Genomic DNA, 936,070 nt, shown 5'->3' with positions numbered 1-936,070 from the left:
AAGCGAAACCGATGCAATAGAACTACGGAAAGAAAACGATCTTCCCAACCAAATGGACACAGTGTTCAGCATGCTGTGCGGTCGAAAAGTGGTTGTGAGGTGTTAACGTCCGAGTCGCCCTAACTGTGTGCCTTATCATTGCCAAAAAAGGGCTACTTTGCTCCATCGTGCGCTTATGAGCAAGCCATTAAAATCTTTTTTCGTATCGTATTTGATACAGCCATGAAGAAAATTAACAAGCATTTTTGACTGCATTCTTCTCACAGAAATCGCTCATAAATGATCTTCATGACGTTTTTATTTTTGACTTGTTGTGTTGCTTTCTTGGCCAAAAGTTTTCGTGAAATTATGCTACAGAAAAAGTAAAACAAAAGAACCGAACTTACAGCTTCTGACCATGATGAGCAAACGTTCCAGCTATCGAAGTGTGTTAGGTTTTCTTGCTTCTTTCCACATAAACTTCTGAGCGTCCAGAAAAAAAGGCATTCAATAAGCCTAGGGACTTATTTTCAGTTGCAAAACCTGACGAAAAGTCAAGCATAATGAAATCGTTTAGATACTCCTAGAAAAAAAACAAGAATCTCGCATGAATGTTCTTACTTTGTGAAAGTAATCCATGGCGCGCCGTAAACTTTCAAGCATTATTCCTCCATTCCAAAAACTTACAACTGGATGATAATCGGAAGGGGGATGCCAAAGTAAAATCAATTTTTTGCCTATTGGCGTTGAAATTTTCTCAATTTATCCAATCGAGCCCACGAGGCACATGATGACGCCCGCTGACGCTGTAAAGAGCGTCAATAAGGAAGTTTTTATTTGTACTTAAGTGAAAGTCGCGCTTGATCGCTTAAGTTGACCCGCTGGAGGAAGTTATTCCAGTGCGGGGTGTTGGAAGAAGCTTGGGAACAAACAGCGCACAAAAACGAAGCATGATTAAAAAAGTGTTTCTTTGCCTTTGGCGAATTTGGTGAATGTCTGATCTTTTCCTAAATTAAAAATCTATTTTCCCAGTTCATTGTGCTAATATTCAGTGGGGTCGATTCGATAGCTGCTATCAACCTTGAAGTATCTATGAATTTGGTTGAATACTTGCTCATCGGCAAGGTTTGTTTTGTTGTTTTTTTTAATTTAATATATTTAAACTTTTGAATCTATGATCGCAAATTTACGTGCCTGCTCGGTTATATATAAGTAACACAGAGCCTGCAAGTAGTTGATTCATCATATTTATGAAAATTATTGATTAATTAGGTACGTCTAAACGTTGCTGCTAACGCTTTACAACATGCTTCATGCTTTTGTTATTTATGATAATAATTAAGGTACAAATAATACTCTCTCGATAGCTTTTACAATTTTTACAAGTTTTACACAAAACAGAAAGACAACGGTAGATGTAACATGTATGTCACAGTACAGGATTAGACGCATGAAAAAACGGCCTCCTTCCTATGCAACACAACATCACCAACCGACTAGTTGCAGCTGGAGTTCGGCTCCTTGAGAAAGGACTCGACGCAACTGTAATCATCACCAGAGCCAAAGCAGAACTACAGACACTACACAACCAACAGTTACTTTGGAGGTTCACCGATCATCCTATCCACCCACCGGGGAATTCATCCCTGGTACCTCCGTACGCCTTCCATAGACTGGGAACTCAAACGCTCTCTCCGCGGAACCGGTAAAAGTAGTCACATCGCCCATAGTATCTTTACCCACTAAAAACAGAAAAAAATACAAACATTTCCATCATATCTTTACAGACGGCTCCGTTCATCTGGACTAGGCCGGCTTTGGGATTCACTCCACCAATGATAACTGTGCCATCACACTTCCTGTTCTGACTGCCTTGGAACATGGCATCTCCAAAGACCCCTACATTTAACTCATCCCTTCCTCACCCGAAATCGTTTTCTGTTGGATTCCGGGTCACTCCGGAATTCACGGTAACGAAAAAGCCAATCAATTTGCCAAAAATGGTAGACTCCGTCCTGATGAACCACACAAAACCCTTTCTCGCCCTGATGCCATCCGCTTCACCAACACCCTTATCTCCCAACACTGGAACTCCATATGGCACAACCTAGACCTAAGCAACAAACTCCGTCCCATCTAGCACAACACCGCTTCATGGGAAGATACCGAATCCTGCTACATCCAACGACTCCTGCCTTCGTATAGGCCTTCGTATCACCCGACAAACTTCATCAGAACCGCCTTATGCCATAATCGCAATAGTGTTCCATAATATTTAAGCCACACCTGCAATTGTTTTGTATTAGAATAAACCACTCTTCCACTCCACTCGTGAAATCTTCCAGCGAAACAGCGTTAAAAGCACGACACATACGCAAAAACGGGTCAAAACAGCCGAATGACTTTCGACTAGCATCTATCGGACACGAAATGACCTGGCTGGGACGTTTGATTGAAGAAAGGACTCTAGCTGTTGAGACTTTTTTGCCGTGGAGTTGTCCCGCGATGAAGGACAGGCTGGCTTGGGAGATACGCTTTCCTAAGGAAGGCAGACCAAGCAACATACATCTACTTTACGAAATGAAGAAATAATTTTGTAAACATGGATGAAAAGTGGTAAGTAAAATAAAATGTTTCATTTTAAATACCTTCCCTTACATTATTTTACTCGATCACTTAAAAAGACCAAACTTTAGCTCAATTCGTTAAACTCCCCGATTTAATGCTTTAAAACGAATCAAAGAACTACCAAAGCCAGTAGGACGTTCCCAGACGACCGGGCCAAAGTATCCTCTGTTCGCATAAATAGGGCTTAACGATGTGCATCGATGCGCAAGCAGTGTCTCCGGTCGGTACGGCAAATAAAGCGCACGCAAACTATCGAAACGAAATGGTCTGGCGCGCGTAAGATAAGAATGGTACCTTCATCTCCGAGCAACATCCTTCCAAACACGAGACAAATAGACCATTACTCATACTATTATGGCAATTTTTCTTTTCACTAGTTTTAATGATTCCGGAATCATGGATGCCCGGCAATCGATGATGTCGAGACGAGCTTGCAGCAGACCCAAAATATCGCACCATAAAACAGGGTCAATAATGTTATTTTTATTTGCCAGCTCTGAAGCAATCGGATGATACATTTTTATCGCTTTTTAATGGGTAATTTACGGTGCACGATTTATGGGTATCGATGATGAGCACGCGAATGATTAAGTGGATGGTGATGGTGTCGGTGTGATAAACGGGTTGGTCAGGTTTTTTGGGGGGGTTTAAAAAGAAAATACTTTTCAGGGTTTGGATGAAAATGCTACCAAGGGGACCTAGTTTCTTTCATTTTTGAAAAACCCATCACACATTATGTAGCTCCAAGACAACGGTCTCGTATAAACGTTTCCAAGTGAGCAAACACATGTTAGATCAAATGTAACTGATAGATATGACTTTTTTTTGTTATCTGTCCCTATCAACGACTTCGATTGCACCAAATGGTACTTCTGAACTCTGTTCTGTTCAAGGATCAATACTTTTTACAGAGGGCTACTCACTCGTTTTCCATCCCCAGCACACTCTACTTCACGGTTGTGATTGTATGACAGTGACGGTGCAATTGACGAGCGCAAGATGATTGATTTTCAATAAAGCACTCGTCGAAGCACTTTATGCCATGGTGGTGCATTTTTCTGCAAATGTGAAATATGATTTTTCTATTCCACCATCGAGTGCACTCTCGCTACCTTGAGCGAGGTGACGGTAGCTTCGGCAGACATCACGATGAGCATGATGAGCGCATTCTTCCACGCCAAAGCGAAGCACGGAGCACATTTCAATAACAGTCAAACGTCAAAAGGCAGGCTGATGATACGCGGACATAAAATAGTGCCACCACCATCGGCCGGGGCCATCGTAGGGACCATCTCACGTAGAGCTGTGACGGCAGTGGTGATAGTGTCATCAGCCGTTGATGCTGATATGATGGTGACATTCGAGAGTTCCGATGTCATGTCAGGACGTTGTATGCACTGCCATCACCCAAGTGACCTCCGCTTCTGGGTAAGATTTATGCTGTAGGTGAAGTTCCGGAGCACAGTGACAACTACATCCGGAATGATATTTTTTTGTTCAAAAATGAACCGCCATAAGCGAGTGAACTAGCAGCAGGGCGTCCACATTCTTGAGGTACGCTAGTTATTTTTTGTGGTCTCTTTTAACAGACATACATCTTTTGATTGAAGTCGAAAAGAACAGAGTATGACAATTTGTTCCGCAGCTGCGTGTGTAAAAAATTGGACCTATAGATTGACAATGGTGCGGCCGGAAAACATTACTGATAAGAAGTAGTTCTCGATGAGGATGTTAAACGGTGCAGAGGAGTATGTTTTCTACCATATAGACATTGCAATATCTTCGTTCACGTTCGCTTCGCTAGACATTTTAACTTCTGACGATTTATGTCTGCTGATAACCAAACGATGCTTCTTTTTTGGACTTAAAGGAACAAACGAGCAGGAACAATATCTACATAGTTTGAGATGATAAATAATAGAAAAAAGTAGAACAAATAAAAAAACAATCATTGGGAAATGCCATACTGGAATGTTTGAATTTATATTGCTTTCTTGTTAAGATGGTTGTAAAGCTGCATTGAGTTTTCACCATAACTTCTTCAATTTATGTTTAACGTAATGGTAAATGTGAGGACTGTGACCGTTGTGAGGACTGACTAACCAACTACGTGATCTAGAAAGCCTTTTCGATGGCCGGCATGACCTTAGAGTTAGTTGAACCAAGAAGAAGAAGAAGAAAAATGGTAAATATTATAAATACAAAAAATTAAATTAATAAAATGCTAAACGTAACATTACCTGGTCAGACATAGTTGCTATCTTTGTAGACATACAGTTTGATTGTCATACATGAAAATGGCCGTTTAACGGCTTCATTTTTTCGAAAGTTAAGATGGTCACATCGGGCATCGAATGTCTTGATGGATTTGTTTGTTTGATAATCAATATTCACAAGGGAGAACGGGAAATTTGAAGTTCGATTCAGTCAGTAAAAGATCGGCTCCGGAGTCGCCTCAATGACCAGAACGCGACGCGGAAGACACAGCACAATTGACAAATTACATAGCACTATTAAAAGTTTTTTTTTTCGTATAAAAATTGGCCTAAGTTGTGCCTTATTTGACGGATTTACAAAGATTTTGTCAATAGCGAAACCTTTTCGTAAATAGATCTTGAAAGCGATATAAAAATTATTCACGTTAGGTAAATTGTATGTTGTGATTTCTTGAAGCTGCTCAAAAAATTCTTGTTGCGAGAGTTAGCGATACTATCACTTCGGATCGTAAAGAATTTAAGAGAGTCGAAAGCTTCCTTGATCGTCCGGATCGTCCGGATGAGGATCTTTAGCGCTTTAGAGGTTTAGCGCTGATACCGTTGAACAGATGCAGAATCAGGTACGGACGCTCGATCGACCCGATGACGATGCTATGTTGATTTGGAACTGATGCTGTTGCACAGTTTTTCAACATAACTGTTGAAAAACGAGACGCGGCTTCTTTTGCTCTTTTCCGTATAGCTGAGCTTTTCCTTTATTGCTAAGTTCTTAGAGATAAAAAAAAAAATTAGTCCGCTGTTCGCGCGCGCTTATATTCGTTTTTCCGATCTTTATCCGCTCGTGATTGGTTTTCGGATGGTTCGATCGTTCCCTAACTGATCCTGGGGCAGGCTCGTCCTGCCCTTTACTGATCCTTCCTATCTCTCCTTTTCTTTTTGGCATCTCCTAACTGACAGGGCGTTGGGAACCTTATAAAGTTTCCAACAATAACTTTATCTATGAAACGGCTCAAACAAATTTCGCTAGGCGCCTTTTGCGCCTTGCCGTAAGAGGGTGTTAAAATGCCTTTTTTTTTTTCCTTTGGCTTAAGGCACGAAGATTAAAATCGGCGTGAGTGCGTAAGATAAAAGTGCGATGAGATAGCTCAGGGGAAAAGTGCGATGAATAACTGGGAAAAGGACAGGACATTTTTTAACGCTACATGCATGATTCAAACGATTTAATAGACGTTGTAAAATTGCTGGTTACACAAAACCCTGTTTTGTGTTCGCGACCGAAAAAAAGAACAAGCTGCAGGACGCAGCTTTTGTTGTAGGACGCAACAATTCTTTTGATGGAATTACAAAGCGTAAGTGACATTAATTAAATAATGCAAAAGTAAACTGTAAATAACGCTAACAAACTTAGCAATCGTTGTGTTGAATTCTTATCTTGCATTTAAGCGAAGTTGTAAAATCATAAACACTCATTAAAAGTAAATTACAAGGAAATTAATGAAAATGATTGAGATAGACCACACATACCGAAATTGTATGCTTTCATATTTATTAACAGCTTGAGTAAGAAACCATTGAAAAACAGGCATTTTTATGGTTAAAAAAATCCTTTACTAAATATATACAGTAAAACATCAATCATCAAACAATAAAAAATACTTAGACAGAGTTTTAACTCTGGGCGGAAAAGAATTCGTTTGACTAGATCATTTGTCAGACACTCAGGACTGGAAAACATTCATCCTAACTTAGCATTTTCTCATTTTAAGAGCATCAATAGTGCTCCTAATCAAGAAAAGGTTTCAAGATTTCGGCCGTATTGCTGATGTTTCCAACATTCTAGTACGGGGAATAACCTTCAGATTTGTAGGATCACCAGTCTTCTTCTTATTCTTCTTCTTGGCTGAACGACCTCTAAGGTCACTAAGGCTATCGAATGGCTTACTAGACTGCCGATATCAGTTAGTTGCGTAGTCAGTCCTCACCACCGGGGAATGGTCCATATGTAAAATGAATCACGGGATCCTGCCGTGTGAAGATCGACAAATTAAATCAAAACTAAGTCATGACTCCACAAATGTTGTTGCTTATTGATGTCTGAATGTAATTTTCTATAGGTTGCTTCAGCAAAGCATAAAAACAAACTTATTTTCTGTTTTTATACGCTCTGAAGCTATCAGGAGCTGGAGCACAGCACTTAGCCTGGTGGTTCTTCAACGAATAAAAAACAATCAGCGTATAAAAGTGTGTGCCCATCGTTTTACTGGAATGTGTTAAAATGTACATTTTAATGACTTTGGTTTGATTTAGCCTCAGTAAGAACATCAAACATTACGCTCATTACGACGAAGGAGTAGTAAATATCATAACTCTTACAATCAACAATCGCTTCCTTCGAGCGCTCGATTGGATTGTTGAATCCTTTGGTGCTTTTCATTTCCTTCTCCAACAACGCAACACCCACTCAATGGTACCGAAAGTAAGAAAACCGCCAGTAAACAGTTTATCAGTTGTAATTTATTTCAAACAGCTCATCGATTCAACCCATCGCCATCCGACTGATGTCGATCGTGATCAAGATCACTGCCCGTGGTTTGCTGTTGCAGCGAAAGCAACAAAGTGATAAAAGCTTCCCACCCACCGAGCGAAGGAAACCGTTTTCCACGATAGATTGCATAAACTATTTTGCCGTCCCGTAAGTCTTGCCGCCACAAAACGGCGATCCGACCACCGGTTAGGGTTCGGAAAGGCGCAACGAAAGGCGAATGGAAATTAATTGAAAATGAAAACAACTTCACGCTCGAGGCAACAGGATATCGTGCTGTGTTGTGTGCGGTTTTGCTGCCGGTGTAGTTTGCGCTTACGGAAAAGTGTTTGCTGGTACTGGAGGGGTGGGGGGGGGTAGGATTGGCGCCTGCTACACCCACCCACCCACCGAAAGGATAGTGCAGGAATTGTTGGTTTCCCTTGCATTGTCTGTATTTATCGTCGCGCCATGAGAATGGAGGGTTCATTTTAACGATGGATAGGAAAATTCAAGGACCGGAAAAACTCTTCGATCCCATTTGCTCGACCACCGTTCGTTTCCCGATGGCTCCGGCGGTCCGTTTCCCAGCCGTAAAGTCATGTATCTAATTTCAATTTGAACTTCTGGTGTTTACGGTTTTATTGCCCGGTGATTAGATAAGATAAAAAGCGCGAACCGTTCATTGAGTTCGTTGTAGCCCAGCCGAGCGATGGGGCGTTTCGTGTTCGATGTGTGCCAAGTGATGAAGCTTCTCGGCGCGGTATTCCGTTTAGTTTTTTTGAGCTAAATGGTAATGATTGTTAAGCATGAAGCCTCACATACACAGCAACGTGTTGGGGTGGCAACTGGGTGGGCCAAAGTTGCTGTGTTGCTATATGTTGTTTTGTTTTCTATCTCCCCTTTTTATTGCCGATACCTTTGATAGAACGTGCTTGAAGGGCTGAGTGGGTTTTATTAAATTTACTGTCGGTGGAACATAAAATTGCTAATTATAAATCTTAATTAGATTTCACCACGAAGCTAACAGTTCGTGGCTGACTAAGGCGAGCAAATGGAACAGTATATGCGCCTGGAAGTCATTTTGATTCAAGCAATGATTTTTGAAACTGCGATGTTCTTAAAGCACCTCCACTGAACAAGTCCTGTTGCGCATGATTTTGAAAAGCGTCTAGGGTCACTTGCCGAAAATGTTGGTTGTTTTGTTTGCACCCGGAAGCAGCACTTTAAACCTTTCCCCAAGAGAAGAAAAAATACTTAAGGGGAGCTTACCGACAATCAGGCAAACATTGCACGATAACAGCACACCAATGTCCGGATCGTGCTCAAAGCAGCCGACCAACTCAGCCAGTAATTGAAACTGAATAATTAACCAGAAAATTATTGCTTTCGGTCGTTTTAGTCCTACCGCCAATATTGTTGTCGGCGCTTTGCTCCGGTTGGACGTCCGACAAAATGGTTCCTCTTTTCGTCAGCCATCATCCTTTTGTGGGTGGGTTGAGCCGCCCAAAGGAAAGCATCGCAAGTCCTGAGAGCATGTGGGAAAAATGATCGTTGTTGGCCGAAAAAATGGAAATCGTTTGGTGCTGGCGCTGGATGAATAAAAGAAGTACTCGGTTGCGTTACTTCTGACGGCACACTAATGGTTCCATAATACGAAACGAAATGGCAGCCTAACTCACCCTGTGTATGGGTAGAACCGGGGGACTCACCGAAACGGCCTTTTCCGAAAGGATATTGATGAATAATTGATAAACCGGAAACGATACAAAAATGAGAATCGCAAGAGGTGGATGACGGCAGCGGTGAAGGCAATGGGGGAAGCAATTTTCATCGCCATGTGGAAACGGCACGAGAGCAGAAGGCTAATCAGCGTCAGGATCGTTGGTGGTTTTGGAATTTGCAATTTGAAGTATACCACGGACCAATGCTACAGCGTCCAGTGGTTGTGGTTGTGGAGTGTGCCGGAAGGAAAACAAGAAGAAGAAAAAAACGAACAAAGCAAAATACTCACTGCAACCGTGTAGCCCGCCATCGTTCCCGGAAACTGTTGTTGCCACACGGATGAGCCACGAGTGAGCCTGGCACCGCAAAATGGCGCCTGGTTGGTGCGGTTTTTGGTGAAATAATCATAATTGACGAATTAGCCTTTGATTGCATCCTAATTTCGTGGTGGCAACATTAATCAAATATTAACGTTTCATAAATCAAACTAAACGAGCGCAAAACTATTTGAAACTATTTTGCGCATTATGTTGCGGCCGAAGGGGAAACCAGATGGGGCTGGTGTTTTGAGTGAAGTAGGCAGGAGGCTAATCATGCTAATCAAAAGTGTGGGAGAGGTAACTGCAATCGTAATTTAATAGGACGGATCTCATGTAGTATTTCCAGTGCAGCAAGGACACATGTTAGGCACATAATACGACGAACGTTGCAAACCATTGCCATGATTACTGCATTGCGTTTGATACTTGAAGCAATGCAAACATACCACCTACGTTGAATCGATATTGAAATGTATGATATTTGTAGAAAACTGCATCAAACGTGTGCTTTAATTTCATCCTTTTATTGCTGTTAGTTTGAAAATTCTTTGGCGGCAATTAAACACACTAAAACACAGACATACGATTGCTAGGTTTATTTGTGTTTCGTTTGATTAAATTAGTAGCGATGGTTTATAAATATAATTCGATCAATTGAATTTTTTATCAAAATATCACAAACGTAAAGATTTGAACAACTCGTAGAACCGGACCGTAATTTTTACTTAAAAAAAACTATATCAATTTCCTGTGGTACGTTTCTATTTGATGTTTATGAATTCTATTGGTTTAAATTAATATTCTAGCAGATCTTGAAATCCGAATAGTTTTTTTTTAATAATTCCATATTGTTTTCCATAATTTTATACCCGTTTAATGAGATCGCTTTCAAGAATATATTTTATTTCGTCATGAAGGCTACGCTGATTACAGCTGAAGAATCATTTCGGTCTGAAACACTCCAAGGCTTTTTTGTGCTTTTTTTGTCTCCTCCTCCTTGCAGTATTGTCGTCTCAGTATTTTGATTGTTTTGTATTAAATAATACTCCTCGAGTAAGGTTAACAAATAAATTGTTTCGATTTCGTCTCAATTTAAAATTCAGAAAGTAAGTAAATGTCTGATACAATCGGTTTTCGGCAAAATTTTTGTTTAAATTATTAGTTCTGAAATTTCAGAAATAAAATTAAAATAGTATGTAAAAAATTCAGAAAAGAATGCTGATTCCTCCTCTAGAGGTGCCCTTCCTTTCCCTCCATGCTTCATCTCATCATCTGACTTCTAATGCTGAACTGAAGCTCAAAGTCTCCCAGTTAAAAGTGTTTTGTAACGGGTTAATATAATATGTTTATAAGTGTAAATATATTCTGATTACACTCATAATTTTGACTAATTCATTATTTTTTTATTTATTTGTGTTATATAAATTCTACCAAAAAGAACTCCATGGATTTCCCACGAATATACAGCTGAAATGAAAATAATAAAAAATAATTGGTAATTCTAATTAAGCTTTCTAAGCATTCTAACTAATAAAAAAAACCCTCATCCTTAATGCTACTAATCACGACCCAGCTAATTTTCGATCTAATCAGCTACCTGAGCAATATTTAATTATGTTTTTCAGCACGAAAAACATGACCGTATCTACTCAGCAATAATTAACGAACATGCCGGAAAACGACGACGAACCGACGCTGTCGCGACAAAATTAAACTAAAAATCCGTTACAGTGCAATTAAGATGTGCAATCCTACCTCTTCATTGCCTCCGTTCTTGGTAGGTGGAAGGTGTTCCATGGACGTGGTAGAAATTTCTTAAGCTTTAACATTTTTTTCCTTTCCAACAGCAGCTTCTTTGTTACGTAAAATCTTCCAAAGAAAGCTGATCGGGTAAAAGAAAAATGTGCTTTCCTCGTACGGGTATGAGGAAAAATGCGATGAGCAAAATACAAATTGATTGGTTTGCTGGTACGTAACTGCACACACTGCTGCCGCTATTGCTGCATGGCGCTTGGTGCAATGTAATTAAGATCGTTATTTCTTAGATTAATTGGATGAATTTCCCGTGCGCTCGTAAGCAATTTCTGTCGCCGGGCGCTGTGCCAACCCAACCCAAAACAAGAAGCAAGAGGCTGTACGTGACCCCGGCTTCATGCGCGTCGGGTACGTGTTGGTGGGACCGAAAGTGCACAGCGCCTTACGCTCAAGAAAAAGGCATTTAACGACAAACCCGTGTATTTGAGCGCCATATAAGGCTGGGTCATAATTCACGGAGCTGCGCTTCATGTTTGCGGTGTACGATGGGTGGCACCCGGAACGGGATGGGAATCGTTTCCACCAGCACCTGGGAGTTTGCTTCTGTGATTGCAGGACCCTTTGAGCCAGCCGGCCGGTGTGGCATGGAGCTGCAAAGCCAAAGGGCCAGTATCACATAAAGCACACGGTCACCTTCGTGGATGCTTGAGCGGACGTAAGCGGCAGGACCGGTAGGAACGATCCGCGCCTAATGCTGTTGTGTGCAACTTAATTTACGACTTACGAGTTTTATTTGTTTTCCTCACCTGTGTAGTTCATTCCGTGGTGAACGGACGAGGAGCAGACAAATTCTTTTTGCTTTACCCAAGGAATGCGTTTTATACCGTGGCTACACACGGCAACTGTTTGCTGTTTCCGTTTTCCAGAACCGCGAAATAACCCTCGGGTAAGTCTCCTCGGTGTGTGGGCTGTGCTCCTTGCGGGACTACGGCGTTTTCTCGAGGAAGAAAGTGTCACCTTCGCGCCGGTACGACGCCCACCGAGAAGTCACTGGGTAGAAAATCATGAAACACAGCCTGCCACATGGATGTGGGTAGCTGATTTAATAGGGAAGGAAGGCAAGAAAAAAGGGTTCTAGGAAAAGTTTTCCTTCGCTATACATGCACCAGCACTAGCAGCAGCACCACCAGTAGCAACCAGCAGTACGGTGAAGGAAAATGAAGTTTTCCCTTATCGTACCGGAAGGGTAAGAAAGCAGGCAGACGAAACACTCACCTTCCATGCTCTCACTTTCCCGTTTTGTACCGGAGCACATGGGTGTCACGATGGCAGTGAGCGAAACCCGTAAGCTATATTGTTTACCACCTGCATTGTGCGCTGCACCGAGCGAGACTGTTGCACATGAAGCGGAAAGTCGAAACTTAATTATCGCTTGTCACACGTGTGCTCACCGTCAACATGAGTCGATGGGCATGGGATGTGGCTTGAGCTTCACAATACACATACACACGTAGACACACCTTATCATGCACACGTCCCATCCATGCCGGTACGAAACCAGCCGAGAAAGTTTAGACACCATGCGCCTCCATCGACGTGGCGGGAAGTCTCTTACGTGCTAAATTTATTTTTGCAAAATTGAACTGCAAGATAAATGACGTAAAAAAGGTGCCAGCGCTTCCGTCTGTGGTACACCAACCACAGCCAGATACACACATGGCTTTATATGTATGTGTGTGTGTGTGTGTGTGGGTTGTTTTTGTGGTAAACAAGTGGTTAGGGCAGGAGCATTTATCCTTAGAACAAACCCAGCGAATGAAGGAAATAGGTATTTTTTGGGGAAAGGAAAATGAGAAAACGGGTTCCGTTCGGGTATCGATAATTGTTGTTTGCTTCCCGTTTTTGGGGTGCGACATGATAACACGATACGTGCTTAATGATTGTTAGATTGCTGTTTTGAGCTTGTTTATGAGAAAAGTTGGGCTTTCCCTTACGTTTACCGTGTGTCTTCGTGGCACCGATAGCGTTTAGGTCGATGTGTATAGCGACTAATGTGGATTCGATGGTTAACGGAATAGCGTTGATTGGTGGAAGGTTTCTAAGTTCTTTGGAGTCAAGGGAAAGTTGTACACTAATTTATGGTAGAGTAATCAGTCTGAGGTTTGATAAATTTCCATGCTTTGTTCTTGTAATTAGGACATAATCTCTCATACTCAAACGTGTAGTAACTGGTTTTAAATTTACACGACAGACATTTTGTAGCTACAATTTCAGCATTTAATGTTCTATTTTGTTCGACGTCTTATCTGAAAATAACACAAAATATTGAAAATACAAAAACTAGATTCAAAACAACAATTCAGTCTACATCTAGGAAAAGTTAAACCTTTTAAAGCAGACTTCTTCAGGTATGTAAGATTAATTTCGTGACCAATACATCAACCTGACCCTCTTATCTTATCTAGACAGTTGACCTTATCGAGTTTAATTTAAAACTATGCTCCTGCTACTATTATGGTGTTAAAATAAAGAGAGGAGAGATTGGGCGGCATGTATCTGAAAGTAGATAAATAAATTTTTGAAGTTCGAATGAAGTGGTTGAAACGTCCTTGACTAAACAAAAACTGAGTCATTTAAACTATTAAGTGTGCTTCTTTATAAATCGAAAGGTGAAGTACGACGGTGTAAGGGAGTGAAAAGAAAGGCAAAAAAAGTTGTGTGAAAGTAACTTTGGTACGCTATTGACACCGACAAGCCATAGCAAATAAAGAGAGATTGAGCATGTTTTACTCGATTTTTTTTAAACAAAATAACAAGTGCCCAATACGTTAACTTAAACCTGCTACATGTCCGGTTGCTGACGATCACAAATACCGTTAAACTCATGGCACATGCGTTATAGAGGATCAGAGGAATCATACCGGGTCGGCAATCGTGTGTGTCGAGAATCGATTTTACTCGGAGTGATAGCAGCAGGACGTTTATTTTAATGTTAGTAGCTCCGGTGAGTTGATCAGATTCTCCTGGATCTGATCAGTCCTACAACAAACAACCTCTGGCCTCGAGTCATTTATTAATATCAATCTTCATATCCCCACCATTACCACAACTGCATTGCTGGTGAATCGGTACGTTACAGAGCGGGGTTGCCTGAAATTCGGGGCTCAGCACATAGATTGTGCTGGGAATCCCCCGAATATAGGCTTCATTGCCACAAAGTATCCGTGTCTTCGGACGGTAATCCAGAAGTTCGCATACCATTCTGTATCTACAGTCTCAACCAAAAATTTACGGCAAATGATGATCGACAGTCTTCCGGACTCCTAAGTGGCTATGGAGTCACCTTCCACGGATTGGCGATGGATTTGAAAAAAAAAAAAACGTCACCAGCTACAGACTTTTATTCCAAACCACAACCTCAACTTCCCTTCCCTCCTCTTACCTTTTTGAAGTCACATTAGCGTAAGTAAGTGAATTCCTATCCTACGTTTGTTTGCAAACTTCTTCATCCACATTGTTGAAAACAACAATGCTGTGATTGATGAAAATATCTTCAAATGTTTTTTTTGAACGTGGTGGGGAACATGTAGGGACGATGTTCCCCACTTTTCTTTGTAAACTAGTTTTTAAGTTGAGTTCAATCAAGCCGAATGGCTAAACAAATTTTTTTTATTTACCGTCAAGTCTAACGCTAAAGTTAGACTTCCTTAATTCGAAGTTTAATCGTAACTCCTCTGTTCCTGACCTAATCTGTCCCTACTTATAGTTTTTGGTGGGCCGGTTGGTCACGATGTAGTTCCACGTGCGCCGGTGTCCAGTTGTTGCATCGTTAGGTGCGCGATGCAGTTCCCACGGTGGCGTGTTTGCGCGTGGCCGGTGTCATCTTCTGTCTGCTTGCTGACGTGGCTGCTCGTGGCCGGTGTCATCTTTCGGATTCTTGCTAGTGTGGTTATGTTGCGTTCTAACTGTTGTTTTAAATAAACAATGTTTTATAAAAAAAAAAATGATTCAAAGGAAGGATCCAATAAAAAAAATTGCAATAATAATCGATAGAACGTTTTTATTGCAAAATGCAATAAAAACGTTCTATCGATTTTATGAACTGAAAAAAAGAAGCTAAGATGGATCAGGGTGACTATTAGTCTCAACTATGAGTAACTCTAGTTCTTCGTTGGTGCTTGTATCTCTGACTCTGATTGAAATGTTGAGCAGCCGTTTTTGTTCTTGGCTTGACAACCCTTCTAAGGACATACTGGACACCTTCAAATGGCTTACTAAACATGCCGATATCACGTAGTTCGATAGTTACTCTTTACTACAAGGTACGGTCCGGATGGGATGGGATGTGAACCCCACTCCTACGGTTTGACCATCCGTTTCTGGCTCTTTAATTTGTTAAAAAACGTTCCAAATCCTATGGTTCGTGCACTTCGACTCGAAAGCTGAAAATGTTCAATTAAATATATTTAATAATTGTGTCGATTTGTGACAGTTATTTAATGCAAAAGTTTATATATACAAAACAAAGAATAAAATCATGCCCATGGTTCAACATTTGCAATGCTCGGATCTTGCTGTTTTAAGAAAACATAAAATGTAATGATAGGAATTTATAAACAAACACGAAAAATATTGCAAAATCTATAATGTTAAACCACAAATAACCAACAGACTGAAACTTATTGTTATATAAAGATGTTTGTTTTAGAATGTATTGTAAAAATGATTGCTATTATCATACTAAATTGCTAGCAAATAATTTTGAGGAGCAAATGTGCGCATTTATTCCATATTGTACATTTTCTCCCATACTCTTATACTGTATTTAGTACATCCCGTTGTAAATCATTACATTTAGGCTCAATATAATTCCATCTCACTGCAACAAAACATCAACATACGCCTAATCAGATTAAACTTGTGTGCAATCGGATTTATTTTTACAATTTCATCGCTAACGGTCCGTGCCGAACACTTCCAATCTTTGCCCCTTGTGTCGCGAGGGCGACACGGTTTCCAGCCAGCAGAGTCTAATTTTCGTAATCGTTTTTCCGGCCTTGGCGGCACACAAAAATTGTTGCATCCTTTATTTACAGGCGATGCAGCGAATAAATGCAACGGCCAAAGTTGCACTCATGCTCATGCAGGGACGCAAAACATTCGGTAGTAAGTCGAAAAGTAATCAAATTTGTGCATTTAACTGATTATCAAGCTACCCGGCAATAAATTCCAATTTCCAATCCCATCCATGTAGAGCTGCCACAGGGTAGGATGTGCAAATGCGGGAAACCAGAAAGGGAAGTTTGACGTTCATCGCCATACACTGTTCTGTAACGGAAACGGTTCGAATTGTTTGCATTTTCTGCGTCGACAAAACAAACCCCAAATAAGCACATTGGGTACACACACCACACACACGTACACACTCTCGTAGATGAATGCGATGTTTGTCGAAGCGAGGATTTACTATGTGGAACCGATGGACGTGCAATACAGCAATAGCAGGAAGGCTTTTAGTGTAATTTCTGCTACTGCTGTTTGGTGCGGTGGTATGAAAGCACAACTAAAGACCGAGAAGAGAACGGGCGAAAAGAAAAAAAAACAAGATGGTTTCCCGTAGTAGTTGCAGCTTGTTCACAAAAGCCGAGACTCCCGTTTGCAAACAACGAACCGAATATGATATATGATTTCGATAGCTATTGTATTATGGCACAACCCAGGACGTAGGTGGCCCTCTAATGAAGCCTTTTCGGGGTGTTCCGGGTTTCGAAACGAAATTGATCCTTGTTGTGACGTTGGTCTTTGCGTACCAAAACGCCGTTGCTGACCAGATGGCCCGGCAAACGGGCCCGGGTAGAGATTAATGTTGGATAAAATAAATGTTGCATTTGTACAGTCGTTTATAACGCTCCGAGTTTCGTTTGTTCGTGAAATTTGTCAAAAAAAGGGTCACAGAAGAAAGAAAGAATGGCAAATCGAACAACAAGGCTTGCAAGGATAAAGCCACGCTTCCCAACAAGTTTTTTCGGTTTGCTTTCACATTTCGCACGCAGCCATGCTTTGCTCCTACGAGCGCACAGTTCCTTTTATACCCGTTTTGGTGACAGGAATGACCAACGTTAAAAGGTCCTCACTATGCTCCACCCCACCGAAGGTTGGGAAGACGATTTTTCTTGTCAGATTTCTTTGGGGGTGAACAAATGAGCAAATAAAAGCCAAAACTAGCTCCAAAAATGAGACACGATTTTCGAGCATTGTTTAACATGGTAGTTGGAGCGCGTTTATATCGGGATACGTTGGATGAAAGAGATATAAACAGACATACACACACACACGTACCAATGCACACAAAATACGAAATACGCGAGCCACAAAATAGAGCCAGGACTGCAGCGGCCATAGTTTCTAGATTTAATTATAGATAAATGAAATATATTTGTTGATTGTTGGCATCCAGCAAAACGGTGCATGGCCATCGCATACGTTGTCGAGGCAGAGGGAGTAAGAGTGGAATCCTCACGAGGGTTGATTCTATGTTGGATTATGTTGCAGGCTTTCTGCAGACTCTCCACCGATCAACAAACACCCCATTCCCAGCGATCGAGTTGACAGTCGCAATGGGGAGCAAATTGTTTTTATCGATATCCAGCGCTTATCGCGCGCCCGGGAGTTTTGTGCTGAATGAATTTCTGCTGTTGTTGATGTTTGTGTTGTTTTGCTTTTGCCCTATTCCATCCTGTCCCGAGTGACCCGAGGTTTGATGTTTGCTTTACTTGCAGTCATGTTTGTTTCCCCTCTTTTTCTTTCGTTATTTTGTTCAACTCCGATCGCTATCCCGCTTTCACTGGTAAAATAGTGTTCTCCTGGAAGGTTTTTTTTTGTGAATGTGTGTATTTATTTCGTCTGCTGAAATGAAAAATGAAGATTTTGCACATTGATACCGCTACCAAATCGAAATGTAACGAAATTGGAATGTTGTATCAAAATGTCAGAAGAACAAATCAAATATTTAAAAACTGTGAAATGGAAATCGCGTGCAAACGCTCGCAGGGAAATGGTGGTGTTTGGCCCATTCGTTTTGTGCCGAAATGACTTAACTAAATTGTCATACAGATGACCGATAGCACATTCCGTGGTGATGTAAATGCTGGATAAAAAATGCGCTTCCCTACTACACTGCAACGTTTGTATTTTTTCTTTTTATTTTATAACAAATTTTCACTTCACATCCCGATGATGGTGTGGAAATAGTTTGCTGAGCGTGAAATAGAGTTTTGAAGAATTACGTGTAATTCAATTCGGTTTACTTTGCAATCGATCTCGATTGAATTTTTTTTTCGTTTGATTTTTTCCTCTGCGCTTTTCTGTGTGCTGCAAATGATTAATTTTGAAGTTGATAGCACTGGATGATGATTGGAGAGAAAGCACGATTTTCAGCATTGAATGTGTTTCCTTGTGGCAAATGATTTTGAAATAATGGGTTTGAATAATTGTTTTTGGCTGGTACGATTTGCTATATCCGAAAGATTTAATGTCCTCAAAACCAAAATAATGTAATCATAAAATCTATTTCCAATGATCCACACAACCTCTCCCCTACATCCTTTTCCTTCTGCTTGCTTATTATTATCATAAGTTCCATAAGTAAAAGTTCCTCACATTGGTTTGCCAAATGTGTGATTTATTTTCAATGTTTTCCCACGCAGTAAAATACTTTTTACATAAAATATTAATAAAACTATAACGATTTTTACTATTATGACTGCAAGCTTTTCTAAACAGCTCCAAGAATGATCAATTTTAAAATGCAGAAAGTAACAAAGATTAGAAAAAATATCGTTTTAATGCCAACAAAAGCTCCAGGTGCAAGGATACGGATTCAACTTTAATGAAACACTTTCACGATGTTCGATGTTTCACTTCCTGCCACTGAAATTGGAGCTTTAGTGTTCATCAAATCTCATCTCAGCCATCCCATATATAAGACTGCATCAGTCGTTCCACTCACCTTTAGCCTAGTCGCGTCATTTGCGAAATCTGAACCCATTAGCACCGGTCGGCCGGATATATGTACGCGCGTTTTCCTCCCATTCGGGCTTTGATCCTTGAGTCCAGTGAGCCGGAGGCAAAGTTTTCCAACCCGCTTTTGTTGCGCTGTTATACTTCTGCATCAACGATCCTGCTACCTTTGCCCCGGAGCAGTTAGTTTCCGCCAACGTGCAAGGGTCCGAGAACCCTTTTAACCGGTTGCAATAACCTACCGCATGGCACAAACTCGGATTGGGGCAATTGTGCTATGGCAGGCAGTGGAAACAATCACAGGAGTTTAATTAAAACTGAAGCTCCTCTTTCGCACTGCACGAGCGTCTGAGAAGGGGTGAGAGAAAGAGGAACGAAGAGCGCACATCATGCGTCTACGGTGCGTAGAATCGGTCAGCGAGATGATGACGATGACTCAAAAGTTCAGGTCAATTAGAGCTCGTACTTGTACGGTGCTTCAGGTAAAACACGGACCGAATGCACAGAATGCATCGGTCGGATGAGGAGAATATGAAGTCAAGGATACTTTTTCATGCACATCTACTAAGTGCACGTGCGAAGCCTTGGTCTGGATGCAAAGAACGTTTTCGTACGTACGTACGTACCGGTGAGACTGTCCGGGCAAACTCGATTCGATGTCGAATGATTTGCCGGCAGATGAAGCAAGTGCTAATTTAAATTTGATTGAAGAGTGATGGCAATCATATTTCAAGCACAATTAGAAACCATATTATCTGGCCGGTACGATTTCAGGGTACCGTCTGGCCGGTACACACGAGCCGGCTTCATGATGTTACTGCCGCATTCCGGTGCATGCGTGATGTGCGATTGCATCAGATGGACGGGTTTCGATGACAGATGAGGTACGAATTGCTGACGAAAGAAGTGACACAATTTGCTAACGAAGAGTGAGATGTATGCTGCATTAAGCAATGGTGTTTACAATCAGATACATCTCTTGAAGAAGGACTTGGCATTTTTGTTCTGTAAAATACTTCCTCATACACTAATTTTACTTATGGAACTTTTTATACACTTAATAAACTTGTTGAACTTTCGTTCTCGTTGCGCGTAACGCTCCTTTATCCTAACTCGTTTGTTATTTTGTTTGCTATGGATCCTGTTGTGCGTGTCCTGCTTTGCGGAGCACTCGTATTGAGTTCTGAAATTTTTAATAATTCGGGACTAAAGTTGATTCATTTAGTTGGTTAGTATTTATTATTCATTTCCAGTTCAATCATTTTGTTCGAAAAGGTTATTATGTCAGTTGAAACCGCTAAACGTTCGTTCAATGTATTTTACGATTTTGGATCACTGCTCAGATCCATTTTTGAACAATTTTGCCCATATTTTCAGGACCAACCACGAAAATCTTATTTTTCGTTTGTTGATTGTAAGGTAACAACGTTTTGGTCATAATTTCTACATCATGTTGTATGAAAAGATTTAGATCAAATAAGCCAGAACTACACTGATGAAGCATCCTCTAAGAAGGGCACTGGCTTCGGTGTTTTTAGCGAGTCCACCGAAGCTTTTTTCAAATTGAGGCAGCCATGTAGTGTCTAAACCGCAGAGCTAGCCGCAATATTTTACGCACTATCGATGATAGCAGTGAGACTTTCGGACCAGTACATCATCTACACTGATAGCCTTAGTGCTATTGAACCTCTGAGATCTCCGAAGGCTGTTTAGAGTCAGGGTTTCCTTACCATTAAAATCATTGAACTGCTTGACTGAATGTTCGATAAGGCGTGTTTTGGGTTTCTTCGCATTGTGGAAATCCCGGCAATTATAAGGCTCACTCACTGGCCAAAACAGGCGTCCAAGAAGGCGCTTTTTACGACCTATCTCGGCCCAGGGGTTCCTTCGTTTCCCACAGCAACTTTTCCTGTCTCGCTGGCAGAGCATGTGGGAGGCGGATGAACTCGGGCGTTTTCTCTTCTCGATCTCTCCGCAAGTGTCCCTGCGGCCTTGGTTCGATGGGCTCTCTGTAGACCGGGCGTTCATACGGATGATGTCTCGACTGATGTCGAATCATTTTGCGTTGAATGCTCATCTGCAGCGTATAACTCTGGCTCAGACAAAAGTGTGTGGCTGCGGTGACGGATTCCACGATGTGGATCACCTTCTGTGGTCCTGCGTGTAATTTGAAACCGCAAGACCCTCCTTGTTGAGCGCAGTCGAGAATATCGGCAGACGACTGGGTGCTGAAATTAGAGAAGTGTTGACTACCAGTGACCTCCTCTACATGAGGATCATTCACCGATTCGCCAGAAACAACGGTCTTGTCCTATGATTCCGAATACCCATCATCCTACCAATCCAACAATTTTTTATTCGTTGATTTATAGAGGCTTTGAGTCTTAGAGACTACATTCGCCTCTCTACTGTATAAAAAAGGTTGGTTTAATCTAATACAAAACTATGGCTTCAATATTATAGAAAACTAAGGCCTATAAAACTATGGAAACTATTATGGCATATGGTATCGGATAAGTTTAAACTATTGCCTAAATTTCTTTGTATAAATAACTGATGCGTAAAAATCTAACGAGGCGGTTCTGCTGGCGTTTGTTGGGTGATAGGATTGTCGTGTAATCGGTGTCTAGTTGACAGGTGGCTCGGTGTGTCGTGTATCCATGGCAATTGGTGAGAATGTGGCGGACGGTGATGTCAACACCACAGAAACTGCAGAGTGGAGGACTCGATTTTTCTAGGAGGTAGGAGTGTGTAAGGCGGGGATGACCGGTATTACGAAGCCGGGAATGGACTCATTGGATGTGGCTTGATTCGATATCTTCCCATGAAGAGATGTTGTGTTTGATAGGACGGAGTTTGTTGCTTAGGTCTAGGTTGTGCCATGTGGAGTTCCAGTGTTGGGAGATGATGGTGTTGGTAAAGCGGATCAATGCGGAGTCGACCATTGTAGGCAAGTTGGTCGGCTTTCTCGTTTCCGTTGATCCCGGAATTACCCGGAATCCAACAGAAAACGATTGTTGGGGATGCAGGTATGGAGCCTAGGAGCTGGATGTGGGGTCTTTGGAGGTGCCGTGTTCCAAGGCAGCCAGAACACTGGCACTGTCGCTAAAGATGAGGTTCGGTCGGTCAGTCTGTAGTCCTTCGTCGACGGCTAGTTGAATCGCTATAACTTTGGCGGAGTAGATGGAAGTGTGATTGGGGAGCTTGATGGCGCAGTTATCGTTGGTGGAGTGAATCCCTCAGTATTAAAATGGGTAAAGATACTATAGGCGATGTGGCTGATTTTTCCGGTTCCTCAGAGAGAGCTTTTAAGTTCCCAGTCTATGGCAGACGAATTCCCCGGCGTGTGGATTGGATGATCGGTGGTAGTTGTTGATTGGTGAGTGTCTGTAGTTCTGCGTTTGCTCTGGTGATGAGTGCAGTTACGTCGAGTCCTTTTTCAAGGATCCGAGCTGCAGCTTCCACTAGTCGGTTGGTGATGACATGTTCCATAGGAAGGAGGCCGCTTTCACAGAGGAGGGAGTTGATTGTACTAGTGACAAATGCACCAGTGGCATAGCGGATGGCTGTGTGGTTAATAGGTGCTTCTCCCTTCTCGAAGGTTGCTTGTTCGCGTGAAACAATCTCGATGCCGTAGAGTAGTTTGGGTAGGAGCCAGGCGTTAATGATGCGGTTTTGTATTATACGGGAAGCCCGAGCTTTGCGGTTCCGAGCATCCGGAACAGGTTCAGATGGTTGTTTGCTTCCTTCTTAACTCTGTTAGAGTGAGGAATAAAGGAAAGATGAGTGTCGACGGTTGCGCCGAGTATGTCGGCAGTCCGTGCATTGGGTATTTCTGTGTTATTGTATTTGATCGGTCGTCAATTTGTACAGTGTGTTTAGAAATGTGGAAGATTTTGGATTTAGAGAAAAACAGCCATGCTAATGAGGAAAAAGGTGGGAGAGAGAATGGCACCTTGTGGGACGCCAATCCGACAATCCTATTCTGTTACATGTTGTGTTGTCTTTGTTTTATGTGTTTTTGTAGTGCCATGGGTGATAAGTTGACGGCTCAATAGTACTCACAAGAGTCGCTCTTGCTGCTGCGGGATGGAACCTGTCGATCATTCTTAGGTTGGACGCTAATCAGAGCGAGCTTAGAATGTCACTGCTGGACTGCACTGGAGAACACTGTATGCAGGTGAATTCATTTTTGTGCTGTTCGAATAACTCCGCTTGTTTTGTTACAGACCAGACCCAAAAATCAAAAGGTCAACAAAATAATAGCCACAACACACCACAATAGCCGAACTGAAAGTACTCAACCTTCATCAATAGAACAGCCGCACCAAAACTACCGGATCACCAAATACATCTGCCGACAACACCAGGAAATCACACCTCCCAATCAACACCCATCTACCATCGAACATGCCCGGGATAAGGCAAAAACAGGGAAGAAATGCTTTAATAATTATTTTTTTATGTTCATTGTCATCACATGCGGCGTTGACAACATGGCGGAAGATGTCATACTTAAAATAAATAAAAAAATAAAATAAATGTTTTATAAAAAAATCGTGTTCGCTTGTTCTAATTTAAGTGAAGAAGTATTGAAGTCATGTGTATGTGGTCCTTGGCTATTCAATTTATCCTGCTAGATTAGTTTTACTTCTGAATATGTTACTTATTGTTATGGAATGAAAAACAACAAAGTAAAAGTTCAAATCTTTCTTCGAGTGTGTATACTCCATTGAGATTCTAAGCCACAGCTTCTAATTAACTAAAAAGGAACACACTGCTTGTTAGATTACATCGCAGTACATGTCATCTGAACGTCAATCAGATGGAAACCATAATCTGATTAAAGTCGTCGCAATCGGTAAAGGATGACAGATTGATTTTTAATCTAATGGTCGATGGTCGTAAATGCTTCCCTCGTGCGACAAGCAAGGTAAAGCATTTTCTTTTTCCACATCCAAAGGCTAAGGCTTTTCACCCACAGAAGTGGGACAAATGTGGAAAGGAAAAGCTTCTATTCTTCCAGCTATGGCACATGCATTAAGCAGAGATGATCGATAAAAGAAGGAAACGCAATGTTGTTTCGAGCGAACAAACATGATTACGTTCGTCGCAATACCCACAAGTGCAATGTCGTGTTCATGCGAGAGCTGGCCGGTTAGGGTCGGGAAGGTGCAACAGACGGCATCGCAATTTCTTCAGCAGTAACTCGCAACTCACGTCCGGGCATGCTTTTTCCTCCGACCTTGATAGAATGGAAATTGGATGGTACCTGATAAGGGTGAAAGGCTGGAGAAAGATGGTTTTGTGTTCGCTGCAAATAAAATCAACATTGGCACAACCAAAACACACTACAACACAATCCACATGACCTCGGACAAATCCTCCAATGGGATGAAAGGCCCGGCCCAAGAAGATGTTGGCTCTTATCGTTTGAAGCGTACACGGATTGCATTGCTGCCGTTACCTTTTCATGCTGCACTGCTTGAGCACATTTGTGTGTGTGTATGTGAGTGTATGTGTGTTTTGGTTTGTCTCTAGATCAACTTCCTTGGTTCTTTCTTCACTTCCAGCTGAAAGAGGTTGGGTAATCTTTCCATCGGTGCTGCTATTATTTGAATAGAAAACCGCACATAGCCCTGCATAGCTGGTCTGGTGGTAAGGCAACACTTTTCTTTCCCACAGTCTCATTCCATACAGGCAAAGGCAAATGGGAAAACGAAAAGAAATCCTTTTGCAAAATGGATTTCATGCTCAATTTCTTCGTCCCCTTTTCTTTACGCCAGACCAAGTGCCGGAGATGTACTAGGAGATGTGGATGCGATGCGAGGAAGAAGATGGTTTCGTATCTTGATACAGGTTAGTTCTGGTGCGCTTTCCACGTAGCCAGGGATGAAGTTGTTGTTTGCAGTGTGTATTTTTTGTTGTTTTTGTTTGCATCTAAATTTTATTCTTGAGGACTTGTACCACGTGCTTGACGTGAACACGTGTAATTTGGTAAAACAATGCTAAACAAAAAACAAACCGGGAAGGAAACAAATACGATTGTTATCAAGATGTACGAGCAGAAGTTTTGCTAGGCAGAAAGGATATCGCCTATCTACTCTGTCCCATTTGGGCTGTGCAATAAAAGAAATGTAATACAGCTGCATCCGAAATGCAATTGCATCACAGGGGCAATTTCTTTTCTTGGGCAAAGCTCAGCAGTCTTTCGTTTTGTTGTCTTCTTATGGGAATCCATGAACAAAAGATGGCTTTTTTGGGGTTTACAGTTGCAATTTTTCCAACCTCCCAAAACTCTTTTGTGTCAAAGGATTTTTGTCTCGTTTCTAGAAATAGGAATTGTAAAATTAGATAACCCACAAGTGTATTTAAATTTTATTCTCGATTTTTTCCCATCGAGCTGGTGCAATGTTTAAATGCAAGGGAATTTGTACAACACGTGGTTAAGAGTATAACAATAGGTTAAGAGTATAAAACAATATAAAAATAATATTCAAGCTTCCTCAACCCTACGCCAAATGGCGTACGAATTTTCTAAAACAAACACATTTTCTGTTCAATAGATTTTCGGCAGTTTCCTTCTGGTTTGGCTCGGTGCGATCTGTTCCCAAGATAAATAGGATGTGTCTCGGAAGAAAATCGGATCGGAGCCTTGCATCGCTGTCTCGGTAATGCTAAAGTTCGCACGTCGAATCGTCAGAAGGTCAGGGGATATTCCACTCTGCTTCACAGTTAGATGGTAGAGCAGGAGGAGAAGTAGGTTTTGTAGAGAATTGAAAAATAAATAGATGCAATAGAAGGGCAGAGCCACCAAGCGTGGGTCGTGGTGTACAGCATCTATCGAGCATCCATCTACATACAAAGAGGTACGCCGTGCCGATGAACACTTTATTGGACACAATGTGTATTCCTTGCTGCACGGTTTTGCGGTTCTCGAGGGACAATATATTCATGGTAAAATAAACATAACTTAACCATTTCGATCGGTGCCCTAGAGGAATGTCATCTAACACACACTCACAAAGAGCTATCGGGAAATGCAGATACTTTTAAACATGTGGACGTTAGTCTTACTTCAAGTTTAGATTGAGACGCGCTCCATTTCTTGGCGGTTTGGTAAAATGATGGGAATATTTCACCCTCACATGAAAGGGCGACCGGAACCAGTACTCATGACGATAAATCGCTCACAGTTCCCGTAATGTGTTCGCCAAGGGTAAAAATGGGTTAAGAAATATCGCGTTTACAGCTTTTTTTGCAACTCGGTGAAGATACTGTTCGATAAAGAGATATTTATGGTTTGGTGCAAAACCGTTTCAAAAAGAATGACAAAATAGAAAGTAAGATCAGCTGTAGCGCTTAAAAGCCATTTAAAAAAAGGTGAGAACTTAATTTGATACGATATATTTAATGTTGATTGCTCTTCAGATGTGGCGAGGATGATGGTTCTCTAAAGATCCTTTTCGTTTTGCTAATCCGAACCCAAACTGCTGAAATAATCGGAGTATTCTCTGGATTATGTGTGCGGTTCGTTTAATCGTCAGGCGCCGCTGAATGTTTTGAAACTAACTTGAAGTATATTAAAAAAAATATTATTATCATTATAAATATCATTCAGCTGAAAGTTTATGTTAAATAATGTGTAAGGAACATCATCGTTGAACAATACTTGAAAAATGCAAAACAACATTTAAGTCAAGTTTTTTTTTTTTAAAGGAGATGATTTGCAGCACAAAAGAGCAAAAGAGTTATGCTCTTTTGCGCACTATCACTAAAGATAGATAATTATCATCTCAGTCACGAAAATACCTCGTAACCAACTTTCTGAACCAGGTTCAGTATATCGCGAGAAACCCTCCACAGTGATGATGCGGTTAGATTTTAATCACCTATCGCTGACACAGTTTCATATTTTCTTTGATTAAGCGCTGGGCAAAAGCTGTTGCCATTCCGTTAAAGATTATACTGTGCTGTTTAGAGTTTGTAAAATCTAACATGCATCAAATACAATCATGAAATAAATTGAATTATCTAAAATTTGTGCAAGGACTTTATGGACTTAAAGTGTTCAGATAGTCCTGTGCATTAAAGACACGATCGATTCGAGGGTTTATTGAAACTCAATGGTTTGAAGCATTGCATTTTTCTGCTTGTATGCCGTTTGTTAAAATTGTGCTTTTTGCACCAAAAACAGGAGAAATAAGGAAAATATTAAGGTATTATTCTTATTTCTTTTCTTACTTTGGATAATGGTTTTCAAACCGGTGAATTCATACTGTCTACACAAAATGTCATGCATAAAGAAAATTTAGAAAGTCTTGCTTTCATTAAAGAATATGTCCGTCACACATGCTTATGCTTCGCCTATGTAGCAAGCCAACATCTAAAACAGCTGAATTGCATTGAATTTGCAACACACAAAGATAATAAGTGAGACACTTGCTCTCAAAATTACCCATACGCAGCATTCCGTTCTTTCTCTCTGCCATTCCTGTTCGACTAGTCGTTCTAGGTTGCGATCCAAGCTGGACGTGCTGTTCGCTCAACCTGTATTCAAAGATCTTGAAGTGTGAAGTTCGTTCGATCATTTGATTGAACTGAACAAACTGTACAGTCATCGTACTTTGGATCTAACTCTATTGTTGTTGTTACAGCACGTTTTACTTCTTTGTCAGTTGTGGACTTCCTATGAGGACTATGAACGTATGCTCAATTACGTCGTTCGACACTATCTGTATCGATGTTGTTACCAATGATCTCTTCGCACGTATATGATCCCGCACAGACCAACGAGTGATATTTTGCTGATCGGTACTTAGTTTTGAGGTTTAATGATAGCGTTTGTGCTCCGTGTTATGACATAATGGCATAAGGGGTACAAGAGCCTAACGCGCATTTTGGGTTAATCAAGTGGGGTCAAATCTGTCACTTGGTACGGGATATCTTATGATAGAACAGAAATAAAACATTTATTACAGTTAATGTTTCATCGCATTGACGATTTCAAATGTTTTATTGTGAAATATTGAACAATTGACCGTACTGCAAAGAGCAGTTATTTTGTAGATAAAAATCAAAAATATCCAAAAACAAACTTAAAGTTAAATAAACAATTGAAACTAAGCGAATGTGTTACAAAGTTTATGAAAATTTTAGCTTAATTCTGTTGTTAAAGTCAGTCCTCACTACGGGCGGCCGGTCCAGTTGGGATTTGAACTCCGCTCAGGGCGTTTGAAGACTAGTGCCGATGTCGTCCATACCACCGGGTCGGGCCAAAACCAGTGACAACTGTCGAATGGCCAGGACGAGTACACATTTATTACCACAATAATTACCTTATTTCTACGATTTTTTCGTATTTTACCCAAATTCACAAAACACATAGCACATAGTACATAGCGAATAATTTTTTTGTAACATCTGCTGCTTTCACAATTGCAAAATCAATATTGAAATTTGGTAAGTAATTGTAGAATATGTGCTTCTTTTCTATTTGGAATTTCATTCCAATCCATTTGGTGAATATACCACTTTTGTGTGAAATGAGCAATTTATTAGCGAATTGATCACAGTAAAAAACGTAAAAGAGTGCCAACCAGAACTCTGCACACATGTTTTGCATTCGTCTTGTCAGTTTATGTTCTTGAAAAATCATCCATTACCAAACAGTTCCCATATGCATGTGTCAAAAGCAATATTTTTCCAGGTCAACAGAACTGGTCCATTAAAATAATCACCAACGGTATAGCTCTGGTGAAGACGGCCCTTACCAACCGATGACAATTCGAACGATCCGTTACGAATGATGGGCACAGGCTTAAGGGCTTACGGTAAGCGAAAGATAAACACCAAATTGCTAATCCTGCTGACCCACCCGTGGCGGTTGTTGCGTCGGCAGGAAACGACGGTCCAATGCGATCGATCAGGCAGCCTGTGCGATCTTTTCGAGTGTCGATAGCCAAGAAACTTCATTCCATACCATTTGTTTATTGAGCAATCATTGAGCCCTTTGGAACTTGCTCCATAACACCAACCTCAAACGATGCTCCTCGTCCCCTTCCGTTCGAACGTGAAGCCTGTGAAAATGGTCAGCTGGCTGCAGAAACCGAAGAGCTCAAGTGCAAGTGCCACGCTGTGTCGTACGCACGATACGATATCTTCGGCTGCATGAGCCCACAGATGGATTTATGGTGCGAGAACGGTAACGGTTTTCCGAAGGATTTATGGTTTTATCGGGTGACAAAAGAGTAAGGCAAAGGCCGGGCAGTGGTGTCGGGGTGTAAACTGTTTTTCTTTTCTGTGGGTACGACACTGGGAATGCGCATTCGGATGACGCTTTCACACCCTGGTACGAGTTAGCCATTCTCGTTTTTCGGTGATGGATTTACGAGTTAATGCCGGTGCGGTGCGATAACTGGTTCGATTCTCGCTGAGGGTATCTTTTGCTGGGCAAAAGTGGCACTGCAATTGTTTTTTTTTCTTCCTGTTACTCTTTCTGCACGCCGGATTAGAATTGCAAGTGGAAGAATGATTGTGCTTTGTGTGTAGGGCAGCCGAATTTCACACGTTCGAGCTTTCATGTCGTCAAAGCGAGTGACAAGATCGATGGACGATAGTGACATAAATACTGATCAAGTCGACATAATGGGGTCGTTGGTGACATTTATGTTGCTTAATTTGAATATTTTTAAAACTTCTGCAGCATTCTGTTGATGCAAACAAATGCAGAGAGACCTGCAGGAATGGGTACTTTCATTTCATTTTTCATCAATAGCGTATAGCGTATGCTGATCACATCTGATTTGCTTGATAAGAATGCAGCAAAGAGTCTGCTTTGACGCATAATGAGAAACGAATGTTCGCCGCCAGAATGGCGTCAAGCAAGGACAGAAAGAAAAAACTAGTCGAACATGAAATTCTTTTGTGTGGCCAATACACGCAGTGAGACCTCTTACTGTCTCGTTGTTATTTTGCTGTGCCCTCGAAAAGAAAAACCGATAGGAACCGCCCACTTTGGCAGCTGGCCATAAGCTTTAGGCTGGGCCGCATTGGCCACAAAAGCCCTTTTCTCACCATTGTAATCCGCGCACAATACACGATTTGGCATTGGATGCTACACTTTTGGCAACGGACTCCGTTGCCAATTCCGTTCCGCATATCTTTAAAGGTTCAGTTCCGCAGGACTTGCGGTTAACCGCGTGCGATGTTGCGCATCGCTTCAAGATTCCTTCGGGTGCAATTGAGAGTGGTTCCTGTTGGTGCGAAACGGTTCACGTAGCCAGTTCGTGGCTCCCGTTTTAGGGGGGAAAACTTTCTCTCACTTGTTTCTCTAGCAGCGTAGGGCGGAAGGAGACGAATGAGGTGTGAAGAGACCGCGCCATCCGAACCGAAACGGTTGCGTCGATGCCATAGATTACAGGCCGAGGCTCGATAAATAATAGAGCAGAAGCCGGTTGGACATATTTTATTGTCTTTTGAAGATTTTTTGAGGTTAACCTCTTGTGAGCTTCGCAACACTTGCTGGTGGCATTGTCCTGACGGAGTGTGTTTTGGGTAAAGTATAGGTACAGTGTGAGACAGACATTATGAAGATAGCAAAGCAGAACAGTGTAATAAATAAGGAATTGTGTTAACTGTTGTTTACGAAACGGTGTATTGATTATTTTAAATTATGTGAAGTTTGGGATCTCTATGAAGCATCTCGTTTTGTTGTTTAGTTATTTTTATGATATAAAAGAATTTAATAGAATATAGAATTATGATTCATATTTATTGGAGCTTCAAAATAATTATAGATTAAAATATAAAAATGGATCAAAGATGAATACAATATTCAGGAAATGCCTTATCAAGATGATTATAAAATTTACTCAACACAAGCGGTGTTGACAATACGGCACTGGACCGTCATTATTAATTATAAATAAATAAATAAATAAATGAATACAATATTCAACATTATATTTGATAGTTAATTTCATTTCATACATTGAATGTTCACTGGTTGAATAGCCATTTTCTGAAAGTAAAGCAATCAGATCAAAATACCAAATCATTATCATATTTTCAATTAATTATTGTGCAATTAGGAGACATTCTTTTGAATGTAAAAGTTAGATTAGATGTTTAGCTTAGTAATGAAATTATCCTTTGCTCAGCCCTCAGTCGCTCAGTTATTCCACTTATCGTGTGATATTTCAGAACACCCCATTATTAAAAAAAATATTAAAACATAACAAACTACAAACTATCTTATAGTAAATAAAATCTCCAAAAGTTTCAAAGCAATAGGAATTCTTCAGAAGTTACGTAGCGATAATACTTTGCGCTCCACTGTTGCTAATCACTCCATCAAAAGTCCGCCCTACTTCCGTCACGCGTGGAAGAATACGGCCTACACCGACAGACACACGGTGCTACGAATCATATGACCAAACGCTAGGCCAATAGATCAAGCACCCGCTGCAACAAAGCCCATTCCGATGCAGCGCACAATGCCACTGCACTAGCAAATACAAACGACGACTGTTTGCGGTCAGCGCCGGTTCGGTGGTTTTGCAATCCAGTTGAAAGTTTCTTCTTAATGTGTGCGGTTTTGGCCTGGACGAGATCATAGATGCGAGCCCAACGGTGGATTGAGGATGCTTGGATTCTTAGGATTACCCCATACCCACACCAACGCGAACCTAGAATGGCAAAAGTCAGGGATTTAGGTTTTGCCGTTGGTTCGTCTTGTTGCATCTTACAATACCGCTCCGAGTGACTTGCCACCGCTCACGTGGTAGTGGAAGTTGTTGGGGCAAAAGTTTGCCCTCCGTCCAGCATGGCAGACGCCGATGCTGCCGGTGGATGGTTGAGCAATTTAATTTGAATCTTTTGGATTACACAAACCAATAAACTCCGCTCGGTTGTTGGTGGCCGACTTCTTGTGCAGAGTCCGGAGTGCCAGAAGTTCGTTATTTCATCCCGGTTTGAGCTCCTTCGGTTCATCCTTTCGGAAAACCGGATCAACACTTTCATCGTCGCCATTGCTGGACGTATGCCCTCGACCGACGAAGGCAAACAAGTTGCTGCTGCGGTTTCAGCATTATTACGGTTTTCGATTCAAATCAACCTTCCCGGCTCCTCCCGGCGGCTCCGGCTCCGTTAGTGGTTTACCTCGGCTCCGGTATTGCGTTCCTGAATTGGACAAATTCACCCCCGATGGCAGCAAATTACATCACAAATAGGACCCGCAGGAGAATGAAAGCGGTTTTTGCGTTCTTTATCCTTTTCTCACTTAAATATATATGTGTATGTATGTGTGTATCCCTTTCGTCTTTGGGGACTGCTAGCAATCAGGGACAAATAAATATCATTGTTATTTATGCTTTTTAATCAACATTCACAGGCACACATACACACGATTGCTAGAGTTGGTTACTCGGAATCCATGGTAGAAGTTTGTCGTCGCGATGTTGAAAGCGATGTAGTTCTATGTGAAATAGGTTGTTGTCATTGGTTGCAAAGCATAGAACCTATATGTGGGTCACACGATGTTGATGAAGCGGATAAATTGATTTTATCGACTAGTGATTAGGGAAGGAGTACGATGCAGTTTTAAGAGAAATTTGGAAGTAAAATCAGGCGAAGAAATTATGAAGCTGTGTAGTTATTATGTATGTCGTATAAAGCTATAATAAAAGAATATTTTTCAACGCATGGGAATCTGCATACTACAGCAACCGACATAGAATTATACCGATTTCTTCATTCGGTAATGGTGGTAGCCATATATGTACTTATACACAATCTTGATTTATTTACTTTGAACGCTGAGGGTGGGTCTTTTGCTAAATATTTTATCTAATTTTAAAGACAATACATGCATTAATGTTAAGTATAAGAACACATTTAACGATCAAAGATCAATAGTAGACAAAATAGTCTTTTTTAAGTTGAGCTAAACTTATTTGTCTGTTTAAAAGTCTGGTTTTGATTATTATCCCCATTCAAGTAAATTTTGCACATATTAGATTTTGACATGACAATACGGCACTGGACCGTCATTATTAATTATAAATAAATAGATTTTTGACATTACTGACATTTCGAACGATATTACGGAGCCATTAGGGCCTGTATTACACACGGTTGTTGTTTACATTGAAACAAATCCTACAAAATCACTCGCACAAAACATTACAGTTTGTTGTTTGTTAAATTTCTCGAAATTTGCTGACAAGTGAAAAAAGTCCGTTTCTGACACCACTTCGACAACTCTCACTTAAAAGGAACAACCCGAATGAGCTTCGAGCCCCGGTTTTTTCGTGTGAAAACTGTCGCTGCTGATGCTTTTTCCACCGGACCTGTATTACCGGAAACAATACATACACATATCATGTATATCATTGTCCGCAAAAACAAACAAAACCATAACCCAACAATAAATGAGCCAATTCTACGAAACTATCTTGCGAAATGATCTGCTCGATCACATCTCGCATTGTTCGATAGTTTGTGATAGGGTACGCGTTCCGAACAGTGTTCCTCCACGCCACGATTATCACGTACTTCTATTCGGCGTACAATCCATTTTTATTGATTTTGTTCGTCAAACTAATCAAAGTCCCGGCAGCCCCTGGCGGACGTACGCGACCGAAACCCCTTCGATTTTACGTGGGTGGAGAAAGATGTGTATCATTTCTATTCGTTTTGGGTAATTTTCCAACCGGCAAAGGAAAGTAACCCAACGGATGTGGAATGGAATCGAAATCTTTTGTCAGAGCAGAACAGCTTCTTCGCCAATTTTATGCGCGTGGACCGAAATGAGCCACGAGCGTCTATATTACGGTTGGCGAACGAATGAAGAGATGAAACCATCAGCATGGCGCCACACGGCCATACCAATGGTAAAAGATCGCTTACAAAACCCGTTCTTCCCAAAAAAAAAAAAAAAAAAGAAAAGAAACGAAAAACTAGAAGCGAAGAACCCACCCATTCTGCCAATTGTGATACAAAGCGACAGGACAGTGCTGGAAAAAGCACACAAAGTTCATTACATTTTATTGCTTCTTATATCGAACTTTGTCTTCGAGACCGGATTGTCTTTACGATTGTCAAACTGGTCAAAACGGTTGCAAAACGAGCCTTGCCGTGTTGGCAGCCAGTCCTTGCCAGTAATTGTGCTCGTGTGCGATGAATGTTAAATAAAGTGGAAAGAGCGTCCGCCCCGGGGCGTTGTTTTTTTTTTTCTTTCACTTTCTTGCTTATTTAAGGAGCCTCCGGCCGTTCCAATGGAAAATGTCCCGTGGTCCAGTTGGTCCTCCGGTGATCCGTTGCGAGCTGATGATTTGGCTTGATTTACATTTAAATTAGTTTCTCCCAGAGTGAGAGGAGGGGAAGGTTTTTCTACTTTATTTGTAATATAAAATCGGACGTATTTCGAAGGAAAGAGAGATGAAAAGATGAGTATTGGACATGTCTTGGTGAACTACTGTAATGAAATCGTCACCATCCTTAGAGAACCGCGACTTACAGGGAGAGAAATAATTCAAGATTGAAGACGCAGGGCAACTGTTCAAAGCGCGCCCGGTTTTATGCGAATTCATCTGTCACCACAAAACCACAAGTAATTTTGCTTCGTTGCAGCATACAGCATGAATGTGCATGGTAATGATATGGTTACCGGTTAGCCCGAGGGGCCCAAGATTGCCTGCTTGCATGCCATTTCCTTTTATTGTTTTGCTGCTTTCCAATGGCTAAGGAAATTTGTTTTATTCCCAGCATTTTTTGCTCTTTGTTTCTCATTCAATCGAAGCCGTATTCAAAAAGTCACACATACTAAGACCCACATAAACACACACCGATACACACACACACACACACACGCTGCACATGAGTGACTAATTCTCTGCACCGTTCCCATCTGGAGTGCACATTACGAGCACACTTCAATTGCGCATCTGGCAATTAGTCGAAGAAAATGGAAAACAAACCATAATTAATGAGCTCTGCATACGACGACGCAATCGGGCATGTGATGACGATGATGATGTGTGGAAATGGAGCTTTTGATTGGATTTGCATTCAACACTCGCAATATCAAGGCGAAAGCAATCGAAACCATGCCCCAAGAAACGTGGCCGGTCGTTGCATGTGCTTGTATCGCTCAACAAATTAAACAAGAGCAAGACATTGGAATGGAATAATTGAAGTGTTCATCGCTGCCGGGGGTTTCTAAAGGCTTTTCCATCGTAACAATAAAATGCTCCGAGTTCAATCTGCACCATGGCGAAGGTGGGAATATTGCTGACTCGTTTGGTGCTTTGGTTGGATTGTATTTTTCCTCCCTAAAACAATTGTTAAGTTTCACGAGCGATTGGCTTTTGCTGATTTTGCGCTTTCCGGAAAGAGATGTTGAACAGCTTTGATGGAGAAATCGGCCCACTTATATCAGATGGAATGAAAACTTTCCCTTTGGCTCCTGGCGCCGAATTGATGGTACCTCTTCTTGCAGAAGAATATTTTACTCGCATGCTATACTCTCTTAACGAATATTAAAAAGGGACAAGTGTTTTGTTCAGCGCTTCAACAAAACTTCTGTATGGTATATTAAGCGTATTTTAAACTTTTGTATGGTATATTTTGTTAATTTCTGGTTGATATGATTTAACTAATCTAATGGTAAGATTGAAAAAAAAGATTAACATAAATAATGACATTTTTTACAATGACGGTACGACCTTATTACTGAATCTTGTAACATTAAGTAAAGTAAAAATATTTGTAATTATTGTAAAATTAAGAATTTTTTTTTTCATTTCTCCAATCAGTTTCCAGCAAATTCGGTGTAGGATTGCAGTCCTCCATCCACGGCTGCATCCGATCATCGACAGGTTAGACTCCACTTGATCCAGTCAACGAGCTCGCTGTGCTTCTCTACGTCTAGTGCCGAACGGGTCCCTGACGAGCACCCTTTTGGTGGGGCATGAGTCCGGTATCCTCATCACGTGCCCCAGCCAAAGATAGTCTTTAGCACTCGAAAATAGCGAGTACATTGACGTCCTGCGTCAGCATACTCCAAGACTAGTACCCGTAGAGGACTACCGGACGTATGAAGGTGCGGTAAAATGTGCTTTTCGAGTGTTGTAGGAGTCTTCTGGATCGATTGCACGATTCCCCTGAACAAAGCGCCTTCTGATTTCGCTGACTACGTTGTTGTCCGACGTTACGATCGTACCAAGGTAGCATAACTCCTCTACCACCTCGAGATCGTCACCGTCAACTGATACGCTGTCAGTTGACGGCTCGCTTCGCTATCTTGTTAGCGGTTACATCAACGTCATCCCTCCATTTTAACTTGGGCGTACCACACCTCCCCTATCGTTGTGAACGACTTAGAAAGACTTTACTTACTGGGTCGTCCAGTGCCATTCTCATGATATGATCGGTTCACCGGAGTCTGACAAGTCTAAATCGCTAAATGTTGGTGAGTTCAATACACAGCTTGTGTAGCTTGTAACTGTATCGGTGCATTCATTTTCCTGCATTTTCCATTGCATTTGAAGTTCAGATTCAGTTCAGACTGTGATTTCTTGATAATCATAATAGTAATACTGTACACAAGTGTCCTTAACGACGATCGTTGAAAGTTCTTTATTAGGGTGTGGGCAAAGAAGTTCAGATTAAACAATTTAATCGTCTACACGGCGATAACAAGCTTATTGCGGTGACAACAACAATATGATGAAATAAACTTTGAGCAGCACAGGTACCTCGAGGATAAACATAAGGTCCAAGCTCCTTGTATGGGTGTGTGCACTGATACTGCCATTATTGTTATTTAAGTGCTTTGTTGGGTTTGAGGTAATCCTCCAACTTTGACCTTGATCTGATACTACTGCAGTCGACGAATCCGTCAGCCACCTAATCAAGCCGTACTGCTCTAACCTATCCTTACTTTTCTTTATCGATCTTGACAACCCCCTTAGTGATGGCTGACTTTCCAACTACGTAGTATCAGGAAATCTAGTAAGCCGTTTGATGGTCAGCGTGACCTTAAAGTCGTTAAGCTAAGAAGAGGAAATGAAGATCACGATCGTAAAATATTTATACAAGTACCAAGTAAGTACCAAGTATTATAAAACAAAACACAACGTTCTCAAAGCCGGAATATTTCGGAAGTATTATTTTCTGTATTCCATTGTATTATTATTTTCTGGAAGTATTATTATTCTGAGGTGGTCCGGTAGTGAAGCGACAGCTACCACTTTTTGTGGTAGCTAACATTATCTCACTCACTTGACATAGAGTATTCTTATTCATCTTCAGGCCTAATCAGGGTTGAGCACATCTAGATGACATGGTCAATTCTCCAAACATCGGTCTAGGGCTACAGTACTCCATCTACAGCTGCATCCGATCTCCGACATGTTTGACTTCGCGTTTTCGAGCCAACACGAGATCACTGTGCTCCTGTACGCCTCGTGCTGAACGGGTCGCTGACGACTATGTTCGCGGTTAAGCGCGAGTCCGGCATCCTCATTACGTGTCCTAGTCATCGTATCGTTCGGGCTTTGTCTACCGTTTAGCTCGTAGTTCATTCTCCTTCGCCACACGCCCTGCTCGCACACACTGCCAAAGATAGTCGTTAGTACCCATCGTTCGAAAATAGCGAGTGCTTTGGCGTCCTGCGTCGTCATAGTCCAGGACTCGTACCCGGGCATATCATTAGTTGGAGTTGGAGTTGGAGAATCATCAAACTATACATATATCTCGCTTGTCAATGCTTTATTTGTCTTATTTGATACCAATTAGTTGATCAGTCAGCCCTCACTAAGAATGGTGGGTCGGATGGGATTTGATGAGAGGTTCTGCCGGACGAAGATTGACGCTACCATCGGATACCTATAGAAGGAGTTTACCTCCAACTTAGTGCTGCACTATCAAGCAACACGACTCCATGGAGCCGGCCGCTACCGCTCTGTGGTTTATAGGCCACCTTCAAGTTAGACTTAAACTGTTTGCACCGAGCGCGGCAGATAACGGATCGGTACAGTACTTCTTCTTTGTTTTGTCTTTACGGTTTGCTAGGATAACACAGGTCATCTAATAGTTCACTAGAGACATCACGTAGTTGGATCAATAGTTGGCAATGCGAGAGATCGGTTGGGTTTAGATTTGATTCTCGGCACTTGCTTCGTGTCAATATGAATTCGAATTTGAACTAGAGGTAACTTCTGTTCGAAAACCGAAATAAACGATATTCAAGTCGTAAGTTGCTTCGCGCTGCCAAGATATTGTTTCTAGTGTTTTAATAATTCCTAAAGTATGGTATATTAAATGCACAAAACAAGGAACATAAATTCTATAAAACGAACCCCAGATTACATCAAATCAAATTCACCCTCCGAGAATAAAAAATGTAAAAAAACGTCATTGCGCGTGCCATAAAATTATGCAGATACTCTATACAGCTTGCTTCGATCGTTCGCAAGATACGAACGCTATAAATCCTTGCATTTTATTGCATCTTCTTATTTGCCATTCGATGAACGTACACTGTTTGTGCTGAATTTGTTGCGCCAGTAAACATCCCGCTCTGTCCCCAAAGATAACAATTTTGTTGTCCACTTTGATGGTGCATTTTGCAGAAAAAAAGGATAACATACTAGTGATGAAAGAATAATTACAACGAATTTTTCCAGCCTCCCAAGCGTTCTCGAAAGGATATTTTCTTTTTCCCCATTTCTTATCGTCTTTTCGAGCGTGAGAAAAACAAAGCGGGAAAGAGAGCAATAGTGTGATGTACATCAATTCTCATCCTTTTCATGTTGTTGCTTGAGAAAAAGAATCTCCATGGACAGCATCCTTTCACGAGGAGAAAAATACCAACAAGTAAGTTGCTCTGCTGCTACTGCTCCTAGAATCTTGCTCACATCGTAGATTGCTCTCCTCAGCGAAGACAGTGTGTGCGAGAGGGTGCGAATGATGAGATAGTTGAACCATGGCATGCGGTGACTTTTCTCACTAGAATAGGAAAAACAGGAGCACCATTGCCCATTGAAGGAAGGAGCAGGACAAACACAGACTTTTCGTCTTTTCATTTTGTCTCTCTTTCTTTTTCTCTTCGTCCCTCTAGGGTACATGGCCAGGGTACATTTTACGGTGGGATAAAAATCTTCCAAAAACGTTGAACGAGGATATTTTCTTAGGGTTTGATTCTTGGCTAACACTCGGCTGTAGTGGGATGGGCAAATTATGTACATTTGTGTGAATATGGGTCTGCTGGTTCCCTTTTATCTTCAGCATGGTGGAGGTGTGCATGAGGATTTCTATTGAAAATTGTTTTCCTTTCACTTGAAATGCGAAACACAGGGCTTGATTTGTTGATTATTTTCATTGTGTGTTATGCATACGTTCGGTTCTTCGCAGCGGATCCGCCTACCCAGCAGACAAACCAAAGAGCCATGACACTCGTTAGAAAATCATCAATTATCTTAATCGTTTCGACAAAAGCAAACACATCGCAATTGTCTCGCAACAAAAGAGAAGGTCTTCTTTTCTAGAAATCAAGCAAGTGTAACATGCTTGAAATTATTGCTACACTCCTCTTTTCGCCACCATCGCAGCATCGTACTCGACCCAGTCCTAGCTAGGGGGAAAGAGCCAGCAAAGGATGTAGCAGTGGGTTGATGAATGCTGTTCATCCCTTTAATTTTGGGGCCGAGCAGCCTTTCGGAGCATTGGCGTAATCAAGTATGCACTCGAGTCAATGTGATGGAAAACACCCGCAAGGGGTCTTTTCTCGTCCACGGACGATGGGTTGGCTGGTTGACGTGCGTCATAATGTCGAGACAGATGAGTGGAAGATGTAGAGAAGTAATTGCTCTGATCAACAGAGTGCAGCATAATGGAGAGGACAACCCCTGTCGAGGGGACGTACGGTTGAAGCGACCAGTTAGCACCAGGTTGTGGTTTAGGACTAGTTCAGAGGGGAATGAAATTTGAGGAAATGTTTACGAGTAAAACAAAAAGAAACAGAAGATAACTAAGAAGAACAAGTCAGGTTTCAACGTATGAGTGTATAATTGAATGGAAGATGATATGCAGTCAAGGGTTTTTTGAGTATATACCATGCATTTATTTGCTAGTGGTGAATGAAGAAATAAAAATTGTTTGTTTAGTTTTAAAATATTGAACAACACACGGCAGGGACGTGGTGTAAAACCTGTTCGGGCCGTTCATTCAAATTCAATACTAACTATTCAAATACGTGGCATTGTTAAGTTCAACAAGCTGAAAAATGTGCATATGTACGTACATGATTTTAATTATATTATTATTGATTAATACATCTACATGCAGAAGGCATGTGAAAAATGTCTTAAAACAGTTTTGAAAATTTAAAATTTTATTACTTCCAAAAGACAAATCGTTCATTTCTAGCACTCAAATAGAAAAATGTTAGATGGCTTCATGTTTGAAATTAGCACAACGGATTACTTCTTGGCATTTTCCTTTAAAAGTCAACTTCCCACATTCAAACTCCTCTTAGATTTCGATCACACACAGCCAGACAGCTCCGAACGATGTTTGGAGTTTGCTAAAAATAATGCTTCCCATTTTGAAGCTTGATTCGATTCCATCCGACGTCGGTCAATGTTTGATCCTATCAGGCTCTTTCCCATTCCCAGAGAGCTCAACAGCTTGGCAAAAGCTAAGGGAAATGTACGCATCTTTGAATGGAGAGAATGATAACAAGGTAGGCGAATAGGTGGCACGTTGTGGTACGGGCACCAAACTTCGTTGTCGTTTTTCCGTCCGATTCAAAACCGATTTTCTCCAATCTTCTTTTATTTTCAAATTTTGCTTCTGAGTGTCTTCCACCGTCCGAGAATCCTTCATCGATGGAAAAAGCAAATCATTCAAATCGGATCAACACTTTTTTTTTGGTTTTTGCGTGTGCTTTTGGAGGTAAGTAGAACTGAGCTGTGGCATGGACTGAGTGGCTGGAAGCGTGTCACGGACTATGATTGTCCATCTGCATTTTCGGGCAGACGACAATGATACCAGTTTGTGTGTGTGTGTGTGTGTGTGTGAATGTTTGTAAAGCAGATAGAGTTGGTCATTCAATGCTACCCCTTCATCAACAGGATGCAACGGTTGGCACAGGCGAGTGGTTCACTGTCCTTCGATGGATACGGTGAAAGCAGCAGAAGCAGAAGCAGAAGCAGATAAAAACCGACACGCAAAAGGACACGCTCCCAAATGGGGAGAAAAGCATTCAAAAAACGACCGTGCGACCACGGTGCATCGAACCCGTCGCAGTTGATTCGTTTTCCATTAAGGGAAAGGCAACTGATCCTGTCGGCTTTTGGCTCGGTCGGAAGGGACCGGTGGAACCCCTGACCGGGCATACCGTGCTGGGCAAGTGCTTTCAATGTTCGCTATTCAATCCATGCGCTTCACCAATGCAACTGGACGAATCCTGGCTGTGAACGTGACTTTACACAGCTCCAATCAATCCGGACCGGGTTACCGACTGGGTTTGGGATTGCCGGTGGACTCGGCACAAGGACACAACGGTTCCCCGCGGACGATTGTTGAGCTACAAATGAAAAACTGTCTCAACGGACGTGGGAAGGCGCATGGATAGCGTAGCGTGTTTATGTGACAATTTTCCCGTTCTGCCTGCTCGGTGAGCTCTTACCCGGCTGAAGAGCAATTTGCAGCCTGCGTGAGGAATATTGATATCTCTCAAGGGAAGGCGATGGATACGTGCGAGCCGAGTCTAAAACAGATTAATTCGGACGCAAGAGCGCATTAGGACCCATCGGTATGAATATTTCAAGCAATGTGTGTAAGTGTGTGTGAGTGCGCATGGGTATATATCCTGCTTATGATACGGGTTCGACGCGCGTTCGAGGCTTTTGGGAGTCCAGGATAATCATTTATAAATGCAGCGTGTCACCGACAGGGACTTTGGGGATGTTGCCAAAAGGGCAAATTCATGATTCAAGCGATCCCCAAGCTGGTCGTCGGGAGGAGGCAAAGGCAGAAGAAATCATGGAGCCCACAAATGATTGATGAAAGTGTCATATGAGTTGATAAGCAGACCGTTTTGAATCTGGTTAGAGACTGAGGCAATGGTTGATTGCTGCTTGCATGGTCTATAACCTGGAAAGTTAATATGTTTCGAGAACTCTCTGTGAGCCTAGATTCGGAGGGAAATTGTGCTCATAATCCTTTGGGGCAATATGAATTAATGGAATTGTGACGAGGGCAGAGGAGCTTGTATGTCTATGTTATCACGATAGATATTAAAAACTTATACATAATCTTATTACTTCATTCAAGTACTTTCCCCAGAGAGTATAATTGTCCTAATAATTTCTATTGTCTTTTATTTGAATTGAAATCGACTACACACAGCTTCCTAAATAACAGTGTGGATTCAAATTGTAATGCAGAAAATCTTAAGCTAATTCTTGTGAAAGACATTTTATTTTCTGTTTTTTTATCCCTTGCGAATAGTTGAGTAGGCCACAATAGGTTTAATTTCTTCACATGAATAAATGGTAAAATAATAATCCAGGATCGAATAAAAAAAAAGTCGACAAATCAGTCAATGGTTGATCACAGCTTCAAAAGGGGTTTTAAATAATAAATAAACAGATTACAATATTTGTTTCTTTTGAGAAGTTGTAATAAATGAGTGCCTTCAGGATATTATTTAAATGTCTGGCGGTTCACCAGTACAGAGATTTATTTTGATACGCAGTACGTAGTAATGAATAAGCCATTAATAAAGTTGCTAAAATTGTAAAAATATATATGATTTGTTTGGACAATACGGCATTGTACCGTCATAATTGATTATAAATATAAATTTGATTAGTTTGGGTTTTTAAATCAATTTAGTAAAACATTAAGTCTATTTTAGCTAGAATTTTTGCACAGTTGGATTAGATTAGTTTTCACAGAAAATAAATAAAACAATACAAAACAACTAAAAGGATTCCAATCGATTGTTATAAATAAATATCCGTCCAGAGAATAAAACCGTATGGCATAACTTTCACGGAATAAGCAATACTCGCCCCTGTATTCTGCAAAACTCATCCAATAAATGTATGCCTGAAAAGTCATGTACCGGATAACGAACGAAATTAAACATCCCATCTCAAGTCCAGTATAAGCTTATCGAGTATAAATTCCCTTTCCCTAAAGATCAACACAATGTACACTTATGAGTAAATGTACACTATTTACCAATACTTTCGATCATCTTAAGCCTATCTCTTAGCACACCATCCAACCCCGCTCACTTGTTATCTTTGATCTGGACCATTTTCTACCCTATTTTATTTTCTTTCTATCCCTGTATTTTCCTAGCTAAGAAGCAAAGCCCCCTCCTGTGAAGAAAAGCACCATATGGGATGCATCGATAATCCGGTGACGGTTGATTATTTATCGTACCCACACACCCCGAAACACACCAAATCAATAAACTTCTCAATGTACACACATTTGTAACCTCACTCTGCCCAGTGATTGACCGCGTCCACTTCATTACATTACACCGACAATCGATCTGACTTCTCTTGTCGGACCAAAATCTACCACCGTTGTCCTTAATTTTTCGTTCCACCCTTGCAGAGTAAACGGCAAACGTGGATAAGTGTGTGTGTGTGTATGCTATTTCGGTTTAATTTTCCTCCATTTCCGGGGTTGGTTTTTGCTTTCCGGAGTGTCATTTCATCCTAGACAGAATCCTTGCTAGCTATTTGCACATGACTTTACTGGCTTCTCGTTGTTCTCGATTTCGATCTTTTTGTTTTCTTTTGCAAGGGAGTTTTGGTAAGTTATTCACCCTAACTGAAGAATTTTTATTTCTCCTTTTTGGTTCGTTTTTGTCCCAATGGGCATGAACAACTCGTCTGAATGCAGCGTGGGTCTCCCCCACCAACCAATGTCCTGCTGACGATAGGGCTTTAATCAAATATAGACGAGCTGGGTTCGGTGCCATCGCGATGGTTACCGGCTGCAAATGAAAGGGGGAGAAAATCCCTTATGCCTCCGGTCACGGAATGTCCCAGGAGACTCTGACAGGTTGTGATTTGTTTGAATTTGATATTCTACCTCAGTCGTGCTCGCGTACTCCGCCTTGCCGTGTCTGTTCCGGAAAGATAACATTTTGCGTAATGTGAGCACGCGACAATTTCCCTCGAGAAAATGGTCCCCGTTTTCCGATGGGTTGCTACCAGCATGTCAAGCCGTTTGATAGATTAGAAGAAGATGGTGTTGTGTCTGTGTCGCGTTTTTTCCACCTCCGTAGACGCCTTTTTACTTCAAACGCGTCTGTGAATTTGGTAATTGGAATCGTGAAAAGCAACGACGTACTGGTAATGATAATAATGTTTCCATTCTGCTTGATGGAGCGTTCTGTGGAATAATTATTTGTCTCAGGGGAATGCGCAGAAAGAAAGGCAATTTTCAACGATCGATAATTTGACCATACCCAGGTGGAGAGTTTGAAGCCAATTACTTTCTTGTGAAGGGCGATACCTCTCTCAGAAAGAATGAATAAAATATATTATTTAAAGAAAACGCCAACCAGATGTCAAGTTAAGTAATCATTTTATGCATAAAATCAATTTTGACAAGCTACGGCTGAATTAAGTCCAAAGAAAATTCAAACTTATGGTCCTTGTCCTTGTGCAAGACTCCAAAATTTGCCGCATAATATTTGAGGCAGCCTACGACAGAATCCTGACATCCCAAACGATCGGTGATGATAACAAAACCATCACCAGCGAAAGAAAATACGCACATGAAAACCGCAAACTGTTGTCGCACGTCAACTGTTGTGCCACGTGCACCGAAGTGGTGGAATTTATCGATGGTTTTTTTAGAACTGTTGTTTTTTTTTCTAAATGTTTCAAAAACAAATAAAACAAAAGTATCAACCACCAACAAAAACAAAACCACCTTCGTGGCCATCTGTTGTTTCTCGGCGCAGTAGCACAGGCAGCCGTATCCTTGTTGGCTGTTTCGTTTTCTAATGTTCGTGCAGCATAAATTATTCATCACTAATGGAGCGAAATAGCGGTGCAGAAATAAAATAAAACAAAACCAGACCGCACCAGCCAGCTGAAGCAACAGCACAACATTCTTCAGACACGGTGTGGGTGCCATCCAAAAAGACAGCATTGCACCGTGCCTGTTCGCAGTGAAACACAGAGGGCAGAGTGCGGTACAATTGTAATCGTAAAGCAACATAAAATGTTTAGCAGAACTCCTGTTTCTTGCTAAGGGGGAGGTGTTGTTAGCAAAGCCGGGAGAGAAAGAGAGACAATGAAGGAAACAGAATGTTGCACACCATTGCGGCAAAGATGGATAAAACAGACAGGTTATGATCGTGCATTCCGCCAGAGATAACGTCAGATCTTTTCACCAGTCAGCCAGCCGCCGTTGTAATGCGTTTTATTGTCACTGTTCAATGGTGGAAAATGAGTTTTTAGTGCGACATGTTTCCGGCTTGATGGTGTAAAGTAATGGTGCGTTACACATACAGGAAATTGTGCCGTCAACGTCATTAAAATCACTTAGATAAAAGAAGCACTGAGACGGAATGGTTTTTTTCTTTTCTAATACGTGCGTTGAGCGTTATCGCAAATCAGGAGAGACTACAATAAGTAAAATATATTTAAAAATATACAAAGATTCTTATGATACATGAACGATCCGTCGTACGATATAAAAAAGAATAAAAAATACGAGTTTTTTACTCATGGCGGAGGGCTTAAAATTAAAAGTCGTCAGGCAAAGAAAAAAGTTAAAATATTGCGCCTAACCACAATACTCAAACAATATAAAAAAAAAACTTGTTTAAAATGGTAGCTTTTCTTCTTGACTAAACAACCTGTTTTGGTCTCGATGGCCATCTCAGAACGGTTTACGAGACTTTCTAATACTACTTAGTAGGCTAGTCGGGCCTTTCTTTCCATCGATTTCTTTCCATTCCATCGACTTCGCCAATGACATCGACATCATCGGACGGAAAACTGCGGCGGTGTGCGAGGCGTACCCGACCCGACTGAAACGCAAGCCCAATAGAATTGGATTGCGCATCACTGCGACGAAGACAAAATACCTGCTTGCCGGAGGCTCTGATTGTGACAAAGCCCGACTCGGAAGCAGAGTATCAGTTGACGGCGACGATCTCGAGGTGAAAGAGGAGTTCTGCTACCTTGGTACGATCGTAACTTCGGAAAACAGCGTAAGCAGAGAAATCCGGAGGCGCATTGTTCAGGGGAATCGTACCGTCTACACCTACTCCTGCGATCCAGAAGATTCCAACAACACACGAAATGCACGCTTTACCGCACCTTGATACGTCCGGTAGTCCTCTACGGTTAAGAGTCTTTTGGAATATGTTGACAGACGACGCCAATGCACTCGCCATTTTCGAACGGTGGGTGCTAAGGACTATCTTTGGCGGTGTGTGCGAGCAGGGCGTGTGGCGAAGGAAAATGAACCACGAGCTAGCTGAGCTGTTTGGCGAAGGATACGATGGCTAGGGTACGTGATGAGTGTGGCAGACTCATGCTCACCAATAATGTGCTCGTCAGCGATCCGTTCGGCACGAGGCGTAGAGGAGCACAGCGAGTTCGTTGGCTGGATAAATTGGAGTCTAACCTGTCGAAGATCGAATGCAGCCGTGGATGGAGGACTGCAGCCCTAGACCGAGATTCTTGGAAACTGATTGGAGACCAGCCCATGTCAACGCGACGTGCTCAATCCTGAGCAGAGCAAGAAGAAGAAAGGTAGTCAGGCCTCTCTCCAGATGGCATTTGAACCCTTGTATTGGCGTGTGATGGCCCGGAGTCTGTCGCTTCACCACTCAGACGCCCTATGATCATGTCATATGATATGACGGTCGCCCTATGATCATCATATGATATCATATGAAACAAGTAGTTCTTCTTCATAATCTCCTCAACGTGACATCATTGACTTTATTACCGTAAGTTAGTAATAGACGGTCCGTGTTAGAATTTGATACTTGTTCTTGCTTCAAATTAAGTCTGACTTAAGCTGTTATTGTCTCCGTGCGCCCCAAATTAAGGTGGTTCATGTTTCAAAGTTAAAGACAAAGATCCAAGCTCCAAGTAAGGATCTATTTTCGTTTAATGATCTGTTACCTCAAACATTTGCTGCTTTTAGGGTAAATTTTTGTTCATTTTCAAAAAGTAAAAAAATATATGATAGTTATGCTCATATCGCAGCTTTTGCTTTGATTTTGGTTTTTTAAATTTTTTAGATATACTTCTCCGCTCAAAAGACTTATACAGACTCTTCTGCTCTTATTAAAAACTGTTCTAAACAAATCACGTACAATAAATCGATGATATTAGGCCTCATTGTGAAACCCAAACGTCTTCTCAAACGTCACACAATTTAGTATATCAATAACATACCACTATAATTATAAGCACCACGTTATCCTCCTTTCGAAAATATGAACCAACCGCCAACAGCATGTTGTTTTATTACAGTTTTAAGCATTGAATTCTCCCAACCGTATCAAAGAACAATTAATCAACTTCCATGTTATAATTTATGCAGCACAGTGAATTGCTTGCATTTAAAGTTCAAAGCAAAATTATCTGCTCCTGAACGATAATCACAGCTCTGAAAAAGTTCAAAAGAAAACTATCCAGTCGTGCGCCAAGGTCGGTCTTTGCAAATTTGAAACGAAATGTTAGCATTTCTTTTTTAGTTTGTCTTGCTATCACATAAAATACTCATTGAATATTCATTGCTACTGTGGAATGGGACAGTTACTTCTTGCCCGAAAACTGTCGTCTCTTCTCACCAGCCGGGAGATCATAATTCTCTCTATTACGCTTCAGCAGTTTACAGACGTAGCAAAGCTAAGGAACGTGGGTCAACGTAAATACCCTGCACAACCCGTTCGTCAGCTAGAGTAGAAATAAAATTTAAAAAAGGCTGCATCCAACAACAAGCGTCCAGCAGAGTGGGCGCAAGCACACAAAAGGACTTTCGTTTGAAGTTTCGAAATCATCCATTAAGCGCTGAATTATTCATGGATAAAATCACTCAACTTATTTAAATTTGACTCAATTAAAAATGGCTCCCGGGGAAGCGAACGTCTTAAGAAGTTTAGAAGTTCCCGGTCGCTTGTCACTTTGGCGTCTTTTGGAAGGAGTGGGATCAGTACAAACACGTTGGAGGGACATTTGCACGAGCGCTCATCTTCGATTGGAACAGGAAGGGTTCGGCAAGGGAAAGTCCTTCCAGAGTCATTCAAATCGAACAGATTCCGTTGAAATGAAATAGCTTCCCGAAATGGTAAATAGTTCGCAACGCATAACACTTTCCTAGCGATTGTTCATGGAATATGACTTTTCAAACACCTTTTTTCCTGTGGAATGGGAAACATTTCTCACACCGTCCTCATTGTACTGATAACAAAAATGGGGCGGGACAAACCCTCTAATTGGATCATTTATGCTTCTTCGCTTTGCAGCATAAATTATGCGAAAAGGGAAGCAAAAAGCGAACACATCCATGCGTCGTTCTTCCACAAGACGAGGAGTTGAGATGAAGCGCAAGTAACCCAACGTTACTCAAGAAGGGTTGGTAAATGGCTTAATTCGATTCTCATTTTCACAAGCACATCCAGGCACACATAAACATGCTCGGTTGCACGCATCATAATCTTGGCATCCAAACCGGGGTTCTCTAATCGAATAAATATGCCTAGTTGCTTGTGTCGCAAAGACACCGAGAGGACGCTTACTTCATCTTGGTAAGAAACATTTCTTCCCTTCTTATCGTTAGCGTCAATGAAGATGAGTTTTCGCGAAAACACGTCTAATTTGATTCGAATTCAATTACATCATGGTGTGCCACTGCGTTAGGATCGTTTACAGATGACCTTTTACCCCTTTACGTGTGTCCTCTCGAGAGCTTTTCGCTTTTACGGTAAAACAAAAAACAAAACAGTAACATGAAAAAGAAGAAAATAATACCGATTTTCTGAGCTTTTCCAGGATTGAAACAGATGCAGTTTTTGTATGCAAATAAGCAGTGTGTCCAGACGACACATTTCTTATTTTCGATTTGATCCGCACAACCGTTTGGACTGCATGAGTTTTAGTTCAGGTTCGGTTCCATTTGCTCTTTTTGGCAAATGAAGCAAATTGGATGCCATACAACTTCTTTTTTCATGCTGTATGCTACCGCATGAAACATTGTCAGTAGCATGTTGCTTTTTCTTTATTTCATTTCAAACCAAACTACACTTTTGCCCCATTTATAGTCGTCCGTTATCGACGTGCCGTTCATTTTCCTTCGCCGAAGGAAAATGCGTACGATTTTCGGTGTTTCGCCGGATGGTTTATTGGCTTTTTTCTTTTTGCCACAACCAAACTTGGTGCTTTCCAATTGGCCAGTCAATATTTCACTATAAATTATGACAATTTTATTACGTCCATTATGAATTATTAGTAGCGCTTTGTTCGTGTGCGTTTATTTTTGGTGTTGCTTATTTTTTCAGAATATGCTCATCTTGCTAAAAAAATGATCAGAATAGTAAAGGGAAAACTCACAGGAGAATACTATTGGGAAAAAGAATATAGATTGAAAGCAGAAAGATGATAATAATATGTGAAAAAATTGTTTGAAGCCTCAAAAATTTAAAGTTGTTTTTTGAGAACAGCTCGATGTCAAATTTTCTTGATAAACTTTAATGTTATTTTTATAATTGTACTGTAACAACATAATGACACGCAATTATATAGAAACAAATCTTGAAGCTAAAACAATGTTTGACGAGGAAGTTGAACCTTATTATAATACATCATATACATGTATATAAATTGCAGAAAATTTAGGTTTCTTTAAACTAATTATCAAAACCCATTATCTCATTGGCACCAGCCCGTAATCCCTGTAGTCATATTCCTACTGGGAACCACTATTAATCGTTTAGTTTTGAATATTATTTTACCAACCAAACATGCCACAACACAAAACAACAGAATCCAGAGCTTGAATGAGCTTAACTTTCGTGAACATTCACAAAGCCACTAAGTATTTGGTTGTGCAACGACCGGAAAGAATAATCCAAGGACCACTTTGGTTCCATCTTTTGACCCTCATTTTAGCTCCACCTGTAACTATCTTCACAGCTCCACCATGTGCATCGCTATTGTCCGGACCGCAGGATGTCCGGCTCGTAAGGTTAGGCGGATTCATCGCCCAGTATCATGGCATCCGCGGACCATTATGAGGATATGGTCCGGTATACTCATTAAAACTTTTACAACATGCCCTTGCTCGTTCAACCCTGGTATTTACTATTTAGGTTAGGAGATACACAAGAAAAAAAAAGATTAATTTTTTCATGGGGTAAATATTTTGGACGAATACTAAAAGCAGCGACTAAATAAATTCAAGGGCACGGTAAACCAACGAAACCGCCGGGATCAGAAATGCACTCTACAATATCATGCACAAACACAGACATACGCACAGAGAAATGGATGTTCTTACTTGTTTTGTGTCGTGCAGAACCACTCCGGAAGGACAATGCTCTTAGCGGTGACCATTAGCATGATTCCGGGTTTCCTGTCCCGCTGTGTAAACAGTGATCGCGTGAACACTCGCCCGTACCTGTGTACGGGCGAGAACTGGACAACGGACAAAGTCACTTCGTTAACTGACCCTCTCCCGTTAGCCCTTTGCGCCAGGAGCATTTTTAAATGGATTGAGTTTTAGTCTCATTTCCGGCGGTTCCGTTCTCTGCGTCGGGTAGTTCACCCACGAGCGGACGGAGGACTCCGATTTCGGTCCACAGTTCCATCCATTCTCCACGGCCGGTTGAATCTTGTTTTTAACCTCCATCGTTAAGGATCCTCTCCGTGATCCACTTGGCGCTGGGGTTGTGCCTACGCCTTTTTTATTCACCTACCTCCTCGCTTTCTCTCTGTGTGTTTTTTTTGCCTCCCATTCCCTTTTATGACAATGGCCTTTATTCTTCATTTGCATATTAATACAATTTTCATGTCACCACCATAAAAACCTCTCGAACGCACGTGCATACACACAGACAAGCCGTGCAAGGACGCGACTGCTGTAAGGGATGCGGGTGCAGCTGGAGTGTTCATAAATTTTTAAATAAAACATGTTCGCCCCCGTGGGAAGTGCTGTCGGGTTGGTGCGGTGTGGAAGATTTTGAAGGACTCTGTGAGGATCAAAAGGGAGGAGAAATTATGAACTTACACACCAGCCCACTCACTCGTTTTGTGCACAACCACAGGAGCTGGCTCTGGCCGGTGAGGTAATGTGACTATCACTCATAAGCCTTTTTGTGTGGCAGTACGTAATATGTGTTGCGTATTTATTTTCGTTTTGGATACGTTTTACGAAATTATTAGGCAAATCGGTAAGTTGAAAAGCAAAAATTTATCAACAATAGTTAGTTGAATAGTTGAAATCAAGAAGAAACTATTTTCCAAAGGGTTTAGTGTACCTCTCTCAACCATTGTTCTTAGAAGCAACGGCTAGCAAACAAAAACCATATATTATCTAAACTATATATTTTCTTTGATGATGATATCTCACCTCTTCTCTATTCATCTATTCTTATCTTATCTTATCAATTCTAAAGGTTGAGATGAACATGTTATCCAAAGATAATGTTAAAAAAATAATTTTTATGATGGAGGCTATGGGTTTAGCCTAGCGTCATTGTTTAGTCGCAAACGACCCAGTAGTACAATCATGCAAGGGACTCTACGACTGCACGACTAGTTCGAGTACAAATTAGCAGTGGCTCTGCCCTGTTAGGCTGGAGTCACTGCTCGATTTTATGATTCTTGGTTATACAATCTTGTATGAGATTTGACAGATTATGGTCGTGCAATTAACTGTCATTTAATTCATCTGTCAACTCCCAAACAAATTTTCTGCATGCATCCGTTTACACGCGTTAGTCTCAACTCTATGAATACTCATACTTATATTTATTAAGGCAATGATAAAATAAATATGAGTTTTTTTTTTTCAAATAAAACAAAAATTCTTGATCATAATCAAACAGTAGGCTGTCGCAGAATACACAAAGCAAAAATAGGAACATACATAAATACCAAAATACGACGTATAATGAAAGACACAAAATATATTACATTTAAGTTAGGAGCTGCAGGCGACAGCTCCATCTGTCTTCAAACGGCAGGATTGGGGTCCAATCTCATCCGGACCGTTCCCCCGTAGTGAGGACTGACTATCCAACTACGTGGTATCGAAGACTCTAGTTAGTCATTCGATGGCCGGCGTGATCTAGTAGAGGGTTGTTAGGCCAACAAGAAGATTTAAGTTATATTACATTATGACTTATGTATCTAGCGCTAATTTTTTAAACTCAAATAGCGACGCAGCATTCACAACAGACCTGGGCTTGTTATTATACAATTAGGTCTTTTGAAAAAAATGAATTTTTTGTTAGGGTAGTACAATAGTACAGGGTTCTTGAGTCATGAGCTCTCCGGGTGAAATGGTCGTGAATATCACGTCCTCTCATAACTCTCATACTAAGATAGGCTAGCAAAATTGCCCTGAGGAGCTTGTATATGAAAATCATAGTCTGGTACACCACACTCTGCCATACTAACATCCACTGTAGTGCAATGTAATGTTCCGCATGGCTATCGAAAAGGTGTACCAACACATGCCTAGAACATACCTCATTGCCTTGTTTTGGAGATTTGAAGTCTGTTCAAACGTGTGCCAGATGCCAGATAGAGAATTAACTAGCAATAGTCAAAGTGCGGAGCCACTGATGCTTTATACAGTTGTTTTTTCCCATAAATTTTGACACCATGTCTTGCTCTACAAATAACGCCGCATTTTTCGATTATATTGTGAATATGCTGAGCAAACTTGAGTTCATCGTCCATAAATCCTAAGTTCTCAATTTGTCTAACCGTATCGATTTGTTTATCATCAATTTTTATAACTTCTGAATTGTTATGTGAATTTACTTAAATTCTCTCCAAAAGTTAAAACTCTTCAATGTACCCAATATTTTATGCTCGTTGACATGTACACTGTAATTTAAGCTATTGTTATTTTGCCACACGATGTACGATACTTTAGAGTAATCGTTTGTGATTTTTCCAAATCTAATATCTCTCCCGCATGACAAATTGTTGAAGTTAGAGAAACTACGTGGGGTTTAAGATATCTGAGTTTCTGTAAGGCACTTTTTTCGTTCATCGTAATCGTAATCGTAAGACAGTAGTTTAACCGTCTACTTCTTATTCTTCTTCTTGGCTAATCGATGGCCGTCGAAATGGATTACTAGACTTGCCGATACCACGTAGTAAGCTGATAAGCCCTCACTACGGGGTGACCGGATGGAAATTGAACTTCGGTCCTGCCGTTTTAAGAACAACGGAGCTGTCGCCTGTACCACCGGGCCGCCCGCAAACGACTACATGAACCCTTTTAGATGAAATATGCTTTTTTAGATGCAATGAGGTCCGGTGCTGTAGGCGACAGTGGCGCCGATCTTCAAACGGCAGGACCGGGGTTCAAATCCCATCCGTCCCCCCGTAGTGAGGACTGACTTACTTCACTACGTGGCATCGACAGTCTAGTAAGCCATTTCAATGACCTTAGAGGTCGTTAAACCAAGAAGAAGATGCAGTGATAATTGAAACAATTTTTATAAGATTTATTTCGTATGTTTTTCTGTTGCATTCTCAGCCGAACTGAGAGTGTGATTATTTGTAGAACAGAATACGGAGTAAGAAGTGGATATTTTCTTTGCTCATCGTATAGCTTCAGTTTCATAAAACTCAAAATATACTATGCACTGAATTTCATTATTAATTTCCCAACTTGCTACCCTCCAGAACCTCTAGCTCTGAGTGATAATTTATCATTAAAAATAAAAGAAAGCTTTGAGAATGAGAGAATGAAAAAAAAAACACAGAAAAACGACACAGGAAAATAGAGATGATAATTATCGTCACAAATTTACATCTACGGGCTACGGTTTTTGTTTTTTGTTGTCGTTTTGAATTCCCTACAAGAGTTCTCCTCCACCCCGGGACACGTTCGGGAGATATGTTTTCGTTAATTTTACCGCTATCTTAAACCATTTAAGGATGCCGACCGTGGAAGCGAAGAAACCGTGCATAAATTATACACTTGCCGCCTTTCTCGTCGACGCGAAGGGACAGCTAAACAGACCACTCAGCTAGGCGACAAACAACAACGAATCCAAAATGAAGGAATAGGACTCCTAGCTAGAAAAAAGCGCCGTCTATCCTTCCGCGTAAGAAATAGGGCAGAGAATGGGCTAATTATACGGACATGCTGTGTGCCGGACCGTGGCGGGTGCGTTAGGCATAAATTACATTTTTCTCGAGGGCCCGCGGTTCGTTCGCGTTTTTCTTGCTTTATTTTTCTTTCCTTCGCTGTTTTTTTTCTCACAGCATGTTATTTGCTGCATCTTTCCGGACACCGGCCAACCGGTGTCACGGTCCAATTGTGGGAGACATCTTGTGCCCTTTCCTGCGGAGTGTGCTTGATAATGGGGTTTTCCTCACCGGTCCCCAGCTGGTTGGTTGGGTACCGTTGGTGTGGAAAACCAAACTGACTGTGACAGGTGGGTGGGGGCCGGAGGCGTGTAGGAGTAAAGGAAGCCTGAAAACGGAACCCCGTTTACCGGGAAATCCTCCCTGCAGAAGGGGAAAAAGGCGCAAAGATTTCACTCCGGTTTCCGGTAGGCACGCACATCCTGCGTTAACTGAACGCAGGTCGCAAAAGGACAAGGCGGCCATATTTACCACGTCATTCTCTTGGCTGCGTGAAACCCGGAAGGCGTCCTTCCTACGGGGCGGAAAACCCTCCGGGGTGGGAGATGACATTTTTCATTCACCTCCCTTCCCCCCAATTCCACTGCCCTTCCGTCAGGTTTCTTAACCGACCCGGAATGATGTCATTTCTCACCGCAGAGCTGGTGGCGCAACAAACCGTGCCTCGCATTCGCTGTAAGGTGGCGCTGGTTCTGTTGCACTCAACCCGCCCGAAGCATGAAACCGGCCATGTTTCGAGGTCGTTTTCTTCGTTCGCTTCCGTTGTCATTGGCGCCTTCGTAACTGGCACAAAACGGGTACGGTTTGGGCCGGGAACGATATCGTCGCCACGGCTCATTTGTTCTAATTACTTATGCACCCGGAGAAGGTTGTTTAATTAAACGACTAAATTATTTATCGCCCACGGAAAGTCTACCAGCGACCCTTTCCCATTTTCGAATGGCACACGATTTATCCGTAGCGATTCGAGCGATCGAGTTTGTTTTCATTTTCAAAAGCAAATAAACAGTGAAAGCTCTTTAAAATGGGTGTGGCCGGTATGCGGGTTGCGGGAGTTCCCCGGCCGTCCTTATGTCGATGATGGTTCGGAACAAACAAATGTCACAAGGAACGCAAACAAATGTTAAGAGGTACCGCGATGATTATGGAAGGTGCAAAACCGTCTGCTAACCGTAAATGAAATCAACTTCGATGGTGTTGAACGCATGCTTGAGTTACGGTCACGATTGCCAGATTGATCAGTGCTGGATAGTATTAGGCATTGAAGTCATCCAAAAAAATAATATTTTAGGCATCTAAAACACTGCAACACTACGTTGGTTTTTGAAATTCTGTGGCTCTAATCTGCTTACGTTATTTTAAGATTAATGCAAAATTATTGGAACCATTCCTGACAACTAATGGAAACCATTCCTGACTGTATGGTTACATTTACTAAGCACTATCAAACTGCTACAGGCAAAGTTTATCGCTAAGAAATGACATCTTACAACCTTTGTTCCTTATAGAAACACGCAGCTCAGACAACTTTCATATCGTTCCTTTATTCGTCAAACGAGTTAAAACGCCCGAACCGAAGCCAACGCGATTACGCAGGTTCATTAAAAACGAGTATAAGCTGCATCTGGTTGTTACACCAACGATGAATTTGAATCTGATAAACATCTCACTAGAGTATACATTATCTCGCATACTACAAGCGTTACGTAGCATTACACGGTGAGCAGAAATTCACCACTTTAACAAATAACCTGCATTAGCGAAGAAGGTAAGAAATATACATTCAGCTATTTTGACTAAGTGCATGCCTTAACATGAACATTCAGACACACTTAGAAGCAATTTTTGGTCACAAAAAACGATCAAAAACTATTGTAAGAATTGGGTATGCATAAAGCAGTCTAGTAAGCCATCTAGAGAGCAGCCTAGACAGAAGGTCCATCAAGCTTAACCCTTCGTTCAATTCTTTCTAGAGGTTTGAGTGTCCCCCTACCCAAGGTAAGGCCTCAAACCTCAAACATGCCTGTAAAGGGTATTCCTTCTGAACGTCCAAAGTCACCTGGCCAACTTACTCCGCCGATGAGCATCGAGAGTCCCCCTACCAAAGGTAAGGCCTCGATGTCTCCAACTTTCCTGTAAGGAAGATTCTCATCTAGATTCTTCAGATTGCCTGGACAGTAAGATAAAAGAAATATATTGGTTCACATATCTAGCAATCACGTTGTTCCGTTCTCGACGCGATTATAAGTCCGAGTTTTTCTTCCCCACAACACTGTGTTGGAATTCGTAATGCCATGATAGAAGCCGTCGTTGGAAGATTGCTCCTGTTATTGGTGCTCCCATCGTTGTCAGTGTCGCCGTACTTATTCACGCACTGATTAACTGAGCTACTTGGTAACCGGTAATACCAGAATGGTGGAAATGAGTTTCTCGCGTTCTTCATACGTTCACGCATTTGTGGGCCGTCGAGCGGCGTTGCAATCGTTTCATAGATCGTTGCTGATTATCCACTGCAACTGTCTCAGCTGTATCTCAACCTATCAGATACATTCGGACCTGGATAAAGCGTGGGCACTAAAATAGAGCATGCTCCGCTGACTTTGGAACACCAGGACATCTGATGTAGTCCGAGGACAAAGCAAATCTCATCCTTTCTGCAATCTGTAACATCTAAAAATTCACGTATTCTTACGGTCTTGCGTCAACCGCATAGTAATTTGCGGTTCTTCCTGTCTGATCTGTTTTGCAAACTAATCTCTACCTCTGCTTGAACGTCACCTCTGATTGAGAACATTATAAGCATCGCGTATCCTCCTTAAAGAAACGTCACATGAGAAAAGTAATAATAAAGTAGGTTTTCATACGATTATGCTGTAATGAGCCTTGCCGCAGCCTAAAATTTTTGAAATTTGGGAACTTCTGTGTATGTAATGAGTTTTATTTCAATAAATACTTTGTTGATTAAAATTAGTTTGGCCAGCTTCTGGCTTTAGCTTTACTCCCTGTACATCCACGTAGATTATACTGTTTAAAACAAAAGAATTTTATAAGAACAAATTTTTGAACATTGGAAGTTAAATGACAAAAATCAACATTGAAATTGGGGAAGGCAACCCGGTAAGCTTTTTTGTTGATTACTCGAACAAAACCATCAATAATGCCTCGATCCAGAATAGAACCGAACCGAAGTATTCTTCAAGACACGTCCTATCATGGACCGTTTCAAAGACGACGTCACATTGTTGGCCCCAAAATCTTCCATTAATATTAATCTACTTTTTGCACTTCAAACCAAACTCTGCCGGTCCAAAAAACCAAAGAGTCAAGAGTCACCCGACCTGGGGCAGAAATTATTCATCCCGATTGGAACGTCACCATCAACCCCGCCGGCTTAGTAACTTCATCATCTTACATTCGGTCCTGGCACAGTCGGTAGCCGAACGTCGACGACATAATGCGGTTCCTTGTACGACCTGATACACCGACCACGGCTTGTGGACCCTGGCCGGTGGCATATCAATTAACTATTCATCGAGTGTACGCACAGCACCACGACAGTTCGACCCTTGGTAATCGAGATGATCTTACATTGTGAAGGAGCAAGATGGAGCTGTAAAAGGAGGAGGATGAACGAAGTAGACAGGTGTGTTGTGGTGAAAAGCGGAATGGAGTCGGTGTGTCATCTTTATCGAATTCCATCCCATCCTGCCCAACCCACCATCATCGTTTCGGTAGATAATCTATACGAGAGACGTTGATGTGAAAAGAAAACGGTGAAATATTTATAAAGATAGCAAGTGTTAATTAAACAACTTTGGGAGAACACGAAACGCTGCTGTTAAACTGTGGAAAGCTTCCGAGAGTTTGTGGATGTGCGTCGGTCCGTGTATGGCTGTGTACCAAGATCAAGGGTACACGAGCGTTTCCATATTAATTTGTTTTGGCTTAATCTAGCTTCTTCTGCAGCACCAGGTGCCCACCGACAGCAACACCACCCAGAGCAACCAGAGCCGGTTGTCGAGACACTGCGTTTGGTTATTTTCCGGTTCTTCTTCAGTTTGCCCTTCGCCAAACACCCAATTTTCCACTGGATTACAAAGTTTCCCTGAGTGTGCTGCCGGGTCTTAGCGTGCGCTAGAGCTTGCCTAAAAAAAGTCGCACCCAAGCCGGAAGCTGTTCGTACGCTCGTTTTCGTCTCGTTCGCTGGCAGGATGTGAGATGTTATACATTTTAATGGTGCTGCAGCACATCCACCACCGTGCTCCTCGTGGTTGGGTGGTGCATGTGCTCAATCATCTTGCGTGTTTGCTGGGTAGCGTTGGGATGCATACACCCCTTTGAATCGTTAACGAGCATCAGAGGGATGGAGCGCTACGCACACACAAACACACAAACACCCAGACACGTGTGTGGCCCGAAAATGGAGAGCCCAGGTTCATGGGCTTCACCCTCCGAGGAAACCTCCGACGATGGAAAAGTTTTGCGTGTTTCGTTTAAGTTTGTGTCAAAGATACTTCCGGCTGGTTGATCTGGTGTAAAACTAGTTAAAATTTCATAAATCTTCAAAAAGATTGTGGTAATGAGTTTTGAAACCGATGCCGATAGTGTAAAATTGTTGCTCGACGCTCAGGACGGCAGGCAAGCTCGGTATAGGTGCGAGATGGTTGCGGTGTGAGGGATGCTTTTTCCTAGGTAGGTGACCTCGAAGCACTTAAATTTTCACCAAACGACTACTAAAACGAAGCCAGACTAGAGGTGAGCGTGCTTGCGTGTGTGGATTTTGGGAAAGTTAAACTCAAGCGGAACAACAAGTTAGCCGATTGTTCAAGCGAAATATTTGCGGCAAAGGTTAGGATTGTGACCTAAAATGGTGTGTTAGTGTCTGTTCAGGATGGTGTTGTCATCAAGCTGTGGTCCATTGTTTGATGGGCTGGTTGATAATGTAAAACAGGTGACAAAATAAACAGGTAGACAAATAATGAATGAGTTGAGCTTTGGAACGAATGATAAATATGTTTACGTTAGATGTCAAATATTAAATTTGAAAGTTTTGATAAATATTTGAATGCTTTGAACATATTATTGTACAATAAGAAAGCCTAATTTGTATTCTAGTCAAAAAAAGCATTTTGTGCAGCACTGCGGCTTTCCGAAAAATTAACATTTTTTACAAAAGAAAATTACAGTTTTAGTTCCAAAAATAGCAAATAAAATGTTAATTTAAAACATGACACTATACACACGAATTGTATTGAATTACATGAAAGATATTCTTCAATCAAAACAGCATTAACAAACCTAATAATCACTACTAGCGACCTTGGTGCCAATCTTCACACGGTAGTACTGAAGCTCTAATCCCATCCAGACCATTCCCCCGTAGCGTGGACGAACTATCCCATTACGTCGTACCAATAAGGTCATGCATGTATGTCGTCAGACAGATCAGACAATGCAAATATAGATAAATTACTTAAAATAAGACAAACATTAGAGGCCAAGCAGCTGTAAGGTTTTCGTACCAAAACGAATAAGATATTTTAGGGAAATCTTCTCCTTCTTGGCCTTACGATCTTCTGAGGTCACGTCGGCCATGCAATGGCTTACAGGACGAGCCAATTCCATGTAGGTGGATAATCAGTCCTCTCTACGAGGTACACGCTCCGGATGGAATTTGCAGTCCGGGTCTTCCATGTAGAGATTGGCACTGTTGTCGCATGAATAACAGGGAATTATATTATAATTCGGCCGCCCGCCTTCGTAGGGAATTATAACAGGTTTAAAAATTCAAACACAAAGTTATTCAGCTTATTTCTTACAAACTCAATAATATCATGCATATTGCTTAATATTTAGCAAACTAAAAGAAAACCTTAAAATAAACTATCTTGCTAAGTGTAATTATTTTAATTTTAAAATCCTTTTATACCTTGCTATCCCTACACGCCTAACACCCATGGTGAGGTTACTCGTGCTGCCATGTTTCTTATTACCCTGGCACAGCGTAATGTAATCTAAGCGCGGATTTTTATACCATTTTTCCGTTAATTATCAAGAATAGCTGCCAAGGATGGAGGACAGCTAACGTTTCACCGGAGAAAGCACCTTTACGTCCTTTTCCTCGGCAAAGGGTACTAATTTACCAGCGTGTGTAATAAAAATGCACGCTTGTAGTATGAAGCAGAACGGAAAGGAAGCCCCAGTGAACCCTGAAATTCTACTCGCTCAACACACCCATCATCCCAGTGTTATTTCTGCATCAGTTTGAAACTCGGCCCAGGAATGTCCCAGTCGTAGCATGAAGCCGAGAACAAACAAAACGCGCTGAAAAAAAGGACTTTCGCATACTTGCTGGAATTTGTGAGCGCTTATGTGTGCTTGTGTGAGTCTGGGTTTGTAATAAAAATAATAGAAATTCAAAAATTTACACACACTCACATCCTTGGCACACGGTCCCATGCAGGTAAAGGAAAACTGGTACGAGGAAAAACTTACACTTTTAATTTGCTCCGGGTTTGAAATTACAACCAATCTGAGCAGGAGAAGAAAGCCTTTTTCCACTGATGGATAAACCAATCGCCAGTCAGTGGTGGATTCGGGGTAGGGTTTGGTGTTCTTTTTCCTCCATTTTGCACCTTCCAAACCTGCAAAAAAAAAACATGACGGTACCGAAAACGCAGTACTAATGATGACAGTGAAAATGAGCTCCGTTTGTAGTATTTTGCTGACCTCGCTGTACGAAAAATGATCCAAACGTAGTATGTATGCAGACATTCTTTTTTCTTCTTACCTTTCTCTCTTTGAATTACCAACCTTACCATGCTAGCAGCATAAAATTCAGAAAAGGATCATGTAACCCGTTAATCTTACCCGGATCCGGCATTTTTGATTGGGACGTGGAGGGAGTGACATTTGGAATATTTCAGTCCCAGATTGTTATTTTTTTTTTTTTTTTTTGCAGTTTGGCAAACAAAATCGTGGGTGTTTGTTTAAAGTGCATATTAATTTTGAAGCTGTGTTTTAAAATCCAACAAGCAAATGAAAAAATCACATAATAAAGCAAAAAAGCTTCTCACTAAAAACACATAAAAATAATATTCAAAAATCCAGTTCCAGTGCCAGTACAACTTCTAAAACGATAACTACACCGAAAGGTTTCTGCCATACTAAACGTATTACCATTTCCGTGCCAGGCACGTGAACTCATATGAAAATCTCATTTCCTGTTTGGCCACCGTCCATTCGTTGTAGGTGGAGGTTTTTTTTTTGCGTAGCTTTTTCCATTTTTCGCAGCTTCCATTTGAATCTTGGTATAAAAGTGGCGCTTTCGCCGACCGAGCGACTTGCATCGAAATTTCATGCTGAATTTATAAAGCAATTAAATGGAATGTGTGGTGATTAAAGGAATCGCTCTTTCAGAAGGAGGATGCTTTTCTTCACCGAAACGATCGAGGCGTTTGTTCGAGAGGGGTTTCCCCCGTATGTGGCGGTACGTTTTATTTCATGCGCTCCTAATTCCTTTTCACCGTGATACCACTAATGCCGCTGGTGCCGACAAAATGCATTTCTCGCTGATGCTCTAAAGTCGACGAACTATAAGTAAACGGATTGGAGTTAGTTCGAGTTTTCCTCAACCACGACACAGTTGGTAGTTTTTTTTTACACGGTGTTGCAGGATGGAATGGGAAGACCTTTTAATTAAATTAAACCGATGAGCAAACGATAGGTGCAATTTCAGGCCTTGTTAGCTGTCTGTTAACCGTTGGGCGAATGGGAAAAATAGCAGGAAAATTACAGATAGGGTAGCAACTGTGAATTGAGAAATGTGAAGGTTCTAAACTGGCTTTAAAAAAAATTCTTCTTCTTCATCATCTTATTCGAGTGTGGATTGTATTCTCCTATGGCCGGTGAGGCTTCGCTCTCCCGTTCATATTCAGAGGCTTACCTCACTCTATTTTGCCTTTCGGTTATTGGTCAGTTGTTTGCCTTTTTTTAAATTATATCTTATTCCTTTTTACATAGCTTACTATTTCCTTAACACACTTTCCATCTTCATCCTTCAAATGCTTTTCTAATGCTTCGAAAGATAGTCCTAGGGGTGGGCTATATTTGAAACATTCGAAGATCATGTGTCTGGCTGTTTTTGGTACCTTGCAACGTTCGCAATTTGCCTCGCTAACGATTTTCATCTTTTCTAATCAGTGCTTTCCCAGGTCGTGCCCTGATATGATGCGATTCATTTTCCGTATTTCTGTGGCAGATAGGTCTATATTTCGGTGCCATGGTATTTTTCAAATTTCTTGGCTTTCTCTGAGCACATGTCGCGATACCATTGTTTTGTATTTTCTATCATTTTGGTTTTGGCCATGTTTACCGCGTCCTCCATTCTCAATTTGTTCTTTATGCTAATTTGTGAATCTATTCCCTCTTTAGCTAGTGTGCCAGCTTTTTCGTTGCCCATGGTACCTAAATGTCCCGGTAACTATCTAATTTCTGCTTTCGATTGTTTGGATCTTTTTGAGATGTTTTGTATTGATTCCTCTATATGTGTTTGTTTTTGGGTTTTTTGGATTATTTCGCATTCTTGCCTTGGCTATCTGTGTATATGATTGGCTTATTGATTCTATTTTCGTGTGCTATTTCTAACCCCTTTTTAATTGCGATTATTTCTATGGAAGTAATGGATGTGCTTTTTCCAACTTTAAATTTGTATGCGGAGTTTTTACCGTGAATCATAGTGAATATTTCAAGGTGCCATTCTTCTGTGGTTTAACTATCGTCAGTGAAAATTAGTGTTTTTGTTGTGATTGCTTCCTGAATTTCTTTCTTGTATTCTAGTTTTTTAAAGAAAAAACTGCAGTTATGGGAGGTGTGATAGTTGGAATTGTTCATCGGTTGCTCAATAGTTTAACGGACAGGTTTTCAAGTGAAATCATGTCTCCACCCAAAAAACATCTCCCATGTTTTGTTGTATTAAACATTTCTAAATAAAAATGTGTCAGGTCTGTACTGAGTAAAATAGTTGTATTACAAATATTCGTGGCAACAGTTTTACCATTTAAACCTGTTTATAAAAGCACTCAAAAGGTTTAGTTGGTCGTCTCAAGCGCCCCAAACGTCTCAAGCAAGTTCATGTATAAGGACCAGAGCATTTTGTTCAGTTTCGTTTTTTACAATTTGTGTTCCTCAATAACTCTTCTGAGCAGTGCTGCTATAAAAAAAATTGCCCCCTATCATGTGCTGCACGTTATGATTCTTTATACTTTACGTAGCATTTATACTTCTTTCCAAAGTGTTTTCTGCAATGGAATGATTCAGCACCTCAAACGATTTTAACGAGATACCAGGGAGGATTATTTGCACTTTATGCAATACAGCTTCTTTCTATATTGTCATGTCATTGTGATTGTCGTAGCAATGTGCAACCAATTGCTAGGCTTGGTTATAAACATGACGTGGGAGTTCCATGATCTCCTCTGAACTAAGCCGCTATATTGCTCCCTGGTTCGATCGTTGATGGAGTACGCAAGCACAGTGTGCTTCCTTGAACTCCTTAAAGCAGAAACAGGTCGGCCGTGTAGAGCGGAACAGTGCTACATCGCGGTGGGAAACAGGTGTTTAAACCTTAAATGACACAAACTTAAGTGTGGACAGATCACGATCACGGCGTACAAGACTGTAGATTAAGATGTCATCCGTTTCAACACACGTGCGGGCCACTTCGCAAATAACATCAATCGAGATGTACGGTGCAATGTGAGAAAGAAGGCTCCAAGTACGTGGAGCACTTTGTGGAACAATCGCAATTGCAGGGTAACCCTGTATTAGTCATAAGTCCTTTGCGCAAAGTATAATAAATCATTCATATAATAAATCATTTGCGCAAAGTAGAAATGCTCTTTGAGGAGTATTTTTTTTATTTTTCAGATAAAAATCATGATTTATTCGGAAGAATTATAGTATTTTCAAGAAAAATTTAAGAATTGTCGAATAAAAATTAAAACCATCTTATATAGCTTGTACATGCCTACAAGCAGTTGTTATAGCCAACAGTTGGTTTTTAAGCATGGACAAAATAAATCATACACTTAAAAAAAACATTTTTTCTTGCCGTGATCATTAACTAACAGTTTAGGCAGCACTGTAAAACTCATCCTTTCTTAAAAAGATAACATATATTTAGAAAGTCATGCGTAATTCTAATAACTCCACTTCTACATTGTTATCGCCAGATATTAGGGAACAACTTTCCTAAAGATAGTATTGTTGTAACTATTGCATTGAAGGAAATATTGAGCTTGTAGAAAGAACAGTTCAAGCGTATGAATTATTTTTGTCCATTACTGTAGTTTCTAAATCAGTGACAACAGTGTAGGTCGAAACTCGCGTCTCATTACACCAATCTTGGTGATTGCATTGGACGGGCCGTTCAATGCAGCGATGAGCGCTGTGTATTATGTGTGGGATACAGTTCATCGAGTGAGATGCGCGTCGGTTGAACTAATGTGCTTGCTGCACTCAGCGCATGCCCAGAATAAACATTGAGTCTTTTAAAAGCCCCGAAACAGTACACCCGAGAGTCTTATGCACTTAGCATTGAAGAAACACTCGTAAGGGTGACTGCAGGGAATCACTTGGCAATAGTAGCAGAGAAGTTCCTGCACACAATATCCTATTTTCAAATTTTGTTAACTCTGTACTTAACCAAGTGGTATAAGACCAAAATCAAATAAGTCAAAGGGCATACATTAAAGTTAAACAGCATTGTATAAGTCATTGCATAAGAGAATCAAGTAGAGCGGAGTTAATTTTCCTCGCTAACAATTATAGGAATAAGAGCAAGTATTGGCCTTAAAAAAAATAGAGGTGCTTTAGGATCATCACCTAATACTTGACATCACACAACGTGTGAAGTTCACTCCATTATCCAACTCATTTTGAGAAAACTTTCTTTGAAAAGCCTAAGTTCTTCATTTTTACGCATTAAAGGTTTTATATTTGTGTTTTAATTTTACATTTATAACCAAAGGCATTTAAAAAATTTCAGTTAAATAGGTTTGAATCCAACGCCCTATCCACGCAGAAACCTTTGCAGCATCCACACAGTTGCCCTCTAGCGGGAAATGAACGTACTAGCAAAGAAAACCCAACACCTTTACCTCCCTTTTATTTCTCAGTTAATTTTCTCTTCGCAACTAACGACACCAACCACCCACCAAAAACCGGTCGGGTGTGGTAGAGCAACTCGTGGAAAATCTTGTCACCAGCGTGAGAAAAATCTCCCAACTCCTGATATCGAATGTACGCGGACGGCACAAGTCCTTCGGAGTAGGAAAACAAACACTCTTCACCCGTTTACCGTTTTGCTGTACCGATCGAATTGGTCTATCGTCTACTCGCGAAGAGAAGCGACTATCCTTCACCGTACTGAGTGCGTTTTTCCCAATGTTGTCATTTAAATGTGTACGATTTTACTGTTGAAGAGGAACGACATGAACCAAAAATGAGAGTTCAAATTACAGCAGATGAGAAGAGCGCCCCGAGCAAAAGAGAGAGAGAGTGGGAGAGCAATGTTACTCAGGATGACAAAACAATGACCACGATAAGAGGTCTGTTGCAATAATCAACATTTACCACCTGGCCCTTCGGCATTCCGCCCTGTCTTGCATGCTCCACAGCACCGTGGAAAACCCGGCAAAAATTCACCACTCGATACATTTTCACCACTGAAAACACAAACACACCGACGCACGCATACACGCTCGGTTGTCGGTGTGGTGAAAAGGAGCGATGAAAACTCGAATGGAAATCCCTTCGGGGATCTCGTCGCGTTCACGTGTCACACACAAACAGTGGCGCATGCGCACTTTCGGTGAGTGATTTTTCGAACATCGAAAAATGGACACTCACTCTCTCCCATACGCTTTTCTATGCTCATGTGAAATATTCTTTTCCATCGTAAACGGTAGATTGTGGAGAAAAGTATCGCCTAAAATTATCGGGATTAGGAAAATGAGTACCGAGTGGTGAGTGCCGCCCGTGTACTCATTCTGTCCCGGTGTTGAATGTTTCATTTAAAGCAAACGTTCGGCCGCTCGTTCGGATTTAGTTTCCACCGAATCCTTACACCGAAAGGATGAAGGTTTTTATGCGCGTCGCGTTAACAATAGCGTAGAGCTGTATCGGCATACAAAAAAAAGGGAAAAAGGAAAAAAGCCACTTTTTTTCATTGTTTCGGGTGAGATGAGAAAAAATTCCACAGCACCAAAAGTGTTTATTAGTTCGCGGTGGTCAGATGTGTTCATGATAAAAGAAACGAAACGTTTCCAAGCGTAAACGCATTGAAAGAACTGGGGGCCTGTTTTCGAAAGTTTTGCTACGACATTCAATGGTGACTGTTTGGTGTAGGGAACGGAAGATAAACATGTCAGCGCTCTGGTACTTTTGGATTTAAATTTACTAGAGCGCCACTAAACTCAACAAGGTGAATATTAGTCCAAACATCGGTTTCAAATCAGCGAGTGAAAAAGTGTTCAAACTCATGCAGAAATCCTTATCCAAAATGTTAAGTTCATTCGGTTCAGAAAACAATTCCTCCAAAAAGATCAAACCCTGGATGCATTTTCTTCCATCCCTCGCGTTGAATCTCATTTGCTCATCTACACCACCCCCGAACCGGACATCGGTTTGCAGTACTCCGGCTCAATCCGGAAGGAAGTTGCAGATCGCCGAAAAAACACTCGCCAGCACCGTTTCCAGCGTCGTAGCACAGCTGTTGGGAAAACACATTTTCTTCGCATTTTCTTGCAAATATCGTTCCTCTCTTTTGGGGCACCCTGCCACCGTTGATCGACATTAAACTTTCTACCACGGCACCCGCGTTGAGTCAGCTGGTCAGGAAATGAAAAGCGGAATGTGTTCCCTTATGATACTTCCCTTTTTTTCAGTCTTCCCGTGCTCCAGCGGGAAAAAGTTGTGCTGGTCACATGGAAAATCGTACAGAAAAGGAAAAAAAAAAAACAAAACGTAAATGTCACCAAAGAGCGCCGTACTTACTTTGGTCCATCGAAGAAGCAACATGCGAAATGAATCCTGCCCATTTATGGTGGGGCAGCGCGACAGCGAAATGCGAACGAACATCTTGCTTTTCCATTAAAGTGATTGCAGTTTTTACCCAGAATGGATGGCGTACTGCGGCAACCAAAGTGTGGTGACCGTGGTGGGGTGTTGGAATGAGAGTTTTGCTCCACGTTTTCGTACGGGCTTTTTCCCGTTGCCTTCCTTTTCGAGCTCCCAACCACATGCGCCCCAGTGTTCGGGAGGTTGCATGAAGGCAACGGCAAGATGACACTTTTCGTACCGTCCCGTGCCGTACCGTAGTGGCAATAAGGGCTCGGTGTTGCCTTTCGCTTTTCTTGAAATTGTAAGATTTATGTGCTGCTTCAACAATTTTCTTCGGCCCGGCGAAAGCGTTTCTGTCATGCCCAGACCAGCACCCCGAAATTATCGGCAAGGAGGATGGAAGATTGAAAATTGTGCCACTGATACCGGTGGTTGGAAGACGGTAGCGGAAGGCACGTGCGGAGGAGTGCTTTAGGCAGCTGTTTTATCGAAATTGAAAATTAATTAATTTCCCAAGTTGCATCGTTACTCTTGGTTCCGGACGTGGAGGAAGCTTTCGTTTTAAGTGTGCTTTGGAAAATGGTTGGGAAAGGTTAGGGAGCATGACCCAATCTCAACATTGCGCAAGCTAGCTTGTGAAAATGTTGCTTAACAGGATATCCTTTGGTTCTTGTTTCGTACTTTTGTGTCCGTGTTCGTGTTGAGCTGTCTACGAAGCCTTAGACGAAGTAAGAAAAAAACCTCCTCCCCGAAAGCATCATTTGTAGTTGAAACAATCGAAATGCACAAATTCTTTGCGCTTTACAGTGCCAGTCGGCAGAAGGTAGCTGAAGCGAAGGAATTTCTGTTTTATTCCTTGCTTTAAATTCCTTCCGGCGCTCTGTAGGTCTTCGCTTGTGAAGCCTTACGAACCAGTGCGGTAGGAATGTTTGTAAAAATTCCCTTCCGTTCTCTGTTCTACAAAGAAGACAAAAAAAACGTTCCATCTATAGGACCAGTCTGTACCGTTGTACACGCTGCTAGCTAGCCAAGTGCGGTGTGTTTAATTGCCGTGAAACGATTGGTTTCAGCTGACCGTTGTGTGTCTTAAGATGTCTTTCACCGTTCATCGGTTCCTTTTAGCTAACGACCTTATCCACCGGCATCGGGATCCTCTTCGTCCCTGAATCTTCACTTCATTCGGGCACGTTTACGCTGTCACGAAGGAAGAGCTTTTCCATCATAATGCTCACGGTGCGCCACGGAAAGCACCGTACGGGAAAAGCTCTTGCTTCAACAACCAACGCGTTTACCATCACGGTGCGGGTGGCTATAAGATTCTTGCTTTAAGGGCTCTCCTGGACGCAGAATGGCTAGTGTGTATGTGTGCGTGTCTGTTTTGGTGTGCTTGATACGTAAAGTGAAGGCTTGCGAAAGTGGCTGAACGTCTGCAAACAGTAGCACCGACGAGGCGGACGGGACAGGGATGGCTGTGGGAAGCAGGTGGAAAGTGTTGTGTAAAGTGTTTATCAGCGAGAAAATGAACGTTCGGGATGGTGGAAAGGAGTGGAAAAATGGACTACGGCTGGGAGGAAAAAACACGGTGCCGGGATATTTTCCTCCTAATTGGTTATGCTTGTCCGTTCGTTTTTTGGACTGTGTTGTAGAGAGTGCTGGTGGAAACTATGTAGTCAGCATTAACTTGACGAGGAAAGAGGTGTCTTATGAAGTGCGGATGGTTGGTTCTAGTAGTTTATTTTTTGAAAAAAGTCAAAGTGAATTTCGTGATGCGATGATTTTTCTTCATTAATTCGTAATGAACAGTAATGGGGTTTTGGACGATAGAAGTATCAAATATATTGCAGTTAAAATTATTGTAGTCCGAGTTCAAGCTGTTATGCATTATTTTGCTAGCATTTTAGAGTTCAACTTTATTCACAACATACAAAGATAGTTGAAATTAAAAACAGAAGATCCCCTCAAGAAACGACATTAAAAATAACTTCAAAATTGCAATTTCAACTTTTAGGCACGCTTTACTCAATTTCGAAAGAGAAAAACGCTACAACAAAAACCGAAATCACTTTAAATACCCACCGTACCTGCGCCATACACCAAGCTTATTCAATCTGAATATGTTGAAATAAAAATAAACTTAAAAACTGCTTTCGTACACAGCCCAACTCCGGTCGTTGTTTCGCAATAAAGCAAGCTCAGCCTTAGGTGTGGCTGTGTGCGTGTTTGTGTGCCCCACATCGGTTGTGTGGGGCTGTATCTTCCGCGATCCATCCCTTTACCACGATTGTTAGACAGGTTGGTTCGGTAAAGTTTTGCCAACCACCCTCACCGGCACCACCCCGGCAGCCAGGCGCACCACATTTTATATTGGTTTCGAGCAAATAATGGCAAAGGCTTGCGCTTCTACGCTCATCGCCGAAACAAAGACAACCCATTTCCCTGTTAGAGTACAGCATGTAGATATGGCATTGGTAGGTGTAGAAGGTGGGTTATAGAGGTTGTGACTAGGTATTCATCTCCACCGTTCTTCCCCACACGCCTTTTTTGCCCGCATGAAAGGAAGGGAATCGGTGTTTATATGTGTGTTTTATGGTTTGTTTCAACCCGGCGACAGAATCGACCTGCTTACTTGATCTGCCAATTTTTGTGCTGTGTCGGGCGACTCCACCCCGGCACGAAGCAAGCTCCACGAAGCAAACGCAAATCAGTTGCAATTTTCAAACTTTCCCAATTGAGAGATAAATTTATAAGGCTGAGCCTGCGACCCGAGCGCACATAAAAGTGAACTTTTCCTCTACTTTATTCTATTTCGCTTTTTATTTACTTTTGTTGCGCTGGAAGAGCAAAACAAGATGAACAAAAAACGACGTACAATGACAGTTGAATTGTTTCACTGGTGACGGTTTTAGGGAAATTTGAATCGGTTTACCCTCCACTGTTTGCGGGCAGGATCGGTGGAAGGAAGAAACCAAAAAACAATGACAATTCGCGAATAGGCATAATACGAACGCTGGTGAAACAGTGTGATTGGATGGGAAAATTATGTTCGCACTACACTGCTGTGCAAGTGGACGAGATTTTCCTTTGATCGTTTGTCGCGCTTCACGTGTTATTTTTCTTCTTCTGGTTCAGGGCTTCTCGTTCTTCAAGCACCAATGCGTAATGATTCTTGCTAGCAAATCTTGGTTCGCAACAAAACAAACAAAAAACTCGACAGTGAAATTGCTCAAGCTATTCGTTCGTTTAGTTTTGCTGATACGACTGCTCGGGAGGCACTACTGTTCCGGTGTGCGTGTGTGCTCGTGTTTTTTTTGGTGGGTTATTTGAAATTTAAGATCATTTTAACGAACGAAGAAAACTTTCCCATCTGAGTGTATTTCTTTCCCGGCGAGCGCGACAACACAAATCCACTCAATGGTGAAAGATGGCAAATACCGGGAATGGAAAAAGTCTGTCTGCAAAAAGGAATCCGTGCTGGTGTTTTAGTGTTCCACGGATTTAGGATGTGAATGATACTCTGTTCTTATTTTCTTATGCTGCAACGTGTTAGCCGTGTGGCACACTACAATGCCTCGGAGCATCTATTACTATTTACATTCTGCTTAGGATGCTCCACGTCGGGACGATTCGTTGAAACCGTCTCATCAGGGGTTTTGTGCGGAAGATGCTAGGTTTTTATGACGGTATAAATTTCCCCCGTCCCACGGCCACTACCGCAGTTTTCCTCACGACTTTTTTTTTGCTTCCTGGGTGCTGGATGGGCTCGTACATCGTACGAAACGGTTGGATTAGGTTCGCGACAGTGTCCCATTAGGGCCGCACCGAGCTTTGATTTCTACTGCCGCTACCATTATAATGTGAAGGCTTTTTTTTGTGGATGTGTGTCGATGGAGCAAGTGAACGTATTTATAAGTAGAGTAGAGTTTAGAAAAGATGCTGTAAAAAAACTGCATTACATGTATAGTTCGGTAGTTTAATAAAAGGGTAATTTAGATTAAATGATAGCTAGGAGACAAAATCATTGTTATGGTGAAGCAAGAAGCTAAACAAATTTAAAAGATTTGCACCATTTTTTAGTTTAATTTGCATATTTTGCTTCATACGACTGGTGCTAGCACTGTACGCCTGACGGTATGCAATATGGTGTAATTTATTTTAAAAATATTCGTTGAACACTCACTTAAACTGTTTATAAAAGTATTCTTGGCCAACTGATTCTATTCTGATTCTAGCCCATCTCTAATCGCTTGCTGATCGATAAAGTCATGCAAACGAAATTTTTCTGAAAAAAATCGATTTGCCACAATATGTAACAAAATTATTCACACACAGCCACAGAAGGAATAAACTCCCCATGAAACATATTCACATCTTCTGCCAAAATAGCTTCATCAACCGTCAAGCTTCAAGCACCAAACCCCGACCATTTTGATAAACTTCGAGCCACACATACTCCTTCAGCCGAAAACTATCGACACTATCCGCTCAGCCAACAGTTGGTGCACACGATTGAGCGAATCCAATCTATTTGGAAGCATCCGGTTTTGACATAAAGCGAAAAGGAAAACAAAAACTAGCCTCACCAAATAGAACGACGACCGATAGTGTATTGTCCTATCGTGGGACATTGTTGGAAGAAGAGGTGGAAGGAAAGAGAAAAAAGGAAATCGTCTTTACGGAGAAGCGAAAAGAAGAAAGTTGCCACACTCACTTTCGGTCCAGTGGGAATCGTATCGCGTACCGGTCTGTGAAAAAGCCACCCACACAAGCCTCGCACTTTTCCTCGTCAAAAAGGAAAAAAAGAAGCTAAAACACGGAACCGGAAAAGCGCAATATCCTTCATTTATTGTGGCACGAGATTTTCCTTTTTGTTTCCTTCTTCAAGGCTTTAGTTTAGCTTTTCCTTTTTTTTTGTTTGGTTTTGTTTGGATGCTGCTACAAAAGGATCAGTTTTGTTTCGTGCTGTATGTGTGTGTGTGTATCTGTATTGTGTTTTCCAACCATTTTGTTCTTCTTTTCCATCATTGCGAAGCGAAGACAGTTCAAATGAAACTCATTGAAGATGGACACGTTTCACACATTTGACGTGAAACACGTGGCGCATCCATTGCGGGTGTGCCACGAAATGAGACGACGAACTTTTCCGTTGCCTACTTTTTATCCAACCTTTTCCATGTTCGTGAGCAATGCAAAAGAAAAAGAAAATAAAGCGAAGGCCCTAAATGACCGTCTGACTTGTATTGTGCCCTGCAACAAAAACCGTACACAGGCGAGCACAAAAAAAGAAACCACGCAACACAATGGTGGAATTACTATTTCCGGTTTTGTTTGTCTCATGGGACAGTAATTGTACGCATTCGTCCTACGTTCGATGGGTCTCATTTGATGATATTAAATCGTTTCTTCACTAGCGAGTACCGACATTGACGACACACGCACCACTAGGTCGCACAGAAAACATTGGACGTCGATTGCTGTCGTTGCGTTCCGTACGATTTCTGAATGCTTTTTCACTCTACAATTGTGTTCGTTTTTCATCTCAATTTCATAATACTCTTACCTAGTCTAATCTTCCATTTTTTCTTCCCTATTTCCTCACACATGCCTTTCTCACACAGACTCTTGTCGTTTTGCGCAACACCGGACACAATCGGTCGATGCAAAGACTCGTTGGAAGTCTTTTCCTACGGCTCAACACCGTTTTGCTATGACATCGAAAGGAGAAAAGGCAAAGCTTTAAGAGTTGTAGCAAGTTGACGGTAAACAACAGGAGGAAAAACTTTTCCTCTGGTGAGGGAAGCTAAAACAAACAAGAAAGAAGCAAAGCTAGAGTGAATTGACGAAAGCTTCAGGAAGATGAGCAAGGGTCGTCAGTGGTTTTGCCAAAGAAAAACAACAATCCGCACGAAATCTACACCAGTCGTTTTTTTTCTTTTCCTCTTTTACTTTGCCGGTTGGTTTTTGTTTTATGTGGAGTTATTCTTTGCGCCATTTGCTCGTCACAAGAAAAAGTCATTTCTTTTCGCTCTCCGTTTAACGTATCGAACGGTTTGAAGTTTACCCGCGGAAGAACTTGCTTTAATGTGATGCGAGTTCGCAGGATGGCAAAAAAGAAAGCGCAACCATTTTGATGAACTGATTTCATTGGCGGAAGAAAGTACGCGTTTTTGTTAGGAAACTTTATCACCACCACCACCATCATCACGAATGGAAGCATCGAAATAGCACCGAAACTCGATACCCTTCGAAATTCGCCCGAAATGCAGTAGGTTAGTTCTTGGCTTGGCAAGTAATCCAGCAGCTTTGTCTCCCGTCGAGAGGGCAAACGGAAGACGAGCCAGAACTTTATTGGTGTCTTGTGTTTCGCGGGTTACGGCCCCAACCTCAACGAAAAATCCTTCCAACAGCGGGAAGTCCAAAACTTACGTACTGTGGACGGAAAGTCGGACTCGTGTGCGTACCTGTGAGTGGGATCAGAATATGACAACTTCCAGAGCTCCACGTGTAAGGTTGAGCTTGGTAGATCTTGCGAGACAAGTGCCGTGAGCCACCCGAGAAACTGCACCAGACGAACCGGCTAAACGTTGTTGCCAACTTGAATTTACATAAATAGTTGGTTGAAGAACAAAAACTGTCCTAACCACGAGCAGGAAACAGAAAAATATGATCATGGAATAATGCGAAAGTATATCAGAACCAAGTGTTGGAAAGAAAAGTTTACGAATTGAAAGTGATTGTGTTGCGAAGGTGCAGGTGTTTTTGTGTTGGCGAAGTGAGCGAAACGGTGGACAGTGAGCGATGTGCTAAACCGGATGCATTTGTTTTAACGAACATAAACTCCACAAAGAAGAACTAGATTGTGTGATTGCTTAGCGGACGTAAAGCAAGAAAGGTGTTCTCTGTATTCACGTTATCTACTTACCAAGTTTGCATCATAAAATGTGCCATTTTTATTATATTCTGCTGATTCGGTTTCCCTCTCCATCTCTTCCCAATTTGATTAGGTTGATTCTGCGAAACAAGTGTACAGTGCATAAAGAAAAAAGGAGTTCCAATACTCAAGCACGCGCCCGCAACGCGTTCAAAAAGTGCTACTTTAGTGTGAATAAAAGAATACGAATACGAATCCTGTTCGGAGTGAAAGTTGGTTTGCAAAAGCGGTGAAAAAAAGCGAAGCAAGGGAAAGCGAGGTTCGCAAAAAAAAAAGAAAAATAAAAAGTGAAAAGTTAAAAGAAGTCAAAAGTCAAGTGGAGTTGTTAAAAGTTAAAAAATATTCTTGCCTCTTGCCGGTTACTGCTGGCGTTTTGCTGTTCTTTACCGCCGTTGCCGACCCTGGTGCTTTTCCCCTAATCTTGGAAGCGTGTCGGTTCGTGGGCCCAGTATTATCTGTTTGCTCCCTTCCCCCCGCGTAGGTGTGCCTGTAAAAGTGTGCACTGTGTGTGTGTGTGTGTGTATGTGTATCGGTTTGGTAACGGTGGGCTAGGGGATGTGAACCGACCGTGAACCGTAATATGATTTTTCCCGCAACCGTCATCCAGCGCGGCACAGCAAGTTTAGCAACGTTTTAGCAAAACGATGGTACAACGCAACAAGTCAAGGTAGGTTAAATTCGCAATGGTATGTGAAAAATAATGGCACGCTACAAATCGAAACTTTTGCTTTTCAAGAGCTACGTGATTGGGGCGCAAATGCTTTAAGAAAAATCAATTTTAAACGCACATTTTATACGATTTCATGTGCAGTTGGTGCCTGTACGGGGAGAAAATTAATTTGCTAATGTTTCAGAGGTGAATGAAAAGAGACCTCGATGATGGGAACCTACGGTGACTAATGGAATAATCGGTTTGGTCCAGCAAGTTGCATCGAGATGATGTAACATATTCATCTTTAAAGTCTTACATCAGGCTCAATTATTCTCGAAATTCATACCCATGTTTGAACGTGTTGCATAGAAATTGATTGTGAATTGTGGCCAATGCAGTACATCAGCTGCTCGATTCAAGTTCATTATCGTGCTATTGGAGCGATTTCAGTAATACGCATGTATTCCAATTATAAGCTACATCACTTGATAGTAAGCCAGTGAAGTTACTTAATGGTTCATGATTGATAAGGCTAATGTATGGCCTTTAATAGATTGCATGGATTTGTGAAGCTGCCCAAGATCGTAACAAAGATAGCGATTCGAAGAATTAGGGCCAGCCAAACATATTTAGGTACTCCTGTAGGGTATAAGACAATTCAATTTCAAGCGAAGTCATTTGCGGTTTACGAAATGTTTCGGATTCCTTTAAAATCTGTAAATTTAAATGTTATCCACTTAACAGAAATTATTATTGGCTATTACAGGCAGTAGCTAACAAAGTTGTTGCTAGCGATAGTAACAATCAAAACACTTAATGAGATTTTATGTTTTTTTTTTCTCGTAATGACGGCAAGGTCGTATTCCTTAAGAAACATTTTGTGCAGATTTTTTTTTTCGTTTATTTTTAGAGCTTTTGAGTCCTGCATTTCGACCTATATCCCTCCTTAATGCAGATTATAAGCTCCTGTCTAGAATTGTCAAACATCGTCTCGACTTAATTGTTGGGAAGTGGGAGATAATCTCCGCGGTGCAAATATGCTGCAATAAACCACGCAACATTTTTCAAGCTGTTCTCTCTGTTAATGGTGGTTGATTTGCAAAGGAAACGCAAGTGTGGTAAGCTTATCTCATTCGATCTTTCGCATGCATCTTTGGGGTTCAATCCTAAGTTAGTGGGACTTCTGCGGAGGGTTGGTAGGCAGTCCACTTTTTTCCGTTTATTTATAGAGGCTTTGACTCTTAGAAACTACATTCGCCTCTCTACTGTATATAAAAAAAGGATGGTTTAATCTAATTCAAAACTATGGCATATGTGGCTTAACTATTATGGAAAACTATTAAGCTATTAAACTATGGAAACTATTCTGACATATGGTACATATGGTATGGTTCTTTGTATAGGTGAGCAGTCAACGTCCCGCATCCTTATCAACGGAACCCTCTCCTCTGCCTTGCCCATAAGACGCTCTGTACGTCAAGATGATCCGCTTTCCATGCTCCTATTTATCCTTTACCTACAACCCCTCATCACGAGATTAGAATGTATATGTTGCGGTCAAGACGACTTGGTTAATGCATATGCTGACGATATCTCCGTGTTGACTACCTCTCCTGAGGTACCTGAGGACTGTGGAAAGGTTGCGAATTCTCGGCATCCTCTTCACCAACAACTTTCGTGAAGGGATGGGACACAACTGGGACATCGTGATCAACCAATTCTAGCGATTGGTCTGGCTTCACCGTATGAGAGACTTGAACCATATGCAGAAGATAGCCCAATTAAATGGGTTTCTTCTGCCTAAGCTATGGCACGTGGCATCTGTATGTGGCACCAGAGCCATTGACATAGCAAAGGTCTCACTGACGATTGGGTCATTCCTTTGGCAAGGATCTGGAGGCATTCGTGTAGAGGCTTCCCGACACAAAGGTCGAGCAGGTATCTCCAACCGTAAACTGGCGACTAGTGTGGGGCAATATCGGTTCGCAACGGCTGCCCTCCAAACAGAGATCAGTCTTGTACTTGCTGGCACACAGTAAAATAACTTACGGAGAGCTATTTTCCAGGATGAATCGTGGATCCTCAGGTTGCGCTGAGTGCTCCCAGGTGGATACAATTGAACACAAATTTGCTTTTTGTTCCAGAGTGTCCACAGCCTGGAGTATTTTGATGTAAGCTATCCAAAACGTCGAGCCCTCCCTTACTCCCTCATTCCAATCCCACCGCTTACCTGTTCTAACAAATGTTAGTAAAAGTAAGCGGATCCCAATCCTACGTTTGTTTGCTAACTACATCTTCCACATTGTTGGAAACAACAATGCTGTGATTGATGTAGAAGTCCTTAAATGTTCATTGTAACCTTTGTAGTTGTTTTTCATGTCCAGTTTTTGTTTTCTTTAAATTGTAAACTAGAATTTAGAGTTTTTTATGTTTTTTCTAATAAATGTTTTATAAAAAAAGTGCCTGAGACTAAATTTGCCTCTCTATGTGCACATTTAATGAAAAGTATCTTTTTTTTCTCCATTCCTTTTCCACTAATCAAACCATTTTATGTTTAAATTACTAAATCAATGAAAGTCAAACATGACTTAAACTCAATCTTTTTCAGCCATTTTTCACTGAGTAGATTTGATCGGTGTGGAAAACACAGTTGATGGGAAAACTTATTGAAACACTTAGCAAGTGGTCAGAGCTCTATATAGAAGAATTTAGGATTAATGTGAATTTTTTAACTTCAAAATACGAATAAATATCTCAAATAATTGTGATAATAGGCCAGAACGTTGAAATTGTAATGAGTATAAATTAAACAGGCATAACCAATTATACTTAGAGCAATCATTACTCGAGTAAATACACGTACAGAATAGTACTTTGTAATTTGATTTGTTCATCTACTTTTTGTAAATTCTCTTTGGTTAGTTCGTAGCACAAATCAATTGATATTCGCGTCCGAACATCCGAGTGTTCTGTCTGCTCCCCTCCTATGTTTTCTGTTACGAATCTTTTATTATTTCACCAGTCACTTCATATTGATTGTAAACTAAAAATTAAAATTTGTTCTGAGTTATGTTGTTATGAATCCCAATCCTTTTACTGCGATTGAAGTAATTGTTTTAAATTAATTTGAAAAATATAAATCACAAAGACATTTTTATACATTTTGTGACTCTGATTTGTCGGTGCTATAAAATATATAAACATAAACTATATATTGATTGCATGGAAGAAGCATTAGAAAGAGCCATAATCTCATTATCAACTGTCTTGTATTGATTTAATATATTTCAATCTTGTTTTCAATAACAGTTTGTAGCTTCTTTGCATTAAATATTGTGCAATCAAACCCAATCACCACAACAAAAAAAAAAAAAACATTAAATTGAATTAAAATTTAATTAAATTTTGACTTTCCGCGATTTTAAAAAAAATTAATTGAACAAATGCCTGGAACTGAATCCGGATTGGTACTTTATGTATAAATGATTAAATTACTCACATCACAACTAAATTACTGGTGTAGATACATCTGTAAATACATGATATACCATCGCATTAAACGAAAAAAGCCTTTCAGAGAATCCGGAGATAGGATGTTTGTTAGACGGATTTGACAATTATACTACGAATTATATAATTTTAATCGAAACAAACTGCTTCATTCGATGTAAACAATCATGCCAGTTTTATTGGAAAAAAGATTATGTAGCTATAATTGTCAAGATGTATAGCATGGAATCGAGGATACCTATAGAACGTGTTGTGCAATTTCTTCAGAATCAAAACCTAATCAAACTTATAAAAAATATAATACAGTCTAACTTTTTCCTAACAATCTGCTGCCACACATACATACACCAACAAATAAATACGGCAAAATCTCATCAAAACTAAGCACCTTTTAATCCACTTCCCTTTCATAATTGCTAAACTACTAGCACATTCTAGCTGCCGTGCATAGATTACCGGGGCCAAGAGGAACGACCTCTTACACCGAAACTATATCCAGCAAGAACTTGGTTTCGTTTTCATTAAAAAGCATTAGCGTTAATCTTTAATTAAAACTTTTGTCTCACCGTTTCGTGCTCGCCACCCTAGTGGTTGCACCTGTTTGCTGCATACAGTTTTTTATTCACCCAAACCCACATCAACGAGACTCCGAACCTTGTTTGTTAGCATTAAAGAAAGCGAACACTTTTTGCCGCGTGTTGGTTGGCTTGAGCTTTTATAAGGCTACAGCTGCTTTTAGGAATATTCCCCCATACCCAACCTCACCATCACATGGATCGATACGGTTGCAATAATTATAAAACTAATTTCCTTCCCTCGAGCACCCGGTTGCGCTTCCCCGAATCGATCCGGAAATTTAACCAGATTTGTTTCACTTTCAAAAATAGAAGAAAAAAAAGCACACTCTTACTAACACATATAAGCGTACAGGTACTTTCCCTTGTTTTCTTTTGTGCTGAAGTAGCTCGAGCTTTGGTAAAAGACAAGCTTTCTCACCGTAAACGGATGCAGCGACTGAGCACTGGCAAGCAGCACAATTTCCGTAACAATTCTGCACGATCGATCGGGGCTAACGCCGCTCAAGAGCGAATGCACCATGGTCAGGGCCACCTCAAAGCGTGTATGAAAACTTATTTTAGAAGATGCACACCAAACCCAACGCGCAAAAGTGGGTTTGCAGCGCGTGGATGGGTGGGTTGACCAGCGGGACGGTAATTTATATTCATAGGCAAGCATTAAAACACCATTAAGATAATAAATTACCTTTGATTAAATCTGCATAAAGCTGGCATGTAAAAATTGTTGTAAAACCAACCACCTCCAACCGAAGGCATGTTCGCCTGATACGCGTTGCATACATTATGGCACACTGGCGAGAGAATGTCCAACAGAGCAGATGATGAAATGATTTCGTTTTTTTTTTCGATTTGTTCCACCTTCTGGACAAGAGCTCAGTGAATGGGGAGGAAGAGCATAGTGTGGAAAACGTTCTCGAACGGACATGTCTTAAGTAGTTGGTTTTAGGTTTTTGGTGCTCATTTTACCTCTTCTACGTGCCCATTACACCTTCGGTCAGTATACAACCGAAACCCACACAGGGAGCCTTTTCCGAAAGGGGTGGCGGGTTGGATGAAATGAAGGAAAATGAAGCCCGGAAACGAGCGAAAGTGATTATGAGCGGCACGTAAATCCTGCCAGGATGCGGAGGCACCCGAAACGTGAGGCAAAATTATTAAAACAGTAAAGACGATGATGAGAACTACCGAGTTGTGCCGTACACTGCCACATCCATTAGCCAGCGGAACAATGGAGCAACCTTGCAGCATCGTCGTGTTGTTGTGTCCCGTGGTACCATGGTACGGAATGTTGGCTGTTCCGTTGCCGCAGACGAAAGTTCACCATCGTAAAAACGTTACTAACGACGGCTGAAGGGATAAAATGCGCTCCGTTGAGATTCCACATTTCCACACAAAAACGCATCACGGTGAAACAGGCTGGCACACGAAGGAAATTCCCAAAGGGATTTGTTTGTTGTACGTGTATGTGTGTAAGGGTGGGTGGGTGGATTTATGCGGCCAGGGACGAATGGGCTGGTTGGTTGGCTGCTCGTCAATGTCATTGCCTTTTGCGAGCAGGAAATGCTATGATGCAAAGTTTTACGACGACGCAACCTGCTTATATGCATTCAGTAGTGTGCGGTGTTTTTACCTCGGGTTACCTCGGGAGACTGGCCTCATAATGAAGTACGAGCTGGCAACACCTGGCCGTTCGCTGCCGGTAGTTTATTGTTGTTAGAGTTTTGAGTGATTTTTTACCCTCTCTATCTTTTGGCGTTGGTTTGTGTGGCTTAAAACTGTGATGGGATGCTGCAAAGCTGCCAGAAAAGTGCGCGCCAGAAAGACGGCGTAAGGGAGTGAGAAATTAATTAAAGCTCGGGTGAAAATTATATCATAACAGCTCGTATAAATTGCTTCAAATCTAATTTACATACAAACGACCGATGGGAAAAGTGGGGAAGATGGAAAAAAGGAGTGAACAGAACCGGTGGAGTTTGGCTTGGTCGTTGATCATTAGATGATGCTAGTAATGAACTAATGAGTATTGCCCGCGGTGTATAATGGGGTTCAGAGCAGGTAGGTTCCCTTAATTGCATCCTTTTATTCGTTTAGGAGGACTCAAATCAGAACCTTTAAATATGAACATGATTTAAGTTGCTACTAGTTACTTAAGACTTAGAAATTGGTGTGAAAGAGGTTATCTCTAGCAATGGAAGAATCATCAAACTGTCCAAATTTTATATGATTTAGCTCTAGGAAGTAGCATAAAAATTTAGTTTTTTTAAACTAAAAACCAACAAAAATAGATGCTGTGCTAGATTCAATACACGCCCTTTATCTCATCAAAATCCTCCATTTTCGTTTCTCTTCACATGCTCCTCTCTTTCTACAACCATTTCCATTAAAAACTAGAAGCTAAATGGTCATTATTTCCGCTGGCAATTTTGCGGTTGACAACGTGACCCAGCCCTTGAATGAGCGTTCTGTACTTCGACATCGGACGGTACACTCCTCTGCGCTCATCGGTTCACTTCAACACCCACCAATATGCTTGAGGGGTAGTGGACGATTTTTTTTTTACAGCCAAAAAGGCACCAAACAAGCCTCGCTCGTTTGACACCGGAAATAACTAAAAAACCACCCGTAGGCCCACGGTACGGTAACTCGTGTGTGCCGCAGGAAATTTGAGGTTAGTTTGTGCCACCGAAAACATACCCGCATTGCAACCGAAGGGTAGCATGGTGCGGTAACACACTCACACAATTCTAAAGCCTACAGCACACCACTGCACCGGTTGTGGATGATTTCCCATTTGCACGTTGCAATCGCGTTGCTGAAGCAATAGAAGCAAGCGAATGCCCGGTTAGTTGTTTGATTGTACACATGCATCTGGCATTTATTCTATCGCTGACCAGCGACAGGAAGGATTGCTGCTAGACGGTGGTCCGCCAAATAGCATATGGTTGGATGATTTCGGTTTGGTTCCGCGGTTGCAATCGATGCTCTGTGGAAGGGTCGCAGTCGATAATGAATGTTTTAATTTTCCTTCATACGCTTGAATTTGTTTTTTGAATTGAAGAGGAGATGTATTGTTTCATTTAAATCCGTGTCGTTGTGCTGTATATTGTGGTGGTGAAGAAGAAATTACTCGGACGGTCGTCATGTGGCGGAGAAGAAGAACTCGGACTTATAATCGCGACGAGAACGGAACAACGTGATTGCTAGTTGTGCGGACCAATATTTTACATTAATTCGCCTGTCCAGGCAATCTGTAGATTCTAGATGAGAATATTCCTTACTGGAACGTTGGAGACATCGTGGTCTTACCTTTGGAGGGGGACTCTCGATGCTCATCGTCGGAGCAAGTCGGCCAGGCGACTTTGGATATTCAGAAGGAATATCCCTTACAGGGCATGTTGGAGGTTTGAGGCCTTACCATGGGTAGGGGGACACTCAAACCTCTAGAAAGAATTGAACGCAAGCTTGTTGTACCTTTTCTCTAGACTTCTCTCTCTCTCTCTCTCTCTCTCTCTCTCTCTCTCTCTTCTGGTCCGAAGGCTTCATAGACCGCTTTATATCCAATTCTTACAAAAGTTTTTGCTCGTTTTTTGTTAACCAAAAATTGTTCCTTATTGGTTTTTCTTTTAGTTATTGAATTTTCTACAAAAATGTGAAAATGTCAAAATGTGAGATAATGTTTACTCTAGTAATGTTTAGCAGATGTGCTACAATATTAATGTTGTGGCTATAAGACGACATCATTTCAAACACAAGAGCTGACGGAATCTTCAATGTTTGGTGGTAATTTTACCAGCAATGACTGAATTTATCTTCAAGAGATAGATATTCATTTTATATTTTAACTTTTTAACTCCTAACTCAACTTGTACTACTGCCTAGGCAATTTAATACAAAAAAAATTACAAAAAGAGTTGAACTCATTCCATGCTTCACAAAATACCAGAAACAATTTAAAGCTATTTATAAAACAAACAAAACACAAAAAACTCTACACCATGGAATCAACTATTATTGAATCCATCTAGACATGTTAGGCATACTGTATTGAATGTTGCAGCCCGACAGGTATTGTGACGGTTCAGTGTGTTTATTTTTTGTCGTTTCATGCAGCTGCCAGATTCTCGAAACGAAAAACTTCATGAATAATTCTACCAACCGATCAACGATCGATCAACCCTTTTGGAATATTATTTTCATTTCAAAACAGGTTTGTGGAAAGCAATATTGATTGATTCCAGGTTTTTTGTAAAAGGGAAAATGCGTGTAAGAAGTTGATTGAATTGGCAATATGGCGATAGGCCGTCGTATTGAAATATGAGTAAATATATAAATAAGTAAATTGAATTACAGTTGAACTTTTAAGCGGTCAATATCTTAAAAAATGTAGCGATTGTTTAAGAATAACAATACGAAAAAAAAAGATTCTAAAAATAAAGTTTAATGACCTTCAAAATCCAACCATACACTCACCCAACGACTAAAGCCTTGCCAATTGCTTAGTCCAAAAAAAAAAAAAACAGTAAACAAAACCCCTTAAACTCAACCTGACAACGTGTGGTTTCAAAACAACGCCTCCAACAAGAAACAAGTTGCCACAAGATGTCACATAAAAATCACTCTCTGTCTCAAAAAAACAAAAACTCCCAACCACGATGATGCACGTAGCTTCCTGGTGGTAAACACTGCCAACAGAAACTTCCACGAGTGTGGTTCCTCCAGACCGGCCCAAAGAATTGATGGTCCAAACGAAGACCCAGAAGGAAGGGGCTACTGAAAGAATGTGAAAGTCGAATGGGTGGTTTAAAGAGAGGAGAAGGGGGGGGGGGGGGAGATAAACTTTCTCACCCACATTTTCTTCCTTTCCGAAGATGACAATCGAACATTTGCATATGTTACGAATCGGCAGCAACTCTCCCCGAAAAACACCGCACGTTCAAAGTAGCCAGTGAAAATGGGTTGGAAAAGTCATGCATAGACACACACACACACATTCACTCAAAAGGCTCACAAAACTCGGCCGATCACCAGTGCACCAGACAATGGCACGCGAGTCGGCCATTTTGAACCCCGACACCGGCTCATATTGTGCCAGCATGCAGGCATTTGGGGACTGTTCACTCCCTGGCGGGCGTTTCGACTGACCGAGCGAGCTTCTGGTTCTGGCCAAACTTTTCGTTCGTGGCACCGGGCGGAAAATCTCTACGTTCTTCTTCTTCTTCTTCTACTTCTGCTTCCAGACAAAAGTTACCGTCCGGTCGACCTACTCGATTTCTGTACACAGGCTCGGGTTAGTTGTGTGGAGCATTCCGATATGCGCCTGCTGCCAATGCAAAGTTCATTCCGTGACATCCTGCAGATGCTGCCGGGGAATGCTTTTTGCCTGCAAACACTACTCCCGTCCTTCCAGCTCCCTTCCATAGACGGGTTTGGAGGTGAAGGGGAAAAAAAAATGAAACGAACGTAAGAATCGACTAGCAGCAACACTGAGAAAGGAAATGAGAAAGTTGCAGAAAGTTTTCCGTTTTATTTATTTTCCAATGTTGATCTCCCCCTTTTCCTTTCCTCTCCGCTCTTCCCTTATTTTTCCCTCAGGGAAAAATACCTCCAAACCACCCGTTACCATCTCACGGGAAACGGAGTTCAGCGAAGCGGGAAATGATCGGTCCGAGGCATTTCTGCCGTGCGCAGGAAGAAAACTGTCTTCTGCTCGAAAATTTCATTATCTGAATCAGCCTGAAGCAGTATTTGTGCGGTTGCATCTTTAGCGTCCCGGGAACGGGAACGCGGCACTTTCTTCTGCAGAAAAGTGCCCTAGTGAAAAACTACTGCTTCCACTAGTGGACCATTAGAGAGCGACGAGCAGGCAGCATCTTTTCCAGAACATAACCACCTCGTTTGGTAGCACTAGTGGTAGTAGTAGGAAGCCATCTTAATTTTAATGAGCATTTGGTTCAAGTTTCGAGCGGCCATTAATGCAACCCAGCATATCAGGGCGCGAAGAAAATGGACTCGCAGGCTTCCCGGGCTATGTCGTCCATTGTGGGAAAAGGGTATGGAAAATTGTGAAAAATAACCCGCCTCACGCAACCAAACCCATCATCGCGTTGACAATTTCGTGGCTGAAATGCTGCTTGTACCAATGGAAATGGGTTTTTTTTTTGTGTGTGAGTGTATGTGAAGCAATAGCAAAGGACAGCAAATCAGGAGCAAATGGGAGTGAAAATTAAAGTTTTGCCCTGCCTTTTGTGATTGCCCCCTTTTTTCGGTGGGTGGGACACAACGGTACCGACCTTCGTCCCGTTTTGATTAAAGTTAGTGAAAAAGTTTAAATTGTTTCCATTATTTGTTAGAATGCGCGGTCAACCTCACACTCACCGGTGAGGAAAAAGGGTTTTTGAAGAACCGAAATTTTCCTTCTCGGTAGGATTTTTCTTTGTGAGGCTGGGTATACCGGTTAGTTGTTCTTGGAACAACTCAAAACGAATTGGATAGTTTAGTTGGAAAGGTTCAAATAAAACAGTGTGAAACTGTTTGAATAAAAACAGTTTTAATGTTTATAGCCTTGGCTTCCTTTAAAGAAACATCAATCAACAAACAAATGTTATAAATAATTTATGTTTTATTCAGTTTCAGTTACGTGGGTATACATTGATGGCGAAACCATGCCTTTCATTTTTTTCTGCCACACCAATACGACAAAATTCTATGTGACGATATTGTGAAAAATTTATCAATTATTTTTGCAATGTTCTTCAGAAACGCAGAAAACAGTTTGTATTTCAATGGGACCAATGTCAAAGATTTAAAAAAAAAAATAGAATTGGACATGAACCACTAGTGATACAACCGTAGAATGTGTGGGAAAGAACAGAAAAAAATGCTAAAAATGCAATTTGAGGCAATCTAATGCCAGAACATATAAAAAGTTTATTCAATTTAGAAATCGGAACTTAATCCACACAGAATAAAGGTTTCATAAGCACCAACAATTTCGTTTAACAGTATTAGCAATTTTTTGCCTTATTGACGTTAACATGCGGTCTCATGTTGAGCATGGACTTTGTTGATGCGTTACCAGCAGATTCTTTTTTTCCTTACTATACACTGCTACTAATGCTACTTACTTATTACTTATCCTAGTCCATTGAACTACCCCTATTTTATACTATCTAAACTAACGCTATTGTGCCTATGGATAAGGCTATGGGTTAGGGCTATGGATAAGCGCGAAAGAAGAATTCCTACAACGATCCCTAAATTTTGATGAGAGAGTTTCCAATATCTGTTTTAGAGGCGGTTTGTGTCAGTAATCATGCGCAAGATTTTGTTCAGCATGACCTGAAGAAGTCTTCGCACATGAGTCCCAAACTGGTGCCGCATACGTTACTACTGGCAAGATAATTACCTTGAAGATTGATATTTTATTTGGCATTGATAGCTTTGACCTACGGCAGATCAATAGGTAGAGACATTTCAAAAGGAAATGCCCTTTTTCAAGGATCGTTTCAATATGCCCTCTCGACAGCATTTTGTAGTCTATCGTAAGTCCCAGGTATCTAATGGACGTTGCCCACGGCACAGTTTTACCATGTATTTTTACTCCCGAACTCATAGGTGGAGTAAGGCATCTTTTTAAACGATGGAGAAAATTCATCGTTTGTGTTTTTGAAGAATTTATCCCAATTTTCCGGTCAGCGGCATACCTTAGAAGAACATCAAGACACCGCTGCAATCTGCTTCTCAGCTCGACCAGAATCCTACCTTCAGCCGTAATGGCAGTGTCGTGTGCGAACAGGAACAGCTGGCCATCCCAGGGTAGAGGCGGGACATCCGTCTTGTACAGATTGTACAACAGCGGAGCCAGTAGACTTCCCTGTGGGACGCCCGCTGGAGCACTGGTTGAGTGGGAGAGAGCATAGAGCAAAGCAACCCTGAAAGTTCTCTGGGTAAGGTAGCACCTGATTATTTTGAGAATATAAGTTGGGAAATTGTATTCCGCCATCTTATATAGGAGTCCATCGTGCCAAAATAATACCAGAACATCAGGAAACTAGAGCTTTGAGTGGTATGGTTGTCAAAATAGCATACATTCTAGGTTTTCAGATTATTAACACTAGAACCGCCGATTGGACTTTTTTGTCCCATCACACTCGAAAAAGGTGAGTTATTCCGCTTACGGTCGTGACAACCCATTGAAATTTTCTGATTTTTATTTTTTTAACGATCTTTTGAAGGCGCCCATACAAAATTGTGTATCCCATATGGTACTTTAAAAATACTAAAAAAATAAGCACCATTTTTGTACACTCTACCGCAATTTTATAGGTAACATTGGTTCGTCTGAGTGCCCCTAACGCCCGTTCTCCACCCAAAGCATTTTCTGCTGGGTATTCGTATTTGGATCATCAGCACAATACTTGCAGGTCCAAACAAGTAGCCTGCAGCCTTTCGACTTGCCGGCTTCCTTGGTCACTGTGTATGCTCTCCCAACACTTGCGCAACCAGTTTGCATGGTGCATTTAAAACATAGAAAATCAAAGTCTGAAACTGTACCTTTGTACAGCTCGATCAAGTACGGAGTTGATGCAGTTGACCAAATTTGTAGAAAGTACTCCGTGAAAAGTGCTAGATGAAAGAGACTTTGTTATTCAAATTTCCATAGTCTGGATTTGGTGGAATTCAATGGTTGGGTCGTGTACAATGAACTAACAAAACAAAATATATCTAGCCGCGATCTGCTTTTCAAGCTATGGGAAGAACTTGCCAAAGAGTACGCTGAAAATAAGAGCGCCAACGCTAACTTGCCCGTGTCAGCTGCTGGAGGTTCTCATCGGCGCAGCCAGTGTTCAAATGTCATAAGGGCAAATGTGCTAACGAATACTTCACATGCAATAGACCAGTATGGAAAAAATGTACTTAAAGAGTTGCGTACGTATGCGTTACATGTGAGCCAGGTTCTGATGCAGCAATGTAATATTTTGTCCTGATGCCAAGAAACCTAAATATGTGCCACAGATGCTTGAAACAATTTATCTAGGTGTTCTTTTTGCTTTCGTAAAAAAACTTTGTCCTCTTCGTTTGACCAATTAGAGCTGTGTTGACATCGAATTTTTGTAATTTTTCAAAAGGGAGTCACGGACGCACGCGTAGACCCAATCAACTTAGAACAAAAGATTTATTTTATTATCATAAAAACCCTATTTATCACTTGATTGTTTAAATAATGTATAGCTCTTAGCCTTGATTTACTGTCGTTTAATGCTTTAAGGAATAATAATAAGCGTTTATTACTAAAATTCCTTAATTTTATATAAGTGTAAAGTAAAACTGGCCTTGATATCCTTGGTTGGGCAGTTGATATGATCAAACGATTATCTTAATTTGATTTTATTATTATGGATTGAGTTGATAACAAACCTTTATTATACCTAATTATGATGTTTATGAACTATTTTATCACAAGAAACCTTTAAGAAATAATAAACATTCAAAAATATTTATACATAACGTATGGGACAAAATTGTCTCATATGGCGGTTCTGGTAAGGTTGAAAAGTCCGGCGGTTCTAGTGTAAAGCCAAGGAGATAAAAAATGATGAATACCATTTTCCTGGATACCAGAGACAGTCGTTGTTAAAAAAAACTGCATAAGAAGGAATAGTACCTTTTTTTGTACCTTTAATACAGCATGTTACATTTGGTTACATAATCTTCCTTTTTTAACTTAAAAATCGTGTATCCTCTAATGATTTGTGTCACTAGATGCGATATGTGTGTAGAGTAGTATATAGACATCAAGCAACTACATGTTACTTTCTCAAAAGCATTAGGAAAGTGCACCCCCATTCAATTTTAAATATAGTAGCAATGTTTCATAATTTGATTTACAAATTTATGATATAATTAACTCAAAGGATTCTGTTTTTAAGATTCTAGTGAACATTTAAAACTAGGAGAATATTAAACATAATAATAAAAGTCAACAAATAAATAGAAGAAATAATAGAAAAGATCTGATCGAGGACATTTTAAGTTGGTGACATCTTAATTCTTCTGCTTAGAATTATCTTTATGATGAGCGAACAAAAATTTAACATTGTTGTACACTCATCTATTCAAATTTTAAATGAACTAAGTGCAATAAAGATTTGTTAAGCTGCTCCTCATCTTCGTAAAAATTCATGAAACATCAACATTAAATCACCCAAGAAAGTAAATCCACACATTGCAATGCCTGTCACGTTTCTGATGTGCAGTTATTCGTGTGCAAATGTCTTATCAAATCACAGGCATGGAATGCATTCTCAAACCTCAAAATACTACCATCACCTTGCTACATGTTAAACGATACTATCAGCTTCAGCTTCCGAAAACGTTTGGAATACAAGTGCGCGCACACACACACATACATACTTGTGCTTTCCAACACCCAGCTTCGACTCACTATGTGAGATCAAATTTTAAGGTTTATTAAATCCCTTACTCCCCTCAGATGGGACCGTGCTGTGCGCTTAGAAAACGCATTCACAGCGCCGATGGAAAAGGTGAGTCTGACGCAAAGTCGCGAGATTCACGGATGCATCGTACGCCGGGTACCGGTTGATGAAGCAGTTTCCAACCTCCTTCAAGCAGCCTTCTTGGGGGAATGATGGAGGGTAGTTTTGGCGAGGTGAGCTTGAATTTGAATTTTTGATTATAATTTGTACGTGGAAATGTTTAATTTTGGCATAAATCACGTTAACGCTAACTTTGAGTTTTGACTGGGGCCACGGAAAACCCCCGTTTCAACATTTCTTCCACTCGCTGACTCGTTCTTGTTCCGGGGTGATTGGGAAAAGTTGAAGGGGTTTGGGGATTGGCTGAAACGCACAATTTGCAATCTTGCACACGTGCCCTATAGCTCGGGGAGTCGGCAGGAGCTACGCGATCTGGCACACGTACATCCAGATGAGTGAAATGCATTTATGTGCAACCATGAAAAGCCACAAACGGTACAGGAAGGAGGGATTGAGGAAGATTTTTGTGTGACTGTACGAGTGAGTGTGCGTGTGCTCAGGTGAGATGACATATATGCAATGAAAAGCCAAACCAATATCTGTGCTCCGCACAGGCCGTGGTGCTGTGATGTGTGTAATTTCCCTGCACCCAAAGCAACCGGAGCCTCGACAAACGATTCGATGAGCGCGATGATGACGATGATGATGATGATGATGGTGCCACTCCCGAGCAAATGCATTCGGTGGAAAAGCGAAATTCGAAAGGATTTTCCTGACGTCAGGCCATTTTCTACCTTTTTTTTTTGTTTCTCCACTGCTGTGTGTTACCAGGAGTGGCACCTATTGTTTGATGGGGTTTTGTGAATGAGCGTTGTGCGATGAAATCATACGTCGGTCTCATGAATATGTTCCCCCGTTGTTCCGTGCGGAAGAACTGTCGGGACGGAATGTTAAGGTGTGAATTTTCATCACATGGAAACTACTCCTCGCTCACCCTGCCATAACCTCTTCTGAGCGTCACTCCAATAACTTTCGGACGGGTTTTCCCTTCGGTGCTGCTGCCCACCGAGAGTGGGATTATGCAATTTTTATCCCAATTTTAAAGCTCGTTCGTGAAAGCTTTGCTTGATAAAAGGAAAGAAAGGTAGCAGTAGCAGCTAAAAAAGCGTTTTGCTCTTACCAACCGAAAAAAAAAGACTCGTTTTGGCCGTTTGGTTTGTGGGCTGATGAAAGGCAAATATAGCGCTTGGAGCTTTAGGAAAGTTATCGGCACTACTGCAGAGCCTTGCGCATACCAGAAATGAGAACAAATGTGAATATTTTATGCACACATACACACGCTCACAGGATCCTCGCTGCTGCTAACATTGTTACAGATTCACCAGAATTAATTGTGCCCGGGAGTTCGTGATCAGAGGCAAAGGATTTAGAGCTGGCTTGAGATATTACAAATTTTTGTTCACCACTTGTTTGATTACAGTTAACAAAAAAACACTGCTCTGACGGTTGAAATTTATTTTTCAATGATTGGCTGTATCCTTGTAATCGAAACTGTAATTGAAGCTTTTTTCACTAATGAAACATTACACACACAAAAATGGAGCTACGAGAAAATTCATGATTTGTATACTGTTCTCAATTTTTCAATCTATGGCTGAAAGATCCCAGATAACACGTGCCCGAGAAGTGACATAAATTGGTTCTTCGTACCAGCATAAATGTGCCCTGCTCTTCCGCCCTCCCATCCCGTCACTTGCCGTCGCATATTGGAAAACGATTCAAATAAAGTTCTTTTTCCCTGAGATTTTCCAACTATCCTATCCACCTCACCCAAATCGCACATAAAGACGCCATCAATTTATTCAGATTTAATGACCAAAGCCCGGGACAGTGTTGAGAATTATCGGTTTTTACTGTTTTGCGCTGCCTTCCATCCGACATTTCGAAGTGGATGTACTGTTTGGCTTTTTTTTGTTTCCTTTCCGTTTCCCCACTAGCTACACCCCCCTTCGGACGGTTGGTCTGATCCGGGACGGACTGGACACCGTGGGCTGTGCAAAATTGTGCATAAATTGAATTTCGATACGAATTTAATTACGATAATCTGTGCTAGTGGGCCGAAAGAAGTATAGTGATCTCACACACATAGAGTGAGGTGTGCGGAAGGGCGGGAAAGGGAGTGAGAGAAAGGAGGGTAGTAACACAAAAACTTCGTGGCATGGTCCACCACTGACATTCCTTTGGTTCTGCGCACAACTGGCTACCGGAATGCGGGGGGTGCAATTCTTTTCGTTTGCTGATCGATTTCCAATCGTATCGACGATTCCGTGTTATAACGTTTCTGCCATACGGTAGCGAGTAAATGGCACCGAGTTCCCAGTTCCGTCCCGACAAAACAAGGGAGGAGAAACGTAGCGAAAGGTCAGACACATGGAAATTCCGATGTTGTGCGTGAGTGCGTGCGTGTGTTGTGTGACCTGTTGCAAAATAATTCGGAAACTTCGGCCAAACCTCGTTTCAATTGAGCTGTGGAAAACGAACTCCCCATCCCATCCATGAAAGAACTGGTATTGGTAGGAGTGGGGTAGTGTTGTATAATCTAAAATCGATATTTGCATTTGGTACACTTCGAATATGCACGACAAAAGGAAGGTTAGAAACAGGGGACCAGGAAGAGGACACAAAACATCATTTTGGCATCGTCGAGGACCAAGCTGGGTGGGATTAAATGGATGCATTTGCCGTGGCGGTACCGGTTCAATCGAATCAGGGAATAATACGCGGTTTGGTGTCGTGCGATGTAGGGGTTTTTTGGTAATCGAAACTCATTTTCTCTTTTTTCGGTCTTTTCTTTTTCTCGTTGCAGCATGGATTACGTTAGTTTAGGCTGTTGCACGTTGGCCTTCGTGCTGTACATTAACACACTGAGTGCGGGATTCGTCTACGATGACAGGTAAGTGAAATGAGTTTGACAGATGGTAGATCGATTTCGACGATGCTTTACATTAACTTGCTGCTTGAAAAGGGAAAATAAAGTACCGAAGCTCAACCTAGTTTTTCTTGGAAATGGCCTTTCATTAAAATCTTCTTCAACTACCTCAATGAATACCTTTGATATCGGCAAGGACGCTCTCCCTCTCTAAAGGCTTGATCTCCATCCCCCAACTCGAGATGCTTCCCTTTGAAAGCTTGTCAGTAAATTTAAACTGAGCTCCTCCCACCAAGGCTCCTTGTTTTTCTAGTTCCTTTTTAACACTCATCAGAGCACCAAAGACGACATTTTCATTAGTATAATCCACAGACTTGCCTCCTCTGGAATGGCTGGAAAGTCTGAATTCGAGGAAACCCAGAGATACGACTTTTTGTGCAGCTTATCAGCCAACCAGTGCCGAACACTGATAGATTGAATTTTAATTCGTCTAGTTAATTTGCTTCATCACCTCTACTTGCATAGGCATTTTCTTATCGATGGCGAACTGTCTGCTATTGGATGCTTCAGCGGCTTGCTGTCGACAAAAGGACAAAAGAGCAAAATTGATTTCTTGGTTTATTGCTCCTTTCTGCGATGTCTGAAAATAAACCTGTTCAGTTCTTTGTGTTGATTGGAGTCTGAAATGAATACAGACTCGAAAATAGAATGACTGCAAATTATCATTTCCAATCATCATCACGACCAATACTTTGCTTTATGCCTAGTACAAGCTTAATAGACGTGAACGATTTTTCTTGTTTAGTATTGAAATCGTTCAAAAATCTACTACAGTGAGCAGAAAAGAATGAGCTCATTCCCTTTAAGTAGTGCTGCCGGCAACAAATCTTCGCCACAGACAACATCCTTTCGAACAAGGCAACGGTAGAACCAGGCATTCCCCAGTTCGGTTTCGGGGATGGCGTGTCTGTAAGTAGATAAGTACATTAAGAAGATTTATATTCAAATAAACCATGTTCACTCACACGCTTCCACACCCGTGTCGTGTCTGATCACTCACGGACACACACACACGAACACAGACATGATAGATTATTCAGTGTATTATCGTACACACGCACGATGCTGAAACCAACGAGGCTCAAGGGTGGCCTATGTGCGGAGGGAAAAAGAGATTCCCAACAAAGGAAACAAAAAAAAAAACCATCCGACTTACACACTATCACACTCGTAAGGGACATTTTCGTCTGTAACAGAGTGGAAGGTCGCATGGAAATGGTTATTATTTCATCGCTTCTGGATTATTCTTGCGGTTCCCAGTGTGGCTGTGGTTGCCCAACTCCGGCAGCTGAGAATTTCATTTCGCTTTGCGTCTGAATTCAATTTATCTTGCCAAAAAAAGGTACGTTAGAACAACCTTTTCAGTCCACCAAAAAGGTATCCCACTGGTGGGAAGCCTTCGCTTCAGACAGTGTCATCGATTTGCCGACCTTCACCCACTGGGAAGGAAGTCAAAACAATCGTCTTATCCCACCATCTGACAGCAAGTGTTTCCGTTTGCGTGCTTAGCCTTTGCCACACGTACTCCAGTGTCACTATCCAAAGCCGTCAGGTGTGTTAATGTTATGCTTCCTGTTCCAGCTGGAGTCGGGCAAAATAAAACGTCATCATGGCGTTTTTGAATGGTGAAGAAATGCTTTCTACCACCAAACAAATATATCGCTAAAAACTTCCGGATTCCGATTTGTTCCGCTCAAACACATTCGAAACATTTACCACGCACCCTTCCATTCGGAGCTATGGGTATTGTTTTTGTTTAAAATCTTTCCCAACGAATACCTTGCCGTTTATTGGAGTAGCACCAGGCTTGAAGGAGTTTGCACTCGACAAAACTGAAACAACATTGCTTCCGTCTGAACGCTGCCTGAAGCATATAGTTGGCACACTGGATACTGGGTTGAAGTTGATTAACGAAGGGACAAATCTGTTTCCCGTGTGCAACAGAGCAAGCTTACCGCCACGGGCAACTTGAGTAAACACGTTCGCAGGGGAGTGTATTTTGAATATCCACTAACGTATCCGTGTTGTTGCGTTAAGGATGAAGAACGAGACATTGTAATTGCTGGTAAGCAATATCAGGAGGATAGTCAAGGAAAAATGATGACACATGGTGGGAAGGCTGTAAGTGGTCGATTTTCATCCGACAACGTTCAGACAGGTATGACCCTAAGGGGTAATTATGTGCACGCTATCTTTCGTCACTTTCGCACCTGGCGCGTTCTGCACGGCACTTGTGGGTGGTTGTTTCCTGTGGGAAGGTTTATTCATTGATCAACGAACATACCCATGCACGCAAACATCGAAATGAAGTTGAACTACCATTCGGAGTGAATTGGTGTGTCTAGGAATACAGCTTTATGATAAAGTTCGTCTTTTTGAAGAAGAATGCAATTTTTTTATGAAGATCTTACGAAAGCCGATGAAAATAGCTGGTTGAAATGTTGTTATTGGGACATAACAAGCAAAAATCGAACAATTTCCTTACTTAATCATAAAATGCTTTAAGATAGAAGTAAGTAGTAAATCTCAACAATATCGTGGGGTGACCAGGTGGTTTCGACTCTCATTCGGATCGTCTTCCCGTAGAGAGAACCGATTATCTTACTACGTGGTATCGCAAGTCAAGTAAGCTTATCGATGGCCGGCCTGACCTAGAGGGTCTTTAAGCCAGGAAGAAGAAAAAGAAGGAAATAAAAGTGGCAATCTTTCAACCTCTTAAAACTCAAAACACACACACACACACACACACAAAATTCTTCTTCTGTAGAACAAAGCATTCATTTTAAAGCTTCAAATGACACACTTATCGAACCTTATCCACTCTCTCACATACATACAGGCTCATCCTTCAAAGGCTGCCAATAACTGTCCAATAATGCAACACGCACTCGGTGCTGCTTTCACAAACTTCACCGTTGTCAAGCCGGAAATGTAATGGACACCATCTCCCTGTTGAGCTTTACAGCATCGCACATGCACACGCACGAAGCACCTACCTTTGTCAGCATTTTGCGATCAGACACTGCACAGTGACCTGTCCCGATAAGGTAGCAGCACACCCTGCAATGCGGTTTTTTGTGTGTTACGAGCTCAAACGAATCTGGAAAGTTTCATAGTGCAAGAAAGGAATTCTCATTTTCGTCGATGCTGATATGTGGACAACTTTTTCCTTCCTCGCAATGTTTAGGGCGGAAGTGGGGTGAGCGAGCCGGAGATGCCGGCGAGGGCCGACTCATGTAACGAGTTGTTTTCGACGGCTAATTAATGATGCCATTGAACCATATATGAAACCATCCCAGCAGGAGCTCCGGTAACCGATGTACTTCATGACGGCGCTGATGATGGTGATGATGATGAGAAGCCTCGGATCGTGTGTATGGCCAGGTTTCCCCGGTTTCGATACATAATGGTTTCGATACATACGCACAATAATGGGCCAGCGCAGTGAAACAGTGTGCCAGCCGAGGAAAGCAACATCTGATTAATCGTTACGGCTGCCCGTAACGCCATTTTCAAGGTGCCTCTTGTTACGGGATATCGAATAAATGGGCAGAAGATAGAGTTTAGTATTACTCGCCTGTTTTTGGAGAGCCGGATGGAAAGTTAAAATTGTTACGAGTTATGCTGCTGTTGAACAAATTTTTAATCGCCGTGGTGCATTGTTCATTTGAAAGTTGAGTTGAGTGAAAAGTTTCAACAAGGTGACGAAGGACGAATATGTTAAAGGGTTTAGTTCACAGCAGGTTGTACCACTTTACATTGATATTAGGGAAAATAATCCTTTTGCAATCGAAAAAGTTTTGTGCCTAAAGTACGTATTTGAGTGAATTTTCACTTTAGAAATTTTTTCTAATCGATGAAGCTATCAAACGAATATTTTTAACAATTTCAAATAGGTTATCCCCATGCATTCCACACGCGACGTCAAGAGCAAACAACGAGTTTGGTTTTATATTGTCGCTTTAGCTTTCTTAATCTTCTTGGTTGAACGACCTTCTATAAGTCACGCCGGCTATCGAATGGCTTACTAGACTTGTTGATACAACGATGTTTGATAGTCTTTCCTCGCAACGGGAGAACGATCTGGATGGGATATAAACTCCGGTCCTGCAACGTGAAGACCGGCGCCGTTACCACCGGGTCTTCCCTATCAGGCGCACCACCACCAGGCTGGCTTCAGCATTAAAGAGCTTGAATCAATATTCATGTATTACAACAGCTGTTGAAATCGTTATCCCATTTGAAATAATTCCTTATAAGCACTGAAGCTAAGGATTGGAAATTTTTCAAAGGTGACGAACAAGTTGCTCGTCGATAAGTGTAATAATAAAATAAAGAATTTAATTCCGTTAGTACATTTTGACAATATTGCTTACTAGACCTAATTCGTTTTGATCGAATACACCAATGTCCTTGAATTCTTCACTTTGTGTCCAAACTGACATAAAAAACCCTGTTTTAATTCGTTGCTAATGAAACTCGATAAACTTTAAATTGTCTAACCACATCGTGCTTTTTCAATCAGAATAACTATTTTTTTTTAATTATTAAGTATGAACCTTGCCGTATTGTCAACAAAAAAAAAAAAAAATCAAGCATTAAAATCCACCAGTCAAGCAATTTTTCATCAAAATACCGTACAACTAGCATATTCCACAAGCAACCAGGCGTCTCCATTTCCGAAGTGGGCGCCCAGTTATTTTCCACATTGCCTAATAGAGCTGCCAAAACCCGTACCTGGTTTGTGAACATTAGCTACATTCACAAAACATAAGTTGCTTACCCTTACTGCTCACCTACTGTACCGAAAGCACATCCACATGTCACCATGAAACCTACGTTTGAACCGTTGCAATCGACAAAAACTACGCTCCCGGAATACTTATACCACTTGGACAACACGAACTCGTTGCTTTGTGTCTGCGCTTTCAACATTGATAAACTATTCAATTGAACATGAAAGAAATGTATCAGCGAGCACAAATCACACTGTCTGGATCAGGCAAAAGGGTGAAGAAAAACGGCCTATTGAATCAAAGCTGGCACGGCAGACTAAGCCTAAGGCCGGGTCGTAAAGTAGTGAGAGGTTTTTTTTGGTGGGTGGGTGTGTGTGTGTTCCATTTTTTTTGTTTTTCGCCCTGTGGATGTTCGCGGACCGTTTTCGATCGCTTATCGCTTTTCGGACGCACCGACTCCACCACAAATTGGGAAAAATGGACGATGAACATGACAAGTCGCGTACAGCCGTTGGCTCGCTGGTCGGTAAAACACAGGTGAAATAAAGCCCTAATGAAATGGAGACTACAATTGAACATGAATGCGATCGTTGTTGTATCTGCACCAGACAGAAGCAGCAAGCAACACGAATCGGATAATGATGATAAAACATTTCATCGAACGATGTACCACGGGGTTGGTTGATGATGGTATGATGGTCCCAGTCCCACAATCTGACTTTGGGGTATCGGGAATCGGCAATAACGGGCCCTCTCATAAATCATCTACCAAGCACGATTATTAAGCAACTGACGATAAACACATTTACCTGTGATTGACGGTGAGCTTACCGCTTTTACGAGACAACGCCAATAGGAGGATCTACTCAACAACAACAAAAAAAAACAACCTCACAGACCAGTTCGGATTTGGAAAACTGGTGAAGAAGAAGTAGAAGCAAAACGGAACAAAAAAGAAAGTAAATGGGTTCGATTGGAACAGGTTTTTCCCCCTTTTTTTCCTCTCTGCTTGGTAGTGAGCAAAATAATACATAATGGGAAAACAATTTGTCGAATAAATATTGTATATGGCAGTTGGGCTCGAGCTCAAGCCACCGTATGTAGGGTCGGACGGTGCTTATCATCATTCGGTTCGCAGCGTTGGGCGTAAAGCGTTTTGAGAACGTTTTGAGCAGTGATTTATTTTCGTGTATGATAATTTAATCATGTTGCTGTCATGTTGCTGGCAGGTGGTAAACGGGGTAAGTTGGCTGCCCCGTATTACCCAATTCTAACGATAGGGGTATATTAACGTTGATTCCACCTTCCAATTTCAAGTCGTTTAAAAACATTCATAAAAAACAGTTATTTTGTGTCTTTGTTCAAGATGGAAACTACAAATTAAAAGCGATTATTTATAGAAATATATCAAAGGGTCAGTCTTGAGATATTCCCTAAATAAGATTGACTGTTGTATTAAAAGGCACAAACAATAATGTTCTATTAGTAATATAATGTTTAATAAGCTCAAATTTGATTATTTTTTAGCTGTTTAAGCAGAAAAATTTGAAAAAATTAAGCACGGCAAAAGATTATGTAAACAGGAAGCTGTAGGGAGCAGTATCACGATATTTCAACCATTTTTGCTCAGGTTCGGACTCGATCATTTTACCATCCAATTCGTTAGCGACACTTTATCCTTGCTTTTATAACTTTTTTCCCTACTAGCAATGATTGAAAACCTCAAAGCAATGAAGATTTTGATTAATTAATTACTAATTTAATAATTGCGCAACATTCAAACCCTTAGTATGTTGAAGAGCTGTGCATAAATGACATAATTCAAACGAAAAACGGTACAACGACCTCATTTAATCAATACCCGAACATCCTTTCAACGTGTTGCTCCGACTTTGCAACGATGAGTTTTCACTTTTTCACCTCAATTGTCTAAGCAGACCGAAAAATATGCTTCTCATTGTGGTAAAAGATGCTATTGCGCCAAGAAAAGTGAAGCAACTGCTTCTTCCTTCCTCCTGTCACACATTATCCCACGGAAGTTTACTTCACTTCCTCGGAAGAAATCGCATTGTGGCGTGTACTATCGATTTTTGTCTCAACTTTTGCAAAAGACATCCCCAACAAACGCTCCGTGTTGAGAAAATCCTTTTCTGTTCACCGTACGGGAACACATCCGCACACGCGGTCGAGTTGTACACATACACACATGTAACACACACCCCAGCCCTGGGTAACGAGTATTGAGTTTCGGGAAACGATCCCATTGCTGGCTCCCAAGACGACAAGAAAATGGCAAAATGTCTGGCACCACCTCCTCGCACCTTTCCCCCTTTCTTTCTCTCGTGCAGTCGTCCAGCTGGAAGAAAACTGAAGCGAATCGGGTGACTTCCCGTTGCTCGCGGTACTGCTTCTTTGGCGTATTATTTTCCTATAAAAGCAAATCTAATGACAATGATTGATGAAAATTATGATCTAATGCTACCGGCAACGGCTTACCGAAAAGCGGGCTGAATGGTAATGGCGGAAACCTGAGGGAAAGAGGCGAAAAAGGACAAGGATAGGAGGAGGGTGTATGCGCCCGGAGGTTTGCCGAATGAAATATGTTTTGTGGTATTTTTGGTGTGGTATTTCCATGGTTTTCGTTTCCTACCGTTGCACAAGCGGATTCCGCAACGTTTTCGAAGACTTGATGGCGGAAGAGTTGTGGGAAATGTGGGAGAAACAACAATCCGCCTGCCACACGAAACCCGAAACGCTTGTCCAAATTAATAACGAACCCGATAGGGGTAACCGGAGTATCTCGATATCAACGGGCGATTTATTTTCCCAAGATCGGAAGACAACAAGGGTACGAGGCCCTTGCTGACGTGCGGCCATGTCCTGGTAGTTCGTATTTTGGCAATTTTACCATCCCCACTCCCACTGGTCCAATGACAAGGGGCCACGTTTTATGTGAAGATATCCAGTTGTAACGACTCTGGTCGATCGTATCTCTCATAACGATACAAAACTACCGCCTCAATGTACAGCACCGACCGACGCGTAACGAAAGGGAGTAGGTCATTTGTCAGGAAATGGTCGTCTCCGGTCTCCAAAAACCTCGGATTCTTTTGACGGTTGAAGGCAACAATCTGATGGAACAAAGGAATACAAAAAAAAAACTACACCGACACACACACACACAAAGCGAATGGAATCACGCAGACCAATGGCTTCGATGGAAAGTGATCGTAAAAGTGATTTTATTGACCGATACGCCAAGTTGGCTATTAATTCCCTTGTAGCGCGTAGTTCTCACCGTGTGCGAGATAAGTTTTTCCGCGCTTCGTCATTCCCGCATTCGGAATGCGGAAATAGCCTTCCAGTCGGTACGCCCAGCGCTGGTACCGATGACCCACTTACTCACACTCATCGTGACCTCTACCGTCTATTTTGGGCACATATTTCAAAGGACTTTCAACGTTTCAGCGCCATCAAATGATCAACAGCGTATTTTTTTCCCTCTTTTTTGGTATGTTCTTCCATCGATAGCAACAGTTGCTATTTCCGGCCGATTAGATGATTGAAGCTTGGTGATGCGAAACGGTTTGTAAGGCATGAAGGTGGTTCATATGAGAGGTTTCATAACTGGTTAAAGTTTTTGTGGGAACGACAAATCTTTGGCCACGTTTAAATGATTCAAGCACTAGCCTAATAACTAAATTTGAATTTTCCATATATTCGAATTTCATCACAACTTTTGCTAAAGTTTTTATTGCGAACCAACATCAATTCTGTACTGAACACTGCTAAAAAAATGTTACAGGTATGTATAAGCATCGTTGAATTTCATTAGAAAAAGATCAAAAATACCGCAGTAACTCGGCCTTATTAGAAAAAGAACAAAGTAAAACATTGTAGAATTAAATTTACTTTATTATTACAACATTTGAAAAAGCTACCACGTGTATGCAGTTTGCAAGATGTGAGAAACTCAGAAGCTGTCCCTTGATGCATTTTATATGATTTAGAAGGAAGAAGACGATGTAAAAACCAAACTAGCTAACAAATCAATTTAAGCTTTGCTTCTCTACTTTTTTAGTCATACCTCCTTAGGAATCGTATAGAGAGATGTATGTAGCGATGTCTATAGAAAACAATGGTCCTTTGGAAAGAAACGAAACCTCATTTAAACAGTAACGAAAACGAACATTTGCAGGCCAATCTAAAAACATGACATATAAATTCTTCTGCTGGACATCTTTTTCGACTTTACATACTTTGCATATTTTTTACGAACGGGAAAGCATTCATTGCCACACTTTAATTATTTACTTTAAAAATTTCAATCCTAATTATACCACTTTGATCGAAAATGCTCATTAACTTCTACTTTAAAACACGAGTTTCCTCCTACAAATAATGATTGAGCATCGCATTGAGCAAACACTTTAATCCGCTTGCCGAATTTACTCGATTTCGCTGAAAACTGAGTCTACCCAAACAACGAAAGCCCAGACATCATTATTCGGAGAAAATATTTATCTCCGTTCGTAGGCTATTTTGGGGAAATGCTTTCACGCCGACAAATTCGTCTGATCTCTTTGTCGACGGTGACCTTCAGGATTTTTGCTTCATTCGTCGTTTTTCTTTGGACCATTCGAGGAGGATGCTTTTCGGAGTGGCAGATTTACGTGCTGTAATAAAGCACCCATTAGCAGCTAGTGCCGTGTTTTGAGGCTTCAGTCCCGAAATGTTGATTCCTGCCTGGTGGATACACTAAGCGTAAATACTGGCCGCTAGCAGTTTGCGAAGAGTGACAAAGGAGCTAAGAAAGTAAAGGTGGTAAGGTCTTATCTTAATCGATTTAATGTGGTCAATTTATTTGTCCCGGTTTGTGGTTCGTTGCTGGAGCATTGTTCCCCACGCAGCGACCATTCCGTTCAATTGCGATGCGGGCTCCGATCGGATTGCGGCTATTGGTGCGGCAACCATCGCTAAGGAGCGTTAATTCCTGTGTAATCTCGTCGAGATTAAGCACAAACACTTAATTCCGATAGAAACGCTAAGCTCGTTCGTTGTTTGTGTTGTTTCAGGCTTCACGATTTACACTCCACGATTCCGTCGGTACGATTGGCAGGTTTGTGGCACCGATGAACCAGCTCAAGGCGTTGAGGCGATTGCGTTCCGTTTCATTTCATTTTTCCACTCGAGTTCCTAGTGGGAGTTGGTCGGAGTGTAGGAGTTCTTTTCGGTAGACAAATATTTGTTTCGCAAACCGCTAATCAAAACGAACACCATCGGCGTGGAACAGTCGTATAGAAAAAGAGGAAACGAAAAAGGAACTGAATCAAACCGTCAGAACTGTTGTGGAAAAAGGCCACTAAATTCGCTATTATGGTCGACTGTGAAGAAGGAAAAATGGGGGGAATTTAATCCTAATTAAATCAAATCGATGAAAATGATCTAGACTAAACAAAGAGAGCGAGACGGTAAACAGATTTGGACCGCGTTTTGATGCGTTTTTCTTAAGGGAGAAGGCTCGAATTTTTTATTTCTCTTTTTAAAGTTCTTTCACATGGATGATATTTGATTTTGAGCTCTTCATAAAGACTTCGTAATCTTTTTCTAACCAAATGTGCAAAGAACACAAATTTTCTTCTATGCCAATCCCGCCTGCAGCTCAACAAGAGACTTCAACAGCACTAGACAGTCCAATCAAAACCATTGTGGGCCTTGCTGACGTTACTCGCGCGTTGATTTTATTTCCTCTTTTGCTTGAATAGAAGATTGATTTCGTAATCGAAAGAAAATCTAATTTTGATAATTCAATTCAAATCAATTCTGATATTCCCTCTCGGTTTCGGATGAGGAGATTTGTTTTTGATCATCGGCCTCAATTAGATTAAATGTCCTTTCGACGTTACCCAGAGTTAGGGATTGTGACTTGTGATATTTAATTCGTTTATTAATGCACTACACAATGTTAACTTCTCATTAACTTCCATTATTAACCATCAGCAACTAAACAACGTGCCGTTGTCATCCAAAAAGCCAAGAGTGATTTTCCAAAGAAAATGTCGACTAGAAATCAAAAACGGTTCCGCTCGCAATGTGCTTAATCGAGCGGACTAATCGCTCCACCGATAAACCTATCATCAAATCAACATGACAAAGAGCAATTTCGATGTCATTCCGATAGTGTTCCGGTCAGTCATGTGAAATGGCTGTGTCAATTGGTGTCTTATCCACCACGCGTATCTCGCATTGGGCGTAGTGTGGCCCAAGAAACCGCCTTATCATACGGCTTAGTCGTTCGGTCAGCAATGGTTCAACAAAAGCGAACAAAGCGATAATAACAGCGTGTGGGAGAGAAAAAAAAAGGGAACAGGAAACCACAACTCATCCATGGAAGCGTAGAGTATGGATCGTCTTTGATTTTTCCATTTCTACCCGAAATCCCCAAAACCCCAAACCTTCAGCGAAGAACGATGGTTCACGTTTCCTGTTTTTACGCAATGTCACGTTATTGTTTTCCACGGACAAAACAACAACAAAAAACACAACAAAACGCGTCGAAATTTACCAGTGGCGTGTAAATGAAAGCGGATGGTAAAAGGACCACCAAAAACTCCACACAATGATACTACAACTTTGCCCGTTCACGTTCGGGTGCAAAAGTTATGGCAATCGAGGGGGGTAGAAAAAAAAGGTGTACCAAGCGCGAATCCTTAGGTTGAGGTGGTTTTTTTTTCCTATTCCCTTTCTTGCTTCAAGTCAAGCGGAACCTTCTTCTGCTTAAGCATTCTTGCTGGGCAGCTGGCAGCAACAACAAAACCGCAAACGCCTTAACGTGTAGCCATGCGTTTGTTGCGTGCCATGCCTGGCGTACGTAGCCATCACCAACGGCTCGAAAGCCGACGACCATTCGTGACGAAGCCATTTTGCCTTTTATGTTGGGCTTTAGGAATTGTTAAACGAGCGGGAAAAAATTGCCACCGCAGAAAGAAAAGCTTGGGTGTATTTAGCGAAAGAAAAAAAAAACGGTAGCCTTGTGGAAAACAATAGTATGTGAAGAGGAGTAGGTTAAAACCCTGAGAAGAGGAAAATTTTCGTTTCGGGGTAAGTTGCGTGTTTTGATCACGTTCTTGCACGTTGATCGATTGGAACGGCAGATTCGATTGAAATACTATTGGAAAGTAAAATGCACTTAGCTTCTTTTGAACAATATGAATAAAATGAAAACAAATGAAAACTCTTTATTTCCAAATTATGTCCTTTTTCCATGTCTAGAACAACAAGCAAAAAAGGTTTCATCGACATTTTACAAAGAGTTTTGCCGTAAACTGAGTGACTAATGAAAGCTCATTAAAGTAAAATCATGCTTTTGCTATGTTTTATTGAATTCCAAAGTCCGTTAAAAACATAGTAGTTTAACATCCTCAATTCCTTTGTTATTCCCGCTATCAATTGTTTTGAAGCGATGTTTTGAATCTATAATTTCTTCTTTTGATTTCTTCTTTACTTCCTTTTTTGTGTGAATTCGTTTTCAATGTTTTCTTTCGTTCAAAACTTTTACTCGCATGATTTGTTCTGTCGATTTTTTATAGTTTTTTCATGTGCAAAAATGTTCTGATAAATTTCAAATGTTTCCTCATTGTTATTTTTTATCACTGACAGTATAACGAATGTATTAAAATCTTAATTTTATTTTATTTTAATTTTTTGAATAAGTATGACGGCTCTACGCCGTATTGTCGTTTATTTTATTTTATTAATGTGAAAATTATTGAAACTTCTTCTTTGTCTTGGCTTAATGACCTCTACGGTCATGCCAGCCATCAAATGGCTTACTAGACTTGCCGATACAAACCTCTCACTTTACTATCTTTGCTTTTAAATATATTATATTATTAAGGCTTTCCGCCGTATGGTCAACACCGCTTGTGGTGATAATATACAATATACAAAATATTTACAAAGCATTTTCTCCCTGATATTTGCCTTATACCGGGCATTCTCGGTTTTTCTTTCTATCTACTATGCTTTAGTTTTGAAACAGTAGCAAGCTCAACCTATTTTCTCATTATTTTCAAAAAATAACATGATTTTCAAATATTTGGTGGTAAAATGAAATGCTATAGAAATTATTTCGGCTCCATTGTTCACTTCTTTCTTCATATGGTCATAAATGAATACTTAGCTCTTTTGGGAAAAAATCATTTTACATTTCTTCTTCATCTTGTCACAGTAAAGCAGTGCAGCTGAAAATTCTTTCTTATAACAGAACCATTTGCATATTTTCATCATAAGTCATGTCGTCAGCTGATTACAATCGTGTGCTTTCACTCTTCCCTAGAACTTTGCTTCTTTAATAAATCATCCGTTGACAGTTATCAGGCGCAGAAAGCTCTCAATGTGACACGGTGCACAATTGAAATGTAATCAACGGACTTCACTTCATATTTAAATGAAACTTTGTAACGGATTGGTGCGAACGAATCAATATCAATATAAGACAGCAAACCTCCGGACATACCACCACCACCACCATCACTGCCAGTAAAAGAACTCGCAAAGAATCAAACGCAAATTAATCAAAAGTATCCTGTAAGGAAGGAAAAGTACGACCATAAAAAAAAGAAAACTGCAAATGAAAACGTAATGAAAGACAGCGAAATCTCACACTCATTTCATTGCCGAGAATCGAGCAAAGGCGAGCGCAATAAATTGTCATTGGACAACGGTGAATCAGTTGCTTGCCGATCGTGGTGTGCCCATCGATGGGGCTTTGCTAATGAAAATGAGTTTTCACCTTTTCCTTCCTCCCTCCGACATGGTTATTGTTAGTGTTTCTTTCACAATTTTATCACCACCCGACAGCCGCGTTTGATGAGTATTTGCAGTACACAACAACACACCGGCACACGACATAAAGGTGAGGAAAAAAGTAAAATACATGCTAAAACCATTCACCCATTGTTCCCCCATTTGGAGTGAGTTTGGTCGTCGTGTCTTCCCATGACTTCATGGTATGCCTTCACCAGGAAAGGTTACGAGGAGAGAAACAGAGAGAGAAAAAAAGGAAGATTTTTTGTTCGGCGTGCATCGCCGTACCCCGCGAAGAAAGAGTAACAGAGTATCGCTAACACAAACGGGAACGAAACGGACGCCATTGACATTCAAGCTCGTGGCTTTTCATGTCCGTTGGGGCGCATAAAGCGTTGCAATGCCAGAGAAGAACATTCCACCACGCCATCCGGTTCGGTACGGGCGGAGGAGGCTTCTTTTATGGCGCCAGGGAAAGCGTGTAAAGCATGGCAAAGCGTGAAAGGAAAGACGACAAAAGGGCATAAAATCATTAAGCCACCATGATTTCTTTGTCAAAGATGGTGAACGGAGAAGGAGCAGCAGCAAGTTAGAGAGGAAGAAGAAAATAGTAAGCATACCATGACCGTTACCAGCGGATAGTAAACGTTAAATACGGGGAAGAAAAAACTGGTGCAAAGTTTGAGTTGAGTCGTTTGGAAACTTTATTTGCTAACGAGTGGCAAGAAGTGTTAGAATTTTTTTGGCGCTGTGGTTTAGGGGAGCAGTTTTTATTTCATAGTTTTAATTTGTTTTACTTTAATTTTAACCTTCACTGAAATGGGAAAGCTTGTTGCGTTACGTTATTTCTGTGCACGACACGTTCAGTGAAATTTGGCAGGTTGCACAATGGAAACACGAGGCGGTGATAAGACGAAACATGTTCTAAAACAGCATTAATTCTTTGCTTTACAAGAAGAAATCTCTTCATGAAATATGTTTTGTGCCACACTTAATGTCTAAAACGAAATAAACCAAAGAAAAAGCTCGCTACATGTTGCAAGCTTTCCTTATTCCATTTTAATCATGATTGCTCGTGTAGCAAAAAAGCACAAAACCATGTCGTCGCCTGTTGTTCGCTACACATTACTGGCAGTGGAAAACAAAATTAAACATCCCATCCCTTGCCATATGGTTGAAGATTCGTTTTGTTCCTATTTAACTCACCATACACTACAAGCTGAACTCTTGCTTTAGTAAAACAAAGCACCGGTACCATGTTTACAAGTGCTGCTCAAGCATTTACCTGTACGCTGGTGGTTGTTTCCTAATGCTTGAATCCTTGGAATGCTTCAGTTTCACCAGCGCACCCTCTACAACCTAATGGGATTGCCAATTTTGGGTAACATAACAGAATTTAATTATTTTTTGCGTCTGCTATGCTCTAGCGTTTACAATTCCAACATTCGAACCTTTCGATATGGAGCGCATCGTGACTACAGAATTGGCTCTTGCTATTTGTTACTTAAGCCCAAATTTCTCCAATCTTTACTTCCTCCTGTAACACGAATTTTCCTACACGAGTCCCAAGCCCAACGCCCAACCCGTGAAGCGCTGACACGAACGAATTGTTTTGCATTCTTCAAGGTACCGTGGTTCACCAAGCTTTCCGAGTGAACCACCACCAACTATTCACCTTCTGCCCCGAAGGGTGCGAAAATTTGTGTTGCCAATGTCTGGTGGTTATGACACCCGGGGAAAACTCCCGTTGAAAAGATCGACCAGAAGAGCAGGAGAAAAACAGAAAAAGGGACGGATACACGAAACCCAAATTCGGCAGGCGTCAATGATGATCCGGGCTTCCCTTATTCCGGTCGATACCTGCCGCAACAACCACTTCCCCCCACGGGTACACTCAGAAGTGGTTGGAAAATCAGATAATTTCCTAGAAGTAATCACCTTCTCCGTGTTTCTCTCAGCACCCCTTAAACTCTTCGGACGACACGAGAAACATCGAATAGACAGTATTCCTTGCTGTCTGCCAAGGTACATAACCTCATTTCTGCATCTCGCATTTAAAGTACCGCTCATATCCCATCCTACACTCTTGCCCAAAAAACAAATCCCTTCCCCTTTTTCCCGACCGAACCGGCATATGGCGTACTGGTTCCGGTTACGGAAATGCCATCCTTTCGGTGGCGGTACGATATTGCCTGCTGTAGCGGGAGGTTTGTGTTTGGAAAATCATCACGGCACGGTACACTGCAGGCAATCTTCCAAAAAACACGTTTCCTCGGGGCCCGGGCGCTTGTTGTCTTGGTGTTGCTTGTTGTGCAGTTGGGTCCTCCCCTCGGATGGGAAAGCACCGTTTATGCAGTGTAAGCCGAAAATGCTTCATAAAGTTGAGAGATAACAATCATTTGATTATGATTACGTTTCGTGTCTGGCAGGGCTGTGTGATGAAGCGGACGGTGTGCACCTTGGGGATGGCGAAAAAGGGGTCGCACCAAACCATTTCATGAAGAAATGCGCACCGACTTCCTACACGCCACGCCACGGATGCACTCTGATAAGACGTTTCCGAGCACTGAGGAAAACTTCGAACGCAAGGTGAAAATATGACGCGCACCTTCCGTTCGGAAAGCAAACGCGGCAGACAGGGAAAAAGTAGATGACGAAAAACCAACGAAAAACGATCCATTCTCTACTGAAAAAAAAAAGGAAAACCACAGAAGAAAGGTTCTTTGGAAAAATTTTCGCTTCGTAAACACGCTCGGCTCAGGTTACGATTATTGTCGATGCAAGCAACCGCTGTCACCATCACCGGTTCTGGCTTTCCTGCCTTTCCGGTTGAAATTGTTTGTTGTTGTACTACCTCCCGGTACTACCCCACCGTCTTGGGCCTTCACACTATAAAATCGGTGTAGAACTTTTACCTCATTTTCCTACCGCCTGCATCCTTTGCTTGCCGTGAGAGATTTTTGTCCTTTGGAATTGTTTGAAAAATATCGATATACCTCACAAGACAAGGAACAAATGGTGCATTGTCTTTTTTCTTGGTCTCTCTCTCTCTTTCGCTCTCACTCTTTTCAATTCCTTTTGTGGAATTTGCGGGTGTGACATAGTTTCCTTCCCTTAACTTCTTTTCCTCCGCCAGTGTACAAGAACCCCTTTTTTTTGTTATGCTTTTCTCGTGCTGGAAAAAGCAAAACAAGCCAACGGTTTGTAATCAATACCGAAAGGGGCGAGGTATAAGGTTTTGGTTTCTTTTTGGGTAGAAAGCAAACGCCATCATTTGTTCAGGTGGAGGCGCCATGTTTGATCAACGGTAAGGAATAGGGTTGAAAATGTGCTCATCTTTCATGTTGTGGAATTAACTTCCACACAATCTTGTGGGCAGCAGTGCGGTTGAATGTGGTGTGTAATGAAACCCTTTTGTAAATAGACTTTTTTTTTTCTTTGCTACCAAAACATGAATTATGCTGTAGAAGCTGGTGCATGTGATAATACTGCTGAGATGGGGACTGGTTTTTCTGTTCTTATTAGGTTTCTATTTGCTCTAGAAGAGTTATCCGTGCATTAGTGGTTGAGTAAATAAACCAAACTATATCCTCAAAAATGTCCACCGTCAGAATGATGGCAACATAAAAGTACACAAGACTGAATCCTTACAATTTATCATACAAATGAAAATGAAAATCAATACCAACATCAATAGCTCTGTGGAAGGGAACAAGAAGTTTATAACAATCCAAATTACTCGGACCAGTGAAATGAGACAACACACGGGTTTAGGTTAAGTGTTAAGCGACGACCAGTTACGTCGTTACGGCATCAGTCTGCTGACTGATCCAGATCAACTCCGCGAGCTTAATCCACTCAGCTGGTGGTTTACTTTTTTATTTATACCCAGTTTTGTAGTTGGTGTTACATTAATTGTAGTTGCTTTCATTATCTTACTTTCTATTCCCAAGCTTGCGTGTGTTAAGGGTTCTTGGTTTTCCGCATTACATATTGTTTTGTTTATGTCAGATTATAGCAGTGTTGGATGTTTTTTTTATTAAAGTTGATTATGTAAGCGTCATCTTTCTAGCAAGTTTCTTTGCGTTGGTTTAAAACGTTTATCAGCAATTTAATCAGTTCCGTACTTGTTTCTTTCACTCAATCACTCATCGCCATGTCACGTCGTCGTGACATGGCCCGGTCAACGATAGATTTCCAAGAAGCTCGATCCCTGGCTGCAGCTTCCCATCCGTGTAGGCACCCGATCTCCGACAGATCACCCTTTACCTGATCCAGCCAACGAACTCGCTGTGCTATCCGACGCACCCTGCTGAAATGGGGGCGCTGACGAATACCTTCTTGGCGGCGCATGAGTCCGGCATCCTCATAACATGCCCCAGCCATCGTATCCTGCCAGTCTTTGCCGAAGTCAGGATGTTCGGTTCTCCGTACAGCTCAGCAAGCTCGTGGTACATCCTTCTCCTCCACACAGGATGCGATGCTCAAACACGTCCAGAGCGTTTGCATCCACCGCTCGGATGGTTCAAGACTCGTGGCCATATAGGACCACCGGGCGAATCAGTGTGCGATATATCTCACATTTATTGCGGTTTCGAAGTCTTCTGGATCTCAGCAAACGGAAAAGGCCGTAGTATGCACGATTCCCCTGAACAATGCGTCTACGGATTTCGCTGCTGACATCGTTGTCCGAAGTTACTACAGTTCCAATATACCAGAACTCCTCTACTACCTCGAGGTTGTCGCCGTCGACTAACACTAACAGGAGAGTCCGTCTCCTTGTCTCAGACCCCTGTGAGATTCGAACGATTCCGACAGCATGTTCGATACTCTCACTTTGCACTGCATCCCGTTCATGGTGGCCTATAACGGCCGGATCAGCTTTCCATGAAAGAGGTGCCGCTGCATTATTTTCCATAGCTCATATCGATCTATGGTATCGTAGGCCGCCTTTAAGTCAATGAGCAGGTGGTTCTTAGGGATCTGGCGCTCTCGGCACTTCTGAAGGATCTGTCGAAGAGTGAAGATTTGGTCGGTCGTGGATTTGCCTCCAACAAATCCCGCTTGGTAGCTGCCGACGAAATCTGAAGCTAGGGGGCAAGTATGCAGAACAAGAACTGTGACAGGGTCTTATAGGCGGCATTAAGGACTGAAATGGCACGATAGTTCGAGCATTCCAGTCTTTCGCCCTTTTTGTAGAATGGGAGAATGACGCCCATTTTCCAATCCTCATGTAATTTTTCCTGTTCCCAGATTATTGTGATCAGCTTGTGCATTTCGACGGTAAGCATCTCCTTCTCCATCTCGAAGAACTCGACGGCCAGTCCATCTCTACCAGCAACCTTGTTGCTTTTAAGCTGCTTGATGGCGCTGGTAATCTCATCCAGAGATGACGGAGGCACTTCGTCCTCTGCACTGTTGCCGTCACTGATGTTGTTGCTGCTGTGTTGCTGCTGCTGTTGGCTTGTTCTGCTACTTGCACTAACCTTTCCTGTCTCTACTCTGTTCAGGTGTCCTTCGAAGTAGCACTTCCACCTTTCGATCACCTTCCGCTCGTCTGTCAGGAAATTTCCGTCTGCGTCCCGGCACATCGCGGTTTTAGAAGCAAATCCACTCTGTGCCTCTTTCAACCTCCTGTAAAACGAGCGGGCGTCCCCCGAATGAGACAGCTGCTCCAGCAGCTTTTTATCTGACTCTTCCAAGCGGCGCTTCTTTTCCTGGAAAATTTGTTCCAGTACCTGTTTCTAGAGGTTATAATTCTACGTGTGGGTTCTTTCTAACGTACTGTTTAGCGTATGCTACAGCTCAACATCATCACAAAATGTAGTCTACCCGTAACCGAGTATGCTTTGCATATCGGCAAACTACTGAATATATGGCCACGCTTGTGCCATCAAGATCCACTATACGTTCCTTAAGAGTCGTCCAAACAAACTAAAATATAAAATAGTTCGATTGTTTTCCTTCATTGATCGTTCGACTAGATTTTATTACTAGACAGGTGTATCGAATCGAAGTATTGCCACAATCCTTAAGTTTGGCACTGTATCTTACAAGTGATTTGAACATAGCTTGTGTAAGGATGGTCGAATTTAATCGTCGAATAGTTGTTGATCATTTGCTTCATTTGGTTTGAAATACACTCTCTTCGATTGCTTAAAATGTCTTCAGGTTGTTTATGCAGTTTCAGATAACACTTAGAATAACGATGAAAGCCAATCAAGACTTGTGTTAACTTGTCTGTAAACGGACTGCTTCTCTTTCGATTGTTTTTGAGTGAAATTTCTTTTTATGCTAACCTTCTCTTATACACACAATTAATCTTTCAGCTTTTTCTTAATTTATCTGAAGTTGGATTTGTTTTGGAAATTCTGGAAAAAACTCACTTTTCCAAACTTTGTTTTTATGTTTTTAGGATGTTACAGAAATATGTTAAGGATGTTACTCATAAGAATAATAATCATTTTAATTCTACTAAAACTCTCATTGCTCAGATATTGCACAACTGCATAGAATCACAAAGCTATGACGATAAAACAGATAAGTTTTCTTTATATCTTACTGTGTAGCTTGGCTTGATAAAATGTTATCCAACTGAATAATCTAACCGCTGCTTCTCTCTTGTTTTCTTCCAGGTAAAGCAAATCTTTTTAACACTTAAGTGAGTAAACCATGTCACCAATGTCAAAACCATTATTTCTGAGCGATACGATGAAAGATACACCGAGAAAAAAAAAACCAAATATTTCGATTCGATACATCAATTTTCCAGATTATCTTTAAACCACACTGAACTGCTGGACACCAACGCTGCTAGAAGCAGACGAATGGATTGAAATAGAAAAGTGAAGCAAAGGGTAGTACAAGAGCAAACAAAAAATAAAACAAAGGCGCATATAATCCGGTCACCTGTTTATTGCCAAACGCAAAGGATTATTATCGTCCCGTTTCGGGTTGGTGGAGCAAAATTTGCCATCAAAGCTCAATCCTGGCGGAGGGGAAACACTCCTTTTTTTTTCGAGGTCGGGATAAATCGACTCACAAAATAAGGCAGCACGAAGAACACAAGAAAAAGAACGAAACGATGATCATTTTTATGACATCGAGCGGTAATGGCATCGCGAAAAATCACGCCAGTCGTAATTTGCCGAGCATGGAACGCGGACAGGGACAGGGACCAAAATAAAATAAAAGCGTGTCTCCATTCGCCTGTAAAGTGGTGGTTGTGTGTGACGCTTTTTTTCTCCTTTTGTCCTTTCCATTCTTCTCACCACGGTGACAATTCGATTTCCGGTCGAGCGATTCCCGGGAGCGTGTATGTGGCCCCAAACAGGGGACAATCGGGGTGGTTGTGGGCCCCAACGACATTCACATGCATATATGAATAGTCGGTGCGTCACAGCCGGCGCGCTTATCATTATTATTCCAACGTGCATTCGCGTAGATTGACAGCTTAAATAAACGATCCACGTACGATGATCGCCCTGCCAGCGCCATCCACCAATGCATGATGGCTGTATTTGTGCGAGTGTACGTATGCGTGCGGTTGGAATTTATGTTGCGCGGCTGCCATGCTGCCACCCGGTCGATCCTATGTGTGTGTGTGTGTGTGTGTGTGTGTGTGTGCGCAGCGATGAGGTTGATGGGCGTAAAAATGACAAAAACTGTCACAATCTCGCATCACGACTCTCGTGCGACGATGCGACACGATGCGACACGGATTCGACCACCCCCAGCAGAACCCGACCAACCCCCTCGTGAATGGAAAATGTGCCAATACCAGTGTGCGATCGCGTGCGTGTGTGTGTGTGTTGCGTGTTGTTTTTATGACCATTTCCCGGCCGTTTTGTGGGCCTGTGGGCTCATTCCGATTGAGCGAGTAAAGGAAAGGGTGGGTTGGCTTGGTGGGTGATAAAAATTCAGCATGAAGTTACCCCTGTGGGATGGGAACCTCAGTGAGTGATGCCACTTTTTTGTTCCCTCGTTCACGCCGAAGAGTCCTGTGTATCTATGCGGATCGTTCGGGAAAATGCTGGGAAAGTCGCGTTATTCGGTGACACGATGCAACCTCACTGAATCCTAACACGAACGCGCGGATGTCAGTCAATTGGAACATTTTCGGTGCAGCACTCCGGTTGGCGGGAAATCAGTGGAGCGGGAGAGGGGCGGCTTCGATCATTGCCAACGGGGCGCATGAGATGCATAAAATTTCAATCACTTTTTGTAAATGATTTTCTCCTTTTTTTCGACTCGAAAATCATTCCATCGTACGGGGTCGCCAGGGCGCCAGGGAGGACATTTTTGTTCGTAATCAAAACGTTCGTTATCGTGATATTGAATTATTTTATGACCGCTTGAAGCTGATCACTGAAACTCGTCCAGGTCAAACTCGCGGAGGGGAGATATATCGGGCGTTGAAAAACTGGTGCGAATTTTACTCGAAGGGATGGAAGATTAGGCAGTGAAAATTAAAGAGGCTTTTTTAATGTTGTTAAATTTTCGAACGTTTATGTCAAACAATTATTTTGGGCATAGTCATTGAACAGGAATTTAGGTATGATATCTTTGATTATTAGAATGCAGATTGCTCGTTTTTTGAAGCATTTATCAATAAATTTATTTTTGCTAAATTTAATTGGTAAAATGGTTTTTACAAAATTGGAAATAAAATAAACCCAAGGCTTCTGCAAAGCTTCAAATATGTTGATTCTTTGTTGCAGTCTTTTTTTCCTTCATTGCTTAACGACTTACTAGGTCACGCCGGCCATCTACTAACTTAGCTTACCTACTGATATGCCACATAGTTGGAACTCTTTAAGAGGGAACGGTCCGGATGGGATTTGAACCCCGATCTTATGTTGATATCCCCAACGCAAAAACGCAAAAACCATCATCCATGGCATGAAAGTTTGTTCTCAGATCTGACTGTCCAATTGCCGTTTAGTATTGCAATAAAGCAACAGAATTTCAATGTTTAAAGGACTTAAGACATTCATTCATTCGCTTAAAAAACATACGTGATTTATAGTCTTACTTGTAATATTCAAAAGCTTAGAAATCGAACGTATGAACGTAGAAAAAAAGCGTTATGCCATATTACATCCATAATTTTTCACAAAAAGCCCTTTGTAAAAAATATTGAAATTCTGGAAGCAAGCAAAAAATAACAAAACTACAGCTATAAGATTGTGACAATCCTGAATTACCACAAGCCAAAATAAATAACATAAAGTTATTTTCTTCTAAGTTTTACGGCTTACCATTTTATAGAAAATTATAAAATAAATGAAATTCATTTAAAGGCAGTCTTTTTTTTGTGGGTATTACAAATAAACAACTGAAACATCAACCAAGCAAAATAAAAGTGTCCACCATTACCTTAAAACCGCTTTCGCTGGCATCATGAGTCTTCTGGTCTTAGATCTGGTCCTGGACAGTCCATCCGACGACTGTTTGCACGATCACAATTAGCTGCTTCTCTGGCGCTTGTACAGCATTAAGAGCAATGTTTTCTCACTCCTCAACACATGCTTCACTCATCAAACTAAAGCCTCCTTCCCTTCCCTAAAGCACACCAGTCACCTGTTCGTTTGATTCGTTCATTAGACCGATTTTTTCCGAAAGCACGCCCACAGGAAAAGCTAGTAAAAGCTAGTTCATTACCAAACGATTAGCCGTGAATAGGGAAAAAGCAACATTTAACTGCAGGCAACATAAGCAGAGAACCGGAGTGGACGGAGTGAATGAAATGAAATAAAATGAAATACAACACCATAAGCTGATTGTTATGGGTGCCACCACCATCACTGCCAACGGGCGGTCGTCGTCGACGTCGTTGTCGTTCGGGGCAATAAAACATTTTTGTAATTAACCAGCAACCACCCACCGGAGCCGGATGGAGCATCAGTGCTGCACAGGGTAGTGACATGTGCCCCCAAAGGAACATTTGCCTTTGCCGAAGGCCGGTAAGAATGATGAGCCCGTGTTCGCGCTGGCGAAGGTGATAGTTTCTGATAAGGCAAATATTTGCCAACCACCTGAGCCAAACGCGAAACGTCTGGAACTGTAGCGATGGTCATCACAGGCCGTACGTACGTTCAACTGTTGTGACCCTGTGCATGATGGGCTGTTTCATGGCAGAGGTGTCAGACTAACTGGCAGGAAGAATGAATAATTTCTTCATTAGCTAATGCGTCTGTTCCATCCGGTTAGCGTGTCGGTACTATTATTTGAACCGAAAACAGATGAGCTCTCCGGGACGCTGAACACATTTGGCAGATGGACAACGGCAGCGACAGCGACAGTGTCCTGTGGGGAAATGGGGGAAGGCCCTTTACTGATGAGTTAAACGATTGGCATTCATTCCGGGCTCATGTCCAACGATCGTTTAACATTTTATTTCGGCACAGGACTAGCATTTCTGCTTGTAGCGAGTTTTGTTTTTTCCTTTGTTGGGTAAAAAACACGCCATCCAACATGTCTCCAATGCGAAACATTTGGTGCTGGACAGGTGGCGGCTTCACAGTGTTGACCCTACTGAGAGTCGTAATTGTGATTGTAATGTAAAATTATTATTCATTACTTTCGGTCACGAAGCAGTCAAACCCTTCAGTGGTAAAAGGCTTCAAATGGTGCTGCTAGTGAGTACTTTCCAACTTTATTATGGTAAAACGAAGAAAAAGGCAAATGCCAGAAAGGAAAATTAGGCAAAAACATTTCCTCAAACGCTTAATTAGTAATAACACTTTTCGACAGCCCTTGTTTATGTAGCGAACAATAATGAAAGTTAATGTTATTTGAACACAAACACTGCCTAGAAGAACGGCTAGTTTATGAGGTGCAAACAGTGTACGATTCGGAAGACTTTTCACATGATGACATCAGCGAACCGTGTCCACAGTTACTCCACTACGTTCACATTGCTATCTCTACATTATTCAAGCCTTGGGAGTACTTTGCTCTGTTGTTTCCTGTGACATAAGCTGCTTAGTCTAGGGTAACCTATTCTATCCCATAACTCTTAAAAGCACCGGGAACCCGAATAAAACACAAAATCGCAACGTAACATCGTCCCAGTGCTAGCGTCCATCAGTGCCATCCGATTGACCCGATCGCCCGATCGATGGTTGATGACTTCAGCTCGTTAATCTGACAGTGGATTACATTTTGGACGTTGATTTCCCCCGAGACACTTCGGAACTCGCGAGTCCGCGTTGCCCATCCTATGGTGACCAGAACTCTCGTCCAAAATCGGTCGATTGAACCTTCCATTCGGCGCGGTTCTAAAAGTGTACACAAAACAGAACACGGTTTGTTGTTCTGGTCGACATTGTGCTCGGGGAATTGTGACTGTTTGGTGATACTTTTTATTGCCTATTTTAAGCAAACATCGCGCAAAACGATGAAGGTCTGTTTGGCGTTGTGTTGTGAAACAAACCATGAAATTGTTCCCGCCCGAGTGTTAAAAAGCGCCAAGGGTTGACACACTGAAGCATACGTGTTGTGACAGTGGGTTTGTTCCATCAGATGAAATGAAAATGGTCGTAAAAGTTTGAACTATAGTCAACCCACCCTTTGCTGTCCGATCGTTATCTTAACGGAATGATTGAACATTTTACTGTAACGGAGGTGCAACGACTGGATGACATGTTCCAGTATAATGACTCTTTCGTGAAGAAGGTGCAGTGTCAGTGTGGTTTGGTCAACTTAACGAGATAGTAATTTGACAGATGTTGGTAAACAACGCTCTTTGTTCGAAAAAGAAGCAATCAGTATTCCCAAAAACTGTAGGATTTTTTTGAGCAACCTGAAAGTTATTTTGAAAAATAGCTGTACTTCGGGGGTACGGAAGAGGCGGCCGGGTGATAGGTGACATTGTCTTTGGTCTTCGCACTGCTGGACCGGGGTCCAAATCCTATCCATGCCGTTCCCCCGTAGTGAGGGATGACTATCCAACTACTATCATCCAGCTATTTAATAGCAGGCGTGACACCTAAAAAGTCGCTTAACCTAGAAGAAAATGAACAATTTCATATACGTAATACGAAGTGCAGCAAAAGATCTGTAACCCGAAATTTACTTACACTGTTGTTCACAGCTTGAAATACTAAATGCAGAAAGGAAGTTTTGTAAATCTGTTTTCAAAAATCTGAAGCACACGGCGTTCATAATTTCCTACAAGTTTCCAGTAAAATAGTCAAATGTAGTCGAATTCAATTACTATGACATCTTCGAAACAATTTTTTAAAAAGAAATATTGACATTTTCTGCTGCAATGTGCATTCAGCTGAATACAGCTTTGAACGTACGTCAATCATTAAAGGATTTAAATTCCTTTAAAGGAACTCCGTATTCGCTTAACGGTGTCATTGTTCAGGTAGCTACCAATAATAATAGACTTGTTTAGATTTGCAGTGCAAGTCTCGTCGTTTCAACAGCCGTATTCTGCTTCTTGAATTGGTCTTGGTATTGGTACTAAACTTGATAGATAGTTGGATAGTCAGCCCTCACTACGGGGAAACGATCCGGATGGGATTTGAACCTTGATACCACCGTGTGAAGATCGATACCGTTACCGCTTATACCACGGGACAACCCTGAGCATGGACGCCATTTCAACAGTAAAACGTTTGATAACTTAAAGGGAATTAACTATTTATGTTTTGTAGGCATTTTAAATTGATTCGCTTAATTCTAATTAACTATTTCACGGAGAGTACTAAGTGCTTAAACCTCGTCGATGTTTTTACCACTAAAGCAACAATATCAATTAAACCGCATAAAAGTAGCCGTTAATGATGGAAATTAATTTTAAAACGTTTTTTTTTATTGTTGCTGTGTGTGTTCTTGTTCTACATTACAACATCGTAATTAGATAAATAGTAATATTTCAGCTGATTCATTACTACCAACAAAAACGCAACAATGTTAAAACAGGACCAAACGCACACAACACACACTAACCCGGTCGTCTATTGAACATTCAGTGCCTGGGGTAGCTAATAATCAAACCGCAATTTTCACATTTTTCGAAAAACACGTCTCCACCATTAAAACAAATTAAATATTTTGTTGCGTGCCACGCTGAAAGTCACCTCCAACAGTAACGAACGATGACGTCGACAACGACGACAACTGTCGGCGTACAGACTGTTCCGGAGCGTTCTATAATTGATTGATAATATCGCGCGATTTGCGTGTTTAATTAATAACGACGGGTGGCAATGGGCGCCACGCCATGTATACCTTCTTTTTTATTGTTTTCACCCTCCATTTGATGCTGCCAGTTTTTTTTGTTGTTGTTGTTGTTTGGGTCCCTCACTCTTCCGGGTGTGCCGTAGGCACCTGGTCGAGTTCATCGGTTGGACGATTCAATTAAAAGGAAACTAAATGGAATTTTATGATCACTAATTTCAACCCCTTCCTCAATAGGATCGGGAAGGGTAGTTTCGATGATGGACGTAAACGGGAAGGGTGAGCGGGAGGTGAACCCGAGTATTCTGACATCACATTCGTATAATTTCATCAAACGTAATGGACCAGAAATGGAAGCCTACTACAACCGACCAGGATTCCTGGAGCGAGAATGCCTTCGGGGCAATTCGGATTGGGATGGGGACAACTAAATTGCACGGAACTCACTTTTATGTTACTCTCTGCTCACTCGCACCACACCCCTTCGTACACATCCACCTCGGGGTGGCCTACCACGGGACTCCCACCACGTTTAGTGCTAGAAATGAGTCAAAGTAATTTGATTAAATTTATGTCCGGCCATGTTTTTCCTGATTGTGGTACCCTCCCTTCGTCCCTGAGAACCTTGCAATGCAAAGAAGAGAAGTTGGTGTTCGTTCCCTCTAGAGGAAATAGAAATGTTTCTAAAATCTACAACTTGTACCGGACCGATGTGACAAAGCAAACCTCCTCACAGAAGCTAAGAGAGCTATGGAATAGAGAGTTTTAAAAAAAACCTCACGCGCACCAAGGATAATTAAAACGCTTACGAAGTGGTGGCTCATAAAACGTTAAGAATTTTTGCAAACTGCACACTATAAAACTTCGGCGCAGGTTTACTGAGTCAAAGTGTTAAAGTATTGGTAGTAAAGCGTACACTCTTCTTCACCCTATCGGAAACGAACTTTTGCGCAAGAAAACTTAACGCATTGGAAAACATTGAAGCAAGAAAGGCAATGGAAAACAAAAAAAAAGTAGCAACAAAAAAGAACGGCTTACGATTAAAGTTTTCCACTGAGGATAATGCTCGCTGTGCACTTTGGTTCGAAAAATAAGGGGGAAAAAACACCCGGCTGCTGAATTAACGTAAATGTATTCGGGCGGATTTAATCCACACTTTATTTTCTTTACCGAAAGGTGAAAATCTCTTTAAAAAGGCTTTAACAGGGGCGGCTACTTCATGCACAACAAATTGAGCAAATGGAAATAATCGAAATTGAAAACTTTTGCCTCATCAAATCAGGTTTTGGGAGCAGCTTTTGAGTGGGGCGGTTTTTAAAGCCCTTGAGCTATCTGTTACTGGCAACTGAAATTATTTAGAAGAAGCCTACACTTTCTTAAGCTTGTGCATATTTTACATGCATTCCGGTTAGGCTTCTGATTTGCATTTTTCCGAACCGGGACCTGAACAGAAATACCGAAATTAAACAAAAGTTTTCATTCAAAGAAAAAAAAACTTCCTTGTTATTTGAATATTTTAATCTGCGTGTGATGAAAGACATTCGGAACGGACAACATCCACGAGGGACGAGAGCGAGTTGTTTGACGGGTGACCTAATTTTTTCCACCAATCCAAACAAACTCGTCTAGTCGAACCGTCGGTGTTGTATGTGTGTCCCTCCCAACGCATCCCAGTTTTCTCCGCTTAATCCGTACTCGGAAAGCTTCCCAACTAATGAGTCCAGTAAGCCGATATTCAAATTTGTTCCTGGTTCCATTCCGTACGTCGGGCCAGAACTTTTGCACGCTTTTAATGGGTGAATCGAAAATGTGTTGTTTGCTAATCCTATGGTGAGGTGAATAGTTGAGATGATTTTTTTATTTGAAAACGAGACGCTACACCAATGAAGCTGGGAAAGCTGAATGTAAAACTCCAACATAAACTTTCAGTATATTGTGGCCACTGTATTAACAGGGATATTCCACAAAATTCGTGTATTGTTTCATTCGCTTAATAGTTATAAAAACTAGCATACAAAACTAGGAACAAATAAAATGCAGATTTTTTGCTTTTTTTGCCGAGTTCTTTATCAACTTTACTAAGACTAAATGCGTATACAAACTTATAAAATGTAAAGTAATGTAATAAAATGTAAATTATTGCCTACACGAGCAAGCTAAACAGTTTTATTTCATAATTTTATAGGATAGGAAAGTCGTTCATACTTCTAATACCTGCCTAGGGAAATAAAACTAGAGCAATATGGTTGCTACCATTTTGTGGAAATAGAAATAAAAACATGTTTAAAAATATAAATAGGAGTTTGCATTTTTTAGCATATCAAAGCTTTCATCCTTTGGTATGCTTTTCCACTTTGCATAACGTTTTTACCATAAATGAGATTTGTTGTTTTATAATTTCGGTTTTATTCTTAAATTTAAGTAAATTTAAACTGCTTAAAGTTTAGCACATAATTCTTTTTTCAATGAGATTCAGTTTATTGTTTATCAGCGACTATTTCAGTCATGTTTTTTGTACCTTTAAACATTTATAGTTATGTTTAAGAAGCTAAGAGATGTACATTTCGCGTGGGCGTGATTTTCATAAACTTAACCTAAAATCACACATGGCTCAACGGACTTAATCTATACACGTAATTCATTTCATTAAGTGATATTACATATTATATCATAAATGTAATGAGACATATCGGTTGACTTAGTATTCTACTAATAAAAATGTTTCAAAAAAGATGTAGATCACTGTAAGCCCAGTCCTGAATGAAGCATTTGTAATCATTCTTACATACTTAAAGCTTATTCAACATACATACATGAGCGCACATAATTTGTAGACGATTACACCATATTCATCATATTTAAATTTTGTGGACGCTGACACTACGGTTAAAACAAAGTTTGTATCGGGAGGCAAGTGAGAAGCCAAGCGTGGATCACTTTTATCTACCATTTAGCCTACTTTTGGGCGTTATCAATTATCATATTTCCACATTAAAAGGTATCTCACGCCTGGTGCAATACGGTGATAATGGTATCCCTTCTTTTATTTAACACACTCTATTTCCCGCGCACAAACAGCTCATTGTTGTTGATTGTTTCACGTAAAAAATCAATCAATATTTAGATAAGGCAAAACTTTGAAAGCCCGTCAGAACATCAGAATACAATGGAACGTACGCTCTACATAAAACATGACGATAGGTTGAGCTATGACAATTCCACCTCGTTGCCTTCCAATTACTGTACCGATAGTTCAACCTACCCTATAATCCATTAACGAAAAGGGAACACCGTGCATACAGTCATTAATCTCTCTATTGGCTCGTTTGAGACTGACCACAAAAAATGGACCTAATATCGCGTGTTTTTATGTGCAGCCGAACAACGCTCAGGACAAAAGAATAAATGGAAAACATTAAAACATAACTATTAGCTCTTTTGTGTACTGACCCTGCGTGTGCCCTCGCGAGGTTCGGTTTTATTGCGCTACCAAAATATCAATAAACTGTCACCATTCATTCAGTTTGTTCGTGCATACAATATGTCTGTCACCCGCCAGATGGACATTATTGACACCTGATATGTTTGTCTGTCCATTCTGCACATATTTTTGTGTTCCTTATTTTACGCGAAATGAAAACAGTGTCGTCCGATACCCGGTATTTACACAGTTGTGACCTCGGTGACACGAGAAAACACTTTAGGAAATAAAGTGACAGTCAATGGTGAATGATAAACAGGTCCTTTGAAATGGTTGGTTGTCCTGTGCCCGCCTCAACACATACCCGAGTGAAGGAAAACCATTGAATTAAACAATTCACCAAAATAACACCAACCGCACGGTATGACACGTTTGACCTCATTTTTGCTATGAAAGCTTTGACGGGTCGTGTGATGAGGCAGATATTGCAACCGTAAGAGGTCAACCCCGATATTGATCAACAATGGGTTCGAGTTGAAATCTGCATTGGCAAACAGATGGTTCCGACACCGTCACCTACAGCCGGCAGCTGCAGCATTAACTGTAACCGACCGACCGGTGGGACTTTTGGTGATGAATTGATGCGGCAGCGTCAGTGACAACGGTCCCACAACCCGTAGGGTTAATGATGATTGTTCGTTGGTACATGCATATCCTGCCTTCGGAAACATTCCCACCGATGGCTCATTTTTCAGGCTGAAATTAATTACAAAATCAATAATTTTATCATTAAGCAGCGCGTTTGCTAGGGAACATAATTTGCTATCCAGCCGATAAGGGCTGTGACCTGGATATACACAAAATACGCACACTCGTACCACATACACCCGCGTTATATGAATAAAAGGACGCATGAAGCTGTTTGTGTGTTGTCACTTTGTTAGCGAAGGACACCAATCGTTTGCCAATGTAACAGTTGCCAATGGTGGTACTTTATCCCTCCCGGGGCACAAGCGAGACACGTGCGATTGCAGATGGTATAAATCATCGAATGGAAAATAACGATCGATCAAGCAGAACCGGAAAAAACCACCACCACCATCACCAATACTCCCTCTTTGACACCTATTTTTCCATAGCAAAGAGCGGCTGATAAAAAAAATAAAACAGCGGACAGGATACTTATTTCCATCAGCCACGCATATTGTATCGTTCGCTACATTTCCAAACCGTTCCGGTTATGGTTACGGTTGTTAAATTTTATTTGACTCATTGAGTAATATTTTGCAGCTTTCGAAACACAAAAAGGTGGTCAGCATCAACCGCAGCGTTCGCACGTTTGTTTGTGTACGTTTGCTGATGAGGGGTAATAAAGAGTAGTTAAATATTTCTGCTTAATGATAATATTAATTTTTGTCCAAGTGCATTTGCAACCGCCGCCGGCGGAGCGCAGTACCGCGGGCGATGATGATTGATTATGTTTGCCTATGGGGGTAATTGTGACGCCTTTTGCACATATTTCCATGGTTTCTGTTTGATGTATTTCAGCTAATCGAATGATGCACAATTCACTGTAAAACCACTTTTTAAGTTGTTAAAGATGCAAAAGTATCCAAAACTGGTTAACGCATTTTTAATGTTTTGAATATCCCTTTAAATGTTTCAAGTGAAGAGATATTAAAAGTAACACTTTAAACATAAATAACCCGAACAATGCTATAGAACCAAGCTTTTAATTAGTCTAGATTGTGTGATAATTTTGGTTGCCGTGTTTTCGAGGAGCCAATCGATTTTCCCAAGGCAGGACTGAGGTTCAAATCTCATCGGGAACGATGAAAGGAGTGAAAACTGACAATCCAATTACTTCAACATCAAGTCTTCTAACCAATCGATGGCCTGCGTGACCTAGTTCGTCGCTAAGCCAAAAATAAGAAGTGGAAGGGATGACTCTGTACAGCTTTAAGAAAATTTGATTAGTCTCAATGCAACAAATCCTGTGGAATGGATTGAACTACGTGTGAATGGGAGGGTGTCTCACCTTTTATAGAGCCTCTATTACGGTATCTGCTAACAGGAATACTCAACTACGAAGATTTTGTTAATAAGCTACTACTTCGTAGCTCCTAACACGGAGCTCCTCTTTGACTTACTCCATATACGACGCCACTGTAGGACGCAACTAGGTGAAGCTAGACCTAATTGCCTGAACCCTTGAGTTGGAGACTACACTTCCATAAGGCCATCAAACCTTGGCCTCGTGGTTGTGATATATACAGGGACAATTCGCGGACAGTCAAATTTCAGGTGCTCGCATCCCGTAGCAGCTGATAGCCTGTTTGCACTGTTGATCTTTGCGATCAAGCTATACGTCCCGGCGAAGACTTTTCGAGCTAGGAGATTATTTGATTTCAAGGAACGCCGGACTCGTTGTTTGTGACCGTCCAATTTGACGCGCACTGGATTTTTCAATAGTATCCGTTACGTGAGTCCATGTACTCGTGAGCGTCCTTGTCTGGTGTTGCTCTTTGTGCTCTTAAATCAAGCTCGGTTTAAAATCGGAGCCTTGTGGTCCGTCGATTATTTTTAATACGTCAGAATCCTTAAAAATATATTTTTTATAATTGGTCTAAATCGGACTAAATCGATTATTTCTGGACTGATTTATTAAAATTATTAATTTGTATTTATCCATCCCTAAAACACACTACTTTGATTCTCATTTTAAAGCCAATTTCATAACAGGTTTGAACATTCATTTGTACCTCCGTTGGTATTAACTAAGCTACGACTGGGTTTTTATTGTGGCATTAGCATTACACCGTACGGATACATCACTTACCAAACCTTTTTCATCCGAACTTCATTAGATTCATTTAAGCTTCTTCGTGTTTATTTATGGTCGAAGATGCTGTTTTTTGCCCGTTCATTCTTCTCCATCAACACCGGGCTTCGCCAAAGCTCGTCTCTTTGCTAATGGTATACGTTTTCTGCCCCGAAGAAATGCTCCACCAACTTCACCTTACGGAAAGATCCCTTTTCGCATCCAATAATACGTTCATGCTCTTGTTCCTTACATTATGCAAAATCTTCACCTCAACGGTTTAGCAACCCGCCGTCATCATCCTGCAGCTTTCCTTTTTCCACTGCTGTGTGTATTTGAATTGAAGCTGCTTTTTTCGCGTTAACATAATGGCCGTGCTGGTGTGTCTGCAGCGGCGTTTGCTTCCATTCTATTAGCGGCAACGACCGAGAATGGATGTAGCCTTTACTGTGCTACTGTACTGCAAAAGACCACCGCACAAAAACCTCGAACCACGAATGCAGTAATGAAAGCGAAAGAATCCTTTCACACCGCCTGGGCGACTGCGGACGGAAAATGGCAAAACTCAAAGACGAACGAAATTGGAGAAGAATGAATGGATGGGAAAATAAAAAAAAAGGAAGAAATACCTACACACACACACACACACACACACACACACAGTTCGGGGAAATATTCGATGCTGGCAACTGGTTCGCAAAGTACCAACCGGTCAGCTGCCGCCGGTGCCAGCACCGTACGGAGCTTGTTGCTGTGAAGCAACTGTGTGATGGCTGGCGTGGATTAAATAACAGTAGAATAATAATTTATTACGTGCTAAAAATTTCTAAACCATACAACCATCGCTGCAAGGGATGAACGATGACGATCCGGGACGATCGCTCCGAACGCTCTGTGGATGGTTTCTGATTATTTGGCTCCGGACCCAGCATCCCGTTTTTGCCGCAGGACATGCGTCTCGTTTCACGAGACCTCCTGCATACCGTACCGCGCGCGCAAGGATGCATTCTCGTGGGGAAGAATGGAGTGCTTTTTGTAACGACGAACAATTCTGCAACAACGAGCCAGCAGCTTTCCATTAATACCAAAAATGGTGACGGTAAGGGAGCAGAGAGATGCGCTTGCAAGTCGAAGATGGACTGAATGCTGGCGACGATTTGTTCGAACGATACCCATCATAATCCTCCCGATAGCCAGCCGGAAACCTTCACCACAACGACGACGAACTGTCACAACTTGTCACAGTAGCGTTTCTGGATGTTTGCGTATGATGGTGAGGTACCCGAGTGACGCACATGGGAGGTTGTGGTTTCCCCAGTAGCCCAGGGGGAAAAACGCAAAGACACGGGGTGTACCTTTGGTGTACGAAGAGTTGACAACAGTATGATTTTATCTGTTTCCTGGAAACTCAACGCGAAGCAGTGAGGATGCTTGGGGACAGTGACAGGGCGGTGTTGACTGATATTAAATTCTTGACAGCTTCCTCGGAAATTTGCAGACTTTTTCCTCACAACATCGTTATCGTTATGTATTCTTTTTATTTTACATCATAAAGTCATAAGTCCAGGGTTTTTTTCCTCTTTAGAACTAGATGAAGATTTTAATGAACATGAAACAAATGTGATATTCACTATAGCGACACTCTTTTACAAACTAATGGTTGGAAAATATAAGAATTTTACACATAAACTCGACCCGTAATACAAATATTTAAAGGTTTATGATTTCATTTTATGTTGATTGTAAATCAGAATTAATCAATTAAATGCGACATATTACGGAGAAATTCAAAACAATGCCAGCTGAAACAGACTAGCAACACAAACATGTAGAGTATGGAAAATATTTCTTTAATTTATCATTTAATTAATTGAAGATTTATTGAGAAATCTTTGCTTAAAGATTTTACTGAGGATTTCCAGTTTCAGGAGGCTTCGAAGTAACCCTTAAGAGATATTTTGAAAACACATCAAAACCTGAATAGAACACATCTCATAGGGCCGACTCTTTAATTTTCTTTATGTTCGCAGCAATGTTTTATCTTCCTGATCTAAAACGCTATCACATTTATCAGAATCAATCGAACGATATCCTATCAACTATTTGTACACAATAGAACACTAATTTGGAGCCATGAAATTTGAATTTACCGATTATTTATAACTTCCTGGAGGACTTGATAGGTCACTGAAAAGGAATGCGAAAAATATGTTTATAGAAGCTTTAAAAGACATTTGAGCTTTCAAGTATTTAAAAGGGACTCCAAATATTTTCTTTATTTGTTGATATCTGAGGAGTCAAGTCCACTATCGTTTTCTCGGATGTGGTGCATCAATCCTGTTCGAAGAAGTGTGGCTAAATTTTCTATTTCAACGTTCTCCTTGCTTACTATCACCATGAACAAGCAAAATTCCAGAGAATAGATGTAGCAACAGAAAAATGTTCGTAGAAAACATATCGAAAAATAGTCGAATCACAATTGAAATGGTTTGAAAATAGTTCTAATTTTCGGATATATTTTCCCAGCACCCTTTTATGCCCTCTTAAAAACAGTAAGTTAACTTGAAATAAATATTTTAAGCATGCTCTTTTTGCTACAAAATTCAAGATAATTAAAAAAAACTAACCAAATTAAATAAAACATTTTCTTCTGTTATTGCTGTGTTTCAATCGATAAAATCGGAAACAACACACAAAATACAGTGTTAATCAGTTGAACGAGTAAGCAATGGGAAAAAAACAACTCTTTTCAAATAGAAAGTCTGCCATGGTCATAATATTAAATTGATCAGCAACGTGTGCCTGTGCGCTCCTACGTCGAATGAAACCACATTTCTAACTACTGGACAACCGTGGCCATGGCGTCCACGTAACAGCATAAAAAAACTATATCCATTCAGAGCATCATCGTCGTTGGCACGTCAAGATAGCATTGCATGCCGTCCCATTAGGCAACGCATTTTGCCTAATGTTTGAAACACAGCAGGACGGCACATCACAACGCTGGTCCGAAGAGATGGACCAACTACACCAACATTTCGCAGTGGGATGTGTTGTTTGTAAAGAACGGCCAGCAGCGTAATAGCGCAACAAAAAAACCCCAAAAAAAGTGAACGGACTCAACAACAGTGTAACACAACCATCAGAAATAATCTCATTACGCTCATCAATTTCGCCAACAAATTTAGCTTTCTGCTCCGGCGGAAGATGCGCGTTACACGGACACCCCGGATCTCGAATTGCACGTCCAGCGCTTTCGAGGGACAGTTGAGTGGTGTAGGTTAAAGCGTGTTGATGGTTCAATTGAAATGAGGCGAAAATTTTCTACAATTTACGCACCGGGGAACGCTACGCTCAAGGTTTCTTCCCTCACTAGGCAACAGTAATTGAGCCCCTCGCATAGATACAGCTACAAAGGAACACAAAAACAGAGCTGTTTTTAGTGGGCGACTATGATGCCACTCTACCCCAAAATCATCATCATCATCATCTTCATTATCATCTTTACTCATCAACGCTGGGACGACAAGCAGGGGATAAAATACACAGTAACAGCGTCGAGAGCAGCGATCCGAAAGTGTAGAAGCAGGTTGAAGAAAATTGACGCCTAATATAGCGCGTATATCGTCTGTGATCTGGAGGCCATTTTGGGTGTGTTTTCTCTTTTTATTGAACACAGCAGAGCGTCCTGTCTTTGCACCTTTTGGGCAGCCGTAGTCGCCAGAACCATCAACATCCATAACGAACCACAAAAACAGGAGGAGTGTCCATTCGGCTCAACCAACTCGTCATAGGTTTGCATCATTATTACGAGGCAGAGCACCCTGACGTCCCCTGGTGTTGAAAGTGGCCCTATTTGGAGCTGATGAAAATTGCCTCCATTTTATGGAATCTTATACCCCTGTGAAAGGCTCATTCGATGGTAATGATTTTTTCTTTCTTTCGGTTCAAAGGCACCTTGCCTCCTTTTTGGTGGATCAATTTAATGAGCAAACTGCCGGCACAGCGTACGATGGAGATGGAGAGGTTTGGTAAATTTTTCGTTAAGATGTTTCATCAGGCAGTTGCTTCTAATTATTTGGCACGAGTTATGCAAGCAATAAAATTTCCCGAATGGGTATTATCTTGTAGCACTCGGGGGGCTTACTGTTTTCTTTTCTTTCGCTGTCCAACTTCTCCAAGATCGTATCCTAGGCGATAAAGAAAGCCCTTGGACACTACTGCACTATAAACGAGGATTAAGGCACTCGCGCCATTCACCCATTTCGGCGGCGTCTGTGCCCCGCACTAAGCTATCGTAAATTGAGGCCCCACGAAGCATCTTGCAAGGAATCGTGTTTCATCTGCCCGGCCCATTAAACCGTACACGTCTTTCTTCACCGACCACAAGTGGACGAAATGGTGCAAATTGGACACAATTTTGGAGCCGATTTACGCCTCGCTGTGGCCCATCGTATATGGACCAAATTTAGCCAGGGGGTTAACGGAAAGGATTTTCCTCCGAATTAGTTGAGATTAGAGGCTTGTGGTTTCTCGGATTGATGAGTAAAATTTATGGACCTCCGAACCTTAGACGGCGTCTTCGCGCCAGAGAACCCTGAATTAGAGCTAAAAGTCCCAGCACATATGAGTTGTGTGCATTCTGCCATTCGCCTGTCGCCAAGCTTAAGCGCTTCGCCAGAGAAGCCATTTCGCTGCCATAATTGACGGACGTCGATGGCGATGGATCAAGCAACTTGTGCTGCTCATGTTTTTACGTTCTGCTACACAAATCCTGTTACAAGGCTTCTGACGCAACCGGAGACGTTGAAACCGGACCGAAAAGGGCAAGAAAGGTGCTAGCTGGCAAAAAAAAAAAACCTTTGCTTCTTCATCGATACCATAACATCCCTTGTGGACGATGAATGGACGACGTTAAGAAATCGTAAAAAAGGATTTATCGTCTACGTTAGGTCTACAGGGTTGGAAGTAGCGTAGAACAAAGCTAATTATTAACAAATGGTGGAAAATATAACAACATTATTAATCGCCAACATTAACCGAGAAGATGGAGAATTAATGGGGAAAATATTTTATGATCGTTGTTGCTTTTCTCTTGACCACGAGGCTATTCGTTTCTACGAATTAATGTTGTTTAAGAATTGGGATTCGTTTTATGTGTGAAAGGATTATGTGATGTTTTGAGCCAGGTATACGTGGCAGTACAAAACCTGCGAGACACAAAAGACTTACTGAATCAAATATTGAAAAACTTTTTAATAAAAAAAAACGTACTTTCCGCTACTCATCCGTCCATTGATGATAACTAAAATTATTCTTTTTATAGGTTTCTTTCAACAGGAGTGATTTTTAGCTCTTCTATAAAAAGATCAAAACATTCACTAGGTTCTGGGGTTCCACATGGAAGAAATATTACTACACTGTCTATTATTGAGTTCGGTTATGGCATAAAGCATAACCGTTCTCAAGTCATTCGCTTTTGATAACAGAGCAAAGCGCACAGTAAAAACGCCTGGACCAACGGTTCAACGAATGCTCAACAGATGATTTGTTTCATTCAGTTCGCAAACATCAAGCAGCCAGTTATAGCACCCAAGCAAGAGGTCTCCGGGACTGGGAGGGCTACAATTTCGTTCACCGAATAATTTCCTTCAGCCAGCGAAAACCGTTGGAGTGGATCTTGTTATCTTTTGTTGTTAGTCTGGTTTCTGGTTCGTTCTAAACAAAAAATGAAAAACTCAAGCGCTCGGGTTGTTGATATCTGAAAGAGCGTACTATATCCCGTCCGCTTTGCCAACCAAAACGGCAAATATCTGAGAGCAAAAACATCCTACACCATTCGAATAGGACGGCAGAACAAGAAAGACCTGTACGTGTGGCAAACAGTGGCCACACGGTAAACAGTGTTGCGCTGGTGTGGTGTGGTTCGTTCCTTTTTTTTTTTTTTTGTTTCTTATCATACCTCAACCGGGACTGTTTTCTTCGAAAGCTACTCGATCCCGTCTGGGCGGAGAGTCATCTTCAACTAGCTTTAGCTACCTGTTTATTCCGAAAATGGAAAGAAAAGGTTGACCGGTACAAAGAATTGAACCAAGCAAAGGATATCGCTCCTACCGATAAAGTTCAAAACAAGCAGCCCGCATTCGTGCCAAGAAATACGACCCTCGTTTTTGTGCTTGCAGGACCTCGATGCAATGGCGGAGTGTTTTGTTCCGTGCGCTACCGTCTAGGCCAAGTTGCTTTGCCGCTTTACTTTACTCGATTGCAGAAAATGGTAAAAGAGCTTTCATGGAATGGCGAAAAGTTGGTGCTTTGTTTTTCGTTTCATTTTGTTCGGTTTTTCATATCGATTTGTTCTTTTATCAGTTTTAGCTTAATGATGAATAGTTGAACTATTTGTGGAGATCATATTAGGGCCAGTGTTTAATTTTTAAATACTGAAAACTAATTTTAAAAGACGTAGTTTAAAACTGTAAAATTAATAAACCTTTTTGCTTCTCTTTCATTTCAGGTAAATAACAACTTCGATGTCACTTCACAACAACAAACAACCCACTAGCTTTCATTTACGATTTCTTTTCAAAAATACTGCACAAATTATGTCCAAGCTTTGCAAATTGCTTAAACCACTGAGCATACTGTTCAGCTCCAGGAAGTATTTTTCCTCGCCATTAGTGCCGGGGCACGGGCTTCGCTTGCACACACAAACAAAAAGCATCTAACGTGACCCCTGAAAACGTTCCGAACTGCCAGAGTTGCTGAGCACGTTTCACTGCTAATCCTTTGACATTCGACCATTTTAACGTACATTAGGCTCGAAAACGGTGAAAATAAAACCTTGTGACAAAAGGAGATATAAAAAAAAGCCAGAACAGTCTGCTCGCCAGCTTACAACTTTCTCGCTTGACTTTCGCCTAAACTAAACGGTGGTTTGGCAAAATGTTACAATTCAAAAATAGAGGGTAGGAAAACATTTTGCGCGTACATAAGCTTTTTTGTCTCCTCTTACGCTGTGTAACACCAGCTCTGGCGTTCACTGAAGCCATACACGAAGACACAGTGGGTGGATACGAAAAAAAAAAACGGACAGGAAATCGGCCAGAGTCCACTAGGACACGGAGGTGTGTATGAAGCAACAATTTGATATTCGTCGTTCATTCGCCCGGTTTGCCGGTTAAGCACCTTTCGGTGACGCTTCGTTTGCAGTGGGTAAAAGGGGAAGGGGAGGGAATGGGGTGTAAGTTTCTGGTACAGGAAAGCAAACAAGACACCGACGGGACCTGTACTCGAAAGAGTAACCCTACCATCTAAACAGTGGTGTGTGCGCCTGGTGTCTCATCGGAATTCCGGACATTGTCACTAATATCCGTGCACATCCGTGCTGAAATACACACACATCATGCTCTCATGTCGTTCGGCATACTGAAAATCGTGCCATGTTTGAAGAGCAACCTTCGACGAAGCAACCGGTACCTGATTTTCAACAGTGTAGCCTTTCGTTCCCAACATTTGACGTTCGCCGGTTTTTGTGCCCAACAATACAACTCGGCTCCGTGAAACATTCGTACCCGTTGGAGACATGGTAGCAGTAAGCAGACAAACGGGTGGAAATAAAAAGCGTATGCACGTATGCTTTGTCCTACACATAAAACATTGGACTGAGGGTTCCAGGCGCCCCTTAACCCTACTTACAGCCCGCTTGAGCAAACACACCAACCATCGGCCAGTCATTCGAAATGGGTGAGCGAAAAAATACTTCTCCATCTTGGCCATCCAAGTCCCATCTCTTCCCAGTTCCACTCTGCCCTTTCAACCATGTGTACCAGGGTGTGGGTGTATGTGTGTGTGGTTTTTGTTTCAACCTTCCATAGAACAAACGCTTTTTATCAGCCAATGCCGGGAAGCCGAGTTTTGCTGCTAGTAACTTCGTAATATTTTTATTCAAAACACACCACACACACACACATACGGTCGGTATGCACACAATATGCATACATTTGCCGCGCCATGCATTGCCTTGGTGCAACTGGCAGCCCTCGGGAGATTTTAGCCGATTCCTTTCGCCTGCACATGAACACCGGTGTTGTGCCTGAGCTTTCGGGTGGAAAGGCGGCGGGATGAACATTTTTGCCACTTCATCGAATCCGGTTTCCTTCTTTTGTTGGAAAGCCAGAGAAGCCTCTGTTGCGTTGTTGCATACGGAATACAGGTGGCGCAAAGCTCTTGCCTTTAATTCGCACCGCAAAATCTCATCCCTTAAGCACATTGCAGGCTTTTAGCACATAAGTCTGTCATGTGTAAGCTTTTGTAAGAAGTGCATGTTGCTTTTGCAGGTTAGATATATCTAAAAATAGGCTAGGTAATAAAATCAATTAACAAAGATGCATTGAATTTTACTTCGGAAGAAGCACAAGCACAAGCATTTTCTGTTTAATTTAGAATAAAAATGCAGCTAGAATACGTTTCCATCCATGTTTTCCGGTACAAAAAGGGAAAAAAAACTTATGCAAAATCCAAATGGTTTTTCGGAAAACGAACGCTTTTCCATTCGCTCGACACATGCAAAATAGATGCCACAATGGACGGTGCAATTTATTCCGGTGCTACGGAGAACGTGAAACATTGCATAAACACCGCATATTCCGCTTACCATCGAGTCGTCTATCTGTACGTCTATCCACCGAAGCAGCAGTTTTAGCTGTGTGGGAAGGTAGCTATGAGTGTGTTTTTTTTTTTAATAACGTCCATTTTTATACCTCATCTTTCATCTGACCGCATGGACAAAACCCTCTGGGAGGTGAAATTTTACGAGTGAAATAAATATGAAACCATGACTAGCGTAGGTGGCGCACGAGACAGCCAACAACACAAGCATAAAAGTAACAGCAATGGAGTAGACAAAAAAAAAACACACACACACACACACACACCGAGAGAGCCCGAACATGGCAGCGACGATGTTGCGGTGTATGCTTGACTTTCGATTCACGGCACGTCAAATGAGAAGTGAAAGGTTAGTAGTGTGCTCTTTGCCTCGGTACTACATCTAACGTGGCAGTAGCTGCACGAGGATGATAGGCAGGATGGATTAAAATCCCATCCCTTCCAAACTGGACATGCACCGAACCCAGAACAAGAGGAAAGGCATTAGAAAAACTGAGTTAAGACTGCACTGTAACGGCTATGAACAATATGATCCTGTGGTTAACCTGATGCATTGGCGCTAGTAGCGCTTTGTGCCAGGAAGCCGTGGTGTAAGTGATGGCGTCAGGAAGAATGAAGATGCCAATTCTTTCCTTCGTAGCAGACTCAACCCTGATCAGCTTCATCACACACACACACACACACACACACACACACACACACACACACACACACACACACACACACACACACACACACACACACACACACACACACACACACACACACACACACACACACACACACACACACACACACACACACACACACACACACACACACACACACACACACACACACACACACACACACACACACACACACACACACACACACACACACACACACACACACACACACACACACACACACACACACACACACACACACACACACACACACACACACACACACACACACACACACACACACACACACACACACACACACACACACACACACACACACACACACACACACATACACACACACACTCGACGCTGCTAAAGACAACATTTACATTTACACATCGAAGTAATTTTTTGTCCATTTTACACAAGCTAAAAGCATAATGAATAATATCGATTTAAAAGGGTTACTTTTAATAAAACCATTCACCAGTGATGCATAGTGGTCAGACGGCGCACTTTTCTCATAATCAAGCTTTTATCCTGATAGACTTCTACTCACATTTTGCGCTTGGATTAGGCTGACGCAGATAAATTATTTACTGTTCAATGCAAACACAAGCTCACACGTAGTAAATAAAATGAATTAAAAAAATAAGTAAGAACGGGCGAAAAAAGAATCCAATTAATGAAAACTAAATGAAATTCTTTGCTTTGCAACGAATTTCTATCCGACACGGGTCTGGTTCTGACATCTTTGCGTTCCACCATATTTCCGATGAATTTCTTTCGAATTGTTCTTTCAATTCCCACTCAGCCCAGATGTGTCACGGCCATCCGGTCGAAAAAGAAAGGTCTTCGAATGTCTTTTTTAATTTTTCTCCCACTTGCGTCACCACCCACATTCTTCGAGCAGAACCATTTCAATGCCATTGCTTGCGATTCTAGTATTTTAATGGTGTCCTCTTCGCAAGCCATTTTCCCGGGTAGCAGTAGCCCGGGCGCGGAAATTAATTTGCGAATAATTAGAAATTCAATTACTTCAACGAAGATGGGTTCGAAGCAGGAGCGGCAGGTTTAAGAAGGGTGGAAGGATAGAAGGAAAAAAGCATACGGTAGAGGAAAGAACAAAACTTCCGGCGGAAGTGCAATCGAGCGCAAAAACACGTGATCGGAAATCGGATCGGATCGAAACGGAAAGATGGACTTGATTTGCTTCTCTGCCTCCCGGTAGTAGCAATGTGACGGATGCGTTTAATTTCTGTCGCCAGTTTATCGAGTGGTTAAATTATTTCGAAGGAACCTCTTATTGCTTGACCAAATGCTTGAGTGCTTGGAATTTATTGAAGAGCTCCCGGCGGTGGATGAATCTATGTGTAGGAGGTATTTGAAAATGAAATAAAATATCGAAGAAAACAGTAAAGAAATTTAAAGTAAATTTTCTAATGTTCCAAGAAAACATTCTTTGGAAAAGAAAACAGAGTTTCTCGGACGTCCTTTATTTCCTTTGCACCTCGTTTTATGACATTTTCTTTAATCCACGGCTTCTTCTGTCTTTCACTTCCCAAAATCTTCCACGGCTTTATGCAGCAATGCTGAATGGAAGTGCAAAAGAAAACTTTTTAATTTCTTATCTGCTTTGCAACCGAATCGGTAGAACACTACTTAATTAAAAAGTTTCGTAACTTTTGTTTGACGGCTGGTGGCATTATTTTTAGCGTTGACGTTTTTGAAATTTCTTTTCAGCTTTTTGTGTTTCTTTAGAATGGATTATTTAAAAGTTTAACTCATTTTTTTCTATGCTTGAGAAGAAACAATATTCCATGTGCTTCTTTTTTCCTCCAAAATATCATCATTCAACCATCTGTTCTAGTCCTTTGGCAGGATTGAATACTGAGTTTAATTGATGTTAAAGCTGCTGTGAACTTTGTCTCTGATTCCGTCACTTCTTATGACCCATAAAAGCTAAGAAATCGCATAGCTCTTCCTTAACCACAAATCCCCATCCGATCAACACGACAGTTGGAGAGGAAGTCTTCATCGATCACGTGTTCTTACCATATTCTTCGACGTGACAAACCCTTTTTCTCAGTAGAATTTCCATTTACCTTATTGTTGACCCAAACCCGACCAAGCAATGTCGATGATGCTGTAATACTGCAGATCTGTGCCTCAAAAACTCGTCCATAAATCATACTATTGGTGCAACCGTTCTGCCATCTTACAAGATATTGGGTCGTTTTATCGTTTTAATTCCTACGATACATCTTGTCGGTACGATTATGCATCACATTTGGTTTACCCTTCTTCCAGTGCTTAGACTAGAGACATACCTTTCCTTTAGACCTGTGTTCTGCTGCCCGTGCTTCAATCTGCTCTCTGAGCTCTGAAATACGATGCATCTTTAGTCCAATAACCTGGCCAGTTTATCCTTGCAAAATGCTCGGTGAAGACTCGCTGTGTTTGAGAAAACTCCTTAATGTTTAACCACAACCCACACAGCTTTAGGGTGTGTTTGGGTGTGCCCATCCCCGGGAAGCATTCCGGCATGATCAGCCTGTAAGATTCTCTTAGGATAAAGGAGCGGTTTGCATCCATTCGAGATATCATCATTATTGCAACCAAAGCATCTAAAGAACTCGTTAGACTATTTCTAGAGCGAGGACCCGGACGATGTTCTGGGTTCAAGATGTTGGCACAGCTTTCCCCTTTTCGAGCTTCTCGAGACGTGCATACGTACAGGTGTAAAAACTAACCACACAACACCGGGATCGAAAGGCTAGCAACAGGAAGCGCTCGGATAAAGTACGCCAATGAAAGCTCTGCCAGGCACTTCGGTCCTCCCATCGCCGCGATATCGTCGCTACCGTTGCCTAGACGCTAGGGTGGGCAGATTTATGAGCATCATTATCAAACGACAGCTTCAACTCTGGTTCATCTTTGCCTTTCGTCACTACACATCGCCTACCCACGGCCAGCAAGCACACTATCTCAGTGCTCCATTACCTCATTTTGGTCAATAAACCGTCCATCTTACTCTCGAGAAGAACCCTTCCATCCTTCGAGAAAGCAGTCGAGAAAGCGGGCGTCCAGGTCGAATGTCCCCCGTCGGACGTTTGCTTATTCCATAAATCTTGTTTGCTTTCCTCTTTAGTCTAGTCGTCTCATTTTCACTGCATTTGACAGCCGCCTTGCGATCGTGACTGCGGACACACACACACACACCGGGAGAAAACATGGCAGGACGTGCAGGCCAGTTCGCCGGGCCCATTTCTTTTCCGAACAACAGCAACCAGATTTCAAGGACCGAGGCTATTAGCTTCATGAAATGGAGCGGCCAGGAGTTCCAAAGTCATTGCGGGTGAGGGTGGTGTGCTGTTGCTGCTATATCTCCCCAACCAAAAAAAAAAAGCTTGCCATGGTTCCATCCCACCAGGCAGCAAACATTAGACAGCAAAAATGACCATCCCTGTTTGAGCGTTGCAAGGGACGGTACGAAGCGTTTAAGTAAGGAGGGACCGCGTAAGGGATCGGGAGCACACAAAAAAAAAAACCCATCGAAACAGACTACACCGTAATGCATCATTGACAGTTTCGAGTGGAATCTAATCACGGCCAGAACGTTTTAGATTACATTCTTCGTATTCGTGTTTAATGTGGCAAATTCATTACACTGCTTGGAACAAATTCATGTCTTTAAGATTCGTGTATCGATCCATCTGAAAACGCAGTGTAAACCATTTGACCTCAAAACATCTGCCAAAGCACGTTGTCTCATCCCTTCCGAGAATAGCATCTGTTTGCTCTCCACCAGTCCAAATGCTGTGCTAATTTTCCAACCATTTGCGAAGCATTTGTTTTGACCAAGGGAAACCCCTTCAGCTCGCGTGCGTCCGGTTTGGAAACCTTCATGCTTCCGGTCCACTTGTCTTGCCGTGCGGGTTTTTGCCTGCAACCTGTAACGAACATAACCCTCGAAAACGAAATCCTTCAAATAAGCCCAAGAGCAGTAGAAAAAACAAAACCGAAACCGACAAACATCCTGCTGGGTCCATGGTGTTCCAGCTTCGACATCCGTTTCAACTCAGATTGTGTGTGTGTGTGATTTTTTTGTCTATTTCTTTCTCTCTCTCCTTCCTCATCTGTTTGTCAATTTAAAGGTGAGTTTCATCCAGCCCGGGCTTGCACGTCCACGACACCGGAAATGAAACAGGTACCAAAAATACATCTACCACGTGCTCTCGATGGTGAAAATGTACGCCGAGCTAGACGGCACAGGAAGTTGGGTTTGGCTCCATACCTCCATTGCACAGAAGGGATGATTTTGTTTTGCACTCGTTAAATCCTGTGCCAACACCAACCATATCCTGGATCAGTGGAGCACACCGAAAAAAAAGGGACCAAGCAAACAGAAGCACGTACCAACACAACAACAAAAAATTCTTACATCTTCCAGGGTTCAAGCTTTTTCATGACCGGATTCGGATTGGGTTTTGTACCGGGTTTTGGGTTGCTTTCAAAAAATCTGCTCTCCATCTTCTGTCTAACGTTGCTTCATTTTTTTCCTCACTTCTTCCAAACAAACCGGAAGAGCATGTGATTGTGTTTATTTATTTGCAATCTTGAACGCCAGCATATATCTTGCGAATCTCGGGTTGGTAGCTTTTTTGCTTTACTTCCACTCTTGTTTATCCCGCTTTTTTTCCGGGTCTCACTTTCTTGTAGCAAAAGTCTTACCACTGCACCACTGCCAACCGGGCATCGACCGGGCAAAATTTGCCCACACAAGGTCACCACACTCGAGCTCGCGAAAGCTTGTTGCAGTGTGCATCGTGATAGGGCGCAAGGTTTCGCTGCTGCTTGTTGCCCATTTCTCATTGACGTTCGGGTAGCGTGGAGCAATGTTTCTTTGTTTCGTGTCTATTGAATTTTTATGTTCCCCTTTTCCTACCCTCACTGCCTCGCTCGGTAGACAAACGAACGACCGTGGAAAGCAAGATTTATGTTGATAATGTAATGCGCTCGTGTAAGCACAACGACGATCCGGGAACATCAAAACGCTCCATGCGGCGTGTTTCCCAATGGCTGTTTGCTGGTGGGAGGTAATTCGATGTCCTTCCGTACAAACAACCGACGACGACGCTCGCCACTCTGTCAGAATGCACAATGAGTGACGCGGATGAAAAGGATGCGCCCGCGTACTGCCGTCCCAGTGCCGGTAGTTGGTCAACCATTGCTCTTTGAAATAGTGCATTTCCGGTTGCGGTTTCTACGACGTGCGACGTCCGAATCAGGATCATTCCGCATCCCACAAACCCTGTCAAAGGATACCGGGACCGGGATCGAGATTGAAAACCACAAACTCTTCCACCCCTCGATAAGCCACCCGTCACCCCGTCGCTCCCTTTTAACACCAGAGATAACCCGTTGCGCGACCGGTACCATGCCGGCTTGGAAACTAATTAGCGATGGTCGGATTCACACCGACGGAATGCACTCGCTCGCGAACGTTTGGCAGGGTGGTTTCCGCGTCGTTCCTGCTATCTGTCCATCTTCCCACAGTAGCACCGGGGTACCACATTCATTGTGCGCCCGTGCAGATTGTGTTGAAAGGAACCTTCGAGTGGAAAACTCGAAGAAAATCCACAATCACTCAACTCACCATCGTCAAAAACCGCTTGATACGGTGGTACGCGACGACGGTTGCTGAGTGTGCCACCATCCGGCCACCAGCGTGATGATGCGGGATCCGGTTCTGTGCGTGCATGCGATCAATTTGGGGTCTGCCGAAAACTCCTCTAAACTGTGACGTCGTGCCCGTGCCCGGGTTTCCAACAATGGACGATGAGAGCGGACGAAGAATCGGAATGTTGGCTGTTTGTGTGGCGGGTGTGTAAACATATCTTTCGCCGGGCTGTGTGTACTAACCGAAACTTGGTAGCGTCAGGTTTCTCTGACCAGCAGGGATTGTTGTGCGACCCCACGAGCCCAGTACTCGGTGTGCTGTTTGCCAAGATGAGCATCTACGTCTGCAGGAAAGGTGAGCTATTTCAATCACACATTCTTGGGTAAGGAATTTTGACAGAATGAACCGTCGCCCAGCACCTCCTCTCTACGTTACCAGTGGCGCTACGGCATCAGGCACGCTTTGCTAAATGTGATTTTTTGTGAATCCGAATTCCTTTACAACAACCTAAACGATGGTGCAAAAGTAGCCCCCTACGTACAATGTTGAACATAGCGTACCAAAGATGTGTTTACTCCATCGTTCCTGTACGACTGTAGCGAAGCCAATAAAATCTGTATCGTTTCACGTTTTCCTTCTGCTGGTCGATGTGATCAACGCACTGGAAGCAGGAAGCAACAACCGTCAGGAAGCACATGAAATGCACAAAATAATAACTCGCCCATTTTGCATTAGCAGCGTAGAAACAGCGCCCGGGCAAAGTAATATGCCAGTTGCAGTACGGTGCCCTACGGCTGATTGCAAGGCTCACCATTATTACTCGCAGACTCAGGCGTTAATGTACGGTGAGCTGGATAAAATATGTTTATCAACTCACCAGGCACAGAGTCCGCGAGGTTCCCCCGTGCCCGGTGGAAGGTAATGGAAGGTGATGAATTGATCGTTGGCACAATGTGCTGGAATGCGTCTGTGTGTGTGTGTATGTCTCGAGCGAAAGGGTCTCGTGCAAGTGCGCCAACTCACTCGACCATCGACGGACTAGAAGGGGGCAACATGGGCGCGGAATGGGAGTACATCGTAATGCGAAAGTTGATGGCATTGTGGTTTATCGCTCGAAGGACGATCCCAGGCCCTGCTTTGCATCGCCCTACGTTGCGAAATTGCATATCCTTCGCACGAAGCAGGATAATATCGAATCGGCTCCATTTTACGCATGGCACGAAATCGCATGGTTGCGGGAGACAGCAGCCTCGATTACGCCTAGGGAACGCAATGGAAGCGAATGTTAATAGTCTGTATGATCGATTAGTTTTAGCATACCGCCGACATTGTGAAGTATGGATTCGGGAGACGTAGACGGGTGCCAGCGAGTCGATGGTTTTGTGCAGCATAATGTCTCAACTTTCACTTCCACTAGAGCGCGTGTGTGACGGCGCGTTTATTGCGCCGGTGCTCGGTTAGTGGGCACCCCCATTCCCGATAACGTCGATTTCATCATCATGAATATTTCGCGCCAAGCTGCTACAGCCTGGCTACTGCCAGTTTGAGTGATGGCCGAGTCCTGTGACCGAATTGGGTCGTTCGGGATGAAACGCGGTGATTGGCGTTGGATAAGTGGCTTCGTTGTCAGCGATATTAACGGGCGGATTATCATGCGAGTGCAACAATGCGGTCACACTCGGCTGCATAGATACGGGAATCGGGATATTGCATCACCGATCGAATCCGCTCGAAGGGATGCATTAATAATGTACAGCCTGGCCGCAACATGCACAGCGATGCAAAACAAAAACAAACGCAATATTGCGTACCGGGTACGATTCCACCTCTCGGTGTGACACAAGTGCCGGTATATACAGAACTCATACACGTCTCTGCAGCCCCGGTTCGGTTCCAACGCCACCGGCTAACCTCAACACACTAAAACTTACTCCCGAGCACTAACAAAGTTTACCATCTCTGCAAACAGACGCTCGTGTGTGCTTATCCGGCAGTGTATAGACATTGTGGCAATCTACAAACGAAGCATAATCAGAGACGATTGCGCTGCTGGAATAGCAAAAAAGTGTTCGAGCGTATTATCCAAAGCACGTCCTCCGTGCACTCGCGGCCCAGAACAAACCCATCCGACGGAAGTGGATCTAAGCTTCTAATGAGAAAATAATTGTATCAAATATGCGCATGGATTATACTTTATGGTTTTAATTTATAAATGTTGTCGTTTCTCTCCCAGGGTGGTAGGAGCAGAAGACGAGCGCTTTCCACCGTTTTGCGTGCGAGTTTCCTCGAAGAAAACGACCGGGTCCAGACCGGCCCATGTGTGTGAGGCGGGCAATAAACAGGAGCACAATCCTCCAAGTACCATTCGAGCGCCGGGCGGTAAACGGGGCCGATGCGGTCGGAAAAGGCATTAATATGCATGAGCGCAAAAGCCGCCTTCTTCGGATCTCGTTCCTCCGGGGGTGTGTGCCGGCGTCACCGTACGTACGGACTGTATCGAACATGGGAACGGATGGAGCGCGTGAATGTGAATAATGCAATTGCAGTCGTCTGGCGCGTCGTCTTTTGCTAATTCGATTCCGTCATTAGTGCACTATTAGTTAGATACTGGTGTGCGCACACTGTGCCGGAAGCGCCGACACTCACACACTTCTATAACGCGCTACAACTACGCGTGGCGCCGCTAGCCCTCATCATCAGCACCATCATCATCGTCACGCTTCTTTTGCTGACTTTCTCACCTGACCTCACGCAAACAATACTGACTGCCGTATTTCTCTTCCTTTGCAGACGAGCAATCCTCGGCAATCCGGACGTGCTCAGTACCGGCGGCTGGGCTCAGATGCTGCAGAACGACTTCTGGGGCACACCGCTGGTGGATTCGGGCTCGCACGGTTCCTACCGTCCGCTGTGCGTCGCTAGCTTCAAGCTCAACTACCTGGTGGACGGGTTCAAACCGTTCGGCTACCACCTGGTCAACGTGCTGCTGCACTCACTAGCGACCGGGCTGGTGGTGAAGCTGGCCCGTCACATCCTGCCGGTGAGCCGGTCGGGGGTGGCCATCACCGGACTGCTGTTTGCGGCCCATCCCATCCACACCGAAGCGGTGGCGGGTGTCGTTGGCCGGGCGGATCTGACCGGGTGCATCTTCTACCTGCTCGCACTGCTCGCCTACATACGTCACGTCCGGTGGCGGCAGTGGGGTGATGGCCGGCAGTGGTTGGCGCTCGCTGTCACCGTACTGCTTGCCGGCGCAGCCATCCTCTGCAAGGAAACGGCCGTGACAGCTTTAGTGGTTTGCGCGATTTATGACATCATAAAGGGATACGCCGGATCCAGAGATAAGGTACGCCTTTCAACTACCTCCGCCGTTTGCCAGCGTTTTTGCCAACAGTCGTTGGCGCCCGAGCCCCGGGAAGTCCGGGAATATACATTTAATTTTAAATATGCTTTATTTATACTCGAGCTGTTCATCGTACCACGCCTTCCCAACCCCGGTGCAATCCGACAGCCTATAAAATAACGACTTATACTATACTTTGGATGGGCGGGCTGGTTCGGGAGGGAAAAGGGTTTCGTTCCACTTCCCGGCTGGCATTTGCAATCTGCACCGTGCTGCATCTGTGTTCGGTGAATTGTTTTCCACTGTCGTTACTTCCACCGGTTACCAGCTTAGACTAGAGGAGCGTTGGCTGACAATGGAATGTCGCCTGGTCGGACTGTTGGATGCGCTGTTCGCCGAACAGCAAACCTTCACTACACCGAGGGAATATAGTGTGTTTATGACATTTTTATGTAAAGAAAAATAGCGCAGAACAGTAAAAATAACTGCAACCTATCGGTGCCAGTACGAAAGGGACCAGGGATAGAGAGCGTGAACGTTGGGGACGCATTGTTTGAGAATAGTTTTTCTTTCACACGCTTTTTTCAAATGAACAGCACAGTATGATAAGCACGCTGCTGTGATATCTAGCCGAAGTGCATAAAAGGATAGTTTTGTCCTTAGCTTCTCTGTTTTCCTCTATATTCAACCGACGCTTTTCACTAATGGCTTACACATGTACATAACATCTTTGATAACTCTCCTGCAGTTTGAATAAATAATCAATAAATAAGGACCTCAGTTAAAAAAAACAAATCCCACTCAGCAGTTGGCACTGAGCGTGCAAAACTGCGTCTCGGAACAGTACAAAAGATCCGCCGGACAAGCCATCTTAATCTTGATGAACTTGTTCGGACTCTTCCGGTGGCAGACGTAGTAGTTCGTTTTGTCCATCGGATCCGGCATACGTCCTTCGACCCGACATCGCGGTACACCTTTCGCCGGTTTGGCCATAGCCGCTGAGATGCGCTTTGAACCGGTGGATGGTCGTTTCTTTTTCTTGGGCAGTTCCTTTTGCTTCACTTTGGTGTTTTCGCGAACCGGTGTGTGGCCCCCCATCGATGGAAGGTAAATAACGTTTTGGCTTTGGGATGAAGGAACGCTACTGTGACGCCGCAACTTGTTCGCCTCGAGTCGTATCAATTCGACGTACTTCTGTGCCTTTCGCAGTTCCTGTTTGATCTGATTGATCTGGCTAACGCCTTGCCCCGGAGCGGGTTGCTTGCGCGTTCGTAATTGGGACCGTGGTGGAGCTGGTGGAGTCATCCGCTGCTTACACTGTTTGTACGACGACACATCGCACATGCGAGATTTCTTATTGAACGCCGTCGTCGGAGGGCAGGTGTACGATTGGAACACACCATTATGCGGATTGCAGATGTAGTAGCGGAAGCAATCGGTATTGTTCGGCTGCCGGCTACCCACCGTGCACATCACGATGGAGATTCGCTCATCGTCCGGATTGGCATCGACCAACGGAAGCATGCTGTCCTTATACTGCTCGTAATCGAATGTCATATCGCCGAGAGTAAACAGCTTCCTTGTGTACTTGGTGTTGGCACCGTTCGTATCACCCTGACCATCCTCATTCGAAACTTCATCGTCCACGTCAACGGCGTGTCGGTTAACTGGCAGCGGTAGATCCTTTTCCAGACTTCCATCTTGCCCACTGTCACTTTCGATCGATTCGATTGATTCTAGCAGCTTCACTCGATCGATAATGTCATCAGCTGCATCATAATCCCGCACTAATGGATTTATGCGCTGAGATGATGGACCATAACTGTGAAAGTATGACAGCGGATCGGCAAATCTTGAAGGTGCGGAAATAAGGCCATTAGTCGAATAAAATGATCCTGAAGGAGAATTGATCATCATTGATGATGGAGGTACTGCTTTCAAGTAAGGATTATAAACACCAGTCGTATAGCTTGAAGTCATTGGTTGATAGGCATCCTTCGGTACATACTTATTCCCATAAGCGTCGTATAATACTTGCTGTGGAAAGCCGTAAAACTGTGTATCGTTTGTACCGGTAATTCTAAAACTATTTTGCATTGTGTTTTGACCCATGCTGGGTGGGCCAGACAAACCCATATTGTACGAGCCTGGATATTGAGCTTTTAACGGTTGCTCTGTAGTCGTTGGTGGTGTTGGCACGCTCGGTGCAGGAACCGGATTCACTGAAATCGGTATAAAAATAGGCTTCACCACTGGATCTTTCACTTCTGGCGTGACAGAAGGAGAAGCAGCAGGTGCTTTTTGATTCGCAATTGCTTTTTGAGAAATATCCAAAATACTTTTTATGATGTCCTGCATTCCTGGTGAGAGATTAAGCTTAGATAAAGGCTCATCTATTACGGCTTCTTTCTTTGCAGTGAGTTGCTGCACCGGAACAGTTTCGTACGAGAACATATCTGTATGGCTTGGAATGCGTGCCATTTCGTTGAGTTGTTTCTGTTGGTTCACGATCTGCTTCAGATGGTCCAGGTAGTTCTTTTCGTCCATTTTTGGAGGAGATTGTTGCTTTGTTTTGACCTTTAGCGCATTCTGCGTATCGTAATAGGCCAGAAAAGAGTCGAGCATTGAAGGATTTAAGGTTCCTGGGGAGTTCGTTGAAGCATCAACCCGGGCAGGAGCGGGCATAGTGACTGTGTGAGGTTCTTCGTGTAAACGTTCCGGACTGCCATCACCACTCGATTCCATATCGTTCATATCGTTCTGTGGGGAATCTCTCAGCTTCAGGCTATCCTCTTTCGATGCGACAGAACCGTTAGCTTCTTGTGAGTTTTCTTCACTAGCAGAGTTGGAGTTGGTAGATAACGACGAAGGCACATTTAGATTATCGATTCCGTACACATTTTCATCGCTATGTTTGCTTTCGTTTTCGGCCGAAACGTCACATTCCCAATCGTTATCTGTTTTTGAAATGAGAATAAAAAGCAAAAATAACGATTTAAATTATGACAAAACTTCAAAACCACTTTCATTTTAAAAAGCACATCCCGGTCGTCACTTCCATGTACGTGTTGAATCAAATTTCACGTTTCATTAGCACGAACGGTCCATCAACGGACGTTTCAGGTGACCTCCATTCGGGTGTGCAGAGCAGCGCCAAGTTTCACTTATCGCACATTAGAACTAGAGCAGCTGTAGTCGTTGGTCTGACATTTGTCCCAATTTCATGCACCCATACTACTCACCTGGTACCACACATGTGCCGAGATGGTGCAGATATACGAGTCCTTTCTGGCACTGGGTCGCTACCCAAACGTGTGCATCTTTCGACAGTACAGTGCATCGGTAATACTGATCGCACCGAGTCATGTGCGGACGTGTGGCTTTTGGACAACCTTCATCTAGGGGCAATTGTTGCCCGTTTACCAGCAATAGATGTAACACAATCGAAAGCACATGAAAAGCGTTTAAATGTGCCATTTTTTTTTTGGTCAAAAAACGAATCACTTGTATAATAACGGCTAAGTCAATTTGATTTTATGCCACACAAACACTGTTTACGTATCTTCTTCACTTAAAGATCATGGTTTTGTGAGTTCTCGTTCGAACAAAGCTCGTTTGGTACCGTGTATAACCTTCCCATGCGCGTTCTGCGACTGCAATGAAATCGATCACCAGCTTGACGGCCGTAGATCTTTCGAATCCGGGAACCGTTGGTGCAAAGTGAAGAAAGCAATTATACGTCCGGTCGAATGTGTGCGATACCAGCAAGCGAGAACGAAACGGAAAAGTATGTCCGAAATGGAATTGGAAGTCACGCGTTCGGCTGAGCTGAGAATTGTTCAACAGGCATCTTGTTTGCTTATCACATTATCGCGACTAGCCCGCACCGTGGGCCTGGGTGGGACTGAACTGGTGCGAACCGTAGGTTGCCGCGCTTTCTCATGGATCACACTTTCACTGTTTTCACGTGTGTCCGGGCCATTTATCGAGTATGCAGTTCCCTATGTAGGCCGTTAATACGTATTGCCTTCTTGAGCATTATGGCAACAATGTCTTCTTGGCGCAAAAGAGAGGAAATAGTGAAGCACTCGTCGCAACACAAAACCAAGTAGCGAACAAAACCCGATAACGACAACAATGGTAGGCAAATGCAGCAGACATAAGCACTAACCACCCCCTTCGCACTATCCAATCCACCGTAGGGGATGGCTCCATAAATCCTTCCGCTGCAGGTTGTGAATAGTTGCCACCGGTGAGGGCACACAACAATAACGATGCACTCTTTCGGGGAAAATCCACAACGCGCGCGCAACACGATAGCCATTTCGTTCGTTGTGCTCTAACAAATAGAAAAAAGCGAAATATGCAAACAAAAATGCCATCATGCAAAAATGCCGCATACCAAACGTACCGTGCGGTGCAGAAGCTGCTGAGCTTTGTGCAGCAATGCATTCAAAAGACAGCGTGAGCCTTGGCAGAAAAGCGCAACGCAAAAGCGGTAAAAAGCGGCAGTATCTTCCCATTGGCACCGATTGGCAGCGAGCCCCAGCGGATGCTGCCAGGTATATTATGCTGCTGAGCGCGCCCGGGAATGTTAGTGTGAATATGCTGCATACGAGAAGCAGGAAAAGAATTTGAACAATAAAGAAAAAATCATACACACGAAAGTTGTGTACGAATGCTGTAAAGTACATTTGTAAAGGAATGTTGGGATAACGATATGCCTTTATAAGGTTGAATGCGATGAAAAAAACACAGCTCATTACACGCGATAACATTATTTGCAAACTTCCGGACCAGCAACACCCCGCAGGAAGTAGACAAATTACGCTTTAAGGGAAGAGTTACCGCGAGACACAAAAAAAAATAGTGAGATATCCTTCCCTTACATTCATCATCGAACTGTTAATCAAAATCATTCAAAAGTAGTAAGTCTATATTCTTCTCCTACAAACAAAACTTCACGTCCTTCGTTCCCCGGGTCCCAAAACCTTATCTATTTGGGGATCCGGACGGCAGCAACAGGATATCAAACGTAAAATACTCCTGGCCTGGCAGGATGCCGCACTGGATGAATCCTACAGAATTCGATGCTTGTGTGTATGGATGTGGACGGTGTATGTGTGTATTTGCTCGTCCGCTCGGAATGGAGAGAATACGGATGAAGATGATAGCGACAGCTGAATGAAACTATTCAAAAACCTTTGGAGCCATTTTCAGGACAGGAAAAACTGGTCGGGAATAGCCAGATAGAGAACTCCAATCACCGGATGCAGAAAGGTATGCAACGAAATAAAAAAAAAAAAAGCAGTAAAAACACACTTCTTCCTCGCGCCCTTTCTTGCCCACCGTTGCCCTCCCAAAACCGGATATATGATGGGGAGGAAAGCACATCCAGAGGAATAATCAACGGCACCATTGATCAAGTGCTGTTGCAACCGATGCTTTTGTTGTCCCGAGTCGGAATCTGAATGGGACCTGGGAAGGGGACATTGGACGACTTGTGGGTGAAAGAGCACGAACGAAAGAGAGCAAAAGCACAAAAAGTACGGGACCTGTCCTGCCAAAGAATGTGGATGTGGAAATCGATCGTGGGAAGGAGCCTGGAACACACCGGATCCGAGCATACTTTACAATCATCTTTCTCGGTGAACAACCGTGAATTTAACTCCATTCAAATATTTGCTTTCACTCTGCTTCCAGCTTTCCAATTCGTTTTCCTTTTTTTAAAACTACGAATGAGTCTATCTGTGTATTTGTGTTCTATGTGTGTGTGTGTGTAAAGAAGAGTAACTAGGTGGACCACCGATAGGAACTTTGCACTCACCCGGGGTTCGAATGTCGGTCTTTTGCATGTTCGATGTCGATGTTTTTCTTTGGAGTTTGTGTGTGTGTGTTATTTTTTTTTCTTGTCTTGCTTTATTGCCGTGCCAATCGGAGTGGTACGTTTGGTTCGCTTGCAATTTAATGTTTTTTTCTTCTTGTTTTTTTTTGCTACTACTACGTCTGCTGCTTCCCGAACGGATGTAGATTGGCACCCGGTTGGGGATTGTGATAAATGTTTGGAACCGACGCCTGGATGGTTGTGTGCTGAGCAACCGGGAGTCTGGAATATGACTCACCTTAGCGGAGTACGAGTCCTTTCTTGCACTCGACAAAAGCTTCCGAAATGTGTACCAAAACGATGCGCTTCTGCGTATCGGAATTTCTTTCCGATTCGGCACGACATGCCGCTAGTAAACAGAGTACTCTGCCAGCCTGCGAATGCAATGGAGTCCGTTGCACAAGGTTCCGGATTCGACTGTACGTGAGCTTGCTGCACACGGAATTGAATGTTCCTGGTAAACAGATTTATTTCATCCGTTTCGGATCAATCGGTTGACGCTCGTTCGATTTCGTTTCGTTCGTTGCGAACCATTTGGTAAATCCTTTTTCGCACCGGGTTTTAACCATTGTTCCTGGGTGCCTTTGGAGCGTCAGTTCTTGAAATGGAAGGATTTATGGTGGTGGATTTGTAGTACTTTACATGTCTTTTACTTATACGGTATACTCAAAAGGAGTGTAGAATCTGCTTCCTTAAGCTCATCGAAAAATGCCAAGTGTAGAACATAATGGAAAGATTTGTTGGGGATTTCTTGTTGAACGGATTGATGCACATCCTTCCCATAAACAGCAATTGAGGCCATCAGCTTCTTTTAATTTATACTTTAGAGTAACTTTTCTCTCTCTCTCTCGCAGCTGCTAGATAATTAATGAACGCAAAGTGCGACGGGATGTCATTTTCTTTGCGGGAAAAGTTTACACTTTGCGTTGAACTTAATGGTACTATTCTGGGAATGCCATCGAACTGCACATTCTAAAAGTGCACACGGTGCAAAACACGTTCCATAGTGTGTGGCGTGTCGGATTCCCGTTTTCGAAAGGGAAGGTTTTTTTCCCGTCGTCAACTTGCTCCATTTTAAAACTTGTGTCAATGTCATTCTATTTCACTCCACCCAAATCCAATCAAGAATCGAGCAAACATGAAACGTGCATTACAAGCGGTACGCAAATAGACAACTGTGACAACTCTTCGATCCCCAGTTACTCTGAGTATCTGCCATGCTGTGGCCAACATTTGCCTCACTTGTGTTGCTATCTAATATGCTGAACTCATTTTCAACTGAGAGTTCGCGATCAATGCCGATATTTGACATTCCGTTTCGAGGATACGTTGTGTGTGTTTTATTTTAAGGTGAGCTCTATTATTTTTGTTTTCTTCTACTGTTCGACCCTCCAATTTAGATGTGAAAGCATTCGAGATGAGAAGACTTGCCGCTAAAACACACCCGAGCGATAGAAGATTGCATGCTTAATTCGGCTCGATTTTCAACCGAAGTGGTGAGAGAAGTACGTCAATTTAAGTTCACCCATTTGGAGCTCATGAATTCCACTTTACCGGGATTTCATCGTTGATTATGGGAAAAGTTGGTCCACTTGGGAGGCTTTGAGCTGGGAAAGATGAAGGGTGAAAAACATCTCCTATTATCAACACCTCAACCATTGTGCCACCTTTTTCCCGCCGCCACTTTCGGCCTGGCATTGGCACACCAGTTGCTGCTGCTGCATCCCGATCGATTGGGTGCCCGCTGCCCGTTGTTGTGAAGCGCCCAAGCTCCCCACCAACCGCTTCCACCAGCAACTATTTTGCTGTACTCGCACACGGAGAAAAATTAATATTCCACACGCCACGCTCGAACGCAACGCGCCTCACCAGCCGTTCCGTGCAAGGATCTACCGTAACGCTGCCACGTACTAGCTAGAGCCTTCGCTCTGCTGTACAGGTTCTTGATTGCACAAGAGAGCATCACCTGTACACGGTCCGTTTTGCTTCACTGTTCACGTAATCGACACGATTGTCGAAGACGATGATCACAATAATAGCGATGATGAGGGCACCTGGGGATGAGGGGAAAACTTTTACCATCCTCTTTCACCCACTTTGAACTTGGTTGATGAGGAAATTTTTACCTCTTCAAGCGAGTACCGGGCTGAGTGGTGTCCGAGAGCAGGATGCTTGAGCTGCTTGCTGCTTTTTTTTTTTTTTTGCTGTTCCCTGTATCTAGCAAAAAAGCTTTCGGTATTCTCTTTCTTGTTTTGCACCATGCACTAGGGTGTATCGCAACCCGTGCCGCCACCGGTACGGTAGACGGTTCTTTCGCTTTCATCATCGGTTTGTCCGCTGACTAATGACTAGCAGCTGGACTAAATACTTTGCACGAGCGTGTAACTAGGACTTTCGAGATGGGAAGGGAATAAAATCGATAGCAAAAGCACTCGAACGCGAACAGGAGAGAGTATGGGGCTTGAGCTAGAGGACTTGTTGCTTGTTGGTGGAGTAGATAAGAAAGTCTTAGCGGCGTTGAGTGGCATGTTAAGCATGTAGGAGCACACCTCGCAAGAAGTGTTCACTGTTTTTCGCTTTGATTTATAGAAATATTTTTTGCAAGGTTATCTACCTTCTGGATCAGTTTCCTTCTTCGTGTTCTTTGAACAATATACTATGTCACGTTGCTCATCGACATTGCAAAGTAGACTTATTTACAGTGAGGAATTTAGTTTCCGGTAAGGAAGTAAGATCTGGATCACATTTTTTTTGTGGGCTATCGCGCGAATGATGTAGGGTATACTACTGTGTCCGAAAAGTAAGATGACATTGGACGTCAAATTTCGCGCGCCAAAAGAAGACCCTTGGTTTTAGTTTTCGTTTGTCAATATTTATGTTTTTGACAGTTGTGCCACGTTTCAAGTCATAGCAGCAACCCGGCTAGGAGTGACAATTTGTTTTCGAAGTCGCGCCAAGCTGAGATTATGTCCATATTGACCAAGTCCAAGTTTGTGGAGCAGCGCGCATGTATCAAATTTGGTTTTCGCAATGAAATAAACGCTGCAGATGTTACAAAAAGCCTTCGAGGAAGAATCTATGCCGAAGAAAAATGTGTTCAAATGGTACAATGATTTCAAGAATGGCCGTGAGAAGGTCGAAGATAAGAACCATCCGGGAAGACTTCGACTGACGACGCCCACGTCGTCCAAATCAAGGATTTGGTGGTCAACAATCGTCGGTTGACGATACGAGACCTTTCGGAAAGTGAAGGGATTTCCAAAGCCTCGGTCAACACCACCCTGAAAGATGTTTTAGGGTTGAAGCGGGTGAAGTCTCGCCTGGTGCCGTCATTTTGAGGGAGTTTTTCGCAGCAACTGGCACCCTTTGGCTGTTCAACAAACTAAAACGGCCGCTTCGGGGACACCGTGTTGACGCTATCGAGGAGATAAAAGCCGTAGCGACGGCGGACCTAACGGACATCCCAGCATCCGCACTTCGAAGGCCTTTGGCCTAATAAAAAAACCATTTAAGAAAAAAACGCAGTCACTTGATTTTTCGGGCTCATTAGTATGAATAATGTTATGTTTTTTTCTTTCTTTATACAAGTAAGAATATCGTTTGTATTCAACAAACTAAGCATTATTACTGTAGATCTATGAGATTTGTGTGAAAAAGGCAAACTAAGCTTCGGCGGTGGTATGTTTCTGCCTCAGAGTTAATACCCTGCAATCGCTTCTTGTGTCCTTAAATATATCAGCTAAGCAGAAATCAATGCAAATTCCCGGTCGCACCACTTACGGCAAAATAAGGCACGTGCAAAAGCCAAGCAAAGGCCTAATCTCTTTACTGCGGATAAACGGTTTAAATTCTCGCGTCTACTTTCACACCGGGTTGATCGGGTTACGTTGTTCGATTTGGAGAACACCTTTTTGTTGTTGTTGGCTGGCGGCGGTTAGCCGAAAATCCCATCTTGTTGCTAAAGACCCCCCCCCCCTCTTCCAAAGCAAAGGTCATACGCGCAAAGTAGCCGCGTGCTGTTTTTCATTGTAAGGAAAATTCCTGCAACTGTCGGAAGTGATGCTGTTTGCCTTTGCTACAAGGGACCAGATGAATGGCGAAATGGATGGAAAACTTTGGGCTTCTTTGCGCTGTCTTTAGGTCTATTCGGGTTTGCTTTGTGTGTTCCGAGGAAAAGCGTGAAACCTCAAACTGTCAAACAATTTCACCAAAACCAGGGTTTCCCTTTGGGTTGAGCTATTTGCAGACGATGTTTTGGAAAGTTCCGTACGGTTGGTAGGCTTCTTTGGTGGCGTCATTGCGTTGGCAGTGGGTATGAAAAGGTTAAGAATCTACATTTCTCACACCAGCAATCTAGAAGCTATTTTTACTCAACTGCAACAACTTGAGCCTTTGAACGGATTTCCACGAACCGAAGCGTACGTGGTGTAGAGCTATGTTTGAATTGTTTGAAAGCCAATTTCCTTCGAAACATTGCTAGAAGATATGGCTTTCATCAAATTGTTAAGTAAGTACCTTCGGGTATTGATCGATTTTTATTGTTTTTGGCGTTGTTAGCCAAACCAAACTTTCGATTATTTATGACTTGAGGCACTTTCAGCAATAACTTCCAGGTGTACCAATTATCGACACTGCATCATACCAGCTACGATCAACCGTGTGCTGATTGATTTAACATCTTTGATCATAACGGCTTCGTGGTTTATGGTCCTCTTGCTAGTTTTTCCTTCACCTGTAGCCTGATCCGTATCGAGCTGTCCGTGTTCTTTTCGTACGATGTAAGCAGAAAAATGCTTCTAACCGCAAAACACTTCACCCTTTCACCACCCTGCCTCAGTGCTTTCTCTATCGTTGGCAAAACGTTCGACATTGAATCAATTGAATCCGCAACAGAAATTATCTTCCTGAATCAACCATTTCATCGGCGATTAGCAATGAATGGAAGGAGGGAAGGGAGTGGAAGCGTGGAAAATGAACAGGGGAAAAAAAACGGAATCAATACACACGGAACGCTCCGTGGTGCGGAATACTGGAAATGATGAGTCCTGACGATGTGAAGAACGATGAAAGGAGTTTGATCGAAATCAACCGCAAAGCCGCAGATGAGAAGAAATTCACTTCCCGTGCTCGTTAGCAATCGATTCCGTCATGCCGATTTCCCCCGTGAGGTGAAGGTGGTCAGGTTTGTGAGTGTGTGTGCGTGTGTGTATGTGTAAGCACCTATTTACCCATTTGCTTTTCATTCTCTCCGTTACCCGCACTCCGAAAGAAATGGAAACGGAAAGGGAAAAGCGATTTCCCGGCAAACTGATTTGCGATGTCGGTGCAGCCCAGCAGCCCGTGAAAGCTCCCATCATTTTCCCGACGGTTTTGTTACTGCACCATCGTAACCCCACGCCAGAATGTTGATGATGACGGAAGGATAAAAAATCGTTACCGATGGAAATTCTGTTTGCTTAATCATCATCAGGCATTATCGGCCATTGATAATCATTGTTGTCGATCGAGGAGCGCGTTGGCGAACGGTTCGCTCCCCTCACAATGGTAGTTGCTAATCATCATAATAATGCAACTGATGCCAAAAACACAATTGCATATCCGATTTTGCATAAAGATGATTTATTGGGTGAGAAATAAAATTTACACACTGTGGATGGAAACAAGATGGATGGTTTTCTGACGACGTTTCTTACACGGAAAGTGTGTGAATCTGCCCTAGCATCCAATTTAACTTACCAGTTCTACGAATACGGTTGCAATGAAATTTATTTTCAATTAGAAGAAATGCTTGGATTAAATTAAATGCATTGAAAAAAGGGATTGAAATAGTTTTAAAGCGGCTTTTGTTCCTTTCCTGTAGTCACTCTGTTCCACTTGCACACTTTTTCCCTTGCCATTCATGATTATCCCCGGGGCAAAACCAGCGGATAATACCAGTTTTACGAGACTCAATCACTCACCAATGCCGATACACTCTCCGGGCTAGGCAAACTAGGCCGCCAGTGAATGGGATTGAATTTTCCCCCGATAGGGATAAACTTTCAGCCACTGATAAAGGAGGATAGTTTACAAGTTTTACAATTATTTTTTACCTCCAGCTAACCATCGCCGTTCGCAACGCCGGAAACACAAAACTTTGCCTACCTCTGTGCTGAACTAATCAGCAATCTCTCTTCGTCAGCTTTTCCAAACCGAGCCTTTACAACTAATTGGCAATTTGATGCAGGCTGAAAACCGAAATGAATTGAAACTTCATCCGGTTGCTGATGGTAGGATAACTAAAAGCGGATCACTATTACCTGCCAACCGGTGCTCGATGGAACACAGCTACTTTCTCTTTTGTTCATGCTTTCTGGAAGGAAATTGTGACACTGTTCATTGGTGAGTGGGAAGCAAAAGAACAAAAACCTGGCCCCATCTCCGAGCTTACCGTGTGAAAATTCATTCGTACTGCCGGGTGTCTTGGTTGATGAAGTAAGGCAAGCGGTCGATGGCACCCATCCGAATGTAAGTTATTCGAGTGGTTTTAGGAGCCAAAGTTTTTACGTCCAGTCCGATGCTTACCAAAATTAGTTCGGGATGCGAGGAAAGGATAAAGATCAACCAGTTGAATTGCTTTGTCACAGGAACCATTTAATTTATCGATACTGGGTTGGGGGTATTTCTCACAGTTTTATTGATTTTGGTATTAAGCTAATAGAATTTCATGCAGGAGCTCTACCACATTTTAAACAATTCAAATAAAGCAAAACCTCTTTAGGAGTTCAAATGTTCTACTTCTTCCTTCAAAAAGAAATAACCAACGCAATATACTTGATTTAAATGCAAAACAAGATCCATTTGATCAGACAACATCCTTAAAAGTTTACACCATCTCCTTTACAAAACACGAACCCATCACTCTATATTGTTTTTTCCTGAATTAATCGGAAGCTCGAACTAGAACATCATTTCGTCTTAAACGATTGTTCGGGAAATTGATGGAGAATAAAGCTCAGTGGTATGAAACAAACGGTTCTCGGCATTGGATAAGATCTCTTAAGAAAATAAGCGTAAAAACCACATTTTGAGCAGACGAGAAAAAGGCATGAAATTGAAGCCTTGCCGTCCCTTTCCACAGATACATAGTTGGACAACTTTTCTCATCTCATCTACTTGATCCGGTGGGTTACGGAGTAAAAGTTAGAATAGAATAGTTATTATTTAGTTTTTATTGTTCGTTTTTCCCACTCAGTCCAAACCCCGGGTGGTGTGTCTTGGCGTGGAGAGGAAGAAGTGTTTGGGATTCGATTTCATTTTCGATCCTGTTGGGTTACGGGGGCATGTGGTGAAATGGGATGAAATCAAATTATTCAAAGATTCTCTTATGCTGGTCTCGCTATGGCGGATAGCTACCTTGCAAAACGGATCAACAGCTAAACTTGGTGAAAAGCCTGGGTGTGGGTATGTGTATGTAAGAATTGGTAGGGTAGCCATGAAGCTTGATTCCTAAAACAACGTCAAAACTCCCCATTTTGTTGAAGATGGATGTAAGATTCCGACTTAATGAATCTACTCGAATGAATAGTTCGTTGGGTAGAACGGGGCATGAGGTTGAAGTTTGGAATTTTACAGCTTCCAGTAGAATTGGTTTGGTAAAACTTTTGTTCTTCGCTACACATTACTTATACCGAACTTTACCATGTCACACCGCCTTTTCTCGTCCCTTCGATGAATTATTCCGAAAAAAAAGGATTGTAATAAAAGATCTTCGAACTGGAGCTGGTGGGCGGTTGAGTCTTTTGTTGCTTAAATGATTTTGTTTTTTTTTCTCGTGTCCATTTTCTCTGAAGACGCTGAAACTATTGCCTGCTGTTGAATGGTTTCTGTGGAAAACTATTTTAGATTTCGAACAAACTAGCCAAGTCCTTCTCCCGCTCCCAAACAAAACACTCTGCTTGGTGTGCTCGATTCAGACAGTTGGGCAAATAAATTAGCTTCCATAAACTATAGCCCAGCGTGGGAAACAAACTTTACGCCCTCATCCTTATCGGTTTGTGTTCCACTTCTTTCCAGCCAGCAGGTTCTCAACTTATGATCCACACATAAACCCTATCCCTCTTAAAATCTCTCTCTCTTTCGTCTGATATTGAAACCCCATGAGTATGAGGGTGAAATTGGTGGGGAATGGAAATTAAAATCGAACGCCAGAAGGGGAACCAATAAAACCGATCGAAGTTGAAAGTGATTTTCTGATCTTCCCTTTTTTCTTTTTTCGACCGAAGGTAAAACACTCACTGCGTTCCATTGGAACCGGGTGGGGTTGGTCAGACGAAAAAGAAAGCTCACTTAAGGAGTCCATTTCTTGGACCCGGGTTCAACTTTACGCTTCCAGTCACATTCATCTTCTGTTCGAGTTTGGACAATTTTTCCCAAAAGGATGTGGGTTCACCACCCTTTCCCAATCGCTTCACCAATGAAAAAAAGTCATTCGTCGTAAATTCAACTCACGTCTCACAAGGCACCTGTTCTGTGACAATATTTGAACTCCAATCCTTCCCCTAGCTCAACCTGCCAAGAAGGGCTCCTTTTTTGCCAAGCTTTCCATCATATTCCATTAGTGAGATCTCAACACAGTCTCTATTGCCGACGAGCAATACCTCAAGCTCTGTCACCCTCGGGCGACAGGAGAGTAAAGAGCCGAGAGTCTTGGAAAAGAAAAAGATTCAGAATTCAAGTCGCTCTCCATCATCAATCGATTGCCGGCGGCTGCTCGATTCCCAGCTTGGTCCTTTTTGGACCGTTCCATCGAAAGGGCACTTGGTCGGTTCAACAAGATGACACAAACAAAAAAACAACTCCGAGTTGGCCACTCTAGCACGAGACATGAATGAAGAACGATAGGAAGGGAGAGAAAAAGGCGACGAAGAAATATGTCGCAAATAAAAATCTACTTCAGCACAAACATTGACTCTGTAATAGAATAATCCGAAAACCCGCGCTATCGATGGTTTCGATCGTTTGCCGGATGGACCGATGGAAACAGTGTGCTCGGCTATCTGGTCCACCTTGCGTAGCATCGAATTATTGGCCATATAAATGCGTTGCCAGACTGCTTCTCCACCTCATACGGCTTTCGGCATCATCTTCCGTGGGTTGAAGATGAAGAATCTTTTTATTCCTCCATTATGAACCCATCAAAAGTCAATGATCCTCGTCGTCTTCGTCGTCAGTTCGACCGTTGTCGAATGTCGTAGGAGCTAATTCTTTCTCCTTCTTTCGCCCCAAAACGACCACCACCGCATAGTCGCCACGTGGCATGGTGGTTGCATGATTTATTTACGCTTTAATTAAGGCTGAATAAATAATTCAGCATTGGATGGAAGTTGGTTTCGATTTCTTTGCCCCATCTACCCACCGGAAGATGCTACTCTAATATGTATGCGCGGTCACGAAAAGCTTAATTAGAGGGCTCTTGTACTACTCCGGGGGTTGTTTGATGCTTGGCGCAGCCACGGTAGCTCTAAAGCAAAACCCAAAAGGGCAATGTTGAACAGACGAGAAGATGGGGCCGTTGCAACTTTCTATCGTAGCTGTCGAGATTCCTTTGCCAACGCCTTTTCTCGAAGAAGGTCGTCTCTGTCTGTGTCTGTAGTGTTAGCAAGTGTTTGTTGTTTCTTTTGCAATGTTTATGCTGACAGCTCGTCTAGAGATGATCCCAAAATTTCACCTTTTCCGTTTATTTTGCTTGTAAATTTTCATGTCAAGTTGTGAGTAATAATCCATCCCGTTTTCTACCTTTTTCCAGCACCGAGTTCGGAGCCTCAGCATTATTGCCCTCTCGCTGGCCTTCATCGTACACTGCCGCCTGACGCTTCCACGGCCAGCCACACTGTTTTCTACCGCTGACAATCCTACCGCCAGAAGTGGTTCCCTGTGGACCAGATTTCTCACCTTCACCTACCTACCGGTGGTCAACTTTAAGTTGCTACTGCTGCCGGACGTGCTCAGCTTCGACTGGGGCATGGATGCGATACCGCGCATCGGTTCCGTGTTCGATCGTAAGGTTGCGCTGGCCTGTCTGTTCTATCTAGCGCTCGGTTGGGCTGTGTGGAGCAGCGGCCGGGTTCTCGCAAGACAGTCCTCCCGTCAGACAACTAACTCTTCGGCGAAGAGTGCCAATGGTGCTTCCAGCTTCAATCGGAAGCTTACCAACAAACTAAACCTGCACCGACTACGGACGGAAGAAGGTGCACTGCCCGTGGTGGAGTTGACCGAGGAACCGACCGGCGGTGCGGTCGGTTGTGCACTGTGCAAGCATGATGCCGGATTGCACCATTCCAGCTCCTGCCGGACGCTGCACAACAACAACGGCATGTCGTCCATCATCTGCGGGTGCGCCTACGCGCCGGAATACAAATATTTATCACTAGCGCCTTCGACGCTGGCCAGCTACTTTTGCCGGACGGCCGGTTCCAGCAAGAGCACGGTGCGACCCAGCAACAGCAACAATAATAATAACGATAGTGCCAGCATCAACTATAACCAGAGCTTCCAGGGAACGGTCGGCAAGAAGTTCGCCTGTCACTGGCCACTCGGTGAAACCGCGTGCTTAGGCAAAGAGAAGACATCCGAGGAGCACTCGCCGTTCCCATTCGCCACACTTCTCACTACAACGCCAGAGATAGCTTCCCCGTCCCGTACACCTTCCCTGTCCTCTTCCTCCTTTACCTCATCGTCATCATCCTCAGCTTCGAGTTCCTGTGCTTCATCCGTGCGGGGTGACAGTACGGATGGTTCCACCGATGCGGCGAGTCTCCGAGATGGGAGCTCACTGCACAACTCGCCCGCTGCCGCACTGCTAATGTCCGTGGCGTTACTTACGCTGCCCTTTCTGCCTGCCAGCAACCTCCTCTTCTATGTGGGGTTTGTCGTCGCGGAACGTATCCTCTATTTACCGAGCGTTGGCTATTGCCTGCTGATCGGGCTCGGCGTGAGTGGTCTGATTGATGGTACCGGTGTTGCCCGTGGCCACGGTTCGTCCAGCTCACCCAGCACAACCGGTGGTGCTGCCAGTGGCGCAAAGATACCGAACTACGGTCGGTGCAACGGTCGTCGGACCGGTGGGTCGTGCTGGGTGGGCACGGCCGTGCGCAAGTGTATGACCCTAGTGGCGACCCCGTCCGTAAGGGGCGAGTGTAGTGTCGGTACGCGTGATGTGAGTGTGGGTGACGATGCCAACGGCATCAACCGTATGTCGGTCAACAGTGATAATGGCAACAGTGGCCGGTATGGCAAATTCCGCAACAGCAACGGAATCGTTGCGTCTGGTGCAAGTGTTGTCAGTGGTAGCGTCTCTAGCAAGCCTTCCCGGCCGATCGCAGCTGCCGGTAGGAGTGGCCGCACGAGTGGTCGCAGCACAAAGGCGCACGGCCCACGGCGGCGACAGCTCGTCCTGGCGTGTGTCGGCTTACTGCTGATTGCGTACAGTGCAAAAACGGTACGCCGGAATCGCGACTGGGTGGACGAGGAAAGCCTGTTCCGGAGTGCGATCACCGTCAATCCCCCGAAAGGTACGTTAGCAGCAACAAATATGTTTTACTTTATAAAACCCATCAAGATTTTTGTTTAAGTCCAAAAAGGGACGCTTTTTTGAAGATTTCCGCTTGGTTTGCTCAAGTGTTATACATAAAGACGAACGGCGTGTTACGCTAAAAGATAAATTTTAACGCCCTTTTTCGCTCGTATTTTCCCGGCTGCCTGAAAAATTCTCAGGAAAAGGCTTTTGTGTGCAGTTCGAACCGTTAGCAGCGGCAGTCCGTCCATCTCGAAACGACTTGCTTGCTTACTCATTCGCTGCTTAAGCTCTTAAAGAAGTGCTTCCTCGCGTGCACCCATTGACATAAGCATTTTATGAGAGTTTAAAGTGATTCAAGCGTGTACAGGGAGCCGTATTTATGGCTGGCAATGGAGACACCATCCCTTTGCAGAACAAACATCCAGCTCTGACTGCGAGATGCTGTGCCATAATATTCTGCAGGTCATGGCAGTTTTCTACGGTCTGAAAAGACACGACTTAATGGCAGAATGTAAAAGCGCCCTACATACATACAAGTGGGCGCTGATAGATCGCCAGCGAGGATGAGTCTCCATTACACGGTCCGGGGTTTTTTTTTTATACGACGCAGATAACATTATGTTATGGATGTAAAGCAATACAGAGCGCGAACGACAAAAAAAGAACAATCCCCACGACAAACGATCGTTTGAAGGGATAAATAAGCCTAAGCGGCAAGCACGATGGCGCATCGGCATGGGGCATTCGGCGATGGGGATGATAAAGTTTAGCTGGAATTTTGTGTCTTTCACCTCTCGGTCGGGATGGGATCTAAATTCTATCTCCGTTGGCGGAGGTCGTGGAAGAACGATGGAGCAGCAAAATTAAATTGAATTGTCAAACCACGTTGCGTCTGGTGCGGTCTTAAAATGGAGCGGTCGCAGCTTTAAAATGCAATAATTTGAGTTTAGTACAACACGCATTTCAAAGGTTAAATTATACAACCTTTCGAATGGCGTGAAGCAATCAATGCACACAGAAAATTCTACAATAATACCACAATGTGAGCTAGAAAAAGTGTCAGACAAAAATCTCATTCCTTCGTCTTTGAGCAGTTGCCACAGCCGGGTACAGCACGTGCCGGAAGCCTTTATTTCAATCAAAAGGATGCGTGTGATGCCCATCTCCTGCGTAGCTTTTTCTCTAAACGCGCAAGAACATTCTGTAACAATTTCGTGCTTTTAACACGCGCCCAGGCAAAACGTACCATTTTCCACACACAGTACGTTCTGTGAATCGTGCCATGTGTTGCTGACACACGAACACATACGCACACTCGAAAATTTCGATGGTGTTGCAAACCTGGCTTCGAAATGGCAAGCTAAAAAGATGTGAAGCCGCAGAAATCATTCGCTCGGAAGAATGGAAATCCCTGCCAACGTGGGATTTTCCAACGGGGGCCCACTTTGTCTCACCGTCGAGGCAGGTCTCACCGTCAAGTTCCGACAGTCAGTCAGTTGGGTCGCCGCTAAGCCTGGAGCTATTTTTCTCGCCCATTGCAAACTGATGTACTTCAAGTGTCTTTGCAGGTGAGGCGAAAATTTATTGACTTTTTCAGTCGAGGAGGTTTGCGTGCGGGGACAGTGTGAGTAAGAAACCGGTGGCTTAACCGGGTAATGGGCCGGCATAAATCAGGATGGCTGAGCGTATGCTTTGGCTGTGTGGTTTTGAAGAGAAAAATGATGCTTGAGCTTTCATCGGTACCGTTTTATGAGACTGGATGCTCGAAAGCACTCATTGAATTGGGATATAAGTGAAAGTTCCAAATTATATTTTTTCATGAATGAAAAGTACTCCTGCTATTTACTTTACTATGTGAAATAAAAACAGTTGCATTATTACGACAATTGTCGCGACTTTAATAACAGCAATGAAATGAGCTTCACTGCCGCTCATTCCTACCTTAGTGCAATTATTTAAATTAAGCTCCATCCACTGTCGTTCTCCATCCTAAAGCTAATCGCGTAGTACATTATCTACAGCAGCACCATCACGAACAGACACACGAACCCGCACGGCCACTGGGCTTAATGTGGACGGATACTTTATGAAATAATAAATCTGAACTCGGGCATCCTAATTGATTAATCACACACCACCCAGCCAGACACCAACCAAAAGACTGTAATGCGAGTTGGAAAGGATAATCAGCATGAAAACGAAAGGTCATTCCACATTCCCATGCCGTGGTTGACCATTCCGAACGCTTAGCAGCAGTGTGTAACAAGTAGCGATTGGAGAAGGAACGAAAATAAAAAAAAAGCATCAAAATACAACGGAACGGAAAAAAATGATAAATTACCAACTGACCGCCAACAGACTGACCTATTGCTCCCTCCTCTAAAGCTTCCCTTTGTGTGCGGGTGTTTTCGAACGTTCCGTTTCCCATTCCTTGGCCCAAGAGCTGATAAATGACAGCTCGAACTTTAATGTTTTTCGTGTGCGTTTTTTTTTTTTTTTTGTTCGCTCCCGGTTCGGTTGGCGAATGACATCAAAATGGTTTCAGTTTTTGGACATACTGACTTCCAGAGACTGTGTTTCGTCCGGCTGGTAGCATGCAGGCTTGTGTCTTTTTTTCGTATTGCTTCGAGTGCTTGGATTATAGTGTACATGATTTGTCATTTTAGTTGACCAATGCGTCCAGAGCAGGTCGACTTGATCAAAAAGGCAGGGGGGACTCGCATTCGCCACGCTAATGTTTGCACCATTATGAGCCGGGTGTCAAATACACGAGACCACAAAACACTTCGACACGGGCTATAAAGGCAGCTTGCCCATTACACGATAGTAGCTGGGTGTGCCAGTGTGCTTGAAGGGACCTTTATGAAGTCAACGTCAGTCGTTAGCGTGACTGGCAATGGTGATGAGCAGTTTAGTGAGTATGGGTGTACCGTGTAGGTTGTAGCGAGTGGGATTAACGAATTCTAAATCGGATGAAGATGATCTGGGCAAAAGTGGACACGGTTAGGGACAAGAAAGTCATTTTTCACTCCTCACCGTAGATAGATTTGCTGTAAGGTCATGAAGAATGGGTGTCGTACACAGAAGAATTAATGTTTTTTTAAAGAAATAATCTATTTGTGGCGTTGAATGATATTATCAATCCTATGCAAAGTCCTTCATATTTAATAGAAAAGCTACCGAAAGCCACTACATCACAACATTCAATACAACAACCCACAAGACACTTCCGTTGCCACAAGCAACGGATGAACGGTATTGAAACGCACTATAACATGATCCATGATCCGATCCTGTGTACTGCTGTCACGCAAAGCCTGTTGTGACGTGACGGAAAACCATTTCCCGCGTGTCGCTTGTGTGTCTCAGTGCATTGTTCACTGAAAACTCGTGCCAAGAGAGCCCCCGAGAATCGGACTCACGTGAAGGCAAGGGACAAAAGGTGCCTGAACCAATACCCGGGTAAGTGGGAAAAAAAACCACAAAACCAATCTCTCCGTACCCATCGAAACCATCGGCCATGGCTTGAATCATTATTATTTCACAATCGCACATTCTGTGATTTAATGCACCACCGGTACGTACACACAACTCCGACGCTGGCAGTGTTCCTGTGCGAAACGGAGCAGTCACTTTTCAAAAGGTGTGTATGTGACCGATGATCCGGACATCATCAGACGACGTCAATATGCTTGACCACCCGTTGAGTTTGTCCGAAAGGTAACAAGGTGCAAGTCCGAGGAATGGAAGTCCCACCGAACTTGCCGGAAGATTACTAGCCTCCGTTGTTACTTTTGAAGCGTACAGCGATCGTAATACCAACGCCTGCCTGCTGATGGACTTTCTGACGGTCAGTTTTCTCTGACACACTAGCCCCGCTAGTGCCATGATTGGATGGGTTTCATGTCGTTAGCTCGGAGGTTCAGCGTCCAGCAGTAGAGCATTCGAAAGCCACTCAAACCGATCCCGGCTCGAACCCGATGGGTGAGGTACGATGCAGCAACAGAACCAGTGAGTGCTACCCCTGGCTAACCGTGAGTGAAGCCTGCGGGAGAGAAAATCAATTAACAGCAAGGGCGCAAATGCTGTAGCGCCATGGTCTTTTTGGTGGACGTCACCAAACTGACGGATTCATGTGGCATTCATGGTCCATGGAGCATCCAATCGGTGTCCCACCGATTTTGGACTTTCAGTGTAAGGTTTCGAGCTTGTTCCGAGGGTCACAACCGTCAACATCGTCATCGTTGTCATCGGTATTGGTATTGGGACGCAGGCAGTCCACGCCTGATTTCTACCAAACGAAAAGAGATCAACAACAAAAAATTTCTATCATCTGGCACCAAAATGCAATGTCCCAAGGCTCCACAAACTGGTGTGGGACCGGCGCTCCCAAGCGACACAATGCTTGAGCTGGCTGATGTATTTGACAGTTTATGTCTTCGTCAGCGGGCGCCTGTCAGACAGCCGACAGCCTGATGTGTGCGCCAGCTGCACGGTGTAGAGCCGTTGCCGTTGGTAACTGGTTAATGATGGTGCCGGCTGTTGGAAGAAGCGTACTTGCTGGGTTCAAATTTATGACTGCAGATTGATATGGCGCTTGCACACTTAGGGGAGCAGCAGAAGTACAAAAAGGTTCTCATTCATCCATGAACTCGAGCGCTCCATAACTTTCAAAAAACGTGAGGCACAGTATTAATAGAGCTTTTCGCACAAATCGCCTCAAATTGGAAAGATCTTTATCATTCAGCTGACACTAACCTCAATCGTACAAGCGTCACGATTACCTTAAGCTGCGTCGGTTAGGGCATTCCATTTTTTTTCCAACGTCACGATATTAGTCCTTTTGCCTTGTATCTTCAACCAGAGAGCACACTTCGTGACGCTTGATTTCACCGTCTTACTGCATCTAGCGCGAACCACACATTCGCTCTGCAGTGAAATGAAATCTTTATCAGAGCAGAGCCGCTCGAGCTTATTTATAACCATGCCCAGATTTCATTCCCCACCATCAGCGGCAGTAGCAGTCGGTTCACCTGCCTGCCGGCTGGATGCAGGAATGTCGCAGCCATTTTTGTACGCTCGATCCACTCGAGCTTTACAGCAGCCATGTGTAGACTGTTGGCAGTGTCGCTTCCATGAAATGAGGCAAAATAGGGGGAAAAAAGAATGTTGAAAGCTTCGCCGTATCTCAACGGCTGCCAAAGAGCAGTGGCGAGAGTGAGCGAGACCGAAAGTCACTTTGCCGACATTTCTTCCCAGGACTTGTTGCCTCCGTTCCATTCCACTCAAAAAGTGCTGCGCCACCGGAGAACGCAATCATATTTTTCCAGTCAATGTACTTTCAATATTATAATCCACTCGAAGCTACAAATGCGACGCTGGGAAGGACCGGGAACATTCAATAAAGAGCACACGAGTGTAGTTCAAGAGTAGAGTGGAAGAGTGCCCGGTGTAGTGGTCTAATACTACCGAAACTTAGCTGAAAAGTGTAAGGCACAGATGGATGCAGTGGAGCGGAACAAGGTTTTAATCCGACGAGCAAATCATTCGTCTTCGATGATGCCTCCATAGTGTTGTATGGCACAAGAGACGAGGTCATGTTCGATGCATCTTCCACGGCGTTAGAAAATGTTGCATTTGCTGCAATTCCCACGGCAACAGTCCTGGGTCGTCGTTGGTCGTGATCTTTCTGCCGGTCTCGGTGACATGTAACTTCCATGTCAAGCACCTGTCAAGTGATTGAATAGAGAGATTCTCTGATGGAATGATTTTTCCAACGAGAAATATATTTTTCTTGAGTAAGGAAAATAAAGCCAATACGTTTTGGAGTGGGAAATCGTTGTAAGGCGATTTGTTTTACTGGGTTTTAAAGTATTAAAATTAAAGCTCTTTTAAGGCGAATTTCCTTGGTGAGTAAATTGTGAATTGAATATTTTACCGGGTTGCCAAGAAGAAATTAATACTCCAAGAAGGGCCGAACAGGATGCAACTAGAATTAAAGCACAATTTTCCCACAAGCCCAGATCAATGACCTACCTCTACAAAACAAAAGAAAACGTCCTATTTTGACACCACTACTACACCAACAGGCGAGAATACATCCGCAGGGCCCGTTCGGTCTTGACTTACCTGACTTGCTTCATCCAAAAATACATCGAATCCCAATTGAGAACGCAATCGATTCGTCCTCCGCTCGGTAGGCCCTTCCCACCGATGCAAGGTTAGGAGGAATAATTTCCCATTAAAGTGCCGGGAGGCGGAAAGAAAAAAAAACACACACACACACACACACACACACACACACACACACACACACACACACACACACACTCGCATCCACTCTCCATTTCCACCGGAGCCACAAAAACCGGCCATGTGTAACTAACTGCGAACTGCCGCAGTGCCGCAGTCGTAGTTGCTACGGTTCGGTCGGTGCCTCGGAGGCACCGACCAACCCATCGATGCGACAACGATCGAACCGTACACCCGAAGGTCGAACTTTTGCGCTGAGTTGCACTTTGCAGACCGGCGGTCCCACTCTTCGGGTGTCGGTTTTCCGGTGTGGTTCGCTTCCTTCGAACCACCTCTCAAACCGCCGGATATGTCGCTTCTGAAGGTTGTGTGGTAGTTTCCATGGTTTCGCTAGCGGTAAAGGGAAAGACACACTCGCACCAACACTAACACACATGCTTGTGGTTTTTGGCACGGCCTTGGTCAGACGCCCTTTTATTAGTTTATCGACGGTGCGATGAGCTCATTTGAATTTTATCGAAATCGTTTTGGCTGGTTGTGGTCGTTTCAGGGAATCGTTTTTTTTTTTTTGGTTTCTGTAGTTTAGGAGGAAATCAAAACATTTTTCCGTAGTCGGAATAAGTATGGGTAGAGCAGAAGGGAATGTATGGAATTATGTTTTACCGTACGGCGGTGTACCGGGAAATTGAAATTCCTTAACGTGAGGTTTAATAGGACAGAGTGAAGTTTAGGCTGGGGGAAGAACTTTCCTGCGAGCAAGGATTAGCGAGCGAAAACAAGTTGAAGAGCCAAAGTTTAGGCTGGTGATTAGCGAGTAAAGGCTGGTAGACAAGAAATGCACACAGACAAGTTCCGCCCGTTGGAAAGCACAAGGCAGGAGTTAGTTTTCGTGAGGGATTATCAGTGTAAGTGGACAGATTATCATTCTATTAGCTAAGTCTGATGGTGCCAGCAAGAACACACTCATTATGCATAGGGTACGGATGAAAGAAGGGAAGTTTGTGCTCCATTTTTCGCAAAACGAAATGAATATGATGTAAGCATCCCTAGAACTACTTTCTGCTGTTGTAATATTTTGGATAGTACTATTGTTCCTTTTATTTAATTTGTATTTTAGCCCAAAGTAATATTACGTATTTGTGTTTATTCGTTATAATTTTTTCGGACTTGCCTTATTGTCCAGTTTGTTCTCGACTGGGTGTTAATAAATGGTTTTCATTTTATTCACAGCATTATACCGCACATACTCTGTAACAACAAAATATATCTGTTCATAAGAATTTATTGGTTAAACCGTTGTTAAAATACGAATACTGTTCGACCGTAATATCCGCCTTCTTTGTCAATGACTATTCAACCGCTAGAGAACTCCGCCATCCATTTTGGGCTTCCGTGGCTTAATATAGTCGAAGTCGGACTACATATTTGGGCTGCCGTTTATTAGTCTATTTTTCAATTACTTCTGTTTCAGAATTTGGCGTTTATTTTATGTTTTATGCTTATTATACACTCAAAACCGATAATATTTATTTATAATTAATTATGACGGTCCAGTGCCGTATTGCTACAAAACCGATAATAACTTTGGCGATAATTAATTTGGTAAATTTAGCTCCTCCCAAAAGTAGCTCTTTCTTAGGGCTTCTGAAGTTGTTTTCTATCTTTCTAGTTGTATTACCTCGACCGATAAATTATTTGGGATGTAGAACCCAAATTTGTTAAAATTTGTTCCCTCGCTTTTCCAATAGAATTTATCGGAAGTATTAGATCATTACAGAAACGAATCTATTTATATGATCATCGAAATTTTAAGTTTTGCATTACCAGCTAAAGCGATTCCGGAGGGCCTGCCTATCTAAATTAGGCCTGTTTTACCTCTTCCTCCCTTCCCTATTTTCACAATTTGTTAAATTTTTACTACTTATCCAAAAAGTACAGAGGATTATTTCATCTACAACTGAATCGTCCAGATAAGGATTAATGCCAAGGTTCTCTTTACCACCCACAACGACACAAATATCCACTGGATAACAGTCGAATTCAATTAAGCGTCATAAATTCGGAACGATTACATGCGAGTGATTTCCGTTGGTCGATAGATAGTCCACACTTTACTCTCAAATCGAGCTTCAAACAGGCTTAGAGCTCACCAACGGGGAAAAACATATGTTATCCCTGTCCATGGAATTCATAATCTCACACTAATGATCCTAATCCGCAATGGTACCGGCCGCAGGAATTTCAGCCCGTAGTATGGTCGCCACGCATACGCTCATGTACATCATGCACCACCAGCCTAATAACATCAGCAGTGAAGTAGTAATACACACAATCCCGGGTGCTCGACTATCAAGCAGGGAGGGATGGGGGGGGGGGGGAGGGGACAGTTCTGTGGATAGACACACCATTCCACTCACAAACACACCATTGCCATTCCATGAGAACATAATCACCTACTTTCTCGGACGATAATCCTTCCCCCGAATCGATGGCGTCATTTCGCGATCGATTATTAATAAACACCAGCCTCAACCGAGCCTTGTTTGGTCGGGATCGGTCTGTATGGTCTAGCCCACTCATTAGTGGTTGGACGAGAGCAAATTGATTAAAGGTACAAATTATCTAAATCAAAACCATTTACCGCTCGCCTTAGGACGGTTGTAGCATCGTATTGCGCTATCGGATCATTGGGCAACTCGTGTCTGTAGAATGAATTAGTGGTTCCCGTTACTTGTGGTTCTATGTAGTCTAGACTCAAGAACGTGTGGATTTGCTTCACGTTGGTACAAGACAAAGTTCCCTTTGGGGGGAAAAAAAAACTCTCGGTAGAGCTGACAAACAGAACCACGAAAAAAGCTTCTTGATCCTTTCTGGCCGAAAGCAAACCCTTAATCGACTAGTTTATTAGGTCTGTAACTGCACTCGAGCTCGGTAAGGTACTGGACTTTCCGGTTTTGGAAATTGGAAACTCGGCTACTGCTTTATGCTACCAAAAAACGAGGAAATTTTCGTAAAAACTACTACTTTGCACTAACAGACATTCGGACACTTTTTCTCCCATATCAAAGCATCCCAATTTGTACCCTTGCGCTTTGAACAGGGTACAAGGAAGACAGTCTATCCACATTGGAATGCCCTTTAAAGGTGGTGCAAGGATTTAGAACCATTACTCACACACTCTCACAAACACACACTTGCTCATACTGCCATCGTTTCATTTTCTCTCCTGTGAGTCTTACCGATGTGCACATGTCCCATATGTGTTCCCTCTTTCTTTCCCTGGGACGGAAATTGTGAAGTCGCTTTACCGAACCAAAATCCTTGCCTGGCTCTGACTCGTGCCGTAACTTTTACAGCAGAAAAACTGATCACCACAGGGGGTGTTTGTGTGCGTTTGTGATGCACATCAGAAAAAATGAAACCGAACCGTACCGACCAGTGACACGCGGCATTCCGGAAATGAAGATATTTATCCATTCCGTCTGCCCAAATAACCAATTTCACTGATTTGCTTTAAGTGCTCTAGATTTACTTTAAAGGTTTTCTTTTTTTCATTTTCTTACTATATTTGAAGTGAAGTGAGTTTGGAAAGTATCTAGGCTGTCATAAAATAGCTAAAGTTATGCTAATTCTATGTTAAATTTCGGGATAAATTACAGTATATTTAATGTCAATCATAAAAAGTACTTTCAACAGTTGGAACATTGAGAAAAGTATATAAAAGTAACAAATTGGAGATATGCTAGGAATTTATTTAAACCCTCCCAAACTCCTTTGTTAAGTGTATGTGTTGTAAAATTTTACATAAACTCAATACACCTATGTTCACCAAAAAAAAAATTTTTTCCAACAACAAAATTTCGTGTTCAACGCCGGGAAAACAATTTCTAAAAATGGTACCAGTAAACGGCGAGGTACAAAACGAAACAACATCGAACGTCCAACCCTTATTACGACCCGATCTGGTAAACTAAAAGCGGAAGCGTTTTCGTTCCAATTTTCGACTGTTCCAATTGCCCACAAATTTTGCCCTCCCAGTTTCATCCCTGCAACAGCCTTCCAACTCTTCTTTTCCTTCGAATACAGTGCCGGAATGAATCCACCAGTTCGTTAGCTAGTGGATCTCGGTTCATGCGAGCATCGGTTTCATTCCGTTCGGACGTTTCCTGCTTTTTACTCCGCTCATTCTCACCCTACCTTGCCAACGTTATGGGTGGAGAAAAAAGGTGCGAGGTGTGAAAATAATGTCTGATCAAAGTTGCTTCATTTCCCTCCGCCTCGGGGAGGGACGGAATAGCGGAAGCGTATAAAGGTTTCCCGATTAAGCCGGTACGGGTAAAGAAACGAATACATCCTGCCAACCATTACCACGATGCGAGAGAGAGAGAGCGAGGGAAGGACGCTAGGAAGGAAAGTGGAAAGGTAATCAGAGAACGGAAAATCCTTCCTTTACCATCGCGTGTTTTTCTCTCTCTCTCTTCATTTTCATTTTCGTGTTCCACATCACGGGCGTAATGGTCGCTGGCCGCATCCGACCACTTTTGCTCGATTAGGCCCACCACCACCTATCACCCAAGTCATGTGGAGATGGGGGGAGGGGGGGGAGGCATTTTCGCTGGTGCACGTTGGAAGGCTCTGCTACCCCGAGCGATGGTAAAAGTTGCTCCATCGACACCGGACTCAGTTTGGTAGGCTGGCTGGTAAGGGACTATCTCAAGCCCTGTAAACATATCGTAGAATTTATTTCGCTTTTTTTTGCTCGTTTTTCCCACACGCTAGTGTAACTGGGTGTAATTTTTCATCGATGTGGTTTTCACCGTAATTCGTTGCTTCCAGCAGTAGCACCGCTTGACCATTCATATTTGAGGTTTTGTAGCAGAGTAGCAAGGGGAACCACGTGTGAACAAAACAAAATCATCATCGACATTCTTGGAAGGATGTTCGGTACTTGGTTTTTTCCTGAAAAGAAACATGAGACTGTGTCATGTACTGTTACATGGAATTTTAGAGTTTTGTTTTTATTTTGTCAAAAGAATGTTAATGTTACATTAAAGGACGAATCGTTTTTTATTGCCAACGGAGTATATCGTAAGAAAATCATTTATAATAAATTATTTCTTCAATAAACAAGAACAGAATGTATGAAATAATTCTTATCCTTCCTAGTGGCAAAAAGGATATTCCGTGGAGCAAGCTTTCGATTCTTTTATTACTGCTTGAAGTAAACCACAATCGGAAGTGTATCTGATACACGTTTCTGACGGACCGAATTTATTTCTCTTGCTTCAGAATTCCCTTTTTTTTCCTTCAATTCAAAAAGCTTTTACAATCGGTTGTTCTATCGGGGAGTTTTATCCTATAGTTTCCATCCATACGACACATTGCCTATACGAAAATCTAGTTTTACTAACAATTTTGGTAGGGAAAATTTATCTCACCCCCTCCATTTCGGTTGCATAAGAAGAAAAACGGGATTTTCACTTGTTTCTGCATCTCAAAGTTTTCATTCTCTTTTGAAGTTCGATGGAAAATGAGATGACCTCAGGAAAAAGGAAAGTTTGGTTAGTTGTCGATGACGTTGTGCAGACAAGTGATACAGGGAAAGCTTAAAAAGAGAAACAAATCTCGTACAGATAGGCAAAATGTAAGGTCAGGCGAAGATGAGAACCGGCTTCCAAACTAAAGAGTATATTATCATTGATGTAGTGAGCTTATAATTTTTTTTTTTTGTTTTCTGTATCCTGCCAAAAGAATCTGTAAAAAACGGTCTCCAGTCCAGTCGCGAAAGGATTCAAACGCAATGCGAAAGGGCACACACAAAAAAAAGGTTGCGAAGTAAAACTCAACAGAGAAAAAAACTCTCTTGATCACCGACGACACGGCAGAAGACTCCTCCGGCAGAGCTGTGGCTCGCGCCCGGTATAGAAAGAAAAGGTAGTTAAAAATTTATGGTTATAAACTTGTCGGAATTATTATGAGCGAATGTCGTGGAATGATTTATGAGGGTAGTTATCGGGAGAGCCGTGTTTTCCTACATTGCTTTTCTGCTAAGGGGTTTCGGTTATCGTTTTTTTTTTTTTTGTGTGTTTCGAATGTTTTTCTGCCACTCTGTATGGCCCGTTTTCCGGTACTTGTGAGGTAAGATTGAGCTTTCCCTACGCTTATTGGAAGGACGAGTTGCTATCTCCTGCCCTATTGGTAAGCTTTCGTACACTGTTTTTTCTTCTTTCGTTTATAATTTAGTCTTCGTTAGTTTCCAACGCAAAAAGGGGTTGTTTGTTAGGTTGGCCGATGATATTTGGGGAAGGAAGTTTGATGCGTGTTGCTGCCGAGACGATAGTGGTTAAACTTTTATGAAGCTAATTTCAGAAAAGTGTGTTTTTTTTCTACGCTGTTCCAATTGCCCCCAATTGGTGCTCGGTGCGTGAAGGTAGGGAAAGTTTTGTGTGATGGTGGCTTACGAGCGAAATTGGATAGCGATGGACTAAACTTTTCTCGTTTCCCACGTTCTAATGGGGGATGATTAGGTCTTGATAGAACGGAAATAATTGAAGCTTTCGGGGATCATTGCGGAGGTGTGATGATCGCAACTAACACGCTCGTCAAAATTGCTTAAAACTTCAGTCATTTCTACAAGGGATTGGAAATGTTGAAAGGCACAATTGATTTCTTCAGCAGTACATTTCCAACTTGGTTTTAGTATCTTTTATTCATTTGACTTGAAATTCATTTTTTAAGAAACAAATTGGATACACTTGCTTCGTTACCCCAGGTCCCTAGTTAACAGCCAAATCTTATATGATTATGCGAATTTATCCACGCGCGTCAAATATTTCAAGCAAGCAACTTCGTTAAATATTTAAATAAAAAACGACACCCAATCTATTCGCCATGTTGCCACAAACTTGTTCAGTAAAATTTACTTGCAAAAATATTCCAATCGCTTAGGATACAAAACCTTCGATGACAGCAGCAGCTGCACTGACAAACACGCCATTGCTCCTTAAAACCGGCTACCACCAGCGTCACCGGTGTGTACGGCAAGTTCGCGAACAACGTTCCTCATTAGCATTGATAAAAATTTGCGACCCATCAGCATGGGTTGAGATGGGCGCACAACTCCTTCCCGAACGAAATTATCGTTAAATTGAGCGCAAATTCGTCACCATCCGGGTGGGCGGGATGGAACAAAAATCAAAATTCCATCCCGCGTGCTTACCCCCCCCCCCCCCCCCCCCCACCAGCATACTCTCCCGCGCGATAAACATTCGGAACGATGGGAAAAGATGCCATTCCAGTTTGGGAAACTGGATAACCTGCTCAGTGCGGCCGGGGCGAAGTAGAAATTGAATCATCGCGAAAATGCTAAATCGCAAAATTTTACGCTCGCTTCAGCTGAAAATTTCCTTCCTGCAAATGTACTACAAGCGTCGGCTGTCCCAGTGAGGGTACGCTTTGGGGCTTTATTGAAATTCCACTGCTCGCTCGGTACGTTCGTCGATTCTGGGAGCCTCAACCAATTAGAGTCGATAAATTTTGATTAAAGTCAATTCTACCAATAATGGTGTCCCCATCGTCGTCTGACGGTGGAATGGCTGATCATCAGCAATTCTAATGAAGATCGGAGTCCGCGAGATTTCAATCAAGCAATAAATGGATCGAACAACAACTTGAAAAAATTGGTATGAACTTGAAAATGTCGTTCAGCAGATTGCGAAAGAAGAGAAGTAATTACGAGGGAAAAAGTTGATTTAATATAAAACATAATGTACATACAAGATAATCGGTTTGGTCCTTATTTATTAGAAAATTCTCTTCTCTAAGTAAACTGACAGCTGGAGATATGCAAATGGAATTTCAATGAATAAAAACATTGCTTTCGAATCTAAACGAATAAAATTGCAAATAATCGGACATAGCATAGCATTTTTGGTACTCGAACCCCTCAATGTAGCACTCTGCTTGGGTAGAGACCAATTTATGGATGGTCCAGAAATTGAAAACGACAAACATATTGATAGATTGACGAAGACACAATATCAAAAAAGCAAACACGAGGCACCACTCAACTTTGCAGTGAAAATTGCAAATAGACGATCCTGTACGACCCATCGCCAAAATGATCGTGCTCTCAAACATTCCATCAACAAGTTCTTCTGAATTTTCTACGTTCTATTTGTTGCTGTGTTTTGTTTGAATAATAAGCACGAATTTAATAGGAAATGGTTCGTTGTGCTTCTTCGCATGACAAAACATTCCATGATGGACGTGCGCTTTGGTGGCAAATTTCTCGCTTTTTTTATTCCAAATATATCCGTCCATCTTCGGGTGTTCTGTGGAGAGGGTGCATAAATTTACGCTCAAGAACCTTACGCAGCATAATAAGAAACCGTGTCCCGATCCCGGGCTCGGAGTTCATAAATAAAACCAACTCCCAATCACTGACCACGCATACATAACGCGACGGATAGGAAATATTTTGCACCCAAAGCCGGCCTCCCAGTTACGGTTCGTTGGAGTTGTGAAGGAGCGACGATCTTTTAGGGGAGATGTTTCTTTTCAGTTTTATTTCTTTTGGAAAACCAAAATTCGTGATTCGCATAAAATTTACTCCAGCGAAAAGCGGTTTTCTTTTAGTAAAACAGCATCGAAACTTCCCTTGCCTGGGCTGAGGAATGGCTTGAATGTCGTTTCTTCGTCATCTCGAATACTTGCAAACTAATGTGCGCTGACCTATTTACGGACAATTAAGAATCAATTTGTGACGGAAATTACTAGCGCTGAGCGGTGCGGGTTGGTGGACGTGGTTATGCGCCAGAATGGAAGACAAATGGAAATAAATTATGCTTCCGATGCTGTCAAACGAATACTTAAGCGTGGGGTTTTGTACGTGAACGAATTTTGATGATTTTTTTGTGGGTGTGCAAGCACTTGTTCGTTGGTCGAGGTTCCGATGGTTGTAGAAGTTTGCCTGCATACTAAATTGATCTGGCGTGATTGAAGACAATTCGTGTGGTTCAAAAATGGCTCTCCGTTTGCCGATCATTTCCAAAAGTTCCAAAGCGAAGTTGAAACATTCAGAATTAACCATTACAGGTAGTGGCCTGTGTGCTAAGGCACGCTCCTCTAACCTGTCAATATTCATTCCGCCCTACCACGTGTCACTATCGATTCCTTGGGTAATAAACTGTTACACGTTTTGCTGTATTCAAATTAGGCTCCTCCAAGCTGTCATCTTCCACCGGCAAACGTCATGTTTCCTAAGACATGATGGAGCGTTCGAGCGGTTTAGAACGTTCCGAACGACGTTACATTACTTTCTTTGCGATAGTGATAGCGTCTCCTTTTTCAAGTGTTTTTCCTTCAACTTTCTAGCACCGTAGTTGAAGGCTTGAAGCGCAAGAATAACATCTTCTGTTGAGGGTTCAACACAGGTTCAACATGAGCCGTACCGGCAGAAACAACGAACGGTAGCAGAACAGTTGTCGCCCGTCCAATGGGGTGGAGCATCATCAACCGGCAGTCAGCAACAGCTCCAACCATCGCACACCATCGCAGCCATCGTTGACTGTCGGGTTGTCATTCGTTATCGTTATGTGCATACCCCAACATGCCGGTTAATATAAATTTAATTCAATTCTGCCGTAAACGTCATTATAGATTCAATTTCAGGCCTCGAGCTCGAGGATGATGATAGTTTGTCGATAGTGGAGCATTATGATCGTGCCAACCGTAGTAGAAGTAATGGACCTTTTTGCGATATCAGAACCATATCGATTTAGGCATTTAGGTACATATTTTAAGTCGCCTTCCCTGCTATAGTCTATGCCGTTGCTCTTGCAGCAGACAGGATTGATAAGCATCGGGCTTGAAAATGAGTAAAATGAAGGTAATTGTATATTGTTACTCACGGTTAGTGCGCTTATACACGCAGCCCAGCACCAGGAGAATGAAGCTATGGAATAACGTTTATTTTGGAAGCAGAATTTTCAAAGCGTAATGTTGCGTTATTCGTCCTCTACCCTTCGTTGAAAGGTTTTGTTTTCTTTGTAAACCACTCACCGGTAGCAATGAAAGCGATACACTTGTCCCTTGAGCTAGCCAGCCAAGGCTCTCAGAAAAGCCCAACCAATAAAATTTCGTTCGACGCATCGGTTCAAGCACCCAACATGCTTACCCCGGGCCAGCAGGACTATCCAAAACCAACTGGCAGTTTTCACTCGGCATAGGCAACGTGGCTCTCTGGTCAATATTTATTTTCCACGCATTCGGAAAAACCTAGCCCCCACCTATTCGCTTGTTTTGCTTTTGCCCCCAAACCCAAGCCCGGACCGAAAGAAGTTGGGTTTGATAAAGTTTTCTCAAGATTTCCAGAGCTTCCATCTGGCAAACTGTGTTCGCTCGGCTGGAAAAAGAGACATCGGGCCGGTTCCTTTTTTTTCCTGCGGGGCAAAACGGACTTGCAACTACCATGACCAAAACCAGTAGAAACGAAAGTCCATTTTCGGTTCGGTTGCTTCTCGCTAGGGAAACGAGCCTGCAGAACCATGAAGCTTTTATTTTTGCAGCATTGTTGAGTTTGTGAGTGTTAGTTTTTTTTTTGTTTCGTTTTCTTTTCTTCATATTAAACTGTGTTTTACCAAAGCCAAAGAAATTAATTTCGATGCCACCGTAGCCCAAAAGGTTCCGGCACACATCCTGGGGTATTTTGATATTTATTTTTGTTCTCCCACCTTCCGGTGCTGTGTTCTTTCCGTACTACAAGCATAGTGACCCCTTTCTGAAGCGACAAAAATTGGGCTAGTCCTCGTCGTGGTGCGCTCCGCTTTTCCGCATCGATGGCAAACCGATGAGGTGGTCTATGGGAGGTTTTTGTTTTTATACTTAAAAAATCCTTACTGCAGCAGAAAGTTGTGCCATTGCCCATTTTACATCAACGCATTCCCACCCGCAAATTAATGATTGTGGCTTTTTGCAAGCTGTGGAGCAAGAGAGAGAAAGAGAGAGAGTGTGGTTATGTGGCAAAATGTTCCACCCATTGAAACGTAAAGGAAAATGATGCGAGGCAAGGTCACCCCTGGGTTGGTTGGTCAAGGACTACGGGGAAAACTCGGATGGTGAAAAGAAATTAAAACTCCCGCTTTCTCACTCTCTCTCTCTCTCTCTCTCTCTCTCTCTCTCTCTCGAAAAGCCATTAGAAACAGTGGCTCAACTCCGCACTTGATGGCGACCGTTTGCCAAACTTTTCACTTCCATTTCCACTTTAATGTGCGCTTTGTGTGGTGGTGATGGTTGTGAGGTGAACTTTTGAAAACTTCTTCTGAAAAACCACATGGGAAGTTTTTGGGCGAAAAATGGTTTCCAGCAGTACAAATCTTCCAATCGAATGCGCTCTATATATTGTGCTGGGTGGTGCCTGGAGGCAATGGCATTAGGAGTAGATTGACGTGTGCTTCAACAAGTGGTCCTTCTGAGAAGTGAGAAGCTGACCCACCATGCTTAGGGGAATTATGTCAGCCACAGAACGTTCACGCATCATTTGTTGCAGAATGTTTGTTTAGAAACGAATTATCCACATTTTGCTGCATCAAACATCATTTGTTTATTTGATGTGGCTTACAAAAATTTTGATGGTCTGGTCTGGTATAAGTGTACTAGACTCGCATGTATGATTTTTCGCCAAATAAGTGAATATAATCAAGTCGCTTCTCGTTGAATTCAAGTGTCTTGTGGTATAATTTCATAAGAAAGTGCTTGGTGAGCTATCCAACAAGGCATCGTGGTCTTGGGCTTTGAATTTCTGAAAATTAGCGCAGTGTTGTACGCTATACGTGTAAGTAATCCTTTTCCTCTTCTATGTTGATGTAACAAAAATTTAAGAGATTATGTATCTTAAACTCTCTCGATTCATATCTCCTTCTTCTTTGGCCTGCTCAAGATTGAGCACGTCACGTCGACATGGCCAGGTCTCCAATCAGTTTCCAGGAAACTCGGTCTAGGGCTGCAGTCCTCCATCCACTACTGCATCGGATCTTCGACAGGTTAGACTCCACTTGACTCTACACTCCAACCCGTCGTTCGAAAATGGCGAGTGAATTGGTGTCTTCCGGCAGCAAAGTCCAAGACTCGTACCCCTAGAGGACTACCGAACGTATCAAGGTGCGGTAAATCGGGCATTTCGTGTGTTGTTGGAGTCTTCTGGATCTCAGCAGATGGTGAAGGCCGTAGTAGGCACAATTCCCCTGAACAATGCGCCTCCGGATTTCGCTGCTTACTCTGTTGTCTGATGTTACGATCGTACCAAGGTAGCAGAACTCCTCTGCCACCTCGAGATCGTCGCCGTCAAGTGATTCTCTGCTTCCGAGTTGGGCTCTATCACGGTCAGAGTCTACGTGAAGCAGGTATTTTGTCTTCGTCGCATTGATGCTCAATCCAATTCTATTGGCCTCGCGTTTCAGTCGAACAACTTTAGAACAATTACAAATAAAACAGGTTCCCATTACTGCCATACATACAGGCTGATTTATTGATGACAATCCAAGTTGGTAGCATGAAAATTCGAGAAACACAGAAAACATTTAAATTGTTTTTTATATGTTGAATTTCTAGATGAAATATCATTGATTCTATCTTAAACTTCCATAAATTATGATCTTAATTTAACGACTCAGATAACCGACTGCCTAACCAATTGCTGCCACACTTTCCACAATGAACCAAGGCACAGTAAGTATTAGCTCAAACTCAAAGACCATTAATCGGGTTTAATTAACTTTCAACCATTTTCCCCATCCCAATCAATTGAGGGTCTTAAAGAAAGGGAATAAAAACACATACATACACACAACTACACACATCTCAACACTCCGTTTGCTCAGGGGATCTCGATGAAGTCGTAGTAAATTTGTTGATTTAATGAAGTAGCGCGCACTGCTGCTGTTACCACCGTTCGGCACAAAAGTAAACGATCCCATAGCCTCTACACAGCACTACACATGTTTCACCGTTTCCCTTTACGGTCTCCAGAGGAAACAAACTCTGGAAAGGTCGATTGACTTTGCCAGTGAAAAAAGGGTTTTTAGTGAGAGTAAAGTTTTCCACATTATCAAATGCGAAGGACCTCTACTTACGGGGTGGAATGGGTTGAAAAACACAAAAAAAGGCCTTCATTCTTACTCCCACTCACAGGAGGTACCTCTTGAACAAATTTCACCACTAGAAAAACATTCCCACATGCTGAAAAAAAAACGGACTCGATTAATATTTCAACATTTGTTTCGTACATTTTAATTGATTTTGATCGTATCGTCGAATCGGGAGAACGAGGTGCAATTCCATTTCCCATGCCCCGAGTGCGGGCAATGGTGGGTGGTAGGGTGATACCCTTATCAAAATCCGGTTATTCCAAGCCTTGGAGGGTAAGCCTTATTTATGGACCAGTTTCAAACGGTGAACCCACCTTTAACAAACAGCCCCGGGAGAAGTTCATCTCTTTTCAATCAGCATAAATTTTCGCACCAATTTCTCCGACCACACGAGAAAACCCATCCATTCGACTGCTAGTGGTTACCAGGATATGGGAAGGATTTTTCGAAGATATGCCCTCCTCGTGCCTTTCGCCGTTTCAAATCAAGCCAATCTTTAAACGAATCCGTGAAAATAAAAGCTACATACGCCGGAGCGCCGTCCTTCCATCACACGGTGAATTCTGATGACAGGTGCGAATTTTTTTTGCTGTGCCTTTTTTGTTTTTTTCTTTTTCCCCATCTCAATGGCTCTGTTTTAACTGTACGAAGCAAAGAAATTGCTGGTGGAGTTACGTATTCGTTGGTTTTTTGCTTGCTCTTCGTTACCGGTTCTTTCGTTAACCCTGTACCCCGTCCCATCGTAACACGCCCATTCATGGATCGGGCGTTTTGCTTACAGGACGCGATTTTTCTTTCCCTTCCATGCACGACCACGGATGGCAGTGCTTTTTACTTGGTGTGAGTTTTTTTGAAAAATCGCGCGGGTTTGGTGAGTAGGCTATCGGGTGGGCACGAGTCAACCAAATCACCATGTGTGCGTTTATTTACTGTAGCACAAGCCAGAAGGTAATTTATGGCTACCCCTCGGCGTTGGTGAATCGGTTGCCTGATATTCTGCTGACTAAAAATACCTGTCTAACCTGACGGTGGAAAGTAAAGAAAAAGGTTAATGGTAAATTCAACAGCGCACCTTGAACGCAGCCTCACTTTCGGTGTTTGAGTACTGCAAAAATGGGTTTTCCTTACAGCGTCGATAAAAAGTGTCCTTAGTTAGCAGTTTTCTCGTGCAAGTGTGAGTGTGTACATTTTGTATGTGTTTGCTCCTTGCCCAACTCCTTACATACATATGCACAAGCTAACCTTTAGCACGTTAGCCGATTCCTTTACGTATCCACACACACACACAAAGTCAAGGAGAGTGCACAGGGTGTGAATTAATTAAATCTAGCTAGAGCCTCATGTTAGCTTGCACTGCTCTGGTGGCTTGTTTAGCAATTTGGCCTTGGTACTAACTTTTTCAAACCAATCTATATACACCGTGTGTGTAACTGTGTTTGCACGAATATGATGGGAAACTCATATGCGCCGTTTGCTTTCCTTTGTACCTCACGAGAGCAGTATCATTTCACGGGAACTGTAATAGGCGTTACTTGCAGCTGTGGCTACGTGTTAGCTCAGGGCGTTCAACTGCGAACAATCTTAATTTCTTCTTGTTGGAAACATTAGATTTCTTTCAGGGAGTTTTCATACCAACCTGAGAAAGTGTGGTGAAAATTTATGACCTTGGTTTGGAGTTTGGTGTTTCGGTGCGGAGATATCCTGCAAGGAACGTCTGCTTCACTGCATTTGGGTCGTGTGAACATGTGTTTAAAGGAGTACATGTGTGTGTGTGTGCGCCTTTCAACAAAATGGGAAATTGTTCCTTACGTACGAAGGTACAATAGAACCTCCAGGACCATCCAGACAAATTCGACCGAGTAAAATGCACGTGATTTAATCTTCCCACACCGAACTGCAGCACCACTGGGACACGTGTGAAACGAAAGTAGCCAAACTTCCATAAAGTCCTCTGCCCACAGATTCTGCACCAAATGTGGTTCTGTGGTGAAAAATGGCGCTTACTGAAATGTAGATTTTCGGTGCTTAATTTCATCCTCAAATCATTACCAGACGGAACTGCAGAGCAAGGGGTAGATGTGTACTCGTTTGCATTCAACGTACCACAAACGGGTGAGAAGATTGTCTAATGGAACTAATTACGTTCCCTTTTTTCCGTTTGTTTTCTCACCCAACGTTAGTTGATGGGCTGAAAAGCTAATGATTCGGCAGGAGAGTTAAGTGAACGAGAGAAATGGTGGAAGATTCTGAGAACATTTTCCACATTCTGATGAGCAGATCTCGATCCGTTTGGTGATGTATTGGGACACGTTTGAGAGAATTGGAGGTTAAGCTTGACGGATAATGATGGTGAATGACGAATAAGTCCCTGTTTATGAATATGAGTGTTTTGAACGTTTGCGAACTTTATCTTTTAAGACATAAGCACCATTAGCACAAGCAGTGATAATCACAATTTCTTTTAAAATAACAGAGAATTGCTAGTGAGCACCCCATTATTATGCATCATAAGTTTATTTAGTCCAAACAGGTTGTGATAAATGTAAGAAAGAAAACTCAACCGTAAACCGGTTGAGAACACAATTCCATCGTTTTCAATATCTTCGCCAATTTCATTTTATTGTTACGTTCCACAACAATTGTCACGCATACAAACATCTCAAACAGGTTGCGTATAGCTGACAGTAGCATACAATGTTACCCTCGTCACACTTTGACATGTTGTTAACCTTTCGTGAAAACTCTTTTCCTTCGTGCAACACGACGTAGGAAGAACAATTCACAATTATTTTTTTTACCAAAGTGTCCTTGAACGGTCCTATTAGAAGACGAAAGGGTCAATGCACAAAGCTCGGTTCCGTACTGTCACTAGCGCTAAGTGAAGGCCAAGGTTGACCTTCGTTTAGTAACAGTGTGACAGGTATTAGGGACATTGAAGTATTTGGTTTTGTTCCCAAATCCGCCCGTTCGTTTCGCTTGGTGAGCTGGAAAATTCGATTTCTTTATTGATAAAATTCTTTGTGGTTGACCGACACGACGTGTACTACAAAGATTTATGACACATGTAAAAACAGGCCCTGATTCCTTCGTTTTCTGCAATAAATACTTATTCGTATACATTATTTCAACTATATAAACAAACGTTGTACTTTAACAGACATTACATTTTTTTCGCTTAAAGTACTCTTGCTGTCCATCTTTTCTAAACAAACCATCCCAAAAAACCAAAGCATGTGGCAAAAAGGTCCCTTTTCTGGTGGTGTAAAATAAGACGAAAAAGTAATTGTCCTTCGCTGCCATTACCTGGCATGGTGATGGAAGGTAATGGTAATTTCTGTTAATGTCGCTGTGGAAAAGGGCATCTCGGGCATTTTGCATATTTTTTTTTGTGACTGATAATTTGCCTAATTGCATTGTTATCAACACCATTCGTTACCTACGTTTCGCTGCACTGCATTCGTGTTTACCGCCCCGAGTAAAAGAAGGAGCAGAAAATCATCCAAAAAATCGCCAGCAAAATGGGGTTTTAACGTTTTACGACTCTTTTTTCGCGTGTGTACAAAGGGTGTTTTTGGTGGGGTTGAGTTTGAAAAAGGAAGACTTATTTTCGTTTGTGTTTCTTTTTTCCAGTCAACTAACATTTGTTTTCTTCTTTCATACCAACCGTTAATGAGTGAAGTTTAATCAGTTTTCTTTTCGTTTGTTTTTCACTTTCATTGCAGCACTCGGAAATTTAGGAAGTGTCCTTAGTGCGCAGGGCCGCTATCAGGAAGCCAAGGAGGCCCTGAAGGCAGCACTCAGCCATCGCCCCAACATGGCGGATGTACATTATAATCTGTAAGTATTCACCAACGATTCGATTGTGATTGCAGGAAGCAAAAAAAAAAAAATCATAAATCCCACGGTAGAAAATCATTTAACCAACTGCTATCATGTGCGAACCGTTTGACAAGACGAAACTGACACTAAATGGAACCCATGATCTGACCGCATTTATCGCTGTGAATACCACTACTACATGTTCTCTTTTATCAGCCGTGTATCCCCTAAGCTGTCCCGCAGCTGCTTTTCACATTCTGACGATACATTTTCATTTAAATGTGCCACCAGCCTGTACCGCTAGAAGAAACGAATGAGAGAATAAGAAAAACCCGCCAGGAATATCCTAATGTCTCTTTACGCTAAGATATGCTACCGAAATGGCACAAAAACAGCAAACCTGAACCCCGAAAGAGCGTAATCTATCAATTGAAATGCTAAACTCAATAAGATAACCTCTCCATAATGTCACTTTATTTCCGTGCGTCCAAGGGACCGCGCGTACGGCTGGCAAAATCATGACTTTCCTCTTGGCACAGTGTTGTGTTTTCCCATTTTTTTTTTGTCTCTTAGTCAAAAGAAGGCTGATACCGGAAACCCACAGTGAACCGGGTTTGCACTACGAGCGCATGAAGAAACCCCGACCGCTCATACCCAGTCGGGAAGGGATGGTCGATCAATATAAATAAGGAAAATCGAAAGGAAACGAATGCTATCTGACATTGGCCCCGACCTACCCGTCTGTCTCTTACCACAGAGGGTGGGTTTTTTTCCCCTTCTTAAACCTTCCGCTTTTGGTACCACATAAACCGCCTCCTGAAGCATTCCTGTCTGCCAATCTGCCAACCCTGCCTGCCTGGAAGAAGATAAAAGACCCGATCAATATTCCGTACGATCAACATCCGGGAGGGCTCGAGTGACGCTGTCTCAAGCCTATAAATTTTCCTTTATTTATTAGTTTAGCATAGGAAGGAAATATCCCATCTCTGCTCCCTTTTGCCTATCTTACCTAACACCAGCACACATTCCGATCCGGGATTGGAAGGCGGATATACTCTTGAAGATTTCATCTAGCAGTCTGGATCCTTCCATTCATTTCCTGTCCTTCGCTCTCCTTCCCTCTCTGTCCCTCACTCTTTGTTTGTGGTTTGTGTGTGTGTGAGTGAGTATGTGTTTGTCTATACTGACTTGTGATTTGTGCAGAAGTTTTCGCTTGTTTATTAAGCTTCGAACCGAACCGAAGCAAAAGCCTGAATCATTCAACCGTTTCCAATCGACAACTCTTGACTAGCAGGGTAAGAAGGACTAAAACAGAAGCAGGAATATATCCCCTCTCCCATCAGCAAGCAAGCAAATACGAACTCTGAAAAGAAACACTCCACGAATCGAACGATAATCCAACACTCACCCCTACGAGAGGAACTTTCAAGTCAGGGTAGTTCCGGATAAAAGCCTTCCCCACAAAAGCGAGTGTCAGTGTGTTGACGAGGTGAGAGACGACCACAGAGCGGAAGGGAACGGGGAAGAAGATCGACAAGGGCAGAAAGGTTCAATTGATTGAAAATCCTACATCAAAGCCTTTCATAAGGTTCAGATTAGCGGCTAAAACTCATTTCATCTCCGTTTTCCCGCGATGGTCCCCCACAACAGGCGGAAACCACAAAAACAGCGACCAAAGTTGGTCGCTTGGTTTCTTACTCAAGATAAGGCATAAGTCTTCTTTGGAAATTTGGTCCGTGTGGTGTCGGCAAAAATCGGACCAGTTGAACTTGAATTATTAAATCCAAAACCTTACCGCATCAAAGCGATATTTCACTTCCCGGAGAAGTCTATTCTTCCCTTCTAATCCACAATCTCTAAGCATTTCCTCCGCACAGAAAGCAGAAACGGAGCTTTTTTCTTTCTTTCTTCTTGACGCAAAAAAATTGAATATCCTTGGGAGGTATGAAACATTAACGTTCGGTAGCGCACACACCCTCCCCGAGCGGGTCCCTCGGATATCATCACGACGAAATAGCTGTCAGCCAGTGGTGAATAGAGGACAAAACGCGTTGACAGCTTTATCGTGTCCAACAAGACGGTGTGTTGGCAGGAATGTATCTCTCCATCTTCGGTCTCGTATTTCTAGCTGCTAGACCTCCACCAAGCAGCAAGAAACAATAGATAAATAACCGTAGCCAAAAATATATACATTTGCTTGCCCGAAAGGCACCGAAGATAAATAGGCTTCTGACTGTCGTTCTAGAATTCTAGATGATGGTGGTCCTTTATACCTTCTTAATAGACCGTTTGCTTAGCAGAAGAAAAACAGGAATGAGAAGTGAAACTGTTGACTTTTCCTAGAACTTTATCAAGGGAAGATTTGGAAGTATCCTCTTCAATTTTTTAGAAGAATTATATTTTCATAACTTTCTGCTGCTACGTGAAGCTTTAGCCGTAAAAAATATAATTTTTGTACCATACAGTAAACGTATGGAATTTATTCTGCTTACAAATAAGGATGTTCTTCGTAAGGATGCCGTGGTGCATTTAAAGAGAACCAATAAATGGCGCAAAATAAAATAAATGCACTATATAGAAACTTGCCTGCCTGTCTTGTGGTCACTGACTGCAAAGAATAAGAAGATCCGGTCAAGAACGTTTCTGATCCCCAGGATGGTCAATCCCATCCAACTGGACAGGCGTTCAGCTGACTTAATTGATTTCCTTCTCCATGTTCTCTTAGAGGCCTTCCCAATGCTCTCTCCCTCGTTCGCTTCCTCCCGCTGAATCGAAAAATGAAGCGGAGCCAAATATAATAAGCAATCAAGTGGCAACCAGGACGATCATACATCTTACGTGTGTGTGTATGTGCCCATGGCGAGTATATTTCGCCCGTCATCGGCAGAGAAATTCCGCTTCTCAGTCCCTCGAAGCTTAGAGTGGTCAATGCGAATCGTATTTCTTCGAACCGGAGAACCGGGTAATGAAGTTGGACAGTTTTGACAGAATGCCAAACCGGTTCGAGCTTTAATGTGTTGCTTCCGAAACGGTGTAGATGGAACATACGATCCTTGGGACACATAAACGTGAAGGTAATTAACTGTGAATGAAGAAGGCAAAAAATCACATGTCCTCTCTTCACGTGTTCAATTGAGTAAGTACAGGAATACAGTAGTAGAGCCATTAGGTACATCACTTATAACTCTTCAAGCTGGATCTTTATATCCTTCTTAGACACCAGCATATTAAAAGTCGTGCAAAACCTGACGCAGCTTTTTTCCGTTCCTTCGCATGACGAAATCATTTCATACCGTAACGGTTCACTGTGTACTGAAGTGCTCATAAAAGATAGACTTCTAGTTTGCAAGTTGCTTCCCAATGTGCATAATAATCCACCTCCTTATGTGCCGGCAAGGTGGAAATCGGGCGAACGATGGGCCATGAAGGCAAAAGACCTTTGGCAAACTACTTTGGCTGGATGCTCTTGCTTGCGACGCTGTTTGCAATGGGTTTTCCGAACAGTCACAGTATCAGTCAGCAGCATCGAAATAGGATAGTCGTTGTCTGCAATCTTCTTTACCGTTCTTCAACGGTTTGGAGCCGATGGAAAGACACTAAGAAAAAAAAGTGTAGCTCGGTTTGGTCTATTTATGAAATTCTCTACCATCCGCTTCTTGCAGTGGTAGAGTGTGCCGCGAGCGAAATGTATGAAAATGTCCTTCCACCAAAGACTGCTGCACGGATTCTACCCCATAAGCTCTTGAGAGCTTTTTCCTTTTTTCAACGTGTCTCAACAGCAAAAAAAAGGACAGAAACAGGTATAACTTGCCCGCGTGAAAAAGGCAATGATGTTTACTTCCTTTCGCGGGACAATGGGTTTAGGGACGGAGAAATGAAGGGAACACCACGTGTCTCGGTGTCTATTGTGTGCGCCAACCGTGTATCGTGCGAGCATGACAGCAAAGCGGTGCTCATTACGAGAATTATCTTTCACCGAGCGCAGCTTTTCGGCCTGCTGAAGAGGCGCATGGTGCAACTGCGTGCTGCTGGGAGACTAATAATGAATGAAGTTCGTGGGGGAAATTGAGACAGAAGGGAGTGTGCTGGAACCCCGCAAACGAGACAAATCTGCGAAAAAATACTACAATACGAAAAAAGGAATCCGTTCTGCTGTGAATGAGCAGGGGGGCTGTGAATCTTTTGTCCAAACAGCAACAACGCCCCGAGGGGATGGACGGCATAATAAAGCTTCGTCTGAGTGCTTTTTCTTCACTCCTGTGATGCCAAGACAAGACGACATGTTGCTCCGTCGGCATGGGGCCATGGTGGCTATGCAGTAAAATCTAGGAGATGAAAAACATTTTCTCCTGAAAGGAGTGAAGTCTAGTTTTCTCGGTGTGACAACGAAAGGTTAAGGTTTAATGTTTGTTGAAGTGCTTTCAGCTTTCAGTTTTGCAACGTGTAAATAGTTTAGTGGAAATTTCACTAATTGCACTATATTTCTCGTACAAAATTAATGATATTTATTAAAACACGAAACCAACACAATATCAATGAAGCTTTCCCATAACGTAAGCTTACGCTCTGGAACGTTCTAAACCTACCATCTCAATGGCTTACAAACCAACCCACTGAGGCCAAACAAACAGACTTTCAAAATTAAAAAAAAAACATGTTCCCATACCGACAATCGTACCACCGGGCCGAGTTCATTGAGTGGCAGCAATTTAAAAGTAAGAACGACGAAAAAAAGGCAACCAAAACCCCACCCGAAAAACCCAAAGTGCAGTTCCGGCTTGCAGTGTGGCAAACCGATGCAGTGTGCGAAGGAAGAAGCGTTTTTTTGTTGCTGCGTGTGTGTGTGCTCTGTGCTTGTTTATTCAGCCGTTAGTCTACGGTGGTCAGAGCTCTTTCCAAATGTGCGCCCTTTTGCGCCCGCTGTACGTTTCGCGTAAACATCACGGCATCCGTCGGCACGGTCCGAAAGTCGAATAATACTTGCGGAAACGATTTCGCAAAATGAAAATTAAAAATTAATGCGAACAAATTAAATAAACACATTCTAAAACTATAAATTACTTTGCGCTTTCCCGTTTGCCTTTCGGGTGTGGTGTGGAATCGGTGTTGCTACGGTGGGACGTGTGGGTGCCAGGACGTGGGGTCATTTTTATGTGAAAGTCTTCCTTGTATCAATGGAATGTTGGTGTTCAGTGTACACCACATCGGTTTAATGGTCAGTGGTGTGGTCCATTTCCTTTGGCACAGTGTTTGGAATACGGCGTAGAGCAATAAATGCTTTTTGTTTGGACTTTTGCAAGAAAACAGGATATGCGAGAGTTTTCGCAGAATTTTTAAAAATTCAGATTTAGAGCAATTTTGAAAATAATCTGAATGATTGTTTTGTATTTCGAATTGTTAATGCTTTACTCAAGATTTCTCTTGTAAGCACGTTGAGCAGTTTTTAATGATCTTTGCAGCTTAACGTCTAGCACGTCCATTTAATTCTAAGAATTCATTGCACACCGGACCAATTGTTTGATGAGTTTCCAGAACGCTATAGTAATTAATTCCATGAACCAAACGAGTGCCTCGATTCAAGTAGTGGAGAAATCAATAACAACCTTTTAAATAAATAAATTTTATTCAATTCCTTTGATTTGATTGTTGCGTTTTAAAGTGCATGTAAATATTGATTATTTTGTCTCTAATGCAAGGTTTTTTTTTCAAACTATTTATATGAAACATTCATTGGTGTAAAAGTGTTAAAATATTAAAAATAAAAATATTAACGAGTAAAACGAATAATTATCTACCGTCTTTTAGTCTTCCATAAAATGCCACCAGCTGGACAAAACTTCATCCCAAAATATGGCAACAGGACAGAGGTGCTCCAGTGTCCTAGTTTTGAGGATTATTTTCATTTTGCTTCTGTTTGTCTATGTTCCTTATATGTGTATGTGGCTGTGTAGATTCATAAAATACCCCTGCCACAACGTTGTCCCCAGTACCATCGAACATCACGTTTCAATTCTGGACACTCGGCACGATAAGTGGTGTGTGGTGTGTTTTGTTGCGAAACAGTGAAAAATGGACGCAACGCAACCGACCGACAACCATTTTCCACCACGGCAACATCCCTTGCGCGTGGATTACACTGATAGTAATGGCACTTTTAAATGGCCCAACGTGTGTGGGTGCAACATATTTTTTTATGTTTCCAGCTCTCCGTCCGTCCTCCAAAGTTTTCCGTGCGTAGTTTTGCTTTCTTTACACCACAGCGTACGGAAATTGCATGGGTGATATCGCTTTTCCTACGACTACTTCTTGTGCATGTACTTTGGCGCCAAGTATCTCATGCGCACGTGTTGTGTGGAATATTTAGAGAGCGAAGCACATGAAAAAAAAAACTTGTACGTGGAGGAATATACTTTTCTAGAGTCTTAATAGCGCGTAGAGCTTTGGGGGAAAAAACATTCCTTTTTTATTTAAATTGCGACCGTCTGTTTGGCACCATCACCAGCACCGAATGGAAAGGTGAACATGTGCACGAACGGAAAACGAAGTTACACAATACAGACGACAGCTCCGTGTCTTTGTGCGGGAAAAATATTAAATATTGGTATGACATTTGTGAGTAATTTCACATCCAAGAACCTATTCTTTCGCCCACAATGTGTTTTGTCTTACAACGCCAATAAGGTTCATCATAGAAAAGTATCAACAGTTAATTGTGTTTGCACTCCGACAACCGTCTTGCCAAGCAGTGTTTGGTGCTTGCCAGAAAATTAACCCAGCAAACAAGACTTCCGGCAAAACGGTTGCTTACACTCAAACCATGCTCAATTGCGTACTCGTCGATCCAACCAGCCAGCCATCGACCGAAACGTAATCGAATCGATTCGAAAAAGATATTTCCCAACCAGCCTCTTTCGTTTTGGCCGAATTTTCATTAAATCTGTGCATCTCGGCCCTGCTGTTCCTATGCCATCATCTTATTTGGACAGGCAAATGAAGTAGGGCTTCACTGACTGGCACCCGAACTCCTTACTATAACCTCCCATAGTTCAATAAATTACATCCGGTCACTTAGCAAATGCAGTCTTTAACTGAAACTGGAAACATTCGTTCGTCAGCGTGTGCGTGCAGCACACGGCCGAGAGTGAGAGGACTGAAAATAGTCTGGATGCTGCCAGAATCAGCCTTAGGCGTGTCTCCACCTCCACCACTCCAGCACTCTTCTAGTTTGGCCGGAAATTGCAAAGGCTCGATCGATGCGAAGTACCAGTCGTCAGTATCGGACTGTTCGATTTTGTGTACCGCAAAGACCTCGTACCGATCCTATCAGCACGATTTGCAGCTGTTTGTCTAATGGTATTACTTCTGGTTTTCGGTTCCTAAAATCACTCCACTCTCCACCGTATCAAGCTTCAATTATCCTTCCGGCAAATGGGACTGTACGTATTTACTGCAAGGGAAGGGCACGCCGGGCACGGGTGCCATGTTTGTACAAATGCATCCAGTGTAGTGGTTTTGAGGCATTCGGACCAGTTACTGCAGTTTGATCGAATGGGTATACACATATGTACCTCCGTGCTAGAAACTGCAACGCCATCGGCTAATCACTGTACCAACTGGTTTTGATTGGTCAAAATAGAGGCAGTAAGCGCCCGGCTGGTGGAGTAGAGAAAAAGTTTCACTATTTATAGTGAGTGCACCATCTAACTGGAATTTTGTTTTTTTTTTTTTGCGTCAGAATTAAGAATCATCGCCTGAAGAGAAAAAAGGGGTTTCCACAAAATACGATGCAATCCTGATAGGATATTGCTCTCTATTTGTAGAAGCCTGAGTAACACACAACTTGGTGCTGGCGTAGCATATCGACCAATTACAGCCACCACCGATTTAAGGAGAAATTTGATGGAAAAATTCATGAAAACTTAGGCGAATGTTATAATTGCTTGGTAACAAATAAGCAAAACGGATAAGTACTTTTTAATTGGAGTAATCGGAACACCATTACTTTTGATGTAATGGAGAATCGAGATTAACTGAATCGCTCCATTGGCTTGGAAATGTCCAGTACTCAAACGTGTATCGAGTTAGTATCGAGTCAGAACCTTCCGGACCGTTTCCTCGTACGCACGGCTGGCTATCACTAGTACAATCAAGCTAGGTAGTAATGGCAGGCCAAGATCACCTCCTTGAGCTTGTGAAAGAGCCAAGTAAAAACAGGAGAAGACGTAGCTTTTTGGACTTGGCACAACATCTCCTATTGTTTGAAGTAAAATTGAACTTGTACATGTAAAATCACTAAAAAATTAAAAACCTTACTCAAAATTCATTATAAATGACGGGTGAATAAGAACTCTTCTATGAAAGTCCTGTCAGAATGGAAAACAAAAGCTGTCCTGTCGCACGGTTTCATCAACGCGTGGATTTTGCTTGAAAGCTGCTATCATTGCTACTCGCTGCTCGAAACATTCATTTTCATTATTAAAACTCATTAAAGTTTCCTTCTGGTGTGCGAAAATGAAGAAGCATAAACCGCACGTTTAACTCTCGGTACACTGCCACAGCGCTGCCAAAGCCAGAATGGAGATCTCACCGAATCAGACAGCCCGTCTAAAGTAGATCGGAATAGGAAAATTCATGCCTGTCCCATTGCCAGCTTCCTTGCCAATTTTGTGAGAGAAGGAAAAGAGGGACAGCAAAATACGAACCAACAAGGTTGCACCGAGCCGGAGCCTGGATTTTGGAGCCGGGGAAGTACTGTCGTGGGACGCCTGCTTCGTATGAATATGTCCATCAAACGTCATTTGTTTGGCGGAGTGAGTGAGGAGCTCTGGCGTTGTTTTTCGGAAGCTGGTGCTGCAATTTCCAACAGCCGGGCTAATCGTGCTGGACTGACGAGAAAATGATAGCAGATTTATCCACCCACCAACCACCGCTGGTGGAAAAAGCCAGACATGAAATTGCTCCCTTTGCCGAGTTTTCGGCACTCGTGCGGCATTTTCGTTTTCCTGGCTTTTCTCAGTTTGAAGGGAGGAGAGACACACGAGCAGGCAGCAAGGGCAGATGGGTGGTAAAACATCGTGACGGATTCGTTTCGTACTGAGTAAATATTCATGTGTGGCATAATAAATTACTCATCCTCCTCGAACCTCTGGCATTGTGCTCCGCCATATATTACCTCACGCCTACTCACGTAAATGGGGAAAAATGGGAAATGAGTGTTGTCGTCCTCGTCGTCGTGTGTCGTATCATTCTGTTGGCTTGTTGAGTGTCGTGTCCCTAACCGAAGCACAAAATCTCGGCAGTGCTGCATCGCTTCTGCCAGCATCATTTTTCTCTCTCTCATTTTTTTTTTTTGGTTTTGTTTGGGTCGAGAAAACGATAAAATTATGAATTTATAAGAATGTTTCTGTTCTGATTCCCATCGCGTACGTCAACCAACAGAAAACTCCCTGTCTGGGCATTCGTACAGGGCATCAGGAACAATCTTGGGCCTGAAATTGAACACCCGTAAAAATTCACAGCAGCGTGTCCTCCGACTGTAGTGGACCTACGTATTAAAAGGACACACGTATTCGGCAACATGTATGGCAGCAGACTAGTTTGACAGATAAATCTGCTTAGCCTAGAAATAAATCTGTGCTTCTGTGCGGAAGGATCACTCCCAAAAGGCATAAAAACAGGGCACAGCTGGAGCTAAACGAGAAGCGAACATCGGGGATGTTTTGGCTTTCATTCTTTATCACATTCTGGAACAGACGCTCCTAGCTTTAAGGGGTTTAAAGCAATGAGTTGGGATTTTAAAACGTATTTTTTGTTTGAAAATTACATACCATTTGGCGTGTGATTTTTAACCATAAATACACCACCTTTACTATTTTTTTGTTGTAATGCTTATCAGCAGGTTTTTACTGAAACGCTTTAGAGTAATAGTTTTGACTTCATCCTTACAATTAAGATGTAGCATACACTTCGGTTCAGAGAATTGGAGTCGAGTATTAGAGCGCAGAAGAAATCAAAAGATTTATGTAGCGAAAATACATAACTATTGTATTTTAATCCTACTTATTGCTTTAATATGAACAAGTGAAATGATGTCAAAATTATCAAATTTGCTTAAAATTTAACTCATTACCTAGAAGACAATTTCGTCTTTTTTAATTTGAATTTCACTACATGATGACCCGTAATTTCAACTAACAAGCAATTTCCTCTTGAAACTCAAATTCCACTTGTCGCATACTGGACCTCGATCAACTTTTGAAGCATCCGACACTCGGCAAGATGTCAGCTACAGCCATTATCAGTCGCTAACCCTTTCGCTCTTTGCCGATTGTACGCTGCATTCGCGCATTTCGATAGGTTTGTTTGATTAATAATGCATATTCATCGAATTTCAATCCCGTGTGTCGGTGGCGGTGTCTGATGGCACCGAATGGGCGTGAAAATGAACGATGTGCCCATGTGTCTGGTGGTTAGCGGAGGCATGAGCAGCGTAGCCTGCTGCAACTGCCAAACCGTGCCGTTGAAGACAGTGACGTCGATGGGGCCTGCTTCAGTGACACCTTCTTACGATCAAGCATTTAAGTCACACATGCAAATGACACGCCAACGAGCATCAAGAGTCTCGAAATGGGGTTGGTTCCTGGGTTGCTCCCGCTTACCCACTACCAAAATGGCACCATTTGATCGATGTGTGAGTGTAGGATATAAAGCACTCGAACCGTCGGGACTTGAGCCATTCGATGGAAATCGAACCACTCACCAAGCGAACATCGATGCAAAGTGATGATGTTCTACCGCACCGTTCCTCGAGCAGCAGTGCCCTGTTCGGTAGTGTTACGCTGATGGTGCTTAATCGGACGAAGGGGTAGACGATGACAAAAAGCTGCCTCAAGCACACAACGATGCAAAAGGACGCTTAAGGGCAATACAAAAAAAAAAAAAAACAACTCGCACACACTAAAACATGCACAACAGAATTCGCTATGGCTGACGGGCACAGCACGGCAGGATGCTTGTTTGTGTGTTTGTTTTGGTGTAATTTTAAAATTAATGACACAAAGTACTTTCCACTCGAACCAGAGCTAGGCACTTATGCTAGATACTTAAAATTTCTCTGGATAGAGGTGTCCACGGGTAAACATACTTTAGCATAATGGTTAAAGCTGCAACGGACGCGTTTTTTATCGATAAGAGCTCATTGATTCTCCCTTTCAAGTGGATTAGGCTTCGGATCGGGTTTAAGTACTCAAGCACTTTCCGAGAGTATTTTAGAATTCTACATCTATTCTTTGGTAATTGATTTTTCTCGAATGTCGGTACGCTACCAGGAACGGTGTAAGGAGCCACCTTGAAGAATTTCCATTTAATTTGAAACATGTTTCCTTTTAAAGCGTTTTAAAGCTTGTCCTACGCTAAATCGATTGCCGTCTCGCGGTCTAAAAAAATCCCTCCCTTTAGCGTTGCTTATCCATCTTGATTAAGGTGAAGGGACTGACTGGCTAGCCACTAAATTATCACTAGCTAGCCTTCCTTGGTGTGGAAATATTATCGCAGATTACATCTCGTACGCCACTCCGGTCCCGGTCGGCCTAGATCGAGTGCTATGCATCGGAACTTGGAGTCAGCTTTCAACACCGCCCAAGGTTCCGGGGAAAGCAACGCAACTACTTCCTTTCGAGTGGGCCACGTACATGCACGAGTGCATTTAAACTTTTAATTGCATCTATCTCGCTGTACAGTACCATGCACCTCTAGCTTCTGCACGTTGGCGCAAAACATCGAGCTTTATGGTTGGGAAAAAGCAGTGTTGCTGTTATGCATTCCTTCGTTTAGTATTATTCGCTTCAAGACGAGGTCATATCATTGCAAAAAAATAGAAAAATAAAACAACAACGAAAGCATTACACGATTCAGCAGCATTTGCTCAACCTGTTAATTCTTATCGCACAATCGTGTTCCTGGTTGCCTGGCCTCGCCTTGTTGCTTTTTATTTTTCCGACTCACTATTTTCCCTTTAATCATTTGGTGGTTGTAGCCGTAGAAACACAACCCCACCGCAGGGTGAAATTATTTATAATTTTCAAAACTTCCTTTCTCTTTCATTTAATATCACCTTTCGGTAGAAAATGCATTCCTATGGCAGTGCAGTAGGATGTGTATGAACGGAATGCTTCGAAAAAATGTTTGCATCTGCTTTGCTTTGTTATTTGATTTCACGTTCTATTTGATAAGTTTTATTTCATTATGATTTTTTTCAAAAATTTCCTGCTGTGTTTAGATTTATCTGGAAGTAGCAGTGGTCATTGTTGTTTCTCAAGCTTCTGTTTCTTTGCTAAGTTTTTCAGGTGAAGCTTCATTTGATTTGGTTATTTCTTTAAAACACATAAAATGAGTTATTCCGTCATGGTACGTTTTATTTACAGAGAAATGATAATGTCACTGTTTCCACAAAACATAGGCCATTATAAAATCGAACAATTTAAACTATCACCAACTGAAAAACACATACATTGCATCAAATACCTTTTTTTTGTTCCTGTTGAAAAGCTCCCAAATTAAAGGGAAAACATTACTTTTCCACCAGGACAATTTATCTTGCAGTTAACGAATAATGCAATTCTAGACTGTTTCACCAGAGTGAGTGAAAACATTCTCACCGTTGGCATTGCGTTCACCGCCGGGGGCATTAACTATTCAACAGTCTTGTTGCTTGAAAAATAGAACAGTTTACGGGCAAATTAGACGCTATCAACACGCTTCCGTCTGCTGCATCTGCACCAAACTAAAGAAACCCAATCCCGATCTGTTTGGTTAGACTGGGTGGACAGAAAAAAAACCCACCATCCACCTCCCGGACACAGTTCAAAGAAGAATGGTATGATTACGACAATTCAGATTCTTGCTTATGCTGCTGCTGATGTTGAAATTTCTGCAAGACTAGTCGTTTCTTTTTATTCCCTTCCGCTAACAATCCTGGAAGTAAAGCTGGGATATTCCGTAGCGTAAGAAAAAGCAGAGATAATTCCCAGCAGGTTTTGTGCTCGTTGTCGTCGTTTTAAATGGTAATTCAAACCGACACCACACCAGCAGAGTACGCTCGTGCTACTGCCGAATATAGTCGGCAGAGAGGACGCTTTCTTTCGCGTCGGACACGAAACACAGGAAGCACTATCACTGGTAATCTCAAATTAGGAATAAAATGTTTTAACAAATAGCTAATTTTCGCTGCGGCTGGATACCGGAGAAGGTTATGTCACGTCCATGCTCACGATTAAATTGATAAAGATGCAAACACAGGGTGAACTTTGTTTACCAGCTATAGGGTGCCAGTAAAGTAGCTTGTGCAGGTGCAGGTGAGGCCAATAAAGTATGCTTATTTACAGGGCGCTTACAAATTAGCTCTGTTTAAAAGTGTAAAATTGAAGAAACTGGAAGGAATGTATTTGTAGTGGGCCTACAAAAACTACAAACCAGACGCATTGAGTTAAATTTTCGCTTGAACTAGAACGGATAAACCAAGGACGGACACGATGGACCATGGACTTGTACTTTTTCAGGCTTCGCACGAAAACTTTGCCTTCTTCCACTTCGTGACTAACTTTACATACTCTTTTAGAATTTTGCCTTTAAAATAGCATATACCGAAACTAACCGATTTGTTTCCCATTTGTTCCCCTTTTTTTCATCCACCACAGAGGGATCTTGCTACAAAACCAGCAAGATTACAACGAGGCTGTGGAGAGCTTTCGAAAAGCGATACGCTTTCGACCATCGCTGGCACGTAAGTATTTGCTGGATAATATGTGTGCACATAATTTTCCCTGCCCAATTTCCGAACCACCCCTACGATGACTCGACTTCCGGGCTCGTGGTGGTACGGTGTTAGCATTCACCTTATCTTCATCCTCGAACACCGTTAAGGTGAGCCAGATTTACTTCACACACTTAACCGGCACCATCACTTCGGCAGGACCTTACCTTAATGGTGGATGAAATATCGGCACACAGACACATTCCCCAATCCATCCTGTGAAGGGTGGAAAAGAAGGCTCAACGGACACTCGAGCGAAGAAAGGCAAGCTTCCCCGTGCCGGCCGGAACCAATTCACCTTACGCGTCCCCTCATTCCATGTTGCGGGCAAGAAAGAGCGAAAAGGGCGTATATTCTGACACTTGCGTCATCTGTCAGTTAGTGGAAGTCTTAAAGAATTCTGTCCACCCCTATTTTATCCCCTTCTCCCTTCCTCTTCCTCTTTATTTCTGCCCTCGGTTTGCTCTCCGGTAGATCCTTAAATCCTATTGGCATTCCATTCGGGGTGCCATCCTGTGCCACGCGGTGACGCTGGGCTACGCTGAGTGGTTTCTTATTTTGAGAGAAAATCCAATTTCGTCCCAGTGCACACATACTCGTGCACACACACAGTTATACACGAATAGTGAGGTGGGCAGGTTTGTTGATAAGACTTCCACAAACCTTTCTCAAGCATCCCTCCGAAAAAGAGCGAGAAAAGAGGAAAGGAAGAAGCAATCCGAGGACGGCACCATCTGGTGAGTTTGTCCCGTCGTTTTTTTTTTTTTGTGGCCTTCCTCTCTCCCTCCATGCCGAAACCCAACCAGGATGGTTTTCGTCGTAGATGGCTCCATCAACTCCTGCCGGAAAGCACCAAAACGAAGCGAGTGTTCCGATGACGGTGTTGAAAAGAGCCCGTGGGGTAGCCCGGTTGGTCGGTTAGAAGCTGTCTTCATTCCATGTAGTGGTGCAGGTCCGCTTACATCAACCTGCCTACATTTCCCACCATATTAGAAAAAGGAAGAAAAGCTAGTTGGATTCTCCAAGCGAGAAAACCCACGTCAATTAGTGTGACTTATAGGATAAGTGTATGTGCCTTTTCGGAGGTCGAAACACATCTTCCAGGACATCACTTCGTGCCGATGCGTGCGAGACGGGTCATGCTGAAGTATCTTTCGAAAGAAGTTTCATAAAGTAAAGGAAATTTGTGACCTCTTCGATTCTCACTTGTCTTCCCCTTGCTACCGATACAGGCAGCCTTCTCATTCTCGTCCGGATTGTGTCACTAGTGGTGGACAGTTCGGACAACGATGAAAGTAAATGGAGACGTTGGTCGGTAAATCGATGCGTATCGGTGTCGGGTACGAGCACGGGATCCCTCTTTCCAATCTTACCATGCGTGAAGCAGTGCGATGATGAGGCTACGGAAAAGTGTCCCAAAAATACACGAACCAAGAAGCTGACAGTAAGCCGACGGGTGTGCCTTGTAAAATTATCTGAACCGGTATGGACTCAACGAAAAACAGAGCTTTGCCTGAGGTGTGACATACGCATACCATGCTCAAAAGGTCTATTTTTTCACGCTCCCTTCAACGGTGTCGACTGATAGCTGCTAGGCTGCTTCGTAACCGTAAAGAGACAAAAACGATCGAATCCTAATGACGCTTCAAGGTGCGTTGGAATAAAGGTGTACACTGAAGGTTGGCACAATCTGTCTTTTCGTGTCCGGTGCTGCTTGCTGTTGGTATTTCTGCGAGAATACTCACGCCTCAGTGACGGTTCACCGATTGTACTGCTGCAAAACGTCGAAACGTCGTAATCCACAACCCTCGAAAGTGTGCAAGTTCGATTTTTCGGCAACTCTACCAATAGCATCCTTCCTTCTTTTTTCGATCTTGTTTGAACCGAAACATGTTTTACACTTGTCACTCGCGGCACGTCAAAGCTTTCCATGCCGGGACACGGTTTGCATGGCTTACGAAGCGCCGAGGATCCGCAAAACAACCTGTCGAACAATTCCATCAGAGAGCGCTGCACAAAACACTGAGAACACATCTGGAGATGTACGCCTTTCTCTTTTTTCTTTCCTGACGACTCTTCCCACTAGCCATTTCCGCTGGGGTTGTAGGAATAGCAAAGAATTGAGGAAGGGACAGAGTACGGAACATTAGTAACAAATGTTTCTACTCCCGTTTTTGTACGCAGCGTGTGTGTGTGTGTTTGTGTCCGTAGGGATTTCTGATGGGATTTCGATGTCGAACGAGTGAAGTGTTACGATTACTTACAGTAGCAGTAGTTACGGGAAAAGGAACTTCAGGGCGGTCTTTTGCGTTCCATATTGATGTGGTCGGTGTTTACGTAGACCATATGGTGAATTGAGGTCATATTTTAACAGAGTGTGTGTTTAGTTTGCTCTAAAGAAAGTAATATTTTTTGGTTAAAGTGTTTCATGGTTTAAGTGTTGTTATATATTTCTGATCTTAATTCGTTAAATCTATTGTCTTCATTTACCTTGGATATTTCAGTATTTTATGTAGTTTTGATTACCACGGCACAGTGCCGTATTTTCAGAACTGCTTGTGCTGATATTTATCGTTTTCTCAAAGGTTTTGAAATAAATTATTGTTTAAGCTCTTCTGATTCTAGTTCTTTAAGTTGAAGTATAAATTAAGCAATGTATGAATCACGCAAGAGACAGTCAAAATGTTTTGCCACGGTCCTTTATAAACGATTTATTAGAAACTCACACTGGATCATCTTCGATCGACTCATATAGACTCCACTTGGCTCATAAGTGGTGCTTAAGGGCCTCATATTATGAGTAAGAGCTACCAAAAGACATAATATTATTATATGTTTCTGTTCAGGGCTTCTTACATTTTGTGTGAAATTATGTTTGAAAATGGTCGCGTCCATTAAAGGTAGTCTTTATTTTGGTCTTATAATATATTTATCCTATTGGCACGACTAATATTCGTAAATATTCAAGCAGTTTTCCACAAAAGTCTCCTCACAAAATAATCACAAATCACCATCGCTAACAACGCCCCGGATGCATTTCCGTGCGATCTTTAGCGGAACAGGAAACCACTAACCGTTTCCGACTGTTTCAATATTTCACACTCCAAATTCATTCGATGCCGGCGCATAAAATTGGCACACTCACTGTTGGCGCTAATCACGCTCTTATACACACACGAACTCTCCACGTAAACACGCACACACAAATAGCGTTCCAAAAGTGGCGCTATGTGAACCGGTGCCAAAAAAGTGTTTCACTGTCCATTCAACACCTCGCCAACAGAAGATGATTGGCTTGCCGAATATGGCTTTTCGGACAGAAGGGATTTGCTCGCTTGCTTGCTTAACCCAAGTGCAACTCCCCGTGGGGAGAGGTACCCCGATGGCACAGGAAGCAAACACATCCACACATGCATAATTAATTTAATTATACCGAAAATTATTTCACCCGAAGCGTTGCGGGCATCGTTCACCAAATGGAGGACACTATGATCCGTTCCGAGCGTATTGAATTGACCGGAAATATCCCATCGGCATCTTCGTATAATGCTTCATTTTGTCTCGGTCGTTTCGTGCTAGACACAGGGCACAAGGCAGCTTTCCGGTACAAAAAAGACAGCTTTCTCTCTCTCTCTCTCTCTCTCTCTCTCTCTCTCTCTTTTCGGTGGTAAGCTATAAAATGTTGCTTTATGATAACATGATAAGCGCACAACGACCGTTCATAGGGTGTTGGTTGGTTTCATAATAAAACCATCACTATCAAAAGGTCACAAACTACGTTCAGCATCACAGGTGAAACCACTTGCCCGTGGTGAGAAAAGAAACTATATCGTTATAATTTTACATAAACACCTGAAGGAGAGAAAAAAAGAATTAAAAATTGCAACCCTTAGTACTAGTGCTCGAGTGTGGTAAGCGATACAGTGTGGTGCACACGTTTGTTGAGGTTTTCCTCTGACCATGATTGCCCTGCGCGGTGTGAGCTGTGGAGAGGTTTTCCAGCCCACAGCACACAATCAGGTGTACGGGACGCAACAAAAATGGAATCGTGAGGGCGAGCTGTTTTTAATGAGCTTCTAACCTGCAGCGATGGTCCCGAGCAAACGGGTTGCACGGGCTGCTGGACAACACACAGCCACACAGGTTTCAGTGGTTAGCCGGGGCTAAATGTTTGCATAATCTATTCTCCACCTAGAGCGTGCATCTGCGCCCGGGGTACGAAACTATCGAACGTATGAACTTGAAAGTAGCGGTAGTACGAATAGAGGACACTTGCCAACCCCCGTCGGTTGATGATCGGATTGAATTTATCGCTTGCAGCAATCGGTAGACGCACATTAAAATCGTACCAGTAAAGCGTACCAATAAAGCGCGATCAGGAAAACGTAACGAGGATCCAGGAGCGAGGAAGGGTGAACATGAGGAAAATCCATCGAACGGCTGCACGATGCGCGAAACGTGAAAAACATGCTTTTCAATTTTCCAACCCGATGGCTTTAATTATCCCCATGGTGGACTTGCCTCCATCACCTCACACACATACATCCGCTCGAGCGAGTTGGGGCCAGTCGCCGTAATTTGCAAATTTCACCTTCCATTAATCACAATTTATTTTACCCTGCCTTTGGGTAGGGCGAGAGAGTGAGAGAAATAGTGAAACAGATAGTGCTGGAAAACTGTGCCGGTTGGTATCGTTAATTTTAAACACCTCATTGATTGGGCACCAGGCACAGTCCGCGAGCAGATGCGACTTCCACTCCCCAGTTGAATCAATCAGGCCGAAAGGGATGATCAGATCGATTAGAATTAAAACTGTGCATGATGGTGTGCGGTGTGCGGTGGGCGAAGGCATTTCCGAGAGGGTAAATGGGTCGACATTGCACGATTATTTACATGTATGTGTATTTCTATGGGAGATTTCTTCTATACATATCAGGATTTAAGTTTAAATACAACAATCGTATGTGCTTTAGGTAGTAACAGAAATTTTTCATCAATAAACTGTACTCTCAAACTGTTAGTCAATCTCATCCTTCAGGATTTACTACGCATGATGGACCTGCTTCGTTGGTATATGTAATGTTACTCGATGATTCAGCATGCAAACATCTGTTAATATGAACATCAATCACCTTCTTCATGTTTGAGGAGCAGATTTTCTAAAATGCCCAAAACTGTCAACTAAAACCACCATGAACTTAAACCTACTTAAGCATTATTTTGGGGGATTTTCTATTTGCTTGACTGATAACAAAGGTATAGATTTGGAAGTGAGCTCTATAGACGACTTTGAACATAAACAAATCGCAACCGCAACATGCTGTCACTTGGGTTGTCAGACAGTCACGATCACTGCTAGCCACTAAAGAGCTTCCGAGAACTACTGTCGGATGCAATGGCATACTCTTTCACATGGGAGCTATTTTAATGTCACGATTCTTCCGTCACGATTTGAAATTTTGCTGATCCACTGGATTGCTTCTAATCATACCTTTTTTCAATTAAATTCGTCGCAGCTGCAAGTCCCTGATACACTCTGCAATAGAATAAAGGGTCGTAATAAATCAACCAATAAAAATATGTGGGTAGTGAAAAACTCACTGCTTATCCAATCTGGATGATCATAAGATTTCTCACAGATCTCAAACATGTTAAGTTAGCTTTAAAAGCTCCAGACACTCGAGATTCTGAGTAGTAAAAAACAACATCTTACTTTAACAAGAAGTCATCTAAAATCAGTGAAGGTAAATGCTTCGTTTGAGCTGGATTTTGTTAATTTTCTGCATGAAACTCATTACAAATCATTATTTCATATTGTTTTCTAGTACTTAATTTACTGTATTTTGTTTTGTAAACATAAAACTAATTGTAAACATATCACATGGTATGAAACACTCCCAGTTCAATAGTAAGTTTATTATTCTAGATGAATAATCGACCAAACTACAGTACTTTATTTAAAGAGATAATTCTAATGAATTCGGTAGAACTTTTCAATAAGCTAGGTACTGTCAGGTATCATGAAACACTCAACAGAAAATAATAAAATAGGCTCTTTCATTCGTGCATACACTACGCAGAAGCTGGATGAATTTTCGAAAATTGAAAAACTCAGTAACAGGCAAAGCCAAACCAACACTGCGTGATGTTTTGACATTTGGCTGCAGAGTCACACAAATGAACGAGACGATTTGTGGTGCTGTCTTTACGTTTTTAAATATTTACGAGAAATACGCTATTCGTATTCCACGATTATTTATTCAATCAGACTACCGCGAAGCATCGGATGTCCCAAGTCATCCGAGAAATCTACTGAAACAAACATAAAAGCATTTTCTCACGATACTCTTCCGGGATGCTGGAAATGCAGCATGCATATGATGCTCAGTCATGCAACCCTCGAAACAACCACTGACGTTTGTTGACAGTGGAATTCAAGACTTTTCTGACAGCCCTGATTCAACTGTTTCTCTTTAAGCGTTGCCCTCCTCCGAGGGCTGATCTGTATCATGACCTTGTACAGTGGATGTAAGATGACTTCAAAAATTTGTTTACCATGGCAGTCGTTAGCTGTCGCTTAAGCAACCGAAAGAATATTCCCAAGGTAACGATAGGTAACGTACGCAAGAAGGCAGAACGAAAAAAAGGGTATGTTTTCGTCTCTTTTCGTCTACAAACTTCCATCTCCCTGGAGTAAAATTTGGTCACCAACCGTCCACTGAAACGGGTTGACCAATTGAAATGTCTCGATCCTCCCGGTACCTTCAAGCGCAACTAGAAAAGGTTCCCTTTATACAAAAGAAAAGGGTCGCCGTGGAAAAGAAAATGCTCCCCAGCAAAAACAGATTTATCTCCACAAGCAAAAGGAGAAGAAAAGAAGAGACACGACAGTATCCACAACAGAAACCCCTTAGAAAAAACTGGAAAAATGAGTACCGCACCTTTGCCTTTCCACGCTCTCTGACGCACACGCGCCACGTGTTTTTGGGGTCCGCAAAAGGTATGCGTGAAATTGATGATTTCATTAATGTAAAACGGTTGACAGTTGGACAGCGTGGTGTGAGCTAAGGATTTTTCCCTTGAAACCGAAACCACTGGCCGTCAGTGGGCGAGAAAGCGGAAATTGAATTGAAATTATACCACCCCGGGATTCACTTCCGTGGTGGGCCTGACAAAAAATGGGGTAAAACTTTCTCGAGTGGCGTCGACCACAAAGCGAAGCGGGGAGCAAAGGGCTACCAGAGGGAACAACGCATCACCAGCGGAGGGTTACTTTTGATCGCTTTTTTTGTGTTATTTTTCTATTTCACATTCATTCCCATTTTCCTTCGAGATGTGTAAAGTTGCCCGGGGAAGGTTGTTTTTTTTTTGTGCCCGGGAGAGGCGACAAAAGTCCAAAAGGTTCGTAGAGACGGAATGCCAAAATGCAAAGAAATACACCCTTTTTGCGTTTTCCGGTGGTCTCAAAGTGATTAATCGTTTACGGGGTGGGAATTTGCTGAGAGTAAATTATGTACGGAAAAGTGACTGATGTCTGAAGGCTCTGGATGGAAGATTGAGTGGCAACGCATTGACAGATGGCACTGTGGGATGTGGATGATGTGGCAGGAATCCTTTCTAGTGTGAAAGAGGACGTATTTTAATTGCGGCTTGTATTGATGAAGGTCAGCATACACTTTAAAGCACCGAATTTAGCAAATCTATATTTACTAGTTTGGGATCTCTTGGAGCTTAAAGTGGTTCCTCGGTAGCTTACAACTCTTATCAACACTCTGTACATCGTACACCCGTTCATCATTTACACATCTATTTGCTTCAGGTCACCTTAAGAACCAACGTCGATAATTTATGCGAGCGTAGGCAAACATCTTTCGCGGACTTCGGAGAAGCGCTAAACATATCAATCAAATCCGACAGATTCTTCCCCGCCAACGGGTTCGGCTTTATATCGCCCGGCGGGCAGCAACGTGCGCTTGTTGGTTCCCTTTTTGCACCAGCATCCATCATCACTCGGGCGTTCCATCAAGCTGCCACATCTCGCCAAAACCAGAGACAACTTGCAACGCAATCAATTCAAATCCCGAACCCAAAGTGATAATGTTTGCCTTCTGTCGCCGGTCGGCCAGGATGGGCACGGTCCGCTCGGTCCAACGTCGAAGGCTAAATGAGAGCCTAATCAAACAGTTCAACAGCCGCGGCCGGGCAATGTAAACGTGGTGTAGCGTTGGGCGTACACTGGCACTTTGTTGATTTGGGGTGGCTCGCACGCACGAGCGCTGATTGCATGGTAGGCCACCGTTGTCCGTCCCATCGGACGACACTTGCCATCACCATCAATGCATGAGCGGAAACACAACGCCCTTGATGGATATGCACGGCTATAAATTAGTTTATATTTTATTAAGGCCACCTTTACACCGTTACCTACCCCACCCATAATCGACCCGAAGGATGTCGGCACATTCCCGATAGTGCCAGTCCACACGCCCGAATGGACATAAAATTCGGTCCAAAAGTGCTGGTGGGTGTTTGTTTGTGCAGGCCACCGTTGAGTGCAAATTAGTTCCATTGCAATACTAATGGTACAATAGCAGGGACGGCCGCACTCGGCCTGCGATCGGCAATAAAGACTAAAACTGTTGCTGATTTATTATCACGCACTCGCGCGGAGAACGATTGTGCATTTTGGCAAATTATTGGATATAATTTGACAGTTTTAGCTAAAACCCCCCAAAACCCCCACTGTCGCTAGTTAGGTTGGAAAAAGTGGAGTTGTGAACTACAAATTGCATACTTTTAGGAGAAAGGAAGGGAATCCGAAGAGAAGTGCAAACAGTTTGTTTACTTTTGGACAATTCTGCCTGGCAGTGGACGAAGCCAAGCAAACACACGCCTGGAACTGCAAGCGCAGCGATTGGACGGGCCGGTTGGAATTCTATTAGACAGTCAAGCGTCAGGTTATTCAATTATTTATTCGTTTGCCATTTGTATAATTTAGATTTACGAGGTACACGCACACACACACACGCACCCATTTTACAACTGATTAATCCCGTTACGAATGCCGTCCATGTTTTGTGAGTGGTAAAGTGTTGATTGAAAACATAATTGATGGTATTTTAATCGATCAGCAGACATCCTTCTAGCAGGGAATGTTTGTGTGTCTAACGATTGGCGTTCCGGGTTTCTTTAGCCGAACGCATTACGAACAGCGCACGTTCTTTCCCAAGACTTAAATCAAAGTCTATTAGTGCTTTAATTGAAACCAAGCTTAAACAACCAAGTTTGATCCTTTCGGGTCGGGAAAACTACACTTTCTACCATGGCTGAAGCACGCTTCGGCAGCACTTTGCCCCGATTGCCTGAGGTGTGCGGTACCGAAATGAGGAAACTAGGTAAAATCAATTTCGATTACGTGTGCGATTGAGCTTACACGGTTGAACCTGTTCACGGTGGACACACGATCGTAGTCGAAAGTCACCACCGTCTACATGACAGCCGATGCATCGCGACGCATCAAACGCAAAACGAACGGAGACAGTCTGCTGGCTGTCTTTTCCCTGGGACAGTTCGCTTCCCTTGCACGGTGGCCACAATTCTGCGTGTGTGTGTGTGTATGTGACTGTCTGGCCCACAGCAATATCCGTCCATTTCAGATGCAACGTGCCAACGAGTTTACTAGAGCACCATCACACACCACGCTGGTGGCAAGTGTTTTATCGTTCGATCGATCTGATTCGATAGGACGCCGGTCCTACGAACGTTGTACCATCCCTCGTCACCAAATGAAGGATGTTTCTTTGCTCACGAACAAAAAAAACATCGATCGATCGCGTACAGGAAAAATCACGCAAAAGTCCCATTTATCGTCAACACTATTCTTGCCGACCTCTGGAAGGTGTTATGAGGTGGTTCCATCCTCTTCATATGCTTTGCTCACGGTAATAATATTGTTCACTCATAATTTATTCACTTGCATCAACGTCGCAAACACATACACAGATACACGGAATGCATTTTTTTTTACATACGAAGGGAGAATGCGACGGAATTGGGTTTGGGGCTCGCCAATGCCGCCACCCTTCGGAGTGAAATAAAAGCGGCAAACTTTTTTACATGATAAGCACCCATTAAGAGGATTCATCGTGTCCTAAAGCGTCTGTATGTGTGTATGTGTGTGTATGTATATTCTCTTCCGAATGTGTATGCGAGTGTGTGTATCGATTCGAGTGTTGTTTCTTCCATTTTCCCTGCCGAATGAAAAGGAAAAACTTTCTCCTGCTGCTACTTGTTATCGGAAGCCGTATAGGAAAGTTGAAAGCTGCTTAATTTACTGTGTACGCTATGAATTATTTCACCTCCCGGCACTACATTCCCCGAAAAACATTTCCCTTACATTGTAAGAGCATGTGTGCCAACTATTGTGCGCTGGGGTGTTTTCGTACTACAAAAGAGCTTACCCATGCTAAGTGAAGCGCAAAACAAAAAGTACTCGAGCATGGTGGGAAAATAATACACCCGTGTACACAGACACTAATGGGGGGCTTTTTTTCTGTGTGCTCGAGATGCGCTCCAATAAAAGCTCGAGAAGAAGAGCCTGGAACTTTAGCCGTTTATGAGGGATTTCCGCTGGAAAATGGTTCCATATTTATGCTGAAAAATATTGCGCACCAACCATCCAATGTTTGGTTTTGTGTGCTCGGGATGAGCTTTTCTACCTTTACGCTTTTCAAGATGCATTAGCCCTTACTATCACGTCCTGTGAAGCTAATTGTGCAATTGTTTTATTGCTAAGGTTTACCGGCACATGTTTGCAAGCTCGTGATTCCAATCGATTGAATCTTCCTCTCGCGGGATGTCGTCTAAATTCGATACATCCGGTAAATTGTGAGTCCCCCCCCCCCACCGTCAGCCGATGTCACCCGGAACGGGACCAATGATTGGCTAGCAATAATTCCAATTTCAGCTGATCCACAAAATTTAATTTCTCCTTCGTTTCCTCCTGATTGATCACACACTGCTGTGCAAAAGCGGGTTCTGTATGTGTGCTTCGGGGTTTTCACTAGTCAACAAACCACACACCATATGTGATATGATTTTTGAACTTCATCCTCAAACCATCGTTGAACTGCTGTGCTACACTCTGATGCTCACAAACAAAGAAAACACATGACACACACGTGGCCTCCCAGCACACGTACAAACAACGCCCGCCTAAGGAGATCCGGAGCCGGGTCACAGCAAAAGGGGAGGAAAATATAAATGATTTTTCCGCACCATTACTTCCAATTTTGTGAAATAGATGATAATTCAACTTTGCTTTTCCGACGTGGTGCTGTGCTTGAGTTTTCTCCATGCCGGACCCGACGGACAGTACGTTGCTGGCCACCATCACAACTCCTTCCGTTCGTTGTTGGTTTGTTTCGAAGCTGCTTAGGGGGGTTGACGTTTTGTTTTTTTTGCTTTTGCTTTCTGCACTGCCCCCAACACACTGGAAGTTTTCTCGTTGCAGTGTCACATTGCTGCTGCAAACGCTGATACGAAGCAAAACTCGAATGTGACAGTGTCCACTTTCCGAGTCCGTGCCGAGTTTGTGTGGGGATGCTGTTTTTTTTTTGCTCCACCGATGGGAGTTATACTTCTGAAGCATCTCATCCTGCACTCCCCCACAATGACTGTCCGGCAGTGGAAAAGGTCAGTCAAACGACGGAATGACGACACGGTTTCAGACGGTTTTCACCGGTTTGGGAATTTAATCATTCCGGTGCAAAGACTCCGCCGAGTAGCAAGTGCGCTGAACTTTGCAACCGGCCTCCGATGCCGACAAAAGACTGCCTGCAATCCGTTTGGGCTGCAAACACAGCGCTACAGGGCAAGCCGCAGGGAGCACGTCTAACCCGGGAGTGGAAATGCATTGCATAAATGGCGAGTAAACGAGTCGTCGTACGATGCATTTCTCTTTTTTTTTTTTCGTTAGGAACTGGGAACGAGAATGTCATCCAGCGAACCTACAGCCACGACAGCTAACCGAGGACTAGACTTTAATATTTATGATAGCACAACTGCTGATGTGTTCTCCACTGCAGTGTGTTTGAATGATGACTGTGAGCTGGCGGTGTGTTAGGAACTGGGTGTGGACCACCGGCTGGGGTCAGCATCTCTTTGACAGGACGTGCAGGAAGAAAGCAAATATGAACAAGTGATCAACGAGCAACATGAACAGCACGGAGCGTCGTGCCGTCTTGCTTTCCCTCTGCACACAGTACTGAGGTCTTGGAGACACGCGAGAAACACTGAAAGAAAACTGCGTCAATCCCCGTACCGAAACCATACATCTTCCCATTCCTTCCGCGCAACAATGTCTGCAAGACATCGTTAAGGAACTTCAGGCTTTGGCGTCTTTGCTTCCTTCCGACGCTTCGTGACCCATGGGACGTGATCAGATTTGCTGATAAGCTTGGGTGTGGTGTAACACGCGTTCAGAACCGTCCCTCTTCAACTGGTGGGACGAGCAGTGGAGGTAGTGAGACCATGGACACACAGGTGGTACACGCACACCACCACCACCTAAGAAGTCCTTCGCCTGGCGAAGAAACTGCTCCGTTTTGCGCAGTGAGCGAAGGAATTTGTTTTCCCCGTGGGAGAAGACGGATCGCCTCCCTCGTGCAGGTTGAAAAGAAATTGAAAGCGATGAACTTTGTCACCGTTGGAGTAAAAAAAAAAAAGAACCTTAAGTAAAAATTGCCGCACACATACTGCCGCTGATGCTGTGTTCTTCGGTTTTTGAGGTTATCCATGCGAGCTAACTGGCTGCCCGTCGTGTATCGTCCCAACGTTTGTACGTTTGCCATAGTTCGGCCGAGAATGGTGCGGGCGCTCGAACGCAGTGATGCAATTGGCTGGAAAAGCTAGTAGAACGTATCATCAGTCTACAGAGCAACGAAAACACCGACCGAAGGAAATATATCCTGTAACTTGATTCCCGTTTGTTTTTTTGTCCATTTTGCACAGATCATTTAGCAATCATTGTGCGGTTTGGTGAACATAAAGGAGGGCCGTGTGAGGTATAGCGGTTTTATCGGGGCTTGGGTCGTTTTCTTGTGCACTGTTCTACGTTTCAGAAGAATGCTCTAATCTTTTCGATGCGAAACGTTACTCTTACTTTATGATTTCGGAGGGAAACTACTACACAAATCATGTGGTACATAGTTTGTCAATTCTATTGTTGAGTTGTACAATGGATGCATAAAGGTGTGTAGATATTGTTGGAATGTTCAATGCATTACCCTACCGTTAGTGCCAGGTAACTAACTATAAGCCAAATAGTAAATTATAGCTATTTAATCTTGCCAAAGCTTTTTCTACTATTTCTCCACATACTTTACAGTTGTAAGTAATCAAGCTGAACTTCACTATTACATGACTGTTCGCTACTCCTTGTATTCTTTAGTATAAATAAAATTATTCCTCCTTCTTATCATTTAAAATTGGAAAACACTTCAAAAATGAGCTTGCATGTTTACAATTATATATGTTACATCTCATTTAAGTAAGTCCGTTTTCTTTTTGTACGAAAATCAAATGTGACCCAAAAACCAAAGTAAAAAAACCTTTCTTTAAAGGAATTTATAGCATTCAGCATGTTTTTTTTCTCTTTAAATTTAATGACCCTCTCTAACGACTTCGGATGCTCCCTATTCTAACGTATACTTTCCTTTTGACAGTAGAAAATCTTAGACCAAAAATAAAACAAAAATCTCCCAATGCTCCTCTGCTACAAGCAATCACACAAAAGCTTCGTTCACGTCAAGCAAGCTGCTCTTGAGTTCTTCCCTGCAGTCCCAATCGCTGTTCCCATCCACCAGTTTACCGTTGATCAAAAACGCGCTCTAATATTCATAAGATACTTGACACTTTGTGTGCTCTTTTATCATGAAGCCGTGTGTGTATATGGCTTGATTTCAACGATTTTACTTACTTTGCTCACCTCATTTTTCCATTTTTCTTGCTGTCTTGCTCATTTCGCTGAGCTTTGCGTTTTCTACCGGTCCGTGTGAACGTGGGAACGTAACTTGGTAGCGCGTCTGTCGCTACCGTGGAAGGAGGACATCATTTCTTCTTGATTATCCGCACGTTCTCGTCCGGTTTCTCGTGTCCGCTTTCCCGGTTGCGAGCGTCGCTAACTAAAACACCTCAGCAATGTTTTTGCCTGCCTGCCTGTCTGTCGGTCTACCTACTTGCCTTGTGTGCTAACAAGAGCAACAACATGAAAGGAAAATCCTTCTCCAGTTCCTGTACCACATTCCTCATTTAATATTTCATAGTAATTATGATTACACCACTTGCAACACTATAGCCTTTACTCGGCGGTACCATCAACGCTTGGGTTAGTTTCTAAACCGGGGAAACAGCGGACGAAAACAACCGGGGCCACACAAACGTGTGCTCCTGTACTTTCGCCAAAACTTCAAGGCAGCAATGCAAATTGTGGGGCGAGGGGCCAGTAAAACGACCCGGCCTTCTGTTATCTGTGAACATTTGCGGGAAGTTCGGTGTGTCCTGGCGCGTCTCTTTTTCGTTCGCTCGTACTTGCAAACCAGATCCTAATGGATGCGACACGGGGATGCTACTATGTCATCAGTGTCCGGATTTGAGATCCTTGAAGCCTGATCCCGTACACATCCGTACCATCGACGGCGTACCAAGGAAGATGTTGTGCTGTCAATGAGGCTGAGGCTTGAGTGTTCCTTCGTCACGGATGAAGCACGCTGCTCGTTTTTTACGATTTCACTCGTCATAAAATCACGCTAAAAGGCTTGCGGGATGGGCCTTCGTGTGCATATCCGTACAGTGTGTCGACGGTGGTTCTACGTAAACATCATCCTTATGCTCTGAGTGGGGCAAAAGATTCATAAAAAAAAAACACGTCAAGGATGGGGGCACCTGTGTAGTAGCATTCATTACCCAAATGCAGCATTAAACCAAAACCATCGTCAAGGATTTTACCATCTCAGCTAGTTGATAGTGCACAAGATACAGCATCCACAGCAAGTGAATGAGACTGGAGTTGGAGGAAAGATGCATGATTCTTCAACGTTTTTCGTTTTTGTTGTTGTTGTGGTCCTTCCCATCTCAAGAGGGCCGTTTTCCATTCATTACGACGTTGACGTGGCAACAGGAAGTGATGTCCAATTATCCCGAGTATTATTGCCTCCGTACGTTTTTTAACACTAGCCGCCCTTTCTGTAGGGACGATCAGGAGGGCTAGGGTGCATGTGAATTCTCCTGTCCCAATTCTTGCTGCTGTTGAGTTGAACTCTAATCTCGTTCCGACGTGAAGTGGATTCTTCGATTCAAACTGAAATTCCAATTCATTTAGTATTCATCGACTTTCCAACTCCAAAAAACCACCAACCCGCTTCCAGAAATGGAACTTTAAGGTGGAAAACTTGCGCCTTCCCACAAGCAATCCAAACCGTGATGGGAAAGCTAATTTAGCTCATAAATCGTGCATTTCATGCTGTGAATAAAAAGCACCGTGTTCTGCACTTCAAAACTTCTCAACTTGCTAACCCACTGATGAGTTTTGTTTTTCTCTCGCTCTCTCTCTCTCTCTCTCTCTTCCACAGTGGCCTATTTGAACCTTGGGACCTCACTGATAGCATTGGGCCGCTGCCAGGAAGCGGCCAGCGTACTGCGGGAAGGCACCAAGCTGGACGGTTCCGGGCTGCGGGACCGGGCAGCACACGATAACGCCCGCATCAGTGCACTGCTGCAGCTCGGCAATCTGTACGCCGATCAGGGAAAACTGCAGCGTGCCCTCGCCGTCTACCGGGAGGCATTGCACACACTGCCGGAACGATATCCACCCCAGGTAAGGGAGTGCAAGATTTCAAGTCATTTACATTAATTTTCAGGTGTATTTTTCGTCCGCATCCGCAAAGAAAGGGAACGCGGTCAAACTTTATGGCTTCATAAAGTCACGTGCCAAACATCGTTATCATGTATCTTCATTCGCTTTTACCCCAAATGGTGGCCAACGGAAGTGTTGAAAAGCTTTTAATGATTTCCTTCCCGTCGGATTGTGTGTTTTTTTTTGCGTTTTCTCTGGTTTCATCGTCCATTTACCGCGCGAGACGCTTGCCGGAAACCGAAAAACACCAATTCGACCTCACTTCGCCTGCCCAACACTAACGTGAGCAACCGAACCGAGCTGAACTGGTGGCCAAGTGGTGGTGCGCACACGAAAAATTATCACCGGAAATAGCAAATCCGGATATCAGAGATTTTTATAAACACTTTTACGTGGGAAACCTGCTTCCCTTGAGAAGGGGGACGGTGTGGTGAGCCTTCCAGCTGTGTTGACTGGCTAGTCCGCTGGCTGGCTCATTGGACTCGACCGTTCGTGCGCCGGTGACGTTTCATATTTATAGTTATGGCCCCATCTGGTCCCAGTGCTAAGAATACATACACCGACGGTCTGACTGCCACAGGGAATCGAAGGAAAAACCCTATGGGGATCAAAACACAACGAAAGGCGTTGGATCGGTGGGTAACCTTCAAGACGAGGCGGCACGAACGGATGAACGTATTTCCGCTATTTCTTTCGTTGAATTTTCACCAACACCCGTGCCACCCGTATGCCCTAAACCCTCCCCTCGTTTCATCCGGTTAGGCAAGCATCGGATGGAAATGGTTGGTAAAAGTGTTTACACTTTTCACGTCTTCTGTACTTCTCAAGCAAACCAGCTTTTCATCATCAACGTTTCCTTCGAGTTTTGGTATTTTTGTTGTTGTTTTTTTGTTTCTTCACAACTACCTCGTTAACTCGTCGTGGTGGCGGACCGTATTCACACGGTACAAGATTTGCCATCCCATCCGTCCATCCGTCCGTCCATACCAAGACGGGTTGGTTTTCCGGTTGCTTGAAATGGATCGTTCGGTATGTTTCCTGTTCGTGCTGCTTAAGTCACAGGCGGTACTTCCGCTTGGGCTCGAAACGTGGTGGATTAAGCCTATCGTATATATGTGTGTGTGAGTTTGTATATATCTACACTTTTCTTCTTTCCCGTCTACCTCAATCGTTTTTCACCGTGCAAACATCGTCCAAAATTTCCACAGGCCAAAAAAGAAAACTTTACCTCTTGGCGTAGATTGCAATCTACGTTTTCCCGCTCACTTTAAAAAAACTCACAAACACAAACACACATCAAACTTTGCTGATGGGAAGGAAAACTCCCGTCGACGGAGAAAAAAGCCAATGTCCAACTCGACTTTGGTATGTCTGCTGTTTTCTTTCGTCGATGCTTTCACAAGAGAGCAGCCGAAAAACGCTTCACATCCTTATTTTATTACCAACGTTGTATAAATTGGAAATTTTATTAGCATTATAACATCCACACTCACGCACTCATACACACAACAACCAACCCACGACAGTCCTTACACACATCGCAGCCTAGTGGTGCAAAACCGTAAGAGAAAAGGAAAAGCCTACCGAATCGGTCACAATTCACGGTGATCCGCCTCGGTGCAGTTTAGTTTTATTAGATCGACAGTATTTTCTGACGTTTTACGAGCACGAGCCTTGGCTGCCTCTGAGTTTTTGGTCGGACTGGTTACGTTTGGGCGGTAAATGAAAAGGATTTGGGTCTATTGGCACATCATTCTTGATGTGTTGTCTTGTTTTTCCTTGCTTTAGAATGCTAGTTTAGGATAAATTATGACAAGAAATCAATAAGATGCTTGTCCCGGTGTTTGTATCGGGTTGCATAAATAAATGTTAATTATGTTGCAGTGGTTCAACTTGACAGGTTCGGTCGAATAGAGTGTAAGCTTTGGTTGCAATTTTGTATTAAGCAGGATTTACAGTACTCAGGCAACATTTACACTCTGTTTTAATTTTGGGTGAGGATTTATTTTGTTAATGTTGCTTCATTTCTTTATTCACAGCTTTTCACTAATTTATTAAAATAGCAGCAATAACAGTTCTTCGTGGCAATTTCTTTTCAACTGAATAAAAGGAGCATGCTGAATGGCAGCTTATAAAGTAATCTGTTACATCGATTACCTCTGCTCTTGAGTTGTACAGTAATCATTGCACTGTTTCAGCATTCCAGAGTGACAAACACATCCTATGTTCTGGGATTTATCTAGTCTACATCGTTTTGAGAATGTTAGCAAGCTGAATTTTAACCCTCTTTTACCCTTTTAACAACACAACATTTAACAAAGAAGGAATGGTGGAAACGAATAAGGATTGAAAGGATACTACGGATGTGGAATCACAGGGGAAGACCGTTGTTTCTGGCGAATCTGAAAAGGAGCATCATGTAAGGGAGGTTACTGGTAGCCAACACTTCTCTAATTTCTGTACCCGGTCGTCTGGACAGGACCACAGAAGGTGATCCACATTGTGGAATCCGTCACCGCAGCCACACACTTTTGTCTGAGCCAGAGTTATACGCTGTAGATGAGCATTCAACGCAAAATGATTCGACATCAGTCGAGATGACTTAAGCTTAAATCTATTCAAAATACAGCTAACAAATTCTGTTTGAACGGCTGCTTGAAAACTAATACAGAAATGCTACTTCTTTTATATTATTTGAGCCTTTAGTGAATTAGCCTATGGGAGGTGGCGGCCTCCAGAGGCGCCAACGAAAAGCTTCACCGGCCAGTGAACTTCGTCGGCTTGGAAACCACTTGTGAATAAGAATCATTTGCGTGATGAAGATGTTTAGGTATAGGTTTAGGCATAATTGCGACACCTCTATTTGTCTTTCTATACATACACCGCTTCTGTTATATTCGTCCTTCACTGACGCCTGCACGCTTAACGTCCCGAAGTGATGTCCTCTAAAAGCGAGGCATCTTCCGCTGGGGTAAGCGACCGCCTCCTCTCGGTGTTAGTTTGAGAAAACTCGCGGACTCTGTGAGTTTCTCCAACTCTTCGATTTCTCCTCCTCTCTCGAGCATTAGCCCTACGATTCTTTCTGGACCGATTCAAATCCGCCGCTGATGGAGGCTCTCGACAGTGGCGTCTCCTTCCGGGAGGAACAGGTGGAAGTGTTCCCTCCCTTACCCTAGCTCTCCATATCCTCCGCATGGAGATTCGGCGCTCATGCCGAAGTCGCACCGTTTCGGGGGAAAGTGTTCGCGCACAGCTACGTCTGAGAATGGGAGGTGGAGCTGTTCCTGCACGCTCTGCCTTCGCCGCTGCTCACAGAATATCATCTTCCCTGGCTGTCGATGCTACTGCGACATCAGCTGCTAGCCTTCTCCGTGCACGTTCCTCCGCCCTGGCTCGTCCACGTCCGCTGCGAGCTGACCGTTGCCGTGCTGCTCGTGCCTCGTTGACCCGTCTTGTGATGTCTAGCAAGACCTCCTCTTCGATCTCTTCGGCAAAGAGAGCAGCCACACTGTCCAGCCCAACCTCGTCGTTCTCTGTTAAGGCAGCATTCGTCCTCCCACTTATTATCGCTTCCTCGTCTCGCCATAGCTGCTGGAGCACCGTGGGGATCGACTTTGCCGCGCGTTGTATGCGATCCCACCACTCTGGACTCTCAAGCAATTTCATTGATAAATTGTCTGAGTGGATCCAATCGCTCGTCCCCCAGCCCAATGACGTGGGCCACTGACTCGACCAAGCCTATGCACCGTGGACACTCAGGGGACGTAGTGAAGCCGCACACGTGCAGATACTCACGGAAAAATCCATGTCCCGTGAGTTTTTGGGAGAGGTAGAAATCCACCTCCCCATGCTTCCGCCCCATCCACTGATGCAGATCGGGAATCATTCTGTGAGCCCATGTCACATACCGACTGGCCGTTGTTGCTGCCGCTGACCGATTCCACGAGCACTGCGATTCCTGGATCGTGGCCATTCGTTTCGACATCTGGATCTCCTTCCTGCTGATTCCATTGTCAGCTAAAAGTCTCCTGTGGCACCTTGCGTCTTCCGCCACTATTAAGCGATACGGCACCAGGTTGGCCACCACCACTGACACCTTGTACGAGACCGAGCGGAACGAGCTGGAGATCCCCCGTGCCAGCGGCCCTTGCACTTGTGCCAGCTTCATTTGGCACCACTTCAGGTCTGCTGCTTCAGCCCATATGGGTGAGGCGTAGCGAATGACCGATTCCGCCACACCTGCCAGCAGACGCCGTTTAGCCACCTGGGGGCCACTGTGATTCCTCATCACCGAGGTAACCACTGAAACCACACGGAGGGCCTTGTCCACGGCCGCCTCCACGTGTGGTTTCCAAGAAAGATGTTCGTGGATACGTATGGACCCAGGTAGCGTATGGACCGTTTGGTGAGGCACTCCACCTCTCCGACACGTATCGGAACCTCTAACAAACCCCGACGCAGACTCGACACCAAGACCGCCTCGGTCTTCAGCCAAACTATAATCAGGATAGTGAGGATGGTCCTATTTCACTACGGGAGGACGGTTGAAATTTGAACCTCGGTCCTGCCGTTCAAAGACTGGCACCGTTATCGTCTAGACCAACGGGCCCACACAAGCTCGAATTACGTACTTACCTTCTTATTTAAAAACCCACTGGTATTATAATGCAATAACCAAACATTTAATTTAGACTTTTCGATTATATTGTGCATTCAATATTCTAATAGTAGCTTCAATTTGATTACTTTTTTACTAAACATAAGTGACAAGTTCGCTTGTTCTTCATCATTTAAATTTTACATTTATATGACTACAAAAAGTTTTATTTAATTCGAACAGTTAGCGTACTGATAACAATAAATTTACAATTATGAACACGCCCGAGTCTGTACATAATAAAACACGATCTACATAGAAGCGGATTGAAAATGGATCGTCTTACTGGGAATTAATATTGCCTCTCCATTGGGACAGAAAATAAGTCAGTTATACGTACTCCAAAACTATCCTTACGTGCAAACTTTTACAAAATGGTTCCAACGATGTACGTGATGCAAACAGTTTCGCATTGTTTACCCGTACGATTTTTTTTTTCGCTGTGGATAGCTTTTTCTTTCCTCTGTCTCTTTCTCTATAGACTAATAAACTCACCCAACGAGAAGGTGTCACCATCTAGCCGGAGAAAAATGAAAACACCTTCAACCGGAAAACTGATTTTTGGAGAATAAAGTGAACTGAACGAATTTAATCTCACCATGCGATTACTTTTTTATTTCTCATTTGTTTTGTTTCATTCACTTTTCCGCCTAAGCTTCCGCCTTTCGCCTTCCACGGTATTCGGAAAGTATTAAAATATTTACAAACCCGTACCGATTTGTTTACGCAAATCCAACAAGTGAAAGTTTTCTACATCGTGTGTGGGTGTACATGGAAGCTGTGACGCCAATGTGTCCTCAGAACCGTTAGCAGAACCTCAGCTGGTGTTGGTGCTGAAGGACGACTTTTCCGGTTGCGCAAGCGGAACAAAATGCAAAATGTTTCCGGCCAACTTTGTGCTTTTTTGTGCTGTTGTTGTTGTTGTGTGAGCTACTGCTTCACCCCTGCCCAACATACGACACCTTCACATGTCTCATTTTTTTTTCATCTTCAACAGGAACTCCCAATGTGTACCGAGTATGTGGGTGGTAGCGAAAATGGGGCAAGACGCTACTTTTTCTCCGCCCCACAATGTATGCCATGAGCTGCACGAAAAACTCTTATTGCCCAAGGAATAAGGACGCAATGGGAAGGATGAAACCGGTCTAGGGATGCAAAAAGTTGTACACAATCTGTGACAACGAAGTTGCAAATGATTACACTTTGTGATAAACTGGAAAAGCTCATGTTTCCCTTCGTCGTCTGGTGAAAAATATTGTTCACTTGTACGCACCAGCCCGCCCTAAGACAGACGGAGCAGGCTTGTTAAAGTGGGTGAGTTACAAATGTGAAAAATTTGCGTAGAACTCGAACAATGTTTGACGGTGCTTTTTCGCGTGTTAGTGTTTATTTGGACGCGCTCAGCGGCGAAGAAAACTGTCACCTTGATAGTGCTTTTCGCTCGCTATAAACAAAACTCTTTCGCGCTCTGGAAGCAATCTATCGCTGCATGCGCTAAACAGCAAGTCTTCCCATCGAAGGAGGAGCATACTTTCATTAAAATAAATTGTTCACTTTTTGTAGTTGTGCGGCACCATCTTCGGTTCCGTTCTTAATCATCCAACTTCATCCTGGTGCGCCAACTTCAAAGCAACTCGCTAACACAGATACATCCATTTGTTGCGGCACTTTCACAACGACACATAGAACGCCCATCAACCCGCACGAGTTGGTGGATGTGATTTATGAAAACAAGTTTATTCTTAATTAGTTTCTTCAGATTTTCCCCCAAGGCAAAAGATAAAGATCTTTCGCTCGACGAAGCATGCATCATCTATCCGTCGCCGAGCATTTTGGCGATAGTTTGTATCCGTCGTGCAAGTTTGGTGGCGAACACAGCGTGCGCACTTTGTCCTTTATTTTGTAAGTTATTTTTTTTCCAAACGCAAAAAGCATCATTTTGTGCAGCATAATATTTTATAGTTGCACAAGCAGTTTAGCTTAAAAATTTCAAACCGCTAGTGGAAAACACTTTTCGATACAATCACATTTGCTGTCACAGTTTAAAGCATTTCGATGGTTTTCGTTGCTGCGCATGTCCTCTGTGAGCGTTTGGAAGGGGAAAAATTTCAGGGAAGGGGCAGATGGTACATTGTGGTCAAGGAGGAAGTTCACGTGACGCTTGTTGCTTCTGGACTAGGAGAAGAAAAAGACGTCTGACACTGATACTGGTTGCTGTACAATCGTCCGTACAATACGTGCGAAACAATCGCAGACACGAGTGTACATGATAGTGAAAAGTATTTTTGCACCTTTTTATCTAGGAAATGTGTCGCACTAGTTTGACGGGAAAATAGTGTGTATACAGTGATTTGAATTCCTTTTCACAATAAAGTAATTTCACGACTCGATATCATGAATATAGCTTACTAGAATATGACACATTTTGGATCGTATACCAATGTTTGTTTTAAAAGAAGTTTATCATAATTAAGATGAAGTCCTTTAGGAATACATTTTCACTGGTATAAACATTAAAATTGAAATAATGGAACAACCAATTCACATGAAATGAAACCCATTTGTGTTGTGTTTAGAAAATGGTTTATACATTTTACTACAAATTCTTTTTGTTTTTTTGATGACCCTTTGTTCTTTATGGCCACGCATATGGAGCAAGTCCATTCGGTTTACACATGTATTACATCAGTTGCCGTGTTTTCACTGCATTGTATGCTAATTAAATTAAATTTAAATTACCTTTAATTTCCTTATATTCTTAATTATAGCATTCAATAATTTTCTCAGACTTATGTGTTTGAAATATTGAATGAAATTATATTTCATGCAAGATTTTCCACATGCAAACTCATGTTTAAGAGTTCTGTTGAAGACTTCAAACACATACTTTCAAATGTTGAAAGTTGAAACGTTAAATAAACATATTTCATCAATTTATTTTGTTCAGACACTTTGGTTGTTCTTTATTACCATTTATTCTTCAGTTTGCTTTGCTTTCTGCTATCGTCATCTTGCAGCCAAATCTTCCTCCTGTGTGCTGATGCAGTTGACTCTTGACTGCTGCAGCGAGCAGACGTGTTTTTTTCAAGTAGCAAGAGTACTTTGTCATCTCGTAACCAGAGTTTTTCGAATTGTCATGGAGACAATCAAACCAAGGCCCATTAGGGCAAACACTTTAAAAATAGTGTACGAAGGGATTCCGAGACGCCCTTCCCGTTCAGAGGTGATCGACTTTATTGTCGATACGCTTGAAGCCGGAGAGGTCGTCACGAGGATCCAAATGTGCACCTCGACGGCAATCGTTTACGTTGAGACGGAAACGATGCAACAAGCAGAGCAGATCGTATCGAAACACCAGGGGAAGCATTTTCTGACCATCGACGGAGCATCATATCTGCTGCCGATTTTGCTAGAGGATGGTGCAACGGAAATGCGGCTGCACGAGCTTCCGCCGTATGTCACGGCAGCAGAAATCGAGGCAGCGATGTCTTGCTTCGGCAAAATCATCTCTATCACGGAGACTGAGTACGGTCCGGATAGTAAAGTGCCGGGGAAAAAAACTGGGATCATCGCGGTGAAGATCATCCTCAAATCACCGACACTCCAAATCGGACCGACGATTACCATCGGGGAAGAGCGCACCACCATCACATATAATGGGCAAAATCCGTACTGCCGTTACTGCTTGATGCCCGAACACACTGGCATGGGATGCATGCAGAGCAAGCGTAGCTTGGCTAAGCAAGGCACATCATATGCTGGAGTGACAAAAGCAGCAGCAACAGCAACAGCACCCAAAAACACTGCACCACCGAAAGCTCCGGCAAAAACGCTAAAAGTAGCGGGTACACCGCTCACTAGCAAAGCCGTAGCACCGAAGGCTCCGACAGCGACACCGCAGGCTCCGACTGAAACACCAAAGTCTCTGAGCGTGACACCGAAGGCTCCGACCGTAGCGCCGAAGGCTCCGACAGTGGCACCGACGGAACCGACCGTAGCACCGAAGGCTCTGACGGTGGCACCGATGAAACCGAGCAGCGCAGCGGCAGCTTCGACATCAACAGCACAGCAGAAGGAACTCGAGTGCGGTACGGCGATAGCTGTACCTGTGTTCAAAGCTCCTCGGGATCCTACCCCCACACCTCCTACCACAAATCCTGACGCTGAAACAAAAGGTAAGCGTAAAAACCAAGACGAGACTGACAGTGACGCGTCTAACGCATCGATCGGAGAATCAGTCAGGCGTAAGCCTGGCAGACCACCGAAAAATGCTAAGACAATCACGCCGACTAACACACACACATTAGTTTCAATTAATTTAAATACCATCTCAAACCCGACTAAAATAAATACTCTGCGTTCATTTGTTCGATCAATTGACGCAGATATTATTTTCCTACAAGAAGTGTATGATGGCAACATTGCGCTTCCTGGGTACAAAGTGCTCTCGAACGTGAATGTTGATAAACGTGGAACAGCGATCGCTATACGGGAACACCTGAAATATTCTCACGTCGAACGCAGTTTAGACTCACGTATAATCTGTCTTCGTCTTGAGAATTCTACCACACTCTGTAACGTTTACGCTCCCTCTGGAAGCCAACGTTGGTCAGAGCGGGAGGAGTTTTTCAATCGCACCATAGCGTACTACCTGCGAAATGCATCTCAGCATGTCATTCTCGCAGGAGATTTCAACTGCGTGTTGAATCAAAAGGACGCAACGGGCGAGAGAAATATTAGCCCTGCTCTGAGGAATGTTGTCAACGTTATGGGGATGTGTGATAGCTGGGAGGCCCTCAAAGGCGACTTTGTAGAGTTTACCCATATCACACGTAGTTCGGGTTCACGTATCGATCGATGTTACGTATCATCGACACTCAAGACACACTTACGGACGACTTGCTTACACGTACTGGCCTTTTCTGATCATAAAGCTCTGACGGTTCGAGTTTGCCTGCCAGTTAACATTTGCCAAAGATCGCGTAGCAATGGATACTGGCAGTTAAGGCCTCATATATTAACACAGGAAAATATGCAGGAATTCAGATGCAAGTGGAACGTATGGACAAGACAAAGAAGGAACTTCAGTTCCTGGATGGATTGGTGGATTCAATTCGCCAAACCAAAAATCAAATCGTTTTTCCGCTGGAAGACGAATCAAAAATACTCCGCGTTTAGCTTGCGTATGGACATCCTGCATAGAGTTCTAAAAAACTCTTACAATAACTACCTGACAAACCCTGACGAGCTTAGTAATATAAACCGAGTCAAGGGTAAAATCTTATCTCTTCAGAGACGCTTCTCTGAAGAGTACACACGCATCAACGAAACTCGTGTTGCTGGTGAGAGTGTGTCCACGTTTCAACTTGAGGAACGCAGGCGAACTCGAACCGTAATTGACAAACTTTTGTCTGAAGATGGCAGAGTGATTGATCAAGAAGAAGATATCAGACAACACATTCACACATATTACAAACAACTGTACTCTGACGAAGACTTGCCTACGGACGACACGTTTACCTGTATCCAAATCATTCCAGAGGATTGTGATACCAATAATAATTGCATGGTTGAGATCACACCTGATGAAATCCTCGATGCGATTAAAAAATCTGCGCCGCGAAAGTCTCCTGGCCGTGATGGGATTCCTAAGGAATTTTATCTTCGTACATACGAGATAATCCAAAGGGAACTACATCTCATTTTGAATGAGGCTCTTGAAGGAAAGTTTCCGCGAGACTTTGTTGACGGTGTCATAGTTCTAGTGAAAAAGAAAGGAGGTACGGGCTCCATTTCTTGTTTTCGACCCATATCCCTGCTTAACACAGATTACAAGCTACTGTCGAGAATTATTAAACTACGTCTTGATTCTATAATCAGGAAGTGGGGAATATTATCGACAGCGCAAAAATGTAGCAACAAACCTTGCAACATTTTTCAAGCGGTGCTCTCTATAAGGAGAGGGTGGTTGATCTCAAGAATCAGCGAAAGCGTGGTAAGCTCGTTTCCTTTGATCTATCACAGGCCTTTGACAGAGTTTAATAGAAGTTTTTTGTGGCAAACTATGTCTTCTCTGAGCTTCAATCCAGGACTTGTGCGATTTTTGCGAACAGTTGGTGAACGATCCTCCTCCCGTATCCTTGTAAATGGAACCTTTCCCCGCCGTTTCCCATACGCTGCTCTGTCAGACAGGGTGATCCTTTATCCATGCACCTGTTTGTCCTTTACCTTAATCCGCTCATCTCCAGATTAGAAAGTATTTGTTGCGATCAGGATGACCTGATCAACGCATATGCTGACGACATCTCGGTGGTGACAACCTCCCTTCCCAAACTCGAGGAGGTTAAAACAACAATGGAAGCGTTTGGCAGAACCGCTGGGGCGAAGCTGAACGTGGAAAAAACAACGGCACTGGACATAGGACACATCACACCAACAACCACCCCGATGCATGTTCCGTGGCTGCGGGAAGTAGAAAGATTGCGCCTGCTTGGTATATTGTTCACGAACAATATACGGGAGGCCATGAGGCATAACTGGGAAAACGTGATCCAACAGTTCCGTCATTTGGTCAGATTGCATCGTGTTAGAGACCTCAATTTGGCGCAAAAGGTGGTGCTTTTGAACACTTTCCTTCTGCCCAAGCTTTGGTTTGTTGCATCGGTGTGTGGTGCACGATCGATGGACATCGATTTGGCCTCCAAGACGGTGCGGTCTTACCTGTGGGACGGATCTGGGGGTTTTCGAATCCCATTAACCCATTTGGCCCTTCCACGCAACCGAGGTGGACTCAATCTTCACATTCCCGCCATTACCACAACAGCGTTGCTGGTGAATCGGTACGTTGCAGAGCAGGGTTGCCTGAAAATCGGGGCTCAGCACATAGATTGTGCTGGGAATCCCCCGAATCTAGGCCACAACGTATCCGTGCCTTCGGATGGTAATCCAGCAGCTCGCATACCATCCGGTATCTACAGTCACTACCAAAAGTTTGCGGCAAATGATGGTCGACAGACTTCCAGACTCCAAAGTGGCTATGGAGTCACCTTCCACGGATTGGCGATGGATCTGGAAAAACGTCACCAGCTACAAACTTTCTTCCAACCAACGCTCGATGCTGTACTTGCTGGTGCACAACAAGGTGCCACACGGACTGCTGCTCGACAGGATGAATCGGGCTCCTTCAGCCTGTTCATTCTGCTCCCGGACAGAGACTCTGGAGCACAAGTTTGCCCTGTGCTCCAGGGTGTCTAGTGCTTGGAGCACACTGATGCAGGCTATGGAAGCCATTGTTCCAAACCACAACCAACTTCCCTCCTCTTACCTATTTTAAGTCACATTAGCATAAGTAAGAGGATTCCTATCCTACGTTTGTTTGCAAACTACATCATCCACATTGTTGGAAACAACAATGCTGTGATTGATGAAAATATCCTTAAGTGTTCTTTGTAAAACCTGTACGTCGTCCCTACATGTACCCCACTATTCTTTTGTTAGCTAGTTTTTAAGTTGTTTTAAATAAACAATGTTTTAAAAAAAAATTCTTTATTAATGTTTATGTGTTTGTTTGTCATGTGTTTGTCGCTTTGCATTGGAAAGTTACTGTTGAGCTATTGTCAAACAACTTTGGTGAAAAATTATTAAATATAATCAAGCAATGGTAAATTTAGCACACTTAACAGATTGCATTAGATCAGAGTCACAAAACAAGTCCGGAAATAAGTACTCAACATGAGAGGATTTTAAATCATAAAAGAAAAGAATATTAGTTTTTGAGTAAAAATAAAGTATAAAAATTATAGGACTCTTCTTCTTGGTGTAAAGATCACGCCGGTCGCCGGATTGGCTTGCTAAACTAGTAAGTCCTCAGTATAGGACGACGGTTGGAAGAGAAATTAATCCCCGTTCATGACGTGATAGGCATAGAAATTTCAACTAAAATGTTTGGTGTATTATGGTCATTCAAACAAATCAAAAAGTTTTAAAAACAATTTATTCAAAATTAAATTTTACTTTGTCCCAAAGCTATAACATTGACCGTGTATTTTGATTGAGCAAAATATTCACCATTAAGCGGTAAAACGTACATTGTCGCATGCATTTCCTGCCGTTTTCCTGCTCAAACCCTACCATAATGCAATCAACAAAACGAGTTATCTAATCAATAATCATTAAACGCATCATAAACCGTTACTGTTTTAATCACATTTTATTATCTTTATATTTTGTTGCCACCGTTTCATCTTACTGTTCGGAAAGTGGCAGCTAAAGGAAAATTGTAACGTTATCTGTGTTTGTTAATAGGTTATTGGCTCCTCCTTCTTTCTACACACTCGTCTCTGTAATAGCGTTTCAGCACTTTTTTCTATTATTTTATGTATTCCAATAAGTTTACCTTTACACGACCTCCCTCAGAGCTTCGAATCGAGCAATCATTTGCTGTGTCTGGTGACCGGTGGTTTTAAATCTTTTCCACCAATTCAATTCACACCGTAATAAACGTTTATCTATTTGGCCATTTGTCGATACCTTCCCTTCATCGTTGGGGTTAATGGCCTCTCTACCTGATGCGAGAAGATTGGTCGGTCATCGCCAAATGTCCTCGGCAAGCAACATCCCGAGAAGGTCGACCGATAAAGATATGTTTATAGCAGGAAATTGACTCACTTCTATTTTTTTCCCTCTTCGTTTTTTCGTCCGTCCATTCCTTCGCGTTCGTATCGACCGGGCAAAGAAGTTCATGAGCAAAATCGGTTTGAGGTGAAACTAAAGTCATTTTCACTCCATGTGCACCATCATCTTGGATGATACCGAATTGCCCTATTAAATTTTATATGATTTCAAATAAAATAAAATAATCAATTAAATTGTCCCATTTTAAGTGGAACAATTTCGACCGAAAATACGAATGTTGGATGGGTGGGTAGTGGAAAACTCAGAAAATCCTATTCCGGTATTTCTGTTTTATTGTTTTTATTTTATTTAGCGAATAGAATAAGGTTTTAAAGCCATTTAAAATTTTCCATCCCGAAAGCACGTTGTATGGGATTGCATAATCAGCCTAATCGTTAGAAGAATTTTCATCCAAAAAACTTAACGAAACGAAATAGGACACTTTAGTATAAAGCTATACGAAGTTTCTGCAACATTTTCGTAGGAGAAAATAGCACTTGAGGTCGTGAAAAAAGGAATTGAAATTAAATTTAACGGCACAGTCACAGTGTCGAACATTTCGGCATGCTAATCATCGAGATGCAAAACGATGCAATTTCCGAATGTGGTTTCCCGAATGCAGGTCAAATGGACCGGTGGAGGTGTTGGGGGTGATACTCTTCACTCGTTAACTCACACTAACGAAGCTAAAGCAGGAAAACCGTCACCAATTTCCCGTACCGAACGGCCGATTCCAAGAAATGGTGCATCCATGAGTTTCAAATTCACCACTTTGCATACCCTGCAGGCGTTTAACCGTCAAAAAACAGCTTCGCCGTAAAGAAGCAGAGAAACAGGCACCGGAATTAATTGGATAATCGTTTCTAATTAGAAAACCTCTGCTCGTTCACTTTTCGCCACCAGTTTAACTCATTTGCAGCCTTACGTTCCAGCATCCAGGCTCGCACATTTGCCTTGTTTTTGCATCTTTGCATTTCCTTCTATGCTAACATACCAACGAATATCGCGAGGCCCTCGTTTATGATGATGAAGAAGTCCGGTGTCTTTAACTTTTTTAAACTGTCATCCTAAGGTCATCATCGGTTAATAGATGTGACCATAAGCAAACAAAGCGACTGTGCACTTTAACGATTACGGTTGGCATATTTTCTACTTCGCCTTCAAATGCTTTTCATCGTGCTGCTCGTTTACTGTCCAGTGAATCGGAATTATTACAAACATAAATGCTATATTATGACTTTGCAATGGCGTTGAGTGGGTTGTGTTTCCAAATGTTGGGTACGTGCGCTGCGCGACTGATGAAACAATACTGCTGCTCATTTAATTCCTCTTTGTGCGATGCTTTTCAAAGCTACAAACTGGTAAAATGTCATTTCTTCACGTCGAATCGGAACCAGTAACAATGCAGTAGATAATATAAAAAGAAGACATTATTTGAACGATGATTTATTTTTTCCTTGACTCAAATTACAATTGACGCATTAGGAAAAAAATGTTCAAACTAACTCGTGTCAATGTGCACCATTTTCATTTTAATGCTTATGTTAAATCTACTTTCGGACGATATTAAACCACTCATAACCATATAGAGGTGGCTCAGTGACCAAGTGTGTAGAGGCAAGAATCATTACACGGTAAGATCGGTAATCGAACCTCGTCCGGATCACCATCTCATAAGCAGGACTTGCTTTATAGCTTCGTAAGAATTGAAAGTTTAACTAAATCCCGAAAGTAGACGTTTAAATCTCTTGAAGTTCAAGTGAAAGAAGGAGATAATGTGAAATCTCCAAGCAAGAATAGGCTTTTGCTTCCCGATGAATTTTGTTTTAAAAATTTTTATTTAAAGAAAGCGGGTGTTTCATCGGCTCGGAGACGAAAATGTCTCCCGGCAAAGATGAAAGGAGTATCATACTTTTAAGTTAACTTTAAGCAATACGGCCTGGCCGTCCCTTATGAATAAAAAAAGGAGGTGTTTAAATTTTTCACAATATTTTAGATATCTGGAAAACTGTCAAATAAATGCGGAGCTTCGTCGAAAATGTTTGAGAATCTCCAAGTGAAACCTTGGAACAAACCCAAAAATGTCCAAGAAAGCATAGAAAACCTCAAAAGTAAACTAAAATTGTTTTGAATTATCGTCAGTAAACCATGGAAAAGCGTCAACAACCTTCCAAATACCTTGTAGACATTAATGTATAGTTTCAAATTTTTCTCAAAAGTCATCAAACATTCAAACAAATTAAACTGTGCTACTTTAAAAATCACTTAAAATCCTACTGTTATTCTATTATTTTCGTCAAACAGGGTATCTACCATCGTTTGGGTGACATCTTTGCCCGTCTTAGCCAGTGGAGCGAAGCGGAACGGTTTCAACGGGCGGCCCTCGAAGCCCAACCGGATCACATCGCTGCCCACCTATCGTACGGGACGATGCTGGCGCGAAACGTAAGTATCGGTCCCACCGCGTTTGAACATGGCAAAGCACCACTTGTCCCTTAGAGTAGCTCACACATACTCACCGCCCACTTATTGTGTCTTCATCTCTCACCGACCCTTACAGAGCAGCCGAACGTCCGAGGCGGAACAGTGGTTTCGGAGGGCACTCCGGTTAGCACCGAACGATGCCAGCGTACACCATCATTACGGTAAGAGCCACAGCATCCCGATAAGACGTACAAATTGTACCGCTCGCACCCCGCTTATCGATACGCAAAACGCAATGGGGGACAGTCGTAGCTGTCAAGTAAAAAGTAGATATGGAAAAGTACGACTAGCACTGGATGGATAACGATCTGCTAAGGGAAACGTCGGATGCTACCGATGTTCGCTCCAACGAAGCTTTGATCGTATCTTGACCCGCAAAACCAGTAGGCAACATCGGAAAGACATCTAATGGCGAGGGCATGCTTGTATTAGTTGCCCCCTCCGAGTCTACTTTTACATCCCCATGCTGAGTTTCTTAAAAGTCGTTGCCACACACACATATACCTTTCATCCTCTTGGCGTTACCCTTTAGTCCAGTTTTTAAGCTTTCTCAAAAGCGCTGCACAAACGTCAATGCCATCATTAGTCACTGTCACTGGGGAGGGGTTGTTGGATGCGAAGACGGTACGCTTTTCTTTATTGTTAGACATATCCCACCCTGCTTCACGAACCTCCATATGCAAACCCACCCTCAGCAGAACTCGTTTTCCAAGCGTACAAAGCTTTGTTCGGCAACTGCAAACTTGACTTGCCGGTAAATGTGAGTTTGCATTCTTGTTATGCTGTTTTCATTCTTTCCTTGCCCTCTGCGAGTGGGAACGAGATAGAGAATTCAAAGGGAAATCATAACAATCAGCGAGAAAAAGCACTACGGCAGATGGAACTCTGCTCGAGGATGTTCCTACTGCAACCATATGTAACAAGTCGGTCGCTCGAGAAAGATCGATTTTCTCGACCCAAGATGCTGTTGGAAAAGGTCGTACAACACGAGTACAAAATAATTGAATAGATTGCTTCGAAAAATGGAAACTTGTAGAGCAGAGAGCTTTGCTGTGCAGGGAGAAGAAAAATCTGAATCTGAAATAAAATATCAAGTATCCAATTAAGGGGCCTACACTACAACGGGGAAAGAGGCAGCTTGCATTACGATGCGTCAGTGTTATTGTGGGAGAGCAGTTTAAAATCTTTGGTTTGGGAGTATAAAGTTTTATTTGATTTTCTTTCCAATTTTAGCTGAATTTCTTTCCTCCCAGCGCCGTACGGAGGAAGCGTTCCAGTACCGGGTGAGGGCAGCTGAACTGGCCCCGGAAGATTACGCACTGGTAATGGCGGCCGCATCAAGCCTCCGGTTGCATGACCGCAAACTCGAAGCCGAACGATGGTACCGACAGGTAAGGAGAAACGCCCAACCCCCCATCACCATCAACCCAAGCGATGGATGAATAATTACGTGTCTCTGTCTCTCTCTTTCTCCCTCTTTATTTCTTTGTTATTCAACGCTTCTTTTCGTTCCCAATGGATCTACGATAGGCTGTGAAATTACGACCACAGGAAGCTCGTGCACATACCAACCTGGGAGCGATTCTACACCTGCTCGGACGCACACAGGAAGCGGCCAACAGCTACCGGGAAGCGCTTCGGCTGCAACCGGACGATCTGACCACGCTTTCGAATCTGGCCAAGTTGGGTGTACCGGCCATATCCTGAGACGGCACCACAGCCCGGCCGGGAAGGGTTCGGAAGCCCGGAAGTTGATTGCAACCCACGGGTACAGTTCGAGGTGCTGGTGATGACGAAGGCACCGAACGAGAGATGATGATGATGATGATGGCCGGATTGAAGTGAAATATGTTCATAGGGAATTGATCGAAACCAATGTACAGAAACTGTTGGGTAGTGTATTAAAGGGAAACGATAGAGAGAAACAGAGCGCAAGAGGACAGAAAACCAAACGGTAAATAACTGAACTGTACATAGAAAATGTGAACTAGGGTCAGGATGTGTTGGAAGGATTTGTTGAAAGGTGAAAACAGAAGCTCCTTACAAAAAAACCAAACAGTGAGTAGGCTAGCTAGTGAACAAAATCGATTAAACCAAGGTCGCAAGGCCAAAGGGAAGCCCGCCTAGTGGAATGGAAATTAGGAACAATTGTGTTGGAACTTTGTTGAAAGTATAAATATATATTTAATGCAAAAGAAAAAGCAAAACAAACCAGTAGAAAATGATAAGGATTATGTTATGCGGCATATTTCGAGAAGCGAAAAGGGTACGAATGGAACAATCCGGTTTGACAACGATTTTTAATGTGCGTGCCAGAAGTGTGGACATCCGCGAGCCAGTAATGCCAGTAATTATACTACTGTACATACAAAGTTTATAAAGGGAAAACACACAAAGCATCAGTGCTGTATATAACGATAATCAGACAAGTTGGATCAACCAACCATCAACACATAAACACACCTGCAAATAAACGAGGAACAAACGGCATAATGAACCAAACAATGAAAATACAAAACCACATAAAGCGATGCTTGCTAAAAGTGAAAACTATCATAAAAACGCATTTAGTATCGACAAAGTAAACCAACAAAGTCACTCCATCATTTACAAAAACTACGCACTTGGCATGTCAGACAGGCAGCCGGTAAAGCTCTCTCTCTCTCTCTGTCTCTAATAAACGTGCGAGGCCTGAGGGTGGTTCCCAGATCATGTTTTAATTTGCAGCGAACGGAGGGATGCACATTATCAAGTGGCACCTCCAATGTAACACTGTAATTAAAGGGTTTTGTTTTTTTAAATCATTATTTGTTCACTTGCACAAAGTGCGGGTAAACAGTTATGGAACAAAAGCATCATTTGTTTCATTTGCAAGCAATCGAAATAAATATCGCAAACCAATCGGTGATCCGCCAAATGCATCTATCAACCCTTTTTTACCCCGAAACATTGCTACGTTCAACCATCGCAAAACACACATTGGCATCCACAGAAGATACTCCATAGAAAATGCATAAATACAGTTAAGTGCGAGGGTGAGATACGCAGAAGTGCATGTATTTACCGATAATGGAACGAATCGAAACAAAGTGAAGCAGAAAAAAAAAGCATACATACATGATGGCTGGAGTGTAAATACTTCACTCTCCGCATGCCGGAAATGAACTTCCATTTAATGAAAAGTTCCCTCAAGCTGATGGCCAGACAAGTCGGTGAGTTGCAAATTAATTTGCAACCGAAAGGAAGGATGCACCGAACAAACAATCGAAAACAGAATCACAATAAAATCAATAATAGGGCAAAGGGGCCAGTACATTGTGGAATATGATCAGTGAAAGAAGTTCATCATCATGCAAACAATACATACCTGTATCTCCCACGCCCGGCTGGTGGCACCACAAAACCTCCCAGAAACAAAAGAAGCAGATTATACATTATACATGCATAGACAAAAAAAAAGAAGAGAAAATACAAAACAGGACAACTCAAACAGGATCACACAGTTAAGAAAAGAACAATTTGTAGTCCCAAACACCTCGACAGGCGGCACACGCTCCACGCACCCACGGAGACATACATTTATGAATACAATGCAAATTTATTAATGAAAAAATGTTACTGTGTTGTTGTTTTATTTCTACCTACGACACACCGCCACTGATGGCATGTTGGGTAAGTTGAATCACGGCGCACGTGCTTTATTAACTTCCATAGACGAATCCACTACCGGCGTGGATAGAAGTTTGATTTTCTCGCTTCCTGTTTTCAACTAATCGATGAGCCTTTCCCTTCACTCTTATCCTCATTGTGGGAAAATGTATGGTTAAATACCCATCTCTCTACCACCCAACCATACAGGTGTTGGTGCGTAACGCTAGCGGATGTACGCGTGCTTAACCGGCACCAGGCGTCTCCATCGCACACGTGTTCGCTAATGATGCTTCCAATTTTCGTCCTCCGTTAGTGGTTGAGTGAAAGCGAAAGCCTCCCAGGTACGAGGTAACATCTGGCAACGACCACTCACCTGTACCTTTTTGCTGGCAAACCAATCTCCGTGCACACGAGATGATGGTAAACTGAATTATTCATACGGTTACTACCCGATGGTACACGGTGCTGCTGCTGCTCTTTCGCTTGCTAATTACATTATCGAGCCACCCAGCATCGCAACACTTCGTCACAGTTGAAAATTGTGAAAGATTGTGTCTACCGGGGTAAGGGTGAAATTTAATTCCAAAAACTCTACGCCCGTTCGTCATCCGATCATAAACTGTCACACTTAACGGCGTTGCCTCAAGAATTGCTTTCACACCCATTTTCGTGACACCTTCCTGTTGCTGCACCCTTTACCGGGCTACCTGAACTACTACTAGCAGACAGCTAACACTTTCCAATTAAGGTTTCACGGAGGTACCCTTCGAGAACCCAATCAGTTCAACAATTTTACGATACACAAGATGGTTAGACTGTACCGAAACCGGGTAGAAATGGTGATGTAACGAAGGGGCAGGAAAGGACTTCATCCTCAAGACCGTTGAGATTAGAATATTTTTCATGCCTTTATTGCCACCCGGGGAAATCATCCGTCCAACGCCCGGAAGCGTAAACTCGATGCCGAAACATCCTGGGACACCTCGTGGTATAATCATCATAAACGCGATGAAACCTTTCGGCAAAGCAACGATGGAGGGAAGATCGAAAGGTCAATAAAATGCTGGGATATGCCGACAGGGACCAGCGCCAAACCGAAAAACGTCCCGAATGTGGTGAAGGTGAGAAATATAGTAGTATGAAGCAATAAGCTATTGCGCCGTTATGGCGCAATAGGTTTTGATTTTCAGTTGATCTTAAACTTTCAAAAATATGCATGTGATCAATATTTGTTCTATTTGATGTACTGAAACATAACAATAGGTAATTAAAAATACAATTATGTCTAATGAGCTGCTCGTTTTATAAATTAATTCTACTGTTCCGAAAAGCCCTTAATAAAACCTACTTTTAAGCCCAAAAGGCCTTAATATGGTCAACTCTCATTATTATAATAATGTTTAGTAAGCTTGTCAAAAGGGAATGATATTGAAATTATGACATTAATTTGTCATTGGATTATGACTTTAATCTATAGTCTCGATTAAAATGTTCAAATATTGATGATTTTTATCTATTGGGGAAACATTTTAATCATATGATTTTTTTATATTATATTCTTAAATGTTGAACTACCTTTTTTTTAATCACATTTCAGTCAAATATCATGCATTTAAAAATTGATAAAAAACTGTTTATTAAACGAGAAAGAATGCAATAAAAGTATTAAAAACCTAAAACTATGCAAAACAAATATGATACTTGCATGTCGCTTTAGTTTTTTCAGATGGATTAGACTTAGCTTAGAATTCATTTTTTTGTTGTATAAAATAATCTTTCTTTTTAAGCAACATAGACAGGCCGAAGAAAATAAATCGGATTTAAAAAAAAACTTTCATACTTAATTTTAATTTAAAAACTGAATTTGTGTGTAATCCAGCATGCAGCATCACATTTTCTTGCGTCTCATTATCCCGACAGTGTTTGATCAATAATTTACAGCATGGTAACTTTTGACTCTTTTACACAAACATAGATGATCCAAAATATTACATACCCCAACACCAATCTCTTCTTGAGCAGGGTTTCGTAGTTCGTAGAGATAAATTGTTCGTTTTATTGCTCTGACCAACCAGTACCACAGTATCCAATAGTAATTCGATTTCGAACTGTGGTAAAACTATCCCATCCTGTCGATGCCCATCACATCGACTCGAACCGTATTCTCCTCCCGTATGTAATCTCCCCTGAAGGCCATAAAATCATCATCCTATCATTTGGTTTTATGATGTTTGTATCCTCATATTTGTAGGAATGGTTTTAGAATCTGCTTCCTAGCGCGCACACACACACAGACACACACATTGAATGCTACGGAAAGGGATCACTCTTTCTGTGATTGAATGTTTCTCGTGTCCGAAATGTGATTTCTTTCCAAACATGCATTCGTGTAATTTAAAGCAGGTTTCATGGGAGGAAATAAATCAAACACATTCAAGCTGACGCTTCACTTTCACTGCTCTACACTCTTATCGGTAAGGGAGCTCACCGTTGAAAGTGCTTTAAAATTATGCAAAACACAAGCCTTGCTGGGGAAACACAAGCAGCACACACTTTAGCAACGGTAAAAAATGAAGCATCATTGTACAGTAGCCACAACACCGCAACAAAACGCACACCGCGCGCGTTTGCAGGAACCGCAATAAATTTGTATTTGTTTCACTTGCCTCTGACAGGTGGAAATTATCGTCCGGATATAAATTGCGCTTCACGGTTACAAAACCGTGGTGCGGAATATGTTTGTGAAGCGTTTACTTGTTCTCGTGCTGCTTCACTCTGGCGCACAGATTCCTTTCCCGTTTGCTGTTATTAAAGCTCAATCTGGCAGGGTGCGGGATGAACTGCTAGGCAGGAACTGGTATCAGGGTAAAGAATGTTACTGCGCACATTTTTTCCCGACCACTTTTCAAACAACAATTCCAGTGTTTGGCCTCTCGAGTAGGCTGCATCATCTTGCTCGTTCCAATTGCCAGCTCTTCTCGGTGGGAAGAGAAAGAATAAATATAGGTTATAATTTATGGTTTACACCGTCACCACAAATTCTCCCGATACCATCCCTCCTTCAAACTCCACGGAGTTGTGCGTGCCTGACGAAACATTGAAGAAATTGTGGTAATTGTTTGGTAAAACTCACCCTGCAGAGGCCCGATCAGCAGGTAGACACGCCTGTGGTGTAAAGCAAACTTAACCTCTCACTAGACCACACTCGACACTCGAGCATTGCCATGGGAACTCACCATCAAAGAACAGTTTGCAGAGAAAAAATTATTTAAACACCATAAATAATCGACCACCCGAAGCGGCATTACTGACGACGCTGACGACAGCCTCCGAAGGTATGTGACCGTGCAGCACTTGTGCAAACTTGGGATAAAAATACACCTTAGCCAGCAACATTATATAAAGGATTTATGTACTTTTGCCAGCGACTTCAACTCTTTTGCCGTTGTGCTGTTGACATTCGGGTTGTGGAATCATCGGCAAGGCATTGTGCAGTGCTACCGAAAACAGCCCGAAAATGCAGAGACAACCTTCTCTCCATCTTTTGTTTCGGTGTAAAGAATTTTGAAACACCTTAAGGCTACGCAATGTAATTTGAAACTCGTGAGAAACTTTCTATTTTTCTTACTTCTCTTTGCATACTATGAGGCAAGTTTCCTCCCACCGAAAGCAAGTGTTAGTGGGATACTAATGTGGAAGGAGAATGAGCGAAGAAGTCAACTAGCGTGGCCGGTAGCCCATGATGACCTTCAACCAATTATGTAGCGCGCAAGAGAATTTTTGCTCAAGAATGAAAATAAATACTTGCGCTCGTGTGCCGGTAATCTCCACGCTTCATTTGACAGGCAGACTGACGGGAGCTTTCCGGGTCAAACCGACGCGTTACGATGCAGGGTCATGGACGGACACAAAACTGAACAGACGAGATGGCACTTATGTTAACGTTCACAAACACTAGGCCGGGAAGGATTATGCGTGTTTAACTTTTGGTGTTTATATTGAAAGGAAAGAAAAGTGGTATAAGTGGTAGATTAAATAATGCATAAAGTATAAATTTGATGTACTAATGTTCTACAAAGTATACGGACAAATGTGAAGCAGTCGGTGTACGCCATTGTCAACATTTCCCAGAACAATTTTAAAGAAGGATTAAAAAGCTTTACAACTGTTGTCATAATTTAATTTTTAATGCTCAAGTTTTTAGAAAACGTGCGGCTTCTTTTGCCTGTTCAGTGTAGCTGAGCTTTTCTTTATTACTAAGCTCTTGAGATACAATAAAGAGGCAATAAATTAGTCCGCTGTTCGCGCGCGCTTATATTAGTTTTCCGATCTTTATCCGCTCGTGATTAGTTTTTGAATGAATCAATCGTTCCCTAACTGATCCCGGGGCAGGCTCGTCCTGCCCTTTTCTGATCCTTCTTATCTCTTCTGTTCTTCTTCGTGCCTCCTAACTGACAGGGCGTTGGGAACCTTATAAAGTTTCCAACACTCAAGTAATTTTCTTAACATTTTTTAAATACCTGATGAGTGCCTGATTAAAGAAAGCTTTTATTACTTCGTTAAGTTTTTTTTCATTTTCTTAAAAAAAATCATTTTCTTGAAAAGTAAAAAAAGCCTCTTAAACTCTAGGAGGATGCAATGAATATATGGCAGTGTCTCAACCATCTCGATGTCCATTTCTTATTCGACCTATCGCTAAGATCGAGCAAGGTTTGATGCTTTGAGATGAAAATTAATTTCCTTAACCAAGCACCCAGCTCCTGGCTTCTAAGAAACGGACTTTATCCAACTTACGAAACCTTGTATCCTTATCCCGCAATATGCTACGCTCCTTGCAGGAAACACGGAAGCAAAATTTATTGACAATATTTTTCATAATCTTTACAACCACATTCCCACATGGCCCACCGGCGGATCTTCTTACCCTGCGCGCGTTAGTGTACGCTGTCAACAGCTTCGACACTTCGGGCTAGCTGGGAACGGATTGAGGCAACCGGATCAAGATAAATCCCGTACGCTTTCGCTTCCTTTATTTTGCACCGCCAGCTGGGACAGAACATGTTGGGTGTAGGAATCAGGGAGCTGTAAATTGCGGTCAGGACATTAATCGTCATGAGTCGTCTTACAAACGAAAGCTACCGCTCGGCTTTCATTCGCACCCACGACAATACAAAAGGTAAAAACTTAAGGATAAAAACATGAAAAAAAACCACAGGATATTTGCTCCACCGTCGTCAAACAGTTAAAACACGGACGTGCGCATACACACAAACACAAAACCGCGCCGAAACGTGCAAATCTATCCGACGGTTCGTACAGCGCGACGCGCTTCATAATGCCACCGGATGCGGTAAATGTCTTTTCATTTTATCGTGGTGCCGGGGCTTTTATTAAAAAACATAACCCGAAGAGATTTTTACCCAGTTCTTGGGCGAAGATGGAGATGAAAGTTAAACGGTAAGAAGCGGTGCCATTTTGTAAAACCACATCCCCATCGATGGTACGTTCTTGTTGACCATCTGGTGAAGGACACCGTTGCTGTATGCGTGGATTAAAGAGAAAGAAAGATATGGGAAGGAAAAAAAACCTTCCATCTCAGGTATTGTGGGCTACGGCACGGTCGTAAACATTACGAGCTAACGGTTTTCAATATATTTTAATTTAAAATTGCTTGTAAAAAGTAACGATCACTAACAAACGTCAGCGAAGTCATATGGTACAGACATAGCTTCCGAGATAGTTTTTTAAGCTGATGATTGCAATGTGGCGAAAAAAAGGCTTAGATTCTTCTACCTCTAATGCAATTCTTAAGAAAATGAAATCTTTTCAACTGCTTTCACTGTAAAAATGAGCATTAAGGCTTTGTTTTTAGATTGTTTTATCAAAACCACTGCATTGCCTCTTAATTGTACTGCAAACACCATCCTCGAGTCCCAATAATTATCACCTGATGCCTTCCATTTCCTTCCAGTTGTTTTTGGTTTCTCGAGCAAAATGATCATCGGCACACATACACAACAGCGAGTACTTTAATTTCCCTTTGCTGATTCATTTTCTTCCGTTCTGTGTTGTCCTTCCGATACACTCTGCTAACACTTCGCAAGTAAACACAAAGAATAAAAGCTTCTCACGAAAGCACTACCGTTGTGCAAAACGGGAAAGAAAATTCATCACGTAATGGAACGTAAAGCTCCTACCTTTGCTCGGTCCCACGGTACGGTGCACAGTTTGCGGAACATTTTCCGAATTAATCTTCCACCAGGTTACCAGCGATGGGAAGAAAATCGCAAAATCACCCCACGTTTACACCAGTCGGCTGGTTGGTGCGTCACAATGCATCACAACCAAACCATTCGCGGAGAAAAACTGTGAAAGCTTTAAGCAGCTGGCTGGTAAACAGGCCAGTTTTGTACGAAGAACTTATCCAGCATTCTTCTTCAACGTTCAGCGTTCTTCGACGAACAACGAGAGCAATTGTCCTGTGTTTAGCTGCACCCGGGCTCTACGGTTAAAGTCCCTTTAGTAAACAACGTGCAAAACAATATTTTTCACTCAAAGCATCATACGGAGAACAAACCGGCGGGACAATGCCGTGAGAAAGGTAGAGGAAACGAGGGGGAACATAAATCGGTGGTAAATGAAATTTACTTCCAGCCCTCTAACTCCTGGACGTCTAGTAGTTGGATATGGCTTGGTTGGTGTTATGCTTACTGTTGGGTATCATTGGCATACCTTTGCAGGGCGAAAGTTACTTCACTAGTGTCGCTCCACTTTCCAATCTGAGCTGCTGCTTGTTTGCAGTATTTAAGCATTCGCAATGAGCTGGGAAGTAGGAAGAAGGATGTACGAACTGCTACAGTGTGCACCGTGGAGGTAAAATCGCCAATAGTCAAAATTAAAATTTTCACATTATTGTTTCACTAGTCATTTAAGAAAAATTGTATGCAAAGCACGCAACTTTAACTTGTGGTTTAATAAACCCAGACGGTAAATATTTAAGTTGGCACACGATCTTTTAATTTATTTAGTACCTTTTGGCATTTTGGGTACCATTTTCCAACGGCTCAAATGAACAACGCGAATGGAATAATCCGGTGGTCAAAGAAGTAGCAACGCAAGTCCAGAATCGAATGCCATCCGAATCGTTCTCCCAAATGCAGGTCTTGAAAACCCAGCATCAGGTAGTACAAAGCCAAGTGATGGCATCTGTACCTCTCGAGGTAATTGTACTAAAGAAAAAAAAGAACAAGAAATTACTATTTATTTAACAAGCATCGGTATATTTTGAAGAGCATCAACCAAGTCCTCTTTGGTGCAGGATGACGACGCTCGATGCACACTCTTTGGGAACACTCCTTGTTGGATCCAAGCAAAGATCGTTGGCTTGATGATAATCTGTATCCGGAAGCTTGTCGAATATCGCCTGATGCTTTGATCATAATGTTGTTTGACGGAAAATATGGCAGATGCTGGACACACCTTCCAAAGATACGCACGTAGAAATTAGGATTATGTTAGAAGGATGGACAAGCATTGTTCTAATATCAATTTGGACAATGGAATTTACAATCCTGCATATCCATCACATAATACAATATGGAGTATAGTAACAGCCGTTGCAATTAAAATATTTTATAAAGTCTAAGACAGCCGTTTTGAATATGCAATCCAATTATTTTACAACCGTATATTTACAGCTCTAACTGTGCCACTATCATTGCAGCAAGCATCACAGCTGCAATCAGTCGCTCCAGGGAAATGGCTCGTAAAATGGGTGAGCTAATAAATTGAAAACTTTAGTAATATTATTATTCAACTGTCACAACAAACTACTGGTTGTCGATTGGCAGCAACGGTCGTTGCCTGGTCATCGAATCTTTAACTGCAACTACCTGCACTACTTGCCACGCACAACGCGCACCAAATGGGAAAGCCATGTTTTCTTGAAGCTTGAAGTTTTCTCTTGCCTTTATTGAACCTTCCCATCACGGTGTTGTTGAGTCATGGAAAGATATTTTCCCAAGGAAGTCAAATAAAACCAGAAAAAAATACACCAAAGATTAGTTATCAGTAGTAACCTAATGGTGCTGATTTCATTCGACATCTTGGAAACAAAGCACAGATCGATAAGATCGATACTAGCTTTGATTGAGGACCATCAAGGCACTTGTCAGCTACCAAGTCCGAAAGCTCCAAAGGAAACAATTTTAAATTCTGAGCAACGCAAACGAATTCTGAGACATTAAAACTGATCAAGTGTCAGATTGAGGAGTTGGTTGAACGCTGGTGAAAACAGAAATTTTCACATCATTTTCCATTACTCTGTCGCAAGTTGCAGCCACCCGCGATAACGAAGCAAATGCACGATCATTGGGACCAGCTTCCTGTCAGGCCGCACGTCGTTCATCTTCTCATTGGCAGCTATTTCCGGTGGTAGAAAAACATCACCAACGTCTGCTTGCTTCCGGTTTTCGATCCAACCACTCCACAGCATCAACAGACGTTGTCTTTTGTGGATCAACATTTTCTTTCCAGTGCTTGTCGGGACGTCCTACGTCGGCTGGAGGAAATGGAAAGGAAAAAAAGCGCCTTCCTAAGGGTGTTGTGCTTTTGTCGGGTTTCATACGAGATTGCAATATGAAATATTTGATTGGACAAAATATGAAAAATTTTGATTAAATTATAACTATCTTACTATTGAAAGAATGTTTCAATATGCTCATAGTCATTCAAAAGCTATTTCCTAAGCGTTCTTTGTAAAACCTGCTTTAATTTTTTTTCTGTTTACACACTCTAAAGATAAAAAACAATGATAAAAAAGTTAGAAATACGATGTGCTTCAAATTATTATTTAGATTATTATGAGATAGTAGATAGTAGAGAGTAGAACATTTATTATAAAATTTAAACAATCATTTTTTCTACTTTTCTTCTAAATGTTGTCCACTTGCTTACTGTTACTCGATTTCACTGTTAAATACTGCATGGCACCAATTACTCGCTCTCTAAAAAACCTGTTCGATGTCTTTCCCCACCATCAAGAAGCCATTTCCACAGCGTTGAAAATCCACGAGATTTCGTGCGCCGGAAATCATTCGTACACAGTGGGCAAAGAAAAACCAGAACCGACACACAATCCACCAGCTACTTCTGCCCACTCCCTGGTAAAGACGTGCTGTGTGGCAAAAAGAAAAACATTTTTCGACAGCAATTAGAGAAATCTCTTCAATTCAAGCACACCTTTCGCTGCTGTGGCCAGACGGCATCGTTGAAGTTCGAGTGTTTGAAGCGGAGGGAAAAGTACGTGAGCAGAAAAACTAAATACACACACACACATACGGTTTTCGCCAGTTGCATTTCTTGGTTGTGATTGCTGCCAAGGTACGTGTGAATGCACATGAATTGCGATCCAGCAGCAGCACAAGCACGAGCTTGTATGTTTGTACATGTGCGACTCAGACGAACCTGACAGCAGCAGTCTGTCGAAATTAAGAACTAATCAGAGAACGAGTGCCTCCTCGTAGCATTTTCTTTCGCAGCCAGAGCGGTAAGTCTGCACAAAGCACTTGGCGCAGACTATCATCCCTTTCGGCAATTCTCAAGACGATTATTCCACGCGAAAGAACAGCATTAGTGGGGAGAAAAAGCAACCGACCGAGCACACGGACGGATGGGAAAATGGGAAAACGGTGTAAGGCATAAACCCGCTATCGACGAGCGATCGAGAGCATCAACGTGCACCGGAACTGGGTTTGAAATTGCCGCACACAGGAAAAGAACTTATTGGGAGGAGATTGATATACGAGCTACAACTCTTGCTCGGGGGACCTTTTTTTTTCGCTTCCACTAACAACTACCACTCCTGCATAGTGCGCGCGGTAAAGAAGGATAATTTGTTGTTCGTTTGTATTGTTTCAAGTTGCTTTTTCTTTTACTTTAGCCTTGCGAATTTAAGCTTAATTCTTTTCAAACTGTTTCTCACCATTCTTCATCCCAAAGTCACTCCCTTCGCACGGGAAAACTTGTCGGTCGAACTTCAATCGTATTTGCCCCTAATGAGAACTCAATTGCATTTGTGCTGATGTTTGCTTGATGGGTGCTGCATCTTTTACCAGTCTTCCCGGGGGGGAAATTGAAACAAATCAAAAAGGCATAATTCAGGTTCGGCTTGTTGGTTTTTTTAATGTTTGTATTGTACAGCCAACGGAGATAGACTGAAACAGCAATGCAGCTGTTGACGTTGAGGGTCGTACTGCATCGTAAAAGAGTTGCTGTGGAGGTTTGCATTAGATATTAATGGCAATAAGTGGTGAAAACATCAGGCTGAGAGTAAAAAAATTGATTGCGTATTATTTAAAAAGTTTTATTTCCTATTCCGGTCATTTAGATTATTTATTCTTGCAGCTGAATACGATATTATTTCCTTCTTATTGACTCTTATTGAGATGTGTATCGTTGTTATATTTGCGAAATAGCGTTGCCATTTAGTGAACGATTACGCATTAAATGGTGCTACCATTGAACGCAAAAGCTATGTCAGGGACTTGGAAGTGCTCCTTGACGAGAAGTTGAGAATCCACGACCAGCTGGAGCACGTAGTCACTAAAAGGAACCAACATATCGGCTTAATAAAACAATTAGCTTGCGAATTCTCTGACCCGGTGTGCATCAAAATGCTTTACTACTTTTGGGTGCGGTCGGTTTTGGAATGCACTTCAGTTGTTAGTTGGCCAACCGGGCCAATGTTCGTCCGCTGGCCCTCCCGGAATCCATCCAGCGTAAAGTGTCCCGATTCGCCCTGCGCTTCTAGAGCGTGGAAGTGGACTACGATGGACGATGTGCGCTGCTAGGCCTTGAGTCGCTAAGCCAGCGAAACTGCAACGCCCGGAGGTTGTTTGTTACGGGACTCCTGTACATCGAATCGATTTACCGGGGCCACTATCTGGCATTAGCGTATACGTTCCGCCAAGATCGCTTCGCTCAAGATCGATGCTACACATAGAGGATCGCCGTACCCGATTTGGCGCCTGTGATCCGTTTTTATGTTTGTGCTGTAAATTGAATGTCGTCTGTGATCGTCACCAACCGGACAAGGTGCGCGCCCTGTTTTTAAATTGTTTTGGCTCTATGCAACCGACTCTATGCTAACTTATCTCGTCCACGTTTATTTATGGCTTACTAAACTTGACGATACTACGTTGTTGGTTAGTCTGTCCTCACTGTCAGGATGAAATTTGTATCCCGATTCTGCTGTCTGGAGACCGGCGCCGAAACCGGAGCATCAAGTTTATAGCTCTAGCAATATGGCCAGGCCTTCCTTCAGGAAACAATAATGATAATTTTTCAGCCCTACCCGGCATAAAATGCATTCGTGTGATGAGAGATTGAAATCCAGCTGCTATCTGCTATCCAGCTTTTCGATCCACATAACTTGAAATTTGAAACCATTATGTGCGTCTGTATTTCATAAAATATTCAGTAAATTCCATAAATTTACCCTTCCTGGTCGCTCAAATAAAAATAAATACATTATTTGCAAACAATTTGTTAGAGCCCTTGAGCTCTTATATTATTAAGACAAATTTCGTAGACATAACAAAGAAATATGTTTGAAAAATTACGAAGCGGAATTTTTCATCACAGCAATAAACTACTGTAATTTATATGAAAACCTTAAAAACTGCAACAAAGAGTGTAGAAAAAGTGTATTAATTCGAAGGTGGTTGAAAGTTTGCTTGTCGGTTAGAAAGCATTTAGAAAGTCTTTGTGTCAATCCAATTGCAGAATCTTAGTCTACTACAGTACAATCCAGCCGTGTTGGCTTCAACATCACATGATTTGTATAATTAGGATCGTTCGCAGTAATCAAACAACATACTATCGGTACTATGAATGAGCTAAAGACGATCATCAAAGACGACGATTTTTACGTTAGACTTCCAGCTAAACGCAATTCTATATACCTGCAATTATCGGTATGACAAATGGGAGATATCTAGTAACTAAAAACATTTATAATTGCTGATATTTTTTTGGAATTCTTGAATTTAGTTAAATGTTTCAAACACCCATAATTTTCTAAAAATATATATATATCGAAGAAAATCTTCCTTCTTTTGTGTCATTATTTAATAATGAAAACAGCAATCGATGTCATTTAAAACTGTCATCTTAATATTCTTTCCATGCTTAGAAAGATTTTCCTATCAATATCAGAATTACTACCGATAAGCTTAACCGACAGGCGGTGGAATACACGCACAGAGCAAAGATATACGCTACCACACCTAATATCCGACACCATCGGAGGATGTCGGCGTATTGTTTTTGCCTTCTAATTAGGCTGACGGTTTCCTGGCAGCTGGTGGCAGATGGTGGCTGCCCTGGCGTGTGCTCAAAATGCCACACCTAATTTGCATAATAAACGAGTAAGTCCACGCATAGTCACGCTTGCCACACCGTGGAAACACCTTCACACGCCCGGAAGAAGTTTGATGCCCCGTTGTCGATGTCAAAGTGCTGTTGGCGTGTCAAAGGAACTAATCTCCATCCACCCAATACGTGGATCTTTCTGCCTACTTCCTCTCCTTGCCAGCTTCGCATTATTCAATTCCCTCTGCCTAATAAAGCTAATTCCATCGAAATTTAACTTCATACGGTTTCGTCCATCCGGCTGACACCTTGCCGATCGCACCACCTAATGATCTCCTGGGAATGGGGGCTTCGTTAGCTCATCCCGACATTAATCACATTTTCCGCACAGTAATGTAAACACAATAAATATTAAATCGCTAATTGCAAAGTCACCGTGTGCGCGAGCTGAACCTTGCTGTGCGGATACCGTCAGGACGTGGCAAAAAAGGTTGAAGGCAACCGTTTACCTTGTGCTTTATTCTGCTACATGCGTGGGTGCGTTAGGGCATGAATTAGGAAAGAATTAGTGGGGAAGTGGGGTAACTTTTTCGCTCATCAAGGGCAACCGTTGGATTCCCATAAATCAGCCCACCGTATAAAAAAAAGGGGGGGAAACGCCAAGCTCGCCGGCATTCCATGAGCCCGTCAACTCGACTGACGTGCTTTGTCAGGCATCATTACCCTTCGACCTGTGGTTCCTGCTCTTTTCTTAAGCTACGTTTGTGTGAGCGTTACTTTCGAGGAAGAGAAAAGTTTTTCCCACAACCTAGAAATTAGTTTGATCACGCAAAGCAATTGTTAGGGACATCCTTCCCAAGCCATTTAAACCTACCCCTCTCCGTGAAGAAAGACTCTGGTGAAATTGTACCACAAAACCAGGAGGAGTTAATTCCTTCTTATCGTGAGGTTAAACGTTCAGGTACGATGTGCGTGGCCAATAATCTTGCAAACCTTTGACTTCGATGGCAGTTAACGTAAACTTACACGTGTACTTCTTGATCTTAGGCGCGACATAAACACACGCAAGTTCTTTTGCTTTCGGTCTTTCAGTAGCTATGCTATGGTCAATCGATGATGACATTGCTTCTTGGAGGTCAGTTTAAAGTTGACTGTTACACACTTACTCGAAACGTAGCTGCAAACGGTTACTTATACTTAAATGTATACTGCTTTTTGTTGTCATTGTGAGCATTCGAATCCATATCCATTTCTTCAGACTGGGGCCACACACAACCGAAACAGACCTTAAAGAAATATCAAAGTGCAACGCTTCGTAGCGCTTCTTTTATTGTTTCGTTTTTGTTTCGCTGTTCTTGCGAGATTGACCGTAACAATAAGCATAGAAGCACCTTTTGAAAGACATATTTTAACATAAAGTGCGGTAATTTAGTTGAAATATAAAAAAATCGAATAAATATTATTTTTTGCGCCACAACAACAGAAAGGCGTTGATGTTTAGCTTCGGTTTGTTTCAGTCGTGTTTGACCCCGGGCTTATATTCCACATGCTATTCATTAGGAATGGCATTAAATCCATTCCAAATCCATTAGTCAGACTTTAAACTTTATTATGTAAAATAAGAACGAAATAATCAATCAAGTGTTATGCGCTAACGTTTGAAAGCAAACTTTGATGGCGTTAGAATATTTGATAAGCGTTATGTCATAAATTCAGTGTAAAAAACCCATTATCACAATAAAGCATATCTCACGCATATAATAACGCATGAAAAAGACATCATGGAAAATTCAACAAACCCAGCAAATTCAGTTCTCACAATTATTGCAAATAATTATGCGCAACGTCAACAGGGTCAAGTAATAAACTGAACTACATGCACATAATGGTCCAGACAGAATTAGTAAACCAAACATGCGCCATCGCCTATGACCAATTAAAATTATGTAAAAAGGAAGATCAAAATTCAAGGGGAATTTTCCACACTTCAGAACGAATCATAATTTGGATAATCAAAAATTTACACACCCATTAACATCAGGAATGTTAGTTGATGGAACTTTCCATCCGAATTTTTCTCACGATTTGTCTCAAAGATTTTTATATAAAATAAAGAACCACCGTTCTAGCACACGGTCACAAAAAGGAGTCAGTCATGGAAAGGTAGTCAGCCAAACACACACAGTGTTTATCAATCAATCACAGAGAGACGGTCAGCCATGGACTGTCCGGAATAATCAGCCGCGGGCTAGAGGCCACAGATACGTTGTTATGAATAAACATACGCAGTTGAACGTTGTGACTCATCCAAAGCAAAGAAATGTGTTTTCATAAGAAATTATGGTAAATATCACAGTTCCAATGAAGACACTTTACACGGCACGAGATCCTCTTACCATGACCTGAACTGGGATTTCTTTTTACAATCACACCAATTTTAGTGGACTAAATTGACTGTATTGTAATACCGAAGAATTGTTCTACGAAATGAAATAGTTATTTCATTGCTTGATATTTGATAGAAAGCGATGACACAATCAAGATGTCAATTTACAAATCATAATTTTTTTTCATTCTTCTTCTCTTTTTAAGATAAACGACGTACTACATGGAGAAGATTTGGACCCCGATTCTGCCGTGAGAAGATCGATGCAGTAGTTGCCTTGCCATCGGGCCACCTCGCTATTTTTATTCATTTCTTTGGGTTACAAATTTACTTGAAAAACACTTTTAAACACTGGCCGTAACGTTTAATCTAATAAATGATTTTTAATTGAATATTTGTATTTGACCTTCGTTGAGCTGTGCATACGTAAATTATATAGTTTCTTACGAGAGGAGTATCCACAGCCGTTTTTAACTTATTTCTCTAGAATGGGATATGTTCGAGTGATGGTAATAAATCAATATACATCAATTAATATCCTTTTTTGGATACACGTTCTAGCTTCCTCACCGTGTTCATATATACGTAAGTTCATATGATCGTCGAGTAATCAAACAGATAATTATGTAGCCAAATTCTATAGTGTCTCTTTCTTTCTTTCAAGAAGACTTTCAAGCTAATACAATCGTCATAATTCAAAAACTACACGAATATAGAAAATTTCAAAATTTAAAGCAAAATTTTAGGATAAAATCATCAACCTTTGCTGTTGTACTAATCTTGAGAACAAAATTTCTAAGACATCTGAACTCTACAAGTTAGACTTAATTTGTCCAAGTAATTTATCAGAAACAGTCTTCATTTCTTAGAAGAGCAGCATTTGACTTAGAATATTATTAATTATACATGATTAAATTGCATCCACGTTTGTAAAGGATAAGATCATCTAAACTCTGATAACATTTTTCGCTGAACTGTTTCTCAACTCTTCCACTGTCAGTTCCCAGGCAAACAAGCATTATCATTTCACGTACGTACCATTTGTAACTTCAATAAAGATAATGGTCATACATGGAACGTGTGAAAATGGGTTGCAATCCTGCTCAATCCTGCCTACACCGAACAGGTGTAGGGAATGTATAACAACAATGTAACATGGCCGGTGACGGGAAGATAGCTCCTTTTTCACAAAGTAATGTAACATATGTACATAAAAGCTCGTAACTGGCATTCGAATGTAAAACCATACTGGAGCTGTGACTTGTCTTTTTAGTTCTGAAGCCTATCGAAAAAGCCAAAATCAAGAAAGCATTCTTTAGCTAAACCAACAGTAAGAAATGGGTGAAGAGAATAATATAATTTAAGTGCAAATCCACGGCATACAGATCCGTTCGAACTTACGAGCCTCGAGAATACAAGGCTTTTCCAAGTACCGATAGCACAAAAAGGAAACTAACAATATCTATGATAATTTCAGATTCGGCATTTGGATTTGTTGAGATCTGGGTGGGATGCTCCACCCAGCGGCACGTTGAGTAGGGCTTTCGGATAATGCTAGCATACTTTGTGTGATAACTCTGTGGGACTCTTTCGCATACTAAATCGCTACAAGGGGACTCTCTGGAATGAAAATAAAAACGGCCCACTCTCTGTTCAATCTTGCTCCGATTGTAGTGGATTTATAGTCCGTTGTTTTGTCTGCCGCCCGGTGCTCGGAGGCTAAGCGTCCAGTTTTGTGTTTCTTATGTTGAGAACTTGCACCGGGATAGGGTGGGCTTTAAATTGTGTTTGTTGTCGACGCGCTTTCCAAACGTTTTTATGCAGGTTTAAAAGGAGACATTCTTAGAATATCTTCAGGTTGTATTCCCGGGAGCATTCGTCCCGTATGGTGGGCTGCTGTTCCTTCTACATTATGAACCTCCTGGGCCGGGATGGACACATGGAAGAAAAATGTCTTTCTTTACTGTCACATATCCTGCCCGGAAGGACACGTGCAGACATAGAGCGTACGTGTTCCGATGTGTTTCCACTCTTCTACCGATCTGTTGTCAAGGGTCGAGTGCTTCTCAGACATCTTCTGAATGTTGTTCGTTGTCTTGTCCGGTGAACGACCAACACTAGCTCTCAGTCGGAAGCACGGCGGTGCAACTGAAGATGAGAATGAAAAGCCCTTTGCAATGTATGTATATTTGATGCCGGTAGACATTAAATTTACATGTTTGCCTTCGTCGTACCGGGATAAGAAGGGATTGACTTCTGAAGATTTCCCATCTTCCCTACCGTTGATGACAACCCCACATGGTCCTCGTTTTCCTTGGTTGGACCGTAATCGTCCCGGCATTCGTCATCATTTCCTTGTGAAGCTTTCTTCTCACGTACAACCATCCTTGTCGAAGCATTTTTTCTCCGAATAGCTAGGGGTTTGCTAAGAAAGGTTGGATTTATTAGGAGACGGAACAGTTTATGGATATTGAAGGATAAATCAATTTCGGACAAATTTTCATCAGCAGTTGTCCTAAGTTTTGGACCAGGTTGTGGGGAGGATTGTTGGCACACATTCGCATTCGCCACACGTCCTATACACTACGCAATGTCCACTGATCGAGAAAAATTCCGGGGTATTGTTTCTTGACTTCCCGAAGTCGACTCCTACCAATCGACCACTTCCATTCCGAATATTCTGAGCAACCAACAAAAAACCAGAACAACATTTATGAACATACATACGCACGCGATTCGAAAAGGTTTCGATCGTCAACTTGGTCACGTACAAACGTTACATCGTTTCCGGTTTGCCGGTGCTGGTGTTCGATGCTGACCGAATGATTCATTGGCCCAATGTTAACGCAGCACCGGTACTACCAATCATCATCTTTATCAACATCATCTCCGATTGTGTGGCTTCGATCCAGTGCTTGGAATGGTTCTGGGTGGAAAAGACGAGAACATTTTTGTGTTTTTCTTGCCGGCGTTTTCCTCCAATAATCAATTCGCTGCAGCTGCAGACTTCAATTTGTGTCCGATCAGTTTTGATTTGCCTTCTGCGAACAATTGGTCTGGCTTTCGTTAAGATGAATCGTGACGAATTTGGTCCGGGAAGCTAATTTATTTCGGTTTTCCCATGTGGATTGATACGTCAATCAGAGCAATACATCACAATCGTTGATAATATGAAGGAGAAAATGTTATTTATTCATTGCTATCGTTGAATGGTGGACAAGTAATTGGTTGATGAAACATAAGACAATTATTTACAATTTTTCTACAACGATCTAGGACCAGTCTAATATCGTCTAGTATATTATGAATTTATTCAAAAAATTCGTCGAATAATAATAAGCTACAAAGTTTTGTTATTTACCATTACATTTAGAAAGAATTGCTTATACCTTGACATTAGTTGTAATAAAAAATAAATAAATTCTTCGCTGCGTCCGTGCTTTAATACTAAATTCTAGCTTTGAATATTACAAAGGTTTCCCTAAGTGCCAGACCGTGAACGAAAAATTCCCTATAATAGCACAAACTATTTCGTTGCAATTCAAAGCCACATTAAACTACTTTACCATGATTAATTATACTTCTAGAAATCTTCCATCACACAGATTACAGCACTGAAAATGTTTCCTCTGAAAAACCATCATCGGTGCACTGCGAAATCACATTCCTTCTGTATGGCATCAATTTTACATCCCTCTAAAAGCTCATTAGGCAGAACATTGCTGCGAACCGAAGCACCAACACTTACTGCATCGCCGGGAGCACGTCAGCACCTCGCACGAATGTAATAAATAATTGCTTACGGTTCTCCATAAATAGCCACTCTCTCGTGAAGCAACAATGCCATCACAAAACTCAAACGGCACCGAGCCTTTTCAACGCAAAGTACAATACGACTGCACAAACGCAATACATACAGGTGCATGCTCGATTTGCACATTAATCCTAAGCCACACAAAACCGGATTGTTACCTTGTGCAGTCGTATATCTTTTGCGATGCCCGGTGTCGGAAATGACAAAAGGGTTTTACCTCACACCGCGAACCTGCTGGAAGCGTTTCCTCGTTGTTTAGCTCTTCGAGCCGGCCGTTTGTAGTTTCGGTACCGTATGCTTCTTCTTCGCTTTAATGTTGCAACAAACTAACCCCGAACTGTGCTCAATGTATTGATAAGGCGTTAGAATCGAACTAATTGCAAAGTGCTTCAGCACGTCGAGGGTCTTATGTTTTACACTCGTTCAATATCCGCTGCATCTAGATCAGTTCTGCTGATGCAGAATTGTCCTCCCTTTCATGCACGTTGCAGTGCGAGTGAGAATCACCTACCTTGAATTGGAAATGTGGCAAGGCCTTTTGAGTGCGTGCATGTGTGAATTCATTCAAAACACAGCCTCATACATTTAGCAAAACCATTTCAAAACATCAACTTCGCTTCTAGTGGCTCCCCCATTCACCGTTTCCCCATTTGTGCTAATGACCTGCGATGGTGGTCCATTTCGCATATATTACTATCGAACATCCATTATGTTTGGCTGGTGCTCCATTGCAATCGACTTTCCCAAACCATTCATTGACACCAGTTCCGGCATCAAATTGCTGCGAACAAACGAGTGCACCTCCGCCGCCTTACTCTCTTCGTGAATACGCTGATTCGTTTCTAGACAATTCTATTTGCCTACACCGTGCATCGAAGCACTCACTATTGACTGCTAATGATTGATAACCTTATGTTCGTACTCAACATGAATCCGACCGAAAAAACGCGTTGCCCTGATCTTACCTACACGATTCCACAGTATCAACACCGTACAAGTGTGTAGCACCCAGTCGATTGCGATGTCACAGAAGCCAACTTCACGGAGATTGTACTTTCATGACAATAACCTGATGCAAATGGAGTTTTGCATTCACAAATTGTGCCATGACATACCCACACACACACACACACACACACACACTCCTGCCCCACACCATGCACTAATACGTAGCGTGAAGTATTACGGTGCTACTAAAGCTCAAAAACGATGCGAGGTAGCGCATAAATGTACACAGCAAAATGAAAACGAGCCGCGCGTCCCATAAATTGTGAATGAGTGGATTGAATGATAAATTTGCACCACTTGCAAAATAACCGCTTCCGCTTTTGAGTTGTGACTCGTTTTTTGACGTTAAATCGGGTATGCAGAGACAGGCTTTAGTAGACGCAAGGAATAAGTATCCAGCGAAGCGCAACGACTTCTGTCGATTGCCTATTTGTGGCTCATATTTATGAAAATAGTTTTCCGAGAATAAGCCACTACGAGTTTTAGAAATGAGCATCACAACTTAGTATAGTTGGCTTTCATCTTTCTTATTTGATCCTGTTACTCCTTATCTTTCAGTTTTAAAAGCAGAAAAGACCCAATCCTTCTCACAGTTATCGGTATTAAAAATTTTTAAATGTAATAATTACTTTGCTTGCAGGAAAGTCATAAAACAAGTTTTAATAATTGTTTTGTAGCTTAAAAATGAAGAAGGAGGAACACAAATGTTTAAACATCCGAAATAAGTAATGTTATCAATGCAAAACTGTAACTGGTTCTCTTTTGCATCTCTTAATCTGTAGCATTTACAGTTTAGACTAGACGAACGCCAATGCAATGCAATGCTGTGCTGTGCTGTGTATGGTGGAGGCGCCTGGTAGTTGTTAACTAAATGAACTTGTGGTTAGTGGAGATTTGTAATTTTTGTTTTTTTTTCTCGTACAGTTTCAACAGAAAAAAGTTTGATTTTAAGTTTCTAGAGCTGTACGAATCGCCTCAGAAAAATAGAATAAAAACATTGCGACAAATGGAGGCGCCTGGTACTGCAAAACAACTCTGCTGAAAACTCTTCTTCTTCTTCTCGAATAATCGAATAATTTACTAGAATTATCTGCACTACATAGAAGGATAAAAAGGCCTCATTCTGCGGTCTATATTTAGGGTTTTTTAACGGTCTAGAAGGGATTTGAGCATCAAAGAGAAGACTGGCTTTTATTTACATCCAGTATGCAATACGTTATTTTTTAATTGCATAGTATTTCTCAAAATATTGGGGGACATTTCATTCCTATAGACTCAATCTTTATCCTGTGCATTATTGAGCTTTCAAACAACCCTTTATCGACAAGCGAAAGGATAACACAATACAACTGAAACATTCTTTTAAGAATCTTTCGTTCCAAAATAAAAAGAAACAAAATAAAAACAAAGTAAAACATGCTACAATCTTCCTTTCCCTGTGAAAACAAACAAAAATTTACCTTTACGGTTGAAGAGCTTTCTCCCTGCAGCTTGGAACACCTTACCAAAAGCATGAGCTAACGAGCCTAACCACTTGGAGGCAATAAGGGAAATATTTTTACAACTCCTGTTGATGTTCAGGTTGATACCAATATCCGGCCCAGCACTGCTTGTTCACCCCATCCGAAAGGGAAATTAAAAAATAATATTTTCCGTTTCTCGCACCGGTGAAGCTTGTGTTGCGAGTGTCCTGTTTTGGCTGTTGGCCGCATCCCTTCATATCCTGTCCCAACAAGAATATGTTGACTGTGTTTGGATTATCAAGCACCGGTGGTCCTTTTTTGTTTCACATTGGATTACAAGTACCGATACGATACAGGTTGATTTTATATTTTCCTTCTCGTTTATGGTTGCTTGCTATCAGAACCTTTTGTTATTATTATGCTTAGGAAGGATACAAGCACAAGCACAAAATCATTGCTCGACTCTCCACCTCACACAACAGTGTTTTCGGTGTAGAACATCATTTGGAAGACACCGCAAACACATGTCGATGGGTGTGGTGTGGTGTGCAGTAGAGCTGGCGGAACACGTACTTCGTAGCAGTAGCGGTACAGCTTGCGGATCGTTCTTCTTTCTGGCACATTACGCCGCGATGATGCCGACAGTTGATTCCACTGTACGAACATTCCACAATGAACCGTAATATTTTGAAAGCAACATCATTAAATGTAGCATAAACAACGCACACCGACGCCTCCTGGACAAAACCGGCGTGCAACCGCAATCTCTCCGCAGTTTTTCATCAAATGGTGCTTTCCCTTCAGCCGGACGAACGAAACGTGCGCTTGGTTTCGGTGTTTCCAAACAGAAAGCGGACACTTTTCGTACCAAAAATGTCCAGACCAAAAACCCATCTTCACCGTTATACAACGGTCAAGCACATGCCTGGGCAGAAGCACCGTCAGTGTCATACCACGATGAAACATTTCACTCATGTTGGCGTGAAAATGGGTTGTGTATGGCAATGAGTCTTGCATCCAGAAAGACAGAAGGAATGAGAGAAGGATCGTTTGCATACGACCGTCCCAACATGCCACCGCAAAGGGTAGCATCTCTTTCCCAATGACGGTAGCGTGATGATTTGGTATGGACGGTAGCCACCGTGAACGGGGAACGTCACGAACAACGAACATGGTTCATGTTGGTGGTCAGCCAAACGTCATCACTTGTGCTAAAAGGAAACCCCAAAGATAAAAGGTGTTTTATTTGTGACGCACAGATTATATGTGTATGGTTGAGACAGAAAGAGAGAGAGAGAGAGAGAGAGAAAAGAGCGAAAGGAATATAGTTCAATTGTGCGTTTAGTATGGAATTGTTTGATATTTTGTTTGATATTGTTTTAAACATGAAAACACTTATTATATGAGCTGAGAAACACTATATAGACATCAGGTGTACTCGTCATACAACCAAAGTATGCAATAACTCTCTCTGATCTGCTGATCAGCTAGCAACTCCAATCTTAGCATATAGATCGTTTATTAAACCATACCAGTTGCCACGTTATAATGTTCTGATTTTTAAGTCAGTTTATAGTTCATAATTAAAAGTTTTAAGTCACATTGCAAAATAAGCAGGATCAAATATTCTCAATATATTTCGTTCTTAAAAAGAATTGTTCAATCTCCTTTCCTCTTTTCCGTCCAACTGTAAATTCCCTTTTAAAGTCATATTGAATGTGAAGATCGTTAAGATTTCAAGCTCTCTGCAACTACCACTACCACACGTTTATACTGCACGTCCATTGTTACAAGGAATCACATTCTCCTTTTACATCCGAGCGTAACAAAGCGCCGTGCGGAGTTGATTGTTTCACAATCCCTCCCGAATGTGGTTCCACCTGGCATCAAACACGCGGAAAAGGAAAAGTTCACTTTGTCGTCAAGCTTCTCGCATTAATCCGTTACTTTATATGTACATATAAATTACCACCAACCCATATCCCTACCCCATTGTCCAGTGTCACCACAGTCCGGTGGACACGTGTAGCACAGCTTGACGAAATTAGAATTCAAAGTAATTTGTAGCCCGAATACGAATACACAGTGCACCGGCTGGACGAAAACTGCTTCTCAGTTGAGATGCATCCGAACAACGTTTGTTCGTCAAGCGTTCCTACCGGGTAGCGTCATTGTTATTGTGTGAAACAAGCCACAAAACTCGGAATCGGATCCGAATGGTAAAACGATGCCAGACACGGGTAACCTAATGTTGGCAACAACAACAATCAGCTCACCACCAGTGTGTGGCAGAAAGACAACAATAGCAACATAGGAGACCATCTCTGCTCATGAACAACCGGAACAGCCCATTCCAAGGTTGACCATTACCGGTTCCGTGCATTAACGGTCTGATGGGTTTGAGGTAACGTGTTGAATCTGATTCTCATTTTGACTGAGAGATATTCGAGCGCTCGAAAAACTGTTGCCAATTTCGGTTGATTATTCACATCTGCCAAAAAAGGATCACAGGCACTCACACATTCGCGCGTATCATTTTACCACAAGGTTGGCACCGGCATTAGAAAGCTGGCCACACGCTACGCTCCAAGCGTTACTTGGTACTTTCCACAGCAACTGGTGGTGACCACGGCTGATGGAGTTGGAGTTGCCTTCTAAGGTTTTTTTTTTTTTTGACCCACTTTCCACTCTGGTTGGTGTATTTGAACAGTGAAAATTAATGCATTTCACCACCCTGTTCTTCGGCATGAGTGCATATCGAATGTGTCTTTGAAGCTGTCGCTTTGCAGACCACCAATACCAACTGTGTATCATTTGGAGCAGAAAGACAGGGAAAAGCCATTGAATGGGGCTTTAGAAACATCATTGTGCACAGTGCAGCTGTGGCAGCGGCCAAGAAAATTAACGTTGGTGGTTTTTGTGGCGTAATCGGCTGAGAAATTGAATCGCTAATGGATGGCAGCCGTTTTAGAAGCGAAATAAGCGTGAAATCTTTACAATTTTTAGAAAGATGTTCATATAATCAAAATATTATTGTGCCATTTTCAGCAGCTCTGTGATCCAGACACAGTTTAAAGGGAACTTTAGTTTATTTGCGGATGTCCTTGAAGACTTCATGCCGTGCCCAAATTCAATCCCTAGATAGCTTTACTGCTCTTGGCGCTTTCAGGAAAACATTAATTTTTATTTCCTTTGCCATTTTATGCTCGGCAAGATGCAAAGCACTAGAGTTAAATGGGTCAATATCCCAAGTAGCAACCACGAAACCTTGACACATAGCTCTATATCCGCTGTTCGAATCTTCCCCAGGGTGAACAATAAACAGATGCATGCAAAGTGCAGTTCGCCATTTAGCAACCGTATCCATCCAAGCTTAAACGGGGTTAACCTACTGCATTAAATCATTCTACAGGAAAGAAATCACGCTACGAGTGGCTTTGTGCAGCGCTGGTTGCAAATCCCGTTCTATCCGCAAGTATCGAACGATGTCGTCGTGATTTTTTACGACCAAATCCATCCAACTGCTAGAGTGTGCACCCGATTTTGGAACTTTATGGCGCTTGGTTTAACTATACTGGTGCCTCTGTTTCGAAAGAACCGCTTCTCGGTGGTTTATGACAGGCCATCAGACCACACTGCTCAAAACGCTCCATCATGGCAAGAAAGCTTCACTCAAATGTAGAACGGTACCAACGGGATATGCTGCGTCTTGAGCAAAATTCTTCGTGAACCATTAAGCCCCCTCGGGTGGGATTTTAATTTCTCTCATTACTCAAACCCCACCGAAAAACTTCATTCACTGCGTAAAAGGATGGAAAAGCCGTCGTCGAACCGTTGCCCGTCAACAAAATTTAATGAAATCCCGTTTCACGCCCTTCGGCGAAGGCGAACATTATGGATAATTTATGCAATCATCGTAGCCCGAAAGCTCCAACGATCGTAGCGCAGCATTCCAACCATTACCCCAGCTGGATTCGTACACTTCTTTGATGGGATCATTCCTGTAATCGTTTCCCTTAATGTACGGAAAAAGGAAATGTCTCGAAATACAAGCCGCACGAGTCAGAAAATAAAAAAAAAAAATGCTTCACCATTGTCAAGAACAAAAAAACTAGTAGCGCATAATTCGCTTCATGCCTTTCTTGCCGACTCATACATTAGCGCTCTCATCAAAAGGCATAGGCAGTTTTTCAATTCCTGGCACGACCGGGCTAAATTTACAGCCGCAAAACCTTGGGTTAAATTATTCATTGCAATTAAAAGCTCGTTGAATCTTTCTTTACATTCTCGGCTGTCGGTTTGTGCACTTGCCCTGAACGGTGTATGACTTGAGCAATAAATAATGTTGACACTATATCAAAAGAGCTGTGCGACGAAGACCCATGAAGGGCCTCTGGCAAAGAAGAAGAATGATTGAGTGATTCAATTTTTTATATTTTATTGTTCTATGAACATAAAAAAACTCCTGGTAAAAATAAAAATTAAATTATCTCTTTTTTTTTCTTTATAAAAATGAAAAAAACCCGGGTCAAGGAAAAAAATCAGGGAGCAAATGCCCTGTAAATCTAATTTATAAAAATAGTCAACAATAAATGGTGTTGACAATAAGGCGCAAAACGATACAATACCGATACAAAATAATAGTTGCATTATGATGTCTCAAACTAAAAGCATTACGGCCTGGCAGTCCTAGATGAATTTAAAAAAAATGTCTCAAACTTAGACGAATGATATAAACCGTGCAAGTATGCAGGCTTCTGACTGGTCATTGTATGAGCTAAACGAAGCCTCAGACACATAAATAGAAATTCGATGGATAACTACCATGGCCAAGATTGGCTTAGTAGCTGCAGTATACAGGGCCCATCGAATTCTTTCCACAACTTGCATCCCTGTAAGTCATTACATAACACTTTCATTAATTTCTTCTATCTTCCTTTTTCCATATATGGATTAATTTTAGTTACAATCAGCTTCAGATTATTCTGTTCCTAGCAAAGATTATTAAAAACTCAAACAGTAAGATAGCAAAGAGAGAAAATGAATACGATTAAGTGTTAGTTATCTATCTGAACTTTACTGAACATCACTTCTGTGACTTCCTAAAATGGGAAAATTATTCAATATGTTCTATGTTTGATCTGTGCACTTTATCCAGAATCTAAAATGTTATCTTACGCATGTACCGCTCTTCCTTGAATCTCGAAGCAGCAACAGGATGGTCCATTCTCACGATGTTATTAATATCTTACCAATCAAACGCAAAGATGCAACACAACATGCAGACACATGGAAATACAGACATTTTACTACAAACTCTATAATTATTAAAGAACGCTTGAATCGGTAACGAAGGATGATCTTCCTTCAAGCCCAACAATATAATGCTAACAAGTAGTTTGTGCAACGATTACAAAGGCATTCGAATAGCACCCTTACTACGGTATCATTTTTTTAAAAAACGTCGCAATGATCTAAACCATTGCTATAACGAGCAGAAACGACAGCAAATATTTGATTGTTTGCAACCATTAGCGCTGCCCTGTTTGTGTAATAGCTATCATTATGTGATATCGATTTGATACAGTCATATCATCATACTGCACGCAGAACTACGACTTTCATTACAAATCCCTTATAAACGACCGTTTCAACCATCCACGACAGCAATAGTTTTGTGTGTCTCACTTAGCATCAATATGAAGCTGCTTCAAATTCATGATCCTCGTGAAGTGATCCCGATCGGCTGTCGTTTACTACAGCTGTTTGGGTTAGGGCGTAGTGAAAAGCTGAAGCTCCTGTACTGGACTCAGGTGGTGTTTTATCTCGTGTTCAGTATCATACCCCGTGTTCTGGTAAAGATCGAGGATACGGTTACATTGCTACGGATGGGTGCAGAGTTGACTTTTGTCTCGTACCTCTATTCGCAAATATTGGCCCTTTACATTCGACGCAAACATCTGTACCGATTGGTGGATATGCTACAACAATGTGCCAACAAACACTATTTGGAGATGATTGATACGTTTTTGATCAGTTCGAATGCCAAAATTAACAAATTTTCAATCACCTGCTGCAAGTACTTCTTTCTTATGTACATCTTATACTGCGTGATACCACCAGTAGCTGCAATAGGTGTTTACATTCGGAACAGTAGCAATCTCACAGTCGAGCGGGAAGAGTTCATCATTTCCAGTGAGATGAAGTATGGAGTTAACAGTTTGAAAGCATTTCAAGTTTACACAAGCTCTCAATCTTTTCTTCTCACACAGCCTGTACTATTTGGATATTCGATACAATGTACTGCACTTTGCTTTCTACACGATCATCATCTGCTTGTTAACGGTCACTTCGGCGGGATCACTGTGCATCAAGGATGTGATGGATGTATCTGTCATTAAAACCACATCCCTAATGTTTCAGGTCACAGCTATGCAGATTCGTGACCTGAAAGAATACGTCTCACAGGCACAACTCAGCACGGTCATCGAATCCCATCGAGATACTTTACTGTGCGCTCAGAGCTTACAGGACACTCTCAACCTGTCGCGTCTCTTTCAGCTTACATTCTGTAGTGCTATATGGTGCCTTATGCTTTTTTACATCTTGATGATGGTTTGTAAAACAAAACATATAAAAGGATCATTGGTAGCACACTCCACTTAAACGCTCTACTCGTCTCCTTGCAGGGATTTGATTCTAGAATCTTAAATGTGGTGATACTTCTGCTCATTGTTACGGTTGAAACATGGACATACTGTTCACTAGGAACACAGCTCACCGATCAGGTATGAGAAATGCCACTTTTAAGGAAAGATGATCGGAATCTAAATGGTTCTATTCATTGCTCAGGGAGAGGAGGTGCTGATGGCTCTTCAACAGCTCGCCTGGTACGATCAGTCGGTCACTATTCAAAAGCAGATTCTCTTCATGATTCGTCGTTCACAAAAACCTATTATCCTGACTGCTGGAAATCTTTTCTACGCCAATGTGCTGCAGTTCAGTGAGATGGCACAAAAGTCTTACTCTTTCTATCTTGTTTTGAAAAATGTGTTTTAAAGTTCAAATGATCACCAGTTATATAGATTTCAGTCTTTTGCAGCAGTAGTTGAAACATAATTTAAACTATAACCACATACATTAAAAATTATAATAAAGGAGTTTTTATACTGTCGTACAAATGTAGAAGGTATTAAAAATTTTGTTTGAATCTTTCTGCACCAATACAACCCTGCGAAAACTGAGGACGTTTTCAATCTTTCGATGAACCTTTAACCTTATCTAAAAAATCACACACTTCTTCAAATTTTATAAGGTTGTGGTTAAATTAGAAAAAGGCAATATAAACAAATGAGAAAAAAGCTTATCCTTAATTATACTGTCTTTAGAAAATCAAACACAAACAAATGAATAAACCAATACAGGTAGCTTTTGGTGTATGTATTACGTAGAAATCTTTTTGATGAATTCAAAGCATACTAATTTTTAAATCCTTTTAAGCCATTTTAAAACTTAAAAATTACGCTTTACACGGAAGATCTTAAAACTAGCATTTTCAGCAATCTCTACCTACATGACTCCAGAACCTGAAAGCGCATACCCCTGAAACCGGACGTATAAAAACCGAAAAACAATCAACTGCAGTCATAATTCCTACTACCATGCCATATTCAGTTTATGCGATATTACTTTGTCAGGGAGCTCCCTAAAGTCCCTGAGCGCACGCATGAGTCCCCATGTTGTGTTGTACAGTAAACGAGGGCTACATTGTCCCAGTTTTCCCAACATGCTTCGTACCATCTTGCTCTGCGTCTCAAGATTTGATGTAACGTTTCCGCTTTGCTGTTTGTTTTATTGTTTGAAATCATTCCCCTTAGGGTGTAAAGTTACTGCAATGGACGACAGACGAGAAAATTGGGACAGTATTTATTAGCGAATAAACGATGCGTTTGTTTTTTTTACTTTTTCTGTACTAAGGAAAGTTCCCGACACCCCTAGAAGAGTAGATTCAATTTTCCTACCAAATGTTCGATCGAAAAATGAGGTCACATATTTTAAGGATGGTGCTTGAACTGGCAAGGCATGGCATGGAATTTGGGTGAAGAAAAACGGAAAAGAAATTTAACGACCCGTAAAAATTCATTCCCTTTTTTGGCGCGATGCAAATGAGAATGTCGGGGTGATATTCCTTTTACCCCGCTTATAATAAGGACACCATGGAGGGACGTAAAAAATAGGCAATTCGTGCCTTCCGGGAGTAACTTAATGAAACACAAAATCGTAAAATTCATCGAAATTGATTGCTGTAGCTGAAAGCCCTTTAAAAATTATGTCGTACAAAATGATTTTCGAATGGCTTTTGTGCTGTTTCTATAACTAGACTAGAATGAGTAATTCAAAGTCGGAAAAATTAATCGATTATATAATATTTAGCAATACATATGTAAAGCAAACGTTTTATTAAGGCGCTTAAAATACAAAGAGTATTAATAGTGTTGAATATGAATTTTAATACATTGAAATATGCATATCAACAATTAAAATCAATAGTGAATAACACAATCAAAATGGCATAACTAGACGTAATAAGTGAGAAATATAGAAACGTTATCAGAAGATATCGCCAATCTACAATTCAAACTTTGGAAAATAAAATACTTAACTCACGGGTCACACAGTTCTAAGAGCGGTTGCCGACTAGTTTTCAGTGCACTAGCAATCTAAGCTAAGTATTATTCACATACAGCAGCTGTATTGAAAATCGCTCTCATTCTATACTGCTGTTATATTATGTACTACTGTATCTGAAAAAAAGGTGAAAATTGGACATCAAATTTCGCGCGCCAAAAGAAGCCCCTTGTTTTTAGTTTTCGTTTGTCAATATGCATGTTTTTGACAGTTCTGCTACGTTTCAAGTCACAACATCAACCCGGCTAGGAATGACAATTTGTTTTCGGAGCTGCGCTAAGCTGCGATTTTGTCCATATTGACCATGTCCAAGTTTGTGGAGCAGCGCGCATGCAACGAAATAAACGCTGCGGATGTTACAAAAAGCCGTCGTGGAAGAAGCTATCTCGAAGAAAAATGTGTACAAATGGTACAGTGATTTCAAGAATGGCCGTGAGAAGGTCGAAGACTAGGACCGTCCGGGGAGACCAGCCACATCGAACGACGACGCCCACGTAGTCCAAATCAAGGATTTGGTGGTCAACAATCGTCGGTTGACGATACGAGACCTTTCGGAAAGGGTTGGATTTTCCAAAGCCTTGGTCAAGTCTCGCCTCGAGTGAAGTCTCGCCTGGTGGCGTAATTTTGAGGGAGCTTTTCGCAACAACTGGCACACATATTGTTCCACAACTGCCGCAATCACCAGATTTGGCATCAGCCGACTTCTGGCTGTTCAAAAAGTTAAAACGGCCGCTTTGGGGACACCGTTTTGACAATATCGAGGAGATAGGAGCCGCAGCGACGGCGGAACTAACGGACATCCCAGCACCCGCGTTTTCCACCTGATTCGAGAAGTGGGACAAGAGGTGGAAGAGGTGTATTACATCGGAAGGGGATTACTTCGAAGGTGATGACCATCATTTGGTCTAATAAAAAAAAATCATTTAAAAAACATGCAAAGTCACATTATTTTTTTAGCACAGTAGTATTCGGTTCTGTAGTGCAGTCAACTGCGGCTTGTGGCACGTATCTTGGTGATGTCCTCAGTACTATAAAAACTTAATAACTGTAAGTTCTGCTGCTAAAACAGCATTTAACAGACATCAAACACAGTAGAACAAGAACCAAAAAGTATAACTGGCTCTAAAAAATGCTACATACAAATGACATCTAGCAGCTTAATTTGTGAGTGTTTATCAGTTTTTGGTTTTGTCTTATACACCACATCATTGGCGGTGGATTTACTTAGTCGGTAATTTGTAATAAAAATAATCATTTCAATTACAATTTCAGTTACTCAGATTTTCTTCATATTCTTCAAATGCATTTGTGAAAGTAACAGAGCATCTTTGCACCAAAAAATACTAATTTACGTAACACGTAACAAACATAAAAATAATTTATGACCCAATAACTATATACCAGGAGTTGATAATACCTCTAGCGACAACCAAGCATGAAATGGATATTACCGGTGAATTGAATTTTAAACCATTACATCAGTTAGAAATGAATAATATTTTCGATTCACTTAGTTTAACGGAATATGTTGTTTTTTTTTAGTCAACCTTTTTTGAATAAACGAAAGACCTCGATTATGTTCAAGAGTCAATAAACAAAGCTACTTCCGCATTAAATAATTCATTCACAACACTCTCCCTTACAAATAATTTAAAGACAATTCATTGCAGAACCCATCAGCCAACAGTATACCAAATTTCTCTGATACTGGCAATGAATAATTGACATTATAAATATCCCGCCTCAGCTCTTACTCTCTCCACCGAGTACTTTAACTCCAACAGCAAATCAGTCCAGTAAATTAAGGAAACAGCAACCGGAGACATAGGCTTTCTTCCACCATTCACGGGTAGTCGTGTGCTAGCAAAGTTTTTGATTTATGCATTGATGAAATATTCCCTTTGAAGAAAACGGGAATCACTTCGACACGCATTTAATCGGCCTACTCCCGAATGCTTGAATTTATTGATTTTACCAGATTTCGTGACTATTGATGAAGAAGCTTGTCGCACAAAACCCCGTGCCGTTATCCCGGTCCCCGGTGTAACGATATTGAAGATGCATTCAAGGAATCAGTCGCTTCAATGAAGCTGGTTTTCGAAGCACTTCCGAAAAATGTATGCCATTGATTAATGTCATATTCTGTTACACCTTTCAACAGTTTTAGGAAGAAATTTCATCTTCTTGATAAACGCTTTCATGCGAGACTGTCACCAAGGGCCGTATCCTTCAATCGAACTTTATCGATGATTAGTTTGGGGCCTAAGGAACACTCAACACGAAAGCTTCCACCAACTATCAAATTACCACACAGATTAGATATTCCGAGCACACACGCGACCCGATGAAGGTGACTGAAATACTAATCAATACGCTGCCAACACAAATAGATCAAACTCCTTTCTCTAATTTGGAAGCACTACTTCTGATGCTGACAGCGATCCGTTTCTTGACCATTCTTGTGCGTCGATCCGTTTTACGAAGAAGAACGCTTTTGGTTGAATAGACGAGAAATTGTGGTTCGAAAATGGGAAATAATACAGCGATGTCCTTTCGACCGGACGGAGAGCCCAGGGGACAATCCCGAACCCGAACAAAAAGGGTAGCCTTAGAATCCAACCCATTAGCAATTGTACGTGGTGAGTGGAATGCCGAAAAGCTCACATTCGAGCAATCATTCTTTTCGGAGGACTCGGGAGGTGAACAGATTCTACTTCAAGTAGCGCAATTTTCTCGGTAGCTAGGCGATTGTAATTTCTTTATCATCGTTGTTGGAGTTTTCTGCTACCAAGAAGGCATGCGTTTGTACGTTCAGCTATTTTCATACTGCCTTCCAAAAATTCTATTGATGATTCGTCCGCAACGACGCGAAAGATATTTCTGGGATTGATCGTATATCAAACACGAAAGATAAGAAGCAACCCAGTCCTCGAACGCTCCACAACTAAAAACAAGCCTCCATTTTGTTGTCTGTTACTCCTGCTGCTGCTGCTGATGGGAAGCACCATCAATTGTAGTTCCTTCCAATGAGCGGACAATAGTCTCGTGCCGGAATGTCAGAGCTAATCGTAAAGAAACGCGTATCGCCCCCTCCCATTCGCGTCATCCGTCATCCGTACCGTCATCGGTCTCCGTCAAAGTGCTGATAAATTGGTGGAAAATATTACAAATTACGTTACCATTCCATCATCGTTTACACTCTCTTTGTCATCTCCACAACCAATCCCCACCGGAAGCACACCTCTTTTGCCGAAAATTCTTTCTCCACTTAGCGCTTGCGGCAAAAGGGGCACTGCACGGAGCTATTCATTTTCTGGCTAACTTTGGAACCATCCCGTTCCAGTTAGCGTCTCAACAAGAATGCTCCATTTTCGGCACCTTCTTATCGTAGGCAATCTGTTCCAGCAAGCCATCAGTTAACCGGTTGGCGGGAAGCAGGAACTGGGACATGCCAGGCTGGTAAGAAACGTGAGCGAATTCCTCAAACATTGGCATTTTATCGTACAAAAAAGGCTCGACCGTCTGATAGGTTCCGTTTGATGGGTGGTTGCTTCTGGCTAACGTAGCCAGAGCTGTCATTTTGGCTTTTCCATTGGATACCCAACAAAACGGCCTAACATTTCGGGTTTGTATTGATACGAGTTGTAGATCGTATCGTTTCAGCGGTTGACCAACGCGTGTGTTCTGGAAAAAAGAAGTTCTAATGCTGGTTTTAAAAGAAACATGCCTATTGTCCGATATGATGAAAAAAAAGATTTTAATAGGAATTCCAAGACGAACATTGTTCGCTATATTTGACTTAAAGAATTGGGTTTGATTGGCATGTCTAATTGTATTTTCACTATTTCTGAAACATGCGTAACGTCAAAACTTATTGATGTTGTCTATTTTGTTAGTCGTAAATTATTGTTTAATTTTTGTTAGAAAGTATCAGTTAAGCCTTTAAAAATATACTAATCTGTTTAAGCGCGTGTGGTAAACCTTTAATTCAAGCATGAGTTTAATCTCCTTTCATCCATCCACTAATTGCCCGTTTATCATCATTCATATCGCATCCATCTCATCCCACTTGAGTGCCTATCGCGTTCACAGCTGCTTAAACATTCGTCTCAACTGTAGCAAACTCTTCCGGGGCTTCCCCGTGCTGATTCTTAGGGCACCATAGCTGACGGTGAAAACATTCAACATCGAATCATACACCAGGATGACAACCATGGCTCCCACCTCAAGTATCTTACACATTTTCCCAGTGCAAACCACTCCAATGCGCTTCCTCTCATGGTGCACATTAAAATTTACCCTTGCTTTCCACGGCCAATCCTGGAACCACACTCGAAAACATTATGCTTTTGCTTTCCCTCATTGATGTCGTTTGGTGTTGCTAGAAATTCGAACCCAGCGTTAGCTGCTTGAGAAAAGTAGTTTTCACCTTTTTTCGTTCCCTTACTACATTAGCTAGACCGAGGAAACAGCACCGGCGGAGAAGAACGAAAATCTGAGAAAAGGGTTTTGTGAAAATGTCGTCAAAAAGCCGTCACCATTCGTTTCCGCTAGTCGAAGAAGTGATACGAGCCAGGAAGCTAGGAATCCATGTTAAAAGCCACCTCTTTTCGCACAACACCCGCCTACTACCGCCAGTCCTGTTTCGTTCCGCACACCGAAAGGATTGCTGGAACCATTTATCATGCGTTTAATATTTTTATAGCATTTTTACGACACATTAACTCAACAATCGCAAGTATAAATGTCTTTCGGCAATAATTTTCTCACACACTTCCGGTACGCTTTCGAAACGTTTTGTCGGCTAGCCTTGGTGAGGTACGGTACCGTTTTGCTGAGACTTTTACACCATACTCCATTCGCTTATTTCCGTTTCTTTCCGGTTGATAGCAGGCCAACTCCTAGCAGCTAGTCAGAACGGAAAAGCACTGGGATTCCCATTGCTGCTGTAGAGTGATAGCCGTAGAGCTTTATCCTTCGTTACGGGTACGGTGTGGCTTTAAGCAATGGTAAGAGTTGGCAGCAGTAGTAGATCTTACCTTTTGCTTTAATGATATATGAGGCGCTAGATGCTTTATGATGTAAGACACTTTCTCCCATGCGGCGTTTGCAGGTACTTATATTGGTTCGTTGTCGTGGCGCAACGTAATGGGTCTGTAGCGGATTGATTGTGATGAGGAAAAAGTGTTTGAGTGGTTAACACCGTGGTTGATGGCAGTAAAAACATATTGTGATATGTTTTTTTTAGGAAAAACTGATGCTAAAGTTGAATACTTAAGCTTTAGAGTTTTCAGAATAATCATAAAGTCATCCTTTTGAAGCAGTTTGTAAGTTTAATACTTCAATCTTATTTATTTCATTAACTTTTGGAATGAAACAAGTATGAATGTTTCTTGAATACATTAATTTTTGTTTTTAAATAACGAAGCCTAACGATATCAAATTATCATGTCATTTTATGAAACATTTTATCAATCATTTATCAAACAATTTGTTAACGTTTATTATGATTTTTAGACATTCGATTCAGCATTCTTCCAAAAGAAAATGCGTTAGTTAAGAACACTTTTATTGTAAACCAACTTACAGCACATTCGTGCACAACTGCAAAACCCAATAATGTAACTAGCCTAACTTGTGGCAGAAATTCGATGCCTAGAAGCACTTTAGCTTACAACAAAATATAAAACAATACATTAAACTCAAAAAACTTTCCAATTGCAAACAAACACACGTACACATTTTAGCTCAAGCGTAAAAAAACTGAGTTTTTGGGGAAATTTTTTCGCAGCGAAACGAGTACGCAAACTGTCACACTGCATGTACACAGACTCTCGCAGCGAAACTCCGCTTTCCGAAGTGTCTATGTTTTCCAATTTCATTCCTTTCCAAAAAGGCCTCGTTACCATGTGTCGCGCAGACGTTGGGGAAAATGTTTTCCCTAACGTCTTATTTCACTTCAACCAGCGTGCGAACGTGCCTGCGTGTGTATGTCCCCAGGGGAAATATAAATTCACCCACCTTTGTACCACTTTTCACCTCTCGCGGGATCTCCGAAGGCAAAATGCTTACGCGAGAAACAAAACAAAAAAACAAGCATTACACGTAGTTCATCATCGAGCACACAATAAAATAGAAGTAAATCTTGCAGCTTGTAACATCCCCCAAACCGACTCAGTTCCTTTCCCTCGAGTTTTCATCCTTTTATGTAAGGAGTATTTCTTTGCTTTTCTTTCTTCCGTATTCGTTTCCTTATAACTAAGCAATAGTACCTTCCATCACCATGACCGATTGTCGTGTAGATTGCGGGGAAGGAAAGTCATACTTACACTTTCAGTCAGGCGAAACCTTACAGGCTTACGTATCGGAAAAGTAACCAAAAACGGAGTACCAAAATTTCCGGAACAAACTTTTTAATGGAAAATACACACACACGCACGCTCTGGCGTGTCTACTCTTTCCAGGCTCGTTGGCAAAGGCTCTATTACAGGGAGAGTAAATATACTTATCCAAACCTAAACGGTGCGAAATGGTTAGGCTGTGCGTTGTGATGAATGTCTGATGAATGCTTTTCCAGAAACATTCGAAAAACACTGGAACTTTCCTAGAGAAGTAAAAGAAAATTATCAACTTTTACATGGAGCAGCTAGTTTAAATATTTAGGCTGTCTTGCAGTATTTAAGAGAGACTTTTGCTGCATTTCAATATTTTTGCATGATGAGAAAATCCCTAATTTATTTATGATTTTATAGTTATTTTATATAAAACATCCATCCTCCATTTATAAAATCATTTGTCATGCAGAAGTACTCTTGTCAAATTACTATTCATGTACATCTTAGCCTTGGTAGTAAACAAAATACATCTAAAATAATAATAAAAATGTTCCTTTTTATTGCTCTGCTGTAAACTAAATATTAAATACATATTTAAAGGCACAACAAAAGTAAGAACAGCAGAAAAGATTCCCTTGGAAGCTGGTTAGGCTGTTGTAGGCCACTATGGCCGTGATGCAGTACAAGGTATGAGTTTTCTCGAAGAAGCTGTCTGAATCGGTAGAATCTTACCAGGAATCTAACTTAGGCAAGAATACGAACTCTCCTCTTTGCTGTTGAACATTGTTATGGAATATATTATGTGATACGAGGGCTGAGATACTTAAGACACAATTGTCACCACGGTTGCACGGATCTAACTGACAGCCTTGGATGGAAAAGATAGGATTGGATTGAGGATTAATGAGACGAAGAAAAAGCACGCGTTTTCCGGCGACTCTGACCTTAATAGAACACGGCTAAGAAGCAGAATAATAGTTGACCCTGACCATATCGTGGTGGTAGAAGAGTGCTGCTTCCTTGGTACGATCGTAATTTCGGACAACAACATGAGCAACAACATTCAGGGAAATCTTGACTGCTACGGGTTCCAAAAACTCTTGTGATCCAGGACACTACAGCAACACACAAAATGCACGATACATCGCACACTGTTACGTCTGGCAGTCCTTTACTGGTATAAGTGATGGATTATTCTGACGGAATACACCATATTGCGGGTAATAAGGACTTTCTTTGGCAAATCGAATTGGCAATGTGACTATGCGAGTAGGGATTTTAGGGATCTTTTATACCAATGTTGAAAAGGGTCAATGCGTTCCAATGTTATCGATCGTTTCGGTTAAATAGTTTACGTTGGGGACATATGATACACATATGAACATTAAAATATTGTGCTGACCTAAGGAACATTGTAAATTATTGAGCTTGCCTGAGAAATCCTGTAATCCTGAGTATGATATAAGTTTTTTTCAAAAATCTGTAGTTTATTTTACATTTTTTCATTCTTTCTTTTTGGGTCTGTTCGATACTGCTTGGCTTTTCTTGTTGGTTTCAGCTACCGAAGCCTTTTAAATGCTATCCACAAGACACTATCATTATCATCATTAAGTATAAATAAATTTGTATTTTACTCTGTAAAATCTGTCTTTACACAGACTAACAGCTTTATCGGTCCAGAACAAAAACAAAGCTTTTATTTTAATTATTGGCGTTAATCGTGTTTTTGTTTTCTCAAACAGATTCTTTCCAATTTATATCTCCCGCCACACGAAAAAAAAACATAAATTTACTCCACAGCAATACACAGCGCAAGCGAAACCGTAAGATAAGCACCCATTAATTAACCGTCACATTTACCGGGCCAGCTTTCACTCTTTGCATATGGTAATTAATAAACAAACAAAGCACAGATCATTGCACGCATTATTAACGCACAGTGAAACCCAACCACCCAACAGCAGCTACCTTCACCGCAGCAGGGGATAATGTTCACATCATTTCGGAAAATTGCTCCCTACCTCCTAACACACACGTACGTATTGCTTTTAAACCCCATTTTCTGGATTGAAATATGCTTTGCACCATGACCAATGCTAGCAGACACAGACTGTACCAACAGATAAGCCTTTTCTTCTCCGGAATAAATCAGTTTGTTTCGAAACAAAACCCAAAGAATATTTAACTTGCACAACCATGATAGACACTGTCGTTTCATTCCCATTCGAAGACATCGTTTCCGCCGAAATCATGCAGAAAAGCATTAAAGAATTTAAATAAATTACGTTTATGAAGTTTCACACAACGCAACCACATTTATTTCGACGTTCGTCGTCGTGGATTTGGGGAAGTAAAAAGTGCGCATTCGCCTCCTCCATGCGCGTTTAGCTGGTAAACCTTGCTACTTTCACCATGCTTTGGAAGATGATAAAACCATGAGATTGTAAGTGAAGGGGAATAAAGGGGTTTTTCACCATCACCTTGTGCACCATCCATCAACAAGGATGCGGCCTTCGAATCCCACATTTGTTCCAGGGGCTTATCTCGCCCACACCGTTGCTTGGGCATGGCGTTTGGGAAATTCTCCTGAACAACAAGATTTACCCACACCGATAGCATTTGCCTTTATCATGCTCTGCTGGAACCCATTGCCCCAATCTCGCACCGGGCGATGTGTGGTAACAATTTCCACCTTTTCTCATTGCCGCACGAACGAGCACCTTCTAGCCGTGTACAGATAAGTCTTGCGAAAAAAGAAACATACACTACCGAAAAACCGACTTACCACCAACCGGGTTGAGATTAGCATTCTTTATCCTACTTTTCAACCGAATCGAGCGCGTGTGCGTGAGTACGTGAGTGTCTTTTCGCAGTACGCCCCTGGTTTTCGTTTTAAGCCGTCTGCTTTTTTGACATATGTTTTCCGTCTCACCAAGCGACCCCCGCCAACCGAGCTGTGGGGAGTTTCGCCACCCAAAAAAAAAAGGCGCTGTCATGTCATGGAAACGAGGGAAAGCGTTTGCCGCTCATGTGGACCAACCCCACCAGGAAAATGTGCACAGTTTCACCCGGTTTTCTGACTACTTTATCCTTCGTCAACGGGAGTCACCGTCACGAGTCACATCAATGCTACGCTTTTGCCACCCCGCGCATGTGTTTGTCAGTGACGCACGAAAGTAAAAGTTCATTTTCCGCTAGCGATTCAAAATAGAGCAACATTTTGAACCATTTGCTTTCGAAGACCATCGTACAGTCTTAGCTACAAAATGTTCCCTTATGCGTGTTTTGACTATCTTCTTCCATATGAAAAGACAAGAATTACTCCAAAAAAAAAAAACTACTACATGAAATTCTACAAATTTTACACTTCATTAGCTGGGCGCACCGTGGACCAAAGCGAACCAGGTCACGATCAACCATTTCCCCCAATTCATACCCCCTACACACGATGATTTGAATCAGATAAAGACAAGCTGGAATTTCAATGATGTGTACGCGACAGATGTCTCCAGCTCGTATGATAATCAATTCAATGTCACAAAAAATGCAGGATTTCTTCGCTGGAGGAAGACGGCAGCCGTTTGATGAGCAGCTGATTTAAATTCAAGATACAACTTATGCCATATTTACCCTGTGCTTAATGTTTCTATTACAAGAGTTGCTCGATTCTTCGTATGCCCCTAGGACCCCTTTTTCTATCCCATGTGTGATCCTTTTTTTTTTGTAGTGACGTGTGCTGCTTCTCAGAATTAAGTTAAGACTATCTTTTTCCCTTTTTCCACGTTCTGGCCAGTAGCTTCTCATCTACATTACAAGATTTTCTTTAGAAAAATAAAACATCATACAAATGTTACAGAAAGAAGCAGAGCAATACATCATGCCCACAAACTGCTGATATTAAATTCATACACAACGAAACAAAATTACTTCTGGGAGGTATGAAAATCTGGCTATGGAATGCTTCTCCAGTGCAAGATAAAGGCACAGAAATTTGTTTTTTTCTCTTCGCGACACACAAACAACCCAAAATTTGCTCGATTGCAGCGAAAAGCCAGCATTTCGAGAATGGTGGCGCTCCATTCAATATTCATCATCACCTTCACTTTACCCCCGGGCCACTTCTGCGTGATGGAGTGTGCAAATCGCACACGGGTTGAAAGATATTTGGCAGCAGCGTGATTTATTACCCTGCGGTATATAGAGTAAGGTGTGTGTGCATGGTTGTATTATATGATAGAAGGATCCCTGGGTGGCGTGCAGGTGCGATTTTGTTTGTCGAAAACAAAACTAGATACAGGTGTTAAATGTGCCACAATTTGATGTATGTTTTGAAAAAAGTGTTTGCATCGAATTTTAAGATAAATTAGCAAGACTCTCAGTCCTGCTAATTCTTCTAAAAAAAAGTATAACATAATATAACATGTTATAACATATAACATAATTCATCTAAAAATAAGTAAACAGCACTTATAAAAACATTAATTTCAAGTTATTATAATTGCAATTTAATAAAAAATTCTGTGCACTTTTTTTCGTTTATTTAAAGAGGCTTTGAGTCTTAGAGTCTACATTCGCCGCTCTACTGTATACAAAATGGTTAAATCTAATACAAAACTACCTTATATGTGGATTAAATATTATGGACAACTATTGCGATTATGGCATAGGGTATCGGATAAGTTTAAACTATTGCTTAAATTTCATTGTATAAATTACTATTGCGTAAAAATCTAATGAGACGGTTCTGTGGCTCGGTGGAGAATGGAGTCTAGGAGCTAGATGTGGGGGTCTTTGGAGGTGCCGTGTTCCAAGGCAGCCAGAACACTGGCACTGTCGCTGAAGATGACGTTCGGTCGGTCAGTCTGTAGTCCTTCGTTGGCGGCTAGTTGAATCGCTATAACTTTGGCGGAATAGATGGAGGTGTGATTGGGAAGTTTGATGGCGCAGTTGTCTGTGGTGGAGTGGATCCCACAGCCGGCTGAGTCCAGATGAACGGAGCCGTCTGTAAAGATTTGATGGAAATGTTTGTATTTAGTCTGTTTTAAGTGAGTAAAGGCGATGTGGCTGTTTTTTCCGGTTCCTCGGAGAGAACTTTTAAGTTCCCAGTCTATGGTCGGTGGACGGAGATATCAGGGACGATATGGTCACCCGGCGGGTAACCATATTTGCCATATAGACCAATCTAGCCAACGAGTTTACTGTGCTCTTCTACGTCTTGTGCCGAATTGGTCGTTGACGATCAACAACCTTTTGATGCTTAGTTCCGGCACCCTCGTTACGTGCCCGAATCATATCGCCATCGTATAATATAGCATCGCCAAACACTGCCAAAGATCCTTAGGTCCTAAGTACCCGCCGCAAAACTGATAACGAGCATCTGGCTAGCAAGTATGTTGTCTTCGTTGCATTGATCTTCAATCTCATTGATCTTCAATCCTTTCAACATCGCGATGCATTCACACAACGCCGCATATGTGTGTCCGATTATCTCAAATCGACCTACGAAACCAAGAAATTGGATACCGTCTAAAGCTTTGTTAAACAGCTAACAGAAGAGTTCGGCCCTTTGTCCCCGACTCCGATGAGATTTGGACGTTGACGATGGCATTTTTAACATACTTTTCTTGCTCTGACCATAATCGCCTTCAACCGTATCACTTTCCCAGGAAATCTGTTCCGCTGCGTCGGAGTTCCGTAGTTCGGTCCGAGCTACACCGTATTATCAACACCGCATGTGATGTATTGTCAACACCGCACTATGTATACAGAACAAGATTAGCAGGACATTTCCTCCCTGTAACCACTGTATTTCTATATTAATCTTTTTTTTTACGCCAATGAAAATTTACAGCGATAGTTCACAGCATAAGACCGATGAGAGTTTACATTCTATTACGATGTCTCAAACACTGACGAACGGTATGAAACATGTTTTAGAAACTAATGTAAGGTTCCCAACAGAGCGTCAGTCAGTTAGAAAGCGAATAGGAAAACTAGAAAGGATAAGAACAAGGCGGAAGGATCAGAAAAACACAGGAACAGCCTGCCCTGGGATCAGTTAGGGAGCGAGAGATCAGTCGCGAATCAAAGATAAATAAAAAATAAATAAATAAAAAATAAACGTTTTTTATCTATCTGAACTTACTGTTCTATGTTCGAACTATACACTTTTCCAGAATCTAAAATGTTATCTTACGCATGTACCGCTCTTCCTTGCATCTCGAAGCAGCAACAGGATGGTCCATTCTCACGATGTTATTAATATCATACCAATCAAACGCAAAGATCTTTGTCAACACAACTTGCAGACACATGGAAATACAGACATTTTACTACAAACTCTATAATTAGTAAAGTACGCTTGAATCGGTAAAGAATGATGGTCTTCTTTCAAGCTCATCAATAAAATGCTAACAAGTAGTTTGTGCAACGATTACAAAGGCATTCGAAAAGCACCCTTACTACGGTATCATTTATTTAAAAAACGTCGCAATGATCCAAACCATTGCTATAACGAGCAGAAACGACAGCAAATATTTGATTGTTTGCAACCATAAGCGCTGCCCTGTTTGTATAATAGCTATCATTATGTGATATCGATTTGATACAGTCATATCATCATACTGCACGCAGAACTAGAACTTTCATTACAAATCCCTTATAAACGACCATTTCAACCATCCACGCCAGCAATAGTTTTGTGTGTCTCACTAAGCATCAATATGAAGCTGCTGCAAATTCATGATCCTCGTGAAGTGATCCCGATCGGCTGTCGTTTACTACAGCTGTTTGGGTTAGGGCGTAGTGAAAAGCTCAAGCTCCTGTACTGGACTCAGGTGGTGTTTTATCTCGTGTTCAGTATCATACCCCGTGTTCTGGTTAAGATCGAGGATACGGTTACATTGCTACGGATGGGTGCAGAGTTGACCTTTGTCTCGTACCTCTATTCGCAAATATTGGCCCTTTACATTCGACGCAAACATCTGTATCGATTGGTCGATATGCTACAACAGTGTGCCAACAAACACTATTCGGAGATGATTGATACGTTTTTGATCAGTTCGAATGCCAAAATTAACAAATTTTCAATCACCTGCTGCAAGTACTTCTTTCTTATGTACATCTTATACTGCGTGATACCACCAGTAGCTGCAATAGGTGTTTACATTCGGAACAGTAGCAATCTCACAGTCGAGCGGGAAGAGTTTATCATTTCCAGTGAGATGAAGTACGGCGTTAGCAGTTTGAAAGTATTTCAAGTTTACACAAGCTCTCAATCTTTTCTTCTCACACAGCCTGTACTATTTGGATATTCGATACAATGTACTGCACTTTGCTTTCTACACGATCATCATCTGCTTGTTAACGGTCACTTCGGCGGGATCACTGTGCATCAAGGATGTGATGGATGTATCTGTCATTAAAACCACATCCCTAATGTTTCAGGTAACCGCTATGCAGATTCGTGAGCTGAAAGAATACGTCTCACAAGCACAACTCAGCACGGTCATCGAATCCCATCGGGATACTTTACTGTGCGCTCAGAGCTTACAGGACACTCTCAACCTGTCGCTTCTATTTCAGCTTACATTCTGTAGTGCTATATGGTGCCTTATGCTTTTCTACATCTTGATGATGGTTTGTAAAACAAAGCATGTAAGAGGATTGGTTGCACACTCCACTTAAACACTCTACTCGTCTCCTTGCAGGGATTTGATTCTAGAATCTTAAATGTGGTGATACTTCTGCTTATTGTGACGGTTGAAACATGGACATACTGTTCACTAGGAACACAGCTCACCGATCAGGTATGAGAAATGAAATTTTTTTGGAAAGTTGATCCGAATCTAAATGGTTCTATTCATTGCTCAGGGAGAGGAGGTGCTGATGGCTCTTCAACAGCTCGCCTGGTACGATCAGTCGGTCACTATTCAAAAGCAAATTCTCTTCATGATTCGTCGTTCACAAAAACCTATTATCCTGACTGCTGGAAATCTTTTCTACGCCAATGTGCTGCAGTTCAGTGAGATGGCACAAAAGTCTTACTCTTTCTATCTTGTTTTGAAAAATGTTTTTTAAAGTTCAAGCAATCAGGCTGTCCTTTTTGAAATAGAAAAAAATCTTTTCTTTACAGTGTTTTAATTTGGCTTCAAATTTTAAGTTAGCATTGAATCGGTTGCAGCTTCTTGTGGTACAAATTTGCTTACAACTTTCTAACGCAAAAACAAGTAACTGGTGTGCTTTAAGATGCTTTAAAGCCTATTATTAATCTTTTGCTTTACTCGAAAACCACACGCTCCTTCAGATTTGAGAAAAGAATATGGTGAAATAATAAACGTATGAAAATAAAATTTCACTTTATGAAAAGATAAGTTTTTATCGGAGAAATTGTTTTTTTTATGGTTTTTCAAATACACTATTTCGAGCTTCTTTAAAGCTAATTTAATACTCTAAAATAATGCTTTACACATTTTCGTCGGTCAATAAAGTCTCTTTCGTCCGACACGATATCTCCTTCCTCGTGGTGGCTCATAGCGATCGTGGGAGTAAATCCGCATTGTTTCGCATTCCACATCCTGAAGAACTTGGGAGTTTTTCCCGATAGCTTCTTAATCGGTTGCTCGTCTAACTCTTCAAACTGGGCTTCTTGTTCACTGCACTCATCATCTATCCTTTTCTTCCCCTGACCTACGGCAGAGCATCCCTAAACACAGTTCATGGCGTAACTTGACCATAATCAAGAAATGGTCGACGTCCTCTATAGGTTCAAACGTCGATATCATCCGAGAAGTGCTTTCCATGAAAACCTGATCAATCTCTGAGTATGTCTGCTATGGAGATCTCCATGAGCAACTAAGGTGTCGTGCCTGGAGTCATGGTCATGAGCTTGCAGGAAGCGAAGTCTACGAGGTGCATCCCATTGTCGTTTGTCACCTATCATTACTTTGTTTATACTTCCCAGTGATGGTTGAATGGCAGCATTCCGTCCGATCTGAGCGTTAATATCTCTGGTGACATTCCCAAAAAGGAGCAGGAGCAAACTGTTTATAGAAGTTCTTATCGTCGCCAGTTCGTCCAAGCTTGGGACTAAGCACTTTGATAATGCCCAGATTGAAGTACCTCGAATAGATCCTTCGTTGATTGGCCACCATTCTATCGCATCTGAAGTGCTACTACTACTCATTGCCATTGTCCAGAATTTCTAATCGTTATGCTTGGTTCTTTCGCGTGTGTTGTTTTCTAGAGTCCCGATATGATATGTATTGATTTTTTTTTCGTTGAAAACATAATGGGGGTGTCGTCGGAGGGGGCCGACGCGTCCCAGCTGTTCAAAGTCGCATAGGATTTCACACAACCTAGTGCCTAAAAAATATTCCCTACACTTTACCTCAAGTCCAATGGATTGCCTAAAAATTGCTCATAACAGTTTTTGTGCTCATATCAGAAAAAGAACATTGTACAATTCCCAACATTGTTTTGGTTAACAATTCACAAACAATGGTATGTATTCAAAAAAATTATGTCAAACTGCTTCTGGTTTAATGATGATCCTTACCTTTATCTCCTGAACACATTGTACCGGTGCGCCATTTTTCTTCTGCCATACTTTTATTCATTTTTAATGCAGCACACTCACGGAACTCATTTGTCAAAGTCATCATCGACAACAAGGCACCAAAGCCAAACCCATGAAACTCTGCCACGTATCGTGCAGCTCCAAGTTAGCAGGCCACGGTATCGCACGATAGGTCAGAGGTTATCTTATTAGGACGAAACAACAACAAGCTTGTCTACGCATCTCACACCGCTCATCCAATTTCCAATGATAAACGACTGATATCCTACAGGTGAATGGTGCGGAATTTGTCATGCTCCTAACATCGACGATGCAGGGCATCGTTGTCGGTTCTTCTTGGGCCGCGTCCCGTGAGGATACTCGTTTTCCCTTTGCCCTTCGCCGTGGTCAGCCGCATCCTCTCGCCTTTGGCCTAATGGTTTATTATGTCCCATCAAACATGATCCGGATGAGGCATTTTTCGCTAAGCTACTAACCCCTACAAACGGTCCTCTCTGGGCACTCGGGAGACTTGTTTGGAATGTATAATTTTTGGCTGTTTCGTTTCGGTTGTTCGCGGAAAAGCACACCCGTGGAGATGAATGGTAATGTTTTGCTTTTCCTGCCCCGGCAGTACCGACTCCGATGTCCTCTGGTAACGACAAGGGAATATGGAAACATTTTAATGATGTCACGGTGATCAAAATGTATCGGCGAAGGATCATTACGGCTCGGAAGTAGAAGTCAGACTTCGGTTCGGGTCGAGCGATGCTACGGTACGGAGAATTACTCCCACCGGGCAGAGATGACAGATGAAACAGAAAGATTATTAATGTTCAATAATCAATTTTGCTCCCTAAATTATCATTGTTTCGTTTTCTACATTGTGATATCATTATGTTTTGGGACGAGTTCATCATTCTATTATGCCATTATTCTATCGTAATTGAATATTGCTTCAGGTGGTAAAAAGTTGGGTGTTTTGTTCTCGAGTCGACTTGGAATACTTTGAATTACTTTGAATTACTTTTCTACAACGTCTATAATACGTACGCTTTTAGGACAACTATTTTATAACTTTATGATGACCAAATATTGATCTAACTATCTGTCCTCAATATGGTTCCTTTAATCAACAGATATAAACGTATCTTAAACAATATATCTTCTTCTTATATTGTGCCATTAATACAAAACATGAATATCCGAAGATCTTCCAACGTTACACAAATACAATGTTTTTCACGTACACATAGACGTTCGAGTGGGGATTGTGAAAACTAGCACTCACTCGGATTATTATAATTGACTAGGTACAAACATACACTTGTATTTCAGCCCCTTCCGCGCAAAGTAATCTCATCTTGTTTGCATGTGCTAACGTGTTTGTGTGTCCTTAACATTCGCCCTCCCGGATCCGAAAGCCTATGACATTCGACCATGAAACACAATCCGCACCATTCCACATCCAACCGACCTCAGGATTCCTTCTTGCCCGTCCATTATCCGTGTCGCCTTGGATTGAAATGGAGGAGACTCGTGACACCCCTTTATGGCAAGCTCGAAAATGGAGGAAAAGCCAATTATGCCGACAAGCGGCACGACTTGTCGGGTTAGATTTATGTACGTTTTCGATGTGCGCTTTCGCATAAATTCGTCCAACGAGATGTCAAAGTCTGTGGCGCTAGGAAACGAAGGATAGGGATAGGGGAAACGAAATTTATTTCCGGATAATGATATCCCACTGTATCAAATGATATGTGTCAATTTACATCGATGCCGAACCGAAAAACTAGGGAACATTCAAAGCACTGATCGAGTTACTCTAGTTGACAGGTTTCCAAGGAAAGGTTAATGCTCCACATTCGGTGTATTCTTCCCTGGGTGGTTTGACATATTGTTCATATTGTGTTGATTTAGCTTCTAAACAAGGACACCGAAAGTCATTTTAAAACGTTATCAAACGGTTGAAATTTTTTGAAAATATACGAGTTTTTCTTATAGTATTATTGGAATTAGTCACAGTAGTTGCTTTTAATCCATTTGAGCATCCTGTATAATTTATTTCATCGCTGTTATTTAAGTGTTAATGTCTATCTATTTATGATTTCTTTGAATCTTGAATCATCTTAATTCATCAATCATCTAATTGTTGAGCCTGTGTCAACCAAACACTGTTTGCGTTTTTTCTGTTATATCTCTGTACTAAAATTGTTACCAACCTTGAAGGGAGTTCATCGGTTTGAAGATTTCTTATAGCGTATTCCATTTCACGCCATCTAGGTGATGGCGTGACCTGGATGGTTGTTAAGTCAAGTCAAAGAAAACTTTCTAGTAAATAATATAAATTATTATTATTATTATTATAAAAAGCTCATATTTGAAAATTCATACTAGAACTACTGCTTAATGTCACGATTAGGATGTGGCTATTATTTTATTATTAATTTTTTTTTATAAAAGTTTAAAAATATATTAATGGACATTTGATTGCTTGTGGGTTATACTGCAAAACACCAAACAAAACAATTAAATTAACTCCATACTTTTATGTTACAACCTGGAAGCTTACAGGAGTATGATCATGGCATCGCCCTTTTTGTTAAAAAAGCAGTAATATTACGTTATGTTTTTTTTTTTATTTTAATATAGAATAGAAGTCAAATTGCATGGGACACGTTTATTCGCCGTAGATAATGACTTATAAACCTTTTTTCACCTTTCAAGCACCAGTCAAAAAAAACTGTTCAATCTACAATTTCCCATGACCTAACTTTAAATTTATATGAGATGGGTTTTTCTTTTGTATTCATGTGAAGTAGGGAAACGAGATAGCGATATCGTGGCGAGCGCCGAGTGAGCGAAGGGGGGTATTTAAGCGGCGCGCGCTGCTGGGTCGAGAGGTCAGTTGAACGCGAAATGTCGAAGGTGAAGGACGTGCGAATTGGAGAATAAATAAAGTGAACTAAACGAAAGCCACCCATCTTCTTCTTTTGATGTTTAACTGATTCTCACATGGGGGCTCAACCGGGATACTGTTTTCCCAAACGAGTGAGGCTTTTGCGATGAAAGCAATCGGTGCGATATAGTGTGATGTTTCGTGAGGCTATTTTGTGATTAAATAGCAAAAAACTGTGAGGCTTTTTTATGAAGGCAAATAGTGAGACGTTTTGTGAAAGAGATGAACAGTGAGGCTTTCGTAGCAATCCGTGCGAATCAGTGAGGCTTGTGAAGCAATTAGTGAGGCTTTATTTTTAGCAACCAGTGAGAATCCGTGAGGGATAGCGAGGCTTTCCGAAGCAATCCGAGTGAAGAAATTTAGCGAGGCTTTACAGCAACCTGCCTGTGAAAATTCTGTGTGAATTTTACGAGTCAACTAGTGTGACATTTGTGCGTGAGTGCGGGAAGCCGCGAGAAAATTGTGTGGTAGTGTGTGTGTCGGCTTTGTGAGTGAAGGATAGAGAGAGATAGAATGGCAACGGTCAAGGAGCTTTGTGAAGATTTCACGAAGATTGGGTTGGTGCGCGAGTGTGAGAGGCTTGGCCTAGAAACCACTGGAGGAAAAGTGGAAATCGCGAATCGAATTGTGAAATACCGAGCGACGGTTGCGTCAGGGGACAACGCCGGTCCGTCCGGGAGTGGACACAGAGCAGAACCAGCTAACGCCATAGACGACGTCGAAAACTACGCGGGTAACCAACCGTACGAGAGTTGCGATGATGATTCCGAGGAAAAAGCGGATCTGGATCTTCCGGAAGGAGGTGATAGCTTTGTTGCCGAGGATGACGATGAAACGGAAGAAGACCCTTTTCAAACTGCTGTGCGAATCTCGACGCCTAAACGACCGCAACGCGTTTACGCATTTCGAGATGTGGAAGATAGCATTGAGACGTTTGGAGCAGAGGATGGGCACGATGTGCGTATTTGGCTGGCACACCTCGATTCCGTATCAAAGTCAGCAGGATGGAATGACGAACAAAAGCTAATCATGTTACGTAAAAAGATGACGGGAATCGCAAGAAAGTTCGTGTCGTCTTTGCGTAATGTGCAAACTTATGCGAGATTGAAAAAAGAGCTGATCACGGAATTTGCTCCATTTGTGAGGTCGAGTGATGTGCATCGGATTCTCGCAAATCGGAAGAAGGAAACGGCCGAGACGATGCGAGAGTACGTTTACGAAATGCAACGAATTGCTGCCCAAATTGATTTAGACGAACCAAGCTTGTGCGAGTACATCGTGAACGGTGTGACCGACGATGATTTTTTCAAATCATTGCTGTACGAGGCGCAAACAATTCGAGTGTTAAAAGAAAAGTTGCTCAATTTTGAAAAAGTGCGCATGGCTCGAAAGAAGAAAACGACAGATAAAGAAGAAAACAAACGAGTTTTGTCATCCAGTAGCCGCGTTGACAAACGGGCGGAGCAGCGATGCTACAATTGCGGAAACAAAGGACACCAAGCTCGCGCGTGCGCGCAGACACAGGGTGGTCCGAAATGTTTCTCGTGTCGTGAGTACGGTCATAAGGCGAGCGAGTGTGCGCGGAACAAAAGCGTCGTTCCTGCGAAAATAAACGTGACGGAAGAATCGGTGGGAATGGTTGATGTCGTGTTAAACAAAACATCGGTCAAGGCATTGTTTGACAGTGGAAGCAACCAAAACTTAGTGACAATAGGTTGTTACAAAAGAATCGAGGGATCACCGCTGATCGATACTTCGATGTGGTTCCAGGGCTTTGGTGGCATGAGAACAAAGGCGATCGGCATGTTCACGGTGGACGTTACGGTGGATGATAACGTTTTTAGTGGTGTGCGATTTTTTGTGGTGCCAAATGAAAGCATGTCTTACGATGCAGTATTGGGCAGAGATTCCTTGAACTATTTTGAAGTTACGATGACAACGGCGGGTGTCAAAGTCAGGCCATATGGTTCAACGGATGAAATGTTTTCTATTGTGTGTGACAATGAAGACAATTTGGATGTGTCTCCTCGATTTTCGGAAAGAGTAAAGGCTGTTATTTCGGGGTACAAACCTGCGGGAAACGTGAATAGTCGTGTTGAGACGAAAATTATTTTGCATGACGAGACGCCTGTGCGTTCGTCGCCAAGGCGTTTTGCTCCGGGTGAAAAGGCGGTGCTGGAGAAAACAATCGACGAGTGGTTAGCCGCGGGAATAATTCGAGAAAGTGAGAGTGATTTTGCGAGTCCGGTAACGTTAGCGAGAAAAAAGGACGGTTCCTTACGCGTTTGTGTTGATTATCGCGAACTTAATCGAAAAATGATTAAGGATTGTTTTCCCATGAGGAACATAGAAGATCAAATCGATCGCTTGAAGTCAGCCAGAGTTTTTACCACACTTGACTTGAAAAATTCGTTTTTTCATGTTCCTGTGGAAAAGTCGAGCCAGCGGTACACAGGCTTTGTTACCCACACAGGCCAGTACGAGTTTCTTAGAACGCCTTTCGGGTTGGTCAATAGTCCAGCGAGTTTCAGCCGGTTTGTAGCGGATGTGTTTCGGGAATTCATCAAGAGTGAGCGTGTGTTGGTGTATGTGGATGATTTAATAATTCCTTCATTAGATGAGGAAAGTAATTTTCAAACGTTGAAGGAATTGTTAAATGTCGCGAGTGAGAACGGTGTGCAGTTCAATTGGAAAAAATCGCAATTTTTAAAGGATGAAGTGGAGTATCTCGGGTATGTGATTCGCAACGGGTGTTATCGCATAGCGCCGAGTAAGTTGCGATCGGTTCAGCTTTTTCCGGAACCGAAAAATGTGAAGCAGCTGCAAAGATTTTTGGGACTTACGAGTTACTTCCGAAAATTTATTGCTGGTTACGCGACAATTTCGAAGCCTTTGACAAGTTTGCTCCAGAAAGGTGTTGAGTTTGTGTTTAGTGAAGAGGAGCGTTCGAGTTTTGACGAGTTGAAACGGTGTTTGGTGACCGATCCGGTGTTAAAGATCTACGACGAAAGTGCCGAAACCGAGCTCCATACGGACGCGTCAAAGTACGGTTATGGTGCTGCGCTTATGCAGAAGAGTGACGATGACAAGTTTCATCCTGTTGCCTTCATGAGTCAACAAACATCAAACGCGGAGAAGAATTATAGTGCGTATCATTTGGAAGTGTTAGCGGTGGTTCGCGCTGTTGAAAAGTTTCGTGTGTATCTCTTAGGCATCAAGTTTAAGATCGTTACAGATTGTGCAGCGTTTGGGCATACTTTAAAATCGAAAGAACTGTCGGCAAGAATCGCGAGATGGGCTTTGATGCTCGAAGAGTATGAATATGAAGTGGTTCATAGGCCAGGTTCATCGATGAAGCATGTGGATGCGTTGAGCAGGGCACCGGTGATGATTGTGAAAAGCGATCCTATGATAGAAGCGATCAGAAAAATGCAACAAAGTGACGAGCGTGCGAAGGCAATTATTGAATTGTTAAAAACGCAATCTTTTGAAGATTTTGTCATGTGCAATGGGCTGCTGATGAAAGTAGTGAAAGGTAGGGAAGTGATTGTGGTACCATCGGGGATGCAAAGCGATTTGATACGTAGGATACACGAAAAGGGTCACTTAGGAGCTCGTAAGATAGAGGGTATTATCGAACAGGAGTTTTACATTCCAAACGCGAGTGAGAAAATAAAACAAACGATTGAGTGTTGTGTGAAATGTATCCTCGCAGAGCGTAAAAGGGGAAAAGTTGACGGTTTATTATACCCAATCGCGAAAGGTGACGTTCCGTTAGACACGTATCACGTAGACCATTTGGGTCCAATGGACATTACGGAGAAAAGGTATAAATATTTGTTTGTAGTAGTTGATGCGTTTAGTAAGTACACTTGGATATATCCTACTAAAACGACGAATTCATTTGAAGTAATTCAGCGATTAGCAACACAGAGCGAGGTATTTGGTAATCCAAGGCGTATTATTAGCGATAAAGGGGCTGCGTTTACGTCAAACGATTTTAAGCGGTATTGTGAGGATCAGGATATCGAGCGTGTGGAAGTTACGACAGGTGTTCCGCGCGGGAACGGGCAGGTAGAGAGGGTAAATCAAGTGATTATTGCTATGTTGCGAAAGATGGGTGTAAACGATCCTGCAAAGTGGTATAAGCACGTTGCCAATATTCAGCGGTGGATTAATTCGAGCCCACATCAGAGCATCGGTGTTACTCCTTTTGAAGCGATGTTTGGGGTACCGATGAGACACGAAGGAGATTTACGACTAGGTGAGCTGATGGAAGAAATTCGAGTGGCCCAACATCACGATCAACGAGAGCAGACTCGAGCTGGTGCCAGGGTTTCTATCGAGAAAGCCCAAGAAGAACAACGGAGATCGTACGACTTACGAGCGCGGTCGGCTACAACTTACCGCGAAGGCGACCTGGTGGTGATTAAGCGGACGCAGTTCGGGCCTGGAAGGAAGTACGCAGCTGAGTACCTTGGACCATATAAGGTAACCAGTGTTCGTCCACATGATCGCTATGACGTAGAAAAGATCAATGGCGAAGGGCCAAAAGTGACGTCGACGGCTTCGTCACATATGAAACCCTATCGGTTTTATTGCGGTGAGGATCCTTCGGGGCGAAAGGATCGGTCGAGGAAAGGCCGTGTGAAGTAGGGAAACGAGATAGCGATATCGTGGCGAGCGCCGAGTGAGCGAAGGGGGGTATTTAAGCGGCGCGCGCTGCTGGGTCGAGAGGTCAGTTGAACGCGAAATGTCGAAGGTGAAGGACGTGCGAATTGGAGAATAAATAAAGTGAACTAAACGAAAGCCACCCATCTTCTTCTTTTGATGTTTAACTGATTCTCACATTCATAGAAATGAACATCCTTGTTTTTCTTGGCCATCGTATGGCTTATTAGACTTGCCGACACCACGTAGTTGGATAGTCAATCCTCGCTACGGGTTAACGGAGCGACAGGCCCTAATGTGATTTGAAACCCCGGTCCTACCGTTTGAAGACCGGCGTCGCTATCGCTGTCCTATCCGTCATAAATGAACATCTTATCACATGCTATAAAAGTCATGCATCAAGACTGACACAATCAAAAATATTTGTACCTTAAACGTACGTTAGGGTCGGCCCGCAGGATCAGTAGATTTACAACGGCGCCGGTGTTCAAACGGCAGGACCAAGATGCAAATACAGACAATCCAACTACGTGATATTGGCAAGCCTAGTAAGCCATTCGATGGAAGGTATGACCTTAAAGGTCGTTAGGCCAGGAAAAAGAAGAAGAACCTGTCTATTTACTGGTCCGGGTTTCCACCATTCGGACATCGAAGGGCATTGCAAAGTATAAAGAGCAAATAAAATAATGAAAACAAGTTTATTTTTAAACAACCCCAATAAACCATTGACCAATCATATTCGAGAGATTGTGTATTGTTTACTGGGAGCATATAATGTATATCAAAACTGAAATACAATCAGATCATGAGATGCCATATTTAGTTTCAAAATATGAAACCTTCATAATTGATTTTCAATTCATGTAAGAGTTTCCGACAGTAATTGCACGCTAACATGATTCAAACTCTGTTTGTTCCATGGCCCTTACCGGCAATAGGTTAAATTTCCTATTGGTTCTTGTAATTAAAATATTTGTCCAGCGTGTCAACCCCAAAACCGATGGATAATGTTAAACTTAATTTAGCATTATATTTCACACAACGTCAATTTCCTACCAGGCACCCGAGACGAGTCCTTTGTTTGAGCTCATCCTTTTGACGTTTCACGGACGCGACCACAGTTCGTAACAATAAAATCCAATCAGCCGCCAACCCGGATCGAACAAGGTTGCGCGGAAAACGTGCATACCTTTTTACTCGGCCCCGTTCAAAAGCACTGTTACCAAAAACCGCCAAAGTGCAGGGAAAATGGTAATCTGCTCCTTTTTCTCTTCATTTTTTTCACAAATGCGTTTGCGTTGTGTGACGATGTTAACAAAAGCGCCATAGGTTGCAAAGCCATAACGAAAATCAATATCAAATTTATGAAGTGTATGAAAATTGCTATTGCCATTAAGTATTTCCTCCTGCGTGCGGAGGTTCAAAAAAGCCTTCCGTCTCACAACCTCATCCGTCCTGCTCGTCCGCTTTTGGTGTCTTTCCACACCAATCAGTGCAAGTTGATGACAGTTTTTATCATTCGATACACCGACACACCACCACCGAAAGACGGCCGAAACTTTACGCATTACCCGCCTGGGAAATGCGTGTTTCGCCTTATTCCGCAATGAACAAGAAAAAAATCAAAAAAAAAACAATCCCAAGGGCAACTGAGTTTTGTTGTGTACTTCAGCTTTTTCGATTTTTTTTTTTTCCAGAATCAGTTTTGGAAGTTTGCTTTTGGGGTGTCCGCTGTTTTTCATTATGCAGTGTTACGGCTAGTTCAGGCAAAGGATCGCGTTCGGTTGCGTACGGCCACGCGTAAGTCAAACCGATCCCAGCCTTCCAGACTCTCGACTCGTTCAAGGAAGGTACGACACTGTGGACAAATTAAAAAAGCAATTTGGTTCTCAATAAACAGTGGATCGAAATAATGAAGCACCTTTTTTTCGGTCGCTCTTGCCTTTTGGGTTGGAATGGCTGCTTCAGGGTTTTAGTACCACTTTTACGACCCGTGCAAGGAAAATATTTAACGCTGACTTTGGTATGTCGGCCGTTTTCCTTTTTTGCACTAGCATGGGATTGATAAACTTTGCAAACAGACATTTAAATAGATCCAGAGCCTTTGAAGGATTGAAAATTATTTCATTAGTGGACATGTTGCTAACGATAAAGGCAATATAATTCGAACAATGAAATGACTAAAAAATATGAAACAAAAAGATGAAGAATGCATTCACCAACCCATAATCTTGTCATGTCATAAAACATTTGCATTATGCAACATTTGCTGTTGTGTAAGCTAAACTTCTTACAGATTATCAAAATTCAAACAATGTTTCTTATTATCGGTTAGTATATAGGGGAATTGTTTGTGAAATCCACGGTTTTACTGTCGAACATAAACATATCAAAAGAGAGCACTACGGGAATGGTAACTGTAAGTTTCATTAAGCAAGGAACAAATACAGGGACGACGGGCGAATAAAAAGGAATTAAAATACGAGGGAAATAAATTGGATCACTACAACGGCATAATGCATGTCGCGTTTCTAATGCCAGGAGTTCTATTTGACGAAGGAATGGTGGAGAAGCATGCGACCAGACAGAGGAAAGTATATCCGAAGCATCTGTAAACCCAGGCATAGCCCCATCCTAGCGCTACTCAGGCATTAAATCGTGCTGCCCTTCATGAGAACTACATTTCCATTTTAAAAACAGATTCTTCGATGCGCGAGGAAGTTAAGACCACACCTAATGATCTTCGCCCGAGGGTAGTTCCGGGTATTTTCATGAACAAGTATAGTCATTTAGACCAAATCAGCCAGTACTACACTGATGGATCATCTTCTGAGGAGGGCACTGGCTTCGGTGTTTTTAGCGAGTCCACCGAGGCTTTTTCCAAATTGAGGCAGCCATGTAGTGTTTACACCGCAGAGCTTGATGCTATCGATGATAGCAGCGAGACCTTCTGACCAGTACTTCATCTTCACTGATAGCCTGAGTGCTATTGAAGCTCTAAGATCTCCGAAGGCTGTTAAGAGTCAGGATTTCCTCACCATCAAAATCATTGAACTGCTTGGCTCAACGTTCTATAAGGCGTAAAGGATCTCGCTAATTTGAGTCCCTTCTCATTGTGGAATTCCCGGCAATGAGAAGGCAGACTCACTGGCCAAAATAGGCGTCAAAGAAGGCGCTTTTTACGACCGACCTATCTCGGCCCAGGAGTTCCTTCATTTCCCACAACAACTTTACCTGTTGTTGAGAATGAAGGAATGGGTCAAGAGTGTATGTCCTATTCGAATGCGAGATAGGACTCATAGGAGTTGGCTGGATTCGGTACCTTCCCATCAAAAATTACTTAATGAGTTAAGACCAAACAGAAGTCGTCTTGAGTCTAACGGCGGCAAAGGTGTAGAGCCAAAGGTGCGTTTATAAGCGACTCAAGTGAAATATCTTTGAATACTTTCAATTGTACTGGAACTTTATGGAACTTTATGGTGTCCATCTACCATAAAGATCAAACGACACTTGCATACTCCAGGATGGAACGCATAAGACTGCAATACAATGTCCGAAATCAACTCGTACACGAATAATACCGCCAAGAGTCTTGTTGACTTTCATTATGACTTCGATAACATGTTAATTTAGATTACAAGTTGGAAGAATCGTAAAAAAGCTAGATATAAGATTGTATTTTAAGGAATACATCCAGACCGTAGTTACGAAATAAAAATATATGTTCTTTGAAGTTCAACATGTCATCAACGAAGGTCACACACAGACTAGTGAATGACTACGAGAATGAGCGAAGGAATAAAAAAAAATCGATGCAGATATCAAATATAAAAGGCATCCAGATACTACTGAAGTAAAGAACAATCAACAATCGAATTCAACAAGTGTTTCAATTGTTGTAAGCTGCGTGTCGTTTGTAATAAAATTTTATTCGATAAGCAACCACTAGAGTGTAGCAATACGGCCTGGGTTTCCCTTAAGAATAAAAAAAAAACCACTAGAGTGTGTAGACTCGATAACTTTCATTTTGTGATCTCCCAGTTTAGCGTTAGTATTTATCAAACATAGTCATTTGTTTTTCCATTCCACTTACCTCACTAAACAATTCCAAAACCAACTTGCGGGTATATCATGAACAGTTGTATCAAGACTTGATGACAATACATTTAAAATCTTATGACTATATATAACCTTCTCACTTCAGCATACCAACTTCGCACTCTACTTGGCTTAACGACGATGTTGAGGATAATTATACATTAGTACATATACTTAAAAATATTAATACTAATACTTACGTAATTGTTCTGCTTGTTTTTTGACTTCACAACACCACGAGGTTTTGGCCTGCCGTTATTGGCTTTCTTTGTCGTAGCTGAAGGCAGTTCGGATAGAATTCGATACCTGATGCAGCACTATAAAAAAAGAATGAATTCAGAAAAACTCTTAAATTTTACGTTTAAAAACGCGACATATCTCAACACTTTCTTAAATAAATGTTAGCGTTCATTTTAATATAAAATAGCTCAGACTAAGAGCAAACATATTACCCTCAGTTCATAAAACGATATACCGTTTATGCGCCGTTCGATTGCCTAACATATTACGCCCATTTTATCGACTGGTCATTTGCTCGTTACGATTCCGCACACCATTCAGCTGCACCATTCACGATACGCAAGAAACATTTTGAAAAAAGATACAAAAAAAACATCTCTTCTACTTCCATTGCATACGATCCGATGAATGCCATTTATGGAGCAGAAATATTGAAAATTAAAAAAGCTCACACTGTCCTCTACTCGCTGTGGCCAAATATCCAACATCACTTCGCCAGCACCAAACGTACATACGTCTGGTAATCGAACTACAATTTTCCCGTGACATTAAAGCGCATTCCACTCAACCATTTCGCAACATAATGCGGCCAACGGGTTTTCGCTCCCGGTTTGCCCGACTGACAGCATGGTAACATTGGAATTCGTGTAAAGCAACGTGACTCCGGTGCGGTTCGGCGAAACAGTTGTGCCCGAATGCAGCAAAAAGTATCCATCCCCAAACCAACCGGGACCAAATTTCCATATCATCATCATCATCATCGTCGTCATCGGCGGAATCCAACATGAACGAGTTTGACTCAGGGGTCATGTCGAGTGTGGAACCTGAACCGACAATGATGTCCCACGGGATTCAATTGCTTCGCCATTCTTCGCTGCTTCGTTACATCCGTGTTTCGGTGCACGCCCATTGACTTCCCACGTTCCATCGCCTGGGCGACTGGGGATTACCGTTACACAAACGTACCTTATGCCATGTTAATGATCCGTGCGCACTTACTACGGTCTAATGGATGGTAAAAATATGTCACTGGAAATATCTTTCCCCATCGGTGTGTTTTCCATCCTTAGTTGCTGAATGTGCGTGTGCAAGGGAGAGTGAAATAATAAAAAAACAACCTCCCACACTTCCGCGTGAGGAGTATTTGTTGGGAAAAAGATGAAAACACGCAGCAAAAAAGCGAACACCAAGCAGACGCACCAGCAGACAAAGTTGCCCTATTTATCGGAACAGGTGTAGGAATTAATTTTCGCACCGACCATTTTCCTTTCCACCATCCCGAGCCAAGACGAATTTTTGTATCCCGTCCAAAAAAATGGCAGGTAAATGACCTATCTGGCAACTTTTTTTTCCTTTGCGTAAAAAACTTTCGCTCTAAATTTCATCGATTACGCAACGTCTGCCTTCAAGATATTGCATAGACGACCGTTTGCAGAAAATTGAGATAAGTTTAGCTTGCCCTACGCCCTTCTTATCCCTAATCTACCGCTCATTTCGTGTTCAGGATTAGAGCTGGAATTAATTTTATGGAAGTCTCAAAACAGTTCAGCAAAAGTTCAGGTCGATTGATCTCCGTGGGGCAGATGGGTAGCAAAATATGGGCAGCTACATTATGACGGTAGAAAATGATTCATGGGTGCTTCCGCTGCCCTTGTTACACAGCTTTACAGCTATGAAATGAGCTAAATAATCTTTCTACCCCCCCCCCCCCCCCCACTCATTGTTCTCCCAGCAAACCTGTACGCACCGGATATGCTCACGAACGCGCACTTAGTTATCAATTCAAATTGCTAACAAATAGCTTCACTAATCGAACGCCAAGTATGGGCTGGAGGGGATACAGGGCTGTGAGACTTTCCTGGTCATCATAAATCATCCCTTACATGATCGGTTTTCGTTAGAATATGCTTTTCGGCATGAAGTGGTGGCGCGTAGTCGATGATTCATCCCCGTTCGTCCGTGCATCAGCACGTGCAGGCACTCCGGCACGAACCAACAGGTAGCGTACGTAGAGGCAATTTCGCTTCGCCTTCGATATGTGCTTCGGTCAATATAATAAAACATTCTATTGAAAAGCCGTTCAGTAGGGTAAAGCTGCTGGGTAATGTTTATTTTAAGCGTAGGAAGCACAAGCAAAAGCGAAATCGAATGAGTGTGTTTGCTTCTCTCGCTTCCACATTCCTGACATGGCCACAGCAAAGCCTTGCTTACCGACTTGCACTAATACAGCACTGTGAATTGCTTTTGGTGGACAAACTCCATTATCGGGACACGTCGATACAACCCGTTCCTACGTCCAGTGCTTCCTGCCGAATGTCCCACAAATCCAACCCGCCCGAACGGATGGCAGTGGTCGTACACCAAACCCGGTTCCTGGACGCGACCGGTGGTATTAAGTGCAAATTTTCTTATCACTTAAGCAATTTTCCACATCAATTCTTCGTCCAACCGTCTTGAGGCGACACCGGATTGACTTTCGTGGCTCGTAGGGCCAACAGCTCTGGTCCGGCTCAATGTTTGGAAGTGTATACACACTCGGAGGGCAGGAAAATCCCGCAAGGAAGTGATGATGGTGGTGTTGATGGTGTAGTGCTTACAGTTTGCCATTCGCCAGACATTCCTGCTACCCCGATTTAGCCTACCAACTTTCCGAGATTCAACCGGTTGGAATAATCCTCTCGCCTTCGGTCGAAACGTAGGAGCATGTCGCTACGAGTTGCGTAAATAATAAACACGAGCACAAAATTGTTACTAACCTTTCAGGCGAGCGAATGTCCCTGTCGGTATAGCTCTATTCATATACGTCTGGAGACTGCACATGCCTAAAGCGTGTGTACGTTGTAAGAGGTGTTACGAGAGGTTTTGTCTGGGTTTGCTTTTATCGTTTAGCCAAACCAGAAGACTATACTGTCATGAATGTCTCTTTTAAAGGCGCTATTGAAGATGCAGAAAAATAGTTGATGAGTTATGAAGTTTCAATTTGTAGTAGTTTATCGTTTTGAGTAGAAAAGCTATTTATGAACCTATTGTTTGATAGGTAAAAGTATGGATCGCAGGAATAATCATCAGGATAAGGAGCATCGAGTTTTAGTTTAGGCACCAAATTGGCCTCGAGGTTTTCAAAATATTATTCTCCAAATTATACAGTCGAAACTGCTGTGTTTTGTAATCTAAACTATTCATATTAAACTAACTTGACTTACATTTTACTTTCATCTTATGACATTTTTTTTTTATTTGCTGTCTTTCGATTGGAATGTATTTGTACCCCTTAAAGTCTGAAAAATATTATTTTTCGATCATCAATCATCCGGTGACAGGTTGGGTTCTTGTTCGAGGCCAACTTATATTGAAAAGTGTCAAACTCTTTGCAAACTCGCTTCAATCTAACCAGGTTTTGTTGATTTAAGTACGCAGTGTTCAATCCAACTAAACTTATATCGTTCTTTCAAGAAACAGATGAAATCTATTTCAATGTCAATTGTCATCTCCCTAGCATTCTTTGAATACTGAGACGAAAGTAATTCATTATCACTTCAAGCATAACACTATTTCCGATAGACTTGCGAGCTCAGTATTCCAGTGCCAATGTGGGTGCAAGTGACATTCAAGCCTTTTTTCCTGCAAAACAAAGCTCATCAATCCTAACTCGTGGTAGCCAATAAGAAGAAGTGGGTGTCAGGGAACGAGGGTCTTAACGACGCCTACATACACCTAGCAGACCAAAAAAGAAACTTTCGGCCCACCACTGTCGGAAAGTTACAGTGGTTTAGTGTTTTCCTGTAGTTATGTCTTCCTATAGCGCCAAAGACAATCTACCAGCGTCACACCATCACTTTGGTTAAGGTTGAGAAGAAACCAGTCATAAAAGCCAGCCGCCGCCTGTGAAGTAAAACGAAGGAATGAAGTTGGCGTACCACTCAGCATAGAAATGTGTTCTTTCTTTCATTCTTGCTTCACTGTTTGCTCTGTGGCTGCGGGTGTTGGCAGGAAGATTAAGCAGAAAGGAAACGAACCGCAACCGCTGGACCCCAGGCCGGGTTGGTATAAAGCAACAAATTTCATAACTTTTCTCATAACTCATCCTGACGAAAGATGGCGTCTGTTGGTGACTGCTTTGTAATCACATAACATTACTGAAAACGGTGCTCCGATTCCGGTGCAAACAAAACGGTAAGCAGGGCCGCAGTGAAAGCAGCAGCACAAAGCGCAAGAAGAAACAGTTTGTCTGTACTGAATGGACGGACGAATGGTTAGCAGCGAAGACGAAGGTGTGACGTTTGGTCAATTCGTCCGTACGCTTTGTTTTGGATTGATTATAATAATGGTGATGATTGTGGAAAAGGGCACCAGATACAACGAGAATATGATCCTGTGACTGGTGAAAGAATGATCGCTGCCCTTCTGCTGCAAGAGAGTTATAATAAACAGATCCTTTTGTGAAGGGCAATTAAGTCTTTCGCAAGATGTTGTGTAGCTAGTGTGCCGTTTTTGCTGAGCGTAAAAGCAACATTAGGAAAATGAAATGTGCTCAACCAATTCTGAGTAAAGTAAAGTGAACATATAATTGCAAGCAAACTTGAAAAATTTTTCTTGCAGATATAAGGGATACCTAATTCTTGCCATAGTCTTTACAGCATCCCTTGCAACTTTCTTATTGTTCCATTTAGTAAGAAACTGTACACATTATACTAAAGAAGGGAATATTTGTAACCTCATGTTTATCATCCAATCCTTCTTTTCGACATTACTATGTGCTGAAATGGTACTCCAAAAAGGGCAATAAAAAACTTTCCCCTAACAAATTAAATCACAAACAGCAAATACTCTCACAAGCAACAACTTTCCATAAGCTCTCAGCATGGCGCTCATTTCATTTATAAAGCTCCTCCATAGGTTCTGCCATAGCGGAAAAGAAACTATATTAAAATATTTTCCTAGAGCAGTACATCCGAAACAAAAGCAGTACTGCTGTACGTAGGCTGCCTAGAGACGAATTCATACTACATTATCCCGGGAGGCAAGTGCCACAAGAACGTGTGGCTCGTGCTGTTAACAAGAGTTTCCACTTTTCCGAACACACCGTCTGGAACACACCATGCTGAAAGTTTCACTCTCGAGTAGGACAACAGATATGGAATGTTTTCATGCTGATTTTCAGCATCAGCTTTACCTGCCTTTAAGCCTGAATTCCTGAGGCCCCGGGGTGGAATATGTGCCGTGTAAAAATAGTCCGCATCACAACAAACCGAAACCATGTAACATGGTTAACATCATTCGTTCATCAACGGCGCAACTTCATACTGTGGACACCAACGCACCAACCCAACAAGCCCAACATTTTGAGCTTCATTACTCACGCCGTATGAATTCATTCGGAACCGCTTGTAAAACCATCAGGCTAAAACATGATCATCATCGCGCCCTCTTCCTTGTGTACGTTGTGTTGGGTAGCACGCCATTCGGGATGAACGATTTGCCGGTACAAATAGAACATGGTAATCTATAATTTTAACATCCACAAAGCGGCCCGAAAATCAAAAGCTTTCGGGCGCAACAACATGCTGCTGTCGTTACTCGTCGGTTGAAGCTGATCATCATCCATCAGTTCCGAGCTCGGCAATGTCCTAACTTTTTGGAAAACCTCCCCGGAAGCGTGAGGGTGTGGATTAGAAGCAGTGGGCGAGGAACAATTAACGAAAACAATTTCTGCAAACCGGTTGTCGTTAGTAAGCATTTCAGTGAGGAGGAACCGACACACAACGGAAAACCGACACTAGGAGTCAGGGGGATCCCATCCCATCCAACTTCAGGCATGATCGAGCGGGGTAAAGCTGGTAAAGACTACGGGAGCCGGAAGACGAAAGCACGAATTATTCCCTAATCGCTCAAAGTACGCTAATCGGGCTAGAAAAGTTTTAATGGAAAAAGTGCTTTTGGTTTTTGGGAGGTACATTACCATGAACCCAGAGGGAGAAGAGTAAAAGGGTTGGGCTTTTCGGTGCGCAACATTGGGTCCAAGTTTTTCAGTAGGTAATTAAACGATTTAATAACGATAACGTAACGGTGGTACAATTTGCTTTTCCTTCTTTTTATTTCCTCTCGAAGGCTGGCCTACGCGACTGGGCTTCGAAACACGACCACGGCCAAGATGGTAAGTTTGAGTAGTCTTTTTTACCTTGCCACAAACTCCTTACTAAGTTTCTGGACGCGGGGAGGGACAAATACTTTAAAATACCACCAAGATTAACTTGTTACCCCGTTTCTTGCAAGTGACTCAGCACCAAATTGTCAAAACAGTTCGTCTCCGTTCTACCCTTTCACTTTGACATGTTCAGATGGAAGGAAAAACGTGCAAATGGAGTTTAACTCGAACTCCGAAACAACTACTTGCAACCACTTTGCTTTTTCCATCAACTTGCCGCAAGCTGGACAAATGTGGGCAAAATGAAACATTCATTAAATTGATCACAGTTTCTGGGGCAAGCTTTGTACGGGTAAAGCTTTGAAGTACCTCACATTTAAGCTAACGTAGCATATGTCTTGAAGAAAAAAATCATTATACTTACTAATTAACTCCATGTCTTCTTCTTCTTCTTCTTTTTCTTGGCTTGGCGGCCATCGAATGACTAACCAAACTGCCAATACCACGTAGTTGGCGAGTCAGTCCTCACTACGGGAGGATGGTCTGGATGGGATTTGAACTCCGCTCCAGCTGTGTAAAGACCGGCGACGCTATCGCATATACCGGCCTGGTGGTGCCCCTGTATAAAAAGAAAATTTATTCGTAAATTCAAAAAGCTTACAAAAAAACTTGTTAAGAACATCATGTGTCATGTTTTTCGCGGTAAGCGCGAAACACATTATAATTACATCTTTTTTAATTATCAAAAGAACACATTTAATCCTGAATGATTGTACGAAGTTTATGGTAAAACATTTTTATCCCTGTGTTTCTGCTATCATTTTAATTCTATACCTCGTTCCCTTTCATTTCTGAACAATTTTGTAATCTTTTCTGTTTTTATTATACGGAGCGGTAGGCATTCCTACCGCTCCTGATCAAAACAGTAAAATCCAGCTGTAATCTGCATTGAAATCGTATTTATGCTCACCGTCCCGACGTACAAAAAATTACTTCCATCCTCATCTAGCAGCGCTCTCGCCATTGGAAAAGTATAGTCCGCTTCAGGCACCACAAGGCAATAAAAGTGACAATTTCGCTAAAGTCATCCTACTTTACGAGTTCGAACTGTGCGCGCCTAAGCGAGCCGGGTGGTGGACTATCGATTTAATTTCCTGGCACTACCGTTACAGCTACTGGCCAACCAGTTTTAAGGAGCAGCTTCCGTCAAGGCTAGAAAACACGCTTTGATTACTTTACCCTCGTCAGATGAAATGTCCGAGCGGAATACACTATCCCTGAAAGGGCTAAATTCCACAGTATCGTACACTCCTTCATAATACAGCGGGTAGAACGAAAAAGGTAGTGCCATGCAGCCGCGTCTAGCTTTTTGGACCCTCCATTTTTCGTAAGTTCTCGACTCGTTTACCCCATTTTGGAGCCCTTTTGGTTCCGCTTGAATTGTACACCCAATAAAATGGGAATGGGTGAAAGATGTGGGTTCGATTAAAATCGGTGACGAGATTGTTTGGGTCGCCGCCGGTCCCTTTTTTGCTCTCGGGGTACTCCGATATCGGCATCATCTCGGTAATAAATAAGTTTAGCCTCTTTATCGGCCAGCGTGCCACACTGCGAGTGGAAGCTCCGGAAACGACCCCTCAAGCGTAGTGTTGGAAGTGGGGGTGCCCATTTTAAAATGGGATAACACTTTATAGCAACATCCGGCGACACTAGCTTTTAGTGGAACATCATCGATCGGTTCATTGCGCTCGGTCAAAGCGGTTCGGATAGTCTCGTCGCAATAGGCTTTAAAGCAAATTGAATCACGCGATACCATTAACTGTTGAAGCTGTTAGACTTTGCAATGTTATTACTTCATTGCCAAACCTAGCACAAAGCGAACCTTTTGCCTAAAGGAACTTGAAACTTAAACATTTTATGGTTAGTCTGTCAGATTCTTTCAGATAAATTCTTTCAGCAACATATTTTAACATCAAACTCGCCATGAAGTAGCATTCAAAGCAGGATTAATGCTTCTTTCAGCCAGCAGGAGAGTTTTGATAGGTCGTAAACTTTCGTGACGGCAACACATTGGATAAAAAAAGACCAAAATGACAATAGAACACCAACCAACCTTCACCACTGATGCCAGTGGTTTTTGTGCTTAACCACCCTGGCACATCACATCTTGAGCGATTTTCCCAGCAGAAGCAGTTATTTATCATTGTCAGCCATTGGTTGGTCAGCTTTCTGGAGGAGAATGAAAACTGTCGTCAAACATTTGGCTGCCGTTTGAGATTGGAAAGTAAGCGGATCAAGAGCGCAAACTTATCAGCTAAACATTTCCATCAACGCCTCGTATCCGAGCTCCATTCCGTGGTTGGAGAGTTTTTCCATTCTTTTTTCCTTACCCAACCTGATAACAAACAGCTCCGATCTTCATTTAAACCACATTTCTTTCTGCATCCCGAGAACATACTGCGAAAAGAAAGTAAACCACATCACAGCATAAAATTCTTCCCTCGCTTTCCCACCACTATCCATACATCCTTCTGTCATACTTTTCGCTAGGGTCAAGAGTTCAAACAAGGGTTAGGTATGGGTAGATGACTTTCGAACATAAAGATGTCCTCGGGCAGATTATACCAGCTACCATCAGCTGGAAGGAAGCAGAATGTTTTACACCTTTCCTGCGATAAGTGGCAGAGTAAGAGAAAGAAAGAACGAGCGGTACTTTTTATCCCTTTCAGGACCTTCTCAACATACCAGTTCCATCTTCGTTTGAAGTGGAAAGTCTTGAGCGTAAATTTTTGGCTCAAACAATCTACGGAACAAAAACTTCCACAAAAACTGACCACTCCTATCCGCTTTCTGTAGAACGAACCCCGAACACACACAGACACACAAAAACCCTCATAACAGCTCTAAAGTTGTAACGAAGAAAAACATTAGCCAACAAAAGCCCGAAAACAGCATCCTTCAAAATTGCGAAAAGAATGATGAAAACCATAACATAAGGTCCACACACCACGTTGGCCATAAAAGCGTCTTTTGGTCACACCGAACAAATCGTTATTCTGCATTAACGCTATATGTTCCTCAAGGTATATGTGTGTGTATGTGCTTTTTCTTTTCTGTGATTGTACAAACAGCAAACTCACCACTCAAAGGACAGGCTAAAAGTTTGATTTATTCCCCGCGATAAGCCCTCCGTTTCCCATTTACAAGTGGAAAGCAAAAACTCGAAAGCAGGTTTTCGTTGCAAGATTTTCCCACTTTCTGTGCAAAAGAAAGTTGAAGCTGAATCCTGAGACAGGGGGTTGAAAAGAATAAACGAAATTTATCCTGCAATGTGATCACACACATAACAATTCGCAATGGCTTATACTTTGATCGCCATCTTCCATTTGCAGACCAGTTTGGGAAATGGACGCTTGGACTGACGCCGTCTCGAAGCGCAAGTTTATCCGTTTACGCCTCAAGAAATGATGATGAGACGTATACAAACCACAGTCCACCTCAGCAGCAAATAAATTGCAAGGGAACGAAAAGATTAAGCACAGATAAGAAGCCGCACACGGCACTAAACTTGTTGATCTACCCCTGGTGACACTGCACCGGCCGGTGTCGTGGGAAGGTACCGTGTGTTTGCGGCTGTGTTCTGTCCTGTCCCCACACCCGGTTGGTCAGTTGCTTTGTTTTAAAATGTATACTATCGTTCATTTTTTATGCCAACTGTCTTGAAACGCCACCAAATGGAGTGGGGAAAGTACAATGGAAATACAAACCACCACTCCACGAGACAGGAGACAGGCTAGTGTCCATGCCGTCCCCTGAATGTCCTGCATAAAGTCTCTGCTTATGTCATTTGCGTTTACGTTCGTATTTGTGTTCGCTTTGTTGACTTACATTGTTAGCAGAACGCGTCGAGTGTCCCTTCCGTTTCTGCTATTATTTTTCTCTTTGCACGTTTTGATTTCATTGGCGTTTCGTTTGTTGCGCCTGAATTTATAGACACCAAGGTTCGGATGTCTGCCAGTGGCTGTGTTTGATTTCATCATTATATTTACATTCAAGGAGCGCCCGTACAAATGACTGCCTTCCCGCCGATGCCTTACCCTACCGGAGGGTAAGATATCCCGTAACTTCAAGCAACAGACAAACTTGCATTGACAAACGAGCGCGCACGAACATCACAATTGTGAGCGAAGACACTGTTGCGTTCTTTCTTGCCCTTTCTTCAACATCAAAGTTCAACGTGGCGGCACGAATGTTGGCTGGCAGTGCCGGGAGGGCAAAATCTTTTGCATAACGTCAACATTCATCTTGTCGTTGTTGTTTCGCGTCCCGCTCGGGCGATACGATTGTTTTCTTAATTCGATTTTATGATCGTTATCAACTTACAAATTCACTGCGTCGCCGGGTAAAATGTGCCACTGTCAAACAGAGTAAGCGACAAATTCGATTGTTTGCTAACGTGGGCGTGGGGTGTTGTTTGACGCGAAAGCAAAACTCTGTCCGGGAGTGGATGCTTTATTTTTTAAATCATCGCGCAACGTGATAGTCTGACTATTCGGTGAAATGTAAGTATGCAAGATGGTTGACAATTGTTTCTGTTTGTCTAGGCACTTATAGTGAGAGATGGACTTTATCGTCGAAGGAAATAGAGAACTAGGAGGACTATTAAATAGTAAACACTGTGAAAATACACATTGTTGAGCAATCGATCAGTTTATCAAAGTTTATTAGTTTATCAAATTTCCTACGATGGTATAAACTTTAAAGAAGTTTTAAGTAGGAGACCAGTTGGCGGTACCGGAACCGCACGCCAGGAACAGCCTTCGTAGCCCTCTGTCAACAAGACTCACTACCCAATTAATGGGTATGATCGAGTCAAGGAAGCTACAAATGCCAGAAAAATTCCTTTTAAAGTTTTTGTAGCAGAAGATGAAGAAAAGAATTTCTTCTGCGTGGCTTAACGACCCACTAGGTCACACCGAGTATCGTAATTGAATCGACAGTTCTCACTATGATGGAACCGTCTTGACGGGATTTGAGTACCAGTCCTGCCGTATAAAGACCGGCGCAGCTGTCTCTTTTACCCGATGGTCGATACCGAAGGGAGTACTAATGCATATAAATATAAATGAAATATTAATAATGTTCCAAAACTAAGTATTATTTTGTGACTTACTTATATACGCCTTTTTTCCTCGCGCCTTTTTATCTAGAACATGTTATTATTATTTTAGAAAACCTTTTAATTCTCACAATAAATGAAAGAGATAAAATAATGTTTTTTTTTTATAAAAATAACAGCAAAGCAGTAAACTATCAATGTTTGTTTTAAATAACCTTAAACAATTACACTTTCATCAATAAAGAACAACTTAAAATCATGGAGTAAAGAAAATCAGATTGCTTCAAATACTTTCGTGTTGCTTCCTTACAAACTTATATCAGCAACTGTCATCTACTTCGTCCCTCAGCATTACAATCACAAATGATTTTAGGCTGCCAGCTTTCAGAAGTTGATTGTTGTAAATTATATAGACCCGCGTGTGAGAGGACGGTCTTAATAGTCTTTGACATTGATCTTCAAAATTGATTTAGGTCGTCTTTTTAATGCGTGGACTTGTTTCAACACAATTTCTTGGATAAATTAACGATTTCTTCAAAACTAAATCCGAAACAAAATCACATGAAACCGTTAAGAAGTGTACTACATCCAGTGTTCCAATGTACTTTATCAGCATCATTAATGCAGCTTACCAGTTTCGCGTATTGTTTTCTTTGTTGTATTCTTTATCTTGTTGTCCTACCAAATGTCTACCAAATAATTACGATACAAATGTACTACGCCGCTAACGAGACAAAGTCTTCGTAAGCTTTTTTTCACTGGAATTACATGTGATCCATTGCAAGACGCACTCTGCCTTTGAAATGAATCCACCACACATTTCACAAAAAGTACCTAAAATCTCTTCCATGTTTTTGAAATACCGACTTGAAAATCTATCATTACCAAAAAGCAACAGTCAACAAAAGGCTGGCAATTTTTCTTATATGTTCCTCCCTGAAATACTTGATACAAAAATGCTTCAGCAAGAAAACTCCAATGATCCTTCAAGGAAACCGCCAAGTGTTTTCTTTGCTAGCTTTGGAGAGTGGAGACAGTTTTTCTAGTTGCAGAACACAAATATATAGGCCGAAAAAGAACAGCTTCCCAACACACTTCTGCGAAACACCAAATTGACAAAATGTTAAACAATTTCTTAAAATTTAATTTGGATATGACAAGAGCCAACGAACTTCTGTTTTGCTTTCTCGACGCAACTTTTTTCGTACAAACCGTCATAAGTGGCTTCTTGTACTCCAGTGCAGCACCAAAGCTCTCTTTCCGTTCCGGATATAACCTAAAGCCTACCCCACCAACAGCATAAAAACCGAATGGATCATCTCATGGCTAAAGAAAACACAAATTTTTAAGAGGTTTCCTTTTCATCCCCCTTCGCTCGGTCCCATCAAATTGTGGAATTCTTTTGGAGGCAGCGAGCAATGGGACCGTATCCCGGAGGAAACAAAAACATCACCCCCAGCTGGGTACGATTTCACGACATGGTTTCATGTTTACCGCTCCAATCCATCTGCGTCTCAACTGTGCGTTCTTTGAACGGTACACTTTGGAATGTTTTTATTGTTAAGGTTCGAGTGTAATTTAAAACATATCCTCCTTCATCGCTGACCTTTTTCACCCCCTCGGTTGAAACCCAACCGCCCGTTATGTTGTCTACGCTTCAACGGTCATTCTAGGAAAACAAGAAAACCATTCCCCCGTGTTGGGTAACCTTGGACCCAACTTTTCATTTCTCCGTCACAAAACCAGCTCCTTCGTACAAAAGCATCTCCTTTGAGTGATGTGCCTTATGCGTTACGAGATCGTCTTATCTACCCATTCGCACATCATCTGAAGAAAATAAAATCTCGCAGCACAACGAATCCAAACTCCTAACCCAGCCTGCAGAAACGACATGTATTTTAAACATGACCCAATATTCTTCGTGTAGGTCGTAGCATCGCATAACCAAACAGTGGCAGAGATAAAATGCTCTCGTCAAGAAATCGATCAATCTTTGCCGGTGAAAGCTGGTCTAGCAAAGAATACAGCGCTATCGATGGCACACAGTGACCTTTTTTTGGTCAGACTGCTCTCGAGTAGCTGATAAGACAAGCTTATTAGTTTGAACAATCAATAAACAAACTGTTTGAAGAGAGTTGATCAGAGGTTTCAGTGAATATTTTTTGAATAAGTTTTATTTAAGTAGCATTCACATAGATCTGTTTTAACTAGCATATGCTCCAACTAACGGGTGATGATTTTATTTTCTTCTCTAATTAAGTCTAAAAATTCATTTTTGATGGACACATGGACTGTTTGGAATGTCCCTGCATACCGTCACATCTTTCTATCCTCCAGGAACAACTTTCACTCTCATTCGAAAGTCAAACAATACAAACCCTATCTCTTTCGATCCTCTCTTTCCACCATCTACTCGGTGTCTTTACGATCCTTTTCACCAGGAACTCCGGACTCAATTGTTTTACAGACCAAAACCTCATCCCGATGGAGTTAGGCCGCTAACTTTAACCCTCCTGGTGAATACGGACTCTTGCGATATAGCTCCACAGTTAATTTATCGTGTTTGTTTGACTTTGTTTCAAAATTTCATTTCCACTGCCGGCTTTGTTACCCTCTCAATGGGCCCTACCCTGTCCCGTCCGTTGGTTGAAATCGTCGTCCCTCGTCAAAAACTTTCACTCTCACAGTTTCAGTGACGTGAGACGCCACGTTTGAGCGTTCCGAAACGGCCGTCCCCAATCCACCGTGCTGCCATGCTCGATGGCTACTTCTGTCAAACAAACAGCACAAAACAACGAACTCCAACTCACGCCCAATACCGGATGGAGTGAAAATGGCTGATAAAGTGAAGGAAAAGTTTTGATAGATTTTATCTCTCCCGTAGCAATGGTGATGGTGAAAGGCGCGTCCATTGGTGGAAAAACAAAATGGCATCGCTGTTTCCCTGTCATTCCTACGGCAACAATTCAGACAGGCACCACAATTCGCCAAATCAATGTACATCACGTTCAGGGGTTCGGTTACAGCGCCCGAAAACCCGGAAAATCGACCAGCTTAGCATCCTTTTGAGTTTGCCTATTTTCGCCGTTATTCAATTCGGGTGCTACCAACAGCATCGTCAAATCAATCGCAACAAACCATCAATTCCAAAACCCGGCCTCAAAGTTAGCCTTTAATCTGATTAGATCATTTCAATTTTCAACACCCAACTTCTACATCCTTCTTCCTACTTTTGAAACGAATGAAAATTGAATTCCCAAGCACCTTCCCACCAACAAAGTGGCAAGAGAAAATTGCTTGCTTTAAAATAATATACTTCCCGATCGACTTCAAAGGCGATCATTAGCCATTGTGCCGGAAAATCACCATTACCAGTGAGGCGAAACGACAACAATAGCGCCACTAAGCAAGTGATTCTCGAGCGGCAGCAAACCGAGTCCCGTTACCGCGTCTTGGAAAAAGCGGTCACAAAACGGAAGAAGAAGCCGTAGCAACAACAACGGTGGGTAACCGCGCTCCTTTTAAAATTAGCGAGCTATTTTGCCATTTCCAGCGCTGCTCAATTTTAATCCTTTATTTCAGCAATATAAATGCAAATTACAGCTCCCGAGGCAGACAAGAAGCTGACGCAACTTCTTTAGCTTCATGTGCAACTTCCCGACCACCTGGCCCTTACCATCGCTTTAACCAGTGCCAACGGGGTGAATTACGACGCAACGCTCCTCGGACAGCAACAATGAACGAACGCGCAGTGAACGAAACGCTTGTGTCGTCGTCAGTGTTTCCGTTCTGATGAAAGATCCTTCTAACTGCACCGAAATGGCTTCAATCGACGCACCGGCACGACAACGATGACGTTGACGAGGATAATCGTGGTTCGGCACTATGCATACAATTAGATGCTTATGCAGAAGCGGCACGAACCAGCAACACACGGGACACGGCCAAACGGGAAGATCGTATTTTGATGAAGATGTTGCATACATTTACCTTCCGCTTAAGCATGACGTACGACCGAAAGGAACCCTTCCCTGTAAGTCCTGCGAGTAAGGTTCGACGTGCTAAACAACACAATCATCTTTCCTACGTCTCGACGACAAAGGCGTAAATGCAGCTTATACTGGCAATGTTTTTCCAACCGGAGGGAAAAGCGACCTTCTCGTTGGGTCTCTTCCGTCACTCGGCGAGAAAGGCGTGATGTTTTTCCTTTTCCACCACCTGGGAATGCTGGTAAGGAGCCCCGGATGAGCTTCCGTTTCCAACTTTCCGAGCTCGGTCTTTAACACTACCACCATTCGCTAACCTCAATGTTCACGTACATGGCCGTAATTTAGTTTCCCGGGTGACGCTCCCAAAACACCATTGCCACTGAACAAAATACAATCTACCGGCTAGCGGGAATGGAACGGCATCGAGTTGCGAATCAGATGAAGAGATTAGCTTTCCGCAGACTTTGTTGATGGCCACGCACCAGCACGAGATATTCATGAAGAAGATGCGCCTGTTTGTTCTATTTGGTGCGCTGTAAGTAAACACTACGCAACTACCGTGAGCGGTCGAGCTTTTGGCATCCGGAATTGAAATGCAGACCAACTCCATCCGGTAAAGGTTAAGCCCACTGTGTGTACCATTCCTAGGGACTATGACTTTGTATTCGAGCGGATAGCAGTGCGAAAGAAGTTGCGATAGTCACGGAAGGATTCACTGCTATATCTTGATAATATCAGCCACTTCAGTTACGAAACTGGTCATCGTAATTCTGCCATGAAGGATGTTGACCAACATGTGAGGCAACTCTACGCATGTTAGACATTGCTATGACTCCAAACTATGAGGTGCATCGTAAATTTCAAATACTTCTTTAAAAATATACAAAGAAAAAGTTGCTTTTAAGAAACATCGTAAAAATTTCAACAACAGGAATAAATTACTCTGTTTTATTGTTAAATTTTGCTGAAATTGTATTAAAATACTATAATATAACACAAATTTTTCTATGCATTTTGCAAATTAAAAAAAAATGGAGTCAATACATAGATATGCTCGCTTTTTATATCAACTTTTGCGAATCAACGTAATTACAAGTATCTCAGAACGTAAAAATTTATATTTTAATTTTTTTCTTAAATTTTCTGAACAATAGTTCATCAAAAATATAGGTTTCTTTGGATTTTAAGTACTAGCTAATAACACGAAAAAATAAAATATCACAATGTTAACAAATGATCACTATTTTATCGTAGTGCAATCTTCGTTGCTGGATGGTATGATATGAATATTTGCCACCTCTTTGGTTTGTTTGTTTCCCAGCATGTGCAACTAAACACATCAGCAAAAAAAAAAGCTCCAAGCGCAATCCTTCGCATTTCAACAAATACGAAACCTGCACGGCGGTGTATCAGATTTCCACCGAAAAAATGATCCACACGCGAACTTTATCATCCCTTTCTATATCAGCTTGCGTACCTTCAAGCCTTCGCGTGGCATCACCATCCAGACCCGGTGCGTTTCTGTCGGTACACAGGCGATGGAATATTTTTCATTAATGAAACCATGCTCGTTTTTCACTTCCTACCGCTAATGGAGACGCATGGTGGCTCGTACGGTGGTACGCACACAACGGTACAGTTTTCCAGCTAACCAGCGGGCCGTTGAAACTAAACTCTTCCACCGAAACATACATGCTTGGTATTCGATAGCATGGAAACAGTTTTGTTGCTTCCTCCTCATTTTTTTTTTTCAAGTAAAAATGATTTTTTTTTTCTCATATTAATACATTTCCGACTATCCGTGTGCAGGAATGATGAATATGAAACAAACGTTGGCTGTTTCCGAACTGGCAGGAAAAAAAAAGATCTGGACAAGCAGAACACATGACCTAACTTGGCCATACGTGGAAATTTTTCATTTTCATATCTGTGTTATCGTTGGTAGTGAAAATGTATAGCTCTATTTTTCCTACTTTCCTGCTTTGTGAGAAAAATGACCATGTATGGATAAAATCCACAATACTACCCTTCCTTAGAGATAGACTCCTGCAGCTACTTGGCTTTCACTTACTTTGGCATATCTTTTGTACCTTCCTACTTCAGCAGCCGCGTACCATTTCTCTATCCCTTGCATTGAAGCCACTCGATTCTCCGGGGAGAAATTGTCACATAGTAAAGTATTCATCATAATGCCAACCGAAGCCCACACCGGTACGATAATAACTCCTCTGTGGGAAATCTGTTTTTATATCTTTACTTTCATATTTCAGAGCAATGTATCCTTTACCTTCCTACCGTCAGACAATCAACGGAGAGAAGGCGAGAGCGATGGAGCGTAGGGAAAACTTCACCCTACAATTCTTACCCCTTTACTGGTGGCCCTGAAGCAGTTTTCCGATTGGATCTCGTCAGGGCAGCTCATTCGAGCGAGGTGTCGGCAATCATGCACAACATTGCACACTTACACAAAGGCAAGCGAACGATTGCTGGAAGAATGATTCCTTGACAGACAAAATATGCTCCCGTTATGGTGAAGTTCCTCGGATAGGAGGAAAGAATCCATAATGACCCTCCTTATGGCATAGCCCAGAAACACACCAGTGAAACCGGTCGTACTAACAGCTTCGGTTTGAGTGACAATCGAAGGGATGTTCCATGTCCACACCCACTAGTAAGAAGAAAACAGGGGGCGAGGAACGCATTTGCATTTTTGCCACACCGAGACTAAGAAAAACAGAGCACTGGAACAAAGAATCACACACGTCTCAGATTTTCTCAGTGTCCTTCACGAAGAATTGAAGGATGATATTTACAATACAGATGATTTCTTTTGCCCAGTTGGTGTGCTTGGGTTCATTTCCTTTCCTTTTCCTACTCCCTGCCTAAAGCTTAACCGTTTGGATCAACATGCGTCAATGAAAAGAGCTTACGAATTTGAATGTTAATTCAATTTCATTCTCACTTTCCTTCCTGGGGCTATTCACCGAAAACACATGCACACAAGAAACGCTGGTACGTAATATCCGGTCCCGGGTCCCGAGTAAGCCCATACTGATCCCGTTCCATTATTGTCACCCTTATCCTCCATAATTCCTTCAACCTCCCCCCCACGTCTTCAAATTTCCCGTTGCTCGTAGATCGCTTTCAAACAAGTTTGCTGAAAGACCTTTCAGGCATTTCTGTCCTTTCTGTATTTACGTGTGTATGTGTGAGGTCCGAGGACGAATTTGTGTCGGAAAACGTAAAAGCGGTACCGACATATCTACAACTTGTGTTCGAATGCCCGACCGCCTCAACCGCTGAATATGGCCCTTGTAGCTCGAACGAATGTGAATTCCTGCCCATCGTCCAAACCTCCCAAAAATTGCCCCGAAGGCTTTCGGTTGACGAGATTCCGCCCAGGCACCGGCAGATACTAAGTTGCCCGTTTGCCTTACAGTGGAGGCTTTGAACCTTTTGTTCGAGAAGCCACCGGCCGAGAAGCACATGGCAAGTGGTCCCGGGAGCGGGGCACTGTAGCAAGAACGCCCAAGAAAGTGTGCGCCCTTCCCGGGAAGCTTCCGTAGCACTACACATACTCAGGGTAAGGCAACATTTTCGGATGCTATGAATGAGCAACAAATATTCATGATTCATAATAAATCTCAAGGATTAGTCCTTATCCAACGACGAGTCTTCGCATATACATACATACGAGCTCTTGAAAGGCACGGCCAGAACAGCTCCGCATAGCGCTGCGAAGAACTGTTTTTCCATCCCGTAACACACCGTCCCTTCGTACCCATCGTCCTGCATCGAATTTGCAACATTTGCCCACAATTTCCCGCCAGCGAACAAAGGCACACGATAATAGGAACAGATAACTTCTTCGCCGCACTGTAGCGTTGGAGTAACTTTTCCGCCGGTACAATACCTGCACTACGCAAATACAATACCCGCACGAAGGAAAACCGTTCCGCACTCGTCTTAACGAAGCCGGGCCGGTGCTTCATGAATTCGTTATAACTATTCCTTTCCAGTTAGCGATTCGGTCGGGTTCGCTCTTTGATGTTGGTCACTCGACGGTTGCTAAGTGCACCGAGCCCGGCAGAGTGAGAAGATAATTATTAAAATGCTCTACGCCGTTGATGATGATGCACTTGTCGATTTTTGAAATGTTGCTTCTTGATGCAACTAAACCCCTGAAGGTAATTGGCCAATTAAACTTCATCCGTGCGTTAGGATGGGAGAGAAACCATTGCATTTTGTTTGTTTGCTCACTTTCTCATAACAGTCAAAGTGAAGGAGGCTACAATTGGAGGAGAAACTCAAAATTGGGAAAGAGTGCACGTACTTTTGCAAAACAACATTTAAATAACTAATTACTACTTAAGTGGCACGAATGTTATATCATCTAATATGCATTTTTTATTATGAAAAAACAGCCAAAGCGATACAAGATGTTAGCATAGAGCAACTTCCAACACTACTCTTCTTGTTTAGCTCCACATCTTGGAAAGGTCTAGGCTTCCAATTGCTGGTTTTCCTTGTCTAAACATCATGTGTAACCGAATCAGTTCTGATATCAATTCTCCATTCGTAGAAACGTTCCGGGTTGGATTCAATAGCGTTATCAGTCATGAGAAGACCAGATAACGTCTCGATCACCGGACAGCGACTTTTTTTACATTTTACATTTACAGTTAATATTAAGCGCGACAGGTCTGGTTCAAAACGATCACACACGACATTCGCGGCACATTTCGAGGAACGGATCAGAGGCGTCAAAACGAGTACGACGTTCCCCTAGGTCAAGAAGTGATCTAGTACGGAGCGATCTAGCCGGGGCATAAATGTTGATTGCAGAGACCAGCGCCGGCGAGTCGATACGATTGTTACATTTAAAAGTTAAGTTAGTTAAGACATTTAAAAGTTAAGTTATCAATAAGATGCCAGCTGTGGCATAGCGGCACGTTAAATAAAGAAGAATAGCATTGGAGTTGTTACATTGCAATAATAGTCATTTATACAACACGACATCTTAGCAAATAGCAGAATGCTTATATTATACCTAAAAATTTTTTTTTTTTATTTATTACTAATTAATTATAGTTATTATGGGCGTGCCGTGTTGTCGAGATTTTTCTCGACTGCGTGTTTACAGGTTTCCTCCTACTGATATGTCGTATCCCGGACATACTCGGTTGATTTAATATTATTTGATGATCCATCCTGTTGCGTCGCCGTCTTTGTATATGTCGTTGGTGGGTTGTACGTGGCATTCGTCTCTGTCATGCGTTTGATTTGGTGATTTGGTCATCCTTTTTACTTACCTCAAAATTTACTTGCAGTAATTTTTATCTTGAACAGTTTATAAGGTGTAGTTGAACCGAAGTGCGTGCTGGTGCTCGTTTCAGCTACACCTGAAAAAGGTGCTGCGAATGCTCATGTGCTTAGAAGAGGCAAAATTTATAAGTCTTAGGCCGTTGTCGTTTGTCAGCTGGTGGGAGCTGAAGCTTCCAATTGTTGGTTTATATGCCTCCTCCCTTCTGATCTGAGCATCAAGGTCTCCAATGACGATCTTCACATCATGTCGTGCGCAGCGGTCATACTCCCTCTCCAGCTGCGTAAAGAAGAGCTCCTTCTCGACATCGGTGCTCCCAAGGTGCGGACTGTGCACATTTATAATGCTCAGATTGAAGAACCTTCCTCGAATCCCCAACCTGCAATTCGTTCGTTGAAAGGCCACATCCAATCACCCGTTGTTGCATGGCACCTAGCACCATGAACGCCGTACCGAACTCACGCGTTTCTCCAACTGCGTTTGATAGATTGTGCAGTTTCTACGGTACTGGCGCACCATCGTACCCTTCCAGCGCACCTCCTGATGTGCTACTATCTCGAAGCCGCGGACCTGGACCTCATCTAATAGAATTCGGATACTTCCATCAGATGTAATGGATCTACAATTCCAGCTTCCAAGCCTCCAATCGTAAGTCCTTTTTCCTTGCGGGGGTCTGTATAGATTGGTCCGTTGCGTTTCGTTGCGGTAGTTGTTTTCTAGGGGTGACATGCAAGGCCTCTCCCCCATGTCTCGTCGAAGGGCTTACGCATCCTTGCTTAATGTCCCTACGGATGCCAGGACAGAAGGGACAACCAGCCGCCCCTAACATGGAGAACGGACGCTGGCCATCCCCACCTCCGCTCAATTTGGCCATATAACCCATCCTCCCAAGGGGTTGGGTTCCCCCGTGTACCCAAGCTCAGATATTTGGAGAGATATGTTACCGTTCTGTACGCTGTGAACGTATTGAGTCGGAGTAGAGTATGGAGATCCTATATTAACCTTCAGGAGGTGTCGAACCATGCCGGTATCAGTGCGGTATTGCTACAAACACTGAAAACAGAACGAGTCTTGGACCATCCGAGCGGAGGATGCAAACGATCTTGGCGTGTTTGAGCGTCGCATCCTCCGGACCATCTTTGGCGGTGTGTTCGACCATGGAGTGTGGAGAAGAAGGATGAACCACGAGCTTGCTGAGCTATACGGAGAACAGGACATCCTGACGTTGGCAAAGACTGGCAGGATACGATGGCTGGGGCATGTTATGAGGAAGCCGGACTCACATCCCGCCAAGAAGGTATTCGTCAGCGACCCCCAGTTCGGCACGAGGCGTTGGGGAGCACAGCGAGTTCGTTGGCTGGATCAGGCTAAGGGTGACTTATCGGAGATCGGGTGGCTACACGGATGGGAAGCTGCAACCAGGGATCGAGCTTCCTGGAAATCTATTGTTGACCGGGCCATGTCACGACGACGTGCTCTTTAAAAGAGCAGGCCAACATGAAAAGTTCTTAAATTTTTAATAATTTCTAAACAGATCTTTTAAAGGAGCTACTTAAAATCATAGAAAAGATTAAAAGATTAAGATTTAAAACCATGAAATAAATAAAAACAGCAGTGCCTTTTTTAACTTTAATTTTTTAAGCTCCAAAATGACGTCTCGGTGCCGTATGGTCAACACCGCGTTTGTTGACTATTTACGAAAATCGCAAGCCATTTCCTCCTTGGATTGTGCTTTATCCTGTGTATTCTCAACAGCAATGCCTTATTACATTAACCATCAAATTGATACACGTTTATTGTTTTATGGACCAGGGTAAATACTATACGCTTTAGGCCGGGAGCTAAGAAAAACAAAACAGTATTCCAACAGCAGTCATGCGGAGAAACAGATAAGTGAATATTAAATGAATAATTTAAAAAAATCACCTAAAGCTGCAGTTAACGCTTCCTAAAATTAACTAAAATTTACCGACTTTTGAAGGTGTTTGGGTTAAAATGTTGCTTATTTTTCAGAGCGTTCATCATCATTAATCGCGCGTCATCATCCCGTCAAAAGGTACCATTCCTAGCCGAGAAAAAAATAAAATTTATACACACATTCACTGTCGTTCCCATTTTTAACCATGATCTGCATCAAATGTCACTTCATTATTCAACCTCCACCCATTGTAGTGTGAATCCTCTTACCAGGAGCAGTAATGCTGCGTTTCGACTGATTACTATTAATCATCCCCAAACCTGAAATGAGTCTGTCCGTGCTGGGTTACCATTACGATGGTCCTCTATTAAGCTCGCTGAGGTAAAAACTCACTCGCTGCCCACGCTGTGCTGGGTAAATAAGTAATTTAAAATGTACACCCCAGCGAATGAAGCTACCTCCGTTGGTCACAGCTCCTCTCCTACACTTATAGCGACAGGACGACAACTGCCGCTGTCACTGCTGCTGCTTACCAACAACAAAGCCTCTCGTTCCGATTTGCCTTATCTTCTGACCACGCTTCCTAATGAAAATTGACACAATTTTCATTAAAAACATTTCCCCCTTCCCCATCGAACGCAAGATGATTAAAGGGGAAGAAGATTTGTACTGGGCAGCACCAACGTAATTTTGCAAACCTTTCTCGCCTTAACGTTTTACACATCCAGATCGAACACATTCCGCTTCCTGCTCGTTCCGACTGGCTTGACCTGGATCCGCTTGTCAAATTAAATTATCCACCATCGTCAGACTTTCGCACGGTCGGCGCATTAGCAACTTTTTTTTTTGTACGCTTCCTGTCACATTTCCTTTCCCTTTTTCCCCTGCAGCTCTTATCCCTCCAAACACGGAAGCCAACCAAGACCCGGGGTTCGCTTTTTCCCGGTACTCACTTTTGTCACTGGTTGATGAAATTAAATTGATGAATATTCACTCATCATCACGGACCGGTTGTTATTTGCTTTTTATTATGATTCACTCCGGGTCGTTCCGGGCTCGAGGCTTCCGAAAACGGTTGCAGTGACCCTGTCGAAACCGTACGGCTAACTTCCCCGAGCACGGGATCTTGATGCCTCAACCCGGCTGACAAATGATGACCGTTCACATATGGACGGTCGGAAAGCTCAAACAAACGGGTTTTGGCATTCGACCGATGGTGCTCATTTCCATCATTATTCCAGTCTCGATGCGTACAAAGCCTACGCCCACGGGTAGGTCATTTGGTCCGCCGGCCGGTCGGTCGGTCGTCCCCGATCCCTAGGGCCGTTTGTTTTGCCTAGCAACTCCATGAGATCAACACAGCATGCGTCTCGCAGGAGCATAAATTATCCTCTTGCTCAAGTTTTTTGGCATCCCACAGCCCTTACGCTCCGTGAGGATTACTCATTTGGAATGACTGCTTCAACGGGCCGTTCCACTACTCCCCGAAAGGGAATACGTGTCCCCAGCGGTAGGTTTCATCCGTCGTTCAAATGCAAAAATCACTTCAACTGTCAACTCGGTCCCTACCAACAGGTGACACCGCGCTTCAGCTTACCCATTAGGCGCAATTTGAATTTCCAAATTCGTAGGCCCCTGCTCTCCCAGTTTCAGAAAACTATTCCTGACCGTGTTGCCATGGCAAACAGCAACGAGCAACGACCTCTACAATCTGACAGCTTCACGGCCAGGGGTTTTGCGATTTGTTTGCACAAAAACATGGTCCTTTCAGTACCGTACCGGAAAACAAAGCGTAGTCACGTTCGCCAAAGCTGGTAAACTCGTCCCGTTCCACTCACTCACGTCCCTGATCCATCACACCGTTCCAATCCGTATACAAACATTTCGCGCGAATAATAATGTGGTACCGTGATTTTGCCGCATGTCGATAAAACGGTTTAAAAGTGCACCGAAAGCGCCATATTGGTTGTTTCGATGGTGAGAGGTTAAGTGTTTATTGTCCGCATTTTGGTGCTTCGATTTTGATGCATCAAAAATGCGGGAAACGCTTCAACGGTATCGAATGCATTGTTGTTGCTGAATTAATAAATACAAACATTGAAGCACTTTTAGCATGTCGTTGGAAGATTGCTGTTGGATGTATAAAACGGAGTGAAGTGGTGAGGGGAAGGGCGAAATATATATATTTTTACTAAACTTAAGCTTCAACATTCTATTACTTATCAAAACCGAAACAAAAGCAAAGATTGATCAATATACCATTTTTTTCAGCTAGTGCAAGAAGAGATACAACTTAATAACTTTTGGGTATCTAAAGTACTATTCAAAGCTATGCTGCAACGTCATTCAAAGCCTCTTTTGACTTTGGCCAACTATAATAAAGACCTTTAAATTCAATAATCATGAAACCTCAATCAATCAATCATTGGTTATTTCTATTCATCAACATATCGACAATCAAATTTGCACCTTTACCTCGATAACTAATTAAACCTCACGGCTCCTCACGTAAAGAAATTGAAGTTGAATGTGATTCTGAGAATGGTTAAAATTGCTTTAATAGTCCCAAATATTTGTTTCAAAAATGATGTGCTCATTTTCGCATGTTCATCAGTGATCGCATGTTAATCACAATTGGCCAACGCCAGTTGAGCACTCAAACATTCCAGCATGTAATGAGAAGTATTCTTATTACATGCTCGGACTCTCGGACGATACACTGTACGCAGAACTTACTATCCTGCTATGGACAATTTCAAACCAGATAAGTTAAGCAGTTCGTTGATTTTTTCATCATAGTTTGATTTATGTTGAGATCCAGCAACTTTCTTTGCTGCTGGAAATGCAATTAGAGCTTCACTATGCAAGTTTGTCTTTTTTGACATTTCCACGGTTCATACTCTATGCAGCAACCCAGCCTGCTATCTGAATAATCAACCGTGTCCCCGCCAGCATCGCCCTACATAGAACCCGCAGAAGATGTGCAATCGCCCGTTCTAAGTTAGACCTATAACATCCAAAAGCCGAATAGCTAAAACCCACTGACGACAACGTTTTCTGACCAAATGATCGAGCCATCAATTTTCTCGGTGTATAAGTACTGGCGACGGTACAGACGTAGTACGAAATACGTTCTAGTTTAACTCGCAGTAGGTCGACCGATCGAAGCGGCACCGTTCCCGACTGATAGATCGAACCATCAATGCTTCAGTTTTGATAGTGCCGAAGATGCTGTTTACAACCGATGTCGTCAACACCGACGTTCTGCTGACCGCAGAAGCATCTAGCAGAAAGCATCAAGCAACCGGAAACCTGCTGATGATAAAGTAATGCGAAAGGAATGTAGGGGAATTTAATTGTAGGGTAAATATTCTATCGGGTCAATAAATCGTCTAAGTCTCTTGTCATCTACTCAGTGGACAGTTGTTGTATCTCTGGTCTCCCGTATTTTAATTAAACCGTTCTTTCAATTTACACTGGATGCATTTCAACCCACCCCCCCCCCACCCCACCCCCCCCCCCCTTATCCGATATAAACTTTGGTTGAATTCCTTAAAATAATAATGTCTTAATGCTTCATTCTTGCTTTTCTGGGCAATCTTCCGTAAGCAGAATTCATTTCCCACCTCTGTGTAACGCTGACTTAAACCCCAACTATTAGTTTAGAAGTAAGGGAAACTGAATGAACAATTGAGATGACTTTGGGTATGATAAGTGAGACAGTGTCCTAAATGCAATCTACATCATAGAATGCCAACAATCAAAAATATAACAGCAGGAAGTACTGCAACTAATTATTCCTTCAAAAGAATTTCACATACGCCATAAATTGCAATCATAAATAAAGCATGCATCCCTAAAAAGTGTTCAACTGTATAAAGCTCACCACCCAATATTGATAAACACCCGTTGCGTTTCGGGCCAGTTCCCATCAGACTTTCTATAGCTATACCTTCTACCAAAACAATGCAACGAATATTTTATGCAGGCACTTCACGTTTGCATACTTCCCATTCAACCGTCTACAGTATAGCATCCAACCGACCGATCTGCATGTTCCCGGTCCAAAAATGCAAATTATTGATTCATATTGTTTTTCCCTCAAACGAAATGATTTCCTCACAAGCCATTCCACATACCGTCTCTTTTCGGGAAACATTTGGTGAAAATTTTCGCACGATTCAGCACCTTTCGGGTCGGTGTGATCGCGAACTGCATATATGCACGGGCAGGGACATTTGTTGCAAGCAATGGTACCGTGTAAGGGTACCAGGGAACAATAAACGTAAGCCAAAGCACGCCATTCACGCCTCCGAGGTAAAACATTTTGGGGGATATCGAATATGTTATTGCCCATGATTGAACAGTGATTACAGGCCGGTTACCTCGGTGCACCTGTGAACATCCGCCTGCTTCCGTCGTCATTCGGACCTACCGGAACGCAACCCACGATGATCAATCGATTTGCTGCGCTTAAATACCTATCGTTTCACAGGTGTGTCTCTGCTCCTCAGCGACTGCTACCCAAACGGATGACTCCATTGACTAATGATACCGTAGAGGTGAGTCGTGCGGCAACATTGGCCTTTCGGTGGTGGTAACAGCGCCAGTAATGACCCCTGACCCTTGCGTGCGCCACTGCAGCGGAAAGCCACAGCCACAACGGGTAGCGCCATACACGAACAAGATTCGCGCAGCCAATGCCGATGTGGTAAAGTGGATTTAATTATGCTCACTGCCATTGAGGTTGATTTCCGGTTCATTATTGTGCGCTTTCACTGGAAGTTTGTTCCGTGTGTTCAATTGAATCCGTGGGGGTCATCTTCATTCAATGCTCTTCGGCGGAAATGGTTTCCGGTTATCATAATGTTATTATCCTGCCCGTTAGGAACATGCCATAGGAACCCGGAAGTAACGTTATGCGGTTTTGTTGCAATTAATTTATTTCTTGATTGTTTTATCGCTATGAATTATTATTACGTCATACATTTTTTTTTATTCAGATTATTTAATACTTCTCCGTTTTGTAAGACTAAACCAACCATACAATTTCTTGCAAACGATTGTCACCTAGACAAACCGCCACAAATATCTCAGCCACAATTTAAATCTTCCTGACTCGCGGCAGGACAATTTATGCACCATCTTCCATCACTTTACCACTGAATAACAGTGAACAAATCTCTTCCAACCTGCCCATACAATGCTCTCCGTCTTCGCTAGAGAAACGAACCATCGTTAAACAAACCACCAGAGACTGCACATGCAACTGCATCGTTCTGGCAGGTTTGAGGATCAACGTTTAAGAGGGCAATTTATGAGTCTGGAGTGCTACACCACGAAACGAGCTTTCTGTTTGCTGCTATACATTTAAGCCGTCAACCGTCGGTTTGTGTTGGGTGTACGGGTGCATATTATGATCATGTTTTAGCACCGCTTACAAAACATACACGCGGTTCGGTTAAGAAATGCACACCGGCAAGACGAAGCGGTGTACGTTTTATATTTTGAGACTATTTTTCGAAAGAAAAATTGTTACCATGACCGGCTATCTCAACGCTCGCAGTGTTTTGGATCGTCTTGGAACGTGTTCAAGTACCGTTCCGCACACCTAGCCTCGAACTAACGCTTGCAGCAACAACAACAAAAACTCATACACTTAAGAACACTGTGAGCCTCGAGAGTGTATTCAAGTTGGAAAAATATTACACATTTGCTTTCGGTGAAACTATCGCAACGTAACAAACAATAGGGATGTCGTCTATTTCTGTGCTCATTCTACTCTATACCACCGAAACAACGCAACACTTGGACAAAGTGTATGTGGACTCTTGAAGAGCTGTCCCATGATGTGTCCTTCTTATACGGTGCACTTCAAAATAATCATGCACTTGTACCGGTCCAAAATGAAGCATGCTGAAGAAGGAAAGAAAAAAACAGATCCGTAAATTATTCTTTCGTTTTCGTGCAGACAAATAAAAAACACAAAACAGACTTACGCGAGCTTTTCATACTTAATATTCAACGGGTAAGCTGGTCATCAGTCACTGCAATGCATCTCGCATATGTGACACATTTTCCTAGTTTTAATGTAGCAATAAAGAAACAAACACTACCACAACATCACGGAAACACCCGGGGTAGATTTAATGTCCAGCCGAAGAATAAGAATGCACAAAAAAGAACCCAAAAATGTAAACTTCTCACCGTGCAAACAAAATTGCCACTCCCGCTGCAATGACTGTACGGCGGTCAGCCCGGACCCGATCCGATGGCCAGCTGTGTAACTTTATATTATTGAAAAACTTTTCCACCCGTAAGCTAAACGGCAAACTTGCTCAACGTCAGTTATCGGCTGTCCCGGCAGAACCGGTGCTTTCCTACCAAGCAAACGCTTCGTCGGATCGTCACCAAAACTTTCTAATATTACGCCCAAGAAATTGAACGGGCGGACAGTACAGTTAAAGTTGGTTGTTTGTGAGGGATATTTGGTCATCGATTTTTTTTTGTACTTTCCTTCCTTTCTTATGAGTCCGAGCCAAACGGTGCAACAGTTTCGGTGGGAAAACTGTGAAGGAAGCCGGTCATCTATCTGTGAACAGAGCCGAGATGGCAAACTGATCGGTTAAGCGTGTAAACTTTAAATTAAAATCCTAACTTCCTCTCTGTCGTCACTTTGCCGGAGAGACACACATGCCATGGAAGTGATACAACACAGAGCAGCCAAACGTCGGGTGGGTTATGGAGGAGAGTCTCAAAAAAAAGCTTAATGTTTCAAGTAAGAGGTCCATGCCCATACCTTGTGATGGGTGTATGCTTTACTTTTGTTTTGAACAAGTTAAGTGACAAGTTGATATTTTGGTGATATGTTCTAAATCAAATTTGGAGATAGTACTTTGTGACATTAACGGTTCAAATTATGATATAAAAAATATTAAGCATAATGTCGATTACGGTAAAAAATGTGTGCCTGGATGGGCTATGAGAGATCCACGGGAATAGTCTATGACTATTCCTATGTGTGTTAATATTCTATGTCTATTAATATTAACTTACTTATCATAAGTACTTATCAAGCGTTACAACCGCTTAGCTATCTTATTTTGCTGCAGCAACTCTCGATATTGGCCGTGGTCTAACGTCGTCGTCTGCTATCCAATATCCCGGCCTTTATGGCTGATGCATCAACAACTTAGCTCCATTTCAATGTAAGACCCAAAATCTCTACAATATAAACAACAACAAAAATTTGAGCTTACCGATGCTCTTCTGTCCACGTGAAAGGCCTAAAATGACTGTTAAGGGGCTTTTGGTGCCATTCTCATGGCGTCAGTGGAATCTAATCTCTAATCTGGCATAGGTATCCAAAGTCACAAAAACTCCACCCACCGGACATCACATTCAATGTGATCGAGGCCCTCAACTTCCACTCCGCTTAGGACCTCCGGAGGGTAACTTCTTCTGCTGCATGACATGATCAGCCGGAGCCGGAGCCGGGCGAGTTTAATTTGTTAGAAAAGGGTAAGATCCCGGGCATCTCGTAGAGCTTCTCGTTGTTATGAATTTCTTACTTTTTCTTCTACAAAACCGAAGTCAAAAGTCATTATGAGCATCAACCTTTCAAACTCGCATAGCTTGCTCCTGAAATATATCCAGGGATTTTTTTGACCAATGAAGTTGATTGCAGTGTGGCTTATCTACCCGTCAAAATTCCGCTTGTTTCTTTCGAATACTAATATCCCTAAGTCTATTAAAACATACAACAAGGCATTGATGATTTTCATTTGCCTTCATCCACCTAGCAACTTTTGGCTTTCAAACCAAACAACTCTCGCACATGATAATCTAAATCTTTCCCCCCGGCAAGAGTATCAAGAGCGCAGAAAGGGTTATATGCAAAGCATTCCAGAAATTAAATTACGTTTCAGGAACATTAACCTATGCACGGCACACTAAATGATGAAACATTTTAGCAAACACACCATCCCGGATGTGCACTAAATGAAACAACAAGCAAACATGCGTTTTATCGCTAGGAAAGTAATTTTGCTTCACACATCATAAAATTCAACAAACACATCACAAAACCAGCGCACCAAGGGACGTTCGTTTCTACGCCACAGGGCACCCGGTCTCTTTCGCTACGCGTCGTGTTGTGCATGTTTGTGTAGGATGAAGCTGACAACAAAACATTGCTGATCGTAACCCTGTTTTACCATACACCCCATGGCCCACGGTGAGAATCACCCAGCATATCGGATTTTATACTCCAACTCCGAAACTCGCCGTAAACACAAACACAAGTCAAGGTTCGCGTACCGATTATTGGCATCACAGTCATCTCGCATATCGGTACTGGCGCTGTTAATTTGCTACGACTTTACTGCCCCATCGGAACAGAGAGATCGGCGCGCGTACCATGACGATGGTCATTACATTTAATGATTTTCGACATCTTTTCCACGACTGCAACACGCAAACGGTCAGTGGAATACTGAAAAGGGAAGTAGAAATGAGCATGGGTTGAGAGCGCTCAATGCCCATCACACACTGTTTTATCGCGACGGGTTTTAGTTACTTTTTACGGCGATAACAACTGCCTCACCGTTACGCCAACGAATGGTAGGCCAATTTCTACTTGCGCACTTACTTCTTCTGTCGTCAGCGATACAGAAGGAGTTGACCGGAGGGTTTTGAATTGATGGTGCTTCTAGGTCTGAGATCTAATTGTAAACACGCTACATCTCGGAAATGGTCACATTTGCCCTGACAAATGGCTCGTGTGGGACTCATTTTCTAACTCAAAGGAAAACTGAATTGCTATCTCTGGCAGTTACCCTTTCTGTTTGCTCTTTACACAATGATATGGTGCTAGGAAAAGGATTTACAAGGAAAGGAAAAGAAATCTTTAACATGACACACGCTTAAATGTGTTTTTCAAGATTGGTTACATGCTAAAAATTTTAAATCTGCTTTAAAATTCAAGGAATATTAGGGCATCTTAAAAAGTTGTTTGGTTGCTCTTTCGTGACGGTCACATGTGTAGAAAGGCGCCAAGTGTATCTAACTCCTGAGAATATGTAACTATTGTAAGAAATCAACTGTTCACATAATACTGGACTGTAGGAAATAATACTGGACATGTTTTAACACGTTATATTTCTGTTCTTCTTCTTCTTGACCTGTTCAGGATTGAACACGTTGCATCGACATGGCCAGGTCTCCAATCAGTTTCCAGGAAACTCGGTCTAGGGCTGCAGTCCTTCATCCACGGCATCCGATCTCCGACAGATTAGGCTCCGCTTGATCCAGCCATGAGCTCGCTGTGCTCTCCGACGACTCGTGCCGAACGGGTCGCTGACAAGCACCTTCTTGAAGGGGCATGAGTCTGGCATCCTCATCACGTGCCCCAACGTATCCTTTCGGTTTGGACTACCGTCAGGATATCAGCACCGCCAAACAGCTCAGCTAGCTCGTGGTTCATTCTTCTTCGCCACACGCCCTGCTCGCACACACTCCCAAGGATAGTCCTTAGCACCCGCCGTTCGAAAATGGCGTCCTCCGACTCCATTACCAATACGACTCCAATACGAGTCCTAGACTAGTATCCTTAGAGGACTACCAGATGTATCAAGGTGCAGTAAATCGGGTATTTCGTGCGTTGTAGGAGTCTTCTGGATCGCAGGAGTTTGTGTATTTCGTCTTCGACCCATTGATGCTCAATCCAATTCTATTGGCCTCGCGTTTCAGTCGGGTGTACGCCTCGCACACCGCCACAGTTGTCCGTCCGATGATGTCGATGTCATCCGCGAAGCCAAGGAATTGGAGAGATCGGGTGAAAATCGTGCCCCGGATTTCGAAGCCCGCGCTTCGCATGACGCCCTCCAGAGCGATGTTGAACAACAAACAGAGGAGAGTCCGTCACCTTGCCTCAGACCCCGGTGAGATTCAAACGATTCCGACAACATGCTCGAAACTCTCACTTTGCACTGCACCCCGTCCATAGTGGCTTTTAGCAGCCGTACCATCGGCCCGATCGGTTCGGTTCGATCTATGGTATCGTAGGCCGCCTTGAAGTCAATGAACAGATGATGCGTAGGGATCTGGTGCTCCCGGCATTTTTGGAGGATCTGCCGTAGAGTGAAGATTTGGTCGATGGTGGATTTGCCTCCAACAAATCCAGCTTGGTAGCTTCCGACGAAATCTGTAGCAAGGGGCTCCAGTCTGCAGAAGAGTCCATCTTGTCGCCATAGCACAGTCCATCCTGTCGCCCTTTTTGTACACCGGGTGTATGACACCTATTTTCCATTCGTCAGGTAGTTCTTTTTGATCCTAAATCTTAACTAAGTTCGGCCACGTGGTTGTTTGATGGCACTGATGACTTCGTTCAGGGATGGCGGGGGTACCTCGTCATCGTCATGCTGGCTGTCGTAGTTTTGCACTCCTCTACTTCCAGCGCCTAGTTCGGTGTCTCCAGCATCTGCTCCGTTAAGGTGTCTCTCGAAGTAGCACTTCCACCTTTTGATCACCTCTCGCTCGTCTGACAGGATATCTCCTTCCTTATATTTTTATTGTTTGGGATTTAAACTACGATATATTTTCATCGAACACATAATAATCTAGCAAATAAATATTTTCTCTATCAACAAGTCTACCTATTTGCCCTCGTCTAATTTTGAGACGATCGTGTATTGGTCCTTAAATTGCATATTTTATCACAACTACATTTGTAAGCTTGCAAAGCTACGTTATACAAGAGGATTTATTTATCTGAAATCTCTGTATTTATCGTATTCCTTCTCTTCTGATCGTGGTTATTACATGGGTCAATTACTAAATTTTGCTAAATATTAAAGAGCATGCAAAGCATAGCAATAGCAATTCTCGGAAAAACAGAAAAAATTGCAAATATTGTAATCGGATTTTTATGTAACAACCAATACACCTCTTCTGCTTCGTGCTCTAGCGACTTACTAGGCCTCGCCGGCCATCGAATGGTTTTCTAGACTTGCTGGTACAACGTTGTCGGATAGTCAGTTCTCACTACGGGGAAACAGTCCGAATAGGATTTGAATATCGGTATTACCATGTGAAGACCATGTCACTGTTGCCTCTACCACCGGGCCGCCCGATACACTATATAAATAAAAAAAAACTAAGAGATAATACAACGATGACCTAGATGTCGTTATCTTACTTAATGCCAAGTTCGTGCGAATCGAAGATTGATGAGGATTAATTCATGTTTTATTTTTGGTATGCTGTTGCATGTTTTCCATTCTATTTTAGAACTTATTTCATAAGCATTCAGTTTAATTCAATTGTGTTCGACGCTTGGGAAACGATTTTTTTAATGTTGTTGTTGTTAAATTAATATATTTTTTATAGCCATATAGGCCGTCCTTTATGAATAAAAAAAAATATATTTTTGAAAGTCGATTCCATTTTTAAGTCTTTGAGACTGTATTGAAATTCGTCACATGGATGATACGTCTTAAACCATTCAAAATGTGGTTCGTGGTAATTGTAATCTGTTAAATCATAATTTTTAGCCATGCTTTTATTATAGCCAAGCTTTTATGTCACTCATATTGTGTCTTCGTTAGCTATCATGTGCTAAACGTCAACAATACCTCCCGTACTAAGTGACTGTACCTTCGTGAGCATTCTAATCATTATTCGTTCGTATCTTTCTTTAGCATTGAACCTACAATTGCAGATAACTTCCAGCTTCATAAGCCCTCACAATACTCCGAATCATTTCTAATCGAACGTTCGAAAATCATTCGCTTCGTCGATAGTTCTTCAACCACAATCCATCTCTAGAAACGCTCCCATAGCAATCCTTAAGCCTACGCTTCCTGACTCCACTCCACTCATGTGTGATTTCCAACTTTCCAAATCGGATCCCGCTCTTCGGATCCCGTTTCGGACCCGTTTTTCGCTCACTACTCTATACGTCATTTATCCCTATCCAAACTTCTTGCTAATGACATCACAACGGCAACCATCACGAATGCCGAACCGTTGCAGTTGCATTGCAGCAATCCAAAATCCATCCCAACTACAAATGCTCGATTGGCTTCGTTAGGCACAAATCACATACGTTTGAATTTATTACTATTTTCGGACTCGCCTCGCTAGAAAACCTACCCACCGACCAATGTTCAAACGTCAAGGGTGCCGTTCGATTGCGATGCAACCGGTACAAACCGAAGCCCTCGCATGCTGCCCCGTGCATGATTGATTAAGCCGGTGGCATGCACGGAGGATCGTAACCACGCGGTCCAAGCACGATAAGCGTCCCGAAAACACCCGGAAACGTGCCATTTTAATCCATTCGGGAAAAGGGAATATGGGTGCAGCATCCGTCGTCGATGAGTGGCTAACTGTATGAGCACCTCGGTCGATCCATCCGGCACGTTTTGTGTGACCGACCGCCCGGTTCGGTGGTGGCGTGTAGATAAAGCGCTCACATCCAAGCGTTTCGGTCAGTTTTAGCAAACGTATTCGCACAATTCTGCAATCCTGCCAAGTGTTTCTGGGATGGACGTGTCCCATCAGTAATTAATAATCTTCCGGTGGCGTTACGTATGCTGTAAGGTAGAGTGTGTTGCCTTGGGTGATGTAATTGTTGGAAAAAAAACTATTCTTGGTTGTGTATTTTTACATGAAAACATGTTCCGAACCTTATGTAAATAAGTGTTATTGGTAGAAAGAACAAAAACTGCTTTGGAGCATAAGGATGCAACGTGTACACCGTTTATTAACGTCTGTGCAATGTCTACCAACTTTTCATTCACCAACTCTTCCTGACAACGTTGCAAATCACTGCGTTCAATTCAAATTGCACTCATCCGTCATGCTGCAGGGATTTAGCGTTGCCGCAAATGGATTTTATTAATTTATTAGACATCTCTTACGAACACGCATACACAGATTCGAGCACCTAACGCAGTGGAATCAAACAGACACACACACAATCATACACCAACCACCAATGGAACCACCACCAATCTGCTCTGTCATCAAAAGCTCGGGAAAAATCTCCTAAGCCTTTTGCAATTCCCGGGTGAATGAATTTCCATTGTTCCGCCAGCAAACCCTTGCGTCGTCCTTTTTTTCCCAATCCAATTCACCGATCCTTCACCCATCGCTTTCTCCCCCTATTGTTCTCCCCGTACACCCGTGACACAATCCCATCAAGGTGAACATCCCACTCATGATCAAACAAACTCACTCACAAACACACAAACACACACACACACACACACTATAAAATGCTGGTTCCACGCACACGATTGATAAGCAGGGTGGTGTTCATTAGTCTAATCCTACTGATGGTCGATAGCACGCGTTCAGGCAGCGACAGGTTTTTGCTAAATTACTCCTGAAGAATGTTCCTGTTCCCTGTTAGGATTAGGGCGTTAGGCAAATGGTGGACGGGTGAACGTTTAGCTCCGTGCCTGTGCGTCTCGATTTCCAATCATTGCTGCTTCATCAATGCGGAAACCATTACGGGAATTGTGACACTAATCTAGATTGACAAGTGAAAAGGGGCTACAAAACTGGGTTGAAGAGATAGCGAGACACGATTGCTGGAACAGATCAGCTGTAAAGATCGTATGGGGGGAATCATGGTGAATTGTGCTGTTGAATGTTTAAGAGAGGTTATGAATTTTATTTCTTTGTAAAATTTTTTTATGATTTTTATTTTATGATTTTTATTTTTTAAAAAGCTAAAAAAGTATTTCTAATGCACGTATGGTACAGCGAATAAAAAATAATAAAAATAACTTAATTTTTAAAATACAAGTCTGAGCTGTAGTCTGAAAAAAACATAAAAAATAAAATCCCATCGTACAAGATAGCGAAACATAAAACCTGATTTTGACATCATAAAAATAGGTTGAAATTTCATGAACCTAGATAAAAAAAGTTAAAATTTTTGCACATTTACCATGAAACATAAAATGAAAATACACACAACAACACAAAAGAGTTATCAAATGAATCCCAGAAAAGGTTCCACACTGCAAACCGACGTTCAAAATAGTGAAATTGAATCCACGAAATCGAGCTGCGTAAGCTTTAAAGTTTCCGGGTTTGCTCGATATTTTTTATTCTCTCCTTTTTATAAACCGTTCCGGTTAAACGGCAAACCACAGTCATCATTTCGATATGCCAATTCCCATGCTGTTGGGTTTTGCAAACGTTGTAAACATCCTTTTTGCCTTACCCGGCCCGTTTCAACGCAACCCGCAGTCCGGCCGTTTTCCTACGCCAATCGGTCAGTCCAATTCAATTGTGCAACATTGGTTGAGAACAATAAATTTAAAGAAATCCAATTTATCGCTCGAATCGGTTACCCTGTCATTCCCCGTTCGAAATGGGTTTCGTGAGAGAAAGAGCGAAAACGCCAGAATCCGATGGTCATGAGTTAATTTTGCCCTTTCCACGACACGAACAAAGTGTGCTGGCACTGGCAGGAACAAACGGGAACATATTTTGTATCCCATATTTACCACAAAAAGAAAAATAAGTAAAAACACACACACAGGCAAAAGCAACCCTCAGCCCCATAAAAAAGGCTAAAGAAATGAGCGAAACAAATGTCACAGCGAAACCCTTAACCACGCTATCGGTTTTTTCCATGCGTCACATTTACGATTCTTCCCCACAGCCGGAAGGCCGATGAAAGCCAAAAGGTCCTGCGCCACCGGAATAGCGCTACTCACCGGGCAGTTGGGTGGTCGTAAATTACGCCACAATCAATAGGATCGCTTGGGCAGACTTTTCAAATTATGGAAAATAAAAGTAATTTCACTGGAAAGAAAGAAACACCAGCTGCCTTAGAATTTATAGCAACTGGAGGCGGCACGGTACAGAGTGTCGTTTTTCATTTCGGAGAAAAATTGAGAGCTATTCAATTTTATCGCTTTTATTGGAAAAGAGCATCTTTATCCAACAGAGGTTGGCTGATACAATGGAAATAAAAGTAATCAAATTGCTGCTAAGTTACTATAATATTCTTTTTGGCTTCAAGGTCGCTCTCTCGAAACAATAGACGTAGGCAAAGTGCTGAGAGAGAAGAGCCCAAAACTATACCCAACAAGCTTGTTTCGCGTAGTCTTCGAAGATGTTCTTCAGACTTTTAATCATTCGCAAAATCCATGCACCCTCGCAAGAAGATTCTCGGGTTTTATGTCGACGGGCTGGCGCATGTCGACGCCACCGCTGCGAACGTGTAACAAATAAAGAACAAAAAACAACAAACAAAAAACAAACAAATAAACATAACAAACTACACTCCGCTAATAGGACGATAGTGCGTACAATCTACAGGAAGGGGAAGGGATCAAAGGATGATTCCCATCTCTTTGGCGAAGTCAAACAGAATCCGCGCCTATTCGTAGTCCTTCTGTCCCAGGATATCGAGCATCGGCACCGCCGGGAACCTTCCTGATGCCCGAACGGCTGCCAAGAGTCCGGGTCTAGCCGCATCGAACTCCACACATGACCAGAAGATGTGGTCAATGTCGTGGTATCCGTTGCTACCGCTACAAACCTTTGATTCGGCGCTATCTATACGTTGAACATGTGCATTCATCGCATAATGGTTCGACATACATAAGTCTCGACATCATGCGAATAAACGCACGATCTACCAGGAGCTCGTGAAACCAGGGACGCAGGACGAAACCAGTGGTGAGATGGTGTGCAGGAACCTCCCGAGTTCGTCCTCATCCCACATGCTCTGCCAGCGGGCCATGCATTGTGGGGTGCGAAGAAACTCGTGAGGGGGAATCGACCTCTCAAAAATGCTGCCATCGGAGGCACCTTGTTTGGCCAAGGAGTCAGCTTTTTCATTGCCGAGGATCCCGCAATGAGCAGGCAGCCATATAAGCGATATTCTGAATGCTTTATTGAACAAAGAGCTTAGAATATTCAGTATTTTTTGGTATAAAGTAATCAGAGCTCTTTAATGCCTCGACGGAATTTAGTGCTTCGACAGCGCTAAGGCTATCAGTAAATATGAAATGCTGGTCCGGAGGATTCGCGCTTATAATGAGCAGTGCGTAAAAAATAGCAGCTAGCTCAGCTACATATATACAGCATGGCTGTCTAAGCTTGTGGAAAGCTTCGGTGCATGTGTTAAATACACCGAAGCCCGTGCCCGCCGCCGAAAAGGATCCGTCTGTGTAGTAGTGTTGAGGATTTCGTTGGCCATACTTATCAACAAAAATGCTGCGAACTGTCCTCCAGCGAAGATCATTTTTAGTGTTTTTCATGTCCTCTCGCATGGAGGTGTCGACTACTAAAATGGAATTGGAGGACTCTGGTAAAGTGGCGCGGTTTATTGCTTTAGTGATACTAGGGTTTGCCTGGAGAGATACAAAGTCATGATAAAGCTTCATGATTTTGCACTAAGAGCCTGTCTCTAGTAGCGATTTGAAGTTTTCAATAACTAGTGGGTTGGATATTGTGGATCTGCAATTTTGTAGTAAGTGAATATAGATTACAAATTACCTCAGGAGTATCTTCTTTTCTTGACTTAACGACCTTTTAAGGTCATGCTGGCCTTTGAATGAATTTAGACCAAATCAGCCAGTACTATACTGATGGATCATCCTCTGAGGAGGGCACTGGGTTTGGTGTTTTTAGCGAGTCCACCGAGGCATTTTTCAAATTGAGGCAGCCATGTAGTGTTTACACCGCAGAGCTAGCCGCAATATTTTACGCACTATCGACGATAGCAGCGAGACCTTCGGACCAGTACTTCATCTTCACTGATAGCCTGAGGGCCATTGAAGCTCTGAGATCTCCGAAAGCTGTTAAGAGTCAGGACTTCTAAACCATCAAAATCATTGAACTGCTTGGCTCAATGTTCGATAAGGCGTATAGGATCTCGCTAATTTGGGTCCCTTCTCATTGTGGAATTCCCGGCAAGAGAAGGCAAACTCACTGGCCAAAACAGGCGTTCAAGAAGGCGCTTTTTACGACCGACCTATCTTGGCCCAGGAGTTCCTTCGTTTTCCACAGCAACTTTTCCTGTCTCGCTGGCAGAGCATGTGGGAGGCGGATGAACTCGGGCGTTTTCTCTTCTCGATCTCTCCTCAAGTGTCCCTGCGGCCTTGGTTCGATGGGCTCTCTGTAGACCGGGCATTCATACGGATGGTGTCTCGACTGATGTCGAATCATTTTGCGTTGAATGCTCAACTACTGCGTATAACTCTGGCTCAGACAAAAGTGTGAGGCTGCGGTGACGGATTCCACGATGTGGATCACCTTCTGTGGTCCTGCGTAGAATTTGAAACCACAAGACTCTCCTTGTTGAGCGCAGTCGAGAATATCGGCAGACGACCGGGTACAGAAATTAGAGAAGTGTTGGCTACCAATGACCTTTCCTACATGAGGATCATTCACCGATTCGCCAGAGACAACGGTCTTGTCCTATGATTCCACATCCCAAGAATCCTTTCAATCCTTATTCGTATTTCCCAATTCCTTTTTTGTTAAATGTTGTGTTGTCCATGTCTTAAGTGTATTTCTTGTAGTGCCACGGGTGATCCGATGACTGGGCAACAGCACTCGAGGGCGATTCCAACACTGCCGTAAAAGGGAGGCAGGCGTTGTTCAAAGTGCAGTGTTCTCCACTCCAGTCCAGTTTTGACACATTGAGTTTGACAGCGTTGGCGTCGGGTTCGGGGTGTTTGGCGGGCTCAGTCTTGAGAGTAGTGAAGTAGCTTTCGCTGCTGCGGAATAGAGCTTGTCGATCATCCTTTGATTGGACGTTGACTAGAGATAGCTTGGAATGTCATTCCAAGACGAATACAAATAAATTTTCGTGCTGTCTAAACAATACTTGTTTGTTTGTTGCAGTCCAGATCAATCCACAAAGGACAACAATAGAACGGCCACAACACCACAATAGCCGGAATTCGGGTGCAACCAAGCACCATCGATACAATAGCCACAGCAATAGTACCGGAACATCAAAACGCACATCATCCACCAATGCATCATCATCATCATCGCCATCACAACAACCATAACCAAGTATGCCCGGGATAAGGCAAAGAATAAATCTGTAAAAATCTAATCAACACAAGCGGTGTTGACAATACGGCACTGGACCGTAATAATCAATTATAAATAAATAAAATAAAATTCAAAATATTTATTTCATCCTGAAAAAACTCGTTGGTTTATTTGTTAAATGAGAAAAAACCTTAGCATCGTGGATTCAACATCTCTAAAATTGGGTTGCGCTTTGGCAGAGACATGACTTGGGACGCGACATGTTGAAACAAATTTACGCTTATATTTATTGCACAAAATTAATCAAACTAATTTAATTTTGCTTACAAATGCCAACATATTAATCATATTCTCGAGTATGCTGCTAAACAGTTCCAAGTAATGTTGCATCGTGCTTCCAAAGACGCAAATCGACTTCATACCCACCCATTCATACAATTCTCCCAAATCGCTAATACGGCCTATTTATGAAGAAAAACTTTTCCCAAATCCAATCAGCACCAAAATCCTTGACCAATTGTTCAATTGATTTCTTCCACCGTCCAATTTCTTCCTTCCGCTGTTTACCTACCTCTTTCAATAAAAACGGGAAAAAGCACCCCGACCTGGGTGTAAAGCTCCGTAGAAATTAACGCTTTATCGAGATTTACAACGAAATCGAAAAACTTCCGTCCATCTTGGGTCTGTGTTTTGTTTGCCATGGTTTTGTTTGCATTTAGTCAATTTCCCGTCCCTTCTGATGGAGAACCACGGCCGGTACGAATGAGGCAGTATCGCCAAAAACTCTGTTTCAGATTGAACCGGAAACCATCGAAATGCTTATGCTCTCTTGTTTCTACCAAAGGAAGTGAACGCAAACAACAACACCAAGAGGAAGGAAAAGAAAAAACGTCTTCACCTACAGGCTTCTTTGTTAATGCGGCCACCGGGTAGAGAGGCAAGGTGCGACAAACGGCATTGGCAAGAACGTGGAAAAGTTTCTGATTTCTCGTCAGTCTTAATTGGCATTAATCAGCTTACGATGGGAAGTGATTTCCAACTGCCAATGAATGAAAATCTCACATCAACGAACTCGCCCGATGCTTGGGCTCACCTATTCCTGGGCCCACGAAAAGAAACACACACACTCTCCAAAGAAAAAACTCCACAGCAGGAATGGGAAGAAAATTTAGCAAGAAAGGTTTTTTGTTTTGCCTTCTTTTGGCATTCCGTAAGCTCAACATTATGGAAAGTCTACCCACACAGCTTTTGCTGGCTATTTTATCGCATAAAAAGAATAACTACTTTTGGTTGTGCAAGAGCGAACAAAACACACATACAAACCAAAACAAAACAAACAAATCAGAAGCGCATCAGCATTCAGAGGGAGAAACAAACTAAGCTAAAAAAAAACGAGAGGAAAAATCCAGACCCTTACAAAATGCTCTTCAGGGCTCGTTTCACTGTGTGGCATTCGATGTACAGTGTGGTTCTAATGCTTGACAAGCAGCTTTTGCAGAGCATATTCCTACACACTTCGAACGATGCCTAGAAGTAGCTCCATGATAGGGATGACAACATAAAAAAAATAACACAACAACTCACTCTACTACACGTACACTTTCTTAATTTTCTTCCGACGGCCCGTTTGCGTCCGTGTCTAATTCTATTAATTTATCTCTAATGAACGGACGCAAAGCGAAGCGTTCCGTTGCTTGGATGCTGCACCGGAATGGAAAACGGTAATTCGATCAACACAAAAACAGACTCGTCCGCCTCATTCGTCCGCCTCGTCGTGCAGTGTGTTGTGTATGTGTGTAGCAGAGCCAAAAGCAAAGTAAACAACCGATGGGCCACTAATGAAATTTACCACTGACCATTTGTGGAAATGTTGTTTTCTTGCGAAAAACGAGTGCCAAAGACGATAAAACTTTTGTCCCATATAGTTCATCGCATCGTTTGCCAGAAGACGGTTTGCAAGGCATAGAAGGGACGAAATCAACCGACGTCTTATAAAAGAATATCTTGGCCTTCATTAAGAATCCTTCACATGTGTTCGACTCAACCAAGCAAAGGCGACCGTGCCCGACCAGCAGCAGCCACTGTCGTGCAGTGGAAATGACATTCAATTTACTGTCCCCATTTCTATCTAATCGAATTCCAAGTCACTTCAATAATTAAATCGTAACGGACAAGAAATGCCGGCTTGCATGGCTTTCGGTGTGGAATTTCTGCAAACAAAAAAGCCCTGCTCGTTAACATGCTAACTCGATCATAGGAGCAGCGCAACAGCAAGCAAATCATTCCATTTGAGATGATGATTAATGTCCGCTTAAAATGCAACCCTTCACTGGAGAAAGCTCCGCTTGGCGACTGCGTTTTATTTGCATCCGCTCGAAAAACCATTCTGAGGTTGTGCATTCAAAATTGCATTTATTACATGCACACACATACACATGCTTTGAATCTTGCAACAACAAAAAATCAAGATTTCCTCCATCACCACCGAAACCCTGAACCCTGATCCCTGGACGTGGCTGATTGAAAATTTCTTAATCCCACAAGCAAATCACCGTGCCACATGCAACGAGCCACAAAAAAGTTAACTGCTTTCAACAAGCTTACAGCGCTTATTTCCGCACGTGACCAAAAGCTCCATTGCTGCGGATGGCGACTCACATGCAACCGTTATTGTTATTGTTATTATTATTGACTTTCGACTGCAAAAACGACCCTTGACTGTTGTGGTGCATGAAAATGTTTTGTAATTTACACGGCTCAGCACCTCGTCGCAAATTTTAAAAAGGGGGAGGACCTTCCTACACTAGTGCGGGACACTTTTCTTTTGCTTAAAACGGGCCAAAACACAAAAGAATATTTCCCTCGTATGGAGAAAGCACATTAGAAAGCGACATTGCCCTCAGCTTTCCTTCCTTGGTGTACACTGGTTCGCTATTGCACACAGAAAACAAATGGCTTGTTATTATCGTGTGTTGGAGGCTTCCGTCATAACGACCAACAACAAGAAAAAAAACGAGTTCCGTGAGGAATTACACCGCTTAAGCACGCCGTACACCGTAGAAAGCAGCACTAACACAAAAGGCTTTTCCGCACAAGGACATCAAGTATGAAATTGTTTACCGCTGGACCCACCTTTGCCATCGCAATTGCATTGTTTTCCAAGAAACTTGCTCACGGGAGTACCTTGAGAACTTCTTTTCAATTCAACCCCTTTCTGGGTTGGAGGTCCGCCTCAGAAGACTTTGAAGAAATGAGCGTAGAAGAGAAAAATCCTCGACCGAGAAAGGTTTCGTTGTGTATAGCCTTGTGCCAAAGCCAGGGTACAACTGATTTCCTGCCCCGTTGCATGTGGTGAGCACATATGACGCGTGGCTACATTTTATTAGCGAATGTCATGTTTGGCGCAAATTTATCACACCCGACGATAATAACCGTGCAGCACGGCGTGAGAAGGAGAGAAGTGTGTTGAAATGATCCTAAACCGAATATGCACGACAGCTCGTAATTTGATAAATCGAAATCGGTTTTCATCGGTGTTTGTGTGGAAACGTATGGAAGGTTAGAAGGCGGTTCGATGGCAGATTGCAATCAGTAGGTTAATCGCTTTGGAAACGTTGGAATGCGAAAAATGTAGACATGGCTTGATCGAAGTGGAAAAATGAAACTATTTTAATTTGTTTCTTGATTGTTTAAATATTTGAATTGCTTGTGTTATGGATAATAAAGCTATAAAAAAGTTGTTTTTGAATAAATTGCTTAATGTTGGTCATGAAGGGCGAAAATTATCATTAATTTTCTGAAATTACACTTAAAAGTATGCACTTTTTGCTATATTTCTTTTATGTACCACAGTCTTTTGATAATTTTAAGAAATTATACATGAATATGTCTTCCATTTTACGTAAAGTTTATGTTTTTTTTTTTAATTATAAAAAATGTATATTTAAATGGAAATGAAAATGGCAGTATAGATTCCCTGGGAAGCTGGTACGGCTGCTAAAGCCCACTATGGACAGGGTGCAGTGCAAGGTGAGTTTTTCGAACATGATGTCGGAATCGTTCGAATCTCACCAGAGTCTGAGGCAAGGTGACAGACTCTCCTGTTTGTTGTTCAACATCGCTCTGGAGGGTGTCGTGCGAAGCGCGGGCTTCGACATCCGGGGCACGATTTTCACCCGATCTCTCCAATTGCTTGGCTTCGCGGATGACATCGACATCATCGGAAGGACAACTGTTGCGGTGTGCGAGGCGTACACCCGACTGAAACACGAGGCCAATAGAATTGGATTGAGCATCAATGCGACGAAGACAAAATACCTGCTTGCCGGAGGCTCTGACCGTGATAGAGCCCGACCCGGAAGCAGAGTATCAGTTGACAGCGACGATCTCGAGGTGGTAGAGGAGTTTTGCTACCTTGGTACGATCGTAACATCGGACAACAGCGTAAGCAGCGAAATCCGAAGGCGCATTGTTCAAGGGAATCGTGCCTACTAAGGAATCCACAAACTCCAGCGATCCAGAAGGCTCCTACAACACACGAAATACCCGATTTGCTGCACCTTGATACATCCTGTAGTCCTCTAAGGATACGAGTCTTGGACTCGTATAGGAGTCGTATTGGTCTTGTAGTCGGAGGACGCCATTTTCGAACGGCGGGAGCTAAGGACTATCTTTGGCGGTGTGTGCGAGCAGGGCGTGTGGCGAAAGAGAATGAACCACGAGCTAGCCGAGCTATTTTTCGATGCTGATATCCTGACGGTAGTCAAAGCCGGAAGGATACGTTGGCTGGGGCACGTGATGAGGATGCCGGACTAATGTCCCACCAAGAAGGTGCTCGTCAGCGAGCAGTTCGGCACGAGTCGTCGGAGAGCACAGCGAGCTCGTTGGCTGGATCAAATGGAGTCTAACCTATCGGAGATCGGATGCAGTCGTGGATGGAGGACTGCAGCCGTAGGCGGAAATTTCTGGAAACTGATTGGAGGCCTGGCCATGTTGTCACGACGTGCTCAATCCTGAGCTGGACAAGAAGAATAAGAAGATTAATATGAAGTTAGTGGCCGAAACTAACAACACCAGGCGCCTCCATTCAAATAACGATCCAGCACAAGACGTTCACGAGATTAATATTTTAAATATTAGAGATTTCTCTCAAATCATTTATTTTTCCATTATGGCAGATCCATCAGATATAAAGTAAAGTATTTAAAAAGTTTTGCTTATTATTAATTTATTCACTAAATCAAAAACAATTTTTTGAATATCCTTACTACAAGACAAACCAAAACAGGACGCATAGTTCGCATTCACATTACAAAATATGTAAATATTCCAACATAACCTTCAGAAATCTCACACAATTCTTGTTTTGCCCTAAAAGCCTTAGTTTCAACTGAAATATGTACCTTACATGTACTTCTAACAAAACGTTTACTCCCAAAAACGAATGAAGAAACCTCCTATTTCTTTCTCCAACACTACATGGTGCCCATTAGGCCTATAGTAAGAACAAAAGTTTTTTTTATAACCATCACTAGCTATCGTCATTTCACCGTTGACCCTTCTATTAAAATATATTCTGCCTGGGTAAAGGTGAAACCGGACACGATTATTTCCATTCAACGTCTAGCAAAAAATCCGGCAAAGCTGACTGGAAGCATAGCAGCTAGTCATAATGTGAGACGAGCGAAATTACGCCAGTTTAATGAATAGCATTAAGAAATCGAAGCTCACCGGTAGGGTAAGGCGTAGGGCTCTTGCTTCTTCACTTATCTCGTCCTGGGGTAACAGAAAGAAGGTATTTTCCACCGGAAGACGGTGTTGATGGGAGTTATGTTCAGCGTTTATTGTGCTCAGTGTCGGCTCGGCTCGGTGATGTCTATGCGAGAAGCAGAACGGAGGGTGGGTTTCATTATTTTTATGATGTATATTATCATAAAGAATTTTGAATTTCCCTCTTATGCTTCTGAGATTTTTCACACTTTGAGAAAGATTTTTCTTTCTCCCTTTTTTTCTCCTGCCTTTACAACTTTCATGGCCAGTTCTTGGCGGAATATTTTCACCTTTTTGCACACCTCTCTATCCTGCTCTTGTTTGTACGCTTTCTCCATCATCACCAGTCGGCAGTTAAACGGTTTTTCTTACCTTCTTACCGAAATCTTGGATTGTTGTCATGTACTGCCTACTTTTTTTTTATATATTACACGGTAATAGCAACCATTTTCAACTGAACTACCGCGATGAAACGTGCCAAGAAAGGTGAAAGAAAATTTGCAATCGACTGCAAATTGACGAAATTTGTGTCCCAACCAACAGGAACGGCAAGCGAAATGGGAAGCAAACAGCCGAAAGAAAGTTCGAGAGGGCAATAATCAAAACTGGCAAACTGGTAAACCGGGAAACTGGCTGTACTTACGTCGTACCCCGTAGCACAAACGTCATTATCGGGATGGAGGAAATGTGATTTATGAAAATTTCCAGCTTAACAGCGTCTTTTAAACTGGATGTGTACAAATTTTTACCGCTACAAAATTAAGGCTGCAGGGTTCTCATTTCTTCCCCCGTCGGAACCAAATTGATGCCGTTCAAGTGTATGGGATGAATGTTAAAAACGGAGAAATTTATTTTACCTAACCAAAGACAACAATTTACTCACAATATTTGCATGCGAGCTTTAGTGAATATTCCAAACCGAGCGTTAACTGACTACGGTATGTCGGTGTTCCGTATTTGCGGTGCTATCAATATTTAAACACGCTATTAGCACGGACCTCATTAGAAGAATTTATGAACTTGTTTGTGCATGCAACGTAAATAACGGGAAAAGCTCTCCAAGCGTTGTCCCGATCGAACCAACTCTACGTACATGCAACAAGCGAACTAGGACAAGGGGGTGCCGGATATGCAGTGTTGATTACATTTGATTTCGTTCGATAGTTATCGCAGCTTGTTTGCACGTGGATTAGTAATTGGATGTCATAACGCTCGAGGCATTAGCATGGTTTACACATGATGAGTGTTGATTTTAATTCAAACCAGTAACTTGTCCACAAAAAAAACATAAACTGCAACGCGAATGCTCTGAGGTTACTATTTTGTTTTCTTTTTATATGGATATTTTGTTGCATGTTTTAAAAATAACATTACAACATGATCAAATAAAAATGTGTTATTTAAAAACGTTTTAGCTGTTAAACTCTTTGACATGTGTTAAACACGAACTTAAACCGACCAAAAATATTTTGTGATAGCATGTCATAAGGGTTTTTTTTCTGAGGGCTTTAAATTTCAAAGCTTTAGCATCAAGAAATCACAGTTCGGAACAAAATTAAGTACAAACCCTGTTCTAAACATCCGTATCACTAGCAAGCAACAAATTATGTAGCAAGCTTAACCCACGAGAACTTCTTTTGATTTTGTTTCTAAATACGTGTGTTCAAACTCAACTCCGAGTTTGATGTATAAACCGGGCGCGATCGAGTGACAAGCATTAGGACTGAGTGCAGGGGCACTCAAGAGAGAACTCATAAAAAGTCTGATAAATATTAGTAATTCAGTAAAGAAAAACTGGCTTACGAAAACTAAACTAGCAAAAAAAGAGATAGTTATTCACAGCAAAATAGCATCCGAAATTTTCCGGCTTGCACAATATAATGTATTCTAAATTCAAATACGAGAACAGCTCGTTGCTTAACTATAATCCTAACACATTTTAAATAAATTTTGATGTAATCAGTCACATTAATTTGATAATATTTCACGCATGAGCATGTAGAGGTATAATGTGTCTAAGGTCTGCAGCTCCAACAGGATGACTTACAATCTTCACTTGTCTTCTTAAGTATATTAATATTAATTACATTTATGCATTGATTTGATCAATATAAATCACTGCAGTGGTAAAAGAAACCATTTTAATTCATACGGCACTAAGCGAAACCGGGAAGTTTTGCACGAGGATGCAACGATGATCTTACATAGCTAGAATACAATTTATAAGGCTTCGGACCTAATATGTGAAAGAGTATACTACCCCAACTAAACAACAGGACATAATTTAGTTCCTCAATAAATCATCCTTTCCTCGGACATGGTAACCCTTCCAAAAACAACCGATTCAACTCTTCAAGCTTCGTTTATTTTTCAATCAAAGCTAAATAACATTATCATATCAGTGGACTGGTGGAAAAATTATGCAAATTTGTGCCATTAACCTAAACATTTTCGCTTGCCAAAAATGATTCTGAAGTACGTGCCACGAAACACACACACACACTAGCACACATGTTGCAATGTGTCGGTACTGTGGTTCATCCTTAACACAAACACATGGGATACCAAACCAAACAATGGAAGGTTATCGGGCACTAACATTCAAACCATGCCATAGGAAACCATGCAGGAATTCCGGCAAAGAGTTGCCCTCTGTCGGCACTCAATCGAATTTTGAATAGAATCTCGATAGAACACTCACCGGTGACATCGGCTACCTGGCAAACGGTTTTGCATTTGGAGCGTGTTTTCAGTCCGGTAGAAAATTTACCCACCGATTTAGCGTAAGGTTGTGTGGTATGGTATGCGGAATCCGGAAAAAAAACTTTCGCAGCAAAAATCGTTTAGCCGGCATCCGGAATATGCTGCTACAATTATGCAGATCACAACGGCAACCAAATGCTCTATGGTTCACAATCCATAGACTTCACTCCATTCCAGGCGCGCACACAAAACTCACCAATGTGTGGACAGCAGAATGTGGACGCGTGGAACCGGCTGGAGAAAAAAAACTCTTATTCGAAGTGAATTTTGATGATAATGATGATAATAATAAGCATATGGATTATGCATAGTCACGGCACAGAGGCAACAGCTCGCAACAGTGGCTAGCCACATGCACACAATCAAGCCCACTAGCATACAACCATTCGCTTCGGAAAATCTCTTCTATGCCTCACTAGCAGGGCAGGGGGGGGGGGAACTGTTTCCCCACCAAGTCAAAGGCAAAACCTTCACCGGAAATTGGGGTATCGGGAAAATTGTTGCATTCATTGAGCTTTCATTCAACCTTTGATGGATTCGTTTCCCTAGCCAGCAAACAATGAAACCAAAAAATATATATCGATTGAGCTAGCCTCGAAATTGGTTCATAAAAGAGGCAAACAACTGAGACCCTTTGAACCTTCTTTTTTTACTTCATTTAACTTTATTGTTCCTTTGAGTGTGGTTGTTTGCACACACAAACACACATTCTCAGAGGTATTTCATCAAAAACGAACCGCATCATTGTTACGGGAAACTCATATTTATATTCTATTGCATATTGTATGGCCTAACAAATAAAATTCCTCCCCTCGGTAGGATTGGTTTTTATACCACGCTCTTTCTTTTATTTGATTTGCTTTTGCTTAGTGTTATTTAGGATCACCGTAAGCAAAGGAATTGATTTTCATCGATTGGGAATCCTCTACTCATACGCTCATTACTGTTCATCACGATCGGGTAATCGCATTCGCATGAGTATAAATAGAGCGGATTGGAAGGATTGGAGCGTTTGATTTTTATAAGTCGCGTTGCAATAATAATGCGATAAATGTGATATTTGATCTTCATTTCGCTAGCTGCGAGATTTTTGTTTTTAGTAAAGAATTACTTGATTTGTTAATATCACTAAAGCATAGCACTGTTGACAAAATGGTATAAAATTTTAACAAATAAGTCGTTCTAAATATCACAATAGGAGTGATTAGCCAACTACATGGTATCGGCAAGGCCTCTCGAGTCGGCCATTCGATGGCCGACGTGACGTAGAAGGTCGTTAAGCCAAGAAATAGAAGAAGAAATGTCACAACAGCGATTCATTTACGTTCTTCTTCTTGGCTTAACGACCTCCTTGGCCACGTCGGCCTTCTAATGGTTTAATTGTACTTTCAATATCAAAAGTGAACCAAACAGTCAACACATGCGGAGTTCACAATACAGATCAGGAATGTAATTGCGATTGGAGCAATTACAATAATCGTTTAATTTTTTTTGCAACTATTGACTACGTTTATACATCCTGGTGTCGAAATCAGGCTGTGTTTTGCCATGTATTACGCATTTACACTTTTAAATGACGTCAGTTTGTATTGTTTTTCTATTCAAGCTGTTTGTTGACTGCATTTATGCTATTATTCACTAGAGTAAATTTATTTTCTTGATTCAAAGATCAATTTATTAACCAATTTTGAATTTATTGTCAAGGCCAATAAGCACTGTAACAATTTATTTGATAGAATACGTAGCTTTATAAGAATGCGATGCATGAGAGACTTGTTCAAAATAAGTCTCATAAGTCATTCGACGACCGAAATGACTTAGTAGGTCGTTAAGCCAAGAAGGAGAACAACGTAACGTTTGCTTCGATCAGCAAGGAGATAAAACATAACATAAAAAGCTTTTTATTCCTACATGTTGCTTGTTTGTATGTTTTTGTAGAGCTTCCTACCAGCAACACAAACATTGCTTCCAAAATGGTCACTGAATTCAATGCAATACTAATGATTCAGCTTGTAATTCATCTTCCTAAACTCAGCACTTATCTCGCAACGCAAACATTGTGCTGCTCGACTAAACATGCATCAACGACCAACGCTTCATTTACCCTATCACCAACCTGTCCAGCGAACCTACCATTTCCATAAGCCACGCTCAATTGATCAGAATAATTGGTCATCGGAATTGTACTACAATCCATTAAGCTTATCGCAACGATGCGACGCATGGATAAATTATCTGTCGCGCTTTCCACGCGAAGCATCAGCCGGTGCGCAACACGTACCACCCACAGTCATCGTCATCGTTCGCTTCCGGAATAATAAGTGGATTTACTTTTTCTATTAAAATTTCACGCACCATCGCACACCGCCATTCCCGTCCGACAGAAATCTTCCAATATCCCGCAGGTAATTGTGAGCTTCGCGTGAAGACACGACACGACCACTTCGGTGGATCCTTAATCTCAAGCTGCGGCACACGGGTACACGGACAAGTGAGGAAGCTCCGGACCGACCACGCAAATGAGAAATTGTGAATGGAGATATGGTAACAGAGAGACGAACAACAACAAAAATTGAAAAACGCAACATCCCTACACCAACATCGGCGTCGTTGTTGTCGTTGTCGTCGTTCGTCTTAATCCAACCATCTAACAGCCGGCAGCCAATTGTCAACTTCCCGTCCGATGCGCTCCGCACCGTACCGAACGTAACATATAAAACGGCAAGTAATGGAAAAGAAAACCGCAGCGAAATTTCAACAACGAACAAGCTCACACGAAACTCACGACGGATGGATTCCCTCGTCGATTTCCTGACCAAAAGAGCGAACGAAGACGACGATTCCCTGCGCGAGAGCTTATGCATAATCTTACAAATGTTAATAAATCTTTTCCGCTTTTCATTTATTTTCCACGCCGGCACAAAACGCGTTGCCCCGCTACGCTACTACCCCAGCCATGCGAGCGAACGTACGAGGCGCTAGGTGGACGAATGGGATGGAATGGAAAAAGTAAGGAAAATTAAATCCACTGAATTCAAACCGGTTGGTTGGTATCGTCCAACACTAATCCCGTCCCACTTCCCACACATTCAAGCAAATTTGCCACAGTAAGGAATCCCTGGAAATAAAGGGACTAAGGTATTATAGCCGTCGAATAGTCTCCAAGGAGCAGTTGACAGCGGGTGAGAGGGTGGGAAGGAGTAGTACTTTTTTTTCTAATTTCACAGCAAAACCACTGGCGGCATTTTCAATTTATCCGGCACCAGCTTTCCACCCTCCCTTCTCCACACACCCTTATCCGGGGTTATGGAAATCCGCCGGGTGGAATAAAAAAGACAATGCCTCAGCCGCAAAATGGAACGGAGTTAATGAAAGAATATTGCGGTTCTGGTGAGGAAGAAATCTTTCCTCGAAGATAGCATTCGCATATGTTTAAGTGTCGTTTTTTAAAGGATTGACAAATGCGACGAGTGGTAAGTTAAAGAAAAACATTTTTAACAATTTTAACACCTTCTACAAAATTCTTAACAATTCTAAAGAATAAAGTTTTGTTTTGTGTTGATGCGTAACAGAACTGAAAGGATCATCTCTTTATGATTAATGGTTAATATTTGGAATAATTTAAAAATAAATTTTATTTATGGATATTTCATGATATGAAATTATGCAATGAGTTGCTTATTGTCTACCGTCGTTTTAAATTAGAAACAAAGATAGTAAATTAAAGCACACTATCATGCTATCAAAACGTAATCCTGAACACCTGACGGAAGTAACACAGCTATTCCTTATGTTACTGATAGTGACACATCAATTTCTAATTCCTGTAAAACAATAGCAGCGATCAAACTTTCTCGCAAACTTCCCAATATAAGACGCTTCCCACAATATAAGACGAAAACACTAAACCTACGCTTAACCTACAAATTACAGCAAAGTCAGCTTTCGGTTAACTGTAGCCCACTTCCCTGCAATACACCTTCATTAGCAAAGATTTCATTATAATCCTTTATTCACCCTTTGCACGAGCCACACGCATGCCCTACCCGTGAAAGCTATCGCGCGCAACAATCTTCAAAACCATGCGGAGTTTGGAAATTCCATCATAAACGTGTCACTTCTCGGCATTCGCAACATACCTTGGCAGCCGGCCAGATCTTCAAAGTAAAAGCGCCCGAAGGATAATCTTCGACCGGGCCGCACCCGTACCACCGTGCCCATAACTAATTCATCGAAACGATGAAGCCCTTCCACAGTCAAAAGCACGCCTAAGCTGCCGGGTGAAATCGAGGGGCCAGGTACCGATCGCGGGTGAAAATCAAAACAATTTTGCCAAACACAAAACATTCCATCAAAGCGAAAAGATGTGTAGCAAGTGGCTGGTGTAGGTGGGTGTTGAGCTTTAATATCAAATAACACCGTCAATCATCAGCATCATTCCGGCTGACGATGTGCACCAAAGCTTTGTTTATGTGTGTATGTGTGGGGAGAGGGAGAGAGAGAGAGAGATACAGAAAGAGAGAGAGATTTCCTGTGATTTTATAACGTGCTCAAAAATCAATACTATTTGCTACAAACGAGCATTTCCCCGGGCGTGCGAACCCCGCCATCAGGATCGGATACCGAGATCAAAGGAAAATCTTCATTAGGATCATGTTTTATCACAAAACCGGGATATCACTGTGCCGTGTACGTGAGTGTCTGCGTGCGTGTGTTCGTGTGTAGCTGTTCACACAGTCGAGGAAGGATTGGAAAAACATCCTACGGCAAAAAGGATGCTCGCCAGCACTAAGCACATTCATTCGACACACGTTCGGATCACTTATGATAATCAGTTTCCAATTAGTATTCATTCCCTTTCCATCCATCTCCCGTCTGTCCGCAGCACTCCGAATGTCTCGGTCCCATACCATCCGAGCATCATGCGCTCGAACAGTTCCACAATCCATTATCCGGCGACCTCGAACACGGCCAGCACGGTAGCGAAAACGAGACACTTTGGCCATTGGCCGTAATCCTTGCCTCACCCATTTCTCGGCTCAGCATGAAATTAATTAATTTTCTCTGCCCATTTTTCCATCCATCGAAATATTTTGTACGCAACGATCTGCATCCGGTACGATCGTCTTGCATCGTTAGATACCGACAAGAGTAGGCCTGCTTTCCGGTTCCAGAGCTGCCCGGTAACGTACACTTCTCCCGGGATAAAGGATTCTTTTTGTCATAAAAGAGGAGAAAACAAGGAGGCACATAATTGAGTTTTAATGGCAGGCTAACCTCACATACTCCCTCAACTCGTTCGAGCTGGTTGGATATATTTACGTACCAAATTCCAGAAGCAGAGAAAAGGAGCGGGAAAGATACAGAGTGAAAGAGGATTCCGCCCTTTTCGAGAGGTAATCGATGCAGCCGACGTTCATCAAGCTACCAACCGAGGGTAGCCGAGCGATGCAGACTGCATGCAGTTTGTTCCATCCAAAAGCTCCGCCGAGCACTTTGAAACTGATCAGCGAACAAAACCCTACCCGGAAAGATACTGTGGGCGGATAGTTTTGCACGATATTCAATAAAGAACCAATCACTTTGGACGATAAATTAAATTTTTCAAATTGATTTGTTTACTCCCGGGTGAATCTAACGAGGGTAAACCTAAATCATCTCCCTTCCAGTGTCCGGAATCCGTAAAAATTGGGGACAATTCTCGGTGCCAATAGACCTTTTAATCAAATTATGAACAGAGTGTTAATAACTCTCAACTATGGCAAACGAATGGCAAGAAAATTTGGGTATAATTAACACAAATTTAGTATTTTTCTCAACATACTAAGTGATAAATACCTATGAGTCAAAACTCCTAAAGGTATGCAATTTTTACGTTTGCTTTTTTACATTTTGTTCTTTTACTTAGAGAGGCTTTGCGTTTGTGAAACTTTTGAGTTAAATTTGAAAATCGAATTTGAAGATATTTCTAATGAAGACGGATGCACCCTTTTCATATTTTTTCTTGGTTTTCTGAATTTCAGTCATCGGCTCGGGACGTATTATTCCACTTATTCCAATATTTTTTTTATATAATTCTTTCAAAATAAGTATGCAACGGACAAGAATGGATCCCTGTTTTCGTCATTTATTCGCCTTTCCCCTTAGCGCTGGCCACACTTTGACGAGTTTTGCTAACCGTTCATTTTAATACCTTCCAACAGCCACCGTCAGCGGCCGCGAAAACCGACCGGCTGGAAAGTGTCTCTAATTAGAACTATTTACATAATTATCCACTTGTAAAACTAACTTTCAGCGCTCCGCCCGTGTGGAAAGCGAGTGCATACACATACAAATTTCCTAACAATGTTAAGACGATGGCTAGGGATCGCGCAATTGAGACTTTCATCACGTTCCGGAACACGGTGGCGAGATCCGTTCTTTACACAGTTGGCCAAGCTTCTATTTTTTTTCCGGTCTCCCCCGTTGACCGGCCAAGGCAAAAAAAAAAATGCTCAGTTTCGTTGTAAGAATTCAGGCGCATTTCCTGCAGAAGCACAACTTTTTCTAACCAAGTTCTGTGCCTCCGGAACTATGTCTTCACGTTCATCTCGTGGATGGGGTGAAAAAAAAGACAAACATACACACACAGAAACACATTCCTTTACCCAGAAGACTGCTTCCCAGACTCCCCAGGTAGCTGTACCGGATCGTGTGAAACATGATGTGTTCTCCTTCCTTTTTTTTTTGTTACTTTGCCTCACTTTCCACGATTCTCAATTAAACTCTTTACTTTTTCTTTTGATTGTGCAGGAGCCACAAGAAAGAGAATGCTAAAGCCCCATCATCAAAAAGGCACCCTCGTCAGGGGAAAACACCGTCAGGGGGTAAAGTTTTGAGTGGTGTGCAAAAGTTAATGTAATTTGCAGGACTTTTCCCTACACGGTAGGTAGCACGCCGGTTAAAGGAATGGAAAGCATTTCGTGGTATCGACTGCAAGTGATAAAAGGCTTACCAGGACTGGGCGCATCGCTGTATTGGAAGCACGTTTGAAGACAAAGCCGCACGCTTGGTAGTGAAAGGATTGCAAGGAAGAGTTCCATCAAAGGAGATCGCTTCCATTTGGGAGCGAGAAATTGATTCAAAATGGTACATAGAAAGGAATCTTGGGTGAACAAGGCTCGGAATCAAAGGTTATGGTATTCATTACGGTTTCTCAGAAACAGAATCCATTGTAAGTATTATGTGATGAGAAGGAACATTCTTTTACAATTTATTATATAGTATGTTTTGTTCATATTTCGAATATTGTGTGCTTGTGATTTAAGCTTCTCTTTGTGATTGATATTGATAAGATACAAGTGTTTACAACATACAGACTTTTTTTTATTCATAAAGGATGGCCAGGCCAGCCAGGCTACAAAATAAATAATGCTATGAGAGATTTGTATCTCATACGCCTAGTAAATCAAGTTCAAAATATTTTTAAGCAAGTTCCCCAGAAACATTCTATTCAAATACATTGTTAAGCATGTTAACTCCATAGCGTATTTAAAATACGCTTAATTGTACTCAAATAACAATACGGCACTGGACCGTCATAATTAATTATAAATAAAATAAAAATATAATTGTACTCAAATTTGCAGTTACAGTTTATTGATAAGTACGATCAATCAACAAAACATAAAATCGTATTGCACGATATTGAGCTACGGGCTGATAGCGAACAATCAGCCTGAAGGTATGCAAACTGACGCACGTATCAGTATGAAAACATTTTAAAATGCCTTCCCGATCAGACAATGACAGGAAAATGCATGCTGCAGGTGTTTCGTTGTAACTTCCAGCTAAAGATTCACATATTTCATCATGCCAGAACGGCTTAGTGCGTGGAAGAGTCCAGAAGAGGAAAATTGTGTTCAATATTTTATGGCCATTTTGTTCGGAGAACGTTCCGTTCGAGACGATTCTCACTTGCCATCGTCTTCGCTCGAAGGTGTAATCGAAGCAAAGCGTACGTTGCTCAAGAATACTACGGATCTCCCGGTTGTCCCGGTAAATGGTTGCTCCATTCAATGGCGTTTCGTGCCGATTTAGAAAAGCTCATTCACTCCAACGCCTCCCCGACGCGCTCCTCAATTCTCCTACACTCTCATCGATGTACACGAATGCAAGTGTCGGCTATTTGCTTGTAGCACGGCACTGTAACATGTGTTCGGATGTGATAATATTTTCATTATATTTTCATGTAGTTTTAATTAAAACGATGCAACATGTGTAGCGAAGTGAAAACATTTTCATTATAGAAAATGCTGCTGCTACCACGCTTTATCATCGCACCATTTCGTACAGTTACCGGGGCCGGGTGCGAAGAATGTACGAGGTACGAGCAAGCAATGGAAAAGCCAGATGGTAAAAATAGGAAATCGTGCGTAATAGCAGTCACTATTAACCTTGCCAGCGGGCTGCTCGTGTTGGAAAAGTGTTGGAATACAGCCAGTCCGGCCATATGTTCGCTTGCGTGCTGCTGCACCAAGTTTTCCCCGCTGCGTAACGCTTCTGTCCAACGGTATGGTCACATTCCGTTGCAGCAGCAGCAGCAGCACCAGCAGCAAGGCACTTCTGATTTTCTTCAATCGGATATGAATGGGGTGGCGCTATGCTCGGGGCGTAGGATATCACCAGTTAGCATGACGCTACGGGCACGTGCGTTGGAAAATTTCAACAGACATCTTAACTAGCTGCTGCTGCTGCTGCTGCTGCTGCTGCCGTCATGTAATTGCTTACTGGTACCAGCCGCACGTCTTAGGAATGACTTGTGGAATGGCGATTTATTTCAAGTGAGGCAGACGCGCCCAATGACGTTGTGAAGTTGTAAGCTTTTATGAAATAATTATTAAGTATCACATGTGGCAAAAAAATCGTCAAATTTTTGTAACGATTTCAAACACACCCATAATTAGATTGAATTAGAAATCATCCTTTAACCCTATTCGTAATGACAAATTGCTTTTAATCTTAACAGAAGGCACTAGAGCTCTTATTTTACTTGATTGCCTACATTTAATGATTTTTATATTGTTAAAACTGTATATTGTAAATACATAATTTTTATGACCATTTAATACCATCATTGCGGTCTCCTGGTTTTTGATATACAGTTTAAAAAAAATTAAAGCTTTTTATCGCTCAATATTCAGAAAATTTACTGAATTCTTTGCAATATTACTGTTGCCTACATAAATCTGTTGCGCTCTTGCAGGAACAATCAACATCAAAACCGTTTCGATCATTTGACGTTCATTTGTAAGTAGTTTTTCTGTTTTATTTTAATTGTACTTATCACAGTTTTTTCCACCACATGCATAATTTATCATACACCAAACTACCGTTTGGCACTCAATTGGAACACCATTTAGCTCAACTCCGAGAACTGCACAATGAAAGCGTTTATACAACGATTATCACTGCCAATGCTTTTGCTCTTACTTACCATCACACTGACCATGCATTTTCATTCCCACTAGCCTTTACATTTACCACGCAATCATCGCCATTTATTGACACCAGCGTAACGCTGTTGCTGTGGCGCTGGAAGCTTATTTCAATGAAAAAATTGGACATCGTCAAACCGAGGACGGAGTAAAAACTTTTCCGAGGCGTTTGATACTTGATTGAAATAATCCTTCCGCTAGCGTACTTAGTGAAAAGTGGTGAAGTGAATTCATTACTGATTTTTTAATCCTTTTCTCTTGATCTTCACATTCTAAAAACTCAATGGACAACCAACGAACAGACACAGAGCTTTCAATAAACTCTCACGTTGCAACAAGTTTATGTTACGAATTTTGATGCGCCATTGTACCCGAAACTCGCTATTCCTTCGCCGTAGACGGGGCAAGATGTCTAGAGAAGCGGTCTAGAATTGTAATGATAATAAATGGAAATGAAAATAAGATAAATTTTTATGAACGACCGTACCACTCTCCGGCGTGAACGTCACGTCATCCGAACTTTAGTAATCACATTACAGCGCATTTTTCGGATGTCTCTTGTGATATTTTCATTTCGGTTGTGCTTTTTTTTGTTTTCGTTTTGTCTTCCATCCATCGCGCTGGATACTTTGTGCGATGAGTTTCTCTGGTCCGACTCGAACTTTTGCCTCAACAAGTGTATCTGATTCTGAAAGGAAAAGACAAAAATATCATTCAACAACACGGTCGCTCCAAGCCTACGAAAGCACCGCAATAGCCATCACAAACAAAATAACAGAAGGCCACAACGTTCCTTCTGTCATAATTTCATTAATTTGTTGCCGAAAACAAGCGAATGATACTCTCAGGCCACGTATCGGAATGGAACCAGTTCACCGCTTCAATTCAGCCTTCGTCCCTTCGCATCACACCACAAGCTTGCAGTTCCATTCATGTTTCCGCCACGATGACTTTGCACTCTGATGACACCAGTCAGCATCTGCGTTTAGTTTTTTCGGAACACCATCGTAAGGCTTTTCAACTCAAAAGAACAAAAGTTACACCACCCGCAAAGCGTTGTTTTTGCTTGATGAGTTTCCGACCATTCCACCACTTTGGTAACACACCCGCACCCTGCACCACAGCTAGCCAATTCCGGAATGATAACGTTAATGTGTTTGTTTAATGATCCTCAAATCGAATTACAGCCCCCGTTCGATTGGGTGATTGATTGGGCCGGGCATGATATTGGCAGGCCAGTCTGTTGTCGGTCTCTTTGTCTTTCGCGCTTATCCCGTTTCCACACTCACCAGCTAATGACGGACAGCATCGTTGACAGGCTCTCGGTTTGATCGTACCGGTACCGATTGCGTACTTGTCCTTTCCAACCTAGATTCGCTGTTTAATCATTTTTCATCTTTCTACCACCAAAAATATATGCTTCGCGCTCGATTGCCCACCAGCCGGGAACTTCAACCCGGTGACGCTCGGTAGATAAGAAATCCCACCCAGACACACTAGCCTTCCTGGCTTCAATAAATTCTACCCACCATGAAGGCAATCAATCTGTCGTGGAAAATTTGTTGCTTGCCAACTTTACCGTCAACAAGTGGCGTAACTCGATTTAACCTGTCGGCTGTAAACGGGTAGGCGTCGTGTTGGGATAGTTGTGGCACCCCACTGTAGCAGACCACTGTGTGTTGCTCGGTAAACAACAGCAGCATACACACGAAGTTTGTTCGCTTTACTCTGCGTGAAAAGAAAAATTTATCTGTTTATGATAACAATAAACAAATGAAAGCAGTAAGTCAATTTATCAGCTTGAAAGTATCGGTTTAGGAAAGCATAGTTTGAAAGAAACTCATTCCCCATGCAATATACACTATATTTAATTTAAATTTATGTAATTTTTTTAATATCAACAGTGACATAGTCTAAAGAGATACCTAGCGGCCACGCAATTATTTTTTTCAACCATTCGTTTGAAGCAAAAAACCACCTCGAACAAACATTTTCTCGGAAGTCTTATTATCAATCATACCCGTAGCACACCGTAATCAATCACCTGCTTTCGTTTCGCCGTAACGGATTAATCTTTGAGTCTTTTGTCATGGTTACAAATCTACCAGAAATACGTTCGTTTTTAATAACACCGCATGACAAACCTGTTTTCTCCTTGGGGGCCCACTGCTTGACAAGCGATAAAGCCAACCCACGGAGAAAACAACGAGAAATCCTTTTTCCTTCCAATCCATCCCTGACCCTTGAGGCGTTGAAGTAAGCGTGAAAATCTTACACCAACCGACCACACTGCCACCAATGGCGCCCGTCTCACCTCGTACAGGGAAGCAGCACGGATCAGCCGACTACTCGCATCTTAGATAAACGAAATGTGTCAATGTGATACTTCAACCTTGTGCTCCTTGCCTCAGGGGAAGGATGACGGAACAATGTGTCTGTGTGACACCCTGTAGTTTCGACATTTTTTTTCTTCGTACACCATCCTCTCTGCTTAATGACGCATGAAGCGGAAGATCGAGTGGCGTGAATTGAAATTTTGATAAATCACGCACATGACTTTCGGAAAAATGGCTTTCTTATCTAAATCCCACCCTCCTCGAGGGAGTTGTTCGGTTTGGCTCGGTTATTGCCCAGGCACGCACGCACACTCGCTCACTTCCTGTCCTTCACACACACACACTAGCACACACTCCCTTCTCCTCCCTGTCGAGTCATCAAAATAAATTGGAATCTTTGGATGACATGAAACTTACCAGCAACCGGGCGTCTCCATCGACCGAACCACGTGGTCGCTGCAAGTGCTAGCGGCGGATGGAAATTTTATCGTCCCTCAGCTAGACAATTTAAGCTCGCTTTGTATGGCAATCGTTTTCTGTCGTGCAAGATATGATGAACATTCATAAACAACATTTTTGTCCTCACCGCATCTAATGGACGAATGTAACAGGAGTCGTTCGGAAACAACAACGAGATAAACATTGCTCGGTTGATGAGATGCTGTGTGTGTGTGTGCATGTGTGTCTGGGTGGGTGTAGATTCTACTTTCTACAATGCCACATGTTACAGTTCTGTATTCCGATGAATGCACCATTTTACCTTTTATAATCGAATGGGAACCTCTCTTCGGCCCGACTCGGTTTTCCAAAAAGGCACTCTAACTGATGACCACAGCATGACGCACGTTTAGTCCACCCTCAAATATGCACCCTGCACTCCCAACGTTCAACGATTAAACCATTTCCCAAATGTGTTTATACGATGGTCCGACCGAATGGATGGATGGATTACAAATGACTCGGATAAACTCAACACACAGAAACTCTTCCTCCAGAATGGATTTCCATCCACTTTCTGCACTAGCCTCCAAGATCAACGGGTGGGTGTTGTTGCATACATAATAACCGGCACCAGGGCGTCGGTGTAACAAAAATGCAATAGAAAAGAGCAATGCAGTGCCAGCTCGAAGCTCTCAAAAATTGTACCTCATACAAGTGAACAGCACAGAGGATAATGCACCCGATGGAATTGCATTGCAACGCTGTACGTGTACGAGCGCGGTAATACAAGTTGGGCTGTACATTGCGTTTGCGAACCAGACTCCGACCCACTCTCTTTTTAACCTTTTTTTGGAATGCGTATTGTACGACCGTTTGCCCCTGCAAGACGACAGCATCCCGACAGCTTTACCATCCGTGCCCAGTCGGTGGATCATAGTGCCGTGCAACATGTGATGTGAAACGAACGAAAAATGCATCCAATGCTAGTACCCTATCTCTTCGAAAGCTTTACCAACATGCTAAAAATAGCTACCCCGCTTTACAAAGCATATACGTTCACAGTTTTATGCACGATTCAATCGCCGGAATCTCTCTAAGCTAGATGACGGAAGGCTCAGTATATTTATTAGAATGTTTATTTTATGTAAAATGTTCGCTTCATGAATCTAAACGAGCATAACCAAATCACAATCACTCACACATGCACACACACATACCCTACAAAAACCAAACCTGTTGAGTCTGTTGTGTTGATGAACGAAATTGTAACGTTTCTCCCTTTTTATACACTTTTATTTATTTTTGCTTTTACCGTGGCCACCACAGTGCTGCGAATTTTACAACATCGCAAGGTAGCAGTGGGTAATGATTCGATGGTTAGGTGTGCTAGCCCGGCACGCTAACTGTACAACCCTGTGTGTTGTTTTTCGTAATTGATCCAACCAGGACAAATGATTTGTTGTGGCGAACACAGGGCCGAACGTTTATGGTTTATTGCAATGGTGAGATTTTGTAGCAGCGGTTCGCTGCCGTACACGAAAAAGGCGAACTCTGTTTATATGTAAATAGAGCGTGACTGGTGGAACAGATGACGATGGTCCATTACGACCATCGTAAAACGATGTGAGAGCTGTAAAGATTTCTACCATGAATTAAAGGCGACTTTGTCTTGACGTTTCTTGACCATATGGTTTACACACATTCATTATTAGCAAATGTGGTCGGCAATGACAGTTAAATTAAATGGTTGAGGTGATTATGATATCTAAATGAAGGTCCAAAGAAAGATGTGTTCATTTTTATAGGTGCTAAACAGGAAAGATGGATAGTTTAAAAGGTTATTAAAAGGCGCGAGGACAGGCGGAATGCTAATGCTTTAATAGCTCTCTGAGAAACCTATGGTGTCTTCCTCACATTGTAGCATTTTTTTCTATAGCACTCGGCTATGAAAACTTCCAACGGATAGAATTTACCCATTCCGGTCAAATTGACTTGATTTTTGAGTTACAGAGTGTTTAATACAACAAAGTTCGGATACAATTTTTCATCGTTGTGCGTACCATGAGCATTAGCTGTTGTGGTATTGACGTCAGCTTTGGCCCCACATGCAGGCTAGCCAACGCGCGCAATATGGGCTAACTGTCATTAGTAGGCGTCGTAGTACAGTTGGTTCCGAGAGGTGAGCGACCCTTTGACATATTGTGGAGGATCACCATCCATCAGTTCCGAGAAAAAGGCGCGGACAAGGCGATCTGTATGAGATCTGGAACGCTAGCAGCCATCAAGGTGGTAAGGGAGCAGATTCATAAAAAAAAGAGCCGTTGGTTTATAAGCCTTGAAAGAAACTCAAGCTCCAACGGAGTAACGGATGCTACAACGAAAAATAAACTGGAGCCGGCTAAACTGATGAGTCTCACAATGTCCAAAATAATCAGTTGAGAGAGCTGTCGTTCGCCAGCATCCCCACGTTCCTCGTGAAGATTCCGACTTCAAAGCGACGCATCGGTGATGGTTTGGGAGGCAGTACCCATGCGCTTCCCACGCATGGGTGAGTATCGAAAAAAAAACAAAAAATCAACAAAACGTATTATAGGACCTAGGTTCTGGAAAAGGTTGTGGCCTAGGGCCCGCTACGGAATGGATTATTAGGTCTTTCAAAAGGATGGTGCAATGGCCCACACTGCGAATATCGTCCAAGAGTGGTATTGAGCAAATTTGACTGAATTTCTCGATAAGACTGGGATGAACACAAAGCACAAAGAGGGGTTGCTCCCAGCTAATATGCCCTAAACGTTCTCAATGAAATTCTCTCAATAGAAATGAAATTAGAAAATTATATCTTTTATTTTAAACGTGTTCTCGAAAACATTGAACACCTTGAATAGTCAGATTTGTATCTTTTATGAGCTATCTTGTAACATACCATCAAAATTATGACATAATTTTGTCAAAATAAAGATGAGAATCTGTAGGATTACCAGTCTGATAACTTTTCCCGAAGGGCTCAGCATTTTGTTGATTGATTAATCCATCATTTCAACAAACAGATCATAATTATCATAATATTTTGTTGTACCCACTTGGCATTAAGAAACCGCCAACTCAAGAACAATAAGATTTTTTCTCTGATACTAAAAGACCGACTTCTCATATTCGATGAAGAGCTAGTAGGAAACTTAAATGAGTGATTGATTTCATCAGATCTTCATCATGTACCATGCAAAACTTGGAGAAAATCGCTGAGCCACCGGATATGAACGAATAGCCAGGGTAAATGAGCTCATTAGAAATCATGCCAAAAAATTACATGTGAAGGTAAAGGGAAAACTCACTACGTTATTTGTTACCACCTACGATCTGCGGCAGGGAGATGAGCACTGCTTGTCTTCTGAATAAACTGGTACTAGCGATGGCATTTAGTGACTCGGAGGGGCAACAATCTAGACCCTGGATCTAGATACTGATGACATAGATATCATTAATTTGAGACTCTTCTATGTGTATCATAAACTTATCAAAAGATCAAGCAGACGGTACGAAACATTAGTTTGACTAAGACTAGACTAGACTGTTTAAGCTCAGAAGCTAATGTTGGCCACTTTGTAGACAACACAGCAACTAAGGAAACGAGCGTAAAAGGGAAGCGGGTCATCAACGGGTTAGAAAACTAAACATTATTTTTTTAACTATTTTTAAAGCGATTAAAAGGTCCCTTTGGACTACGCTATTTTCTAACAAATTAAATAATAATGGCCCCATTGGTAGCTCTGCTAACCTACACGAATTTCAGCAGGAAAGACGTACAGATAAATGTTTGCACCTTTGATGTCGTCTAAAACTTCAGCATTTTGGGTTCAACGTGCTGTAACGTCAATGGCATAGAAATGTAAAGGTATTCTTTCATAGAGAGGTTCTTTCCCTCGTCCTTATAAGCCATCAAATGGCTTATTAGACTTGCTGATACGGCGTTGTGAGATAGCCAGTCATTACTACGGAAGAGCGTTCCGGATGTGATTTGATCGTCGAGTTTTTCACCTTTAATATCGGATAGCTCCGATGATAAACTAAGCATTCGATTCCACTTTACTATAAATGATTAATTACAGCATAAACATTTTACAAAATTGTAAAAATTATGATATTCAATACAACTAACAATGTGTGTCAGACAAAATAATACAATTTTTCGTGTTTATCCTGATTTTTTTTTTCTCTACCGCAAGCCATGTGAAATAAGTCCTGTATCGTGTGATACAGGATGTATTTCTACAAGATGTAAACGTTCATGAGCCAAATGATGTTGCTTTGTGTCAAACGTCACTTGTTAAGTGTTGCGTCCAGCAACAGAGCTTCTCCTGTTCGCCTTTCGGATTTCGGACAACTGATCCGATCCACTCCGCTGACATTAAGGGTACTTTTAAGGTGAAGTTATCATAGAATTAATTTATTGGTGTTGTGAAGAAGAAGAGGACTGGTGTTTGCAGTAGTAAGATTATTGAATCGATTATAATAAAATTAAGAGCGATTTTTTATTTTATTATGCTCTCCCTTTAAAATACTACCTAAAACATATGCAATAGCTTTTCTTCAGAAAGGTATGTTGCTGAGCGAGCAAAACATCACTTTTTTGTTGTCCAACACGCAATAATTATTACGATACTCTTGCTTAACTCTACAATGTATTCAAAGGTTTAAAGAAATACATACTTTAAAATGACGGCTCTCCTTAAAATTAAGAACAAATTATACTTTAAATTTTCTATTAATCTCTTCCATTGTAGCGTATGAATTCCATGCCTTGCCTTGCAATACTCCTGCTGAAACCTTTTTCAGTCGTTCCCCGGCTCAAGATTGATGAACAATTATTAGAGTAATTTATATCGATCACTTTATACTTCATGCAAAACATGCTATTAAACGCTGCTGCCGGTTGAATTATTCTTTCCATTTGTTTGAAAGCTTGCAACACCTCATACTCCCTTCCGGTGCATACAATTATGCACAAATTATGCACTTCTCACCCGTGCCGGGGCAAGAAAAAGAGAAAATAAAAGCAGAATAAACTCACTAACGCTTGGAACCCCACCACACAACACACACAACACACATAAACACTGCACACGAATAATGCATCATCATCCCGATGAAATATGGAACACAATTCTTCTTGTGTTTCATGTTAAATAACCACAGCCTGCAACAAACCGACCACGTCTCCAGTGTTGTTATTCAGTATTCTAATGTAGCAACGGAATGAGTTTTGTGTCTTCTTGCGCCCTATCCACTGAAAATCCCCGCTCACCGGGTATGGTTGGGAACATCGTCGAATTTGTTTGCAAATAAAGTGCATGATCATTCTACGCCGGCTAGATCGGCGGCCCCATCCTCGCACAGAAGAAATGTGAAACTTTTATGGCATAATTCTTCAAAGCGTGCACAGCGTGCAAAGGGGCTCCCCGGAGTGGTGAGGTTAAGCAAACCGACACCCAACAGAGAAAAAAAAGCTAAAGATACGACAGACTGCTGAGAATTGCGAAATAACATTGCCATGTTCTTGGGTGTGTTTTTCCAGCCCCGGCTTTTCTCGCCACCCCGTGCCGAATGGGGTTTTCGTAGGATCGGTCCCTTACACGCTCACACATGCCGTTGCTGTTGACTTCTTGAAGGAATCGACCACAGAGCGTTCATGTACCCGTGCAGTGCCCCAGCATGTTTTGCCGGATGGTGAAATGAAAATGTTTTTCCTTTCCTCTCGTTCAGCTTCTGCACGAAGGCTATGCTCCACTAGTACATCGGGGCATAGGATGAAAATTATTTCACTGTGTCTGGTGCAATCAAAACGAAATTGATCTGTCATATTCGTCTTGGCTTTCCCTCCACTGTGTGCTGCCTATTTTAATATGCCCGAACATGGTTCCTAGGAAGTGTGTCGTTTACTTTTTTTCTTTTTTTTTACCTACCAGCTTATGGTCGCTATTAGGTGATACTCATTTTTTCTCAGAATGGGCCTGTCAAATGTGTTATTTCTGGCATCGGTACACTTTTGCTTGCAAATTGGAAAGCTGTGTTTCATTATGTTTACGCACTCGCAACAGCATGTGGGAACTGTGGCAGCGTTTTTTAAGTAGAAATTTGACAGTTTGGTTAAAGAAAGCTAAGCATTATTTTGGGCTGCAACTCCCCTTCTACTGTTGTACATTAAATTTTGGAGTTTTTTTTATTAAGGAACATGTTACATATTTTAAGACATTGAAGGTAAATTTCAAAAGCACATAGTCCAAATTACCAAAATGCTAATGAAAAAACAGATATGAAATTAAAACGTGTTTCTTTTAAAAACGTGAGAATTGTTTCGTGAAAATCAATGTATTTTGATGATACTTTTTTCATTGAATAAATGCCCTCCTGCAAACGCCTCAAAGTATGCAAAATATTTTTGATATGTGTATTCGTCTGATTAAGTGCTCTGTCTTCTCTAGGCTTCAATCCAGAGCTTGTACGACTGCTGCCTACAATTGATGAACGATCCTCCTCCCATATCCTTGTGAAACCTTTCCCCGTGCTTTATCCATGCACCTGTTTGTCCTTTACCTTAATCCGCTCATCACCAGATTAGAAAGTATTTGTTACGATCAGGATGACCTGATCAACGCATATGCTGACGACATCTCGGTTGTGACAACCTCCCTTCCCAAACTCGAGAAGGTGAAAACAACGATAGAAGCGTTTGGCAGAACCGCTGAGACGAAGCTGAACGTGGAAAAAAACAACGGCACTGGACATAGGACACATCACACCAACAACCACCCCGATGGCTGTTCCGTGGCTGCGGGAAGTAGAAAGATTGCGGCTGCTTGGCATATTATTCTCTACCAATATACAGGACGCCATGAGTCATAACTGGGAAAACGCAATCCAACAGTTCCGTCATTTGGTGAGGTTGCACCGTGTTAGAGACAAGAGACGAAGAGGAATTAATTTAAGAAACTATTCAGAGTGAAAAACAATATGTTTATTGTGTAAACTGTGATTTAAGAAACATACAAATGTTCTTCACAGATTAAGTAAGAGTTGTGTAATGTAATACACAGTTTACAAAAATTGCAAAAGAAATTTATGCAAAAAATTTGCATGAAGAAAATAAGCTACCTTGTAGTAAATAATAATATTTATTTTCTAATTGAGGTATTTGATTTTTTCTACCAATACAAGATGTGATTTACTACTTTCATTTTCTTTAGAACCTGCCAAGGTATATGATATCGATTGAACAAAAAGTTGAAGGGAAAAATATGTGCATTTTATAATTAAGTATGACGGCGCGTCATCATACTGTCTAAAGTTAATATTAAAATTTAAATTTTTTCTTTCTTTAAATTTTCTGATTTGACAATACGGCGCTAGCAGTTATGCTTATAATAAATTAATAAGATTTTCTGAATATTCTAGCTATTTTGTAGAACCTCTGTTTCATTATTGATGAATGGATTTTTTCTTTACGACCTTGATGTAAACAAATAAACATAATCCTGAAATACATAGAGATCAAATGGAAATCGCCTTCAATTCCATCAGTTAAAAGAATTTATTTTCTCCACTTTTCGTTATTATTGAATAGAAAATTCCAACATAAATGAAAAAAGTCTGAGAAAGCTATTTACGTCCCATTCATTGCCTCTCACCATTCAATCTCCATTCTTTTTTCCCCTAAAAGTGAACAGAAGAAGAAAACAAAATGATTTGAATATTAAAACAAGTTAACAGTGTTGAAAGTTTCGCACTGTACGTCTGGTGCTGTTTTCTTTACCTCAAACATCATTCAAAACCATACAGCAAATGGTAAAGAAGCAAGGGCAATCACAAAAACTCACCCGGGAGGCACAGGCAGAAAAGTTTGTCCGAGAAAGTTTTCTCCGTTCGATCATTCCAATCCCAGTCTACCGATCGAACATGTCCGATATGCCGACGGGATATGGGAAGGAAAAGGTACAACAATCATACCCCAACTTCTGCTAACCTGCTTGTCCGGGAACCAACCAACTGCACTATCCTCGGTGCGATACGGCGAATAAAATGTGCACATGTTTTTCTTTCACCAAACCAGATGCATGGAATGGAGCTCAAAACTCACAGCTATGGATTTCCGTTTTTCCAACTTTATAATTTGATTACAGATGAAACGGGAGGTAAGCGTTTGTGGTTAGAAAATAAATCAATGAAATACACATGAGCATTAATGTTTGTTAGATGAATTTATAATCTTTTTGAACTTATATTTTGGTGAATCATTTTATGTTCACTTTTTCCAAAGGTTCAGATCAGATTGCAGCTTTGCTTGCATCAATTTTGTTATTAAAGTTTTTCTTAACAAATTAAAAATACAAAACAAATTAACCTTGCTTTATGTTTTAATCCCCATCTACCCTAATTGTATGCTTACGCATGGCTATGTTGCACTTGTTTGTCTCATATTTCGATTGGGGAAGTACTCGCAAATATTCCGCACGTGATTCATCCATTATTTTCTTCATTCATTTACGCTTAAATATGTTCTTTATGCATAAACGCTCATCAACCGGTAAGGTTATCACATTCGCTGAACCCATGCGATAAGCACGGTCCGAAGTGGCTATAATGCCGTCCAATCGATCTACACACATCAGTCGGAACAGAGAAGCAGCTTCGTCAACATGTTTCGGGCAGTTGCAATACTGTGTGCGTTAGTGATTGTTTTAGTGATCTTTGAACAAGTGTCTTGTCACGGCCATGGACGGCATCATCATGGACGCCACGGACATCATCACCATCATCGTGGACCACCGCACCATCGATCGATGTTGCTAAATATTGCCATATACGATCCAAAAGGCATCGAGCTGTCTACACCTAGGCTAAACAGTACAGCGCAATACTTTGCATTCGATATGTTTATCAACAATCCGAACGGTACTACTCCAGACGTATCTCACAACACGTCGGAAGTGGTGTACGGCAAGTATATGGTGCGTGACACGGAAGCCATTATTAAGCCAGGTGATCTTCTTAACATAACGAGCTACATGGGTTTTTCCGATGGAGGGGTTCTGCAACTCACTACCAAGTTTTATGTCTTTCGTAAGTATCCTCTGTGAGTGAAGGTGATCTATCAATTCGTTTCACTAAAGTTTCCTCTTTTTCGTCCATTAACACAGGATCTATGATAAAAAATAACTGTACCTGTGAGAATGTCACGACCACAAGGACACCTCCAATCCAATCGATTCCTCCCTGGACGAGAACAACAACCGTCCCAACACCATCACCGACACGATATACGTACACACGTCGACCAACATCACCAGTAATACGTACAACTACCCCATCCACAACTACACCCAGCTGGAATCTGGAGCTGGCCAACGGCGAATTTTCCGAAGAGCTCGACTTTGACTGTGAAATTGATCCCACCACCAACCTTTGCTCCGACAATTCCTTAATAGATGTTCGTGTCGCTAATGACAGGGCCCGGCGACAGCCAGAAAAACTCATCGCCGAGCCGGACCGTTCAACTGATATCCACATGTTTAGAGACATTGTCAACACGATGAACAACGAATGCAGAACTAAAGCACGCTCCAACTATCTCATAATGGAACCGTACCCTAAACTACCGAACAATTACAACGATCCGTCCATTGAGCTGACGCAGCATGTACGTAGATTTTTAACCGATGTGCTGCATCTAAAGCAGCTTGCGGACAGAAATTTGGTATCTGCCCGACCGAACGGAACCGTGATCGTGTTCGAGATGGAAACGCTGTTTGACAAGCTGCAGGTGCTTTATCACGCAAAACAGAAGAGCGTAACGACTCTGCAGGATTACGACACTGTTAAGGGTGAAAAATGAAGCTGGTATTAGGCTAGTGATGCAGGCAGACATTAGAGAATATACGATCAAAATCTTCCGGTAACATTGTCGTGATGTGTAGTGGCCAAACAATTGACTTCTAGCGATATTCTCTATGGGGAAGTTACTATACGACAGATAAATCAGAACATAAATGGATATAATGCAAACATCCACACCAGAAGAAAATAATAAAAAGAGCGCTCATTGTTTAAAATAAAATAATAAATAAGCACTTTACTTGGAACTACCGATTTTCCAAATAAAATTTAGTAAATTTAGTTTGCGGTTTCCCGATTTGGTTTCTTTCGTCTTTTGCAAATCTATTCTATTCTTATCTGATCTATTTGTAGTTGGACGTTTATTTGTTTTTATATAATATACGAACATTTCACTAGGCATTTCCTCCCAGTTATTTACCTTTCCTCGGGTAGGGTCAGTTGTGCATGAGTGTTCTTAATTATTTATATATTTTTATAACAACTATCGTGAAATTAAGGTGAACTAGTAAGTTGCGACCTGCTTTCGCAACAAAGATCTGCTCAGTAACCAGCCAGAAGTCCTCTCGCGATGGGCTCAGTACTTTGATGAACTACTTATCGATCAGTTCAACGAACAGCTAGAGCCTCCACTAGCAGACGGTCCCGATGTACCGTCGACATCTGACTTCGAGGACACACGAAAAGCTATCCATCGGTTAAAGAACAATAAGCCACCCGGAACCGACGGGATGGTAACCGAACTAGTAAAAAACGAGGGTGCCTCACTAGAAAATGAGGTTCATCATTTTCCCTTGTTACTGAGGTATAGGATAGCGAATCGATTACTTGTGATTGGAATCGCGGCATCATCTATCCCATATACAAGAAGGGATATATGTTGGTCTGCTACAACTACAGGAATATTACGGTGTTGAATACCGCCTACAAAATATTCTCCCTAATCCTTCAGGACAAGCTTGTCCCATTCGTTGAACAGATAGTTGGAAACTATCAAAGAGGATTCCGAAACGGAAAATCTACCACTGATCAAATCTTCACCATGCTTCAAATCATGGGGAAGATGGCTGAACAGCAGTTGAACACGTACCATATCTTCATAGATTTCAAGGCCGCATACGATAGCATAGCCAGGGTAAAACTTTACAAGGCCATGAGCTCTTTTGGAATCCCGGCCAAACTGATCAGGCTTGTTAGAATGACCATGACCAACGTGACGTTGGTCATACCAGGCGAAGATGGATGGAAAACTCTCAGGGTCCTTTGCTTTGCCAAGGATCGTCTGTCTCCTATTCAACTTGGCGCTAGAGAGGGCCATCCGTGACTCGGAGGCGGAGACTTCGGGAACCATCTTCTACAAATCAATCCAGATCCTGGCATACGCTGATGCTATAGACATCATTGGTCTGCGGGTCTCCCAGGTAGCAGAGGCCTGCCAAAGGATCGAACAGGTGGCAAAAAACCTCGCGTTGCAGATTAACGAGGCAAAGACCAAATGGCACCATTAGTGACTCTACTAAGAAATTCGGAACTACATGAGGGTGAAGAACGAATAGGTGATCGCAAATTTGAAGTCGTCCGAAATTTCACCCATCTCAGGTCAAAAGTCAGCACCGAAAACAGCATAGAGACGTCATTCTACAGCCTGAGGAAACATCTCACCTCAAAAAACCTGTCGCGATGGTCGAAACTGCGATTGTATCGTAGCTTTATAGTCCCAGTACTCACATACGGCTCTGAGGCATGAACCCTGTCCAAAAAAGACGAAGCCCTCTTAGCCGCGTGCGAGAGGAAGATGCTCAGAAGGATCGTATGCGACGAGCTGTACGTACTGTATGACGTAAATTGTAGGAGGCGTAAATAAAATATGTATTTAATATATTTAATAACTTTCTCCAAGGGTAATTTAAATAAAAACAGACGATTCGGTCAGACCTAGAGTAATGTTTGTAGGTAATTATATTATTAAATTGAATTTCAGCAGCTATGGTCAAAACCATCACCCAAACTACAGTTTAGAAACGGTTAAAATAAGACCACATATTTTCGCTTCAGGACAAAGACGGACAGGTCTTATATAGTAAATATCCATGCTACTGTATTGTAGGGCTGCTCTTCAAATGTAGCCAAAATTGGTGGCTTTATACATAGTTATGAAGGCTGGAACATCCATCTCAATGATGAAATATACACTGTACAAGATAAGCATTGCTATACAAAACGTCTCCATTTAAGATGAAGTCATCCATGTGGCAATCAATTCAAATAAGCAGCTGACGACTCATAGGAAAAATATACGTCCGACAGTCATCGAACGGAAATTCAATGATTGAATCATGCTTTAGCAATGATATGGAAACCATTAAAACCCGGTTTTGTTTGAAGACCTGGAAAACTAGTGTGTATGTTCAGGCATAAAAATAAAAATCGCTTCATTGTGGTTTAAATGAAAACAAATGATTCCAAGGATAATCTTCATATCGTTCGCATAGAAACCCGTCATAATGATGAAAAACGATGCCAGTGTTGGCTGGGTTTTCCTTGCCATAGCCGTACAACATACGGCCGTAAAATAATAAATTAATTTATTTCCACCAAATACCTGTTGTTAGAAGCATGTTGGGAAAATTTCCTTTCGCTTCCTTGCGGGAACCACTAGCACTAACGAACACCATTACCATCCTGATCATAATAATCTTCATTACACCCATCATCATCATCATGCAGCCGTATACGTCCATATGTTGGTCGTACTAAAAAAAAAACACCTCTCATTCGTTCATTTCAACATGAACTAAACCCGGAAAAAAGCCTTCCCGTACGATCCTTTGCCACGTTCAACGCTCAACTAAATATCGTACTCTCTTTTCGTATATTGTTCCATCTAGCAGTAGTTACTTTGGATGTTATTTCTTTTGTTTTGCTTTCCCCCCCCCCCCCCCTCTTTTTTTGCTGTACATTCGCACACCTCACTCTCACGTGCACCAGAGGAAAAAAAATGCACGAGAATCCCTGTGCATTCTTCCTAACCTAATAAAAGACTCCATTATTACACGTGGCGCCATGTCCGGGAAAATTAGCCGTTACTCCGGGAAGCGCACAATAGAGCCAAACGCCGCACAGCAACAACAAAAAAGGCACACACCCCGTTACCCCAAGTCCAACGAACCAAAATGGAAAAAAAGTTGGCATACTTTTCTAAAGCCACCATCATCACATGCAACCAATATCGCGAGACCCTTTGGTTCCGTTGGCGGTGTAAATGGGTTTGAAGAACACAAGCAAGACAAGCGTACGGGAATGGGTCGGAAAATTGGGTGATTTTGGGTTGAGAATAAGCGGCATGTGAACGAGAAGGTGACATGGGCCTTTGCGGGTGTGTGTGTGTGTGGAAGATATAGCACACATACACACGTATAAAGGCTTTCTCGCTGGTAAATGGGATGGCAGTCTTTTAATCATTCATGAAATCATAATCATAACGCCTGATCCCTTTTTTTGTGTGTGTGTGTTTCTTTTTTTGTGCCTGATGCACGCTTCGTTACTCGCTTACATAGCTAAACATCGTCTACTTCACCACCCTGGCAGCGCTGGAAAAGGAATTTTTCATCATTTTCTCTGCCTACGGTAAAGTGTACGAAAAAGCCCAACACAATTTTCCACGCGCTTTTGTTGGTTTCGTTTCCTGTGCCTTCGGGAAAGTCGTTTCTTGCCGCACGTTTACTTCTTTTTGCTTGTTTCATCCCCCCCCCCCCCCCCCCCCCCACTTTGCTATACCAGCTATGCTTCCCCCAGCGTCAAACACGACACCAATGTGTTGTGGCCATAAGGTCGCTGCACTTTTCTTTCCAACGATTGTGCCGAATGAGAGAATGTATAACACATCGGCTTCGGCTTTTACGCATGTTTTCCCATCTCCTTGGGTTTCCACTGACTCCTTCCTTCCGAGGCGCATCGCACCACAACGCGCTTGGTGCGTTTCATTTTGGGAGGTGTCATAATTTTTTTTTCCCCTGTACGCCCTAAGTCACCCCATTTTTGGTTAGTCATTTGCGTTTTTATCATACACATACAAGCACATCTCGAAGAAGAAAAACACCGAGACGAGTACGCATTTTCCCTTTTCAGCCTTGTGGCGCACTTTACGCCATTCTAATGCGGGACTAATAAATCATTTTTCATGCGCTTCTTTCTTGCTTGTTCCACTCCTTTTCCTTTATCATCGTACACCGTGCTCTAAAGGAAATGGTGAGGAAAATCCGAAACACACCCCGAGCGCTTCCGCTTCGGGGTTTGGGCGGAAAAGGGAAGCGAGAGAAAGCAGCAGAAACGGATGTTCAAAACGTTTTTAGAAAACTCCATCAAAACGCTGAGCGACGACCCGACACACCAGCTCTGTCTCGCTTCGTTCGCTTGAGCTTTCCATGAAGGGCGAAAAATATGGCTTTATGGAGGGCAGCTAGGGCTTAGGCTTATTCGTTTAGAAAACACCTTTCAACTTTATTCGAAGCAGCAGAAAAGGCTAATGTCTCATCACCATTACCATCATCATCACCGAACTCGGCTTCGTCGTCGTGATCAACGTCGACGAATTGTTCGGTTGCTCGCCATTATCCCGCTCAAGAGTGCTCTCCCGCTATGTGCTTCACGCAAAAAAAAAAGAAAGAAAGATCGGCGAACTGTTAAATGACACCAATTTCACGATCAAAGAAAGTGAACGGTTTATACAGTTTTTAGCAAAAATGTTTATTCGGCAGGGTTTAAATCGGTCATTTTATTGTCTAAACTTAACTCAATTAGAATAGAGTTAGGGAGAAAGGAAGCAGCTCTAATAGTGATCAAAAACATAATCAAAGAGAGATTACAATTTGTTGAAATGATTGGTGAATGAGCTGTTAATGAGCTGTTAAAGATCTGTAAAGAAATTTCAAGAACGAAGGCTACTTGAAAGACCATATCTAAGAACATCAATTTATGAAAATAGACTGGGCTCGATCACAACTAATTTTAGTCAATTCCGGGCCCAGGATTTAGCAACGGACATTGCACAGAGATATTAAAACACATTCACTTCCCAGGACATGTAAAATACGATCGTCGATGGTTCCATATAACATAATAAAATTCGAGGCAATTTCAGAGCAAATAACAAACTGAGACTATGAAAATAAACAATCTGGACGAAATGATCCATACAGTCCATGGTGGGCATATCAAATTTAATAAGGGTGATAATAGACGATCGCTCACACGTAGTCGACATCGTCAAGACTGTCCTAAGCTTTGCACAAAATAAAGGTGAAGAACAAAATACAACGGACTCGAACAAATTAGCACCAGCAAAAAGTAGGACAATACCTATGTAGGGCATAGCTTTCACAAGAAAAATCACTCTTTGTGTCGCTCACAGAACAAAATAAATGGTTTCGAGTGATCCTAAGCCAAAGTGAACTAGTAGACAAGAATTTTTTTTTGGGATAGATGAACTCCAAAATGAACACAAGGAATAACTAGAATCAACTCTTGCTTTAGGGATAGTAAGGATAGGCTCATCCACTAATTGAGTAAATAGGATTATGTAGTATTAGAATTATTAGGAATAGAAAATAATTAGGAAGGAAGACTCGTTCCGATGAAAAGCTGCTGGAGCAGCTCTCTCAATCGGGGGACGCCCGCTCGTTTTACAGGAGGTTGAAGGAGGCACGGAGTGGATTTGCTCCTAAAACCGCGATGTTCCGGGACGCAGATGGAAATCTCCTGACAGACGAGTGAACGAGACCTTCCTCCTGACAGATGAGGAAGTGCTACTTCGAAGGACACCTGAACGGAGCAGAGACAGGAGAGGTTAGTACAAGTAGCAGAACAAGCCAACAGCAGCAGCAACACAGCAGCAACAACATCAGTGACAGCAACAGTGCAGAGGACGAAGTGCCTCCGCCATCTTTGGGTGAGATTACCAGCGCCATCAAGCAGCTTAAAAGCAACAAGGCTGCTGGTAGTGATGGACTGGCGGCCGAGCTCTTCAAGATGGGACCGGAGAGGCTTACCGTCGAATGGTACAAGCTGAGCACGAGAATCTGGGAACAGGAAGAATTACCAGAGGAGTGGAAACTGGGTGTCATTCACCCAGTCTACAAAAAGGGCAACAGTCTGGAATGCTCGAACTATCGTGCCATTTCAGTCCTTAATGCCGCCTATAAGACCCTGTACCAGATCTTGTTCTTCAGACTTGCCCCTCTTGTTACAGATTTCGCCGGTAGCTACCAAGTGGGGTTTGTTGGAGGCAAATCCACCGACCAAATCTTCACTCTTCGGCAGCCCCGGCTCTTTGATAACCGGGGCACGATTTACACTCGATATCTCCAATTCCTTGGCTTCGCCGATGACATTGACATCGTGGGCAAGACGACAGCGAAGGTGTGTGAGGCGTACACCCGACTGAAACGTGAAGCAGCAAGAATTGGATTGATGGTCAATGCGACTAAGACGAAATACCTGCTTGCCGGAGGCTCTGATCACGATAGAGCCCGTGTGGGAAGCAGTGTGTTAGTCGACGCCGCAACCTCGAGGTAGTAGAGGAGTTCTGCTATCTTGGGACTGTCGTAACTTCGGATAACGATGTCAGCAGCGAAATCCGGAGACGCATTGTTCGGGGGAATCGTGCCTACTACGGCCTTCGCTGTCTGCTGAGATCCAGAAGACTTCGAGACCGCACGAAGTGTAAGATATATCGCACTCTGATTCGCCCGGTGATCCTATATGGCCACGAGTCTTGGACCATCCGAGCGGAGGATGCAAACGATCTTGGCGTGTTTTAGCGTCGCATCCTCCGGACCATCTTTGGCGGGGTGTTCGAGCATGGAGTGTGGAGAAGAAGGATGAACCACGAGCTTGCTGAGCTATACCGAGAACAGGACATCCTGACGGTAGCAAAGACCGACAGGATACGATGGCTGGGGCATGTTATGAGGATGCCGGACTCATGCCCCGTCAAGAAGGTTTTCATCAGCAACCCCCAGTTTGGCACGAGGCGTCGGGGAGCACAGCGAGTTCGTTGTCTGGATCAGGTGAAGGGTGACCTATCGGAGATCGGGTGCCTACATGGATGGGAAGCTGCAGCCAGGGATCGAGTTTCTTGGAAATCTATTGTTGACCGGGCCATGTCACGACGACGTGCTTTTGAAAAGAGCAGGCAAACATGACTCGTTCGGGGCAGGCCAAGTAAAGAAGACCCTCTCAACAGCCTGGTTGGGACAGGCATAGAAAGACAGATTGAGGAAGCTGGAAAGAGGCTGGATCTCTCGAAAGCCGAAGGAGGTAGGTCAAGTAAGCAGGATCCTTCGAAAGCCCAAGCGGCAGTGCCGGAAAGGTAGCTTCGATGTCCTAAAAAGACTTTGCGCGTTGGGCCATTCTCATGACATGACCAACTCACCGGAGCCTGTTGATCCTTTCACATATAAGCCAAAATCGTTCTGGTCGTATTCTTCTCATTGTCTATATTTGGGTGATTTGACCGTTTGCTTTATCGTACCACATTTTAGTTTTTTGTGTTCTTTTCTGAAATACTTGTTTAGTAATATTCCATTTATAACAAATTACGGTTTGACAGAAACCAATAAAAAAAATTATAATGAAATTATGTTGTTTAATATCGATCACGAACGATGAAAGGGTTTGAGAAACCATCTAATTAAATGTCGGCTAAAATTTCACACATTTCACTAATAGTAACGTCCATCAAAGGTCTGTTAAATCTACACTAAAAGTCCTTCACTGTACTCAATATTTGATACTAGACATTTTAAACCATTACTCATCCTAAATCTATAAAACTCCATCATAATCCGCTATCACTCCGCTGAAGTTCATAAGTTCCAGCATTTTTAGTTTTTCGATGGTAGATCGCACCTGAAACGCAATCCCATCCACATGATCTTCCACATCGACGACCAATTCCGATGGCCGTCCGTTTGTCCAACCACTACCACCGGCATCCAGCGTACGCCACTTTGCTCTCAACAGCAACAGATCGAGATAGGTGCGCACGTAGTCTAGCAAGTTGGCCTGTTCGTTGCGTGGTTCGGCTCGCAGTACAAGCCAGTTTGAGATCGATTCACAGTCATTGCTCCGATTGCTCAGTGCACGTTGTATCATCCGCTCGAGCAGCTCCACCTCAGTCAATGGTTCGTCTTGAAGATGTACGGGAGGCTCAAGCCCTGCACAGGCACACCGATTGTTCGGCTTGATAAGCTCCTCTAGTAAGAGGCAAAGTTTGGGTTTAGTAAAATCAAAACAAATTTCTCACAGTGTAACTCACAAACCTCGCACAAACATTCGCCTTGCCGGGTGTCGTTTCGTTGTGGTCCCGTTGAAAGTGATGATGGTGTACTGGAGCACATCCCCAAACCGGGCGACTAAGTTAGGATCTTCCAGCATAAACTTCCCATCCACCGGATCGGTAACGTTTTGGCACAGGGCACACTCGAGGGCCTCCGTGCGGCCACCGTAATACTTCACGTACAGCTCAACGCCCAGCAGCTCAGTATCAGGATTGTACGCTGTCCACAGTCGAATGCCTTTCGGTGCGAGGACTTCGATGTAAATCTTGCCCACCTTGTGGCCCCACTGTTCCTCCACCGCGTCACCTCGGAACCAATCCAACAAACCGGCATTGGACAATCGAAAAACCATCACCAGCATTAAAATTACACGAAAAAGGCAACACACCATTATTGCAGGGGTTCGTTTCTTATCGGCCCTGGTAGAAATGTACAAACGACGCACTTTCTGAATCGAAATGCCTCCACCAACAAACACACTACACTGCGGCCCTCAGTGTATTTTATGCGAACGAAGTGTTCTTGCTCTCCTTTTCAGTTCTTATCGCTACAGCTACGTCACGAGTCCGTCCTAAGGTTCCACTCTCGTACACGTTTGCATTTAACGAGCTCTACTCGTTGATGCGCCTGTTCGGAAAGATAGCTGTCGCCCCATCAATTAACAGCAATCGCCATCGAAGTTAGAATAAATTAATTAAGAAGCAAGTTGTTACCAATTTCTTGCACCGGTCGCGTTGCGTACCATCATTCTTTTAAAAGTGAAAACTACACCCACCCGCTACCCTCCCTCTGCTCCCCATGCTGTGACAAACTTATTGCGGGGAAATGTTTTCCCGGTACTATCCAACCCGGTTTCTCGCAACCATTAGCACATCCCATTTGCCACTGGCACTGTGTCTTGCTGCAGAAAGTAATTAAGCAAACAATAATTTATTTCACCAGCACAATTCATCTCCCGTGAGTTCTGTTTTCCCAACCCTTCCCTTCCGCCACATTTTTGTTCCGGCCGCCACCCTTCGCCAGCACTTGGCGTACGGTAAGACTGCGGTAGCTTAAAAATTCATTATCGCACGGGATTTTTCCTCTTCTGGGTTTGGAAAGCCCATCCCTGTGACACTGTGCTCTCGACTGACTTGGGGAAGGTTCGGACAGGGTGCGAAAACCCTGAGGAGTGGGGTGAGTGGAGTGGTACCATTTCGCCTTTCGGACCCGATGATTGGTTGCGGGTGCGGAATTTAAAAGTAATTACGCCAGAAAAACTCCAAACCATTAAAATTATTTTAATGGCGTGCGCGCGCGCTTTTAATCGAATTCAATTATTTCATTATAAGATGGCGGTGGTTTGAATTGTTTGTCCGACGTGCTTCGGCAGTGAAGGTGTTAATAGAAAAGACCGACGTGTTTATACTGACTGGCATGAGAGCATTTACTGAGAGCGGTCCATTCAATTATCAACAACCAAAGCTTGTCGGGTTTTTGTTCACCTGTATAAATTCTAGAATAGAGAATGTATTTTACTCTTATAAAGACATTTTCATACCATTTCATCGTAACCTATTCAGCTCCAGCAACAACATCATACTGCTTGACCACTTCGCACACAAAGCGTTGGTACCGTATGGGTTACAAATTTCAAACAAATTTAAATAGCAAATTCTTCCCCACAATACAACTGTACCCGCAAGCCAATCGACATTCAACAATCGCGAACTTACATGTTACCACACCCTACGCTCGCATACGCATCGGAACCTTCGCGCAACTGCAAATTTTTCACGAATTTCTGCTGAATGCATCAACGTCGTACACGTGGAAAAGTTTGGCGCGTGTTACGCGCTACTTCGCCTCTTGATAACGAAGCACTAACAATGATCCGAGCAAATGTTGCTGCCCAAACTTTGCCAAAGTTTCACAACCATTGTTTTCACGGTCCATTGTGTTTTGGTTTCGCTTTGATGTGTGCCATATTGTATCGGAGTTTCTGCCACGTAGGGGATTGTTCAAAACCTTCAAATGGGAGGGCCTTGAGCATTATGTGCAATGGTAGTCTTATATTATACTGCGGTTATAGGTTAAGAGTTTAGAGTATATTACAGGAAACAGCTATGTATTCCAGAGGCAGCCCTTTGGTAATGCGACAGCATCACACCAGTCTTCAAACGACAGGACCGGGGTTCAAATCCCTTCTAGACTATTCCCCAGTAGTGAGAACAAACTATCGTCGTTAAGCCAAAAAGAAAAAGTTTTGTATTACATTTTGAAAAATTTTAAATCTCAACTATAATTATCAATTTATGTTATTTTATTTTATTTACATTTGATTATTACGGTCCAGTGCCGTATTGTCAACTCCGTTGTGTTGAGTAATTATTATCAATTTATATCGTGTAAAATATGGGACTTATTGTATTTATTATCTTATTTGTTTGCAACGGTTACTTCATGTTCAATAATTTCTAATTAAACTGCCACTTTACCGCTAAAACTAAATAAAACCACTTCAGCTCATGATAAGAAAATTCAGATTCAAATTTTCAAATAACTTTCGAAATACAACATAATCTTCGAAACCCTATACTATCTTCGGCTAACTTCGGCCATAATCGTTCGTACTCGCTCTAAGCGTTTGTATATTTGTCTCGCTCTTGCACGGTGTGCAATTTGACAGTTCGCAACACAACAAACAGAATAACAGAAGTCAGAACCAAGTTCTTCACGCAATATTAGATAGAATTGCATTAAAATCGATAAGCTAACAATCGAACATGAGGTCACACGTGTATGAAATAGCTATAAAATGCACCTAAGCATTGCATTATGCTCAAGGCTAGGCTAGTTTCATTCAAAAACGCCGCTTTGTAGTGGTGTGGCGGTAGTGCACGCGCTTTCCTTCTTTGTTTACGAAACACGCCGCTTGTCCTAGCTGTTGGCCATTTAAGGAACCGAAATTCTGCCAAAAGTGTACCACGATGGATGGGTACGTCCATGTGGGGCGATACTTCCGTACCAAATCTAATATGCTTGTTTGTTTACAGGATGTGCTTCGACTACGATCACTACTTCTCGGAGGAAACGTTCATCATCGATGATTTCGGGGAGATTTGTGAAGATGTGGTCCGTATAGCGAGTGTCAACACGCAGTACCTTTGCAAAGATTTCGATGCAGCTCTACGGCAGGAAAGTCCACCACCGGGAAGTTTTATTGCTTCGAATCGATGCTTCGAAAAGGAGATTCCTTCACTTTTTTCCGAGATGGAGTACCTAACCGAGGTGTCTCCCGGGACGGATGTGGTTTTGTCGGACACGAGCGCGATAACGATTGCGGTTAATCCAACTGAATTCTCCTGCAAACGTTCGCAACGCTGTCCGGAGGAGGAACCGAAGGAGTCTTCATTCCAAACGGAATCGCAAAATTGTCGGCCGAACGCTACTTTACCTACTGTTGAAAACGCCCTCGAAACATGCCCACAACCAGTACAAACTTACACCAATGTATCTGCCCCATTAGAGTATCAGCGTATTCTCAACAATTACATACAAAAAGGTCGTCGAAAGCTGGAAGCTAGTTCCTACTCCAAAATGAAAGCTTCCTGTCTGGCAAGGGAAAGATCGAAAGCACCCGCACGTTCTACCTCAACGATCGCAACGGTAACGACACCAATGCAACCGTCCGATGGATCGGGTGCCCAGTTTAAGCTGTGCCCTGCTACTTCCTCCACTGCCATTGTCAATAATCTTCCCCGAGCAAAGTGTAACGTCGAGGCACCTTCTTCCATTTGCGACCGATCATCGTCGTCCACGTGCCCTGCGCTCCATCAAAGCGCAACGCCGACAATGGCAATGCTCAAACAGACACGATTGTATCGGTGCAGGGATTGTAGTTCCTCGTTCACTTCCAGTGAGCTGCTACGGAAGCACAATTGCATTATCGCCGAACAGTATCAGTGTCAGCTGTGCTTGCGTGAGTTCAAAAAACGTAAAACTCTTGACCATCATATGAAATCTCACGAGAAGGTATTTTCCACCGATGATGATTTGCGGAAGTAGCCAAACAAATGGAGCATTTGCATTGTTTTTCGTTTCCTTTTATTATGCCCAGTTTGGCAGCTAAAGTTGTGTTTCGTTTCAAAGCGTTTTGCTCGTAACGTCCCCCGCTGGTGTTAATGGTTTAGTCGTTTAAAAATTGCCATTTAAAATGCTTGCTTTTTTCTTACGAAAACACATAGTGTTAGTTGAAACGAATGCAATAAACTGTTTTACACTCGAACAGTCCCGCTTGCTTTCGTTCTCGGTGGTTTAAACCACTTCCTGCAGCACTGAATCGAAATCATTCACATCCAGATAGCCTTGGCCAAGTTCCAGCACTTTAAATTTGTCAATTAATGTATACATTCGGAAACCGACCCCATTGTGGGCTAGGTACGTCGTAGCCACGTTGTTAACAAGCGGTCTCAAAGCTTCAACACTCCATAGACGATACTTCACGTACAGCTCTGGATCAGCTACCAGCTTTGAAGCATTCTCTAGCGGAAAGAACAGATATTCTGAGGCTTGCGATCCGGCGCACTGCCTTATCTGTTGCTCAAGGATTTCCTTTAGGTGCGCAACTTCCTCGTGTGTCTGCTGTTGATCACTCATTAGGCATTGTGAGAAGCAATAATTGTTCTTGGGACGGTAGAACAAGTGATCTGAAATAATTTAAATATTTATCAAAATGATATTTTTGTTATTATTGTACCTGATTATTCAAATCAGCACAAACCTGTGACAAGGATGCGTTGAAAATTGCTGTGCGATAACGTTTGCTTGTGCAACACCGAAAAGCGGTATCGAATAATATCTCCCAATTCTACCACCATGTGCTCGTTGTGAATAAGAAATTTACCGTCTACAGTTGTGCTTGTGTTTATCAGCAGTTCTCTATCCCACAAAGGTGCGTGATGGCTATGATTACTCCGACCAACGTACAGCTCCAATCCAAACATCTCGATCAGTGGACTATCCCTGGTCCAGATCATGATGCCGGATGGCTCTCTTATCTGTATGTGCACCACGAACTGCTTCATAAACACCAAATAGTCAGGAAGATGAGCTTCCTCCTGAGCCATTAAAGTGCCTAACAATGCACACCACCAAATCAGTGTCTGAATTAATCGCATTCTAAACAATAACTGGGAAAACGCCTGATTGAATTTGATCACCACAGCAGACGGCACAAATCGCGTATTCGTTCTTTTTGAATTGTGTGAAATTGGTGCACGTTGTTGTCGCGAATGAAACTCGATTCACACTGACTCATGAGAGTTCTCGCTGTTCACCCGTTATCACAAATTAATAAATAAACAGGCGCATTATCGCATGCTAACGGATGCTTCACATACAGTGGGGTTATATTTGAATGCTGCATCCTACTCCTACGATCAAAACAACCACTACACGTGCCACTTTTTGAAGAAAAAAAAAATAACAATTTTAAACAAAATATGAATGAAAACGATTTATTTAAAAAAGATCTAAGATTTTTTTTTAAATTTAGGAAAACCCTGCAACTATTGGTCGTTATCGAAATACTCACAGCAGATACATTGCCATCGCATCGCAAGCTTTGCACCCTGCACCTTAAACGCACTCACCTCACTGGTTGATGGTGTGCGTGTGAGATCGTGCCCGTAAAGTGACATTTTCGTAGCTGCCAATCGGCTTGAGAAAAAAGGAGAAGCATTTTCGCTTTTCGTACCCAAGTTTGTACGTGCGTGCATTTAATCCTCCACAATCAATAGGGCAGTGGAACGTGACACCGTACACAGCGTGTAAAAGATTGTTTAGCAAAGTGTACCGAGAACACCCAACAATTTGAACCACAACGCAGCGGCGCTCACAGAACACGCGACGACACGGGAGTTTTTGCAAAACCCCCCACTTTTTCCGACGGTGTACGAGAAGAGACCCAGACGAGGAATAAAACATGGCTGCCAGTACGAGCGGTGATAAAGCTGCGGATGATTCACTGTATCCGATTGCGGTGTTGATTGATGAGTTGAAAAATGAAGATATTCAGGTAAGAATCCCGTTTATTGACAGCGGAAGCACGGGGCGACCTTGTCTTTCGCATACCACCTTTCATTTCCCCCATTCCCCCTGTCGATGAACGGTGTGCTGGCATCCGCCCAACAGTGGTACACCCCGACGACGGTCGGTGCGTATACATACCGGGAAGCGAAAGCAGAGCCCGTTTGTTTCGGATCAAGGATGGACCGATCTGGGTCCATGGGAGTGTTCTTGAACGAGGACAATGGGTGACTTTCCTGCACACTCACACAGACCGCGCAATATGCGTTCTATCATCGGCGCTTACGCAAATCGACATCCTCCCCCGGATCCAATCCCCACCCACCTCCCCCCTCTTCTTTACTCCACAAAACATCAAAACGACCCACATATCGATTGGTGCCGTTTGCAGGTATATTGCTATATTTTATCATCCCATATCTTCTGGTTGGTCTATTTTTAGCTGCGCCTGAACTCGATCAAGAAACTATCGACAATTGCACTTGCCCTGGGCGAGGAACGCACCCGCAATGAGCTGATCCCGTTCCTGACTGAATCCATCTACGACGAGGATGAGGTACTGCTGGCCCTTGCCGAGCAGCTCGGTAACTTTATCCCGCTGGTTGGCGGGCCCGAATATGCTATGTATTTGATTCCACCGCTCGAATCGTTGGCAACGGTCGAGGAAACGGTGGTCCGTGAGAAGGCGGTCGAATCGCTACGTACCGTGGCCGGTCAGCACAGTGCGCAGGACTTGGAGGTTCACCTTGTGCCAACGTTGCAGCGTCTGGTTTCGGGCGATTGGTTTACATCCCGCACGTCCGCCTGTGGACTGTTTTCCGTGTGCTATCCGCGCGTATCGGCCGCAGTAAAGTCGGAATTGCGCGTCAACTTCCGCACGCTGTGCCAGGACGAAACGCCCATGGTGCGCCGTGCTGCTGCCGGCAAGCTGGGCGAGTTTGCCAAGGTGGTCGAGCTGGAGTATCTTAAGTCGGATCTGATACCCACGTTTGTACAGATGGCACAGGACGAGCAGGATTCCGTACGGCTGTTGGCGGTGGAGGCGTGCGTAAGCATTGCCCAACTGTTGCCCCAGGAGGAAGTGGAGCTGGTAAGTACTAAAGCGATTACAGTCGTGGCCGACCAAATTTGGTCCTAAGTTAGGAATGTGGTAAATAATCAAACAAAAATTTCTGAAGAAATTTTTGCAATCCTTGCGGGAAATGAAACCTGTCCATATGTAACATATGGATATGGTTGATTGAATTTTTTTAATTTAATTTCACCTTTTCAGGTACATAAGTAGTTGATTGTGTACATAATAACTTTGTGGTGCAACACATTTCTTCAAATTAAAAAAAACTATTGAATTTGTCTTAATTGTCTATAGACTCTAAAATTGTTGATTAAAGAAAAAAAATACGACTTAGAGCCGAAAATTGATGCCTTTGATTCAAAAAGTGATGCGCACTGTCAAAAATGTTTGACATCAAGTTAAAAATTGATGATCCTTGTCAAAAATAGTTGCCTTCGTGTCAAAGATTGATAAGCTCTGTTAAAAATTCTCGCAGAGATAAAATATAGCGGCAACGACTGCATTTACTCAGGTGCATGTTTTTGTATAATTTTGCATTTATTGTATCGCAGTTTTCATGTATAATCTCATTGTTAAAAATGAAAAAAAATGTTTTTTTTTTTGCTTACGAAGCTTAATCAAACGAAGCACGAATATCCATATCGTCGATCGCGGTTAGCTTGTCGTAGTCGAGTATATCGCTATCCTCCCGAGCGAGCTCCAATATCTTCAATTTATCGATAATGTTGTTCACTCGGAACACGATACCATCTGAGCCGTCTTCCGCGGACTTGATCGACTCCGTCAGTGGCTTTAGGGCGTCTTTTTTCTGGAAGTAATCGCGCACGATCTGTTTCAAATCATTGGCCGGACCGTCGACCCGATCGGTTTGCAGGAACAGGAAGTTAGACATCACACCCTCGGCACACTTTTTCGACACCCGTTCGAGGATGCGTTCGAGCAGTGCGATTTCAGCTGTCGGTTCCTCAAACACCTGTTTGGCAGTTTCTGTCGGGTTGATCGGAGTGACAGTGCCCGGCGGACAGGAGCATCTTCCTTTCGGTTTAATTAGGAAATCTGTTTATTGGGGAATGATTACAAATTAATTAATGTTCGAATTGCTCTACCATGCGCATCGTTTATACCATCCACAATCAGTTTTCTTGGCTTATGGCGCTGTACCGTCTTTCCGTTGTCGGTTATGATCACGTACTCCAGTATGTCGCCGCTCTTTACGATCACATTATCGTCCTGCAAGAAGAACTTTCCGTGCGTGACCTCCGTAGTATTGCGGCACACGTTACACTGCTGCTGCTTTCGACCGTGCACCGGGTTGATGAACAATTCCACACCGAATCCTTTCACTTGTGCCTTTTGGGCCGTCCAGAGACGTAATCCCTGTGGGTCAAGCACCTCAAACTCAACGCGACACACATCGTGTCCCTTGTTTTTGTTGCTTCGGAACCAATCCAAGAATCCACCATCCACAACACTGACCACGGTTAGGCTAAGTAGCACCGTAAACACGGTGGACGTCACACTAAAATGTCCCATTCTGTGGACAACCGGCTTCACTGATGGTTCAACAAGAACTAACAACACTTTCGGTTACTTTTAAGAGGCTGCTCAACTTCTATTGCAACTAAACGCCCTTTCAAAGAAGAAGGCAACGGTTTAATTTGCCTTCGTTAATACTTGACACCGCGCTTGCTTATCGCAACAACGTTCGGTACGTTTTGTGGTTGCGTGCACGATCACGGAAGGTTATCGGCAACACAAACAAGCCCTGGACTACCACTGTAGCGCAACAATAACTGAACCGATCGGCCGGACAAACGGCAGTGAAATATGCGAACGATCATAGCTGCTCTCTCTTTTTGTTCGGCAGCATGAGAAAACAGAAGATGTCTATATCGTGGTGATGAGTAGGGAAGCGCTTAAAACTTGTTCGTTTTGGAGGGAATTCCCGGCCCGGCGACAGTGATGTTTTTAACCTAATAAATGTTTTAATATTGCACTTCCTGCCCTTTCGACTGCTTACCTGGTTGGGTTTTTTTTTTTCAGTTTCAATATTGACCCCCCAATGGCCTTGAAAATGCCTCTTCGGTTGTTGGCAATTTTTGTTTTGTTTTTGTTTTCCTTAATTGGTTTTGAGTTAGGAGACAATTAATTGTGTAGAACTGGTTTGTCCGGATGTTTCACTGTCGGAGTAGTACGGATTCTCGTAAATAAAGTATTCTTTTAATAATTTATGCCTCAAACGCGAGTTTGCATGCGTCTGCTAGCAATATCTCTCGTAGTTATTTGATTAATTTGTTTACTGTTTTATACAGAATCAGTATACAAATTTATGATAACGATAATGTAGGAATAGCAATACATGAATCCAAAAAGCTTTTCTTACTAAATTATTCATGATATTGATGATTGTTCTTCTTCTTCTTGGCTTAATGACCTGTAAGGTCGCACCGGCCATCGAATGGGTTACTAGATTTCCGATACCACGTAGTTGGTTAGTCAGTCCTCACTACTGGGGAACGGTCCGGATGGAATATGAACCACGGTATCCTGCCGTGTAAAGATCAGCGCCGTTGTCCCCTTTGCCGCCGGTCCATCTCAGACACGAATGGCAATTTTTGTATAACAATGTCTTTTTTGTTCTGGATACTCTTCATCGTTTAGACAAATGCTTTGTGTTTTTTGGTTCAAAATTTCTTAACGATAGAGACAACAACCGACAAAGACCCATCAGTTTCTTCAGCATTTTAAGGCCAACTCACTCTGTTGGTTGCCCGAAATTTATTCCCGATTAGACGATGTTTTTTCTATAAGTGAAAAGATGTCTGGCTACATCCGGTCGTCGGATAGTGCAACAAATTTCCAACCTTTTTTGCTCAGGATTAACACGCATAGAATTATTTTTTAGGTACGTCACTAAGCTTATACTTAGCTGTTATTCCTTTGGTGGCTTTAGATTAAGAGAGTTAGTACAATTTTTGTTTACATTCTATCCTACACGTCCTTCGTTTATACGAAACTCTATATCTATGTAACACATGAGCTGTGACGCAGGCGTCCCGTAACTCCACAAATTTATCTATTGTATCTACTCTGATTTTGGCCATAACTATTCAAAATGAACTGATCATGAAGTATATCAAATTCTGCATACGCTATTTTTTCCTTCAGATAAGAATCTTGTCCGGTTTTGCAAAACGTCAAACGATAGTCAATTTAAATACCTTCGTATAATTAACCTCATGATTCATCACAATAAGCTTACGCATGAGTGTGATTTGTGCATTTATAATTTTTCACACTGCCATTATAGCCTACAATTTCTCACGGCTGGTTGAACATTCAGGCGAACCTCGAGCTTGGGGCAATCCCATGACGATGAAAACCTCTTTTTTGATGATCTTTGTCTCATTAGTCTATTGATAAACTTTTCTAACGTTCCCACAGTGTATGTATTGTTAGTAATTATATTTCCGATTATGTCCGATTGATTTCATTCACCAGAATGTCATGCCAACGCTGCGCCAGTGCGTCAACGATAACTCATGGCGCGTCCGGTACATGGTATCGGAAAAACTCACCGATCTGCAGAAAGCCGTCGGGCAGGAGATCACCAAGAACGATCTCGTATCCGCCTTCCAGTTTCTGCTAAAGGACAGCGAGGCCGAAGTGCGTGCCTCCGCCTCGGCAAAGGTGACCGAGTTCTGCGCGAACCTCGACAAAGCATGCCAGGAACAGATCATTATGACGTCGATTTTGCCATGTGTCAAGGAGCTGGTTGCCGATTCGAATCAGCACGTCAAGTCGGCGCTCGCCTCGGTCATCATGGGCCTGAGCCCGATCGTTGGACGGAACAATACGATTGAGCACCTGTTGCCGCTGTTCCTCATCCAGCTGAAGGACGAATGGCCCGAGGTGCGGCTAAACATTATCTCGACGCTGGACTGCATCAACGATGTGATCGGCATCCAACAGCTTTCCCAGTCACTGCTGCCGGCCATTGTCGAGCTGGCGGAAGATAGCAAATGGCGCGTCCGTTTGGCCATCATCGAGTACATGCCACTGTTGGCGGGCCAGCTTGGACAGGAGTTTTTCAACCAGAAGCTGCGCGATCTGTGCTTTAACTGGCTGAACGATCACGTGTACGCGATCCGTGAGGCGGCCACACTGAACATGAAGAAAATTGTGCAAACCTTCGGCACCCAGTGGGCGGAAACGAACATTATCAATCAGATTTTGGTTATGTGCAAAAATAGCAACTATTTGCACCGTAAGTATCGGAGCGTCTCCCATCACCTGCCTCATTACTTAACTTCAACTGCTTTATTTCTCGCAAAGGAATGACCTGCCTGTTCTGCATTAATGCGCTGGCCGATGTTTGCGGCGCGGACATCATCGAGCGGCTGTTCCTGCCGACCATCAAAGTATTATCGACGGATCCCGTTGCGAATGTGCGTTTCAACGTAGCGAAAACCCTACAGAAACTGTCGCCATTCCTCGACCAGGCTGCCATCGACGAGCACGTGAAGCCGATCCTGGAAAAACTCAACACCGATACGGACGTGGACGTGAAGTACTTTGCCTCGGAAGCGATGGTGAGCAGTGCCGGTGGGTACAACCTAGCGTTTTTCGTCCGATTACCGTAGTTTCTAATTCGAACTTTATTTTCTTCCACTATAGCAGCCTAAATAAAGCAGGAAACAAAAAGGGATGACAACAACCAAAAAAAACGGTCGTAAAAGCAACAAGATCAACATCTTAACTGTGTTGTTGTATAAGAAAATTGTGTAGGTTTAATCGAGGAACATTTATTGTCGCCGTTTTGGTAACTATTAACATCGCAGTTCAAGAAACACCCGAGGAAATCCAAACTAGACCCTTTTCCCCTTTTTCCTCCAATGAGGTGGTCAAAGCACACACACACATACCGACGTACACGTTCAGGACAAGCGAAGTGAGCGAATGAATGCTGACAAATTTCGTTAGCGATATCCATTCGCATGCATCTACATTAATGCCGGTTTTGGTAAACGATTAACTACTTAACAGATGGATAGGAATAAAAAGGGTTTAAGGAGAGTAAGGAGCCGAGCAAACATGTTGTTGTTTGTTGTGGCATTTTCATGCTGCGCTTTGCCGTTTGCCGTGTGTATCACTTACCTAAACCTATGCATTAAAATCCGTGGAGGTATTCCATGGGTTTTTTTTCTCTATATTTTGTAAGATGGGCAAACAATGTTGAACAATTGGGCGCCACATCTCAACTAGCAAAACAAAAAGGTAGAGAACAGATTTTGAACACATATAGGTGGAGAAATACACGGGAAAACCCAATATTCGCATACACACACGAAAACAAAAACTGAAAGCTAACTACTACTACTACTACTAGTGTACACACAATAGACACACCCACACACCGTGAACACATTCTTCTTTTTTATATACAAATATTTTCACTTTTCATCGCGGGAAAATGTATTTCCTTTTGGTTTTGTACCATCCTTCGCGTGCCCTTCCGCGCCTTTTTCGTACAGTTTGTCAACTGCAGCTATGCTTGTAAGTCGCTATGCGCAAATAATTTTTAATGAACATATTAAACTCCAAAATGTTGCATTACATCGACCAGTTGAAGCCATTTTGCGCCAGTGCATGGGTAAATTTCGAAATTTTTTGTGTTTGTTTGCGTTTAAAATACGATTTTTTAATGCACTGAGAACAAAAAGCGAGAGAGTGCGTAGCACTTTCACCTGTAAAGAGTGGTGTTTTCTGATAAAAAATGTATGATGATCTGCGATGAATGTGCGTGTGTGTACGGGAGGTGGAAGTAGACTCGTTTCTTTCCATACAAAACTTCTTCTTTTTTAATGTCTAATTATTTCTTCTGTAATAACGCCTAAGTTTATTCTATACATAAACCTTAAATATAAACACATCATATATTAAACGGAAGGAAATGCAAATCGGAAAGCCGATCGTTTGGGATCCGTTAACCGCGTATAAGAGAATAAATTCGCAAACGGCGAAAATAAATTACATATGACACGCAACGTTAATGCCGTCGTTGAGAGGGAATGAAAAATAGTAATAAAACAAAAAACCAAACACAAAAAAAATATTAAAAAAGTATTAAGTGTCCAAAATTTGCTTCCTTTATAACGATATGTGAACCGAAAAACCATACACCTCCGACACACAATCGTTAATCCGTGTGCTGCAGGAGGTAGCTTTGTCTAAGAATGGTCGGTCGCTTCTTATAGATTACATATCGCGATTAACCGTCTTAAATCCGTGGAGCTCGTAAAAATACGCTTTTCCGCTTACCGGCATATCGACATGCGTCATCGACATAGCACACCATGCATAGCTTCTTAACCATCTCCGCGTGAAAGATAAATCTTTTCATGTTTTTTTTATGCTCGGGCGCGGTAGACGCTCGTCGCGGTATCAGCTGATGGGGCTGAGAAAGAAACAGTCTACAGAGTGTCGTTTACAGTTGGAGAAGATGCACTGATGTTCCGTGTTAGTTTTCTCTAATTTTAAATCTCTCCCTACACACACGCGATCCACCCGAAGCTTGCATCTAGTAGTCCCCTCCACACAGCGGCAGACGATCTCATCGCGCGGGATCAAAGTTCGATCGTATGCTGACTCGCGGTGCGCACCGCTAATAGTGTACACATAACATTCGGTTGGCGAATAAGTTGCTGCGGCGGCTTGACTGCGTGTAGATGTACGACCGATCTGGCGGACAGTTGTGCACGAATTAGTGTGTATTTGTACGCCGCTTTCGTACCATGGAGAAATATGTTGGTGTGTACTGATAACAACGAAATCGGCGCGGCGAATCATTGCGGTGGGCAAACAGTGCACACTGGCTTGGGCTGGTCCAGTCGACCGTCCGATACGCAACGGGAGTGATCTGCAATTTTCGGTGACAACGAGTTGTGCAAACCTGCTTGAAAACGGCGAACAAGATGAATAAGGTGCTGGTCGTCGTTTCGGGGCTTGTGATAGCAGTTGGTGAGTAAATTTTGGATTTTTTGTTCGAAAAAGCGCAATCATTAGTGACAGACTGTTACACCTCGTTTTTTGAGATGATTTACACGTGTTCTTCTCAAGAAAAAACCGTTCTTAGTAAAAAAGGATCTAGCATAGATCGTGTCTTTCATGTATCAAACTGCTTGTCTAAGATGAGGTGCTAGAACCATGTAAGGGGAAAAATTTGAAACGAAAAACCTATCAAGGACGTTCGAAGTACAAACCTACCCTAATTCAACCGGTTTCGAGGTTTTTTTTCGATGTGTTTAAATTATTCCTGTCAACATCATCATTCTGCACGTATGTTACTGAACCATCATTTTCTCCACACACTCAATATCAACGTATGTTTGGCTTCTTCTAATGATAATGGTTTTAAAATAGCGTAGCATGTTACACACCATTAAGTCTGGACGTACCGCATTATCTTAATGAACTCATCAGAATCGTACTGTTTTGGCACGTTAATGTCATTTGTAAAACATTTTGTTAGTAAAATTGTTTTAATTTGAGTTTTGTTTTTTAACAAAATATGACGATTGAAAATTCGCACAGAAATGAATGGGATGATGCTGTTAATTCAATTTGTTCCGTAACGTACAGTGGTGGCGATTGCACTAAGCCTAATATAAAATACATATTTTATTTTTGTTTTAATTTTTATTTAATATTTACGATATTGTGCATATGTTGTGGCTTCCTTGAGTTATGCAAAACGCTTAGTCTTGTAGACAATCGTACGTAAGGGAGACGATACATACTCCTGCCGCTAAAAAGCCCGGTATCGCCTGCAAATGTTTAGTTACGATTTACCTCCTTAGTATAGTGTCCTTTGTATTGAGTTTAGTTAGGCGTCTAATGTTTATTTACGATTAGATTGGTTGATAAAATGATTAAATCTAATATAATTGTATTTTTTTATTTTGAGTATGACGGCTTGCGCCGTATCGTAACAAATTTAATTTTAATTCACAAAAAAACTCAGTCGATTTGACTGCAGATTTATTTTCTAACGGCAACTGCCTGCGTGGATGTCTTGTTTTTACCCAGCTTTTCGATAGATTGTTTATTTGGAAAATAATTAGGACCAAGCGTTTATGTTTGACACAATTATCGAAAATAAACAGTTGTGTTGTACTTCTTACTTACTTACTTATCAGGCGCTACAACAACGGTCCCGCGCCGTCGTCTGCCGTTCCGTTATCCTAGGTGATCCTTGGCCTTGATGGCGGATGATTCCACGCCATCCTCCTACCTCAATATGGGCCTACCACGCCTCCTCTGTCCGTGTGGACGGCCTAAAAGAACTTTCTAAGCTGGGTCGTCCGGTGCCATGCATATAACATGGCCAACCCATCAAAGCCTGTCGAACCTAATTCGCTGCACGACGGTGAGGTCGTCATACAGTTCGTAAAGCTCGTCGTTGTAGCGGCTCCCCTCCATTGTCCTTCAGCACGGGGCCAACGATCCTTCTGAGCATCTTCCTCTCAAAGATGCCTGTTTACAGACAGGGTCCATGTCTCAGAGGCGTATGTGAATACTGGGACTATAAAGGTACGATACAGTCCCAGCTTCGACGGACGCCACAGGTTTTTTGAGGTGAGATGTTTCCTTAGGCTGTAGAATGACCAGCTGGCCGCCTGCATCCTAGCGCGCCACTTCGTCTCTATGCTGTTTTCGGTGCTGACTTTTGACTGGAGATAGGTGAAGTATTGGACGACTTCAAAATTGCGATCACCTATCCGTACATCACCTCCACGTACTTCCGGATTACTTAGTAGGGCCGCCGATGGTGCCACCATCATTTTGGTCTTTGCCTCGTTAATCTGCAACGCGAGGTTTTTTGACGCGAGGACCAATTGACTTATAGAAAATGGTTCCCGAAGTCTCTACCTCCGACTCACGCATGGCCCTCTCTAGCGCCAAATTGAATAGGAGACAGGCGAGCCCATCTCCCTTACGCAGGTGTTTGGTGGTACCAAAGGACCGTGAGAGTTTTCCATCCACCTTAATCCACCTTGATCCAACACTTTGAACCTACACTGAAGGTAAAAAACTGTTTTGCTATGTATAACTTCTATTTCTTTGACTATACAGTCTCGACCCGCCATTATTGACTCCCTTCCCTTAAGTGAAACAAGCTGGACCATCACCGTGTATTCGCGAACGGTCCAGAAGTAATTGATAAGATGAGTCTTATCAATTTTAATTTAGAAACAGATGTTTTTAAATTAATCAAAAATATCAGGAAACCTTTCAAAAAACTGTGGGACGAAAACAAATATAACAGGAAAACTCTAAAAAACCTCGGGATACTCTGCACCAAACTATTGCGGATATGATAAAACTATTGTACAAAACTGCTACCTGTATTGCTAATCAAAATAGAAATTATTATATGGATCTTTAAATTATCCATATCAATAATCGTTTTTTTTTTTTTTGTCATATTTACCACATAAAATAATTTATTTGTAATTTTTAAACACATTTTTAAACATTTATGACAGTTCGACATCATTCGAATAAATAGCAATAAATATAAATGAAATCAAAGATACGAAATCAAACTTTCGGCCTTATTTTGTTAACCACCACTGTAGCTCACTTCACTTATAGACCATTTTACAACCCGAACCGGATTTTACCACGCTGAACCCTAGTTGGTTGCGTCTCTTAAGCATCAGCATATCTTGCTGTTTTTCGTTTTGACAACGACCCACGTGTGTTTGGGGGCTAGACCGCTTCGTCACGTGTTGATATGGTTTGTTTCTTTATCTTTACCGATTCGTCGCGATAAAGTAAAATCGTCGGTTATATCATTTCTCTTGTTCCGACTAAAGCATAAATGACCATGATCCTTGCCTTCGTTCCGCCGTATCGAATCGAATCGAGTGGAACAGCCGGCAGATCGATCGTTGCAGTTTAGAAGAAAAAAAATGCACATGTTGGGCGAATGTTTTGTTGCAACTGCGATCGTCGGTTTTAGTTGATCGTTGCACTTCACTCTGCACGGTTTGCAACGCGCAGTGCATCGGAAGTGTGCTTAGTTAGCTCGTTCGCTGTATCGAGCCGCTATTCTAGTGTGTGCTTGTGTGCGGCGGATTTGCGTACCAAACAATATTTGCATAATTATTCTTGACGCGTCCGGTAACAATAATTAGTAAAAAGTGTTCGCATCGTCACCAGTGGCAGTTTGTGCATATAATTAACGGGTTACTAATGGGCCTCTGCTAGCAAGTAATGTGCGATTCTGTACGTTAATTTAAAAGAAAGTTACGGAAGACACTAGGGAACATTAGTTTTATAGTTATTTACGATTGAAGTGATTTAAACTACAATACAGTTACTATGAACGAGAAGAGTTTACCTTTACGGAACTGTTTCCAAGCGTATTAGAAGGCCAATTTCTGCTCTGTGTTGACGTCGTACATTTATAAATCAATACCCAATAATGCCAACAACGGCAACGGATTAGTGGTCATCCATCGGTGAGCTTTGTTTGCTTCGGATCGGATGGATCGGAAATTACGCGTCCCACCTCACGTTGCTTCGTTGCGTACACATCCGAATCTATTCGATTGATTCGTTCGACAAATACGACAGCTTAATTCACGTCAATACAAACAAACCGTGTGGTGGTTGGGCTAGATTTGCATTTTTCTTCCATTGACGGGTTTTCAAATGATTATTCTGTGACTTTCGGACAGTTAGCGACATTCTTGGCTCACCGAACACAGAAGTGTTTGTTGTAAATGTGACATTGACATCGATTTAATGTTTGTGCTCTTCAATGTTTAATTTCCTTATGCCGTTTACACTTGGATTGTAATAACGAGATGGATTACACACTCTGCTGATTCAGTGTTCATTATCACTTTTTAAATCATTAAAACGTTTTGATAATGCTTTGGATCTTTTGCTGTTCTGACCTCTGTAATAGGCTGGCAACATTTATTTTAATTTAAACGATTTTTTGTGCGATGCCCTAATGTACTAATAATAATCGACCAACGGATTAAAAAAAAGTATTCAACAGCCATTACTTGGAAAACAAAGATTTACTAAGTTGCTATTGATTCGCTTCACCTTAGCTTGCACAACGGCATTTCTCAAATATTTACCTTTCAAATGAGAAACTTTTCATCGGCAATCATTTTTTCACAACCACCACTCGTTCAATTACTTCCTCTGTAATGTTGGACGAGTTTGTTTTTGGTCTGGTTACAACATTCTCCATCAGTTGTGCTTTTTTTCTCGCTCTCTCTCACCTTCTTCTCTTGCTTGCCCTGCCCAATAGGCAACAATAAAAGTGCAACTGGTTCTTTGCACGGCTGCATCAACCTCCCACATTCCCACTTTCAAGCCTTGCCTTGCTGCAGTTTAAAGCAAGTGAAACAGAGAGAGAGAGAGATAAAGAGCAATTTCAACTAGAACTAGAGAAGGTGAGGTGAAAAATTAAAAGCAAACCAAAGAGCTAATGGTAAAGAAATAATGCATCAATCTGACCAGAGTGCTGAGAATCGAGTCGAAAAATCCATCCTTCGGTAGGCATACCGAACCGAAGTCCGTCTATGGACGGGTCGGTGATCCGTTGGCCGGTTTTTATTACCATTGCCCTCAAACGGACCGTGGTTCTCGAACCGGTGTGTTTGTTGGTCAACCCGTTTGACCATGGCAACGTAATGGTGGTGATGGTTAGACGGAGGAAGCTTCTGGTCGAATGCTAGAAAAGAACGGATCTCCGTATCAGGACGGTTTTCGCCGGCCTGTATGTGGTAGAAACATTTCGAAAGTGATTTTTTCCTGCCAACCAAACCATTTCGAACCAAGTAGGTTACCTTAATAGGGGAGAGAGAGAGAGAGAGAGAGAGAGAGAGAGAGAGAGGGGCGACTGGAATGTCGCTCAACCGCCTCTAAATGGGGTGGAATTGCGAGTGTCTAATGATGACCCGAAAGGTTCTGTCTTTGGATCTGAAAGGAGTGTCTTGCAGAAATGGTAACATTCGACACGGAAAACCGACTGTCACTTGTCAATCTAAAGGCCTGGTCTTTGGAAATTCTTGTAGATTGCACTAATAAGACAACGCTAAAATGGCGTCTAGTTCTAACTACCAACACGTTGTAGACCTCCCCACGAGTACTCGCGTTCCCTCTTGACACGCATAACGGGACGGACATAAACGAATTCGCACAACAAACTAGCCTATTTGATCGTTCAACACTCGTCGCGACGATATAGCGAAATGCCACCAGCCCGTGTGGTCGACGCATTTGAATAATTCATTGCACCTGTCGTCAGCAATAGCAGAGGCATTATTACTACTACTTACCCTTGACAGAAGTAGCTATCAAGTGCCTCAGAAAGAGTGGGAAGGGGGGAGGGTAGTTAATGTTTTTTCCTGAAACCGATAGAGGCGTTGCTCCTGTTGGTGTAAGAAGGCGCTTGGGGCCATCGGAGCAGGAAGTTTAGCAAAAAACGATACATGCAAAACAACACCCGGGATGCCCGCGCCCGGGCATCGGCTAGCGGTATGGTGGTCTACCTTAACGGCTCAGCACGATGGATTACTCTACTCCTGATGAACACAGCATGGCCTGAGCAAGGTCAGTGTAGTGACGTTCGAGCTGATGATGAAATGCACTGATTGCACGCTGTCGATGAGCAACGAGCTTTCCATGGTCGTAAATTAAACGTTGTTTTTTTTATGTAAACGATGCACCATCTCCATCGACGGAGGGGAGGTACGATGTGGCCGTCGCTGTTTGCCTGCGCTGACACGTCCAAAACATGACGTTGAAGTCATTTTTCTTCCCAACAGCATGTCGTTCTTTCAATAACTTTCGCTAGTTACCTTCCGCGACCGGTTCCTGGTGGACAGTTTACAAGTATGCTTTTGCAGAGCGATCATTTAATGCTGAGTGATGATTAATATTCAATCCGACGCCTTCAGTGAGCACATCAGTGTTCAGTTCGATGGTGTTGAGCTACTCTTATTATTCGACATTCAAAATTACTGGAATTGATTAACACAAAAGCTTTGCCTACGAAAGATGCGCCTATATCTCTGCAATAAAATTTTAAAATTGTCAGCAATCCACCGAATTTTTCTGGTGATTTCAGCAAGTACTAATTACAGCGCTTCCAGCTCAGAAGAAAAATTGGATTACCTAAGAAAAAAGTTAGAAGCATCAAATTTACTTAATATACTTGCAGAAGTTTTGAGATGTTCGAGAACTGGTTTTTACAAAGACTGGCTCTGTCTTTCTTCGATAGTGATGTCATTCTCTTCTGTAATTTAAAACAAAAATTTCAACCCATCAACAACTATTAGACTAATTTATCAAACATCCTAAAAGCAGTTACTTATTTGATTTCTTATTTATCGAAAAAAAACTTCCTTAATACCTAATGGTTATTTGCAATGACCGATGTTTTTAGTTATGTTTACTATTCCACGCTTATCACACGCTGCAGTGAGAATCACATTGATTGCATTTGATGCGTAAAGCGGTGGTGGTGATCCCTTGGAGGTGCAACGCTCTAGGGAGCTGGAACTGTTGGCTACCACAACCCCCCCTCTTGATGGGGACACATTGATTCATCAAAAAACACGCGTGCACCGCTAATGGGGCGCTCTATGTAATGGCACTCATTCTAGCAACATAACATCAACCCCCTTCCAATGTATATGACCAAAGAAAACAAAAACTCACGATCATAGAATCGCATGCCTAGTCAGCAAATGGGTTGTCCCATGCTGCCCATCTGGACAAACAAACTCACATTCGTCTCTGTATGTGTGTGTGTGTGTGTGTGTATAGCTCTAGGGGTGGGAAAAAGCGTCAAGCAATTCTCAAGGGTTTCCAGTTTTTCTTCAACACGCGAATCCGAAACGTCCGTCCTGATCCGTTGCGTACGGCACCGTTGAAGCACTAAGCGAGCGCGCGCGCGCACCGCTACGCAACATGTCGCTCGGGTGTCTCAGTTTACTGTAAGCGATCACATCGAACGGTTGTGTCGGTCGGTTCCTCTATCGAACGGTTTAGGCGGGTACGGTGTGGCATCTCCACCGGTGGCTTGCTTTCCTAACCACCCTAACAGACAGGTGGTTCTTGTGGTTGTTCTTCGTGTCAGAGGGTTACGCAATCGATGGTAGCGGTCGCGTGGAATGCAGTACGTTGAACTGCTGCCCAAAGCACTGCTGACGCAGTTTGAAGGCCATCCCTTGCTTTATTGGCAATTCGACAGTGTGTGTGTGTGTGTGTGTGTGAGTAGGAGTGGCACGGCGTGGGTAAGAGCAAACCCCCACAAAACAACACCTTTAGGGTCATTCAATTTAGAACCTTAGCAAATTACCCGCCAACTTGTGCTCCACAAAACCCAGCGCTACTACTATTCCGGGTGAATAGTATCGGTTCTAAAAATAAAGCCAGTGTTTTGAGGGGGAGGGGTGTGTGTGCAGTTATGTGATTGTAGCTGTGTTCGTGTATGTAAGTGCGTACGCGCCCTCAAGCAGAACACGCTTCAGCTACGTTTTGGTGACTTTAAATTGTATCGCATAATTCGCGCTTGCAGTGTTGTGTGTTGCCTGGTTGGGGAAGTGTGTGCCGTGAGATAAGACCCTTCACATTTCCTGCTGTTCCGCATTTCGGTGCCGATTCCGAAACGATAGTGTAGTGTTGTGTTATATACCCTTCTTAAAGCCTTACCGTGCACCCTGTCCAGGTGATCCGAAGTTGTGATTTAGCTGTACACATAATCGCCCATTTTATTGTCGCCCAACTGAAGGCGCCAACAGTGTTTTGTTGGCAGTGAAGCAAATCCATTTACACTGTGTCAGCCATCACCAACGTGCCATCCGAACCATGAAGAGTCTAAAAAATCCGCGTAAGTTTTCGTTCGTACTTTGCTCCACAGAAACACACGGCAGAGATGTGTCAAATCCGGTTGAGTGAGTAGGAAGAATGGGGAGGGTTGCTTTCGGACTCAGAGCAAACCATTAGACCGACCGCACAGAAAACAATAAAATTAAAAATCACTTGCTCAAGTTTTCCAACGTGTCGAGTGTAACGTAACGGTGGCAACTTTCGCAATGTTAAAACCAGTTGTCACTTTCACCTTTCGTTACCGGTTGATGTTCCGATGTTCACGGAGAAGGTACCCAACCCTCAAGAGACGATCCTGTCGAACCAGTTTTTTTTGTTGAAAAACAATAAAATCAGGTTTCGCGGGTTTCTGAATATCAAACTTGAACTTGAGTATGGCGTGACATTGGTCCAAAATTTATGATTGAGCACGAAAATCAACGAAACTCAAGTTTTCCTGTTGCTTCTATATTATATGCAAAGTATTAAATAACACCAATTGAACTCATTATCTAGTGCTTGTTGTCTCTTGGCCACAGAAAGTGATAGGACTCCCTCCAACAATTCGATTACAAAGCGCCAGCTATAGCGCCTTGTTTTTTGTGTAACACCCTTCAAATGCGCGATTAAAGCTATCGTATCACCCGATGATAAGCGACCAGCCACGCTCTTCCAGTAGTTGATAAACTACATTCACGGCCGGGCCTAGCGGCTCCGTGTCTTCCGTGTATCTCCGGGGCTTTTGCTCAGTCTGCCGCCCAGCCTTGATCATGACCGTCGTACGATGGAGATTAGAAGCCTATCCCTGTTAAGCAGTTGAGCTGCTACGTCTCTACAATTAAGGCGTACCCGCGAACCGCTCCGGTTGAAAGGCATGGTTGTGCGACAGCCAGACAGAGCGAGAGACTGTGAGGTCAACGCTTAAGAAGGGCAGTATCTTTGCATATAGCCGCGAGCGCACCGCTTTAGCGTAATGATCACCTTCCACAGCACGCTGTGGGTGATGATTAGAGTCACCTGTCCCTTGACCGGTAGCCATCATTGAGCAGCGAGATGCCGATGGGAGAATGCTAATTAAATTGCATTTTTTCTGCGATCACTCCGACGTAGGTTGTTTTTGTGCTTCCAAGAAAACGATCACTAGTAACTGATCGCTGGTCACTGAGATGTGGTGATGCATTAGTAGTAGCAAATGTTAATCAAAGCGTGTATTGTGCGATCACGCTAGGGTGCTTACTTGCATCAGTAGGTGGAATTCTTAGTCAGTTAACTCAATTACAGTTGCCTTTTTTGTGTTAGTGATCAGTATGTGCTTGTAGGTTAAATATTTAAAGTTAGACTCAGCAACGATCTTCTGCTGGACGCACATTTCTGGACCGCAACTCAACAAATCAATTGTGCCAATTGTCATTCCCGATCAGAACAAATTAGACGACCTTCGCAGCGATTCTGCTCATCGTATACGAGGCGTGCGTACTCATATTTATGTTCTCTTTATTCACTTGCAGGCGTATGGGTGGGCATGAAGCCGGTACGAGCCCACCTAGACACGGCCAAGTTTATGTTTTTCTACGGGTGAGAATACTTCACAAATTGCTATTTCGAATAAATACTTAAAAATCACTCTCCACCTTCCAGACCAAAGTTTGAGGACCATGAGACGTACAGTTTGGAAAAAGCCGAGGACATCCTGCACCACAGTCGCTTCGACAAGAACAAAAAGACAGTGATGTATTTCCACGGGTACATCGAATCACCCGAGGTCGAAAGCGTGCACGTGATTGCCGATGCGTACTTGAAGCGTGGTGACCACAACATCCTCATCCTTGACTGGGCTCTGCTGGCGGATGGAAACTATCTGCTTGAAGCCGTACCGAACTGTAAGAAGGTAAGATGGAAAAGGGGTACAACAAGTGAAGTGTTTGTGTACGAGCGCCATTTAACTCGATGCTCTGTGCCTTTTCCAGCTTGGAAGCTATCTCGGTGCGGTGGTCCTGCGAATGATCAATGCTGGATTGAACGTGGACAAGCTGCATCTTGTTGGTCATTCGCTCGGTGGACAGCTGGCAGGATACATTGGGCGTACCGTGATCTCACAGTCGGAAAAGCGCATCAAGCTCAACAGGTATGGGGCAACAGGTCTGTTTGCAAAGTGTCGTCATTGATTAATCTTACACGCTCGTCTTCTTTTGTACCAAAGAATTTCGGCACTCGATCCCGCCTTCCCACCGTTCTATCCGGGCATCTTTGCCACCGCACTCAGCTCCAAGGATGCGAACTTTGTCGATGTCATCCATACCGATGCGTGGCTGTACGGTGCGCCGGTTAGCACGGGGACAGCCGATTTCTGGCCCAACAATGGTAAAACCCTGCAGCCCGGTTGTCCGAAACGAAACTACAAACTGCTCACCGATAATGGTACGCATTTGGTATTAATTTTCATTCTTTTTTTTAGTTTATTTGCATGGTTTGTTTTGCAAGTATTTGTGTTTATTTTTATGTTTAATATATTTTTTGTTTTGTTTCCTTTTTGTGTTCTTTTTTTATTTGTTTTTATTTCGTTGTTTTATGTCCTGCTTAAATCCTGCCTGATTTAATCTCCGATTGCAATGTACTGCATGGTTCCTTGCCCCTCGTACTCTACCCATCTTCTAACCTTTGCTTCATCCTACCCAACCCAGCCAAAGCATTCCGGCAGAACTCGTCCGAAGGTTCTCATCCATTTTATTTTAATATAACAATATATTTTTTTGGCTTTTTTTGATACTTACTTTAGTGTACAAAGATGAATCGTTGTAGCGAGGACGCTTGATCTTATCCTAATATGTTTTCTTTTAATGCTTTCCATCACGCGTACAGATTTGTGCAGTCACCGGCGGTCTTGGTGGTTCTGGGCGGAAAGTGTTGCGGAAAGCAACGTACAGTCATTCCACTCGGTTAAATGTAAATCGTGGGACGATTTCAAGGATGGAAAGGTTGATCGATCGGCTGCGATTGTGCACATGGGAATCGATTGTAGTTCTGAGTAAGTCCGATACAAGATACATTCAATATCTAAAGATGTTTTTATTTTCCATTTCATCGTTTTTTTTTATCTTCCCAGTGCCAAAGGTGACTATTACCTGCAGACCAACGGTGCCCCACCATATTCCAAAGGAGTGTCCGGCTCGAAGTTTGAATAACATAGACCAATTATGGTTTTAGCTTAGCGTAAGAGTTCACGTTACCCCTGTACAAAATGGTTTTTAGTGAAAAACAAAAAAATACAAGCAATATTTTATAGCGTGTAATCTTACTTGTTTCTTTTAATATTGTAATTTATCGAGATGACGAGTAACGAGTATTATGACTATAAACGCATTGAAATAGCTAACATTTGAATGATTAAACAAATATTGAGTAAAACTTCTTCTTTGCTACTACAACCTCGAACGGTGGCGGTTCGGTTGGGATTTCACTACTCACTGCTTCCAACGAAGAAAAGAACCCGGAGAGGGAGGAGGGGTGGGTTCTTTTTCGTTTTGAGGAGGCTCCTAACATTTACCCCCGTATACAGGGTCCCAAAAGGCACTTACTACGAAGCTGCTACTGCAAAGCTGCTAACGCGGAACCCTTTTACTAGACCCCTTGTACCAAGCAGTTGCCGGGGCCATAGGCTACCGTGCTCTTCTGAATACACCAAATTGCATACCTTTCGGCGCTTAAGGTATGCAATTTTTATAGCGTACCGTTTATGTGACACACTATGGGTTTTTATCGTTTCTTTTCCTTAACTTTTCCTTTTGTTAAAAAAAGAAAGACATTTGTAGTTTACACTTATTACAATTATGTCGTAATGGATCATACTTTACTAATCCACAATCAAATTGGATCGTTTTGATCTTTTTTCCATTTAATTAATCATCTGTTGAAAGTTTCTTCAAGAACAGTTAAATATATTTAATTAACCTAACACGCTTAAAACAGTACGAATCTAGTTTGATTATAATCGACAATTATTTTCAAACAAGTCCTTATATACTAACACCGTGTTCGGCATTCTCTCATGCATCTGCCATGACACAATCCAACCAGTCACACAAACACTTCCTTCCCAGTTGCGTCACTGGTGGCACAAATACCGTACCAAAGTATTCTATAACGTTCGTTTTTCACCTTGCTCTACTGTCCTACAAAACTGCAAACCATTTTCACATACGTTACATCAAACCAATCCAAACACACAACTGGCTCCAGACACTCCAGACACTTTGAAGCTTTTCCTTTTTTTTCCATTGCTCCAGAAAAACAAGTGACCATACGATTGGCACGAGTAACATTCACTCGGCAAGCATTCCCCTCCTGCATCAAGAAGTTTCCCATAAATGATCCGGTTTTCCTTCGAACACTGCACTCCTTGCGCTCGGGCAACAGGCCGCAACAAATACAATAACAAACCGAGCTTTGCACGAGCTCCTTTTTTCTGACCGGTTTTAAGCTCGTGAACTTGGCCGCTAGTTTGCCGGTGGTTTGTTTTACCCTCAAAAGACGCTAACCAATGTGATTCCTGCAAGAATGTCACCCCGATCATCCATTAATAGTTGCAGACTGAGTTGTGAGCACTTCACACCCAGCGCTTCAGGTTTTAATTGAATAAGGAAGCGATCATCGGAGCATGATTGTAAACAAAGCGAAACAAACCTGGGAAAATGCATCCAAACAAAACAGCAACAGTAAAAGTTTGCTTCCCCATATCTTGCTTGCAAAAATGGATCCAGCGTGCTCGCGTGACTCTTCTTCACAGAACAGGAAAAAAGCCATCCCACCAGTGAGAAAAACCGCTCCCAGCGCGGACGGGCAAAAGCTCAGCCACACAAAAAAGCTGCCCGGGGCTCGGGTGGCATGGGTTGGTTTTGGTTGAGCCTGGGTGAGCACACCACCGGCAGAAGAAAACGTGGAAACTCATTCCTGTTCGAGCACTCGATCAGTGCAGATCGGTCGTGTAGTACGGTTGTGGTGGTGTACGTTCGCTTTTTGTTCGTTTAAGTGGTGCAAACTATTATCAACGATCGTTCATTATTCGAATTAGTTATATAATCATTGAAATTTCATTGTTAAAAAATGTTTAATTAAAAATTAAAAAGTGCACAAAGTTATGGCTTAAGCAGTGAGCAACACAAATCTAAATCTTACCGTGCGAAACAGCATAAAAGTACGCATTGGAAGTGAAATTATCCATCCAAGCACTTAGTGGAATTTGATTCGATAATCATACACCTTCGATAGCTGGATTCAAACCGGTGCTATCCCGGTACCCGTCAGCTTGGATGCGTTTCCCGTCTTTAAGTGAAAAGTAGTTCTGTTTGCATACCGTGCGTACACCGACCACCACTAGAAGCTTTCCTCCTGGAGGAGTGTGTTTTGTGCTGGGATTTGCCCCATTGCTACCAGTGTGCGTCGTTCACATTTGTGTTTCCGGATGTAATTGCTCAACGGCGCTACCGGTAGTTGTTCTTGCTGTGTTGTGCCAACCAATCCACTTCGGAACGCTTCACAAACGGAAGAAAACGGCCTCTGCCGTGGGATAGGTACAACGCAACCAACCATCCTTCCCACCCATAATGAGATTATTATTCGGCGTGCTTACCGTTCTATCGATGCTGGCAGGTAAATAAGTGGCTTAGCGGTTCGGTTCGTCGCAGTGCAGCGCCGGCAATTAATTTTGCAAGTAAAAAGTGTTTTGTTTTTAATGTTTTCGTTTGGCAAACGCATTCAAATTCCCACCAACCAACGATTCGATTGCTTGCTAATCGTTCCAACCGCCCACGGTGTGTCAGTTTTAATGAGCCAACGTATCGGTGTGTCCGAAATTGCATCACCATGTGCTTAAGAGTTGTGAAGTAATTGGTTGCGCATTTTGTCCTTCGTTTGATACACGTTTGTTCTTCTGTTTTTTCTGTTCTTTCTGGGTGTGTTTTTTGTGCGTACGATTGTCCGCGGTTCGGCAGAGATGGGCGCCATTTTCCAGGGTGGCGTGCTGGATCTTAACTTCTTTCGCTGCATGTGGACGAAGAACTACGAGTGCCCGCACGAGGACATCAAGTTTTTCCTCTACACACCGTAAGTATAATGTTTTGGTGCACATACAACACGCGTAGGAAGATCGAACAAAAACTCTACTAGAGAAAGAAAAAACGGGATTTATGTTCAACCTTCAAATCAAGTGCGTTTTTGGAGCATATCAAGTCCGCTAATTTTTTACGACTTACCAACCTTCGTACTTTGAGTCTATTTATTTATTGTCTTTCGTTCGCACCGATCGAGTACCACTCTTTTGGATGTCGGAAAAGCATTCGAAACACGTGTAACGTGCTAGTGTTGATTTATCAGATCGGTGAAAAGCTTCAACTCTTTACGGGAATTTTTATCGTCATAAAACAAGGGAAGGATCATAAAACGTTACCAGTTCACTAGACCTTCATGAAGAGCACGAGACTCCTCTGATACCTAAACATTAAAGCATATTAGTCTAAGGTCTGGAACGGCGCCATAACAAAAAGAAACTGTACTGAACAACAGAAGGAAGCAAAAACACAATCAAAGCTTTAAACAATAGTCATAAACAGATCAACGCCCTGTTGCAGACTGATCAACAGATAAAAAAAACCAAACAGACAAACATACTGACGACGGCTTAAAACAACACAGATACATCACTCAGCTAATGATGTGATCATAAGCTTTATTTAGCTGTGTGAAAGAAAACTGCAAGTACAAGATATTAATATTAATGTTGCTTGATGTACTTTTGTTTCATCTCTTTGGATGTGTGCTTTTTTTTTCAAAACATTCTCTTACCATTCATTATCATTAACGTTAGCGTTATCAGAAACTAAATGTTCATAAAAAAATTATTATTGTTGGAAAAAAGAATTGTTTGACAGTTCAGTAGATGTTGGAGACATTAAAAAAGCTACTCAAAATACTAGCAGTGATCACCTTTTCCTACTGTTTCTGCTGAAGACTCTCTTTTTGCCACATAAAAGGGTAAGTGGTGGAGAGATTAACTGTAAATACCTGTGCAGTCATATCAAAGGTGTCCAAATGCCGTACCTAACAGTTTTGCGAGTTGAAACTTGCAGCTATTTATGATTTGCACAGTTGAAGCAAAGTTCCTTCCTTCGCAGATTCCACCACAACCGGATTTCGATTGCCGAAGAAAGGAAGGGTCAGGGAGTTTGAATTCCCGTTTTTTCGATATTCAAGTCATATTGCGTCTCGTGCTATTTGACATCTTTCCTACCGGGAAGCTAGGGAACCCACTTACCGGTATTTTGGATCCAATTGCACAACTGGCTGACACTTGCCTGCCAAACCAACCCACGCATTGAAAGGCACGCACACACACACATCGAGCAAAGGATAAGCAGGAAAGCAGCCCCTTCGCACGAGTTGCTCATTTGTGGGTCACTGTGCTACTAAACCGCTGCGGGACACTCTCTTGCGCCGTGCAGAAACGCGCCACGTTGCACCTTGGTATCGTAGGGAAGAATTTTATTATCCATCCCGCTAATGAGTGCCCTTCAAACTGGTTCCGTTTTCACTTTCTACTTGCCTTATCCATGACTTTCCCACTTCCTATCATCATCATCCAAGGACACGCTTCCTGGCACTGAACTCTTTTTTTTTTTTGCCGGCCGGGAATACGATCACACGCGCACGCACAATCGAGTGAGAGTGAAATTTCATTATCATGCCTGTTTTTTTTTTTCATCTGGGAAACGGTGGAGACAACGGGTGTACACATTAGATTAGCATCGGTGCGAGCACCGATGCCCACACATGATGGTTGTAGATCGATTAAGATAATAGCGGTACGGTAATCAACATTTCCCGGTCGTCGTTAAACATGGCCATTCATGATACGCTGATACCCTTCTGCATGGTGGACGATAGTAAAAGTATGGCAGTAAATCATGGATGTAGGGCGTGAATTTGTAGGGAAAAGGTTTGGTTTTGTTTAACGACTTTATTCAATTTGTCTTTTATCATTTGATATTTAAGTGAAAACATTGCTGGATGAAAAGAGCGATAATATTCTTGATTGATTGGAGTTTTGACACAAAATTCTCAGTAGGGGTAGGGTTCTAATCCTCAGTGAAAAAATTGTTTTTAAATTATAAATGAACAATATGCTTAGTGACCTTTAATAGAATATATGTAGGTGGTCGTTACATATAGCAATCATAGGTTCAAAGTTAGACTTTAGAAGAAAACACTAAATGAACCTTCAATTGAGTTACTAACATTCTTCATTGCATACCGACTATTAGGATTATATTTTAAATATTTTCCATTTTCTGTGCGTCAGACGGGTGTGCCCGCCTGAGGAAACATCTCACCTCAAAAAATATGTCGCGACGGTCGAAGCTGAGACTGTATCGTACCTTTATAGTCCCAGTATTCACATACGCCTCTGAGACATGGACCCTGCCCAAAACAGACGAAGCCCTCTTACCCGCTTTCGAGAGGAAGATGCTCCGAAGAATCGTTTGCCCCGTATGTGAGGAAGGACAATGGAGGAGCCGCTGTATGAGGACCTCACCGTCGTGCAGCGAATTAGGCTCGCCAGGCTCCGATGGGCTGGTCGTGTTATACGCATAGCACCAGATAACCCAGCTCAGAAAGTCCTTTTAGGCCGTCCACGCGGACAGAGGAGGCATGGAAGGCCCAGATTGAGATTGGAGGATGGCGTGGAATCATCCGCCATCAAGGCCAAGGATCACCTAGGATAACGGAATGTTAGACGACGGCGCGGGACCGTGAACGGTTCCGGACTCTGCTGCGGCAGACCAAGACCGCAAAGCGCCTGATAAGTAAGTAAGTAAGTAAGGGACGGGTGTGCCCAATTGTTGAGTGAATGAAATATTTTATCGCATGTAGTTCTCAAAAGGAACAATTGAAAGGAAATTCTGTTGCGTCAAAAATACTACGTAGTGTTTGAGTGTCTTAAATAGACACGAGCTATAAAGGCCATCGAAAGTGTGAAGATAACAGGGTTCGCTGCTATACTTTTTTTCATAATGACGGACAGGCCTTGTTCGCTACTGTACTAATATTAACAAATTAGTAAAGTACTCTCCTTAAGTTGATTTGCTTGTTATATGAAATTATGAGGTCAGTTTGTGATATCATCTGAGAATGCTTAAAAATTAGGAAATCTTATTACGTAGTTATCATAGCATGAGTTTCTGTTTATGCTCATACCTCTTCTGCAGCTTTAGAAAGATTAATTAATTAATGCGCCGGTCTCAACGGTAGAGCTGGGGTTCAAATCCCATTCGGAACTTTCCCCCATTGTGTGGACTCAACTACGTGGTATCGGCAAGTCTAATAAGCCATTCGTTGGCCTCTGTGACCTAGAAGATTGTTAAGCTAAGAAGAAGAAGATGTAGAAGATTTATGTACTCTCCAGAAGTAGGATTTGATTTATTTTTTTGTTTTATTCATGTTGGACGGCAAGGCCTTATCGCTGAAGTTTGATTTGTTAGTTATATGAAATTATGTGACGTTGTTTAAATTTTAAATCTTCTAATATAATTATCAAAGCATGTATTTTTGTTGCCTAAAAAGGTTCTTATTTGAGTAAAATCATGCTCAAAACTCTTTTCACTTTGGAAAAAAAATGTATCTAATTGAGAAACTATCAAAAAAAATTTCTTAGCTTCTAGAAAACGAAATCTTATATTAATTTAGTACCAACTTAAGGAAAATATTCCCTCAACTATGGGGACTAATTAGTTGCAGTTGCATAATCAGAGTTGCTTTTATCATTAGGTTTTTTGAAAAAAAAAACTTGCATGGTGTCAATTTTTTTTTAACTAAGAGATATTATAATAAACATAGAGTGATTTCCGTAATATACATTAATCTAAATGAGTTGTGATCAAACCAAATAAAATCATTATAATTTTTCTGCAATTATCCTTCTTATTTGATTTTTAAAAATCTCACAAAATCTTATCATAACAGTTCAGCAGTGTGTTAAAGTAAAAAAAGGTTGTTAACAGTTCAAAATATGGCTTAAACCATTAATAACGTTTCTGCAATAACACTCAAATACAACACGTGTGAAAAGCTTTAAAAAACCAAGAAGAGGCAAATTTCTTGAGCTATATTTTAGGTAAACTTCGTGATCAATAGTTTGCGTTTGAAAATGCTCGATGTAGACCATTATTTAATCTTTGATAACGTCAAGCCCGTCAAAACCGTTTTGAAATACGATCGAAAAGTAACACATTGCTGTTATGATCGACCGACGATCATGAACTTCTTGAACCTACTCGGAAAACAATTACGCTGGACACTCTTTTGCACTGCTGACACCGTGTACTAGACGTTCCTTCAACAAACTTTTCTGCTCGGCATTATCACACAAACGAAGGCTACGTAGACTTTACGATCTGCGGTGATGTACATGCCTTTTATCGCTGATTTTATATATAAACAAGACACTCCAAAACAGAGTGTTGGTCTTGTGAAGCATTTCCTGTGAGCAAATTGAAGCAATTTCGAAACATAGCAGAAATTGGGTTTCTAAGTGATCCATTTTAATAATGGCTCGAACAGCACAATGCAAGGCTTCTTAAAACATTCTTTTCTCATTGGCTTTCTGTTAGTTTTTTTTTTTAAACTTGGCTGCTTTATTCTAAACCCATCTTGCGAGCTAACTGTATCGATCAATTAACGGATCGTTTCTACATCTCGTACGATATTTTTCTGTCCGCTATGAGGCTACATATTGGACACGATTAAATCTGCTGCTATTTCTGTTTAATGTCTTGATTCTAGTCCGGAAGTCTCGATTTATCAGAAGCAAACCCCTGTTTAAAATAAAAACACAAAGCGTGACGAGCTGAGCTTTCGATTTCATTTGATATAAAGCTTGAAAGGTAGAAAAAAGCAGAGAAAACAAAATTAACAGAACCTATGTCATCTCTATTCACCACATGACACATGGGTATTAATGTGGGAGATTGAAATCGTCTTCCAGCACAGGAAAACAAACCTTTATGTTGCAATCTGCTTCAAACATCCACACATTAATGTGCCGTAAACTTCCTTCTTCCTTCACAGCACGTTTTTTTCCCAGCATGATGAGTTCTGTTGACGCTCTTCCAACATCTTTACCGTGTCACACAGAAGATTCATAAAAAAAAAACGAACACCCTTTTATGGTGTGCAGTGTGCGCGGGCACACGAATCGTGATCCTTTCCTCGTTCTGCTTACATTCCGGTTGCATCTGCCTAATGGCAAGGTTAACCACGATCTAGTCAAACATCGGAGTGATCAGCCGGAACAGAAAGCTGCGCCAGAAGAAAGTCTCGTCGCGCCAGCCCGTGTTCGTTTTGCTTCGCTTGGGTTCGTTGCTTACCGGTGTGCATTGAAGTCACTAAATGGGGTCCCTTAGTTCTTGCTTTTTTCTAGTTTGTTTCAACTCTAGCACGAGATGCAAGACTGCCGATTGCGACTGTGCATTTCGTCGGTTTGCGAACTCGCTTCAGCTAACGATGACACACTCACACACGGCAAAGAGACACATTCGTTTTCTTTCAAGTGCAATATGTTCCCAGGGTTTTTTATTTTTATTTTTGTTGCTTCTGTGTTTAGTTTGTTTGTTGCGCTTTAAATTTCCTAAACACTTTAGGAAGAAAGCAAAAGCATTTCAACACAGCTACCGACAGCATTCTGTAAAGCATTCCATATCAATCAACACCATCCAGTGCAACTCACCTTACATCATCGTAATTAACCGGGAGCTTATCCGAGGAAGCGAGCTATACAAAGATCGCGACCTGAGGAAAAGTGAAAGTCAGAAGGAATCAACGATCTGTGGTTTGTTGACGGGAAATGTGTGACACCTTACGGCCGCTGCTGCTGTTAGTACTCGGGAGCAAACTGGTACACCCTTGACTGATTCGTTTTAAATTGAGTCATAACAACCGAGTTGCCCTTTCGTCACCTGATTTTCTACCCGATCGATACAAATTCAGGGTGGAAAATTATTCCTCCAGCTGGCAAGTATACTTACAACGAATCGCACCATCGTTCAGCATCCGTTGTTGTGGGAAAAAAATGCTTACGATCATCATCGTGCATGATCGTGAAGTTTTGTTTCTATGCCTCGAACCTCTCTCACAATCCATTACAAGGAAGTCGGATATGCAGGTTATTAGCATTCGCTGAATGTGTATAAATTAATTCTTCCTATCGTACACAATACCAAAACAAGCGATACAGACTTCCTTTCTTTTGTGTGGGCACAAAAGCAAACTTATGTTGCCGTGTTGACAGCAATTGTTTTCGTTGTGTTAAATTAATATTTATTTGCACACACAAAAAATAAACATATTTGGTAGCCTTTAATCAAATCAACAAAAACACCACACGGTGCGATGGTAAGAAAGCACAAGATAATCTTCACCTAACAATTACAAGCGTCGTTCGTCGCGCTGATTGTCTGCAATTTATTAACCCACATCGACGGTGCGCGTAAAAAAGCGTGAAGCATTTTCTTTCCCCTCCCATTGCGTGCCTACCCGGGACTACTCTGTCACTTCCGGTGGGAAAGATGAGCCTAGAGCCATGTTTTCCGCTTTTCCGATCGCGTGTGGTTGGGTGCCGCTTGTGTTTCGTTCTCATTTACATACACCCGCCGGTGAAGGTTGGTGACGTTCCTGGTCCAATGCAGCGAGTAATGATAATGCCACAAATCGGACCGACCCATCTTATGGGCGTGTGCGTGCGTGTGTGTCTGTATGTAGTGCAATTTTCTTCACTTCGTTACGCTTCCTATCCGATTGTCGATAAATCACCTAAAACGATAGATTAAAACCATCGCTTTACTAATTTTGTCTCATTTACATGCATTTGTTTTTACGACGAATTCCACAGTTCGTTTCGGAAAGGAAGAATCATCGATATGAACGAACCGAAGTCCATCTTCAAGGTCGGATTTAAAACGAACCAGCAGACAGCTATAATCATTCACGGTTTTAACGGAACACAGACGAGCCGACATATTATGTTCCTTAAAGATGGTACGTACATAAGAAAAATACTTTACAATGCTAAAGTATAATTCATTTTAATAAAGTTTCAAACAATTCCTTTTGTTTATCACCAAAATTCTAATAACTCCCCTTCGAATCAATCAAATACATAAACAAACGCTTCACATTCTGCATAGAAACGCTTCAACCGTACCTTGAAGCGTTTCACCGAGAGCTTTTCTGTCTGGCAGCGCGAGCTTTTAACGACTTGTTTATGGTTTACGCTACCCTTTTTTCCTGCTCTCCACAGCCTACCTTTCGCGCAAGTTCAACGTGTTTGCCGTAGACTGGGAGGTGTTGTCACAGTATCCGTGCTATTTTTCATCCCTTTCCAACACAAAGCTGGTGGCACAGTGTACGGCACAGGTATAAGTAAGCAAACCCTCCAATGTTTACGTCAATCACTTCACCAGGAAATGGTTTTCCCTTTTTTTTTTGCAGCTTTACTCTTTCCTTACGTTTGCCGGTTGTACTAGCAAGCAGATAACGTGCGTGGGCCATTCGCTCGGTGCCCACATATGCGGCATGATGACTAACCATCTGACGAAGAAGCAGTACAAAATCATAGGTACTGTAAAAACATCCAACTTAAGAATGCTTTTCGACAGTGTTAAAGCTAAATATGATTTGTTCATTGTTTAGGACTTGATCCAGCACGACCACTGATAGAGAAGCACGCATCGAAAAAGTTTCGCCTAACGCGGGAAGATGCACGATCGGTACAGATTATACACACGAATGCCGGTTTGCTTGGACAAAGCGCGTTTACCGGTCGGGTGGACTTTTGCATCAACGGTGGACAGGTGCAGCCTTACTGTGAGGGTGATCGAATAAGTAAGAAGCTTCTTTTCCTTCTTCTCTTTTATGTACTTTTGTTTTAATAATTGTTTAATCACACTCCTCACAGAACAAGCCCGCTGTAGTCACTTTTTGAGCGTATGCTACCTTGCCAACGCAATCCTAGCGTCTAGACCGATGCGAGCTTTCCGTTGCCCGTCTGGATGCGTTCCCGACAATCGGATACCTTTCGTCAAGTCGAATCGTGTGCGGATGAAATGGTTAACAGTTGGACAAGACACACCGGGAAAGTATGAATTGATTTAAATTACCTATAAAAATTCAATATCAAGTTAATAGCATATTTTATTTTTACAGCGTTACTGGAGGATACTGTGTGCATATGGAACAAACCATGAACTGTCCATTTAACTAGACCGGAAACCATTAGACGTGACGAAGTGATGAGGTGCAGTGCAATTCATAGAGAAGAGAAGCATTTGGTTTTACAAATACCAGTATTAAAGAAGGAACAGATACACGACTAAGGACAACGCAACTAACGAGAACATAGCTTGATAGACCTAAGATTGATTTAACGCTGTAAATACACCGGTTTATTGTAACGTATCAGTAAGGTTTTTTTTTTTTTGGTTTCTATTTACTAAATTGAGGACAAATCGTACGTATCGAGAACGAAATCATTCTATCGGAAGGCGGAACTGCGTATAATTTACCTCCACCTATTGTAGGTTCTGTTCTACTGCGCTATGAATCGTAACGGGGTCGTGCTTTACTTTAGAATGAGCTTTTTTCAGCGTGAACTGTGGGTGTTCATTCGCTTGAAAATAATGAATTCCAAAATTCATCATGCTTGCATGTTGTAGTTCACTATTACCGTTTGGGTGACTTTGGACATAAGCAACGAACCTCTGGTTTCCAATCGCCAAAACGTGCCTGGAATAGTAAAGCAATGACGACATCGGTGTGACATTTGAAGAAGCTTCTTCGGGTGCATTTAGTTTTTGCCCCTCCCGGGAGATGCTTTCCTATTACTTAACGCTCAATTTGTGGTGTTGCTAATGGAGCATCTTAAATTATTAAACAAAAAAAAAGTACTACTCTTTACGTCCATTGTTCGTTTTGCCACGATGGTCACGTTTTTTGGTGTGTCAGTTTGGTGTAGAAGAAAGATGAAATTTATGTCTTTCTTGTCCTATTTAATGTAACCAACTGTTTGCATCAGTAAAATAAAGAGACAATCTATACATAAAGAGTGTACATGATTAGCCACGATGCTAAAAATAGTCTAGCAAATAAAACGTACGAGAAAAGAACCTGCGGTCGGATCTTCCACCTTTGTAAGAACAGCTCAAACACACCGCGACATTGAAATGCCGGTTAATAATTACACCGTTCTTGACACTTATCCTTTCGAATCTCTCTCTTTCTCGCCGTTTTCATATCATTCTTTCTTGCGCACTTAGCCCCTGTCATCCGCTCGTTATCTCATTGCAATGAATTTATCAACCCAGTGCAATTAGCAACAAATTTACAGCCACCCAGCGATCGCGATCCACTCAACCAGACCAGACGGCACTGATGAAAATGTTGCATCTAACGGTTTAAACCAGCATTCCCTTCGCAAACAAAAAAAAAAAAAACAACACAAAGCAACGCAGTTCGAATGAACTCAACAACGCGCACGCTCAACGTTCATTTCCACCTGTAGCACACGATGACACGATGAACGCCACGGCTCCGCTGTAGCTCATGGCCGTGCAGACCCCCAGATGTGTGTAGGGGCGGGGGCTTGGCAGAATGGTAAGGGTAAAACCTGCAGACCGGCCCGCGACCGACTTTGGTGGCTGCAGTCGTTACGGGTTGGGGGCTGTAGCTGTTGTGCAGACCGTCGGTTGGTTAGTTGCTTGCTAGGGCTTGAATTGTCCAGCCGAACTGTGGATTAGGAAGAGAACCGGTGGTCAGTTCAGTTAGTGCCCAGTGGTAAGGGCTACCAAGGGCGTGTGATTCTAGTGTTTCAAGTTTCTATCGGCGAGCGGCATCAGTATGGTGCTGTTAGTGAAGATCATCCTCAGCTCGATGCTGATAAGCGGCGGTGTAATGATTTGTAAGTGATCCGTTTTTTTAGAGTCATTGAGCTGGCTTGCTGGCTCGTCAGAATTCCCATCCCATCATCCCACAGCCAGAGGGAGGATGCATTGTAGTGAGCAAGAAGGTAGGAAGTCCTTCAAGCAGAGAGATCGTATCTAGTTGGTGCATATGCAAGTGTGTATTTCAGTGAGTGACTTCAACTCGGCAGACGACGAACCTTTGCCAGCGTTGTTGTCTACGAAACTTTAAAATCAAACCAACAAAACTTTGCTTATTTTAAACAATCCTTTCAAAACTACAACTAAACTACGGCAGTGTCATCCATCTGCCTCATATCGTGTCGTGAAAAAAAAACCACTCCAAAAAATGCATCTCTCTCAATGGAGACAACAATGGAAGCGTGTTAATCAGCATAAACCGCAAACAAGCTACCAGTTAGAACAAAACAATAGAAAACCATCGACACGAATCATATCGCTTTTTTCTGTGGCTGTGTGTGCAAACTGTGTGCGCTAGTGCATGTGCAGAGTGGAACTCGATCACTTTCACGGCTCTCGGTTACTAGCTGGACGACGCACACATACGCACCAGTAGTGACTGCACACTACCACACCGATAGCATAGCAGGCGCCATGTACCGGTGCATTTCGGTGGATACTAATTTTCCCTTTTTCCGTTAAAATCTTTCTACCCACCAACCTAACAAAAACATCTCTTTTACTGTTTTGCAATGCATGTGTTCGCATGTGGATGTGAATGAAGCACTCTGCACAGAGAGTTCTCTTGTGATCTTGTGGATAGAGATGGTTCGTTTGAATGCAATCCATTTCACACACCGATTTTCCGTTCTTTGTGTTTTTCTTTCTGCTTCCTATATCTGTTCTTCAAAACTCACACAAGCTCACCCTGTTTTCGAATGCATTTTTCTTCACCCCATTTTCTCATTGCTCATCACGCACTCAGATTTTTCGCTTCCACCTAGCCACCCTCTGTCGTTATCATTTCCAACTGTGAAAGCATATGATTCGATCTGGTTTTATACGTTTTACGGTTGATCGTGGTGGAAAATGTACCCTTAACCCTACAATCCCCACGGCAAAACAAAAAACAAATACGAAAACCCCCCCGCCCCCCAACCAAAAAAACAACACACAAAAAAACCAACCGCAAGACCAATTTATAGACGCCCAGGCACAGCATCTTCTGGCGCAGGCCCTCTATCTGGGTGATCCGGACTCGTTCAACTCGACGCGGGAAGACTGCGTGTGGAAGCGGAGCAATGGACAGGACGTGTGTCCGGATCAGGACATCATCATCTACCTCTACACGTCCGGCATTGTGAAGGATAAGTTTAAGGTAAGTACATCCTTTAAAGCTTCTCCACAGAAAGATCTTCAAGGCAGTTAAAGTTCTCGCTTCTCTGGCCCTTTTACGGCACAGCTTATACAAACTGCCGGCCAACATCTGTTCTAAAAGAAGACACGGCTTAAGAGCCTTTCCAACCGACGCGTGAGGGCACGAGACTCGTTTTTGAACGTCAAGGTTGCCTTAACTAAAGGCCTCAACCACTCTAAGCCACAACGTGCAAAAAATAGGAGGGAAGGGGACGATGAGAAGGTCCCTAGCAAATGCCGTGCACTTGTTTGCGGACTGCAAGTGCATTTTCGTACATAGCCTCCACCACCATCGCCCATGTCCGGCTGAGCAGTGAATTCACGCAATCCGTTTGATACGATGTTAATAACTAGTTTGGTTTGATACCCGTTTTTTTTTTTTGTTCGTGTCTTCGTTTTGGGCCAAGTCGTTTGCAATGAAAAAAGCAATAAAATGCAATGCTACGGCTTGAATTGCAAGTGGCAAGTGGTACGGAAGGAGACAGACCGCACTGGTTATGTGCAGTCATCGTACAAACGCCGCTCGTACATGCCTAGCTGCTCCTAAGCATAACGGAGCCTATGCTGGCGGAACTCTTTTGTCGTGTTTGTAGCACGTGCGAGAGAACCTCCAGTGGTTGTAGTAGTTGGAGTACATGTTATGCCATCGCGCTAGGGTCTGAGAGGGCTTTACTTTTGAAGTTCATTATCGATGCATTCCACCGCAATCCCTTTGTCCGGGGTGGAGTGTGTGTGAAGGAGACAGGTGTCGAATGAAAAGGGTACAGAAGTTAATATGAAATTGGCCCAGGTCAAGTTTTAATTTGTAGATATATTCATTTTCGTGGATGTCTGCATTAGATTCGTTTCTCGAACTGAATGGCTAAGTGCAACATCATTTACACCCAAAGTGACAAGGACACTCTTGCATATAGGTGACTCAGTCAGGCATGATTTGATCGAAGTTAGAATGTGTTTTAGCCATGCATTAGCAACTACAATGTTCTACTTTCGTAGCAATATGCATCAGTGCAATGATAAGATAATCTATCCAGTTCAATTATAGATTCAACGTTCTTAAAAATGGTGTCCCAATGGTGTTTTACATGACCATAAATGTTATTGTTACTTTTTTACTGCAATTACGATTCAAAACAAACAATTATCTCCACTTTGGTATAAGTCTTTGGCACACTAAGCCTTTTTAAATTTGAAAACCCTGTTACATCCTGATGTCGTCTAGCTAGTCAGTAGCTTCTTGATATCATCAAATTTAATTCGAAAATACAACTTGGGGCATCATTCAAGTGGAAAGATTAACATAAAATGGTTGGTTGATTCATTTGGTTTATAAAATGTGTTTTGTACCTTACACATATCTGTAATTAAATTACAGAACTGAAAAATATGCTCCAATTGAGGTTTAAACTCATACCGAATGTGTGATATTGACTCATTAAATACTATTTTTTTTACTATTTGTAACTCTCCCGTAGTTTGTAATGATGAAACCGACAGATTAAAAAATATTACACCAACATTTTTGACATCTTCCAACATTTTTTACGTAGTAGACATCTTCAGATAAAATTCACAAAACAAATCAAAGAAAATTGTAAACCATTTAATGCATTAGACATCTTACCTAAGCGCTGATCTTGCTCATGATACCCGTTTTAGCCATAAACATACACGTTGTGCTGATAAATCTACTTAAAAAAAAAGAATTTGGGATTTAGTTAGCTAAACAGTACTCGACCTCGACGAAGACCTAACGGATACATCCACGGCAGAGAATCGTATCTCAACTACAATGACCTTCCTGGCACTCAAAGTCTACTATCATCTGCAAGTGAAAGCTAAACTGCCAAGATAAAATTAGGTAGAGAGAAAAAAACGCTCAAATTGTTCACAAACCAAAGCTTCATTGAATGTATTTTAGCAGATAGCCTGATTTTTTTGTTAGTAAAACAACAAAAAGCGGCTTGTGTCCTCAAACTATACCAAATCGCTGGAAAAACCTTTTTATTTTGAGAATCCTTGAAGAGATTTCCTAGGCCTGGATCCTTTTATTTCCTTTTTCCTCATTGGAGATCGTAACCCAGCGACAATCAGTCTTCACACGGCAGGACTAGGGTTGAACTGACTGGCCAACCATTCCATGAGCCGTTCCATCGCCGACTAGGTCTAGCAGGTCGTAAATCCCAGTACCCAGTATCCCAGCTTGATTTGTTTGATCTAAGTGTCAAAAAAACATGCAAATCTAGAGGAAGACATCACTCATGTCTAAAAGAGGATATTTTTCCAGAGGCATGAAAAAAATCATACCTTAAGTTGAGCAATAATCGTATCTATCATAATTCGTATAAAACTATCATGCATGGTACACCTTCGTTTTGGCCACACTTGCACAACTTGTACAGTTCTTGACACAGTTCTTTGCAAGGGTACTTTCCAATTGGCCGTGGTCACCCACTAATTATAACGTGCACAACTCCTACAAGCGGCACGCAAACATCCAACCAAAAAACCACACGGATGGAAAACATAGCCAAAACTGTCGCACTGTCTCTGTCGTCGTGGCTTGTCCGACCGTTTAGTAGCGGTGCCAATAATCGGTAATAAGTGTCATGCGGGCAAACCCTGCACACCCGTAGACAATTAGTTACCGACAGCCCGAACCATACCTGTGCACCGGAAACCTCACCGTCTCGGAAGTGAAGAACGGAGCGCGTTTCGCGCTTGATTCGTGAATGAATCAACCGCGGCAACGTGTTGAGCATGCATAAACCACGCAACATAAGCCATGCCGAGTGTGTTTACCGGTACCGATGGAAAGCATCCGGCATGCGGTCCGGCAATTTGCCAAAGGGGTGGGAAACGAGCGGGAGACAACAGTTATTTATATGCATTCCCCGTGCAGGTCCCACTGCAGGTCGACGTTTCACCTGCTACCACCATCATCGGGCCGGGATCTCGAATCTCGCGACTAGTTCAACAGTTTGTTAACCTCAATTATTGAACCACAACGATGCCTTCGAAATTGGTTTGTGTGTGTGTGCTGTTTTGTTTTGCATATCGAATTACCACCACCAAACACCACATAAGATCCGTGGCCTATTGGCCCTGATCAATGTCATGCACTGGTATTGCGGTTGGCACGGAGATTAGACCGTGTTTTCGTTCTCCCACCTGCCGTGTTATCAATGGTTCTCTGACATAGTTCTAGTTTTCTTACCGGTAAACTCGACAAGGCTGTACTGCTGCCATCGTATCTCTCTACAATGATGTGTCTAATGTTCTTTCCCTCTGTATGTATCTCTCTCTCCCCGTTTACCACAGTTCGACCATCGGCTTCGGGACTGGTTGAACAACACCGAATGGGACCACGCGAAGGAGAACATCATTCTGATACACGGGTACGCCGGCGGTGATGATACGCTACCGATTGCGGTTCTAAGAGACGGTAGGTGATCCCAATGCCACCGTAATGTGACGAACACTAAAACCCACTTGTTACGTGCTATCCATTTCGACTTCAGCATACATTAACCACGGCGGGTACAATGTGTTCCTTGTCGATTGGGGAGCGCTCTGTCAGCCACCGTGCTACGTCGCGGCTGTATACAACATACGTCCGGTGGCGACCTGTCTAGCACAGAGTCTGATGCAGCTACGAGACCTCGGGCTGCCGGTGGAGAAGACAACCTGCGTGGGGCACTCGCTCGGGGCACACATCTGCGGTTTAATGGCGAACTATCTCAACTTCCGAATGGAGCGCATCATAGGTATCTGACGGTGACACTAGAAAATGGCAAATATCATTCTGTATTGACTTATATATTTTCTTGTTTTTTTTAGCACTCGATCCTGCGAGACCACTCATCAAACCGGGCGGCGTTAACAGGCTCGATCAGGGCGATGCCAAGTACGTGCAGGTCATACACACGAATGCTGGCCATTACGGTGAGGGCGGTCGTGTAGGACACATCGATTTCTGTGTAAACGGTGGCAGACGGCAACCATACTGCGGGAACAGTACAAGTAACTATGCCAGAAACAGTTGTCTTTCTTAAAGAACTTCCAAATCTAATTCCTTCCCTTATGGTTTCTTCCAGACATAAACCTCTGCAGTCACATTTGGGCCATTTGCTATCTGGCACAATCCCTCTACGAAGGACACGAACCAATGGCGGAGCCGTGCAGTCGCCGATGTCCCTCCAATGCGGTACTATCGGGCATCCGGCAAGGGCGCCGACGGTTCGGTTATGCGATGGGTTATGCCATACCGATGGGACTGAAAACACCACCGAAGTAAGTCGATGCATGACCGACATGAAGATCATTACTTATCGAGAAGAGTTTCATAGGGCACGTCCAACTCTACAGTACAGCCGATTATTCTGTTAAATGTTAAAGTACTTCTTCAATTGGCCAAGGCCACAGATTACACCGCATGAGACTGTAGCATTACTCTCAAAGACAAAAAGATCAATGAATGATCGTAACACACGCTAGTTAAAAAAGATGTCCGCAGGTACTCATAACAAACCCATAATATCCAGGGCAAAGGTTGAGAATCACGCTAGTCAGAGTCATAAGCACAGAAAACCCTCACCAACGAGTCGTTAACTCTGAATAACCCTCATTCATCGCCGTCTCATTCTTATTCTCATTGCAGCGCCTCCGGCTCGTACTGCATAAAAGACAATAATCCTCCCTTCTGTCCATCGAAACCCTCGATGCCTGGAGATCAGCGGTGTTGCATATGAGGTCGGTTCGACCCATCACTATCGTCATCGATACCATTTTTGGATGGGAGTCTAGCCGGTCGTCCAACCAAAACAGTCAGAATGTTTATACTCGTATCGCGATTCTAGCTCTTAAGTTCCATCTCATTTTTCTGAAACGTTCGCTTTACGACAAAGATTTCCAGTGAATATCATCATTATTATCATCATCATCAACGACAGCATCACCATCGCCGGCACCTTTGCGCACACAATACTCAACACAGCACAAAGCAATCACAAAGATGACGATGCGGTACCGATCGCCATCAGGAAGTTATGTAGTATGATTGCAGATTTTCACTGCAAAAGGGCAAAGAAATAAATTACATCTTGAAACGACAGAAATTGGCGCACTTTTGTTTACAATTTCCCATACTGGTTAAGCGCGTCTGGGGACGCAAGGGAGAACCTTCAGTGGTTATCTGTTTTGCGGCAAATTATTTACAAGGAAGCACAACAATTTGACTTGTAATTGCTTCTGCAAGGTGTGTATATTTCAATCGTTTATCTTATCTAGTTGTTTAACTAATTCTAACCTCACTTTTCACGTGTTTTGTGTTAGCGTGAGCCATTCAGCAAGAAAAATGCACTGAAAAGCATCACAACACTACCGCCTTTACACTGTTACAACTGTTTAAACAAAATCTGTCGAAATTATGACCGTCGCACAAGCGTAAACCGAAACCTTGCGCCCACTGTGCAGCACAACCGCTTAGAACAAAACGTGTTCTCCCCCTCCCAGATAGTGCCATGCGTGCGATGCGGGCGTATAAAAACAAATTCTTTCTCACAGCTTCTCACCATTATTCGCCCGAATCGTGACACGGCTGGGTACCATCATCTTCACCATCATCCTCACCATCATTATTATTATTTTTCATACACACACACACACAACAACTACCGGCCGATTGGGGGGGGGCAGCCAAGCAACTCGTCTTTCCCACCCATCATCATGCGGTGGCGCGGCCCAAACTAAACATTGGCTACTTTTAATCCCCCACCTAGCGCGGCGTGTGTGCAACATCCAGATAGGATTAGCGAATTTCATACGCGACACACAGTCACAGCGAGCAAGTATAAGCCGTTGCACTCAGCGTGTACGATCTCGAATTTGAGTGGGAAATAGAACGTTTTGCTGTCGGGAAATTGAACTGAGCTACGGCTGAGATCCTCAGAGTCCGGATACTGTGAGCGATCAGTTCAGTTTAGTAGCCTTTTGGACGCTCGATTCTTAAGATCTTACCAAGCTTAGTAGTCGTGCGTACTTCCATCGTTGGCAGTGTTGCCAGCGTACCGAATTAGTGTCACCGAGTATGGTGAGTATATCCACCGGGGACCCATCCTTTGCGTACGCATTTCATTGGATCCAGTACCGTTTGTCCGTAGACAAACCCAATCGTTCCCCACCCTGCCCAGTGTAGGACACTTTGATCGTCCGTTTGGTATTGTGCAAGAAGCCATCATCATCTCGGAACGGTCCCAAATGCAGCGAGTTGCTAATTTTCAGTGCCTAGTTTCTCACAAAACCGATCGGTCAACCGTGTGCGTATGTGCAATGTGTTGCTGCAGAAATAGTAGTGTGAAGGCAACCCGACTGGATGGACATTGTGAAGTGTAATGAAAGTGCGTCAAACAAGTCAAATTATAGCTGCGAGAAGTAGGTCAAACAGAGTGTTTGGTGAATTTAGTGTGCAAGTGCCGTCGAATAGCATCATCGCAATAAAACCACATTCCGATGAAACAGTTGACAGTCTACACGATCGTTAATCGATTGAAGGAACGCTTTCATCGATAGTGAGTGAACCAGTGTCCATATAGCGCCCAAAATGTGCCATACTCATCCAAGCAGTTCGTTCGTACAGTGTTGTCGTCTTGCTCTGCTGTTGCTGTCAACCTTCCTTGTGAACTTTGTAAATACGCACGAATTCTCGATAGGACCCTGTCAGTTCCAGTACCTAGAACCGTGCACCTCCAAAACGATCGCGTTCTATGTCTTCTCCAGCGACCACCCAAAGGATGGCCCGATACTGCTCGACTCGATCGATCCGCACGTGCCCGAGCATATTGCGCTCAACCACACCAACAAGCTGATCGTACACGGATATGGCGGAAGTATCGATTTTAACGCTACCAAAATGATCCGCAAAGGTAAGAAGAGCCTATCGGATGGAGCTGAGCGCGCCACAACAAAACCGATTAAAACTACCCCGTGTGTGCGTTTGTGATTCCTTTTCGATTTCATTGTCAGCGTACTTGCGCAAGCCAAACACGAACGTCTTCATCGTCGATTGGGGAAAACTGTCCCGACTTCCCTGCTATCCGACGGCCGCCTTCAACACCAAGCAGGCGGGCGAATGTACGGCCACATTCCTGATTGGGTTGCAGGCGAACCATCCGGAATTTAGCACCCGCGATCTGCACGCCATCGGATTCAGTCTCGGTGCGCACGTGCTGAGCTTCACCAGCAACGCGCTGGAGAAATCGATTGGCGTCAAGTTCCGCCGTATCACTGGTAAGTAACGCGCTCCAGATGGCAACTGCTACCGAGCAAAAGGGTTTACACGTAACGGATCCGAGTGCACACAGCACAGTTACAAGCGCCGTGAGTAGTGGTTCGCATTGACCGAGTGACAGTTGTTTGGCATAATTTTCTATCTCTCCACCGAGCATGTGGCCGTACTGCGCCGGACGCGTATTTTTATCCTCACACGCGTTCAATGCACTGATGATCGGTGTGGAATAAAAACATGATCCTAACCCTCTCCTTCTGCGAAGCTGGCAGGCAACGGTTGTGCTACCAAACCCGTTTCATCGTAAACTTCCGAATGGTCTCCAGTCCGATCGCATTCTATCAAGACGAAAGTGAGATCGAAATCAGCCAGTGAGTGGTTATAAATTTGCAAAAATATTACATGCATCCTCTCTTGACCCTTGTTAGGCAGGCTGCTCGGCTTATTAAAACCCTCTCTAATTTGATGTTTTTTGCTTGGCTAATTTGGCGCGAAAACTTAAGAGTTCTTGAACCGTTCGTAGTGTTAAAATCTTTCGCAATTGTAGCTCCTTCGCGGTTGATTGGTTAAAGCAATCGCATACGAAGCTGTACAATGTATGGTGCATGATACAGTGAACTGAACTGACCTGAGCTGGTGGAGCGATTTTTTTAGTTAGATTGAACTCAATTTGAAAACAATGAGCTTACTCAAATCAGCAGTACTCAATCGCGGAAGTAATAGATTTTATCGTGATTGAGAAAATTATCGTATATATCTGCTAATGAGCTGATCACATTAAAAGAATTCGATAGCATGTGATGCAGTGTGTCGAGTGTAATGCCGAGTGAAACTACTGAAACAATCGATCATTTAAATTTTAAATAAAAAACATCCATAACTATATTTAACATCGTTCTTTCAGTATTAGCACGCGGAATAATATTGCGTACTCTAATCCTAACTGAAGAACCATGAACTCGCCTGAAAAAAAAACTAGAAGAATTAAATTAGATTAAATAATCATTGGGGAGGGTCGGTAGCAGAAGAAATGGCGTCGACTGTCTCCAAACAGCAGAACTGAGGATCAAAAACCACTCGTAACGAGGACTGACTATCCAACTAAGATTTGTAAGCAATTCATTTAGGTTATTCAAGGAATTTAGTCGAAGGACACATGCCTACCACCTACCAACTACCACCTCAAGCAATAAAGAACACAGTAAGAAAGTATTTTTAGGATTTTTCCCTACCTTGGATATCGCGCGATTTTCTATTGGCAGGATTTTCTTCTATTTCAAAGACTTCTATTGGAAGAATTTCTATATATGTTCAGTACCGTGCAATTAAAATGTGATGGCAAAAACTTATTTGAGGGCGCAAGATCGAAGATCATCTCAAACCATTATCAATCAACAGCTCAGAATAGATGTTCCACTTCGTCTGTTTTCTTTGTCTTGTAACGTCCTACTAATTCCATCATTCCTTGCATTAGAAGACATTTTGATGCGTATAAAGCCGGTGTAGATAAGGCTTGATCCTCGGTATGGAAATAAAATTTGGTCATTAGATTAAAGTCATTTGAGCAACGGTTTTTTGGCAACTCACAGTTATTGCTTCGAAGAGCTATTGTTCGACAAGCAAATATTGTACACCAAGGAGTCCTTACTTTCTACCAAGTCCGGGAAGGATTGTCGAAAGTAAAAATCTTAAACATAAGGCAAGGAGAGGCCGGCATAAGACCGTATTTACTACTTTCCGTCTTTTATATTAGAAGGAATATTATGTATTATCCTTGCAGTCGATGTCTTTTGAGCTGGAATGTTTCTGAAAAATGCTAATAGTCGAAGAAGAACGTCTAGGACATATTCACAAATAAATCACTTGGCTTAAAATAAATTAGTAGCAACAAAATGCAATTTCTTAAACGCAGAATTGAAAAGGGTTTTATTATTAATCACTTTATTGATATAATCATTATTTCTCTATGTAAGCTTGAAAGTGAAACCATAATTTAAAAGAAATTTAATTAAAATTGAAGTGAACCTCATGCACCTTAATAGTTTTCATATTTCTCTACTTTTTTTTTTTTGCTACACGATCATCATACGGCACAAAGCTACTCATTATGGAAACACACACCCACGATTCACACTATTTCCAACCGATCGAAAAAAAAAAACGTTCTGTCCACAGCAACAGATCTTCTGATGAAAGTGAGAACCATGTCGGGTTTTGCATATTTCTCACCGGTGCACGGTGCACGCACGCGCGTCTGGCAACCTGCATGACCCGCCTAGGTCACACATTAATTACGAAGGTACAAATATGGCTGAGCGATCAGTAAAAGCGGTGCGAAGAAAAAACCTGTTCATCGGGTGGACGTAGTGCAAGCAGATTTCTCTGCATGTAAACGCTAATTAAGCATTGAATTGAAGTCAAATTGACCGTCAATTGTTCATCCTTAACGGTGCGAAAGGAAGGAAAAAAAACAACAAACCAACGTTCGAACAGCAGAAGAGCTTTATTGCATAACCTTACACTCATCTTGTATGGTTGTGTATTTGATCTTGTATGTAGTACACGCCGTTTCCGTACCTTCATCATCCGTGCACGAGCGACTAATGTCAATGTCGTCTGACGCCCGTCATAATGTGTCAGGTGTGTGGTGTTTCACTGTTTGCCTCCAGCAGTTTATGTCAAGTTCAAAGCTCCAAAGTTTTAGTAGATAAAAAAAGGAAAGCTCTACTTCATAACCATCACAGTGTGTGTTTTTTGCTCGTTTAATGTTGGACCAATGCTTCCTCAAATCATTGCACGAGGTCAGGCACAGCAAGATAGCCAAAACCGGGTATGACATGTGCCATGTCGTGAAGTTTTTCACGTGCATCTTAACTTACAGGTCTCGATCCAGCGCTGCCATTCTTCGCTACGGCCCGTCCTCACTGGAAGCTGGACCAAAGCGATGCCGACTTTGTCGATGTGATCCACACGAATGCGGGTGTGTATGGGAAGATCGAGGCGTGCGGACATGTCGATTTCTACATGAACGGTGGCCAAAATCAGCCGGGCTGTGAAAAAGATTCAAGTAAGCGATGCACCGTACCGGAGTGTGCCAATAAGTGAAGCTAATTTCTATGAAACGTTTTATTTTTTTCGCGCCAAATAATCGCGATCCTTTCGACAGATCAACCCCTGTGCAGCCACAAAATGTCGGCCGCCTACTTTGCGGAATCGATCAACAGCAAGCAGGGCTTTTGGGCGACTCGCTGCACCAGTTACTTTGCATACTTTTTCGGCTTCTGTAAGTATCGTGTCGAGCAGCAGCAGCAGCAACAATCGTTGATCGCCAGCGAAGATAGTAGCCGGCAGGAAGAAACGACGCAACCTGATGTGGCCCTCGGCGAAAACAACAATGTGCACGATAACAATCGCATACTGATGGGCGAGTACTGTTCGAATACGTGAGTAGCACATCAATCACCACCTGAACACCTCGCTGTGTACCTGAGAATATTTCCTCTGGCTTAGTGGGTCATACCAACACTTCCCGGTTCTACCAAAATTCAATATTTTGGGAACTTTGGCACCAATGACCTACTGTACCGTTTCCTGGTCAAGTTTCCCTTTATTACATCGATGTTTTTCTCCCTCCTTTCTTTGTTTCATTTCCACAGTGTCGAGGGAGTATACTTTGTGCCCACAAACCCAATACCTCCGTTTGCGATGGGCTACTAGAGGTGGTGGCCTGCCTTCAATGGACGTATGTAAGCGCTCTAACACTGATTGCTGGTTCTTGATGCATGAAGCGACATTTGCTATTGGAACTATTGTCCATTCAAGATCATTGACAGTGTACGATGACATAACACCGAGCACGGTGAATTGCAGGACTTCAGGTGTGCTAACTTGCCAACGTAGAACATTAGTGTTACAAACCGTCCTAGCCACTTAGAAAACCGGAAAGAGCGGCACGTACAATTCATTCATTTACCTTCACCAGCCAGTAAACAGTCAGTGCAGAAGATCTCAATGAACGGAGAAACACGGAAGATTTCACCTTGCTCCATTGCTAGTGCCGACGACATCGACAACATGGCAAGTTAAGAAAAACACCACACACTACTCGCATAAACTCGCATTAAACCGGGAGGGAGGACAGCAGGAAATAAAAAAAGAAAACAAAAAAAAACACTTTGCTAATAAAAGGAATTAAAGGGCAATGGCGCACTGGGCCTCATCTCATTACTCGTTTAGCGAGACCGCAAGATCACAAGATCGTGCAATCGAGCAGTGAGACGCGTAAGCAGGCGCGAGGTAAAATAATTTTCACAAAAAGAAACACATAACACGCTGCGCATTATTGGTGATTTATCGGGATCAGCCTTATGGGGGGACCTTATGACTTCTTCGTGGGTCTAACATTTGTGCGATTGTGCAAACGAACGGTGGTAATTTGTTTGGGAGTCATTTGATCGGTAGGTTAAGTACACCCGAAGACAGCTACTATTTACCGCACGACCTTCAACGACGCAAAGTGAAGGAAGTGTTACAGGATACAAGCGGATTGTCTGATGTGAAAAAAAAGAAACCAGCTATGGTAAAAAAAATGCCATTTAACAAAGTATTAGGAGAGCGAGTGCGAGTGTGATTAGTGTAATAATGGATCGTAATGTACGAATGGAAGGTGTATCACTTACTTTGAGCATGGTGTAGAAAGGAGTCTCTATATACTAGACCGGCAACCAGTTATTTAAGCTTTTGTTATAAGGATTTGCATACTTTTGGACAGTGTAAAGTATTTATTTAATAAACGCCTTCTAACCTTTTCACTGTTTCACAATTATTGCACCAGTGTGCGAAGGTTCACTAAACGGTGTGTAATTTTTATTATAGATTTTAAAACGAGTGATTTCATCTGATTTGCATACTTTGGCCAATACTGATGTTGCATTATTATTGTCCATTGAGTTTACAGCTTTGTTTAACCGGTTTTGAATTAATGTTTGCCATGCTACACCAAAGTCAAAGGTGTCAAACCCTCATCAACTTTTGAATCTGCATTGCGGTATAAGCATTTCTCTAATGATACCGAACCACACATGTGTAAATGTAAAATTGCTCAATGCAGTTTACTTACCGATATGATTTTTTTAAATTGATGGTTGAAAGATGTTTGATCTTTAAAAAAATACTTAAAAGGCTAGAAAGAAACGGAAACATTGGACACACTTATTTCGTTTTTTAACCATATCTTTTTTTTTTTCAAGTATTATCTTCATTAAAGCTTTATTATAGGTACATAAAACAGCGTTGATGGCCTTCATACGGCAGATCCGAGGTCAAATAACACCCGGATCGCTTCCCCGTTGTGTGGACTGTCTATCCAACTACGTATTAATATGTCTCGTAAGTCATTGGCTGGTTGGCATGACCTAACAGGACGTTAAGTCAAGAAGAAAGGAGCAGGTTGTTAACCAGCTATACTACAGCTTGAAGAAACTTTTCCATGCAAAGTATCTGTTGCGACAGGAACGAAGCTGGGACTTAATAGAACATCTTTACAGTATCAGTAGTACTACTAGGTCTTAGTAGGTTCTGATATCGAAATTTGGCTATCTGGGGGTCACATACGCTTCTGAGATATGGACTCTATCCAAAATTGATGACATCCTCCTTGAGGGCTGAAGTGTGTAAAAGTACAATGGATGGAAAATTGCAATGATTATCTGTACGAGCAGTAATTTTGAAACAACACACTTAAATACATCGATATGCTACGTAACAAAACGTGTTCGTTCCTTGAATGCTGTAATGCTCAAATAGCATTCAGAAGCATTTTTATTTTAATACAATCTATTGAATTTCCTGGCCATTCATAATATGGCAATGTCAACATCTTCCAGTGAATTAGACTTTCCAGGCTCCAGCGATCGGATCTCATGGAAATGTTACCAAACGACCCATATCAAAGTTTTTTTTTTTTGGTCGTCTGCATGGATAGAAGAGGCTTTTTGGTCTACGAGCCGGAGTGATGCGTCCACCAGAAAGGCCGAGATGTTGGATTTTCAGTCGACTATAGGACAAGACCGTGCTTGATATTAAAGTAAGTAATATGTTTATTCTAAAAAATAGAACAAGTTCTGTTAGTATGAAATATTTATTTTATTTTATTTATAATTAATTATGACGGTCCAGTGCCGTATTGTTCACACCGCTTGTGTTGAAAAAAAAAAAATACAATTATATTGATAAGGCATTTCCTCCTTATTCTTTGCCTTATCCCGGGCATACTCGGTTGTAGTATGAAATAGTTAATAAATTTTTTTTAAATAGGTTCCTCAAGCAGGTGGTTTGATATAAATTATACATTACTTATTTATTTTAGTATGACGGCTCTACGCCGTATTGTCGAAATTATACATTATTTACATATTATAAAAGATAAATGTCAGAAAACTTTATCCGAGATTTTAATACTTTCTATTAACTGTTTCTACTTACTCCAATTTTCTAAATAGTATATAATAATAAAATAGTAATAGTAATAGTAGCACAGGTTTGCCACCCCTGAACAAAACAACCCCTTTAAACGCATTTCACCAACACCAACACATTCAAGCAACCCTTGAAGCCGTGATAAACAAAACAAACCCCAACACGTAATGCGGCGGGACCTATGACAAGCGCATATCGATTGAAGCCGGGTGCTGAAATTAGTATCATCGGGTCGATCTGCCCTACCGGACAGGCCACTGCATTCGTTTGTTCTAGTAAAACCTATTTCTGGCTCTGTGTTGCATTTACTGCACAGTGTTTCCATAGCAATTAAACGCATTGCTATCACTTCCTTCTTTCTCCGTCAACCAAAACACAATGCGGAAAGCGAAGTAGCGTAAAACGCGAAAGAAGCGACGACTTTTCTCTTAGTAGACCAACTCCGGAATCCGACTTTCACTCCACTCGATGCCATCGCTAGCAGCACGCCTCCCGTGGTTTCATACTCGCATATACGGACAGTCAAAAGCGAACCGTTCGGACTGATCGATCATTTTTTGGACAGTTTTTTTCCCAGTTTGTCACCATCGGTTGGTCACCATCGTCTGTCTGTGAGTGAAAATCAATATTGTGCACCGGTCGCGGAACCACGAAGAATTGCTAACGAGAACCAGTCACACGGTTATGTGTCATAAAAGTGGCAAGTGTATAATAGAGGCGCGCACCTGGCAAAAAAGGGCCAAAGGAGGGAAATCACACGCACAAAACACTTTCGCGCCACCGCACCATTTTGCGCCGGAGGAACGCGTAAAGAATATTTAAAACCACCGGTTTCGACTGTGGGTTTGGTCTGGACGATGAAATGCAGAGAACGTTGAAGCGGTGAAACTTTACGGGTCCAGCCAGCCCACCCACATCAATCCATTAGGTTTTTAGTTTCATCCGTGCGGCAACGGTTTACGGATGCGTTTGCTAATTGTGCGTTTTGTCCGCGTTTGGGGTTTCGAGTGAGTGAGCAACGCAAAAAAAACTAGAGTGAGTGTCAGACTTGTGTGTTTAACCATTTCCGGTACAAGACCACATTTTAATGGCCACTAAAGAGCGAAATGTATGAAAACAGTTAGTGTGTGTAGTTTGAAGGTTCCTCTGTATGTGATTGTGCAGAATAAGTGTGCTTTTATTGAGGAATTGATAAGCGGTATTTAGCACCCTTCCATGTGCTTATCATAGCGAGCAACATAAAACATCACGGAAGAAGAACCATTAGTTGTTGCCAAATTAGGGTTATGAGAGCAGCATAATGTCGAGAAGCGAGAAATTTGTTCGCTCTAGAGTGTTTTGGGACACACTGGAGGCAGTTGTGTTTCTTGGTAAGGAATTATTTATCAAATCAAAACAACCATGACAATGACAAACCACTATTCAACCCGTTCTCAGGGTTATTACACACGCCCTGAAGTGTTCCTTATCGAGCTTCTTATCTTCCTACGAGTTGATCGTCTATTTGCATTATCTTGAGAATCATTAAATAAACTCTCTTATCTACGGCATTCAATAAAAAATATCGAACCGAAAGGTTTGAAGTGTAGCTAATGTTTTATTTGTCAACACAAAGTTGTTTACTACTTAAGTTTCGAACTTTACACTATAAACATCAAGAGAAAATACTAATTTTAATTATATTTTTCATGGAAGTATGCAAGGATACAAACATGGTTTCTTACTAATGAGTTCATTCTTGCACGGCTTCGCTACATTCCTTGGGCAGCATTATTTTTCCTACCGTCCTGTCGCCCGGTACCAGTCTCAGTCAAAAAAGGTCGCAGTAGTTTCAACATTGGAAACTGCGTTTGGATCGTGGATCGTCCCTGTCCGGATAGTGATATCCGGTTCTATCTCTTTACCCGTTCAAACCCCGATGATCGACAGTATATCCACATTGACGAGACCTGGGAGCAATCCAATCTTAGCTCTTCTTACTTCAATCCCTCACATCCCGTGAAGGTCATCATCCATGGTTACAATGCTGACATGTTCCTGACACCACTGATAAACATGAAAGGAGGTAATTAGACCTTCCCTAGTGATGGTATTGTGGTGATCATCTGTTTGCCCTCTTTCCAGAATATCTTTCCCGTGCGAACTACAATCTATTCTACGTCGATTGGAGCGATCTTGCTCATGGGCCTTGTTATCCATCTGCCGTACACAACACACGCCATGTTGGCAAGTGCATCGGTCAACTTGTGCAGCGCATCATCGATGCCGGAACGGATAATATTCATCTTGTGGGGTTTTCGCTCGGTGCACAGGTAACGAACTACGTCTCCACAACGGTACGACCCTTCCGATTGAAGCGCATCACGGGCCTCGATCCCGCAATGCCACTGTTCATTACGGCTGCTGCTGACGATAAGCTGGATCCTTCCGATGCGGAGTTTGTGGATGTTATTCACACCAACGCCCTAGTGCAGGGAAAGATAGAACGCTGTGGCCATGTTGATTTTTACGTAAATGGAGGAATTCTACAGCCAGGCTGTTGGAGTTCTGGTCAAAGTAAGTACACTAAATCACTGCTAAAATGCGTGTCACTTAATCGTCACTTTATATCCTTTTAGATCCCATGGCTTGCAGTCATCACCGTGCACCGGATTACTACGCCGAATCAATCCGCAGTCTGACCGGATTTTGGGGCTGGAGCTGCCAAAGTTACGTATACTACCTGCTCGGTTTCTGTCCACAGAATAACCTGCAAGTTATCGCTGGGGAAGATTGCCCATCCGGCACCGAGGGCATGTTTCTGATAACGACAAATGCGGCTTCACCGTTTGCGATTGGCCGATGGGCTGGTTTCAGCATACCTCAGAAGAAAGACTCCGTCTTACACAAGCACGGACTCAATCGAGATCCTTTCATCAGCGATATCGATCAGTGGGGAAAGCTGGAAAGCTCATTCAACAATGTGGACCACTTTCCGACACCATACTCACAGGATCCAAACCACGGGCAGGATGACGATGAGTGGCCTTACTTCAATCACGTTGGTACGAAAGAACTAACGAAGGAACACATTCGGAAAATTCTCGAACAGGACAAATCACGCTACGGTGGTGATCACGAGCCGATCGCTTCAAGCACTTTGGCTACAACGGTCCCTACGGTGGCACCACCGAGTGATAACGATATTGATGATGCGTTCTACCTGCAGGATTTGCGCCGTCGGTTACAGCAGAAGGAAGCGAACGTAATGCAACACTACACCATGCCGATGTTCAATGCGCACTAGTAGTGCAGTTGTGCGGACATCGTCGCCACCGTGTCTCTGATTGTGGTGCATTATTGCACCCAAACGCAATCGATTTTACCAGAAGTCAGCAGCAGCAAGCAGTTCCCAATGCAAACACGTCATCTTTATCTAATTAATGAGTCTCACACGTTCTGCACACGGTTTGCAGAAAGTTACCTATGTAGACCAGTGCGTACAAACGAGAACCGGTTCTTGAGAAGGTAAACCGGAAACACAATTAACTACAGGTACCCACCTGCCCTCACCAAGTCCTCTCCACATCCACCAACAACAAAAAAAACCTCTGATTCCATTCGCTCGCTTAAACCCATTGTCATTCGGTAGTCTAGTGTAGAGACAAGTGTTATTTTGTTATACATTTTCTTACCCCGATAACTCCGCTCTTTATGAAAAACGCGTTCATGCGTACAGGAAAAACGGCAATTCAATCACCTTAGTTAGAACGGGCGTTGCGCGTCTAATCAGCTTAGAAAGATTAGACCAAACGGGCAGTAAAGGCGGTAAAGCAGTAAATGTAAATAATAGACGAATCAGGCGAAAAAAGTAGCAACTAGTCATCAAAAGCCACAAGCACAAACGGTTTCGGTCCTGGGAATATTGGGACGCATTGTGGTAGGGTAACTCGTTTATCTGACACTGTGCCACCGTAAGTTCGTGTAGTACCTTATAAATTGTCCTTCCTTGGTGGCGATCGTCTCAGTGCTTCGGTGATAGTTTTGGTGCGAAAGTGTATCGGTGAACGAGTGGTATGATCATGGTGATCAGGAAGACTTTAACGTTTATGCTTCTGCTCCAGGCAGGTGCGTAACGGTGGTGAAACATCGTAGTGCCATTTAGTGTGTGTGTGTGTGTTTTTTGTTGTACTGAGAAGACTTTGAGGCAACAGTTTTATAAAGGATAGTTCTTAATTAAAAATTAGTTTTAAAATGCACAACTGTTATAAAATAAGACATCTTATATCAGCGTCATTTTGAAGAGTTGTACTCGACAAAACATAAAATAAAAATATTTCTTACTACAGTTAATGTTAGTACAAATGGAACCAACAAATCGGTTGTGCCGGAATTTGCTCCCATCTTTCAATTACGGTGACGCTGTATCACTTTCATTTTCATCTGTAGTAACCCCGAATATGAAGTTCCTTTTTGGTCATTGTCAATGACAACCAAAGTTCCAACATTTACTCACTACACCCAAAACATTCTCCCGTACTACGTTCGGCCTCATTCATGACCTTCAGTGCAAGTGACCAGCAAGTGTTGTTGACACGGTTCAAACCACTGTAAATGATCACAATTTTGTTAATCGCGCTTACCTCTTTTTATCCACATGGATATGTTGCTGCACACGCTTCAGCTGATAATGCTTCCCAGTGAGTGTTGTGCTGATGATACAGTTTATTAGCAACCGCATACTACCACTCACTATCTGGCGTTACACTAGGAAACCTTGGAATCGGACGATCAGCACGATTTTGATCGCTCGCGTCAGTCACCATGAACTTTGCGGTGCCAGTACAAACAGCAGTGGTGTATTTAGGCGTTTTTTCTACTTTAGATCCGCGTACCCTTCATCTCAATAGGTGTACGTTTCCCCATCTCTTCCGTGTGACGCTAATTAACGGTAATGTCCACACACACCGGTCTAATGGTGTCTTCCGATCGGTGGACGGGTAACGATCCAACGACCGATTACTACGATCAGTTCATGTGTACTATTCGCGCCGTTCGGCAGCATGTTTGAATACCTTATACCGCTAATGTGCCAATATGTATTCCTTCGGGAACTGTTTGAATGTTAGTGTTTTCGGGGAGGGACGCGAGTTTTGTCTTCGCGCTTGTTTGCTTCTTGTGCTCTTGTGATGACAGTCGTGTGATCTCTTCTTCTAGTAAACTGTGACATTCAGCAGCTGAAGGCGGTTGATCCTAACTATGGCGTTACGTGGATGTTTATGCCAGACGATCAAGGTACACCGATTATTGTGGATCTAACCGAACCGAACGACACCAGCACGGCAACCGGTAGGAAGAATAAAATTCACGAAGATGTTTTGTTCTACTACTACCGGCAGTAAGTTGTTTCGTAGCGTAGCAAAGCTATGATCATCGAAATTATTTTTTTTTTTTTCGTTAGGTCCACAATCAACTCGCCAAGTACGTTTCGCTTCATCAACGATCCGGCGACACCGTTGGCGCTGAACAAATCCTACGACCCAACCCTACCCACCAAGTTCGTTATACATGGGTGGAAGAATTCGATCACTAGCCCCGTGTCACAAAACATCAAGAATAGCTACCTCCGGCGAGAAGATCTTAATGTGATCGGTATCTTTAATGCCTTTCATATATCTGTGAATTCATTCTAATCGTTTCCCATATCACACCTTACAGTTGTCGACTGGGGACCTCTGGCGCAGGATACACTATACTTCCGAGCGGCTTCATCAACACGGGACGTAGGACGGCACGTCGGAGGATTGATCGATCGCATGGTAGCGGAGCGTGGCACAAATCTGAAGGATGTACACATAATCGGTCACAGTCTTGGAGCACACACTTCCGGTTTTACTGGTCAATCGGTACGTAGTGGAAAGGTGGCCCGTGTTACCGGACTTGATCCAGCACTGCCCGGATTTACCGATCAACAGCCGGACAAATTGCTTGACCCGAGCGATGCGCAGTTTGTCGATGTGATGCACACGTGTGCCGGGATGCTGGGACACGATCGAAATCTGGGCCACGTTGACTTTTGGCCCAATGGTGGACGCGTCAATCAACCGGGGTGTGGTGGGATCGATGATTTCGTTGGTGCTTGCAGTCATGGACGTTCGTACGAATATTATGCCGAGTCGGTTTCACGTCCGGAGGCGTTTAAAGCATATCCGTGTCGCAGTGCGGACGAGTTTCGTGAAGCAAAGTGCCGAACTACCCCAATCCCGATGGGTGATGCAACACCCACCACAGCACGCGGTAACCATTTTCTCGAAACGAATGCTAAACCGGAGTATGGGAAAGGATTCTAGACGCTGCATCGCTTTTCAGACCCTACATGACATTCCATTAGAAGCTTAATCGAAGACTGAACTCCTCTTGTTGTTGTGCCCCTTAGCTTGGTCGGTTGGTTGGTTGGTTTGTGTACTGTTTATTTGCGCTTTAAATTATGTTATTGTTAAATACACTTTACTGTTTTCACAACAATGTTAAGGCATTCTGAACGTCATGTTGGCAGTTAGTGGGTAATTAAATAAGTTTATATATAGAGAGAGTTTGTGTATGAGTCATTAGACGCTTAAACATGGCAGGATCTTTGGCGTTTCCTAGTCGACGACGTCTGTGCGGGCAATGATTGCGTTATCTTCCACATTCATGATGATGTCTTCAGCACGTGGATGAGCGATGAATGCCAGGAACCCGTCGACATCGTCCAGCTCTTTCGACGTAAACTTGGCAGCTAGTGTCATACGTCCCGAATACGGTGGTGTCATCGTGAAGTTGTTCGATACCTTTTCTCCAGGAGCTATTTCAGGGTGCTAAACGATAAAAAGATTTTTTGAAAAAACTGCTACTGTACCATTACACCTGTGCACCTGAACCAACCTTAAAAAGCAAAGGTTTTCCAATGCCCGTTCCTTCCACATGGAACACTCCCTTCCGAAGCGGTATCGGTAACGGGTTCTCGAGCGTAAATTGCACCTCGACCGGTGCCTGTGATACTGCCTTTCCAAGCAGCGCTATCTTTATGTCCGGCTTACGTACACGGAAATCATCCTGCGCATAAAACTCAAACTCCGTATCCAAAACAGTGGCCATACAGGATATGTTGAACGCGGCCTGATCGCGCAGCTTGCGATAATAATCTTCGAACTCAACCATCATCTGCACAGAGTGCTCGGTTCCAGGTTCGAGCGTTATAGAGAACGTGTCCACCTTTACGCTGTCCCGATCTTTACCGGTGTACAGTACCGTGTCTACGTGGAGCGAACCCTCGACAACGTGTCGATTTTCCGATGATCGATTTTTGACGAGCAAAATCTGTGGAACGATCACTTATGTACTACCGACAAGAAAGGCTACCTTTTCGAACAAACTTACCACATTGAATGGCTCGCCAATCTTAATATCATCGCGCAGCTCGAAATTGAAGTACACTTCGTTAAACTCCTCATTTAAATAGTACCGGCTGAAGTAGCTGTTCGCTTGCTTCAGTGCCTTCAGCATCGTGGCACGTTCCTCTTCCGATTTTTCCGCAAACTTGTAACTTGCCGTTATATCCTCGCGCTCCCACCGACCGACAGCTTTCGTACTGATAAATAACCCAATCCCGAGCACATCTTTTCGTAGCAACTTCAACGGGTGATGTGGTCCGGTATACCTCCAGAACACTTTGTCGGCATTTACCTCCGCGAAAAGGAAATTGTTGTCGTATGGTTTCAGTACCTCTCCCAGCTTAACAGCCAACACCGATGCCGGACCACAGCGGTACATTCCGTCCGAAGATTCCTGCGGAGTGGCATCGATCGCCTGCCAACCACCATAATCACCATCGGAGCTGATGCCTAGATCGGGTCGCTGCATCCACACCTCGTTCCACACGTGATAGTTCCAGATCGAGTCGGCGTTCATCTCTTCCATAATTTTGCCACTATTGTCTACGAAGTAGTCCACCGTGAGGGAGGCTTGTGTGTCGTGTGCTGAGGAGTAGTTCGTTACCACACGGGACGGTATTCCAATGGCTCGAGCAACTATCAAGACAAATCAATTAGTGCTTAAACTTGAAGGCATACATTCAGTTAGAATCATACTTGTGGATACAACACCGGCAAACACCCAGCATTGGGCAAACTTGACCGGTTTTTGCTTCTTGTAGAATTGCTGCAAAATTTCCACCGAGCCAACCCACTTCGTTGGAGGAGTTCCACCGGAATAGTCTGTGCTCCAGTTGCCCAACAGTGCACCATCATCGTCCGGTGAGTTAACCGCCGCTGAGATGGCACGACACACCCGTACTGGATCACCACGGTGTGTAGCACTAACCTTACCGATCTTCGAAATCAGCAACAGCGAGCAATCCAGGACGTGTTTTTCAAACTGGCCAAACTTCCACACCGAGGGACGCAACCGGTTGTACGATCCTCGGTAGATGAGTGTCGTGTCACTCATGACGTACTCGTGTCGGTGTGATCTCTCTACAAGCAAGCGAAGATAAGCAGTCTCTGTTAGCTGAAGAACCTTCTGACGTTCACCACCAATACACACCTTCCATGTACACCAAGTCATCCGGGCACCAGGGATTGAAGAGCACGTAAAACGCCTGAGGAAGTGAGTAACTTTTACCGAACGCATCACTCAGCAGCTTTGTATCGATATCCAGCTTCCACTGACCAACCGGAGCGGTTGCGGCCGGTTTAACTAAAATCTCCAGCAGATCACCATGGATCGTTTCGATTGCGGCACCCCATTCGTGGGGTTCACCTAGCTGGTTCGGGAATTGATTCACCGGAATACCAACCAATGTCGCATGTCCGTGGGTCGGTTGATCCTCGTCGGCTACGGTAAAAATTAAACTCAATGCGTCGCGACTTCGATCGTACGGTCGATCGCACACTAAACGCAATCGGAAGGGTTGTCCCCGACGTACGACTAGCTTCGGTATCTTGCCACTATACTCGTCACGGCTCATCAACTCATATCGCATTGTGCGATGATCTTTGCCATTCTCTTCAATGCAAAGATCAACGGATTTTACTGTCAGTACCTCAGCGGATGCAGAATCTATGAGAAATGTGTTAAAAGAAAATACAGTAATCAATGTTTCATGATGGCCAGAGAGGGAACTAGGAGACAAATGATTCAATTCTATTCACGCCTGTACCATTCGGAGTGTAATAACTATCTTCGATTTAATAAATCAACCGCTCCATCAATCAAACTTGTTGCATGAAATCGACGAACCGTACTAAGTGTAATTTGGTCACGGACGAAAATGGCTTCGGGCGTAAAATGATTTTTCCATCACCTTTGCAAAGATGATGAGGTAACACGGTGTGACGACCGTTATGCATGCTTTTACGATAATTGTTAAGCAATTCTATTTCCAGCGTAATCTCTTCTTCAAGGCCATGAATCACATTGAGTCTTCCTTCTACATCCGGTCAATCATACATTTGGAGTTCCCCACGGATTCTTGAGTCATTCTTGGCATCAGCACTGGACATTGGAGCCATACTGCGGAACTCATTCTTATTCTGTTCAACGATCATCACCATCATCAACTACCGTGCTAGATACTCTCGATCTCTATTTCTCTCTTTCTTTCACTGAACAACCATCACCATCGATCAACGTTCTATTTCAGAGTGATAAATAGGTCAGTACGATTAGGTCAATGTCAATATAGTTTGTGGTGTTGAAGTGTAATTTATTATTTGCTCTTGCCTAGTTGAAGCGCTCCTGAACTGCGAAGTAATTGGAGAAACCACATCAACCAGATTAAAGCAAAAAAGAACATTCTCCAATTGATAATACCCTCGAGCATCTTTTAGCGCCATCTATCATCTTTCAATTAGCAATAAAACACTTCTGCTTTTGTTTTTCTTTTCCAATCGCACGTCGAACCTGTCGAGATTCTCACGCTCGAAATTGGTAAACGTTTTGTTGAGCTCGCCATTGTTTATTTAGCGATCGCTACCCATTCGAACGAGATAATACATCAGCGACTCAAACTGTGCCTCCTCCCCTTCAATTAGCATCGCCCGCTTCCAAACAGGTTGCAGCAGCACCAAGTTGATGACATGTTCCGGCCCCAATACACATCCTCCACCTTTGCGCACGATCTTTATGAATGAATCAACCGAGAACGAGGGAGAAGAACCTTCACTTTCTACCCGTACCGATTAATCTGCCGTTGGCGACAACGGCACGGAAGAGGTGATGATTGCGGATCTTCGATCGTTTGTGGGCGACCGGTCTAGGGATGGCGAGGAATGAGTTGGCAGCACAAAGCAAAGCAAATCTCAAGTAGCGCGTTACGACGACGTGCCACGAGCATGCCTTGTTCGGCATCATTAGCATACAATAAAATTCACGGACGCGAGCGTTTGGCTCGTGCGCACGTCTCGTGTAGTAGAAAACTCATTGCAAGTAAGACGGTGGAATAAACGTACTTGCGATTTGGAACGTGAAATGCAACGATGGCCTACCATGGGCGAGCACGATGCGGGAGTAATCGAAAGTTTCTTGAGCAGGAGTGTATGGAAATTTGCATTTAGGCTTAGGTGAGTAAAAAAGCATAACAGAATGCTAATCACTGGTCTCTGGGTGATTTACTGATTCTGCTGAACTAAATCCACAGCCACATGCACCACAAGAATTTGGATCATACTTAATGTTTCCCTATTTACAAGGATAAGATTCAAACAAAGCATTCTATCATTAGCAATATGTCCTATGATAACTATAGGAAAGCCCACTGTCCTTACCTTTAGCCAACTATCATAGTGATAGTAATCACCAGATCGATTCTAAGGAACTTAAGATAATTATTTAGCAAAATAAAGAAAATGGAGCGAGGTCTACATTCACATGAATAGAACATCTTCGCTGTTTAACTGCTGTTTAAAAGTTCCAGAATCTCAGATGTTGCTTATCTGCTTGGTTTCGATGTACTACAATATAAATTAAATTTAAAAATACACAAGATAGATGCTAAGCTCAATAAAGCTTTCAAAGGGCTCAATCTGCCCCCGTAGTAATTAAAATCACTTTTCTCAAACGATGTTCCGACTAACGTCGGTCTTTTTCCGGAACCGAAGGCAAAAAGATACCGACCACAATGCGGCATTTGATTTTATAACGCCTGATTTAAATCCTTGAGCACTGCTCCGATTTGTGTTCGGGTGTGTGTACACTCGACAACGATCATTAAAAGGCAATCTCGCCATCCCAACTGCCGCTCCCGCCTAATAATTGGTTCCGCCTCCTACATTCAAACGGCCACACAAAACGCACACCGGTGTTTCCTTCTATTCAAATCAACTTGCAAAGAGCTGGCATGCATTTGATGACACCTCACCATGCCCACCCTAACCTGTGGTGTCTGTGTTTATCTGGAACAGTTCTAGCGAAGTGACTATATTAAGGAGACGTTTGCGTAAACGTTCACTTTTGTCGGACAACGGCGCCACTCTATGGTCAAGCTGCACAACAACGCCTACAAAGATGTCCAAAAGTTTGGCTATTTAGCTAGACAAAACCTAACTTGCTCTATGACCTTGCAAATTGAACGATCGTACGTCTTGCATACGCACAGACGTATTGGCACGCACCATCGGCAACGTTTAGCACTGGCCGATATTAATGGCAATATTTACAAACCCGCTAAGATAAACACACTGTGTGCGATGTGTGCTATTTCGTGGATGTGCTGGATGGATAGTTCGAGTCTAACTCTTCATACTTCGTTGCAAATCTCGCCATCAAGGTCAATAAAAAGACGTTTTTGCTATATTTTTGACTTCTTCTACTAGGCACGGGAGGCCTTCGAATCGCCAGTATGAAATCATCTCAACGTTCGCACCGTGGCTGTTGTCTCGATAATGTTCACATCTGTTTGGACACTTGCAGCGTTTGTTTGTAATTTTTGAGAATGCACACCTTCGGCGTTGGAATACAAATACTCGAGATTTGCATATTGTGAGCTGTACATTCGTAATGACCATATACCGATGCCATTGCTTCCGGTGTTTTGAATACCATCGTATTTATCACTGGCGTCATGTATTATTTACTACTCCATCATCATACTACTCCACACACTTCAGCTAAATAACTCCTTCTCCCAACAAGTGGACAATCCCGGACAGGACGTACCGAGGTGGTTGTAGATTGCGAACCGGGTGGTTTTGTTATTTTTAGCCCGCTGATCAATGTGCACGGGAATTCTGTAGCAAAGTGTATAAGGGTACGGAGGATCGATCGATAATGATTTGTGCATTATCCTACACGATCGGACGCGAGATCACGTACAGACTGAACACCAACGAGAGTGCGAATGTCAGTGCGTTAGCCATTGGCTCTTTACACGGTTGTAAGCGTCTTATGGTTTTGTATGATTACATTTTAAGTACTCTTTACTTCGACCAATTGAATGAAGTCATCCCACATTGCACGTATTTTGTAGAAACGAATAAATATTTCAACTAATTATTGCACTATTTTTCGTTCATAACGATTCTCAAGAGCAACTAAATTGTTCACATTTCTTCCTACAGCTCACTAGCTTAATACACAACTAAGCCGTTACACCACTTTTACTTACATTCCGGAGAAGACCATATAATCGGACGACGGATGCGCTTCCTTCGCCACGATGTTGGCAGATATCGCTCCACATAATCGTACAAATAACTCATTCTGTTCTCGCTTAACTATCGTCACTTCACGCTTTAAAATTCAATCACAGCCAGACACTAACCACGATGGGATCGCACTCCGCGCACGTCGAACGGTTAAATACATCTGCCATCCGGTACGTGATCGAGGGCTAGCACCGATCAGCAGCGTTCATTTTATTCGCACCACACAGCATCCACATGGAGTCGCGCACACACCGATCGACGATGTTTAGGCATTGTTTACCACCGAGCGAAACACACTCGAGCGGTATCTGTGACGCGCGTTCTCCAGTGAGTGCGCGCGACTCTCAAAATAAGTGTGCTTTTGGGGTGGGCAGGTATAGGGTTTTCGGGTCTCCCTATATCAAAAGCCCTCAGCATAAGGTATAGGCATAGGATCATTTGTCAAATCCGCGTGAAGCGTGATGAATCATGCACGCGGATTTCGGGATAAAGACTATCATATGGAGTGATGATGTCATTGCCGCGAACGACACCTCCATTGCCGATATTCGAGCTCCCCTCGGGGGTTGTGAACGAAGACGTCATCAAGGTATGTGCTATCTCATTCCTCTATACAATGCATTAAACTGTATTTATTCATTTTGTCGCATTACGACCTATTACCGCACGCTCGCCTTACTTTAGCTATTTGAGATTAGTATATTGAGTTGGTAAAGATATCGAAATAAACATAAAATATATTACAAAATAGCCAATTTTTATTACTGCTCGATTATCTATGTAATCCTCACTCGCTCACTATATTCCTCTATACTATTGATCCTCATTTTCCCACAGGAGGGGTCTCTTCTCCTTCCTCTTCCTCTTCCCCAGGAAGCAGTATCGTTAGATTTCCGTGCACATTTTTCAACTCATTCGAAACAAACGATGCAGTTACAATCATTTGTCCTTTGTGCGCTAGATTGATGGAATAAATAAAATTTACAGTTCCACCAACCGGGATGAGATCGTACTGCAAATAAAAAGTAAACATAACCACGAATCACATTTACTTTTACCGATCAGTTCTATCAACCATAATTGCCCCAAACGCTGGGTTTGGGGCAATGATCAAACTTACCTTTTTCTCGAGTGGATCGGTAAACCGTGATCCTTCGACAGTGAAGCGACCACGTGTCAGTGGTATCGGCAGAGGATTCTTAAGCGCAACCTGCACCGCTATCGGACCCGCTAGGCTGTGTTCGATCAGCGACAGCTCAACCACGGGTGGTGTGAGATGAAAATTTTCCACCTTCAAATACGTCCGATCGCTACCCTTAACCTGCGCTGTACAGATCGCTTTGATGTTCGTTTTGTTCGAAACAGTACTACTGTATTCCTCAAAATCTAGCGGTACCTGTATGGATTTGGACTCGAGTGGTTCCAGCTTCAGGGCGAACGGGACCTTTTTTAACGTTTCCACGTGCCGTCCGGTGTAGTCGGAATCTTTTAGCACAAGAAAGCCGAAGCTTTCCACCGAGCTTACCGCACTGGTGCACGTAACGGTCAGCTCGAACTGGAACGTCAAACCAATCGTGAGCTCTTCGTCACACTTTACTTCCAACGTGATCGCTTCCTCGTTGCCATTGCTATCGTTCACCATGTGGCCGAGCAAGCGTTTCGCCAACCCTGCACTGCTAAATCGTTGACAGCTAAACTGCATGGCCGTTTTCATGACCTCGCGTTCCTCTTTCGAATTTTCCGGCTGTTTGTACTGATCGGTGATGTCTTCCCGCTTGTTCGAACCGATCGCTTTCGTGCTCATGTCCCGCCCGATCTGATTCGTCTTGATCTCAATCGGTTTCGGTGGATTCTGATCGTTGCCGATCGTCCAGTAAATCACGTCAGCGTTTACCTCCGCGTAGATAAAATCACCATCGAACGGTACGTGCACGTACCCCTGCTTGATCGCAGCGACCGGAAACGGTCCACACTTAAACATACCGTCGGAAAGTTGCTGCGGTGTCGCATCTACCACCTGCCAACCGTCAAAGTTGAGATTGTGCAGATCCTTGCGCTTCATCCACGCCTCGTTCCACACGTGATAATTCCAGATGGAGTCCACCGTCATGTTTGAGGCCGCATTTTCCGTATCATCCACGTAGTAGTCGATCGATAACGAAGCGTCATGATCGCCGGCCGATTCAAAGTTGGTGATGATTCGGCTCGGTATACCGATCGCACGGCACACGGTCGTCAAAACGCCGGCAAACACCCAACACTGACCGTAATTGACCGTGTTGCCCGTATCGTAGAATGCCTGCAGTATCTTTGTAGAGCCAGTCCAACCCGTCGGTGGAGTTCCGTCCTCATAATTGCCGGACCAGTTGCCTCGCAGTACACCGAACCCACTCGCACTGTTTAACGCACCGGTGAGTGCTCTGGTAACGAGCACCGGATTGCCGGACGACGCTGCCCTGATGTTGCCCACCTCCGATATAATGTAAAGCGCACAATCCAACACGTTTGCTTCATACTGACCCAAGACCCAGCTTGTCATGTAAGGTCCTTTCTTGGATGGTTTGCAAATGAGGGTGCTATCTTCCAGGACGTACTCTTTCCTACCAGCCGCATCTACAGAAAGGATCACACTTTAGCCATGTTTGCATATAAAACGGAGATGCCGCTCCACCAAAATACCTTCCATGTAAACTGGATCCTCTTTACACCACGGATTGTACAGCAGGTACATTGGATCCTTTATCGCAAGCATGCTCTTCGCATCGGTTGTGTCCAATCGGCAGTGAAACTGTACCGTCCATCGTGCGATCGGCGCATAAGACGGTGTTGTGATGCTCAGCGTCAACTCTGCCTTACCATTAGGCTTATCCTTACTACCGACCAGTACAGCTCCCCAATCATCTATCGGCTCACCTGTCTCGCTCGCAGCCGTATCGTTCGTATGCACCAACACATAGGTTTCGGTTCCACTTCCGAAAGTAGCCTTATCATTTCCTAAAGGAACTATCGAAAACACCAACACCATCGTGTCTACTTGCAGATCGAACTTACGGCTGCAAAGCAACCGCACGGTAAATGGTGCACCACGTCGCACTACCAACTGCCGGGGACGTTTTGTAGGGCGCGGGTTAACCATCATTTCGTAGGATTGCGTGCAGAAGGCTTTCCCATTTTCATCGAAACACAGATCAATCGATTCGACCTTCAGCACATCCTTAATCGAACTGTTCTTGACCGCTACGAACGATGAAGATCGGAACACACACACACACACACAAATCATTATCACTTGAAAAAGCGATCGCTCTTGTCCTTTACGCGCAGCTTACCTTTACGCGGTGGCCATATTCTGTAGACATAAGGATTGGCATCGGAACCCATCGTTTTCCGTGTGTGAAAGTGACAAACTGAACTTCAGCACAGCATTCGGTACGATCATTTATAGGCATACCATTCGATGTGGACGATTGTACATGTTCGTTACGAATGGTTGTTGATGTGTGCTGTAGTGTTTAAAAACGATTGCAAAATTGAACCAAACACGCATAACGAATAAAAAATTTATTTCAACCTCTATGCTAATTCGCTTTGAAAGGAGGGCTTATATGTTTGTTTACAATTGTTGCAAGACGGTTGATTACAAGTTTGAAAACAAGAAATAGCATGGATTATGGAATTTTCCTTTGCACTACACTCACGTGCACTGCAGATGATAATAAACTCTCCGACGAAAATTTAAGGTGAATGTAGTGTTTTTGAAATAAAGAAGACATGAAAAATTAATCTTACTACAGATTTGAAGCTTAAATGGTAAAGGTTATAGTATAAAATGTGGTTTACCATGTCAAGGGTTTATGATCCTTTTTTATAAATAAAATCCTGCAATACAACACCTGGGGCATATATGTTTATTCGCTAAAGGCAAAAAATCGATTAGTAAGTTCTTGCGTCACACTCTTTACAAAGCGACAAGTAGTGTTTGACAGTGTTATATTTTTATAATTGTTTTACACTTCATTGTTCACTTCTCAGGAATAGTTACACAGAAATACCAACGTTCTGTCATTTGTTTGAAATTAATTCTGCCGAGATAATCATCTTTCCATGTTAGTTGTTGTTAATCTGTATATCCTAACTTTCAGTTAGCTTTCAAATTACACCAGTAATACCAAAAGTTTTGGAATCCTTCCCTTTTAAATTCCTTTCGAACCGATCTTTGGGCAACGAATTGAACATCATTACTCACGTTAGGATCACCACTTGATACAGTTTGATTTCATCAACACAAATTCCAACAGCAACATGGAACGAATCCACCATGGTAAAACTAATCACGATAAGCCTTATTTCAAATATAGTACGAAAAACAGCTTCTAATCGGCCTCTTACTGAATCGTAGAGCATTCATTGCTTGCATCTCAAACAGTTGTTTGCTCCTGAGACTAGTTTATAGCAATGATTTCCTTCCGAACCACAGCTTCAATGCTTTCGTGCAAATTTTCGACTCCTACACAATATTTTATTTATTTATTTATAATTAATAATGACGGTCCAGTGCCGTATTGTCAACACCGCTTGTGTTGAGTAAATTTTATAATCATCTTGATAAGGCATTTCCTCCTTATTCTTTGCCTTATCCCGGGCAAACTCGGTTGTCCTACACAATATCTGAGTTCATTTTTTTCAAAACCTCGAGAAGTCTCGGTCTTTCATTTCTGCCTTTCCTTTACTTCATTTTATCCGAGACTGAATTGTCACTGGACCACCCCGGTGGCTTGCGATATCTGCGTTCAGCTTCTTGAACACACACCCAGTCTCGTTCGATATCTGTACAATGTTTGTCGGAGGACCTTTATCGAAACCTTCCTAAACATTGGTGTTTGTCTCTTCCCATAACTGCCGTTCCGGATTGCAGAAGAAAAGAACTAGATGAGAAAATTTAAAAAGACAGCTAACGTCCGGCAGAATTTTGTGGGTATGAATTTGGCGCTCAACTAAGAGCAGTTTTGCAAACGGCCAAAAATATTTTCTGCCGAACGGAGAATAAATATTTTAACGCGACGTCCTATTCATATCACGAATAGTACCAGCGAGCACAGCAATGATAGGCTTATTAGGAATATCTAGGCGTCAGTAAAATTTCAATTCTCGACGGTCTTTCAGTGTAAAGGAGAGTGTGATGTTCATCAAAGTTCCGTTTCATCGCTTGGTTTCTCCGTCGTTTACGTCAGTAAGGCATCACAGTTTTCCTATCCCATTCCATCCTAAAAGCAAATCACTTGGATTCCAACAGGAACTGCTGGGATTTTCAACACCATAACGTCACATAACCAGAACGCGGCTTTGTTCATCAAATTTTCAATCAACTGCTTCCGGTTTGAAAAAGCAGCTTTACACGCCTCTATCCGAATTGTGAGGAAAACGATCAATCTAGCAAAGCCCGATTGCCTTCCATCGATTGATGGAACATGCCTACTGCTTGTTTTCCAAGCATTTGACATTTTAGCTAAAGTTTCAATGTGCAACAGCATTATTACTCCCATGCACAATAGTTGGCTGTGAATTGATCGTACTATTCATGTAATTGTTACACTTTGTAACGCTTTACAGGGAGATTTATTGAACAAAATAATCAGTTACGTATAGCAAATAAAACACCCTTTTCATTCTATACGAGTGAATGTCTAGATTAACGAATATATAATCCATGATGCACCCAGCGGCAATATATCCCAGATTGCATAATAATCACCCACCGAGAATGTGTTGAACCAAGATAGAAAGATCTTCAACTAACACTACTACCGCAACTCATAGAAACTGAAAATTATCTAGCGTTTTTACGACTTTGTGTACACTTTTTGCGGTACGCAACGACCACATGTTATTCGGTTCGTCCCGACGCTTTCTGCTGCATGAAAGTAAGAAGAAAGGTTGATAATAAATACGCCAAGGCACAAGGCAGTTAATCACGGCACACAAACGATCATCATTCTTGTTTCCCATGTATTCTCCTCCATGTTGACGGGCCCTTGTCCGGATGGTCATTCATCTTACGATTTCAGTATTCGCGGAATGCTATCCCCGAAATAACGTCACCACGATGACGAACTATCATCGCTTTGCCGCCGGCGTCACCGTTCCTCCGCGCAGGAGAAGATGCAAAAGCGGAGCCGAACGGCGGTGGTTTGATTTAATAATAACCGAACCATACCACAGAAACATCATGACTCACTGCGTCACGGCTACGAGAGAGAGACATGCTGGTACTCGCATCATATAAATTCAGCTATCGGCGTTAGCTGACCGGTTAGTTTCGAGTCACGCGTGGACACCGATTGGCAGTCGTTTGCAAACATTCAAGCCGGCATCTTTATAGAATCGCAATGGAAGCACGCAATACACCGCATATGCTACCTTTTGCTTTGTGGCAACAGACCAATAACGGTAAGGTTCTGTAGTATCTTTCAATGATTGGCAATAACGTTCTTCGTACCATTTGGTGTACTATAGATGATGAAAATGAGATTGAAAACGAAGCGCAGTCTGACCTGATCATACAAAAAATAGACGCTTGTCTTGAGGAAAATGGTGTCAATCATCGAACGGAAAAGTTTGAGGTTATCAGCACATCCGCAAACAAAACCGGACCTTCCCAGTTGGTCATCCGCCGGGGTCAGGAGTTTCTTCTAAAACTCATCTGCAACCGACCAATCAATCCGAAAATGGATACAATTTCTCTAGTGCTGGCAGTTGATCCAATCGCAAGCGAATGGATCAGCCATGGACACGGTACGGTTGTGTACTTGTTATTGCAAAGCGATGATAACCCCGGAGAGGAACATGATTCCGATTGGAGCGCCAAACTGCAATCGACCACTGTAAACGAGGACGGCGATACTGAGCTACTCGTTGCAATAAGCACATCTCCAAACGCCTCTGTTTCCAAATGGACCATGACGATTAACGCACAGTCGAAAGGATCGGAGCAGAGTAGCAGCTTTCAATTAGACCAACCCTTCTATCTGTTGTTTAATCCTTGGTGTGAGGAGGATCCCGTTTATCTGGAGAGTGAGTGTTTTAAAATTGTGTTTATGTGAGATAAATATTCTAAACATTACTTTAACTTTCACATTTCAAGATGAGGACCAACGAAAAGAATATGTACTAGAGGACATGACCATGATATGGAAGGGGAACGAGAATAATTTCTATCCACGCAAATGGAAACTTGGTCAATACGAAGCGAACATCCTTGATGTCACCTTCTGGCTCCTCGGCGAAGTAGCGAGGGTTTCTGCTACGTATCGTGGTAATCCTATTAAAGTAAGCCGCGCACTGTCAGGGGTAGTCAATAGTCAAGATGACTATGGCATACTTCTCGGAAAATGGGTTGAACCCTATGAAGACGGAACAGCCCCTTCTGCGTGGACCGGATCAGTGAAAATCCTTAAAGAGTACTACGAAACGGAGCGACCGGTTCGATATGGTCAGTGTTGGGTGTTTGCCGGTGTACTGGCGACACTATGTCGAGCATTGGGAATACCGTGCCGGATCGTTACCAACTTTTCGTCCGCCCATGATTCCGAGGCATCGCTGACGGTGGATATGTATTTCAACGAGGAAGGCAACGTCATGGAGAACTTTTCGCGTGATCAAGTCTGGAACTTCCACGTGTGGAACGAGGTTTGGATGAAACGGCCGGACCTTGGCACACAAGAGTACAACGGGTGGCAAGTGATCGACGGTACACCTCAAGAGTCCTCCGACGGTGCTTACAAACTTGGACCCGCACCTGTGCTGGCCGTTAAGAATGGTCTGGTGAACATTCTCTACGATTGTGATTTCGTCTTTGCTGAGGTAAACGCCGATAAAGTTTATTGGCGCTACCGTGGACCCAGCAAGCCGTTGAAGTTGATTCGAAAGGATACGACCGCGATCGGACAGTTCATCAGTACGAAAGCAGTCGGAGTGGACGAAAGGGAAGACATTACCAACAACTACAAGTGTGGCGAACAATCGTCCGAAGCAAAAGTTACAATGTTGCGTGCTCTTAAACTTGGTCAAAGCTGCGTTACCAAACACTATCTGAAGCAGATCAAAATGGACGATCGTACAGTACAGGGTTGTGACGTAGAGTTTGAGCTTGAGCTTAACGATCAAGCTCTGATCGGAGAATCTTTCAACATTGTGCTGCGTGTAAGAAACGCTTCCTTGGACGACGCGCACACGGTCAATGGTAGAATTCACCTCAACCACATACTGTACACCGGTAAGAATGTCAAAACTATCAGAAGCCATCCTTTTTCCATCCGCATCGGACCGAATGAGGAGGAAACGATCGAGGTACCGATTACATTTGACGATTACTACGAGCCGGGGATGGATGAAGCCATCTTCAAAGTGACCACATTTGCCATTATCGGAGGGGTAGACTTTGAGTACTTCTCGCAGAAGGATTACAGTCTACGCAAGCCAGATGTACAGCTACAGCTCAGCAATACACCGGTGTATCAATCGACGGTAAAAGTGACAGCTTCGTTTTACAATCCGCTCCCTATTCCGATCAACAGCGGATCGTTTCAAATTGAGTGTTCGGGTGTGTGCAAAAGCATAACGATCGCGGTAAGATGTGCAGATTAAATATTCAAATCTAACGTTTTTGACGACTAACGGTTGTGTTTATTGATCCTTTTTAGGTGAATCCAGTTGCAGCTAGAGAGAAGTGTGAAGTGGTCTTTATGATTGTACCGTCGTTTAAAGGAAGCACTCAACTGTCAGCCAAATTCCAATCAAAGGAGCTGAGTGATATTGAAGGATCGCTTAACTTTAATGTAGAGGATCGAGAAGTCAATATTGAGCTGTACGACGGTTTAGTGTTCTCTTAAAGGGAGATTATTATATGAGTTAATCTAAATTAAAAGTCTTTAGTTGTACGGAAGTTACCAAAAATAAATGCAACAAACATAAAATAAAAAACCATTCTACGAAACACCTTATAAAATCTGAACATTTTCATTGCCGCAATTCATTAACGTTGTTCATTGCCCACGTTGTTAATCAGATCATCAGATATTTAGAGGAAATATTTAGATTTTTGAGGGCGGCCCGGTGGTGCAGGCGATCACGGTGACCGTCTTTACACAATATGACCGGGGTTCATATAGTAGTGACTATCCAAATACGTGGTACTGGCATGTCTGGTAAGTCATTCGTTGGTCGGTCTGACCTAGTACATCGTTAAGCCAGGTAGAGGTAGAAGATTTTTAAATATGAATACTTCGTGACAGAAATATTAAACGTCTTAGTCTTAAGCTCATTGTTTGATAAACCTATCTATATTCTATTGGTTGCCTGCTCATTGCGGTATTATGGGCAATGAAGTGGTAAACCAATTGGTCAAATTGGATTCGGAAGAATGCATTCTCGATGCACTCATCCTAAATCACGAGCACATACGTGTCCCACAGTTTCTGTCCATGGCACTCAAGAAACTTTGAACAGGACTCTGCCTATGGATGACGGAACAACACGCAACAAAACAATTGAGGACATCCGAGATAAAATGACTTTTCCCTGTTCGGAGGAGGAAATGTTTCCCAGCAAAAGATTACAATTATTTGTTGCTGTCGGAGTAACTTACTCATGAACTGTCCGAGAGCAATTGAAGGCCAATAAATTGCCATACGTAGGTGCAATAGGTGATGTACTTATAATGTTAAAAATGTACTTGAACTAAAAGTAGGTTTGTATGTTTCTCAATACAGGAGATGGTACTTGTCTCACATCTAAGATAATGAATCTTGCTGACAAATCGCTAAATTATGCTCTCAGATGCATGACCTCGTTTGCAAAAATATTAAATTCTATCACTCCATCGTACCAACACTAAGCTGGATTAGAAGTAATAGCACGTGAACCTGAAGGCTTCATGGCTTCATGGCTTTGTTGGCTGCTTCTCGTATCATATAAATTCAGCTATCGTCGCTAGCTGACCGTTGAGTAGCAGTTGTGAAACGATAAACGGTGCACAAATTTCAAACCCGTTTCTTGCAGCATCGAAATGGAAGCAAACGGTGCATTACCGCATACGTTGCCATTTGCATTTGAGTCGTCTTCTGAAAATGGTAAGACATTGTGCTTTATGTTATACAGGGTGTTCGAGATAAATTTGACAGTTTCTGAGGGAATAGAAAAGGAATTTTTATCAAATTTATGTTAAATATTTAAAAAAAATTTCAGTAAGCGAGCCAGCGGTTGTTCTGCACGTTGTGCTTCTGGTCTTGACAAAAGTTCTTCTCGTCAGAGAAGAACCACTACGTACGCCGGGTGCATGGGTACGCCGGGTGCTTCAGCCAGCTCAGCAAGCGCTTAGCGTTGGCAAGCCGCTTTTCGCGCGTTTTTGCTGTTATGAGCTGCCCCCTACGTCGCTTGTACGACGCGTACCGCAGGTCCTCATTTAACGCCACCTTGACGGTGCTCGGGGCCACGCCAACGTCTCGCGCCAGGGCCCGGATGCCGACGCCGGGATCGGCCGTCGCCCGCTGCTGCAATCCGGCCAGGAACGTGTCGGTCCGCACACAATCCGACCGCCTGCTATGCTGTTTGCGAACAATAACACTATCCACGTCTTCACCACACTCCTCGAGCTGTACGCGTATTGTTTTTACGGTGTTCAGCGAACACATCGCCTCCTTGCGAATTTCGGCATTCGTATGGCCGGCACGAACCATCATAACACACGTTACGCGCTTGTACAATTCGGACGGGTTCCACATATTTACGGAGCTAGACATTTTTTACACTTGTTCGCACAACTTTTAGCAATCGAACGATATATCAATCATTTCGATACGTCAACTCAACGCTGAGATATAAACCCAAAGGCCATGTGTCAAATTTAGCCCGCACACCCTGTACTTCACAATTTTTTTTCAATTTCTGATCTTCCACAGATAACGAAAATGAGATTGAAAATGAATCTCTGTCACAGCTGATCATCCAAAAAATCGACCTCTGTTATGAAGTCAATGGTGTCAATCATCAAACGGAAAAGTTTGAGGTTATGCACACATCGACGAATAAAACGGGACCTACCCGGTTGGTCATCCGCCGGGGTCAGGAGTTTCTTCTAAAACTCATCTGCAACCGACCAATCAATCCGAAAATGGATACAATTTCTCTGGTGCTGGCAGTTGATCCAATCGCGAACGAATGGATCAGCTATGGACACGGATCGGTTGTGTACTTGTTACTGCAAACCGATGATAACCCCGAAGAGGAACATGATTCCGATTGGAGCGCCAAACTGCAATCGACCACTGTAAACGAGGACGGCGATACTGAGCTACTCGTTGCAATAAGCACATCTCCAAACGCCTCTGTTTCCAAATGGACCATGACGATCAACATCAAATCGAAAAGATCGGAGCTGATCAGCAGTCATCCGGTATTGAAACCTTTCTATTTGCTTTTCAATCCCTGGTGCGTTGAGGATCCCGTTTATCTGGATAGTGAGTATTTTTTTCAATTGTTTGTACAGAGAAATTTTTTTAATGTCATACATCATATATACCTATTTCAAGATGAGGACCAACGAAAAGAATATGTACTGGAAGACATGACAACTATATGGAGAGGACACAAGCGAAGTTTTTATTTACGTAAATGGAAACTTGGTCAATACGAAGCGAACATCCTTGATGTGACCTTATCGATCTTAGGCAAAATGGCGCGTGTTTCTGCTACGTATCGTGGAAATCCTATTAAAGTATGTCGCGCACTAGCAGGAATAGTCAATAGCCAAGATGATGCTGGTATACTTCTTGGTAACTGGTCTACTAATTCTAGAGGCGGTACAGCCCCTTCTGCATGGACCGGTTCAGTGAAAATCCTTAAACAGTATAGCGAAACGGAAAGACCGGTTGGCTATGGACAGTGTTGGGTTTATGCCGGTGTACTGGCGACGCTGTGTCGCGCCTTGGGAATACCGTGCCGTATCGTTACCAACTTTTCGTCCGCACAAGATTCCGCTGCATCGCTTACAGTGGACACGTATTTCAACGAAGAAGGCAACATCCTGGAGAACTTTTCGCGTGATCAAGTCTGGAACTTCCACGTATGGAACGAGGTGTGGATGAAACGACCGGATATCGGCAAAGAACAGTTCGATGGATGGCAGGTAATTGACGGTACACCCTTAGAGTTATCGGACGGTGCTTACAAACTTGGACCCGCACCGGTGCTGGCCGTTAAGAATGGTCTGGTGAACATTCTATACGATTGTAGCTTGGTGTTTTCTGCAGTGAACGCCGATCAAGTTTATTGGCGCTACCGTGGATCAAGCAAACCGTTGAAGTTAATTCGAAAGGATACGACTGCGATCGGAAAGTACATCATTACGAAAGCAGTCGGAGTAGACGAGAGAGAAGACATCGTCAATAACTACAAGTGTAACGAAGAATCGTTAAAAGCAAAGACTGTAATGGTGCGTGCCCTTAAACTTGGTCAAAATTGTCTAACCAAGCATTATCTCAAGCAGCTCGACAGTGAAGATCGTACAGTGGAAGGATGTGATGTTAAATTTGAGCTCGAGCTGAATCATGAAACCCTTATCGGACAATCTTTCAACATTGTGCTGCGTATAAGAAACGTTTCCTTGGATAAACCATACACGGTCAAGGGTAGAATTCTCCTCAACCACATACTGTACACCGGTAAGAGCATCAGAATTATTAAAAGCAATACATTTTGCATTCGCATCAAACCAAACGGAGAGCAAACAAACTTGGTGCCGATTACATTTGACGATTACTACAAGCCGGGCATGGATGAAGCCATCTTTAAAGTGATCAGTACGGCGACTATCGAGGGTTTGGATTATAATTATTTCTCGCAGGACGATTACCGGCTTTGCAAGCCGATTGTGCAACTGCAGCTCAGAGGCACTCCTGTGATTAATTCTTCAGTACCAGTATTAGCTAAGTTTGACAATCCACTCCCAGTGGCCATTAAAGGAGGTTTCTTCCATATTGAGTGCTCTGGTATAGGCGGAACCTTTACCAAAGAGGTAAGTGTAATACTAAATCAAATATTGATTCCTTGCACTCGTTCTAACGATTCTAACGACTTTTGTATAGGTTGCTCCAATCGGTGCAAGGATGCCATACGAAGATTCCTTCCTGATAGTGCCGTCATTCGCAGGGCACAATCAGTTGTCGATCAAATTCGTATCAAACGAGTTGAACGATGTAGAGGGGTTGCTTAGTTTTGTGGTAGAGGATCGCAAGGAGGATGTTAAACCAGTTGTATGCCGGTTTGAACCTCGGAGTTCATAAAATAGACTCAAACCAGAGGCGAGTTTAACGGTGCGCGGACTGAGCAACCGTGGAGGTTTTCGAGCCTGCCCTGAACTCAGAAAGAATCACCACCACATCACAATTAAATCTGATTGGGGGGCCACCCCCAATATCCACTTCGGGCCTGCCAAGGGCTAGGATTCGCAAATAACTAAGCCTAAAAAGACTTCGTCAGATATAACCCAATCAATAAAATTGTTTTAAAAAACATTTGCTTCACTTTATTCAGCCGAAAGAATTGAATATAAACTTCTCTTACTTTTGTCTGCACTCAACAACTCCGGGAGGGAGTTACACTCGCTACACAACAACTCACCAATTTTATCCGCCATTCCCCAGGAAGCGATAGGATGGTTCGCTAAAGGATTCCACCTTGATGGCTCTCGATTCTCACTGCTACTGTTCACACACAAGGCACATTCGCAACAGTTTTTGCGCCAAAAGTTGCTTAGTTTACTGCCCATGGTGTTCGATTTTAACGCGGCACACACAACCACAAGACAACACTACCCCCTGTGTACAAACAAATATCGCTCACAGAGTGTTGATCGGATGCGTTGTACAATATGTCACCAGATTCTTGCACGAAACTGTCTGATTGCTTTGTTTTGGAATTCCTCTAACCCAACACACCTGTTGCTATAAAATCCACCTGTGTCCTTCAGGTTCACCAGGTACGTATTTATCAGCTAGGTCCAATGGATGATGTCACGTTGTTTCCAATCTTTTCGAGGTTAACTGAACCCGTTGACTAATGGCAGGATTATTCTTTCCAATGTGTAGTTCTCGTCGTCTAGAAATATCGCATTCGCGATACTCTACACAACCGATCCGACGCGATACTCGTTAAATAGTGATCAAAAATGGACGATCAACCTGCTGTTGATAAAACGTGAGCGGTATCGCAGCTTCCGACTGTGGCTGGTGGCAATTAATTGAAATTAGCATACAATCACTGACTTTAACCGATCGAACAAGGTACTACAATTTGCAGTATGTAACTCCACGTACACGCGCACCGCTCCCACGAGGGTGTGTTTTGTGTTCCATTTAAAATTAACACCGACCATCAACAAGACTCGCCGCAGCAGCAGCGGTAGTAGCAGTAGTTTGATCACACCGCGTCACTCCGTTCTGATCACTTCGGGCGCTTGAACGTAACTGCAAAACATGTGGCGTCTTAGGCCGCCGGTGTCTGCCACCGTATGCCGTAATCGTTACAAGTTTTCAAGTGGTCAGTTGAGAGTGAAACATTCAAAATCCCCTGCTTGAATTTGTTGTATTTCGATGTGTTGTTTTAGATTCCTTCCCACAACACAACCTTCTAACTGGGGACGCACGACCTCCAGACGCCACCGACGCATCTTGTCGTGCTTCGATCACATCAAGCGGCACGAACGTATGATCGCATCATCTTATTATATGGTGGCCGGTGACCGCTGCTGCTCCCATCATGCGCCAACACTGGCACAAGTAGTATCTAGACCAGAAGGAGAGGTGATCTTGAGCAGAGGGTATCACTTGCTTCGCGAATAATTGTGTGTATCAGGAGACTGACATGGTTACCAGTTACCATAGGTCATATTATGCATGCATGCTGATGAATGGGGGTGCGATCAGTGTACTCATTTACGCTGTGATGCCGATAAGGAAAGTGTTTATTCTGAGACCAGCTCTGATTCACGGTGTCGCAGATTGGGAATTCCTTTTTGGGGATCCACTGCCTTGATCGGGAATGTAGATTTATGTCTCATTGTTATCGTTGCCGTTGAACACTTTAAACAGTTGTTTAAAGGATGTGAAAAGAGCACCCACTTCAGCAAATTTGTTGCAGAACATGACTTAATGGAAAGTGTACAACGCACTTCACTGTTCTACTTTATTATCAATGACAAATCCGCTTTGGGTTGCTGTAGCTGATTTCGTTTTAAGGAAGATCAATGATATCGAAAGCACCTAGACCTTTTTTGTGCAAACATGTAATGAAAGATGAAAGCTGTAGCGGTGAAAGTGTAGCTTTACATAGTTTAGAAAAAGTATCACTATCTTTAAACATATCATACATTTTTCCTAACCCGGCAATACTAAATTTTGAATTATTTTTTTAAGTTCCTAGTTTCTGAATCTACCAAAAAGAGACTAGACCATTTACCAAAAATAAAAACTCTGAATTGAAATTAAATAGATATATCAAATTCTACGTAGCTATTAATAGCTTGATTGACAATACGCCGTCATATTTAAAATAAATATTAATCGCTTGAGCTAATAGATGATAAACTCGCTAATGAAGGTTTCGACTCCTCAAAATGAGGCATTTGTAGGAGGAATACTGTAAAACAGCATAAACGCGAAATGATTTTTTTTGCTGTGCGAAATCTCCCCTCCCTGAGAAGATCAACAAATATTTTCTAGATTACGCGCTAAATACATAAAAATATGCTAATACTTGCTAATACTTTAAACTTAAATCTTTAATGTCTGCCATTTAATGTATAATTTTTTTCGTTCTTTCTCGCCTCGAGAAGCTTCTCGCCTCTCTACTATATACAAAAAAGTATTTTATACTAATATACAACGGGGAGTGGCGTACCTACTACCTCTAACTATTTCGATTATGACTAGTACAAATTTAAAACTATTGCTTAACTTTCTCTATACTTAAAAACCTAATAAGATGGTTCTGATGTAGTTCGTCGGGTGAAAGGATTTTACGTGTAGTCAATTGAGTCAAGGCAGGTTGCTCGGTGTGTCGTGTATCCATGCCAATCGGTAAGGATGTGGTGGACGGCGTTGTCAACGCCACAGAAGCTTCAGAGCGGAGGACTGCATTTGTTGAGGATGCAAGAATGGTTCAGACGTGTATGTCCTATTCGAAGGCGGGACAGGACTCGTTTGGGATGGTAGGATTTGGTATCTTCCCATGATGCGGTGTTGTGCTTGATAGACTAGACTTTGTTACCATGTGTCAGGTGGTGTTCCAGCTTTGGGAAAATATGGTGTTGGTACAGCGGATGACATCTTGGCGGGAAAAGGTGTTGTGTACTTCTACTGGACGAAGCCGACCTCTGTTAGCTAGACGATCCACTTTCTCGTTTCCGTTGATTACGGATTGCAACAAAAAACGAGTCTAAGAGCTGAATGAGCTGAATTGGAGGTGCCGTGTTCCGGGGACATCACAGTTTTATGACTTACTCACATTGATAATCACATAATTGGATTGTAAGTCTTCGCTACGATGAAACGATCTGAATAGGACTTGGGGAACCGCGGTAATGACGACCGCCGCCATCATCGCCTCTCCCATCAGGATTAAATTTTCCCGTTCCCCGTCGGTTGTCAGTTATTTTGCACCCCAGAAATTTTGATCCGTTCCAATCTGATCCTGTAAAAAAAATCCTAACATCAATTTAACTTACAAAACACCTCCTTCCAGTTTTGTGACACTCAAGTCACCTAGATAGATACTATTTGAACTAATTTATACACCACTCATTCCGTTGTTCTTGGTTTTGATCCTAAAGTTCTAGGTTCTTGTCCTTGTCTGAAACACCAATATTCCTTTTCCTAATTCTTCATGAAAGGAAAGGGACTCCTGATGTCCAAACCCAACAATATAAACTATACCCAACAATATCTGCATCTGAAGTTGAATTCTTGTAACAGAATTATAATTAGAATCGATCGTATAGATTTTCGTACTGCTCAAAGATTTCTTTCCGGCTTAGTTTACTACGCCAAAACCACGACTTTCAGCTTCATTCCATTGATTTCGTTTTATTAAAGAGGCGTCATTGTATTACGCTACGCAACAGATCCTACTTATCGCCTTCCTTGCCACGCCTAACTAGTTGATTGGCACCTGATGTGCCTGGCGAGCGCGGATAGTTAAGGAGATATAAATTAAAACCAAACGTAATCGCAATTAATAAAATTAAAATGTTTTAGAACATTAAAAATAAACAAAAAATAACAGAAACCTAGCAAATGCTGCACTTGCGATGTACGGCTCCCTATCTGTGCTTTTCGTTTTCATTTAATTGTGTGGACAGTGTTACCAGCTACACCGATCGACGGGTTGCAAATTGACTAGAACAATAACTTACTATCTCTAACTGTTGAACCACTTCGCTTCTCAGATCCAAAAAGCAATCTTACTTTTCCCTTTTTTCTCGATTAATGGCCCGTTCAAAATGCATCGTTCGCTCACGTACATCATATGCAGTATGCTGGTTAGCTTTATGTATAACAAAAAAAAATAGGAACAACAAAACGATAGGAAGCACATTTTTACATAAAGCTAAAGTAATCGTAAGCCTAATCACAAACAACGAACATAAAGCTCAAAATACAAATTGGCCACCTTTTTTCCCGCTTTTAACGGTTTCGTTTTCTCTTTCAACACTGTTTCTCTTCCTTTTCTCTCTAACATTGCTTTTTCTTTTTTTGGCTGCAAAGGAACTATTATCACGGTTAGTATACGGCGTTCATTGGCGTTCGTTATGGTTTTTTTTTTACCAGCGCTCTCGGGATAAGCTCGGCGTTTGTTTGATTTTTTCGTTCGTTAACGATTGTGGGTTAATTTTTTAACAACTTTTCCTTAACTTATATACCTCGTTTTGATAGGTCGAAAGTGTTCGATTTTAACTGTTTGCGCTATGTAGTCGGATTTTTTGTTTGTATTTTGGCATTTTCCTAGCTGAAAGATTTTTGCTCTGTTCTATGCCCTTGCTGCTATGCTGCTGCCAAAAATAACAACGATCAGGTTGGTTATATACAAATTAAGCTGGAAGAATGCGTACTACGATACGATTGATCTCCTCCACAACAACAAATGTTAACAGCGGGACTTAACAGGTTCAAATCTTTTCCATTTGGCGCACATTCGTTAGGGTTATTAGTGTTTGCTGATTTGCATACTGTCGCTACAAACAAACAGCAGCTCGTCGTTACTCGTTGTGGTGTATATAAATGCACAGTCAATGTTCTGTTTATGCTGAGATTCAGAATGTGCCGCACTCGTCTCTTCTCGGAAGCACCTATCTATATGTACAATCTGTCGATCTACCGGAAGATGGTAATGCCACATTAAGCTCGTAAATCTAAGTTGCTGTGTCCGTGGTGGTGATGGTGTATCCTGCCTCTATCTGGTGCGGATTTTTTGGCTTCCAATTTGCACTGTTGCTTGGGCTGTGCAGTACCGCACCCATACAAACACAGATCGCATGGCATCGTTTTAGTTCAGATATCGTTTCAACCTTACCCTATTGGCAAAATTGCCTTAATATCCACTATTAAGGAAAAAAATTGCTTAATTGGCAGACTTTGTCAATAGGGTATTTGAAGTTTTTTTTTTTTTTCATGGGTACACCGGATGGGTTTAGTCGCGATCATGCAGCTTCCTGTGGCGCTTCAAGTTCGAGGAACAGGAAAACTTCTTCAAACACACATCGCACGCGTACGGCTTTTCGCCCGTATGCGTGCGATGGTGCAGCTCGAGACTGCGCGCATTGTCGAACATCTTCGTGCACGTGCCGCACCGGTACGGATTGTGATCGCTGTGGATTCGCTGGTGCGTTTTAAGCGTGCTTGCGTTGTAGAACGATTTCGAGCAGATATCACATTTGTACGGCTTTTCGCCCGTATGGACGAGCATGTGTTGCCGCAGCGCGGACGATTCGGCATAGCTCTTGTGGCACACGTGGCACTCGTGCCCGCTGGACGTCCCGATCGACTGTACGGAAGAACCGCGCCTTCCTTCCACTGCTCCGGACGATCCGAGGGCCGCAGGCAATCGGATCGGTTTCAAATTTCGTCCCAAGCCCGACGAGCCGTTTGTATTTCCGTTCAGGTTAATGTTAAGGCTTAAGCCAGCGCCGGCATCCATTATGCCAGTGCTGCTTGGGATGGTGTTATTGTTTAAACAATCGCTAGTGTCCAGCAAGGGTGATAGCGGGCTTAGCCCACCGTTCGTACTCTGGCTCACGGTACTATTGTTACTGCTACTGCTATGGACTAGACTCTGTTGACGGGCAATCATTTTAGCCACCTGGGACGGTGTGTACTTTGCCTTCGAATGGATGTACTCGACGTGCATGTTAAGGTTCTTCGCGAAATGGAACGTCTTCGGACAGTAGTAGCACTGAAATATCCGTTCCTCCTTGTGACTCGTGATGTGTCGCTTCAACTGTTCAAGTACGGAAAATTCCAGCGAACAAAATTCACACTTTAGCAACGAACCGTACGTTGGGTCAGGAGAAAGGTAGGGGAAGTTGAACGATTCCGTCGAAGAGTTGCCAACGGAATCTAGGTCGTTTGAACCGGCCTCATCCCATTCGTCCGGTTCTGGTTCGTGGGAATTGAACCCTTGCTGACCGTCCAATCCGTCCGGCTGTCCCAGAGATGAGCGTTTGATTTTGTTATCGTTCCTATCGACGATCATGTCGTCCTCTTGCTCATCGTCCTCCTTCGGATCTACGTCGCTCTGCTCGTCCAACAGTACCTCCGGTTCCAGCTTAATATCCACATCCTCTTCCTCGTCGTCCTCCTCCTCGGACTCGTTGTCCTGTTCTTGCTTTGGCACAACCAACTGTAACGTCGTGCGGAGGTACTCATCGTTGTGTAGGCACCGTTCACGAAACTCGTGAAAGTTTTCAATCTTCGACTTGCACGCACTACAAATCGATGACGGAAGACCCAGCTTTGGTTGTATCTAACGAAAAAAGTGCATTAAATAACAAAAATAGCGACCGTTCAGTTCAATGCGCGGCACGCTGCTCCAGGCTCGTCAACACGATCGTGGACCGTTCGATCACTCACCCTAATCGATGTACAGTCGTAGATTATCGTCTGAAGCTCATCGCTTCCACTATCACCAAAAATAGACTCCAAAGTGTCATCGCCGGACAAACAGAGCCTGCAAATGTTTTCTATTTTTGCACTACGGCATCAACGCATGATGGAGCAGCAGATACGAGCCGAAGAGAGATGCACAAAAACCGGAAGGAAAACGGAAAACCATAACGTACAATAAGTACAACCAAACAATCAGATCTCTGTCGCACCGTCGTCGTCGTTGCATTTCCTCCCAAATAGGAATACTTACTGTAATGAACTCATGGCTTGCGGAAGAAACACATCTGCACGGACGGGGGGGGAGAGAAGCGAGTGAGTGTGTGGTTCGTAAGCGAGATAGATCTTGACCAGAAAAGGGCCGTGCTGGGAAGTGGAAGGATTGGACGGTGTTGCAATTTTCTACTGCGAAGTATTAACACTTCCACTGGGTCGTAGAGTATATCTATTGCGGTCTATTGTTGCTGGAAGGTGACGATGGTTGTCCACGGCCCCGTGGAGAAAAATCCGATGTTTATCTCCCCCCTCGTACTCCCTCGTCGTCGGCGACACATTAAAACAATTCAATCAGGTGTTTGTTTTTGTTGCTTTTTGTTGGGAAAAAGTTGGCACCTGTCAACTGTAGGGAACCTGCTGGTCGAACGGTATATGTCAAACAACGGCCGGGCGAAAATGACAAATCGCTGCTGCAGCGGCAATTTTTTAAATCGCACGTTGTTTTTGTTGTTGTTTTAATATATGTATTGATCCACTTTTTAAAGTTTAGATACATGGGGTCAATTTAAAACATTTCCAAACTTGTTTGTGCAGCTGCGTTTCAAAATTATTTACGCAATCATTTTCTGTAAAAAGAAGTCTTAGAGCATAACGTTTCGTTATGATAGTGGTTATGAGATCAAAATTCCCAATTTTAGCGTTACGCATTTTATTAATGGCCCCTAGGCGCATTCTCAAAACTTTCAATTGAATTGATTACCTAAAGAGCAATGCATTTGCATATAATTTATTTATAAAATTGGACAAACCCATGACAAATAATCTTGAAAGCTAAACACTACAATTCTTTTTAGCAAGCGAAAACGAACGAAACTTTCAAATTCAACATTCGAATATGTCGTAGTAAATAAATTTTGTAATATAAATTTCTTTTTCTCTTTATCACGATTGTTCAGAAAATAAAATGCGTTTCCTACGAGACTCAATACACGCCGCAAAGCGGTATTTTGAAGGCTATCAACTAATGTATAAAACAACCCAAATGCATAAAATAGGTTAAGCTTAGCAGAGTTATACAATTAAGAAGAAAAGGTTTAGTCTCATAACTTGTGATGTTTGTTTGATGCACTTGTGATGATCGTTTGCTACCTTTCGCTTCTCCACAGTTCTCATATCTTGTTGCTCCATCTGTCTCTCTCCTTTGCATTTCAAATTGTTTCAGCCCGCGGATCCAACGCATGTATGGCCTGGGCAAGGGTCGGTCCACCCTTCACCGTAATACCCTGCTTGCCCATTTCGTTTAAGCGTGTCTCGAGCAGACTGCGATCCCGCCCTCGTTGCCACCAAAGATGCAAACACGTTTGCAACAGTGGAATGTAAAGCACCAGCAGCTCCGTATCGCACACATGCTCGTAGCGGCGTAAAGCCAGCTCGGCCCACTGTTCCGCGGACGGATGAGGTATCGGGGAAGTGGTACAGGCCGTCACCAAGCGGCACAACAGCAACAGCACACACTTTGACTTGTCCAGAAAGATCTTGTTCAGCAAACGGAAACAATTCTCCAACAGCGGTACGGCCAGCTCATTGCGCCGTTCGTCCAGTAATTGACACGCACTACGAAGTTCATCCCCTTGCAGAAACTCCAGAAAATGAACCGAATCACGCAGCAAAGGCACGGATACGATATGATCGAGAAAGCACTCGAACGCGGCACTACGTTCACCAATCAGTTCGGCGGTAAAGTTGCCCATCAGCACCTTCTTTGGAAAGGTGACCGTTTGCAACAAGGTTGGATGATCTTTTCGCAAACCTTCGTACAGTTTTAGAAAATGGGTGTATCGTCGTTCGACACTGGTCGGATACGGGTCCGGACCGGGACCATCCTTACGAACTGTTACCTCGTATATCACGTACTTCTTGCCGGCACTGGACGAACCATCACCAGGTCCAACCGTGGGCAGGATGCGGGCAAGTGGTATCTCGAAACAAAGCACCACATCACCCGCCGGTGGAAGGGGTCTTCTTGTGGGACGTTGCCATATATCTGCAAAAGAAACGAACCTCGTATGAGCAGGGAACGTACGTCGCATTTTGGTTATTCCCTGTGCGATCCAACGACAATCGAAAGACTGATAAACGATATCTTGACTGTTTGAAGAAAGCCCTCGATGCATTGAACTATGAATCAGAACTGTTTGTGGCTCCAAAAGCCTTGTGACTAAGCGCAGCAAACAACTCCTGTCTTGTGTTCTAAACATATAATGGTGATGGATATGAAACGAAAGTAGCCACTGGACAGGTATTACCCATCTCCAAGATTTTTTTTAAATTTTGTAGGGACTTTTAGTATTTAAGATCACATTCGCCTCATGTCCAAGAATAGACGAAAATCGTATGTACCTTGCACAATGCCCTTGTTCTGGTGTTTTATGCTCAACGTACTTTGGTCGAACGCTTCCGTCGCACTATCGAGATCGTCCTCGATAGATTCTCTGTTCTCCATCCCTGTGCTACGCCCAACAACCACAGTATGCACTAGACGATGTTATTCGAAACGAGAACGGGAAACAACAAAAAAACGCACAGAAAAAAATACACCAAAAACATAAACAACAAAGGCAACGATTGTGGGTGCTAGTGCTCTGGTAATGGTGGGAGGGTAACCGGAGGAGCTATAATGCTTTGTACGCCATTTATGATTCACCCACTTGCAACCGTGCGCTCCTATCAGCTTCCGTCCAACGAGAAAATTTAGTTACTGGACGTAATAGGCACAACAAACCAGGAAGTTGAGATGGATTTTCCCCCGCCACCGGACGAGAAGGTGAATTTTTGTCCCGTGTTTATAAATTAAATTAACAAAGAAAGACGCAACGTTTGACACATTGAGCCAGGAGCAACTTTGCACCTTGATGCAATCAATTTCATCGAAACAAAAACAAATCTCCAGCATTCATTAATTCTTTAACCGGTATTGACTAATCGTAACGCACTTTAACTAAAACTAACGCAGAATTACAAGCCCCCGTTATAATTTCTCTAGTTTATGTAAATAAATTTATAGAAAACCTTGCTCTGTTTTGATACATCCATACAGCCACTATTTACATTACCCGGATGATCGGAAAGCTGTCAGTTGGACGTATTGCACAATGCTGTGAGCAGCAAGCGACGACACACCAAGCAAGAGAGAGGAGAGATTCAAGAGAAACCTTTTTGGACTTCACAACACAAAATACATAACAACACATCACTTCTGGTTCTGGTTAAAACTTGCGGCACATTTAGTATTTTCATCGGTTTAGTTCAATCTGTACGCTTGTTGCTAAAATGTTGTCTCGCTGGTCGCGCAAAGCTGTTGATAAATACTTGACCTTCCAAGTACTACGCAGCACAGCAGGACGGACACGGCATTACAGCACCGGTAAGATCAATCAATTCCATCCCTTCCCACACCGAGTATGAGCTAATTTATGCGTAATGTTATGAAAATAACGTATGAAAAAACATTTTTATCCCTTTTTTCTCATCAGACAAACAGTTTAACATCAAAGATGAAGTACTGGACGGCCGGCCACTTTACTTGGATGCTCAAGCGACCACATCGTTGGTAAGTACGTGCAAAGATAATGGAAGCGCCTAATCACCTCCGCGAAAGAAACCCGGAAGGAGAATCCGCACGATGACGACACGCATGCACCGATGCATCGATGGTCGTCTAATCGGCGCGTTCTTATCAGTCATGTACACCGGATTTACACGCCGTGATTGTTTGCGAATTATTTCAAGTGATATGGATATAATTCTACGATTTCCAATGCAATCGTATGCGAAATCGGTCTAATGCCCTTTTTATTCCATTTTTTACCATCCCGCCCTCACCCAGGACCCAAGAGTACTTGATGCCATGATGCCATACATGACCGCTTACTATGGAAATCCACACTCGCGAACGCACGCTTACGGTTGGGAATCAGAACAAGCTGTCGAGAAGGCCCGCTCCCAGGTAGCGTCCCTTATTGGTGCGGATCCAAAGGAGGTTGTGTTCACATCCGGTGCAACAGAATCGAACAACATCTCGGTGAAGGGCATTGCGCGTTTCTATGGCGTGAAGAAAAAGCACATCATCACGACGCAGACCGAGCACAAGTGCGTGCTGGATTCTTGCCGTGCGCTGGAGGGTGAAGGATTCCACGTGACGTACCTGCCGGTACAAACCAACGGACTAATCAGCATGGAAGAGCTGGAACGAGCAATCACTCCGGAAACATCACTCGTATCCGTAATGACGGTAAATAATGAGATCGGTGTGAAGCAACCGGTCGCCGAGATTGGACGCCTGTGCAAAGCGAAGAAAGTGTTCTTCCACACGGATGCCGCCCAAGCCATTGGAAAAATACCGATCGATGTGAACAAAATGAACATCGATCTGATGTCCATATCGGGGCACAAAATCTACGGTCCAAAGGGTATCGGAGCGTTGTACGTGCGCCGCAAGCCACGCGTTCGGGTGGAAGCGATACAGAGCGGTGGTGGACAGGAAAGAGGCCTGCGAAGTGGAACCGTACCAACGCCGTTGGCCGTCGGTTTGGGTGCCGCTTGTGAGATAGCAAGTCGTGAGATGGCGTACGATCACCGATGGATGGAGTTCCTGTCGAAGCGGTTGATGGATAAAATATTTGCCGAACTGCCGCAGGTTATCAGAAACGGTGATCCGGTGCATACGTATCCGGGTTGTATCAATCTTTCGTTTGCGTACGTTGAGGGTGAATCGTTACTGATGGCGCTGAAGGATGTGGCACTTTCCAGTGGATCGGCGTGCACGTCTGCTTCGCTGGAGCCGTCGTACGTGTTGCGGGCGATCGGTACGGAAGAAGATTTGGCGCACAGCTCGATCCGTTTCGGTATTGGACGTTTTACGACGATCGAGGAGGTGGATTATACGGCGGAGAAGTGCATCAAACACGTTACACGATTGCGCGAGATGTCTCCGCTGTGGGAGATGGTACAGGAAGGAGTGGATATTAAGAGCATCAAGTGGTCGCAGCATTAAAGCGCTCGGGATTGGTATCGCTGGTGTAATAACGATAGTTTCGTTTTCTTGCAATTGTTTGTAGGTTGAGGCACATGCTAAATTAAAGCTTGTATAAAAAAACAAACGAAATACATTGTATATTTTTTATGTTACTCGAGATATGTGTGTTTATTTTTGTGTGTGAATTTTTTTTTGCATGATGTTTTCGGCCCTTATCATGTACTACTTCAGGCAAAGTAATTAGGGCTATATCGGCTCCTCTCTAAAATATGAATTTTAATTGGTGAGGAAGTACGCACAACTCGAGACCTTTTTTTAAGAAAATGGGACATGGACGAAGCAAGGTTTATATACAGTAATCCAAAAAGCAACACGATTAAGCCTTGCTCTAGTAGTTTGTTATTTATTTATTTATTTATTTATTTATAGAAATGAAAGACCGAAGAGAAACGAGAAATACACTTCCTTTTGACTTAACCACTTCTAAGGTCACACCGACCACCGACCGAATGGCTAACTAGACTTGCCATTAGCACGTAGTTGGATATTCAGTCCTCACTACGGGAGACAGTCCGGATGGGATTTGAACCTTGGTCGTTTGAACACCGTATACACCACAGGGCCACTCCTATGACAATTTGAACGCACATGAACGCAAAACAAACATTTCAACATTGTCGTATTTGCTCCTCATGTTCGATGTAGGGCAGAGCAAAGCCTTAGTTGACTGTCAGAATGTACCATCTAGTTTATATTCACCTTGGCAACACCGCAAGTACACAAACAACAGTCACAAGCCGTTCGCGATATTGTAAACAGAATTTCACCGGTCCGTGCAGTTCTGCTGGACAAATTTTTGATTTCCTTGTGCTAGACAAAAGTAGTAGGTAACTAACACTTGTAATTCCATTGTAATTCTTTCATTTAAACGTAACCTTCTTTTTAGATAAACATGAGTAAATCCTCCAAACATCGCAAAGCGTCAACATCCGACGATAGCAGCGAGGAAGATGCCGAACGCCGACGTGATCTCAAAGAGCGTGATGAATTTGCAAAACGGCTCAAACAACGCGACGAAGGACAAACGCGCAATGTGGCATCATCTTCCGGCAACAGAGGATACGCAGATGCTGCCAAACGGCTCAAGCTCGAAACAGAAGACCGGGAAAAGTTGCTACCCCAGCTGCGCGTCCAGTCTCGCCGACAGTATCTGGAGAAGCGTAAAGAGGACAAGGTAGCGGAGCTCGAAGCGGACATCCGTGATGATGAGTATTTGTTCCCGGATGCCGAAATTACCGAGCGTGAGCGACGGGACCGTGAGTACAAGAAAAATTTGCTCCAAATCGCGAAAGAGCACGAGAAAGCCCGTGAGCTCGAGCGCGTCCAGCGTTACCGAATGCCGAAGGATGTCAAGAAGGGTGAAACGGAGGAGTACGTGGAGGTGGACGAACGGGAACGGATGCCACACTCGGAACAGAAGAAATGGGAAGCGGAACAGCTTGCCTCGGCTGTGTACAAGTTTGGTTCGAAGGATGCAAAGGAACGGGCCGCTCAGCAGGAAGAGTACGAGCTGTTGCTCGACGAGCAGATCGATTTCATCCAGGCCCTGCAGATGGGTGGTACGAAGGAGAAGGATGGCAAGGCAGAGATAAGTGAGGCCGAGAAGAAAAAAATGACCATAGAGGAAACGCAAAAATCACTTCCCATCTACCCGTTCAAGGAGGATCTGATTGCAGCCATCAACGAACACCAGATACTGATCATTGAAGGTGAGACAGGTTCGGGCAAAACGACTCAAATTCCGCAATACCTTTATGAAGCGGGATTCACGAACGATGGTAAAAAGATCGGTTGTACCCAACCAAGGCGTGTGGCGGCCATGTCGGTGGCAGCCCGTGTAGCTGAGGAGATGAGCGTCAAGCTGGGGAATGAGGTTGGGTATAGCATTCGATTCGAGGACTGTACCACGGAACGGACGGTCATTAAGTACATGACGGACGGTACGCTTCATCGCGAGTTTCTTTCGGAACCGGATCTGGCCACGTACAGAGTTATGATCATCGATGAGGCTCATGAACGCACACTGCACACGGACATTCTGTTCGGTTTGGTGAAGGATATAGCCCGGTTTCGGAAGGATTTAAAATTACTCATATCCAGTGCGACATTGGATGCGGAAAAGTTTTCTGATTTTTTCGATAAAGCTCCTATTTTTAGAATTCCTGGACGGAGATATCCGGTGAGTGTATGTTCTAACTGACAAACCATTCGAAAATTTTTAATTTACTTGTCTTTATAGGTTGATATATTTTACACAAAAGCACCAGAAGCAGATTACATTGATGCTTGTGTGGTTTCCGTGTTGCAAATACACGCCACACAGCCGCTGGGAGATATTTTGGTCTTCCTAACAGGTATGTTAAGCATCTATTTCCAGTCTTGCGTTCCCTTACTTAAATCCCCACTTTTTGTCTTGATTTGCAGGTCAGGAAGAAATTGAAGCCTGTCAGGAAATGTTGCAAGATCGTGTCAAGCGTTTAGGATCTAAACTTAAGGAATTAATCATCCTACCCATTTACGCCAATCTGCCCTCCGATATGCAGGCCAAGATTTTCGAACCAACCCCACCAAATGCTCGCAAAGTGATCCTGGCTACCAACATTGCCGAAACGTCACTCACGATCGATAATATCATCTACGTGATTGATCCTGGCTTTGCAAAGCAGAACAATTTTAACTCGCGCACAGGCATGGAAACACTGCTAGTGGTTCCGATTTCCAAAGCATCCGCCAACCAACGGGCTGGTCGGGCTGGACGAGTGGCACCAGGCAAATGCTTTCGGCTTTACACGGCCTGGGCTTACAATAACGAGCTGGAAGATAATACGGTGCCCGAAATTCAACGTATCAATCTAGGAAATGCTGTACTCATGCTGAAAACGCTGGGAATCCACGATCTGCTACATTTCGATTTTCTTGATCCTCCGCCACATCAAACTCTAATCCTTGCATTGGAGCAACTGTACGCGCTAGGTGCGTTAAATCACCACGGCGAACTCACGAAGCTCGGTCGACGAATGGCCGAATTTCCGGTTGATCCGATGATGGGAAAAATGTTACTCGCAAGTGAGAAATACAAATGCTCCGAAGAGATAGTGACGATCGCTGCGATGCTATCGGTAAATGGCGCGATATTTTACCGTCCAAAAGACAAAATCATTCACGCGGATACAGCGCGGAAAAACTTTAACCACCAGCACGGGGATCATCTGAGCTTGATGCAGGTGTACAACCAGTGGGTCGAATCGGACTACAGTACACAGTGGTGTTACGAGAATTTCATCCAATACCGTTCGATGAAGCGTGCCCGGGATGTACGAGAACAGCTGGTAGGATTGATGCAGCGTGTCGAGATTGAAATGGTATCGTCAGTCTCGGAAACGACCAACATTCGTAAAGCAATTACAGCCGGCTACTTCTATCACGTGGCACGCCTTTCCAAGGGTGGCAATTACAAAACGGTTAAGCACAACCAGGATGTAATGATTCATCCGAACTCGGCACTGTTCGAAGATTTACCACGATGGTTGCTCTACCACGAGCTGGTATTTACGACGAAAGAGTTTATGCGTTCGGTCATCGAAATTGAGAGCAAATGGTTGCTCGAGGTTGCACCTCACTACTACAAACCGAAGGAGTTGGAAGACTCCACCAACAAAAAGATGCCGAAAACGGTTGGTCGAGCAATGCCGACGGAGAAGTAGGGTAGGGTTTTGGCACAAATAAAGATTGCATTTATCCTATTTCAAAAATGTTGATGAATATTTTCCAATTCAAAAAAATATTGGTGAAGAACAATTGTTGGCCAAAGAACAGCTCAGACAGACAGAAACGAACAACGTCGTTCGTTGTTCGTTTCGAAGAACAAAAAGAATCAGCATTATGTTTCAATTAGGCTCAATACCCATTTAGGAAGAACTGCAATATGTCATTCTTACATATCAGATTATGAGTTGTATTCATACGCAATATACTACAAAAAATCATAGAAATTAATCTAACCTTAAACGAGTAAAGTTACGCTCGATATGCTTTCACTAGTATCGACAACATATGGCTTTTTGTTGGCTTGGATCGATCACGCGAAGGGGTGACCGGTGCCGAATTCTTGCGCACTTACTTGCTACGTTGTCAGATCTACTTGGATCAGAAACATAGGCTTTTTCCTGGTCGACTAGAACTAGTCCCTATCAGTGGATCCGTTAACCTTGCGGCGGTTACCTTTAGCGGTTTAACCGACGAGCCGCAAGAAGGTATTAAGATTTACAGTATTTTTTATCAATGGTAAAACCCTTTTAGCTATAAATTGCTACTTTAGCAGATTTCGTTGAGCCTCTGAAAGTATTGGTTTAAAAAATCTTTACTTTGGATGGCATTGAAAAACATGTTTCGCTCAAACAGGTATCGTTGCTCGAGTCCTATAAAGAATCGTTGAAAGATTCTAAAAAAATGCCACTTATCTCTCGGTGGCTTAAGGCGTAGCATTCCCGCCTTAGACGCTATGAAAAATGTTCACATGTTTCCAAATTATCTAAAGTTCGGCATGGATTCGCTCCTCCTCCATGTTTATCTCGAAATGGTTGCAAAAGGTCCTCTGATCAAAGGCGATGCGGAGTGTCCGCATACTGTAGTGCGCAGACACGAGAGCCCCGAGCTGGTGAGGGGTTCCGAACCCTTAAAGAACATTTCCTCCCGGTCAGCAGATTCAATGTGATAGGAGCCCCCAACTTCCATTCCTCTTAGGGCCTCCGATACGCCTTAGATACTCCACTGTCACTTATGGACAGACATTGTCCAAAAAATTATATTAGTCGTTGCTCAAAAGTCTTGGTCGATCGATCTGCGCGCGTTATCGCGAAAAATGCGATCGATAACGCATATTTTACACAAACGCCGTCATTTGTTTAATCTGAAAAATTGTTTATCGACTATCCAAGGACGGCGTCGACTGTGGATATGGCAAACATTGAACATATTCAGGATGTTCTTCAGCATCTGCAGTATTTTAAGGTGTTACACGACTGTCAGATGGGTGGAACAGTGTCCCCATCCAAATCCTTTGTAAAATTGATAATTAAAAAAAAGATTGTCTCACTTTTCTCCAAAAAGACATATTATAAAACACTCATCGGCTATGGCCATTAGTTACGAAGTGCCTCACACTGGGAGCTAATGCCATTGTATAAAATACCTTAAAATAATTTCACTTTTTGCATTGAAACAACAAAAGGTAATTTGACCACATTATGTTATGCACATTTCACAGTGAATCTAAATTTATCATATTGAATCGCAAAAAGAAAACTTATATTACCATAAGTAAAAACCATGCTCATCAACCGTTAGCATAAAGCAACGATAATAAATTAAATTATTTAAATACCCTATTCCATTGATGTGCTTCGTTTGATTCACCTCCATCACAAAAATAAAACAGCTCCACAAAAATAAAACCCACATACAAGAATACAAAGCAAACAATCAGCCTCGCCGGGAAGTCTATTTCCTAGTGGTCCAACTATGATGCTGGTCTAATCCACTCAACGTCAGCCTCCATCCATTCGAGAGGATAATGATGGGACAGCCGCAGCTACTGCTGACGATGATTCAACTCGTCCATCAATCTTTATCGCTGCTACTACACCGTGTCTGCCTTCTTATCACGATGCCCTATCGTAACATTATTCCTATTTCAACCTACTTGCCGGGACGATAAAATTTCTGCACGATGTTAAACGTACACCAAGAACGCATCAGCAAATGCCCATCCCTTACCATTCCCGGGAAGGCAACATTTAACAAGTGAAAAGACCGTTCGGAGGTTTCGGATTGTGGATCCTTCCATTCCGTTCTGGTTGCTCCTCAAAAGAAAAGAAGATGAGTAAACACAATTTTACGTCTCGTGCTGGAAATGGGTTTCCGGTGAATGAGAGAGTCCTTGCCGACCGTGTTATTTTATTTTTTTTCTACACTGAATCTGTGGGAAGAATTCTGTCGGTTTCTCGGCAATGACGATTCTCTGTTTCTGATTCCACTTTCTTCGCATGGTTTTCCCTGCTTTCAAGCAAAGCATACACTAACGTACTCTTACATTATACCATTTTCCCTTCTTCCGGTCCTATGTGTTACTATGACCGTCAAGTCAAACATCAATGGTTGTCTTTGGCAGAGATTTTTCCCTCTTTTCGTCGACTATCGCTGGGTTCAGAACTTTCCGGCACGGACACACAGAAGATGGGAGTCGGAGACAATTGGCAAAATTAAGCGCTTTGATAGCACCTTACTTTCTTACTCACGATTCTGTGGCACGTTTCGTTAGACGTCCTTTGCATTCGTCTCACATTCGGATTTGAATCGATATATCACGGTTTTGCACACACACACACACACATGTTTTTAAGCGCTTAAAGCCCAACATGAAGCAGGGGACAGGAAGGTACGAAATGTTGAACCACATAACCTCGAACATGAACTCTTAACCCACAAACAGGCGTGTAACCTTGCGCTGCTATACCGCTTGTTGATTGACACTTGAAACCTTCCATCGCAGCAGTATCATGTGGCAAGCGTTGAAATTTTGAATCCCACAAAGTAGCCACAGTCTTTAAGATTAAAACCCCAACTGAGGTGAACTCGTTCATACGGTGTGATTGTATTGGACGCATTCGTTCGAAGTATCGCGAAGAAATTGGTCACCGACCGTAAGCGAGCCGGATTACCGGAAGCATAGAAATGGTAACACAGCATGAAGCCTACGTACGCTACTCCTGGACCTTTCGCTTTATCTCTCTGGCGCTACCGCTAATCATACACCTGCGAGGTGGTAGTGCGCTCGATTATGTGCACGGTAAGGACATTTCCGTTGCTCTGGAACCCGATGTTGCTTCCACTCTATTCGTCATCAGCGCAAGCCTCGCATTAAACCGCATCCTAGCGAACCTTATTCCATTCTACCCGAACAAAGCGCAGCTTCAGCTAACGTCCAAGGTAGAATACTTGCTGGTTTGTCTAATCATGGTAAGAATTTAAGTACAGTCCTTAGGGATTTCCTTGAATATCCACATGGGATGATAAAAAATAAAGCTCAATAATCATCTCATTTCCAATGACCCCCTGAATTGGGGAATTTTCGTTTTGCAGATTCTGGGGAACATTGTGTTGTGTGATTTAGCATTACGTTTAATATGGATCCCAATACAGTACTGCTTATGGTGGATCCACCGGAAAAGAATTTTGGTAAGTTTGATAATTGCTTCTTAACTTGTGTTACCATTAAATAATACATTAAGCCGACCAGGTGAAACACCAAAAGTCTATTGACAACGCATTTACTTCCAATAACGATTAGCGATGGTAATGACCTACAGGAAACCCGAAAATCACAGTGACACATTACCATTGGTTTTCCACTTTACACCTTCCCGTTGGCAAGGTGCTTGTTTTGATTTATAATTGATCAACTTTGTAAATGATCAAAATTTCATCACAGCAGGCCGGCCAATACATATTCTAATTAGCTTCATTGTTCAATTAACACCAGTATAGCCGAACGCGATACAATAAGTTTTTATTTGATGTAAGTTTCATTTTCTATTAAAAGTCGGCAATACTCGTGTTATATCTCCATAATTTCATCAAATTTCATTTGTTTGTTTTTATTTTTTCCACTCTCTTACAGACGTGTTTACTTCAAGCATTGTTATTTTTCGTCAAAGATGTTGTTTCATTTCGTCCGTACTATTTGAAGGCGCTAGCAGTGAGCAAATCAAAAAGAGGATACTATTTCCTCCGACTGGCAACAGTTATTCAAATTCTACACTTAGTGTTGGCGCGACTCGAAAGAAATCCTCCACCGCCTATCAAAAAAGCTATTGCAAGGTAGTATTATTACAAAATGAGTTTGCAGAACTGCGTACACTAACAACATCTTGGCTTTGTAGGGATTCATCAATACCGTCGGGTGATGCACCAGAAGGACCGCAACGTACAGACTAAAAACTTCATTGGAAGTCCGAGCTCATAAATGACTTCGATAATTTCATTAATTCTTGCCTTGGCACTGCATACTGCCTACAGCGTTCCTGTTTTCTTATCTTGCAGTAGTACAAGCCTATGTAAATCACTTTTCTGTAAATTTCGGAGTGCTCTAATCAGTTTTTCCTGTGTTTTGTGGCTGTCCAAATTTACCGTCTTTTCGAGTGAATATCGCCTTCGACTCCCACGGTACGTGCAAATTCTTTGTGAGTGTTTGCTAAATGTGTTCGTTATCGAAGTGACACACTGCGGAATATGGTGTGCTTTTGTGAATCACGTCTTGAAAGCGATAGCAGAGCTAAAGACGCTACACATATATCAGGATGCAGGAGGGCACATCATCATTGAGACATTGCTTTCATTTTTAGCTTGCTCAATCATGTTCTACAGCATAACTGGAACAGGTTATTGGCAAATGTTAAAATCAAAAAAAGTTGATAATACACCGAGCACAGGGACAATTCACACATCAACACAACGAGCAATGTCACAACAGCTAATGTTGGCCCAAAATGATGTGTCTGTATCACGGCGTAAGAAACGAAGGACTAGGTCGCGATCCAGCTCAAGAACAGGACTAAGGCGTACAAGATCAATGTCTAGGCGAGCAAGAGATGCACGGAATAAAAATTAAAAGCTCTTATTGCTATCATAATTATATTTAATATTTCTCATTTAGCACCTTCGATGGCAACCATTAAAGCTGATACAGTAACAGTTTCCACATGAAGTTGAACATAGGTAAGTTAAATTAATTCAGTAAAAATGTACCATTTAATCTTACTCAACTTTAAGTGCTGCCAGTAATGCGCCCACTATCATCTGCCTAAGCGCCCAGTGCACACATTCTTCAAACCATTCAATCACGTGAGGATACAAAGCCGGCCTACCATCACCGTCAACAGACGGCGATTTATACACTTATGCTGAAACGAGCACACTTGACTCAGATTTTCCGACTGTACCACCGGGGTCAATCCCACCTAATTTCCACCTCATTCATATGGATGCGATATGTTAACCCGCATCATGTGGAAAGTGATTCCGATCCTCCCCTCCATGCACTCGTCTCTGTGTGTGTTGCGTACCGTTGTGCAGCCGTTGTGTGTTCAGCCGAATGTTTTCTCCACCGAAAAAATTCACGTTCGAGCAGTGGATGTTCATGCTGAATGAACGAAGGACGTTTCGGTTCTGCTCATGGCACATATTATGCTGGAAGCTCTCATGCCCTCGATCTAGAACCCGACTGTCTAGCACGGAGTGCATCGAGTCAGTGGCGAGCAAGCCGGAGGCTAGCGTGAGATTATAATGATTTTTAAACTGTTTCTCAAATAGCTACTGCTTTTTTTTACATAATTTCAATATACTGCCTACTGCCTACTGTATGAAATTAAAAGACCGCTTAAATATCACATGATGATTTGCGCATGACGATTTATTAAACCATGCGCATCGATTCTTACATCTAGGACAATTTCTACAAAAACTTTGACAACCAATCCTGACCGACCCTTGTAGCAATTATTAGCACAAAAATATTATTTAAATTTTCCAACTCCTTTTGAATCATAATGACCACTTCATACTGCATCTTAACAGTAGAATAATTTATAAGCTGCTTTGATAGAGATTTAAACAGCAATTCTAATGGTTACTGCTGAGGTCAGCTGGGGATTTCGTCTGCCGCCAACATGCCTAAAGTGTTGGATAACCATATTCAGCTTCTTGAAAGCGTTCTGAATGGTTGATAAAAATTTCACAACGATAAAGTCACTAAGCGATAAAGTCTCGGTCAGTTTCTTATCAGTTTCTGCCGAGCGCTGTAGCCATACAGGATTGTAGGATGGCAGTACGCTATCCCGTATTAGTTGCTTTCGTCGTGCTCACATAGTGAGAAGTAACAAGAAGAGAAGAATCATCCGTACTCTTTGCAACTTCATCATCATCAGGGATTAAACTCGAAATATGACTCTATTTTTATTTGCAAGAGAGAGGTTAGTTGAATTGCTAAGCTATTATCAGTATTAAAATCATTTAATATACGGCACCCAACAATATTCCATCTTTTTCATATAAAATTAATAAATATTATAACAAAACGAAAGGTTTACACAGGACACGTATGTAAACAATTTACTCACATTTTTACTCGTTTGCCATCCCAGGAGTGTAGATCGGCCTGCGAAAAAGAAATAAAAAAGAATATCATAATTTCGTTTCAAATTGAAATAAAACACCATAAGAACTCGTTCATTCTTCAGCTCGCGGAACTCATGGGGACAAAAGATTGCACATCCCTGACACTAAACGGTTCATAAAATGTGCATACAACACATAATATTGTTTTCAATTAGCTATGTTTCTATTGAGCCAAAAATATATTTTCCCTAACACTGTCTAGTTGTGTACCATTACCATGTGCTAGTGATTAGCATGCACCTACAGAACACGAGAGCGCAACAGGTGGAATGCATTAATGTGGTCTGAAACGGTGGCTCCCTTCCAGACACATTCGCGTTCGCGAACGAATTAGTGACCGCCGACAACGGACGGTCGTGAGCGATATGCGTGAGCATGCGTGTACGAGACTTCGGGCCGACTTCGATCGGACTTTCGGAGTGGGTGCTTTAAAAGCTCGTCACGGCCACTGTTCAGCTTCATTCATCAGCATCATTCGGTCGAACGTGGTCCGCGCGTACACGAGCACGAACCCACCATCATAACTGGCCATCTAACTAGCCTGTAGCGTACAGTGGGACGTATCCCGATACAGCACCCCCAACACCATCGTCATCATCCCCCATATATCGCATCAAGTGCTGTGTGTGTTCTTTGCGTGTGACTGCCGTTGAAGAGGTAAAATCCAGTGAAGTGTTTTCCCGCATTTTCCGACGGTCCTGTTTCGTATTTAAACCATTCTCCACTTGTCATACTTTGCTCTGCTACCCCTGACAAAGTCATACTTATCCGGTTCCGGTACGTTAGTGAGCGTGCTTTACTGTGAAAACGGTGGGTGGCCCCACGCGAGTGTGAACTTCAAACGTGCTGGTGGATAGGCGAAAAGTGAAAAGAAATCACCACCGTCCTACCATTATCCTTCCATTAGCGCTTGGCCACGTCTGCCAAACGGAAAGTGATTCCTTTTCACGCTCCAATAAATCATTCGTTCCGTCCGTTTTCTTCCAGCCAAGTGTCGGTGTAAGAATCATTCTACCAGCGTACAAACGAACGGAGAGTTCCTGTAGCATAATACATCCTAGTGCTTAGAAGTGTGTTACTAGTAGCAGTAAGTATAGCGGCCAGTCTTCTCGCTTATAATACGTCCAACGGTGGTGGTGATACTTTAACAAATGCGAGGTTGTGGATTTGCATCAACAAGTGTACCGGAATCTGAATCCGAACCCGAGGCTAACCGGTCTGTCTGGATGGAGCTAGGAAACAAAATTCTTCTGGTGTAGCTTTTCCACTAAACTGGTTCCCATTCCAAGTACTTCCTTTTTTTTCGCGTGTCAGTGGGGAAGCTTTCCGGTAGAGGCCATGGATATAGATCACGACCACTGTACGTTCGCTTTCACGCGGCCTTAGAACGTTGTAGACACGGGACCGAAGTAACTGGAGGAGTTTGAATTTCTGAGTCTGATTTTGATCTCGTTCTTGGGCAAAGGCCAGCATCGCTAGGTTCTGTTGTTGCCAATTTTATTTTGTGATCGTGCAATTCGCATCAAGGTTGACCTCCATCTTTGAGCGCGCGTGCAGATCCCGAGGACTTGGTGAAGGTTTACCGGAACTGAAAGTGTTTTGCAGTTGCATTCCGTTGCCCCCGCGCGCGCCTGTGGACTACAGGTTAGAGTCGTATGGGTTTTCTCTTTTATTTCGCTAAGTAGAATGTAATGTTTCCGTTCCGTGCGGAGTACGGAGTAGGTCAAAATGTAACAACGAAAAGCAACTAATCATCGACACTGCGGGGTGGTGCGATGTCCCGAACAAGGACTTTACTATTAATACGTTCCGTCGTAATATTGCTTAATGGATGGCTAGAATGAAGTGAATGGAAAAAAAACAAGTGAAACATGAAAAAAGCATAGAGTGTTTCTAGATAGAAAACTTACTGGTTGCTGTGTGCCAGAGAGACTTATTCTTCGCACAACTTCCGTGTTTCAAAATACAATCGAATGAAATCGCAACATTTACGACATTATCTGTAACGCATAATTGGAGTGCGTTTAGTTGTTCACACTGTGAGGAGGCAGTGATAGTGTCTTGAATGTAATCTTCTCGCAAACTCATGCTGTTAAGACGCGCTCAAAAAACACACCCCTTCTCCCTCATGTGCTGATAAGCAATCAATGCACGTTATTGATTGCTAATTTTGCCAACCTGCGTTGGCACTATGTCTCAATCATTATTTCAGTCGGCTGATCGGCTGAGTTGTTACGGTACACAGCAAACCCTATTTACAGAACGGATAGAAAAGAGCACCACACCGTTTAATAACTCAATTATACTCCGATACCGTCTATCTTCGTACGGTCATGCTCAAATTGACAGGCCGCGTGAAATGTGTCGTCTGTGTAGCAAAGGACAAGTGGTTGCTATAAAATATATTTAGAAAAAAAAACTGCAAACTCAATTAAATCCCGACCGATCGGAGCTGGGAACGTTGTCCTTCCATCTAGCGAGCCTGATTGCTGCGAATCCCGAAGTTAGGACCGATTCGTTATTTTACTGGTACTGGTGGTACTTTGTCAGCAGACAACTACTACTAATGTCTGGTAGTGAGTGACTCGTGTAATAGAGGAGGCTATCACAGCATCTCCGACAGGCATTAAGTGACGGTTGTTCTGTGTGTTCGGTTAAGTGTTTCAGTGAGGCAAAAAGCGTCATTTTGAGCGTTATAAGAAAAGTTTTGCCGTATTTGCAACCTGTTGTTTTCTATTTAACCAGCCTATAGAATTTTTGTTGTATAATATCATTATCAAGATGCCTGTTCCGTGCGAAAAACGAGTAACTATCCAAGCGTCATGCAAATCTACCATATTTAATCGATCGTACTTACTGTATTATTCTGTTCTTTTGCACGCTTGCTGTACTTTACACTACTAATCACTAATTCGCTTCGTTTCCAACTAACAGAAGATAACATGGATAGCAAACTATTCAACATTCCCACTGTTGTAAGTAACAAACGTACTACTAACGAAACCTTCTCTAACCGTATGTAGCAATAAAACCTACTGAAAAGCGTCTTTTCGCTTTATAATTAATGTTCTTCCTACTCTTTCCAACCTCCATAGACCGAAATGCAGGCGCCAGAGTTCAAGGACTTTGCGAAGGAGATGGTCGATTACATCTCCAACTATCTCGAGAACATCCGTGACAGGTAAGTCCATCGCTCTATTGTATCTGCACATTAGTTGAGCTTGCTCGCTCGGATAGGTGTGGTGTTGTGTGCGTGTGATACGACGAAATTATCACTTCTTGATCGTATGCGCTGGCTGTTAACTGTGGGTGATGATGTACCCCGCGTGCCGGCAGATGTGTGTGAATTCCCGGCCATAACTGTCTGGAAATCCACCGGCTCACCGATCATCGTGTTGGGGAAACACCGCGGCAAGGGAGCGTCCTTTGAAGAAACTAAGAAACCGGTTAGATTGACTCATGCAGTCTAGTATGCCTGACCTATCCGTACATTTGTGATCTGAAAGCGAAAACACGTGCGTGGAAGTGCTTTCGAACCAAACAAAAAAAACCACCGATAAACAAACAGGTCCGATTCGGAACTGGTGGAACTGTTCAGTAACTTATCGCACACAACCATTCGCCAATCGCGTCAATCGAGGGTGACGACCACGAGACGGTAAATTGTTAACAATCACCGATCAAGGTTAAACCGTTGGAGGTAGTTCCTTCCATTCGTGCATCGGCTTGTGGATGAAATCGCAGTCCAATGAAGCCTCGTCCCAAGCTTACACGCTGACGATTGTGGTCATTTCTCATTCCGCGGTTGGGAAATGAACCAAAACAAAATGAAGCAACAAAAAAAAACCCGACTCATTGGTTCCGTTTGATGGCCGCTTAGAATATCTCTTGCTTAGAAACGATGGCTATACAACTAGCTGGCAATAAAAGAAGCAATAATTGCCTTTATACATGTAACGTGCCCACATCCGCTCTGTCTACTGTCAGATTAGTGAAACACTCACGGTCATGGATTTGCTTTCGCATCGTCGGTGACACCTGTGTGACCGCCACAACAAGGTTAGTGGCGGTGGCCCAACACTGGGCCGTAATTTGGGGGCGGGTTACAAATTTTACCCATTACGCTAGATTTTTCAGGTGTTGATGTTGGTCAGCGAAAGTCAAAATACAAGTCACAGTGTCCGGTTTAATTCCGGTAGCAAAAACCCACCGACTGTGTTAGGGATGATTGAATAGTTATATTAAAACCGGCTTGGGTGTCCAGTGAGGCATTAGCATTCCTTTGCTTGCGTAACAACATTGATTAACGATGGATATTCTCAAGGACAGCCAAAAGCACGACGGCTCGGAAAGGGAATCCGCAGTCCGCGACAATGTTGGGCTAGAAGTTTGTGGATGCTGAAAACTGGTCGAGATTTGTGCTCGCTTGGATTCTGGAGAGGGAGAAACAAGCGTTTTACAGTGCAAAGGTACTATTTGCTAACCTAGACTTGATGATCAAGTGTGCGTGTGTTATTATTTATATATATATATATATATATATATATATATATATATATATATATATTTTTTTTTTTGTAGTAATACCAATTCTAGGCCCTTGCGACTGGTGCGACATGATGAAGGATGGCTTGTAGAAGTCATGAGAAGTAGAGTCATGAGTTGCATAAAATAGGAAGCACATTTTTTATGTCCTTCTTCTCTAGCTTTGTGAGGTTAAATATCAATCAATCGTTGGAACGATCATGTCTCAGGAATAATTTATGTTAAACTATTGTAACCCGATGCTACTCGTACGATCAATACAATTTCGTACATTAAGTTGATCATGATGAAGGATTTGCACCCGTCCATTCGCACCGGAATCAATCATCACACTTGATCACGGAATAGTTTGACGCACAGAGCGCAAGGTTGACATCGATCGGAACAGCTTCAGTAATGGTCAGGTTGCTATAGCAACCTCAACACGATCGTATGATTAATGCAAACAACCGTCAGTTAATGCTTTTGTATGACATAAAACAATAGAAATCCGTAACTAACCTCCGACACATCACGAACCGCTACAGTAGAAACTAGTTTCTCGGCTTAACCAAGTCAAGTTCATCTACCATCCTCTCACTTTCGGTGGCTACTACAACCACTTCGTTGGCTACGACTAAGCCTAAGCACACCACAAATTCTTCCCCAAAAAACCCATCAAACCAACGAACGCACGGACCCGTAACCGAGCTCGAACGGACCCGAAAGTCGTGCTCAAAATCAAGATGAAGGTCTGCGCGAAAAATACACGCAAAGCACCATGTAACATAAAAATGCGCCCGTCAGCAGCCCAACTCACACGCTCGCATTGTGCGGGCTAGAATTGCGCAAAAACCAAAATCACCCTCCACCGCAGGCGAGGCGTTTGAGATTCTTGCCCCCGAGGCTCGTCCAACCGTGCCATTGCCAACCGTTCGTTAATCAGTGCCCGCGCAGCAGTATGTTTCATTTATGTGATTTAATTCCATGACGATTGGAAGGAGAAGAACGTGGCTTTTTTTTACTTTGTGGCGACCGGTACACCTACACTCGCTGCAACTGACGATCGTCCGGCAGGTGTGAGGTTTTGCAATATTTCCAACATTAAGGAGCCATTTGTTTGTCGTGTGGGGGGCCTTTTTGAACATGACCTGAATCTCGCACCGTTTGTCTGATTTATGAATGCACATAAGCGCATAGAGTAAACCGCATTATCCGTTGCACGTCTGTGACCCTCAGAAATTGTTCTTACACGATCTTAGACGTACATGGGGCAAACATTTTGTGCATTGTTTTATTTCCCTTTTTCTCTCTCTCTCTCTCTCTCTCTCTCGCAGACGTGTTCTACCGACCGTTCAGCCAGGCTATCTACGTCCGCTTATCCCTGATGAAGCACCCCAGCAACCAGAAAAGTGGGAAGATGTGATGGCCGACGTTGAGCGGGTGATTATGCCCGGCGTCACGCACTGGCACAGTCCCAAATTCCATGCGTACTTCCCTACGGCCAACTCTTATCCAGCTATCGTGGCTGATATGCTGAGCGGTGCCATCGCTTGTATTGGATTTACCTGGGTAAGTATCCGGAAGATGTTCAGCATGCCTATAGGAAAGCAGCAGTCGTTAATGCCGAGTTTACCCGTTTACAGATTGCTAGTCCCGCTTGTACTGAGCTGGAGGTGGTAATGCTGGATTGGTTGGGCAAAATGTTGGACCTTCCGCAAGAGTTCCTTGCCTGCTCCGGTGGTCAAGGTGGTGGTGTTATTCAAGGCACGGCCAGCGAGGCTACTCTCGTGGCTCTCCTCGGTGCTAAAGCAAAGACGATGAAGCGCGTCAAGGAGGAACATCCCGATTGGGATGATCATACCATCGTGTCAAAGTTGGTTGGATATACATCCAGTGAGTATCTTATCTTGTAAAAACTTCTCTTGGACGAAGTTCTTTATTAAGACACTTATTTCTGTCTCCTTCTTATAACAGACCAATCTCACTCCTCGGTGGAACGTGCCGGTTTGCTCGGTGGCGTGAAGCTGCGCGGACTGAAAGCGGACGAAAACCTAAAGCTGCGCGGTGAAACGCTCGAGAAAGCCATCAAGGAAGATCTGGAAGCGGGACTGATTCCGTTCTACGTAGTGGCCACACTCGGCACAACCAATACCTGCGCCTTCGACCGTCTAGACGAGATCGGTCCGGTGGCCAATCAGTACAACGTCTGGGTGCACGTTGATGCGGCATACGCCGGATCAGCTTTCATCTGTCCGGAGTATCGCTACCTAATGAAGGGCATCGAGACTGCCGATTCGTTCAACTTCAACCCGCACAAATGGATGTTGGTGAACTTTGACTGTAGTGCCATGTGGCTGAAGGAACCGTACTGGATTGTGAACGCGTTCAACGTGGATCCGCTCTATCTGAAGCACGACATGCAGGGTTCTGCGCCCGACTATCGCCATTGGCAAATCCCGCTCGGACGTCGGTTCCGTGCGCTCAAGCTGTGGTTCGTGCTGCGACTGTACGGTGTGGACAATCTGCAGGCCCACATCCGGCGTCACTGCGGGTTCGCGAAACAGTTCGAAGCGCTGTGCGTTGCGGACGATCGGTTCGAGATCTTCGGCGAGGTTCAGATGGGTCTCGTGTGCTTCAAGCTGAAGGGCTCAAACGAGCTGAACGAGGCACTTCTGAAGCGCATCAACGGCCGCGGTAACATTCATCTGGTCCCCTCCAAGGTTAACGATGTGTACTTCCTGCGAATGGCGGTGTGCTCGCGCTTCACCGAACCATCCGACATCGACTACTCGTGGAAGGAGGTGTCGGCGGCCGCTGACGAGCTGCTGGCCGAACAGAAGAAGTAAACCGGAGTGCTCATCCTCATGCAAGAATCCCAAACTATTTTTCCTCGATTCCTCGTTAAGTTTTTACCTAATATGAACGTTTAATTTATTTATCAAGCGAACGAAGTATACTTATACACAGACCCATACCGTACAGAGAGTATTACAGGGACCAGGGGAATGTACGGGAAGCTGGTGTGTCGGAATCCTTCGCCGACCATCAGGACTCATTCGCGTGGCAATCAAACAACAACAAGAAAGAAACAAACCAGGCAATAATGGTAACGACAACAATAATAACGATGCATTGAACACGTTAGTGATGTTGTATGCTTATGAATATCGTGCAGCCGTATTGATGTTCGATGTTATATTGTATCCGTTGATCAGATAATAAAGTTTAAGGCATACCAGTAATTCATGGGATGATCCATTTACATTCGAAAATATGTGTGCTTACCAGAGTTCCATCGGGGATTCCGTTCCATCAGGTTCATTGTCACTCTTCACTCAAATCACAAACTTGTAGACAAACACAAACAAAATAACCCTTTTTTTGTACTATCGAGCATGCACGAATAACCGACACTAAACTAAGCTTAAAACCGGCCTATTCTTGAGACGTTATCAAACCATTTGCAATCAATTTTACCGATATACTCACGCACTACCGTTTGCTGTTGAAAAAGGGAAACGAATGTTTACGTTTGAAGCAGATTTGACAGTTGAGGTGAATTGATGGCAGTGGTGAATTTGCAGTTAGCGTTTGAGCTTTCGAAAGCTTCTAAGTTATATACCCAAGAAACAAAATACAGTCGTTGAGCTTTTATCGCCTGAACTTCCGTAAATTCGTTTTTGTATAAAACAAATCATTTTTATATTTTTTTGTTGTATTACTTATTAAACCAAGTTGCTTGCGATAATTGCTCAGACACACGGCAGGAGAGGAGTTCAAATCCCATTTGCACCGTGCCCCCATTGGCCGATGTGACCTCGGAGGTTGGTTTTAACTAGCTTTAGAAGTTTTTACTAGTCGTCTCGGTTTCATAGCTACGGTATCATACGCTACGGTATCTTACGCATCATATTTCTCATATGATGAGAAATATAAAAGAGCAACAGTTAAAAAACTAATCTTTAAATATTATTATACTTATTGCCTGTTGTTGAATATAATGTTCAAACACTTTTTTACATTTTTATTACGTTTAATTTAAAAAAAAAACATTGCAATTGTTCATTAATTGACTACTTTTCGTCGCACAACCAATGAAAGAAAAGAACAACCGAAAAACCAATTATTCTGGTGGACCAAAAAACAAACCATCACTACACTAGATTCGATGGCTTCAAAGTTCGATAAACGCAAAGAAAAACGATTGATTTTTTGTCGTGTGCTGTTGTTTGGTTTCGCGTATTTGGCAACGAATGATGGTGGATGCAATTCCGCATGCACGATGCAATTGCATCAACGAGCAGAACCGGCTCGCAATAAAAATCCCTTCGGGAGTTTTTCTATTCCCGGCATTTGCGTACCTTACCGATTGATTTGCCGCGCCGGAAGTGGATTAATGTTTGTGCCCTTTCTACTATGTTTTCACAAGAAACACAACACACTCCTCGAGACAGAACAAAAAACCAAAAAAAAAACACAAACGAAAACCATTTTCCGAATTGGAGCTTTCGTCAATAATTCAAAAACCGCACAATAAAAATGAACCAACGATTTGCGCCGTTTAATTGTACGATTTTTTTTTTTTTGTTTGTTTTGGGTGGCAGTTTGCACCACTTACGATGCATTTTTTCGCAAACGGTTTTTGTTATTTGATACTTTTTACCACGTGAGAGCCACCGATTACACATTACTTTCCTTTTCGTTTCAACCCTTTTTGTTTTGTTTATTCTGTTGTTAACGAATGCATTACACGTGTTATTTAATTGTTATGTTTTTTTTTTGTTTTGTTTCTCCAACATCACTTGAGTTGTATAAAAAAAAACAAACTACCTTTCTCGGATCGTAAAACGCTTATGTCGGCCAGTGATTATTTACTCACGACCCAAACAAAAGCCTCCAACAAACTTTCGCGGTCAGCTGTTCAGTAGAATGTGATACAATTCCCAACCCAGATTGCATCATGAATGTGAGATCTGACTGATTAAATCATTTCCGGCCAATAATCCCGCTGCAACATATCGGTTCGACCCAACCAACGGTCGAAAATTCCGCATGGTTAGATAAGAAATGGCATAAAATATATGTTGAAACATAAAAAAAAACCGCTCCCATCCATTCCCACTTCCTCCCAAAACGCCCCAAATGTGTAATCTGAACGCCACTTGCCGGCACTTGAGAGGTAGGCACGAAAACAAAACGAAGACAAGAGTCCCCAATATACATATGCTGAGCTCATCAAGCCGTCAGACTCACGACGAATGTGCTCAAGATTATTTATACAAAGAAGCCATTCGAGAACGAACAGCCTGTTAACACCTTTACCCCATAAAGTTCCGGGCAAACGGCACACGAAACGACAGCATGACACAGCATGCTTTTTTTTTTGGTCGATCTTGTTGTGTTTTACTTTTGTTTTTTTTTTTAACACTAACACTTACTCTACTCAAAAGACCAGACGAGCCTCTCGAAACTCCGACTTTCGTTTTTATTTGCGGTGTTGGTGCCAGACAATTTTTCGGCAGCCTCTTGGTGAGATAATTGCTGCCTGTCCCCCGGCGTTAAAGTCTGCGCTTCGATGCGATCGTGCGATCCTGCGAACGGGGTGGGGAGATTTGTTTCCTTCTATTTTCCACACCTGCAGCATCCACTATGGGTGCGGAGGTGGTAAAAAGATTGTTTGAAGTTGTTCAGTAAATAAAGATGGCTGCAGCTTAACGCATATAGCAATGTTTTAACTCTTTTTTTATGTACACAATAATTATAAAGCGTGTTTAAGCGATGGAGTCTTTCCCATGCTAAATTGGGACTTTCAACGCTAGTTTACTAGTTATCTGTTTAACATGTTGTGCAGTTTTTATTTAGAATGTTGGTGAAAAGTGTTAGAAATTACTTGGGGCAGACGGATATAAAAGAGGAAACAGTGCCAAAGCTGTAATTTCAGCCCTAATACAAGAACAGGGAAGCTAACATCTCTTGCAGTTTATACACTTTTTTATTTAAATAAAACTTATGGACTGGTTAGCCCTCTCGGTGTTGTCGACCACAAGAAATGTACAATATTTTACAAAAATTTAAAAGTGCGGGGCTCCGTGACTGAGAGCATTGCTCGAGATTGGAGCGACCTGACTGGCACGTAAAGGTCCTCCGACGAGATGAGCGGTGGGCAATCAATCGATCGAATCGAACCGTTGAGAAGTCCAACAATGAAGACAGGTCTGATCGGGGCAGGTGATTTGATCGGGCCGAGAAAGGCCTCCACACTTTGCTCGCGTACTTCATCAGCGATCGAACCAAGGAGCAGGTAATACTATCAACAAAGTATCAATTGATCATCGCGAATCAACGAAATTTAGGGAAAAGTCTGCTACTCTAATATGATTGTCATTTCGGGTAGCATGCTAAGCTACGAAATACGAAGGATAGCTTTGTAATGCTAGGAATCTCCAGTGAGAGACAAAAATTTGACACATATCACACACTGATAGGTCCAATAGTCTTTTATAGACGCATATCTTAAACTACATCGAAAAAGACCTGCTCAGAAGCGTCATCATAATCAAGGATCGAGATTGGAAGATAAATTAGCTTGATAAAAGCTTGAGCAAATCCGGTCTTCTGTACAGCTTGTTGTTCAATGCAAGAATAAAAACCTAGAAGAACTTAACAGATAATTAAAAAAGATGACAATAGAAACCCATAAGCAACACTTCAGCTCCTGTACTCAAATTTGTATAATCAATCGATTAAAATCTGTCCACCAGCGAGGTCCACTGTGCGCGGATGGCTCACCATCTCGTCGCATCTCAGATCTCTGCTCCCGTCTCCCGCACTTGTAACCGTTTAATAATGACGCTGATGGAGATCAATCAATTAGCATACAGAGCCTCCCCTAACAATGTCTCGTTTTTACACCATCGACCACCGGGGGGACCGAATCGAGGATAGAAAGTTTTCCGGCAATTCTCGGACACTCGACCTCACTCGACCGGCAGTGGACGAAATGGGAACATTTTAATGAGCGCCGAATTTTATGTGAGCAGTTTTGCTGCTATTATACTTATTATTATTATCATGATAATCGTGAGGATGATGATGATGATGAGGTGGTGTGTTTGGTTCCCTTTCTCGCAACACGCATTTATTGCAGCATATTTCATAACCAGTCAAAAACAGCCACCGCCAACGGCCGGGAATGCCCAATTCTCTTCAGCTCGGTCCAGCGTCCTCCCGCCCAGTGATCCGCAATCGAGCTGACAGGTAGATGACCGGTCAACCTGTCTGGTAACGGTTGGCAAGACAAACTTTGTCTCATTCCCGCTCGTTCGCTGTTGTGCTTGAGTGAGGACGCTCTTCAGAATGCAGACCGAACCGTCCGGGGGATGGGTTAACTTTCTTCCTCCACGAACCACCACCATCACCGGACCCGAACCGGTGGCTCTTCTTCCGGTGTGATGCGACACACGGGCACACACACGCGTGCCCACCGTGGCCACTTGAGTCAGCGGCTTCAGCGACAGTGCCGGCAGGTTGTTGATGTTATCATTATTGTTGTTTGCTGATGTTGCTGGTGCTGCGAAAAGGTATGGGGAAATGTTGAACAACACTTCCAAACCGCGGGTCCTCGTGATCACCGTCATCATGGCGGTATGTGCGTACGTGCTTTGGGGCAGCGATCGACGAAGGAAGGGGTTAAGCATAAATAAGGCTTGCCGTTTCCCGAAGATCCTCAGTCTCCGGTAAGGTACGATCCAGTGCAGACAACGGTGCAAGCAGGCTATCGATCGGGAGAAAAGTGCAATCGTGAGTAATCTCCGGTGATGCGATAGTCACCCTCAGTGTGATCAAGTGTTTCTGTGTGCCTGGGTGTGCAGTGTCCAGTGTAAAGTTGCGTTCCAGAAGTAGTGAGACATTCAAGCGTGAACAAAAGCCCGTTCAGAATGGCAAACATGGACATTAATGAATTTCGTGAGTTTGGGAAAGCCGCTATTGATTTCGTTGCGGACTATCTGGAGAACATCAGGGAAAGGTGCGTTGCAAAGGAGTGTGATCGGGGTGTTTGATCTGTTCTAAGGTCCATTGCAAGTCACTGAATGATATGTGTTTGTGTGTGTGTATGTGTGTGCTTTTTGAATCAACAGGGATGTCCTCCCATCGGTGGAACCGGGCTATCTGCACGATATGCTGCCGGGGAAGTTGCAGAACGAGCCCGAGGATTGGAAAACCATCATGGAGGACTTCAAACGGTGTATACTACCCGGATTAACCCACTGGCAGTCGCCTCATTTTCACGCGTTCTATCCTTCCCAAACTTCCTACTCATCGATCGTGGGCGAAACACTGGCCGCTGGGCTTGGTGTTGTGGGATTCAGTTGGGTAAGGGTGCTATAGATACAAGTTCCAATCATACCATTTACATTACACAACCACTCGGTTTTTGGTGCATTTTCCACAGATCTGCAGTCCCGTTTGTACCGAGCTGGAGGTGATCATGATGAACTGGTTGGGACAGCTACTGAACCTTCCCAAAACCTTCCTGAACTGTGGTGAAGGTAATGGTGGTGGCATCATCCAAGGGTCGGCGAGCGAATCAATACTTGTGGCGGTGTTGGCGGCTCGCGAACAGGCCGTTCGTCGTCTCCGCACTGAGCATCCGGACCTGACGGAGGCCGATATTCGTGGCCGTCTGGTAGCGTACACAAGCGATCAGAGCAACAGTGCCGTTGAGAAGGCAGGCATTCTGGGTGCGATCAAGATGCGATTACTTCCCGCCGACGAAACCAGTATCCTGCGTGGATCCACCTTCATCGAAGCGGTAAAGGAAGACGTTGCCAACGGTCTGTTTCCGGTGATTTGTATCGCTACGCTCGGCACCACCGGTACCTGCGCGTACGACAATCTGGCCGAGATTGGTCCGTATTGTAACGAGCACAACATCTGGCTGCACATCGACGCCGCCTACGCCGGTGCAGCCCTGTGTCTGCCCGAGTACGCTCACATCATGAAGGGTGCGGAGATGGCCGATTCGCTCAACTTTAATCTGCACAAGTGGATGTTCGTTAACTTTGATTGTTGCGCCATGTGGTTTAAGGACGCGAGCTCGGTAACGAAGTCGTTCAGTGTCGATCGGATCTATCTGCAGCACCAGTTCCAGGGACACAGCAAAGCGCCAGACTATCGGCACTGGCAGATCCAGCTCGGCCGTCGTTTCCGCTCGCTGAAGGTGTGGATCACGCTGCGTACGATGGGTGCGGAACAGATACGGAACTTGATTCGCTTCCACATTCAGCTCGCGAACCGTTTCGAGGAGTACGTACGTACTGACGATCGGTTCGAGGTGGTCTGCTCCACGCTGGCGCTTGTCTGCTTCCGACTGAAAGGTGATGATGCGCAGTCCAAACAGTTGCTGGATAACATTACCAAGCGCAAGAAGATCTTCATGATACCGGCCACCTATCAGGGGAAGTTTATTATCCGCTTTATGATCTGCGGTATCGATCCGCAGATGCATGACATCGAGTACGCTTGGGATGAGGTACGAACGCAGGCCGATCTTTTGTTGGGTGTGGATCAGAATAGGAACCAGTTGACGAAGTTGGAAGTCGAACCGGCAAGCAAACAGACCACCGCTGAACCGAAACAGTACGAGAAGAGTTCCGAAATTGGCAAAATTGCAGAAAGTATAACCGGAATTATGATTTCCAATGAAAAGGGAAAGTAAAAAGGGTGGTGCTGTATTACTTGTCCTGTAGTATTAAGAGTTCCTTGCTTTTTAGTTAGTTAAGATCATACCGCCTTTCTGGTGATCATGTCTATTGCGCCATCAGAAAGCTCAACATTTTGTTTGCTAACACAATAAATGTAACCCAAGTTTTGTGTGCATTTAAACGCAAAACTTCGCTCGCTCAACTTCACTGTTTGTACAAGTAGAAGAGGAAAAAAATATTTCTTCTAACATCACGCAATTTTTTGTTGCTTCTGTTTGTTTATTCGTATGTGCCCTGCTGGCTGGCGTCACAATGTGCAACAATTTGTCGTTTGTCAGCGAAACAACGGCAAAACAACTCGCTTTGCTTCAAAAGAAATGTCAAGTGGATGCGCATTTCCCCAAGAGTTTCCCTCCCGTGGCACACGTTTCGCTGCCCGGAGTGGATAATAAATAATAAAACCCACCGAGCCGAAACAGTGAAGCCAAAGTTGGTCCTTCTCATATCGGTTCTTTCTGAACATTGCTTCAACATTCCAAATGATGGACGGAAGGAGCGTCTAAGCCTCACTTCAACAACTACAACAAAAAGTGATCACAGTTGGTGATGGTGTTGTATTTGGTGGGCTAAATGGTGTCTCATTTGTTTTCACCTCAGCAAAACCCATCACTCCCCTCCCCATCAGAGGGTTGAAGCCACCGGCGCTGTACCATACAGGCACAACGTGAACGTGAAAGGAAAATCAAAAACTTTAGCCCACTACTTTAGCCAGGGAGCTGGGGTACTGGGAAGAAAAACTTGCAAATCACCCGTACATTTATCATCCGTCCTATGGCACTACGATTCTCGGAGGAGTTCGAAAGTGGCCGTAAGCGGCCATCTTTGCGCTACTAGAAAGATGAACGTTACTCCCAAAAGAAAAACAACTCTTGACCGAATTCCTCGCACAAAGTGACTGATATCAGTAAATTTGATCCAAACCGGGTCGAATGAAGGATGCTCTAAAATCTAGAATCGGAAACCTCACTCGGATGTTTTTTGGAAGCTTGTTGTTCTCGATAGGACACCCCAAAACGGCATGAGTTATATGCTGTACCACCCGTTCCATGCGCAAATAGTAATCTTTCCACCGGGGTAAGCGGACATAGAATGCTAGAAAAATAAAAGCACAACGTATGAATGTTCTTTCATTTATTTCTTCCCGAACCGTAGGTGCGCCTTCGTTTGTTTCTTCTGGGTGGGTGAGCTCGAAGTAAAAATGATTGAGAACTTCCCGGTTATTCCTTTCCTTTTTCGTGTCTTACTAAAAGCCCTCATACTCCAGGTTCCGCTAAGCTACCGCAGTTGCAAAGGTTGAACTTTTCATAAAACGTGAAACGTGCGCAAACAGTAAGCATTATCCACTCTGCTTGCTGCGGTGTGTGTACGCTTCAGGGCTCGGTAAGCACACGGTCCTGTACGGTCGCCATGCCGATTGACAAAACCCCTTGACTGGTGCAGTTACGGGGGACGGGAACGAGGTTAGCATTTGGGACGACTAAGAAGGAAAAGATGGTGAATGTTTTCTTTCGTCCCAACCCCCTGCATTTACCTGGTTGTGCCCTCGTTCGCACAAAATGTCAACATGGTTCCATTTCCTGAGCAAATAGTTAATGCCGTACAGGGATAACCTTCTGCCGCTCTCGCCCCAAAGTCATCCCCTCGGTGGGGGTTGTGCCGAGCAAAGAAAGGGGGAACAAAACCTCTGTGTTCATGCTTGTTTTTTTTTACCTTTTTCGCTGAAGGGGATATAAGGGGACAAATATCACTGTATCCTTTCTTATTTTACGGTGCAACAAAAAGGGAAAGAACTGTAGTAAACTTAGCTTCCGGCGTAACTGGATAAATGGAATTCTTTAATTCAGATTGACGTGCGAGAGCACTGTTGGGGCGATGGGGCAAGTTTTACTACGAATCGGCATGAAGGTTTAAAGCGGGTTAGTATATTCTAGGGTTGTTTGCATGTTTTATGTAGAAAACATTCTTCCAGATGTTAGATTTACGAAGGTAAATGTTGATTGTTAGAATACCAGGTGTAGGAATATACGTAAAATAAGTGTAACATCACACTACAAGCAATGTTTCTGCCATCGTGCAGAGATTGTGCGCTATCCTCTTCTTCTTTTTGGCTTAACAACCTTCTGGTCACGCCAGCTCTCGAATGGCTTGCTACTAGACTTGCCAATACCACGTAGTTAGATAGGTTTTCCTCTTTACGGGGAGAAGGTATAGATGGGAATTGAACCCCGGCCTGCCGTTTGAAGACCGGTTAAGTTGTGTGCTAAATCACTGCTTTAAAATATGGAAATGATTTCTTTCTATAATAATCTGGTAAAATTATTTCAACAATTGATTCATTTCAGATTCATTTCGGTATAAATTAGTCTGGTATGGTAAACAAAGACGAGAAGCATCTAAATACGAGCATAGGAAACAATTGTCTGCTGTTTATTCTATTAGATCATTACTTTTATCCTTGGCACATTTTATGCCAAAATCCTCTACTTCTTGGCCTGCTCAGGGTTGAGCACGTCGTGTAGACATGGCCAGGTCGCCAATCCGTTTCCAGGAAACTCGGTCTAGGACTCCACTTGATCCAGTCGGTCTGTGTTGAGCCTTGGGGTGGACTGATAGCGCAGCTTATTCACGTTAGCTCCTCTATAGGTCCGTACGTCGATAATATCCTAGAAGTGCCTTCCATCGATGGGAACGTGGTCAATCTTGGAATAGGTCTGCTGTCGTGATCTTCCGGTGTAACTGAAGCGAAGTACGAACTGAAATAAGGTGCTGCAAATGTTCATTTACTTGCCACATTGTTTGTTCCGCTGCTGCAGGTACTTGTTAGTTAAAAGAATGTTTTGAGGACGAACTAAATAACCAACGACTGTCTCCTTCTTTTCGTAATGTGTCCTTCTTTAATACTAAAACCTCGAGAGGTCTTGGCCTGTCATTGTCGTTATCACACTTTAAAAGTTTGTGGTGTACAAAAGAAAAATCTTTTATTGCAGGTTTGATAATAGGAGACATTTAAATTATCGATCAAATAGAATAAGAAATTAAGCTCCAAATCAAACTCTCCTTTGGGTTCTTAATAATTTTTAAGAGTGAGTGCAAAATAAAATCAATCAGATTAATTAATTAATCTGAGAAAATAAAATTAATCTCCAAAATTCTAGAACTCGAGAAATCTCTCAACTCTGATTTCAATGCCTAAAACAGTCTTAAACCGCAGATAAAATATCTCACTAATTTTACGTCAGAATAGGTACTGGAATAGAATATTAATTATTGGTATGTGATGATCCTTACAGAAAATTATGCTTCTCATCCGCTCTACGTGTCCTGCGATTTCACGTCACAAAATCCCTTTTTTCACCAAATTCAGAAATTCTTTCCGTTCTACAGCGGCCTAAAAATCGGCCCAATCGAATTCTGTCCCAATAAACTAAATATTCCATTCTTGAAAACGAATTGACATTTGCTGATACTGTTCTCACACAGTTCGCCACAGCTGGGCCTACAATGAAATGATTGGTTGCTAATGGAAACGTCGAAAGCTCCAGTCCGGTATAAACGCCTGCCATGCAGACTTCCCTCACACGCGTACACACCTAATGATGGCGTCTGATTATCAATCAGCATCCTTCAGCTGGACCGCGTGTACGATGTGATAATGCGTTTCAACGCCCTGTCCCACCCGTACCTGACCCGAACAGTCTAAATTTATCAGTTCAACCGGAACCTTCGTTTCGTGCTTTTCCAACGTTTCGTTGATAGATTTTGGGGCGATGCATCCCGAATTTCTGTTCCGAGCATATACCGACATTCCGATTTGGGTAGTGAAATGTTAAAACGCCACTACCATCGTGCCTTCCAGAACGGCAGCACTTCCAACTCCGGAAACGGACATGGTGAAAGGATAATAGATGCTTCAGTATTATCAGCGACACTTTCAACATCCAACAACATGCGACACAGACGAAGAAGGCTCATGCGTAACGTGTGGAAAAGCATCCACACATTAGCATACCGCGCGCATCTTCCATTCCGGTGCGTGACGATGGTAATGGCGCACGGGGTTCTTTCGCAACCCACAGACCTTCCCCTCGTGCCAATCAGGACATTAAACACACAGAGAGACGCAGACAGATAAAGAACAGATAGGTCCTTTCCTTGCAGAGTCCTTTTACTGGTATGTATTTGTGCGGATGTCATCACACAGCGACAGTGGTGTTGGTATATCGCCCATGGCAACGGGGGTGGAGCTTTTGTGTCGGGGTCGCATTGGTATAGGTGGTGTAGCTGCTATAAACACTACTACTTCTACACCAATTGACGTAGTAGATAGGATAATGGCAAAAACAGGGGGGGGGGAATCTTTTCCACCTTTCTTTCTCACTCTCGCATATCCAAACTTCCAACAAAAGGGATCGAAAAGAACTGAAACGAAATCTCACAGTTTGGCGAAGCCAACCAACGTCACCCGAAGGCAGCGTGCACTGATAACGCACACCACGCTTCTCCCACCTTCTGCAATACCAACCCAAACAACCGCACCAGCGGGTAGCGGGGAACACTGCTGGAAACCCTCCAAAAAATCGAGACCGAAGTTTGCCGAAATGCGCAGCCGTGAAAATTCGACACAACCAGTCTGACGGCGAACTACACACCAGGGGGAAACCCTTCGCACGGAACAAGACGTGACGCACACAAAATGACGGCCCGCTAAATATCGGAGACATTGTTCGTCTTCCTTCGACCGGGCGTAGAATTAGCAGGTCGCGTAACGGTCCGGTACCCGTGTCGTGGTTTTGTGAGGTTAGAATTCGTTTGTCGTAGGACACTCGATCTCGTTTTGGACACGTGCACTACGGGCTGTGTACGAGGTGTAAGCGCACGTAAGAAAGCTGCCAAGAAAGACGTTAACATCATACGCTCCAGACGCTCGCCACCAACCGTCCGCATCCGGGTCTGTTTGCCAATTAGAGGAGCGCTCGCACCGTACGAAACCCTGCGTAATGAAAATGTTTTTTAATTGATAAACTTTTCCCCATTTTACGGACCGTTTCGTGGGCCACTACAATGCCGACGGGAATTCGGTAGAGCTCGACCTACGAGTATCGGCAGCAGGATGCGCTTTCACTTTCGACCATTCGTACACCGTTTTGTTGTTGTGGTTAGGAAACGTTTTCCGTCACGGGATTTGTAGAGCAAAGTTGAAGCGTGTAGAATGTGGGTTTATGGCCGGCCATTTGCATTTGTGGCCGGTGAAAGTGCTCTTTGTACTAAGTACAGCAAATGAAGTGTTAGAATTTGCATACTAATTGCAGTATGGTAATCGTCGCTAGGATTTTCCCTTTTCGAGAGACTACATGTACTTACAGTGAATAACTCGCGATGGAGGGTTATGTTAGGTTAAACCTGTTTTTGAAGAAAACGAAAAAAAAATCATTAGAATGTACTAAAACGAAGACAAGGTGCGTGGAGTCTTTCGCTGAGTACCTATCACTACGAGAACCCCCTATTTAACTCATAATTAGTAGAGACCACCTTCAGTGCATAGCAGAAGCCACATACCAGCAGTCAGCAGCGTAATGACAGCGTGTGTCCTCCACGCGATTAGATTCACCACCTTCACACAAACACAGACGACTTTCCGCAACAGTGGCCTGCTGCGATAGCACACACGGAGACAGTTGAAGCTGAAGCAAAAAAAGAAAGAAGCAAACTGTCCAACATACACAAATTAGAACTACGGGGGTACTTCTAAATCGCTCCAATCAGCTCGTCGACGGGGGTCGTGTCTTCAGACCAAGACGAGGGTGTCCTGGGAAGGGTGTCTCTAAAGTGATAAGCAAGCGCTTCTCCAGTGAACAGCGTCGTAACTGTGTGTGCGCGCGGTTCAGTAGCATTTTTCGTAGACGGCTATACGTCGCGTCGTCTGGTCTCTGTCGCGCGGTTTCGGGCCTCAGTACGTTCTACAAGTGCGTTTCGTGGTTCTGACAACGGTGGTACGGCTTTCGGTGGGTTTGTTGGGCAGCGGCCAAACCCATTTCGCTACACGAGCTAGTGATAACGTAAAAATCCATTGCGTACCGTACGCTGGAAAGTAAACCCCTTTATTCACGCACTTTTCCTGTGCCTCTGTAGAGGCACTACTTTCACCTGTACTACAACGAAATCGGTAAAGTACCCTTCGATGACCGTTATCGAAAACCGAAGAACCGTCGTTGACGTTTAGGAGTGTTCAACACTTTTACTGGCTGCAACTTTGCAACGTGCACGCACTGTCTGCGTACACCGACGCAATCTTCGACCAGTGCAATCTAGTCACCGATGGTTTACGGTTGGGTGCAGATGGTCTGAGCGAATATTACTCGCTGTGAAACGTTTTTTGACAGTTTTGCGGTAGTGTTTTGAAAGGATTTTTAATTGCGTTTATTCATAGTTTTATGCATTGAATTGCTATGTTTTGTGATATAAATCTAGTTAAGTGAAAGTTTTCTAAACAATGTGTAAAGTGCTCTAACTTCAATCGATAGTAGTGTGTACGCCGGTGGTTGTTTAAAGTGTTCTCACTAGAATTTCGCTATACGGTGTTGTGAAATATCGATTCACTGGTTGTCAAAACGAATCGCCAATGTCCGTGTGTGTGTCTTCCGCCGGTGGGACACTCGGTGTCGATGCGATGTCACTTTCACAGATGGCGTTGCCCTCCTCGATGATGTTACCGTTGGCACATTCATCCTCCTCCATCGGTACACACTCATCGTTGCTGAGTCAATCGATGGCCAATGGACAAACAAGCCTGGGCACGATCGGCGCCCTAGACGGTAGCTCTTCAGTGGGAGGATCATCCAGAGCCCTGCATCACAGCAACAACACCACCACCGGCAACAGCAACACCACCAGCAACGGGCACGTCAGTCTCAACGGAAGTCTTACCGGACTGCCGGCCCTGCACGGACACGGTGCGCTCGATGGGCAAAGCTCCACCATCGGCGCCGGCCTGTCCGGGGATCTTGGGGATCATCATCCAAATCCCGAAATGCTATTGGCACTGATATCACGTAACAAGGCTCTCGAAGGTAAGTTTAGGAGGCTCATCCACGATAGCCTGTCATAAACAACACGGAATCCGATGCGCTATAGTCTAGCCGACCGGTCACTCTATAAGCACCTTACACTAAGCGGGGCCATAAAAATCAATACCCACCATTGGGATCCTCAAATCAAAGCTTACCAAAACCATGCGTAACTTCCAAACGAGGGGAAGCGTTATGGGGGGGGGGGGGGGGGGGGGGCAGTTTGGAGCAGCAGTGCCACAAAGATATGGTTTGGTTGATTTGGGTGGGTTCTCCCCATTTCTGTCCGAAAAACAGGGCAACGTTTGGGCAACGGTACGGGGAAATCGCATTCCTCCCTCGAAAACGTTCGATTATCTTTAGCTAGCCATCGCCATTGCGAGGAACAGATACGCGAACCCCGATGGCGATGCCGGTGATATCGGTGCTCCCAGTGACATATACAAGACAGTTCTACTTGTCCAAACTTCAATCCTCAGATCTATCGGCATGTGTGCTGTCGAGTGTCTTTTTACGTACAATTGCCGACTTCCGACATTGATGGGAAGAGCTCGTATCGATAAGCGTTCGAAAGTGGTGCGTTTGACATATTTTTAGGCGCAAGGTGCACTAGATCCCTTGTTTTGTAATTTTGATAGAAAAATATGCCATGTAATAAGTGACAGTAAAACGCTCTCTGTGTAGAACATCCGATCTAACCTTCTCTGTTCCACAGTGAACTTAGATCGTTGCGAATATATCGCCCAAATCTTCCAACCCGACCCGATAATCCCGGGCCCGGGTAAATAAGCGTCAGCGCTACTCCAATATGTTTGTCTATTTACACTAGATAACATTTGCGCCCGTAGAACATTGTCGCAAAGGAAGAGCGAAAGAAGAAAAGATGCGCAATGCAATCCAACGGCACATGCGCGCGTCTTTCTTTGCCCAACCTTGCTAGACTCACGGATTACACGACCCGGATTCCACTTCAGCACTACGCCAACGTGGTTGTGGATTTGGTGTATCGAGAGCTGTACAAACAAAATAATAGTATCCAGCGTAGGGTTTTGAGCCGTCGTTCAAGTACACCGCGTACCAACCAGCCAACCTTGAACACTTGTAGTTGGGTTTGTTTGCAGCAATAGTAACACGGTCGTTTGCTGTACCGATTCCACCAGATCATTGGCCGTATTTGGTGGTTATTTTGGTGTTCTTCTCGCATCAACTACATCGGCTGTTCCCGGAGTTCCGGAACGACAACGACACCGTCACCATTGTGTATCTCTATCTAACTGCTACTACAAGCTTTGGTACGCATCGTTTAACTGAACAACCATATCAGGGCACCGGTGTACTGATCGCTGGGAACAGATATTCCACTACAGTAAATGTTGTAAGATAAGTAAAAAGTGTCGTTCCACCTTCATCGATTTTATCGTACCCGGTTTGCTCTTTCTCCTTCTCTCTCTCATCGCTCTACACACATCAGGAGCAAAAAAAGTTGCTGATAGCTATCTGATCGTATTTTCCGCTTTTACCTTCCAATATCACTAACTACTGAAAATAGGTGTTTCAGGCGTATAGCGTAAACATAGTAACTACCGAATAGTTTTAATAGCTTAAACTCTTTTTCCGAATAAAAAATAAGCTCTTCAGGCTGTAATTTTAGTTTTATCTTTGACACACACTCAAGTAGTATTGCCAGATATCCCATTCGTTACGCTCCACACAGAACTTCTTAAACATGACTTATTATGATATGAGATGTAGAACAAGGCTGTGTATTGAACTATAGGAGATAGATTAGCATAGGAGCTTAGCTATAAGCAAAAGCGTAAGCATAATTCTATTAGTGTGAGGAATAAAATAAGTAGTTGCAAAATACGTTTTAAAAAAGAAATGCTACGTTTTGCCAGAGCTATTTTCGCTACAGATTAATTTCTAGGTAAGCTAAGTATGCATCTGTCACTTCCAAAGAGTTTCCCAAAAGCTCAAAAAATCTATGCTTTTCCTTTCGATGTTATCGCCGGTAACGACGGTTGCCAGAGCAGAACGTGTCCAACCACACTGATAACAGTTGCTATAAAGGTCACATCAGTAACATGTTTTTTTACCAGCGATCTAAAGAAACGTGCCTACTTTCACGTTTGAAGCAGATCGTACGATAAAGACCACCATCGAAGACATAACATTGATCGTATCACAGTGTATGTAGATTGCTGACCATTGCTTCTTGAAATGCCAGAATAAAAATTCGACCAGAACCCAGACTGACTAAATTGTCCTCCAGTATTTTTCGAGAGCCCGTAGGACTGACTGTTCAATCACGTTGTATCAGCAAGTCTAGTAAAATCATTCGATGGCCGGCGCGACCTAGTGGACGTTAAGCCAAGAATAGGAAGAATATTTCTCAAGACGTATTCAGTCCATTTGAAATATTCAGATTAGTCTTGTGCAAGTCTAAATTTTACTAGTCTTGTGCTTAGTGTGCTTGTATTTTTTTATAATAAGGCCAATAAAGGTGTTGTTTGATTCACAACCCACCAAATAGATTCAGAAATCATTAAGATACAATAGGATCATTTTGATCAAGTTTTAAGCATTAAAGCAGTATATTCATGAGTAAATTTGCAGGCTACTGCACCATACGCAGCACTGACTACACAGCTACAGATACAGCTTAGTAGAGTCGAGGACAACTACTTCGCCCTCTTGAGGTTGCAGATCTAAAGAAGAAAAGGAAGAACTCAGAGTTTCTCATGGTCTCTCAGTTCGCATGCTTTTAAACTCGCCACTGGTTAGACATATTCAGATATTCATCAAGCATTAATCGTAATAGTTCGTCCAGTTTTTAATACCTATACGTGTTATCAACTTCACTGAATATATTTCGGCGCAACACGTATCTTCAACAATAGCAATACGACTCACTGACATAACGCTTGCAATACGTCAGTTGATCGCCTTAATTTCATTTGGTTTTGTTCTTTGGTAGCAGAGCAAAACCTACGACAATCAAAATTCGCTAGCGCATGCCATTTCAGCTAGAAACCGCCGTCATAAATTTTCATTCCAAGCGAATGTAGCATAGGAGCTCCACCATGCATTAGAATGAGCGACTGGCAGGCTCAACATCCTCAAGCGTCTTAATGCTTCTTTGGGTAATGAAGGTCATAAAGTTAAGTTTTCGACTAAATAGTACAAAACATTGTTGGCTGCTGCATTAATCTTGTTCAGTTTTACTTCAAAAAAAGAGAAAGTAAATGGCATTCTCGGAGAGGTCTACATTCACCCAGGCCAAAGGTTATCAGTTACTCGCGTGCCAGTTTTGATGATCTAGCTTTTACAGCAATAAAAGTGGATTTCAAATCAAGCGTCAAAATTCTAGTACGACCTTATCTCCGGAAGTGTTCAACAGTATTGTTAGCTTAAACCATCAACCAATGAATGGTTCTTCCTGCTAAGGTTACCCCGATAGAATGGCAACTTTGGTACATCCGTGAAGCCACCATCATTACACAACATTTACCAAAACAGTATGTTTTCTGTTATGCGATTGCAATAACTATTTCGCCGGCGACAGCGCGATCGACTCGTACCTGTTTTTTTCGACTGCCTGTGCTTGATGTGATTTAGCCACCGTAGTTCGACGTCGATACTACAATGTTCAACTTCTGAGAACATGGTCTGCAGCGCCATCTTGCCTGCTTGTGTGGCGTCTATCAGATAACATGCCAACCGTTTGATGGATGGGATCTACCAACACTAATTGATGTCCCGGAACCGTCACCGCGAGTCCGGCATCACGGAAAGGTGTCGAGCAATAGCGGCAATGTCGCGGCAGTTTGCCGAAGTACACTGATCCTGCTGCCAAGATGCTATCGGTGAGGCAATACACCTGCCGTGAATTAGAATGCCACAATGGTTCTTCCGATAAGCAACAGGCCACTGTCAAAGGCAGTTGGCCCAAATCGGTGCAGTTGGTGGCTCGTGGCGCCCTGGCACGCTTGACAAGCAAACCGTTGTCTAGATTGATCTCTATTTTCTCCAGTTGTCCACATACGTTTCGGGGCAGCACAGATCGTCGAGCAATCAAATTGATGGATGTTTCAAACTATCCCCGCGTACAAAGGCACACCACGTGCCATTCCATCCTGTACCGTATCATACCGGTGACTTGCTTATGATTTTGGTGAAATATTCAATTGGATCATAATGAAATGGACACTCAGTGGTTGACGGGTGTCCCCTTTCGGGGTATCTAGAGGCACTTCATTCGAAACTGATGCGTTTTAAAGCCCTGCAGAGTGATGTTTAATCTCGATAATTTGGTGAAATGTGCTTCATCCGAAAAGTGCACTCAGGATGGACGATAAATTGGATGTAGAGTTCCTTCCTGTCCTATCTCGTCTACCTCTGGATGCCTATCGGAGGCATGATTGGTCACAGTTGTCGTACTAGTGTTTGCTCTGCAATCATCGGAAGCTAATAAAATTCATTGAAAAGAATTTTTCCTATTCCCTCACCAGCTCCCGTTTTTGACAGGCGTAGACTGTTTGGGACCACAGTTTCAAAGCGCCACTAGCCACGGAATTAGGTCGATGAGACACCTAATCAGTAAGAGGGCAATACACATCGGCTGCCAGATTGATGAGACGTCTCGGGCGATATCAGATGAAAGTATTAATTATGTTTTCTGATTTATTGCCCAATTGTTCACTTGAACGGTGTTATCAGTGTTTACGGCAGGGGTTTTGCTTTATTTACACCAACAGCAATCGTCTTAGATAGTGTATTCGATTGACAGTTTATAAATGAAACGATTGATTAAACTGCCAAGTATGGCTGGACGTTAAAGAAGATTCAATTAGCATTTCAAAGTTTCTCGTGTGATAACAATTTAATTTTCTATTGTCTACCAATCGTGCGTGTATTTTTAGACATGGAAAATCATATTTATACTTATTAATTATTATGTAAATATACTAAAAACAGATAATAATTTAAGCTAGCCAAAACGGCAGTGTCCGTAGGGCAGTTTAGACCCAACTAATCCCATCGGTCTTATCGGTGGTAGGCACGAGTAACAGGGCTAACCTGGGCATTTGACATGGCCTACGAACTCGTCTCGATTCGCAATCGAAACGTCGTCTACACCGTAGACCATTAATCCTACCTTCCCAAACAGAAAAACCAGTCACCGATAAGCAACCACCGACTAATCCACTTGATCCTCAATGTTCTTTTTTCCTTATGCCAACAAAAATAGCCAACAAGCCTAGGTACGTTGAACGAAAAGCTTGAGGTAAGCTTGAGAATAATAGCAAAAAAAACTGTACTTACTAACCGATCAGGTTTCGATTTTCAATCGGAAACTGGAAAACATCACAGTCGAGCTAAAAACAATCGACAAACCAACGCACTTTACCGCATCGTGAAGGTGCGGCCACGTGCGAGACCACTGCATTCACTTGGTTCTTTTTCCGGTAACAACCACTGCACCAATAATTACAACACGATCAACAATCCTCTGGAGAGAGAGAGAGACCGATAGTTCCACATGTAGCTCCTTTTTCGAACGCAAAAATCAACATCAGCCGTCTCGTTCCAACAAGAATTCACGCACTCGACCTTTTCCCCAGGGCGGGAAAGCAAAAAATCGAACGTCCATGAAGGAAGGAAAAATCGTCTACACGTGGCACCGTGGACGAGTGTGGACGTGCGTTCAGTCGCCAGAGGGGCACACTTTCCGGCATTCATCACCGGAAAGCCACAACCCTCTAATTGAATGTGTGAAAATGGTTGTTTAAATAGTTTTCCCTCCAAGGCACAGTTGCACTTGGTTCTTTTTTGAACCAAGCAATCTTTTCGCACATCGATACGTTTTCTATCGTTGCTGTCGTTTTGTGAAAAATTGCTCCATTTAAAGCTATTTGGGTTCGACGATTGTGCTGCATAATTGGAATGAAAAAAAGGAAAAACTCTTGCCTTCTCATCGGTACTGTTTTATTTGTTTGAAAAAAAACTTTTTTACATTAAACTGGGTATGGGTAAATGACAATAATAGGCATGGGTTTCTACACTTGCTTGCTATCCTGATGATAAATAGTTAAGAAAGCAGTTTTTCGTTCATCATATGCTGAAAGCACACTCAAATGCTTTCGCTCTATTGTTAGTGGAACACATTAGGAAAAAAAGGGTGTGATTTGTGTTCGTCATCGCCAAAACTTGTTCCATTCTTAAAGCTACACAAAGCAAATGAACCTGAGACTGCATATGAAAGGATCATAAACACCCTTGTCTGCTACCAAAGTTCTACCCTCCCTCCCTGGTGGACCATGAGACAAACCTCGAAAAGGACAAAGTTACGCGCGAACCTGATACGTAGGCGCGTGCGATGACGTGTGGCTTGGCGTACCAGCGCAAAAAGGCGGATGTTTTGAAACATAATATTTATCGAGTCTCGAGGGCCATTGTTCATTTATGCGCTATTTTCACGGGCACGTGTTTGTTGCGCTGCGGGGAAATTGCTAGCAATCGGTAGGCCGATAAAAAAGAGGCAACCCGTAACAGTTTCCTGTGGTTGGGAAATGGGATCCGTCAGCAATTACTACGCATAAAGTGTGGGAAAAGTTTGTTTTATTGTTGGCTAGAATTGCAACTGAATTGGGTTTTGATGAAGGCTCTTGACGCTCGATCGAGACGATCGTTTAGTGTAAGGATGCAGATATGAAGTTAAGAGGAGTTTGCACACCGAACTACCAATCGGTTGTTGCATTACCTTCTCTATTCACTGTAACCTACAGTATTCCATTTCAATGGTAGCGTTCAACCTGCTAGAATCAATCTTCCATTTGACTTGTGCCTTACTTTGTAACTTAAGACATCATCCAAAGTAGAAAAGTACACACACACACACGCAAACAGCGAATAAAGAGGTACATCCGTAAATATAAGGCATCCCATACCCGAAGACGTCCGATCCGTGCGATCGCATTACATTCTTCCCGATGTGCTAAAACAACGTCCAAACCGGCGTCCAAAAAGCCTCCCCCGAAAACAAAACGTCACCATGTACCATATGGTCCCCGGAAGGAGACGATGATTCCCGCCGTCACGCGCCGTCCATTGACTTCCATCAGGCTCAACAGCCCATTCCTCCTTTTCTCTCGTCCCCGTTTCCATATCGATGCGTTTTATAGCGTACAGACAATTTTTTATAGGTTTTCACGAACCGTACACGGCGCAGGGGTTGACTCATTAATCGTACCTACCGAGTTCCGAGGTTCGGAAGTAGCCGGACCATCCGTTTCGGGAGAGGAAAAGGTAAAAAAGATGACTCCTGGGACGGGCTGACGATTGGGTAATGAATACAAATCGTATGGCATAGTGCACAGTGTATTACAAGAGATGCGCGAACACTGTACAATGGTGTTTAAATTGTTCGAGAGTTTTTGAATGGATCGTGTAATTGGGTTGCTCAAAATACACAAAAAATATATATCGAATATTCAATGTTTTAGGGTTGTAAGAGTCCCTAAAGTAGTACGTAAGAGTAATCTTTAGGATGGTCCGGTAATAGAGGCGGCCCCTGTCTCCACATCGTACCGGTTCCCGTTCCGCCGTAATGAGAACTATGTGGTATCATCAAGTCTAGTAAGATATTCCATAACCGGCGTGACCTAAAAAATCGTAAAGCCAAGAAGAACATACATCTAATCCAAGACCTTATTGTTAAAAAAAATATTTCTCTAATTATTAATATAACAAACACATATTTCAGATAAAGAATATATTCATATAAACCTAAATACTTATTAAAAATATACCAAGTTCAAAAGGCTATTTTATTTATTTCATTTGCTGCAAAACAGTGATTGCTCGGAAAAAAGTGTGTCAACCTCTCTTAATTCTTTTACAATAAACCAGAGCTTTTATAAAAACATATTCTTTACAATTTGGATGAAAATTGGAATATTTCATCATCGAAAAAAAACCGAGCAACATAAACTGATTGAAAACAACACTTCCATGTAACCTTTCTACCCACTGACTGTAAAAATGACTTAAATTAACTATCAAACCAAGAACCATAAACTCTTCTGCCAATATCTTAGTCCACACTATACCGACTGAGAAATGCCACAGGATACACAGTCCTACCTTCTGTTACTTTTGCCGGTGTTAATGAGCGTTGAGGATGTGTGCGGACTCCGCTTAGGGGTCATCCCGGAAAAATTATCCAATGCCACGGAAAACGGGGTGTGGTGCTGCTACCACTTAGCGTTAGGGTGTGTACCGCACGAGCACATATTTGTCATGTTGCGTCGGTTCTGCACCGCCGGTCGTATTTCATCCTGTCCCAGGTTCACTTTTTGCACCTTGATCGCGTGACTAAATGGCGCTGAAGAATGGATTTTTTCGACAGACAAACTGGGGTTTTAACCATTTTTTTGCTTTTGTTTTGGATGAGTGTTTTGTCGTTGCATCATAAGTGCTATGGGTATGTTACGGTGTCGATAGCCTCGTGACCAAATGTCACGCATAAATCAGCGGCGCTTCGAAGATTTATAATATGTAATGGGCCATATGGTTGTGCTGAAAGTGTTAACATAGAATTCGCCGGAACTATTTGTCCAAGAGATGAAGCCATCATTGATGCATCGATAGATAAGAAAATTCTTTTCAAAGTGCGATTTGTATCACAGCAGGTAAATGAACAATATTTTGAACGATATATGAATAAATGCAAGGGACTTTGTATGTGCATTCCTGCACTCTTCACGACCAAGTCAATTAAATCAAATCCATTTCATAACTTACACTCCAGCCGTTTAGTACAGCATCACACTGTTTTTGCACTGAAAAACTGAAAACTAACGCACATATTTACCAACCGAGCAGACGCGCCAGTCCCGCGGGAAGATGTCAACGCCATGTTGAATTTATCCGTCGCACTCCTGTCAGCTAGCTTGGGCTAAATAGTGTAGCTTCGTTTCCGTTTCCGGTTCCCCATCGGAATGGGAGTAAAACGTACCACGTTCGCATGCGCAGCCATTTTCTGTGCACAGTGAAACATTCCCGGATGCATGAGATAAAAGGCACTGGCAGGGATATGGTTCTCGAGGCGTCCCATTTTGTTGCACACGCTGACATCCTTTTGCACCTTACGGGCACGTTACTGTAGTTCCTGCCAACGAACCCATCCATTCCCAGCGTATTTTGCCCCATTCAGTACTGATTTGTCGGGTACGGTTAGGTTGGGTTATGCATCAAATGGTTTGACTGGTCGGGACAATAAAGTCCATTCGATGTGTAAACTTGTACTCGTTCGATGTTGGGTTTATGGAGGTTAGCGCTATTTGTTCTGACAAATGGAATGAATTATTAAAACTAAGCCAAAGTGTCATCCGGATGGATGACAGATATGTTCGAAACTGCGGATAAAACCACCGCCATAGAACGCGTTTTCTATGTTGGAAATGCGTTTTATAGGACTTAGAGCAACACGGCGTTTGATCCCATGCTAGACTATTGGAAAAAAGGAGCATCAATGGTACACCTGTGTTTTGCCAACTGTTCGGTGTATTGTGGTTTACCGATGATGTCCGTCTGTTTCGTTGTTGCGCTACTACTACAAGCAGTTGGACAAACATTTGGCATCAATGCTTGCTTTGATGTCAGGTTGTACCTATATCTGCCCCCTAGTCCAGACTACCTGGGGTAACGCAAAACCACGAACGGAAACGCTTTCCTCGTGAGCCCACCGAAACGAAACCTCAGTCCACGAATGCTTCCGTTGTTTGTTGTTGGTTCGTTAGGAGTGGCAAGAGCGCAAATATTTACCCATTTCATAAATCTTATTTGCATTTAATTTTTTATATGAAGCGCCCCGTAGCGCCTGGAATCAGATAGGGGAAATAGTAAGTTGTTTTTGGCAAAAGCGAGGAACACGTGCTACAGCTACATGGGCATGGTGGATTGGTTTAAATGTGGCAAGCTACCGGTTCGGTTGATATTCATCTTTTGAATGAATCACACAATCTACCAAAAGACTTCCCAACTATTGAAACGTAATAATTCATAATCCTCGACTCTTCACGAACTTCGATCTCTGTCGATTTCTGACAAAGAAAAAGATCACCCACCGTACCACACTTTATCAGTGCCCATTGCCCATTCACACGCCAAACCAAAATCTACCCATGCTACAATGCAGTGTTCCTTTATCGGGCGCTTATCGACTTGTGTATCGTGGATGTTACTGCAATGGTGTTAAACGCAGCGCAGCATTGAATGGAGGCTTGGCTGCGGCAATGGTGGTTACCATGCCCTATCACTCGTAGATGACGGTGCATTAACGTGGACGATACATATTTCCCCGGAGATCGACAACGACGTGCTCCTGCCGGTGGGTGCTTGTGTTCCTAAAGTATGTTCCAGATTAAACAGGTGCACCTGGGTGCACGTATGCTGCAACTATGCCCCGGTAGCGAAGAAAGCTTGTGCAATTGTGTACAACACCCAGAGGAAAAACGCTGTAACGCAATTGAGTTTGACTACGATATAAAAGCGTCAAACTCTGGCGAGCGCTTGAAGGGTTTGTAGTCGTGTACTGAGCGCAGTGTAGTGAGTGTAGAGTTCTTTGGAAGTGGACCATGTTGCCAAAGGCAGTTCTTGTGTTCGTGCTCGTGGTTAGTGAAATGGGCAAGGCATTCACTTTAGCATGATCTTTACACCCCGTTCGTTGTACTCTCTTTGGTTTCAGTACATCACTGGATGTCTCGCGAGACCTTTGCCAGACTCTTTGGATTATCTACCCACGCTGGAGTATCTTCGAGCTGTAGTTCGTTTCAGTACATACTCCCTTTCCGAAGTGACAGTGGATCCAGTTTTAAAACTTGAGTTCGATGTATCACGAGCCCTAAGCAATGTCAGCCAAGCACTTTCCAATACTGAAGAAGCAGCTGAGAAGATCGTCAAACTTCTCCAAGCAAAAGATACCTTTAGCGACATGCAACTGCTTGGTGAAACTCTTCAAGAAATGCACCAAGGCTTAATGGATCCGGATTTTCACTTCCCTGAGTACTTGGAGAAGGAAAACGCTTTCCAAGAGATGGAACTCCTCAATCGCACCATGAGTGAGCATTTGTCACGGGTAGATTTCAAAAAACCAACTCTAGACTTCAACGATCTTCGAGAGATCAATAGCTTTCTGACCGGTGCCACCAGTCAAGTGATGTCCTCGACAGTGGCATTACTTTCAATCTCCACCGTCGAAAAGCTGCAATACTATCTCAAAGTGCTACAACTACCAGATAGCATGGAGGCAATCGAGCTGAAAAACCTTCAAGATATTAATCAGCTTGTACGATCCTATCATCAGCTTTATGGTGCTGCTCTAAATGTTGCATCACAACGCTACCTCCGGGAAGTTGCTGATGGTGCACGCCAGCTGCAATCGATGATTCGCTCTTTGGCATTCCCGCGAGAGAGTCTCGAACAAGCTGCCGCACAGTTTTCAAACCGAGTGGACAACTTTTTCCAGACTGCGCTCGGTGATCTACAAACGATGGAACAAAAAGCTGACGATCGATTTGCGGAAGTCTTACAACATATCTTCTATACCTCATACGGTTTGGTATCGTCGGGGATGGGAATGTTGCGTCCCTATGTACGGCACATAGAATGCGTGCGAGAACTTGTACCACGTGCCCAAACGGTTGCCGGAGTAAGCTTGATGTCTGTCTCGCTGTGTTCAAACAGAGCAACTACGACGCTGTACGATGCAACGATGGTGTATCACGATAAAATAAGTCAATTTCAGAATCAAATCTTGGCACAACTTCAAATGCTGGAAGCTTGTGCTAAGCTAGATGGAGAAAGTTGTTCTACGGTAACGCTCTCGATTTTTTTAACTTAATATTTTTTATTCTAACGTATTCTTCTAATTTCCGTAGGTGTATAATGAGACGTTGGAAAACATTAATGCAAACACAGACGCGGTGAAAAATTTTGCAGTTGATTTTGAACCATACAGAGTGCAACTGTTCAGCTGTTTTACCTCCAGATACGAAATCGAGATGGCCAAAGTGCTGGATATGGCTTACAACTTTGACAAATGTGTAAAGATGACCCGATAGAATCATTTCTAATGAATTTGAACAAAGTTCATTCATGGAAATAAAGTCTAAAAAAATAAACTATTGACTGTAATGACCGATCAGTCAAACGGGGACGTTCCTTTGGGACATTGTTTTACTTCATTTTATTAAATTGCCTTAGAAAATCTAATACAGCAGGAGGGAGAGTTTTTGGAGAATAAAAAACGATTACAATGCCAATAAAGCTATAACCACAGTGTTAGGGCATGGAAGTCTCCTTTTGGATCAATTAAAATTTACACGAACAAATTGTTTTGTGCCTCACCCTGCACGCCAGTAAATCAGGGATGTTTTCCTTCGCTGCTCAAGGGTAACGTCGTAGGTCGACTACTCGTCTATTCCGATCGCTGAAACAGGGTGATGGAGGAATCCATTTAACCGTACCGAACACCATCTGTGGTTATTTATTTCGATAATGATATCCTAATGCATTCACCGCATACGCTGGCCGTCGACGAGTACGCGAGCCCACACACGCCAACTACGCCAAAGAAAGGAATTACACCCTCCTCCCGCTTTGGTTATTTTTTGTTGTTGCTTCCTTTCCTTTTTTTGTTCGCTCTTCCATCAACGCCACAAAGTACAAAATAGCGGAAGGAAGCAACCCATTATTAAGGACATGCATACAGCACGCAATGCTCCCTTCTGCTTGCACGTGGATTAATGTTTTGCTTTACGCTTCTACCGCTGGCCCTTCTACCACCTACCACCGGTGTTCGGAATGGCGACCCCACCCGACCAACGACCACATTTCCAGAGAAGCAGTGAAAAACGCCGGTGAATAATTGAATGACGGTAAAAACCAAACGTCTGAAATAGGGTTGATGGATGCACGCTGGTGACGAGATCGATGGGTAGGTGACAATGAATGAGTGAGTGAGTGAAGGACGTATCAGACTTTCAGACTTAGGGGCTGTGGAAAATGTTTGCCTTTGTTGTTTGTGCTCACTTCAACGAAAGGATTTTGGTCGACCGTGCGTCGGTGGTGGTTATTCTTGCGATGCATGAGCGGGGGTGGATTTTTTGGCCGGGAAAAACTTGACGTTGCGCTGAGAGGGTGCCAGATTTGTTTGTGTTTAGCGACGGAAGTGAGTGATGCTTATACTCAAGAGATCGTTCACTTTTTAATCTGTAAATTAGGTACCTGGAGTATCTTGTTATGGTGAAAAGAGGTTATAAAATCTGTTTTTATTGTTAATTTGTGTTAAAAGTTAGGAAGGATTGCTATTATAGGGGCATTTAATATTCGTTTATCGGTTGTAATAACCGAATGAATAACTCTTAAGATTGACCCTCGTTTTAGTCACGCTGTTACTCCATTAGACTGTGGACTGTAGACTTCGTGTTGCAAACCTTGCAAAAATACCCATCTTACTATTGTCTAGATAATGTGAACAAAATTTAGCAAATGTGTTGAACAACAAGTCAACTACTCATATCATGTTATATTTCGTAGTTCTATCGTATTAAAGTAAATTATTCTTCACATATTGATCCAACAAAAATGAACTTCATCAACACAAAACTTTAACAATAAAACTGAACACAAGAAATCAATTATTGAACGTTGAAATAAATAAAGTAAACAGTGGCAAAGAACTAGGAAAAACTGTCAAAGGATACATCTTCAATCATTTTTAAGTTAATTAGCCGTTAGAGGTAATCAGCCAGGAATCCATGGGCGAAATATTAGCTCACGACTTGTATAATTAGGATGCTAATACAAAATGTTCTATTTGTGTGTAGGCTTACCAATTACCTGTCTCTGACATATCTACAAGGGGCTAATATGTTAAAATAATTTAAAACAGACGTGCTTCAACAGTCCCAGTCTTGTGCTAAGAAATTTATTACTGGCAAGTTTTTAAATGTTACAATAGTCTTACAATAGTCATTGTTTGTGTTTTTGCTAATACAAATATTTTAATTTTAAGGCATATTCCAAAATGTGTTAGGACGTTATTAAAAATAAAATTTTAAATAATTGAATAATACTAAAATGTCTGATTTCATCTTGTTTTCTGAAGAACTAAAACTCTGTTACATTTTACATACAAATTTTCTTTTCTTTTTTACTCGTTTGCCAAAAAAAACCCCAAACATAAAAAGCGATTGCTAAATTTTGCACAATATGTCACTCGACACGATTAAAGACGAGTATGCGGTTTAAATTTTGATCCCCAAAAGCTACACCACAAAATATTACCATTTCTTTGCAAATGCTATCGTTTTCCACACCGCTTCAGATGGTACATGCTTTCTTTTGTTGGAAATTCCATTACAACAGCAGCAGAAGAACAAAAAATCTGCTCCAACCATAAAATTCACACTAATAAAAAGCAAACTGCTGAATATTAACCTTTCCCATCATTCCTTCCTTTTGCTTTTCAACAATGCAGTTCCTTTTTTTTATCAACTTCCGTTGTTCAGCTTCTTTTTTTACATTTTTTGCCAAAAACAGGACATCAATTTTTTTTTTTTTTGCTATTCCCAGACAATCCGCTTCCAACGCAAAGAAAACCTCGCATTAGTCCTTTTTGGAACCAAAACAAAACTCGCTCCCAGAACAGAAAAAGTAGTAACAACCCCGTGTATGAATATTTCATGATGCGTTAGAATCATCGCCGGCACCCTCTCATAAACCACGCCTCGGTCTCGGATTGACCGGAGACGTGACCGAAAACAAAAAGTCATAAACTACCGTACGGAATCCTTGGCATGGTTTTGTGTGTTTGTGCGTTCTAAAAACCCTCAAAAAACTAAACAAAGATACAATTTTTCGCTCCAAATTTTCCTTTCTTCTCGTTCACAAACTCAAGCCCGCCTGGGGCCGGTGGGCTGAGTGTCTAGAATAAGAGATGCTTAAAAAAAAGCAGAAACCCGAAATCGTATTTCAAAGTATTTGGCCAACAACAAAAAAGGATAACATAGCTATGCGAAAAGCGGGGAGGAATTGGAATGGGACAGAAATGGGCAATGATTTAAGGAAAAATGTACGATACATGAAGGAGAAAAACATGCACAATAAAGTGGTGGTGTACATGGAAATAGTGCTTAAGGCAATTCGTTGAGGATGAAGCACATTACTTCATAAATGTCACCTGACTACAAGTAAACAATGTATGTCAGGGTAAGACAGAAGGGATATTTTTTTAATCTGGTTCTGTTTTTTTTATTTAGTTTAATGATATATTATTAATCGTTCCATATTGTTTTATGTTTTCCATTCACTTTTTATTATTTTCATTCTCTATATTACAAGGTTTAACGTATTAGTTTGGACTGGCTGGCCACATTTTTTTGACTCGCCACATTCGGTTTTTGATTGACTGACTAACTACATATATTTATGAATGCAAGCATCGAATTATTGATTGGGAGCGTTGATTTTCATCCACCCGATTTATGACAACTTGTAAGGCCGTATGTTTATCCGAGTATGAGCCCCGTAGAGAAAGGTTTATTTCCATGGATTGACTACTAACCATATCAAGAAATCTTTTACTTACATTTGATTCACATGATTTTCGTATCACACTAAACATAAAAGACGCAAGGCATGTTCCATAAATTAGCAAAGAATTTAAAAATATATTATACAAAAAACGCTTCTCGTAGCTGAAAATACATACATTTTTGCATATAAACAACAATCTACAGTCCGAAGGAGTCTTTCATAGAGGGGGCGGCCTTACAAGCTGTCATAAATCGGGCGGATGAAAATCAATACTCTCAATCAATAATTCGATGCTTGCATTCAAAAATATACACAGCCAGTCAAAACCCGAAGGCGGCCAGTCAAAAACCGAATGTGGCGAATAAAAAAATGTGGGCAGCCAGTCCAAACTAAGACGGCTAACCCTGTATAGCTTTATCCTTTTTCAAACGTTTCCGAAACGTTTATTTCATTATTTAAAAAAAAGATAATTATGAGGTTTTGTATACTTGTTATAAGTATAATAGGTTGTTGCATAGAAATAAATGAAACTACTACTTCTTCAACTACATCATGTTCGTAGTAAATTTAATGTATTGAAAGTATATTGCAAAGCTCAGATGTTTTTTAACAATTTGTAATCTGTTACTGCTACACACCCCGTTTAAGACACACCCGAGAGCGAACGCGTTGTGCACACAAGCCACAAACTGTGCGGAACGTTTGGTTTATGATCTGGTAACTTCACCATCCAATCCATCGCGCATTTAACATCGATCGATCGATTGCAAACGTGCGCGTTTAATGCCTTTGTTAAAACCATTCCTCACACAACCGCCTCCGATGCTCTAGAGCTTTGGTTTGGGGTTTCCCAACACATCCGGCGATTATCGGACCCATCACAAGTTCGATTGTAGAAAAACCGATCCACGTATGCCTCGCTACCTTCTGGCACGAGCGGTATCTCGGCATTAAAGTGATCAATAGTGATGTGTAAGCGGGCGTTTTGTTCAACGCCACAGACTCACGGAACGTTTGCACCGCTGGCCATCTCCACATTCGATTGAGCTTCGATTAGCCATTCGAATTTTGACTCACCCACTGTCGGTTGTCCAACCACTTCCGGAACAATATTGCATTAAGCGGGTGGAATTGTGTCCAGATTCTTTTTTCTTCTCGTCAACGACCATTGATTCTATTGCGTCGCTTGACAACACTAGAACACTGGAAATCGTTTCGCTCTAGAATGGATTGAATGATTTGTGTGCCCTACCCTACACGTTTTGGAAACATTTTCTGAGGTGTGGTACCGGTGCCAGTGCCAAGGAAGGAAGCATGAACACATTTTGCTCTCATTTTCTGACATTCGGTTGGGTCGATTATTCGATGGTCAATTTCTGTGCCCCTGTACCCTTGTCGTGTGCTGCTGCTTATCGTTTGCGTTAAATGTGGGTCAGTGTCACGGACGACCGGGGCACGTAATATAGGTGACACGTCATGGAAGCGCAGCTGAAATGAGTAATTGTTTCTAGGGTAATTGATTTAGATAAATAAATGGTACGTGCAAACTATTCTGGGAAATGTCTTGCAAGGAAAAATGTTTGATTGGTAAACATTAAGTGTGGTTAGTAGGAGTGTTAGTATGTAAATATTTGATAACAACACTTTTTAGGAGAATTGCTTTTCTAAAACTTGTTTGACCTATCTTGACGATGTAAATGTTGAAACTGGAGTTATGATAGCCGAGCCGAGGTGAAAGAGGTACCGGTTTTCACATGGCTGAACCTGGTACCAATCTGGCCTGGATCGTCGATATGTGTTAAAACTTACTGTAGCTCAAGATCTCCATGTCTTCCGAAGCTCCGAAGTCTAACTTTTGAATTCAGGGTCGATCAAATTTTTGACAGATGCAAGTTAGAAATATCTGTTTTACAACATAAACCATCATATCCGCTAATGGTTTAAAAAAGCATACCTCAGAGAGACTCGTCTTCAGTTTTGTTATGAGTACTTTGATGTAAGCTAGCTGCTCCAGTTTTTGGCAGATTAGTGACACTATTCGTTAAAAAATCGAATGCCATCATTAATGACAATTATTCTAGTTGCATGTGGTATTATTTCGCTAGTTAAACTATCGAAGAACGTTGCGAAATGTCCTGATTGCGGCAGGCTGTGTTCCTAATTTTGGCATAAAGGACGTAAAACTATTCAAAAGATGCAATTAATGAAAAATTATTTAAAATATTTTACTACTGTTACTTGGCTACCAATCTTTATTTCTTTTCTTTATTCTTGGCTTAACGACCTCTAAGGTCATGCCAGCAATCGAAATGGCTTCTGCCATTCTAGGCTGCCGATACCACGCAGTTGGTTAGTCAGTCCTCACTACGGGAGGACGGTCCTGATGGGATTTGAACCTCGGTCCTGCCGTTTGAAGACCGGCGCCGCTGTCGCCTATACCACCGGGCCGTCCTCTTTACTCACAAATCTTTACTATGAGTAGTTAAATATAAGCCTTGTGTAACACACTTCAGAACCATTTTACCGATAAGACAAATCGCTTTTTAATTTTTTTCAAGCGATAATTTGCTTAATGACGAAATCAGCCAAGCTATTCGCACAACGCAAATCAGACGAATGTTTTTAAACTGTGAAAAATTTTTTTTAGATATCGGTTTGATCTCTAAATCTGTGCTGAAAATTCGTACAGGACCAATAAATCAGTTGGCGTTTTCCTAAGAAGTAGTTGAACAAATATTTTCTTTACAATTGTTTTCGTATCTATGCTTGTTTTGCTAATTTTACAAAAATATATGCAGTTAAACTTTTAAGTATTTTTTTTCTATTGCACACACACATAAATTTGTTACCTCAATGACTTGTTACTAAATACCAGCCATGAAGAATATAGAATCTATAAAAATTCCTTTTTTTATTGTTTGATAGCTCGCTACTAATACAAGGCTACGGTTCGGATGAGTCTTGAGACCTTTCTTCTTCTTTTTGGGTTAACGACCATTTAGGTAACGTCGGCCATCGAATGGCTTAAAAGACATGCCGAAACCACGTTGGATAGTTAGTTCTTATTGAGGGGAACGATCCGGATGGGATTTGAACCCCGGCGCTGTTTTTCCATCATCACCGGCAGCTTGGTGATGATCCTATCCTATCCCTTTTGAGACCTATCCTTTCTCGTAAATCTTCGTAATGAATAATTTGAATAATTCTGCAATCATCATAAACGATTTGTCTTTAACCTCCAATCATAAATTATTTATCTGAAATAGTTGAAACATTCAATAATTCAATCAGAAACCGAAAGGAACGTGTTGAATTTTCAATCTTTTCGCAAACTATTTAGATAAATCGCACTTAAGCTTTTATTCATTATCACTAAAGCGTTATTTTTCACCCTTATTCTCGTTCCAGGTAAGAACACAAAGAGTAGCGACTTCAGCATAAACTTACCAACAAACAGGTTCTTGCCGAAAAGTGCATTTCATTTGCAAACGAATCCTCGCTTTTCTGTTCTTCTGCACATTGATTTACGATCGTGTCCATTTTTCGCATCCACCAGAGGCACCCGGGAGTTCGTCCATTTGCGATTGTTACTCGCGATCTCCCGCGGCTACATGCATAAACGGTTTAATTTATTGCTTCTGAAGCAATGCGCACACACACACACACACAAACACAACAAGAAAAAAATAGCTTCTACTCCATCCCGAGCAACCAGTCTGGTAACTCTTTATTTTTGTTACTTCTCCTTCTGATGTGTTTTGGCTTTTACGAAACCAACCGTGCGCCTCCATTAAACGCGCCATTCAACAACGCTCAACGGGTTGCTTCGTTGATGGTGGAGATTGAGGTGGTACATGGACGTACCAAAGCTTCCACCCAAAAAAAAAACGCTTGCTAACGTGCATACCCAAACAACGGTCTGACTCGCACACCACTTGTCGCGGTGACACAGTCGTCCTGTTTTTATTTACCCAACAATCGAGCCGAACCCATTTTCGGTTTCCGTAGTTTTTGTTCGAGGGAAGGTTGTTTGGGCCGCGTAAAATGTCCCTACTCTCTGTGGGCATTCTTAACGGTTCTGGTGTCGCGATGCTATCCGGGTGGTGGCATCCCGCCGCGTAAATGTCACACCCGTGAGTGCGTAATAATGTTTTATGTACTGTCATGCTCGCAGAACACCATGCAGCGTACTGTGTTACCGGCTGCCAGACAGCAGCCATGGGGTTGACTTTTCCTTTTTTCACTAAATAGAAAACAGAACGGAAGATAAACATCATCGATCGTTACTGCTAGTAAGCGAGAGGCCTAGTCCCCGGATCCCTTTATTCCGCCAGTAGGGTGAGGGATGATAGCTATTTATTGCACATGTGCACACTCCAAACTCTGGTAGCAAGCGTGCTGGTAGAAGACAGAAAAAAAAAACCGGGAAAAAGGCAATAAAATTAACAAACGGTCCTTCCGGGGGATTATGGAACGGCAGACTTGAAGGGACTAAAGCGTGATCAAAACAAGACAGCAGGGATCCTCGTACGCATTCTCACCTTCACCATTTCTTGCCGTGTTTGGTGTGAAGGATCATATTTCACCGAAAGGATGATCACCACCCCACCCCGTAAGGACAACAGCCTCACCTCTCTGCCTCGCTTTCTCACTTTCTGTACCCCCATTACTGGTGTGGCGTTAGTTTAAACGAATTAAGCGTAATTTAATAGCTCGCTGTGCAGTTTAGTTTTTCGGCTCAAACCACCAAACGAACATTTTACCACCGGCCCCCATTTCACGAAGGAAATAAATATTACGTTTTATTGCGTTATAAGTGATAAAACAAATAAATTTGCCATTTGTGCCCCTTCATTCACCGCTGGAGCTCGCGTACGCATTCGATTTTGGTGGACTCGATCTAGTGTTTTCCAACAAAAGCCCTTACAAAAAAACCCCGCTTTTTCCAATCGCTTTAATTGGTTAATTGGGGAGTTTATATCCTTTTTTTTTCGTGCTGCAAGCCAAACGTCACTGAGTGGCGTTGAAGCTGCTGTCATAAAGTTTCATCGGTTAATTTCACCGTATCGGTATGATTGCGTTGTAAAATAACGCATTTTAGCGAACACCGCTCTGGATCTTCCGACCGTGAATCGATATGAAGTTGTTTTATTGAAAATAGGTAAACGGGAGAACTCATTGGAATTTGCTCTTGGCAGGGAAGAACTGCAGTTTATGGCTACGGGTATGAAAAGTAAGTCCTGTAGACTTAAGGAAAAAGGAGAAAACTATGATCAGGATGTATCGTGAAGCAAACTTTCTTGCACACCAATCATACAAACTGACATTGGCTGGCGCACTAGGTACGCTGTGTCGTAAAAAGTGATTGGACTTTGCCTGTGTGTAAGTAAAGTTTAAGTGCAGCAATGCAAATTTGTGCTGCACGCTATTCAACTTTACCTGGCATCAAAGATGCTCGCAATCTCGTAAAAGCTTTCCCCAAGAAATATGAAACCCGCAATGAACGCTCGAGGAATGTAGTTATTTTCCCGGGCAGCACTAACACAAAACACTCGAAAAGCTCCCTCAATTACGTGGCCACGCTCATTTCAACGTCCATTAGTGTTGGGTGTGCGGGAGTCTTGGTTTGCATGTAATGTGAGAGTTGAACTCGATGGCAATCATCATCATTCAATTATTCGCATTACACTTTTGATCACCATTTGGCGTGCGCGTCGTGAGCAGATACGGGAAACTGTTCTAATTAAAAACAAATTACGAGGATGATACGATCGAGACAATTCCGTTGGACGACCAACTTCTGTGCAACCTCGGTGCGCGCACAGTAATCATAAGTCAAAGTAGAAGCCTGATGGCTGATGCACATGGAAAGTGCATTGCCTGACCTCATCCTTTGCCTACCGTCAGGCATAATCGAACCAGTCACACGACGGCGTATCCTTTCGCCCGGTACGTGTACGGAATGCACTTTCCCGGTCGCAATTCCAATTTCAGGTGCCGGAAGTCGAACGTGAAGCGTATGTTTATAATAAAATCATCTGCATAAATAATGAGCTCGGAAAAGTGGTTCCTGATGATGGTGATGGGGGTTGTGTGCCAGTTGGAAAGTCACCCTCACCCTGCACGCCACTATTAGCACCTCGACAAAGAGCGAGCCAGAACTGTACGGGACGCGTAAGGGGGACTGTTGTTATTTTGTCATTTCCCTACCCCGAAAGTGGGGACACACACAAGATAGCTCTCTCTCTCTCACCCCGGAGAGCTCTCGAAGCGTATCACCGCACCGTAATCACCGATCATAATCTCTTTCCTCGCTCAAAAGCCTCTGGCCAGCAGCAAATGGGCGAAACGCTCCACAAATGGATGATCATGAAAGTTTGATAAGATCCAAACAAATTAAGCCACCCGAGTCCGCTAGTTGCTCCCCGAACCCTGCACAACAGGGTCCTTGGGAAATGGTTCGATGGATTGTGGCGTAGTGACTTACTCGGAGTGGTAACGCTCTAATTGGGATTATGGAGTGCTGCGACTAGAACGTTTCGGTTTCCTTGCTGCAAGTCTCACTCAGATGCCTCAAGCAATCGAAGGACGTCTTACAAATTGTTCTCAATCACAACGCTCACATCTGCACCAGGGATTAGAGTTCCACAAAGTCTACCCAAGCAAATGGTTTTGCCTTGTTTGCATTGCCCTACCGAGGGATGCTTTGTGTCATTCAAAGGATTAACTTGTTTCGAGTCTCTTCTTTCCGCTTAATGCAAACAGACACATCTCAACCGCTGTGTGACCAGAAATCCTGCACGCGACCACTCTCAAGAACTATTTTGACTAGGATTGTGTGGCAGGATTTTGGAAAAAAAAGCACACGCAAACGGACGTGCTAATGGAAGCCCTGCTTTCCGTCACGTATCTCGCACTTGACAGCCCAACTCGTCTTTTGCGTGAAAAGATGCTAAAGATTGTAATTAAATTAGCGGAGCGTGGCACTAGAGTGCCGGGCACTCTCTTGTGGAGAATTCAGCCCACCAGTCGATAATCGATCCGCATTAATCACTCACGAGACACGAACCTCAGGGTGAAGAATGTGGTGAGATGTGTGTGTATGTGTGTGTATGTGCCGGGTGACAACCTTGGCCGCCACGCGTCAGCTGGGCTCTACCACATCTAGTTTCGACGATGGATGAAAGGAGCGTGGAAAGGCGTGCGCATCTCAATGGACGCGTGGCGCAGATTTTCGTCCCATTTCATCCCCCATTTACGACCCTATCTGCGACCGTGTACCACGTGACGTCAGCTGGATATTCGTTTCTTTTTTCTGTTGTTTCCTTGTTGCAGTGCGTGCTCGGGAAAGGAATGGACGCATTAAATGTTTGTGAGCATTCGGACGTTGACATTGCTTCGGAGGAGGACCAATTTCGTACGCTGGAGAGGTTATTTTTCGGTCATTTCTAGCACCCGTGGGATGTGAATGGGAGTGCACCACACAACAATCTTCACACCAGTGATCGGTAATGGAAGGTTGCAAATTGTAGGCTTCTTTGTGCTTTGGTGCTGTCGAACAAGGGCAAGAATCCAGATTTTGATCAATGGAGGTTACACAAATACTCGAGATCTATTATCGGAAGTCACGTGCGGACATAATCACTGTTTGAGAAATGTGTTATTATCAATAAGCCGGAGTGAATTAAGTCATGTTTGTAATGTTTCCATTTCCTGGCAAACACAAATAATGTTTTGTTTATCAGCCCCTCCAAAGTTTTCCACCAGAGTCGAGAATTTAAATTACCATTTATGTTGGAAATGTATTAAAGCACGTTTCAGGGAATTTCCAGCAGTACTTTGTACTTTGCCGCATTTTGATGTTTCGTCAATAGTTTAATCAATTGAATCTTTACTTCTGGCTGCTTTGATCTGTACTGTCAGCGTGTCGTCTCCCACTCAAATGACAGGGGAATATTTCAAGCAAAACAAAAACAAAACCAATTCCACAGAAAAAAGGAAGCACACAAGTATGTTGAAAATTCAAACTGCTAAACTGGTAAACCGTTCAATTGCACCTCATTACACCGACAGATGTGTGCCCGGTGCCCCATTGTGTGTGCAACGATTTTCCCTCAGTTTTGCTGCATTCGTGTGTGTTTGTGTGGATGGATTCCACCTCCCTACGATCCCCCTTTATTATCCTCCTCATCAATCCACGCACGGTTTATGGCTTCAAATGAACGACTTTTTAATTTTACGATTTTCCATTCATTTTCCGCACACAATAGAACCGATGAACAACATGCACAAACACACCAACATACATATATACACGTTGATTCTACCATGTGTTCTGTACATGTCGGTATCGTTGTTGCGTTCCATGTCTTTGGAAGTTCTTTTGTTTGCTGGGACAAAAATCTTTTGTCACCGGTAGCACAATAGCGAACGCCCATACGATCTGATCGCAAAAGCGGGGGTTTTTTTTGCTGCTGTCAGCATTGTCCAAACGAGAAGACCCATCCGCAGGTCCTCCATGGACCGACGGGATTGTGTAACGAATGCTAGATTAATGCTGACTTCTTACAAGTGCGCTCACTACTGGTTTAGTCTCGTATCTCACTAGAACTTTACCTCCTCCGGATCGATAACGAATCAGAAGAGGCTGACTCGTATCGGCTACACTCCCAAGAGAGCAGCCTCCTGTCTACCAAGTAGTGTGGTACCGGGAAAGTATGAAAAATTATCAAAACTAATTCAATATAATCTACCCCGGGGAAAACAGCCAGCACAGGCGCCTGTCTAGCCACCGTTATAAGGTTCGCCTTATGCTGTGTGTTGTTCCTCGGGGAATCAAAACCGTCCTCCACATGACGTCGTTCCGTCGGCAACTATGGCTCAGCACGCGACCAGCCTTAGTCTCGAGTCTAGTCGCCACGACAAGTGACCTAACTGCGGTGCTAGTCCTCGGAACGGTAACCAACACGCCCGCGAGCAGATTTTGATCGGCCCGGTATTCAATTACCAGAGGATCCAGTTCACTGCTCTCCTGCCAAAACTGCAAAGAGTACAGCAAAGGGTGGCCGAAGATTTGCGACAGTAATTACAGAGCACGGGCACACAGGGCTTCTACGGACCACCGAGGGGATCGATTGAAATCTAATCACATGTACTCGAGCGGATGGGAAACGTATTGTGGCTGGAGATGATATTCTCACGCTCTCTGTCGATGTCCAGCCTTCCCTGCAACCGGAGACACACTTTCCCAGGCACTTTCCATTGTTACAATATTTGTCCCGGAATGAATGCTGAAGCTTAATTTTACCATAATCACATAAAATCGTTTGGACAGTGCCTTTACAGTGGTTGGTGGTTCATTGGATGTGCTCCGAGAAGACATCTAAGGATTCCTCGCTATTCTTGAGTGGTTTCCAGCATCTGTACAGCTTAAATGTACCATGAACTTTGGGTCTGGAACCGTTAACGATCTCAGAGTAACCACCACCAGGCGCAGCACAACCCCGAAGACACAAACTCTGCGAATTGCTGCGGGTGTGCAGTTCATCTAACGTACAAAAAAAGGGATAAATATTCATCTACCTCCTTCTGGTTCAACCGCGTTCCATCTGCATCGTCATCCACCTCCCCGCGTGGCAAAAAGTGTAGCCAGCCGGGTGCGGAAACTGCTGAAATGGCCTGTTAAAGTCTAGAATCAATAAAAAACCTCCGCGAAGCCCATAAATATAAATAAACAATTTTATTGTTTCGCTCTGGTTTCTGCAGTAAAAATTTATATGATTAATTTAATTATCATCCCAACCTCACCCCACCCGTTGACACATTCCCTCCGTTGCGTTGCGGAAATTCGACTGGTTTTCACCCTTACTGGTTCGGAGAACTGCACATCACCACCAACGGGTACGGGGAACTCCCTAGCCTCGTCTTTAGGGTTTGTTCGAGTACCACCGGGACAGTTCGCTAGTTTGGCTTCCCGGTACCGTACGTTCGGGCGCGGGCTTTTTGTTTGCTTTGCAACCAGATACGGCAATCTGTTGCGATACGCTTTCCCGAACCCGGGATCGAGATGTCAAAGTTGCGTTGTCGAAGTTTGGTCCGGTCTTTTGTGGCGAGGGGACGCAATGCCCCGCTCCGGCCCGATCGCTCGAGGAGTCATTTCTATGCTAAAACAAACATATTTACCCCCTGCTCCGCTTGGTATGCGTTGCACCCTCGCCAACCCAGCGGGCCATTTGTTGCCACGGTTGTCACGCACGTTCTACACGCGGCATCAGCATCCCGAGTCAGCGCCCTCTCTAATACAGCCTCCCGAAGCCTTTGCAACGCTGCGAAGGGTCTGCTTGTTAGCGAAGGGGAATTTTCTACACAATTTTGCGAGGGAAAAGCAGTGGTAAAAGGGGAAAAGCGGGAAAACGCTCAACGTCAAACAAGCGGTAGAGTGTTTCCCTCGGGACACACACACACACACACACACACACAAATAGGCTTCGGTGCGTGTTAACTTTGCTACGGTTTGTGTTGATGGTGGTGGATTGGTTTTTTCCGGAGGAAACAGCAAATTATACGCCGTTTAGCAGTCTTGCTGCAGATTGTGTCGTGTCGGCGGAGCGGTCGGTAACGGGGCGGGTAAATTATCGACCAAAAAATGCGTCGGTGGTTGGGTTGGGTTAACTGAAACCGGCCCGGTAAGTGCCTCACGTGGCTTCATATCTCGTGAGAGATAATTTATGTTGCTTGGCATAGGCATCGTACACCGCGCATTTCTTAGCAAACACAGCCCACTCGGGTCTGTTTGCTCAGAAGGAAACCAACGATCGAGACATTCTGCTGTCATCTACCATCCGACCCGTTTACCTTTCAGTTGTACGGAACTTACACTGTCGATAATCCTAGGAAAATGCTTCAGCGTTTCTACGTAGCAAAACATTATTAAAGGTAAATTTGTGCGGTGTCTTGCTGCTGGAACTGGGATGGGATACCGAGAGTTTATTTGCAATCATCCCGGTACAGAGAGGTTAGATCAAATGGTTTCAGCTGGTGCGAGATGATTGGTGGAAAAAGATATTTGATTAGCAGGAAATCGAAGGGATAAAGATCCTTCAAACGAAACGGGTCGATTGTAGCTAGCCAAGCGTCACCAATTAGCCGAAGAAATCCTTATCCTTGTTGCGAGCTAGAAATTAAATCAGTGGAGACCAACAGTGATGTCTTTAAAATTTAAAAAAAAACTTTTGATAAAAGAAGCCTTTTTATTAGCTATATTCAACAGTGACAGCCTAGTCGTATTGCTTCTAGTAACATGTTTCTTCTTTTTTATCTTTCTGCTTCTTCTTGGGCACTGCAATCTCAAGAACCCTATTGCATGCCATAGCTAGCTTCCTAGACTTAGTTTACCATTTAAGCTAGGCGATAGTTGGAAAGACAGATCTGCGTACGGGGAGATGGTTAAGGCGGGACTCGATGCTCGATCCTGCCTTATGAAATTCGTCGTCGATATCGCCTCGGGCACTGGACCGCACCAGTCCTTATTCTTGGCTTAACGACACGCTAGGGGTAAATTGTAATAGCTGATTTTCATACAAATTATTTTATTTGCCTTAACTATTGATTTAGATTTATCTCTGTATAGGGAAAAACTGTAGATACATCTGTTTAAATTCGAAATATATTTGCTTTTAAAAGTCGGGGTATCAAACTTTTGGAGTTGTTAACACTTGTCCCAACAATATATTCTTTCCGTACGTTTATTTTATTGACCAATGTTGTAGTGGGTAAAAAAACCTGAAACAAATTTGTTTCCTATATCGCTCAATTATTCTTCAAACAATCATAAAACACGCAACCTTAACCAAACGACCCCTCAACAAAGATGCGATCTTTGACCGTGTCCTCAAAGCGCAATCAAAGCGAGCCCTCAAATCACGACCAACAAAACGGTGTCTTTCACTGCCTGTTTCGCACATAAATTAATTAATTAGCTCTGATATAATGTCTCTCGCTCGCTCAGGTTCGTTTTTGCGCCCTTATATCAGGGCGGAAACAGCAACAGAGAACAAGCATCTTTACCAACTTTTCCTTCTTGACCTCCGGTAGAAAATGGAGCACCTAAAGCAAACCTGTCTGATGTTTGCGTTGATCCTACTTCAATCTTTCTGACAGCTCAACCGGTCCCCTTTCTGCCCCGCAAAGCAGCAGCAATGAGCTCTTAACATCCAAATCTTCCCACCAGACGGAACACACACACACACACCGGGTGGCAGTCCCGAGTTGAAGCCTGCAGGGCTTATCATGATCCCCAGTGCTGGCGCTACCCTAGTGCCAGCGCCTTCCACCGTTGTTACCTTTAAAACAAAAACCTTCTCCTACACCAGGTTGGCCCGGTCTCGGAAAACACTCGTTAAGCACTGCTAAAATATTCAACAGAATTGCTCTGTATAAATATTAAATGTTTGCAACATTTGCTCTGCTGCCGCCTTTCGTTGCAGAAGACAGTGCCTTTGACTTGTGCTACCATCAGCAAACAGCAACAATCTTGATACGGCAAAAAGTGTGCTTCTCCGCTATTCTCTGTAAAGGCTCCAGGAGAGTACTGGACGATGAAAGGCAAGAGTACCCATCTGCGAATCAGCGAACCGGCACATCAGCTTTCGGGCGCCCTGCTCATCCGTTGCCTTGATGATGGCACGGAGGAAAGGATAACAATGGCAATGGTTTCAACCATTTGCTTTTACGACCCACCACCGTGAAGTGAAGTGAAATCCGGAAAATGTGGCCACGTGACGGCTGTTTTGCCAGCGTTACACCTGACCCACCAACCTTTTGTAGGATGCTGCTGTACCCATTGTGTTCTTCGCATCTGAGTGGGTGCGGTGGTAGGGAGCAAAGGTAAAACCAGAAACCCATCTTAATCTCATTTCATCAACACCAAACTCCACGCTGCCAAGTCAGACCGTGTTACAAATCGTATTAAAACGCGATGTGCGAGACTTCCAAAATCCAGACTCATCCACCAGCTCCTGCCACGAACGACGGCCATTTTGAGCGGCCACCAGCGGCCAGGTTCAACAAGGTTAGGTGAACAACCTATCTCCACCTGTGAGGTGAAACAGGTTCTTGTTCTACCATACCCAAAATCCACCTACATTATGTCATCGTACTTTTTTACGAGTTTGCTCCCTCATCTTTATCGCCATTGTGTTCGCCACTGTTGTCGGACGGCGATGGGAACATCACTGTACCTTACTTTACTACTGATAAACAGAGCGACACACCAGGTCGAACAGCTTAATGCCGGTAGCAAACGGGAGCAGGATTAGGGTACAGCAAAATGGCTTTTGTTTTCGAACTTTTTCACCTGAAAGAATGTCCCAAAAAGGTGGCACTCGAAGAAGCACGATGCGTCTACCAACGATGACTCGAAGTCCGGTGCACATTAGTGAAGTAAATTAAATTAATGAAAAGCTTACAAACATTCGAAACACTTTATGTGCTATCCACCGATGTTTCTCGCCGCATCAAACAATCTCTTTATGGCTTGTTACTGCACTCTTGCTACTGGACGGCGGTAATCGAAACGAAAGGAGACATTTTGTGGACATTATCCCGCATGTCCGCGTTTTGTGTACATTGTACCGGCACCAAAACAAAAAAGAAGCAGATGAAATTGGACAACTTCTCCTCGGTCGTGGTCATCATGAGTTGACCTCTTTTAATCGGTTGGGATGTAAAGACTGAATTTATGACAGTTATACGTCCATGTTGTCGTCTGACTTCTGTGTCACTACCCCAGCGGCTGTCCAAATGCGGTGGAAACAGTAAAAACTTTACTCCGATCGGTGGACGGATTATTAAACATAACGAGCAACATTAAGTGACCGTTTTCCTAATTATTTGGCCGCGTATGTCCGGTGGTTAAGGAGCATGGAGCTTACGTGTTTGGTGAGTTTTATAGCGTTTCATTAGTTAAGTGTGGTGCGCATTACATTTTTAGGGTTAAGTGATCGTCCTTGTTGTCACATATCTCTCGACATCCGCGTAATGAATAGCTTTGCTAGATTTCCCCATGGATAAAGGTAAAATAACGTCTATTCGTTCGTTCTTTGATTGTTCCAACAAAAATCAAAACAATCAGTCACGATTGATTCCACGGTTCCATTGTTCTTTTAAATTGTACTCTCGAAAACCAACCTCACAGGGCTGTATACGAGATAACTTATGCAACGATAAAAGTATCCTCCATACTAAACTATTTCTCAGCAGAAACGATTCACCCACCAGACACCGACAAGCTACGAAAAATGAACTAAGAAATTATTGATGTTTCTCTCGGCCACAAAGTGTTCAGCCAACCGTCTGGCATCCACCAGCAGCAGTATCCATTTTATCACTCCTCCCCAGGAGAGATACCCACGCGATGGCTTCGCCCTGTAGTGCATCCGTTTCGCAAAAGCACAAAATGGTCACCAACAAAGACATCAAAGCGAACCGGAGACATGAAAGAACGCTTCGAGTGCGTCGTTGTCGTTGGGGTTGTGTGTTCGCATAACTCAGCACCGCCATCCACTGTTCGCCCCGAGAAGGTGGAGGAGTCGCTAACGGCGTTCCATCGTTTAAGGGAACTCATAGCTCATAAATACGTGCTGCTGGTGGCTGCTGGTTCGAATCGAAATCCGACGTTAGATCTTTCTATTGTACAGCCTCACCCCGTGAGAAGCAATGGTGAAAACGTTGAGGATGGGAAATGGTACATGTTAGAGGCCCCCCAACACACTACGTTACCGCCTCTTCAATCCGGCACGATGTTTCGGTTCTTAGTATACGTTATTGCTCTGTGCATTGGTATGGATGGAGTAAAATGTTCTGCCACACACGAATAACAAAAAAAAAACACAAACAGTCTAAAAAGGACCAAGCGTCCCCATCGGGAACCGGAGACAAAACGAATGGAACAAATGCGGAACAAAAAACAGCGTGTATTTCAAATGAACTCCCCTAGGTCGTACCCGCAATATGGGAATATACACTTACTATACTTCAAAAAGCGGTCCTTTAGGCTGCCGGCTACCCTCAACTCCCCCTTTCCGAACCGATTCGAACCAATGAACGGAAACCCCAAAACCAAACATGCGCTCACACACACACACACAGACGGTCCTTAACAATCCTTGAGGAAACCCGAGTAAATACGTTCGACCATGGATAGCAAAAGCAAAACTGTATCCAAATGGAAGTGCGATGGCGGATGGCGCTAGTAGTAGATGAGCGCAGAAGCAACCATGGTGGAACATGGTGAGAGCTCATGGTTATGAAAAGTGGCCGTACGTGCGAAAGAGACTGAAGATGGTAAGAATCCATAAAATACGAATGAATAGCTTCGAATGTTTTCCGAATTCAAATGTGCGTGCACTATGGTAGGACCTGGAGCCGGATGTGGGTGGCAGCTGTCATCCCAGCGAATCCCAATGGAACAAAGACACGTATCGGAAATTGGGATGGAATATTGATATTTTTAAAGCGTTCTCTGTGCTTTTATTTTGAGTAGTAAGTTGTAAGAAACATTTCGAGTGAAAAGAATTACCTAACGAACTGGATTGAACGCTTTCGTTAAGATAAATGAAATATTATTTAATGAGCAAATATATCAATTTAAAGCTATGCTGGCTTTTCCGTTGGTAAATTGGTAAAAAAATTAATTTGGTGGTGGTCACTGTAGTAAGCCCACTTGTTTTATAGTTTGTCGTAATTAATTTCAAATACTTCAAATACGGGGACATAAATTGAATATTTATTTTGAGCTTTTTTGTTGTATTTTATTTTATTTCATCCAAACCTCAATTCAGTTAATAGCTAGCATTGGAATTAAGAACTGTAAATTGGGGCGGCCCGGTGGTGCAGGGGTTCAAATCCCATCCGGACCGTCCCCCCGTAGTGAGGCCTGACTATTGAACTACGTGGTATGGGAGAGTCTAGTAAGCCATTTCAACGGCCGGCATGATCTTAGAGGTCGTTACGCCAAGAAGAAGAAGAAGAAGAAGAAGAAGAAGAAGAGGAATTGTAAATTATTTCGCTGATCACTTAAAATAGACTATTTGTTTTTTTTTTCTAATAGCTTTCTACTCCTTCAATAAACTTTCAATTTAGTTTGTCGTGGCATTATGCACTATTAAACCTAAAATTTTATTAGTTGCTATGGCATTTAGGTGCAGTTTTTTTAGCATGAAACAACTAACGTAATCATATGGTTCATGGTGTAAAAATTGACCGAAAAAAAATAGCAAAGAATGTTGGTTTGGATCGATTTTAGTAAAACAATTTGGTTATATTCCGTTTTTACTATGAACCATAACGAACGGGCAGATATTGTTTAGTTTTCAGACACTGATAACCTTCACACATGAAAGAGCCATGTGGTAAAAAAGGTTAAGCCAAGAAGAAACCAATAGCAAAAATTTAAATTCTTCCTGCAAAAATTTTAGCTTAGTTATTAATTTATTTTAGCTTAGTTAAAATTTTAGTGATAAATCAGCATGAAACCTGCTTCGCTGATGTCATTTTGTACCTCGCTTTAACTTACTTCTAAATCCGACAGTCTTCACTCATTTTATCGATCCACTCGTTCGTGGACCCACGCCCCTAGAACAACCAAATCCACCGCAATGGCCACAAACAATCCCTATGGAAAGCAAAACCCAGACGCCCGTCATGACTTCTTCGGTGGTTCCTAAACGATGGATCTGGATGTGTCCCTTGTCATCCTTGCTGCTGCTACTATTATCTCTGTAGAACCTACAAATGACGACTGCAAGGCTACGACAGAAAGGGAAAGCAGAGTGGAGTGACGGTAGAGTAGAAATTATACCGAAATAAAATTGAAATAAAAATTCATTGCTACACTTTACGGTATGTCCCAGGGAAGCCATTAGAGAGGCACCTCGACCCTGACGCATACATACACGGACACAAATACGAGAAAGGAAAATGTTCGAAATGGACGACAGTTTTGCGACCGTACTCTCGCAAATGTAAGGCGTTAGACGTGGGAGTTCTCCAAACAATGTAGTTGATTTTATTTGCTACAATTTTTATGTCCGGAAGTGTGAGATATGTGTGTGTACGTATTTAGACCGCCAGAATGTTTGTGACTCCCACGACAGGAATAAGGACAGTGTAAAAGACATCGAACTAAAACTACAAACATACTGCCTGTCAATGAACACGACACACTGCAGTGAGATTAAATGAATGGGGCGTGTGTTTCTTTCCTCCCCGAGCTTGAATCAGCAAAAATGTCAACAGTACTTTGAGAAGTAAACCTGCTCGAATATCTTTTTAAATTGTTTTTCTTCCAGAAGCGTAAGCTTCTTCCATTCGCGTGCTAAATTAGACTATAAGTTTTCATAAATTTCTTCACACTAATGAAAACACATTTCGACAGCCACTAGAGGCACTTGAGTCGTTGTGCTTGCAGCGAGCAGTTTCGCAAATTTCACACACTTTGCTCCGTTAGGAGGACCATGACTTCCTGAAGAGCCTTGCTTCTCGTCTGCCTGCGAACGCTGTGATCTAATTATTGACGCATTATATCCCTTCCGGATCCCTATCCCTGCACCAATGGGATGGCAAACATACCGCCCAGAAGAGAAGGAACTAGATCGTGCCGGAAAGTTAAGATAGCTTTATTGGATTATTTCATTAGCCGTGTTTCTGATTCCTGCGTGTTTCTGAGAGCGACAGCTTCTACCGTTCGCAGAACACAATCGGGAACGATGTAACGTTCTGCAAACTGGGAAAAATGGAAAGGGCTGCTGGATATGCTGTAATCAGAATAAATGACACCGTTTAGTGAACGCAAGCAAACCTTGCATCGCGTTGGAAAAATAATGAGGAGCAAAATTCTGGTGAATAATTGATTTTTATCACCGGACAAACGCCGTGCTTGCGTTTATATTTGCTTGAGTGGATTTATTTGTCTCAATTTTGTGACACTGGGTTTTGTTTTTTGGGTTATTTTTTTTTAATATAAGAAATGAAACACTTTTATCGGATATTCGAGATCAAATAGTAATTCTCTAGCTCTAGTTCAAGAAAGATGAACTACAGTGATAGTAGAAACTAGACTTTGGCGCACATACTCGAGTTCTCTAAAGATATAGTCTACAATTTACAGGAAGACCTGGATAGAAGCATTCTTCTTCTTCTTGGCTTAACGATCTCTAAGGTCATGCCGGCCATCAAAATGGCTTTCTAGACTGCCGATACCACGTAGTTGGTTAGTCAGTCTTCACTACGGAGGAACGGTCCAGATGGGATTTGAAACCGGGTCCTGCCGTTTGAAGACCGGCGCCACTGTCGCCTACACCACCGGGCCGCCCCGGATAGAAGCATTACAGTCATAAATTTGTTGAAACACTGTTGCTTTGAAATACGTCTGTCCAGTTCTATCAATAAATTGTCCTTGACTTCATCTGGAGCAGTATCGAGACATGAATGTAACATTATTAGGGCTTGCAAGGGAACCTTTTCGACGCCACTCTAATGACAGTGACCTTTCAAATGGTCTAGAAATTTGTAATCGATCCAATACACTCGATTACACCGTATCAATGTCAGTTTGACGGGTTTGGTTTGCCGAGCGCCATCACTCGTTAAGCCCGCACTGCAAGTGTCTACAAAATATTTAACATCAATTAAACAGATGAGCCTAATAGCCTCAAGCTTTCCGCTTTTTTTGCATACGACAACTCCCTTTTACACCTTTTCCATCTCTGGCAGCTACCCAATCCAGTACGCGACATACGTTGTTAATGTAATTGACTTTTTTGCCCCTTGGAGAATACAGAAGGGAGTAGAAAACCCCTACAGCGAGGGATAACAATCGGAAAAAATCTCAACACAACCGGAACAACAACAAAAAAGTCAATGCCGATGGAGTTTACACGGGGACAAGAAGACAAGAAAAAAAACACACACACATTCGTAGCTACCAATAAAAACGACAAATGTACGCCCCTCGAGACCAACAAATCTGTCATCGTGCGGGGAATGATCAGTATATCGCGCAATACAACCGAGCCAGGGTGTGCAATAAATTTTCCAATGAATAAATTCTCTTCAGCCAGGTTTTCACGAACTGCAGTTACGGGACAAGCTGCCAGGGTTGTGTGATGCGGATTAGGAGGGTTTTCTGTTTGATAGTGCCTAATGCTTCTCTTGCAAGAAGACCGATCAATTCTGACCTCACGGTTCATCAGTTTTCCCGACCTGAAAATCACTTACCACACAGTCTGGTGATCCTAGCGTTTGCTGAATCAGACCGACCCTTTAAACTGCACCCTAAGAATGTCCCTGTACCTCGACTAGGTTGAAAAGAAACGGTCGGTCGTATAAATGTCAATAAGGTATTTAAGGATCAGTTCCTCTCCGACGCTTTAGTTGTCGCGCGGAGTTTTATTTCCCCTTCGTCTGTTTTGCCCGCTCTGAAGAGCTGTGGAAACGGGATCAACACGCACGAGGTCATATGCACTTAACCACCAGCGGCCTAAACGTGGTAATGTGCCGAGTTGCGAACATGCCCAATACCACCAAATTCCAACCTGACAGATGGTCAGTGAAAGAGACACGATTTAAGTGGAACAGATTTCACCAATCCATCCATCCTTCATGCCCGATCCATGTCCGTGGCAATGGTGATCCAGCTCGTCTATTTCTAATGGATCGATTAGCGGAATGAATGATGCAGGCGCACTTTCGCGTGAATTGACACATTTGCCGATCCAAATCTCAATTCAACACTTCAAACTGCATCGCATCGAGATGCACCTGTCACGTGGTCTCGACAATCGGGCAGGACATTAATCAGCACTGAGTGAAGCAGTAGTTGCAAAAGAACTCTACTCTCAATAGCGCGTTCACAGTACCGAAATCTAAATCTTCGCCTTTCGCAATAAACCTTCGGCTAGCAATAAATTTTTCGTTTCCATTCTCTATCGCCCGTAGCTCTACACGGTAGACAGGTTTTATTTTGTCCCTCGCATTCCCGTTCACCAATCGCAACCCGTAGGGTGACAAATGCTGTAAATGGGTGATAATCACTTAAAAGCCTAGTATGAACTGTTTTTATTACATCCTTCAACGACCATGACAACGTGCACGGAGAGAATGAGAGCAGGCCTAAGGGTCGCCTGCTACCGGCAAGTACATTAAGGATATTTACCCGACCGGTTCGTCCTGTTCCCCTATGCTACCATTCCGGTGCATTAAATGCGATAAATACGTGGTGATAAATGTTGGTCCAACTTTTCGCAAATCTGGACCAACTTTCTAGCGAGAGCGAGCCCGAATTTCCGACTGCAACGGAGACGGTCCTCCAATGCAATGGAGTGCGCTGTGGTGTATAGCTTTGGTTGTCAGCAAAAGCAATTTCTTTGGGAAACTTTCCTGCTCATTCGTTCGGAGGGTCGGTAGCTGTTTTAAGTGAAATGAATAAATTAGACACTTATAATAACTATTACAGTCTAGCCGGTGTCGTACATGCTTGACGGCAAAACGGTTTAAACGATTGCCATACCTAAACCGTATCTCCAACAATCCGTACAAATGCACTTGGAGCAAACCCCCGAGCACCCTCACAAGAAGGCGATACTTTTGCAAATGGTAATAATATAAATTTGAATAATAGTACACACACACACACAACCACATACACATATACACCCTTGCCAGACGCCGGGCGTGTTGGATTAGCAATATAACAAATCGATTTCAGCAGAAGAGAGCTCCCGGGGCAGCACTATGGAGACCCACGTGGTTTATTCGAGACTTAAGAGAATGTGGGTGCAGTGCAGTTATTTTCTACGGTCTCGAACCCACCCAAGACTTATGTGTGAAAATAAAGCTGCTTATGTGAAATTGTTCTAGTGGCCAGCTTTTGTTCCCCCTTTCAACCGCTTTCAGAGTGTCTTGGAAGAAAAGTGGAATGAATGTCGTTTATTTAATCCTTTTCCTTGGAAGTCTTACTCATGCAAACAATAATTTGTACGTACTAAATCATGTTGGATGGGCGCTCAGTGGCTTAGGGTTTTACTGAAAACGATTCACGTTTCGATAATAATAATTGGACCTGGGTGTCAAACAGCTTGATTGGTTTAAATATTTGTTTTGGCAAGGATATAGAATTTCCTTTCAATAACTTTAATAAAATCTCTTAACAATACAGATACAGACTTAAATCATATTTTAAATGTGGTTTTTGACATCGATAAACTGACTTTATCACAACAAGTGCACGAAGAAATTTTTCCTTATATTCTTTTTGTAATCATTTTGCTGAATTGAACACTTCATTTAATGTATAACGATTGGGGCGGCCCGGTGGTATAGGCGACAGCGTCGCGGGTCTTCAAACGGCAGTACCAGGGCTCAAATCCCATCCGGACCGTCCTCCCGTAGTGAGGACTGACTATCCAACTACGTGGTATCGGTAGTCTAGAAAGCCATTCGATGGCCGGGCGTGACCGTAGAGTTCGTTAAGCCAAGAAGAAGAAGAATAATATAAAACGATTTACTATTGTTTCTCCAAAATGGTTCATAATATGTATTTATGTATACGGCAATAATTTTATTCAATTTGAATCTACTTTTTTTCATTCAACTATTTTGTTTTTAATTCAATATGAGACGCGAACAAATATTTCAAATAACAGCTGTTCATGCGATTTCAAAATCAAATCGCTTACCGGAATTTGTTCATCCTATGTTCAATTGTTAAAACTCTTCCTGAAGCAGCTATCCATTTTTCGGAAGTAGCTCACAATTTTGGAAACGGTACACTTTGTTAGGGTTTATGTATGTCCGCTTTTCAATTCCACATATCTTTGTGTAGTTTCTCCGAAGTGCCTTACTTGCCCCCAAACATCTTTAACGGTTTTTTTATGTTTGAAAAAATAAACTGTCTTAAGTGCTATACGGAGTTCATCAAATTAGAACGTCGTTTAAAACCGTGGCGTATTCTGTGGTAAAGGTGACAGCAACGGTCATCACACGGCGCAACTGGAGATCAAATTCCATTCAGACCGTTTCCGTGTAGTGATGACTGATTATGAAACTACAAACGTCAATATCAATATCAATATCAATAAGTCTAGTCTACTCCGATGGCCGCAGTGAACTAGAAGCACATTAAATCACTCCAACTCAAAGCTAAGTCAAAGAAGATACTTTCTTGAAACGCCAACTACCCTCTTCGTTTCATTTGAAACTCAAAAAAAAAATTCTCAAAAAATCTGTAAGTATTAAGTTTATGATTCACTTGGAAAAGCAAACGAAACTTCCGATTGGCAAAAATATATATACGCAATATACCACGTAACCGTGCCTGTATCGTACAGCTCCCGGATCGTTAACGTCAATCATGCTTTCTTTCAAACTTCCAATCCTCCGGACGTCTTTTTCCCCGGTACGCATTTTACATCCTGGTTCATCGTTTTCCTCTCCTCGTGATGGATGGAAAAAAAACTGCCCGCCGCCATTCTGATTTATGAACCCCACCAGAACGTCCGTGTGCTATTAAAGTCTCATTTAAAGCTCCACACCGGTCTTCGCATCAGAGCGACTGCGGCTTTAATCCTGCAAACCGACGTCGACTTAGTGTGCGATCGGAAAAGTGGCAACATCACACAGTCTGATCCCGTGGCTCGTCCGACCATGGCGCTCTCATCAACGAAAGCATGCCCAAAGAGATCCTACACCCCCTTTCCCCGTTCCCACAAGCATTTTTCTGATGGCTCCCAAGACGCGTCAAGTCGTAGCGAAAGGGAGCTATTTTGTATCTACTTTTCGTTTCGGTCTCCTGTCGAAATAAAAGCCGATGGATTTGGTCGTCGTGCAATGGAGAGTTCATAGACGATGGGGCCTGTGGGCGAAACACTTCATATCTTACCTCGGCTACATTTCACCACCAACCAACGAACCAACCCCCGGGAACGACAGGCACAAGAGCTCGCCGAAAGGCGATGATTAATATCAGGACAAGCCGCGAAAAGAGCTTCCGACCGATGCTTCAAAATGGCTCCAAAAGACTTTACACGACGATGGCGGACGAGCACCGCGAAGTGGTGGCTGGAACGAAACGAACGGGTGTCTAAATTTATGCCAAGGATAATATATCACAAAGGACTCTTTTACACAGAACGGATTCATTCTATTAGATAGAATGAGCGCGAACGTCTCGCCATAGGTTTTAGGCAACTGCGTGGCTCTTTTTCTATTCTTTTTCCGCAGTGTTGTATGTGTTGGGAACACAATTCATCGTTTAAAATTATATTTGTAAACAATGTTTTTATCAAATCGCTGCAGCGTTCACACCTGTTCTGTCTGGTAATCGAGCCAAAAACGTGAAAACAACTTGAGTACCCCTGTGTTACGTACCATGCTACACGCACACACTCTCAAACAATCTACAGCTACGATAAACACGCCCACTTTTTCCGTGCACTTCCTCCATCGCCGTGAGTGAGAGTGAGAGAGACTGGGAAAATGAAGAAAAACGCAATCGCGGAAAATGTGCATCAGAATGAGAGCAACGAAGCGAAAGCCAAAAAAGAGTGAGAGAACGAGAGAGAGAGAGAGAGAGAGAAAAAGCAATTCCCCTAACGTCGACGCTCTATGTTCAAACGTTTTATGTGTTATGTTTTATGAAACGCTTGCTTCGTTTGCAAACGTGATCTCGGACGAGGAGGATGTATTTTTCGCGTGCTCCCGTCTAGGGTCCGCTTTTCGAATTTTTGGAAAAGCATTTTGGACCGTATTTCTTCAAACCTTTTCAAGCATCAGGTGTGGCTTTAATCACAGGTGTTGTTTTCAATTTACAAGGTGATTTTTTTTTTGAGTGTTGATATTGTTTTATGGTGCACAAAGTGTCCACTGTGCAAGCTGTTTTACGTGCTGCTAAATCGTTAGTGAAAACCTCAGTTGAAAAGCTTTTTTGTCTTTTTCCGCCCTATGTAACAAAGTAGAACGTAACAAAAAAAGTCTGTTCCGCGTTCGAACGTGGTTCCGATTATCTATCGATGGTGCCGGATCTAACAGTGTGTGCCACTCCTTGAACGTTTCGTTTCGCCACGGAGCTTTTCTTGCACTAGGATAACGTGAAACTGTGACGTGTAACACTGCTGTGCTCGTTTTTCCGGCCAACATAGCATCATGATTTTCCAAAGTGACAAGAAATCGATAAGCCAAAACATGATAACTCATGTTAGTTAATATGGATAAAGGATGAAACTGTGTATTTAACTTCTTCCGTGTGCTATCTGATCGACATGACACCGTAAATGACGACCTCCTATCCTGAAAAGCTCGTTTTATCGTGATATTTCTGATATGTGGGGCACTACTTGAAAACTCCAAACCCAGAACCAAAGGCGGTGTAGAGTGTGTGTTCGTCAGTGTATGTGTGTGTGTCCCTGTGTTTTTTAATTATAATCGCAAGAGGAAGCCCAAAATCGAACACACGATGGAAATGTTAAAGCTGATGATGAACACCGGTGACTACTTGTGCGGTTTGGGCAATGGTGTGAATATTAACAACAATAACAACAACAACACCAGCAACCATAACAATAACAATAATGTGGAGGATATTAAGAAGGATCAGCAGCGTGCCCGCAGTCCGGATTATCGCGTACCACCGATTAATCTCGACGAATTACCGGAAGTTTTGCTGTGTAAGTGTGGCTGACCCGGGCGTGGTGGAATTTTAATGAAAAATGAAGCGAAAAATGGATGCCATAAAAAGAATTCAAAAAAACGATGAAAAACTGTTTGGACCAACGCTGGAATTAAGCAAATGAATGTCATTCGAATGAATTGGGAATTAAAAATAGAAATGTTCGTGTGAGGCTTAAAGCACTTCTGATTTTTTTATTTCTTTTTCTTATTATGTATTATTCGAAGAGGAACATTATCATGAACTACATGAAATTAATGTTTTTAATGTTGCAAACAAAATTATTACTGTGAATGCATTTCGTAAATACATTTTCTCAGAGAACAAAAGTATTACAATTTCGATTTTCAGTAGTAAAATCGCGACCAAATCAAACTTGTTCATTAAGTTGAATTTGTTTAATACATTAGTGCATTTACATCAAAATGTTTAATAAACTTTCCTAATTTTTGTTGAATTGAATTGAATAATTAACAGTATGAGCTGTAAAATGTTGCTATACTCACCAAAATTGAATAGGTCCATCAACAATAAAACTGTTGGATGTTCTGAAAAACCAAATTTTTAGGAGAATACTTTACAAAAGATCACAAATGATGATGGTTAATGCGGTGGATTAACGATCCTCTAACTTCTTGGCGTATTGATGCTCTAGGTTGGGCTTGTATCATTGCACAGTCATGAGATTATACAAAAATTTGTATCGAATTTGAAAGATGACAAGAAGATGGCAGGATGACCGTTAGGTCACACGACTAAAATCTGTTAAATCCCATTCAATATTGTACGACTTGGTCGTATACGATTGAGTAATGACACCAGCCTTATACCGACCGACGAATAGCTTAGTAGACTTACTGATATCACGTAGTTGGACAGTCGGTCTTCACTACAGTGGAACGATCTTGGTGGGATTTTGGATTTGAACCTTGGCCCTGTCGTGTAAATACAGCTTTACCCGTATTTAAATTAAATTAAATATAGACGAATGAATAACAAATAAATCAAACTGTTTAACCTCGTAAGCCCATCATTTAGTTTAAAAGTAGTTCAAGAAATGAACAAAATATCGCTTAGCACAGCAAATTGCATAAATTTCGGCGCTTTCAAGTGTGAGTTTTACAGTTGGTTTAACAACAAATCCAGCTATGATAAAACCTGAATTATCAACATAAATTCGTAGCATTGTTATTCGACAGCAATAGCTTAATCACGGCCTTTTGTTGTGAACTAACAAAATATTAACCTTCTGCCAATTATTAGTCATCAATTTGATTTGGTACCTATTATTAAAACTATTATTTGGCATCCCACATGAATCCACAGATATTGCATACCTTCAGGTGTATTTAAATTGCTCTTAACAAGCGTGGTTTTTATGGAAAAACACATACATATATTACTGCACATTTCAAACTTAACCAATAAATCATTTGTATAAGAAAACACTACATGCTCTATTTACCACCTCTCCTATTCGAAACTCTCCCAACAGCAACCATTCCAAAATGTGGCGGCTGTCACGAACTCATTCTGGACCGCTTCATCCTAAAGGTGTCCGACCGCACGTGGCACGCCAAATGTCTACAGTGTAGCGAGTGTCGGGTGCAGCTGAACGAAAAGTGTTTCGCCCGCAATGGTCAACTGTTTTGCAAGGACGATTTCTTCAAGTAAGTATTTAAAGTATGGCTTGGTGACCGTTAAGCCCATGCTCGGTGACCGATGTTCACGGCAGTTTCTGAAATCGTGCGGATTGTTTATGTGTTAATCTATGTTTATTGTTCGTGTCGCTTCCCTTTGCTGGTCCGACAGGCGCTACGGGACGAAATGTGCCGCGTGTGATCTGGGCATACCGCCGACGCAAGTGGTCCGACGGGCGCAGGACAACGTTTACCATCTACAGTGTTTTATGTGCTCGATGTGCTCCAGACAGCTGAATACTGGCGATGAGTTTTACCTGATGGAAGACTGCAAGCTGATCTGCAAGCCGGATTACGAGGCAGCCAAGGCTAAAGGTGGGTTGGTAACTTAAACCAGATAGTGACATTATATAGACGGCCATTTTTTAAAATCAATTTTGTTTTATGCCACTAGGTCTTTACCTCTCCGATGGTTCACTGGATGGTGAGTCATCGAACAAGCGACCGAGAACTACCATCACTGCCAAGCAGTTGGAGACCTTGAAAAGCGCCTACAACAGCAGTCCCAAGCCAGCGAGGCACGTCCGAGAACAGCTCTCCCAAGATACCGGGTTAGATATGCGCGTCGTACAAGTGTGGTTTCAAAATAGGTAATATCGCACGAGGATTTTAATTCCCCCGGAAGGTCTTTTAACTGCCTTTACCTTCTTTACAGACGAGCGAAAGAAAAGAGGCTGAAAAAGGATGCCGGTCGTACTAGGTGGAGTCAGTACTTCCGCTCGATGAAGGGAACGTCTTCGCCCAGCCGGCACGATAAACTGCTCGATAAGGATGAGCTGAAGATCGATCTCGATAGTTTCAGCCATCATGGTAAGTTTCTTTTCTTTTTCATTTACCATCTTTACACGCTTCGGAAGTAATTACATCCTACCACTGCATGCCTCATTCCAGACCTCAGTAACGATAGCTACAGTACGTCCAATATGGGCCTGGAGGACGGTGCGTCACCGCACAGTGCCCGGGGGTCCTACATCCACGGGAACGGAAGTCCACCGCCTTACCTTTCCAGCCATTCACCTCCGCCCATGGGACCCGGTCACCCGTACGGATCCTACCCGGACAATATCGTCTACACGCCACTAGGTGAGTAAGTATTTCCAATACACTCCATCTTCCCATGGTACACCCACTTCACCTACGAACGGGATGATGACTAACGAAGGATCACCTTTTGTAGGTCAACCACTAAGCTCGATGCACCCTGGTGCTCGCCGCCCTGGGCTGCACGGTAGCGCGGTGTCGGACCTCAGCAACGATTCTAGTCCCGCGCACGGCTATCCCGACTTCCCGCCGAGTCCCGACTCTTGGCTCGGTGACTGTCCGCCACCGCAAACGCAACTTCCAGCTTCCGGCGCTCCCTCGGCACCTTCCATTCAACAGTCGCCACAGGCACCACCGCTCGGGGTGATTGGTCAGCAGCCGCCCCAGAATGGAACGTCCGCCCTGCACTACTGATGCGGGCCCAAGGGAGTCGCGCTGCACAATAGTTTACACTAGTTACGAGCACGTTCCGTCACGTTCGGATTCGTTTTGCAGCTTCTTGATTTCTGTGTGATTTCCGCCGTAGTTTTGCGCCGGGGTTTACGTTAAATCGGTAATCGAATGTGCCATACCGCGGTGGGTGGCTTATGTTTGGGTTACTTCACTGTGAGAACTTCCTTTAAAGCATTCCCTAGCACCACCTCCACCATCCAAAACAATCAACCAACATAGCGAGTAGATTGAAGTTTAAAATGAGTGTAGAACTAGTCGTAAAGCAGAGTAGGTGAGTGGGCAAAGTGTAAGCAAATAAGTAAAAACAAAACTATAATTCACCCGGTGCTAGTCGTCTCGGACACCGATAGTTAGAGTGCATTGCAAGGTGCGATAGTCCAATCCCATACGTAAAACAAAAAAGTAAGGTCCGGTACAGAATGGTAAATAGGTCCGGCCAGTCCAGTGTTTTCCAGTCCCTCCCCACAACCAATGTTCGTTCCTTGAAACTCGTTTCGTTTGTGTAGTACGGTACGAGACTCATCTCTGAAACGTAGTCAAAATGGTTTTTGGAGAGACAACAAAATCAAAATCGATCAATCTTGGTAAAGATTAAGAGAGGCTCAGAAGCTCAGCAGATGCTAGTGTATAAGAAAGATTGTATGTACAGCATACAGCGCTCCAAAGTTGACCAATATCTAGTGGCAAAGGTAAGAAATCAGGATGACGACAAGTGTCAAGTAGATAAGGAAAGTTCTCATGCCAAACAAGTCAATCATGTCGGAGAGCCCACTTACAGAAAGGAGAACAGACGTCCTACATTATAAAGCTACATACGAGGAAAAACTCTTCTGCTATTAACTTTATTGGAGGCAACCGTATCTAGGGAAAGGGTAGAGAGAGAGGGAGCGAGAAAGACATAGAGAGACGTAAAACACACAAACACGCTGGTATCCGGTATCCTATTCAAATGTGTACATATTTATTTAATTTATTGCTACAAACAAAACAAAACGGCAAGGATCGATCGGTGAACAAAATACAACAGCGCAACCGGCAAACCGGATCGGTCCGGAGTAGCCGTGCGATTTACACGTTTCCGTTGCGTTTTCCTAGGCTCACGAGATGCGTATGTCCGAACTGGTGTCCGCTTATATTTACAACTCCGTCGTAGCAACACCCCAGTATTGTCGCATCCGGCCACCATCCGGATCGATTGTGTCCAGCTCCAGTGTACTGTCCCGCTCGATCACATTTCCGTTCGAACCGTAACGATCCTGCACGGCAGCTGAGTCGTACTCCAGGTTGTAGGGCATTAACCGTTGCAGCGATCCGAAGTAGGCCGCATTAGGGCCGGTGTTGATAGGTCGCGGACGGGATGCACCACCGGGTGTGTTGTACTGAATCGGTTTAAAGTAGCTCTGGGAGGAAGTTGGATGAAAGGATCGCGTCGAACCGAACTGTTTCGAAAGGAATGGAGTTGCCCGAGCGGTCGTCATCATCGTGCCACTGTATCCACTGGCCAATGAAGAGTTTAGCCCACTATCGCTCTCCAGTTGGGCCAGCTGAGGTGAGCTTGTAGAGAGGTTCTTAAGCTGCAGCTTTGTTAGATTACTTGCTGCGGAACTGGATGATCCGGATGAGTTCGTACCAGTTTCGGACGCTCCGATTCCTACCGTTCCATTCCTTTTAGCTACAAACCCACGCGAGATGGTGTTGAGCTCCTTGTCGAACAGGAGCTGTGTGTTCTGTTCGAGCATGTACTCCCAACACTTAAACTGCTCTTCCGACATGGCCGAATCGGACTCGTCCATACCTTCCTTTTCTTTCTCTTCCTCGATTTTCGCCCGAACGGCACGCACTACCCCACCACGCAGACTGCGCCGTTCGTTCGCCAGATAGGTAGCATTGGGCCGTCGACTAACTATGGACCCCCCTCCGGTGGTTGCTCCCATCACATCCGAAGCCTTCGTACGGGGTAATCCGTGCAGGGTAACCGTTTCACTGCCACTCGTTTGATCACTCTGCCCACTGGGTGATGATCGATCGCTCCTGCCCGAAGGATGTCGCACAAACTGAACAGCCGCCGCCGAGTGACAGCAACTGTTGTTCGTTTCGCAACAACAACCACACTTACAAAACCCCGATATCACACCTGTGCCCCCCTGGATCAGGGTCGGTTTCTTCCTGATCGTTTGACGCAGCTCACGCATTAAGAAATCTACATCCGTACCGAGATTGTTGAACCGAATGATCATCACACTGAGATTCTCCTCCGCCCCATAACTCTGGGCAATGTCCTGTACACGCTTGGCCGCTAGCAGAATGTTTTCCTCCTTGCGAATCTCTTCCGCAACCGTTTCCATCGTGATCACTTCCCACAGCTTCCGGTTCCCTAGCACCAGATACTCGTCCGCATCGCTCAGGACCACCTCCTGTACCTCAGGATCAGGCACGGTAACTGGGAAGTTGGCACTCAGCCCAAGCTTTCGCGTCGGACTTCCCTTATTCAGCAGCACGCACCGGTTGTGCTTTATCAGTACGGCGGAACTCTCACCAACCGTCGCTACGCGCAGGATAAACTTACGGCCACTAGCTACCGTTTGGGGCAGATAGCTCATCGCTTCCGTTGGAAGCCGACTACGGGCGATGTGACAGAGTGTTACATTGACTGATTCTTGCTGACCGCGCTGCTTTAGTTCTCGATGTGCTGACAGTAGCGTGTACTTCATGTAGTCATTAGCCGTTTCCTTTACAGTTCGTTCCTCGAGCAGAATTTTCGGGATCGCTTTCACCAGCAGGTTCGGTACACCGTTGCTCGATTCACCATCGAAGAGACCGAATAGACCCTCGGAGTTGCAAAAGGCAGGTAGCCGAAGTTGTGCAATACAAAGCTTTGGTAGACATCCGCTCGTTTCGGCAAATCCAACCTTCCAGCAGGGTTCGTAGTCTTCGTGCTCCTGGTAGGGTAAGGGAGCAGTTGGAAGTGAGGGCCGATTCTTTCCCGACACATCCACCAGTGCCATTGGGCGCTGTGTTCTGCACGCTTGTAGCTGTTGAGCATCTACCTGCAGCTGCCGATTGCCCGATAAATCCAGAAATTGTAGATTACGCGGCACTAATGATGCAATGTTTACTTTGTCCAGTTGATTGTGTGCAAGATCCAATACGCGTAGCGTTATCGTCCTGCCCAAACTCGGTACCGATTGTAGCTGATTCGAGTGCACGCGCAACACTCTCAAGTTTGCCATGTTTGCTAAGTTTTCCGGCAGATGGCGCAGTTTGTTACCAGAGATCACCAACTCCTCCAAATCACCCCAGCAGCTGATGCACGTTTCGGGCATGGTTGTAAGCAGGTTGTACCCCAGGTGAAGCACTCGCAAACGGGGCAAACAAATCAACGAATCCAGCACACGATCGGTTAGCGAATTGTTGGTAGCATACAGCCGCTCCAAACTACAGCTCGAACCGAAAATGATCGGTAACGTCATCAGCTTGTTGCTCGACACGTTCAAGATGGTTAAACGTTCGCATGCGATGAAGAAGTTCTCGGGCAAATCCTCGATAAGGTTACACTGCAGATAGAGCTTTTGCAGTGGAAGTTTCCGTTTTACCATCGGAGGGAAGTTGGTCAACCGGTTGTACGCTAGGTGTAGTGTTTGGATCGTAGCGTGCTCGTTGTTGAGCAGATGTTCCGAAATTGTGTGGATCTGATTGTTGTTAGCGTAGAGCGTTCTGAGCTGGTGGCAACCAACTAACCAGTCGGGTAGTTCCTGCAGGCAGTTGAAGCTAAGGTCCATGTGTTTCAGATGAGTCGGTGTCGCATGGACGGATATTTTGGTGAGATCTACGGAGAGGGAAAATCCATCATTAAGGAAATCCAATTCAAACCCATCTAGGATTAACTCAATTACTTACTGTTATTTCCCGCTATCAACGAGTGAAGATTCCGTCCGCTCAGCGTTAGCTCACGCAAATTGTTTCGGCAACATTGGATCGTTTCCAGCTTGTCCAATGCAGACAGATCCATAACCTCAATCGAGTTTTCACTCACATCAAGCTGCGTTAGGAGCTATATTGGATGCAAAGACAAGAGAGTATTTAGTGTGATTCAGTTAAGGATCTGCCAAATTAATTACTTACACCATAGTTCCCAAGAATAATGCTTCCCTTCAGTTGGTTGCCACGCAGATTCACCTTCGTCAGCGGTATATTCGTTTTTTCTTCGCCTTTTTGGGACCCATCCCTTTGCTGTGATTGGTGCTGGAGATGTCCGTTGCGAAGTGAATCGTTTCGTTGCTGATGATAAAAGAGATGATCAGCTTCTTTACATGTTAGATTTTAAATTCTATACTTACAAAGAGAGTCATAGAACGCATGTTGTTCACCATAAAGGATGGTAACTGTTCCAGCTGATTGTAGGCCGCATTCAAGATCCTTAAGTTCGAGAGTGCTTTCAAACAGTCGGGAAGCTCACGCAATTCATTCCTTTCGATTGTAAACTCTTCCAAGCTGCAAGAAGAGAAATATTATTATAAATTAGTCCCTTAAGTCTGGATCTGTTTGTAAGCTTTGCAATGTATTCTACCCTATTAATGAATAATTTTCCAGTTTTTTCTTTGAAAAAAAAAAAGTCACCAAGGAGCTCGTTTTCGGTTCGTTGCTGTTGTGTGTCGTTATGTAAATGAGATAAGTAACCATCAAAACAGCCCCCGGCCGTATTTCATGGCTCACTTACGGATCAACTGGCCATCAGACAATGTATCCATCCACTAGTGATGGATTTCACTTTCTTTTCCACCCGCTCAAGGAATGGATCTCAATCATTTGCGTGATCACTTAACATCAGGGGTCATAATTTTACAACCGATGCCCGTGTTTTCTAGACCAATTCACGTAAATCATACCTTCGTGTAGTGCGATCACTTCATTGCGATTGCAGAAGTTTTCGCAAAAAAAGAGCCGACCATCTCCTAGCATACAGCTGGTACTCCTCCAACAAGCAGATCAGTTTCAATCAATGCTGATGCGCTTCCGTGACCATAAACAATAGATCTCCGGTCCCTTGCACCCCCGAGCTGAACTCTGTATCTGTTACTCGAAAAAAAAACGTTCTCCAGAGCTGGACGGAGGTTAATACAGAAGAAAATGCTTCACCGGTTTCTTTCGGTGCATCGAAAGACGTAAGCTGCAGCTGAGAGTTGCGTGCGTGGGGCTCGATTTTCCGTGTGTACCTTCCTTTTTTTCGGTGTGGTGCTTATGTGACGTTCGTTTTTTTATGTTTTACATTTGTGCCGCGTGTGCGCTAGCATTTGGTTTTCATGAACCCATTCTCCTTTCGTTTGGCTGGGCCGTTACTCAACCACAGCTTGCCATTAATTCGTGAATCCGCCCGTTCGATTTGTTCACTTTGCTAAATGGAAGGCTTGTTTTTTTAATGCTCGCTAAAACTGTTTTCTTTATGCGTTAGTAAAAGGTAGGTGGACATCGGCATAAGAGACATGCAGTGAGTTTGCATAGCTTAATTTAGGTCATGAGGTAGTGCTGCAGTGTGTGGTGCAGGAAAACGCGGTGACATACCCCTTATGAACAGGTAACTTCACGATGGAAGCTCATACTTAACTCCAAACAAAACAAAGCAAGATTGAATATTCATATCGCTTAAAAGAAGAAGTCAGCTTAGTGTAACTAATGTATTCCGCCTGCCATTTGCAGGCGGACTACTAGCTTCATCGCTTTTACCTCTGTTCTGGTCGTTTCGAACCTGGGCAGTTGTTTAACGGCGTCTTTCTTTATCTTAAATGTTTAATTTGAATCTTTGTGTGGTTTGCAGACTTGCCTAATGTTTCAAGGGTATCAAAAAAAAACTATTAACACAAGAACATGTCTTGTTCTGCTTCTTTAACATTAATTTATATATTTTATTTTTGTTTTAATTAATCCACATTTCAATTCATTTTTCAATCTAATCCTGTAAGCATAATGCAGGATGCAAACTAATACAAGACTAAAGAAATTATTACCCGGAATCTTCTAATTTTTACATTGCATACTTTCAGGGGTCAAAAATCCATTGACATTAAATATTAAAATTGAAGCAAATTGCATGATGAATCAAGCAAACTAATAAATTGAATTCATCCAATTTTTCTCCCATTAGACTAATCTACTGCGTAATTTTACGTTATTTAGATAATTTTTCCATAGCTCCAATCGCTCCGCAGCTCCGCAGTCAAACACTAATTAAACTGTCCTATCACTCCTTCAAAGGTGCATTTTATTAGCCATCATTTCGTCAAAATATTCAACAAAATGGCCATAAACATATCCATAAACCATCAGCCAGTGCAATAAAAACAGTGACAATGACGGAAAGTTGCAATTAGAAGTAAAAAAAAGACACACACACACACACACACACTAAAGCTAAAGCAACTAAAGCCAACGAGATGTGAGTGATTATTCGCATCGATAAAGTTTTTCCCACTATCGCGCACAGTATCGCTTGGGTCAGTTTTCCTTTTTCTCATTTCGTTTTCGACCCACTGTCCTTGCCGTCCGCTTATCTCCTCTGCTAGATAGATTTTCGAAATAGTGTGCAGCATGTGGGTGATGACCGGCAGCGCAGCATGATAGTATGAGGTAAAACCGCCGCTGAAAGTACGTCACGGTCAACGGACTTGCACGCGGACGCGGGATAGAAATCAGTGAAATGGTAAAAGTAATCCTATAAACACGATTCAACACAGACCACAAACTCCGTTCATTTGAAGCGCGTAGTAAACGTTTCATACCTTTAAGTATCGCTTTAGTAGAAGCCACTGTTCTAGGCACTTAAAATAGTGGAGACGCACAGTTAAACACACACCTTCTGCAGTCGTTCACTTTCGAAAACAAACTTCTTCTGTTTCCTCGCTTCGATAGGCATTGAAATCGTTTGAACCTTCTATTGCACAATTGTGCACAGCTCTGCACAAAGCACTTCAATCTACAGAAGGTCTACTGCTGTGGTGCACTACTGCAGTAAGCTAGGCTACTATCCACTGGTCAATAAACTATCAGCATTTAAAAATCTTCACGCTCACATCACCCGGGTCACGGGATGTTTCGAAATTCACACCTCGTTTTCTCGCTTCCATGCACATTTCACTTCACACATCACGAAAAAATAGACAGCATTGCACCATCAACTACAGCAACAGCAACGGACAGCATCCTTTCAATGGCGTTCGGAGTTATTGGCAATTGGCACTCTCTCCTTCTAACACACTAATAAATTCACGCCTAGCAGTAGTACGCCATTTTAGTTCTAAGTAAACGTCACTTTCTAAGTAACACGCACAGTGGGATAACTGTCGATCATTTTGCATGACAATCCCTGAACAGGAGTGAACTACATTAGTACTACAAATAACAAAACAAACACATTCCTTCACCATACACAAAACTAGCGACGCTAAAATACCACCATCGTGGAGCATACGACGTGCAACACTAAACACTGAGGCCCATCAAAGGCACGCCAAGCACCACCGTTCACGACTGACTAACTTCTCAAACTGCCTGCCGGGGATGGATCGAAAGGGAAAAATACAAAAACTGACTAGCTGGCTACTTCTTCAAACTTCAAGCGGGCACAGACAACACACACTAGCCATCGCACTGGGTGAAACCGTTCCTACACGTTACCGCGTGTGCTGCTTTCAAGCTTGACCTACGTGCAGACGGTGGACGATGCTACACCAACCAAAAAAAGCCCCAACTATACACACTCACACACACACACACACAGTGATTCACATAAACATATAGCTCACATGGAAAAACGGATTACACCCCGAAGAGGGATGACTTTACGGTGCTGTCGTTGTCGTTTTTACCTCTTTTTAGTGACTAATTTTAAGTAACCGCTTCAGTGCACAACCACCGGAAGTCTGCCACACAAGCACCAGAACAGAACCTTGCGAGAAGAAATCGATGTCACATCGGAGGAACGTGGCGACGCGGGCCAGAATCACGCTAGAAGGATGCGTTTTTAGCGTTGTCGTTGGTTTCTCTTGCTATCGTTATTTTGACTGTGAATCGTAAGAATGGCGCTTCATATGGAACCACACACCACGTACGGATAGGTCACGGCGAATAAGTGACTGCGGGCTTGTTTAGTGGTGATTCTTCATGCAGAACCGGCAGTATGCTTCGCGCATGCATGCGTAATTAATTCATTTACCATTAAGGTGCTCCAGTACGGTCGTGCCCTTGGAATTGACACTTGACTTAGTGACTGAATGTGTGAGTGTCGTTTGCATAGAGCTTTCGCAATGTACAAAACTAGCAGAAGATTTTTGCCTTTAATCCACTCATATTTCAAAGCCAACCGTCACCGTTTCCCAACACACAAACGCACCCAGCACAGATTCCTATCAGAAATGGTAGTGTAAGTGCTGACGTTACTCTCCTTGAACTGCCAGTCTATGGTGGTGCCTTCACTCATTAGTGTGACGATATGGAAATTCAGCTCATCCGGCTGCTGATCAGTATCACGCCCTTTTTTCTGCTTTCCTGCCAACTCATTATGGTCTCATCCTTAACGCAACCGGTCTGAAACTGGTTTTCCTTTTGCATGATGAAGTGTACGGGTATGAAATGATTTTCGTACGCGCAACAACACTCAGATCATCTTCGATTTGATAGACATTTCCGGAGCCATTTTCTGGGCGTTAGACTTGGCTTTGGCACGTACGTGTGGAACGACGACAACGTGCAGCGTATGAGTGAAACGAAAATTTACATATAATGTTTTTGTATGCAATCCACTTTCCCTTTTAAGACCATGAAGATGAAGCTAAACAACAAAAATATATAAAACATTAACATTGTTTTTCGCCCACAAATTAAAATTATAAAACTCGCACAAAAAGGATTAACCATGTCGTAATAGTTAATAATCATCACATTACGAAATAGAAACAAATCCTGATTAATAGTTATTATGAGGCTTTAGAATAATTGTACATAACAATACCGTACACCGTAGAATTATTTTGAAACTTCATCCAATTCATCTGTAAGTATTTCAAAATGGCATTTTGATGCATACATTTTTCCGTTCGTATCATTTGTAATTGAACTAAAATTAAGATTAAAAGTTCCATAAACCTTATCTAATATATGGTGTACGAATAGTCCATAAACTAAGCAAATCATATTGACTAACGGTTAGGTTCGCTCTTTGATTTGAAGCTGCAGACACCGTGCGCCTATCGTACCGGCATGAATGCGCATTGCATACCTTGCGGCGTGTTCGAAAAACAAAGAAACGATAAGTTTCAAATATGTATCCGTTATATCCCAAGGGCTTATTTTAAATCAAGGATTCTGCGATTTACGCAAAAAATATATGTTTTTTTTGTGTTTAGAAATTTAAAAGACGTTTAATACCGTTTTGAACTTGATCTTGTCTGGTCTTAATCCACACGTCGAATTGCATCCAGTCAACTGCTTTCGTGAGCTTGTTGTTTGTTCGACCTGACTGCTTCACATGGCAACATACCTCATTTGTTCTTTAGTTTTCTATATGATGTGCCTTGTTCCCAAACGAAAACTATTCACTGTTTCAAAATCTAACTGATAAACTTAAACTAATGTTTGAGTACTATCCCGTGTTCACTTACCTCTTGAGTGCACTTATACTATCCGGCAGTCTGCGTATTTCGTTCTCACTCAAATCCAACAGTCGCAAGCTCCGCAAACCGTACAGACTGTCCGGGAACTCTTTCAGCGCATTCCCGTTCAAACGCAACACTTTCAGGTACGTAAACTGGCCCAATGCACGTAGGGCTATCTCTTGCAGCTTGTTGCGACCCGCCAGCAACTCCTCGACAGCGGTCGGTGCCTGCAGGAAGATGTCCGGTATCTGCTGCAGCCCGGAATCATCCAGATCCAACCGCTGGCTGGTGCTACGGTCCGGTTCATCCTGTAAAATGTGATCGTATTAACACTGGTGGCACTAAAATCGTCAAGAGGGCTTTTCAAGCATCAACAAAACACATAATTTTCAAACACAAACGAAACTAACTTGAAATTGATTGTGAATACACAAATTCACTGCACCACCATCACCAACACTATCAACTCCTCCCTCTCCTCCTCCACCACCATCCGGTATACGATCCAACTTATCAAACTCCAGCTCCAACGAGTCCAGCTCGATCGTTTCGACGTCCGAGAACGTGACACGACTCTTGTTGGACTTTAAGCTGGACGTTCCATCGCCCATCGTTTTAATAATACACTTGCTCAGCACCATAGCACCCAAAAACGGTCACCTGTCACGACACAGCACAGTGCAGTGGGGCTGATTCCACGCAGTGGAAGAACGTCCTACTCAACCTAACGCCCGTGCGCAACTGGACTAGAACACCGACCTCACTGTCACAGAAAGAGTTCAGGAGGATGGGCTGGAACATGCGCTACGCTTGGCGCGCAACTAGGTGGCAACTGAACGCTGGCAACCACTTATGTGTACGGTAAACGTGATTACATAAAATTATTTCGATCTAAGCTCACTCTAGGACTGTTTTCTTGCCTAACGATTGGTGACTGCACATTTGGGAGGGGGAGAGGACGAAGCGAACACCCATCGCACGAAGCACTTCCGAGCTGTTGTCGCGAAAGGAAGTGAAAGAAAACACGCGGAAATGGATTCAGACGTTGTCGTTGTATCATATCTCACACGTGCACACAATCGCAAACTGCTCTCGTCATCTTCGCTTGGGAGGTAATGGTTTGTTGACTTTCTGCCACTGCTCAGTGTGGTTCAATTTGGGTTTGGGACTGTTTGGGAAGTAATTCGCCGTAAACAAGCGTGTAAATCACTAGTTTTTGCTTCTTCCTTTATGTTTCTATTTAGTTTGTATAGTTTGTAAGTATTGGAAGCTTTACTGGTTTTTGGAGAAATAAAGATAAAATATTAAAACCTTATCAATTGTTTCAGAGCATCAGCTCTGCGCTGCTCTGTTGCACGTGAAGGTGCAATGTAACTGACTTCTTCTTTATGTTGGATTAACGAGCTTCTATGTAGGCTTCTACCAGCCAAATAATGGTTCATTACACTTATTGGTACCACGTAGTTCGATAGACAATCAGTGTAGTCATTACGGGGGATAAGTCCGGAAGTTATTTGCTCCCATCCTGCCGAGCCTTTTGATTAACTCCCATCCTGCCGCGTGAAGACAGGCGACGCTGTCTCCTCTACAACCAGAACGCCTCAACGATACTTCAAAACAACTCAAAAGACGTAGGCGAAATGCCATGATATCCGTAGCCCTCAATCAGCAAGCAGCTCTTCTCGTTTGACGCTGCTGTCGGGCACATAAAATACTCTTTAATTATTGTCAAATTTCACGCATCCAGCCGAGCCTTCAAGGAAATTCCATATTTCCTTGAAGGCAGGCAAAGAAACATCACGGAGCCATCTTCTCTGCGCTTCAAGGCCTCCCTGATAGGTACAGACCCGGGCATATGTCAATCATGATAATGGATTGTATTTACTTACAACAAATCAATATTGAATAAAACAATATTTTGGTTGCCCTTAACAAACTCGAAACAACACTGGTCGTACAATACTGATCCAGACGGCATTGCGAAAGTTGTACTGAAACAGTGCTCGGTTAAGTTATACTCCTTACTAGTCAGGATTTTCAATTTATCCATGGAAAAAGACGAGATCCTGGCTATTTATAAGGCTTAGCAAAAGGAGACAGGGTACGTGTGTGTTAGCATTTTAATTTATGTAGTATGTTCTATGTAAGTCATGGTTTGTACATCCTTTAGTTTACTTTATGCCTCATTCAGACGATACCGGTGAACGTGCAATAGATAGAATAATAATTATATTAATAACTATGGTAAAAAACGCCGAGAAACTGCATGTACTGCGTACGTGTTATGTACGTTGTAGTATTATGTACGTATTTGATAGTATTATTTTATTCTTAAGCGAAATCGCTGAAAATTGTTATCCGCATCTTAAGGCTATCAGATTTAACCGATTCATATTTTAAAAAAATATTCTCTCAAGATGCTTCACTTTTAGATAAAAACTCTCTAAAAAAGGACAGAATCTGGTCAACCAATAATATTGTAATATGCTTGAAAGACAGACCTTGCGTATTGTAAATCTTTGATCGTATTAACGATTAAAAATATCCTCGAAAAGATGGACAGTATTATCCATAATTTGCCATCCATATCTGCAACGAAGCTGTACTGTGATATGAATTGTGCAAAAAAATATTTTTGACGAAGATCGCCACATCGATCGATGAAACACCGAACCGACCGCAGCAAAGAGCAAAAACAAAATCTTTCTATGCAGTATTGTGAAAACACGTTACCCAATCACTCTGTGATTTTTTAATAAAGTGGAAATGCAACTTATGGTTAAGAACTCCAAAGGTCAAACTCCAAATAAACATTTGTTTCGGCTAAAGAGTAATATTAGAGTAATAAGTTGCACGCAGCAAACTTACATGCAAGCTCCACAGTCGTTTGTGAACAAGGCTGAGTAGAATATATTGAAAATATTAAAACTATTGGATTATAAAGTCCAAAAAAATCTTTTTCTAACTAGTTTTAATAAAGTTTTATTAATTCAATCATCTTTCTACTCAAAGCATGTTTAAATATTTTTTTTTCCGTATATTGAGTCATTTAAATTACAAAATATGACTCAGTACAGAATTATTTCAATTACAGTATGAACTGTCTCGTTTAAATGATGCAACAAGTTATTGAAATGTATTTATAAATTACTCTAATGCATAAACTACCTTTTGCGAAGCTTAACAATAATTTCATATAACTTTCCTCATTTTAATAATGATTTATTTAAGTAATATATTTATGTCCTACGCATAATGGTTACAATCTACCGTGATTTTTCACACAAGCTTGCATGAGATGAATCCCGTACAACTTGAGGGCCTTTATTACACTTTAGCCTTTGTTTCTACTTGTCAAACAAACAACGGCACTATTTTTGTAGAATAATCATGAATATATGAATAAAAGAAAGCTTAATTTAGTACAAACTTTTTATAAATTATAAAGCTGATACAAATAAAGGGTCAGTAGTTTTATTTGGACATGACAATAGAACTCACTCGCTAAATAGGCTCTTGAATAAAACGTTGACCTTAAACCTCTTATATAAAATAACTCTTTAGCCGTCTAATAAAGTTATACATATTCAGGTCAAGACTGTATGTCCTCTTGGGAAACCGTCTTATGAATAAATCAAATCTTTCAAGTACGAACTTAATGTGCTTACTTTTTTTTCAATTCCCTGCAAAAGCTCCTCACATGTCAACATATTCATATGCGGAATGTTGTAACCGCATCACTCACTAATTAGTGCAGCATGCATGCACTTTAGCAGGCCACGGTACTTTGCACAGTGAAGCTACCCAGGCTGAACCACCCACAAAGAAAAGGACCCATCAAACAGCATGCCAACAACGATCGTATTGCCAACCGTCACTTTTAAATCTTCACCCCGGATGTGTCTTTGTAAGCATAAAAACGACACGAATTGTTGACAACGCTAACAAATTAATTGTTTTAACAAATCCTTACGCAATGCCTAGTGTGCGATTTTCTTTGGTTCGTTAACATCTTCCTGCGCCTAGCGAGAAGTGGGCAGCAAAGTAAACTTGCAAATTTTGCGAAATCAAACGCCGCCCGCCGAGTTTGTTGTTACAAGCTACAAGATCGTCGATCAACAAGAGGAAAAACATCGTCATCGACAATAATTTCCCGCAATTTGTCAATCACCCGATAGTGTAATCCTCACACTGTGACAAGTTGATTTTCTTCGTTACAAACACACACACACACACACACACACACACACGAGCATGATTGCGCAGAAGATGATCACCACCAATAACGGCGTTGTGTAGTTATTCAATTTACAATCTTCAATCCACAGTTGGGACTATTTCGGAACCTGCCGAGGCTCTGCACGCAACTTCGAAGGCCGGACCGTATCATGCGCTTCACATCTTATGACACAATCACCCTCGCGGCATCGATTTACTTACTCACTAACTTGGACCCCTCGTCACGCATCGGAAACGCTGGAAAAACTTCAAACTTTTCTCCTCTCTCCCTCTATCTCTCGACCATTCTCAAGTCACCCACGGTTCAGGACCGGTCAGGTGAGTGAAAGAGAAATGTGCCCATGTCCGACTCATTTCCATTTCCGCTACGGCGCTACGGTGAGCGGTTAGCGGTGAGGATTTTGTGTTGTATTTTTTAAATCCAGCTAGCGCAAGTCACTCACCAACCACTTGACCCCCCGTCAGTCGTGATCATTGCACAGGCGGTAGAGTTTTACTTTCATTGTGAGATAGCTGGTGGAAAATTGGTCCTTCGCTTACATCCACCAACGCGACCACCTAAGACTTGATGAAAAATAATCATCCGATCGCGATCATGTGTGGTTTGCTTAGAGAGCAAAAGAGCAACATAACAACAAAAAAAACGTTACGGTTCAGGATCAACTGGAGCTTAATGATTCACCCTAGTAAAAAAAAATTGACGTTTTAGGGGATGCTTTCAAGCGTATCTAACGCTGTTTGGCTGCTACGACCGTTGGACGCTTTTTCTCGTTGTTGTTTAAAGCTTCTCCAACCGGTTGTGATTCACCGGTAGCATACAGACGGAGTTTTCTTTGTTTGTGCATTTCCTCACTGGGTGATCGAGAAACGAAACGTTGGGCAGGAGATGATTCCACAGTGCGGTTAGTGGTGTATGATCTTCCGCCTGCTCTCCGGAATTAAGCATTCCAATTTGTGCAAAACGGTCTGCGCACATTCTGAATGTGCACTTTGAAGATTCAATTAATGGTTAACTGTCTAAGACGTGCGCAATGTTAGGCCTAATGTAGCTCTAATTGGCACACATTTTGGGAACGGGTTTTATGTTTGTTTTAAAGATTTTAATTATGCAGACAAAGATCATGCAAGTAATCACAATTCAGAAGTGGTTTCATGATTGTTTATAACAAAATAATAACATTATTATAAGCACAAGATGGATCATCTCTGGATAAAAGGTTTTTTTAAAATAATTTTACGACTAGTAACCATAAGTTTGAGTCATGTACTTGTGCTTTGGTGATTTTTGTGACAAGATATTGGATTTGTAATCTTCTGCAGAAATCCTTGCAAAATCAGTCAGTTTTTACTCATATTCCACGTATCAACAGCAGTGAGATCGAAACAAATTTTTAGTCGAAGTCGCAATTTTCCACTATCAATCAAAGAAAACGGATCATAAGGCATGTTGCGCCATTTTGTCGAAATAAAAAGATTATTATATCTATCTGTTTGTTTCAAAACCACAGCACCAAGCACTTATTTCGAGGCAATTGAATTGGGCTTACAGGATCATTTCAGAACCTTAAGGATTCCCTAAAATAAAGCTTATAAAAACTACCATTTTCTGCAAGTTTTTTGTGGTGTATAGTAGCAAAAAAAATGGCGCTGGAATATTGTTTATTCAACATAAAATAGTATGTCAGTTTGTTCACTGGACTCAAGTTCTTTTTTAAATAAAATTAACATAGATGGTACACCTTGCATTCTTCATCTTGGTACACCACCGAACCGCTCCTACACCTTGTATTAAATTGACCCAATTGCAAAAAAAAAAAAAAAACAAAACAGTATCACTCTCCCAAAACAAATCTTATTATCTTTTGCAAATTACCCCTTCGGAACTCAGACAGCATTCATTAACATAGTTGTGAACAACCAAAAGAAAACCATTACATATGTTCATTTTGTTTGTACAGTCTTCTAGTATTTTTTGTGCAGCATATCATCATTTCTTCAGCCAATCTAATTTTTTCCTCTTCTTTTGCTATTTTCTCCCCCCATTAAGTTGCCTTTTCCCATACCCCCAGAACGCTCCAAATAGAATGCAATCAAAGTTGTTTTGCAAATCCATTTACCAACCTGGGGCAACCATGCCTTTGCTCAATAGCAAAAGTAAACGCAAACGTAGCGTGATTAAACGATCCGATATCGAGCACGAGTGAAATCGCTCCGGAAGGCAAACACGAAACCGTTTTCCACTGAAGCGTTTGCGTTCTTGCGCGGAAGATTGTTGCATCGTTTGTATTTCTTTAACCGTCCCAAATGCACACCAGAACACGTACACGATCGTCAATTTGGGAAGGCATCGATCCGAAACGCATGCATTCAGTGTGACCTTCCAACTTACAAACACTTGATGCGCTTCGTTTTGATGCCTATAGCTCGGGAAAGGGAGTTTAAGAAAGGGTCCCGCATAAAGCGACCACTAATGGATGTATTTTTTCGCGAAAAGCACTCACAAAAACGTCAAGAACTCGCTGGATTGAGCTCCAGGTGGGATGACTACTGGGGTGGAACACAACCATCAGCCCTTTGGGCCGTAAACAAAAACTTACCACCGACAGCCAGACGCTCCACTGGTCACGCTCCCAAGATTCACGGAAGCCCAGGAACAGTACCGTTTCACGTTCGGCCGAATGGCTGGATGGGCCTGTGGCTGTCGCCGATCCGGGATACACACCAACCGTTCCGGAACAGTCGATAAACTCCACGCTTGCAATGGACGAATCCCGATCGAGACTGTCCCGGGCACTGGACGAACTGCCACACTTTGGTACGATTTTGATCATCAGCCGGTTATCGCAGGGTGCATGCTCGAACACGTTTGCACCGGCCAGTTCATACACTTCCGGTGGAAAGGTAGAATTTCCTGAGATAGAGAAATAGAGTTACCACTGATAACACCTGTTTTAAAAGTAAATTTTATGACATGGCTGTACTTACCGGGATAGAGTATCAACTTGCTGCCAACGATCGCCAGATGTCGGCGAAGCCACTGCGGAAACATCAACCCCTTCAGCAGCTCCACCGTACCGGACCGGAGCACACCCTTGCACATCGGTATCTCGGCCGGGCCTATGTGGAACCGGATCAGATACTTAAGCTCCGGATCGATACCGAGCCGGGCCCGGCGCGACTCGTCGAAGTAACCGAGCGACTTCAAGAATTCCTCCTGCACCAACAGTGGATACTCGTTTTCCTCCAACCGTCGCGTCCGTCCGCCACCGATCTGTACCTGCAAGCAAAGGGCGCAATGAAAGTTCAACTGCACTGCGTCATCGGTGGAGAAAATTGCATCGAGCAGATGCAACGGAAATGGGTTGGCGAATGGAGAGTTTCACTTTTAACGAGTGCACACAAGCAGAAATAACTAAGTAATGGGTGAGCTTGAACCTTTGCGAGTGGAAGATCTGTTCCGCGTTCGGTTCGATTGCGGCCAACAAACACACCCCTCGTATTGTACTGTCAAACGGTCTTACAGGCTTGCACTAAAAAAAAAACCCCTTTCTTCTAGTAATCTCAAACATCATATCGCCCAGTCCAATTTTGAGGCAAAAGAAGGAGACGTTACGAGAGCAACGAGACTTCCCGAGCATGACGTACAAACTGATCCGATGTGGTTTGCTCACGACCACCTCCATTGCATAATGGTTCAAAACCAACATCTAATTAATTGGAAAGCAATTTCATAAGCTGCATCGGCACCAAATCATATTTTTACGCCATCAAACGCTAAGGTCCCCGGGTTTGGAGTGGTGCAAAACGAAAACGATCAATCTGTTGGTTAAGCATTTTCGCCTTAATTACGATTCACCTTGCTTTGGGCACTGTAATTATCTGCTAATTTAACAAATCTCCTTCTCGTACAAACGTTATTCTTGTGTTGTGCCTTATTCTCACGACGGCTAACAAGATGCAGACACTGGTCTGTTGTAGATGATCTCACGATAAGTTCTAAATGACACTTAAGACGCAGCATCTAATCGCACGGAAGAGTACGATGAAGGGCACTCGAGATGCCTTGTTGATGGGGAGCTGAGCAATACATCTTTTATTCATCAACACCACCTGTTCCGTTTTGCATTCCGTCGAGTCCAACACTTTCACCTCTTTCAGCTCTTCAGGACTTTAGTAAACAAAAACAACTTACCCACAGGGTGTAATCAGCCGGCAAGTTCATATCTTTCACCACATCCAGAGTGGTTGCGGTCGTGACCACATGTATCATGCGACTACGATCCTCTGCACTGATCTCGCTACGATCCGGTCCACAGTAGATCCGCAACCAACCGCTCGTGTTCCACAGTAGCGACATCTTTGACAGCATCAAATTGACCGGTTTACCGATAATAACTCCGGACGACGACCCGGAACACGATCCATCCAACCGATCGCCAACGGTACGCACTCCCGTATCGGCAAATCTGTACGCACACTTCACATCTGCACCCGCCTCCAAGCCATCTGGCCATTTGGAGCTCGGTTGCTTTTCAGCGTTAAACTTCACTAGCTGTTTCGCATCATCATCACCTTCATCACTGTAATCTAGCACCCTTTGCACACAATTATTGTTACCATCACTACCACCGATAGTGCCCGGAATGGATTCGTAGTTAATATCGGCACTGACCACCGAAAGCTTACCACTGACACTGGGGAACTTTGAGACGGATCCTCGTGGTGTGCGGGGTTTGTAGGTGCGTAAGATTGGACCCACCACCTGGCCACCATTTGTCAAACCCCCTATAGGGGTGCTCGTACTCACTACCATTTCGCGGGCTTTAGAACTTTCTCTCCACCAAAAACACAAAAGCGCATCACATCACACAGTAGGTCACAGTTTGGAATTTCATTGCTTCCTTCTGTCACTCACCAAAAATCACCGTACACTCACTATGTGGTCACTCACTAATGCAGAGGTCACGGTGGAAAACGCACGCTGGAAAATGCTACGAAAATTCAACCGAACACTCGGACCAGCGGCATACGAATGCGAGCCTCATCGACTCCACCGGGTCCGGAAAGTTCCCTCGGAGAGCCACCACAACAACGAACGTGGGGAGTCGAAAGAGCGTGTGTGTTAGAGAGAAAAAGAGGGCACGATGGATGGAGTCCCTCGTGGTATTTCCACGGTCAGTGGAAGCGCCACCATCCGTTCCCTGCTTTTCTTTCAAACTAAAAACACTTCACGTTAGGTGTTTGGTTGAATGTGGATAAAAAGGGGTAAATAAAGTTATATCAAGCGAGAGAACAGGTGAAAGAGAGACCCTACAAAACATAAATTTCTGTAAAAAAAAAAACCTCCATTCACACGCACACACACACAGCGATAGAACTCGACACGCTTTACCTGCACTGGACCTTTGCGTGGACCTTACGGCTGAGTCGTACCTACGTGTGATGGATGTTCCTTCTCTCTCTCTCTCTCTCTCTTTCCCTTCCTATCTTCTATCTTGGATACGACCCCCTATGTACCAACCTAAAGTGAGATGGCAAAAAGGCATCATAAAACGCTAACCAGTAGTTAGCAGCATAAGCGGCATATTAATGATGAGCGGCAGGTTGATTGTCCACTACGCGATGTGCAAAACGCACACCTCACGGACGGGGTTTGACCGAGGCAGGTAGGGAAAAGCGCCGTACGACGACAAGGGCACTCCAGCACCCCCCCAAAAACATAAACCGCATACACACAGCCGCAGCCCGCAAGAGGAAAACTTTTGTGCAAAAACCGCAACCACAGTGGAAAAGGAAGTTTACTTTAAGGGCTATTCTGGTGGACTTTTCCGTTCTGCTTCTTACACCTTACAAGAAACAAGTGTGTGTGAAGAAGTTAAAATTCGACGGATGCTAAGCTTCTACTAAACTTGTGTTGTGGATGGGAATTACGCACTATCAAGATGTAATTGTATGCATCATCGTCATCAACAAATTAAATGTGCAGATAAAAAGCTGTTAAAAACTTCTCATTCTTGGGATGTTCTATCATGAAATCAGTAGCATTTTTTCATGTTATCTTATTTGTAGTTAATGTCGACAATTTTGCGCAAATACAAGTCTTCATTCTTCTTCTCCTTCGTGAGCCCCGCTATCGAGCAGATCTACTAGACATGGTCAGGTGATAACCAACTCTTCTACAAGATCCAAGAGGCCCAGGGCTGTATTTCTTCAATCATGTCTGCATCCAAAGTCCATATCACAAGATTATGATTTTAATTTTTTCAGTTTTGTTGAAAGTGAAGCACAAACATCTTCTCTGTGTTGTAGAAAAGCTACAGTAAAATGAAACAGGTGCACAAGATTTCAACCAAATGTCAGAGCATCCATCCAAACTTCGAAGGTGATCCTCGTAGGGCTCACTATAATAAATTCGTTGCAAAGCTGGTCATTTCTGATAGCATTAAACTACCATTCAGAACAATCGACCTGATGGTAATCATGAAGAATATCTTATAGATAAACGAAGCAGCTTTCCTAGCCTAAAAGACACAAAACGCTCCTTGTCTTTTAGGGCGATCAATAGAATCTTTTAAACAACTCGCCTTTAGAAGACCTTTCTCTTATTACTTTATAGAATTATCGGAAAAGCCAAGAGGACTTATTTTTAATACATTCATCGCTAAAAATCCATACGCAAGTCATCCATACGCCAAATCCGCAACAAAGTAGTCACCTGTAAGTTATAACTTTATTTCATGAATGTGGTTTCTTCCCCAAATATTAAGGCATCAGATTTCACACGTCAGTGAAATAACTTTGAAGTTCCAGTCAACTAATAATATTTTATGTCTCGAAACGTATGTACTTCATTGCGGAATTGAAATACGGTAAAATACGGTCAGATACTAGACACACTGCTGCATACTTAGAGTACTCAGTACTTACTTAGATTAGTGGCGAAAGAGGAGCTTCCCTTCACACGTCAGTGCCGTGGTTCGAATCCAATCCAAACCGTTTCTCCGTAGTAAGGACAGACCATCCAATTACGTGGTACCAATAAGTCTATAAGCCTTCAATGGCTTCCGTGACGGTCCAGAAGGCATTCGATACACGGTCCTGCTACATCACCTACCAGACACATGCAAATCAATTATCTATTCATGATGCAAGAACCAACTTGATGATAAACAAGAACAGGTGCTTGTAGGAATGTCTAATTGAAACGATTTTCTTCCCCATTTTACTTTACAAACGTGTGGCTATTTTAACTTTGTATCTTTATACTAATTTGCATAAAACATGTCGATCCATAGCTTTCTTTCTCTTGCTCCCTTCTTTTTTTAACGCTTATAAAAACGTGACTCGAAAACTTGATTGGCAGTGACTTTCATTCATAAGTTAAGCTACCCTGAAATGAAGAATCGATCAACACAATTTCTCTACATCATCCGTTCTTCTGCCATGATATCTATCAGAAATGTAAGACAGTGCCCTGGAAATGAGTGCACCAATTGACAAACTTAACAACCAATAAAAACGGAGCGCAAAAAACAGAAACAAAGACAAGAGGTGGGCTTCGAACGTCTAACGACCTCGGGTTATTCCCAGCCAGAAAACGGATCGCACCCAAACCGGTGTACACTGGTCAAGTATCATCATCATCATCATCCACTCCACAATCGAACAACCCAACAACCCGTCCCGAGCGCGTAATGAATTCTGATTATGTTTTGTGAATTCTTAAATTACCCACCCGTTTAAAGAATGGTGAGAAAACCACATTTCCATACACACTACCGAGCTACCGGAGCGACGTTCTTCTTCGCACCCCCCGTGTCAGTTGAGCTCGTCGTCTCGTGGCAAAACCCTTTTGCCACTGGCCCGTGTTTCGCATGAGCGATTTTAAGCTTCTTGCTTGCTTCTGCTGTACTGCTGCTGTCGGTTCCGTTCCGTTCTGCTATCGGTTCTGATAGCTTTCCCGTCGCCGAGGAAGGTGAAGCATCTTTCATGACTTCATTACGAACGCATGCGGTACAGGTAAGATGACACACTGGTGGATCGGTGGAAAAATGCATTCGACGGGTCGTTCCGTGGCCGTGGAACCGAAACACAATACAAGGTCAGTGTACGATAGAAGCCATCCGTCAGAAGGGTCATAAATCGAGGCTATGTTTGTTGAGACCGGGGTGTAATGGACAGTTCGGGGTCAAAAGAGACAATTTATCCTATCCTAAAGAAGGAAAACATAATCCCAAAAGGAACATTCCCGAGGCTAATACTAAATATAAAAATATTTGAAAAGATTTTGAAAAAGTTTTTACTAAAAAAAATGTGACAATTCCAAGCTACAAACCTCTAGGAGGATCATCACGCAACATAAGGTCAACAGTTTTCCGCTCAATCATCTTCCCCCCCCCCTCCCCCGCGTTGATGGTGTCCCCGTTTTTCCAGCATTGCCATGAGAGTGGGCGTTGCTAAAAGTGCCACCCCGTACAACGACATCCATCACCCTATAAACAACATAACACCATGTGACACCATTGTACGACCTGATCCCCCATCATCCGCATCAAACCGTTCCTCCGGTGATTCATTTTGATTCATGTACCGATGTACTCACCTGCCACTCATCACGCTTCATCACCACCGGAAGCTGACGTGATGTGATGACCTGCACGAAGCTGCCTAGAAATGAGTGACCATTCGCACTCTCTTGTACGGCTTGAAACAATTCCACCGTTAACGGAGCGTTCGTATTTTTTTTTTTTTTGTTACGTTTTCGGTGTCTGCATTGGGGAGGAGAATGAACCACAACACGTGCGCTTTTGGATTGAGGAAATTTATTTTCTCTCCACCACTATTTACATCACAAAACAAACCTACCAAACAAACCATTTTTAGCTGATCGTTTATTCATTTTACTTCCTCTCTCTCTCTCTCCCTGTGTATCTCTTTCCTTTTTAGCCCTATAATTTTTATCAAAATATTTAATTCCGAAACATGTTTTTTTCCTTACTCTTCTCCCTTTGAAACAATGCTTCCCGAACCCGACGCTCCTAAAACGCCCCATCACATTGAGCTTTAAGCGAACCCCCTTGGATAAATCGTACAATCTAGAACCTAACCGCTTAACAAAATGAACCACCTAGCAGATAAATCCCTCCAGGATTTTCTAGTGCGATGTGAAATGAAAGTGAAATGGAAAATGCTCCTTGCCTCCTGGCTCGCTAATGGCACTTTGCACTGGCCTACATAAGTACATCGTCCACAACTCATCTATTGCTGCGTGACAGTAACACATCAGTCGTGTATCTTCCCATGGCAGGTGCACGTAGCCGCACAGTTCCGCTGACGTTCCAGTCCCTCCGGAGTGGCCGTATTACACAGCCAACCCGGCCAGGTACGGTAAAGATCGCGACAATTCGCCCACAGATCAGCGGTATTGCACGAATTGGTGCAGAGTCTGTTGGATAAGAGAAAGAGAGGGAGAGCGAGAGATCGCCAATGAAGAGATACACCAGAGTAGGAGCTCTGGTGGCCTGCTCCAACTTAACCACTTACCTTATTTTACGGGAAAGGCAGCTCGACTGGCAGGAACCGCAGGGTCGGCCACGTTTGTACGGAAGACCCAGTTTCTCCTCATGATTTCCGCTGAAAGAAGAAGTTATGAAAGCAAAGTTAAACATCACGGCTACGCTATTTTAACAAACAAGCAAAACACATAACACTTGAAACAACAATTCACTCACTTCGCTTTCCAATTAATTATTTGGATACCAAAAACCGAACTTTCGCTGCCCTGAAGCGTTGAATAAACTGTTCAATTCTATTAGACACGGCTAGCGGTGGTCTTTTCGGAATGCTCCTCAAACCGTGATCGTGATCGTGAGTCTGCGTCGATGAAAGAAAGCATTAAGACACCTTCGCAAACAGCTTAATCCATCCATCAACGTCACACCGTAAGCTACGACATGTCTCATACACAGCCGGAGACGGAGACGGAGAGACCTTACGACCAAACGATAGTGAAACCGATCCACAAATGGATTCGCAAATATACAAATCAGGACACACAAACTAGTGCAAGGACGACTGTCCAAACTGTATTCCGCAATAACGCCCACATCCCCTCCCCCCCAACAATCGCTTAATTAGTACATGGCATCTGCAGAAATCCATCACCATATACAGTTTCGCTTCGCCAAAATGCTTGCTAATGCTGCGTACCACACACGATCATCAAATATGTCATGCGTTTGCGTTCTGGCCACTTGCCAGCTTCTCCCTCGCTGTAGCTTTCACTTCCTTTTCTTTCGCTGCACGATTACTCACATGGGACAGTAGTTGCAGACGTAGTTGTAGAACGGCTTCCCTCGTGGACCACCCTTCGGACACTTTGTCAACCCGCAGCCGACCTTGTGCGTGGCGGCCCACACCATCTGCGTGTAGTGTCCGACACTGTCGAGAACGTTTCTACTCGAACCGTACGTGAAATTTTGCCGCTCCAAAAACCACGTCCGTAGTGCGAACATCCTAAACCGTGAGGAAAAGCAAGAAGGAGAAATTGAGAATTGGAGGAGTAAGAAAGAGGAAACATCGCACAGCCCTAGAAGGATGTGAAACGGGCGACGTTTCTTAGTAGGAAGAAATCGATCAACATCAAAACGCGAATCGAAGTAGGCGCCCGATCGGCCGACCACTTCTGTCAAAGTGTTCTCAGATGCTCAGTGAAGATCCGTTGTCTTGGAAACCTACGCATTTTTTTTGCGCTCTTCTACTCTGGAGAGTAGTGAAGCTGAGCGTGGAGGTTAAACCGTTGACAGTCAGTTGCTTTGCAGACTGGGTCTGCATGATTCAACTATTGATCATATCCTTCGAAAAGTCGACCTCACTTACCACGGTACACGATGCGTGGAAACGAAGATGTTTTGCCCGCACGCACCAAAGTTGTCGACCCATCGTCCCTTCGGTGTATCGTGTGTCAGCACGTGGCACTGATTTGCCCATTTCTGTGCCGATCGGGCCGCTCCGTGGTGCCATTTCTGTAGGAGAGAAGCGTGATGCAAAAAGGAAATTTATCTGCACATTCGCAAAAAAATCGGAAACTAGTGATGGAAAGGTGGAGCAGTTGGGAAGGGAACCATTAAATATTATCTCAGGTATCTGATGTGAACTGATCGGAAGTTGCTGTCGATTGTCGATCGTAAATTTGTCTAGTTTATGGTGACCGGTGCGTTCTACAGTGGTCGCAGATTAAATAAACACTGCTTAATGAATGAGATCATCGGTTGATGAGTTTTATTACTTTACGCCTTGCTTCGCCGATGTGTGTGTGTGTGATGCGTTTTGGAGGAACGAAGCCGCTTACCGCGGAAAGATAGCGTGAACCGGCACTCATTTGCATGCAAATCAGTTACCACGTTTCTTCAACCATTTCTCCACCTCACGTTTCTTGGCTGTTAAAGCTCGCGGTGAAGCTGGACGTGTGGAATCGAAAAAGAAGCGAGCCTCTTCTACGATCGTTTGTACAGAAAAAAGTAACACCTGGAACGCATGAACGCCCAATCGATGAACACCTCAATGAAAGAAGGCTCCAGAGAACCAACTTCACCACAACGGAGGAACCGATCGGACGATCGCCCAAAACAAATTGCCAATAAATAATAAGTTCCAGCATGTATTTTGTCATCTCGATCACCGTTCGCTGCACTATTATACGCTAACAAGCCCCGGCAACAAAGAGCACTACATAACCTTAAACTCCCCAAAAAAAAAAAAAAAACCGTTCCACTCGTGCAGCGAAACGGTTCCAACGAAAGATGCACAAGATCAAAGCGAAACCCGGGAACGAACTCGTTAGGCGGCTATTACAAGCGCACGTGAGACCACGGTCAATAAATCAGCCCCGGTCCAAATTGAATGGGCTGTCGGCTTATTTTGGCTACAGCTGTCCACCAACGCGTGTGATCACCGGCCGGGGTTTTTCGCCGTTTCCCCCCGTCCATTTGCCACTACTGTCCTCCAATCAGCCCATCAGAATGCATTCCGGAGGATCGCGTCTTTCGAGCAGTGGATTGCATTTTTGGTTTCGTCTTCGCTTTCGGTAGAAGGTGTGAAGCATTTATCTGTCCACTTCACATGGAGAGGACCCGTACCGTCCCGGGAACCAGTTCTCCGCCAGTTTTGACCATTGATTGATCCTGCCTAATGCGATTAAGGTGGGACGCTGCTGGTCGCCTTGTGTTAGCTAAACGTGTCTGTGCAAGGTGTTTGCCCCGTAAAGCAACCACCTTACGGGTGAAAAATTAAGCAATCACAATAAATTTGCCAACCGCGAAAACGACGTACTTACGGCAAATCGACCTACGAACGGCCGGTGTGTTTCAGCGTGCAACTCTCCCTCGCCCGAACACGAATTGACGTGTCTCGCAAACGGATTGGAGATCCGAAAATTTGAAAATCTGTTGTCACATACGGATTTGCATATTAATGATTGCGTTATGATGCTCGGGTAAAGCTTAGGTCCGGTGCGGTGGATCACCAACTTTTGCCTTGGCTAACCTGGACATACATAGGACATTGCGCTTGTTAGGACAAAAATAGGCCCGTGCAGAGGCGGTTCGCTTTGCCGCTTTACATATGCTTCGATCGATCGATTTTGTGCGAAAGCAAAATGCTACCACGGTGCAGTAACACCGAGATACACACACGGGGTCGGTCTAAATCATTTCTAATTCCGTCGCGAACACCCCTTATATGGTGCGCAACGCTTCCGTGCGGCTAGTCATTTAGCCGCGGTGGTGGAAGATAAATTTTTCTCCTATTTAAATTAACATCCAATATTTCATCGAACTGTGACATCTTGCAATCGCAAAACTCGCCTTGTTGGTGTGCTCTCTAGTTCGTTGCCATTTCAGTTTAAATGTTGCTCGTTTGTCACCTAACGACATGTTTAGGATTATTACAATACAATTTTCATAAACATAACCATTATGCCCTTTTTGCTAACTGCCTGTCGTATGGGAAACCATACGGATATTCCACCGTCCACCGTCAAATATATCCACAAATCGTATTAATGCCGTTCGACACATTCGTTCCCTTTGCGTCTCGATCGCGTGAATATCTATAATCCTCTCACGTTTAACAACAGCCGTGGTGGATTACCGTGGTTCGATGGTTCGTATATCAGCCGCTAATGATCGTGTCAAGTACGTTCGCCGCTAAGGTGTATATCTTCGCCAAGTCGCTAGTAGCATCGTCATCGTATTTACGATACGCAGTTTTCGGCTTCCCTTATAGATATCTATAATAACCGTTAAGATGGCGCCACTTAAGTCTGGCTTAAGTGTGCTTCCATAGGTATCTTTGCTGTGATTGGAAAAGATTAATTCAATTGGCATGCTCTATTCTAACAGGGATTTAGTACAATGTTCTAAACATCCTAAAGATCTTTCGACACGCAAAAGAGAAAACTATTTAGGTTAACCAAACACATTACGAATGATTGAACAACTCCGTGCATATGTTAACAAATTCCACGATCCACATAGCTAATCTGTTTACGCCACCTTCTCCCCTTGATTTGCACCAAAAAATACTAATTTATTACCCTCAACGATCGCCCGTCGGGAGGAAGGAATTGATGGAATCTCTAAAACATTATACATGGAAACACTTTTTCCCTCCAATCGTCCCATGGCCGAGATCAGCCTTTTTTTTCACGTTTACCTTTTTTTTCGTTTACCTTAACGCAACAGACATTTTGGTGACAGGAATCTTGATCGTTCTTCGCACCTCTTCGCAGCAATGTTAGTTCCAAACCGCCCCAAACCACCCCCCCCCCCCCTCCAAATCGTATTACTCACCATGTTTAGCATATTCGCGGCCGGTGGTACCACCTTGGTGCGGTACGAGTCGTGCAGCATCACGATCCGTCGCTGGACTTTGCGCAATCGCGGCGAAATTGCCTTCGTCGGCACCTTGTCTCCATACAGTCTAGGCACTAGAATTTGCCCCCCGGGATGCCGTCAGTGGACCGGTTTATGTGATGATGATGATGATGTTGTGTATGTGAAGTTTGGATTCAAATTTTCGTTTCTCCAATCCAATCCCACCCCGCGCTCGGTCGGGTCGGGTGAACGTGACAGTGGCGAGTGTGAATGAAGAAATTATTTCCCATCCACAAACACACCCGGGATGTTCCGGGGTTGCCATGTGCAGATGGGTGATGAGCATTTGTTTTGTTTTATGCGTTTTGATATTTTCGGCAGAGTGTTTTGCCAGCACAGCATGGTTTTGCCGCACACCATCGTCGTCGGCAGCATCAACCGTTTGGTAAAACGGAGTACGGCACACAAAAAAAATCGTAGGAAATAAAAAGAGGAAAGGAAGCAGCAATAAATAAAATTTAATAGTAAAATGAAAATTGAAACGATATCATGTAAAATACGGCAAAACAACGTTGCGATGGACGCATGAATTGAATTTAAATCAATAGATGTATGAATGACCACCGAAATGTGAATTGTGGTGTGGAATGGTGGAACAGAAGTTACTACTCAAACCTAACCTGATGAGTCTGACTAGTAGCAAACTATTAAAAGTCACAAAGTCATCCTTCACCTATGCATATTCGAACGCACGATCATTTTTAGTACATATCGATTGTGCTGCTCTTCACACGGCAGGACCTGGTTTTCAAATTCCTTCAGAAACGTTCCCTCATAGTGAGGACTATTTAACTACATGGCATCAATAAGTCTCGTTCCCGTCTGACCTCAGAGGTCGTTAATCCAAGAAAAGAAGTCAATCTATAGAGGAATGTTCATGTGACAAATTTGATAGCTATACCGATTGACAGCACGAAGAGGAATTTAAGTAAAAAAAGTAAATATAAATGTTACTTTTTCACTACAGAACCTCTACAATTTGTAGAACTTGCTGTTAGATTAGAAGAAGAATGGTAAAAAGTCTAATAGTAAATTCATATTTATCTTTTGACACCTTGTCCAGGTGTCGTAGCTTCTGTTAACAAGTTGATTATAAAGTTTTTCAAAATAATACTCAACTTTATGATACTAGAATAGCTTCAGATAAGTCTCATGTTCTTTTTTCTTGACTTAAAGACCTTTTAGGCCACCCCGGCTATCTAGCTGCTAACCAGATATTTGAATTGCCAGTCCGCAACACGAGGAAACGGTCTGGATGGGATATGAATCTCGGTCTTGCTGTGTAAGGACCGACGCCGTTGTCGCCTCGCCACCAAGTCACCCAATCATTGAGCATACGACAAAGAATTGAACGAAAGAAACGATCGTAGTTTAAAGAATTGTCATGAAAATGGAGCTCCAATGAGAACTTGGCAGTCCAATCTTTAGCATCTCTCAATAGAACCACCTAAAACAGTGCGATCTTCACACGATTTTTCTCAACCTGTACCTCACTTAGCAAACCACTCCAAAGCAGCATACGTTCCGAAACGACTCGCTCATACTCTCACTAACCTCTGTCATAACGCCAACCGTCGGCTAGATCGAACCAAACACCAAACAGCAACACAAACAGCAACAAACCCCTGGCAGGACGCACCATTTTTGGCCACCGTACGATCATCGTCACTACCGTCACTGTGCGGTGCCTTGCTGAACTCCCCGAGGAAGCGGATTTGCTGATCTAAAACGATAACGAAAAAAAAAATACATTCAGTCTTTTAGCACCCATAGCACGCTGGAAGGCACCAAATCCACCAGCTTCCAGAAGAAAATAAGCTAGAAGCAGCAACCTTTTTTTTTTTGTTTTCAGCATGCTTACCGAAAACACCCATAGGGAAACGGTAATCGTGATCATGTTTGCGATTAACGAAACGATCTGTACCACTTGCGTCAAACCTGACACACGATCAAGATCGAAAACCTGTCCCTCGCAAAGTGGGGGTGATCAGTTTTGTTTGCTTTGCTTTAGAATTTCTTCTTCAGATTTAGCTCCGACTGCAAGGTATGGTTTGCTTTTGCTTTAGAAGCAATCGAAACTAAGTCTCCAATTTCCGCCAACTTCAGAACCATCAGATCAGTTATCGATCGAACATGCCACTCCGCGTGCTTTGAAGGGTGGGTCTTTCTCTCTCTCTCTCTTACTATAATAGTATTAAGCAAGGATTGAAGATCACCGCATCGTCACGTTGCCGGGTTGCGAAAAAACAGATGGTCGTGTGAGAAGAACAAACACACGATTTTGCCCGGTACAGGCCAATCTGTCATTTCGGGTTGAGCCTGCCTGTTGAGGGTGGCGGAAATTTTTGGCGGAACATCTACCGGTGATGGCCTTGTGGGAGTTGAATTATTGGCTCGATAGCGTTCCTTCGTTCGCACGCGTACCGCACGCACTGCCGAACATGGTGCCGAGAGCTACGGGAACAACAGGCAAGCAGAGTTGCGCGTGGTGGATGCTGGCACGGTTAGTTTTAAGGTTTTCATCACTAAGGTTTAGACGCGAGTGTTTACGAGCATCAATGTTCATGTTGTTCGTTCCGCCTCATTCATTTTTGCAAATTTTGCGAATAGTGGGGTTTTGTCGCGGCAAAAGGTTGGGTTTGATTTTTTGCAATAAATCCTACCAAATGGAGGTCAGCAGCGATGTGTTTGCGGATGTTCCGTTCCATGTCAAGCAGCGAATCGGTTGACGGTTCTAACTCATCACCCCGGGAGCTGTTGTACAGTTTTTTTTTTTTCATCATTTCTTACAAATTAAACGCTACAAAAATGCTAAATTGGTTGCGCCGAGTTGTGATTCGTGTTGAAGTGAAACGCTTCACCCGACACCGTTTTACAGCAAAATCGTCCACCACAATAAGCCGATCGAAACGATCAAACAGTTTTAGCACACCATCTCAATCATCCGTGCCGTGCTAACAGATCGTAAAATCGGAGCATTAAAATGCTATCAAAACAAAGCCTAGCGGATTTGCTTCGATCCGTAGCGGACAGAAAGCGATACGACGTAAAAGGATACACTGTTGATTTTTCGTTTTATTATTATTGTATGCCAAGATAGTGCTCAGTCGGATTCGATCGCTCCTAGAAGCTTTAAGTTCTGCATCCCTCACCTCTCGGCGAAGTCCCAATGATCAGCGAATAAATTTGCTGCAGGGAAGATCATAGTGCGGTTATATATATGAGCACGTACCAGGCTCGACCCAATCTGGAAAACGATAAATTACTTTTACGACTAATTAAGATATATTCCCCATCATCATCATCAATCTAAACATGCGCCCCGTACGGTAGAGTTCCCTAGCCGACGGGCGGTCGAAAGATCACCACCGTAAGCCTGCTCTGGATGTATTCAAAGTGCAAACAAAACACGACATTTTGGAGGTTGGTTTACGCCCCATGCTTCCGACATTGTTTTGCCCAAACCACGCTGCCAAACAGACATCCTTGACCTGAAGCGATTACGCAGAAACATATATGAGACGTACGTAACACTAGCGGCGAATCTTCAAGTCAAGTGTCATTTTGCCTGTTTGGTGGGTGCGCCCATCTGCGGTGAAGCTGTGATCATAAATTTTTAACCACACTCACGCGTATTAATAATTAAGTCGTTAAATCTCGTTCGAATGCATTCGTGTGTTTGGGGCATGCACATTATGGTTTCGTTTGTGTGCGCTTTCACTACGCTTCACCACAGCACCAACGCCGGATCACGGGGAAGCTCGGGAGGAACCAATCCAGGGCAACAACAGAAAATCGCACCCACTGCTACAAGGAAGTTGTTGCGAACGTTGGTTTGGGCGCGTTGAGTGATGCAACAGATACGCGGGACGATGTCCAGTGACAGTGGTCAGTGTTTTCTGCACGGGTTTATGTTGGCCATCCCAAAGGCCACACACGTTGTCTAGTTGTTCACTTGAGCTAGACGAAGTTCCTAGGCTTATGAAACGTTGACAGGTTTATCTTGTTGCACAGCGTGTTCTTGCCCAGAAAGGGGAAACTTACCTAAAATGGCGAATGATAATAACTAAAGCAGATTACAGTTGATCACTTTATAACTGCAAAAGATCGTCTAAATATCACCACTCTCTTTTGCACTTTAGGCTTCCTACTCCAACTATTCGCAAAAAAAAAACTTCAAATTAGCCTTCAACAATTCACTCCACTACTTCCAGATCACACTCAAATAGGAAAGATCACCGATCACCACCCCATTCGATGGGTTTTCACAGCTTCACACACCGCTTTCGCACTGATTCACTCCTCGCCGTATCACACGCCCAATATCACTAATCGTTTCCACTAAAGTGACTGATCAGATTACCAAACATTTAAGCACCCGCCGCACACTCACGCAAGCACAGAGCGCGATCGCCTGTCTGCCTGCCTGCCTGGTTTATGCCCAGACGATCAGACGACGTACGCACGCACGTCCGGACCGGCTGCCGTCGAAGAGTGGACTGATTTAAATGTGAGAGATCTCGCGAAAAAAAATATCTCACAGAATGCGTTGTCACGATACGACACACCACACCGCCGACGGTTCGACGGGCATGGCGAAACCACCAAGAAGTTAGGACAACGCGTAACCAAATACACACATACCCAACACGGGACAGATTATGATTTTGGTCCCTCTTCTTGTAGACAGGTAAGGGTAGGACAACGCTGATAACTACCGGTAAAGCATGGCACGAGCATGTATAGTGGTTCGATGGTTGGTGGGTGGGTGCGTTAGTACCCAACAATAATGTCAACAATACAGAAGCTGTGAAGCAGACGGGGGTGAAGAAGCCATTTTAGAACTAGTGGAGCCGGTTTAGTACAGTGGTGCGGTTGGAAATAAGCGCAGTGAGAAAGAATCGTATTTTTTCCCCTCCATAGAGCTAGTTGAAAATGTATTGCTTATTTGAATCTATTTCACGAACCATCGTGTGTCGTGTTTTAGTTTAGTTCCAGCAATAAAACTCCCATATGTTTTTGCTGAACGTGGTGGTACTGCGCTCACGACTCGCACCAGCGCCAAGAGACGAACCACCGTTCGTGATCGATCCGTTAAAATTGCGAATGCTCACCATTAACAAGCTTCAGGTGGGCGAACTATACAGGCAAGTGTTTCTGCTTAGAAAAGCAACACGAAAGAAGGAAGGAAGCACAGTTTGGTGTGTGGTAAAGTTGCAGAAGTAACACTTCTTTTTTTTTTGCTTATGTTTGCTTTGCTTTGGTTGTTCTGATGGGGTGGTTTAAAAATGGATGACGATCGACGTATGATAGTTGATGCTACGATCTTTCAATTTTTAGAACTCGATTAAAGTAATGAGGGATAATGTGACTTTTTTTTTAAACATTAGCAATGACATATGCATTAATTTTATTGCTTTTCTTAGGTAATCCTGTAATCTAACGATCAACCCAACTGTCGATCGGTTTTTGTAAAGTTGGTTATATGTAAAGTACAAAGATTATAGCATTATCAACTTATTTGAAACAACTCTAACCAATTCCAGATAAGATACTGTAATTAAAACCTTTTTTTAAACTATAAGTGCTATTCCTGAACGAAGAAATTGGACATGGTAAGGGACTTTCTGAAGGTCCGATAAGTTCCCAACAAGTTTTATACCTGGACGAAAAAATTGGACAAAGTAAGGCACATTCTGAAAGCCGGATATTAACAACTGGGATTTTTTTATTTGTTACTTCTGTAAGGGATGCAAACGTCTTAAAAAAGACAGATTCCGAACACTTCACAGGGTTATTTTACCGATAATCAGGATGGATCACCTTTACTCCTTACACCATAGTGAGGGCTGACTATCCAATAATGTAGTATCGATAAGTCTTCAGTTCCTGTCAAGTCCGGTCCATGGGAAAGTGTTTACTGTTTAAACCGATGTGAAAATGTTAAAAAATCTCAGTTTTCTCAACTTTTCTTTCGATACACCGTGTAGGTAACTTATGTATGAGTCAGGTTCTTAAGAAAGCAATTTCAAAGCGAGAAATTTCACAAACACTCATACGAACCTGAAATTCTCATATTGAAATCTCCCGTGACCCGCAGTCTTTATAATACATTGGATGACCGGCATGACCAACCAGGTCATTATGCCAAGCAGAAGACAAATAACATCATCATTTTGCTCTAAAATGCGATCAAAACTGATGAGATCATCCAAGATGATCGTCTGATGATCGAAGTATAACTTGGCTTCTTAGCTTCATTGATTATTGTAGTTTTATTTTTATCGTCATTAGTTTTTTTTTAATGCATATTCGAGGTTATGTTCTTGTTTTATTGATACGTTTAAAAAATAAGAGAAATAATATTATTTCATTCGTAAATAGCTAAACATCTTTCGCAACATCAACATTTGATTGAAAATGTTCAATACGAACGGAAATTTTTGGCCTAATTTTGCGTAAGAATGAAATTTAAATTTTAAAATTGTCTTGTGTATTGAGCACGAGCACGCATGCGTTTTGATACGGAAACATCCCGACAGGGCTTGCACCTATCGAGCACCATGGTAACTCACGTTGTTTACTATGCATCCAGCAGCAAGCCGCTTATCGACTTATTTCATCGATATCGCCCATCATCATAGTCACCATTACAAAAATTCTTGCTTGCATAAACATACGCGGGGCATCCATAAAAAATCTGTGCGTGATTATATTTCTAAACATTCGCCCGAAATAATGTCCCTGCTGGGTAGTGAGAATATTAAACTGCTGCAAAAGCTGTTCAAGGCAAACGCAGATGATTCCTCATCGGACGAAAACGAACCTGCCGAAGACACTGTCCCACAGCTAGGTAAGATATTTGTTACACACAAAGACATCAAGTAACTTGTAATTTTACGACATTTTGGATTCAGGACCTGGAGATATCGGAGAGCCGGCTGCAATAAAGCCAAAGCGGAAACCCACTACCGATCCGGCGGAACACGTAAAACCTTGCTCTTATGCCCCACTCAAACCACACGCTCATCCGGAAGCGGAACAGCAACCAAACACACTTGAAGAATGGGAAGCGCAACAATTGCAGCAAGACCGTGCCTTGTTTGATTCCCGCAAACAACCGGAATACCGAATCTCGTACCGCCAGACGGTCGCCACCGAGGATATCTATCTGCAGATGAACTGTAAAACGCCAGCAACGGCCAGCTGTGAGAATATGATTCTGGAAGTGTTTCTTACCGGCGAGGATGATTCCGTGGGCATCCATCAGATCGAGCTGGAGGTGAAGAATCAACGGGTGACTGTTGGATCGCCCAAGTATCGGCTCGATCTTTGCCTACCGCACCGGATCAATCCGGACAAGGGTAATGCGGCGTGGCTGTCGGATCAGAAAACGCTTCGCCTTACGCTTACGATGGTACGTGAGTTGGATTTCGTAAATTTTTAACTGACTGCAACTGAAAGGAAATAAATAAAGTGGCAACGATTTATAGAAAATGTGCAAACTTCAGCGACTTCGTACACATTTTATCACACTTAATGCATTTTAATTATACACTGAAGGTTAGTGAATGGAAAGGTACTTTCATTTGTTCATGTTACCTCCTGAGTAATGTTGAGTTTTTATTGCGTTTTGAGCTGAAATAAATACGAAAGAGTTATCATACACTAATATGGTCGATCTAGGACAACAGACTCTTGGCTTCATCATTCGAGTAACTGGTGATTTCAGGGATCCTAATTGTTTTAGGACATTACACTAGCGATGGGAACCCGAATCGAAACAGTATTCAATCAGAAACCTAGATCTGATTCCGTATCGACTCAAGCAATACGACCAGGCCGTTCTAGCTTGCGTTATATGTATATATGTTTCAGTTTTCTAAAATGCAGTAAACTTCATTTGAATCGTAATGAAATGCAAAATTTTTAAAATTAACATAATTAAATTAACATTAATAACATAAAATCATGATGTTTATTCCTACGTATATGAAGGGTTAAGTATTTCTTCATATATTAAGAAGATTTCCGTTACCAAAAATTAAAAAAAAAACTTTGCATTATAATAAATTCAATATACTTACCCACTACAAATTTATTCAGCAAATATAGTAACAAAGAAAACATACAACAACAATATTATTGATTAAAGATGTGATACCTGACTTTCTCTATACATGAGATTATCCTGAACAACCCAAAAAATCCTAAATCATCTATTATTGTGCGATGCCAAATTCAGATGGCCCAAGATTGCAATCCTTTTTTTGGAGAATAACGGATTAATTTCATCTAAAAAAATGTATTGCTAAACGGTTCAATAACAGATTTTAGAAAACAGGTTGTTGAGAAGTTTGTCGCACAACAAAACAATGAAAATAGTCGATAATAATTTGCATATATTCGTATATTCATGCAGGTTGTATAACTTATGAACACTTCTTTTTACTTTTAGTACTTCACTGTGCTATCCTGCTTTTGAAAATGCATTTTTTCATACATAATCTTTATATTCTACCAAAAACGACGCATGGAAATTTATGTTCAAAAATGTCTTCGTCATTGACTTTACAACTTCTTCGGTTCCTTGGTCTGCTATTACTGGCTTCCTAGACTTAATTTTTGCAGCGACACATGGGTTCCAATAGCCGGTCCTTCCGAGTGCATCTCCTAGACAATTGCTTCGGACACTGGACCTTCCCAAAATATTAATCGGGCAATAAAGTTCTTTACAACCAGGTTTGTGTGACTTGGTGTAGGAGAATAATTCTATACGGCAAACCATGCAAGCTAAGTCTTACAACAATCCACTAAAGAAAGCCACAGAAAGGTGCACACCACGAAACTGTAATTGCCTTAAACCTTATACATTTATATGTGCGTATAATTCAATTACATGATGCCATCAACAAAATGGTAAATGTGGCAACATCGATCCATTTCGTCGTTGTGGCTGCTGTCTTTGCAAATCGTGCAACTGCTACGTTGGCAATGCACATTGTTCAACCAACTGCTGCTGCTTGTCGACCACTATTATCCTGCATTCTTTGTTCTCTTCCATCCCATCCGGCACCACGAAGTAGCAATAAATATCGAATGCTTCATCTGGAATGACTTCAAATGGAAATGACTTAATTCGAGACGATGAATTATTATGATCTGTTCCCATTAGCGTATCTGAGCGTATATTAATGGGTACAGGAGGATAAAATATGGATAGACAGTATACAAAATTAAAGTGACCAATAAAGCTAACACAAACCAAACGTTCTGTTCTCATTATTTGCTCATTATTCAGCAATAGGTTATTTTGTAATAAATTTAAAAAAAAACATTCATACACACATTTGACCGCTGTTGTTGTTTTGCTAACTTGTTTAAATTATTTTATTAATAATTTTATATATAAATACACTGTTGTTGTTGTTTTTTGTTTTTTTTTCTTGTTTCTTTTGTTTTGTTTCAATAATAGACTAATTTTTACCGATTTACGCATTGTGCATTTTCCCAAGCGCTCGGAACTCGGGCTAATGCTGTGGTGAGTGTGTGCTTGTGTTTTCTGTTTTCTATTTTTCTGATTTTCATTCGCATTTTCATTCATCAACATTTCTCATCGCTCTTATCCGGTGTTTTTTTTTCTTCTGTGTCTCCTGTAATTTTTTTTCTTTTTTTAAACACTATTCACAATCTCTTTCGCTTTCTTTTTCCTAAACTATACGAGTGTATTACTGTGTATTTCTCTTATTTATGTGTTTTTTGTTTCCTTACTTACATTACACGTTGCACCTTCCAACCTACGGGCGGTTCATTTCCCATTCCTTGCTCCATTACGATCTGTCACAATCACATCACATTCAAAGCACGATCGTACACACTTTCTTTAGTTCGAGATAAATTTTTTTCCGGTCCTTTCCTTTCCGTACTCGCGTCGCGTAACATCCTTTTCCACTCAAGCTTGTTGAACTGGATAATCCTGTGTCGATTCAGTCGCACATTTGACTGGGATTTGCAAAAGAGTTCAGAGTGGTTGAACGCTCGCGCTAAAGGACACATTATACGCTGCCCTGCTGTCTTCGCAGTGTGTATGAATGATGATGATGTGTGAAGGCTTGTTGTTACCTTGACGACTTGCCCAAAAGTTACTTCTAGGCAGAGTCCTGTTGGTTGCCTTCCTTATCTATTTTAATTCTGCTACTCCTATAGTGTTACAGCTCGTATGCCTTCCGTGATTCGAAACCGCTCGTGTCACCGAATTTTCCCCGCAATCGGTTTACACAGCTCGGACTCTGGAGCTTTCCCGATACTTGTGCCCCTCCCGTTAGAGCTCATTAAATCCATTTAATATGTACAAAGTTTGTAAAAACAAAACAAAAACCGAAACGACGTTATATAAAACTATTTATCCGTACCGTACCAATCACGCTTGTCCTTCGCTTACGCCCTTTTTGCACCTCGCTGCTGACTTCTTGCCGTCGCCAACCCACCCTATCAGCTATGATCCCATTATTGTAGCGCACAGAGTCCCTACCGTTTTCCTTTTCTTTATTTTCCCCCGTCTGCCGTGTGCCCTGTGTTCTGTGTTTCGACGTTCCTTACATATCTAAATCTGGAATCTACAAAGTGGAGCGGCTATATGCAATGCGAAGGAGAGAATTGGTGAGTTTGTGTAGTAAACGGGGTTTTTCGTAAAGCAAACACAAAGTGCGTGTACTATTTTCTGTTCACTTTTAAGTAGTAATTGAATGTTTTGTTTTGTTTTTTTTTTTGCACTGCTAATTTTTTGCAGCTTTTGGATTATAAATATTGTATTATTCGGCCTAACTCCCCCGCCCCCCCCCCCCCCCCCCCCCACATACACACACACACACCTGGGCTGCTACACTCCCCGGTATCCTATGTACAAAGCCATGTTGCTTTCTTCTAGTTACGTGTTTTCCCCCCTTTTAAAACAAACACCGTGGGTATACATTCAGTCAAAGTACTAGAAGAGATGGCCAACTAGAGAGAACTGTGAAGGACCAGCAGAGCAGGAGTAGGACACGTTAAAAGACACGCTTAGTATGATGTTCGTAACATGTGGTGCACAGTGTGCAGTTATAGGGTATGGCAGCTTTCTTTAAGTAACACCACAACGCGGTGATCAGAGTTCAGAGCTGGTGCGCTTCGTGGATCTGAGTGCTGGAGATATTAGCAGGTTAACATAACAATCGTTGTTAATAGCTTCGAACCAACCGTTCGCCTCACACTCATTCCAATTATCCCGGGACGGTCTTAACCAAAGATAAAAGGCTCCTGTAGTTGTGCCAAATCAATTTCTTCTGGCTGAGAGAGCCCTGTCGGTCTTGGCCTGCTATTTTGAGAGCCTTTAAGGAATCAAGTCGTTAGAGGATGCCCAGTAGTAGAGGCGACACTCGGCACCGGTCTTGATACAGCAGGACCGGAGTTAAAATCCCATCCTAACCGTTCCTCCGACTTTTGATTATTTAACTACGTGGTTTATCAGCAAGTCCCAGCTATCATCCCATGCCTTATAAAAAAAAACCCTCAACCAAAGTCCGTCCTCAGCTTTTTTAGCTAGTTTAGCCCGAAATCATTTCTTGCCGCGAGAAAGATTGTTTGGATAGCTGCTACACAAACAAAAACACCTATGCCAAACATTCCCTACTCATTCACCCTGACTGTAAAGGAAAGCACAAGAAGGCAGCGCTTTCAGAAACTACCGCCTGTGTTCCCATCATCCTGCAGTTCTCCTTTTGTGATAGATGGACTATCTTTCTTACTATATATTTATATACAAATGATACGTTTCTATGTAAAGCCTTAAAGATCGCTTAACTATCCCTAAGTGGTTTAACCTTCTGGCGGATCCATCCTTTTTCCTGCACGTCTGCTCGTACGCACACACATTGGATAAAGATTTGTTGTTCTAAAAATTTCAAATTTCCATTTAACTAAAACCCAACCACTATCCCTGTCTTAGCGGCATCCTGCATTTCTTAAGCACTAACGCATGTTGTGTGTGTATGTGTGAGAGAGTGTGTGGGTGGCTTATACATTTTACATTCTGATTTTAATCAATGATTGTTTTTTCTTTCATTTTTTTTTTTGTTTTTTTCTATTTCTTCACCCGATTCGTAAACAGCTAACAGACTTTTTAAAGTTTTAAGTTTTTTTTCAATTTTTTGTGTCTTCTTTTTTATGTTGTTTTGTTCCAATTCGTTCAATCCCGAGTTTGTGGGATGATAAACACACGTCAAACGGATCATCGCAGCTTTAGAAGCTTAGTTTTGTTTAAAAAATGGGCAAATGTTCAGTTGGCTTTTTTATGCTATATCTTCATTTTACTTTTTTTTCGTTTCCTTTCGTTGCCGCCCTCTCTCTCTCTCTCTCGCTCTCTCTGCTTGCTTTATCATTTTTATTAGTCCTTATGCCATGGTTGTGAGGGTGTTTGTTCTATCTAAAACCGTGTGTAAATGTCCTGTAAAAGATGACTATCATCTTTTACTTTATTAAAAGGATGGATGATTAATTCTTCCAAAAAGATTCGGACGAAAGTTGTAGACAGCTGTAGCAGAAACAGACATTTTTTCTTCGCAGAGAAACTGTTCTAGGTCTAACGTAAAAAAAAATACCCCGGATGGGAAAGTGAATAAATAACGCAAAACTTACTAGCAAAGTTGGACAAGGTTACGTGTTCTTCGGGACTTGAAGGTTTCGTCAATCCGACTATGAGTAATTCAAGTAAGAGAAGCTGCATTGTAGCTCAACATCGACGATAAAGAATAAAACCAATGATAATAAAAACATAATTAAAAAAAAAAAAGAACAAACATAGTTTAAGTTCTTCTGGGAGGATTGTACCATGCTAAGTACAATTTATACAATTCTGTTCCCGGCCTTGATGGTGGCAATTTATACAGTACAGATCCGTTATCCCGGCGGATGATTCCACGCCATCCTCCCACCTCAATCTGGGCCTACCACGCCTCCTCTGTCCGTGTGTGTCCTAAACGAACTTTCAGAGCTAGGTCGTCCGGTGCCATGCGTATCACATGGCCAGCCGATCGGAGCCTGGTGAGCCTAATTCGCTGCACGACGGTGAGGTCGTCATATAGTCGCTCGTCGTTGTAGCGGCTCCTCCATCGTCCTTCCACACATACAGGGCCAACGATCCTTCTGAGCATCTTCCTCTCGAACGCGGCTAAGAGGGTTTCGCCTGTTTTGGACATGGTCCATGTCTCAGAGGCGTATGTAAGTACTGGGACCATAAAGGTACGGTACAGTCCCAGCTTCGACCGTCGCGACCGGTTTTTTTGAGGTGAGATGATTCCTCTGGCTGTAGAAAGACCGGTTGGCTGCCAGCAACCTAGAGCGCTACTCCGTCTCTATGCTGTTGATACAGTGACCGCCAATAATAAAAGGTCATTTTTATTTCCACCTTTTAAAATGCTGAATTGTATACTCCTTCTAGGTGTAACTTTATCTTTTTTTTATTTTTGAAAGATCAAGAGCATTTGTTTTCGTTTGATTTTGCATAAATGATTGTGTAATAATTAAAAAAAAAACTATAATAAGTTTGGATTTTTTGGGCCCAACAAAATTTAACTTTTTTATTTGCCCACTTAACTCAGAGATTTAAAATGTAAAGAAGAGATACCCAAAACTATAACACGGTCTCCACACACATCGTCCAGCCGTACCGTGCTGCCTTGTTTTGATTTTGATAATTGTATGAAAATTTGACAGCCCAGCAGGCTATGCAAGTCCGATACGCAGAGGCCGATCTTCCTATAAGCAGACGACGTAAGGCCCCCGGCTCAAAAGCGGGCCCAGAGATGAAGCCTAAAACGCTTTGGTTACTGTAAATACTGTCGCACTGCTGCCTCGTGAGGCCCTCACACGTGTCTAATAATCGATATCAGTATTCATCCAATGACAGGAACGTGTGTCCTAAAATGTCCAACGAATTCTTACAACAACATAAAACTAGGTCGATTCGTTGAGTTCACAATCTCATTTTTACCTGATGTGCAATACCAGGTGGTCTTATTTTATTGGCGATCAGTGTAAATAGCAAGCTGTTAGATATGGTAGTAGAGACCGGACCGTCCCCCCATAGTGAGAACTGACTATCCAACTACGTAGTATCGGCAAAGTCTAGTAAGCCATTCGATGGGCGGCGTGACCTTCGGCGGCCGTTTAGTCAAGAAGTAGAAGAAGAAGAAGAAGAAGACACGAGTGGATCTTCTGGGATGAGCCCATCCTCACCTGGCTCTGTCTGATTTACGTGAACCCAGAACCAAAACCCCGACTCGACTTTATTATCCAACACTTCTTTTTCTGTTTGTCATGCCGTACAAACGTCGTTTAACTATTATAGTTATTAATCTTAAAGCTAGTTACTCTTTCCCTTCGCTCTCGCTACCTTCTCTTGCCCTACACATTCAAAACGCGAACATGAATAAAAAACAAACATTAAAATATTTTTTTTTTAAATAGATGATAAAACAAATCCTGACCCCCCTTGGTAAAACTATGCTCGACAGCAACAAGCGAGACACAACTATTTGCCAATTTCAAACATTAGGTGTGTTCGAACAGGTTCGATTACAACCCGAACGTTTCTGGATCTCAAAATTCCACGATGGCACAACAATTTTAGTGCAAAGTGTTTTTGCTGTCTCCTTTCTACCTCTCCACACTGTTTTGATACACATCAAATAAATTTTCGAAACTTATGCTAAAGACTATACACACACACACACACATACACATATATCAAATATATGATCACGCCGTACATTTGCGTGTCGTCAAAAGCATCCCGGCACACAGAGTATGAATACGATTCCTATATCGTAATCGTAAAGCTTATTAAAGCTCAAACACAATTGGACGCATGTCGTAAGGGTCCTTTCTTTTAAAATAAAGTCCCTTACAGGGGACGCTCAAGCAGGGGATATCGTGCGTATGTTAGGCTGTATAGTTTGCTCAACGCTAAAAACTGTCTATATTCTATCCTAGTGCTAAAAGTGGTCGTTACTAAAAAATAAAATTTTGGGAAAAAGATATACACACACGGTCCTATGCTTAGCATATCCTACAACTTTAGCCGAGAAAGATATTCAATCGTTTACCCATATACAGGGGCAAGGGTCTTTCTTGCATTGTAAGTCGACTATCCAACAACCATCATCCAAAAGTGGATCTGTATCAGCGATCATTAATAGTGTAGGGCTCTACGCTACACGATCGTCTTAATCGTTGTAGTCTTATGTGCATAATCGGGAGAACCAACAGAAAAAAACGGAGGACTCTTTAAACTCTCTACTACAGGGCGTGGAGGATGATCAGTGAATGGTTGGTTGGGGTCCTTACCGTCTCAAATTTCAGATCCCACCCAATAATATTTTCCGTTCTGAGGGGGGGTTGATCTGCAGCTCACCCACTCAAATGATCCGTAGCGTTGTCAGAATGAAGCGAACGAGTGAAAAAGGACAAGGAAAACGAACGCAGAAGTATCGCAGCGGTCCCAACGGATGCAGCCGCTAGCGCCAGCACGGATCGACGATTCGATCGGATTACTCTACCTTTCCCCAATGATTATCACTTACCGCTAGCACTAACGAGATTGCTACTAGAACTACTACCTCCGCCACCGGTAGCGCTGCTGTTACTGCCAGTGTTGTTGCCGCTTCCACCAGCACTACTACTACTGCTGGTGCCGGAACTAGTGTTACTACCACTGCTGCTGCCACCACCACCACTTACAGCATCCACCGGCAACAGGCCACTCGTCAGCGGGACGTCCATGGAGCTGTTGTTGCTACTACTACTGCTTACACTACCACTATTGCCGTGATGGTGGTGTTGGTGATGATGATGATGATGCGGAAGATGATGCTGGTGATGAAGATGATGGTTGTTGTTGTTGTTATTATTGCTATTACTGCTGGCACTAATCATATTGCTGTTACTACTGCTGAGGCTGGTCGTAATGTTGTTCTTGTTATTTCCATTGCCACTATTAGCATTGCTACCGCTGCTGCTGCTGGTACTACTGCTAGTACTACTGCTAGTACTGCTACTTTCGCTCGATGACACAATTGTCAGATCAATTACCGCAGGAGTACCTGACGTCTGGTTGTTATTGCTACCGCCCGTTCCACCAACCACCGGCGGTATCGAAGCGATCGTCAGCGGTGTGACCGTACCCGGTGATGTTGCACTGCTGTTCGTGCTGATCGTGTTGTAATCGAGCGTAAAATTGGATGTTCGCGTCATATCCTCCATCGACGCTTCCGGACAGTCTAGGCCGGTATGCTTGAGCGAACCACAATTGTAACAAGATGGCGGACTGCTTGTGTACGGAAGTGTTGTTGTCACCCCGTAACTACTTCCCGTCGGTACCTTCGTCTGCTGTAGTAAACCAATCTGCGGCGAGGGTGATGATCGTACCGCACCAGGCAAATTCGTCTGCGTACTGGCCACCGTCGAGGAGGGTGGTGGCTGCGGAGGGAGGTACGGTATCGCCGCGCTTGCTACCACCGTCTGGCCAGGCACTACCGCCGTCGGATGATACTGATACAGTAATGGTTCGGCGGTCGGTTGCTGTTGGGGTTGCTGCTGCGATTGAATTGCCTGAGCGTAGGCCGTCCGGAACGTGGTACCATGGGGCAGGGTTGCACTGGCGACGGATCGATGCGTTACGCTTACCTGCGGAAAGGTTGCTGGCGTACCGGCGTACACAAACTGCCCTTGCGGTGTGGTGGCCTGATTGATCAACACCTGACCGGAAACAACGCCACTTCCGGTTCCTCCATTGTTGCCAGTGCTGCTCATCGTACCACCACCGTTGGTCGTCCCAGTGGTTAAAAATGTCTGCCCCGTGCTAGTTACCATTAGTTCAGTCCCGCCAAATTGCTGTTGCTGTTGCTGTTGCTGCTGATGGGCAGCAACATTTTGCTGATGTTGCTGCTGAAGCTGTGAATACGTCATCGAGGGATATTGCTTTTCTGGGCGTCCGTTAATATTTCGCATGCTGTTGTTCGACCGATTCGAACGGATGTGTGAAATCGTTGGCATGCTGGCCGGTGCAACGCCGGGCGTTTCCGGTGGCGAAACTTCTCCGGTCGATCCGATTGAACTACCCGAATCGCTGCCTGTTGAATTTGGTTGATGGTTCATGATGTCCATCAAACCGCCCTTTAGGTTGTAGTTGGCCGTGTGATAAATCCCACTGTCTCGATGCGAATGATGTTGCTGCTGCTGATGATGATATGGCGGAAGCTGGCTGACATAGTTCTGCTTGGATTGTCGGGGCAACGTGTTATGTGTCTGGCGCATACCGTTTCGGAGCTGCATCTGGCTCAGCATCACCATTGTCTGGTCCTGGGAAAGGCAAAAACCCACATTTAAATCTTTCCACAGCCAATAATTTCTGAAACCGTTCATTGCTACCTCATCAACAGGTTTTAGGCTTTGCATTTGCGATTGGTTCTGTTGCTGCTGCTGTTGCTGCTGCTGCTGATCATTCTGCTGATTTCGGCTAATTCGGTGCTGCACACTGCTAGGATGAATGCGGGTTGGACTTGTCGTACGGCTCTGTATTGGCGACGAGGGATTGCTCATATGTGGAGACGATGATGGCGGTGGAAAGGATATCTAGAGTAAGATCGCACAAAAAAAATACAACATAAGAAATTATTACTGAAACCTTACGGCCGCTTCTTACCTGGGGATAAACGTTTTGAACCCATCGTGAGGCCACGTTTCCTGCTGGTGGTCCTGGCGGAGGAATCGTAAAGTCGGTCTGCACCGGCAACGCATGCAACGTTTCAAGGTAATGTGCAGGAGCTAGCGTAGCATCGGCAGGAAGTGTCTGCAAATCATAATAAGTAGTGTTGTTTTTATAAAAATGTATTTATTCTTAAACTACCACCATCAATTTTAAAAGGATGAACTACCCAATTTTCTTGAACCAAATCTCTAATGTTAACCGATCGTTAAAGGACAAGACTTGCCAACAATAACGAAGTGGTTACAACGTTTACGAATGTTATCTCAGCTATTCTCCCTTCATGCTGCCGCCCCCTTATCCCACACCAATCCATCCTTGGTCTAACAGGTTATTTAGGGTCTTAAAAAACGACAACAACCGCAAACTTCGTCCGTATCTACTTCTTCTGCTTTAGATCTCGGCGCTTGCGTTGAGGATATGCAGCGAAAGATCGCTCGGGAAGCTTATTCGTCGTTTCCTCAAAGGATACACGATGTCAAAGCCCTAGTATCCTGTGTGCTCGGTCGTCTTCTCGAGCTTGATACCATAAAAAACAGACATTTCATTTGTCAAGCTGTTTTCATGACTAATCTCTTCCCTCATAATATCGACGTTCCGAATATTATGCTTCTTGGCTAAACAGCCACCTATTAGGTGACGCCGGTCATCTAATGGTTTACTTGTTACTACTTACTACGGGGGAACGGCCCGGATGGGATTTGAACAACGGTCCTACCGTGTGAAGACAGCCGCCGTTGTCTCTTTACCACTGGACCGCCCCCAATATCCTGTCTCCCTATTCCGTATCCGACTTCGTAATATCCTTCACAACCTTCCCTTCTACTTCCTCTGTTCAACGCAAATTAGTTTTAAGGATTGATATTGTTAAGCCCAAGAGGCAAACATCATTTGATTTAAAATAGAAAATAGTAAAATAATACAGAGTTTTCGAGGATAATATGGGCAAATTCGCCGACATATTTACTTATTCAGGATTGAGCTGCGAGATGTTGAATCGCTCGGATGTAGTTAGTTTTATAACAACCGGCGGATTCTACAATCGTTCGGATTTATCCAATGACTGCAACCGAACAATTCTATATCTCACAGATGGAATCAATAGTATACATGAACAAGTCAATATCTCGGCCAGATTGTTCGTTATATCTTCGAAACCCCAGCAATAATAAGAAAAGTTACCTGTCCCAAGCCCGGCAATCCTGCGTAAGTTAGCGTGATCGGTTGACCGAGCGATGCTGGTCCTTGCGTAAGATTCTGCATCGTAATGGTCGCATTCGGGGGCAGTGCGTGAATGGTTGCCGTACCGGGCGGCGGTGGCACAGCAGGTGGTGGCGTCGAATTTTGCAGATGCTGCGGTTGATGGTGTTGTAGTTGCTGCTGCTGCTGCTGTTGCTGAATAGGCGACTGTTGCGGACTGTTACTATGCAACGAATCCATCGAATGATGCTGCGATGGTGGCTGTTGTTGGTGATGCTGAAGGTGCTGCTGCGGATGTTGCTGCTGCTCCAGTCCCACATCATCACGACTGGGTTTTGTTTCCCACGATTTTAGCTTGGTAAAAATCTCACCACAGTGCAACCGTTGCTCGAACGAAAACACCGGATGGTTCGTTGCCATCGTGTACACCAGCAGCAGCTCCTGCTGATCATCCTCCTCAAATAGTCGCTGCAGATCCGATCGCGCACCCCAACCTTCAAGCGTTTTAAACAGCTCGTTGGCGTACCCATGGTTGCAGGCACGGTACAGCGCAAGAAATAGGGCCATCTTACGCCGGATCCGTTGGTCGGTCGGTTCGCCCGACGCAATGTCGGCGATAAACTCTTGCGGGTTGTTCACCTTCAGCTCGGCACCGCGCAGTTCCGGTGCATCCCGCCGACCGAGCTCCTCCAGGTAGGTGCCGAGGAACCGCAGCTCGAACGGAAGGCACATGTTCAGCATGATGCACATGGTGTCTATTCTGCTGTAGCTCTTCAGATCTCTGAACCAATTTACGACGTCCTCGTTACAAATCATTTCCAGCAACACATTTGATTCTAACGGCGTCAAGCGGAGTACGGGTTTTTGTGTGTGTTGTTTTGCTCTTAAACGTATCCGTTGTTTAAGGTTTTTTTCTCTCTATTATTCTGGTTTTCCCGCGTTACTCTCGCTGCTTGAAATACATCAACAAACACCCGTCTCTATGCGTTCTCTGACACACGTATTATTGTTGTCGCTTTGTTAGGTGTATTGGATTACCTTTTACTCAACGAAGCAGGCGTTGAAAGTGACCACGATTGCCACGAATTAGTAATCAATACAAATCCTTTTACTCGGTCCGGTATGGCAAACGTCGGGCTCGATGCTAGTGATCGGCCAGCGCAAGGACAACTTAGTAGCAGTAAATTCGTGTACATGAATCAAAACACGCACAAAACCGACGTCTTTCTTCCTTCCATTCTCAGCGCCGGCCAGTGTTAAACAATCGTATGCATTTGTCTCGCTATCCTTCCAAGTGCAAGCCATGAATCGTTCATTTCTGCATCCCTTAAACGTAGCCAACCGAATAGTTTTCCACGCTTCCAATGGTTTCTTCACACCAGTAGTCTAATCCGGAGGCGTTAAGCCAGCTGAAAAAAAAGTAAAATTAAAACTACAATGTTATTATCGGCAGACAAAACAAAGTACAATTTCGTCTCTAAACTTTTCCACTAAACATCACAAACTGGGCCTTCTATTTATTGCACGTTGTTTCCGCGATTTGCGTAGTGTTTTTTTGTTCCTGCCTTCTAAGCGCGATGATTCAAATACACTCACACAGTAATACACAGTAATGAATTACTACGCTCGCACTCTCTCGCTCTCTCTTTCTCTCTCTCTCTGTAGGTACAAGACTTTGTCATCGGAAAAAGCAATGCAAGGAGGAGGCACATCAACAACTGCTTCCAATCGGATTTCCAATGGTTCACATAGATAAGTGACAAAAAATGCAGAACACTTTAATGAATTTTCACTTCATCTCGATAAAATACATCGCACAATCGGGCAGGTGACACCGGTGCGTCCGGGATGTTGTGTTGACCCCAAAAAAATGGGACAAGGTGCACCGCCGGACTCCGATGCAGCTGTGCACGGTTAATCAAAAATCTTTTTCTTTATCTTCTACCCCTGTTACGCTAACCGTGGAAACCTTTCTAATCACGGTCAGAATAGTGTTGGCGATACGCACCAGAGGTTTGGACGAGAAAGATTTGTCCCTTCCGAGAAATGGACATTGACCATTGAGCATTTCCAGGTAGCTTGTTACTAATTGTTCGCCTTACTTAGCGCTTGAATCTTTATTTTATCTTTCATTTGTTAAATGGGATAGCACTTTCTTCACAACAATCCTCACGGCTGGTTGTGGTTGATGTCCCTGAGAAAATTATTCTTTTCCGGAACGAAAAAATAAACTGCACAGGCACACACACACATTACACTCTTTCATACGCACACAGCCTCACGTGCACACACACACAAATACACCTTATGATGTACACTGTCAACGAAGAACAACACTCCTTCTTCCTCTGTGTGATGTGATGGTGTCCACACAAAAAGCTTTCATCCGGATGTGCGTTGAGCGTGGATCAGCGGATGAAAACTGGGAAACTCCATACTCACTTTCTTCCGAATGAAAGAAACTTCCCAATGTTCCGGAATTGGAACCGAAAAATGGTTCAATGGTTATCTGGAAGAGGACGGGGAGAGCACTAAGATTTTTGCTACACCCCAGCCCCATTGGCTGCGGCTGTCAAAATGATAGGTACCGCGGATTACAGCCAACTTTACTGGCGCATACACCACCGTGGCGAGCAGATTTTCTATCCGCAATTACAAGGAACCATTTCTTCATTTGCTTTTTTCTGTCTTCTGAGCTTCATTCAAGTTGTTGCACGCATCCACACGTCGATCCACGAAGGAGCAACGATTGGAGGGATGTTCTAATTTCTCACTTTTTCCTGACATCCACCATTTAGGTCGGTGCTGGTGCTGGTGCGGTGCTGTGTTGCCCCGCTATTTTCGTAAAAGTCTTTCCCTGCTGCCGCACACATCAACTGTGTGCATTATGATACTTCGCGTGTGTTTCCCTGTTTCACGTTCATGATTTTTGGAACACACCTCGGTTGTTCGGTGTTATGTGCCTGCTGAACGGCGTATCTTATCGTTTGGACCACACCAATTTTTAACACTATAAAATCTCGAACACACACAATGGAGTACGACGAGAGCGATGGAAAATAAACGCGACGAGAAATGTCTCGTACAGCGACGGACTGCTTGCTTGATGAAAAGTCGCACAAGGAAACTAGCTTGCAGAAAACATCCATCTTTTAACGAAACTACTGTCACCACGCTGTGTCAACATTTTGACGAAAACGATTTTGTTTACGAATGTTTTTTGAAAATAAAAAAACACGTTGGGTTCAAGTTTTACTGAAGTGGAAAAGCTTTATAAAAAAGAAGAGAAATATTTTTAATATTAATTAGTGACTAGTTATCACGTATTAAGTATGAATGTTTCAATTGATGTTTGCAACTTTGGTTTATAAATTTATTCTACCCCCCATTCTTTCCATCTCAAAAAGTCCAGCATTTATTCCTTTACAAAATATTCTTTTATCGTTAGCAAATACAATGAATCAAAAGCATACGTGTAGAAACGTTATGTTATTCCGATCTTTATTAATCAAAAAAAGGAAATACGCATTATTACTGGACGAACAAACCGCAAAACGAACTATGTCTGGAGCGAGTAAGTTGTTTTTTTTTCGCTCCAGTTTTACACCCAAATTGAATACACGCGTGACAAAGATTTGATTATTTGTCCTTCACTCCTCTACTGCTACACTTAAAATCCATCATCATCCTCCTCGGCCATCTCCTTCGCCAGCTCTAGATCCTGCTGCTCGCGCTCTCGTCTCTCTTCAGCACTTTCCAGCTCCTTCCCGTACGACTTCGGCGGGTATCGCATTGCCTTTACGCTCTGATTGTGCAAATCCAAACAGAACGAAATACGCTGATGGAAAGCGAGCTGAGGTTCGCGTGTCGAGTAAATGTCGGTACTCTCCTTGCTGCGCATGTAACCCTTCTCCGGATCCAGCGTCGCTTCGATAACACCATCGCGGATAGCTTTCGCAACGATAAATTCCGCATCCTCGGGCGAGTCTAGTCCCAGCTTCCGCGCAATGTCCTGCGGGCTGATGCGCGAGTACGCCAACCCGATCGAACGGATCGCAGTTTTTATGACATTGTGACGCAAGCGAATGATCAGCGTGAACGTATGATCCTGCCGGAACTGTTCGCCAAAGTTTTCCAACACTTCACCAAAGCGCTGCAGATTACCCATACGAACCGCTTGTGTCAGCTGGAAGTACGGACCAAGAGACCGACGCAACGCAGCCTGCCGGAATACCTTTCGCTCGGGAATGTCTCCCAGCAGTAGCTCCACGACAATCACCAACTTTTGCACCGTTTGACGGAAACCAACGGCCGCCTGTTGGGGTGCTTTTCGTAACGCTTGTACCAACTGCTTGTGAGCCACACTGTACTCCAGCTTGGCCGCCTTTATACGTCCCAGATAGTACAGGAAGCGGGCACACTCGTTGTTGCTAGCCGTTTCCGGGAAAACCGACTTGTTTACCAGCTTGTCAGCCTGATCGTACAGTGAATAGTGCAGATAGTTACGCAGCAGACAGTTAATCAGCACGGCCTGACCCTCGAAATCGTTCCTCAGTGTTGCCGTACGCAGCCGGGAGTGTAAGAACGAACGAATGCTTTCCAGATCATTATTAAGCTCAGACACCCGGGAGTGATAAAAGTAACACTTGGCAGCAATCAAATCCAACGATCGTCGATTCTGACCCACAATTTTCGTCATCAGATCCTGAGAACATTTGGTCGCCTTCGGTAGGTCGTTTTTATCCAGCAGGCGTACCAGCAGCAGCAGATGGAAGTAAGCGTCAACCTCTGGCAAGGGGCTCTTGATCGCTGCCCGCGGTCGTGGCAATTCCGGTTCCTGAGCACCCGCCGGATAATCTTCGATGTACGCCATGATGCCGTCTCGCTCCGAACCGGCTGGATAGAGCTGTACGGCCAGCGAACGGACCACAACCAGGGCCAGCTTTCGGCGCGTTGTCGGTAGCGAGCGCAGAACCCGCAGAATGAAGCGAGGTTCCTTACTTACGACCGCCTTATCGATTTGTCGTGCATGGTCACGGATTTCCTGTACTGCCAGCAGTTCGGCGTCTTTCTTTGCCGTCTCCGCATCTTCGGCACTTTCCATCTCCACATCCACGATGGGCTCGGACGTCGCCGCTGTTGTTGTCTGAGAAACCATGGCTGGAACGAATCGCAAACGAATGCAGAACCTCACTAAACTTTCCCTTTCTTTTCACTTGGTATGCGCCGCAGATTTTGCTGCAAATATGTTGCTGCAAAACAGACAAAAGTTATCCGACGATGCAGGACGATGTGTTTTGTGTGTGTTTTGTGCCAAGTCATGGAAAATCGAGTACTTGGTTCGCGTTTGTCATCTGTTTCGTGCAGTTCAATTGACGTTCGATCAGATGCCGTTGTGTCGGTTTATGTTTGCTCGTTGAAAGTTCCAAACAGTGCATGCGGCTAGCTGTTCTAAGTCGAAAGCAACACAACGGCGTATTGTTCCACGCAACATCCAGCAATTGACAGCTTTCGTGAGCCTCATCGACGGCTAATTGTGATCAGCAGGTACATCGTCAATCAGTGCTGGTGCTGGGAAAACATACACTCAGTGTTGGATTTTCGCTAAATTCTGTATGAAAAACACTTTCTACAGCTCATAACGACCATCCCTCGCCAGCCTCGCCAAAGATGTGGGCCGATACGCTGCTGATAGTTTTCATCTCCATTTTCACCGCCCTGCTGGGAGAAGGTAATGTTGCAACAAAATAGTCCAAAATAGATTAGTCCAACATTAATCCGATTGTCCGGTTATTGTAGGTCTCACCTGGGTGATGGTTTATCGTACGGAAAAGTACCAAAAGCTTAAGGGAGAAGTTGAAAAGCAGAGCAAAAAATGTAAGTTTTCTGCGTCAAACAACATGTTTTTGCAGTGTGTTTTGCTATAAATCCTTTTATGGATAATTTGTATTTTCTTTCACTTGTTGCAGTGGAAAAGCGAAAAGAAACTCTTGGCGATTCTCTAGATAAAAACCATAAAAAGAAAATTGAACGCGATGAAGAGAAGCTAAAGAACAACAACCGTGATCTGTCGCTGGTGAAGATGAAGTCGATGTTTGCAATCGGTTTTGCGTTCACTGCACTGCTCAGTATGTTCAACAGCATGTAAGATCGTCCCGAGCGGTTCCCCACGTGGAGCATCATTTTTGCTAATCCCCACACTTTTTATTTTCCTCCTTCACACAGTTTCGATGGACGAATCGTCGCCCGCTTACCGTTCGTGCCAATCTCGTGGATCCAGGGACTGAGCCACCGGAATTTGCCTGGTGAGGATTACACCGAGTGTTCGTTCATCTTCCTATACATCCTCTGCACGATGTCAATCCGGCAGAATATTCAAAAAATGCTTGGCTTTGCACCATCGCGTGCCGCAAGCAAGCAAGCAGGCGGATTGTTCGGTCCTACGCCGGGTCAGTTTAAGTAATGAGGCCATTTTCTCTGTTCTTTCAACCATTCAACTACGGGACGGGTGGTAAGCGAGGGCAATTAATTTAACAACCCAAATCGGACATGTTTTGTGTTTATTTAAAAGACTAGCGATGTACGTAACGCTTCGTACGATTCGTTATAGCTGTTTATCATTGCATTTTTCCACTGTTTTGTTAATGTAGCGTAGGACTCATCGTGTTTGTCGATAGATTGTGTTCGTGAGGTTAAATAAATCCTCCATGAAAAGTGAGGTGTGTACGAATGCAGGTTTTGTATAATTTTTTGCAGGGTTTTCCGGTTGATAACGATTTTGATAAACGCTCAAATGAAATGGTAGATTGAGCTAGATGACATGGTAAACAATTTCCTTTTATTGTAACTCTTTGTTCACGCAAGCGAAATTTGATAGTACGCCTGGGCTGGTGTATTGTTAAACTGGATTTTATTTTGTATGGATTTAGGGTGGCTCTGCATACGCCTCATGTGAACACCAAACTTCTGGAAAAAGCGTACTTTCCATTGGCTTTCAAAAGCGTCCCGTGTATCCAAATATTCAAAACATTGATCCGCCACTGCATAAGAAGAAAGGAATTGTTTTCTGCACAATACTCACACCTTTTTCATCATCTTCCTACGCTTTGGCCCGGTTTTCGATAATAATCAAGGATATTTGGTAAAAGACTCGAGAAGGCCTTCCCATGGCGAAATTTGTTCCTCACTATACCTAAAACGCCTAAATTAATGCAAAGCGCAGCATATGTTGCCAAGGATGCACAGTGTGTTTTCAGTATAATAAAAAATGGTAGGATGAACAAGTACCAGATATAGCTAAAATTTGAATTTAGATTCCTTTGCTTCCCATCATGTGCTTTAGTTTTAACCTCAGAATGATTATACGCATCCTCGGTGAGCCGAAGATGGATTATCATATATATTCATAGAAAACTTAGTTCCGGGCTTACATAATCGGAACTCTTTCTAAAATGCCACACATATTAAGGAAGGTGCAGCTTTTGCAGGTTTTGCTTCACTTTTCATGTTGTAATTGCTGTCCAGGAATCATTTTAAGAACTAATGCGTAGAGTATTTAACGAACGCGTTATGACTACAAAAAATCCAATAAAATTGACATCTCACAGTCAATTCACACAAATTTTTCTGGAAGAGGCCTTCTCGATTCTTTTACCAAAAATATAAAATAAATTTACCATGTCATCTGCAGCCATTACAATTTCAGCAAGCTTAATCTACCATTTATGTTTTATCATTGATGCTTTTACATTATTAACAGAAACCCCCTGTATTCAATGATTCTAACAATCAATAGCTTTGCATACATGACACGTGACTAGAAAATGTTGGCCTCGTACATCGGTTGATCGATGATGATCCTATCAAACCCGAAGCGTGTCAAGTCCACTGACCGGAACCCACCGTCTATGATCATTTCCGAAATGGCTCGTCCTACGGCAGGAGTTTGTTGAATGCCTGAAACATTAAGAAAGGGGAAAAACAACTATTGAGAAATCGGTTTTCAACTAGTTGGTCTGGGATTGTACATACCATGCCCACTAAATCCGGTCGCAATGTACAGATTGTTGTAGTACGGATGCGGTCCAACGATACCATTCTCATCGAACGTATTAAACTCATAATAGCCCGCCCATGCACTTTTCATCTTTATCGCTTCGAAACTTGGCACCAAATGGGCCAAATTGGGCCACACGGTCCGTTCGAAAAATCCATGATCAACGTCCAAATTATCGACCGCCGGTTCCTCCTCGGGCAGTGGGCTTTTGCCACCCAAATAGTGACCGCCCAATCCATCCCGCCTAAAGTACGTTCCGCTCGGATCGATCGTAAGCGGTGTATTAATTCCCGGACCCTGGTCTCCTTCGCACTGAAACACATAAACGTACCGCTTTCTCGGTTCCACTGGCAGCGGTATCGAAAGCATCCCTTTCCCCGTGCCAATCCGTGCCATTCGTGCAATCGCACCTGACTGCGCACCGGCAGCAATGATCGCAATCGCAAACTTTATCTCGCGCATCTCCCCATCCTTCATCTTAACGAACGCTCGGTTAATACCTTCGTACGCACCCTCCTCGATACCTTCGGCCAAAATGTCCGGCTGCTGCTGGAAGCCAAAGCCAACCATTTCCGCCTCGACAAAGTGGGCACCGTACTCGATCGCCCGCTTCCGAAAACCGGACAGCAGTGCCCACGGATCAAACCATCCTTCCTTCTCCAGCCCATGGCAACCGAGAGCAATGCCTTCTGTGTTCATCCACGGGAAGCGTTGCTTTAATCGGCTTGCCGTTAAAAGCTCATTTTTCGCACCGAGTGCACACTGTAGCTTGGAGTTTTGTTCCAACTGTTCGGCGCCAGCTTCACTCGCCAGCAGTAGGTATCCGTGTGGAGTAAAGTTTAAATCGACGTCCTCGCCAAGATAGTCCTTGCTGTTGCGCATAAAATCTGCCCCAAACAGGCTCATCTGAATGTTTTCGACGATGGAAAATTGTTGCCGAAGTCCACCAACCGATAGGCAGGTAGAAGCTTGTGCGTAGGTTGAATCCTTTTCCACCACTACCACGTTTAGGCCTTCGCGGGCCCGTTTCTTCAGCCAGTAGGCAATGGATGAGCCTACGCCACCACCACCGATAACCAGAACGTCACAGTGCGTTTGAAAGTCATCCCTCCGATACCTTTGCAGATAATTTTCGACCGATTCCGATGAACTGTCCTTGGAGGAACTTTTCTTCGTAAAGGAGCTCGGTAGGATGAACTTTTTCACACGCTGCGCATCGTTGCCGAGAAGTTTTAGCGTTCGCGAGATGGGATTATCTTTGTTAGCTTCTACCTGATCGGCAAAATCGCTACTTTTGCTGCTTTTGCTGTCGTTATTTCCATCGTTGCTGGAGGCAGCATAGTATCTGGTGCTTAATGTGCTCGGTGTTTGTCTACTAACATGCTGTAACCGTGCACCCAATTTCGTTGATCGTCGTTGCAGCGCTTGAAACATGTTCACGATCACACACAATCGGTAGCTTTTTTTGTTTTGAAAATTGCGTTTTTTTGTCGATCGTCCACTTTGATACGCTGCTCTGTTCTGCAGTACAGATTCTGTACTATACAATCCGATTGTGGATGGACGAAATGCGCCACCCCGCGCACTTATCTTATCAGCTGTCGACCTGATGAGGGAAGTATTGTTTTCATTTGCTTATATTAAGTGAAAACACACACAGGTTTGTTCTTTGTGCATTCACAACACGAATCGCGCCATCAGCTTGGGAGCGAGATATTCTACGAACGGTGATAGTATATTTATCGATTTTTGATAAGTACCCGAACCACACACTTGCTTGTTCGAGATTTATCAACTTGTAGCTTTATTTGCTTTCGGCTTTATCGTAGCAAATAGAGAATCAAAAGCGTGGCGCACGTTGTTCCGTTCTGCACCGGCTGACGATTTGTTTACGTTATTACGTAGGTGTACCAGCCAACAGCAGATCGGTTCAGAGTGTGTGTCTATTTCAAAACAAATCAAGCTGATGACACAACTTTGACGTTTAGGCATCATACAATACACTATGTTTCTCACTATAGTGAGAAGCATCATATTACTCGCTGAGCTGTCATTTGGAAAAGCAAAACAACCTGTCATGTGTGGTCGGGAAAAACTTTCTCTTGCATAGCTGCCTCGTTGTACCAGACCGTTCTAGTGCACGTCCCCACGTTCAATGTTGTGTGCGACACTGGCCCGACTTCTCTATTGCAGGCCAAATTTCCCAATAGCCGTGTCACAATCGTTGAATCCCCAAGCAACAGGATACTCCGTCCGGTACCGTTCCAACTTCCTCCCGAAACACCGCTTCGCCATGAGGACCGCCTATTTTAAACAGTTGCCGGGCGAGGAACAGTGTCAGATCAGCTTCCACCTGCTGCTCGACCAGTACAAGATCGACAAAGTGTTCAACTTTAATCGCAGCCTAACGGAACAGATCGACAGCAGCCTGGATCGGATACGGGCGAATGTGGAGAAAGAGTTTCAGAAGAAAAACAAACGGAAAAAGGTGAAAAAATCCGTCGACAATGCCGCGTCTGCGGGCACGGAACAGGCAGCGGATGTGGTACCGGTAGTAGTGTCGCTCGGTACGACGGAGCAAAAGCTTACCAACATGACTATTGCGGATGTGCTGGCAAAATTCGATGCTGGTGAGTTTCCCAACGCACAGCTTACGGTGTTGGACACAAACTTTCAAATTTCCTACAACAGTCCGGAAGTGCATGCGGTCAAGCTGCCTACTTCCATGCTGGCCGACTTTTATGTATATCCTTCCCGACTTGAGCTACACTTTGCGACACGTGAATCAAGTACGTACTGTTGGTCTAGAGGCCAGATGCCAGCGTCCGGTGATGTGCAAAAAATCCAATGGGAGCAGGTTAGCACAGATTTGACGTACATGGTTCAGAAGAGTGATGTTGGGTATCACCTAAAATTTAGCTGCACACCGAAGGATGCTGTAGGTCGGACAGGTCCTACGATGGAAATTATCGCATCGCAACCGGTACAGGCAGGGCCTGGATTGTGCCCTTTCGAAGTACGCCATCTGTTCACACAGCAGAAGCTAAAAGATGGCCAGTTCCGTGTGGTGTCCTACAATTTACTCGCTGAACTTTACTCGGACAGTGACTACAGTAGAACAGTCCTGTTCTCGTACACTCCACAATACGCGCTTGAAATGGATTATCGGAAGCAGCTGTTTATAAAGGAGATCCTTGGCTATAAGGGAGATATCGTGTGTCTACAGGAGGTCGATTCGAAGATATTCAGCCTGGATCTGGTGCCTATTTTTCACCACAAAAATCTAACCGGACACTACAAAGCAAAGCGAAACGTGGCCGAGGGTCTGGCAACGTTCTACGATGTGAATAAATTCGAGTAAGTACTAAGGTAAAAGGATACGTTCAGGTTCCTGTAGCTACGTACTGTTCAATGAATAGCTCTCTGCTGTACTAAATTTGGTTTCTTATCTATATTGAAACTCACCGTACGGCAATAGGTGTCCACGATCCATTCCTACGAGCCAATCGGTGTTTTAATGATAATTGTGCAGTGTGTGACTTCAGCCTGTCCTTGTCATCTTCCCGTTCACGCCTCCGTGGAAAAAATCCATGCGGGACAATTTAAAATAAATAATACAACAATAAACCTTCTCTCCATTCTGTTGCAGACTCGTCGAAAAGGATGGCGTTATTATAAGTGAAATTGTACAACGTTATCCGGAGGTCTGGAACATCATACGGGACAAGAAACCGTTGGTAGAGCGTGTAGAAAACCGATCGTCCGCATTGCAGCTTACCTTGCTGCGTAGTAAGCACGACGCACGCAAACATCTGCTGGTGGCCAATACACATCTTTACTTCAGCCCAGACGCAGACCATGTACGTTTGCTACAGATAGGATTTTCCATGCTGTACGTACGCGAACAGTACGAACGGATTCGTCAACAGTACAATCTGCAGGAATCCGATCTGGCGTTACTGTTTTGCGGTGACTTTAACTCGGTACCAGAGTGTGGCATCTACAAGCTTATGACGGAACGGTTCGTTGGACCAGACTTTATCGACTGGCAGAGCAATAAGGAGGAAGCGGTAGAGAATGTATCCCTATCGCAGCCGTTCAAAATGGCTTCGGCCTGTGGGTGTCCCGAGTTTACAAACTACACGATAGGATTTACGGAGTGCATCGATTATATCTTCTACCAGACGGACGTATTGAACGTTAACGACGTTATTCCGATGCCAAGCAAAGAAGAGCTTTCAATGTACGAAGCGATACCTTCACCGGTGTTTCCTTCAGATCATGTGGCGCTGGTCGCCAACATGGAGTGGGCCAAGTAGATTGATTCAGCCGGCGTTTTCTAGGGCGGGATGGAAGCTGTGAACACGAAAGCAAGTTTTGTTTAGTAACATATTTATCGTCATTGGAACGTACGATGATAAAAGTGGTTATTTGTGGCAATCCGATTAAATATACTATTGAAAATAGTAATCACAGTTTCCATTCTCTGAGCCGTATTTAACATGTCCTGATTGAGAAAACTTCTCGCGCTACTCTAGATAGGTAAAGCGAAATCGATTTCAAGGTTTCTTAATAGATGAGGTTACTTGTCCATGATTGTGATGTCCATTCGAGGACTTTTGCATTCACAGCAAGGCTTCTACAATATTAAAATATTTTGGTAGACAATATCCATCAGACGGCGAGGCCTCATGTTGGTAATTTAAGCTAAGACGACGAGTAGTGGACAAGGAACTTTGTTGCCTATTCCATTAAAAGGGTCCTTGGACAACAAAACCTTTGCGCCAACAAGGTCTCTTGGGCAAGGAAGCCTCTTTTATTACAAATTGTCATGGTATTTGAAGCTAACTCGACGCATCTCCATCATTGAGTACAAAATCTTATAGAAGCTGCTCTTACGGATTATAAGGCCGGCCTCTTCCTTTACGTCGTCTCATAGTGGATGAAACTTTAACAACGAGGCTCATATATTGGAATAAGATGAGTTTAGTCTTTTGGTAAGCCCTCTTGGAAGATTTTATGGTAATTCACAATGTTCGATCGTTAAGTAATGATTTTTGCAACTTACAGTTTTCTACAGAAAAGAATGTTATGCAGTTATGCTAAATTATTGTCTATACTATGCTCATTTTCCATCATCAACGAAAGAATGTCCGTAGATTCCGTAACGTGATTCAGCTCGAGTACGTTGTGTTCCCGGTAGAATAGTTCAAGCGGAACTGTTGGCATCGTACTGCCGTGGTTGAACGTTGTTACGATGCAGTTGCATGTTCCTTTCTGATTTACCGAAATCGTACGCACGGTATCCGCTAGCGTGGAGAGAAACAGTACACGCTGAAAGTCTAGCTTGTTTGGCGTGTTGTTTGCCTTCGACGTGGTCAGTAAATCAAACGATTCGAAAATAATTAATCCCGGTATGCAGTTAGTCCAGCGCTGTAGTTCGAGCAAGCGGTTTACCGCAGCATCGATCGTTTGCAGATAGATGAAGGTAATCATTTTAAACAATTCGCTAAACTGTCCGCGGATACTGTCCGCCACCCTTTCTAGCGGTTTGTAGGTAAAAAACAGGACACGAAAGCCGGTATGCGTGTACTTGATGGCCGTATCGAACAGAATGTCTTGCAGATGGTCTGAAGATTCCGGTTCTCCATGGATCAGTAGCATCGATCGGCGAAGAGCATGCTCCATCGAGAGGTCCTCCATGGCAAAGCTTTAAATAAAGAAATTTAAGCTAGAAATTAGAAGGAAAACTCAGCACCTTGGAATGCACGCACCGTACGCGGGAACGCTATTTTGAACAGAAATCTTGACAGCTTTGACGGTTTTCACACATATCAGCTGAGAGAGGAGACAGTTGACAGCTGTTTGTTGTCTTTTCTCCTTACGTAAACATCGCAATACAGCAGGCCGGTGCTTCGATTTCACCATGTCGGTGGTTGGTTTTGTATCCAGATTCGTCACATGTGGCCAAAATTTGGCCGGCTATCGGGTAAGGGTTCTGTGCTGGAACACACTAGTCACATATACTACAACATCATGTTTGTTTTCTATCATCTCTAGTTGCAACAAGTGCGAAACAAGTGGGCTGACTGGCGTATGATCAAGGATCACAAACGTCGGCAGTGTGTGGTGCAGCATGCCGATGCACGGTTGCGGGTAAACTCGCTTCGGAAGAACACAATCCTGCCAATTGAGTTACGGGAAATAGCGAGCAAAGAGATTGACGCCTTCCCGCGTGATTCGTCGTTGGTGCGCGTACGGGAACGATGCGCTGTAACTTCGCGACCGCGTGGTATCGTTCATCGGTGGCGGGTCAGCCGTATTGTATGGCGTCACATGGCCGACTACAATAAGCTGTCCGGTGTACAGCGGGCGATGTGGTAGTTAATGGAATTAGCATTATAGAGTAATACACTATTAGAGAGAACTATTATTGAGAGAAACAGTAGGAAAAGCAGCGCATCTAAACTCTATTCCTGCAATTAAAATAAAATTTACGGAGAGTTTCTCTACATGACGTCTCTATGCTTGATTTGTAGCTTAGTTTAGACACCATTTATTGATTCAAAGAGGTGGGCCAGACCTAGCCTTATCACTGTCTTAATATTAAAACTTTATTATCCATAAACAAATTTTATGAACAAATTTTCAATTTTATGAACAAATTATGTATAAACAAATTTTCCACCAGATTCGATCAGAACAATGCGCTGTAGGAAAAATCCGTGTTGGCGCGTTGAGATGTATGATCTACAATGATGCCCAAAAACTGTGACACAAGAGGATATTTTAGATATACCGCGGCAGACATCGCTGGATTGAGACAACAAAAAAAGCCATACACGAGTCTGCGCTAGATCATTTGACAGTGCATCATCTTCCCCGCTCGACTCGATCAATTTACTTTGCTTGCATCCATCCATTACAATACGACTGACAGAGTGCATAATCTTATCAGCTGTTTTATTTTGTTCTATGTCCAACGCTGCTGTGCCTGCTTTGTGCAACACGGCGTCCCAAACGACCAGTTTACTTTCACTTTCTGTAGGAGTGATCTATTCCGCCCCAATCCTCATTCGCGAACATACAAGGAACTGGTTTGATATTCAGTCAAACCCGTAACCTGGTTCTCCACAGCGGGTCGTAACAGTGAAAACGATTGTGCTCATTACGCGCTCGCACTGCTTACGTGGATCACCCCAATTTTGGTTGCTTCGTGGGTAGATTGCGTGAAAATTTGCCTAATAATTGTGTAGTTCCTCCTCTCGGCAAACATACACTTTTTTGTGTTTAGTTCCGTTTCATTAGTTTGCCCTTCCGCGATCTAAGTTCAACAGTGTAAAGCTGCGGTTGTTTTTGTGAGGGAAGTCCAAAGGTCAACGTTTCGCCCCCCAAATGAACATGACTCGGTTGATTCAATCTCGAACCGCAGCTACACCACTCGGGAGAGTTTTAACATCATCCAGTGCACCAGCAGCAGTAGGCAAAATGGTTCCAACTTCCCAGCAAACCTACGGAACGTCGGCAACATCCGGACCGCTAGCGCTTCAACGCCAACCTGTCCCGAAACTGTCCGACACGATGCAGAAGCTGGTAAGAACGATCAAACCGCACGTCGATACAAACACACTGGCCGGGACAAAGCGTGCCATCGAGCAGTTTACCGTACCGGGAGGAATTGGTCAAAAGCTGCAAACGTTGTTGGAGCAACGTGCCACCGAAAAAGATAACTGGCTCGCAGACTGGTGGCTGCGCAGTGCTTACATGGAGTACCGGGATCCGGTTATTGTATACTCTAGCCCGGGTCTTGTCTTCCCGAAAGGCAATTACAAAACGCTCGACGAACAGTTGCAGTACGCGGCGAAAATGGTTTCCGCCGCACTCGCGTACAAGATGCTTATCGATGGTGGGAAAATAAAGCCCGAAATGATGGGAAAGGTCCCACTGGACATGTCACAGTATGAGAAAATTTTTGGTACTTGTCGTATTCCGGGCAAGGAACGTGATTCCGTCCAGTACAACCCAAGGTCGAGGCACATTGTGGTAGCATGCAATAACCAGTACTATCGACTTCCTGTCTTTACGTCCAAGGGTGGTATAGCGAGCGAGGGTCAAATTTTAGCCGAATTGAAAAAGATCGCCGCCAAGGAAGGTAACGAACGGGCAAGTCCGGTTGGCATCTTGACAGCGAACCATCGTGATAGTTGGGCACGGGCGTACGAAACACTGATGGCCGATCCGACTAATCGAACCACTGTAGAATCGATTCAGCAGGCTCTGTTTGTACTATCGATCGATCGGGAACTTCCCCAAAAACCTGGAACTGATCATATCGTAACGGCAAGTGATCTTCTTATCCACGGCGGAGGTTCTAACGCAAACGGAGGTAACCGATGGTACGATAAAACGATTCAGCTGGTTGTCGCACCGAACGGTATCAATGGACTAACGTACGAACATTCGCCAGCCGAAGGTCAACCGATCGCAGTTATGACGGACTTTCTGCTCGAGTACATCAACAGCGGCAAGCGTCTCAATACGATGGATCAAGCGGAACTGAAAGAGGGTGCGGTTAAGTTGCCCCTCAACGTTACACCAGCGTTACAATCCGAAATCGAACAGGCGGCCGGCTTTGTCGATAAGCTGGCAGCAGACATACAGATGGACTATCTGCACTTTACCGACTACGGAAAGGGTTTCATCAAGACGCAGCGTATGAGCCCCGATAGCTACATCCAGATGGCCATACAGTATGCGTTCTACCGCTTACATCGCACCCCCGGAGCACACTACGAATCGGCCCAAAATCGGATGTATCTGCACGGTCGTACCGAAACGATACGCTCCTGTTCCGTAGAGTCGATTGCATTCGCCCGCGCAATGCTAGAACCGGGCCAAGACGGACAGACCAAGCTGGCGGCGATGAAAGCTGCTATAAACGCGCACAAAGCATACGTTTCGATGGCAATTCAGGGGTATGGGGTGGATCGACATTTGCTAGGGTTGAAACTTACCGCGAAGGAGCATGGCCTGACGGTACCGGAACTGTTCTCCGATCAAGGCATACAGCGGAGCGCACATATGCGACTATCCACTAGCCAGGTAGCATCGCGTTACGATGCGTTCATGTGCTATGGTCCATTGACGCAGGACGGGTACGGATGCTGCTACAATCCTAAGGAGGACGATATGTGGTTCGGCGTGTCGGCTTTCCGTTCCAACAAGGAGACGGATCTGTCCCGGTTCCGTGTGAGTCTGCAGGAAGCACTGCGTGAAATGTACGAAGTATTGGTGACGTATGGTGAGAAGCCTAAAGCAAAGCTTTAAATCTACTACACCTGTGGCTCATGTCGATGCACATCTGGAAATTTTGTTTTCGAGTGTTTGTTTGGTGAACTTTTTTGAATAATTTTAAGTGAGAATTATCCTCCCTGTTGCTTACTAGAGTGCACCCTATCAATAAAACTGACTGATTTTTAAATAAAATACAAAACTGGTGATGGGTTTTATAGTATTCATCTAAATGCACATTATGGCTAATTGTTCTTTTGTGACGGATTTAATGGAATTCGATGAAAATAAATCACTTGTTCCGTACCGAAAATTTGGGGCAAGTATACCAATGAAATCAATGAAAATTCGTGTTCTAAATCGGTTCGTGTATCCGAAGTGTCCCTTTAGGTCATGGATCTCATTGCCGATTACATTCTAGCCACAGCCAAAATTGGCTTCAATTTTTATGGACCTATTCTGCTCATAAGCACACACCATCCTGCTTCTCTCTGAATTACTAATGAAAAAATACGAATCTGATTCTAGGATTCAATCCCAGATACGATGGATCGGGATGGTAATTCCAGTCCAGAACAGAGATCTCGTGTTTGTGCACAACAATGTTAACATTTTTTATGGCTCAACTCATTAAAATCCGCGAAAAGTGTGTGGCACTTTTGCCCCAAAAGATATTTTCTTTTTTTGTGCGTAAAACTAATTGTTTTTGAGCTGCTGTACAGGGTGTCCGTAAAAATATGTCCAAAAAAAGATGAGATGAGATTTTGGTTCGAAATATGATTCATATCACATAGAAAACAAAATTGCCGGAGATCGCTTATCTAAGAGCCCGCCAAATTAAGCTCACCTAATTTTACAATTTTTCAGACAGTATATTTAAACTACACTGCTAATAACGCATACAGTGATAATAATGCATGATTATATTCTTTCGTTTGTAGTAAAAAATTTAAAAAAATATATTTTGGTGGATCCTTATACTAAGGTACTGTTAATATTTTTATTCTTGTTTTGTTTCGTTTCAAAATTACACCAAGTTATCAAGCCTTACTAAAATATGCGGTTTTATCAACTGCTATCCTAATCCACTAGGTGCGCTATTGAACATCAATAGAATCGGTCCCACCCGGTACATTTTTTTGTTTGTTTGTTCAGCAGCAGATGAGCAAATCGTGAAAGGTTTTCCTCGCAATTTTCATTAACTGTACCAATTAGGTATAAATGATAAACTGTGTGGAAATCATTTCTTGTGAGAGATGGTGGTAAATGGAACATAAATCAATTTCTTTTACGAATTGTTCGTTAGAACGCCTCTTTTAAGTTATTAAAATTCATCACTCTTACTAAAAACAATGCATGTAAAGTTATTTTGTATCAGCAGTGAAGGAAATGTAACAGAAATGCCAGAAATATTAATCTAGTTCGCAAACAGACGTGCCACAGACAGTGCACGGCGGCCGTTAATTATTTTAATTATCTTTTAATTAACGTTGCACTACTACACGTTGCGATTACGTACCGACCATAATGCGGCAATTTCCTTCATTTGCTAATTTATCGTCCTTCAACTGTAAAAAAAAAGAAAAGGGAAATTTGTAGATACTTCGTAATATATCTAGAGCGTAGCAGCAAGCTTACTGTAAGAGGAGAGATCGATTTCGTCCGGCAACTCGTTAATATTCACATCGAATCGATCCTGCACATCGTTCAGAATCTTCGCATCAGCCTCATCCGAGATGAACGTAATGGCGAGACCTTTGGTACCGAAACGTCCGGCACGGGCCACACGATGCAGATAGGTGTCCGAATCTTCCGGCATGTCGTAATTGAACACAATGTTCACACGTTCAATATCCATGCCTCGTCCGAAAAGGTTTGTCGCCACCAGGATACGCTTTTGGAAATCCTTGAACTGCTGGTACCGTGACAAACGTTCTTCCTGTACCATGCCACGGTGAATACCGATGGCGGGGAAATTTTGCTCGGTCAGTAGCTGCGCCAAAGCCATGCAACGTTGAACGGATTTTACGAAAATCACCACCTAGAGAGAATATAATAAAAAATACAATGCAATACGGTTAGTCCAAACATGTCTTGCGAATTGATTTATCTTCATTTCAATTACCAAAAATATACCCTTACGTCTTTAATCAAAGATTAAGAATATCTTTCACAGTACCTGATTGAACTCCAGCACATCAAGCAGCTCGAACAGTTTTTTGTTTTTCTCGTTTTCCTTCAGCTTGACGTAGTGCTGCTGCAGACCGTGCAGCGTTAGTTTGGTTTCATCGTCAACATACACTTCCATGGGCTAGAGAAACGATAATAACGAAACGAAAAAACGAATAGGCAAGACAGTTAGACGACTTTACTGGTACGCGGCGCATGGATTCAATGACGAACGATAAATTGATCAGTTTTACTGCCCGTTCTAGCTACTACAACACTGATATGGCGTGGAAAGGTCGCGATGGAATGTTAACCGAGGAGCACAATTACTCATTAGAAAAATACGGTTTTGGGGGGCAAATTGGGCGACGTTAAACGGTTTACAAGACTACATTGCTTGTTATTTTCGCTTTGCTTGTACATTCGATCATGATCGAGATTAAACGATAAATCTAGAGGACATGACAAAGATTTGATTCTAATTTACGTTTATCTACTACAATGCGAATATTTGGTAAAAGTCAAGATCATTTTGGAATAATGATTTAGGGTGTCGCGTTCAACGTGTCCAATTGTATAACATTGTTTTTTTTAATCCAACACGTATTCTTTAAATAAGAAAAAAGTTGGGTACTTTAAATTTTACAAACAAATTATGCTACAAATCAACTACGCAAAATCGAAAATTGGAAGACAAAGTTTCCGGTAAAGTTTGCACATATATCGTGGGGAAAGTTTGACCAAAAACAAAATTTTCTTGGCAACGATAAGCTTATTTTTGAACTCAGCTCCTTCCTCTTGTGGTTCACTCATACGGCATGATGATTACCAAAAAAGGAACCTTATTCAATTGTACTCCATCAGCGCAGAAATGGTTTAGCAAAAGTAACCCCCATCGTTACTACTGCTCCTGAAACGATACAAACGGCTTATGGGTTGTGTTAGTTTATATCTACGATTATTGCTACATACGGCTCCTTCTCCACCTTTTCCTCTGGATGATCGGTAGAAGCGCAGCTACACAGTGAGAACCATCGTGTGGGGATATCTCATTTTGGTCATTTATCATCGACGGCACACAGGACACCAGTCCCCATCGTTTCGTTCCGGACGGAAATGCGCCTCTCTCGAACACGATTCTTGGATGTGTGTTGCTTCATTTTCAGTTCTCATGCAACTGCTGTGCTTACATGCCTCTGGGGTAGCTCTAGCTGCACTGCGACGCCAGTTCCAGTTAGGCTTTTGGATAAGCCAAAACGAATGAACGACGTCTTTGCTCTCTCTGTTTTTTTCGTATTCAAGATACGATTCAAACATCCTGATTGACTATTTTGCAAGAATGTGAAAGCAACCGCAATGGTGTTAATAATTTCTACATCACTTTAACAACTTGTGTGTTTTCGTTTGCTCGGGTTGGTTTGATTTAGGAGAAAAATTAAGACGTTTTATATTATCGGGGTTTGGTAGTGTTTTACGGTGGTGGTTTGATTTTTATACACCATTGCAGTGCCGGCGGTTTGTCTCGCCTTCCGATGGATCAGTTTCAGAAGCAGCTTTCCAGCATCCTCGGTAAAAACGAAGAGAGTGCGCCGACTTTCCTTACCCATTGCTTGCTTCTTCTCATGCGCATCCACAAAGCACTAGAGCTTCCAAAAAAGACGTACAGCTCTGAAGTGCGTATGGTTGACATTGCATCAAGTTGCCGCGATTGGCCAAAGGAGTTTGTGCTGTGGTGGCTCAGCGGCAGGGCACCGCTTCAGAAATCGCGGCGAGTGCGACGCGGAGGACAACGACGACAAGACGGCAACACCAACGGCAGCGGTAGAATCAGTTGCCAGCTTCAGTGAACTTGAGCGACAACCTTTCGGCAAACTTTTCCCATCGACACAGTAACTTTCCGTTCGCTTAATATCATTACGAGTAGTAGTAGAGGTAGATGGGGAAGTAGAAGTAGTAGTAGTAGTAGTACTAGTGGTGGTATTTACATCTTGCATGAACTTTTTGCACACTGGCCGAATTTCTTTGCTCAGTGTGGCAGAGAACATCATCACTTGCTTCCCGTGTGGTGTGTTACGGAAAATCTCCTGGACATCGCGGCGCATATCTGTGAATGCGAAGGAAAAATATAAAATGCAAAATCATTAGAACAAATTAGATAATTGATATTGATGTATGAAGAGGGTGGTTGCTACACGCTTGTATCAGTAAGTGATAAATACATCGATCATTGTCGAAAGACTCAGTTGTCCCTATCTACTAAATGAATATCAACTCATCATATGCGAAATTTAAATACAAAAGTACAATCGTTTTTTTTTTTTTTGAGAACTCACCTAGCTGTTCGAGCATTTTGTCACACTCGTCGAGTATGAAGTGTTTCAGGTTCTTCAGGTTCAGCTTCTTGTTGCGAATAAGCGCCAACACGCGCCCCGGTGTACCCACGATAATGTGTGGTGTAGTCGTTTTCAGCACTTCCTCATCCTTCTGGATCGGCAGCCCTCCGAAAAATACGGCCACTTTGATGGTGGGCATGTACTTACAAAACCGCTCATACTCCTTGCTAATCTGGAAAGCGAGCTCGCGCGTGTGGCACATTACCAGCACGTACGGCACGTTCTCGGTCGGTTCCAACTGCTGCAGCGTGGCAAGCACAAATACAGCCGTCTTTCCCATACCGGACTTGGCCTGGCACAAAATGTCCATACCAAGCACGGCCTGTGGAATACACTCGTGTTGCACTGAAAGCAGAAACCAAGCAAGTGATCGTTAAAGGTCTATTAGTTAGGTAAGACGGTTCCGGATTGTTCTACAAGCAGCAGCAATTCTATCATCAGATTTTTTTTACAAATCAATCATTCCCATTTGATCAGATGTCCCTATCTACTAAAATGGTATTTGATTTTCATCATTCTAAAGAATTGACTACAATAAAACTGCACTTACTACGCAAACCTAATACGACTGAATATTACTCACCTTCAGATGGATGCTCAAAACCACAGTCGACAATGGCGCGCAGAATTTCAGGCTTTAGCAAAAAATCACGGAAACCGGAGCTGTGAATCGATACGTAAGTACCCTTCACATCCTTTTTCGGTTGTTCCGTGGTCTCTGCCACCACCTGTTCGGTCTGGTCCTCTTCCTCATAATCTAAAAGATCCTCGTTATCGGCCATTGCTTAAGCGTTGAGCTTGGTGAGAAATTAGCTGGAGTAAAGTAAGAAGAAGAATAAGAATAATCAGAATCGTGAAGCATAAACAGAAAATTGCAGTCGTTGTTTCACAGGACAGTTCACGAATTGAAACAAAAACTATCAATTATTCCCCAACGCTAAGGCCAAAACGGCTTGTATTTTACGCATACTCAAGCTCGCAATCAATGTCGCCCGGTGGCGTTAGTTTCCGCCATTTTGAAACGCGTGTAGATTTCGTTTCATCATAGCGTTGAAGAATTTCGATTCGTTTTTGAAAGCGGAAAAACTTCCGCTACTGGCAAAACCCATCTTATTCGTGTACCTTAACCATTAAACTTCAGCTACAAGCTAATTTTTTACAGTTTTTTGATAAATAATCACTATTTTCTTACCTAAAATGAGATACAACGCGCGAGATACACGCTCCGTGACCAGGCAGGAAGTAAATGAGTGAGAAAAAAGCGACAATAGAAAGAGATGCATTCGCCAACTGTCAATCTTCGGCAGTTGTCGGAAGAATTCATTCCAAGCACTGAACTCGGCACCGCGTAAACGGAACGACGCAAAATGCCAAGATGGATGTTTTTGACGTTCTGCGGATTGATTCGTGTTGGTATGATCTTTATTTAATCTTTTACCTTTCATTGGAGAAAAAAAAACTGAGCCCACAAATGAGGAAAGCATTCCCATTGGCACATCGTTGAACGGAAGGTGAATTGTGTGCTTTTGATTGAAAAGCCCCAAACAAAACAGCATCTTTGTAATAGTGGCCCTTCAATCGTTCCAAATTTTAGAGATTTGTCGTGAAAACAAGTGACACAGTTCGGGGAAAACTCTTCACTACGCTGATTACGTTCCAATAGTAGTGCATGAACAAGTAGAGCAACTAGGAAAGCATCATGTGAAGTCAGCTTGCCCTACTCCCCGGAAGGTCTGTACGCATCAAAACAACGGGTGAGAACGGATGTGCAATGTTGTAGTTTTATATGGCGAATGTATGTTATTCGTAACACCAAGGCACACACTGTGAGCTGTTGTTATTACCGTGTGCAAAAGTTTAGTGCAACAAAAAATGCAAAATAATTGGTTCGCTTGCTAAAACGGTCGGGAACAATTCCGGAAGGAGACACAGCTCTCCGTAAAAGCTCTGGTGGTAAAGTAGCTGTTTTTCTTCTAGTCATATGAACAGAATTTTGCGTGTATACTGCTTCCACAAGCAGTAGTTATGTGTCCTCGTGATGCATATTTTTTGGGACAGATGAAATAATGCCTTCCTAAAACGCGCAAGCACCCAATGCAGTTGATTGATAATTACACTCAATGGTGAAAATGATAGTGATAATGAAATCATAAAAAAGTCATCCTCCAACCAATGAATGTGCGTTTGTGTATGTGTGTGTGTGTAAGTGTTACGAAAACGGCTATCAAAATATTTGCACGATAATACAGCCCCCGGTGATGATTCAACCAATTCCACCATATACAGTCAGTCCCCTGCGATTCGTGTTGATAATTTGTGCGGAAAGGTTTTTTGCTTTCTTGGTGTCCGTGGTCTGTGCAAGGTAGTGGGGTGGCCAAATGTTAGAGAAAGTCAACTGGCATGCCCAGACACAACACACCGAGTGTCACACAGTATCGGGCTTATGTAAGCTAGCCACTCTTCCTACTGGATCCCAGTAAACATCCATTCCCCTAGGTAGGATGATTTATCGTAGAAAATTATACGTCTGAAGTGGCTCGATTGAATGCTGTCATGTCCTACTAAGTTGGGCTGGTTAGCAACAGCTACAGCTGCATGGCATAACTGTTTGTGAGAACAGACCGTTTATTGACGTCGCAGATGTGCCTTCCCGTACGTGGTGCACTAGAATGGTTGGAATTGATTGACAATCTTCAAAGCGAAATACAAAAAAAAAAAAAAAACGACTGGACCACTTAAGGAGAGCATCCAGCATCAGCGATCTGCGAACGAAATAGCGAGACGACGCGGAATGAAATCGAAACTCGCGAAACGATTATGATTGTGCGGCCCCGTCCGAATCGCGGACGTACAAAAGTGTGCAAGTCGATTAACAATAGAGGCCGGACATTTCTCAACGGTTTCTCATTGTATTGCTCTTCTTTGTTTGTAGGGTGGACCTTATATAGAGAAAGCAGAAACGCTGTAAATGAATGACCGGCTGCCCGTGTGGGTGGAATGTACTGCATTTTCGTACAGCAGAACAAACGGTGAAAGTGCGCCCACTACCACCAAAATTCAACACCAAAATTCAATTCACATAATTGGCGGGTCGGGCATTTTAGTAGCCGCTGAGGAAAACCCAAAACACGCGCACGCATCACATATTCCGGTCAAGTTAAACGATAAGAGAAACCATCGGTGGAAAATGAATTTCCAGCACTACTAAAAGTCGGAAAGTTTCTCTCGCCCGTATGCCGTTTTCTTCGCCATCTTTGGGCCGCAAACATTTGGTGGACTCGGCGACGCGAAAGATGCACAGACAAATGTGTGTACAAGAAGATAAAGTTCGTTATCACACTGCTCCGTACATCGGCTGAAGACGGGACGGTGCGAAAACAATAAGCTGAAAACGGTAACCGCGCAACACACAATTCCCTCTTCCTGCTGATAACAGTTGGGTTTTGAATAGTCTGTTCACGATTGTGATATCAACGCCTGGAGTTTTGTCCTGGTCTGTTCGTTTTGTTGGATGAAACGTCGTTAGTTGTGATCGCATGTAGTCCATACTGGTGATGGATTCTCTGGAACGCACCCACGGTTCTTGATCCGATTCCGGCACGTGTGATTCCAGTTCATATTCCAAGGAACCGTCCGGAAGCGTAGTCGGCCAGGCAACGCAAAGAAAATGAATTCAACAATAATCACATCAAAAAGAGAGAAAAACCTAGCCGGCTACGCTTCCGGACGCTTCCAACGATTCCGGCCGAGACCAGACTGTTTGGGAAGAATTGATTGCACCACCTGGTTCCGATGTTTTGTGAAGTCATCCGGAATCAGTTCCGCCTTTTTGCTATTTTTCCTCTCATCTCTAGTCTTGTTTTTTTTTGTGGTAGATCCGTAGTTGAGATTATCGTTGGAAGAACTGGAATGATTTTAATGAGCGATTTATGTTAAATGAGTTAATGAATGAGTGATAAATAAATGAGTGCAAGCGCTTGTACTACTGATACACAATCGCAAAGGTTTATCTAGCAGAACGATTGATTGCATCACATAAAGTGCTGTATCAATATTGACTATTTACCGCACACTTTCTGGAGGATTTATGCGTAAGACATGGAGATAACATTATCGTTCGTGGTTCTTTGCTTCTTTAGTCTATTCTACAAACTAGCAACAGAGGTATGAAGAGACTTAAGATTTGTAGTTTGAGATATTACTATTTCACAAAAAACACAGCCAAGAGTATCCTTCGTATGCATGAAGAAATGTAGTAACCAAATGCTACCAAATCGTCTCAGGATACGTTCCGTAACACAATCCATAGAAAGGGAAATTACCTGCTAAAATTACACCACACAAAAACTGAACATCGGACAAATCAGCTACCTCGCAAGACGACGACGTTTGCCTCACTGGTGAAAGAAGCAGGAAGGAAACACGCGGTTATTGCGTGCGTGTAGTTGGTAGACACGCGAACCAGCACTCTCTATCTCTCTTTCTCGGTTGCGCTAGTTCGAAAACTGCGGGTGGTTGTCGCCAGGAATTTTATTTCTAATGTTTCTTTTTTCCATTCACTCCTTGCAGGACACCATCTCACCTATATATACGGCCCCCCGACGGACGACCCGCTTGCGTGGCGACATCAAATAGTTCGTCTCGTTTGGTAGCTAGAGGGGCGGGTGTTCGATTCGCGTCAACGGCCCTGATAGAGGAGGCCTGTATCCTTCTTCAAGCGAAGCGTAATATTAAACTAATACAGCCGGGCAGATGGACGACGGCACCATCCATCAGCTGATTGTGATAAGTATGTCCTAGCTAGATTTTTCCTTTCTCCGCCTGGACCACGGAATTATTCATTAATGTACGCTTTTTTGGGTTTTCTCTCCTTTTACTTCGTCATGTTCGTCCCTCCAGTCGAGTTTGCCTTGCTCCGGAACAATGGTTTATTTAAGCCCAACCCGTACGTCGAGTTTTCGATCGATGGCAAAAGTTCACGCAAGACAGATATTGTGAGAAACACGAGCATCCCCAAATGGAACGAACGGTTTACGAGTATCGTGTCACCTGGATCCGTGCTGCACTTCCGCGCCTTCGATCATTCGAGCTTCCGGAAGGATTCACTGATCGGTCAGAATACGGTCGAGCTGGCGAGAATTTTACGCCACTACAATGGCTTGCTCGAAATGCTCGAGCTCAACATTGATCTGATGATCGATGGGACTGGTTCATCGAAATACAACGAACCCCGGCAACCGGTAAAGGCGGGCGAGCTGGTGGTCGTACTCGATGGGCTGAAGATCGATATGCGTAGTTTGGGTGTGCCCGGTGGTGGAAACAATGCAGGTGCAAACAGGATCAATGGAGACGGGGTAAGTAGTTAATGAGCTGTGGTATCTTACTACGAGCTGCATAAAAATGTTCTGCCATATGTTTATGTACGTGTGTGTGTTTGGTTTGTTTATCAATTATTTACTCCAAGTACATTGTGTAAAAAAATTCCCGATTCTTTTCTAAAACCGACACCAAAAAATTATTCGTACTACGAACAAACACACAGTTTATCAAATCCGATTATTCAAGTTACAACTAGGAAATCCATTTTTAAATTATTTCAGAAGAATTTTTCTCCCATTCTTCGGGGAGACACCCTTTTATTCAGTTTTTATTCTGCCCTTTTGTTTTTGAAGAAAACACTTAGTAAAACCTTTTAGTGTCACTTTTGTAACGTATTAAGAGTTGAAAGATACTCCCTGTAAAGACAATTTTTTGGCACACATTCGATGATTGTTTTTAGTAAAAAACACTTTTTACCTAATATATTGGATGAACTTTATCTTATTACTTGCACTTAGCTACAAGAAACTAACAATTTTAACAATGAGTGTAATAAAGTGTAGAAACCATTTTAAAAGTTTTTTTCATTTTTTTTTTCAAAATGGGTTCTTTCCATTGGCTTACACTGTAAGAGCAAGTTTTCAACACAGTGTAGTGGTTATTGCAAACAGATAAAAGACCTTTCAATTGCTACTGATAAATTACAGGTTTCGTAATAACACATAATTCAAAATCGATGCGCTATGTAATTTATCTAAACAAACCGTTCCATTTAATAGATTTTTTGTTTAAATCCCTGCATATTAAACACACACACACACACACACACACACATGTGGAAGATGAGTTCGTGCTTTTGGATGCCGTGGTTTACTGTATTGATTTTCTTGCGCTTGCGGGTGGTGGTTTATTGATTTATACTTTTCCCTAACCGCGTGTTGCGTTTCTTCTTCTTTTTTGTTTCTCCTACCTACATGACCTTGCCATCATTGCCATCCGTTACAATGGGTAACATTTCACACGAACATCGCACCACAGGATCCGCTATCGTTTTGGCCTATTGATTTGGGACAGAACGGTTCGCCGCTGATATCGGGAACGAACGTACTAAACTGTGGTGTTAGGGCGCGAATGCGTTTACGTGGCAACGCTACCAATGCATCACAGCAGCAACTACAGCCTACTTCATCGACATCTGGTAGCGGTAGCAGCGGTAGTGGTGGTGGTGGCATCATGAATCATGCATTAGTTCCGTCATCATCGCCATCAACATCATCGTCATCGGCAACCGTACATCAGGCGCAGCATTCGCCCGCTTCCCACGCTAGCCAAAGCAACAACAACAACGGTATGAGCAACAATAGCACCACGTCCTCGGCTGATGACTTCGGTACAGTGTTTAACTCGTACAGAATGGGTAATGGTGTAATAACGTCTGGATCTTCTCCGAACGGTGGTGGAACCACATCGTTAGCCGCTGGAGGAGCCGCCTCCTCGACGGGCGCTATTCGAAGGAGTGGCATAAACTGGGATCAGCAGAATGTGTCCCCTGTAGCAGCATCATCGATCGGATCCCACACTAGGCTTGGTCCTGTCTATTCTAACACATCGCAGGAAGGACTCATCAACGGAGTGTCGAGTGGCGGTGGCCATACCAGCACAGCTCTGCTCCCAGTTGCCAGTGGTGGAAGTCCGGGTCCGGGTGCGAATGGTGCCCCTCCCGGTAGTGTCCCAATGCCGATGGGAGGAAGTCTTACCGATCAGCAACTCATTCTGCAGCATCAGCAACAGCAGCAGCAGCAAAATCCAATAGACGATGAACCCCTGCCCGCTGGTTGGGAGATGCGTGTGGATAAGTTTGGCCGGCGGTATTACGTTGATCACAATACACGTTCGACTTACTGGGAGAAACCGCAACCGTTGCCGGCCGGCTGGGAACAGCGGCGTGATCCGCGCGGCCGTGTATACTACGTTGACCATAACACCCGCACCACCACCTGGCAGCGACCGAACAGTGAACGGCTAATGCATTTCCAGCACTGGCAGGGCCAACGGCAGCACATTATCTCGCAAGGTAATCAGCGGTTCCTGTATCCGCAACACGCCCAACAATCGAACTCCACCTCGGTAGCGCACGAGGAGGACGACGGGCTGGGCCCGCTACCGGATGGGTGGGAGAAGCGTGTCCAGCCGGACAGTCGGGTGTACTTTGTGAATCACAAAAATCGCACCACCCAGTGGGAGGACCCGCGGACGCAGGGTCAGGAGGTGAGCATGCTGGCGGAAGGTCCCCTACCACCCGGCTGGGAGATTCGCTACACCGCCAACGGTGAACGGTTCTTCGTCGATCACAACAATCGCAAAACTACGTTCGAAGATCCACGGCCCGGTGCGCCGAAGGGTGCGAAGGGTGTGTACGGTGTGCCGAAAGCGTACGAAAGATCGTTCCGCTGGAAGCTCAGCCAGTTCCGGTACCTGTGTCAGAGTAATGCGCTCGCGTCGCACATCAAAATTACACTTACGCGACAAACGCTGTTCGAGGATTCGTATCACCAGATAATGCGGCTGCCTGCGTACGAGCTAAGACGCCGGCTGTACATTATCTTCCGCGGTGAGGAGGGTCTCGATTATGGTGGAGTATCGCGAGAGTGGTTCTTTCTACTGTCGCACGAAGTGCTCAACCCGATGTACTGTTTGTTCGAGTACGCGAACAAAAACAATTACAGCCTGCAAATTAATCCGGCCAGCTACGTCAATCCGGATCATCTGCAGTATTTCAAGTTTATCGGACGCTTTATCGCCATGGCACTGTACCATGGGCGGTTCATTTATTCGGGCTTCACCATGCCGTTCTACAAGCGCATGCTGAACAAGAAGCTAACGACCAAAGACATCGAATCGATCGATCCCGAGTTTTACAACTCGTTGATTTGGGTGCGGGACAACAACATCGACGAATGTGGGTTGGAGCTGTGGTTTAGCGTGGATTTCGAGGTGCTCGGCCAGATCATTCACCACGAGCTGAAGGATAATGGGGATAAGGAGCGTGTGACGGAGGAGAACAAGGAAGAGTACATCTCGCTTATGACCGAGTGGCGGATGACCAGGTGAGCTATACTAATGTGAATTTAGATTCTAAAGACGGAAATCTACAATCTATCTACGAAACAGTTGAGTTGGAATGCGATATTGAAAGAATTGGCAATGTTGGGGTTTTTTTTTGCAAATACTTGAAAAGAGGGCAAAGCATCAGCTAGATTCGTATTACTTTTGCATTATTTCAAAAGCCATATATCAAAACAAGACCTCTCGTTTGCAAGACAGCGCTTTTTGGTAGACTGCCAACGTTCTGCACCGGGTAGAAGGACTTCGGGTCATCCTAGACTAGAATCAGGATCCTTCGGTATACATCTTGGGAGGCGGAAGGCATAGAAGACTTCATTGGTTTTGAGGCACTCCTATATAACATAAGCTTATCTATCAGGAGCGAGTCGCGAAAGTGATACAAAATCTCTGTATTCGACCAACAATCGCCCTGCTTATAAGTATTGACACTTATAATTGAATGATAGTAAAAAATTAATAATTTTTCGATAACTATTGGGAAAAAAGATGCACAGAAGATTTTTCTATCCTTCTGTGATATCCTCTATCTTCCTTTTCTATCATTTTAAACAATGGAGTAGCCGAGCTTTATGCACTGTTTACCTGTACCTAGACGTGTCGGGCCCCGGTGAACTGGTAATATGTCATATAACAGTTCTACAATGATAATTATAACTTATAGTTTAGAAGGCTTAGTGATCAGGCGACAACGGCGCACGGCAGGATCCAGCAACCCATTCGATGGCCGGCCTAGTAGATCGTAAATCCAAGAAAAAGTTATATAGCCTTCAATTTAACTTAAGTAAAATGAAATAGAAAAGGTCCTGTGAAACATACACAGAACGCACATAAGCAAGAAACTGTGCTGTGGGAAAGATCCTTAAGGGAGCTAATAGCGAGCAAAAGGACCAGGACGAAAGATTCGAAAATGAAATGAAGGGAGATATTAAAGTTTAAAAAAAATCAGAAACTGCATTGAAGCTCCAAATATAACCGAGCAAAGGGTCGTTTTGACCATGCTGATCATGGCCACGGTCAGCTTTTTCTTCTTTGTCCCTCGTATTCCAGGTCGATGGTGTATGCGCCTGGTTCTCAAAAAGTGATTTCAAAGCGAGAGAATTTCAGTTTTGAAATTTCCTGTAAATTTTCCTGTGAAAACTGTAAATTTTGGTCAGCCCGTCCACATGGACATAGAAGATCTATTAGAGTCTGTAAGAAAGTTCGGGATGAAATAGAGCTGTTTGTTGAATTCTCAAAATTTTCGCTTTTTTGGATATTATTGACATTGCCTTTAGATATTATATTTGGAAACCTCGGATACTTTAGTTCGCAATATTAATCCAATCATTTTAATCGATCGTTTATGTTTATTTTTCTTTTTTCTCTACCAGGGGTATCGAAGAACAGACGAAAACGTTCCTGGACGGGTTCAACGAAGTGGTCCCGCTCGAATGGCTAAAATATTTTGACGAGCGCGAGCTGGAGCTGATGCTGTGCGGCATGCAAGAGATTGATGTAGACGATTGGCAACGAAATTCCATCTATCGGCATTACAACCGAAACAGCAAACAGGTCGTTTGGTTCTGGCAGGTAAGGAAAGAAGCATTTCGCGCCAGATTTTGCTGTATATAACTAACTAAACACTAACAAACAATCACACATATGTTTCTTCCAGTTTGTGCGTGAAACCGACAATGAAAAGCGTGCCCGTTTGTTGCAATTCGTTACCGGTACGTGCCGCGTACCGGTCGGTGGTTTTGCCGAGCTAATGGGATCGAACGGTCCGCAACGCTTCTGCATCGAGAAGGTCGGTAAGGACACGTGGCTGCCCCGTTCGCACACGTGCTTCAATCGGTTAGATTTGCCACCGTACAAAAGTTACGATCAGCTGGTGGAGAAGCTAAACTATGCGATCGAAGAGACTGAAGGTTTCGGGCAGGAGTAAGCAACAGCTGATGACGGTGGCGGAAGAAAGAGGGAACGTAAAAAAAATGTGATCATTTTATGGGGAAAATATGTAGTGGACTCTTAGTGAAATGTGGGGTTCGGGGCGAGGGGATAGTGATGTTAGGATGATAACAATGGAAGTATTTTGTAAAGCAAAGCGTGTGTACGTGCATATGTGTGTTTGTGAAAATATGTATCTATGGATGTATATGATATAACGAGTTTCTCGGTGTTCTCAAAAGCTCGGGAACTCGGTGTACGTTTGTTGAAAATCGTACGATTGTAAAAATAGATTTTAGCAATTGTTGGCGTCTGACGATTCTTTTTTTTACTAATCAAGGGTAGTGCTTTCGTTTTTATTCACGAACGCAAACAGGGCAGATGATGCTGTTTTCTTTTTTATTTCGAACAGACAAACATTACTTGTTGTGGGATCTTCACGTGTACATATACATAGAGGAACGAAAGCAATATTTTCTACGCGACATCTTCATTTCCTTCACAATGCACAAACGAATGTATTAAATAACTTGTTTTCACGTTTTGAATTATATTTTCTCTTTTTGATTTAGGCTCTTGTTTGCGGGGAAGTAAAAAATCCCAGAAACATGATAATTTATTGGGCAGACCTAGTAGTGCAGTGTGAATGTGACCATTTAGGCATTATGGTTGGGAAAACCTTGTTTCCTCTTTATTCCATTCAAAAAAGGTTTTCGATAAGGGAAAATGTTACAAAGAAAATTATGCAACATTGGTTAAAATAATGCTAGAAGCTAATAAATGCAAAATTACTACAAAACACACAACAGCAATTTGTGGGGCCACACCAGGTGTTAAGCTTATAATTTGTGTAGAGTTCTCGTGAGTAAATAGCAACAATATCTATCTGCACTTCTACATCCGCTCCTTATCGCTAATGTTTAACGGCTATTTTAATTGAATCGTAAAGTAGATAGATGTCCTTTAGGGTGTTGTTGTGGTGGTGTAAAATGGAATGGTAGAACCGAGCCGAGCATAAGCCGCATTGTCCTACAAACCAAAAAATCCTTCTACTAATGCACGTGATTGGATTATATCCGTGACAAGAATATATTAAAGTATTACATCCCGAGTAGATGTATTGTATTGTAAAAAGAAAAGATAGACAAACGGTCAAATCCGATGCCACAAAACAAAAAGAAAGGTTATAAATTGTTTTAAACAATGACGGATAAAGAAATCATAAATATATGTATATCTACCCACACACACACACTGGCACAGGCACAGGCATCTTGATTTAAGTAAATCGAGGGTTACAATTAGTAAAAATGCGGGAAAGTAACACAACTATGAATACATAAAACGTTGTAGCATATAATGAAAAGTGTACAGAACAATACGAACGGCCGGCATGTAATGGCATTAGGCAAGAAATTATAAAATAGTAAACAAATTAAACAAACCCAGTGTGGAGTAGAAAATATCAGCAAACACGAGCAAACAAGGAAGGTGTGCGATGGTCGCTAAAGGCACTAGAGTGAGACGTGATGGCCCAATCGTTCCAAATATCTTTCTTAACGGTGATGAATGACGAAATTTGGCTAAAAGAAAAATAAATTACTTTTATGACAATGCAAAGAAGAACCTGAAACAAAACATCGTCATCACCGCGATTAGATGCGCATGTAACTGTTGATGTTGGTTTGCAGATGGTGCTATGATCAATGATTGACTTTATAAAACTATTTTACACAGCATCGTTGCATCGATTGTTGCAACAGTCTCTGTTAGAAAAGTATGATTCTTTTGTTATTCTTAAACACACACTGGTGTTGTACAGGAAAATGAGGAATGAATGAATAAGGCCAATTTGTAATTTTCGCTAGAAGTGTTTCGCAGGAAAACAACAAAATTATCATTAACTGTACTTTATAACAATGCTGTATTTGGTAAGGTAGGTATGATTTGGTCCTTGGCAAGGAAGAGTGCAAAATAAAGACGTCATCATGCAAATGGATTTTGTGGATATTGAGTTATCTCGTTATGGGCAAGTTGTGAAAAAGGATCGCTTAAAATGCCACCAACCATTTGAAGGGTCAACGAGTATTTGTGAACCGGGATTTCAACCCTTGTCCAGTTGTGTGAAAACTGGCGCCGTTGTCGCTCTCGTTGCCCTGTATCCTTATCCAGTAATATTGTGAGCAAAACACTATTACATCACTATTACACTATTACATATTATACTAAGACTCGGCTCCTCGGCTTGGAGAACTCATCGTTCAAGAGATCTTCTTAACCATTTTGTCATTTAAAAGAACTAATCTATCATTAGAGCTAGTGTCTTCATCTTTCCTACCACGAGTCCTCGTAGTTCAAGCACTTCATACGTGGGGTCACGACTGTTTTGCACTGCAGAGATATCATAGTAGAAAGGACCTTATCTAGCGAAAAGCATCGTAAACTTCGTCCAAGCTTTATCTACTAAGAGCTCTCGAAGTCGAAGAGGTCTCACGGACCAAGAGACTAGTTAGTTCTTTCGACAATGAATTTGTTTTCGGATCCTGGTGGGAGCTAACTGCTGGAACAAAAGCAAAAGCATCCATCATCGTTGAATGAATAGATTGGAATAGTTTATTCTCTATGATAATACTACTTGTCGTTGAAGAAGACATGGGAGAGTACAACACACGTTCATATTGCATTCTGTTTGCCAACAGATAATATTTTGGATGAGTTAAGTTATCCTTGCGCTTCTTGAAATATATATGCTCGACGGAACCGTACATAATTCTGAGAGTAAGTGGGGTATGAACCACGAAACAGGAAATTGGTTTGTTGTATGGGTGCAGAGCTTTTGTAGAGTTATAAAATGCTTAATCTCGGAGCTGAAATCTCCCCGGGTTGGGTTAGAAATACAATACGTTGGTATAAAGTTACAGGTTTTTCTCCATCATAATATTGCATCGTTAAAACGAAAATAGGGTTTAATAGCATGCGATTTTTGCATCATTTGGTATGTTCGTTTTTGGTCTGGGGACTTTTGTTGTACACTGCTACTTACGACCCAAAATCTTTCTACCCACCTCAGACCTGCTTCCCTCTTTCTGGTGGTTAAACGCTTCAGGCCAAAGGAATTTATTGATTGTGAAGGTATAGAAAATTAAATGTCTTACGTAGTATGAAGTATTGAATTAAATACGAACCATTTATGAGGTTCACTTATTTCATACAAAGTTTTTAAAAAAAGTTTACAAGGACACCCTTTAAAAATTGCACACAAACACATACACACGCCGCTGCACATTAAAGCCGGTTTGTCTGTCTGGCCAGATCTCTTTTCCCATCTCTCTCTCGCTCTCTCTCTTTTTACTCTGCTTTCACGTGCGTTTGCTCCCATTTTCCTCACCGCTTCAGTCATTTTTTGCTTTCCGAATTTTCTTCCCACGATCTTTTAAAAATAAAACTCTTTACGCTATCATTCGGAATACCTAACAAAATTCGTAACTTCGGTAATGAAATGAGTTTTTCTCTCCAAGTAACTATCTAAATTGTATCCACAAATTGAACAATATGCCTGTGTTTCTGTATTATTTGATACTAACAAATGATACTTTGAAAGACACTTTTCGAGCCGGAAGTTACTAAACAGCAATTGTTTTAGAGGATACTTCCGAAACAGCAAGATCAGTCAATAGGTTTTACTCCATGCTTGCATACAATCAACCTACCAAAATGTATCGCTTACAGTTATGGACAATAAAATTAGACCACCTGCTATTGCTTGCGCATTAGGCTAAAATGAGATTGTGAAGCGAATTTTCAACGAATCTTCTTAGTTGTTTTGTAAAATTTAGTTAAACATTTTGGAAACACGTTTCTATCAATAGATGGATCATGAAATCGATTATTAGTCGTTTTTTTCGATTCTGAGTAAACATGGCTCAAACACATAATCTTTTTGGGTCGAAAAATATTCAAACATATTTCAGGTTTTTAATTATTACACAATCATTGAAGAACTTTTGGACAAAAACCAAGAAGCTATACATAGTTCAGTTGCTGATGATCATTCTACCAAAATTAGGTAAAGTTATACCTAGTAGAAGTATCGAAATCAGCTTTTAGAAACCCGGACATATAGGTGGTCTTATATTATTGCCAGTTACTGTATATACCAGTTTGTTCGCACCAAAAAAAATACTCGCAAGGACGAAAGTTTTAAAGATAGACCTAACCTCTGGATCAACTATTCTTTGTTTATGCTTGCCCCCTAAATCCCCTGTATTTTCCTACTACCGTACGCATGCTATACGCCACACATCCGGATGGAATCCAGTTTAGACCTCCCTGGTAACGCGAGCGTTTTAGTCACCATCAGCTACGGAACTTATCGTACACTCTAACGAACTTAGCATAATCGAGCATCAAAATAATGCTCGCAGTTGTAGTAGTAGTAGTAGTGGTACTAATAATAATAATTAAAATCATATGCATACTAACCATAATCACAATTAACGCTTTACACTTATCAGAACCGTGGCTCACAACTTCGGGTCGGCTGTTGCCAAACGGTGTAAAATAATATCACAAACTCAATCCGCGTACGGTACCTTCATCGTTGCCTTCGACTACCGGTGGATGACGATGCGCACCGAGGTGCATTGGCAACAGCTTTCATAAAGCGACCGTGGAAATCAGAGTTGGTGCAGCAGAACATGTGTGTTGCACCACACGGGCTTGCCTGTTTGCAAAACTCCAGCGGCGTACAGATCGCAGGGAAGTACCAGTCTGTTGGATGGCGTATAGGCCGTAAGGATGCACGCTTCTTGGCTTAAGCAGCACTAGAAGAAGGTAGAGCAGGGTTAGGGAAGCAATTAAACAGTATCCATGCAGTGAAACAAGTATCCAGTACAGCGCAGAGTAATAGGAAGGATCGCAGGAAGAAATAATCGTACGATTGTGGATCGTTCTGAACTGCTCATTACACTGATACAGATAGAGATGGGACAAGAGATCGTTGCTACAGTCGTCGGCACAGGTATGATGGGTCATTCTGTGAGGATCACTACCGGAACTATTACTAAGTCTATGGCAATATTTGCTGCCTTTGCTACTACACTCAGAATTGGGATAAATGGTTGATGAATCGCTACCACCGGTGAACCGTAAACTCCATCCGTCTCCGGCAGCCCGTTCACAACAGTGCAGCAACACATCACGACGGTCGGTTTGCGATGCGTGAAGTCACCAGAGGTTCTTCGGGAGCACGTAACCATTGCGGTTCAGCCCAAACTTGCCATCCAGCGCTAGCAGTGCACCAGTCGGCAACTTTTCGAGGACACCCTCCCTCAATTCTCCACCACCGCCGCCGCCACCACCACCCTTTTGCATGCCAAATATTTCCTCACCAGATGATCCCAGCTTCTTGCCAGTCTCATCGTACGTAGTGACCGTTTCCTGGCGACCATCTTTCGTGGACAGCGTGACGGTTGTTTGGGTGTTACCTTGCGAGTCACGTACGGTGCGGCGTGTTTCGTACGACTGAAAAAGTACATATATACGATGAAAAAATATTAGGTAACGATCGTTTGGGAAACGTTAGGTGATCTTTTAATACCCCATCCGGGCGGCGAATCGTTTGCGAAATGATGCTTTGACCAAACATACGTGGTCCTTGGAATGCGCCCTCGAACAATCCACCTTCCGGGAAACGTTGCTGAAGTCCACCGTTGCGTTTAAACGGTTTTGAGAGATTCCCGGCTGACGATTGTTTCTGATCGGTGATACCATGAATAAGATCCATCACTTTCTCATCATCGGTGAGCTTACGACGCTGGAAGGAAGCGTTGCTGGTTTCTGTCTTTTCCGTACGCTTCTTCGGCATGAGTTCCTTCAGATCCGGCGATATGCGCTGCAACAGTGAATGCAGCTGATCAGCATAGATCCTACGAAACGTAGCAAAGGATGAGAAGATTAAAATGGAAAAGTTTAAACTTTTGTTCTGTAAAAAGTTTAAAATTCTCAACATAAATTGCTGATGCACAATATTTTAATAAAGTTGTTCTAAGTTAGAATAACATTTAGGATTTGCAGTAAAAAACCGAAGACCATTCACTTACTCTCCATCCAGATCGGTGTCCTGCCGCTTCACATGCTTACCGCCATCTTCGGCTTCCTCAAAGCCGGGCTTCAGGAAATCTTGCTTCAAATCATGATCGAACATTCTCACATTTTCTGTTCGAATCGAAAACGAAAATAAGAGAATGGAGAGGGGAGATGATTGGCACAAATCGATCGGATGTTATCGGACACATTCAGTCCGCTTCCATACCATCGTACTCTTCGAGCGACTTCCACATCTCCTGCATCTGCTGCTCGAAATACTTTTGCATTTCAATAGGGTTGGTAAAAATTTGTACACCGTAAATTTTCCGATTGTCAAACAGCTCGTCATCGCTGTCGTCCTCCTCTACCCAGATCGGTTTGCGAAACTCGTCCTTGAGTGTTGTCTTTTTCTTCCTGTTTGTGTGTTTATGTGAAAAAAAAAGAAAACGAGCCATATAGGAAAATATGAAAAAAAAATTCTCTTCTAGTCCAACCATGGACAGGCGCATTCCACGCCACATTAGCAACAAAACCGGTGGAAAATCGCTCCTCTACAAAACCTACCTGTTATCGTCATCATCATCCTTCCGGCCGTCTAAGCCCATAAATTTTTTTAACAGGTCCATCTTTACGACGCAAATTTTGATGCCTTTTTGAGGACACGGGGTGGCAAACAAAAATTCTGCAATACAGTGCAGTAGCCGGGGCTGTATGCCGTGCTCAGCTGACTAGGCTGCTTTGTTTTGACGCTTAAAAAGCGGTGTGGTTGCTGCGATTCGTTTTGCTCTTGATTTTACGCAACGATTAGCTCTGATTGTGTGTTTGGGTGAGAGCGACGATCGGCACACCGTCGCGGAAGGAGCGAAGGAGGTCTGAAGCAAGGATCCGGGTGTTTTACCAAAAGTCACGTAGGTCACCTTTCGGCTTGCCGTTGTCGTCACCTGATAGTTTGTTTTGCGTATCGCACCGAGCAACGAATGTTTTTGGAAAATGGAATGTTTAGTGTTGTGTTGGTTCTTTGGGACTAACACTTATGCAGCGCTATCCTTTCGTTGCGTTTTCTTGTGCTGTTGTAACGATTTTCACCAGAGCAAATCACGGAAACACAAACATATAGGAAGGGCCGAGATGAAACCGAAACAAACCCGTTTTCCGTTGTAAAACGCTGGCCTGCGCTAACAAATAGACACGGAATCAGTAGCACCGGGAGAAGAATAGATGTTTGGTGAACTAACTAACAAAGTACGAAACAAACTAGTGCACAATTTTTTTCCAACTGCTTATTATGTTGAGCTTGGATGAAGTAGGTTCTAGAAAAGTTCGAAGGCCTGACTCGACTGATACTGAAAATCTGCTATACAACTGTCAAAGTAGCTGGGGAGAGGTGTGGGCGCTTTGATGCGCGTCAACAACGCAAGCGCTGCAGCAACACCCCTTCCATGCATTATGTACGAGCGAGATGCCATTATGCAAACTGTTTGCGATTGGTGACGGTGGAGAAAAAGAGTGGGAAATCATGGCAGAAACGATGCACATTTGTCCAAAGGCGGACATTGAGTGAAATTTAAATTTTCAGGTACTGCTTGTATAATGATTTTATTTTTGATATTCAATAAATATAAATGCTGTATTATCGAAATTCATAAGAAAAGTGAAAGGATTAATTCAAAAATTTAAAATTCACGCGCAGAGCATTGCTCCTCCAGTCATATTAAAGTCCGGTATGGGGCGTCTTCTAGATGTTCTAATTAGAATGACGATATTTAAATAAATAGTACATCATACTTTTGAAACAAATCAAATGTGAAAACATACAACTTCAACTGCTTCGAAAAAGGAATGTCCATCCGTTGGTTTAAGCTGGTTCACTGTGCGATGCGAGGAGGTCCGGAGATACCTGTCGATAAAATATTCTAATCGTTTTTTAATCGTTCAACAGGTAAAACGCTAATTGTTTTAAAACTACTCCTGATTTACTAATAACACAACGTTAATAGATAAGCTGCATTTAATTGTACAGTTTCGAATTGAGATTAACATTGCAAGGGAAAACGTAGAAGTATGAGCACTTTTGCGACGGAACCATTTGTCTTTATATTATTTTTATATCCTCCGTTTATTTGACTAAAGGTTTAACCAAGCAGCATCTTTCGTGAACCATCAAACAGGACAGCAAATCTTAGTGGTGATGATCGATCTTCTCAAAACGCTGCCCACAATATCCACAGGCATGAGCACCGGGTTTGTCCTAGAACGAAAAGGATGACCATACCATTATGATAAGAATACAATGTAGCTTGGATTTAGAATATTCAAAACTCACCAAATTAATGTAGACTTTGGGATGGCCTAGTGCAGGATCAGTTCCACCGTCACAGCATACCACACGCTGCTCCGACTTCACAATCGGTGCCTCATCGATCAGCTTGATGGCCCAGTTCGGGTTTACCACCTTGGTAGCATTGACGAAACGTACATTTCGGTAGTCGTTGGCTTCGAAGTACTAAACGCGCAACAGAAAAGCAACATAAGTTAGATGAAAACATAGCAATTGCCTGTGGGAAGGACTTGCGTAATCGTGACACTCGCTGGGTGCCTTCCACCTACCTGGCCAGTGTGTGTAATTTCGTCCTTAATGGTGGCGCACCGGGCAGCCAAAACCTGTGTGCTGATGGACCGCGAACTGGCCACGTTCGCCAGCCGGCGTGCGGGTGAGAGAATCATCCGTGAGGCCATTCCGGCGTAAATTTGTGTTGCTATTGATTTGCTGTGTTGTTTTTATTCCGAACACAGACCGTTTTGGAAAGAATTGGCAGCTGATTGGGTTTGACAGATGTGACAGATGGAGCAATACTCAATTATTCGGCTGCTGATGGTGAAATTTCATTAAAAATCAGTGAAAACGCGTGTTGGATTAATAAAAAAAGAATTTTGGGGAACATTTTCTTATTCATGCTCAATTTTATCAATCCAATATTTAAAGAAAAATATGTCTATGTTTAATTTTTTTTTATTTACATAAGCACGGATAATCGAACTCACACAAGCCGCGCGATCTGTCAATAAAGACCGACCGTGAAAACTGGAAGAAAAACAGAAACAAGTGCAACATTTATCAATAGCAACATTTTCACAAAAGATCTGTGCAAAAGGTTAAATTGAACGCTCTAAAAATGGTGTCTCTAGAGCATTGTTAAATACGTTTCCAACTGCATAACAGTCTCCAACTCCCGTTGCCCAATTAACACTGCTCGTTATCCCATCCCAGCTACAGGCAGGTGAGATATTGCTGCCAGCTTTTCGCCCTGTTTACGTTCGTTTCCTTCCACGCAAATGAATTTGCAATCATTTAGCTTCAAAGAAAAATAGAAACAACTCTCCCAAATTCCCGTGTTCCGTCCCGTTGTTCCGTTGCATCTTACGCACTTTTGGGACAGGAATGTTTGTGTTTGCGTACTACGCCACTTTCCTTCGCGGCCTTCAATCTTGCTTGTGGTACTATTAGTATGCGTCGCATGTTGCTCGTACCAGTGCGAGAGATCGATCGATCTGTGTAATAGGGAGGGGAGGAAAGTGGTGAAAATTTTGCGTTGAAAACTCGATCATTTTGCAAATCTTTCTTGCAACATAACGGACAACGGTAGCAAGGAGACAGAAGAAGGAGAAACGGATTTGCAAATGCTCGTCGTCTACTCGTGGGAAATTTGGATTGGCAAGGGTTTTTAGGAAACGTGATTATTATCTGCTAGCGTCGATCAAGTTGATCAACAAAGTGCAGCAGCAGTTTAGAACATTGTTGACTATAGTGAGATCGTTAAGTTAACGTGCGTGCCTCGTGTGAGTTCTCTTCAGGTACTTATGGTCTCTATATGAAAGCAAGAGAAATTGGTTGCTTTGGGAAAATTGTGACGTCTGTGTAGCGGGTTCTAAGAATGTTGCCAACCAAAAGAAAACGCAACAAACATAGTGGCAGTTCATTCACCGTTACTTGGAGACGCATATAGAAATGGTGATGCGTTTCGTTGCTTGGACATGTGAAAGTGGCCACGGAAGAAGTAGGCCAGCTCGGGCTATCGGTAGTTTCACTACCAAGACGATTGCAACGGAGACGATCCGTCCTGCAGCGACCGGATATTGTCCCGTGCGAAAATATGTCATAATAAAAAAAGAATAATAGAGACCGTTCCCAAGGGGACAACATATGTGAAAAGTAGCTTCAAATTGTTTTAGTAAGAGCAACAAATATGAATCTTCCAAGGTGGAATTTCATGGTCCAAAAAAGAACAGATTGAAAGGGAGATGATGTAGAAGAACAGACGGAAAAATGCGCACATTCACGCTTGACTGCCTTGGGAATCTTTTATTGGAACGTATATTTTTTTTCTGGCTGCTAATTGCTTCGTGGTTTTTTAGTACCTAGTCTTTTTCAACAAACACAGTAAGAAGACAAAACGGCGGCAATCATGACATCCGTCCAGAGTCAGGAAGATCTTGAGGCACGTATAGCACGCATCAAGAAACGGAATGAGGAAATTGAGAAAAAGTATCGCGAGGCGGAAGAGGATCGGCTGCGTGCAATGAAGGAAAACGCCATGGTGGAGATAAAACCGCCCAAGGACGATGATTGGCCACGGGAGCACAAGTACGATAAGATCGATTTTAACTACGAGCTGGACGAAAACACCCTAGCACAGTTGGAAGGTAAACATGATAACGATATTTTGCTGCGGCCATCTGATGTATGCTAACAACCGTTACAACCGAAATTTACAGAGAGAAAGAAGGAAAAAAATGCCTTCATCCAAAAGATAGCAAAAGAGTATAAAGGATTTGCGGAAGGCGAAGGACCACCTCCGGATCCGGCGTACAGTTTTCTGGCCGATGTAGAGCGTGATGGTGAGAAAGTGGGTGTAACGGGTGATGCTGGTGGTAGCCCAAATGGTAATGCAGCTATACTCACTGGTAATGGTAGAAGTCCACCTGCCAAGGGTCAAATCGATCATCATTTTGATCGCCGCAATCCAAATAACCGAAGCGGACACAGACAAGGTGGAGGCGGAGCACTGTCCGGTCAAAGTGGAGGAAGAATGAGGGGAGGAAGTAAACCACAGCATGGTCATCACCGTGATCATCATCACCATCAGCACCAGCACGGTGGTGGAACAAACATTCAGCGATCGTTTTCGACAAACGAACATGATGGTTGGCGTTCGGCAACAGGGGAGCAGCAGCGACGGAATGCTCGTGGACCAACTACGGTAATCCACGAAGGGCATGGGAATTGGAGGCGCGGAGAACATTACGAGGGGCACGACAACCACCGGAGCAAGGATGATAGCGGTTTGCTACACACCTCTGCCAAGTTGGAACCGAATCTGACGGTTTCGATATCACGCGAAGGCGAGTTTAAGAGTGTAAAAGGTAGGTAAACTTACTTACACGTTGGATTATTTAACTGTCCGATGGAACATATAACTGGTTGTATTTGTGTTTGTCTATACAGTTACATCTCCTCCGATTATAGGGAGCGGACGAGTTGGGCCTCGTCAGGCAGCGAAGCCCCAATTTCAGTTTCACACCGGTCAAGGAGATCATCCGCATGGTCATTTGCCACTTACCAATTCTGCTACTACTACCAGTACTACTGCCAGTGCGGGCCGTAAAGAGTCTCACCAGGGAGATCATTTTAATCGCAACACCGTTGGCCGTAAGTCGGACCGTGGTGGAGAAAGTGCCAAAAAGACTGGACCCGGCGCAAACTCCTCTGGCAAAGGGCAACCTAAAAGTAGCAGTGTGCAGGATCGGTTGAATCGTAACCGTACGCTGGGTGTAACGGCAGCAGCACCAGCTGTAGCACCAGGTAGCGATAAGAATGACAACTTTATTACACCCAAAACGAATTCATCGCAACCCATCGCGTCCGGTGCGGCAAAGGCAACGCTGAAGACCATCTCGAAAATTATTGAAAAAAATGCGGAAATTGATGAAAAACTGGCACGCGAACTGGCGCGGGAGAATGAAAAGTTGGCCACGAAGGTAAAGGAACTACGCCTACAGCAGGAGCAGTAAGGCTGGGTTTAAGATGTTCCTGAATCATTGGTTATGGGTGCCTCGATCGTACGAGTAAGCACATGTGCAGTATACTCACGCGTTTCAGTAATGGACACCGATTAGTTTTTTCTTTTGTTTTAGAATGTTCATGTTTTTTTTTCTTTTGTATTTCGTTTGGAATGCATTTGCAGCGGAACATGCATGTGGCTTTAAGAGAAGTCTTAGAGACTTAAAACAAATTTGTACATGTTGGTAAATCCATTTAGCCAACGTCAACGAAATTTGATTTTGTTTTTTTACGATCATTAAAAAATATTTCAAATTATCGATGGTCGATGGCAAAACAAACATTGTGACGCGCAATACGATTCTTACCCAATTTTCGTAAGAGATGTTTTTTTAGATTTCATATCATTAGTTCTACCATTGAATGTGTCAATTGAATAGATACACTTCGCTTTTTAGACGAAATGTTTGAATTAAATTAGCCATTGCAGGCTAACATTGAAGCAACACATTTAAAAAAAAAAAAAAACAAGAAACGTGGTACCCAGCAATTTAGAATAACTTCATGTATTTTTGGTTCAATCGTGTTTCGGATGTGGTGGGCCGTTTTAAGGATAATCTTTCATTTCCGTCCCACCGGAAACGGATTGCAAAACAGGCTCGGCCAAGCTAGTATATACTTTCGTCGGTTTTTTTTTATTACAACATTTAATCACGCTGGCTCGTTTGAATGAATTGTATACACACTTGCAGGTATAATGCTGGAGATTTAATCGATTTAGGCAATTTACACTATTTAACGCTGTATGCATAAAGTAAGCATTTAATACCGGAAACGTTCGCATTGCGGTTCAAGTGCACGCAAATTTATTTATTGTTAACCATAAACTCAAACACCCTACTTCGTAGCATTTTAATCGGAAGCGGAAGCATAATTTTAAATTTTAAACGGTTTTTTCGTTTTTCTTACTCCTTTTTTTATCTTAACTTTAACGAGCAATCAATTTTATCGAGGATACAATGTACTAATGATCCTAATTTATCGTGATTGTTTAATAAAAAGAAAAGCAAGTTGCATATATATAGAATTGTACTGCCAATTTATTCATGAGTTGAATAATATGTATGTTTCATGTGGCGGTCGATAGTGGATGGATGGAATCATGATCAAGGATCAAAATTGTGCAGCATTCGGGTGGCTCCACTGAATAGAATAAAATTTGTAAACCGTCTCAACACAACAATACGGCACTGGACCGTCATAATTAATTATAAATAAACCGTCTCAACACAACATTCTTGAAATAATTTAAAACATATTTTTCGAATCTAAATAGCTACTGAATTGGAACCTGAAGACACATCTCCACAAATGTGCCTCGAAAGCATTCGCCAAGGTTTTGCCGGTAGGTGATTGACTGTGCGTAGTGAAGAAATACTTTTTTTTCAAAAATTGACAGCTTCATGACCGAAAGGTCGGCCGTTGTGCGGCGAGTGCGTACAGTGAAGGCGAAACAATTTGCAACCCGTCTGACAGCTTCCAGTTTTTCACAACAAAAACAGAAAAGCAATATTGGCATTCTTCTGTAGCAAAACATAGCGTATTGCGTATTGTGCTCGTGTGTGGTTTGTATCGTGCTAAATTCGTTTACTGTTTCGATTAATCAAGAGTGGTACATCGTGGTTTTATTTGGATAATGTAATCTCGATGGAGTTTGGCACAAAAGCTACCTAGCGAAAAGTGCTAAAGACGCCGTCTCGTACTGCATACCCTTCAGTATGTTTGTGCGTGAATGAAAACAATGAACAAAAGCAGGATCAGCAATAGCAGCAGCAATATTGGAGGCATTATTGGCAGCAGTGCATGATTTGCAATCGAGCGTGCATTTGGATTCAATGCTTTAAAAATACATTGGCCAGAAACGACGAAACTCAATAATACGCATAAACATTCGCACACGAACGCACACAGGCGTAACCAATAGATTAGTCGGTGTGGAACAGTGCAGCGGAGAGTACGATCGACGCCGCCACAATACCAGCACGATACGTTCGAGTGATTTTTGTGTGTGTGTTTACTTGCGGAGAAATCATCGCATTGACCTGTCTGGTAGCCGCGGTTTGTGGTTTTGTGTTTACGGGCACAGCAAGGACGCTGCATTAACACCCGGCGTGTCCTAGATCTAGCTAAGGCAATCCTACGAACGATCTGGGAATCGTTCAATTCCCCCACTAGGGTCACGGGTGACGAATGCAGCATGACGGTGGTTTATCCACGCAAAATGTTGGCCCGATTCCATCCGTACCATGGTCAGAACATTATACTGTTTAACGAGAACACGGTTGCGTATCGGAAGGCCAGTTTCGGGAATGCACTCACGTTCAGCGAAAAACCGTTGCAACCGGGTGAAATCTTTCTGCTAGAGATCGAGAAGAACGAGCGAGGATGGAGTGGTCATATGCGATTGGGTGAGTAAGAAAGAAAGTGTTTTGCCTGATAATTGTTTCAAGTTGTTGGTAACGTTGGCGACTAACTAATAAGTCCAACATGGGGCAAAAGGGCCACCCAGGATCACGTCTTGTGGCCGAGCGAAACATTAACAAGTAAAATCACTATGGTATTGGCATACTAGCAAAAAGGAAAACCTATCTACAGTTCTAAAGGCGCCTAGTCTAGGGTAGTCTAGGCGCCAAGGTAGTCTGAGAATTTGTAAATAAACACATAATGCAGAATGAATTGTGTGGAATTTAATTTGTGCATTCAACCCACACCGTGTGTGCACAATCCATTTTTTATTACCCTAATTCAAGCTGACATATAGGATTTTGTTAGTTTAGGGCGGGGGCCAGATCCCATGTTGTCAATAATTATAAAGTTTTTGTGGAAATCATGTCATATATTGAGTATGACACCGTACGATCACCAATCACCAAGCCCCTTAAGGCTATGTACTTAGCCAGAAGAAGCGTGTTAAATCCTGATGGATTGATGATGTCCATGCGCCCACCAAAAAGGTCAGACCGTGTATGATATTGAGGATTTTTACAGCACAAGAAGATCGCCAAATGTTTTCAATCAGACCGAGGTTTTGTGGCTCTTGGGTGGCTTAATCGTTTGGTAAATTTTTGTCTTATAGAAAATGCTATATGAATCCTTCGCTATCGTTAGGTTGGAAGGAAGGTAGCCAAGCCCATCTCCCTGGCGAAGATACCCCTTGGAAGTAGCGAAATGGCCTGAGAGTTTTCACTTATGTCCTGACATGTAATGTTGGTCATTGTCATTCTTACAAGCTCAGTTTAGTTGAACGGGGTGCTAAAAGAGATGGCTGTTTTGTGATATGTGACATTGAAATTAACGAATAGATGGTTGGCATGTTGGGAATCCGATCAGGGCTTAATTCCCGGAATCGTTTCTAATAGTTTGGATCAAATCGATCTTGTGCTGCACGATAGCTTCATTTCCTTTTTATGTATTGGATATCAGAAGGCATCGGTTTACTCAAATTTCAGCAATTGCTCCATCCTGTTTGACCTGTGAGACTACTATTCAGCCTGCGCTAAGTGACTTTGGTTTTTGAACCGTCGAAAGTGACATTGACACATAAGTACTCTGAGGTATTTGATGGCGATGAATCTCACATACCCCATCCATGGGTTGGTCTGTAACCGCAGACCACCTTCCGAGACGGGGACATTTGAAGGTTCCCTCCCCGTTAATAAAAACAAAAGTTTTTGATGGCGATCCACTCGTGCTTGTGAGCTGTCGTGTTTTGCTGTGGATGTAAAATTTAACAAACTTTAAGCTATTTTATATTTATTAGCATTCCATGATACCTAATGTTCCAATAACATTTATTTGCTCCTAGGTCTCACCCAGCTAGACATTAAACCGGCTTCCGCGCTCCAGTACGCCCTACCAGATCTAGCCAATCTTGGACACAGTTGGGTATTTCCCATTACCCGCACGGTCGGCAACTCGATGCTCAAAAGCAACATCCTCGGCAATGGGATTAACGTCAAAACGTCACGCGGTGTCTTTCCGCGCAGTCTGCTCAAACCAATCTCGCAGGATGGTGGCGCCAGCACGGACATACTGCCGACGGACACAAACTCTCGCATCGGCGTAATCTTCGTACCGAGCGAGCACGAAGCGGACAAAGCCGAGATGCACTTTATCATCAACGGTGAAGACCAAGGACCGTGCACACATGACATCCCCTACACGAAGGGTGCGCTGCACGTGGTGATTGATGTGTACGGTACGACGAAGCAAGTAAAGATCATCCAGCTGTACGGTATCTCCACGCTGCAGGGTGCTTGCCGTGATGCAATACTGGCCCGGGTAAAGAAATCTGCCATTCCCGAGCTGCCGTTACCGGAAAGTTTGAAAAACTATTTGCTACAGTATGGGCTGTAGAGTGGACTGCCATTGGACGGGTTCAGTTCCTGTAGAATTCTCGGACAATGGGAACCGATGTTTGGTTTGTCGCGGGTTGAATCCGGCCAGGAAAGTAGTAACTTCATTCCCAGTGAGCGAGCAGCGTAATGTAAAATTTGAATCTCCCGTGTGGGGCGATGGCTCGTAACACTGTGTCAAGCTATATTTTTGATTGTCACAAGACGGGTTCTAAACCTATGACCAGTATCATGTATTTTTTTTACTTAACTTACAGGGTTTATTTCTTAAATATTCCTTCACTTTTGAAACAGGAATACAGTATGAACGGGTCAATGATAAGCCAGAAAAGGTTTGTGTATTCTTGGTTGGTTAAGAATGTCTGTACACTCAATGCTTCCCTGAGGTGCACCAGTCACGCTGCTGAAAAGATGAATAAATCCATTCACGCAAGGTAGTTTAAAACTCAAATATCAAAACCTTCTACTTCCTAGGAAATACTAGAGATCGACGAGAAGAGATTTGGTTGGGATTTTTCATAAAATACATAATAAAGCGATATTCTCTTGTAATGATTCTTCTGGTAGAGGCAGGCACTAAATGGCAAAAGGGCAACCATGCAAAACAAAACAAATGAGATAATGGCAGTTGTGAATAAGGGTTACAGACGAGCATTAGGATTAATTCCTATCACTTTTACAGAATGATACACCGTGTATAGTTAATCAAAACAAAGGAAAAATGGACCGAGTGAAGGAAGATAAAAATATCTCCCGTTTGAAGCATTGTCCAAATTTGTGATTTTGTGTATGGGAATGTTTGATTTAAAAAAAAAAAAACTAGTGTACTAAAATGATTGATCAGAGAACCGTAATAAATGTAGAATATCACTACAAAATATTGCTGAATGTGTGCTCCGTTTGGTATCTGGTTGGGTTTCTTTTACACAAATTACACAAATTCTGTTTGAATATGAAAATTTAACCCAACCGGCTACACCGGGTAGCCAAATCGATTTTAAATGTTTTTTTCACCGATTTTAGGAATTCGAAACATTTGAAACTTGTTTTATATGAATTAATTACAGCTAACTTTGTATGTAAACTTTCTTGATTTTTTTTTCAGATAGATTGCTTGATTTTTCAGATTTTTTTCCTATACCTCTACTTCAGGCAACCGGGCAACTCGGGTATCCAAGAACATGGAAGAGTAATAACTTTTTTATACGTAATCCAATTGTGATGCTATATGGTAATGAAAATTAAATTAACTTTTCTTCTTTCTATTTACATACATACGTCCTATCTACTATTTGTCGTTTTTTAATTATGAATTTTCCATTATGACATGTTGTTTTTTTAGTAACATCGTTTGAGGTTAAAAATAATTATTTAAGTGCTTTACACAAGTTTCACAATAAAACGCTTCTTAAAGCTATTAGAAGATTATATTACATGTATAATGTGCAATTTTCTAAAGTTTACTACTAGTAAATAAGAACTTACAGGCCTTTTTGTTTGAACAAACACCGTTACTGAAAAGCCGCTAACGCTATTGATGCATTTTAATCGTATTGTGTTTTTATAGGCTGTTTAAATGAACTAGTTTTATTTTTTAATGAACAATAATTTTGAAAAGAGTGTGTATTTCGTGTTTTTTTTTTGCTATGAAGATGAATGAAGGTCTATGAAGGTCTTCTGTAACGGTCGTTATTCAAATTGAAACACCTTTAACTTTCAACTTAATCGCATGCTACGCATGCGAGAACGTAACACATGCAACATATTTCATCTAATAAAAAGAAGAAGAGTTAACTTAACTTTCATCATAATACTGTATTGATTATGGATTTGAGTATAAAAAAGTTATAAGCCCCCAAAGACGCTGGGAACCCGTGTGTCTGGAATAAAAGGTTTTCTGGTTGCTCACGATAGGGTTGAATTTTGTCTACCTTTTTTGCAGTTACCGTTTGTTTACCTTTCTAGTACTGTCATCCATATGACGTTTAGAACTGTCAGGCAGTGCAGCGAGATCTTGCTCACAGAACAGCGCCATCCCAAAGCTAGGAAAGCAGTTCCGGCTGTTTGTTGAAGATAGTTCATTTTAAACATACAAAAATTTCATTTGCTTATTGCATATTAGTTAATGAACGATTGTCCGAATGGTTTCTGTGTGCCGTTTCTGTGCCCGTTGGGCTGAAGGTGTTGTGCGGGTGGATGACATTCTGTTCGACAATTTACAGAATGCGAAGGATACGATCAAGCAAATGCTTAACTACGATGTAAGAAGAATTCTATATTGTTTTATGGCTTTACTTTCAAAGGTAATAGTTGTTTCATTCCATTTGCCAGTTGTCAAGCGAATCTTCCTTTCCGGATCAGGTTTGTCCCGAATGTGTATCGTTTCTGCAATCATGTTACGTTTTCCGCGAGCAGTTAAAGAACGCAGAGAACGTGTTCCAGATGCTGCAGGAACGCGGTGAATTGGCTCAACGTTTATCGGAAATGAAGAACGCTGGTGATGTACTCTATTTCGAAGAGATGTTGCTAGAAGAACCGGTTACTGAACCGCGTCAGGACGATGCACAAGAAAATGTGGAATCGGGTAATGGTAATGTGACTGGCGAAAGTTTGAGGGAAGAAATTGATGTCGCTGTGGATCAAGAAAACAACATGGCCGCCGAATCTTCGGAGCGTATAATTGAAGTAGGCATCGACGCTATTGAAGAGCTGGAAATTACCAGCAATCCCATGGAATCATCCCAAGTGACCATGACACCATCAGAGGAATTGAACACTTTCGCGGATGAAAATCAACCACCAGCATCAGCAGAACCACGCCCAAGCCATAGCGTGACGCAGGAACTTGCGGGTGAGTTATCCCATCAACCGATGGTTGAAACTTTGCCATCGGGACAGACGAGCCATGTTGCCGCGAAACGCAACATATGCTACGTATGCTTTACAATATGCCATACTGAGGCAGAACTAATGGCGCATCTGCTCGGGCACAACGACTTACTGCCCTTTTGCTGTCAAGCATGCAGCACCGACGATTGTTTGGTTGAGTTTGGTACAAACCAGGCAATGAACAACCATCTGGAGTCACACTACAATCCATACGAGTGCTCCAATTGCCATACACGCTTCGTCACCAAATGCAAACTCGACGACCACAAACGCATGGCACATCTGAACAATGACTTGTACGACTGCAAACGGTGTGGTATCAAATTCCATGAACTACGCAAATATCGTCTCCACATGATCGATCATCGTAACATGGTCACGGGACGCTATCAGCCACACACGTCCAAAACCTACTACCAGTGTAAGTACTGTAAGTGTGGCTTTAAATACAAAGCCAATTATAGGATGCATATGAAGCATCATCAGCAAACGAAATATCTTTTTCGATGTACGGAAGCGTGGTGCGATGATTATTTTGTCACCTATCAGGAATGGTGCCTACACTTGAAAACACACTTTCCGAAAGGATCGCTACAATTTACGATTGAAACATTGCCAGCATCGCTGCAAAATCCTACCGTCTACCCGTTAGCATGTCCGGAACCGGACTGTGCGTACGTAGCACCAGCACTGCTGCAAATGTATTCCCACTTTTACATGCATATGACATGGCTCCAATGCCGACGTTGCGATAATGTGTTCAATAATATGTCGGAGTTGCGTTCGCATGTGCAACTTTTTCACGAAACTCGTGTTCGTTAAATCGCGCGTAAATAGTGCGACAAACAGCAGCACGAACGAGTGGTACACGTCTTCCGCTATTCGATGGTAAATCTTGGTAATTGATAAGTAATTGGTTTTTATTTGATTGCAAGCAATACTGGTGCAAATCTCATTCACAAATGATGTCGTATCTTCCGGCACATGATTTTACTGCTAGAATAAACGATTGTCGTTAAGTTTGTATGCTTATTCTTCTGTTTAAGGTATCGATAGCATGTAAGTGCCCGTCTTGCAAACAAAAAGTTTTAGTTTTAGGGTTTTTTTTTCGCACGTCGAATGCCTATCAGGCAATGGATTAAAGGAAGATTTAAAATCACGTACAAAGATAATCCACGCCGTTGATCCTTATTTTGAAATCAAATTTATACTTTTTTTGCTTATCGTTAACCTATTGATTCACGTTTGAAATTCAAATGTCATAAGCTAAGCTAAATATACAGACATACCTAACCTACCAATTTAAAAACGATCTGCGAATATTATTCAATCACCCCACAGCCTCGGAAAGAAATTTTTACAAATTGGCCATTTATAGAAATTAAAACTTTAAGTTTGGCCGGTCCTTTAGGAACCCGCCCAAACTTGTAAAGTTTTGTAACACAAAAAATAATATGATTGCGCAAGTGGCGTGATTAATGAAGTTGAATTTTCACCGTGTTATAACTATTTAGTCCTAGCAGTTCTTTATGTGTATGGATGCTGTGCTTTATGCTGTAGTGGATATTTATTTGTGTTTGACTCCAAGACATACAAAGACGTCGTTAAGAGAATAGCAAGATCATTCACAATGTCCTATTACCTACCGTTCAGCGTTAAAATGAGGTTTTAACGTTAACCAAGTTCTTTCTTGTCGAGTTATCTTATTACAGAGCGCTTAAATATTTGTTCATTCATGTAATCTTTGGTCGAAACGTTTGACCTTAATCAAATGTAAAATTCGATATAAGATGTTAAAGTTGCTCATTTATTACTCATTTACTACCCTAGATTCATGGTTTTGTTTTGCTTCTCAGCAACTACATGATCGAGAATATTGAATGGTCGCATGTCACACTGAGGCACTTATTATCAACATTGTATTGTAATAATTATGTTCTAATTATTAGACAGCTAAGTTAAGTTAAGGGCTCAAATCCCATCCTGATCATTCAGCTACGAGGTATCAGGAAGTCCAGTAAGCCATTCGATAGCCGACGTGACCTAGAAGGTCATAACCTCGAGGCGGTGGAGGAGTTCTGCTATTTTGGGACAATCGTAACATGGCATAATGACGGCAGCAGCTAAATCTGGAGCATTGCATTGTGCAGGGGAAGCTTGCATATTACGGCCTTTACCGCCTGCTGAGATCCAGAAAACATCGAGACCGTACGAAATGTGAGATATATTGTCCGCTGATTCGCCATGTTGTTCCTATATGCCCAAGTGTCTTGAACCATCAAGTGGAGGATGCAAACGCATTTTCCGGACCGTCGGGGAGCACAGTGAGTTCGTTGGTTGGATCAGGTGAAGCGGGACCTTTCGGAGATCGGGCACCTATCTGGATAGGAAGCTCGAGTCCAACCGAGGATCGAGTCCTCGCTTCTTCTTGCCCTAACGAATCGTCAAGAACGAATCGAATGGCTTACTAACTAGACTTGATGATACCACGTATTTAGATAATCACTCTTCACTACTAGGAAACGGTTTGGATGGAATTTGAAACCCGGTCCTGCCGTACTATTCTTTATCGGTTCATGTCACGACGACGTGCTCAATAATGATCATATGAGAGAGACAGAGAGAGAGAGAGAGAGAGAAAGAAAGATTGAAGTTAAATTACGAATAATTTGTTTCGATTAGGCTTCGCATTGTTTTGGCATGTTCAAAATCCCGAAAAATCTGTCCGATTACAACATCGATTTTCAACACTGCAGGATCAGCTTCCGAATCCCATCTCCAGAGCAGGCTTTGAATGTTCGGTTTTATGATTTAACAAGGATCAAGTAATGTGCTGAGATCGGTGTGTAACCTCTTAATGATCTTCTAGGTGATAAAATGTGGAAATTCCCTTAAAATGTTTTATAATAAAATAGAGAGTATTTTGATTAAAGTTTGCACATTTATTTTATCATTCTTGATCGCATCCAAACAGGGATTCTGGTGTACAGATTCAAAATCCTGAGGTAATGGGGGCTATGATGGCAGTCGGAATAGCAGCTAGCAGATGCTGCGCGTTCGTGTACGTAGTACGTGTACAATCATCTCTTTAAATGGCTAATAATGTTCACGGAGCATTATTTTTGCTTTTGCTTTAATCGTCCCTTAATCTGTCCGAATGCTAACAGTTGATAAAATCATCAATCTCATTCGGTGACACATTTTGTTCAAATTTCACCACACTCTCGCCACTGGCCAGCCCTACGTCCTGCAGCAGCAACAGTCCCACTGTTTCAGTTTCCGACAGCTTTTCCAGATGCTGTTTCCGTATGTGTACTTTCAGGTAATCCTTTCTCGGATACCTCCGCAAGCAGTACTCGCACTGGAACGGTTTTCCTTCGTCACCCGGATTGTGTGTACGCATGTGTCGCTTCAAGTCGGACGATTGAACATACCGTTTCTGGCACACGGTACACACGAACGCTTTCTCGCGCGTATGGACACGGGTGTGAATTTTTAAACATTGCAACCGCTTAAAGGTGGCCGGACATGCCGTACACGCATATTTGCGCTCCTGCGAATGGCTGATCAGGTGTGTCTTGAGCAAATCCTTTGTCCGGAAACCTTTACCACACTCGACGCACACCTGATCTTTGGCGTTGCTCGTGTGCAGCTTCTGATGGTTCCTCAGGTAGAGCTTGTTCTTAAACCGGCGGCCACAAACACTACACTCGAAAGGCATTTCGTTAGAGTGTGTTGTCTCGTGGTTGGATAGATCGTGTGCGCGCCCAAACGTACGACCACAGATAGTGCACGGGTAACACTTTTGGCGCCAAACCTTTTGTTGATGTTGGAGCAAAAAGAACATGGAAGAGAAGCGTTTCCTGCAAACTTTACATTCGAATGGTTTTCCATCGTCCGTCCCGGAACCGGCCGAGCCATCGGTGTTGGTGGTAGGTTTGTGAACACGCTCGGAATGTTCCCGTAAGGCGGCAGCACTATCAAAATCTTCCTTACAACCCCCGCAACATCGGCGACGGGTTTCAACCGCTTCCTGCTGGTGTGTCCGCTCGAGATGCAGCTTGAGGAAGAGTTGTTTCATAAAGATGGCTCCACAAAGTTGGCATTGAAATTGTCTGATTTGACGTTTGTGCGTTGCTAGCGATTTGCGGGTCGGGTAGCGCCGATAGCACGTGTCACATTCGAACGGTTTCTGTGCATCGGTCGTCCGTTCTGGGCGGTGTACTTCCTGCGAATGAACCAACAGATCCAGTTCTTGCTCGAAATCGATCCGACAGCCACAACATTTGTACGTTTCCCTGTTCTTGTGGCATTTGCTGTGAATGTCTAGGTTCGTCTGCGTCATAAAGCGCTTTCCACACTGTGGACAAGCGTACTTTCGGTTCACGGTACGTTGATGTTCCTTCAGCAGCTGTTTACTGCTGAAGCTTTTGAAGCACACCATACAGCGTAGCGGGTTTTCAACGTCCGAGGCAGACCGTGGTGCTGGGGACCAGGCAATCGGACGATGCACCGTTTGTGAGTGTTCCCGTAAGCTTTGCTCACTGTCGAACAGCTTCCGGCAACCGCAACACTTTTTCTGCCATTCGGGATCGGTGAATGAAATGTCTTCCTCGTTGGTTTCGCTCGACTCGTGCTGTGTGTCCGTGTTTTTCACCATACTAAGTGCAAGGGCTTTTTCCCCGTACTCGAGTATCAGTGCTACATCTTCGTTCGAAAGAACCTGCTTAATTTGCTCCACATTTAAAGCTTCCGGATCTTCGCTTTCCTCTTCCCGCTCCTGATAATCCGGTTGGTTTTGTGTCGCTGGTACAGCCGGTAGCAGCTGCTGTTGGATAGCAGTTTCATCGGCAAAGACTTCTTCATCGTCATTATCATCATCAGCAGTCTTCTTATCGCCCGACGGCGTTACAAAATCGCAACTTGCATTCGCATTCTCCAGCAGCATACGCTCATCGTCCAGCATGATGTCGTCGTAACCGTTGGCAAGCAGAAACTCGTAACCGGACGGATCCATATCAACCGACGACGCCGTAGCATCCGCTTTCTTCTCTTCGCGGTGCAAATTTAGCTCGTGCTTAAAGATGGACCGCAGCGTTACGTCCGAATCGCGACATTTCTGTATAATGTGGTACGCAATAATCAAATACTCGGCACAGTTTCGGCACGCATTTCTCGGCAGCGCATCATTCTTGCGTATCTCTACCCGGGCACACTCCTTAATCACCTCGCTCAACAGCACATCCTCGAACTCGTCGTACACGCATACGCAGTCTTCCTCGCAGCTTTCCATACAAATCCGGCACACCTTGTAGCAGTCTGGCTCGATCAGGATGTCCATCTTTGGGTTTAGTGATAAATCCGAACGACGGCCCCACTTCCGGTGTCTTTACGGTGGTCGCTCACACATGCGGACTGTGGAATTACACACACACACTTGGCAGTGTCCCGTGTTGGTCCGATAACGAGTGAGCTTTTACTTCACAGTCGGCTGCTTTATCCCACTCCACTGAAAACAGATAAGAACGTCATAGAGGATTACGGGAGTTTCAATTGGTTTTTACCAGACCGAAAGGAAACTCGCGACCATCATCATCAAGTGTGCGTGAGTGTGCCCGTGATGTATTTGTTTACATGCGCGCTTACATGCTGACAGCTGCAATCGCTGCGTGAACCAAACCCAACAGACAATTCCTAACTACTCGTGAGAAAGTTAATGTGCCCCAAAGAGCAAAATGTCATTTCTCACTATAACGAGAAGTGCCTATTCACTAAAGTGAGAAAGGACATTTTGCTCCTGGGGAATGCGTCTCTACCCTTCAAGCAAACAAATAAAAAACCTTCTAAAGAGCCTTCCACAGGAACAAAATATCACTTCTCCCACTCCTCGTGTGAAGTGAGATTTTGTTAAAAGAAGAGTTTCGACATAAAAACCTTTTTTTGAGCCGTAATTTAGAAAGTTCTTTAGAGGGTTTTGCTAGAAGGGTAGGAACATAATCTTGCTTCTCACTAAAGCGTAAATGACATTGTGCTCCTGGGAAGGGCTTACATGTTTGGCACTCTTAATAAAAAACCAAACATTTTGGAGGACCACTTATCAAAATGCAAGTTTTATTTCTTTCTTCATGTTCTAATTGTTGCATAATAATGCACTAAGTAATCACCAAACGAGTTTTGACCACACTGAAAATATTTATTTATAATTAATGACGGTCCAGTGCCGTATTGCCAGAGTACACACTGAAAATACACTGTCCAAAAAAACTGAAATCTCACAGTGCTACACTCAAAATTTTTTAGGGGGCCTTTACGAATCTTTTATCTTTAATAGACCTTTGGTGGTGATCCCTGCGGCAAAATGATTGGATATCCATATAGATGTCTAGCAGAGAGGCTGTCTTTGCTTATCTGGCTGCCTAAAAGACATCTCATCTCACTATAGTGAGAAGACTAATTTTCTTCGCTGGGATCTTTTAACGAATTTGGCTGATTGGGGGATAGAGCTCAAGATGAAGATGAGAAAAGCGCTGCTCGCATAGTGAGAAGCTTGCGAAGTTTCGCTCACCTACCCAGCTGTCAATCTAAAACGCGTCGTTTCGGTACACTTCTCCTGGCCTGCGTCTTTGTTTGCTGCTGCACATCGCTGCAAAAACTATTTTGCATTTAGTTGACGATGTAAGTAAAGAATTGTTTTGGTACTTTTGCCTGTATAATGCGATAACTTAGTTCAACCTCCCTCTCCCGTTTCAAACCATTGCAGAACGGTATAGCTGAGCGTGCGAGAAGGGTTGTCCCATCTTCCAGACACTCTCCTAACCTGAAAAAGTTGGTTTTTCCACAACCCACTTTTTTGTTGAGCATCGAGTGCAGGGCAGGCGCCCTCTGTTTGGAAGCAATGGCCACAGTGATACGGCTCAAGCGACGAGTGGATGAAGATCCGTTGAATGCCTTTGTGCTGAATTGTAAACGCCAGCGTGTTGAAGGTGATGCGGGCGATGAAGACTCCAATGCAAACGCTACTGCTGGTGGCACTTCGACCGTCCTAAAGTTTGCTGGTACATTCACAAAGGTAAGCAACCGGCGGAACGTTAAGTGTGTGCGTGTGTACATAAAAAGTAATTGATCTCATATGTTCTTTGTTATTCACAGGCTGAAGGTATCGCTTCGCACATCCAAAACATTCACAAAGATCAGGCAAAGGATGCAGTGTCCCGTGTGCACCGGCCAAACATAACCTCCCGGAACAGGCAGGCTACGAAACAGACCGCACAAAACAGCCGATTCAAAATTGTCAACTGCACACGCTCGATCGCAAACTTCGACAGTGATCCGTCGATCGATAGTCCGATCACGACGACGATCGTTGACGTGGAACGGGACGTAGCTCGGCTTGAGGGTTCGCAGCATGACGCACTCTCTAGTACGGGTGTTGTGCCGGATATTGTAAACTCGACGACAAACGATGGCGTGACAGCGAATCTGCAGCAGGAGCAGCAGTACGAGCAACAGCACCAACAACAGCCGGAACAACTGCCATATTTGACCGAAAACGGTGTACACTACGTCTACGATCTGTATGTAGCGGACGCGGGCCAGAATGTGACGCACATTCCCTACTACATCGACAATCTGGACAATCTCAGGTTGGTGCTGATAGAAGACGCGTACTTTGCGTTCTACTCGTTCATTTGAATCCGATGTACCGAGGCTGCCCCGCCGCCATTAGCTAGGACGGACAGAGGAGGAAAGACACAGAGGTCGGCTCAGCAGGGGAAGCAAGCTTGTTGCGGGGGGTTTTTAGGGGTCTCCTTTCACTCCCATTTACTGAATTACTATAGTTAGTTGTAAGAATTAGAACAAAAACCTTGCCTACTACTGGCTTACCACTACTACTACTCTCTGATTAAAAAAAATATATACTCTGAATGGAATGGGGCCACGACGATGCCCGTCCGCCCGAATGTGTGGTCGGATGTGTGGCGCGCGGGTATGCCTGTATTCTTTATCCAGTAATTGCATCGCTGTGTGGTCTGTTTCTTTATCCTGAGTTAATTCTGGTCGAGTACTTCGAGTTCTCCTCTGTTTCGACAGTGTCGTTAATTTAGTACTTCAGTTAACTAGCATTTCTTCTCCTCTTATTTTTACTTTCTCATCGCACCGCAACGACCATTATCACAGCGTCATGGTGTGCGATGATCCACTGTACTCGTCCCACCGAGGTCTCGATTCAGACGATTCGAGCGATGCCTATTCGGAAGATTCTAACGCCGAGAACAACTGGCGCAATGATTATCCGGACGAGGACGAGGATCAGCAGGAGGGGGAAAGTATTGGCGACGAGGACATGGTGCGCGCGGTGGAAGACCTTGACTTAGGTATGCATTACTTTTACACGGCCGGCTGGGCTATATTTAGGAGTGATTTTTTTTATAACGAATAATTTTTTTTCCATTAGATGGAGAACGGGAACTATCTGAGGAAGATGGTCTCGTTCTGTATGACGAAAACGACGAGAGTGAAGTGATTAGGTACCCCACCCAGCAGCACGACTGGTTGTCTGCTACGGATTCGGAGGATAGTTTAGACAGTGAAACGGAGGGTGTCAATCGGGAAGATGTTCAGCGCTACGGTACTGCGTACGCTCGGTATAAAGCACGCATTCTGCGCGAGGGGAAACCTTACCACGGTGCAAACAGTAGCCGAAGCTCGAGTAGTTCGGAGGAGAATTTCGATCTGTACGATTAAATTCGAAACCGCCGGAAGATCCGTGCTTTAGTGTGAGGGATTCCAGCTTGTAAAGACATGATCATTGGAAGCAGGTGGAGCAGTTGAAACAACTCATAATTGTGACGAATATGACATAGTCTGTATGGTGCGTATCTAGTGGAGCGGGAGGAATTGTGCTGTCTATCATCTTGCTAGGGCAGTCGCATACTGTCCGATTGGTCAAGTGTTCGATTCTAGCCGGCGTAGGAGAAGGCGTTCGTGCTTTGTTGTGGCGTTTTTATATGAAAAATTGTGTATCATTAAAAGAGTAGCAGCAGTAATTTTCTTCTTCTACTTTACTGATTTTACTTTACGTTTAGGTGCGTAAGTGCCGCGCGCATGCTTTGCTGCTTATTTAAAACAAATACTTATCTCTCCCCTTACCACAAATCATATTTCCTCATACAATTTCCTTGTCGAGTTACCTTTCCTTAGTCCGCGTGTGGGGGGAGGAGGTTAATTCTCCCCCCTAACTTCCCCTTGGCCTTTGGATAGGTAATAAACAATGTTTCACACACACACAAGGTAGAGCAAAATCAATATTGGTTTCCACCCATTTCCATTCGCAATCAGTTGTTGGTTGGTACGATTGTGATTCCTTGTGGTGGTACAGTTGAGAAAAAAGAGCACCGCACAACATATTTTATGTTCTGTATGAATCATGAATCATTTTTTTTTTTATAAACAAAAAGTAAGCTTGTGCTACTTGCGAGCTACCAACGGTGGGTATTAAATTTGTGTGACTGGCACTCGCAACGAAACAGTCTAAAAATAGATATATGACACTCATCACTCACGCAAACTTGATGGTTGTTTTAATGGGCTATTGAACCACTCACTGGTACTCGATTCTGATAGCTTCATGTAGAGCGTGTAGCTACCACCGGGCACGCGTGTAAACGCATGAGTTCAAATCTCGATACAAGCGTTCAAGTTCAAGGCCGGTAGAGAGAGATGGGAAGAAAAAAAAGAGCATGACAAAAAATTTATGTTACATTATATCATATGAGATGAGATGAGATCCCTGTCACCTCATCTCTCACCACAGCTCAAGAAAAAACACTCACCTTGCTCACATATCCGTGTTCAATTTTAACCATTTTCCATGGTTTCAGTTGGTCAATAGCAAGGCAAATTAAAGTACGCTTCCACGCGGAGCAGACGTTACTCACCTGTCTTGCTTCGTACTAAAAATAAAGACAAATCATTTGTACCACATTTTTTATTATCTTACGTTATCGACTATTCATTTTAGTATAAAAAGATTAAATGAAAATACTGTATTTTCAACAGTGTCAGCACTGTATGATGCTCTGCACAAGAAAATTATTCTTTTTTCGGCAGATATGATTGGTTTAAAGTTAAAAAGAATACGTAAAAATAATTTAATCTACCTTCATTGCAATAAGAAAAAGTGTGTATCATGTTTTTTAAATGTCCAGTACATGCACTCTGGTCAAAAGATTGATTTAAAGTTTCTTTTTTTCTGGTCTTTTGAATGTGTAACCTTTCAAAGAATGTGCAAATAATGTAGATTTGACACCCATATGATGCAACATACCATAAAATGTGCATAGAAAGAATGGTGACCACTACATAATGTAAATTGCATTGCATGCATTGCATAAAATAACCTTTTCAGATACATATAACGGAATGTATAGCAATGTACAAACTATTGAAATGTGGTGTATTTCATTTCTTCTTCAAATCATTCGTATTATGAGATTGTTACACATTGTTATTGTCACACAATTGTTGTATAACCTGAAAACTGCTGTTGTTTATAACTACGACCCATAAGTTGGGGGAGCCCTTTAGAAGAACCGGTTTGGATGCGGTTTAGTCTGGACGATCAATGCGAACAGGCAGCAATGAAAACTTCACCATTACACGGTAAGAGAGGTTAACTTTATCGTTCAATATAAAAAAGGTTATCATACCTTATTTCTAATGAAATTCGTTTATTTAACCATTTAAAAATTAGTAGCAAATTCCTTAACTTGCGAATCTCCTTATTTATTTTAGAAAAATCATGTTGTTTTGTAATTGTCTCGTATAGCTACAAGCAGGAAGTTAGGGAATGTATCAATTTTCTTCCGTCCTAATTTTGTTTGCGAATTTGCCGGAAATATTAATGAAAGCTAGTAGCTAGTTGAATTTGGAATGAAATGATTTTTTTTGTAAATCGAATTTTTGTTATTGGAATAACAGCATGGCAAGGTGTATGGCAAAATGTTGTGAAATGATTTTTTAATGAAATACCTCCTTCAAGCGATCATGTGTTCTCTAATTTTTTTAAAATTTAAGCGGTTATTTGTAGGTTATTTAACACATCCGTTTGTTATTATTCATTAAGATTTTTAGCTATGATTTGTTTTGCATAATCTGTGTTATCTCGATGCCATCGTAAAAGCTTTTTAGACAAAATTTGCTCTCCTAGTCTTAGTAATTGTACGTTCTATTGTCTGTACTGCCGTAAAGAAGATGATTATTAATTATTAAGGGATTATTAAATAATGTTATTTCGCTGTCGCTGTCGCGAGTCGCTGAGACTACATTCGTCTTTCTACTGCAAACAAAAAGTAGTTAATACTAATACAAAACCATTGCGGATGTGGCTTATCTATTATTACAAACTATTACAATTATGGCTAGTAAAAAGTTAAAACTGTTGCTTAAATTTCTCTTTATAAATTGCTGATGCGTAAAATCCTAATAAGCGGTTCTGATGCAGTTTGTCGGGTGATAGGATTGTCGCGCAATCGATGTTCAGTTGACAGGTGGCTCGGTGTGTCGTGTATCCATGGCAATCGGTGAGGATGTGGCGGACGGCGATGTCAACGCCACAGAAGCTTCAGAGTAGAGGACTGGATTTGTTGAGGATGTTTTGGGAACGGGTCAGACGTGTGTCCCCTATTCGATGACTCGTTGATGGTAGCTGGATTCGATATCTTCCCATTACGCAGTGTTGTGCTTGACGGGGCGGAGTTTGTTACCATGTGCCAGATGTTATTCCAGTGCTGGGAGACTATGGATTTATTAAAACTGATGGCATCTCGACGGGAAAGGATGTTTTGTACTTCTGCCGGACTAAGCTGACCAGTGTTGACCAGACGATCTCCTTTTTCGTTTTCGTTGATTGCGGAATGACCCGGAATCCAGCCGAAAGCGATTGTCGGGGACGCAGGTAGTTAATTAATTAATTATTAATTATTAATTAAGATTAATTCAGATTATTGCGATGATGAGATTTTCTTTTACAATAATAATAAAAAAAGGACATTTTAAAGAGTCTCCATAGTCTCGAGAAACGCGTGCGATGCGTAAACTTTGGGTTCAATTAAAGACTGATTAAGGGCCGGAGTTGACCTCTAGCCTGCGGTGTTAGTGTATCGGTATTTGTATTAAATTATAATCAACATTGCAAAGATAGCTCAAAGTTACATTTAAATGGCTTCGATCACCTTAAGCCTATGCAGAAGTTTTTGTAAGTTTATCATCATCAATAACGGCATTTTGTAAATTTTTGGGGTTGATAAATTATAGAACAAAAAATCCCACTATATACAAAGCTATATTAGTAAATCATGTAGAGAAAGGCCATCCAAAAAGGCTTCATTGGCCTTCGATCACCATGCCAAAGCATATATCCGCCTCGATTTCTCGCACTTGCTATCTCAACCTTACCCTCCTGATAAGCTTTTAATCGCATGGCATTATTTTTTCCATGGCAGATATTCCGGACATGCTGATTGTATCTTTACGTTTGGAGTGCGTACATGGGTATTACAAAACCACGCCTATTTTCCCAGCGAAACCTAGTAACAATCAGCGCCATCAAAGCAACCTTCTCCGGTAGTACGCTCTCCTGTTACTAATGTCGATATAGCTGGTTTCACCATTTTTCGATGCTGCGTGTTGATTTGGAGCGAAGAAAAGCGGTATCCAATGTTGTTTTTTCCTTCTGCAATGTAAAAATAACTAAATGTTCTTTGACCAAATGTTAAAATTTTTGTTCAAAGTTCAAATATTTTTTGCCATTTTTGTTCTTTTAAATGATAGCTGCCCAGATCACCTCGTTTCAATAGAAAAACTTGAAGATTTTACCGAGAAGGTGGCTTACGATGCCTTATGTGGCTTGATGAGATCCATTGTCCACTTGTTCACACGCTTTCTTGAGATGAATGCCAACCAGCTTCTGTGAAGCTCAAATCGTTATTCTACAACAAAGTCGAGGACAAATCGAACTCAATGATCTCAGATTGAAATTCAAAGTTTTCGTCCACAGATTTTTTCCTTAGATGTTTCAATTCATAGCTCTTTCGAGTAGGGCGAAAGTTTAAAAATATTTATTGCTCCTTCTCATACTTAATTACATATTTGTTTGACTTTGACGCCACCTAGCGGACACAAGTCGAATGTTATGATACCGGATACTGAGGCACAGTAACGGCCACAAAAATGAAGCATTTTATGTGTAAGTGGTATAAACGGTAGGAAGATCAAATAGGACAAGCTTTGGTCGGCAAGGAGGTCTGAAGATTCGATCAGTCTGTAATCTAACATCTCTTGGTACCCAGAATATATCCCATAGCACAGCCCAGTGTAGGGTATTTGACGCTGAATTCGTTGAGGCTAAGATTTTCTTGTGCTGCTTCGTGGGGAAATTTCATAGCACATCTCTTTTTGATTATATGAAGCTATAGGTATAAGGCAAAAAGGCATCGAAGCGTAGTAAATATGAGGATAAATTTGTCTTACAACAGCAGAGTGTTCGATCGAGATGCCAGGTGGGGATGATTTGATGAGCCAGGGAATGAGCCAGGCTGTAATAGAATTAACAGAATTGTTTCACATTCTTTCGAGCACTTTTGGATTAAAAAGAGAGTACTGTGGGGCCAAATATTTTGACTGGTTTAATGTCCGGGATGTATGAGACTTAAGCCTGTCCATCTTACCCATCGCTGGACCTTGAGGAAGTTCGTTAGATTTTTTTCTCGCCATATTTTAGATTAGCATGCACATCGCCAATTTTAAGCATAAATCCTTATTCAAAAACAAAGTGTCATCGTGGATTCTTTTCTCTTAAAAAGCTACTCTTTTTTTCAAAGAAGTAGACATTGTGAACATTCGGATTCAATAGATAAATGAAAGAAAGAAAGAAAGAAAAAACACTCAGACACAAACACACGTACGTACAGTTAATTATCACACGTAGTTTAACGCTTGTTTTTACGCAATTGAATTCAGTTTTATTTTGCTTTTGCATCTTTTCAATTTCAATCTCCGAGAAAAATGGTTCCAATTGCCATTGAGTGTTGCTTTAGGGTGTTGTTTTCTTCTTGTTGGAAAGGATTAGACCGTTTACCGGATACTAGTGCTTATTGTGTTGCATTTTGCTATTTCATTTTATCAACCTTTATGCCGTTTTTTGTTTGTGAGTTGAATTCGTATTACATATTTTAGATATTGTTATTATTCCACTAGCTCTTATTAGCGTCACTTCCATTAACGCGTTTTATTTTCCACAGAACTCGTGCTGGTACTTTAGCTGATACTTGTCCCTTTTTAGGAGTTCAATAAATAGTTTATTGTCATTTGCTTTTCTCTTTCTCTTTATGCTTGCTGTACGGTAGTTGGATTTAAAGTTGCGAAATCACTTTCCACTCTAAGCTTCCAAAAGAAAATCAGTATTTTTATATGTTATTGTATCATTCTTTTACTAAGTGTTACAGATTATTTGTTCATTACTTTTTACATAGTCCTGTTTCATCGTTTCATTTCCTCCTTCATGTAAACAGGGAATGACTTTGATTGATTTCACATCACACACCTTTTTCGTTTCTTTCTTCACTTTCTTCAACTATCCAGCATCCTCCATTCATCCTTAGCACAATCAATGACAAATGCATTAGAAATGCTTCTGTTAATGCGGTTACGGTTCATTTTATTGTACACACACACACGCACGCGCACACACGTATCCTATGGCGATTGAGTGATTGTTATCGCTACACTAAAAGAGTGTCGTCTGGCTGGGTGAGGATCACCGATCATTACCACCTAAACGATCATTCTGCTACCACACATCGATTGCCTGTGCTGGATAACCCCTTATTCACGAGCGAAGGGACTTGGAGATACAGCACAGCTACACAACGATCATAACGACACTACTAAACACTACACGACGCGATTATGTGGAATTGATATCGATACACATGGGATCGCCGAAACATCCATCACGCCTAGGTAATGGTGATGCTACGGTCCGGTGTACTATTACATCTAGATAACTAGATCCCGACAAGGCTACTCTTTGTATCGGTGTTTTTTGAGGAGGAAAGGTATACAATGTTTTATATATTCCCTATACACGCGTTCCCTATGCATTCGAACGATGTGTTTAGTAGTATTGCAAAAAAGAGTGATGTCTTTGTGTGTTTTCTGTTTTTTGTTTATTATTACTGTTACTGTGTTACATTTAACATTTACACTTTAACCCGCGTGACTGTAAGCCGCAAGATGTTTGCTTGTTTTACAATTAACATAATTATTACACATAAAACCTTTTTATCCTACCCAAACGCACACACGCATACGCTAAACTTAATGGCTGTGATCACACGGCATCGATCCTTCTCCTGTACGTGGCTGTGGTGCGGAGGATTGGATTTGTTTAAAAGTAAAACAATATTTAAGAAAACAAAAAAAAAAAAAACTACAAACACTTTGGTAAACTCAGGCTTTAACGTATAAACAGTACAGGCTCGCGGTAGCAATGTGTTGCTTCTCATGGCGATAGACGGGGAAGGGTAAATTAATTGACCTAATATTACTATTCCTACTGCAACTACTATTAGCATAACAAAAGCCTAAAACTTAAAAGCTTTATCGGAGACAAAACGGAGGTGACTCTTAAGCATAGGTTTTGGAGCTTTTATCGGTTGAGAGTAGTAAGCTTTATTTATTTTCAGTTTATTTCCTTTTTTCAGTAATAGTTTCTGCTTCATACAGAGCGCAAGAGTAAGTAATGTACAGGTTTTTCGACACTTTATCTGTTTTTGTTTGACTTTTTGAATTTCCAAGTATTTCTGGATTTGTTTTACAGGTTGTTGACGTTTTCCCATGTTAGTTTGGGATTGGTATAACCATTTGTTGAAAGAAACAGTTTTTTTACACTTCAAAAGATTGATTTAGATTCATATTAATAACATAAATAGTCGTTTAAAATTATTTGAAATTCAAAAAAAAGTAGAAACATTATGCGTAAAGCATTTGTGCAGTCATTTTGCAGATACAGTAAAGACGGACATCGCAAAACCTATGGTAAACATGTAAGTAAAACTGTTACATTACTTGCTTTCGTCAATCCTAAACTTGGGTTGGGAAAAGCGTTAAAAACCGTGGTACAAAATCAGAAATATTTGGAAAACTGTCAGAAATCTATAGGAAATTGTAAATAAAAATTGTTCCGATCCCTACCAACTTCGGTTGACTTCTCAGTTACGTTCTACTGCCTGTTTCTCTCTCTCTCTCTCGCCCTCCTTCTAGATCGTTTGCAAATGGATACAATCGTATGTAATTTGTTTTTTTTTTATTTCCTGGGAAATTTCTACTTCCTTTAAGGAACTACTTTAAGCAAGAGAAGGAAACACACCCATTACCAGCAACGCACGCCACCATATTCCGGATATAAATGGTGGCGATCTGGTACGTTTCGATCAGCTTCACTCTCCCAACCGATCACTTCTGACTAAACTTTAACCGTATACACATGATAATGCTCGTATCCATCCGCTTTAGACAGACGTTTCCGTGGCACGATTAACGGCCACCGTAACGGCAGGGCTTGTTGCACCGCCAGTTGCTGCCCGACTGGGTGACGCGGATGCACTACGCCGGCCAACGCTGGTACCGCCAGTTTGGATACCGGCGGCATTTCCTGCTGCGGCAGCGGTAGCCGCTGCTGCTGCTGCTGCTGCTGCTATTGTCGCTTTACAGTAGAATTTCTTGTGCGCTATGTAAGTGTTGGTGTAGTTAAACGTAATGTCACACGTGTCACAGTACTTGGGGCCGGGCAGGAGCGTAGGTTGAGGTTGGGACGCTGGTGATCCACCGGACACTTCCACCACTACCGGTGGTGACGGTGTTTTAATGCCATGCTCCGATGGAGAGCTTGCCGTTGGATGAGATTTCGTTTTCACGCTCTGCTGGGTAACGTTGGTGGACAATGCCACCGGGGGTAGCGGAGATGCTGCCGGAGAACCGAGCGGCGAGTTAAGCGAAGGCATGTGCGGATCAAACACTTCGCTTTTAATGGCCGGCTCTTCCATCACGATGTCCACATTAATGTCGGGTGTGTCTGGGTCGTCCTGCTGCAGACCACCGTGCGTGTCGTCCTTTGGTTCCAATTTAATGGCTTGACTGTAACGCACGGGAGGAAAATCTTTGTGTCAATGTGTAAAGTCTTTTGCCTGGACGCCTGAATGGTACTTCATGATAGCCTTACCTATTGGCCACGGTAAGTCCCGGTGTGCTGGCAATCGGTGGCCGTGTAATTGCACCACCCGTTTCAATCCCGACCGTCCCATTGTACAGCAAAGATTCTCCTCCCTCACCGATTAGTGGTGAGTGGCCGGTCGAAGGTCTCTCCCGGCCATGTACGTGTTTGATATGTTTGGCCTGGGGAAACGGAGAAAAAGACGTGGCCGTTTTGTAACGTTTGTACAGTCCGGTTTTGGTAGGTTTTGCAACTTACCACATTCACCCGATAGCTTGAGCTGTATGGACAAAATTCACACTGATGTCGCACAAGCTGTCCATTGCCGGTCGAGGATGCCGCGGGTGGTGAGATGCGCGGTACACCCGTGGTGTCCGGTTCCTGTGCCGGGGCGAACTTTTGGGAAGCGATTGCATGCGCGGCGGCAACAGCTGCCATGGCGGCCGCATTTTGTGCTCCTGCCGGCGGTATTTCAATGCCATCCTCTTCCAGTATGCAGGTGATAAAGTTCTCCTCGTTAAACTCGCTCGTTTTCTTGTCAAAGTGCATTCGGATGTGGGTGCGCATGCCGCTGGAAGTAGAGCAAAACAAAAATATCAAAACTGTACTGGATCGTACATAGAAAATGTATGGCTATTGACTAAATATACAAAACTTAACTCTACTTCAGGATCATGAGTTAGGAAGGATATAGAAGCTAAAAGGAGGATCATAATACAGAACACAAGGATGAACACAAGATGAACGGCGAAACAAATGAGTGTTGTTTTTAAAGAGATGAGATCCAGCTCCATTCAGGTGGTGCTTTAGCGTTTTGTCAGCTCTGTCTAGGTCTAAACGATCTGATGCTACTAGGCTATACAACTTTTATGTGAAGACTCCTGAAAGATTTTTATTCATAACATATTTTTGTCGCTAATGAGAACATTTGAGGGTCCGTTCATTTGACGACACGCTCACAATCAAAATTTTATTTCATAAAAGCTCATTCTGAGCTATATTAACCACCTAGTCCAGGATATTACACGATCCACGATATTACAAGACAGTTTGGACTTTCTCTAGAAGCAAGAATGTAGCATTATACTCGAAGTGGTAATAATTTGCGATCAGGATATGTCTCGTTGTCATAATGCAAACGCATCACCATTCCCACATTTGAATTACCCTAGAAACAGCATTATTCTAAAGAGGTTCGGTTCTCACGAACCATTTGAACCAAATCTGCTTACCATACATTTTAAGTAACATTCAGTCATAAATCGATGGCACCATACTGCGTGCATCGTCCGGCAATCCTATGCTAGCAGGAAGGTCATATTACAGACCTCCACGCCTGTACCATACTCTGCCGTGGGAGCGCAACCGCTTTATGCATACGTTGCATTCCTTTATTTACAGTTCAAGTACATATCAATCACTAATACCCAAACGCAGTCCAGGCGTCTCCTTCTTATATTTTACATTCTTACTTTGTAGAATTGTGTAGACTTAAGTTAGCATTAAACCTTTCTGAATAAAGTCAAACATTCAATAATCGAGAGTCGAAGTGGAAGGTCTATGATTTTACGGTGATGACACGACCAACATACACAGCGATTACATGGCGATTACATCGTAATTTACAATTAGTCAAACAAATATTAGATTCTTATTCACTTTTTTAGCGATAGCTGGTCCAAATAAATGATAACATTTAATTTGTACTAAAAAACGGGACTGAGAAGAGGATTGTAAGTTAGGCAGTTTGCGATAAGGCCTTAAACATCGTAAAAGCTAGTCCAGACCCTACATCTAACATCTACACTTTGTTTAATAACCTCATATTATTGAGCAGTATTCTACCAAAGACCTGACCAGCGATCAGAATAGTTCAAAAAGCACAATGGAACGGAGAAGTCCAGAGAAGACCGCCGCCTATCGCGCCGTATTTCTTACTCTTCAGCTTCCCCACACGTAGTTGCCTAGGATCTATGATTGTACACAACAAATAAAGAATGAATAAATGCTTACCGAAGAGTGTTACCCTTGTACCGGCAGATCGTGCATCGGAACGCCTTTACACCACCGTGCGTATCCATGTGACGACGTGCTTCCGTCGAGTTCGGACTGATCTCCTCACAGATCGGACACTTGTACGCACCGTGTCCGGCGACCGTACACGGTTGACCAGGTTCGTGCATACTCTTGCACTTGGAGCAACGCTCCTTGTGCGGTTGCGTGGTTACTACAGCAGTCGGTGCGGCGCTCTAGAATCATTCAAACCATTACGATTAATTTCACTCTCAATAGGAGAACCTTCCTCTGCAAAACACTTACCACTGGAAGTGGTGCGTCAATACGCTTCGGACAGTAGTACATTTGGTGAGCGCTGAGATTATCCAACGAGGTAAACTTAATGCCGCAAGCAGCACAAATAAGCTGCTGATACGCGACCGATCCGACACTGATCGATGGGCTAGCACCGGATGGTGCACCGCCCGCCAACGCTTGTGGAGAGATCGGTGGACTAACCTTGGGCAGCTCACCATCCTCCTGGTTGCGAGCGGAACAGTAATGTTTCTTGTGTGCGAGATAATTTTCGTACTTGCAGAACACAATGTTACACTCCTTACACTTGGAATCGCCCTGCTTCACAAAGATTTGGGGCGTTTGGGGAGCGAGAACGGGTCCTGCGGAAGTAGCTCCCGGTGGTCCACCACCTCCGCCCGTTGGGGAGATGCTGTTGAGCAGTGGAGATATCTGTGGTTTCGCCAGCCCATCGGAAGCAGACCCACCGGAAGAGGAGAGACGGAGCGCTAGTTCCACGCCTTGCTTTGTCAGTAGCGGGTGGGCGTTGGGCAGGATGTTGAGGTTCAAATTAACGGCCGGATCACCGACGGCCGATAGGCGGAGTGCAATGTCGGCTGGAAGCAGCGGTCGCATTAGTTGCTGCTGCAGTGTAAGCGGTGAAATGGACAATCCACCCACGGGACCACCGAGATTGTGCTGGCCAGCAGCGGCGGCAGCTGCTGCTGCTGCTGCGGCCACAGCGGCCGCGTTTGATACCGGTGGACCACCACCACCGCGTGGACTGTTGGAGCGACGCTTCGGTGAAGGGGTAAGCGGTGGACTGCCCGGCAACGAAGGGGCACACACAATCTGTTCCGGTGTGAGCGAATCACCGCTGACGGACAGATTCTCCTTACCCTCCATGAGACTGTCGAAATCTAGCCGCGGATCGGCCGACACCGCCGACGACAGTGAGAGGGATCGTTCGCGAAGGCTTAGGCTACCGATAGCACCCGGTGACAGTCGCCGCACCGAAAGATCGAGCGGAGTTGAACCGGTCGGTTGTTCTCTAGGGAAATTGAAGACACATAGAAGTCATCCATTTTAGTTGATGGTGTGCCTTACGAGTCTTATTGCGTTCTACTTACTTGTTAGAAGAATTGTCTCGCTTATTGATAGCTTTTAGCACTTCACCGGTTGAGGCTCCACCGGAACCGCTGTGCACGCTATTATTATCACTACTGTTCGATATGTTTGGTGTGTGACCGCGGGAAGGTTGCTGTTGATGTGGCTGCGGTTGATTGCAGCTGATAGCGCCAGAAGTTGGTGTGGGTCGATTTGGTGTTTGATTGTGTCCTACCAAACCTTCAAACCCGCTCGGCGCTATGGCAGCCGTTACCGCCTGTACCTGGGATGCTAGCGACATTGCGATCGGTTGCAAACTGCCGTTTTGAAAAATGAAACAAGCGGACTCGGGATTGGCCACGCCGGGTGCAAGAGATGAGCTGTAAGAGATGGAAGGGAAATGTTCAAAATAATTATTGAGCAAACCTTTCATGCATATTTGTCGGTTTGTGACTAAAAGTATGCAAAATGTGAAACATGATAAAATATTCTAATGTCAAAATTTAAAATTGTAACTAACTAGGAAAACGATGATCAAAATAAAATGGTATAAAGATGTAATGGTTAAGCAACAGTAGCTTTTACGAGGGTAACGGGCGTTGAATGTCATCCACACGTCGCCTCGACATAAAAGCTAGCAACGATTCTCCGATTCCCTGCCTATCAACTACTAGGCACCCATCACGTCGCCACTGTTACGAGACCCCTATTACGAGACCCCGGGACCCTAAGCTAGTCGCTACTGCGGATATAGCTAACCTACTCGACGTTTTAGCGCCAACGAGAAGAACTGCTAATTTAACTAATTATTCGAAATTAAGGGTTCTTCTCAAAAGCATGAAAACTGGCAAATTTTTGCTCTCTGTTAGGCCTAAGGTTAAAGCAAGTAATGTTTCATTAAAAACATCATTTATTGAACCATAAATTTGACTTTATTTATTACTCTTGCCTAACGATCGTGACCGATGGAATGTTGCAAATCTCTTTAGCAGTGACTAGCAACATCCCCCAACAGTAGGGGTCGCGTGTCAGGGGGACTGATTGGCCAGAGAACCCCTTAAGCCTTCGAATGATTAACCCAACCAATTACCTCTCCCTCTCGATCTCAACACTAAAGATTTTGATGGGTCACTATATCCATTCCGCTTAGGGCCTACAAACAGCTTTATACGCTACAGCCATGCAGCCTTGCCAAGGGGACAATTGGATGTGGAGAATGACCACATATTAATGTGTTTTTTAACATGTTCAACATGGCTCATTTCATAGGGCTTTTATGGTGAGGTTACTTACACGACGAGTTTTGGACAAGGAAAGGCTTTCGTTTTTTAATTCATTCAGGGTTCAGATGCCTAATGCGTTTCAGCATTTGCGAAACATTATTGTCCATTTATAAATTATACGAAAACTGCTTCGCTTGGAAACACTGACTGAGATACAGAATAGTTTCACGGTAGTTTTTAATACTTTTGTACGGCCCAGCTCTATTTCACGGTTTTGGCAAATATGTTTTTATTTGTTAAGTTTTATGTTAATATGTTTGTTTAAAAAACCAGTGCCTTTGATGATTTGAGCCTGAGCTAAGTAATGATGAGAGTAACAAGTCTTTTCAAAGAATTAATTCACTCTTACTCAGTCCTTACTGGGGTTTAATTTCTTTAACTCTTTTAAGGATCGCAATAACGAGGCAGAAGGCCTCGAGGAAGAGGAAGGAAGTAGAAGAGGAAGAAGGGTGGGGAAGAATGTGTGTTTTAAGGTATCCTGTAAAGATATGTTACATATTTCAATCTTAAACTTACAGCTTTTACTTTTACTGAACATAACATAACTTTTAATGACCGGCGAGAGGTTGCGGCATGGTTATTTCTCTAAACGTCACGCCTCTCATAAGAGCTGTGGCAACTCACTGCGCTTCGATCTTCAAAACAGTTTTCGAACCCCTCAGTTGAATACTAAAAGAGTTTCAAAAACTTTAACGATTCGAATTCCTTTGACGACTGTTAAGCCGCTCGGGAGTGAGTTTGATAAAAACGAATTCGCAAAAAAGTATAAACATTATTTGCGATTCAAATCCTAAAAGAGTTGTCAAAACGCTTTGTGAGGAGTTTGTTTGAATCTATAATTAGAAAAATTTAAATCTCTCACCAACTCTTACTCAGTACGCACAACAGTAGAAGTAGAAGCTATGCAAGAAAAAAATTTGAAAAATAGAATAAAGGAAAATCTTGATCGATTCGATTGATGATCAAGTGTGTTAGGAAACCCTGTTTTGCTTATTTTTGCATTGTTTACAAACATTATTTCATCTTGTCATTCATCTGATGAGACAAATTCAAAACTATCTATATAAAAGGCTTAAAACTTTGAACAGAATTCAAAAATTCCACAGAAATCGGGATAGTATTCGAATCATTGAGAAAAGGGTGAAATAATCAGTATACCTTTTAATAAAACATATTGATTTATAGGCTTAAGGATGAAGATCGATCCCCATAAGCCGGGAGAAGGTTAGCATTTCAACCATTTGCCATTGCCAATGTTTTATAATATTGTGAATAAAAAAAACTCTCTAGCAACACGGCCGGCCCTCGAAGAACTCAAAAGAAATCGTAAATGCAAATTTTTGTTTGTGCAAATATGAAAAAACTCTCTACTTACAGCAAACCCGGAATGACGCTGGCCCCACGGATCAGCGAGTACGGTATCACGATGATGGGATTCGTCGGCAGCGCCAGGAACGGTTGCTGACTGGCGGCCCCCGGTGGTGTTTTCGGAACGTCCGGAGGGCTCTGCGAACCCGACTTCGGGGCGGACGATGGTTTGGGCGTTGAGTTGTTCGACTGTTGCCTGTTTAGCAATAAAAATAAAGCAATAACGCTAGAGTCATAAAAGTTGAGCCGGTTTTAGCGTTCGCTCGAGCGCAGGCTTACCCTTCGCGGTGGCGCGAACTGCAGTAGTGTTGCTTGTGCGCCCGATAGGTCTTGGTGCTGGAGAATCGTATATCACAATCGGAACAATAACGGTCGACCTGGGGTGCTGGTCCTTGCGGTTGTTGTCCTTGCTGTTGCTGTTGTTGCTGTTGGTGCAGGACGGCTGCAGCTGCGGCCACTGCTTGGGCTTGGATAAGCTGAAGCTGTTGCTGTTGCTGCTGTTGCTGCTGCACATGATGATGGCCGGCAAGAACGACGCCGGCTTCGTCACCGTTTACGATCGCACCGACCGGTGATGGGGATGGAGACGACTGGTGCATGCGCATGTGCCGGTTAAGCGAAACTTTTTTGTCCGCGCTGTACGAACACTGCGAGCAGGCGTACTGTTTGCCAGTTTTGAGTGCCTTTGCCGGTGGTTCGCCAGCACCATCGCCTCCGGGATGTGCATTCTTGACAGCGCTAGCACCACCGCTGGATGAGCCGCCCGACGACACAGCGTTGGCAGCAGATCCCCCAGTTCCTCCGGCACCAGCACCACCACCACCACCGCCACCGCCACCTGCTTCGTCCGCATCTTTCCGGTGCGAGCAGTAGTACGTTTGATGTGCTTCTAGCGTCGAAGCGGACGAAAAGCGAATGCCACAGGGTTCACAGATGTACATGGGCAGCCGTGGTGGTAATTCTACCGGCAGAGTCAATTCGGGACCTTTCAGCGATGGAGTGGGCTTGCGGCTTAGCAATGCCGGTGGTGTGTTGCCCAACGATTGGAGGGCCGGCGGAGGACCGATGGCCATGTTGAGTGCGTGTTGTTGTTGGTGATGATGGTGGTGGTGATGAGATTGCTTCTCCTCGAGGGCTGCCTCGGCATCGCTGAGGTTCTTGAGATCCTTTGCATCTGGGTTGGCGGCTGGATCGGCGGCAAGGGCCACATTTAGCCGCAGCATCGGGACGGGTGTCGGCGAGGGCGTTTGTCCTTGGGAAGAACCAGTCGAACCGGGCCTGTGCTCTTTGCCGACGGATTCCTGTTCTGCGTTCGGTTCTTGCTTGATTTCGCACAACGGCAACACCGCATCATCGTCATCGTCCGCCGGTGTTTCATCCCTGTTTGGAGCTTCGTCCGGAGGTTGTGATGGCGGTGGCGAAGGTGTCACTCGCGATGGACTTCTATCGCTCATTTCCTTTTCAAGCTTCGTATCGATGCCGGGTTCGATTCCGCCACCGTTCATTTCGGCACTGCTATTACTTCGACTGCTGTGATTACTGCTGTTGCTGCCGCTGTTACTGTTCCCACTGTTGCCGTTGTTACTTCCTATTGTGCTGTTGCTATCACCGTTTTCCTCCGCTGGAACCGAACTCTGTGACTGCTGCTGCTGTTCGTCACCGGCTTCCTCATCGTCTCCTGCAAAGTAAAGAGCAAATGACAAAGATGTTAGACATTTTCGTACGAAGGACTGGCGCACATATAGACACTCGTCGCGAAACATTAATCATTGCCAGCGTACTGCCTCGGAGGGATATCCTTTTGTGCCCGTAGGAGACACTAAATTTTGCCCAACCGACAGGAAGTGTTGTACGCGAACACATTCATATATCACCGGATCCGTGTGGCGACATTCGGCATTCGAATTTGGGGTGGATTAGTGGGTGAAATTAATGTCACCTTAATCGAACTCCCCTCCCGGGTGTGATGATGATGATGGGTGAATGGAGGCAACAGGCCGATCTGTCTACCATTTCCATTCATCTGTTGGCCCGCAAATGGAAAGGTACGCTTTCCCGATTTCCTTACTAATGACGACATTTGCGTTTCGCGATGTTAATTGCCCTAGAAAGTGATTGGGACAAAGGGTCCGCGTTGCACGAATCGAAACCTCGCGCATCAATCGCTGCCAAAGGACGAATGCATTAGTGCAACGAAGCTGTGCACATATGCAGATTAATCAATGAATCCCACGAGCATGGTATGGGCGAGTTCCAACGGCGAGTTTCTACATCTCGTAGTAATTTATGCTAAATGAGACATTCACCGGATCCAGCGAATCAAACACGAACATAAAGTGATCAACGAGCGGGCGCAACTGTAGGCAGAAAGACACAGTTCGCGTGTGAACAGAAAGCGCTCGGATCGGATTGAATGGAATCAATGGCACAAAGACGGACGGACGATTGGGATGGAGCCTTTTCCCCGTATGCTGTCGAGGGTAATTAGTGCTGGAATGTGCATTGTTCCGAAATGAGAGAAATTAATCACCCTTCTTAGGTGAGAGGAAGGATACATATTTTATGTGGATTAGGAAGGATTTGGTAAGAACTCGCTCTGCCTGTTTGAGGTTCTTAAACATAGAGCACTTCTGCTCTTACTGGCATTTCCAACCCGTATAGGCGAGTGCGATCTTCTCATGATTGCTCTCCGGATGCTCGTAAGAGATCAAGTGTATGATTGAAAAGCGAAACAACCACACGCGAATTTAGAGCACCAAACTTTACGATGGACAGATTGTTGGGTTCCCAGCACTGGGAACAAGTCCAATATCTGCAAGAATAATACAAACAAAAAAAATCCCATCCAAGCATACGATCGCGCTCGCTGTTGCGCTCTTCTAGCCATCTTCTCGTTCGATTTCTTACCGATCGCTGGTTAGTTTTATGGTGGCTGTCGTTTTGCTAATCGCACCCTTGCCATCTGTCCGCCTGGACACCGATCTGTGTTCCACACAGGGGATCAATTAAGCGGCAGCTCAATATTGAGCTCGAGTGCAACGGCCAGCATCACCATGCACCCACAACAACAGATGCAGCAACCAAACCCCGGCGAGAGATATCGCGGGTGAACATACAAGAAATTATGCACACCCGCCCCAATCGAACTCCTTGTGGAATGGAAGATTGATTTTATGGTCGCAGTGCTTATTTTCTTCACCGTGGCTTTTCAAACCCCAAGTAGAAAATTCCACCGAAAAGTACTTTTTCTCTTTTTCCTCTCTCTCTCTCTCTGCCATTCCCTGATAACAAAGCTCATCACTACAAATACGGCGCAGGCGGCAGAAAATTGTACGAAAGAACACATAAAATAATGAATCGTGGCACGACTTTTTCCCTTTCCAATTCTCGGATTTTGCTTCTGACGAGTGGTTACTTTCCCGCAGAAAGTAGGGTTAAATATTCCACTGCAACCGGGCAATGGTAATAGGTGGAACGGAATCGACACACAGAAGTGCTAAGCAATTTGTTCATTTTCCGTGAGCCTGCACTCTCCCATACGGTTGGAGGATGGGGAATTGATCTTTGGTGGGCCTGCTTCTGCTGCTAAAGGCCTTTAATTAGTCACAATCGCTCAATGGTTTTCGTGGTGCATGCACTGCCATACCAAACCGATTAGTCTCGTAGACAAGAGGTGACTTCGTTCACCATGGGTTCTAGGAAATAAGAAAGGTCTTCAGCTTCTATCGACACTTGACATTTGATCTGTTTCTTGCTTTGCAGGCGAAAAAGTCTTCAGAAACATGTATAGAACAGAAACATAGATGTGCATTTGCAAAATTCGTAAGCTATGAAGATGGAAAAAGAAATGCTAGGAGTGTTCTACCCAGAGGTGCACCAAGTTTGTTTTAAATACATTGACAATCAGTTGTAGGAATTTTGCCCTGCATCTCTCCTTCACTCACCAAACTGTACTGAAATTGTTGAAAATTTTACTGAAAAGAAGGGATATTGCTTGAGATTGGGAATGCAAATTGCGGTTTTGGAGAGATTCAAGGGCTAAAAAGGGGCTAGGGTTAAGGATAAGAAGCAACTGTCGTATTCGAGGATCGCACCCAAGCAAAACTAAAAGGTCTTAAACCGTAAAGCAATGCGGACATTTGACGAAACACGAGTAATGAGACGCAATATACGATTCGCTTTGCCGAGGGTATATTCCAAATGTTCGTTAAACGTAAGCTACATATTAAGCCACACACCGAAGACTACAACATGAAAGGATCATACTGGTAGAGCGACCAAACGAGATAACGTTACATTTATGCGGACAAAGTAAAAAACAATATGCACAACACCAAGCAGAAAAAGAATGTAGGAAATTTTGAAGAAGACAACAATTTAATGACAAAGTTACTGGGAGGAATATTTTGAGATCATCAACGTACATGAGGACACCACCAGAGGGAAGAACATTAACATTAAGTCATTAACAATCAGCAGGAAGAGGAATTCTGAATCCTAACTTTATATGTTTTTTCAAGAAGCTGGGAACTTACCCAGTCAGAAACAAGAACTTAGAGCCTCGGTGGTTCCCAGGCCGAGTCTATTTAGTTAAGCAAGCGAAAGGTCATCCGGAACACTGTCGAATGTTGCTTCAAATTTAGTCACAACAGTATCATAATTTTCTTTGCTCCATCGTATGACGAACGTGGCGTGAGATGGGTTCCAACATTATTCGGGACGAAATGCACCCACACACATAGAACACATCTGCTTCGAATAATGGTTTATGAGTTAAGCACTTTTCAACCGTGACGTTTGAAGGTTTATTACCACGAGACTATAAGGCATCCGGGGGGCATTCGTCACCCTCTGTTAGCAGCAGAAATGTAACCAGACAAAATAAACAATAAAGCCCTTCAAGATTTTCAAACCAAAATTTTCCTGATGATGAAATTAAACGAGCGTGTGATATTCGGTTCGTAAGTTTAGATTGTGCATCCTGCTAGAAAAGGCAAATGGCACGGGTGTAGCGCAAACAGAATGATCTCGTTCACGCATCTTTCCGTGGTTGTGCGTGCCGAGTTAGCGAGTTCCGATTAGCTTGTCGAAACAAAGAAACGCAACCCTGTCCAAGTCCAAGTCCCAGCATCATCTTTTTCGGGTCGCCTGTTGGAAGAGCTGGTAGAGTGTGGCCAAAGCACACAATAACACCCGGTGACAGTACTCCACATAGAAGGTGGCGGCCGCATATGCAAACGATTCAGTTCGCAACCGACAACCGAGCTATCGGATCGAACCGTATGGATGGCTTTCTCCGAAACGCATCGATAGCATTACGGTGAACAGTGCTGTGGAACGGTCACCATACACTGAACCAAAAAAAAAAAAAAAAGATTAACAGAAGCAACTCAAAAGACCAAGGTGCAGTGTGAGGCAATGCGCGAAAAAGACCAGCCATGCTGCTTGATGGTTGTGCTGCAACGAAAGATGCAACGACGACGGTGAAATCCACCGGCTTGATGCTCACCATAAAACCACCTCAAACCACCTTGCTCACTACTCCCCACAACTGAATAGCAATCCTTCAAAGTTCTCGCTTCGTACCAACCAACTTTGCAAACAGTGTCTCGTGTTAATCAGCATCCCCAGCATCAAGCGAACCCGTAACACCGTACCAATCATCGCACGGTTTCTTGGTGGTGGTGGTGGTGCAATTCTGCGCCCGCTTTCGTTCTGGTTGTCATTCCCTTACTGCCGTGCACCAGCGAGTAGAGCCTTCGAAGGGAAATGAAGATTGCACCTTCGGCTGGATGAAGATTAGCCGTGCCGTCCCAAGCCCGTCGCAAAAGAATTCGCTACGGTTTCTTCCATCCATCCTCCAGGCTTCAGTGATCATACACACACACACATGCAATAGATCGCGGCAGAGCGGCAAGAAAGAACGGATAAGCGGAGAGGAGGGAGGGGGTGTGTATGTGGTAAATTTATTTTCCATATTGATGACTTCATTTCACGGCTTCAGGCGTACGAAAACCTCCTCGTCCGCTGGCAAAGGCAGTATTAAGATAGGGAAATGCCGCTTTTAAACACACACGCTCCGAAGCTGAAATTGTTTTAAATTCCTTTCGTGGCGTATTCTCCACTACGGGTGGAAAATCGAACGCTATCATGTGCTGCCTTCTGTGTGGCTATGGCGGCGGGCTTTTGTTTCGTTAGAACACGCTGGACACTGGAAGCTGTGCTCATGAAATAATTAGTCAGCAACAAGGCGGCAACTCCCGACACGCCTCACACAACCCACTGGTAACTGGTAAGCGGCGACGTTTTCAATTCTTCAAAAACAAATCCGTGCACTGGACGGAACACACTGGCAACTCATTGCAACCATGAGTGTGCCACCAGCGCTCACTCATGGTCATGTGGTGTATGGAATCATGGCTGGAATCAATGCGCATCGTATGTTGGCAGCCCCATATGAACCGTTCCCCTCGTAGTGAGGGCTGACTATCCAACTACGGTGGTGTTATCAGCTAGTCTCGAAAGTCATTTGATGGCCGACGCGACCTAGAAGGTCGTAAAACCAAGAAGACATATTGGCAGCGCGACGCAGTTAAAGGCGTTTGCAGCATGCATACGACCATGCGGTAATGACTCATTAAGGCAACACATTAATTCATGTGACAGAGGGTACAGTAAAGAATTAGCTCCCGTGGTTGAGCAAATAAGAAACATATTAAACTTGCAATCAGTATACATAAACAATGTTTGATTAGTTTATACAATACGTCGTCGGTGCATAATGCTTGAATAGAAAAATATTAAATAATATAAATGAATAAGGGCATTGTTAATATCTGTTTAAAGTTATTTACTATTGATGCCCCCGGCATACTAGAAAAAAATCACCATAAACGATACAAGAACAGCAACACAAAACCGACAGATTATTTATAGAGACGTTCTTGTATATCACCATGCGGCAAATCTTGGAGAAGATGGCTGAACAGCAGTTGAACACGTACCATCTCTTCATAGATTTCAAGGCCGCAAATGATAGCATAGTCAGGATAAAAATCTACGAGACCCTGAGCTCTTTTGTAATCCCGGCCAAACTGATCAGGCTTGTTAGAATGACCATGACCAACGTCACATGCCAGGTGAAGGTGGATGGAAAACTCTCAGGGTCTTTTGCTTTGCCAAGGATCGTCTATCTCCTATTCAACTTGGCGCTAGAGAGGGCCATCCGTGACTCGGAGGTGGAGACTTCGGGAACCATCTTCTACAAATCAATCCAGATCCTGGCATACGCTGATGCTATAGACATCATTGGTTTGCGGCCCAGGTAGCAGAGGCCTGCCAAAGGATCGAACAGGTGGCAAAAAACCTCGCGTTGCAGATTAACGAGGTAAAGACCAAATTGATGGTGGTGTGGCTCTACTAAGAAATACTTAACTACGTGGGGGTGATGTACGGAAAGGTGACCGCAAATTTGAGGTCGTCCAATACTTCACCAATCTCGGGTCAAAAGTCAGCACCCAAAACAGCATAGAGACGTCATTCTACAGCCTGAGGAAACATCTCACCTCAAAAAATCCTGTCGCGTCGGTCGAAGCTGGGCCTGTATCGTACCTTTATAGTTCCAGTACTCACATACGCCTCTGAGACATGGACCCTGTCCAAAACGGACGAAGCCCTCTTAGCCGCGTTCGAGAGGAAGATGCTCAGAAGGATCGTATGCGACGAGCTGTACGTACTGTCTGACGACCTCACCGTCGTGCAGCGAACTAGGCTCGAAAGGGCCCAAATGTTTTACGCATGGCACCAAACGATCCAGCTCAGAAAATTCTTTTACCATTTTTCAAAAAGGTAGCGAAAGTTTTTCGCTACCATTTTTCAAAAGGTAGGACCGCGGTTCAAGTCCCATCCGGACCGTTCCCCCGTAAATGGCCTTTGTGACCTAGTTGGCATCGTTAAGCTAAGCAGAAAACATAGCAATTAACAAGAGATTAACAAGATTTACAATGTAGTTTCGATTCATTCATTCGAAAATCAGTCAGATCAGAATGAGCTAATTGATGCCGTGCACTGATAAGAAATGTAAAGCAAAACCAGTTTGTACCTACCATTGAGAGTTTTTGTTGTTGTTTTGCTTGAATCATAGCCAACCTCTGGATTTTTTCAAACACCGTATTACTCCGCTGTGTTGTGTATTTACAGGAGAAGACGGATGTTCACTAAACTACTTTATGCAAATTATCACAACAATTGGTGTAATAAAATGCCACCCGCCACTTGCAACAAGTTACAAAATCACGAGATTACAAGTCTATTGCTGTTCAAATGGAACAATCGCGGATCGCATTGAGCTTGACTCTTACAAGGCGTAATAGTATGAAGCTGTTTACAATTTGATCAGAATCAATCAGAATTTGCTACATTGAATACCACATCAAGTTCAACTCTGCTTGGAGCTGATAAGGGACCGGCTGATCGGTCAGGCGATCTTGCGATATATGTACAACTAGAATTGGCTCAGAATTTGCTACACTACAAAGAGCAGCGCTCTGGGGGATCAACCCTGAGCGCTGCTGACGGCTAGTGTACCGGGAAATGGACATAAAGCGTGGGGTTGACACCAAAGTATTCCGCACTAGTTTACGTTTGTTTCGTAAGCATAAAACGAACCGCACCGATTTAAGGGTCACACTTTTGTTTAGTTAAAGCAGCATAAATCTAGTAACAGTAAGTAAAGTAATTCCTGATCTCCCATTTCACCAGTACCATTTTGCAGGCAACAAAGAGGATGGAAAACTTTCGATCCGCGGGTGAGTTGCAACATCACTCCCATCCCTAAAATTACTGATTGGATGTTATGTACCGCCGATTTCGTACATCATGCAACCTCCCAACTCGAACGTGTCCATATCCTGTCAGCGTTCATTCGTTTCGTTCGTGCCGGTCCCAGGCCGGTAGATTGATCTACTTCAACCCGCACCAGCCGAAGCTGTGTTTTGGCCGCAAAATAGAATATAAATTCTTCGCCCGATTGCTGGTACTTGTCGAGCGGCCTAAACGGGATGGGTAGGCGATGTGGGTGCGGGTCATGTTGAACAAGCACGACATAAGCGATTTACAGCGGGACTTTGAGTTTCATGCCTACGCTTACATTCTGTTGGACTGCCGCTTTCATTTGGACGTTGGAAAATATTTCACAACACGCTCTCGTAAGTGCGTGCCGAAACAAATATTCTTGAGTGGATGTGGAGCAAAGAATGCTGTGCGGCTTTAGTTTTACGCTTCCGTACATTGCTTCTTTGCTTCGGTTCACATGTTTGGGGGGGGGGGGGGGGCGTGATCGCACGATCGCACATGAAAAGGCATGCTAAACACACGGGGGGTTGGGCATGCGGATGATGTATACCGATCAATCCATGGCGCGACAGTGAGCGTGGTGAAGTGTTGCTGTCTTCCGGTAGGGTCCGTCGCAAACGAATCCAACAATTCAAGGTTCTCCGGTTGTAACAGTAACCATATCCACCGTACCTTGTGCCTTGCGGTGGGTCTGGAAGCAACAGAAAACAACCCTTCGTTCACGATCTGCTGCTTGTTTTTAAACCAAAACAGCTTGTTTGGGTTTTTTCAAACCGAACCAAACTTTGGCTGATAATTATCGTATGATGCAGCTTATGTGTGTATGTGTGCGTGCTCCCGAAAACAACAGAATTTCGCTTGTACCTGAAACGTGAGATGTAGATCGAGGAGGTGGTAGTAGCATAAACCCACCCTATTTCCTTAAGCGAATAAAGTTGGCAGGATCATGTTCAGCACGAGAAGCTCATGATAAGCTGTCTACCGGATGCCGGTTGGTATCACGATCCAAACGACCACCGTGCGAGGATGCGATAAGATGTCGGTCGGTGAATGAATTGAAAAAAGTGTAAAAGTAGTGCTGATGTTTTGTCTGGCAAACAAGCGGGACACATATTTCTGTCGAGTGCGCTGATGCTTTAGATGTCGCCTTTGTGCCTCATTGAGTTGGACACTATTTTGATGCACCGATTCGGGCAAAGTTACTCCGATGATGATTGCTAAATGGGAAAGGAACACTCGCCTGTTGACTCACGGCCTCATCCGATCACTCCTTCGTCTTCGGCTTGCTTGTCTGGTTTAGTTGTGGAGCAACAGGTCGGTGCCGGTGAGCTGTAAAAAGTGCACCAGGGGAAGCTAAATCCCGCGTACACTCACAAATCGGAAACACAATCAAATCGCGCTCTCTCTCTCTCACCCACATTCTAAGCCACCCTTGCCTTCGAACGGGTGTGGTTAGTGGTTTTTCGTTATACCTCGTTTGCTCTGCTCATTAAAATAATCAATTGTACTATCGGGAAGAAAATGGTCAACACGGAACAGGGTATGGGTTCGGGTACGAACTAATGATGGGAGCAGGAACGCGAAATCAATGCAAAACTGATCGCAGGATTGAATTGAGTGTGGTGAAACTCGGCGACGTTTCGCTGGCGGGACAACGGCAAAGGGGCAACGAATTGAAGTACAATAACGCAAGGCAAGGGTTTGTATCGTGGGTCGCGCCCGTGATACGTGGCTCAAGATAGAGGATGGGATGGATACTACCAAGTTGGGTTTGTTTGTTCTTGTCGCGTTGTTGTTTATCGGGATGCTGGGATGTTGGGTGCTACGCTTGTCTTTCGGTTTATGCTTCCACTTGGTGGTACATCTCATTCGGTTGGTCATCGGTTTGCTTTTATAACTTCCCTCCCAGATGGACGCCTACACGAAGATTAAGTTTTTTTACAGGGTTTGATGGTGCACTGCTAAGGACAAATGTCAAGATGGGTACTGTTCGTTGTACCGAGAGATGCAATCCATTAACAGCGGAAAGCGATTAGATTTGCTCATTATTTTCAAACCAATTTTGTTAATTACAATTTGTTAGGTTCAATACTAGGGGAAGGAAACAAGCATGAATGAATGTACAAAATTTAGAACATTTTTTATGTCTAAAAAAGTCAATTTTTCAGGGATTTTTCTTCTAACCGGCTTAGGCTTAATTATCGAATGGCTTAAGAGACTTATTAATACCACGTGTAGGTACCATGTAGTCAGTTTTATTATGGAAGAACGACCCGAATCTGATGTTAAACTCCAGTCCTGCCGTGTGAAGATCGGCACCGCTATCTCCGCTCTATTACCGGGCCGCCCTATGTGTGAGCCTATAATAACAATATTAAGCATATGACAACATATGAGTTGGAGCAGTTATGTTTGTAGCGTAAAGACATAAACCAAATAAACTTGAAGCTGCTTTACGATATACAACCTCCAAAAAATCGTCTTCAAACTTGCAGATCAGCAGGAAACGTGTCCATCGGATGGTCAAACATTCTTGAAAGCAATTATCTGGAGCCGGTGTACGGTGTTACGGAAAATTTATGATCATTGGGTTGTAAGCGTTCGACAATTATCTGCACACCCGTGGGCAACGTGTAGTCAAAATGGGATTTCGATAGATTTTTTTTGTTTTGCTTTAGAAAGGAGATGAAGCGAACCAAGCCAACGCGTTAAACTGCATTCCACAGTGAAGCATCTTCGAACCATTGTTTAGGGGATCTTTTTTACAGGGTTGGGTCTCAATGCATCCTTTTTTTTTGGTTTCTCTCGCTTGCTAGCAGAAATAAATAACTATTAAAAAGGCAAAGTACGAAGAGTGCAGCAAATCCGATAATTTAATGAAACCCACACACCAAATCGCACGACTTTTTTCTGGATAAATTAGCTGCTAAAAAATTAGAGCATAACTTTACCTTTTGATAGTTAAAACAAATCACACCATTGCATAGTGGCCGGATTAAAGTGGGTTGAACCTTTTTTGCCTCTTTTCCTACAAGATGGATGATTTTCCTTCCCCCGTGTGGCGAAAGCGTTTGCAAACGAAGTATGCAAATCTATTTTTGATAATAAAATTTATTCATTTCCGCGACCTTTCACTTTGCCTTCGCAGCGGGTCTTGCTGCAGTGACGATGTTTCTATCGGCAAAACGCTTAAGAACAACCGCAGCTTGCACACGGATTTATTGACGACGGGTTGAGAATAGGATTATGGTTTGCCCCGTGTGGGGAGTACCGCTTATCGGAAAGCTTCTAGTGAAAGGTTTGCTAGCTGGGTGGTGTACCGATACTGTTATGCACCTTTGTGTGCATATATTCTTTATACCACCGTAAAAGTGTTTGCTGATTTTTTCTTAGCTAAAAGAAGCGATGTAAAATGTTAAGAAAAGCACGAAAAAATCATCACACAGCTTAGGAAGAGAACTGAAATCTCTATTTCCCTTCCAGAACCTACGTTCCAGTTGGGTAACAGGGAGCAGTTTTGAAATTTTGCCCATGAATCGATCTGTCCGAACTGGAACGAAACGATACGAACGTTCCGATGCGTCACTCTGACATACTGCAACATGTGACCGTTACCGGTTTCATACGGTGACGATTTATTTCGCTCATTCTAGAGCTGGTGTAACGGAAAGATGCTTGTGTGCTGTAAAATGTCGAAAAGAGTGAGGAAGAAGGAAGGAAAAAAAAAAACGCCAAACAATTGCATTCACCTCGCAGCATGCAGGGTGGTTCAGCAGCATTAGTTTTCCGATTTCCTCCAATCATTTCCACCGTCCCCGGTCCGTATCGAGGGGAATGAATCACTCTTTTGGAGTGGCAGTGAGATGACGCTTCTTCGCTTCTCCACCGGGCACGTGACTCTACTGCTTCCGGGACGTTAAGAACGGTGATCTGCGAGACGTTTGGCAGTAGAAAAAAAACCCATTTTGAGCGCATTTCACCGTTCACCATTTTCCTTTCCATGTGTGTGTGTGTGTGCACAAACAAGAAGCAAAAAAAAAGAAGAAAGAATCTATGGTCATTCCATCAAACGGGTGACAGGTTTGAGACAGTTCGATTTGCAGTCTTCGTTGCACGTTGGTGCGGAAATGCGGCAAGGACAATAAATATTGCTTCGACGTGAAAGGAAATCCCTTTTAAGATTTACCGATCGGATTGGTGGTTTTTTGTTTGTTTGTTTGTTTGGCGCAGTATAAATGGGTTCAGTCAAGTTTTCCTTGGTTGGTATGCATATAGCCCTTTTTCATAGTGAGTTGTGTGCGTGATGTTTGAGCAATAATAGGAGAAAAAAAAAGTTAAATTCTTTCTTTACGAGATGTATTTTTACCAACGTTTATGTTGGAAAAATTTTCTAAAAAACTGTAGCTCTTTTAAGCTGTCACAACAAAGACACAGGGAACTGACGATCATTTTAGGATAATTAAATGAACGTCTAGAAGCACGAACAAAATAAAATATGATGTCGATAAGTGGCGATTGGCAACGTTTTGTACGTTACGTCGTAAGTTATGCGTCGGGTGACGATAGCTGTTTGAGAAAGTTACGAATTTTGGGTAAAATAAACTAAATTGGAAACGGTTTCGGGAACATTCGTGAAAGTATTGTTCTTGACTTAACGATCTGCTAAGGTTATTTATGATTCTTTATTTATTTATTATTATATAGAGTCATGTAGCTTACTTTGGCCTACATAACTATCCTAATTTAACGTAATTGACAAGAAGAACACTAACGAAACGAAACAAAAAAAAAACATTTTACAAAATACCTACGGCGACCATCGAAAGGCTTTCTACGCTGCGGGTGTACTACGGAGGTATGAACCTCGGTCCTGCGGTATGAAAACCGGAAAATTGTGAAGACATAAATACATAAAGATCTAAGCTGAGTTAAGCTCTTTCAAATATTTCTATAACATAGATGCATTAGATGCTCAGCACAAGAAAACCCAGCCTCCTGATCATGATACGGTGTCTGCTAAACATCTCACTAGAATATAAATTATCTCGCATACAACAAGCCAAGAACGCAAGAAATGTACATTCAGCTATTTTGACCAAGTCCCCCCTTTAACATGAACATTCAAACACTGACTAGCGCACCTGGCTAGCGAGTGACGCAATGCAGTTCAAAATAACCAGCGAGTCCAGACAGAGGTAAGCAACACAAAACACAAACAAGTAACTTCATGCATATCGAACCATAGCAAGCACCTAGATCAAACGACGAATGATATCCGACACATTTTAGGCAGACTCAGTAATCGATCGCACCGCTCCGATCGATCAGTTCAATAATAGCGACACATTTTGTGCGATCGTAAACATTTTTGTACTAAATGCAATAGCAAAAAGATAAACCAATAAGCAACAATCTTCGGTTACAAAAAACGAGCAAAAACTGTTGTAAGAATTGGGTATAAATAAAGCGGTCTTGGAAGCCTTCGACAGACAGACAGGCAGACGGAGAGAGAAGGTACAACAAGCTAAACCTTGCGTTCAATTCTTTCTAGAGGTTTATGTGTCCCCCTACTCAAGGTAAGGCCTCAAACCTCCAACACGCCCTGTAAGGGATATTCCTTCTGAACGTCCAAAGTCGCCTGGCCGACTTGCTCCGCCGATGAGCATCGAGAGTCCCCATACCAAAGGTAAGGCCTCAATGTCTCCAACGTTCAAGTAAGGAAGATTCTCATCTAGAATCTTCAGACTGTCTGGACAGTCAGATAAAAGAAAGATCTGCTAGCTAGCGCACAGCTAGCAATCACGTTGTTCCGTTCTCGTCGCGATTATAAGTCCGAGATTCTTCTTCTCCACCACATGGTGACCGCCCGAGTAATTTCTTCTTCTCCACCACAACGCAATTACATGCCTCTTATCCTCAAGCGCAAAAACTGTGTCAGGAATTTTGGAACATTTCTTGACTATAAGTTAAGTTTTCACGATCACCTAGAACACATTACTTATCGGGCATGCCCGGGAAAAGACCAAAAACTGGGATAAAATGCCCCGTTAATCTAGTTTACATACACAATCAATGCGGTGTTGACAATACGCTGCAAGCCGTTTTACTTCAAATAGATCGAATACTTTTCTGCTGAGGGTAACCAGTTAGTTGGACTGCTGTAACAGCTAGAGTGTCCACGTTATGGGCCATGAGTTTAACGCTGTTAGTGATCGCTTCGAACCAGATTTGTCGCGTTGATTGCTTGGAAGACACGTAATGCGAATGAGTTAGGTTACTCCTTCAATATCAGCCAACATGTTGCATTCTCGAGAACGAACTTAACCTATTGCACTACAATGTTAATTTTTTTCCTGAGAAGAAAGAAAGTTTGCAGTTTTTAATCGAGATGTTGAATTTGTTTGAGTCTATATTGTATCGATTTTGGTGAGGTTTGGTTTCAATGCATTGTGGTGCAAATTTACGTAACGAATGTGCGTTTATCTTAAAACAAAAACGTACCAATACCAATAAGTTTGTCCATCTTTTGGATGGAAATTAATCTTGCATAAACAATTGAGGGTATTTTCTTGAGCTCGATTATGCGAAACTGTACGTTTTCGGTTATCAAACTTTCGCCTAGTGGTTTTCCATTATGTCAATCGAGCTTCGTATTTTCCACTGCACTGCGTCACGGTGTTTGTGAGTGAAAAAAAAAAAATCGATTCAAATGCCCCATCATCGATGTCGGACAGTTTACTTGCTTAAAAAAAGAAACAAAAGAAAGTCCCAAAACCCAATCTGTCGAAGGATTCATTTCCGAGAGCTTTCCTTCTGGTTGCGTTCAATTGTGTGTGATGTTCACGTACGTTGGCCATAGCGAAACATTCGAATGTGGATGTTTCTGTTTTCGTACTGTGGGCATTGCGTATGCTTCAATCAACACCAGCCCATCCGTAACCAGAGCAAGCAAATCTCTCTGGAAAGGTATGACAACACCGGGAACGCTTTATGTTTCTTGTACGCCGTTTGTTGGTTTTTCTCGGTCTTGCTGATCTCTTGACTTTAGGTTGGGCGAGAGCTTGGAAGGTTCGTTTTCATTTCTGTTTTTCGTACAATCAAAATTGTACGAATGCAACGAACGTCCAAAGCAGGGGGAAGGGTTTGTAAGGATAGTTGTGTCCGACTTTTCTGTCTAAGAAAATGGTTTCGTTGTGTTTGTATAGCCACAATAATTTTTTTTTATACGCAAATGCATACTGGCAAATGCGACACGATAGCAGGCATTGAAGCAAAAAAGCGTCTCAAATCGTTTGGCCTCGTAAAAAGTTAAACAATACAAGTTAAAGTCTTCATGTCTCTTAAATTACTCACGAATTTGGCATGTATGTGAAGTATCTTCCTCGTGACAGATAATTGTTAAATGTTCATCAATTGAAAACGATCGATATGGCAGTGAAACTTACCTAGAGAAAAAGAGAAGAAAATGGAAATTTCAATCATTAGATATGTTAATAAGAAAAAGTTATAAATCAGCCAAACGGACACAATTCACACTAGTGGTATAAATATTATCAAACGTGCTTACAATACTTAAGCCAATCAAACGCTGTTTACATAAAATATAAATAAAACCACGATGAATGAAATCAGCAAGTTTATTTGCGTTGCGTTGTTTGTTGCCCTTGGTCATAGTTGTTTCTGTCGCGCAGGAATCGCTCTACGGCAGCTACTCGTGCTCTATGAATTTTCTTCTTCTTCTTCTTGGCCTAACAATCTACTAGGTCATGCCAGTCACAGAATTCCTGTCCCAAGCATGCACGTTAAATCCCGTCATAATAAACGCTGCACCTATTTCCATTGCCTGTGGTTTACTGTGTTTACTTTTACGATTTTAGCTGTGCTCTGGTACTGCACAACTTACACTTGTTAAAGCTGAAATTTATATCCTCACAAATGCCACTTCGTCGTGCACCGCAGTCTGCCGCAACAATTTTCTGGTACGTGTTTATTTCATTTCCATCTTTCCCATTTTACTATCGCTCGCGTCTCCTATCCTCTCTTATAATTTTATCTCTTTCTGCACAATTTTTCTACAGCCAAATTAAGTTAAGCTCTTGATGTTATAGTCTTCAGCTTGGTTGCTAATTATAGGCGTTGTAGCGTTGGAACAGACGTTGGAACATTTTCGGTACGGATCGGTAGCCAGTTTCCATTCGTTCCACTCCCGTCTGCATTGCAGCTGCCAAAACATACGCATACAGCTGTCTGTTTGGTGTATTTGTGCGCGAAACTGACTCACCTCTAGAGCGCGCACCCTTTTTTCTTATCAATTGAAACAATGACATCAGAGATCAGGGAGGGAATTTATTAACACTAGAACTACCGGACCAATCATTTGGATTGGTTTCATACCTTTCAGGTGAATTTCTTTTTGATAGCTAAACAATTCTGCCGAAGTTGATGCATGACTTGTACACATTCAAAAGGATGTTCATTTTCTATGCATACAAAAAATTTCAATCTTATATAATATTGATAAAAAGTTACGTCATGGGCAATTCTACCAAAACCAACCATTTTGACTGGTAGTTTGTGGAACGATGAACAGCGTATTTCAATGAGAAATTCTTAAAAAAATAAAATATAAAATATAATTGTAAGAAAATGTATAATATACTAGAAATAAAACAACTAAGTTAACAATTTTATGTGTAACAAGCTTGATGCTTCGATCTTATGCTTATGCTGTATAACCAATCAAATGTGTATTAAGATAAGTATACGAACTTTTTTTTTTATTCATAAAGGACGGCCAGGCCGTATTGCTTACAATAAACTTAAAATTAGTACACTCCTTTCATCTTTGCTGGGAGACATTTCCTTCTCCGAGCTGTGAAAGGGCACCATATCCCGGGTGTGCTCGGTTGTTCCGTTGCGTAAGTTCCGTCATCCAAAGCCAAAGTCGTGTTCATAGCGAGGGTCTTATCGTGTGAGGGCACCTTATCCCGGGGTATGTCAGGCGTATCCATGCTCGTGGTCCAGATGGTAGCGGGGGTCTTGATCATTTTCCATTTCGAAGATTCCTTGATTGTGTCCGATTGTTGTAATGAAGTCTCATTTACTGTCCTTCTTCATCCCGTTGCTGGTTTGTCCGTCCATAGCATAGGCCGATGCAACTTTCCCATATGCTACCCAACCCTTCACGCATCGTACTCATTCATACATTCATTCATTCATCCATTCATTCATCATCATTCATACAAGCGAGGTACAACATGTATAAGACAGACAATCAGTGGGAGTAAAGGGGGAAGGGGATCATACTAATAATCCGTTAGCACGGCAGAAGAGAAAGATTACTCTCAGGTAGACCTCGTCGCAGTCTTCCAGCAGATCCCGAATTGGAGTATCCGGCAACTTTCCAATGCTCCAATGTCGAGCAGCCTCGTATTCCACACAAGACCATAGAAGATGATCCATGTCGTGGTATCCGAGGCCTCAGTCATATACTTTGGTGTCGACCTGCCCTATACGCTGGAGATGCGCGCCCAAAGCGAAATGATTAGACCTAAGCCTAGACATCATTCGAATGAACGCACGATCACCTGAGATGCCGTGGAACCAAGGCTTCAAGGACACTTGGGGAGTGATCGAATAAAGAAACCTCCCGAGCTCATCGGTGTCCCACAAACTCTGCCACCGAGCCATGCAGAGAGACTGTGGGGCACGCATGTACTCGTGAGGTAAGATAAGCCTGTCGAAAAAGGACCCTTCCGAAGCACCCTTTTTGGCCAATTGGTCTGCCTTTTCATTGCCGAAGATACCGCAATGTGCAGGCAGCCAAACAAGAGATATCCGGAATGATTTCTCAAACAATGAGCTTAAGACTTTTAATATTTCTTTTACGAAGTAGTCCGGGCTCTTAATAGCCTTCACAGATTTTAATGCTTCGACAGCGCTTAAACTGTTGGAGAATATAAAATATTTTTCTGGAGGACAAGCACTTATTATCAACAAGGCGTAAAAAATTGCGGCGAGCTCCGCTACATATATCGAGCATGGCTGGCGTAGTTGGAAATATGCCTCGGATACAATGTTATATACGCCAAAACCGATGCCTTGCTCTGATGAGGATCCGTCAGTATAAAAATGGTTGCTGTTACAATGGCCATACTTTTCCACAAAAATGCTGGGAATTGCTGTCCTGCGAAGACTATCGGGGATAGACTTGGTTTGCTCTCTCAACGAGGTGTCTACTCTAAACCGGGAACTGCCTGCTCAAAACGGAGCGGAAGCGGCATCACTCCACACATCACTTCGAGCGACATCGTGTGGGTTGATTTCATACAACCCAATGCGATTCTAAGTATACGAACTTAAAGTAATATGAAAATGTTAGTCAGATCCGTAAATGATTTATTTTCTTTCCGCCAATCATTTACACTGGTTGCCGTAGAGTTGCACGAGTTAAAATCGCTGTAGTTCTAGTGTTAAAGTGCGTTTATGACGCGAAAGCGTGGTGCGTGGTCGCGTTCGATCGAATTTGTACTGGTGTCATGTTTTGTGTATCGCTGGATTGTAGCCAATTTTTTCAAACGTGTGTTGTTCTCAATATTTAAATTCATTTTCATGTATTGCTGCTCATCTTAGGAAGAATGTGCACGTTGAAATGACACTATAACTACTTTGGTACACCATTCTTCCCTCTCACTTCCGGTCTCACATTGCCATTGTAAACCAATAGCGGTAATCGGAGGCTGTCAGTTATAGTGGAAACGACAAACGAAGATCGTTCACGATACGCACGAAACGAACGATTTTCTTCTACTGATTAAGATTATTATTTATGCTCTTTCATCCCGCCCGACTGCCGTCACGCAAAGGCGATGCAATTGAATGTGTGTAAGCTCGCGGAAAGGACAGGGAATTTGTTTCCAATTCATAATTGTCATTTGAATGCATCCGATGCCAATTGGTAAGCAGCACCGCTCGCCAGAAATCAAATCGTGAAGCAGAAAGGCAAACAGCGTTGGCCGCACCCTGAAGCGGGATAACCGGATGACCGGACTTGAAGAAGCTTCATTATATTCGCCGTTTTAGGTTACAAGCTGTCGCGACAGACAGACCCACTAGACATAAAGGGGAGCTCGTTATCGGGGCTTGGGGATACACTTGGTTACGGTTGTGGTGAAAAGCAAAAAAAAAAAACGAAAATGTGCGAGCAAGCATAATACAAACGAGCCACCGGTGCCGGGACAGCATGTAAATCATATCGAGCAGGAAAGGACCACTGTACAATTAAACATTTCCATTTCTTACCATTTTTGCTCTTTGCTGCTTACAAGCCGCAACAAAGTAAGCGATCAACGTGAGACAGCTTTTGGCGTTTGCGTTAGAAATTATTTTTAAACTTTGAGTAAAACATTGACACTAATGCACGAATGCACACTCAAAGCTGGCAGCGCATCGAATCGAAGAAAACCAACCAAAAAACCGCATTTTTTCCACCGGTGATTCTTTCCACCGCATTAGCTGCGGCCAGCTAAAGTGCGCACGTGGATGGAACTGGGCGCTTGCTAACATGGGTAATATTTGCTGTTCAGCACTTTCAGCATGATGCACACGTGCAGGTAGTCAGCATCCGGTGGTTTGCTTGACCATTTTTTTTGTACCGATCGCGAATCTAATAACCAGACTCGGCAATGTTCGCGGATCGTCATGACGCATCGTTGTTGAACGTTATCGCACGCTTTTAGTTCCTCGCGTTGTATGTGTGTCTTTAAAAGAAAAAAAAAACACAAGCACACACAGCAGTTCTTCAACCATGTTCCGCTGTTTGGATTAACCGTCATGTGTAAGGTGGTTGCTTTTCGTGCCCCAAACAAACTGTCCCTTCCCCGATCGGCGGAAGAGATTTAATTTTTTTATTTTCGTCCATTTTGCTCCAGTGTGCTCACTCACCGTTAGCTTTCATTGTGAAAAGGTGTGTGTGTGTGCCGCTGCTAGAGGACAACAGTGGGAAAAAAAGAAAGAAACGCTCTGGACACAGTCGAGTGGATAAGGACCCACTGCGGTTATGCTTTATGATTGATGTAATTTTAAAACCGCTCTACCTGCGTTATCGGGACGTTATCCTTAATTTTTATGAGTTGCAATTCGCGTCCGCTTTTGCTTGGGTTGACACTTTTTTTTCTGGATGCCCACTTTTGTCCCTCACCTTCTCTATATGTTTCGCTCGTTGGCTCGTTTTGTTATCTTCGTTTTTCCGGAGAGGAAAATTTTGCGGTAGGTTTTTAGGGCGGTGGTTTATGTCCAAAAAAAAGGTCCACTGTGAGGTGGGAATTTCTGTAGAAACATGAATGAGCGTTGTCTGTAGCTTCAGGTTTCAGAAATAAATAGTTTCACATTAAAAAAAGACGCACAGTTTCGTAGGTTTTACAATTTTGGTTCGATTTTGCTCAATCTAATAGGCATTTTATCGACTAACCTAACGTGTTAAGAAACACTTTCGAATGGTTTTAATAGCACGTTTTAAACGCTGCAGTTCTGGCAGTTGTTAATTCGCTTCTAATCTGTTAACTCTTTGCTTCCGACTTGCTTCCTTCAAACGTGAACGATGCACTTATGCTTCCTTATTTGGTCATGGTTGGTTCGCACGATCTTCTCGCTGGCGAACTTCTCGCTGGCGAAGCCTCTCTCGCTCTCATGGCGTGCCGTGTTTCCAAACGCTGATTGGTTGTAGATTAAATCAGCATACCGCATGGCCCTGTTTCGCGGTCACTCCTGCCGCAAAAATTACTTTTACACTTACTCTTTTATACAAGGGCCTTTAAACTCTGCGTTTATTGAAACACTGTCTAGCAATTAAACAAATAGTTTACTAGAATTTTGTTTGAAAATTAATATCTACTGTACTTACTACCTAAGGCCTTAGCAGTGGATCTAATGGCATAATGAACTAATGAATCTTTTCCCTTTTTTTTACTCTCAGTTTAGTTGTTACTATTAGTTAACTACAGAATGATTAGATGGATGTATAAGCCATTAACTCGAGCAACGTCGGATGATAACTGATTACGTCATCGAGAAGAATAGTGATCGGACGAACGAAAAACTTTGGTTTCGGAGGAATCATAGTACGATCGGAACAATTTTTGCGTTAATAAAATCAAAGACAAAGACAATTTCCTTGTGTGAAACTTGCCAATAGATAGATGAAGGATAGAATGATAGATAAATGATAGAAAAATCGAGAAATACGAAAATGAACTATTAAAAATGCTACTACGCATGCAAGCTAGTAACGAGAGGTTTGCAGGCAGGCCAGGAATCCTAATCGAGGAGCCATTTCACCCGGCTTGACCCACCACTTTTGAATGGCGTCTTTTTTAACACATTAACACGCTGCGGACCTGTATGTATGAATAACATAAACGAGCTGAAGTTGGTTCTAAATACAATTTTCCAAAGAAAAAATCCATCTTCTCTGCCAAATGTGCAGATGGATTATTATAACAGGTTGGCTGATAAGTCCCCGGTCTAACAAAGAAAAACACATTTTTTTGTCAAAATTCGTTTTTATTATCCAACATAGTTCCCTTCAAGAGCGATACAACGATTATAACGACCTTCCAAATTTTTGATACCATTTTGGTAGTACTCCTTCGGTTTTGCCTCAAAATAGGCCTCAATTTCGGCGACCACCTCTTCATTGCAGCCAATTTTTTCCCTGCGAGCATCTTTTTGAGGTCTGAGAACAAGAAAAAGTCGCCGGGGGCCAGATCTGAAGATACGATCTGAGAATACGGGGGGTGGGGAAGCAATTCGAAGCCCAATTCATGAATTTTTGCCATCGTTCTCAATGACTTGTGGCACGGTGCGTTGTCTTGGTGGAACAACACTTTTTTCTTCTTCGTTCTTTTTTCGTTCGTCAAGCAACCAAAAGTTGCTTGACAAAACACGCTCTGTCTCACAAACTAATTGACATACAGACGTCAAATTTTGACACGAATCATTTGAACATTTGTGCTATATAAAAATAATATGCATTTAATACTAGCGGCGCCATCTATGTGTCAGACCGGGGACATATCAGCCAACCTGTTATGCAACCAGGCTATTATATACCAGATATGGCTATTATATACAACTAGGGCTCCGCAACGACAAACAGTACGTGATCTTCACCGACAATGCCAGTGTTTTGGCCGCCTTCAAACACCTCAGGATTCACTCCTGTCAAATCTCTGTGTTGTGTGTGTTGCCAACGAAAGTCGAACCCGTCCAGCCGAATTACACTTGATTTGGTTGAATAATTTTAAGTCTAAAAGTGTTCTTTAACTTCCCCTGGTCGGTGAGGTTCCCCTGCAGAAGCTAGTGAAGCTTCCTGGTCAAGGTATCCTCCTGGCCGGCGAGGAACCCATGTTGAAGCCTTAATTGAAATAATGCTACATATAAAGTAAGTAAGTGAGTAAGTAATGGCGAACTTTAAGCCATATTTGCAATAATTGTAACCCTACACGTAACTGAATACCGTAAAGAGGCGAATACCTTAAAGAGGTCTTAAAGATCCCAAAGAAAGCCTTTGGGAAAACAATAAAAAAATAACCTGATGCATTTCTTCGAGGTGTGGAAGGTGTCATCTTGCGTGTTCGTTGCGTATATACTCGTCTCGGTACGGAAATTGCACCGTTCGAATGACCGTATAAATTGACAAAAATTGGTTTGACATTTAAGATTGCACAAACCAAAGAAGTCTTTAGCCTGCATAACTGCATTCCGTTACATGCAGCTCAGTGTGCAATTAAAATTGAAAAGAGAAACCGTTTTATGACGTCTGCAGGAATATTTTTGGTTTCTTCCGTCAGGATAATCCAACGTCGCCGCCGCAGTCTTTTTTTTATGACACCTCACGGTTATGGTCAGAAGATTTTGGTAAAAGCAAAAAAAAAACATACCTCGCTGTTGTTCGTTCTGATTCATTACAAAACACCACGTTTTGGACAGTGAGCGTTCTCTATTCTGTGGGCACACAGGATTTTTTACTCTTCATTTTAATTAGTTTCCTTTGGGTTTTGTTGCGTTCGTTCTCGTTGTTCTTTTTTTGTCATTTTTCCTGATCGAAGTTGTGGGAATGCTGCGAAGAGCGATCATGAGAGCAACCGTTTAGCATAAGTTTTTTTGGTGCCTCGGAAAGCCTTTACACCTAAAGGTTCAACCCGAAGCCATAAAACTCCGGTTAATGATAGGTTTTCTTAAATGTTTACTGTTTTCTTTGTTGAGTTCTGAGGCGTAAGGCGATGCGTGCAAAATGCGCCTCGCCCCTGCTGACCGATATTTTCATTTCATTTCGAGTTTCATTTCTAGCTTAAAAGTATTTGTTAACCAGGTTTCTAAGACACTATTCAATCGTGCCTAACTAACAGCCAAGTGTGTAAAAAACATTTTGAATTGAATTGACGCAGTTCCGGCGAAATTATTTTTAAATCTTAATTTTCTTCTCCATCATTTAAACACAACGTTTCTGATGTTAGAGACTTCCATTTGCTTCGATCGTTTAGCTTTGCATTGCCTGTACGATGCATACTGCGTTTTGTTCGCTAAACACGTTTAATGGCACATGTTTTTCGTAGGTCAATGCGTCTATGTCTGTCGCGATGTCGTGGGGCCAAGTTCTCAACACTTATTATTTTACACAACTCGATACTGAGGGCATTTTACTGGGGACAATGAGGACCTGTTTTTGGTATATTATACATACTGCAAAAACGTTATGATTTCTGCCACCTTTTAGCAAATCATGATCTAACCAAACCGAACACCAAAGATTAGAAAAAGGAAGTAAATGTTGAGTTTGCAAAAGGCGAGACTTTACGCATACGGATTAGCTACGGAATTGATTTGAATATTAGGTTGCAGGAAGTAAAGCGATTTACGCATCGCTAACGCCTCCAGAGCTACCACAAGAATAGCAAATTGATATTGGTCCGTTGATGTGACTCGAAGGACCCGAATTACCCTAAGGTCAACACCAGGGTAAACAAAAAAAAACGCGCAATTCGATTAGATTTATTTGCCGGCTCCCCGATGGTGATAATGCGGAAACTCAATCACTAAACTGTCAAAATTTTATGAGCTATGACTAGCCGCCAAAAATTGATTTCTACAGCGTCGTTTTATTTTTTCTTTCGAAGGAAACCGTCCGTTATCAGCAAACAATGCTGGACACACAATCGCAGCTCGTATAAAGAAAGTACTCAAACCCTCGCTGAAAGAAACAACAGCAACAAGAAAGAAAAAACTCTTCCACAAGAGTTTTTGCTCCCCATTGACATGGCGTAAAGATTCCCATCCTCCGTACCGCGATTGACGATTATGGTAATAACGTGCTTTTTTATTTATTTATTTTGAAGCAGAATCCACTCGTCTATGGGCGTCTTTTTAACGATCACACAGTGGCTACCCTTTTTGTTGGCCGGTTTGGCGAAGGATTTACTCCGTCTCTTCGTGTGCCTTAACCCTCTTCTGGGATTCTTGGTTCCGGGTGTGTTTCGGATCCGGATCCGGTTGCGGATGATTGAAGACAATCGGGAAGGCGAGGAGGATTTTTATTCGTTTCGATAATATTTTTTAGCCGTTGCTTGGCAGTGTTGATTTTTATTGACAATCGCCTATCCTAACCCTTGCTCTGGGAAGGGTCGATAAAAATAAAAGGATAAATCTAAGCAAGAAGAGTGTCCGCATACGGGGCTTTAGTTAACTCGTGGCAGTTTCAGGAAGCTGTTAAAAAAATAAAATGCATCAAAACTCGCCCACTAGCAACACGTCGCCACAGAGCGCATTTAAAGTCTCTCTCTCTGAACGGAACACAATTCTTCAATTGGAGGTCTGGAAATTTTCTACTGCATTATCCCCTTTCAGAAGTAGCTGCGGATGCGTGCTAAAGTAGCGTTTGGGAGCAAATAATAAATAAAAATTTCGTGCATGCTGTCCCAATGCTGATAGGGAAGCAAAATAGAATTTTGGGAATGGGCTGCATTCGGATGGCGAATGCGTTGCGAAACATCCGTCTGCTCCTAGCACCGTCCGTCATCGCCGTCGCCGAAGGGAGGAGTGTTGTGTATCATAAATTGTGTACCACTGCACATCTTGATGCGAGATAGTGCCGTCGTCATAAATAATCTTTTCCACCTCCCAGCGCTGTGTGTGCAACCCAAGGCTTGGTGTTATGCTTGATGTGCGTCTGATCAGGAGAAATCGAACCAAATTTCCTTTCGCATGCCTTTGCGGGGAGTTTTTTTTTATAAGTTCGCCGTAACGATCGACTAGGAGGTAAATAGTCGAAGTGTTCGCTATCGGTTTCGAACAGTTCCAGCCGGGCAGTTGTATGCAATATTTTTGTAATGAATGTTTACATGCCAAAATGGCTAGTTGGCGGTAGAAAATTTGGTGTTGAATGTGTAGAAATGTGTTTACATTACAACGGCAAACAAGAAAACTTCCACAAGCAACAGGCTCGCGACCAATCTTATTTGTCATCAGGAAAAGTGATCGTATTAAAACGAAACAACCCAAAAAAAAAGGCGCCAAATCAAAAAGACGTGCTAGTAATTGGATGGAAATTTCAAAAATCATCACCATTCGTGAAGCGAATAAATTACCAGCCTGCCACCACCAGCTTCAAGGTGGCCGGGCCGAGTGTCTTATGATTCATTTACCTTTACTGCGCCGCGCTACCTTCCGGGGACAGCGAAGACGCGTGTCCTTATCAAACGCCAGCATCGTATGCGCGCACATTGTCCTGTCCCAAAAGGAGGCAGGGAAAGGGAGGCGTCGGGGAAAACGGGAGGGCGACTCATTTCCCTTATCAGACACCCGCCAGCGGCACAACAGGAATGAATCCGTCGTGAAAATGATACATTCTCGGCCATTATTTATGTACGACGGAAGCGGCCGAAAACCAAGGCGTCAAGGAAACACCGGCTAGAGGACGATATTGGGGATGGTGGGTGTGTCTCACACCACACGGAAGACGAGTGTGTGCACGAGTAAAAGTTTAACAGCGCCATCATCGGCTGCTCCGTTCGAGAGACTTCATCATTACTTCATCATCACAAACCTAGCGACGGCGTGGCGTGTTCGCGTACATACAAACGTGGATTCGGAGATGGGAAGGCGAGTGTGCGCTCGCGTTAATACGCTAATAATCGTTAAACGGGGAATGTGAATTGTAACCAAATGGTGTTGGGGCTTGGTGCTGGTGACGCGCCGTCCCCCTGGGATGGGGGAACGCATTGGTAATAAATTAAGCGTTGTGTTAAGCACCGTAATGATGTACTAATAATGCTCGAATCGGCAAGACGCTCCGTCTGGCACATCGCGCACAAGAGCGTGTGCTTGGCTTGGCTGTCTTTGAACATGGGACACATACTAGACAAACGCGGAAGAACTGTTTGTGAGTTTTGATGCAAACGACTAGCAATAGAATCTCATAATGGTCGTACATAAATTCGTGTTTTATTATTGAATTGTACAGCAAAAATATGCGAACATAAAGTACAGTGTGTATATTGAATTTACACCGATAGCATACTAACGTCACCATGGACTACGGCACAAACTCTTTAAAGCACCCCGTCCACCGACAGCTCTGTTCCGTGGCTCACCGTCAAAATGTCTTATCTTTTGCGCCATTTCTTCCCTTGTGGCTTTCCATCAGTTCCCACAATAAAGGTAAGTGTAGTGTGAAGGAAAGGGAACACACACACACACTCACACTTTTTCACACTTCATTATGCATCGTCGACATATCCGCTGATTAACCCTTCTGCGAGTTTTAAGGATGAAAGATGACGCGTAAGGACGGATGCGCGCGTGCGTGTGTGTGTATTTTTTGTGTGCGGTAAAGTGGAGCAGACGAAGAGTGTAAGCAGCACGCTTTTAACTCACACACATCCATGAGGCGGTTGTTTTTCGTTCCCGTAGGAGCTCCAAACGAAATGGGTTTGTTGTCAAGTAAGAAAAACTTCTTCCAAACAGGACCATCCAAACCTTAGCATAAGAAGGGGCCACTTTTTACCACTCCACAGCAAACCTCCGCCGCTTCCCCCTTCCTCTGCACCATCTACCATGCAACTCAGAGTCAGTCAGGACGAAAGGATGTGCATATCTCTGCCAGACAGTTGGCCTTTACCGTTCGCCAGCCATAAGGGTAGTACGCTTCGGTTGCAAAATTTGACTACATGCTGCATGTGTGTGTGTGTGTGTGTGTTTTGGGCGTGTTGGCATCTCACAAGACTCCAGATAATACGTCCCTCTCCGCACCTTTCGCTATCCCATCCCAGCCACACAACCAACAAAGCGATAAGAAACGGGCCACAGGTTTATATTTTCCAAAACTTTATAAACCATTAATTTTATATTTTTGAATGCCGCTCCCGTCCCGGCTATTGTGCCCGATCCAAGGGTATTGCCTGGCCGGGCGATGAATCGTGTATGTTGTGGAGCGTCCTATAAATGAAGAAACCCTTTACCACCACCCCCAACAGATATTCTTCCCCCGAAAAACCGTGCCGTGCTAGCGGTAGCTTTTCTTTGGCCCGCATTCTCAAAATATGATGCCACCATCTCGTCCCACAGCCAATTGGACGTCTGAAAGGCGTATCGCCTGCTTCTGATCGGTGCTGGCAAAAACTTGGCAGGCAGGCAGGCAGACGACACTCGTTTGGGAGAAGCGTTTGTTGTTGTTCCTCGTCCGGACAGTTGAGTCTTCCCAGCTCCGTTTTCCCAGCGCTGGAACACATTTCGTCTGAGGTAGATTCTCCTGTTTTCTTCACTCAAGGATTTGCCCCCAAACCGGTTTTTTGCTAGACCAAGAAACTGTCTCCCACATTCACATGCACACAGCCTTGGTGACATGGGGTGGTCTCGGCCGAGATGACGCTGAAGAAAAGGAAGCGAAAGAAGCCTTATCTCATCTGCACTTAAAGGCAGTGTAGCACCCTATCACTGTTTGTCAGGGTACGTAGATGTGCATGTGTGTGTGTGTGCGTTTGTATGTGGCGAGAAGGATTTTCCTCTTTCCTTCGCTTTCTCAACCAACACCTTCTACATCTGTGTTTTGCTTAACACACGGAGCACGAGTGCAATAGCAAAGATGCTGATATGAGCAACCAGGCTGGCCTTCGCTTTGATCCTTCCCCAGACGCTGGTCCTTTTCGGTTTACCTTATCCGCTTCTTGCTACAATACTCGATTTCCACTCGAGTCACCATCCCCAACCACCCTTCCACAACCCGTACCCCCTCCCAGTATGGCACATTTTAGCCGAAGCGGTACGTATGTGTGAACATTTTCCACCCATTTCCTTCATATATAAATTATGTTTACTTTCTATCGTCTTTATCTCTAGAAACCAAGACACACCGGGCCGGTCATACATTGCCACCCAGTGCTCCATGCGTTCGTCCGTTGCCTAAGTTTTCACGGTCTGATCGATGCGATAGAGACCGATGGGTTTCATGGGTGGTCGGAAGCTCGGCCACACTGTGCGTGTGTGTGTGTGTGAGTGAAATGTGAGCTCAGGAAAGTTGGAAGCAGGCGCGATTACCCAGTATGCGATAAGTTGGCAGGGAAATGAACATACAGCGCAGAAGAGATCGTGGAAACCGCAAGGATTTGCAGCACACAACGAGAGGACAATGCAACAGAGGCCAGAGATGATTGTATGATGTTTGTTTAATTATTTTTTATCCGTGTAGGACGGCCTGACCGTATTGCTATGTTTGTTTAATTTTTTGAAACTAAATTCATCGGACCGCGCTGAGGCTCTCTTGAAACGACAACACTTGAAACACTTGGGACGGCAGAAAACAAGTGCACAATACAAGAATTTAAACGAGGGCGAAATAAATTCAAATAGAGTAGGGTGTGCACACAACGAATTTAGTTTAAAAAAGCGGGGCGCGACATGTCCGGTTGGTGACGATCACACAAAAAAAAAACGTTTAATTCAGGGTACCGTACACACATTCGAAAGATCAGAGGCGCCAAAACGAGTTCGGCCATCCTCTGCGTCGCGCATCGATCATTTACGAAGCGAGAGTTAGTATGAGTGACGAGAAAATATAAACAAACAAGCCAGAAGAAGTAGCGCTTGTGCGATCCCATGGTCGGACTGTTTCCATGCCGAACCAAACATAAGTTAAGCGGAGTGAGTTGTGTGTGTGTGTGTACGTGTAAAGAACCATACAGCAAGAGCGAAGCGCGTGTCATGCAAGCCAAACGTATGGAGAAACATGTTGTCAACAAGCCGCTCATGTTAAGCGTCTTGTTGAAAGCGAGCTACCGCGTATGGAGCATTACTCGTACAGGAAAGGGCACCGCTTTCTCGCAAACGTAACGACAACATTATTTAATAACACTAATCATTAATTAACTAATAGACATTTTTAAAAATGACGAACCGAAGCGATTGAAAGTTGCTTCCTTGAGGCATCCCCGAAGAAGCATCTACGCGGCCATTTTCAAACAGTTTGATCTACTAGCAGGATAAAAGCACATCCACCCAAGCAACAGGGTTTCATTTTAAACACATTCTACCAAGGTTTTTGTTTTATTTCTTTCAAATGAATTCTAGTATAAAAAAGGTAAGAAAATGACAGCTTATTTTCTCGTCTTGAATGATAATATTTTCACACCAATATCCAAGCTCGAAACGGTATATAATATTTACTGGTGAGTTTATTTATTCCACTCGAAATCATAATACTACATGCTACTTATCTTCCAGTTGAGAAAACATCGATCAGTAGTGCACACAAATCACCACCAGCGAAAGGAAAACGATGACCTGCGGCGAGTGGTACATCTACTGGGTTTGAGTACCAGAATGATATAAATTTCAATTTTAACGTTTTGTCGACCAACAGCCTGGAGAAGGAGATCAATATCTTTCCAGGAAAAATGTGACGAGTGTCCATTTCGGTCCGAAGTAGCAAAAGGGCGAATGTCCAATCAGCAACCGAATGTTTGTTTCTGCGTTTCTCCGACACCGACACCACAAGGAACAGTGATGTGGTTGGGCAGATTACAGCAGTGGGCAGGATACGTTGTTCCTTTGCCTGCTAATCTTCAAGGTTTTAGTAGGGATAAAGGTTACGTCCATTTCTGGGCGTGCCGTAAGCGCAGAGAAAACGTAGTAGAGAACTGACCGGCCACAGTATTTTCTTCTCGAGCAGTGGACACTAAACGAAGCGTTAGCAGTTTGCAGTGTGCAGCGTTTGCCGGATCCACCAGAGGGTAATGGGCGTTTAAGAAAGTTGACCGACTTCTTGGTTCCGTTGGGACATGAACAGGCTTCCCACACCATGCTCAACGTCGCCATCGAGCAAGGTGGTGCAGTGATTGCTGTCCTTACACACAGGATCAATTCTGGACCATTTCCCCCGGTGAAGTTTGTACGGATGCGAGCTTTACGTTTGGTTAGCCTACAACTAGGGTTAGGTCCAGCTGAGGTGGCCGGCCGAGATAAAGCGGATGCTAGAATCCATAATTTAATTAGCATTTTAATGCTGAGATAAGCGACCCTCTTGGAAACGATGCGCTGAGAAGAGTGAAACCTTTTCACCGGTTAACATCTTTAGCAATGATGGTGTTGAAGAAGACACACCCCAAGTGTGCGGTTGAAGATCGGAGTGTGTAAAGAGTTTACATGTGAGTTCAAACACTTATGGCACTGCAAATGTGTGGTGGTGAGTGATATTTTACCGACAGTCAGAAGCGTACGTATGTAGACTTTTAACAACATTTTATGTATGAAACAAAATAAATTTAGCGGACGAAATTTGTAAATTGTAGTGTAGCTGGGCTGTGCTGAAAGCATAAAAATGTTACGCTTTGTTTTGCTGCTTTTGCTGGTTTTGGTGCACTAATTTGGCAACAAAAAAATTCGAAAAAAAATCCAACAAAATTTGTTGTTCATCACAATCACAGAAAGGCTTTATTTACTGTTAAAATTTGATGTTTCGTTGCAGCCTGTTTCGGTTGTGTGTGTGGTTGGTCCCTAATTGGTTACGGTGAAGTTGATCATCCGATGAGATGAATCGTGGTAGGGCACCTTCGCTCTCGTGTTTTCACTTGTTTTATTGCGTAATGGTCTGTCATTTAAAGACAAAATCCTGATCATAGTAATGGTCGGTATTGTCAAAGGGTACCTTAACACAGATGTACTGTACCGTATCACTGTATCGTAAACGCATTATTTGACCTTATCTTATCATTCGCTGCTTTCCGTTCCCGCGTTCTGTTTACCTCTTTCTAATAAGTAATTTATCCATTTACCTGATGCTATTGTATTTTATTATTGTTTTTTTTTTTGTATTTGGTAGTTTAGTAACTACTGTTCAGCCCTCTTTTTTTATAAAACATTGTTTATTTAAAACAACTTATAAAATAGCTAACAAAAGAATAGTGGGGCACATGTAGGGACGACGTACAGGTTTTACAAAGAACACTTAAGGATATTTTCATCAATCACAGCATTGTTGTTTCCAATGATGTAGTTTGCAAACAAACGTAGGATAGGAATCCTCTTACTTATGCTAATGTGACTTAAAATAGGTAAGAGGAGGGAAGGGAAGTTAAGGTTGTGGTTTGGAACAATGGCCTCTAATCTATTAAAACAGTATAAAATAAAGTAATACATAATAATTCCATTCTTGCGAAGTCTTGGCCGTTGCGCAGGTCTTAATGAGTGGTGGCAGCAGGTTTAATGGTCAATTGGTTTCTTTAATTTTTTGACAATTTTAAGAGCAATAGCACGAGCATCGTTCGAATCAATCCCATTTTTTTCCCAATGCATGTCATGAACGATAAGGGCGTTAGGAAATTTGGCCAATATCTTAATAATGTGATTCTGCTGGTACAGAGTTTTTTCGATTAACCACAGCGTTGATGCATTATCGTACCGCGAATATACACTGTTCAGCAAACACTCAAAATACTCGGGATGTCGTTCGCCCGGGTTGTCATTCAATACAAGATTTGGGCAAATAAACACATTGTAGCAGTTTGGAGTGATGAGTTCGGATACTGTGACGGTTCTGTTTTTTATTTCCACGATGTGTGCCTCACTGCCCAAAGCTTGAAACGCACGTTGTATCTGCTCCGCTACACGTTTTTCATCATTGTCAGTATGATGAAACAGGTGGATAGGTTTCGTCAGATTATGAGTTTCATCGTTTACTTTCCTGGGGTTGGTAGCACCGCAACAGCATTGGGAAAATGTTTTCAAACGATCGTATACTAAAATGAGGAATAGAATAATGAACGTTCAAAAAATAAAGTAATACATAGCAACATGACGTTGTTAGAAAGTAAGCTCACGCTGCTGTCATTACGAAAGTCTTGAGTTATTTGGACGTCAAAGACCTTCGTTGACCTTGAACTTGTAATTTAAAATTTTTATACTAATCTCCGAACTCGGTCCATCGGAATGCGATTGCATTTTTGCAACCAAAGCACTTTCAACCCTTGCTAACAGGTCAATGACAGATAAAAATAGATATAAAAATCCATCAATTATTTGTAAATTTGCTTAATCCATTCTCCTTTATACCATGCCTTTGGTTGACTACATCCAAAAAAACAGCAAGCGCTGTTTATTTGTCTAACGCACCATGCGCGTTAGTCTATGTCAAACGTGATTCAACACCGGCAACCCGCATGAAGTGAAGTGAAGACACACCGTGTCGCGGTACCATGCTTTCCGATCGCAAATAGTAGCAGTGTGCGTAGGCGCGTTAGCTTCTTGATAAACCACGTGGTTATCAAGAAGAAGTCTAGAAAACAACTTGATAGATGATAGACTAACTTGAAGATTAAAAAAAATGAGCCGTTTGTGAAGTGAGTTTTCGCAGCACGTGAGATTGTCTCAAACAATTTCGTACGTCCTCTCTCTCTCTCTCTCTCTCTCTCTCTCTCTCTCTCTCTCTCTCTCTCTCTCTCTCTCGAGATTAGTACGATTAGATGTCCAGATTTTGAAGAAAAACCTCCCTTACGAACTACACTTCTTTCGCTTACCACTCATGATTACAACGGTTAACACAATACAGGAAATGGTCCGGGCGTTCGTTTGTTTTTCGCTGATTAGTATCTTTTCAGTTTTAATGTATTTCAACACTTTAAAGTTTATTATTGTGGTGTTGTGGAACCTTCTGAAACACAGATGCAAATTAACACGCACAAACTCACGCTTCTAGGATATGATCAAATACAATACACGCACCGGTAAAACGATAACGTAATCAACGTGCTAACGCTTCAACGCCACAGAGCGAACTGAACCCTGGCGACAATGAGGTTCATTTCATCTCTTTCATTTCTTATGCTCTGTCTCTACTCGGACTTAGCGTTTGAAGCGCACTGTTTTTGTGTCTTCTCTTTGCCTCATTGTTTCCGCGAAAAGCAGTCGCGTTCTGAAAGTGATCAGATATGGATGTGTTGTAGCATATCTGCTAAACATCTCACTAGAATATACATTATCTCGCATACAACAAGCCAAGAACGCAAGAAATGTACATTTAGCTACTTTTAGCAAGTCCACCCCTTAACATGAACATTCAAACACTGACTAGCGCACCCGGCTAGCGAGTGACGCAATGCAGTTCAAAACAACCAGCGAGTCTAGACAGCGGCATCCGGACCCTGGCGCGAGACGTTGGCGTGAAGTAATGAAGTAAAAATTGAATTCGCAATTTTTTATTTTTTGACACCCGTGAACCCGTTTCTCTCTCGCTCTCGTGTGTTATTTGCAAAGAGCGTGTACAGAGCCGCTTCGCTCGCTGAATGCGCCATTATCGGCCGCGCAGACGACACTGCGCCAAAAACGTAAAACTTCTCGCGATGGTCCAACAAAGTTTGCTACATGCGCGCTGCTCCACAAACTGCTCCTGGACATGGTCAATATGGACAAAAACACGTGGCGCAGCTCCGAAAACAAATTGCAACAAGAGTAATAAAGGGGCTAAAGAGTAATAAAGGCCCTCAAGTTGTATGGGATTCATCTCATGCAAGCTTGTGTGAAAAATCACGGTAGATTGTGACCATCATGAGTAGGACATAAAAATATTATTTAAATAAATCATTATTAAAATGAGGAAAGTTATTTGAAATTATTGGTTAAGTATAAGACTAATTAAAAAAAACATTTCACTAACTTATTTTATCATTTAAACGAGACGTTAATATCGTTATTGAAAAAATTTGGCTAAAGAGTAATATAGGCCCTCAAGTTGCACGCAGCAAACTCACATGCAAGTTCCACAGTAGTTTGTGAACATGGCTGAGTAGGACATATTGAAAATATTAAAACTATTGGTTTGAATCTTATTTTACCTAGTTTTAATAAAATTTTAGTAATTCAATCAACTTTGTACTCAAATCATGTTTAAATATCTTTTTTTTCCGTATATTGAGCCATTTAAATTAAAAAATATGGCTCACTATTTATTTTAATGCATCAGACGTCCTGAGACTGTATAAGACAACGGTACTATCCGTATTGGAATATGGAAGCATATGCTTCCATTGGGCATCCAATACGTTGGTACTCAAGCTTGAAAGGCTACAGTACCGCTGTCTTAGACTCGCACTAGGGAGCATGAAATCCACACACAACATGTCCCTAGAAGTGATGACCGGAGTGATGTAGTGTTTACACCGCAGAGCTAGCCGCAATCTTGTAAGCACTATCCATGATAGCAGCGAGACCTTCGGATCAGTACTTCATCTTCACTGATAGCCTTAGTGCTATTGTAGCTCTGAGATCTCTGAAGGCTGTTAAGAGTCAGGATTTCCTCACCATAAAAAGCATTGTACTGCTTGGCTCAATGTTTGATAAAGCGTTTAGGATCTCGCTAATTTGGGTCCCTTCTCATTGTGGAATTACCGGCAATGAAAAGGCAGACTCACTGGCCAAAACAGGCGTCCAAGAAGGCGCTTTTTACGACCGACCTATCTCGGCCCAGGAGTTCCTTCGTTTTCCACAGCAACTTTTCCTGTCTCGCTGGCAGAGCATGTGGGAGGCGGATGAACTCGGGTGTTTTCTCTTCTCGATCTCTCCGCAAGTGTCCCTGCGGCCTTGGTTCGATGGGCTCTCTGTAGACCGGGCATTCATACGAATGATGTCTTGACTGATGTCGAATCATTTTGCGTGGAATGCTCATCTACAGCGTATAACTCTGGCTCAGACAAAAGTGTGTGGCTGCGGTGACGGATTCCACGATGTGGATCACCTTCTGTGGTCTTGCGTGGAATTTGAAACCGCAAGACCCTCCTTGTTGAGCGCAGTCGAGAATATCGGCAGACGACCGGGTACAGAAATTAGAGAAGTGTTGGCTACCAAGGACCTCCCCTACATGAGGATCATTCACCGATTCGCCAGAGACAACGGTCTTGTCCTATGATTCCACATCCCAAGTATCCTTTCAATCCTTATTCGTATTTCCCCATTCCTTTTTTGTTAAATGTTGTGTTGTCTATGTTTTAAGTGTATTTTTTGTAGTGCCACGGGTAATCCGATGACTGGGCAGCAGCACTCGAGGGCGATTCCAACACTGCCGTAAAAGGGAGGCAGGCGTTATTCAAAGTGCAGTGTTCTCCACTCCAGTCCAGTTTTGGCACATTGAGTTTGAGAACGTTGGCGTCGGGCGTCGTTCAGTCTCGGGAGAAATGAAGTCGCTTTCGCTGCTGCGGGATAGAGCTTGTCGATCATCCTTTGATTGGACGTTGACTAGAGTGAGCTTGGAATGTCATTGCTGGACTGCACTGGAGAACACTGTACGAAGACAAATAAATGTGCTGTCTAAACAATATTCGTTTGTTTGTTGCAGTCCAGACCAATCCACAAAGGACAACAATAGAACGGCCACATCACCACTATAGCCGGAATTCGGATGTAACCAACCACCATCATCACAATAGACACAGCAATAGTCCCGGACCATCAAAACTCACAACAACCACCACTACATCATCATCATCATCATCATCATCATCAGCATCATCAACACCATCACCACAACCATCCACAACCCGGGATTGGGTTGCCACAATCGGGAAATCCACACACCCCGGGAGTATGCCCGGGATAAGGAAAATAATAGGGAGGAAATGCCTTATCAATATGATTGTAATTTTTTTTTTCAACACAAGCGGTGTTGACAATACGGCACTGGACCGTCATATTCAATTGTAAATAAATAAATATTTATTTTAATGGCGGGTTATTGGTTATTTTAATAATGATTTATTTAAATAATATTTTCATGTCCTACGCATAATGGTCACAATCTACCGTGATTTTTCACACAAGCTTGCATGAGATGAATCCCGTACAACTTGAGGGACTTTATTACTCTTTAGCCAAAAAATTCTATAGTGAGTCATATTCTTTACTTTAAATGGCTCAATAATCGTAAAAAATAATATTTAAACATGATTTGAGTAGAAAGTTGATTGAATTACTAAAACTTTATTAAAACTAGTTAAAATAAGATTTTTTTGGATTTTATAAACCAAAAGTTTTAATATTCTCACTAGTAGTATAGTAGTGAGAATATTAAGTAGCTGAGTAGGACCCATGTTCACAAACGACATGTGAGTTTGCTGCGTGCAATTTGATGGCCTATATTACTCTTTAGCCAAATCATGTTGAAATATTATTTTTTTCCGTATATTGAGCCATTTAAATTACAAAATATGACTCACTATAGAAATATTTCTATTACAGTATGAACTTTCTCGTTTAAATGATGAAATAAGTTAGTGAAATGTTTTTTTTAATTAGTCTTATACATAAGCTAGGTTTTGCGACACTCAACAATAATTTCAAATAACTTTCCTCATTTTAATAATGATTTATTTAAATTATATTTTTATGTCCTACGCATAATGATCACAATCCACCGTGATTTTTCACACAAGCTTGCATGAGATGAATCCCGTACAACATGAGGGACTTTATTACTCTTTAGCCGAAATTTTATATTTTACCACCACTTCGATGGTATTTCAAAAATGGCAAAAATACTAATTTCACTGCTAAATATTCCGTTTAGCCATGTACACATACAGAGAGATACAGAAATACAGAGAGCGACTCTCTTGCTAGGCTGAGAGCTAGCGCACAGTCAGTCACGTACAAACCTTCCGAGAGAACGTACTAAATTCTAACTAAGTGGAATAAATGAACGAAACAAAAATCTTCTGGCGTTGGAGTTCTTTGATAAACACAAAAATCATACTCTAGTGATGACGTTGGCAAAACGTGTGGAAAAGACTCTTATGCCGCATGGAAAAGTTGTATCAATGATCACTTTGCCGTCATCATCATCGAGTGAGGTGATACAAAGACTGTTGTTCTCACGCAAATAATATTTGTCTAGCTGAGGTGGGTGCTCGAGCTATGCCAAGGAGGACCGAATCCTATTCATCGGTCAACATGTTTGGCAATGTTGTGTTTTGTTGAGAAAGAAGGCGGAACATGTGTAAATCGGATAGAGATCGATGTGTTTAAAGGGCCGGTTTGATACTTACAGCATTGTGAATGTGTCATCGTGAGTGATATTGTTGGTTGTTATGCTTAAAACATCGTTTTTATAACAATACCGATAATACTATTTATTCATAATAATACCGACCGAATAAGTATTCGCTTTGTACCTTTGACTTTGTATGGCGCAATCGAAGAAAAATTACATGAAAAGTCATTAATATATCTTTATCTTCGTGCATACACTGGTTATTTGTCTTTTGAACTAGTTGCTATGTAAGGGAAATATACGCACTTGACAAGATTTGATCCTATCGATTTGGCAACAGATAAACCTAATGCTACCTAATCCTAGTGTTCTATGTTAACTATTTGGTTCGTATAAATTCTCACATACATTCGAGATCTTTAGTGGCACCCTGAATCACATCGATTAACAACATAGATTAGCATTTGCGGCATCAACATGAAATTAAACCATTTGTAGAGAGGCACATCTCATTGTTGGTAATGGCAGCAAGTTACACATTAATCAAAAACCTTAATTTACTAATAACACATTAAATATTTGTCAACGTAGTGACCCGGGTCGACTATAAAATAAAGTTATAGTCTTAATACCAGCCTGTGATGTACATATAATATTCTAAGAACGATTGTATCGCTACACTGAAGATTAAAACCCCAGGTTTTAATTGTTGTAACAATTAAACTGTCCAGCAATATTCATCAATGGGGTGGGTAATATGCGAAGATCAATATCTTCACTAGGAATGATTAGAGATGTTAGAGATACCACGTAGTTGGTTATCGTGGCATAGGAATATCGTTAGGACCAGGCATTGCAGTTACACGCTTGGATGGCACTCTTTTTCTACGACCAGGTAGAGACGCTTCGGCAAGTTGAGACACAGATGGATTTTTGGGTGTTGGGACATTATTAGAATGTCCTGCAAAAGCAGGGTGTGGAAATCGTGGTGCATGTTCTGCACGGATTGATGCGTGGTTCATAAAATTATAATCTGCATCAATCCGATTCAATGTTGGTAGAGCTGTCCAGGAATTGACCGATGTTGGTGGTAATCTCGGAATGGACATTTGAGGACAAGGAAAGCGTTGTAAATTACCATTGAAGTTTGAAACATGTCTATTTATAAAAGATATTGCCGTCGAGAACTTTTCTACCACACCTGGTAGCAAAGGTAATTGAGGTTCTTCTTCCAGTTGAGATTGATTCTTGCTTGAACACTCAGATGAGTTTTGAGGCGCAATTCCAGATGATGAGGTATGTACAAATCCAGAGTATGGAAAATGTTTGACCATGTTATCAAAGTAATTAGTTTGATTTTGCACTGGTAAACTATCTTCGGAGCTATTCAATGCAGTAGAGAATGTTGGAACAGGAGGGCGATGATTTTGAAGTAAAGCCTCATTATAACTAGGACGATATCTTTTTAATGATGGAATTGTCATGTGGGAACTTGCTTGTCCAGTGGTTTCAGTCTCATACGTATTCAGCCCAGGTGCTATAGGTGTTTGAGATGCTTCTACAGGCTGACGTGTACTACTGGTTAGTAAATTGTTACGTAAAATTTCGACTACAGCTTTTGAAACTGGCAATTGTCGAAATATATCCGCAGGTTGAACAGATGTCTCAGGCAAAGTCTCCTTCGGCGAGACGGAAGGTATTGCTATGTGCGAACTTGACTGTGTATTACTCGCAACCTGAGATGGGGTTTGGTCTACAACGTCAGATAGTAAGGGTGGTGGAGGTAACAGTACGGACTGAGGTGCAATACTGCTTTGTGAATTATTAGATGGGACTTTTATTACAGTTAATGAATCGGGCAATCGTCGAAATATATCCGCAAGTTGAACGGATGTCTCAGGCAAAGTCTCCTTCGGCAAGACAGAAGGTTTTGCTATGTGGGAACTTGACTGTGTATTACTTGCAACCTTAGATGGGGTTTGCTCTGCAACGATTGGTAGTAAGGGTGGTGGAGGTAATTTTACAGACTCAGATGCATTACTGCTTTGTGAATTGTTAGAAGGAGTTTCGACTGCAGTTACTGAAGCTGGCAATCGTCGACATATATCTCCAGATTGAACGGATGTCTCAGGCAAAGTCTCCGTCGGCAAGAAAGATGGTATTGCTATATGGGAACTTGACTGTGTATTACTTGCAACCTTAGATGGGGTTTGGTCTGCAACGATAGGTAGTAAGGGTGGTGGAGGTAATTTTACAGACTGAGATGCATTACTGCTTTGTGAATTGTGAGAAGGAGTTTCGACTACAGTTACTGAAACTGGCAATCGTCGACATATATCTCCAGATTGAACGGATGTCTCAGGCAAAGTCTCCGTCGGCAAGACAGAAGGTATTGCTATGTGCGAATTTGATTGTGGATTATTTTGATCCTCCGACGGGGTTTGATCTACAACGCCTGGTAGTGAGGATAGTTCCGATGCTTGTACAGATTGAGGCATATTATTGCTTTGTGACTTGTTAGACGGAGTTTCGCCTACAGCTACTGATATTATGGAAGGCAGCAACATAGTGGAAGGTTCTACATTTGAAGAGAATTTTTTACTTGAACTCTTAGACAGGTTGAGGGGTTCATCTTTGGACATTGAGGAATGTTGAAGTTGTCGGGCTTTAGGATAGTATGGAAAACGTTGTAAAATGTCATTGCAGCCCACATTAGTTTCATTAACTGTTGACATAGTATTCTGGGAGCTAGCGGATGTCTCAGGCAAAGTCTCATTCGAAAAGACAGAAGGTATTGCTATGTTCGAACTTGACTGTGGATTATTTTGATGCTCAGACGGGGTTTGGTCTACAACGCCTGGCAGTGAGGGTAGTTGCGATGCTTGTGCAGACAGAGGTGCACTATTACTTTGTGGGTTGTTAGACGAAGTTTCGGCTACAGCTGCTACAGAACTGTGCACTTGAATCAGTGAAACTGATTGTGGATTATTTTCAACCTCATAAGGGGGTTGATCTACAACAACTGGTAGTAAGGATAGTGGAGGTAATTGTACAGGCTGAGATGCATTACTGCTTTGTGAATTATTAGATGGGGTGACGGCTACAGCTACTGAAACTGCACGACAGACAGACTGCACGGGGGTCTCAGGCAAAGCCTCCTTGGGAAATACAGAAGGATTTTCATTTAGTTTAGGCCTTTTCACTTGAGATTGTGACCCTAGAATATCAGCAGATGCGTAAGTTTGTGACACCGGAATTTGATGACAAGGTGGAATTGTATTTTCTTTCTCAGGTAGAGCTAGGGTTATGCCTTTTGGTTGCAAGGTTTCTTCAGATATTCCCAACGATTGAAGTAGATTGGTGTTTTTTGATGTGGTTGGTAAATTTTCGATTGTTTTTTTCATGAGAGCAGTCCATGGATCGCCGAACTGACCAGTGGTGGGGCATAACAGATTTTTTGGTGGAAAGGCTATTTGTTTGAGTGTTTCAGTTGGATGATCATCCATGCGCTGTGAAGTGTCATTGTTGCTTATAGCTTGTGGTACCAAAGAAGATTGAGGTACTGGAATAAATTGGGGCAGAACAATGTTTTGTGAAATATTATGAGGATATGCATTCCTGATTTGACTTTCAACGCTGTTATTTGCATTATTTTGATCATTAGCTACTGAAGGCTGGTACGTTTTTTCGATTTGATTCGTTTTGGGCGTTGATGGTATAGCCCTTTCATCGTGACGGGATTGTTTGACGCTTTGCGTAGTGACTCGATTCGTATGTTTTCCATTATCGGAACTTGCTATGATATTATTGTTCGAAGCACTAGGAATTTGATCTATAACGTTTGGTTCAGGGCAAGGAAGAGATAATTCCTTAGCCAGAGGATGTTGCACAGCTGTCGTAGTAGTTTGGGCATTATTTAGTTGAACACTGGTTTTATTTTTTCCATAGAACTGAAACTGGCTATTGTGGTTTAACCAATCCTGATCAGTAATTTTTCTTGGATCTATAATAACGTTGTTGAATGCTCCAACGGAAGGAACTCCCAGAAATGGTAGAAAAGGTGTATCAGCTGTGATTGTACTTTGAGTCGTGCTGGTAGTTTTTTGGACTCTTTTTCGTCTAGTTGAATCTTTACTAGTAGCTGAAGTCTTTGAAATAACTCTTGGTTTTTTAGAAACGTTGTTAGGCTTTTTGGTGGGTGGGATCGAATTTTCTTCTGGAGTCATTTCATTTGTAATAGTTGCACTTTGGGCTGTAGATGCAGTTGTGTGTGAGATGACTTTTGGTTTTTCAGAAGCGTTGTTAGACTTTTTGATAGGTGGGTTCGAATTTTCTTCTGGAGTCTCTTCATTCGTAATAGTTTCACTTTGGACAGTAGATGTAGTTGTGTTTGAAATGACTTTTGGTTTTTTAGAAGCGTTGTGAGTGTTTGTGGTGGTTAGCTTGGTACTTTTTGCTGGAATCTCTTCATCTGTACTTTCACTTTCGTCAATATATCTAATTCTGTTGCTGTTGCGTGGTCTTAAACTATGGATTGTAATTGAAGGTGTGTAATCGAAATTTTGTTGAGATGAAGATTCGGCTATGTCTCTTGTAAGAGACATATCATCGATAATAACGCTCGTTTTGCCCACCTGTTCCATTTTCAGCGTTTTGTTTGGCAACACATCTTTTCTTGAAAAAGAAGGAAGTATCGGTGAAATCAGTACAACAGCTTTTCGTTTTCTGTTTGCATCCGGAACTTGATTTTCGGCCAAATCGCTAGTTGCAGCTAAACTCCGCGTGCTGTGAAGCATTATGCTTTCTATTGGGGAATCAACTGCTGATTGTGATAATGCAGAAGTTTCATTTTGAATATCATTCACCGATGGTGCAGGTGAATCATCCACAGTGAGATCAATTATAGAAGATGGCCAATTGATAGAAGAGCAAACGGGAATACTTTTTATTTCTGAAGGATCATCGACATTAGGCTCGTCAACAGGTCCAGTAGTTACTATGGGCTGTTGTTCCTCATCCGCGTTTTCTTTTTTACATATATCATCAGTAAATTCGATACGGCCAGGTAGATTTAATGTTGCCGTTTTTCTTCCTGTGCTGATATGCTCATCATTAGTATCTTTGTCAAAACTGCATTGTTTTGGAGGTGATGATGTAGTTTGTCGTTCGAGAACGGTTGCTGGAAAAAAGTCTAAAAAATCTTTATTGTCTTCTTGAAATACTAATGGCTCAGTATCTGAACCGTTGTCCTCTATTTCGAAGGGCGTTTGTTTCATTGTTTCAGTAAATCGCGATAATGCAGCAGGTCTAATCAGTGTTTTTAAAAAAAAGTTACGTTTGTTAGGAGGTTTGTTTTTAGAAGAGTTGGGTTCAGCAGCAGAGTTGTTTTCTTCGCCACTATCTTCTGCAGACGATGGAGAAGGAGGAATATTCGGATTGCACAGGCTATCATTCGTCGCGTCAATGTTGTCTTGGCAATTATCATTCGTTTCATGTGTGATGATATTCAGTTCATTTGCTGTTGTAGAATCATTGTTTTCAGTATTTAATGCATCCGTTTTGTCAGCTGTCTTATGGCTTGTGTTTTGTGTTGCAGTGTCATTGGGTTGAACGGTGTTGCACTCCACCACAGGCAAAGCTTCGTATTCTTCAGGAAGTTTTTTATCGTCTGATGTAGGACTTAATTCATTACTTTGCCCCGCGACAGAAGATTTTTTTTTACGGTGTTTCGATTTCAATTGTTTTTTCAATTCGCGGTGCGCGCGTTTTTGTTCTAAATCGGGCAAGGATGATTTTTTCACCTTGTGTTTTTTCTTTGAACCCAAAGTTTTATCAGTCCTAGCCTCTTTCAAAGCTTTGCTTTTCACGAGCAAGTTTTCATCCACTAAATGTTCAGAGCTCTCTGTTGGATTTTTCTCGCTCAAATCCATCGTCTCGTCAGCCGTTCGGATATCCTCACCAGAATGTTTAGAAAGTCTTTCATTTGTATGTTGGTTATGAGATAAATCGGTATTGGAAATTTTCGACCTTGCCCCTTCCGAATCGTTGGATGTAAGTACTCTTACATCCAACGATTCGGAGCATGCCTTAGTGGAGGTGTCTGTGTCTTCATTATCAAACAAGGACGTTTTGACAGGTGGTACGGTAACACCTACTTGACATCCTTCAACGGGCACATCAACGTTGGATGGATCCGCAGGAGTATTGCACTCCTGAGCGTTCCCTTCGGAATCGAGTGTGTTTGAAGACGGAATCAGTCGATCGGTGGGTGTTGAATTAGTTAGATTGAAATTGTGGACTTCTTCTACTGATTGAAAATCTCTGCCCCTCACAACGTTAGATTCTTCAGTTGGACTTTTTTCGGTAGAATCTATTGTCAAGCCAGTCGTTCGGGTATCCTCACCAGAATGTTTAGAAATTCTTTCATTTGAATGTTGGTTATGACATGAATCGGTATTGGATATTTCCGATCTTGGCTCTTCCGAATCGCTGGATGTAAGGTTATAGCATACCATAGTAGAGGTGTCTGTATCCATATCCTCTTCATTATCAAACAAGGATGTTTTGACAGGTGGTACGGTAACACCTACTTGACATCCTTCAACTGGCAAATCAACATTGGATGGATTCGCAGGAATATTGCACTCCTGAGCGTTCCCTTCTGAATCGAGTGTGTTTGAAGACGGAATCAGTCGATCGGTGGGTAATGTTTTAGTCAGATTAAAATTATGAACTTCTTCTACTGATTGAAATGCTCTGCCCATAACACCGTTGCATTCTTCAGTTGGGCTTTTTTTGCTTGAACCTATTGTCTCGTCAGTCGTTCGGGTATCCTCATCAGAATGTTTAGAAAGTCTTTCATTAGTATGTTGGTTATGAGATGAATCGGTGTTGGATATTTCCGATCTTGGCTCTTCCGAATCGTTCGATGTACGGGTACAGCATGCCTGAGTGGAGGTGTCTGTTCCCATATCCTCTTCATTATCAAACAAGGACGATTTGACAGGTGGTGCAGTAAAACCTACTTGACATCCTTCAACTGGCAAATCGACATTGGATAGATCCGCAGGAATATTGCACTCCTGAGCGTTCCCTTCTGAATCGAGTGTGTTTGAAGACGGAATCAGTCGATCGGTGGGTAATGTTTTAGTCAGATTAAAATTATGAACTTCTTCTACTGATTGAAATGCTCTGTCCCTCACACCGTTAGATTTTTCAGTTGGACTGTTATCGGTAGAATCTATTGTCACGCCAGTCGTTCGGGATATTTCCGATCTTGGCTCTTCCGAATCGTTGGATGCAAGAGTACAGCATGCCTTAGTGGAGGTGTCTGTTCCCATATCCTCTTCATTATCTGACAAGGATGTTTTGACAGGTGGTGCAGTAAAACCTACTTGACATCCTTCAACTGGCAAATCGACATTGGATAGATCCGCAGGAATATTGCACTCCTGAGCGTTCCCTTCTGAATCGAGTGTGTTTGAAGACGGAATCAGTCGATCGGTGGGTAATGTTTTAGTCAGATTAAAATTATGAACTTCTTCTACTGATTGAAATGCTCTGTCCCTCACACCGTTAGATTTTTCAGTTGGACTGTTATCGGTAGAATCTATTGTCACGCCAGTCGTTCGGGATATTTCCGATCTTGGCTCTTCCGAATCGTTGGATGCAAGAGTACAGCATGCCTTAGTGGAGGTGTCTGTTCCCATATCCTCTTCATTATCAAACAAGGACGTTTTGACAGATGGTGCAGTAAAACCTACTTGACATCCTTCAACTGGCAAATCGACATTGGATAGATCCGTAGGAATATTGCACTCCTGAGCGTTCCCTTCTGAATCGAGTGTGTTTGAAGATGGAATCAGTCGATCGGTGGGTAATGTTTTAGTCAGATTAAAATTATGAACTTCTTCTACTGATTGAAATTCTGTGTCCCTCACATCGTTAGATTTTTCAGTTGGACTTTTATCGGTAGAATCTATTGTCACGCCAGTCGTTCGGGATATTTCCGATCTTGGCTCTTCCGAATCGTTGAATGCAAGAGTACAGCATGCCTTAGTGGAGGTGTCTGTTCCCATATCCTCTTCATTATCAAACAAGGACGTTTTGACAGGTGGTGCGGTAACACCTACTTGACATCCTTCAACTGGCAAATCAACATTGGATGGATTCGCAGGAATATTGCACTCCTGAGCGATCCCTTCTGAATCGAACGTGTTAGAAGACGGAATCAATCGATCGATGGGAGATGACTTAGGTGGATTGAATTTGTGAACTTCTTCAACTGATTGAAATGCTCTGCCCCTCACACCGTTGGATTTTTTAGTTGGACTTTTATCGGTAGAATCTATTGTCACGCCAGTCGTTCGGATATCCTCACCAGAATGTTTAGAAAATCTTTCATTTGTATGTTGGTTATGAGATGAATCGGTATTGGATATTTCCGATCTTGGCTCTTCCGAATCGTTCGATGTACGAGTACAGCATGCCTTTTTGGAGGTGTCTGTGTCTTCATTATCTGACAAGGAAGTTTTGACAGGTGGTGCGGTTACATCTACTTGACATTTTTCAACGGGCAAATCAACATTGGATGGATTCGCAGAAATACTGCACTCCTGAGCGTTCCCTTCTGAATCGAATGTGTTAGAAGACTTAGTCAACCGATCGGTAGGAGTTGACTTAGGTGGATTGAATTTGTGAACTTCTTCAGCTGATTGAAATTCTCGGCCCCTCACACCGTTGGATTTTTCAGTTGGACTTTTATCGGTAGAATCTTTTGACACGCCAGTCGTTCGGGTATCCTCACCAGAATGTTTGCAAAATCTTTCATTTGTATGTTGGTTATGAGATGAATCGAGATTGGATATTTCCGATCTTAGCTCTTCCGAATCGTTGGATGCAAGAGTACAGCATGCCCTAGTGGAGGTGTCTGTTCCCATATCCTCTTCATTATCTGACAAGGATGTTTTGATAGGTGGTACGGTAACATCTACTGTACATCCTTCAACAGGCAAATCAAAGTTGGATGCATCCGCAGGAATATTGCACTCCTGAGTGTTCCCTTCTGAATTAGAGTTGGTATGTGTACTTTCGTCTTCTGTTTTAACACTTATATCAGACCGGTTAGTTACAGATTCAAAAATGGCTGACTGTGCTTTCATTAAAGCACCTTCGTCAATTGATTTTTGGCTTACATCAAACATTTCGTATGATGGACTCTCTTTTTTAGTCACAGTTGTTTCAAGATCTGTAACTGTATCTGATTGTTCAGGAGAAGTGCATGTCTCTTTAGACAATGGAAGAATTTCATGTTTATCCAATTGCAAGATAGTATCAAAAATATCTGTATCTGCTATTAATAAAGATGTATTTGAAGTATAGGTGTGATTTGCCATCGATGATGGATTGTCTCCGAACCCAATTTGCTCAATAGAGCTACGTTTTCTTCCAGCTAAGTTTTCTACTGTTATAATTTGTGCCTGTAGAATTTGTTGCTCTGATTCAGTAATCGATTTGCTGACCATTAATTTATCTGTATCTGAATGCTTTGGAATATCCAACGATGCACCTAATGGAGAAGTCTTCTCAAATGTGTATGATTCTTTCCCTGATTCTATGCGTTTTGCCTGGCTTTCGAATGACGCGATGATATAGGGTTTTGCTATCATTGTTTTATCTGTTTTCAGCTGAATATTCGTGTTTTGTGCCATTGAAATTTCCTGCTTTGATTCGTTTATCGATTCACTAGACCTTACTCTATCTGTATCTGTATGCTTTGGAATACTTAAACTCGGTATAAACGGAGAAGTCTCCTCTAACGACAGTGATTCTTTCCCTAATTCTTTGCATTCTGTTCCGTATCCAAACGGCACGCCGGGATAGTGTTGTGTCTTCATTGTACTAGTCGTTTCTGGATGGATATTCGCATCAGTCTCTTCGGTCATCTCATTCGGTAACTGTTCCTCTAACTCTGTGGTACATTCATCAATTTCACATTTCACTTCAAAAAGTGAATTGAAGTCAGCTTCGGAACCAGATTTATTTACTGATTCGGAGTTCTCGCTTGTTGGCATGTCATCAACTAATCGAAGAGTCGTCTTACTTTGTACTGCATACTTTCCGGGCTTGTGTGAATCAAATGCTATGTAAACTAGCGCATTTCGTCTATTTGTAGCTGCCAAGGAAAGAATTAAATGAAAAGTACTGTAAAAATATGACGAAATAAAGAAAACCTCAAATTAAATTGCCTTCGTTCAAAAACACAGTCAATGATGAAAACTTACGCACAATTAGTACAACGGTTTAATGAATGAAATAGTGACGGCTAAAGGTTGACTATTTTTGAATGATCGAAGATTTAAAATACTCAATACAGTACGTTGAAGGCAGCTTAAGGCCACTCTAATGCAATATTTATTCGTTTAACTTTCCCAAAACGATGTAATCATGCGCTTTATGAATTATGCAGTGACAAATTACGAGAATTGATATGAAGCAAAAGGAAATAAATTTGTGGAAACAATTATGCTAGGAAAGGATGATTTTGTACCAAAACTGACTATTCCAGCGAATGGGATGACGATCCGGATACGGTTCGATACATGATCCTGCCGTGCGAAAATCTCCAGCTCCGAATTTAACTATTCATACTTTTTGTTAAATTTGCTATTCATATTTTTTGCTAAATTTCGGATTTTAGCGAGCGGTCAACGTGTTAGATGTTGGAAGTTAAATACTTCCAGGATGATTTGGTGCTGCAGTGCTCTTCACCCGGCAGGACCGTGTATCAAATCAAACCGTGCAGGGATCGTCTCCCCGTGCAATAAGGTAAAGAAAGTAAGTAATGGGAGGTTAAAAGTTCAACTGTTTGCTTTTCTTAAACATTTTACACTTTTCTGTACCAGAAGACAGGCCGAAAGTGAAAGACTGAATCGAACGATTTGGCAGTATAAACGAACTTAATTAATTAATGCACACACGATGCACATTTTACCAACTCGATATAATTCTATAACTATATAATCTCTTAAGGTTTGGAAAATTGCATAAAAAGAGAATGAGCAATAAAAGTTCTGATGAAACGACAATATGAATACGAAAACACAAATCCAAAAAAAATAACAAGAAAACAACTAAAGCCTTATTGGCGTGCGCATTTGATTACACAATTTTGTAAAATTAAATGGATTAAAAGGGCAATTTAAATTGAGGAAAAACCGATCCTATATCAGAGAAAGGGAATAAAACAACACTAATCGCACCACAAAAAAAAGAATTACAATTAATCCTTGCCCGTATGGCACTCATAAGATATATCGCTCATATTGGCCGTTCTACCGCGGACTTATTTTTCCTGCCTTTTTGCTTTCTCATGTACAGTGAAAATTTATTTCAGTACCATGAACGAATGTTTTGTTACACAGCTGAACTAGCATTAGAAAAATCATCTGGCAACACATGCCTACATTTACCTAGTCACACAAATACATACTAGTACTGACTCTTGCATGAATTAATTTCGTGAGATGGTCACGTAGCAGAGTGCACTGAGTGAACGGACGGTTTATTACGTGAGTTAAGTTTTCCATGCCGGGGTGTCTGACAAAATTATAAAATCGTCTAATAAAAGCACATACACATTCATAAAACAAACACACTCGCCTACAGCCTGATAGAAGTGCAGCATTAACAATCTACTTACTCTTTGCCTATTATTATTGGTCATCTTTTTGGTACGATAAGTGTGAATTATTCCTTTCACTGCTACGAACTTTACATACGAACAAGACACTTCTTTTTTTTTCTTACCATCCATGATTGCGATGATGGCCAATCGGTTTGCAAATAACGAGGAGGTGATGTGGGTGCTGATCAGTTGTTTTTCATTTTCAGTGTACTTCAAAACGGTCAAGTTTGTTGTAGTCGAAATAATCCACAGCGGGGTTTATAATTTTCCTCGTGCACATAGGGAAGCCCACACGTACTAATCAACGTCTACAAATTACGATCACTCACGATAAAGGTTACGGAATCATGGGGATAATTATCGTCAACGTAACTGATTCGCTTCTTGACTTTTCACCTCGCATTTTGTTGAGATTTGTTGGAACAGTTCACAGTGGAACTTATGCAAGCACACACGCACTGATCAACCCTTCCAAAATACAATCACGGGGGCTGATTAATCATGAAGACAACTTATTTGCTTCTTGGTAAAGCTGATCTTTTTCACCTTATTGTAGCAGTTGCAGTCGGAGCAATCCACAGCAGTGTTGTAGATTTTTCTCGGGCTCATGCGCAAGTACACAACCATTCCGAATAGCAATCACTGACGATATATGTTGCGCTACTAGGGGTTGATCAGGCACCCAGACACCTCTTTTATTGTGATTGGCAACGCTAATCTTTATTTTTCACGTCAATGTGAAAAATTTTCTTTCACAAATACACCACTCACTGGTTTATTGAAATTATCGAGCATTGTGTGTACATGTACATGTACACAATCACAATGCAATTTTTCCAAATTGCAATCACTGGCAATAGACGTTTCACAACCACGCACTTTTTAATGGCCTAGAAATCGCATTTGCTTCTTGATCTATACTTATTCACTTGCAATGTGGTATATGCTGTTGTCTGGATACTCCTCAGAGATCTATACCACATTTGATGATTGGTATATATATCGGGTAGTCGTCGTGGTAATCAAACTTCCATTATTGCAATCTCTGATACAACTCATACGCTTTGCTTGGTGTCAAAACCGAACTTAGAACTTTTTCACTTTATCACTAGTTTTGTTTTCAGAATTTCAAATTCAAATTCCAAATTCCTCTTCCGTACTCAAAATTTCGTTCACGGACTGATCAATCACCAGAACAACTGATTTGCTGCTCGGCGACGCTGATCTATGTGTCGCTGACTAATTCACTTTCTTTGTGAAATTTGTCGTTTTCGGAATAGTTTACAGTGGGGTTTCTGATTGTACTCGATCGTACACCCCTGAGCACATGAACTAATTCACGTTTAAAATTGCGATCACAGGCAATACACGTTTTGCGAACACGGATGGATCTATCAATCACAGAGTCAACTCTTCCTCAAGCTTCTTGCACTACAAGCGATCCTATCGCTGCAAGATCAAAACTCGAACTGCAAGTTTATCCCCGGTATTGCAGTTGGTTTGCGGCCGGTTCAGGGTGTTACCACTACATACGCATCATTGATGGCATACACGATAGCTTAAGCTGCACCACCACAGGTTCAGTTCGCTCTTGTACAATGCGTGACGCATTTGACGACTGTCGTTGGAGTGACGATCGATTTTTTATGATCCAATGTGCACATCAAGATTTTCCCCTATGCTTTACCTGTTCCTCTTTGGGTTGGGGGGTCTCTCTCTCTCCTCCACTTTTTCGTTTTCTCTCTTTTAATTTCTATATTGATGTTAGTTTTCCAGTTCGAGATTTTGCTTTCATCAGGAACTCGAAATATAAGGTTCTCATGAGTGTTTTTAAAACATTCGCGCATATGACGAATGTACAATAATTTTTAAAACACGTGAGAACTTAGATTGACATTATTTATTTTATTTTGTTTGAAGGGTAACTCAGTGTCGACATATAGTGTGGGACAAATGTTTTGTAATTTGTATGTATCACAATTTCAACTTGTTTTTCAATTGTATACAACTGTTTAACTACCCTTTTAAAAAATTCGATATAAATCCGTCAACTAAGGCACTACTAAGGCAAATTTGTATTGAAAAGAACCTTATTAGTGGTTATAAGGACAATTTTGTCAAAAGGGCCATCCAATCTATATAAATCTTGACAGCTGTCACGGTGACAACCCAACGTACACCTAAATCAGGACTACAGTTTGAGATTCGAAAGAGTAAGCACCTTTAGTATTTTCTTCAGTCTTGTTAATTTCGACGTATCTACATAACTCATGTTTTCTTGCTGTGCGTGGAGGCGATATGTGTGTTGAAAAATCGATTTTACAACTGTTTTAAACAGTTTCTGAGCTCTCTGATGGTCAGCGGCAGACGACAGCGGCAGATGACTTGTTATTATGTTATTTGTTATTATGTTCACTTGCCCATTGCCGGTTTGATGCCTCATTAACATGGATCATGCGGTTACCAGCTAGACTTTCTCACTGTTTTACGGTGTGATGTTGACTTTTCAATTATTTAACCTTTTGCTCTATGCGACACTACAAAGCTAAACAAAGAACTTTTGTTGCGTGTATGTTGTTTGTACAAGCAGAAAAGGATTTGTGCTACACAAGCCTTGTAATCGTAAAATACCGGCATGCGACCGTTCTTTGTCTTTACGGTTTCCAACTCCATTCATAAAAAGTCGTCAATTGAGAGAGAGAGAGAGAGAGAGAGAGAGAGAGAGAAAAAAAAAGATAGAGAGAAAGAGTTGGTTTCTACATGTGTTCGAATGTTTACGCTTCGAGACTCAAGGTCATTCATTGCATTTGTGCATCGTTTCCGAGAAGAGCTAGTAATGTACGAGGCTTCTCTGGACGATGATCATGATGGAATGAACAACGGATGGGTGGAACTAGACATCTAAAGCCTCGCAATATGTGTTATTGGCGGTTTTCATGCCACATCCAATTTTATGCAGCACTCATGATGCAAAAATAGTATTTCTTACAGTATAAACCCAGAAAAGCCACAAGCAGGTGTTGTTGAATCTTTTAAAATAAGAATGTTAATAGTCAAAGCAAAATTATTTCTGGTAAGTGCAAACAATTTACAAGAGCGGACCACAAAGCTTAATCTAGTCCCTAAGTTTAAAAATAATAGCGCTTAAACACCGCAAGAATGTACTCCCTCGCAAGACCAGTCCTCCCACTGACGCACACAATTGTTTACCGCTTTCGAATGTGTTCATGTTTACGTATGGTGCGATAAATGCACGCAGTTGCTTTAGCGTGATGCAGTTTTCAATGCAGTTTTTGCTCTTTGTTTCTTTACGCGTTCATGCGGTCTAATAACGAACTTGTACACCACTTAGAACCATCATGATTCTATCGATAAAATCATGCATGAAATTAATTCTGCAGCAATAGACATAAACAAGACTTTTACCAGATGAGGGTTGACTCATATTATCGACCGTATTTGTTTCGACGCATTCTTACACAGCACAAGACACAGTATCATAATTTTGGACGATATTGAGACATGATCGTTTTGCTTGCTTATCCAATTTAAAGTCACATGCGCACATCTAGCGTTCCAGCGCCTACCTAGATTCTTTTTCCTGAACAAATCTGATAGTGAAGTCATTGCCAACTGCACGCTTTAGTCAGGTCTCTTCCATTTTGCCTAAAACACCCCTAAAACGTACTCCCGTTTTTTTTACGTTCCTTGCATTATTCTTATAGCACACGAAAGAAACAAATGCATCCCTAGTGGAGGTGAGCAGTGGAGAAAGGGCGTACAAAGCGGGCGTACCGTGCCAAAAAGGAGGCAACGATAAGGAACGCTATTTTTATAGGAAAAACTTTCATCCCTTATCTGTGTCACCATTTTGTAGCACATTTGCTTCGCTATGAAGGTTTATGGTTGTTGCCTGGATGCAAACGTGCAGTGTCTTCCCTTGCTCAAGAAAATTCTTACCTACTGGCTAACTACAACCACTACCACTACTGCTACTATCGGTTGCAGCACCGTGCGCCGTTAGTTTACGGAAGTACAATGAATGCTACGGTCGTCAGTTTCTTACGGGATTCCTTATCGCACGCCTTGCAGCAGTAGCAACAGCAGCATCGGTCTATCGTATGCTGGCGATTTGATATGGATATTGTCGGTCGGCTCTAACGCTTCTTGTGTGATGTTGAAAAAGCGAGGTGCACTTAATCGGTACTCTTTTCCGAATTAAATAAATGTTAGTACCATACATAGGCACTAGATGGCGCTGATGAAAACTGGTTGTGGTAGCAGTCGGCAGATGGCGCTATTAGCTGCTGTGACGGGTTTATTAGCAGAAGTTCAAAGGTTGGGATTTAGTTTGCTTTATTGGCATGATGTATTGTTTGTTTTGTTAATTTTAGATTGAAATATTATAATGTACATGCTCTAGTTTTCTACTGCCAACTATGTGTGAGAATTCTATTTTTCTGTACACCCAAAGCCCGATAAGACGATAGTTGGGAAGTTAAAAAAAACGAAAGTCTTGCAGTACATGCAACCTTATCGTTTATTTTTTTTACTCTGCAGAATCTTTCGCTTTTGTGGCCAGTTGAATAGTGGTAGTATCGTGCTAAAAATGTCACCATAATCTTGAACTCAATGTAATACCTTAGCTAGAAACGCTAAAAGCAATGCGTTTTTCAGCTTAATCGGTACCCGGCGTACCCGGTCATCTCAGTGGAGAGTCTAGCCGTCTTGCTGACCATCATATCGTCTCTTCCTCTTTCTCGAATTAAGCTGCCCTACAAAGGGGTAGATGATGAACCGCTCTTGAGCGGAGGTAAATGAGGCTGCCTCTTGCCGAAAGCCGAACCAAAAGTCAAATGGCAAAAATGAAGACTAAAAAAAATCATGGCACAGAGTAAAATACTTTATATATAACAGTTTCTTATCGCATCTTTTTTTTTGCAGCACGATTCACTTTTTTTTTTTACTTCCGCTGCTTCGTGACCCAAGTTTTCGGTAAGTCCCTGTATCCGGTCGATTTTACCTTAGTTCCTTCCGGTTCTGAGTGCGCCCAGGTAGCACGCTCAGGCTTACAGAGGAGTGGATTAAATAATAGTTGAAGTATAGTTTGTTCCTCCTTTCATCTCACACACGCAAACCTCTTTTACTACAAGCACGCGATAGGACACTTTAAAGTGGATATTTCCGCGGCTTTTCTTTGGCGTGCGTATGATACCTGCGTTGAGGTCTCGCATAGGTGTTGGGGGGTAGGGTCTTGCTGGACTGTGAAAAACCAACGTACCGGTAACGCTTATCGCAGCTAGCGTCGGTCTGCAGCACAGAAACACAGGGGACAGCATCTGGGCACGTGGCCCCGTGTTGTATCTGGCCATGATGTTGGAGCAGTTTTTTTATGCCCATGTGTACCTCTCTGTGTGTGTGTGTGTTATTTAACTCTCTCACTTTTTTGCCTGTTCCCGGTTCGACGCTTTCGCGGCCTTAAACCTGTATCCCGAGTGTACCATTTTCTCCCTTTCGTTTCCCTTTTCTTGCGCATTTTCCCCACCCACATGGTGCAGCCTCCCACCGGCACACGCGGGGGACACGCGATAAGGAATGATTAAATGATGCCATTTTTATGTGTGTGCGGCGTGCCGGTTGGTTTTTTTTTTCGGCTTTCCTCATACCATCTTTCCGTGGGATGGAGGGGGGGGGGGGGGGGGACTTTTTGTTTAATCCCACATCTATGCTGTGTCCTTGTGAATTTATTTTTCCCGGTGCGATTTTTTGTGTTTCTCTATCGCTTGTACTGTTTGTGTGGGCCGTGTTTCCTCACCCATCCAGACAAAGGTGGAAGGAGAATGGGGGAAAAAAAACTCACACATATACCACACGATCTTGCGGTGATGCTGTGTTACATGGGGCAGCTTAGTTGTTCGGTGTGGTTTGTTTGTTTGCTTTTTTACTGTTACCAAGCTGAAATTGGTGCACATTTTTTATGCTTCTCACAGTCACTTAAGGTGTTGAGCTAGATTCATTCGTTTGAAAAATCATTTGTCCACAGAAACGGGATAAGAACGATGGTAAGGTCGGAGATTTTTTTGCTGGGTGGTTTTAATCCGATACGCTGTATTGCGGCAAATTTGTTGTGTGTGTGTTTGTGAAATTCTTATAAATCAATAGTTTTTTTGATGTACGATATCTTTTGTATATTTATATTAAAAGACTTCATGAAAAGTGCACCATAGTGTAAGGCTGGTAAAGAGAAATGTTCGTTTTCTGTGTAATGTTTCAAAAAAAGCGATTACTTTTTGGAGAAAATTTAACTAAGAAGCAGAATTAGAGGAGATCGTTGAGTATGAAGACGGGAAAAAAACGCCAATTTTCCATGCTGAATCAGAATTTTTGACAACGATCTACAAGCCAGAATGAGTTTGATTTCACTCGTTACTTTTTCCGGCAGAGAGCGTCGGCAAAAGAATTTGAAATTCGCAGTAACACAAAATGAAAGCAAGAAAAAAAACCTCGATCGACACAGGAAAGCTGGCCGCACTCCTCGATGGAATAAACTTGAGAAAAAGGATCAATCTGAACTTGTAAAGTACAGCGATTGACGCCACATTGTCTACGAAAAAAGATCATGACACATGATGCGTCATTGGAAAAATCGAAAAAAGATAAAATTGACGGTATAATATAGATGTATAGAGCCTGAGATCAGCAAAGCGCCAGTGCTAGAAGTGTGATTCACATAGCAGCAAACAAACTATATCTTACGCATACGACAAGCACAACAGGATTTCGTCAAAGATTCAGTAGTCATCAAATTCATAAATTAAATAAAACGTCATAGTTCGTACCAATGATACCAAAAGCGTGTATCATACGGCAAGCATACATAAGAAAGTTCTATTTACACTTGTAAAATGCATATCTACGCTCAGACAACGGTACAAAGATGAATGTCTTCCGGTGTGCGCGAACCATGCAACCATGTCTAAGGGCTGCCGTTATCAAAACTTCGCAGCAGAACGTTTGTTACCGATAAGATCAGATAAGATCCGGCAGATGTCGATGCCGATGGCCAGTATGGTAGTATCAGGCTTGTAAAACGCATGTATCTTATTTGCTTGCTGTGGAGGTACTGTGGAGTATGGAGGAGGAGCGTGTGCCACACACAGCTAGCAATTGGAATGTGTTATCGGTCAAAAAGTGTTCTACAATTTTTAGTCCTTTTCTTCTTATCATTGTATTTAAATAGTTACCTCATGTTCATTGCTTGAATGAGTTGTAGGAAGCATTGAAGAAGCGTTTTGAAGAAAAAAAATGAGTTGGCTTTGGAATTAAGCCAAGGAATGTATTACATCTTGAGTGGCGGCACAGATTTCGTATAATTCAAAGGTGTGAAAACAAGGTGTGCTTGTGTCTGTGGACATTATTTGTCCAGCTGCCTCCAGACGTACATGGAATGGAGCACTACTTCTGCTGGTACGTTTGCCAAAGATAGCGAGATTTATCTCGGGACTTTTATCGCAGACATTTCGTCGCACCGGGCACAAGAATTGTGATACCCCGAGAGCGGATGCAACATCTAGCCGCTGGACGGACCGGCGGGCCATCAGCACGAATAGACGAAAAGCAAGCAGACATTGGATAATGGTGTGTCCTTTGCAAATAGAATCCACTACACCGGACGCAATAGAATATGGTGTCCAAGGCACCCTAGCACAATGAATGCTCGGTACACACAAGCGGTGTCAGTTTTTATTTGCATTGCAGTGGAGTGGCTGAAAATAAGGTGAAAATAACTAGCTATCTGTCACCGTTGCGATAGCATACGCTGTGTGATATAAAGGCAATTCTATATGCAAACAGGTGGGTGAAAGCGATAGTGACGGGTGGCTGTAGCTGACGGAGGCAAAAAAAAGCAACCGATATTAAGAGATGAATGTCTGAAGACGGTTGGTTCGTTGGTTGGGGTGCATTAACTCTTCGCCTTCGGAAGCTGGCGCTCTGTTAGCCACTGATACTGCAGTGGCATCACAAGAGCTTCATCTCACCGATTTAGAAGGATTGTGCTGTAACCTGGCCAGGTTGACAGAACGTCACCAATCCGGTGTTGCAGATAACGAAACGGAAATTTATACTTCACAAAACGACTTACAGCATACAGGAAGGTACTGTCGTTCTCGGGAATGTTAGTAGCGTACAGAAACGTAAGCAAAAAAAAACAGAACGATAACTATGAGATAAGTGTCAAGATTGAATGCTTTCAGCAAAGGAAAATAGTAGCTTTGGGAAACATCAGCAGAGCGAATATGATAATACCGAAAGTAGGGAAGACGATAATCAGATAGGAAAGTGTATTTTCCGACCAAGCTTTTGCATCAAAATGTTGTTGATATTTGCAGGATTCATGCTGGTAGATTGTAGTACACGCAATATTACCCTTCACAAAGGGTAGAGATAAATGCTGTCACTTTCAATCAAGTGCTTGCAGAGCGAAAGACATGTTATAAAATCGATGATAAAGCCCACTTGAAATCATGAGCGAAAATCTCAGCAATGATACCAATTGTTTTACGCTCGGAAATCTCTAGCCTTCTGCAATGGTCGAGCCGTTTGATAACGATGCACGAGACGCGTTATCAAGGCCAGTGATAAGCGAATCCTCTTCATAAGATATCTCGATCTCGAGAGCAATCTTTCGCACTTACCCAATAAGATCCTCGTGCTTCGCGAGCGTAACAGTTCGTACAGCTTGGGATGCATTTGGCGGCCGTCGAACACTGGTCGGTGGTGACTATAATTTGGACACACGTTCATATGCGAACTTTCACTGTACAACGGTTACACATTCACGCTTTAAATCGCTCTTTGATTGGTAGCCATTCACTGCATTTTGAGTATAATAACTCACCCAAGGCTGATTCACCTTGAATTATTTTTAAGCTCACTTGCATGACCACGTATTAGAGATCTCACTTTATAAACACACATACTTTTAATCAAACACATACACACACACACACACAAACTAAATATCACCAGGAACTATACGAAAAAAAAACTCTTGGAATATGCAAACCGTTCACTGCGTAAACTTACTGAAAAGCTTCATTACAACAAGCGGGCAAATGCGTTGTTATCGAGGCGCGAGTCACTCGGCGACTGAGTTCAGACACCACCCGGGAACCGTTTACACTGCATATCGCAAGCACTACAGCGACAGACGACCCGGGGCATGGACATCTTGCGAGAGACCTTCCACTACAACGGCCGGGATTGAGATATAATCGAATTGCGCGAAGATAAGAAAGAAGCCATCCTCGAGATGTGGTGGAATGACGGGGAAGAAAGCACAAGGGTGTAGATTGGTTTGTTGATTTGAAGGGCCAGAGCCAGAGTTGTACCTCTACCCCTCACTAGATCCGCTCTTCCGATAGTGCTAGAGCGCTAGAGATATGAGTATAAAGCTATATTTGGACACCTCAACCCCTCAGCCCAATCCCAGTGACTTTTCCATCAATATTCTTAGACATCGAATGGATACGGTTGCTTCGGTACGCTGGCCACCGACTGAAGGTGAACGCAAACCTATCGTCCAAACGTCTTCTTTAAACGCCAATGCCAATACGAAACGCATGGGCGAGTCTTATCAGTACCACATTGGCCCAATGGATGTCTATTCACTAGCCAGGCCGCCTCCTCCTCCCTCTTCTGACTGTGGATCAGCATTCCGGTATGTAAATGTGCCCTACCTATCGGGGGTCTATATCTACACCCCGAGGCGCTCCTTCTATGTGCACCTCGAGAAACGTGCGTACCAGAGGAGACGAAAGCGATCGCATAGGTAGCACACCACCGCCCAGCACTCATCAGCGGACACTAGATAAGGCACTAAAAGGTGATACCCGAAAAGCGCAAACACGGGGTGAAACAGCAGCAGCAGCAGCAGCGGCAGCAGTGGAGACAAGAAAAGAAACCGGACGCGAACACCTTACTTCCGTGCCGCGCGTCCCTGTTCCGCCTACCACTCAATCGACCGGCCCGGGCGGCTCAAGTCAACTGGCGCGATATCGAAGATAAGCGAAAAATATTCATCATAACTTTATCGCTAGTCAAACATGGAACGTTATTAACAGTCTTGCCTCTTCACCCCCGTGTCCCTTTGCCTCTTTCCAGTCAGTCCAAGGCTGGGTGTTCCGTCGAGACCAATGCTCAAATCTTATTTCCCGGCAAGGCAACACACTCAAGCAGAGGCCGGTCCAGATAAGCGACACGTAAGATTGGAGCAACTAGATAAGACACAGCCGCGTACGGAGCCGAACCTCGCCTTGCTTCTAGGTATTGTTTCGGTCCGCCCTTTCAACGAATGCGGAATAGTTTCGATTCGGAGAACGGAAGCAAGAACTCTGATGGGAAATGGAGACGATGATGGTAATTCGAATCGAACAATATCCCAATCATTCGGCTTGTGTGAGGGTTCGAAAGTGTAATTTGGATTTGCGAGTTGATTAATGATCATATGCTCTTTAGTTGATCAACAGAGTGTACAGCTGATTGGAGTAGTATACTTTTTTATTAATTTAATGTAGAGTAAGCATACTAGTAATCCAGAGTCTTGCTTATTGCATAAAATATGTGTAATAGATGTGTTTAACTGTAAAGTTAAATCCAACTAAAACGTTGACTTGCGCTCGCCCCTGTCTGAATATTCAGAATTCAAATTCATCTGTCAGAATGCTATTCGGCGCTTATCGACAATGGTCACTCTCACTCTACGCCTGTCTCCATCATTCTCTTACATCTCCAACTGTTTGCAAGCGGATGCAATGGTCACCAAACAGCATCAGTGCACACGTATCCACGGCAAGAACGAACCACCGAGCAGCGCACGACTGAGTTTTGATGCAGAGAATGTGAATCTGTACGCTTGGCGCTACATTTGTCCCAATAAAGGAGTAGCTTGATGGAATCGCGGGACTGGACTCGGTGGTTTTAGGGAGCCAGTGTGGACTGCAACCGTTGCTCGGTGGAGAGACAAACGATGGCCGGATCCGCGCGTATCACGCGAACAACATACATAAACAGTACGAGAGCGAAAGATAAAACTTCATATCCGGAAATGAAACCTTACGATAAGCGGCACAACTACTACAACTGCTGCTGCTTCTATTACGCTGTGACATTGTACGGCGAGCTTCGGGCAAACGGATTCTCAACCGCGACCGGGACGACTCGGGAGAACCGAGCGAACCGATGACAAATTTGCGATCGTCCAGTGCGGCGGTACGCTGCAAAACAACAGCGCACTAGATGTAATCTTGATACTGGTGAGCTTCAAAGTATCACGATGGATGTCGCGCTCAAAGCATACCCTTGGCCGTTGTTGCCCAGAACGCTAGCTTTCTCTCCGAATGGTTACTTTCCCCCGAAAAACAAGCAACACCACGTAGGCGAATTGTCGCGTGGATGTAAACCGGTGTGGCTATCGTGTCGTGGACTCGAACCGGACGGAAATGCCGGAGATTGATGCCGTTGTTGCACTGGGCCGGTTGCAAGATTCTCGCTCTGGATACTAGCGGGATCCGTCATCCCGGGGTCGATTGCTATCTGCACTGGTGTGCAATATGCATCTGGCGAGTGTTTTAGATACCCGGCATTCGTAGGGGAGGGGAGCAGGAAAGGTGAAAGAGGGGGGTCGCGAGACAACATGCGTTCAGTGTGATATGAAAATTTATTCAAGTGATGCATTTATCTACACTTCGTACTTTGGAATTACATTTGTAGGTTGTGCGCAGCGATCGTAGTAAGTTTGTGTAAAATGTATTCTTCTGTAGGGTGCGTTGTGGAAAATGTGCTTAAAGACATAGTAAATCGAGCCACACATCGTAGTCGCAGAGCTCTAGAGCTATCTAAGACCTGATACGCATCCCCTTATCCTGCCTATCAACAAGCGTTTTCAGAAATGATCGATTTGTTTCACATGCCTGAACGATCAACATCGTCTGCACGGTGAGGCTAATTGATAAGCGTAAACCTACCAGAAGACAGTTCACGCAGCGATATCTCTGGGCCCCGTTATCTGTTTGTAGATCAATTTCATCTATTCCCCCCTGTTCGTTCCACAGATAAGCAAACATCTTCAAGCTGTGCTGTATATATTGTTTTTTTTCTGGCTAATCAAAAGTCGGCCAACTGCCATGGTTGGCTCCCGTTATCGGTGGCCCACGTTCGGAGGTTTCGATAGGGCAGATGAGATAGGAACGCTGGCCAACGTATCGCAACAAGGTGTTATCACGCTACCGGCATGGAAGGGAACATTCTAGTGATGGTAAACTGATTATCGAACGATACGGTTGTTGCGTGCATTATCAGTTGGCCCGTGGATGTCGCTGGGCAAGCAGCGTAAAGTCCTTCAATGAACATCGTGATTGATGTGTTTCCAAGAAGGATTGTACAAGCGGTACAGTCATTACCAAACGATCATGATGGAAAAGGACAAGAAAATTTGAATGGTTAGCAGTAATATCATATTTGATCATAAGGTAAACAATATTTTATTATCTAGCTGTCAGATGAAAATGCAGCAGCTCATAAAAAAAACCAAAAAAAAAAAATTGAGAAGATAATATCCTAATCCTAATCGGTACATCTTTCACCATCGTGAAGATATTTATTTCGGTAGAAGAAAATCCATTCTAAAACCGTTTCCGTTTGACAATAGCAAATGCACTGCGTGACCTACCGAGAACCAGCTGCACTGATAACAAAGATGATTCAACTTTATTTTGGTGACCGAAGCGTGTAGAGAACCGAATGACGACGCTGATGAAACGTTTAGCTCATATAATTCTAAGAGAAATATTCGTAAAACCATGCACACACCGAGAGCCCTTTATATAACTAAGCCAGTTAGTTATTGCAAGCGGCAAGTCTGTCGCGTCCTTGGCTTGGATCATCTCTTAAAACTATTACGTGATCTGCGTGAGTCTGCTTGGGCATCAACAAACGGTCCGATAAGGAACTGAACCGCAATAAAACATAACAACCGGAAGGAAGGAATGGATGGGTTTGGGTTGATTTCGCGTGTCCTGACCAACGCCAGCCAACAACCGTACATCGTAAAACTGAGGGCCGAAAAACGTGTGCACGATAAAGAAATGCACCGCCTTTTCTGCTCTGTGTGTCTATGTGAGTGTATGTTTGTTTGTCGCTGGTTTGTTGTTTCGTGAAGTAAAATGATGGGAGTTTGCAGTTTTATCAGCAAAGTAGCAGTGTGCAAGACTGCATTTTGCTTAACGGTTGGATCAACGGAACGGGGGAAAAAAATGTAACATCAAGACTTAAAACAAGGCTCTTTCCCTCTCTCTCTCTCTGTCTCTCTCTCTCTCTCTCTCTCTCTTTCTCTCTATCTCGTTCTTTCAGACTAGAAAAGAGGTGGCAATGAGATGGAGAAACCTCCAAGGTGTGGAGCAGCAGGGAGGTAGAGAAGTGTTCCAAAATAATAATAGTAAAAAAGCAAGGGCAACCTAGAGAAATGCATAGAATCACGAAAAAAAAACCAGAACTGTGCTGCACTGCGCGATGCACTCCGACGAAGAGTGCTGCAGCGAAGAGAAGCGTGGGAACTGTACACTAAATAAAATAAAATGAAAATAAAAAAATCCACCAAAACCTTTTCCTTTCCCTACCTAGAACTAGTGTGCTTCCAGCCTCGTTTAAAGCTTGATGTTCAGGATAGCACACTGTACAAAAAATATCTTTTTGTGTGTTACTGTATTCCGATGCAAACGGCAGCATGGTGGTGCTTATCTTTCCGACCAAGCTGGCCAAACTAGCGTGCGCCTTTTGCTTATAAAATAACGAGAAGAAAGCAAAAAAAAAAAAAATCACCCGCCAAACTCACCGAAGCACGAAAAAACGTAGCTAAAACACGGTGCACGCCTGCCGGCACGTACTTACTTAAATTTTGAACAATTTTTTTTCGGGAATTTTTGTTTTCATTGGTTGTTCTAGCAGCATGGATCTAGGTGTAGATTACAGAGCCATCGTAGGATGGAAAGGAAGTCACGCTTGTTTAAAAGCGAAAAAACAAACAAACATGAGAACACACACACACACACAAAATGGTAAAGGTGTACATGGGCCAAGCGCAACCCAAGCAGCTCGTAATGAACTCGACCGTTTAATCTGTTCCGAAACTATTTTCTTCAGGCATTTCTGGCATCACGTTCGTTTAAGGAGGGAGAATGCAATAATTACGGCACGGGGCTCACGATTAGCAAACGCTGTGCGACCAAAGATCGATTGTATCGTACGGCACCAGGCGCCTCCATTACATGTGTGGATGCGATGCGGAAGATGGGTTTGTTGAAAAAAATGCAAAGGAAATAGAAAAATTAAGTGAAAGAATAGTTCTATAAATATTGCTTTGGTTAAAATTTGAGAATCCATACTTTTAAAAATACAAAAGAAGACAAAATACAAAAAAAATACAAAAATGTTGCGTAAGCTTCCCCTTTAAATATTTGTATTTTGTCCAGCTATTTTGTACTACAGTTTTTAACCTTTTTTAATCTTGCCGTTTGGCGTCCCTTTAAATCACAAAGAAAAAAAAAACACAGCCAAAACGCACGAAACGATCAAAACTTCCTGTTGCGGTGCCGCTGTGCAACACGGTTTTGTTTGTGTTTTATTTTAAAAATTATTTACGTCCACATTCACGCTGATGCCCACCAGGGACGGTATGGTGGCATTATTATCATTTTAAAATTTATTCCTCTCCATTTGCTGTTGAAGGTGATGTTCGCTGGTGTTCGCGATTAACCAGACAATGCGGAACGGAGCGAAGGGCGACCGCACGCATTTGCGATACGTACACATTATAAAAGCGATCAGCAAAGAGAGTCACTTTTTGTTTTATTTTGGGTAGGTTGTACTTTTTCGTACATTTAAAATGGGGTTTGTGGAAGCGATAGTATGCAAGCAGTAAAAAAAAAGCCATACGCTTGCACACAAAAACACGGCACGGAAAAATAAAACATAATAATATAAACTACGCTCAAATACGCAGAGGCGAGCAGGGAAACACTATTTTACGAAGTGCCTTTGCGCGTTTGACTAGCTTCCCACGTGATAAGCGCGTGGTGGCCTGAAAGAAGGCAGACAGAACCATAAAACAAACAAAACAAAACACCAGCGAGCGTACACCACCGGTAAGGGAATGCAAAATAAGTGAAGCAATAAAAGCTGAAACTGAATTCAACCCTAGACCACGTGCGAAAAAAAAAGTCACTACAGTGCCTGTTTTACATACACGCCACCACGGACGAATGAAATGATAAAACGTTGATGATAAGTGCAGCGCACTATAGAACACTAGGCAAAGCCCTTCCCTGGGTCGTTTAACCTGGCTAGCAGTGCGAGGACTGCGAGGTGAATTGGAATGCGGGTTTTGAGTGCAGGTGAAGCGTAGAGATAAGGCGATAGTTTAGATGCACTTGGCGAATGATTGTCCCCGTCCGACGCCGTAAGTAGATTCAATTGGTGACGATTAAATGGGGTTGAGGAGAACCACCAACAACAGCTGAAGCCGCTTGGCAAGTGTTGTTGTGCAGATAAATGACAAAGGAAGTGTAGGAGAAAAAATGGCTGAAGATTGTTTTGTTTGAACGCGTAGCGCTAGGAATAATAAATAATTTTGAACAAAGACGATACTGTTCAGCTGTTGGAGTTAGATGCTAGAGTAAAAAAAGTATATATTGATAGAATAAAACTTGCCAGTACTTTTTGCAATCCTCGCGAATCAAGTTGATTGTTTGTGACTTACCTGTAAGTAAATAAATAAAAAGAAAATAAAAAGATTAGAGTTTTGTTATTTCAATATATAGTCATGTCCGACAGACTAAACACTATGGAACCGTGCGCACTATTATCATTGTATGCGTCAACGTCTTGATCTGAGACCGATTAAATGTTCCTATAAATGAGCTGATCGACACGCCACGGGTGCCGCAAACCAAGTTCCCCCAGACGGTGATGGTGTTTTCCTGCGTGTCATCGGAGGGGGACGTGATGCCGCCCCACTTTTTCGAACAGGGGCTGAGGCTGAACGCGGACGGGTACATTTCCATGCTGGACACCGTCGTAAAGCCTTGGATCACGAGAGTGGCCAACGGCAGACCGTACGTGTTCCAACAGGATTCCGCTCCGTGCCACACAGCCTCCAAAACGAAAAATTGGTTGGCGACCAATTTCAACGACTTCGTGTGGCCTCCCAGCTCCCCGGATCTTAATCCAATGGATTATTTCGTGTGGGGCGCTGTGGAACGGGACACCAACAGAACCTCCAGCAACACCAAGGCGGAGCTGATGGCGAAAATCAGGTCCGTTTTCGCGGCTCTACCCCGAGAAACTATCGCCAGGGCTTGTTCCCGGTTCCGGAGACGGGTGGAGGCCGTAATAGAAGCCGAGGGCGGATATTTTGAATAAAATGAATAAAATACATGGTAAGCTACGATTTCTAAAACAAAAAAATTTCCCCGATGAATAATTTTGCCATAAACATTTTTTTCTTTCTTCGTAGATGACTGACTGAAAATTATCCCGAACGCCCTGTAAAATGAAACAATTAATTTTTTGTTAATGTTGTTTTGTACCTCTGTAAAGCAAAGATTATTTTTCATGTTTTAGGAATTGCATAAAATTTTGTAGGAACCGATATACAAAACCCTGAATATTGGACTTTTTTGGGCTGTTGACCGACCGAGACCGGCGCCGTTTTCGCCTCAACCGAATCTCTCTAGGGATTGAATGTTTGAATCTTCCTAGTTCTGACTATTATCGATAACACTATTATCAAGACAGAAGATAAAAATCTCTCGCCAATCTTTACGAGCCTAAATCGAACGCTAGCGTTCAAATAGTTTCATAAAATGCTATCACAATTGCCAGCGAAACCATTGGCAGGGTAACCGATGCAAAAATAAAGGAGTATTTTTTGTACGCTTTTCCTACATTAACGAATTCATGCAACGAATAAAGGCGCACGGTCACAGGCCACAAAACGACCAATGATAATTTTTATTTTTTGCTGCTATTTATATTGCGCAAACTGTATCCTTTCCGCGATGGTGATGTGTCGGTGGTGATCATTTACCCTTTACCTCAGCACCAATCCTTCTACCCTGGCTCTCCCTGACACCCTGTAGCAGTAAAGTTTGAAGAAAGCGTATGGAAAAGGATGCAATACGAAACAGAAAACAAGAACAAAAAAAAAAAAAAGAAAAACCAACATAAACCTTTATCTTATCGTAACGGTATGCGCGTGCGATAGCTGACGGGCCAATTGGTTGCTAGTTCGTTCTCCCTTTTTAACCCCCGGTGGCACCCATTAATCTGATATTCATTTGAATGATGGTGGTGATGGACAATCAGGCACTGTGGGATGTGGTAGTGCAATAAGGATTTTTTTTGTTGGATATGTTTTACATTTCTTCCTTTAAACAGAATATTTTTTAATTTAATAATTGTGCTTGAGATGGTAACGATAAAAAATTTATTTTTAAATGTAAAAAATGTTCTAAAGCTTATAATAATTCCTAGTGCTATGTAAATTTTCTATTTAAGCTAAAGGATTTTTTTTGGGTTTTTTTAGATACAAAATGGAAAACCTCAAAATAGTAGCAAATAATTTTCATTTAATAGGTAACAGGTAAAATCGTTCCAGCATCAGCGTCCGTCATTAGTGGCAACCAACTCATTATATCCTTTCTTTAAATACATTTAAAAACTCCCCCACGTTGATGTAAGGGTAGTTTGCCAACATTTATTTGCCGTTTCGAATTCCCTCACCGAACCCTCTTTTTCTCTCGATTACATGGTAGAAGAAAAAAAAATCTACGATACGCCACCATTACTGTAGCGTTGCGCGTCTCGATTTATGAGTTCCATTTAAAATTCTTCCATCCTCCATCCGGGGTTGTTGCTTTGGTGGTTTGGTGGAGCACACAGCATGCCGGCACCCCTTTACCCAACGGTGGGCATGCTGACCCGACCGTACACGGATAAGGTTTATGGACTAGCGATAGTAATTGCCGCATTTCTCGCATTCATATCCTGATGGTTGTTGGTTGGCGCTGGCTTGATCGAGCGCTTGATTCCGTATATCCTGGCACGGCTCGTAGCGGGAAACGGAATTGAATGGTAAAAGTGGTGCGCTTTGTTTTCATTTCATTTCACACATTCGTATCCTTGCGGAAAGGAAAAGCTTTCCGTTTCAAGTTACATGCGTGAATGAAGCGCGGAAAAGTTTTGCGAAGAAAAAAGAAGATAGAGAAAAGGGAAAAAGGAAGACAGACATGGAGCGCGATAAGAAAATGGAAAGCAACAAGGCAGCGAAATGGAGAGGGGATCGTGTGCCAGTGTGCAAAGAAAGCGAAAGAGAAAAAATAAAACAATATAATTTAAATCTTATCTTGCTAAGGAAAAATGGCACCAAACGGCTCCATCGTACCACGCACCCACGATAAAGCACCGGTACTCATTTTCCATACTCAGTTACCGTTTGCTGTGCCCGTTACGAGCGGATAGGGTAGAAAAACACCTTCGGACGGGCCGGTTACGTGCAGACGGGAAGTAACAAAATCAACACCGAGATCCTTCAAAACCCGTGCCGTGCAGCAGTACGAAGCAACATACGCATACTCGCATGCACGCTGCCTTACGCTGGCTGATTAAAACGGTACCGAGTGTGCGATGAAAAAAAAAACCTGCTTCCCTCCGCAATTCTTTTACCACCCGGTGTTATGCCCAGCTACCTTAACACACAAGGAACGGCACGACAAGCATAAGAAAGTTTGCATGCAAATTTTGCCAACAGCCCGCTAGCAATTATAATTAAACACATGATTATCACATGGAAAACACTCACCAAACCTGTGCCTCACTTCTCCTAGCCAAGCGCTTGGCTTTCCTGCTTTTTTCTGCCGGAAACAAAGCCCCAAACGTTCATTCGTTTGTGCAATTATGACGATTAACCATTAGAGAAACGGCATCACACCGAGGAAATGGGAAAAGGGGAGTAAAAATCGCGCATGAATCGACAGGACCTTAATTCACTTTTTATGGCCATTGATATCGCTGCTTATCCTTGCACTGGAGGGCTAAGTGGGATGAGTGATAAAAGAGGGTTCCTTCCGCGTACACAGAGAATGCTTTGGTTTTGCATTTCTTTTCTGTTAGGATGTAAAAGATGAAGGAGGAGCAAACAAAACAAAAAAAAAGAAGCTAAAATAAAAGGCCCAAACGAAGTGCCAATGGCAATGAGAAGCGATCGTTATCTCTCCGTTGGGAAGGATGGTAAATACGAAGAAAAGTGGTGGTGGAAAGCGTTCTTATCAGCCCGTGCACGCGATCGGGTGAAAAATCACGAACGAGGAAATATCGCACCGTATCGTGCTTTTGCTGCTACCGCTAACGGTACGCAGTTTTATGTTTATAAATAATTTTAATCCGTTTCTTTAATGTGTTGCTTTCCTTTGGTTAGAATCGAAACCAAGGTAAGAGGTTTCTGTGTGCCAAATCGTGTTTCACAGCACACAAACGCACACACTGGCAAACAGTTGTTTGGGTTTGTGTAAAATATGTAAAATATTGTTTATCACGTGATGAACCGTATTTCGCTTAGCTTTAGCCACAGTCACCCGCAGCGAAGCAATCGCTAATGGAAGTAAACACAGTGCGCGAGCACAACGTGTTCTAAAGCCGTTTGTTATCGGCAAATTTGCGCGCACATTAACATTCTACTAACAGTCACAAGCGAGTACACTATCGAGGCTTTCAAACCCGATAAGCGAACGAAAACCATCTGCATTTGTATGCTAGCGAACGGAATGAAGTCATTTTCATTTGCTTGGAATATGTGCTTTGGTGTGCCAAGGAGCTAAAACCCCCGCTCGCGACTAGCAAACGATAAGCTTATGTTTCTTTAGCACTCTTCAGCATCGTTTAGGCATTGTGAAAGTCAATTCTTACCACCAGTATGAGAACTAGAAGTAATTAAATTTCCCTCAAGCCTTCAAACAACACTCACTTATCGATTGCTTAATAAGAAATTAAATAAATTCTACCACACTGGAAGTCCTCGCCGAAGGGATTCGTGGTGTGTCTCCGCACAGGCACAGCAAACTTCCCAACCCTACGGACAACGACAGCCGATAAGATAGCATCGGACCAAACCCACTTAGCCTATTTAAAGCGCACCGAATTACACCGATATGGAAGCTTGGGCGAGTTTCCTTATCCGTAGCTGTGTGCTTTGGTTCGTTATCGCGCCTCGGTATCAAAGCGGATGGGTTCACGATAACGCGCGTCCAAAGGAATTGAATTATATTACTGCTCCAAAGACAAAGAGAGAGAGAGAGAGAGAGAGAGAGAGAGAGAGAGAGAGAGAGAGTGAGCCTGCTGCTGATTAAAAGCTACCGATAATGGGCCCTCTTGTGTGCATGCCGGTGAAGTGCAACCCACCATTATGCGGGATCGGAGCATACTTGCTTGGAAATGGAATTCTTTGGTCGAATGGCTTTGTTTGGAAGTGGACATGTTTTAATTTGTGAGAAATTTTCTGCACAGTTCTGTATATTTAACAATCTTACCACTTTGGGAAGGATTTATTGATTGAAGATAAGTTGTATTCGCACAAAATTTGGCACTCGTAAACCAGCAATCGCTTTTCATTCAGTTTTTATTTCTCCCTTAAGCTGATTTATTTTGGGGATCTCTGGGCTACTGTTACCGTTCAGCCGTCAAAACCGTGAAACATAAATTTTTATTTATCATCAACGGTGAAACGTTCAACGTGCGCATAAAACCCAAATGAAAACATAATAGTGACAATTTAGTTATAAAAATACACAGCATGCCCAATCGAGTGTCCAGTAGTTGGACGGAAGGATAAAATATGTACGTGTCCCTCCAGCGGATTCTGGGAAACAAAAACCGTACAACGCTAATAAGTGGTCCAAGCGCCAATGGTGGGCTTTGTGTTTTCCAACTCTCTACCGGGTTTGCATTTCGGTGTTCTCCACTGCCATAACTCAGGTGCGAAAAACGTTTTTTTCCCTACGCTACCGGTCTGTGGGAGTTGGGGCAAGTTAAAACACCGAAAACTATTGAGGATTAATGAAAATAAAACCCGTGACAGAAGCATCGTTGGGCACAGCTCCCATGAACTAAGAGAAGCGCATAAATGCTACCGGTAACGTAAATAAACAAAAAGCAAATAAATATCTAAATTGCGAAACAATAAACCTCCACTAAAAACACTACTACGCCCCTTTGGAAACAGAGCGCGTACGGTTCTGTTTTAAGGGCAGCAACAAATAGCTACAAAAAAAGAAAGGATTGGATCGGTTGTACAGTGGAGACACGTCGACATTCGAGTGATGTTATGATACCCTGTAGTTGCTGCGCCTTCACTTACCCATGCCTGTTGCCATAATTGCGTGGCATTCGATGGTCATGCCTAGTAGCATTCGGTGTCGAAACGATGTTGTTTACCGTTGTCCTGGTGTGTTTCCGGTCGGGAAAATGCGAACCGGGAGGGATGGCAACTCACACTCGAACACGCACACACACACACTAACACAATTGGACAAATATTTCACATCTCCAAAAAAACGGGTTGCGTTGGAGCACTTTTTTCATACACGACTTTCATTTGTTTTCACATGCTTGTGCATCAGTGCAGCCTTTTATTCTCGGTGTGAGGTACTCTTTCTGGAGGGGTGGAGATTTTGTTTAATATTTTTACACCTTCACCACTTGAATGGCTGGGCAAGCAAGGATACGTGGTTGATCCGTACAGAGCAAATATGGGATTGGTGACGATGATGATTTTTCCGTCGTCTGTTGTTTGGTGTTTTCGTACGTTCGATTGTTGATGCTGGTGGTTTGAGCCAGCTGAAAGTACCACATACGCAGTGGCACACGGCGACACATACGCATGCACATTCGTGTCACATTGAAGATATAATTTATGGGACGATATTTATTTTTATTTGAATTAACTCAAACACTCGACACTCACACGAAACAAACTGAACATAAACGCTCACCAGTTTGCTATTTATTTAACACTGAATCAATGCACTTTTAGGCTAGCAAAATAACTTCTTCACCTTTTCAAGCAGCTAATTATGAATTGCTAAAATCACTTATATATTGTGCTATAAACAAATAAGCAGTATTTCGGTTAAATATTTAAATTTCCCCGATCACATCGAGTTTAGATCATAGTGAGCGATAGAATATTTCTCACTTTAACTATTCATCCTTCTCACACAGAACGATCATAGTGAGAAGATATGAAAGAGAAAATGGCCTATCAGATTGTTGTGTTTATAATTATCAATCTAGAGCAGAGAAAATGGGATTATCACAATTATCACAATGGTTTAAAGAACAACAGCTGAGCATGTTATAAATCATGTTGCCACTGTGATCATGTAACCAATATGCAACAATACACAGCAAAACCCACCATGGACGAATGCCATCCGGTGGAAATTTTAAACGCGTGTGGTTCGCGTATCCAATATGGTCAACTGTATTGTACCGCTGTCGTTGTTTGTTCACATAGTGCGCATTCATCTCCACATTCGCTACACAACATTATTCACAATGCTGCTTGTGCCACCGTACACCCCCCCGCTCTGGCCGGCCAGTCTTACTACCAGCCCACTCCAAACCGGAGTGCAGCACGTAAAATACAATTTACTTGCCGATACGTACAATATTAATGCCGGTCCGATACCGGTCGTCCCACAGAGCAATAGATTGCTGCGAGATAAGCCACACAGAGCCAAAGAGACCACAGCGCTTATACATGCGGCCATACAGCGAGACACACAGTGCGCATTGCCAGCACGACCAGAAACCAACCCAAAACACTGAGCAAGTGGTGCCGCGTGAGGTGATGAGTGTGAAGTGAGGCAAGTGGTTTGCTCACGCCGCACGTTCTTCTCACACCGACGTAATGAGCGAGCTAGCTCTGTAGTGAGCTAACCGTGAGCTGATGTCGATTGTTATCGGGTTTGGATCGATTTTCTGTCACCTTCCGCAACATCGTAAACCCAACCACTGCCGTTGCGTCTGCTTCCACAACAAATATAGCACAATGATGATGACGGGACCGATGCTGGCAGTTCGGGCTGGTCGTCGGTTTGGGTGGTTCGCTATCTCACCATGGCCATATATATATTCGCATGTGCGGCGACTGATTTCGTCGTGCCGATAGCAGATTCTACGTCGCTCTGTGTGTTTACCGGGTTTTGTATTTGTATGTGTGAGCGTGTATGTATGTTTATCACACACGTACACCCACTACATCCAAGCTGACCGATGCGATAAACTTCACTAGCATTAAGCATAACGAATTCGCGCACTTTTTGAACAATTTCTTTTTGCTTTACTCACTGCTTTTTATTTACATCGCAAACACCCGGCAACGATTTTTTGTATGCGAAAATATATAATAAAAAATAAACACAAACACATACCTATAGCTACACACGTATTGCTCACTATCCGCTTTATCAGCAACGGCACATCACACCGGGTGACATGCAGGTAGATCCTATGATAAGGCTCATCACAGTCGCGTTTGTCGTGGATTTTGACGTTCGCAAACGACGCAAGGCAAAACAATCACGCAAAACGCAAGCACACACATACACACACACACATGCACAACAACAGTACTAGCCCGCGCGTTTAAGTTGCATCAAACAAGCCATATCCAAGCACATGGATCACGACCATCGAGAACGGCACAGTATAGCGCGCTCCTCGGCAAGTGCAGGTGCGGCTCTCTGGGAGAGTGAAACGTAACTGAAAAACGCACGCTTTCCAACAGCGGCCATGCTTGCTTGGATTTCGACCCCCGCACAACCAACATACGATGTAAACAGAGAAAAGGAGAGCGTGAGAGCGGTGCGGAACAAGTGCGAGAGAAATCCGCACCGCTTACGCTCACCAATCTCGCATATCGAGTTTCTGTGAATAGAAGGATATTCCCCGGCTAAATGAATGGGTGAGTCAGTGTGTGGAAGTGAGAAGATTAATGAATGTTAAAGAGAGAGAGTGAGAGAGAGAGAGAGAGAAAAAACTATGATTGCAGGCTCTGTTTGTTGCCAGTGTCTACATGGAACAGAGCCCAAAACCTTCATGCATCGAAGGATATACACAAAGAAAAAATAAAAACAGGACACAGGGAATGGAAAATTCGTACACGCGGAAAGGATTTTCTCACCCTTTGGCTCACACACCGGTGGGTGAATGATAAAGGTCAACCAGCAGGGCAGCTGATGTGTATGGAGCGATAAGCGTGATCACGACCGGGTACGACACGTGCCGGTGGCAAAGTTGCAGTTTAGAGCTAGGGTTCGCCGCTTCCCCTCCAGATTCCGCGGTGAGATCTTTCCCGGCCGGTACGGCCAGACGCCTCAATGTGTGAGCTGACACGGCACGCGCATCTTTCGGACGTGTCCTCACGTGATACCAGGACGTCATCGTGATAGCACACAGTCCTATCCTTGCTAATCCTTCGTCCCGACGGAAAAGGATACAACCACGATTGTGACTTTTCTAGCGAGTGAGATTAAATCAAAATTGAAACGATTTCGAAGTTGGGGTGAAAGGCCGCAAACATTAGTAGGGAATTAACTTTATATTTCAAATCCAATCAAAAGGTCGAATTATCCCTGCACTTCCCGTCGACTTTGTTTGGTTGTCAAGCTCGGGTGGGTTGCCATTATGAGATCTTTTGATTATGATAAGAATTCTTGCTTATCTCTCTGTAGCACAGCACTGTGTTTAAATAGTTTGATTAAAAAACTTTGCAAATAACTAATGGTGTAGCGAGATTGTATTTGAAGTATTAATAATAAGATTCTGTTTCTCATCCTTCCCTGGAAGAGCTTTGTTCCGATGAAAGATATTCAATAACATCTTGTAATAATCCATTATGAGACAATGTTACAATCGTTTTCGGTGCTTTCAAATACGCCGACACTATGAGCAATCCATTTAAAAAGTATAATCTCCTTCTAAGTGGATCTTTATGAGTCATACTAGAGAAGAGCCTGAGTAGAAGAGGAACATGAGATAGATGAAGACAAAAAAAAACCTTCAGACATCAACCATTGTCTGGCATTGCGTATTATCCCCTAAAATATGACATTCCAATGGTTTGAGCGGGTCTTGATAACAAACCCGAGAAGCAAGACAAACGAATCAAATCATCTGCTGCTCGAAAGGCTCTTTTGCTTATCGATCGTGTACATTTGTCTCCAGCCAAGGTGCCCGGCCAAGGATATGGAACATTGTTGCAGACCTACGAAGTCCCATCCGTCCCGGGACTTACTGGAATGTGTATTGTCGTATTCTTTGAGTGAGTGGTTCGTGGGTTTTTTTTTGTTGTTGTTTTGTCTGCTGCTCTTGTCTCTTTTCTTATCTAACGCCTGGCGACGAACGTTTGTAACCAACCGCGCCAATGCCGGTCGGTAAGAGATAACGCAATGTTCTTCTGCCTCTAGCTTAGAACAGCAAAGGCAGGACATACACATTAATGTTTAGAATGAGCTCAGGAATGGCCCGAATGGGCGGAAGAAAAGGAAAGAAACTAACAGATACACAGATGCACAGCACGAAAGGAGTACGGGGGTTTAAGTGTTATCTCTGTTTTCGAATGGAGGATTTTTTTTTATTCTTTCTTTCTCGTTTTCGCTCCGTACGTTCGTCCGTTCATTTGTGGCCGTCCTTGTGTGAAGAGAAAACGCACCCCGTCGCTAAGGGTGGTTAGGAGTTGCGAGAAACTTTACCCCGCATCGGAAGGCGCGAAGATCGATGGAACGAGGGAATGGATGAAATTGAAAGATTACTTAACACACTGCAGGAGGCGGCTGAGAGTGAGCATTTTGTCTCCGCCGCCGTACGTATCGGCTGGTGACCGAGCAGCATGGATGGAATGGTTTTAGGATAAGGGAAAATAGCGTCGATCGCGAGCTGCTGATAAGCGGGTACTTCCAGCACACACCCCCACACATACACACAAACACGGTCGCGTACACCCTGTCGCTTGTCGGGGCCAGGTACGCACACCTGCTGCGAGAATGGTGAGATGGAGCGTGAGAAGCGAGTGAGAAATGAGAACCATTTACGGGGTGAGATGGTTTCGGGGTGGACGAGCTGACTGCTGGTGGCTGATAACGATCAAGGTTAGCCATGAGCGAGCTGAACGAGAGAGAGAGACGAAACCAAAAAAAACCAAAAACTCGTTACCAACAGCCGATACAAAGCGGACCAACACATACACAGAGAGACAAACGACTGATGCTGCCGTTGCTGGCCATCGAAGCGGCACAGCCGAGTACAACGGATCCGGCTTGAAAACCCCGTCCCCGGAGTGAGTAAGCACAGAGCTTCACCTTCTCCGTCTCTTACCCTCCTAGCTACCACAATTGGGCCGGCAAGTATTTGCCGTAGTTTCCGAATGCGAGTGGCGAGTGCGGCAAAGCGGAGCGAGAGAACCCGGCCCGAAAGACCGATCCGTGAGTGCTGATTAGATTTTATTTATCGATAAAATTTTTATACGCCCGGCCGCGCCGAGAAGGAAATGGACCGAGATAGCTGGGACGAGATAAAGCGGAATGCGCCCGCGTTTTTTTTTTGTCTTCTTTTACCCCCGCGAAGTTCTGGTTTTGGCTTTTGTTGTTGTTATGGTGGGTATGGGCGGGTGGACTGGAGGGATGGGTTGGAGGACGGCCGATAGTTATTTCCTTCGCTTCCATCCCCTTTGCCGGTGGTGGTGTGGGTGGGTTGGAGTGTGGGTGAAGGAACGGAAATGGTTGGGTTGGAGTAAAAGCGATAAAAGCTGATGAACACATTCGCCTGCAAGACGTGCAGCGTGTCTGAAGAGCTCTCGCAATGATGGTGGTTTCGTCTCCGGAGCGATTAGACCGCTGTGCCGGAGTGTGGAATGAATGTTGGGATTGTTTATTTTTTGTAATTTTATTGAATTAAGTTGAATAGACAAACGTATAAGTACGTTTTACAATGGTGTTCCGTCACGTTTCACGATCTGGAACTTTATGTTGGGACATTTTCGATCGCTTTTTTTCATCTCATTAGCAATGTTGTTTGTAAGCTTAATTGTATCGCTTGACAGCTTATTAAACACTCGCACGCACACATTAAAACAAAATACAAATCTGTGTACAGCATGTATGCACAATGCATTTTTGCAGCGAATTATTAACGTCCCCCAGTAACACAAGCGGATCACTATGGAAACGCGTCTCAGTTGCGTTTGCTGTGAGATACATTTTCTGAGATGAACTCACAACGCGCGAGATTTACCCGTTTGACAGAACGGGATGGAATTGTGTCGACCGGACCGGGCCGTCCGCCAGAATCGTGTCGCAAGATCTGAGATCTTGGTTGAAGTACGCTTTTGCTGTTGTTGCTATTATTATTTTCCTGTGTATTGTTGAGTCTCGAACCTCGCGTATCGATTCCGATCTCGTCTGCCGTTTGTACGGTATACACTAGGGGTGGCCACTGCCTGACAACCTTTTCTGTGTGTATGTATGTGTGTGAAGAGAGAGAGAGAGCAACGTTGGAGAAGGGTTTATTAACGAGGGAACGGGGGCACCGGGTGGGTCGGTGGATTCGAAAGATCGTAAAATCCGATTGTCATATCTAGATATTAAACGATGATGGACGGACGGATGGTGCGCGGACCGTGAGCGTGTTGGTAGCGATGGGAGATTGTCCCGGATTCTCGCTCTGTCCCCGCGTGTCCGTGATCGATCCCATCGATCGTGAAGCTGTTTTCGATCTGCGGATGAAGATGATGATGACGGTTCGCCGTTGACGAACGAAGCGATCAGGCGACTGTGTGATGCATATAAAGCGATTATAGCCACGGGGGGAAAAAAACTCCGGCAGGTTTGACGATGGTTTGCAGCAGATATCCAGTCGATCGGAGGGAATGAAGTGTTTCGGAACGTTCGGAGGCATAAGTTGTTTAACATGCGAAAAGAACAACGTAATTTTTAAAAGTGGAACCCACCCGAGTGTTAGTCCGTCAAATTTAAGGATTTTTTTCCCTAATAAAAAGTTTCATTATTTTAGCAAATTATCAAAACTTATTACAGATTCTTTAAAGGGATTTCAAAACATAGGAAACGTATTCAATCCTTGAAACAAATGGTGGAAATAACGGTAAGGACAACATTAACGAAAGACTAAACAGTAAATTAAATAATTAAACAAAATACATAAATAAAGATCATTATTAGTTGGAATAAAATTGATGGACTAAACAACCAGAGTAGCTAACACATCAGATTGCTAGCTTCTTTTCCCATTCCCCCTTTCTCCACACTTGTCATTCTTCATTCTAGCTGTCAGTTTCTTTTGAGCGCACGTGTTAGATTTGGCAAATTGTTGACGGCCGGCAAGTAGACCAGAGTGATTTTAATGGTGTCGAGAAGATTGACGGTGACGATTCACTTTGACATGCGTGTGTGCGTGTATGTGTGCATTAATGCGAAGAGCTAGAGCAAAATGGAGAAAGCAAAAAGAAGGGAGAGAGAGAGACACAAACCCGATGGTTTGATCGCGAACATTGCGTGATGATCGCGGACGCGCGCGCGCGCGTGCTCATCACAATTCAGCAACATCAAAACAGCATGCTGTTGGCGCGTTTCAAAGTTTCCAAAAAAGGGAAAATGCAAACCAAAACGGGTTTTAGGACTGCGGGTGTGCTGAGTTGTGGTTGTTGTTTCCCTCGAAACATCGAACGTGGAGGAGTTGGGTGTTGGATGAGGGTGGCTAATGTATGCGTGCGTTTGACAAGAAGCTGAAAAATGAAACACGAAGCAAAACCCCATTGGCACCTTAATTAATGAGGAGCTGATGCTTCGGTGCACGCGTGTGTGATTTTTTTGGCCCAATCGTCTCACACATCGCTGCGCTGACGTGTTGACGATGGGCAACGTTGGTGGTGAAAATTTTATTCACAAGGTAACTTAATTAAAATTGAGGCCACATTGACAAATGTGTCAACAAGAAAATTTCGCATTATGCCTTGAAAATTAACTTTTCGTTGTGAGAGAAGTAGTTAAAGGTAAAATATTTGGCGTTACTTGTCTAAATGTAAGTCCTATACTTTATACAAACACCTCATACTGATACACTTTTCCGGTTAATACCGACCCGATTTTGCTGCAAATTTCAGGAGGAACAGAGGGAAGCATTGGTGCGATAAAATCAACGCAGCAGAGTGCAATCCTTCGTACGAAACCAACGACGAAGCAACCCTCACTACTGCCTTCTACCTGCTAGTTATCGAAACCGTTCAATATCGTATTTCACCCGTACCCCTGGTTGCGAACGATGCTGACCTTTCCAGAGGGTAAGTTTTGCAGCGGAAGGAGGATCTTTTTCTTTCATTTTTGTCTACCCTTTTTTTTTAGGAGCAGGAAGGCACGTCTGCAATCTGCACCGAAAATTCAGACGAATGGAGCGACGAAAGATCGCGATAAGCGTGCGTCCGTTGTGCTCCCCAAAAAAGCTGACTCCCCTGCTCGCTGTGGCAATTCGAGATAATCGAATCCTTGTGTCCACCCCGGGCTGTTGGAGTGGTTCTGGTGCTATTCGGCTGACCGAGTGCTTCACTCCTAGGTAACCGATAATTGACGCTTGCAAAATGGATGCCCGGTTCGGTGCTGATAGGGAGATTTGTTCTTTATCGTACGATGGACCAAGGACGGGGGGTGGCGTTTGGAAGAAGTTGAAACGGATGGCATTGTTTGTCGATCGATCGGTCTCGTCGTTATCAAGCTTGTCCGATCGACCATAAAAGCTATTCCCGGGGTCATGTTGATGCCTTTCGGAAAGGGTCGTTCCCAACCCAACATCGTCCAATTTGAGGAAGTTGTAGTCCCGGAAGATATGGACATTTGGAAGAATCTCCCTTAACCAAAAATGAGATTACAGTTTTCGGTACGAAACCGCATTGAGTGTGCCAAAATGCAATGCACAATCGAATGTGATGCAACCTGTGTGTTTGTGTGTATTTGCAGTGACCGACTATCATAAGCCATCAATCAGAAGCCACGGGGTAGAATCACGCACACTTGCATTCATCCGTTTCAAACAGTCAGCATGCTTCTATGTGGTCCTTCGTTCAGTTTTGGAGCTTCTAAAGTTGGAAAGAGCGAAAAGCATAGTGGCAGGATATCATTTGTTTTTGGACTAGAGCAACACTCTCTCCCGTCAAATAGCTGTTCCGTGCCGTGGCATGTCTGGAAAGCCGAAATCCTGGAAGCCCAGAAATCGACGAGGAAACGATGAGGAATGGATCGAAAGATCGAAAGCAACCGATAAGCCAAGGCAAAAAGAGGTTCTTATCTGGCATTCGAACTACCACCCATTCGTCTCGCCCCGTCTCCTTCCGTGTGATACGGGACGATGGGGATGGAAAAGTTCGTCCTTCGCATGGGGAGTTTTGTTTGTTGTGAGACGACGCCACCACTAACCATTATGTTGACGCAGCGTTCGTTCTCCAAAACGTCGACTGACCTGGATCCTGATTGATGGAAACTGATAACGATATTATTATATTTTACAACGTAGATACCGGAACGGGGTGGCGTCCGTCCGGTTGGTGGGTTGTGATGGCGGAATGGAGTCACTGTTCGAGTCCACCAGAGTGCCGCTGATTACCGCTACAAATGGCGATGGCGAATCGGTGATAGAGAAATGCGACCCGGTCCCATACACACCGAGACAACCTGTGCTGGAACTTTGCGATCAATGCTGCTTGATAAGAACGCAAGGACTCTTCCCACCATTCCGATACTCAACAAGGTCCCTCCCGAACCTAACGCTTGCATAAAACGTCAGGTTGGAATGTGAACCGTGACCGTGGTGGGATTTTGCTGCACCGAAACGCCCTTATCGTGCAGAGTACGAGCAAAGCACCTGCACAGCACAGGGACACATCGTTGCGTTTGCTTATCGCGCCAGGAAAACTCTTCCGTCTGGGAAATGTCGTGTCGTGGGTCGGCACCAACGGATTCGTGGCCAGGACTCACGGAACAGTAATGGCCGAACGACGATGGCGACGTCCGTTGATAAGATCAAAATTCATGCAACAAACGAGCCCATCTCCCCCACATCGGTCCCTCCCACCCAAACAGTGACAGACGGGAATTCATCTCATTTCGTCTCACTTCCTGCTTATTCGATCTCACCCAACAGAGCAAATCGCTTCTTTCATATTACTGCCACTGGGAGTAGACTCGCTATCTATCTGGTTCCACATCGCAGTTTTGCTTTCCGTGATTCCCTGAGATCTTCCGCCAAAGTTCGTTTGGATCGCGCCGTGGAAAAAGCATCTCCACCTGCGTTCTTATCCTCGCCATGATAAATCGTACCATCGAACACGCCAACGAACAGGCAACAGCGTCTTATCGGTCGGTTCGCTATCTGTGTCGAGTTTTACCAATGCTTCGCTTCTTTCACCAAACGTGTTGGGGAGTTTTTCCGTGTTTATCTACTTTCCCTATCTAGTGTTGTTCTCCGGTCCTACTGGTCCTGTCGATTTTTTTTTTCGTTATCTGTGTTTTTTGGATTTCTTTTTCTGTGTGTGTGTAAACTTTTCTCTTTTGTACTGTTTGCGTCTTCCTTTTCGTGCACATCCTTTCATCTATTTGTCTTTCTTTCTTCCTTGCTTGCTGTAATGGCTTCTTTACGCGCTGCGTGTCTCGTTCGATCGTGGAACGGTGGAAAAAGCAGTTCCTTATCGCACTCGGTGTAGGGAAAACCCATTTTCCTCGCTGTCCACAGTCTTATCGCACGTTCGTCGTTCGCTCGAGCTACTCCACGAAGAAGGCCACGTTGGCTGTTATCTTTCCATCTTTTACTCCCTTTCCCATTGCTTCTCTCGCCCTTTTCGGTCGTCCCTTCTTACCCAGCATTTGCTCAAGGATATTCACCTGTCTTTGGGCAACGGAACGCAAGGATATGGTTCGTTCTTCCACGATTCGGCCATCGTTAGCAAAGTGCTGCACGATTCGCGCACTATCTCATCGGTGCTATCTCGTCGCCATTGCTTCAAACCGACCCATCCACCGCCCGTATCGCTTCCTATCGATTGCCTGTAGTCACCCATTTGAAGCTACACTCTTTTCCCTCTCTTTCCTTCTTTCTGTCCTTCCACCTCTATTCGCTGGCACGATGGTCCTCATTCATCTTTTTCTTACCGGACCAAAATCGGCGAACTGAATGCCGATCGTCGACGGAAGATAGGCGCTAGGCAAAAGCGTATCATTCCAACGAGGGTGGTCGAAGCGATATATCCTTCCAGCAAACGTACCAACCGACCAACCAAGGGCCAACTCACTCACACAACCGTACACACACACACATACACCAAGGGCACACGCATTTCGATGCGGAAGTGAGGCAAGATAAGCCGGCCGATGCATTTGGGAGCGATTCAATACATTTCCGTCTGTTCGGCGGATAGATAAGGAAACCATTTTGCACGATAGTGGGGATGAGTTCTCGGTGACGATGAAACGACCGGGACAGGACGGAGTAGTAGATGTGAGGTGGAGATTGCTGAATGAATGGAAAATGTGAGATAAAAAGCCATTCTTTGTCCTGTGTGCATATCAAGCAATATTCGATTGTAAATTTTAACCATTTTTTCACGTTCTGAACATTAATGCGTTTGTTTTGGTATTTTTTATTTGTTGAGGGTGAGTTTGTTAATTTTATTACATTTTTAATTTTTCTTCTTTGTTTCATTTTTCTAAATTGAATGTACTGCAAATGTTATGAAAACAATTATCAAATTTTTTTACGGGATAAATATTTTATGTGAAGATGATCCATGAACAAGACATGAGTTATATTTAAAATAGTAGATACAAAAAGGTACAAATTGATAAAAGAAGAGTGAAAATGTCTTGCGTTTACCGTAGTTAGACAATTTTAAGAAATATTTTAATATCATTGAGTTATGAGCCAATAGGAACTTCAATAATGAACATTAACAACACACAAGCAATCACCTTAAAAGAATGAAAGTCAGTAGAGTTTTACTTCCCAAAACAAAATGAAAAGGAATATCACAAAATGGGAGCAACATAACCTTATGAGTGAGTTCGTTTAATTACATTACTATTAGCTGTGAAAAGCTATAAAAAGGTCATAGAAAATGAAGCAAAAGAGCATTTTCTTTGCTTCAGTTTTTATGCGTCCTTATATTGTTTTCATCCGTATCGCACGCTTTCAATCACGTTCGAATGCTTGAGATAGGAATCGCTTCTTTTCCACCAACAGAACAAAAACAGAGTCCTCTAGCATTTTCTTGTGTGTCGTTGTGAATTTTCATCAGCAGCACGATTTCTTCTGCTAAGGTAACCAACATTCGCCCCTAATCTGATGAATGGCATTTTCCTTCATTCCAGGCTTCGGCATTTGAGGCAAAGAAGCAGTGGATTAAGATTTTGCTGCCATCCTTCGCCCAACACTGCTTATCAGCGCGGCAACGAACACACTCATCCTGGCGCCGTTTGTTTACGTTTACTCGCGACCAGGATACGATCGGGCAAACACTTCCCGCGAGCATCCACCAGACGACACAGCGATGGAAAGGACATTGATAAGAACAACAGCAATCCGGTTTCGCAGCACACATGCAGAGACGCTTTATAGATTGGTCGAATGATGAAGCTGGCATGTGGAAGATAAGATGGGCTTGGGTTGCATGTTGAAGAAGAAGAGGTGGAGGGGCTGACAGGGATCGGTATGGGTTGAGCTCGACCAAAACATGGTCGCGATGTGGCGCTGGTCGTGCTGCTGCCGAACCACCGGCACTTCTGTTGCTGTGCGATGGCTGATACGGAAAAGCGATATAATGTTATTAAGAGGCTATCAAAACAAACCACATACAAATACACACATACGAGGCCGGTGATGGCCTTACCCTTTACCGTTACCATGCCACTCGAAAGCGCTTCAAAAGCCGACCAAATCCGCAAGTCCTTAAAGGGAAAGCGGTGGCACAAAGACGACGATTGAGCGACGAGGAACCGATAAGGAACTACGGAAAAACGGTTTCCGAGAGTCGTGTGGCCATGTGTTGGAAAATGTCTTGCACTGTGTGTGGAAGGAAAAGTTGGAAAAGTTTTCCCCTTTTCATAAATGGTAGAGGTGATGAAGAAACTACGTGAGGAAGGCTAGACAGTGGGACAAGAATTAGCATGGGGGAAATTGGGGTGGGGTTGTGTGGCATGTGTGAGGCATATCGCACATGTACAGACCATTAACGGTAGCGTGGTGTCATAAAACTGGTTGGGTATAGGATTTATGGCGAAATTATTTTAATTAGCAAGTGGCTCTGTCTCATAAAATCGATTGTGGTGAGATGGCGATGGTTAAAGGAGAAAGAATAGTGTTCTAGTAATTCTACATAAGTCATTCAGAGAGCGTTCGGAAAAGTTTTGAGAAAAAGTCTTACAATGTGATGATCCCAGGCTATGAACTGGAAGAAATAAGATATTTTATCTTGTGATTTCAATATCATTAACCTGAGTATTTCTTCGTTGTTCGTTCTGATTTACAAGAGCAAGATAATTCTATCATAAATGACACAGAATTAAATTCATGGATTGTCTATCTAGTTTCACGACATGGTGTCAATTTTAGACGATTTTCGTATCATATTATTGATTTAGTAAAAGTCTCGTGAAGGCTTGTACGTTGATGATCACAAAAATTATGATGGATGCTGTATTAATGTAGAATTGTTTGTTTATTTTGAGAAAATGGTTCAATTTCAAGTTTCTTGATTTATTTGCTTAAAACAATAAGCTTAAACATTACAGAATTAGTGTGGGGACACTGATTAATAATTCAATTTATGATTCATTTGCTCCTTCTCATCGCTGAATCCTTCAATAGAATTTGTTGAGGTTTTACACAACTTTATTAACTTGGTTCAGATCGCGTACTGTTCGCCTCGGCGGTCGGAATGGTAAGAGATTGATCGCTCGCTGCGATCTTTCGTTGTTCCTTTGTATCCATTTGTTAGTCGTAGTACTGGTGGTACTAATAAGCTAGCCTGATGTCGCGATTTAGAATGATGAGGCACAGTGAAAATTCATAAATTGAATTCACTCCTTCTAAAACGTCAGGCCAACTGTCAATTCTACAGAATCGAATAAAAATCAAAATCAGACGATAGAAAACAACGACTACAAATGAGCTGGTGTCACAAAACGTGCCAGTTGTAGCCGTTTATCTTTACACCATCGGAGAACCAGCACCACCTCCGAACAGATCGGCTTACCGCCCGAAAAGGATCATTCACGTACGTAAGGGCTCATCACTAAAACGCTGTCGGTCGTATCCTTCGCGATGTAAAAAGAATTCCAACCCATTTCCGACACCCATTAGCAGACGAGGCACGACTTGCCAATGTTGGTTCTCGTCTGGGTGTATGTGTGTGTTTGTGTCTTGTGGCACCGTTTCACACAGCTGTCCGAACGACAAAACGTCCTTCCGGCATGTTGCTTACCGTTGTCGGGAGTCCCTTTCAAGGTGAATCCATTCGGACTTGAATACCTTTTTCTGTCTCGCTCATCGGAGGAGGACAAACAAAGCAGAAGAAAAGGGATGAAGAGACTGGCTCAGTGGAAAGGAAGCGATAATCTTCTCAAATGGATCAAATTTAATTTCCGTTTCATTCTCAAACACTTACCCACGTGGATGGGACTCGTGAGTGATGTGAGTGGTGAGACGGCGACGGTGGAAGTAGATTGTTTGGGAATGTTTTGCGAAAACGCCCCGATAGGGAAAGGACACTCTGATGGACGCCTTTTAGGAGTCATGGACTCATGGTTCTTTGCAGGATGTGACCACCTGAGCAGTAGATAAAGCTCATCACGAGCATGTAACACTTTACTTCGTACATCCTGCGTTTTTTTTCGGTAACATTGTGTTTGTGTGAGTGTATTCGCGTGTTTTATCTCACTTACGCCGTGCTTGACTGGCAGTTAAAACTCAACCCTCAAGTTCCCATCAACCAGGACAGCGACGATGCAGCAGCGTAAACACATTCATGGCTTACAGTTGCAGGGGCGTTTCCAAAGCATTTCCCTCCATCTTTCCGGACTTTTAACACCAAAAAGGGAACAGGACAAACCAAGGAGTGGTCATAAAAAATGATAAACGAATGATATTTTACATCATATCGTGCACCTTTTTTAATCCTCTCATTTTCCATCATCAGCATCATCGTCGCCATCACAATCGCGATGGTGGGCGAAAGGGAAGCATTGGTAAGAGAGTGACGGATCATGGCTGGTATCGTTCATTTCCTGTTTTGTAGAGGCCAGGGATGAGTTTGGAGATGGGAAAGGACTCGAGCGATAAGAGTTTTAAAATCATACCTTTCGGACATTGGACACGGTGGCAAGATACAGCTAATCGTGAAAATGGTAAATAAAACGACATCTTAATGATCGTCTGCAGCAAGTCTCGCAGGGCATGTCTTGCCCTGTGCCGACAGAATGTCCTTTTTCCTAATGTCCTTAGAGGTCACCCTTATGCGTCGCTATAAAACGCCGGAAAATTAAAGACACGTTTTCGGCCACGGTGAGGAAAAAACTGGAAATAAAAGTTTGACCTACGCGAATGTTGTTCGTGAGAGGAAAAAGAACATAAACGGTGGCGATGAAGCATTTTGCAATTAAAAAAGGCAGCGATTTTTTAAAAAGGAGTTTCATCTCCATCCTGGATGGTGCAGTGACGATTAAAAAGAACATTTGGTCACCTTTTGTTGTACACACCGGTTGCCTTTAGTCTTGAGTTTTTTTTACTTCCCGAAAGATAATCACCATTCGCCATTACTTGGCACAAATTTCAAATACTCCGCGACAGCAAATGAACTGAAAAATGTAGGATAACCGTCCTGAGAACGAGAAAAATCTGCACGCGTTGAGCGACAGGAACGAATTAAAAGACGCACAATCTTTCCTGTCATGATTTTTCCCATCTAAATAAGCAAATTGTCCCCGGCATTTAGCATGCTAATCGGTGAAATCTGTTTTAATGGCTCGTTCTGGTTGGGTGACAGGGCAATTCGGATTAGAAGCGGTTAGGGAAATAAAATAAAAGCATTCTAGAGGTATTTATTTCATTTACCATAGTTTGAGCGCAGTGTGCAGTTTTTTTCATAGAAATAGAATTTTATTTTAGTATTTGCTATGGAACAGTTTTAGTAATAGACAGAGTGAAATGTTACTGAGCAGTAATCTATTATCCATTTTTTTCCTTCAGTTGGGTCAATGTAATTGAGATAGCGTCCTCTTAATCCTTATCACAAACAGCCTTCTTGAAATTCTTTTTCTTATCCAGTGAAATGTTCATTTTTGCCAACACTCACCGTAAAACAGGTTGAACCACTGAACCATGTAGCACTTCTTACGGACATCCCAACCAAATCAGCATAATCTCTCAAATCTTCTCAAAAAGCCGAATTTTATCCCTTCTTTCATAGCGTTATGGTCAATGGGCATGCTTTTAAAGATCACTAAAAACTTTATCAACCCTTTTCCAGTCCCACAAGCATGCAAAATACCGTTACAGAACAGGAAAATAGGGAGACAACATCTCTTCACCCTTCAACGGCGAACCAAGCGAACACAAAACTGCTGACAATGCGTGACTGTTTAGTGTCGCGAAAAATCGCAAATAATCATACTTTGAGGAAGCATAACAGGGTGTGAAGGATACAAACGAGACTTGGAAACACACTATCAGTGTTTGGTGATCGGATTTATTTGAACCAGGGTCACCATCAACTTTAACTTTGGAGTCTTGAACCTCATCTGAAAATCTCCATCATAATCCCGCTGTAAAATGAGGCAATGGAATGGAATGAGAAACTCCCTTTAGTGAGGTGAGATATTTTTCCGTTCCAAACAGCACCGAACAGTAGGTGAGAAGTGTAAAAAAGATAAGGAAATACATGAAAAAACGATCTCAGCTAAAACTGCTCTTTTCCATGGAGGCGCCCAGTCGTTTGTGATCGATGGAAACCTGCAGTTTGACGTTTGTCGATTCGTATGACAGTTGTAAACTGTATCGGCACTAGCGAGAGCAAGGGAAGCGCCGATGCAATTGGCAGACGTTATCAGTTGGACAATGTGGATAAGCGAGCGACTGACGGACTGACTGACAACTGCCGATTTCAGGAAAAGGAAGAACGTTGAAAAAAACGAGTTTTCATTTGATTAGAAATGCAACCTGCATTGCGCAGTGTAGAAAAGGAAAGGGATATCGATGCATTGACAGGGAAAACGGAGAACACCAACGGATGGGAAATCATACCAAAATGAATCAGCAGGACGAAAGGCATATGAGAGAGAAAAAAAGTACAGGATGGGAACAAACATGTCCATCCATCCACATTCTGGCCGGATGTCTAATCTCGCAAACGTCAACCGAGACAACTGGTGGAACTACGACCACGTTTGTCATCACGGGGAACTGAAGAGAAAAACCGCTACAGAAGGAAGCCCCGGGAAGAGGAAGCGCGGTGACGTTCGATAGCGATAAGCCCGTTACCGATAGAGTCCAACTGTCGAAAAGAGTTTGACGTAGGGAATTCTGTTTTTCGAAGCTTCTTTTTTTTTTTGGAGGTGATCTTTACAAGGTTGGCATCCATCATGGCTCTCGCGAAACCCTTTCCACGGGTGTTTATTGATTTGATGCACTCACATACCAAATTGTAAAGGAGAAAATCACGGCGGCCTGAGGTGACGTTTGTTTAGAAATCGGTGTGTGCGGGTTGATTCGTTGGAACTATTCTTGAACATTCCCTCGTCGATGGTAACCACGTGTTTGGTCTTTGTTGTGAGTGTGATCGAGTCTTGTTGTATGCGAAAGAGACCCACACAGACGATGTCAAAAAAGCAAGTTCCGTGGACAAAAAACCTTCAAACAAAACGCAGACCTAAACACATAGGGACACAACGCATCATTGTGCCGGAAGAATCATTGTCGGTACATCGCGGTGCATACGAAATGCATTCGACTTGTGCGCTGACGGCAAGAGTAGTTTCAATTGATATCCGTGGAAACGTCGAATTCCGGTCACTGTGTTTGCTTTCGCCGATGGTTGATGATGGCAATGGCGGTGGTCTTTCGTTTGGCGTTCGATTAGGAACGAAGTATCCTGGTCTGGTTCATCTTTACCAAGGCAATGGCGATCCCAACAGTGTTTGGATCAAATTCATCAAACCATCCATCGACGCACCAATGAATGGCACTCTGTTCGATATTCCCTCACAGCACAATTTCTTTCTGGGAAACTTCATCAGACTGAGCTTGGATGGGAAGCGTTGACAATCGTCATTCACAATCAAACTGCAGTCGAAAAGCACCTTCTCCGAACGGAACTGGGTGTTCCAATTGGGGAGAAAATGCCTCTCACTTTCCGACCAGGACACATTCTGTCGCAGGGAAAACGCACCAAAGGATGTTACCGATGGGAAGTACGCGATTGCACTCCACGTTGCGTTCGACGTTGGGCCTCTTGTAGTGGAAAAAGCGCGTTTCTTGTGTGGTACCGCGGTTTCATTTTTAACTCAACCGATACACTCCGTCCATTGTTGAAGGGCGCAATGAACCATTGGCGCGAATTTGTGATGCAGTTTCCTGTTGGAGTAGACGGAACAACAGCTTCTCTGCTTGAAGCAGTTTTTCCGTGGAATTTCGCCAATTTTTCTCTGACTGCGATGAAAGAAACATGGAACAGGGCAAAAGGGATGCTTTCGGGTCAATTGTAATCGACCGTTGATGCACTGAAGTTCAAGCCTCGTCCGCGAACGGCATGGAGAATGTCATCCGGACAAAAACACTGACCACATACGAAACAGCGGGTCGCAAGGATCGGTGTCCTGTGGTTCGTTCGGTTGTTCCGCGTCGGAAGCTCAGCAAATGCACGCATCATTGAGGAAACCATCGTTTTAACGCGAAGGCAAATAGGTTTTTGTAGGATTTCTAGAGCAGAGCTGCAGATTCGGGAGGATGTACGGCGAGAAGACCATGATGGCGTTTGACAAGAAATTTGATGAATGTTTGAAGTGATTAGTTTAGCATTGAGAAACATTTAATTGGACTCGTTCTGAAACAATGAATAGTTTAATTGTTTAATTGCCAGCGTTTAGGGTTTTCAGAGGAAAATAAATTGATGTTTTTGCTTGTATATTTGATGTACCTTAGGTGAAAAGGAGAAGCAAGTGCTACTAACGAGTGACTGTATAGATTGATTCGTGTCCTGACCAGGATTTGATTGGTGCCAATGAGAAGAAACGGATGATAATGATTTTTAAAACTTGGATTTTATGCTAGTTTGGTAGAAGTGATTAATAATGTAATTAAAATATCAATTTTAGGAAAACAATTTATATAAAAATGAAGGTCTTTCAGACCGATAGACGGTCCGATCATTTTTTTCATAAAGGACGGCCAGGTCGTATTGCTAGAGGGTGCATTTAATATCAATAAAGCCAGTAAATCTTCGCCAGCTTCGTCCGAAACAACGTCTGCTTCCGTTTCTTATCAGTGCTCGCGCCAGCATCAGGGATACAAACTTCAATCAATCGCTCATGATGGTGCCAATTTCGTTTTAAATAACTGCAACACGAAGGGAAAAACCTGATGAGAAAATGCTCGAACGATATGCAATGACTGCAGGTCCGTTGATTTTTCTTCCTCAATCGCCATCGTTTGGCTTGAGCCGGATCGAAAAAGCAAACATCATTGCTTTGGATCGATTTCCTCTTCAGTCGATCAATCATGATGTGGAGAGAGAAGAAAGAATAAAGTAAAAAAAAAGAAAAAGAACGCTTCATCTTTACATCAGCCGTACGGAAGTAGGAAGATGAGTGAGTGAAGAATCGGCGGACATGAGGGTTTTGAAAAAAAAGGAACTAAAGGGTAAAAATAAAACAACGAGTGCAAGATGCAGCGGGTGATTTTGATGACTCCTAAAGAAGAATGTGCACTTGCCGGGTAGGAACTCTCCCTGGAAGCCATTCGATTAGCATTCGAGGCCTGTCAGCCAGTCGACCGGAAGCCGATACGAGTGAACGCTTCATTCCCGGTGGCCACTTCACCGCAAAGGCGATAGGGAACGAGAGCTGGCGGAAGTTCAGGATAACGATGTGAAAAACGGGGAGACTTAAGTGTTAGAACAAACAAAAAAAAAGGCTAGTCTTTGAACAAATGATAAGCACGATATTGCAGGATGCAGAACTGAAGTAGGAAAATCGAGGAAACCGAGCAATTCTCTACTAAGGCGGGCGAGAACGATTCACTCGAGATCCTGATGCACCAGGATGATTGAGCAGATTTCGAAACTTTTCCTAGTGGAAAGGACCTCTACCATTTTCCGAATCACATACACTGCAAGTAGGAAATCTTCACGATACTATGATTTTAAGAATCCTCCCTTTCAACCCTTTGACCATCGTTCCCAAGACAAATTTAGTGAAGCTGTCGTTTAGCGAAACAAAGTTTCAGGCTTCATCCGGTTTTGATTCCTCACCACTCACAGCCATCTTTGGCCAACCAACTGAGGCGATATTTATTCTTTTTCTTAGCTGCTTCAATGCTCCCACTCCGTCCATGGAACAGGAGAGAGTGCATTGGTGAGTGTGGGTGTGTGTCTTGAAGGATCCCTCGAACGTCCTCGTCGTGCCCGCTCGTTAGAGTCGTTATCAGTGGCGATGCAACGTTCGTTCGGAACGTTCTTTGCCCGGTTTGACGCTTCATAAAGTTCATCATCATTTCCTCATCGGCGTTTCCCATCCTCCAGAGCATACCGGGGATGCATTCCTTGGCTGCTGGCACAACGATTGCTGCATCCTCTTGCACGGATTGCACATCTTACACTTGGGCACTCTATGTGTGTGTGTGTGCTGAGTGCTATCCGTAGCTGAAGAGAACGGCTATCAGTGCGAAGTGATAGCTCCACGCCATGGAAAGGCAGGAAATCACTGAATGCTGCGAATGCGTCGAAGTGGGAGAACTTGGAAAGAACTCGCTTCCTCTGCGAAAGTTGTCTCGTTGGAGGAACTGGAAAACCGGGAGCTGAAGAAAAGACGAAACGATCTGCAAACACACCGTGCGGCAGCTCTTGCACTTAAGGAAAAAGAAGGAAAAGGGGGCTTCTGGTGGGTTGGCTGTGTCTGCGAAGAAAAGGTTGTGCAGTTGGACTGATACCGAACATGGTTGCATCCTAGGACTTCCTATCACTGTGTTGCCTCGCAGTGGAATCGGATTCCGGATTGGTTCCGAACGCGTCAAACCGTCCGACCACAATCCTTCGCTTCTTTTCCCCATGCTGTCCCAGCGGTTGGATGACGTTAAATATTATTTATAAAATTTCGTATCACACAATTTATTACAAAAACTGCATCGCACCAGATTTGTTCGACTGCGAACGCGATAAAGCGGCCATGCATTCGTGCTGTGAGTCTCTGTCTGTTCCGTTGTATCTGTCAGTGGTTTGTAGAGAAGGAAAAGAATCAAGAAAGAGGACAAGCAGGAAGTGGTATTCATGCTGTGTCATTGTAGAGATTGGGCGACTTTGAAGCCTGAAGCCTTGGTGTTGATTTTCTTGCTTCACGAACAAGCAGCAGCAAGGAGCAGTTTCTAAACAGCCATTCCGACCAGTTTCAACAGAAAGAAGGACACCTAATCCGACATCGTTTCTCGCTCGGTTCCAGCTTCTGTCGTCCCGACAAACCGAGGACACGATAAACGACGACATTTTATTTCCGTTGTCGTAATAATATTCGGAAAGATTTTCGGGAAGCACCGGGAAGTAGGGAATGGAATTGAAAAATGCACGACTTTGAGCATGAACCAAGGGACAGCTTTTCCCATTTCCGGTAGGATCGAGAGTTCTACGATCGAGTGCTTTCCCATTTTTCGTACTTTTTCCATAGTACAGGGGAAGGTGGTGCCTAGAAGGTTGGAAAATATCATCGAACGGTCGGATCGGTTGTTTGCATAATGATGAAGACGTTCGATAGGTTCCGATTTTGACACTCCATTATCGGGTAAAAGTTGGTGTCGGATTATTGCCATTTACTTCGAGCTGGATGGACGATAAATGGCTGCCGGAATGGAATGGTTGGCAATGTAATCTGCATTTTGCACACGCTGGTTAGACGATTTTTATGTGAAGTAGTTCGAAAAGGATATTACACACATTTGATGATCTTTACGGAGCATACATTCTGGCACTGACTGGCGGTGGCCTTTTATCATATTCGTTTAACTCAGTGGACTAAATTAACAAACCAATGGTATGGGCTATAAATCAAACATTTTTCACTTACACAGTAACGAAACAATCGATCTTGTAGTGGTAAACGAAGCAAAGGATCATCGTTCGGTCTCATTCCATCGCATAAGGAAACTTACCTGGAAAGAGAAAAAAAGAACATGTGAAGGAAAAAGGGATAAATATCGAAAAGAAACATAAAACGCCAATATGGCCTCGAGAATGTCGCGTCATGGCGAAATTTATGCACGGTCACACAGTGTTGCACGACACCGTGGAATGGCCGTTTGCCGAAAGGATGCTGCTATCAAAGATGACTTCAACCTACTGGGGCAGTAGCGTTTTCCTTTTTAAGCAGAGACAGTTAGGGCAAATCGGCAATAAATTTCACCATCGCTATTTCACCATCGTGTTGCGAGCAGAAATAGCGAAATCTATCACCATATCCGGAATACACACCAGGAAGTTTCAGTACCCCGCGAAGCGTAGTTTATTTACTGTTTATTTCCTCCCGGAAGGATTGAACCGATTTTTCGATATGGATTCTATTTACAACGTTTAACAAAAATGCACAAGAGGAGCTGCAAGAGGTTTCGCTATTCAGTTTGTTTTATTTTGCTTGATGAACAACAGTTTGACTTTATCGCTGCTTCGTCCGATGACGCGGACATGACAAGCTTTAAAATGGGTATTATACGTTCAAATATGGGCAGTAGAGTATCTGCAAAGTAATAACATTCGTACAGAGAGCGTGCAGCTAGCGAACATTCGTCATATCCTTCCCGGCGTAGTCGAGTTACGCAGTAGTCCCCTTCTAGATCGTTGTTGTAGGCATCCGAGCTGGGTGGACCAAACTGTAGCTTAAACCGGTCGGCAAATGGTCCGTGATGGTCAGAATAAAGTCCGGTTCGAATGACGAAACATCGGAGCAAACAACGGGACTCGTCTGTGGCAAGGAACAGTTCAGCCGAGCTGGTATAGTTCTCGAAGTAAGACAACGGCAAACTCAACACGTCCAGACAAAAATGCATCGTTTCGGCAAGCCGTTCGTCACTCAGTGGAACTACTTTGGGACAGTTCAGTAGCTCTCCGTACTGCTGCAAATAACACTGGAACGTTTCGAACGCACGATCACACAGTTCATCTCCCTCCGGAGCTTTGTTCTCGATGCACATGCGCGTACGCTCACAATAAGTTGAATCTGCAGGGTCTGGTAGGAAGTACTGGGCCATTACATGCTCGTTAAGCGTTCCTTCCGAGTTCCACCAGCGCAAAATCAACCCGACGCAGCGGATCATTAGTTTGGTTTTAGCATCGTTTGAATAATTGTTCACCAAGTACTGGTAGAGCCGATGCTTTGGAAGGTTTAGATATGCCACACACTCGTGCTGTGCCTGGACAAAACTTTTTTCGATCGTATTGTGATCGCTGAAGGCGAAGGCACCAACGAACCCTATAAAGACTAGTGCACCAACACACAACCTAGCGGCCACCATCGTGAAGAATTACTAAGACGTTATGAGACAAAAAGCGTATGACTTTATAGGTGGTTTTATTAGCGAATGGCGATCTTGTAAAACTGTGGAACGTGCTCTCGAGCGTAAACAGAACCATTAATCGTTAACGGAAACAGGAACAACCTTACAATGACATGTAGGACGTTGCTGATTTTGAGGTGGTTTGATGTGAGTGTTACAAGCTGTGGATATAATTAAAACATATACAATGCCGGAAGCGAGCAATAGAATGTCAAGAATCCGTTTGACATTATCTATAAAGAAATAACAGGAGTGTATTTGAGTATGGTGTATCATAGGTCGAGAAAAATCAGCAGATACTTGTTCAGTTATGAACATTTTCTCTCTTCCACACATGTATTAAAGACTGCAGCGATGTAAATGAGACGCACAATTTTATTGACTCTTTTCAAGCACGGTTTGATAGGAAATAAGCGTGGTATCTTTTACGGATTAAAGCCTTTCTAGCTAATTTGACTTAATTTTACCCCATGCTGGGGAGACCAGCATCGCTAACACTGCGGTGCGAAATATTTTACAAATACTTGTTGACAGTCTCTTCAAAACGTTATGGTTATAGTTTTCTCCATTTTCAAACTATTGCGTTAGCTCAGTCTAAATAAGATACTTTGAAACGTATCAACATTAAAAATCATTTCGATACATAAACAATATTTGATACAGCTTGAACAACAATTCAATTCCTAAGTAAAACTGTCTATATGTTTTTATGTGTAAACAAAGTCTTCAAACAATTTATTTTTACAAATGTAATAAACGAGTAATATAGTAATATATAACTTTCATTTAAGAAGAAAATAATGAATAAAATTAGTAAACTAATTTTATTCATATAATAAAATTAGTGAAAAGATCGCGCAGTGTAAGCCATGAAACGGTTGGAAACATTTTGAAAACAGCACACCTCAAACCATGCAAGATGTTGAAAACAATAAGTGCTTTGGAATGTTTGTTATCTTGATACGAGTTTTTTTTTAAACATAAGAATGCTTATATTATCACGCGACTCGCACTTTTTGATATATTTATTGTCAAGAAAATACCTAGAAATACAAAAATTCGATTCATTATCAACTTATATCAGGGCGAAAATCTAGCAGTAGACAATCGATCCCTGGTTGAATTCAAATTTGTAAAGGAATTCATTGATTGATTTAATTTAGATTTCATGGATAAGGCTAAAAATTGTTTATATTAATTACCAAAACAATCCTGCATTTTTATAATAAGGCACAAGGCGTCAGACTCAAAATAAAAAAAATAAAAACCATGAATATTACGTTAGTTTTTCCCTAAATCAGATCTCATAGTTTTGACAATACGGCGCAAGGAGTCGTACTTAAAATAAATAAAAATAAATAAAATTCACAGTTTCATAGTCAATGTCTAAAAAAAAAAATAAATCAATAATTATTCGATTGTTATTATGTCAAGGCTATAAACCGGTAAAAATATGCATTTCAAAAGTGTAATTAGTGCAATTTAAAAAAGAGAGGATTAATCATTTTAATACTGTGTAAAGCATCCCGATAGAAAAAAAAGTTTTTGCACAACGTTTTCCAAAATGTGTTGTTAACCATAAACCATAACAGCTCCTTACATTAAATTCGTTCAATAAAAGACCAATTCGAATTATCTAAGCTAAACTATTGAAATTAATTCAGTGTTCAACACCAGTGTTCCACAGAAACTAGATATTCTCCGACAAAAACTTTATTAACTTTGAAAAATAACTTTATTTGATCCAGTTTGTATGACCGCAAAGGACAGCGACGAAGCTGCAGGGCTCATGAGCGATTGTGAGTACTGAGCCATGAAACATCGTACGTGGGCGCTGTAGTTGCGATAATTCGAACGCGTACACAAACGTACCTGAAATGTTACCATATGCCTCTTTGTGTCTCATTTCCTCATTTCCCGACAACGTTGGGCAATATTCCAACGCGAGTCACACTTTCATTCCAAATAAGGGAAACAATATCGACGTGCCAGACCATTTGGAAAGGATTTTTACTGTCCACTCTACCTGTTGCCTTTTTGCATCCTTTTGGGGTAGTAATTAATTTGCGACTGATATGGAATTTTCCTCATCAACGCTTTCGTTCAATGAGCATGTTGGGTTATATCGAAATTCTACAGCAATTGTGCGCAGTAAATGGTGTATCGAAGCTGATAAGAATTTGCGGTGGCATACAAAAAATAATTCTTCTTTATCTTTGACTTGAACGTTTACCTTTGAAACTCTTTTTTTCTACAATTTTCTACAAAATGCAATTATTTTTGCTGTCCATCAACACAAACTCTCGTCGATCTGGCCATCATGCATTTGAATTTATTATTCTTTTAGACCAAAAAACATCTTCGATCCCTACCAAGGACGGAAGGATTGTTTGTTTACTGAAAACACTCTGCAACACCTTCCTTGAGAAGATGACTTTCGAAGCAATATTACTTTTCCAACAGTAAGCCCTTATCCGTCTGAAATGCTGGTGGTGGTCTGGAACAGATAAGCGTTCACTTACCACAAACAATCCCTTCGTAAGAAGCATTTTTTTTATTACGTCCCTCGGTATTCTATCCATCCCCATTCTCTCGATAAACCATCGTTCGATTATGGAAAAGCGGTAAAATGTCACCAACTGAATGGATTTGCCTCGGCGGACTTTACCCTGGGAAAGCAGTGAGCGGGAAAAGTCCAATTTTTCGCACTGTCAATCGTGCCCAGGAATGTTGACCGTGTAGGTGCGATATCGGAAGGCATGTAAATCACGACTACACAACTACACAAGTCCAAGTGGTCTCGGGCGGGGTGCAAGTGGTCTAAGCATAAGATTTATGTTCCAGCATCGATATCGCGCTGACGGCGGTCGCTGTCAACGTATGTTGCTACTTTTTCGGGCAATATCAACAACAAACACATACGCTCAGACACCTAGGAAAGTGCAAAAAATGGCGTTCGGTCAACGACACTAATCAAAATCGGGTCTACCTGTGTGGATGGATTCCTTGGGCAGGTTCGTTTGTAATCGCGGTCGCAGCACGGGTGTTTGGGATTTAGCTCTGGTGGAGAGATAATTTATCGCCATCGGTCGTGAGGACGTTGGACTATGTAAAAACAGTGTTTGTTAGGGACTGATAAAACGTGTACTGGTTGTATCTATTGTTTGGCTGTAAGGTCGTCTATCGTTCCGCGTTGTTTTGTGATAGAGGATTGAGCAACGGTTGGATGTAATAAAGAAAAAAGGGTTTGTTTATCAAGTTTATATGATACTAGAGCGGTTTATTTTTACAAAAATTGTTCACTATTGAGCCTTATTTGATTTTCATACTTGCAGAAATTAAACATTGAAGCATTGAAGTAATTTAGTTTTGTTATTATCATTTTTGTATACCGAATAAACGAATTCAGACTTCTCTTCCTCTATTACGCCTTAGATACTTAACTCTTGATAAAGGCCATGTTCTCCATACCAAACCAACAACAACAGACGCTCTGAAAGTGTTTCTTTTCCCACTCTTGATCGCGTGCAAGTCAATGCTGGCAACAGTGCGATTTGGGGCGGTGCTAGTCGTCGCGGTCGAATAAGCATACACCTTTTTATTTTGCCTGGTTAAAAAGTGTTTTGCTTCAGCACAGAACTTCGCCATACTTTTTATCGCAATTTCTGTTTTCATCCGGCGTTTGAGGTGGTTGAAGGTATGTTTTCTTTCAAGCATACAATCGTGTACTTCTTTTGCTCTCTTGCTTTATCTCCACAGCTTCATGGTGGTGTTGCCGTGCTGTGTTTGGAATCGATCGTTTACATACCGGAATGTTGGGCAACTGGTTGACCAATCGGAGTCCAAGTCATTGGTTACCAACACAGTAATCTCTCGGTACATAAATAGAGTAGTTGTATGCTGGGAGATGATCGGATGCTTGATCTCGATTTCTCAGAGTGTGAATTAAAGAGAGTCTACAAGGGATGCATACGAGAGTGTTTCTTTGGTAGACGACTTTTCTAAATTGATCGTTTCTTTAAATTGGAAACCTTCTCATTTACTTGTAACAACTTGTCTTTGTCCCAGTTCTTCAAAGCCTTAAAGCAATATCTTACGATATTAAAAGCTCACCTGACACTATCGGCTGTCCGTCCAGCGTAATCTTTCCCAAATATTTTAAGATTAGTGAAAATAATGTCGATGGCTCAAAAAGTTTTCGTTTAATTTGATTTGAGATCTAACCGCGACTTAATCTCTCCCTGCTTGGTGAGATGTGAAAGAACTGCGTGATCGTTTTCAGTGAAACCCTCACGATCTGGTCAAGACTAGAGGGCGGGATTTACATCTGCATTTAGCGGCTTCTCTCGATTTGAACGCAACGAAAGAATAAAACTATCAACGGATAGCCATTTGCGATCTACCAAGGCTGGGGTCGGAGAGGACGTGGTGAGGGAAATAAATCCCTGATAAGCTTTCAACGAACCATTCGACGCATGCAAAGTAAAGGTTTGTGTGTAAGGAAGGAAGCAAAGGCTTGCGGTGGACACAAGACTCGAGTGATTTCATAAATCCCGAAGGTGGTTCTCGACCGATGCGTGTGGAGCAGAAGAATTTCCGTAATTTATTGCTTTAAGTGCTGGATGGCGATAAGCAAACTGATATCATTCTTCTCCACCAAGCGCCAGCGCCAGACACCCAACACGCGGTCAGGGAAAACGAAGCCAACGTATTGTAGGTAGGCTCGTTGCTGTTGCTGCCGTTGAAATCTTAAGTTTTGTTACTTCAAACCGGACATTGGCTCCCTCGGAATAAAGGATGCGGCGAAAGGGGGAGAATGCAGAGATAAGCCAAAGAGAGAGAGAGAGAGGAGAGAAGCAAAGAAGATATGAACCAAATGTAAACCATTTTTCGTCGGCTTAGGGATTGCTGATCGCGACAATATATCGCAAAATACCAAATTGTCGCGCCATGAACCGTCTGGCCGTCCTTTATGGCGGCTTCATGACCCTTTTTTGTGTCAAGAAAGCAATGAGTTTCACTAAGAAGATACCGGCATATAACATTGGACCTATGTAAGAACTTCTCTATACCATGAACTCCCTGGAGATCCAGCATTCCAAGTGATCATTTGTAGTGGCGCCTATCGAAGATAAATTGGTTCACTTCTTGGGTAACGTTGTGGTTCGTTGCTTCTTTAAAGGAGGTCTTGTAACCATGCCCATGGGACGATACATAATCATGTGCATTCCATTAGAATGTTAAAGTACATTCTTGATAGTAGCACTGATATTGGTACGAGGCTACAGAACAGCAACGCACCTGATATTGTTACCTCATTTCCAGTAAACCATTCATTAGATTAGAAGCACCTCAAGTGATCTTGTTGGCTTACCGGAAAGTATGATTCATTAAAATCGGATTATTAATTAGCACGAGCTCGCTTTCGAACTAATCCTATCACGTCCACCAAGCAACGTTGACCGGAGCCAACAGTAAAAGGTTTTCGCCTTTTCCAGATGCCCCCAAATCTTGGTCCATTTAGTTAAGCTATCACACATCACAGACTTCGTATCGCGCCGAACCTCTGATGGAATAATATCTCCGCACCGTGCCACGAAAGTCAAGGACCCCTGACATTAGCACAGCCAACCGGGGAAAAGCACTATCTGATAAGCTTGACGAAAGAAAAGCAACTCGGCCACTGATAATGCTGGCAAGCAAAAGGGTAAGTCTGCAACCCGAAAGCGTCTTCAAATCAGTGAGCTCCAATCTAAGCTGTGACGGCAAAAAAACGAACCAAAAACCATCGAAAAACAGCCATTTTTCGATGTGGGGATCGTAGATTTGGCATGCTGGTGTTGGCTTCTGTCCTATCGGGAAGAAACGGAACAGATGAACCGATGAGAGGTCGGTGAAGAAAAGACAAAATAAAATAAATAAAACCACTTTAGATCGTATGCTTGCGATCCATTAGGTTTATCACCGCACAGTGATCGAACGGGGTGAGTTTGGCGAGACGGAAGGAAGTCTACACGACGGAGATACAGGCGGTGGTCGTTGGGACTGATTCCGATTGTGTTGACAGCCATTGCTAACAGTTAACGGTTGGTGTGTGGCGTGAATCGCAAGCATTACGCTACTTACATCGCGTTGGACATCCTCCTCAATGGTCGATCGTTTCAATGATCTTCGCGTGTGTTTCTCGCTCTCCCTCTGTGTGTTGGGTTTTGTGGTCGCATCCTTCGAATCTTCTTCTGATCGTATCAGACGCAACAATAAAATTGCAGTAAATTGACACACCGAGGTGGATGAAAGTACATGCGAGTTGTTGGTTTGTTGGTGAGATGACTCGTAACATGCCGAAAACAGGCAATGAAACAGGCTTTAACGGGTTTTCGCGTATTTTTTTTGGTGGTCATGGAATAGTGTTGCAATCCTCCAAAGAGGTTGAGAAACAAGCAAAAATACTGTTTGAGTTGGTCAAGATGTTAATAACACACCATTTCTCCATGAAGATTTAGTTAATGACAAACGTTTTCTGCTGGTGATTTGGGTCGTAAAAGGAAGCGTTATAAATCATTCTAATGGCACTGCGGAGAAGCCAATGTAATGAGCAATAAAGTGGATGATTTAGGTAAGAGAACAATACTGCATCATAAATGAAAAACATCATAAATGAATTATGATGTTTTTCACCTTTCCCTGGTAATGATCAAAATCCTTCCATCGTTCTGTAGTTATTTCTAACTTGTGTTGAAGTGAAATCGGATGTTTAATGTATGGGCGATAAAAGCAAGTGGATACTACATCGAGCACTGTACCGTTGATGTGACCATCAACATCATCTGAAAAAGAGCTGTTCGATCGAGTAAGCTACGAACCCTTCAAAACCCGATCGCATATTGATCGAGCGATAGCGCGGAACTTCAAAACAAACACAACACATCGTACAAATTCCACCAGAACCAACTCATAATGTAATGCGGCACGAGTAGATGCATAATTAATGAGACAAATTATACAGTTGGTGTGAATGGGGAAAACAAACGCCATGAACCAGGTAACCACCACCATTGGTCGTTGCCGGGTCGGTAAAAAGCACATTCAAATGGACGGAATTAACAACATAATTACAGTTTCCCGCTGACCGAAGCCAACCAATTGAAGTAAAAGGGCAGTGTGTTTCCCCTTCCACTGGTATTGAAGGTTCTGGAAAGGAAAGACCCGAAAATTACACCCCATTAACGGATTATTTGACTAAACAACTATTATCGAAGGCCGAGCGGGGTCTAGAAAGGAGTTACGCTGAAGGAAAATAGTGTGAACTCACGTCACTGCGGTTGAGCTTAATCATATGGTAAGTTACTCCCAAACGAGCGCATATGAGTGCGAATGTGTGAGTGTTTATTCGATTAACCTGATTACGATTGTTGGTTGTTTGGTGTGAGATTGTGGGCAACCAAAAGACAAATGATTTATTTAATCTTAAAGGAAGCGAAGGGCGTTAATTAGTTTAAAAAGCAAAGCCTATAGAAGACGGTCTTCTCCAAAGATTTTTTAAAAAGCATTGTTTATCATCAAGTTTCCATAAAAAACTAATAAACTACCAAAACAATTGGAAAACGATTTTCGGGGTGATAGAATGGATCTTAATAAGAGTTACCGAGAACAGTCTCGCCTACATGAGATTAAATAGTATTTCTTCGGGCATGCATTAGTTAAAGAGTTCCTATCATCACGGTGACAATGTGCATGGGAATGGCCATAAGGCTTTAATCACCATTCCTGTATCCGTAGTCCTTCTCCCGTGGAAATAGATGTTGAATGTCAAGTGCCTAATTCCCATGCCCCATCTATTTGAGTTTACTTTCACCACGATAACAACCATTTTCGAGCCGAACAACAACGACAGAACAGTGGCTACGTTCATCAACGATGATGATGACGATGATATTGATCACGGTTGACCGGGACGGCTGTAACTGTCATCGCTCAACTCGGCTTTCGGTTGTCGTAATCGGGCCTCATCAATCTAAACATTACGCCACCGTTCTGGGTCACTACCGTCGGCCAGTATGCGGACACCGAACAGTCTAATTCATAATGTAAACAGCATAATGAGTGTGTGTTGAGTCTCCCGAACGGCCACCGACGCACGAACATTGCAGCTGTCCATCAAATTAACACCATTAATTTCTCTGATCGATTAAATTCGATGGATAGACCAGCTGATAGGCATCGAGTTGTACTATGAAGGACATTTGTTTTCCTGATTTTTCATCCACTTTCCAAGGATTCAAAGTGCTAATGCTGGTGAAGGTTCAATCGTCGAATAAAGCCCTCATCAGTAATGCATGTTTGGTTTGATTATTGTTACTCGAGTTGATTTGTTTTTGTTTTTGAATAATTAACGTTGATTTTGGGGGTGTCGTTTAATGATTCTGGCTTATTTAAGGCTACAATGGTTGATATGGCAGCTTGGAATTGTTAGCTGTATTCAATGTGAAACGAATAATTCAGAAACATTTCTTCCTCAACTCTTCCTTCAATTATATTGTTCTTGTTTGGTATTTACGTTTTAAAACCCTTTTTCAACTGACTCGCTCAAAACAATCAACACTTTTGCAAACATCCGTGACACTTTCCCGGATAGGATTCGTATGACGGTTCCGTTGCTCGTGGCTACTTCTTGGCTGTGGTTCACATTCCGCGTCACGGTACGATTAGCTTTATCTGCTTCAACCGGGCCTGGACTTTGGTTGGCTCAGGGAGAATTGTCTTTGGGGAGAGGATTTTTCATTCACCCAATGCCGGTAAGAATCGGATAAGTCCAGTATATCCCATCCACCGGAAAAGACAACGGAGACACACGGATGGCTTCTGACGCGATTTAGAAGCTCGCTCGACTGTTTCCACCAGTGGCTCGTGTGTTTCTAGTTGGATGGTTTATTGTTTATGCGCTATTTATATCACCCACTCCAGGAAGAGTTATGATTGTAGAGCTGGAGAAGAAGATCCCTTTTTGCAATTTCCACCACGACTGACAGATAAAGAAACAAACGTTCGCTAAAATGCAATTGTCGGTCGGACGCTTTCATTTCCAGATGGCTCGGTTTAGAATAAACATCCTATCAAGTGAGGAAACACTCACATGATAGGATTCGTTTAAGATAAACTAGGAAAGAAGAATAGAAGACACATATTCAGTGCCACCAAGGACTTAGCCATGGTCTTCACCGCTTTTCGGAGTGAAAATGCAATTCGTTTAAGTCAAAGTGATATAAAACGGTTCGTTTCAAAAGTTATTTAGAATTGGAAATGGTTTTGTAGACAACAAAAACACACACACACACACACACACACACACACACAACCTACAAAAGCTGAGTCGCGGATTCAACCAACTGGAACTCTTGGGGGGAAGAACAGGTATCATATCACACAGCGATACGCACTTCAAGGTGAATGTATGTGAGTCATAGACGCCCCAAAAGAACATTGTCATCCGGGTGTATCGGAAGGTTGCAACTTCTTGGTGGAACACGTCGACTAACCGCACCATACGATCGTTTTGCATTCGCGTTTGTGATAGCGCAGCTACCCCAGGCCACTCCAGGAAAGACGTATAAAATATATTGTCTATCTAGTTCCGATGATGACCTGCAGGTACCAGCAGGTTTTATTTGCACAACATTCAACCACGCACACACACCCGGTTGTTCCCGAAAGGGGTGAGAAGGAAGAACTATCCTATCAGTGACTTGGTGTGCTCGCGGGTCTCTTGCGGGTTGCAGTTGTCACGGAAAGTATCAAGGAAATGACAACGGAACCGCGCAACAGATAGCATTTGGAGGCGCCGACCAACGCTCCACAGACTTATCGCACCGTGGAGTTGGAAAATGAACTTTGGAGTATGGGGTGATTCCTTCTGGAGGTAAGTGAGCGTAGGTAAAATGTTCTGATGGCATTTAGGAAACACTTGCTTTAAACTGTTCATACAAGAGAAGGGGACTGAAAGCGAGAAGGTGGAGGAAGTTACTGCGTTATGCTGGTGAAATTTATGCACTCGGCTGCTGCCACCTTCATCTTGATAGTGTGGAACAACGAGTGTTTCCGGTGAAACTAGTTTTGTCACCAACGAGAACGCAGAATAATAATGCCAAACGTCTTCGGGGAAAAAATGCCAGAAGTGGAAAGAGCGGTGCAATGGTAAAACATTTATCAAATCACTGGAGTGTGTCCTGTTTTACCGCAGTTCTGATGATTGTTGGCACGAAAAAATGTTATCAGGTGATAAAGCAGAATTGTTAAATTGTGACAAATATTTCCAAAACCGCAAGCAATGTTCAATGTTAAGCAATTTTTAACAATGTTGACTGATTCTCGTTTGGAAGAAAGTAGAAAAATGTCGAATGCATCAACTGGTAGAGTTATTTGTAGGGCATTTATCGGATTGAGACGAAATATTTTTTGCCAATTCTTGAGCACAAATAAGTAAAAAAATGGACTCTATGTGTGTCTGAAGTAAGATTTGGATTTCATTCCGTCTGCATTGAATGTGAATGAATTGTGATAAAGTACAATTTAAAATCTTCTCACCTAATCGACTGAGATTGATATTATCATTGGTTCCCATTTTCATGTATGGTGTTGCAGGAAATCATCAGTCGAAAAGGATGTGCAGAGGTATCCTTTTCGACTCCATCAACTACGCCTAAAAACCTGTCATCCTGTGATAGATCATCATCCAACTCTTGGCAGGAAATCCATCTCTTCGCCTGATTCGATAACAGCCACACGAAAAGTTTGGAGAAATATTTTTTGACACTCCTTACCAAGAGCTCGTCGGGAAGGTATCTTCCCAATCCGTCCTAAATCATCAAAAACTGATTGCTTATGGTTATTTTGTCGTTTGTTCCAATTTTTTCTCTGACTCTTGCCTTAAAATCGTCACATAACCTTTCTGAAGATATTTCATCACCAATTTCAATCCTTGAACCCTCCAAATCGGTTCACTTCCGCTGTCGGCTCTCTTCTCATGTTCTGTTCGCTGATTTAAATCTTCTTTTTGGTGTTTCTCTTACACACAACGAATCACTGAAGTGATTGGACGACATTGCCATCCTCCTGCGACCAGGAGTAAGTTTCAGCAGTATTCGTCACCGAAATGGAAAGATTGTAAGTCCTACTGTTCACAACTCCTATCCCTGTTTGTTACACTGTGTCTTATTTGTACCCTCGAACTGGAGCTCATGAAGTTCAAACAGAGTCTCATTACACTGGTAGCGATGATAGAAGTGATGATAATAAATTATGCTTCTCTTCTTCAGGTATCATTTTTGCCATATTCCAGTCAAGTCGAAGAGTGTCTCGTGACGGTTAGGGAGATTTGGGAGTAGATTCGCATTCGTCGACTTGGTTTGGAAGTTCCACACGGCGCAGACAGATAGCAAGGAGTGTAAGTTGAACTTCCTTTTTTCCTTCCAGTCTCCAACCAACCCTGGTATCAGAGGCAGGAAATTAGGACACACCGTTTGGAATACGGAATTATGTGACATGGATTTATTTACATGGTTCTTTTCACATTTTCTCTTGCTTCTGAAGTGATGGAGCGAGCATTTTCACTTTGAATTCTTTCTCTGTTAGACGGATATGTTGCCCAAAGAACACTGTAGGGAGATAAACGTATCGTAATTCGAAAGGTTGAAGTATTTTAACCGAAAAAAAAAGACGTCGTCGTCTAAAATGTTTCTCTAATGAGAAAAAGTCGATCAGTCAATACATCCTATCTAGTGTTGGAATCAATTGATTTATATTATAGCGAGAGCCTTTCAAGCAAATTGGAAGGAGTTCAATTTATGAGCAGCAATCAGTTAGAGATGTATGATGAATTGAATTTGCATTAAAAAATCTGAAATATAATCACACATAAAAAGGCAATCCCTACCAAGAGGTTCAAATGATAACCTACATTTGGAAATGAAATCGATCAACGGCTCAAATCATCGGTAACATTTGTCATCAGCTTAACCATCAACAGCTTACCGAAAGTCGTATAACAAAGTATCAAAGGCGTTGCAACTAAGTGCAGCTTTGTTCAGGAAATGGCCACCAACAGAGAGGTTGGTTGGAAGTTTGCAACAGTTTTTGCGAGTAAAAGCAATCATCAATCAGGTAAAGTTTATCTGGGATTATTGACTTGCATTTTCTTGTTCATTTGCAATAAAAAGTTAAAATGATTTATTTATGATTTTATGTATTGCAAACTCAAACCAAATCTAGAGAAATATATTTTGGAAGCCTTTTCGTACTATTCTGTATTTTAAACTCCAACCTGCGATCTTTTATTTGGTTCCTTAGAAACTTTTACCTGCCATTCCAATCATGTGATGTGATTAAACGTACTTCCTATGGATTTCTCAATAATGTCTTTCGTTTTGTATTCTCCAGCACAAGACCGTGATGTGATTAAAAGCAGTCACTCCACAAGCTTATAATCCCACTTTCATCCACCCAATCATTAATCATCTTTTCATCGATTTATCGAACGAAACGAATCACCGTCGACGCAATTCCACGTCACACCAGACCAGCGATTGATCGAACGGTTGTAGTGTCAGCAAATGCTGCTCCAGTGCCAGGACATTAAGCCCGGTGACGTTCGATTTTTCATCGATTTGATCAGCGTGTCTGCTCGTGCCATCTCGAATGTGGGTGTAAGTCGGTAGTCCGATGACCATCGATCGGAGAACGGTTCCCGAGAAAGATAATCCATCGCTTAGCAAATGTCTTCCAAAGGTCGTGGCATGGAATCAAGTTTGGTGTTTGATAAGGAACCGGTCTGTTTAGGACTGAGAACCCGTCGTGTTGGGAACAATTTTGCAAACAAATCTGTTTTTGAAAGAGAATTGCTTCCGGTTGCTGTTGAAATATGAACAAATATTTGCTTTGGTTCTTAGAGAATCGTAAATTGTCGTTAATGGCCTCGTTTGTTTCTTCTCCACGGTGCTGAAAAGGACAACTTCCGGATGGAAAAAGACCGTGTGTTTTAAAATTCACATTTTGCAGGTTGTAGAACAGAAGCAAATGACCAACATTAAACCAACGGAACAATGTGGCCACAATGATTCACCCTCGAGTGGCACGAGTTATTGAAAACGGATCTTTATTGCAAAAATTCTAACCACGGCAAACATAAATAGCCCCATGGAAAGTGGGTGGACAAGACCGTCTTGTGATGGTGGGATAATTAAATTAATTCTATTGTTGTAAAGCATCACATTAGCGACTCGGTGAGTGGAAAGAATCGAAATCAACGGAACAGTCCGTGTGCATGTAGCGTGAAAAGAAGTCAAAAAATGCTATAATCGTAGAAAACAAATAACGCTTCCTGTGGCTGGTGGTAGAACGCGAATTATGACCGGCAGCAACGCTATTTATGTGTCTTCCGGTGGACAAAAAGGACAGGACATACGAAAACATATTTTAAAACACACTTTATCCATAGGGATAGAAGGTAAGAAGGACATTACCTGCAGGAAAGAGCCCACGACACAAGTCACATGTGGGTAGGTGCACCTTATTATGTTAATGCAATTTCTATGCAATAGACTGTAAATGTATCGAGTTGTATTCCTTGTACTGGTCACATGGAAGAGTACGCGTCTGGAATGGTCTGACCATGGGGAAGTACACCATTGTATTTCCGGTTGAACGTAGGTAGTCATTCTCGTGGAAAGAAGGACGAAAATAAACGATTATTGTGTTGCTATCGGCCCGGAGCCGGCCCGGAACCCTCGCGAGCTTATTACGACATTCAATACTGTGTAAGGCGTTCAGGCATTAGTGTTGATATCCTTTGTAGCAAAGTGGCCAACATGTCACATTATTGGCAAGAGCAGTACTGCGGATAAAGTTCATTTTAAACAGTTTTTTCTTCCTTAAATTCGTTTGTTGTGTTGAAATGTTTCCTTCGTGGTCGTAATCGACCACGATTCGACCATCTGTATTGGAAAACGTAATGGTTCTCGGCAAGCAAAAAATAGTTTATGGAAACAACAGTTGGACAGGAAATTAGCTCCTACTGCTTTTCAGCTGTAATTGGAATTCAATTATTAATAATGAATACTTGTGATCAGAGGGATAAGAACGGATTAAACAAAAAATTGCATTAATATTGGACATGATACTCTTGAATACTCTTGATACTCAATTTCAACAAAGTGCTAACAAGAATATAATATGAGGTCTCATGTTGAGCATGGACTTTGATGATGCGTTACCAGCAGATTCTTTCTTATTTTTTTCCTTATTCTACACTACTTCTAATGCTACTTACTTTATGCTTATACTAGTCCATTAAACTACCCCTATTTTATACTATCTAAAATAACGCTATTTTGCCTATGGATAAGGCTATTTATTGGTGGAGGCTATGGATAAGCGCGAACGGAGAATTCCTACAACGATCTTGAAATTTTGCTGATAGAGTTTTCAATATACCTTTAAAGATTTCACGTCGGATATCGCGTACATATCCGTGTTTCGAGTGAAGCGGTTTGTATCAGTAATCATGCGCAAGATTTTGTTCAGCATGACCTGGAGTTTGCAGAGGTGAGTCCTCGCACCTGAGTCCTAAACTAGTGCCGCATACGTTACTACTGGCAAGATAATTACCTTGAAGATTGATATTTTATTTGGCATTCATAGCTTTGACCTACAGCAGATCAATGGGTAGCGACATTTCGAAAGGAAATGCCCTTTTTCAAGGATCGTTTCAATATGCCCTCTCGACAGCATTTTGTAATCTATCGTAAGTCCCAGGTATCTAATGGACGTTGCCCACGGCACAGTTGTTCCATGTAGTCTTACTCCCGAACTCATAGGTGGAGTAAGGCTTCTTTTTAAACGACGGGGTAAAATTGTTTGTGTTTTTAAAGAATTTATCCCAATTTTCCAGTCAGCGACATACCTTAGAAGAACACCAAGACACCGCTGCAATCTGCTTCTCAGCTCCACTAGACTCGTACCTTTAACCGTAATGACAGTGTCGTCTGCGAACAGAAACATCTGGCCATCGCAGGGTAGAGGCGGGACATCCGTTGTGTACAGATTGTACAACAGCGGAGCCAGTAGACTTCCCTGTGGGACGCCCACTGGGGCACTGGTTGAGTTGGAGAGAGCAGAGAGCAAAGCAACCCTGAAAGTTCTCTGGGTAAGGTAGCACCTGATTATTTTGAGAATATAAGTTGGGAAATTGTATTCCGCAGGCACAACCCTGGCACATTTCCATGAGCTGGGAAAGTAGCCTAAATCAAGACATCTGTTAAATAGGTATGTTTATAGAAAAATTGTCTTTAATACATTTGGTATGAAGGTGCTGCCAGAACGGTTTGATTGTAGCGCTCGATTGATCACACGATAGAACCGGGGTTATAATCCTACTTCGACTGTCCACCCATAGTAAGGACTGACTATCCAATTACGTGGTATCAGCCAGTATCATAAGTCATGAGATCGCCGGCATGACGTAGTATGCCGTTCAGTCAAATAAAAGAAGAAACCTTTTGAATACATGTGATCTGAAGGTGCAGAAATAATCATAGAAAGTATCTATCGTAGATGATAAGGAAGAAAAGTTAAATCTACAAATGAGCATTCATTCATGAATTCAAGTTTAATTAGTTTGCCTCTATCATAGCCCTTAAAAAGCATTAAAAGAATTTTAAAAATGCATTTATGAATTGAAATGCATTTATGAGATTTGAACATCAGTTCCCACACACTTTTATTAGCGTAATATGGTCTTGATTAAGGAATAATACTTTGTATTTTTGCAGCAACAGGTAGACGAAAACGATTGTTGTATTATAAAACATGTTTAAAATTTAAATCTTTTTGTTCATTGCACTGGAAAAATTATAAACAAAAGGCTTCGAAGAGTCACGTTTCTGTGCCATATCGACGGAAAATGATACGGAGTAAGCAATATTTTTGCACTCTCTCTCTCTCTCACACTCTCTCTCTCTCTCTCTCTCTCTCCCTCTGCTATGCTTTTAATCGATATTTATATATTTTTTTGTGTGAGTGTTGCTGTTTCAATAAACAATGAAACAAAGGATGTTTCTATTTTTTACCCATATTTCAATTAGCTTTCCGTACAATGGATTAGTTTTTTCTTTTACTTTCAGTAGCTTTTGTTGTTGACAGCATTAATTCGCATTCATTCTCTTAATGCTCACTTTTTACATTTAAACCATTTTGATTCGTTTTGTTTCTTTTTCTGCGTACAGACGAGGATTGCACAAAAATCCGCACATTTTTATTCCATTTTAAAATGTATCAATTGAAATTTCCTTTATTTTTATTTTATGGCTCTATCTTTACATTGCACTTCCATGCATCTCGTGCAAAACCCGATGCTCAGCCCAACAGACGCATCGATGCATCCAATTGCACTTAATGCATCAAAGTTATTTGCTCTCATATGCGGCAGGATGGTGCAAATGCATCGCAAACAGTTTATTACCTGGCGCTTGTTGCAATGGTGTTCGATTTTACCTGTAAACACTGTTGCACACTCACACACAAACTCACCAATTCGATTCTGTTTCTCTTGCTCTGACCCTTCGGCCTCATCCGGACATCCGGGATCTGCCATACGACGAAGGGCGCTCATGCAGGAAAAGGGTGTACTCTGTTGCATTTATCACGTTACCAACATGCGACCACATTCTGCTGCGTTGTTGGCGATTGCATTCTGTGCAACGGTGTAGAAAAGCGTTCCCCGGTGGCGTTAATCGGTTCGCATTACATTACGCACGACTCATTGAAGCGTGTGCCATTTGTGTGTTGTGTGGTTTGAAGTGGTAAAGTGAAGTATGATTACGTTTTTTCAAAGCACAGTAGAAAAGAGTCGTTGCTGGTGAGATGAGGTGGTGAAAGAGTCACCAGTAAAGCTTTTCTTCAAAGTCAAGTTAACTTTTGTTGAATGTTTATCTTCGTGTTTGAGTATTCATCTATAACTCAGGATGCAAATCTGATGAATCCTTCTGAGCTTCAAAATATCAACAGCCTAAGCGTTCTGTTAGGTCTTGAAGAACCATTAAATTATTCACTATTCTCTTGCTGCTGACATCAGCTCATCTCAGAACACGTCATCGATCTTCCGATTGCTAATTCCTCCGTAGAAAATATTTGGCCGTTCTTGGCACGTTCCTTGCATACCAATTACGCACAAAAATTGACCAACAATCAAATAAGAAAAAAGAATGAAAAGAACCTCTCTTTGAATTCACCACAGGGAATAAGCAGAACACATGAAAAATACGTTAAAGTAAGGAGGAATCGAAATCGACTGCCCATTCAACACGTGAGGCGATCGTGTGTCGCGCCTGTCCGAGGATCAATGGCACTGCCGACCTCGATAAGCTGCCCTTTTCGCCTCGTTTCTTTTTGTGGCTTTCAAGTGGCGCGTCAAAGAATTCCAAATATTGAAATGAAGAGTCTAACTGTATGAATAAGAATATAAGAAGCAAGTCCACAGTGAGGCTAACATAAATTCAATCATTATTCAATTTGTTCTCGATACCAATCGCGTATCGAACAGAATACCGTTTCATCGGGCTCCTCTGGTGAGTCGAACGATTTTTGCATTCTACTTGTTCGATTTGGAGAACAAAGTCCGCAAGTTTACAGACTAAAGGAGAATAGCATACATTCGATTGGGAAGGATGAAGTCCATCGTATTGTTTCGGCAAATCCACGCGATGACCAAAATAACGAACAAACGCAGGATTTTGGAGGTTAGCGATAAAGATCTTTACGTTGTAAAGCATGAATTCATCAGTTTTATTTTCGGTGGTTGAAACTTGTAGACGTAAAGAAACGTAAGGTAAAGAATGGAAATTTTAGAGCTAGAGATGATTCTACAAAAATTTAAAAAAATTGCATATCATATTCAGGAATAGTTATATTATTAATATTATGAATGATATTATGTTATTTTGAGTTGTGTTCCATTGATTCCACACCCATAAATTTCGCATAATTTTCTTCTTGAATTGAAGTTTACAAAAATCGATATTAAAATAAAAAATATGAGTGACGGTGTGACGTGGCCAGTGCCCAGAAATGTATGTTTTTTTTTGCTATTTTAAAAATTCCTTTGTCTTATTATTGTGTACTCATCAAGCATTGTTTTATGATAGCCTTGTTTGACAGTTTTCGATTTCGGTTGAACAATACTGTCTATTGTTGACGTTGGTGATTGTAGGAGATAACAGTTGTTTTTAGTTCCGTCCTATATTTTTTCAAGTTATTTATGGTCTAAGCGAGTGAGACCCTAAGTTGTCCTTACTTCCTACAAGTGGACGCTGGGCAAAATAAAGTGAGTGGTTAGTATCGAATAATTCACCCAGGAGCGATAGTCTTCATAAAGGACATCAACGCATAACACATCTGACAGGTTTAGTCCAAAGGACAACCCTGACTACAACAAGTAAAATTTGAAGAGTCGTCGAGATAGAGATCTTACAGAAAGATCCTCGTGAAAAAAAAAAAAAAAACAAGTAGGAGGATGTTGAAAAACACTCTGACAGGGGTTTCAATGCTGCTAGTCCGTCATTCTGGTCAACAAATCCCATCTCTAGTCTGAATTGAAAAAAGTTAATGAGGTGAAGTGATGTTTGCAAAAAACATTGGGAACAACAGGTCTAAACGTAAGAAGAACTAGAGCATTTGAATCCCTAAAATTGAGCATAACCATTAAAACAATAAATTAAAAATAAAATAAAAGCAAAAGTAAAACGGAACATGTTGAATTAACCTGGAAGCAAAAAGTCGTTTATAATTGAAATTGAAAGAATCTTTATTACTTTCAATCATAAGAGAACGAGAAATCGCTCTGTATCTTCAGAAACCCTCATGAAACTGCCAGCTGGCAACAGAATCAAGTCGACGGGTATAGGTTTCAAATTTGTTAACAACTTGTAACTGTCAACGAACGCAACGGCGGCTGCGGTTAACGGCGGCAGCGTAAAACGATGGAATAAATGTTTCTTTTATTCGCAGGCTGGCACGAGGCTCACCCGGAACAGGTCGTCTACCAACGGCTTCTTTTGCAAACGCTCGACCGATTCACCGCAGCACAACGATGAATAAAAACGATCATCCTCACCCCATGCCGCGTCGCATGTGCGTCTCGTGGTCAAACACCAGAATAAGTGAGAAAAAGGAAACCGAGAGCAACAACTGAAACTTGAACAGCGGAACCGGGACTCAACCGGCGGCACATGAATATGGTAAGAAATCATCCCAAGTAGGCATCTCGAACGCCCCGACGAACCTGACTGGCAATCGTTCCAGCGTCGTGGTCACCGCGGGCTAAGCAAAGGCGGAAAAAGGTGAATCCAAAAACCGCGACACCAGCACAGCCACAGAGATTCGCGCACAAACATTCCCCAACACCCCTTCACTAAAGTCCGCGGGACACGACAAACGCGCCTTAAAACGAAACTGCTGGATCGGCAATGAGGGAGAAGCAGCTTAAAAGATCATCCTAATTCTTCCTCTCGCTTCAATTACTTGCTGATACAACACCAACGATCGCTTCCATCGCCGGCCAAAGGGGCAGAAAGTTGGGTGGTTTCATTTGGAAAATAAATTATTGCTTTTTAAATCTTCATTAATAAATTGTAACCATAAATTTACACGCTTCTTCTACCATGATGTCTGCCCCGTGGTTTTGGAAAGGGGAGGATTTTCTCGGTTTCTTCTCTCGTAGCTTGTGCTTGTTGCTCCACTAATCGGACGCGAACGTGTGGCTTTCAGGGACTTTTCATTTGTCGCAGTTTTGTTTGAATTGCCGAGGCTCTGTTACGGTCGTTTGATCGGTATTAATAATTAATTTCTCGGCGAGCTTCTAACACGATGATAGGAAACATTTATCGAACATCTAATGTGAATTGTAGGCACATTTTTATTTATTTTAGCTCTCAAAGGTGGGAATCAGGCCCGCTAATAGATTTGGCTTGCATTCGTCGGAGTTCCTCGCTTAATCTGGAATTGAAATAATTTTGAGTTTTTTTATAATTTGTGCCCAAAATGTGCCCATTATAACGCATATCGCGATGAGCTGTGAGGTGTGAATTATGTTGCCTCTGGGCGATGACTTTGCCCGGGGAGTAAATGTCGTCGTTCGGGTGTGCTCGTGATCATACAATCAAATTTATTCATCCCATTAGGCGGCACACCTCTCGCTCATGGGTGTGCAAACACACACACAAACACACAAACCCTCACACACACTCACACAGTGGAAAGCTTATCTTCAATCGGCAATAGCAACTTGAAGCAAAAGGCTAGAAGATCGGACCGTAGATCGTTTGTGTGTGGCTATAATTTCCCGTCGAAACGATCATTTCCGTCAAGACAAAAGAGGGAGGACCAGTAAACCGGGTAAAATGTGTTGTATACGTATGCTGACTGTCTCATCTGAGTTCCTCAATAATTATCAACGGTGACGCTGATGGCGATGTTGCAGGTGCCATAAAAGCCGTTTGGAGTACCCATTTCCCATTCCAGCTATCAGATGATTTGATTTGAACAATGACGTTGAATGACTTGGACGCTGGATTGCTTATCGGAGCTTCTACTGATGGTTATTCATGAAAGTGTTTGTGAATCGTTGCGCACTACTTACGCGGTAGAAGAATTTAGCTGGAAGTTATCATAGCATCATTTGAGCCGTTTCGTTCACTAATTTGGACGTAGGTTAATTTAATATTTTGATGGTTATGATCGCTTATAAGTATCAAATCTAAGTAATAATTTCTTTGCCCTGCGAATCATGAGAAAAATGAGCATAAAACAAGCGTCATGCAACAACACCTTGAGCAGAAGGTCGGGTTCGTCGCTTTCGCTCAAGTCTTTTGATTTCAATCAATCCACCCTCATCTTGGTGCGAAGTTTGAGGCAGTAGTACGGTGCAATGTTGTTCTTAAGCTCGTTAGCAAGGCTTAAGCCGAGTGCCTCGATCGAGTATTCGATGTCTGTGCCAGAAAAGCAGGAACCTCTTGCGAACAAAATGCCCAGAACGCAGTGTTAAGGTGTAAATCACGATCTTTGCACGCCCGCTTGATTCCCTATGGCCTGAGTCGGGTGCATGTCCTCTCGTCTTTCTTCTGACTGCATGAGCCACAGACTTACCAACGGATGACGAGGATCTTCCCCTTGTGATGCACATTCGATCACGATGCTTCATTATTTCCTCTCACGTTCTGCTTCCGATCACCTCTTCGTCTTAATGCTTCACGAGTTTTTCCTCCGAAATTACTCTCCGCTATCCGTCTCCATCGCCCAACCCCTTGTCTTCCATTACATTTTCTCACCTTTTCATCAGTTGAAGCATTGGATGCGATCTCTCTTCCTTACTCTTCTTATAAGATTCTTTCGTCTACTATCAAATGCATTGTTTTTCACAGTTTTGTGCTGGTGCGTCCTTTGAACTTTTACACGCGTTGTACGGTACAGAAATATTATACTGCCACAACCAATTCGTCCACTGGTTTCACGTCAAAGAATGAAGAACGCAAAGAAATCGGCAACCAACCAAGAAGAAAAGCGCGTGATGTTACGTTGGCGTTGGTGTTGAGGAAAATAAGCGTATTCCCGTGATGCTGACCTTTTGAACTGACATGCCGCAGTTTATGAGGATCGCGCGAAACCGATCCAATCATCGAGCCAGCGCACGGAACGGTCCCAGGAACGGGAATCTCGACTCGGGTATTTCGAGCCAGAAAGGCAGACACCAGCAGACGGTCCAGGCCAACAGTAATAATGTGTTGATATTAACACCTTGTAAAAAATGTATTATTTTGCTATGAATTATGGTTTATTATTTCGGAATTAAAATGGATCAAATAATTCGATTGTGCCGGGCAGACGGATCAGTGGCCCGTTTTCGTGCGTTCTTCATCCGACAGAGGGAGTTATGACTTGAGGCGAAGATGGTGTTGATAATGATAAAAGTGCATTCAGTTTTACACTTTTGCTGCGTACTTTAAGGCACTTTCGTTGAAAATCACGGTGAATTTTACTTTATTTTTCATCATATTCACATCGATTTCGTGCTGCTAGAAAAACCTTTCCATTCCGATCATATCGAAAAGAAAATCCTCCCAATGCAGAATATGAAAATGATTATTCAGCTTACGCATCCAAAATGGAAAACTTTTGACCTCGCCGCATGCTTATTTCCGATGGCGGAAACCAACGCGAATAACCAAACGAAAAACTGCTTATCAGATGGCAGAAAGCCCGAATCCTTTGCCCTGCATTCGCATTCGCATGCACAATTGTGTGTCTACCATGGACAAAAAAAAAACACGACAACCACCCCACAGTACGAACCGACCGACCCATCGAATGCGATCTCATTCGCGATCTGGCACGTCGAACAATAAAAAAGCTCCGCAACTGGCGCGATACGCAGAACCGAAAACTGATCTTACGGAACCGATTGTTCTCCGGTTCGGTGCCCGTTGCTTTTGTGCGATTTTTTGCACACTGGTGAACACACACACAAACACACGCTCCATCCTAAATCGGTTCTCGATCCGTGCTCGTTGCGTTCAGTTCGGTGGAGAAAAGCGAAGATTCAAATCTCCTCATTCACGGTGCATCTTTCGCCCGTTTCCTTTCGGGATGTGTCCTACTACTCGCTCCACCGACAGCTGTGAACGAGAGCTGCGGCTGATGGGCTGTTCGATTCGGTTGACCGGATTCCCGGATTGCCGGATTATTTATGTGCTTTATGCTGCGCACGATTGTGCCATGATTGCGATTGTGTGGGGACGCGGACTCGGTTGCGTTCTTCGATCCTTTGGTGAGGTGGTAAGGGACCTCCTGCACGGTGCAGTTCGAGATGGCAGGAATCTCGATGCGTCTTCGAAAGGATTTGTTTTAATTCAACGCTTGCCCAGGTCCAATTCTGCGGAAGTTATCTTGATCGAATATTTGCTGACCGAAGCTTGATTTATCTTCGCGCGAGAATCTCTCTTGGTGCTCTTGGGTTTGGAGGTGGAATTACTCGTCACACGTCCTACTCCACTGTTTCATTGGTTCTTTCCCTAGATTGATATCATGAATGGAGTTCTTCTTTTTCTTTGCTTAATTTGCTTCACAACTACTGATGAATTATGTTGGATAATTTGAAAAATTTTCAATAATTGAAGGCTTTTACATCTGCGGTAGATGTGATCGTATGGTTTAGTTCCCTAGTCAAATCGCAAACTGAAACTCTAACATTGTAACAAGCATTGAAATCAAGCTAAAAGAGTCTTTCAAATACCAAAGTAACTCTTTGTTACTTTTTTAAAGATAAGAGTTGTAGTATTCACCTATTTATACATGTAAAATTTTACATTGTTTTGTCAAAATAAGTAATATTGTCGTATATTTGGAAATTTACACTTAAGAATTTGTTCAATTGTTTGACACCCTAAGAAAGATCAGATTTGGAGGTATCAGTTTCGTTTTGACTCTGTAGCTTTTCACTTTTGCGCTACCGTGAAACAACGATCCATTCATTCCAATTTAATTCTATCTTCCGTTCCATACTTCGATCCTCTTGTTAATCCTTAGCCCTTTACTAAATCACCGTAGTCCATGTTTGTTCCTTATATTAAGTTAGAATTTACGAAGGTATGATGAGCCAGTGGCCAGACATTATAACAGACGAAATGACATGAAGATATTGATCAATATTTTAAATAGTATTATTTTATATTATTGGCATGCAAAACCGCGTAACATTCTTTTTATAATTTCAATTTCAAATATGTATCATCAACTGAATCAGGAAAGAAATATCGAAATGATTCAATTGTGCTCCGTTCACGCAATGCATCTAGTATTTCGGCCTTTATGTAATACGGTCTTTACGTAAAGAAGTAAAAAAAGTAAATGCATCCGGTCAAATTTTGAAGAAGAATGTTCAGAAGATCAAAACACCACAGCCAGGAAGAACAGTCCAACGATGCAACCATGAAAACGCATTCTTTTACGCGCGAATCGGCCCGACAACGCACGGTGCTTCATGTTCTTATCGTAACGAGAAATCGGCGTGCGCAAAATAAAAATGTACGGCATCCATAATCATTCTCAGGAAGAAAAACTTCGTACAGGCATCGCAGAGAGTTTAAAGATTTCTATCACACGATACAAATACAATGGATTGTAGTGAAGGAGGAGGATTTACAGCTGGAGATCAGATGCATCGCCGGTAACATATGGGTTATGCTCAGTCGCTATGTGGAGAATGGAGTAAAATTGGATACAAATCGATACAGATGCATCTGACTGGAGCTTGTTCCATTCATCCAGTCCAATTATCATGTTTAAAGTGAAAGAAACGAAGAAAGAAAAACAAAGCTGTGATCTTTGAGATTCTAAAAACAGTCGCCAAAAAACGTAAAAAGCGTTCAATATGAGGAAATGAGCTACAACTCATTTCGTCATATTGAACCATAAAATCGTTAAGAACTAGTCCCCAAACCTGTGCATTTTATAAAAATCTCGTCTGCATGATGCTTGTAAGAAGAATGAAAATTACCTTCCTATTACACAAAACACCTGAACGCGTTCATATCGCACGGTTGCCATCTTCACCGAACAAAAGCCGGTTCCATCCCCCATCGGCAACCTCGCACGTAAAGATCTCATTCTCGATCGCGATTCGAATCACGCTTTAAAGGTGTGCGTTTCGAATATTTACCAAACTCAACAAGAGCATCGCGCAAGCAAAGCCCTTGGTACCGTTTTACGGGCGTACTTTTCCATTACTAGCGTACGAGAATAGCAATTTTATCGATCGCATTTCCTGCGCAATACTATCGCTCCATCATCATCATCATCGTCATCATCAAGGGCTGCGTGGCACGAGGTTGTGGGTTGTTGGGTGTTTTTGATTCCCATTTCTTTTATTTGCCTCCGTAACAACCCGATCTAGATGATGCTGATTGTCCGGAGGTGATCCTATTTAGGAGGCAAAGAAGCAGATCGATCGACCTCCTCCAATTCCGATGGGAGGAACATATTTCCCAGGATAAACAAGTACGAGTTTGAAGCTCTGTGGTGTGTGTAACTACGCATTGAACGCTTCCGCACAAACGATCTTCATTTTCTGTAGTGCACCGAACACGAATAGTGCATGAGAGCGATCGTAACGCGCTCTTCCTCACGCGTTTTACCAATGAAGCAGTGAGAAACAGCGCCAGGATCGAGCTGAGGAATCGGATCTTGAGATGAAAGACGTTAAATACAAAGCGGCCAGAGAGTAGCGAGTGTAAAACTAAGGTAAAACACGCCGTCGTTGCCGCTGTATGCTGACTTTAAGAGGAGAATCCACACAACACAATATTAAACAACGAGTAAACGCGAGATCGCTTCGTTTGATTCGAATTTCACGCTTCTTCATCTCCCGTTTGTGGGTGTTTTTCCGTGGCTTCGGTTGCGTTAAGAAGTGCTGCCGTAGTCGTTGGTAACTATCTGCTTTCGACTATCTTGTTAAGCTTTACGGAGAACACAAACGAATGCTCCTGCCTGCTCTAAGATGCAGCTTTTCCTGTAACTGAAAGAAGAGAAGTGATAGGACACGAGAAGACTGATGTTGGACAAGAGAACCAATTCTGCTGATTATTTTGAATGGAAGATCAAGACAAAAATGTACTGCAACTGAGTTCTATGCAAAATCTTCTGCTACCAAAGCTGTGATTGAGAGGAATTTCTACTCAACGAAAAAGACTTATTTCCTCCCAATTTTTGATCGAAGAAAACGCGTACCGATGCCACGATCACAAGTTATGTGTGTTTTCTGTTTGAATTTATTATCGAACTCTCTCTCTCTCTCTCTCTTTCTCTCTCTCTCTCTCTCTCTCTCTCTCTTTACTCCAGTCACTGCTTCACAAGATCAATCAGCAGCAGCATGGGCAGTAAAAGCAGCAATCCCTTCGCTACATTGTTCACAGCGAAGGGCATACTGGACGAGGGAGTACATGATCACCTTCATCTTCGAAGTGGAGATGATTCGAAGTGAGTGGTGATTGAAGAAATTCAAACCAACTGGCTGACACCACCATTCGCCAGAGTTCGCAAGATGCAGGAAATTCCAATGCAACGCCAACCGAGTGATGCGATCAAATCTTCATCGCGAACGAGAAGGACGAACTGGGAAAAGACTTACGATGAATGGGCCACGTAAAGCTGAACAGAACGAAGGAAGAGTGAGAGACCGAACAGAAGTTCGAACGCGCGCGCACACTTTTCTGCACATCAGGCAAAACGAATTTTCCACTGCCGCACGCGATCTTCCACCAGCGATATCGACTGCTTCGTCCCGGTTCGGACTCGGGCCGATTCGCCGGTAATCATCCGTGCAGAGGAAGGCTGAACCTCGAAAATAATAAACCTTAACGAGCCGTGAAAGTGTTATATGGGTTTTCGTGGTCGAACGGAGTGATCCTGCGGGTGGCTTCAAGGTTTCGTGGTCATCGGCGGCTAGCGATCGTGTGGTTTCGGACCGTTTTCGCGCCATTTCGAGCCTGGGTGGAGAGCAGTTCATGTGAAATCGCCTCGTACGGATCTACATCGTGATGCAACTCTCACGTGTCCTCCTCCGTGCCAGAAATCGAACCATTCTTGTGGACACAGACAGGCAATGGAAAAAGTGAGACCGAAGACGAATAAATGCTTGATAGAGATTTGAATTATGTTGAATTTTAACAACACCTTAAAGGAAGTAAAAACGGAAATAATAGAAACTATTGGTATGAACAGAAACTTCCACAGTATTGACGAAATAAAAGTATTTTTCAAAAGCAATATAACCCCTGCTACTTTTACCAAAATGGCCAAAAACAGTCTTCCTTCAGTCGAATCGATCGATAAGCAAAGCTTTTCTCACGATCGTTTTGCTTGACTAATTATCCGTAATGGCGCAAAACGTGCTGTAATCATACAGAGGTAAGGCTTCTTTCGACGACTTTTCCAATTGTTCCTTCTGTTCAGCCACGTTGTCCGAATTCACGATTTGTACGCGCAGTAATTAGTATTTAAATTTCCATTCTGCATTGTTTCATGCTTCGATGTGTGTTTGTGCCATTAAACGAAGTGAACTTTGAATGCCCTCCCAGCGTGACCAGTCAAAGTTACGAGACTTTGCTAATGTTGAACAAATTCGCCACCAACCGTTGCCTTTCCTAACCTCGCCGCGCCGTCAGACATTAAACGTTGAGGTCAAGGGTACGAGCTGAGTACATGAACACAGAACACTCAGAGGTCTTGACTCCTGCGGGAATACACTGTAACCTGCATGTTTGCGCCGGTCTCTGCGGGATGGCGTCGATAAGTCTCGGAAGGTGGCAAATAAAATTCATACAAGCATCGTGCGCACATCAGCTAATTTCTGCGGGTTGTTACTGGGTGACGTATGTTCCATTTTGTATTCTTCGTGAGATGTTGGCTCAGGAATAGTGCATTCGTTGTGTGGCTTGCAGATAGCACACATGGAAAAGGGTTTATTTGTTCGGCATCAATTCGTAACATGTAATGTTGTTTATGTAACCATCAAACTGACTTTATTGAGTGCTTTACTTTACTCAGCAATGTTTGTGGTTGGAACCTCATTTAAATGGACAACGCAATCTACATTGTGGGATTCGCTCTTGGAACATAATTCTGCCTCACGAAAAGAACAACTCCACATCATTATGACACAACAAGAGATCATCATGATAATACGATTTTAATCACTTCATTTCGAAACCGTTTAGTTGCGACCTGTTCTAAAGTGTTCTATTCTGCTAGTCTGCCGTCATCTTTTGTTGGAACAATCCCAAGCAGTGCCTCAACCTACGAAGATCATTGTCCATTTTCATTTTCTCTCGACTAAAGCGTCCTCCATGCGATGGGTATCACTTCCTTGGTATCTGAACCGATTAAACCCGTTGACGAATGTTGTACAATTAAATCTCGATTAAGACATACAAACGACGACGACGTGGAAAGTGAGAAACACGAGGTGACAGGTTTTTCCACCGACTTCCCTGTGAGTGCCTCTCTGTCAATATCAAAGCTATAAGCTATAATTCGTTAGACTGCAACAGCTTACTGTGCCAGCAGCGGTTACTCATTCAACAGAGTTTTGTATCACTCCTACGTAAATTTTCCTTCATGTTCTAGCACCGCATTCTAACGACACCAAAGCTGCCACGCCGGAAAAGCCCGCCTTTACTCTCTTAATGCCCACTGTCTCTCCTTCTCGTTCGCTTGTTTCCTTCGTAGTAGCACCACGTTTGATATCACCCCAAACTACATCATCATCATCCCACAATGTTGCCTCGTCCCATCGGAAATGGGACGCCGGAAGATGGTGACAGAACTTCCCCAAAAAACGATGTCCGACACTCCACCACGGAGAAGCAATTTCAACCAACAAACTGGAACACAGACTCGAATGTTCCAGTGTCTTAGGCAAACAATGTTGTAATTATCACGAAATTTCAATCAAGAATTGGTAGCATAAAAGATCAAAATTAGCCGATAACGAGCCCGGTACTCGATTACTGGTGGAGTTGGCTTCGTTTGTATCGTTTTCGAGTGGCAGAACAAGATGAGTTTTTGGGAGTAGAAGAACGTAACGATCTTTTCCGGGCTTGCTGGAAGGGATGACAGTTTGGAGCCGAGAATTGAACATGGCAAACTGTTCATAGGATGGAAGAAACACCTGTCTGCATGCAAGAACAACCCGACAGGCCTGGTATGGTTCAATTTATCACCAGTTGTTAGTTGAGGAGCTTGTGGAATAAATTACTTTACGATTGTATGCCACACTGTTGAGGTATTCGAAGAGATTGTGGTTAAAGTAGTTAATTTGAAACAAAATTCTATATTTATTTGAAATATGGCAATATGTATCCTGCAACAAGTATTGTGGCAAACCAGAATTCCAATTATTGTAAGTATTTTCTTATAAATCTTAGGAATGATGTTAGATTCGAAATACGAAACCATAATTAAATTTAACCTCACGCTTTTCTCATCATATCTTGCGAAATGTTCACTCATTAATTCCTCTTTAATGTTTCAACACATCACAACTTCATACTTCCATGAGCCTCCTCAAATACTTCAATGAGCCTCCTTCAACATTCCAAACAAGGAAAAGATAGAGCAGAATAGCTACGATACTCATCGATTATTACCTCCGTCTACGGTGATCCTCCTTTGCACCGTGTCTACGACCACCTTTGGATGCACCAATATCTCTGAGCCTCAAAAACATAAGTCCATATTGCACCGCAATGAAACAAAAAACTAAACTCCACCAACTTCAAATCGATGAAATGAATCTAAACGCGCCAAGCCAACCATGGAAGCTCCATCGGACCAGCTGAGGGTGACTCGTTTCGAAATGTCACTGCATTCGTTTGTTTTGTATTTTCGTTGGTACGGCTGTACGACTTAACCAAACGATGTCGCCTTGGTTTGGGTTGTCGTAACGATCGAGATAGGATCTCACACGCTTTGGAGCAGCCGGAGCGAAAGGAGCCACAGCCGCACCAACAGCAGAAGCATAAGTTGTGCGAAATTGACAGCGGACAAAACGGATTTCGATTTTAGTTTGTTATTGCACATTGATTTCGACTCGGTGATTCCGATCAGTGTCCAATTGGACGCTTAGTCAAAGGGCATAAGCTGTTCAGCATGGTCTAATGAGGGACAGAAGTAGATACAGGCTGGGCGATTGAAAGTAACGCAGAAATACTTTAATTGGTTGATGTTTGTTTGCTTAATTTAAAAAGGTGGTTCTCATTCTGTTTGATGAAAATATTTAGATTAATTGCTCGTTCTTGCTGGATTAGTACTAGAAGTTCTACAATACATCGTGATATAATCAACGCTTTACTTCTAATCGCTCCCATCCAATCGCGACATTCAACCTTATTTTTTTTTTTTTTTTATTCATAAGGGACGGCCAGAGCATTCAACCTTATCATATGCCATAATCAATTTGTTACCGTCACATACCATCGTGTCGGGTGGTATTTCATTCATGTCTACCATCGTTTACACTGCAGGGCAATCATAAAACGGAAAATATCAATATTGCATCAATAACTTTCACTTTGAATCAGCGCCCTGAATACTATAAACAAACTCCACTCCTTCTCTGCTGGATTCGATGCACTACGAAGCACGTGCCTACGGTCAAAACAGTAAACACTACATACATAAGAGCCCTGTTTGTTGTTAGAGCTCAAGGCATGGAATAAACACAACACTTATGTTTTTGAACGTCTTCTTCATTTGACGTGATGCATTGTAAAGTGAACATGAGTTCTGTTTCAATGTGTTTACGTTAATTAATCGTTTCGGTCGAATTTATCATTTCGCGATAAGAGAGTCACAGGAAATATTCTGAACTGATAAGTTACAATCCTTCCACTCACCATGGCTTACAAATACGATTAGCTTCCACAGAGCCGTTGTCATTTTATCATTCACCAATAAGCGCCATCATTGACTGACAGTGCATTAACCGTTCCATTGGTAGATAAATTAGTCCGTTCCAGCCATCGTCGATTCATGGCTTAATCGAAATGCGAATCATCGTGATAGAATTCCAGCCGGCGCCGATAATAGATAATCGGTTAAGCAAACTGAACCACGTTCGAGCCCGATAAGGACGAATATAAATCGAATCAAACATGCTCACTACCCGTGAGTGATGATAAGCGGTAGCCACAATCAATCAGATTTTGTGGCCGATGGGTATTGGATGATTTATTGGTCCCGATATCGATTGCACATTCGGTTACGATTGGTGTACGAAGTTATTGCGTCAGTGTGTTACTTACCTGTAAATGAAAAGAGAGAAAACAATACGTCAACCATTGTTTATTAGCAATTATAACAGAAAATGTATTTGGTTTATGCATTTTGAAAATATAACTAATTGACACAGACTCACAGCAGAAGACAAAAACAGAAAACTCGTAAAGTCCTTGCAGGCGTCAACCCTTTGCATTCAGATGAGCGTAATCTCTTCCTCAATACGGTTTCATTCAACTCTTTCTCGACATGCTCAATTGATAATCTTGCACTCTGATGAGCAAAGCAGCAAACATCAACATCATCTCAACTAACAAACAAACATTCTCGCATATATGGATTCGCCCAGTCGATTGGCGTGTCAAATGTCAAAATGATCGATCACTTGTCGTGTTCGTGTGGCGGAATCGAAACGGTAGCATCTCGATCTGATTGATGCTCTTTCTTTCCCCTTTTCATCGACGTCGGATGCTGATCCAGTTATGTTCGAATGTTTGCAACAACAGAACTAACGTGTTTGAAGTTGTGATGACAATTGAAACAACACAACAATGCAGGATGAATTCTAAGCGTCGTAATGTGTGCTTCTTAGAGTGAGAAAAACAGGAAAAGAAGAAATATAAAATTCTATTTTTGTATTGAACTACATGAAAAAGAGTTTTAATTATAATTTCGTTTGCATTGATTAACAAATAAAATATTCGTTGAAATAATTGATTGAAATAATTTTATGTGAACAACCATGCAATTATTTTCATAACTTTTTTATGTGATAATGATCTATTAAAAATGGCGTCCAAAGGCAAACATTCGAAATCGGTCACTAAATACAGGAATAATAAACATACATTATTCGTAAATGCATTTCCAAACATAAAACCTCCTCAATATTCAATCAATAAAGCCAACTAGAATCTATTCCTTTATAGAACCTTACCCTTATAATGCCAAAAAAAAGGAAAGCTACAAATTATTATCTCCCAAATCATCTTCAACAGCACAAAAATTGCTTCCGATGTCGGATAGCAGAACTCAAGTCATCCATTCGAAGTAAAGGCACGACATAAAGAAATCCATTGGCTTCCTAAGAGAGATTTGATAACATCCAATGGACCCGAATGGACGCTTACACACAATCATAAAAAGCACACTAACAACCACCACGATGGTGGCGAGTGGCCAAATAGACACTAGCGAAGGAAAAATACTGCCCAAAAATGAAAAACTGCCCAAGGATAGAGGAGGATTAGAGGAAGCAAATGGCGTTCGGCCAACGATAAGATTTCATTATAGATAAGCTTTGAGGAGAAAGCAGTCATCGTCTGTGGGCAGTAGTCAGACCAATGCGTTGATACGCATTCACAGGACACACAGCCACGCTGTCGCTTGTATTGGATATTTGCAATCAGACTCGAGATGGCAGTGATGTATCTTTTAACAGGATATAAATAAAAGCAGTGAATGACAAACATTCCAAGATGCTCAAAATGATGATCACGATTGGGCCAGTTTGATTGACCACGCAGAAATTCATTAGACGATTTCATTGTTTCTGTGGTTCTCGAGCATTCATTTTAACTGCTGACTGTTAATTATTGCATCCCCTTAAATATCCCAAAAAGAGAAAGTTTTAGTTGATTAAAATGAAATCACAATACATAACTGAGTTTCACGCTGCTTAAAGACTCCACATACAACACAGATATCTTCCGCTCCATATAGTACTACCGCAAACACCGATCGAACAAGTGCACTAATGTGTTCTACAACACTCACACCAAACTCCAATTGAACCACCTCTCCTGACTCAACTTCGTGTCATCTTACCAAGAGTGGCGGGAAAGATACAATGCATAAATATTTAAGCAGTGCCAAAAACAATCACTACATGCTTTTGAATGCTATTGCAGGTCTTTCGGTGATGAGAAGCAACACTTGTACCATCACAGCAAACGACCGCAACATTTGGAGCTTCCAATGTGTGGGGACTATTGTTTCAGACGCTCGTGTAGCACACCGAAGGAGGAAGTTGCACTAGAAGCGGTATCGCGCCAGCAAATGTACAACCGTCAGCAGAATGAGTATGTGGATCAGATAATGATCGAAGAATGGCGAGAAGGATGAGAGGGATGTGACGTTGGGAAAGAGTGACGCAACTCAAAGCAAGCCTGAAATAACAGCCCTTACCAGCTGTACGATGTTTGCCAAGGACGATACTGTGTCTTGGGGCATGATACGATGGCTACAGACATCCTTTCCCCTTCTTGTCAATCGATTCACAAGGTTTAGGATATCCTCTCGGTGAGAGGACATCCTAAACCTTTGCATGCTGTTCCTCATATCTTCGATTCTCCCACGAAAACCCAGTCGTTTGACGATTTCCATCGAGCATTTGTGTCTGAAAAGGAACCAACATGTTCTCAAGAAACCACCAAGTCAAGAAGCTTAGAGTTTTGGCCCCAATAGCGCCTCATATCGGCCCATATCAACGCTGGAAATAGACAAACACCCTATTCATGGCGTTGGCGTACGAGATACCGACCGTGCAAGTGTATTTGTACGTGCGATAGTGTCTGTGAGAGTGAAGAAAGTTGTGTCGTACCGTTGTGGACCATTATACTAATTCAATAAAACTCAATCCTTCTAACGCCATCGCTCGACACAGAGATCCTGGTGCCGAGTGTCTTTACCAAGGAGAAGCTGTCCACGATATACGAATGTCCTCGTAGAGATATCACCGGACGGGAGGTTTTTCTTTGGTTCTTATCTTTTGGTTGAGAGATGTGTTGTGTTGATCGTGCAGAAGAATTCGTTTCTGCTGCTTTGCATGACGTTTTCTCCTGGGGAAAGCGAGAGGATTGTTGCCCATTGAACTGGCAGAACGAAGACAGAAATGGGAAATATTTCCTGCATTTGCTGGTAGAACGAAAAAGATACACAACCAACTATCCTCCTTGTTCAAACTCCAGCAAGGCGCTCTAAATCGGGTGAAAATAAAGCGATAGTTCTCGTCCTCGTGTTCTTCATGCTCTAAGGACTCCATGCCAAGCGCAAGCAAGAACAACACCATGCAAAGAGAAACTGCTTACTTCCTTGATAGTGTCGTTTTGGGAAGCTCGAGACTTGGTCCCTCGTCTTCACCATGTCCATTTTCTTCATCCATTGGCCCATGAAGACGAGCAGGATAAGACTATCGCGTTGGAAAATGGACCGATTCCGGGGATGAAGCGTTGGGCCATCAAGGCATCCCGCCTCAATATCCGTCCCGCTGCAGCACATCCAAATGCCGACGTGTCCTTATCTCTAGAATCCCGCTTTTCGTGCAACACTTCACCTTCCTCCTCAGCAATAGATAAAGACGGTGCAATCGCCTCGTTCGCCGTTACGATGCACAAACTGCAGACAAAAAACGTTTCCAATCCGTTGCCGAATTTCCGTGCATCGCGTTCTTGGTGGAAGGATTTCGATTTGGTTGGATGTGGCGGAAGAACTCTCTGCGGTACAAACCGATAGTATGGCGTTCGAAAGGTGGTAAAAAACTGCAACTGGAAACAAGCTGTAGCAAATTTATTGCAATTTGATATTATTATTACCACCGCAGTGCGCAGCGTGTTGGCGAGCGTTAAAAAGCCGAAACGCCGAGAGGCTTCTTATCTTGGCAGGACGACGGAAACTGGAGGTGCCAACAAGAGCCAAAGAACCGAAAGCAGACCGTACGGTCGATCGAGGGGAGGGAGATGGCTTCTTTTCCTGGGGACGACGAGTCATCATCGACACATTGGCGCCATCGAAAAGTAACCCAAGAGAAGATCGGTTTTCCCTTCTCGGGTGACTCAGTGGCCTTCCCTTTCGTTCATTCGACCTCTTATCGAACAGATTGAGGGCTACGAATTGCGGAAGATCTTCTCAACATGCTAAAAAGGCAATAATGTTAATCTGTAGCCAAACATTCGATAAATAAACTTCCTCCAAAACAATCAATGCTAAATAAAGGGTGTAAAATATCGAGTGACATGTACAAGCTCTATGCGCAATTTTTCTTCTTCTCACAGTCACAATGAAGCATTAAACTATAATCGGATAGTTCCAACATTCCACAACAATGAATCAATCCAATTATATCAAAAAACATGGAAAGCTGAAATTCAAATCTTGGTAGAAATAAGGAATAACTGATGTAACGAGTATTCGTAAACGAATCGATCAGTTTAATTTGATCATACCATAACTTTGGGAAATTAGTCAAACCAGGACATAGGATTTGAAAACAACAATGTTTCAATAGTTCTGCTCCTCCTTTTCACAACCTATCTCTCCTCGAACCACAATCATTGCGTCTGACACTTAGGACTAATCACTGACTATTTAATCCTTTAATAATGTTCCCCAAAATTCTTCAGCTTTGTGGTCAATGTCTTCATAGCCAATGATGCCTTGGCACATTCCTTTTCAACCATATCACCCATTAACTTTTCACAAAGTCAACCTCCCACTGCCATCGTACTGGCGTCTATGTGTCAGTGTGAGTACACATCTTGCATCGGTGCGTCTGGACTCAGCTGGACTCCGCTTTTTATGTCTTATCGCACGAACTGCACTCTACGGAGGTTAATCTGGAAAACTTTATCTCACCTCAACCGCACAAGCTTCAATGCGAGTCTCGAGAAAAGGGACAGTGCGTCCAAGATTGAGCGGTGAAGGGACTCGTCGTTTGCAGGCGCCACAGAACGCCTCCGGATAGGACCAGTTTTGATACTGTTGCCGCTGGAGCTTTCAGACGTCTCCGTCACCTTCCAAGCAAGGCTTTTTGTTCGTCCGTTCGTTTCGTCCCGCGACTCACGCAGATAACGTGTCGGGGCAATAGCACTCAGCACTATCACGTTATCCATATTAATATAAATGAGACAACGATTTGATAAATCGTCCGATGAATTATTGTCGTCGTTTCACTCTGTTGCGACCGTGACAGTGACTGCCGAAAAGTGGTGAACTTTTCAATACACATTCCAAACACATAAGTAAAGATGACGAACTCAGTAAATGCCTACAATAAAATATTAAGTTGGATGCTCTATGTCATGGCTGAATCTATTGCAGTCTCGACTCATCTATTCTCGACCAATAATTAGCTGAATGTTCTAGACGGCTGCAGTGAGTCATTCGGAATTAATTCAAACAATCATTCTACAATTGATTACAAGCAAGTGAGAGTTTGAGCTTTGGATTGCAATCCCTTGTTGTGTCCCATTAGCCTGTATCAAACGATTGAATCAAACGTTCGAGATTAGCCGCCATTCTTGAGCTTGATAATTGTCCATCGAAGACTTTTTTATGTCTTCTCTACCAAGTGCCTTCAAATTGATTAGACCTGTATTGCAGTCCATGTTTTGCTTTCATCAACGGATTCATAAAGTAACTACGAAATGTGTACCATCATCGGAGCATGAGGTTTTTGGTTTGCTCTTCCTCGTTTTCTACTTTGCTGGCAGTTCTAAAGCATTATCACTATCCGTCTTGAGCAGTACGTGCCTGAACGAGAATCGCAACAAGTTCACGTACTCTCATCGTCAAGCGCCAGCATGCGATAATGATAATGATGATGATGATCTGTTAGCCACATTTTATCGTGTTTAACTTCAATTCATACTTTGTAACCATAAAATCTCCTTGATGATTCTATTTTCATGTGAAGTCGTTTACTTTTGGGCATGTTGTAATAGAAAGTGCAATAAATCACACAATATTACCAAGCAAGAGGAAGTCAGGGGTCTAATTGATTTGATTTCCTTATTGCTTGTTTTCTTCAACAGCAAAAGATTGTTTTTATATGATTCATTGTGATGTAACTTTCCTCCGTCCGTCCGTCGGAATGATTATAAAGTTAATTTGTCAAAAACAGACGTCATACGACTTTCACAGTTTCTCAGTCAAAGTTGAATATCTTTCCCTTCATTTTTCTTTTCTTTTGCAATGTCTCTCGTCCCCTTTGACCGACCAGATGATCCTTTATCCCAACACTTTCCATCCCGTGGGTGTGCCATTACCAAGCGAAAGCTAATTTGTCCATCAAACTCTAAGACAAACCGCATCGAGTGGCACGATAACCGCACGAATCTCCCAGACACAAATTGCACCCCGAAACGAATGCGACACGAACCACTCGAACCGACCAGGATACCGAGAATGGGATGAAGTTGAACAAAAAATGCATCCCAGAAGTAGATAAAAGAAAACTCTTACGATTGAATGAAAGAGAGCGTTTCCAGTGGACCAGTGGAAACTCTACGATTTCCTGCTGATTGATCGTTAGAGCAAAAAGGAAACCGAAACCGGAAAAAAGAGTGTCCACTTTTTTCCATCCATCGATAAGGATAAAGGCGGAAATCTCTAACGACCGCAGGGCGTCAACGTGCAACGTGAGAAAGGGGAAAACTTTCCGGCTGTTCGAATTAATCTGCAAATAAGCTTTCCAACTCCTTTAAAGTTGGTTTCTGTTTCATCCCCAACGGAGTCCTTGGTTTGGTTGAAGAGCAGATCAGTTCCTCTGAAAGATTTCTGATGAAATTTTGGGACTCTGAGATCTGAAGTGAAGAAACCGGAAATCCTTTTATGCTGGTTGAACCAATGTGACTTTTTCTTTACTTTTATGACTCATCTTTCCATTTGTGTAAAATCGTCGCTCGTAAGTCCAAAGATGAAGGAAGATGTCTGTGGTATAAAATTTTACAAAATATATGTAAGTACATAAGAAACATTCAACTTTGACCAAACAAAAAATAAATTAATTATTCTACCAATTCATGTCTAAAATACTTTGCTTCGTCAGTTGCTTATTCATCATTTAGAACGAATACCAAACAACAGTTGTACTTGGTTGTTGCCCAAATGAAAAATGCCGTCAGTAGTTCGACTACTCACACAAACACTTTCAACCCATTTAATCTAAAAGCATTCGTTTTAGAAACATTTTTTTATGATCGTTTTCTCGATTGCGCTCCACCATTCGATCTTCGGTTGGGTAACAAGTGCAATAGAAACAACCACAGGCAACACTCTTTAGACAAGCATCTACACCAGATGGCCATGGCCGATAGTCTCTACTCTACCGTTGTGCAGGGTCATAATGCCTCGAAAGGGGAGGATTAACCCATTCCACCGCTTGTGAGCTTAAACACTATCACAAGTTTCAACATATACACACACACTACTATCCCTCAGTGCTCAGCTGAACACAGAGTTGACCATGCTGCAGGGAAAACGATCGTATAAACACACGGACAAGGGTTTAAATTGAAAAAAAGCACGGACAAACGCGATAAACGAGTGCATATAATTTTATTCTCTTACTTCGGTGCCTCCAGGAGTAAGATATATCGATGGAGTTCCTATCCAACGCCGAGTGGAGTGGCTCTGCTTAGTTCTTATCATCCTCCACCATCACTATGACCATCCCTTCCCAGCCATTTAGTGAGTTGTGATCGCGAGATTAGTATGCGGTGTCTTATCGGCATGAAAAATAACATCAATTAACATAAAACGCACACCGGCGCATGTGGGCACAAGACACCAACAGGAACGGAAGGAACCCGGAGCTATTCGCCTTGAGGCTTGCACTTTCGACGAACAAATTGGTTGACCTTGATGTGAGTGTGCGTGTATGAGAGAGTGGGACATGAAGTAGGTAGGAGCAAGGGCGCTTCGAATAAAAGTGTGGTCTGGTTATTCCCCATGACTCCCGCCCAAACGCAACCGGGTATCGATAATTAATCAATTAACGTACGAAATCTACGCTTCCATCTTTCTTTTGGCGTTCCGCCATATCTTGGTCGATGAATTCTTGTCGGATGGATTCAATCCGAAAATCCGGTCACCCAGCTGGTCAACTGACGGAACGAAGGCCTCGGGCAGAGTGGAATGTCTCTTAAAAGCTTTGCTTATCTTACTCGCCAGTCGCCACGGGAGATGATGGTTTTGCTGGGAGGTTTTTGGACTCTTTTCCGAAAGATGCGATAAGAGATGGGATTTCAAGATGGAGAGAAAGACACAAAAGACGCGACAGGATTATCGTTGAAGAATGAATAAGTGCGTTGTGAGACGATTATTTTAGAGCATTTTGAAGCTCGGATCATATTAAAGAAGAATCTGAATGTTTGTGAATCTATTTTCTGAACCAATTTTGAACTACTCAAAAACATAAGACGCTACTTGCAAGTTGTATACTATCGAGACATGGCTAAGTAATAGACTTTATCATTCTTCACTAGAATTTATTTGTATCAGCCGCGTTATAAGACTTCGATGATAATTGAGCTAGTCAAGATGGTGCAAAAATTAAACCATCTCCACTCAACTTGTTGTCTTGAACGACCTTTGTCTAGCCTGTTGCCAACGGACATTGCATTCTGGCGGTCTGGAACAAAGCAAAACAGATTCGAAACCATCGTTCCTCCACAAACATCTTTCCTCGTGACCTCACCCCAAACAACTCAAGATAAGACACCGAAGCAGTAGAACCACCCAACATCGTTTCCATCCTCAGAGTGCCGAACCACCCCCAAAAGAGTCCCCGAAGGTGGGCACGTTCTCGGCGCGGAACGAAAAGAAATATAAATATGATAAATAAGTAGATATCAATAGCCGATAAGCGTTTGCGTTTTTTGGCGGGGTGGTCAGAAGCTTTCAGCTTAAGATATTCACATGCTTAATGGTCACGGATACACCTATCGGTGGGTGTCTTTTGTGCCTTGCAGACACACATACACACCTTCAAACACATTTCGTCCCTTTATCGTTATAGTTTTATTTGATCTCCCACTCGTTCTCTGCTTTTGTTTGGCGTATTACAAAAGTTGTACAAACACTCCGTCCCATGCGCTTTGCATTCTGACCGGAAACAACGCCATCCACCGCAACTACCTCAGACAGACAACACAAGTAGAACCTTCCGACGTCGTCCAACGCGGGCCGGAATTCCTGCTGCCGAGGAAGCATTGTTTCATAAATATGTAAATTAGACACACTCTCTCTCTCTCTCTCTCTCTCTCTCTCTATCTCTCTTTCTCTCTTCTCTTTCAAACATTGTGCAAGGTAACAACAATACGCACGAGCATTGGCGGCATCGTTAAAGGAGCCAAAATATCGGGCATAAGCAAAATTATGATTTGATAACATTGGATGGATCTATCTGTGGCGCGGATCTATACGGCCCGGACGGGAGCTAACGTGACTGTACGAACGCGTACCAGCGCCAATGTGGTCGTTTTTATATTTTGATTTTCCACAAGTTGCTCCAACTCCAGATTCGGATCGGTATCCATTCGTCTGGGAGGGGTGGATTGTGTTTTATTCCCTCGTGCGTCCTCTTGGAACTCGTCTCGTCTGGATTTACTACTTGAAATTTAGCTTATCGTTCAAAGACTTCTCTAAAACCGATAGCTTCTTCTCTCCCAGTGTCACAGTTCGTTGTGCTGCCACCTCACAGCGAAACTTAGACGAGATAACAAACTTGAACCAGAAAAGCTATTCTCGACGAATCAAAGAGCGAAAAAATAAAACATTCCGCCTGGGCGAATGCCAACCGCCAGATTACTTCGATACCTTGACATTTAATGTGTTTTTGTGTTGACTTGGAACTTGGGACTTGGGAGCGGTATTCATTTTTCTTTCCTTCCTGTTGTCTCTATGTGGATTTGGAATCGAAGCAATTGTGGTCAGAACTGAACTCTCACAGTGAAGTGTTTTCAATCGTCCATTCCAGATGCTTGTCAAACTGAGGTTTAATTTTTGTTTAAGTCGTCTATCAGCCAGTACAAAGCGTCAATCTCTTTTTCAAAATATTGATACGAGTGGAATTACTGAATACCGAAATCCCAGAATGTTATCACTTCAAGAAAATGGAAGAATCAATCAATTAAATTGATGTTATCAGCCTTTTAATAAATGCATTTGGAAGCATATTTCGGCTCGTATTCGACTTATATTTTGGTTTATGTCCAAAGTTATCAGTCAGCTAATCTAAACCATAAACGGTATTCACATTATAGTCACATAAGAGAATAAGTCAAGCAGCAGTAGGTTTCTGCAGAAGTCGCAAACCTTATTCCATCACATTCAATATAATATGAAGAGTGATGTTATTTTTTCATTTTATTTAATTTATTATGACAGCTCTACACCGTTTTGTCCCAGTGAGTGATGTATTTGACACGACATTAATGAAAACTTTTCACTAAGTTTGTTTCGGATAAGGAAAAAAACTTCGATCAATTGCAATAAATCCCAGAACAAGCGATTCAAACGGAAACTGAAAGACTGCAGCATTTCAAGTGAGACTCAGACTCGACTCATACATGAGATGTGATGCTGTTACAAGAGAACAACAACTGATAGGGAAGATGTCAATGATCTCTGTACAGCGCGTAATCTTAGACATGGTCAGATAGGGTTGCGTTTCCTTCGTAGTAAACATCTCAATTTGCTATGATTCTTACTCTATGCCTTACGTCTTTGGTTTGATTTATAAGCACTTCCGTTACAACCATTCATTTTTATGTTACTAAGCCTGAAGAAATATTGTGATCCATTTCAATTATTTTAAAAATACACGGTTTCTGCAAAAAATATTTCAAACATGAAAAGAGAATATTTTCATCCAACAAAAACACTCAAATAAGCAGTTTAAATCTATACAAAACATCCTCTCTTATAAGAAAAGGAATCAAAAACAAAAGTGTTCACATCCGGACAGACTTTTAAAACGCTCGATAATAATCGGTCGTTGATGTTTTGATCGTTTTCCTATCAAGACATTTTTCCTTTCAGCTAACATTGATCGAGAAACAGAAAGAATTGACTCGACTGAGTGCACTGGCGAGAACAGACTATTTTCCACCAGCCACTCGATATCTCGGGCTCTGCTTATCGAACATTCAGATCGAAGCAGAAATTAACCAGACACCACAACGCCCTATCGGCATTTGACGTCGTTGATGCATTACTCTGGCGGATCGGAGAACCACTTGTGGCGAGCATTTGCAGCGAACGCCCAGTAAAGATTACGGCGCCATCACATCATGCAAAGACCACATGGAGATCGTTGCCGAGATCCCTTCCGACTGCTCGACCATGGCTTCGAAACTGCTCGAAACACTCCAAACATTCCAACCCGATCTGAGCATAGCGATAAGATTTCGACCACTTTTTCACGCAACAAACACTCATCTCCATCACTGTAACCTGCCACAGATCTTATCACCTTTTTGCGACCGAAAACCTGATTCAAAGACACAGCAAGACAATGGGAGTTGAGAAAGAAAAATTGAATATCGATTGAATCAGCATTAACATCGTGAGCAGTCTCTCGATCGCTCCGGCTGCAGCTAGGACGGGACGCGGACTCGTTTATTACTGGTTATTACAAATTCTGACAGGTCGGTCCCGTTCGTTGACTGATGATCGACCTCCGATTAGGAGATGAAAATAATAAAACTGAAAGACGCAACGAAACGCTCGCATGCCATGGACGTTGGTCCCGAATGGAACGGAGAACGTGTCAAAATTTGGACATTCCACGGAAGCCAACAGCTCGGATAAGATCTACATTCATACGTACAAACGTTTGGTTCGATGTTTTTTCACTCGTTTTATCTGGACGAATGTTTCCTCATTCGATGCGATTGGGCGACGAGTTTGTTTTATGTTATTTTGTTCCATCGAGTATCAGTTGCTCCATCGCGCAGTTCGGGAAGTGGAAGTGGAGCCGGTCACTGCAATCAAGATCCCATTTTTGTCCCCAATCAAACAAGTGTTAAAATATGTTCAACTTGAGTCGTCCAGCGTAGCGCAAACGAAGGCGTACAACATTGAAGTCAGTGTAGAAATCAGAGACAGCCGACCAGTGACTAAACAAACTATTTATCAACGAGAGGCATTTGATATGGTATGGTAAAATCTTGCTGGAAAGCACGTCTGCCAGTTGCTATCCATTTCATCGTTTTTGTGTTATTAGTCAACAAACTAATCGCTCCAGCACAATCATCACTTTGTGGGCAGCACACGTCTCTACTCGCCTTATATGGAGATGTGCTATTTTTCACTTGCTATTTGTACTTTATCACTCGAGCTCGTATGTTATCGGAACGCAGAGCTTCATAAGAAGTATGTAAGAGATACAGCAGTTGTACAGAAAGTGAGTCAACAAACAATTCATTCTGAAGTTTCACATACAAACTGGTAATATTCAATCGGTCTCTTTGGATCAAATGAAATCTTTTTAACAATCGTGAACATACGCTTTATTTCTCATTTAGATCACAGCTCATCGTTGCTACTCTTTTCTTGCAGTTCTTAAACTTCAAGTGTCAAATCTGAATAACTCTCTCTTTGTGCTTGTCCACAAGAGTATGCACTGTTGGTTGAGTGTAAACGGTTGATATTAAAAAACGAAAACAATTTTTGTCAAAAAAGCCCACCAATAACACCTTTAGAATTATTTGAACTTAATCTCATTATCTAAAGAATATTGGTAGCAAATGAAAATCGCATATTGAACTGAATAAAGTCAACTCGAACATGTATTTACACTCACTCAATGTGTCCAGTCGTATGCATCAGTTGTAACCTACACTACGTGTGACGCTCTACGTAAACAAAACTCAACACACGACCCCCACAACACTCTTTCTACTCAGGCGGTCATAACCATAAAAAAACGTATGAAAACACCCTTAGCTTGCACATCTTGACTGCCCTGTGTTATGAAACATTAGACCATTTCGTCCACCAGAGCTTGGAGACACGTAAAACAACCGCTTCAATCGTCTCACTGGCCGTACTCACCGTGGCACCGGTCGGACAACTTCTAACTCCAACACCATGCCCCACCATCAGCACACAAGCGCACTTTCCTACTGCACCCGGTAGAAAGACCGCTTGCTTTCTAGCCTATTCAGCACTTTTCACACGTCTCGGACGAGTTGGAACGACCTTGTCGCCGCTTTGTCAGTGTCAGCTCTGAAAACGCTCTCACCTCTCCCTGGATTCATCGGAAGTTCATTCTCGATCTCGATCTCCGATGATCATCTTTTACTTGGGAACGAAGATCGCTTGCGTCACTAGGCGTATAGATTGATCTTGACTTGTACAAATGATTAACCCGTTCCTAGGACGTTCGTTCCCAGTTTCTACCAAACTGACAGTGGTTGATTTCGTTGAAGTTTTGTGTTTTGTTGTTGCTCCTGGTGTGGGCCGGGTGTCCAAGCAGTCTGTTGATTCAATCTCACTTTCAACTCGAAAGATCATCATCTGCACCTCTGGCGATCCTTCTAGTACGTGTTGATATTTGTCTGCCTTTGTCCAGTCGATTCGCACTGGTTTTTGTTCTACCGTCTTGTGTTTGACCATCCCTTTGTCTGTATGTCTGTCTGTCTGACACGGACACAGTTGTTTGAAGTTATCTTGATTGAACGGAAGATCACCGACCGTTTAGAAACAGGCGCGAGTGAATGGATGGCGACTGGCTGGACTGGTGTGGACTCGCGATCGTTATCACAGCAATAGAGAATTAAGTTTTGGTTGGTGTTCGATGTTTTAAAGCTTCACCAACGAAAGGGTAGCTGTGTTGTGGCGAAAAACTCTTTAACATGTTTATCGATCTTGACTGATCGTTGAGATCTGTTTTACGAACCAATGTTGAAGCGACTTGAAATGAAACAGATAATCTTGATGGGTCTGTTCGTTGTTGGTGAGGTTAATCCTTAACCAGTTTAGATAATTAATTTTCAACAATACAAACACTTTCAGGAAATCTTTTCAGGCTTTGTATAATAAGCTTTGTTTATTGAGTTGTTGCTAAAAACAAAATTTCTGTTTATAGCATTTTTGAATTTCGACAGAATACAGGAAAAAAGTATTCTGAGTAACCCAGTTTATCAGACCAATGCGGTAGGCCGATCCACCGTTGACCATTTCGTGAAATTCACTCAATATAAATTGTGCACCATAAATAATTAACATAAGTTTGTTTTATCGCGTCTTTTGTATCAACCTCCGAGAGGAGGCCACGGTCTGCAGCGTTCACATTGATCCGTGATGATCGCGCCAAAATCGTGTCCTAAGAAGTATCATGGGTTCTGAGGTAAGTAGAATAAATGAGAACAAGTAAGACGCCTGCAAAAACGGAAAGGTAAACTCTGATGGAAAGATACAACGAAGGACCGGAGGACACCGACGAAGTCCAGTGAAATTGAACGAGCGAACGAGCAGCAAAGCCCATGCCATCCAAAGTGACATCATTCGTCACCGTGTGGCCAGAGTGTTCGACAGCGTGGAAGGAACGACACGAACATGGCCGGAACGGTTCGATCGACGGCAGGAATGAAGCCAACAATCGCGGCCGGACGATCTCGGACTCGGTTTCGATGGATCGACGCGATTTCAAGTGAATTTCGGTTCGACCGGTTTCGTTTTTTTGTGGGGTTTGTTTTTCGATCGAGGTGTTTTCTAATTATGATAACAATCGCTTACCGTAGCGGACAAATGCACCTTGAATAACGTGTCTTCCATTTTGGTGGTGGCCATCGTATTTTTGTAAAATGAGGACAATCTGCACCGGAAAGGAGAAGGGCTTCTTCGTGGAAACAATGGAAGACGGAGTAGAGGAAGCAGAGTCGTTCAATACACATATCGTGAAGTGATTCGATCGATGTGAGACGAGATGTCTGCAGAAATCCTTGGAGCTGGATTCGACTGACCGTTCCTCAGAACTTGTGAGATCGTAAGTCAGCAGCTTCAGATAAATGGATATATTAAAACAATTACAGCACACCATTAAAGCGATCTTGAACAATCTTAATAAAGATTGTCCTAAAAACCACGAATGATGATTGAAGACGTATTTGATGTCTTTCATTTGTAAGTATTATTCAACATGTATATCCTGAACCCACCATAGATTCATAGAAATCAACCTGATGAGCTCGATTTATATTCGTCCAAACCAGTAGCCACAAGGTAGCACTCATCAAAACCAATCTGAGCTAATCTACCATAATCAAATCGGCAGAAGAAGCTGAGTTTCCTCCAATGAATCTTCCATAAATTGAAGCGCCTCGGCAACATCATGGAGCTTGTTTCTTGTGCGATAATCCATTCATCTTCCATCTTTGGTGGATGGCGATCGTAAAGTAAATTAAACCGACACACGATCTTGGATCACTGATCTAAACGCCAGATGTTAAAGTTTGCTCACCGTTTGATTGCAGGACATCACTTCTCCTTCCCAACGTCCAAGGGCTCTTGGATGCTCGCCCATAATGAGCCAACAGACTCCATCAGTTTGATTCGACGTAGCACGAAAACCAACTCAAAAGCAACGGCCAGAAAGCGTCGAAAGCCATGGCGAATGATTTAACTCCAGCCGGAGAGCAACAAATGACAGCACGACGCCATTTAATAACGAACTAATTCTTAACCGCCCGCTCGCTTTTCCTCCTCAGTCCAATGAATGCGGATCAGTTTCCACTTCATCGATCTTTTCTCACAGCCTCTGTCAGGCTAACAGAAGCGGTAGCCGGTGGGTTTTAATTCTCTGCTGACAAGACGGCAGCTCTCGTCTGGTTATTAAATCAACACTCGTTCCAAGTAGAGCATGGGCGGCGAGAAGCAACCCTCAAAGTCGAACCCTGATTGACACAGAGACTTGCCTCGGGTAGGAACGAATGGTGAACCGAGGAACAATTTGGGGCTTTGACTTTATAACTCAAATTTGTGTGCATGCGTCAATCGACAGGCTCACAAAGATCTCTTCTGATAAACATTGAAGTAAACATTTATTCCTCACATTCAACAAAAACGAGAATGTTGTCTAATGTTATTATTAGTGCACAATTTACATTTTCATTGACTATGCTCTTTCTTCCAGGTTTCTTTTGCCGATCTACGTCGCTCTGAGGCATCTTCTCTTTGTTATGCCTTTTTTCCAAGACACCAAAACGGTCTCTCATTAATTCACCATCTCGGCCGTCCTTTTCGACGCTTCCTTTTCGCTTGCATTTTAATGCCCGGCAGCACTCCGGTGTGATCAAATTATTGACACTGTCATCGACGAGGTGTTAGGCGGTTATTTACGAGCAACTTCAACAATGTGTATGTATATGCTCCAAGCGATCCCGCCAACACCGGAGGATTCCTTTAAAACGGTATCGAATTTCGTTTGGCGAATGATACAGAAGCGAAAAGCGAAACGACCGATAGAACAAGCCGGTTTAGATGAGTTTTTATGTTTGCTCTTTCGCTTCACGATCGAATGTGGCATGCGAAGAACCTTAGTGTGAACGGATTGTTCTGCCAAACTGAGACATATTTGTGTGCTTCAACGACTTTCAACACTGCCTCGAAGGAACATCGAAAGATTCCCGCAGAGCTACTGCTGTTCTGAAAGCAAGTGAACAAGGATACAACATCTAACGAATAACTTTACCGACTTATCACTGACGAGTTTTACCGCAGCGGTTGGTCGCTCGTTGAGGACTATCAAATTTTTACATACAAACGTCCCACCGCCCTAGGCCCCCTAAGGACACGGCGGCCATAATCTCAAACAAAACATCATATCGTCCATGGTTTATGCCGCACAGTAGCACAACTAAGCACAGAATCGTACACCAATCCTCAAATAAAATAATACACAACAAACCATCCTTCATGCGAACCATCACAGACCAGGCCCGCACATACTGATAATCATACTTTCTCTGTTCTTTTTTTCTCCTCCCCAATGCTCTTTATCTTCCTCCCTCCAGTCGGATGTGAGGGGTGATGGTGGAGCTGCTTTCATAAATTACACCTGATATTATTGCAGGTTGGCCGTTATAACGTTTTAACGAGTGACCGAAGGCAAAACGAAGCCAACATTGGAAAAGGAACGGCGGAGCGGTGGAACGAGTAACGCGAGGCCGGCAATTAATTGCTGCGCAATCGCCATAACTAACACCCCGAGCTGGTGCGGAGTTCGGTAGCGTCGAGTCGCACTCCGGGAGGTAAGGCGCGACTGGGCGAGAACGAACCAAGAAAGCGACCACAGGCGACTCCCCGCCACTGCCAAAGGAACGTGCGTTAATTAGAGCGTGTTTGTGAACCGTTTCGGTTCGGTTTGCCTGGAACATCGGAGGAAGTTACACTTTGATTTGCATACTCGCCACGGCTACGTCTTCGTCTTTCCCCTTCCGGGGATTACTTCATCCATCCATGTCCATGTTGGTCAACTGAAGGCAACCGAAAGACAACTAATTGCAGCGACAACTTCATTAGCCCGCGGGCAACCACGATGAGATTGGTGCTGGGTCGATCGATCTCGCCCGATCATCGGTGAGATCGGAGTAGGTCCAGACGCGGATGCCACCCACAGCTTTCCAGTGTAGGACTATACAACTTTCCCGGGTTAAATTCTAAATGTGATTCAGCCATTGCTTATGTCCTGGCCGATTGATGGGAATGCAAATACTGCAAGTGGTTTACTGCAATCAATCATTCTTGTCAAGAATCTCATTTTTCTCAAAGAAATTTGATATTTGTAGAAACATTATAAATTATTTAAATTAATGTGTGTTTAGTTCGAGAGGTTTAATGAATTATCTTTATTTAGATCAGAATGTTGAATCAATAATTTTTTTTCCATGTCAAACAAATCCAAATCAAACTGTCATCAACCCAACCCATTAGAAGGAATAAAAGTAGATAGATGAGATTTAGGTTATTATAATTAAAACTCTTTTCTAATATAGGTAATTATAACATGCTGGAAGCATACATCTACAAATACGATAACTTAACAATATCTTAGAGCGTGGTTGTAAAATCATTGTTTCAAACAACAGTGTGAAAACAGTGATAAAGAAGAACATAATACACAACAGATGAGATTTTTGATGGATCTGGTTCTCTTCAAAACTAGAATTTTGTATTTATGGTAATCAGGTTTCTGGTGATTTAAATATTTTTTTTATTTTCATAGAACGGCTTGAGCTGACAATACGGCAACGTGCCGTCATGCTTAATAATAAATAAATTATAATAATAAAGAAGTGCCTAGGCGTATTGGTTTGATTTCTGTACTTCAGTACTATTTGATGGCGGGCCAATAGAGATTTTGTACAAATCATGAACAATTTAGAAAACGCAATGCAAGCAGTATAGATTATAAACAATTTTCTGATAGATACTCGCTTTGATATCCAAATCAGTAAGGAATGCTTTATGTACCAACGTCATGTTATGTATCAACGTCATTGAATTTTGGCGATATTCGTGTGATCATAATACGTGACAACATATAGCAAAAACTAAAACATACGAATTATATGTTGAATTTGAGAGAAGCGCCTGTCTTCGCATGGACGGGTAGGACCTGGGGTTGAAATAGTACCCGTACCGATTCCTCTTGATAATGGTAAGTCTAGTAATTCTTTATTACTATTCAATTTTATCATTATTCGTTGGCCAAACTTGCAGAGATTATGCAACGAATGACTGGAACGGAACTGGACAAATGGAACTAATAACAAGGCATAGTAAGCTGTCGTATAAAGTAAAGGCTTGGATCGTTTAAACATTTTATTAAAATTGTAGTTTTTATAAACAGTTTTTAGAAGCTTTTTTTTAAATTCAAACGACTGTTTTAAGTGGTAAGTTGAACTTAATAATGCTGACTGCTCTTACAAATTAAAAAAAAAATTGTTTTGAACAAAAAAAAAAGTTTGACCCGGTTGCTTCCATGAATCACCATGAATCTTTATGACTAGCAATAGCTAGCAAACAAAAACTTCCCAACTTTCAATTAACATCTTCACAGCGACCTTCAAGGACGCACTGTCAAAACCAGTTTTTGTGCAATTCGAAAACATTCCCAACACTTTGTCAATTTACAATCAGTAGCAAATTATTTCTTACCAACACAAAATAGAAAAAAAAAAACATTGCTAAAAACGTCCAAATGTTTCTAGAAAAAATTCTCAATCATTTTCCGTGTTGATATTGGGTTTTTGTTTCCTTGAAAATGGTTTGAGTGTTTTTTTCGTAAATGTATTCCCGTCTATTCTAGAATTCAAATTGACGTGCGATAGTACAGTTCCTTTTATTATCTTCTCCTGCACTGATTACGAGTGTCCAAGCGGCATTTAATGAGCTTTGTCGATGGTGCGGCGATCGTATACACGCTCCACGGCCAAGATTGGACTTGTTGCCACGATTGCCACGCCGCAGCGATGCTCTTCTTTTTCGTCTTACGAAAAATTGAATCACCATTTTGGGTGATCACGTAGCGTGGAACATTTAATCGCACTTGACGCAAACCACCTCATCACCGTGTTGAGCCTTAATCCGGTTCGAAAACATCTTGCCTTCGGTGTGGCTTCCCGCTTATCCGGTGGGGTGGTGATTTGATTTCGATCGTCTTCAGCCGGGCAATGAAACGCTGGGTACGATCGCTTCTAGATGCTTCCCATCCTATCGGTCATCCTATCAGGTCTGGCTGATAGACAGACATCGAGATGAAGAGGTCGTAAGAAATCGTAGGTCACTGGGAAAAAAAAGAAACGGATGACCTTTTCTTCTTGTGCCATTGTGTTTTCCAATCCCAAGTTGATTCGGTTCATAACGATCACCAGGCACAATCGGTGAAGAATCCGAGTCTATCTGGGGCTCGAGGGATAACAGTATCAGCAGCATACGATTGCTGCACCGAAAAAACATTCGAATGTTTTGTTTGCATCGTTTTTACTTGTGTCTTAAGTATTTCGTTCCTCAATTAGTATTATAATTTTCTTGGGAGCTATTTTTTCTAATAGATTAAAATGAGGATTTAAACATATCCTCTGCAATCAAACATGAGTTGTAAATAAACAAAAAAACAATGATATCAATTTCAAAATACCGACGGCTTTTAGTGACTGATCGATCCATTTTCACTACAACGTGGTACAACGTGACTGTTACCCTTATGTATGCCTCTCTTGGTGTAAATTGCTCTTCATCATCTGTACGGCTGCATGGTTTCGCGACATTAGCAGCCAAATGTGTGATAGCGGACGCTTGATATCACAAATCTACCCCATGGCACGATCGTTACTTACTTTTCTGAAGAAGTGGCTTTGGGTTGGACTGCTTCCTACGTGACATTATCATTGATGGAGTCGGTGAGACCTTGGTAGCGGTTCGGAGAAAACAGTGTCACTGGCACGCACGCACTCACGCACCGACCGGGCAGGAAGGTGCAAGTGGAACATATACAATCACTTCACATAAGCACAAACACACATACACACATACACACACACTTACACGCGCCGATAGCACACATAAAAAATTTACACCACACTCTCTCACAGATACACTAAATACTTGGCGAGTGAAACGCGAGGATCACTAGGCGCTATCATAACGACGCGATATAGCTCCGGATGCAGCCGATAACATCACACAGTAGGCAGGCCTGCTATTGCGCACGATCTCCATCCACAAATACACACTTTCAAGCTTGCACAACCATGTATAATAACATTTACTGACACACGTGTAAAAAGCTGGAGTAGAGAGCAACACGTACTTGAGTATTTATCTGCATTCGAATGTCGCAAAGATCGGGATACACTTTGAGATTAGTAACTACGGGATGTTGCTTTGTTGATGTTTACACCAGTCGAGAAAAAAACAGCTCGACCAGCATTGATGGATATGCCCAGTTTTAGTTCAAATGACTAAAATTGCGTTGCTTATATTAAGTTATCGCATAAACTCACATCACTCAAGATATCCCAGGGCAGGGGTTGCAAAACAGGATATCTCTATCTGTAAATTTTTCACACACAAATACACATTTATTCACTACATTTCACATCATTTATGATCGATTGATCGTTGCACAACGCCAGGAAACGTATGCTAAAAAGCATGATTTTACACCTTTATAATAAACTCAATTGTAGCATTCCTAAATTCACCAGATTATTCCCTTTACTACGCTACTGATTGATCCCATAAACGATTATTTGGCATTCTATTTTATCATTACTAACTTTTAATTGTACACCAATAAATATGATTGCACTACTGCACTAAGCCGCTAGGCGCGTGTTGGAGCACGAGCCTTTGAAGACCGAAAGACAACATCAAATAACCACACACACACGCACGCACAGCTCTGCCACATACGCACGGACAGTGGCCTTACTACGTTGTCAACATTGACAAACGTCCAAAAACGACCCTCAAAGAAAACGCGGCCAACGTTCCAACCAGCAGCAACGTTCACAATCAACTAACACAGCGTGTCGCGTCTACTGAGAGAGGCAACATTGTTCGTGTGCGCTTTTCCAGTATCGTCTTCGAGTTCGCCGGCTGTTGCTCACTGGAGCTGTCTCTCTTGTCCGTCCACCGCTGTGACGAAGCTTTTCCAAAGTTCCTGCTCGGCTACCAGCGGTGTGTGTGTGTATGTGTGTAACTTCGGTTGGCCCGAGCGCCAGCATAGAAAACATTTAACGCACCGGAATCGGCTCCCCCCAACGGCCACACCAAGAGCATGATCGCATCAACATAAACTTCCCCTCAATCAAAAGCGCTGCCACGAACGCGGTTGCTTCGAGTGGGAAGAGTACGGTAACGCATTAATCGGGAAGCGAGATAGCTACTCTGCTGTCCGCGCACCAACCAATGGGGCTAGCGTGTGGCGAATGGGGAAGAATTTAGCAACAGTAACGAGATTGTACTGGAAGCACAATAAGATTGTTGTTTGGAGCAGCGGTAGGAATGGATTAGATGCAATAGCTCGAAGAGTTTGACGTGGTGTGGTATTTAATTGATAATGATAATTTAATTCTAATCTGCGGCGCACTTCAGTGATTCTATCGTGTGCTAGTAGGCATTCAACAATTATCGATGATTATCAATTTTTACCAATTACAATATAAGTTTTCAATGACATTCAAAATTCGTGAGTTTTGAAATCAAAAGAAGAAAAAATGGTAAAAGAAACATATTACATAAGAAACTTTAATTGCTGTAATTGCTTTACTAACACTGCTTTATGCTAGGATGAGCTTATTTCATCAGAATTGGTTCGACGCCCGAACGATCCAAAGGGATGATCAACGATGGAGCCACCTGGTAGCTCACTGCCAGTTGGTTTTTTTATATTTTGGTTGAAAATTTTATGCAATAAAACATTATTAAAGAATAATATTCCGAGGATTTTAGAAGCACTTTAACAATAATGTGAATTTTTAATTTTTTTAAAATAATTTAATCATTACAAAACTCATCAAGCTTAATGAGTCCTTCATAATTAGCTAAAATTAACAAGTATAACAATAGTACAACAACCGGGGTTAACCGTCAGTGTAGGCGACAGCGGCGCCGGTCTTTAAACGGCAGGACCAGGATTCAAATGGAATCTGGACCGTCCCTCCGTAGTCAGGACTGACTATCCAACTACGTGGTTTCGGCAAGTCTAGTAGGCCATTCGATGGCCGACGTGAACTTAGAAGATCGTTAAGCCAACAAGAAGAAGGAATGGAACAGCAATAATTACGATCATACTTTACAAGAAAACAAAACAAAAACAATAAGACACAAAAAAAAACAGCAATAAGCTACAGCAAAGCAAGAATTCATTTGTCAAACAATGTGCTATGTAAGATTAGTTCAACATTATTTAAGCTTGTGTTAACCCCTTCACAGTTATGCCCGAGCCTGTTGCAAGAAGCTGTCAATTTTGTTCCTTTTGTTTATTATTTTGTGAAATATTCTTCTTTCTTCTGGTTTTAATAATAAACTATAAAGTAGCTAAAAAATAGGACAATTTTTTGAAATATTTTTGCAATTTAACAAGACTGTTAAAGAGGTTAAGATCGACTGCGTTATTAAGAGTAGTAAGGTAAGATGAAACTATTTTTGAAAGAGTTTAAGTGCAATACACGAAGGTTACGCTGGTTGGGCATTTACTTCTCTGTGTTGATTGCCTAGAAGCTTAGAAATAGAGTTTATGGAATTTCGGCAATTCGTTCAATCGTTTAATCTTAGTTTTGTACAAAAGTATCCTATTTGTACAGTAATTATTTATTGCTTGCTTAGCTGGAAGGCCACGCATTTTCTGACATTCGTTCAAAGATTGAAATGATAGCTTGCCAGCATTTAAGTTTAAAATCTTGAGATTTTTTATTTTTCTTTTTATCATTATGTATGACGGCATCCATTATTTCTGGGAGTAGAGGAGGTGAAGGGGGTCACTTTAACAATCCGTTCACCCGGTAAAACACGAAGATCGTTCTCAGATATGCCTCGTCGCAGTCTCCCAGCAGGTTCCGTATCGGAATGCTTGACTACTTTCCTATACCGTGGACGGCGTCTAACAAGGCGGGTCGAGTAACATTGTATTCCACACAAGAAATACTTGAGATGTTTGATGTTTAGTTTTTCGTTTCCTTGTTACCCGGAAGTTTATAAGAAAATGAATCATAAAATTTTATTAAGCCTTATTCCTCAAAATTTCTATGTCTACAATCAAATAGCTAAGTGGCGGCGATGCCTATCAATCTGACATATGTACCAGATATTCAATCTCGTCTAAATCCTTCCTCCGTAGCAAGGATTGATTATGAAGATTCGTTAGAGAACTACAATAAAATTGGATTTATAATTAATACACTTAATGTATACAATCTTTTAAATTGCATGTCAGAAGAGTCTTTTGAAATGTCTATCTTGAATGTATTTATCGAGCTTAAATATATGACATAATAAATTTAAATTATTTATAATTGATTAGGGCTCATGACAGGCTAGCGCAAACCATAATACTTAAAATAAACAAACAAATAATTAATTATGACAGTACAATGGCGTATAGCCAACGCCGTTTGTGATGACTAAATTATATAAACATAATGCCTCTTTATTATCTCGTCTTATCCCGTATGTCTTATCCCGGTCTGATTCGGTTAGATAAGGAATTTATGCAATGTGTATTTTTTTAAACATTCATTCAACGATACAATCAACCGTTTAGTAAACATATCACAAGGGCTAACTGAGCGGCCATCGCTAGAATTACCATACATGAAATGTAATTAATAATTAATAATAATTTTTTATTTCTTATTTTTGGAATTTTTCGGGACCTTCTCTCCTCTACCATCTCTTACTAGTGCTCATTACGGGGTAATGATTCGAAGAAGATTCGCTTCCCAGTTCTGTCGACATCTCGACCATCTGGTACTGGTCCTTATTTGCAGAGAAAATTCAATCAATCATACGCTAAACTCTAAGAAATATCATTTATGCTATTATAAACAAACGTATCTGCCTACAATCTTTTCATAAAATCTGAATAGAATTGCATCTAATCCATTCCTACCGCTGCTCCAAACAACAATCTTATTGTGCTTCCAGTACAATCTCGTTACTGTTGCTAAATTCTTCCCCATTCGCCACACGCTAGCCCCATTGGTTGGTGCGCGGACAGCAGAGTAGCTATCTCGCTTCCCGATTAATGCGATACCGTACTCTTCCCACTCGAAGCAACCACGTTCGTCGCAGCGCTTTTGATTGAGGGGAAGTTTATGTTGATGCGATCATGCTCTTGGTGTGGCCGTTGGGGAGGCCGATTCCGGTGCGTTAAATGTTTTCTATGCTGGCGCTCGGGCCAACCGAAGTTACACACACCGCTGGAAGCCGAGCAGGAACTTTGGAAAAGCTTCGTCAGAGCGGTGGACGGACAAGAGAGACAGCTCCAGTGAGCAACAGCCGGCGAACTCGAAGACGATACTGGAAAAGCGCACACGAACAATGTTGCCTCTCTCAGTAGACGCGAAACGCTGTGTTAGTTGATTGTGAACGTTGCTGCTGGTTGGAACGTTGGCCGCGTTTTCTTTGAGGGTCGTTGGTGGACGAAAGATAATGTTTACATGTGGCTGGAATGCGTGTGTCAACACGTATGGGCGCCTACTTGCGTTATGTGTGTGTTAGTGATTTGTTGATGTGTTGTTTTCGTATCTCTACTGTGTATTTTGCTCGCACTTAGAGTCCAAGCTTGCTAGTAAAAGACTCAGCAAGAGGTGACAGTATTCAGAAAGACTAGCAAAACGCAATTTTTTACAATTTTTTATAGAACTGTAATGAGTCCTTACTGTTAGCAAGAAGTGCAAAAAAAACAAACAAACAATCTGTGGCATAAAAAATTTCAAACATCTTATACAATGAGGATATAAATGTGATAACGTTTTTGTTGCTCAACTTACAATTTTGATTTTAACAAAAAGACATGTGCCGTTTCAAATATATTATAAAAAAGTGTAATTTACTGCTTGACTGCTTGAAGTTTAGTGAACTAAGGATTGCAACTTCAAACGAATTGTGATGGAGGTTGTTAAGAGAATTAACCAACGAAAGACCCACGGAAAAATCAATCATACGAAACGCAAAGAAATCATTAAGTAAGTAAGATTACACCCTAATATGTATGAAGTATTTCTGGGAAATAAAGCGCCAAAGCAACATTTTGGAGAAATATCTTTCATTATAATTTCGTTGTTTTCCAAAAAGCTATCCTGGCTATATCGTTTAGATTGCACAAGATTATAATTTTGTCTTTGTGCTTCATAACCCATCGTAACAATTTGATGCGTGATGATTGTCTCTACATTTTTCTACAGTTAGAATGCATAATGCAACATTCAATTGACATTGGAATGATTGATAGCAGCAAATCACGACGAATCACAACCGTGACAGTTGAACAGTCCTACACTGGAAAGCTGTGGGTGGCATCCGCGTCTGGACCAACTCCGATCTCACCGATGATCGACCGAGATCGATCGACCCAGCTCCAATCTCAGTCTCGCATCATGGTTGCCCGCGGGCTAATGAAGTTGTCGCTGCAATTAGTTGTCTTTCGGTTGCCTTCAGTTGACCAACATGGACATGGATGGATGAAGTAATCCCCGGAAGGGGAAAGACAAAGACGTAGCCGTGGCGAGTATGCAAATCAAAGTGTAACTTCCTCCGATGTTCCAGGCAAACCGAACCGAAACGGTTCACAAACACGCTCTAATTAACGCACGTTCCTTTGGCAGTGGCGGGGAGTCGCCTGTGGTCGCTTTCTTGGTTCGTTCTCGCCCAGTCGCGCCTTACCTCCCGGAGTGCGACTCGACGCTACCGAACTCCGCACCAGCTCGGGGTGTTAGTTATGGCGATTGCGCAGCAATTAATTGCCGGCCTCGCGTTTCTCGTTCCACCTTCCCGCCGTTCCTTTTCCAATGTTGGCTTCGTTTTGCCTTCGGTCACTCGCTAAAACGTTAAAACGGCCAACCTGCAATAATATCAGGTGTAATTTATGAAAGCAGGTCCACCATCACCCCTCACATCCGACTGAAGGGAGGAAGATAAAGAGCATTGGGGAGAAGAAAAAAAGAACAGAGAAAGTATGATTATCAGTATGTGCGGGCCTGGTCTGTGATGGTTCGCATGAAGGATGATTTGTTGTGTATTATTTTATTTGAGGATTGGTGTGATTGTACGATCCTGTGCTTAGTTGTGCTACTGTGCGGCATAAACCATGGACGATATGATGTTTTGTTTGAGATTATGGCCGCCGTGTCCTTAGGGGGCCTAAGGCGGTGGGACGTTTGTATGTAAAAATTTGATAGTCCTCAACGAGCGACCAACCGCTGCGGTAAAACTCGTCAGAGATAAGTCGGTAAAGTTATTCGTTAGATGTTGTATCCTTGTTCACTTGCTTTCAGAACAACAGTAGCTCTGCGGGAATCTTTCGATGTTCCTTCGAGGCAGTGTTGAAAGTCGTTGAAGCACACAAATATGTCTCAGTTTGGCAGAACAATCCGTTCACACTAAGGTTCTTCGCATGCCACATTCGATCGTGAAGCGAAAGAGCAAACATAAAAACTCATCTAAACCGGCTTGTTCTATCGGTCGTTTCGCTTTTCGCTTCTGTATCATTCGCCAAACGAAATTCGATACCGTTTTAAAGGAATTCTCCGGTGTTGGCGGGATCGCTTTGAGCATATACATACACATTGTTGAAGTTGCTCGTAAATAACCGCCTAACACCTCGTCGATGACAGTGTCAATAATTTGATCACACTGGAGTGCTGCCGGGCATTAAAATGCAAGCGAAAAGGAATCGTCGAAAAGGACGGCCGAGATGGTGAATTAATGAGAGACCGTTTTGGTGTCTTGGAAAAAAAGGCATAGCAAAGAGAAGATGTCTCAGAGCGACGTAGATCGGCAAAAGAAACCTGAAAGAAAGAGCATAGTCAATGAAAATGTAAATTGTGCACTAATAATAACATTAGACAACATTCTCGTTTTTGTTGAATGTGAGGAATAAATGTTTACTTCAATGTTTGTCAGAGGAGATCTTTCCGAACCTGTCGATTGACGCATGCACACAAATTTGAATTATAAAGTTAAAGCCCCTAACTGTTCCTCGGTTCACCATTCGTTCCTACCCGAGGCAAGTCTCTGTGTCAATCAGGGCTCGACTTTGAGGGTTGCTTCTCGCCGCCCATGCTCTACTTGGAACGAGTGTTGATTTAATAACCAGACGAGAGCTGCCGTCTTGTCAGCAGAGAATTAAAACCCACCGGCTACCGCTTCTGTTAGCCTGACAGAGGCTGTGAGAAAAGATCGATGAAGTGGAAACTGATCCGCATTCATTGGACTGAGGAGGAAAAGCGAGCGGACGGTTAAGAATTAGTTCGTTATTAAATGGCGTCGTGCTGTCATTTGTTGCTCCCCGGCTGGAGTTAAATCATTTGCCATGGCTTTCGACGCTTTCTGGCCGTTGCTTTTGAGTTGGTTTTCGTGCTACGTCGCATCAAACTTGTGGAGTCTGTTGGCTCATTATGGGCGAGCATCCAAGAGCCCTTGGACGTTTGGAAGGAGAAGTGATGTCCCGCAATCAAACGGTGAGCAAACTTTAACATCTGGCGTTTAGATCAGTGATCCAAGATCGTGTGTCGGTTTAATTTACTTTACGATCGCCATCCACCAAAGATGGAAGATGAATGGATTATCGCACAAGAAACAAGCTCCATGATGTTGCCGAGGCGCTTCAATTTATGGAAGATTCATTGGAGGAAACTCAGCTTCTTCTGCCGATTTGATTATGGTAGATTAGCTCAGATTGGGTTTGATGAGTGCTACCTTGTGGCTACTGGTTTGGACGAATATAAATCGAGCTCATCAGGTTGTTTTTTATGAATCTATGGTGGGTTCAGTATATACATGTTGGATAATACTTACAAATGAAAGGCATCAAATACGACTTCAATCATCATTCGTGGTTTTTAGGACAATCTTTATTAAGATTGTTCAAGATCGCTTTAATGGTGTGCTGTAATTGTTTTAATATATCCTTTTATTTGAAGCTGCTGACTTACGATCTCGCAAGTTCTGAGGAACGGTCAGTCGAATCCAGCTCCAAGGATTTCTGCAGACATCTCGTCTCAGATCGATCGAATCATTTCACAATATGTGTATTGAACGACTCTGCTTCCTCTACTCTGTCTTCCATTGTTTCCACGAAGAAGCCCTTCTCCTTTCTGGTGCAGATTGTCCTCATTTTACAAAAATACGATGGCCACCACCAAAATGGAAGACACGTTATTCAAGGTGCATTTGTCCGCTACGGTAAGCGATTGTTATCATAATTAGAAAACACCTCGATCGAAAAACAAACCCCACAAAAAAACGGAACCGGTCGAACCGAAATTCACCTGAAATCGCGTCGATCCATCGAAACCGAGTCCGAGATCGTCCGGCCGCGATTGTTGGCTTCATTCCTGTCGTCGATCGAACCGTTCCGGCCATGTTCGTGTCGTTCCTTCCACGCTGTCGAACACTCTGGCCACACGGTGACGAATGATGTCACTTTGGATGGCATGGGCTTTGCTGCTCGTTCGCTCGTTCGATTTCACTGGACTTCGTCGGTGTCCTCCGGTCCTTCGTTGTATCTTTCCATCAGAGTTTACCTTTCCGTTTTTGCAGGCGTCTTACTTGTTCTCATTTATTCTACTTACCTCAGAACCCATGATACTTCTTGAGACACGATTTTGGCGCGATCATCACGGATCAATGTGGACGGTGCAGACCGTGGCCTCCTCTCGGAGTTTGATAAAAAAGACGCGATAAAGCAAACTTATGTTAATTATTTATGGTGCACAATTTATATTGAGTGTATTGAGTATTCACGAAATGGTCAACGGTGGATCGGCCTACCGCATTGGTCTGATAAACTGGGTTACTCAGAATACCTTTTTCCTGTATTCTGTCGAAATTCAAAAATGCTATAAACAGAAATTTTGTTTTTAGCAACAACTCAATAAACAAAGCTTACTATACAAAGCCTGAAAAGATTTCCTGAACCTGTATCTGTATTGTTGAAAATAAATTATCTAAACTGGTTAAGGATTAACCTCATCAACAACGAACAGACCCATCAAGATTATCTGTTTCATTTCAAGTCGCTTCAACATTGGTTCGTAAAACAGATCTCAACGATCAGTCACGATCGATAAACATGTTAAAGAGTTTTTCGCCACAACACAGCTACCCTTTCGTTGGTGAAGCTTTAAAACATCGAACACCAACCAAAACTTAATTCTCTATTGCTGTGATAACGATCGCGAGTCCACACCAGTCCAGCTAGTCGCCATCCATTCACTCGCGCCTGTTTCTAAACGGTCGGTGATCTTCCGTTCAATCAAGATAACTTCAAACAACTGTGTCCGTGTCAGACAGACAGACATACAGACAAACGGATGGTCAAACACAAGACGGTAGAACAAAAACCAGTGCGAATCGACTGGACAAAGGCAGACAAATATCAACACGTACTAGAAGGATCGCCAGAGGTGCAGATGATGATCTTTCGAGTTGAAAGTGAGATTGAATCAACAGACTGCTTGGACACCCGGCCCACACCAGGAGCAACAACAAAACACAAAACTTCAACGAAATCAACCACTGTCAGTTTGGTAGAAACTGGGAACGAACGTCCTAGGAACGGGTTAATCATTTGTACAAGTCAAGATCAATCTATACGCCTAGTGACGCAAGCGATCTTCGTTCCCAAGTAAAAGATGATCATCGGAGATCGAGATCGAGAATGAACTTCCGATGAATCCAGGGAGAGGTGAGAGCGTTTTCAGAGCTGACACTGACAAAGCGGCGACAAGGTCGTTCCAACTCGTCCGAGACGTGTGAAAAGTGCTGAATAGGCTAGAAAGCAAGCGGTCTTTCTACCGGGTGCAGTAGGAAAGTGCGCTTGTGTGCTGATGGTGGGGCATGGTGTTGGAGTTAGAAGTTGTCCGACCGGTGCCACGGTGAGTACGGCCAGTGAGACGATTGAAGCGGTTGTTTTACGTGTCTCCAAGCTCTGGTGGACGAAATGGTCTAATGTTTCATAACACAGGGCAGTCAAGATGTGCAAGCTAAGGGTGTTTTCATACGTTTTTTTATGGTTATGACCGCCTGAGTAGAAAGAGTGTTGTGGGGGTCGTGTGTTGAGTTTTGTTTACGTAGAGCGTCACACGTAGTGTAGGTTACAACTGATGCATACGACTGGACACATTGAGTGAGTGTAAATGTTCGAGTTGACTTTATTCAGTTCAATATGCGATTTTCATTTGCTACCAATATTCTTTAGATGATGAAATTAAGTTCAAATAAGTCTAAAGGTGTTATTGGTGGGCTTTTTTGACAAAAATTGTTTTCGTTTTTTAATATCAACCGATTACACTCAACCAACAGTGCATACTCTTGTGGACAAGCACAAAGAGAGAGTTATACAGATTTGACACTTGAAGTTTCAAACTGCAAGAAAAGAGTAGCAACGATGAGCTGTGATCTAAATGAGAAATAAAGCGTATGTTCACGATTGTTAAAAAGATTTGATTTGATCCAAAGAGACCGATTGAATATTACCAGTTTGTATGTGATACTTCAGAATGAATTGTTTGTTGACTCACTTTCTGTACAACTGCTGTATCTCGTACATACTTCTTATGAAGCTCTGCGTTCCGATAACATACGAGCTCGAGTGATAAAGTACAAATAGCAAGTGAAAAATAGCACATCTCCATATAAGGCGAGTAGAGACGTGTGCTGCCCACAAAGTGATGATTGTGCTGGAGCGATTAGTTTGTTGACTAATAACACAAAAACGATGAAATGGATATCAACTGGCAGACGTGCTTTCCAGCAAGATTTTACCATACCATATCAAATGCCTCTCGTTGATAAATAGTTTGTTTAGTCACTGGTCGGTTGTCTCTGATTTCTACACTGACTTCAATGTTGTACGCCTTCGTTTGCGCTACACTGGACGACTCAAGTTGAGCATATTTTAACACTTGTTTGATTGGGGACAAAAACGGGATCTTGATTGCAGTGACCGGCTTCACTTCCACTTCCCGAACTGCGCGATGGAGCAACTGATACACGATGGAACAAAATAACATAAAACAAACTCGTCGCCCAATCGCATCGAACAAGGAAACATTCGTCCAGATAAAACGAGAGAAAAAACAACGAACCAAACGTTTGTACGTATGAATGTAGATCTTATCCGAGCTGTTGGCTTCCGTGGAATGTCCAAATTTTGACACGTTCCCCGTTCCATTCGGGACCAACGTCCATGGCATGCGAGCGTTTCGTTGCGTCTTTCAGTTTTATTATTTTCATCTCCTAATCGGAGGTCGATCATCAGTCAACGAACGGGACCGACCTGTCAGAATTTGTAATAACCAGTAATAAACGAGTCCGCGTCCCGTCCTAGCTGCAACCGGAGCGATCGAGAGACTGCTCACGATGTTAATGCTGATTCAATCGATATTCAATTTTTCTTTCTCAACTCCCATTGTCTTGCTGTGTCTTTGAATCAGGTTTTCGGTCGCAAAAAGGTGATAAGATCTGTGGCAGGTTACAGTGATGGAGATGAGTTTTTGTTGCGTGAAAAAGTGGTCGAAATCTTATCGCTATGCTCAGATCGGGTTGGAATGTTTGGAGTGTTTCGAGCAGTTTCGAAGCCATGGTCGAGCAGTCAAAAGGGATCTCGGCAACGATCTCCATGTGGTCTTTGCATGATGTGATGGCGCCGTAATCTTTACTGGGCGTTCGCTGCAAATGCTCGCCACAAGTGGTTCTCCGATCCGCCAGAGTAATGCATCAACGACGTCAAATGTCGATAGGGCGTTGTGGTGTCTGGTTAATTTCTGCTTCGATCTGAATGTTCGATAAGCAGAGCCCGAGATATCGAGTGGCTGGTGGAAAATAGTCTGTTCTCGCCAGTACACTCAGTCGAGTCAATTCTTTCTGTTTCTCGATCAATGTTAGCTGAAAGGAAAAATGTCTTGATAGGAAAACGATCAAAACATCAACGACCGATTATTATCGAGCGTTTTAAAAGTCTGTCCGGATATGAACACTTTTGTTTTTGATTGCTTGTCTTATAAGACAGGATGTTTTGTATAGATTTAAACTGCTTATTTGAGTGTTTTTGTTGGATGAAAATATTCTCTTTTCATGTTTGAAATATTTTTTGTAGAAACCGTGTATTTTTAAAATAATTGAAATGGATCACAATATTTCTTAAGGCTTAGTAACATAAAAATGAATGGTTGTAACGGAAGTGCTTATAAATCAAACCAAAGACGTTAGGCATAGAGTAAGAATCATAGCAAATTGAGATGTTTACTACGAAGGAAACGCAACCCTATCTGACCATGTCTAAGATTACGTGCTGTACAGAGATCATTGACATCTTCCCTATCAGTTGTTGTTCCCTTGTAACAACATCACATCCCATGTATGAGTCGAGTCTGAGTCTCACTTGAAATGCTGTAGTCTTTCAGTTTCCGTTTGAATCAATTTTTCTGGGATTTATTGCAATTGTTCGAAGTTTTTTTTTTCCTTATCCGAAACAAACTTAGTGAAAAGTTTTCATTAATGTCGCGTCCAGTACATTAGTCACTGGGACAAAACGGTGTAGAGCTGTTATAATAAATTAAATTAAAAAAAATAAAATCACTCTTCATATGATATTGAATGTGATGGAATAAGGTTTGCGACTTCTGCAGAAACCTACTGCTGCTTGACTTATTCTCTTATGTGACTATAATGTGAATACCGTTTATGGTTTAGATTAGCTGACTGATAACTATGGACATAAATCAAAATATAAGTCAAATACGAGCCGAAAGATGCTTCCAAATGCATTTATTAAAAAGGCTGATAACATCAATTTAATTGATTGATTCTTCCATTTTCTTGAAGTGATAACATTCTGGGATTTCGGTATTCAGTAATTCCACTCGTATCAATATTTTGAAAAAGAGATTGACGCTTTGTACTGGCTGATAGACGACTTAAACAAAAATTAAACCTCAGTTTGACAAGCATCTGGAATGGACGATTGAAAACACTTCACTGTGAGAGTTCAGTTCTGACCACAATTGCTTCGATTCCAAATCCACATAGAGACAACAGGAAGGAAAGAAAAATGAATACCGCTCCCAACTCCCAAGTTCCAAGTCAACACAAAAACACATTAAATGTCAAGGTATCGAAGTAATCTGGCGGTTGGCATTCGCCCAGGCGGAATGTTTTATTTTTTCGCTCTTTGATTCGTCGAGAATAGCTTTTCTGGTTCAAGTTTGTTATCTCGTCTAAGTTTCGCTGTGAGGCAGCAGCACAACGAACTGTGACACTGGGAGAGAAGAAGCTATCGGTTTTAGAGAAGTCTTTGAACGATAAGCTAAATTTCAAGTAGTAAATCCAGACGAGACGAGTTCCAAGAGGAAGCACTAGGGAATAAAACACAATCCACCTCTCCCAGACGAATGGATACCGATCCGAATCTGGAGTGGGAGCAACTTGTGGAAAATCAAAATATAAAAACGACCACATTGGCGCTGGTACGCGTTCGTACAGTCACGTTAGCTCCCGTCCGGGCCGTATAGATCCGCACCACAGATAGATCCATCCAATGTTATCAAATCATAATTTTGCTTATGTCCGATATTTTGGCTCCTTTAACGATGCCGCCAATGCTCGTGCGTATTGTTGTTACCTTGCACAATGTTTGAAAGAGAAGAGAGAGAGCGAAAGAGAGAGAGAGAGAGAGAGAGAGAGTGTGTCTAATTTACATATTTATGAAACAATGCTCCCTCGGCAGCAGGAATTCCGGCCCGCGTTGGACGACGTCGGAAGGTTCTACTTGTGTTGTCTGTCTGAGGTAGTTGCGGTGGATGGCGTTGTTTCCGGTCAGAATGCAAGGCGCATGGGACGGAGTGTTTGTACAACTTTTGTAATACGCCAAACAAAAGCAGAGAACGAGTGGGAGATCAAATAAAACTATAACGATAAAGGGACGAAATGTGTTTGAGCGTGTGTATGTGTGTCTGCAAGACACAAAAGACACCCACCGATAGGTGTATCCGTGACCATTAAGCATGTGAAAAGCTTAAGCCGAAAGCTTCTGACCACCCCGCCAAAAAACGCAAACACTTATCGGCTATTGATATCTACTTATTTATCATATTTATATTTCTTTTCGTTCCGCGCCGAGAACGTGCCCACCTTCGGGGACTCTTTTGGGGGTGGTTCGGCACTCTGAGGATGGAAACGATGTTGGGTGGTTCTACTGCTTCGGTGTCTTATCTTGAGTTGTTTGGGGTGAGGTCACGAGGAAAGATGTTTGTAGAGGAGCGATGGTTTCGAATTTGTTTTGCTTTGTTCCAGACCGCCAGAATGCAATGTCCGTTGGCAACAGGCTAGACAAAGGTCGTTCAAGACAACAAGTTGAGTGGAGATGGTTTAATTTTTGCACCATCTTGACGAGCTCAATTATCATCGAAGTCTTATAACGCGGCTGATACAAATCAATTCTAGTGAAGAATGATAAAGTCTATTACTTAGCCATGTCTCGATAGTATACAACTTTGCAAGTAGCGTCTTATGTTTTTGAGTAGTTTAAAATTGGTTCAGAAAATAGATTCATCAACATTCAGATTCTTCTTCAATATAATCCGAGCTTCAAAATGCTCTAAAATAATCGTCTCACAACGCACTTATTCATTCTTCAACGATAATCCTGTCGCGTCTTTTGTGTCTTTCTCTCCATCTTGAAATCCCATCTCTTATCGCATCTTTCGGAAAAGAGTCCGAAAACCTCCCAGCAAAACCATCATATCCCGTGGCGACTGGCGAGTAAGATAAGCAAAGCTTTTAAGAGATATTCCACTCTGCCCGAGGCCTTCGTTCCGTCAGTTGACCAGCTGGGTGACCGGATTTTCGGATTGAATCCATCCGACAAGAATTCATCGACCAAGATATGGCGGAACGCCAAAAGAAAGATGGAAGCGTAGATTTCGTACGTTAATTGATTAATTATCGATACCCGGTTGCGTTTGGGCGGGAGTCATGGGGAATAACCAGACCACACTTTTATTCGAAGCGCCCTTGCTCCTACCTACTTCATGTCCCACTCTCTCATACACGCACACTCACATCAAGGTCAACCAATTTGTTCGTCGAAAGTGCAAGCCTCAAGGCGAATAGCTCCGGGTTCCTTCCGTTCCTGTTGGTGTCTTGTGCCCACATGCGCCGGTGTGCGTTTTATGTTAATTGATGTTATTTTTCATGCCGATAAGACACCGCATACTAATCTCGCGATCACAACTCACTAAATGGCTGGGAAGGGATGGTCATAGTGATGGTGGAGGATGATCAGAACTAAGCAGAGCCACTCCACTTCGCGTTGGATAGGAACTCCATCGATATATCTTACTACTGGAGGCACCGAAGTAAGAGAATAAAATTATATGCACTCGATTATCGCGTTTGTCCGTGCTTTTTTTCAATTTAAACCCTTGTCCGTGTGTTTATACGATCGTTTTCCCTGCAGCATGGTCAACTCTGTGTTCAGCTGAGCTCTTAGGGATAGTAGTGTGTGTGTATATGTTCAAACTTGTGATAGTGTTTAAGCTCACAAGCGGTGGAATGGGTTAATCCTCCCCTTTCGAGGCATTATGACCCTGCACAACGGTAGAGTAGAGACTATCGGCCATGGCCATCTGGTGTAGATGCTTGTCTAAAGAGTGTTGCCTGTGGTTGTTTCTCTTGCACTTGTTACCCAACCAAAGATCGAATGGTGGAGCGCAATCGAGAAAACGATCATAAAAAAATGTTTCTAAAACGAATGCTTTTTGGATTAAATGGTTTGAAAGTGTTTGTGTGAGTAGTCGAACTACTGACGGCATTTTTCATTTGGGCAACAACCAAGGTACCAAAAGTACAAATGTTGTTTGGTATTCGTTCTTAATGATGAATAAACAACTTACGAAGCAAAGTATTTTACACTTGAATTGGTAGAATAATTAATTTATTTTTTGTATGGTCAAAGTTGAATGTTTCTTATGTACTTACATATATTTTGTAAAATTTTATACTACAGACATCTTCCTTCATCTTTGGTCTTACGAGCGACGATTTTACACAAATGGAAAGATGAGTCATAAAAGTAGAGAAAAAGTCACATTGGTTCAACCAGCATAAAAGGATTTCCGGTTTCTTCACTTCAGATCTCAGAGTCCCAAAATTTCATCAGAAATCTTTCAGAGGAACTGATCTGCTCTTCAACCAAACCAAGGACTCCGTTGGGGATGAAACAGAAACCAACTTTAAAGGAGTTGGAAAGCTTATTTGCAGATTAATTCGAACAGCCGGAAAGTTTTCCCCTTTCTCACGTTGCACGTTGACGCCCTGCGGTCGTTAGAGATTTCCGCCTTTATCCTTATCGATGGAAGGAAAAAAGTGGAAACTCTTTTTTCCGGTTTCGGTTTTCTTTTTGCTCTAACGATCAATCAGCAGGAAATCGTAGAGTTTCCACTGGTCCACTGGAAACGCTCTCTTTCATTCAATCGCAAGAGTTTTCTTTTATCTACTTCTGGGATGCATTTTTTGTTCAACTTCATGCCATTCTCGGTATCCTGGTCGGTTCGAGTGGTTCGTGTCGCATACGTTTCGGGGTGCAATTTGTGTCTGGGAGATTCGTGCGGTTATCGTGCCACTCGATGCGGTTTGTCTTAGAGTTTGATGGACAAATTAGCTTTCGCTTGGTAATGGCACACCCACGGGATGGAAAGTGTTGGGATAAAGGATCATCTGGTCGGTCAAAGGGGATGAGAGACATTGCAAAAGAAAAGAAAAATGAAGGGAAAGATATTCAACTTTGACTGAGAAATTGTGAAAGTCGTATGAAGTCTGTTTTTGACAAATTAACTTTGTAATCATTCCGACGGACAGACGGAGGAAAGTTACATCCCAATGAATCATATAAAAACAATCTTTCGCTGTTGAAGAAAACAAGCAATAAGGAAATCAAATCAATTAGACCCCTGACTTCCTCTTGCTTGGTAATATTGTGTGATTTATTGCACTTTCTATTACAACATGCCCAAAAGTAAAAGACTTCACGTGAAAATAGAATCATCAAGGAGATTTTATGGTTGCAAAGTATGAATTGAAGTTAAACACGATAAAATGTGGCTAACAGATCATCATCATCATCATTGTTGTATAAGATATCGCATGCTGGCGCTTGATGATGAGAGTACGTGAACTTGTTGCGATTCTCGTTCAGGCACGTACTGCTCGAGACGGATAGTGATAATGCTTTAGAACTGCCAGCAAAGTAGAAAACGAGGAAGAGCAAACCAAAAACCTCATGCTCCGATGATGGTACACATTTCGTAGTTACTTTATGGATCCGTTGACGAAAGCAAAACATGGACTGCAATACAGGTCTAATCAATTTGAAGGCGCTTGGTAGAGAAGACATAAAAAAGTCTTCGATGGACAATTATCAACCTCAAGAATGGCGGCTAATCTCGAACGTTTGATTCAATTGTTTGATACAGGCTAATGGGACACAACAAGGGATTGCAATCCAAAGCTCAAACTCTCACTTGCTTGTAATCAACTGTAGAATGATTGTTTGAATTAATTCCGAATGACTCACTGTAGCCGTCTAGAACATTCAGCTAATTATTGGTCGAGAATAGATGAGTCGAGACTGCAATAAATTCAGCCATGACATAGAGCATAAGGTTTCGGACATGTGATTGCGAATATGATCTCCAAAAAATATTTTGTTGTTGGCATTTACCGAGTTCGTCATCTTAACTTATGTGTCTGGAATGTGTATTGAAAAGTTCACCACTTTTCGGCAGTCACTGTCACGGTCGCAACAGAGTGAAACGACGACAATAATTCATCGGACGATTTATCAAATCGTTGTCTCATTTATATTAATATGGATAACGTGATAGTGCTGAGTGCTATTGCCCCGACACGTTATCTGCGTGAGTCGCGGGACGAAACGAACGGACGAACAAAAAGCCTTACTTGGAAGGTGACGGAGACGTCTGAAAGCTCCAGCGACAACAGTATCAAAACTGGTCCTATCCGGAGGCGTTCTGTGGCGCCTGCAAACGACGGGTCCCTTCACCGCTCAATCTTGGACGCACTGTCCCTTTACTCGGGACTCGCATTGAAGCTTGTGCGGTTGAGGTGAGATAAAGTTTTCCAGATTAACCTCCGTAGAGTGCAGTTCGTGCGATAAGACATAAAAAAGCGGAGTCCAGCTGAGTCCAGACGCACCGATGCAAGATGTGTACTCACACTGACACATAGACGCCAGTACGATGGCAGTGGGAGGTTGACTTTGTGAAAAGTTAATGGGTGATATGGATGAAAAGGAATGTGCCAAGGCATCTTTGGCGATGAAGACATTGACCACAAAGCTGAAGAATTTTGGGGAACATTATTAAAGGATTAAATAGTCAGTGATTAGTCCTAAGTGTCAGACGCAATGCTTGTGGTTCGAGGAGAGATAGGTTGTGAAAAGGAGGAGCAGAACTATTGAAACATTGTTGGTTTCAAATCCTATGTCCTGGTATGACTAATTTCCCAAAGTTATGGTATGATCAAATTAAACTGATCGATTCGTTTACGAATACTCGTCGCCTCGTCTCATTAGTTATTCCTTATTTCTACCAAGATTTGAATATTAGCTTTCCATGTTTTTGATATAATTGGATTGATTCATTGTTGTGGAATGTTGGAACTATCCGATTATAGTTTAATGCTTCATTGTTACTGTGAGAAGAAGAAAAATTGCGTAAAGAGCTTGTACATGTAATTCGATAATTTACACTCTCTATTTAGCATTGATTGTTTTGGGGGAGGTTTATGTATCGAATGTTTGGCTACAGATTAACATTATTGCCTTTTTAGCATTTTGAGAAGATCTTCAGCAATTCGTAGCCCTCAATCTGTTCGATAAGAGGTCGAATGAACGAAAGGGAAGGCCACTGAGTCACTCGAGAAGGGAAAACCGATCTTCTCTTCGGTTACTTTTCGATGGCGTCATTGTGTCGATGATGACTCGTCGTCCCCAGGAAAAGAAGCCATCTCCCTACCCTCGATCGACCGTACGGTCTGCTTTCGGTTCTTTGGCTCTCATTGGTACCTCTAGTTCCCGTTGTCCTGCCAAGATAAGAAGCCTCTCGGCGTTTCGGCTTTTTAACGCTCGCCAACACGCTGCGCACTGCGGTGGTAATAATAATATCAAATTGCAATAAATTTGCTACAGCTTGTTTCCAGTTGCAGTTTTTTACCACCTTTCGAACGCCATGCTATCGGTTTGTACCGCAGAGAGTTCTTCCGCCACATCCAACCAAATCGAAATCCTTCCACCAAGAACGCGATGCACGGAAATTCGGCAACGGATTGGAAACGTTTTTTGTCTGCAGTTTGTGCATCGTAACGGCGAACGAGGCAATTGCACCGTCTTTATCTATTGCTGAGGAGGAAGGTGAAGTGTTGCACGAAAAGCGGGATTCTAGAGATAAGGACACGTCGGCATTTGGATGTGCTGCAGCGGGACGGATATTAAGGCGGGATGCCTTGATGGCCCAACGCTCCATCCCCGGAATCGGTCCATTTTCCATCGCGATAGTCTTATCCTGCTCGTCTTCATGGGCCAATGGATGAAGAAAATGGACATGGTGAAGACGAGGGACCAAGTCTCGAGCTTCCCAAAACGACACTATCAAGGAAGTAAGCAGTTTCTCTTTGCATGGTGTTGTTCTTGCTTGCGCTTGGCATGGAGTCCTTAGAGCATGAAGAACACGAGGACGAGAACTATCGCTTTATTTTCACCCGATTTAGAGCGCCTTGCTGGAGTTTGAACAAGGAGGATAGTTGGTTGTGTATCTTTTTCGTTCTACCAGCAAATGCAGGAAATATTTCCCATTTCTGTCTTCGTTCTGCCAGTTCAATGGGCAACAATCCTCTCGCTTTCCCCAGGAGAAAACGTCATGCAAAGCAGCAGAAACGAATTCTTCTGCACGATCAACACAACACATCTCTCAACCAAAAGATAAAAGCCAAAGAAAAACCTCCCGTCCGGAGATATCTCTACGAGGACATTCGTATATCGTGGACAGCTTTTCCTTGGTAAAGACACTCGGCACCAGGATCTCTGTGTCGAGCGATGGCGTTAGAAGGATTGAGTTTTATTGAATTAGTATAATGGTCCACAACGGTACGACACAACTTTCTTCACTCTCACAGACACTATCGCACGTACAAATACACTTGCACGGTCGGTATCTCGTACGCCAACGCCATGAATAGGGTGTTTGTCTATTTCCAGCGTTGATATGGGCCGATATGAGGCGCTATTGGGGCCAAAACTCTAAGCTTCTTGACTTGGTGGTTTCTTGAGAACATGTTGGTTCCCTTTTAGACACAAATGCTCGATGGAAATCGTCAAACGACTGGGTTTTCGTGGGAGAATCGAAGATATGAGGAACAGCATGCAAAGGTTTAGGATGTCCTCTCACCGAGTGGAAAGCGTACAGTGTTCGGTGAATCGATTGACAAGAAGGGGAAAGGATGTCTGTAGCCATCGTATCATGCCCCAAGACACAGTATCGTCCTTGGCAAACATCGTACAGCTGGTAAGGGCTGTTATTTCAGGCTTGCTTTGAGTTGCGTCACTCTTTCCCAACGTCACATCCCTCTCATCCTTCTCGCCATTCTTCGATCATTATCTGATCCACATACTCATTCTGCTGACGGTTGTACATTTGCTGGCGCGATACCGCTTCTAGTGCAACTTCCTCCTTCGGTGTGCTACACGAGCGTCTGAAACAATAGTCCCCACACATTGGAAGCTCCAAATGTTGCGGTCGTTTGCTGTGATGGTACAAGTGTTGCTTCTCATCACCGAAAGACCTGCAATAGCATTCAAAAGCATGTAGTGATTGTTTTTGGCACTGCTTAAATATTTATGCATTGTATCTTTCCCGCCACTCTTGGTAAGATGACACGAAGTTGAGTCAGGAGAGGTGGTTCAATTGGAGTTTGGTGTGAGTGTTGTAGAACACATTAGTGCACTTGTTCGATCGGTGTTTGCGGTAGTACTATATGGAGCGGAAGATATCTGTGTTGTATGTGGAGTCTTTAAGCAGCGTGAAACTCAGTTATGTATTGTGATTTCATTTTAATCAACTAAAACTTTCTCTTTTTGGGATATTTAAGGGGATGCAATAATTAACAGTCAGCAGTTAAAATGAATGCTCGAGAACCACAGAAACAATGAAATCGTGTAATGAATTTCTGCGTGGTCAATCAAACTGGCCCAATCGTGATCATCATTTTGAGCATCTTGGAACGTTTGTCATTCACTGCTTTTATTTATATCCTGTTAAAAGATACATCACTGCCATCTCGAGTCTGATTGCAAATATCCAATACAAGCGACAGCGTGGCTGTGTGTCCTATGAATGCGTATCAACGCATTGGTCTGACTACTGCCCACAGTCTGACGATGACTGTTTTCTCCTCAAAGCTTATCTATAATGAAATCTTATCGTTGGCCGAACGCCATTTGCTTCCTCTAATCCTCCTCTATCCTTGGGCAGTTTTTCATTTTTGGGCAGTATTTTTCCTTCGCTAGTGTCTATTTGGCCACTCGCCACCATCGTGGTGGTTGTTAGTGTGCTTTTTTATGATTGTGTGTAAGCGTCCATTCGGGTTGTTGGATGTTATCAAATCTCTCTTAGAAAGCCAATGGATTTCTTTATGTCGTGCCTTTACTTCGAATGGATGACTTGAGTCCTGCTATCCGACATCGGAAGCAATTTTTGTGCTGTTGAAGATGATTTGGGAGATAATAATTTGTAGCTTTCCTTTTTTTTGGCATTATAAGGGTAAGGTTCTATAAAGGAATAGATTCTAGTTGGCTTTATTGATTGAATATTGAGGAGGTTTTATGTTTGGAAATGCATTTACGATTAATGTATTTTTATTATTCCTGTATTTAGTGACCGATTTGCCTTTGGATGCCATTTTTTTACAGATCATTGTCACATAAAAAAGTTATGAAAATAATTGCATGGTTGTTCACATAAAATTATTTCAATCAATTATTTCAACGAATATTTTATTTGTCAATCAATGCAAACGAAATTATAATTAAAACTCTTTTTCATGTAGTTCAATACAAAAATAGAATTTTAAATTTATTCTTTTCCTGTTTTTCTCACTCTAAGAAGCACAAATTACGATGCTTAGAATTCATCCTGCATTGTTGTGTTGTTTCAATTGTCATCACAACTTCAAACACGTTAGTTCTGTTGTTGCAGGCATTCGAACATAACTGGATCAGCATCCGACGTCGATGAAAAGGGGAAAGAAAGAGCATCAATCAGATCGAGATGCTACCGTTTTGATTCCGCCACACGAACACGACAAGTGATCGATCATTTTGACATTTGACACGCCAATCGACTGGGCGAATCCATATATGCGAGAATGTTTGTTTGTTAGTTAGTTGAGATGATGTTGATGTTTGCTGCTTTGCTCATCAGAGTGCAAGATTATCAATTGAGCATGTCGAGAAAGAGTTGAATGAAACCGTATTGAGGAAGAGATTACGCTCATCTGAATGCAAAGGGTTGACGCCTGCAAGGACTTTACGAGTTTTCTGTTTTTGTCTTCTGCTGTGAGTCTGTGTCAATTAGTTATATTTTCAAAATGCATAAACCAAATAAATTTCTGTTATAATTACTAATAAACAATGGTTAACGTATTGTTTTCTCTCTTTTTATTTACAGGTAAGTCACACACTGACGCAATAACTTTGTACACCAATCGTAACCGAATGTGCAATCGATATCGGGACCAATAAATCATCCAATACCCATCGGCCACAAAATCTGATTGATTGTGGCTACCGCTTATCATCACTCACGGGTAGTGAGCATGTTTGATTCGATTTATATTCGTCCTTATCGGGCTCGAACGTGGTTCAGTTTGCTTAACCGATTATTGATTATCGGCGCCGGCTGGAATTCTATCACGATGATTCGCATTTCGATTAAGCCATGAATCGACGATGGCTGGAACGGACTAATTTATCTACCAATGGAACGGTTAATGCACTGTCAGTCAATGATGGCGCTTATTGGTGAATGATAAAATGACAACGGCTCTGTGGAAGCTAATCGTATTTGTAAGCCATGGTGAGTGGAAGGATTGTAACTTATCAGTTGATGCTTCGGAATATTTCCTGTGACTCTCTTATCGCGAAATGATAAATTCGACCGAAACGATTAATTAACGTAAACACATTGAACCAAAACTCATGTTCACTTTACAGTGCATCACGTCAAATGAAGAAGACCTTCAAAAACATAAGTGTTGTGTTTATTCCATGCCTTGAGCTCTAACAACAAACAGGGCTCTTATGTATGTAGTGTTTACTGTTTTGACCGTAGGCACGTGCTTCGTACTGCATCGAATCCAGCAGAGAAGGAGTGGAGTTTGTTTTATGGTATTCAGGCTGCTGATTCAAAGTGAAAGTTATTGATGCAATATTGATAATTTCCGTTTTATGATTGCCCTACAGTGTAAACGATGGTAGACATGAATGAAATACCAACCGACACGATGGAATGTGATGGTAACAAATTGATTATGGCATATGATAAGGTTGAGTGTTGGATTCGCGGATGATTTTGTCGCGATTGGATGGGGGCGATTAGAAGGAAAGCGTTGTTTATGTCACGATATATTGTAGAATTTCTAGTACTAATCCAGCAAGAACGAGCAATTAATCTAAATATTTTCATCAAACAGAATGAGAACCACCTTTTTAAATTAAGCAAACAAACATCAACCAATTAAAGTATTTCTGCGATACTTTCAATCGCCCAGCCTGTATCTACTTCTGTCCCTCATTAAACCATGCTGAACAGCTTATGCCCTTTGACTAAGCGTCCAATTGGACACTGATCGGAATCACCGAGTCGAAATCAATGTGCAATAACAAACTAAAATCGAAATCCGTTTTGTCCGCTGTCAATTTCGCACAACTTATGCTTCTGCTGTTGGTGCGGCTGTGGCTCCTTTCGCTCCGGCTGCTCCAAAGCGTGTGAGATCCTATCTCGATCGTTACGACAACCCAAACCAAGGCGACATCGTTTGGTGAAGTCGTACAGCCGTACCAACGAAAATACAAAACAAACGAATGCAGTGACATTTCGAAACGAGTCACCCTCAGCCGGTCCGATGGAGCTTCCATGGTTGGCTTGGCGCGTTTAGATTCATTTCATCGATTTGAAGTTGGTGGAGTTTAGTTTTTTGTTTCATTGCGGTGCAATATGGACTTATGTTTTTGAGGCTCAGAGATATTGGTGCATCCAAAGGTGGTCGTAGACACGGTGCAAAGGAGGATCACCGTAGACGGAGGTAATAATCGATGAGTATCGTAGCTATTCTGCTCTATCTTTTCCTTGTTTGGAATGTTAAAGGAGGCTCATTGAAGTATTTGAGGAGGCTCATGGCAGTATGAAGTTGTGATGTGTTGAAACATTAAAGAGGAATTAAGGAACGAACATTTCGCAAGATATGATGAGAAAAGCGTGAGGTTAAATTTAATTATGGTGTCGTATTTCGAATATAACATCATTCCAAAGATTTATAAGAAAATACTTACAATAATTGGAATTCTGGTTTGCCACAATACTTGTTGAAGGATACATATTGCCATATTTAATATAAATGTAGAATTTTGTTTCAAATTAACTACGTAATCTCTTAGATTACCTCAACAGTGTGGCATACAATCGTAAAGTAATTTATTCCACAAGCTCCTCAACTAACAACTGGTGATAAATTGAACCATACCAGGCCTGTCGGGTTGTTCTTGCATGCAGACAGGTGTTTCTTCCATCCTATGAACAGTTTTCCATGTTCAATGCTCGGCTCCAAACTGTCATCCCTTCCAGCAAGCCCGGAAAAGATCGTTACGTTCTTCTACTCCCAAAAACTCGTCTTGTTCTGCCACTCGAAAACGATACAAACGAAGCCAACTCCACCAGTAATCGAGTACCGGGCTCGTTATCGGCTAATTTTGATCTTTTATGCTACCAATTCTTGATTGAAATTTCGTGATAATTACAACATTGTTTGCCTAAGACACTGGAACATTCGAGTCTGTGTTCCAGTTTGTTGGTTGAAATTGCTTCTTCGTGGTGGAGTGTCGGACATCGTTTTTTGGGGAAGTTCTGTCACCATCTTCCGGCGTCCCATTTCCGATGGGACGAGGCAACATTGTGGGATGATGATGATGTAGTTTGGGGTGATATCAAACGTGGTGCTACTACGAAGGAAACAAGCGAACGTGAAGGAGAGACAGTGGGAATTAAGAGAGTAAAAGCGGGCTTTTCCGGCGTGGCAGCTTTGGTGTCGTTAGAATGCGGTGCTAGAACGTGAAGGAAAATCTACGTAGGAGTGATACAAAACTCTGTTGAATGAGTAACCGCTGCTGGCACAGTAAGCTGTCGCACTCTAACGACTTATAGCTTATAGCTTTGATATTGACAGAGAGGCACTCACAGGGAAGTCGGTGGAAAAACCTGTCACCTCGTGTTTCTCACTTTCCACGTCGTCGTCGTTTGTATGTCTTAATCGAGATTTAATTGTACAACATTCGTCAACGGGTTTAATCGGTTCAGATACCAAGGAAGTGATACCCATCGCATGGTGGACGCTTTAGTCGAGAGAAAATGAAAATTGAAAATGATCTTCGTAGGTTGAGGCACTGCGTTGGATTGTTCCAGCAGAAGATGATGGCAGACTAGCAAAATAGAACACTTTAGGACAGGTCGCAACTAAACGATTTCGAAATTAAGTGATTAAAATCGTATTATCATGATGATCTCTTGTTGTGTCATAATGATGTGGAGTTGTTCTTTTCGTGAGGCAGAATTACTTTCCAAGAACGAATCCCACAACCCCAGGTTCCAACCACAAACATTGCTGAGTAAAATAAAGCACTCAATAAAGTCAGTTCGATGGTTACATAAAAAAAAAATTACATGTTACGAATTGATGCCGAACAAATAAACCCTTTTCCATGTGTGCTATCTGCAAGCCACACAACGAATGCACTATTCCTGAGCCAATATCTCACGAAGAATACAAAATGGAACATACGTCACCCAGTAACAACCCGCAGAAATTAGCTGATGTGCGCACGATGCTTGCATGAATTTTATTTGCCACCTTCAGAGACTTATCGACGCCATCCCGCAGAGACCGGCGCAAACATGCAGGTTACAGTGTATTCCCGCAGGAGTCAAGACCTCTGAGTGTTCGGTGTTCATGTACTCAGCTCGTACCCTTGACCTCAACGTTCAATGTCTGACGACGCGGCGAGGTTAGGAATGGCAACGGTTGGTGGCGAATTTGTTCAACATTAGCAAAGTCTCGTAACTTTGACTGGTCACGCTGGGAGGGCATTCAAAGTTCACTTCGTTTAATGGCACAAACACACATCGAAGCATGAAACAATGGAGAATGGAAATTTAAATACTAATTACTGCGCGTACAAATCGTGAATTCGGACAACGTGGCTGAACAGAAGGAACAATTGGAAAAGTCGTCGAAAGAAGCCTTTCCTCTGTGTGATTACAGCACGTTTTGCGCCATTACGGATAATTAGTCAAGCAAAACGATCGTGAGAAAAGCTTTCCTTATCGATCGATTCGACTGAAGGAAGACTGTTTTTGGCCATTTTGGTAAAAGTAGCAGGGGTTATATTGCTTTTGAAAAATAATTTAATTTTGTCAATACTGTGGAAGTTTCTGTTCATACCAATTGTTTCTATTATTTCCGTTTTTACTTCCTTTAAGGTGTTGTTAAAATTCAACATAATTCAAATCTCTATCAAGCATTTATTCGTCTTCGGTCTCACTTTTTCCATTGCCTGTCTGTGTCCACAAGAATGGTTCGATTTCTGGCACGGAGGAGGACACGTGAGAGTTGCATCACGATGTAGATCCGTACGAGGCGATTTCACATGAACTGCTCTCCACCCAGGTTCGAAATGGCGCGAAAACGGTCCGAAACCACACGATCACTAGCCGCCGATGACCACGAAACCTTGAAGCCACCCGCAGGATCGCTCTGTTCGACCAAGAAAACCCATATAACACTTTCACGGCTCGTTAAGGTTTATTATTTTCGAGGTTCAGCCTTCCTCTGCACGGATGATTACCGGCGAATCGGCCCCAGTCCGAACCGGGACGAAGCAGTCGATATCGCTGGTGGAAGATCGCGTGCGGCAGTGGAAAATGTGCAGAAAAGTGTGCGCGCGCGTTCGAACTTCTGTTCGGTCTCTCACTCTTCTTTCGTTCTGTTCAGCTTTACGTGACCCATTCATCGTAAGTCTTTTTCCCAGTTCGTCCTTCTCGTTCGCGATGCAGATTTGATCGCATCACTCGGTTGGCGTTGCATTGGAATTTCCTGCATCTTGCGAACTCTGGCGAATGGTGGTGTCAGCCAGTTGGTTTGAATTTCTTCAATCACCACTCACTTCGAATCATCTCCACTTCTAAGATGAAGGTGATCATGTACTCCCTCGTCCAGTATGCCCTTCGCTGTGAACAATGTAGCGAAGGGATTGCTGCTGTTACTGCCCATGCTGCTGCTGATTGATCTTGTGACGCAGTGACTGGAGTAAAGAGAGAGAGAGAGAGAGTTCGATAATAAATTCAAACAGAAAAACTTGTGATCGTGGCATCGGTACGCGTTTTCTACGATCAGAAATTGGGAGGAAAAGGAAAAGTCTTTTTCGTTGAGTAGAAATTCCTCTCAATCACAGCTTTGGTAGCAGAAGATTTGGCATAGAACTCAGTTGCAGTACATTTTCGTCTTGATCTTCCATTCAAAATAATCAGCAGAATTGGTTCCCTTGTCCAACATCACTCTTCTCGTGTCCTATCACATCTCTTCTTTCAGTTACAGGAAAAGCAGCATCTTAGAGCAAGCAGGAGCATTCGTTTGTGTTCTCCGTAAAGCTTAACAAGATAGTCGAAAGCAGATAGTTACCAACGACTACGGCAGCACTTCTTAACGCAACCGAAACCACGGAAAAACACCCACAAACGGGAGATGAAGAAGCGTGAAACTCGAATCAAACGAAGCAATCTCGCGTTCACTCGTTGTTTAATATTGTGTTGTGTGGATTCTCCTTTTAAAGTCAGCATACAGCGGCAACGACGGCGTGTTTTACCTTAGTTTTACACTCGCTACTCTCTGGCCGTTTTGTATTTGACGTCTTTCATCTCAAGATCCGATTCTTCAGCTCGATCCTGGCGCTGTTTCTCACTGCTTCATTGGTAAAACGCGTGAGGAAGAGCGCGTTACGATCGCTCTCATGCACTATTCGTGTTCGGTGCACTACAGAAAATGAAGATCGTTTGTGCGGAAGCGTTTAATGCGTAGTTACACACACCACAGAGCTTCAAACTAGTACTTGTTTATCCTGGGAAATATGTTCCTCTCATCGGAATTGGAGGAGGTCGATCGATCTGCTTCTTTGCCTCCTAAATAGGATCACCTCCGGACAATCAGCATCACCTGGATCGGGTTGTTACGGAGGCAAATAAAAGAAATGGGAATCAAAAACACCCAACAACCCACTTCCTCGTGCCACGCAGCCCTTTATGATGACGATGATGATGATGATGGAGCGATAGTATTGCGCAGGAAATGCGATCGATAAAATTGCTATTCTCGTACGCTAGTAATGGAAAAGTACGCCCGTAAAACCGTACCAAGGGCTTTGCTTGCGTGGTTCTCTTGTTGAGCTTGGTAAATATTCGAAACGCACACCTTTAAAGCGTGATTCGAATCGCGATCGAGAATGAGATCTTTACGTGCGAGGTCGCCGATGGGGGATGGAACCGGCTTTTGTTCGGTGAAGATGGCAACCGTGCGATATGAACGCGTTCAGGTGTTTTGTGTAATAGGAAGGTAATTTTCATTCTTCTTACAAGCATCATGCAGACGAGATTTTTATAAAATGCACAGGTTTGGGGACTTGTTCTTAACGATTTTATGGTTTAATATGAAGAAATGAGTTTTAGCTCATTTCCTTATATTGAACGCTTTTTACGTTTTTTGGCGACTGTTTTTAGAATCTCAAAGATCACAGCTTCGTTTTTCTTTCTTCGTTTCTTTCACTTTAAACATGATAATTGGACTGGATGAATGGAACAAGCTCCAGTCAGATGCATCTGTATCGATTTGTATCCAATTTTACTCCATTCTCCACATAGCGACTGAGCATAACCCATATGTTACCGGCGATGCATCTGATCTCCAGCTGTAAATCCTCCTCCTTCACTACAATCCATTGTATTTGTATCGTGTGATAGAAATCTTTAAACTCTCTGCGATGCCTGTACGAACTTTTTCTTCCTGAGAATGATTATGGATGCCGTACATTTTTATTTTGCGCACGCTGATTTCTCGTTACGATAAGAACATGAAGCACCGTGCGTTGTCGGAACGATTCGCGCGTAAAAGAATGCGTTTTCATGGTTGCATCGTTGGACTGTTCTTCCTGGCTGTGGTGTTTTGATTTTCTGAACATTCTTCTTCAAAATTTGACCGGATGCATGAGCGGATGCATTTACTTTTTTTACTTCTTTACGTAAAGACCGTATTATGTAAAGGCCGAAATACTAGATGCATTGCTTGAACGGAGCACAATTGAATCATTTCGATATTTCTTTCCTGATTCAGTTGATGATACGCATTTGAAATTGAAATTATAAAAAAAATGTTACGCGGTTTTGCTTGCCAATAATATAAAATATTGCTATTTAAAATGTTGACATTATCTTCTACAGATTTTTCTTTCGAAAAATTAAATTTCATTTAAATTCGTCTATTATAATGTCTGGCCACTGGCTCATCATACCTTCCTTAATTCTAACTTAATATAAGGAACAAACATGGGCTACGGTGATTTAGTAAAGGGCTAAGGATTAAAAAGAGGATCGAAGTATGGAACGGAAGATAGAATTAAATTGGAATGAATGGATCGTTGTTTTCCGGTAGCGCAAAAGTGAAAAGCTACACAGTTAATACGAGACTGATACCTCCAAATCTGATCTTTCTTAGGGTGTCAAACAATTGAACAAATTCTTAAGTGTAAATTTCCAAATTTACGACAATATTACTTATTTCGACAAAACAATGTAAAATTTTACATGTATAAATAGGTGAATACTACAACTCTTATCGTTCAAAAGCGTTATAAAGTGTTACTTTGGTATTTGAAAGACTTTTTTAGCTTGATTTCAATGCTTGTTACAATGTTAGAGTTTCAGTTTGCGATTTGACTAGGGAACTAAACCATACGATCACATCTACCGCAGATGTAAAAGCCTTCAATTATTGAAAATTTTTCAAATTATCCAACAGAATTCATCAATAGTTGTGAAACAAATTAAGCAAAGAAAAAGAAAAACTCCATTCATGATATCAATCTAGGGAAAGAACCAATGAAACAGTGGAGTAGGACGTGTGAGGAGTAATTCCACCTCCAAACCCAAGAGCACCAAGAGAGATTCTCGCGCGAAGATAAATCAAGCTTCGGTCAGCAAATATTCGATCAAGATAACTTCCGCAGAATTGGACCTGGGCAAGCGTTGAATTAAAACAAATCCTTTCGAAGACGCATCGAGATTCCAGCCATCTCGAACTGCACCGTGCAGGAGGTCCCTCACCACCTCACCAAAGGATCGAAGAACGCAACCGAGTCCGCGTCCCCACACAATCGCAATCATGGCACAATCGTGCGCAGCATAAAGCACATAAATAATCCGGCCATCCGGGAATCCGGTCAACCGAATCGAACAGCCCATCAGCCGCAGCTCTCGTTCACAGCTGTCGGTGGAGCGAGTAGTAGGACACATCCCGAAAGGAAACGGGCGAAAGATGCACCGTGAATGAGGAGATTTGAATCTTCGCTTTTCTCCACCGAACTGAACGCAGCGAGCACGGATCGAGAACCGATTTAGGATGGAGCGTGTGTTTATGTGTGTGTTCACCAGTGTGCAAAAAATCGCACAAAAGCAACGGGCACCGAACCGGTGAACAATCGTTTCCGTAAGATCAGTTTTCGATTCTGCGTATCGCGCCAGTTGCGGAGCTTTTTTATTGTTCGACGTGCCAGATCGCGAATGAGATCGCATTCGATGGGTCGGTCGGTGCGTACTGTGTGGTGGTTGTTTTGTTTTTTTTTTGTCCATGGTAGACACACAATTGTGCATGCGAATGCGATTGCAGGGCAAAGGATTCGGGCTTTCTGCCATCTGATAAGCAGTTTTTCGTTTAGTTATTCGCGTTGGTTTCCGCCATCGGAAATAAGCATGCGGCGAGGTCAAAAGTTGTCCATTTTGGATGCGTAAGCTGAATAATCATTTTCATATCCTGCATTGGGAGGGTTTTCTTTTCGATATGATCGGGATGGAAAGGTTTTTCTAGCAGCACGAAATCGATGTGAAAAATAAAGTAAAATTCACCGTGATTTTCAACGAAAGTGCCTTAAAGTACGGAGCGAAAGTGTAAAACTGAATGCACTTTTATCATTATCAACACCATCTTCGCCTCAAGTCATAACTCCCTCTGTCGGATGAAGAACGCATTACGGGCAAAACGGGCCACTGATCCGTCTGCCCGGCGCAATCGAATTATTTGATCCATTTTAATTCCGAAATAATAAACCATAATTCATAGCAAAATAATACATTTTTTACAAGGTGTTAATATCAACACATTATTACTGTTGGCCTGGGCCGTCTGCTGGTGTCTGCCTTTCTGGCTCGAAATACCCGAGTCGAGATTCCCGTTCCTGGGGCCGTTCCGTGCGCTGGCTCGATGATTGGATCGGTTTCGCGCGATCCTCATAAACTGCGGCATGTCAGTTCAAAAGGTCAGCATCACGGGAATACGCTTATTTTCCTCAACACCAACGCCAACGTAACATCACGCGCTTTTCTTCTTGGTTGGTTGCCGATTTCTTTGTGTTCATCATTCTTTGACGTGAAACCAGTGGACGAATTGGTTGTGGCAGTATAATATTTCTGTACCGTACAACGCGTGTAAAAGTTCAAAGGACGCACCAGCACAAAACTGTGAAAAACAATGCCTGTGATAGTAGACGAAAGAATCTTATAAGAAGAGTAAGGAAGAGAGATCGCATCCAATGCTTCAACTGATGAAAAGGTGAGAAAATGTAATGGAAGAGAAGGGGTTGGGCGATGGAGACGGATAGCGGAGAGTAATTTCGGAGGAAAAACTCGTGAAGCATTAAGACGAAGAAGTGATCGGAAGCAGAACGTGAGAGGAAATAATGAAGCATCGTGATCGAATGTGCATCACAAGAGGAAGATCCTCGTCATCCGTTGGTAAGTCTGTGGCTCATGCAGTCAGAAGAAAGACGAGAGGACATGCACCCGACTCAGGCCATAGGGAATCAAGCGGGCGTGCAAAGATCGTGATTTACACCTTAACACTGCGTTCTGGGCATTTTGTTCGCAAGAGGTTCCTGCTTTTCTGGCACAGACATCGAATACTCGATCGAGGCCATCGGCTTAAGCCTTGCTAACGAGCTTAAGAACAACATTGCACCGTACTACTGCGTCAAACTTCGCACCAAGATGAGGGTGGATTGACTGAAATCAAAAGACTTGAGCGAAAGCGACGAACCCGACCTTCTGCTCAAGGTGTTGTTGCATGACGCTTGTTTTATGGTCATTTTTCTCATGATTCGCAGGGCAAAGAAATTATTACTTAGATTTGATACTTATAAACGATCATAACCATCAAAAATATTAAATTAACACATTAACCTACGTCCAAATTAGTGAACGAAACGGCTCAAATGATGCTATGATAACTTCCAGCAAAATTCTTCTACCGCGTAAGTAGTGCGCAACGATTCACAAACACTTTCATGAATAACCATCAGTAGAAGCTCCGATAAGCAATCCAGCGTCCAAGTCATTCAACGTCATTGTTCAAATCAAATCATCTGATAGCTGGAATGGGAAATGGGTACTCCAAACGGCTTTTATGGCACCTGCAACATCGCCATCAGCGTCACCGTTGATAATTATTGAGGAACTCAGACGAGACAGTCAGCATACGTATACAACACATTTTACCCGGTTTACTGGTCCTCCCTCTTTTGTCTTGACGGAAACGATCGTTTCGACGGGAAATTATAACCACACACAAACGATCTACGGTCCGATCTTCTAGCCTTTTGCTTCAAGTTGCTATTGCCGATTGAAGATAAGCTTTCCATTGTGTGAGTGTGTGTGTGTTTGCACATCCATGAGCGAGAGGTGTGCCGTCTAATGGGATGAATAAATTCGATTGTATGATCACGAGCACACCCGAACGACGACATTTACTCCCCGGGCAAAGTCATCGCCCAGAGGCAACATAATTCACACCTCACAGCTCATCGCGATATGCGTTAGAATGGGCACATTTTGAGCACAAATTATAAAAAAAAACTCAAAATTATTTCAATTCCAGATTAAGCGAGGAACCCCGACGAATGTAAGCCAAATTTATTAGCGGGCCTGATTCCCATCCTTCAGAGCTATAATAAATAAAAATGTGCCTACAATTCACATTAGATGTTCGATAAATGTTTCCTATCATCGTGTTAGAAGCTCGCCGAGAAATTAATTATTAATACCGATCAAACGACCGTGACAAAGCCTCGGCAATTCAAACAAAACTGCGACAAATGAAAAGTCCCTGAAAGCCACACGTTCGCGTCCGATTAGTGGAGCAACAAGCACAAGCTACGAGAGAAGAAACCGAGAAAATCCTCCCCTTTCCAAAGCCACGGGGCAGACATCACGGTAGAAGAAGCGTGTAAATTTATGGTTACAATTTATTAATGAAGATTTAAAAAGCAATAATTTATTTTCCAAATGAAACCACCCAACTTTCTGCCCCTTTGGCCGGCGATGGAAGCGATCGTTGGTGTTGTATCAGCAAGTAATTGAAGCGAGAGGAAGAATTAGGATGATCTTTTAAGCTGCTTCTCCCTCATTGCCGATCCAGCAGTTTCGCTTAAAGGCGCGTTTGTCGCGTCCCGCGGACTTTAGTGAAGGGGTGTTGGGGAATGTTTGCGCGCGAATCTCTATGGCTGTGCTGGTGTCGTGGTTTTTGGATTCACCTTTTACCGCCTTTTCTTAGCCCGCGGTGACCACGACGCTGGAACGATTGCCAGTCAGGTTCGTCGGGGCGTTCGAGATGCCTACTTGGGATGATTTCTTACCATATTCATGTGCCGCCGGTTGAGTCCCGGTTCCGCTGTTCAAGTTTCAGTTGTTGCTCTCGGTTTCCTTTTTCTCACTTATTCTGGTGTTTGACCACGAGACGCACGTGCGACGCGGCATGGGATGAGGATGATCGTTTTTTATTCACCGTTGTGCTGCGGTGAATCGGTCGAGCGTTTGCAAAAGAAGCCGTTGGTAGACGACCTGTTCCGGGTGAGCCTCGTGCCAGCCTGCGAATAAAAGAAACATTTATTCCATCGTTTTACGCTGCCGCCGTTAACCGCAGCCGCCGTTGCGTTCGTTGACAGTTACAAGTTGCTAACAAATTTGAAACCTATACCCGTCGGCTTGATTCCGGTGCCAGCTGGCAATTTCATGAGGGTTTCTGAAGTTACAGAGCGATTTCTCGTTCTCTTATGATTGAAAGTAATAAAGATTCTTTCAATTTCAATTATAAACGACTTTTTGCTTCCAGGTTAATTCAACATGTTCCGTTTTACTTTTGCTTTTATTTTATTTTTAATTTATTGTTTTAATAGTTATGCTCAATTTTAGGGATTCAAATGCTCTAGTTCTTCTTACGTTTAGACCTGTTGTTCCCAATGTTTTTTGCAAACATCACTTCACCTCATTAACTTTTTTCAATTCAGACTAGAGATGGGATTTGTTGACCAGAATGACGGACTAGCAGCATTGAAGCCACTGTCAGAGTGTTTTTTAACATCTTCCGCTTGGTTTTTTCACGAGGATCTTTCTGTAAGATCTCTATCTCGACGACTCTTCAAATTTTACTTGTTGTAGTCAGGGTTGTCCTTTGGACTAAACCTGTCAGATGTGTTATGCGTTGATGTCCTTTATGAAGACTATCGCTCCTGGGTGAATTATTCGATACTAACCACTCACTTTATTTTGCCCAGCGTCCACTTGTAGGAAGTAAGGACAACTTAGGGTCTCACTCTCTTAGACCATAAATAACTTGAAAAAATATAGGACGGAACTGAAAACAACTGTTATCTCCTACAATCACCAACGTCAACAATAGACAGTATTGTTCAACCGAAATCGAAAACTGTCAAACAAGGCTATCATAAAACAAAGCTTGATGAGTGCACAATAATAAGACAAAGGAATTTTTAAAATAGCAAAAAAAAACATACATTTCTGGGCACTGCCCACGTCACACCGTCACTCATATTTTTTATTTAAATATCGATTTTTGTAAACTTCAATTCAAGAAGAAAATTATGCGAAATTTATGGTTGTGGAATCAATGGAACACAACTCAAAATAATATAATATCATTCATAATATTAATTATGTCACAATTTCTGAATATGATATGCAATTTTTTTAAATTTTTGTAGAATCATCTCTAACTCTAAAATTTCCATTCTTTACCTTACGTTTCTTTACGTCTACAAGTTTCAACCACCGAAAATAAAACTGATGAATTCATGCTTCACAACGTAAAGATCTTTATCGCTAACCTCCAAAATCCTGCGTTTGTTCGTTATTTTGGTCATCGCGTGGATTTGCCGAAACAATGCGATGGACTTCATCCTTCCCAATCGGATGTATGCTATTCTCCTTTAGTCTGTAAACTTGCGGACTTTGTTCTCCAAATCGAACAAGTAGAATGCAAAAATCGTTCGACTCACCAGAGGAGCCCGATGAAACGGTATTCTGTTCGATACGCGATTGGTATCGAGAACAAATTGAATAATGATTGAATTTATGTTAGCCTCACTGTGGACTTGCTTCTTATATTCTTATTCATACAGTTAGACTCTTCATTTCAATATTTGGAATTCTTCGACGCGCCCCTTGAAAGCCACAAAAAAAACGAGGCGAAAAGGGCAGCTTATCGAGGTCGGCAGTGCCATTGATCCTCGGACAGGCGCGACACACGATCGCCTCACGTGTTGAATGGGCAGTCGATTTCGATTCCTCCTTACTTTAACGTATTTTTCATGTGTTCTGCTTATTCCCTGTGGTGAATTCAAAGAGAGGTTCTTTTCATTCTTTTTTCTTATTTGATTGTTGGTCGATTTTTGTGCGTAATTGGTATGCAAGGAACGTGCCAAGAACGGCCAAATATTTTCTACGGAGGAATTAGCAATCGGACGATCGATGACGTGTTCTGAGATGAGCTGATGTCAGCAGCAAGAGAATAGTGAATAATTTAATGGTTCTTCAAGACCTCACAGAACGCTTAGGCTGTTGATATTTTGAAGCTCAGAAGGAGTCATCAGATTTGCATCCTGAGTTATGGATGAATACTCAAACACGAAGATAAACATTCAACAAAAGTTAACTTGACTTTGAAGAAAAGCTTTACTGGTGACTCTTTTACCACCTCATCTCACCAGCAACGACTCTTTTCTACTGTGCTTTGAAAAAACGTAATCATACTTCACTTTACCACTTCAAACCACACAACACACAAATGGCACACGCTTCAATGAGTCGTGCGTAATGTAATGCGAACCGATTAACGCCACCGGGGAACGCTTTTCTACACCGTTGCACAGAATGCAATCGCCAACAACGCAGCAGAATGTGGTCGCATGTTGGTAACGTGATAAATGCAACAGAGTACACCCTTTTCCTGCATGAGCGCCCTTCGTCGTATGGCAGTTTCCGGATGTCCGGATGAGGCCGAAGGGTCAGAGCAAGAGAAACAGAATCGAATTGGTGAGTTTGTGTGTGAGTGTGCAACAGTGTTTACAGGTAAAATCGAACACCATTGCAACAAGCGCCAGGTAATAAACTGTTTGCGATGCATTTGCACCATCCTGCCGCATATGAGAGCAAATAACTTTGATGCATTAAGTGCAATTGGATGCATCGATGCGTCTGTTGGGCTGAGCATCGGCTTTTTTACGAGAGGCATGGAAGTGCAATGTGAAGATAGAGCCATAAAATAAAAATAAACGAAATTTCAATTGATACATTTTAAAATGGAATAAAAATGTGCTGATTTTTGTGCAATCCTCGTCTGTAAGCAGAAAAAGAAACAAAACGAATCAAAATGGTTTAAATGTAAAAAGTGAGCATTAAGAGAATGAATGCGAATTAATGCTGTCAACAACAAAAGCTACTGAAAGTAAAAGAAAAAACTAATCCATTGTACGGAAAGCTAATTGAAATATGGGTAAAAAATAGAAACATCCTTTGTTTCATTGTTTATTGAAACAGCAACACTCACACAAAAAAGTATATAAATATCGATTAAAAGCATAGCAGAGGGAGAGAGAGAGAGAGTGTGTGTGAGAGAGAGAGAGAGAGTGCAAAAATATTGCTTACTCCGTATCATTTTCCGTCGATATGGCACAGAAACGTGACTCTTCGAAGCCTTTTGTTTATAATTTTTTCTAGTGCAATGAACAAAAAGATTTAAATTTTAAAAATGTTTTATAATACAACAATCGTGTTCGTCTACCTGGTGCTGCAAAAATACAATGTATTTTTCCTTAATCAAGACCATATTACGCTTATTTTTTTTATAAACGTGTGTGGGAACTGATTTTCAAATCTCTTGTTTCAAATCTGTTGTAAAATCTGTACACAACGGATGTCCCGCCTCTACCCTGCGATGGCCAGATGTTTCTGTTCGCAGACGACACTGTCATTACGGTTAAAGGTAGGAGTCTAGTGGAGCCGAGAAGAAGATTGCAGCGGTGTCTTGATGTTCTTCTTAGGTATGCCGCTGACTCGAAAATTGGGATAAATTCTTTAAAAACACAAACAATTTTTCCCCATTGCTTAAAAAGAAGCCGTACTCCACCTATGAGTTCGGGAGTAAAAATACGTGGTACAACTGTGCCGTGGGCAACGTCCATTAGATACTTGGGACTTACGATAGACTACAAAATGCTGTCGATTGGGCATATTGAAACGATCCTTGAAAAAGGGCATTTCCTTTTGAAATGTTGCTACCCATTGATCTGCTGTAGGTCAAAGCTATCAATGCCAAATAAAATATCAATCTTCAAGGTAATTATCTTCCCAGTAGTAACGTATGCGGCACCAGTTTGGGACTCATGTGCGAGGACTCAGCTCTGCAAACTTCAGGTCATGCTGAACAAAATCTTGCGCATGATTACTGACACAAACCGCTTCACTCGAAACACGGAAATGTACGCGATATCCGTTGTGAAACCTTTAAAAGATATATTGAAAACTCTATCAGCAAAATTTCGCGATCGTTGTAGGAATTCTCTTTTCGCACTTATCCATAGCCTCCACCAATATCCTTATCCATAGGCACAATAGCGTTATTTGAGATAGTATAAAATAGGGGTAGTTTAATGGACTAGTATAAGCATAAAGTAAGTAGCATTAGAAGTAGTGTAGAATAAGGAAAAAAATAAAAAAGAATCTGCTGGTAACGCATCATCAAAGTCCATGCTCAACATGAGACCTCACATTATATTCTTTTTACCACTTTGTTGAAATAGAATATCAAGAGTATTCAAGAGTATCTTGTCCAATATTAATGCAATTTTTTGTTTAATCCGTTCTTATCCCTCTGTTCACAAGTATTCATTATTAATAATTGAAATCCAATTCCAGCTCGAAAGCAGTAGGAGCTCATTTCCTGTCCAACTGTTGTTTCCATAAACTATTCTTTGCTTGCCCAGAACCATTACGTTTTCCAATACAGATGACGATTACGACCTCGAAGGAAACATTGCAACACAACAAACGACTTTAAAGAAGAAAAAACTGTTTAAAATGAACTTTATCCGCAGTACTGCTCTTGCCAATAATGTGACATGTTGGCCACTTTGCTACAAAGGATATCAACACCAATGCCTGAACGCCTTACACAGTATTGAATGTCGTAATAAGCTCGCGAGGGTTCCGGGCCGGCTCCGGGCCGATACCAACACAATAATCGTTTATTTTCGTACTTCTTTCCACGAGAATGACTACCTACGTTCAACCGGAAATACAACGGTGTACTTCCCCATGGTCAGACCATTCCAGACGCGTACTCGTCCATGTGACCAGTGCAAGGAATACAACTCGATACATTTACAGTCTATTGCATAGAAATTGCATTAACATAATAAGGTGCACCTACCCACATGTGACTTGTGTCGTGGGCTCTTTCCTGCAGGTAATGTCCTTCTTACCTTCTATCCCTATGGGTAAAGTGTGTTTTAAAATATGTTTTCGTATGTCCTGTCCCTTTTGTCCACTGGAAGACACATAAATAGCGTTGCTGCCGGTCATAATTCGCGTTCTACCACCAGCCACAGGAAGCGTTATTTGTTTTCTACGTTTATAGCATTTTTTGAGTTCTTTTCACGCTACATGCACAAGGACTCTTCCGTTGATTTCGATTCTTTCCACTCACCGAGTCGCTAATGTGATGCTTTACAACAATAGAATTAATTTAATTATCCCACCATCACAAAACGGTCTTGTCCACCAACTTTCCATGGGGCTATTTATGTTTGCCGTGGTTAGAATTTTTGCAATAAAGATCCGTTTTCAATAACTCGTGCCACTCGAGGGTGAATCATTGTGGCCACATTGTTCCGTTGGTTTAATGTTGGTCATTTGCTTCTGTTCTACAACCAGCAAAATGTGAATTTTAAAACACACGGTCTTTTTCCATCCGGAAGTTGTCCTTATCAGCACCGTGGAGAAGAAACAAACGAGGCCATTAACGACAATTTACGATTCTCTAAGAACCAAAGCAAATATTTGTTCATATTTACACAGCAACCGGAAGCGCTTCTCTTTCGAAAACAGATTTGTTTGCAAAATTGTCCTCGACACGACGAGTTCTCAGTCCTAAACAGACCGGTTCCTTATCAAACACCAAACTTGATTCCATACCACGACCTTTGGAAGACATTTGCTAAGCGATGGATTATCTTACTCGGTAACCGTTCTCCATCGATGGTCATCGGACTACCGACTTACACCCACATTCGAGATGGCACGAGCAGACACGCTGATCAAATCGATGAAAAATCGAACGTCACCGGGCTTAATGTCCTGGCGCTCGAGCAGCATTTGCTGACACTGCAACCGTTCGATCAATCGCTGGTCTGGTGTGACGTGGAATTGCGTCGACGGTGGTTCGTTTCGTTCGATAAATCGATGAAAAGATGATTAATGGTTGGGATGAAAGCGGGATTAAAAGCTTGTGGAGTGACTGCTTTTAATCACATCATGCTCTTGCGCTGGAGAATACAAAACGAAAGACATTATTGAGGAATCCATAGGAAGTACGTTTAATCACATCACATGATTGGAATGGCAGGTAAAAGTTTCTAAGGAACCAAATAAAAGATCGTAGCTTGGAGTTTAAAATACAGAATAGTACGAAAAGGCTTCCCAAATATATTTCTCTACATTTGGTTTGAGTTTGCAACACATAAAATCATAAATAAATCATTTTAACTTTTTATTGCAAATGAACAAGAAAATGCAAGTCAATAATCCCAGATAAACTTTACCTGATTGATGATTGCTTTTACTCGCAAAAACTGTTGCAAACTTCCAACCAACCTCTCTGTTGGTGGCCGTTTCCTGAACGAAGCTGCACTTAGTTGCAACGCTTTTGATACTTTGTTATACGACTTTCGGTAAGCTGTTGATGGTTAAGCTGATGACAAATGTTACCGATGATTTGAGCCGTTGATCGATTTCATTTCCAAATGTAGGTTATCATTTGAACCTCTTGGTAGGGATTGCCTTTTTATGTATGATTATATTTCAGACTTTTTAATGCAAATTCAATTCATCATACATCTCTAACTGATTGCTGCTCATAAATTGAACTCCTTCCAATTTGCTTGAAAGGCTCTCGCTATAATATAAATCAATTGATTCCAACACTAGATAGGATGTATTGACTGATCGACTTTTTCTCATTAGGGAAACATTTTAGACGACGACGTCTTTTTTTTCGGTTAAAATACTTCAACCTTTCGCATTCCGATAAGTTTATCTCCCCACAGTGTTCTTTGGGCAACACATCCGTCTAACAGAGAAAGAATTCAAAGTGAAAATGCTCGCTCCATCACTTCAGAAGCAAAAGAAAATGTGAAAAGAACCATGTAAATAAATCCATGTCACATAATTCCTTATTCCAAACGGTGTTTCCTAATTTCCTGCCTCTGATACCAGGGTTGGTTGGAGACTGGAAGGAAAAAAGGAAGTTCAACTTATACTCCTTGCTATGTGTCTGCGCCGTGTTGAATTTCCAAACCAAGTCGACGAATGCGAATCTACTCCCAAATCCCCCTAACCGTCACAAGGCACTCTTCGACTTGACTGGAATGTGACTAAAATGATACCTGAAGAAGAGAAGCATAATTTATTATCATCACTTCTATCATCGCTACCAGTGTAATGAGACTGTTTGAACCTCATGAGCTCCAGTTTGAGGGTACAAATAAGACACAGTGTAACAAACAAGGACAGGAGTTGTGAAAACCAGGACTTACAATCTTTCCATTTCGGTGACGAATACTGCTGAAACTTACTCCTGGTCGCAGGAGGATGGCAATGTCGTCCAATCACTTCAGTGATTCGTTGTGTGTAAGAGAAACACCAAAAAGAAGATTTAAATCAGCGAACAGAACATGAGAAGAGAGCCGACAGCGGAAGTGAACCGATTTGGAGGGTTCAAGGATTGAAATTGGTGATGAAATATCTTCAGAAAGGTTATGTGACGATTTTAAGGCAAGAGTCAGAGAAAAAATTGGAACAAACGACAAAATAACCATAAGCAATCAGTTTTTGATGATTTAGGACGGATTGGGAAGATACCTTCCCGACGAGCTCTTGGTAAGGAGTGTCAAAAAATATTTCTCCAAACTTTTCGTGTGGCTGTTATCGAATCAGGCGAAGAGATGGATTTCCTGCCAAGAGTTGGATGATGATCTATCACAGGATGACAGGTTTTTAGGCGTAGTTGATGGAGTCGAAAAGGATACCTCTGCACATCCTTTTCGACTGATGATTTCCTGCAACACCATACATGAAAATGGGAATCCAATGATAATATAAATCTCAGTCGATTAGGTGAGAAGATTTTAAATTGTACTTTATCACAATTCATTCACATTCAATGCAGACGGAATGAAATCCAAATCTTACTTCAGACACACATAGAGTCCATTTTTTACTTATTTGTGCTCATTGGCAGAAAATGTTTCGTCTCAATCAGATAAATGCCCTACAAATATGTCAACTAGTTGATGCATTCGACATTTTTCTACTTTCTTCCAAACGAGAATCAGTCAACATTGTTAAAAATTGCTTAACATTGAACATTGCTTGCGGTTTTGGAAATATTTGTCACAATTTAACAATTCTGCTTTATCACCTGATAACATTTTTTCGTGCCAACAATCATCAGAACTGCGGTAAAACAGGACACACTCCAGTGATTTGATAAATGTTTTACCATTGCACCGCTCTTTCCACTTCTGGCATTTTTTCCCCGAAGACGTTTGGCATTATTATTCTGCGTTCTCGTTGGTGACAAAACTAGTTTCACCGGAAACACTCGTTGTTCCACACTATCAAGATGAAGGTGGCAGCAGCCGAGTGCATAAATTTCACCAGCATAACGCAGTAACTTCCTCCACCTTCTCGCTTTCAGTCCCCTTCTCTTGTATGAACAGTTTAAAGCAAGTGTTTCCTAAATGCCATCAGAACATTTTACCTACGCTCACTTACCTCCAGAAGGAATCACCCCATACTCCAAAGTTCATTTTCCAACTCCACGGTGCGATAAGTCTGTGGAGCGTTGGTCGGCGCCTCCAAATGCTATCTGTTGCGCGGTTCCGTTGTCATTTCCTTGATACTTTCCGTGACAACTGCAACCCGCAAGAGACCCGCGAGCACACCAAGTCACTGATAGGATAGTTCTTCCTTCTCACCCCTTTCGGGAACAACCGGGTGTGTGTGCGTGGTTGAATGTTGTGCAAATAAAACCTGCTGGTACCTGCAGGTCATCATCGGAACTAGATAGACAATATATTTTATACGTCTTTCCTGGAGTGGCCTGGGGTAGCTGCGCTATCACAAACGCGAATGCAAAACGATCGTATGGTGCGGTTAGTCGACGTGTTCCACCAAGAAGTTGCAACCTTCCGATACACCCGGATGACAATGTTCTTTTGGGGCGTCTATGACTCACATACATTCACCTTGAAGTGCGTATCGCTGTGTGATATGATACCTGTTCTTCCCCCCAAGAGTTCCAGTTGGTTGAATCCGCGACTCAGCTTTTGTAGGTTGTGTGTGTGTGTGTGTGTGTGTGTGTGTGTTTTTGTTGTCTACAAAACCATTTCCAATTCTAAATAACTTTTGAAACGAACCGTTTTATATCACTTTGACTTAAACGAATTGCTTTTTCACTCCGAAAAGCGGTGAAGACCATGGCTAAGTCCTTGGTGGCACTGAATATGTGTCTTCTATCCTTCTTTCCCTATTCATCTTGAACGAATATGTGAGTGTTTGCTCACTTGATAGGATGTTTATTCTAAACCGAGCCATCTGGAAATGAAAGCGTCCGACCAACAATTGCATTTTAGCGAACGTTTGTTTCTTTATCTGTCAGTCGTGGTGGAAATTGCAAAAAGGGATCTTCTCCTCCAGCTCTACAATCATAACTCTTCCTGGAGTGGGTGGTATATAAATAGCGCATAAAAAATAAACCATCCAACTAGAAACACACGAGCCACTGGTGGAAACAGTCGAGCGAGCTTCTAAATCGCGTCAGAATCCATCCGAGTGTCTCCGTTGTCTCTTCCGGCGGATGGGATATACTGGACTTATCCGATTCTTACCGGCATTGGGTGAATGAAAAATCCTCTCCCGCAAAGACAATTCTCCCTGAGCCAACCAAAGTCCAGGCCCGGTTGAAGCAGATAAAGCTAATCGTACCGTGACGCGGAATGTGAACCACAGCCAAGAAGTAGCCACGAGCAATGGAACCGTCATACGAATCCTATCCGGGAAAGTGTCACGGATATTTGCAAATGTGTTGATTGTTTTGAGCGTGTCAGTTAAAAAAGGGGTTTTAAAACGTAAATACCGAACAAGAACAATATAATTGAAGGAAGAGTTGAGGCAGAAATGTTTCTGAATTATTCGTTTCACATTGAATACAGCTAACAATTCCAAGCTGCCATATCAACCATTGTAGCCTCAAATAAGCCAGAATCATTAAACGACACCCCCAAAATCAACGTTAATTATTCAAAAACAAAAACAAATCAACTCGAGTAACAATAATCAAACCAAACATGCATTACCGATGAGGGCTTTATTCGACGATTGAACCTTCACCAGCACTAGTACTTTGAATCCTTGGAAAGTGGATGAAAAATCAGGAAAACAAATGTCCTTCATCGTACAACTCGATGCCTATCAGCTGATCTATCCATCGAATTTAATCGATCAGAGAAATTAATGGTGTTAATTTGATGGACAGCTGCAATGTTCGTGCGTCGGTGGCCGTTCGGGAGACTCAACACACACTCATTATGCTGTTTACATTATGAATTAGACTGTTCGGTGTCCGCATACTGGCCGACGGTAGTGACCTAGAACGGTGGCGTAATGTTTAGATTGATGAGGCCCGATTACGACGACCGAAAGCCGAGTTGAGCGATGACAGTTACAGCCGTCCCGGTCAACCGTGATCAATATCATCGTCATCATCATCGTTGATGAACGTAGCCACTGTTCTGTCGTTGTTGTTCGGCTCGAGAATGGTTGTTATCGTGGTGAAAGTAAACTCAAATAGATGGAGCATGGGAATTAGGCACTTGACATTCAACATCTATTTTCACGGGAGAAGGACTACGGATACAGGAATGGTGATTAAAGCCTTATGGCCATTCCCATGCACATTGTCACCGTGATGATAGGAACTCTTTAACTAATGCATGCCCGAAGAAATACTATTTAATCTCATGTAGGCGAGACTGTTCTCGGTAACTCTTATTAAGATCCATTCTATTACACCGGAAATCGTTTTCCAATTGTTTTGGTAGTTAATTGGGGTTTTTTATAGAAACTTGATGATAAACAATGCTTTTTAAAAAATCTTTGGAGAAGACCGTCTTCTATAGGCTTTGCTTTTTAATTTAATTAACGCCCTTCGCTTCCTTTAAGATTAAATAAATCATTTGTCTTTTGGTTGCCCACAATCTCACACCAAACAACCAACAATCGTAATCAGGTTAATCGAATAAACACTCACACATTCGCACTCATATGCGCTCGTTTGGGAGTAACTTACCATATGATTAAGCTCAACTGCAGTGACGTGAGTTCACACCATTTTCCTTCAGCGTAACTCCTTTCTAGACCCCGCTCGGCCTTCGATAATAGTTGTTTAGTCAAATAATCCGTTAATGGGGTGTAATTTTCGGCTCTTTCCTTTCCAGAACCTTCAATACCAGTGGAAGGGGAAACACACTGCCCTTTTACTTCAATTGGTCGGCTTCGGTCAGCGGGAAACTGTAATTATGTTGTTGATTCCGTCCATTTGAATGTGCTTTTTACCGACCCGGCAACGACCAATGGTGGTGGTTACCTGGTTCATGGCGTTTGTTTTCCCCATTCACACCAACTGTATAATTTGTCTCATTAATTATGCATCTACTTGTGCCGCATAACATTATGAGTTGGTTCTGGTGGAATTTGTACGATGTGTTGTGTTTGTTTTGAAGTTCCGCGCTATCGCTCGATCAATATGCGATCGGGTTTTGTAGGGTTCGTAGCTTACTCGATCGAACAGCTCTTTTTCAGATGATGTTGATGGTTTGGTATAGTGCTCGCTGTAGTATCCACTTACTTTTATCGCCCATACATTAAACATCCGATTTCACTTCAACACAAGTTAGAAATAACTACAGAACGATGGAAGGATTTTGATCATTACCAGGGAAAGGTGAAAAACATCATAATTCATTTATGATGTTTTTCATTTATGATGCAGTATTGTTCTCTTACCTAAATCATCCACTTTATTGCTCATTACATTGGCTTCTCCGCAGTGCCATTAGAATGATTTATAACGCTTCCTTTTACGACCCAAATCACCAGCAGAAAACGTTTGTCATTAACTAAATCTTCATGGAGAAATGGTGTGTTATTAACATCTTGACCAACTCAAACAGTATTTTTGCTTGTTTCTCAACCTCTTTGGAGGATTGCAACACTATTCCATGACCACCAAAAAAAATACGCGAAAACCCGTTAAAGCCTGTTTCATTGCCTGTTTTCGGCATGTTACGAGTCATCTCACCAACAAACCAACAACTCGCATGTACTTTCATCCACCTCGGTGTGTCAATTTACTGCAATTTTATTGTTGCGTCTGATACGATCAGAAGAAGATTCGAAGGATGCGACCACAAAACCCAACACACAGAGGGAGAGCGAGAAACACACGCGAAGATCATTGAAACGATCGACCATTGAGGAGGATGTCCAACGCGATGTAAGTAGCGTAATGCTTACGATTCACGCCACACACCGACCGTTAACTGTTAGCAAAGGCTGTCAACACAATCGGAATCAGTCCCAACGACCACCGCCTGTTTCTCCGTCGTGTAGACTTCCTTCCGTCTCGCCAAACTCACCCCGTTCGATCACTGTACGGTGATAAACCTAATGGATCGCAAGCATACGATCTAAAGTGGTTTTATTTATATTATTTTGTCTTTTCTTCACCAACCTCTCATCGGTTCATCTGTTCCGTTTCTTCCCGATAGTACAGAAGCCAACACCAGCATGCCAAATCTACGATCCCCACATCGAAAAATGGCTGTTTTTCGATGGTTTTTGGTTCGTTTTTTTGCCGTCACAGCTTAGATTGGAGCTCACTGATTTGAAGACGCTTTCGAGTTGCAGACTTACCCTTTTGCTTGCCAGCATTATCAGTGGCCGAGTTGCTTTTCTTTCGTCAAGCTTATCAGATAGTGCTTTTCCCCGGTTGGCTGTGCTAATGTCAGGGGTCCTTGACTTTCGTGGCACGGTCCGAAGATATTATTCCATCAGAGGTTCGGCACGATACGAAGCCTGTGATGTGTGATAGCTTAACTAAATGGACCACGATTTGGGGGCATCAGGAAAAGGCGAAAACCTTTTACTGTTGGCTCCGGTCAACGTTGCTTGGACGTGATAGGATTAGTTCGAAAGCGAGCTCGTGCTAATTAATAATCCGATTTTAATGAATCATACTCTCCGGTAAGCCAACGAGATCACTTGAGGTGCTTCTAAGCTAATGAATGGTTTACTGGAAATGAGGTAACAATATCAGGTGCGTTGCTGTTCTGTAGCCTCGTACCAATATCAGTGCTACTATCAGGAATGTACTTTAACATTCTAATGGAATGCACATGATTATGTATCGTCCCATGGGCATGGTTACAAGACCTCCTTTAAAGAAGCAACGAACCACTACGTTACCCAAGAAGTGAACCAATTTATCTTCGATAGGCGCCACTACAAATGATCACTTGGAATGCTGGATCTCCAGGGAGTTCATGGTATGGAGAAGTTCTTACATAGGTCCAATGTTATATGCCGGTATCTTCTTAGTGAAACTCATTGCTTTCTTCACACAAAAAAGGGTCATGAAGCCGCCATAAAGGACGGCCAGACGGTTCATGGCGCGACAATTTGGTATTTTGCGATATATTGTCGCGATCAGCAATCCCTAAGCCGACGAAAAATGGTTTACATTTGGTTCATATCTTCTTTACTTCTCTCCTCTCTCTCTCTCTCTCTCTCTCTCCCTCTCTCTCTTTGGCTTATCTCTGCATTCTCCCCCTTCCGCCGCATCCTTTATTCCGAGGGAGCCTCTGTCCGGTTTGAAGTAACAAAACTTAAGATTTCAACGGCAGCAACAGCAACGAGCCTACCTACAATACGTTGCCTTCGTTTTCCCTCACCACGTGTTGGGTGTCTGGCGCTGGCGCTTGGTGGAGAAGAATGATATCAGTTTGCTTATCGCCATCCAGCACTTAAAGCAATAAATTACGGAAATTCTTCCGCTCCACACGCATCGGTCGAGAACCACCTTCGGGATTTATGAAATCACTCGAGTCTTGTGTCCACCGCAAGCCTTTGCTTCCTTCCTTACACACAAACCTTTACTTTGCATGCGTCGAATGGTTCGTTGAAAGCTTATCAGGGATTTATTTCCCTCACCACGTCTTCTTCGACTCGAGCCTTGGTAGATCGCAAATGGCTATCCGTTGATAGTTTTATTCTTTGGTTGCGTTCAAGTCGAGAGAAGCAGCTAAATGCAGATGTAAATCCCGCCCTCTATTCTTGACCAGATCGTGAGGGTTTCACTGAAAACGATCACGCAGTTCTGTCACATCTCACCAAGCAGGGAGAGATTTAGTCGCGGTTAGATCTCCAATCGACTTAAACGAAAACTTTTTGAGCCACCGACATTATTTTCAGTAATCTTAAAATATTTGAAAAAGATTACGCTGGACGGACAGCCGATAGTGTCTGGTGAGCTTTTAATATCGTAAGATATTGCTTAAAGGCTTTGAAGGATTGTAAAAGTTTTTCAGTCGTTTTGTATTGATACAAAGACTAGTTGTTACAAGTAAATGAGAAGGTTTCCAATTTAAAGAAACGATCAATTTAGAAAACCGTCGTCTACCAAAGAAACACTCTCCTATGCATCTCTTGTAGACTCTCTTTAATTTACACTCTGAGAAATCGAGATCAAGCATCCGATCATCTCCCAGCATACAACTACTCTATTTATGTACCGAGAGATTACTGTGTTGGTAGCCAATGACTTGGACTCCGATTGGTCAACCAGTTGCCCAACATTCCGGTATGTAAACGATCGATTCCAAACACAGCACGGCAACACCACCATGAAGCTGTGAAGATAAAGCAAGAGAGCAAAAGAAGTACACGATTGTGTGCTTGAAAGAAAACATACCTTCAACCACCTCAAACGCCGGATGAAAACAGAAATTGCGATAAAAAGTATGGCGAAGTTCTGCACTGAAGCAAAACACTTTTTAACCAAGCAAAATAAAAAGGTGTATGCTTATTCGACCGCGACGACTAGCACCGCCCCAAATCGCACTGTTGCCAGCATTGAATTGCACGCGATCAAGAGTGGGAAAAAAAAACACTTTCAGGGTGTCTGTTGTTGTTGGTTTGGTATGGAGAACATGGCCTTTATCAAGAGTTAAGTATCTAAGGCGTAATAGAGGAATAGAAGTCTGAATTCGTTTATTCGGTATACAAAAATGATAATAACAAAACTAAATTACTTCAATGCTTCAATGTTTAATTTCTGCAAGTATGAAAATCAAATAAGGCTCAACAATGAACAATTTTTGTAAAAATAAACCACTCTAGTATCATATAAACTTGATAAACAAACCCTTTTTTTCTTTACTATATCCAACCGTTGCTCAATCCTCCATCTCAAAACAACGCGGAACGATAGACGACCTTACAGCCAAACAATAGATACAACCAGTACACGTTTTATCAGCCCCTAACAAACACTGTTTTTACATAGTCCAACGTCCTCACGACCGATGACGATAAATTATCTCTCCACCAGAGCTAAATCCCAAACACCCGTGCTGCGACCGCGATTACAAACGAACCTGCCCAAGGAATCCATCCACACAGGTAGACCCGATTTTGATTAGTGTCGTTGACCGAACGCCAATTTTTGCACTTTCCTAGGTGTCTGAGCGTATGTGTTTGTTGTTGATATTGCCGGAAAAAGTAGCAAAGTACGTTGACAGCGACCGCCGTCAGCGCGATATCGATGCTGGAACATAAATCTTATGCTTAGACCACTTGCACCCCGCCCGAGACCACTTGGACTTGTGTAGTTGTGTAGTCGTGATTTACATGCCTTCCGATATCGCACCTACACGGTCAACATTCCTGGGCACGATTGACAGTGCGAAAAATTGGACTTTTCCCGCTTACTGCTTTCCCAGGGTAAAGTCCGCCGAGGCAAATCCATTCAGTTGGTGACATTTTACCGCTTTTCCATAATCGAACGATGGTTTATCAAGTGAATGGGGATGGATAGAATACAGAGGGACGTAATAAAAAAATGCTTCTTACGAAGGGATTGTTTGTGGTAAGTGAACGCTTATCTGTTCCAGACCACCACCAGCATTTCAGACGGATAAGGACTTACTGTTGGAAAAGTAATATTGCTTCGAAAGTCATCTTCTCAACGAAGGTGTTGCAGAGTGTTTTCAGAAAACAAACAATCCTTCCGTCCTTGGTAGGGTTAGAAGATGTTTTTATGGTCTAAAAGAATAATAAATTCAAATGCGTGATGGCCAGATCGACGAGAGTTTGTGTTGATGGACAGCTAAAGTAATTGCATTTTGTAGAAAATTGTAGAAAGAAAGAGTTTCAAAGGTAAACGTTCAAGTCAAAGATAAAGAAGAATTATTTTTTGTATGCCACCGCAAATTCTTATCAGCTTCGATACACCAGTTACTGCGCACAATTGCTGTAGAATTTCGATATAACCCAACATGCTCATTGAACGAAAGCGTTGATGAGGAAAATTCCATATCAGTCGCAAATTAATTATTACCCCAAAAGGATGCAAAAAGGCAACAGGTAGAGTGGACAATAAAAATCCTTCCCAAATGGTCTGGCACGTCGATATTGTTTCCCTTATTTGGAATGAAAGTGTGGCTCGCGTTGGAATATTGCCCAACGTTGTCGGGAAATGAGTAGACACAAAGAGGCATATGGTAACATTTGTGTACGCGTCTGATTTCGAATTATCGCACCTACAGCGCCCACATACATTGCAGCATGGCTCAGTACACGCGACCGCACTTGAACTAGCTCTTAGTATCTTTAAGCTGCAATTATTCAAACAGGTTGTTTGGCGGTTTCCTGTGGTTGGTAGCTTTTACAATAAAAAAAAATGCATGTAGGTAAGTTGTAGGTTTTTAATTGGTTCTGAAGGTTAACGGGTCGATATGAAGCTTTGATATCGCTCGCAAAGCGTAGTCACTCGAATTTATGATCAGCTCATGAGTCATAACTGGGACCCATTCGAAAAAACCCAGACATTGTTGTTCAATCATTTATTTATTTATAGAGGCTTCTGAAACTTAGAAAACACTCTCACCACCTGGATAGAGACTTCAGCAGAGGCTCTGCACAGACACACTGTAAAGTTATCCTAAACATAAGGTTATTCTTTGAATTTGATGTTGATTAGTTGTTTACCTAAGATCATGGGTGTCATTCAGAATACCCAGGCAGTTTCTTTCAAACACTGATAAGGAAGATTTTATCCGTTTAGGAACGGAATTTACACAAGAGTTTATTTGACACGCATTATTTACAACAGCAAACTCTTTTAGTTGTAAAATTGCATGAAATCCATTCTTAAAACTTAGTAGAAGTGGTAGAAATAAAAAAACTCTATAGAAACGAGGCCTAAGACTAAGACATTACTTGGTGGCCATGGAAGCTCGACTTTTGGGGTTGAATTTCTCCAACGGTTAGCTTTTTTTCCAACGAGGAAACTATGCTCTTTAGGTTCTTAAGGCTGTGCTCATGTTAAATAGCTCTCCAACGAACACCTTCCTGGTGCCATCATCTCGATATCTGCACTGAAAAAACCTAGCTGTTGCCTACATTCCCCTTTTCCACTCACTCAAGAGAGTCCGCGTGAAAATGGCCCTGAGTATGCCCCACGTGAAAATGGCTCGGGGAAACCATGTGCTTTGTCTCCCAACAAACCCCAGTCCGATGCGATGCCTGGGCAGTTCATCGATTACTGAGTTAAGTAATACGGCCTATGATATGATAATTGTAATGTGTCCCAGTATCTCCTCTGCTACTCATTAAAAGTGCATCAACGATGAGACGCCAACGTAACCTTTCCGATGTATTATTGTCTTACTTTACTGCATACTGTCATTTAAATTTGAATTCAGAAGTTTTTTTCAAAAATTCTTTAATAATTGAAAAATTTAGCAAATAATAACAATAGTAAAAAAAATTGCTTTATGAGAAAAATGTCTCTTTCAATCTTTCATAACTATGTGGTTTATTTCTGAGCGGCTTTCAAACAATAATGCTTCTCTATAACTAATTGTTTTAATTATTTCTTATTATATTACCTTTCACACACGATTGGAACGTTAAATATATAAAAATAGTTCCAATATTTAACATTACTTTTAAATATCGATTAATTGCTAGTAAAACTGATGAAGGTTTTCCTCTCTAAAGGAAATGCAGATTCCTCTACCTTCGTACTAAACCTTCCGGCCGAGAATCACGAATATGGTGATAGATTTCGCTATTTCTGCTCGCAACACGATGGTGAAATAGCGATGGTGAAATTTATTGCCGATTTGCCCTAACTGCCTCTGCCTTAAAAAGGAAAACGCTACTGCCCCAGTAGGTTGAAGTCATCTTTGATAGCAACATCCTTTCGGTAAACGGCCATTCCACGGTGTCGTGCACCACTGTGTGACCGTGCATAAATTTCGCCATGACGCGACATTCTCGAGGCCATATTGGCGTTTTATGTTTCTTTTCGATGTTTATCCCTTTTTCCTTCACATTTTCTTTTTTTCTCTTTCCAGGTAAGTTTCCTTATGCGATGGAGTGCGACCGAACGATGATCCTTTGCTTCGTTTACCACTACAAGATCGATTGTTTCGTTACTGTGTAAGTGAAAAATGTTTGATTTATAGTCCGTACCATTGGTTTGTTGATTTAGTCCACTGAGTTAAACGAATATTTAACTCAGTGCCAGAATGTATGCTCCGTAAAGATCATCAAATGTGTGTAATATCCTTTTCGAACTACTTCACATAAAAATCGTCTAACCAGCGTGTGCAAAATGCAGATTACATTGCCAACCATTCCATTCCGGCAGCCATTTATCGTCCATCCAGCTCGAAGTAAATGGCAATAATCCGACACCAACTTTTACCCGATAATGGAGTGTCAAAATCGGAACCTATCGAACGTCTTCATCATTATGCAAACAACCGATCCGACCGTTCGATGATATTTTCCAACCTTCTAGGCACCACCTTCCCCTATACTAAGGAAAAAGTACGAAAAGTGGGAAAGCACTCGATCGTAGAACTCTCGATCCTACCGGAAATGGGAAAAGCTGTCCCTTGGTTCATGCTCAAAGTCGTGCATTTTTCAATTCCATTCCCTACTTCCCGGTGCTTCCCGAAAATCTTTCCGAATATTATTACGACAACGGAAATAAAATGTCGTCGTTTATCGTGTCCTCGGTTTGTCGGGACGACAGAAGCTGGAACCGAGCGAGAAACGATGTCGGATTAGGTGTCCTTCTTTCTGTTGAAACTGGTCGGAATGGCTGTTTAGAAACTGCTCCTTGCTGCTGCTTGTTCGTGAAGCAAGAAAATCAACACCAAGGCTTCAGGCTTCAAAGTCGCCCAATCTCTACAATGACACAGCATGAATACTACTTCCTGCTTGTCCTCTTTCTTGATTCTTTTCCTTCTCTACAAACCACTGACAGATACAACGGAACAGACAGAGACTCACAGCACGAATGCATGGCCGCTTTATCGCGTTCGCAGTCGAACAAATCTGGTGCGATGCAGTTTTTGTTATAAATTGTGTGATACGAAATTTTATAAATAATATTTAACGTCATCCAACCGCTGGGACAGCATGGGGAAAAGAAGCGAAGGAGTGTGGTCGGACGGTTTGACGCGTTCGGAACCAATCCGGAATCCGATTCCACTGCGAGGCAACACAGTGATAGGAAGTCCTAGGATGCAACCATGTTCGGTATCAGTCCAACTGCACAGCCTTTTCTTCGCAGACACAGCCAACCCACCAGAAGCCCCCTTTTCCTTCTTTTTCCTTAAGTGCAAGAGCTGCCGCACGGTGTGTTTGCAGATCGTTTCGTCTTTTCTTCAGCTCCCGGTTTTCCAGTTCCTCCAACGAGACAACTTTCGCAGAGGAAGCGAGTTCTTTCCAAGTTCTCCCGCTTCGACGCATTCGCAGCATCCAGTGATTTCCTGCCTTTCCATGGCGTGGAGCTATCACTTCGCACTGATAGCCGTTCTCTTCAGCTACGGATAGCACTCAGCACACACACACACACATAGAGTGCCCAAGTGTAAGATGTGCAATCCGTGCAAGAGAATGCAGCAATCGTTGTGCCAGCAGCCAAGGAATGCATCCCCGGTATGCTCTGGAGTATGGGAAACGCCGATGAGGAAATGATGATGAACTTTATGAAGCGTCAAACCGGGCAAAGAACGTTCCGAACGAACGTTGCATCGCCACTGATAACGACTCTAACGAGCGGGCACGACGAGGACGTTCGAGGGATCCTTCAAGACACACACCCACACTCACCAATGCACTCTCTCCTGTTCCATGGACGGAGTGGGAGCATTGAAGCAGCTAAGAAAAAGAATAAATATCGCCTCAGTTGGTTGGCCAAAGATGGCTGTGAGTGGTGAGGAATCAAAACCGGATGAAGCCTGAAACTTTGTTTCGCTAAACGACAACTTCACTGAATTTGTCTTGGGAACGATGGTCAAAGGGTTGAAAGGGAGGATTCTTAAAATCATAGTATCGTGAAGATTTCCTACTTGCAGTGTATGTGATTCGGAAAATGGTAGAGGTCCTTTCCACTAGGAAAAGCTTCGAAATCTGCTCAATCATCCTGGTGCATCAGGATCTCGAGTGAATCGTTCTCGCCCGCCTTAGTAGAGAATTGCTCGGTTTCCTCGATTTTCCTACTTCAGTTCTGCATCCTGCAATATCGTGCTTATCATTTGTTCAAAGACTAGCCTTTTTTTTGTTTGTTCTAACGCTTAAGTCTCCCCGTTTTTCACATCGTTATCCTGAACTTCCGCCAGCTCTCGTTCTCTATCGCCTTTTGCGGTGAAGTGGCCACCGGGAATGAAGCGTTCACTCGTATCGGCTTCCGGTTGACTGGCAGTTGGCCTCGAATGCTAATCGAATGGCTTCCAGGGAGAGTTCCTACCCGGCAAGTGCACAATCTTCTTTAGGAGTCATCAAAATCGCCCGCTGCATCTTGCACTCGTTGTTTTATTTTTACCCTTTAGTTCCTTTTTTTGCAAAACCCTCATGTCGGACGATTCTTCACTCGCCTTCTTCACTCGTCTTCCTGCTTCAGTTCTGCAGATGTAAAGATGAAGCGTTCTTTTTCTCCTTTATTCTTTCTTCTTTTTCCTCACCATGATTGATCGACTGAAGAGGAAATCGATCCAAAGCAATGATGTTTGCTTTTTCGATCCGGCTCAAGGCAAACGATGGCGATTGAGGAAGAAAAATCAACGGACCTGCAGTCATTGCATATCGTTCGAGCATTTTCTCATCAGGATTTTCCCTTCGTGTTGCAGTTATTTAAAACGAAATTGGCACCATCATGAGCGATTGATTGAAGTTTGTATCCCTGATGGTGGCGCGAGCACTGATAAGAAACGGAAGCAGACGTTGTTTCGGACGAAGTTGGCGAAGATTTACTGGCTTTATTGATATTAAATGCACCCTCTAGCTATACGACCTGGCCGTCCTTTATGAAAAACAAATGATCGGACCCTCTATATGTCTTTTATCCATTCTTAAATAAATTGTTTTCCTAAAATTGATATTTTTATTATACTTTTAATCACTTCTACCAAACTATAATATAATTCATGTTTAAAAAATCTGTATCACCAGTTTCCTCTCATTGCTACGTATTAAAATCGTGTTAACGGCACCAAACAATCTCTACAGTCACTCATTAGTAGCACTTGCTTCTCCTTTTCAGCCAAGCAACATCACACATGCAAGCAAAAACATCAATTTATTTTCCTCTGAAAACCCTAAACGCTGGCAATTAAACAATTAAACTATTCATTGTTTTAAAACCATCCAATTCCAATGAGTCCAATTAAATGTTACTCAATGCTAAACTAATCACTTCAAACATTCATCAAATTTCTAGTCAAACGCCATCATCGCCTTCTCGCCGTACATCCTTCCGAATCTGCAGCTTTGCTCTAGAAATCCTACAAAAACCTATTTGCCTTCGCGTTAAAACGATGGTTTCCTAAATGATGCGTGCATTTGCTGAGCTTCTGACGCGGAACAACCGAACGAACCACAGGACACAGATCCTTGCGACCCGCTGTTTCGTATGTGGTCAGTGTTTTTGTCCGGATGACATTCTCCATGCCGTTCGCGGACGAGGCTTGAACTTCAGTGCATCAACGGTCGATTACAATTGACCCAAAAGCATCCCTTTTACCCTGTTCTATGTTTCTTTCATCGCAGTCAGAGAAAAATTGGCGAAATTCCACGGAAAAACTGCTCCAAGAGAAGCTGTTGTTCCGTCATTACCAACAGGAAACTGCATCACAAATTCGCGCCAATGGTTCATTGCGCCCTTCAACAATGGACGGAGTGTATCGGTTGAGTTAAAAATGAAACCGCGGTACCACACAAGAAACGCGCTTTTTCCACTACAAGAGGCCCAACGTCGAACGCAACGTGGAGTGCAATCGCGTACTTCCCATCGGTAACATCCTTTGGTGCGTTTTCCCTGCGACAGAATGTGTCCTGGTCGGAAAGTGAGAGGCATTTTCTCCCCAATTGGAACACCCAGTTCCGTTCGGAGAAGGTGCATTTCGACTGCAGTTTGATTGTGAATGACGATTGTCAACGCTTCCCATCCAAGCTCAGTCTGATGAAGTTTCCCAGAAAGAAATTGTGCTGTGAGGGAAAATCGAACAGAGTGCCATTCATTGGTGCGTCGATGGATGGTTTGATGAATTTGATCCAAACACTGTTGGGATCGACATTCCCCTGGTAAAGATGGACCAGACCAGGATACTTCGTTCCTAATCGAACGCCAAACGAAAGACCACCACCATCGCCATCATCAACCATCGGCGAAAGCAAACACAGTGACCGGAATTCGACGTTTCCTCGGATATCAATTGAAACTACTCTTGCCGTCAGCGCACAGTCGAATGCATTTCGAATGCACCGCGATGCACCGACAATGATTCTTCCAGCACAATGATGCGTTGTGTCCCTATGTGTTTAGGTCTGCGTTTTGTTTGAAGGTTTTTTGTCCACGGAACTTTTTGACATCGTCTGTGAGGGTCTCTTTCGCATACAACAAGACTCGATCACACACACAACAAAGACAAAACACGTGGTTACCATCGACGAGGGAATGTTCAAGAATAGTTCCAACGAATCAACCCGCACATACTGATTTCTAAACAAACGTCAACTCAGGCCGCCGTGATTTTCTCCTTTACAATTTGGTATGTGAGTGCATCAAATCAATAAACACCCGTGGAAAGGGTTTCGCGAGAACCATGATGGATGCCAGCCTTGTAAAGATCACCTCCAAAAAAAAGAAGCTCCGAAAAACAGAATTCCCTACGTCAAACTCTTTTCGACAGTTGGACTCTATCGGTAACGGGCTTATCGCTATCGAACGTCACCGCGCTTCCTCTTCCCGGGGCTTCCTTCTGTAGCGGTTTTTCTCTTCAGTTCCCCGTGATGACAAACGTGGTCGTAGTTCCACCAGTTGTCTCGGTTGACGTTTGCGAGATTAGACATCCGGCCAGAATGTGGATGGATAGACATGTTTGTTCCCATCCTGTACTTTTTTTCTCTCTCATGTGCCTTTCGTCCTGCTGATTCATTTTGGTATGATTTCTCATCCGTTGGTGTTCTCCGTTTTCCCTGTCAATGCATCGATATCCCTTTCCTTTTCTACACTGCGCAATGCAGGTTGCATTTCTAATCAAATAAAAACTCGTTTTTTTTTTCAACGTTCTTCCTTTTCCTGAAATCGGCAGTTGTCAGTCAGTCCGTCACTCGCTCGCTTATCCACATTGTCCAACTGATAACGTCTGCCAATGGCATCGGCGCTTCCCTTGCACTCGCTTGTGCTGATGCAGGTTACAATTGTCAAACGAATCGACAAACGGCAAACTGCAGGTTTTCATCGATCACAAACGACTGGGCGCCTCCATGGAAAAGAGCAGTTTTAGCTGAGATAGTTTTTTCATGTATTTCCTTATCTTTTTTACTCTTCTCACCTACTGTTCGGTGTTGTTTGACGCGAACAAATCTCTTACCTCACTAAAGGGAGTTTCTCATTCCATTCCATTGCCTCATTTTACAGCGGGATTATGATGGAGATTTTCAGATGAGGTTCAAGACTCCAAAGTTAAAGTTGATGGTGACCCTGGTTCAAATAAATCCGATCACCAAACAGTGATAGTGTGTTTCCAAGACTCGTTTGTATCCTTCACACCCTGTTATGCTTCCTCAAAGTATGATTATTTGCGATTTTTCGCGACACTAAACAGTCACGCATTGTCAGCAGTTTTGTGTTCGCTTGGTTCGCCGTTGAAGGGTGAAGAGATGTTGTCTCCCTATTTTCCTGTTCTGTAACGGTATTTTGCATGCTTGTGGGACTGGAAAAGGGTTGATAAAGTTTTTAGTGATCTTTAAAAGCATGCCCATTGACCATAACGCTATGAAAGAAGGGATAAAATTCGGCTTTTTGAGAAGATTTGAGAGATTATGCTGATTTGGTTGGGATGTCCGTAAGAAGTGCTACATGGTTCAGTGGTTCAACCTGTTTTACGGTGAGTGTTGGCAAAAATGAACATTTCACTGGATAAGAAAAAGAATTTCAAGAAGGCTGTTTGTGATAAGGATTAAGAGGACGCTATCTCAATTACATTGACCCAACTGAAGGAAAAAAATGGATAATAGATTACTGCTCAGTAACATTTCACTCTGTCTATTACTAAAACTGTTCCATAGCAAATACTAAAATAAAATTCTATTTCTATGAAAAAAACTGCACACTGCGCTCAAACTATGGTAAATGAAATAAATACCTCTAGAATGCTTTTATTTTATTTCCCTAACCGCTTCTAATCCGAATTGCCCTGTCACCCAACCAGAACGAGCCATTAAAACAGATTTCACCGATTAGCATGCTAAATGCCGGGGACAATTTGCTTATTTAGATGGGAAAAATCATGACAGGAAAGATTGTGCGTCTTTTAATTCGTTCCTGTCGCTCAACGCGTGCAGATTTTTCTCGTTCTCAGGACGGTTATCCTACATTTTTCAGTTCATTTGCTGTCGCGGAGTATTTGAAATTTGTGCCAAGTAATGGCGAATGGTGATTATCTTTCGGGAAGTAAAAAAAAAACTCAAGACTAAAGGCAACCGGTGTGTACAACAAAAGGTGACCAAATGTTCTTTTTAATCGTCACTGCAACGTCCAGGATGGAGATGAAACTCCTTTTTAAAAAAACCGCTGCCTTTTTTAATTGCAAAATGCTTCATTGCCACCGTTTATGTTCTTTTTCCTCTCACGAACAACATTCGCGTAGGTCAAACTTTTATTTCCAGTTTTTTCCTCACCGTGGCCGAAAACGTGTCTTTAATTTTCCGGCGTTTTATAGCGACGCATAAGGGTGACCTCTAAGGACATTAGGAAAAAGGACATTCTGTCGGCACAGGGCAAGACATGCCCTGCGAGACTTGCTGCAGACGATCATTAAGATGTCGTTTTATTTACCATTTTCACGATTAGCTGTATCTTGCCACCGTGTCCAATGTCCGAAAGGTATGATTTTAAAACTCTTATCGCTCGAGTCCTTTCCCATCTCCAAACTGATCCCTGGCCTCTACAAAACAGGAAATGAACGATACCAGCCATGATCCGTCACTCTCTTACCAATGCTCCCCTTTCGCCCACCATCGCGATTGTGATGGCGACGATGATGCTGATGATGGAAAATGAGAGGATTAAAAAAGGTGCACGATATGATGTAAAATATCATTCGTTTATCATTTTTTATGACCACTCCTTGGTTTGTCCTGTTCCCTTTTTGGTGTTAAAAGTCCGGAAAGATGGAGGGAAATGCTTTGGAAACGCCCCGGCAACAGTAAGCCATGAATGTGTTTACGCTGCTGCATCGTCGCTGTCCTGGTTGATGGGAACTTGAGGGTTGAGTTTTAACTGCCAGTCAAGCACGGTGTAAGTGAGATAAAACACGCGAATACACTCACACAAACACAATGTTACCGAAAAAAAACGCAGGATGTACGAAGTAAAGTGTTACATGCTCGTGATGAGCTTTATCTACTGCTCAGGTGGTCACATCCTGCAAAGAACCATGAGTCCATGACTCCTAAAAGGCGTCCATCAGAGTGTCCTTTCCCTATCGGGGCGTTTTCGCAAAACATTCCCAAACAATCTACTTCCACCGTCGCCGTCTCACCACTCACATCACTCACGAGTCCCATCCACGTGGGTAAGTGTTTGAGAATGAAACGGAAATTAAATTTGATCCATTTGAGAAGATTATCGTTTCCTTACCAATGCGCCAGTCTCTTCATCCCTCTTCTTCTGCTTTGTTTGTCCTCCTCCGATGAGCGAGACAGAAAAAGGTATTCAAGTCCGAATGGATTCACCTTGAAAGGGACTCCCGACAACGGTAAGCAACATGCCGGAAGGACGTTTTGTCGTTCGGACAGCTGTGTGAAACGGTGCCACAAGACACAAACACACACAAACACCCAGACGAGAACCAACATTGGCAAGTCGTGCCTCGTCTGCTAATGGGTGTCGGAAATGGGTTGGAATTCTTTTTACATCGCGAAGGATACGACCGACAGCGTTTTAGTGATGAGCCCTTACGTACGTGAATGATCCTTTTCGGGTGGTGAGCCGATCTGTTCGGAGGTGGTGCTGGTTCTCCGATGGTGTAAAGATAAACGGCTACAACTGGCACGTTTTGTGACACCAGCTCATTTGTAGTCGTTGTTTTCTATCGTCTGATTTTGATTTTTATTCGATTCTGTAGAATTGACAGTTGGCCTGAGGATTTAGAAGGAGTGAATTCAATTTATGAATTTTCACTGTGCCTCATCATTCTAAATCGCGACGTCAGGCTAGCGCATTAGTAGCGCACGTTAGGTAGGGCATTAGTACCACAAGATAGGGATAGAAGATAGGACATAGGACATATTACTACGACTAACAAAGGGAGACAAAGGAACAACGAAAGATCGCATCGAGCGATCAATCTCTTACCATTCCGAACGCCGAGGCGAACAGTACGCGATCTGAATAAAGTTAATAAAGTTGTGTAAAACCTCAACAAATTCTATTGAAGGATTCAGCGATGAGAAGAAGCAAATGAATCATAAATTGAATTATAAATCAGTGTCCCCACACTAATTCTGTAATGTTTAAGCTTATTGTTTTAAGCAAATAAATCAAGAAACTTGAAATTGAACCATTTTCTTAACATAAACAAACAATTCTACATTCATACAGCATCGAAAATAATTTTTGTGATCATCAACGTACAAGCCTTCACGAGCCTTTTACTAAATCAATAATATGATACGAAAATCGTCTAAAATTGACACCATATCGTGAAACTAGAAAGGCAATCCTTGAATTTAATTATGTGTCATTTATGATGGAATTATCTTGCTCTTTTAAATCAGAACGAACAACGAAGAAATAATACTCAGACTAATGATATTGAAATCACAAGATAAAATATCTTATTTCTTCCAGTTTACAGCCTGGAATCATCACATTGAAAGACTTTTTCTCAAAACTTTTCCGAATGCTCTCTGAATGACTTATGTAGAATTACTGAAACACTATTCTTTCTCTTTTAACCATCGCCATATCACCACAATCGATTTTATGAGACAGAGCCACTTGCTAATTAAAATAATTTCGCCATAAATCCTATACCCAACCAGTTTTATGACACCACGCTACCGTTAATGGTCTGTACATGTGCGATATGCCACACACATGCCACACAACCCCACCCCAATTTCCCCCATGCTAATTCTTGTCCCACTGTCTAGCCTCCCTCACGTAGTTTCTTCATCACCTCCACCATTCATGAAAAGGGGCAAACTTTTCCAACTTTTCCTTCCACACACAGTGCAAGACATTTTCCAACACATGGCCACACGACTCTCGGAAACCGTTTTTCCGTAGTTCCTTATCGGTTCCTCGTCGCTCAATCGTCGTCTTTGTGCCACCGCTTTCCCTTTAAGGACTTGCGGTATTTGGTCGGCTTTTGAAGCGCTTTCGAGTGCCATGGTAACGGTAAAGGGTAAGGCCATCACCGGCCTCGTATGTGTGTATTTGTATGTGGTTTGTTTTGATAGCCTCTTAATAACATTATATCGCTTTTCCGTATCAGCCATCGCACAGCAACAGAAGTGCCGGTGGTTCGGCAGCAGCACGACCAGCGCCACATCGCGACCATGTTTTGGTCGAGCTCAACCCATACCCATCCCTTTCAGCCCCTCCAGCATGCAACCCAAGCCCATCTTATCTTCCACATGCCAGCTTCATCATTTGACCAATCTATAAAGCGTCTCTGCATGTGTGCTGCGAAACCGGATTGCTGTTGTTCTTATCAATGTCCTTTCCATCGCTGTGTCGTCTGGTGGATGCTCGCGGGAAGTGTTTGCCCGATCGTATCCTGGTCGCGAGTAAACGTAAACAAACGGCGCCAGGATGAGTGTGTTCGTTGCCGCGCTGATAAGCAGTGTTGGGCGAAGGATGGCAGCAAAATCTTAATCCACTGCTTCTTTGCCTCAAATGCCGAAGCCTGGAATGAAGGAAAATGCCATTCATCAGATTAGGGGCGAATGTTGGTTACCTTAGCAGAAGAAATCGTGCTGCTGATGAAAATTCACAACGACACACAAGAAAATGCTAGAGGACTCTGTTTTTGTTCTGTTGGTGGAAAAGAAGCGATTCCTATCTCAAGCATTCGAACGTGATTGAAAGCGTGCGATAGGGATGAAAACAATATAAGGACGCATAAAAATTGAAGTAAAGAAAATGCTCTTTTGCTGTATTTTCTACGCCTTTTTACAGCTTTTCACAGCTATTAGTAATGTAATTAAACGAACTCACTCATAAGGTTATGTTGCTGCCCTTTTGTGATATTCGTTTTCATTTTGTTTTGGGAAGTAAAACTCTACTGGCTTTCCATTCCACATGCTTTCTTCCTTTCTTTCTTTCAAGGTGCTTGCTAGTGAGTTTTTAATGTTCATAATTGGTGTTCCTATTGGCTCATAACTCAATGATGTTAAAATATATCTTAAATTTTTCTAACTACGGTAAACGTAAGACATTTTCACTCTTCTTTTATCAATTTGTAACTTTTTGTATCTACTATTTTAAATATAACTCATGTCTTGTTCATGGATCACCTTCACATAAAATATTTATACCGTAAAAAAATTTGATAATTGTTTTCATAACATTTGCAGTACATTTAATTTACAAAAATGAAACAAAGAAGAAAAATTAAAAATGTAATAAAATTAACAAACTCACCCTCAACAAATAAAAAATCCCAAAACAAACGCATTAATGTTCAGAAGGTGAAAAAATGGTTAAAATTTACAATCGAATATTGCTTGATATACACACAGGACAAAAAATGGCTTTTTATCTCACATTTTCCATTCATTCAGCAATCTCCACCTCACATCTATTACTCCGTCCTGCCCCGGTCGTTTCATCGTCACCAAGAACTCATCCCCACTATCGTGCAAAATGGTTTCCTTATCTATCCGCCGAACAGACGGAAATGTATTGAATCGCTCCCAAATGCATCGGCCGGCTTATCTTGCCTCACTTCCGCATCGAAATGCGTGTGCCCTTCGTTGTATGTGTGTGTGTGTGTGTGTGTGTGTGTGTGTGTGTGTGTACGGTTGAGTGAGTGAGTTGGCCCTTGGTTGGTCGGTTGGTACGTTCGCTGGAAGGATATATCGCTTCGACCACCCTCGTTGGAATGATACGCTTTTGCCTAGCGCCTATCTTCCGTCGACGATCGGCATTCAGTTCGCCGATTTTGGTCCGGTAAGAAAAAGATGAATGAGGACCATCGTGCCAGCGAATAGAGGTGGAAGGACAGAAAGAAGGAAAGAGAGGGAAAAGAGTGTAGCTTCAAATGGGTGACTACAGGCAATCGATAGGAAGCGATACGGGCGGTGGATGGGTCGGTTTGAAGCAATGGCGACGAGATAGCACCGATGAGATAGTGCGCGAATCGTGCAGCACTTTGCTAACGATGGCCGAATCGTGGAAGAACGAACCATATCCTTGCGTTCCGTTGCTCAAAGACAGGTGAATATCCTTGAGCAAATGCTGGGTAAGAAGGGACGACCGAAAAGAGCGAGAGAAGCAATGGGAAAGGGAGTAAAAGATGGAAAGATAACAGCCAACGTGGCCTTCTTCGTGGTGTAGCTCGAGCAAACGACGAACGTGCGATAAGACTGTGGACAGCGAGGAAAATGGGTTTTCCCTACACCGAGTGCGATAAGGAACTGCTTTTTCCACCGTTCCACGATCGAACGAGACACGCAGCGCGTAAAGAAGCCATTACAGCAAGCAAGCAAGAAAGAAAGACAAATAGATGGAAGGATGTGCACGAAAAGGACGACGCAAACAGTACAAAAGAGAAAAGTTTACACACACACACAGAAAAAGAAATCCAAAAAACACAGATAACGAAAAAAGAAATCGACAGGACCAGTAGGACCGGAGAACAACACTAGATAGGGAAAGTAGATAAACACGGAAAAACTCCCCAACACGTTTGGTAAAAGAAGCGAAGCATTGGCAAAACTCGACACAGATAGCGAACCGACCGATAAGACGCTGTTGCCTGTTCGTTGGCGTGTTCGATGGTACGATTTATCATGGCGAGGATAAGAATGCAGGTGGAGATGCTTTTTCCACGGCGCGATCCAAACGAACTTTGGCGGAAGATCTTGGGGATTCACGGAAAGCGAAACTGCGATGTGGAACCAAACAGATAGCGAGTAGTAGACTCGCTATCTGTTTGGTGGCAGTGGCAGTAATATGAAAGAAGCGATTTGCTCTGTTGGGTGAGATCGAATAAGCAGGAAGTGAGACGAAATGAGATGGATTCCCGTCTGCCGTTGAATGGGTGGGAGGGATGTAGGGGAGATGGGCTCGTTTGTTGCATGAATTTTGATCTTATCAACGGACGTCGCCATCGTCGTTCGACCATTACTGTTCCGTGAGTCCTGGCCACGAATCCGTTGGTGCCGACCCACGACACGACATTTCCCAGACGGAAGAGTTTTCCTGGCGCGATAAGCAAACGCAACGATGTGTCCCTGTGCTGTGCAGGTGCTTTGCTCGTACTCTGCACGATAAGGGCGTTTCGGTGCAGCAAAATCCCACCACGGTCACGGTTCACATTCCAACCTGACGTTTTATGCAAGCGCTAGGTTCGGGAGGGACCTTGTTGAGTATCGGAATGGTGGGAAGAGTCCTTGCGTTCTTATCAAGCAGCATTGATCGCAAAGTTCCAGCACAGGTTGTCTCGGTGTGTATGGGACCGGGCCGCATTTCTCTATCACCGATTCGCCATCGCCATTTGTAGCGGTAATCAGCGGCACTCTGGTGGACTCGAACAGTGACTCCATTCCGCCATCACAACCCACCAACCGGACGGACGCCACCCCGTTCCGGTATCTACGTTGTAAAATATAATAATATCGTTATCAGTTTCCATCAATCAGGATCCAGGTCAGTCGACGTTTTGGAGAACGAACGCTGCGTCAACATAATGGTTAGTGGCGGCGTTGTCTCGCAACAAACAAAACTCCCCATGCGAAGGACGAACTTTTCCACCCCCATCGTCCCGTATCACACCGGACGGAGAAGGGGCGAGACGAATGGGTGGTAGTTCGAATGCCAGATAAGAACCTCTTTTTGCCTTGGCTTATCGGTTGCTTTCGATCTTTCGATCCATTCCTCATCGTTTCCTCGTCGATTTCTGAGCTTCCAGGATTTCGGCTTTCCAGACATGCCACGGCACGGAACAGCTATTTGACGGGAGAGAGTGTTGCTCTAGTCCAAAAACAAATGATATCCTGCCACTATGCTTTTCGCTCTTTCCAACCTTAGAAGCTCCAAAACTGAACGAAGGACCACATAGAGGCATGCTGACTGTTTGAAACGGATGAATGCAAGTGTGCGTGATTCTACCCCGTGGCTTCTGATTGATGGCTTATGATAGTCGGTCACTGCAAATACACACAAACACACAGGTTGCATCATATTCGATTGGACATTGCATTTTGGCACACTCAATGCGTTTTCGTACCGAAAACTGTAATCTCATTTTTGGTTAAAAGAAGATTCTTCCAAATGTCCATATCTTCCGGGACTACAACTTCCTCAAATTGGACGAGTTTGGGTTGGGAACGACCCTTTCCGAAAGGCATCAACATGACCCCGGGAATAGCTTTTATGGTCGATCGGACAAGCTTGATAACGACGAGACCGATCGATCGACCAACAATGCCATCCGTTTCAAATTCTTCCAAACGCCACCCCCCGTCCTTGGTCCGACCATCCGATAAAGAACAAATGTCCCCATCAGCACCGAAGCGGGCATCCATTTTGCAAGCGTCAATTATCGGTTACCTAGGAGTGAAGCACTCGGTCAGCCGAATAGCACCAGAACCACTCCAACAGCCCGGGGTGGACACAAGGATTCGATTATCTCGGATTGTCATAGTGAGCAGGGGAGTCGGCTTTTTTGGGAGCACAATGGACGCACGCTTATCGCGATTTTTTGACGCTCTATTCGTCTGAATTTTCGGTGCATGCATGTGGTGCCTAACGTTCCTTCTACATATCTCGAACCTATAGAAAGGTCAACTGCGATCGTATCATGCTCTATCGCCGGGGATTGGGTTTAAACGCGATATCGAAAAACTTAGACAGGGAACATACTGATTAGATCAGCTTAGAATAATCGATCAAATTTTGAATTAAACTTTACTAAAAAGCAAATGATGAAAATAGTGTCGCCGTGCCGTGACATTTCAAAGAAGGGTACTTTATTTAATTATTCAATTATGTACTAACTTTACTATATTATTTTTATCTTACTGCATTACTGCACAATGGAATACACTTATACAAGGAAAACTTTCACCGAAAATCTTGCTAATATTCCAATGGAGGCGCCTGGTGATTCACGATTCAACAATACACGATCGTTAGCAGTTTGTTAACTTCTTTTACTTTCTTTATTGCTTTTACGTTATCTTCTTTTACTTCTTCTTTAAAACTAGATCCTTAGAAATACGGCCTGGCCATTGTACAAGAATAAAAAAATACTACACCTCAAGAAATCTCGGTCCGTTATTTCTGGCTTTTCTGGCTTAAATGAATTAAATATACGGGGAGTGAATGAATTAATATTACGTTATTTTGGTACTACAAGTTTATCACTTTGAGAACCTTATTATGTTTTTTTCTCTACTTTTTACAGATATTCTAAACGATTGATCGTGGCCGTTGTACTGAAAGTGAAGAACCATAAACGATGAAAAAAGGCATTTCTGACGGAAAACAAACCATACTCCTATTGGTGAAGTTTAACTAGCGTCTTGAACGTACCAAATGTTAAAATTAAATGTGGTTACCAATATTATGTTTTGCTTACTTTAAGCAATGTTGACTAAACGGTGTCAAGAAGCATACTCGAATGAATAAAATAAATTTTAAACAATGTTTGTTTCGTGGTAAAATCAATATGTCCACTCCATCATTTAAAAGTCTTAAGGCGAAAGAAAATAAGTTTAAGGGTAAAAAATCAGGAGAATAGCATTACATGTTAAAACTATTGTTGGAAGATTCGCTATTCGGTTGAAATTGGTATCTTTAGGAAAGATTCACACCCACGGCTCTTAAACGCTTCCGGGCATCGTAACTTCGGCTCCGATTCCGGTTAAATCAAAACCACCGCTCCGCCTAGAACCGTCCGCAGACGTCCGGAGCCGCTAGTAGGCATCTGGAGCCGTCGGAGCCGTCCGGAGCCACTAGTCGGCATACCCGAAACCATTGGAAAGGTTGGGGCTGAAATGAATGAATTGAAATTCCGTAGCCCTTTAAATTGTCTATGAAACGATGATTTAATCTACTTTTGTGCTCTACCATCAAATTCAATAAAATGAAAACGTTCTGGATGGCTCCAAACGGCTACAAACGGCTTCGAACGGCTCCGGACGGCTTCGGACGTATCCGGACGGCTCCGACGATTCCGGATCTATCTTCCGGAACCGCTTTCAAAATTGGTGGAATCATTCGGAAGCGATTTTTTTCCGAAATTTGTTTTTTCCATCACGAAACCCAATCAATGTCATTTTAATTGTAAACCGTTTGAATGATGATAACGAAGTAAGATCAGGTTCATTATTTAAATATATGAAAACGTTCCGTTTTGTATAACTTGGTAGACATAGCCAAGCAAGTCGGTATAACATCGTATTCGGACAATAGATGACGCTGTTGATATTTTGAAATTCAGGCGATGTTTTCATCATGTTCACTGCTACTCTGTATTGTCAAATTTATTTCCAAAAACTTTAACTCGTTAATATGTTTAAAGATATCCACAACAAAAGGAAAATACTACAAATATAATAGAAACAAACGAATATTTTAACCACACAATCATTTGAATCATCGTTTCTCGTACAGACTAAAAATGGTGCTCATTGCACTATAGCCCAGCAGGTGGCGCTGTTTGCGGTGTTATATTTTAGCGAAGTTTTCAACACATTCGATTCGTCGCACTGTGTCACGACTACAGTGGGAAGAGTGTAAAGTGCTACAAGAGAAATTATGTTAAGCGTTATTATCATTTGAACTTTTAAATATTTTGTAGTAAATCATATCACAACAATCAGTATGAAAGTTGTAATATTCAGGTTTGAAAAAAATATTTTATATGATTTTAAAAAATTTTCACCGTTTTCAGCTCACTCACAGTTATAACTACCCGACGGCCAAAACAATTTTTATATTTAGAATACAAATAAATGTTTTGCTGTTTTCCATTCCTTCCTAGCACCATTTCTCTAACGACATTGTTCCTTCTAATGTAGGTCAAACAGAAATAAACAGCCGCAACATGTTCCTCTCGTGCATTTTCGTTTCTTCTACCACAGGGAACGAAATGTTTGTCATCACATTTTCGACCAATTTCCGTACGACTGCTAAAAACCCGATCAACCTTGAACAACTTCCCCGAAACAGCGTGACCGTCAAGCCGGTCATCATCACGCCTCTTTTACTGAAGCATCCTGCCGTGCCAATAACATTCGGCAACAGCAAAAGCAAGATCCGTCCATCCGAACCAGTTGAAACCGGAACGCATCTTCAATTTGACCGAGCCAGTTAAACCAGCTGCCAGGTAAACAAGGCAAACCGCCGTAAAACGTGAGCTGATGTCAGAATGATCTAAACAAACCAAGCGCTTGTTTACACTGTTCGCGAACGGCGATCGTTTGCGAAGAAATGCGTCGCGTTTTTTTGGCGATGAGAGTACCGTATGTAGCGAAAACAACATCCAAATCGATCGTTGTTTACCAACAGGATTTTGGTTGATTTTGTTTGCCACATTGTTTTGCAGCTGCTGAGTGTGTCCTCCCGGGGTGTTTACCAAACATGTTTACTGGTGGGTTTTTACCCTCGCCCAAGCTGGAGATCCTATTGTTTTTGAGGATCGAAAAAATTTGCATCTGGAAAGTAGTAAACAAAACCACCCACAGTACATTCGGTGTGGCGGTTTTATCTAGTCGGAAGTTTTGCTGCTATTCCGACAAACAGCCGGGAAGTTACCATGATATCAGGAACGATAATCGTGCTTCCCGCCATATGTACATCCGGTTGCAGCTGCTGGTGCAGTATGGCTCCGTGCTTGACCAACAACGATTATCAACCGCAATCAGAAAAAAAACGTACCACCTATCTTTACGTCACACAGCAGCAGCAGCAGCAGCAGCAGCAGCAGCAGTTCAATTATAAAAATGGGTGTTTAAATGGTCATAAAAGTGTTTCGGAAAATCCCCCTAACCGTACGTGCGGCACTAGTCTTTGCATCTCCGATTAGACGAGGGATAGAAAAAAGGCCAAGCGGCTCAGCGTAACTTTGTCACACAGCCCAGGCACGAGGAAACGATCCGGTTCAGCTCACCTTACGAGGTTAGCGATGATTAACTTTCCTTCCCGAACGTAACTGTAATTCCTTATGCATCATGTCTTATTTGCAGCTCAACTGGCTAGCGTTGGCCCACCGCTCTAATCCATCCCGGGACAAAAATAGCCGACGACAGCCCGCCCCAAACAGCAGAACATGTGCCCGTGTGCAATGTACCTGCAGTGTGCCAGCAGCTGCAACCTGCATAATAACCACACTGTCTGGCCGTGATCGATCGATGAATGAACCGTGCGCCATCGAGTGTTTTGGGCGTGCTTCGAAGTACCGTCTCATGGGTTTTCTCTAAAATAGAATAACGATTCTTCCTGCCTACCCACTAGGGACGTTCGACCCATTATTGTTCGAATAGTTCTCGAGTAGTGTTCCCCGCGCAAATATCTCATCCGCCCAGCCGTTTGTCAACCGAGGGCCCCTTTATCCGACCCGACCGACGAAAAACAAAACATCTGCGTCATCGTGTCATTTGCTTTTATTTTCTACATCAACACGTTTGTAGTAGACGCGTGCGTACTGTCGGTTACACGCCCCGATCAAGTACTCCACTTGATGCGATGGTGACCACAACTGCTGTGCCCGCTATGCATACTGCATGCATCCTTCCATTTTGTATGGGAGCCCCAACGACGATGATTCATTGGAATATCCCAACGATATTTTCTTAGCCACAGTCCGTGTGTGCAGCAAACCTTTCTTAAGGCAAAACAGTAAGTATGCGTCACGACCGGCACGTCACTACCATTCGGGGCGGATGATGATGGGTTGCTGGTTAGCTTGAAACTCGAATCTCACGCTTTTTTGCAATTGTGGGCGAATGTGTAAACTTCACCATCGAAAACGGCCCCGCAGCAAACTGGTTTTTTGTTTTTCTTCTGCTCTCATCACGCTTCGCAAACGAGTGCGTCATCGTTTTCTGTTTGCGGAGTGCCAAACACTGTTACAGCACCGAAAGATGATCAGCAATGCCGTGTGGGAGCAGCTAATGATCCTACCCACAAAAGGCATCCGAAAATGTGTGCGGAATCGCGGAATGTATACACGCGATAGAATAGAGGCTCCCGTCATGTTATGCTGAACCGCATTCTGATCGAATCGAATACATCCGGTATGTGGCAGGAGCTTGGAGCACAGCGAATGTACTGAGCGAATATTTTCGAACCGATGACACATATATTTAAATGTCATCCTATAAAAGGCCATAGTGGAGTCCAATGAATGGATGTTGCGTACGTCGGTTTCTAGTGAAAGCATATGCAAGCATTTAGAGCCTTTGGAACAGAAATTAAATTAGATTATTTCATGGTGTTATGATTAATTCGTGTTTTTCGAATGCTTCGAATAATTTTTTAGTAGTATTACAGCTTTATTGAAATATTTTGAAAGAAAAAATCTACTAAACCGAGACAAATACCTTTAACTCATCTGGATGCCTTCAACATGTACAATTATAAGCTAAGCTAAGCTGCGAATCAATGTGTTCAATTCTACCATACTTACAGGGTATCCAGGAGATCATTGACGCTTTCCTATGAATTTTAGTTTTCGTCACGAAGTTTTATAACGCTTTCCTACATATGTTTGGCTTCGTCTCACCATTTGTTTACGGTTTCTCGAGTATTTTTGTTTTAATCCCGTGTTTTTTAAAAGATTTCCCAAGATTTTTTGTGTTTTTTCCACAGTGTATTTACCGATTCCCAGATATTTTTGAAAACCTTTCAAAACACTTATATTCTTTCAACAATAACAGAAAAACTGAAGCGAGTAGCTAGATATATGATCTAATAACATGAAAATTACAGGTACTACTGTTATATTTTCATACTTTTAAATAGACCATCAACTTGATTTTTGCTGTTAGGAAAATCTCTGCTTGTCACTTATTTTAAATTAACAAGGAGAAGTTGTAAAACATGTACGGAAAAGCGTAAAAACGTCCTCGACACAAAATCTAAAATATAGGAGTTACCGTCAACAAACCATGGGAATAAATTAATAAATTTCGGGATACCTTGGAGTATGTAATGATGGAACTTATTCCCAATTAAGCTACACAATACGGATCATTACTCTGCGAATCAATTTTTTTTTAATGACAAATTCTGTTTAAAATATTGACCCTTACTATCACGATTGAAAGGGGTCAGTCAGGGGTTAAACTACAAAAACAAACTTTTTACATTGCTGTACTCCACTAACGTTTTTATTAAAAAAATATGACACTAAAACCCTTGCTGTACAAGCGAATAATGCAACATTAATTATAAAGCGCCTAAAGTTGCACAATTTGTGTAACAAGTTTACTTTAAAAGTGATATTCAAAATTTGCGTTGTCCTATTGTAGGTTCCCATCACATTATTTACTCACAGACTCATCCAATGCGGAATTGGTTGCGGTGCACATTATGGACCACAGTGGTAAAGTCAAAATATCTTATCGATGCAAAACATGTTCCTCCCGCTTGTTTACAGATCCAACCCGTCTCCCAACCACCAATCCCACTGCTCGCCTTCTTCACACCGTTACAAGCAATCCGGAACGATCCGGTAAAACAGCGCAACATTGCATCGCCGGCGTGGATGGAATAAACACCTCAATAACACCTCTCCTTGCGCATGGGACACAAACAACGTACGCAAACAACAACCAAACCCGTCGCTTTGGAACTGGCAAATAAACATCATGCATCGTCTTACGGTTTGGCGGGGAACTGGAGGGAGGATTAGCACACATTTTCGGACAGCAAATTATCACCCCCAAAAATAAGAATGTACTTGGTAACGCAACGATAAACTGTGGCGAGCTAGCATCGCGCCCCTAGCAACTGACAACGCACGTAACCAGATCACTTGCGTGACGTTTATTATGGCCAGGGGTTTTTCTTTGTTGGTCTTGCGAAATACGTAATTTCTAACCTCAAAGCACCACACATCGAGATGACGTATGGTAGCTTAGAGAACTGTTTGGTGAAAAGATAATACCCATTGCTTGAATCTTGACCCCAAAAAAAAAAAAGGATTTTAATTTGCCTACACAAGCTTACCTTCAAAAAGCTTTCAAATGTCTTGCACCCGTCTTGCAGAAAACCCTCTCCTCTTGAGAAAAAGAAGAGAATGGAACACCAAGGTTTATTGGACAGCGAGGGTTTTTCGTTGGAAGAACCTGTTACTCACCGTGAGGAAGAAAATGCACAAATAACACACCAAAACCTCACACTGAAGCGCTACAAAACCCGAAGCCTCGGGATAACCATGGCCGGTGACCAGCGGAGGATCGATATTTCGAAGGACACGTTACGTTCGCTCTTCGGGTGGGGCTATGCATGTCCGGAAGCTAAACCTGATTTCCTTAAAGTAGCAAACAAAAGCAAGACCAAGATAGTGATAGTTTTTTTTCCCGAATAAATACCTTCTTAGTGATGCTCGTACGCTTTCCTTTTCCATGAGTCTGTCCGGAAAGCATCAATACATTGTTAATTAGGATGAGCTCCCCCTCATTACTTGATTAAATTGAATACGCAAATACAGCGCAACAAAAACGCGCTTCTTAGAATAAATCCCATCCCTGATTAGCGGGCACCAATTGTTTGAGCAGGTGAGCGAATAGAAAACAAAAACAAAAACGATCGAGCATTTCCAAAAATATAAAAGCGCACAAAAACCATTTTCCACACGCGAAAATGGCGCACTACAAAGTCCCTCCAACGTACGGGTTTGTGATCAATTTACCCGGCCGGTACTGCTTTTATTTTTATTTTTTGCTGTGATGTAGGTAGGCTAACCCGGTTCCGAGTAGGTGGGCTGACGTGAGTTGTTCCTCCCGGAAAGGACACCGAAAGGACGACCGACTTACGTCATCCGTAGGTTCCAGGAATCTCCCACCTTCATTCATGGTAGGAAATGGATACCGGTGAGCACACGCACACACACACGCGCATCGTGCGATGCGCCCACGCAATTTCAGGGACATTCCAGGGCCAGTGCTCCAATGTCAGGATTCAGTGCCAAGGCAGGCCGAACAGGCGAACAAGGCAAAGATCAAGGTCCTGCGCATGGCTGTTTGCAAGAATCGATGCTAGTCAACGGGAATGCGAATGCCAAATTGCCGCCCGGCCCGGCCGGCTAGAAGGAAACCCTTTTTTTTTCTTCCTTTTGGTTTTGGGCCGGATGGGGTGAAAGCTAACGTAACGCTGGAGAGAAGCTCGTAATGACGTCAGCGGCACGGTACAGTTTTGTGAATCAAAGTCCTTACAGTCCATGCGCGCGTAATTTGATGAATGAAGCACGAACGAGATCACAACCCCCGGCATAACACAACACACCGAAGCTATCTCGTTCGGTGTTTTGCAAGCCTGAAAAGGAAAATGGCAAAGCATCGATTTTTCGTGTCGTTTATTTTATTTTCACTCTTGCAGCTTTCCTATCGGACCGAAAGCTTACCTTTTTGGCGCTTCGTACAGCACAGCACAGCGTCCCACACCCAAACTACAGCACCGTTGGGGTGCGGGGGGGGGGGGGGGGGGGGTTGTAGTGAGGGTCGATGTTTGGGTTTTCCCGAGGACACACGGGGGCGAGAAAGGATGGGGCAGCGTGGAAAGATGGACAGGGCGTGTTGGCACGTGAAACCTATTTTCCTTCTCGTGGGTCGAACACTTGCTGCTCCCCCACTAGCACACACACGCACACACAGACACACGCCAGCCCCGTACCGGGCTGTTCAATTTTCTCGCATTGACGTCAATGCGCCAGGCTGGGCTGTTACACAAGGGCCTGGAAAATACTCACGCCGTGCTTTTCTCGGCAAAGGATTCCATTCACAAATAAAATGCCGGCCTCGTCTGTATTGACACCTGCAGTTTGGATTTTTTTTTATCTTCCCGAATACGAATGCTCCAAACTTTTGTAGAAATTTTCTTTAAAATATTCGGAAAAACATGTTTGAAAAAATGATGCTTGGTTGTGTGTTGGTCAATCTAACCTTTCGGAAAAGCGTAAACCATCCGTTCCATCGATTGAAGGAAACCCCCTCCGCCACTAATATCTTGGAATGCCATAAATCTTTTTCCAGTGTTGCCCTTTTTTTTTTTTTTGACAAACCCGGGCACGAGCATGAAAATTTGATTCCAAAACGGAAAAAACCCAGCAGAACACAGAACCGTTTCGGGTGGGTTAGTTAGTTTTGTCGATAGTGGGTTCTGCTGGTGAATGAATTCAAGAACTGATCGTTTTACCCTTTGCCGAGGTCTTTTTGGTTTTAGTTTATTACCCAGCGAAATGTTTTATTTTTAAGCTTCTGGGTCCTATTAGAAACTGATACTTTTAGCTAAAACTTTAAAGAGAATCTGCTTGATTTTGTTCATTTAAATATTTGCGTACACGATCAGCCTTTGTTCGGTTTGCTGCTTCCTTTCACTCTCTTTTCTCTCGCTTTTCTGATTCATGAAGTATACGATGTTGGAAAAACCTAATCATTCAATTGGCTTTTGTTTCTAAAAATAAAAATTAAAACACACAGCTTGATGATAACATCCGCAGGACAACTATCAGCCCTTTAAAAGCTTATTATTATTATTATCGTACAGCGTGCAAACACTTTCCCGAAAGCCCACGCACCCACTTTGTCAAGTGTGTGTGTGTGTGAGTGTGCTTGCTACTCCACCAAGTCCCAAGTCGTCTCGATGGCTCATGGCTGGCTCATTCATAATCTACGACCAGCAACACTACGAAGCGTAGGAATGGAATATGATTGGGAAAACTCTTGTCCTTTGCCTGTAACGTGTTGGTTTCCAATCGAAAAGGACACGAAACACTCACGCACTCTCCCACAAGGATCGCGGTAGGACGATGATTAGTCGAGTGAATGTCGTGGCCCCTGTCGGTGGGGCCACATTCCCGGGCTTTACGTTGGGGACACTACTCGACGTTGAAAAGCGGCGACAGGAATAAACACGCTCGCTTCCTAACGTGCGTGGGCACTTGTTCTCTTTTGTCTGCAGAAAGGCAAAACAACGAACAAACGAAAACCTCACTTTCTTTTACTTTTTTTTTTTGAGTGCTCCTCTGCCAGCCTATTGCGACCGGAAAAAAGCTTCACCGCGGTGGAAAAACGAAAAACGGTTGTTTGCTTTCATTTCTTTTCTGTCCGGCTAAAGCTCAATTTTCATCCACCCGCAATGACGTACATTGGTGCGGTGTGGATGTGTGTCTTTTCGCCTTGCAGCTCGGTGTTTTTTGTAGGGCGCCTTTCCAATGTGGCAACGTGCGTCAATCGTGTAACGCGCGTGGGCACGAATTTTCCCATTGCACGAACCTTTCCTCTTCTTCGAACGCAACGTGAAGGCTTATGGACTCTTGACCTTTTGCGTGTCCTTTTTGCCGAACGGAATAGAACCGCACCAACACACACACACACGTACAATCGTTGCCGGCCGGAGCTTGAAAGTTGAATGAAATGGGCACAATGTACTGCGTGGGAAGGGAAAATGCGCATGCCACAACGGTGGCACAACCATTCTATGAATGAATGAACGCGTGTCCTCGAGAGCGGCAATCGATTTTTCCTGTGCTACTGGGAGGGGGGGAGGGGGGAAGAGAGTGACGTTCGCTGGAGCAAATTACCGTTATCTCAAGTTCAGGGATTCGTGGGAAGGAAATGCCGGGATGAAAATGTAAGTTCTGGGTTCTAGTGAAAAATCTGTTTGGATCCGTTGTATGGGAACAATGGAAAGATTCGATGCTTATTTATGCATTAATCATTTAGGTATTAATACATACACTGGTAAGAGTCAGATCTCGTGTGCAATGACTTGTAATAATAAAACAAAATAAGACCAAAATTCTTCTTGATCTTCTTTAGCTCTACAACCGCGGAAGATCCTGAACCTTTCCTTTCTGGTATCCTTTGACTTGATTCTACCCGTAGCTGGATCAGCCAGTCCGGATGACATTTGTTACCCGTTTCCTGCTGCTTGGAACCCAAGCCATCACTGTCATCTTCTCCACCGGATCACCGCAACTCAAAATTAGTCATTTCGGACTACAATGTGATTTTTCATGGTTAAAAATTCCCATTGATTACATCCATCGGAAGCGGAAGACGCGGATATTATCATCAATCTTTCCTGATATCCCCAACCACCAACCGGTAGTCGGTTCTTTCCTTCTTCGCCATGTCTAGAACAGTTGTTTGTTATTTTTACCGAGAGTTGCATCAGATTCGTGTCTTGTATTACATTTATTAAAAAAAATACCTCCGTCATCGTAGCGATGAACGTGATAAATACGATGCTGTGTGGAGCACTCACCTTACCAGTGCCAGGTGTGACTCATCGCAGTAGTCCTGCGTGACGACCGTCGCTATTGTCGATTAGCAGCGAATTTCACCATTGCAGGCTGGTCGAGGCGCCCTCAAGCCACATCCATTGCGCTCCCCATTTAGCTTGCTCGTGTTTGCTAATCTCAGCCGGCACCATACTCGACGCTTCGCGAAGCAAATATAGCAAAGCGTGTACGAATGGAAAGGCAGCATCTCTTCTATATCACCGCGACCGCAAACGTTCACACCACACACAGGCGGTTGGTTACAGGCGACCTAACCTGTTTGAACAAGATACGACGGTATCCGAACAAAAACAACAGGCAAGCGGCGGCAAATCGATCGACGGAAACGTCAAATACACACGCACACCTCCCCCGGGGAAGCGGCAAAAAGAAGTTAGCAAAGCAGCTGGAGAGATGTAAGCGAGAGGGAAAGACAATTTCTGAGAGCGAAAGAGTGAGAGAGAGAGAGAGAGTGAGGGGCACAAACAAAAAATCCAACAACACATTCCTGCACAACTCTGCACCACTACACCGGGTAGCAATGAAACCGGACGTAAACCTAACTATAGCACCGCGGCATGTCCATTCATGACAGGCTAGCAAACGCGCGCGTCGTCACCACCCGCACACACCATTTACGCACCCACACACACACACACACACGCTCTGTTCTTCGCGTTCGCGCACACACCGTTACATTTCGAACGCGGGAACAGAGAGAGTGAGTGAGTGAGCGACAGAGAGCGCGCGAACGATGAGCTGAACAGCAACGCAATCGAGCAGCAGGCGATGACGTCACGCGCCGCCAGTCACCTTGAACTGCCTTGGATGCCGACGACGCAACTCACCGATCGTGCCCCGCTTTGGTCATCCGCTGTTCACGTGAACACTTGCCGTCGCGCTATGGGGCACTGGAATATTTATTGGTAGAGGGAGGGAAGAAGAGGGGAAAGGAAGCAGGAAAAAGGCAGCAGCAGTGATGTGTGTGCAAGGTGGTTCCGATTCGCTAACGTCCCTCGTTCTCGTACCCCATCATCGTCTTACCGTTTTACCCGCAGCAAACCGAACAGTGGAGAACGACGACAACCGACCGACCGAGCCCCCGTTTCCTATTGGTTGGATGCTGCTGTCATTCGCGTTGCCGCGCTTTGCTTCCGAAAGGCGCAAGGGAAACACCCGGGGACCCGCCGTATTTACTGACGAAGCGCAGCAACCCCATGGCTGTGTGCCAGTGCGAGCGTGTAAGTGTGTGTGTGTGTGAGTGTGTTTACGAGCAGCCACTGTTCACGTGAACAGCGAGTGATGCCGGTCGTTCGATGCGTGATCAGAAGAGTCGACGTCCCGCATACAAACGCTCTCTTTCTCTCGCTTTTTTTTCGCTCTCTCCTCTCTCTCTCTTTTACAACCACGGCTTACTTTGCACGTTTGTCGATTGCTGTATGGCGGTAGGCAGGCGAAGGTAGAAACCTGGAATGGAATGCCGTCTTATGAAAGAAAAACAAAAAAACGGGTGTGGGGCAGATGACGAAGCGAATGAACGACCGTCACACAAAAATGTGGGGTGTGTTTCCACCAAATCGTAGCCAACAGACGCAAAAACCCCACACATGCACACACACGCGGACGCATGCCCGGGGCGCGCACATTTGACACACAATCTGACGTAAACAAAGCGTAAGCTTGGGTCGCGCGCGCAACACGACGCGCGCACTTGCAAGCACGTTGCTGCGGACGTTACATTTTAGCCAATGTGGCCCTGCTTTCTGTCACATATTTAAAAATCCTAGGGATATTTTCTGGCAAAATTCTCTATCATTTAAATAGCAAGAAGTAAAAAAATATATGCCTGTTGGGAATGCTTGGAATGGCCATCCCCCCTCCCCCTCTCCCCACGGAAACCCTTCTGCTGAGAGTATGTTTGGAAAGCGACATGAATGAATCCAATTTCTGATTTTCTTTCTCACACCGTTCCAGACGACGCACCATTATTACACCAGTGTGCGCCCAACCAAAACTCCCAAGACATCCCACGCTTGATGACGTTGAAAAGTAAAAACGTTTGACGTCAGATTGGATGCTTTCTGGGATACAAACCCCGGTATGGTTCCACCGGTTTTTTTTTTGGGGGCGATAGGATGAGCTGCTGCTGTTCACGCGTTTCGGTAATGCGTGTGCGTGATTAGAAGAAACGTCCATGTTCAACCGCTCAGGTGAAGTAAATATATTTATTTTATGTTTGCACCACGAATGAATGGACAATAGCCAAACTCTTAGTTAATTCTTGCGAAAAAGGTCAACACATTTTTCGGCTCCTGTCATGTGATCGAGATAAACGTTTTATGGACACCTCACTGGCTGGTTCTAGCGGAACTGATGCATCATGCTAAATCCTAATCGTTCAAAGTCCAATCGGTGAAATCGAAATTCCCATGCCCCCCCTTCTTGCAAAGTGACGACATGCGCCTTCACTAAGCCTGGGTGGCTTTACATCTTTTCCACCGGCCAATGCACACGGCCTAAAAATAATCATACCCCGGTTTGGCCGTTTGTTTCGTACAAGCCGGGAATGACTTGTCGCGTCAACCTTGCGCGTCCACAGGTACTGGCGTTTAGGGTTTGTGCAGCAAGGGTGCGATCACCCTTTTTCTCGGCAAATCGTATGTATTTGTGAGTGTGTGTGTGTGTGTGTGTGCCCTGTACGATCTAGTAGGGTATGTACGCGCCCACTTCATTTGCAAATCACCCTCGATGGATCGCCAAACGGATGAGCTCACAGCTTCCTTTATTCGATCCCGCCTTTCCACGTCCAATTTTTCCCCCCTTATCCGTTTCAAACAACAACACAACCTACGCTCGCATTCTCAAGCGCGCACATGCACAAAACCCACACCATGGTCACGTTTTGTACGAGTTCGCGGCTTCTCCATGGGGTAGAAAAGCGTGCGCATGCGCACACTCACGTTCGTTCCGTGTCCCGCCGTTACTTCGTCATAACCACCGAGCCCTCTTTTCTTACCCCCTCGTACACACACACACACACAAACACGCGCTGTTGGAGCATCACGTATCGGTCGATGACGACAACATGCCGGCCCACACATACACAGGGGTGTAAGTCCCCCGTAGACTCCGGGAATATCGCGCATACAACGCGCGTTCGCCGTCAATCGACGAAAGCCCCGAGCCGACCGAACGAGCCGTGCCATTCAAGAGCAGTGCGAGCCACAAACAAAACGCTTACAAAGTGTTGTGCCGCCGAACCGAACGGACGTGTGCTTTATTCCGAGCGTTGGTCTCGCGAGAAGTAAACCCAATCTGACTGTACAAGTGGAAGCTTAAGGAAAGAAAAAAAGGGAACGGAATTGTAGTTTTGTGCAATTGCCACTACCATCCAACCGGAAGAAAGTGATAGTGAATTATTTTGCCTCACAAGAGTTAAATAGAAAGAAAAGGTGGAAGTTTTCCAAAGCAAAGCAAAAAATCAAACGGAAGCAGTGACAGAACCGAAAATTAAAACGGCGGAAAAAGAAATAGTCCAGTTGTGATCGTGGTGCTTTTTAAACGTGGAAGAAAAGCCTGAAGCCAGACAACAAAGAGTGTTTGCAGTTCGTGCAGTTGTGTGAAGGAGCGGCAGCAAGAAAAAAGAAGCATATCACGTAGCAGCACGTGTGTTAAATGTAGAGTGAAGAAGTAAACTTAAGTCTGCAGAAAAGTTGTTAAAGTGAGATTAAATCAAAAGAAAACGCAAGACTTGCGCAATTATAAGACATCCAGAGAAACGGGAAAAGTTCCAAGTTCCAAGAACCAATTTTCGTGTGTTGTGTGTGTGTGTGTGTGTGTGTGTGTGTGGAAAGCTATCATTGAGAAGCAATATACAATGGAAAACACAGCCGCAGTTTTGCTGTCGCCACCGGCCACACCACCATTACAGGATACAAGCCAGCAACAGCAGCAGCAACAGCAGGACGATTTACAAAAGGTAAGCTTTGTTCTGATCACGAATGGACACGTTTCCGTCATAGAAAAAGGGAGTTAAAAGAAGTGCAAAATGATCGTGTGAATTGCCAACCAATTTCCAGAAGGATCACCCCGAAACTAGTCTGGACGTGTTTGTCCCGGGCTGGCAAAGTGGTTAGGCAAAGTGACGAAATATGTCCATTATGGTGGTGTAATTGCGCGAGGAACTAGGTGAAGATCTTTTTTTCCTCGTCTCCGGAGCAACAGTATGTGGCGAGTTTTGGAATTTCGCAACTTGTTGCGGTTGCTCCTGTATCCGTATCTCATCCATGATTCAACCCGGATTCACTCGTTCGCGGCATGATGTCTGAAAGGGGCCCCACACAAAATCACATGATAATGGTAAGCAGCGGGACCAATCATTCGTGCACGTGTGTCAGCCGACGATTTTCATCCGTGTCTAATCTTTAAACGCTGTGGACGACGTGCAACCCGTTCGATTTATGATCCGGAAAGTGTTTGAAATCCACCGCACCCCGGGGGATCATTTGCCCTTGCTCCAATTATTTTGGTGTCTGTTTTTTTCTTTTTCTTCTTCTCATTCTTCTTTTCACTAGTGGGGTTCAACAAAACGAATAAACGCTTCGGCACGATTCTGGCGAAATCTGCTTTAAACTATTTTTAAACCGAAAAAACCAAGCCTGTTTGTTTCGGAAGAATGACCCTTGCTCTTACCCCCTGATTTTCCTTGTTCGTTGTGGCATCCCTGTTGGAAGGATGGCGCACCACGCGCGTAAAGCACCAGATGCTTCTTCTGGCTGTGGGGATATGCCTATCACGCGCCACCATCGTGATAATTTAATTCTTGTGAAATTTCCACCCCAAAACACAGACTCTCTTTCCCTCCCATTTAGCCTGCGAACCCCCGCCCCTTCTTGCTTTAGAGAGATAAATTAGCGTGTGCATGTTGTGTATGGGGCGTGGGGTCGAGAATTGTAATCGAAATCGTTTTCCTTGGTGTCAAGTGCATTCGAGATGCACTAGTTTGGGGCAGTGTGGGAATAAAAATAGACCATCGGTTCGCACACACACCCATCTTTGTGGGGTTTGGTTGGGGGCATGGTGCGCGTGTACTTTGATCGGGTCCCACTTGCATGTAAGGGGAACAGGGGAGCACGAACCGGATGTGATTTGTGTGTTTTGTAATATTCAAAGAACATTAATTCCATTTTTATATTTTCACAAAATTTTGTCTATGAATATTGGTAAAATACCGTTTTAAAAAAAAAAAAACGCCCATTTAAAATTGGTAGCGAAGACCGCGACACCGCGGTCTGCTCTGCTGGTGTACGTCAGCAAATTCCAAGCCTCCCGCATCGCGAGCGTGACGCGCCCAAACGCGCGCAAACCAAGCCCCAAACGCGTCGCGAACGGTGCTGCCTTCGAGGCCATCCCGCTCCCGCGACCAGCGAGTTTGAACACAAACATCGTACCGTCGCGTTCGCACACCAACCCGACCACGCTCGATCACGCTCGGATCACGCAGCGACCCGGCCACAATCAGCTGGTGTTCACGTGAACACACTCAACCGAGCGAACTTTGGACCCTCGGACTGCGTGCTTTGGTGCGCGCGCGTACTCTCCCTCTCTCGGTCTCTCTGTGTTGCGTGCACTAGGCCCTCCCCCCTCCCCCTCCCCGCCTTCTCCCCCGATCGTTACCATCATCATCAGTTCGTCGCGCTCGATGACGTCTGTTGGGGGATGAATGTGCGAGACATTTCAAGCGCAGGCACCGTGTAAGGTGTGCCCTCGTTCGCACCCTTCCGAGATCGCGCTAGTCCGGTGAACCGGATTTTTTCGCTTTTAGCGCGCCCCGTACGCCGCCACAAACAACCCCACACTGTACGGTTGTTGGGTGGGGTGGGGTGATGATGATGATGATACCGCTGGTCATTTCTCGCTCGCACTCTTGCTCTTGCTTGCCTTCATTGGCGATGAATAATAGCACAGTTGTGTGTGGCAGGCAGTGGCAGGAAGGACAGTTGGAACTCGTTGGGAAGGGGAAGGTGAAAAACGGGGCATTGTAAAGCAATTAGTGTGCCAATGTGAGATTGCGTGTTTTATGACTCCTCTGTACCAAGGGGGGTCAGGGGTGGATTTGGGAGTCACTCCTTTCGGTGGGAAAATATTTGACATTCGTTCCAGGCACGAGTTCCAACATCGACTACGGTTTGGTGGTCATTGCAGTGTCTCGTGCTGATCGGTTGATAAAGCGCCCTTCCTGTGGCTATTTGCGTTTCTCTTATCTGTTGAATGGGGCTGAAGGCGAAACTGGTTCACCACACCCATATAAGCTCGATAACAAATTGCATGGGAAGAATTATAAGACGTAATCAATTTCTCCCCAGTGCCTAAGGAAAAACCAAACACTTTTTAATAACCCCTTTTTTTGTCTTTTCGCTTTCGTCTCTCGCTAGACAAACAATGCCATCCGTCAGGCACTGAAGCGGAAGCTCGAACATGCAGCTGAGAACTCCCCATCTCCATCATCCGGCAGCAGCGGCAGTTTCGTCACACCGAACCATTCTGACGCGTCAGAGGATGAGTCGGATCTGCCACCCCGCAAGCGTCAGTACGTGCGTAATCCGGACCAGCTGGAATCGCATGCCGCTCTGCAGAAACAGCTGCATCAACTTCACCAACAGCAGCAGCAGCAGCATCATCAGCAACAACAACAACAGTTACTAAACGGATCTGGTGCACCAACACCACCACCATCGGAATTTTCCGGCTCAGAGGACGAAACTACCAAGTCGGGTACGGATGAGGAGCGCTGCTACTTCCAGAGCGGATGCTCCACAACCGAAGCACCCCAACGGGAAAGTGTTATCATGCGCATCAACAAGGACGGTTCGTGCACGAAGTCGGCGGCCACATCGGAAGAAGCCGGAGCAAACGGAGCAGAAGGCACGACGGGTGGACTTAACATATTCCGTAGCTACAAGTTTAAGATGGGTCCTCGGATGTCTCCACCGCCACCAGCAGCTACATCAGCTCCATCGTGCGCGACAGTTTGCTCTTCGCCCGTTCCGGAACGATCGTGCAAAGATAGTGCGCAAGATCTGAGACAAAGCTCAGCAGCTGCCAGTAAGACATCCGGTGCAGTATTTAGCTCCAGCACCAACGCCGGCGGTGCTGGCAAGCGTAAGAAGAAGGACTCTACCCCGTCGTTCCTCAGCCAACCGATCCTACCGAAGGTGTTGCCCACAGCATCCAACCCATCCCTTCCTGTGATAGCGCCCAAGATCACCACCCCAGCAACGGCGGCCCAATTCATCCTGGCCACCCAGAACGGTTACATCATAGTCCCGCAGCAAATGTCGCACAATCTGCTCGTTGCTACCGCGCCGACAACGGTCAGCGAACCGCGCCCATCTAAATCTCAACCCACCACCACCGCCGTACCGACGACCGTTAAGGATGACAGCAAGGGTGAAGCGGCGGAACAGCGCAACCAGTCGGTCACCACCAGTCCCAAGCCCGAAAGGCGCCGCATCTACGAGTGTGACCATCCCAACTGTGGAAAGAATTACTTCAAATCGAGCCATCTGAAGGCGCACCAGCGCATTCACACCGGTGAGCGTCCATTCAACTGCAAGTGGCCCGACTGTGGTCGTCGATTTTCGCGCTCGGATGAACTGTCCCGCCACAAGCGTACGCACACCGGCGAGAAGAAGTTCGTTTGCCACGTGTGCGAACGACGGTTCATGCGCAGCGACCATCTGTCCAAGCACGTCAAACGTCACAACAAGGATACGAGCAGGACTTCGGCATCAGCATCCGCTACGTCGACCGGTCGGCGAACGGTGACCAGTACGCCCGCATCCACCGGTACGTCACCCGCCATTCTCCCGGCCGAAGTCAGCATGGCCAGATCGGCGGCAGCAGCATTGTACCATCATCATCATCATCATCATCATCAGCTAGCGGCCGTATATCAACCGGCGCACCCGTTTGCCTCCGTGCAGCAAGCCTCGGTATACTAAGCTGGCCATCCATATCTACTGTGTGTGTGTGTCATATGCCGCGCGGAAAGCAATCATTCCAACAGCCAGGAGTGTTGACGTGTTTAACTTTGCTGCAACCGTGAAACCGATTGCACTCGCAACGGTGAATCGAGGAGGAACAAGGAGGATCGCAAAGAAAGGGGGTGAGGGGGGAGGGAGGAGGGGTGACTCCTCGCAAAGAGAAAAGCAAAACTAAAGCTCGTAAGGGATCCGTTTACAAACACTGTTCGTGATTTTTCACCACTCTTTCTCCCAGTTAGGTTTAAAACAATTCTGCGTGTGGGCGCCGCCGAAGCGTCCGTGCGCCCACTATCTGTGATCGTTTTTTCTTATTACAAAAAAAAAAAAACGGGAAAACCTGCTACTAAGCAAGCAAGCAAAAGCAAAAGTTCGGAAAATCTTTAGCTCCGGCTTAGCGTTTATTGAAACACTCTCTCTTATCTTATCACAATCACTACTAAATCTAGTATCTAGAAATTTAGCGAGGGAAAAGGGGAGTGGATGTGTTGGGAAGAGGGAAGTGGGAAAGTCTCAGAAAACAAGGGAAAAGGATGTACCAAGAAAGCAGGGATGATATGATATCGGGGATAATACCGATGGTCGAGACTGTGCTCGGCCCGAAGCGAAGGACAAAAACAGCACTACTACAAGGAGAACAGAAAAGAAGACTCACAAGATTTGGTTCTACTGTCTGTTGTAAGATAATGGTTAATTCATGTTTTTTTTCTGTTTTGTTTTACGTTTATGGTTTTTTTTTTAAATTTTATTTTGTGATTATTACATTTATGTGCACTAGTTACACACATCAGAGAAAAAGAGATCCTAGAAGATGTAATAATGTGTGCAAGAAATGCAAAGCCTAGCAATTACATTGCTCTAGCGTGTCCTGTGCCACACGCCTATCCTGTGAAGAATGGTTTGATTCGTTAAAGATTTTCGTTAATTTATTTTAGTCCTTAATCGTTCTAGCCCTTAAAAATGCCACTGTAAGACAAACGTTGTATGCACATTAGGAAGAGACAGAGCGAGAGATAGGGGTGCAAAATAGAGGAGAAGAAAAGAAAGAGACAAAGAGAAGAGTGAGAAAGTAATTAACGATCAAATGAGAAAACAGAAAATGGTAAAGATCAATCAATTGTTAAAAAACCATTTTACTATTTAAATACCAGTATATCTACATAATGCCAAAATGGGGACGAAGACAAAACACAGTAAAACAAAATGTAATTCAAATTCGGCAAACTGCAGTAAACCGGGCTCAATCAGGCAGAGTGGGAGAGACAAAACAAAAATCAAAGCAAAATGCAATTACAAAACAACACACAACAACAAAAAAATCCCAGTAATATACATTCTTCTCGATCGATCTTAAAAACGTATTTCGCTGTGTGTTATTTATTTATTTTATTTATTTTTGTATCTTTAATGTATATAGCAAGGAAAGAAATTACACTGGTCGTTGGTTCACACTCTTGCCAACTACACAACCTCGGGTTTTATCCTTGCACAATTCCGTCATCCAACACACAACAAACCCACCGAATCTCAATGCCATCGAACACACCCCTTGATCGATAAATTAAACACACTTGCGCATCAGCACACCCAAACACACGCAAACGCAAATACAAGGGCATGCGCAAGCAAATATGTACGCCCGCGGACAGCGCCGTTGTACAGCGCACGTGTACGCGAGCGTAGCTGCTGGATCGGGGAGTGGAAAATTTCGGTCGTAAAATCATGATAAATTAATGATGCTTTCGTTTCTCTGTTTACGTATTTGTACGGTCCCGTGCTGTATTATATACAAGCAGGTACGAGGAATTCATTTATCTTTAACACTGTGAACAACAAGGGTGTACTTTTGCCTCCCCCCCTAAGGCAATGGCTTCATCCCCACCGCCTCTCGGTTGTACGGGTCAGGTCTAAGTTCTGCGCCACGATCAACAAAGTTTCATCGAACCCAACCGTTCGGTTGGGATTTTCCCAAACCAGCCAACCATCCGAAGAAACTGGTTTGCCCGCGGACAGCGTTACCGCGCTGTACTCATCGGGGTTTGGGAATGTCCCACATAATTTCCTATCGAAAAATCCCCTGACTTAAAGAGCGCCATGAAGAAAGATACCACCGCCTTCTGATGACCAGAAAGTCATGACGTAGCCGCAATTGATGATCTCGTTTCTAGGAAAAACGTTTTGCTCGTACCATTGTTCATCAGCGGTTGAGTTTTTGGGCCTACCACCGGCAAGATAATGGTGCGAAATTCCAGGAAATGTTTCGACAATGTTTGTGCGGGAAGATAAATTTTAAAGGTTAGCGTTGGACAGCTCTTCCAGAAAATTGTAAAACGCAATTGGTTGAAGCTCCTGGAAAAAAGGAAGATTTGGTTGAAAATATTAGCACAAAGATAGTACGCTATTTACTGTTAACGGTGTGTTTGCTTTAGTATGGTACAAGTAATATAAAAACAAAATCTTTTGAATGTAATGAACCTTCTGTCTCTTCGTATATGGCGTGACTTTTACAGTTACGCATGAAACGACAGAGACCGATTTTTGAGGACCCTGTGTCCTATGCTGATCCATTGAAATATTCATCGAGTTGATCAAAAGAGCCGAAGACATTGCCAATAGTGTTGGTCCTTGTAAAAGTTGGTCTGTGTTAAACAGCTTTATGTGACTTCTGGAGGACTGCTATAACACTGCAAATACAACAGAAATTGATGAAGAATCTCGAGGCCTTATTGTCTATTAGAATTGTCGTTGCTAAATTTGTATCTATGGTTCAGATACTCATGTTCAGAGAATTCACTGGTAGTTTGTTTCCATCATTTCAATGCTTTTTTTGACAATTTTCTCTTTGGAATCTCTTTGTCTTCTTTCGGCTTTTCCTGCCGTTTAAAGGTCGGCGCCATTGTCGCCTATACCTCCGGACCGCTCCTATTCAGCATCCAACTATTCAGCATAAAGAATATCTTCCGGCAAAGTTCAGTGATCGACTGTAACGATGTCTGTAACGAATAGAGTTTTTCGGTCAAACCCTTATAGGATGACCTTATCCAATAGCCATGCCTTAGGTAACTTCCGAAGGACCTTCTGGGATAGGGTGTATTAACACATTACACTGAGGCTGATAATTAAAAAAAACTACACAATTATGGGGACAAATTCCATCCAGCTTCTAACACCAAAGCTTTTGCTGAGTAAAGTTAATTTTATACACAACCAGCAACTGTGTACTACACTGAGGTGAATATTTTAAGATTGTACTAAGCATTTCGACCTCGCATTCGGTTGAGTAACACCATGCTAGTAAACATGTTTACTTCCTGCTCGACTATTCACTCCCCAAAAACCCAAGTCCCCCAAAAACCTTGGCGCCGAACAAACACCATCCATCGGCCTGCACACCAAGTAAGCCACGAAGGCCACGAAACAATTCTTGAAAACAGAACCGCCCCTTGATACTGTCTAGCGGTCACCGACGTCACGCAGCTCCAGCCTCCAGCTCTTCGGACAATCAGTAACAACTAGGGAGAGATCGGTTCCGAAACGATCACGCTCCACGTGCGTGTGAAAGGGCGGAAGCGATCGCGTCTCAAAATACGAAAATTGTACAAGAAGGGCAAACAACGACGGCCCTTAGAGAGAGACACACGCTCGGTGGAGACTTTGAACCGTTTAGTGCGTCGCTGCGAACAGGGGTACACAACCAACCAAACGGTCTATTGTTTACAGGAAGGGTTTAAAAGCCTTTGACAGGTTCTTCACTGGGGGTGTAAGGTACAAATCAAGGATCATTGCCATATCAGATGGCCAACGACAACAAGCGGATGCTTTTTTACCGGTGTGCTTTTTTTTTATCAACAGTTCGGTCCGGTTTTTTTCCTTTCCCAAACATGCCTCATCATCTTCCATCCGTCGTGCCACCTTAATGAACATCCAACACCACCTACCCGTCAGCTGATTAGAAACCTTTTGCTACCAGTCTCTAAAGTCGCTACATTGTTTACCTTCCGAGAGTGGTTTCCTGGAAGTGTACACTCTGCACACCCCCGTTGAGGGCGTGTGTCGACGTTGATGGTGATGGTGGTGATGATGATGATGATGATGGGGTTCGTATGCGACTCGCGTAAGCGCATCAAGCATCAAGGGGGAACGTGCTACAGCCGCCAGCAGGTTCTATGAACGTGCGGCCTCCACACTCACCCAGAGAGTCCCAGAGAGTGGAGATAAATAGTACACATATGCACACACACACACACACACAAAGTATGATAACCGCACCCCGATCACGCACCGCACGGATGATAACTTCGTGGCGACGCATTATGACCAAGTAACCGATAGAAAATGGTGACCTTTTAAAGGCCATGGAGACGCCTGGCGCCTGGAACCGATACCAGGGATATCGGGGCGTTTAGTTGCGTTTGAAAAAATCGCTTGTAAAAATAAATTCGCTTGCAGCAGTATCTTGTTGCATGTGAACCTTGGATTGGTAACCCTTCTTGCCTAGTTATCTGATGCGATGGCCATTAAGATTGATCCTTTTTGTTGTTATATCAGGTGTAACTAGTTTTGACAGGAATGAACAGTCGCTTGATGGGAAATCTGAAACGAAGTTGCTAAGTAGATTCTGTTTGTGTTTTGCTTCTGATAAGATCAACTAGCATCAAAAGTCCAAACAAATCTTAAGCTGATGTTTCAAGTATCTTTAAAAACAGGGGTAAATAATTTCAATTTTCTTTTTTCATTAACTTTTACAAGGGAGTATCATCTCACAAAGATGCTCTCGAGATCTGATCAAGTCGGCGCAACGAGACATTAGTTACTAAATTCTCAAATATACAGAAGAATCCAATAAAAAGTGGCGAAAAGACGTCCATCGAATTTCACCAAAGGTTGGCTAAACATAATATGATTCTCGTCGCATTTTTTCTTATGATTACTTTTGTTTTATGTGCTCTGGAAGTAGAATGAAGATCTAGACAAAAAGTCCCCCACACAGACATTTGATAAAAAGTAAGAACTCTTACATTTGAGGTCCTTCATTTACCACCAAAAAGGACTGTACAGATCTGTTGGAGTTTATTACAATGTTACCCACACGAAAGAAACACAACAAAACGGCCCCATTAAGTGAGAGTGGGACAGCAGTGAAGCTGAAGCTGATAAGCTGCGCGAGTAAAAGTCACCCAGCAATGTTGCAAGTATGGAAAACCAGTCGTAACTGCAATCCGAGAATCGGCCACCAGGGTTCGGCATGGACGTGCCAAATAACATAAACAACAGCAGCATCAGTAGTAGCAGCAGCAACCCCCCCGGTGCAGAACTAGAGCTGCCTACTGACGTCAATGGGGCCTCGGTTCACTGATACCGCGAAACCATCATCCTTCGACCATTTGCTGATTTGGTCCCGGTCAAAGAAAGTGATGGAACACCGGAGGATGGGGGCGTTCTCCAGCAAAGCAGCGAGCAGCTAGCAAACAAACAAACAAGCCCGCTCTGTTGATGGTGGCCGGCGGGTGAGAGCCACTAGGTGAACGCGTGGGAAAATCACCCAAGCGGGTAAGCCGCTTGGTCAGCTCGCTCACAGCAGCAGCAGCAGCAGGGATCCTGTTCGTGGTTGATAGGGGGTGGTGAACGGGGTCCCTGGGTTCGCCCGGGTCGCAATAATAAGCTGATTGTGGTGGGATGAGCGGAACCGTCCGTGGCTTTAAAAAAAACTGGCAACGCAATAGCGGCACGAAGCATTACGCTAAGCGCGCTGATAAGCGCGAGGATCGTCCTGGTGGGTATTAGGTGGGCGGTGAGAATCTGGTGGTGCCGGCACTGGCACACCACTCTGCTCCGGTTTTCCAGCACGGATCGAGGGTGTGTGTGTGTGTGTTTGTGTAGATCCAATCGAGTACACAAACAGCTAAAACGATCCTCTCCCGGGACCGAGCTGCCCGGGTTCACATTCCAACGATGGCCTCGGCGCGGGGTCGTCAGTTCGTCGGATTCGCAATGAAGACAGCGATAGGGATGCGTCCGAGCACGTCCGGCTAGTACCGGCGTTCTTCTGACTGGTAGCAAACAAAACGAGATTCGCAATGGCGCACGAGACGTCGACGAATGAATCGGTCGTATCCGTGGAGGAGCCGGTGGACGGAATGGCTACAAGCAAGCAATTGTAGTAGTAGTAGCAGCAGCAGCAGCAGCAGAGATAGCGTCTGCGTCCGATAGCACTTGCTTTGCCAGCGGACCAACAAGGAGGGTGAAGATTCTTGACGATGATCACGCGTAGAGCACGTTCCCGGAGCGTGCTCAATGACACTGAACCGATGAGTTGTGGTTATTTGCTGGCAGCTCCCAAATGTAAACGAAACGAATGGGAAGATGATTGCGAACGCTGATTCCCTTACTACCGAATTGAGGGACGCCCCACGGGGCTCAGCTAGTCCCAGTTCTGGATTAGGTTAGGTGATATTGTGGGCTATTGTGCCATAACCTTCGTTTTTATTTTTTTTTGTGGAACAATTTGAAGGACGATCTAGTCGAATTACTGCATGCGATTAAAATGATCTTTCGAAGGAACAAAAAAAGCATGACTGATGCGTGAGTAATCAAAGGTGTTTTTACCCTCCAATGTTATCAATATTCCAGCAAATGTAAAGATAGCGGCAAGGTAAAAGTCCGCTAATGTTTCTGGTTTCCTCTACAACAGAAGATAATATTTGGTGTGATAACGAACCGGTTAGTTGACATACTTCTTTGTTGTAATAATCCAAGGTCTTAATAAGGTGAGTAGTAGCATTTACCCCGTAATCATTCCTCTTTCTGACAGATCTAGACTTTTAATAGGGGTCCCCCACTGCCGAGGGTGTGAACCTGCCACCCTGAAGGATACGTCCGCGTTCAAGGACACACCGACTCGCATATAGGGAGTGCATCGTTTATTTCGAGCGTTTCAAGATGGGACCACTGGTGTCACCCTTATGCGTTTTGTATGTGCGTGTATTCTCAATTGGACGGGCTGACACAGTGAACTCGCACAGCGTGGAGTACGTGCTATCCATGATCGTTCATCGACCGACCGACCAACCAACCGACTGACTGACTTTACGATGAGCAAGAAGAAGGTGCCGCAAATCGTCCGGATCGACGACCGCGTTTGCAATGGCAAGCATGTTCCGCTCAAGGACTTCGTTTCGCAAACCCGATCTGTTGCCGCCTGTGACCGGAAGATGTGTTTGTCTGCCGCACGATTCGGCAACCCACTTGTTACCTTGGCGTGGTCATTACACCCATGTTCCGTCACCGGGAAGCGGGCTGATGGAGTCGCGTACGTACCCACCGTCAGGCGGCACGAGCGCAAACACACAAAAACCGGAACCCTAACCTTCGGGCATCACAATGCACTCCCCATAATGACACACACGCCTCCCTGTCTCGCCCCCCGCCTTTCCCCCCCCCCCCTCCAAATATCGTGTCCCTTGTAGATGCTCTTCTCCTAACTTTTTGCCTTCTACCAGAGGCGACCGATTGTGTGTCCGCAATGGCAAAATCCTTCTTCCTCTTTTCCTAGTGTGCAATTCGATTGATTTCAGCGAACGTGAACGACCTAGAAACGGATCCGCAACCACCTCGTGTAGATAACCGCGAGTGACTTTTTCGCCAAGTCAATCTTCCCTGCATGGGTGCAAGAAGGCCAACGCCAGCCAACTGATTCGACCATGGGGCAGATATCGCGTCAGGCCATGTATTTGGGTGAACCTGGTCCATTCTTGGCACGGCTTAGATTCTCGTCTCGTGCACACATGACTCGCCCGGACTATGATTGCAGGAGTATGACTTTTAACAAACCCCCAACAAAAAATGGCTACCCTGACTGATAAGCGGCAATGCCGGGGGAAGTCTGCCGACCTGCCCGTTCGCTGTGGCATTGGTACCGGCCAATGGCCAATGGCTAAAAGGGGAAACCATTTTCTTATCAGCACCGGTTTCGGTTGGTTTTGGCCGTGGTTCGGGGTGTTACTTTGTTACGATACGAGATCCACGTGCATGGTGCGGGCCTTACAGCGTGTGACACATGGTACTGTGAGTGTGGGATTGTGCTCGGTACACAACAGTGCAACAGTGCAACAGTGCAATGTTTCTCGTTGTTTACATGGTCCGTATATGTGCGATTTCTTCGAATGTAGAACGAGCCCTACAATAAGCCCAGCCCTTTTCCGTTGCGCAGTTGCGCTGAAGGTGAGAGCGATAAGCATCGACTCGAGTAATGGATGGAAAGTATTTTTAGACAAAAAGGTGTTTATTTAGCTCTTTCTGTTAGTAAAAAGAAAAACAGTAAGTATTTGTTTTTAAGTACAAAATATTAGAATATAATAAAAAAGGAAAAAAAACATTGCAAAATGTTGTTCATAAACACTTAAATATACTTATTATTCCTGATACTTTCCCTTTTTTTCACTACTTACTCTACTCCACGCTCAATGCACCAAAACACACACCTTCCCACGGGTACTTACAAACGCCCTTCGCCTCACACACACACACACACGCAACGGTTCCATTTCTGTTCGCAAATGTGGTGATCGCTCGACCTTCGCCTGCTCGAAGACCTTGCCCGAAGTTAGTGGCGCGATGTGCGACGTGCGCTACACCACGCTACCCGCCAGCGTTCGTTCATCCGCGATCAAAACAAAGAAAAACGAGACACGAGACAGAGCAGAATGGAAAAAGCCACCCCAAAAGCACACGGTGACACTACTTCCGCTAGACAACGGCGCACCGAACAAACCATACGGGGCCGGGCGAGCGCGTACACAACCGGTTCCAAAAAAAAAAAAAGACGATGCCACCCCTCTTGGGCCTGCGGGATGATCTACATAATATGGCGGGCGCTCCAACGGCTCGAACCGGTCGGAACCGGTTCACCATGTTTGTTACCATCCCCATCTCCCAACCAACTCCAACTCGTTGCACCTACTTTATCGCTGCTCCGCTGCTGCTTCACCCACTGCACTGCATTCAGGCCCACCACCCACCGAAGGAACTATTTACGAAAACAAATCCACTTCACAACCCCCTCCCTTCCCTCATCCCCATCAAGTGGCGGCGCGTAAAAATCAAACAAGAGACCCTGAAGCAAATCGAATTAATCTGCAGTGGGTTGGGGGGTGGGGGGCGGGGGTTTGGGTGGGGGGGGGGGGGGTTGGGCGCAGTCGTGCGCCTGATAGGCCGCCGGCTCAAATGCCGCGTTTGTGTGGGGTCGCACGGAATTGATAGCACGGAACAAAAATAAACTGGCTGGCTAGGGCCCGGTCGGTGTTCGTCGCCGTGCGTTGTTGTCTCGCGCTCCAAACACCAACCACCGGGAGGGAGGCAGCCGGTTAAAGTGGACCGGTTTAAACCGGATTCGTTGTTTTTGAATCGTCTTCGTTTGCGGGGTGTTAGTGTCCCACTTCCTCTCGGAAAGGCAGGCGGCATATGGCTGTTCCTTTTCGTTTTCGTTTCCGTTTCTTTCTGGTCACTGGTTGTGGTCCAGCAGCCACACATTACGTATTCGGTTTGTGGTTTTTGCTGCAGCCAGCCTGTTTGTTGTTGCAGGTGAGCCCCATATGTACAATGGGGTGGGGAATTATTATTTGCATAGCAAAAGTTTGTTTTGAGATGAAATGAAAGAGTTGATTTTTTTGTTTTGTTATAGAATTTTTTAGATAATGTTTGAAAACAGTACACTGAATGGAAATGTCGGAAGAAGAACAAAAAAAAAAACGATAAATTGATCGTACCTGGCCAATCGACTCAAGCTTGTTATGATGGAAGCCTGGTAAACAAAGAATGTACGGAAGAGGGTTGACAAACAAACAACAGATACAAGAATTTTTAGCATTTTGTTTGGTACATAATTACTAATGCAAGCTCCTATCGGTTGAAAATGCAAAGAATCTGTGTGGATTTATTTTTTACAGGGTATTCCGGTGATTTTTTACCCTTTCGCATGTATTTTTGTTTTTGTCGCGAGGTTTTTTGACGCCATTTTCCCATATTTTTAGCTTCGTCTCATGATTTTCTGTCACTTTTCCGCAAATGTTTGACAAACGTTCCGAGGTTTTTTTTTACGGGTTTTCAGTTAGTTTGAGTTTGCGGTTCACAGCTTTTTGTTATGAGTTGGTAAAAATTTAAAAACATTCATTTTCTTTTATCAATCATACAAAAGTTCTAGTAAGTTGAAAAGAATAAAATTGAACTTGTTTCTATACATCTTTTATTTATTAAAACACACCACTACACATAATTTGTTTGTTTGATAATAAATGAGTAAAATTTCGTGCAAAAACAAAAACTAAAATATATGAGAAAACGTTGAAAAACAAAGTCAAAACTATTCGTGTGTTGTGATCCCCGAGTATACCGTACGTAACGAAACGCTAATTTGCGGCTGGCTGAGACTCTCGGCAATCAAACAAATATAAAAGGAAAAATAAACAAATCAATCAAGCGATCGAACGAGCAAACCAAAAAAGATCGATTGGAGAACTAGGTTAAAGTTTGCAGCTGACTGCGGATTGGGCAGCATTTTTTTAAGTATAAATTAGCGAGTAAGAGCTTGAATAAAGCAGCATTCTATCCAACTCCTTCGACTGATAATTGAAATCAAAGGCATCCTCCAGGTTTCAATTTAGCCGAAATTATTCCTATCAAGTTGATGACATCCTCTAGCCTAGAAAGGTTGAGTGGGGAAGTATCTCAATCCTTTAAACGGGACAAGGGCATAGCTCAACAATAACTGGGAAGGCATCAATTATCCTCGGAAAACTCTGTAAACAACAACGGTTTTATGTCTTTTTTTTAATGAAATAAGGACAGTTAAACATGTTCGATATAATCACCACCACCATTAAAAGTCCTTTATCCAGGAAGTTTTTATTTTGTGTTCAACAATCTTAATTGTTAATATTTGCTTTGAGACACAAGACTAAAAACATGGAAAAGGAAGGATTAAAATTCTGTTACGTTTTTTCAGCGCTTTAAAATAATTATCTTTAGTCGTTAACGCTAATCTTATCAACCCTTGTATAAAAAAGGGACAAAAAATCCGCGATTGGGTTGAGATCAGCATCGAGCGAGAAGCAATTCCAGTTGTTTCAGTTTTCTTGACTGTATGTTTCATTTCATGTTACAGTTCATGCTTTCCACTCTAAATGTTGTTTCTAGTGCAAGTTGTCTTCCACATACTGCACCAATATTTGATATGGAAACCGCTTACCCGTTCTGCATTACAAAACTCTCCTAACGTGGCTAAAGAATTGTTGGCTTAGATTCTAGACAGTGGCAGATTAACCTATGGGCGGAGTAGGCTTGCGCTAGGGAGGACCACCTAGTCGGTCAGGGGATATCGTTGGATAGGATATCGTAGCTTCGCCAGTCAAGGGAACCTCACCGGCAGGGGGCTCGCCGACTAGAGAACCCCTTTAGAAGACTTAGAATGATAAATTTTTGATGCATCAGTTAGGTAAAAACACTAAAACAGCATATCTTTCTACTATTTTTACATATTTTTGAAAGCATAATGGATAGTATTTAGCTAAGTAAAAAATCCCTCTAGTAACTTTACATCGAACACACATTCGGCACAGAAAACAACAGTAATTTCCAACAAAATATTATAATATCAGAAAAAATTTTTTTGAAACACTCGGTTCAAAAACCTTGGAAATATAAATGTTTGGGCTGACGTAGATAAACCATCGGAGGGTGTTAAATATTCCTCTGGATACGCTGAATCGAATACTGAGTGTCCTTGTTTGATTGCATCGATCATCGAGAAAGACGTTAAAGCGTTTCATTGATTGGATCTTGATATTTCATATTATTATCATCTGGATTAAAGTAACGGCATTTTTGCTGTTACCCCTTTTTCATCGAATCCGAATGATTATAGTATTTCAACGGTATTGTTACTGATTTTTAAATGCTCAAACTTGTGTTGATATAACTCTCTAAAGCATGCCAATCAATAATCCAGTAAAAATATAAATTTTAGTCATTAAATCCTGCATATCTCTAATAAAATTGACCTTTTTCTAGTAAAGCTAAGGATCAGAACGTCTCAATGATATTTTAATAGTATTAAAATCAGGTACGAAATACAGTTATAACTGTTAAATACTGAAAACATAATTCATTTGTTAATAATAAAAGCATCTGGATGGCAGTAAAGATTAATTTATATTTTCTATTGTTTATGTTATGCACAATCAATCAATGGAGACGCATGGTGCTTTAACACAAGTTTTGTTTTCTGTAAAATAAACTCGAACTAGAATTTGATTGTACTTGCTGTTATATTTAGGATTGATAACCGGCATGAAATATACGAACTTAAGAAGAACTTCACAATTGTACATCAAACTAGAATAGTGCTGAGCATGGATGCAAAGACTTGGCAAGCTCAAATAGTGAGAAAGTAAGGCTACCGAAAAAGCGCGACCAGGATAAACCTTTGCTGCACAATGATATTATACTGCGAGTGTATTTTGGAGAACTTTTGCAAGAACCTGTATCATCACCTCAAATAAGAAAGCTTTGTATGTTTTGTATGTATGTTTTTTTTTTTTTTACATTAGGTAGCTGGTTGTTATACTCAAAACTAGTTTTGTTTCCTAAGTTATCCATTAAGTTATCATCCACTTTAATGGTGTTCTAGGCCAAAACGACTTTTTGGTGTTGCATATGAACAAAAACATTATTCCATTTAAAATATTTGTAGCTAGTTAAACATCGAGCGAGACAAAATGACTTTGGAGAATTAGTTTTCCTTTTTTTTCGCCACAAAGCTCATAAACATTTTGTTTTATTATTTTTTATGTTTCGAGCTCCTTAGGAACTATTTATTAGCGTTGAACAATAAGAACTATATTTTTAGAAAAATCCATTTTCATCGAGGTAATATCAAATTAGAATATAACAGCATTCTGGACAGAATAATTTAGTTTTATTCCAGGTGGAGTATGGATCCGATTTCAGTGAAAGACATCTACCATACCATACCTCGAATATACGACGCTACAATTGCTATTGATATGCTTGCAGTAAAAATGATGGAAATTTAAGCGAATTAAAATAAGAAAAAGTCCTTCATTTACCCTAATATACCCCTAGATTACCCTGCATGGCTGTGTGACATTCTATTACCTTTAAAATAGTATTACACATGCTTAGATCAAACATATCAGCTTACTAATCATACACTAGGCAATAGTAAATGTAATCAAGACTGTTAATTCTGATAAACAAGAGCCTTCGAAAGAATTTACAATTTGTCGACAAGCAAACTGCAATAGAGTGTAGTGATTTTTTCAATCTCAACCAAAGACATAATGCATAAGACGAGGTGAGTGTATCAATGATCAGATGCACATATTTATTTGTACAAAAATTGACCGCTATTAACAGCGAAAATTGATCGCTGATGTAAGGTACGCACATGCAACAACCCACAACCAATGTACGACCGTTTCTATAGAGATCGTTTTAAAGTAATAAAATTGGACTCATTGAATTCGATTTCTAACGAGGGAGTCTTATTCTCATTTCAAACGCTGTAGACGCTAATGTTCGTTTTTTTTCTTTCTTCTTGGAACCTTGTTACACTGCCGGGAGAATACTAGCGAGCTGGGGAAGGAAAACAGTAATTAGTTGCTGGGGTTTAATCTTTCGGTTCGCTGTAGTAAAAATCATCCTCGTTTCACCCGGCCACTTCTTCCGCGCTGGGTTCGAATTCGAGCTTCATTTCGCCCGAAGCGATTCCTTCCACGTCTGCCTCGTGCTCCTGCGTATTCAGCCGATTCAGTGTCATCGAAATGTCGGCCGTTTGACACAAAAGCCCGCTGGAATCGGTGTTTTCGTCTTTTATAACCGATTCGATCACCATTGGATGTGTAATGACGGTCGCGGGCGCTACCGTCTCTTCGTAGTGTGCAACTGCAGAGGACGATACGATTATTTGCTGCTGTTGCTGGTGCTGTTGTATTGCATGAAGTTGTTGATTGTGTGATTGTGTGGGAACTGCTTGTGTAAGTTGTCTCATCGGCAATCCTGCATCTTCGAACGCTTTTTTCTTGAGCGTGTGTCGAATTTGTGAGCTACAATAGACACAACAGAGTGTGTACAATTAATGAATTTGCTTTTCATCCCATCCATTCCGGTAGGATCAGATGAAGAAACTGGACTACAAACGACAACATAAACGAGCACTTACACCGTACGTCCCTTGATGCGTTGACTGATTTTGCACAAATCTTCACTGAATCGTGTGACTGCGGATCGAAGCATCTCTATTTCTTCATCTGTCCATTTGCTCCTTTTGAACGTATGGGATGCAAACAGTTTATCATTTATTGAAGCAACCAGATAGGATTAAAAAAATCAATCAAAATCTTACCCGGTCGGGGAATCGGAAGAAGGATGAAGCTGCATTGTTAGCTCTCCTAAGCTATTGAATGCGGCACCGGCAGCAGTAAAAATCTCTCCAACCTAGAGGAAGGACATATTGCGTAAACGCTTGCTGGACTTAGTACACACAGGAAAGCAATCGGAAACATACCTTTGTGGCAGAATTCATATTTTACGGCCGCTTTTTTGCTGTTTAATCGGCAGCGATTTTCCAGGCTAAGCGATTTATCCGTTTGTAAACAATATCTGCTGTCAACGTCAAACATCAATAGAATAACTCGCATGACAGCTGTCAAATAAATTTTCAAAAATTGGCGGGTAAAAGCAACCGCGATGTCCGGTAGTGATTCATATCCTCACAAGATAAAAAAATGAAGAAGTTTTAGTCACATATGAAATCTGTTAACTGGAATTAGCCTCGTGCTAAATATAATAAGGCTAGAGGGTCTCTCCAACTAGGATTGAATCAAGCGAGTGAACTCCAAACCAGAACTCGGAATTGATTGCATCGAATCCATCAAATGTTTAACTTAAATAATTAGTCATTATCGTCGTCAATCCGTATCCAGGAAACTCGGCCCTGGGACTGTAGTTCTCTATCTAAGGTTGCATCCGATCACCGACAGGCTTGATTCCACTTGATCCAGCCAACGAGCACGCTGCGATCCTCTACGTCTCGTGCCAAACAGAACGCTGACGAGGACCTTCCTGCTTTCAATACCGTCAGGGTATCAGCACCGCCAAACAGCTCAGTTAGCTCGTGGTTCATTCTCCTATAGTCCTTAGCACCCGCTGTTCGAAAATGGCGAGTGCATTGGCGTCCTCCCTCAGCATAGTCCAAGACTCGTATCTGTAGAGGACTACCGGACATTGCAATATTTAAGTGAATTTCTTGTATTGCTGTAGTCTTTGGGATCGCAGGACTTTTTGGAGTCCCTACAAGATAGCAGATTGTACAAGGTACAAGGCAGCAGATCCTCAAGATTGTTGCCGTCAACTGATACTCTGCTTCCGAATCGGGCTCTCCGTGTTGCAGCCCCTCGGCAAGCAGATAATGTGTCTTCGTCGCATTGATCCTCAATTCAATCATATCGACCCCGCGTTTCAATCGCTTGGACTCCTCGTACACCGTCGTAGATGTCCGTCCGATGATGTCTATATCATCAGCGAAACCAAGAAATTTTAGAGTTCGGGAACCAATCGTGTCTCGGATGTTTTTTTTTTCTTTGTTTGCTTATAGAGGCTTTGAGACTACATTCGCCTCTCTGTGCCCCGGATGTCGAAGGCCGATCTTTGCATGACACACTTCAGACAACTACAACAACAACAACAAACAGAAGAGTTCGTCCCCTTGCTCCATATGAGTACATATGAAATCAACAAAGTATACACTGTCTGCTTGCTAATTTGCACTTTTTTTATGTACCGTATTTTCCCGCATAGTTAAAAAATTACCCACGTCAGATGAAGGGAGTCTTTATACACGATCAGATGGATTATAGATTAGAAGAGTTTGAAAACCCAACATTGAAGAGGTATGCCAGTGGGCTCGCTCACTGCATGGAGGGTTGTCAGCGAAGCGATTGTCGTCACGCCAACCATCTAAATACTTACTAGACTTGCGAATACCATGTAATTGGATATTCAGTCCTCAATACGGGGGAACGGCCCGGACGGGATTTGAACTCCGGCCCTGCTGTATGAAGACTGGCGCCGTTGTCGCCTCTCCATCGGTCCGCCCCTATGACGATGAATATAGCTTTGAAAAAAAAAAAACGGAGAAGTAAAGTTTTAAATGTCATTTTCTATTTTGCGAGTAATCAATTTCAAACCAGTGAATTTTAATTAAGTATTGAGGGTGAGAAGAACTCTGCATAGACCTGATAAAAGAGTTAATGCCACCGAGATCATACGGGTAAGGGTACGAGCTCTGTCTAATTTTGGCTACGCATTACAATGTCAACCGGGGAATTTTATGCTCTTGTGAAAATGCACAGCTATTGTTAGGGCGTTTCAGATCATTGGAAGAGTCCTCGGCATCGATAAACATCAAAGGTTCCTCCGGCGAATTGTGAAGTTGTTTCATGCGTAAAAGTTCATTTTCTCCGCATTTTGGCTAAATGTAATTAGAAAAAAAAATATCACGAAACAGTACGTGCAAAATATTATAGTCGCCCTTAACCTTCACAGTTTTCTGTACGTTGGCAATACGCTTAACACTGTCGTTTCATCTCAGGCTTGGCAAAATACCGGGACACTCCATCAATGTGAAAACGCGAGCTTAGAGAATGAAATCTCAGCCATCGCTCCCCGCCTCACAGTAGGGACACATTCAATGATCTTCGCCTGTGTGTTTTCATAGAGTTTTTGCACCGGTCGCTTGTGAGGACAGCTCATGAGAGGTATCTAAATTCGACAGGAGCGGAGCAATATCGTTGCCTACTTGATTGATCCCTCCAAAACTTGACAGGCTTTTCGAGGATATAGCAAACAAGTTCGCCGAGATATTGACTTGTTAAGGCTGATTATTGATTCAATCTGTGAGGTATAGAATTGCTGAGATGTGGTCATTGGATTATTCCACAGGATTGTAGAATCACAATTTTTTCCATCCATAGCTCAGGTATTTGTCGAGATTTGTCCGTTTTACAGCATCAGCTGCTCGAACCAAAAATGCGAGAGTCTACAAAAATATCGAATAAACCAATGGCAGCATCCGAGCGATGCAACATCTCGCTGATTGAATCAATAATATACCTGAACAGGCCAATATCTCGGTGAACTCGTGCATTACATCCTAGAAAACCCTGTATATGTTTGACTTATTCAACAGTCTGCTCTGGAACACAAGTCAAACCGTACAGGATCTCTTATACCTTGCTCTTACTGTGAATCTACGTTAATAAGACGAGACTTTAATACTAAGCAGGAATTAATTGTTTTATATTATTTTTCCAATTTTCAACATACCTTTATGTTGAGCATTCGGGCAAAATAGTCACAAACGTTGGAGTAGAATGTTTCCCCTTCACCTATGATCAAGCAGTCGTACTCATGGTTCATCAGCTCGTACGTGCTCAAGAAGTTGCCACTTTTCTTTGGCAAATTGGTATTGGAAAATTCTATCTTGTGCTTTAGCCCGAGTACTGTCGCAATTCGCAAACATTTCTCGCGCACTGTTTCCTCCGGATTCAGCAACAGTTGACGCGCCTGATCGATTCGTTCCTGAGACAGCTCGAGAAAAAACGTGTGCCTATCCGCTATGGAAACGCCAAGCTTTTTCTTACTGTCCGATTGCGTATATTCGCGATAATTTCGTATGATGTTCTCTTTCGTATCGTCCGCCTCTTCAATCGCGTCATCCAGCGTTAGTAGCTGCAAATTTTCCTCTTCAACCGGCATCTAAGAATTAAGCAAACTAATAACATCCAAATCGGACCGATGCAATACGCTAACCTACCGACTGCAGTGTTTTGATCATCTCTTGACAGGCAATCTGCTTTGCACCCTTTTTCGTGGCATGCATTCCACGGCGCACAATATCCCGGATGCGACACTCGTACTCAAACACCGGCGCATGGGAAGGGCCGTAATTGCGTACCAGCTCAATTTCGGGGAGCGGGAAATTACGCTGGATGCAGATATCCCGCACCTGGCTGACACGGTCCACACCCAGCTCAAGGGCGGCCAACGAACCTCGTTCTCCGGCTGCAGCAACCATTTCGTCCTCTTCCTCAGCCGGAAGATTGAGCACCGAGCGTATCAGTTGCCAGGCAGCTTCGTGCTTCGATTCCTGCTTCGATCTACCGATGCCTTTCGCCTGTTTACCCAGGGCGGACACCATGTAGGTGAAGATTTTAGCATTTGCACTGTGCGGTGAAACTTCGTCACTGATATATTGGTACACCGGGAGCGAGCACTTGGATTTGGCGCACATCTCTTGCAGCATGGCAACGGGCACTTTGCCCTTCAATATTTCCGCTTTGGACATCGTTTGTGAAAATGGTACGTGGTGCTGTAATGTGAGGCCAAACAAATCGTTTGCTGACTCACATGCCCGTCTAGCTTGTTCAACGCTTTGCAACTGTGGTACAATGTTGCATTCTTCGAAATAAACGACAGTAGTTGGTTCTGTTTTTTGTCGTATTCCGTGTGCAAGTTTACATTAGCAAGTCGATTGCTTCACAGTCACCAGCTTACAGCCCCAATTCTCGTCCAACTGGTTTTGTGATGCATTGCTCATAATCAGTAAAGATTGTTGATAATAATGATTGATTATCGAGTTTTGTGTTTATTTTTTTTATAAATAAATAATAAAAATTTATTTTTTAGTAATAAATAATATTTCATAGCGCATAGCAGAATAAAAAGATATCGATTGACAGATAGTTTAAAATTTGAATGAACGCAGCTCAAAATAGTTTAAAACTAACCCACACATAACACTACTAATGGGTATGTTTTATTCCTCATTGAAAAAGCTTTATACTATCCTCTTCTTTTATTGGTACAGTTAGGTGGAAAATCCGTTTCGAAGAAAATATGTTCCGGCCTGCAATCTCAGATCCTTTCAGATTTGTGTTGCCCCTAAATATGCACAATTCCCATCTTGATCCATCACCTAAATCCTCTCAAGGGGGGGAGGGGGAAGGGGGGGGGGGGTGTTTCAGAACTCCTCTATCACCTCGAGATCGTCGCCTCTGAGTCGAACCGAGAACTCTGCTTGCGAGTCGGGCTTTAACACGGTCAGAACCTCCGGCAAGCATTGCCAGGTATTTTGGCTTTTGTCGCATTGATCCTCAATCCAAGCGATTCAGTCTGGTGGGCGCACTGCGTACACTGCCGCAGATGTCCGTCCGATGACGTCAATGTCATTCCCGAAGCCAAGGAATTGGAGAGATCGGGTGATAGCTTACTAAGCGGCCAATTCAATTCCAGATGGTACAGGTCATCGTTCTATACCATCTCAATAAGCTACTTCAATGTTGCGTACCAACGCTGCTTGCAACATTTGGATGCATTCGGGACATGTGCAGCTTCAAACAGTCCATTCGCATAGACTTCCGGCAAACAGTACATTCCGCCAATCGATGGTTGCGCTTGTGCAGTCTTAGCTGTGTTTTGTAGCAAAACGACTTCCCGCACTGATCGCACCGGAATGGTCGATCCTCGGGCAGTGCACTATCGTTCGGATGTTTCATTGCTATATGAATCTTCAAGTAATCGCTACGAAACGTTTCCTTGCACTCGGGACAATCTTCCGTTTGCGGTGCGCGTCTATCGTTTACCAACTGTGATGGACTGCGTCCATCGGCAGACGGAAACTGTTCCGGCAAACTCACTTCGCTGGGATGATTAAAGTCCATGTGGCGCTTCAAACAATCGGACCGAACCGTTTTCTTACACACCGGACACTCCGTCAGCCTGTGCTTGCGCTTGTGCAGCGTTAGTGCTGCCTTGTAACCGAACGTTTTCTCACACTGTTCGCATTTGAAGGCAGGATTTTCGGGCAGCGTGCTGTGGTCCGGATGTTTCATGTCGATGTGAATCTTCATATATCCAGCCCGTAGCGTTTCCTTACACACCGGACATTCCTCCGTTTGGTGGGTGCGTTTGTGGAAGAACAATAAGTTCTTGTTGCTTAGGACCGTATCGCATTGATCACACTGGTACGTAGTGCCGTCGACTGCGTTCACCTCCTTCGGGTGGTTTAAATCCATGTGCCTTTTCAAATAGTCCGAACGTACTATTTTACCACAAACCGGACATGCCTGTTTCTTGTGCGATAGTTGATGATTCTTCAGCTGTACGTCGTTGGAAAACACACGATCACATTCATCGCACGGAAGGGATTGATTTCGTGGCAAAATACCATCGTCCGGATGTACTCTGGCGATGTGGCGTTTGACAAAATCGGTACGCATGGTTCGCTTGCACACTGGGCATACGGTAAACTGATGGTTGCGTTTATGAATTTTCAGTTCCATCTTATCACAAAAAGACTTTTCACAGCGGTCGCATTTGTATTGCTTATTTTCGCCCAATAATTTAATCGAACTCATCACGTCTGTTACAGGTTTACTGCTTGATGGTTGCTGCTGGTCAATGGTAACATTTTTATCCTCCTTTTCGAAACCTTCATTTACTACACGAATTTCGTACAGTACTCCATTAGTTTCGACGCGTTTATATTGATCTGCAGAACTATCGTTTGGTGTTTCGCCTTGATCATCTACTTTCGGATCACTTGCTTTATCTACCGGTACTGGATGATGCTCTTCTTGTTGTAATGAAACATTTTCAATTTTTATCTCCTGTCCTTGAGATGGTGTCGATTCGTACGGTTCTAAGACAGGTCCCGGTGTATCTTGTTGTATGCTCGCATCATCTGGTTCAACCTTAATTTGTTCAACAGCATCGGTACCGTATGCAGGCGTTATTTTTGTCGCCTCTAAAACTATATCATCGCCATAAGGATACTCCATTTTGGTGCTCGTAGAACACGTTTCTTGAGCGGCTAGGGTGTCATCATCAGTGTCTCTGGATTCGTGCTCTGTTTTTTCATGAAGTAGACTGTAGCTTGATTCATGACTTTCGACCTTAATTTGTATGCCGGCAAAATTGCTGCCAGAAGAACATTCCACTTTGGTAACCTGAAATCGTGTTGCTTGCGAAGCCAAGTCCTGACTACTCCTTTCCAAAGCATTGTGCTCCTTCTGCTCGTAGTCATCTGGATGATCAATAACTTCCTTTTTCATAGCATAAACAATCATATTGTCGTTTTCCATTTGTAGGGCTTGCTGAGCTACCGAGCCGGGTGAAACAGTTCTACAAATGAAGCAGAAGGAGCTATGATCAATTCTTTGCACAAAACCATCACCTAGCGCACAAACTATATTCACCAATATTGAATTGATCTGCTGCTTCTATCACATTAATTCTTTTCCGGACGTTACGTTCACCCACTTTGCTGGTAAAAGGAAATAATTTACTGTTAAAAACAGTTGACTTCCCACATCTCTTCAATAGTTTTTGTTCTACCCAGCTGCGGGGTATACAGTTTGTTTACCAATTAGCAAATTGTCGTACGTTTGTTGTTATATCGAAAAGCGGACCAACCCGTAGGGAAAAGTTTCGTTAAGCAGCCCTGCGGACAAAAGTTTTGGGCTAAAGAGTAATATAAGCCCTCAAGTTGCACGCAGCGCACGCACATGCAAGCACCACAGTCATTTGTGAACATGGCTGAGTAGGACATATTGTAAATATTAAAACTATTGAATTATAAAATCAAAAAAAAATATTTTAACTAGCTCTAAGTAAGTTTTAGTAATTCAATCAACTTTCTACTCAAACCATGTTTAGATATTTATTTTTTCCGTATATTGAGCCATTTAAATTAAAAAATATAGCTCACTATAGAATTATTTCAATTAAAGTACGAACTGTCTCGTTTAAATGATGAAATAAGCTAGTGAAATGTTTTTATAAATTTGTCTTATACATAACTAGCTTTTGCGACACTAAACAATAATTTCAAATAACTTTCCTTATTTTAAAAATGATTTATTTAAATAATATGATCACAATCTACCGTGATTTTTCACACAAGCTTGCATGAGATGAATCCCGTACAATTTGAGGGTCTTTATTACACTTTAGCCAAGTTTTGTTAATGCCCGCGGAAATCCCAGTGGGAGAAATTGGATGCGATCCTATAAAATCATATAGGGTTTATTCGGAATTTTCTAACAATTTATTATACTGGATGGCAAAAGAGTTATATACATATCCCCTCAAGTTACATACAACGCACTCACATGCAAGCTCCATATTCGTTTGTGAACATGGCTGAGTAGGACATATTGAAAATATTAAAACTATTGGTTTATAAAATCTTAATGGTTATAAAAATGGTTTATAAATGTTTTAAAATTGTTTTAGGGGCGCCTCGGTGGTGTAGGCGACAGCGGCGCCGGTCTACAAACGGCAGGACCGGGGTTCTTATTCGGACCGTCCCCCCGTAGTGAGGACTGACTAACCAAAAACGCTGTTTCGACAGTCTAGAAGGCCATTTCAATGGTCAGCGTGACCTTTGTGGTCGTTAAGTCAAGAAGAAGAAGAAGAATAAGAATATAGTTCTAGTAAGAAAATAAACTTTTTACTTAAATCATGTTTAGTTAATAACTTTTTTTTTCGTAAATACATAATACATAAGCTGGCTTTGATGACACTAAAAAAATAAAAAAAAACTTTCCTAATTTTAATTGTGATTTATTGCATATAAGCTTGCATGACATGAACCCCGTACAACTTGTGGATCTTTATTGCCGTCTATTTTTAGCCGTCTATTTTTCTCTTTGTATGAAGAGTTTCGCAAAAGCTAGTTATGTATAAGACAAATTTATAAAAACATTTCACTAGCTTATTTCATCATTTAAACGAGACAGTTCATACTTTAATTGAAATAATTCTATAGTGAGCTATATTTTTTAATTTAAATGGCTCAATATACGGAAAAAATAAATATCTAAACATGGTTTGAGTAGAAAGTTGATTGAATTACTAAAACTTACTTAGAACTAGTTAAAATATTTTTTTTTATTTTATAAAACAATAGTTTTAATATTTTCAATATGTCCTAATCAGCCATGTTCACAAATGACTGTGGAGCTTGCATGTGAGTGCGCTGCGTGCAACTTGAGGGCCTATATTACTCTTTAGCCCTTCATTGCTCTTTAGCCGTCTATTTTTCTCTTTAGTCGCCATGAACGGCCGAAAGTGGATGGGATGCAAGAAATCTTCGTTAAATTTGCCTGTGGGGTAATGTCAAAGTCCATGTTCGAAAAGTCAACTGCTCAAACTTCGGCTGACTTCGGTGTTGCACAGGCTGCATCTCTTTCTGCCATATATCTGCTCTCGCTCTTAGCGCTGCTGACGATTTAGCACCACCAGCACCAGAGCTGTGTGTTTTTAGCTCTTGTATAGCGTTATCGAAAAGTGTAGAATCAATCGTGTTGTGTTCTAGGTGAAGAAAACGCTTTTTCTGCCTGCATAATGACCGAGGATAACTCGTGGAAGACGAGTAACTTTCGGCAAAGTGTCGTAAACAAAATGTACGTATGAAACAACAGCTACAGCAGTAGTATTGCGGAACGTAGGTTCGACTGACTTGTGACGAGCTCTTTCGCCCCTTCGCCCCCTTTCGTTTGCAGCAATGAAGCCATCCAGCAGACGGGCATGACTTCATCGAAAAATGGAATCGAGATGGAAAATCATGTATTTCACAAAGCGCGCAACAAGGATGAATATCTTGGCTTTGTGGCCCGGCTGATTCTACACGTACGGGAGATGAGTAAGTGGCACGAGGGGACACTGTGGACCACCGGCACATAACTACATGTAGCGTTATGTCTTCATTCTCGCTTTTTCCATGCCTGCCTTAGATACGAAACACAAAAATCAACAAAATGCGGCAGCTGCAGCCGCACAGCAAGCGCAACAGGAAGGTGTTGGCAATAGCAATCAGCAGGGAGGAGGTGGCGGTGGTGGTGGAGGGGGTGGTGGTATGCCGGATCCGATCAATGCTCTGCAGAATCTGGCATCGCAAGGCACCCGACCCCAGATGATGGGACAGATGGGTGTTGGACCGGGTGGACCCATGGGCGGGCAGATGGGAGGAGCGGGCAATGCTTCCAATCTGCTGCACTCGCTTCGTCCGCAAATGCAGATGGGCGGTATGGGTGGACCGATGCAGGCCAACCGCGTAGGCATGGGACCGGGTCCGGGCAATCAGATGGGGGGCATGATGGGACCGAACCAAATGCAGGGCCCCGGCGCCGGAATGTCTGGTGGAATGCCGGGCCAAATGGGTGTCGGTATTGGACCGGGTGGCATGAGCGGTGGCAAAATTGTGGGCATGGGTGGACAGCAGCAGCAGCAGCAGCAGCAACAAATGGCCCAGCTGAACGCTATGCAGGTCAACCAAATGCAGCAGCAGCAACAGGGCGGTATGCCCCAATCGCAACAGCAAGGAGGGCTGGTGCAAGGGCAAGGAGGACCAGTGCAGCAAATGGGCGTAGGTCCCGGTGGACCGAACCAGATGAACCCGATGGTGATGGGTCAGATACAGGCGCAACTGCAGAATCAAAATGCGATGGGCGGCCAGCAGATGGGAACGGTCGGTGGTACAATGGGCGCCGCGAACCAGATGGGTCCGATGGTAGGATCAAACGCTGGCATGAATCCGCAAGCAATGGGAATAGCTCCGAATCAGTTGCTTCGGCAGCAACAACAGCAGCAACAACAGCAACAACAACAACAGGGCATGGGACAGGTCCAGATGGGTCTGGGGCCTGGTCAGATGGGTCAACTTAATTCTGGTGTACAGGGTGGTGTTGGACATGGCGGAGGTCCTGGACCTAACATGGGTCAAGTACAGCAGCAGCAAGTAGTTGTACAGCAGCAACAGCAACAACAACAACAGCATCAACAACTACAGCAACATCTGCAACAGCATCCACAGCAACACCAACAGTTGCAACAACAGCATCAGCAACAAATGCAACAGCAACAACACCAACCCCAACTGCAGCAGCAACAGATGCAACAACATCAGCAGCACCAACAAATGCAACAACATCAGCAACACCAACAGCAGCAGCAACTTGCCCAGCAGCATGCTCAACATCCGCAGCAACATCCCCAGCAGCAGCAGCAGCAACAGCTTCAACAGCTCCAACAACACTCCCAGCATCCGCAAATGCAGCAACAACATCAGCAACAACAGCAGCAGCAACAAGTACTACTGAATGCAATGGGTCAGGGACCTGTAGGATCCATCGGAGGAGGACCAATTGGTGGCCCGGGAGGACCCGGTGTTCAGATGCAACAGCAAGCTATGCAGCAACAACAACAACAACACCAACAACCACAGCAAGCCAGTGGAATGGGTCAAGCTGGTCCAAATCAAATGAACCCCGGTGTACCGATTGGACCCGGTGGAGGAGGTGTAATGGGTACTGGGCCCGCCCAGATGCTCGGTGCCGGAGCGGGTGGTGCAGCAGGCCAGCAGGGTAATTTTGTCGGTATGGGAGCGAATACGATGGTGCGCAAACCACCGGACATGATGCCAGGAGGCAACGTGTTCTCTAGCGGTGGTGTAGCCGCTGTACGTAGTGTTACACCCAACAATTTCTTGCGCCAATCGCCTTCCCCATCGGTACCGTCCCCGGTCGGACCCGGAGCGCACGGACCACAATCTCATCCGGGACAGATGATACCATCGCCGGCCCTAATCCCCTCACCTAATCCGCACATGGGCGGTGTTGGGCAGCGTTCCAACATTGGCCAATCGCCCGGCGGTTCCCTTAACACACCCGGCCAACCAGGTGGTGCAGTACCGAGTCCGCTCAATCCACAGGACGAGCAGCTCTACCGGGAGAAGTACCGTGCGCTCACCAAGTACATTGAACCTCTGAAACGTATGATTGCCAAAATGGAAAATGATGATATCGACAAGATTGCGAAAATGAAACGACTGCTCGAGATTCTTAGCAATCCGAGCGTTCGCATCCCGCTCGAAACGCTGCACAAATGCGAGGCGGCCCTTACCAGCCAGCTTGGTTCGATTCGTGAAACACCGACCAATAATCCACTGGTGGAGGCCGTTTCGAGTAGTCTGCAGGGTGCAGGGTCCGGAAACCATACCCTGCAGCGTACGTTCCGTCCCTGTCTGGATGCACTGTTTGGACCGGATATCAAAAATCTACCACCACCGGCAAAGCAGCCACGCCTCGCGCAAGAAGATCCTTCGACCGGAAATGGTACTGCGGCTGCCGGTGTCACTAGTGGGGGAGCGACCACAACTACGACCAGCACAACAACGGCGGCAATTAGTACGACTAGCAGCACCAACAATGCTACCGGCAGTGCTACCACTACCAATACCACTGCCAGCAGTACAGCGCCACAGGAAATTCCACACATTCTGCAAGGAGAAATTGCTAGACTTGACCAAAAGTTTAAGGTATCGCTCGATCAATGCGCCATCAGTGGCACTCGTACGATCCGGCTAATTTGCTGGTTGGATGATAAGAATTTACCGTGTGTGCCGCCGGTTGCGGTTACCATCCCGGAAGACTATCCGTTCACGGCACCGAGCTGTTCGCTGATCGAGCAGGAGTATAATGCAACACCGTTCTTGATACTTGTGCAAAAATCGCTCATGGCACGTATCTGCAAGTTGCCGGGCTTGTTTACACTGTCGCATCTGCTCGACACATGGGAAATGTCGGTCAGACAAGCGTGCTCACCGAATCCGACGATTGTTGCACCCACCGGCACCAGTGTGCTGTTGGGCATGTAAGCTACAGTTTTGAAGCTGTCAAAAAAGCATTCAAGTAGATTTTTTAACAACCTTTATTTTTAATTTATTTTGACAAATCGGGTGATTATGGTTTATTAATCTCAAGAAAGCGGCAAATTTAACAAGCAGCAAACCGTCGCCCTTCCTAGATGAAAATTAAAGTTCTGTATAGAGTGATACAGAAGCAGCGGCACACTACTTCTACGACGAGGAGTTCGAAACATTTATCAAAGTATCTTAGTACTGATATCATTACAAAACAATAAATTGTGTTTCCGGTCACCCAATTTTTGGGTAGAGCATAGCGTAATGAATGTATTAGGTTGCTTTTTTTGTCGTCTTTCGCCGCCGGGTAATCTTTTTTTTTTGTAGCTTCTTTCTAGTTTTGTAGCTGCCTTTTTTAGTTTTAGTTTTATTAGTTGGTCGAAGCGTTGTTTCTAAAGCAAAATGAAAGAGAAATAAAAACAATGAGTTTTGAAGCATGCGGTCAAAGAGGATGTTCTAGGATGTGTAATTGTTCAGTGAAAACATTTACAGACTCTTATCTTTGAAGGAATAGTAATTCAAAATTACACATTTTCCATCCTAGTAACCATAGTACAAGAGGATTTTCCTCTAGCCTAGGCATTTAACGAGATCGGTTGCTAGGAACGGAAAAGCATCAGCCTAGGGCACAAATCTACACAACTTGGGACGGATCAAATTATAAGCGAATTAGGCCGATGTTTGGAGTTCTGTGGTTTTAAGGGGCTCCGTAAATATCGACAAAGGCAGATTTTTCTACAAGTAGGTTGTGTGATCATGGTCAGAGTAAATAGAAAGCCACTAACACTATAACGGACCTCTAGGAGAAGGGCCACGTGCTGTATAGGATTGGAAAGTTTTCGGCCAGGCCTCAGTACCATCACCATTTCAGCCTGTTCGTCCGTCGTTCTCTAAGGTCCTTTATCCGCCAATGCGATAACGCGTTTTGAAACCATATAATGTTTACTTACATGCCATGCGTCAAGATATCGACAATCTTGCGTGCGTAAGCCAACGCTTGCCGGCGATCTCCTTCTGTTAGTGCGTGCGCAAAAGATTCAGCCTCATCCACCATATGATGCACTCGGTACTCTTGGCGTTGTTCAACCGTGTAAAGTGCACGGCAATGCACCTGTTCCGTCGCACGGTACGGTAACAATTCGGACGGTGCCATCGTATTAGTAGCTTCCGCTGGACCACTCACTGCACATTTGGCTAATCCAACTGCAAGGGGGAGGTAAGAACAGTACGATTAAGTTAATACGACCATATGATAAAAACCAACCTGGCGGATACAAATGGCCTACCTTCAGTTCTCTTTGTTGTGGTCGTTTTTGTTGTTTTAGTGGTGTGTGTGGTTGTAGTGTGTTGCGAATTTTTACGAATAGCACAGGTTGCTGCTATGGGAGGCAACACTTCGCTTCCCTTTTTGTTTCCTTCATCTTGGGGTTGCCCTTCCGATAGCATGGAGTACGGTGCAATCGTTGTACACGTTGGAGCATTATTCATGGGTGCTAGTGCCTGCATCAGCGTCGCCTTTTCTACTTGTGGAGTGCTTGACGAAATATCACTAATTTGAGTTTTTTTATTACAGGCTGCCGTACCGTTGCGCGAGCCTAGTGAAAAAGGACATTAAAAGGTGGAAATTATTCGTTAACAATGGGAACCGGCGTATGAATTACTGGCTTCAATGGCACTAGTCTTCATGCGGCAGGACCCCGGATTCAAATTTAAGAAGGGTCTTTAAGCAAAGACGAAGGATCGGGCATACAATACTCACCCAGAGCTGATGTTTTGGTGGGTACCATTTTTGTGTTTGATTTTTTTGGTGGTTGTAGCGTACGTGGCGATGGCTTGCTTTGGCGCTTGCTTCCTCCTTTTTTTTTGCTCCGACCCGCCTTGGATAGCATCGTGTACGGAGTATAGGTAACATCTTTTTTCTCGTCATCGTTAAATTCTTCGGTGCTAACGCCATCAATCGGAGATAGTTCTCTGTTCAGAAGAACTTTGGATAGTGTGGCGCGCCTGGGTCTGGTCGGAGTAGAACATTGCATATATTTTGGACGTTTGACTCCGTTTCTTGGCTGATTTCCGCTTGTCGTGTCCTTGTCGCACCATTTTAACCCGGCAGCCATTTGACGTTTTTCCTTACGTTGGGCCATTTCTTCCTCGCGCATCAGTTGTATATTGTAAGGGTCGTATGTAAGCGAGGAGTCGGTTTTCTTACTTTTTGACGTGTGTTGCAATAGATTTGTTTTCCACTTCGTATCGAACTGTTGAAAGTTGGCCGTAAACGATTCATGCCGATTTTCTTTATCATCATCATCTGCTTCTTCTTCTTCTTCTTCTTCTTCTCTTGCAACCGAATCACGTTTCTGTTGAGTGGCTGACTTGTTTTGTAACTCCTGCTCTGAATTATCTAAATTGGGTTTTGACGCATTACTTTCCTTGAGTAATATATGACTGGAAAGATCCATAGTATCGTATAATTTTTCGTAATTTATCAATGTTTCATCGCACGTAGCTTCTGGAATTGGCCTGATATTTTTCTTAACATACTTCACGCAATTCAACAACGGAAATACATATTTGGCCAGTACGCTTAGCTCTTCAATGTCTATCACATTAATCCATAGATTGAATGTCTCGGCAGCAGCGCCCTCGACTGTTTTGCTGCCATATGTACATAGCACTTGCGGATTTTTAAAATCCCTTGGTTTGGAGTAGAAAGAACATTATTTTGTAATCGCCTGAACCGAACCCTATTGCTCTTACAACTTACTCAATAATCTCCAAGGAGATTACATCGCGGAAGTCGATACACGCCTGCATCGAGTGGTCCATCTTTTTATCAACAAACAATCCTTCAAACGAGATCTCATTAGGATGTAAGTTCCATTCGAACGTTATATCTGGCATGTCCTGGAAGTATATAGATACATGTATCCTTATCATTAAACCGTTTGATGATGATGTCAACGAGAAAAGTACATTACATTCAGCGGTACGATAGTCTTCTCCCCGAAGACTGCTGATCGAGCGGCCAGTGCGTAATACTGCCTACCCGGAATGTTGTTCAAATACTGGCGACATTGCTAGAGTAGGCAAAACAAAATCAGTCACATTTAAATTGTGGAACGAGGGAGAAGATTATTCATATGATACTCACAATATAAAATGTTTCCGGTTTACACTGCAACATTTCGGCCAGCTGGTTTGTCGGATCGTTAAAATAGAGCATAATGTCGGCGAAAATTTTCTCCCTTTCGTTGGTTTCATACTTGCAAGCATATTGATAAAGAATACCCACAATGGAGGACATCATGCCAAAGTGTTCCATCTCGTTGAAGATACTGCTAAGATACGGGCTAAAGACACAAAGCAAATGTAGACACAAAATTCATATACACCGGAAAATAGGACAAGTGAGCCATAGGTTAGGCGTCCAAGTGAGTATGCAGAGTTGTTCATACATGGGATTAGTTATAGGATACCAAATTTCATGGAGAATAGTAAATTTTTCTTGATGATGATTTTTTTTTATCATCTTTTTTCTGCTGATCCTCAAAATTGAGGGTAATGTAGTAACCAGTGGCAAAGAAATAAGATATCAAGAAAAACTGTGAACTACTAGGCAAAGTGGGAAAAAAGTCGTTGAAACATAAAGACAACTCAAAAATCAATTATTTTTTCACACACAAAATTTTTGGAGCATGAGGACCTTCACTATTTGGGACAAGAGTTTCGCATATTTTTCGCTGATGTTAATGAGAGTTGTGCTGTAAAAAACGTAAAAAATGTTGTTCGCAAACACCTCATCTCAATTCTGGATTGAAATTAACATCTCGATCTATCCAACCTGGGATTGAATTTCAGAAAATGATTCAAGAAGCGGAATAGATCCCAAAAAAGGTTGACCGAGGGTGGTTGGAATGGAATCGGCAGTAAGATTCGTGACCGAAAGGAGCACTTTGGTGACACGAACCGCATTAGAAAAGGAAGTTCCACTAATAACACACGTGAAATGCTAAAACCCTAAGGAGGCCAATCCTAATACCAGTATGGAGCTACGGCCTAGTCGTTATGAAAACATTGTTAAAACCCAAAAGAGGAGAAAATATGCGAACCACATTCTACCCATACCATATAGTAATGAAACACCTTAACGTGTCACACTTGCCCCAATTACTGCCGTCATATACTTACAGTTTCTCCTGTAACATTGAATGCGCCTGTACCACCTCCAGATGGTACATGTTGCACATGATCTGGTGAAGCGTACTGAGAGATTGAATAACAGCCTTCTTGCGCATATAAGGGCTATGGATCGCTTCCAGAATGCTGTTTAAAATACTAGTCAAAACACTTGCACTGCGTTCTGTAATATCGCATCTCAAGATTGATATCTGCAATGAAACCAGTATCAAAGTATTAATTGGAGTTATTGGTACAGACACACAACGTTCTGTAAAAGAAAAGGTACCGCACTTACCTCGCACAAGTACAGCGTTTGAAAATATATTTCATCGACTTCGTTGTCTTTGACCTCGTTAAATATCTTGACAAAGTGAGATAAAAATTTGCGCACAGCCACCATTAGTTTCGCCATTTGCTCAATAGTTCCAAGACTATCGAGCCGCTGTTGTAACCGTGACTTCAGCGTACTGACATCCATTTTTTTGCACTTGACTTGATTCTTTTTTTTAATCGAACCACACACAAAACGGCGAACCGAGTAACCGGATTCCGGGATGGCTTAAGGTTTTCAACTGACGCCCGTATTCACTAAGCGTTGCCTTTTATACCGACCTATCCGTCCCGGTTGCTATGGAAACGGCATGAACCCGTAGTAGCATTTTGCTACACAGATTCTGGTCAGCCGTTGCTTTTCTAAGGCGGAAAAGGTCATTATTTGTTGAACGACTTCGGCTATAAGGAGAAACAAAGCAAAAACCCGTTCTGATTAGTGAGATTGTATTTTCAGCCTGTATACATATATAAAGTAGAGCTATATGTTTGCGTATACTTATTTATATGTCACTACACCATTGCTTGATAGAATTTTACATCCTATGATCGGAGGGCAAAGATCGGGGATAATATAAAATAACGTTACGTTGAATTTTTGAGAATTCTTCCCGTTTTATTTCAAACACGCTCATGCAAATGTCCGATAAGCCGCCCACTGTGCAAACGTCAAATGCTATCGAGCGACGAGAAATTTCTGTGCAAAACATAGTAGAATTGCAACATCTAGCTGTGCGTATTCTTATATTAACTCAGCAATACTCCTGTTCGGCTTGATTTTCGGTGCGTTTTAGAGAGTTTTCCCCTTTTAGGTGCATTGGAAATTCTATCGTTCAGTTCCCTTTATCAACACAAAAGGTAAGCAAGTTGTTCAGGAAGTTGTTTACACTGCTGCTATGATTGCATCGAATTTCATCATACAATCAGTACAATGCTGCAAAACATTAAATACGTGCAGTTTACGCAACGTGCTGCATTTCGGTGCTCTATTATTCGTACTCAATTCCAATTTATCCGACTGTTTCGCTAGCCGTCTCAAAGATGTTGTCTCGTTTGGCTTGCGGCAGAACGTTCGTTTCGTCTGCCTTGCTAAAATCAACTCTGCAAACGATTCCGAAACGTCAGCAGCAAGTGTTCCGGCAGTATGGACGCGATGTAAAGGGTGGAAGCAGTGGCAGCAGCACCGGATGGACATCTCGCGCAGAACGCATGACATTGCGTGAGCGAGCGATGGCTCCGCCCGGTCCGAATGCGTACGCGATCGGTAAAGGAGCGGTGGCAGGCGGTGCTGCTCTAGGTCTCGGAGCGTTGTGCTTCTATGGGCTTGGATTGGGCAGCGGAACAAGCACGCTGGAAAATTCGCACCTGTGGCCAGAATTTGTGAAACAGCGCATCCAGGACACATATCTGTACTTTGGTGGTTCGCTCGCCATTTCGGCGGCTAGTGCATTGGCCGTCTTTCGGTCACCCCGGTTGCTAAGTTTGGTTTCGAGAAATGGTTGGATGGTAAGTGACTACAACCCTGCACGCATGTAGAGGTTTCACAGTATGAAGCAATTAATTGGTTTTATCCCTTTTGTTCCAGTCAATTCTCGGTACTTTCGCACTGATGATCGGCTCCGGCATGGTAGCACAGTCTATCCCATACAGTCCCGGTTTGGGTGCGAAACAACTAGCATGGGCGACACATTCGGCTATTTTGGGTGCCGTCATCGCACCGATGTGCTTCGTTGGAGGGGCAATCTTAACACGGGCCGCATGGTACACGGCCGGCATCGTTGGTGGCCTTTCTACGGTGGCCGTTTGTGCACCGAGCGACAAATTCCTGTACATGGGAGGCCCGCTAGCCATCGGTCTCGGGGTGGTGTTTGCTTCCTCCCTGGCCTCGATGTGGCTTCCACCGACTACGGCACTCGGTGCGGGTATTGCATCGCTTTCGCTGTACGGTGGACTGTTGCTTTTCAGCGGATTCTTGCTGTACGACACGCAAAAGATTGTAAAACGTGCGGAGATGTACCCGCTGTATGCACCCCGACCATTCGACCCTGTCAATGCGTAAGTATAGCGGGGCACAAAATGGAAAAACAAAGTTTTAGCTTAAACTCATCTTCTCTTTGCAGAGCAATTTCGATCTACATGGATACGTTGAACATTTTCATCCGAATCGTCACTATTTTGGCTGGCGGTGGTGGTAATCGTCGCAAGTAAAGTAGTATTCTGTCTGATTTCGTAGAGCATATTTGTTACTATACGGTTCTATCTTGTCTTTAGTCATTGTTAGTAGTGAAGGATTATCGAAATCAGTGGCGATCCAAGCTTCAAATTTTGCTCTTTCCACAGAGATCAATAAGAAAGCACATTAAAACGACGGTTTACATGAAGTGTCGATGGCACCGCCAAAGGGAAGTGACAGGATGTAGCTTCTGTGGACTTAACCTAACATTAACCTTAACCTGAAGCAAGCTGATATTTAAACGAAACGCTCTTTGATATTTGAAATGCATTGTTTAGAATCAGGCTAGATAAATGTTCCATAATTCATTGCAGAGAAATCTGTTGTAATTTAAATTAGTATGTAAAGAAACGAATGCTTGAACTCGATGTAAATAAATTGGAAGACTTTATCTTATGCGTTGCGCAGTTAGCTTGTTTTAATTGAGAATGAAGTTGCCATGAAGTACACCAACAGCAGCAACCATTATTATCGAATCACATATTGTACAGACCGTAATGCTAATCGTTCCAGTTGGAGAAATTCTGATACGGAGTTGTATGAAAGCCACAGTCAGTTCACCAGAGTGTCGGACATTTATTGGCATAATTATACTTATTGATACCACGTAGTTTTATAGTTAATCTTACTCCGGACCCTGGCGTGTTTAACTCGTTTACTTACTTTACATCGCATCAACCTCTTCATTGTCCTACTATACATACAGTGGTCTAACATTCTTCTGTTTATCTTTCGAGCGTACGCGGCTTAGCTTCCGTCAAATATGGATTTGGATCCATATGATGTAAAAAAAGGTCCTAGATGTTTCTAATTCCGAGTCTCAGGTAAACCATTTTAATGTCTGAGTCAGAAGATATCTTCTGACTGAGTCTTGCGAAGACTCTTAGTGGCGCAGATTCTTTTTAGGAATCTTCTCTGACATTCTCGCCTTTCAAATGATCAAGTTCACGAACAAGTGTATGCAAAAATGTAACACATAATATCGATAATAATTTTTTTTGTCAGCCCCAAAGTAAGCATCGCCTAAGAACCGCTGCCATAGCAACAAGCCGGCTGCTGCTGCTGTCAATGGAAATTTTTGACAGCTGTGCGAATAGGGCAAACGACAGCTTTTTTTCCTTCATGGTTTGTTTATTCGATTACAAAGTAGGTGGGTTGTGCTTGCGTGCGTGCGCCCCCCAACACTATTCGCCCAAAAAATCCCTCCACACATATTCAGCCAGAAAGCTAGCGAACCCAGTAGTGAGTTGTTGTTGAAACGAAACGGATCCGAGCGATTCCCTGATACACGAGACCCAATTAAAATTGCTACTACGATGGCTGACGCTAAATCCGAAGTCGACAGTGATGCTGAACAGAACTACTCCCTAAACAGCAATGTGGATCCTAAAAACATGCAGGAACTGACGATATACGTAAGTGTGCGAAAGGAGGATTGTTCCGGCAAAAACATAAAGCAAGGGTACCTAATAGCTTTACCATCTTTTTTAAAGGTGCAAAATTTGCTGCAGAACGTGCAGGATAAGTTTCAGACGATGTCGGATCAGATCATTTCCCGCATCGACGATATGGGCACCAGGATAGATGACCTTGAGAAAAGTATCGCCGATCTTATGCAGCAGGCGGGGGTCGAAGGGCAGGACAAGTAGGGTAAAGAGAGTCGTCTCTCTCGGATCCATCATTGGGCCATACATTATGGTTAGCAACTCATTTCTGCATTATAATATTCATCCTTCCCCGTTGATATATTCGTACACCAACACACATAAAAACACAAAGGCATGCACGTATGAGCTCCTGCATTTAACTTTCAATACAAGCAAAGTACACACGGGTTTTATCATTTTGAGCAAGCGGGAAAAATGGGCTTAAATTTAAGCAAAACTATTCGTCAGTGGTAGGAAAAGTGGTATGAGAGCGATATTCAGTAATGCTTATCCAGAAAGCCAAGGGGTTTATCTTGTTTTTAAGGCTATGGTTTATCGATGGAATTTGAAATTGCACACAGATCAGGCGTACACATTAGGACTATCGGTAGATTACTTTCGATCTTACACATAAGCACCAAGAAGAAAGGTATAATATAACACAGGAAGTTTGATCAAGTAAATGTTTCTTTCTTCTTCTTGGTTCCGAGCTACAAAGCCACCCAAGAATAGTTCCGACCCGATCCGAAAGAATGAATCCGGACGATTCCGGAATCGTTTTCGATTCCAAATTCTACTGGAATTATAGCATTGCATGAAAAGAGCAACGAAAAGTAGAAAAGATAGCTACAGCCGATGTTCTGTAAGTTGTATAGAATATTAAAACTAATATTTTAAACATTTATGATTTAATAATTTTAAACGCACTTCAACTTTTGTTTGGCACGTGTAAAATTCCTCCATATAACATATAGAAACGAACGCACGCAGAAAATGTTTTTCTCGTCGAATGTAATGATTTGAAAGAGCTTAAAGACATTTTTCTCAATTAAAAAAAATAAACCTTTTTTTCGCAAAATCGGTGTTTTTTCAACATTCGCTTTTTTACAACAGTTAGCTTGGTGTCGGAACAAAGTTATTGCCATTGTAGCATGTACTATATCAGCAATAGGTTTTTTTTCCTGTTACTATATAGTAAAGTCTTAGTGAGAGTGGTTTTTTACTGTTGGTAGTTGCGGCATGTTCCAATCCGACGAATGGTCGGGATTTTCCAATCTCTACAGTCCTTATTACGGTTGACCGTTCCTGGATGGAATTAAAACCCCGGTCATGGCGTATGAAGACCGGCGTGCGTTGTCGCCCTACCACCGGACCTCCCCCAAATTGACCAAATAAATGTACAAGACCATTGTATAAAATATTCAATGTTTAAACGGTAGGTAAGTAGTAACAAGGGAACAATGACCAAACCCACCTAGCCATAGCAACCGTACAATGCCACCACCTACCGTTTGCAACCAGGAGAAAAAAAACGTTTTATGTTAGTAACGGTTGTTACTGTCCCTAAAAGGTGTGGTAGATTCGATTCAACAGGATTGGTCGCTAGGAAACGGTTCTCTACACGTAATGGGAAGCAAACATTCGCACTGATCATACGTTTGATTCGATAGTTCCGAACAGAGACCAGAAAAGCGTTACTCTATAACGAATCGTAAAATACATGGATCATTTTAAACGGACGGTTGCGAACAGTCAGTTCCTCTTCTCTAAGGATTATAATCTTTAAGTTTGATAATTTTAAACGTTGAATCCACCTGACTCTTCCTCTTATGATCATTCAAAACGCCCGCTTGTGACGATTTTAGCACCGTGTCGGATTGGCCATCGGTTAGTGTTTCGCTTTCCTCGCTATCATCTTCTTCGGAAGAGCTACTGGAGGATGAAGACAAATCACGCTTTAAAGAATCCTACAACGGAACACAAAGTTAGAATCAGCGAATATCATTGTACCGAGTTAGAAAAATAAAAACTAACCAACGATTCGACCGACTGTACCGATGTTTTGTTGGAACGTCGCGCAGCTGGAAGCTTTCGATGCTGCGTGTGTTGCTGCTGTTCGATCGATTCCGTACCATCGAGCTCTTGCTCCTGCTCCTGGGACGAGTTGAGCGAGTTCGAGCTGAGACTTTTATTTTTACGGCCAGCATTAAATCCTGCCAGGGTTGCGTTTAGAGCACCCATCGATTGGCTCTTAATGCGCTGAAGAAAGTAACGGTCGGGGACGGTGTCTTGTTGGAGTATTTTTTTAAATTGCTGCCAAAACAAAAATGAATGTTAGAGGAAACTAGATTGAACGAACTCCCCATGGGTTGGAGTTTTATGGGGTAGGTAACACTATCATTATTACCCGATTTTGTCTCTTTAATTCCTTGTGAACACTCTTATCATTCCAGGAAGCATGGAAATATTTTAAATTAAAGATAAACTTGTTTTTGTGCATCGGTACCGAACTAACCGCTTACCTGTAGGTCCTTCGCTTCGTCTATATCGCTGATGTCCTGATACGTGGCAGACAGTACCTCTACCGCTTGCGTGTGCATCTTCAGCTCAATCAGTACAAAGCTCTGCAATAATTCCTTCAAATCATGTAGCTTTTGCTTCTCGAACCGTTCGACCTGATGTTCGATCTCTTTTAACGCCTTTTCCACCTCCAGATTCGATTTAATCAGCTCCGTATCGTTCGTGTTTCGTTTAAACCGCCCATTACGGCTTTTGCTCTGTTCCAGCTGCTTCCGCTTGGCCAAATCTTTGTCCCGCACCAGTAACGCTTCCTTTACCTCCTCCTTGCAGTGCTTACAGACGGCTTCGTATTGCGACAGTTCGGCTACAATTTTCGTTTCTAATCGCTTCACCCGTATATCGTGAAAATCGCCCAGCAACGTGATCGCTTTGGCCATGCTAGATAGTGCACCGCCAAGGGTAGGATTGAATTTTTCCGCATCGCAGTAGTCCTGGGTGGTGTGAGCTAGCTCGTCCGTTTTGTCTCGCAGACGAGCAATTTTCCGCGTGTACTCGGCCAACGCACCGCACAGCTCGCCGAAATGTTTCTCCACCGTGTTGATTCGGTCGAGGATAAATTTGGTTTGTTCGTCGCACAGTATCGTGGTTGTGTTTCCGGTGCGAAGCATTTTTGTTGAATCTTTGTAGCCGTCTTCTAGTCCTGTACTGAATTACAAACATCTGGTGGCCTGTGAACGCTTTGTAGAATGTATTTGTAGCGAAAGGTACGTTGCCTAGCAACCGGCATCGCATTCACTGTTGGTAAAATATACAACTGCCAATGTCAAGTTTTCGCTGATGGTGGACTTGTTCGAAAAGTAAATTAGAAGAGGGGAGGGGAGAGGGGACCAGAAAATGGCGGCGTAGTTCAGGATGAATCGAGCCCAGCAACAAAACAAGGCTTTCAAAGAGAGGGTTTCTGAACTCGGAGGAATGTCTCATAATCTGACCCAAGGATTTGCTGGATTTGGCAATGACATGGTCAACGTGTACACTAAAAGAGAGAGACTCATCCAACCACACTCCCAAAACTTTGAAGGAGCTTACTCCACTTATGACCGTGTCATGAAGGGTATAAATGTATGGAACCTTAGGAGATCTTCCAAACGAAAAGACACAACATTTATCAGGACATAATCACAGACCATTATTACGACACCAAACGGGAAAAATCTATTGAGAAAACTTGTACGTAACGACAATCTGCTGACGAACTCACAGAAAGGAAAAAATGGAGGTCGTCAGTACAGCGCAGATGACCATTGAGAGGGAGGGAATGCACAACATAAATAAGATTGGACTTAGCATACTCCCCTTAGGAACAGAACGATACTTTAGCTACTGTATAGCTATACAGCTTTGGCTTTGGCTATACGATCTGCCAATGAGATATGATTTTAGCCAAGTCAGTAGTCGGTCCCCGATACCAAGGTTATCAAGTTTGGACAACATAAAGTAAAGCGGAAGACCTTCGGTTTTCCGCCGTCTGCATGACAAGACAAGGTATGACTGCATTTAGGGACAAGACAGCTTTGTTCAGACAGAGACAGAGGGAGAGGAGGCAGTTTAGTCATTCAGGGATATCCTTGAAGGAATGCCATTTTGATTGCGACGAGAATTTACGCCACAAGTCCTGGGATTGGCACGAAGACTGTCTTGCATTCTTACTAACGTATTGTTACATAACGGTATCGATTATGCGTACGGTAGACGCTGGTTAAACGAGGAAACGGGGTCTTTGATGTTGTCAGCGTCTTAAATATAATATGAAGTTCTAGTTTCCACACCAGAGTTCGGTGGAGAAGGATTGAAGAATAGTTAAGCAGCTCTTATAATATTGTTGAATAGAGGGGGCTAACAATGAGGATCGAATTTGAAACTAACTAGTATTTACCAACAAAATGGAATGACGACTAAACCACATGCGAGACATTTATTACTTCATTCGTTTACATCGTACGTATCTTCCATGGGAAATTCGTGTATGCCGGAACTTTCCGCCATATCATTGTTTCCCGGCTCTTCCTCCGCCAGTGCACTGTCGATCCGTTTCGAAACGTTCGTTTCATCCATCTCCATATCCTCCCCACCGTACGAATCCGTTGCAACATCATCATCCGGCTTTTCATCCTCGGCAGCTTTGGCAGACCCCGGTGGTCGCGTGCCTGTGCCTGATGTTGCTGCTGACGTGGTTCCCTTGTGTGCACGCTTTGTGGCGATGCTTTTCAGTAACGACTCCGCTTCCCGTTTCATTTCCTCGTAGTCTAAGCATTTGTAGGCAAAGTGAGACGCCTTCTCGAAATCTTCGATCTTTTCGTAATAATTCCCAAGCGTCATATACGCGTGACACAGGGATGCCTTATCCGCGATCAGCTTCTCGTCGGAGCAGAACTTTAGAAACGCCGGAATGGCTTTCTCCGTTTCACCTTGCTTTTCGTACAGCTTGGCCATACTGTACAGTGCTACACCTTCAATGTCACCCACTTCGTACGCCCTCCGGTAGCATACGAGTGCGACGTCCTCTTTGTTCAGCTTTTCGTACGTCTCTCCCAGGGCGACTAGCATGCGGCTGTCGTAGGGGCGTAGCACCTGGGCTGCTTGGTAGTAGTATAAGCTGTAGAACGTCATTTTGAGAATTTCGTACGCCTGTCCAAGTCCGTACCAGGCTCGGAAATCTCTTCTGTTGACCTCTGCAAAGAAACAAGTACAATAGGGTGATGAAGTGTACAACTTAGAGATGGGAAAAAATAGCAAAAAAGGGGAACTGGTTCTGGACGATCCCACAAATCATCAAAACCAGTTCCGGCAGATAGGTGCAACCAATCCTTCCGGAACCGTCCGGAAGCGCAGACGGGTAGGCGCTTTTTTTCTTTTGGATGTGATGGTTTTTGTCTCCGTTTTCTTTGCGTTTCGCTCTGCGTGCACTTTTGATGATTGATAAAAGTCTGTTAAAGCATTTCGGATGAAAATCGTTATAATTGTGCAATTCATCTATGTAATAAAATAAATCTAACCATTTCAAGTGTTATTTAAAAAAATCGACCCATATATTAAATACGGTGGTTAAATACGTTTTAGTCCTGATGTATAGATTGCGGCAAAATATGAATTCAAATTTTTGTCAGTTTTAGCAAACATTGAAAACACATATGTAAAGGCTCCGGGCCACGGGAAATTTCAAGCTGTTGATAACGATGCGAAACTGCCAAAGAATCTCAAAATGTTCAGCATTACCCTGTTGCTCGACTTATGACCGTGTCAAGCTGTTGATAACGATGCAAAACTGCCAAAAAATCTCAAAATGTTCAGCATTACCCTGTGTGGGTAACTTTTGTATGTGCCAGGTTCTCTACTAGCGATTTCAAAGCAAAAACATTTCACAAACACTCGTGAGAACTGCAAGTTTTGATTTTGAATTCTCTCGTGGCCCGCGACTTAATGAATTTGAAAACTGTTCATTGATTGCATAATAAGTTATAGTTTTTTGCGTAGAGCAAACTCTGATTTAGTGCATTGCATGGATAAAAATACAGTTCAAAACAAACAATCGTTAGATAAGCCTTACCTGGACTGTGCACAGTCACCTACAAACGTTAAGTATTTGTCGGTTTAAAAGTGGTCGTAGCGAGCGAAAGTGGTTGTTTCGCCAGGAAATGATAAAAAATCCACAAAATGGGTTTACATATAGCAGAAGCACTGGCGATATCTAAGGAAATTGTGTATCGTATGATTCGCGAACATTAGGACATGCGAAAGCTTGATGTAATATGTGTGCCGCGAGAGTACACAACCGATGGATGATTCGGAGGCTTCTTCGGAGGTTTCAAACTACAATAAAGCCGAATTTTTGTGTCGAAATCTATCTATGGACAAAACAACAGGAAACCAACCTATTCCTATTTCGCAGGCCAGAAAAGAATGCTGACTGGAAAGACATTGAGCTCCGATTATGCATTGATCGCTGAAACAGAGGCCTATTTTGAGGCTAATGCCAAACTATATTTTAAAACTGGCTTCGAAAAAAATGGCAGGTCGCTATAAGCACTGCTCCTCTCTCGAAGGCAATTAAGCTTAGTAAAAAAATGAATTTCGCCAAAACCAATTCTTTTAGCGTGGTTAATACTAAAACCTCCCGTTAACATATAAAATCATCGATCCGATTATCAAATGTGCACACAGAGCAGAGAAAGCGCCTAGCCGATTGCGCTTCCGGACGGATCCGGACGGTACGGGGCGATTCCGACGGTTCCGGATGGAACCGTCGATTCCATTTCTTTGAAATCGGAACTGGAAAAACACGTGCTGAAACCGAAGCAGAACTTTGGGTGCATTCCAGGGAATCCATCACTTGTACGATTGCTTCCTTTCAGTTGTTCATTCTATTACTTACCAACCGCTTGCCGATAGCTTTGAATTGCCGCATTGGTATTTTTCATCTCCATAAACTCGTGTCCCATCAGTGTCCAGGCCGACAGATAACGAGGATTCAGTTTAAGCGCACGTTGAAAATACATTACCGCCTTGTAGTGATCTGATCGTATGCTGTAATAGTTCCCCACCACGCAACACGTCTCCGGGCTGTACTTGTTGATCTCTACCACCTTGTGGGCCAGATGGGACATTTCCGTTTTCATATCTTTCACAAACAGCAGATTCGAGTACGAATCCAAATTGTCTAGCCGGTACGGATCGACGCTTTGAAGATGTTGAAATATACCGATCGACCGATCCACGTCCCGCTTGTTCGAATAGGCGATCGCAAGCAGTGTGGGGATGAAGATACATTTGCTGAAACCATTCTTTTGAAGATTTTCGAAAATTTTGATACCCTTGTCGTTTTGGAACAGCTCGATGTAAGTGTAGCCCTCAAAAATGCTTTTCATCCAGTGATTCGGTAGCTTCAAGTTTTTCAACATTGTTGTATCGTCTACAAGTGGTGCCAATTCTAACCAGGCACTCCAAAGTGTAGGTTCCGCTCTGATTGCCTCGACAAACACCTGCACCGCATTGCGCGTTAGGTCCAGCTTTTTCAGTATAACACCGTACAGATACAGACAGTAACCATCGAGGGACTGTTGGCTATGCTCCGTCCGCAAAATGCTCAACAGTTCGGAAAAGTCTTTCGCGTGGCTTACCGAACTAACGACCGAACTGTCCGTCATGTTGTCCAATCGTTTCTTCTCCTTCGACATGTACGTTGCGTACAGATGCAGAAACTTCGGCACCGGTGAAACACAGTTTCGCGTAAAGTAGGCGGACCGGTCGTACTCACGCACGTGGAAATAGCTTTTCGCCAGCAAATAGCTATCGTATTCGGCATCGTCTATTCCGTCGTACCCGTTTTGTAGTGCGGTATTACCACGTAGTTCGATGGGAGTTTCGGACAGACCGTGATTCAACTCGGCAAGCCATTTGGTGCACTGCATCAAGCACCGTTTCTCACACTCTACCATCCCGACGAGGATGTCTTGCTTCACCACGTTTAGATCGAGCGGACGATTCATTTTTATAGATGGTTCAATTGAATAAAAACTTCTGTTGTGCGACGACCGGCTTGGTAATGCACCATCTGAACGTTCGCGGTTTTGTTGTTATGGCGCGTTGTTCATACCGCATCTTGACTTGACAAGCTGTTGTTTACGAATTCGAGAAATGGCAGCGCACGGTGGAATTTCGATACATCAACGCGGGTGACAGTTGACGAATTGAAATTAAATTAAATAAACAATGTTTTTCTACACTAAAGGACAACAGCCATTTTCCAAATTGAAAGGACGCTAAAAATCTTCTTCAATAAAAACCCGAAAATACTAGTGAAACATAAACCAAATACGACCGGACAAAGACTAAACCGACAGGACTAGGACGGACTAATCACGAACGAATAAAAAGTTTCAAGGTAAGGACTATAGTTTAAAAAAAAAAAGGAGCCAAAAAAACCCGCTAGAGAAGGACGCCTTAAGGATGGGGGTCGACGACGACCCTGGTGGAGGTAGGATCTTCGGATCCTACTTCAGCATTTTAAACGAAGAAAGAGGGACAAACAACAAAAAGCGGAAAAAAACAAGGCTAAACCTAGGAGAAACACACGACCCAGAAGAAGTATACTTGATAGTCGAATGCACAACCCCAGGAAAAACCTTAGCCACATACAACCCATTCCTCTTCGCCAAAGCGACCGAACTAGCAATCGGAAACAGGCCACTCCAAACCAACCTTTTACGAGACGGCAGAATACTCATAAAAGTAAAAAATAGCAATGAAGCGAAAAGACTAGAGAAATTAAACCTTAGACACGGTGACAACACAACAAATATAAAAATATATGAGCACGAAGCGCTAAACTCTACCAAAGGTATAGTAAGATGTGATGCCTTCAGGTACCTATCGGAACAAGAAATTTTGGAGGGGTTAAAGCAACAAAGAGTAACAGAGGTTGTCGTGATGAAAAGAAAAAACATGCAGGGCGAGTACACAAACACCAGAACGGCAATAATCACATTTAAAAGTACAAGGCTGCCAAGATCGATAGAAGTAGGGTTCTACAACGAAAGAGTGGAACAATATATTCCAATGCCAATGCGTTGCATGAACTGCATGCGTTATGGGCATACAAAAAAAAAGATGCAACCGGGAAAAAGTGTGTGCTAAGTGTGGAGACGCATATCATGGAGAGTGCAACAAAAACCTTAAGTGTAATGAATGTGGGGAACCACATTCAACACTAGATAAAGAGTGCCCAGTATTCAAGGACGAATACGA

The 936,070-nt window shown here is 42.8% G+C and overlaps 57 protein-coding genes and 1 pseudogene across 65 annotated transcripts; 32 read left to right on the top strand and 26 right to left on the bottom strand.

Annotated features, from left to right (window-relative positions):
- Positions 1-27,882: 27,882 nt before the first annotated feature.
- Positions 27,883-589,674, bottom strand: LOC126564579 (probable 26S proteasome non-ATPase regulatory subunit 3). Of its 2 annotated transcripts, none has more exons than XM_050221657.1 (2): positions 588,124-589,674; positions 27,883-27,894 (listed from the first exon to the last, which is right to left on the bottom strand). In XM_050221657.1, the coding sequence occupies exon 1, from the start codon at positions 589,617-589,619 to the stop codon at positions 588,132-588,134; it is 1,488 nt and encodes a 495-aa protein (XP_050077614.1). In that variant the 5' UTR covers positions 589,620-589,674; the 3' UTR covers positions 27,883-27,894; positions 588,124-588,131. The 2 variants fall into 2 exon arrangements, with proteins under 2 accessions (XP_050077614.1, XP_050077613.1); XM_050221656.1 differs by lacking the exon at positions 27,883-27,894 and adding an exon at positions 459,282-459,294.
- LOC126564595 (zinc finger protein 596-like) lies at positions 63,379-457,533 on the bottom strand. The gene is made up of 4 exons (XM_050221673.1): positions 457,481-457,533; positions 457,195-457,315; positions 455,745-457,087; positions 63,379-63,393 (listed from the first exon to the last, which is right to left on the bottom strand). The coding sequence occupies exons 1-3, from the start codon at positions 457,492-457,494 to the stop codon at positions 455,756-455,758; spliced, it is 1,467 nt and encodes a 488-aa protein (XP_050077630.1). The 5' UTR covers positions 457,495-457,533; the 3' UTR covers positions 63,379-63,393; positions 455,745-455,755.
- LOC126563938 (protein O-mannosyl-transferase TMTC2) lies at positions 75,153-232,155 on the top strand. The gene is made up of 11 exons (XM_050220801.1): positions 75,153-75,288; positions 92,724-92,810; positions 143,635-144,190; positions 159,859-161,623; positions 184,748-184,862; positions 198,539-198,624; positions 214,284-214,528; positions 230,202-230,342; positions 230,458-230,542; positions 231,615-231,772; positions 231,912-232,155. Exons 1-11 carry the CDS (start codon positions 75,266-75,268, stop codon positions 232,086-232,088), a joined length of 3,438 nt encoding a protein of 1,145 aa, XP_050076758.1. The 5' UTR covers positions 75,153-75,265; the 3' UTR covers positions 232,089-232,155.
- On the bottom strand, positions 129,501-623,510 carry LOC126565024 (uncharacterized). 2 transcript variants are annotated; one of them, XM_050222164.1, is made up of 6 exons: positions 623,393-623,510; positions 623,055-623,242; positions 622,843-622,957; positions 622,341-622,668; positions 621,936-622,264; positions 129,501-129,514 (listed from the first exon to the last, which is right to left on the bottom strand). In XM_050222164.1, the coding sequence occupies exons 1-5, from the start codon at positions 623,452-623,454 to the stop codon at positions 621,968-621,970; spliced, it is 990 nt and encodes a 329-aa protein (XP_050078121.1). In that variant the 5' UTR covers positions 623,455-623,510; the 3' UTR covers positions 129,501-129,514; positions 621,936-621,967. The 2 variants fall into 2 exon arrangements, with proteins under 2 accessions (XP_050078121.1, XP_050078120.1); XM_050222163.1 differs by lacking the exon at positions 129,501-129,514 and having other exon boundaries at positions 621,928-622,264.
- On the bottom strand, positions 144,989-147,664 carry LOC126564138 (uncharacterized). The gene is made up of 2 exons (XM_050221083.1): positions 147,430-147,664; positions 144,989-147,144 (listed from the first exon to the last, which is right to left on the bottom strand). Exons 1-2 carry the CDS (start codon positions 147,662-147,664, stop codon positions 144,989-144,991), a joined length of 2,391 nt encoding a protein of 796 aa, XP_050077040.1.
- On the bottom strand, positions 241,325-625,654 carry LOC126565624 (NADH dehydrogenase [ubiquinone] iron-sulfur protein 6, mitochondrial). 2 transcript variants are annotated; one of them, XM_050222821.1, is made up of 4 exons: positions 625,436-625,654; positions 625,152-625,331; positions 625,000-625,076; positions 241,325-241,337 (listed from the first exon to the last, which is right to left on the bottom strand). In XM_050222821.1, exons 1-3 carry the CDS (start codon positions 625,562-625,564, stop codon positions 625,008-625,010), a joined length of 378 nt encoding a protein of 125 aa, XP_050078778.1. In that variant the 5' UTR covers positions 625,565-625,654; the 3' UTR covers positions 241,325-241,337; positions 625,000-625,007. The 2 variants fall into 2 exon arrangements, with proteins under 2 accessions (XP_050078778.1, XP_050078777.1); XM_050222820.1 differs by lacking the exon at positions 241,325-241,337 and having other exon boundaries at positions 624,984-625,076.
- On the top strand, positions 260,775-262,134 carry LOC126564904 (uncharacterized). The gene is made up of 4 exons (XM_050222029.1): positions 260,775-261,280; positions 261,348-261,690; positions 261,765-261,863; positions 261,928-262,134. The coding sequence occupies exons 1-4, from the start codon at positions 260,775-260,777 to the stop codon at positions 262,132-262,134; spliced, it is 1,155 nt and encodes a 384-aa protein (XP_050077986.1).
- On the top strand, positions 276,821-278,177 carry LOC126564905 (uncharacterized). The gene is made up of 4 exons (XM_050222030.1): positions 276,821-277,326; positions 277,394-277,736; positions 277,808-277,906; positions 277,971-278,177. The coding sequence occupies exons 1-4, from the start codon at positions 276,821-276,823 to the stop codon at positions 278,175-278,177; spliced, it is 1,155 nt and encodes a 384-aa protein (XP_050077987.1).
- On the top strand, positions 361,625-362,829 carry LOC126564899 (uncharacterized). The gene is made up of 2 exons (XM_050222023.1): positions 361,625-362,057; positions 362,135-362,829. The coding sequence occupies exons 1-2, from the start codon at positions 361,634-361,636 to the stop codon at positions 362,827-362,829; spliced, it is 1,119 nt and encodes a 372-aa protein (XP_050077980.1). The 5' UTR covers positions 361,625-361,633.
- LOC126565190 (uncharacterized) lies at positions 370,653-371,558 on the bottom strand. The gene is made up of 2 exons (XM_050222338.1): positions 371,150-371,558; positions 370,653-371,083 (listed from the first exon to the last, which is right to left on the bottom strand). Exons 1-2 carry the CDS (start codon positions 371,556-371,558, stop codon positions 370,653-370,655), a joined length of 840 nt encoding a protein of 279 aa, XP_050078295.1.
- LOC126564993 (uncharacterized) lies at positions 374,019-375,214 on the top strand. Its single transcript, XM_050222126.1, has 2 exons — positions 374,019-374,144; positions 374,203-375,214. Exons 1-2 carry the CDS (start codon positions 374,137-374,139, stop codon positions 375,212-375,214), a joined length of 1,020 nt encoding a protein of 339 aa, XP_050078083.1. The 5' UTR covers positions 374,019-374,136.
- LOC126564387 (serine/threonine-protein phosphatase PP2A 65 kDa regulatory subunit) lies at positions 377,105-396,492 on the top strand. Of its 3 annotated transcripts, XM_050221420.1 has the most exons (10): positions 377,105-377,225; positions 377,679-378,326; positions 381,813-382,578; positions 382,647-382,916; positions 394,727-394,793; positions 394,857-395,106; positions 395,186-395,343; positions 395,419-395,636; positions 396,078-396,243; positions 396,322-396,492. In XM_050221420.1, exons 1-10 carry the CDS (start codon positions 377,133-377,135, stop codon positions 396,398-396,400), a joined length of 2,715 nt encoding a protein of 904 aa, XP_050077377.1. In that variant the 5' UTR covers positions 377,105-377,132; the 3' UTR covers positions 396,401-396,492. The 3 variants fall into 3 exon arrangements, with proteins under 3 accessions (XP_050077377.1, XP_050077375.1, XP_050077376.1); XM_050221418.1 differs by lacking the exons at positions 394,727-394,793; positions 394,857-395,106; positions 395,186-395,343; ... (1 more) ...; positions 396,078-396,243; positions 396,322-396,492 and adding an exon at positions 382,989-383,018; XM_050221419.1 differs by lacking the exons at positions 394,727-394,793; positions 394,857-395,106; positions 395,186-395,343; ... (1 more) ...; positions 396,078-396,243; positions 396,322-396,492 and adding an exon at positions 382,989-383,018 and having other exon boundaries at positions 377,114-377,225; positions 382,647-382,903.
- Positions 378,894-379,900, bottom strand: LOC126565183 (uncharacterized). The gene is made up of 2 exons (XM_050222332.1): positions 379,436-379,900; positions 378,894-379,367 (listed from the first exon to the last, which is right to left on the bottom strand). The coding sequence occupies exons 1-2, from the start codon at positions 379,842-379,844 to the stop codon at positions 378,925-378,927; spliced, it is 852 nt and encodes a 283-aa protein (XP_050078289.1). The 5' UTR covers positions 379,845-379,900; the 3' UTR covers positions 378,894-378,924.
- LOC126565040 (phospholipase A1 member A-like) lies at positions 398,812-407,574 on the top strand. The gene is made up of 8 exons (XM_050222180.1): positions 398,812-398,864; positions 399,206-399,317; positions 406,153-406,298; positions 406,561-406,676; positions 406,752-406,878; positions 406,953-407,144; positions 407,218-407,398; positions 407,466-407,574. The coding sequence occupies exons 1-8, from the start codon at positions 398,819-398,821 to the stop codon at positions 407,521-407,523; spliced, it is 978 nt and encodes a 325-aa protein (XP_050078137.1). The 5' UTR covers positions 398,812-398,818; the 3' UTR covers positions 407,524-407,574.
- Positions 409,155-415,344, top strand: LOC126565045 (phospholipase A1-like). Its single transcript, XM_050222184.1, has 7 exons — positions 409,155-409,215; positions 410,383-410,555; positions 413,915-414,038; positions 414,115-414,360; positions 414,434-414,616; positions 414,691-414,886; positions 415,254-415,344. Exons 1-7 carry the CDS (start codon positions 409,155-409,157, stop codon positions 415,342-415,344), a joined length of 1,074 nt encoding a protein of 357 aa, XP_050078141.1.
- On the top strand, positions 417,195-427,813 carry LOC126560599 (uncharacterized). Its single transcript, XM_050216557.1, has 7 exons — positions 417,195-417,516; positions 417,617-417,880; positions 420,760-420,945; positions 421,045-421,321; positions 426,236-426,420; positions 426,480-426,911; positions 426,974-427,813. Exons 1-7 carry the CDS (start codon positions 417,195-417,197, stop codon positions 427,639-427,641), a joined length of 2,334 nt encoding a protein of 777 aa, XP_050072514.1. The 3' UTR covers positions 427,642-427,813.
- LOC126565885 (lipase member H-like) lies at positions 429,359-430,921 on the top strand. The gene is made up of 4 exons (XM_050223094.1): positions 429,359-429,458; positions 429,552-429,732; positions 429,796-429,986; positions 430,053-430,921. The coding sequence occupies exons 1-4, from the start codon at positions 429,398-429,400 to the stop codon at positions 430,682-430,684; spliced, it is 1,065 nt and encodes a 354-aa protein (XP_050079051.1). The 5' UTR covers positions 429,359-429,397; the 3' UTR covers positions 430,685-430,921.
- Positions 430,944-450,881, bottom strand: LOC126564145 (annulin-like). 2 transcript variants are annotated; one of them, XM_050221091.1, is made up of 6 exons: positions 450,692-450,881; positions 432,918-433,433; positions 432,464-432,847; positions 431,754-432,403; positions 431,259-431,693; positions 430,944-431,191 (listed from the first exon to the last, which is right to left on the bottom strand). In XM_050221091.1, the coding sequence occupies exons 1-6, from the start codon at positions 450,837-450,839 to the stop codon at positions 430,979-430,981; spliced, it is 2,346 nt and encodes a 781-aa protein (XP_050077048.1). In that variant the 5' UTR covers positions 450,840-450,881; the 3' UTR covers positions 430,944-430,978. The 2 variants fall into 2 exon arrangements, with proteins under 2 accessions (XP_050077048.1, XP_050077049.1); XM_050221092.1 differs by lacking the exon at positions 450,692-450,881 and adding an exon at positions 436,978-437,110.
- On the bottom strand, positions 437,841-440,441 carry LOC126565941 (annulin-like). The gene is made up of 4 exons (XM_050223141.1): positions 440,347-440,441; positions 439,697-440,254; positions 438,138-439,630; positions 437,841-438,029 (listed from the first exon to the last, which is right to left on the bottom strand). Exons 1-4 carry the CDS (start codon positions 440,396-440,398, stop codon positions 437,841-437,843), a joined length of 2,292 nt encoding a protein of 763 aa, XP_050079098.1. The 5' UTR covers positions 440,399-440,441.
- Positions 447,081-450,354, top strand: LOC126565940 (annulin-like). The gene is made up of 4 exons (XM_050223139.1): positions 447,081-447,144; positions 447,973-448,530; positions 448,603-450,086; positions 450,157-450,354. The coding sequence occupies exons 1-4, from the start codon at positions 447,081-447,083 to the stop codon at positions 450,352-450,354; spliced, it is 2,304 nt and encodes a 767-aa protein (XP_050079096.1).
- On the bottom strand, positions 458,652-459,997 carry LOC126565091 (sorting nexin-21). The gene is made up of 2 exons (XM_050222230.1): positions 459,844-459,997; positions 458,652-459,487 (listed from the first exon to the last, which is right to left on the bottom strand). The coding sequence occupies exons 1-2, from the start codon at positions 459,944-459,946 to the stop codon at positions 458,652-458,654; spliced, it is 939 nt and encodes a 312-aa protein (XP_050078187.1). The 5' UTR covers positions 459,947-459,997.
- Positions 460,763-462,622, top strand: LOC126564695 (cysteine desulfurase, mitochondrial). The gene is made up of 3 exons (XM_050221785.1): positions 460,763-460,867; positions 460,977-461,053; positions 461,330-462,622. Exons 1-3 carry the CDS (start codon positions 460,774-460,776, stop codon positions 462,494-462,496), a joined length of 1,338 nt encoding a protein of 445 aa, XP_050077742.1. The 5' UTR covers positions 460,763-460,773; the 3' UTR covers positions 462,497-462,622.
- LOC126564065 (pre-mRNA-splicing factor ATP-dependent RNA helicase DHX16) lies at positions 463,431-466,242 on the top strand. Its single transcript, XM_050220979.1, has 3 exons — positions 463,431-464,717; positions 464,778-464,892; positions 464,963-466,242. The coding sequence occupies exons 1-3, from the start codon at positions 463,431-463,433 to the stop codon at positions 466,240-466,242; spliced, it is 2,682 nt and encodes an 893-aa protein (XP_050076936.1).
- LOC126560598 (uncharacterized) lies at positions 469,271-470,533 on the top strand. Its single transcript, XM_050216556.1, has 4 exons — positions 469,271-469,555; positions 469,679-469,774; positions 470,217-470,416; positions 470,479-470,533. Exons 1-4 carry the CDS (start codon positions 469,271-469,273, stop codon positions 470,531-470,533), a joined length of 636 nt encoding a protein of 211 aa, XP_050072513.1.
- On the top strand, positions 475,550-480,262 carry LOC126564591 (aromatic-L-amino-acid decarboxylase). Of its 2 annotated transcripts, none has more exons than XM_050221670.1 (5): positions 475,550-475,576; positions 475,867-475,952; positions 478,633-478,867; positions 478,942-479,191; positions 479,273-480,262. In XM_050221670.1, the coding sequence occupies exons 1-5, from the start codon at positions 475,553-475,555 to the stop codon at positions 480,142-480,144; spliced, it is 1,467 nt and encodes a 488-aa protein (XP_050077627.1). In that variant the 5' UTR covers positions 475,550-475,552; the 3' UTR covers positions 480,145-480,262. The 2 variants fall into 2 exon arrangements, with proteins under 2 accessions (XP_050077627.1, XP_050077626.1); XM_050221669.1 differs by lacking the exon at positions 475,550-475,576 and adding an exon at positions 475,646-475,746.
- Positions 485,236-487,016, top strand: LOC126565852 (3,4-dihydroxyphenylacetaldehyde synthase-like). Its single transcript, XM_050223060.1, has 3 exons — positions 485,236-485,324; positions 485,437-485,671; positions 485,751-487,016. Exons 1-3 carry the CDS (start codon positions 485,236-485,238, stop codon positions 487,014-487,016), a joined length of 1,590 nt encoding a protein of 529 aa, XP_050079017.1.
- Positions 493,674-537,676, top strand: LOC126564452 (LIM/homeobox protein Lhx3). 2 transcript variants are annotated; one of them, XM_050221511.1, is made up of 7 exons: positions 493,674-494,129; positions 535,946-536,120; positions 536,263-536,465; positions 536,545-536,740; positions 536,806-536,960; positions 537,042-537,233; positions 537,328-537,676. In XM_050221511.1, exons 1-7 carry the CDS (start codon positions 493,682-493,684, stop codon positions 537,603-537,605), a joined length of 1,647 nt encoding a protein of 548 aa, XP_050077468.1. In that variant the 5' UTR covers positions 493,674-493,681; the 3' UTR covers positions 537,606-537,676. The 2 variants fall into 2 exon arrangements, with proteins under 2 accessions (XP_050077468.1, XP_050077469.1); XM_050221512.1 differs by lacking the exon at positions 493,674-494,129 and adding an exon at positions 534,234-534,448.
- On the top strand, positions 504,767-506,251 carry LOC126564713 (uncharacterized). The gene is made up of 3 exons (XM_050221806.1): positions 504,767-504,802; positions 504,877-506,004; positions 506,069-506,251. The coding sequence occupies exons 1-3, from the start codon at positions 504,767-504,769 to the stop codon at positions 506,249-506,251; spliced, it is 1,347 nt and encodes a 448-aa protein (XP_050077763.1).
- Positions 538,759-556,340, bottom strand: LOC126563813 (protein phosphatase PHLPP-like protein). The gene is made up of 8 exons (XM_050220564.1): positions 555,720-556,340; positions 554,513-554,804; positions 554,125-554,438; positions 547,295-547,596; positions 541,982-542,135; positions 541,767-541,922; positions 541,542-541,695; positions 538,759-541,470 (listed from the first exon to the last, which is right to left on the bottom strand). Exons 1-8 carry the CDS (start codon positions 556,338-556,340, stop codon positions 538,781-538,783), a joined length of 4,683 nt encoding a protein of 1,560 aa, XP_050076521.1. The 3' UTR covers positions 538,759-538,780.
- Positions 560,810-567,160, bottom strand: LOC126565695 (cysteine-rich venom protein-like). Its single transcript, XM_050222898.1, has 6 exons — positions 567,016-567,160; positions 565,378-565,514; positions 562,406-562,551; positions 561,842-562,042; positions 561,071-561,160; positions 560,810-560,972 (listed from the first exon to the last, which is right to left on the bottom strand). The coding sequence occupies exons 1-6, from the start codon at positions 567,122-567,124 to the stop codon at positions 560,810-560,812; spliced, it is 846 nt and encodes a 281-aa protein (XP_050078855.1). The 5' UTR covers positions 567,125-567,160.
- On the top strand, positions 572,200-572,908 carry LOC126565410 (dynein axonemal assembly factor 6). The gene is made up of 2 exons (XM_050222586.1): positions 572,200-572,314; positions 572,379-572,908. Exons 1-2 carry the CDS (start codon positions 572,200-572,202, stop codon positions 572,906-572,908), a joined length of 645 nt encoding a protein of 214 aa, XP_050078543.1.
- On the bottom strand, positions 581,019-585,330 carry LOC126564006 (rho GTPase-activating protein gacZ). Its single transcript, XM_050220904.1, has 4 exons — positions 584,444-585,330; positions 583,199-583,345; positions 582,925-583,128; positions 581,019-582,855 (listed from the first exon to the last, which is right to left on the bottom strand). Exons 1-4 carry the CDS (start codon positions 585,275-585,277, stop codon positions 581,071-581,073), a joined length of 2,970 nt encoding a protein of 989 aa, XP_050076861.1. The 5' UTR covers positions 585,278-585,330; the 3' UTR covers positions 581,019-581,070.
- Positions 590,096-590,948, top strand: LOC126565471 (calcium load-activated calcium channel). Its single transcript, XM_050222653.1, has 4 exons — positions 590,096-590,192; positions 590,261-590,338; positions 590,431-590,605; positions 590,687-590,948. The coding sequence occupies exons 1-4, from the start codon at positions 590,132-590,134 to the stop codon at positions 590,922-590,924; spliced, it is 552 nt and encodes a 183-aa protein (XP_050078610.1). The 5' UTR covers positions 590,096-590,131; the 3' UTR covers positions 590,925-590,948.
- Positions 592,234-593,951, bottom strand: LOC126564486 (FAD-dependent oxidoreductase domain-containing protein 1). Its single transcript, XM_050221545.1, has 2 exons — positions 592,493-593,951; positions 592,234-592,417 (listed from the first exon to the last, which is right to left on the bottom strand). Exons 1-2 carry the CDS (start codon positions 593,949-593,951, stop codon positions 592,278-592,280), a joined length of 1,599 nt encoding a protein of 532 aa, XP_050077502.1. The 3' UTR covers positions 592,234-592,277.
- Positions 594,673-596,836, top strand: LOC126564334 (2',5'-phosphodiesterase 12). The gene is made up of 2 exons (XM_050221341.1): positions 594,673-595,874; positions 596,167-596,836. The coding sequence occupies exons 1-2, from the start codon at positions 594,673-594,675 to the stop codon at positions 596,834-596,836; spliced, it is 1,872 nt and encodes a 623-aa protein (XP_050077298.1).
- LOC126560597 (uncharacterized) lies at positions 597,615-598,220 on the bottom strand. Its single transcript, XM_050216554.1, has one exon. It carries the CDS (start codon positions 598,218-598,220, stop codon positions 597,615-597,617), a length of 606 nt encoding a protein of 201 aa, XP_050072511.1.
- Positions 598,441-598,907, top strand: LOC126565610 (28S ribosomal protein S14, mitochondrial). The gene is made up of 2 exons (XM_050222803.1): positions 598,441-598,506; positions 598,578-598,907. The coding sequence occupies exons 1-2, from the start codon at positions 598,444-598,446 to the stop codon at positions 598,899-598,901; spliced, it is 387 nt and encodes a 128-aa protein (XP_050078760.1). The 5' UTR covers positions 598,441-598,443; the 3' UTR covers positions 598,902-598,907.
- LOC126564301 (carnitine O-acetyltransferase) lies at positions 599,881-601,847 on the top strand. The gene has a single exon (XM_050221303.1). It carries the CDS (start codon positions 599,913-599,915, stop codon positions 601,842-601,844), a length of 1,932 nt encoding a protein of 643 aa, XP_050077260.1. The 5' UTR covers positions 599,881-599,912; the 3' UTR covers positions 601,845-601,847.
- LOC126560596 (ATP-dependent RNA helicase WM6) lies at positions 603,424-607,168 on the bottom strand. The gene is made up of 5 exons (XM_050216553.1): positions 606,954-607,168; positions 606,311-606,715; positions 605,963-606,081; positions 603,988-604,119; positions 603,424-603,849 (listed from the first exon to the last, which is right to left on the bottom strand). Exons 1-5 carry the CDS (start codon positions 607,150-607,152, stop codon positions 603,424-603,426), a joined length of 1,281 nt encoding a protein of 426 aa, XP_050072510.1. The 5' UTR covers positions 607,153-607,168.
- Positions 611,077-616,763, top strand: LOC126563997 (E3 ubiquitin-protein ligase Su(dx)). Its single transcript, XM_050220890.1, has 5 exons — positions 611,077-611,159; positions 611,270-611,724; positions 612,728-614,796; positions 616,186-616,384; positions 616,470-616,763. Exons 1-5 carry the CDS (start codon positions 611,123-611,125, stop codon positions 616,737-616,739), a joined length of 3,030 nt encoding a protein of 1,009 aa, XP_050076847.1. The 5' UTR covers positions 611,077-611,122; the 3' UTR covers positions 616,740-616,763.
- Positions 625,655-627,289: 1,635 nt separating the features above from the next.
- Positions 627,290-628,898, top strand: LOC126564608 (uncharacterized). The gene is made up of 3 exons (XM_050221687.1): positions 627,290-627,529; positions 627,602-628,249; positions 628,332-628,898. The coding sequence occupies exons 1-3, from the start codon at positions 627,292-627,294 to the stop codon at positions 628,895-628,897; spliced, it is 1,452 nt and encodes a 483-aa protein (XP_050077644.1). The 5' UTR covers positions 627,290-627,291; the 3' UTR covers position 628,898.
- Positions 628,899-631,133: 2,235 nt separating this feature from the next.
- On the top strand, positions 631,134-633,336 carry LOC126565269 (neuralized-like protein 2). The gene is made up of 2 exons (XM_050222433.1): positions 631,134-631,354; positions 632,752-633,336. Exons 1-2 carry the CDS (start codon positions 631,144-631,146, stop codon positions 633,300-633,302), a joined length of 762 nt encoding a protein of 253 aa, XP_050078390.1. The 5' UTR covers positions 631,134-631,143; the 3' UTR covers positions 633,303-633,336.
- Positions 633,337-635,442: 2,106 nt separating this feature from the next.
- On the top strand, positions 635,443-637,012 carry LOC126560595 (zinc finger protein 3 homolog). Its single transcript, XM_050216552.1, has 2 exons — positions 635,443-635,562; positions 635,633-637,012. The coding sequence occupies exons 1-2, from the start codon at positions 635,443-635,445 to the stop codon at positions 637,010-637,012; spliced, it is 1,500 nt and encodes a 499-aa protein (XP_050072509.1).
- Positions 637,013-639,350: 2,338 nt separating this feature from the next.
- Positions 639,351-641,531, bottom strand: LOC126564196 (oocyte zinc finger protein XlCOF6-like). Its single transcript, XM_050221165.1, has one exon. The coding sequence runs from the start codon at positions 641,529-641,531 to the stop codon at positions 639,351-639,353; it is 2,181 nt and encodes a 726-aa protein (XP_050077122.1).
- A 1,554-nt stretch (positions 641,532-643,085) lies between these two features.
- Positions 643,086-644,935, top strand: LOC126564868 (probable RNA polymerase II nuclear localization protein SLC7A6OS). The gene is made up of 4 exons (XM_050221989.1): positions 643,086-643,259; positions 643,340-643,833; positions 644,369-644,565; positions 644,646-644,935. The coding sequence occupies exons 1-4, from the start codon at positions 643,086-643,088 to the stop codon at positions 644,933-644,935; spliced, it is 1,155 nt and encodes a 384-aa protein (XP_050077946.1).
- Positions 644,936-652,761: 7,826 nt separating this feature from the next.
- Positions 652,762-718,392, bottom strand: LOC126563830 (zinc finger protein ush). Its single transcript, XM_050220600.1, has 9 exons — positions 718,266-718,392; positions 659,789-661,187; positions 659,517-659,705; positions 656,882-657,238; positions 655,782-656,802; positions 655,476-655,711; positions 653,721-654,033; positions 653,472-653,644; positions 652,762-653,386 (listed from the first exon to the last, which is right to left on the bottom strand). The coding sequence occupies exons 1-9, from the start codon at positions 718,372-718,374 to the stop codon at positions 652,762-652,764; spliced, it is 4,422 nt and encodes a 1,473-aa protein (XP_050076557.1). The 5' UTR covers positions 718,375-718,392.
- A 35,202-nt stretch (positions 718,393-753,594) lies between these two features.
- Positions 753,595-754,494, bottom strand: LOC126565140 (general odorant-binding protein 45-like). Its single transcript, XM_050222288.1, has one exon. The coding sequence runs from the start codon at positions 754,492-754,494 to the stop codon at positions 753,595-753,597; it is 900 nt and encodes a 299-aa protein (XP_050078245.1).
- A 58,634-nt stretch (positions 754,495-813,128) lies between these two features.
- LOC126560593 (uncharacterized) lies at positions 813,129-845,191 on the bottom strand (annotated as a pseudogene).
- A 42,388-nt stretch (positions 845,192-887,579) lies between these two features.
- Positions 887,580-891,705, top strand: LOC126564456 (dendritic arbor reduction protein 1). The gene is made up of 2 exons (XM_050221517.1): positions 887,580-887,681; positions 890,137-891,705. The coding sequence occupies exons 1-2, from the start codon at positions 887,580-887,582 to the stop codon at positions 891,703-891,705; spliced, it is 1,671 nt and encodes a 556-aa protein (XP_050077474.1).
- Positions 891,706-905,418: 13,713 nt separating this feature from the next.
- On the bottom strand, positions 905,419-907,264 carry LOC126560592 (uncharacterized). The gene is given in 4 exon segments (XM_050216551.1): positions 905,419-905,864; positions 905,981-906,082; positions 906,164-906,286; positions 907,179-907,264. Coding segments are annotated over 4 exon segments (708 nt in total). The 3' UTR covers positions 905,419-905,467.
- Positions 907,265-908,125: 861 nt separating this feature from the next.
- Positions 908,126-910,190, bottom strand: LOC126560591 (uncharacterized). The gene is made up of 3 exons (XM_050216550.1): positions 909,635-910,190; positions 909,145-909,576; positions 908,126-908,290 (listed from the first exon to the last, which is right to left on the bottom strand). Exons 1-3 carry the CDS (start codon positions 910,163-910,165, stop codon positions 908,126-908,128), a joined length of 1,128 nt encoding a protein of 375 aa, XP_050072507.1. The 5' UTR covers positions 910,166-910,190.
- Positions 910,191-911,153: 963 nt separating this feature from the next.
- LOC126564376 (oocyte zinc finger protein XlCOF28-like) lies at positions 911,154-912,962 on the bottom strand. Its single transcript, XM_050221408.1, has one exon. It carries the CDS (start codon positions 912,960-912,962, stop codon positions 911,154-911,156), a length of 1,809 nt encoding a protein of 602 aa, XP_050077365.1.
- LOC126564732 (CBY1-interacting BAR domain-containing protein 1) lies at positions 911,317-929,937 on the bottom strand. Its single transcript, XM_050221825.1, has 6 exons — positions 929,272-929,937; positions 929,157-929,189; positions 928,784-929,062; positions 928,564-928,716; positions 928,254-928,448; positions 911,317-911,451 (listed from the first exon to the last, which is right to left on the bottom strand). Exons 1-5 carry the CDS (start codon positions 929,935-929,937, stop codon positions 928,254-928,256), a joined length of 1,326 nt encoding a protein of 441 aa, XP_050077782.1. The 3' UTR covers positions 911,317-911,451.
- LOC126563984 (mediator of RNA polymerase II transcription subunit 15) lies at positions 915,229-918,538 on the top strand. Its single transcript, XM_050220867.1, has 3 exons — positions 915,229-915,287; positions 915,387-915,526; positions 915,618-918,538. The coding sequence occupies exons 1-3, from the start codon at positions 915,229-915,231 to the stop codon at positions 918,536-918,538; spliced, it is 3,120 nt and encodes a 1,039-aa protein (XP_050076824.1).
- Positions 918,954-923,237, bottom strand: LOC126560590 (uncharacterized). Its single transcript, XM_050216549.1, has 9 exons — positions 923,055-923,237; positions 922,769-922,968; positions 921,732-921,930; positions 921,559-921,657; positions 921,345-921,484; positions 920,343-921,274; positions 919,870-920,178; positions 919,534-919,786; positions 918,954-918,975 (listed from the first exon to the last, which is right to left on the bottom strand). Exons 1-9 carry the CDS (start codon positions 923,235-923,237, stop codon positions 918,954-918,956), a joined length of 2,337 nt encoding a protein of 778 aa, XP_050072506.1.
- On the top strand, positions 924,114-925,366 carry LOC126564986 (growth hormone-inducible transmembrane protein-like). The gene is made up of 3 exons (XM_050222120.1): positions 924,114-924,595; positions 924,675-925,144; positions 925,210-925,366. The coding sequence occupies exons 1-3, from the start codon at positions 924,131-924,133 to the stop codon at positions 925,295-925,297; spliced, it is 1,023 nt and encodes a 340-aa protein (XP_050078077.1). The 5' UTR covers positions 924,114-924,130; the 3' UTR covers positions 925,298-925,366.
- On the top strand, positions 926,635-926,971 carry LOC126565707 (heat shock factor-binding protein 1). The gene is made up of 2 exons (XM_050222911.1): positions 926,635-926,737; positions 926,816-926,971. The coding sequence occupies exons 1-2, from the start codon at positions 926,639-926,641 to the stop codon at positions 926,969-926,971; spliced, it is 255 nt and encodes an 84-aa protein (XP_050078868.1). The 5' UTR covers positions 926,635-926,638.
- Positions 929,938-931,233: 1,296 nt separating the features above from the next.
- LOC126564340 (cell division cycle protein 23 homolog) lies at positions 931,234-934,834 on the bottom strand. The gene is made up of 2 exons (XM_050221357.1): positions 933,699-934,834; positions 931,234-931,998 (listed from the first exon to the last, which is right to left on the bottom strand). The coding sequence occupies exons 1-2, from the start codon at positions 934,810-934,812 to the stop codon at positions 931,250-931,252; spliced, it is 1,863 nt and encodes a 620-aa protein (XP_050077314.1). The 5' UTR covers positions 934,813-934,834; the 3' UTR covers positions 931,234-931,249.
- Positions 934,835-936,070: the final 1,236 nt, after the last annotated feature.

This window comes from Anopheles maculipalpis, chromosome 3RL (assembly GCF_943734695.1).
Source record: "Anopheles maculipalpis chromosome 3RL, idAnoMacuDA_375_x, whole genome shotgun sequence".
Classification (NCBI taxonomy): Eukaryota; Metazoa; Arthropoda; class Insecta; order Diptera; family Culicidae; genus Anopheles; species Anopheles maculipalpis.
The sequence above is the reverse complement of the archived record's forward strand: the minus strand, read 5'-3'. Positions and strand labels throughout refer to the sequence as shown.

Excerpts from the sequence above, each read along its gene's own strand:
- LOC126564196 (XM_050221165.1), bottom strand. The coding sequence starts at position 641,531 with ATGGACATCCTGATCGAGCCAGACTGCTACAAGGTGTGCCGGATTTGT.
- LOC126560597 (XM_050216554.1), bottom strand. The coding sequence starts at position 598,220 with ATGGAGGACCTCTCGATGGAGCATGCTCTTCGCCGATCGATGCTACTG.
- LOC126564340 (XM_050221357.1), bottom strand. The coding sequence starts at position 934,812 with ATGAATCGTCCGCTCGATCTAAACGTGGTGAAGCAAGACATCCTCGTC. Across the intron at positions 931,999-933,698 it reads AAGCTATCGGCAAGCGGTTG|AGGTCAACAGAAGAGATTTC; the intron begins GTAAGTAATAGA and ends GTTTCTTTGCAG.
- LOC126564376 (XM_050221408.1), bottom strand. The coding sequence starts at position 912,962 with ATGGAAAACGACAATATGATTGTTTATGCTATGAAAAAGGAAGTTATT.
- LOC126564006 (XM_050220904.1), bottom strand. The coding sequence starts at position 585,277 with ATGATTTGTAACGAGGACGTCGTAAATTGGTTCAGAGATCTGAAGAGC. Across the intron at positions 583,346-584,443 it reads GATTGCCGGGCTTGGGACAG|ACACTTCCTGCCGATGCTAC; the intron begins GTAACTTTTCTT and ends TATGATTTGCAG. Across the intron at positions 582,856-582,924 it reads GCCTAAAACCTGTTGATGAG|GACCAGACAATGGTGATGCT; the intron begins GTAGCAATGAAC and ends TGCCTTTCCCAG.
- LOC126560590 (XM_050216549.1), bottom strand. The coding sequence starts at position 923,237 with ATGGATGTCAGTACGCTGAAGTCACGGTTACAACAGCGGCTCGATAGT. Across the intron at positions 921,658-921,731 it reads AACCGGAAACATTTTATATT|CAATGTCGCCAGTATTTGAA; the intron begins GTGAGTATCATA and ends TGCCTACTCTAG. Across the intron at positions 920,179-920,342 it reads CACCAAAACATCAGCTCTGG|GCTCGCGCAACGGTACGGCA; the intron begins GTGAGTATTGTA and ends CTTTTTCACTAG.
- LOC126564486 (XM_050221545.1), bottom strand. The coding sequence starts at position 593,951 with ATGTTTCAAGCGCTGCAACGACGATCAACGAAATTGGGTGCACGGTTA. Across the intron at positions 592,418-592,492 it reads GACCGGATTTAGTGGGCATG|GCATTCAACAAACTCCTGCC; the intron begins GTATGTACAATC and ends TTAATGTTTCAG.
- LOC126565190 (XM_050222338.1), bottom strand. The coding sequence starts at position 371,558 with ATGGTGTGTTGCCTTTTTCGTGTAATTTTAATGCTGGTGATGGTTTTT. Across the intron at positions 371,084-371,149 it reads AAGGCGAATGTTTGTGCGAG|AGGAGCTTATCAAGCCGAAC; the intron begins GTTTGTGAGTTA and ends GCCTCTTACTAG.
- LOC126565471 (XM_050222653.1), top strand. The coding sequence starts at position 590,132 with ATGTGGGCCGATACGCTGCTGATAGTTTTCATCTCCATTTTCACCGCC. Across the intron at positions 590,193-590,260 it reads CACCGCCCTGCTGGGAGAAG|GTCTCACCTGGGTGATGGTT; the intron begins GTAATGTTGCAA and ends CGGTTATTGTAG. Across the intron at positions 590,606-590,686 it reads CTCAGTATGTTCAACAGCAT|TTTCGATGGACGAATCGTCG; the intron begins GTAAGATCGTCC and ends TCCTTCACACAG.
- LOC126564301 (XM_050221303.1), top strand. The coding sequence starts at position 599,913 with ATGAACATGACTCGGTTGATTCAATCTCGAACCGCAGCTACACCACTC.
- LOC126565885 (XM_050223094.1), top strand. The coding sequence starts at position 429,398 with ATGTTTGAATACCTTATACCGCTAATGTGCCAATATGTATTCCTTCGG. Across the intron at positions 429,733-429,795 it reads TTGTTCTACTACTACCGGCA|GTCCACAATCAACTCGCCAA; the intron begins GTAAGTTGTTTC and ends TTTTTTCGTTAG. Across the intron at positions 429,987-430,052 it reads AGAAGATCTTAATGTGATCG|TTGTCGACTGGGGACCTCTG; the intron begins GTATCTTTAATG and ends CACACCTTACAG.
- LOC126564452 (XM_050221511.1), top strand. The coding sequence starts at position 493,682 with ATGTCCGTGTGTGTGTCTTCCGCCGGTGGGACACTCGGTGTCGATGCG. Across the intron at positions 494,130-535,945 it reads ACGTAACAAGGCTCTCGAAG|CAACCATTCCAAAATGTGGC; the intron begins GTAAGTTTAGGA and ends CTCTCCCAACAG. Across the intron at positions 536,121-536,262 it reads TGCAAGGACGATTTCTTCAA|GCGCTACGGGACGAAATGTG; the intron begins GTAAGTATTTAA and ends CTGGTCCGACAG.
- LOC126560595 (XM_050216552.1), top strand. The coding sequence starts at position 635,443 with ATGGTTTCTGTGTGCCGTTTCTGTGCCCGTTGGGCTGAAGGTGTTGTG. Across the intron at positions 635,563-635,632 it reads AGCAAATGCTTAACTACGAT|TTGTCAAGCGAATCTTCCTT; the intron begins GTAAGAAGAATT and ends TCCATTTGCCAG.
- LOC126565024 (XM_050222164.1), bottom strand. The coding sequence starts at position 623,454 with ATGGACCTGTTAAAAAAATTTATGGGCTTAGACGGCCGGAAGGATGAT. Across the intron at positions 623,243-623,392 it reads GATGATGATGACGATAACAG|GAAGAAAAAGACAACACTCA; the intron begins GTAGGTTTTGTA and ends ACACACAAACAG. Across the intron at positions 622,958-623,054 it reads GTCGCTCGAAGAGTACGATG|AAAATGTGAGAATGTTCGAT; the intron begins GTATGGAAGCGG and ends CGATTCGAACAG.
- LOC126564986 (XM_050222120.1), top strand. The coding sequence starts at position 924,131 with ATGTTGTCTCGTTTGGCTTGCGGCAGAACGTTCGTTTCGTCTGCCTTG. Across the intron at positions 924,596-924,674 it reads TTTCGAGAAATGGTTGGATG|TCAATTCTCGGTACTTTCGC; the intron begins GTAAGTGACTAC and ends CTTTTGTTCCAG. Across the intron at positions 925,145-925,209 it reads CCATTCGACCCTGTCAATGC|AGCAATTTCGATCTACATGG; the intron begins GTAAGTATAGCG and ends TTCTCTTTGCAG.
- LOC126565045 (XM_050222184.1), top strand. The coding sequence starts at position 409,155 with ATGGTGCTGTTAGTGAAGATCATCCTCAGCTCGATGCTGATAAGCGGC. Across the intron at positions 409,216-410,382 it reads AAGCGGCGGTGTAATGATTT|ACGCCCAGGCACAGCATCTT; the intron begins GTAAGTGATCCG and ends ACCAATTTATAG. Across the intron at positions 414,361-414,433 it reads CCGAATGGAGCGCATCATAG|CACTCGATCCTGCGAGACCA; the intron begins GTATCTGACGGT and ends TGTTTTTTTTAG.
- LOC126560591 (XM_050216550.1), bottom strand. The coding sequence starts at position 910,165 with ATGTCCAAAGCGGAAATATTGAAGGGCAAAGTGCCCGTTGCCATGCTG. Across the intron at positions 909,577-909,634 it reads TGATCAAAACACTGCAGTCG|ATGCCGGTTGAAGAGGAAAA; the intron begins GTAGGTTAGCGT and ends CTTAATTCTTAG. Across the intron at positions 908,291-909,144 it reads CCCGAATGCTCAACATAAAG|CCAAAATGCGGAGAAAATGA; the intron begins GTATGTTGAAAA and ends AATTACATTTAG.
- LOC126564591 (XM_050221669.1), top strand. The coding sequence starts at position 475,714 with ATGGATAGCAAACTATTCAACATTCCCACTGTT. Across the intron at positions 475,953-478,632 it reads CTCGAGAACATCCGTGACAG|ACGTGTTCTACCGACCGTTC; the intron begins GTAAGTCCATCG and ends TCTCTCTCGCAG. Across the intron at positions 478,868-478,941 it reads CTTGTATTGGATTTACCTGG|ATTGCTAGTCCCGCTTGTAC; the intron begins GTAAGTATCCGG and ends ACCCGTTTACAG.
- LOC126565183 (XM_050222332.1), bottom strand. The coding sequence starts at position 379,844 with ATGGGACATTTTAGTGTGACGTCCACCGTGTTTACGGTGCTACTTAGC. Across the intron at positions 379,368-379,435 it reads AAGAAAACTGATTGTGGATG|ATTTCCTAATTAAACCGAAA; the intron begins GTATAAACGATG and ends CCCAATAAACAG.
- LOC126563997 (XM_050220890.1), top strand. The coding sequence starts at position 611,123 with ATGGACGACGGCACCATCCATCAGCTGATTGTGATAA. Across the intron at positions 611,160-611,269 it reads CCATCAGCTGATTGTGATAA|TCGAGTTTGCCTTGCTCCGG; the intron begins GTATGTCCTAGC and ends TCGTCCCTCCAG. Across the intron at positions 611,725-612,727 it reads ACAGGATCAATGGAGACGGG|GATCCGCTATCGTTTTGGCC; the intron begins GTAAGTAGTTAA and ends ATCGCACCACAG.
- LOC126564138 (XM_050221083.1), bottom strand. The coding sequence starts at position 147,664 with ATGGCACATTTAAACGCTTTTCATGTGCTTTCGATTGTGTTACATCTA. Across the intron at positions 147,145-147,429 it reads CGGCACATGTGTGGTACCAG|ATAACGATTGGGAATGTGAC; the intron begins GTGAGTAGTATG and ends TTTCAAAAACAG.
- LOC126564868 (XM_050221989.1), top strand. The coding sequence starts at position 643,086 with ATGGCCACAGTGATACGGCTCAAGCGACGAGTGGATGAAGATCCGTTG. Across the intron at positions 643,260-643,339 it reads TTGCTGGTACATTCACAAAG|GCTGAAGGTATCGCTTCGCA; the intron begins GTAAGCAACCGG and ends TGTTATTCACAG. Across the intron at positions 644,566-644,645 it reads GGTGGAAGACCTTGACTTAG|ATGGAGAACGGGAACTATCT; the intron begins GTATGCATTACT and ends TTTTTCCATTAG.
- LOC126564608 (XM_050221687.1), top strand. The coding sequence starts at position 627,292 with ATGACATCCGTCCAGAGTCAGGAAGATCTTGAGGCACGTATAGCACGC. Across the intron at positions 627,530-627,601 it reads CACCCTAGCACAGTTGGAAG|AGAGAAAGAAGGAAAAAAAT; the intron begins GTAAACATGATA and ends CGAAATTTACAG. Across the intron at positions 628,250-628,331 it reads CGAGTTTAAGAGTGTAAAAG|TTACATCTCCTCCGATTATA; the intron begins GTAGGTAAACTT and ends TTGTCTATACAG.
- LOC126563984 (XM_050220867.1), top strand. The coding sequence starts at position 915,229 with ATGACCGAGGATAACTCGTGGAAGACGAGTAACTTTCGGCAAAGTGTC. Across the intron at positions 915,288-915,386 it reads CAAAGTGTCGTAAACAAAAT|CAATGAAGCCATCCAGCAGA; the intron begins GTACGTATGAAA and ends TTTCGTTTGCAG. Across the intron at positions 915,527-915,617 it reads TCTACACGTACGGGAGATGA|ATACGAAACACAAAAATCAA; the intron begins GTAAGTGGCACG and ends TGCCTGCCTTAG.
- LOC126564145 (XM_050221091.1), bottom strand. The coding sequence starts at position 450,839 with ATGGGCAGTAAACTAAGCAACTTTTGGCGCAAAAACTGTTGCGAATGT. Across the intron at positions 432,848-432,917 it reads TGACTTGGTGTACATGGAAG|AGAGATCACACCGACACGAG; the intron begins GTGTGTATTGGT and ends GCTTGCTTGTAG. Across the intron at positions 431,192-431,258 it reads GAAAACCTTTGCTTTTTAAG|CACCCTGAAATAGCTCCTGG; the intron begins GTTGGTTCAGGT and ends TTTATCGTTTAG.
- LOC126564905 (XM_050222030.1), top strand. The coding sequence starts at position 276,821 with ATGAAGCTGCTGCAAATTCATGATCCTCGTGAAGTGATCCCGATCGGC. Across the intron at positions 277,327-277,393 it reads ATCATTTCCAGTGAGATGAA|CCTGTACTATTTGGATATTC; the intron begins GTACGGCGTTAG and ends CTTCTCACACAG. Across the intron at positions 277,907-277,970 it reads GAACACAGCTCACCGATCAG|GGAGAGGAGGTGCTGATGGC; the intron begins GTATGAGAAATG and ends TTCATTGCTCAG.
- LOC126565091 (XM_050222230.1), bottom strand. The coding sequence starts at position 459,946 with ATGGAGAACAGAGAATCTATCGAGGACGATCTCGATAGTGCGACGGAA. Across the intron at positions 459,488-459,843 it reads GAACAAGGGCATTGTGCAAG|ATATATGGCAACGTCCCACA; the intron begins GTACATACGATT and ends TTTCTTTTGCAG.
- LOC126564713 (XM_050221806.1), top strand. The coding sequence starts at position 504,767 with ATGTTGCCAAAGGCAGTTCTTGTGTTCGTGCTCGTG. Across the intron at positions 504,803-504,876 it reads TTCTTGTGTTCGTGCTCGTG|TACATCACTGGATGTCTCGC; the intron begins GTTAGTGAAATG and ends CTTTGGTTTCAG. Across the intron at positions 506,005-506,068 it reads ATGGAGAAAGTTGTTCTACG|GTGTATAATGAGACGTTGGA; the intron begins GTAACGCTCTCG and ends TAATTTCCGTAG.
- LOC126564456 (XM_050221517.1), top strand. The coding sequence starts at position 887,580 with ATGGAAAACACAGCCGCAGTTTTGCTGTCGCCACCGGCCACACCACCA. Across the intron at positions 887,682-890,136 it reads AGCAGGACGATTTACAAAAG|ACAAACAATGCCATCCGTCA; the intron begins GTAAGCTTTGTT and ends GTCTCTCGCTAG.
- LOC126564695 (XM_050221785.1), top strand. The coding sequence starts at position 460,774 with ATGTTGTCTCGCTGGTCGCGCAAAGCTGTTGATAAATACTTGACCTTC. Across the intron at positions 460,868-460,976 it reads GACACGGCATTACAGCACCG|ACAAACAGTTTAACATCAAA; the intron begins GTAAGATCAATC and ends TTTTCTCATCAG. Across the intron at positions 461,054-461,329 it reads CTCAAGCGACCACATCGTTG|GACCCAAGAGTACTTGATGC; the intron begins GTAAGTACGTGC and ends GCCCTCACCCAG.
- LOC126564065 (XM_050220979.1), top strand. The coding sequence starts at position 463,431 with ATGAGTAAATCCTCCAAACATCGCAAAGCGTCAACATCCGACGATAGC. Across the intron at positions 464,718-464,777 it reads TTCCTGGACGGAGATATCCG|GTTGATATATTTTACACAAA; the intron begins GTGAGTGTATGT and ends TTGTCTTTATAG. Across the intron at positions 464,893-464,962 it reads TATTTTGGTCTTCCTAACAG|GTCAGGAAGAAATTGAAGCC; the intron begins GTATGTTAAGCA and ends CTTGATTTGCAG.
- LOC126564595 (XM_050221673.1), bottom strand. Across the intron at positions 457,088-457,194 it reads ACGACTGTACATCGATTAGG|ATACAACCAAAGCTGGGTCT; the intron begins GTGAGTGATCGA and ends TTTTTTCGTTAG.
- LOC126565410 (XM_050222586.1), top strand. The coding sequence starts at position 572,200 with ATGTCCCTGCTGGGTAGTGAGAATATTAAACTGCTGCAAAAGCTGTTC. Across the intron at positions 572,315-572,378 it reads AGACACTGTCCCACAGCTAG|GACCTGGAGATATCGGAGAG; the intron begins GTAAGATATTTG and ends TTTTGGATTCAG.
- LOC126565695 (XM_050222898.1), bottom strand. The coding sequence starts at position 567,124 with ATGATCGTACGGTGGCCAAAAATGGTGCGTCCTGCCAGGGGTTTGTTG. Across the intron at positions 565,515-567,015 it reads CGGTTGGCGTTATGACAGAG|TGCCTAGACTGTATGGAGAC; the intron begins GTTAGTGAGAGT and ends GGCAAATTCTAG. Across the intron at positions 562,552-565,377 it reads CCGCGAATATGCTAAACATG|AAATGGCACCACGGAGCGGC; the intron begins GTGAGTAATACG and ends TCTCTCCTACAG.
- LOC126565624 (XM_050222821.1), bottom strand. The coding sequence starts at position 625,564 with ATGGCCTCACGGATGATTCTCTCACCCGCACGCCGGCTGGCGAACGTG. Across the intron at positions 625,332-625,435 it reads AAATTACACACACTGGCCAG|TACTTCGAAGCCAACGACTA; the intron begins GTAGGTGGAAGG and ends TTGCGCGTTTAG. Across the intron at positions 625,077-625,151 it reads CCAAAGTCTACATTAATTTG|GACAAACCCGGTGCTCATGC; the intron begins GTGAGTTTTGAA and ends TTTTCGTTCTAG.
- LOC126564899 (XM_050222023.1), top strand. The coding sequence starts at position 361,634 with ATGTTTCGGGCAGTTGCAATACTGTGTGCGTTAGTGATTGTTTTAGTG. Across the intron at positions 362,058-362,134 it reads TACCAAGTTTTATGTCTTTC|GATCTATGATAAAAAATAAC; the intron begins GTAAGTATCCTC and ends CCATTAACACAG.
- LOC126564732 (XM_050221825.1), bottom strand. The coding sequence starts at position 929,937 with ATGCTTCGCACCGGAAACACAACCACGATACTGTGCGACGAACAAACC. Across the intron at positions 929,190-929,271 it reads ACGAAGCGAAGGACCTACAG|AGTGTTCACAAGGAATTAAA; the intron begins GTAAGCGGTTAG and ends TGGAATGATAAG. Across the intron at positions 928,717-928,783 it reads TACAGTCGGTCGAATCGTTG|GATTCTTTAAAGCGTGATTT; the intron begins GTTAGTTTTTAT and ends GTTCCGTTGTAG.
- LOC126565707 (XM_050222911.1), top strand. The coding sequence starts at position 926,639 with ATGGCTGACGCTAAATCCGAAGTCGACAGTGATGCTGAACAGAACTAC. Across the intron at positions 926,738-926,815 it reads TGCAGGAACTGACGATATAC|GTGCAAAATTTGCTGCAGAA; the intron begins GTAAGTGTGCGA and ends TCTTTTTTAAAG.
- LOC126564334 (XM_050221341.1), top strand. The coding sequence starts at position 594,673 with ATGTTGTGTGCGACACTGGCCCGACTTCTCTATTGCAGGCCAAATTTC. Across the intron at positions 595,875-596,166 it reads TACGATGTGAATAAATTCGA|ACTCGTCGAAAAGGATGGCG; the intron begins GTAAGTACTAAG and ends ATTCTGTTGCAG.
- LOC126560596 (XM_050216553.1), bottom strand. The coding sequence starts at position 607,152 with ATGGCCGATAACGAGGATCTTTTAGATTATGAGGAAGAGGACCAGACC. Across the intron at positions 606,082-606,310 it reads CAAAATGCTCGAACAGCTAG|ATATGCGCCGCGATGTCCAG; the intron begins GTGAGTTCTCAA and ends TCGCATTCACAG. Across the intron at positions 604,120-605,962 it reads GCAAAAAGTTCATGCAAGAT|CCCATGGAAGTGTATGTTGA; the intron begins GTAAATACCACC and ends TCGTTTCTCTAG.
- LOC126565269 (XM_050222433.1), top strand. The coding sequence starts at position 631,144 with ATGACGGTGGTTTATCCACGCAAAATGTTGGCCCGATTCCATCCGTAC. Across the intron at positions 631,355-632,751 it reads GAGTGGTCATATGCGATTGG|GTCTCACCCAGCTAGACATT; the intron begins GTGAGTAAGAAA and ends ATTTGCTCCTAG.
- LOC126563938 (XM_050220801.1), top strand. The coding sequence starts at position 75,266 with ATGGTACAACGCAACAAGTCAAG. Across the intron at positions 75,289-92,723 it reads GTACAACGCAACAAGTCAAG|CATGGATTACGTTAGTTTAG; the intron begins GTAGGTTAAATT and ends TTCTCGTTGCAG. Across the intron at positions 161,624-184,747 it reads CACCGTCAATCCCCCGAAAG|CACTCGGAAATTTAGGAAGT; the intron begins GTACGTTAGCAG and ends CTTTCATTGCAG.
- LOC126564579 (XM_050221657.1), bottom strand. The coding sequence starts at position 589,619 with ATGGTTTCTCAGACAACAACAGCGGCGACGTCCGAGCCCATCGTGGAT.
- LOC126565941 (XM_050223141.1), bottom strand. The coding sequence starts at position 440,398 with ATGGGTTCCGATGCCAATCCTTATGTCTACAGAATATGGCCACCGCGT. Across the intron at positions 440,255-440,346 it reads AATATGGCCACCGCGTAAAG|CGGTCAAGAACAGTTCGATT; the intron begins GTAAGCTGCGCG and ends CATCGTTCGTAG. Across the intron at positions 438,030-438,137 it reads CCGATCCACTCGAGAAAAAG|TACGATCTCATCCCGGTTGG; the intron begins GTAAGTTTGATC and ends TTTTATTTGCAG.
- LOC126563813 (XM_050220564.1), bottom strand. The coding sequence starts at position 556,340 with ATGGTAGTGAGTACGAGCACCCCTATAGGGGGTTTGACAAATGGTGGC. Across the intron at positions 542,136-547,294 it reads AGTATAAGTGCACTCAAGAG|CTTGGAAGAGTTTACAATCG; the intron begins GTAAGTGAACAC and ends CTCTTCTTGCAG. Across the intron at positions 541,471-541,541 it reads GTTGATAGCGGGAAATAACA|ATCTCACCAAAATATCCGTC; the intron begins GTAAGTAATTGA and ends CCCTCTCCGTAG.
- LOC126560598 (XM_050216556.1), top strand. The coding sequence starts at position 469,271 with ATGGTAACACAGCATGAAGCCTACGTACGCTACTCCTGGACCTTTCGC. Across the intron at positions 469,775-470,216 it reads TCCACCGGAAAAGAATTTTG|ACGTGTTTACTTCAAGCATT; the intron begins GTAAGTTTGATA and ends ACTCTCTTACAG. Across the intron at positions 470,417-470,478 it reads ATCAAAAAAGCTATTGCAAG|GGATTCATCAATACCGTCGG; the intron begins GTAGTATTATTA and ends TTGGCTTTGTAG.
- LOC126565040 (XM_050222180.1), top strand. The coding sequence starts at position 398,819 with ATGAGATTATTATTCGGCGTGCTTACCGTTCTATCGATGCTGGCAG. Across the intron at positions 406,677-406,751 it reads TGGCACAGTGTACGGCACAG|CTTTACTCTTTCCTTACGTT; the intron begins GTATAAGTAAGC and ends TTTTTTTTGCAG. Across the intron at positions 407,399-407,465 it reads GGACAAGACACACCGGGAAA|CGTTACTGGAGGATACTGTG; the intron begins GTATGAATTGAT and ends TTATTTTTACAG.
- LOC126563830 (XM_050220600.1), bottom strand. The coding sequence starts at position 718,374 with ATGAACGTGTGTCCAAATTATAGTCACCACCGACCAGTGTTCGACGGC. Across the intron at positions 656,803-656,881 it reads CGAGACAATTCTTCTAACAA|AGAACAACCGACCGGTTCAA; the intron begins GTAAGTAGAACG and ends CAATTTCCCTAG. Across the intron at positions 653,645-653,720 it reads CAAGCTATCGGGTGAATGTG|GCCAAACATATCAAACACGT; the intron begins GTAAGTTGCAAA and ends CCGTTTCCCCAG.
- LOC126560599 (XM_050216557.1), top strand. The coding sequence starts at position 417,195 with ATGTGCCATACTCATCCAAGCAGTTCGTTCGTACAGTGTTGTCGTCTT. Across the intron at positions 417,517-417,616 it reads TACCAAAATGATCCGCAAAG|CGTACTTGCGCAAGCCAAAC; the intron begins GTAAGAAGAGCC and ends TTTCATTGTCAG. Across the intron at positions 426,421-426,479 it reads ACTGATAAACATGAAAGGAG|AATATCTTTCCCGTGCGAAC; the intron begins GTAATTAGACCT and ends CCCTCTTTCCAG.
- LOC126565940 (XM_050223139.1), top strand. The coding sequence starts at position 447,081 with ATGGAAGCAAACGGTGCATTACCGCATACGTTGCCATTTGCATTTGAG. Across the intron at positions 448,531-448,602 it reads GGATCCCGTTTATCTGGATA|ATGAGGACCAACGAAAAGAA; the intron begins GTGAGTATTTTT and ends ACCTATTTCAAG. Across the intron at positions 450,087-450,156 it reads GCGGAACCTTTACCAAAGAG|GTTGCTCCAATCGGTGCAAG; the intron begins GTAAGTGTAATA and ends ACTTTTGTATAG.
- LOC126564387 (XM_050221420.1), top strand. The coding sequence starts at position 377,133 with ATGGCTGCCAGTACGAGCGGTGATAAAGCTGCGGATGATTCACTGTAT. Across the intron at positions 377,226-377,678 it reads TGAAAAATGAAGATATTCAG|CTGCGCCTGAACTCGATCAA; the intron begins GTAAGAATCCCG and ends GTCTATTTTTAG. Across the intron at positions 394,794-394,856 it reads AAGTTTATGTTTTTCTACGG|ACCAAAGTTTGAGGACCATG; the intron begins GTGAGAATACTT and ends TCCACCTTCCAG.
- LOC126565852 (XM_050223060.1), top strand. The coding sequence starts at position 485,236 with ATGGCAAACATGGACATTAATGAATTTCGTGAGTTTGGGAAAGCCGCT. Across the intron at positions 485,325-485,436 it reads CTGGAGAACATCAGGGAAAG|GGATGTCCTCCCATCGGTGG; the intron begins GTGCGTTGCAAA and ends TTGAATCAACAG. Across the intron at positions 485,672-485,750 it reads GTGTTGTGGGATTCAGTTGG|ATCTGCAGTCCCGTTTGTAC; the intron begins GTAAGGGTGCTA and ends CATTTTCCACAG.
- LOC126565610 (XM_050222803.1), top strand. The coding sequence starts at position 598,444 with ATGTCGGTGGTTGGTTTTGTATCCAGATTCGTCACATGTGGCCAAAAT. Across the intron at positions 598,507-598,577 it reads AAAATTTGGCCGGCTATCGG|TTGCAACAAGTGCGAAACAA; the intron begins GTAAGGGTTCTG and ends TATCATCTCTAG.
- LOC126565140 (XM_050222288.1), bottom strand. The coding sequence starts at position 754,494 with ATGGTGGCCGCTAGGTTGTGTGTTGGTGCACTAGTCTTTATAGGGTTC.
- LOC126564904 (XM_050222029.1), top strand. The coding sequence starts at position 260,775 with ATGAAGCTGCTTCAAATTCATGATCCTCGTGAAGTGATCCCGATCGGC. Across the intron at positions 261,691-261,764 it reads TTTTTTACATCTTGATGATG|GGATTTGATTCTAGAATCTT; the intron begins GTTTGTAAAACA and ends GTCTCCTTGCAG. Across the intron at positions 261,864-261,927 it reads GAACACAGCTCACCGATCAG|GGAGAGGAGGTGCTGATGGC; the intron begins GTATGAGAAATG and ends TTCATTGCTCAG.